Source organism: Pleurodeles waltl, chromosome 3_1 (genome assembly GCF_031143425.1).
Source record: "Pleurodeles waltl isolate 20211129_DDA chromosome 3_1, aPleWal1.hap1.20221129, whole genome shotgun sequence".
In the NCBI taxonomy this organism is placed as follows: domain Eukaryota; kingdom Metazoa; phylum Chordata; class Amphibia; order Caudata; family Salamandridae; genus Pleurodeles; species Pleurodeles waltl.
In genome coordinates this window covers 225,912,242-226,915,453 of record NC_090440.1, presented here as the reverse complement: position 1 = coordinate 226,915,453, position 1,003,212 = coordinate 225,912,242, and the positions used below count along the sequence as shown (strand labels likewise).

Below are 1,003,212 nucleotides of genomic sequence, written 5' to 3'. Positions count from 1 at the left end.
CTCCACCACATAGGGAATCCAAGAGGCTGACACCTTCGGTAAGAGAAAGTCTCTTCCACCATCCTGGCACTGCAGTCAGTGAATACCATGTGCCTATTGGGCCGTTATCCCCATACACTATGGCATTTAGTTGCAGAAGTGCTGCCTGTGGTCTTGAAGGAGGCCTGGCCCATACTCTCTCTGTTGCCGATGGGAAAGATGTGGCAGAGTTCATCATCATATGTGAACTTGACAGAACTAACTTGCTGGATAGAGCAATTTATTTGTCTGTGCTTTGCAGGAACCAAGTTTTGCTGAGAAAATCTGTTTTTCAGGGGATGCCCATTGCCTCCCTCATGGACATGCTGTTTGATATCTCTCGCCCCTTTTGAAGACAAGGCGGATTCAGCGCTGAAGCGCTTCAAGTACAGCAGGGCTACGACCAGGTCCTTGGTCAACCCTAGTCCACCTTCCACCTCTTTTGTGGCCACAGAAGGGGTTTCCACCTACACCCATACCTTCCCAGCCACTACATCCAGCAGGCTCCCCTGCTTTTTCATGGCTGAGGGTGCAAGTCCCATAGACTTTGTGGGACAAGTGGTCAGGTCCATCCTACCCAAGCAGCTGTTTCAAGCCTCTTTAAGTCCCCCTTTAGACCATAATGGACACCCTTTGGGAGGCAGGCTACGCCATCACCTCTCCCACTGGCAGTCAGTAACATCAGACTGTTGGGGACTCTAGATAGTCAAATGGGCTACGCCATGATCCGTCAAAAAGTTCAGGCTCTCTTTGCCAAGGGAGCAATTGAGAGGGTGCCTGCATCAGAAGTATGTCATGGTTGTTATTCTCACTACTTTCTGGTGCCAAAGAAGGACAGAAGACTTAGTCTTATCCTGGATCTGTTCCTTCTCAACCTCTTCTTGAAAAAGGAGAAGTTCAAAATTCTCACACTTGTGCAAGTCCTGTTTGCCCTGGACCCGGGAGACTTGATGGTATCACTGGACTTGCAGGTCGCTTATTTTCACATCTACATCCTGCTTCCCCACAGGCATTACCTGCGGTTCTCTGTGGGCCAAGCCCACTTTCAGTTTGCTGTGCTACCGTTCAGCCTTACCAGCGCCCCTCGGGTGTGCATCAAAGTGATGGCAGTGGTCGCGGCTCATCTACGGAGGTATGGGATTTCAGTCTTCCTGTACCTCGATGACTAGCTGTTGAAGGCAGACTTACCCCAGGCAGTTGTCACCCTTCCTTCAGACTACGGCAAACCTTGTGCACTTGGTAGGTCAACGTTCCGAAGTTGCACCTGACTCCCTCTCAGATGCTCCCTTTAATCTGAGCTGTTATGGACACAGTGCAGTTGTCGGCCTATCCCCCCAAGCAGCAAGTACAGAATATTACAAGCTATAATACAGATGTTTCAGCCACTATCCTGGGTTTTGATCAGACTGACTCCAAGGCTGTTGGGCCTCATGGCCTCGTGCATCCTGCTGGTGACACATACCTGCTGGAATATAGGGCTCTATAGTGGGTACAGTACCTAAATCAATCAATCGACATTTTTAAAGTGCGCTACTCACCCGTTAGGTCTCAAGGTGCTGTGGGGAGGGTCCTCGGGGTTCAGTCGAAGAGCCAGGTCTTGAGGTCCTTCCTGAATTGAGGTAGCGATGGCGACTGTCTGAGGTGGAGAGGAAAGGTGTTCTAACATTTTGCATCAAGGTAGGTGAACGATCTCCCTCCAGCCGAGGACTTCCTTATGCATGGTACAGTGGCGAGCGACTGCTGGGAGGAGCGGAGAGGTCTGGCAGGGGAGTAAAAGGTGATGCTGTGGTTGAGGTAGCTGGGCCCAAGTTTCTGGAGGACCCTGTAAGCATTTATGAGGAGCTTGAAGTTGATCCTCTTCTCAACGGGTAGCCAGAGGAGATCTCTCGGGTGACCCATGATGTGTTCTCGGTGGAGGATGTTAAGGATGAGTTTGGCAGAGGTGTTCTGGATTTGTTGTACCTTGCTCAGGTTCTTTTGGTGGTTCTGGCATAGAGGGCATTGCCATAGTCGAGTCTGCTTGTGATCAGGGCGCGTGTCATGGTTTTGCGGCAGTCGCTTGGGACCCATCTGAAGATCTTCCGTAGGAGTCTGAGGGTGTGGAAACAGATGTAGGCGATGGAGGTGACCTGTCTTGTCATGGTGAGCGCTGAGTCAAGGACGATGCCAATGTTGCGTCCGTATTCTGTAAGGGTTGGGAGGCTGCCAAGTGTTGAGGGCCACCAGGTGTCCTTCCAGGCTGAGGAGGAGGGTCCCAGGATGAGGAGTTCAGTCTTGTCGGAGTTTGGCTTAAGGCAGCTCTTCTTCATCCAGGCGGCGACTGCTTCCATCCCGTCTTGGAAGTTCTTCTTGGCCATTGTGGGGTTTTCAGTGAGGGGAATGATCAACTGTGTGTCATCGGCATAGGAGACGATGTTCAGTCCATAGTTTCTGAAGATTGGGGCGAGCGGGGCCATGTAGATGTTGAACAGCGTGGACTCAACGAGGATCCTTTGGGTACTCCACAGCTGATCTCTGTAGGTTCCAACAGGTGTTGTGAGAGTCTGACTCTGCCTTCTGCCTGTTAGGAAGGAGTGTATCCACCGAAGGGCCTTGCCGCATATGCCTGCTGTGTGGATTCTGGTGCATTGGGTGCGGTGGAACACTGTATCGAAGGCGGCTGATCGGTTTAGTAGGATGAGGGCTGCTGTTTGGCCACGGTCAAGGAGAGAGCGGATGTCATTTGTGGCGGCGAGCAGGGCGGTCTTGGTGCTGTGATTAGTTCTGAATCCTGATTGGCAGATGTCCAGGATGCTGTTGTCCTCAATGTGTTGGCTGAGCTTTGATTGTTTTCTTGACGACCATGGCTGGGAAAGGCAGCAGCGAGATGGAGCTGTAATTCTTGAGATCCATGGGGTCGGCTGTGGATTTCTTTAAGAGCGGGTGGATCTTAGCGTGCGGATCTCAGCGTGCTTCCAGTCCTCTGGGAAAGTGGCTGAATCTAGGGAGCAGTTGATGGCCTTGCAGAGTTCTGGCGCGATTGAGGCACTGGCCTTGTTGAAGATGAAGCGGGCTGGGGTTGGTGGGGCCTCCAGAGTGGATGCTGCTCATGATGGAGCGACTCTTGCCCATCATGAGGGGGGCTCAGGTGTGCAGGGACAGTGGGGGTTCAGTGGATCAGGGTTTGGGCATTGTTGGTGAATTCAGAGAGTCTTGGGGTCCAAAGCTGTTGTAGATATCCTTTATTTCCTGATGGAAGAAGGTAGTCTGTCGCAGAGGTCCTGGGATGGAGGGAAGTTCGTGGCCTCAGCTTGTGGTTTGGCAAATTCCTGGATGACAGCGAAAAGTTATTTTGTGTTGTGAGTAGTGGCATTGATGCAGTCCTGCAGAGTGGGTTTTTTCAGGTGGATCTGATAAGGCCATGGTTGGATCATGTGGCAGATTTGATGGCTGCAAGGTCCTTCGTGGATTTGCTGTTCATCCATTTTTTTTTTTCTCCAGTTTCCTGCAGTACGCTTCTATTTCTGTAGTGTGAGGGTGAACCAACTGGCTTTCTTGGTGATGTGTTTCCCTGTGGTCGTTTGGAGTGGAGCTAGGGTGTTGGCACAATCTGCAGTCCATTGGCAGAGGTTGCGTGCTGAGGAGTTGGCAGGTGTTGTGTCGGGGGTGGCGAGTTCCTGAGGGTGTTGATGAGTTGCTCCTCTGTGGTCTGGTTCTATTTCCTGTGGGTGGGACGGGTGGAGTGGGTGTGAGCTGTAGGTGTGGTAATGGAGAAATGGATGCAGTAGTGGCCAGTCCAGTACAGTGTAGTGGTGTTGAGTTGTTGATGGTGACATTGCTGCTGGCGGAAAAAATGGGTTTGAGTGTTCCTGGTGATATGCGTTGGTGAGGTGAGCAATTGCTTGAGACCGATTGTGTCAAGGTACTCGAGTAGCGAGGAGTTGTTGTTGTTGTCAATGTGGAAGTTGAGGTCTCCAAGGAGTATGTAGTTGGTGGAGGTGAGTGCGTGGGGGGCTTTGAAGTAGCAATGGAGTTACTGAAGGCTGGGCGTGGGTGGGGTGGTCTGTAGATGAGGGCGCTGCAGATGGTGGTCTTTGGGGTGACGTGGACTTGGAAGTGGAGGTGCTCCATGAGGGGAGAGTGTTCCTGTGTGCTAACTGATAGGCGGACGGTGGTCTTGTGGGCGATGGCTAGTTTGCCGCCTGGTCTGGAAGGTCGCTCCTTCCGGAGCAGTTTGTTTTTGCAAAGGATGGCGATGGTGATGTCTGGTTCAAATGTGTTTGTCAATGTTTTGGTGAGAAGGACGATGTCCGGGCAGGTGGAGTCTATCAGGTTCCAAAGTTCTATGGTATGCTTCTGCAGGAGGCGGATGTTGAGGAGGATGCACTTGTAGTGATCTGGAGGGGTTTTTGATAGGGCTGCGGCTGGGGGCGTCTCGCATTTGGAGTGCGGAGAAGGTGCAGTGGCACTTGCGGCAGGCAAAGGTCCGTGGGTGCCTTTGGGGTAGCGAGCTGGCAGGCAGTCGAACACCCTGGATTCAGTGCATGGAGGGTTTTGGTGTCATATTGGTGGATGGTGCGAGAGCCAGGGTCTGGCACTGGGCACAGTTCAGGGGCAGACAGGATTGCCTTTGGCACGCCAGCAGCCACCCTTAAGGGAGGGAGGCCGGAAGTATTGGTCATCTGGGAGGCAGGAGGGTGGGAAAGAACTTTGGTGCAGGGGCAGCAGTAGCAGGGAGGGAAGCACAGAAGAGGGAAAAGCGCCAAAAGGTGCCAGCAGAGAGAGAGTTGTAGAAAAAAAGGAGTAAAAGAGAAAAAAAGAAGAGGAAAGACAGAAACCCAGACAGACTCAAATGGCCACTAGGCCACCAGGGATGACTCGCACGCCTCAAACACAGAGCAAGCAGGCTCTGTCAGATCAAGCAGTAGCAGTGGCTATGCAGGAGGGAGTGACAGACGCTGGCCAGGTCAGGCCTAATGGGTGCAGCATCAAGGGACTTTCTTCGACGGATGCTGGCCAAAAGGTCAGTGGAGTCGTCCTTCACTGCGCAGCGGCCACCCTTAAGAAGGGAGGGAGTGGGTAGGGATTGGTCAGCTGGGAGGCAGGAGGGTGGGAAAGTGCTTCGAGGGGGGGCTGTGTGGGCAGCAGCGGCACGGAGGGCAGCACAGGAGTGGGAAAAGCTACAAAAGGTTCATGAGAGAGGTAGAAAAAAAGTAGTAGAACAGGAAAAGAGGCAAAAAAAAAAGAGGAAAGACCGAAACTGAGACAGACCCAGATGGCCCCTAGGCCACCAGGGATGAGGCGCAGGTGGGTGCCTGCTGGTGGAGGCTGGCTTCAAACACAGAGCTGGCAGGCTCTCTCAGACTCAACAGCAGCAGTGGTCACGCAGGAGGGGAGTGACAGACGCTGGCTAGAAGGTCAGGCCTAATGGGTGCAGCATCAAGGGACTTTCTTCGACATGGTCCATTTCTTGGAGGGAACTACAAATGACCTGCAGTGTGAATTGCAGTTGGGTCAGTGGTAGACCTCCCTCCCTTACCCCAACCAGATATGACAGTGGTGACAGTTGCATCACCCATGGGCTAGGATGGCCATCTGGGAGAAGTAGGGATCAGGGTTTGGGCTAACATAAACCTTTTGGAACTTCAGCTAATTTGCTTGGGGTCTTCCTTCAATCAAGAGAAGGCTGGTGCAGGTGTTCATGGACAATATGGTCGCCATGTGGTACTGCAACAAACTGGGTGGGGTAGGTTCTTGAACCCTGTCAGGCTCTGCGCCTCTGGACATGGCTGGAACATCAGGGTATTTCCTTGTTGGTGCAACATCTGGTAGGTACTCTGAACGCCAGAGCAGACAAAACTCAGCTGAAGATACCAGCGGACCGCGAATGGTGTCTCCATCAGGAGGTTGTGCAAGTTCTCTTTCAGCAGTGTGGAGAGAGCCTTGGTTAGATCTGTTCGCCATCTCCGAGAATGTGCAATGTCAGCAGTTCTGGGCACTGGAGTTTCGAAGTTGCCTCTCGCTTGGAGATGCTTTTGATCTCAAGTGGAGCTCTGGCCTCCTGTATATCTTTCTGCCATTACCATTCCTGCCCAGAGTACTCAAGAAGATCAGGAAGTACAAGATGCAAGTCATTCTTGTGGCTCCAGATTTTGCATAGAGAATCTTGTATCCCAAGCTGTTGAGCATGACCATCTGTCCTCCAGTCAAACTGCCTCTTCGGGAGGATCTTCTGTTGCAGCAACAGGGTAGGGTACTGCACACCCTCCACTTGCATGCGTAGAGATTGAGCAGCATCAGTTGACCACTTTTGACCTTCCTTTCAAATTTTGTGATGTTATTATGGCAGCCAGGTGTCTTTCCACAAAATGGATATATGCCTACAGTTGAAACAAGTTTGTGTCATGGTGTGGTTCCCACAACGGGGACCCCCCTTCTGTGCCTTTATCCAAGGTTCTCATGTTTGCTTCACCTTTGGCCCTATCAGGGCTCTGCCCTAGGCACAGTTAAAGGTTACCTGTCTGCCGCCTCAGCATTTTTTGCGGTTGCTGGACCAACCTTCTCTCTTTAAGTCATGTGTTGTGGCTAGGTTCCTGAAAGGCCTGCAGATGTTTTCCCCTACTTCATTCATCATACCTCAGTGGGACCTCAACCTGGCCCCCACCTTTCTTATGTGTGCACCATTCAAGTCTCTACACAATTGCCCCCTTAGGTTCTTGACAATAGAATCTGCCTCCTTAGTGGGCATGGCATAGGCCAGGAGGATCAGTGAACGACAGGCAGTCTGTGCACTCTGCTTTATACCACCTTCTTCCCAGACAAGTTGGTTCTCTAGACACATGCCTCCTTCCTTCCGAAGCTTCTCCCTCCCTCCTATGTAGGCCAGAGCATTACACTTCTTTGCTCCACCTCATCCCTCGAAAGAGGAGGCGAGACTCTGGACACAAACAGAACATTATTGTTTTACCATGACCACACAAGAGTTCCGGGTGGATGATCAACTCCTCTGGGGCTATGTCAGAGCTGAAAAAGGGAAAGACTGTGCAGAAGCGTACCATCTCACTATTGATCGTCCTGTGCATTAAGATCTGCTACACATTGGCCAGGAAATAGCCCCTTGTGGGGTTGTGTGCTTACTCTACCCAAGGCTACGACCACTGTGTTAGCTTAGATGTTCCTCTCCCGGAAATCTGTCAGGCAGCAACGTGGGTATCACTGCACCTGTTCACAAAATATTACTGTCTGGGCAGTTTTGTTGTAACTGGCACTTTGCCCATTCAGTCTTGCAGGACTTTTTGATTTGATCAGGTTCACAGACCCACCTCTGGGGAAGTATCGCTTGGGTATCTATTCAAAGGTAAGGAATCTGTGGCTAGAAGTCTGTCAGATGAAGGAATTCCTTACTTTCAGTAACTGCTTATTTGGTAAAAACTTTATATAGCTGCAGATTCCTTATCAACCCTCCCATCCTCCACACTTTGCAAACCAGTTCAGATGTTAAAGATACCCTTTTCAGGGCCTTCATCTTTTCTACACCAGTGGTGAGTTTTCATTGTGGCTCCGCACTCCTGGCGTGGAAAGTTGTGAAAGTAATTGACATCAACATGCCAAGGTGGTGCCTATTCAGGTACAGTGCATGTTACAGCCCAGATAATGCTGACGCAGAGCCAAATGACGCTGCCTTCTGGTGCGCATGGGTACTGCTCGAACATTTTCCAGATCCCGTGTGACACCAGGAGATATTCAAAAGTAATGAATCTCCAGCTAGATAGTCTTTAGCATATAAACCGTTACCAAAGTTAAGTAAATAGTTTTTTTAATTTTCTATTCAGCATTAAAAAAAAAAAAAGTTTTACGTCTGTAGCTGTACATCACTTTGCATACTCCTGCCATCTAGTGTTGGGTGAAGACACACTGCAAGTTGTTTTACTTTGCAGTATAAGTGTCAGTTTCAGGATAACTCATGATCACACCCGCAATGCACCAGGACAAAGACTCAGACTCGTGTTTTTTCTTTTTCCAGCTCCAGGAACATTAAGCTGCCAAGAACATTTGTTTGCTCCAGTGCTCAGAATCACCTCCAACAACTTCAGAAGAACATCTTCAATTGAATATGGCTCGAATTTAGCTGGGATTATAGGTTTTTAGCACCACCTTGTATGAGAATAACCTTGGGGGAGGCGGGAAGGGGGAGTTTGATGGGATAATGAAGGCCATGCCTTTCCAGGTTTGCCCCAAGGCCAAAAATAAGTTCCTCGGACCATCACTGCATTTGTAATCTCTGTGTGCCAAGAGACCACAGCAAAAGCTGTTCAGCCTGTCAGGCCTTTGAAAACAACAAGACAATTGCATATATAAGTGAACGTCAGTGGGTGCTTTGCAAAATAGATTGCAAGGACTGTCCCTACTGGGCTGTGAGCAATCTTCAGACCCAAAGAAATCGAGGGAAACTCAGAAGGGGGAGGTCTACCTGGTATCCCATGGGGCCATCCAGATAAAACTCCAGATCTCTCTATAAAGAGGCCTTGATTATGAATAGGAGCAGTCCTCAGTAGGTCAAAGTGAAACCTGAATCTAGGACACAGACTGCACAGAAGACTCGGATGCCATCTGAGGATCGTCCCTCTGAGGTTCGACCTTAACAAAAGTCTCGAAGGCAGGACAGGCACCGATCGCAAGAGAAATGGATGTCAAACCCCCAAGACTATACAAAGAGGTCTCGACTGTATGCTCCTGCCAGTGTTCTCAAGACCATTTGACACAAGCAACTAGTCTGAGCAAGGGAAGCCTCATGCTCAGGGCAATGAGCCTCAAAGCCGTAATTTACCTTTTTAGACCTAGCCACGTAACTGAATTCTGCTCCAAGACCAGTTTCAATGCTGAATGACAATTCCAGTCACCAAGCTGCCAGAACATCCTGACTGGAAGAGGAAGATTTACATCCATCCTCAATCTGAGAAGGTTCTATTTCACCCTCTTAACAGGAAGCAGAACCAACACCTCTTTAGAAGAGGATACTAATAGTTAAAGAGGAGCTGCATATCTTCTATACTCATGATCCTCAGCCACGAAAAGGCCCAGTCCCTTTACCACCACAGTTACTACAGCGTTCACTGTCACTGCACAAACTGACATAGCTCATGACATAGAATTTGTCCAGCAAGACCCATTTTATGAATCTGTCCTAGCAGATGGCTGAAAGGATCAATAGCTGCATTATAGTATGCACCCCCACGGGTGATGCAAACTTCAAGCCCTACTCAGTGAATGGTTCCCTGGCATATCACACAGCAGCAGATCACCACAAGGTGAAGCTTCATGTAATTGAGCAAGGTGATGACTCCTTTGAAGCAACTGTCAAAAACAGAGTGATCTGCCCATGCTTAAAAGCATGACTAGGTGTGCTGCAGAGAACTTCAAAGTCCTTTGGAGCCAGTCAAAGTCAAGGTGGTCACAGCAAGGAGATAAAAGAAATGGAAATCTCTACCTGATGACTTTAATGGTTTTCCTTCCACAGTTGGAGGTGATACCCTCGTACAAGTGGATCCTGCCAGTTGTCCACAAGGTATAGTGCTTTGAGTTCAATGCCACTCCACTAGACTTCCTATCTCTCCATCTTCCAATCTGTCAGGATCATTAAAGACTGTTGCAAGAAGTGCAAGCATTTATCAGCAATCTTGCATTAGAACCTGCTCTTCAACACCAAAGGGTATACTGCATACTCTTTCTGGTCCCACATAAAGTTAGCAAGCTGTGGTCTGTCCTTGACTGCATGCCGTTAAATACACTCTGTCAGAGCATTTCAAATTGATCATCCTGTGCAACGTCATACTCCTGCTCTGCACCTAAGATCATCTGGCATCCTCTGCCTCAAAGACACCTATTTTTACATCCCTGTCAATCTAGCACATCATTGCTATTGCAGATTTGAAGTGAACAACACTAGCACTTCAAAGTGTTGTCCATCAGGGGTCACTACAGCTGCCTAGGGTGTTCATGAAATGTCTAGCAGTGTAACAGCACATCTGTACTGCAGCACCAGTTATGTATTTCTGTGATTAGTTGTGTGGCTGATAGCAGCTGTCAGCAATGCTAAGTACACACTCTGTCATGTCGCTTCTTCACAGGTTAGGCTTCAAAGTCATTGCCAAAATCTCAGATTTCTTCCCACAGCTAATGCAACCTTTTTTAATTTTAATAGGTTTTATTAAGACCGAGATCAATAAAGAACAAAATTCAGAAGTAACCGTTCAATAAGTGAATAAAGTGGTATCAAGATAGTTATACATGACAGTACAAATACATCATATATAAATAGAATATATCTAATAGTATATACAACTTCAAGCATAACGTATGGCAATGTAAAAATAAAAGATGTTTTTTCTAAAGAAAGAAAGGTGTAAGAAAGAAAAGAAAAATAAGTTAAATCTGGATATAATAGGTATCAAAGTATATATAAAATTATATAGAGGAGACTATACCAAAACGTCAAAATTTATATAGTAAGAATAAAGTGTAAGTAATGAGACTATAAAGACAATAAGGACAAATCATTTTGTAAATAAAAGGAATATTTAGCAGTATAATTATTATTGCAACCTAAGATTAACATAATCTGCTGAAACTAAAGAAATCCTAATGAAGGTTCTTAGTAGGCGTTGATAAATATAACTTTATTGGTTTCCAAGGTTTTTCCCTCTTGGTCTCTAATAAAGTTGATGATAAATTATAGTGATCCAGATGGTGATTGTGACACACCAAATTCCCACCACTGCAGATAAGAAACATTTTCAGTAGACATCCAGTTGGGGGAAATCACCTGGTAAGCAATTGTTACAAGTAAATCTATTAATTTGTGATTCCTTTTGTTATGAAACCAAAAATCGCTCATACTCTCTAAAAACAAAGTATTAATAGAGAAAGGTGATTGAAAACCAATGATATTCTAAATAGTATACCAAACATTGTCCCAAAACTAGGTAATTTTAGGGCATGAGAAGAACATATGAATATAAGTTCCAGAACTAGAGTCACAATGCCAACAAGTGTCTGTTTTCAGTAGTTTTAGTTTAAAAAGACAAGCAGGTGTATAAAAGCCTGTTGTAAAAATAAGTCTGGGTAAGGTTAGCTGGGCGTGTGGTGGAGTGTATTTTATCCCATAATCGCTGCCATAAAGAGACAGGCCAATCAGTAAGCAACTCCTGTTCCTATAACTTCTCTATTTTAGATTTAAGTCTATCCACTGAAAGAATTATAAGGGTTTTATATATAAGTGCAGCTTTGGAGTAGGTTCTAATGGGATCTGGGGATGACTGTGAATGAGGTTGGGATGAAGAGGATGAAGAAAAGGTTGCTAATGTATGTGAAAGAAAGTTTCAGAATCTGGTATTGCTTAATACATGTTGGGGTAAATTATAAGTGGAGGCAAGGGAACTAAATGGAGTAATGACCAAATCAGGTGAAAAGGAGTAGAGGGTCTATAAAAATACCTCTTTATAACCATGTATGCCAAAAAAAGTGGCTTGCCGTTATGCAAAAAACTGTTTGTTATACCAAATAGGACTACGTAATAAGTTTTCTCTAGAAGAAGAGTTAGTAATGACATGAGGTTGAAAAAGAGAGCATGAAAATGAAATCAATGATGGGATCCAATATTTAGGGGGCTGCGACATATATAGGACAAATTAAAGCTTGTTCTAATTAATACCATAACTTAGTTTGAGTCTGTGAATCATTTAGAAAGCATCCTTGACATTGCTTAATATTAAATGCTGTATGGCATAGGCAAAAGGTGGGAAATTGAACTACACCAGAGTTCTTAGATAACTTTAAACGATTTAGAGAGATACAAAGTGTTTTCCCATTCCATAAGAATTGTGTTGAAAATTTTATCAATTGACTTAAAGAATTTTAAGAGGCAACATCATTAAAAAAAAAAAAATGAATTGGAAGAAACATCATTTTAATAGAATCACGTCTGTCCAACCAGGATAAAAAAAGAGGAAACCTATTTTGGGACAACTTAGTGATTTTGGAAAGCATAGCGTCCATATTAATTTTAATAGTGTGTCTAAGCTTGTTGTGATATAAAATTCCCAGACATTTAATTTTATCAGGTTACCATGCCAAACCTGTATCTGCAAGTTTGGTTCTAAGACAATATTTATTTAAAGACATTATTTCGGATTTATCTATGTTAAGTTTGTATCCTGAGACATTTGAATATTGATGTAATTGATAAAAAAAAAATAAGGGAGGGATGATTCTGGTTTAGAGATATATAGTAAGATGTTGTCCGCATAAGCAGTAAATTTAATATGACCATCTCTATAATGAAAACCAGACAAATTATGAGTGTTTAAGTCTATGTAAAAAAGGTTCCAATGTTAATAAGAAAAGCGACAGGAATAACGGGCACCCCGGTCTTGTATCCCTATTTAAAGAAAGATAGGATGATTGAATTCCATTAACTAATACAGAAGAGAGTGCAGAAGATCATCATAGTGATATTAGTTTAATAGATTCTGCACCAAAGACGTGCCAGCGTGTAGGGCCTGAATCAGAAATGTCCATTTGACTCTGGCAAATGCCTTCTTCGCATTTAAAGCAATTGCAGCTAAAGAATGTTTAAGTTTGGGGGGCTTTGCTGAGAATATTTAGGAAGGTGTGAGTTATCTACTATATTCCTGCCGTTGACAGAACCAGACTGTTCAACATCAATTAAGTCAGGTATAAACATATTTAATCTAATGGCAAGTGCTTTTGCAAAGATTTTGCAATCTGTATTCATGGGAAAAATAGGGCGATAATTTTTACTTTGGGAAAGATCTTTCTTTTTTAGGGCCGACACAAATCATTGTTTCTGTAAAGGTGCCATTTGAATTGTTATTAGAGATAAAATAGTTCATTAGTTCAAACAGTTGAGGAAAAATTAAGTTTAGAAATTGGGGGTAGAATTCTACATCAAATCCATCAGGACCTGGTGCTTAACCAAACCGGAGACTTTTGGCTGCTTTAAATAATTCAGCTAATTTTAGTGGAGCATCTAAAGGAGATAGATCTGGTTGAGATTGCTTACGCATTGAAGAATGAGAGAAATAATTACTTAGTCATTAGAAGGAATGGATTCTGGAGTGTAGAAGCCTTTATAAAATTCTGCAAAGGTCCTCACAGTATCTGTATCATGAAAAAGAGCATCTCCTGATGAATTAATAATAGAGTTAAAAGAACTCTTTTCTACCTTTAAGTTAATTAACTAAAAGAGCACCAGATTTATTCTTCCCTCCATAGTATCACATGTTAATCTTTAAAAGAGTCCCCCGTGCCTTTTCTGTTGTAACTTTATTCAATTGAATCTTAGCAGCAAATAGCTCTTGGAGGTCCATTTTGTTTTGTTTGGAAGTGTAGAATTTGTGTTCCAGTGCTTGAATATTACTTAAAATAGAGGATGATTCTTTTTCCATAGTTTTTCATTTATTGGAGACATAATTGGTAATACAACCTCTGGATGCAGCTATAAAAGTGTCCCAAAAAATTTGAAATGGAGTTTCACCTGTGTTATTATTAAAATGTTCAGGTATAAATTCTTTAAAAGCAAATATAAAAAAGATTTATCTGAAAGCAAAGAATTATTAAACCTCCATCTAGATTTAGGGGAAGAATTCTGTGGAATGTCTATATCTGTAGAGACTGGAGCATGGTCTGAAATTAAGATGGAATCTCTTTCTGATTGCAAGATATATTGTGTAAGGTGTTTACTAAAAAGAATATAATCCATTCTAGTTTGAGATCCGTGAGGATTAGAAAAAGTGTATTCTTTAAGAGAGGGATGGGCTAATCTCCAAGTATCAGAAAGAGCGTTATGATTAATTGTGTGAAGGAAGGCTTTATGTGCTTTGTTCGGAATAAATTTGGTCGTACATTTACGATCAAAAATATTATTAAAATCCCTCCCCCTAAAATAAGGTTATGGGTATGATGTTTTACAATCTTTTGTGAAACTTTCTTCCAAAACACTAGGGTCTGGATTTGTGGGTTCATACACGTTCATAATAGTATGTGAGGTATTTTAAATTGTATAATGACCCACCGACCATCCTTGTAAGTCTTTTGCTTTACCAAATTAATATTTAATTTTTTATGGAAAAGGATAACTACCCCATTTTTGCCTTGATAGAGAATGATGTATGTCCTCCACCCATTGCTTCTTAAACCTATGAAAATCCTCATCGGTTAAATGAGTTTCTTGAAGAAGTGCTATATGGCAGTGTAAACGAGAAAGGTGAGAAAGCACATGTTGGCGTTTAACTGGGTTCTTCAATCCTTTAACATTCCAAGAGGTCATTCTCAGCAGTGTGTCATGCAAAGACACCTATATACATTAGGGATATTTCTAACTTCCTTTAAGACAAACAGAATAAGTCTCAAATGAAAAAAGGTGAAAAAGAAAAAAAAAAACTTGAAAAGCATGTTAGGGAAGAAGGCAACTCAGGAAGAAGAAATCTTAGTTGCAGGAAGAACCTGAAGGTGTTAGGTATATATCCCAAAGGATACAAGAGTGTGGCGAGCTAAAAAGGATGGGACTGAACTCGATCCCGGCGAAGAAGTTCTTAGTGGTATTACTGACAGTTAATAAAAAAAACACGTTATGCATGAAGCAATAAAAAACAGGGGTTTAAGACACATAGAACAAAGATTAATAAATAGAGGAACATGAGGGAAACAAAATACTAGAAAACTTATTGGAATTAACAGAGGTAGGGATAATTGATAATCAATAGACGACCACAACATATGAATAACACAGGAGATAAAATCCAGAAAAGTTGACACTGAAAAATATTGAAAAAGAAACACAAATTAAAAAAAAAGAGAAAGTATATAATATCAAGAGATAAGGATCATGCAGCAAGTAAGTAAAACCAGTATAATAAATGCAAAAATATGAATCGTCATTTCACCGTAGCTCCAAATTCCATGTCCTCATGGCAATGCTGGCGAAGGAAATCTCGAAGTTTAGCAGAATCTTCAAATGAATAAGTTGATTCTTAATCTTATTTTAAAGATGCAAGGATGTAGTAGGCCATATCTTATATTCAGAGATTTTAGTTGAGGTTGAAATTCCAGAAAACGTTTGTCTAGCGGCTGTTGCATTAGAGACATCTTGAGAGAAGAAGACCTTATGTCCAAACCATTGTAGAAGTTTTCTGTTTTTAGCTGCTACAAGAATCTGCATTAAATATGTATGCTGAAGAAATAAAATGATGATGTCCCTTGGTTTCATATTTTTCTCGTTTGCAAATGGTTTTGGACCTAGACGGTGTGCTCTTTGGATATTGAGCAGGGCAAGATCTTGTAGCTGAACAATAGAAGGTAGTATCCGTTGTAAAAAATAGATCATATTTAGTCCTTTTGAATTCTCCGGAATGCCATATAGTCGAAGATTGTTCCTTCTATTCCTATTTTCTGAATCTTCAGTGGCCCGCTTGAGAAGCTTGATTTCCTTTGAAAGTAAACTCATGTTTGAAATGAATTGCTCCAGATCGGTAATCCTTTGTTCTGTTGCAGAAATACGTTGGTCATGAGAAGATCATTTTTCTTCAATTCTTAGAAGCGAAGCGTTAGTGTCTACCACAAAGGGCTTTATGAGTCTGAGTTCCTCTATAACATTGTCCACAGTGAAAGGTGATGGTGATTTTGGAGGTGATTCTGTGTCTTTTTTTTGTCATTTAACTGTGGTAGCAAGCTTCTTGGGAGTTGCACTAGAAGATGAAGATAAGCAACCTGTTACAGTATCCACTGCTCCCGCCATTAGAATCGACAAAGATTTAGGAACTAAATTTAACTTTTGAGCCTTCGAACAAGCAATACACTTAGACGAGAACGAAAAAGAAGTCTAACTTTTTGCTTTGGCGGTTTGCCCAGGTATAAAAGTGCGTCAAGGGGACCTAAAGTAAACTTTTGTCTTTAAATTGATATGAAAACAATTGTAGGTAATCTAGATAAATGGCAAAAGTAGTGTAAAGCAGTTAGAAATGAATATCTTACTGATAAATAAAAATCTGAAGATCTACAGACTGACTGTTTTTCACCTCGGAATTCCCTGTCAGAAAATGGTGGGTAGTTGTCAGCTCGTCACATTCTTGAATCGGTAGTAGGCAAAAGCAGCATCCAAAAATCAGTTAAAATATCCCATGTGAAGGTCATTACCTTCCAACACTAAATTCCACGTTCAAATCATCTCAGAATGTGAGAAATACAAATAGTTATAAAAAAAAAAAACGCAGAGGTCGACCAGGAGGTTTAGAGTCAGGTGGCCATCTTGAAAGGTGCTTGCGATGTGCTCCCAGCTAATGCAACCTTTTGAAGAACGTTATTGAACACCTTAACATGGTAATCCCAGCACCTTCGTTGGGTTGGGCTTTGCCTATTACTCTCTGTATAAAACAACATGTCTTCCATTAGTGAGATCAATAATTGAATTTTTAGGGATGATGCCCTCGTGATAGTACGACATTCTCTGCTACATATACTTTTACTACCAGATTGTCTGTCCAGATTGTGTTCACAAGCTATTTGTCAGTGGAAAGATCTAGTATTAGTAGAGCCTAGAGTTCAGCACAATTTCAACTGATGGAACAGGAGCTTGTTACTGGGCAGATATTTTGTGGGTAATGGTAGCCATCCTCACTGTTCATGGTACCAGGAAACAGCTTCCCAATTTGAAGCATGGTACACACAAATTCACAACTAGACAGTACTAGTGAAACCAGAAATGACTGTGATGTACCATACCCAGACGCCAAGAGGCAGTAATTTACCTCCGCTGTCAGGTCAGCAATGGCACAATTGGTATGGCATTGGGACATTCGACACCAATTCCTTCTATTAGCTGTTTATCTGCTAGGTGGTTGACCATGACTTTTTGGGCCTATTAGAGTATCCACCAGAAATATAGTTACAGAAGGTAAGTTACTACTTCATCTGTAACTTGAATTTTGTTATGCTGTCAAATAGAAACTATTTGCCATTGTTACATTAGGACACCTGCAGAAACTCTGCAAGCATCGCTTCAGGATATTATGTGCTACCTTTTGTTTTAACTGACATCAGGTTAGGCATACACATCTTTTAGCCTTCATTTAGCCAGTGGTAGCTGCTTGCATGCAAAACAGCATACAGGTGTAAGAAAGTACCCTCTTTTTGGCACAGTTACCCTCACTTTTTTGCCTGAGGTCAGTGTGTTTTGACTGTGTTTACAGGGATTCTGCTAACCAAGACCCCAGTAAATGTGCTCTCTCCCTTTTGGATTTGGTTGTCCCAAACTTTTTACACCCCACAATTGGCGCACTGGTGCCCCCTTGTAAGTCCCTAGTATATAGTACCTAGGTACCCAGGGCATTGGGGCACAAGGTGTTCCCCATGGGCTGCAGTGTCTACTATGCCACCCATGGGAGCCCATGCAAAGTGTGTTTGCAGGCCTGCCATTGCAGCCTGCGTGAAAAGGAGCATGCACCCTTTTCACTACAGGTCACTGCACTAGGTCACTGTAAGTCAACCCTATGGCAGGCCCTCCTAGCCGCGTGCAAGTACCTGTGTGTGATGCCACTCCTGCATGAGCAGAGGTGCCCCCACAAACTCCAGCTCCATTTTCCTGGACTTCGTGAGTGCAGGAAAGTCATTTTAGCCGTGTACTGGACATAGGTCACTATCTATGTCCAGCTACATAATGGTAACTCCGAACATAGGCATGTTTGGTATCAAACATGTCGGAATCATACGCCAATACTGTTGCCAGTATTGGTCGTATGATCCCATGCACTCTCTGGGCTTCTTAGAGGACCCCCAGCTTTCCTCCTACCAGTTTGCAGGGTTTGCCGGGCAGCCCATGCTGCTGCTATCCTACAGATGAGTTTCTGCCCTCCTGCTCAAGCCCAGGAAGGCAGAATAAAGGATTTCCTTTGGGAGAGGGAGGCAATACCCTCTCTCTTCGGAAATAGGCACACGGCGAGGGGTAGCCCTCCTTGCAGATACAGTCCGCACCGGTTCAGGGACCTCCAGTCCCTGCTCTGGTGCAAAACTGCACAATGGAAAGGGGAGATACCACTCCCCTGTCAATCGTCACCCCAGGTGTGATGCCCAGAGGCCTCCGGGAGCATCTGAGTGGCCAGGTCTGGCAGGTGATGTCACAGCCCCCTCCTGATAGGTGACCCAATCCCCCTTTCAAGCCTACTTAGGGTCTCCCTCTTGTAGGGGTCCTCAGATTCGACGAGCAAAATACCAGCAGGACCCCTCTGCAGCCTGTACTACTTCTTCTGGCCACTGGAACCACAACTGGACTTCACAGGACTCTACAATCTGCAGCTGCAGTGACGATTTTGCTCTGCAACATTGTTTCTCCGACTCCTTCCAGTAACTGCAACATTTTCCTTAGTGTGCATCCTTTGAGGGCTGCAAGTCCTAAGTCTGCACCAAAAGGCAAGAAGGAATCTCCCTTGGAGTGAAGGAGTCACTCCCATGCATCAGCAGGCACCAACTGCAATGACAAGCAGTGGTGTGGGTCCTTTTTCCTGCCACTCTACACGGATCCTGTAACCCACGTTGTGGTCTTGAGTGGTCCCCTTGGTCCCCTCTACCAGCTGTCCACCTTTGGGAGGTAGTGAGTATTTGCCTGACCCTGCAGAACAGTACCCCTGTGCACTGCGACTCTTGCAGCTACCAAGGCTTGTTGGCTCTTCTTCAAAGGGATCTTCAAGCTCTGTGTAGCCCAGGCCTCCAGCACTCTTTCCTGCAACGCGTGGCCTCCTGCATGGTGCTCCAGCAACGTGAGACTCCTTTCATTATATGTGTTGAGTGGGCCTCACTGCGACTCCTGTGCCTGTTGCCTGTGGGGGCTGCATCTACAACTTCTTGCTCTCCTGACTGCTGGGGGATGCCTGGAACTCCTGTCCATGGGTTGAGTCCCCTCGGACCTTCCTGGTCCCCAGCAGCTCTGCAACTTCTCTTCTGCGGCTGTTGCCTTTGCCAAGGCTTGGTGGTGGTTTTTCCACACCACTGATGGACTGGAACTTTTCTTCCGATGTGGAACATTGACTGCATCACTTCTGGAACTCTTCCTCTGCTCCTGTGCTGCATAGCCGACTCCTGGTCTTCACTGTCGACCTGGTCCTGCATCTCCAGAAGAATTGGTAGAGGCTCCTGCCCCAACCGGACACTCCAACTGGAACTGGACTCTGTCCCCTTCATTTGCATATCCTCTTGTGCCTGGATCCACTCTACAGATTCCACTTACTTGGGTGGAGGTCCATTATTCGCATTCCATTTTTTTTTAGTATATGGTTTGGCTCCCCCTAGGGTCACCACTGTCTATTGTTATTGCACTGTTTTCTACTGCTTTCTACTGCTTTCTATGCTCATTCCTAGGGTATATATAATAGTGTGTTTACTCACCTGCTAGTAGAGTATTGCCTATATAGTACTTTAGTATTTGTGTCACTAAAATAAAGTACCTTTATTTGTGTAAGACTGTGTAGGTCTTTCATGTGTGTAAGTGCTGTGTGACTATAAGTGGTATTGCATGAGCTTTGTATGTCTCCTAGATAGACATTGACTGCTCATCCACAGCTACCTTTAGAGAGCCTGGCTTCCTAGACACTGACTACACCTCACTAATAGGGGATACCTGGACCTGGTACAGAGTGATAACAACAGAGGTGCTCACCAAATACCAGGCCAGCTTCCTACAACAAGCATACATCTTTATTTAAAATTCCAGTGATAAAATCATTCAGCAACGATTTTAAGAGTTACTCCCTAAGCAGACCACTGGTCCCTTTGTGGGCCTTTAATGTTGTTCTAATAACATTTTCAGCCCTTACATACTAGTGAGCTTCAATATGTTCATGGAAAGCAGTCTTCCTAGTAGCAGTCACTTGCATTGGGATAGTGAATTACAGGCCTCGGAGAAGACTTTAATCCATGCTTATAAAAATCTGGTTGTCCTAAGGATTAATTCATGTTTTCTGCCAAACTGTCTCTCCATTTCTCTTCACTCAAACCAGTAACTTACCTATATTCTTTCCACAATCCCAAACAGTAGCATGAAGATCACTGCACACATTAAACGTGAGAGGGCTCTAAGCTTTGTTGCATTTGCAAAACCATAGTCTAGTCTGTAAGTTGTGCCTTGCAAGCTAGATAGTCAAGTACATTTAGGTGAGCTGTGACAAAGCCAGACACATTATTCTTATGGTATTTAGAGCATATCCTAATTTCAGAAAGGCAGCCACAATGGCCTTCCTGGGAAGCATAACACTTGCAGACAGATATTTGTATCAGATAGACACTTCTAGCTGCAGATTCCTTACCTTAGAACAGTGGTTCGAAACCTTTTGACTTCTGTAGAGCCCCACATTATCAGTACTAGAACCCGGGGACCACCACTGACTCATTATTGGAACCTATCCCCCCCCCCCCAATGAAGTTGGGGACCTAATCTGTTATTATTAATAAATTTTCTAAGCAGTCACGGACCAGCTGAGGAGAGTTCATCGATGCCTAGGAGCCCTCAGACCACAGGTTGGGAACCACTGCTTTAGACTATTCCCCAGGTGTCAGACCTGATGTGAAAAATCTTGAGCAGTACCTTTCCGTGCCAGAAGGTAGTGCCGTTGAGCTCTGCATCTGCATTGTCCACTACGGATCTGATCTGTATGGTGCCTATATAGACGCCATCCCAGCACGCTGACAGTTCTTTTCTTTCTGCTCTATCAGCACAGATCCGGAAGAGCTACTTCAGTCTTTTTTTTTTTTTACTGTTTTATTTTCTTGTACTTTTTGTTGACATTTTTGAGCAATTTTGTGCCTTTTCGATATCCCCTGAGAAAGAGCCTGCCACATGCAAATGTTTGTGACAGACTCCTACTTAGTTTGCTTATGGTGCCCAGATCCAGACCACGACTCAAAAGCTTGCCATGCGACAAATCCCAAAGTGGTCCAGGAGCATGAATTGAAGCTCTTTTTTGCTCTGCATTTGCAGACTCAGCACTGCTCCAGGTCCCAAGCTTGCTGTAGTCATAGGTTGTCATCGAGGCCAAAATCTTAATTGGGAAAGTCTTAAAAGCAGACCACCACCAACAACTTCACTGCACCAGTCCAAGTCATCGTATTAGGCTCAGGAACAATGCCACAAGTTTAGGGCCCACTCCCACACTTCCCTGCCTGAGCCTGGATGGCTCTGCTCCTCCTCGATTTTTCTGGAGCGACACCTGCCCAACTGAAATAATTCTGAGGCTACACACCTCATCTTAGGGTTAGCCGACACCACTAAAATGCCTTTGGGCTCATGCTTTTGGAAGGTGTCCCAACTAGATTGACGCCAGCAGCTTCAACTTCCACCCCAGTTGGGCCCTTTGGATCCGTTACCGGATCCAAACCGGTTCTAGTCATGAAGCCACAATCATCATCAAAGTCCAGACCTGTGGTGCTGTTCCTGATGCCACCTATGACTTTCAGCAGTGCTGACCCCATTGTAAATCCCAACTCCAATACTAAGCCGGACCAGTATCATCCAATATGGTTCAGTCAGCATCAGAGTCTAAGACCTGCTAGGTTGGACACAGTGCCTCCATTTTTTGACAGGCCCAGTAAGCAATATCCTTGGGGCAGATCTGAATATCCCTGTGGCGCTGCTGATCCCCTTGAGGTGCCCTTGGCCAAGAATAACTCATCTGAGGAACTGGCTGATGCTAGTGGTCTGGGCACCTCGCCAGACACTCGCCTGTTCTCTCCTAGTGTAGCTATGGAGAAAGGGGGTCCTTTAGCCATGGTGGTGGCTAATGTCTTAGACCGTCCACTGCCCTTTGCATTGGTCAAGACCAATTTCATGATGGAGGTGCTTCAACCCTGGCTATGCCCCAGGGAAGCCCCTTCAATGAAACCCTCACTGATGTCCTGCTTGGCAGGGACGGTGGTCAAGCCTTGCACAGGCGCTCCTGTGCACCGGTTGATTGCCCACTCTGAGGAGGCCCAAGCAATCCTGATCCAGGCTATTACCAATGGCAGGGATGCAGCAACGTTCACAATGTACTGCAGCCTAGACGTGACAGACTCCTTGGGTACATCTATTGCTTCATCAGTGGCACCATGATGGACCATTATGGACACACCCTTTGATGGTACTCACCTGTTCAGCGACAAGGCCTATTCAGCACTTGAGTTCTCCCAGCATAGCAGGGCCACTGCCCAGCCATTGGAACTCTCCATAGCCCCACACCAACCTCATTCTGCCTTTTGCTCCTTCCTTGACTGTACTAGGCACTAGCAATTGCATCCATTTAAACCCAGCCACCACGGCCAGCAGAATCCCCACTCCTTTCTTGGCTGCAGAGTTGGCTCCCCCAAGCCTTGTGGGACCCAAAGCCAGAGATCAGCCCAGTTCGCCCCCCCCCTCTTCCCCCAAGCAGGCTCCAAAACTCTATAACATGCTCTTGCAACATCACGAACAACTGGGTGGGAGCAGCATCCAGCGCCACCTGCTCCTCTGGCAAAGTATAACGTCAGATGAGTGGGTGCTCAAAATTGTTTAGCAGGGTTACTCCCTTATGTTCATGGTTCACCCATGCCACTTTCCTTAGATTTGTTAATGGAGGGCCGTCTCTCCCTGTTGCGTCACGAAGTACGGGCTCTTTTGGGCAAAAGAGTCTTTGAGAGGGTGCCGGCATCAGAGCTAGACCATGTCTGTTATTCCTGATACTTTCTAGTGCCAAAGGACGTTAGGGGCCTCCCCTTTATTCTAGATCTGCACCTTCTTAACTACTTTCTGGAGAAAGAGAAATTCAAAATGCTTATGTTAGCTCATGTCCTGTTTGCCCTGGACCTGGGAGACTGGATAGTAGCACTGGATTTGCAGGACACATATTTCCATATATCTGACCTGCTGACCCAAAGACATTACATGTGGTTTAGGGTAGACAAAGAGCACTTTCAGTTTATTGTGCTCTTCTTTGACCTTACGACTGTCCCTTGGGTGTTCACAACAGTGATGGCGGTGTTTGCAGCCCATTTGTGGAGGCAGGGGTTCTAGTCTTCCCCCACTTCAGCGATTGGCTGTTGAAGGCGAGCTCGCATCAGGCAGTCTTCTCCCACTTCCACACTGCAGCAGACCTCTTGCATTTCTTGGGATTCACTATCAGCGTGCCAGAGAATACCTGACTCCCTCTCAGGTGCTATTTTCCTATCCTCCAGAGTGTCGAGCCCAGGATTTTCAGGCAGTAATACCGATATTTCCACTTCTCATGGATTTCGGTGAGACTGACTCTGAGGCTACTGGGTCTCCTGAATTCCTGCATACTGCTGGTAAAGCATGCCCGCTGGTATATACGAGATCTGTAGTGGGACCTGAAGTCCAGTGGACACAGCATCTCAGGCATCTCTCTGATCTCGTCCAGATATTGTAGGGAAAAGTAAAATACCTGCATTGGTGGCTCACAAACTGCAATGGGGTCAGTGGCAGACCCCTCTCCTTTCTCCATCCAAATCTCACAGTGGTGACAGATGAATCACTCCTGGGTTGAGGCAGCCATCTGGGAAAGGTGGAGATCAGAGGACTCTGGTCTCTGGCGGAGTCTCAACTCCACATCAGCTTATTGGAGTTGATAGCTAGGCATTGAATGCTTTCCTCCCTTCCATCAAGGGTAGGATGGTTCAGGTGTTTACGAACAACACCATTGCCATGTGGTAATGCAACAAATGGTACAGGGTGGGGGTCATATACCCTCCACTAGGAGGCTCTGCATCTCTGGACATGGCTGGAATGTCAGGATGTTTTCCTGGTTGTGTAACACCTGGTGGGTCTCTGAAAGCCAGAATGGACAAACTCAGCCGTTGATGCCCCATGTCTCACGAATGTCTTCTACATCCGGAGGTGGTGCAAAGTATCTTCCATGTCTGAGGATAACCTTGGTTCGATCAGTTTGGCTCTACTGGTAATGTGCAATGTGTACTTCTGCACGTTGTGGTTTCCAAGGCAGCTTCTTTCTGAGACGCATTTTGTATAGTGCAGAGCTAAAGACTCCTATACGCCTTCCCACTGAGACCACTCCAGCCCCAAGTTCTGAAGGTGATTAGGATGGACCAAGCCATCCTTGTGCTCCATATCTGGCACGGAGAGTATGCTATACTGAACTACTGAGCATGGGTCCTCCATCCACGCTGCCCCTTTAGGAGGATCTCCTGTCGCAGCAACAGGGCAGGATTCTGCATACAAACCTATGTGCTCTGTCTTCATGTGTGGAGCTTGAGTGGCAGCAGCTGAGAGACTTGGATCTCCCTCCCAAAGTCTGTTATGTCATATTGGCAGCCAGACATTCCTTCATAAAGACCATCTATCTCTACTGTTGGGACAAGTTTGTGGGTTGGTGCACTGAAAAACATGTTGACCCTCTTTCTGCACCCTTCTCAGAAGTATTGCTGTTTGTTTTGTATCATCGTGTACCCTCTCTCTCTGGTTTAATGACTACTTATTATTATTGCAAAGCGGCTAGAACGAGCATGGTGTAAAACATACGGGGAGGAGGCAAAATCTAAATTGAAAGCAGCCACTAAGGAGTATGCAAAAGCCTGCACTAGAGCACGGACGGATTACTACTCCATACCAGTAGGCATTTCCAAACTGCACAAATATCTGGAGTGAGGAAGGACTACAGGTGATACAGCAGTTCGCAAGAAGGAGCAAGGCAGCCAAAGACTGGCAAACATCTGAAAATCATGCACGGCGAGCCAGGAGTCATCAGCATTTTACTGGCCGCCCTACTTGCCACCCCTACCATCTCTTGTCACTCCTTTCACCCCTAGGGCATGTGTGTGAAAGCACAGGAGCTGCTGGGGTTGGGGGTTGGGGGTTGTAGGGGTGTCACCGGGAGCTCCGAGTTCTGAGATGCCCTCTGATGCTGAGGAACCTCAAGGTAGGGGGTCACACTCAAGCTGGAGCATGGAAGCCGGGCTGGCTCTCTATCCCACCCTGCAGCCAGAGGGGCCAGGCAAGGAAGGAGGTAAGAAGGAAGGATAATGGGCGGCAACAAGGGTACAGTAGCAGAAGTAGGCAGTGTGAGGTGGTCGAGACCCAAGGTCTGCAGCTTGCGGCCTGGGTGCTTCTCCCCCCGTTCCTGTGTCCCTGCACCTGATCACTTCTTCTGCCTCTCCCTCCCTGTGTCCCTGCACATGCCACCCTTACCCCTGCGTCACTCTCCCCATTATGCTCAAGTCCAAGCTTGCAGGTCACCGCAAAGCCACATAGTCCTTGAAGGCAATGACAAAGGGGCCTCTGGACTAATCGTGACTAATATGACACCCCTACTCGGCGCACAAAGACCTAGCAAACCAAACCAAACTTGAGGGCTCCTCTGTGAGGCTGCTCAGCTGTTAATCCCACTTGTGCAACAAACCCAGTCCCTAACCCCTCGCAAAAGTTGCACCAAGTAAATGCACTAAGCATCAAAACCACAGACTGAAATCATCACCATAAACTTAAACCCCTGGAAAATTGATTGGAGCGTGCTTGTGCCCCTCTCCTGCACCCAGGGGGAGGAGTGATGGTTCCACTCAGTGCTCTTTCAGCATTTAAACCCTATGCCTGGCCATAAATCCCCATGCAGGGGTTCTTACCATGCTTGACCCCTTCCCTGGCTACCCCGGACTGTATCAGGATCCAGGGCAGGAGAGGCAGCGCTGACAGGAGTCCCTTGTTTGGTTATCTTCACGTATTGACTTCCTGGCCTCCCTCACCATGGCTTCCTGCCTCCCACCCGACCGTGACTTCCTGGCCTCCCCGACTGCTGACCCACACTGTCCACAGAATACCGCCACCTACCGATCAGTGCGGAAAACCAAGCAGTAAGCGGGGTCGTACGAGCCCAGTCTGACCAAGCTACACTTCTCCAGAAGCAAGACTGGACATTAGACAATTCAAGTCAAGATAAGACAAGTCAAAGGCGAAAATGCCAAGGAGGAAGCAGGCGATCTGGAAAAAAGAACTGGCGGAGGAGTTGTTTCCCCTGTCCTTGCATTTAGTACCACCTATATCCCCTACACCTGAGTGTGAGGAACTGGAGGGGAATAGGAGGGGCTCGAGCAGCTCCTCGACGATGAAAACAATATCTGCAAAGGGCACGATAAGGCAGTTTTTTCACAGAGCCATAGAAACAGCTCCATTAGGTGCACCTACCACTACATCAGCGATCTTAGTGTTGCCCACCAGTCCACGATTCAACCCTCACACCAACCCTTTTACTTCAAAATGTGGAGTACCGCTAGCAACTGGCCCAAAAGTCTGCAGGTCACAATCATGTCCGAGGATTAACATAGAGCAGTCGATAATAGAGCTACTGTCACAGCCATATACTTTGTCAACAGCAGATGCAAACAATTAGAATGAAAGCGTATTGGACAAACAACAGTGACATAGTTTTACTCTACCAAGTACTCCGACCCTTAGTGGGGCTGCAGAAGTAGCCACAGTAAATCAACATATATTGATGGTAGCTGCCCAAGTTCATACAAATCTAAGGTGGCCGCTGGGAATACACGCTGAAGAGAAATCCCATCACCCACAATTAAAATGCCAAAGACTGCCAAGAGGGAAAGCATAACCAATCATGAATTGGACAATCTTTCAAAGTGTTTTCTTTTTACAGTAGAGGCCCAAATAGATGAGACACTGGGTCAAACTCCAGTACTGGTAAGAGATCATGCGGATAGGGTCAAAGGCCCATAAGCGCCTCGCAGGTCACATTCACCAGGGTGCTGCTCTGGCAATTGAACAAGCAATCACTGGCAACTCATCTGGAAGAACTAGGGAATAAACTAAGTAGCCTGAAGGGCCAAATGAGGGCGATGGGGAGGAAAAAAACCTTGCCCATGCTCCCCTATTATAGACAAGCTAAACATTCTACCTGAGATATTGGTCACCCTAGTGGACACTACAAAGGGCAAGGCAGCAAGAGCTGAATCAAAGAATCAGGAAGTAATACTTAATATACTTGTCACCCACCACACCTATTCATACATCTGGCCTTGTTGAGGTAACTGCTTCTAAAGGACACTCAGCAGCAAAAGAGTCTACACAAAGCTGGGTCACCTCCGCACTATCAGGAACCACAGATCAACACGAAGCTTCAGTAAACTTGGTTGCACCTGTTTTCCCAACAGTAACTTTCCTATCAACAAGAGCAAAAAAAAAGACTGAAGAAGCACGCAAAGAAACATCATTTATCGAAACTGACTTAGTCGATGCTCACAATACCCAATACAACCAACACACATGAGGGACTTAGTCCAACAAACATTTTCCCCATATTTGTGCAACTAACAAAGTCAATCAATCTGCCTCCAGTGGGATGTGCCAAAAAGTACACTAAGGACTGTCCTCCCCAATACAACATAATGAGAACACAGAGAAGCTACCCTCTGTAGAGGGCCCAGAATTGGGGGCTTTGAGGGCACAAAGTCAAGCCCCACCAACAACGGACCGATATGGGGGATAAAGCTGGTGAGCCGTGGTCTGACCTGGCGATTCCAGGTGCACCGGTGGTCACCCCAATGCCACCAGAGAAACGCACGAGGCACTCAATCGGACAGCAACTGTCTAGAAGTAACAACCAGACTACAACATCAGTGGAAGATCAGGGAACCTTCATTGAACCCTAACTTTCAAACCTCCATCGAATGGCAGAGGGCAAGCACTAGTTCATATTCGACATCCAGTGCCTTCTAACCCATCAGTGAAGAAGGAGGACAGGTGATGTCTCGAAGTTGGACTTCATACCCCACTACTAGCCTAAAGGCGTCCAGGTTGCTCTGAAACCAAGACCTTCTGCGGTTGTTAGGTCACATCTCTTCACTGAATCACCTTACCTTGGAAAACCTTGCATGGGTGGGGTTTGACTCCCCAACATTGGGCTCAAACCAAGAAGTCTCCATTACAGTGAGGAAGAGAGAGGGCCACCGAGACACCGTTAGGGTGGAAAAAATAAATTTGCTGAATGAGGGATTGAACTCCAAAAGCCTTTACAATTGCAATACCCATATACTACAGCCTCCCCAAAGACAATCAATCACAAGTGTATTGAGGGGCACTAGAGGGGCACTGCAGTGGACAAGGGAGCATCCGCTCTAACAGTATTATGTACACACTACATAATACTATTATGCCACGTCCACTGCGACAATTCAGCCAGCATACATCACAAGTGGGGTGGCAAGAGAAGACCATGAATGCGAAATCAGGGTATCATCCCTAACTATGATTCAGACCATCAACACCAACTCCTGAACATAAAAATAACATAATGGAACGTAGCTGGCCTTATAAGCACTAGAGTATGATAGCAAGCAAGCAACAGCCTATTTGCCAATGAATAATATCTTGTGCCTTCAACTGACCTGGGCTCTTTCCCCTATGATTTTGCCCAGTTTTCTATGAAATCGTGAAGCCGGTGCTTCAACTAAGCCTCTTTGGGTGTCCATCAGGAGGCCTATCATCTGCAGGTATGCTGGAAGCTACTTCAATCAATTCCGGCTTAATGGGGGTGCAGGCAGTCTCCATCACAGGCATGAAAATTAACCAAAAACTCATCAATTGCTGCCTCAATGCTCCCAAAAAAGCCAAGACAACTATAGTAGAAGACCTGCGTGGCAGTCTGAAGGTGCTCTTCTTGGACTACCCAAGGCATGAAATTATGCTCGTAGGTGACTTTAATATGCGTGACCTGGGGAATAAAACCAAAACCTTCTCTCAGTCAAAAGAGGGGGTTACTATGCAGGACTTCTTGGTAACTTACAAACTGACTTCGGCTCAACAGCAGATTGAGGTTTAAGGGATTCAGCTGCCATTTTCTCTAACCTGCAAAGGAATCTCAACAATTGATTACATCTTTTTATTAGTACGCCTACCAGGCCAGCTTGCAAATTTTGAATTAGACAACAGAATAGAAAGCAACCACAACCCACAAAGTTCACATTACATTTAACATCTCACATAACAGACAGAAGTAATCACATGGGCTCCTCAGCTGGGGAGTAACTTGTGAACCTTGTGAGGAGAATTAAGTGGGGACCAGAACACACTCAAATGGTCACTGCCTAGCTAGGCACACAGGACACCAAATTAATCACACAACGCTCAGAGTCCCTGCATCAGGTGTGGGGGAACCTCACAGAAGACCTTGGAGTTCATCTTGTAGGCCACGGAAGCAGGTCAATCTACCCTAGGAATGGTAGGTATTGGAGGCCCTAAATACATCTTCACAAGAGCTCTTCTTAAAGCCCAGGAGCACACAAACAAAAGCCTACACAAGGTCAACTGCAGCAGTAAAACACGAGAACTTATTACAGAAAAAAGCAGTATTGGAAAAAAAGAACCAAAAGAACCAAAAGGAATGGTTGACTATCTTCCAGATGCTTAAAGTTTAAGAACAGACAAGCTTCTAGAGTCACATTAAAAACTAAAAAACATTAAAACAACAAGGGAAAATTGAGTGCCATAAGCAGCATGGCTAAGGCATGTGTCCAATCTATACTCGGACCAGTCCTCTGCCCTCCGACACATTGGACTGCCTGCAGCAGCTGATTTCAATCAAGATCCTACTCCAGAACTAACAAATACTGAGACGGTTTGAAATTATGATCAGGCACATGAAAAATGACAGAGCGTGTCGAATCTAAACTCCGACTGGTCCTCTGTCCTCCAACTCACTGGACCATCTGCATCAGCTGATTTCTATCTAGACCCTACCCCAGAACTAACAAACACTGAGATGGTCAGGCACATTAAAAATGAAGGAGCAACCGGTCCAAATGGCCTCCCAGCCAGTATATTTAAACGTGCTCTGGAAAAGTGGGCCAGGCTGGTAACACCACTCTTTAATTCCTCATTTGTAACTGCAACTGTCCATGAGGTTTAGAGAGGGTCTATTCTGTGCCCAATATATATAAGAAGGGGGTTCAGATTACTGCCTACTAGCGCTATTAGACCTGAAGGCAAAAACTTACACTTGTGTTCTCTTGGAGCAACTAGAGGCCTGGGTGCTTCATCACAAAGTCTTTACAGTTTTCCAATCAGGTTCCGGGTTGTGGCAACCACAGTGGATAACATCATAGCACTATCCTTCCTGAGATGTCAAGCCGTATAGTTCAATCAGCTACTGCTCTTTTGCTGTTTCATAGACTATATTACGGCATTCGATAGGGTTGACCGGGTTACCCTTTGGGGAAAACTTGAAACTTGAGGTGTTCCCAAAACTAAGAGCAATCACCTCATTATATACAGGAACATGTATCCACATGAAAACTGGAGCTGTTACAGTCACATGCAAAATCTATACCAATATATGGAACAAAGCATGGTTGCGTTCTGCGCCCCTGCTTTCTAATTTATTTACCGCCGACTTGGGGAAGTCCATGAAGACCAGATGACTAGTGCCTCCCAAGCTATGGACCACCAAACTGCACATTGGCTAAAATGCAGACAATATTGTGATACTGGATCACGCCAAAGAAGGGATTCGATGAGCACTAAATGCTCTGAATGCCTATAACGTGGATAATCATCTCCTGGTAAACCAAGACAAAAGAACTTATATTTGGAAGACACCGGAATAAAAAGCATCTTACCTGGCACCTGGGTGCTATGACCATTGACACAGCTATGAAATATAACTATCTGGGAGTTTGGTTTAGTGAAAACAGCAAACCCACGGCACACGTGAAGTCTTTGAAAAAGAAAGGAACTGCAATTATTCACGGTATTAGCCAACTGAACTTATTACTGAGCAGTGCGTCTGCCGCCCCCATACTCAGGGTATGAATGCACCTCTTCCTCCAGCCTTGCAGTACAGACATCATGCCTATCCAGGATCCTTAGTTTATCTCCTGGAGCAAATACATTGTACTACCCATTAAAAAAAATATTCCAACAGCCACGATACATGCGCCAGTCAAGACTAAAACTAGAATTTGGCCTTGTGAGTCAGTCTCTAGACCACAAAGCCTCCCTACAAAAATATTACATCAGGTCAGCAAATGCTTCCACTAACTCACTAAAGGCCCATCTGAAGTTTATCTTTGAGACTCCAGGCAATCTGTGGCCTAATCAAATAAAGGGCACTATTGTGTCTTTCCAAATAAAGGAATGAGTCATACAAACCAGGGCTGTATCATATACAATCTGGAAAAAAGCAATAAACAAGGAACTGGAGGGAATCCTCAAGGTAGCACGATTTAAGGCCACTAGACAACTCACCTCTGGTTCAGAACTTGAACAACTCCTACTTGGTGGGGAAGCCGCAACCATTCCTCTTAGAACCCATAAATGCACAAACATGTAGGAAGATCTTGTACATATGACTTTTAGTGCTACCAATAAGAGACTTCACCCCAGCTTGGGCCGGCCAATGTGGATCAGGGGAATGTAGGCTGTGCAGTTATAGATTTGAATTGTGGCTGCACTTGTTATAAACCTGCCCCAAATTAGACTCCCAACCAAGAACACTGCTCAAGCCGACAGATCTCGCTCACGGGGTGCACACGTGCCAGGAAGCATCCTCATTATGTTTCACGCATTCTGCACCTTGGGTCCTGCAAGATGTGGGTAATTCATCAACGAACTCGGGTTTCTGGCTCTGCCCACTAACCAAAGCTACACCCTGCCAAAAGCAAGTCCTAAACGGATAACTAATTCACCTGTGCCAGATTGTTGTTTCCGGGTCTGCTATCCAAAGTAATCTAAACAGGGAATGGACTGTACTCAGTATTCTTACTGAATACAGTCCCATTCCCTGTTTAGGGACACAGCCTACATTCTCCTGATCCACTCTAGAGTTGGAGGGTAAAAGTGGCTTGCAGAGAAACACACTATGTCATCCCTCTACTTTCAAAACCTACTCTAGATGCCAAAGTTGAGCAACTTTTACCTACTTTTTGCTTTTACTTATCTCTGTATCTCTTTAGTAGAAAATCAGGTTAGTAGCCAGCTCTCTAGGTACCTGGAAAATTCTGGCCTGCTGCACTCTTCTCATTGTGGCTTGTGTTCTGGCTTTGCACAGTCTACACTTTTAGGTGCATTTAAGCAGCTCAGGAAACAATTGGATCTTAGTAGCACAGCGTCTCTTATTCTCCTAGATCTTAGTGCAGCGTTTGACACTGTATCTCATGTGGTTCTGTGTCAGAGGCTGAGAAACATTGGCCTCCAAGATTCTGCTCTTTCCTGGCTCTCCTCTTTTCTACAGGACCGTAGTTTCTGGGTCTCCTCCAAGCTGCATTAGTCTTCTATTTTCCATCTGCCTTGCAGCATACCGCAGGCCTCTTCATTGAGCCCTACATTGTTCAAAATCTATGTCCAGCCTTTTGTCGATATAATTGAGAGTTATGATTTGACTATCTTTATGTATGCTGATGATACACAGATCATTGCTAAGCTTGGTGATGAGAAGGGAGATGGGCCTGTCAATCATTGTCATTGTCTGAGATAGCTGGTTTTATGAGGCTTAACTTTCAAGCTAAACGTAGATAAGATTGCGGTATTGGTAGTTGGAAATCAACTACAGCTCCGGCTTTCTCAGTGGTGGCCTGTTGTTCTTCGTCCGCTACCCACTCCTTGTAAGGCAGCTAAAAATGTGCGTATGTGGCTGGATCAAAAGCTTTATATAGATATCCAAATTTCCAAATTTGCTGCTTTCTGTTTATGGCTACTGAAGTGCCTCAAGGCAAATTTCTGTCTCCTTCCATTGTCAATACAAAAATAGTGGCCCAAGTGTTGATCATATCCAAGTTGGACTATGGTAATGTGCTTTATTTGGGTGCACCTAAAAAGGCTTCAGTTGGTGCAAAATTCTACAGCACGTCTGCTTTGCTCTGTTCCTAGGAAATCTTCTGTTGCTTCCCACCTCCGATCCCTTCATTGGCTGATGGTGGAGACACCTTCTGTTAACCCTCCGTACACCATCTTCTTCCAAGACTAACTGGTTCCCTGCATCCGTGCCTCCGTACACCATCTTCTTCCAAGACAAACTGGTTCCCTGCATCCGTGCCTCTTTTTTTTTGCCTACAGTGGTGACACCATTCCACGTCGGCAAAAGCACCACGCTGTCTACCCTCTTCGCTGCGCCTCATCCCTTCAGAGAGGAGGAGAGACTCCACTGCTTGGATTGCATCAAAGTGAACAGTTGGATGGTCAGCTCTTTGTTGGAGTCACTGGAGCGAATGAAGTGAAAGCAGTTCACAAACTGACCACCTCCAGATGGATTGTACTCTGTATTAAGATCTGCTATGCGTTGGCCAATAAGCAACTCCCTGAGGGCCTTTGGGGTCATTCCACCAGAGCCCAAGCTGCGACCACTACGTCAGCTTGTGGAGTTCCCATCCTGGAAATCTGTCAGGCTGCTACGTGAGCATCCTTTCACACGTTTATCAGACGCTACTACCTAGACGGTCCAGTCTGTTGTGACTGATACTTCGCTGTTCGGTTCTCCAAGACATTTTGGTCTTAGCCAGTTTGCAGACCCACCTCTGGGGAGGTATTGCTTTGGTATCAGATAAACAAGTTACTTATCTTGGGTAATACCTTATCTGGTAGAGACTCTATCTAGCCGCATATTCCTTACCGACCCTCCCAACCTTCCCATTTCTGTGAATCAGTCTTCCTATCTAAAAGTGTTCCTATAGGCCCTTAGTTTCTGCACACTGGTCATACAGCCTTCTGACCTGGCTCCATCCTTTTTGCGTGGAAACAGTCACATAAAGAAACTGATGTCAGCGCATTTGTCTATATAGGCATCACACACGTCATATCTGGCTCAGCCAATGTGAAACTGATCTGTGACACCTACTGGTGTGCAGAGGTACTGATCAAGATTTCCCTGACCCAATTTGATGCCTGGGGAATATTCTAAGGTAAGGAATCTGCAGCTAGATGGAGCCTCTACCAGATATGGTGCTACCAAATGTAAGTAAATTGTTCATATGACACACACTTTTACAAAGCATTACTATGTAGACACGTATGCCAGACAAGAGGCACTGGTTGGGCAAACTGTCCTTAAAATATTATTTCACACATCTTCATTGATCTAACACACTGTGCCTTTAGACATTTATTGTTCTGTTTCACTGTTCTCCACTTTCATTTAACAGGAGAATGTTGTACACCTAATTATCAGTCACCTTCACACATTGTTGCTACACTTACCCACTGTAGCCAAGAGAAGCCCTCTGAACACCTACGTATGAGATCACCTGCTTGTGATTTCACAATAGAGAAGGAGACCAGAACATGGTACTCTTCGCATAGCCAGATGTTCCCAGGATGTATTACAAATGTTCCCTCAACCTGGAGACCAGCCCATCATGAGGACTGAATATAGTACTAATGTCTCTGATGCCAGCTGCTGACATATTTGGTGAGTTGAAGTTCATAATATAGAAGTCTGCTTTTTTGGTAGTCCTTCATCAGCTAAAAGAGTAGGTAAGACACAGGCCTTTTGATGAGATAAATGTTACATCAAGTTCATGAGGTTTAGGTAATGTTATGCACACATCTTAGATTCCATTTGAATTAGATGTTGACTCTCAGTCCTTTTCAAGTAGGTGATAGCTGAGATTGTATTGCAAGTCTTGGGCATTATGCTATTACATAGATTAACTACTTTAGTCTGATTACTGAAATATTCGTAGCATTTGCAAATATCAGACAAGGGTAAGTGACTGCGAAGTCAACTATTTTGAGTTAGGCGGTAGATTGCAGAAACTCAGGTAACAGAATACAGGGTCTATATGTTAAATATGATGGCAGCATATATTGTGTCACCGCTAAAGTGAAAATACAAAACATATCTTTAGGCCTGTCCCTGCAGCCTGGGTAGACAGTTTTAAAACTACCAATTTGACTTGGTACATTGTAACACCTTGTAATGTAAAAATTTGGAAATAGCTAGAAAAAAGATTCAAGGACTCATTTTAATAGTAATCTCAAATCTAGCTTAATGAGCAAGTCAGACACTTTTAGAAAGTTGTCATTTTCCTGCCTGACTGAATGTTGCCTTTATGACAGTGTTCAGTGTCACCTGACTGTTAATGTTTCTCTTGTGGTGAGATGTGTATTGCTCTCAGACAGTAACTTGCAACTTGTGCAGTTTTTCCAGGTTAGCTACGGAGAAACTATTGGGGTCAAATGATATGCAGAACTCAACTCACCTGTATTCCTGGCCCTCAAGAATATCCTCCCTGAAGGCTCCTAAGAAATGCACCAGATCTTCCTCAAAATAGCAACTTTGAAATATTGACAGTCTCTTTTGTAATATTAGATCCATGGCAAAGCATGCAATAGAAGTATGGGACCTCGTTTCTTCTCATCGTCCCATGTTATGTTTCTTTACTGAAACTTGGCTTTGCTGTGTCCCAGAAGCTATTCCCGATCACTATTAAATTGGGAAACTAGAGAGGAAAGAATGTCCTGGTAGGTGTGTACCTACTGTTGGTCACAATTCCCTAAAAGGCGAACTAATTGACAATTCTTTCAGCCAGAACTGAGATGTGTATTTTTTTAGTAAATAGCTGCTCATCATGTAACATCCAATACAATTTCAAGTACAGAATATATTTCTTGGCCAAAGGACAGAGTGCAGAGTATCACTACTTCACAATTGTAGGATAATAAAAATAGGAAAATACGAAAACCCCAACAAGACTGTAGGGTTACCTAACTTTGACTATCCCTCAATTGCGTCCTATAGGCAGATCTGTGTGTGAGCCCACCCGGTCCCTCTGCCCATCCCCTGTTGCTCATTCACAAGCCTCTGTATTCGTCCATCCAGACCATATTTTGTCATACTTTCGGGGGCAACCCTGACTCTGATAGTTTACCTGCTCTGCGCACTGACACCAGTCCATGTTGTTTTCCAAGACATGAATCTCCAGGGCCCTCACCACCCCCCATGCTCTCGCTATGTCTCTTTTGGCCACCACTGCCGCTAGCATCAGCCATATCTTCTGATAGTGTGGCCACGTTTCTTCCCCAGTTATGTGTAACACCAGCCATCTGGCCTCCAGTGGGACAGTGAGGCACATTAGTTGGGTCATGATTTGGACCACTCGCTTCGAGAATTGCTGGATGATGCGGCAGCTCCATATGATATGGAAAAATAACCCTACCATGCCACACCCCCTTCTATATAAGTCAAATTCGCTGTGGCCCATGCGGTGCAGGAAGGATCTAGAATAATATGATCTGTGAAGGATTCTGAGTTGTATTAGGCAAAATCTGGCATGGATTGCTACCTCCCTAGGGCTTTGAAGGGCTTCCTACCAATCATCATCCTCTATTGTACTTGTGTTGCCTTCCCATGCCTCACGGAGAGAACGCCAGGGATCGGGGCAGTTATTCATTAGTTTCTTATAGGTCAAGGGGATCGCCTTTTCGGGCATTGGGTCTAGGAGTAATCGCTTCTCCAAAGGAGATGATTCAGAAAGCTGGTCGCCCTCAGGTATATGCCCCCCGAGCACGTGGACCAGCTGGATGTACTTAAAGCTAACTGAGGACCCCATTGCATGTTCCCTCTGCAAGTCTCCAAGAGATATCAGTGCCCCATCCCTCTAGATGTCCCCCAAGAAATCAATGCCAATTAGTCCCCATCGATAAAATCCCTTCAGATTGCTGCGTTAGCTTAGTTTGTCACTAGTCCAGAGTGGAGTCACGTTCGTTAATTTACCCTCCCACTCCAAGAATTTTGTGGCCTCTCACAGTCACTGGTGTATGGAACGGAAGCTAGCCTCCCCCTATGGCCGCTCTGTCAACCCTATGGACTGGTTCCTCCATGTCGGCAAAAACCCAATCATTTACTGAGACTAGCTGGGCCACCCAGTAGTATACCTGTATGTCTGGGACCTCCAGACCGCCCTTAAAACACTCCTTTTTTAAGCTACCAAGGGATATGCAAGGGCTGTCTTCGTCTCACAGGAGACTCCGCAATTCACTGTTGAGTTTTGTAAAAAAGTCTGGCAGCAGAAGTTCTTTCTGAGGAATTCTTCCAAATTCCTTATTATGTAAATTCCCAAATACGTGAATCCACCTAGAAGGCAGGATTGGTTCACTGCCGGGGAAAGGGTGGGCTCCGTACTTCTCCCAATTTATTTGGTGTCCAGAATAGGCCCCAAAGAGGTGGAACATATGCAGTCTATCTACTGAGCAAGGTTATTTTGTGTCATAAAGGTGGACATAGTCTGCATATAGGGATATTCAAGCCTCCCACCATCTCAGTAATTCACCAAAATGTTAGCCAATACGTTAACCTCAAGGTTCAGCAGTGATATGGGTTGATAGGCTGTGTGTGGCTTACCTTCTTTATATAAGACTACAGTGGTCGCTATTATTTGGTCCATTGGAAGGGTACCATCTGTCTTGGCCGCCTGAAACATTGCCAGGATGTGCAGAGCTGCAGTGTCTGTCATGCATTTATAAAACTCCACAGGTAGGCCGTTGAAAGCTCCACAGCCAGGCCATTGGGTCCCACTGCCTTCCCAGATGGTATCTCTCTAATGGCCCTCTGCACTTCCTCCAATGTCAGGTTTTGATCCAACCCCACCCTATTTGCTCTAGTCAATTCCTTAAGCGGGAGGTCTCCTAGGAGTTCCATGCAATCAGCATAGGCATGGGCAAAGAGAAATATATTTGCTCATAATAGGTGGCAAAGGCCTCAGCTATGGTACCACATGTAGTATGCCACGTTCCTGCATCGTCCTGAGTCTCAACCACCCACTTCCTGCCCCATCCCTTTTTTCTAGTCAGCCAGCAGTTTGTTCGCTTTTTCCCCCACTTCATATATGTGCCTCTGCGTGGCCAGAGCGTGGGCTTGCGCCTTATTGTCTGCTAGGTCTTTCAACTGTTGTTGCTTGAGTAGTAATCTGTGGATTTGGCGTGGGTCTATAATGCCCCCTGTTAGTGCATCTGATTCTAATTTAGAGATTTATTTTTCTATTGCCTCACACTGATGATGCTGCTCATTTTTCAAACCACTTATTAGTGCTTCAGCCTGCCCTCAGATTACCGCCTTGAAGACCTCCCAGATTATTCTAGCCGAGGCCACCAGTCCCATATTTTCTCTGAAATATCGCTCTACTCCTTCCCGTATCTTTTCTGGAAAGCCTTTCTCCTTTCAGTACCATAGGTCTATTCTAGGCAGCTGCATGGCGTATCTAATGGAGCCTGACAGGGTGGTTACCACAGGGGAATGATTGGATATATCTTGTGCCAGGTGCGTTGCCCCTTGAAAGTGTCCAGCCTCTGAATGATGGGTGAACATGTAGTCGAGACATGAGAAGCTACTGTGAGCCGCAGATAAGAATGTGAATTGTCTCTCACTAGGGTCTACCAGGCGCAATGATTCTTCAAAGGCCCTTAGTTAGCTGGTGTCTGTGCCCTCCCTGGCATGAGTCACCCTGTTGAGTGCCAGGTTCATAAAATGTCCCCCCCAACTACTAGGGTACCGTGAGGTAGTTTACGCAATAGGGCACCAAAGGCTGTCAGGGTATCTGAGTGCAGCTTTGAAGGGTGTCTGAGTGCAGCTTTGAAGGCACATATACAGAGCAGAGATTTAGAGTCTTGCCATTCCAAGTGTTGGTCTGTGCCACAAATCAGCCTGATGAATAAGGCCACACAGGGCCTGGGACAAAGGGTGTAACTTTCTTGAGTAAGACCACCACTCGCCTAGGATTTGAGGTGAAGCCAGCATGTGCTGTCAGTGTGTAGCCCATTTAATCTAAAGCCTTCTGTTGGTTGCCCTTCAGATGTTTTTTTGCATCAGAAGCAGGTCTGGAGCATGTCTGCGAAGATATTGTAGACCAATGTCCGTTTAATTTAATTGCCGAGGCCATTGACCTTCCACAGCATGATCTTCAGGGGCAAGGGCTTAACTCTTGTCATAATGTACCTGATTCTGTTGTAGAGCTTGTGGGTGTCTGGCATAATAGGCCACCCCTATTAGGCCTCTCTTCCTGCCTTTGACATAAGTATCCCCTCTCAGCTCCAGCAGTCGGCATCCCTCGCCACTTCTGATGGATTCACAGGGCAGTTGCGGTACGATACTGACGGAGTGCATCTTGCTGGAAAGGATGCTACCGGACTCTGGACTGCAGGGTAAACTGTTTGGCAGTGTAGAGCTCCCTTAGGTGGCAGCCATCTTAGTGTGAGCCAAGTCACACCCCCTGAGATGTGTGTTTTTAAGAAGGAGACCTGGAGAGGGGCTTTGCTCTATCACCCACCTAGTCCCAGGAAAGATCTCTTCCAGACATCAATGGACTATGTGGCCCCCTACATCATAGTCTTCCACAGATTCATATTGCTGGGTGATTACCATGGGTAGAATACCACTGATTTAGGAGTAGTGGAGCTCTTAGCTGACTTGGTGACGGTTGGGCTAAAGCAAATAGTGACAGGACTGGGCACACCCTCAACCTCATTTTTACTAACACTTATCAAGGTGTCCATTCCATGCAAGACGGCTCTCGGCAAAGTCAAGACTGAAGATATTATACCTCAGTCCCCCTGGAAAATGGTTTCTCCTGCCACCTTCTCGGAGGCCTTCAAGACCCCCCCTCTATCTCCATACATGAGTGTTAACTCTGCGGTTGCCGCCTATAACGAGTCACTAACTAATACTTTTGCCCACAGATGACCTTTTAAAACACTTTCTTCCACCGCTTCCAGGTGTCATACACCGTGGTTTACTGATACACTATGCCTAAAAAAGTCCAAATGCAAATGCATGGAGTGCAGATGGCGCTCCTCAAAATCCCCCACCGACAAATCAGTCAACCGGGCTGCACTAAGGAATTACCATAACAAGAATAAGGCAGCATGGAGAGCCCTTATATCAGCAACCCTATCTCAAGCGGGTAGTTCTACTAGGGAGCTATATAAAGTGCAAAACAATTTTCTGAAGCCCCATGCCTGTGCACCTTCCATTCCTGCCTCCCAAACCTGTGTCACTCCCTTGTGGATTTCTTTGAAACGAAAATTTATGCCATCTATGAGAGATTTTTGTTCCACTAAGCAGGTCCTCAGACTGCTATCTCGAGTCAAATTGGGCTCCTCTTGTGATCTGTGCTCCCCCCTTAGCTTAGGACCCCATCTAGTGCCTCCCATTACGGCACTGACCAATCTCACAATAAGCTCTGCAAAACTGCCATTGGAGTGGAAATGCGCGCTAGTAGCCCCTCTCCTAAATAAAGTCAACCTTGAACCCAGAAGATTCACTGCTTCCCCTTGCTGGCAAAAATCCTCAAAAGATTAATTAGCAGCCAGTTAATTTCCTTCCTGGACAATCATAAGATCCTAGACCATTCTCAATCGGGCTTTCGAGCCTAACATAGTACAGAGACGGCGCTTTTGGCAGTTACAGACAATATCCGTCTCTCTTTAGACTTTGTAACACCAGTAATGCTTGTATTACTGGATCTATCTGTGGCGTTTGATATGCTCTCCCACTCTGTTCTTATCCGCAAACTCCATGCTGCGGGTATCTATGGCAGGGCACTTTTTTGGCTTAGGGATTTCCTTGACAATCGTACGCAAATGTATGTTTGGGCCCTTTCAACTCTAGAACAATGCACATCAACAAAGGGGTCCCTCAGGGCTCATGTCTGAGCCCAACACTATTCAATGTCTATGTAGTTCTTCTGGCCCAGATTGTAAACGCATGTGGTGTGGAGACCCAGACAAAGTGATACCCTGATTCACTCTATGCATGACAGTAATTGCCAACTGGATATCTTCAAACTGTCTCCAACTTAGCAGTGCAAGATCTGACATTGTGCTATTTGGCAGAGTTCAAGAACTATGGTCTGCAGTCTGGGGGCCCTTCGATCCCGACCCAGCCCCCCTGCCCAAGCAAGTGGTACAGAACTTGGGAGTAAAGATCGACCACACACTGCTGAGAGACCAAGTCAACTCTACTTGTGCCATGTGTTTTGCCACCATGTGACTCATAAAGAAAGTGCTTCCCTGGTTGCCCTCTCCCTCCAGGAAAAGTCTTGTTCAAGCTCTCATAATCAGCCGACTTAATTAAGGGAATGCCCTTCTGGTCGCCTCAAAAAATACTCTTTCGTATAAGCCGAAAGTGGTGCAGAATACTGCTGCCCGGTTCATCTTCAACCTTCCTCCATAAATGACATTAATGGCAACTCTGAAAAAAAACTGCACTGGCTGCCCATTAGGAAGCTCTCTATTTTGAAACTATGTTGTCTGACATAAAGGCCTTTTATAAGGCTTCACCTCCCTATTTTATTCAAGACTCAGCCACTACCAGCCTCTAAGACAGCTTAGGTCCTTAAATAAGACCCTTCTCCTGACCCCGCGCATTGCCCAGTGTGGTGTTTACCTTCCAATCTTGCTCTGGAACCCTGGGGAAGAGAATGTGATGAGTCTCACTTGGCAGTTGGAGGCTCAAGTGGTGGCTGGGGTTTTTCATCCTTACCTATATACTTTGAAATAAACCTTGGAGATTTGTTCCATCTACTCTGGTCTCATTCCTCGATACTACAATTTGTCGACGAGCGACAAACGCTCAACTTTGGACGACCTTCGTGGTGGATTTTTCAAACCCCAACACCAGGAACTGTTGGGAGGCAGACAAGAGTATTCACTCTTCGTGTTTCCGCGTACATGAAACTATGTAAGGACCTCGAGGGCAAGGTGAAGCTGAACATTCAAGTGAGCTACTTTTTAAACTTTATTTTCTCACATTACCTCCTGCTAGTTCATCTCCTCGCGCTCTGTCTCTGCGTGGCGTTTCGGTGCGCAAGTCTTTTGATCTTGCGCCTCTAGCTCGAGCTCCTTTGTTGTTGTTTAGTGCGCGTCTATTAGCTGTCTTCGTAGGACGCACGCACACCGCCCTACGTCACACCTCTTTTGCCCTCTCGAGTGTTGCCTTGACAATGCCCTCGCACTGCCTATTTCAATGATACATTTTCCTGCTCCTGGTTTCCATGACAACGCTTTCACAGCGTTTTTCTCGACGGAGTCCTTTCACTGTGTTGAGTGTTTACATCAACACATGCCCAGGAACTAGATCAACGTTGGCTTTCCTTTAAAATTAAGAAATTTATTAAAGAAACGTTGTGGTGCTTTGAGATTGTTTTTGTATCACTTACGCTATTAATTAGCCCAACCCCAATTAAAGAAACAATTATTTTAAAAAAAAGGAGAATTACTTTGTAATACAATTACAATTTATCAGCAATAAAATCATATAGAGTAAAATTTAGAATGCAGAACGTTCCGGCACCATCGTTTTTTTTATCAACTCCAGGAAATCCTCCTGTTCCTTGGATTAAGTGGAAAAATGTTTTTGTTCACTACGTAAGGGTTTGTGGAACTTTGTTGAGTGCGGAGAAGAAAACCTCACTGTTGATGCACTGTTTGGGATCAGAGGGACAAGAAGTTTTTGAGCATCTGCCTGAACTGTCTGAACATGATGCGGCAGGCTTAAATGAATTTGAGATCTGCATTAAGAAATTGAATTTGCACTGTCTGCCAAAGATTCTTGAACGCTATCATTTTGGTCGTAGGCAACAGCGTTCAGGAGAATCTGTTGAACAGTACATCACTGAATTGTGAAAGCTGGCCTCAACCTATAACTTTCGATCTTCGCTTGAGGAAAGACTGAGAGATCAGTTAATGTTAGTATGTATTACAGATAAGCCATGGGAGAGTATGTGACACAAGAATAACCAGTTTTTACAGTAGGTCATCATTGCGGCAAAATATTTTGAACACTCAAAGGCGTGTTCTGAGGTATTGAAAAATCACATGCATTCAAGTGACAGTGGACATGAATGTCAGAAAGGAAACCTGGCGCAAGTTGTAAAGAATTCTAAACTTCTTCACCAGTCCTCTGAGGTTGATAATAGCAACATGAAACAAGTGAAAGTAAAATGTTTTAGGTGCGGCAATGAAGGACATTTTGCCAATAATAAAGGATGTCCTGGATGGAAAGCTCAATGTAAATGGTGTGGAAGGAAGGGGCATTTCACAAGATGCTGAAGATCAGCGGCGAATCAAAAAAAGTGCAGGAGGTGGATATTTTAGACAATGAGGAAAATTTAGAAAAGGAAGATTAAATCTTTCAAATTAAAAGTTTTTCGAGTAATGGCCCTTTGGAGGTAGTTAAAGTGAATGACAGTCCTGTCAAAATGTTGTTTGACTCTGGTGCCAAAATAACGCTCATTCCAAAGACATTCTTTGAACAAAAATTGTCTGCCAAGGTCCAATTATTTGAACTAGACATTAAACCAAGAGGATATGGAGGTGTTCCAATACGTTTACTGGGATATTTTTGGGGCACTATAGAATACAATGATAGAATTGTTCCAGGAAAGATTTATGTCTCCATGAAGGGTGATTCCCTTATCAGTTGGCTGCATCAAAGTGACCTTAATGTATATTTAGATCCTAATGAGGATCCCCCAGTATGTCTGAGAGAGAGCCCAGATGTAAAAGCGTGTAGTGTAAAAGTAAAGGATGATTCAGTGGTCAGTTTGGTGGAAAGTAATGCAAGGTGGATGCAGGAGTTTCCAGAAGTTTTTGCAAAAGGCATTGGGTGTCTCAAGAATTATTGTCATTTAATAAAATTAAAGCCTAACGTCATTCCCAAAACTGCCAAAGTTAGGAATGTACCATTTTTGGTACGGCAAGACATGAGATTGGAATTGGACAAATTGGTGAATGATGGTATTATACAGGCGGTTGAAGCTACAGAATGGTTGTCTCCAGTGGTTGTGGCGTGGAAGGCAAACGGGAATGCAAGGTTGTGTGTAGATTTAAGAAAACTCCACAAGGCGGTAGCTGTGGACCATTATCCACTGCCTAATATATGTGATCTATTGTGTTCTTTGAATCGTGCTAAGCATTTTTCGTCCTTGGATTTAACGTCTGCGTACCATCAAATTGCCCTGCATCCTGAGTGTCAAAATTTGACAGCGTTTGTGACACCTTTTGAATGTTTAAATTTGTGAGAATGCCATTTGGGTTCATTTCTGTGGCTGCAGTATTTCAAAGAGTTATGGAACATGTTCCTAATGGGTTAGATGGTGTAAAAGTGTATCAGGATGATGTGCTAATCTTTGTGTCTGATGCCGTACAACATAATGATAGATTGAGGAAAGTGTTGTCTCGATTGCATTCTGTTGGGTCAACGTTGAAGGGAGAGAAGTGCAAGTTCAATTTGCAAGAAATTGAGTATTTAGGTCATGTTATAATGCTATCTGTAAACTTGAAAGTCCTAAAAACAAGGAGGAAGTGATGAAACTCTTAGGCATGGTAGAATTTTATAGCAAGTTTATTCCTAATTTGGCTCAGAAGACGTCAAGTATAAGGGAGCTGTTACAGAAGGGTAGGGAGTTTCATTGGACAAAAGATTGTGAGGAACAGTTTGGAGTGTTGAAGCAGTGTTTGGTCTCAGCTGCGAGTTTAGACAGTTTTGATACTTCTGATGAATCTTGGATATTGACAGATGCCAGTTCTAAAGGTTTAGGTGCTGTTCTTATGCAAAGAAAGGATGGTGTTGATCGTACTATTTTGTTTGTGTCTCGTGCGTTGAGAGGTGCTGAATGCAATTATTCGGTTGTGGAGAAAGAAGCACTGGCTTGTGTACTGGTCGGTGCGTAAGTTAAGGAAGTTCCTATGGGGAAAGAGATTCCAAAGTTAAGACGGATCATAAGCCTCTTAAAGAGGTGTTTTGCAAGAAAGGCGTAGACTTAATGTCTCATAGGATACGGAAATGGGTTGTTGCGCTGCAGGAATTTAATTTTGAGGTTTTGTGTATACCTGGTGTAGACAATGTGTTAGCTGACTGTCTTTCGAGGTTGGTTAAGGGTGATTGTGATGAACGTGTCATGGAAGATGTTGAAGGTGTGGATGATGATGAGGAAGTCAGTGTGTGTAAAATTTCAGAAGGATTATTTCGGAAGAAATGTGGACGGATGAATTAAGGAAGGATGTAGTGTTGTTGAAGGTCATGAGTCTGGTAAATCAGGTTTGGAGTGAAGAAAATAAAAGTGATGATTCTATGAAAGGTTTTTGGCAGATCAAAGATGAATTGTCAGTTGTGGATGGTTTGCTTATGAGAGGCTCAAAACTTGTTTCTCCAACCAGTGTAAGAGAAGTTTTAGTAAATCACGCCCATGCAAGCCATATGGGTATAGCCAAAACTAAGGCTAGGGTGAGAGAAGGATATTGGTGGCCAGCTATGGATGTACAGGTGGAACGAATGGTATGAAATTGCATTGAATGTTCGACGTGCGATAAGGGGTTGAAGTGCAGAACGCAACCAATGGTGTTGAGAAAACAAGCTAACAGCCCTTGGTCAGATATTGCTATTGACATATTAGAGCCACTGAGAATTAATTATTTTGATCGTTATGTGTTGGTGTGTCTGTACATGTTTTCGCGTTGGTCAGAAATTAAAATTCTTAATTCGGTGGAGTCAAAAGTGGTAATTGATTTTTGGAAGATTTATTTGAAAGAGAGGGGTTTCCGAGCTCCATACTTTCCGACAACAGTGTTCAATTCACTTCAAAGGAGGTTGAGGAGTTCCTTTGTGAGAGAGGAGTGAAGCACAAGAAAGCAGCCCTTTATCACCCAGAAAGTAATGGGGTAGTTGAAAGGTTTGTTAAAGTTTTGAAGGAAAGTGTACAACAAGCTCTGTCTTCAGGGTGTAATTGGGAAGTGATGATTAGAAAAAAAGTAAGAGAATATCGGTTCACTCCACATTCGTCTACAGGTGGGACTTCTTTCCAATTGTTTAGAGGAAGGAGGCCAAATTTTGAAATGTTACCGTTCTGGGTTTCTGAGAAACAAAAGATGGTGGATAAGCAAATTGGTGGAATTGGAAATTGGAGAGAGAAGGAGAGAGAGAAGATGTTGCGTAGAAAAGAGGTGTATGATGTTAGGAAAGCAGTGAAAGAAACTGTAGTGAGTGTGGGAGATTGGGTGAAAGTAAAAGTACCCAGAAGAGGTGGTGAATCAAAATTCAGTCAACCTTCTGAGGTGGTTAAAGTTTTTAAGAATGCAGTAAAACTGAGTGATCATAGAATATGGAATTTGAATTGAGTGGTGAAGATTGTGCAAGGTTGGAATGAGTGTAGTGATAAAACGCGAGGTGGTAATTTAAGAGAACACCACAGTCTGGGATAAGAAAGTAGACCCAGGAGAGTGAGAAAGAGTCCCATTTTTTTCAAGGATTATGTCAGGCATTAACTCTGAAGAAGATATAAATTGTATTCTAAAATTTATATATATATAAAATGGTTTGTGAAGAAGAGAAAAATCAAATCAAATTATATTAATATTTAGTAGTTTAGTCCCCCTGTTTATATAATTGTATTAGACTATGGAGATGTGTACTTGTGTTTCAATATGTAAGGGGGGTAGGTAAGAAATGTTTTTGTTATTAATGGCTATAGTGAGGGAGGTGGTATGGTGTTTACCTTCCAATCTTGTTCTGGAACCCTGGGGAATAGAATGTGATGAGTCTCACTTGGCAGTTGGATGCTCAAGTGGTGGCTGGGGTTTTTCATCCTTACGTATATAATTTGAAATAAACCTTGGAGATTTGTTCCATCTACTCTGGTCTCATTCCTCGATACTACAATTTGTCGACGAGCGACGAACACTCAACTTTGGACGACCTTCGTGGTGGATTTTTCAAACCCCAACACGAGGAACTGTTGGGAGGCAGACAAGAGTATTCACTCTTCGTGTTTCCGCGTACATGAAACTATGTAAGGACCTCGAGGGCAAGGTGAAGCTGAACATTCAAGTGAGCTACTTTTTAAACTTTATTTTCTCACATTACCTCCTGCTAGTTCATCTCCTCGCGCTCTGTCTCTGCGCGGCGTTTCGGTGCGCAAGTCTTTTGATCTTGCGCCTCTAGCTCGAGCTCCTTTGTTGTTGTTTAGTGCGCGTCTATTAGCTGTCTTCGTAGGACGCACGCACACCGCCCTACGTCACACCTCTTTTGCCCTCTCGAGTGTTGCCTTGACAATGCCCTCGCACTGCCTATTTCAACGATACATTTTCCTGCTCCTGGTTCCCATGACAACGCTTTCACAGCGTTTTTCTCGACGGAGTCCTTTCACTGTGTTGAGTGTTTACATCAACACATGCCCAGGAACTAGATCAACGTTGGCTTTCCTTTAAAATTAAGAAATTTATTAAAGAAACGTTGTGGTGCTTTGAGATTGTTTTTGTATCACTTACGCTATTAATTAGCCCAACCCCAATTAAAGAAACAATTATTTTTAAAAAAAGGAGAATTACTTTGTAATACAATTACAATTTATCAGCAATAAAATCATATAGAGTAAAATTTAGAATGCAGAACGTTCCGGCACCATTGTTTTTTTTATCAACTCCAGGAAATCCTCCTGTTCCTTGGATTAAGTGGAAAAATGTTTTTGTTCACTACGTAAGGGTTTGTGGAACTTTGTTGAGTGCGGAGAAGAAAACCTCACTGTTGATGCACTGTTTGGGATCAGAGGGACAAGAAGTTTTTGAGCATCTGCCTGAACTGTCTGAACATGATGCGGCAGGCTTAAATGAATTTGAGATCTGCATTAAGAAATTGAATTTGCACTGTCTGCCAAAGATTCTTGAACGCTATCATTTTGGTCGTAGGCAACAGCGTTCAGGAGAATCTGTTGAACAGTACATCACTGAATTGTGAAAGCTGGCCTCAACCTATAACTTTCGATCTTCGCTTGAGGAAAGACTGAGAGATCAGTTAATGTTAGTATGTATTACAGATAAGCCATGGGAGAGTATGTGACACAAGAATAACCAGTTTTTACAGTAGGTCATCATTGCGGCAAAACATTTTGAACACTCAAAGGCGTGTTCTGAGGTATTGAAAAATCACATGCATTCAAGTGACAGTGGACATGAATGACAGAAAGGAAACCTGGTGCAAGTTGTAAAGAATTCTAAACTTCTTCACCAGTCCTCTGAGGTTGATAATAGCAACATGAAACAAGTGAAAGTAAAATGTTTTAGGTGCGGCAATGAAGGACATTTTGCCAATAATAAAGGATGTCCTGGATGGAAAGCTCAATGTAAATGGTGTGGAAGGAAGGGGCATTTCACAAGATGCTGAAGATCAGCGGCGAATCAAAAAAAGTGCAGGAGGTGGATATTTTAGACAATGAGGAAAATTTAGAAAAGGAAGATTAAATCTTTCAAATTAAAAGTTTTTCGAGTAATGGCCCTTTGGAGGTAGTTAAAGTGAATGACAGTCCTGTCAAAATGTTGTTTGACTCTGGTGCCAAAATAACGCTCATTCCAAAGACATTCTTTGAACAAAAATTGTCTGCCAAGGTCCAATTATTTGAACTAGACATTAAACCAAGAGGATATGGAGGTGTTCCAATACGTTTACTGGGATATTTTTGGGGCACTATAGAATACAATGATAGAATTGTTCCAGGAAAGATTTATGTCTCCATGAAGGGTGATTCCCTTATCAGTTGGCTGCATCAAAGTGACCTTAATGTATATTTAGATCCTAATGAGGATCCCCCAGTATGTCTGAGAGAGAGCCCAGATGTAAAAGCGTGTAGTGTAAAAGTAAAGGATGATTCAGTGGTCAGTTTGGTGGAAAGTAATGCAAGGTGGATGCAGGAGTTTCCAGAAGTTTTTGCAAAAGGCATTGGGTGTCTCAAGAATTATTGTCATTTAATAAAATTAAAGCCTAACGTCATTCCCAAAACTGCCAAAGTTAGGAATGTACCATTTTTGGTACGGCAAGACATGAGATTGGAATTGGACAAATTGGTGAATGATGGTATTATATAGGCGGTTGAAGCTACAGAATGGTTGTCTCCAGTGGTTGTGGCGTGGAAGGCAAACGGGAATGCAAGGTTGTGTGTAGATTTAAGAAAACTCCACAAGGCGGTAGCTGTGGACCATTATCCACTGCCTAATATATGTGATCTATTGTGTTCTTTGAATCGTGCTAAGCATTTTTCGTCCTTGGATTTAACGTCTGCGTACCATCAAATTGCCCTGCATCCTGAGTGTCAAAATTTGACAGCGTTTGTGACACCTTTTGAATGTTTAAATTTGTGAGAATGCCATTTGGGTTCATTTCTGTGGCTGCAGTATTTCAAAGAGTTATGGAACATGTTCCTAATGGGTTAGATGGTGTAAAAGTGTATCAGGATGATGTGCTAATCTTTGTGTCTGATGCCGTACAACATAATGATAGATTGAGGAAAGTGTTGTCTCGATTGCATTCTGTTGGGTCAACGTTGAAGGGAGAGAAGTGCAAGTTCAATTAGCAAGAAATTGAGTATTTAGGTCATGTTATAATGCTATCTGTAAACTTGAAAGTCCTAAAAACAAGGAGGAAGTGATGAAACTCTTAGGCATGGTAGAATTTTATAGCAAGTTTATTCCTAATTTGGCTCAGAAGACGTCAAGTATAAGGGAGCTGTTACAGAAGGGTAGGGAGTTTCATTGGACAAAAGATTGTGAGGAACAGTTTGGAGTGTTGAAGCAGTGTTTGGTCTCAGCTGCGAGTTTAGACAGTTTTGATACTTCTGATGAATCTTGGATATTGACAGATGCCAGTTCTAAAGGTTTAGGTGCTGTTCTAATGCAAAGAAAGGATGGTGTTGATCGTACTATTTTGTTTGTGTCTCGTGCGTTGAGAGGTGCTGAATGCAATTATTCGGTTGTGGAGAAAGAAGCACTGGCTTGTGTACTGGTCGGTGCGTAAGTTAAGGAAGTTCCTATGGGGAAAGAGATTCCAAAGTTAAGACGGATCATAAGCCTCTTAAAGAGGTGTTTTGCAAGAAAGGCGTAGACTTAATGTCTCATAGGATACGGAAATGGGTTGTTGCGCTGCAGGAATTTAATTTTGAGGTTTTGTGTATACCTGGTGTAGACAATGTGTTAGCTGACTGTCTTTCGAGGTTGGTTAAGGGTGATTGTGATGAACGTGTCATGGAAGATGTTGAAGGTGTGGATGATGATGAGGAAGTCAGTGTGTGTAAAATTTCAGAAGGATTATTTCGGAAGAAATGTGGACGGATGAATTAAGGAAGGATGTAGTGTTGTTGAAGGTCATGAGTCTGGTAAATCAGGTTTGGAGTGAAGAAAATAAAAGTGATGATTCTATGAAAGGTTTTTGGCAGATCAAAGATGAATTGTCAGTTGTGGATGGTTTGCTTATGAGAGGCTCAAAACTTGTTTCTCCAACCAGTGTAAGAGAAGTTTTAGTAAATCACGCCCATGCAAGCCATATGGGTATAGCCAAAACTAAGGCTAGGGTGAGAGAAGGATATTGGTGGCCAGCTATGGATGTACAGGTGGAACGAATGGTATGAAATTGCATTGAATGTTCGACGTGCGATAAGGGGTTGAAGTGCAGAACGCAACCAATGGTGTTGAGAAAACAAGCTAACAGCCCTTGGTCAGATATTGCTATTGACATATTAGAGCCACTGAGAATTAATTATTTTGATCGTTATGTGTTGGTGTGTCTGTACATGTTTTCGCGTTGGTCAGAAATTAAAATTCTTAATTCGGTGGAGTCAAAAGTGGTAATTGATTTTTGGAAGATTTATTTGAAAGAGAGGGGTTTCCGAGCTCCATACTTTCCGACAACAGTGTTCAATTCACTTCAAAGGAGGTTGAGGAGTTCCTTTGTGAGAGAGGAGTGAAGCACAAGAAAGCAGCCCTTTATCACCCAGAAAGTAATGGGGTAGTTGAAAGGTTTGTTAAAGTTTTGAAGGAAAGTGTACAACAAGCTCTGTCTTCAGGGTGTAATTGGGAAGTGATGATTAGAAAAAAAGTAAGAGAATATCGGTTCACTCCACATTCGTCTACAGGTGGGACTTCTTTCCAATTGTTTAGAGGAAGGAGGCCAAATTTTGAAATGTTACCGTTCTGGGTTTCTGAGAAACAAAAGATGGTGGATAAGCAAATTGGTGGAATTGGAAATTGGAGAGAGAAGGAGAGAGAGAAGATGTTGCGTAGAAAAGAGGTGTATGATGTTAGGAAAGCAGTGAAAGAAACTGTAGTGAGTGTGGGAGATTGGGTGAAAGTAAAAGTACCCAGAAGAGGTGGTGAATCAAAATTCAGTCAACCTTCTGAGGTGGTTAAAGTTTTTAAGAATGCAGTAAAACTGAGTGATCATAGAATATGGAATTTGAATTGAGTGGTGAAGATTGTGCAAGGTTGGAATGAGTGTAGTGATAAAACGCGAGGTGGTAATTTAAGAGAACACCACAGTCTGGGATAAGAAAGTAGACCCAGGAGAGTGAGAAAGAGTCCCATTTTTTTCAAGGATTATGTCAGGCATTAACTCTGAAGAAGATATAAATTGTATTCTAAAATTTATATATATATAAAATGGTTTGTGAAGAAGAGAAAAATCAAATCAAATTATATTAATATTTAGTAGTTTAGTCCCCCTGTTTATATAATTGTATTAGACTATGGAGATGTGTACTTGTGTTTCAATATGTAAGGGGGGTAGGTAAGAAATGTTTTTGTTATTAATGGGTATAGTGAGGGAGGTGGTATGGTGTTTACCTTCCAATCTTGTTCTGGAACCCTGGGGAATAGAATGTGATGAGTCTCACTTGGCAGTTGGATGCTCAAGTGGTGGCTGGGGTTTTTCATCCTTACGTATATAATTTGAAATAAACCTTGGAGATTTGTTCCATCTACTCTGGTCTCATTCCTCGATACTACAATTTGTCGACGAGCGACGAACACTCAACTTTGGACGACCTTCGTGGTGGATTTTTCAAACCCCAACACGAGGAACTGTTGGGAGGCAGACAAGAGTATTCACTCTTCGTGTTTCCGCGTACATGAAACTATGTAAGGACCTCGAGGGCAAGGTGAAGCTGAACATTCAAGTGAGCTACTTTTTAAACTTTATTTTCTCACATTACCTCCTGCTAGTTCATCTCCTCGCGCTCTGTCTCTGCGCGGCGTTTCGGTGCGCAAGTCTTTTGATCTTGCGCCTCTAGCTCGAGCTCCTTTGTTGTTGTTTAGTGCGCGTCTATTAGCTGTCTTCGTAGGACGCACGCACACCGCCCTACGTCACACCTCTTTTGCCCTCTCGAGTGTTGCCTTGACAATGCCCTCGCACTGCCTATTTCAACGATACATTTTCCTGCTCCTGGTTCCCATGACAACGCTTTCACAGCGTTTTTCTCGACGGAGTCCTTTCACTGTGTTGAGTGTTTACATCAACACATGCCCAGGAACTAGATCAACGTTGGCTTTCCTTTAAAATTAAGAAATTTATTAAAGAAACGTTGTGGTGCTTTGAGATTGTTTTTGTATCACTTACGCTATTAATTAGCCCAACCCCAATTAAAGAAACAATTATTTTTAAAAAAAGGAGAATTACTTTGTAATACAATTACAATTTATCAGCAATAAAATCATATAGAGTAAAATTTAGAATGCAGAACGTTCCGGCACCATTGTTTTTTTTATCAACTCCAGGAAATCCTCCTGTTCCTTGGATTAAGTGGAAAAATGTTTTTGTTCACTACGTAAGGGTTTGTGGAACTTTGTTGAGTGCGGAGAAGAAAACCTCACTGTTGATGCACTGTTTGGGATCAGAGGGACAAGAAGTTTTTGAGCATCTGCCTGAACTGTCTGAACATGATGCGGCAGGCTTAAATGAATTTGAGATCTGCATTAAGAAATTGAATTTGCACTGTCTGCCAAAGATTCTTGAACGCTATCATTTTGGTCGTAGGCAACAGCGTTCAGGAGAATCTGTTGAACAGTACATCACTGAATTGTGAAAGCTGGCCTCAACCTATAACTTTCGATCTTCGCTTGAGGAAAGACTGAGAGATCAGTTAATGTTAGTATGTATTACAGATAAGCCATGGGAGAGTATGTGACACAAGAATAACCAGTTTTTACAGTAGGTCATCATTGCGGCAAAACATTTTGAACACTCAAAGGCGTGTTCTGAGGTATTGAAAAATCACATGCATTCAAGTGACAGTGGACATGAATGTCAGAAAGGAAACCTGGTGCAAGTTGTAAAGAATTCTAAACTTCTTCACCAGTCCTCTGAGGTTGATAATAGCAACATGAAACAAGTGAAAGTAAAATGTTTTAGGTGCGGCAATGAAGGACATTTTGCCAATAATAAAGGATGTCCTGGATGGAAAGCTCAATGTAAATGGTGTGGAAGGAAGGGGCATTTCACAAGATGCTGAAGATCAGCGGCGAATCAAAAAAAGTGCAGGAGGTGGATATTTTAGACAATGAGGAAAATTTAGAAAAGGAAGATTAAATCTTTCAAATTAAAAGTTTTTCGAGTAATGGCCCTTTGGAGGTAGTTAAAGTGAATGACAGTCCTGTCAAAATGTTGTTTGACTCTGGTGCCAAAATAACGCTCATTCCAAAGACATTCTTTGAACAAAAATTGTCTGCCAAGGTCCAATTATTTGAACTAGACATTAAACCAAGAGGATATGGAGGTGTTCCAATACGTTTACTGGGATATTTTTGGGGCACTATAGAATACAATGATAGAATTGTTCCAGGAAAGATTTATGTCTCCATGAAGGGTGATTCCCTTATCAGTTGGCTGCATCAAAGTGACCTTAATGTATATTTAGATCCTAATGAGGATCCCCCAGTATGTCTGAGAGAGAGCCCAGATGTAAAAGCGTGTAGTGTAAAAGTAAAGGATGATTCAGTGGTCAGTTTGGTGGAAAGTAATGCAAGGTGGATGCAGGAGTTTCCAGAAGTTTTTGCAAAAGGCATTGGGTGTCTCAAGAATTATTGTCATTTAATAAAATTAAAGCCTAACGTCATTCCCAAAACTGCCAAAGTTAGGAATGTACCATTTTTGGTACGGCAAGACATGAGATTGGAATTGGACAAATTGGTGAATGATGGTATTATATAGGCGGTTGAAGCTACAGAATGGTTGTCTCCAGTGGTTGTGGCGTGGAAGGCAAACGGGAATGCAAGGTTGTGTGTAGATTTAAGAAAACTCCACAAGGCGGTAGCTGTGGACCATTATCCACTGCCTAATATATGTGATCTATTGTGTTCTTTGAATCGTGCTAAGCATTTTTCGTCCTTGGATTTAACGTCTGCGTACCATCAAATTGCCCTGCATCCTGAGTGTCAAAATTTGACAGCGTTTGTGACACCTTTTGAATGTTTAAATTTGTGAGAATGCCATTTGGGTTCATTTCTGTGGCTGCAGTATTTCAAAGAGTTATGGAACATGTTCCTAATGGGTTAGATGGTGTAAAAGTGTATCAGGATGATGTGCTAATCTTTGTGTCTGATGCCGTACAACATAATGATAGATTGAGGAAAGTGTTGTCTCGATTGCATTCTGTTGGGTCAACGTTGAAGGGAGAGAAGTGCAAGTTCAATTAGCAAGAAATTGAGTATTTAGGTCATGTTATAATGCTATCTGTAAACTTGAAAGTCCTAAAAACAAGGAGGAAGTGATGAAACTCTTAGGCATGGTAGAATTTTATAGCAAGTTTATTCCTAATTTGGCTCAGAAGACGTCAAGTATAAGGGAGCTGTTACAGAAGGGTAGGGAGTTTCATTGGACAAAAGATTGTGAGGAACAGTTTGGAGTGTTGAAGCAGTGTTTGGTCTCAGCTGCGAGTTTAGACAGTTTTGATACTTCTGATGAATCTTGGATATTGACAGATGCCAGTTCTAAAGGTTTAGGTGCTGTTCTAATGCAAAGAAAGGATGGTGTTGATCGTACTATTTTGTTTGTGTCTCGTGCGTTGAGAGGTGCTGAATGCAATTATTCGGTCGTGGAGAAAGAAGCACTGGCTTGTGTACTGGTCGGTGCGTAAGTTAAGGAAGTTCCTATGGGGAAAGAGATTCCAAAGTTAAGACGGATCATAAGCCTCTTAAAGAGGTGTTTTGCAAGAAAGGCGTAGACTTAATGTCTCATAGGATACGGAAATGGGTTGTTGCGCTGCAGGAATTTAATTTTGAGGTTTTGTGTATACCTGGTGTAGACAATGTGTTAGCTGACTGTCTTTCGAGGTTGGTTAAGGGTGATTGTGATGAACGTGTCATGGAAGATGTTGAAGGTGTGGATGATGATGAGGAAGTCAGTGTGTGTAAAATTTCAGAAGGATTATTTCGGAAGAAATGTGGACGGATGAATTAAGGAAGGATGTAGTGTTGTTGAAGGTCACGAGTCTGGTAAATCAGGTTTGGAGTGAAGAAAATAAAAGTGATGATTCTATGAAAGGTTTTTGGCAGATCAAAGATGAATTGTCAGTTGTGGATGGTTTGCTTATGAGAGGCTCAAAACTTGTTTCTCCAACCAGTGTAAGAGAAGTTTTAGTAAATCACGCCCATGCAAGCCATATGGGTATAGCCAAAACTAAGGCTAGGGTGAGAGAAGGATATTGGTGGCCAGCTATGGATGTACAGGTGGAACGAATGGTATGAAATTGCATTGAATGTTCGACGTGCGATAAGGGGTTGAAGTGCAGAACGCAACCAATGGTGTTGAGAAAACAAGCTAACAGCCCTTGGTCAGATATTGCTATTGACATATTAGAGCCACTGAGAATTAATTATTTTGATCGTTATGTGTTGGTGTGTCTGTACATGTTTTCGCGTTGGTCAGAAATTAAAATTGTTAATTCGGTGGAGTCAAAAGTGGTAATTGATTTTTGGAAGATTTATTTGAAAGAGAGGGGTTTCCGAGCTCCATACTTTCCGACAACGGTGTTCAATTCACTTCAAAGGAGGTTGAGGAGTTCCTTTGTGAGAGAGGAGTGAAGCACAAGAAAGCAGCCCTTTATCACCCAGAAAGTAATGGGGTAGTTGAAAGGTTTGTTAAAGTTTTGAAGGAAAGTGTACAACAAGCTCTGTCTTCAGGGTGTAATTGGGAAGTGATGATTAGAAAAAAAGTAAGAGAATATCGGTTCACTCCACATTCGTCTACAGGTGGGACTTCTTTCCAATTGTTTAGAGGAAGGAGGCCAAATTTTGAAATGTTACCGTTCTGGGTTTCTGAGAAACAAAAGATGGTGGATAAGCAAATTGGTGGAATTGGAAATTGGAGAGAGAAGGAGAGAGAGAAGATGTTGCGTAGAAAAGAGGTGTATGATGTTAGGAAAGCAGTGAAAGAAACTGTAGTGAGTGTGGGAGATTGGGTGAAAGTAAAAGTACCCAGAAGAGGTGGTGAATCAAAATTCAGTCAACCTTCTGAGGTGGTTAAAGTTTTTAAGAATGCAGTAAAACTGAGTGATCATAGAATATGGAATTTGAATTGAGTGGTGAAGATTGTGCAAGGTTGGAATGAGTGTAGTGATAAAACGCGAGGTGGTAATTTAAGAGAACACCACAGTCTGGGATAAGAAAGTAGACCCAGGAGAGTGAGAAAGAGTCCCATTTTTTTCAAGGATTATGTCAGGCATTAACTCTGAAGAAGATATAAATTGTATTCTAAAATTTATATATATATAAAATGGTTTGTGAAGAAGAGAAAAATCAAATCAAATTATATTAATATTTAGTAGTTTAGTCCCCCTGTTTATATAATTGTATTAGACTATGGAGATGTGTACTTGTGTTTCAATATGTAAGGGGGGTAGGTAAGAAATGTTTTTGTTATTAATGGGTATAGTGAGGGAGGTGGTATGGTGTTTACCTTCCAATCTTGTTCTGGAACCCTGGGGAATAGAATGTGATGAGTCTCACTTGGCAGTTGGATGCTCAAGTGGTGGCTGGGGTTTTTCATCCTTACGTATATAATTTGAAATAAACCTTGGAGATTTGTTCCATCTACTCTGGTCTCATTCCTCGATACTACACACAGCTAGACAAGTTGGCAGGCCTTTTCTTTCCTAACTCCATTCCATTTGGACAAACTACCTTTCCATATCTGTTTCTGCTCTGACGTTACGGTATTTAAGAAGCTGTGAATTGGGTGCAAACTTGGCTAATGTAAACATGGCTGTTCTGAATGCACGTACCTTACTATTATCAAAAACACTGAGATACTCCTATGGGAGTGAGTAATGCTCTATATCAAGTACAATAAATAAATAAATAAGTGGACAAAGACCTTGAGTGGGGTATATGGTTTTCTCCTAGTTGAGGCTAGCCTGAGAGGCTGTGCCCAGACCCTTTCTGCGTTTTAAAGCAAGCCTACCTAGTCACTGGCAGTTTTAGCTCATTCCTAACCCGGCCCCCTTTTTGCCTTCATAGCCAGCCTTTCTCCAATCTCCGTGGGAGGGGGAGCTACCCCAGAACTGGTCTGAAGTGACCACAAGAGAGAGTTTGCCCATTATCCTAGCCACACCTCTGGATGGACACAGTGAGGTCCGCAAACTGTAACAAACGACCTGCCATGTTTTTTTTTTAAATAGAAAGAGGCATTGTGCGATAGTGTACAGTAAATTGCACGGAAATTGCTGCAAAGGTGTGAAGGATAAACCCTGGGTACTCTTACCCCATTGGTTAGGGAGTGCCCAGGAGTTTCTCTACCTACAGGCCGGCACAGGGTATAAATGTGGCACCACCAGTACCTGTTCAGAACAACTTTGGACATGTGGAAGACAAAAGAAGGAGAGTTGTGACCTGTGAGGAAACCACAAAGGACTGGACTTGCTCTCACTAGTACACAGGACTTAGAAGTAGACTACAAGGGTTAGTTGGCTGACCTATTAAGCTACAGGGACACAGAGTTGCAAGAAGCCCATTTTTCTTAAGAGCCCAGCTGACCAATTCTAACTGGACCTGCCCTGGACCCTGCTGGTGGCTTCTGCTGAGTGAGGCCTGACTTTTAAGTGGTATCCATAAGTCTTGTGGCCCTTAAATAGGTGTCAGAGTGTACTCATCCTGCCTAACCCAAAAGCTGGTACTTACAAACGTTTTCAAGGATTTTTGCCTGTAGAAGTGACAGAAGTAACGTAAATATGAGAAAGGTGCATTGCCGCTGGACTAAAGTTTCGGGTTGCTCCTGCTCAGCGTTTTTCCACAGCAGCAAATTTGTTTCAGAAGGATGTAACAGAGAGGGTATCAGGCTTTGTTGAGCCCTGTTCGGCTACAGCTTGCAGCGTGGCCCGCTGGAGCAATCCGAGCTCCAAAATAGTACGTCCAAATGTAGAAATCTTCACCTCCGGGCTAAGGCTTCAAAAGTATCTGGCCAGAGAGGGACCTTCCTTGGGTGCAAATTATGAATTTCCCCATCTCTGAGCTTTCCTGCCAAAGGTCAGCAGCTTTGTCCGGACATCATCTGACAGCTATCTAGTCTTGTTAAACCCAACTCAACTACACCCTGATGCTTTGTTCCGCTGAGGATTTTTGACTTCCATTTCTAAGTCAGAAGGTAAAACTTCTGATCGAGATAAACCTGGCCTCTGTAGCCGACCTATAGTCCATTCAGTTGGCCTTAAACCTTACCCTTGTCCCTGTCTAGCGTAACCAGTTGCCTGCAGTTGGCACTTCACACCTTTTGACTATATTCTTTTTACCTAAAATGTAAAAAAAAAAAAACATATCCTCCTTTTGGATTTTTGTTGTTCTGGTTTTATTTTTTTCATTAAAATGTTCTTTATTTTCTAAATTGTAGTGTTTTTTTTATTGTATTGGGAGTTCAATTTAAAAAAAAAAAAACTCTTTGGGTATTTCTAAATGCTTTACACATTTTCCCAAGTTAAGCCTGGCTGGTTTGTGCCATAGTTACTGGAGGATGGGCTCGGATTTAATATACTAAAACCTTTGCTGGACCTAACAAGGATAGTGTCATTATTACTTGTGTTGGACTACCATCCACCCCAACTAATAATGATGGCTGCAGTTTCTTTCAGCTTGTAAATAGGATCACCTACTCATCCCACACTTTGTACAACAAGATACAATTCTACCTTTTATACCCAGAGTCATCTCAGTGTGTGTGCTTTCTAAAATTGATTACTGTAGTCTCTATCTTGGCCTACCAGAAAGTAACATAACCAGTTTAAAACTAATTTATATTTTCGTGGTTTCGAAGACCAAAGGACTGAGACCGAGAAAACTAGATCATGTCACCCAGGCCAGGCAGCGCCTCCATTGGCTTCTGTATGATGACATATGTTATTCAGAACCATAAGCACAACGTTTTCTATGAACAAGAGAAATACTGTTTTAAAGAAAGATTTAGCAAGCACTAGGTTAGTAGGGCTCTGAGCTCAGACTCTGAATTTTTGTTCTGATGGAGACTTCTAACCACAGGTTCCTCACCTTGTGAACGCCCCCAGGTGCCAGACTGGATCTGGACCGCAATAGTGATGCTGCAGCTACATATATGCACACCTCTGCGCTCATTCAGTTCCTTTTTCTCAGCTCCTTCCAGCGTGGGCTCTCTAAACTTGCTGACAATTGTTTTCCTCAAATTTCCCTTCAGTGTGCAAGAGAAAATGACCCCTCTGAGACTACTGGGTTTAAACCTTGCAGGGACTATCACCAGTAGATGTCTGTTACAAATCTGCACCAGGCACATCTCTGGTACTTCCATTGACTCAAAGTCCTGCGGAGACTTAACCCAGATGAATGTCAAAGCGAACCGGGACTGTGAACCCAAGCTCTCTGTCACTGAACATCTGAAGGTGAATAAGTGTCAGTACTAGTCAAATTAGAGGATGCATTCCCTTTCAATGGGTTGTTTTCACAAAACATCATATCCACATTTCACGTCGGCAGGCAAGACGAAGTCAAAAAAATACAAACAAAATGAAGCATGACTCTCCCTTGTCCTGCCACTCTCATCCAGAGAAGTCACAAGGACATCAAGGTGCCTTCAGGTCTCAGTCTTGATCTTTTACCAAATAACATGAATCCACTAAATCCGCTGCAATAAGCAGAGACTTTTTAAAAAGCAGTGTTGCCCATATTGGACACCTGTCTGGCTCCCTCTGGCATGCCTTAGGGCTAAAGATCTGAGGAGGCCTCCAGGCATCCTACCACTGGCAGATCCGTGCTTCTTGATTCCACTGCACTGTCCGCGATGCTCAACCTTACTTTAAATCTGATACCACGATTCGCACCGGTTCCTGATATGGCCTCACCAGCAATGACACTGCCCACGCCAAAATGAAGAACTCCGCAGACTCTGAAGCAACCTGACGCAACTTTGACTGAAGTCGCATCCTCGACAACCTTTAGTGCAGCCACTCTAATGTCTTAACTTCAACAGACAGAAGTTGCAGGTTTAAAATGTCTGCAGCCTGTTTAATCACCACAGCAAAGAAGATGATTCCTCTGTGGAAGAGGCAAGGGGAGACCAAACCAAACAACTGCAGCTAGAGTATCCACCAGAAAGAGTGCTGACAAAGATAAGTAACTTGTTCTTATTGTCCCTCAAGTGAAATTGGGTTACACTGCAGGAAACACCCCTCAGGTTCTAAGGGCCCACATTATGGAAAGAATTACCACTTAATTTCATAGGAACAAAGTGCGTGTATCTTGAAAGGCTTTGAAGCCCACCCTGTTTTGTTTACAGCTAAAGTATATATCCATAATTAGCATAATTATGCTCTTTGAATGAACGTTGTGTTTATCAGATAGTCACATTGATAATGGATGCCAGAGCAAGTGGCAACCAAATCAATAAAAGTCGTGACTAGTGCTTTCATGTCTAACACACTGCTGCTGGTGACCTACAAGACCCTCATGTGGAGGTTGCCACACACCTTCTCAGTTAAGCATATGTTTGACTTGCTGAATCATCTTTTGATGGATTCACTTGACCCCACTTTGGCAAGTTATATCAAGCTGTGAACTTGGCCAAATTCACCTGGGGAGGAATCACTCTAGGTGCAGTGGTGTGTTTGATAAGTAGGAAGGCAAACTAAATGCACACAATATAGTAATTTTACTGGGCCTTTATCTTAAACCAAGATATGTTCCATGTTCTTATAAAGGATCTAACAACGATGTGCAAGTACATTCAAATTGTTTGTGAACCCATAAAAGATACCAACACTAGGGAATCACCTCTAAAGGCATTTATTTTCATGGAAGAAGTATCTGGACTATTTCTCCTTCTTACTAAAATGTTCAGTATACAGGTGGTATTGTATTTCTTCAATTGCGTGCTGCAATCACTTAGGGTGTTTGCTGTATTTGAAAGTGTTTGCAATGTTTATCCTAGATAATGAATATTTATTTTCCACTAGTTTACAGAATGTAATATGTTCAAGAGAAGTGTTTTATGTGATTCTATTTTTTGATGGGTGTCCAATTTAAAAAATAAAGAGGAAAGAATTGGGGTGGGGGGCGTCACCTAGTGTGCCAGTGCTGTCCAGTGGAAGAAATGTGATCTATATGAGCGGTCTGAAACCATCTCAAGACAGCCTGTGGTGGGATTACAACATTGGAATGTACAGAGGACACATTGAGCTGACTTGAACGGAGCCATGGGGCACTGCTATGCTCCAAATCTGAGAAGCGACTACAGTGTCCACAAATTTAGAGATCAGGTGAGTGAGAATAAGTTAAGTGCTCTAGACAAGTGATATAGTAGAAGGTTGGGCATTCATGGTGCTGTGGCAAGTGATGTACTTTTAGGGACTCTTGTCTTGAGAGATTAAACCATAAATAGACCAATATAACAAACAAGAAAGTGAAACCTCTGTGGTCTTTGGATTTCTTTGGTTTATTTGGACTACTTTAGTCCTACCAAACAAATACATGTGGTCAGTAGTTTGCTTTTTTCCATATATCATGAAGAAAGGTTGGCCATGCATCACCTTACTGAGTACTTCCTGATCATATATCACCCGAATGCAGTGCTTATTCATAAGAGAGTAATTCATACATAGCCCAAGCTACTGAGTTGAACAATAAAGCCTCCATAGCCTTCGGTCTTATTCAGTTTGGGCTTTTTCAGTTTCTCTTTGGGCCATGGAATCCTGCCAAACCATTTTGCTGAGAAATTTAAATAAATGGTTTCCTCACTGTTTAACAATCACTCTATATGAGGACCCAATCCACATACTGTGGGAACTCACCTACTGACCATATAAAGCACATTAGGTTATGATCTGTTTCTCAAACTACAATATATCACCTCTCACACTAAATGAAGAAGATTTTTACTCAGGTTTTGTTTCTTGGACTGCTAATTACCATCAATGCTCAGGGCAAAGCACAATCAAATTTTCTCTATTTGTATTTCTCCTTCCTTATGCATCCATCTGCAGTGTGTTCAATTATTATGCCAAAATAAAAGCCTATCGTATATATGACTATGATCTGAATGCCTGGTATTACAACACAGAGAGCGCTTATAGCATTTTAACTACTACCTGAGGATAATCTGATGAATCACACACTGCAGAAGCCTCAAGAAAGTTTGAGACAATAGTAAAATGTTTAAGAACCGCTTGATACGTTTTACATCAACCCTACAACTAACCTATGAAGATCTGAGTCAGCATTTTTCTGAGATGTTTTGCCTATGATATCACACCTGCACATATCTCTGGACTAAAGACACATATCTCAAGGAAACCAACCTAGCCCTCATCATGGCAAAAGGAAAAATAATAGAAATCAGTTCTGAAACTAACAAAAGTAAAAACACTGATCCCAGACTTTCCAATTAAAACTAAATCAGATTTAACAAGCACCATGGAAGTAATCCTTTAAAAGTTATGAGAGGAAGTGCATGAACTAGCTAAGCTTACCAAGACTAATATGGACGTTATGTAATTGGATATTGTTACAATAAGGAAGAAAGTCAAACACACCAATAGCAGAATATTTGAAGCTTAGAATCGAATCAGTAACCTAGAAAACAGAGAAACACATCAAAGAACTCACTAACCTCTTCGATAAATCACTTTTTCTACAAAAATAGGTTTCTGACTTGGAAGATCATAATAGGAGGGGTAACCTATATATTTTTGGTTTACCAGAGGGCCCAGAAGGCCATGACTTCAATGCCTGTATTACATTTTCAGAGTCTTGGATTCCTCAATCGATTGGCCTACCCTTCAAGAAGGACTTTGAATTGGTAAAGACCCACAAAGTTCTATCAAGGCCTTTCCCAAATAAAAGGTCCCCAAGACAAATAGTTTGTAAGCCTTACAGATTTTAACACACTGAGTCAATATTGAACTACATGAGGAAAAATAATCACATGCTCTGGAAAACCAACAAAATCTATATTTCCTAAGATTAGTAAAAAAAACATTGTAAACACTTAGACAGATTTTTAGCTATTCACCATAGACTGAGAGTCAGGAATCTAATCTAGAATTCTCCTTTGTAGGCCCATTGAGGTTTTAAGTCTCACTCAATGACTCATCATGCATTTTTTCCACCTGACAAAGAACTGAAGAACTTTTTGGATGAACTCGACAAATCTGAAATGGAAACTGTTAGACCTGACAGCCTTAGGGTGGTCACCCCTAACTTTTTGCCTACCTCCCTCCACTTTTTGGACACTGTTTTTGCTGGTTTTAGGAGTCTGTGCACTTTACCACTGCTAACCAGTGCTAAAGTGCATATGATCTCTCCCTTAAAACAGTGTGACATTGGTTCATACCCAATTGGCTTATTTAATCTATGTGTAAGACCCCACTAAAGTGCACTACATGTGCCAAGAGCCTGTAGATTAAATGCTAATAGTGGGCCTGCAGCACTGATTGTGCCACCCACATAAGTAGACCCTTAACCATGCCTCAGGCTTGCCATTTCAAGGCCTGTGTGTGCAGATTCACTGCCACTTCAACTTGCCATTTAAAAGTACTTGCCAAGCCTTAAACTCCACTTTCTACATATACGTCACCTGTAAGGTATGCCCTAGGTAACCCATAGACCAGGGTGTTATGTAGGTAAAAGTCAGGACATGTACCTGTGTAGTTTATATGTCCTGGTAGTGTAAAACTCCTAAATTCATTTTTTCACTACTGTGAGACTGTGAGACCTGCTCCTTCCATAGGCTAACATTGGGGCTACCCTCATATACTGTTTGAGCAGTAGATTCTGATCTGAAAGGAGTAACAAGGTCATATTTATTATGGCCAAAATGGTAATACAAAATCCTGCTGACTGGTGAAGTTGGATTTAATGCTACTGTTTAAGAAATGCCACTTTTAGAAAATGAGCATTTCTCGGCACTTAAATCCTCCTGTGCCTTACAATTCACATCTGGCTGGGTTAGTTGACAGCTCCCTTGTGCATTCCACTCTGACAACCCCAAACACAGAATGCTCAGTCACACCTGCATACATCTGCATACTGAATGGGTCCTCCTGGGCTGGGTGGGTGGAGGGCCTGACACATACATGTCATAGGACAGTGGCCTGCCCTTACACAATGGACTACCACACCCCCTACTGGGATCCTGGCAGGCAGGATAGAACTGAAAGGGGACCTTGTACGCTTCTAAGCCACTCTTTGAAGTCTCCCCCACTTCAAAGGCACATTTGGGTATTTAAACAGGGCCTCTGACCCTACCAACTCAGACACTTTTGGACAAGATAACACTGGGGAAGAAACTCTGAACCAGCAACCTGGCAAGAGAAGCTGCCTGGCTGCCCAGAGGACTCACCTGACTTCTTTGTGGAAAAGGACTGCTGCCTTGCTGTTGCCCTGCTGCCTTGCTGCCTTCTGGCTCTACTGAGAAGTGCTCTCCAAGGGCTTGGATTGAGCTTGCCTTCTGTTTTCTGAAGTATCAGGGCCAAAAAGACTTAATCTCTGCAAAGAACTCCTTGTGCAGCGAAATTTTGATGCACAGCCTTCATCGCGATGAGAAAATCACCACATGCCAAACCGGAACGATGCAGCCCGGCTCACCAAGTGGAGATCGACACCGCGCCAGCGTAGCGACCGGAACTTCGAAGCACAGCCCACTGGATCGACGCATAGCTGAGCCGGAACAAAGCAGCCTGACTTCCTGAGAGAAGAACTGACGCATCCCCTGCTGTGTGACAGAAATTTCCCCGCATCGCCCACCGGATCGATGCAGCTCCTGTGACTTCGCCCTGCACGCCCAGGATTTCTCTGCATCGTCCCCGGGGCGTCCAAATACCCTGCAACCCGAAGAGGATCCAAGTCCGCATGCCAGAAATTGACACAAGGCCCTGACTGCTTGAAAAATATCGACGCAACGTCTGTGTGCGCCTGGAGAAACCGACGCACACCTCCTAAGTTTACCACACATCTCCTCCTCTGTGGTCCCTTGAGGATAATTTAGACTATGTTTAACATTCTCTAAAGTGGTATTTCAATGTGTACTTATCAAATCTTGATCGTTTTGACCTTATTTTATCCAGATAAATATTCAATATTTTTCTACACTTGTGTGGTGTATTTTTGTGGTGTTTATACTGTGTTATTGCACGATTTATTGCACAAATACTTTACACATTGCCTTCTAGGTTAAGCCTGACTGATCAGTGCCAAGCTACCAGAGAGTGTGCACAGGATAATTTGGATTGTGTGTGACTTACTCTGACTAGAGAGAGGGCCCTTGCTTGGAGAGGGGGTAACCTGACTGCCCACCAAAGACCCCATTTCTAACAGAAACTTCTCTTATAAAAACTAGTTAAAATCCCAATACAGATGCCAAAGGAAGCTGACTATCTATAAAGTGTATTGATACTATGTTGTACTTGTAGATCTCACAGATTATTCATTAGGCTACACTTTATCTTATATTCCAAACTTGGTCTTTGTTGTTAATATGTGATGCACAATGCTCCACCTTCTTGGATCCTTGTTGGCAGAGGGGTTGCATATACTTATTGTATCCCTAAGAGAAATCACATATGCTTTGTATTTTATTTATTCATTATTGAAAGTAAAGGCTATCGTACAGGATTATTCACTACATAATACGTACTTGTAACGTTGGAAGCATATGCGCCTTACCCTGTTTAATAGCTCGGTTCACAACAGTGCAGTTAGCCTGATTAGTATAATGCTGGACATGGTAAATGTTTTTTTTACTTTCCTTCCAATCGGGGAGTATTTTATCCTCTTTACCACGTTTCTGACCAATGTTTCAGAGGGTGGGGAGGTGGGAGGTTCTTGGTGTTTGAGTTTGACATATTGCTTACTTTTTCACTGTTTTACTTCCCTCCAATGTAGAAACCTCTGTGCTTGGAGGAGATAGCTGTACCTTACTCACTCTACCTTTTGCTCTACTTTCCATCTCTCTCTTCTTGTGTACATGTTCACTTTTCCAATTGTTAAACAATTTTTCTCCATGCTAAATCCCATATCTTTTTTTGGAAATTGCTAATTACTTAAATTGTACATTTCCATTATTCATACAGACCCTTTGTTGAATGTATTTACAGATCGTGTCCATTGACATAAACTATGACTTACAATAAAAACAGTTTTAATGTAATCTCACTCAATACAAGGATTACATTATCTAGCTAAGAGATGTAAAAGTACTGACTAACTCTATAAATTGAAAGGGAACACCATCTTACTGCGGTAAAGTAAGATTGGGGAAAAAGGAACTGCCTCCTTCATAAATAGGTGGATAAGTGAAGTGGTTTTCTCTCAAGTGCCAAGGAAGAGAAATGGAGTACTAACACAATTTGCCAAGAAAGCAAACATCTCTGTAAGTTTCAACAAGATAGATAGATGTTTTTTTTTTTAGTAATGAAAAAGGAAGGGAAAACATTCTGGCGAATATAAATCAATAAGAATTTTAGAAGGAGGTAGCTATAAATATGAGCTCCATCCCAGATGATGCTTTGTTGCTATTAGGGGTGACTTCATCCTTTCAATGGACTGCCCCTTAGATAGGTCCTCTTTGTATAAATACTGTCTTCCTAGACAACACAAACTCATACTTAAAGTGCAATTTAAAAGACTCCTGACATAGCTGATGCGACCTTTTTTTTCTCTGCTATATCTATACCAGTGTAGAACCTAGATATATTTCTGATCACACCTGCATTAGTTTGTCACTCATCTGAGATGCTCCTCTTAATAAACGTAACCTTAAGAGAGTAAACGATGAAATGGTAACCATTAGGAATACAGAAATAAATCACAGGATGAAGCCAGACATTTTCAAGACAACAATCTTATCGCACATACAGCGCCTGTCTGTAGATGGGAAGCGCTAAAAGCCACCATTAGATGATCATTTATCAGAATCAGATTGTATATGAACAAAATGACAGACAAATCACTAGTCAAATAAGAGGAAAAACTCAAGGCCCTTGAATTTCAACACAGACAATCTAGTAATAACAATTGCTTGCTAACGAAACTCAATAAAAAATATGAATACAATAGAAGTACGAGAGTAGGTGTCTGTATCCAAAACAAGACAAGATTTTGACTCTGTGAAGCCAATAAGGCAGGGAAGATGATAGCATCATATTTAAAATGTAAACAAAATAAAGGTTTTTTTCATTGGGATACAAAATTTAGATAGCAACATACAAATAAACCCTAACCAGATAGCTGAAAGGATCAGACAGTTCTCTACAACAATAATCAATACATTGACTTTGAGAAATGCAGAGAATTACTTGATAGTCCAGACCTCCCTAGCATCTCAAGAAAATGCCCTTTCTCTAGCCACCCCTATCACGACTGAAGTAGTCGGTGTAGTTATAAAAAAAAGTTAAAATGTAGCAAAGCTCATGGTCCATGTGGAAATACAGTTTTATTTTATAAGCTTTTCTGAATTCATTCATGAACTTATACCACCCTGTGTCCTCTACTTGTGAAATAAGTGTACCACGGTAGAGGCAGTGATAGCAGTCATACCGAAAGAGGGGAAAAATGTATCACTCCCAAAAGACGACAGGTCCTAATTAACATAAATTGTCAAATCTATTCTAAAGTCCTTGCCACTCTTTTGGAAAAATTAATTCCTAAACGTATTAATCACACCCAAATACACTTGTTAAAAACAGACTGCCACATCATAGAGGAAGTTCCGCTTACGTGTTACCCAACAGTTGCAGTACCCCTTGACACTGAAAAGGCTTTTGATAACGTAGCCTGGTTGTTCTTGAGAGCTGTTCTTTATAAATTTAAGTTCGAGGAACACTTCATTAGGATGGTCACAACTTTATATACTCAGCCAAGAGCTACGGTTACACAAAATGGTATGCTATCAGGTTATTTTGACTTAAAGCAAGGCACGAGGTAAGGTTTCTACTTGTTATAGAACTCTTATTAAAAGTAAAAGAGAAAACAAGGGCATCGTAGGTATAATATTTGGCAATAGAACAGTAAATGCAGCTACATATGCAGATGACATTTTGGGCTGCATTACAACTTTGGCGGTCTTTTCAGAAGACCGCTGTGGCGTGGCTGCCAAAAGACCGCCATGTTGGTGGCAATCCGACCGCCGTATTACGACTCACAACGTGAAGACTGCCAAAAAACAGCCACAAATCCGACATCACCAGGATACAGGAGGGCAGGAAAGAGGCGGTTCCACTACCAGTACCGCCAGCCCAACACAATTCCACCCACCATATTACTAGCCACAAATCACCACAGCGGTTCTTTCACTGAGGAAAACCATTGCTGGTGCAAACTGCCACGCTCAGAACCCACTACTGTCAGAATATAACACCACGTTGGACAGTTTGAATAACCGACACCTGACACACATACACACACCAGACACACCTACTCACTGCACTATATAACACCCCCACACAACCCACAATCTCTTGCTACTAATTCGATTTTTACATACACCGAGAGCAGGCAAATATACTGATATAGCACCATTACACCATAGGCACATCTCACTCAGCACACACCACACTACTGCACTACGAACACAAAACATACATAACAAGCACACACATACACACACACACCATAAGTGTCCATCACTCACCAGGCTCCACCCACACCCCATCAATCACCCTACATTGCACCCTTACACACACAACACCCATCCCCTCAACACAACCAATACCATGTCCCCACAAAAGTACCCGCGGTATACAGACGACGAGTTGAGGGTCATGGTGGATGAAATTGTCAGGGTAGAGCCACAACTGTTTGGAGCACAGGTCCAGCAAACCTCGATAGCCAGAACAATTGAGTTGTGGCAGAGGATAGTCGACAGGGTAAACTCAGTAGGCAACCATCTATGTACAAGGGAGGACATTAGGAAGAAGTGGAATGACCTTAGGGGAAAGGTGCGTTCCATGGCATTGTGACACCAGATCGCCGTTCACAAGACTGACGTTGGGCCCCCACGTCCTCCCCCACAGTTCGCATCATGGGAGGAAAAGGTCTTGGACATTCTGCATCCTGAGGGCCTCACTGGAATACCTGGGGGACTGGACTCTGGTAAGTAACCACAACTACCATGTCACACTGTTGTCGTGTCCTGCATTCTTCCTCACCATCCAAATACTCCCCAATTCACTGTATGTCTCACTACACCTCCCACATATCCACCTAATGCACCTCTCCTTCATGCCACACCTCCACCCAGCCCAACTGCCCACACAGCCCTTGGCTAATACTATCACTATGACTCTCACAATGCACTAGCCCATCTACATGAATACCTGGAATGTGCACATCACACCACATACCTTGCATGTATGACTATTGTACTAGCTATACCAACTAGATGGTACGACTGAGAACAACTACATGGCAACAACAGCAATGCAATGGCACAACACAATGCCAAACAAGGCAAAACACAGCTACAGCACTGTGACTAATCCATTTAGCCACTAATCAGGATCCACAACCCAGAAATTGACCCACTATGGTATGGATTGTAAAATGGCAGACTCCATGCACATGTACAACATGCACAGACAGGACAATTAACCTTGCATACACACATACCCTCCTCCCACTGGGACACTATGCTACAGTGTCCAGCCATTTCCTCTCACAACTAGCAAGCCTGAATAGTCATTAGCTAACCGTGCAGAACAGTCATATGAACTATCAGACAGTACCAGAACCCATCCACAGATCCAAAGTTACTAAACCTGAATGACACCAACCTAAACGGAGTATGATACACATGTCACAGACCACTAACTACCACCAATGGTATGCTGTGCAGCATCTGTCATTGCTATTGGTGGGAATCATGTCAAGCCACTGTATGCATATGATAAAGAGATCACCAAATACACGTTCAGTATTTTTTTTTGATAAAGACTTTTTTTATTTTGCAAAGAGAAAAGAAAAGGGTAAATACAATGGTACAAACATAGAACAAGATGCCAACGTGCATCCAACAACAGCCGAGCCTATGCTCCCAGACAGTACAATATGATTGGTGGCTATACTTTGTTTAATCTAAGGACTTGCGGCAGCCTCCCACTTCCCCCATATCTTATCATATTTGTTTGGACAGCCTCTGGCCTCATATACAAGTTTTTCATTCTGCGCACACCAGTCTACCCCTCTTCTCCATTTAGTCAGTGTTGGGGCACCTATAGCCTTCCAGCCCGCCACAATATCCCTCTTGGCTACCAGGCACGCCACCCCAAGGAAAACTCGGTCCGGTCTCCTCAACCCAGTGTCGCCCATGATCCCCAGAAGGAGGGGCAGAGGTCTCCTCTCTATGTCTTCCTGTAGGACCTCGGAGATTTCCTGCAAAACAGCTTCCCAGTATGTCACTATGACTGGACAGGTTCATACCATGTGGAAAAAGTCGGCTGTGGGGTTTCTGCAGCGAGGGCATTCCGCTGTGGGGCGTAAGCCCGCTCTGTGTAGTTTGATGGGAGTGAGATAGGCTGTGTGAAGGTAATATGCTTGTATCAATCGAAGGCGTGTGGCCATCGCTAGGGCGCGTGGGGCCATCAATGCTTCGTCCCAGTCCATCCCCTCCATGGGGTCCGCCCATCCCTCCCACCTTCGGCGGAGCTCCCCCAGAGAACCCGGGGTGCCGGCGACCATGGCATGGTATATCTGGGAAACACCTCCCTTACCCAGGTCCCCCATCAGCACCCCGGCCTCCATAGGACTATGCTCGGGTATGTCTTCTCCCATTTGGACATGTGCTAGTAGGGCGTGTCGGAGCTGGAGATATCTGTGGAACTGTGTCTTATTCAAGGAGACATTTTTTTGGGGATCCTCAAAGGATCGCATATACGACCCTCTCCAGACGTCCCCCAGAGTAGAGATACCTATATTGTCCCAGTTTCGAAAACCCTCCAAGCCCGCCACCTGCGCCAAGTATCTCCAATGCCATAGCGGGGTCTGTTGGGTGAGACGCCCCTGCCACCCCGTCAACCTCTGAGCAGTCCGCCATCCCTGTAAAATCACCTTAGTTACGTCCGGGACGTCTTGAGAGATTGGACCTCCGTAGAGGGTGCCAAAGATCCGAAGGTAGCCCATGGACTGAAGTTCCAACCGGTATGCCGGGTCTGACCACCCACCCCCCACCCAGTCGTTAATTACAAGCAGCTGCGTCGCAAGATAGTAAAAGTGGACATTGGACATGCCTAAGCCCCCCTCGTGTACATCTCTTTGGCAAGTTTTGAGCGCCAGTCGTGAGCGAGCTCCGCTCCATATAAATTGGCGCGCCAGTGAATCCATTTCCCTGAACCATTTTATGGGTATAGGGAACGGAAAATTTTGCAATAAGTAGAGGAGCCTATAGAGGATCATCATCTTGTAGAGCGCTATTTTGCCGAGCAAATTAAGGGGGAGGGTCTTCCAGCGCAGAAGATCAATCTTGATTTTCCTAGTTAACGGCGTAATGTTGAGTTCCCATGACAATTCGGGGAGGAGTGAGATGTGTATTCCCAAGTACTTAAAACTGTTTCTTCGTACTGGGATGTTTCGCTGCCAGTCCACACAGTCCCTAGAGCTGTGCAGGGGGACCAATAGGGACTTGGTGGGATTTAGGATCAATCCCGAGGCCTCCGCAAAGAGGCCTAGGATTTCCAGTACGCGGGGGCCGCTTTTGGCCGGGTTGGAAATATATAGGAGGACATCATCTGCGTATAACGCCACGCGATCCTCTAAGCAGGTGGGCCAGGACCAGCCCTCGATCAATGGGTCTCCTCGGAGTATTATCGCTAAGGGTTCTATTATCAATGCGAAGAGCAGGGGAGATAGTGGGCATCCCTGTCGGGTTCCACGGCCAATGGGGAATGGATCGGAAACCACCCCGTTCACCTGAACTCGGGCTGTCGGCCTGGAATATAGGAGTCTCACTAGGCTTCGAAATTTGGGGCCGAGCCCGTTTCTTTGCAGAACCTGTTCGAGGTAAGAACAGTCCACCGTATCAAAGGCTTTCTCGAAATCGAGTAGGAGTAGTGCCAAGGGTTTGTGCGACAGGGTCTTGTGGTGGGCCAGGGCCAGATGTAGCCGCCTGATGCAGTGTCTGGTGCTGCGGGTGGGCATAAAGCCACATTGGTCAGGATGCACCAGAGTGGGCATTACTGTTTTCAATCTAGAGGCAAGGATCGAAGAGAGCACCTTGACCTCAGTGTTTAAGAGTGAGATGGGCTGGTACGCCGAACAGTGTCGTGATGGTGGTTGGGTTTTGGGGATCACTACAATCGTGGCTTGATCGATCCCAACAGGGAAGCGGCCCAGTCTCTCAGCCTCCTCGTACATGTTAAGAAGGTGTGGACCCAGAATGTCACTGCATTTCTTGTATAACTCTGCTGGGAACCCGTCAGGACCAGGGGTCTTACCCGATGCCAGGCTGGAGATCACGTTGGTGATTTCTTCGAGGCTAATAGTTTCGTCCAGCCTGTCTCTTGTCTCCGAGGGGACCCTAGGAAGGGTAATGTCGTTTAGAAGGGGAGCATCTCTCTCAATGATCGGGCGGGGGTGCCTCGCATATAGGCTGGCATAATATGAGGCAAAACTCTGCGCAATATCAATAGGTGTTTTGGTGAGGGTGCCCGAGGCATCTAAAATCTCTGGGATAACTCTGTTGGCCAGAGGACGGGTGGCCAACCAATGCAAGAGCTTCCCATTTTTGTCTCCCCAGCCATATATTCGGGCAGTGGAAGCTCTCCAGATATGTTTAGCCGATTCTAGTATTATGTGTTTGATTTCACCTCTGACTAAGGTCAGTTGTCTCAAGGTAGAGGCAGACGGCAAGGTCGCTTGTTGGCACTCCAGCCTTAAGGCCTTGGCCTCCAGCTTGGAGACCTGAGGAGGAGGTATTTAGCTTGCCCTCTAAGGGTGGCCTTACATGCTGCCCAAAGTGTTCCCGGAGACTGGACTGATCCCGTATTCAGATCGAAGTATTGGGTAAGGTGAGTCGTGACCTCGTGGGCATAGTCTTCGTCCTGCAAATACCAGGCATTCAGTCGCCACACCGGGCGCCTGGAGGGGTCTGTTCCGCCCAAACGAACACGTACTGGAGCATGATCTGAGACTCCACGAGGGAGTATCTCTGCCCCCGTAACGCTCGGGAGGTCCGTGGCGGGCATGAATATAAGATCTATTCTGGATTGCGTTTGGTGGGCAGCTGATGTGTGCGTGTATTGCCGCTCCCTGGGGTGCCAGGTTCTCCATACGTCACATAGGCCTAGGCTCTCGGTCCAGCTGTTGAGGGCCGAAGCCCTATTGGATCTACTGGCAGTGGCCCCGCCAGACACATCCAGGGTGGGGTCGAGAACAGCATTGAAGTCCCCTCCCAACAGGGTGGCCCCTCGGGGGAGCTCCGCCGCCACGCGTCGGAGCGAGAGTAGGAAGGGGTCCAGTCCCGCCGGAGGGGCGTACACACAGACAAGGTTTATTGGCGACCCATGGAGCGTCCCTGTGGCCACTACGAATCTGCCCTGTGGATCGGATTGTGTGCCTGTAATCACCATGGGTAGGGAGCGGTGGAGTAGGATGGCCACGCCCCTGGAGCCTCTAGAGAAGCCCGCATGGTATATTCTATCATAACCTCCTCGCATAAGCATGGGGCACCTAGTCCCGAGGAGGTGAGTTTCTTGCAAAAAAACCACAGAGGGAGAATATCTGCGAAGAGTGCTAAATACTGCTGACCTTTTGATCTTGTCTAGCAGGCCATTTACGTTCCAGGAGAGGACCTGTGTCAGTGCATGCCAATCGTGGATTGCATGAGTATTGTACCAAATTGAGTGTCTGGTTGTGGATCTAGGGACGGCTGTTTTGAACTTATCAGTGAGATATTAAAATAACAAACGAGATTAAGCGACTCGTTACGCTTTAAACTGGTTTCAAACCCTTCCCCCCCCCCTAACTGCCCCTCCCCTCATACTCCCACCCCGGAAGCATCTGTCGCCCACATACCCAACCAGAACCAGATAGCCAGAGTGACTATCATTGGGGTGGAGTGGTGGACCCCTCCATTTAACCGGATCAACTGCAATTAGCGGCCGTGTGCCGAGGTAAGGTGCTGTACGTCAGAGGGGCACAGCGTGACCAACGACGGTCCCCTAGGGGCCCGCGTCTTAAAGGTTGAACAACCCGGGTCACCCCCCAGGGGTCCCCCAGCAGGGGTCAAGTATGTTTCATTGTCAGTATTAATCAAGTGCCGGGGACTGGCTCAAGCGTCCGTCGTCCATCGCCTGGGCCGAGGCCCGAGGCTCGGGAGGGTCCGCACTTCCCTCGGTCTGTGAGTCTAAGTTCCGGGCCGTCTCATTGTCCACCAGAGTGTCTGGATCTTTTCCTTTTATCCCCCCCCTCCGGGACCTGGTACGTCTCCGGCTCCTCCGGGGCCCCTCCGGGAGGGGGGGTCCCATCCGGGAGATCTTTTCAGTAGGACCCGGGGGGCCCCTCCGGGCTCCGACGCCCTCCTCTGTCAGCCAGTCCCATGCCTCTTCAGGTGTTTAAAAAAAATGAGCTTTCCCGGCCAAGAGGACTTTGAGTCTTGCGGGGAAGAGGAGCATGTAAGAGAGCTGCATTGCTCTAAGTTTTTGTTTAACCTGCTCATATGAACGACGGCGAGTCTGGACCTCACGGGTGTAGTCCGGGAAGATTAGGATCCTGTGGTTTTCCCAGTGGAGGTCTTCCAGACGCCTAGCCTCCTTGAGGATGCTATCTCTGTCTTTAAAGTTGAGGAAGCGAGCAATCATCGGGTGTTTTGGGCTGCCCGGAGGGGGACGAGGGGCAAGTGCCCTGTGGGCTCGCTCAACCACAAACCAGGGCGAGAGGGACTGTTCCGGCATCCAGGTCTTGATCCAATTCTCTAGGAATTCGGAGGCCCCGCCGTCCTCTATGCCCTCTGGAAAACCAATGAAGCGAAGGTTGTTGCGTCTTGACCGGTTCTCCGCGTCCTCAGCGCGGCGGTGCAACTCTCCGGATCGAGTCATCAGCTGGGTTACCTTGGCTTTAAGGTCGGATAGGTCGCTTTCAGTCTGGGAGACTCTGGCCTCGACCTCAGTGATCCGGTTCACTGCGTTTCTGAGGTCCTGCCTAACAAGGCCCACATCCTCCCGTACTTCCCCGATTTTGGTCTCTACAGCGGATTGCGAAGTTTGGATGGCCTGGAGGATGGCGCTCACTCCGTCCGGCGCCGGGCCCCCACTAGCCGTGTCCCCCTCTCCCCGCTGTCCTGTCGGCGTCGTGAACTGGTCGATCTTTTGCTGAGAGGGTGGAGGTTGTTTGTTCGCCTTGTCTCTCCCCATCGTGGCGCAGGGGGGGGGGAGTCGGACAGGTTAAGTCTTGCCGTGTTTTGATTTAAATCTTGGGCCTTGGTTCACTTGTTATGATTGGGAATCCACGGGGTGGCTCAGATCCAGTCTCCCTGGATGTCGCAGTGTCCCAGGTTCACGGCCTGTTTTTAGTCGCGTTGGTGGTCGGGCCATTCTGGTCAGCGGCCTCTTCGGGGAGGGTGAGATTGGCCCACCGGCCCGCTTGTCGATAGCTGCTTGAAGAATATATGGGGTCACCTCTGATCCCCCGAACGACTCAGGCATGCCACACGCTCCCGGCCCCCACCCCAAGACAATCAAGGCACCAGGGTGGGGGGAGGGAATGGAGCCGCGGGTGGGCATCCTCCATACCACTGTCACGCTGTTCCTCCTCGTGCCAACAGCGTCCCGCCTCCCTTCAGTGGGGTTCCGTGGGTCCTCTCCACCGACAGTTCAGCTGGGCGCCCGGAGGCAGTCCCGCCGGCGCAGGGCCCCTCTTCTTGGGCCGATGCGGCGTTGCCTCCTCCAATCCGTGGGACTTCGCGCCCCAGTGCCCTCCAGGGTTCCCGGTGCGTCCCCCGTCCGGAGGGTTACCGCAGAGCCTCCCCGTCGATCGTCCCTGTGTGGGCACCCCGGGGCCGCCCTCTCGCCGCAGGGCCTCTCCCCCGAGCCGCCGTCGTCCCCTCAGTCCGCGGGGTTCCGCGTGCGGGGCGCGGTCCCAATGCCCTCCCGGACCCCCGGCATACTTCCGGTCCGGCGGGGCCCCGCGGGTCCCCCACTCCGGCACCTCCACGCGGGCACCCAGGGGCGGCCCCGCTAACGTAGGGCCTTTTTCTCAGGCCGGGACAGGGCCGTCTCTTCCGTCCACGGGGCTCCACACGCGGAGCACGACCCAGCGCTCTCCAGGGCCCGCGGGGCGCCCCCAGCCCGGCGCCGCAGCATCAGTAAGGGCAACAGCGTCAGAGCCGAATCAGCCACGGAGACCCCGTCCCAGCCGCCATTTTATTTTTCTTTCCCCTCGGAGCCGGTCGGGCCGCGGCGGCAGATCGGAGCCTGCCTTTTGCTACCGCTCACCTCCACCGGCTCCTCGGGATCCAGGGATCACGGGGAGAGTCGAAGCGGCATCCCTCGCTCGGCAAAACCGCGTTAGCTATGGGCGGATGACGGAGGGGTCCAGAGCACTCTCAGAGTGCGACCGCCATCTTGACGCCCGAAGCCACGCCCCCACACGTTCAGTATTTAACTCCCTCTCTCACTCCATCCACATGTACCCCGCCAGTGCCACCATGGAGAGGATACGAGAGACTGCCAGCCCTCCTCAGGATGAAGGCCCCAGTGAGGACACCACGCCTGGATGTCAGGACAATGACAACCTACCTGGCCCATCTGGGACACCTGGTCAGTCTACGACTCCTTGCCTCACCCTGCCCACATCAGCCCCCCTAACTCAGTGGCTTCTACATCACAACTAACCCTTCTTCCCCACACCTGTGTCCCAAGGACTGTTCAAACTATTGTGTGCCCCACAGTACAGAGATCTGAGTCGACCCCTCACACCCCAGACAGTGAAGGTCCTGCAAACACTGGGAGTGGGCACACTATGCTAGGGGCATAGGAACATGGGGGCAGAGGGTGTGGGAGAGAAGCTGTGGGGCACAGGATGGGGCACTCAATGGACTCTACTGACCAGGAAACAATCTCCAAAGTCCTAGAAGCATGCAACAATCCCAGGACAGAATGGGCCACATCATCACCCTGTTGGAGGAAAACCAAAGGCTGGAGAGGAAATACCACCAGGAGGTCATGCAGCAGTGGCAGACATACAATGCCACCATGGCCTCCATTCCAGGGGTGCTGAGGGATATCAACACCACCATGTGTGCTTCCACCACCCACCAGCAGGCCCCTTCCACTAGCAACATAACATCTGTGCCATCCACATCAGGGGCAGTTAGTGGAATGGAGGCCCTGCCAGGGGAACCACAGCCCTCAGACATCCCTCCCTCTGTAGCAGAAGAACCTCCCACAAACGTGGTCGTCCATCCAGACATTCAGCTGTAGCAGATGCCAAGACCCAACCTACTGCCAGGAAGTGACCTCACCTGATTTGTCACCTTTGTGTGCCACTGAGACACCCTGTTGATTGTTCAGTGACAGAACTCCATCTTCCCATTGGCACATGGACACAGAACCTGTGCAACCAACTGCTGTACCACCTATTCTGATGATTCAATTTACCATGACCTTAGTCATCACCTGCTAGACAATGTATGCAACATAATTTAGTAGTCACAAATTCATTATATGCACAAAAAACACCAATGGAACACAACTACTGTATATGTGTCTTCATTAAAACATCAACAAATATAATGATTGCAAAATGTGACCTGGTTATGCCCCCCTACACCCAACAGGCAGTGTAATGGACAGCAGAGGGAGGCATCCTCAGCAGGAGACACAGTACAACAGATATGTTCCAAGACAGATGTGAGAGAATAAAAAATCCAGGGCCACACAAGAGTATAGTCAGTATTCCAACCTGAAAAAAGACAATGACAGATAGTGCCATCAAGATGGAAGGCATGGAGCCACACAATTCACATACGCAGCTCGTAGACGTTGTGCCCAGTGTAGAATACTTCCTAAGCAAGGTCCCCCGAGATTACCTATACATCACAAGTTACAGACTATTCATCACAAATCACTTTATCTGCCATCTGTCATGTACAACCCTCAGTTCTCAAATCATTTAGCAATGGCTAATGACTATAAATGCCTCAAGCCATAGATAGCAGAGGAACATATTTCAGTATCACAGTCAGTGGGTGGAATGACATGAGAACAGGAAAATGCAGCAAACATAGCCCAATAGTGGTCTGTACAGTGGAGATGTGAATGTAGGAAACTGCAGTGAGTACACTTGTAAGGGTTTAGGCACTTTAACTGTGCACCTTACATTAAATCAGTCAGTTCCCCAGCACACACATAGGGATGAGTCAACTCAGGAGGACTATTGTCAGCAATCCATGTGGATATACAACACTTGCAAACCCACACTCACCACACTTGTATGTCTCTGGAAGTACTGATTGATGAACTCAGTCCTAGAGTCAACCGCACCTTCCTCCTCTGCCTCCTCATCACTTGCCAGGTCAGCATTACCAGCCACTGGTCCAGCTGCCTCACCATCATTGTAAAGAAATGGCTCCCTGTTGCAGTTACCCCCCACTTTTTGCCTGATACTGATGCTGACTTGACTGAGAAGTGTGCTGGGACCCTGCTAACCAAGCCCCAGCACCAGTGTTCTTTCACCTAAAATGTACCATAGTCTCCACAATTGGCACAACCCTGGCATCCAGGTAAGTCCCTTGTAACTGGTACCTCTGGTACCAAGGGCCCTGATGCCAGGAAGGTCTCTAAGGGCTGCAGCATGTCTTATGCCACCCTAGGGACCCCTCACTCAGCACAGACACACTGCTTGCCAGCTTGTGTGTGCTGGTGAGGACAAAACGAGTAAGTCGACATGGCACTCCCCTCAGGGTGCCATGCCAACCTCACACTGCCTGTGGCATAGGTAAGTCACCCCTCTAGCAGGCCTTACAGCCCTAAGGCAGGGTGCACTATACCACAGGTGAGGGCATATGTGCATGAGCACTATGCCCCTACACTGTCTAAGCAAAACCTTAGACATTGTAAGTGCAGGGTAGCCATAAGAGAATATGGTCTGGGAGTCTGTCAAAAACGAACTCCACAGCTCCATAATGGCTACACTGAATACTGGGAAGTTTGGTACCAAACTTCTCAGAATAATAAACCCACACTGATGCCAGTGTTGGATTTATAAAAAAATGCACACAGAGGGCATCTTAGAGATGCCCCCTGTATTTTACCCAATTGTTCAGTGCAGGGCTGACTGGTCTCTGCCAGCCTGCTGCTGAGAGACGAGTTTCTGACCCCATGCGGTGAGAGCCTTTGTGCTCTCTGGGGACAGAAACAAAGCCTGCTCTGGGTGGAGGTGCTTCACACCTCCCCCCTGCAGGAACTGTAACACCTAGCAGTGAGCTTCAAAGGCTCAAGCTTCGTGTTACAATGCCCCAGGGCACTCCAGCTAGTGGAGATGCCCGCCCCCTGGACACAGCCCCCACTTTTGGCGGCAAGTCCAGGAGAGATAATGAGAAAAACAAGGAGGAGTCACTGGCCAGTCGGGACAGCCCCTAAGGTGTCCTGAGCTGAGGTGACTCTGACTTTTAGAAATCCTCCATCTTGTAGAAGGAGGATTCCCCCAATAGGGATAGGAATGTGACCCCCTCCCCTTGGGAGGAGGCACAAAGAGGGTGTACCCACCCTCAGGGCTAGTAGCCATTGGCTACTAACCCCCCAGACCTAAACACGCCCTTAAATTTAGTATTTAAGGGCTTCCCTGAACCTAAGAATTTAGATTCCTGAAACTACAAGAAGAAGAGGACTGCTGAGCTGAAAAACCCCTGCAGAAGAAGAACAGAAGACACCAACTGCTTTGGCCCCAGTCCTACCGGCCTGTCTCCTGCCTTCCAAAGAAACCTGCTCCAGCGACGCTTTCCAAAGGACCAGCGACCTCTGAATCCTCAGAGGACTGCCCTGCTTCAAGAAAGACAAGAAACTCCCGAGGACAGCGGCCCTGCTCCAAAAAGACTGCAACTTTGTTTCAAAGGAGCAGATTTAAAGACCCCTGCAACTCCCCGCAAGAAGCGTGAGACTTGCAACACTGCACCCGGCGACCCCGACTCGACTTGGTGGAAAACCAACACCTCAGGGAGGACCCTCCGGCGACTCCAAGACCGTGAGTAACCAAAGTTGTCCCCCCTGACCCCCCACAGCGACGCCTGCAGAGGGAATCCACAGGCTCCCCCTGACCGCAACTGCCTGACTCTGAAATCCCGACGGCTGGAAAAGACCCTGCACCCGCAGCCCCCAGCACCTGAAGGAACGGAACTTCAGTGCAGGAGTGACCCCCAGGAGGCCCTCTCCCTTGCCCAGGTGGTGGCTACCCCGAGGAGCCCCCCCCCTTGCCTGCCTGCACCGCTGAAGAGATCCCTTGGTCTCTCATTGAAAACCATTGAAAACCCGACGCGTGTTTGCACACTGCACCCGGCCGCCCCCGCGCTGCTGAGGGTGTACTTTCTGTGTGGACTTGTGTCCCCCCCGGTGCCCTACAAAACCCCCCTGGTCTGCCCTCCGAAGACGCGGGTACTTACCTGCTGGCAGACTGGAACCGGGGCACCCCCTTCTCTCCATTGAAGCCTATGCGTTTTGGCAACCACTTTGAACTCTGCACCTGACCGGCCCTGAGCTGCTGGTGTGGTAACTTTGGGGTGGCTCTGAACCCCCAACGGTGGGCTACCTTGGACCCAAACCTGAGACTTGTAAGTGATTTACTTACCTGCTAAAAACTAACAATAACTTACCTCCCAGGAACTGTGAAAATTGCACAGTGTCCACTTTTAAAATAGCTATTTGTGTTTTATGTGAAAAGTATATATGCTACTGTAATTATTCAAAGTTCCTAAAGTACTTACCTGCAATACCTTTCAAATGAGATATTACATGTAGAATTTGAACCTGTGGTTCTTAAAATAAACTAAGAAAATATATTTTTCTATAACAAAACCTATTGGCTGGATTTGTCTCTGAGTGTGTGTTCCTCATTTATTGCCTGTGTGTATGTACAACAAATGCTTAACACTACTCCTTTGATAAGCATACTGCTCGACCACACTACCACAAAATAGAGCATTAGTATTATCTCTTTTTGCCACTATCTTACCTCTAAAGGGAACCCTTGGACTCTGTGCATACTATTCCTTACTTTGAAATAGTGCATACAGAGCCAACTTCCTACAATCATCAGCTAGCAATGTTATCTGATGTCTCAGGGCTCGATTGTGGAGCATGCATCATGCTATTATTATCAGGCATACCCTTTGGGGCGAGTAGAGAAGGGCACCTGTAAATAGGTCCAGGCACCTGAATCTGTCCTTTAGGACGCCAAATGTTCTTTTGATTACACGCCTCGTCCTCTAGTGGGCCTCATTGAAACAGAGTTCCCATCAGTGGCAGGGTATCTCACTGGTGTCAAAAGCCAGAGAAGGTTGGGATATTCAGAGTCACCTGGGTAAAAAAATGTAGGACCAGTGAAAATACAGGTATAGCGACAGGGAAGAATGTGATGACAGGTGTCATAACAGTGAAACACCTTCAAATGCATACATACCAAGGAGCCAGGCCCGCTCTCTGTGTAGTCGTGCTATTATGTGTGGGACATTGTTGTTCCTCAAAATGTAGGAGTCATGCACAGATCCAGGAAACTTGGCTGTGACCTGTGAGATGTACTGGTCTGTCAGAAACATCACCTGAACATTTACGGAGTGGTAGTTCTTCCTGTTCTATACACCTGTTCATTGGCACTGGGAGGGACCAGGGCTATATGGGTGCCATCAATGGCCCCTATCATATGAGGGATGTGTCCCATATCATAAAAGTCTGCCTTCACATAGGCCAAATCTGCATGCTGGGGGAACCTGATATAGCTGTCCAGGTGTTTCAACAATGCAGACAGTACATCTTTCAACACAAGACTGAACATGGGCTGTGACAACCCTGCTGTCAAGTCCACTGTATTCTGAAAGGAGCCTGTGGCAAGAAAGTGTAGTACTGACAGGACCTGTACTGTGGGAGTGTTGCAATAGGGATTTTATATGGCTGGTAAGAGATCAGCCTCCAACTGTGAACATAGATCCATGATGGTCTGACGTTTCAGACGATAGGTCTGGATGATATGCCTGTTCTCCATGGTTGCAAGGTCAACTAGTGGATGGTAATCTTCTCATGGCAGGATATCCAGGTAGAGAGGAGAGAATGTACAGTGAAAAGTGCACTTGACACATGTAAGCAGAACATGTCAAAAGCACACACTCCTAACACTGTAGGACATGCGTAGCACTGCTGACATACTCTTATGGGCATGCTGAAGCGCTTTGGACACCATAAAAGCAGCACATTGCTGAACCTGTAAGTCATATAGGGCACATCTTACATGTGTAATGTACCATCTGTGGCAGACTAAGCTGTCCTGCACTGATTAATTGAATAGTAATGGGATATACTAAAATAGTGCCACTGCCTATGTGCCTTCAAGTATCTAAACATGCCTATCATCAGATATACTGCCACATCAAGTCACTGTGTTATGTATGTCACATGTCTTTGCACTACCATGATGGCACAGCATATGCTTACTCCGCCATTTGGGCGAATATGTCTATGGCGCACTATTTTGCCACATCAATGCATGATATGAGCACAAAATGGCAACCGCCTGTCCTGCTGCACTGGACAATTGGAAGTAACCTAAGTCCGCCAGCATATGTCGTCATGGCGGTAGGCGGTCGCAACCACTGTGCAACTTGTCATTGGTTAACATTTCTGCCTATGGCAGACTGGGGCCAATGGAGATGACCACCAGTGGTGACGGTCCTGCACGTGGTGGCCGTGACCGCCATTTTCTGCAGCCTTGCTCACTTGACTCCTGACACTATTGCTAGCAAGATCCCCACGACCTGAGCTGCTGTGTACTGTCTCTGGGAGCCATCATGCCACGTCCTGCAGGTGATAGGGCCCCGCCTTCACCCCAGAAGAGTTGGAGAAGCTTGTGGAAAGGGTGCTACCCCTGTATGAACAGATATATGGGGTACCAGAGGGGCAGGTGAGCTTAATGCCATTGTCATGTGTGATAGGGGTGCGTGTGAAGATAAATTGGCTAAGTGTACCGTGGGGGAATACATACATGCAGAGGGCATAAAGTGAAGGCGTATGAGCAGAGAGGATGGGTATGTTTAGGCACTTGGTGAGTCAGATGTATATAGGCCACTCCTGTTGGTGCATGTGGACATGACTTTCTCCTTTTGTCTGTATCATCCATGCAAGTAAACACCCAGTGGTGGGAGGACCTGAGACGCTGGGCCCAGAAGACCGAGGAGGCCCAGCTGGGGATGTCCTCCAATGAGGGAGGGGTACCCGTCAGACCCTGACCCCCCTAATTGCCCACATTTTGGCGGTGGCCTACTCTGAGGTGGATGGGCGTTTGAGGCCAGCACAGCAGCCACAAGAGGGTGAGTACTGACTGTAGCCTGGGACTTGGCTCTGGTTGTATGGGATTAGCTCCCTGTTAGAAATGGGGTCTTTGGTTGACAGTCAGTTAACTGTAAATTATGTGACAATGTAGTCAATGCAACATGTATGTAGACTAGTGGGAATGGGTAGTAACTACCCAGGCTCAGTATAAGTTGTAGAAGTGTTTTGATGGTTTACTTTCAGTGGATGTACATCTCCCATATCAAGACATCTCCATATCTGGATTGTGGAGATTGTCGGCTGACATTGGCACATGTGTGACTCCATCCTGCCTTTACTATGGATGTGAGCTTGTACCCTAACCATCTGCATTTGTGGCTCTAAAGTGTCAGTCCACTCCTATCTGTATAGTATACCTGTATATGCAACTGTGTGATTCGTTTTATCACAGGGACTATATACATCAAGTACTGGTAATGGTATTGACTGCATGTGAGGCAGCCATTACATTTTCACCACAGATGTGGCCTGTATAGGACTAAACTAATGGCTTCATAGTTGTATACCCATATACTGGTCACCTGCTAACTATAGGGTATGTGACAGTTGCTAAAGTAGGATACTTTTTCATATATACGTCTGATTTGTGTGATTGCAATCATCATGCATTTCTAAGTGCTAGACTTGTGGGGATGAAACCTTGGACCCAATGGGATAGTAGTAGAGGTGGTAAGTGCCTAGGCAGACCTCGTCATTGTTAATATGTCATGTAAATGCCATGTATGCAAATGCCCTAGTAATTACAGTGCAACATAGCTGTGTTAGTGGCTACATCATGTCTCAATGGTTATTTGGGGGCACATCTGATGGAGTGGGACAATGTCTGCTACCCTTGGCCTAGCTGAAGTGGCAGATTAGGACATGAGATTATGAGATGTTGATGTGAATCAAATGTTGTATTTCTCTCCTGAAGATGGATTATGTAGTAATGGGATGTGTTATCAGTGCAAAGGCAGTGGTGTTGATCTATGTGTGCATAATGCTTACATGTACTTACCGTCTGAGTTGTGTGTTGTCTGGACTTAGGTACAGGTATTAACAAATCTGGAATGGTGTGTGTGAGGGTGGGTTTATCATGTGTGGTGTTATTGTATGTGGACCATTATGTCATATGTGTGTTCCTGAAGTTCATCATTTGTGACACTGCACTCAGTGATTGTGTATGGATGTGTAATATGTGCAATATGGGTCATTGTAGATGCACTTAGATGTATGAATAGTTGTGATGTACATGTTTTTGGTGTCAGCAGATCTTCCTCTGTTATTGGGCTGTACCCCAGGCTTGTATTGTACACATCAGATGTCACCTGTATGGGTGTCAAACTTGTAGTGGCTAAATCAGTTATAATATCTATATTGGCATTACTGTATAGTGTGTTAGGTCAGCCATGTTATGTGACAGACAGATGCTGTGTGGTGTGTGAGTGGATTAGTCTTCACTGTCATGGCTATTTTACAAAATAACATGGACCGACCATCTGTTGTAACTGTAAAGGCCTGATGTGTTTTCTTCATTCAGCTGGACTTCCAATGAGTGATAGGGGTATGGAGAGGTATGATGTGAAATCAGGGAGTCAATTGTACTTCATCCAGGGCATGATGTGTATGCAAACATAGCTTTGGTGGTGATCATGTGGATGACTCCGGTTGTGCAGATCTACTTGGATTTAGATGTAGGTGTGAGGGTTGGCATACAGGGGTGGGTAGTAGTGATATGTTGTGACATGATGAAGGAAATGTGTATTGTCACCTGAGATAGCCTAGCCAGGATATGTATTCTCACAGATGTGCATGTTTACATGTGTGTATGTAAGGTGTATGTTAACCCTCTCTTGCTCTATCTCTCTCTCGTTCTCCCTCCCTCGCTCCCTCCCTCTCTCTCTCTCTCTCTCTCTCTCTCTCTCTCTCTCTCTCTCTATTTGTGTGCATAGGCATTGACAGACGAAGGAGAAGGGGCACAATGAGTGGGGATGCTATAGACCACAGACCCAGGGTGCTGCTACCAGTGACGGGCCCAGTGGCTTGGAGAGCGAGGGGAGTGCCATGGGGGAGACAGGATCATCAGCTTCATCATCCTCAGAATTCCCCCCAAGTGGACACTCCCTGGAGATGGCAGACCCTTCTGGTACCACCCCAGCACCATCTCAGTCTGCCACCACCCTTACTACCACCGCCCTTCCTGTAGTTCCCCACCCAGTTGCAGTGCCCACTCAGCCTGAGAGTGGGTATCTTCTTCACCACAGGCACATCTTGGCCTGCCCCAGTCAGCCCTCCTGCCCTCAGTGAGGAGGCTATTGACCTCCTGAGGTCGATTTCTGTGGGTCAGTCGACTATTGTTAATGCCATCCAGGGAGTCCAGCAAAGCAATACGTTCCTGGAGGACATTCACGGTGCACTGGCTGGCCTACAGAGATCCTTTCAGGCTCTGATCTTCACACTTTTGGCAGCCAGTCACCCTTTGTCCACCGTTCCCCCTCCACCTACCTCTTCCCAATCCCAAACCCCTATTCCCAAACTCAGCCAAAGCACACGGACATACAAGCATGAATCCACTTCAAAATCCAAGGGTAGCACAAACACAAGCACCACAAGACCCACCACCGGCATGCACACAAACAACACCCACCTGCAGACACACCAACACTCACTGCCTGTACAGACTCCCCACCACCCACACCTTCAAAGATATTACACCAGACACTCCTGCAGCCACCGCACCAAGATTCACCGATCCAGCCACAACTCCTATCTTACCCATAGTCAGCACAATATCGGACCCGCAGACATCCCCCCCTAATCACCACATCCTCAGACTCCACAACCAACAACACCCCATATGCAGCACATCTTCCATACCTGCACACACCACCCCAACAGGCAGTCATCCATCCAGTATGGCATCTCCCAGCACCTCCTCCCAAGACACATAAACGCCCGCACTCACCCACCCAACAGACACCCATTACCCAAAATAATTCCTTGCATGCACATACACCAAAGACATCCACTAAGACACCTCCTACAACCACTCCCTCTACCTCCACTCCCAAACCTTATTGCCATGACTGCCCCTGTGTGTCTAAGAAGGTATCCCTCTCAGAGTTATCCCTCTTCTCTACTCCCCTCCCACCCTGTGATACCCCCAAACGTTCTGTGTTCCTCCCCAAGTCCAGCCCTTCTACCTCCAAGTCCTCCCCTGCCCCCTCTAGTACCCATGCTGCTCCCCGTGCCAAGAAGTTGACCCCTCCCAAGACCAACGACCCCCCTCCTAGGCCCAGGCCCAAAGACATCCCTCCCAAACCCAAGCCCAACTCCCCCTATTCTTTCCCCCCCTAATCACTGAGGTGCCTATCTGCCCCTTTGATGCCCCTACCCTGTGGAGGTCATCTACAGTCAGGAGTCATGTAAGGGCACACAGAAGTGTCATTTGTGCCTTGTACATTTTGGGCTTTGGTCTGGCCAATGGGCTTATTTTTGTACATAGTTATTTATGTATTGCTATATATCTATATTTCTGTTTGTTAGATCTGGGCCAACCAGTTGTTGGTTCGATGGTAACATACTTGTCCTGCCTTTCTTTCCACATGCCTGCTTTGGTTTGTGTGTGTGGGTGATGTGTGTGTTAGTTGTGCTAGTTGTTGTGTCTGGGGGAGCATGTGTGGGTGTGGCCCTGCCATGTTTCCGCTGTGATGGCTGTGTGTTGTGTGTAGGATATGTTTGTGTTTGGCACATGCATGTATGTTGATAAGTTGTATATTGTTTGTGTTGACTTGTGTAATGGTGGTGTTGTGTGCCATTGTGTGTTTGCTGTGTGTGCGTGCATGTGTGTGGTGATGGGTATGTCAGAAGCATTGTGTGTTGTGTTAGCGTGGTATGACATATGGCTGTGTGATTGTGTATATTGGTTGTCAGGTGTTGTAACGTGTTGTTGTATGTATGTAGTGTCATGTTTGTGTTGTTGCGGCTGTGGTGTAGTTGTGTGAATCGGTGGTGTTGTGTATTGTTGTCTTGGACTGTGCTGCTGCTGTGTGCCTGCGGTTTGGTGTTTGTTTGTGCTTGTGTGTTGGCCGTGTTGTGTGTAGTATAGGTGTGCGTGTGTGTATGTGTGTGTGTATGTGTGTGGGTATGTTTGTGTGTGTGTGTGTGTGTGCGTATGGGTGTGTGGTTATGTGTGTGTGTCTCTGCCACCTGCCGTCCCAGATGTGTATGTTGTGTGTGCACGTGTACTTTGGGTTTTCCCTACAGTGTCATGTAGGTGTGTGTACTCACGGTTGTTGTCGTCATCGCTGGTTCTGGAGTTGTTGTGTAAGCAGTAGTAGTGGGAAGGCGTGCAGTTCAGGTTCCATGGTGGGTCCAGACAGGTATGTGTTCCAGAAGGAGAATGTCTTCTTTTATAGGTTTCCGCCAGGGTTTTCATGGTGGTGCGACCACGGCAGAAACCTTGGCGTGTGCAGCCTCGTAATATGTCCGGCAGAAACATGGTGCGCCGGCCTGAAGGTGGCTACCACCGTCCATGGCGGCATGACCGCACTGGCGGTACAGGTGGTGGTTAGGCTGTGTTCTGTTGGGAAGACTGCCGTGGTCATAATTTGGTGGTCTTCTCCGCCGGCCTGTCAGTGGTGCGGCAGCAGCCACCGCCAACATGGCAGTCATGGTACCAAAGTCGTAATGACCCCCTTTATTTTTTTACTGAAAAAGCGAAATTGTCTACCTGAGCCCCATTCAATCACTACTGAAGCTCTCTTCCACGTGTTAGTTTAATAAAAATGGAGATAAATCCTAAGTGATGGCCTTGAATAGGTTTGGAGGGTCTATAATGGTAAACTAAATTTATAAAATATTAAATTTAATGAAAATTTTAGTGATTCTATAAAACGCAATGAAACCTTAAGTTTATAAAACGTATCGGATCTCCAAGAAAGCTGGTCTCCAAAATTCTTAGCGTAGTTGTGGAGAATTGAAACAATTAAGATGATGATTACACCTATAATAACTTGCTTAATCTATATGATGACGATTTTGCTATTAGATTAATTCTTTGAAATGGAAAACTTCTGCTGAAATTTCCTTGATAAAATGAAGATTACCCAAAAACAGGGTTGAGCTGAATTAGCTAGTTTTGCTTTATATCAATCAGCTTTTTTCTTCAAACAAAGCTTCAGATGGTTGCTTCAAGCAGACTAGTATCACCCAATATGGCCAGAGTAAGAGAAACAGATTTTACAACATTCCAGTCTAACTTTGTTCTTAACATTCTACAAAGTAATTCTCCCTCACTCTGTGGACATCTTTCATAACTCAAAGAAAACAATCCTGTCCAGTGACTCATAATCAATCACTAAACCTAAACACACCGATTTAGCATCGATATGCAATAGCAGAATATTAAAATAGGTGGTTCGCCCATAAATTGGACTAATTGGACTGCAGCAGGCATTTACATCTTGCAACAATTAGGTTCAAAACAAACATCATTATCTTTCTCAAATTTACAAAATGGATAGCAGTTACATAACATGGAATTGTACCACTTACTTAAGTTGAAAGCAGCAATATCTAGAATTACAAAATGAGACTCTCTTTCCTTTAACTTATATCTTTGTACTCAATTCAAAAGGGAACTGGAATATATGAGAAACTGGGTTGTGTGAACCCCAGTCAAGCAACAGCCACAATCCCTTGCAGGGGGAACCTCAAAAGTCATTAAAGTAACCTCTGCTTAACCTTGAGTATCTTGGTACGAAAACCAGTCAGGCTTAAGTTAGAGGCTATGTGTAAACTATGCAGCTCTCAAACAGTAATAAAATAAAAAGACAACATAAGAAAAATCTCAAACCAATTTACAAAAATAGAGAAAACATACATAAATTATTTGATGCCAAAATGAGAAAAATCGAATGAGTAGAACTGGAGCTATGAGGTTTTTCTTTACATTCAAGGTTCAAAATAGCACCTAAAAGATCAAGGCGCGGACCTTGGACATCTAGTCGCATGAGACCGGGTCAAAGTCAAAAGTTAAGGCAGTTTGGATACAAGAAATGGATTGGGCCCAGTCAGCACTTACCTTCGGAATTCTGAAGAAAAATGTTTGACAAGGTAAAATTCAGTGGGGCAAGGCTGTAGGAGGTGTCCCATGAAGGAGCGTTGTCGTTATCTGATGGCCTTCTATCAAAGCTGCAGTGAAGCTTTCTGTGTTCTGACTTAGTCACCAAAATGGAAATTGAAAATTCCCACGGGGCATGGCAGAAGACTGTAGACTAACATAATTCCACAAGGTTGGATACCCCTTTGGCGAAGGACCACTGAAATGGATTTGCTGCTGTGGAGAAGAATATAGCAGGAGAAACAGCAAAGTCAATTGGAGCGGCAATGCACCTCAGGCACATAGTCGAGCAGGCTTGTCCCAGTCTCCTCCTGGTTCTCAGAGCACTTTTTGGCCAAATTTTGTCTAAGTCCTCAGTTTTGGAAACTAGCCATCTGGGCACATTTAGCCCTCCAACCAAGGGTCCAGGACTAGTTGGAAATCTCCTAGGGGTTCAAGACTCACTCAGTCCGGGTCCGGGTATGGGTTCTAGGTGGTGGGAGTCTATTATGTCCATATATGGTACTGAACAGGAGGCCAGCACAAACTAGCCCTTGGAGTCACATCTGTAGTCCTGGGTACACGTGTAGTTGCAGGGCTCAACAGCAGGGCTCGCCAGTGAGGGTTCAAGGCAGGCTCCAGGCAGCAAAGCAATCCTTCCGGGTACAGCAGCAGTCTGGCAGAGTGCACAGCAGATCACAGCAGTAGGCAGTCCTCTGAGAGTCCTTTTGTAGGTTGAGTGGTGAACTGAAGAGTGGGTCTGAAGGTCCTATTTTAAAACACTGGTGCCCTTCTTCTAGAAGGTGGGAAAAGCTTCTAGAAAGGTTCTTTGAAGTGCATGCAATTTCCTAATTCCCCTGTCCTGACTCCAAGGCGGCTGCAATGATAGTACAGGGTCATTAGGCCCTTTGTGTAGAGGCAGAGCACAAGCTATTCAGGTGTAAGTGGGGTAGTGCTCAGCTCCACCCCTGATCATACCAGCGAATGACCCATTCAGACACCTAATCCCTCTATTGTGTGACTGTCTGGAAGGAATGCACAAAGTCTAACTGTCAGTTACGCCCAGTCACGTGACCCAGACCAGGCTAAAGACACAAAAGAGCTGAAGGCAGGAAAATGCCAACTTTCTGAAATTGTCATGAAAAATCCAGCTTTGCCATTACATAGGGTTTATCATTACAACGTCATAGGTACCAAACATGCTATATCTACCTCCTCTCAATTACAGCTTATTAAATGTAATAAGGTATCCCTAATGTTATCCTTTGGAAGGGGTAGGCCTCAATGAGGTTGAAAATTAATTAAGGAGGGGCACATAAAACTTTAAAGTACATGTCTAACTTTTTAGTTACACAGCAAACTGCCCTATGGACTATATAAAGCCCACCTTGAGGATGGCTTATATGTAATAAAATGATAGTTTAAAGCTTGAGCTTTGGCTAGGGGTGTTAAATGCAAAGTCGACATGGCAGTGTGACACTGTACTCAGACTGCAATGGCAGTCCAGGAACATGTTTTACAGAACCTGGATATATGGTATACCACCCTTCAAGGGACTTATAAGCAAATTAAATATGCCAATTAGGTATATGCCAAGCAAACCAACTTTAGGGGAGTGAGCCCAAGAACTGTAACACTGGTTAGCAGTGGTAAAGTGCACAGAGTCCTAAGGCCAACAAAAACAAAGATCCAGCAAAAATTGGAGGTAAGTAGGCAAAATGTTTGGGTGAAGACCACCTTAAAACTGACAGGTTCAACAGAAAGCATCACAAATACTGTACACTCACCCTTAATATGTAAGAGATCTGAAGTTCAGTTATTTTTTATTTTGAGCATAATCCAACATAATTATAAATTCATACTATTGGTTGCAAATTCATTAGGCATTTACCATCGGGGCAAATGGCTTTTTACATTATACATCCTTAGCAGCTTAGAGGGCACAAGAAAAAACATTTTTGAAAAACTATATATTTTTTCAAAACCGAAGAGCTAATCCTTCCCCCACCCATAACTCTCTGCCAGCCAGTCAGGCAAGGGGGACCAAATCATCATTCCCCACCTCCTTGCCCTCTTCCCCTTACAGTTGTATAGTGCCTTCTCAATATTATACATATTGACTAACCTAGAGAGCCATTGTTGTATAGTCGGTGGCTCCTCATTCTTCCAGGCAGTAGCAATTAATAAACATGCAACTGCCTGGGACATAAACATAAAATGCAACTGTCTTATGTTCCCTGTGACAGAAGAGTCCACCCCGGATAGCATCAACCGCAGGGTAAGATAAATCTCCTTTTTAAACAGACGATTGCCCCAAGCCCCCATACCGTCCCTTAATGGAATCAGCTTAACACACTCAAAGAACATGTGCTCCAAATCTGCCGGACTAAACCCGCATCGTGGAGAATTGCTATCCGCCTTTCTCCCCTATCTGAACAGTTTAGCAGGGGTATAATACAGACTGAAAATTGTTTTATAGTGCTGAGCTCTCAGGCCTGCAGCCAAAAGCTCTTTCATTGCCACTTCTAATGAAGCCGGAATATCAAAGTCCTGAGTCCCCAGTTTTGCCGGCTATTTTTCCCCTTGATAGTCTAGGTCAGCTTCTGCCTGACTATTTAAAATAGCATAGATTTGGCCAATCCTGACATCCGGGCCCGAGAGCAGATCTATCAAAGTGTTCTTCTCAAGTATCCCGTGATTGGCCGGCAGCTTCGTCATACAGTCCCTTATCTGTAAGTATTCAAAAATATATATTTTTTCCAGGCCATAATCCTGTTGTAAATCAGAGAATGAACGCCATTTGGCCTGGGAAATAAAGAGTTATCCCTGTCTTCTCCCACCTCCTGCAGATACCATCATGACAAAATGCTGGAAAAAGCGGGGAGTGCCACAGTGGGGTAGATTGGTTATATTTAGTTATTTTAAACATTCTCTTAACCTTAAACCAGGTCTTGACCACTGCTCCGTTCACCTTTCATTTGACCTTTTTATAATAACTGATCTGTCGTAAGAAACACCAGACTGCTACTCCATCCAATGCCAGCTCCTATGTGCCTGGGAGCCCACTTAAGCAAGTCTGATTTTTAGATACAAGTAGAATCCCTATATGCTACAATAATGCATCCCAATAATAAAGCCTAAAACATGGGACCGTCCAGCCTCCGTGCTCTCTGGGAGAACCATATATCTGAGAGGCGTCTAGCCTGCGCATACTCCCATAAAAAATTAACGTACAGAGCATCCAACTTTTTAAACTACTGCCCTTCAAGTTCTAATGGAATTTTTCTGAATAAATACAGTATTTGTGGCAACACATTCATTTTCAGAACATTACAATGACCGGCGAGCATCAAATGTAACCACTTAATTTTTCGTAAATCCTGCCTGATTTTTCCTAAAAGGGATTCAATGTTAAGCCTTCAAATAGATTCTACTGTGGTGGAGATCCTCACACCCAAATAAGTTGCATTATCCACCTGGCGATTGTATACCAACACCAGTTACTAGTGCAAATCAGTTGAGTTTTTCCCTTATTAAGGAGGTACCCTGAAAGTGCTCCAAAGTCCCAGACTAAATTTTCCACTTATTAAAGTGTCTTCTGGGGGTCATGTGTTAACAGAGCAATATCATCCGCGTATGCTAATACTTTTGTTTTATATCCATTCAGTCTGAATGGCTTAATCACCTGGTTATTTATTATTAATCTTTTTAGGGGGTCCTGGGAACTGGAGTTCAGTTCTGAAACACAAAATTACACCTTCTTTATCTCAAACCAAGTTTCACCTTACATAGTACATTTTGGACCCCTCAACGTCTGTACACATGAAGTTCTGAGACAACCCTCTATGTTGGAATTATAATATAACAAGAGGAGATCTTGCACATATGATGTTTAATTGACACTTAATCACGAAATGTTGGCAAAAAATAATAATTCTGTTGAAGTTATGTTGCAAATTGAAGACACTTTTTGTTTTACATACCCATTAATGGACCCATATAACCCACTTATTACAGATGCTAATGACAGACACCTTTTAGACCTCATTCTCACCCTTCGATGCAAGATTATTGTTTTCGTTTGGAAAAGTGTAAGTAAAGTTGTTTCCAAGCTCGGAGGGAACATATAACCTTTACAAGAGGAGTAGGCAACATCACACTGGCAACAATTCCCATCGAAATCCAAAGGACGACCTATTTGGGGAAAGTTGAACTCATGTGGAAAAAATGTAAGCCTCAATGAGTAAATGATATACTGATTTCTTGCAATGTTATATTGAGTTCTATCCGTTTACTGTGTTATGTAACTCTTGATCCCAGCTCGCCTCTTCTTCATCCCCTTTTATACAGCCAACTTGTTCTCGACTCTCCTCCTTCTCATGAAATAGAGCTACTCTAAGCTGATATATTGAAATCTATGTATATATCTAAAAAAAATGTGTTTTTCAATTTGCGGTTTTGACATACAAAATATAATGATCCTATTATTGGTTTTTAAAATGTAATAAAAACCTTTGAAATCAAAAGAGAGGAAAGGATCAGATTGCCTTGCATTGATAGGAGTTGAATCCCAGTGTCAGTTATGGCACTCCACGCCGGCAATAGATAACGAATAACTAGCAATCCTCAAAGCCATAGGTTTAAAGAAAGAAATTGCAATATTTTGACGAAAGTAAATCAAAGAATCTAAATAGAACATTATACTTATACTCTGTTTATAAGCCCTTGTTCCACAATTATATTTTACATCCCATTTTAATAGATTTAGCCTCTTTATTCTTGACAAGGTGTGGATTGCTATGAACACTGGGAAGGTATTGTCAAAGATTTACCACACTCTGTTTACCACACTCCTGATTCAGTAATATTAAAGTAGGTGAATACCCTCGCTTCTCCTCTACCCTTTTAAACCATTATTCTTTAAATTTAGATTACATTAGTGAGTAGTCTAGTCAAAGGTCAGATTGTCAGGTGATTGAACGGTTGGGATGAGCCCAACCTTCATCACGTTTTGAAGTCATAAGGACAGTAGGAAGCCTAAATCAGGACCCAGGCACTTCCCGGTCTGGCCACAAAGTTAGCATTTTCATGAGTGAGGCTTACAGAGTATTAATTGCTTCAAAGTGCACTTGTTCTCTATCAAGTAGCCATGTGTGGAGTCTCCATCACTAAATTAATGTATGTTCAAGTGACTGTGTCTTACAAGTAAACACGATTCCCGGTTAAGGGCGGTAAGCTATGTGATGTACCATTGTCAACAACAGTCCCTCATACATCTCCACATCACTCCCTTAAGTCAGGTAAAAAAAACTTTTCTGGGGCAGAAGGGAAATACTGAAAACATACCACTTACATGCAACAGTTGATAACGTGTCCCGACTTAACTAATTTACTTAAACGGGGACTCGTTTTAGGCCAATGAACCTTTTGACCCTGATTGGGGACTCCTTAGGACGAGATAGCTATTCGGCATTTCAATCAATAGATCAATCACTTCATCAATATTCACAATAACTAATCGATTCAACTTATCAATACCCTCCAATAAGAATGAAACACCATGACCTTTCAGCCAATAAATGATCACACAAATCTAGTAAAGGTTAAGATATTTATTCCCTATTAGTTACAATTCTAAGGTCATGTTTATTAGTCTCAATATCAATAAGCACATCAAAAGCATTATAATATGGCAACTTAAATAAGACTTTATCAAAGCAAAAATCAGGAACATCAGAACAAAGCACGACGTCAACATGAATCAACTTTAGCAGAGTAACTAACATTAGTACAGTATTCAACAAAGCAAAGATTCAATCATTTGTCTATTTGCACCCAATTTTAGTGAATTCCTTAACTAACCTCTAATTAGCATCAGCATGTTGGGCTTCATGCAAAACAATTTAGCAACATGAATTTAGAAAACATCTAACTATGGCCTCTGTCAAAAGAGAAGTTGGTACCTAGAAAGAAAAGGCAAACAGACAATTACAATTTATCATCAGATAGTTACCCATCCAAATGGTGCGGCATACAGTATCAGTCTTCGTCCTCAGGACAGCAGTCGATAAGCCAGGATAAGCAGGTTAAGCTCAGCAAGGTATAGCAAAAGGCTCTACCCTCATAAGGAGGAGAAGAAGTATATCTCAGGCAGGGTTAAAGCGAGGACAGGTTAAGAGTAAAAGACAAAGGCCCTCATTACAACATGTAACCACCATGCGGCCGCACTCCTGCGGTGGCCATTACAAGATTCCCGGCCCAGCGGGTATGTCGGCCGCAACACAGGAGCCGGCTCTAAATGGAGCCGGCAGTGTTGCGGCGGTGTGACGGGTGCAGTTGCACCCGTCGCGCTTTTCACTGTCTGCCAAGCAGACAGTGAAAAGCTTCATGGGGCTGTGGCAGGGGGCCCCGCAACTCCCTTTTCTGCCAGCCTTTTCATGGCGGTTCCTAACACCATGAAAAGGCTGGCGGGAGGGGGACTCGTAATCCCCTGGGCAGCGCTGCCCTGGAGGATTACAACCGCCGGGACCAACGTGGCGGTAAACCGGTCATAATACCAAGGATTGCACCGCCAGCCTGTTGGCAGTGCAACCGACGAAACCACCCTGGCGGTCTTTGACCGCCAGGGTTGTAATGAGGGCCAAAGTCTTTTCAGCAAAGACGGCAAGGGTCTGTGGAATGTCCAGCAATGGCTGATTTCCCTTTGTGCCACTCTGTTATATTAAACTTGTTGAACAAGTCTCTAATTTCCAATTGGGCAATATTTGGTGCATCGTTATCTTTGTCCAATAATCCGTCGCTCACCTTACTAGAATTTTCACCTAAAACAGTTCTCATGCAGTCAGTAGTTCCATTGTCTTTACCAGTTAAGGTGACCTTGTACCTGTTGCGAATTACACTGTTGCATTCGTCAAGAATGTCTCCTTGAGCAGGTCGGGTCTCATGAGAAAGAATTTACTACGGTTACACACACATCTCTAGCTTCATGTCCTTCAGGAAGACAGCACATTGCACTTTAGAAAAACACATTTAATATGAGACCAGGCAGCTAGGCCCAGAAACTTGCTAACTAAGGCCTAGTAATTAATTTAGCAAAACCTTAATACATATCTCATAGTGCTAATACAGAATTATACATGAGGACATTATTAATTCATTATTATTTAGTTTAATTAATCATCGTATACATTGGTGGCCACTCCTCGTTGGCACATTTCAAACGTGTGCATTATACTAAAACATTTTCTATGCAGCTTCATTTATACATTATTTGCAAGCTTTTCATGTTAATTATGATTACAAAATTTACACTCCAACACAGTTGATTAAATAAAGGGCCCTCCAAACTTATGTCTAACTCTATACTTACCTCTTACGGGAATTAGGTAGTGAATAAAATTACCAACATGAAGAGTATGTGTCTTCTCAAATCTGGACCCCATGTAGGTAAACACATTGGGGAAACCATGTAAAAGACAGTTTTACATTTAATCCGCTTAGTCGTGCTGTTAACTCAGAATTGTGCCGTAATCCTTAGTAGATGCTGAATCGTAATTATGCCTCTGGATATTTAATTTATTTGATATTTGTGAAGAGTCCCTTGACTCTTTTCAGCGGCCTCCGAGCCCTTTTAAAGATGGTTACAGGGTGGGTGCTTGAGATCACAGCTAATGCTTGCGTGCTTGAACATCTCACTTGAGGTGAAGTTGGTTGTTCTCTTTCAGTCTGATAGCACCTTCTTGATGAAGTGACTTTTCTGAAAAGGCCTGTTTGTGGGGCGAGTGAGTCCATGCTTGTGGATCAGATTTTGTAAAAACACGTGGACGTTGTGTCCAGTCTTCCAAGTCTGAATGGTGGGTCATGTGACATTCATGTCTTTTGTGACTTCTGTGACCTTTTGGCTAGTCTTCTATTCGTTGTAATGGGGAAATTAGCAACATATAAAAGGTACAATGGTTTCATTTTCCACCAGGTTTTCTGATGATATTGACATGTTGCTGTTTGGTCTTCCCGCTCTGTGGTTTTCAAGATGTAAATATCCCTACCAGTATGTCAAAGCTGATGAGTGACGGAATATGTCTGCACTAGACTTTGCTTCAAAATCATTACAATTGCCATCCTGTCTAGTATTTTGGTACCATGACTGTTGCACAGTGACCGCTTTTTGGGTGGTCTCCCCTAGGTTTTCATTTAGTGGGGGTGCTCACCTGCTGATAATCTTAAACTCCAATGTTGGGACACTGTTAGCCAGTGTATGTGTCCTGCCCCCTAAAGCATGGCACATTTAACTTTCTTGTAAGGCCATATCATATGATGCAGAAATACACCCATGCCATGGAAAGGTAAATATTATTTATGGACTGCAGCACCTATTGTGTTGTCTACTACAGTGTCAGTGAAACATTCCTTCAGGCCTTGTCTGTGTAGACTGACAGCAGCAGGTTGAACCCTGATGCTCTGACCTGTCAAAACCAACCTTTTGATAGGTAGGTAAACCTGATTTTAAATATTAAATGTCACCCCTAAGAGATCCCTGCTGCACACAAGGTAGGGTGCATAAAATGTAAAAGTGGAACATGTATGACATTAGAAATGTCATGTTTCCCTATTGACTACGCCTGAAACATTGCCACAGGTTAAGCTCTAGTTGGCACATAGAAAAAGTCAAATTATAGATTACATACTTTAATCTATAACCTTTGATCTGTATCATCTGTATCAGCTATAGATACCATTTAAAGACGTATTTTTACATTTAAGAAAACTATAATTTAATGGTAAAGTCAGATTATTATTAGGTATATGGGAAATGTAGGTTTTAGAAAGTTACATTTACCAAACCTAAAGCAGCTTGAGGCTAATTTTGCATTAGCTCTTTAGCAGCTGCCCAGTTGTGGTTGGCCTGACATATGTGTGACAGAGGTGTGAAAACTGCACCTACAGCAGAGACTGTGGCCTGGGAGGTGTTTCTTTCCCTGACAGGAAGATCCGTTGGAACGGGCCCAGGAACTTAATTAACTTCAGAGGGTCCTGCTCTGTCACAAGCAAATGTTAGGTAACACTTAGGAAGCCCTAGTCAGGTGGGCACCATTCCCAGTGAGAGCAAAGCTACCCACAGAACTAGTTTTAAGTAAAAAGAGGGGATAGAACTGCTCTCTACTCTTGCCACACCTCTGGGTAGGCACACAGGCCCTGCATCAGGAGAAAAGGGGCTCCCCATCTTGGATTTTAAGGACCAGGGGTAGTGAGAATTGTTTTCAGTAGGGCAAACAGGAACTGCCACTAAAGTGGGTAGTGTTGCTCCACAAAACACTTACCCAATTGTTAGGGAGTGCACAGGAGTCTTCGTCACCCACAGGCCGGAGGATCCTGCAAAGCTGGTCCCTCACCCACCCTTCCTCAGAAAACTTTCTGCATCTGCAGAAGGTTAGAAAAGGATGCGACCTGCTGTCTTTGACATGAAAGGAGAGCTTTAATGAATGGACCTACTTCCTCTTGTACCCAGGGCAAAGATGTGTACTCAAAGGGTAATTGGTTGACTCCTTTGTGGGTACAAGGACACAAGATACTCTAAGAGGTCTTTTCCTGGAAGAACCCAGCTAACCAGTGGCAACTGGAAACTTGGATTGCACTTTACTGGTGGCCTCTGTCAGTCACAATGGGAGTCTCTAAGTGCCTCCCCTGAGATCCTGGAGGGCTTAGACATCCACTAATGTAACTGTTGGGCACCAAGAAAAAGTTTGGAAACTTTTGACAACTTTTGGGGATCTACCCTGAAAAGTACATGACCAGCGGTTCCAAGGTGTTGGAATGAATTTCAAATTCATCTCTCTGCAAAGCTCCAGCATCTCTTAAAAATGGCAAAGTCCCTTTCTATTATGTAACTTAAAAACCTTTACAAACAAAAACCTCAAAAGCTCCAGAGCCCTATTAGGACTAACAAACAGCAAGCATCCAACTGCCAGCTCCATGACGGTGACTAGAATTTCTTTAAAGAAAATCCCTTTTTGGATTAGGACTTTGAAACATTTTCAAACTTTTTAATTTCATGACTTTTACTGGGATCACTGGTCCACTTGGTGTACCCATCCAGGAATCCATCGCAATCAGCTTCAAATCAATCCTATTTCTTGGTCTAGTCCATAGACTTTCTTTGGTTCTTTATGGTTTTTGGCATTATTCTCATTTAAATCTTAAAAAATCATATCTCTGCTTCCACGTGTTGTTTGGGCCTTATTTTACACATAAAATTGTTCTCTTTATTTTACAATTGGAATTTTATTGCATCTTGTATGACTTTTTATACTGTTTAAGCAATGTTTGTGCCACATTACTAGAGGCCGGACACAGGTTTATTTTATTTCATTTGTGTGACACTAGCAGGTGGTGGCTTTATCTTTGAGGTGGGCACTTATCCCCCACAATAATAATTCACTGTCCTACAATGGCTAGTAATGAGATGGGTCTGTATGATCAGAATTAGGTAACAATTATTTGGGGTTCTCAACAGAAAGATGATTACACACTTCTTAAACGGGAAATGTAGCCCACCTCAAGAACCTCATATTCAGCCAAAACCTGAATCAGCAACAGCTTTATCTTTCTGCTGGTACTCTGTAAGTGACAACAGCTCTGCTGCCAGAAAGTACCTTGGTAGATAGAAAGAGAGAGTGTGTATATTAGTGGTTTGTCCTGTGTATGTATGGTTTAACCTGCATCCAATTTTTATTTTACTACATGCAATGGTTTTTTAAACAGGCTTTTGACACAATGTGGTGTATGAAATAACTATTAGCAACTATTTTGTGACTTTAGAATGAAATAAGTATTAGCAACTATCTTTGTGACTTTGGACTGACCCGAAAATTAGCCTGGGCACAAAATCCAAATGCCTCTTGTACGTATACATGTATTTAAGGTTGTGTATTTTTTTAATGCAAACGTTATTTTAGGACATCGGAGCCTTGACAGGGCATATGGTTCAGGATCATTTACTAGAGGCAGAATATTTCTGAGTGTTTCCTGTCTTTTTCAAATGTATTGTTCAGTCAATCAATCAGCAGATTTGTAGAGCGCCTCATCACCCGTGAAGGTATCCAGACGCTGGCATGATACAGCTGATTAGCTGAATAGCCAGGTCTTGAGGAACTTTTGTAACTCTGGAAGAGATGGGGAGGTCCATTGATGAAAGGGTAGCACATTCGATGTCTTTGCTCCTAGGTAGGAGAAGTAGCGACCTCTGCATCTGCTATGTCAGATGGGGGGGTGAGGGTTAGAGAAAGGGATGCGGAGCGGAGGTGTCTGTTGGACTGATGGAAGTTCAGGCGGTGGTTCAAGTAGGCCCTGTATGCATGGGGCAGGAGCTTGAACTGGATTCTTTTCTGTACAGGGAGCCAGTGGAGTTCCCTGAAGTAGGGGGTGATGTGGGTTCATCTAGGGAGATCCAGGACAAGTCTAGCTGCAGCGTTCTGTTGTCTGTAGTCATCCAGGAGGTGAGCCGTAATCCTAGCATAGAGAGCATTGCTGTAGTCCAGTTGGCTGGAGATGAGGGCCTGGGTGATGGTGCGTCTGGAGATTTGGGGTAGCCATTTGAATATCTTACAAAGAATGCAGAGGATGAAGAGAGCAGGAGAAGGAGATTGCATTGACCTAAGTCATCATGGTTAGTATGTTGTCCAGCACAATGCCTAGGTTCCTAGCATGGTCAGTGGGGTTAGGAGTAGGACTGAGTTCTGAAGGCCACCAGGATGCATACCCAAGGAAGCTTTTACTTCTGAAAATCAGTACCTCTGTCTTGTTCATGATGAGCTTCAGGTAGTTGTCCTTCATCCAGTTGGTGATGTCTGTCATGCAGTCCTGGAAGTTGGTCTTGGTGGTGGCTTCGGAGAAATACAGGATGAGTTGTGTGCCATCAGCATAGGATATGATGTTGAGTCCCTGGGTTTTTGCAATGCTCGTCCGAGGTGTCATATAAGTGTTGAAGAGTGTAGGGTTCAGCGAGGATTCTTAGGGTACTCCACTTGAGTTCTAAGGTGAAGGGGGGAGCACACACTTTCTGTGCTCTTCTGGTGAGGAAAGAGGCGATCCATCTGAGGGTGGCTCCCTGAATGCCTATGTTGTGCAGTCTTGTGATGAGTGTGTGGTGAGAGACCATATCAAAGTCTGCAGAGAGGTCTAGGAAGATCAGAACCGCAGTCTCTCTTCAGTCGAGTAGGGCTTGGATGTCATCAGTAGTTGCGATGAGGGCTGCCTCGGTGTTGTGGTTGCGGTGAAATCCGGAATGGGAGGAGTTGAGTAGGAGGTTCCATTCCAAATGTGAGGAGAGTTTTTGGTTGATGACTTTTTCTAATACCTTGTCCGGGAACGGGAGCAGTGACATCGGTTTGTAGTTGTTGAGTTCGCTGGGGTCTGTTGATAGTTTCTTAGTAGGGTGTTTACTTCTGCATGTTTCCAGTCCTCGGGGAAGATGGCAGTGACAATTGAGGGGTTGAACAAGGTGGTGAGTACATGGCTGATTCAGGTTTTACCTAGATTGAAGATGTGGTGAGGGCATGAATAGCTTGGGGCCCCTGAGTGGATCAAGTTCTTGATGAAGGCAGTGTCCTGTGGGGTGAGCTGGCTCCATTCATTTAGTCAGATGTCTTGGTGGTAACAGGGTCATTGTGTTGCTTGAAGAAGTTGGTGGCTTTGGGCTGGGGTTTAAAGTTTATGTAGATGTTTGCGATCTTGTTGTGGAAGAAGGTTGCAAGGTTGTTTTAGAGTTCTTTTGAGGGGTAATGTTGTGTGTTGCAGCTGAGGGACTGGAGAATTGTTTGAGGATGTTGGAGAAATTCTTTGCTGATACTTGAGCTTGATTCAATGTGTGAGGCTAAGGCCTTTTTCTTTGATTCTCTCATCTGTCTGTAGTAGAGGTTGAGAGCTGTCTTGAAGCCGTTCTTACCAGTCATGTCCTTGCTGGTGCACCATCTCCTTTCTAGTTGTTTACAGTGTTGTTTAGTGGTTCTGAGGTCTTCACTGTACCAGCTAGCCTACTTTGTGGAATTTCTGTGGGTGTTGTTGCTGATAGGAGTGATGCTGTTGGTCTTCTAATTGTTGACGTTTCTGACGTCCTAGTCTAGGCTGCTGGAGGAGATTAGTGGGTGGTTGATTCATGCGTCCTGTGAGACTTTGCTCCAGCTGCGGTAGGGGATGTTGAGCAGACTGGGGGTTTCGGTCCATGAGATGATGAAGTGCATGATGGAATGGTTGTCCAGGTGAGTTCTGTGGTGTGGCTGTACCTGACGCGGTTGCTAGAGGTGAAAATCGGTTCTATTGTGTCACCTGCGGTGTGCGTAGGGTCGTGGACAAGTTGGGTAAGCCTGATGTTGTTCATGCATTGAGGAGGTTGGTAGTGTTGACGTCATTGTGGTTGTTGAGTTGGAAGTTGAGGTTGCTGAGGAAAATGTAGTTGTTGGAGTCTAGTACGAGGTTGGATGTGGACCTGGAGGACTGTAGGTGAGGGTGCCCCTGATGGAGGTTTTACTCTCTGTTTGGAGTCAGAAGTTGAGGTGTTCCATGGCTGGGGTGAGGTCATCATTTGTGGTGGTGCATTGGATAGATTCCTTGTGTATGATGGTGATCCCTCCGCCAGGCTTGTTGATGCGGTCGTGTTGGGTGATTTTGTATCCTTCAGGTATTGCAGTGGCCATGTCTGGTGCAGAAGTGAGATTGAGCCAGGTCTCAGTGAGGAAGAGGATGTTGGATGTAAGGGTGGAGGCTGGAAGGTAAAGGGGGGATCTATAAGGAAACCACCAACGGTTGGACTTGCTCCTACTTGTACCCAGGACTGAGAAGCTGACTCTAAAGGTCAGTTGGTTCACCTGTTAGGCTACAGGGACACAAATGTTTCAGGATGCCCAGCTGACCAGTTACACCTGGACCTTCCCTGGACCCTGCTGGCATCTCCTGCTGGAATGAGTCATGTCCTCTTACTGGAATTCTTAAGTATTGGGGCCCCTCAAATAGGTGTCAGTGTACTCTTCCTGCCTAACCCTAAAAGCTGGGACTGGTCGGTGGGCTGGTTTGTGTGCTGTGGCAGGTGGAGTTGGTGCAGGTGAAAGGTCCTACAGTGGAGCGTGAGTCGATGCAGTAGCAGTGTTTGTTATGGCATCAGGGGTCAAGGGTGTAAACCTCAGCAATGGTATTTGTGTGGGGGCGGGAGGGCCAGGGGTCGTGGTGCTGGGCACTGTCCAGACCAGGGCAGACAAGCTTGCCTTTGGTATGCTGCCAGCGCGATTGCGCTGCAGCCTGCATTAAGTTGGTTGTGGGGTGGGATGGGCTTCTGTTGGCAGGAAGAACAGTGAGTGGGAAAAACCAGGTGGGAAAATCCAGATGGGAAAACCCCGGCAGGATAATCCAGTGGCAGTGTCACTGGATCAGGCTAAAAGAAGTAGGAACTCGAGGCCATAGGTAAGTGGCAGGTTAGGTTTCCAGGTGTCTGTTGTAGGTGAACATTCAGATACTTTGTGAATTGAAGGAGAGCTGTGGCAATCCTGATGTTTATGGGGATGTTCCAATACACTCAGACAGTGAAGGCAAGTCATTTTTTTTTTGCAGTCTTAAATGTTTAGTCTAGCGATGTCCTGGCTTGTAGTGTAGTACAGCCCACCCATTGTTTACTTTTGGCTTTATTGTCACTCTTTTGTGCTTGCTTCTTATTCAGGGCTTTCCTTGTTCCAGCTTGTCCACCTTCTATTTGTCCATCCTGGAGCATAGCCTCTTTACCGGCTCTCAGATTGACTGGCTTCTATTGTTCCATTGCTCACTTTTAGGGAACTTTTTTGCGTTAAGCACTTCATGAGAGTGCATGTTTTCCAGTTTTCCTTTTCTCTCCCTGTGTGCTTCTTCCACCTGTCCATACACCCAGTAGTCCTTTAAAAAAAAATCAAAAATCAAATGACATTGGTCTCATTTAGCTGGTGTGTGCAAGGAAAGACACCCCAGTTAAATGAAGCGACAAGTGGTACAACTGCTAGTAGTGATCACGGTATTGAGATTTTTTTTGTCAATGCTGCACAGCATCTGGAAACAGCCAGACACTGCAGAGCATCACCAAAAAGCATTGGCAGATCCAATAACTCTAAAAGACAAGACCTATTGGCTTTGCCAAGGATAATTCTTTTATGCAGGCCAGGGCCGTTCTGGGCTAAGGCACTTGGACTACCAATGAAACACAGCAGCTCAATTTCATTTAGACTGTAGCAAGGTCAGGGTGTACTTGTTGAGTAAGATCAGCATCACATTTATATTGATTTCTCCTTTTCTAACTCTCCCACTATATATCCTTTTCCTCAAATGCGTAAAATCGACTACCTAGACAAATGATTCTTTCCTTGGAGGATTCCATAACAGGCTCTTTGGTCCTACCATAAGTCCGTCTATCAGAGAAAATCAGCATAATACCAAGTGTGGTTACTTTCCTACTGCAAAAGCTGTTACATTAATTGCTGAAAAGGCGTGAAGAGATGGGTGCACCATTCTAGTAATAATATTGAATGAACATAAAAATAGAATCACTGACTATCTGCCAACATCAGCAACTGCCAGTCAAGCGAATGTTCTTAGTTCAAAGTACCTTTTTATATAGAGCAGTATTATTTCAAACATTCTAAACAGACTTAACTCCACAAATATCTCCTCCTAGAACTTAATTAAAAAAAAAATGAGAATATCAGGTGCCCAGCATTTTTTACACATAGGATACCCTGAATAAATATTTACAAAAAACATGTTAATGGAGCTTCCCCCTTGTACCCAGTAACAAGATTGACTTGTGATTGGAACACTATTTGGTTGCATATTCTTTAGGTGAGTAGGTTTAACTCTTGCTCTTGAAGACTGTCATATTTCAGATGGCTTTACAACACTCTCTTCATCTCTATTCACTCTGTCATTTGCATTCACATCCATCTGACCACATACTATTGTAGGTTTTTCCTTATTTGAAATTGTACCATCATACAATACCACTACATGGTCCTTTACTTTTTCCACATGTACAAGGGCTAAAAAACATGAATCCTCTTCATAGACACCTCCTGACTTCTTTATTCCTACTGAGCCTCCCACACATGTTCTTCTTGCCCATGTTACCTCCATTACCTCTCTACTTGATCTCTGTTACTCTTGCATCAACAAACGTTCCCACTTTAGCTTTGTGCACCTTTTGTGATCCATACATTCCTTATTCAAAGAGGACTCCACCACCTTCTCTTTGACTAAGACAAATGTGATACCCCATTGCTGACATAGGAAGTTGCCCTCATCGCATCTTCCTAAAGGTTATCTTCCTCCCTGTTAGACATGACAGCCTTAGGCTGGTCTTCCCCCACTTTTTGCCTGCCTCTCTCCATTTTCTGATCTCGTTTTTGCTGGTTTTAGGACTCTGCGCACTTTACCACTGCTGACCACTGCTAAAGTGCTTGTGCTCTCTCCCCTAAACATAGTAATAGTGGCTCCTACCCAATAGGCATATGTAATTTACCTATAGGTCCCTAGTAAAGTGCACTAGATGTGCCAAGGGCCTGTAAATTAAATGCTACTAGTGGGCCTGCAGCACTGATTGTGCCACCTACATACGTAACTCCTTAACCATGTCTCAGACCTGCCATTGCAAGGCATGTTTGTGCCCAGATTTACTGCCACTTCAACTTGGCATTTAAAACTATGTGCCAAGCCTTAAACTTCCATTTTATTACATAAATGGCACCCCTAAGGTAGGCCCTAGGTAGCCCCTAGGACAGAGTACTATGTAAGTCATAGGCAGGACATGTACTTGTACGTTTTTCATGCCCTCGTAGTGAAAAACATCCAAAGTTGTTTTTCACTATTGTGAAGCTTGCTCCTCTCATAGGCCAGCATTAGAAATTCCCTCATATACTTTTAAGTGGTAATTTCCGATCTGAAAGGAGTGGCATTGTCATGTTTGGTATGTTTGGAATGGTAGTGAGAAATCCTGCTTACTGGTGAAGTTGCATTTAACATTACAATTTTGGAAATGTAGGCATTTCACTGCACTTACTGCTCTGTGTGCCTTACAGCCTGTCTCTAATCCACGTCTGGTCTATGCTGGTTGACAGCTCCCCTTGTGCATTCCACTCAGACAGCCATAAACACAGGATACTCAGCTGTATCTTCATTCATCTGCATACTGATGGGTCTTCCTGGGCAGGAAGGTTGGTGGGGCTCTCACACTTCAAACAAGTGTGCCTGACCCCACACAAAGGACTGATAATCCCCCACAGATCTCCTGGCAGACAGGACAGGGTTGAAAGGGGAACTGGTATACTTCAAAACCACTCTTTGAAGTCTCCTCCACTATAGGCCTGTGACCCCCCCCCTAAAATCAGACAATTCTGGACCTACAACTGGAAGGTGTCAGAAGGACTACCATGCTGCCCAATGGACTCATCTGGACTGCTTTTCTGGAGGGACTGCTCTCCTGCTTGCTGCCCTACTGCCTGCTGCTCCCTAACTCTACTGGAAGGACTTTGCCTTCCCCCACAAGTGTTCTCAAAGGGCTTGTCAGCTTGCCTCCTGTTAAGAATTATCAGGGCCATCAAAGACTTCACCTAAGTGAGAAAATCCACTGCACTGGAAAAAATGATGCAACGCCTACAGAATCGACGCAGTGCCTGTCTCGCGGCTGAAAAATCACCTCAGCTCCTATAGAATCGACACAGCGCCTGTTTCATCATTACAGCGCATATACATTTTCCACGCATCGTCCCTGGCCATCAATTTGTCTTCAAACCCTGAACCACAGTAGAGAACCAAGGTTGCGTACCCAGCAATCAATGCATCGCCTTGCCTACGAGGAAAGAATCAATGCATCACTTCTGCCGTAGGAAAAATCAACACATTGCTTTCCTTTCCGATGCCTCATCTCCTCTGCGGCCCCCAGCATGGTTATTTATTACGCATCCCGGGTACTTTGTGCTAAAGAGATACATCCATTGATTCCTATTGATTAAGACCTACTTAAACCTCTAAAAAGTGATATCTTGACTCATGCATATTGGATTTTGTTGTTTTTGTCTTGTTTTATTCCGATAAATAATATCTATTTTCCTAAACTGGTGTGGTCTTATAACATCTTTTCAAATTATTATACCTGCTGGTCCCCTTTTAGTGTTCTCGGATGCTGATGGCTTGTTTCCATATATTTCTCTACAGTTATTTTCCCACTGCGTAATGGCCGCCGTGGTTTCAGGATCAGGTCCCTCTGTGCAGGCAATCTTTGATTTTATTTCCGGGGTTCCATTCCGCTTCTACTCCACAGCAATGTCGGCACGCCCAAATTAGCTCCATTGGTTTTTCCCACCCTGTATTGGAAGTCGCACACCTTACCAAGGTAAATTGTTGGCCGTGCATGATTTAGGGATCGTCTGCGGTTTATTATATTATTAACTGTATGCTTATTTACACTGTACGATAATTCTTTTTAGGTTACACATACGGTTATCAACCCATAACTCAAATGTGAGTAATTCTCCACATTGGACACACGACCCCTCGAGGTACCCTCCTTTGCTTTTTCAGGTTAACTTTGGATCGTGGGTCCCATTTTGGGCATGTTACACTTTTCACTGATCCTTTAAGGCCACCAATCCCGGCTTGACTCTCTCTTCATATTGATGCGGAGGTCCTACAAGCAAACCTTGATTGGTATCATATATGTTTTTTGTATGCAAGGGACCATAGCCCCAGTCTGTCCCCTTTCGATGCAGTGAGTTGGAGGCATTATAGCACATAGCCGCAATCAGCTTAGTGTTGTCCATAGGCTATAGTTCACAATTATAGTGCGCTGCACACACAGCTAGGTCCGATTACCTTAGGTACATTTGTTTCCGGTGATTTGCAGTCAGGTTTGCACAGAGACCTAGGCACAAGCACAATTGCTTCTGGTTTAGTCTGACGTACCTGTGCTTGCATGGTTGTACACGCACCTTTCCATTGGTCCTCTTTGTTACGTAAGCATGTCACGTTTTCATCATGGTTGTTGACCATTACTCACCTTCCAGTTGTGGCCTTTCAAATTATTGCACCTCATTCGGTTTCATAATGTTTGTTTGAAATATATACTACTTTATTATGATATTACCAATAATAACCCTTCAAATCTTTCCTTTCTTTCTTTTTTCCTTTGTCTTTTTTCCTCTCCCCCTTTTTCCCTTCACTTTGTTCCTCCTCTAGGGTAGGCATCTGGTTACCTTGGCAGTAACCTTTTTTCCTCAGGCACATTTGTTCTCCTGATGATGATCCCAGCATTCTCTTGAGGGATTGAAACGTCGTCAACTGCAGTACCCTGACTCGTCGATCTATATATATTTGTTATTTAAGCTCCTTCGAGCATGGGTACCCAATACATGTGACAACCCCTATGTATATAATTTTACGTCACTTTATGTCACTCAATGAATGCCTGAGAGTGAATCTAATATAGACTCCATTGTGCCTCTATATGTTAGTGACTAAAATAGTCTCTGTGGGACCATTGTCCTTTTCCAAATCAAACAGAATCACAGGCAACATTCTATCTGATTCAGGGATGCAATGGCAGATTAGGTGATATCCAATGACAGGAACTCTTGATGATTGTGTGACTAGCGAGCCGGTCCCATCGTACACCCTATGCTGTCAGAATCTATTCAGGACTGGGGTACCCAATGTGTCCTGCAATTGTGAGTTTGTATGAGTGTCTCCTTGTTTTTTGATACCTTGATACAATAACCTCCCAAAAATGGGAGGTAGTTTCTACCTCATATTCTTTAGGGATATTTTGGTCTTGATCAAAGTTGCATGAACAGTCTGGGCAACTCAATATTGCCGTAACATGTAGACTGCAACAGAGGACATAGAGGTCAGTACTACCCTCAGATGTCCATCTAAGTACTACTATAATACTTACTGTCAGGATTACCATCAATAAATAATTGTATACATGGTTATATCTAGGTCATTTTATCCCCTCTTGTCCCCACAAAATCTAAGTGCTCCCATATCACTAGTTGAGCCCACCTTAATGCAGAGTCATTCCCAGGGTGAGGGTCCAATGATGAAGCATGCCACAATGTTTTGAGGGTGAGGAAGCAGGGTTTAGGAACTTGAAACCTTTGATTTAATTACCTTGGAGGGTCCTTACCTTGATTATCTAGTTGTTGCGTCTGGGAGATGTTAGGCTCCCGTTTGCTATCTCCTCCTTCCCTCCTTTGTTGAAGTATAACACTTTATCTGTGTCTTGTTCCTCAGCACATATGCTGCAGTCACATTCAAAACATTGCACTGATCTGCTCTATCCACACCTTGCAGGAAAAAAATCTACATGGCATGAATATCAATGTGACCTTTGTTGGCAATCCCTAAAACCTTCTCCACCACGTTTGTCAGACCATCAACAAACCTAATATTTTCATCAATCCTGTATCATTTGGCAACTCTTCAGATTCCTTCTGAAATGGTGGAACATCACTGTCCAACTTTCTAGTTGATCACCATCCCTTGATTTGTTCTATTGCAAACTTTACCAAGGTGTCTTCTCCAACCCCTCCTTCGAGTCACTGTCATTCAATGCACCATACAGAATAGCTTGCACAAGACTCATCACACAAATCATCTCAACTTCCCCACAGATATCAACTTCGCCCACTTCACCAGACATTCTCAACAAAATATTGCAATAAAGGATTTTGGCTCCAGACCATATTTAATCTAATACTGGAATTCCTGCAGGCAGAACTGGCATTTGGCAGTGCATGGTGTAGCCTTTCCTCCTCCATACATGCTGAATAAGTACACCAAGTTCTTGTCATCAATGTGCAATACAAATGTAGAACCCCATATGGAAGTTGTAAAATGTTGAGCACCACACCACAGTGGCAGGGCCTCTTTCCCTATGGTTAAGTACTTAGGGGGTCATTACAACATTGGCGGTAAAAGCCGCTTACCGCCGTGCAGAAGACCGCCAACACACCGCCGCGGCTGCGGAATCCCACCACAGCTATTATGACCACAGTTCGGAATCCGCCGAAATTCAGACACCCACACAACTCCGCCACACCAAAGGTCAGTGATAAACTGTCGAAAACAAAACCTCCACCTTCACGCCAACAGAAACACGCCCATGCTATTACGACCCACGAATCCACGCGGCGGTCTTACAACCGCGGTATTCCATTGGCGGTACACACCGCCGCGCTCAAAATACACACACATCTCCAAAACACCGCCACATTGGAAAATTCAAAATACACACACCTGATACACATACACGCACCACTCCCACACATCCAATACAATATAAAACACACACCCACATCACCCACAAACCCCTACGACCAAAATATCGGAAAGAAGGCCAGAGAGAGACAACAGCAATAGACAACCCCACCACACAAAGGCACACAACACCATCACCCATACAACATCCACGCTCAAAACACCCCACACCACCACACATCACCACACTCATCAACACATACACCACCCCACACATCACCTACACCACCCCATGTTGCACCAAAGACACCCCAGGTTTTCCGAGGAGGAGCTCAGGGTCATGGTGGAGGAAATCCTACGGGTAGAGCCACAGCTATTTGGAGCACAGATGCAGCACACCTCCATAGCCAGGAAGAATCATCAACAGGGTCAACGCTGTGGGACAGCATCCAAGAAATCGGGAGGACATCCGGAAGAGGTGGAACGACCTACGGGGGAAGGTGCGTTCCGTGATATCCAGGCACAACATCGCGATTCAGCGGACTGGCGGCGGACCCCCACCTCCTCCCCCACAACTAACAACATGGGAGGAGCAGGTCTTGACCATCATGCATCCTAAGGGCCTCGGCGGAGTCGGTGGAGGATGGGACACTGGTAAGTCAAATCTTAACTAGCATATCCCCCACCCTACCTGCATGCTATCTCACACCCCCACCCTCACCCCTTCCCCTATCACGCCAAATCCTCACTAATGTACTCAATACACAAACCACACATCCCAACACCAAGCCCTGCATGCAACACCAAAGCATGGTCACCCCTCACTAAAGCATGCCCACAGCACATACCCTTAACACCCCCCCAACCATCATCACACAAGCCCCCACACTGGAATGCTAGCACTGGGGTACACGCACACCCACCCATTGCACACAATGACACACACACATGCAATAATCATGCTTTTATACCCCTGCAGGACCACTACCCAACGTCACCAGACAGGAGGGTCCAGACATCTCTACCCCACCCACAGAAGAGGCCCACAGTGATGACAGCAGCTCTGGCCAACTGGATCCAGATGACCAGCCCGGACCATCGTGGGCCTTGGGACAGTCGGTTCCCCTTGCACAGGCACAGCCCAACACTGACCTTCCACCCTCTGGTAACACCAACACAGCACCCACCCAGCGGGCCCATACCTCCGTACCCAGGACACGTCAATCAGCGGTGTGTCCACCACTACAGGGAACCCAGGGTAACCCACCACCCCAACAACAACAGGGACCTGGGGGCAGTGGTAGTGGGCACACGGTCCAGGGGATGGAGGCACAGGAACACAGGGGAACTGGGAGGGCTGCTGTGCGACAGGGGGCGGACAGGCCATGGGAACCCACTCTCCACGAGGCCCTCTCCTCCATCATGGGAGCCTACCACCACTCCCAGGAGACGATGGCAATGGTCCTGGCCAAGTTTCAGGACACCCAGCGCCTGCAGGACGAACAGTATTTGGGGTTCAGGGAGGAGCTTAGAACCATCAGCTCTGGACACCATCGTAGGGGTGCTGAAGGACATACAAAAGACCATGAGGGACACTGTGGCACTACAAGGGGCCCCTGACACTAGCATGGACGATGAACTGCCCACCACCTCCGCCGGCGCTAGTGGACAGGATGCCCCGCCACAGGACCATCACACCAGCACCCCACCCCCTGCAGACGGAGAACCACCCCGTAAGCGGTCCCTGAGATCCAGGAACAGGACAGAGCAAGATGGCAAGACACCCGCCAGGAAATGAGACCACCTTGATTGTCCTCCCACTGTCCCACTTTGTTACCCTGTCCAGATTTGAACTGCCCCAGCTCCACTTCCTATGCCCATATGGGCAATGCACCTGTGTGACTAATAGACTGGACTCTGCCATGGACATTCCTCCACCATCACCCATCACCATTTTGCCACCCCCTCCAATAATTAGCACTTCAATAAACACCCTTGAACCACAAACTAATCTGGAGTCAGTCTGTGATTATGAAAATGTGTATTAACTATGACAATGGCAAAATCCGTTCGAAAATGTAATTTCAACATACCTATGTCACACATCACAAGTCCATGAAGGATGCAAGCAGATGACACACGTTGGTAACCACACCTGTGAAACCGTAATGGAAATGTACAACTCAGTTACCATATACTGCTACAAATTGACAGACAGGATAGAGGTAGAATTGTGAAAGTGAATGTGATAGTTAAAAAAAAATTCTCACCTGTGTGTCACTGGAAATATTGCTGTATGACTGACTCCCTGTTGTCTATGTCTTCTTCCTCATCTTCATACTCATCAATGTCCACAGGCTCCACAGCTGCCACAACACCGTCATCTGGACCATCCTCCTGCAGAAAAGGCACCTGGCGTCGCAAAGCAAGATTGTGAAGCATGGAGCAGGCGATGATGATCTGGCACACCTTCCTTGGTAAGTAGAATAGGGAACCACCTGTCATATGGAGGCACCTGAACCTGGCCTTCAGGAGCCCGAAGGTGCGTTCGATCACCCCCCTAGTCCGCCCATGGGCCTCATTGTGGCGTTCCTCTGCCCTGGACCTGGGATTCCTCACTGGTGTCAGTAGCCATGACAGGTTGGGGTAACCAGAATCCCCTAATAGCCACACACGGTGCCTCTGGAGTTGACCCATCACATAAGGGATGCTGCTATTCCGCAGGATGTAGGCGTCATGCACTGAGCCAGGGAACATAGCATTCACCTGGGAGATGTACTGGTCTGCCAAACATACCATCTGTACATTCATGGAATGATAGCTCTTCCGGTTCTTGTACACCTGTTCACTCCTGCGTGGGGGGACCAGAGCTACATGGGTGCCATCAATAGCACCTATGATGTTGGGGATATGTCCCAGGGCATAGAAGTCACCCTTCACTGTAGCCAAATCCTCCACCTGAGGGAAAACGATGTAGCTCCTTTCGTGTTTCAGCAGGGCAGACAACACTCTGGACAGCACGTTGGAAAACATAGGCTGGGACATCCCTGATGGCATGGCCACTGTTGTTTGAAATGATCCACTTGCAAGGAAATGGAGCACTGATAGCACCTGCACGTCAAGGGGTATTCCTGTGGGATGGCGGATTGGTGAGATCAGGTCTGGCTCCAACTGGGTACACAGTTCCTGGATTGTGGCACTGTCAAACCTGTAGATGATGATCAAATGTCACTCCTCCATTGTTGACAGGTCCACCAGCGGTCGGTACACCAGAGGATTCCGCCATCTCCTCAAATGTCCCAGCTGACGGTGCCTAAGAAGGACAACAGCGACCACAGAGTCAACAAAATCCCAGGTATGTACCCACAGCTACACAGAACACGACACCAAATACAAAACTCATCATGTATGTGTGTTGAGTGTAGGCCTAGGTATGTGTGACGCAGTAGTAAACGAAGCCATGTGGGCCCCTGAAATGGCGGCTGCCTGACCTCTAAAGTGGGACAATGGGGTGTGAGGTATCAATGCTGCATTGGTTAACATTGGACCCTATGGGTCCCAGGAGCCAATGACGAAGTGCGCCGGCGGTGATGATACGCACCGCCGCGGATGTCACCGCCCCGGACGTGACCACCATTTACTATGTGTTCAATCACTCGATACCCGATCTTCGACAGGAGAGGACCTATACTGCAAGTGCTGCTGTGACCTCGGTCTGGAAGAGACAATGACTGCTGCGTCTGGGGAAAGGGCCCCTGCCTTCACTGCTCAGGAGTTGGAGAAGCTAGTTGACGTGGTCCTCCCCCAGTACACGCTACTCTACGGTCCTCCAGACCAACAGGTAAGTACACAGGGAGCACGTTGTGTGGGCTATGCTGGGTGGAGAGGGCTGGATGTCAGTAGCAAGGGGGCAGAGTTAAGCGACCATGAAGGACTGTGAATGCATGTGCCACATGGCAAGGGTAGGGATGGGGACCACTCACTTCGACGGTGCACTTGTTAATGACTTCTCTTCTTCCCCTGTACATGTCATGAAGGTCAGCGCCCACCAGAAGAAGGACATTTGGCATGCCATCGCCAAGGACGTCCGGACCCTGGGGGTCCACCAGAGACGGGGCGCCCACTACCGTAAAAGATGGGAGGACATTCGCCGCTGGAGCAAGAAGACGGCGGAGGCTCAGCTGGGGATGGCCTCCCAACATGGGAGGGGGGCCCGTCGCACCATGACCCCCCTGATGTTCCGGATCCTGGCGGTGGCCTACCCTGAGTTGGATGGGCGCTTGAGGGCATCACAGCAGACACAAGGGGGTGAGTACACCATCATTCTGCGGACTTTGCGCACAGTGGAGGGGTCTGGGTGGGGGAGGAGGGCTGTGGGTTCCCCTAGGCCAGGGCGAGTTAGGTAGGCTAGGCCCCTCCGTAATGCATGCCATGTGGCACTCCACCCCACCTCTGTAGAGTGCCAAGTACAGGTATACATGCCCCTGTGTCATCTATGTGTGCAGAAGTCCACTATAGCCATGTAGGCCAGATCCCAGGAATTGCATCTGTAGAGGCCAAGAGCACGGCGTAGTGCAGGGGGCTGCTGTGTCTATATTGTCCGCCAACGGTAGCGGTAAGCCATGCACTCAACCTGTCTTTCTTCTGTCGTTCCCCCCCCCTTTTTGTGCTCTCCCTGTTCTTTTGTGCATCAGCATCATCAGGCGGAGGTACAGTGGCACCGGAGCACGAGGGAGCTGCATCCCACATGGCCATGGAGGGCCACATCACAGACTCTGAATACACCAGTGGGACGGAGGGCGAGGGGAGCTTCACGTCGGTCACTGGATCACCAAACAGCGACACGGACTCGTCCGCCGATGGGAGCTCCCTTGTGGTGGCGGCACCATCTGTGCCCCCCACTTCTACAGGTACAGCCGCCACCCCCCCTACCAGCACCGCCCTCCCAGCAGCCCCTCAGCCTTCGCTCCGTGCCCGCTCACCCAGAAGGGTGGGCAGCACCTTCGCCCCAGGCACCTCAGGCCCTGCCCCAGTCACCCCTGCTGCCCTCAGTGAGGAGGCCATTGACCTCCTCAGGTCACTTACTGTTGGGCAGTCTACCATTGTGAATGCCATCCAGGGTGTAGAAAGGGAGTTGCAACATGGTAATGCATTCCTGGAGGGCATTCATTCTGGTCAGGCTGCCCTTCATCGAACCCTGCAATCTCTAGCCTCAGCACTGATGGCAGCCATTGTCCCTGTGTCTAGCCTCCCCCCCTCCAACTTCCTCCACCCAGACCCAATCCCCTGTACCCCAGCCTATCCCAAGCACACCATCAGACAAGCATGCACACACCCCAACACACAATAGTAGCTCAGGCAAACATAAGCACCACACATCCCACAGGCACTCACACAAGCATCACCCACATACAGACACAGCAACATCCACTGCCTCCACTGTGTCCCCCTCGTCGTCGTCTCCCTCCTCCCTCCCAGTGTCGTCTACACTCTCACCTGCATGCACTACATCTACAGGCACTAGGACTCGCACCAGAACACCCAGCACCACAACCCGCTCACCTGCACTCACCACCCCCACTACCATTTACACGTCCCCTGTGTCCACTCCCAGTGTGTCTGTGACAACCCCTCCCAAAGTACACAAACGCGGGCACCCACACACCCAACATCCATCCACCTCACGACAGCCTCTAGTACCTGCACCTGCACCCAAATCACCTAAAGTGACACCTCCTACAACCACCTCCTCTTCCTCCACTCCCAGACCCCCTCCAGCTACCCATCCCAAGGTTCGTCAGAAACTCTTCCTCCACGACGTTGACCTCTTTCCCCCCACCCCCACCCCTTCAATTCATAGGTCCCGTAGTAGCACCTCAGCCAAAAAAAGTCCGGTACCAGTGGTGCGTGTTAAAGGTGTGTGGAGTCCACCGGCCACCAGGGCAGCCAGTGTGACACGGAGCCAAAGCACTGCCAGTCCACCCCCTGTAAAGCACCTTAAGTTGGAAAGTGGCCGACGGGAGAGGGTGAAGACTCCTGGCGGAAAAACAGCTCACAAGGGTCCTGGGGGGAGTGCTGAGTCTGCTGTGACTCCTCCCAAGGTGTTGAAGGGGCAGAAGAAGTCTCCAAAGTCTGGGAAGAGCAGCACGGCGGAGAAGGCCGCCGGCCGGGACGCCACCGCCAGCAGTATCGTCACAGGTCCGGAGACCACCGCCAGAGTCAGTGCCCTGGAGGGCACCAGTATCGTCACAGGTCCGGAGACCACCGCCGGAGTCAATGCCCCTATGGCACCAGTATCGTCACAGGTCAGGAGACCACCGCCGGAGTCAGTGCCCTGGAGGGCACCAGTATCTTAACAGGTCAGGAGACCACCGCCGGAGTCAGTGACCTGGAGGGCCCCGGCAGCCACTGCCCCGCTGGGCACTGAGGGACCGTAATGCCACACACCACTGCACAGGTCAGAGATAGCAAAGGAAAGCACCGCTGAACAGGCCAAAGACCGACATGGTGAAGACCGCTGAACAGGGCAAAGCACCGCCATGGCAAAGCACTGCTGAACAGGGCAAAGCACCGCCATGGTGAAGACCGCTGAACAGGGCAAAGCACCGCCATGGCAAAGCACCGCTGAACAGGCCAAAGACCGACATGGTGAAGACCGCTGAACAGGGCAAAGCACCGCCATAGTGAAGACCGCTGAACAGGGCAAAGCACCGCCATGGCAAAGCACCGCTGAACAGGGCAAAGCACCGCCATGGTGAAGACCGCTGAACAGGGCAAAGCACCGCCATGGCAAAGCATCGCTGAACAGGCCAAAGACCGACATGGTGAAGACCGCTGAACAGGGCAAAGCACCGCCATGGCAAACCACCGCTAAACAGGCCAAAGACCGACATGGTGAAGACCGCTGAACAGGGCAAAGCACCGCCATGGCAAAGTGCCGCTGAACAGGGCAAAGCACCGCCATGGCAAAGCACCGCTGAACAGGCCAAAGACCGACATGGTGAAGACCGCTGAACAGGGCAAGGCACCGCCAAATCAAGCATCGTTAGCCCATGTGCAGCTGGGACAGTGACGGAACAGGGTCCGTCACGGGGAGCGTGATGCACTCCGGGCACCAGTCCCCCTCCAGAACCAGTGGAGACCTGCATCCACTCTGTCTGTCCTTCACAGGATGAAGCACTCTGGGCACCAGTCCCCCTCCAGAACCAGTGGAGACTGTTATCCACTTGAGAGACTGTGGCTTTGCACTCCCCAGGATGGTACAGTGGGCAACCCACCCACTGTAGAGACTTGAGAGACTGTGGCTTTGCACTCCCCAGGATGGTACAGTGGGCAAACCACCCACTGTAGGGACTTGAGAGACTGTGGCTTTGCACTACCCAGGATACATCAATGGGCATGGAGCCCCGTTGTGGATCTGGCATGGTGCTGTAATCCGGCTGAGGTGCCCTCCCTTCCCTTCCCCCTGAGGTGCCTGTTGTATTTCTATCTGATGCCCCTGCAGTGTTCTCTCCGTTTGTGGACAGGTATCTAGTGTGGGCCTCGCCCATGCATTTTGGGCCCAGTGGTCCACGGACATTGAAATGTGCATACCTGCACTACTAATCGTGATGTATATATTTGGAAAGTGTATATCTATCTGTATACAGTAGGTTACTGTATTTTGATACATTACAATGTTTGAACTGATTTCGTTTTGTCTTTGCATTCTTCCGGGGGGGTTGTTACTGTGCTGTTTGGAACTGCATTGGTGTGTGTGTTGTAGTGTGCGAGGGTCGGGTTGGGGGTGGGGGGGTTGCGCGTGTGTCCCCCTGACTTTTGCCTCCCCCCTCCCCTATGTCGTAGGTGCAGTACTCACCGTTGTCTTCGGCGCCTACGTTGCTGGTGATCGTACAGGAGCAGAAAGACAAGCGCAGGGAGTATTTGTAGTTCGGGCTCCATGGTAGCCTCCTTCCGTCGTGGAGTGTGTTCAGGTGAGCGTTTTCGCATTGCAAAAGCTGTTTCCGCCGTGTTTTTATCCACGGTGAATCCGCCCCGGAAAAGGTGGCGGATTGGCGGGTTGTGATACTGTGGGCGGTACTTTGTCTTCCGCCTGTCTGTTGGCGGTGACCGCCGCGCTGCTTGTCTGTACCGCCGTGGCGGTCGAGTGTTAAAGTGGCTGTCTATGTTGGCGGTTTCCGCCACGGTCATAATTCCCTTTTTTGGTCCGCCAGCCTGTTTGCGGTATTACCACAGCTTTAACACCATCCGCCAGGGTTGTAATGACCGCCTTAGTTTCTACATCTTGCAAGGCCCTTCAGGAGAAAGCAATAATCTCTTTCCTTCCTTTCTTTCTTCATTGCAACAAACACACCCCAAACTGTGATTGCTGGCATCCATCATGATGATGCTTACATCCAAGTGTCTCAATGTTTCAATGGTTTAGCTTTGATAATGTCTCTTTGAACAGCACAAAGCAAAGTTACATTCCTCACACCAAACACATTTCTCATTCTGTTTTAACAGTTTGTGCACTGGTGCTGTCCTTTTGTCAAAATGAGTTGCAACTTTTGCATAATATTAAACCAACTCCAAAAATGACCTTACCATTACTTGGTTTCTAGGAACAGGAGCTTCCTTAATAGCTTTCATTTTCTTCGCTTGCGGTTTAATATCCTTCTTGGCGACATAAAGCCAGATTTTCCTGAGATTTTCATAGATTTGTATCTGATTTACATCACTTTTGTGACACAGACCCAACACAAAATCTTTTCTGGTATTTACAAAGCAATGCAAGAAACTATTTTGCTATTTGCAAAAGCATTAAGCTGCCTTACATTACTTTTGCATCAGGCAGGCGGTCCATGGGTGGGGCAGTGGCATACTCAGGGCTTTTGTCACAAAACCTTATCTTCAAAGAATTGTAGGCATGGGTTTGGGCTGAAATGGTACACCTGGGTAGGGCTGAAACAGCAAAGAGAAATATCTCCTCGGTATTTCACCTTTGCACATGTGCTACATAGTGCCCCATGTTGTTCCAAATAATCTACATCATCCCCCACAAACTTGCACTTATCCTTTCTCATGGTAAGTCCATCCATGCCATGTTCTCTCACGGTTTTTCCATATAACAGGATGTCATCTTTGAAGTATGCCGCCCCATCCATGCTATTGTGCAACATGCCCAAGATCTTTTTAGACGACAGAAGATGCCAGAGCTATTCTGAATGGTATAAGTTTATACCTGTATGTGCCTTTCAGGGTCACGTTTGGACTTCTTGTATAACTCAACCTGGTGGTATGTGACTGACATATCGAGAGATGTAAACACTTTGGCATCCTTCAAACTGCATTGCATCTCAGCAGTATTTGTAAGAGGCTGGTGGTTGACCTAGGTGTAACAATTTAGGTGGCTTATAACAACAAACTATCTTAAGGATTTGTCTGGCTTGCATGCCAAAACCACTACCACCACCCATTCTAAACTTTCAATCATCTTGTTGACATGCAGCATACACAACTTGTCCAGTTCACTCTTCTCTTAAATTTAAAAGAACTTTGCTCACTTAGTGAACTGTGGTGCAGCACCTTGCTTGAATATTATCCTATGTTGTAAACCTTTATATTTTCCCAGTTTGCTACTGTACTTCAGGAACCTCTTCCACTCATCTGCTTCCTTTAACCAGTACCTCAGCAACTTGTCCAATTGGTACAAATGCGACTTAGAATCACTTGTGTGGATGGTTGGGATCTAGTATAATATTCAGCTCCCCTTGGTCATGCCATCCAAGTAAATTTAAACCATCCTTCTGTATATAAGCAACTCCATTTATCCTCCCTACCGTCATATTTGAGGATAGTGTCAAATTCTTCTATTACTTCAAGCCTCTTTCCAACATATTCAAAAATATTTATCCTCAATTCCCCGAGTACATTCTGATGAAACCTTTAGAGCACCTTCTCATCAGTTATCATAAATGGGTAACTCAGGTCCGCCATGGCTTTTATATCTTGACCATTTATAACAAGATTGCAATACGGTGGTTTTCTGCTCCAAGATACCACTGCTGCCACTTCACCCCCACCTGCCCCTCCTCTAATGTCCTACTCCTTCCCAATAGTATATAATTCTCTTCTTCTTTACCTGCTTGCTATTTAGATACACTTTCTCTGTTGCCTTCTACATTACCTGTAGATTTACATCACAGGCATACCTGACATTGATTGGTATTCATGCGTTGTGCAGCAGCGGTTCATAAGGGCTATGAGTGGCGATGAGAGGTCCTGCATCAGAGATGTGTCACGCAGTGTCGGTTCAGATAAAACCATCAACTGGGCTTGTGATCCGAGGTTCTGTGTCATTGTCAAGGGTGCTGTCAACGAAGGCTTATGATGCGAGTCTTGCGTTGGAGATCCTTCACCCAATGGTGATTCCAAGAAGCTGCGGGCTGTGACACGAGGTCCTGCGTCAGGGATGCATTACTCAGCAGTGGCTCCGATGGGGAAGTGCAAGTATACGCATTGCGCTGTGTTGGTTCTGCCCAAGAGAAAATAGTTGGACTGCCAGAGCACCTTCAGGCCCACTTCCAGGGTCCAGTACTGGGGTGGCAAGACCTGGTGGGCAAAACTCACAGCTGACATAGTCTTAGTGCTGGGTTCATAGTGGTTGGAGTCTTTTCTGTCACTGAGGCTCTGGTCAAGAGACCAGCCAATGAGCACTTAGAGACAAAGGCGGTCATTACAACATTGGCAGTAAAAGCCGCTTACTGCCGTGCAGAACACCGCCAACACACCGCCGCGCCCGCGGAAATCCGCCACAGCTATTATGACCCACAGCATGGAATATGACAAAATCTAGACACCCACACAAGTCCGCCACACCAAAGGTCAGTGATAAACTGGCGAAAACAAAACCTCCACCGTCACGCCAACAGAAATACGCCCACAGTATCACGACCCACGAATGCACGCGGCGGTCTTTCAACCGCGGTATTCCATTGGCGGTACACACCGCCGCGCTCAAAATACACACACATTTACAAAACACAGCCACATTGGACAATTCAAAATACACACACCTGATACACATACACACACCACTCCCACACACCCAATACAATATAAAACACACACCCACATCACCCACAAACCCCTACGACCAGAATCACAGAGAGAAGGCCAGAGAGAGACACCACCATCAACAAACTAGCATCCACAGGCACACAACACCATCACCCACATAACTTCCACGCACCTCACACTACACACCACTACATATCAGCACACTTATCACCACACACACCACCCCACACATCACCCACACCACCCCATGGCACGGCAAAGACACTCCAGGTTCTCGGAGGACGAGCTCAGGGTCATGGTGGAGGAAATCGTCCGGGTAGAGCCACAGCTATCCGGATCACAGGTGCAGCACACCTCCATTGCTAGGAAGATGGAGCTATGGCGAAGAATAGTGGACAGGGTCAACGCAGTGGGACAGCACCCAAGAAATAGGGATGACATCAGGAAGAGGTGGAACGACCTACGGGGTAAGATGCGTTCCGTGGTCTCAAGACACCACCTTGCGGTTCAGCGGACTGGCGGCGGACCCCCACCTCCTCCCACACAACTAACAACATGGGTGGAGCAGGTCTTGGCGATTCTGCATCCTGAGGGCCTTACAGGAGTAGCAGGAGGAATGGTCTCTGGTAAGTCAAATCTCTCACTATTTCATCCCCCACCCAACCTGCATGCCATCACATACCCCCACCCTCACCCTCACCCCATCACTCCAGCTCCTCACAAATGTCCCAATATCACAAACCACACATCCCAACACCAAGCCCTGCATGCAACAACAAAGCATGGACAACCAACACCAAAGCATGCCCACTGCACAAACCCATACACCCCCTAAACCATCCTCACACAAGGTCCCACACAGGAATGCAAGCACTGGGGTACACGGTCAACCACCCATTGCACACCATGGCACACACAGATGCAATAATCATGCTTTTACACCCCTGCAGGACCCCTACCCAACGTCACCACACAGGAGGGTCCAGACATGTCCACACCACCAACAGAAGAGGCCCACAGTGATGACAGCAGCTCTGTCCAACTGGATCTAGATGACCAGCCCGGCCCATCGGGGACCTCGGGACAGTCGGTTCCCATCACACAGTCACAGGCCACTACAGAGCTTCCCCCCTCTGGAAACACCAGCACAGCACCCACCCAGCGGGCCCATACCTTTGTCCCCAGGACACGTCAAGCAGCAGTGTGTCCACCACTACAGAGAACCCAGGATAACCCACCACCCCAACAACAACAGTGACCTGGGGGCAGTGGCAGTGGGCACACCATTCAGGGGACAGAGGTACAGGAACACAGGGGAACTGGGAGGGCTGCTGTGCGACAGGGGGCGGACAGGCCAAGGGAACCCACTCTCCACGAGGCCCTCTCCAACATCATGGGAGCCTACCACCACTCCCAGGGGATGATGGCAACGGTACTGGCCAAGTTTCAGGAGACCCAGCGGCTGCAGGAGGAACAGTATCTGGGCTTCAGGGAGGAACTCAGAGCCATCAATTCCACCCTGGGCACCATCGTAGGGGTGCTGAAGGAAGTACTCAACACCAGGAGGGACACTGTGGAACAACAAGGGGCCCCTGATACTAGCCTGGACGATGAACTGCCCACCACCTCTGCCGGCGCTAGTGGACAGGAGGCACCGCCACAGGACCACCACACCAGCACCCCACCCCCTGCAGAGGGAGAGCCACCCCGCAAACGGTCCCTGAGATCCAGGACAAAGATAGAGAACGATGCCAAGACCCCCTCCAAGAAATGAGACCACCCTGAATGTCATCTTTTTGTCCCACTTTGTCACCCTGTCCATCCTCAAACTGACCCAGCTCCTCTTCCTATGCCCATTTGGGCAATGCACCTGTGAGACCAATAGACTGGACTCTGCCATGGACATACCTCCACCATCGCCCCTCCACATTTTTCAACCCCCTCCAATATTGAGCACTTAAATAAACACCCTTGAAGCACAAAACAATCTGGAGTCAGTCTTTGATTTCGAATTAGTGTATTATCAATTACTGTGGCAAAAAGCTCTTACATTTGTAATGTCAACATACCTATGTCGCACAGCTCTAGTCCATGAGGAATCAAAGCAGATGTCACACAGTGGGACCCACATCTGCGAAATCGTAAGGGAAAGTGACAACTCAGTGACCATACACTGGGTGAAAACGACAGACAGTAGAGAGGTAGTAATGTTAAAGTACATGTAGTAGGCAGGTTTGTATTCTTACCTGTGTCTCACTGGAAATATTGCAGGATCACCGAGTCCCTGTTGTCGATGTCCTCTTCTTCTGCTTCCTCGTCTTCACTGTCCACAGGCTCTACAGCTGCAACAACACGGCCATCTGGACCATCCTCCTGCAGAAAAGGCACCTGTCGTAGCAAAGCTAAGTTGTGAAGCATACAGCAGGCCACGATGATCTGGCACACCTTCTTTGGTGAGTAGAATAGGGATCCACCTGTCATATGGAGGCAGCGGAACCTGGCCTTCAGGAGGCCGAAGGTCCGCTCGATTATCCGCTGTGTTCGCCCATGGGCCTCACTGTAGCGTTCCTCTGCCCTTGTCCTGGGATTCCTCACTGGGGTCAGTAGCCATCACAGGTTGGGGTAACCAGAGTCACCTGCAAATGGCGAGGGACAACTGTTAGACACACACTAACCTGTAGGGATATCCCCAGACCCAGACAACCATTCCCACTGACTTGCTTCCAGGTGCTCACTTAATAGCCACACATGGTGCCTCTGGAGTTGGCCCATCAAATAAGGGATGCTGCTATTCCGCAGGATGTAGGCGTCATGCACTGAGCCAGGGAACTTGGCATTAACATGGGAGATGTACTGGTCGGCCAAACATACCATCTGCACATTCATGGAATGATAACTCTTCCGGTCTCTGTACACCTGTTCACTCCTGCGGGGGGGACCAAAGCCACATGTGTCCCATCAATGGCACCTATGATGTTGGGGATATGTCCCAGGGCATAGAAATCACCTTTCACTGTAGGCAGATCCTCCACCTGAGGGAAAACGATGTAGCTCCGCATATGTTTCAGCAGGGCAGACAAAACTCTGGACAACACGTTAAAACATAGGCTGGGACATCCCTGATGCTATGGCCACTGTTGTTTGAAATGACCCACTTGCAAGGAAATGGAGCACTGACAGCACCTGCACTTGAGGGGGGATTCCTGTGGGATGGCGGATAGCTGACATCAGGTCTGGCTCCAGCTGGGTACACAGTTCATGGATTGTGGCACGGTCAAGCCTGTATGTGCTGATCACATGTCTTTCCTCCATTGTTGACAGGTCCACCAGTGGTCTGTACACCGGAGGATGCAGCCATCTCCTCACATGTCCCAGCGGACAGTGCCTATGAAGGACAACAGCGAGCACAGAGTCAACCAACTCAGAGGTACGTACCCACAGCTTACACAGAACACAAATCATAATCCGAAAAGTGGCCTGTATGTGTGTAGAGTCTAGGCCTAGGTATGTGTGACGCAGTTACAAATAAAGCAATGTGGGCCCCTGAAATGGTGGCTGCCTGACCTCTAAAGTGGGACAATGGGATGTGAGGTAACTGCGCTGGCGTTGTACACCGTCGCGGTAGGCGGTCGAAGACCGCGGCGCAATGCTGCATTGGTTACATTGGACCCCATGGGTCCCAGGAGCCAATGACGATGTACGCCGGCGGTGATGGTACGCACCGCCGCAGACGTGACCGCCATTTTCTATCTGTTCAATCACTCGATACCTGATCTTCGAAAGGAGAGGACCTACACTGCAAGTGCTGCTGTGACCTCGGTCTGGAAGAGACAATGGCACGAGTGTCTGGGGAAAGGGCCCCTGCCTTCACATCGGAGGAGTTGGAGAAACTCGTGGATGGGGTCCTCCCCCAGTACACGCTACTCTACGGTCCTCCAGACAAACAGGTAAGTACACTGGGAGCATGCTGTATGGGCTATGCCTGTGTGGAGAGGGGTGGATGTAAGAAGGAAGGGGGGAGAGTGCGGCGTGCATGAAACGACGGTGAGTGCATGTGCCACATGCCAAGCGTAGGGATGGGGGCCAATGACTGTGACGGTGCAGTTGGTAATAAGTTTCTCTTCCCCCTGTACAAATCATGTAGGTCAGCGCCCACCAGAAAAAAGATATTTGGTGTGTCATCGCCAAGGACGTCCGGACCCTGGGGGTCTACCACAGACGGAGCACCCACTGCCATAAGAGATGGGAGGACATTTGCCGCTGGAGCAAGAAGACGGCGGAGGCTCTGCTGGGGATGGCCTCCCAACGTGGGAGGGGTGCCCGTCGCACCATGACCCCCCTGATGTTTAGGATCCTGGCGGTGGCGTACCCGGAGTTGGATGGGCGCTTGAGGGCATCACAGCAGCCACAAGGGGGTGAGTACACTCTCATCCTGCTGATTTAGCGCGCAGTGGAGGTGTCTGGGTGGGGGAGGTGGGCTGTGGGTTTCCCCAGGCCAGGGCGAGTTTAGTAGGCAAGGTCCCTCCGTAAGGCAGGCCATGTGGCACCCCACCCCACCTCTGTAGAGTGCCAAGTACACCTAGTCATGCCCCTATGTCATCCATGTGTGCAGATGTCGTCCATAGCCTAGTAGGCCATGTCCCAGGGATTGCACAGTGGAGCCCAAGAGCGCAGCGTAGTGCAGAGGGCTTCTGTGTCTGTCGTGTCCACCAACGGTAGCAGTAATGCATGCACTCAACATGTCTTTCTTTTGTCGTCCCCCCCTTTTTGTGGTCTCCCTGTTCTTGAGTGCATTAGCATCATCAGGCGGAGGAGCAGCGGCACTGGAGAACGAGGGAGCTGCATCCCACATGTCCATGGAAGGCGAAACTACGAACTCGGAGTTCACCAGTGGGACGGAGGGCGAGGGGAGCTCCACGGCGGGGACAGGAGCTGAGACCAGCGACACGGACTCGTCCTCTGATGGGAGCTCCCTTGTGGTGGCGGCAACATCTGTGCCCCCCGCATCTACAGGTACAGCCGCCACCCCCCCTACAAGCACCGCCCTCTCAGCAGCCCCTCAGCCTTTGCCCCGTGCCCGCTCTCCCAGGAGGGTGGGCATCACCTTCGCCCCAGGCACCTCAGGCCCTGCCCCAGTCACCCCTGCTGCCCTCAGTGAGGAGGCCATTGACCTCCTCAGGTCCCTCACTGTTGGGCAGTCTACCATTTTGAATGCCATCCAGGGTGTAGAAAGGCAGTTGCAACAAACAAATGCATTCCTGGAGGGCATTCATTCTGATCAGGTGGCCCTTCAGCGAGCTTTTCAGACTCTAGCCTCAGCACTGATGGCAGCCATTGTCACCGTCTCTAGCCTCCCCCCTCCAACTTCCTCCACCCAGACCCAATTCCCTGTACCCCAGCATATCCCAAGCACACCTTCAGACCATCATGCACACACCTCAACACACAAGGGAAGCTCAGGCAGACATAAGCACCACACATCCCACAGGCACTCACGCAAGCATCACACACATGCAGACACACCAACATCCACTGCCTCCACTGTGTCCCCCTCCTCCTCATCTCCCTCCTCCCTCCCAGTCTTGTCTACACTCACACCTGCATGTACTACATCTACAGTCACTACTGCCATCACCAGCACACACACCACCACACCCCGCTCATGTGCAGTCACCACCCCCACTACCATCCACACGTCCCATGTGTCCTCTCCCAGTGTGTCTGTGACGCCACCTCCCAAGATACACAAATGCATGCACACATCCACCTCACGACAGCCTCCAGCGCATGCACCTTCACCCAAAGTCACCAAACGAACACCTCCTACAACTACAACCTCTTCCCCCACCCCTAAACCCCCTCCAGCTACCCATCCCAGTGTCTCCCAAAAACATTTCCTGTCCAACCTTGACCTCTTTCCCACACCTCCACCACCCCGTCCGTCTCCTAGGTCCAGACTCTCCAGGTCCCAATCTAGCACCTCAGCCACAACATCTCCGGGACCAGTGGTGCCAGTAGTCACCGGAATCTTGAGTGCAGCGACCACCAGGGCAGCCAGTGTGGCACGGAGCCACAGCACGGACAGTCCCCCACCTGTCAAGCATCAGAAGTTGGCCAGAGCCCGGCGGGAGAGGGGGAAGACTCCAGCCACCAAAGCCACTCCCAGGGGTCCCGGTGGGAGTGTAGAGTCAGCTGCAACACCTTCAAAGGTGGGGAAGGGCCACAAGAAACCCAGCAAGTCTGGGAAGAGCAGCACGGCGGAGGAGACCGTCATCATCCCGCTGCCCAGGAGGCCACCACCATCATCCCCGCTGCCCAGGAGGCCACTGCCATCATCCCCGCTGCCCAGGAGGCCACCGCCATCATCCCCGCTGGGCCAGAGAGGACCACCAGCACAAGCCCCGCTGGGCTAGAGAGGACCGCCAGCACAAGCCCTGCTGGGCCAGAGAGGACCGCCAGCACAAGCCCCGTTGGGCCAGAGAGGACCGCTAGCACAAGCCCCGCTGGGCCAGAGAGGACCGCCAGCAGCTGAGTCGCTGTAAAGGAACCCCCCGCCTCAAGCACCGCTGAACAGGGCACTGCCACCTCAAGCACCGCTGAACAGGGCACCGCCGCCTCAAGCACCGCTGAACAGGGCACCGCCGCTCCAAGCACCGCTGAACTGGGAACCGCCGCCTCAAGCACCGCTGAACAGGGCACCGCCGTGAGAAAATGTACATAAAGTTAATCATACACCATAGCTGCTAGGCATCTGTTTATCTTTATTATGTTGCCATGTGCTCGACAAACCTCCTGAACTTTGATGATTGACCTTGTGCTCGCAGCCTTGGGCTGCAATCTGCTTATCGCTGCCATATTACTTTTTCCAATTACAGTTCAGAGAATTGTCGTACTTAATCAGTAACTGCCAGAACAAGTTTGTAAAGGTCGTTGCCACCTCCTGCCAGCTGCATCTGTACCTTCTCCCACCACACGTGTATCCCTGAAATATTCTGAAGACAGCAGAGGACCTTGAATACGATAGGGGTGGAGTTGTCCTCTGACTAAGCAGTTTTGTGTGTATATAAGGTTGGGTGCCCCAGAGTGAAGGGGCAGCCTCCGTAGGATAGTCACTTGACTGTCCTGGGACTCTCTATTAGCTCAAGCTATTATCCATGTAATAAACTTCTCTTTATTCCTCCAGTTGGTGACTCCGTCTGATTTGTGAACTCTCTGCTAAATTGACCCTGAGAACATAAAAGGGTGTCCCTCCACCGCTGGGAAGGAGAACCCGGGTGGGGGTCAAATCTTTCCTGGTTCCTCAGCCGCCTCAAGCACTGCTGAACAGGGCACCGCCGCCTCAAGCACCGCTGAACAGGGCACCGCCGCCTCAAGCACCGCTGAACAGGGCAACGCAGCCTCAAGAACCGCTGAACAGGGCACGACCACCTCAAGCACCGCTGAAAAGGGCACCGCCGCCTCAAGCACCGCTGAACAGGGCACCGCCGCCTCAAGCACCGCTGAACAGGGCACCGCCGCCTTAAGCACCGCAAAACAGGGCGTCGTGCACTCAACCGGCTGAGGTGCCCCCCCTTTCCCTCCCCCTGAGGTGCCTGTTTTCTTGCTCTCTGATGCCCCTGCAGTGTTCTCTCCGCCATGGTTGGGGATCTTGTGTGGGCCTTGCCCATATCGTGTGGGCCCAGTGTTCCACGGACTTCATTGGAGCACTACCTGGACTACTAAGATTGGTGTATATTTTGTTTATGGTGTATATATATTTTTGCGTACTTGATTTTAATATATTACAATGGTTACACTCATTTCCTTTTGTCTTTGCATTCTTCCGGGAGGGTTGGGGTGTGTGACTATAATGTATAAATATGTATTAGTGTGTGTGTCGTAGTGGGTGAGGGTGGGGGTGTTGCGTGTGTGTGCCCCTGTTTTTTCCCTCCCCCCTCCCCTGTGTCGTAGGTACAGTACTCACCGTTGTCTTCGCCGCCGGCGTTCATGCTCCTGGTAGAGGAGCAAGAAGATGAGGGCTGGAAAAATGTTCAGCTCTGGTTCCATGGTGTTCGGATTCCTCCTGGGGTGTGTAGAGGTGAGCGTTTTCCCTTCGAAGTCCTGTTTCCGCCGTGTTTTTGTCCACGGTGAATCTGCCCGGAAAAGGTGGCAGATTGGTAGGTTGTGATACTGTGGATGGTACATTGACTTCCGCCTGTCTGTTGGCAGTGACCGCCAAGCTGTTTGTCTGTATCGCCATGGCGGTCGGAGTGTTAAAGTGGCTGTCTTTGTTGGCGATTTCCGCCACTGTCGTAATTCAATTTTTTTTACCACCGTCCTGTTGGCGGTCTTACCGCCGCTTTAACACCGTCCGCCATGGTTGTAATAACCACCAAAGTTACAGGTGGTAGTAGTAGTATGCAGACCGCACCTCCTAAAACAGATCCTGTAAGCTGGCAAAGTACAAAAAACCACACTTAGTACAGAGATTGATGCCACTAACAGTGAGTCCAAGTCCACTGAATTGAATCCTCAATAATGATTCCACAGCACATATATCAATCAGTTCAGATTCAATTGTAGAAATTGTTCTCATGAAGTTGAGAAGACAATAGTTCTCACATCAAGGTTTATTGGATAGTAGGTCAATTCTTAGTACACTTCAGAAAGTGTTACATCATGTGGCAGCCTGTAGACAGCCAATACGTGTTTCGTCACAGAAAGTTACTTTTTCAAGGCTAAAAACGTATGAATGAGGTATAAGTACAGCACAAGGACAAGAATAATCTTCATATGAATACACAAATATGATACTCAATTTAAATACTCAACTTTATGAGAACAATTTCTACAATTGAATCTGAACTGACTGATATGTGTGCTGTGGTATTTTTTCAGGATTTAGCACTTGGAGTCACTCTGGTCGTCCTGGGTTCAGGATGCAGGTTCAGTCCATCTCACTCAGACAGCAGGAAGCAGAGTAGCAGTCCTTCTTGCAGAGCAGCACAGCAGTCCTTCTGACTCTTCCACAGGTCCAGAGGTGTACTGAAAAGCTGCGTCTTAGTCCAATATTCATACTTGTTACCAGCTTTGAAGTAGCAGATGTTTCTAGAGGTTTCACCCCCAGAGTTGCTTGAAATTCCCTCCTCTCTGCCCGGCCCCAGCTTGTCTGGGGGAAAAAAAGACTAGTGTCAAACCCTTTGTGAGTGTGCTCAGGCAGATGTTTTGGAATGTGCATATGTGATTATTCCAGCAACACAAAAGGATGATGGACGGAGTGCTGAACAATGCAAACACTCACCCCCAGTCACAGATCTGGGTTTAATCCATCGTTCTTTTGCTCACCATGCCACCCCAGTTTGGACCCAGCCATATGCAAATCAGTCTTGACCCTGTCCCTCATGGGAACAGTCAAGCCCGAACTGCCAAGCCATGTCCTCACTGGACCGGAAACAAGCATAATGGGACCAGTTTCAGGGTTTCACCCTTCATCAGCCAGGCTAGCTTGAATCCAGTGGCACAGTGAGCAAGGGACTCACGTCTGGGCAAACCCTTCCCACTTGGGGCAACTTCAGCAACACAAAAGGATGATGGACGGAGTGCTGAACAATGCAAACACTCACCCCCAGTCACAGATCTGGGTTTAATCCATCGTTCTTTTGCTCACCATGCCACCCCAGTTTGGACCCAGCCATATGCAAATCAGTCTTGACCCTGTCTTTCATGGGAACAGTCCAGCCCAAATAAAAATAATTTATACTTACCTGTCAAATACTTGCATTTTTGTGGTGAAGGCATATTTGTGGTACAGGAAGTCGTAAAGACTTTCATTGTAAAGACACATTAGTTGTTCAGGCGTCGTTGTAAAGGAATTTGTTGTTAAGGCAGTTATGGTCCCGTCATACAACCCTTAAATAATGTGATCTTCTTCACCAGTGTGTATCTTCACCACCTCCATAGGTAATGTTTTTGAAGTGCCTTTCAGGTCCCCCGCTGAGTCTTTTTGGCAGAGAAAACACCTTCTCCAATAGCGTAAAGGGAAGCCTCAAAGACTTCCTTCCATTGTTGCAAGTTCAAGGGTGGGATGATCGGAACAGCCAGGGCAGGCACTTTGTGCTTCCATACTAACTCGATGTGTAATATACAGTACAGTAATTCTTAATGATCTGATTCATTTGCACATTTTACATTTACTGTAATTGTATTTGTTAAAGTTTTCTACACTAGATCAATTTCTGATCTGGGTGAGTGGTTGCGGCTGGCATAATTAAATGTCCTTACCTAAGCATTCTGAAATTGCAGGTATTTATTTCTGTTTCATTGATTCTTGGCTTATATGTTATACCTGCGGTGGCAGTGCGCAACGCTTGAAAAGCACTGTCGGTGATGGTACAATTCTTATCAGGTGCATCTCTCTCCCTACCATTTTTAAACTGATGCATTACCTGCCTTGGAGATGGTTTGTCCCTTCCAGTCTTAAGCTGAGCCTGTGATGACTCATGAAGTCGTGGCCAGCTGGAACAGATGGGCAGATTTGCCGGTGGTACCTCAAGCACTTGCTGCCATTGATAAGATGTCAAGGGACGAGTACACCATTATGGTAAGAATATTTAATGAGCATACACGTAGAACTACTGGATCTCTACCAACAGGAGCAACTGCCAGGGTAGAGAACATTCATCTTATAAACATCCTTTCCATCCTTTCCATCTGCAACGCTATTATGTCAAACACCCTCCTAACCAAATCACTCACAAAACTACGAGCTCAGAACCAGGCTGCTTTTGTCTTGTATAGTATGAAACAAAGTGACCGTATTATATAGACATTGAAATCCCTCCACTGGTCCCATGTTAAAGAAAGATCCAGCAGCGATAAATCTCTTCACAACCTCTCCAACATGTTCATACCTTACTCTCCAGCGGGAAGCCTATTTTCAACCACTCAAAATCTACTGTCCACACAGCCCTTAAAAAAAAGGACAATAAAATATTCGTGTTTACTGCCACTTACATGATTACTCTCTGGTGGGTTTGGTTATCACTCATGACAGCTCGCAACCCAGCTTGTTACTCTAGGCATGCCCATTCTCGAACCCTGACCCTACACCTCAGTCTTCTTCCTACAAAGCATCCTCCCTGTTTAGACCTGTTAAGAACCTCTTTCTTTTCACACTGTGCCTCTCAGAAGTCTCCTGCCCCTTAAACTTTCACAAATCTAACCAAGCCAGACCCCCCTGCTCTTCCATACCTTTCTTCTTCCTATTCTCTTACTCTTCTGTTTTTCTTTCTAATCTCCCTAAACTATTTTTTTTTCACAGGCTCACTGATAGTTGCTAACTACCATCCTGGGTGAGATCCAAGGGATGGGCCTCGCACCAAGTAGCCCGTACACTCCCAACATCTGACATGCGGGCCAAACTAAAAGCAACACCCTTTACTAACAAAGGCTCCAAAAGGGAACCCAAGAACCAAATGCTAATAGCAGAGCTTTGTGACCACATCAGGTATATTGCGTGCTATATAAATGCTACACTGCGACATAATACAATACACAGTATATCATGATAAAATAAACCATGTGTGGCGCTCCTTCCATCTATTTGGAGATATCACTCAAAACATCTTACCCTTTCCCTTCTTCACCCCACACCTTCTTGACAAATTCACCCTTTTCCTCACAGCCTTCATCATCTGTCCTCTTAGGCTGAACTCCAGAGATGATCTGTTTCCTCTTCAACCGCACCTACATCAGTACTTCTCTGTCTACCCCCACACCTTCATCTTCTTGCCCTCTCCTAGGAACATCAGACGCCAATCTGATAGCGACATGTGGCTGAGTTCTTTCATTGGCTCCACGGCTCCATCCATTCATGTTCATCTTCTCAGCGTTCACAGGTTCAAGCCACACTTCTTCCAGTTGGCCAAAACACTAGTAAACACGCCAGTTCACAGGCAACATAATAGCCTCCCAGCTGGCCTTCTACAATGCTTCTTCATTTCCCTCAACAAGGTTTCACCACAAAGCCCTCTTCATCCTACCCCAGACCACTCTCACCTCATACCATCCCTTCCATGAGCTCAACATCAACTGTGCAACTACTCTACACCATCTTTGCTAAGTGTTTATAACATTTCTATTAGGGAGCAATCATTGAACCAATAAGTGACATGTAGGTTAGATACTTAGGTGACCTATTACAAATATGGAAAATGTATTTACAGAGTATCTTGGCATTGGAAATTCGTCAAACACAATCAGTGACAAATGTGTCAAATACCTAGACAGCACGAATGAGGTTCTAAACAAGTGTGGCTTGTAATTTTAAGACAAGGCTTGCTATACTTGCCAATCTTATGATTTTAGTTTCATTAGCCACATAGTAACAACAGAAAACCACATCTCCCATGTTCCTGGTGTCACAAAATACAGATTAAGGGATAACACCAATCGTCAGGTAAATGTTCTAAAAAATTGATAAAAAAATGAAATGTACATCCTACACAATGAGCAATGCAAGCTTGTACAGTGTTTAATGGTTCCCACAAAGATTAATTCACAGGCAAATTTGCAACCCTTTTGCGTGAAGGTAGGAAATAAGGCATGCAAAATAGCCAGTATTCTGTTAGAAAAGCTACAAACAATTATAATGACGATGATGATGTTTTGGTGATACCACTGGCTCAGAGAATATGATGAATGATTCTAATTATTCATGGTGGGTACCTATTCTTACCAGACAGAGGTTGTCTATTTCACCTATTTCAATATAAAACAATCATTCTGAGGAACTTGAGGTTATGTTTGTTGCTAATGGTCAGCTGATGTCTGACTCATCACTTATCCTAAAGTATACAAAAAAATGATGGGTGTAATGCCTGAATTAATCTCAGCCACCGATAATTACTCAGGATCACATCCCAGTCCATCGCTATTTTGCACACAATGCCACCTCAATTTAGACCCAGCCGTATGCAAATGAGTGTTGACCCTGCTCTAATGCGAACAGTCCAGCCCGAACAGCCAGGCCATTACCTCCCTGACTGGAACACAAGCAAAACAGACCGGTTTTGGCCTACTTAGGGCTCATAAGTCAGGTGTGCATGGGACACACATCTGGGTATATCCGTCCCACTCATGGAAACACCATAACGTATACGAGAAAGTGATGGATAGAATGCTTGAATTAATCCTAGCTACTGGTATTTATTAGGACCGTATCCCAGTTATTTGTTATTTTGCAGACAATACCAACTCAGTTTGGACCAACCTAGTTTGGGCTCACGAGCCAGGTTTTGCTTTGTTCTAGTGACACCTGGGGTCATTATGAGTTTGGCAGTCTTAGGACTGCCATGTTGGCAGTGGCAGTCGTACTGCCAACAGGCTGGTGGAGAAGACAGACAAATTATGACCATGGCGGTATTCCCAATAGAATACAGCCAAAGCACCGCCACTGCGGTTTGGCCGCTACAGACGACAGTAGCCACCTGCATCCCGGCGGAGACCATATTTCTGCCAGACAGATTACGAGGTTGCACACCACCAAGGTTTCCGCCACGGTCGTACCACCATGGAAACCCAGGTGGAAACAAACTGCATAAAAGGAGACACCCACCTTCAGGAAGCCATACTCGTCTGGACCTGCCATGGAAGCTGAACTAAACATCATCCCGCTGCTCCTGCTCGCCCAAAGACTTCGGAATCTTCACCGACGACGACATCAACCGTAAGTACACACACTCACCTGTTATTGTTGCATATTGTCAATTCATGTACACTCACACAACATACAATCGGGAAGGGGGTGCGAGGGCGACACACACGTAACAGCACACTGACACGCACACTCACATGCAGCCACACACACCCACGCATATACACTACCCATGTTACAGTCACCTCACACACCCCCATACATCACAAACACACACAGGTTCACATGGAAACACTGCACAGGCCCCCTCTCACACAGTACCACACAACACCACATCATGTCACAACTACAACACAACTGCTCCATTCCTAATCTATTGGCAGGGACCCACAATGGACACTACCCAGGGATACATTACACATACAATACAACGTACATCCAACAGGGAACGAACACACACAATTACACAACCATACAACTTACTGATCGACATACACAGGACAACGTATCTATCATACCATGGATAAAACACGCACATGCACACAGACAAAGCAGACAAAGCCGCACAACACACCAATAAACACGTCAACACAAATACCACTTAATGCCATGACAGCAAAATGTGTTGAACAGACACATGTCCATCACACAACACACACCCTAGCACTGTGGGACAAAAGCACTGTACACAACCTCACATACTGGCCAAACAACACAGGTAGCACAAGAACCACACACACACACAAATACAGACACACAACCAATGTCAGCCAGGAACAACTCCATATTAGTGAAATAAATGCATGATAAAGATGTACCCAGTAAACCAACAACAGGTTTGCTGAAATATATTAAAAGTAATTAAAAATGTGCAACTCAAAGGACATAGGCCAGTCCAAATACAAACGTCAGTATGCACACATTGCACATATGTGTGCCCCAAGCTTGAATTCTGACTGCCATGTAACCTCCACAGGTAGGGGCATCAAGGGGGGAGGCAGGCAGGCAACTCAGGGATTATCTGGGAGGGAGGGGTGAAGGGGGTTTGGGCTTAAGTTTTAGAGGGGGGCTTTTGGATCTGGATTAGGAGGGTAGGGCTTAGGCTTAGGGGAGGGTTGGCATTTTTTGGAACGGGTAGATTTCTTGGCAGGGGTAGGAGCATTGGTACTCACAGTGGGGGCAGGAGAGGCCTTGTAGGTGGAAGGGATGGACTTGGGGAGGGAAACAGAACATTTAGGGGTGTCACGGGGAGAGGAGTGGGGAAAAGGGCAAACTCCAAAAGGAAAGCTTTTTTTATACACACGGAGACAGTCAGCAAAAGGGTTTGGGTGTGGAGGGAGAGGGAATGGCTGGCCGCGGTGTTGTGTGGATCTCTTTGGTGCATGTTTGTGTGAGGTATGCTAGTGTGTGGTGGGTGTCTGTTGGGTGGGAGAGTGAAGGTGTTTATGTATCGTGGAATGAAGTGGATTGGAGGTGCTGGGGGATTCCGTGGTGGGTGGGTGAGTGGCTGTTGGGGTGGTAACTGCAGGTATGGTGGATGTGCTGCATGTAGAAGTGTCATTAGTTGTGGTGTCTGCATGTGTGGTGCGTGGGGTGGATGTATGAGGGTCTGCTATTGTGCTGTCTGTGGGCAGGATTAGTGTAGTGGCTGAATCTGTAAATGTTGGTGTGTGTCTGCTGGTGTGTCAGGTGTGCTGTATGTAATGCTCAGGGTGGTGGGGGTGTCAGGGGAGGTTGTGACTGTTGCTGTGTGTACATCTGAATGTTGCTTGTGTGCATGCTAGTGGTGTGTCTTGTGGTGTTTATGTTTGTCTGAGCTACCCTTGGATATTAAGGTGGTTGCATGCTTATCTTATCTGTCTGTGTGCTTTGGCTGGGTCAGATAAGAGGGGTTTGGGATTGAGATTGGGAAGACGATGGTGGAGGGGGGTGGGAGACAAAAGGTGACTGGCTGCCATCAGTGTGGGGGCCAGAGCCTGAAAGGATCTCTGTAGGCCAGCCAGTGCACCGTGAATGCCTTCCAGGAACGCATTACTTTGTTGAATCTGAGTTGCCAGTCCCTGGATGGCATTCATGGTGGTCGACTGACCCACAGAGATGGACCTCAGGAGGTCAATATCCTCCTCACTGAGGGCAGCAGGGCTAACAGGGGCTGGGGCAGAGATGACTGCGGCAAGGAGACGCCCACCCTCTTGGGTAAGTGGGCACGGCCAACTGGGTGAGGAGCTACAGTGAGGGAGGGCGGTGGTAGTAAGGGGGTGGCAGGCAGAGATGGTGCTGGGATGGTCCTGGATGGGTCCGCCACCACCAGGGAGTATCCACTGGAGGAGGATTCCAAAGTTGAAGAACTGGATCCTGTCACCCCCGTGGCATTCTCCTCGCCCTTTGGGCCACTGGGTCCCTTGGTGTTGGTGGTATCATGACATGGCGTCCCGTGGCCAGCAGCTTCCCCACTCTGCTGTGCCCCATCTCCTTCGCCTGCCGATGCTGAGAAACAGAGAGAGAGGTAGGGTCATCACATTCTTTTCATACACTTACATCACACTATACACAACACTAACATCACATATATGGTTAATACTCCCCACATAGAAACTGTTTTGATCCAACATCATGTCACAACAACATGCATTCCACAACCCTATATGACAACAATGTCACCCACCACATAAGCCACCTATCTGACAACAACATCACCATCCTATCAGTACAGCTATCACACAAACAATTCCAGCACAAGATTAATTGACAACATGAAAATGGGTCTGTATACACAGCATCACGGTCAAATAGCTAACCAGCAATGGGAATCAGTGTTAACATTGATTTCCACATTACACATACTCCAAATATATGCATGTTCAGTGCATTACCACATTTCAGGTTCCATGACATTTTTTCATCAAATGCCAATAACAAGACAGCATGTTGCTTACAAATCACATGTTACTGTGTTGATAACTTTCACAGTGGAAAATAGCTCAGATGCACCTGCTCCATGTGGCATATCCAGATTTGGAGTATAATACACTCCAAACCCATTTCAGCAATACATGTATCAATAGTGTTGTACAAAAGTTTGATACACACTTTGTGGACCTACTCATCTTAGTCATTCTCACCTAGAAAACAAAGTAATGTACACTAATAGGGGCCTACTTAGCACGTAGGATTTACCCACAGACAACCTCTGGGAGCATACCAACACCTTATATACAATGGGCACCTGTCATGTGCATGAAGGCCACATACAATTCAACTTCTCATGATGTGTGACAACATCAAAATAACATTTAGTACCAACATCACTATCCACACTTTAAACATGATTAACCTAACATCGTTCAAGTAAAGTTACACTGACATAACCCACTTATTATATACTACACATTTATTGTACAGATATTAAAATCCATTACAATTTAAAACCAAGGACAATCAAATAGTGCAAATACAAAAACACACCCACTTCTTAACACATAAGCAAATTGATAACCCCATGTACCAATGAAACACAATGCTAATGTCAGACATTGTAATCACAATAAAATACTCAGTTGCATTAAATACTATACAGAAATACGACAAAACATTTATCAGCTGAAAGGAAATACATTTTCATCTAAATGGGGACATTCCAATAATCAAGAGATCCAAACTACAGAATACAAATTGCACATAATAGTTACTAAAGCAACTTCAAGGATCCATAAAGTGCTTTCCTACATGTCATACACTCTCCCCATGAGTGATAGACATATTCAATTTCTAATACCTAAACATGGAGCAGACAACTGCATAAGTCCTTAAAGTGCTTACGTACTTTGATTAATCCATCATAGAATAGCAGCCATCAATATGATAAGAACCATAAAAACCTAAAAACTCAACTACTGTGCAAAATTGATTCAGAGCCCGAAATGGCAAGTGCAGGAAAGGATTTCATACACCATTAATCACTGCTCGCAGTGCCCTTAGCAAACTTGACCTGAACAACATTAATAAGTTTGGTCAACAAAACATTCAACATCATATTGTCTGGATTCAAGGACTTTATGACGGTCTGCCAGCAGGAGAAGACTCCCAATTCATTCCACTTATTCTGCAACAAGGATCTACCTCCTTCCACAAAGGTGGACACAGACAGACCACATGTTCGAAAGATTCTTCCCAGATACTGAAAATCCTACACATTATCCCCTTCCCAGGGTTGATCAGCCAAGTGGGTAAATGCTTCAAGAAAGCCCAATCACCCATACTAAGGGCCATGAAGTTCTCTTTCATACAAATTCCATAAGAGCAGGAGAAATAGCCATCTGGGGTGGCTGACCAGAACTTATTAATTACCGCCCAGGCATGTTTACGTTTGGCAAGGCGAGCTCGATCTGAGTGGAAAGACCATAGATGAACACTCTTTTTAATATCAAATTTAAAAAGTGACTGTGATGGATTATTAGGCTAAAGATCCTCAACTCTAAATAACCATTTACAGTCAGCCCAAAAACGGGAGTGTGACCTTTTTGCCTCAGTTGCATTAATTTTGAGCCACAAAACTGACTCCAAACTACCCACTTTTGCCCTCCGTGGCTTATGACATAGGCCCTCATTACAACCCTGGTGTAAATCTCGCTTACTGCTGTGCAGAAGACCACCAACATACCGCTGCGGCCGCGGAATTCCGCTACAGGTATTACCACCCACAGCTCGGAATCTGCCACAATACACACACCTACACAAGTCCGCCACACCAAAGGTCAGTGATAAACTGGTGATAACAAAACCGACACCGTTACGCCAACAAGAATATGCCCACACTATCACGACCCACGAATCAACGCAGCGGTCTTTCAACCACGGTAATCCATTGGCGGTACACACAGCTGTGCTCAAAATACACACACATATACAAAACACAACCACATTGGACAAATCGAAATACACATACCTGATACACATACACACACCACACCCACACAACCAATCCTATATAAAGCACACACCCACATCACCCACAAACCCTTACTACCAGAAATTTGAAATCAGGCTAGAGAGAGACACTACCTAAAACAACACCAGCATCCACAGACACACAACACCATCACTTACACAACATCCACACACCTCAAACAACACACAACACATACCCTCACACATCACAACACACACCATCTCACACATCACCCACACCACATCATGGCACCTTAATGACACCACAGGTTCTCTGAGGAGGAGCTCAGGGTCATGGTGGAGGAAATCGTCCGGGTAGAGCCACAGCTATTCGGATCACAGGTGCAGCAGACATCCATTGCAAGGAAGATGGAGCTATGGTGCAGAATTGTCGACAGGGTCAATGCAGTGGGACAGCATCCAAGAACACGGGATGACATCAGGAAGAGGTGGAACGACCTACGGGGAAGGTGCGGTCCGTGGTTGCAAGACACCAGATTGCTGTACAGAGGACTGGCGGTGGACCCCCACCTCCTCCCCCACAACTAACAACATGGGAGGAGCAAGTCTTGGCAATACTGCATCCTGAGGGCCTCTCAGGAGTAGCAGGAGGACTGGACTCTGGTAAGGCAAATCTTTACTACTTTATCCCCTACCCTACCTGCATGCCATCACATACCCCACCCTTACCCTCACACCCATCACCCCAACAACCCACAGATACCCCACCAACATAACCCACACATCCCAAAAACAAGTCCTGCATGTAACACCAATGCATGGACACCCATCACCAAAGCATGTCCACTACAGATACCCACACAGACCCCAAACCAACTATCACACAAGGACTAAGCCAAGAATGCAAGCACTGGAGTACAGGGTCACTCACCCATTGCACACGCTGGCACACACAGATGCAATAATCATGCCTTTACATCCCTACAGGACCCCTACCCAACGTCACCGGACAGGAGGTGCCAGACATATCCAGTCCCCCTCACAGAAGAGACCCACAGTTATGACAGCAACTCTACAACTGGATCAAGATGACCAGCCGGCCCATCAGGGACCTCGGGACAGTCGGTTCCCCTGACACTGTCACAAGCCACCACAGAGCCTCCCCCCTCAGGAAACACCAGCACAGCACCCACCCAGCGGGCCTATCCCTCTGTCCCCAGGACACGTCAATCAGCAGTGTGTCCACCACTACAGGGAACCCAGGCAACCGCACTAACACAGGACGATCAGGGACCTGGGGGCAGTGGTAGTGGGCACACGGTTCAGGACACAGAGGCACAGGACAACAGGGAAGCTGGGTGGACTGCTGTGCGACAGGGGGAGGACAGGCCCAGGGAACCCACTCTCCATGAGGCACTCTCCAACATCATGGGAGCTTACCATAATTCCCAGGAGACGATGGCAATGGTACTGGCCAAGTTTCAGGAGACCCAGCGGCTGCAGGAAGAACACTACCTTGGGAGCAGGGAGGACTTGAAGTCCATTAACAACAGTCTGGTCACCATTGCAGGGGTGCTGCAAGACCTTGTCAACACCAGGAGGGACACAGTGGCACAACAAGGGGCCCCTGACACTAGCCTGGACGATGAACAGCCCTCCACCTCCGCCAGCGCTACTGGACAGGAGGCACCGCCACAGGAACACGACACCAGCACCCCACCCCCTGCAGATGGAGAACCCCCCCTCAAACGGTCCCTGAGATCCAGGAACAATACAGAGAACATTGCCAAGACCCCCGCCAGGAAATGAGACCCCCCTGAATGTCACCCTTCTGTCCCACTTTGTCACCCTATCCATCCTTCAACTGCCATTGCTCCACTTCCTATGCCCCTTTGGCCAATGCACCTGTGAAACAAATAGACTGGACTCTGCCATGGACATTCCTCCACCATCCCCCCAGCCCATTTTACAACCCCCTCCACTTATTAGCACAGAAATAAACACACTTCAATCACAAAACAATCTGGAGTCAGTCTGTGCTTTCACAAATGTGTAATTGCAATAACCATGGAATATAGCAATGTCAATTTACTTGTGCACATACAGATGTAACACAGCTGTAGACCTGGAGGAAATGTAGCAAGGGGCACAAAGTGGGACCCACATCTGTGAAATGGAAAGTCAAAGCGACAAGTCAGGGTCCATACACTGAGTGAAAATGACAGACTTATGGAGAAGTGTGGCTCAATGGTTAGAGCGGCAGACCCTGATGCAGAAATCTGGCCCGGGACCAGGGTTCAATTCCCGCCTTGGCGGGTCTTGGGCTCAACTTCCTCGGACCTGATAATTCTTGCATCGGTTCCTAATCTAGTTCATGGGTCCCACTCTGTAACTCTGGGCAATAGCTTGCTTAATCTCCACAATGGCCCCAACAACGCTGGGATGCCTGGCTTCACCTTGGAGGTTGCCCAGGAGTGGGCACCTCACAGGGAAAAGCCAGGAGGGGTTCCACAGCGGTATGCGAACAGCGCCTTGAGACCCTAACGGGTGAGTAGTGCGCTATACAAGTTCGAAGTTTACAGTTTTAGCTCCAAAAATTGTATGAGATGTGGGAGGCAGTGACATCTTCTTACCTGTGTCTCACTGGAAGTATTGCATGATTTTGTTGTTTCGGTTGTCGATATCCTCTTCTTCTGCCGCCTCTTCTTCACTGTCCACAGGCTCCACAGCTGCCACAAGACCACCAGCTGGCCCATCCTCCTGCAGAAAAGGCACCTGGCGTCGCAAAGCCAGGTTGTGCAGCATACAGCAGGACACGATTATCTGGCACACCTTCTTTGGTGAGTAGTAGAGGGAACCAACTGTCATATGGAGGCACCGGAATCTGGCCTTCGGGATGCCAAAGGTGCATTCGATCACCCTCCTAGTTCTCCCATGTGCCTAATTGTAGTGTTCCTCTGCCCTTGTCCTGGGATTCCTTACTGGGGTCAGTAGCCATGACAGGTTGGGGTAACCAGAGTCACCTGCAAATATCGAGGGACAACTGTTAGACACACACTAATCCTTAGGGACAACCCCATACCCAGGCACCTATTCAAACTGTATTGGGTCCTTGGCCTCACCTATTAGCCACACACGGTGCCTCTGGAGTTGCCCCATCACATAAGAGATGCTGCTATTCCTCAAAATGTAAGCGTCATGCACTGAGCCTGGAAACCTGGCATTCACATGGGAGATGTACTGGTCTGCCAAACGCACCATCTGCACATTCATCGAATGGTAGCTTTTTCTATTTCTGTACACCTGTTCACTCCTGCGGGGGGTACTAATGCCACATGTGTCCCATCAATGGCACCAGTGATGTTGGGGATATGTCCCAGGGCATAGAAGTCACCTTTCACTGTGGGCAAATCCTCCACCTGAGGGAACACGATGTAGCTGCGCATGTGTTTCAGCATGGCAGACAACACTCTGGACAACACGTTAGAGAACATTGGCTGGGACATCCCTGATGCAATGGCCACTGTTGTTTGAAAGGAACCACTTGCCAGGAAATGGAGTACTGACAGGACCTGCACTAGAGGGAGTATCCCTGTGGGATGGAGGATAGCTGACATCAGGTCTGGCTCCAACTGGGCACACAGTTCCTGGATTGTTGCACGATCAAGTCAGTATGTGACTATTATGTGTCTCTCTTCCATTGTTGACAGGTCCACAAGCGGTCTGTACAGCGGAGGATGCCGCCATCTCATCACCTGCCCCAGCAGACGTGCCCTATGGAGGAGAACAGCGAGCAGAGAGTCAGCCAACACTGAGGTATCCCAAAATGTCATTTGCACACATTTATTAATCCGCAATGTGCCTGTAACTGTGTGTATTCCAGGCCTACATAGGTGTGACACAGTTATTATTAATGCCATGTGGCCCCCTGAAATGGCGGCTTCCTGACCTGTAAGGTGGGACAAGGGGATATGAGGTAACTGCGCTGGCGTTGTACACCGTCGGGGTGGGCGGTCGAAGACCGCTGCGCAATTCTGCATTGGTTAACATTGGGCCCTATAGGTCCGAGGAGCCAATGACGATGTACGCCGACGGTGACAGTACGCACCGCCGCGGACGTGACCGCCATTTTCTATTTGTTCACTCACTTGATACCTGACCTTCAACAGGAGAGGACCTACACTGCAAGTGGTGCTGTGACCTGTGTCTGGAAGCGACGATGGCTCATTTGTCTGGGGAAAGGGACCCTGCCTTCACTTCGGAGGAGTTGGAGAAACTAGTGGATGGGGTCCTCCCCCAGTACACGCAACTGTACGGTTCTACAGACAAACAGGTGAGTACACTGTAAGCATGCTGAATGGGCAATGCCTGCTTTTAGTGGTGTGGCTGGAAGAATCATGGGGGGGGCTGAGGCCTACATGTGCGGATGGGGAGTTTGTGTGCGTCCTGGCATTGGTGGGAACTGGTGGGCAACGAGTATGACGGTCCGGACAGGTGAGTAATGTCATTTCCCCCTGTACCATTCCTCTAGGTCAGCACCCACCAGAAGAAGGCTATTTTGTGTGCCATCGCCAAGGATGTCCGGACCCTGGGGGTCTACCACAGACGGAGAACCCACTGCCGTAAAAGATGGGAGGACCTGCGCCGCTGGAGCAAGAAGACGGCAAAGGCCCAGCTGGGGATGGCCTCCCAATGTGGGAGGGGTGCCTGTCGCACCGTGACCCCCCTGATGTTCCGGATCCTGGCGGTGGGCTATCTGGAGTTGGATGGGCGCTTGAGGGCATCACAGCAGCCACAAGGGGGTGAGTACACTCTCATTCAGCTGACTTTGCGTGCATTATGAGGTGTCTGGGTGGGGGAGGTGAGCAGTGGGTTCCCCTAGGCCAGGGCGATCTTGGTAGGCAAGGTCCCTTGTGAGGCAGGCTATGTGGCACCCCAACCCCACTAGTGGTTAGAGCCATCTACACCTAGTCAGGCTCCTGTGACTTCCAGGTGTGCAGCAATTAGGCTTAATCCTCGTACCCCATAGGCATGTGATAAATCTAGGAACTATAAGTGCATGGCATATTGCAGAGGGCTGCTCACTGTCTGTTGTGTCCGCCAACAGTAGTGGTGTTGCATGCACTGAACATGTTTTTCTTCTGTCTCCCCCCCCCCTTTTTGTGGTCTCCCTGTTCTTGTGTGCAATAGCATCATCAGGCGGAGGAGCATTGGCACCGGAGCAGGAGGGAGCTGCATCCCACTTGGCTCTGGAGGGTAAAGCAAGGGAGTCTGAAGGCACCAGTGGGACGGAGGGCGAGGGGAGCTCCACGACGGGGACAGGAGCAGAAACCAGCGACAGCGACTCCTCCTCTGATGGGAGCTCCCTTGCGGTGGCGGGCCCCTCTGTGCCCACCGCATCAACAGGTACAGCCGCTACCCCCCCTACCAGCACCGCCCTCCCAGCAGCCCCTCAGCATCTGTCCCGTGCCCGCTCACCCAGGAGGGTGGGCATCTCCTTCGCCCCAGGCACCTCAGGCCCTGCCCCAGTCAGCCCTGCTGCCCTCATTGAGGAGGCTATTGATCTCCTGAGATCCCTCACTGTTGGGCAGTCTACCATTCTGAATGCCATCCAGGGTGTTGAGAGGCATTTGCAACAAACAAATGCATACCTGGAGGGCATTAATTCTGGCCAGGCAGCCCAACAGAGAGCATTTCAGGCTCTGGCCTCAGCACTGATGGCAGCCATTGTACCTGTGTCCAGCCTCCCCCCTCCAACCTCCTCCACCCAGACCCAATCCCCTGTACCTCAACCTATCCCAAGCACAACATCAGACCAGCATGCACACACATCAACACACAAGAGTGGCTCAGGCAAACATAAGCACCACACATCCCACAAGCAGTCACATAAGCACCATACCTATGCACACATACCAACATCCACTTCCTCCACTGTGTCCCCCTGCTCCACATCTCCCTCCTCCCTCCCAGTCTCATCTCCACTCACACCTGCATGCACTACATCCTCAGCCACTACCTCCATCACCAGCACGCCCATCACCACACAATGCTCATGTGCACTCACCACCCCCACTACAATTCACACATCCCCAGTGTCCTCTACCAGTGTGTCTGTGAGCCCTCCTCCCAAAGTACACAAACGCAGGCACACACCCACCCAACAGCCATCCACCTCACAACAGCCTCCAGCCCATGCACCTTCACCCAAATTCAGCAGACGTACACCTCCTACAACCACTACCTCTTCCTCCACTCCCAAACCCCCTCAATCTACCCATCCCAGTGTGTCTAAAAAACTTTTCCTGGCAAACCTTGACCTCTTCCCTTCACCTCCCCCCCCATCCTTCCCCTAGGGCCAGGCTTTCCAGGTCCCAGCCCAGCACCTCAGCCACCACATCCCCAGGCACAGTGGTGCCAGCAACTGCGGGGTCATGGAGTGCGCCAACCATCAGGGCTGCCAGCGTGCCACGTTGCGAGGGCAAGGACATTCTGCCACCTGCCAAGGTGAAAAAGGTGCCCACATCCCAGAGGGAGAAGCCGAAAACACCAGCCATCAAGGGGTCAGCGAAAATGAAAAGGGATAGTGGCAAGACAACTGCGCCACCATCAAAGGTGGGAAGGGCCAAAAACAGAAGGACAGGTCAGGAGAGGGCATGGTGGCACAGACTGAGGGACCAGTGTCACACCTTCTGTCCACGTCCACGCCAACCTGTACGGCGGCGAACACCGCCACCTGCACCGCCTCCGGCATGTCTACAGCAGCTGCGACAGTCCCCAGCCTCTTCCCTGGTGGGCAGCCATCCGAGGCTGCAGGAGACATCCTGCTTTCTCGCTCAGCAGGTGCTGACACATGCCCTGCCTCCACAGACCCCGCCGCCTCCACCGCCGCCATAGACACCGCCGCCACAGACCCCGCAGCCAGCGCTGCCACCACAGACCACGCCGCCAGCACCGCCACCACAGACCACGCCGCCAGCACCGCCACGACAGACACCGCCACCAGCACCGCCACGACAGACACCGCTGCAAGCACCGGCAGCGGCCTCGCGACGTCCTCGAACAGTGGCACTACCGCTGACATGCCTACCATCCCCAGTGGTCAGTCGTCCAAGGCTGGTGGTGAGTTCCAGGACCCTGGGCAGCTTCCATGAAGCATTACTGTCATCACTGTTGTCACCTGCAGGAGGAATGCGAAGCCGCAGCAGTGTGGGGTATGTTGCTGCATCCATGGCGTATCATGGTACCTGTACCTCGGCAATCTCGTGGCACACACATCCAGGTGAGGGAATTGTACCGGCCACACTGCACGTGGAGCACTCTGGGCACCAGGCCCCCTCCAGAACCAGTGGAGATTGACATCCACTACCTCAGTCCTTGGCAGGATGAAGCACACTGGGCACCAGGCCCCCTCCAGAACCAGTGGAGATTGACATCCACTACCTCAGTCCTTGGCAGGATGAAGCACACTGGGCACCAGGCCCCCTCCAGAACCAGTGGAGATTGGCATCCACTACCTCAGTCCTTGGCAGGATGAAGCACACTGGGCACCAGGCCTCCTCCAGAACCAGTGGAGAGATACATCCACTACCTCAGTCCTTGGCAGAATGAAGCACTGTGGGCACAATGCCTCCTCCAGAACCAGTGGAGATTTGCATCCACTACCTCAGTCCTTGGCAGGATGAAGCACTCTGGGCACAATGCCTCCTCCAGAACCAGTGGAGATTTGCATCCACTACCTCAGTCCTTGGCAGGATGAAGCACTCTGGGCACCAGGCCCCCTCCAGCACCAGTGGAGAGATACATCCACTACCTCAGTCCTTGTCAGGATGAAGCACTCTGGGCACAATGCCCCCTCCAGAACCAGTGGAGATTGACATCCACTACCTCAGTCCTTGGCAGGATGAAGAACACTGGGCACCAGGCCCCCTCCAGAACCAGTGGAGAGATACATCCACTTGAGAGATTGTGGCTTTGCACTCCCCAGGATAAAGCAGTGGGCAAACCACCCACTGGAGAGACTTGAGAGACTGTGGCTTTGCACTCCCCAGGATAAAGCAGTGGGCAAACCACCCACTGTAGAGACTTGAGAGACTGTGACTTTGCACTCCCCAGGATACATTCATGGGCATGGAGCCCCCTCATGCAGCAGTGGCGTCAAGCGTTCATCTGGCTGAGGTGCCCCACTCCCCGTGAGGTGCCTGTTTCATTTCGATCTGATGCCCCTCCAGTATTCTCTCCGTTTCCAGTCAGGTATCATGTGTGGGCTTCGCTCATGCATTTTGGGCCCAGTGGTCCACCGACAATGATTGGTGCATGATCCGGACTTGTGCAGTTGGTGTACATAATTGTGTTTACTGGATTTTGAACTTTGATAATGAGATTTCAGATGATTACATTCGTTCAAATCAATTCCTTTTGCCTTTGCGTTCTTCCAGGGGGTGGGAGGGGTGTATGCGTACTGTTGCTGCATGTATTTGTGTGTATGGTGTTGTGGGTGGGGGTGTTGCGTGTTGCGTGTGTGTGTCACTCTCTTTTCCCGCCCCCCTCCCTTGTGTTGTAGGTGCAGTACTCACCGTAGTCGTCGTCGCCGTCATTGGCGCTCCTGATAAAAGAGAAGGAAGGCCAGCATCTGCAGTATCTGCAATTCGGGCTCCATTGCGTCCTGGTTCCTCGTGGGGTGTGGAGAGGTGGGTGTTTTCCCTTCTGTGTACTGTTTCCGGTGTGTTTTTGTTCTCGTTGGTTCCGCCCTGGAAAAGGTGGCGGATAGGCATCTTGTGATAGGGTGGGCGGTACATTGTCTTCCGCCTGTCTGTTGGCGGTTACCGCCACGCTGTTTGTTTGTACTGCTGTCGCGATCGGAGTGTTAAAGTGGCTGTCTATGTTGGCGGTTTCCGCCATTGTCATGATTCCATTTTTTTTCCGCCGGCCTGTTTGCGGTATTACCGCCGCTTTAACACCGACCGCCAGGGTTGTAATGTGGGCCATAGTTTCAAAAAGGCACCCACACCTACTGCCTGCTGATATAAAAGGCCAAATTCAAGCCGAACCTGCGCATAAGATGAGGATTGTGGTAAACGAAAAACCCTCTTATATATCTTAGTAACCAACCTATTTAACAAACACGTACCTCTACCCAACATGACTTCCTGAACATAGGTCAATGAGGGTGTAATCTTTGCTCTCATGATTTCCAATAGTTCAAAGCTATATAAAGGGCAGGTTGGTTAAGCAGCCGCTGTAGGCCTACTATGGTATAGCTGAACATTGCCAGATCCTCAGCATAAAGCAGGTGACTAATCCGAAGACCACCAATCTTGGGGGGGATGAGAATTAACGGCATCAAGAGCAAATGACAAGTCCGCAATAAACAAATTAAAAAGCAAGGGAGCGAGCACACATCCCTGTTTCACACCACAAAATGTGGAAATTTTCCTGGAGAGGGAGCTGCTTTCTCCAGGTTTAATGCAGACCCAGATGTCAGTGTGTAACTCAATTATATCCTCCAGAAGCACAGGTGGGATTCCCCAGTTTTGTAATTTGGCCGACAAGGAACCCCTGGAGACCTGATCGAATGCTGCCTTAAAATCCACAAAACAGCAGTGCAGCACAGAACCTGATAAAATTGCCTTATCCATCAAAATAGATAGCGCTAATAAACTGGTGGATTTGTTTGATACAGCAGGAAACCCCGTTTGACATATTGGAATTAACCCCTTTGATTCAGCCCAGGATCGCAGATCTTCTAACAGATGATTGGCATAGTACTTCATTATCAAGCAGTGCTATCAGCCTTTAATTGGCTGGATCTGACCTTGAGCTATTTTTATGTAATGGGTGAATTATACCACCATGCCAAGACTCAGGAATTCTTGAAGACATGGCACAGTAATCAAAGAGGTTCACAAGGTGACCTACTCAGAAGATTGAATCCTGGTAGAACAGCGCCTGCGGAGGGGCCATTGGGACCCAGAGCACCATCCCGTTTTGCCTTAGAGGTAATGCGACAAAGACGATGCAAAGAAAAAGCCATGGCTTCTGATTGAGGGTAGGGGGGGCTCCAATGACTAAAGCAGGAAATTGATTGGTGCTACTATGGAGGTCTGCACCCCCACGCCCAGTAAGTTTTCTTCAGGCATGCTTACAGAAAAATGCCTGGCCAAAAAGGATGCCCATTCCCCCTCTGAGATGTTAACACTACCAAACCCCCTTTGACCATTTGTTGGTTTTTTAACAAGGGACCAACATTTTCTTGAATTAGAGTCCTTACCGGCGCTTATAAGCTTTGCCCAAAAAAGGTCAGAGTGTCTGTTTTTCCTCATAAATGGCTTTCCTATAGACTTTCTGCAATTCCTTAATCTTAATCAGTAAGGCATTTGAGCCAGGGCTCTTTCTGATTGGCCTAGCAGCTTTATTGCAGGCTTTCTTTAACTCCTGATTCTCCCTCGGAATAGCAAACTGCAAAGTTGAAATAGTTATTTGCAGGTTTACGAAATCTTGACCATAAGAAGGAGACAAAATTAGCCAATTGATTAATTGGAGACACACTGTCTGCCGCTACAGAGTCTAAGTAGTTAGCACATTCAGCCATTACTGCACCACTAATGGGGGGCTCCATTTTATGCACTTTAAAGTCTCAATACATGTACCGCCACCCACAATCTGAGCCACAGAATGGTGATGAAGGCTAGATTTTATACCTACGGTCTGGGGGCGATGATCACTCTCACACCGACTGGATACCAAACATTTTCCAATGAAGGGGAGCATTTCTACATTACAGATGGTGCAATCCAAATAGAAACATGTCTGCCCATCAGATCTTGTCCAACTCGGGGGAGTGTCTTGCGACAGATGGCCGTTCAGAACTTTAAATCCCATGCTGTTTAAATGCATGACCACATATTCACCCAAGGAGCTACGAGGGCAGTCCCTTGGCCTCGACTGTTCGGGTACTGATAGATAGTTACAAAGATCGGGACCCTCTAGCACTTCAGAGGTATCTTGAAACAAAGTTTTGTTAAAGTCCCCAGTTACCAAACAATCAGCATAGGGCTGTTCACCAGCTAGATCACCCAAAATCTGATCTTTTGATCCTGGAGCAATATAGACATTTATCAAAGAGAGGGTTTGCTGCGATCTCCAATTACTAATCTTAATACCCTGAACCCAGTTTTCCTCCAAAATATAAGTGGCGTAATACGACCATTTAATTTAACAGCAACATAAACAGATAACCCACCCCCAGCACGGACACTTTTAAGCTCTCTAGATGCAGCTTCTCAAAATTCCATAAACACTGGCAGCAGACAGCTTGTCTCTGCCCATGTTTCCTGCAGAACAATTATTTCATAACAATTTAAAAATGACAATAAGTCCACAGTTTCGATCTTCAGAGCTACCTCACTGATACTCCAAGAACATAACGTCAGGGGTTTGCACTTTAGCATAGGAGACACCTCCCACAGAGATCATTCAGACTGCCAATGTAGTGGGGCTGAAGGCAACCAATCTCAATTAGTTTCCAACTGGTTACCAACTTCTGTCCTTCCTATAACACTATGGGGGTCATTCTGACCCCGGCGGTAAAAACCACCGGGGCCGGGGTCGGCGGTAGCACCGCCAACAGGCTGGCGGTGCTCCGCCGGGCATTCTGACCGCGGCGGTACAGCCGCGGCCAGAAGCGGAAAGCCGGCGGTGTACCGCCGACTTTCCGCTGCCCATGGGAATCCGCCATGGCGGCGCAGCTTGCTGCGCCGCCATGGGGATTCCGACCCCCTCACCGCCATCCTGTTCCTGGCGGTTCCGCCCGCCAGGAACAGGATGGCGGTGAGGGGTGTCATGGGGCCCCCGTAAGAGGGCCCCACTTTGTATTTCAGTGTCTGCTTTGCAGACACTGAAATACGCGACGGGTGCCACTGCACCCGTCGCACATCCTCCACTCCGCCGGCTCCATTCGGAGCCGGCATCCTCATGGAGGGGTGTTTCCCACTGGGCTGGCGGGCGGCTTTTGGCGGTCGCCCGCCAGCCCAGTGGGAAACCCAGAATGACCGCCGCGGTCTTTTGACCGCGGTACGGTCTTCTGGCGGTTCCCTCCAGGCGGGCGGCTCCCGCCGCCCGCCGGGGTCAGAATGACCCCCTATGTGTAAGAGAACTGCCCTGAGCACCTTTCAAAATTGAAAATGGCTTCAACTCAAGGGGGGCCTTAGGACTTGATGGTTTAGACAGCAATACAGGGAAGCCAAGATTCTTATGGGGAATGATTGTATTACCCCAGGAATTAAATATATCATCTCTAGCAAGAATTGATTGTGCTAGGGCAACGGAGACCAATGTCACCACAGTGGCTTCTCCTGTCTGTGAGCCCTTTTGGGGAAGAAATTAGATGGAAACGATATTGCCAGATTCAATGTCACTCAACTCCAGAGTAGCTTTGAAAAGTCTTAAAATGTTCTCTCTTTTCAAAATGTCATGGGCGCCTCTCGAGCAGTATTCCGGCTTGAAAAGTAATTTTGCAGTTGTGCACTCAGATAAAGACGATGGAAAACAGGATGGTGGCCTTAAATGGAGCTGGCCCGCCAGCCTAGAAACGCCTCTACATTCCTAAGGCCTCACTTGGAACTGCTGGGGGGAGCAGGCTGCATTGAATTTTCAGAGGCATCCTAAAAGAGCTATCAACTCTCGGTCTCGCTATATCCCAACTAACTGTTTCATAAGCCGTGGTATGATTCGTTGACGTTACTAAGATATCTACATGACTGCTGCCCCCCCCCGAGCTTGTAGTAATTGATGCAGCAGAGCCATCTACTTTACTTTTTTTGAGGGGGCCCGATACTTCTTCAGATATGGTTCCATCCCCACTAATAGAGACATTAGTCAATAAGCTTTGCGCAGACTCGCTTGATGGTAACAAACCACTCTGTTTAACCAAAGATGGACCAGTTGGCAAGATCAAATTTGTCACCTCCTGGGTCTGCTGTAATTTATATTCAGCCAGTTGTTGACATTTATTTGCATTTCCAGCTAAGGAGAGACTCCGCCTTTGATTCTGCGGTTTTCAGAGCCTTTTCCTTTCTCTCTTGCTTAATGTGTGCTGCACGCAAAGATCTACCTCCAATGACGATGATTTTAATAAACCAGCTTGTGGAACATAGTGAAGATAGGGAGATCAAACTGGTTCTGTGGATTCAACTCCAGATGGGTGACCCTTTTGACAGTCTGAGCTACCCGAAGTACCTTGCTCGGGAACTCCGACAACTCCATGCTGGCTAACATTGTTGTTTGTTAAGCGCTTCACAGGGAGGAAGTAATCATCCAATGTTTTCATTTTAATTTTTTCCGTGCCAAATCTGGATGAAGCCCCAAATTCATTAAAGTAGCTGAAGACACTGAGCAGGGTGAAAACCTCTTAATTTAGGATAAAACTGAGCTTAAAAAGGTAGGAAGGGACAAAAGGCTTTGTATAATCGAAGAACAACAGCAAGCTACTTGGACTAAATTAGCGCTTGCTTGCGCTCTGATAATTAACTGATTTAAGTTATTTAATTTATAATCAATCCCCGCCACATAAGTGGCTAATGTATTCAACTTGCACATCCAGTTTATCATAGTGATAATTCAAGGCCAGAACAGAAGATTGTAAAGTTTGCAAAAACTGAGACCAAACAGGAACACAAGGTAACGTTGGGAGTGGGCTTAGGTTGAGTATCTAAACACTCCACAGATTCCGGCCCATATTTATACTTTTTTAGCACCGCATTTGCGTCATTTTTTGACGCAAAAGCGGCGCAAACTTACAAAATACCATTGTATTTTGTAAGTTTGAGCCGCTTTTTCGTCAAAAAGTGGCGCAAATGCGGCGCTAAAAAAGTATAACTATGGGCCTCAGTTTGAAAACAAGATAAATCCAAGAGCGATTGGTCGTTAGGCTCTTTGTCATTGAAATCTGTTTGAGAGTTGCCCTTGCCTGCCCCACTTGGTGATCTCATAGGAAGCATAGGTAAAATGCTGGACTGCGAGTCCATTGTGCAGCAGGTGGACTAATCATATGGTCCATACTATTATCCTGCTGGCAAACTTGACTATAGAGGTCCTGCACATTCTGCCATGAGAGCACTCGTGGGTAAGAGACCACCTCCAAGGCGTCAGAGGAATGATCACTTGAAATAACTATTGAAGAAACCTCATGCTTCAATGGATCCACAGCGAGCTAGCCAACTGTGTTTTTTCTTTGGGGGCCGAAACATCTATGTCTAATTCCTCTGCCTTTAAGGTACAAGCTAGGCCAGAGTGATCCACAAAAAAAGCTGGTAACAGGGTAATGTATTTGTGCTTGTTTTTCAAGAGATCGGGCCACTTTACTGAAGCCTCCATAGCACCAGTTGTCAAAGATGCACCCAAACTCATTAAGTTTTGAGTGCCACCATCCTCCACCTTTTTAAAAACAGGAGTTTTAAAAAAATAAGCCAGCAAAGGTGAATCATGAAACATCAATGAAGTCAATTGGGGCATATTTGTGGCAGGATCCAAAGGTTTCAAAACTTCAGTATTGAACAGTTCTACATCGTGTGCAGTGGTCCGAGGGGCCACTGGCGCAATGGGGCTTAAAAGTAAAGGTTGTGGCCCATCTCCTTGATCCGGCAACAGCTAGGCTATGGCATTGCGCACTACATCACCTCATCAGCATTTCTTACGCTTTTGGGTGATAACTGATTCCCTACTTGCTTTACCAGACCTCATGGTCTTCGTAGTTCTTGTGACCCGCCTCTTCAGGACCTAACCAATGAGTTGCGAGAAAGGAGTTCAGCATACTGCAGGTCACTCCAATTTCAAGTGGGACTATCGCAAAACAGCAGCGAGTCAGCTGGGGGAGGGGGTAGAATGACTTGAAGATTTGAGGGGGACAAATGGGGACAGGGCAACACAGGACAGCCCAGCCCATGCAAGCCGCACTGGCCTAATGCCGTCCGCCTCCACCCAATGCGAGCTGCCTGCAGCCTAGGCTTTCTCTCTGCTCCACCGGCCCGCTTGCCTTGCACTTGCCTTAAGGCTTCCAACTTCAACCTCCAAGGCTCACGTCCTCCGCTTGGCTCTGCTTTCTGGTTTCTGCCTCCTCACTACTCCCACTGCTCCCACCACACTCCGGTTGATGACCACACAGAGGCACAGGGTGCGGGAGCAGCTGACGACGAGCCACGGGCCAAAGTAAATCCAAAAGGGCCTGGGGCTTAGGGCCTGGTGGACTCCTGAGTGGGGGCAATGGGCCCCAGGAGGACCTTGAGTGGGCCAAGTGGGCTGAGCAGGCCCAATATCCAAGGCAGGACACGGCTCCAAAATGAAGACGCAGAGCAGCGCCACACGAGCCTCGGTGTCCAGACTCCGCCTCCTCCAAACGTTTCAACACGTCAGCATGCTGCCTTCAGGTGCAAAGAACGCGCATAACCCACTTCTAAGGTAATCATGATCAAGACATACACCTAGAGGCAAGCCAATTGACTGACAACCTATACCATTCCACCAACATGTGATTGTCAACTACAACACCTGCAGCACAATTAACTCAGTGCAAATTGAGGGTTGCCTAATGAAATCTCTCAAAACAGAATACCAAAATTAAGTATGCCACAGTTGAATCACAAATCTGAAAACTGGCAGGAATTACCATTGTACACATGATGTTGACAAAAAAACAGTATATATATTGTATTGATATAGAAGATGTCATGCCCTATGTAGCATAGCCACAATGCATTGGCTAAGGGAATAGCAGGGTAGCCACTTACCATCACAATAACATGTACATGGTACAAATAGTCTGAACTCTCATGTCTTGCACAAGGAATATAGTAATACCACCATGTTTTTCTACATGTAGGATGTCCATCCTGATTAAACATCACAGGTGCCAATGTACAGTCCACACTTACCAATGAGGACACATCCTCACAGCTCTGAGTATGAGTAGCAAGTATGCCATGTGAAATCTCAGATTGAGATCACACCCTTACATGAACTTGACATTTATTTCACAATTCAGGATTATTTGGACTGTTTTTCACCTGTCAGACCCTATGTTGCACATATAGCTCAATCAAGGGGCATTGGAATGGACAGAGGCCAAAGACCTGGACAACTTACCACATAATATTTGGAGTATGGATCAGTAGATGGGAAGGATGAACCAGCAGGGTATATATATGGAACAGTATCATTGTACCCATATGACACAGTCACATGTGCATCACCACGTGCTTTTAAATGTACATCTAGGTGTTCCTAGGAGACCTTTTACCTTTAGCACTTAGCACATTGTCACAACTTAGATTTTAACACGTCATACACTGAACTGGCAGAGGGATGTAAATGTGTCTAGTCAGTACTTACCCCCTTTGGCTGCTTTGTTGCCCTCAAACACCCATCCAACTCAGGGTAGGCCATCACCAAAATGTGGGCCATTAGGGGGGTTTGACGGTCACCCTCCCTCCTTGGGAGAACATACCCAGCTGGGCCTCTGCAGTCCTTCGGGCCCAGCGTCTCAGGTCCTCTCATCGCTCCGTCGGCTGTGCACCCCCAGGGTCCGCACTTTCTTGGCATTGGCATGCTAAATTACCTTTTTTTGATGGGCGTTGACCTGCATGGATGACACAGACAAGAGGAGAAAGTTATGTCCACATGCACCATCCCAAAACAAGTAGTGAGAAAACTTCAGTTATAGCAAGTAAGCAAGTATGCCCTTCCTCAAATTTCAAACTCCTTACCAAATTACCATCTGCAGTCAGGCCATGTGTGAAGTTGAGTCAGCCATACAACATGCATGACCAGTACCAGGTGTTGACTAGAAACATATGGCCAGGCCACAAGAATGTCCGTAACATGGTATGGCTCTACTATTTTTTCTCACATCATTATTGTATTACATGCTGCAATATATGTTGTGGATCAAGGATGATAAGTCACACACTAACTACTACTTATCAGTACTGTATATGTCTATGCACATGTTCACATGTCTATCCACCCACACATGATAGCCCAGTGCTTCAGTCCTGCACATTTCATGTACACAATAATACACTATACCTTTCACACATTAGTATACCATCGGACTCACCTGCTTCTCTGGTGTACCATATAGCTGTTCGTATAGGGGCAGGACCTCATCCCCAAGCTTGTCAAGCTCTTCTGGAGTGAAGGCAGGGGCCCAATCACCTGCAGGACATGGCATAATTGCTCCCAGAGGCAGAACACAGCAGCTCAGGTCGTGGAGGTCTTGCTGACAACAGTGTCAGGAGTCAAGTGAGGAATAAGGTAGAAGATAGCGGTCAAGTCTACCACATACAGGACCATCACTGCTGGCGGACATCGCCATTGGCCTAAGTCCACCAAAGGCAGCAATGTGTTCCAATGGCAATGTCCACCGTGGTTGTAACCACCAACCGCCATGACGACATCCACCAGCGGAGTTAGCTCATTTTTTCATATCCATTTTGAGGCAAATAAATGTATAGAAAAGTCATGGAAAGTGCGTCATTTACTTTCAAGTAGTCGCTACAAACAAGTTTTAAGTGCTTCCTTCATGTTTACAAGTCTCAATGTGCATGTGATTAGTAAAGGCTGTGTAGAGGAGGTATGGCTGGTTATGGACATGAAATTATATTGTCAACATCCTAGATTCATCCTAAATAGAGTATAGGTGCAACAAATATGTCTCACATGTGAACTTGGTAGATCTATCAATTACTGTTAGTCACATATTTATGCATGTAAAGAACATCTGAGGGTTTAGAGGATCTGACTCAAGGAAACAGCCATATGTTGCATAGCTATGTGCTGTAAATCAAATTTCATATGTTTCATCTGACATCAGATCGAGATATGTGTGACATGTGTGTAATTATAGTCATGATGTATACATTGAATCATTCACCTAGATTCTGTTTTTGACCCACATAGTTACCCTGGCATGAGGAGAGGGAGACAACCTCCAGTGTACCGCCTACTATTAGACCTGCACACCATGGAGGAGAGACATGTAATGCAAATCTATTGCCTGGATAGGCAGACGATCATGGATCTATGTCGTCAGTTGGAGCCAGATCTGCTGCCTGCCATTCGCAATCCCAATGGCATACCTCCCATCTTTCAAGTCATGTCAGTGCTACACTTCCTAGTCACTGGGTCCTTTCAGAATACAGTGTCTCTAACTGCAGGGATGTCTCAGCCCATGTTAAGTCTGGTTTTGAAGGCTATTCTGTCTGCATTGTTGAAACACCTGGATAGCTACACCAGACTTCCCCAAATTTCAGACTTCCCCAACAAGAGGATTTGGCCTATGTGAAGCCAGCGTATTATGCTTTGGGACACATTCCACATGTGGTTGGAGCCATAGAGACCACCCACGGAGCCTTGGTTCCCCCAAGTGCCAATGAACAGGTATATAGGAACAGGAAAAATGACCACTACATCAATGGCCTAGTGATCTGTTTGGCTGACTTGTACATTTCACAAGTATGTGCAAAGTATCCTGAATCAGTCCATGATTCCTTCATCATGCCGAACAGCAATATCCCACTGTTGATGACACAACTGTAAATAGCGGGGGACTGACTGGTTGGTAAGTCATAGATGTCATTTGTGTCCTTAAATTTATTTCCTGCTATCACAAATGTTCATGTTCAAGGTATATGTTTGTGTTGTTGTACCTATTCCTTACAGATGACTCTTGCTATCCAAACCATCCTTGGTTGTTGACACCAGTGAGGTACCCAACCACGCATAGGGAAGTCCTTTTCATTGAGGCCTACTCAATTGAGTGGACTTTTGGGCTCCTGAAGACAAGGTTTTGCAGCCTTGACAAATCTGGAGGAGCCCTCCTCTACTCACCCAACAAGGTATGTCAATAATTGTTGCCTGCTGCATGCTCCACAACCTCGCCCTGAGACGTCAGATACCATTCATACCAGATGAGGGGAAGCCAGCAGATCCTATGGGTGGAAATGCATATTTGCCAAATGAGGATGAAACTGGGGAAATTAGGGCAGATCTCATCAATCAGTACTTCAACTGACTAAAGGTATGTGATGTGTCCTTACAATTGAGGTTCCAATGGTGTATTGTATAATTTATTCCTGTCATGTCATCTCCTATTTACCACCATCGGTGAGGTCTTAGGTTACTCCAGTGACTCGGATATGCATGCAGATTGTTACTTGGTATTGTGTACAGAACAGTTAGGTATACAGTGTCATGATTTGTAAATGCACAAGCAAAGTCACACTTGACACATGTACTAATTCATTGTCAAAGTGATGCATGTGTAAATCTGTCCTATCCCTTATCTTTGTCAATCACAGATTAGCAGAGTTTCTGTTTTGCTCATCTTTATTTGGAAATCTCAGACAGTGTCACAGGCAGATGGGATTTGCAGGCAGAAATGAGAAGTGGCCATGGAGGAAACCAAGTACTGTTTAGCATGAGTTTGTGAAGTGTGACTTAAATGGCCAGACTGTCAGGACAGTGGGATGGCAGTGTGCTTTTCTACCGAGAAGACCTGTTTGATACTGGAGGTGGCCAATGATGACATGTGTGTGACCATTTGTGTCTGACACGTGGAATCCGGCGCCTCTACTATGAAAATGGTTTCTGTTGTATGTGACCAACCTTGTACATGGCTGTCAGTGTGTTACTACTTTGCAGACCAATGTGCATGTCTCTGAGGACTGACATAGGTGAGTGGCAATGAGTGGCAAGCCATTAGCTACCTGACCATTGTAGGTGGGAGGTTCTAGGACTGGGGACATCAGTACTGTGTTGTGTATGTTGTGCAGGTGTGGGATGTATGCGTGGTGATATGTGTAGATGCCAAATGTTTTTTCTTCGAAATCTGGAATAGTTTTTCGTTGTCTGTGGCTGTGTGTGGTGTTCTGGTTGCAAAGGATTGTGAGTTGTGTAGGGGTGTGTTATATAGTGCAGTGTGTAGGTGTATCGGGTGTGTGGATGTATATGCCAGTTCCTCTCCTTTCCCTGCAGTTTGTTCTCTGGTCTATGGTGCTTCACCAAACCTCTCAAGCCTTTGTAGTGGCTCTTTGAGTGCGGGGTTCTTCACTGTTGATTTATCTAGATGATATACTTTTTATTACCTAAGATCGCATCTCACGAGACAAGCAACTCCAGATTGTTGTTAAGTTCATTAAGGATCTGGTGTTTGTAGTATATTTCTATTTAACAATTGCAGGTGCTGGATCTCATGGTAGATTTCCATTCAGAACATTTGACAGCTTCTGGACTCCAAAATGAACCTGACTAAGAGGGAACTGAAGCATGTAAACTCCATCTCTGTCTTATCTCTATGGCAGCTGGCCAGATTCGGGGGTGCTATTGGCTTTTTCCATTGATACAGTATCTCCAGGTCATCTTCAGCTACACCAAAAATGAAGCATTTGAGTAAGGGTCTCATACAAGGTCCCATTAATCATTTTACATTATTATTACTATTCATTAAAATAATTATCAATTAATAAATAATTGTCATTCAACTAATTCCCCCACCCTATTCCCACAAACCCATCAGCACCTAAAATATAACTTTAATTAACTTTCCAGGCTAGATCCCTACAAACCTAGCAGCCCCCAACCAAAATATAATTAAAATAATGAAACAGTCCTTAGTTTAAATATTTAAAATTCATTTAAATCATTAAATTACAAATAATTATTAATTAATTAATTATTATATAAATAACTTCTTTACCCGAAACCCCTTTTAAAACCAGAATCCCACAGCTAAACGATTAGTTCATTAATTCTTTATTTCATAGTTTGCATAAAGAAAATAATAAATTATTAATTAAAAATTATTGTTAAGTTATTAATTAAATATTATTTAGCTTTCCACCCCAGAATCCTACAAACCTAGCAGCCCACAATTAAAATAAGTATTTCAAAAATTACAAAGTTGAAATCAATGAAATAATTGACAATTAATAATTGTTAATTACTACTCAATTTACTTACCACCCTATCCGTCTGCAAACCCAATAACCCACTATAAATTACTATAACAATTACATTAAAAGGTCTAAATCACCTAAAATTACATGCTATATTTAAAAAACATAACCTTTATACAAACCATAGTAACACATAAAAAGTATATATTAACTAAAACACAATTAAATAATTGGAGAACAATATTTCATACCACTATATTATTAGAAACAATATTACTTACCTTAAAAAAACAATATTCTTGTGAACAATATTTGTGCATCACAATATTTGCGTAGTAATATATTTCTTTTCTGAGATTTCTACCTCCTGACATTTTTAATCCAATATTTTGTCCTAATACCACAGAGTCAAGCTATCCCAAGCATACCTCAGGACCCTGCACCAAGACCTAGATTAATGGCATTGGGACCCCTGCAGGAGAGAGATTGGCTAGGACTGCAACATGAGGTCAGACAATGAGTATAGCCTTACCAGTTCACTCGCCAAACACAGGGCAAACTCCACAGCGACTTAACGTCTCCCAGCTGAAAACAGAATTCAAAAAAATCATTTAGGGAATGGGTTTCTTAGGGCATTACAATGAGAGTGAGATGCTCTATATGAGCGAGAAAGCAGCAGCAGTGGCAAGAGAGGCGCATGTGAGGATAGATAGGGTGGCGGATGAGTGTGGAATTAACATAACTCAGCAAAAGAAGTTGCAGAAGAATGTGGTGCCGGAGGCCTGCCGACAACACCAGCCAACCGCCATGATGGCGGCGGGGGAAAAGCAACTGTCACAGGGCAGTATAGACAAGGGTACCGCTGTGCCCATTACTATCTGCTGTTCCGCCAAACCGACTGTGGTGGGAGAGACCGCCTGCTTCAAGCTGGTGGAATTGGAGGAAATTAGGTGCTAACTGCCCCATTAACTTCTTTTCCCTTCAGTCTCCAACCGAGGCCCCATCATCCAGGGCCCCCCCTTCACAGCACCTAACATCTTTAAAAAAAAAATGCAGGTAAGTACATTTTGCATTTTTCTACCATTGATTGGACTGGGGCATACATGCCTAGTGGAATGGTACATGCAAAAAGTATTTTTATACATGTGTCATGCATATGTGTACCTTTTGGTCCAAATGTACACCTCTGCATTGATACAAATGTAAAAATATACCTTGTATTGCTGACTGCCTCCTCCCTAGTCCAACGTCGCCAAGTACATCGTGGCTGGGCCAGTGGTAACACTGTAATACGAGGGGCGGGAACCTGTCGACTGGGCGGTCTGGACCGCTGTCTTGGTGGTCTGACAGGCTGCCTGCCAAACTCGTTATCAGGCCCTTAGTTGTATGTAATACCGTTGTAAGTGTTAATAAGTATTTAATTTATTGTAGTGTGTTTGATGATGATTTTTACTGATTAAATTGTTGAAATTTGTCTTTTTAGTTGCATTAATGTACATAATTAATTGTTGAATTAATTGTTGAATTTCTTGGTAGAGGGATATTGGATTCTTAGGGGATAAGGTTTGGAAGATTTTTTTTTAAATGTATGTTTTAAATTTAAAGGTGATAATTTTAAAGATATGCTCATTAATAATTTAGAATTGTTATATTTATTAGATTAATATTTTAATATATTTTAATTTGATCCTAACTAACATATATAAATTGCATTTTTTTAAATAACAAAACATTAACAAAACTTTAAATATTATTAAAAAAATAGAAACATACAAATATTTTAATAAAGTAAAATATCTACAAATATTTTGTATGTTAAAATTTAACATTTTACATTGTTTTAAAAAATAACTGAAATTGTATACAAAATGTATTGTTTGTTTTATAAATTGAATTTTAATTTTAAGTTATGTTACATTTTTAAAAATATAAAAGTTATTTAAATATTTTTAATTTATGATTTGTATTTTGTATTCTATTGTTTAAAGTTTATGAATGGTAGTAAATATTTATTACATTATATTAATTTTTAATAGCAATAAAATATTCATTTTCATAATTTAACATATAAGTATGTATATTAGATTACATTCTAGTTATTTTTAAATGTGTGTGAATATGGAGTATTGATTGTGTATGTAATATTTTTATTTTGTAATATACTAGGTCAATATTTTTATTTTGAAGTGGATTTTGTGAATTTCACCTCTTCAGCTTCAAACTCTTTCTTTAAATATGTTTATATTAGATTAGAAGTAATATATGTTGCCCCTTTAGTGTCCAACACCTTCCCCCAATATGGTTAGGTTGGACTGGGAATAGTAAATGTCACCCTTATAGTGTCCAACACCTTCTCCAAACTGGTTTTGTTTGGAGTGGGAATAGTAAATGTTACCCTTTTAGTTTCCTGCACCTTTCACAAATTGGTTTAGGTTGGAGTGGGAATAGTAAATGCCACCCCCTAAGTGTTTAACAACTTCCCCAAATTGGTTTAGATTGGATTGGGAATAGTAAATGTCGCCTCTTTAGTGTCCAACACCTTCCCCAATTTGGTTTAGATTGGAGCGGCAATAGTAAATGTGACCCCTTTGTATGTTTGTAACCAATAATAGTTTTCATTATATTTTTTGTACAATAAAGACATGTCGTATATTTTCCTATTTTTATTTATGTTCCCAATTTTTCTTTATTGTATAGTTTTACATTTTTCATCCCATATACCTCAAGCAAAATAAAAAATATATAAAGTTTAGTAAATAAAACATGTTTTCATTATTTTGTAATGAAAAAGTAAATCATGTTTATATAAATTTTTCTCTTGTACATTTTCAGCTCTTATTTTTCATTGTCCAACATTTTATTTAACATTTCATATACATATTATCAACCACCACGTATCAGAAGGAGGAAACAGACAGTATAAATGGAGACACTGACCTGCAGGCAGATTTACACGCCCAGTGCTACCATGGAGCCCTTCACAAACGTCATGCTGCTGCTGATAATCCAAAGGCAATGAAATCTATTCCGACATGGATGACAACAGCCATTAGTACACACACTTCTGTATCATCAACCTTACAAATAGCGTATTGTGCCTGCTTACACATCATGGGGGGCACAGCACGGGCAGCAGGTACACATCTCAAACCACACACACCCACAAAGATAGATCAACACGGACACACACACAGTCTCTATGTGCCCCCTTTGGGCAGCACACACACACTGCACCTCAACACTGTACAAATACACCTGGACACACAGCTTAGGCACAGGGACACTGAAGGCTACACAACATTGTCAAACCACTGGCTAGGGACTGCTCACACATACAACACACATATGTATCGAAGTGACATGGAACACAAACAACACCACCATGAAACAACTCTGCAATTGACACACACATCACACACATCAGAGCACAATGGAAGTGCAATGGCATGCACTAGACTCAGAGACACGAATAAACAAAGAAAACATGATACCTATACCTGCAAAATGGGGGGGGAGCCATCTGGGACACCCAGGGAAGAGATCTACACTGGGACATACATCACCTCGAACAGTCCCCTAAAACAACTTGTGCACAGGAAATGGCCCTTCATGGGTCCCAGGGACAAACAATACTAAACACAAATGTCACGCACGTATGCCCAATGGGGAATGGTAAGTCAACAAAGCACATACAGCTCCGACTGCATGGGGCATTCTCCAACAGGAAATAGCTGCAAGAGACACACACCAAAATGGACACATGCACAGGCAAATTCAAACACAGCAAGCACAACTGAACACACTCCAGGTCTGCACAAACAAAACTCAAGACACCACACATCAGATACATACAGAAACCATATCAGGGGGACAACTCATGCTCCATACATGCCCACATAGCACAACACAAAAATAAATACTTACCATACCAAATGCTACACAATGCCATGACACCAACATTGCATTTCCACACACATACCTATACACACAACATATACCCAGGGGACAACAGCACTACCCACAAAATCACATACTGCAAACAACAGCACATGGAGCAGCAAGTAGGCTTAAACACACACAACTGCAGACACACAACACAAATTAATCAGGAACAACATAATGGTGTTAAAGGAATTGCAGGACAAATGTGTACCCGAAAAACAATCTGCTTGGGTTTATTAACTTATAAAGTTCTCCATGTCCAAAGGCCATTGGCCAGTCCAAAAATGTTCAAATACAGCATAGTGTTGTGCATAAGCTTGACTCCCAACTGCCAAAGGAACCTCCACAGGAAGGGGCACCAAGGGGGCAGCCAGGCGCCTCAGGGATTATCTGGGGGTGAGGAGTGTGGGAGATCTGATTTGGGAGTGGGGTTTGGGCTTGGGAGGGGTGGTTTTCTTGGGAGTGGTGAAATTTTTCTTGGAAAGGGTGGGCTTCTTCTTGGCGGGGAGGGGCATGGGTGCTTGCAGGGGGCAGGGGAGGAGTTAGAGATGGAAGGTACAGACTTGGAGGAGATGGGTGGGGTCCTTCTGGGTGTGGTCAGGGGGAGAAAAGGGGTAAGGTCAAGCTCAGAGAGGAACATTTTTTTGGACACAGGGGGGCGGTCATCAGAAAGGGGTTAGGATTTGGAGGTTGAGGAAGTGGTTGTCTGATGTGTAGGTGTGGATGTCTTGGGTGCCTGCTTATGGGAGGTATGCTTGTGTGTGGTGGGTGTCTGTTGGGTGGGTGAGTGAGGGCATTTATGTGTCTTGGGCTTGGGGGTTGGAGGTGCTGTGGGATGCTGCTGTCTGTTGGGGTGGTGACTGCAGTTATGGTGGATGTGGTGGATGTATGTGTGTCTGTAGCTGTGGTGTCTACAGGTGTGGTGCTTGTGGTGGATGTCTGCAGGTCTGCTGGGGTGGTGTCTGCAGGTAGGATGGGTGTGGTGGCTGTGTCAATGACTGTTGTGGTGGTGTCTGTAGGTATGCTTGATGTCATGTGTCTAATGCTAGAGGGTTAGGGGTGTCAAGGGAAGTTGTGACTGTTGTTGTGTCTGTAGGTGGATGTTGTTTGTGTGCATGCTGGTATGTCTTGTGGTGCTTGTGTTTGCTTGCGCTCCGTATGCCTGTTGAGGTGAATGTCTGTGGATCTGTTTGTGTGCTTTGGATAGGGAGGGAAATTGGGGATTTGAACTGGGAAGAGGGAGGTGGAAGGGGTGGAAGGTGGGGGGTGGCTGACTGGCACCATTTGCACCATGAATGCCTTCCAGGAACGCGTTGGTTTGTTGCAGTTGGGTCACCAGTCCCAGGATGGCATTCACAATGGCTGAATGATCCACAGAGATACTTCTCAGGAGGTAAATACCCTCTGCACTGAGGGCAGCAGGAGTAACAGGGGCTGGGGCAGAGGTGCCTGCGGCAAAGGAGATACCCACCCTCTTGGGTGAGAGGGCAGGCCAACTGGGTGGGAACCAACAGGGAGGGTGGTGCTAGAACAGGGGGTGGCAGACAAAGATGGTGCTGGGGGATGCCCCGATGGGTCCGCCACCACTAGCGAGTGGCCACTAGAGAAAGAATCCAAGGAAGATGCAGATCCAGTCTCACTGTGGCACTCCCCTCACCCTCTGGACCACTGAATCCCTCCATTTCAGTTTTCTCTTGACCCGAGGACCTGTATCCCAGATGCGTTCCCACTTGACTCGGCCTCGACTCCTCCACTTGCCTGTGCTGATTCTGCAAGGTCAAAGAGGAATATGGTCATCACATGTCCATAACAACACTTGAACCACAACTCAGATTGACTAACAAAACCATTATATCAACTAGGCTCCAGCAAAACTACTAATCTAAGTGGTGCATACATGTGCCATGACATATGCATGCATGCCATCTGGATTTACTACAGTGGCCCACAATATAATCAGGACCTCAGACAACTACAATTACATGGGTGAAGTCCTGGAACCACACTAACCATACAACTACTAGGAGTCCTCTTCATCCTCAAAGCTGACCCACATTCAGCAGACCTCAGTCAACTAATGGCAAACAACAGTTTCCCATTGTAAATTCCATTCTCACATATCTGACACAAGGTCATGCACACATCTATTTGCCACATACATAATGAACCTACAATTAGAAATGGGGCCCTGGACTCCTGCTATGTGTATCCCAAAAGTTCTATATCCTGGAGTAGGTGACATGGAAATAACCATGTCACACAGGATTCATTTCATCAATGTACACTTCAACAAGTGACATCTGTCACAATAGATTCAAGAAGGTAGTATCAATGTAACTCAGACAGGCCTCTCATGTGGCATTAAAAAGGAACACTGTTGATAACAGGTTCAATATGTCAGGGGGTGATGTCCCCAGAATGAACAAACAACGATTTTGAAAACCCAGGATGGTCATCACTAATGTCTGACACCCATTACAATGACATCCTCAGAGGGTTTCTGTAGTAGACATCTGCCCTTTGCATGTTGGAGAGACACAGAACCTAAAAAAAATATTAGGAGGCCCTCAACCTGTTGGCCAATGAGCACCAACATCACTAACCACATCTTGGACAACCTAAACCTGGTGTCTGTCTGTAGATGAATGTCTGTACCCAAACACATGTGATGTAAACATCACTGCAACTCACTCTATGATCCATGCCAACAGTCAGGGCACAATCCTCAATCATTACACGTGTGCAGTGCACTTTTACACATGATGCAACATCAAAGGCATAGATAAACACAAAGTGGTTTCACACTCTAAGCCTACCTGTGATCTACCTCATAGCTACTGCAGTTCTACATGCCAAATGAGATACTATGACGCATGAAAGTATATGTCAGACATCACCAATGGTGGCACACTTCTGTCTGTGGAACCACATGAAATGCACGCCCACTGTAGATTTACCTTGCAACTAACAGTTTTCCATGCAAATATATATGAGGGAATACAGACATCATCCCATCAACATAGGTAGAACATGCATGGAACTGCAACATATAAATGTTTCCTAAAGAGAAAGGGGCACATGCTGAAATGCCGGCACAAGGAATGTTGGCAACAGTGATGACACATCATACATTTCAATAGACATTCCCCACTTACCAAGGGAAAGTAGTTTGCTACAGCTGCAAAGAAATAGCCATGTAAGCCATGTCATATGTAGGAGAGACAGCTACACATCACAGACTGCAGTGCGGCACCAGCACCCATCATACACAGAAGATAACTAGCTACTGGGTGGCAGATGTCTACATACACATAAACCCAGACACCTGGCAGAGTACAATGATCGTCAACCTACTTTGGCCTGTAACATATAGGAAGAGTGACCTGTTGGATAGAAATTAGACCCACTAGAACAACAATCAGTAACTGAATGTTCACTTATACAGCTATTTGTGGTCCCTGCTGAGCAAATGGTCTGAGGATTCCCCCCAGTTTTGTCCTAGGTCCAAAAGGCAAGGCACACAAGTTTGGTACACATGACATGTCAGGGGGAGCAGTCAATACCTCACTCACCCCCTTGTGGTTGCTGTGCTCCCTGAAGCGCCCATCCAGCTCCGGGTAGGCCACCGCCAGAATGCGGGCCATTAGGGTGATCATGATCTGACGGGCACCCTGCCCACGTTGGGAGGACAGTCCCAGCTGGTCCTCCGCGATCTTCCGGGCCCAGTGTTTCAGGTCCTCCCACCTCTTGCAACAGTGGGTGCTCCGCAGTTGGGAACCCCGAGGGTCCGCCCCTTATTGGCGATGGCTCTCCAAATACCTTTCTTCTGGTGGGCGCTGACCTGCATGGATGCAAAAGACAAGACAAGAAATTATGTTAACAAGTCCCATCCAAAATGGCTGAGTCACATACATGTCAGTATGCCAAGATGAGAACATCCTGTCTTGCCCATACTGCCCAAGTGTGGCACATAGCAGTCATTGGATACAGGGAGATGACTACAAACACTTCTCAATATGCAGCCCTACACACCACCCAGCTCAGGCCCTGCACTGACTAGGTAGGTCAACTGATTTCTTGTGGAACATGATCTAGCAATCTGACAGATATCAGAAAGACTATTAGACTCATCACACATATGTGGCTTCTGGAAGGTGAACTCATCAGCCATGAATGCATCCAAACACTCACAATCTGAGAATGATCTTCTGCACACAGTCCCTACAGGCTACTGCCAGGGTACAAGCTCTAACATCACACATGGGTAACAATGAAGGGATTGGTATGGTGGGCACAGAAAGAGTCTAGCCTGTCCATGTGTGGACATGTGCAAATACAGATGCAGACGCATGCCACATCAGGGTGTGGGGGTCTGTGTGTCTCATCATCAACACAAAACACTCTTTTTGACATATGTGTCCAATTACACATAGATTACCTACAGAATAACAGAAGCATGCATTGTACGTTTTCTGCAATGTGACCAGACAAATGAGTCAAATATCAAGTGTTATCCGTAAACAACAAACAATTTGCATGTATTCAATGTCAGAAAAGCAATGAGCCTGCACAGGACACATGTGACCTGTATGAAGGTGACAACAGGGCTGTGGGATCAGGGGATCTGCCAAGGCTCTGAAACACACAGTGACAGAGATGCCAAGTGCTATTGATGGTACACATGTTGCCTTGGTCCCGCCGCATGGAAATGAACAAGTGTACCGCAACAGAAAGAGCTACCATTCCATCAATGTCCAAGTGGTTTCTTTGGGGGATCTCAACATTTCACAAGTCTGTGCCCATTTCCCAGGTTCAGTCCATGATGCCTTCATTATGTGGAACAGCACAATACCCCAACTGATGTCATGACTGTACCCAGAAAGGGCCTGGCTGGTTGTAAGTAAAATCTGTCCTGTTTATGTGTGTGCAATGTCTGTTGCAACAAATCCAATGAGAGGGAGTCATAGTTGCACATATGTTCCATTCCATAACAGGGAACTCTGCATACTCAAACCATCCATGGGTCTTGCCGTGGCTGAGGAACCCAACTACACCAGGGGAAGTCTGCTTCAGCGATGCCCATGGAAGAAGACAGTGTGTCGTGGAGCAGGCTTTTGGGCTCCTGAAGGCTAGATTTAGGTGTCTGGACAAGACAGGCGGAACCCTACTCTACTCCCTCAAAAAAGTGCGTAAGATGATTGTGGCCTGCTGCATGCTCCACAACATTGTCCTGCAGAGGAATATCCCATACATCCCTGATGAGTGGGAGTCAGCAGTGCCACCGGGTGAGAATCCTGAAATGCCAAGATAGGATGACAATGATGAGGAGGAAGGTGAAGACTTGCGGGCAAATCTTATCAATGACTACTTTACCTGAGTGTAAGTAAGTATTGTTATGTTATTAATGTGACTGTATGAGGAACTGTAATTGTAAGGATGTGTGGACTACCATTGTTTTCTATAGATTGTGGATGTATTGCTTTGCTGTATACAGGCAAGCTTTGCTTGCTAAGTCAGACTTCAACATTTCACTACCTTGATTATCTGAAGGGTTCATGTAATTCTCATTGGAATGTAAATGTATCCACTGGTGTTTGATATGAGCTTATGGTCATAAGTATAAATTCCCAAGCTAAATTCCTTATTCATTCTCCAGGTACCTTCACCATGCCATCCTCATGTGGGCATTTCAGAGTTGTGACATTGGCTGGTATCTGATGCTGTTCTGACATAGGAAGAGGGCATGGATTGATCCAGGTAATGTTGGTCACAGATGTAAGGTGTATGAGTCCTGTTCCAAAGCAGCTTGGACAGTGTGTGGATGGAAATCTGAAGTGCAGAATACACTGGGTTGATGTATTGTGTTGGTCCACTTGTCACATGTGTGCAATTATATGGCCTTGATATATGTTCTAATCAAGTGCAATCAATGCATTCTCCCTTCACATTGTGTTGACAATGATCCTGTATGATGTGTTTGTACCTGTAGATGTGTTGCATCATTGCAGGCCACAGTGCCTGAGCCACAACACTGACATAGGTTTGTGTTGTACCACCAGATGCTTGGTCCTTATAATGGGATGGGCCTATGATCAGGTACTGTTGTACTGTCCTCTGTCTGGGCTTATGTTATGTTGGCATACTTGGTTTTGGTATCTGATAAAACTCAAGCTGGTGACAATATCTACTAATCTGGTAGCCTATTCTATGGGACAAGGTCTGACAAATCCCTTTCTTCTGTGGTCTGGGGGATGGTACTTTGACATATCTAGCCTGATTCAATATGGTGCAGACATTCTTGACTATGACAGTCCAGACATTTTGACAGCCTATGAGCTGTACAGTGCAATAAAAAATTGATGTGACCAGATACTTGTATCAATCCTCAGCATGACACTTCCTGCGACAAATCCCTCCTTCCATTACCATCTTGTGTCTTTCTCATGTACATCACAAGGGCTTACATCTCAACATTTCAACATGTGGAACAGAAGCAAGCAGGTAATGTGTTTCTGTTTGATTACTTTATTTACATAGGTGCAGGATATAAAAAACTGATACTACAGAAGAAGAAAGTGAGGAGATCAGTCATGGTGAATGCCATCATATTAGTAGATGCCACAACATTTGGAGTACAAAGTCCAGTGTCCTACTACCATTGAAGATGGAACGTGGTTGGAGAACAGTCAACAGAGTAAATAATTGGCACACAAAGGAGTGAAATCAGGAAGAGATCACTTGCTGGCAGTGGTTGGTGTCTTGCCATCTGCACCTCCTGGAGTTTTGGGTGGATGTCCTCACTTGCGGGGTGTTCTGCAGTACAGAGGCAGGGGTGTCTGAGGCAGTTGTTTCCCATCACAGGGCCTCCCTTCCAGTGGCTGCCACTGATGTAGAAAGGCCTGGTGTTGCTGGGCCAAAGGATGGGATGTGGTGTTGCTCACAGTCCCTGATCAGGGTACTGCTAATATCCCTGAACACCCCTGATAGGGAGGCCAGGAGGGTGTTTGTGGCCTCCTACTCTTCCAATGACCTTTGATGGAAGTCCCTCTGCAGCAGCTTGCTTTCCCTATATTTGGTAAGTACCTGGCCCATCACGCCTTAGGATTGTTGATAGGCTCCCAAGACTTGGCTGATGATGTCCTGGCCAGGACCATCCCCAGCGGCCTCATGCCACTGGCCCACAACATCTCTCCTACACACCCTACCCCAATGTATCTGCATCCTTGGCACAGATTGCCCCCTACCACTGGTTCCAGGACCATCATTGTCAGAGGTGTGTTGCTGTGACTCAGGATCCTGGTCTGGGTGCACAAAGTGGTAGTCACTGTCCTTGGGACACAGGTTGGGGGGGCAATGGCTGCCTGAGATGTAGGTGCGACCAGACTGGGAGGAGTCGATGTGGTCATGGTGAGGCTCACTGGTGTTGTCTGACCAGGTTGCCCTGATTGGCCAGAACTGTCCTCAACGTGTGTTGTCATCAGTGAGGGCTTCATCCATGGGGGTAGTGGCAGTCTCTTCAGTGGTCTCAGTGTTCCCAGTGGCAGCTCGACCTGTTGATGTGAGAGATATGTTACAGGTTGTATTGGGACATCTACTTCCAATAGGTGACAGTGACATTTAGCCAAGGCCATGTACACGTTGGATTGGCAGCTTATCCTTATGTGACTGGTACAAATGCTATCAATTGTATAGCCCGGACATTTCTGAGATATGCCAATTCCATTTCAGTCAACCAGCTGCAGAATGTATGAATTCATTAGCACTTGGGAGGATAGTCATAGGCTGACATCTTGCCAACAGTGCAGGCAAAACAGTGGCTGGGCAAGATGTGGCTTTGATCCTTTTAAGTCCTAGCTGACTGTTTTGCAGGCAGACCCTGGACACTGTTGTATAGGTGATTGTATTAATCATGTGGTCAGTGTATTGTGAATGTGCCTGCTGCAAATACCATTCAGGTAATGTATCTTGAGGCCTTTGGTTCATGTTTTTTTGCATGCACAGAGGTTGAGCTGTCCTTCCTGTCCACAATAATTACCATGATCTGTCTCTTGGTCCCTCCTAGGTGAGTAAAGTTAATTTGTGAGGTCACAGACAGATGCATTGTGATATATGTACAGTGTCCTGTTGATTGGAGTTACAGGGACTGGCCCTCCTGTAATTTACAGTAATGTTTCTCTAAATACTACACAGTATACATAAGTTATCCTCCTAGTATACACTGGACTGGTGTTTTGAGCGCCTCCTATGAGCTGCAGTATTACTCAAACTATACTGATGGTTCCCTCCCAGGTGAATACACTTCAGTGATGATCTGGTACACAGGGGTATTTGGGGGGAGGACACAGTTTTGTAGTTTGGATTTGGGGGAGCATTGCCTGCTGTGAGTTGCAGTCCTGTTACTCTCACTGATTCACAATACCTGACAGCTGCCAACTTGCCCAGTGAGTACACAACATATGAGCTTTGACATACTGTTGTCTTCAGAGAAGGGGACACTGTTCTGGTGTGTGTAGTGACAGTGGCAGTGCCTCCTGGCCTTATCAGTCCTGTCAGTGCGTGTACTACGTACACACACTATACAGAAATCAACCTCTCAGGTGAGTACCCTTCAATGGTGAGTGCAGGGACAAGGGTCATTTGAGCAGAGGACACTGTGGTGGCTGAGTGGACTGACAGTAGCAGTGTCTCATGGCCTTAGCAGTCCTATCATTGCTTGCACTACCCACACACTATACAAATGCCATCCTCGCAGGTGGGTACACTTCACTAGGGATTTGCCAAACAAGGTAAATCTGAGTAAGACACACTGTTTTATTTTTTGTAATTGTAGAACAGTGCCCACTGGGAATTGTAGTACTGTCAATCCCTGTACTACACACAATGTACACAGCTATTTTGCAGGTGTGTCGAGTGTGGCAATGTGTGTTAGCTGTGTTGTTTTCAAATCCTTCCAATGTGGTGTTGTATATTACTGTGGTGACCGCGCACTGCCGTGGTTCGGAACGCCATTGGTAGACCGCCATGGCCGAACCACCACTGCAACTTTTGACTTGTAATACGGTCAGTGGTTGGTCGACGGGCTGACGGTGCTAGTGGTCGGCCCGCCAATTTCACGTCCTCCACGGAACTGCCAGTCTTGGTCTTTTGGCTGACTTTTGTCGTTCCTGCCTGTGTAACTTATAATATGGCAGTCTGTGTGACTGCCAACATGGCGGTCTTTTGGCAGCCGCCACTATGGCTTTCTGGCAGTCCCTCTGCCAGAGTTATAATGAGGCCCATAGTCTTTTTTTGACTTTCATATAGCAGCCCTTCTTGTTTACTGCTACCTCCTATTTGTAATCTCTTTGTGTTGTTTTTAATCTATTTTCCTGGAACCAGGTTGTGGTAAGGTGCTGCTGTCCATCAGAACAGGTAAATCCTTTTTGAAGGATTTTGTAAGGGTTTTGAAGGCAGGGGCCATTCAGGAGGGAGGTCTAAAAGTTAGAAATAGTATTGTCTGTGAGCTTTTTGTATATTTAGATGTATTACTGTTGTTTTTTTTTAACTAGTTTGTAGTTTTGCGTTTTTGTACACTGTTTTAGTAATGTATCCCTATGCTATGTAAAATTATGTGGTGTTAGTCATATTTTGATGATTAACTGTTATGTATATGTATTTTGGGGAACGTGTTGTACCTTGCGGCTTCATTTTTTTATTTACTTTACAGGTTTTGTCTACGAAAGTGTTCTATGGGAATTTGGAATTAACATTTTCTTTTTAGAGGAAATCAGTTTTGGTTTTTACTTTGATTTCTTTTTCTTTGGGTTTCCTGGAGCGTTTCTTTTTTTAAAAACAGATAACTTTGGATTGCTTCAAAAGATTTCTATTGGATTTGTTATATTTTTGAGGGGATTTTGGATATTATTTACCTCATTTATAGTGGATTACTATTTTTTACTACATAGAGACGGAGCAATATCTGCAGCTACAGAACAGTAATTTTATTTATTTTATTTCTTTTAATTTATGTCAAATTTATGTGATTGTTATGTGGAATTGTTTGGATTATGTGTTGTAATTATTTTATGTATTGGATTGAGTTTGCTTTTAACTATCCTGGCTGGTGATGGTTAAATTGTTTTAAATAATTTTGATATAATTTTATTCTATCAGTCTTCATTAACATTGGGATTTTAAATAACTGAGGTTTAGGCCCTCATTATGAGTTTGGTGGGACCGCAAAACTCATGGGGAGGACGCCATGGCGGTGACATTCCCCCCGAGTGTATTACAATGTTCCTGCCGGGCTGACCAGCAGGAACTTTGCAATATGCGTTCCCACTGGGCTGCCTAATGGGAACAGTGTTAGTGTTCCGTTAGGGGAGCCAAGGCCAATATCCTAACACTTCAGCACCCTCTGAATGTGCACTGTCTGCAAAGCAGGCAGCGCATACCCTGACGGTGCTGGGCAGGGGGGGTCCCTGCCCTGTCCATGCCATGAGGATTGGCAGTGCAGGGGCCCCCGAGGCCCCTGGCACTGGCTTCCCACCAGCCTTTTCATGGTGGGATCCCCTCCATGAAAAGGCTGGCAGAAAGAGGGGTTGTAATCAGCCAGGCGGCGCTGAGTTAAGAGCCACCATGTCTGGTTACAAGCCCGACTGCTGTCACAACGTCGGGATATTTGAACCTGGCAGGGATGGCAGTCTTTAGGTGGGTCCGCCTGCCAATCTTGTAATTTGGCGGTCTGACCTCCACTGCGGGGCTGGCAGTCTTAGGACTGCCAGCCTTGTAATGAGTCCGTTAATGTGTTTGTTTAGAGTTTGTTATATTTTTTAACGACTTTGATAATTTAACATTTAATTTATAAGATGTTTTTGTACAGGATTTCTAAGTAATCTACTCCTTTGTTATTTATGAATAGTATGACTTTGAATTGTAGCATGTTATACATTCTTTTGGTTTGTTTTGCTAAGTTTAGCGGCAATCTGGCTAACAGATTGCTCCATTAGTACGTCTTGGTAGCTTTACTCTTTTTGTAATGCTTCTATACATTTGTATAGTGTAGGTTGAGTTCTGCCTAGTGTGGATAGGAAGGCATTGTGCCATTATTCCACTGTGTTGTTTGTTTTGACTTTCCGTGCCAAGTTGCTGTCAAAGATATTCCACCATGGTATTTGGACTTTGGGTTGACGTCTGTGTCCTGAGTGATGCCGTCTGCCAACCCAAGGGTCTTCAAAATAGTCCATCAGTTTATCTTCATTTTGCTGGTAGAAATGGCTTTCTATTAGTAAATTGTAGTGGTTGGCTACTTCTGTGACAGGAACATAGGCTAATGCTATCATTGGTTTAATTTCAATGGCAAATTGGTTGTTTGTGGAATATTCTACCAGGGGCGGCCCCTCCGCTAAGGCAGAAGAGCGTCACCCCACTGGAAAAAGGAAAAATAAAATGATAATAACACTATGTTGTTATCATTTTATTTTCCCTAGGAGTAAGGGGTGGGGCGGGGCTGGGCTGGAGCAGGGCTGGAGGAGGGGTATGTGCACCACAAAGTGCGCATGTCTGTTTGGCCGGCCGTGTTGGGCCGGCCAAACAGACATGCGCACTTTGAATGTTCTCTACTGGCTGTATTGCACAGCCAAGTAGAGAACATGCACATGCTCCCACTCCCTGTCTGAGCGGCGAAGCAGACCACTCAGATCAATCATGACGCTGCTGTCATGCTGGTGACAGCAGCGTCGTGATTGGCTGGGAGCCTGTGTGCCGCACGAAGAGGAGGAGGATGGAGGGGAGAGGAACGAGTCTCCCCAAGAAGGTAAGTGTTTTTGTTTTTTTAACCCCTCACCCCGGCCAGCCACCTCCATTCAGTGGCAGCCACCACTGTATTCTACACAATGCAGAATATTGGAGCTGTCCCCATAATACATTGACTGTAATGATAGCCTTGTATGGCTGCGTGGGAGTATATTTTAAAACGGTTTCAATCATGGTTTGCTCAAACTATTTGATTATTTTTTGGGGGTAGTAGTTATTTGTTTTATGTTTTATATTGTTTAAGAGGTTGTCATATGTGCTGCTTTGTTTATTTGGCATATATCAAAAGGGATACTTGTGTTTTGATATTCACCATGTATGGTGTATATCTGAGTGAAAGGTTTGGGGCACATTTTGAAGATTCCGTCTATCATCCAGGTTTGATATTGGCTACATTTTGTTAAGTTGTCTGCTGTAGAGAATATTAGGATTTGTTTCTTATTATTTAGGATGTCATGTAAAAAAAAAAGGTTCCTCATTATTCACAATTGTTAAATGTTAAGGTATGTGTATGTCTTGGTATCTTCTAGGGGCAGGTGGGGTATGGCTGATGGCTTTTATAGCTCATGCAATTAAATGTTTTAAAGTGGGTATAGGTAGTAGTTGACCTTTTGTGTGTTAGGGGACTCTAGGTAGTATATCTTTATGGATTTTGCTTGTTGGTTCCTGGGAGCCTGGGAGATATTTCTGCAATATCTCTCTTACCTCTGTTTCTGTCACATTTGGGGATGGTTGTGCTCTCTTACATGAATTACAACATCATCTTTGTAGCTGCCCTCCCATAGCATGCATTAGAATAATATTTAATACATTTCCAGTTCTTATTTTCCGATGATGCACTTTCTTGGGTGTAAGTGTAACCCATGTGATTTAGTAATTGCTTTCCTTTCTCTGAAGTTACACATTTGGAAGCCTCTGTCATTGTAAATGAAAGTAGTGTAATAGTATAAATATATATCATATTTTAACTATTGCATGTTTGTTATTAACATGCTAAAAATGCAACAACTTCTATTTTGTATACTAACATGTATGTTCTGCTGAGATGTTTCACATATTTTTGCAGCATTTCCGTTGGGGGTGATCTAATGTGCAGCAGGTGCTTTCTTTTCTTTTGGGTAAAAAAACACAAGTTTCTTTTTAAATGTTACTTTGTTGGTAGTTTGTAGAAGCTGATGTCTTTAGGTTTGTTTCTGCGCGCTATTTGAGTGAGTTTATAATGTGTTATTTATTTATGCAGACTTGCTTTCTTATATCTTTTTGCTGGTTTGTGATAGTTGTTATTTTCTGGCAGTTTATTGCTTTTCAAGTTGTAGATTTTTCTCTTTTTAGGAATTCTACGTAAAAAGGATGAAAGTTCAAGAATGTGTTCATATTTATTTGCTATTTTACATTTTTAAGTTTAATTAGTGTGCCTTTTACATTGTTGATTTAATTGTTTGTTTGATTTTATTTGTTAAAGTTGTTTATAGTTTTAGTTAGTTTAGTATAGTTTGAATTTAGATTTTATTTTGATGTATTATATACAGTTTATTTTTGGACAGACATTTATACATATTTGATGTTTATATTTTAGATATATAGGGCCTCATTACGAGTTTGGCAGTCGGACCGCCAGGCCGCCATAGTGGTGGTCACCAAAAGACCGCCATATTGGTGGTCTTACAGACTGCCGTATTACAATTTACACACGAAAGACTGCCAAAAGCCAGCCAAAAATGCCTACCTATTCAGGGTATGAAATAGGCGGTCCGACCCCTAGCACCGACAGCCCGTCGATCAACCACCAACTGTATTACAAGTCACAAGTCACAGTGGCGGTCAGCTATGTTGATCCGCCAATGGCGGTCCGAACCACGGCGCTTCGTGGCCTCCAAATGAATACACAACACAACATTGGATAGATTTGAAAGCAACACAGCTGACACACATTGCCACACTCGACACACCTGCAAAGCACACTATAAAACACACCCCTTCACACACTACAGTCCTTTGCATCTCCAACGCCTAACACAGAAGCCAGAGCGCATCCAAAAAAACTAAACTTCAGAATAGGCACCCCTCCAATTTACCCTAAGCACATATCCCACACCCTCAACACACTTCTATTTCCAATCACAACCATTTGCACTTCCCAAATTCATAAACTCACCATCACCTGTTAACTTGCTCCTTATTTTTCATCACCAGCATGTCACCCCAGATAAATCCCCGTTTCACTGAAGATGAATTATGAGTCATGGTGGATGAAATCATAAGAGTAGAGCTACATTTATTTGGAGCCCAAGTCCAAAACACTACTATCGCCAGGAAAATAGAAATGTGGGAAAGGATAGTCGACAGAGTGAATTCTGTAGGCCTTACCCCATTCACAAGGAACAACGTCAGGAAGAGGTGGAACGACCTCAGGGGGAAGGTCTGTTCCATGGCATTCAGGCACGAGCTGCATGTCCAGAAGACTGGTGGTGCCCCCCTTACAACTCACATCCAGAGAGGAGAAGGTCTTGGCCAGCCTGCATCCTGAGGGCTTGACATGAATACCTTGGGGAGTAGGGTTTGGTAAGTCACAACACAAAAATATCTCACCAAAATGTATTGTCATGCATGCTCACTGATTACATTTTGCCACCTTCACTGTCACCCCACTCACCAGCCCAGTGTCCACCTGTCCATAGACCGTGGTCTGGCATCTCACATGTGAAGTAGACTCACCTGGGGGAACAACATCTGTGTGTAGTACAGGGATTGACATAACCACAACTCCCAGCAGGCACTGTTATTGTCACTCCACTCAGCCAGCCCAGCGTCCTCTTCACCAAAGACCCTTGCCACTCAACTCCCAATTGAAGTGTACTCACTTTGTAGGATAACAGTTGAATACTGTGTGTGTAGTACAGGGACTGACAAGACTGCTAAGGCCAGGAGGCTCTGTTAATGTTAGTCCACTCAGCCAGCCCAGTGTCCCCTGCTCCAAAGACCCTTGTTTTTCAACTCCTAATTGAAGTGGACTCACCTGGGAGGATACCAGTTGCATAGTCTGTGTAGTACAGGGACTGACAAAACTACAACTTCCAGCAAACACTGTTACTGTAACTCCAAACACCAGAACACTGTATCCTACTCAAATGTAACTTGTTTGTCAACTCCACATTGAAGTGTACTCACCTGGGTGGATAACATCTGTATATTGTGTGTAGTAGAGGGACTGACATGACTGCTAAGGCCAGGAGGCTCTTGTCACTATTACTCCATTCAGCCAGCCCAGTGTCCGCTGCCCAAATGAGCCTTGTCCCTCAACTCACCATTAAAGTGTACCCACCTGGAACCAAGACAAATGTATAGTGTGTGTAGTACAGGCACTGACAGGACTGCTAAGGCCAGGAGGCGCTGGTACTGTCACTACAAATACCAGAACAGTGTCCTCTTCTCCAAAGTCCACATTACTTTTAAATCTCATATGATGTATACCCACTGGGGGAGTAGACATCAGTCAGGTTTTGGGGAGCAGTGAGAGTGACAGGACTGGAACTCACAACAGGCACAGTTCACCCAACTCCAGACAAAAAAACAGTGTTCGCCCTCACAATATCCCAGTGTACCAAATCATAACTGAATTGTACTCACCTGGGAGGAAACCATAAGTATAGTGTGTGTAATACAGGGAGTTACATAGCAGGAAGTCACAGGAGGCTCTTACTGTCACTCCAACCACCAGTCCAGTGCACACTTGCAAATATACTCTTCTTTGGGAATTCACACATAAAGTCCACTCACTGGGGGGATTACATATAAAAAGTGCATGAAGTACAGGGAGTGACATGACTGCTAAGGCCAGGAGGCTCTGTCTCTCCGACTTCAAACACAAGCCCAGTGTGCATCTGTTCAAATATCCTTGTTCATAAACTTTCAATGGAAATGAACTCACCTGGGAGGATGACTTATGTATACCGTGTGTAGTACATGGAGTAAAATTACTGTAAATCCCTGGAGGGCCAGTCCCTGTAACTCTAATCACCAGGCCAGTATCCATATGCCATAATGCAACTGCCTGTGAACTCACAAATGAAGTTTACTCACCTGGGAGGGTCCAAGTTACATATCATGATACACTCTGTGATGTGGCTAACCACCTAGATCCATCTTGAGCATCTAAGCCAAGATGAAATGAAAATATTGTGGAAAGGAAGGACAGCTCGACCTGTGTGAAAAAAAAACCAGAAGAATCAAAGGTCTCAAGATGCATCACCTGAATGTTATTGGCAGCAGACACATTCACAATGCACTGACCACATGATGTCTCTGGTCACATATACAACAAGGTGCTGGGACTGCCTGCATTACAGTCAACTAGGCCTTAAAAGGATCAAAGCCACATCCCGCCCAACCACTGTTTTGCCTGCACTGGTGGCAAGATGTAAGTCTATGCCCATCCTCTCAAGTGCTATTAAATTCATACATCCTGCAACTGGCTGGCTGAAATGGAATTGGTATGTTTCACAAATGTCAGGTCAATACAATTTATACCATGTGTACCTGTCACATAAGGGAAACTTGCAAATCCAATGTGTACACAGCCTTTGCTAAATGTCACTGTCAACTATTGGAGGTAGATGTCAAAATGCACCCTGTTACATTGTATCTCTCACATCAACAGGTCGAGCTGCCACTGGGGACACCAAGACCACTGATGAGACTGCCAAAACCCCCATGGATGAAGCCCTCAGTGAGGACAACACTCCTGGACGTCTAGACATTGAGGACGGTTCTGACCCATCAAGGCAACCTGATCAGATGACACTAGTAAGCCTCACCTTGACCACATCGAGTCCTACTAGTCCGGTTACATCAACATCGCAGGCAGCCATTTGCCCCCTGACCTGTGTCCCAAGGACAGAGACAACTATCTTGTGCCCCCCAGACCAAGATCCTGAGTTACAGCAACACACCTCTGACAATGATGTTCCTGGAATCAGTGGTAGGGGCAATCTGTGGCAAGGGTGCAGGCACGTGAGGGTAGGATGCGTGGGAGGGAAGTTGTGGGCCAGCAGCATAAGGCCACTGAGGACGGTATTGGCCACTGGAAGGGAGGCTCTGTCAGGGGAAGGACCCACCTCAGACACTCATGCCACTAAAGCAGCAGAACCCCCCACAAGCGGGGATGTCCAGCCAAGAATCCAGGAGCATCGAATGGCAAGACACCAACCACTGCCAGCAAGTGAACTCTTCCTGAAGAAAATCCTTTGTGTGCCACGTATTCACTCTGTTGACTGTTCTTCAACCACCTTCCATTTTCATGATAGTAGGACACTGGACTTTGGACTTCAAAATGTTGTGGCATCTACTAAAATGATTACATTCATAATGACTGATCCCTTCACATTCCTATTGTGATGCATCACATTATTATTTCCTGCACCTACGTCAATAAACTCACCTATCAGAAACCCCTGTTGCCTGTTTGCTTCTTTTCCACATTTTGAAATGTTGAGATGTAAGCCCATATGATGCACATGAGGAAGGCACAAGATGGTAATGGAAGGAGGGATATGTCACAGGTAGTGCCATGCTGAAGATTACTAGCAACACACTGATACAAGTGTCCGGTCACACCAAATATTTTATTGCACTGTACAGCATATAGGCTGTCAAAATGTCTGGACTGTCATAGCCAAGAATCATTTAAGCATAGTGAGTCAGGCTAGTTATACCAAGGTACAGTCCCCCAGATTACAGAAGAAAGGGCTTTGTCAGACTTTGCCCCGTAGAATAGGCTAACAGAATTGTGGATTTTGTATCGGCTTGAGCCTTATAACATACCAAAACCAGGTCTGCAAACATAACATAAGCCATGGCACAGACAGAGGGCAGTACAACAGTCCCTGATTTTAGGTCCATCCCATTATAATGATCAAGCATCTGGTGGTACGACACAAACCTATGTCAGTGTTGTGGCACAGGCACTGTGGCCTGCAATGATGAAACACATCTACAGCTACATACAGGTCATACAGGATCATTGTTGACACAATGTAAAGGGAAAATGCATTGGTTGCACTTGATGACAACATATCTCAATGCCATATGATCACACACATGAGACAATTGGCCCAACACACCACATCAAACCAGTGTATTGTGCACTTCAAACTTCCACCCACCCACTGTGCAAGCAGGTTTGGCACAGGACTCATACACCCCAAATCTGTGATCAACATTACCTGGATCAATCTATATCCACTTCCTATGTCAGAACAGCATCAGATACCTGCCAATGTCACAACTCTGAAATGCCCACATGAGGATGTCAGGGTGAAGGTACCTGGATTGATACACTTGCTATGAGACTGACACTAACCCAGCAGGTAATCAAGGTAGTGAAATGTTCATGTCTGACTTAGTAAGTAACCCTTACTGTATACTGCAAAGCAAGAGAGACCCTATTGTTTGGAAAAACACCCTACTCCACACATCCTGACAACTACAGTTCCTCATACAGTCACAGTAATCACATCACATTGCATACTTACACTCAGGTAAAGTAGTGATTGATGAGATCTGGCCACAAGTCTTCACCTTCCTCCTCATCACTGTCATCCTCACTTGGGGTTTCAGGATTCCCACTCAGTGGCACTGCTAGCTCCCCCTCATCTGGGATGTATGGGATATTCCTTCACAGGGCAATGTTGTGGAGCATGCAGCAGGCGACCATGATCATACACATTTTGTCGGGTGAGTAGAGGAGGGCTCCACCTGTCTTGTCCAGACACCTAAATCTGGCCTTCAGGAGCCCAAAAACCCACTCCATGACACGCTGTGTTCTTCCATGGGCATTACTGAAGTGGACTGCTCCTGGCGCAGTTGGATTCCTCACCAGTGTGAACAACCATGGACGGTTTGGGTATGCAGAGTCCCCTGTGATGGAATGGGACATATGTGTAACTATGAGTCCCTCTCATCGGATTTGTTGAAGCAGACATTGCACACACACAAACAGATGTAACTTACCAACCCACCATGCCCTCTCTGGGTGCAACTATGGCATCAGCTTGGGGATTGTGCTGTTCCTCATAATGAAGGCATCATAGACCTGCTCAGGAAACCAGACACAGACCTGTGAAATGCAGAGATCTCCCAAACAATCTATTTGGACATTTGATGGAATGGAAGCTCTTCTGTTTTGGTACACTTGTTCATTGCCATGCGGCGGGACCAAGGCAACATGTGTACCATCAATGGCTCCCACCACATGTGGGATGTGTGCCAAACCAGAGAAGTCAGCCTTCACATGGGTGAAATCCTCACGTTGAGGAAACTAGATATAGATGTCCATGTGTTTCAACACTGCTGAGAGTACATCCTTCAAAATCAGACTGAACATGGGCTTGGACATCCCACCAGATAGGGCCACTGTATTTTGGAAGGGCCCTGTGGCCAGGAAGTGCAACACTGCCATGACTTGTGCAATGGTTTGTATGCTTGTTGGATGACGAATGTCGGCATCAGATCTGGCTCCAACTGATGAAATAGGTCCACAATGCTTTGCCTGTTCAGACGGCAGACCTGGATGATGTGGCGTTCTTCCATGGTCTGAAGGTCTGGCAGTGGACGAAAGACAGGAGGTTGTTTGATCCTCGCCCTCTCTTGGTACCTATGTATGACAAGAAATGAGTATTGCCACTGTCCAACGTGTCCCATGTACCATACAGGATGCATATAAATCGTAAAAGGTGACAAGGCATGTATTAAGGTGTGGACATGATACTACACATAGTACACATCAGAATTGATAATCACACAGTAGTCACATTTTACTCCCTTGCTTTGCAACACATGTGTACACATCATGTATCTGGTCATCAACATTTTGTGAATTAAAAATGTCACTTGGACTGTGGCTTGATGTCCCAAGCTCAAAAATTACCTTTGTCGGGGGCAGGGGGGAAACTGTGCCCCAATGCAAATTGCCATATGTGCCTAGCAATGTACAACAATGGTGTTTGAGTAGTAGGACCTACATGGCAGGATAAGACAAGCACTCATTACTGCAAAAATAAACATTTTCAGTGGTGTGATGCATCATTCGAAGCAATATAATGCATTTCTGGCCTCTAAAAGGGCGGTTGCCTGACCTGGACCGGACATTAGGAACCGTCTGCGACCATCGGTGGAAGTTGTCATAACGGTAGGCAGTTGCAACCGCGGCAGTCACAGCCATAGGCTAACGTTGTTGTCAGTGGGGGTCGCAGGCCAATGTCTGTCTTCTGGGGGTGACGGTGGCGTATGTGGCGGACAAGACCACCATCGTCTGCAAAATCCCTCACTTTACTCCTGACACTGCTGCCAGCAAGACCTCCACTACCTGAGCTGCGGTGTACCGCCTCTGGTAGCAATCATGCCATGTTCAACAGGTGATAGGGCACCAGCCTTCTCACCATAGGAGTTGGGAATGCTTGTGTCTGAGGTCCTATCCCTGTATGAACAACTCTATAGTGCACCAGAGGAACAGGTACGTGCCTCGTGACACATATTTTCTCTGTACTTCACCATATATTCCCTCCTCACAGGCTAGATTGTACCCATGTGTGCCATAGTGTGGCATCAATGGGAGTGTCAATGTGCATGTATTTGTGTTCCGTGCCAGATGTTCAGTTTCTAATACATTATGGTATGTGTACATTGAGTGTTCCCTGATCCACCTTGTGTTGGATGCACATGACTAGTTGAGGTGACATTGCATTATTATGGGATGTTGTCAATGTGAGACAACATGTATTTGCATGACAGCATGAGCTGTGTATGCATGATGTATGCATCAGTTGTGTATGAAGGTAGCCTCTGACGAACTGTTGTTTGGAAGGCATATCCTGACTCACTCTGCACTTCAGGTTGCCACACACACACACCACATGCCAAATGGATTTTGGCTACGTGATGTACTGTCATGCATGGAAGTGATGGGAATGGAGTTTCATGTAGGTTCTGTCTGCTCAGCCTGCAGAGACCGGGCCTGTCAAATGGGTTTCACTGTATCTGTCCAAGTCTGGGCTGGTGTTGAATCACTTTTGTCATTCAACTGTGGCACTGTGCCAACTCCCTGTATCCCAGCAGATCCTGTTATGAGAGCATACCTTGGCTCTGTGCTAATATACAGCTTAATGAGGCTCTTTTCTCTGATAAGAATGTAAATGATTTTAGGGGAGTGTTAATGATCTATGACCAATGTGCACTTGGCATCATTGTCAATGTGTGTCTCAGACCCCTGACAGGTCCCTTAATCGCACAGCTGTGTTGTCACCTTCATACAGATCACATATGTCCTGTGCAGGCTCATTGCATTTCAGACATTTCAAAAGTGCAAACAGTGTGTTGTTTCCTGGGAACCCATGATATGTGACTCAGTAGTCTAGTCACATTGCAGGAAATGGACAATGCTTGCCCATGTTGTTTTGGATACAATTTATGTAATATGTACACATATGTCCCGAAGTGTATTCTGTGTTAATGATAAGACACACAGAACCTCACCCCCTGAAGTGGAATGAGTCTGCATTTGTATCTGCACATGTCCACACATGGGCAGGCTATACTCTTTCTGTACCCACCATGCCGTCCACTTCTTTGTAAGCCATGTGTAATGTTTGAGTTTGTACCCTCGCAGTAGTCTGTAGGGACTGTAAAAGAGGACCATTCTCACAGATTGTGAGTGTTTTGATGCAATCATGCCTAATGAGTCTACCTTTCAGAAGCCAGAGAGGTGTGATGTATCACATATTTCCTCAGATCTCAGTTATTGCTAGATCATACCCACAAGATGTCAGTTGACCTACCTAGTCAGTGCAGGGCCTGAGCAGGGTGGTGGGTTGGTCTGCAGAGTGGGAAGTGTTTGTAGTCATGTACCCGTACTCAATGGCCAGTATGTGCCACACTTGGGCAGTATAGGCACAACAGAATGTTCAGATTGGTGTACTGACATGTATGTGACTCAGACATTTTGAATGAGACTTGTGGACATAATTTCTTGTCTTGTCTATTGCATACATGCAGGTCAACGCCCATCAGAAGAAAGGGATACAGAGAGCCATTGCCAAGAAGGTGTGGACCCTGGGGATCTACAGCCGGCGGAGCGCCCAATTTCGCAAGAAGTGGGAGGACCTGAGACGCTAGGCCCAGAAGATTGCGGAGGCCCAGCTGAGGCTGTCTTCCCAATGTGGGCGGGGTGCCCATAGGACCATGACCTCCCTACTGGCCCGCATTCTGGCGGTGGCCTACTTGGAGGTTGATGAGCGTTTGATGGAAGCACAGCAGCCACAAGGTGGTGAGTACATATCAAATTTCTGTCTATTTCATTGACAGGTGTTTGAGTGAGGTACTGACTGCTCCCCCTAACAATGAGGGATGAGCCATGTGTCACACAGTAGATAGGAGAGTGTTTGTGTTGACATGTCAAGTGTAATAAACTGGTGTGCCTTGCCTTTTGGACCTAGGGCAAAACTGGGGGGAATCCACAAACCACTTGCTCTGCAAGGAGCACAAATGGCTGTGTACAGTGATCATTCATGTACTGTTTGTTGTTGTAGTAGGTGTAATTTGTATCCAAGAGATCACATGTTACAGGCCAAAGGTAAGCAAGTTATGGATCACTATACTCTGTCATGTGTCAGTGTATTTGTGTATGTAGGCATCTGCCACCCAGAAGCTACTTATCTTCAGTGTGTGATGGGTGCTGGTGCCTCATTGCAGGCTGTGATGTGTAGGTGTCCATCATACATGTGACATGGCTTACATGGCTAATTGTTTGCAGGTATAGCAAAGTACTTTCAGTGGGTAAGTGGGGAATGTCAATTGACTGGATGTATGTGCCATCACTGTTGCCAACATTCCTTGTGCATACACGTCAGCATGTGTCTCTTTCTCTTTAGGAAACATTTGTAAGCTGCAGTTTCATGCATGTTCTACCTATGTTGATGGGGTTATGTCTGTATTTCCTCACATATATGTGCATGGCAACCTGTTTGTGGAATTGCACATTTACAATGGGGTTACATTTCATCTTGTGCCACAGACAGGAGTGTGTCACCATTGGTTATTGTCTGACTGATAACGTAATGCGTCATAGTATATAATTTGTCAAGTAGAATTGCCGTAGCAATGAAGGACGACAGGTAGGCCCAGAGTGTGTAACTACTTTGTGTATATCTATGCCCATGATGTGGAATCATGTGAAGAAGTGCACTGCACATGTGTAATGGTTAAGGATTGTGCCTTGACTGTTGGCATGCATCATTGAGTGACTTGTATTGATGTTGACATAACGTGTTTGGGTTCATCCACAGACAGATACTATGGTTGCCATGTCCAAGATGTGGAGAGTGTTGTTGCTTCTCATTGGGCAACAGGTTGAGTGGCCTTCTATTAGTCCTTGCAAGTTTGATGTCTCTCCAACATGAAAGGACAAATGGCTTCAACAGAAACACTCAGAGGAGTGTCAGACATTAATGCTAACTATCCAGGGCTTGCTGATTCATTGTTTTGTGTATTCTAGAGACATCTCTCCCTGACATTTTGAACCTGACATCAACAGTGTTCCTTTCAATGCCTCATGTGTGGACTATCTGAGTGACATTGATACTCCCTCATCTAAGAGGTTGAGCTTCTCCTTTGCCACAGGCACATCAGCCCCAGCCCCTGTTACACCTGCTGCCCTCAGTGAGGAGTGCCCTCTGTGAGGAGGCTATTGACCTCTTGAGGAGTACCTCTGTGGGTCAGTCAGCCATTGTGAATGCTATCCAGGAATTGGCAACCTCCATCAGACAAGTGCATTCCTGGAAGGCATTCATGGTATATTGGCTGGCCTACAGAGATCTTTTTAGGCTCTGGCCTCCTCACTGATGGCAGCCAGTCACCCCCCCCACCTGCTGTGCCCCCTCCACCACAATCTTCCCAATCCAAATCCACCCTCCCCTTACCTAACCAAGAGACACAGACAGATCCGCAGACATCCACCTCAGTGCCTAAAAGTAGCTCACACAAACACAAACACCACAAAACACACCAGCACACACACAAACAACATCCACCTACAGACACAACAACACTCCCTACTTTCCTGGACACTCCCACCACCCCCAGCATCACAGACACTACATCATGCATACTGACAGGCACAACACCAACAGTCACAGGCACACCCAGTGCACCCATTAAACCTGCAGATACCACCCCAGCAGACCCGCAGACATCCACCACAAGCACCACACCCGCAGACACCACAACTACAGACCAACATATATCCACCACATCCAGCCAACCCACAGTCATCACCCCAACAGACACTTACACATCTGCCACTCCCACATGCCCCAGCACCTCTATCTCCCGTCCCCCAAGACACATAAACGTCCATACTCACTCACCCAACAGACATCCACCACACAAAAGCATACCTCCCATAAGCACGCACCCACGACACCCACATCTACACAGCCTACAGCCACTCCCTCAACCATCAAATCCCAACCCCCTTCTGATGACCGTCCTTGTGTGTCCAAAAATGTTCTTTTGTCTAACCTTGACCTTTGGCCTGTTACCCCCCCTCCCAGACCCAGAAAGACCCCACCCCGCTGCCAGGTCATCCTTTCTACCTCCAAGGCCTCCTCTGCCCCCTTGCAAGTAGCTATACCTCTCCCCCACGATGAAGAAGACCACCACTCCCAAGAAGAAGACCACCTCTCCCAAGCCCAAACTCTCCCTCCCAAATCCGATCCTCCCTCCCAACACCCCTGGATAATCTCTGAGGTTCCTGCTTGCCTCCTTGATGCCCCTTCCTGTGGAGGTTCCCTGGCAGTTAGGAGTCATGTTATGGCACAATACTGTGCTACTTTTAGGACAAATTATATGGACTAGCTAATGGCCTTTGGACTTTAATAGTTTTATCATGAATAAATCTTAAGCAGTTGGTTATTTTGGGTATACAGTTGTTCTGAAATTCATTTTCTACCTTAATATTGTACCTGATTGACTTGTGTTGTATGCCTCCAGAGGGGTGTGTTTGAGCCTGCTTGCTGCTCCACGTGCTGTTGTAAGCAGTATGTGAGTTTGTGGGCAGTGCTATTGTCCCCCAAGAGAAGGGTATATGTTGTGTGTATGGATATGTGTGTGTAACTGCAATAGTGGTGCCATCACACTGTGTACTGTTTGGTATGGTAAGTATGTCTTTTTGTGTTGTCCAATGTGAGAATGTATGGTGTTGGACTTATCCCCCTGATATGGCTTATGTATTCATGGAATGTTTTGTTTGCGCAAACATGAAGTGTGTTAAGTTGTGCTCGCCGTGTTTGCATTTGTCTGTGAATGTGTTCAGTTAGGTGTGTGCTCGTTGCAACTAGTTCCTGTAAATGTATGTCCCACGCAGTAAGGGTTGTATGTGCTCTGTTGATTTGCCCTTCCACATTGTGCAGATGTGTATGACATTTGTGTTTAGTATTGTTTGTCCCTGAGACACATGTAGGGCCATTTCCTGTGCACATGTTGTTTGAGCGGCCTGTTGAAAGTGATATATGTCCCAGTGCTATCTCCCCTCCCTGGGTGTCCCTGATGGCTCCCTCCCAATTGTACAGGTATAGTTGGCATGTTGTTCTTTGACTGTTTGTGTCTCTGTGTTTTGTGCATGCCATTGTGCTTCCATTGTGCTCTTTGCGTCCATTGCAGGGTTGCTTAATAGTGGTGTTGTTTTTGTTGCATGCCACATCGATACATATCTATGTTGTATGTGAGGATGGTCACTGGCCAGTGGTGAAAGTGAGAGTGTGAGTTGTATTTGTATATGTGCTGTAGGTGTGCTGTAGCTGCTGTGAATGACAATGTTGTGTAACCTTGAGTCTCCCTGTGCCTGAGCTGTGTGGCCATGTGGCCATGTGTGTTTGTGTAGTGTTGCAGTGCAGTGAAAGTGTGCTGCCCACAGGGAATGTATTGTTACTGTGTGTGTGTCCGTGTTGATGTATATTTGTGAGTGTGTGTAGGTTGAGATGTATACCTGCTGCCCATGGTGTGCCCCCCCTATGATATGTAATCTGGTGCTACAGACAATTTTTAGGTGTGTGTACTTTCGGTTGTTGGCATCCACAGCGGCATTGATTATGCTGTCTTTTGATGAGCATCAGCAGCGGCATGATATTTTGTGAATGGCTACATGGCGGCATCGGACATGTGGGGCTATCTGCAGGTGAGTGTCTCTCTTTATACTGTCCATTTCCGCCAGCTTGCACATGGTGGTTGGACCACTACGGTCAAATTGGCAGTGTGCAACCTCGTAATGCACCCGGCGGCAACACAGACTCTGCCGGCCTGTTTGTGCTTCCTCGTGTCAGTCTGTGCTGCCTGGAGGTGCCGGCGGAACGATGGCGAGCTTTTCTTGGTATGACTGTCAAACTCGTATTATGGCGGTCTGACCACCAGACCGACAGCAGTCGGACCACTGCTGCTGCCAAACTCGTAATCAGGCCCATTATTCTTTGGGGGTGAGTAGTTAATATTGTGTTTATGTAATATACTTTTATTTAATTTAAATATGTGTGTAACAACATGTGGGTTTATTTGAAATAATCATTTTCTGTGTTAAGTGTTTTTGTTATCCATTTACTAATCATTATTTAATTATTTTGGTGATAATATTGTAGTTGATATTGTGTGAACCAATATTTTTGAAATATTTGTTTAAAGGTAATGATATATTTTTTCAATATATAAATTTATATTTCTAACAATGATATTTGTGTTCTCAATATTTGTGTTTTTTAAAGTTAAGTGTAGAGAGTTGAAATGTTTGTTATCGATATTTAATTTCTGATATTTTTGTGTTTCAATATTTTATGCATCAATATTATGTCAGTGATCCAATGACGATAGGAGAGAAGGAGGTAAAATTGCTGAGGTTGAGAGGATTAAGGACTCATGTAAGGGAATTGATCCAGAACATTAAAGAGTGGAGTGAGACTGAAAAATTCAAGGAATTGTACGAAGGAAGATGGGGAAGAAGCAGCAGGAGGGACAGTGAAGGAGTATCCTTTGAGAAAAGTACAGGGAGTAGCATTATGTACATGTCCCATGGTCACAATCAGATCTTTTCGATTTTACAAACTCTCTTCCAAAATTCAGAGAGAATCCTGATAAATGGTATACACAGATGGAACAGATCATGACCATTTCAAAGGTCTTGTAGAAAGATTTGGATGTGTTATTTGAGGTGGCAATCCCAAAGAACTTCTGATCTGAATGTAAAAGGGCAGTCGATTGGCCAGCACAAGAACCCTGTAGGGCGTTAGCGATGAATGCACCTTTACCCATAGTCAAAACTAAAGGCCTGATTACGAGTCCAAGAAACAGCCAGACACGCAGTGGCGGTCAGACCGCCGCACTCCAGGCGGTCTGACCTCCACATTAAGACCCTGCTGGTTAGACTGCCAGGGGACCACCGTCACAGCTGGGAACAGGGTTCCCAATGGGATGACGGTGGTCGGACTCATGATCAGCCACAGCAGCACTGAAATCCCACCACGTGCTGATCACGACTCCTGTTTCCGCCAGCCTTTCCATGCCAGGGATCCCATCATGGAAAGGCTGGTGGAAACCCAGTGCTGGAGGCCCCTCTGCCCAGCACCTTCCGTATGCATACTGTCTGCTATGGCTTGGTAGAGACCGCCAACTCCACGGCGGTCTCCTCTCCACGGGGCTGGCCACGGGGGAGGCCGTAAGGAACTCATTATGAGGTTGGTGGGCCAACTAATGGCCCACCAGCCCTGTGGAGAGGAGACTGCCATGGAGTTGGCTGTCTACCCCCTGACCCAATTAAAAGGTTTCCACTGGGCTGCCCCTCGGAATATACACTGTTTGTTGTAGCAGACAGTGTGCATTCCAAGGGTACTGGGCAGGGGGGGCCCCTGCACTGCCCATGCCACAGACATGGGCAGTTCCGGGGCCCCTCAGTGGCCCTCAACACTGGGTTTCCACCAGCCTTTCCATGGCAGGGTCCCCACGATGGAAAGGCTGATGGAAACAGGAGCTGTGATTAGCACAGCAGCACTGAGTTCAGAGCTGCCATAGCTGACCATGAGTCCAACCGCTGTCAGCCCACCGGGGAACCCTGTTCCCGGAGGTGACATCAGTCCCTTTGGGGTCTGACTGCCAGGGATGTAATGTGGCGGGTCGTAATGTGATTTGGTGCACGCCTACTGGAAGAGGTGAATGCAGGTGTACAGGGAGTACAGCAGAATGAACTATCTGCTCGAAGTTAACATGGCAGGGTTTCTTGCCCCTTTTGTGCAGGGAACGACACCAAAGATCAGTAACCAGATTATCCAAAGTGTCCTATGTTGGCAGTGCAAACCAGTTGATGAGATCCTGCTGTACGCTAAATATTGTAGTGATATATTAGAAACCAAACAAAAAGAGCATAAAGAGAAGTATATAATACAAACTCAATTAACAAAGAGTGGAGACACAAAGGCATTTAAAGCTCCTCCTCAAGGCTCTGTAGTGGATCCTGGTTACGGGCTGACAGTGCAAGAAGTTTCCATGACATACAGCGGTAATGTCCCTGGGATAGGGAGAAATTGAGGTAATATGTCAGGAGCCAGCATAAATGCACTAAAGAAGGCTATCCCTTGTCGCATTTGCAGGCACTGGAAGGAGGAGTGTTGTTTTAACCCAGATGACCTGAGTTGCAAATCTTGTGGGGTCGTCTGGAGAGCTTTCCTCTATGCCTAGACCGCCTATATCATCCCAAAGATCTCAAAGTCCAGTATGCTGCTGCATTCCCCTGGCCCATTGCAAATGCAGAGAGGGATTCCACATTTCTAACCGAACAACAGAGTGACCCAGACCCGATGTCTCAAAACAACCCAGCCCCTATGATGTTTGAGACTTTCATGGAATTTGATCAGGACCAATGATGGTTCCTGATAAGGGAGGAGAATTGCCTACTTGGCACAGTCTTCGAAGTGGACCAAAGTTGAACGTAAGTGGATGGAGAAGTTAACAGACATACTGTATCCTTCCTAATATGCACAGTTGTCACTGTTAGAACAGTTGAGGTCCCTAATCTACCCCTCTTGGGAAAATAAGTTCAAGTTGTAGGCATTAATAATCAGTACTGTGCCAACCAAATTACTGCCCCTGTTCCAGTAAAAATAGGAAACATTAGTGAGCAACACCAGTTTGTGGTTTGTAATTCTACTCCTGTGAACCTGCTAGGAAGAGACCTTCTTTGTAAACTCAACTGCATCATTTACTCCACACCACGATGTAGTCAGAATTGAGACCCAAGCAGACAATGTGGAATTCAAGCTACAATCACCGGAATCTATTGTAGGATTGTAACCGGCCATTACTAAACAGGACATAACCGGTTATTCAAGAGAGGCAGCCAGAGAGGATGTCTGAGATTTCACAGGGAGAGAAATTGGACTGATCAAGGGTGCCAAACCTTTAAACATCACCCTCAACCCAATGTCGTTTTCTCTCAGACACATCCTTACAAAATGACCCCAGAACCCAAAGCATGGATTAACCCTGTCTTGGACACCATGATAGAATAGGGCATTTTACAGGAAGTTATCGGGAGTCCATGTAATTCACCAATCATAGCTTTACAAAAAGCAAACAAATAGTGGCGAATAGTTCAGGATCCCCAGAAAATTACCCAAACTGTCATTCCATGCTACCCTGTGGCATCGAACCCTGCTGTGATCTTATTCCAAATTCTTTCAGAGGCAAGTGGTTTACGGTAATTGACCTCTGTTAGGCTTTCTTCTTGGTTCCCTCACGCGAAGGGACCCAGTTTCTCTTTGCTTTCCAGTTCCAAGAGAAGACCCTTGTGTGGTTTTGCACCACTCAACGGTATACTGAAAGCCCATCATACTTCAGATTCTCAAAAATAATTAGAATCTCTGCAGCTACCATTCAGTTCGACCTTAATTCACTACACTGATGATCTTTTGATTGCATCAATGATGAAGGAAGCTTGTAAACAGGACACAATAGCTCTGCTCAACCACCTGGCTGAGATTGGCATGAGGTTTCTCCTGAGGAATTACAATACCGTCAGAAGGGAGTCATATATCTGGGACATCTGATAGAAAAGGGAGGGAGGCCAGTGTCCCATGAACTCATAGAAAAAGTCCTTAAAATAAAGTTCCCAAACACACAGAGAGAAGTGCAAATGTTCTTGGACATGGTTGGCTATTGTCAACAATGGATCCCCAACTTTTCCTTTGTGATGAAGCCTTTACTGAGGCTGACACGCACTGATGGCAACGACCACGTTCCAAAGGATGATGGAAACATGGAAGCCTTCCAGGAGCTCAAGAATTTAATTTGCAGCACACCCGCTCTTGGAATGCCCGACTATAATAAAGAATTTGTGCTTTTTTGCCATGAAAGAGATGGTTGTGCATTTTTTGTACTAACACAAGCCAATGGGGAGACTAAGCACCCCCTCAGGTACTTCTCAGTTACTCTTGATCCTGTGGCAGCAGCGTTGCCTGGTTGTCTCAAAGCATTTGCAGCGGTGAGCCTAAACATTCAGCAAACTAAGGGGATAGTGAGGGGTTACTGCCTTATTGTAATGGTCCTACACTCAATTGAGATCCTCATGACTCGTACCCACATGCAACATTTGACAAACTGCCACGACAAATAGCCACTTAACCCACTATAAGAGAATCATTTTGGCACAAGTAAATGTTTCCATTTGGAGATGTAACACACTAAGAACCTAATTAAGAGTATGGCAAACTCCCGACAAGGTGTCCGCCACCTTCGTGGAGACCATCCCGTCGGAGTTATTAAGAGTTTCCCACTAGGTCAGTGGGTGGAAACCTCAGTTTCTGCATGCCGACCTAGCAGGAAACAGGCTACAGCATTGCCTCCGGCTTGTAATCGAGCTGGCTGTAATGTTGTAGCCCGCAGACAGTGAACATTGCAAAGTAGACAGTGAACATTGTGACTGTGCTGGGCAGAGGGGGCCCTGAACTGCCCATGCCAAGTGCATGGGCAATGCACGGGCCCCCCGGTGGCCCCCTGCACCTGTTCCCTGCCAGCCTTTTCATGGCGGTGAAAAAGCTGGTGGAGAGCGAGGTCGTAATCCGCAGGGCAGGGCTGCATGCAGTGCTCCCCTGACAGATTACGATCTCCGCCACCGCCAGGCTGCCGGGATCATGGATCCTGGCAGCTTTTAACTCTCTCTTGGTCATACTAATTGACATAGCATGTGTGCTTATTTTCCTAAAGTTTTGCATGATAATTTCATCAAGCAAAGGTATGGACTGTGGGTAAGAGAAGTTGTCAGCAACCAGAAGAAGGAAAGGTCTTGTCATAAAGGTTGAAGAAATGTAAAGTGATCTCTGTCACCTTGAAGGACTTGGGAGAATCCACAGAGAAGAACCCCAGTTAATGAATGATGTGTTACAATAAAGAGATAAAGGGATATTTAGAAATCATAGAGGGTCTGTGAAAGCTGTTTTTTCTTTTCTTGCTTTAAATACACTAGAAACTGGGCTTATGCTAACATAAACTGTGTTTACAACTGACCTTCATTTTGAATCACTGTTGTAATATACCACATGATGACTAATATTGTTGTTTCATTTTCTAAATAAAGAAGTGCAAGTTTACTCTAATAAGTAAAGAGCATTCCCAAAGACTTCTCTGAGCACTGTACATAACCAAGGACGTTCAAACTGTCCAAGCTTATTGATATGCAATGTATTAGCTAGTATGCTTGAATAAACTATGAGAATGATTAAATCCGATGCAATACTTCAAGAGACTCCTCAAATGTATTCTGTAGTAAAATGTTTTCCCCTGGTTGTTTCTCATTGGTGCACATCTTGAGAACCATGTACTTCTGTGTTAGTGTATGAAAACCATTGACTAACGCTCTATAAAAGTAACCCAAGGATGGGGCACTCTGTAATCTACAGAACAAGGGTTATATATTCATCAAGTGTTTTGCCAGGAAATAATTAAAAGACACAGTATATGGTTACAAGTTCCAAAACAAAGAAAAACATGTAACGATGCCACTGAGGTCTGCTGCCCATTGTAGATCTCGGCCCCATCATTCTGTACCACGTACAATGAAGTGGTTGCAAATGCCCTGGAAAAATAATTGGCGAAAGCCTTCTGAACATATGACGACTTTTAACAATTAACTATTGTCGTGCTTTTATTTGAAAATTGATGCATAATAAATTAGGTAGTCCCACAACCATAAAACGTTCTTCAAATAAATCCAGTGCTGGCCATTTGACCAAGGAGCGAACAAAATGAAACACACAAATTGTAGCCAAATATGGAGTTTCCTTTTAATTTAATGTATTAAGTCCCAGCCAACCAAAGTTATGAATGTATTGACGCGACCTTGTGGTTCACGGGAATCTCCGGACTGGGAATTAAAAAAGATAAATCGAGCAGATAAACTCTGTTCATTCTATGACACTGAACTAACATTTAATTGTGTATGTATATGACGCCTTACTTCCCATGGGGTGATGTCGAGAAACTGCTGCACCATTTGGAATGAAACATACTCAAAAAGCAAGCTACATGTCGTGTTTTCTCTTAATGAAACTGAAGAACTGCCTGTATTTTGTGAGAATGAACACAGATGTGGAAAAATGTCTCCTGGAATGGAAGTGCCTATGTACGATTATCCAGTTTTACTGATGTTTCTCGTAAACATACATTGTGAAGACGTATTAATATAAAACAGCCTGTAGATGTCGCATTTGTACTGTTTTCAGACGAAGACGTTCCAATTCGTGGCACAGGTCGGTCGTTACGTTTACCAGTTGGCCAAAGGCGGCACTAGTCGTGTATGGAATATTTCATACATAACTAGAACTTTAAATGGACCGGTACTCTCCAATTAGAAACGCCTGTCTATTGAAAGCAGCGATATGCGCCTGTCAACTTGGCCCATATCACGAGGCTGACTTTCAGATAATCTGTTCTTGTGATCACCGTGCCACAAGTGTACTTTCACTTTATCCTTTAGCAAGGGAGTAGCTAGAAACATAAAACATTTCCGGCTTTGAACTATATTCCGAATGGAAACGAGTCCGCGAGTGAGGCGCGCGAGCCTGGCACTCGTTCGGTCGCTTCCCAATGGGGAATTCTGTAACTGATGTGAGCAAATGGAGCCTTTCACACCTCAGTCCTAAAATAACAGGTTGTCCTTCCATCCTCCCGCCGCTCTGTTCAACCTTCTTTTCATCCATCCTTCTCGCGCCCTCTTCTTCGTTCCATGCTTCCTTCCTCCTCTCCAGCATCCATCCTTCCCCCCTCACCCTCTTCATCCATCCGGGGCTGTTCCTAGTGCCTCTGTCTTATTCCCCCGGTCCCTGAGGTTAGTTGCATCAGGCACAGGGATGCTTTACGAGAGAGCGAAAAGGATAAGGGAGGCGGAGGTGAGAGAGGGTGGAGAGATAGAGAATGGATGGGTGGAGAAATAGAGATGGCGCAAGGAGACGAAGGGAGCAGGGCCAAGACTGCTTTTGGTTCCCAAGTCCAGCCCTGTCTGAACCTGCCAGCTCTCTATCGATCCATCCTGCTTTCCAACCACCTATTTTTCTCTCTTTTCATCCATTTTTCTCTCCCTCCCTTATTTTATGCTCCCTTGTTTCATTTGTTCCTCTACCCAACAGTTACATCATGAACAATTTAACAGGTTTATAAAAACACATATGGCCTACTGCTACCCACCTCTGCTCAAACTGCTAAAGTGGGAAGTTTATGACAACCTCTGTCCCTTTGTAAGGGCCCAAGTCACAATATGGTTTGGTGATGTTAGCTGAAAAATAGGAATGGCTGAAAGTCACCCTCATTAGATGGGGGTAGTTAATAGCAATAATTCCCCCCTACAATGGGGGAATGATTTCATATGTTTAGTGCAACGCAGCACAGCAACTAAAGTTGCTTCACTGCATTGCGAAAAGGGTAAAGAGCAGAAAAAAACAATAATTTATATAACAAATAAATAAACATAGCTTTCTGCTGATCACTGCCCCTGTGCTAATACACAAACGGGCTGGCTAGCTCCATGCACAACCGTTGCACCACGGTGCAGAAGTGTGTGAGTGCTGTCTAGCATAGGATTTGTACTGGAAACATACTCTTCCGGTACACAATCCCATGCCTAGACGCATTCTTAGACATTCCATGCATTGTATGTGTACTGCAAAGTTTAGCACACAAGCAATGTATGGAATGTTTGGAAAAAATGAAAACATGTCTCCTTGTTAAAGCTTGCTGTAAGGAGTTGTTATTTTTTTGATGCAAAGCCCGGTATGGCTGTTTTAGAAGATCAGGGTTTGCATATGAAACTGACAGTGCTTACCTCAGTTACACCCAAATAACTCTCCCTTGATGAAAAGTGGTGCAAAGCCGCAAAAGTGCTATTTGCACTGAGAAAATGACACTTTTCCAGCAAGTGCAAAACACCTTTAGCACTGGAAGTCACATATCATCACCGGAGTATGCACCACCTTGAGCCACTTTGTGTAAACTCTTAGTAAATCTGGCCTGAACCTCTTGATATTTTTGCAATTTTTGGCCTCAGTGCATTTGACCAACATGCGTACACATTAAGGGAATGCTTGAAACCACAGTGAGACAAGAGCTGTGCTGGATGTTCTAGAGGGGCACATGATGAGCACCCCTCAGCACCCCCAGCTCACCAGTTCTGGAGGACTCACAGTGGTGGCAGCAATTCATTATCAGCAGGATAGGACTGTTTACCTGGTACCTGTACAAGGAAAGTTTAACATTGTCTGCGTCTTTGTATGTTTATGCTATGCATGTGCAGTGGGATAAACTTGAAACATGTGCTGTGCTTGACTGTTGCAAGCACAGTACACAACATTCCTTGACCCTACTTTATGGTTTGAAGCATAGGAACCAGCAGCCCCCTTTAACCTTTAGGAACAGTGCTTGTCTCGTTCCTGCTCCATTCTTCAACAGAGGGGCAACCCCCAGAAGGGTGAGAGGTAGCTGAGTGAGTAAGTCTCTCTCTCTTTTACGTCTTTGTTTTGGGTCTCCTTGAGGGGGAACTTTCAACCCCAATCTTCTATGTGCTGACACTGGCAGAAAAAGACTGAGGCTGGACAGTCTGAAAGGAATATTTGAAAACGGAGGAGCTGCCTACAAACACCCCTAGAGCTGTACCTGTAGAATTTACAATCTTTGGACCTAATTTAAACTAATAGCTTCCCACAACAATTAGATGTTCGCACATCTAGTGGAGACCTCTGTGCCTTCAGAGGTGCTGCCACCACAACAGCTCCTCTGAAGGCATGTAGGGGCTGATTAAGAGTCTGGTGGTCACAAGACCCCAAGACTTGCGGTAGTAGTTGGACTGCTGCAGCTGTGGTGGTCCAACCACCACATTACGAGGTGGACAGGCAGACGCACCAACCTACTGCCGCCCCACCAGGATCCAAAATCCCGACAGACTGAAGGCGATCCTGGTTGTAATCCACCAGGGTGGCGCTGAACTCATCACTGCCCTGCTGATTACAACCCTGTTCTCCACCAGCCTTTCCATGGCTTTTTCACCACCATGAAAATGCTGGCAGAGAACAAGTGCAGGGGTGCACAGGGGGACCCTACACTGTCCATGCCCATGGCAAGTGTAGGGGTTCTCCAGCCCAGCACCTTTAAAATACGCACTGTCTGCCGTACAGACAGTGCACATTTTAAGGGTGCTTGTGCACCCTGCGTGCGACAGCATTGCCACCAGCTCAATTATGAGCCCTCGCACCTTTCCCACTGGGCTGACCTTCGGAAACCTTGATTTCCGGCCGACAGCCCAGTGGGAAAGTTGTCATGGGGCCAGTGGGGAGACCAGCACCAGGGCGGTCTCCTTGTCGGGAGCTTGGCAGACGGATGTTTCCGTTCACCAAACTCCTAAAGACCCCCATAATGTTTACTGAGTGGCTGCCATGTTTCAGTAAACCTTTTTGTTTTTAGATAAAAAACCTCCTAACCTGAGTTTCTTTCTGTAATATAAAATACTAATGGACCTGACACTGTGGGAGTTTTCTCTCAGGGTGTGGGGGTCATTTTTCTATTCAGGATCACCTGGCGTATCCTGGTGGCCCCAACCGAAAAAGAAAGTACATCCGACTGCTTGCTCTAAAAAATGTGGCCAATCTGATACTTACAGTGACAGCCCCGAGTCTGTTGGGGCTTATGTGTAAGGTTTTCACAGGTGGAACCAGAATGGGCACCACCAGTGGATACATGACGGTCTGCACAACTCTAAAGTGAATGGGTAGACCATCAGTTTCGTGACACAATATCTTTCACTGACACCTTAGTGTAAGTATGGGACAGAAAATCACAGTTATTGCACCAGGATTTCTCATCAACCAGTGCTTGGGGTCCTACACCGGCTGAGACAGATATAGACTTATGAGTTGTGGGGGGTGCTGTTGGGGTTCTTTGCCTGCCAACTCCCCTTGCTAGGTTTAGGAACCAGAACCTGAGCGTGCAGCTATGAAAAATCACATTGAGGAAAGGAGTCGACTGGGTGCTTCGGAGGGCTATTGCAGGTACTCCTGCATGGAGAAAAGTTTGTTTAGAAGAGGAGATCTGTGAAGAGCTGTGCGGAAGTAAGTGAAGTTTGCCTGCTGTAGCCCAAGACAGGATCTGTGCAACCAGGACACATGGTGAGAATTTGTGATCTTGGTTCCCCCTGCAGTATGCCCCAGAGTGAAACAACTTGCTCTCTGAATCTGTGCTTACATGTGGTTACTTGGAGCTTCTCCTCTAACCTGTCCATAGAGAACTGCGAAAGGCGGTTGGTGAGACTTCAAAGAATATGCATGATGCTATTAAGAATTACAACCATGATTGCGGTTTCATCTTTCAACAAGAAAGTGCTGTTAACAATGTGGTGCTAAGAAGAATTACATCCCCATTTGGTGGTTTTATCTCTCCTCCGACAAAACACTCTGCGACCATGGAAAGACTTTTTTTTGGATGGTGAATTTGAGCATGGGCCACAGAATGATTCACAAAAGAAGTCTCCCCGGTCCCTGGTAGTAGCAGGTAGAGTGCAGTGCCCCCTACCTGGGTCCAACCTGCATTGCCCTCCTAAATTAGTAGGCATGCACCTGCACACAACAACAGGTACTGGAGACTCTTGCAGAGTTGGTAGTGCCAAGACAGATGAAGGAATGCCTCCCCTCTCTGCATGCACGCATGGAGACACACCAGCGGGGATGGTGGAACCCCAACCCCGACCCCTGGAAATGGGCAAAGTCTGCACTGGACTTTTCAAAGGTGCAGTGTGCAATTAGGACACTGCGAGGACTGAAACAGACACTTGTGTGATTGTGACTGTTGTTTCTAGATAACCATTTCGTATCCATTTTGGGTGTTAGCTACAATCCTAGGAAGGCGCTACCAGTCCCTTGAGGGGGACCATTTGTTATATTTCACACATATTGTGTCTTTAAGATATCCTTACCAATAGGAGTGGGGGAGCAGCCCAAGCTAATACGGGCAGACTCCCCAGTGCAGTGATTACTCCCCAAGTATAACAATATACATCATTGTTGCCTTCTGCCTTTTCGTGTATAGTATATAGTTAGTTTTGTGTCATGATCAAACATATTCATTTCAAGTAAAAGCACTGGCTGAACAAGAAGTTATTAACTGTTATTATTCTCTGTTTAAGTTCTGAGTCTCTACCCGAAACCACTTTCCTGAGCCTTGGGGTCAAGTGCTAAAGGGATGTCATAAAAGTGCAAACCAAGACACATTTACCGATCTATAAATAATATAAAATAAAAACTTAAAACCATTACTAAAAACACCGCATGAGCATCCAATCTGAAACCCCTTGACATACACAGATAAATATACTAGACATGATTAAAAATCACAAAATCAGAAAAGTACAAATATTAGCTTTAAAATGATATACTATACGTACATTTTTTTTTTTTTTTAAAGGAGCAGGCCTTTTCCTAATACTTAAAGAAGGTGTAACAAAGTCTAATACATGGTGACACATTTGGATATCTGGCAATCTCTGAAGATATAGTAGGGATTCCTTATAATGAATGGGTCTAAGAAGACTTAACGTGGGTAAAATAAAAGCCCCTCTAGGAGCAGCATATAAAGGGCAAAAAAGAAAAAAGTGCAAAGTGCTCTGAGTTGATTTGGAGTCACAGGGACAAAGTGGTAAGTCCTTTTTCCAAAAACATGGTTCGGGGAAAGCTACCTTAAAATGAATTAGATTAAGTCTAAAAAGTGTTAAAAAAGAAATTATTCTAAAACTTGAAAACCAAGTCAAATAGGGTTCAAGGCATGGAACAGTCACAATCCGAGAGTAGGAATCAAAATATTTCAATTTCAGGGAACTATAAAATCTCAGCTCTGATATATGCTTGGAGTAAGTAGACTTCAAGACAGACCTAGAGTTTGTGGTTAACAAATGGAGATCATCAAACATGTATCTAAGCCCTAGGTTCTCAAAAGAGTTTTGCAGAAACATAAGCCAGGGAATCCTATTTGAATTTTCCAATTGTAGACAATCAGAGATACAGTCTTGGACCAAATTTGCCATAGGGTTTGACCAACATCTAATCCAGAGCAGTAGGGGAGCCATAAAGACCCTATCCTCCAAAAAGCACTGACCAAGTTCTTCATGGCAGATTATGTTTGCAGTGCATTTTGGGACCAACAATAATCTGCGCAGGAATTTATTTTCAACACTCTGGAGAGACGGTATTTTATTATAGCCCCAGACGCCTGCCCCATAAAGGACTGATGCAGTGCATTTAGAATTGTAAAGAGTTTTCATCTGTGCAGGGGGTCTGTGACCTAGTTTATTTGAAAAGCGAAAGATTGCTTCGTTATTCCTTATCAACTGTTGGAGCTTAAAATTAATGTGTGTCTTCCAGGACAAAGAAGAACTCATGTACATGCCTAGATAACAAAATTATTTGACCTTATTAAGAGTGTGCCCTCCCATAGTAAATTGTTTAGACTTTGTGTTACGTGGGCCACAAGTCATAACGAAAGTCTTGGGGTAATTTACTTTCAGATCAAGGTTCAACATAAAATTATAAAATGCATCCAGTAGTCCCTGTAAACCGTTTGCAGTACGAGCGATTAAAACTGCATCATCAGCATATAATAAAACTGGAAGTTGTCTCTGGCCCATCTTCGGTATGTCCTTTGCATGTTTTACCAGTGAATCATAGAGCCCATTAATGTATATCAGAAAAAGAAAAGGGGCTAAGATACATCCCTGCCTTACACCCCTAGTTGACGGGATGGGGAAGGTTCTCTGCCCATGTGAGCCGGCCTGAACAGAAATCGTTAGATCTGTGTGTAGGCGTTTAATAAGCTCCAATAGAGCCGGATCGCAGCCTAAGACTTCCAAAATTTGCCATAACTTTGACCTATTAACCATATCAAAGGCACTGGTTAGATCAATGAAAGCCATATGAATAGACTCTTTTTTGACTATCACATATTTGCTGAGTATCAGCTGCAAGTTTAAGACTTGCTCAACTGTGCCTACACCGGGTCTAAAACCAAATTGAATAGGAGATAAAATCTGGGCCTCGGACACCCAATCTTCTAAACGGGACAAGATCACGCTACCTAAAATCTTTGCCGTCGAATCGATAAGAGAAATTGGTCTGTAACAAGAAGGATCTTGTCTATTTCCTTTTTTGAAGATGGGGACAATAATAGCCGATTTCCATGAGAGGGGCACGTTACTATTTACCACACTATTCAACACATTTGTAATTAACGGACCCCAAAGATCAATTTCTGATTTAAAAAGATCAGCGGGAACCCCATCGGGGCCAGGAGCCTTTCCCTGCCTTGATCTATCAATAGCATTTTTGACCTCGTGGAGATCAAAAATAATATTTGGGGCCTTAGTTTTGGAATCTAAAATAAAAAGTGCAGAAGGATTTACATGCGAATTCTCATAAGTTCCTGAACAGAAGACTTTCCTATAATGAGTTAACCAGACGTCCTCAGCAATAAGACAGTCATTGGCCAAAGAGTTGTTGCCAGAAAAGTAAGAGTGATTTATCACTTTCCAGAATTTAGAAGTATCCTTCTGCTCAGATGCAGCCAAAAGTTCGCCCCAGGCCCTAGACCTAATTTCTGATTTCCGTTTGTCAAGGGCAGCCTTATAATCGGCTCTAGCTATTTTAACTAATTGACGGGAGAGAGGAACTGCTTTAAGTGCGTCTTTAAGTTTTTTATGGGCGGATGAGCACGCAGAATCGAACCATCTGTGGGCCACCGGCCCCTTCGCGGGCCTGCCACCGCCAGGGCGCGTGAAATGTCAGTGCTTAAAGATTCAAATTCACGCACTATGCGGTCAGGATCTAACTGCTGGAACAAACACATATGAATCGAGTCAGACCTACTTCTTACAATTTTCCTGGTTAAAAATTTTTGGATCTATTTTGTCCCATTTTAAACGTATGCCACAATTTGGATTATAAACAGTAGCAGCGCTCAAGCTTTTATTCTTGGATGCCTGGATAATTTTTAGGTCCAATATAATGCTAAGGGGGTTATGATCGCTCGCACAATGAGGCATAATCTTAAATTCTTGAATTACATAAAAATCAGAGGAGCCGATAAGTATGAAGTCGATATTACTCCCCCTCAAATTCCCTGTAAAGGTTGGTGTATTACAGGCGTCAGGGGCCAATTTCTCGGTGACATGAACCAGATCAAATTTACAAGTAAAAAGGTTTAAGGCATCTCCTTCAGAAGTATGGTTAAAATGAATTACTGACTCTCTGCCCTCAGCAGGAAAGGCACACAAATCCATGTGTTCTTTGCTACACAGAGGAGTATTGAAATCGCCCACCCATAGAATAATTAGATCACTATTCTGCAAAACATGTGAAGAATCTATGAAGTCCGTTACCTCTTCCAGATGACCCATAAGGAGGCCCCGAGGAATGTTATTGTAAAAATGTTAAATTAGAATATCATTTTGGCCACTAATAGAGACCAAGACAACCATAAAATAAAGGGAAGACCAGATTAAGGACACATTTAAAAGCGGAAGATGTACGGAAACAAGAACTAAAAGGCCGCCGCTAGCTCTCCCCATTTGGGAGGTTAATGCCGGCTGACACAGAGAGGTGAAACCGTTCAGAAGGAACGTATCTTTGGACCAGGTCTCCTGTAGACAAATTATATCGTAAGAGGAAATAAAGCTCTTCCAGTCCGAATTGTCAATTTTGGATCGCAGCCCTGCTATGTCCCAGCTAAGCAGGGTTAATGGTCTAGACACAGGACATGACATTAGAACTTTGGTATTTATAGGAACTTTCAGATCCATTACAGGCTTTCCTGTGTCCCAGGTACATTCAACGTGGACGTTCCCAGCCTTCGGTCTCTCCATGTTAGAAGAACAGGGGTGGATCACCGATAGTCAATCGTTCTCGTCAAGGTGACTAAGAGTCGAGAACCGGTTGCTAGAGGGTACATTAACCTGTAAATGAAGCCTTTCTGGGTCTGGTCTGTGAATACTTGAATTAGTGACAATGCGATTTGGTAGGAGCACAGGGTCGTAAAAATGACACAGGGGATGTATTTGAATCCTGTCAGTTGACATATTACAGTGGTCCAAATTGGTCAAAAAATGGTCTACTGAACGAGGATTAGCAAAATTTAAAACTACATCGTCTCCCTACCTCCAATACCTTTGAATATCCTACCCTCCTCACTCTTCGGGCCATGAGAATCTTATCATTATGAAAAAAAAATTGGGTTTGAAATTGGAGTTCAACCAGTGACCAGCTTTTCTAATTAGGGAGTGGGTATCTTCTTGTTTGGAGCACTCCAGAGGAGGAACGTTTGAGAGAACCAGAACGTACGGATTGCAGGCAGGTGGTAAATGTAAAATGTCTGCATGGTTAGTAAGTTTATTTGGACCTTTATCATGCAACCTAGAGGAATAAACTTCCCTTGTCGGCCCTAATGCAGGGTTGTCAACGAGAGTTCCTTGACCAGAGACGGCTTGTGGATCAAGCGAAGAGTTACTTACTCCTTGGGATACCAAAGTAGAGGGAGGAGTGGATTGATAGGCTGGTTCAGGGCTATGATGTATTCCCGTACTTAATGGACCTGGTTTTAAAAAACTAGATAAAAACCTAGTCACGTCATTACAAAAGCAATCAAGCTTCCTAGCGATCAAAGTGGTAATTTTTGCCTCTAGAGTTGCGCAAAAGGATTTGAGTGTCAAGTCAATAATACTAGAACGGTCTTCAGGAGCATCATTACTCAGAGGACATTCGGGGAAGGAGACCAGGGAGATTGGGGGTTGGTCACTTTGGGCCGGGAAGGTAGGTAGTTTCTTTTTGGAGCCCAGGGCCTTTTTTGTATTTTTGGGCTTTTTCCCGGCTCTCCTCTTCTTCAAAGGAGGAGAATCGGCCTGAGAACAAGAGCTTTCAAGAGGAGGAATAGCTAATGGGGGAGAAGAATTGATTCGGTCGGTAGTGGGAAGTATATCGTCGCCCAACTGACTGGTATTCAGAGGCAAGATCAGTGATGAAAGACCAGTTCTTGGAAAGGTGGAAATGTGGACGATAGGTTCCAAGGTGGGGTGTTGTACAGTACTTTGGACAGCCCCAATCCTTTCTTCTACATGTTCAAGTTCAGATTCGATGGCCCCCATCACAGAAGATAAATAACTAATAATGGAGGACTGAAGGGAGCTGGACCCGCCTTCCCCCTTTTGAACATTAGTCTTTCTTTTCCCCATATTTAATAATAGACTCACACAGTATCTGACATAGCACCCAGATGGAGTTACCACTGGCGGAAGGAGTAGACGTTAGGTGGGGGGCCCAGCCCGGCCTCTTCCGGTTGATGACGAAGGACGTGGCCGCCCTTGGCCCGGGCTTTGCCCGGGCGCCGCCCGCGCACGTCCCCGCGCAGCGGGAGCGCGATACAAATTTAAAGGGCTCCTGCCTCTCCTCCGGCCACACAGCGTTTCCCGCGACAGCGGGAGCGCGATACAAATTTAAAGGGCTCCTGCCCCTCCTCCGGCCACACAGCGCTTCCCGCGACGGCGGGAGCGTGATACAAATTTAAAGGGCTCCTGCCCCTCCTCCGGCCACACAGCGCTTCCCCCTAAAGGGATGTACTTGGTGTCCACTTTTGGATCCAATTATCAAATACATCTGAGGATCACACATGTGAAAGGCTTTCATATTCACAGGTTGAGCCTAGTAACTCCCAAGAGACCAGGAACTTCAGAAAAAGTTCCTATATTTGGTGGCAACCCTTGATGGATCACCAAAGTCTGGTTCTAGTGAGTACTGCTATTAGTTAACAGTACAACTTTTTCACACACAGACAGCTCATAAAAATGGTGGATGGCAGATGGGAAAAAGAAGACCCGAAAAACGTGTCCAGAGAGTCCTTGGCCTTAATGTTGTTTAAAAAATATTGTTTGTCTTGAATATTGTTGCAAATATGTCATGATCTCCAGATTATTGTAGTCATATTATCACAGATAGGAGTATTGTTATTTCTACTTTGTTAAAAATATTGAGGTATTTAATATGATTTTATTTTATATTATTTTATAATATAGAGTATTGGTGGTTTTTAATTTTTTTTTGTTTGAGTGTAATACGTTATAATTTTATTGTTATTTATTTGAAATAATATTTAAGTATAGTTTATTTTTTCGGTTTGGTAATATATTTAAAGAATTATGTTCATATTATTTTAAATGTTTTTGATCTGTTGGTGGGCTACTGTATTTGTAGGGGGCATTAGGTTGTGGCATGTATTAAAATATACATGTTATAATATTTGATAAATCGTTATTTAATTATTTTTGATAATTATGTAAGTTAATTATTTTAATACATACATTTTGGTGTATTTATTTCTTCATATATTAATTTTGTATGTTTTAATCAATTAGTATTTTTTGTGTGTGTATTCTATATCCCATCAATGAATAGTTTTTCAATCTCTTTACTTTTGAGTGAGTTGTTGGGCTTCTAAGGAGATGATTGAGTATTATGTGGATTACACATTTTTAAATTTTTGATTGATTCAGTTTCAATTGATTAATTTGTTTCCTAAATATATAAATTATTGTTTAGAAATGTTATGAATATTTAATTGTTTCGACAAATAGTAAAATATTTATTATGTGTGGTAAAATAATATTTTTATTTATACCATGGGTGTGTTTGTTATGTTTGATGTATTTTAATAGTACTCATTTTTTGAATAATAAATTTTTTGCTGTGTTGTTGTTTGTATAGAGTAAGGTTGAAAGTACTGACAAACATATTTTTATGAATTTTAACTTTGATCTATTAATCATTAGTAAGTTCAATTATTTGTTAGCTTTGTGAATCCTTGGCTGATTTATTACACTTAACAATAGTCTTTCGAGGGTCTGACGAGCAAAAAGCTACATTTTTTTATGGTTTAATATTATAAAAATCCCTTAATATCACGCAGGTTAACAAAATAAAAAAACTATACAATATATTTTCAATAGTTTATCTACAGTGTTGATTATATCATTCGTGCTACCTTAAAATTACATAAGCGTACAAATGTATTGCTGTACAAGCATATCACATATTAGATTAAACACATTTTTATATCAATTATAGTTTTACTTTAATTAAAATATGTCAAGGTGGAGTAAGTGGCACAACTTGGGTAAGTTACACATTTTCTTACAACTATTTAAAAAGCTTTAGGGAAGCACTTTCAGGTTTTTGTAAACGGCAAACCATATAAAAAAGGTATCTTGAGCGCTTCTACAGTTAAGACATTCTTAAGTCAATTGTTAAGTTTAGTAAATCAGCCACATAATGTTTTTATAAAATGTACATTACTATTTGTTTATTTTAATAATGATTATACTTTTACCAATATGCTAATATGTGTATTTACCTTTCTATTTTTTTTGTTTACATTTTACATTTATTTTAAAGGTATATAGTTTTATATATTCTTTTTAAGTTAAAATGTATCTTTACTATTTCTTTAGTATATATTTCACCTAGACAGTCTCCACAACCCGCATTTAGGTCCCTCTATTCTCTGTCCCAGGAATCACCTCTAGGGTTGGTTAGATTTTGTTGAGGCCCTGAAAAACAACTAGCACCTCAGACAGCAATAGATAAAATGGAGGAAACGGCAAGAGAGACTGAGAAAGACAAATGCAGGTTAGCCTGCAGGATGAGGAGGCGGAGGGATAAACAGGAACAATTAAATAATTAGGGAATTAGAAGAAGAGAGAGAGACATGAAAAAGAGAAGCTCAAGTGGCATAAAAATGGGCTTGGACAGGGAACAGAGAATTGCATCAAAACACAATGAATCCACCACTAAGGTACTCAGATTTTTGATACGTACATAAGTACCAATAACTGATGTTGTGGGGTTATCAGACTGCAATATGTAAATAACAAGGTCAAGGCAGTAACTCTACCGAGTTGCCTTCCTGTTGAAGGATCTCAGGTTGTTATAACGATATCTGGAAATTACAATTCGACATAAGAGTGTTCTGACTAGGCAGTTTGGTCTGAAGCCAGGCAAATATCTTCAAAGATTCTGCGAGGACAAGAAGGCGGATGGGGCTCCGCTTGAGAAAGGGCATAGAGCATTATATTTTGTGTGACTGGAATGAAAGTGTTAGAGGGATGGAATTGAAGGTTTTCAGTCCCTTAACCAGTTGATGGAGGCAGATTGGCTCAGAGAGGAGTGCTCTATGGCAGTGAAGGATCCAAAGACATTTGGGCCCATATTTATACTTTTTGACGCAAACCAACGCCGGCGCTGGTTTGCGTAATTTATTTTACCGTCGGTTAACGTTATTCCTACGCGCCAGGCGGGTGCCTTATTTAAGGATTGACATTAGCCGGCGCTGCGGGCTGGTCAGAGTACAAAATAAATTACTCTAACCAGGCAGCGCCGGCATAGGGAAAAATGGGGGTTGTGAGTCACAAAATGGTGCAAGTCAGGTTAGAGTAAAAAAATCATGGCTCTAACCGGACTTGTGCCATTTTTTGACTCACAATCCCCATTGAAATGACTCCTGTGATAGCAAAGACAGGAGTCGTGCCCCCTTGCCCAATGGCCATGCCCAGGGGACTTTTGTCCCCTGGGCATGGTCATTGGACACAGTAGCATGTAGGGGGTCCCAAGTTAGGCCCCCCTATGCCACTTTAAGAAAATAAAAAAATTATACTTACCTCAACTTAACTGTACTTACCTCGGATGGGCCCCCCCATCCATGGGTGTCCTCCAGGGGTGGGCAAGAGTGGCAGGGGGTGTCCCTGGGGGCAGGGAAGAGCACCTGTGGGCTGCTTCCATGGTCAGAAACCATGGAAGTGAGTCCGCAGGCCCCTTAACGTCTGCCCTGACCCAGGCGTTAAAAAACGGCACACATGAGGCTGTCCCCCATTTATTAAGGCCCGCCCCCTCCTGTGCGTCAAAATGACGCGGGAGTATAAAAAAGGTGCACAGGCCTTAAAGTAATTTTTTGGACGGGAACGCCTACCTTGCATGTCATTAACCCAGGGCGGTTTCCCGCATCCATAAATGACGCACACAGAGGAATTTTGACGTTCGCGGGGTCGGGCGTCATAGTATAAATATGGTGTTAGGTTTGCGTTGAATGTGCATCAAACCTTTTGCCGCAAATTCGGCGCAAACCGAGTATAAATATGCCCCTTGCTTTGTTGGCTGACAAGTGCTTAGTCATCTGGGTAAACCAGGCGCTAGAGCAGCATGGTTCCAAGTCTAAAGGGGAGAAGAGCTTCCAGCAGAATAGTTCCAAATTGGGGAACAGAGTGGGGGACCTAGTCAGAAACACAAGGAGAAGGAGGGAAGGTGACCCCATCACCACCCATGGTGGTAATGTGCTTCAGGTACAGCCAGGGAGGGAATTACAGGAAGAATTGTCCTCCACCTCAAACTAAACCTTCAATAGGCAGCAGTGAGGGTGGGTACCAATGAACGCCCAGTAGCACTCAACCTAATGGTTATGGACATCTGGGAGTCAGTCCCAGATGCTCTCAAGTACATTCATGCAAATACTATTGGGCATGTCAATTAAATAGGTAGAACAGGTGTTAATAGTTTCCATCATTGACAGCTGCCAGAGTTGCCAGTGCTTGAGGCACCACCCGGGGAGGTCCACCGAGCACAAACTGAGTGTCCTTAAATGGATCAGGAGCAGACTGACACAAGAACAGATTCTCACTGGACAGTTCAGCAGGAATATTGTGGTGGTGGAGGATGGGCTCCTGTATAGTGAGATGCAGAACACAGTGACAGAAATAGGCTAGTAATCCCTCTAGTGCACAATAATTAACTGCTAACAATAGCCTTCTAGGTACACTTAAGTGGGCATGCGGTAATCAAAAATACCAAGGACAGGTTAGAGCCTTTTCTCTACTTGCCAGAACTGGGCCAAGATGTAAAGTGGTCCAAGAGAATCTACTCAACTTGTCAGGTGAGTGACAACTGTTGAAACCAGATCAAGACACAATTAGTCCCCTACCAGTGTTGGTGTAACATTCGAGAGAGTGGGCATTGACACTGTTAGGCCATTTGATCCCCCTTTCACTTGAGGCAGAAAATATATATTGGTAGTGGTGGCTCATGCTACCAGGTATCCTAACGTGGTACCTCAGAGGAACACTACTGTTAAGGTAGTGATGAGGATTTTTTCCAAGGTCATATTTCCCAAGACTAAGGTATCCTACAGAAGACCTAACTTAATTTCGTCATACATGAGTGTAAAAAGGTAGTAAGTGTGAGTAACATACCACTTCTCCACAGACTAATGGGCTAGTGGAACACTTCAATAAGACCCACATGTAAGCATGATCAAACCCCTGTCACAGACTCTTAAGTGTAATTGGGACCACCTTTTATTATAACTCTTGTTCACTTATAGGGAAGTCCCACAGAAGGTAGTAGGGTTTAGCTTCTTCTATTTCGACATCCTGTCCCTTGTCTACAGAGTTTCAATAGAGAGGGCTGGCAACGTACCCCTGAGTCTACTACCTATGATGCATTGGACTATGTATGCCCTGAGCCTCAGGAAGCCGATGGGCCAGTTTATGAGCAAAGTGAATGAAACCCTTCAGGTTAGTCAAGATCTGATGAAGGAGTGGTATGACCAACAGTCTATGATAACCATGTAACTGGAGGGCTAAGTGGTATTGAGTTTGAAGTCAATTTTCCTTTGAGCTTAGCAGAAAAAATGAAGTGGCTGCCAAAAGGTGGTTCAGAAGATCTCTGATATTAGTTACCTGGTTGAAACTGGTGCCACCCGGACCCCCAAAGGCATTCCATTTGAACCAGCTTAAACCATACCTCAGAAGAGACTACAAAGTCTCCCTCTTGGCAACGGTAGAAGAGGCCATGGAAGTGAGTGAATAACTGCCAGAACTTTTGCAGAGTGATGAAAAAATGGCTCATGGGATGGGGTGAAGCTCGCCACTAAATATAAACGATAAAATACAGAGGTTCACTATATTGACATGACATACATTTGTTATAAAGTACTAGGAAATCAACTACAAAAATAGTGTGTACTAAACTATCAACGTTATAGATGTAAATATTTATCTATAAATGTACTTAACATTATTGTAACTTTTAAAAATGTAATACATGTGTAAAACATACATAACATTAAAACATGTAATCAAGAATACGTACATTTAAAAAATGTAATTGATAGAAAAATATGTAACTTTAACAAACAATATAAACCTGTGTAATACAACATTCAAAATCTGAATGAATTATTATAGTGTTGATTCTTAGATAAACAATATTTTATTAATTGAACATAAATAATAAAAAATACAAATATATAATAAATAATAACTGAAACAAATTAGAAATGTTATGTTTATCATATTATTAAATTAATATTTTAAAAATGCAGAGCTGAAGCTAAACATTCATCAAACACTAAAACACACAACAAAATATATAAAATATTATTTAAAATTAAAACACAATTAAAAAATGCAAAAGATTGCAATCATTTAAAAAATATATACTTTTAAATAACATCCTGTAAAATACAGAACTAAACACAAAACAATAACTGACTCCAATCTAAAATCATTCACAAAATAAGAAACAATTTAAATACACCATTGTAACGACGATTCTCCATACATTAGGAGAACCAAATAGGGCCTGATTAGGAGTTCGGCAGACACATTTCCGACGGGGAGGTTGCAGCCACATTGGCTACCTCCCCGCCGGACCCATTAAGAGTTTCCCGCTAGGTCAACAGGTGGAAACAGCCTACTCTTGCTCGTAATCGAGCCGGCAGCAATGCTGTAGAGCGCAGGGTGCACGTGGTCCAACTGCCATCAGAGTAGAAAGGGGGTGAATATTTACTGTTCCAAGTCCTGCTTAACTCTCAGCGGAGAAAGTGAAAACATTGAGGGGATGAGATTTACTAACATTTCAGAAATATTTGGGAAAGACCATATATTCAGGCGAGATAAGATTTACTATTCTAACTTAAGTCTAACACACATTGCAAGAGTGACAATATTGAGGGTGAGGGAGGATGAGTAATACTTACACTTCTACATCCAGTCAGACAGAATAAAGACCTCATTACAAGTTTGGTGGTCCGTGGACCGTCATGGTGGGGTTGGCAGTCTGACCACCGTTGGGTTGGCGGTCGGACCGCGTATTAAGGGTCATGCGGGCCTATGGAGCAAAGACCGCCACGGTCCCGCCGGCACCACCAGGCAGCACAGACTGCCTCGGTCATGAGGCTGCACAAACACACTGGTGGAACCCGTGTTCCGCTGGACACATTATGAAGTTGCACAGCACTGATGTGACCATGGCGGTCCAATCACCATATCTCAGCAGGCAGAAACGGGGAATATAAAGGGAGACACTTACCTGCAGGCAGCCTTACACATCCAGTGCCACCACGGAGCCCATCACACATGTCCTGACGCTACTGATGATCATCGAAAGTGCATAAACCCACACCTCCGTGGACACAACTGACTGTAAGTACACACACACCTACCTGTGTCATTACGCTGCACAATAGATCGTCGTGGCATCATCCACATCATATGGGGGGTCATGCTATAGGCACCAACTACTCTTATCTTTGTGTCCCAGGTCAGAATTAGATGCAAATAAGGACACATTCACAGTCACAATACGCCCCCACACTGCGACACTACACAAAAACACACGTCTGCTCATCTCAGGCACAGGGACAGTGAAGTGTACACAACAACATGTCACACAACACCAACAACACTCCAAAATCACATCTACAAATACAACTCACACACTCACATTGCACACATGCCATGGACTGTTGTCACATTCAACACACATATGTATGGATGTTGCATGGAACACAAACACCACTCCCATTAAACAGCCCTGCAATGGACTCACACATCATCCACATCATAACACAATGGAACCACAATGGAATGTACAATAGACAGAAAGACAAATATACAAAGCTCACTATGCAAAAGAAATACCTGCACAATAGGGATGGGGGCATCAGGAGCACACAGGGAAGGAGGCTGCACTGGAACACATAACACTTTGCACATGCTTCTTAAACAACATTTGCCCAGGAACTGGCCCTACATGTACATGACCCAAATGACATGCCTATCTGCACAATGTGGACCAAAGCACATACAATTTCAACTGTATGGGGCATACATCTACATAAAGTAGTTGCAAGGTACACAGAGCTAAATGGACACATGCACAGTCACATGCATAGGAAGCTAGCACAATTAAACACACTTCAGGTTTTCAAAAACAAAACTCAAGCTTAGATGAATCCATAATCCATATCAGAGGGACAAGGCTAACGCCATACATGCTCATATTGGATAACCCAAGATAAAATATTTACCAAACCAAACAGAACACAATGCTATGACACTATCATTGCATTTACACCCACATATCCATCCAGTCAACATATATCCTTGTCTTGGGAGATACCAGCACTGCATATAAAGTCAGATACTGCAGACAACAGCAAATAGATCAGCAAGCTGGCTGAAATAAACACAACTGTAGGCAGACAACACAAGTTACTCAGGAGGAACATAAAGGTAGAAAAGGAATTGCATCACAAATGTGTACCCAACAAACCAACTGTTAAAAATTTCAAAAATCCATATTGTCCATTTTGAAAAGCACAGACACATCACTGTGCTGTCACTTGACTCCAAACTGCTAGGGAACCTCCACAGGAAGGGGCATCAAGTGGGCAGGTAGGCATCTCAGGGATCATCTTTGGGGGTGGATTTGGGATGGGTTGGTTGGAGTTTCGGTTTGAGAGGGGTGCCCTTCTTCTTAGAATGGGTGGACTTCTTCTTGGGGGGAGGAGTATGGGTTCTTGTGGGGGGGGTGCAAGTGTGACAGGGGAGGACCTGGAGGTGGACGGATAGGTTGGGAGGTTGGTTGGGGTCTCTTGGGTTTGGGACAGGGGTGGATGAAACTGAGTAAAGGTCAAGGTCAAACAAAAAAAACGTTCTTAGGAACATGGGGACGGTCAGCAGAAGAGGGTGGGGATTTGAAGGTCAAGGGAGTGGTTGTCTGCTGTGTTGGTGTGGATGTCGTGGGTGTGCGCATGTGGGAAGTGTGCTAGTTTTTGGGTGGTGCATGTTGCGTGAGTGACTGTAGGCGTTGCGTGTCTTGGTGGGCTGGGAGGTGGAGGTGCTGGCTGATGGAGTGGTGGATGTGTGTGTCTTTTGGGGTGGTGTCTGCGGGTATGCTGGTACTGGTGGATGCCTGTGTGTCTGTTTGGATGGTGTCTGCGCGTATGGTGATTGTGGTGGATGTCTGTGTGTCTGTTGGGGTGGGGTATGCTAGGTGTGTCACTGACTGTTGTGGTGGTGCCTATGGGTACGCTTGATGTCATGTGTGTTGTGGTGGAAGTTGTAGGGGTGTCTGGGGGAGTGGTGACTGATATGTATGTGAGTGTCTGTTGTTTGCTTGCATGCCGGTGCATTTTGTGGTGCTTGTGCCTATATGTGATGCTCTTGTGTGTTGAGGTGGGTGCATGTGGATCAGTCTGTGTGCTTGGGGTAGGTAGGGGAATGGGTGATTTGGATTGGGAAGAGAGAGTGGTGGAGGGTGGATGGAAGATGGGAGGTGACTGGCTGTCATTGGTGTGGAGCCAGAGCCTGAAAAGATCTCTGTAGGCCAGACATTGCACCACGAATGCTTTCCAGGAATGCATTGTTCTGCTGTAGTTGGGTTGCCAATCCCTTGATGGCATTCACAATGGCTGTCTGACCCACAAAGGTACTCCTCAGGAGGTCAATAGCCTCCTCACTGAGGGCAGCAGGGACTGGAGTGGAGGTGCCTGCGGCAAAGGAGACACCCACCCTCTTGGGTGAGCGGGCACGGCCCACTGGGTGGGGAGCAGCAGGGAGGGTGGTGATAGAACGGGGGATGGCAGACAAAGATGGCACAGGGGTGTGCCCCAATGGGTCCGTCACCACTAGGGAATGTCCATTAGAGGAAGAATCAGATGATTAAGATGATGTTGTTTGGGTCTCCTCTGTGGTACTCTCCTCACCCTCAGGGCCACTGGGTCCCACTGTGTCAATGATGTCTTGACCCAAGGTGCAATGCCCAGATGCTTCCCCACTCGGATGTGCCCTGTCTCCTTCGCTTCCCTAGGCTGACGCTGCAAATACAAAGAGAAATAGGGTCATCACATGTCCATGATCACACTTAAACAACAGCTGTGTTTAGCAAACATTACCATGATGTCAAGTAGGCCCAGCAACAAATTCCACCTAAGTGGCCCATGCATGGAACATACCATATGCATGCATGCCAAATGAACTGTCAACAATTGCACACAGTAAAATCAGGATCTCAGACAACTACAATTGTATGGCTGAAGTTGTGCAATCACAGTAACCATTGAACAAGTAATATGCTGACACTGGTGCACTTCCAAGTCACATGTGGGCCTACATGTGGCTACTAATCACCTTGTTCACATGCTGCTGCCTATTGCGAAGCACAAGACTCCCAAGATATGACTCTCTGCTTGTGAATGGGTAACTCTTGCACGGGACACAATGTCACCATCCAGCCCACTTTTATATCTGATCACGTGCCAGCTCATCAAATCTAGCATTGAATGCAACACACAAGAGTCACTCACACAACAGCCGCAATCACTACACGGGACAGACATTATCATACTTACTGGATACATCTGGGTCCTGAATTCTCGCCACTTCTCAGATGGTGTAGGGGGCATGTCCACCTGTAAGATATGGATAGTAATATATGCTCAATGTCATCTCACTGTACATACGAGTGGACAACATATCACAGTGTGTAACATTTTACATGAGTGAGCTAGTGATCCTGCATGAAGACAGTACAACAAACATACCACTGGAAACTCACATTGACACTGACACTCCGGTGAATGAGAGCCACACATCTGCACACATGCACTGGGCCTAAGACTCATGTGGTGCTAAACCCTACAACAACCATATGTGGCTAATCCATTTAAGATGGTACTACATAGCATGATTTGTATTTGGGTGAAAAATCCATGGCACTTCCCAGATGCACTGCAATACAAGTGACTCGGGTATTGTGGCTTGTGCACCAGGGCACACTGAGTAACTGTGTGATGGACATGGTGCTCAATTTTCAGTCTTCAATTATGCTTTCAGTAGTCCATGACTGATGTGGCACAGTTGTATGTTGGTAACAAATACCCATTGCCAGTGTCCCCTAAGGTGGGCATGCCCCCTTTGCCAACATAATGGCAGGGATCATGTGTGTGTAATGATGACAATGTAGCGCTAAACATGGATTGCCCACTTTGCTGTCAGGATCCAGTGAAATATGGTATGCTGCCGGTGTCTTGCCTGATCATCATTGACAGAATGCATGGGCACAGGTGCTGCCTTGGCACCTGAAATGTGTGACTAAGGGCCACATGTACAGAGATCAGGTTTTGTGAGTTGCAAATTGCAAGACTTAGCGACTTGCAATTTGCGAGTCGCAAAACCTGATGCACAACACTGTCAGTTACACTGTTTGCGATTTGCAATGGGGTAGCAAATTACCTACCTCATGAATATTCATGAGGTAGGTCTCAATTTGCAAAACCATTGGGAATGGCAGCACTCACAGGGATGGTGGCCTGCTTGGGTCAGCAGACCACCATGTCTGTGACTGTTTTAAATAAAGCATTTTTTATTTTTTTGAAATGCAGCAGGTTTTCATTAAAGGAAAACAGAATGCATTTAAAAAACAAACATGATAAGTTTTCTTTTCATTTTTTCAGAGCAGGCAGTGGTCCTTGGGACCACTGCCTGCTCTGAAAAAATGTTTTTGCATGCATTCACAAAGGGGAAGGGGTCCCATTGGGACCCCTTCCCTTTTGCGAATGGGTTTGCACCAGCTTGAAACTGGTGCTAACTACGATTGTTTTGTGACCACGAATGCGGTCACAAAACAATCATACATCAGACTGTGACTCGCAATTAGTAAGGGAACGCCCCTTCCTAAATGCGACTTGCAAACCCTTTTTGCGATTCCGTAATGTGATTACCGATTCTGCAAATTGGGCTGTTTGCGACGATAAAAAAGAGCTTTGTACATGTGGCTCTAAGTGATAGTCATACATTACTCAACAAACCTCTGTCCTTCATTGTTAACATGTATAGACATGTGGACTCCATCTCAGTACTTGGACACTAACACTTCAATCACTTTGCATTCAACCTGGCCACTAACATTGCATGCAGCACGCCAACACATCTGCTACTGTCACTCAGGAGCATTCTGCTATACACATATGTCAATGTGATACTCACCAACAGGGTCACCGATCACCACACCTAGGTGGTCTAGCAGATCCTGCTCTCTGGCCACCCGGTTAGCCCAGCGATGCTTTAGCTGATGCTCATTATGGCATGTATGGTACACCCTCTTCATGTGGTGGAGCACCTTGCCCCACCGCAGCCGCCTCGCCTCTGTCTGATACCCCTGTATCACCCTGCCACCCATCTCGAGCATCATGGGTAGGAAGTGCCACACCAGCCACACGAAGCCCCCAAGCTCCTCCTCCCCCATCCGTGTCAGCCTCGCCCTTCCTGACATGTCCCTCAACCACAATTTCAAACAGTAAATAGTGAAGAAAAAAAAAGAGAATAAAGGAAACTTACTGTCCAAACTTAAGAACCCCAACTAACCCAACTAATCTAACACCCAGACCGACACCCGACAGTACAAATACAATATGAAATACAGTAAACTACACAAAATCACATAAATTGGTACAAGTAACAAACAGATTTCATGACAGACACAACAAGAGAGACACCACAAGATACAATATTCGCAAACAACACACCAGCAACACCGAGACACAACCACACAGTCAACAAATGCACAGGCTGTAAAGTGAAAGTGAAAGTACACCCACTGTACCATGCCGGTAAACAGGATTTCCTATTCCATCACTTCCTGTCCCCTTCCAACATGTTTTACGTCATGCCTGTATTTTTTTGATGCATAAGATATTTGCGTGACTATTTCGATGCATAACTTACATGTGCGACTATATACAATGGATTACCTATAGACTTCGATTTCACTGGATATCCGCATGAGTGTGGTGTGTGGGTAGAATTCACGCTAAGGGCCCATGTATCGGTTGTTTGCGTTTGCTGGTGTTTTCGATGCATTAGCATTAAAAAAATTGACTCTTTCTGTGATTGAGTGATTTTATTATATTTGTCATGGATGCACCCTATATCAACATGCAAATAGGATGGTATGGGCTGCAGTTTGTAATATAGTGTAATATAGTGTATGGCCACATGTGGTAGAGCATGCAACTTTATGAGTTGGGTGTGAATGGTCTGTAACAACGATGTATGTGTTTCTGAAGGAACGGCATGCAATACTTTGGGCGTCATGCATATGTATGAATGTGTGCCAAATGTGTATCTACATTTGATGGCAGTCAGTGATCTACAACAGTCATGGTATTTGTTTGTGAAATGTATTGACTCATGTGATGTGTGTAGTTGTTTGACTTAGAGGACATTACATTTCAGCTGACAAACACAACTCAGGCATCATTGAAGATGGTTGATGAGTGCTATGTGGGATATGTTACCCCTCATATGTCACTAATTGTTGGTTATGAGTTCATGGTGACTTGTGTATGGACTACACAAATGTCTGACATGTGTACATGTTTGGTACGTACTGGGTTTGAAAGACTGTGCCTAAATTCCACCCATAAAATGTTTTGTACATGTCAGTTTGACTCATTACAATAAGCTATGTTACTTGTGTTGCTGTGGTGGACCTGCTGCCCTAGCTGCATGTGTTCACATATTTTCAGATGTGCATTCCACAGAAGTGTCCAGTCCAAGTGTGTGGCCATGTGTACCCTGTGTCAGGATTGGGCTCCATGGCAGTGGCAGAATTGATTTCCAGGGATGGACTGCGCAGGGCAAGTGTTGTGAACATTGCTTGTCATTCTTGGGACAATCATGCTATCCATTGTCAGAAATGATGCCCCCCTTGTCACACAAGCTCCTTGCAGACATTGCAAGTATCACACTTAGAAATGTCAGGGGTCTGTTCATACATTCCTGTACTTCTGATATTTCACATCCACTACCTCATGTATGGGGCCCTTATTTACCTTATGATTGGAGATGTCATAGTTGTGTGTCATATGCTACAGTTTACCATATTGCCAACATGGATGTGACTCAGATGTTGTGGTCCATTGGTTGTGTCCTTCATTTATGACATTCAAGAGATGAGTCTTTTTGTTATGTGTCTGATGGTTGCTGTACAATCATACACATCACATGTGATGGTGCATCAGAAGTAGTCTGATTTCTATTTGTGACATGCTCCCTGAGGTAATACTCACATTCCTAAGGTAAATGTGATGGAGAATAAAGACACCAGAGCAGGATTGTGTGATCAAGTAAGGTGTTTATTTACATATCTTAACAAGGTGTGTAGAGTGACTATAAAGTGAAAAAGTTGTGTACAATTTGTTGTCTGCGGCGCATTCCTGCAGCTGTGTTCTGCTGTTCCCCCTCATTTTCCCTGCCACCATCCTCCTCTTCCTCCTCCTCAGGGAGTTCTTGCTCCGGCTCATATCATGGGATGTTCATCCTCACACAGATGTTGTGTAGAATAGCACAGGTCAGTATAATTTTACACACAATGTGTGGGGCGTATATAGAGGCTGCCTCCTGTGATGTCCAGGCACCTGAATGAGGACTTCAGGATGCCAAAAGTCCTTTCCACAATAGTGCATGTCCTCCGATGTACCTCATTATAGGCATGCTCTGCTTCTGTGTTGGGTTGGGGAATGGGGTCATGATCCATGGCTGGAATATCATGTAGCAAGGCAGTTGATATCTTGTGTTGTCTGACTCATATGTGTTTGTGGTATGGTGTGAGTTCCTGGGCTTCTGTGAGGTCTTCTCAGCACTGGGTTGTTTGACATGACAATTTGTGTTTGGCTCATGGACCTGGAATCTATGATTTGGTTTCCTAACTGTTGGTCAGTATGTATGTACCATGCATTGTGTAGTGTCTCATATGTATCAGTGTGCTTTCACTGTAGGGGACATGATACATCCACACACACAATGGGTTCAGATGTGGTGGTAACATGGTTGCACTACATGGCCTGGACATCCCATCCATTTACATTCACACATTTACATATGTATCATTGCAGATGAAATGCAACACTGAGGCCCTTTGATTTGGGTAGGTGACAATGCACAACACATCTCCATAAGTTGCTTACTAGATAAATAGTGAGAGGAGCTGCCCACCATATTTAAATCTGGCAAATATCTTGGTTCAGGCCGTGGACGCGGCAGGAAAAGGCGCAAACGACGGTTTATGCGGAGAGAGGCGCAGGAGGGTTGGTTCAACCTCAGGTGTGTGGAGTGAGGCGATAAGGGGTGTGCGCCAGGGGAGACGCTACACTGCTAGGTGCAGTCTTCGAGGTCCAAGGTCACTCTCGGGAGCAGACTTAACAGAAGTAAAGAACCAAGGGGGAGAGATAACTGCTCCAGTGTTAATGTCACCGGTTAAGCACTATTTGAAAGGTCCTCAGGTGGGTATTGGTAAGCTGGGGGCAATACGGAAAGGGAAGCCGGGATCTCGAGGACCGGAGTGCAATATAGCTGTGGACAATATATGTTCAACTAAAAGGAGGGGTCAACCTAGGGCAAAGGAGAGTCTGGGGGAGCTGGAGAACAATACGAAAGGAGGCTCAGGGGGAAAAAGTGGTACCCCAGGGTCAATAACTAAATACTTTCAGCCAGGCGTGGAGGGAATAAGTGAGATTTCCCCAGCTCCTATGGAATCACAACCGGCCTCGGAGGGCTCAGCGGTACTGGAGCGGGACTCTCCGGTGCAGTGGGAGGTACAGAAGACCCAGCTAACTACAATAGGGGGTAGCTCTCCAAGGAGCAGGGAAGACCCCTTGTCTGTACAGGGGCCTCCTCCGGAGCCTAACGCTTCAGCCCTCCTGGAGCCCAGGGATGGGGGAGTATATGAGCTCTTACTTTCCCCTACGAAAGAGATCCGTGAGAAGTTCGAGATCTCTGAAAACAATCAGGCTAAGATACAAGAAGCATGTGCGATTTTAGAGACTAAGATCAATCAGTTAACAGATCGAGTTGGCAAGGTGGAGGAGAACATGGAGCAGCAGAAAAATCAGGTGCTAGCCAACTCTCAGGACATTGCGTATCTTAAGCGGGGGGAGAGGGCTTTACAGGACAAACTAGAGTTTCTGGAAAATAACATGAGAAGAAATAACATTAGAGTTCTTGGAGTACCGGAGGGGGCGGAAGGAGCAGACCTCAAGGGTTATCTGGTATCATTGATAAAAGATGCAATGCCGGGTCTAACGTACTTGAAATTGGAGGACGATATTCAAAGGATACACCGAGACCCGTTCAAAAAGAACGCGGGAAGGAAATCCCCTAGAAGAATTTTAGTGAACTTTGCCACTTATTCAATAAAAGAGAAGATTCTGTCTGAGGCTCTGAAGGTGGGGAACTTCGTTAAGGATGACTGGTCCTTCAGAATTCGATCAGATGTCTCCAGAACAACTTTGGACAGACAGTGGGAGTTGGGGAAATTAATGCAAGATCTTCGTTCTTTGGGAGCAACGGTGCAGTTAAGGTTTCCGGCGGCCCTGCGGATTATGTGGCAGAATAAAACTCACAATATAAGAGAGCCAGAGGGGGTTAAGGCCTTTATAGAACAGATAAAGTCGTCGCAATAAAGTAATGGTATGGGTATGATTGAAGATTGCCCGGTGTGCGGAGGGCTCTATGGGATAAGCAATGGCTGTCCTATTAAAAGTAGGGAGGGTTCCCATGGGTGGTTGGGGTAGGGATATAAGGGGTTTTGGAGGGGTATGGAGAATTTGTTGTTTTTGGTGTGGGAGCATAAGGGAAAAAAAGGTTAAAAAAATAAATGTCCTCAAAATGGTTTTTTTTCGAAGTAAGAAGGGGTGGATTCAGGTATTTTCTTTTTCTTTTCTTATTATAGGATGGGTAAGCAGGAGGGCTTACTATTAAAAATAAGCTCATGGAATATCAACTGGCTCAGGGTTAAGCGTAGAAGAAGGAAGATTTTGGAATTTCTTAGGCAGGCGGAGGAGGATGTGATTATACTACAAGAGACGCATCTTTCACTAGAAGAATGGGAAATTGTGTTTAAAAATACAAAGTGGATATCGAGAGGTATAGTGACCAATCAGTCGTGCCCAGTTAAGGGCGTTGCTATTCTTTTTAAAGAAAAAATAGCGAAGGGATTATGTATAGGGACGGTGCATGCTGACTTAAAGGGTAGATGGGTGGTGGCTGAGGTCTGTTTTTCTGGTATATGGCTCACGATCGTAGGTTATTATGGACCCAATATAGATGACTCTACTTAATTTATAGAACTGTATAATCTTCTTTTGAAAACTAAATACCCGGTTATATTAGGTGGGGATTTTAATATACTATTGAATTTGTCCTTAGATAAATCCACTCCCAGGGGGACAGCTAATTCCCCTAGATGTAGGTTATTGGTTAAACAGGCAATAATTGATCTGGGGTTGGTGGACGTGTGGCAGGTTAAGGGGGGTGTAGGACTCAGATTTACTTTTCATAACAAGAAATATGGACATATGTCCAGAATAGATTTCTTTCTATTACAGAATAGTTTGATAGGAAATGTTTCCTCAATAGCACATGCCCCGGCACATCTATCAGATCATACGGCCGTTAAGTTGTATCTCTCCTTCACTGCGCAAGCTCCTAGGCTTCGATGTACAATAAGTCGTTCATTATTACTGGATGACCTGATTATTGAGACTTTAAGAAAGGATACAATAGAGTTTTTTGAAGTGAATCAGGGGTCTGCTAGTTTGCAAATAGTTTGGGATGCATACAAAGCTTATATAAGGGGGAGGCTGATTAATTTGGCTGTATTTAGGCGCAGGGAGGAGAGAGAGAAATTACGTTGTGTTGAGACCAGCATAGCGACTTTGCAGGATTCTATACAAGTCGCACAGGAAATGGGGACAACATGAGGAAGCCTACTTGAAATTAGAGTATTTATTGGAGGCTCGAGAAAGAAAGAAATGGGAAGCTAGTCAGTACGCGCATTATGAATATGGGGAAGGGTGCAGTAAGTTACTGGCTTGTAGGGTAAAATCTGACCACTCAAAGAAACATATTTCTTCAATTAGATCTAAGGCTACTGGCCAGATTTGTGTAGAACGAACAGAAATAGAAGATGCTTTTTTTTCCTTTTTTCATGATTTGTGTTCAGATGGGCTGCGGAATTCGGAGGAGCAGGTTAGAGATTTCTTGGCTATGGTTAGGCTGCCATGTTTGGAGAGCTCAGCGTTACAAATTTTAGAAGGAGAGGTAACTGGGTCTGAATTAATTGATACTTTTAAGGGTTTGAAGAGAGGAAAAGCTTCGGGCCCAGATGATCTCCCGAATGAGCTATATTTGGCACTGAGGGAAGAATTAATTCCGGTTCTATTGAAATTGTTTAATCATATGCCCTTGGAAGGGGGCCAAGCACCGAGCTCCTGGATGGAGGCTGTAATCTGTTTGATTTTGAAGCCCTGTAAGGACCCAACACAGTGCTCTTCTTATCGGCCTATTTCACTACTGAACTCAGACTATAAAATTTATACAAGTCTGTTATCTAAAAGGTTGGGGAAGGTTTTGCCGGGACTAGTTCATCCAGACCAGAAAGGGTTTATTAAAGGTAGACAGTTACAGGAATTAGTGCACGAGTTACTGGCAGCAATGGATTTGGCTTTAGCAGAGAGGCTTCCCCTTGCAATAATAACTTTTGATGCAGCCAAGGCATTTGATCAGGTAAACTGGTTATTTTTGCAGGTGGTTATGGAAAGGTTTGGATTAGGGACTACTTTTATCAGAGCAGTTAATGAACTATATAGGTCACCAACAGCGAGAATTCTGATTAATGACGTGCTTTCACAAGAAGTAGCTATCTTTAGAGGGACGCGGCAGGGTTGTCCCCTGTCCCCCTTGTTATTTGATCTATATATTGAGCCGCTTGCAACACTGCTTAGAAACAATGGGGGAATTCTTTCCTTTCAGAGTAGGAGCTGGGAGAAGAAGGTTGCATTATATGCGGACGATCTTATGATTTACACTAGGGACCTTTCTCTTTCACTTCCCCCAATAAAATTGGCGATAGAAGGGTTTGGTAGAATGTCAGGGTATGTCAATACTGAGAACCGCGGGAGCATCGCCAACAGGCTGGCGGTGCTCCCAAGGGCATTCTGACCGCGGCGGTATGGCCGCGGTCAGAAACGGAAAACCGGCGGTCTCCCGCCGGTTTTCCGCTGCCCTGAGGAATCCTCCATGGCGGCGCAGCTTGCTGCACCGCCATGGGGATTCCGACCCCCTCACCACCATCCTGTTCCTGGTGGTTCCGACCGCCAGGAACAGGATGGTGGTGAGGGGTGTCGTGGGGCCCCTGGGGCCCCTAAAAGATTTTTAGTGTCTGCCATGCAGACACTGAAAATCGCGACGGGTGCTACTGCACCCGTCGCACCCTTCCCACTCCACCGGCTCCATTCGGAGCCGGCTTCCTCGTGGGAAGGGGTTTCCCGCTGGGCTGGCGGGCGGCCTTCTGGCGGTCGCCCGCCAGCCCAGTGGGAAACACAGAATAACCGCGCGGTCTTCTGACTGCGCAGCGGTATTCTGGCGGCTCCCGCCGGCACCGCGGTTACCGCGGCTGGCGGGAGTCAGAATGACCCCCTATGTGTTGGAACATGTCATATGAATCTCCGCTAGTTAAACATGGAATTAGATATTTAGGAGTCCAGATTACAAAAGAACTGGGGGACTTGGCAAGGATAAACTTTGAGAAAATACATATAGAGGCCAAGAAACTCCTTAAAACATGGGCGGCTCTCCCGTTGTCTTTAATAGGTAGATCTAATATCCTGAAAATGATAATTCTGCCAAAATTCACTTTTCTATTTAATACTATCCCGTTGGAATTTAAGAGCAAGTGGTTTACAAAATTGCAGGGAGACATGTCTTCGTTTGTTTGGGCACAAAAAGGAATAAGAATTATGTGGAAAAAGTTATGCAAGAGAAAGGAACTAGCAAGGGCTAGCAACACCTGATTTTTATAAGTATTATTTGGCTTTTCAATTGAAGAATAGTAGAATTCTCTTAGATAAGAAGTCAGAATATACCCCAATGTGGGCAGTGTTGACAGCATATGCGGAGGAAGGGGCTGAGTTTTTTTTGTACAAATTTGGCCATCCAAGGTTTTTCAAAAAAGTTAGACTTAAGATTCTGCGTCAGGCCTGTAAAATTTGGTTACAGATTCGCAATCTATTGCGGATAGCTTATTACTCTGGCTCAGCTCCAATATGGGACACACCTGGTGCCCCGGTATGCCTTCATGATAAACTACCAAATCCACTAAAGGCGAGCGGGATACTACGATGGGGACAGATTATAGAAGGCGCGAATCTGATACCATGGGCCACATTTCTGGAGAGAGTGCGAAGGGATATCTCTAAATTTACTAAAAGTACTACCAGTTGGCTAATTGGATTAAATCTTTACAAGAAGGAGAAATTGGTGGAGCTTGCTGGGACGAGAAACTAACTCAAAGACCTCTACCTAAGGAAATTGCGGTCTGGTATCAAGCCTTGATGGAGGCAGTTGAGGAGGATCCCCCCCTCCCTCTCCAGAAATGGGGAGAGGTGTTCCCAAATATGGATATAATAGCGATGTGGCAAAAATCATGCTCTATTCTCTAGAATACAGTTAAATCTGCGGCAATGAGGAGGAATCATTTGTTTACATTGCACAGAGTATATTGGACTCCAGCAAGGTTATCCCGTATAAGCAGAATTCAGAAGAAATGCCCACGTTGTGAAGGTATCGATGCGGATGATATTCATATGTTCTGGGATTGTCCTGGCTTAGTTAAGTATTGGGTAGATGTGCAGAATGTATTAAACAGGATATTTGGGGAAGAAATAACATTGAATTCTGCTTTAGTGCTATTTGGGGTTTGTGAGATGAGAGACCAATCACAGCAACGTTTTTTGTTTCTTTTGATGCTTACTGCTCGGCGGCAAATTTGTTATAACTGGATATGTTCACAACCCCCTACAGTGCAGGAGTGGCTGAACTCGATAGACAGATTATATAAACTGGACAGAGCCGGGCCGATCAGTAAAAGAGATGTCTTGTGGGTGGGATGGGAAAATGTTGGGTAAAACCTTACTGGAGTTGTTAAGGAAGTCCAATGATTATACCTGATCCCCCCCCCCCCCTCGGTACACCTGGCCCTACTGTCCATTCAGGATTTTGGGCGGAGGGGGGAAGGATTTGCCAAGGATATAAGGAGATCCATTAAAAAGAGCGTCAGGTGGAAGGGCCCGTTGATATTAAGGGGCTAGATACCTGGAGTAAAAATGGATCCTCCCGCTATTGGCACGGGTCAGTGAGATGAGGACAAAAAAAAAAAAAAAAAAACAATCCCTGGTGGTCAACTATGGCCTGCACATTGATAGAATGCGTGTGCTTTCTGTTCCTGAATAGGTGCTCTGTTGCTGCAGATGGGACGATCCAGACATGGGTGCAGTCAATTACACTGAGCACATGCGGAAGCCATGGATTTGATAAAACCCCTGTTTTATCTCCTGCTGCTTCTGCTGGGTGTTGGGGAAGCTGATGTGGCGGGGTGTGAGGACAATTATGGCATCTAACACTTAAGCAGGAAAACCGAGAATGAGGGCTGTGATACCCCAGCGAGCAGGGCACCCGTTGTCTGGAAGGAGCCAGTTGCCAACATATGCAGGACAGCTAGCAGCTTGGTCACAGGTGGTATTTTGTGTGGTGTCTCCAGGCTAGCTGTTATTTATGGCTCAATATGGCGCAGCAGCTGCTGTATGGCTTACCAGTTGAGTCAATAGCTCCGAATGATGTCCTGTTCCCTGAGGCCATGAAGGGTTGTCCTGTTTCGGAAAAGTCACTCCTACCTTCTGCGTTGCCTTTGTGGGCCGCGTTGGGGTGGTGGTGGCGGCTGCCGCCGTTGATCCTGTGCTCATAGCACCTCCATGTTGTCCTGTTGGTCTGTAATGTTGCTTGTGTGTGTTTTCCTTAAGTAGTGGTCTGTTTGCCTCATTTTAACGCCTGTCCTGACCTAGGGGTTAAAATTTGACGCAAATCGGAGTTCACCTCCCACCCGTCTGTCATTTTTGTCCTGTTGGATAAATATGAATCTAGGGAGTTTGAGTCATTTTTTGGACGGGAACGCCTATCATGCATCTCATTGACTCAAGGTGGTTTCATGCATCCTTAAAATGATGTTAACTCCATGTTTTTGACGCTAGACGTATCTAGCGTCAAACTATATATATGGAGTTATGTTAGCGCTGGATTTGCGTTAAAAAAAAATGACGCAAATCCAGCGCAGAGTATAAATATGAGTCCTGATTTGACCCTGGGCTATTGAAAGATTGCTCTGGCACCTGGTGCCAGGGAGAAGATGACATTCTCCACTCCGGAGGAAGGTATACCCTCTGAAGTAAAGGATGCTCCTGCCATCTTCAAGGACCTGGCCAACTATGTGTTGTGTTGCCTGGAACATTCTGTGTGGTCTATCTTAACAACATCACTGTCTTCAGCTATTTGTGTGAGGACCACTTGAAGCACCCAACCTCCCCTTAGACATGCGATTGCCCCCTCCCAACTCCATTCTCTCCTTCTTCGACTCTTTCCATCCACAATACCTTTGCCTCCATTTCATCGCTGCCACAATATTTCCCTGTACCTTCATACATTCTCCTCTCTGAACACTCTGAGTTGGCTAAATGTTGTTGTGTGTGCTTGCACTTCTTCTCATGCTGCCTTCCCTGAGCTGGGAAGCATACTGCCCTCTTAATTCCTATCCTTCTTCATAGCAGTGAAAGTCATTTCTCTACTGTCAGGAATGCTGGATTCACAGACCGGTAATTACACCATTGAAGCAGCATTAGCAGCAGCTGCCCAGACGCTAAAACACACTCATGAAAGCATGCATAAATTGTGGCTACACAGTCATGCACACCCACACTTCTCCCTCTCACAAACACGCACTTAGGTTTCATCTTCACACGTGCACACTGTCACACCATTCCGCTGATGTTAATTATTTTAATTTTTGTAGCCTAATGTATTGCTTCTTTGCAAGTTATGTCTTATTTATTACTCTTCTTAATTTCCCTTTTTTTCCTCCTCTCTCAGCCTCATCACCGATCTTCTAACACACCGTGATCTTTAGAGATATTTTCAGACTTCTTGTACCTTTTTCAGCTTCATTTCTGCTCCTCTGTGGCTAACGCAGTGCTCTTTTACACCAAACGACACTGTTTTAATAGCGGTTTACCGTCAGGTGCCTGGTAATAAAGGCAAGTTTCATTCAGAGTTGGCCGATTTGTTTTCGTTCTCCTGCTATTATGCATCAGAATTTTATTTCTGATTAACTTCAACCCTGAAGCTCGGTGCAGTCTTAAAAAGCCCTGGGGCTTGATTTTGCTCCTGTGGCAGTGGGGGAGCAGCATAATTTCGTGCAGCCGACCTGGTCTTCCCAAGTCACTTTTCACTTTGACTTTCTATCTCTGTCTCCTTCATTGTACCACGTTTGTGTCATCCAGGAGTTCCCTCTTTTATACTGATCCAAGCCTGACCCAGTTGCCTTGACAAACCGTCCTAATAATACATCTTTTCTTCTAAACTCAATTTGTTCTTACTTTTCAAAATGGATTTCACATGCTACTTCAAAGACGTTTATCCAGAAAATGCCTCTTCTTTTAGAAAATCTGCTCTATATTGTACTTATTATCTTGTGATCTAATAGGGAACTCTGTTAAACTAATCTTTGTTCACATGTGGGACCTTTCTATTTGACTAGGACCAACTAATATTCTGAAAAAGGCCTCTAGTAGTTAAAAATAGAGAAAAAGGAAGCGTGTGAATACTTGTCTTGTTGCACTCTCACCCTGCATACCTCAGCCCCTCGAGTTATAATTAAACCTCTACGGTTTTTGACAAGCAGTGTCTTTAATACATCACTGACTGGATCATTTGCTTTTTCAACCCACCAATTAACCTAGAAGTTTGCACACTGATAATGGGCACCTTAATTCTGGTTCTCCTCTGGATCCATGACTGGTTGAAATATTTCAATTCTTAGCCATAATGAGGCCTCTGTAACTACACATATTATGATACTGTCCAAATCGAGGCACCAATAAGACAGCATTTGTGTTCTCTGCCTAATAAGTAATCTTTTCATCCCTCATACCATAACCATATAACACGCTGTCTCCCTTCAAAGCTGTTTCTAATCTCTTAGAGAGTCTAGTTTTCTCTCAGTTTTGAGAAATTAATTCAGACTTCCACCTATCTGGATGGTCGGCAGCCCTCCTTTCCAAGTCACTGATACGATGTTGCTGTGCTAATGATATCATGATGATATCCAACATCGGCATTCCAAGTGAACCAATATATAGTATTTACTGGTGAGCTTGCCAGTGCACTCCTGGGTGGCCCTTGTACCAGTTCCAGGTGGCATAGCAGTGACTGCATATGTTCTGGGTGAAGGCCATAATTTGTGTATGGGTGGCTTTAAGGGTTGCCCCCATACAGGACATACATCATCCAACACCCTTCCAATCATGCACTCCGAATATGTCATGGTATGCCAATGCAAATTGAATCCCTTTGCAGGCTCATGATGGGCATGAAGTGTTTTACAAATGCTGCAGTACAATATAATGCAATTCTGTCTTGTTTCGACTACAGGGATTCTCTTCTAATGGCCTTGCCAATGTTCCTTCTGACTGACCATCAGATAGACCACATCACATCAGCTTCTCTTCAGGAGGAGAGTGTGGGGTGGGGGGGTTGGCTTTTGAAGGTGCCTCTCTGTCTCTCCTCTCTTCACTAGCCTTTACTGGCTTCCAGAAGCAAAAATAAATCTGAGATTCTCTGTGTTCACATCCTCAGATCCTGATGCAAAAACTTAAACTGTGGCCCATATTTATGAAATGTTTGTGCCTCCTTAGCGTAATTTTTTTTTACACTAAAGTGGCACAAACCTAACTCCATATTTATATTTTGACTCTGGACCCGTCTAGCGTCAAACTAACAGAGTTAGTGCCATTTTTAGGGGAGCGCCAATCCAGCTTGCGTCTCATTGTGACAATGAGATGCAAGGTAGGCGTTCCCTTCCTAAAAATGATGCTAGCCTTCTAGCTCCATACTTACCTACCAACGCAAAAACAAAGCATACGAAGGAAGCGGACCTAAAAAATGGTGCTAAGTCTGATTAGTGTCAAAATGTAATGGCTGCTCAGACGAGGTGTTAAAAAGAGGCCCACACACCACCACTCAAGGAAAACACACAGAAGGACCATTTGAAACCTCCCGGAGAACATGGAAGTGATACTGCTCCAGCTTGGCACACACCGCAGACGTCAGCGAAGACAGCAGGTCCCTCCACCACCACCGCAGCAAAACCAAAATCACCACAGCAGCCACAAAGGCAGCACAGAAGGCGGGAGAGGATCTTAAGACAGCGCACAACCATCCTTGGCCTCAGGGAATAAGATGTGATCAGGATGTACCGAATGAACTGGGAGTCCATTGTATATCTGCTGCACCACATTGCGCCACACATCACAGCAAGGGTGCAAACGCACACTACAGTTCCACCCATGAACAAACTCCTTGTTGTCCTCCATATGCTGGCATATGGATCCTTTCAGATAACAGGTGCACAAGTGACTGGTATGTCCCAGCCATCCTTCTTTGTCCTCCTACCTAAGGTCCTGGACGCTATCATACACCTCACACACCACACATCTGCTTCCCAAGCACCCAGAATCTGCAGCAGGAGACCAAGCAAGGTTTATACCAAATTTCGGGGTTCCCGCATGTGCTGGGTGCAATGGACTGCACCCATGTGCAACTGGTGCCACCTGGAGCAACGGAACACTGATATAGGAACCGCAAGCACACCCATTCAATCCATGTGCAGGCCATTGTGGACCACTGTGGGCTCTTCACCAACATCGTAGCAAAATATCCTGGCAGCGTCCATGATGCATACATATTCTGCCATTGCACTATCAACAAGCGGTTCCAGGATGGGCAATATGGCAATGGTCTACTGGTAGGTAAGCCACAATACCAATCATCACACACACAACACACCAACTATGTAGGATAAACAACACAAGCACCACACTAAATACACGTGGGCAGGGGTACATAGATGTACAGGCAACAACACATATGCAACATGCCACACTACACCGCATTCATTGCACTTCACAAACACATACACCCACATATACATAACAAAGCCACACCCTGACTGGCACACCACATGTGGACAGGTGGAGTCAAGTCTGCTTTGCATACAGAAGCTGCTCACAAACCACTACGAGTGTCCACAGGTTGACAACTAAATACAGATCACACACACATTACACCAAACAAAGAATAGCTCAGCCATGTCAATGGCATAGGCCATGGCCATTTAAAGAAAGTCACACATAGTCACAGTCCCACATAAATCATGGTGTGCAGGCCTCTGGCAGAACCTAAATCAAATGCCACCCAAGTGGTGCCATATCCAACTACATGTCATCTACACATACTTGACATACCTGTAGTGTGCATATACACCTGTCTGCTGCATTGTGTCGCACACATACAAATACAAATTAATCTGCCATTAAAAGCCATGGTGCAGAATCATGAGAAATGGGGCAGAACCTACTCCAGTGCCACATCACATGCACCCCTAATGCACCCTAACACCACCATGTCTGTTCCGTATATCAGAAATGGTCCACCATGGTGCAGAGCTTGTGAAAAAAAACTGTAAAAATCATGGAAGGATGCTAATCCCACCACTGTGGAAGAGCGTGCCTACTATGAAGGGCAGAGAAGAACACGCAATGTGGTGGAGAGGACATTTGGGCTTCTGAAATCAAGGTTCAGGAGCCTGGCCCTGACAGGAGGAAGCCTCTTGTATGCTCCACCACTCATATGCAAAATCATACTGGCATGTGCAATCCTCCACAACATCTGTGTCAGAACAAATATCCCCTGGGATGACCAGGTTGATATTCCCAACGAGGAGGAGGAGGATGATGGAGCAGATAATTTGGAGGGGGAACAACAGAACACTGCTGCATGAGTTCGCAGGAGACTCCACATTGTTGAGAACTTCTATACATAGTGACTGGACTAACAACATCAGATTGTAGATTGCACCTGATTCTCCTTGGTCTACTCATTCTCCACTACAGATACCATTGGAATGTGACTCAAACCTCAGGGGTCAGGTAAGAAACACAAAAGTTACAAGTATGGTAGCAACATTGTGATGCCAGAGGGTCTACTGCCTCCATCTCACATATCAGTGACACACAATTCACGGGCATGTGACTCCTGAAAGCCTAGATCCATGCACCACTACATATAATGTGCCGTCAAGTGGCCAAGGTGCTAATCCCTAGCCCATTCCCTACAACAACACCATACCTAACAGGATGTACGAAAGGGGGGTGCACATAAGGTATGGACTGTCAACAAATGGAGTTTAAGTAATGTTGGAACGGAACACTGTCACAGCTCAGGGTAATTGTTGCTTTGTCTGCACGGTACATGTGTGATGGGGGACATCATAGGTAACTTTGGTCCTTCAGTAATGGTCCAGGGGTTGTAACACATTTCAGATGCAGAGCCTGCACAGTGTATCCATGGGATTATGTCCTGGCACTGCCATTGGGCACAACCCTGACACATGGTGGACTGTACCTCACGTATGGCACACACATGTTGGCTGTAGAATGCGCGATGGGTTGCCAGACAAATTAAACAACTATGGGTGCAGAATCACTATCCAAACACATGATCCATTGTCAGGATCTAAGAATTTAATGGGACAATGCACCACCAAATAATAGTCTGGGTGGAATGTAGGCAGAGTGTGTTACACTCCCTATGTACATAAGATGCACCCTTGTCACACAAATCTGCTGTCTTGACACATGCCTACAGCAAATCCAGATAAACATGTGAAGACTTATGTACGGGTGTATGTCCTAGATAGCAACGGGTTTGCCAGTATCAACAATGCTTGACATGTGTCAGCATGTTTACCTAGTGAGCTCTGTATAACAACATCACATAGCAAAACAAACCACTCATTGTCACGCACATGACAGAACAACTGCATGGTAGCAACAGTAACAAATTATCCCATACATGTTTTGTGCTCCAACATCGCAATCAGGTGTGGGACGTGCAACTATGTCCAGCATTATTCAATAATGTCAGAAACCCAACATTAAACTGAGTGGGAGTTGGCCTAGTCATTTATGTTGCATTTGGCTAATGAAAAGTACAGCACTGAGATGATTTCACACCTCAGCATCATTCAGTCATGGTATGAGTTACCTAGGTTGTGGCATGCTGGAAGAAATGCATACCCATGTTCAACGGAGGATGTGGATGGGCAGCTTAGAGATACCCACAGATACTTGCAAATACAACACAGGAGGTCACTTGGAGACAACACAAGTGCTGTGGCAGGTGTAATGTCATGTATGCGTGCCACTTATTACATCTCATAAATACCGTCAATGGGACGGTAACTATCAAGTAGCCAGTAGTAGATGTGTACATCTACAAATTACACAAGTCACATGCTGCATCCTGTCCATGTATGACCAGACCATGTTGCTGTAGAAGATGTGTAGAAAGTGCAATCAGCCTAAAGAATGGGAGCAACGTAGGAGACAATACACACCTTACCAGTAATGCGGAAAAACATGGGGAAGGAACATACATAGACCAATATTGACTGTTCAACTCATCAATGTCTACATGTCAACATTTAACATATGTACAGAGAGGGTGGCCAGGTCAGTACATAACCCAGTCATGTTTGCCACTACCATACCGTGGTATTTGTCCATCACATGCCACCATGACAGGAGGCAGTGATAGACAACACCATCTGTACCCTGGCATGTTGCCAAATTTGAAGTCACAACAGGTATACAACCCCTAAACAAGCTGCCCATGGAAGCAACTAAGGACATCAAATAATGAGACATGGCCTACATGCGCAAGCACCCAGTCCTCTGTACATGAGAGGGGAAGGCTGACATCAAGTACGGCAGAGGAAAATGTGATATCCTGGTCTGTTTGAACACAATTGTGCATGTGTCTGGCTGCAGGGGAGTGTGCATAGTTCTGCTGAATAGCAATCATGGAGAGGTGAGATTCCCGCTCAATATACGCACACACCACTGCTCTGGCTACATAAACATAATACATTGTCAGGGGCCTGATGAATGTGCACAGGGGTTGAGTAAACTGGAGCTCCATTAACCTGCCCCTTCACATGCAACCATGGGTTTGTGTTGCCATACAAACTCACACAGTTGTGATGATGAGTAGGCTGGCATCTATGCCAGACCGCAACACTGCTACACAGTGGTATGCCATTGTATGTGACAGTCATAACAAACATGATGTGGACAAATGTGAGTGCCTAGTTGGAGGCATGCACACATATAACACATATCTCAGTACACATGTACCACTATAATGGCTCAGGTATGCTAATGTGTATGGATTCTGAACAAAAGACACCCTAGCACAAAAGTAAGGGCATAGGTACCACAAGATCAGTGACTGCAAGAAGTGACCTTAACATGTGTTCCGACATATGTAAACATAGTGACTACACATGTCAATAATTGTCCATGCAGGAAGATAGTAAGGTGAGGTTTCGCATGCCATGAACACACCACTGTGGTCATATGTTACAGAAATGACACTACACATGTCTTTATGCACACAACATATACCAACCTTCAGCAGCACATGTGTACATACCCTCTCCTGCAACTAAGATGCATGGGGAACCACATGTCACACGTGTAGCAGAGCATCATGAAGTAAAATTCAACAACGTGCCACAGATTGGACACACATGCATACTCAAATTGCCAAGGGTAACGTGATGTCAACCCAGTCCTAGTCCACTGCATTCTCTGAGTACAAGTTGTCATGGTTGTCACATGCCTTACCATGTGTTGGACATAGGCCATTATATATATTGTGTTGTTGGTATGTGTACATTTGTATATCAGACATAACAATGTAGTCCTCCCACAAATTAGTATTCAAACACATATGTACACACGTAGCACACATGTGCCAACATGTATGTGGATACAGTGTAGCTAAGCATGCACATATGCACAAGGTATGAGTAATCGCATGCAGCAGACTCATTGACAAAGCTATGGATTCAACATACGAATGTCACCGTTATGACATTATTGGATAGTTACGCACATGTAGTCATTCCATATATACAATATTGTAGCATTACCCATGTGACATGCTAAGTGAATCAGGGTGCACTCAAGACCTACAATGCTAAATTCCACGCAATCCCATCATATGTAAAAAAATAAAGCAAACGCATCAAATCCATGCTCTGCAACATTTTTTTAAGTGAACTGCATTTGCAGTCCAGTATGTCTGGGAAAGGGGGGATGACGAGGATGTCGGCTGATGAGCTGGAGGGTTTTATATGGCTGGTACAGCACTACCTCCCCATGATGCTGGTACTGGGTGGCTGTGTTATTCAAGGCTACCCCACAGAGGCAAGGAAGCTCTGGTGGGGCAAGGTGTTCCACCACCTAACAAGAGTGTTTGTGACAGGAAGGAACGACTACCAACTGAAACACCGCTGGGTAGACCTCATTACAAGGGAGCAAGATCTGCTGGATCATCTAGGCATTGAAATTGTTAGAGCAGTTGGTAAGTATCCCATTTCCATACAAAGTTCATTTTTTGCACGTGCATGACAGTTCCAGATATGGTTGAGTGCTGCATGTCATGGTTATGGATCTGGACATGTATGCTACATGTATGAAGAGCCCCCGTGCCACCTTAGGCCTGCAATTCAAATGTACAATAATGAAGTCAAGGCAGGGCAGATATACCATTTTTCCTGCTCAACCATTACAAAGTGTTGTGAAGCATGCATAGAGCAACGTGGTATTGAGCAGCACAAAATGAGGCCTGCGCCATGCATCATGTATGGAGGGGGGGGTCCCAAAACCTGTTTGGGAGGCAAATGTATAAGCCACTGGGAAAAATACCTAAATTCCATATTTTATGCACTCTGAACAGCTGCTGAGAGCAGGTGTGATATGGGGGCATACAAAGGTATGTGACGGGCCCCCATGTACTCAGCAGAAGTTGTGATGATCTGTTGTGTTGCAACTCCTGCTGAGTACATCATTTACCTTCACATAAATAGATGTGGGTGGACCCTACCTGCATCATGCTGTGCCTTAATGCTCATTAGCGCACACATGGCGGGTGAAAGGGGTGCACTGAGGGCCACAAGAACTGTATTGATGCGCTTGGTGCTGCATCACTGTTGTTCTATCGGCCCCTTTGTGTCATTGGCCAAGTTCATGTAGGGGAGCTTAATCATACGCTTGGTCCAGGCTACTAGCACTTTCGTCTTCCTGTACATTGTGTATCACATACACCCTAACCTATGTCTATTACCACACATACATGTGCTGAGTTAGTTCCACAGGCCTGCCTCTTCTCACTGACAGTATGGGACTGTCCTGCATCTGCATCACTGACACATTACTCAGTAACCTGCACTAACAAATGCATCCTTGGACCACAATGCAAGTGTGTCTGTTTTGAGGCATATGTCTATGCCCATGTTCTTCCCTCCCTGGACAAATAATGGTATACCATGCCGACAATGGCTGGCCACACACTATTGGCAATACATCCATGATTTCAATCAGTCAGTGTGCAGGTAGGTACAGCTATTTTTACATAAGTAAACTCCCATATCATTATGGATTCTGTGTGTGCCTTGTGATGGCACACACATATTACTTACTTCATACAAGAATGTATCACAGCATTTCTCAACACTTTAGAATACACACAGAACCCCTGGGCAGTTGTTTGTCAGTTTGTTGTGACAATGAAGTAGTACAAGTTGGGGCAGGCTCAAATGTTATGGGTGTCACATTGGGATAGCCACTGCAACAACCATTGCATGCCCCTCAGATGCAGTATACAGTGTCATGCCATCCCATATGGTCATGGAGGTGTACAGCTAATAAACACCTGCATGACAATACCATGCATAAATGGTGCAGTGAGAGGCACCACAGGAGTGTCAAGGACAGTGATGGTTTGTAGGTGCGTGTGTCTACATTATCTGAGACTATGGCCCTCATTTCAACCTCAGCGTACTGCCGGGCTGAAGACCGCCAGTGTTGGTGGTGTTCCGCCAACCATATTATGACTGATGGCAGCCCTCCGCCCTTTTTTGGACCGAGAACCGCCAGCAGCCATACTGGTGATCGGCGGTGAAGTGGAGGCTGTTCCACCGTCACCGCTACGTCATCAGAACACCGCCCACCGTAATACGACTCAGTATTCAGCGTGATGGGGTGCTGGCGGCGGAACAGCCCCCATGGATCCCGTTCCCTCCCGGAGGATCACCGGAACAGGTAAGGTGATCGTCCGTTAGGGGAGGGGGCTGGGAGGGTGTTGTGTGTTGTGTGCATGCATGGGGGTGTGTGTGTGTGAGTGTGTAGAGGGGTTGTGTGAGTGCGTGTATGCATGCAGGAGGTGTAATGTGTGTGGTGGAAATGTAACTTGTATGTATGTGTGCATGTGTGCATGTATGTGTGCGTGTATGTGTGTGAGTGGTGTGAGCGTGCGTGTGGCGGAGTGTGGGGGTATGTTTGGGGTTTCAATGGGGTGGGGGGTGTTTTACTACCTTTGAAGGGTGGTAGGGGGGCCGTGGGTGTTGGGAGAGGACTCAGGGGAGGAGGTGGGGGAGGGGGAGACCCCAGTCAGTGCCAGGGAACTAATTTCCTGGCACTGATGGTGCATACCCCCATGGATTTCGCGGCGATTGAAAACCCCACGAAGTCCATGGTGGTAGCACCCATGGATCCCGTTTCCTCCCGGAGGATCACCGGAACAGGTAAGGTGATCGTCCGTTAGGGGAGGGGGCTGGGAGGGTGTTGTGTGTTGTGTGCATGCATGGGGGTGTGTGTGTGAGTGTGTAGAGGGGTTGTGTGAGTGCGTGTATGCATGCAGGAGGTGTAATGTGTGTGGTGGAAATGTAACTTGTATGTATGTGTGCATGTGTGCATGTATGTGTGCGTGTATGTGTGTGAGTGGTGTGAGCGTGCGTGTAGGGGAGTGTGGGGGTATGTGTGGGGTTTCAATGGGGTGGCGGGTGTTCTACTACCTTTGAAGGGTGGTAGGGGGGCCGTGGGTGTTTGGGGAGGACTCAGGGGAGGAGGTGGGGGAGACCCCAGTCAGTGCCAGGGAACGAATTTCCTGGCACTGATGGTGCATACCCCCATGGATTTCGCGGCGATTGAAAACCCCACGAAGTCCATGGTGGTATGCGGGGTCCTGATACGGCCGGTGGACTAGTGACAGCCGCTGGGCTGGAGACCGTTGTCTCCAGCCTGGCGGTCGTTACCGCCGTGGTGGACGGTGCGGGACATTGGTGGTTTGGCATATGCCAAACTGCCAATGTCATAATGGGGCGGTAATGACCGCCGGCCTGTTTGCGGTCTTTCTGCCCTATTTGCGCCGTCCGCCAGGGTTGTAAATGATGGCCTATGTGTGATTGACTGATCATAGATGTTTGACATTTGCTCTGGTCTAACAGTAGGATGACCTGCTCACTCAGCCTAACATGTTGACGGTGAATAATGTCGTCCATTAACTGATATGTACAAATTACAATAAGCAATGTTTTCCATTCATGTTTTGCAGGTCGACCTCCACCGTACACCATTTGTGAGGTGGCCCGATTTGAAGTGGAAGTGTGGAATGCTAATGCTATATGGTTTTGCCTGAAAAATTATATGATATTATTGGAGAGTGGATGGTGACATCATGGCCCGCATTTCAACCCTGGCGGTAAATGCCGCTTACCGCCGTGCTGACGGCTGCCAACATACCGTGACCGCAGCAGTATACTGCTACGGGTATTATGACCCACACAGAGAAATCTGCTACCATACAGACACCCACACAAGTCCACCAGCCCAAAGGTCAGTGATAAACTGGCGGTACCAAACCCCACACCGTTACGCCAACAGAAATACACCCACAGTATCAGGACCCACAAATCACCACAGCGGTCTTTCAACCGCGGTAAACCATTGGCGGTACACACCGCCGCGCTCAAAATACACACACTCTAACAAAACTACACCACATTGGACAGTTCAAAATACACACACCTGACACACATACACACACCACACCCACACACTGAGACCACTATAAAACACACACCCACATTACCCACAACCCTTTCAAAGAAAAAAAGATTTCTAACTGAGAGAGAGAGATAAGCCAGGAGCACCCACTCAATCTGAGCCACAGAACACCATCACCCATACACCATCCACGTACCTCACAGCACACACCACCACACATCACCTCACACCCTCACACATACCACTCACACCACATCCATGGCACCCCAAAGACACCCCAGGGTTTCAGAGGAGGAGGGTCATGGTGGAGGAAATCATCCGGGTAGAGCCACTGCTATTCGGATCACAGGTGCAGCATACATCCATTGCTAGGAAGATGGAGCTATGGCGGAGAGTCATGGACAGGGTCAACGCCGTGGGACAGCACCCCAGAACAAGGGATGACATCAGGAAGAGGTGGAACGACCTGCGGGGGAAGGTGCGTTCTGTGGTGGCAAGACACCAGGTAGCCGTAAGGAGGACTGGCGGTGGACCCCCACAACTAACAACATGGGAGGAGCAAGTCTTGGCATTAATGCATCCTGAGGGCCTCGCAGGAGTAGTAGGAGGACTGGGCTCTGGTAAGTCAAATCTTTACTATTATATCCCCCACCCAACCTGCATGCCATCACAAACTCCTACCCCTACCCCTACCCTCACCCCCATCACTCCACCATCTCACATATACCTCACTATCTCAACCCACCTATCCCAAAACCAAGTCCTGCATGCCACACCAGTGCATGGACACCCATCACAGACCTGCATGGACACGCATCACTAAAGCATGCACATTAGAGAGAATCACCTAGCCCACAAAATCATCACTCACACAAGGCAAAGCTGACAGGGCAATCACAACCATACAGGGAAACACACCCATGCACAATATGGCACACAAAGATACAATAACACTGCATTTGCATCCCCACAGGACCCCCAGTCACCAGAGAGGAGGTGCCACCAACATCCAGTCCCCCCCCCAGAAGAGGCCAACAGTGATGACAGCAGCTCTGCACGCCTGGATCACGATGACCAACCTGGCCCATCAGGGACCTCAGGACAGTCGGTTATCATGCCACAGTCCCATACCACCACAGAGCCTCCCCCCTCAGGAAACACCACCACAGCACCCACCCAGCGGGCCCATACCACTGTCCCCAAGACACGACAATCAGCAGTGTGTCCACCACTACAGGGATCCCAGGCAACCCCACCAACACAGCACGATCAGGGACCAGGTGTCAGTGGCAGGACAACAGGGACACTGGGAGGACTGCTGTGTGACAGGGGGAGGACAAGCCCAGGGAACTCACTCTCCTCGAGGCATTTGCAGGGATCCTGGGAGCATACCAACATTCCCAGGAGACATTGGGCCAGATACTGTACAAGTTGCAGGAGACCCAGCGGATGCAGGAGGGACAGTACCTGGGGATCAGGGAGGACCTCAAACTCATCCACACCATCATGGTCACCATTGCAGGGGTGCTGGCTGACATGGCCAACACCATAAGGGAGGCAGTGGCACAGCAACGGGCCCCTGACACTAGCCAGACCGATGAACAGCTCTCCACCTCCGCCGGCGCTAGTGGACAGGAGGCCCCACCACAGGACCAACCGGGCACCAGCACCCCACCCCCTGCAGAAGTAGAACCACCCTGCAAACGGTCCCTGCGATCCAGGCGGAAGCCAGAGAACATTATCAAGACTCCCGCCAGGAAATAAAACTCTCCTGATTATCACCCTTCTGTCCCACTCTGTTACCCTGTCCACCTTGAACTGCAATTGCTCCCCTTCTTATGCCCCATTGGACAATGCACCTGTGATACCAATAGACTGGACACTACCCTGGACTTTCCTCCATCAGCAACCAAGCCCACTGAAATACCCCCTCCACTTATTTGCACACCCTTGGAACTAATACAAGTATGGAGTCTGTAAATTGATTCAAATATGTATTTGTTTGACAAGCAGTAAACATTGCAATTCAACTGTACACTCATGGATACATAGGTATGACCTGTAGTGGGCAGCAGGAAACACACCAGGAGCCAGAGTGGGGCACATAGATCTGAAAATAGAGATGCCAAACGGTACAGTAAGTGGCCATACAATATGGAAAATCAGGCTGTCGTACAATGTCCAACACAAAACTGCAATGGAAAGTGAAGTTACAGTGTCTTACCTGTGTGTCACTGGAAGTAACTGTTGTATGAGTAATCTTCTGTTGTCCACATCTTCTTCCTCTGCCTCCTCTTCCTCACTGTCCACAGGCTCCACCACTCACCCTTAGGGACAACCCCACACCCATATACCTACATCAACTGGGTGGGGACCATGGTCTCACCTATTAGCCACACCCTGTGCCTCTGGAGTTGAGACATCACATATGGATGCTGCTATTCCTCAAGATGAAGGCATCATGCACAGAGCCAGGATACTTGGCATTCACATGGGAGATATATTGGTCTACCAAACACACCATCTGCACCTCAGAGAGTGATTTTCCTCCAGGGGGGACAAATTCTACATGTGTGCCATCAATGGCACCAATGATGTTGGGGATATGTCCCAGGGCATAGAAGTCAGCTTTCACTGTGGCCAAATCCTCCATCTGGGGAATACGATGTAGCTGCGCATGTGTTTCAGCAGGGCAGACAACACTCTGGTCAACACGCTGGAGAACATAGGCTGTGATATCCCTGATGCTATGGCCACTGTTGCTTGGAAGGAACCACTTGCCAGGAAATGGAGGACTGACAGGACCTGCACTAGAGGGGGGATACCTGTGGGCTGGCGGATAGCTGAAATCAGGTCTGGCTCCAATTGGGCACACAGTTCTTGGATTGTGGCCCTATCAAGTCTGTAGGTTAGGATAATGTGTCTGTCCTCCATTTTCGCCAGGTCCACCAGGGGTCTGTACACGGGAGGATGTTTCCATCTCATATTCATCTTCAGCGGTTGAAGCCTAGGGAGAAAAACGGTGAGCAGAGGGTCATATTCACACATCTATTGAAATAATGATGCATCTCTTCCTTTACAGAAACAATATGTGAATTCGAGAGTCAGTTGATGTGCCAATGTCTGCTGTGATGCTGTTAGGTGCCATGGCCTGTGCCCCCCTGAAATGGCGGCTGCCTGACCTCTCAGGAGAGACAAGTGGAAATGAGGTAATTCCGCTGGCTTTGTGCGCCGTAGCGGTTGGCGTTCAACGACCGCCGTGCAACTTCGCATTGGTTAACATTAGGCCCTATGGGTTCCAGGAGCCAATGGCGATGTACCCCGGTGGTGAGGGTACGCACCGTCGTGGACGTGAGCGCCATTTTCTAACTGTCCACTCACTTGCTACCTGACCTTCAACAGGAGAGGACCTACACTGCAAGTACTGCTGTGACCTGTGTCTGGAAGCGACAATGGCTCATGTGTCTGGGTAAGGGGCCCCTGCCTCCCTGAGGAGTTGGAGAGACTGGTGGATGGGTCCTACCCCAGTACACTTTACTCTATGGTTCTCCAGACAAACAGGTGAGTACACTGTGAGCATGATGCGTGGGCCATGAATGTATGGAGTGCTCTGTGTGTAAGCCACATGTAGGGGGGAGGCTGAGGGGCCCTGGGCAGAGTGCTGCATGTATGGTGGTCAATGTATGGGCATGAGGGGATGGGAGGGATATGGTGGCCCATGAGTATGACAGTCTGGACGGTATGACTAATCCCTTTCCTGCTGTCTTTTTCCTGCAGGTCAGCGGCCATCAGAAAAAGGGTATTTGGCGTGCCATCGCCAAGGAGGTGCGGACCCTGGGGTCTTTGACAGGCGGAGCACCCACTGCTGCAAATGGTGGGAGGACCTGCACCGCTTGTCAAGGAAGACTGCTGAGGCCCAGCTGGGGCTGGCCTCCCAACTAGAAAGGGGTACCCGTCGTACCCTGACCCCCCTGATGGACCCTATCTTGGTGGTGGCCTATCCGGAGTCGGATGGGCGCATGAGGGCATCACAGCAGCCACAGGGGGGTGAGAACTGATTCAGAATCATGACCTTGCGCGTGTTACGGTTTTACCTAGGTGGGGGATGTGGACTGTGGGTGCCCCTAGGCCAGGGCAAACATGGCAGGGTAGGTCCCTTGTTTGTCAGGCTCTGAAGCAGTCCAACCCCAATGGTGTTAGTGGGCATCTACTACTGCGCACGGCCCTGTTTGTTTCAGGTGTGCAGCTGATGGCGTTATGCTATGTACCCCATGGGCTGGTGACTATCTTTGTAACTGGTAGTGCATGGCCTAGTGCATAGGGCTGCTCCCTGTGTGTTGTGTACACCAATGGTAGTGTTGTTGCTGGCATTGACCAAGCGTATCCTCTGTCTCTCCCCCCCTTTTAGTTTTGTCACCCTGTCTTTGTGTGCATTAGCATCATCTGGCGGAGGAGCAGAGGCACCGGCGATGGAGGGAGCTGCATCCCACATGGGCCTGGAGGCCGAATCCACTGACGGTGAGGGCACCAGTGGGACGGAGGGCGAGGGGAGCACCACGATGGAGACAAGAGGGAGGGGACACTACTGACAGCGACTCCTTCTCCGATGGAAGCTCCCTGGCGGTGGCGGACATCTATGTGCCCACCCCAACAACAGATACAGCTGCGACCACCACTACCAGCACCGCCATCCCAGCAGCCCATTCCCATTCAGACACACCAACATCCACTGTCTCCACTGTGTCCCCCTCCTCCTCCCCTCCTCATCCGCCTCCCTCCCAGTAGCGTCTCCACTCATACCTGCATGTACTACATCCTCATCCACTACCTCCATCACCAGCACGCCCATCACTACACACCCCTCAATGGCAGTCACCAAACCCACATCCATGCACACGTTTCCTGTGTCCTCTCCCACTGTGTCTGTTACCCCCCTTCCAAAGTACACAAACGCATGCACACACCCACCCATCAGCCATCCACCTCACAACAGCATCCAGCTCATGCACCTGCACCCAAACACAGCAGACTGACACCACTTACAACCACTCCCTCTTCCTCCACTCCCAAACCTTCACCCTCTTACCGCCCCAATGTCCCTAAGAAGCTTTTCCTAGCCCACATTGGCCTCTTCCCTACCTCCCCCCCGTCCTTCACCTCGGACAAGGGTGGCCATGGCCCAGCCCAGCACCTCAGCCACCAAGTCCACGTCCGCTGTGGTTTCTGCAGCTGTCAGAGGCTCTAAGGGGGCACCCGTCAGCCCAGCTAGTGTGCCACCAACCCCTGGCAAGGTCAAGAAGGAGACAGCATCCAGCAAGAAGGAGGCGCAACCACCCAACAAGGCCACGTCAAAGACTCCAGCTGCCAGACCCAAGGTGACAACACCATCTGCCAAGGGAGGAAGGGGCACAGAACACCAGCCAAGGCACTTCTGCCGTCCGAGCCTGCAGGTGAAGGCCTGGTGGCTACCAGCACAACTGCCAGCACCGCCACCTGCACCGCGGACAGAACCACTATTGTCAGCAGTAGCAGCCTCAGTGGGCAGCCGTCCGAGGCTGCAGGGGAAGGGCTGGAGCCTCCCCCCATCCCTGGCAGCACCACCACCTGCACCGCGGCCAGCACCACCACCTGCACCGCCGCAAGCCCCGCAGCAAGCACCGCCACCTGCACCGCTGAAAGTAGCACCACTGCCAGCAGCAGCAGCCCCAGTTGGCAGCTGGCCGAGGCTACAGGGAAAGCGTTGGAGCCTCCCCCCACCACTGGCAGCACCCCCACCAGCACCGCCACTATCACCACTGTGCAGCCATAGCCGCCGGTGAATGGACTGTAGCCCTGCCTCCATCGAGTATCATGCATCCTGGCCACTGCAAATCTCATGGCTCTGACACCCAGGTGAGGGACTGTGACCTGGCAACCCCCCAAGTGCTGCATCACAGGGCACAAAGCCCCCTCCAGAACCAGTGGAAGAAGGCATCCACTCACCCTATCCTTGGTGGGATGAAGCAAACTGGGCACAAGGCCCCCCTCCAGAACCAGTGGTAGAAGGCATCCATTCAGCCCCTCCTTGCCAGGAAGAAGCATACTGGACACAAAGCCCCCTCCAGAACCAGTGGGAGAGGCATCCACTCAGCCCCTCCTTGCCAGGAAGAAGCACACTGGGCACAAAGCCCCCTCCAGAACCAGTGGAAGAAGGCCTCACTTGAGAGACTGTGGCTTTGCACTCCCCAGGACCACCCGGTGGGCAAACCACCCACTTGGGAGACTGTGGCTTTGCACTCCCAGGAGCAAGCAGTGGGTAAACCACCCACTTGAGAGACTGTGGCTTTGCACTCCCCAGGCACAAGCAGTGGGCAAACCACCCACTTGAGAGACTGTGGCTTTGCACTCCCCAGGACCAAGCAGTGGGCATGGAGCCCCCTCCAGGAGCAGTGGCGTAGTACTATCTTCCGGCTGAGGTGCCCCCCCGTCCCTGTCCCCCTGAGGTTCCTGTGTGCTTTCGACCTGATGCCCTTGCAGTGTTCTCTCTGTTTTGAGGCAGGAGTCAAGTGTGGGCTTGGCCTTTGTATTATGGCCACCAACCTTTTTTTGTGTGGACATTGTCCCTCATTTTGTATATATTGTATATATTGTACATACTGTTCATTTATTTATGTACGTATTTCTAAGTATTTCTAATATTACACTAATTTGACTCCATTCCTTTTGTCATTGCGTTATTCCAGAGGGTTACAGGGTGTATATGTAATGTTGTTGCATGTGTTTGCTTGTATGGTGTTGGGGGTGAAGGTGGGGGTGGGGGTGTTGCGTGTGTGTGTCACTGTCTTTTTCCTCCCTCCCTCCCCTGTGTGCTAGGTGCAGTACTCACCGTGGTCATCGTCACCGGTGTTGGTGCTCCTGGTATATAAGAGCAGATACACCAGCATGGGAAGGACCTGCAGCTCGGGCTCCATGGTGTCCTGGTTCTTCCTTGAGTGTCGAGAGGTGAGTGGTTTCCCTTCAAAGTACTGTTTCCGCCGTGCTTTTGATGGCTTTGGTACTGCCCCATAAAAGCTGGCGGATGGGCGAGTTGTAATTCTGTGGGCGGTACATTGTCTTCCGCCTGGCTGTTGGCATTCACCACCGTGATGTTTGTTGCTATCGCCGTTGTGGTCGGAGTGTAAAGTGGCTGTCTGTGTTGGCGGTTTCCGCCGTGGTCATGATTCCATTTTTCTTACAGCCAGCCTGTTGGCGGTATTACCGCCACTTTAACACCGACCACCAGGGTTGTAATGAGGGCACATGTCTTTTGGAATGTTGTGCAATGAGAATGGCTTGCTTGTAGCACAAGGGGCAACGTGTGCTGGTATGGAATTGTGTGTAATAGGAATCGTAATGGCTGGCCACATATTCATTGATGTCTACCATGATAGGTCCCAGGACAGCTTTTAATGTACATAGCATGCCTGTTGACAACTTTGTCACAGCACTATTGTCAGCACTGTGTGCCACACATAGCTTACACTTACTGACAAGGCGGTACAGATGTGGATTATATCTTCAAAAGTGTCTAGGGGGCATATGTAAGAGACAGGTGCCTCAGTATCCTTCAGATATAATGAGGCGACACTACTGCAAGGACCCATATTGTGCTACACAACAGTCAGTATTGTACACAATTAGTAGACAACTCAGCTCCAGATGGTTGTGGGAAACATCTATGATTCCTCCCACACCACACCTCAGCAGTTTTCACACCATGGTCCTGCCACCATGATATTTGTGAGTGATGTAGGTCACATCACATATGCATATGATGTGAATACTGTGTGTGTACCTGGTACTTTGATGATGTCTGACATGCATGTGCAAATCAATCAGAACATTTATAGAGTGTGCTACTCACCCGAGAGGGTCTCAAGGCGCTGGAGGGAGGGGGGGGGGGAGTTAGTGCTGCTCGAAAAGCCAAGTCTTGAGGAGTTTCCTGAAGGCGAGATGGTCCTGGGTGGTTCTTAGGTGTGCGGGGAGGGAGTTCCATGCTTTAGCTGCCAGGTAGGAGAATGATCTGCCTCCGGCGGTGGTTCTGCGGATCCAGATGGCTTGTGACGAGGGCATGGGTGACTGAATTTCTGGTTTCGGCTGGGATCCATCGGAAGATTTTTCGGAGCATGCGTAGGGTGTTGAAGCATGCTGACGAGACGGCGTTGACTTCTTGGTCATTGTGAGGAGAGGGTCCAGGATGAATCCGAGGTTGCGTGCGTGATCCGAGGGGGTAGATGCGGTGCCCAGCGCCGTGGGCCACCAGGAGTCGTCCCAGGCGGATGGGGATTGTCCGAGGATGAGGACCTCCGTCTTGTCTGAGTTCAGGTTTAGGCGGCTGAGCTTCATCCAATCCGCGACGTCTTTCATTCCTTCCTGTAGATTGGTTTTGGCGGTGGTAGGGTCATTGGTGAGGGAAAGTATCAGCTGGGTGTCGTCGGAGTAGGAGATGATGTTGATGTTGTGTTTGCGTGCGATGTACAATGTATCAGGATACCGTTGCAGCACCCAGTGCAGTGCCAAACTCACTGTGGGCCTAAGGGAACCCATACAGCCACCATGTGTGAGCCATTTAACACATGTAGCATAACAAAGCACAGGGTAAGGGGCTTCAGTTCTGAAATGTGTAGACAACTTTGATGTACAAGTCAGGCTTTGGCCAAACTTTCTGGTTACATTGCATCAGTTTTACATGTGGGCACCTCATGGGCAATGACGTGCCCCCTTGTAACGTAGGCTCAGGCCAGGTCTTACATCCGGGCCACATGAATGATGATTTATCAAACCTTAGAATAGCCTGTAGGAAGTTACTAGATCCCCTATTATATGGCTCCCACCTTGCATCCATTCTGACTGGGCAAGCCTTGATGTTTTACCAGGGGTGTTGAGGTGATGGATTGCCTGCACAGCCCCCTTTATGCACAGGGACATAGGAAATCCAGACATGTTGGGGCACGTGATCCTCACAAGTTTGATGACACAAATGATGATCATGGACAATTGTGTCCAATCAGCTCTGGGCCCTGTTGGTTAACAATGGATAGCCATTATCCCTGTGGCTTGTACATGATACTGTAGATGGCTGGTAGGAAATAGTCATAGATGAGGAGTAAGTCATTGTTGAGGAATGTGTGGTAGATTGTATGTGTTATCTGCAGTTGCAGTGTACATAATATCTCTGTACAACCTCCACCCAATGCTGAAACTGATGCTTGTTTCTCCTCATGTTTCAGCTGCCAATATGACAATATGACACCAGACCAGCGGCACACTTTTCATAAAAGGAAGCAGGATACCGACAAATGGGAAGGAGGTTCCACTGTGAGAACGCATCTAGGGAATGGCGTGAGTTTGCACATGGTGGACCTCCACAACTGCCACAGCCACACAAGGACACTGTAGGAAAAACTTCAGGGGTGCAGGGGGGCTCAGGCGGTCCAAGGCCCTCCACGTCAGCTGCATCAGTCACAAGCCAGACACCAGTTCAGCCACCTGTTGCAGTTGTTGCAAGACAATTTGAACTAGACATGAGATGGGACATGGCCAAGATTTTATCCAGACTGAAAAATTGGAGGAGGGGAGTGCTGAGAACCAGAGGATGTTGTGATACATCAAAAAGAAACTGAAGAAAACAAAGAAATTGACTTATATTGTTCTACAACCTTCCAGTTCCTTCCCCTCCCTTTTACTGTTTTACATAGTTTCAGATTGGGTTTTAGATGGGTAGTATTATGTTAGTGTAGGGTAGGCATAGGTTAGGTTAAGTATAGTGGGGGGTTTCTTCACTTTTTTATTGGTGGGGATTGGGTGGGGAGGTCATGTTGGGGTATTTGTGTATAAAAAAAAGAAAAAATATTCAAAATAAAAATAAAAATATTATATATTTGTTTAGGCCACAGGTTAGGTTAGTACATGTGTTGTCACAGTTTATGTTGTCCTACTTGTATCTTGTCTCTTGAGGGTGGGGCGGCAATGTTTAGAGTGTAGTGTTACATGTGTATGATAAGCTTAGAATAGGTTAGATAGGTGTAGTTGTTAGTTAAATTAAGTTAGTATAGGTTAGTTTAGCATAGGGTAGTTTTTAGGTTAGTTGTAGGTATATGTTTTCACAATAAATCATGTTTTTCTTAGCCTAATAAATTTGTAAGTTGATTGAGTGGCTGGGGGTTCTCATGAGTGCACTGGCCAAGTTGGAGGAATGGTCTAGGGTATGCTTACTGTCTTGATTTCCCAGGATTACCATGTGCATCCCCTATGGCCAAGGAGCTGTCAGATTGGCTGCTACATACCATCTACTAGTGCATACATTTGCCATCCAGTGTTCCAGCCATTCATAATGTGTATGTATACTTTATCTTGGACAGGTAAATATGGTACTTCACCTGTCATTGGTGGGGTCTTGCAATTTCATTGTTGGTAAGTGTGGCACATCTGACAACAGGCGAAATTGGAACTGTATCCTGCAACACAGACAGGTGGCCATCACTGATAAGGTTAGCTTCTCCTGTACCACACCAATAAGTTGTACTGGTACGTCCATCTGGGTAAATTACATTTGACTTGGTTTAGAGCCACACATGCTGTTTGTCTACTTCAAAGGATATCTGTTCAAAATTTATATTGAATTCTCAGTAAGTTGGTTGTAGCCGACAACACCATAATTCACCTTTCTCATGTTAGGATCCTAGTGTGTTGCTTTGGGTCTGACAGTCATGCAGTCATGTATTGAGATTCTGTACACATTGACATGGATTGACACAATGTTGTCTTTTAGCTGTCTTTTAGCTGAGTAGATGGATCACAGTAAACGTAGAAATGCCACATGTGTACAAGGTGCTTTATTTACAGGTTCAATTGTATTTGTGAATTCTATACAATATCCAGTTCACAGACCCCATGAGTGAACGTTATCCGTATGTAGCACAATCGGAGTCCAGGGTTGAGGGACATGTCATGAGACATGGTTAGGAGTAGTGTGCATTAGTGAAGAGTTAACAAAATTGCCAATTGGTATGAAAGAGACAATGACAGAACATAGCAGACAACTCAACAGTGGTTAGGTGAAGAGGGCACATTTCCTACTGTTACAACACTGGCATGATGTTAAGCCCAGAACCAAGGAGAAACTGTCCATGTGGCAATAAATCAATCAATCAATCAATATATTTATAAAGCGCACTACATACCCGTGAGGGTTTCAAAGCACTGGGGAAAAAAAGGGTGGGGGGATGCTGCTACTGCTCGAAGAGCCAGGTCTTGAGGTGTCTTCTGAAGGTGAGCAGGTCCTGGATCTGTCTTGGGTCAGATGGGAGAGTATTCCAGGTCTTGGCGGCGAGGTAGAAAAAAGATCTGCCACCGGAGGATTTGCGTCGAATGCTGGGGAAGGAGGCGAGGGCGAGGTTGGAAGAGCTGAATTGTCGGGTGGGGGTGTAGAAGCTGAGTCTGTTGTTCAGGTAGGCTGGTCCAGTGTTGTGGAGTGCTTTGTGTGCGTGGGTGAGGAGTTTGAAGGTGATCCTCTTGTCGACCGGGAGCCAGTGCAGGTCTCTCAGGTAGGGGGAGATGTGGCTGCGGCGGGGAATGTTGAGGATGAGTCGGGCAGAGGCGTTTTGGATGCGTTGGAGGCGTTGCAGGTGTTTGGAAGGGATGCCTGTGTAGAGTATGTTGCCGTAGTCGAGCCTGCTGCTGACGAGGGCCTGAGTTACTGTTTTTCTTGTTTCGGTTGGGATCCATTTGCAGATTCTGCGAAGCATGCGGAGGGTGTTGTAGCAGGAGGAGGAGATGGCATTGACCTGCTTTGACATGGAGAGGGATGAGTCGAGGATGAAGCCAAGGTTGCGTGCGTGGTCAGTTGGTGTTGGAGGTGTACCCAGTGAGGCTGGCCACCACAAGTCGTCCCAGGCGGAGGGGGTGGGCCCAAGGATGAGGACCTCTGTTTTGTCCGAGTTCAGTTTCAGACGGCTGTCTCTCATCCAGTTAGCGACGGCCTTCATGCCCTCGTGGAGGTTGGTTTTGGCGGTGTGTGGGTCCTTGGTGAGGGAGAGGGTGAGTTGTGTGTCGTCAGCGTAGGAGATGATGTTGAGGTTGTGTTGGCGGGCCACTTGTGCGAGGGGGGCCATGTAGATGTTGAACAACGTCGGGCTGAGGGATGAGCCCTGGGGTACGCCGCAGATGATGTTGGTGGCTTCGGATTGGAAAGGGGAGAGTTGGACTCTCTGGGTTCTTCCGGAGAGGAAGGATGTGGTCCAGTCGAGGGCTCGGATCCCTGCTTCGTGGAGGCGGATTTACAGAGTGTGGTGGCAGACTGTATCGAAGGCGGCTGACAGGTCTAGGAGGATGAGGGCTGATGTTTCTCCATTGTCGAGTTGGCTTCTGATGTCGTCTGTGGCGGCGAGGAGAGCGGTCTCGGTGCTGTGGTTCCGTCTGAATCCGGCCTGGGAGGGGTCAAGGATGTTGTTGTCTTTGAGGTATCGGGTAAGTTGTGTGTTGACGATTTTCTCAATGACCTTCGCCGGGTATGGGAGCAAGGAGATGGGCCGGAAGTTCTTCAGGTCTTTGGGGTCCGCCTTTGGTTTTTTGAGTAGAGCGTTGATTTCTGCGTGTTTCCAGCTCTCCGGGAATCTTGCTGTTTCGAAGGAGATGTTGATGACCTTCCGTAGGTGTGGTGCGATGGCTGTGTCTGCTTTGTTGTATATGTGGTGTGGGCACGGGTCTGACGGTGATCCGGAGTGGATGGAGTTCATGGCACAGACTGGTGCAACCGGGTGCTTTTCCTTGGGAATGTTATTCCTTTCACATCTTCATCCTATGATGTGTGTGGTGCCTTCTTTGCCATGGCTAATGCTGTTCTTGAGGTGGAGGGGGCCACACACATTTCAGGGGATAGAGCTGTGGAGTCAAACATCCCTGCAGCTGCCATTTGTGAGAACACATAAGGCATCACTGCAGCAAGGAGGACCTGCTGATTTTTCAACACCACCGCAACATTACGGTGGGAGGCAGCCATGTTTTCCCTGAAGGATACCGCCTACTGCTGTATGAGCTCTACGGTATTCTGCATAGCCCCCAGCTTGTTGTCTGTTATGCTGCTGCCAGTTTGGGAGGGTAGTTGTTGTAGCCTCTGCTTCATGAAAGCAGCTATGTCAGCCAGAGACTGCTGAAGTCCACGTAGTGGGGAGTGGGTGCCTCTGATGGCAGCTGAGTTGTCCTTATTTCGACTGATGAATTAAACCCAGATCTGTGACTGGGGGTGAATGTTTGATTTGTTCTGCATTCCGTTCATCAACTGTTCTTTTTGCAATTGTCACCCCAAGTGGGAAGGGTATGCCCAGACGTGGGTAGTGCTCGTTATGCCACCAGATTCAAGCTAGCCTGGCTGAAGAGGGGTGATACCCCGAAACCGGTCGGAGGATGCTTGTTTCTGGTCCAGGGAGGACCTTGTCTTGCAGTTCGGGCTGGACTGTTCCCATGGGGAAAAGGGTCAAGGCTGATATGCATATGGCTGGGTCCAAACTGGAATGGCATGGTGAGCAAAAAAACTGATGGATTAACCCCAGATCTGTGACTGGGAGTGAATGTTTGATTTGTTCTGCATTCTGTCCATCAACTGTTCTTTTTGCACTTATTTGGACTGAGGCACGTCCGCACTCCCTCTAGTATGCCTGCCATAGTCTCTATCCGCACCTGCTAGGCCAGCTCCTGCTGGACTCCTACCACTGTCTTCTGAAAGCTGACCTCTGGGTCCTTGGAGTCCAGGGCTGTGTGAGTACTGGCTGTTGGCATGTCTTGGTAGCTGGGTGGTTCATGTGGAGACCCCTCAATGCTGTGTGTCCTTCCTGCGACTGGAGGTGGTGTCTGGAGTGATCCTAGGACATCCTGGAGAGTCTGTTCATTGATGTTTGGCAGCTGGTCATCCATGTCATCTGCAAAATCCAGGACAGGCAAGTCGGCAGGAGGTAAGCCATCATCCTCTGCAATGAGATAGTGTAAAATCAATATTCGATTGTTTTGGCTGTTGACATGGGACATTATTTATTTGCCACTGGAGGCTCAGTGACATGTTACTGACCCAAGATTGTGGTTGTACTTATGTGTAGCATTGTGCATCACAATGGGGTCAAGCTCACTAGGTATTTTGAGGCATATGTAGGTGCCCCAAGTGCCACCTGAGTGTCACTTTTGGTGAGGCTCAGGTGGCACAATGCCCTGCCCGGTATGTACAAGGTGGCATAAAGCCACTTTTTTGTGCCATGACGCCACATTGTATGTATGGCGCCTTCACACCCAGCACTTTGCGTGGAAGGTGTATGTAATGGGTTTTGCTGTAGACGTGCCACAACAACACCCATTGCGTTTTGACACTGCCTCAGATTTTGGACTATCTGTAAACCTGATGCTGCGCCAGGATGTAACACCAGCCCAGGGGTGGCTTTAGCATGGCAAAATCTAGGAGTAATGCTTACATTTCTACTGGATTTTTTGCTTTTTCTATATGTGCTGCATACTACTGCACACATAGGACAAGCAAATCGCCCTTTAAGTTTGTTGTTGTGCAGGAAGGTGGTCCTTCCTGCACAAAAACAATCTCCCTCTCAACGCAGCCATCCTTGCACTATGGTGCAAGGGTGGCTGTGTTGACGCACGAGAGCTTATTTCCACTAGCGCAGGGGGGCACACAGGGGTGTGCTGTATTCTTATGTATATGGTGCATCCCTGCATTTTGAAAATGTGATGCTGCCTAATTTGGCATAGCAGCACACACCATAATTTTCTGTTTGATCTAGCCCTCTATCTTGTCAGATGGTGAGACTGCAGCTACTTGTAAAGTTGCACACATGATGTTCACATACATGCACAATGTGTTATATGTATTTTATTTTGTAGCCATTCCCATATGGCGCTTATGGTTGTGTCTGAGTTGTTGTGGGTTCACCCTGTATGGGTTGTGTTCCACAGGTTGCAAGCTTTAGGGCAGATTTTTCTCATGTGGCATGGTTCAGGGCAGCTGCAATATGTGTTGCAGTACACTGTAGCAGTTTAGACATGCAAGGATGTGCTATATTTACTTGAATACTGTACAGTCCTGCAATTCCCTCTGCGTCTGCACAGATTTATTCTCCCTGCACCAACACAGACATTGCTGTACCATGATGACTGGGTGCGTACCATGAAGGGATGATTTGTTCATGTGCAGGGAGGTGTCCCTTCCTGCACATGTACAAGCTATTTTTGCTGAGATGGCATTTCAATGTGCTGCAAGATGCATCACACATGAGTAAAGGCAATGTGCCAATGAGGAAGAGAAGCATTTTGGCCAGGGACACCACCCTGACACAACCTCTGAGGTGGTATTGACTTCCGTCCTAGTCTCTGATGTCTACGGTGTGTTGGTACAGGGGCTTTGACAATAATCAATTGGTGTTGTAATGGCAAAGCCACAGCCACACTATTTGCACATGCCTACCAGGCAATGTGGTGCACATTTACATGGTGGAGTATAGCCATAGTGAGTGGTCTATGTTGACGCTGTGTATATGTTGGAATGCACAGCACAACCAAAGCGTCAGTACATGTGTGGCTTGGGTGGTGATGGTGCGTCTTGATTCAGGACCTATGTGTCCCGATGCAACCCTTTAGCATGCAGAGTGTGTCCTTTATGACTCCCCCTTTTGCCATTTGTGGAGTTCTAGATATCCCCCCTTCAACGTACCCTCCATTTGTGGTGGTTCCTGGTAGTCTGCACTGTCCTGTGATTCCACTGACCAGCTCCTCTGGGATGACTTCTGCAACCACCTCCTCCAGCTCATCCAGGTCCTCCTGTGGTGCGTGACTTCCACCTCCAGTCAGCAGAGCTGCCTTACGGTTCCTGGCGAGTTTCTCCTTGATCCTGCGCTTGCAATAGTGCCAGCGCTTCTTGCACTCAGTGACAGTCCTCTTCACCTCAGCGACGCTGTTGATTTTGTCTACTATTTGCTGCCATATTGCATCTCTCCTACCACCTGACAATTTGGAGGTGACAAAGAGCTGGTGTTGGTGCTCCGTCGGAAAATCAACAAAAGGGGGGGCAGAGTTGGGATATTCGGAGAGTAACTCCTGGTCCCGTGTGCAAGATTCCCAATGGACAATAAATCGTAGAAAAAGGTTACACACGGTTCCACCTAGTACTGTGGGTTTCTATCAGGTAAATGGTTCGGTCGTTAACTGAGAACCAAAGCTTTTCGAAGCAAGAGCCCTCACTCACCATCCGGTGACATGCTTCATCATAGGGCCAGCTCCTCGTCAGGCCGGCGCTGCAATGCCTGACGGGCCCCGCAAGGGGGCACTTTGCCGGAGATCTTTTGAGATTCAAGAAAAGCCGGTCAAGAACAATGAAGTGAAGGATTGGTAAATAGAAAGATTAAAAATGCCTAGAGGTAACAACTAGTAATTTTAATGTGCTCATGCCTCTGGCAAGATTAAAAACCAAAACACGGGGAGTTAGTGGGATAATGTCCACAAACCCCTTAGAGGTGTAGGTAGGTATAGTAGTAGTTGTAGTGTCTCTTGGAGATAAATAGTATACAAGAGACAGAGCACACAGGATCCCCTGTGTTACTCTTTGTAATCGGTCAACTTGTTTCTCGCTTATTATAGAAGAATTACCTTATGCGATTCGTCAGGACCTATTAACATACCTAATCCTTTAAATGGTGGAAATTTCCACAAATATGAAAATCAAAAACCTAGGGAAATATAGAAAGAAACCACGATTAATAATTGATTTTGTCTACTATTTGCTGCCATATTGCATCTCTCCTACCACCTGGCAATTTGGAGGTGACAAAGAGCTGGTGTTGGTGCTCCGTCACCTCTCTGACCAGGATGTCATGCTCCTCCTTGCTAAAGCAACACTTGTGCTTTCTCTTCTCCTTCTCCTGGGACTTTTCTAGGTCCTCCTTGCTGGTACTTGGGTGATTGGACTCTCCCTGGGCTCTCTCCTGGCCTGATAATTCCATCTTCTCTTGCAAATTGCACTCTTTCCTGCTTGTGCATTTTGTTTTGAGGCTACTGTGGTAAACAATGGTGCTAACCCTTTTGTGGCATGTTTACGTGCCGCAAGGCAGACTAGAGACACTTTTGCAGCATTAGCATAATTTTTCCTTATGGCATTGTTGCAGGATTGACGCGAGTGATGGCACATGAGGCGTTGAATAGATGGGTGAATATGATTTTATTGTTTGCAAACAACTGTCCAATTGAATGGGAATGCGTTTTGGGTTGTGGTCTCTCTTCAAGTCTCTATGCCAAACAGGGATTCACGGTCTCTTCCTCTTCTTCTGTTCTTCCTTTAGGTCTCTCGGGAAGCATATGTGGGAGGAAGAGAAATAATCTCTGTAAGTATTTCACGTTTTCTTTCCTTTCTTTGTTTTCTTCCTGCCTCTGTCTTTCCCTTTTCTCCTGCTGTTTACTTCCAGATCTTTTAGGACTCTTTTTGTTCTCTCTTTCTCTACTTCTCTTCCTCTTCTTCAATCCTTCTTTCCCTGTTCTCTTGTAAGCTTTGTGGTATCTTCTCTAGTCAGTAATCTACTCTTTTCATCTGGTTTGGTCCCTTTTCTGCTGGCGCGCTGCCTCTTCTTACGCTTACTCTTGGTTTATCTCCCCGGTTTTCTATTGTTTTCCTTATCCGCAGTCCTTATTACCTCTTTTCCTTTTTCTGTCCCGCTTTTCTCTCTCTCCTTTTCTTTTCCTCCCCCACCCTTTGTGCTTTTGTTACTGTTACTACGTGCCCTCCACCTCCCCCGTGTATGTTGTGGATATGGGTCTTTCTTCACCGTCCCCCTCCCTTTTAGTTTTTCTTCCCCTCCCAATCTCCCTAACCCTGTTCAGGAAATTGCCACGCACCTGCCAGTGCCACGCTCCTCCTGGAGCGTGGCGGGAGGTCGCGTTCCGCTTCCCAGAGTCCGCACTCCTCGTCCCTGGTTGAGACTGCCAGCCTTCAGATAGGGGATTCGCCGGTTGCCTCCTCCGATGCGCACTCGTCTTCTTGCTTTCGTGTCTTCACCGATGTCGTTCTCCTCCCGATCCTCCTTTCCTCGTCGGCTTCCACCCTTTTAAAACCCAAAGCTCGGGGTTTTAAAGGTCCATTTCCCCGCCAGGAATGACTATGGACCTCACGATTGGCTGACCCCGGAGATGGATCCGGGTCAGCAGTGGCAGAGTCGGCACAAGCAGGAACACAGTGCGGGCCGGACTGGGTCGGCCCGTCACAGGCATGTTGCAGATGTTAGTGTCATTTTTTTAACCCTAACCATTCCTTAGAGCCATCGTACGTCATTTCTTAGATATGGCGCACGGACGGCGCTATGGAATGGTGCTAGCTTGCGTTAAAAAAAATGACGCACAACTGCACTAGCGCAGTTGTGCATAATTTTTCATAAACATGCCCCTATATGTTATTTCCAGCACTATTATCGGCCTCATTGTGCTGTCTTGTGACCACATGGTTCAAAAGTCAATGGAAAGGGGCGGGGGTCATGCCTTTTCAATGCTAGCATCTCAATCTGGAAGAGCCTTTATTTTGAGTTGTGTCTGAGTGCCAACTATGGGCTTCATTACGTGCATGGGGGTCCTACCGTTGGATGATCAGACCCGTGGGGAGGAGATTGCCACAGAGCTGGAGGTCTTTCCCCCTATTACAAGGCTTCCACTGGGTTGACCACAGTATCAGGAGGTTTCTGCCGGTCAGCCCAGTGGAAACTGTGCAGCGGCATTGTCCACAGCTCCTCAGGGAGCCAAGGCCAATGCCGTTGCACAGAGGTGCCCGCAGCACCCTTGGAATGCGCACTGTCTGCTGTAGCAGGCAGTGCACATTCTGTGGGTGGCGAATGGGGGGGCACCTCCACGGCCAACAACATGTTTGTGGGCCATGCAGGGGCCCCCTGTAGCCCCAGTACTGGCTTTCCAACACAGGGTGCTGAAATCAGTGCAGCCGTGGCTGACCACGACTTTGACTGCTGCCAACTCGTTGGGATCTATGAAACTTGTGGTGGCAGCGGTCCCCTGGTGGTCCGACGCCCACCGCATGTTTGGTGGTCATGAGACCGCCAAACTTGTAATGACCCCCTAGGTATTTAAGAAAAGATTGAAAATATGTTTTTGCAATACTTAACCTGACACTGCTTATTGTCTTCTTAGGCAAACACAGCGTTTAGTTGGCTTACATTCTAGAAATAGCTGTTCATCCTCATCATCAAAGATGTATAAAGAAATTTTTAGTATGGGTGAGCGTACCTTAAAGTGCGGTCGACAAATATTTTATTTATTTAGGTTTAGGTATTCAAGGCTGTGTGACAATATGTTTTCTCCAAGTAATCACCATAATGATTTTTTTTGTTGGATTTGGAATTACTGAAGTCAAATCTGATGTAATTAATATCACTTACAAAACTTTTTTAAATAAATTGTGAGATAGAAACAAAAATTGTTTGGGCCAATTTGTGAAAGGAAGTGATGCCGTGATGACTGTTGTCATGAAGACCCTCCAGAAGGTAGTGAGAAACGTTGATGAGTGATTAAGTTTATCTAACAAGAGACAAAACCTCTCTATTATGGTAACACACCACCTGTGAACAAGGAAGGCAGTAGCTCAAGGAACACTTGGGAGGTGGGCAACCAAAGTGATGCATCCATACCCTTAAGTCAGCACAAACAGGGTAACACCTTAACAATGAACCGCCCTCTCCACCCATCGCCAATGCATACCATGGCAAAGTATCCAAGTAGCTGCTTTAGGAATGATACATTCCATTGGAAACGCAACTGAAATGACAACACAACAGGAAACAATGTCACTTTTGTGGAAACACTGAGGACGTCCAAGTGGAAAATAGACATTTGCAATTTTGTGGTATTGCTGTTTCTTTATTGTAACAAACATAGCAAAAATGCTTGAAATACGACAGCTTTCACTGTCTTGCATAAAACATGGAAAAAATAACATGTTTTCTATTAAGTGTGACATTTGATTCCGCTCTGTGATTAGTTTTTAGTAAAGCTCGTGTTTCAGGAAATGGACGGGATGTTAATCACCCCGACGGCTAAGAATCTCTTAGAGATCACACGCGAGGGAAGGTGCTTGTTAGGAAACACTTCTTTACCTAGTGATACACTCATCTGCTTCAGTGGGTCTTCTCCTGCCTGATTGGGACACCCCTACAATCTCACAGCTTTGTGGAGCCCAGACATCCTCTTCAGAAAGTGCATCCATATAACACTGCGCCTTGGCGAAACGAAGGGTGTAGGGCAATAAGCAGGAGATCTATAAAGATGGAAGTATGCATTCACTCCAGTGCTTTAAATGGGCCGGTACTCTCCGGTACTGAGTACCGGCACTTTTTTATTTTGAGAGGGAGAGTACCGGCATATCTCACGAAAAACGTAATACTTTTAATTGGAGAGTACCGGCACTTCTCAGAAACAAGCAGGTACTCTGGTACAGAGTACCTGCACTTCTATTTTTCCATTTAAAGCACTGATCACTCCTAGTAAGGCTGTCCAGTTGCCTTAGCTGGCCAGGGCTCGAAACTGACTTATTCCAGTAATGAACTTTAGGTCTTGAACTGCCCATTTGGTTTTGCTCCAGTCTACGGACCTTTCTGGGCAGCACAGTACATCTGAGCTGTGCCAATCAGAGTAAATATAGCCGTCTGGTTGTAACTCAGACACTTGATTCTGTTTTAGTCACTTGACATCACCATCATGTCAACATCTCTCCAGTGTGGAACCCCAAACGTACAGTGCTTAGATTGGTGTTGTCCCAATAAATGAAATCCTATAGACAGTTAATCTTACATACATACTGAACTGAACAACACGTAAGAACCACTAAGCCCACCTGAAGCTTTCGCTTTTATCATAAACTCATCTTGACTACACTTTTCTTCCTCTCTGGGTTGATTTGTCCTACTCAGTGGCTTTGGCTACATTGTACTGTGCTCGATGTTATATAATTACCATCCTTCCTGATGTTCGGAGTTGTTCCTTAGTTCTGTGGGAAATGAGATGAGACACGAAACAATATCCCAGACAAAATGAAAAGCTAGGAGGACATTTCTAAGGGGGACTCTGAAGTGAGTAGAAGTGCACGTGTGTAGAAAGGATCACATCTGTGTTGAACCACAGGAATGGGGTCGTATGGGGTCTTGTGTCATTGTACCTTTAGATACTGAATAGCTAGTTCTCCTCCGTCACATTATCCCTCAAATATTGTTGTCCCAATTTTCATCTTTCCCAGTGTCTTGCTACTGGCCAGGAACTCTGGAAGTATCAACCACTTGAGGTACTCCTTAGAAACTGACTGGCAATGTCCCTGTTAATTAGGTAAGGTTGGAACTAATGGTGCTACCCTTCTCCGCATTAACAGACTGAGTGGGTGAAACACAGCAATCAGAGAAAGTTGGAAGTCTTTAAAAGAGAGAAAGGTAGTATTCAAAAAGAGGACGAGAAAAAAGGCAGAGGGAAAAGACAAGGGATGCAGTAGAAGATGGAACTATAGGAAAAAAGAAAGGAAGTAAAACAAGAAGACAGAGCTATTGCACCCAATATTCACTTTGGCCTGTTTTTCTAGATCGTTACTATTATTATTGCACACGTTAATAAATAGTGGAGAGTATTGTGGTTTGAAACATGTCATAAAAAAACAATGTTAACTTAATACGGCGGATGTTGTGAGAGCTAGAGAACTGTCCATTGAGAAATGTTAACCACATTGGTATGTAGCTGCACGTCCTATAGTGAGATACCTGAAGTTCTTCTTCCTAAAACGTCACTCAATGCAGCTACAGGGAAATTTCTGGATGAGATAGTCTACATTGTTCAAAAAGATCATCTCCATCATTTTAATGTGAAACCCCAGCAAAAGCTTTGTGAACAAATGGCAGAGATGCTTCTGCAGGAAGTTCCACATAGAGCGTAAGGCTTTCATTTCAGCTACACAACTTCCTGTGTCAGAAGCACACATAGACCCAGTGAGTGTGAGAGACACTGGGGTACAACGAACTCACAAGTATTATAGTGTCCTGTCTTAGAAACCCCTACAAAAGCTGCCCCAAAAGAACGATGTACAGTCATGTGTGTAAAATCCCACAGGAAGTAGAGACTTTAACTTCAGTAGCATCATTTCCTTACCCATGATCCCATAAAATGGTGCTGCTAGAGTGAATAAATTCAAGCAACATAACATAACCAGTGTATGAGAGCAATTATAGAGGAGGTTGTCCCTGGACTACCCCTGTAGGCTGGTAATGAACACTGATATCTCCATAGTTGCACCGGCTGCAGCTCAGGCCAGGCACTTCACCTGAAAGTGCCTCTTCTGGGCCATTTACATTGTTAGGATTTACTCTTTTCCTTCCAGCTGATCTTACATGGCCAGACATCCTGGGGACTGTTATTGTACAGGTTATACCTTACATATTAGGTTTGTTTTCTATTTCGTGTTCAAATATGAAAATCTTCTATAAAATCCTGTGACCAAAAAACTATAGCTCTACTAATATTTGCTTACCTTTTTCTCTTTTTAATTTGATTGTTAATTCTTATTATTTCTAATATCACAGTTAAACCTGAATAATGATGGGGAAAGAGAAAGTGAGGAGTTTATGGGGTCTGCCAAGGAGACAGACCACAGGAGATATAGTGCCTGCAATGGAAGTGAATTTAGGTGTTCACAAATTTGAAGTCAGCTTGGATCTGAAAGGTTCTCGCTCTTCCGTGAAAGCTAAAGAGTCTTTGTGAGAGCCACTTGGCAGGGAAGGCGGAACTACCGTCACCCCAAAGAGAGATGCAGAGGATGTTTGCCGTGGCAAAGTCATTCTCTCTGGCAGAGCACTACAAGGTCTACCTGGAACTCCCGGCCCACCAGGAAATGCAGAGAAGCCTGTGAGGGATTCCCTGGAGGACTGCAGAGAGTTCTGACCAATAACTTGACTCATATCCTGTGGCTGTAGTGATGGCTGGGAAGCAGAAATTAGTTTGATATCTTGGGTCAAGCGACCAGCTGGTAAAGGCGGTGAGCTCTTAGGCTGAAGATACTGCAGTGGAGGGCTAGCTGTCTGTGGAGTGAGCAGTGACCCATGGGAGCTTGTGGATCCGGGAGGGCTGGAGTGAAAAGTTTGTGCTGAAATTGGGCTCTGCACAGGTGGCGTGATACCTGATGGTGTGTACCCAGGTACTGGGGAACCAGGTTGCTGTAAAGGCGGAGTAAAGGCAAACGACGACCTATCTTGGTGCATTTGGGCGATGGTTGCAGAGAATGGCCCTGCTGTGCTTGGCTGTGTTTGGCACGAATTTGAAGGAGATCCTCCTGCCGCCTGTGCCAGCTGGTTCAAGCTGGAGGTTGGAGAAACAGAAACAGGAGATGTCTGAAACGGGAGCTGGTGCCCCAAATGTCCTGTGGTCAATGGCTGCTGCTGAAATGGTCCAACCTGTGTCGGTTTTAGTAAGGGCTGAAGCTGGTTGAGATGGCTTCCAGGTGAACTGGAGGAGAGTTGGCTGAAGGAAGCTGATGGAGAGTTGTTCGTGACTGGCTCAAAGTGGCCAAGCATGCTGTTTGCAATTGACTGTGGTGGTCCTCTGCCCAAAGGAGACCCGGAGGCAACTTGTGGTGACTGGCTTAATCCAAAAGAGGACAGACCACTTAACCTTTGTTGACTTGAGGTGGTACAAGGTGAACCAACTGCGGTTTTGTGCCACTGGGTTAAGCCAACAGAGGCAGAATAGCCTGCCAACTGATGAATGTGGAATGAAGATGAAGTGGGTGTCTCAGGTCCGGGGGTATGCAGGTGGGATGAGGTGCTTGCTGATGATCCCACAGAAGAAGGACCGGCGGTAGATATCAAAGACTGAAGCCTTTTAAGCTGCCTGGGTGTCTGACCAGGCTGTTGGCCCAAAGAGCCCAAAACTGACATGGGAGGGCGAAAAATGGCTGCTGGAAGCCGTGGATGATGGGTAAGAGCGATGGCAACTGACGTGGTGGCAGCAGCAGCCTGCAGTGGTGCTTGGATCAGAGGAGTCCAGATGACAGGCGTGGGGGTGGATACCTCAGCAGCTGCAGCCTGTACAGTGTGAGCACAGTGGGCCATCTCACGGTCATGCTGTACTATCTGCTGGATAATCTCACTCTCCTGGTAATTTAGGACTCCAGAGCTGAGGTCATGCTGAACTTTGTGAAGGAGGATGGAATTTTTCTTGCCTGGAAAACAAAAGAAAAGATTAACTGAGGCACCAATTTTGGTGAGATTCACTATCTTAGTTTTACTTTTCAAGGTACATTCTTCTTGTCACCTATGCTGCAGCTCTCCTACTTGGGGTTGAGATTCCCTTATAATTCCAGACATTCGGGTTTTCTCTGGAGTTGATAACTCCTACTGTTATGCATCCTATAGGCTGATCCAATGCACTACCCCAGGTTCCAGAACTTAAAACGTATACTGTAATCTTAAACCTCATTAAAATTAACCTGCACGATCACTTGATATTCTTAATCTGAGGCATACCCACAGTTCTTCTGATGCTCTCAACTCCTAATTTACCCTATCTCTGGGTAGTCTAAAACCAGAACATCAAAAAACTCTACTCACTGTACCTCATTTAAAAATTGCTGCAGTCCTTGTATTCTGGTACTAAGAGACACAAGGCACCGATACAGCACCTCCACGCTGCCATATTGTTCAGTACCAATATCTGCAAATCTCTATCTGACCTGCAATAGTACCGAGCCTCAGAGTATTAAACAGCTCTGTCGATGCCCCTCTCTGCCTTACTGCACGTCATGTGTGTTCCAGCTCTATGCACCAGACACATTGATCATGAATATAGGCTTGTGTTTCAGCACTCTGACCACAATCCAATTACATTAGTTGATCTTCATTCCTTTCTTGATTTACAGGCTCTTTCCTGAAGCAGTTGTGTGCATTAACAGAGGAAAACTTGCTATGAAGCGCAACTGTGATTACTTAGTAGGAGAGTTTGCTGAAATAAATCCACTGGTGCAGTATAAACTTATACATATCTAGAGCAATAAGAGCCACACACCTCAATCACCTGTCGAACTGCACTGCACCGCTGGCATTGTAAATATATTTATAAAAATCCATAGTTCAGCTGTTAGATCTCCAAACTCGTTCTAAAACGGGAACTTGTTGTTCCTTTTTTCTTGATTTTACATTTGCCCAGTTAATTTTGCTATCTACGATTATTGGCTATGATTGGTGTAAATATATTTATTTTGGGCTCCACTAAGGACCCAGAATTAGGTCTGATCTGGTTGAGTGCCAGGTGCAATTAAAATTCTCATAAATGGAAATTCTTTTTTTCTTAGGTCTGGGATGGATCTTTGCAGATGAAATGTATAGAAATTGAACTGTTTTTCTGGGTCCCATCTGACAGTGTCAGTTGAACAACACTTGGTATTCCAGTCCCTAGGTGGCTGCCTGTTTGGATGGGTTTGGCTTCGAAGGATAGTCCATTCTCTAGAGGTTAACGTTTTAGTGAAAGCCAGACTTCATTGTTTTTTGTCTATTGCTGTGTCAGTTTGTCATGGTTTTCCCCCTCTCTCGGGCTTCACCTGTTATGTTCAACTATATTAGTCGTCCTCAAAATCTCGGTGGTATTATCTTCTGATGGAGTTCTTATTGCAAAGGCTATTCTAGCCTACGAGGTTACACCTGTTGGGAGAGTTCTGACTGCATCGGCCATTCAATCCCTGGTCTGATCCGTCAGTGGGAGGAACTGATTCTACAGTCCAAGTCGCTAGAGTTTCAATCTGTTGGTGGGGTACTACTGGTTGCTGGGGTTCATCTGCATGGGTCATTCGAGTCTCTGCATTACAATCTATTGGTGTGGATCCCACAGAAAAGGATTTGATTATGTTTGCTGGTAGGGGCTCATTGCTTGGATCATTCTCATTTCAGGGGTTGGATGTGTCGGCGAAAAGAACTGGCTGGAAGAGCTATTTTAGTCTTTTTCTGGGTTTTCTGTTAGTGGCATTTGATTGTAAATTATTTATCTATTGGTGTTGGCCGAGTGCAATGGGTATGACAGTCTCTAGGATTCCATCCATATAGCATGGAACCATAAGAGTCCAAGTACATGGGTTATGGATTTTCTTGATTTCTAATTTAAAGTGATTGCAAACGTTATTCAGTTCCACTGAGTTCTAGCTTTTTCTGGGAGCTGAGATATACACAAGATTTCCCTCGCTCTTAGTTACCATGCAACTGTACATATTGCGGAATGATACGATTTCATTGAGGTGTGGCAGCATGCTTTATTCCATTCCCTGGTGTTCTATCCGCTGGTGGGGACAACAGCGCTATTCTCCACAGTTCTACACGCTTGTGTTGGAGAAATGACACAGTTTTTAAACAACCTGGGATTCCATCTCTGTGTGTGATTTCAATGGCTTTAATCCCAGAGGACTGCATCTGCCTGGCATAATCTGCAGATTAGTCTTTGGTGTGTGCATTGTAGAGTAGTTGGTTGGCAAGAGAACTTCTTCCTTTATTGTTTTGTGCATGTTTATGCAAATGAGAAGTTGTTTTAGGTCTGAGTTTGGACGGTGCAGCTCTCACACAGACATTTTGCTACCAATATATATAGAGCGGGCTTTTGGTCCACCCCATAAACCAGTAGTTTTCTTTGACCAGTTTCTTTCAGCCATTGGCTTGAGGCTTTCTCAATTATGTCTTGACTCAGCCGAGTGGCGTACTGTCACTCGCCTAATGCTATAGACTGTTTGCGTGAATCCCTATGCCTGCACTCGAGTACTTTCATTGAACTGCAAGAGGGGCTACTTTACAACTATAGCCTTCTACGCCCAATCATGCTGGCTCCCTCCCATGTGTCTCATTCTGATGTGTTAACACTGCATGCTTTAGCACATTAAACCCAGACCTGTTGAGTTTGCCAATAGTTGTTGCCATTTAAGGCAAGTCTAACTCGTGAATGACTCTCCCTAAACCTTGCCACTGTTAAGAGGCACTGATCTGTCCTTTGAACCACTCTGCCTCTGGTTGTCGATGGTGTTTGATGAATGACAAGATTTCACAACAACGCAGGATGGCTCTTTAACCATTGGCTACTCCAGCTTCACTAACTCTGTCTTATTTTGGGAACCTGAGCTTGGTGCTTACAGCTGTTATTCCTCAGTGACTTCCTCACCTATCCTGTCCAGCCGGTCCAGTGCCACACTCTCGAAGGCCCGACGCATCATGGGGTACTCCTCCAGCACTTCATTAAAGTGGTCCACCGAGAGAGAGTACAGCCGGCAGTAGGTATCAGCACGAACACTCGCAGTGCGACGTCCACGGGTCAGCAGACAGATCTCTATGGCAAATTTAAGGCGAAATGGACAATGTCACACACTATCACCATACAGAGCTCATTTCACAAACAATGAATACATTTCAAATACAAACCACCGTCTCAAAGCAGCGGTTAACATTTACTATAAGGAAATCTTCCACACTCCCACCCTGTTCCTTTCTAAGTGCTGACTATGTTTAGAACATTCTCTGTTAGAAAGTACCACGCCTCACCACCAACCTCACCTTCCACCTACCAACTCTTGTCACCCCCTCACAATCATGAACTGTATGTGAGCATTTTCTTTTTAGCAGCATCTCTACTCAGTGCCAGTTTGCTCTACCCGTGTATTTACTACCTGTTTAATGAACATTGCCATTTTAAGAATGTTTCGCAAAGGTAATAACTTGCTCCTGGTATTTCTAAAGGCATTAAAGAACAGTTTAGGTGAAGAACACTACTTCCACCAAGAGAAGTAAACAGGAATCCTATTAATCAATAGCCGTGTTTGTTTTATATTTGTTGCATATCTGTTTTGGATAGAGTAACTCTCATAACGCAGACCTGGTCCAGTTGCACTCTACTTCTTTGAACAGAAAAACTACACATTTCTAAGCAAAGGGCCAGGCGACTGTTAACAAATGGAACAACAAATTTAAAATTGAAATCAAGGAATCCTACAAAAATCACAAACAGTTGTGTCATAGAGCTCTCATTTAAGATACAATGGCCTACTGAGAATCTAAAATCAGGTCCACACCTGATACATCACCTGAGCTCTTTCTTGCATTGGCCAAGCATTTAATGCTCCAACCAGCGCACATCAGTTCAGCACATTTTCAAAATACCTTCAACAGTATAGCTTTCTGGTAGGTTCTTTAATTACAATGCCAAAACCAAAAATATTACTATATCTCCAAATTTCACTCAAAGTAGATATCCTTACTAGCAGTCATACATTCCTAATTTTGGCTCTCGCTCGTGCTGGGGAAAAAGTAAGGTGGGAATGTTATAAAAGATCAAACCCATTGATAGACAGGTTGATGCTGTGCTAGCATTCCTAATCTTTTTGCCAACAAAAATATCATCTAGAGAAAGGACTGTATCTATGGCACTCAAAACATCTATCAGCAATCTCTTCTAAAATATTTAACTTGGGTTCAGAGGACCGCAACAGACATGTAGATGAACTTGTTTTGCTAAGCAGAATTCTGAAAAAGGAGGTGATCAAGCAAGTTCAGTTCCATTTCAGTTGCACACTCTTTTCAATGCCAATCAATGTGGTTTCCAACTGTTCCAGAGAATTATAGATGTAGGTCAATTAGGAAACAAATCTGCGTCCTTTTAACAACATGGACCAGGCTAAGCTTTTTCAAATGTAGTGTAAGGAAAATTAGGGACAGCACTGGATTTATTCATCTTGCACCTCACTGAATTTTTACTTATTGAGGTCAACCAGACTGGACTGTGGAGTCGCTCTGGGGCTCCCCGTATCCTGGTCTCATTATGGGGTACATGCAATCTCTCCTCACAAGTACAGGTTCATGTTTCAAGGGCTTTACAGCATTCATTCTTGGATTCGAAATGATTTGCTCCAAGTGACCATTATGAAGAGAGAAGTTATATTCTATGAGACCAAAGTCCATCTAATTATCTGTTGCCTCTCCTTTGTTTTATCAAAACAGATCCGCAGCTCACATGGTTAAACATATTCTCTGTGAAGGCTCAGCTGGAAAAAGTAATAACAATCATTTGCAATGCAATAGGTCTTGCATTTGTTTTAGTTAGATCTATTGGTGTTGTAAATTCATAACTGGACTTTTCTTGCCACATAAATTGGTCAACCCTGCCTCATAATTTGGTCTTTTCCTGCCACATAATTCCAGTGGCTCTGCATATAACCGAAGCACTTCCATTTACCTTCTTCCTCTATCTGCAGCAAAAAATGAAAATTGCGGCAAAGACCATACACACGCAGACTTCCTTCTCGCTGACCATCAGTTACCAATACATCATCTTGCAGCAGAGGGGAATGTCTTAAGGGGCAGGCCTCCAAACTTCAACTCTCATTTTCATGTTTACAAAATATTTGCATAACTCAGTTATGAGTAATTTCCACATTTATGACTGGTACCTTTGGTGTTTTGTGTATGTGTTTAACGCATTGACCAAATAAATACAACTGATTAAAAGCAGCATGAGCAGAGGCGCTGACAATAGAGACCGGTGCCGGAGGGAGCAAGAATAAGGGAAATCACAGAAAGTGGCAAAGAAAGGATCAAAAGGATCCATTTTCAAATGGAAATGAAGGAAACAAGGGGTGAAACAGTGAACAAAGCAATGGAGAAATACAAGGTAACTTGAAATGAGAAACTTGGGAGAAAAGGCATTGGTAATATCAGATGTGCAAAGCATTGGGATGTGTGGAGTGACCACAGGAGGGCAGTCAGAGGGATGAATTGGCCGCAGTGGGGCCCTGAGAGACAAAGGATTAGTACATGGCAGTTTTATAGAGCGCTAAACGTGCCCAGGGTCAAAAGACTGCTCCATAACTGCCACAGAATGGATTGCACGTTTCTTTTTCAGCAGTTGAAATAGTGGGAAATGAACATTACACATGTCCTTTCCACAGTTAAAATGCCGCAAACTTTGCATATGGAAAAAAGAGAGCTTCATAGCTAATACAAAATACATTAGTAACATAGTCTGTATTAGTTATGAAGTGCTCTTTTCTCCTTTCCCTGAGCAAGGTTTGCGCTATTTAAACTACTGAAAAATTAACGTGTAATGATTACACGTTTATTTTCAGCAGTTTAAATGCTGCAGACTTTGCATGGGGAAACGGGAGCACTTCCCAACTAGTACAGACTATATTAGTAATGTAGTCTTTAAGAGTAATGAAGCACTCTTTTTCTCTATACCTGTGCAAGGATTGAACTATTAAATGTGCTAAGAAATAAAGGTATAATCATCACACGTTTATTTTTCAGCAGTTTAAATACCTTGAACCTTGCCTACATACAAAAGAGTGCTTCAGAACTAATACAGGCGGCATTATGAGGGTCATTCAGACCCTGGCGGGCGGCGGGAACCCCCAAATGGCCGCTTCGCAGTCAGAAGACCGCGGATGCCATTCTGGCTTTCCCGCTGGGCCGGCGGGCGACCGCCAAAAGAGCGCCCGCGGCCCAGCGGGAAAGGCCCTGCAACAAGGAAGCCGGCTCCGAATGGAGCCGGCGGAGTTGCAGGGGTGCGATGGGTGCAGTTGCACCCGTCGCGATTTTCACTGTCTGTTAAGCAGACAGTGAAAATCTTTATGGGGCCCCCAGGGGCCCCACGACACCCGTTCCCGCCATCCTGTTTCTGGCGGTGAAAACCGCCAGAAACAGGCTGGCAGGAAGGGGGTCGGAATCCCCATGGCGGCGCTGCAAGCAGCGCCGCCATGGAGGATTCCCCCAGCCGGGGGCAATCCGGCAGAAAAAAGCCGGACCCGGCTGGGCGACCGCGGCTTCACAGCCGCGATCGGAATACAAAATGAAGCACCGCCAGCCTGTTGGCGGTGCTTCAGCCGGCCTCCACCCTGGCGGTCACAGACCGCCAGGGTCAGAATGAGGCCCTATATGTTTATTTTACAGCACCTCGCTCACCTGTGGAGACCTCTCTGAATTAGGCAGAAGCTAAGGGCTGATCTCCGGGAGCCTTGAAACTCTCCGTAATGCGGTTGCGCCATATTAAACCTGGATCTGTCCTATCACTAACACTGGGTAAATGAAGCAACTGGGCTCCCTGCCATTATCCCACACAAACATTCGCACAGGACACAAAATCGCTTGAAGCAGGCTCTGAAGGTCGGAAGAAAATGAGCGTGTGCTCAATAGAGACACTTTTCATATGTCACATGCGTAAAACAGAACATTCACAAGAGTGAAATTTCATGAGAAACGACTCAGACATAAGAAAAAGAACAAGTAATTAAAATGGAGGTGGGCGAGCCATGTAGAACGAATGAAAGGCGCAGCCATCATATGTAAACATAATGTGTGGTATGCCACGCTGTAACAATGAAAGGAACTGGAATGCCTCATGCACTCCACAGAAACCTGGTAGAACAGGGAGAAGGTGTGTCACAACAACTAGTGCTGCCAACTTTGGAATGGATGACCCAGGTTTGACTCACAGCATCGGCCCAACATCACTTAATCTCAAAGTGCCTACAAAGAAATGAATATGTCCTTGTGTAATGTAGTAGGTACTTATGTAAAACCTCCAATACCTTTGGGTTGAGTTTGGGCTACTTAGCAAACAAGTAAACAAATAAACAAGCAGGCCTCCACTCTCGCTGAGAGCAAGAATACTCTGCAAATGAAAAGGGAAGCTTCCCTGAACACAAGCAGGAAACAAAGAAAAAAAGTCCCCTAAAGAACAGATAAACAGAACAAAGCATAATTATGCAGTAGTTGGTCCCTGCTCCCAAAGAGTAAAAAGGAGGAACAAACAGGCATGACTGACCACTAGCAAGGAAGGATTTTCAAATGACACTGAAACGAGCTAATGAAATGGCTTTAAGCCCACTGAGAAGTATACTTAAAAGTATATAAGAGGCTGTAGACTTACGCTCAACCTAAAAATAGCTTCTACTATCTAGCTATAATCAGAAAGCTGATCTGCTTTATTCCACCATTTGTTCAGTACAAAATTAGGTTATGCCAGCTCATTCCACCTGTTCTTCACTAAAAACTGTAGGTGACATAAAATGCAGATGTGACCACATCTGAAAGTGGAACAGTCTACATTATTTATTAAGGAAGCCCTTATTAATTCCAATTATCTTTGCATTCCACATAGGTGCACATTTAATGAATCCAAAGCTGTCTAAATGTTGAGAGTATGCAACCTTTGTGAACCAGAACTATAAGATTATTAGACAAAAGATTACTAAGACCCATTGGATTTGGTTCGGTAGGTCGCAAAGGCGGTCATTTTACACAGTGCAGACTGTGAGAGAGTGAAACACTTATAATATATGTCCCCCACAAAATCAAAAGTATGACTGCTTAAAAACCTTTCTACCACCACTTCCTAGCGATTCACAAGGAACCTTTTAAGTGGTTTGAAACTACTTCTGCAATGGAAAAATATTGAGGGCCTCATTTACAAGCGTTTTGCCACGCCGCTGCGTCTATTTTTTTTATCCTGTGGCGGTGCTAGCAGTGCTCTACACTGCTCCATATTTAGAAACTGATGCATTGGTCCCAATGCATCAGTTTGTAAAGACCTGTGTCAAATTATACCTGTGCCAGGTATAATGTATGCAGGGTAGGTGTTCCCATGGAAAAAAACACTGACACAGTGAAATTTACAGCTTTTCACTGTGTCACTCTACGGCTTCACTGCATTATAATTTTTCTGCCTGCTCAGACTAGGCATAAAATTGACGCAGGGCTTTTCCAAATGAGACTCTCCTCGCCTTGCAGGAGTTACGTCACTTTAACAACGCAACTCCAGCAATATGTCACTTTAGTGGCAACAGATGCGTCAGAATTCTGACGCAGATGTGAAAACGTGTGGCATGGAGCTCTGTATTGTAAATACAGCACACCCATGGCGTTGTTAGGGGATGTGCGGCAGGTGCAATAAATATGACGCATGGATACTGATGTGTCAGTTTCTTGTAAGTGAGGCCCTGAATGTTTTTCTGATTTCCCTTGCCAGTTTGTAAGATTTTCAAAGTGTACAAGAGGAAGTTGTGGGCATATTGCCACGGGTTGGGAGGGGGCAGGGTCTTGATCTTCCTTTAGCAATGTGCTATACCTTCTTTGATATTATAGAGCCTAGCCCTTTGAGGGACATGCGTCCCTCTGCCAGCACACTATAAAAGTAAATGAGGAGCTGGATAACTGCTGTTTTTTTCAAGTCTCCATTTTTGCATTAAGAACAGTTTGCAAGCAGTTTCCTTGTGAGTACAAAATGCTAATAAATTGAACTGTCACATTGCAGATGCTGTGCCAACACAGTGATGTGAAGGAACCTAGCCAATTATACATCATAAATCTTAACCAAATGTCTTACAATGTCATTGCATGGTCTGGTGACATTATGACAAATGGCAAGGCTGAGTGTAAAGCAATTTGTAAATAACACTCTTAACACTTACATAGTAGTCTATGATAACAATACATGTCACCTAATAGATATACTTTATATACCATGTAAACAATTTGTTTTCCGAGAACTTGCTATTGATTGATATCAATAATTCACTGGAAAGACATTCTATCCATAAATTATTTTCAGTCTTTGAGACTGAAGCTCTTTTGATTGTGGCTAGATGTTTTCTGACCTTTTTTATTGTTACTTGCATGGATAAGGATATTCCATTACCTTTCCAAAATTACCTTTACCATTACCTCAACATAATTACATCTACAACATATTTATACTGTGCACTAGTTTCTTGTCAAAGGGTAAAATTGTTGATTTTTCATTCATTTGAATTAATACATGGTAGCCCGCAGAGCTCGGCACTCCCCACCCCCTGCCCTAAAAGACCAGTCATGCAACCTCAGCATCATCCTGGATTGCAAGCTATCCATGAAGAAAGAAGTCAATACAGTCTCATCTGCTTGCTTCCACACTCTTCGCATGGTCCACAAGATCTTCAGGTGGCTCTCAGCCAATACTAGCCCTCATCACCAGCAGACTGGACTATGGAAACATGTTCTACATAGGAGTCACAGCATGCCTCGTGAAGAGAGTCCAGGCAATATAGAACTCAGTGGCAAGACTTATACACAACCTCCCCAGAAGGATCCACATCACACCCCATCTCAGGAAATGACACTAACTCTTGATTCAGAAGAGATGCCAGTTCAAAATGCTGACCCACGCCTACAAGGCCCTGCACAACAAAGGACCAACATACATCAACAAATGCCTGACCTTCCACCAACCAACCAGACACCTCCGATCAGCTTCCCTCTCCCTTGCAGACACCCCATGGATCCATCCAGCCAACAGTGGAGGACACTCCTTCTCACACCAGGCATCCAAGGCTTGGAAATACCTCCCCCGGCACCTCAGGACCGCACCATCACTCCACTGATTCAAAACAGAACTAAAGACCTGGAAATTCAAATGATCATAGCTCCGCACAGTAGCATACAGCTCCTGTGCCTAGAGACCCTCACGGGTGATTTGCTGCGCTCTATATACGTTTGATTGATTGATTAATATAATAAAATACTAAGCACTACTTAATGTTAAGTAAGGAAAATGGGGTCATTTTAAAATGAAAATAATTTAAACTTAATGTCATCTATTGCGATTTAGTATTTATTTATGGTTGGCCAAGGTTAAGGCTAAGGTTAGAATTAGGGTTAATGTAAGGATTCTTTAATTCTTTGCAATTTAACTCACAAATAATGATGAATAATAGCATTAGGGTAAAGGTCAGTGGCAAGAAAATTAAGTTGAAGTAAATTGGACTAAAATTAATAAAAAAATAAAAATAAATATAATGAAATACAAATAATTAGATGTTTATGACAGAGTGTAGATTTATCTAACTTAAATTAAAATTATTTATTGTTATTGGTAAGGGGTGGAGTTAAGGGTAAGGTTCAGCATTAATGATGTGGTAAAGGTGAAAAGGAGCACAAGTGTCAAGGTGATGATCATTTTAATGTTAATGTTAAAAATAGGCTGACAAAGTAAATGTTTTGAGGTAATGATGTCAGACGTGATGGCAGGCAGAGTAATGGTATGATTGAATAATCCTGGTGAGCTGATTATAGACCATGGGTCATATTTATACTCTGTTTGCGCCGAATGTGCGTCAAACTCTTTGACGCACATTCGGCGCAAACCTTGCCCCATATTTAAACTTTGATGCCCAAGCCCGCGGACGTCAAAATTCCTCCGTGTGAGTCATTTTTTGGATGCGGGAAACTGCCTTGCGTTAATGACATGCAAGGTAGGCGTTCCCGACCAAAAAATTACTTTAAGGCCTGTGCGCCTTATTTATACTCCTGCATCATTTTGACGCACAGGAGAGGGCGGGCCTTAAAAAACAGCACACAGCCTGATGTGCGCCGTTTTTTAACGCCTGGGTCAGGGCAGGCGTTAAGGGATCTGTGGGCTCACTTCCATGGTCTCTGACCATGGAAGGAGTCCAGAGGTGCCCTTCCCTGCCCCCAGGGACAGCCCCTGCCACCCTCGCCCACCCCTGGAGGACACCCATGGATGGGGGGACCAATCCCAGGTAAGTACAGGTAAGTTGAGGTAAGTATATCTTTTTTATTTTTTTAAAGTGGCATAGGGGGGCCTATTTTGGGCCCCCCTACATGCCACTGTGCCCAATGACCATGCCCAGGGGACAGAAGTCCCCTGGGCATGGCCATTGGGCATGACTTCTGTCTTTGCTAAGGCAGGAGTCATTTCAATGGGGATTGTGCGTCAAAAAAAGGCACAAGTCCGGTTTGAGGCACGATTTTTGCCTCAAACCTGACTTGCACCATTTTTTGACGCACAACCTCCATTTTCCCTTATGCCGGCGCTGCCTGGTTTGAGTCATTTTTTTTTTTACTCTGACCAGTCAGCAGCGCTGGCTAACATAATTCCTTAAATAAGGTGCCCGCATGGTGCGTAGGAATGGCGTTAGCCGGCGGTAACATTTTTTACGCAAACCAGTGCCAGCGCTGTATAAAGTGTAAATAAGGCCCCAAGAGCCTTATATTTGCTGGATTGGATAATCCATTGTAAATATGAACAGAGGATATAATGCACTTGTAAAACGGTGGATGGGTTTTTCTGTCATGGTCTGGATGGAATATCCCATCCCCCAAACTATAGCTCAGACCACTAGAGGCCAAAGGCACAGTAGTTCGTAAATGTCATAACACTTAGCTGTCATTAGAGGACAACAATGCATGGTACCCACTAAGCGCTTTCTATTATACCACATCTGACCACAGCAAGTATATGGGTATCAGAGTCAGTGTGGACGTGCATGGTCTACAGGAAGTCATAGGTAAGGGCCTCACACCTGCGCCCAACCCATATGAGGGGCGTTATAGTGGATTTCCAAGGCCAAAGGTAAGTCACAAGTATTGGTCTAATAATTTGGCCTAGTCCATTTACCAAAGTGTAGGGATTACAGTGCTACATCAGGACCTGGGTGCATAGTGAATGATTCACTTACTATGACAACGACGTCAGGTTTGAAAGTGCAGTAATCACGTAGGATTTGTTTTATGTATGTTAATGTTTGATTATATTGCCTACAGCAAAGAAACTCCTAAAGTTGACTCACCTCCAAAGTAAGAGCCATCGGCCAATTTGGTCTCCTTGTTGCCTTTGGTGAGGACGCTGACGACCCCGTGCTGGATGAAGTACATCTTGCGTCCTATTGTCCCTTCACGGATGATGTAATCCCCTGGCTGGAAGACTTCGAACCTCAGCTTAGTCAGCATGGAGGTAACGAAGTTGGGGTCTGCATTAGCGAAAAGAGGCATGGATGCCACCAGCTTCCTGCAGTTAAAGTTGACTATTTCCTGTGGTGAAAAGAAAGGAATGCATAAGAGTTAACAGAAGAAAAAGACAGGTTGGAAAGGGTTTTTGGGATAATGTAGTTGAAGAAAAAAAGGATTAGAGAGAGGAGCTAATTATAACAAAAGGAAAGAGCTGTGAAGCGGTTTTACAGAGAGGAAAACAACTTGAGAAGTAATAAAATATGAACAATGTTATAATTGGAAAAAGGATTATGTAGTGACAACACAATACCAAAATAAACATTTTACTCAACGTACGTTTTTGTCCTGCAACACCATTCTGCTCTGTGCTTTCCAGGTTGTTAGAGTCTTTCCCTCTTTCTTACACAAAATGTCAATTTCCAATTGTTAAAGATTTGGAGCGGGTAACACAAATACTGCATGTAATGACAGAACGCAAGGCAGTGAGGTAAGGTGTTCTTTGTATGTCAACTGATCTCATCAGGTGTCTATAAAGATGTAAGAACTCTTGGATGTCTGAGGATAAGTCAGGGCGCTCCAACGATATAGGAGAATAAGTCAGAGAATCTCTGGCTCTCATGACACATAGGGACACTCTCTGTCAGAGAACAAACTTGGGGGATCATCTATGTTGTGTACATGGACAAGGGTGACTTCTCACTGGCTCCTAATAGACATGTAAGGATTCTTCTCAGATGTGCGATGGGAGGGATCCCATCTGTGTATTAGGACATTGGATACATCATTCCTTGGGCACCTGAAGGCAAGTGAGGCCTCCCTCTTGGATAGCTAAGAAAAAGTTAGTTGTTTCTTCTTGGAAGTCTGAGGAAATGGAGACCTTTGTGAGACCTTGTGAGAGAACTCTAATGGATTGTAATATCTTCTGTATAAAGATGGTTGAGACTTCTTAAGTGTCTGAGGAAAAATGTGTTCTCTCTGAAATGTTCCTGATGACAAATGAGGTGAAGCACTGGAACCTGATAAAATGTGAAAGAGTTCCTCATTTTCTAGGGGAATGTGTCTATGGTCAAGTGAGAGCTCTTCTGGGTTGTCTGCTGATATTTTAAAGCTCACTTTAGTAGACACAGCACAACTTAAGCCTTCTTCAGGTGTCTGCTCATAAGTAACTGAGTAAAGATGCTGCCTCTCTAAAGTTTTCTTATGACAAAAGGAAGTTCTACACAGGTATATGTAGATAACCTGATGACTGGATTTTAGCAGATATCTAACTTTTTCATCCAGTCTAGTTAAAGTTTTTTTTTTGCTTTATTTCAGCACTCCTTTCCTCTTGAATTAGTATTCATGACCTTTCACCTCATGTTGCCTTATATTTGCAGTACTGATATTGTTACCGTTTGACAATGAATCATGGTTTTAAATTGAGATATCTTTTTTTGCTTTCTTGTTTTCAACTCTGAGTTAGCCCAGAGGTTTGATCATCTAAATCCATTTATCATAACTCAAAGCCTGGTACACATGAACTAGAATCTTGTGTTAGTGCACCTGCCTCCTTGTGGGGTTGTTTTACAGTGTTTCTATTTTTTGTATATACTTTCAGCTATCCTGATTTATATCGTCTCATTTAATATTGCTGCAGTGGCTCTGCACAACTATTCTCTCTTAGGTTCTGCGAGAACTCTCTCGTCCTTATCCATGGTTGTCCATCCTCAGTGTTTTGTGTCATGCTTTACTGCTTCTCTTGGGGCTAGTGTTTTCAAATTTCGTGCATTTGCATACATGATGTTGTGACAGTAATGTCCATGCATGGTAAACAGGCATGTACCTCTTCCCTGAGTGCCCTACTGCGTGTGAAACTGATATCCTGACTAGTGCCCTAGTGCCATGCTAATCTAGGATGTCTTCAGAAGCCCAGGTAGAAATTCACCTGAAGTGTAAGGACTCCCCTAGTCTCCCAGTGCAGTTTCTGCTCTGAGCTGCAAAACATGGTGTGCACCAAACCATCTCTGTTCTGCCAAGAAAAGATGCTGCTGACCCCAAAGGCAGCTGCACCTGCCTGGAGACTCCAGCTGTCTAAAACGAGTGCCATCCTACATCAGCCTGGAGGCTACAACTGCCAAAAATGAGTGCCCATCTGCGTCGGCCCGAGTCTGCATTTACTGAATAAGAGCAGTCATTGGCTTGGAGACAGACTGTCCACGAGCCAGCCAAATGCTCAGTTCACCCCTAGTGGTCCAGTGGACCACTGTTCGTGGTCTCACATCACTGAACGGGAAGCCTGAGGTTGCGAAGTCACTGACTGCACCGGCACACACTGCTGATTCACCATGCTGTTTGAGCGTTTAATGTTGGACTGTGCCTGCACGGGCTAAGATGATGTTCCGAATACGAGGCAAGAGTACTTCTCTGCTAGAACGTAAACCTTTGTCAGTTTTTCTATATGATGAAAGTCAGGTGTGCATGGGTTCCTTACCTCTCCGAATAGCTCACTCATCCTCACTGCACTGGTGTAAGGACAGGTGTGCATGGATTCCTTACCTCTCTGAGTAGCTTTCTAAACTTCGCTGTGCTGGTGTAAGGACAGGTGTGCATGGATTCCTTACCTCTCTGAGTAGCTCTCTCATCCTCATTTCACTGGTGGAAGGACAGGTGTGCATTGATTCATTACCTCTCTGAGTAGCTCTCTAAACCTCACTGAGCTGGTGTAAGGACAGGTGTGCATGGATTCCTTACCTCTCTGAGTAGCTTGCTCATCCTCACTGGTATGGACAGTGTGAGGCCCCCCCGTCCACTTTACAAGTTGAGATATATTATCACTCTAGTGAGTAATCTTCAAGGAAACAAATCATATGAATTGACATCAATTGTATAAAATGTCCAATCTAATTCCAAGTTTTATTGAATCACGTCTTCACAATGTACAGCAATCGTCCATAAAGATACACTTCAAGCCTTCGAGCCAACACGTGTTTCGTCCTGGGAAATATTTAACTCCCAACCGACTTCTTCAGGGCTCTTTAAGTCGTACCTCATATGATTTCAAATCAAATCCAAAATTGAATACTTTCCAATTCTAGCTACTGTTCCCCCTATGTCTGTTTAGTGCACAGATTCCACACCTGTCTTAGAAACCTCACTCGCTGTGTGTACGAGGAGAGAAGGGAGAAGCCGCTTCCATTCATGCGCGAAAACCGAGCCAGAAACAACCCGGCGTTCTGCTGCTGAAGAACGCCATGAAGCGAGTACTGGTGAAAGGACAAGTGTGCATGGATTCATTACCTCTCTGAGTAGCTCTCTTAACCTCACTGAGCTGGTGGAAGGACAGGTGTGCATGGATTCCTTACCTCTCTGAGTAGCTTGCTCATCCTCACTGCACTGGTGTAAGGAAAGGTGTGCATGGATTCCTTAACCTCTCTGAGTAGCTTCTCATCCTCACTGCACTAGTGGAAGGAAAGGTATGCATGGATTCCTTACCTCTCTGAGTAGCTCACTCATCCTCACTGCACTGGTGTAAGGACAGGTGTGCATGGATTCATTACCTCTCTGAGTAGCTCGCTCCTCCTCACTGCACTGGTGTAAGGACAGGTGTGCATGGATTCCTTACCTCTCAGAGTAGCTCGCTCATCCTCACTTCACTGGTGAAAGGACAAGTGTGCATGGATTCATTACCTCTCTGAGTAGCTCTCTTAACCTCACTGAGCTGGTGGAAGGACAGGTGTGCATGGATTCCTTACCTCTCTGAGTAGCTCTCTCATCCTCACTTCACTGGTGGAAGGACAGGTGTGCATGGATCATTACCTCACTGAGTAGCTCTCTTAACATCACTGAGCTGGTGTTGGGACAGGTGTGCGTGGATTCCTTAACTCTCTGAGTAGCGTGCTCATCCTCACTGCACCAGTGTAAGGAAAGGTGTGCATGGATTCCTTAACTCTCTGAGTAGCTTGCTCATCCTCACTGCACTAGTGGAAGGAAAGGTGTGCATGGATTCTTGACCTCTCTGAGTAGCTCACTCATTCTCACTGCACTGGTGTAAGGACAGGTGTGCATGGATTCCTTACCTCTCTGAGTAGCTCACTCATCCTCACTCCACTGGTGTAAGGACAGGTGTGCATGGATTCCTTACCTCTCTGAGTAGCTCTCTTAACCTCACTGAGCGGGTGTAAGGACAGATGTGCATGGGTTCCTTACCTCTCTGAGTAGCTTGCACATCCTCGCTGCACTAGTGGAAGGAAAAGTGTGCATGGATTCCTTACCTCTCCGAGTAGCTCACTCATCCTCACCGCACTGGTGTAAGGACAGGTGTGCATGGATTCCTTACCTCTCGAAGTGGCTCGCTTAGCTCCCCCAGAATGCTCTCTTCATCAAACATTTTGCCCTGGTATCGGTGCTCATAATAGTCATGGATCCGCTGGCGCATGTCCGCAGGGAGCTTGTGGAATGACATATATTGCTCCACTTGTTTGTACTGTTTGAAAGAAGGGAGACAGAGATATTTACTGATGGTTAGAGTGGCCACTCCTAACAGAAGACTGATTAAAGTGACAAGCCTATTCGCTGAGCATGGTGTAACTGTGCCAGTTTTAAGTGTGATGATAAAGGTGGGGGTCTATGAAGTGACGTGGCCAAAGAAACATAACTAGGAATCGTTTCCATGAAGCATTAAGGGCATGGCTTAAAACATATGAACTGACATCATGAGCTTCACATACGCTGCTATTTGACCAGTATTTGGGTTTGTCTGTGTGTTTTTTGTTACTGCATCCAAAGATATCGCACAGAAACAAAACTGTGTCAAAAACGATCGAGTCAGACTTTCTCAAGGCGTGTTAGCAATGTCACATAAGTGAGTAACAACAATATTTTTATTATGAATAATTAGAAATAAAAAACGTTTTGATTCTGAAACTATGACTAAGAATGAAACCTTGCTAAGGTCTTCAGAAGGTTAGCCGTCTCTGGAGTTTGTCAATCATTCCTATTTTTCTCTTCATATCGGTTTCTTCCGCCAATTATGCCCTTTACCTCTCCACATCTCCATGAAGTCCCCATCTATATATATCACGTCATCTCCTTCCTCTTCATCACTGTCTTTTCACTCTGACCTTGTGCATGTATTTGTTTGCATTGCGTCCCCTTTAACTCTCTCTCTCCACACACATACACACACACCGTTATTTTGTGCACCATTTGGAATTGGTGCATAAGTGTCCATCACTCTGTTCACTATGCGGCGACGTCAAGGGCTGGATTAGCATGTAGGCGGAACACTTTTACGACCCACAGACAGGCACTGTGAGAAACTCACACTGCTCCAGCATCAGCACTGTAGCTCACAGTCGTGCCCTGTCATGAACAATCAAAGCTCACTCAGGCACCTAGATACGAGACCACAATAACTCTCCTTTAAAGCCGTGCCCTGGTTACCAAGAGCACGGTGAATCACCAACACTGTACTATGCACTGGGCACCGGGTGGTCCATGGATCAGTTCCCGTCTTCTATTGATTGAAAACAGAAACCTCAGATCCCAAGTACCGCTGCTCCTGATCACTGCCCTGTTACAAAAAAAGATGCATCGGGAGGAAGCTCTTTCTCTGTTCACGTATTCAACCTCTGGAAGAAGCCGCCGTAGAGAATAAGGATCAACATCAGCCATCTGGAATTGAGGTAGACAATAAAGTTCTTCCCAAAACCAATATTCAGCAACCTCGTGGACTACAAGTCAGCCGGATTGTATGTGTAGCACGTAAACTATCCCTTGCACTTGTCGTGTACACTGCTCCATGCATAAGGCACTGCCACGTGCCACTGCATCTTGTCTGGGGAACATCTCTGGGCCTCAAATGCAAGATCAAAACTTTCCACTCATAGCCGAAACCTCAAACAGCCCCTCCTTTCAAGCTTATACGACAAATGCAGCCGCGACTTACTGACCCAACTGCAGTATGCACTATGGAGCCACCAGAGGGCATAAAGGCACCACAGAAGTGCTCCAGTACCGTACATTGCAGCAGGCGGACCTAGCCGTACAGTCTGAGCAGAGCCTGAAGAGGAGGGCGCAACGGGGAGCGTCTAGTTAGGTCCGCACCCCCATCCTAGCCTGCCTTCTGCCTCTGGAGGCTCAGCAGGGAGGATCTTTGTTAACATTTCTTACCACTCAAGTGCAAATATGAATTCGAGAAATGATAATGAAGTTCGAAATCCCCTGCTGAGCTCTAATGAATTGCTAATGACAAGGGAATCTTCCTGCTCTGGATGAGAAGGGGAGAAGCTAATTCCAAGCCAGAGAGAAGCAGACAGACACACACAGACACACACACATACACACACAGGAACAGAAATATTCTGCACAGATATGACACACACTAGAGTGCGGCTACACAAACCCAGGCTAAAACGTGCACACAGAGTACACAGGCATATTTGCGTACAGCATCCATTTTACACTAACAGGAAGATATTTCATACACAAAACACACAGAAACAAATAAATAGGGCACACACACTGAACATGGTCAAATATATTGACGCCACACACACCATGCAGATAAAAACAAACACGCACAAGTTGAATGTACACAAAACCCCCTCCCTCCACAAATAAGCAGTAGCAGACAACGAGCTGCTTTGCAAGACCTGCAAAAAACACAGGCTATACGAAGGTCAAAATGAACTAACACAACTGCTATACAAAATACAGACTCTTAAACCAAACAATAGTGCATGCAAAGAATCTTGGCTTCTCCTAGGGAAACGTCCACAACCATGCGTTGTAAACAACCTGGACGTTTCCCACGCAAGCATAACCACGCTTGCCTAAACAACGCATGGCCCTTTCTGTGCCTTACCCATGCATGTGCTGAACTACGCATATGCGTAGTTAAGCACGAAATAGCCATGCTTTGTTGGGGAGAGGGCACGGTGAGGTAAGTGGGGCTGGGGCATGGGTGGGGGGTGGATTAAGGGATTGGGGTTGGTGGAGTTCGGTCTATTTATTTTTAAGGTGTGGGGGTTTGGGCATTTTTTTAAGGAATTAGGGTTGGGGTAGGGGTGGGAGTGACGCGGTGAGTTGAGTGGGGCTGGGGCAGGGATGGGAAGTGGATTAAGGGATTGGGGTGGGTGGGGGGCTGGGGCAGGCTATTTTTTGGGGGGTTGGGGGTTTTGGGGCTTTTTTTAAGGAATTAGGGTGGGGGCTGGGCTAGGGGCGGGAGTGACGCAGTGAGGTGAGTGGGGATGGGGCAGGGATGGGAGTGGACTAAGGGATTGCGGTGGGTGAGGGGCTGGGGACGGGCTTTTTTTTAAGAGGCGGGGTGGGGGTTTGGGTATTTTTTTTATTTAGGTTGGGGCAGGGTAGTTTATTTTTAAAGGGATGAGGGACGGTTTAAGAAGGGAGGAGGGAGGAGAGAAGAGGAGGAAGGATTTCGAGAGGATATGATGAGGTAAGTGGGGTTGGAGCAAGGTTGGTGGGAAGGTTTTTGCAGTGGGACGGATTTAGGGCTTAGGGTTGGTGGGGGGAGTCGGCGTACTTTAGCTTTAGTTTTTAGGGGTAGGGTAATTTTTTCATGGCTCAGTGTGTGTGGAGGGATTCAGGGTAATTAAGTTCTTAGGGGCTGGGGTGGGAGGGTTGGTATAGTTTATTAGTTTTTTTTTTAGGATTTAGGGTGGGCGAGGGGCTCGAGGTAGTTTACTTATTAGGGGCAAGGTTTTAGGGCTCAGGGCGGGTGAGGGATGTCGTGGTAGTTTTGTTTTAGGGGTGGGGTAGGTTTTTTTTAGGGCTCAGGGTGGGTGGGTGGTCGGGGTAGTTTATTTTTAGGAGTGGGGGAGTTGGGATAGTTTTTTTTAGGGCTCATCAGGATAGTTTTTTTTATGTTTAGGGCGGGTGGAGGGGTTGGGGTACTTTATTTTATAGGAGTGAGAGTGGAGGTGTTTGTTTTTTTACAGTGGGTGGGTTTTTTGGGGGTAGTTTTGTGCCTCAGGGCGAGTGTTTTGCATGCCGTTTCCACACATGCCTTTGCTTTGCATGCTTTTACAATGAAAATCTGTTGCAAAGGCATGTGTGGTAAAGGCATGGGTGGAAACAACGTGGTCGTTGTTCCGACTACGTTGTTAAGGCATGCATGGTTCCAGCATGCTTGGTCCCAGCATGCGTAGTTCCATCATACAACCCTTCAACTATTATGTTGCTGTCCTGCTCTAGAGGGGCACTAGGAGGTCATTACTGAAGCCAGTGTGTAGGAAAGTGCCCTCTTTCTTGACATGGTTACCCCCATTTTCTGCCTGTTGTCAGTGTGTTTGACTGTGTTCACTGGGATCCTGCTAACCAGGACCCAGCGAATATGCTCTCTCCCTTCTAACTTAGTAACTGTACCTTTTTCTTTTCACAATTGGCATACTGGTCCCCCCATGTAAGTCCCCAGGGTATGGTACCTAGGTACCCAGGGCATTGGGGTACCAGTGGATCCCTATGTGCTGCAGCAGTTATTCTGCCACCCATAGGTAGCCCATGCAAAGGGTTCTGCAGACCTGCCATTGCAGTCTGCGTGAAACGGGTTCATGCACCCGTTTTCACTACAGGTCACTGCACCAGGTCACTGTAAGTCACCCCTGCGGTAGGCCCTCTCAGCCCAGAGGGCAGGGTGCAGGTACCTGTGTGTGAGGGCACCCCGGCATTAGCAGAGGTGCCCCCACAAACTCCAGGTCCATTTTCCTGGACTTTGTGAGTGCGGGGTGCCATTTTATGCGTATACTAGATATAGGTCACTACCTATGACCAGCTACATAATGGTAACTCCAAACCTGGGCATGTTTGGTATCAAACATGTCAGAATCATACCCTGATACTGTTGCAAGCATTGGAAGTATGATTCCATGCACTCTGGGGGCTCTCAGCATTGCTACCACCAGTCTTACAGGGTTTTATGGGCAGCCCAAGCTGCTGCCACCCCTCAGACAGGTTTCTGCCCTCCTGCTGCTTGATCTGATCAAGCCCAAGAAGGCAGAACAAAGTATTTCCTTTGGGAGAGGGGGGTAACTCTCTCATTTTTTGGAAATAGGTGTGACTGGCTTGAAAGGAGTAGCCTCCCCAAGCCACTGGTATGCTTTGAACGGCACAGTTGGTGCCCTCCATGCATAAACTAGTCCACACCGGTTCAGGGACCCCCAGACGCGCTCTGGCGTGAAACTTGACAATTGAAAGAGGAGTGACCACTCCCTGTCCATCACCACCCGAGAGGTGGTGCTCAGAGCTCCTCCAGAGGGTCCGTGGGTTCTGCCCTCTTGTTTCCAAGGTTGTCAGGGAACTCTGGGAGCATCTGAGTGGCCAGGCCAGGCAGGTGATGTCAGAGCCCCCTCCTGAGAGGCGCTTAGCTGGCTAGTTGACCAATCCCCTTTTTGGGGCTATGTAGGGTCTCTCTCTTGGGTGGGTCCTCAGATTCGGCTTGTTAGACTCCAGCAGGATTCCTCTGCAACCTCCACTTCAACTTCTGGCCACTGGAACCGTGGATGGACCCTCCAAGAATCATCAACGCTTTAATCCATGAAGAAGACTTTTCTGCAACTTTGTTTCCACGGCTCCTGCCAGCTTTGCAACGTTTCCCCGGCTGTGCATCCCCAGAAGACAGCAACTCTTCAGCCTGCTTAAGAAGAAGAAGGAATCTCCCTTGGAGTGAAGGAGTCACTCTCCTGCATCCGCAGGCACCTTCTGCAACGATAACCGGCTGCGTGGATCTCCTCTCATCCTGAGCTGTGTGGATCCTGCATCACGGGTGGTGGTCTGGAGTAATCCTCTTGGTCCTCTCTGCCAGATGCCCAATTTTGGTGGAGGTAAGCCCTTTCCTTCCCACGCAGGAAAGTACCCCCATGCACAGTGTCTCTTGCAGCTGCCAATGCTTGTTTGCATCTCCTCCAAGGGATATTCAGGTGACGAGTAGCTCCAGTCCCCAGCACTCCTTCCTGCGAGGCACAGCCCTTTGCGTGGTTCTCCTGCGGCATGGGAACCCTTTCTGTAGTGCTGCATGGGCTCCTTCTGCAACTTATATGTCCCAGTCCTGTGGGACTCCTGTGGATGCTGCCTCCGCTTATGTGGGTCCTCTGTGTCCCTGAGGGTCCCCTGTGACTCCCCCTCCTGGGCCTTGCTGGTCCCCAGCAGCACCACTTTTCCACTAACCGCAAATTTGCCTGTGCCAAGGATTGCTGGTGGGATTCCTGCACCGACGCAGTCTGAATCTTCACTCTAGCGTGGGACCTCTTCTGCATCCATCAGTACCCCTTCTTCGGCTCCAGGGCTGCAGTGCTGACCTGTTCTCCCTCACCGTTGACCAACTCCTTCATGTACAACTGGGTGGGTAGTAGCTCCTACTCCTCCTGGATTCCACTGTGACTTTTGGACTTAATCCCCTCTCTCCACAGGTCTTCTTCTCCAGGAATCCACCACTGGGTTCTTACAGTCTTGTCTGGGTGTCTTCTTTTCTTCTTTTTCTTACTTTTGGGGGGCTTGGGGAAAATCCAGTGATTTACTCCTGCTTTCCTGGTCGCTGGGGGTCTACTGTGTTACTTACCTCTGTGGTTTTCTAGTATTCCCAGCTTCCCTCTACACATTCCACTTACCTAGGTGGGGGTCCTGTGTTCAAATTCAATTTTTTTAGTATATGGTTTGGACTCCCCCTAGGGTCACTATTGGTTATCTACATTTGCCCTGTTTTCTAATCTTCTATGCCTATTACTGTTTACTAGTGTATACAATTGATGTATTACCTACCTCCTATTGGAGGGGTGCCCTTCTAGTATTTTGCAGTATTGTGTAACCAAGAATAAAGTACCTTTATTTTTGTACAACTGGGTGTTTTCTTTCATGTGTGTAAGTGCTGTGTGACTACAGTGGTATTGCATGAGCTTTGCATGTCTCCTAGATAAGCCTTGGCTGCCCATCCACAGCTACCTCTAGGAGTCTGGCTTCTAGACACTGTTTAAACTTCACTGGTAGGTAATACCTGGACCTGGTGTAAGGTGTAAGTACCTTATGTACCCACCACACACCAGGCCAGCTTCCTACACGCTGTTTTTATTCAAAAGTGGCCGCACCTGCAAGGAGGGTTCAGCGATATGTTTTTCCCAAACAGATGTAAGAACTCTGGCGAGATGCACCAACTACGTCAGTTAACTCAGAGCCCTACTCTGCCCACAATCTACAGCAACCACGCCACTGAATTTTACCCAAATACTCATTACAGACTATTCTTCTTACTTAGCCACGTGGCAACTTTCAGGCAACGAGTAATGCCTTGTCAGCGTCTAACTTGGCTAACAGCATTACTGTTTAAACTTTCAGTGAGCTAAGCGGGCAACATACGCCCTTGAAGTCAATCTGCATTCACTTATTCAACATCATGTGAAAGTTTTTACCTAAAAAGCAATAACATCTAACAGATCACAATTGCACTTTATTATTATTATTTAAAAAAAAAAAAAAAAAAAAAGCTTTTACGATTTCGAGTATATTGGCACCAGTTGCACTTTGTTATGATATTAATCTCTCGTATCATTTTCATTTTTTGCAATGGTTTTAAGTAATCATGTATTACCAATAAAACTGAAACCTGAAACTCGTGCATGGAGTTCACATCACAGACATGCACATATCAACAAGCTTCGCACACACGCACATCATTCTCAGACACTTGTGATTTGAAATGTATTTTCACGCGCGGTTAACCAGACACACATACACACTATTGTTAGGAAGGATTATTTGAGTCAGCATAAAAGCAAATGTATGGTGTTTGTGTGAAAATTCACTCATTCTTCACAAATAGCTTATCTGTCTGGTTCCTTCAGATTTCAGCATCATCATGAGGGCAGACACCCACAGTGTTTCCTCAACATTATCACCATGGCAGGGCAAATATCTTTTTTAGTTGCGGTAACTGAAAGCGATTTCTATGTTAAATCCGCCTTCTCGGTGCTCTGTTTCGATTTACTAAGCACTGAAAAAAAACACCAGCAGCCAGCAGTATCACGATGCAATTCATGACAATTTCCTGCAGAATTCCCGACATGCCAATCCAATCACATGCAGTCCAATAACTATGGACAGGGCAGGTGGGCAGGGACAAATGGTGGGGCAGGGACGGGGCTTTTCCGAATAGTTCCCAAGAAGCCAATCGACACTCTTATTTATTGAGGGCAGCCAATCGGATTTGTTGAACAGCCTGCTGATCCCGTAACTATAGTTAACAAATTTCAATCAATCAGAATGCATCTCTTTGGCTAGAATCTTTTGATTGGCTGCTGGGAACCCACTAATACTAATATGGGCTACAGAGAATAATATCTTATCCAACGTACAATATGGCTTCAGACCAGGCTTGGGTACCATTGACCTCTGCTTAAACTTCTATATTCTGGCAGGAACATTTATAATGGTAAAGGAAGGGTCCCTGCACAGGTAGTTTATCGATTTTTCCTGCGCTTTTGATATGGTGATTCCATTAAAGCTCTGGTCATTGATGGAGAAGATGGGGGTTGAGGCTGAATTGCTTAATTTAATTAAACGTCTACAAGGCCACAGGCAGGTCGGTTTAAACAACTTCCCATATTAGCTCTTATCAAGGGGTTCAAAAGTGTTGCATCCTTGCCACATTCCTATTTCTATCATATATATATATATATATATATATATATATATATATATATATATATATATATATATATATACATATAAATATATATACAAAAAAAATCGCTAATCATTTGGCGGAAGCTTTGAAGGATACTCCCCATATAGGCTCCCAACCAATTCCCATCCTTCTTTATGCAGACAACCCCGTCCTAATAGTCCGAACAGCAAATGGTCTCCAAATATTACTGGATTCCTACATGGGTGATTTGGATTTAAAAGTCAATCACACAAAATCCTTCATTATGACCTGTGGACAAAATCAAAAACGTTTGTAATGGGGCATGCCATATTGGGGGAATTGAAAGATTTTAACTATTTGGGGATCATTTTTAGTTCCTGCTTTAAAGGGGATTCACTTTTGAACAACAGGGTACAACATTTAAGAAAGAAAACATGGAGGTTATTTTTAGATTTTCGCATTGGTTCAATAGGGAGCCCACTAAAGAAATGCTGATTCTCTACAAAACTAAATGCATTTCTGCTGGGTCCTATGGGGCAGGTCTATAGGGATACTCAAATCTGTCTTCTTTTCAAAGGCAGAGAACAGTTTTATTCGTAGACTATTGACGATTCCACCAGGAACTGCTGCTCTTGTCTGCCATGAAGAATTAGGATTGGGGTACTTAGAAGATCAAGTTGGCTCTTACTCCGCTCTTCTTATGGATTAAATCTTGGTCTAATCTGGAGGCCCACCTAGTCAGGTCTTGTATTCTGGATTGTCTCACATTAGATGGTGTGCCTCATATTCCTTGGATTACTTATCTGAGACAAACTTTCGTGGCCATAGGTCTGAAAGAATTGTTTGACAACCCTTATCAAAATGACTAGCTCGAGAAAGGAGGAGGTTAAAGATGTTTTTTAATGTACCGCACAAACACAAGACTTAGGAGGGCCCAGACCATGGTTTCACTGAAAAGATATGTCAAGATTGCAACCACAGATTGTGTGGAACTGTTACTCCTAGTGAATCCCACACATCAAAGTTATCTAACTCTTTTCTTGCCATGCATGATTCATTACATGGTAGCTTTTCCTCAGTATAATATCTATAAACATGATCTACCTCCATGTAATTGTGACCAAGTCTCTATCCAAAGTGCAAGCACTTTATACTCTTCTGTCCTTATATAGAGTTTTTAGGCAAGACTATGTATTCCCTGTTTTAAAGAAATCCAATTTGAGAACATATAAAGAAGGCTTGAATTTTTTACAGAAACTCTCTACACCAGAAATATGTCATGCGGTATTAAACTGTACTAGGAAGGCTATTGAATTAAGGGAAAGATATGAAATGTTGGCCTTTTGATTATACAGTATTTTCCCATAGCCTGGTGTAGTGTTGACAATGTCATCTTTTTCGAGGTCATATTTTTTTTTTTTTTTTTTTTTTTTTTCTTTTTTGAAAAACACTTTTCTTCTTATGAAATGTAATCTGATGTTTAGCAACTCCTGAATGTTTTATGTATTTAATAATGAAGGAAATGTTATGTATGTATAGTTTATGACTTTTGTGGCCAAAAGGCTGAATAAAGTATTATTTGACTTGACTTGAAGACTGCTATGGGCAGCAATGTCTTGCCAAAACATTTTGTGGTCTAAGAAACCATAAACCTTATTCCAGTTTTTGGGTGAGGCATATACCTTTTATTCTAGTCCTCGGCAAAACAGATTTTCCCACTTTTACTACTTACGATCAGCTCAGCTTGAAAAGAACCACGTAAACAGGCACACAGACATTTAACTTCCACATAAGCCCCGCCCATCTGAGACTGACAGCACTGTCTGCAGAATCAGCACTCAGCACGGCCAAGGTGCACACGACAGATCCTCACCTTCTCTTGGTACTGCCGCCGGGAGGAGTCCAGTGACTGGATGAGGGCGGTGGCGTGGCCGATGAACATGGCATAGCACGTGGCGCCGACGATCATGCTTAGCATGGTGAGCCAGACGTCGGACATGCCGACTGGAGCCTGCTGCCCGTAGCCGATGCACAGCATGTGGCTCATGGCCTTGAAGAGGGCGTACGAGTACTGCTTGCCCCAGGAGTCGTTCTGCAAGAGACAGACAAAAGCTGCATTACCTTCCCATCGCTTTTCTCACCCACAGGAAGAGTCGTTTGCATGAAGCTCGAAGGATGCATGAAGACCAATCCATTAGGATAACAAAGGGCACTGAAAGTGGCATGATTTCCCTACAGTTCACCGCTTGTCCACTGGAGGTGGAGTGTCAGCTCAATTCCATGATATTAGTTTTGTGGCCAGGGACAAGGGGCGGCAGATTAGGCAGTAATCAGAGAGCAGTAGTGATTAAGATGGCTGATTAACAAGGAAAGAAATTCTCACGGATGACAGCGCAGGCCAGATCTGGGGCATGGGCTGAAGCTAACCTCCCCTAATTTTCTTTCAACGTTCTTTTGTGAGACTTAGGGCCTGATTTAGATATTGGAGGAGGGTTGCTCTGTCACAATGGTGATGGATATTCTGTCCACCGTCCGTCACTGTTGGATGGAGTAACCCTTCCGCCAAAATCTAAATTAGGCCCTTATTGGCCAGGAAGTAAGTCATCAGAGAGACAGTGGAGTTTTCTCCAAATTATGTATTGGGGAGGCCAACTATGAGGCTGTCCAATGCAGTCAGATAAGAGACCGAGGCCCATATTTATACTTTTTAGCGCCGCATTTGCGTCATTTTCTGACGCAAAAGTGGTGCAAACGTACAAAATACAATTGTACTTAATACTGTATTTTATACTTTTTTAGCGCCGCATTTGCGTCATTTTCTGACGCATAAGTGGTGCAAACTTACAAAATACAATTGCATTTTGTAAGTTTGCGCCACTTTTGCGTCAGAAGATGACGCAAATGCGGCGCTGAAAAAGTATAAATATGGGCCCAAGGGTGTCTAATGCAGGTTTGATGACTGAACAAGTTTTAATGAGCCAATTTTAACATATGAGCTGGAGGAACCACGGTGTTCCGTTCACTTACAGTGCTAGGAGGTGGCAAGGCTTTCTCCTGAATGTGAGGGAAGGGGCCTGGGGTTGGTTGCATGGTGGAAAGTGACAGTGTGACAGTACTGACAATATGCAGTGGGTGTTAAATGTGAATCAGCGTGTAGCATGTGGAGGGTGTCAATGGTTATTTAGCTTGTGAGGTGGCAAATTTAGTTTGCATTGGTGCTTTATACTAAGTGCTGATACCAGGGGAGTCTGAACAGGCAGTGGTGTTTTGTTTGCTGAAAGTGCCATAGATGTGTTACAAATGGGTACATTGTGCACAAATAGAGATTAAGAATAACTTGTAGATCTGCCTATTACTTAGTAATAGGTAAGTACCAGATGAATGATTAATGGGTGGAATGCTGAAGTCAATCTGAGCCACTAGTAACAATATGAGAGAGCAGGCAATGATGGGTGGACAACTCGGATACATTTTGGTCATTGGTGTGTCTCTCAGAAAAAGACCACATAGTGGTAGATGAGGTCCTTGAATTAGCATCAGCTACAGTAAACAATGCAGACAGGCCCACCTCCAAAATGGGCCCCGATAATCTAGTGTTATTAACAGCAAAAACTCTATGCCTTTATTACTTGCAACTCAATAGTTTAGACTTGTTTTTATAGTGAAACGTTTTGAAATAGACATGCCTATGTTGGAGTCCGTAGACACTTTGGCCCATATTTATACTTTTTGACGCACAACTGCGCCAACGCAGTTGTGCGTCAAAATTTTAACCGCCGGCTAACGCCATTCCAACGCACCATGCGGGCGCCTTATTTATGGAATGACGTTAGCCGGCGCTGCGGACTGGTGTGCGTAAAAAAAAATGACTCACACCAGGCAGCGCCGGCGTATGGGAAAATGGGGGTTGTGCGTCAAAAAATGGGGCAAGTCAGGTCTGAGGCAAAATTCAGGCCTCAAACCGGATTTGCGCCATTTTGTTTTACGCCCAACCTCCATTGACATGACTCCTCTCTTAGCAAAGACAGGAGTCATGCCCCCTTGCCCAATGGCCATGCCCAGGGGACCTATGTCCCATGGGCATGTTCATTGGGCATAGTGGCATGTAGGGGGGCCCAAATCTGGCCCCCCTATGACACTTAAAAAAAACGAAAAAAAATACTTACCCCAACTTACCTCAACTTCCCTGGGATGGGACCCTCCATCCTTGGGTGTCCTCCTGGGGTGGGTAAGGGTGGCAGGGGGTGTCCCTGGGGGCAGGGGAGGGCACCTCTGGGCTCCTTCCGAGCCCACAGGTCCCTTAACGCCTGCCCTGACCCAGGCGTTAAAAAACGGCACACATCAGGCTGTGCGCCGTTTTTTAAGGCCCACCCTCTCCTGTGCGTCAAAATGACGTCAGAGTATAAATATGGGGCACAGGCCTTAAAGTCATTTTTTGGAAGGGAACGCCTACCTTGCATATAATTAACGCAAGGCTGGTTCCCCCTTCCAAAAAATGACGCACATGGTGGAATTTTGACGCCCGCGGGGTCGGACGTCAAAGTATAAATATGGGGCAGGGTTTGCGCCGATTGTGCGTCAAAATTCGGCGCAAACAGAGTATAAATATGCCCCTTTGTATCCAGCGTCTAGGTCATTTTTAGGCATTGGTTGTCAACTAGTGAATGTTGTGCGATCCTTAATAAGGAAGTCTAGCTTCAGCTTAAAATAGCCTGGTTTGGCTGAATTAATGTTTAGTAAGCAAGTGATCTTTTTCTAAGAATTAATATGCGTAAAATGAGGTTGAACCCTAAATGACGGTCATTTGAGAGGCATGATTGAAGGAGATGCCGTTAATGCATTTAACCCCTTAAAACACTCATTTAAACTTTTAATGGATTTCTCTCAGGAACATGGTACGGAAATGGGCTTTCTAGACCCTATAGCATTAAGGACTTCAGGCATAATTTAGAACTTGGTGAACGGATTACTCTGTCACAGCAGTAACGGATATCCCGTCCTTAAATCCAATTATGTCCTATGGGATTTTGATTTCAGTGGATGGGATATCCATCACCGTTGTGACAGAGTACCCCCCCCCACCCCCCAGACCCGCCGATTTCTAAATCAGGCACTTAGTCAGTGTGCCAACCTAAGATGGAGAAACCTGTGTAGTGAAACCCACTGAACATTATTTGAGTGAGCTGAGTTTTAAATAATGATCAGCCTTGTAAGATTTCACAGGGATAGTTAGTAGAACCCAAACCCTCTTTGATCATGAGTAGGCACACTCAAGACCACTAGGAAGCTAGGAATATATTTTAAAGATTATTATAATCAAAAGCCATTCTTACTGCCCACAATATAAATAAATGTTATAAAATAATGAAGATAGTGGCAACTTGTCAGAAGGCAGATCAATAAGAAAAACTGTAACATTATGGCAGTACTGCGTGACTTCTTTACATCAATATCCCCAATCCCTCTTTTCCTCAGCTAACTAAGTTAAATGCACCACATGTGGCTGGAAGACAAAGATCGAGAGAAAAAGGTAATGTGAAGAAAAAGAACAGGCAGACAACATAATAGGAGATAACTGAAATTAAAAGTGAGAGGGACAGGATGAGGCAAGTGTAGGGAGGTAACATTATAATGTTATTGAAAGGAGATTAGAGGGTCAGGGGGCCATGGGGATAGGAGATAACAGGAGAAGCAGCAACTAGCTTTTGAACAAAAAGTGAAGATAAGAAAAATAAGACAGACCAGGAGCACACAGGAAAGTGAATTGAGAGAAGGAGTGATAGTAAAAAGGGAAAGAGAGAGAGTGAGACAGACAGAGAGAAAGGGAGGAGCAGGAAGAAGATGGTGAGAAGGATAACGTGATTGGGTGAACAAATGAGGAGAAGGTAGAAGAAGAAAGGAATATGACTAGGCTTTGACTTACAAAGAAAATCGCACTCAACAGAATACCTGTCACCTCAGTCGAAGGGCAGAGGAGTGAGTGACTGACCACTGAGTCTAGATCACCTGTCACCTCCAGGTAACTCTTGACAGTGCGCATATCAGTTAGATCTGGGCGGCGTGAGGCACTGCAACTGGTAAACTGTGTGAATTGCTGAAATGGGTGCTCAGCAGGAGGAGAGTGAAATGATGGATACTATGAGGAGCCTGCATGGTTGTGGCCAACAGTAGAACAAAAGGTATAGCCCCACAGCGGCACAGAGGCCTGACAGGACAACTTCACTACAACTGCGGCTGCTTGGTACTACTCAAAACTACTCAGGGCCTTTTTCGTTGATTACAGTAGGGCCTGTGCCACCATTGCCACGTGAAAGGCAGCATGCACTGCTGGGCAGTGTGGGAAATTTGCCCTGTTGAGATGTCATTGATGGGCAGAGCGAGCACCTTGCAGTTATAAGAGGCCAGAGTAGTGGAGATTGGTGTCCGGTGTGAGTTCAGTAAAAGAAGTGAACAGTCCTGGTGGTGTGCAGCAGGCAAGGGCGGGCAGTGAGGCGATGACACTTATGGGAGTGTGAAAAGCAGGCACTGACGGAGAGCAGAATTCAGCATGCATTGCTAGGCAGCAGGATGATAGCACTTGTGGGTAGTGCAGGGCATGGATGCTAGTGGGCAGTGTAAAGAGGAGATGTTGGTGGGTACTGAGAGATGATGGGCAGCATATTTACCTTTTACCAGTCGCCCCTCTAAGGAGCTGATCTGTTGTTGATGAGAGAGACTGGGCACCGCTGAGCACTTTCAGGAGGTGGCACTGTTGGGCACTGTGTGGGCAAGTAGATGCTTGAGCCACTATAATTGGGGTTGATATGTGGAACTGCACAGGTGGCCATTCATATGCAGGGTGAAGAGCTGCCAGGCCAGGTGAGGAGCAAGCTGCTTACACGGTCTGATAAGCTTGCACTGCTTGTTCATGTGAGGAGCCAGCTCATGTTGGCAGTAAGAGGAGCTGCCACTGGTTAGCCGTGTTACAAGTGGCTCTGAGGGCATGTATGAGCAGTTGGGTCTGGTGGACAGTTTGGGGAGAAATCACTGGTGCGCAGTGTGAGAAGCAAGTACTGTATGGCCCTATAAAACAGACATAGGTGGGCAGGGAGGAGTAGGCACTGGTCAGCGGCGTGAGGAGTGGGTGTCAAGTGGAAGTACACTGGAAGGCAGTGAGAAAAGCTGGGCCGATGGGCACACAAATAGCTGGTACTACTGGGCAACAAGAGCAGCTGGCTCTCAGCAGTGAGAAGAGTGAATAATGAGCGGTGGTATAACATTGGTGAGCAGCGTGAGAAGATGGCAGACGTAAGCAGTGTGTGACAATGTCAGTGGTGTGCAGTGAGGACAGATACTTGGTGGGAGTATGAGGAGTTTGCAATGGTGGCAAGCAAATAGGTCAAAAGACTCACAGTCCTGTACCTTTAACAAACACTAAGTTTCACCCCAAATGTCACTCAAATGTTACCTTCAACAAAATATGAATAGTGAGAGCTTCAATTGGATACAGTTTGACCACTACAGTATTTCCCTTATGGTAACATTATAGAAGTGCATACAATATTGTCATTATTGCACCCTGAAACCTGTCACCTGTAGGTGTCCAGACATAACCTGGAAAGACATTTAGCACAGAAGCCGCAGACCTCAAAACAATGTTCATAATAAAGATGTCCTCCAGTTGAGTTGGTTGTAGTGGATTCCTTTAATCTGTAGCCAAGGGCATCAAAAGAGATCGGTTGAGCATTGATCCATAAATACAGCCAAGTAGTCAGTTGAGCATAGTTCCATATACACAGCCAACATGTGTTTCATCAAAACAGGTGATTTTTTTCAAGGCTATGAGACGACACAGTAAGTGGGGAAGTAAGTAAGTTCATTCACTAGTAAAATTAATACGGTGAAGGGTAAACCCTGCTGACCAAAACCGGGATAAGTCTCGTTCCAGGTCTATGTCGACCACATCTATGCAGCAAATGGAGTAACTATGAAAAGACATTGTTAATCCCAGTCTTGAACCTGCGGGTGAAGATTCGCTACTGCTTTTGAGAATGCAACCAAATATTTGATGTATATTTTTAAATATTATCTTTATCACATTAATTTTTGTATGCTTTAAACTACTATGTTTCAACAAAATTAAACACCTTTAACAAATATTTAAGCCATTGAGATTGTGAGACATTTTAGCTTAAAAACTGTTTCTGTGTATACTGTAGAAATGATATTTGCTTCTCAAGCCCAGGTTAGATATCAATGCCAGGAAGCTAACACTCTCGATGAAATCTTTATTACAGTAGTTCAGGTTTTTTGATGACAAGGTTTTTTTAAAATGTATTTTTATTAGCATTTAGTTTATTCAATAGATGTACATGAAAGCAGCTTTATGATTCAGAAAATCGGAGGCAGTGGTGTGAAGGTTATTCATGTGTATGGTGGGCGGGTGCCTGGCCTTGGGTTAGCAGTGGGACATCCAGCACAGGTTCTGCAGATGGTATCCCAGGAGTTCCCCCCACTCTAAACGCGACGCGTGAACCTCAGGTTTGGCGTGCGCGCGGGCTGCCAGTGTACAGGATACCCCCTGCTTCACCATACTCTGACTGAGGTCCATTGACATGATAGGAGTAATAAAAATTGCCAGGAGAGACAAATAAACCTATTGGAAGGAGTCATAATTAAGGTTTTGTGTCCAGAACAAGGGAAGCTGGGGCCGAAGTGCCTTCCTCTTTTGGGTCTTAGTTCATCAGTAGGATGCGAGGTCATTTACTATGAGGAGACATCGTATACTGAGTACGTGTGATAGTTATTATAGAGCTTGGAGACCAGTAGTGCACTTGTTGCGGTTGTGATGGAGGGTTGAGGTTCGTGTATGGAAACGGGTGTGCTTGGCAAGGTCAGGCAGAGTATGGAGGAGAGTTTGTATGTCTAAAACAGTTAAGAACCTTTAATTTTGCAGCAGATTACCACATTCTTTCCTAAGTGTCAGGACAGTGGTATAGGGATGAAGATGCTGAGAAAGCAGGCTGCCATGAAGTTCGAGTCTAGGGCTCTGCTGAAGGACTTTAAATATTTGCAACTGGGCAGGCTTGGTGAGATAGATGATGAACATGTTCCAGGTAGCAAGGGGTGGATTCAGGGGATCTTTTTTGTTTCGAGATAGTGGTGGGGTAGGCGAGAGAGGGATCCCTCTGGTAGTCACTAAAACGGACCTGTGTACTAGTCTGAGTTACCCTGCGAGGAAGTGCCTAGAAATCCCTGGCACTGTATAAGCCATGATTATGAGACTTGTTGAGACATTTAAGTATGAGATCTGACATCAGCATACTTACTGTTTCACAGATTCCAGAAAGTTTTTAAACATGCTTTTATATGGCGAAAATGTGCCACGCATGGATGTTTTTGTAGCCTGTGTAGATACCATGATTCTTAGAGTCCTGTGCCGTTCTGCTTTTGCCTGTTGCCACAGGGCATGAGCTGCACTGAATCACTTCATTATTAAAATGATTGATCTCCTCCAAGAGGGTAATCCAGCATCCTTTCACAAGCATGGCATCCTTGTCACAGGTGCAGGGATTTTTTAAGGCATGGGAAAGCTGGCTTCGGCCCAGGGCCCCAGCCTTTCAGGGGGCCCTCCTAATAAAGCCAGCTCTATTATGCAAAGTCTTGCCCTGATGACTTAAACAGATTGTTTTAAATACCGTTTTCCTTTCTTTTTATTTTTAATGTGGGTGATGTGTAAGATTCAATACAGACATTGTGCAGAGAAAGGTTGTGTTTATGTTTAATGCAACATCCATAAAAAAAGTTTCTTTTAGATTGCAACAAGGCCTCACATATGAGAAATTAGAGGGTTTCACAAATTATTTGCAGTAATATTAGTGAGATGCTCCTGTGTTAAAATATTGAAATCATAGGTCACCATCCCTGAATATTAGATGTAGACACATTTAGAATTTGGACTACTGTTTCTGTGCCTGTCAGTGACCTGGCCAAAGAGGGCATGAAAGAGCTGAAATTGAATCATAAATTCAAAGCTGTTCCAAACAGGGGCCCCCAAAAAACTTTTGGCTCAGGGCCCATAAAATGCCTTAAGATGTCCAAGTCTACACTGGCTGAAGTCTCTCCAGCAATAACCCTCTCTCTTGACACAGAACCCTGGCACATGGAAGACCAGGAGGGTTCCCATCCATTGAGCTGGGGAAAGCCAGTGGACCACTTACCACCATGTGGTTAAGGGAGACCCAGCAGTCATCCGGGAAGTCCTGCAGCATTGGGACCAGGAACTGCAGACAACCGTCCCAGTGGCAGAGCAGCAGCATCATGCCAATGAGGTTCACGATCCGCACCACAGCACTCGCCAGATCATAGGTCATGTGGAAGATCTGAAAAGAGAGTGAAAGGAAGACAGGAAGGATTGAAAAGATGACAAAAAGGCTCAAAATGGTCACATTCTCCAAAGTAGATGAAAACAGCTCAAAAAATATACAAAATGGTGAGATCATATCAACGGTGAAAGGGCCCTTATAGATATTGATAGATGTCAAATAGTCAAGCGTGCTTGAAAAGCTGAAAAAGCGTAAGCAGTGTCAGTCCTGTGTCACGCTTGCCTGATACCCCCCAGCTTTATCTGCATTTTACTGCCACTCGCTTGTCATAAAATCTAACAATTTCCTGTCACCTGGCCACCACTGGGTCAAAACAAACCACTGACATGTAATCATCGTTCACATTCTTCGACATTATTGTGTTGGTCAGATGACCATATTTACTTTTCGGGAGATGACTTCTCTGATTAGAGCTAGGGCAGCAGCCTCTGGTCCGAGTGGGATTGGCTGCCTGGCCTACAACATCCAAAACATGACCCACTGACCGCTATTGATGCAATGTTTTGAATACAATCTACCATTTCAGGAAACACACCTAGCAAGGAAGACAAAGAGAAACGATGATAAGATTAGAGATCAGGAGCTGGAGGTGAGAGGAGGCGGCGGGTTTGCAATTTTGGCTTTCATCATATAGATGTCACATTATGTTAAACCTTCCTTCCCATTATCGATCGGTGGAATTGCCCAGGGAGGAACGTGCAGCATTAGCGGGAACCAGTAATGGTCACTGACGCAGATTAGTCAGCAGCACTCAGTACCTTTCCAAGTTCTGAGCACAGAAAGCTTTCCCCATTCAATCATTGGACTGACATCCTGTATCCCTCATGAAAGATGGTGAATTTCCATATGGCTGCGACGGAGGCGCTATACTCCTAGCACTCACTCACGCCTCTTCTTTGAGAGAGGTTTCAACTCTTCTGTCTTCAACTCTTCTGTCTTCTGGTTCACGTGTGCACAGATAACCACTGTAAGGCCAAGCTCGACATACAGGGGCTAGAATAGATGCCTGTGTGAATATGCAGGTGAGCCCCCTCCACCCTGTTCATACGTGAATCATGCATCAGTTGAGTGGGACATTCTACTAAGCTTCTACTGTAAATATCACCATGCGTACTGTCATGCGGTTTCTCCGGGGCCTCCTCACTTGCACACCTTGGTCTGCGTCACAGATGCTTTGCTCAATGTAACCATTTTGCCACTCTATTATGTGTTGAGAGCCCATTGTACTTGGACCATGATTCATGACTGTGACCTCAGCCAGGGCTTCCCTCAAGTTTTAACACAATGGGAAAAAAACATACCTTGGGCCCACAAAAGGAACCATATGTGATTTCTCAGTGACATATGCTGTCTGCAAAGTCATTTTATGTATCACAAGATCGCATAAAATTGCTTGCACTAGTAAACTGCTCGTTAAAGCCAGAAGAGATGCAAGTGTAACTATTGTGTAAGCGTTATTTTGTAAATTATTTGTTGTACACAACAAAAGACAGACATCTCTGTAAGGTCAGTCACAATCTACAGGGCAAAGTGGTATTCTCGCAATGTGTTACCAAGAAAAAGTTTGCATCATAAAAGCATCTAACCGTAACTCTAGCATAATGCTAAACCGAGATGCAGCCCAACGGTGACCCCATATGAAGTCATGGAGGCTATTCTTTCTATGCGTGAGCTGACCACGCTATGGAATCTATTCTTTACATCCAGAGGAACACACTCCCAGGGATCTGTTCCTGTATGTGTAAGACAAAACATTCCACGACTCCATCCTTTATTCGCTTGCACTGGTCTCACCAAGGAATCTACTCTTTACAAGCACAGGATATACCAGCCAGGAATCTCTACCTACACGTATAGGCTGAAAATGCTATGGAATATATACTTTATACGTATAACCTGGATTCATGTTGGAATGTATTCTTTAGATACATGACATGTACAACGGAACCTATTCTTTATATGCATGAGCTGATCATGCTATGGAATCCGTTCTTTACATACATGGAGTATACAAGCCAAGAAACCTGTTAATACCTATGTAGGCTGGCACATGCCCTTGAATCTACTCTTTATACACATCACCTGGACTCTCCATGGGATATATTCTTCAGAAACTGGAGATATACAAGAGAAGGTGTAGGCTGTAGTGTAGGCTGAACATGTCATGCAATTCGCTTAGATGCATGTGTCAAACACTATGTGGCACTTGTGCTTCACAAGCATGGGGTGAACACATTATTGAATCTACGTTTTACATGTAAGGGCTGAACCCCCCATAAAATCTATTTTTACACAGATGACCTAAGTTCATCAAGTATTCTATTCTTTACACAGATGACTAGCATACACAATGGGATCTGTTCTTTACATGCTTGACATGACACATCATGCAATCTATTCTGACAACCCATGTCTGTTACACCGATCATCACTTGCAGGTCAGGGGTCGACCCCATGCTCTAGACTGCAGTAATCATCCCACCCTTTTGATGATTCACCTTCCTGCAAAGTACCAAGTTGAATGTGGGGTCAGGGTCGGACTGGCCTGTAGGGAAATCAGGCAATGCCCAAAAGGCTAGTCTGACAGGTCAGAGTGCGGACTGTGTTTAGGTTGAGCCTAGGCAGTGTGCATGCGCTGTCTCCAAGACCTGTTGTAGTCAGTAAAAAGACTTTGATCCCGCCTGCTGCTTACCATAGGTTGACTCCAGTGTCGCTCTTCCTTGCTGCCTCCTAACTGGTTTGTGCAGCCAATATATCAGTTCTGTTCTTGGCTGAAGAGCATCGGCCAAGTACAGATTCATTCCTCTGGATTAGTGCCCATCCGCTGTGATGCAGGTGCAATTTCTTCTAGGCCTTCTCCTCTTTGCCAAGGTGTGTATTTTGTTTAATAGAGTGTTTCTACTCAGATTGCACAGCCAACTGCGTAATGTAGTTTCTTGCCTAAAGCAAGCACTCGTCCCCTGAAGGGCGGGACTCTGGAATAAATTGGGAAAAATTACATGTTCATAATGAAAAAACTATGCATAGTTCTTATGGGGGTGAGGTACGCTATAACTGTTTGGTTACTTATTTAATCTTTATCACATGCGAGTATGCGTGAGAAGCTGCCTTTTGTGAAAACCAGCTTCAGACCAGGCACTGAAGTAGGGCTTGATGAATGTATGGCCTGTTTCCAGGAGACGGTAATTTCTTCTGTATTTGCCTGGACATGGCAACGGCTGGTGCAGCAGCAAGAGCGCAAAAAAACAGGGCACCAACATGACACCGGCAGTACTGCACCAACATCCACTCTTGCTATGGGTCTCACCATCTGTTAGCTCTTTTCCCTGCAAGAAGCAGAAGTGGGTCCTTATGGGTGAGGATGATGGTTACTTAAGAGTCAGTCGTCCAGTTTAGAGGACATTCCCCTCGGAGCTACCGTGTCCAACCAAGAGTCTGCCTCCATTTACTACTTCTGCATAGTTGGTCTCTTACATAACTATATTTATTTCCTTCTTTTATTTGCATGGCCCATCCCAGAGGTACAGACCTCCACAAAGCCAACCTCCCCCACTTTTAACCGGGAGTGCGGAAACACCCTGAGGACATATTGATTGAATGTTTAACCCCATGCCCTTCCCAGGAAAATATGTTGCATTTTAGGTCCCCGGCCCATCCAGCAGGCTGATCACACTATGACTTACCAGACAACCTAAACCACATTTGCTTGATGGCCGGTGGAAGGACTACTGCTAATTTACGGAAAAGCCAGGCCATTGGAAGGAACCAGAACAATAGCACCAAAGCTCCATAACAAGGGACCATTGTTAACTCTGAGTACAAATTAATATATTTCATCGCCACCACTGTTTGGTTACAAGCAGACCACATGCAAGCTACTGAAGGAGGAAAAGCCTTTTCATTCTCCGCTCGCTTAGGTAGGCCCCATTGAGGATACAGGAACAGCACCCTACAACCCAGTCCACAGGGCCCGCATAGTATCATCCTCCCCCCTCGTAGTCTTGAGTAGCATTCCAGGTGCATGGAAAGGAGCTGACCCTCACCCTCCTCACTCTCACCAACCTTTTTCTCATATCCAATAGAGCTTAGTCCTCTCGGACAGTGGTGAAAGGGTTTAAGAGACCACCATCATTGAGAGTTGTATGTGGTTTACTTTTCAACTCAGTCGTTTGGTCAGACATTCACATTTTGAGTTAACGGCTTGACAGTGCCTCACAGTGGGCCATCGAGTACTCGTTACTAGTCCTGGCAGCGGAGCGAAACTGCTAAATGAAACAATGAGATGTCCACATGGTACGGAATGTCACACTACTATCGTAACTGGGCATAAAACCAGGGCAGGTTGAACCATATACCAAAGGCCTGTCATGCCTACACTGTCATTCTTAGTTCATAACATCGTACCTTATCCAACTTTCTTTTGTACTTATTTTTGTAAAAATAGCCCTCTACAAATGTACTTGTAAATATGCATGGGTTAATTATATATATAGTCCCGATCATTAGTGTCAGTGTCAATAATCCATGCAGCAATAACATTATCCTTCCAGTAGCACACAAGATCACATTGTTTTAGCTTGCCTTTTTTACTCTATACTGTATGAACCACAAAGCAGCTGTTTCTTCTTTTTCTTTTTCTTCCTCGAGAGCAGGCCTTAATCCTTCAGTGCGTTTTAAAGTCCAATTGATACATAATTAACTTTCCAACAGGGCTTCCTTCCTCCATCATTATACAGGATGCCATGCCAGCCCCTGCCTTCTCTATCTAAGCCAGTTAAAGCGGTCACGTGGTTTCATCTCACTTAAAGTGGCTATTTTACAGACTGCCACTTATTTGGTGAAATCGTCACCATCATTCCACCGACCGGTACCTCTTGTCACCTACATTTCTTTGCACTTGTCCTGTGGCACAGAAAAGTCTAAAATACACATGGAGGGTTATGTACAAACTCTCGAAACACACTAGCTAACGCATGTGTTCCAAATTGTCAAAATGTAAGGAGGCAAACAGGGAAATTACATTTCTGGGTAAATGCACATCAGCTCGGGCATATGAGGAGGGGGAGTCACCAGGCATACACTGACTAGCCTGATTCAGCTGCAGAGGCCTGCATCAGATATAGTTAGGCTAGACACTGCAGGTGGTGGCTCCACGCACTACCCAACAGATATCTTAACTGAACTTACAGAATATTATACCAACTTGTATACCACAAGGAGGAGCACAGATACACATGAGATCCTTATGTCCTTAGAGCTAAATAGGCATGGATGGGGGAAATGAAGGGAGAGGTCTTATGCTCCTCCATTGCATTAGGGAGAATCAAAAATGTGATAGATTATGTGTAATGGCGGGGCCTTGGGCAGCAGTGCACTCCAGTGGCGTTTTATAAGGAGTTTGTGAAGGAGCTTGCGTCATTCATGTTAGAAATGTGCTAGAAGGTGCATTAATGTGTCTTAGGGGAAAGGTAAGCCCCTTAGATGTAAGGACTGACTCGAGGACTTGGTCACATGCAGTGACCAGGCTGATGTTTTGATTCTCTTCTTCTGCAGCTCTCACCCCTATCTATTCACCATGCCATACTTCCAATATGCAAATAAACCACACACGACAGAATACCACCCCACACAATTCCACTACTAACAATTCCAATCCAACCCACATCATTTCACTCCACACCACTTACATCTACAACACTCCAAACAAATAGACATTACCATTTACAACGCCAATAGCTCGAACTATAGCAAATGCAGGACCTAGTGCATTGCAAATGCTTGTTTGTCTGTTTGTGGGCTTGGTTTAAGGCCTGCTGGACCGTTTTTTACTGTTGTTGTACAACACTCTCAATCAAACCCTCTCAACACAATGCCTCCTAATTAATATATAGAAAGAAGGCCTCTCCATGCAATGCATCCTAAAACACTCTCTACACTTGCTGCAATGCCTCTTGAAAAATTCTCTATTGAAGAGCCTCAATTAATTATTTCTTAGGTTGCTTCCATTCATTCCTCCTCTACAGACCACTTCTTATGTTGCTATCTACTAAAGCACCTCAGCACATTGCAGTGTTGAGCCTAGTCATGTGAATACCCGCGGTGTTCCGATGTTCTTCCATGACACAAGCAAACTGTTTAAATAAAAGGCTCCACCACATGTGCCAACAGTGGTGCTGGAACACTTTTCAGAGTAGAGGTACTATCATCAGGGTTACATCACAGAAGCCATAGGGATTTTGAAAAATCCAAGCATCACACCAAAAACAAGTGTAGTAAGTGAGCCACGCATTTCGTCAAGAGAGCAGTAAGGATGTAGTATGTAGCTGGTGTTGCATTTTGGAGCACGCTGTCGGAACTATATTAATACAGTGGTGTGGTAGTGCACTGTCATATAGATTCAGCACATTTTTAATTGAAATGGTCACTACATTTTTACAGACATGCAGTTTTACTGATTAAACCAAATGACAATGTGTGGAAATTGGGTACAGTGACTAAGGGCCAGATGTAGCAAAGGTTTTTACCCATTCTGTGTCTATGGGAAAAAGTGTTCGTACATATGGCCCTAAATATCTCTTGCACACCACTAAGTAAAGTTTATTGATTTGTTCGGATCCTATTAAATATCTTTGCTTCCATCACACTTCAGAACTACAAAAACAGTGCTTCGTTTTTGCTTTCTTAACTGCTGGTATATTTTGAAATATTTGTACAATAATTTAACATATATTTAAAGTTTAATGTGTTAAAAAAGTACTCCTGCAGTCTTTTCTTTCACACTCCTTCTATTCCAACAAGAATGCCACAAAGTTCGCTTTAGAAAACCCTCTCACTTTGGAGGCAGAAAACGAAAAGTTAACCAAATAAGAAGCAATTTGTTAGACAACATACCCTGACGTTTGCCTCTGGCTTTGAATGCACATCAAATGTTACAAGATAAAGAAAAAAAATCAAGGCATCCTTATTGCTCATTCACCTTCGGAAATCCAGCTTGTTTATTTCTGGGGTGACTCCTACTTCCAGCACCTATGAGAGTCAATCACGCAGCACATGGAGAACACACTAGTAGAATGTCTCCTCGAGTTCTCATTCACAAAGACATATGCCTTCAATCAAGAACACAACATTGGTAATGTGGTATAAGCAGCTCCTTCACTCATCAATAGCTCACTAATTTTCATTGTTTGTGCCTTCCTCCTTGGGTGCACTATCACTTCTGGGACCCTGTTCCTGCCAATGTAGACGACTGCTGCCTAACTAGATTCCTGGCTCCTCTATGTCACACTGCCAGGCTTGCTTCTGCAGGTCCCTCTGCACTGGATGAGATAACTCTCCCCTGCTCATCTGCACACCTAGGGGTGGAGAAAGGGAGAAGAGGCAGTCTCATGGTACTGCACAGAGCAGAGACATGGTGTGGGCTGGCAAAATGGAATGGCAAGTTGAACACAAAAACAGTGCTTGCAATGTATAGAATGTTTAGAGATGTAATTTTCAGGCACAAAATTTGGAAGTAAAGTGAAGACACTGATACGCCTTCATTTGTTTGGAAAACCCATCTTTGAGTTACCAAGTGCCCCCTTAGAGGATGGCCAACCCTACACATACAACACCACCATGGCTGCTCTAAACACGTATTTTTGTGTCAATGGCTAACCCTCACCATGATCACTTTCTGGTATGACAGGCCATACAAGGATCAGAAAAGTCCATGTACAATGTTCATGTGTGCCTCACTGGACTGGCAAGCACATCAATACTTCATGGTGAGGAAGAAGAGCTTTGAGGTCAAATCATCCAAGGATGTGCAAAGCTCAGCAGTGATGCTTCATCCACAGAGAAACAGAAATGCTGCTTCCTTACATGACCACACTGGGACAATCTTAGAGCTTGTCACATTGAATCATTGCTGAAAGGTGTGGTAAAGATAGAGCCTGTAAACTGAATCTCCAAATCAACTACCTGATCCACCACTCCTTGTGTCTACTTGTGTCCACTGTCGTTGTCCACTGTCGTGGTACCTACCCTCACTCCAAAGAACGCCCTGCACATGGGAAGAAATGTTCAGCATGAGTGAAATATGAATCCCTACACAAATATCTGTAGGTCATGTGACTAGATGCGCAGATGCCCACACGATTATAGACTACCGCTCTGACTCAGAAAGTCCAAGATGTCACTCCCATATTCTCTCTGCCAGAGTTAAAATGAATGAGGGTGTCGTGGTGCAGGAAGGTGCTTTATATGGAGGTTGTTGCACCCCATCCAATTTGCTCAGAGTGCCAAGACCCGCAGCTAAATAACATTCTTGACTTTTGAGCACTTTTCAAATGTATTAGGTGCCTGGAAGGAAAGATAGCGTGACTACACAGTGCAGCCTGTAGCTTTTTGTCATCTGTTTATTCGATTTCACATGCAGCCTCACGCTGAAGCACAGCCGGCACAATTAGAAAAATCAAAGATCTTCAAAAAAAACGTCAATGACAAATCCCAGGGGTCTCACTGATCACAGCAACTCGAAAACCCAAGAAGGAGGACGAGGTCTGCAGCTGCAAGAACAAGGAAGGTTTGGGATTCAATCTGCAGCCCATGTCCACACAAATTCTAACACAGATCTACGGACGGTGTCAGTAACTAACCCTAAGGACCCTGAGGTTTCTCCTTCGGGTGATTGCCACAGACATTTCAGAGCTGTGGCATACAAGTTCTCTTGTTGTGGGTGTTTCCTTTATGTCCTGATGATGATCCCCTTAAATAATTTCTAGGGGTTCAAACGTCCAATATTTCGGTAAGTAGATCAGCTTTGGTTGCCATTCGCACCCACTTTACCACATATTGAAGACAGGTTTGAAAATAGTATTGTGAATATTTCTACATAATAATGGTTTCCTTGTTCTTTCACGTTACCTGGAGCAATACTAACCACTTCGTCACTTCTCACTGCACCTATGCAATTTTGTAAACAAATTCTGTTTAACTCATCTTTACTGTATAGAGCAGTAAAATCTGTCAATAACTTTCAAGACAGGGAAACCCTGGCATGGGGTTTTCTCTGAGAGTCTAAAAGATGGACATCAGAATCATCAAAATCATCCCCATACTCACTCCCAACATCCCCACATTCATTCCCACACTCTGCTATTCGTCTCTCCACCCCTTCCTGCCTAGCACAATCATCCAGAGGCATTCCACCCCTCTCACTGACGACCTCATTATCACCCATGAACATCATTCCAGAGCAACCTTCATCAACATTCCCTTTAGACATACCATTCCTTTGATGTAAGGTTACGTTCCGAAAATTCCACCTCTCACCGTTCTCCAAAATCACAATAAATGCACCAACTCCCTGAACACGGAAAGGACCCCTGAACTTCGTCAAACCTCCCTGGATCCTACCAGATTTCACCTTGACCCAGTCTCCTGCTTCCACCCGTAATCTAGCATGCATTTCGCCCTTCTTAAGAGACTTAACAGCATCTAGACCACTGACACACGCATCGTCACACAACACTTCCTTCAACCAAGCTGGCACTAATGTGGTGCCCGGCAATCATCCCCTCATGGTCACAAAAGGGATCTTCTGTGTGACATTATGTGGTGTGGTGTGATATGCGCACACCATATCAGAAATGGTTTCTCTGACATCACAACGGTTTGCCAGGGCCAACTGCATAGTTCCTTTGAGAAGTCTAATAGCTCTCTCAGCCACCCCATGGGATTATATAACGATGAACAAGAATGCCTGACTCCCCATGCCTTCAAAAATGTTACCATCTCATGTGAAGTAAGTTGTGTACCATTGTCCGTAATAAGGAGTGCTGGAGCCCCTTCTCTTTTGAACATTCTTTCTAAGATCCCAATAGTAGTTTTTGTGGTGATATCCCTCAAAAATTCCACAATAAACCATTTAGAATGAACATCCACCACCACCACTGCAAATCTCATATCAGAAGACAATTCTCTCAATGGCCCAATAAATTCCAAACAGACCGTATGCCAAGGCTTTCCGGGATCTTCTAAGTGTCCTCCTGCACACTTCTCAAGAACTAATCTCTTCTCACTTTCTCTACACAGACTACAAAATCGTACCCATTCCTTGATTTGATTATTCATGTCTGGCCACCAAAGGTTTTCCCTCACTCTTCTGGTGGTTAAGCCTTGCCCAAGATGACACTCGTGCGCCAGCTGAAAAATCCGGAACCTCAACCCCACAGTAGGAACAAAGCAATCCCCCTTCATAATCATTCCGTCACTGCAGACAGACAGCTCTTCCAGCACCTTCAAATAGGGTCTCACGGCTAACGCAAGAGTGCTCTCTCTCACTTCTCCACACCTAATCATCTTAACTACGTCTCTCATTACTGCATCTCCTTCCATGTCCTCTCTCCACTGCAACATTGAAAAGGATCCAGCGCCGGTATCCACTGCATCTTGTACAGTGGCAACAGCACCCTCCATGTCTGTGTCCTTCACACCAACATCATCAACCTCTTCCCAGTTCAACGATAATCTAGACAAATCACCCTGACTATTCTTCCAGCCTTGTAAAAATTCAATTGTGTAGATATACTCCTGAAGTCTGGCTGCTAATCTAGCCAGCCTGGCTGGCTGAACCTTTTCCTGCACCTCCTGAAGCTAGGATTCTTACTAAGGGTTTAAGATCAGTCCGTATGACAAAAGGTAGCCCCCACAGGTATACACGAAAATATTCAGCACCCCAAGCTGCTGCTAAAGCTTCACGCTCTATGACCGAATAGTTTTTTTGAGCCGATGTCAGAGTACGAGATGCAAACACCACCATCTTTTCATCACCGCCATGAAATTGTGAAAGAACTACCCCCAAACCAGATGCACTGGCATCCACCGTGAGAGCAGATTTCAAACTTCTGTCAAACACTGTTAAAATCCCTGCTTGGCATATCTCTCTCTTAATGTTGTTAAAACAGAGTTGTTGTTCTTCCTCCCACTCAAATCTACTGCCCTTGCGCAACATTCTTTTTAAACCCTCTGTCTTCTCTGCGAATTTCTCAACAAACTTAGCATAGTATTCTACCAGCCCCAAGAACGATCTCAGTTGGTCTCTATCTTGCGGGACCGGTGCTTTGCTTTTGGCATCTGACAGAGAACGTTTAGGTTTGATTGACCCCTTAGCAACAGTGTAACCTAAATACTCTACTTGTTCAGTCAGAAAAATAAATTTCTCCTGATTCAGTGTGAGACCATACTCTTCTAATTTCCTCAACGCTAATCTTAAAGTGGCGTTATGTTCATTCTTAGTTTTCCCCATGACCAGGATGTCATCTTCGAAATAAATTACATCACTTATTCCTTCCAAGACCTTAGTCGTTGCCCGTTGAAAAATACTAGCAGCAGATGCTAATCCAGATGGTAACGGATTAAATTGGAAGGTTCCTTCTGTGGTGACAAATGCTGTGAGCGATTTGGAGCTCTCATGCAAACTAACCTGGTGATAAGCACTTCTCAAATCAAGTTTTAAAAATTATTTCTTGTCCTTCACCAAGGTAAGTAACTCATTAATGTTAGGAAGGGGAAACACATTAACTACAATATTTTGGTTCACTGAGAGTAGGTCAACACAAAATCTCAAACGTCCATCAGACTTTTGGGTAATGACCACAGGCGAAATCCACTCTGATGCTTTTACAGGTTCAATGACACCATCCTCCAGCATTTCTCCCAACAAACTCTTCAACCCATCATGAACAGACAGTGGCACCCTCCTCAATTTATGCTGTATAGGAGTAGCATCCGATTTCACCCTTACTTTGTGAACATAACCTCTGAGGCATCCTAATTTCTTGTTAAAAACATTTTTCGCTCCAGCTAACACGCTTTCTAAGGTGAGTTCATCTACAATCAACACCTGACTGGGGGCTCTGGGGTGTAACATAACATTCAAATCAAACTGATGCATCCACCCCAGAATTGGTGGTCCTACTTTCGACACATATACCTTACCGCTAGTACACCTTGAGCCATCCTGTATATCACCTTCCATGTATACTAAAATGTCTATGGATTCTCCTTGATACCCCCCCGGGTTTATGTCTTTAGGTGTGAGTCCAACATTTTGCCAATGCATTTTAAAAACTTGTTCATAATTAATGGTGCACATGGACCCAGAGTCAATCATGAGTTCGACATTCTCCCCACAAACAGTGAAAGTAGCTGTAGGTCTAGACATCCTCCCTTTATTCTCGGGCAAGACTGTACCTCCAGTTCTGAGACCATCATTCACTATAAGAACTCTGTCAGTAAACTGACTTTAAGTCATACTTTCAACCACCCCTACACTAGAATTCACACTCTTGTTCACTTTGTAAGACTCTCTGCAAACCATCGCATAATGACCTTTCCGCCCACACCTCCTGCAAATTTTGTTGCTTGCACAGCATCTCTTTGAATCTGTATTATGAAAGATGATACCACAATGAGCACAGTCCCCTTTACTCCTAGCTGCGGGAAAACCTTGTTCCCCTTTGTTCCTGGATGCCGGGAATCCATACTCTTTCTTCTCTTTCCTTTTGACTACACACACTTCATTTTCAACATAGTCCTGATGACCTGAATTGAGCAAGGATACATCAGTAACCCTGTCTCTCTTGTTCAGTTCCTTCATGCACCTCTGCAATTTCTCAATTACTTTTGCCATTCCAATAGCCTCCATGAGTGTGGAATCCTTCGCTGCCCTTGATCTTTCTTGTATTTTCTTTTCTTTGCACTGCACAATCAGCTGATCTCGGATTAACTCCTCCGTCATATTACCAAAACGGCACCTAATGGAGAGTTCTCTTAGTCTGGCCACAAACTCATCAATAGACTCATGTTCCGCCTGAGGTTGAGTGTAAAATTTGTACCTGGCCATAGCTAGATTCACTTCTTTCGCAAATCTGTTCTCCAATCTTTTTATAGCCTCTTTGTAGACATCATCCATAGGTTGACCATTAGGACCCAATGCTACCGGCAAATACTTAAAAACTCTTTGGCCCTCATTGCCAAGAGCGCTCAGTAGAATGGCTTTTTTTCTGGCTGGAGAAAAGTTTTGACCATCAAGAGCTATGATATAGTTTTCCAAAATTCCGATCCAATCTTCCCAACAAACGTCAGGTTGACCCGCTTGTTGTAGGAAAAAAGGTGGTATAATAATATTTCCAATTGAAGCCATAACGGATATTACAATTGATAAATACAACAAATTTTAACAAAATAAAACAACTAATAAATGTTGCCTTTCTCCAAGATAGACAGTCTCTATGCACATGAAAGAGAACTATAGCCTGAGATGGCCGCCAATTCCCTAAGGTGAGCGGTCTAGTCTTTTCCTCCTTGCAATGTTTCAGTGTTCAATGAAATAAAAATGGCCGTTCCGATGCAACAGAACCAAAGATTGAGATGGCTGCTAATCTCCTAAAGTGAGCGGCCTAGTCTTTCCTCCTTTCGTTGTGCGTTCAATAGACTGAAAATGGAAGCTGCATTGCGACAGGACCAAAACAAGGTAGGCACACTAACTTTCTCGCGCACGTGCGCTAAAGTCTATCGAGTCCGTCGAGTATCACGTACCTGAACACGGTGCTCCTTCCCTCCCAGAGCTCATTCAGGAAGCGAATGGGGAAGACGACGACTTCACAATACCTTGGCGTCCAAGGACACATCAAGAAGTGACACACAGGTGAGTTGACGTTCACCTGCCATTTGCCACCGCTCAGTCTCTTCCAACGTGTTGATTTATTACGGCCCCGTTCATCGGTCGTCAGCTACTGCACCTACTGCTCGATGTCCACAAGCACACAAGTTGTGTCCGCTCCTGTCCTTAGTAAGAATCGTCGCCAAAATTGTTGTGAGTAACAACTGGACAAGTTGTAGTTCGTATCACGAAGTTTATTCCATGAGCGACACAACCTGGCATCAGGCTATTCCTGTGGTTCCAGATCAACTGGCAACCTTGGAACCCTGCGTGCCTTACATTCTCAAACCTAAAACACATCATAACATGTTTCCTAAACTGTAGTTCACGATTTACTGGTGGGTCAGGAGCCGATTTTTGGTGGCTTTCAAATGTCCAAGCAATAAATGAAGATGGCTTTAATATCTACATTAGCTTGTCACATTTGCTGCACTTCAAAGACAGAGATCAAATGTGAGGCTATGACAGGCTGATTGTCACCACAAACCACTAGTGCCTCTCTTTCAGTGGTCATCATCTAAACCTCCATCACACATCAAGAAATGCATACTGCAACCACAGGCGTATTCCTTCATCATCACCTAGCAGCCTGGGTGCCTAAACCCAGCAGACTACATGTCTTGATTGCCTTGGGCTCCAATTGATTGAGAGGCAGAGACTGCAGAGGAATAGAGGAATACGTCTTCCTGGGATTAGCGGGATCACTGCTGTCACCATTGTTGCTATCTGGCATTCAAACAGCTACCATAACTGATGACTACCTTCAGCTGGTAAATCAGGCAACCCACCCAGTGTCCTGGAAAACTGACACAAATGATCAGTAACACTGAACGGTGGATGCTCCCCAGGTTCTGACCTTATTGCACCATGTCAGGAATTAGGTAGCAGTAATCCCTGAGGAACTGCTCTCGAGAAACAACCTATAATATCTTCCTTCTCCACTTGTTTTCTTTCAAGCTCAGTATTCCCTTTTGCACTCTGGGGCAGATTTACAAGAAACTGATGCATCAGTACTGATGCGCCAGTTTGCTTACGTCACCCCTACCCCACCTAACGACACCATGTGTGTGCTGCAATTATGATACAGCGCACCATGGCGGTCGTTAGGCCAATAGCTTCAGAATTTTTGATGCTATTGTGGTGCTTTGCTCCACTAGCGCCAAAACTTTTGATGCTAGTGGAGCAAAGTGCAAGGAGGCCATAGGTTAATATGTGTGTGTCATTTTAACACCTGCTCTGAGCAGGCATTACAAATGACGCCAAAAATGGCACAGTGAAATCTTGTAGATTTCACTGTGCCATTTTTGCAGGCTTCCTAACGCCGGAACACCCCCATGCATACATTATGCCTGACGCAGGCATAATGTGGCGGAATTGGTCACAAAGTGGCGCAATGCATGCATTGTGCCACTTCGTAAATATGGTGTGGTGAAAATTGCTCCCTTGAGCCACATTAACTGAAAAAAATGATGTTAGTGTGGCACAAGGAGGCGCTAGGGCCCGGTAAATCTGCTCCTCTGTCATTAACTATAATGTATGTTGTCACAATGAGGAATAACGAACGATGTGGATACCCTGTGGATACTCAACCTGGAACCTCACCTGCTGGTGTGTCCTGGATGAAAGAGAACAGTTGGATATTGGTTGGTAGGGGGAGTGGAATAACTATTTTGTGATGAGTTGCAATAAAGACATTTATCTTTTCCAGTGTTTGTCTCTTTGTAATAAAACCACCTTTTTATCCCATCAGCTCTTATTAATCGAGTCCTCTAGTTGGACCATGCCGGTCACCAGGGTGCAGTGAAGAGCAAAGCTAGGCTGAGAAGTAAAGTGTGGATGCCCTGGCTAGATGACATGATGGCAACAATGATAAAAGAATGTCAAAAAGCCGAAGCACCAGATCCACAGGATCCTGTCATCTCTGAAACTTTTCCACCACACCTTTGGATCCGAGCCAGTGCCGATTTTGGTTGTTTTCATGTTAGGCAGTTCCTATTTGTAATTGATGAGTGACCTTAGTTTCCCTCACAGGAGGTAGTACTGACCACCTCTGTAGAAGACGTCATTCCTAAAATAGAGAAATTCTCGCTGCCTATGGGCTACTGAAAGAAGTATGAAGAGTCAGTAGATATCAGTGCAAAATGTAAGGCCTGGCAGGCTATCAAAGATGCAACACATCAGGGGTGCTCCTTAGTTGTCCCAAGTCAGTACTGAAGCTGAAAGATCCATGCATACCAAAAATAAAATAGTTAGCTTGGCTCGTGCAGCAGAACATAATGCAGAACTTGCAGTGCTAATTCCTGATAGAATACTGAAGAACTCCTTACCCTCCCGCCCAACTCTCCTTTGGCAAGATAGTCACCAACAGCATGCAACACCACCCTCACTGGCTTCTCATTTCACCTGAAAACGAAACCACTTTACTATGATGTCAAAAGAACAGTGACTACACCAGGATTAGTCATCAAGCTGGGCCATCTGATATCGATGCAGGAGATAAAGTGCTTGTGAAGAACAAGCATTCATGGGGCAAGTTCAAACTCCCCTTTGAACCTCACCCATACATGGTGTCACATACACAAGGGACTCACGAACACCAAGAAGCGATGAAGATATTTACACCTTCTTTTACAAAAGGTTTCACCAACCTGTGGAATCTCACCTGACAGACTGGATGGAACCACTCAAGTAGAAAATACCACCCTGGGTCAGGAGGAATTACGCCCTCATTGTCAGCTTCTCCTGGGATTCTAAGGTAAATGTGTCAGAATTCTGCTTCTCATCTACAATTACGTCAGCTGAAAGTTCTTACTCTTCTGACCCTCACACGTTCCACAGGCCCTGTGTGACCCAACCTACTCCTCATGGTTCTAGCCAAGCTAGATGCAACTTGGTCTAATTCTGTGCCTTCCCAGTAGTACCATGACTTTGTACAATGAACCTAGAAAGACCAGTTTGCTACTGATGCACCACTGGTCATGTGAACACCCCCTCGCTGTTCTGCTCGTAATGTCTTCCATTTTTTGATGGTGCAAGTGAGCTGTGCAAATAAAGAGCTCCACCACAAGAGCTGGGCAGTTGGAGCACCAGGCTAACATCCTCTGATGTTCTTATTTATATGCTGTATAGCACGCCAACAATCTGGAACACAAGACACACAACTTCTTAAACCACTAGTTACTAAGTCACAGCCCTGCAGTATGTATTGAATCAGTCTCTTAAAGCCCCCCATTTCAACCACTCTCTAATACAGTACCTCGGTATTCCAATAAAGTCACTCCCTTTCACGGTACCTCATTTCACAAGCCACTGCCTATCACGTTTTAATTCAATATATTTTAAAGCAGTACTACCCATCACTTCTAACTTTCTTATTAATGCACCTCATTGCACTATGGAAGGTATCAGACATCAAAGAGCACTACCCGAGGATGTCTGACATTAAGGAGCCCCATCAATGGTCTGGCATCAAGTGGCACTATCAGTGGGTATCTCAAGTGCATTATTACCACCAGATGCCTCGAACTTGAATTAGACAGTATTTCCACGCTTTTGCAATATGATAGAAGAATTAGATAGTATTTCCAAGCTTTTGCAATATGATAGAAGAATTAGATAGTATTTCCACGCTTTTGCAATATGATAGCTATTCAAATGTAACTCCCAATAATGTAGAGACTGCCTGAAGGGGTCTTTATTATCTTGTTGGTTATATATGAAAGTTAAAAAAAAATATATATATACGTTCATACAAATTGTAAAATAGCGATTCCATGGATTGATGGTAAGAAGTATGTTTCCATAACCGTTTTACCAATACAAATTTCAAGTTCGTATGATTATACATTTACGTTTGCAATCTTGACCTGCTGATTTACGATTGAAATCTAAAGACTGTCTTTTGCAAACCATTCATTCCAATATATAGTCCACTCTGTGTCGGTATTTCGGCAGCATTTTCACTGACAGTAAGCCCATTATAAGGAGTTTATTTGGTACCCAACGTTTTCTTTTGAATAAGCAATTTTTTTTAAAAAGCTTCTTTTATTATTTTAACGGTTTTACAGCCAAATAACAGACTAATCGATAAACGATCCATAGCTTCAATTTGGTAAAATAGTCACGTGTATAACCTTGCATTACATTTGCTGGCTATACCATAAAATGTGTTACAAGTTACAAAATTGTCTTTCTCAGTTTGGAGCAGACAATAGATTTATCCACATCTCTAGTCTGTAACCTATGGCAATCAGGCTGGATTTTAACTCCTCACCCCACCACACCCCATCATAGGTATTGGCTCCTTATTTTGCTTGATTCTGCTTCTCAACTTGTGTTGGTCTTTCAGCAGCAGGGTAATATCATTGCTAGTGCTTCAATGTTCGCATCCTAGGCACTGCGTGTCTCACCGACAGCTACCAGGATCCAATTCATTTGGATACACAATTTGCTTCTAACAAAATTAAGCTCCATAGTGCCCTCTGGCGTTTGGAAACACCAAATTCCACTTTGCTTTCTTTTTTTGCAGTTTTTGATGAACACTAGTAGCTATCTGTCTTCGCAAATATTTTTTTTAATGTAATTCTGAACACTAAACTTTGAACATACTAAGTTTATTCAATAGGTTAATTGAAGTAAATTCAAGTAAATATAGGGTGAGATTGCCCACGAGATGTAGGTCTAGAGCTATACATTTGTCAATATTAGAATTTCTTCTCAGACAAAGATCTATTTTATAGAGAGCATTGGATATACCAATTTTTCTTCCTAAATCCATAATATAGATGTCAGCTCAGAAAAAGTTGTAAAGCCCCTTGATTTCCGAGCAATCTCAAGCGAAGTATGCAGCAGTGTTGAAAGGAGAGCAAAGACTGGGATATTGGGGCACAGGGAGGGAAGAGAAGGACGTTAACATCTTTGGCTATTTTTGTTATGATGCTTTTGTCTAGTCACTATTTACATATTTACATACTAGGCATGCATGAAAGCCTTGGGAGTGCATATCCGGGAGCTAAAACAAATATGACGTCAGAAAGAAGGTGCAGAGACAGAAGTCAGTCTCAAATGATGTTTGAAGGGGTATCTGGAGGTTGTTGTAAGTGGTGGGGTTAAAGAGAGAGTCTTGGATGGAGTTTTATATGAACATAGAAGATTTTTTCAAAATGATTTTTATTAGAGTTTTACAACAATAAGTAGAATAAACCAAAATGTCATTATCTGGCTTTGTTATCCTTAATCCATAAATTATTTCAACCAGTGCTTAATTTGTAAATAACAACGTGCCGGCGCTAAAAACCGTCCTCTGAAACACGGGACTGCTGCAATTAAATGTTCCAGCACATAATACTGAGGCAGTGTAATCCTAAAGCCATCTCGGGCTTTTTTAATCCATTTACAGCCACTCCCTGCCCCTTCAGCTCACTCTTGCAACTGTCTGCTTTCTGCCATTGTGACCGTTTTCGTTTTTCTCTTCCTCCATCTTTCCCATATGTGTCTTTCACTCGCAGTAAATGCTTGAGTTAGAAAGATAAGTGCGGTCTTCAAAAATAAGTGCAGGTGCCCGGCACCGGAACCCACAAGCACAAATGAAGCACTGATTTCAACTGTATATAGACATTCACAATAATTGATGAGTACCACACTGTATCGTGGTGAACTGTGCAAGCCAATGGGTCACCACGCATCCTTGATTCGCTTGCAATCCACAACATGAGTGCTCCCCACCACAACCTAGAAGAGGAGCAGGTTCTGTGTGAGTACGGATGGTCAATGTGTGATGGTGGGGCACCACTCCTTATGCATGGTACCTGAGTTGTCTGGATCATTGAGGGGTCGGCTGCTAATGGTCAGGTTTGGTTCCCGCTCATTTCCAGCTTTATCTTCGGAGAGGTGATTGTCATTGCACGAGCGCAAGCAGGATATAAAGCTTTCCCATTTATTTTTGGGGCAAGATTGTAGATGCAATGATTCCCCGTAAGTCATTAGTTGCACCTGACAGTAGGACACATCTGATAACCAGGATGTAACATTTGGCACTGCTCTCCTGCCCCAGTGTTTGGCCACTCTGCGCTTGGCCATTAGAAGTAGGATGGCCATTAGTTTACGACCTGAGGGAGCTACGTCTTTGACATAGGCTAACAGACCCGCCAAGGGTGTCTGTTGGGGCACTGTACCTGCTACTTCGTGTATTATGGAGAAGACTTCCCCCCAGAAGCGTGCCACGTGTGGGCAATACCATGTTAGGAGTATGAAGATGGCCAGTGGTGCATTACATCTTAAGCAATGGGAGTCTTGGGATAGTCCCATCAGACAGAGCTGCGTCGGGGGCGATATAGCGATGAAGAAACTTGAAGTGAAAGAGGCGCAGCCTGTAATTGGGCTATTGCAATTGCAGCTGGTTACAGCAGTAGGACCATTGTGCCTCTGTCAGGGGGGCGTCTAGGTCCGCACTCCAGGCCGCCTGTGCGATAGTGGAAGTAATCAGTGCAGATGTCTGCATTTCTGTGCATAATCTTGTGATCAGCTTACCTGGGGAAGGAGATGTGTATACATGTTCCACTGCAGGCAAATACAGTAGAGGCGCTGGGAATGTATTGTGCGCCGTATGGCAAGTGGCCTGAATCTGGTAGTATAATAGAGTCTCTGAAAAAGTGGCATGTGAGGATTGTGAATTATGAAATGGTGGGCTAAATTTGTCGTTGTACTAGAGATCTGAAAATACATTGATGCCTCAGTGTTGTGCACATGCTATGGCTCCCTTATCTTGTAACGGTGGAAATACAGGATTATTTGCCAGGGGGACAGAAAGGGCGTATAAGAGGGGTAGGAGGTCTCTCTTGTGCAGTCCCTCCCACGCAAACATGCAACATGTCAAATTCCCCCATTGGTGTCCTGCAGAGCGCAAATATTGCTGTCCATAATGGCCAGGGAGAGGCGAGATCAGTCTGACAGCCACATGAGGATGCTGCGGTGTAGGGTGAACCCAATAGTGTAGGAATTGCGCTTGGGCGCATATCGCATATAGTCTCGCATTTGTGGAAGGGTGAGAAGATCATAGGATAGGATTTTCCGGCCCCAAAAAAAAGATGTCAAGTTGGATTGTAAACGCTTGAAAAATTGTGTGGTAAGTAGAAGCGGCACATTCAGAAAGAGGCATACGAATTTGGGGAGTATGACCATTTTTATAATTGTTATGCAGCCGACTAGAGATAATGGAAGTCGAGACCACTGGGGCACCCTGTCCTCCAGCCCGTACATGGCACAGCCGTAGTTAACCCGCCAAAGTTCGTCCACATTCCTGCTAAGCCAGATTCCCAGATAACGGACCAGGGGCCAGATGTAGCAAAGTTTTGCGAGTCGCAAACGGGCCGAATCGCTATTTGCGACAGTGCAAAATCGGAAATGGGATGCAAAAAGCCCATTTCCGACTTGCAAAAAGCGATGGGACCCGTTTGCGACTTGCATCCGTTGCGACCCCATTTTGCGACCCGCAAATACCAAGTCGCAATTTGCGAGTCGCAAACCTTATGCAATTGCAACTCGCAAATTGCGACTAGTCGCAAAAAGCCCAGTTTGCACGTCCCATTTACCACTAACTCAGAGCAGGTGGTAACCATTACCAAAGTATAAAAGGAGACCCAGAAGGCATCTGGGTTACACAAGATGGCGGAGATATACCTGATAGCAGTGAGAAGGAGAGTCCACGCAGCCCAGCAGAGGAGGAGGAGGGGCCACAGACAGGAGAAGATATATAGAACAAGGCAGACTCTTTTTCAGCAAACTGAGGAAGAGATCTATGACAAATACCGCCTTAGCAGCGCAGCCATACTAGAATTAATAGATTTACTCAAACCACAGCTAGAACACCAGACTCTGCGTGGCTGCGCCATCCCTAAGCATGTGCAAGTGCTATGCTCACTGCACCTCTTGGCCTCAGGGGGTCATTGCTGTGGCAGGTGGGGTATCCCAAAGTGCAGTGTCAAGGTTCCTCAGGGCCTTCCTAGATGCCATAGTCACGCACATGTCCCACTTCATATACTTACCAAGGACTGAGGCAGAAATGAACAGCACCAAGCTGGACTTTTACCGCATTGCCCACTTTCCCCATGTCATAGGGTGTGTAGATGGGACACACATTCAAATATGCCCCCCTGCTAATCTAGAACACCTTTTCCGCAACAGAAAGTGTACCCACTCACTCAATATTCAGGTTGTTTGTGACGCCCATTATGTCATCACAGACATTGTAGCTAAGTTTCCAGGCAGTACCCATGACTCATACATGTATAGGCATAGTGGGATACATCAACGCCTGGAACGTGGGGAATTCGGAGACGGTTACCTCCTAGGTAGAGCCACAGACACTTGCAGACATACACACAGGTCACTGTGCACGACAATCTGGACTTCCTAACAGTGTACTTTTTGTGCCCAACATGTGACAGTGCATATGCTCTTAGGCCTTGGATCATGACTCCGCTTTTAACACCCAGCAATGATTCAGAGAGGCAATACAACAGTGCACATAAGAGGACCAGGTACCTCATCGAGCGCACCTTCGGACTCCTGAAGGCAAGATTCAGATGCCTCCACCGCAGTGGAGGTGCCCTCCAATACACCCCCATTACCGCATTCAAAATTGTGGTCGCATGCGCCATCCTCCACAACATAGCCACCCGACGTGGGCTACCTCTCACCCCTGCAGACCCAGATCCTGATGATGAAGAGCAAGAACAACCACATCGCCATCATGGGGATAGGAGTATAGCTAATCAAGGCAGACTGAGACGGGAACACATTGCAACACAATATTTTGGACGGTACGTGTCAACTCCCACCATACTCACCTATTGACCAAAAACTCCATTTGTTAAGTGGAACAAAAATAACTGTTTTATTAGTGCATTAATGAAACTATTCACAAGTACTGATTGTCCATGGGCATGAAAATGCTAACCAGGCATGTGGGACATTCACGTCATGTGCCACATTTTATGGTCCAGGGTGATCTCTAAGACCTTCTGCCCCTCCTGCCAGTCATAGTGCTGACAGCATTCCTCTGTCAGCACCTCCAGCTCCCTCTCAGAGAATTTCAGCTTCCTCTTCCTTGGTGTTCCCTCCATGGCAGCTGCTGTTTGTCATGTGTGAAATTCGGCAGTTATAAAAGGGTGTGGTCCTGCCTCCTCCCAGGTGTATTAGTAAACTTCCTGGCTGTGATGTCATCATCATGTGCCAGGAAGTGTTCCAGAGTGTTCTGGAGTGGTTTCTGGAGTGTTCTGCTGCACCTGTAATCAATTTTCAAGGTAATTGCAATTTGCGACATCTACTCGCTAATTGCGAGTTCGTTTTTTGCACACTCGCAAAAAGCGACCTCGCAATCTGCGGACTCGCACACTGCGTTGCGAGTCCGGGTGCGAGTCGCTATTTCGGCACAGTTTTTTTCCCTGCATTCCAATTTGCGACTCGCATTTTGCGAGTCGCATCAACTCGCAAAATGCGAGTCGCAAATTTTTGTTTTGCTACATCTGGCCCCATGTCCTTTGTCCACTTTAGCGGGTATTCGCTGCTAAATGGATGTGTGGATTCAGTTAGCGGGAAAAGAGTGGATTTAGCCGAATTCACATGAACTCCTGAATAGCCTCCAAATCGCACCACTTATTGGTTGAGCTGGTCTAGATTTTCTTTTGGGTTACACATGTATAGGGTAATGTCATCCGCATATTGTGAAACCACCAGCCCACAGGAAAGAAAACCTATACCTCTATTTGCATGATGTTGGCAAAGTCGTGCGGCCAGTGGCTCTGTTGCTATGGCAAATAGGATAGGCGACAGTGGGCAGCCCTGCTGTGTACTGTGGGTGATGGGGAAGGGGTCAGAGAGGAGCCCCTTTAGTGAGATACAGGCTGTGGGCAGAGTGTAGAGAAGCCATTTCTGTCTAATAAATCGTGAGCTAACAGGTATGGCCATTCTAAGGAGTCGAATCCCTTGGTGTCATCCAGCAGGGCGGCCACTGCAGAGACATGTGGCGCTACATGGCGCATAGTAGCGAATATGGTTTGAAGACTGTGTGGGGTGGAGCGCCCGGGGATAAAGCCTGATTGATCAGGTCATACAATTTGTGGCAACAGTGGCAACTGGCAATTGGCCAGCACCTTAGCGTATATTTTGTTGTCTACTTTGATAAGAGATAGGGGCCTATGAACATAGAAGATTTGATGAGGGTCGTAACTGTCATAATAAAGGTGCAGATGGGTCAAATTAGATGGTAGTTGTTTCAAAGACGTGGAGAATGGAATGGTGGTGGGATGTTTGAGATTGGCGTGGGTGGTGTGAGTAAAGGGAAACTTGGAGAGAAGCTTATTGAAAAGGATATCTTGGTGGTGAATTTCTAGGTTGATCTAGGTGCCCAAGGATAAGCAGGGATCTGAATAGAAGGTGAGTCTAAGAGAGTATCATGAGCTTTAAAACAGAGATGATACTGTACCATGATGTGCACTGCAAAGGCAATAACGTTAATGACTGGGAAGCATTTTATGGGCAATGATTAGAGGTTAGAGCCAAAAATATCAATGGCGACTAGGCCTTTGTGGTGGTAGACACTTGGGATGTGAGATAAAGTGGCTGTGTTTATGGCGCAAGCAGTAGCTATGGCAGTATTTTTCTTTAACCAGACCTTGGAGAACACAGAGAAGAGTGGGAGTTGAAGTTGTCTGCAGTAACTGAGTGTTTTTTACTTCTTGATCAAGCGTAACAGAGGCACAGTGAGTTGGATGTAGCTTAATGATATTGAGTATCTGCAGGATGTATAGAGGGGGCGAAGGGATTGTGGTTAGGTTAGACAGGAACCATTTGCGGTGGAAGTGAAATCAGGGTGTGGTTTGGTAGGCGGTGATAAGGCAGGGTGAGGTGTGGAGGCTGTCGAGGACAATGGGAAGCAGGAGTGTCCGATGAGTCCTGTAACGCCTGTTAGGAAATGGCAGTGTAGGATGATGAGTGTGGGTGTGAGGGACGAATTTTAGAGTTTGCAGGTAAGTATAACATTGCTGGGGCGGAGGGGGCAGAATCCAGTACTTAATTTGAGCCGGTGGTTACCAGTGCTTGGCATCAACACTTTATTGTCAACACTGGCACTTATGACAGTCTGCCACATGGTGGACTGTCTGTCTAATTTAGAAATGAACAATTTAATAGTCATTTATTTATTAAATTTACATAAAAAACTCATATACCTGCCGCCCAAACCATCCTTTTACTGTTGGGCGCTGGAATAGTGTGAATTGTCACACTTACAGGAGTGTGATGGTTAGTAGTTGTGGTAGTACGGTCATTAGCAGTCGTGGCAGGGGCATTGGGTGGTGCAAGCTGCAGTGACCTCCCGACGGAGCCCTGGCACTGAATTTTTTTTACAAATTAAGCACTGGCAGAATCAAACAGTTACTTGTTCACAATTATCTAGGCACAATGTAGGAGCAGAATTGCTGAATAAAGGGCCACTGATCATTTAATTTAAACTTCACAGGTAGATCCAATGTACTTGCTACATAAGTGCCGCCCCAATCACTCAGAACACAGTTCACATATAGGTAGTATGTAAATGCAGCATCGGTACAAACAAGGCATTAATTATTGTGAATACGGTTCACCACAGGTGCAGTGTAGGACCACTGCAGAGGGCGAGTTGAACATTTCAAAAGCAGTTTACAGGTGGGTACAATACAGATGTGGTTTAGGAGCAGCTCTGACCACTTAAAATGCAGTTCACAAATAGGTACAAAATAAGTGTGACGTGGTGCAAGGGCGAAAACTTTGACTCAAAATGCCCCCCATGGATAGATACAAAATAAGTGTAGGATCTGGACACGGGGAATAATTCAATCAGAAAGCACTTCAAAGGTAGGTATAACGTAGGTGGAGGCATAAAGGGGGAATCTATCCACCAAAAATTCAGTTCATAGGTAGGTATAACATAGGTGAAAGCAGTGCCTAATTTGTGAAAAAGAAGTCTGCTGCTGGTGCTGTCAAATGCTGGGGTTGCTGAATGCCAAGGCTGTCTAGTTACGCTGCCTCCTCCTCCCACCACTCTACACTTCTTGTCTCGTTAGCTCACTCATGCGGTTTCTTTTCCAACCATGTTTTTTTTTGTCACTGTTTTCCTATACTTCTCTTCTGCTTCTTTCACCCTTCATCCCACTTGCTCTGACTTAAGTCTAATGCTGACAAATATATCCTGGTCCGTGAAACTGAGTTCTGGTGCTAACCACGTGCAATCACCAGCATCAATGAAGTACTTGATGGAGGTGGCCATTATCACTCAAAATGTGGTTCACAGTTAGGGACAATCTAGGCAGAAGGCGGCCACCTTTCACTCAAAAAGCAGTTTAAAGGTATGTACAATGTAGATACAGGATAGGTAGACCGCCCCAGTTTTCCCTGGATAGTTCCAGTTTCTTAATGTTTGTCTCGGTGTCCCAATACTTTTATCAAGATGAAATGCATGTCCTGATTTAGAAAGAAGGTTTAGCATCAGGGTCAGACAGTCCCGGAAGCCCCTGGAGGCTGATTTTCAGGGCATGGGTCTCTACTGGTGCCTCTATAAATTTCCGATTAATTGCACCAGGCAAGGGAGAGAAAGAGAGAGACCGACCTCCCCGTTCAGCATAGGTTATGCAAGTAAATGTTGCTTGTGCTTACATCCTATATGACCTTCTCTAGCAAACAGTGAAGTAAGAACGGTGTCATTTCTGTAGCAGCACAGCTGCCTCCACAGAAACTGGCATCCACTGAGATGGACGTGTGGCACGGCATTGCATACCTCACCAAACTATTGTGCCCTGTGCCATTTGAAGGAACTTTGTAGTAATGCCCCACAGTAAAGGGTTATCAATCTAACCCTGTCATCAATCAATAAGTTGTTGCCTTGCCTTTGCCAAAATATACACAAGTAAACTGCATCAGATAAGAAATCGGGTTACTGGTTGAGGGGGTTGAAACCCGAGTCCAGCAGCAACCAAAATCCTTGTTAAGGTGAAACAAAAGCAAACTCAAATTAACCTGTGCTTAATCCTCTGGTAGCTTGGCACTCAAGAAGTCAGAAAATGTGTAAAGTATTTATGCACTACTTCAAACAGTAACACTGTACCACTTTACTAGGGAACTGACAAGTAAATTAAATGTGCCAATTCGGTGTAAGCCAGTTTTACCATGTTTAAAGGAGCAAGCACAGGCACTTTAGCACTGGTTAACAGTGATAAAGTGCACAGAGCTCTAAAAACCAACAAAAAGAAGGGTCAGCAAACAGGAGGTAGAAGGAAAAAAGTTTGGGGGTGACCCTGGAGAAAGGACTACGTCCAACAAATCACAAAAACTATTGTCTATAAACCTGCTTACTTCTGAGATGGCTACATTGTTTTTAGATTTAAAAGTGAAGCATATACACCAATGTATCTGAAGCAGCGTTTCACCAGTCTGATGTTGGTGTTATGTACCTGAAGCAGCATTTCATCAGTCTGATGTTGGTGTTATTAGTGTTCCATTATGCTGGTACTAACATGCTGTAATCCTACTTCTGTCTGTAGCCAGCCCCTATTTTTAGGTCTCACCTCAGACAGCATATGTGCTGTCTGTTGCAAGACATTTTGTTACTTTGCACTTGGCTTAGAGCCTGTCCAATACTTACCATTAGTTGACTTCATTGTCTCTCTCGTTTACTTGCTTCTAATTCCGTAGTACATGTATCCTTCCACTGTTCCGTTTTCAGGTGCTACTTTTTTCTTTTCATTTAAGAACATGTGTTTTCCTTCTGTCACCTTTGTGTACCTCTGTCTGTCTGACATGCTTGCTGCACATATGTTTTTTACTCTGCCCTTGTGTGCTTACACCCCCCCACATTGCTTTTTGTCCACGTGCTTTCCCCATCCTAGGGTGCCTATGTCACCCTTGCATTATTTTTTCACCCTTGTGCTTCTCCCACTTACGTTCCCCCTCCTTGTTACTTTGCCATGTTGGTTCCCCCTGCACCTCCACTGTTGCTTCTCTTACCTCCCCCTAGTTGCTTCTTCCTTCACAGTGTTGCGTCCCGTAGCGGCGCTACTTTTTTTTTTCGAATCCAACTCTGATCAGCTAACAGAAAATAAAAACACTCATGTCATTTTCTAAGCTTTTTTTTCTTTTCCAAAAGCCGGGAATGCTGTACAGCATGGCTACTACTATTGGCAATCTATTGGTTTTGCCAATGATTTTTTAGTCTGGCATTACAGTGCAATTGCCTACAACTCCTATTATGCCCAATGTAAGCATACAGAGTGGGCTTTGGCTGCTTTGTTTTTCACTGCAGCAGGTGTTTTAATATTTTAGCTAGCACTACAAACAACATTCTAGACCTATTGGCTTTGCCACTGCTTGTTTGTTTTGAAAATCTGGCCACCCTAAACATAGGTGTGAGGAAAGCACCATTCTCTCCAAAGACTATTATAGATGTATAAAAAAAGACTTGAACTCCGAGTAGAGGGGTCCAAATAGCATGGACGTCATTTAGGGGTTGCAGCTGCGACTCCTGCCTCCCCCCTTGCCACCCCTCGCACTGTCTTTGTGGTGGTAAAATCAGTGCCAGGAACACAAGGGCAGCTTGTCCTTATGGTGGCTGTTTGGGGCTCCACTTTTCTTGTTTTCTGCCATATTTTTAGACACTAGGACCCATATTTATACTTTAGCGCCGCATTTGCGCCGCTTTTTGACGCAAAATAGGCGCAAACTTACAAAATACAAATGTATTTTGTAAGTTTGCGCCAATTTTGCGTCAAAAAATGACGCTAATGCGGCGCTAAAAAAGTATAAATATGGGCTTAATAGTGTATAATATTTTATTATTCACTATTAGTGTAATAAAAAATATATTACAATTAGCTAGAAAATAACCCCTCCAAATGCATCACAATGTATTTTGTGCACGCGCTTGCGGTGAGAGTGCATTTATGTGAGAGTGTATGTATGTGTGAATAAGGGTGTATGTAAGCGTGCGTTTGTGAGTGAAAGTAAAGGTTATATGGAGTGTGATGTCACTTCTGCTACCCCTGGCATTTTGGTGAACTGATGTTTGTGCCCTGCAGTGCTACATTTTGTTCACTTCAAGCCCTCTGCGGCTGTTGCTGTGCAGGCCGTGCTCCTCGTCGTCTATGGTTGCCCCAATGCGCTTCCAGAGAGCGGGGAATGAGAACTGAGAAAGCGCTGAAGAATTCTGATTGCAGCTCTAGATTAGAAGTGCAATTAAGGGATCACCAGATGCATAAAAGAGACCTTGTACATTTCAAATGGCTGAAAGAAATATTAAAACACCCTCAGAATAACCCTTTTTCTTTTCTTATGTTCTTACTGTTAATGGCCGTTTCTTCTGGAATAAAAGACCAGGCTCCACCGCCTGAATGAAATGGTAAATGGTTACTGCTCCATCATAAATGCCAGTGGTGGAAATCACACCGAAGTGCCTTTGAACTGTAAACTGGCCTTAGGCTGTTCTAAACGCATATTTTCAGAAAGGTTACATCTGTCTGAGAATGCTTTCAGTTTGCAAGAGTTTTTTTTTCCTTTTCACAATGTTCGTTTTATGCCCTTACCTACTCGCGTTCCATAAAACAAATTTAACATCTGAATAATTCATCATGGATTGATTTTCTAATGAGAGGCTCACAAAAAGTAATTAAGAAGCAAACATATCACAAAAAGTGCAACTAAGCGTATCATACAAAATTGCATGACTAGAGCGAATATGTGCCTGAAAAGCGAGTCCTGTAAAAGAAAGTCTTTGTGACCTATTGGCTATGCCAGTGGGTTTTATACACACTGCACAGCATCGATGCTCTGCGCAGTGGTTGAAGTGTAAAAATAACAAAAGACTTTGAAGCGCACTCTACAATATTTTGCAGGAGCGCACCATGCATGTGTGCACCTACAAAATATGCACAGGCTTTTTTCCCTTTTACTTACCAATCAGAATTGGATGGTAACAAAAAATGAAGAAAAAAAAACGTGCAAAGCATTTTTTAAAGCAAGTGGGAGGGAGTCATCTAAAGCAACACAGGAGATGGTGAGGTAAGCCAAAGCAGCACGGGGAAGGCAGGAGGTGTTTGGGAATGCAAAAGTAACACAGGGGAGAACAAGGGATGTACATTAGAAGATGGGGGGTGGGTGAAGCAACACAGGAATTAGTGGGAGTAACAGGTAAGGAACACAGAGGGTGCCAGTAGAGCAAAGCAACACTGAGGGTGCAGCGAAGCATTGGAGAAGAAGCATACCTGCAAGCACAACATGGAAGGTGACAGGGAGAAGTACTCGTGCAACAGAGCTCAAAACAGGGAAATAAATACACAAGCATGGCATTTTAAAAACACAAACCCTCTCATAGAGTGCTTCACACAAAAGAAAGATGTAGTGCTTGAAAAGTACGCAGAAAAAGCAGCAAAACCAGTCAAGCAAAGCAGTGGTAGAGAGGCTATGCTCCAAGGGAGGGACAAACACAAGATTGACAAGCTGGGAAATGAATAAGAAACAGGCAAATCAGAGTGACAAGGAAAGCCAAACAATGGTAAGCCATAATACGCCTTGCAACAGCCATTGCATATGCTGTCTAGAGCCTCAACCTAAAAAAAGTCCTCTGTTAGAAAGTTAAAGGCTAACTCACCACCTCACTCACCAACTGGTAGAAAGACAGAGTATACCTTTCTGTCCACGAAAATAGGCTACCTTATTACCCACCACATATGGTCTGTGGGGGAAACGTCCTGAACAACGCATTGTGAACAACGCAGATGTTTCCCACGCAAGCGTAATCACGATTGCCGGAACATCGGGCTTTTTCTTTGCCTTAACCATGCATGTGTCAAGCTCTGCATATGCGTGGTTAAGGCACAGAAACGGGCAGAGTGGATGGGGAGAGGACACGGTGAGGTAATTGGGGCTGGGGCAGGTTTGGGGGGTAGTTGTTAGGGGTGGGAGGTGGATTAAGGGCTTGTGGTGCATGGCGGAGGGGTTGGGCTTTTTTATTTAGGGGCAGGGTGGGGGGGTTGGGTATTTCTTTTTTTAGGGCTTAGAGTGTGGGGGTCAGGGTAGTTTTTTTTAGGGGCAGAGATGGGGTTTGGGATTTTTTTTAGGTCTTAGGGTTGGGGCAGGGTAGTTAATTTTTTAGGGGTGGGTTTAAGGCTTTTTTAGGCTTAAGGAAGGGCGAGAGGAGGGAGAACAGAAGAGGAGAAAGAATCGGGAGAGAATGTAGTGAGGTAAGTGGAGTTGGGGCAGGGTTGGTGGGTAGTTTTTAGCAGTGGGGATGGATTTAGGGCTTAAGGTGGGTGTCGGAGTACTTCAGTTTTTAGGAGCAGGGGTGGGGGGTTGAGATAGTTTTTTTTTTTAGAGTTCAGGGTGGGTGGAGGTCGGGGTACTTTAGTTCTTAGGGGCAGGGTAAGGGGTTGGGATAGTTTTTTTTTTAGGGCTCAAGGGGGGTCGTGGTAGTTTAGGTATTACAAGTGGGGGTCGTTTTGGGGCTCAGGGCGGGTTGCATGAAAGAACCATGCAAGCCGTTTCACATGCTGTTTCCACACATGCCTTTACTAGGCATGCTTTTACAACAAAATTCATTGTAAAGGCATGCGTGGTAAAGGCATATGTGGAAACAAAGCGGTTGTGGTTCTGACCGCGTTGTTATGGCATGCGTTGTTCCAGGATGCGTGGTTCCATCATACTACCGGTTTGCGGATAGGATGTTTGATTTAAAATCAACATCCATCATGCCCAATCTGCCGACAGTAAGATGGAGTTTACATAACTATACATAACTGCTTATGGATATACACATAAAAGCCAAACCTCTGATAGGACGATGGAGGCGGACTCACTCCCATAATAACCAGCGTGCTCATAGGAAGATAGACAGATTGTAACTTTCTCCAGGATCAATAAATAGTACAAAATACTTTTAGAATTATGCAGCTTCAATCTATAGTACAAATTTGGGAGGCTATCATTTACCTTATTTTTGTAGAAATCATGTCAATACACATATAAAATACTATGGTGGTCATTATAAGTTTGGTGGTTACCTGACCGCTATGATGGCGGTGGCAGTTGGTCAGCCGCCAGACCGGCGGTGAAGACCGCCATATTACGACTGCTGCGGTGAACTGACCCAAAACACAGCCACATCACCACCCGTACCGCCAGTGCGGTCTGACCGCCGGGCCGGAGGTGAGCACCTTCAGCCCGGCGGTAGCTGCAATACCACCATCGGTATTACAACTCAGCAGACCGCCAGCATTTTCGTGGCAGCCGCACCGCCACAAAAATGCTGGCGGTCATGCACCCGGCCACAGGAATCTCCATTCCTGTCGCCGGCAGACACCCCCCCACATGGCCACACACCTACATTCACGCACCCCCACACACCCACGCATTCGCTTACATACACTCCCACACACTCGCATGCAAACACACACTCAGATACATTCATTCAATTGCACACACGCACTCAGATACACCCATTCACTCGCACAAATGCACTCAGATACACCCATGCACTCATATGCAAGCACTCAGACACACACATACACTTGCAAGCACACAGTCAGACACCCCCTCAGCATACATGTACTCACACACACAATACCACCATCGGCATAAACACACTCACACACACACAGACACCCTCTCCCCCCTGCATTCATACACACATGCAGACACCACTCACATTCACACAACACCCCCTCCCCTTCGGACAATCAACTTACCAGCTTCGGTGAGGTGGCGTTTGGGAGGGGATGGGTCCTGGTACTTTCCACTGCCGGCACCACACCACTGTGCAGGAAACCACCACGCTATATTATGGATCGTAATATGGCGGACGGAGTCCTGTTGCTGTGGCAGTGCCGGCGGTGAAAACAGCCTCTATTATGATTTCGGCCTGGCCGACAGTGTCAGATTTCCACCCTTGGCATGATGTCGTAATATGGCGGTCTTCAGACTGCCAGAACTGGCCGTTCTGGCACCCGCAGCTTCGGAGGTCTTTCGAAAAGCATTACGCCATTTTGTGAAGAATGGCCTCCTCAGCACCACAGTAGGGTAAAAAAAATGATGCTAGTGCCTTGTAAATCTGGCCCATAGTGTTACTTCAGGTTATTCTATGCAGGAAGACCCTTGTCTACGACCTTCACCACCCCCACTAGGTGTTTGGCTTCAAAATGCACCATCCATGTGTGTCTACTCATCGCATACACAGAGCGCCATTTGAGTGGTTTGGCATCCAAAGGCACTGTTGTGGGTGTCGGCATCACAGTCAACGAGCGCTGTTCCTGCAGTGTCTGGTGTCGCAGGACACAATCTAGAGGTGGCTCATATCACAAAGCAGTACCCTGTGGTGTCAGCCGTCACTGATCACCAGTCCGAGATTTCAGACTTTACAGAGCACCATTCAGCGAAATCTGGTATCCCTTAGTATTGTCTTGTAGTGTTTGAGACCCTATACTCCTTCCTCTAAGGAGGTGTATGGAAGAACTTTCGTGTGTCTCGCATGATAGTACTAACTCGAGGTGTCTCTGGCCCCTGATGTGACGTCACAGAGTAGTGCTATCAAACACCTGACTCCGTGACCACGGCCCACTGGATCTGACATCACAAAGTACTACCAAAACGTGGGTGACATCACAAAGTACTACCTCCGAGAAGAGTGACATCACAAAACATAACTATTAATTGCCATACATTAGAAAACACTGACGCGTCCCGCTATCCGTACTGCCCTGGATTGCTTCGCACCACTAAGCCTATCCCCTGCTCGCCACCCTGCTGAAATAAAAGGCATTTCGGAAACAGCTGCTGCCAGGCCTTCCCGCGGCCCAGCAGTGCAGCGCCCCGCGCTCAGGATCTCCCAGGCCCCCTGCCCCTCTCCCAGAAATGTTACAGGTCATGCACAGGTCAGATTTTCAGGAGTTCCGTCATGCATATGTATGAGGCGCATTTACATACAACAAGCGCAATTTGCATAAAGATGAAATTATTTGCATAGTAATGATACAGAGGAGCTGGGCAGTGATGAAATGTGTCCTGTTTATGGTTAGTTGCACTTCGGTTCAAATCAGCGTGAGCTACGTGATAAGCACTAGTGCACAATGGGCCAAACAAATAAGTGTGCGACCTTAGAGGGCCATCTTACATGGACCATTAGGAACATTGACAAAGTGATAAAAAGCATGCTGATGCAGAAGAAATAAGGGCCAGATGTAGCAAAAAAACAAATTGCGACTTGCAATTTGCGAGTCCCTGCGACTCGCAAATTGCAAGTCGCAATTTCGTATGCAGAAAGGTGTCTCAGACACCTTCTGCAACTCGCAATGGGGTCGCAAAGACCCACCTCATTAATATTAATTAGGTGGGTCGCAGTTTGCGACCCCATTGCGAGTATGGGCACTCACGGGGATGGTGGCCTGCTGGAGACAGCAGACCACCATGTCCGTGACTGCTTGTTAATAAAGCAGTTTTTTTTTTTCAAAGTGCAGCCCGTTTTCCTTAAAGGAAAACGAGCTGCACTGTGAAAAATAAACCGAAACCTTTAGTTTCGGATTTTTTCAGGGCAGGTAGTGGTCCATTGGACCACTGCCTGCTGTGAAAAAATATTTTTTTGTCCAGTCACAAAGGGGAAGGGGTCCCATGGGGACCCCTTTCCGTTTGCGCCTGGGTTACCATCCACTTCAAGTGGATGGTAACTGCGATTCCATTTGCGACCGCTTTCGCGGTCGCAAATGGAATTGAATTGCATTGCGAGTCGCAAATAGGAAGGGAACACCCCTTCCTATTTGCGAGTCGGAAATGCATTTTGCGAGTCGGATCCGACTCGCAAAATGCATTTATGCATTTCTGCATACCGGAGAGGCTTTTGCGCCTCGCAAACGGCGTTTTTCGCTGTTTGCGAGGTGCAAAACCCTTTCTACATCTGGCCCTAAGTACATTCCAGGTAGCAAGGGAAGTATATTTGTATAGCCGAACCTAGCTAGTTACTGGGACTAATGGTCCAGAGGCCAAGGCTATGATTCAAAGTCATTTAGGGAGATGGAGGTGATATGTGCTTAGTTATTGTGCGGGGGATTGAGTTCCTTTACAAGATGATCCTTCAGCCTTTTTTGGTCTCCCCTACCAAGCTGCTTGCAAAAAGACCTATTATCAGCGTACGGGGAGCTTAGAGCCAGCCCAGTGCTTACCTTGGTTGACTTTATTGCCACTCATTTGCTTGCTTTTTATTTGTCAGCGTGTTTGGGGTTTAGTTCCTCCTCTTGTGTTTGGCCTTCCCTTAGAGCATAGGATCCACTACATGTGCCCTTCCACTGTTCACTTTTGAAGTATTACATTTCTTTTTGTTGAAGCACTCCATGAGAGTGCATGTGTTTTCCAGCTGTCTCCCTTGTGCACTGCTCTCCCCCGCTACATCATGCTCCATGTTGCTCTCTCTCGTCCTTGTGCTTCTGTCCTTCTCTGTATTGTGCCTGCCCACATTTGCATTCTCACTTCCCGACAAACAGCTCTAAATTCCTCTCTCGCCCTTGCAATTCTCTTTCCCTGCACTCGATGTTCCTCATTTGCCCATGTTGTTTACCCCGACCATTGTACTGCTTTCTTCGCCCACACCCTCTGTGCTGCTTTCACCCCCTCACCCTCCGTGTTTCTCTTCCACCCACCTTGGATCAAAAATATAAAAAAACGCTTTCTGCATCTTTTTTATAATTATTTATAAATGCAACTCAGATTGGTAAATAAAAATAAAAAAAGGCTCCAGCGCCATTTTGTGAGCATGTGCATGCATGTGGTGCACATCTGCAAAATGAGGCTGGTGGACACGGCATAGCATCTTTTTTGTTTAATCTTTGACCATGATTCCCAGCATCGGGATGCTGTGTAGTCTTGTGAAAAACCATTGCCAAAGGCAATTGATCCCAAAGGCGTGCTATGTTGGCTTTGCCAATGCTTGTTCTCAATGGCAGGAGGGCTGGAGCAGTTCTGTTATCAAAAGTCTGAGTGTTAGTGTCGGCTCAACAGCTTGTGATTCTGGGCAAATCACTAAGGGCCAGATGCAGGAAACACTTTGCGAGTCGCAAACGGCAAAATCTGCCGTTTGCGACTCGCAAATGCGTGTTTCCAATGCAGAAATGCATTTTGCGAGTCGGGACCGACTCACAAAATGCATTTCAGAATCGCAATTAGGAAGGGGTGTTCCCTTCCTATTTGCGATTCGGAGTGGTATGCAATACCATTTGCGACCGCATATGCGGTCGCAAATGGTGTCGCAGTTACCATCCACTTCAAGTGGATGGTAACCCATTCGCAAATTGGAAGGGGTCCCCATGGGACCCCTTCCACTTTGTGAATGGACCCACAAATATTTTTTCAGGGTAGGTAGTGGTCCAAGGGACCATTACCTGCCCTGAAAAAAACCCGAAACTAAAGGTTTCGGATTTTTTTTTAAGTGCAGCTCGTTTTCCTTTAAGGATAACGGGCTACACTTAAAAAAAAAAAAACTGCTTTATTTAAAAGCAGTCACGAACATGGAGGTCTGCTGTCTACAGCAGGCCTCCATGTTTGCGTGTGCCTAGACTCGCTATGGGGCCGCAATTTGTGACCCACCTCATGAATATTAATGAGGTGGGTCATTGCGACCCCATAGCGAGTCGCAGACGGTGTCTGAGACACCGTTCTGCATTGGAAATTGCGACTTGCAATTTCCAAATTTGCTACATCTGGCCCTAAATCTCTGTGTGCCTAATAGAAAAGAATTCTATGTATAATGTAACTGGCGCTCATTTATAGTGCTGCAATACCTTCCGGTCAAGTTTGCGCTATAATAAAAAAAACTGAAAAAAAAAAAATATACAACAAACATGTTCTACTAACCAGCCTTAAATTAATCTTTCAGTCAATCTTTCAGTTCTGATAGAGGTGGGAGCATATCTACAAGTTACTTTCAGTACTGTTTCCATTGTTAGTGTTAGAAAAGAGGTCTCTAGTTGGCAGAGGTATTCAAGTCACACACAATCCAAATTATTATGCGTCCACCCTCTGGTAGCTTGGCACTGAGCAGTCAGGCTTAACTTAGAAGGCAATGTGTACAGTATTTGTGCAATAAACCATACCGTAACACAGTGAAAACACCACAAAAATACATCACACAGGTTTAGAAAAATATAAGATATTTATCTGGTTAAATTGAGGTCAAAACGATAAAGAGTCAATAAGCACAAGTTGAGATATCACTTTTGCAAGTTTAAAAAGAGTCTTAAACCTTAGAAATCAACAGTTGTCTCTTGTTTGCACAAAGTACCTGGTTTGCGTCAAAATTACCACGCACGGAGACCACAGAGGAGGAGATGTGTGGAAAAATAAGGTGTGAATCGGATTTTCCGATGCGGCACAGACCATGCGTTGTTTCTTTCCACACTGCAAGGGGCTTTGCGTTGATTTCTGGCGAACAGTCTCGGTTCCTCACTGCGATGCAGGGATCTTTTGTTGCCCAGGGATGATGCGGGGAAAATCCTGAGTGTGCGGGAAGAAGTCACAGGCATTGCGTCGATCCGGTAGGGGATGCATTGAATTTTCTGTTGCACAGCAGGCGCTGCGTCGATTCTTCACTCAGGAAGTCGGGCTGCGCCGTTCTGGCTCAGCTGAGCATCGATCTGGTAGGGCCGTGCATCGAATTTCCGATCGCAACGCAGGTGCTGCGTCGATCTTTGCTCGGGAAGTCGGGCTGTGTTGTTCTGGTTCGGCTGTGGGGCGATTTTCTCGTCACAGGGCAGGCTATGCATCATTTCCGGCAGGCTGTGCATCGATATTCGGCGCTCAAGGAGTTTCCTTGAAAAGATGAAGTCTTTTTGGCCCTGAGACTTCAGAAAACAAGAGGTAAGCTCAATCCAAGCCCTGCGACTGCATTTCTCAGCAAAGTCAGAGGGCAGCAGGGTAACAGCGGGCAGCAGTCCTTCACAGCAAAGCAGTCCAGATGAGTCCTTTCGGCAGCCATGCAGTTCCTCTTGACAGGTTGCAGGTTCAAGTCGAGAAGTGTCTGAGTTGGTGGGGTCAGGGACCCAGTTTATATACCCCAAAATGCCTTTGAAGTGGGGGAGACTTCAAAAAGTGATTTTCAAGTGCACAAGGTCCCCTTTCGGTACAGGTCTGTCTGTCAGGGTCCCAGTAGAGGGTTTGGCAGTCCATTGTGTGAGGACAGGCCACTAGCCTTAGTACGTGTCAGGCCCTCAACCCTTCCAGCCCAGAAAGACCCATTCAGTGTGCAGATGACTGCAGATGTGACTGAGTATCCTGTGTTTGTGGGCTGGCTAAAAAGCACAAGGTAGCTGTCAACCAGCCCAGCCCAGACGTGGAATGGAGACAGGCTGTAAGGCACAGATGGATTTTAAGTGCAGAGAAATGCTCACTTTCTAAAAGTGGTATTTCTAAAATAGTAATATAAAATCCAACTTCACCAATAAGCAGGATTTTGTATTGCCATTCTGGCCATACTACATATGACCTCATTACCCCTTTCTGATCAGAATCTATCACTCAAACAGTATTTGAGGGTAGCCCTAATGCTATCCTATGAAAGGAGCAGGCCTCACAGTAGTGGAAACCCAACTGAGGAGTTCCCACTACCAGGACATATAAAGCACACAGGTACATGTCCTGCCTTTTAACTACATGGCACCCTGCCCTATGGATTACCTTGGGCATAACTTGGGGTGACCTATATGTAGAAAAAGGGGAGTTTACTGCTTGGCAAGCACTTTTAACGTCCAAGTAGAAGTGGCAGTGAAACTGCATACACAGGCCTTGCAATGGCAGGCCTGAGACATGGCTAAGGGGCTACTTATGTGGGTGGTACATCCAGTGCTGCAGGCCTACTATTTGCATTCAATGTACAGGCCCTGTGCACATGTAGTGCACTTTACTAGGGACTTACAATTAAATCAAATATGCCAATTGGGTATGAACCAATGTTACCATGTTTGTAGGGAGAGAGCATATGCACTTTAGCAATGGTGCGCATTGGTAAAGTGCGCAGAGTCCTAAAACCAGCAAAAACAGCATCAGAAAAGTGGAGGGGGGCAGGCAAGAATTGGGGGAGGGTCATCCTAACGCTGTCAGGTCTAACAGTTAGGAAAAGTGGATTTTCCAGTACTCATCAACAGTATCTAGGAAGCATACTTCTAAATATACGTAGATGAGTAAATGTCATCACTCAACAAGGTTCTGGACATCCATGAAACATAAAAAGAGCTAAGAAATTAGAACAACATGGACACGCAAGAAAAAATCGAGATCAGAGACCTGGAGACTGTGGAATCTTGGACAGTGCCAGCCCTGGCTGAGATAGAGAGGCTGGACCTTCCAGGTTGTCATTGAGGAAAGACCAACCAAGCAGTGTAAGGACAGCATCGAAGAGAATTTAACCTGCAGTATGGCAAGAACATGTTGCCTTGCCTCACACCTACTTGGGTGTATGCTTCCCGTACGCTCAGCTTGCTCTTTGTATTTGGATTTGCTGCACTTTTGTTTTGTTTTCCTTTCAGTTCCTTTATTTTTCTTCCCTCTTACCTGAATCTTCAGAGAAGAAGGCGCCTAGCTCAGTGGCGGATATCTGACACCTGAACTAAATCGGAAGTTGTCACCGGCAGTGTCTCCTGTTCTCTTGCGCTCAGGGAAAGTCTTTGGGTACTTCCTGGGTTCGTTACCAGCACTAGCTATCGGAGCATAAGGTGAACCATATGGAGGTTGGCCTGGTTCATTATGATATATGTGCACTTATTTCCATATATGTGCACATATCGTTATAGCCAGACCTGCTGGACCTGCTATACTTCTGGCGTGTGCACCACCACTGTTGTTCTACTCTCCCTGAGAGAGAAAGAGGAGTGTGCAATCCTGAAACTTCGAAGCTGAACCTCCAACTTCTAGTACATTTCTCTTCTATTCCTTATTCTTATTTCTCCATCACGAGAGCCAGTAGGGCTGAGTTGATTCATGTCTCAAGCCCCACTGCTTATTTGATGGAGAGTGTGGATTAGCGACATGTAAAGCAATATGTTCTCAAATTAGAGGAAGCAAACTCCTATTTTATCCACACAAACAGTAGAACCTAGAGGAAGAGTATTACAACACTGCTATCTTCCCTAATCATAAGCATAGATGGAACAGATATACCATTCTGCCCACCATCAGACACACATTAAGTCTACAGAACTTTTATTGAACGGCATTCATTGAATATCTTGTTGTGTTAATAATCGTTGGGTCAGATTCACAAAGGGCCTCTTCACTCATAGCGGAGGCCCCACGGTTGTGATGGGGGACAATCGCTCGTGGCGGGACCTCCACTATGGGTAAAAGCTGTACTGAGGTCCCGCCACAAGTGCGGGACACCCGTCACCACTGTGGGGCCTCTGGCACGAGTGGGGAGGCCCTTTGGAATTGGACCGCAAGTTTTTATTTGGCACTGCAGACACAGTTATTAGGGGCAGTGGATAGTTCAGAACACCAGCACGATAGGCACAATCCTTCTGCTCTCCACCTACTGGAAAGCAAGCGGCTTGGACAGTAGTATCAACAATCATTGTGTATCCCTGTCTAGGTTGAGTCAAGACTTGGATCTCCTTGTGACACCACTCTGGGATCTACTGACTAGTTACCCATGCGCATAGTATTAGTGTCTCCCATGTGCCACTGCTGAACATTCCCAGAGCAGTACATTATGCTTACAACTGCAGTGAGCTGTAAAGCCACCACTCGCTATCCGGATAAGTGGCAATTTCATGAGTCCTCAAACAGGAAGGAAGTTTAGGAAAAAAGTGGACACCGGTCACACCTGCAGATAGGTGAAGCAATGACGAAAAGGTCCAATAGGAGCCATCCATGGTTGGAAGGCAGGTAGGGATGGCATTCTTACCAGCCATTGGCGGGTTCCAAAGGGAAGAAGGTGCATAGCTAGTAGATGCAAATACATTTACACACAGTTTTGCTGTAGTACGTCCATTACCTTCCTACAAACAAGCACAGTATATTTGTTAGCCATTCTCAGTGATGGGAAGTCAGTTTTACCCCATATCAGGAGCCATGCAGCAGAACCCATGCATCCCTGCAAATGAAAAAAGTGTAGCGACAGCTCAGCTTGGATAGAATAATGCCCAATTGCAGGTCCCTCCACCTGGAGGTAAGGCCTCCTGAATCTCCTCTGCCAGCATAAATCATACACCGAGCAAGCCACACTTCATCATGCGGGGCCAGGAGACTTTGTTAATGAGATCTTTTGGGATTCTGAGGGAGATAACATGAATCAGGCCTGAAAGGTCTACAAAGTCAATGCCATAAATGAGCTCCCTGCGGTCCGGGCACTAAAGGAAAACCTTCAGGTAATGGAACAAAATACTCTGCATTAAGTCCTAGGCAGCATAGTTTAACTATTCGAGTGGTTGCCTCATTAAACAATCTTCAGTAGTGAGATACTTAAAGATGTGGAATTCCTGAAGGTGGGTGTACTTTCAAGCGGGGACATAGGGTGCAAAGCACTAGGATGGCACGTTGTGATGCTGCTACGACTTTCTGTGGACAGTGCGCTGTTTTGTGCTGTGTGTGTTCATTACACCTAAGGAGGAGCTCCCGGTGTACCTGCTGTGCCTCATTAAAGAGATGAACTTTTAACCGATTACTGTCTTTACTGGAAGAATGCGACCTGGGACTTGAGAGTTTCCTGTCCCCCGTTTCTATGACCTTTTTACTAGGTGATTTGCTGGACCAAATCTGTCAGGTCAACTGGCTCTCGAAGTCTGCTTTCTGTATGTATTCTATCCATCTCTCCTGAGTGTTTTCAAATACAATTTCCCCCAGTGCGCGGGGACATCCTTCGTGTTTCCTGCCCGTGTGCACTATCACGGAGAGAGACAACGAGATAGAGTTTATGCCTGTAGTTGAGAAAAGCCCTCTCACTGTTCGGAGGGCGCTACCACTTTTCCCAATAAAACTTTGATTTATTCGGTGAAATACATTAAATGGACAATTGAATTAACCATCAAAACTAGTTGTCCCTTTGTTTTAAAATGCTGTATTCTCATGTTTCTTTGCCTAATGTATATTTTTCTATATGATACGTTTGCAAAGTGGAGAATACAACAGCATTTCTTGGTTTTTCTACATGGAAAACGCGTTACTGTTTCGCGGCACACTAATATCGGCATTCAGTGTTATCGCTGACATAAATCTGATAAATTATGGGTATAAGAGAAAACAGTATAAAAAAGCTTAGGTGCTTGGAATAGTGTACAATGCAATCTGGTGCTCATGTAAAGCGCACTAATGCCTTCGGCCCATTTTCACGCTATACAAAAACTTCAAAACATATGCATTTTCATTCCCTGGTTTCTGTTTTATTTCATTGCCTCCAGATTCATGAGTGTGGCACTTTCACATTCTTTTTTGACGTGCCTTCTGCAACCATGCGCTTAGGGCATATTTATACTTTTTGCTGCAAAAAAGTATAGCGCTGGCTTGCACCATTCCACAGCGCCAGACGGGTGCCATATTAAAGGAATGGCGCAAGCCGGCGCTAAACTTGGGCTAGCGTCTTAAAAGAAGACGCTAACCTGGTGGGGGTAGCAGTAGGGAAGGAGGGGGCTGTGCATGAAAAAATGACGCTAGCCTGGTTAGAGGCAAAAAAAATAGCTCTTACCAGACCAGCGCCATTTCCTGGCGCACAACCACTAAAAACATGACTCCTGTCTTAGGAAAGACAGGAGTCATACCCACCACCCCTATGGCCAGCACATGGAACAAGTGTCCACTGGGCACGGCCATTGCACCCTGTGCCATGCAGGGGGCCCCAAGTTAGGGCCCCCGATGGCACTTTAAAATAAAATTAAAAATACTTACCTATGCTTACCCAACTCACCTGGGATGGGGTCCCCCATCCTCCAGTGTCCATCTGGTGTGGGTGGGGGTGCTCATGGCGCATGGGGAGGGCACCTGTGGACCCATTCCATGGTTTTTAACCATGGAAATGGGTCCACAGGTCCCTTAACGCCTGGTTTGACCCAAGCGTTAAATAATGGTGCAAAGCAAACTTTGCACCATTATTTGGCCCCTCCTCCCACCTGTGTGTCATTTTAGCACGGGGGGATAAATAAGGGGTTATGGGGATAGCACCATTTTTTAGATGGGAACGCCTATCTTACATCCCATTGACTCAAGGTAGGTGCAAAAAACTGGTGCAAACTCCTGTATTTTGACGCTAGCCGTGTCTAATGTCAAAATATAAATATGAAGTTAGGTTTGCGCCGAATTTGCGTTGAAAAAATGACACATATTCAACGCAAAAAGAGTATAAATATGCCCCTTAGTGTGCCTTTAATGAGCGCAGAGATGGTGCTGACGCAGTGTCTTCGGATGTCAGTTCAGTGTTGGCATCGGATGAGCCAGCAACACATGCTCATGTTTCCATCATTACAGGTAGGGCCACTGCAATTATGTGGCATTAGGGGACCAAATTATGCAGCAGGGTTAACTAAATTATGTGAAAAGAAAAGGCAAATTAGGCGGGGTGATGCAGATTATGTGATAATACTGCTTGCTTATTTTGAAATGTTTACACGGGTTAACACTGCCTGAGCAAAGGTTTTACTTCATTAGTACCAGTTTATGCCTCAAATTCACCAAGAAGCAACAGAAAATGTGGTCAATCAACCATCAAACATGTTACTAGGTTTTTAATAACTTTTGATCTGTTTGAGCTAGATACATTTTTGCGTTAAAATCTGCAGATTATACAGCTGTGTCAAATGCTGCAAATTTATAATTGTGTGAAAATCACAGCAGCTGCAAAATCACATACTTCCAGCGGTCCTGATTACAGGTAGCCATGCCTTCGTTTCTGACTTAGCATGCCTTTCGAGGTGTGGTAGCAAAGTTTGACTGCAAGAGTGATGCTGTAGTCTACAGGAGGAAGAAGACTAGACATCTTCAATCTATGGAGGTGCATGTGACCACTAAACACCGCTAGCTTGCAAGAACTTGCAGGGTCGCTCTTTGGAACATAGGCACCCTTGCTGGAAACCAAATATTAATGCAAACGTGGTCTTGTGTGCTAATGAACTTTGTGTCTCACTAACCTATGATATGCACATGGGCTGTAGACCTGTACTGTCCGTGTTTACTGAATCAAGCATGTTTTATCAATATACACTCTGGCAGTATGGGGCTAGAAGCAGCAGGCTACACTCCATGGGGATTTGCTCTGTGCTTAATCTGATCCAATAGTTTCCGGTGCTCTGTACGGGCACCTAATTGCCTACACTTGCACTTACAACAGTCTTCCATGTGGTGGTGGTGTTTGTCTAATTTAGAGATTAGCACAACAACAGTTGTTTTTTAATTGAAAATACATTAAAATTACTAATGTCTGCCACTCATTCTTTTAGGTTTGGGGGATTGGAATAGTTTGAATTGTCACACATGTAGGAGTATGATGGTTACTAGTTGTGTTGGTACTGTCGTTGGCAGCACTGGCAGGGGCAATGGGTGGTGCAAGTTGGAGAGACTTCCTGATGTGAGCCCTGTCGCTTAAAAATTATATTTTTTTTACACAAATGAATTTTGTAATTATGATTTCATCGCATCTAAAACATACATAATCCCAAAAACTATGATCTTCCATCCAAAACTTCAGTTAAGGAGATCTTAAAGTTAATTTGTTAGAAAAAATGCGTACTTGTACTAGTTTGAATACCTGAAAAGTTCACTAAAAATCTTTATTTGAAGTGAGATAAAGTTACAGTAGGAAACATCAAAACCCCTGAGAATCTTCAAACAGGGGAGTCACACAACCTTAACTCCCAGCTTTCTCTGCTCATGTCTTACTTACTATGCGATATTACATACACTATCACACATGACATCACATATCACACCAAGAATGCCATCTTCACTGACAGCAATTGATGCCCCTCAACCTTCTCCAAACATCTACTGTTCAGGTTCCTTGCTTCCAACCTGCTGCACTAAACGTTTCACACTATCCACAGCTGCCCTGTGGTTTTTTTCCATACTGCACTCACAACCCTATCATTTTGGTGGAAAGGAGCGTCAAGAAAAGTATCTTTGACGAAGTCATAAAGTAAACATATGCAGGCTGTAATTAATTACACTAATGAAATCTCAAAGACACAGAAATACATACACAGGCAATACATTCCTGCTAGTATATAACCGAAACATCAAAAAACATCAGGAAATGCTCTTCCATGTCCGTTCGATGCAGCATAAGAGATAAGTTGACTGCTGTTGCCCCTCGGGGTGAAGTGCTGGACGCGAACCCAGGGGTTTACCTGCACTGTAATGGATTTAGTGTCCGATTTCCTTGGTCTCTGTACCTAACCAGGGATGTGCAAAACTATAATTTTGCCAGGGAAGGTGGCAATTTTTACAACTTTGCAAAGGGCAAAAATTCCCCAAAATGTGTTTGCATAGGCATTGTTCATGCAAAAGCCTTCTTAATGTTAGGAAATTCACCGCCTAAAAGTGTTATTTTTGTAGGTGTAATTGTCAACAAATCGAGCTTTTGCAAACATTTTTTGAAAAAAACTTTACAGTGCTTGACTGCGAAAATTATCGCATTTTACATCCTTACTCTTCATACCTCTTGGTGAGTGACCTTCATGTGCTACAACAAATGGTTTAATGGGTAAATGATAATTTATAAGGGCAGCGTATGCAACCAACTTAGTTGATTTCTGTGGCATCATTGTACTTTCTTATTTTGCATACCATTCAGCACTCAATAAAACGTAAATTTTTAGGTCAGATGATTTAATCATGACATTTTGATTTTAGTAGAATTATACGTACATATGATATACTTTAATAGGTCCGGTGTTAGCCAAAACATTTTGAGTTAACAAAATTATTTGTAATATACTTATAAGGGCTTTCAGTCAGCCCCTTCACCACTCTGTTTGTTGTTGCTGAGGGCCAGGGGCTACTATAGCATTGAGTGCTTTTTGAGGTAAAAAAAAATCCTTTCAGACTGCTTTTTTCATATTGGTAAAGCTCCATCAGCCACCCCACCCCCCGCCTCCCCGCCCCTCCCCACCAATAGTTTTTACAAAAAACGAGCCAAAGTTACACTTATTAGCTTTGGAAGTGCTTGTTCATCCTTTAGTCTAATCAATACCTTCAAGTATTTTAGCACAATTCTGAAACTTCTTTGAGCAGCATATAACCCGCTTCGTGAGTGGCTGGAGTCACTTGTCAATGTGTTGGAGTTATGCCTTAATGTCCAGTGTTGTTGGCTTGTAGCCAGCATCTCCACAGCAAACCGAGGAAAGGCATGACCACAAGCAGGCGAGGTGAATGGATGCTTGCAACGAGCACGACACTGGGGCAGCCACACGCCTGGAATCAGTGATGCTGCAAGAGCCTGTAGGTAGCAGGGGTATGGTGCCAACTAGGGGCTGAGGTAAACAGATCACTACTCAGTGAAAATTCAATATGTTGGTGCTTGTTTGTAATATTCAAATTAAGTAAAACTCATTGCGATTACTGAAAGTTGAATTTTTAATCCTGCTCCAGAAATGCCTGTAGTTGAAATGTTAACCTAGCTTGAGTTTTTCAAATTGTATACTTGACAGGTGAACACTATCTAAAATGCAGACGTTTGGGAGAGGGCAATTAGGGCCATATTTATACTTTTTGACGCACAACTGCGCCAACGCAGTTGTGCGTCAAAAATGTTAACGCCGGCTAACGCCATTCCAAAGCGCCATGCGGGCGCCTTATTTATGGAATGACGTTAGCCGGCGGAGCTGACTGGTGTGCGTAAAAAAAAATGACCCACACCAGGCAGCGCCGGCGTAGGGGAAAATGGAGCTTGGCCGTGAAAAAATGGGGCAAGTCGGTCTGAGGCAAAAAATCTGCCTCAACCCGATTTGCGCAATTTTTTTTGACTCCCACCCTCCATTGACATGACTCCTGTCTTAGCAAAGACAGGAGTCATGCCCCCTTGCCCAATGGCCATGCCCAGGGGACTTCTGTCTCCTGGGCATGGTCATTGGGCATAGTGGCATGTAGGGGGGCACAAATCATGCCCCCCTATGCCACAAAAAATAAAAATAAAAATACTTACCTGAACTTACCTTAAGTTCCCTGGGATGGGTCCCTCCATCCTTCGGCGTCCTCCTGGGGTGGGCAAGGGTGGCAGGGGGTGTCCCTGGGGGCATGGGAGGGCACCTCTGGGCTCCTTCCGAGCCCACAGGTCCCTTAACGCCTGCCCTGACCAGGCGCTAAAAAATGACGCAAAAGTGGCTGGACGTCATTTTTTTTTACCCGCCCACTCCCGTGCGCCATTTTTGCACGGGAGTTTAAATAAGGCGCACATGCCTTGGAGTCATTTTTTAGACGGGAACGCCTACCTTGCATATCATTAACGCAAGGTAGGTGTCCACGCTAAAAAATGACGCTAACTCCAAGATCTTTGGCGCTAGACGGGTCTAACGCCAAAGTATAAATATGGAGTTAGCTTTGCGTCGGATTTGCGTAAAAAAAAAAACGCAATTCCGGCGCAAACAGAGTATAAATATGCCCCTTAATGTTTCTAGATTTAGACGTTGTTTTACTTGCTTTTAACAAAAACAAACCTCTCTTTAGCTAGGACACTGCCAGCACGAGGGGCCTGGAGTGGTAACTCGGCCTCAGTACCAGCACCTGTGTGACTGCGCTTGGAAGGCCATTGGCACTAGAGGTTGGCTCCAAACTGCCCGCCATGACGGGAAATTTGATGCAAGGGTGCGAGATCGCACACTAATGAGAAGGTGCCCTTTGAACAGGCCAACCAGAACCAAGACACCACACAACAAAATGGGGCATCTGGCCCCCATCATTATTTCAGCCGATAAGATAAGAAGATGATGTTTTACCAGCAGGCATTAGAGGCAGGACAGGAGCGATATCTAAACTCCATATGGACTTGTGTCTTGAGGCCAGCAAGTGATTGTAAATGCAAGGTGCAATCGAAGTGTCCAGGAAGGGGAAACCAGGGGTAGTGGATCACAGCCAGCCAGGGGCGACTCCTTTACAATGGCGAAGGAGCATCACCCCCCCTGGCTAAGCCAGGAGCGGAAAGATAAGCAGCATGTTCAGGGAGGGGTGGGCTGGGCCACAGGAGGTGGGAGGGGGGAGGAGGAGGAGAGAGCGCACCTAAGTGCGCATGGGTTTTTGGGCATCCGTCTCAGGCTGGCCAAAAACACATGAGCACTTGGGTTTCTCCAGCCCGGATGTGTTTAGCAGCCGGGCTAGAGAAACTGCACAGACCCCAGGGTTGTGTCTGTGCAGCAGTCCAAGCTGCTGAGACCAGTCCTGACGCTTTGTTCATGCTATGTTGAGCGTGAAAACACAACCAGGATTGCTGGGGAACCTGTGCTGGTGTCCCAGTGAATGCTGGGCCACCACATCGAGGGAAGGAAGAGAAGCAACACAGCAGGAGGCGGTGGCGACAGCAAAAGGTACGTTTTTATTTATTTTATTATTATTAGAGCCTTAAAAGAGGTAAAGGAGATCCTGAGCAGACTCAGTTTTGCAGGGATAGTCTTTCCAGAAGGCAGGGCATTTGTGATGCACTGGCCAAACTCGCAGTTGGGTTCACCAAGAAACACCTTCACTTCAGACTAACAGCACAGAGTCAACATAACTTTCTGATGTGGAACAAATTCCTGGCAGAATTCGATGGCATATTGATCAAGAAAGAACTACTGGTCTCGTCAAAGTAAGATGCAGCTGTTCACTGATGCAGCAGGCAGCAAAGGATTTGGCACTGTGCGTAATGAGGCGGCCTGATAGCTGGAAGGTGCGGGTATCATAAAGAATATTACACTGTTTGAACTTTTACCCACAGTAGTGGCATTGTATTTGTGGGAGGACAAGCTATGTAATAAGTAATTATGCCGTGGTCGGACAGTCATGCTGTGGTCCAGCTCATAAATAATGGCAAAGCGGGCTGCCCTTGGGTACTTTCATTACTTGTAGGAAAGTGCCTTTTTTTTTTACATGGTTACCCCCCCACCCACATTTTGCCTGGTATCTGCTGCAATTTTGACTGAAAGTTCACTGGATTCATGCTAACCAGGTCCCCACTGCCAGATCTCTTTCCTAAAACTGCACAGTTGATTCCCCAATTGGCAAAACCTTTACCACCCTCGGAAAATCCCTAGTGAATGGTACCTCTGGTACCCAGGTCCTGGGGTACTAAAAAGGGTCCGAAAAGGGCTGCAGCATGAATTGTACAACCCTCAGGGACCCCTCATCAAGCATATGCCAGGCTGCCACTGCAGGCTGCGTGTCTTGGGGCAGACAAAAGTGAAAACATGACATGGAACACAGCCTGTGTGCCATGTCCCCTAACACTGCATGCAATATATAAGTCGCCCCTCTAGCAGGCCTTATTGACCTAAGGCAGGGTGCATTAAATTACATGTGAGGGCATATCTGCCCAAGCAGACATGCTGGTATTCCCCTGCTATGCCTTTGTTGATTCTCAGACATAGTAAGTGACCAAGGAAACCATTTTAATACATGTGCTGGACACTGGTCAATATGAGTTCCCCAATTACATAATGGCCTCACTGAAGATAGGGATGTTTGGTATCAAACATTTCATATTGGTGAACCCACACTGATGCAAGTGTTGGAGTTACCAATACAGGCATCCAGGTGCCCCCTGAAGCCATACCAGCCTCTGGTGTGCTCACCGACCAGCTTCCGCCAGCCTGCTACCCGAGAACGGTTCTGGACCCCGAGGTTGAGAGCCTTCTGCTCTCAGGAGGTCCAGAACAAGAGCCAGTCCGGGTAGAGTGTGTAACACCCCCTTCCACAGGATGTCTTGCTGGTTACCGTTCTTAAGGATGTAAATCTGGCTTCCCTCAAGTCAAATCAAATGAAATTGGGGTTTATAAAGTGCAACTACTCACCTGTAAGGGTCTCAAGGTGCTAAGGGGTTTGTCCTCTGAGCTTCAGTCAAAGAGCCAGGTTTGAAGGTCCTTCCTGAATTGGGGTAGCGATGGTGACTGCCTGAGGTGCAGGGGCAGGGTGTTCCAGCTATTTTCCGCGAGGGAGGCGAAGGATAACCCACCAGCCGAGTTCTTCCATATGCGGGGTACAGTGGCTAGTGCTTGTTGAGCGGAGCGGAGAGGTCTGGTGGGGGAGTGAAAGGTGATGCGGTGGTTGAGGTAGACGGGTCCTGGGTCATGGAGGGCCTTGTAAGCATGGGCAAGGAGCTTGAAGTTAACTCTCTTCTCGATAGGGAGCCAGTGAAGGTCTCTTAGGTGACTGGAGATATGTTCGCAGTGGGGAATGTCCAGGATGGGTCTGGAGGAGGCGTTTTGGATGCGCTTTAATTTCTTGAGGTTCTTCTGGGTGGTACCGGCAAAGAGGGTGTTGCCATAGTCGAGCCTGCTGGTAACCAGGGCATGGGTTATGGTTTTGCGGCAGTCCTTTGGGATCCAATTTCTAGATCTTCCGAAGAAGTCAGAGTGTGTGAAAGCAGGAGGATGTGACTGAGTTGACTTGGCGGGTCATGGTGAGCGATAAGTCCAGGATGACGCAGAGGTTGCACGGTGGTTTGTTGGGGTGGGAGGAGTGCCGAGAATTGATGGCCACTAGAAGTCATCCCAGGCTGATGTCGATGGTCCCAGAATGAGGATCTCGGTCTTGTCAGAGTTGAGCTTGAGGGGCAGCTGTCCTTCATCCAGGCGGTGACAGCTTCCATCCCGTTGTGGAAATTCTTCTTGGCAGTAGTGGGGTTTAGGTCAGTGAGATGATCAGCTGGGTATCGTCGGCGTAGGAGACGATGTTTAGTCTGTGGTCCCTGACAATCGATGCAAGAGGGGCCATGTAGACGTTGAAGAGTGTGAGGCTCAGGGAATAGTCCTGTGGAACTCCGCAGCTGATCTCCGTAGGTTCTGACAGGTAAGGCAGGAGTCTGCCTCTCTGTGTTTGGCCAGACAGGAAGGAGCCTAACCATTGTAGGGCCTTTCCGCGGATGCCATCTGCGTGGAATCTGGAGCAGAGGGTGAGACCATTTTGAAGGTGGCTGATAGGTCCAGTAGGAACAGGGCTGCTGTATGGTTGCAGTCAAGGAGCAAATGGATGTCATCTGTGGCGTCGACGGCAGTCTCCATGCTGTGATTGCTCCTGAAACCTGATTGGGAGGTGTCCAGAATGTTGTTGTCCTTTATGTGCTTACGGAGCTGAGCGGTGATGGTCTTTTCAATGACCTTGGCTGGGAACGGCAGTAGAGAGATGGGGCGGTAATTCTTGAGGTCTAGGGGGTCGGCCGTGGGTTTCTACAAGAGTGGGCGGATCTCAGCTTGCTTCCAGTCCCTTGGGAAGGTGGCTGCCTATAAGGAATAGTTGAGGGTGCGTTGGAGCTCGATGAGATGTATGTGTTGGCCTTGTTGAAAATGTGGTGAGGACAGGGGTCCTTAGGGGCTCGGGAGTGGATGCTGCTCATGATGGTGTAGGACTTGTCAGTGGGAGGGTTATTTAGCAGTGTAGGGTCTGTGGTGGTTTGATGGGATGTATCTGGTGGTTTGTTGAAGACTCTGAGGGTCTGAGGAACCGAAGCTGTCATATATGTCTTTGATTTTCAGGTGGAAGAAGTTGGCTAGCCTGTAACAGAGGTCTTGAGATAGAAGGATGCTTACTGTTTCTGATTGGGGGTTGGCAAACCCTTTGACCATGGCGAAAAGCTCTTTGGTGCTGTGAGCAGTGGCGCTGATGCGGTCCTGCAAGGCGGTTTCCTGGTGACTCGGATGAGGTGGTGGGGGGATTTGGTCAGCCGCTTTGAATGCCTCAAAGTCCTCCAGGGACTTGCTATTCCTCCATCTTTTCTCTGGCCATCTGCAGGTGCGCCTGGAGTCCTGGAGTGTGGGGGAGAACCAGCTGGCCTTCTTGCAATGTTGTTTGGCTGAGGTCTTATCGAGAGGTGCTAGGGTGTTGCCGCATTCTGAGATCCACTGGTGGAAGTTCTGTGTCGAGATGTTAGTGTCTGCGTGAGGGGCGGGAGAGACTTGCTGAGGGTTTTGAAGAGCTGTTCCTCGGTGATCCGGTTCCATTTCTCACAAAACAGGAAGCCACCCCCTGTCCACAGCCCATTTGGCACCTGGACAGGTGGGAAAATTAGCTAGCCAGGTAGGCGTGCCAAGGCTAGTACCAATCCTAACGTGGGCTACTGTGAGGTGGACACGCTTTTTCAGAAGTAACCATCTTGTTGAGGGCATACTTAGGATTTCTGGGACAGGATTAGGCTCACTTTTCACAGAAAGTGGTCATAGGGGGTGTAGTGACCCCAAGGGTCAGTAGCCCATTGGCTACTACCCTACAAACCCCTAAAACCTGTAAATTCAGTATGTACGGGAGCCCCTGGCACCAGAGAAGCAGATCCTGATGACCTAAGAAGATCAAGGACACTGAAGAACTGTGAAAGCAGAAGAGGAGAAAAGAAACATCTAACCTGGTACCAACCCCGCCGGCCTGTCTGCATTCCTCGATGAAATCTGCCCCATTCGACTCGTCCTGCAGCTGTGAGACCAGAAACCCAGGAGGACTGCCTGCCTTCACTAAAGACCTCCCAGACCTGTTTTCCAAAAACCTCCAAAGAAGGGACTCTGAAGCCGCCAAAACCCGACGCCTGACGTCACCACAGCACCCTTGATCTCTGACTCGAGGTGAAGTGGACTACCAGTGCCAACAAGGTTCCCCAGCTCCCCAGAGTCCGAGTCCATCATGGGTCACCCCTCCTGGGCTCCCCGAAGTCACCTGCCACCTCTGCACGTAGGCCCCCTCTCCCGCAGCTTCTGTGGTGAAAGAAACCCAATGCCAAAAACAACTACTGCACCCGTTGCCTCCGGCCCGAGTTGAAGTGGGCCCTTGGTGTCAACAAAGGTCCCCAGCATTCCTGAGCTTGAGTCCACTGTGGGTTCACCCCTCCTGGACTCCCTGACGACACCTGCAGCCTCAGACCACAGGACCCCTCAACTGCGAGTACTCCCGTACACAGACCTGTTGGAGTTGTCCTGACTCTTGCCCAATACTCACCTTAAGTCTCGGAGATTGGTCCCGTAACTCGTCAAACAGCACCTGATTTCAGAACTTGTTTTGCCTCCCTCAAGATAACATTGCAGAACTCAGAAATTGCACTGTGTCCACCTTTTTAAAGTGAAACAAATTCCTATTTAAAAAGGTACTTAGCTGAACGATTTTAGTCTGATGCCTAAACATATAAAGATACTTCCTATTTTTATAAATTGGTGTGGATCACCTTCTTGAGTTGCGTGTCTCATTTATTAACTATTGTGTGTATTTGTAGATGTCTTGCACTCCTCTGTGTTAAGCCTTAGGTTACTCAACCACACTACTCCTCAAAAAGAGCACTTTGGGTTTGCATAGCGAGCCCTGTTTACTCACTGGGGAACCCCTGGACCCTTTACACGGTATTCACATACCACATAAAGGGCCAGCTTCCTACATTACTCCGCTAGCTAGTGAAATGATAACTCAGGGAATATGTGGATTTCAGGGCAAAACATGTATCAGAATGTGTTAACTCAGGTGTTGATGACTTCTCTCACGTTCAGTTGGAAAAGTATTGGGAACTGACCCCATATGCAGACAGCCAAGGGACAGTGTTTCTGCTAGAGTTATTGGAAATGATAAACCAGATCTGAGCACACTGCTTGACTGTGCACTTTCTCCTAACAGCTTGGCAACATTTTGGCACAAGGTAAGTCTGGGTCAATGGAGGCATGGTGAACAGGCACATTAGTAGTAGAGAACTTTATACACTTGGCGTTTAACAGATGGAGCAGCAAAATGTGGAAGTAGGCATATCTCGCAGCTGTGGCACAATTCTTGTTATTAGAAACGGGCAGGCATCCAACACACAACCACTACTGTATGGCAGCCATTATAGGATGGGGACTCCTGCAGGCCTCCCAAAAGGCTGCCTCTTGACTTTGAGAAACTCACTGGGATACTTGCAGTGCAATACAGCTCCCTGTTTGTGGCAGCCATGTTCAAGGCAGATTTAGCATTGGCTTTCTTTGGGGCCCTAAGGATATGCAAGCTAGTAGGGCTATCTTGAATAGCAGCTGGAGAAGCATGCTTGGACCTATAAAATGTACACATACATGACAAGCATGTGGTGGCTAAGCTGAGGATGTCTAAGAGAAATCAGGAAGGTAGAGACAAACTCTATCACTTGAAATGATAGCTGCATTCGAATTCTGTCTGATATCCCTCCTGAAAGCTTACATGGTGATAAGACTAATTGGCCGTCCATTCTCCTTGTGCGCAGAGATGGCAGCTTCCTAAGCAAATTTCAGTTCACCATGGTAATGCATAAGGCCATAAGGTTTACGAACAGCAGACTTTGGGACACATTCATTAAGGACTGGGGCAAGAATGACAGCAGTGCACGGCTTGCAGAGCAATGATAAAGTGAGAGTGGCAAAGAGTTGATTTGCATGCCAAAGTTATGTTAGGACTTCATGGAGCTAGCAGCTAACCTTATTTTTATCAGGAGAATCAAGCAAGAGATGGCGATGTGGTTAATAGGACATTCTTACATTTGCGAGCCGAGAAGTTGGCAGACAGAAGTTCAAAAGCACGTGGTTGTCAAACACCTGCATATTATGGTTCATTGGACCCAGGATGAAATGGGAGCAGCTGATGCCAGTAGACGGCACCATATAAAGGCCCATCATAGACCGCACATACTGGTGACACACCTAGCGGAGAGCTACCTGACTTCTATAGCTAGGGGACAGCAGCTGATGGCAATAAAGAAGGAAGAACCAGGATACTGTGGCCTACTAGCATTATTTGGTTTGAGTTAATACCTAGATTTCAATTGAAGGTATCCAGGGACCATAGTGTGAAAAAGAGGTCTAGGAGGAAACTTAACATTGCGAAGAACACGTTCTGCAACAGTATTGGCGTTCATTTGGGCTAATCAACTTTCGAGTGCATGACTACTACTTGGAAGACAGGGTGCATATGTCAGGAGTAGGAACAGATGTGTTTCCTGTGACCATCTGCATGCATTAAAAATAGTTGGTTGTACTTATGTCTCAGGAGATAGCCTAGGGGAAGCTTCCCATGAGAGGTAACCCCTGGCTTGCTTGGCAGAGGGTGAACTGTCAAACTGACAGGAGCAAAACACCTTGAGGGTGAGAGAGGGAAGTGCTCAATGACCCGGTGGGCCCAGGAATGCCAGATGGCAGGGTACCACAGGGTAAATAATGAAGTGGGAGAAATGCACAGGGCAGGCATGGCCCAGAGGAAAACAGGCTCCTATGAGGGTAATTGGTAGTAAGATTAAGCCTCAAACCTGCGAAAAAGTGTCCCATTGGAAATCAATAGATTGATGATGATTAAGTGTGAAAGCTTGACAAGTAAACTGCCTATGGGTGGGCATGTTTGTTCATTTATTTACTAACTGAAGCCTTTTTTCTCCAACAAACGACTGTGCGTTCTGGGGAGCGGAGACAATTGGATGGGGGAAAGGAATGATTAATTACCGGGCTTTTAAAATTTGTTTCATCTGCCTTCTGACCAAGTTCTTGCTAAAATGTAAAAGCACGCTGATTTAAAAAAAAAATGCAAACTACTGAGTCCAAACAAAAAACAAAAGAAGCTGTTGTAATCATTGTGTTCTGTTCTAATCTATATGCTATGGGTACACCACTTAAAACTAACATTATAGAGCAAATTGCTGCCCCACTCTCACTATATTAAACAACTTCTACACTCCTCACCTTCTCCTAGACGGTTCAATGACACAATATAGTGTCAAACAATATCGTAGACATCGTTGAAAAAAATATTGTTTCAAAAGTATTGTTTATCACAGTATCATGTTCCTATAATTATAATGGAAATTACAAAGATATTGAAAATAAAATATTGTGGACAGCAATATCGTCCAAAAACATACAAAAATATCTCTTTTTTAATATGTATACAGTTTAAAGTTGTAAATGTTGAATATTATAATATATAAAATTAATATAATGTAAAGTAAATACATTCCACTAATTATTTAAATACTATATATGTATATCCAAACACACATATACGTATGTGTATATTATATAAATACATTTAATATTATATGATATCTAATGAAAAATAATTATTTAACATTATATTCATTAAAAAAAATTAAGAGGTTTAATTTATAACTATAACAGACACCCACACATGTATAGAGTACAAAATCAAAATACATACACAAATATAAATTATAAAAATATATACAATTCAATAACAAACTATATTAATTAATTTCACCAACATATTATAGTAAGATATTGAAACTCCAAAAAACAATTTTATTAAAAATAATAGAGCTATTGAAAAAAATTAAAACATAAAAGCAAACTATTGAATATGAAAAGATAAACAAATAATTATAAGAAATCAATTTCACCAACATTATGAAAAGTTTTGGACCCCGGAAACATTAGATATACTATTCCCATTCCATTCTAAGCAACAGTAGGGAAATTATTAGACCTTGTAGAGGCTACATTTACTATTCCCACTCTAACCAACAGTAGAGAAAGCAGACTTTGGAGGAGTTATATTTGCTATTTCCACTCCAATCTAAACAACAGTAGGGACAGTGTTGGTCCTCGGAGAGGTTAGATTTACTATTTCTACTCCAGTCTAATCAACAGTAAGGAAAGTGTTCAACTTTGAAGGAATTATAGTTACTATTCCCACTCCAGTCTAAGCAACAGTAAGAAAAGTGTTGGACTTCAGAGGGTTTAGATTTACTACATCACCTTGAGTGGAAGCAACTATAGGGAAAGTGTTGGACTTCAGAGGAGTTAGATTTACTATTCCCACTCAAAGTCTAAACAATAGTTGGGGAAGTGTTGGACTTCTGAGGCATTCAATTTACTATTCCCACCCCAGTCTAAGCAAAAGTACGGAAAGTGATACACTTCAGAGGGGAAAGACTTACTATTCCCACTCCAGGCTAATCAATAGTATGAAAAGTGGTGGGCTTCAAACGGGTTAAACTTACTATTTCTACATCAATCTGAGCAACAGTAGGGAACGTGGTGGACTTTGGAGGGATAGCTTTACTATTCCAACCCCAGTCTAAGCAACTGTAGGAAAAGTTTTGGTATTCAGAGGGGTTAGTGAAAGCTACACTAGGGAAAGTGTTTGACTTGAAAAGGATTACATATATGTGATCACAAGTGCTAATAATTCAGTAGAAATGTTTGAACACAACATAAAACATTATTAAATTACAGTTTACAGAAACATATATATATGAAACAAAAACAATTTTAATATAAATTAAAAGGAAAGCAGGAAAGAATAAAATAACATATAATAATATCAATTTCCCTTATTATTAGAAAATAAAAAAAAATATGAAACCATTGCTTATTTATTTTCAATTTCTATATAAAAACAAATATAACATAAGTAACACATAACATTGCACAAACAATTTCCCAAACACTTACCATTAAATAACTTATTTGTAATAATAAGTATACCAAATATGTATAATTATCAATTAATATAGTTCATATACATATCAAATAAAATGTAAAATATATTATATATTTTTTCTTTCCAGGCTACTCACATAAAAATATGACAAAGCATTACAAAAATACACATTTAATACACATATAAAAACTAAAAAACATATTAAAGGAAATAAAACAGTACAACAGTTACACAACAATTATTAAATTAAATAATTAATTAGGAAAATTAATAATCAAATAATATTTACATATTAAAAAGTTAGCATTAAATTAAAATACATGAGTTGTATTTAACTTTCCACCCTATTCCCCTACAAATCCGCAACCCACAACTAAAATATAACTTAAATAAATCAGCATTAAACTATTTATATAATTAACAATCAATTGACTAACTATAAAAATATAATTAACAATAATTTTGAATTCTTTATACTTTAAATATCTTCCTGGCCTATATCACTGCAAACTGAACACCACGCCACTAAAATATAACTATTACTAATAATAAAAACTAAAAGAAAAATTTACATTTTAAATTAAAAAATAATATAACAGTTACATTTTAAACGTCTGAAAAAATAAGTTGGATTTTTATTGATTTAAGAGGATTGGTGTCTGTTGGTGTTTTTCAGTGGCCTTTGTGACCGTAGAAATTGAATTTCAAGTATATTCTGCCTCTGAGTGCATTTACGATGCGATATGCAAATACACTGCTATAACTGATTTGCCAGAAATTTTTTAAAAATTGTTTATTATTTACTAATAATTATTATTTGTATATTTTCTTTACAGGTAATTAACATTTCCATTTCCTAATGTCCCATTGTGCATCATTACACACCTTTGTTGCTTTGTATCTCCTTTCTTGGGAAGATAATACAGAAAATAATGAATTCTTCGAGGTATTCACGCCGGACATGAAACAACCTGAGTTTTATGGTTATATATCGGTCGTTTCCGCATATTTTTAAACTGTATTTTGTCAACTCTGCAAAAATGCATGTTTCCGAATACAACTAAGTCTAGCGGGCATTTTTAGAAGTTTATTACAGCGCCACAAACGCTTAGAAATAACGTTTCTATCTGCCAGTGGCATATTTGACATCACTTCCAGGGATTTATTTACCTGGGATGGAACAGGGATCAAAGGAAATGCTTCACATCTTAGCCCTCTCCCTCTTTTTACAATTTGGAAGTTGCCTCTTATCTGTAAATTGCCTCCTCTCTGTGAGTTGCTACAGTGACGCAAATTTATGGATTACCTTCATATTATGTATGTTATATTGCCAATGCCTTTATTTCTCAGGTAGTTTGTTAAGCGTAATTTCTTGCACTCACACATGTATAAATATTTATATTTTACCAACTCGAAAGCCAGAGAACCAGCTGCACAAAATTCGAATTTTCCATAATGTCTTGCAAGGGGATGCGTGTTGTCCTTGTTCTTTGTAGGCCTAGGGTGTTCAAGGATCGTTTTTTGCAATGAGCACGTCGTTCTGCCCTCATATTTTCGTTTGCATGCACATTCAAAGGTCTATACTACATATGTAGATTTACTGGTATTCCTCTCCTTCATGGCATACTATTTTGCTATCAATAAAAGTGTTTTTTATTTACGACATTCTTGGCATTTTGTAGCATCTCCAGAAAGCAATTGCTTGTGTAGATGGCCAAGTTTCATTTTGCGATTGGAAATGATTATGGGAAAGCATGTGTCCTACTGATGGTGCCTTATTTTATGTTATATAGATAGATGTCTTCCTACTTCTATTACAGTACACCCAGACCGTCTCTCACTAGATACCAGCATTTTCTGAACATTTTCTTGATTGTTTGATTTTCTTTACTGTAACAGGTGACAAATCTGACTTTTTTACTTCTTGAATTTCAGGTTTTTGCTTACATGTGACAAGGAGATCTTCTCTTTTTCTCGCCTTTGAATTCCAGTTTCTTAGGATTGCATCTGCTGAGAAATCTTGGCCTGGTATTGTCTAGACCAGTGGCGTAGCGTGGGGGGTGCAGGGGGGGGCCGGCCGCACCGGGCGCAACATCTTAGAAGAAACTAAATCCACGGGTTAGGGGGCGCAAATTACTTGCCTTGCCCCGGGTTAGGGGGCGCAAATTACTTGCCTTGCCCCGGGTGCTGACAACCCACGCTACGCCACTGGTCTAGACTTACCTCCGGTGTTTCTTCTGTTGGGAAGTTTCAACTGATTCTCATAATGTCTCCATATGGAATGCTCCGGTGGAGTTGTCCTGTTGAGTTGTGGGTCAAGGTGACTTGAAGTATGGAAAACATTGCTAATTGCGGTTTCTTTCATATGCAATGTTAACACAAGTTTGTTGTCTTTTACAAAACAAGTATTTCGGGGAATTTCACCGCAGTATCGCTGATAATAAGAGTGAGTTTTAAATTGTAATCGTTACTACTGAATTTCTTAAATTTTAGAGAAATTCCTCTTGTGTGTAATCCAAGAGTACGAGATCGTTCCAGGAAAAGAAATTATGAAGAACATGTATTGCAAGAACCCAGTAGAAACAAAATGACAAAGTGAACAGGGAAATGGTATTAATTCCACGAATGAGAGAATAGCAAAACATGCTACTTTTGATTCAACACCTGCTTTCTATTTTAGGAAAACAAAGGGGGTCATTACGATCCCGGCGGTCGGCGATAATGTGGCGGTAGGTACCACCAACAGGCTGGGGGAACTTACCACCACATTATGACATTGGCGGGTTCGCTGAAGCCAACCCACCAGTGTACCACTCCGACCACCACAGCAGTAACAGCCGCCAGGCTGGAGATATCCATTTCCAGCCCGGCGGCCGCCATTGTTCCGCCTGCGGGATTATGATCCCGCCTACCGCCATGGTTTTCGTGGTGTTCGTAACACCACGAAAACCATGGCAGTAGCCCATATCAGTGACAGAGAATTCCTTTACTGTCACAGATTGGGGTCTCCCCCCTAGCTCTCCAGTTACCCCCCACCCCCACCTTTCCAGTTACCTCCCCCACTCCCTCTACATCCACGCCCCCTACACACACACACACACACATACACACACTCATTCACACATACAAACACGCATGCATACATCCAATCACACACACATCCGCACACACTTCCAAACATACACGCAGACACGCATTCACATTTCACAACATACACGCACTCATACGTCCGTAAATGCACACATGCATTCAACACTCAACACACACCCGCTTTCATGCACACACATACATTCATACACACACACAACATCCCCCACCCCTCTCCCCTGTCGGAGACCCGACTTACCTGGATTCAGGGGGTCCTCCGGCAGGAGACAGAATAGGGCACTGCTACCACCAGCAGCGCCCGTCACCAGAACACTGCCAGGCCATATTATTTGTCATAATACAGCTGGCGGCGGTCTTCTGGTGTGGCGCTGCTGGTGGTAGCAGTGACACCTTACCGCCATCTGCCGGCATGTCCACAGCCGGATATCCGCCATTCTTGTGGTGGAAATCCGGCTGTGGTCATAATATGTCGGACAGCTGGTAGCCGCAGCGATGGTCTTTTGGCAGCCGTCGCCGTGTCGGTAGGCGGTTTTAACAGCCAAAGTTATAATGAGGGTCAAAGTGTCTGTGTGATACGCTGGTTATGAGCTATTGCGCTTCCATCAAAACTATTACTTTTTTTTACAAACCTGTCTGGAGTTTAAATGTAAAACTTGCACCAATAGTTGTGACAGAACTATATACCAGATTCCTGATGCAAAAGAAAATAAGAAAGTTACCAAATTAATTACAAGCACAACATCGTAAACTATCTATGTATTAATGGCATTGACGTAATCCCAATGAAACCAAATAAAGAAGATATGACTTTTTTATTACAATAACTTATATCCAGATATATTATCAGCTCAGGAACAGGTGGTATAAGTGGCTTCAATACTGATGAGGAGTTGGTGGGTCATCTGAAAGGAATTAACCTTCTGACATAAAAGTGTAAATATTATGGCAGTTGTCTTTAAAGTATCTTTAGCAAATGGGTTTACAATGACTGCAGAGTATTAGTAATTGTTTCCTTCTTCTGTTACAGATATTTGTATTACATTTTTCACTTACCCGCCTTGCACAGTTTTTCGTCAAAAATGTTACTGCAAATATTACACTGATATTATCAATGATGTCATCAAAGATGTCCTGAGTGCCGTAATTTGTGGGGTAATTAGCAGTGCAAGGCAAGGGCGTGAGTTATAGTTACATTAGGGCATGATTTATAGTTACTTGAGATAACTGTAACTATAGCAGGTGAATATCTATGGTTTGGTACATGTAAAATGTGATCTTAACTATAACGTCCCTGCAATCCACTGATGCACTCACACACCCAATAACATGCTCACACACTCATATACACACCCATACAACCACTCACACACCTACTCAAAGCCCCACACAGCCACTTACACACCCACTCACAGACCCACACAGTCAGCCACACATACACTCACACACCCACTTACACACCCACTCACATTCACACACCCATGTACACACCCACACAGCCACTCACACATCCACTGACAGACCCACACAGGAAGTCACACACACACGCCCTCCACACACACACACACACACACTCACACACACATACACACCCATACAGCCACTCACAACCCACTCACAGACTCACACAGCCAGTCATACATGCACTCACATACCCATCACACACACACACCCACTTACACACCCACTTTCACACCCACGTGCACATATATACCGCCACTCACCCACCCACTCACAGACCCACGCAGTCAGCACACACCCACTCACAGACCCACACAGCTAGTCACACACACACTCACACACACACACCAAACACTCACACACCCACATATACACTCATACAGCCACTCACACACCCACTCACACACCCACTCACAGACCCACACAGCCACTTACACACCCAGGTTACAGGAATGTTATAGCTAGGAAACAGCACTTAAAAACCATAGAAATTGACTGGAAAACCTAAAGGTTACAGTGACATTATAGTTAGAAAATAGCATTCAAAAACTGTAGAAATCCACTGGAAAAAAAAGTGGGGGAATGGCATAACTGTTATTTGAGGGAGGTGTTTCTTAACCTGTGGTCCAGGGACCCCTGGGGGTCCGCAAAGCATACTCAGAAGGTCCGCAGCTGAATAGAAAATCAAATAATGTTAGCAGGTAAATAAACTGTATATAAATAAAGAAGCAAAATGAACATCTGAAATTTTAAAAACATTCTGTAAAGAAATTTGAAATTGTAGGCCAAAAATATAGTTAGTATAGTATCCTGTTCCGTAGGAGCAGTGGCAGTGCATCATGCAGACTATAGTCTAGAAGATAAGTGGCCTCGGTTGGATTTAGAAAACCGTCCTAATACAATTTTGATTTTTGTAAATATTTTTTTCCTGAGTTAAATACAATATTTCATCATTTGTGTATTTGTTTGATGAATGTTTGTTTCTGTATTTTTTTGCATATAGTTTTGCGCTACAATTTAACAAAAACGCTTAGGCTTCCAGTAATGATTTAGAGGGGGTCCCCAGGTTCCAGTAATGAATCAGTGGGGGTCCCAGTAATGATTAAGTGGGTGTCCAGTTTAGGAACTACTGCTTTAGGACATGCTTCATCTAGGGCCCACACAATGCTAGGGGTTTATAGTAGACTAATATGGAAGATGGAGAAGGAAAAAGGATCACCACACTGAATTACTTATTATCCAAAGGTCACTTCAAATCATTTACAGAGTGACAGCATGGCACTGGCCTCCCACATTAGCTCAGACGTAGAGTTCCCTGCAATTAAACCATTGCTTGCCAGGTCGTCTTGCCAGCACTTGGGACCTAAAGCAATCATACACGCACTCACACACACACAAACACATATATATATATATAGTAAATATATATGTATGTGTGTGTGTGTATGTGTGTGTATATACAGGCTTTGTATTGGTCTATATGTGGTGGGCTATTTATTGATCGTAACTTTTCACTCCGCAAAGCCTGTGGGTTTCAGGATTGGGGGGAGCATAGATTATCCATCAAATATAGTGAGGAGGATTAGAAGTGACAACTCCAATATCATGACATGACAAAGGGGTGTTTGAAGCTAGATGGAAACTGCAATTTTAAAGTGTGCACTGATGGCACTAGCTACCACCACTCAAACTACAAAAAGCAGGGCAGAGTCCCACATCTACTTGTTGAAGATGCAAACAACTAACTATGATACTGTTTATATTTTATGAGAGTGCAGCAAATTAGACAGCCACTAGACCCATATTTGTGAGGCCATAATGGGGGAGCTAGGGGTGAAAATTGCATTATCTCCCCAAGTAGACTTGCCCTATGACACCACCATCATCCCTGATGTCACTCATAAATTACGGAGATGGTCCTCAATGTTTATGACACAGGAAAAAACAAATTGTCACGTTACGATTATCCATCATCCATCTGCACAGGAAGTGACATCACTGAATTTCCCATCATCCATCTGCACAGGAATTTACATCAGTGAATTTCCCATCATCAATCTGCACAGGAAGTGACATCACTGGATTTCTCATCATTTATCTGCACAGGAACTGACATCATTAGCTTCCCGCCAAAACTGTCTAGAAAAGAAGCCAAGCACAAGCACTAATTCCCTAGTTCCATCTGCACACAAAGTGACATCCCTGGATTTCCCATCTCCCATCAACACAGGAAGTGACATCACTGGATTTCCCATCATCCATCTACACAGGCATTGACATCAATGAATTTCCCATCATCAATCTGCACAGGAAGTGACATCACTGGATTTCCCATCATCCATCTGCACAGAAAGTGATATCAGTGGTTTTCAAACTGTCTTTAAAAGAAGGAAACAAGCAAGAGGACTCATTTCTATCATCCATCTGCACAGGAAGGGGCATCACTGGATTTATCATTATCCATCTGCACAGGAAGTAACATCACTGGATTTCCCGTCATCCATCTGCACAGGAAGTGACATCAGCCCTCTCTACTCCAGGACCTACTTAATGGCTGCCACAGCGTGGACATACAGTGGGTGCACTCCTGGCATGCCAAAGACCAACCTGTCTGTGCCCATCCGAACCTGAACCACCCAAGTGCCAGGAACATTGTCCTCCCCCCTTCTGCCACAACCCAGCCCACTTCGCACACTGCTGCCTAGTGCTTCACACCAAAGGAGCATTTTCGTCCTTCCTGCAAGTTTTCATGCATCTAGCCACACCCAACACTCACTGCACAGTCAGCGCCCACCGACCAACTCTCACATTAACACAGTCCTACAACTACCCACACACCACTCAACACTCGCATGCACGTTTCACAACACCCATGCACTCAACAACCACACCACAGAGATCTGGGATCTGCTGCTTGACAATGCCCCTGGCCTACTTTCCTCATGGAAATCTGGCTGAACACTGCATCGGCATCAAACATCTCCACAGCCATCCCCTAGTTACAAGACTGCCAGGCAAGACAGACTTCAAAAGCCTGGAGAAAGATTTGCCATCATCCACAAGAGCACTTCAGCTGCACCACAACCATGGACATGCCATCCTCCAACATGAAACATCTGTCATTAAAGCTCCACGACACAGCCAACTTCACCCTAAGCAGCACTCTCATCTACAGACTACCGAGACCACGCACTAACTTCACTGACACCATCACGGACTTCATTGCACCACTCGCCCTCAATGCTAGCAATTACATCCTACTTGGGGACCCAAACTTCTACCTGGAAGACCACACTGACCCCAGTTCAAGAGCACTGATTAAATACCTTGGAAGCCTGGGCCTCATCCAACAAGAAAAGGGACCTACCCATGTCACCGGACACCTCCTGGACTCTATTTTCACCAACTAACAACAAAATCTGAGACAATAAGCACACATCAGTCCCCTAGACAGACCACATTCTTCCCAAGCTCAGCATCCCCGTCCAGGTAAAATGCACATGTACCACAGGCAGACCAGACTGCTGAAATTGGAGTAGTATCACAGACAAGGGCTGGAAAATGTATCTCAACTCCCACCGTTCCAAATACAGCAACAGCCTCCCCAAACCCATCAAGAATTTCAACAATTGGATCACCTCCTGCGCTGACTCCCTCACCCCTCCTAAAACAAAGCAGTACAACTAGATTTAGACCCTAGGCCAGTTAGTATAGTGAAGAACTCAGACTGTTGAAATACCAGTGCAAACAACTGGAGTGCAATTGGAGAATGAGCCAGGACAATGCAGACAGGAGCACATTCAAAACCATCCTAAGATGCTACGAAGAAATGGTCCGGACCACCAAACGTGCTACTTTGGCAGACTGCATCTATGCCAACACCAATAGAAGCAAAGAACTCTTCATCATTTTGAAAGATTTCGCCTCACCATCGGCTGCCTCCAACTCGATCATCCCCTTGCAATAACTATGCAATAGCTCTGCAACAATCTCTCTGAGTTATTCAGCAACAAAATCACCTCCATTTACATGAACTTCAAGTGGCAACCAGACCTGACACACCTCGTCAAACACCTCCCAATCTTATCCAAAGAACCAAACCTAACCGCATGGCCTGTCATCATCCTAGATGAAACCACTGTCACCATAAGGTCCATCCACTCAAGCCCCATTGGATCTCTGCCCCCACCATGCCTACTCCAGAGAACTGCAACCCATCAGCACATGCTCATATGTATTCTGAATGCCTTCACCTCTTTCACAACCTTCCCGATGCTTAGGAACACACAACTGTCTTCTCATTGCTGACAAACCTCTCTGTGGACCCTTTAATACTCCCCCAACTACAGACCCATCTCCCTGCTACCATTTCCAGCCAAGGTCCCAGAAAAAATCATTAACAAGAACCTCACGGAATACCTCAACCACCACCACTCAGTATGGTTTCAGAACCAACCACAACACAGAAACTGCCCTCATCGTTGCCATGGACGATATCTGCATAACTCTGGAGAGAGGAGACATGGTGGCCCTCATCCTCCTGGACCTCTCCACAGCATTTGACACAGCCTTTCACCCATCCTTATCTAATGCCTACACAAAATCAGAATCAGAGGACCCAATCAGTCATCCTGGCACCGTACACCGTGGACACCCACAACCTCACCTGCGGAGTGCTGTAATGACCCTCCCTGAGCCTGATCCTCTTCAACGCATACATGATCCCTCTAGCCAGCATCATCTGCTCTCACAACATCAACATCCTCTCCTACGCAGATAACGCGCAGCTCACTCTCTCCTTCAGGGAGAAGATGTCCAATACCGTGATCATGTTCAATGCCTGCATGACTGAGATCACCCACAGGATGAAGACCAACTACCTAAAACTGAAACCGGGCAAGACCAAAATTTGAACTTCAGGAAATTGTGACCATCACTGTGGGACCCCACCTTGTGGCCAACAGAGCTAGGACTGACACCCACCTCCACCTCCCATGCCAAGAACCTCAGCATCACTGACAGCAAACTTGACATGACCATCCAAGTCAATGTCGTCAGAGCCTTATGCATCCATGCCGAGGACGATTTTCAAATGGCTACCAATCAGTACCTGGAAAACCATCGCACACGTCCTGGTCACAAGCAAGCTGGAATATGGGAACACCCTCTAAGCTGGTATCAACAGAAAACTCACCTAAACCCCAAACGTGAAACTCAAGGTTGGCAAAGCCACACACAGATTCAGAAACAATACATTGCATTCTTCAGTGATTCAAGAATTCACACTGTGAGAAGGTAGCCTCTTTCTAGCCTTGTTACCCCCACTTTTGGCCTGTTTGTGAGTGTATGTCAGGGTGTTTGTCACTGTTTTCACTGTCTCACTGGGATCCTGATGGCCAGGCCTCAGTGCTCATAGTGAAAACACCATGTTTTCAGTATGGTTGTTATGTGTCACTGGGATCCTGCTAGTCAGGACCCCAGTGCTCATAGGTTTGTGGCCTATATGTATGTGTCACTGGGACCCTGTCACACAGGGCCCCAGTGCTCATAGGTGTGCATGTATATGTTCCCTGTGTGGTGCCTAACTGTCTCACTGAGGCTCTGCTAACCAGAACCTCAGTGGTTATGCTCTCTCATTACTTTCAAATTGTCACTAACAGGCTAGTGACCATTTTTACCAATTTACATTGGCTTACTGGAACACCCTTATAATTCCCTAGTATATGGTACTGAGGTACCCAGGGTATTGGGGTTCCAGGAGATCCCTATGGGCTGCAGCATTTCTTTTGCCACCCATAGGGAGCTCTGACAATTCTTACACAGGCCTGCCACTGCAGCCTGAGTGAAATAACGTCCACGTTATTTCACAGCCATTTTACACTGCACTTAAGTAACTTATAAGTCACCTATATGTCTAACCTTTACCTGGTAAAGGTTAGGTGCAAAGTTACTTAGTGTGAGGGCACCCTGGCACTAGCCAAGGTGCCCCCACATTGTTCAGAGCCAATTCACTGAACTTTGTGAGTGCGGGGACACCATTACACGCGTGCACTACATATAGGTCACTACCTATATGTAGCTTCACCATGGTAACTCCGAATATGGCCATGTAACATGTCTATGATCATGGAATTGCCCCCTCTATGCCATCCTGGCATTGTTGGTACAATTCCATGATCCCAGTGGTCTGTAGCACAGACCCTGGTACTGCCAGACTGCCCTTCCTGGGGTTTCACTGCAGCTGCTGCTGCTGCCAACCCCTCAGACAGGCAGCTGCCCTCCTGGGGTCCAGCCAGGCCTGGCCCAGGATGTCAGAACAAAGAACTTCCTCTGAGAGAGGGTGTGACACCCTCTCCGTTTGGAAAATGGTGTGAAGGCAGGGGAGGAGTAGCCTCCCCCAGCCTCTGGAAATGCTTTGTTGGGCACAGATGTGCCCAATTCTGCATAAGCCAGTCTACACCGGTTCAGGGACCCCTTAGCCCTGCTCTGGCGCGAAACTGGACAAAGGAAAGGGGAGTGACCACTCCCCTGACCTGCACCTCCCCTGGGAGGTGTCCAGAGCTCCTCCAGTGTGCTCCAGACCTCTGCCATCTTGGAAACAGAGGTGCTGCTGGCACACTGGACTGCTCTGAGTGGCCAGTGCCACCAGGTGACGTCAGAGACTCCTGCTGATAGGCTCCTTCAGGTGTTAGTAGCCTTTCCTCTCTCCTAGGTAGCCAAACCCTCTTTTCTGGCTATTTAGGGTCTCTGTCTCTGGGGAAACTTTAGATAACGAATGCATTAGCTCAGCCGAGTTCCTCTGCATCTCCCTCTTCACCTTCTGATAAGGAATCGACCGCTGACCGCGCTGGAAGCCTGCAAACCTGCAACATAGTAGCAAAGACGACTACGGCAACTCTGTAACGCTGATCCTGCCGCCTTCTCGACTGTTTTCCTGCTTGTGCATGCTGTGGGGGTAGCCTGCCTCCTCTCTGCACCAGAAGCTCCGAAGAAATCTCCCGTGGGTCGACGGAATCTTCCCCCTGCAACCGCAGGCACCAAAAAGCTGCATCTCCGGTCCCTTGGGTCTCCTCTCAGCACGACGAGCGAGGTCCCTCGAATCCAGCGACACCGTCCAAGTGACCCCCACAGTCCAGTGACTCTTCAGCCCAAGTTTGGTGGAGGTAAGTCCTTGCCTCACCTCGCTGGGCTGCATTGCTGGGAACCGCGACTTTGCAAGCTACTCCGGCCCCTGTGCACTTCCGGCGGAAATCCTTCGTGCACAGCCAAGCCTGGGTCCACGGCACTCTAACCTGCATTGCACGACTTTCTAAGTTGGTCTCCGGCGACGTGGGACTCCTTTGTGCAACTTCGGCGAGCACCGTTTCACGCATCCTCGTAGTGCCTGTTTCTGGCACTTCTCCGGGTGCTACCTGCTTCAGTGAGGGCTCTTTGTCTTGCTCGACGTCCCCTCTCTCTGCAGGTCCAACTTGCGACCTTCTGGTCCCTCCTGGGCCCCAGCAGCGTCCAAAAACGCCAAACGCACGATTTGCGTGTAGCAAGGCTTGTTGGCGTCCATCCGGCGGGAAAACACTTCTGCACGACTCTCCAAGGCGTGGGGGATCCATCCTCCAAAGGGGAAGTCTCTAGCCCTTGTCGTTCCTGCAGTATTCACAGTTCTTCAGCCTAGTAAGAGCTTCTTTGCACCAACCGCTGGCATTTCTTGGGCATCTGCCCATCTCCGAGCTGCTTGTGACTTTTGGACTTGGTCCCCTTGTTCCACAGGTACCTTCAGACAGGAATCCATCGTTGTTGCATTGCTGATTTGTGTTTTCCTTGCATTCTCCCTCTAACACGACTATTTTGTCCTTAGGGGAACTTTGGTGCACTTTGCACTCACTTTTCAGGGTCTTGGGGAGGGTTATTTTGCTAACTCTCACTATTTTCTAATAGTCCCAGCGACCCTCTACAAGGTCACATAGGTTTGGGGTCCATTCGTGGTTCGCATTCCACTTCTGGAGTATATGGTTTGTGTTGCCCCTATCCCTATGTTTCCCCATTGCATCCTATTGTAACTATACATTGTTTGCACTGTTTTCTAAGACTATACTGCATATTTTTGCTATTGTGTATATATATCTTGTGTATATTTCCTATCCTCTCACTGAGGGTACACTCTAAGATACTTTGGCATATTGTCATAAAAATAAAGTACCTTTATTTTTAGTATAACTGTGTATTGTGTTTTCTTATGATATTGTGCATATGACACTAAGTGGTACTGTAGTAGCTTCACACGTCTCCTAGTTCAGCCTGAGCTGCTTTGCTAAGCTACCATTATCTATCAGCCTAAGCTGCTAGACACCCTATACACTAATAAGGGATAACTGGGCCTGGTGCAAGGTGCAAGTACCCCTTGGTACTCACTACAAGCCAGTCCAGCCTCCTACATTGGTTGTGCAGTGGTGGGATAAGTGCTTTGAGACTACTTACCACTCTTGTCATTGTACTTTTCATAAGAGAAAAATATACAAAACAAGGTCAGTGTATATACACATAGCCAAAAAGTTTTGCATTTCCTCTTTTCACTCTTTTCTAAGTGCTGAAAAGTACTTCTAAACTTTCAAAAAGTTCTTAAAAGTTTAAAAAGTTTTTTCTGTCTTTCCAAAAAGTTCTGAAAACTTTTTTCTCTTTGTCTATCACTTTAACTCTCTCTAAAAAATGTCTGGCACAGGCCAAAAAGTTGAACTGTCCAAACTTGCATATGATCACCTTAGCTGGAAAGGAGCAAGGAGTCTCTGCATAGAGAGAGGTTTGAGTGTAGGGGAGAATCCTTCCTTAGAACTGTTAATTAATATGCTTAGAGTACAGGATAAGGCCATAAGTGCCCAATCTGTAGAAAAAGTAGCTAATGGTTCTCAATCTGATCCAGGGACTCCCCCAGGAAAAGGTTCAGGAAAGAAACTTCTCAGCCTGCCCATTACTAGACAGTCTAGCATAGTTGGTACAGAGGTTGAATCACATCATACTGATGATGTGCTCTCACATTATGCTGGTAGCCAAGCTGTTAGGGTGCCCTTGGTAAGGGACAGGTCTCCTTCTGTTCATTCCCATCATACCTCTGTATCTAGAAATGTCCCTCCCACCCACCCTGATGACAGATTGTTAGAAAGGGAGCTCAATAGATTGAGAGTGGAGCAAACCAGACTGAAGCTCAAGAAGCAACAGCTGGATTTGGATAGACAGTCTTTAGAAGTAGAGAGGGAAAGACAGAAGTTGGGTTTAGAAACCCATGGTGGCAGCAGCAGTATTCCCCATAGTCATCCTGCAAAAGAGCATGATTCCAGGAATCTGCATAAGATAGTTCCCCCTTACAAGGAGGGGGATGACATTAACAAGTGGTTTGCTGCACTTGAGAGGGCCTGTGCTGTACAGGATGTCCCTCAAAAGCAGTGGGCTGCTATCCTATGGCTATCATTTACTGGAAAAGGTAGGGATAGGCTCCTTACTGTAAAAGAAAATGATGCTAACAATTTCCAAGTTCTTAAGAATGCACTCCTGGATGGTTATGGCTTAACCACTGAACAGTACAGGATAAAGTTCAGAGATACCAAAAAGGAGTCTTCACAAGACTGGGTTGATTTCATTGACCATTCAGTGAAGGCCTTGGAGGGGTGGTTACATGGCAGTAAAGTTACTGATTATGAAAGCCTGTATAACACAATCCTGAGAGAGCATATACTTAATAATTGTGTGTCTGATTTGTTGCACCAGTACCTGGTAGACTCTGATCTGACCTCTCCCCAAGAATTGGGAAAGAAGGCAGACAAATGGGTCAGAACAAGGGTGAACAGAAAAGTTCATACAGGGGGTGACAAAGATGGCAATAAGAAGAAAGATGGTGAAAAATCTCAAGATAAGCATGGGGATAAGGGTAAAACCAAAGATCCCACTTCAAATCTTAAACACTCTTCAGAGGGTGGGGATAAAACAAATTCTTCCTCTTCTTCCCAACCTGCACACATTAAAAAGCCTTGGTGCTTTGTGTGTAAAAACAGAGGCCATAGGCCAGGGGATAAGTCCTGTCCAGGTAAACCCCCTGAGCCTACCACCACTAATACATCAAGCTCTAGTGCCCCTAGCAGTAGTGGTACTAGTGGTGGGACTGCTGGCAACAGTCAAGCAAAGGGTGTAGTTGGGTTCACTTATGGGTCCATAGTGGAAACTGATGTAATCAGTCCCAAGACAGTTTCTGTCACACCTAGTGGCATTGGCCTTGCCACACTGGCTGCTTGTCCCCTTACAATGGATAAGTACAGGCAGACAGTTTCAATAAATGGTGTTGAGGCCTTGGCCTACAGGGACACAGGTGCCAGTTTCACTTTGGTGACTGAAAACCTAGTGCCTCCTGAACAACACATCATTGGACAACAGTATAAGATTATTGATGTCCATAACTCCACTAAGTTTCTTCCCTTAGCTATAATTCAGTTTAGTTGGGGTGGAGTTACTGGCCCTAAGCAGGTGGTGGTATCACCTAGCTTACCTGTAGACTGTCTCTTAGGTAATGACCTAGAGGCCTCAGGTTGGGCTGATGTAGAGTTTTATGCCCATGCAGCCATGCTGGGCATCCCTGAGGAATTGTTCCCTCTCATTTCAAGTGAAATGAAAAAGCAAAGGAGAGAAGGCCTGAAAACTCAGGATCCCTCTCCATCAACAGGTAAAAAGGGTATCACAGTATCCCCTAACCACCCTACCATTCAGGATACTATTCCTGTGGTGGGAGAAACCTCTCCTGGGGTGGCACCTGTTCCAAGGGAATCATCAGCTGGCAAAGCTGGACTCCCTGAGGTGGAAGTACCTCTCTGTGGGATAACTAACATTGGTGAGAAAAACAGCACCATTTTAGTTAACATGGAGCATCCCTCCAACCCTCCCAGAGAAACTTTAGTGCAGAAACCCTGCACTACCTCACAACACTTAGGACAGCATCCCTGCCCTAGTGTGGAGCTCATAGGACAGCATCCCTGCCCTGCTCCAACTCAAGAGAAACAGCATCCCTGTTCTCTCTTCCAGCCAGATGGACAAAGTTTTTGCCCAGCTATGGCTTTTCTGAGACAGCATCCCTGTCTGGCATTTCCATCACTACAAATAGGTTCAGTGGACAATTCCCACTGCTCTAACCTAAAACTTACTGATAGAAACTCTGAAAATACATCTTCACATTGTTGCTTAGCTAAAAAACTTCAAACAGGGTGGTTTACATCCCCACAGGGAAGTAACCATATAGTGGATGATAAAGGGAGTAACCAGTCTATTGCAGAGCTACTCTCTACTTATCACCACTTAGACAATAAAGTCTCAACTGGCCAAGGTTAGCCTTATTGTCCTTCGTTTGGGGGGGGGTTGTGTGAGAAGGTAGCCTCTTTCTAGCCTTGTTACCCCCACTTTTGGCCTGTTTGTGAGTGTATGTCAGGGTGTTTGTCACTGTTTTCACTGTCTCACTGGGATCCTGATGGCCAGGCCTCAGTGCTCATAGTGAAAACACCATGTTTTCAGTATGGTTGTTATGTGTCACTGGGATCCTGCTAGTCAGGACCCCAGTGCTCATAGGTTTGTGGCCTATATGTATGTGTCACTGGGACCCTGTCACACAGGGCCCCAGTGCTCATAGGTGTGCATGTATATGTTCCCTGTGTGGTGCCTAACTGTCTCACTGAGGCTCTGCTAACCAGAACCTCAGTGGTTATGCTCTCTCATTACTTTCAAATTGTCACTAACAGGCTAGTGACCATTTTTACCAATTTACATTGGCTTACTGGAACACCCTTATAATTCCCTAGTATATGGTACTGAGGTACCCAGGGTATTGGGGTTCCAGGAGATCCCTATGGGCTGCAGCATTTCTTTTGCCACCCATAGGGAGCTCTGACAATTCTTACACAGGCCTGCCACAGCAGCCTGAGTGAAATAACGTCCACGTTATTTCACAGCCATTTTACACTGCACTTAAGTAACTTATAAGTCACCTATATGTCTAACCTTTACCTGGTAAAGGTTAGGTGCAAAGTTACTTAGTGTGAGGGCACCCTGGCACTAGCCAAGGTGCCCCCACATTGTTCAGAGCCAATTCACTGAACTTTGTGAGTGCGGGGACACCATTACACGCGTGCACTACATATAGGTCACTACCTATATGTAGCTTCACCATGGTAACTCCGAATATGGCCATGTAACATGTCTATGATCATGGAATTGCCCCCTCTATGCCATCCTGGCATTGTTGGTACAATTCCATGATCCCAGTGGTCTGTAGCACAGACCCTGGTACTGCCAGACTGCCCTTCCTGGGGTTTCACTGCAGCTGCTGCTGCTGCCAACCCCTCAGACAGGCAGCTGCCCTCCTGGGGTCCAGCCAGGCCTGGCCCAGGATGTCAGAACAAAGAACTTCCTCTGAGAGAGGGTGTGACACCCTCTCCCTTTGGAAAATGGTGTGAAGGCAGGGGAGGAGTAGCCTCCCCCAGCCTCTGGAAATGCTTTGTTGGGCACAGATGTGCCCAATTCTGCATAAGCCAGTCTACACCGGTTCAGGGACCCCTTAGCCCTGCTCTGGCGCGAAACTGGACAAAGGAAAGGGGAGTGACCACTCCCCTGACCTGCACCTCCCCTGGGAGGTGTCCAGAGCTCCTCCAGTGTGCTCCAGACCTCTGCCATCTTGGAAACAGAGGTGCTGCTGGCACACTGGACTGCTCTGAGTGGCCAGTGCCACCAGGTGACGTCAGAGACTCCTGCTGATAGGCTCCTTCAGGTGTTAGTAGCCTTTCCTCTCTCCTAGGTAGCCAAACCCTCTTTTCTGGCTATTTAGGGTCTCTGTCTCTGGGGAAACTTTAGATAACGAATGCATTAGCTCAGCCGAGTTCCTCTGCATCTCCCTCTTCACCTTCTGATAAGGAATCGACCGCTGACCGCGCTGGAAGCCTGCAAACCTGCAACATAGTAGCAAAGACGACTACGGCAACTCTGTAACGCTGATCCTGCCGCCTTCTCGACTGTTTTCCTGCTTGTGCATGCTGTGGGGGTAGCCTGCCTCCTCTCTGCACCAGAAGCTCCGAAGAAATCTCCCGTGGGTCGACGGAATCTTCCCCCTGCAACCGCAGGCACCAAAAAGCTGCATCTCCGGTCCCTTGGGTCTCCTCTCAGCACGACGAGCGAGGTCCCTCGAATCCAGCGACACCGTCCAAGTGACCCCCACAGTCCAGTGACTCTTCAGCCCAAGTTTGGTGGAGGTAAGTCCTTGCCTCACCTCGCTGGGCTGCATTGCTGGGAACCGCGACTTTGCAAGCTACTCCGGCCCCTGTGCACTTCCGGCGGAAATCCTTCGTGCACAGCCAAGCCTGGGTCCACGGCACTCTAACCTGCATTGCACGACTTTCTAAGTTGGTCTCCGGCGACGTGGGACTCCTTTGTGCAACTTCGGCGAGCACCGTTTCACGCATCCTCGTAGTGCCTGTTTCTGGCACTTCTCCGGGTGCTACCTGCTTCAGTGAGGGCTCTTTGTCTTGCTCGACGTCCCCTCTCTCTGCAGGTCCAATTTGCGACCTTCTGGTCCCTCCTGGGCCCCAGCAGCGTCCAAAAACGCCAAACGCACGATTTGCGTGTAGCAAGGCTTGTTGGCGTCCATCCGGCGGGAAAACACTTCTGCACGACTCTCCAAGGCGTGGGGGATCCATCCTCCAAAGGGGAAGTCTCTAGCCCTTGTCGTTCCTGCAGTATTCACAGTTCTTCAGCCTAGTAAGAGCTTCTTTGCACCAACCGCTGGCATTTCTTGGGCATCTGCCCATCTCCGAGCTGCTTGTGACTTTTGGACTTGGTCCCCTTGTTCCACAGGTACCTTCAGACAGGAATCCATCGTTGTTGCATTGCTGATTTGTGTTTTCCTTGCATTCTCCCTCTAACACGACTATTTTGTCCTTAGGGGAACTTTGGTGCACTTTGCACTCACTTTTCAGGGTCTTGGGGAGGGTTATTTTGCTAACTCTCACTATTTTCTAATAGTCCCAGCGACCCTCTACAAGGTCACATAGGTTTGGGGTCCATTCGTGGTTCGCATTCCACTTCTGGAGTATATGGTTTGTGTTGCCCCTATCCCTATGTTTCCCCATTGCATCCTATTGTAACTATACATTGTTTGCACTGTTTTCTAAGACTATACTGCATATTTTTGCTATTGTGTATATGTATCTTGTGTATATTTCCTATCCTCTCACTGAGGGTACACTCTAAGATACTTTGGCATATTGTCATAAAAATAAAGTACCTTTATTTTTAGTATAACTGTGTATTGTGTTTTCTTATGATATTGTGCATATGACACTAAGTGGTACTGTAGTAGCTTCACACGTCTCCTAGTTCAGCCTGAGCTGCTTTGCTAAGCTACCATTATCTATCAGCCTAAGCTGCTAGACACCCTATACACTAATAAGGGATAACTGGGCCTGGTGCAAGGTGCAAGTACCCCTTGGTACTCACTACAAGCCAGTCCAGCCTCCTACACACACACACTCATTTACAGATAGTACGGGGACCACAAAACTCATGTGAATACCCACACCTGCATACACCCACAGATCATGATCCATACCAAAGATAACGAGACACAAATAGATCCTGACACCCACATATACTGATGTAGATTTAGCAATATATATAAAATAAGTTTGCAATTTTTAGTATTTGATTATTTTCATATGCATAATAGGGTATGTGTCCTACTTATAACTCTAATAAACAAACTGCGATACCTATGCAATTAACACATGGATGAAAAGTCTACATTTTAGAGACCCAGACAAACATGCAAAAAAAAGAGAAAAACCTTTCCTGTGAGCTGCATAGCCAGTCATTCGGGTTGAGGGATGTGTGACACTCATACTTTAGTTCCCTCAAAGATGGCAAATTCTAAATATATTCAGAATCACTCCTTTTGATTACACATCTGCAGTAGCTCCCTAAAATAAATATGTTCAAAGCTACAAAGTACGCAGTACAAGTAAATATTAGAAGAAGGGATGGCTTACATGCAGATAAAATTGTCTAGCATTCGTACGCTCGTACATCTTGGTCAAATGTCACACAAATATATTCCTGTAAGTGGGATGCCTGGCAAGTAAGTCATGTTTTCGGATATTTCAAACAAAAACTCAGAACCACATTAAGTTTTCAGCATAGTATCTCGATCAGTTAATTAGAAGAGATGAGATCTGCCAACCACGAAACCTCAGATCTAATACCACAACATACCACTACCTATGCAAATACTGGTAACATTATTATGGCTGCATAGCAGGACCTTTCATTGTTTTTATGTACCTTGTGTTTGTTTCATGCACTTTTCTCTTGTTGTAACCAGTGGGGCTACCGCCAATCAAAGGTAATAGGGCGGAGGGGGAGATTGGAGGGCGAGGATCGGTGGGGGTATAGAGGGGTAAAAAAAAAATGTTTAAACCTACCTGCTGCTGCTCCCAATCCTGCTGCCGGTCACTTCCTCTCTTACCAGCTGTCACCACAGCTGGCTCCCAATCCAGATGCTGTTCTCATGCTAAAGCTAGCATGAGAGCAGCACCAGGATTGGCCTGAGTAGGCTGGTCTGACACTTGCTCAGGCACTAGGAGCCTGTCCCATTTCTCCAGCCTGGCTGTGCAACACATCCAATTTGGAGAAATGTAAGTGCGCATGTCTGTTTGGCTGGCAAACAGACATGCGCACTTTACAGTGCCCACCACTCCTTCCTATGGCCCGGCCCGCCAGCCCTACATTCCAAGCTGTCAGACTGACAGCGACAATTAAAATGATAATAACATTGTTCTATTATCATTTTGTTAGCCGCTGTCTGTCTGACTGAGCACGGGGACGACGCTCCTCCGCTAAAACGGAGGAGCCGCCCCTGGTTGTGTCTGCCGGCTGCTTAGCTGCTGCTTTTTCCGGTGCTTTCAGAAACGTTAGGTACTTTTCAGAAGAAGCCTCTTACTGTTATTGCATTTCGAAAGACCACATTGAAGCGCATCTTGCAGAGCTGTAGTGGAATGTGCTTCTTAACTGGGAGCATATTGCATTGTACTGTAAGCCACAAGATACCATTTAATGACCTGACCTGTTTGTCTACGCATGTGTCAGAAATCGTGCGCCTTTCGAGATTTCCACTGGCGAGGTTGCATAGTCATTATTTAATGCCTCTGTGAGTGGTTCAAAAGATTAAGAGCTGCCTTCCCTGGAGCTAAAAACTCTCTTAAAATATTTTATGTCCCCCACACATAACCGCAAGGAGTGAAGTCAGATGTCCTCCCCCAAGGTCACCTCATTCCATCCGTTCAAAGAAGGCTCGCCAGCATTTTCCTTCTGAGCAATAAGAAATTAATTTCCCCACACAGGCATGAGTCAGAACGTCTCCAGAGCTTCCCACTTCACAATTATGGGACACGCAGTTATGAGGGTACCTCCGTCATGCCCGGGCAGAGCACACAGAATCACTAATGTTCACACACTGCCTAAGCAGCAACTATCCCTTCATAGCCAGGTCAACAGGACAAATGAAAATACTGACGGAAAATAGGCGCGAGGGAGTCAGGTGACCTCATCTGTGAAACAACACATTTATAGTGTCCACAATCCACGCATCCAGACTGAAAGTGAGAGAAAAAAGAAAGTGAGAAAACTTTAAATGAGAAACTGACAGCGAGAAACGCCTACTTAGAAAATCCATACTTCAAACGGGAAATGCAAAAAGGTGAAGAAATCAATTACTGAGAATTTTTCTGCACATTTAAGCATCCCAATATTTTCTTATCCGCTAAACTGTAAAACCTAAATTATAATCCTAAATGTAACTTCATTTCTTTCCACTAACTCGTAAATATGAACTCTAGATGAAGGTCTCTAATCCTAACACTAACCCTATTAATCCAAATCTCTAACCTCTCGCCCTACACAATCCTGGACTTTAAACTACCCATTAAACTCTCAGGGTTCCCATGTTACAAACCCTAAATCTGTCCCTAAGTCTATCCTTCACCCTAACGTCAACCTCAGCCCCAAAACTTTGACTATACCTAACCCCTGCCCTAAACGTATCCTTAATTCCAACTCTTGCCATTACTGCAGCCCAGTCAAGCATCTAACACCGCCTGCTTCTTCACCAAGGCCCTTCGGAGTCTCACTCCTTCAAGGCTTTGCCACCTCCTTAGGGTTCTATTTGACAGTGGACTGTCTCCTGGTCGCCTGATGCTGTAGGACAATTGACTGGTGTCCCAGCACTAGTCCCAGCGATTGAACTTCAATGCTATTTATCGCTCCCTCTTATATGTACCCACTCCTGAGGAGTTCTGAAACCATCATAGAGGCTCTAATAAACATATTTAAACTTAATGTAGCCCAGATTAATAAACCATTCTTGGGGCATGTTGTGCATGCACATAAAATATTACAAGACTATGTGCAATGTTTGATACTCTTCATTCCTGCATCGCCTTTTTTACGGAGGTGTGTTAACCCTTATTCCTTATATTGTTCTTTAATAGGCCTGCAATTTTCCAGAACACCAGTGCAATTAGTCCCCTCATTACCTACCATTCACACTACAGATTAGGGGAAGATCATTGGACTTTGTTCGTTCTTCTTTGCATCACTCCCTCCATGTTCTTTGTCTTGATCATGTGCAAAACTGGACAGCATTAACCGATTCTGGACAAACACTACTTTGGAGCCAGGGATAAAGTGATACAGGTCTTTGGAGTAAAAAGGTAAATCGAATGCTAGGGAGACTGTGTTGGAGTGGCCTTACTAGAGTTGACCATTCTCTATCTAGTACATACTATCTTGAGTATGAGGAGCCATGAAGATCAAGTATGTTTTCTCATGGAGATCTCTCTAACTTGAACTCCATCAAATCTGATATTTGGACACTAAGGGGCTCATTACGAATTTGGAGGTCCCAATGCGGGACTGCCAAACCCGCGGTGAGGATGTCACCGCCATAGTGGTGGCGTCACCCCCGCACCATTACAAACAAGGCTTCCGCCGGCCTGACCTGGCTGACCTGGGGAAACCTTGAAATAGAGTGTTCCTGCAGGTCTTACAGTGCAGTTGAGTGCTATGTTGTAGCACAGAGGGGGCTGACCAGCACCCTTAGAATGCGCACTGTCTGCTTTTGGGCAGGGGGGACTTTACATTGCCCATGCCATGGGCATAAACAGTGCAGGGGCCTCCCTCTGGCCCCATGCAACTGTTCTCCACCAGCCTTTTCATGGCGGGGAAACTGCCATGAAAAGGCTGACAGAGAACAAGGTTGTAATCAGCAGGGCGGCACTGAGTTCAGTGCCGCTCTGGCTGATTACAACCAGGATGGCCGTGACCCCGTCGGGATCATGGATCCTGGTGGAGACATCGGTCTGTTGGCGGGTCCGCCTGTCAAACTCGTAATGTGGCGATCGGACAGCCGCGGTTGTCTGACCGCCAACGCGAGGCTGGAGGTCTTGTGACCGGCAGCCTCGTAATGAGGCCCCAAGTTTCACTCATAACTCTGACTGAGGTGAAGCTTGATGAACTAATTACTAAAAACTCCCAGCTTTATGATGGCAAAAGGCAAAGAACAACAAGCATTGGCAAAGCCAGTAGGTCTGGCTCTAGACAGCAGCATTTTGGCTTCGCAAATACTTATATTGTTCTGGGCTTTTGCAAAACACTTTTTGAGGATGGTACCAGCCCCCATTTATCTAAAACAAAATTTGACTAAAACCAAAAATATTTTTGGCTCAAAAAGCACATATTGCCACAGTAGCTCCTGGCATTTAGGGGAACTACTTTATGTTTGGATGTGGTCATTGTGAAAGAGTAGTATGCTGTCACCTATATATTAAGTAGCTTAAACAAATAATATTAGTAAAATCAAGAGTTAACACCTGGACAAAAATTACTTAGTGGATGCTGTCCTACTCCAAAAGTGGAGGCCTTGTTACGCCGCTCCATTCTCATCCCGCGGGGAGGTCCGCGGTCCGATTTGTGGCGTGTCGGACCTGCTGCACGACGCCTGTTTCTCCACAGTGTCCGTTTCTGGCATGCCAGCAGGGTCGGGCTGTCCAGGGTCGGGCCGTGGACCTCGCCGTGGGCGTTGTACACATATTTAATACTTATCTGTTTCTTGGTTCTTTTGCTGTCTGTCCTCCTGGTGATGGGGGCCATACTTTCCTTGCCCCAGAATGCATGTCTATCCCACCATGCACTGTTCTTTCTTTTTACTAGTCCCTTTCCAATATGGCGTTTTGCCTAATTATTCCTATGACACTTTCCCAGCTTAATATAGCGTTTTTCCTGTTTGTTCACCTCCTGTTTCCTGGTATATAAGGGGCTTGGTTTCGTTCTTTGCATTGCAACATTCCTGGTTGGTGGTGGTTTTGCTCCTGTTTGTTCCTTCTGTGGATTGTTCCTGCCTTGTTTTACCTGCATCCGGCCAGCGAACCCGTGGCTACCGGAAGAGGTCGCCCCTATCTTGGCCAGACCAGGACATGCAAGATAGGAAGCCGTTCTCCGCCTACATCTCACAGAGGCGGTAAGAGAAAAGCAAACCTTGACAGGCTTAGTTACTGGCCTGTAACAAGAAAATGTCACAGACTTCAGTTACCTTTCTGCAACAGATATCACAGTAATAGAATGACTATACATCATTTTTATCTGTTTTCCCACATCTACCTTCATTCTCAGTAACGTCTTTCTTCCGTGTTTCGTTCTGCCAGTGGGTTTTTGTATTGTGGCATCCCCATGTCTACGTGAAAAATCCCTGCCAGGCTTCCACAAATACAAAACTATGTACCAACTGTTGCCTTTTACTGGAAGAAAAGCAATCACATCAAGCCAACATTAAGGACAATGAGTATGCTATCATTATGTGTTTAAGTGTTGTCTTTGTATTCCTGATTAAGGTGTTGCATATGTTAGAATTAGAAATTTAGGCCCATATTTATTCTTTTTTAGCGCTGTATTTGCGTCATTTGTTGACGCAAAAGCGGCGCAAACTTACAAAATGCAATTATATTTTGTACGTTTTCGCCGCTTTTGCGGCAAAAAAATGACGCAAATGCGGCGCTTATAAAGTATAAATATGGGCCTTAGTATTTGAGCGCACTACAAGAGGCATTCAAATGGAGGCTTATCAGCTTCCTCTCTGTTCCTCTTAGATGTTTTTTGTGGATTTGGATAAAAGGACTTAAACCACTTCAGAAATTCTGGTCACTTCATAATATTGGCAACTGGTGTTTCCAGCCTTTCGCTGACCTATGAGAATCTAGTGGAGAATGAGAACAATCATTGGACATGCCCAAAGCTTGCGGGGTCCTGTTGAAAAATTAATTGTCGATGTAATTGCTTTAGACCTCATGGCTGATTTGGGTGAGGATAACAATGTTATCAAGAAAGTCATTCAAGAGATTGTGGAGAAGATATTTGGTTGTGCTTGATGTCACCTTCTGCATATGAAGGGATTTAAATAGATCTGGAAGGGTATTTCCAAGCATGGGTAGGGTTCAATTTGGAGACAATTTGTGTGTAGCAGTCAAAGGGCAAGACATCCTGGGACGGCAATATCAACATGTATTAGATATCACTTTGAGACCTAGAAGGGAGGTACAAAAATGATGGTAGAACGTGAGAACAATGGAACGTTGAATGTAGTAGCAGTGAATAACACTGGGGTCAATGAAAAAGAACAGTCTTGATGAAGTTATGGGGAAACACAGAGAAGTTTTTAGTTTTAGGTCCAATGTCTTTTTTCATTAATTTTGTTACAGCACTGAGGACGGTCGGAGAGAAGAAATATAAATGATACACAATGAAAAAAGAAAAGAACAATATCCTGAAATAGTGGATCTCCACTACTCCCGCCCCATCTCCGATCCCAATGGTTCCCATACTAGTTTCAATATACATCTTGTTTGATTCCAGCTTGCCTATTGGGATCCTTGTGATCCTCTTCAGCTCGATATTTCAGTACCACTGTTAGGTTATCTCTAGAAATTATACAGACAGGTAGCTCAAGAAAGAATATCAATAAGTTATCAAATATGACTGGGCATCCATCTGGTTTCATCGTAGTTTTTTCCATGGCTAACATTTCTAGATCTTACAGCTCCAATCATTTCACACCAGGCCATTCCCTTGTCCCCCTTTAACTAATATGGATTGCAAGGCTGCACATATTGCCATTCAGAGGTGTTTCCTGTTGAGAAATATGACAGAATAAGCTCCTGGGTAAGATGGCCCAATATTACAGTTGTTGGGTCTCTAGTTATCTGTATGTCAAAAATATCCTCAATAGATGAATGTGTATCCCCAATATTTAGAAATCTTAGGAAAGTGCCATGGTAAGTGTATGAGAGTGCTAGTGGCGTCACAACCCCTCTAACACTTGTTCGATTTTGAGCGATTCTATTTGTGATGTTTCTCTGAAGTGTGGTACCAGTACAATTCGATTTCGCAGACGATTTCTCTGCCTGTGGTGAACCTCACAGTCTTATGTGTTCTCTTGTGTATCTTCCGCCATTTGCCCTCAGAGAGTTCCCGACTAGCTCCTTCCTCCATCTATTAATGTCTGAGTGCATTGCAGCTGGGGTGGCTGTTGGAAGTGATAGATGCTCAAGATGAGGCAACACCCTTTATCTCTCTTCAGCAACCTGTTCTAAAGCTGTGTGAGGTCTCTTGGTGCTCCAACCTAGTTTTGCGCATGTAGCTCCAGCAGAGTAGACAGAGGTAATGGAATCACTCTGATTGAGGCAGATCATATAATTTTTTCATAGCTACCATTCCTTTTATTTTCCCTTTGTAAAGAGAGAGCCCTTCACTTTCCAGATTAGAATTCACCCCTCCGCAACTCTGGTGTAAAGTCTGGGCTAGTCCATAGTAGTGTGAGTGATGAGTGAAAGGTAGTAATCTTACCTTTTTGCAGACAGTATCCAAAGTGCCTATTGCAGCTCTTGGGTCAAATTATGGGTTGCTTTTGGGACCATTGACAAGATTTCAGAGGAAGATGTAAGCATCGGTTAAGAATTATTATTTTAAGTGGATTGATGCAGAGTTTTTTGTAGAACCAAACAGGAACACACTCATTATATTCAGACAAGAACTGTTTAAATGTGAAGGAGTACCCAGGCTGTTGGTTTCAGATAATGGACTGCAATTTGTTTCAGGGGAAATTAAAAGGTTAATGGAGAGGTTTGAAATTGAACACAAAAAAAACACAAAAGTTTGTACCACTCTTTTAATTCTTTGAGTGTGATAACATGTTAGCAGGAGTATGGTAAGAAGGTCAATTGTTAATTGTTGGAAATGGCCTTTTCTGCAGGGTTATCCCCAAATGTTTTGCCTTTCTTCTCCTGTTTTTCTGATATTCTTTCTGTTGGCTTTAGGACTCTGGGCACTTTACCACTGCTGATTGGTGCTAAAGTGCACGTGCTCTCTTCCTTAAAACTTGCTATGATTGGCTTACACCTGTTTGGCATATTTAATTAACCTGTAAGTCTCTTGCAAAGTTGTATACCATATACCAACGGCCTGTAAATTAAATGCTACTATTGCGCCTACAGCATAGATTACGCCACCCACAGAAGTAGCCTTTCAAACTTGTCTCAGGCCTGCCAGTACAGTGCCTGAGTGAGCAGTTTGCTGCCCCATTGACTTGGCAATTCAAACTACTTGCCAAGACCTAAACTCCTTTTTTTCTACACCTAAGTCACCCCTAAGGCAGGCACTAGATAGCCCTATGGGACAGCGCTGTGTATGCAAAAGGTAGGACATGAATTGATATGTTTCACATGTCCTAGTAGTGACAGTTTATTTTGTTTTTCACTACAGTGAGGGCTGCTCCTATCATAGGTTAGCATTGGGAATTCCCTTCTATATTTTTAAGAGGTAATTTGTGATCTGGATAGAGTAACGAGGGCATGTTTGGTATATTTGGAATGGTAGTGCGAAATCCTGCTAGCTAGTATAGTTGGATTTTACATTACTATTTTAGAAATGCCACTTTTAGAAAGTGGGCTTTTTTCTGTGCTCATAACTCTACATGCTTTGCTCCAATCCACATCTAGGGCAGAGTGACAGCTATATTTGGCGCATACTTTCTACACAGCCACAACACAGGAAGGGCTGGGTGTGACAGAAGAGGAATCTCATTAATTTGCATACTGATAATCATCCTGGGCTTGGGAGAGGGAGTGTCATTCACACCTTGCATGTGGATAGGCTGTGTCCCTGCCTCTCACAATTGGCTAGATGTCTGGAGCCAGAGCTGGGCTGAAAGGGGTTGTGTTTCTCTTGAAAGAGTTCCTTTGAAGTCACCCCTTGAACAAAGACATTTTGGAGTACAAGTTCTCTGACCCCCTGAATTTTAGAGCACTATTGGAACTGGGACTGAACCTCTTTCAGAAGTACTGTTGAGCTGTTCAAAGGACTCATCAGGACTGCTCTTCTGTTGTTGTCCTGCTTCCTATTGGGTGGCTTAAAGGACTTACTGGATTGCTTTTCTGCTTGTGGCCCTGCTGCCAGCTGCCCCCTGACGCTGACTTCATTGGCACTACCAGGTCTACCAGGAGGAACTGTCACCCATTTAGCTGAGCTGGCCTGCCTGCCCCTGTTGCGCCCCCTCGAGTACCTTCCATGGAGCACAGCATGTGGGGAGCACTGTTTCCTGCTCCTTGGCCTCATCTCTCCCACCTGCGCATGGAGAGCACTTCATCTGGCTGCGTCAGTACCCTGTGCATGGTGAGCACTTTGTGGTCTCCATTGGTACCATGGACGCAGGGTGAGTGCTCTGTTCTCACTGGGTGCATGAGGAGCACTTCTGTTTTTCCCAGCGTGTTGTGACTAGGGAAGACACACCAGCTCTCCCTCTGGGAGCCTGGTCAATTGCTGATGCCACTTCAACAATACTGTATTGGCCCTGTGTGCCCACTGTGCCACCTTTATTCCTGTGGGAGAAAGCTGCCGCTGCGCCTCCCTAAGAGACACGCTGCCTGGGTGTCGCTGGAAGCACTGCTGTGCCGGAGACTTCCTCTGCGGTCAGGGAGGGGTAAAAGGTTCAGTGAGGTTTCCCCTGCTAGGCGACCACTTCTTAGCAGTTGCAGCAGCCAAGAGGGCCCTGGACGCACTGCCCATCAGAGCAGCTTTCTGCAGTGAAGCGGAAAACCGCAGCGCGCACCTTTCCGGGCAGCTCCAGTTGCGGGCAATACTAACAGCGTTTCGGATGAACCTGGCGGGTCCCAGACACCCTGCAACATGGCCTGAGCAGTGCTGTGTGGCCACCTCGAATAGCCGTTGCACCTCACACCCGCAGGCCGTTGATAATCCATGCCGGGGACCCTGCGATGCCCCCTGCATAAATATGCTGTGTGTGTCCCCCCTCATGTTGACATATTCCTTATGGGGGCACCTGGTTGCCGTGTAGGTGGCGGGACGGAATAAACCCTCAATGGAGGTCCCCATGCTGCCACTTCCACAAACTACCATCTATCGTATGGTAGGTGCGCCCATGCACCCAAGTCACACGTATCTCTAGGGAATACCATCCTGACCAGAAAAATCCTTAATTGCCATAACATGCCAAATAGGAGCGCAGGAGTGCTACACTCTATGTATATTGAGAGGATGGATATTCTTGGCATTGCGTGCATAGATTATAAGAACCATGATGCTTTGCACTACTTCTTGTCATTTGGTCAGATGACCTGCCTGTACTGAATGTATGATGAGCCTGCAAAGTGTCCCCCAGTGTCTCTCAGTGTATAGTTATGTGACCCTTGCCTCATCAGAATACCAAGTCTCATTGTAATGACTATGGGGGTCATTCCAACTTTGGCGGGCGGCGAGGCCGCCCGCCAAAGTTCCCCCGCCAGAAGACCGCACCACGGTCAAATGACCGCGGCGGTCATTCTGACTTTCCCGCTGGGCGGGCGGGCGACCGCCAAAAGACCGCCCGCCCGCCCAGCGGGAAAGACCCAGCAACGATGAAGCCGGCTCCGAATGGAGCCGGCGGAGTTGCTGGGGTGCGACGGGTGCAGTGGCACCCGTCGCGATTTTCAGTGTCTGCTAAGCAGACACTGAAAATCATTATGGGGCCCTGTTAGGGGGCCCCTGCACTGCCCATGCCAGTGGCATGGGCAGTGCAGGGGTCCCCAGGGGCCCCACGACACCCGTTCCCGCCATCCTGTTCCTGGCGGGTCGGAATCCCCATGGCGGCGCTTGCAGCGCCGCCATGGAGGATTCCTATGGCCAGGGGAAAACCGGTGCGAAACCGCCGGTTTCCCTTTTCTGACTGCGGCTTTACCGCCGCGGTCAGAATTGGCCAGGAAGCACCGCCAGCCTGTTGGCGGTGCTTCCGCGGTCGTTGGCCCTGGCGGTCCATGACCGCCAGGGTCAGAATGACCCCCTATATGTTCTTGCACCATCTTTCTGATGTATGTTGTTTGGGTTCACCTAAAGTCAGGATAACAAGGACGTTTCAGGGGTTACATAATGTGCACAGTTCTTATAATTTATGTTGCTTTGGTCTTATGTGTATAATATAGAAACATACTTTTATATGGCCCTGTGTGGAGTCTTTTTCGTGGTGTATTTATTGTGTGAGTAGGTTGCGCAAATGTTTCGCACATGACTTCTGGGGATAGGACTGACTGCCCTGCGCCAGCTACCAGGGGGTGAGCACAAGTTATCTTTAGTGTGTAACTTACTCACCCTGACTAGAGTGGTGGGTTCTTCCTGCTTAGGTGCATAGCCTAGCCACCCAGAAACCCCATTTCTAACATTAATACAGTGAGTGTTGAGGAGTGTTTGAGAGGATTTTTTGTAACTCACAGGAATATGCCACATTCTACCACAAAAGTGTCACCCAACGTGGTTTGATATGGCATAAAGGTGAGACTATATTGAACCAAGCTGGATGCCATTAGAAAGGTAAAACAGGAGTATTAGAAGTGTGCAATTGTGAAGATGAAAGAACATGTGGAGCCAGTGCAGAAGAAAATTAAAAGTAACAAACTGTATGCTAGTATGCGTTGTGTGAAATAGCTGAATACGAAGTGGTTGATATGGCCGGGGTCATAAAAGTGCAACTTACGTTTAAATGTGCACCTATTCTATGGAAAGAGATGGAGTTGGAAAAGTTATTAAGACAGCAATATATTTGCAAATGGTAGAATAAAGAGAGTGTAGCCAAAGTCAAACTAAGAGACGTGAGAATTTGTAATAAGATTGTTATGAACAAGGAAGTAAATGAGAATGGACAGAGTATAGTTCAGGCCGCAGAAGGCGCTAAGAATCAAGAAATATTAAGAGGAGGCAAGTCTAGAAACGACATGTTGTTTAGGGAACTTGTATTCCCCCCCCTTGGAAGTTTTAGATTTATTTTAATGTGTATGAAGGATTGTAGTGTTTCTTATAATAAATGTAGATATATGCATATTTTTTTGTTTTGTTTTGTGCTATTTGTGTGGCACTAAGATGTTTTGTGCATACAAATGTTATCTTAGTGTTGCCTTTATATTCCAGATTAGAGTGTTTGATATGTAAGATTTATGCTGTTAGGGGCAGGTTTAAGAGCCCCTAGCGGCAACTTAGCCCTGCCATAGCACCATTTGTTTTTACGCTAAGGTGGTGCTAAAGAGACATTTTCCCTGCGCCATATTTACAAAGTGGTGCAATGCATGCATTGCGCCACTCTGTAGACCCTTGTGCCACATTATGCCAGTCCCAGGCATAATGTATTCCAGGGGAGGCGTTCCCCCTTTAGTGGGGCTGAAAAAATGATGCAAGGAAATCTCAGAGATTTCCTTGCGCCAGTTATTTCAGCACCTTTAATGCCTGCTCAGAGCAGGCATGAAAAGGGGGCATACCATTATTTATAATGGGCCCCTATGTACTCTGCAGGAGTAGTACCAAAAATGTTGGCACTACTCCTGCAGAGTACAGCAATTGCCCCCTACCCTGCACCATGGTGCCCCATATTTTAAATATGGGGCACACATGGTGGCGGTAGGGTGGCACTAAGGGGTGCAAGGAAAGTGGCTCCACTTTTCTTAAATCTGCCCCTTAGTGTTTAAGTGCATTGGAGGGTGTTAAGAGGTTGAGAGTATTCTGCTGAAGACCTGCCAGCCAACAGCATTTTCCTCTTGGATATTTTCTTGGGTTTGGATTGAAGGAATTTAATTATGTCTGGTGACGTTATGCTGACGAACCTCCAACTTGGAAGTTGGATGCTATAGCTTGACAAAGCAGCAAATCGTGACTGGGAGAACTGGCAAAAAAAACAGATAAGTAATTACGGAAATAAAAATGTAATAGAGCTTCTATCAAATGCCAATATATGCTGTGTGCAGAGTGCTTCCAATTTCTAAACAATAGTGTTAGAAATGGGGTTTTTGGTTGGCAGTTAGGTTGCCCTCTGTCCAAGCAAGAACCCTCACTCTAGTCAGGGTAAGTCACACACAATCCAAAATCAGCCTGTGCTCACCCTCCGGTAGCTTGGCACGAGCAGTCAGGCTTAACTTAGAAGGCAATGTGTAAAGCATTTGTGCAATAAATCATACAACACCATAGCATAACACCACAAAAATACACCACACAGTATTTAGAAAAATATATAATATTTATCTGGGTATCTTCAGGTCAAAACGGTCAAAGTTGCAATATGAATTTGTAAAGATATCACTGAAAAGTGATATAAAGTGTCTTAAGTCTTTAGAAAGTAAACAGAGTCTCTTTCAAACACAAAGTACCTGGTTTCTGGTGGAAAATCTCCTCAGAGGGCCACAAAGGAAGAGGTACGTGGAAAAAGGGTGTGTGCGTCGATTTCTCCCCAGCACACACGGACTTGCGTCGTTATTTTCCACGCGGGGAAGTCGGGCGTCGTTTTCCAGCGCGCGGACAGTCTCTTTCTGTGGGTCGCGGGGATTACCAGATGTCCCGGGTCTGTGCGTGGATTTTCCTGCTTGTTTTCCGGCTGCGCGTCGTTCTGTGGGGCTGCGCGTCGAAGTTTCGATCTCACGGCAGGCGTCGCGTCGATTTCTCCTGCGGAGTCGGGCGGCGTTGTCCTTGCGAGGCCGTGCGTCAAAGTTTTGATCTCACGGCAGGCGTCGCGTCGATTTCTCCCGGGAAGTCGGGCGGCGTTGTCCTTGCGAGGCCGTGTGTCAAAGTTTCGGTCGTCCCGAAGGCGTCGCGTTGATCAGCGTCGGTGTGCGGCGTTTTTCTTGCCGCGGAACAAGCTGTGCATCGAAAAGTTCGGCGCACGGAGCGTCCAAGAGGAAGAGTGAAGTCTTTTTGGTCCTGAGACTTCAGGGAACAGGAGGCAAGCTCTATCCAAGCCCTTGGAGAGCACTTTTACAGCCAGGCAAGAGTTCAGCAAGGCAGCAGGCCAACAGCAAGGCAGCAGTCCTTTGTAGAAAAGCAGACAGGTGAGTCCTTTGAGCACCCAGGCAGTTCTTCTTGGCAGGATGTAGTTTCTGGTTCAGGTTTCTTCTCCAGCAAGTGTCTGATGAGGTAGGGCAGAGGCCCTGTTTTATACTAAGTTGTGCCTTTGAAGTGGGGGTGACTTCAAAGAGTTTCTAAGAAATGCACCAAGTTCCCTTTCAGCTCAATCCTGTCTGCCAGAGTCCCAGTAGGGGGTGTGGCAGTCCTTTGTGTGAGGGCAGGCCCTCCACCCTCCCAGCCCAGGAAGACCCATTCAAAATGCAGATGTATGCAAGTGAGGCTGAGTACCCTGTGTTTGGGGTGTGTCTGAGTGAATGCACAAGGAGCTGTCAACTAAACCTAGCCAGACGTGGATTGAAGGGCACAATAAGATTTTAGTGCAAAGAAATGCTCACTTTCTAAAAGTGGCATTTCTAGAATAGTAATATTAAATCCGACTTCACCAGTCAGCAGGATTTTGTATTACCATTCTGGCCATACTAAATATGACCTTCCTGCTCCTTTCAGATCAGCAGCTGCCACTTCAACAGTGTATGAGGGCAGCCCCAATGTTAGCCTATGAAAGGAGCAGGCCTCACAGTAGTGTAAAAGCGAATTTAGGAGTTTCACACTACCAGGACATATAACTACACAGGTACATGTCCTGCCTTTTACCAACACAGCACCCTGCTCTAGGGGTTACCTAGGGCACACATTAGGGATGACTTATATGTAGTAAAAGGGGAGTTCTAGGCTTGGCAAGTACTTTTAAATGCCAAGTCGAAGTGGCAGTGAAACTGCACACACAGGCCTTGCAATGGCAGGCCTGAGACAGGGTTAAGGGGCTACTGAGGTGGGTGGCACAACCAGTGCTGCAGGCCCACTAGTAGCATTTAATCTACCTGCCCTAGGCACATGTAGTGCACTCTACCAGGGACTTACAAGTAAATTAAATAGTCAATCATGGATAAACCAATCAGTAGTACAATTTACCCAGAGAGCATATGCACTTTAGCATTGGTTAGCAGTGGTAAAGTGCCCAGAGGTCAAAAGCCAACAACAACAGGTCAGAAAAAATAGGAGGAAGGAGGCAAAAAGTTTGGGGATGTCCCTGTCAAAAAGCCAGGTCCAACATGACCCTCTACCAGCCTAAAGCCAGGGGAGAACAATCACTATCCTGATGTACTTCCCTGTTTGAGGCGACAGAACAAGGACCCAGGCCCACAACAGCAGGGGCATGCTCCAGTTCTTCACCTTCCTGACTCCAATTGGATCACTCTGTCCATACTCTCGGGGCCCACTAAGCCAACCCATGGGGAACCTTTCTCCTTACCTGCGGATCCCATCTGTGCAGCACCTAACCTTACTTTGCTCACAGATGTATCCCAGGAGCAGGATAGTACCACCATGACCAACACAGTGGTGTTGCCCACTCTACCCCTGGGGTGTGACACTTGTCCCCTCCCCAGGGATAACTCTGTCCACCCGGACAGCAAGCCACAGTGATTACTGACAGCTGCCAGGGATGAGAGCCAGGCCCCAGCCTCTCAAAGCTCTCCAACCACTGTGGCTGTGGAGAGTGGGGGGCGGTAGCCCCAGGTGCTGGGCACCCTTTAACCACTCTCCCTTCCACCAGGTCAGGGATGACAGCCTGAACCTGGTCCTCCCCTCTGGGGCTTTGTACCCTCCCTCCTGGAGCGGTACCCCCAGAGTCCAACATGGTCAGGGTGCTTACAGAAGTCACCCTGTACCATTCCTCCACCAGTACAGGGCTGTTAACCTGCAACTGGCCCTCCAACCTGGGGCCTGTACCTTCAGGTTGGACTAGGGCCCGGGGTGAGGCTTCCCTCCCCCTGCCCTCCCTTCTGGGGTCCAGCACCCTCCAACTAGGAGTGGCCTCCTCAGAAGACAACATGGTAGGGGCACTGATTTCAGTAGCCCCTCCCTCCAGGTCCGGGGGGACACCCTGAACCTGGTCTTCCAGCCCAGGGTCTGTACCCTCAGACTGGATCACTGCCTGGCAAACCAGGACTTCCTGGGGGGCACACCTACCCCCCACCAGGTCAGAGTTTAACCTCTGCACCTGACCATTCAACTCAGAGTCACCACCCTGAAGTTGAACAATTGCCTGGCACGCCAGGACTTCCTGGAGGGCACACTGACCCTCCACCAGGTCAGAGTTTAACCTCTGCACCTGACCATTCAACTCAGAGTCACCACCCTGAAGTTGAACAATTGCCTGGCACACCAGGACTTCCTGGAGGGCACACTGACCCTCCACCAGGTCAGAGTTTAACCTCTGAACTTGGCCATTCAACTCAGAGTCACCACCCTGAAGTTGAACAATTGCCTGGCACGCCAGGACTTCCTGGAGGGCACACTGACCCTCCACCAGGTCAGAGTTTAACCTCCGAACTGGGCCATTCAACTCAGAGTCACCACCCTAAAGTTGAATAATTGCCTGGCGCACCAGGACTTTCTGGGAGGCACACCTACCTCCCACCAGGTCAGAGTTTAACCTCTGAGCCTGGTTCCCCAACCCAGGGTCACCACCCTGAGGTTGGGCAATTGCCTGGCACGCCAGGACTTTCTGGGGGGCACACCTACCCCCCACCAGGTCAGAGTTTAACCTCTGAACCTGGTCATCCAACCCAGAGTCAACACCCTGAGGTTGGACAATTGCCTGGCACAGCAGGGCTTCTTGGGAGGCACACCTACCTCCCACCAGGTCAGAGTTTAACCTCTGAACCTGGGTATCCAACCCAGAGTCACCACCCTGAGGTTGAACAATTGCCTGGCACGCCAGGACTTTCTGGGGGGCACACCTACCCCCCACCAGGTCAGAGTTTAACCTCTGAACCCGGTTATCCAACCCAGAGTCAGCACTCTGAGGTTGAACAATTGCCTGGCACGCCAGGACTTTCTGGGGGGCACACCTACCCCCCACCAGGTCAGAGTTTAACCTCTGAACCCGGTTATCCAACCCAGAGTCAGCACTCTGAGGTTGGACCACTGCCTGGTACACCAGGACTTTCTGGGGGGCACGCCTACCCCCCAACAGGTCAGAGCTTATCCCCTGAACCTGGTTAGCCAACCCAGAGTCACCACCCTGAGGTTGAACCATTGCCTGGCAGGCCAGGACTTCCAGGGAGGCACACCTACCTCCCACCAGGTCAGAGTTTAACCTCTGGGCCTGGTTCCCCAACCCAGGGTCACCACCCTGAGGTTGGGCAATTGCCTGGCACGCCAGGACTTTCTGGGGGGCACACCTACCCCCCACCAGGTCAGAGTTTAACCTCTGAACCTGGTCATCCAACCCAGAGTCAACACCCTGAGGTTGGACAATTGCCTGGCACAGCAGGACTTCTTGGGAGGCACATCTACCTCCCACCAGGTCAGAGTTTAACCTCTGAACCTGGGTATCCAACCCAGAGTCACCACCCTGAGGTTGAATCTTTGCCTGGCATGCCAGGACTTCCTGGGGGGCACTCTCACCCCCCACAAGGGACACACCATCCCCAAGGGCCACACAAGAGTCTGGTTGGCGCAGGTCTCCCGACCTCTGCCCATCCGGCAGAGTCTGGGTTTCCCCCAAACCAGAAACGGTTTCACCTGGGTCATTCCTGGGGGGCTCTGCTCTCAGAGCTGTCCCCTGACTCTCAAGGTCCTCCACTGGGGTCTGCAACCCCCTCTCAACCCTATGTCTGGACTTCTGCACCCCCTCACTAGGAGGGGTACTGCCAGACACCAGAACTGTTGGGATGCTGGCTACAGTCACCCCCCCAAGTTCTTCTGACACTGCGGGGCTTCCCTCAAAAGGTGGCCCTACGGTACAGGCTAGGCTTCCCTCCTGGTGTTCCCTCATGGAACCCTCTAGGACCTGGGACCTACCTGGGACACTACAATCCTTTCCCACCACACTCGGTTGGGAACCACCTAGACCACTCCCTTCAGGAGCACCCCCAAATGCCTCTTCAGACTCTCTGGTACTCACCCAGAAGTCTGCCTCCATTGTAAGTTCCCTGGGGTCAGAGAACTCACACTCCACCTGGTGTTGGCGTAGCTCTGGAAAATAAGGACCAGACATATGCTCTCCAGCAATTACATCACTCTGCCCTTCACATGTATTAACCACAGTACCCTTCCCCCAACCACCCAGTAACTCAACCTTGGAAAAGCACTCTACTTCACCCTCCTGAGACTGGTGAGACAGTATCTGTCTGTCCCTGACACTCAACCCAAACTCTTCTGGGATGTCTCTACACTCTATATCCAGGACGTCCACCAGGGGGAACCCTTTTTTCTGTCACTCTCTGCTAGAGTCAGTAAAGTGTCCCTCCCCCCAGTAGGAATATGACTCCCTGTGCCAGTTCCCCAATCCTTCTCAGGGACCCTGTGCATAACGGGAACTACCTCATACCCTTGAACTGCCTGGGGTGTGTCAACTCCCTTCTTCAAGTTGGGCACCACATCTCTGGGCTTGTGCCCTTCTTCAGCAGTACTAGATGCAAGATTTTTGCTGCCACCATCTGAACTGGACTCAGCCTTTCCGGCCTCCAGTTTCAGCTCTTTACAGCTCAGCTCTTGAGCTGCAATCTTTTCTTCTTCCAGGGCTAAGAGTCTTTTTGCCTCAACCTCTGCAAGATACTCCTCTAATTGTTGCTCCTGTCGCCTTTGACTTCGGAGCCATTCATCTATTTCTGGGTCACTGTCCAACTCTGAGAAGTCTTCCTCCTCATCTGAGTAGTCTTCCTCCTCATGTGCGTAGTCCTCCTCTTCATCTGAGGGGTACTTAGTCATTTGGTTTCTTGCTGCCTCTCTCTCTGCCCATCTTCCCTCCCCCCAGACTATGTAGTGATGGAGCATCTCCGCTTTAGTAGATCTCCTTGCTACAGGAAGGCCCCATTGTCTGCAAAGCTTCCTTAGGTCAGCCTTAGTGAGGTGGTCAGTACGAACAAAGAATGAGTAGGTACACAATCCCATTTTGATAAGATCTTATCAGCAAAAACCAAAATCCAAAGTCCAAAATATCAATAGTATATCCAGGAGGACATCAGAGAACCAAGAGCCAAAAAAGATGAAAAATCAAGTTGACCTTCAACTGTGGGTAGGTAGTGAAATACTTAGCTACTGTATGTCACTGCACAAACACAAGTCCTATCCTCACCGCTGATCACCAATGTTAGAAATGGGGTTTTTGGTTGGCAGTTAGGTTGCCCTCTGTCCAAGCAAGAACCCTCACTCTAGTCAGGGTAAGTCACACACAATCCAAAATCAGCCTGTGCTCACCCTCCGGTAGCTTGGCACGAGCAGTCAGGCTTAACTTAGAAGGCAATGTGTAAAGCATTTGTGCAATAAATCATACAACACCATAGCATAACACCACAAAAATACACCACACAGTATTTAGAAAAATATATAATATTTATCTGGGTATCTTCAGGTCAAAACGGTCAAAGTTGCAATATGAATTTGTAAAGATATCACTGAAAAGTGATATAAAGGGGGTGATTTTAACTTTGGCGGGCGGCGGAGGCCGCCTGCCGAAGTTCCCCCACCAAAATACCGCTCCGCGGTCGAAAGACCGCTGAGGGTATTTTGGGATTTGCCCTGGGCTGGCGGGCGGCCGCCAAAAGGCCGCCCGCCAGCCCAGGGCAAATCAACCTTCCCACTAAGATGCCGGCTCAGAATTGAGCCGGCGGAGTGGGAAGGTGCGACGGGTGCAGTTGCACCCGTCGCGTATTTCAGTGTCTGCTAGGCAGACACTGAAATACTTTGTGGGGCCCCCAGGGGCCCCGCGGCACCCCCTACCGCCATCCTGTTCCTGGCGGGCGAACCGCCAGGAACAGGATGGCGGTAGGGGGTGTCAGAATCCCCCATGGCGGCGCAGCAAGCTGCGCCGCCATGGGGGATTCTAAGGGCAGCGGTAAACCGGCGGGAGACCGCCGGTTTACCCTTTCTGACCGCGGCCAAACCGCCGCGGTCAGAATGCCCTGCGGGGCACCGCCGGTCTGTCGGCGGTGCTCCCGCCGACCCTGGCCCCGGCGGTCTGAGACCGCCGGGGTTAGAATGAGGGCCAAAGTGTCTTAAGTCTTTAGAAAGTAAACAGAGTCTCTTTCAAACACAAAGTACCTGGTTTCTGGTGGAAAATCTCCTCAGAGGGCCACAAAGGAAGAGGTGCGTGGAAAAAGGGTGTGTGCGTCGATTTCTCCCCAGCACACACGGACTTGCGTCGTTATTTTCCACGCGGGGAAGTCGGGCGTTGTTTTCCGGCGCGCGGACAGTCTCTTTCTGTGGGTCGCGGGGATTACCAGATGTCCCGGGTCTGTGCGTGGATTTTCCTGCTTGTTTTCCGGCTGCGCGTCGTTCTGTGGGGCTGCGCGTCGAAGTTTCGATCTCACGGCAGGCGTCGCGTCGATTTCTCCTGCGGAGTCGGGCGGCGTTGTCCTTGCGAGGCCGTGCGTCAAAGTTTTGATCTCACGGCAGGCGTCGCGTCGATTTCTCCCGGGAAGTCGGGCGGCGTTGTCCTTGCGAGGCCGTGCGTCAAAGTTTCGGTCGTCCCGAAGGCGTCGCGTTGATCAGCGTCGGTGTGCGGCGTTTTTCTTGCTGCGGAACAAGCTGTGCGTCGAAAAGTTCGGCGCACGGAGCGTCCAAGAGGAAGAGTGAAGTCTTTTTGGTCCTGAGACTTCAGGGAACAGGAGGCAAGCTCTATCCAAGCCCTTGGCGAGCACTTTTACAGCCAGGCAAGAGTTCAGCAAGGCAGCAGGCCAACAGCAAGGCAGCAGTCCTTTGTAGAAAAGCAGACAGGTGAGTCCTTTGAGCACCCAGGCAGTTCTTCTTGGCAGGATGTAGTTTCTGGTTCAGGTTTCTTCTCCAGCAAGTGTCTGATGAGGTAGGGCAGAGGCCCTGTTTTATACTAAGTTGTGCCTTTGAAGTGGGGGTGACTTCAAAGAGTCTCTAAGAAATGCACCAAGTTCCCTTTCAGCTCAATCCTGTCTGCCAGAGTCCCAGTAGGGGGTGTGGCAGTCCTTTGTGTGAGGGCAGGCCCTCCACCCTCCCAGCCCAGGAAGACCCATTCAAAATGCAGATGTATGCAAGTGAGGCTGAGTACCCTGTGTTTGGGGTGTGTCTGAGTGAATGCACAAGGAGCTGTCAACTAAACCTAGCCAGACGTGGATTGAAGGGCACAACAAGATTTTAGTGCAAAGAAATGCTCACTTTCTAAAAGTGGCATTTCTAGAATAGTAATATTAAATCCGACTTCACCAGTCAGCAGGATTTTGTATTACCATTCTGGCCATACTAAATATGACCTTCCTGCTCCTTCCAGATCAGCAGCTGCCACTTCAACAGTGTATGAGGGCAGCCCCAATGTTAGCCTATGAAAGGAGCAGGCCTCACAGTAGTGTAAAAGCGAATTTAGGAGTTTCACACTACCAGGACATATAACTACACAGGTACATGTCCTGCCTTTTACCAACACAGCACCCTGCTCTAGGGGTTACCTAGGGCACACATTAGGGATGACTTATATGTAGTAAAAGGGGAGTTCTAGGCTTGGCAAGTACTTTTAAATGCCAAGTCGAAGTGGCAGTGAAACTGCACACACAGGCCTTGCAATGGCAGGCCTGAGACAGAGTTAAGGGGCTACTGAGGTGGGTGGCACAACCAGTGCTGCAGGCCCACTAGTAGCATTTAATCTACCTGCCCTAGGCACATGTAGTGCACTCTGCCAGGGACTTACAAGTAAATTAAATAGTCAATCATGGATAAACTAATCAGTAGTACAATTTACCCAGAGAGCATATGCACTTTATGTAGGAGGCTGGACTGGCTTGTAGTGAGTACCAAGGGGTACTTGCACCTTGCACCAGGCCCAGTTATCCCTTATTAGTGTATAGGGTGTCTAGCAGCTTAGGCTGATAGATAATGGTAGCTTAGCAAAGCAGCTCAGGCTGAACTAGGAGACGTGTGAAGCTACTACAGTACCACTTAGTGTCATATGCACAATATCATAAGAAAACACAATACACAGTTATACTAAAAATAAAGGTACTTTATTTTTATGACAATATGCCAAAGTATCTTAGAGTGTACCCTCAGTGAGAGGATAGGAAATATACATAAGATATATATACACAATAGCAAAAATATGCAGTATAGTCTTAGAAAACAGTGCAAACAATGTATAGTTACAATAGGATGCAATGGGGAAACATAGGGATAGGGGCAACACAAACCATATACTCCAGAAGTGGAATGCGAACCACGAATGGACCCCAAACCTATGTGACCTTGTAGAGGGTCGCTGGGACTATTAGAAAATAGTGAGAGTTAGAAAAATAACCCTCCCCAAGACCCTGAAAAGTGAGTGCAAAGTGCACCAAAGTTCCCCTAAGGACAAAATAGTCGTGTTAGAGGGAGAATGCAAGGAAAACACAAATCAGCAATGCAACAACGATGGATTCCTGTCTGAAGGTACCTGTGGAACAAGGGGACCAAGTCCAAAAGTCACAAGCAGCTCGGAGATGGGCAGATGCCCAAGAAATGCCAGCGGTTGGTGCAAAGAAGCTCTTACTAGGCTGAAGAACTGTGAATACTGCAGGAACGACAAGGGCTAGAGACTTCCCCTTTGGAGGATGGATCCCCCACGCCTTGGAGAGTCGTGCAGAAGTGTTTTCCCGCCGGATGGACGCCAACAAGCCTTGCTACACGCAAATCGTGCGTTTGGCGTTTTTGGATGCTGCTGGGGCCCAGGAGGGACCAGGAGGTCGCAAATTGGACCTGCAGAGAGAGGGGACGTCGAGCAAGACAAAGAGCCCTCACTGAAGCAGGTAGCACCCGGAGAAGTGCCAGAAACAGGCACTACGAGGATGCGTGAAACGGTGCTCGCCGAAGTTGCACAAAGGAGTCCCACGTCGCCGGAGACCAACTTAGAAAGTCGTGCAATGCAGGTTAGAGTGCCGTGGACCCAGGCTTGGCTGTGCACACAGGATTTCCGCCGGAAGTGCACAGGGGCCGGAGAAGCTTGCAAAGTCGCGGTTCCCAGCAATGCAGCCCAGCGAGGTGAGGCAAGGACTTACCTCCACCAAACTTGGGCTGAAGAGTCACTGGACTGTGGGGGTCACTTGGACGGTGTCGCTGGATTCGAGGGACCTCGCTCGTCGTGCTGAGAGGAGACCCAAGGGACCGGAGATGCAGCTTTTTGGTGCCTGCGGTTGCAGGGGGAAGATTCCGTCGACCCACGGGAGATTTCTTCGGAGCTTCTGGTGCAGAGAGGAGGCAGACTACCCCCACAGCATGCACAAGCAGGAAAACAGTCGAGAAGGCGGCAGGATCAGCGTTACAGAGTTGCAGTAGTCGTCTTTGCTACTATGTTGCAGGTTTGCAGGCTTCCAGCGCGGTCAGCGGTCGTTTCCTTATCAGAAGGTGAAGAGAGAGATGCAGAGGAACTCGGCTGAGCTCATGCATTCGTTATCTAAAGTTTCCCCAGAGACAGAGACCCTAAATAGCCAGAAAAGAGGGTTTGGCTACCTAGGAGAGAGGAAAGGCTACTAACACCTGAAGGAGCCTATCAGCAGGAGTCTCTGACGTCACCTGGTGGCACTGGCCACTCAGAGCAGTCCAGTGTGCCAGCAGCACCTCTGTTTCCAAGATGGCAGAGGTCTGGAGCACACTGGAGGAGCTCTGGACACCTCCCAGGGGAGGTGCAGGTCAGGGGAGTGGTCACTCCCCTTTCCTTTGTCCAGTTTTGCGCCAGAGCAGGGCTAAGGGGTCCCTGAACCGGTGTAGACTGGCTTATGCAGAATTGGGCACATCTGTGCCCAACAAAGCATTTCCAGAGGCTGGGGGAGGCTACTCCTCCCCTGCCTTCACACCATTTTCCAAAGGGAGAGGGTGTCACACCCTCTCTCAGAGGAAGTTCTTTGTTCTGCCATCCTGGGCCAGGCCTGGCTGGACCCCAGGAGGGCAGCTGCCTGTCTGAGGGGTTGGCAGCAGCAGCAGCTGCAGTGAAACCCCAGGAAGGGCAGTCTGGCAGTACCAGGGTCTGTGCTACAGACCACTGGGATCATGGAATTGTACCAACAATGCCAGGATGGCATAGAGGGGGCAATTCCATGATCATAGACATGTTACATGGCCATATTCGGAGTTACCATGGTGAAGCTACATATAGGTAGTGACCTATATGTAGTGCACGCGTGTAATGGTGTCCCCGCACTCACAAAGTTCAGTGAATTGGCTCTGAACAATGTGGGGGCACCTTGGCTAGTGCCAGGGTGCCCTCACACTAAGTAACTTTGCACCTAACCTTTACCAGGTAAAGGTTAGACATATAGGTGACTTATAAGTTACTTAAGTGCAGTGTAAAATGGCTGTGAAATAACGTGGACGTTATTTCACTCAGGCTGCAGTGGCAGGCCTGTGTAAGAATTGTCAGAGCTCCCTATGGGTGGCAAAAGAAATGCTGCAGCCCATAGGGATCTCCTGGAACCCCAATACCCTGGGTACCTCAGTACCATATACTAGGGAATTATAAGGGTGTTCCAGTAAGCCAATGTAAATTGGTAAAAATGGTCACTAGCCTGTCAGTGACAATTTGAAAGTAATGAGAGAGCATAACCACTGAGGTTCTGGTTAGCAGAGCCTCAGTGAGACAGTTAGGCACCACACAGGGAACATACACATGCACACCTATGAGCACTGGGGCCCTGTGTGACAGGGTCCCAGTGACACATACATATAGGCCACAAACCTATGAGCACTGGGGTCCTGACCAGCAGGATCCCAGTGACACATAACAACCATACTGAAAACATGGTGTTTTCACTATGAGCACTGAGGCCTGGCTATCAGGATCCCAGTGAGACAGTGAAAACAGTGACAAACACCCTGACATACACTCACAAACAGGCCAAAAGTGGGGGTAACAAGGCTAGAAAGAGGCTACCTTCTCACACTTTAGCACTGGTTAGCAGTGGTAAAGTGCCCAGAGGTCAAAAGCCAACAACAACAGGTCAGAAAAAATAGGAGGAAGGAGGCAAAAAGTTTGGGGATGTCCCTGTCAAAAAGCCAGGTCCAACAAATAGGAACTGTAAGCATATTAAAAAATAATAAAAGTGTCTGGCTGTGCAGAAGCGAAAAAGGGTTGTGGTGGTCCGTCGTCTATGTTTACTGCAACCCACGCTAGGGATTACAATGCATCGGCAGGTCTTGGATGTCGGGGACCCAAACTCTTTCCAGGCAATGAGAGCTCAAGTAAACAATCTTTGCTTCATGAAACTGTGGAAACCAGAGGTGTACAAGTAATGCCAGAATGGTGTCTCCCTGAGGTAAAAGAGAGAAGCGAAGACTCCAGCTGAGAGATGGCCGAGGCGATCTAGATCTGTCACATCTTAAACCAGGCAGCCTTACAGCATACAACCTTGTACCCAAAACACAGGCGCTTTCACACCAAACGGGGGGTGATCACTTGTGATAGCAGCCCGGAAACTATGGAACTCCCTCGCCCGCTCCTTCAGGAAAGCTCCCTCTCTCAACGCCTTCAAATAATAATCTCAAAAATGTCCTGACTGAAACAAAATACCATCTACTTATGCCCAGGGTCGGGCAGGAAACCAAAATCAGCCCTGTCAAAAACATTCAACCCAGACCACAGTGCAGGTGGCCACCACCAGAGTGGAGGCATGGTAGGCTCATAGCAGTCCAATTTGCTCTGAAAGCGGCCCCCTAGCTTGTAATCCACTGAAAAAAACATAACAGAGTGGCAAAATGGCTATTGCAGCCCTGGTAATGCCCATGTTTCCCCAGTAACAAGGGCCCTGCACTTCCAATTTAGTTTTCCTTTTTCTCAACATCACTATAACATACAATTACTCAGATGTTATTTCATTTTAGTCTTCTATTTTCCACGACAATCCCTTACAATTCTCTGTGGATGTAAGCAGCTGTCAATTTTTGCACGTAGCATTTTGCCACCACTTCATGAGGGCTGGCCTTTACACCCACCCCACAATGGAGTAACAAAGGCCCCCACAGAACCGCGGTGTGGGGGGGGGGGGGCTAAGCTCCAGGGGCACCCCTCAGCACAGTAGCCTGAGCCCTCCAAGTGAGTCCGGAAGGGGGCCCCTCCGTGCACTTTGCAGGGGGGGGCTCAAATTTAGTTATGCCACTGCCACTCCACCCCCATCCACCACTTGTCAGGTGACCCTGCCAATAAAGGGACCCGCGTGCACGTCCTCTAGCATGTATCCTGGTGTCAGTGTGGTCACTCACTGCAGCATGCGGGCCTAGGGACCAGAACACTACAGCGACCAAAGGGTGGGTTGTGGCGCAATATCAAACACCAAATAAATTGTGGTATCGAATTAACTTTAAGAAATACCCAATTTCTGTTGCAGCTCAAAACCTTACCATTTCTTAGGGAAGGCGCCTGAGCTATCCTATGCCAGAGACGGGAGTCACGCCCGCAAGCCATCGATTAAACATTCAGATTTTAGGGTCGTTAGAAGAGCCTCTGCTAGGAGCTTCACACTTATACTTCGCTCAAAAGCTGAGTCAGTCGGGGGCTTGCACTGGGAGAAGACGTCAATTGACAGGGGCGAGCTCTGGGCCGCAAATCCTTGCTCGTAATGCTCATATATGGTAATACAAGCATCTGTGCCTCGCATCAGTAGAAAGCTGTAAGACTGTAGCATCAAGGCGCTATGTTTGCAGCAGGTATTAGCATTATTTTGAAATCAGAAGGTATTCATGTGATGATATGTCTGGTGTGTGAGTGTGAAGGGCACCAAAGGTGTCAGTCTGAAGGAGGAATTCAAGTACCACTGGGAGATGGGCTCGAGGGGGAGGGCTCATTGCAGCATCCTATAAAAGACAACGTGACTGAATTTCCTAGGGACCCACATGTTAGAATAACATCTGCCTTCACAGCCAGACAGAAGGTGGAAGAAGAGCTTACCCATCAGATTCCGCTGCCAACTGTGCCAACAAGTTTATTCTTAGCCCGACACTGCTGACTGGAATGAGAAACGGCCCCCAAGGTGCAAATGAGATACAACACACGTCACACCACCCAGGAGACATTCTCTTTGGCTTCTAAAGTCACGACCTTCAGTGTTTCTAATCCCATCTCCCTCGCTAACTTTATCTTGGCGACTACCGGGAGTCGGCCCTTCAGAGCTTCGGTTCGATGCAGTGTCTGTGCCGGAGAGGTAGAGACTAGGAGCAGCAAAAGCACATACCATATACAAACAAGCACTGGCAAAGTTACTATGCCTGACATTCAATGTCAGTCTTTTGGCTTTATCAGTGTTTATCATGGTTTTTGTAACACATAATTGTTTGGGGATCTAGGAAGCCCTGGTGTTTATATATTTATATATATATATATATATATATATATATATATATATATACCGCCTCATACGAAGCACTGTGTGTTTGTATATATGTATTCACTTGAAAAACCAAAGGTTACAGGGAAGTTATAGTTAGGCCTACATGTTAAATGTACCAAACCATAGAAATTCACCTGTTATAGTGAGTTATCTCACGTAACTATAACTTGTGCCATAAGGTAACTATAACTCGCGCCCCTCATGCAGTTTTTTCATCCAAAATTTTACTGCAAATATTACATTAATATTATCAATGAAGTTATCAAAGATGTCATGAGTGCCGTAATTTGAGCCACAACATGGTTATCCAGCCCATAAGCAAATGTGCAATTATTAAGGGCTTCTTTTGCCTCTTTTGCTGTATGAGATGCAAGGCGTGCAGTTATAGTGCAGTTATATTTCTGGCTACACTACAGTGAGGATACCCAATAGCTCAGGTATGCATACTATCCAAGGGAATTATAATAAGTGCGTTACTGAGTTCTGTGTTTACTGCCTCATTTGCCCGTGTTACAAGTTCTACATTGGAAGTGCCACACATAAAGCCAAAAAACGTACCTTAGAACACATGAGAGTGATCAAACACAATGACCCAGGGTATCCAGTGGCCAGACACTTCTCTGAAGTCCATTTTCAAAATGAGACTGTTGAAATTGCTGGTTTTAGATGCTGTAGTACTGGACATCAGGGGAAGCAATAGAGAAGAGAGATTGCGAGCCCTGGTATTTCGATATATACTTGACTTTGACACTTGGAATCCAATGGGTTTAAATTCAAGGGATGAATTTTCAGTGCATTTGCGGTAAAGCATTCAGTTTTCTATTTCCTTCCTTTTCTAGTGAGATGTTATTATGTCTTTTTGTTGGAACTGATTTAATATCACATTTCACTTTCTTCCTTTTATAGGTGGTGTGTTTAGTCGGTTTGAAGGCCGCCTGAGAAACACTGCATGATGCACCCATTCTGTATCTGGGATTGTTTGTGCACCTATGTTGTCTATGAGGGACAATGGTGAGGGCAGAAACACGGAAGACATGTCGACTTGGGTGTCACTAGTAATAACACTATTGTGCACTCTGACATTAGGTATGTGCATGGCAGCCTTGCTCCACAACATATTGTTGGATCCCTCATGCCGATTTGGGCGTCATCGATATAAATACTATTTGTGCATTCTGACATTTGGCATGTGCATTGCAGCATTGTTCCATAATATATCGTTGGATCCTCTACACTAATATCACTGTGTGGCACAAACTATTGTAGTTGCGGTGTCACGGTGTGGACATGTGCTGGTCAGTAGATACTATTTTTAGCTGTTATTTTTTGTATTGTTGATAGGTTCAGCAACTATAATTTCTGCGCCTTCTCTGACAAGTGTACAGTTCAGGTGTATTGTCCATTTTGGAGCGCCACGTATACAGTGGCACGGTACTGACCTATAAAAGCCATGCACATTTAATGCAATACTATGGTCTATTTTCACATTATAGCTTACTTTATATGCATTCATGCTCTGTTTAGTTGCATTGTGAAACAATAACTGGGAGAGTGGGTAGTTCGGAGGTTCACTGTTCATCAACACGCAGTCATATCATCTATTGCATTGCTTAGCCTGTTATGCTGAAAGTGACATTTTAGATCTGTAAAAACTTTATTATTTTCAAGCACATATGTTGTATAGCATTGGTGTTAATGTTATTGCAATGCCTTTTAAATTGTCCGTGAATCATTTTTTCTTGAGTTCTATGTCTCTCAAGTATGGCGGCTATGTTAGGCCACTAATAGGATGGGTGATCACAGTTTGTCCTTCATTTATGTTTGTACTTTGAAATTGTTTACAGTGCCTTTGTCAGCTACGGCTGATATGCGTCGGGCGAGAAGGCCTATGTTGGAGTAAAGCACATTGTCAGATTCTAACTTTGGGAATTCCGTGGAAAATTGTTTGTGTGTGTGTGTGTGTGTGTGTGTGAATATATATATATATATATATATAAAGTATATACACTGTGAAAGTACATACATTACAAACATATAAGTAAATATAGATTTACTAATCTCAACTGACACCCAAGGAACCATATTTATCATCTAGGTACCAAGATCCATGACAGGATCGGAAACATCATATTGGCCTGAACTATTACTAGCTTCTCCAGATCATCTCGAATCAAACAGAAATAAAATATTTCATTTTTAACTCCTGACAATGAGAATCTAATAACCATAAATTGCACTAAGTAGTGGGGGCATATTAATGGCAGAGGTGCACACACAAATAGTGATGACATGATACAGCATATGTCTCAGTTAATTTGAGGAAATGTGCTTTTACTATTTCAATTTTGGGATGCCTTAAAGTGAAAATATCCCTGTTATTACCATGCTCCCAAAGCTACCGTAGGCATTTGTACAGCAAAGAAAAGACAATGGCACTGCGCCCTGATTGGTTTAGGACATCATGTTACTATGTGGCAATACCAAGGTCAGGAAACTCTTATTCTTTCATTGATTGGTGGGCGGCCCTTTGTTGTTAAGTGGAGTGCAATTTTTCTGCAGGGGTCTGTAAACCAATGGTGAGTAATGGAAAGTGGGGAGGAGGCTACTCAGGGTCTGACCTTCATATGGGGTGTAGTTCAGTGACTGGATGGCGTCTTCTGAACAAGTGTGTTGCCTTCTCTGCAACTCTGCTTCAGTCAGAAGCCTGGTGATGAAAGTTTTATCATCCAGCCAATGCTGACTTTATTGGCAGCCCTACAACAAGACTCCGGCTTCCTGGATGCAGCTATTACAAGCTGTAAGCCTGTTCTACTCTTTGACATCCAGCCAGAGAGGCCGCAGAGGGGTTCAAGTGAGTACAAGAGTAGCTTCAGATATCTGCAAGAGGAAGGGCCATTGACCCGCAGGAGGAGAAAAATCATGTTGTAAAGGATTATTTTACATTCATTGTTTGGAGGGATTGTTTGGTTGAGGGCTCCATTAGGATTTGACATGGTTTATTTTTAATTATTAACTAATACGTATTTATTAGGAACAACATTTTTTTACAGATCCAACTTTGAACAAACTACAGTGCAACATGCACACATACAACACAATTATTAACAAGAGTAATAGGTTATCTTCATGTTAAATCAGCCGCAAGTATTTGTGTGGCAGATCTTTTTTACTTTCCTTGAACTTTGCTATTCTTTCAACTGTGTAATAAAGCCTTACTAGTGTTCAATTCTGTGCTTTTATTAATGATCAGCTTAAATGTCAATTGAAAGGCCTACCAATCTGCAATTTTATCAGACCTATATATCTTTGCAGCCACGTCATGCGTTATGCCCCAGCTAGTACCCAGGGATCTGACACCTTATCCCTTCTGACAGCACCATGGATTAAATGTGTATGGTTAGGAGCCAGATCGATCTTCCTCTACCTTCCTGCTCTACTAGCGACTTTCTCTGCCTCCAGAGAAGCATCTGGACTATTGGAGGGTAGACTACGAATGGACTAAGGAGTGTCATCAAATCCAACTACCAGAAACACCATGCAATTACGTGTGTGGCCCAACTTTTCTTGGTTGTACAACTGCAAAATTTGCTCCACAGAAATCAATGCTTTTAACTCTGCAAATTAAATCTATTAAATTTGGCTTGTGCTAGAAACATATTCGAAATATACAATCGGAGCTGTGGATCACATTAATGTGGGCCTCTACCAACAATAAATTGTTTAAACAATGTCTGAGAGCTACATGAAAAATTGTTTCGAATTTCTCAAACTAAACATTCTAGTCATGTGTAACTCATCTCATTTTAAGACGGGATGGCACAATTAACTCACCCTATACTCAGAATAAAATGTGTAAGCCAAACAAAATTGTCTCCACACAATCAAAAGTTTGAGAAAAACCTGAATAAATTATTAATGGTACACAATGTTTTATAAACCTTAGAGAGGGTGAAAAAATGAGAAAAATGGCGCTCTTACTCACAGTATATCTCCCAAAGATCTAAATTAACGGTGCCTAAAACTAGGGCTTCACCCTCAATGACCCCTACACGATAACTCAAAAGAAGTTATCCAATGCATATAAATATGTAATGGCACACGTTAAAATCCACAGATAATGAAATAGAGTAATTGATTGAATGAAATCCAAATTGTATCTAATCCAAATTTAGAAAACACATTTATTCTATATATAGTCCAAATAAATTCGCATCTGCAATCTCCAAAAAATTATATGCAGTCTTGATCCAAATGAGTTCACTTATCCGATCTCCAAAGGTAATTGTAGATTCCACTTGTTGTTCAAAAGATGATCACATATTCAATTCACAAGAGTATTTTTAAATTCCATTCTTTTGTCCCACTCTTGTAATATTGGTACACAATGTTTTATAGTTAAGTATATTTTAAGCCAGTATTTATAATCAATAATATTTTTCTAAAAATGTTACAAAATGGGGACAGGATGAGAAGCATCATTGTTAGCTCCATCAACCTGCAAACGGATATGTCTTAGAATATTTGCTCGAAGAGATAAATACCACCCGTCCCCTTTTAAAAGAGCACTTTGGGAGCTTTAGCGCAAACAATAAAATGTTTTATCATTGTCAAAGTTATGGAGTGCACAGTCTTATGTGCTTAGTAGAACAGATGATGAACTCTCCGGGACTATTTTTGCTTGAACAAAAGATAAATATTCTCTATTAGGTCTGCTACTATCTTGGTATCATGGAGTAGAAAAGTATGTCTAAGGAGGGATTCTTTCTTCCAATAATTTTCCACATAGCATAGTTTCAAAGGACCCACCTAATTTTCTTGTTTGAAGGTTCCCTTGAATTTTGACAATTAGTTTAACAGTATTAATTGATATTGTATTTTACATTATGTATTCCTTTGTAGAGAAAGTGAGCCTTTTAACAACAGTTTACATGAATTAGAAAGTCCTCAGAACGAGGAAACAATACTGCTCAACACCTTCTATCATATCAAATCAATTTAAGCTTTTGTATGACCAGTTCATTTATTTACTGATAGAACAAGAGATATTTAGCATGACATTTTGAGACGCAGAGTATGGTTCAACAGTAACCTTAAATACTCGAAGTAAAGTAGCTGATTGTCCCACACAAAGGTTTGTTCTAGGATACATTTTGGTCATAAGAAAGAAATACAGATGCTAATCTTTGCCTGAAAGACACTGAAATGGTGGCCAGCATGCACTCAAAATCACATTTATTTATTGATGAGAATGTGATTTGTAGGACAGATGTATGACTGCCTCCCTCTTATGTAGGTAATTCTGGGTAAATAATTTTACTACTAACTTGAACATATCCGAAGTGATCCCAACATAGGTTTAAAAGGTAGCTTTGAAGCAGTCCATTTGGGAAGATCTGAACTAGATGGGGTGAGAGATTCCAGTGTTGTGGTGCCAGGAGGGAAAATGGACCTAAATTACCAGTTGACGCTGAGATCAACTGGAGGTAGTAAGCCTGAGTTGATTTTGCAAGTGAAAAGAATAGAAAGAGACCGTTTGTGAGTGATCAAGAGGAGGTGAGGCTATGGAGGGTTTTGTATACTAGTGTGAGGAATGCTTGAGGGATATTTTCATCCTCTTGAGCCTACCTACTTTGTGTCTGGGTAGCTCAGAGACGAATAATCAGGGGCCTACCTACTTTGCTCCTGGGTAGCTCAGAGACGAATAATCAGGGGCCAGTGGCAAAATGAAAGACCATTCCTAGAGGTAGGAAGGAGTAATGAGAAAGGTTATGAGGAACATTTTGTAAAAGTATATTTGCATTATAGGCTACAAATGTATCATTTATGAATAGCTCTGGAAAAACATGCCATACCCATGTTGCTGGTTTCAAAACTTGCCTAATCTGCCTACTAATATTTAAAATAAAACATTTCTTAGAAACTGGATATCTTTTGTCTGTTATTTATCATTGATTAGTAACATTCCATACTGAAATGTTCAATAAATATTGTCATGTGGTGGGGAGTCAAAGGCCATGTGATGGCACTTTTATGACGGTGTTAAAGGATGTGTGATGTTTCTTGCGGTGCCCTTCTGAAGTTTAGGGGAAATAATGCCACTGGAAGACTAGAGTGGCTATCAGAGTCTAACACTGGGTGTATTTTGAGAATACAATAGCATGAGGAAAGGATGGTGGGGAGATCGTGTGGAAATTAGCATTCCAGGGCGACGGTATAGAGAAGTCTGGTGAAAAACTCCTTGGAGATAGAATGGTTTTGGACCCAGGGCATGATGATGAGCAACATCATTTGAAGGCCTAGAATAAAGACTGCAAAAACTTGGAATCAAAAACACCTGCTGGCCAAATACGTACCACACATAAGTATCTGTTTAAAAACACATTTTAGAGTGTTAATTTACTATTCTCACTGAAGTTTAAGAAAAGTTAGAGGCATGCGCTTGATAGCGGGTTTCGGAGTACACAATCTCATACATTTTCCAAGCAGCAGGCACCTGGGCAAGAAAATGGAAGCTGTCAGCGTAACCACCTCCACCTGTCCAAATTGTCAGTGAAATTTGGTCTCCCTACAGCACTTCTGCCTTCAAAAGGTAAGTATGGAGGCAAGATGAGTTAACAGCATTTGTATACTTGTGTTGGCATGTTTGGATGTGTGAGTTTGTAAGCGTGTGCGTGTTAGCGTGTGTGTTTGTGTGTCTAAGTACAGGCTTTTTTTTGTGTGAATAGATGTGTGAGCACATATCTGCATGTGTTTTTGGGAGTGAGGATTACCCATCCTTGGTCATATATGCCAATATTTCGATCCAGGGAAGAGGGAGATGCTCAAATAAACAGGGGAATGTATTTTTCTATTTGGCTAACATTGAAACCGAGGTACTTTTAGATGGGAGACATCTAAAATAAAGCCGTTTTATATTACTTAGAGTCTTGATAAAATTGGGCTAATCCGTAGCAAAATGGCTGTCTGCCGTTCGCATATTTTGACATTTTTGATATAACTATGGAAATCCCTCTGACAACGGCGTCTCACCCCTGACATATTGTGGGCATTATTGGCACAGCTGTGAGCGTTTTGGGCATAACTGTGGCTATTTATGTGCATTAACGGTGACCTTGGAATAACAGTTGAAATAACAGTTCACTGACATAATCTGAGCATTCACGACAACATTATGGCTATCCCTAGGACTATGGCTGCCATGGTATAAGTGTTTGCATCCCTAACGTCGTAGGCATTGTTGTGTTCACTATTTGTGACTATGCCTGGAACAATGCTAGAAGTGGCCCGATGGTACCTGATCTTGATATATTGTGTGTGTGTGTGTGTGTGTGTGTGTGTATGTGTGTCTTTTACATTACTTTGGCTGCCACTGATATAATGTTGGTCCTGCAAAAAGGTACACAATCATGACATATTTCTCACGAAGCAGGGTTTGGGGTCTTGCTTACCAATCTGAATTTATCGAGCATGGGGGGAGTGATACTCCAAACCCACTCGTGTTGGTTTTCTTTCAGGGAAGGAAAAGATGGGAGTACCTGCAAACTGTCAGCACTGTCTGGATTGAGGCTTTGTGTGCGCGTGCCAGGTTCCAACAGTGAATCATCTTTCCCAAGAGGCCATGAAATCTCACATAGTTAGGAGACACAGCAGCCATCTTGGATACCTGAGCATACCTTCCCTCGTTGAGCACAGCATCTTTCTAGGCAATTATGATACAATGCCCCTACAGTCTGTACCTTGCCACATGGATGTAGGACGTCCTTTGCCAACAGACACTTGCTTCATTTTGGATTTGCATTGAAGGACATTGGGAGAATTGAAAAGTATTTCTGAAAATCATGTTGTTTGGTGTACGAAACTTTGAACTATTTTGAACATTTTATAAGAAGTCTTCTATGATCGCGGGTTTGATCTATATCACTCTAGCCTGTGATGAACAGAAAGGATTCTGAAGGCAGGGCTATGTTATGCATGCTATGTATAAATGTCAAAGTAAAGGGTATTAGAAGATTAGTATGTTAATATAAATTCCTAAAATTGGTAATAGCAGAATATTAAAGTTTGCTTATTAGATTGCAGTAATGCACAGAGGTTGTGTAGTGATGAAACTTGAGGTAGCTATTCAAGACATAGGCAGGCATGTTAATGAAATAAGGAGTAGCAAGAAAACTAAAGTTACCTAAAAGGGCTAAAAGCAAACATTTATTTATTTTCACTCCTACACAAAAAGTCGCCCTATAATTACCTCATCTGTGTTGCTTTATATTCTCTCACATAATGTAATTTTGTTGCATAAACACATAAGCTAGTGCTCTTCTTTTATATGTCGTGTCTCATTCCATCAACTGGGAAAAGCTATTTTCGCACAATGATGTGGTCCAGCTACATAAAACCCTAAATAAGTAAGGTAAAATCTCCATGTTGAGGTCTCAGGCCGCAGCATGTAAGATTGGAGTAACCTCTCTGATCCTCTAGGCTCTGAATAAATTGAATGGCAGCATAGCTGTTTGAGAATACAACATTGGTCTAACTCTGCTGTTTGTAGCCTGTGCTTTTTCGATTGGTATAATTTTCGATTTTTCTAGCCTGCTGCTTTAAAGTCCATTATTAGCCATAAAATATAACTGAGAAGGTGTAAGATGAAAAAATCACAGGTAATGCAATGCAACCACGAAGAAACACACTATATATATTTGCTGAGAAATGGTGGCAATGTGAAATTGCATTCCTGCTTTTTTACCTCTCTGTAATACTTATATCTTTGTAGCCACACTGTGGGAAAATTGGGTGAAAATACACTATTTTGCATCTGTTTTTGCAAAAACAATGTGCCTTTTGGTCTTTGTTCTTCAAACTTTTCTTGCTTGCACAACAAAAACCATTGAGGAAGTCACAGTTGGTCATTTTTGCTCACTCTGTCCACTTTGAGGGGGGAATTTGCACCCAAGCGCATTCAAAGGGGAGCAGCTTAGTGGCCTTTTCTTTGTGTACATCGTAGGTAGCCATTTTTTGTTTTCTTGCACTCCTTACTCATTCTGAATGATAAATATATGGTTGGGTTAAATGAATTAAGCCCACAGCCCTCTCTACCGTCTGTTCCCTGGACATGGTTTATAAGAATGGGCTGTTGTTCAACCCCTTCATACGTGATGATAATTTTGGCTGTTCGCCTCTTTTATCTCCACACATTGCAGATAAACCCACTCTAAATCAAAGCACCCATGTAGGACGCATGAGGTGCGCCACCTCGTCCACAATCTCTCTTTTGAGGAGTAAGAGAGAGATCTTTTGATGTGTACAGTTAGAAATTATGAATTTACAGCCAAATCAAACGGCAAAGCTCCACCCACTCTGACCCTCTCTGATGTCTCCTGGAGAAAAATGGACTGATAACCAATATGTTACTTGTCTGGTAGTTTGCAAGTAGATTCGGTTACAAGCATAGAATGAACTTTTGTCTTGTAATGCTATCATATATATAGTGCTTACTACATCTTTGTGGAGTGCTGAAGTGCTTGCCTACATGGGTAGCATACACTGCATAGTGGCTGGCACCTCTGAACAGCTCTGCAGGTCCCTTTATGGCACTTCTAATGATCATAGTCCACTTAGCTGGTTATTGCCCTGGGATGTCTACTCGGATATTTTGTTTCAAGTTTATGGTCCTGAAAAGGCACAAGTTGGAGGAAGACCAGGAGGACTGATCAGCTGGGATGGACTTTGGTAATCATCCCATAGCTGACTATCATTGTGAGATGTCAAGAAGCAGTCACAGTGTGCAGCATATTGGGCCCTGCAGTGGTGAGCTAAAGTTCTGTGTTGGCTAGCAGCACGTGGAAGATCTCCTCAGTTATTCCATGCCTGTTCAGTTCACGATGGGTGTTTTATTGCAGTGGACTGGTACTGTACTGGGTAATGGACATGACCCGTAGCAGTTCTGACTTCTGTGAATGTGAGAATATCAAGCAGTATAAGGAAATTATTATGCAGTCTGTACGAGCTCAAACCGGCCGCCCGACTGCTGGACGTTATGGTATTAGTGTGGGCCAGGACGTTTATTTATTGTATTGTACTTGCAGACATGGAGGAGCTATGGCGGCGCATGCTACCTCTGCACAGAGGCGCACAGACTGTCTTATTGTGTTACCTCCCTTGACGAATGAAGGGAACAAAACGAGAGCAAGGATGAAATCATGAAGCCAAAGCATGTGATGCCCAGACCTCAGCATAAGTGAAGGTGAGGAAACGCAGCAGGGCGCGGTGGAGAAACTGGGCGACTGCTATTTATAAAACCTGTGCTTATAAACAATTCGGGTGTGGAGATGCCTAGGCTTTGCAGCTGCTAGTGGCCACCCGGAGGACATCTGGGTCCTCATTTATGAAGCAACATTCTAACGCCTGTGACCGTGTGTATCGTTGTAGAGAAATAGCAAGACCTCAGCAGGATGTGTGCGCACAGAGCCTTGCAGATAGATGGACGCAGGGCACAATCTAAGCTAGGGAGATGCTTTAAGATCTAATGGTAACAAAGGAGTGTGTCCTGGGTGCACTCTAGGGCCATATGAAGGCCAGAAACATCAGCCACAAGGCAGGTCGAATAAACTACATACGGTCCCAATTTTGCTTCCTTAGAAGCATTCTACCTTGTTGCCAGCCACTCTCCAAATTCTCAACCATGTGTCGAGATTCAGCTGAGTTATGAAATTGTTTACTGCTCCAGAAAGGAGCCTCGTAAACAGCAGCAGCTCACTTGCCCTTGTACAGAAGCAGGTTGTCACTTGGGAGGATGCATTATGTCTCAAGCCAGGTGATTTCCAGGGCCCCGCCCTCCTTCAACAAAAGGTATGTATAGATTTTTACTTGGAACCAAGTTTTCATGCAGCTTACATGGCCATACTGCGAGATTGTGAGAGGTGCCATGTTTTAATATTCTCTGGAGTCAAGTTTCTTTAAAATACTTATAAACTTATGCTTATGGCAATTGGCAAAAATAGAGGGAGTGCAGAGGCCTGCACTGTTTTTGCCCCATGCTTTTAACAAGGCATAAAGATGTACATCATTAGCAGCAGCACAGAGTGAACGATGAACATTCACTCGCACGCATGTTCCTGTTTCCCGAGAATACCCACATAGCAGCCACATGAATGGCTGCTCAGGTCTCTGTCAGCTGTTGTCTAAGGCCTGGCACTTACAGCTTAAAAGGACCATCCAGTGAATGATGTTAGAATGAGTTTTGCAAACCAACCAGTCGTCATCAAATGAAAGGGAACTCCTGAACCCTTGATGGCGATTGTTGATGATGTAAGATTGGGCTCGAGGAGAAAGTTATTTACTTTCCCTGGATGGCCCCATGATGGCCCTGGATGGCCCCATTTTTGTTTTTTTAACTCCATAAGTAGTATTGTTGCCTGCCACTCTGCCACTGGACTTACAGGATGCAGGAGGATGACCCTCATCAGAAGGTAGTATTTATTATTAGCCCCTTCGGTGCGTTGGGCGGCTGGGAACTATCCGACACCACGGTGTGTGTATGTAGGACGGCTCCCAGCCGTCTTGGCACCCACCCATGGGGAAAGTGCTAGCGTGCCCCCGCCCATGGGCCGGCCTACAATATGGCCCCTTCATGGATGGCAGCGGAAGCACTTCTGCTGCCATCCCTGTCCCTTCCCCCAGCAATCTGATGACATTAGCGCATCATCAGAGCAGGCCGGAGGTGCTAGAGGTCATTTGCTTCCAGTACCGGTCAAGACAAAGTGAGTGTTCCTCCTGGGATGGGTGGGGGGCTGCAAAGAGGCCCCGGATGGAAAGAAAATAGTTTCCCCCCCCTCAGTATCTCTTTGGAATGTATTCCGGGGGCATGATCACGCATGGGTTCAAAATCATGCAGCAAGAATACCCACTAGGCCACCAGGCATTTTCGTTTGTGTGTGCTTTGGTGCTTTGGGGTGCAGCCCCCTTGGGCATGAGTTGCTCCCCTTTAGGGATCAAATATTTTGGCTGTTTCTGCCCACTTAGGGGGGGCCCAGCCATTTTTTTTAGGCCAATCTGCCCCTAAGAGGGGAAGAAACCACTAGACCACCAGGGATTTCTGTCTGTGTGATTTGTTGCTTTGGGAAGTGGCCTCTTGGGCAAGGGTTGCTCCCCTAGAGGCGGTCAATATTTGGGCCGCTTCTGCCCCCCTTGGGTGCAAATCGGCCATTTCGTTCTGCTAATTTGCCATCAATGGGGGCAGAAACCACTATGCCACAAGGAATTTCTGTTCTATGTGTTTTGTTGTTTTGGGGAACAGCCACTTGGGCAAGGGTCACTCCCCATTAGAGGGCAAATATTTAGGCAGATCGGCCATTTTATTAGGTTAATCTGCCCCCAAGGAGGGCTAATAGCACTAGCCACCAGGGATTTCATATATTGGCCATGATGGGGAGCAGCCCGTTGGGCAAGGGTCGATCCCCTTTAAGGGGCAAAAATCCTGGCCGTTTCTGCCCACCTTGGGGGCAGATTGGCCATTTCTTAGGCTGATCTGCTCCTATGGGGGGCAGAAACCACTAGCCACCAGGGATTGGATGTTTGGCTGTGCTGGGGAACGGCCTTGGGTAAGGGTCGCTCCCACAGAGAGGACATATATTTTGGCCATTTCTGCCCCCCTTGGGGGCAAAGCGGCTATTTTTTTAGGCCCATTGCAGAAACCATCAGCCACCAGGGATTACATTTTTTGGCCATGTTGGAGAGCAGCCCCTTGGGCAAGGGTTGCTCCCCTTTAGGGGGCATATATTTTGGCTGTTTCTGCCCCCTTAAGGGGGCAGGTCAGCCATATTCTTTAGGCCTATCTGGCCCCAAGGGAGCAGAAAACCACTAGGCACTAGAGAAAGTTTCTTAACGTTTGGTGAACTAGAGTTCGGTTGATAGTCTGCGTGTACTGGCATTTGGCTGGTTGTGTGTGTGTATGTGTAATGGCACTTGGCTGGTGGTGTGTGTGGACTTGCGCTTGGCTAGTGGTGTATGTAGAGCGAAGCTTGCCTGGCGGTATGTGCAGACTGGTACTTGCCTGGTGGGGTGTGTGTGGACTAGCACATCATTTGGATTTGTGATCATAATGTTTTATTTTTCCTTTTTATTCTAGTGCAAAGCATTTGGGGCCATATGTACGAACACTTTTTCCCATAGACACAGAATGAGTAAAAACCTTTGCTACATCTAGCCCTTGAGTCCTTCTTGCGGTTTTGGCACTGGTAGATCTGCAGTTTGCATAGTTGCATGTGTTTGGTAAGAAAAGCTTTTTGTACTGTTTACTCCAAATGAGTATCATTGCCATGCATAAATTAGTTTTTGGTAAATGATGTAACAACAGCATATTTTGTTTTATTGTGTGTGAGATTCTCCTTGGATTGGTGCACGGTGTGTATTGTGTTGGAAGGAGGCAAAAAGTTTGGGGATGACCCTGCAAAAAGGACCAGGTCCAACATGACCCCCCACCAGCCTAGAGCCAGGGGAGGACAATCAATACCCTGATGTACTTCCCTGATTGAGGCGATAGAACAAGGACCCAGGCCCACAACAGCATGTTCCAGTTCTACGCCTTCCTGACTCCAGTTGGGTCCCTCTGCCCACACTCTCAGGGCCCACTAAACTAACCAATGGGGAACCTTTCTCCTCTCCTGCAGATACCCTTTGTGCAGCACCTAACCTTACTTTGCTCACAGATGCATCCCAGGCACCGGATAGTACCACCAGAGCCAACACAGTGGTGTTACACACTCCACCTTCCAGGGTGTGACTCTTGTCCCCCCCCAGGGGCAACTCTGTCCACCAGGACAGCAAGCCCCAGTGGCCACTGACCGCTGTCAGGGATGAGATCCAGGCTCCAGGCCTCTCAAGGCTCTCTAACCACTTTGACTGTGGAGAGTGGGGGGATGGTAGCCCCAGGTGCTTGGCCCCCTTTGACCACTCTCCCTTCCACCAGGTCAGGGATGACAGCCTGACCCTGTCCTCCCCTCTGGGGCTCTGTACCCTCCCTCCTGGAGCAGCACCCCCAGAGTCCACAATTGTCAGGGTGCTTGTAGAAGCAGTCCTACACAAGTCTACCACTAGTGCAAGGATGTTAACCTGCAACCGGTCTTCCAACCTGGGGTCTGTACCTTCAGGTTGGACTTGGGCCAGGGGTGAGGCTTCCCTTCCCCTGCCCTCCCTTCTGGGGTCCTGCACCCCCCACTAGGAGTGCCCCCCCAGAGGACAACATGGTAGGGGCACTGTAAGCATTAGCCCCTTCCTCCAGGTCAGGTGGGGGACCCTGAACCTGGCATTCCAATCCAAGGTCTGTACCCTTAGATTGAACTAGGGTCAGGGCTGAGTCTCTCCCTCCCCTGCCCTTACTCCCAGGGCTCTGCACCCCGCCTCAGGGAGAGTGCCCCTAGAAATCACATCGGGTGATTGGGCAAACTGCCCCCATTTTCAGGTCAGGGTTTACCCCCTGCACCTGATCCTCCAGTCCAGGGTCTGTACCCTCAGACTGGACCACTCCCTGGTAACCCAGGACCTCCTGGGGGGGCACACCTACCCCCCCACCAGGTCAGAGTTTAACCCCTGAACCTGGTCATCCAACCCAGAGTCACCACCCTGAGGTTGAACCATTGCCTGGCATGCCAGGACTTCCTGGGGGGCACACGTACCCCACACAAGGGACACACCATCCCCAAGGGCACAGGTCTCCTGACCACTCCCCATCTGGCAGAGTCTGGATCCCCCCAACCCAGAAATGGTCTCACCTAGGTCATTCCTGGGGACCCTCCAAGTCCTCCACTGGGGTCCGCAACCCCCTCTCAACCACTTGTCTGGACTTCTGCACCCCCTCACTAGGAGTGGTACTGCCAGACACTAGAACTGGTGAGGTGCTGGCTACAGCCGCCCCCCCAAGTTCTCCTGACACTGAGGTGTCTCCCTCAACAGATGGCCCTATGGTACAGGCTAGGCTCCTCTCCTGGTGTTCCCTCATGAAACCCTCCAGGACCTGGGACTGGATCTCGGGCACCATGGGCCTCAGCCCATCCCCATTCCTTGTCCTCTGAGACTGGACATGGGGTCCCTCACCCATCCCACTACACTGGGACCTTTCTTTATATCTTTATTTCGGCTGTAAGCCATAAAAGTAGACAAAACAAGACATATCATGGTTAAGAACATAGCACTTAAATTTTTTTTAAGAATGTGTAGATAATATTGTTTTCAAGACGTATAAAAATATTAGATCGTTAAAATTTGGCTTCAATCAATTAAAATTTATCAGATTAATTAATTATAATCTAAAACCAAGTTATTAAAAGCACGTAATTATCAAAGTTATAGTTCATGTCTCCTATATTTTTTACAAGGACCTCGCCTCTGGGGGACCAATTTTATCATTTATCTCTGTTCACTAGTATAGACGGCGAAAATTACATAATTTACTTTTTTAAAACCCCTAAATACATATTGTGGTCACAGATTTGTAAAAACATGCAAATCATCATTATTCTTTAAACTAAAAGTCCAGACCATTAAGGCTATAGCTTCGTCCAATTAAGAGCTGATATGTTAAATGAGTATAGTCTAAAACCAATGTGTTGGAATTACACATTTATAATAGTTCTTTTGTTCTTATTGACCATGCACTTCGTAGATATCCCACCACAGAGAAAATTATTTTAGCACTTGTATCAGTTGTTAGGAGTCGTAATGCCGTATTCCATTCCCTTATTCCAATTTTCCTACATAATGGAGCAATCCACTTTTTCCTGGGTACCAGATTTCTAGGGCAGAAAAACATAAAGTGCGCAAGTGACTCTTTTGTCTTTTGACAGTGATGGCAGTATATTGAATTGTAGTCTTCCGATCTCCATTGCGCTGTAAATGACTTAAGCGGAAGAGTCCCTAGTCTAAACTTAATGAATAGTGTTTTGATATATGGAGGAGTTACATTATCCATGTAGGCCTCAAACTTGGGACTGCATTTGTGGTCTAAGAACTGCAAAGTCAAACTGCCATGGTTTTTTAACCAAGTTTGGGTCAAAATGTTCTCCCAGTAGCACTTTTTTACACGTTCCTTTATCTCCTTTACCAAATTGTGAGGAGCACTCCACACCTCCTCCATTTTAAGAAATTTACACGTGTCTCTGATGTATCTAAACCAAGGGATCTTTAGTACACTGTTATTTGCGAGAAATTCATCTAGTGCTGCATGGAGAGTATGCCGGTCCTCTGAGGTCCAAAGATTAATCCAATACATTAGGGGTCTTAGTGCAATTTCATTGTGTATTTCATTTAGGGCTAAATCAAATCTGAGCGGAGTGAGAGGGGTGCTCATCGGCAACTTTAGAAAGTTTCGAATAAACCGGTTTTCTACAGTGGTCAGACATCTAGAATTAGTATGACCCCAAAGCTCGGCACCATAAATTGAGGCCGCTACTGCCACTGCTTTATAAACGGTGATGGCAGGTGTTATCTCCCCCTCGTAGGTATTAGCTATTTTCTTGGCTATCACTATAGCCCTTTGCCTAAGTGTTGTCAGACTCTTCTTGATCTGTGCCGACCAACATTGGTCGTCGCTTAGCCTGATCCCCAAGTAGTCAAATTGTCTGACTCTCTCCACTGATTGGCCTGCTATCATCATTTTTCCCCTAAATGATTTGTGTGGGTTAAAGGCCATAAACTTAGATTTTGTTAGATTGATTTCAAGTCCTCTGTTGGAGCAAAATTTATAAAAGGTGTCTAGTTCGTTTTGCAAACCCATAGGTGTTCTTGAAATTAATAAGGTGTCTTCGGCAAACATTAAAATAGGGACCGGAGTTCCAGCTAGTCTAGGGGCATCATGATTACAGTGTAGCAATTGGTCCACAGCACCATTTATGTAAAGATTAAATAGTGTTGGTGCCAAGATGCAGCCCTGCCTAACCCCTCTATTGACGGGTATGGCTTCCGTTAGGTCACCACTATCTGACCAACGTACATGAGCATAGGTCCCTTCATGGAGATATCTAATCAGTCTTAGTAGTTCGCTATTGGGGTGATAACTCTCCATAACTTCCCATAGTGTATCCTGAGGAACCATGTCAAAAGCAGCTTTTAAATCGATAAAAGCTACATACAATTGGCTTTTATTGAGTGACAGGTATTTCCAACAAAGGAGGTTAAACCTAAATACCTGGTCTATTGTACTCACTCCTCTTCTGAAGCCTCCCTGGAATTCGGAGAGAATTTGGGAATCCTCTATCCATGTCTGTAGTCTGTTAAGCACTTGCTTAGCGAATTTTTTTTGACTAATATCAATAAGACTGATAGGCCTATAATTGTTAGGTTGATCCCTTGGCCCTTTCTTATAGATAGGAACTATAACTGCTCCTTGCCATGTAATAGGGAGTCCTCCCCCCCTCAATATCTCATTACTAAGTGCATTTAGATACAATGACCACGTTGTCAGACGAGAGAGATATAGATCTCCTGAGATGCCATCAAGTCCAGGGGCCTTTCCCTTGCGTGTAGATTTGAGAGCCTCTGTTGTTTCTTTTAAGGAAAATAGGTCCAGATCAAGTTTGGGTGGTGTTATACTCCCCCACGTTAAGATATTGCCAACAGAATCATTAGGTTGGGACCTACCTGGGAAACTGCAATCCTTTCCCACCTCACCTGGTTTGGAAACACCTAGACCACTCCCTTCAGGAGCACCCCCAAATGCCTCTTCAGACTCTCTGGTACTCACCCAGAGGTCTGCCTCCAGTGTAAGCCCCCTGGGGTCAGAGAACTCACACTCCGCCTGGTGTTGGTGTAGCTCTGGAAAATAAGGACTAGACATATGCTCTCCAGCAATTACATCACTCAGACCCTCACATGAATTAACCAAACTACCCTTCACCCAACCACCCAGTGACTCAGCCTTGAAAAAGTACCCCACATCATCCTCCTGAGACTGGTGAGACAGTACCTGACTGTCCCTGAGACTCAACGCACACTCTTCTGATATGTCTCCACACTCCATAACCAGGACTTTTATCTGGGATGAACCCTTCTCCCTGTCACTCTCACCTAGAGTCAGTAAAGTGTCCCTCTCCTCAGTAAGAATATGACTCCCTGTACCAGTTCCCCAATCCATCTCAGGGTCCCTGTGCATTACGGGAGCTACCTCATACTCCTGAACCTCCTGGTGTGTGTCAACTCCCTCCTTCAAGTAGGGCACCACATCTCTGGGCATGTGCACTTCTTCAGCAGTACTGGATACAAGATATTTTCTGCCACCATCTGAACTGGACTCAGCCCTCCTTGCTTTCAGTTTCAGCTCTTCACAGCTCAGTTCCTGAGCTGCAATACTTTTCTCTTGCCGGACTAAGGCTCTCTCCGACTCAGCTCTCTCAATGTCTGCATCTAGCTTTTCCATCCACCGCTCCAGAGCTAGGAGCCATTCATCTTTCTCTGGTTCCCTTTCCTCATCCCAGTAGTCCTCCTCCTCAGACTCAGCTGTTAGTGTTGCCTGCCAGCGTTTCAGCTCCTATTGAAACAGGGCTGACTCAAGATCCTCCCTTCTGGATTTCCTCTTTATAGCCAGTCCCCTTTCCTTGCAGAATACTCTTACTTCCTTCTCTTCATAGATGAATAGGTGCCAAAAGTTGACTTCCATTCTGCCTAGGCCTCACAGGTGCAACCCAAAACCAGAGTCCAAATAATATCAACAATATATCCAGGGGGACATCAGAGAACCAAAAGCAAAAAGATGAAAAATCAAGTTGACCTTTAACTGTGGGTAGGTAGTGAATACTTAGCTACTGTATGTCACTGCACAAATACAAGTCCTCTCCTCACCGCTGATCACCAATGTTAGAAATTAGGTCTTTGGTTGGCAGTCAGGTTACCCCATGTCCAAGCAAGGACCCTCACTTTAGTCAGGGTAAGTCACACACAATCCAAATTATCCTGTGCCCACCCTCTGGTAGCTTGGCACTGAGCAGTCAGGCTTAACTTAGAAGGCAATGTGTAAAGTATTTGTGCAATAAATCATGCAATAACACAATACAATATAGCACTACAAAAATACAACACACAGTTATATGTATATGTAATATTTATCTGATAAGATGCAGGTCACAAATGATTAAACTGCAATAAGTATATGTTGAGATATCACTGTAAAAGTGATACAAAGCGTCTTAAGTCTTTTAAAAGCAAACAAAGTCTTTTCAAGCACAAAGTACCGGGTTTGCATGAAAAATCTCCGCAAAGAACCGCAGAGGTGGAGATGCGTGGAAACAAGGGGATTTGCGTCGATTTCTCGGGCTGCACACGGCGATGCGTCGTTTAGTTTCCACGCAGGGACGGCTGTGCGTCAATTTCTGGCGCTCGGTTGTGGATCCTCTTTGGGTTGTGGGGTTTTCAGACACCCCGGGGACGATGTGTGGATTTCCTACGCTGGCAGGATGAAGTCACAGGAGCTGCATCAATTCAGTGGGCGTTGTGTCATATTTTCTACCGCACGGCAGGCGCTGCGTCGAATCTTGACGGGAAGTCATGCTGCGTCGTTCCGGTTTGGCTGTGCGTCATTCCAGTAAGTTGTGCGTCCAATTTCCGGTCGCTACGCTGGCTCTGTGTCCATCTTCTCGATCCAAAGTCGGGCTGCGTCGTTCCGGTTTGGCGTGCGGTGAAATTTTCATCGCAGTGCAGGCTGTGCATCGTTTCTGGCAGGCTGTGCATCGAATTTTGCCGCACAAGGAGTCCTTCTTGTAGAGATGAAATCTTTTTGCCTCCTGTTCCCTGAAGTTTCAAAGTCCCAAATACCCCATTTCTAACAGTGGGATATTGTTGGTGCTTGCTGTGTCTGTGAAGAGTAAGTGCAGGTGATCCTGAGTCTAGCTATCGTTGGCAAGTGAGTGGTATTATTTTCAAGTATATAGGGTTTGGTGTGATTTGTATTGATTGACTTTTGCTTCCACATAACTATATGCAAGTAGTTTTAGTTTCTGTTTGATAAAGCCACACTTTTATTTCTAATTTTACACAGTGTTGTTTATTGTTGACTTATTTGTCAAGTTACTTTTATTAGTAAGCCACAGGATTACCGCTCAGCAGATTGTTGGTGTGCTTTTTTAATTTTCAGGGTATACACAGGTAGGGATTTGACTACTGACGCCCTGTTTGTCCCCCCAATTTTGGAGTTAGTGAAAACATTGTGTGGGAACTTGGTAGAGGACTTTGATAACAAAGGTCACCATTTATACATAGATAACTTCTACACTGTTGTGCAGTTGTTCAGGGAATTGTTCAAAGTGGACACTGCTGATTACGGCACAGTCCACTCTACCAGTAAAGGTTATCCAAAAGAGCTTGTTTGTAAAACACATGAGAAGGGACAGTGCAGTGCCTTCCGTAGTGATGAAATGCTAGCTGTGAAATTTGCAGGCAGGAGAGATGTCTACATGCTGACCACCATCCATGATGAAAGTATTTCACCTGTGACAGTTTGGGGTCAGGTTGCTGAAGTGTGCAAATCTGTGTGCATTTTAGAATGCATTAAGCACATGGGTGTGGAAGATAGAGTAGATCAGAGGTTGGAACCCTCCACTGCTGTTCATAAAGCTTACATTTGGTATAAGAATTTGGTTATCCATGTGTTTAATATAGCAACATTCAATGCATTTGTTGTATTCAAAGATTGTTCTCCAGAGTCAAAGATGACATTTGTTCAGTTTCTGCAGTCTGTGATATGCAGCCTTGTTGTAGTGGAACAGGCAAGTGTTGGAGTAGTAGAGGATGTGGCTAGACTGAAAGATCTCCACTTTGCTGATTACATTCCTCCCACACAAAAAAAAACAATCCCTGTAGGAAATGTAGAGTCTGTATCTGAAGAAGCATGCGGAAGGAGAGTCATATGTACTGCCCAGAGTGTCCTTCTAAACTTAGGCTGTGTGTGCCCACATGTTTTAAATTGTATCACACCTAACACAGTTTTTGGGAGCAACCGTGAACTTAAAAGTAAACTGACTGAGCTGTATTGTTTTATATTTTTTGTTAGTTTCACGGTTGACATTAGTGTGATACTGTAATATATTTAGTAAGAGCCGTTGTGTTTGTAGTTATAGTTTTGTATTATTTCCAAATGGCTTGTGTTTTCTTTTTTGTTAAAAAAAAATGTGACAGCTGTGAGCATGGACTGGCGCTTGGCTGGTGGTGTGCATGGACTGGTGCTTGACTGGTGGTGTGTGAGTAGTGACTTGCTGCTGGTCAGTACACACACTGCTAGCCAAATGCCAGTCCACACTCTCAGTCAGCCACCAGTGGGTGTGATTGCTGTGTCAGGCAAGTGGGTGTATGAAAACAATGGGCCCTTGAATAGGGATGTCTGTTTATGTGAGTGTTGTACTGTGCTGGGCCTGTGGCTGGCAGTGTGAATGGCCTTGTGTGTGTCACATATGAAAGATGCCTGTAAAGCAGCTGGTGACTTAAAGTGAGCGGCTCACGAACTGCAGGTTATTGGTTCAGTTTTTAACCTTTCAATTATTAACAGTGTATTTCATTTTTGTGAAAGCTCTTGTTAATAAAATCTCACATTTTGAACCTTCACTCAGGATTGTGCCACATACAACCAGTATTGCATGTGTACTGGAGGAACAGAAGGTTGTGCAGTAAGATTTGTCTTTTCTGTCTTTCTCTTCCAGGGTGTGCATTGTCTCTACAGTCTCTCAGCTGGGCCCGCAGCTGGCGGTTTGAATGGTCTTGTGTGTGTCACATATGAAAGCTGTGTGAATGACCTGTAAAGCGATTGGTGCCTTGATGCAGCTTTACTGTTCCAGAGCTGTGAGTCATTGGTTCAGTTTTTTAACCTTTCAATTAGTAACAATGTATTTTTGTGAAATTTCTTTTGTAATAACATTTTAGATTTTGAACCTTAATTCACCCTCGTGCCAAATCTAACTGCCATGTGTGGGTACTTGAGGAATAGATGGTTGTGCAGCAATATCTGCCTGTTCTGTCTTTCTCTGCTACGATGTACATTGTCTGTAGGGTAAATATACCAACTCTAGATACTTTCTTAAACTAGACACACAGGGGAGTACTGGCGTGTGTGCCTCTCGTGGATCTCAATGGATTTTCTTACCCACAATGCTCTGCAAACCTCAAAAAGTGACTAACACTGCACATTTTCCTTGCATTTCTGTGCCATATTCTTCCAGTATCAGAAGGAAACCACAAAATCCCTACCATCCAGCGTTTCCCCACTTGCCCTAATAAAAATTATGCCCCACTGTCCAGCGCCTGCAACAGGAACTGATCAAAATAACATACATGGGAGTCCTAGGAAAGGGGCCCTTCTTGACCTTGGTTTTATTTGTTCTGGTGCCAGCAGTAGGCCCAGCCACACAAGTGAGGTACCATTTTTATCAGGAGACTTGGGGTAATGCCAGGTTTAAAGGACGTTTGTGGCTCCCCATGAATTTCATAGCTTTCAATCACAGAAATGTGAGGAAAATGTGTTTTTTTAGTCAAAGTTTGAGATTTGCAAGGGATTCAGGGTAACTGAACATAAAGAGAGCCATGCTAGTCAGTCCGCCATGGATACCCGTAGGAGGCTAGCTTAAAAAAAATTACAAGTTGGCTAGGTGTCCCTAGATACCAGCAGAGCAAGGGTCCAAAATCTATAGCCACCCACACTGGAAATACATGGTCAATTTGGGTGAAAAAATGTGATTTGTTCATGTTGCATTTTGGGCCATTTCCTGTTGTGGGTACTAGGTCTACCCAGACAAGTGAAGGACCATTTTTATCGGGAGACTTGGGGAAATGCCAGATGGAAGGAAGATTATGGCTTTCCGTGGATTCCAGAACTTTCCATCAAAGAAATGTAAGGAAAATGTGTTTTTTAGTCAAAGTTTTAGGTTTGCAAGGGATTCTCAGTAACTAAACGTGGCAAGAGCCATGAAATTCAGCCCACCCTAGATACCCCTAAATGTACAGATTGACTAGATTTCCCTAGGTGGCAGCTGAGCTAGGGTCCAAAATCCAGAGCTACCCATATTGGAAAAAGAGAGTCAGTTATGGGTGGAAAAATGTGCTGCGTCCAGGTTGCGTTTTGGGCCTTTCTTGTTGTGGGCTCTAGGTCTACCCACACAAGTGAGGTACCATTTATATCGGAAGAATTGTATGAACATAGCCTAGTAGAACATTTCAAATGCAAACCATTGTATAAGAAAGATGTCATTTTAAAAATTACCCAAATCAGTCGCTAGTATGGGTACCCACAAAGTCAGAAATGTAGAAATAACCACTGCTCCTAAATTCTATATCTTGTGCCCATTTCAGAAATACAAAGGTTTTCTTGATACCTATTTTTCACTCTGCCTATTTTGCTACAAGAATTGGTCTATACTCGGTACTTAATGAAAACCCACTGTACGGTGCAGTTCAGTTGTTTGCTCCGGGTACCTTGAGTTCTTGGAGAACCTACAAACCCTCTATTTCCCTGCAACCAGAGGGGGGTCTAGCACACGTAATGGTATATTGCTTTTGTCAATCTGCCATCCTGACAAAGTTACAGATGAAAATGTAGTCACAAATGCCTGTTTTTACCTACTCATTTTCAATAGTTCTTTATTTAAACAGTTATTTTCCTTGGGAAAACCTTGAGGGATCCACAAATGTGACCCTTTGTTGAAATTGGAATTTTGTCTTGTCTTCAGAAATGAATAGTTTTTCTGAATCACCGATGGGTTTTACACTGGTTTCCACCACAAACTAGAAGCAGGTTGAGAGCACAAAAAATAGGGAAAATAGGCTACCTCTTAGAAAAATTCCATAAATGTGGTATACAATTAGGTTTTTTGATTCAGCTCTGCATGTTCCTGAAAGCTAGGAAGATGGTGACTGTAGTAGAGTAAATTGTTAATGGGTGCCATTTTTAGGGGGGAAAAAACAAAACTTTTATCTGGAGCACTTTTTCCCTATTGTTTTTAAAAACTTCAAAATGTTGCCTATGTTTTTGGTCCCCTCCTGGGAAACCCATCAATACTAGGTATCTTTTGAATCTCCAGGATTTTGGGGAAAAAAAGGACACAACTTTGGCATAGATACCTTATGTGGAAAAACGTAATGGAGCCCTGGGCGCAAACTATCCCAAATAGCCTAAAAAGTGCTCAGCACCAGAGGTGGGGTTGGGGAGGATTTGCAGGGAAGAGCTTAGAAAAGCAGGAGCCTTCCACCTTAACCAGTACAGTTGGCAAGGATGCCTTCATGGACTCAGAGGAGGGTCTCTCCTAGGTTATGGTGTTCGGATCAGTAACCTCTTAAAAGGGATTTCCAGTTTCCTGGCTTCACAGAGGCACAAATAATCATAAAGGGCTGGCGAGCTGACCATTAGATAATAATAACTCTTTTTACATGTATTACACCCGCACTAAGAAAAAATAAGTGTTCATTATCCTCATGTATGCTTTTCACATCAACATCGCCTCCTCTTATATTACCTCTCAAGTTAATCAGAAGATTAACCATCGATGATCCTTGAGCTCTTCAAATTAAAGCCCCGTCTTCTCAGATAATGTATCAAATTATACAGAAGACGAGGAGTACACAGCATTGATGAGCCTTGTGCTCCTCATATTAAAGGTTCCTCCTCTCACATTACAGCAGGGGTGGCTCCTCCATTAGAGCGGAGGAGCTTTGCCCCTCCGCCAGTAGCGGCAGCTGCAAACCTTTGAAAGAAAAGGATAATAAACTTTGTTTATTATCCTTTTCTTTCAAAGGGGCGGGACCACAAGAGTGACGTGCAGCGAGGGGGAGTGCTCAGCACTCCCCCTCAGACCACATGTATGTTTGGCCGGCCGTCTTGGGCCGGCCAAACATACATGCACAGAAAGCTGTCTCCAGCCCAGCAACACAGAGAGAGTCTAGCTGGGTGCTCCCAGCCAATTCTGACGCTGCATTGAGCAGCGTCAGGATTGGCTGCAGGGCAGGCTGGGAGCCTGTGCCTGCAGCAAGACGGGAGAGGAGCGGTGCAGGTGCAGCGAGGAGCGAGGTAAGCGTTTTTTTTATTTTTATTTATTTTAATGTTTCCCCCCACACGCCCCATGCCTTCCAAGCCCCACGAGCTGCTCCTGCATTACAGATTAGAAGTGCACAGCATCGGTGATCCTTGTGCTCTTCACATTGAATTCTTTGCCTCCCACATTACTTATCATGTTTTACAGAAGAATAGAAGTCCACAGCCTCGTGATCCAGGTTCTCTTCAGAGTAAAGCCGCTTTCTGTCGCGTAACCTGTCATCTTATACAGAGGATTGGAAGTGCACAGCATTAATGAGTCTCACGCTTTCCACAATAAAGCCTCATTCTCTCACATCATGTCTTAAGTTATACAGAAGTTTAGAAGTACGAATGAATAAGCTTCAACTGTTACATTAACACCTGCTCTCTTTATACACTAGTGTGAAACACATAGCACTGATTGGCCCTATCCTTTCTACATCAAATTTCTCCTTATTCTACATGATACTACAGTGCACCCGGCATTGATGAGCTTATACTTTCCACAATAATCATGTTGCATCATCATTGCAACTCCTTGTTCTGCTAGGCCTTCCTCTCACATACTCAAGAACACTGCTGGGAAGCAAGCAGCATAAACCATGCTCATACATCCACATCGTGTCTTCCATAACATTAAGATGCACACCTATGTCATATCCTCTTACCAATTCATCCATCCTCTTCTTGTCTAGTGCATTTTTACTGCCTAGAACACATTTATCTATTTATTTATTTCCATTTTATATATTTTTGTATGCTCTCTCAGGTGACTTTGGAATGTTCAGGGGGGAGAAGAAACAGGTGATTCAGTCAAACGGAAGGACGGGTAGGTAGGTTGGCGGGATTGATCTGGGTCGCACAAAGGTCTTAGCAAAGAATGGCTACCTAGTCATCTGCAAGTCCTTTTTGTAATTGGGATTAAACGTTGGGACAGATTTGCCAACTGAGAAAACCAGACGTTTCACCTGGACCTTGCATATGCTGAGTTTTATGTAGGTAGTATGGGCTGGTCTTATGCAACTGTGCCGCTCGGGAAGGGATGATGAGGTTTACTCCTTAAGGATAAGACAGTATTAGGCAAAGACTGCATAGAAGAACTGCATTTTTCAAGGGGCCATTTGATGAAGGATGCTATAATACGACTCGAAGTCCACAATGACATCATCAAACAAAGGAGCAGTTTAGAATGTCCATTGTTGGTGATTGTTAACAATGGTGGACTAGGTAAAGAAATCTGTTGGTTTTTTTTGCCCGCCTCTCCGTGGAGCTCTGCCTTCAGTCTAAGATGCTGTTCTGAGATTTTTAAAATGTGCCTTAGTGCAACTGTAACTGCTGCAGGCATCTTTCTGCACATGCTACCCGTGCCTTCAAGTTGTGCCCTTCTATGATGTGAAAACCCTCATTTCCATGCTTGGAAGAACGTTCTGATTAGCTTTCTCAGTGGCCAGAGTTCACATTTCTATATCTGTTTTAAGGTCATCTGCATACTTTTTCGTGACTTAGGGCCAGATGTAGCAAAGGTTTGCGAGTCGCAAATGGGCCGATTCGCTATTTGCGACAGTGCAAAATCGGAAATGGGATGCAAAAAGCCCATTTCCGACTTGCAAAAAGCGATGGGACCCGTTTGCGAGTCGCATCAGTTGTGACCCCATTTTGCGACCCGCAAATAGCAAGTCGCAAACCTTATGCAATTGCAACTCGCAAATTGCGACTAGTCGCAAAAAGCCCAGTTTGCACGTCCCATTTACCACTAACTCAGAGCAGGTGGTAACCATTACCAAAGTATAAAAGGAGACCCAGAAGGCATCTGGGTTCACCAAGATGGCGGAGATATACCTGATAGCAGTGAGAAGGAGAGTCCACGCAGCCCAGCAGAGGAGGAGGAGGGGCCACAGACAGGAGAAGATATATAGAACAAGGCAGACTCTTTTTCAGCAAACTGAGGATGAGATATACGATAAATACCGCCTTAGCAGCGCAGCCATACTAGAATTAATAGATTTACTCAAACCGCAGCTAGAACACCAGACCCTGCGTGGCTGCGCCATCCCTACGCATGTGCAAGTGCTATGCTCACTGCACCTCTTGGCCTCAGGGAGCTATCAGGTGGTCATTGCTGTGGCAGGTGGGGTATCCCAAAGTGCAGTGTCAAGGTTCCTCAGGGCCTTCCTAGATGCCTTGCTCACACACATGTCTCACTTCATATACCTACCAAGGAATGAGGCAGAAATGAACAGCACCAAGCTGGACTTTTACTGCATTGCCCACTTTCCCCATGTCATAGGGTGTGTAGATGGGACACACATTCAAATATGCCCCCCTGCAAATCTGGAACACCTTTTCCGCAACAGAAAGTGTACCCACTCACTCAATATTCAGGTTGTTTGTGACGCCCATTATGTCATCACGGACATTGTAGCTAAGTTTCCAGGCAGTACCCATGACTCATACATGTTTAGGCATAGTGGGATACATCAACGCCTGGAACGTGGGGAATTCGGAGACGGTTACCTCCTAGGTAGAGCTACAGACACTTGCAGACATACACACAGGTCACTGTGCATGACAATCAGGACTTCCTAACAGTGTTCTTTTTGTGCCCAACAGGTGACAGTGCATATGCTCTTAGGCCTTGGATCATGACTCCGTTTTTATCACCCAGCAATGATTCAGAGAGGCAATACAACAATGCACATAAGAGGACCAGGAACCTCATAGAGCGCACCTTCGGACTCCTGAAAGCAAGATTCAGATGCCTCCACCGCAGTGGAGGTGCCCTCCAATATACCCCCATTACCGCATTCAAAATTGTGGTCGCATGCGCCATCCTCCACAACATAGCCACCCGACGTGGGCTACCTCTCACCCCCGCAGACCCAGATCCTGATGATGAAGAGCAAGAACAACCACATCGCCATCATGGGGATAGGACTATAGCTAATCAAGGCAGACTGAGACGGGAACACATCGCAACACAATATTTTGGAAGGTACGTACCAACTCCAACCATACTCACCTATTGACCATTTGTTAAGTGGAACAAAAATAACTGTTTTATTAGTGCATTAATGAAACTATTTACAAGTACTGAATGTCCATGGGCATGAAAATGCAAACCAGGCATGTGGCACATTGACATCATGTGCCACTTCTTATGGTCCAGGGTGATCTCTAAGACCTTCTGCCCCTCCTGCCAGCCTGGCTGCTCCCTGGTGCTTCCGTGGTGCTCTGCCTGCTACTCCTGAGCACCCTGCTGTCAGTGACAGAGACACTGCTCACTGTCGAGCCCTCCTCACTGTCCTGGGGTGTTTCCCCTGTGCCCCTCGACATATTCCGTGTCTCCATCATGTCTATGATGTGGGTCAGACGTCCCAGGCCCCTTGCCACATCCCCAGCAAAATGGCCCATTTCCACCTGCAGCCCAACTGTCCTCCTCGACAGGCCTGTGGTGTTCATGGTGAGCCTGCCGATGGATGTGGCCATCCTGTCCAGTCTGTGCAGGATCTGACGGTCCCTGCGCCGCCCACCCTCGGCCTGGGCCAGTAGTCCTCCCGCCAGTTCCCTCATGGCAAGGGCAAGGTCCCCAGTGTTACTGCAGATCATGTCCATCCGTGTGTTCAGGTGCTGCATGCTGGCATGGTTATTGCGCACGAAGCGGTGCAGCACACCACTAATCCTCCCTAAAATTTGATTTTGTAGGCGCTGACCATGCAGCAGATGTGCCTCACTGGTGCTGGGAGGAAGTAGCCCGGATGCAGACTGCAGCCCTGATGTAATGGACCTGCGACGCCTGCGCAGCGGTGGCTGCCCTGTGCTTTCACCTGTCTCATCCCTGCCTGTTGCTGGGGCAGCCTCTTGTGGAATTGTTGCAGCAGGTGTGGCTACCGCAGGGATGCTGTTGACCGTGCAGGTGGGGGTGCTGGCGGGTCCTGAGGTGTCCTCATGGGGCTGGCTGCTTGGAGTAGTGGTGGTGCCTTTTTGAAGACCTGTGGGACATGGGGAACAGACTGTCAGTGTCTACTATCTATTGCACACTTCATAATAAACATTTGCCTATGAACTGCCTACTTGACTACATTTCCCATAATGCATCATTCTGGCATTTGCTACCCTGAAATGGAGCTATCTTGGTTGTGCATGCCCCTGTGTACATGGTGGGTGGGGGTATGGCATTGATAGGGGTACAGGCATATCACATGGTACTCACCGGTTGATGTTCTGGGCTCTGAGGTGTCCAGGTCCCCAAATCCAGACACTGCCTCCTGCTCCAAGGTTTCCTCCACCCTTTCTTCCAGGGGTGTGGGTGGTGGCACAGACGATGGTCCCCCTCCTGTGCCTTTCAGCCACCCTCTCCTTGGTCCGGGAGCGGAGGTCATACCACCTTTTCTTTATGTCGTCTATGGTCCTATGGCTCGCCCCCAGGGAATTTATCTTGCCCTGTATGTCCTGCCACAGCTGTTTCTTGGTGGCTTCAGGAACATTGAGGGCTGATTTACCAAACAAGTATCATAGTGCTGACAGCATTCGTCTGTCAGCACCTCCAGCTCCCTCTCAGAGAATTTCATCTTCCTCTTCCTTGGTGTTCCCTCCATGGCAGCTGCTGTTTGACCTGTGTGTAGTTCGGCAGTTATAAAAGGGTGTGGTCCTCCCTCCTCCCAGGTGTATTAGTAAACTTCCTGGCTGTGATGTCATCATCATGTGCCAGGAAGTGTTTCCAGAGTGTTCTGGAGTGGTTTCTGGAGTGTTCTGCTGCACCTGTAATCAATTTACAAGTTAATCGCAATTTGCGACATCTACTCGCTAATTGCGAGTTCGTTTTTTGCACACTCGCAAAAAGCGACCTTGCAATCGGCGGACTCACACACCACGTTGCGAGTCCGGGTGCGAGTCGCTATTTCGGCACTTTTTTTTGCCTGCATTCCAATTTGCGACTCGCATTTTGCGAGTCGCATCAACTCGCAAAATGCGAGTTGCAAATTTTTTGTTTGCTACATCTGGCCCTTAGTTTCATCACATGATCCCAACTGGAGCCCAGTAAACAAGCACCCAGAAATGTGAGTCTTGTCTCTCCTTGTGCAGCTCATGCTCACTTGTGCTGCTGCGGAATCCCCTTGTCACTCGCTTCTGTGATTCACAGATATATTTGTCTTTCTTTAATAAACAGTTTTAGACTTCAAACAGGTGTCAGGGCAGATTTTGTCACCACTGTGGCACTTTCAGAGCATTTCTCCTTGTAAAAGCAGTGATATTCCATCATACAATATACAACCGGACTGAATGTTCAGAGTTTGAGGGAGGCAGACTGCACATGATAGGCAGATGTAGGGCTAGGAGCCTTTAGAGATGGAGCTGAGAAATTGATCTAAAAAGATTGTGTGCTATACAGGGTTCTAAAATTTCCTTCCAACCCCAGAAAATCAGAGGGTTGTAGATAAATGATGAGTCAGGCTGTGTGGTTCAGGTTCAAATACAGCTTGGATTAAGCATTTTGGAATCTGATATAGGCAGCATTACAAAGGTCAAGGTGGAACTTTACCCCCACACAGTTTAATTATGTGAGATAGTTAAATAATGGGATGGTTTCTATAAATGGAGTAGAATGGCGGAAAGCATTTCTGGTGGTCAAATGCACTTGCAAATTGAAGAAGACGTCAGTACATTTTAAAACAGTACCCCTCGGGCCCTCTTTGCTAACTATTGGGATTCCATCCCCTTGGTTCTTCCATCTTATACAATAATTGATCTACATGTCAGTAACTACTCTATCTTAACTTCTCAATCAATTGCACACAGAGGTTTCTTTGTTTCTAAATTCGAACAATCTACTTTACTGTCTTCAATTTCGATGCTGGCCTCACAACACTCTACTGAATTTGAACTTATACATGTTTATAGCTATTTATCTCGTGGATATCTAGCCTCCATTGTACTTCTTAGAATTTCCACCTTTAGATACTGCGTGTCACTACATTCATCTTTCTGGTTTCTCCTCATTTGGGATATCTGATTCCACTTAAATCCGAGCTGTTGGCTTAGAGTTTTCCGTGGGCTTGGAAAGTTCACTAATGTGACTAGGAGATGTTGAGAGTTTGGTGGGAAATACCCTCGAGTATGCAATAGCATCATTGCCATAAATATAAAATTGAGGCAAAAGGCATTATCCTACTCGGGAGTAATTTTAGAAGTAATAGGATGAAGATGAAAATGTGGACTCGAACAATCAGATAATGTACTTTTTGATTAATTTGAAGGGGACAATTGTAGGAGGAAATTTAAATTAAATGTTAATTACCGTTCTCTCTTACTTCTATGTTATAGGCTAAATTTCTGCAAGCCTGTCTGAAGTGAAGGCACAAAGGACTCGATCTCTCCAAGTCAAACTCTTTAAAACAGGTCTTACCTTTCACTGCATCTACTACATCAGAATTATCTAGAGTTGATTTCTTCTTTCGTTCATCTCACATTTCATTTATGACATTGTCTAAAACATAGGTGTGCCATTTGAAATGTTTATGGAATTTCAGGGATAGGTCTCTTTTGTCATATACAACTCACTTTCATTAAACGTTCTTTATTTTTATTTTCCTCTTTAAAATCTAGCATAGGTCCTTTTGCCTTAAGTATTATTCCTCTTCATATGTTTGTATTTAAGCCTACATTCTACAACCAAATCAGTCTATTGTACATCTTTAGGTTGTTTTGATTTGTGGTATTCCACCAACATTTCAGTCTTGGTGGCCTGATTGATATACCTCCTGTCATCAGTCTCATGTTCCTCCATCACTTATTCTTACTATATCTTATTACCTGCTCAGGTTCTGTGGCTACCTTCAGTTGGCCCTCCCAGAGTCCCATTGCCAGTGCGCACTCCCCAGCAGCGGCAGCTCCTCCATAATGGCAGAGGAGCGTTGCCCCACTGTGCCAACAGATGGCGATAAAACAATTTTATTATCATTTTATTTTTCACTGGGTGAGCCGATCCAAGTCTAGGGCGAGGTGGGGCCAGGCAATCCCCGACTGACAGCGGCAAGGAGTGGGAGAAGGAGAGGTGGGGACAGTAAGTGCACATGGTGGTATGGCCGGCCGCCTTAGGATGGCCAAACGAACTTGAATACTTACATTTCTTCAACTCAGCTGTGTTACACAGACAGGTGGAGATTAGGCACAGGCTCTCAGGGCCATAGTGAGCACCTAGCCAGGCCGCTCAGACCAATCCTGGCACTGCTGTCATGCTGGGTTATAGAATGAGAGCAGCGTCCGGATTGGGTGAGAAGTATGGGAGCCTGTGCTGGCCCATGGACTTCCGAGAGCAGAAGGGCACAGAGGCGGCTGGCAGCAGTGATTATTATTATTTTTTTTTATTGTTTATTCCACTTCCTCCCCCCGCGCTGCCCCACCAGTTTGTTTTGGCAACAGCCACTGCTGCTCTGCAGGAAGATTTTACATTCTAGTTCCTAAGAAAATCACTTCCATATGCCAGTTTAAAACCCAGTGAAAAGCACAAATGCCTTCACCTGTATTCATGCCACACAGAAGGTTTCCTAAATAAAGTCAGCTTCTCAATCAAAAATAAACAAACACATTGGTTGCAGGAATACGCCTGTACATCAGCCCTATTCCATCAACAAGACAGAATACACTAGATGCACTAACAAACGACACACTCTTAGGCAACAAAGAACATGACAAAGGCCACAACGATGGCCATGTCACTGAATAAAAAGCAAATGTCACAAACAGACGACACTGTTCACACTATTCAAACCTCACTGTTTGAAGTCATCACAATACCAGCATGAATCCACTGACACTGTACTGGTCACGTTTTTGTTAGTAAACTCATGGCCAATGTACGTGCCCATCACAGGACTCCCGAGACTTCACCAGCACAACCACAAGGCCGAGGGTCCCCAGCAGGTCGAATGCGAGCTACCAGTAGCTCAGTAGATGAGTGAGTAGCTCGCAAATCAAAACTGCCTGGTAGTCATTTGAATTTGCAGCGCCCAATTGTTAAGACCCCACTTTAGTCCTGTGAGGCTTGGCAAGTTAATGGTGCAGGCATAGGCAGCGCAGCCAGTGGAGAGAATTATAATTTTTTAGCTTTATGCTTTCGCTTCCTCATTCATAACTGCATGGAAGAACTCAGCCACTATAAATGAACAAGCATTTTCAATGCAACGGATCTCGCATTTGCTCGAGTTTGAGCTATTAGCGTTGTAACGAGAAAAAAACAGCGCGATCGCACTTTGTAAAATGCAGCGCGATCGCGCTACGCAGAAAAAAAACAGATAAAGTAGTGAGGACACCATGCTGAAAACATCGAGCCTCGTATGTTTTAAGAAGTTTACCGGTGCTTTGTAGGTGGGCTAAACACCGGAAAAGGCATGACGTATGCATGCCTTTCACAAATGAAAGAAAGCAGATTTGAAAAGGCAAGCCCACGAACCAATGTAAGTGACTGACGTGACATGGGCGTGGTTGGAAGCCCAAAGAGAGATTACAGCATGGGACGAGCGCTTTGCGCTCGCCCATAAAAAGCTAATGTGCAATACTTTCAGTTCTGCAAGATTGTTGGTTGTGCACCTGCACAGAATGCTCGGGCTGAGTTTCTTTGCCTTTCTCGTTCTCTCCTTTTCCCCCTTTGTTTCTCCATCTTTTTTAATATTCATTCTCTTTTTCACCAGACCTTTCTTGACCCTCCTTTCTTTTCTTTTTTCCTTCTCTTTGTTTCCTTTTCGCCTTTACTTTTTATTTTTCTGCTCACCATCTCTTCCTTTCCTTTTTTTCTATGTTCTGATCCTTCTACCCTTTTCGTTTCCTTCTCCCCTTTCCTCCTTTCCTTCTATCCTTATTTTCACCTTCCATTCTTCCTTACTCCTTTCCCTTCTCTTCTCTTCTTTCCTTTCTCTTCTGTTTCTCCTTCCCTTAACTTGTTATCTCATTTTCTCTTCTTCTGTTCTCCTTTCTCTTGTTTTCTCCTTCTGCTTCTTTCATTCACATTTATTCTTTCCTTTTTCTCCTTTCTTTCTCTTGTTCTCTGCTTTCTTATCACCACTTTTCTCCTCCTCCTCTCATTTTCTCTAATCCTTTTCTTATCTCCCTGTCTTTCGTCTTTCTTTTTATTCTTTTTCTAATTTCCTTTTCTCTTGTTTCTGATATTCTTCTGCTTTTCTCCTCTCCCTTCATTCTAATGTTCTCCATTCCTCCTTCCCTTTCTTTCGTTCTTTCAGTTCCTTCTCTTCTTTTTCTACTTTTCTTTTCTGCTTCTTTTTTAAACCTTTCATTCTTTCACTCTCACATTTTGTTCTCCTTTTTTTCTCTTATTTTTCTCCTCTTCCTTTCTCCATTCCTTCTCTGCTGTTTTCTTTTCCCCTTTTTAATCATTTTCTTATTCACTTTCCTTTGCTCCTCCATTTTTCCTGGGCTCCTTTTCACCTTTTTAAACTTTCCTTCTCTTCTTGTTCTTTTATTCTTTCTCATTTGTCCTCTACAACTTTGTCTGCTTTCGGCCTTCTCTCCCTTCATTCCTTTCTTCATGATGTGTTCCACCCTTCCTCCCATCCCTTCATGCACTGATTTAAGTTTCATGACTGTCTCACATGTAGTGCCCTTGAACATAGGGTTGACTGCAGGGATATGGTCACTTGTAGAGAGCTGTGAAGTGTACATCTAATGGGCCAAATATACTAATGCTATTGGTCCATATAAAGGATACAATATACATTTTTTGTAAATAACTTTCTGGTTTGCTTCCTTGTGGACATAAATCAGTGAACTTCGGGCCAATTGGACAGGTAATGGAAGTATTTGGGGACTTGGCTCTCAAATGAGAGCTGTGTCATCCCTTATTTGTAAGATAAATAGATCTCAGAGCCAGTCAAACACTCACACCATGGAGGTAATTCCTAAGGAAGAATGAAGGGACACATTTGGTGTTCTGGATCCCCATAATTAAGCCTTTCCTGATATTGGTCTTAACTGCCTGCTCTGTCTGATGTCCCCATGCAGCAGCCTGTGGCACTGCCGCCTGCTCTGCCTGATGTCTGCATACAGTCACTTGTGGGACAGCTATCTGCTCCGCCTGATGTCCCCATGCAGTAGCCTGTGGGACCACTGCCTGATGCCCCTGATGTCCCCATGCAGCAGACTGTGGGACCACTGCCTGATGCCCCTGATGTCCCCATGCAGCAGCCTGTGGGACCACTGCCTGATGCCCCTGATGTCCCCATTCAGCAGCTTGTGGCACTGCTGCCTGCTCTGCCTGATGTCTGTATACAGTCACTTGTGGGACAGCTACCTGCTCCGCCTGATGTCCCCATGCAGTAGCCTGTGGGACCACTGCCTGATGCCCCTGATGTCCCCATGCAGAAGCCTGTGGGACCACTGCCTGATGCCCCTGATGTCCCCATGCAGCAGCCTGTGGCACTGCTGCCTGCTCTGCCTGATGTCTGTATGCAGTCACGTGTGGGACAGCTACCTGCTCTGCCTGATGTCCCCATGCAGTAGCCTGTGGGACCACTACCTGATGCCCCTGATGTCCCCATGCAGCAGCCTGTGGGACCACTGCCTGATGCCTCTGATGTCCCCATGCAGCAGCCTGTGGCACTGCTGCCTGCTCTGCCTGATGTCTGTATACAGTCACGTGTGGGACAGCTACCTGCTCTGCCTGATGTCCCCATGCAGCAGCCCGTGGGACCACTGCCTGATGCCCCTGATGTCCCCATGCAGAAGCCTGTGGGACCACTACCTGATGCCCCTGATGTCCCCATGCAGCAGCCTGTGGGACCACTGCCTGATGCCCCTGATGTCCCCATGCAGCAGCCTGTGGGGACCACTGCCTACTCTACCTGATATTCCCATGCATCAGCCGGTGGAATCGCTGCCTGCTTCGCCTGATGTCCTCATGCAGTCATCTGTGGGACGCTGCCTACTCTACCTGATATTCCCATGCATCAGCCGGTGGAATCGCTGCCTGCTTCGCCTGATGTCCCCATGCAGTCATCTGTGGGACGCTGCCTGCTCCACCTGATTTCTGCACGCAGTAACCTGTGGGATCGCTGCCTGGTTCGCTTGATGTCCCCATGCAGTCATCTGTGGGACTGCTGCCTGGTCCACCTGATGTCTGCACGCAGTAGCCTGTGGGATCGCTGCCTGCTTCGCCTGATGACAACATGCAGTCATTTGTGGGACGCTGCCTGCTCTACCTGATGTCTGCACGCAGTAGCCTGTGGGATCGCTGCCTGCTCGGCCTGATGTCTCCTCCGTCTTTATGCCCCTAGCCTGAACAAAGTGAAACCTTTTAAATACAAACAACTTGCACTTGGGAGTGGGTCCACTGCACACTTTGCAACCACAACAACGGTGACAATGCACGTATTCATGCAGCTTCTAATCGCGGGGGATTGGGGGGGCTTTCCCTTTGCTATTCTCAAGGGTCCACAATGTGTGCATTGTGATTTGAAACGATTATTATGAGCCACAAAGCAATTCTGTAGATAGGGAATTCGGATTTAAGTTAACTGCACTGGATTTCTGAATGCACAGGTTTATGTCCATCGAGCCCCTACTCTTTTCTACAAGCCCTATTTCCTCCATCCCACTATACACCAGTTCTGCCGAACACATTCTATCTATAACAGTAACACATTGCTTTTATAGGGCTCGATGGCAAGTCCTTCAACCGTCTTGTTGTTTTGTGGCACGGTAAATAACAGATGCAATGTACCCGGTAATAGCTTTATTGGCAGAAAAGGACAACACAGAACCGCGCAGCGCCTGTCAGCCATGCATATCTGCCACCTCCTCTCCCACTAGAGCACTGGGCACAGGACTGAATGAGCAGGTTCGTGCTTCGAGGAAACGTGGGGTTGAAAGGGACATGCTGCAGTAAATAGTAAACAAGCATTTGCAATGCAATCGGTCTCGCATGAGTGAAAGTTAGAGCTGTTGGCGTTGAAAATGACATTTTTTTTGCTTTTGTATGCAGTGATGATATTCGCATGGCGCTATTGTCATTCGTTTGACCATGCGGCGCTAAAGAACAATATTTTATGGTTTTCTAGTGCCGCGGGCACGAACACGAAGTAACACATTGCCCTGTTTAGCGTTACCTTGTGTTACCTTGCATCATGTAGGCGTTACATGTGAGGAGTGTTTGCATGTATTCTCATAATGCGCTCGAAAGTACTCATGATAGACCTACTAAACATATGTCTGAGGTCTTTACATCTAATGTCACTTCACTTTCATGCTCCCTAATTTGGTAGTCCCCCCACGTCTTTTTTTAGGTCTTATGCTCTGAATACTGGACTAACCACTACCCTTGGGTTCTGGAGCAGCCTCCTGCAGGGCGTAAAGCGTTTCAACGCCTCGGCAGGGGTAGTAAGCGCTATATAAACCCAATTACAACACATGACAATATCGTAACTTGCAGATACTAGGCTCGCCCTGGCCCTCTAGCACACACACTATTCCGCGCCAAGATGCCCTCACTCGAGGGAAGGGGTGGGCAGGAAGGAATCCCCTTACAGTGGATAAAAACAGCTTCTCCGCTTTTAAGCGCCACCAGCATCCCCGGTTGTTTTGGGTTTGATCTAATTAAATGCCCACTGTTGATGCCTTCTTTGTGCCACACGGAGAGGCTGCGGCATTGTTAGCGGAAGATGAAATCGGGTTATATTAAGGAAGGGAGGACTGAAAGCTTCCCTCTCAGATGGCGGCGGCCCAAAGCTGGGGCCCGCTGATAGGGAGGGAGTCGGGATGAATTAACACTCCGCAGCTCCCTGCACAAAACAAACACAGCTGCCATGTTCAAAATGCCTTTTATCCGCCTCCGGGGACCCTCTGAGAGCAGGCACGCCGTCCAGCTTAAAATACACTAGCCTCATACTTTCCTCATGATGCCGGGCAGGCCGAGGTGCAGGCAGCTTGTCACTTTCAAAGCAGAGTTAGAGGCTCTGCCTGTCTCTGTCTCTGAACACCGTGCGGCAGGGTGTCTGACTGTCTCGTGCGGTGCATACCGTGACAGAGTCTCTGCCTCTCTCTCTCTCTGCACAAGGTGCGGGAGGGTATCTGCCTGTCTCGTGCGGTGCACACAGCGACAGTCTCTGCCTCTCTCTGTCTGTGCACAGGGTGCGGGAGGGTGTCTGCCTGTCTCGTGCGGTGCACACAGCGACAGTCTCTGCCTCTCTCTGTCTGTGCACAGGGTGCGGGAGGGTGTCTGCCTGTCTCGTGCGGTGCACACAGCGACAGTCTCTGCCTCTCTCTGTCTGTGCACAGGGTGCGGGAGGGTGTCTGCCTGTCTCGTGCGGTGCACACAGCGACAGTCTCTGCCTCTCTCTGTCTGTGCACAGGGTGCGGGAGGATGTCTGCCTGTCTCGTGCGGTGCACACAGTGACAGTCTCTGTCTCTGTCTGTGTACAGGATGCGGGAAGATGTCTGCCTGTGTCGTGCGGTGCAGACAGCGTGGGAGTCTACCTGTCTGGGCATACAGTGCGGGGAGCCTCTGCCTGTCTCTATCTGAGCATGCAGTGACAGAGTCTCTACCTGTCTCTGTCTGTGTGTACAGTGCAGGAGTCTTTACCTGTCGGGGTATACAGTGGGGGGTGGAGCTCTATCCGTCTCTCTCCATACAAGAAGTGCGTGAGCGTCTCGATCTTTTGCTGTGTATACTCTGACAGAGTCACTGCCTGTTTCTGTCTTTGCATACTCTGTCTGCCCATACGGTGCGGGAGAGTCTCTACCTGTCTCTGTCTGAGCATACAGTGAGGGAGCGTCTCTATCTGTCGTTGTCTGTGCATACATTGCAGGGCCGTCTCTACCTTTCTCTATCTGTGCATACAGTGAGGAAGTGTCTCTAGCTGTCCCTGTCTGTGCATACAATGCAGGACCGTCTCTAGCTGTCTCTGTCTGTGCATACAATGCAGGACCGTCTCTACCTTTCTCTATCTGTGCATACAGTGAGGAAGTGTCTCTAGCTGTCCCTGTCTGTGCATACAATGCAGGACCGTCTCTAGCTGTCCCTGTCTGTGCATACATTGCAGGACCGTCTCTACCTGTCTGTCTGCTCATACAGTGTAGGAGCCTCTGCCTTCACTCCTCATGCAGGTTAGAGTCTTTACCTGTCTCTGCCCGTGCGTACTGTGCAGGAGAGTCAATGCCTGTCTTTGTGCACACAGTGCCGGAGTCTCTACCTGTCTCTGCCTGTGCGTACTGTGCAGGAGAGTCTACATCTGTCTATGCACACAGTGCCGGAGTCTCTACCTGTCTCTGCCTGTTCATACTGTGCAAGAGTCTCTAAACCTGTCTTTGTCGTGCAGACAGTGCCGGAGTCTTTACCTGTCTCTGCCCGTGCACGCTGTGGAGGAGAGCCTATGCCTGTCTTTGTGCACACAGTGCCGGAGTCTTTACCTGTCTCTGCTCGTGCGTACTGTGCAGGAGAGTCTATGCCTGTCTTTGTACACACACTGCGGGAGTCTCTACCTGTCTCTGCCTGTTCATACTGTGCAGGAAAGTCTATGCCTGTCTTTGTCTGCGCAGACAGTGCCGGAGTCTTTACCTGTCTCTGTCCGTGCACGCTGTGGAGGAGAGCCTATGCCTGTCTTTGTGCACACAGTGCCGGAGTCTTTACCTGTCTCTGCTCGTGCGTACTGTGCAGGAGAGTCTATGCCTGTCTTTGTACACACACTGCCGGAGTCTCTACCTGTCTCTGCTCGTGCGTACTGTGCAGGAAAGTCTATGCCTGTCTTTGTACACACACTGCCGGAGTCTCTACCTGTCTCTGCCTGTTCATACTGTGCAGGAAAGTCTATGCCTGTCTTTGTCTTCGCAGACAGTGCCGGAGTCTTTACCTGTCTCTGCTCGTGCGTACTGTGCAGGAGAGTCTATGCCTGTCTTTGTACACACACTGCCGGAGTCTCTACCTGTCTCTGCCTGTTCATACTGTGCAGGAAAGTCTATGCCTGTCTTTGTCTGCGCAGACAGTGCCGGAGTCTTTACCTGTCTCTGTCCGTGCACGCTGTGGAGGAGAGCCTATGCCTGTCTTTGTCTGTGTAGACAGTGCCGGAGTCTCTACCTGTCTCTGCCCGTGCATGCTGTGGAGGAGAGCCTATGCCTGTCTCTGCCCGTGCATATTTTGCAGGAGGGTCTTTGCTTGTATTTGTCTCTTCATACAGTGACGGAGTCCCTGCCTGTGCGTACTGCGCAGGAGAGCCTATGCCTGTCTTTGTGCACACAGTGCCGGAGTCTCTACCTGTTTCTGCCTGTGCTTACTCTGTCGTGTAGCTTCTACCTTTCTCCACCTATACGCTGACAGAGTCACTAAAGAGTCTCTGCCTGCCTATGAATACACAGCAAGAGTCGTTACGTGTCTCTTTCCGTACAGTGCGGGAGGGTCTTTACCTGTCTCTGCCTGTGCATATGGCACAGGAGACTCTCCACCTGTCAGTGTCAGTCCATACAGAGCGAGAGGCTCTACCTGTCTCTGTCTGTGAATACAGTGTGAGACTCCCTGTATGTCTATTTCTGTTCATAGAGTGGACGGATCTCTGCCTCCCCCTGTACGTGCATACTGCGCGGGAGTCTCTGCTGCTCTCTGTCTGTGCACACAGTGCGGACGTCTCTATCTGTCTCTGCCTGTGCCTAAAGTGTGGGAGTCTCTACCTCCCTCTTTGTGCAAACAGTGCGAGTGTCTCTACTGGTCTCTGTGCGTACAGTGCAAGTGATTCTACACCTGTCTCTGTCTGTGCATACACTGCCGAGGAGTCTTTACCTGTCTATGTTCATACACAGTAGGAGAGTGTCTAACTGTCTGTCTCTTTGCCTGCAGTGCGGGAGAGTCTCTAACTGTCTGTGTCTTTGGATGCAGTGGGGGAGAATCTCTAACTGTCTGTGTCTTCGCATGCAGTGGGGGACAGTCTCTAATTGTCTGTCGCTGCATGCATTGGGGGAGAGTCTCTAACTGTCTGTGTCTTTGCATTCAGTGGGGCAGAGTCTCTAACTGTCTGTCTTTGCAGTGGGCGAGAGTCTCTAACGGCCTGTGTCTTTGCATGCAGTGGTGGAGAGTCTCTACTGGCTGTCTTTCCAGTGCGGAGAGTCTCTAACTGCCTCTGGCTGTGTATACAGTACGGGGGAGTTTCTGTCTGTGCATGCAGCGTGGGAGAGTCTCTAACCATCTTTGTCTGCGCGTGGAGTGCGGTAGAGTCCCTGTTTCTGCCTGTGCATGAAGTGCAGGAGAGTTTCAAACTGTCTCTGTCTGTGCATGCATTGTGTGAGAGTCTCTAACTTTCTTTGTGCATGCAGTGCAGGGAAGTCTGTGCTTGCAGTGCGGAAGAGTCTCTGTCTCTGTACATGCAGTGCGGGAGAGTCTCTGTCTCTGTGCATGCAGTGCAGGAGAGTCTCTGTCTCTGTGCATGCTGTGCAGGAGAGTCTATGTCTCCGTGCATGCAGTGCGGGAGAGTCTCTGTCTCTGTGCATGCAACGTTGGAGAATCTCTCATTGCCTTTGTCGACGCATGCAGGGGAGAAGAGTCTATGACTGTCTGTGTCTTTGCATGCAGTGCAGGAGAGTCTAACTGTCTGTGTCTTTGCATGCAGTGGGGGAGAGTCTCTAACTGCCTGTGTCTTTGCGTGCAGTGCAGTAGAGTCTCTAACTGCCTCTGGCTGTGCATGCAGTACGGGGGGGGGTTCTAACTGTCTGTGCATGCAGCGTGGGAGAGTCTCTAACCATCTTTGTCTGCGCATGGAGTTCAGTAGAGTCTATGTCTCTGCCTGTGCATTAAGTGCAGGAGAGTCTCTAACTGTCTCTGTCTGTGCATGCATTGCGGGAGAGTCTCTGTCTCTGTGCATTGTGTGCAGGAGAGTCTCTGTCTCTGTGCATGCTGTGCAGGAGAGTCTATGTCTCCGTGCATGCAGTGCGGGAGAGTCTCTGTCTCTGTGCATGCAACGTTGGAGAATCTCTCATTGCCTTTGTCGACGCATGCAGGGGAGGAGAGTCTATGACTGTCTGTGTCTTTGCATGCACTGCGGGAGAGTCTCTAACTTTCTCTGTGCATGCAGTGCAGGAGAGTCTCTGTCTCTGCATGCAGTGCGGGAGAGTCTGTCTCTGTGCATGCAGCGCTGGGGAATCTCTAATTGCCTTTGTCTTTGCATGCAGTGCAGGAGAGTCTCTAACTGTCTGTGTCTTTGCATACAGTGAGGGAGAGTCTCTAACTGCCTGTGTCTTTGCATTCATTGGTGGAGAGTCTCTAACTGTCTGTCTTTGTATGCAGTGCGGTAGAGTCTCTAACTGCCTCTGGCTGTGCATGCAGTACAGGGGGAGTTTTTAACTGTACGTGCATGCAGTGTGGGAGAGTATCTAACCATCTTTGTATGTGCATGGAGTGCATTGGAGTCTCTGTGCATGAAATGCAGGAGAGTCTCTAACTGCTTCTGTCTGTGCGTGCACTGCGGGAGAGTCTCTAACGTTCTCTGTGCGTGCACTGCAGGAGAGTCTCTAACGTTCTCTGTCTGTGCATGCAGTGCGGGAGAGTCTCTAACTGTCTGTCTTTGCTTGCAGTGCAGCAGAGTCTCTAACTGTTTGTGTCTTTGGATGCAGTGCGGGAGAGTCTTCAATTGCCTGCGTCTTAGTAGTTGGGGAGAGTCTCTAATTGCCTGTGCCTTTGCATGCAGTAGGGGAGAGTCTCTAACTGCCTGTGTCTTTGCATGCAGTGGTGGAGAGTCTCTACTGGCTGTCTTTGCAGTGCGGAGAGTCTCTCACTGCCTCTTGCTGTGCATGCAGTACGGGGCGAGTTTCTAACTGTCTGTGCATGCAGCGTGGGAGAGTCTCTAACCATCTTTGTCTGTACATGGAGTGTGGTGGAGTCTCTGTCTCTGCCTGTGCATGAAGTGCAGGAGAGTCTCTAACTGCCGCTGTCTGTGCGTGCACTGCGGGAGAGTCTCTAACGTTCTCTGTCTGTGCGTGCACTGCAGGAGAGTCTCTAACGTTCTCTGTGCATCCAGTGCGGGAGAGTCTCTGTCTCTGTGCATACAGCGCTGGGGAGACTCTAATTGCCTCTGTCTTTGCATGCAGCGGAGGAGAGTCTCCAACTATCTGCGTCTTTGCATGCAGTGCAGGATCATACCCTACCTGTCTCTGCCTGTGCATGCAGTGCTCGATTCTCTACTTTTCTCTGCCTGTGTCTCTACCTGAGTGATCCAATGAAAACAGCAGGGAAAGCTCTTCCTGACTCCGTGAATACAGTGTGGGAGACTCCCTGTCTCCCTCTTTCTGTGTGTACAGAGGTCTCTGCCTCCCTCTGCCCGTGTGTTTAGTGGAGCTCTCTGTCAGTGCATAGAGTGCAGAAATCTCTTCCTGTCTCCGTCTGTATATACAGTGCAGAAATGGTTTCTGCCTGTGTCTGTTAGTGCATACACTGCGGGACTCTACAGTCTGCCTCTCTCTCTGCAAACAGTCCGAGTATCTCTACCGGTGTCTGTGCCTACAGTACGGGAGAGTCTCTTCCTGTCTGTGTCTGTGCATACAGTGCAGAGGAGTCTTTGTGCATACAGTGGTGGAGCGTCTTTACCTGTCTACATGCGTACAGTACGGGAGAGTCTCTTCCTGTCTGTCTCTGTGCATACAGTGCAGAGGAGTCTTTGTGCATACAGTGGTGGAGCGTCTTTACCTGTCTACATGCGTACAGTACGGGAGAGTCTCTTCCTGTCTGTCTCTGTGCATACAGTGCAGAGGAGTCTTTGTGCATACAGTGGTGGAGCGTCTTTACCTGTCTACATGCGTACAGTACGGGAGAGTCTCTCCCTGTCTGTCTCTGTGCATACAGTGCAGAGGAGTCTTTGTGTGTCCATACAGTGAAGAAGAGTCTCTTCCTGTCTGTCTCTGTGCATACAGTGCAGAGGAGTCTTTGTCTGTCCATACAGTGAAGAAGAGTCTCTTCCTGTCTGTCTCTGTGCATACAGTGCAGAGGAGTCTTTGTGCATACAGTGGTGGAGAGTCTTTACCTGTCTACATGCGTACAGTACGGGAGAGTCTCTTCCTGTCTGTGTCTGTGCATACAGTGCAGAGGAGTCTTTGTCTGTCCATACAGTGAAGAAGAGTCTCTTCCTGTCTGCCTACATGCATACACTGCATACAGGTCAGCAGAATGTCTTGCTGTTTGAGCACAGTCCTCACCTGTCTGTGCATGCAGTACAGGAGGGCCACTGTTTGTGTCTACATACAGTGCGGGAGAGTCTTCGCCCATCTGTGTGCAAGCAGTGCAAGAGAGCTGCACTGTATGCGAAGACACAGGCAGAGACTTTCCTGTACTGCATGCACACAGTGTGCAGGAATGCAGGAGAGTCTTTGTCTGTGTCTGCATACAGTGCGAGAGAGTCTTCACCTGTCTGTGTGCATGCTGTGCAGGATAGTCTCTTCCTGTGTCTTTGCATACAGTGCGGAAGAGTCTTCACCAGTCTGTGTGCATGCTGTGCAGGATAGTCTCTTCCTGTGTCTTTGCATACAGTGCGGAAGAGTCTTCACCAGTCTGTGTGCATGCAGTGCAGGAGAGTCTCTGCCGGTGTCTCTGCATGAAAGTGGGAGAGTCTTCACCTGTCTGTGTCCATGCTGTGCAGGATAGTCTCTTCCTGTGTCTTTGCATACAGTGCGGAAGAGTCTTCACCTGTCTGTGCATGCAGTGCAGGACAGGCTCTGTCTGTGTCTCTGCATAAAGTGGAGGAGAGTGTTCACCTGTCTGTGTGCATGCAGTGCAACAGAGCCTCTGTCTGTGTGCATGTAGTGCGGGAGAGTGTCTGTCTGTATCTCTGGATGCAGTTCGAGAGAGTCTTCATCTGTCGGTGTGCATGCAGTGCAGGAGAGCCTCTGTCTGTGTCTCTGCATACAGTGGAGGAGAGTCTTCACCTGTCTGTGTGCATGCAGTGCGGGAGAGTGTCTGTCTGTATCTCTGGATGCAGTTCGAGAGAGTCTTCATCTGTCGGTGTGCATGCAGTGCAGGAGAGCCTCTGTCTGTGTCTCTGCATACAGTGGAGGAGAGTCTTCACCTGTCTGTGTGCATGCAGTGTGGGAGAGTGTCTGTCTGTATCTTTGTATGCAGTGCGGAAGAGTCTTCACCTGTCTGTGTGCATGCAGTGCAGGCGAGCCTCTGTCTGTGTCTCTTCATACAGAGCGGGAGAGTCTTCACCTGTCTGTGTGTATGCAGTGTAGGAGAGCTTCTGTCTGTGCCTCTGCATACAGTGCAAGAGAGTCTTCACCTGTCTTTGCATTCAGTGCAGGAGAGTCTCTGTCTGTGTCTGCATACAGTATGGGAGAGTCTTCACCTGTCTGTGTGCATGCAGTGCAACAGAGCCTCTGTCTGTGTGCATGCAGTGCGGGAGAGTGTCTGTCTGTATCTCTGGATGCAGTTCGAGAGAGTCTTCATCTGTCGGTGTGCATGCAGTGCAGGAGAGCCTGTGTCTGTGTCTCTGCATACAGTGGAGGAGAGTCTTCACCTGTCTGTGTGCATGCAGTGCGGGAGAGTGTCTGTCTGTATCTCTGGATGCAGTTCGAGAGAGTCTTCATCTGTCGGTGTGCATGCAGTGCAGGAGAGCCTCTGTCTGTGTCTCTGCATACAGTGGAGGAGAGTCTTCACCTGTCTGTGTGCATGCAGTGCAGGAAAGTATCTGTCTGTATTTCTGCATGCAGTGCGGGAGAGTCTTCACCTGTCTATGTGCATGCAGTGCAGGAGAGCCTTTGTCTGTGTCTCTGCATACAGAGCGGGAGAGTCTTCACCTGTCTGCGTGTATGCAGTGTAGGAGAGCTTCTGTCTGTGTCGCTGCATACAGTGCAGGAGAGTCTTCACCTGTCTTTGCATTCAGTGCAGGAGAGTCTCTGTGTCTGCATACAGTGCGGGAGAGTCTTCACCTGTCTGTGTGCATGCTAGTACAACAGAGCCTCTGTCTGTGTGCATCCAGTGCGGGAGAGTGTCTGTCTGTATCTTTGGATGCAGTGCGGGAGAGTCTTCATCTGTCGGTGTGCATGCAGTGCAGGAGAGCCTCTGCCTGTGTCTCTGCATACAGTGCGGGAAAACCTTCACATGTCTCTGTCTTTGCATACATGTAGGATTCTCCATCTCTCTCGGCCTGTACATATAAGGAGGGAGAGTTTCTACCTGTCTGCGGATAGAGCGCTGAAGCGTCTCAGCCTGTCTCTATCCCTGCATAGAGTGCAGGAGAGTCTCTGCCTGTCTCAGTGTGTGCATAAAGGGTAGCAGTTTCTACCTGTCTCTCCCTGTTAATACATTGCGGGACAGTGGCGATTGGCAACATTCTGAACAGAAACCAGCAACAAACATCAGAATGAAAAAAAAAAACACAGGACAACACAATAACAACAAACCATACCACAAAAACAATACACATTTATACCACAACATAAAACAACCACACACCATCTCTATCACTAATACAAATTCAATACAACGTAGCAGAAGATTTTCTGTGGTATTATTGTATTGTTAGGATGCTGTGTGTATTAGTGTGTAATGTCGGTGCATCTTTGATTGTATTGCTCTATTGTATCATTGTGGTATGAAGTATTGGTGTGTGTGTATGCTCGGATGCTTTGTTTTGTTCTTCTGTGTGGCTTCCGTTGACATTTTATTGTTTGGGGTGTTGTCATTCTATGTATCGCTTTGGTGTATGTTTTTATTATGTGATATTTTATATGGCCACGTGTTGCTTTGTTTTCATGGTTGTTGTGTGTTGCACTGATGTGTGTGGTTGTGTTGACGCTTGCTCGTGTTGGTGTTCTTCACTGGGATGCTGATTTATTATGCTTATGTCTTGTCTTTTGTGTTGCTATGTTGTGTATTGTTAAAGGTCTGTCTTGTGTTGACTTTTTGTTGTGTTGTTCTGTTGGAGTGTTTTATTATTTCGTTATGTTGTGCTATTGTGTCACGGTTTTCTTAATCTGATGTTGCTTTGATGGAACGTTAGGGTGTTTCATTGTTGTACTGAGCTTATACCAACATTGAAGTCCCTTTGCTTAAACACGAACAAACACTCTTGCCTTATGACACCTCATGATGCTGCTGCCTGCAAACCACTGCCATGATGCATAGTATAAGACATTCGTAGTAATAACTACCCTATCTCCCGCCAAGTATATGTAATTGTGTTGTCCACAAATATTTTGGGATCCTGCATATAGAATTGTACCAAAACTGCTGGCCCTGCTAACCTCATTGGTCATAGACTGCAGTTTGAAACAACTTATGGGGTAAAGAACTCATTGCAGAGATCTATCCATGCCCAGCTGGTTTCAAGCATCCCCCTTGTACGATATCTCAGGCAGTTCATGCACTTATTGCAGCGATCTGTGTGTGATCTACTGATCTCCGCTGTGAATCATCGTAAAATAACGTAGAAGTGTAGGTCCCTGCTGCTGAGCACTGCATGCACATTTTAAGTCATGTTCAATTCCTAAAGGCTTCTGCTCGGTAGCCTGGTACAAATGGTCAGCGGACATATACGCGATAGGAGAGTCAATTGCAGACTTGCAGGACTGCACTCAATCTTCTGCTCTTTCTACGTTTACAGTGATTACCCAGCGCCAAACACAATTCAGTGCATTGTCTGTAGTCATCGCCGATTATCCTTATATTAGCACGTGGTAGCACAAGTGCTGAGAAGACAGCCACCAGCAGTGCAGCAGTCTTGCCAGAGCTCTCTTGGAGATTATGCCTCCTTCTGAATATTGATTCCAGACTCCACCTACCTCCAAGGAAGCAGCCAGAAAATCCAAACAAAGCACACATTTTGACTCATACTTATCATGGCATTGCACAAGCAAAGCTTCACCCCTCCTCCTTACATAGTGCTTAAATTGCAACGGTGGTTTCCGGTGGGGGGCACCGGCCCTTATTTTTGAGGGCCGGCACTTTCTGTATCAAGCATTTACTGTGAGCAAAAGACACACATGGGAAAGATGGAGGGAGAAAAATAACGAAAAAGCGTCACAAAGGGAGAAAGCTGCAAGAGTGAGCTGGAGGTGCTGGGAGTGGCTGTAAATGGATTAAAGAGGTCGAGCTGGTTTTAGAGGTAAAGCTGCCTCAGTGTTCTGTGCTCGCAAATTTATTTGTAGCAGTCCCTTGTTTCAAAGGAGAGCTCTGGGCACGGCACATTTTTATTTGCAAATTAAGCACTGCCCTTACAAATGTTTCTTTTAACCATGGACACATCCACCCATTCATATTTTTACTCATCCTGCCAACCTTCCTGCCGACTTCCCATCTATCCATCCGTTCACCCTTCCATCCATCCAATCATTCTTTTACCTTTACATCCACCCAAGTGTCCTCCTATTATTCTATCTAGCCATCCAACGTGTGATATTCACCCAACCATCTTTTCAACTTTACACAGATCCTTCCTCAACACATCAATCCAGATATCATCCATCCTTTCACACATCCATTCACCCTTCCATCAAAGCATTCTTTCTTCCATACCTCCTCTACCTCCTACAGCCATTTATCCTTTCACCTTTCCAACGTTCAACTCTTCCGCAACCCGTTCACCCATCCATCTCTTCATCCTTTCGCCTGTCCTTTTACTTTTCCAGCCATCTTTTCACCATTCGAAACATTCATCAGTCCTTTCACCCATTCATCTTGCCATCCATTCATGTATCCTGCACCCTTCCATCCATTCACCATTCCTTCTTTCCATGTACTCTTCACCATGTTCCTTTCACCATTTGTTTCATACCTCTTTTTCTTTCTTTTTTATCTTTCTTCCTTTCGTAATTTCTTCCTCTCACTCCTTCTTCTCCCTTTTTTCTCCATCTTTTTCCCCCTCCTTACTTTTCCTTCTTTCTCTTGTCTCTCATGCTGACTCTTCCTATTTGACTTTCTTTCTGCCCTTTTTAGGGTCGAGCCTGCGTCGCATGCGCTTGCGCATGCGTTTCGCTTGCAAGACGCTTTAGGAGTCAGAAAAGGCCTCGGAGCCCTGTTGACATCACGTCAGTGTCTTTCATTGGTTCGTGGGCTTGCCTGTTAAAATATGCTTGCTTTCATAAGTGGAAGGCACGCATACATCATGCCTTTTCCAGTGGTTAGCCCTCCTCAAGCGCAGTACTGAAAACATGCGAGGCTCGCTGTTTTCCGTCCGGTTTGTGGGAGGGTGGGAGAGAACACAGAGACTGAAGTCTGGCAGGGCCTGTGCCATTGCTGAGGGTCAAGCGAGGACAGGAAAATGGTCCATCTTGTAAAATCGGGTCCATTGTTCCTGCAACCAGAGGACTGAGTAGAGCGGCATTCTGTTCCAGTCAGCGTATAATTTGGGCTTGTGTCTACTAGTACAGTGCAGGTATATCCTGGCCTGGTGCATATCCTATGTGCCACTCTGTGGGAGTCTCTCGGATCTCTCAGCCAGTCTTGCAAGAGTCCGCTTGGGATACTCTAGACTTCTCACTCCCACTCCATCAGCACGAATTTTCTCCAGCTGTCCAAGCTCACCAGCCTGTGCCAAGAGGCTGTCTGTGCTATGTGCTAGATGTGCTAGGCTTTACCTGTCTGTCTCGGTTGATGGAGTGGAGGATTCTTATTGACCTCAGTACTAGTCTCTCCCCAACTCCTGTCTGCTAATGCAGTGCATGAGTCTGAGATTTGTGGAAGGGCCTATCTCCATTGGCTGGAGCCAGGGCTGGGGTCTATCTGAGCCACTACTGGCACCTGCATGCCTGAATGGTGTTCCACCAGTGATCCTCTGGTAGGAAAGGTACACAAGTCTAGTGTTCGCCACATGGCATGTACCAAAGCTCATAGAGTGTCGGGGCACATACATCCTGGTCCGGTATCATTAAAACCACCAGACACAGGGAGATTGTGAGGATGCAGCTAGATAGCACTGTGTGCATACAAAAGAAACAAGTTGCCTCTCTCAGAAGCGCCCAGTGGTGACCCTCAACATTTTGAAGAGGTGCAACACCAAAGATGGGATTGTACAACACCTGGTGTGCACGCATTCAAAACCTTTTCAAAGAGGTGTCCCTGTCTAGAGCATAGTTACTTAGAACATGACCAAGCTGCTCTAGATAGCAATGACCTACTAGAATACAATTATTTCTCAAACTCGCACAAATTGCAGCAATTTGTTCAAAATCCCTGAGTGTGTTATCCTTGATTTCAGCCCAGCACTGGTGCACCATAGTTAGCACCACCAGCATTGCGGTGCTAGTTCAAACGTGTTACTCAAAAATACTGAAGCATCTTAAACTATATTTCAGGAACATTGGTATTTCAAATACATTTGTTATCTGCTTCCAGAAAAAAAGTTTCAAAATGTGCTCTATGTTCAAGGCTTTGATTTACTGAAATATTAAAGCTGATCAGGTTTTTTCTCAATGAATCATCTTGTGTGTTAGAAATGGGGTCTCTGGTTGGCAGTCAGGTTGCACTCTGTCTAAGCAGGGACCCTCACTCTATTCAGGGTAATGGAGATACACACTTAGGCTTATCTCAAAGGCAGCGTGTAAAGTATTTGCACTAACACACACAGTAATACAGTGCAAACACCACAAAATGGACACCACACCAGTTTAGAAAAATAGGTAATATTTATCTAAATCAAACAAGACCAAAATGTAAAAAATCCAACATACACAAGTCAAGATATGAATTTTCAATACTCAATACTCCATAGAAAACAATGAAAAGGTTGATTTTATACATATTACCTGGTTTGCATAAAAAATAAAGCTGCACGGGTGAGCGTTCGTCAGAAAAGTCAGCGATACGTCGATTCCTTACTCGCAAGTGAGGCCATGCATCGTTTCTCCTCCAGTGCAGTAGATGATGCGTTGTTTTTCTCCCTCACAAGAAAGCAATGCGTTGATTTCCAGACAGGGCACCTCAGATCCCCACAGGTTCATGATGACTTTGACGCCCAGCGTCGATGTGTGAGAAATCCAGGTCGCACGGTGTTAGAAAACTGCGCTGCTGGGATTTGCGTCATTATCAGCAGCCGCAAGTGGGTGTTACGTTGTTTCTCCAGCCGTGATGCGTCGATCTCCCAGCTGCGAAGCAGGTGGAGCATCAATTCTAGCCATGAAGAGGGTGGCGCGTCATTTTTCAGCTGCGTCGAGGCTGGTGCGTCAAAAATTTCCCTGCACAGTGTTCTGTGCATTGATTTCAGTCCTTGTTCTGCCAACTTCACCTTTCAAGGGCCAGGAACTGGATAGGGCACCACTTGGCAGGGCAGCAGTCTCAGCAGAGAGTCCCGGTGTTTGAAGTCTTTGATGGCTCTGAGACTTCAAAACTGGAGGCAAGCTCAGTTCAAGCCCTTGGAGATTCTTCACAAGCAGGAATATACCACAAAGTCCAGTCTTTGTCCTCTCTCAGGCAGATGCAGCAACTGTAGGCCAACCCAGCAAAGAACAGGCAAAGGGGCAGTACTCCTCCTCCAGCTCTTCAGCTCTTCTCCTTGCCATAGGTTGCTCTTGGTTCCAGAAATGATCTAGTCTGGGGTTTTGGGTCCACTACTTATACCCCTGTCTGCCTTTGAAGTAGGAAAGTCTCTGTTGTTCACAAGCTCTTTGCTTTGCCCAGGTCAGGCCCCAGACACACACCAGGGGGTGGAGACTGCATTGTATGAGGCAGGCACAGCCCATTCAGGTGTAAGTGACCACTCCTCCCTCCACTCTAGCCCAGATAGCTCATGGGGATATGCAGGCTACACCCCACCTCCCTTTGCGTCACAGTCTAGAGGAGATTTACAAACAGCCCAGTCTGACCCAGACAGGGAATCCACAAAAAGGCAGAGTTACAGAATGGTTTAAGCAAGAAAACGCCCACTTTCTAAAAGTGGCATTTTAAATCTAACAATCTAAAAACCAACTTCACTAAGAGATGTATTTTTAAATTGTGAGTAGAGTCCCCAAACCCCATATTTCTATCTGCTCTCAAAGGGAAACTGCACTTTAAGGATATTTAAAGGCAGCCCCCATGTTAACCTACGAGAGAGATGGGCCTAGCAGCAGTGAAAAACAAATGTGGCAGTATTTCACTGCCCCACCTGTCCTACATGTCCCACCTTTAACATATACTGCACCTTGCCCATGGGGCTGCCTCTGGCCTACCTAAGGGGTGCCTTACATGTATAAAAAGGGAAGGTTTAGACTTGACAAGCAGGTACACTGGCCAAGTTGAAATGGCAGTGCAATACTGCACACACAGACACTGCAGGGGCAGGTCTGAGCCAGATTTACATGGCTACTCATGTGGGTGGCACAATCAGTGCTGCAGGCCCATTAGTAGCATTTGATTTACAGGTCCTAGGCACCTCTAGTGCCCTTTACTAGGGACGTACTAGTAAATCAAATATGCCAATCATGGATAAGCCAATTACACATACAATTTCACATAGGGAGCACTTGCACTTTAGCAATGGTCAGCAGTGGTAAAGTGCCCAGAGTAATAAAAACAGCGTCCAGCACACAGCAACAACCTGGAAAGCAGAGGCAAAACTTTAGAAGAAACGACACCAAGGATGTCAGATCTAACATTGTGTATTCCATTTTAAACTCATCGCTATGAGATTCATATATGGCAGACTTATATTATTATTGGGTTTGTCAAATATACTGGTCCATATCTTGTAGAAAAGTGTCTATCATGCCCAAACATAATGACATCATAACAAGCCTGTGCATTTGAAAACTATTTTTCTGAATCCTTTATTTACAGCACGATTGTCCTTCAGAAAAGTGGTATGAGTCACAAAAACTTGTGTTCGTAACAATATAAGAAAATATCATTGTTTGGGTTTGGTTTAGAATTAGTATTAGGTTCAGCTTGGGTGTTCAATTATTAAAAAAAAAAAGAATTTAACATTAATTCAAATGATGATCATTAATTACCTTGAACTAATACAAAGTAGAAAAATAGTTACTAACGGTGGGGTTAGGATTAAGATTTGGGAAGTGTCTCATTATGGTTAAGGTATGGGCTCACTGATTTTAGAAAATTAAAATAAATAAGGCAATTAAATAGTTGATTTTAATATACCTTAATCTAATTACTACAGTTCCATTTTAAAATAGAATTACTGTTAGTCTGATAATGTGTGATGAGATGCACTCAAAATGGGACAATGACAGTAAATCACTCTGCAGCAGGCCCTTAGTACACACTTCTATACTACTATGTAAAAGAATAACTAAAAATCTTGAAGTGCATAATAAGCACCTATTGTGGAGTACTATTTTTCATTTTACCATTCGTGAGTGTATCCCAAACATAATATTGGTCATATGTTTGCATGAGGAAGGATGTTTGCAAGAGCTATGTGGTAGCAGGGAGTGTTGTAGCTGATCCAAGCAGGTGGTGCACCGAAGTAGTGAGTATCCTGAAGAAATTATTTGAGTGTTCAATAAACTTGCCTTAGCTGCTTTCTGTAAACTAAATGATTAATGTAATGGATAGAATTAGCATCAGGGTTACCGTAAGAGAACAATGATAAATGTAATTTAAATTCACTTAATTTAATTAAGGTTTTTAGGGCCATATTTACAAACGGCTTGCACCGCCAGCGCATCACTTTTTTTGTTGCACTGACAACGCAGGCTGCAGACCCATATCTACAAAGCCACACAAAGCCACGTTGCGTGGCCTTGTAGATATTGAGTAAGGTGACGCAGCACAAGTCGCTGTGTGCCTTACTCTGCGTCAAAGAGGTGTTTCATGGGTGTTGAGGTGGGTGTTCCCATGCAACACCCATGGATTTTGAAGCAGTTTACTCCTCCCCATGGGAGGCATAAGGGAGGCGCAACAAGGAGAAATAACTTTATTTTTCCTTGTTTTTTCCCTTTTTCTATGTGTGCTGCATTCTGCAATACACAAAGAAAGAGGAGGACGCCTCTCATGATTGTTTTTGTGCAGGAAGGTTCCCTTTCGTGAACAAAAACAATCATCCCCGCAACGCAGACACCCTTGCAATGCACCATGGTGCAAGAGTTCCTGCACTGGCTCATGGCAGCCAATTGTGCGCCAGTGCAGAGGGAAAGGACAAAAATGCGCCGTATCTTGTAAATTCCTACCCTTTTCTTTCGATGCAGGGCAGTCCAGCAAGATGGCTTGCGGCGCTGCCCTGCGTCAAAAGACTGTAAATATGCCCCTTAGAGTTATATTGACTCCCCAGCCCGCTGACAGTGAAGGAGAGCGCCTACGTTTCCTGCTCGACTACTGGGAAGTCACCTTACGTTGAGCTCGGTCTCAAAGATGGCGCCTCCCTTCACTTCACCTTCGCGTTTCTTTCATTACTTCTTGAATCAGATGTGATTAGGCCCCAGCCCACCACCAGCGCGAGCAGTCAGCGTTCTACAGACGATGAAGGATTCTCCTGCCGCGGGGACACACACAATGGATTTGTTTTAATAAAAACTGACTCCTAACCGTAGATCAGGCGGAATCAATAAGCAATGGATTTAAATCGCCGAGGCACGATGCAAAGCTCCCTGGGTAATGTTATATAACCTGCTGAGCTGGGCTCAGGCGCATAATCTGCAGAGGTTGTGTTTGTTTTAACATTTTAATTGTGATTTTAGGGCTGATGGATGTTGCTGGATTCTCAGCACGGAAAAGCAAAATCCCCATCTGTTAGAGAACAATTTAAAGGACGGGTGGTGGGTGAGAAAAAGACTCTGCGCCCCTAACAGCAATGCGGAAATCCTGCACAGCAGAGGAGCAGTTTATGATCAATGTATGTTTGTATATATGGGTATGTGGAATTTCTATAGTATAAACCTAAATAAACTGCAGCCGAGCACTGTGCGGGAAGGTACTATAAGAACGATGCATGGCACAATGGGAGCTGGGGTAGCTGGGGAGCCTCAGGAGGGTGGCATGGAGGATGCAAGAAGGATGAGGAAGGCTAGGGGCGTAGAGGGATAGGGTTGATGAGAAGGGAGCAAAGGGAGCAAGCAGAGGAGGGAGAAATCGAGGGATACATTGCAAGAATGTATAAGAAATGGAAAAACAAATTGATACATATAAAAAATTAAAAGTTGTATTATCTCAGTAAAACTTCTACAAACACATGGGTTATAATTAAAGTTTACACACGGCGGATTCACCCAATGAGTGTGCACTACCAGAGGAATTCAGATTTTGCGCCCCTTAGTAGGCAGGGGCAGGACCATGTGGTGTGGGCGGATGATCCTCTGACACACCTATGACTTGCCTGTAACACATCTTCCTCTAGAATACCCTTGGGGTAACAGCATGCTCTACAAGAGGCGTATTCCTTTTTTCATTGGATAGTACAGTGTTATTATTTATGTGGGTTCCATATCCAGCTCTGCCAATGTACCTTAGTACTGACCTGCTGCGACATCCACCAGTCTATCTTCATGATGCCTACACATCTGTACTGATGCAAAAAAAGAAACCAAAAAAATTTCATTGACCTTTGCAGCGGGGTTGAGCTCAGTGCTATAGTGATTATTGGTCTTTACACCACTGGCCACAGAGCTTCTTAAGGAGTTTTTTGTCTCTCCCTTGCCAGTAGCGTAGCCAGCGTGTCGTGGGCCCTAGTGCAAGGAAGGAAATGGTGCTCCTGGCTGCTGTTTGAATTATAAAATCCAGCATGATTCAGTGGGCCCCTCAGGCTTCCGGGCCCACGGGCCACGCACCTGCTGCACCACTGAAAACTATGCCTCTGCACCTTACCTCAGTCCCTTCACAGCTGGCGCCAGCATAAGACCTGAGAGTGCTATTCACAGGTGGCAGCAAATCACATGAAAATGTCCGAAATATGTATTTTTTTTATTAGTGGATTGGGAGCCTGGAGCACAGAACTCCTGCCTCCGTGTTAGATCATTATCTAAGGTGCAAAAGGTGTGACTGTGCTTTGAGCATACTTCATGTGGACTCTCAATTGGGAGGCCAGGGTCAGTGCTTTACTTGTGAATGAATGAGTGCCAGTGCCCAAAACTCTGCTCAGAAGCATGCAGGCAGTGCATTTAAATGTCGACGCACCCAATACCAAGGCTGCATTGTCATGAATCCACCTGAAGCCTCTTGAGTCCGCTACCAGACTCTCCCTGCCCCTTTATCTTTCTCTTGCAGGGTTCTGCTTTCTTGCTTTGCAGTGTTTTTTCCTTCTTTCTCATCCCATCTTTTCATTGTGTTAATTTTTCTCTCTGATGCAGGAAAATAAGTGCAGGTACCCAAAACTAGGCCCTGAGTTATACTTTTTTTTGCGCCACATTAGCGTCATTTTTTGACGCAAAAGCGGCGCAAACTTACAAGCTTACGCCGCTTTTGCATAAAAAATGTACAATAATGCGGTGCAAAAAAAGTATAAAACTGGGCCTAAGTGCTATGCCCCACACCAGCAACTAGCAGCTCAAGTGAAGCACAGGTCTGGGTACTTTTGCTTACTAGCTGAGTATCTAGTTTTGAAACCAAAAATGCTGTGTCGCTCACAGGTTAATGGCCTAACACTGCAGCCTCAAAGTTCCTTCACACCCTGGTGTGGCCCTTCTTGTTTACAACAGTGCAGTGCTTAATTTGTGCTTATTGTTTCCGGGGCTGAGCACTGGCACTTAGTTTTGAGGGCCGGCGCTTATTCTTCTGCCTTAAGCGTTTACTGTGAGCAAAAGACATATATGGTAAAGACGGAGGAAGAGAAAAACGAAAAAACATCACAAAGGTAGAAAGCAGAAAGCTGCCAGAGTGAGCTGAAGGGACAGGGAGTGGCTTTAAATGGATTGAAGAGGCCCGAGATGGCTTCAGGATTACACCGCCTCAGTATTCTATACTCACACATTTAAATGCAGCAACCGCATGTTTAAGAGGAGGGATTTGGGCACCGGCACGTATTGATTTACAAATTAAGCACTGCAACAGTGGTAGAGTGCCCCTACAGGTGGGGAAGCCACCAAATGCAATGAAAGAGACAAGACAAAGGGCCTGGATTGTATGTAACAGCAAAGCATGAGCCGAGACACTCTAAGATTTGAGACGTGAATCATGCATCAAATGCCATGCAAAAATATGCTAAGATTAAACAAACCCATTCTAGGTGTGGCTCAATACTTCAATGAGAGCAGTTAAATATAAGAGCAAAATAAAGCAACCTTGGAGAACCTACTGAGGGCGCACTGGGTTACAATTTTTTAGGACACACTTGTGAGGTGCAGCTGGCTAAGAAAAGGCATTCACTTGCATGCTCTGCTTTTAGTTCAAGCAGTGAAGCAGATCTGATTGATCCACTCAGCTCTCGTGCAACAGTTTTTGTGTTTACAAAATGGCATTAGGGAGGGACAGGGCCGGCTTTAGCACAGGTAGTGCCCTGTGGGACAGTCTGGGGCATATTTATACTCCGTTTGCGCCGGAATAGCGTCGTTTTTTTTTACGCAATTCCGACGCAAAAGTAACTCCATATTTATACTTTGGCGTTAGACGCGTCTAGCGCCAAAGTCCATGGAGTGTGCGTCCTTTTTTAGCGTGGACACCTACTTTGCGTTAATTATATGCAAGGTAGGCGTTCCCGTCTAAAAAAGTGATTCCGCGGCATGTGCGCCGTATTTACACTCCCGGGCAAAATTCACGCCCGGGAGTGGGCGGGTCAAAAAAAATGACGTACGGCCGCTTTTGCGCCGTTTTTTAGCGCCTGGAAAAGGCAGGCGTTAAGGGACCTGTGGGCTCGGAAGGAGCCCAGAGGTGCCCTCCCATGCCCCCAGGGACACCCCCTGTTACCCTTGCCCACCCCAGGAGGACACCCAAGGCTGGAGGGACCCATCCCAGGGACAATAAGGTAAGTTCTGGTAAGTACTTTTTAAAAAAAAAAATTGTGGCATAGGGGGGCCTCCCTACATGCCACTATGCCCAATGACCATGCCCAGGGGACATAAGTCCCCTGGGCATGGCCATTGGGCAAGGGGGCATGACTCCTGTCTTTGCTAAGACAGGAGTCATTTCTATGGGGGTTGGGAGTGGAAAAAAATGGCGCAAATCGGGTTGAGGCGAAAAATTTGCCTCAGCCTGACTTGCCCCATTTTTTCACGCCCAAGCTCCATATCCCCCTACGCCGGCGCTGCCTGGTGTACGTTGTTTTTTTCAACGCACACCAGGCAGCGCCGGCGGCTAACGCCGGCTAACGTCATTGCTTAAATACGGCGCCCGCATGGTGCTTCAGAATGGCGTTAGCCGGCGCTAATTTTTTTTGACGCAAAACTGCGTTAGCGCAGTTTTGCGTCAAAAAGTATAAATATTTGCCTCTGTTTTTTACCTCTCCCCCACCCCATGACTACCTTCTCGGATTCCTTCACTACCACCCAAAAGTGCCCTCTTTGCTCCCTAGCCCCTCTCACATATATTGTATTTGTTTCAAAGCGCCTGTAAAGGCTGGCTTTACTAATCCACTCAGCTATCCACCTAAAATATAGTTATGTTCTTTACAGCAGGCATATTAACCCTCTACGCTACTTTATATTCAATAAAAATTGCCAATAGACATAACTCCATCTCTTTCTCTCTCTGGCAAGAATAATATTCACAAAAGTTAACTCGACATTTTAGTTGCATCCTGAAGGCTGGACACGCAAGCAGATTTTCAGCAGGTGCTTTTAAACCGCAGGTTTCGTAAGTTACTGCTAAACACAGCGCCCCCCTAAGGTCAGCGCCCTCCCCCCCTTATCCAGGTCAGCACCCGGTGCGGCCGCATCGGTCGCACCACCCGAAAGCCGGCCCTGCGGAGGGAATGTGGCTGTGAGTGGGGTGCATGTCCTGGCTTTCTTTTGGAGACAGGCCCCTTAGAACAAGAGTCGAGCCCGAGACAGACATTTGGCTAAAGTCTGACTCGAACCTTGCTTGGCTTGGGCACTTGGGCACTTCTAACCGCATGGCCATGGAAACAAACATATTCTGCTGTGCAGGTGCACATCCTAGCAGCACTACCTGGGTTGTGGGTAGATTTCCCTGCCAGTCCACATCTCCATAGTGTGAAGGCAAATGTTCTGGAGCCTATGTGGCTGTGGTGCATGACAATCTAAAATAAGTGCAGTGCTGTCAGCACTCTTGTGCTTACAAACCGCATTAACAACAGTGCTGGGGGAATGATTGTGTCAATTGCACCAAACTTCCTCCAACTGTCTCTCACAGTGTGCATCTATCTAAAACGCAGTGGCACTCTTTCAAGCCAAACAAGCAGTTAAATCACTGTTAGGCTACCAAAAGGCAAAGCTAGTGGCAAGGATGAGATTATTCCAGGGCTGTGTTAAACATTCTCAGAATCCAATAGCCTAATCATTATGCAATTCACAAACAGAGTGTTGTCTGATAGCACAGCCCACCACCATTTTATAACAGACAACTTGCTAATGTTATAGCTTGTTAAGTACAGATGATAAGATAATTCCGAAGGCCCTGGCAAACAGGGTAGATAGAGATTTCAGCCCCTCTGTTATTTCATCCAGACCAATGTGGTTTTATTCCCAAAAGACAACTTCACACAAACTCGACATTTTAAATTGACCCAATGGACTTATTTTCTAATAATAAGGATGTGTCCATAGTAGTAGTATTTCTAGACGCTGAGATTGTAAACTAGAAAACACTATTTGCTATATAGGAAGTATTTGGATACCCATCCCAGCTCATAAGGTGGCAAATGTTGAACTATTTAAGGCCCAATTATAGTCAGCTCTCAAGAGGCTGGCTTAATTTCTGTCGACAGAGCAACAATATAGTGTTGTCCAAAAATCCTTGATACCTTTTGTCCTATTTATCGAACTCATGGCCATCTGCAAACATTCTTAAAGTGGGAGCCAACCACCACTTCCTCATATTCCTAAGATCAATTTGTATGCAGCTGATGTTGCATGTGTATGAAAGCTGATCCATATACCATACAATTTGCATTAGACTCGGAGGCAAACAGTTAGGAGTTACAGAAGTATACAATTAATAATTTAAAAACTAAAAGTCTCCTATTTGACTGTAACAGTAGCATTTCACCTGATCAAGTAAACCATGGACCCACTGTTCAGTCTAAGATATACCTAGGTATATCCATTAATGAGAAATCTGAAGGTCTATATTCTCTCAACTATAAGCCACTACGAGAAAGGATCAGTTCAATGTTCAGTATATGGAAACCACTGCTGCTTTCAACGGCGTGTCTGGTGTTGTTAATTACAATGTCTATTGCTCCACAAATTATCTTTTTATTCGTCAGCCTTCCACTAGTCTTATATGCCACATTTGCTGCACTAGCCAGCTCCACCTTCAGTAGTTTTATCTGGAACAATAAGTGCCCCAGTCTTGCCTGGAAAGACAAGACAGCACGCAGACTGCCCTTACTGGACACCAGCTCTATTATTGTGTAGCTTTCACCAGTTATTGTAATGGATTTGTCTTCACTCAAGGCTGTCATAAACAAAATAACTTTATTTTAGATTATAACAAAGGAAGTAGTCCTCGACGCTCCCTCTATCCTGAGGACACCTCGGAATCCCAAAAGAGTCAGACAGAACATACTCAACTATTTTTACCACAAAAGAACATAATTTCAAGCTCCAGAAAATCTTACTTGCGAAACAAATGGTAGCCAGGAATTTGTGGTTCTGGTTTTCGCAATCTCAAGTAACCAGAGCCCCAAATGGCCTGTGACTAGTAGATTTTTTGAAGCAGAGTCAATTCTTCAAACTCTAGTCTAGAAAATACAACGGGCTGAGCTTTTGGTAAACATTTCTACAACAGTCTTCACTTATTAGTACAACTGGTAAAATAACCAAGACATGGGAAAAGAGGCCTGATTGGTTTGACAGAGCATTTATAGGTTAACACAAGAACCCTTTCTATACTCAGAGATTCCACCTTTTTCCGTATGCACTGCTATAACAAATGGTTATTGGAATTAACTAGTAAGGACTCCAGCTCCCTAGGTGTGAAAACAGGATACAAAGAGTTCGGTTACATATGTTACAGCTCTGCTGTAAGCGAAATCAATATCAGAGCAAGATTTTAGTTTCGTCAGCAAGACATTGGGTTTGGTTACAATCCTGGAGCCAGTGGTTGCTTTCCTAACTAAGGTGCTACTCCTCCAAAAAAATGATTTTACTAACATTCTCTCTTAGCAAATGTACATAGTTATGGTGGTAGCCAGATCCCATATTAATATTAACTGGACATCCTCTATACCAACATGATTTGAGGGATGGAGAGACACGATTTCAAAGTAAGAATCTGGTACACTTTCTTTAACTGAGTACCCGGATAAAACATTGACAGTATTACGATACATTAAAAGTTTTATATGCTCGGAAACAATATGTTTCTACATCATTGTATTACAACATGTGTTCTTATCTTTTCTGCTGTACCATTTGATGTGTAAATGTGTTCATATGATTCAGCTGAAATTTGTTTTTTAAAACTGCCCATGACAACTTGGAGCTCTGGCACCAGTTATTCCCACTGAATGGCGACTGCCGTGCATTATACATTCTTTTTATGGCAAAATGATGAGGAAAGGTGCCTTTTGTATTCTGCACCAATCACCCTCTGTGGAATATATAGACAGTGGTAGCCATCTCACCAGTGGCAAGCCAAATGTAAAATATCAAATTGAGAGCGACATAAACAAAACTTGGTTTTGCATGAATATGGCTTTTGTAGGAAATTCATGGGCTAATTTTATTTTTGACAACAGCAACAGAGTTCCTTCCCTGGAAAGACTATGGTCAACCCGCTGGCACAATTTAAATGAGAGTGGACCATAGTTTGACGATGGCGGAGACTACTCTATCTCCATGGTGGTCAAACTCCTCCGACGGCCAGGCAGAGTAAGGGCTGTGAGAGGTTTGGCTATATGTCAGTCCACCTAATTTAGATGGGCAGACATATAGCTATTTTTTAATGCCTGTCAGCCCCAGGAAAAACCTGGTGGTAAGGGGCACTGAAACGTGCTCAATGCCCCCTTCACCATGGAATGAAACTCCCAAGGCAAGGGTGACATTGTGTTTTTTTTTTTTTTCAAGAAAGTCCTGCTTTGGGATTGTCTTTTTGGAAAAAAAAAAATTGTAATTTTGCCAGACAACTCTTTCATGTTTGTCAGACCTGTCCAGCAAAGTTACAATGCATTGGCGGGAACTGCCTTGACAGCGGTACCTGTAACTACTTGAAATGTCCATCTGGACAACGCATTTCTGCCAGGGTGATGAAGTAAATTACTTTGTTACGCTGGCGAGGATGGGCCGACCGCCAAAATTTAAATCAGGCCCTCAGTATGTTAATAAAATTGTGGCTAATGGATAAACTTTTCAACATCATGAATTTATGCGCAGTTCCACCAATAGAATTTGAATGTCAGTGGAATTTAGATTTTGCACATCAGTAGGTAAAACACACCTTTTTCTTACATTTTCACCATATATGGGATATAAATGTGGTTCTAAATGCTATTGTCCATAAACATCTTGAACCTATGACCTCTTCTGCTATCACAAATATAAAGTACAAGAGGCACTCATTATAACATGAAAAATAATAGTACTCATGAGTCAGTATACATAGGCAATGTTATGTCATATATTTCTGAAAATTAATAGGATTATTTCCAACATAATCCCCAATTACAGTATCACTGTCCAAATCCAAATAGTAGAATTAATTGATCTGTTGAAGTTTTGATACTTCATCGATACACACGCGTACTCGCGCTTCACGTTTTGACTCATTGGAAGGTGGATTGATATAACTGATATCAGCAGATAAGTTGCTTAACGGAATTATTCTGGGATTCGTTTGTAAGGAATACTTATGATATAGGACGCATCTACATATATGTTTAGCCCTGATGAAGTCATTGGGAAATTCCCAGACGAAACACGTGTTGGCTATCAATTTGGATGCTGCTGCTAAAAGCCATATCATCTTTTGAAGAATATGATTGAACTTTGATTAGAGAAATCTGGACTTGAACTTTGGATCATAGCAATCTTGGAACAACAGATCAATTAATTCTACTATTTGGATTTGGACAGTGATACTGTAATTGGGGATTATGTTGGAAATAATCCTATTAATTTTCAGAAATATATGACATAACATTGCCTATGTATACTGACTCATGAGTACTATTATTTTTCATGTTATAATGAGTGCCTCTTGTACTTTATATTTGCAATAGTGCTTTTAGCATCTATCAAGACCTTTTGGGTGTGGTCTTTCGAGAGTGCACCATTTCGAGATTCGACATTCTTCGTTGATATTCACCTCGCTACCCAGAGCGCCTAGTTTTCTCCCAGTACAATACACCCTCTTCTGCTATCACACTGGTCAGAGTGAGCCTGTTGGAAATGCCAGTCATTGATCCATATATCACTGACTAAGGATGTATTTCCAGTGGCTTTTTTTCAGTCTGCTTGAGCAGAGATTCACAGTTCATATTCCTCCTAATTAGCATTCTCCAATGGTCAAAAAAGCTACTGAGCAGCTTCCTGACCATCCACTAAAAGCGCTTTGCCACTTTATCATGGGCAATGATGAAGCACTACATAAATACAATTTCAAAATAATTAAATTCATGACCATTGAGTTGTACTTTTATTTTAAGGACATACCTGTTGTTCTTCCCTAAACCTAATTCTGGTTTAATGTTAACCAGATTAGCTTGCCAGCACTTCTTTAGAGACATAAAGGGGTACTGGGCAATCTCGTTGCTTGATGGACCTTTAAAATGATCTGAGTACTTTGTACTACCCACCACCATCTCTTGCATCTGCTACATGTTTTGTAAAACAATTTTTATTTTGAAGAACATTCAATCAAAACCCATGTCAGCCGTTTTTATCAAGCAGGATACAACCATGTAACAGGTAAACTCCCCGGATTAGCCTTTCCAACCCGCAACTCCCCCCACCACTGACCAATGATATATGGCATTTACAAATGACAGCACTTAAAATACAATCATTCTGTTACCACCAGACAGTCTACAAGGTCCCTATAAGTGCCCCGCAGTTGCCAGATCTTCTCCCACTTAGGGGGCATCTGAACCCACTACTTTGAACTGATTTCTGACAAAGACCTGGATCTCTGACAGACTATGCAGTTAGCAGCTCAGTCAATGGCTAAACCTCCTTAGTTTTGTTAACCTGAGGTTTTTACTGCAATTTGGGTAATATTTGGAGAGTGAGGTATATAAGCATGTGTATAAAAACATTTCAATAATGAAATGTAGATTTGTGAACTATTCATTTTGTGGAAATATGTATACGCTCATAAGAAGGAGTTTGTGTGCTCCACGGCGAACTATTTCAGTGCAACATCACCTGTACAGCTAGGGCATATAAATAAAATCCATCAAAACATGGTGGTAGCTAATTCTGGTAAAATACAATATGAGGTCTTTTAAGGCAGGAGGCACATGTATGCCTATATTTGTGCTTAGGTGGCAACTGGAGTGAGCTTGCCAGAAGCTGGTAATGATATGGGACACTGAAAAACTGTAGATAATGTCTTTGCTGAACGTCGGAAGACATTCTTACGTGACATAGGAGATGATGCACTTACCGGTCAGTGGAGATTAGATGTTTAATGTATGCCAGGGCAAGGTAATACTTACTGTACTCTAGCACAATAATTTGCTTATTGGAAGTAAGAAATTATGTGATAACTGGACACTGGGGATGCTGAGATTTCTGGAAACTTTAGCTAGTGTGCTCATTGAACACAGGATGACTAGCTTACTGGATGCAGGAGATGACCAGATCCTGCGGAATGATGTTCTGACTGGACAGTGGGGACCATCTGCTTCATTGAAGCTGTGGAGCATGTGCTTTCTGGACTTTACAGATGGATGATTACCGTTAGGCAATGTCCTACTGGAAATTGGCAGGGAGGCTCTGAATTGTTTATACTGCGAGATGGGACTAACAATATCCCCCTGTAACGTAACCTTTGAATCCTATGAATGTTTGCTCACTGTGACTAGCTCAACCTGTTTTGAAAAGCACCAGTTTCCACTAATGTGACTAAACATCCTTGGGTAGAACATTTAACCATTTTCTCTGTATTCCCTATGAGATACCACTTAAGTGGTATTTTATTTTGAACATACTGACATATTTAAATTTTGATTTGGTATGCTTTAGAGTGGTTATATGATGGAACAACGCATACACTTACAACGCATGCCTTTACAACGCGGTAAGTACAATGCATGGTCATTACCACGCATGCACTTACCACGAAATGTGTTTACAATGCATATGCTTTTACCACGAATGTCTTTACCACAAACATTTTGTAGCAAAGGCATAGTTGGTAAAGGCATATGCATGGTAAAAACTAGAGGTAAGTGTAACATACAATATATACATATATATATATATATATATATATATATATGAATATATATATATACATAGACACACATGCACACCTTTCCACCCAAAAACTCCTACCTACCCTAAACCCTAAAAATTACCTTACAACCCCAAGACCCATACCCACCCTAAAACCTAACCACCCCTTACCACCCCAAGCCCCATACCCACCCTAAAAACAAAACACCCCTTACCACCCCAAAACCTACAAATGCCCTCACTACCCCGAAACCCATACCCACCCTAAAACCTAAACACCCCTTACCACACCAAACCCCATACTCACCCTAAAACCTAAAAACCCCTTGCCACCCCAAAACCGAAACCCACCCTAAAACCTAAAAATGCCCTTACCACCCCAAAACCCATACCCATCCTAAACCCTAAAAATGCCCTTACCACCCCAAAACCCATACCCACCCTAAAACCTAAAAATAACATTACCACCCCAAAACCCATGCACACCCTAAAACCTAAAAATAACATGACCACCCCATAACCCATACCCACCCTAAAACCTAAAAATAACATTACCACCCCAAAACTGATGCACACCCTAAAACCTAAAAATGCCCTTACCACCCAAAAACCAAAACCCACCCTAAAGACTAAACACCCCTTACCACCCCAAAACCCATAACCAACCTAAAACCTAATAATGCCCTTACCACTCCAAAACCCATACCCACCCTAAAACCCCTTACCACCCCAAACCCCATACCCACCCTAAAACCTAAAAATACCCTTACCACCCCAAAACCCATGCCCACCCTAAAACCTAAAAAAGCCCTTACCACCCCAAACCCCATACCCACCCTAAAACCTAAAAATGCCCTTACCACCCCAAAATCCAAACCCACCCTAAAACCTACAAATGCCCTTACCACCACAAAACCCTTACTCACCCAAAACCCAAGTGTCCTTATCACCCCAAAATCCATACCCACCCTAAAACCTAAAAAAGCCCTTACCACCCCAAAACCCATGCCCACCCTAAAATCTAAAAATGCCCATATATATATATATATATATCAATCATTCAACCCACTTAATACTTAGCTGTACTTAACTTTAAAACCTTTACCACGCATATACCTTTACCATTCATGCCTTTACAATGAAATTCTTTGTAAAGGCATGCTTGGTAAAGGTATAGTCCTGGTAAAGGCATGCGTGGTAAAGCCATACGTGGTAAACGCAGATGCATTGTAAATGCATTGTGGTAAATGCATTTAGTTGCATTCACCGCGATGTAAGTGATGTTTCCCCTTTAGAATGCACCATTGGATTGGCCATCAATTTTCCCCGAAGTTCATAGGTTGAACGCCACATATTGTATACGGGTGCTATAATGAATACAATTAAGAAGGCATCCATGTAGTCTTTACATGTACAGATACTGCATTGAAATATATGTCGCCATTTTTCTCCTTTTTAACATTTTACCATTTTGGCCCTTGGCTGCTTAGACTGCGATTGATCTTGAAGGGATGGTATAAAATGTTATGGAGGCAATTAAATTTAGACGCCATGCCAGTGTCTTTTAATCAGTTTACAACTATTTATAAATGAGGTATCAATATGGGTTTATTCCTCAAGAGTGTGGTGTTCATATGGTGCTCCAGGTATGATCTTGTACTCCTGTAAAAAAAGAATATCTCCGGAATTTATGAGATGTGGGAAAAGAAAAAAGTTTGCACATGCAAATGCATTTTGTTTTATACTTTCACACACACAAAAGTACACCTATTACATTTACCTGTGCATAAATGTTTATGCATTTAAGTACTCATGAAACTCAATGGCTTCTGCAGCTGATGAGTCCCCAAAGAATTCTTTGTGAGTTCCTAATTTCTAAATTTTTCACCTGAGATTTTGTGAACTGGGTGCTAGGTGTTCAGGAATGTGACACCTTGCATGAGATGGCAAGGTGGACACATTGGGCCCGATATAGAGTTTGTTGGATGGGTTACTCCTTCACAAATGTGACGCATATCCCATCTGCTGTATTATAAGTGCACACTGAATATAATTCACTTGTATGAGTAATCCATCCGCCGACCTCTAAACCAGGCCCATTCTCTTTTTCTGAGGCAATCAAGAATATCCTTCTGCTGCTTCAGCCAGTGTTGGGATTGGAATCTATTGAGAAAATGGTATGATATGTAATAAATAGTTTCTCTCAAATAATACAAAACTGGAGTGAGATAAAAAGTATTACATTACTAAAAGTTGTCAAGTTTCATAGGATAGGAAGGGTGGTAATCAGATGCAGGTAGTAGCAACCACATTTCTTTATGGAAGACGATTTGCCAGGCATGTATCTTTAGATTAGCATGTTTACAAATGCTTCACATACGGCACGTCAAGGCTGTCCCCAACTTTGTGGACGGTTCCTTTGAAGTAAATTCTCTTGCTGCTAATTTTGAAAAATAAAACATTTGCATGACAGGGAAACTATTTCCACACGAGATCCCTAAAAAGTCATTTAAAATGACCCCATCTCCCTAAGTTGTTGAAATTATCGCAGACCTCTGTGAAATATCTAAAAAGGTTTGTATGATGGAACCACACATGCCGGAACAACGCATGCCGGAACAACGCATGCCGGAACAACGTGGTCGGAACCACAACTGCATCATTTCCACGCATGCCTTTACCACGCATGCCTTTACAAATTTTTTTGTTGTAAAACCATGCCTAGTAAAGGCATGTGTGGAAATGGCATGCAAAACGGCATGTGTGGTTCTGTCATGCAACCCCCCCACCTGCCCTGGGGCCCAAAACTACCCCCACCTCTAATACCTAAACTGCCTCTGCCCCCCCACCCGAAAAAAAAAAAAACATCCCAACTTACTCACCCCTGCCCCTAAAAACTAAAGTCCCCCGAGCCCCCCACCCACCCTGAATCCTAAAAAAAAAACACTACCCGACCCTCCACCCCCACCCCAGAAAACTAAACTACCCCCAACACCCCCCACCCACCCTGAACCCTAAAAAAAACTATCCCGACCCCCACCCCTAAAAACTAAACTATCCTGACCCCCCCACCCACCCTGAGCCCTTGAAAAATCTACCCCAACCCCCACCCCTGCCCATACAAACTAAACTACTCCAACACCCTCCACCTACCCTGAGCCATAAAACCTTCCCCCTAAGTAAACTACCCCTACCCCCCACCCCTGCCCCTAAAAACTAAACTACCTCAGTACCCCCCACCTGCCCTGAGCCCTAAAACCTTCCCCCTAAGTAAACTACCCTGACCCCATCACACAACCTAAGCCCTAAAAAAAACTATTCCGACCCCCACCCCTGCCCCTAAAAACTAAACTACCCAACCCCCACCTGACATGAGCCCTAAAAAAAACTACCTCCACCCCCACCCCTGCTCCTAAAAACAATAGTACCCCAACACACCCCACCCACCCTAAGCCCTAAATCCACCTCACCTCTAAAAACTACCCACCGACCCTGCTCCAACCCCACTTACCTCATTGCGTCCTCTCCCGATCCTTCCTCCATCCCTTCCTTAGACCATCCCCCACCCCTTTAAAAATAAACTACCCCTCCTCCACCCTAAGCAATAAATAAAAAGAATACCCAAACTCCCCCACTCCCGCCCCTAAAAACAAAATAGCCTGACCCCCCACCCTAAGCCAAACAAAAAAAATACCCACTCCCCCACACCCATCCGTTAAAAAAAAAAAAATTGCCCGTCCCAAGCCCCCACCCACCTCATTCCCTTAATCTACTCCCTGCCTCGAACAACGCATGGCTTTTTCTGTGCTGTAGCCACACATATGCGTAGTTTAGCACATGCGTGGTTAAGGCACAGTAAAAGCCATGAGTTGTTCAGGCAAACGTGGTTACGCTTGCGTGGGAAACATCCACGTTGTTAAGGACGCGCTATTACGGACGTTTCCCATCTAAAAATTGTGAGGTTAGGAATAGCACTGATGGTTGAATTTTTTATTTCAGATAGACGAAAACTAATATGAACAACGATCCCCAGAAAATTCCCCACTAACATTAGTGAATAAACTTCGAAATTGTTGCTATCACCTATGCAATTTTTATATTATATTGTGTCCATAATTCAGTCTCTGTAAAGACTGACGAAGCCTGATACTTGGCTCGTAGAACCATTTCGACCAAGATGTATGGCGTTACATTACACAACTAGGCATGTTAAACTTTCTTTGTGTTCAGGCTTGGTCCATGTTTGAGTTATTAAGATATATCTGGGAATGTTAAAAACAGATTTGGGATGTGTCAAGGTGTATTTTAAGTACCAATGTGCAGTGCTTTAAATGGAAAAATAGAAGTGCAGGTACTGTCTATCGGAGTACCTGCTTGTTTCTGAGAAGTGCCGGTACTCTCCAATTAAAAGTATTACGTTTTTCTTGAGATATGCCGGTACTCTCCCTCTCAAAATAAAAAAGTGCCGGTACTCAGTACCGGACAGTACCGGCCCATTTAAAGCACTGCCAATGTGGCTTTATTGTGACCAAATAAAATTTGGGTCGGCATGCTAGGAACATGGCCACTGAAATTATTCAGTTCTGTGGCATTTTCACATAATTATGTATTTGCTGCATTTGCCACATAATCATCTGCTGCATAATCTGCAGAGTTTAAGAAAAAAAAATGTTTCTAGCTTAAACGGAATGAACTTTACTAAAAACATGGCGGCATGCCGTAGAACGCACTTAGCAAAGTTGTGGAAGGCCCTTAGCAAAGGTTAGCTGGTCATCTTTCAGTTGTCTATATATGTATCTGGTCGTTAAACTGGTACCAATGTAGTGAAAAATTTGCCCAGACAGTAAAAATCACAAAATAGAGAAGTAATACTATCAAAAATGTGCCACATTAGGTCACATCATTTGTCTTTTCTTGCTGCATAATTTCGTCATCCCTGTCCTATAACTTGGTGCTCCAGTGCTGCATAATTCCAGTGACCCCAGCTATAAGGTTCTAACCTAAAAGCTATAAAGGTGAGGTTTTTAACATATACTGAAGTGTCCACAATTTAACAGCTCCCACATCAGTAGCGCTGTGGGCTTTGTAAATTCACATTTTTAGATCTGCAGGACAGACCTGCAGGGTGAGGCAAGGTATTCCACCCTAAATAGTAATTGGTGATCTCATTCAGACACATCTGAGGCATACAGAATCTCTCGGTTCCTAAATTATCCTATCAAAGGACTGTAATATGACATCTATAAAAAAACAATGAAAAGCCTGAGCTGTTTCAGTAACATTTCAAGCAATCTTTTTTATGATTTCTCGTGGACCATTATAATGCAAGCACATGACTGTAATAGGAAACATCCTTTGTCTAAAGACCTCACAAAGGATTATTTTATCATAAATAAGTAGTCTGTGACATTTTGTTGCATTTAACTTTATCATATTTTCTAGCTTCAATTCGGAGAAAATTAGAGATTACTGAGTATTCATGCAGTGACACAAGCAGGGGCGGTTCCTTCGTTAGGGTGGAGGAGGGCTGCGCCTCCCCCCGCCAGCAGTGGCAGCTGCAAAACCTTTAAGGGAAAACAATAATAAACTTTGTTTATTATCGTTTTCTTTAAAAGGAGCGGGGACACGGGGTGACGAGCAGTGAGGGGGAGTGCACAGCACTCCCCGTCAGAGCACGTGTGTTTGGCTGGCCAAACACACATGCGCAGGTGGCTCCCTCCAGCCCAGCAACCGAGAACCTGCACAGGCTCCCAGTCTGCCTGGGCACTCCCAGCCAATCCTAAGGCATCTCTTAGGAGCATCAGGATTTGGCCGCAGGGCAGGCTGGGAGCCTGTGCCTGCCTGCAGCAGAGGAGCGGCATGGCACGGCGGCGGCGAAGGTAAGTGTTGTTTTTTAATTATTTAATAAATTTATCAATTTAAAAAATGGAATGTTTATTTCTGTTTCGATCCGAATGGCCACAGGAGGCTTTACATGGGCTGATCCAAGGAATGATAGAAGTACTGGGCATCGGAAAGAGCTGCAAGGCAGGAGATGCTTGAACCTGGTCATTTGATGCTGTACATGTGCATATGAAGCTCCTACTGGCAAATAACACTGCATCTGAGGTGATACTAATCCTTGACATCTGGCGCTGCTAAGGTGCATGACAGCATTACTGGGTCATATGAGAAGGTTCAGGAAGACACAAGGCTGTACTTTGACTTTTGAGGCACGTTAGGTAGTATTGGTGATCTGATGGTTGAACTGAGCATGTGATGCTGAACCTGGGCATATTTGATCCTGGCACATGAGTGATACGGGGGTTGTCATTTTTTAAATTGGAATGTGAGGCTGTAGCTGCTGTCAGCGAGCAGAATTAAAGAACATTTAATTAAAATTACAAGCTTATATTTGTGAATAAAAAGTGTAAACTTTCACATAATAACGAGACAAACAGCTAATTTACGGAAAATGAAAGGCTGGTACTTGGGGAAACAGTATATTTTCAGAAAACAATATGCTGAGGCGCGAGGTTGAAAATCTGTGTTTTTTTTGTAGAACAAAAGTTGACACAACGACGAATTTAGTGTAGTTGCTGAAAACCTCAAGTTGATATTTGGGGACAAAATGAGGGTAAACCTAAAATATTTCAAGATGATATTTTAAAGGGGCACATAATTTGGTGACCAGGTGATAGGCGCCTTAGTGTAGAAAGACTCCCACCACACAAAATGTCATAGTGCCAATAAACCAAGGACCCTGCTGTGGGAGGCGAACGTACTGGCAACAACCACGTCACAGGATTACTACTGGGTGAAGTGGGGTGCAGCCAACAAGGAGACCCAACTGACAGTTTTGGAGTTACGGGTGCATGACAGCGAGGACACTAGTAGCAGCCTGTGCGGCTTTACCCAACTAATCTGAGGGGAAGGGTGTTCACCCTCCCCCGCTTCTGGATAAGACTGTGGGAGGCATCTGATCCACCAGAACCTCTAACTCGACAAGAGAAATCCCAGAATGGTCATTGGTGTGAGGGATGGCCCCTATCTATCGTCCTTAGACTTACTGGGCAGCCATTGCTCACCAATCTTTAACTTGAATCGTCCAGAGCAACTACATAACAGATAATCCTGTGAAGAGACAGCTTTCGTACCTTTTGAAAGTTTGGCGCTCTGGCTGCTGACCCACTGAAGCGGAACCCCTGTCCTCCCGGCACACTCTGGTGCTGATCACGATTTCCATTTGCACACCTCTGTAATGGATACCACCATATTAGTTGCATTATGCAGTCCCTAAACCTGTGGCAAGAATCTCACCTCCTTTGTGACCAGGAATGGGGCCTGTCACAAAAAGAACTCTAATGTTAAGGTCTTCCTCCAACAGGCCTCCCACTGTAAGATTATGACGCCTCAGAGACAGAAGGAGGAGGAATTGTAGAGGCCCACGAGGACCAGTCACAGAAAATCTCTAAATACCTCCTCCAACAGGTCTTCCAAGAACATGAAAGAGGAAATCAAGGGGGTCAAACTGATCTCCAACATGACCTAAGAGCCATTCTGCGTAATATAAATGACATGGGAGAGAGGGCTGCCCAAACCAAGATGTCCATTGACAAGCATTGTGAGGAGAGGGAAGTCCCACAGCAGTGGATTCTCCAGCGTCAGCAAATCCTGAGACAGGAAAAGTTCCAAGATCTTAAAAACAGGTCTCACCAAAACAGTAGTCGCATCTGAGGAAGCCCCAATGGTGTTCTTGATGTCGACTTGCTGTAATACCTCAAAGATCTTTTTGATACACTTCTAGAAACTTCAAGGTGATCCTATTGCCATAGACAGATCCGATAGAGTGTTTCCTCTAAGTAAAGCTGGGAAGCAAATCCTTGATGTCATGGTTGGCATTCACCAAAACTCGGATAAGGAAACCATCATGTCCAAAGCATGACGGGGGATGCCTTCAATAGCTCACAACTTCTTCTCTTCTCAGTAACAATGCTGGTAAAGAGATAATCATTTAAGTCCACCACAGACTTACTTATCTCCCACAGCATGAAATACAAATACCGCAATCAGTTCCATAATATTGCATCATGGAGGGGGAGTTCCTGGGTCACAAGCTTTCTCAGTGAGGCCAAGTTAATCTTGGGCCAACCACCAGAAGAAGAAGAGGAAAACCAGGCTGCACATAGCTGGAAAAAGCTGCAGGCCAACAGACCCAGGTGGTAAATGGTAATGAGATGCTTTAGGAGACGCCTACTGAGTGCAGCTGACATCAAAACCAGCAAGGCCCAAATTATGAGCAGCTTTAAAAATCCAGTGACAATGGCAGAACGAAATGTAATCATAAAAGGTGCCAAAACACAGCCAGAACAACCTTTAATACTGAGACTTAACTTGGTACCCTTGAGTACTGAATCCTTTTGGCTCCTTCTATTTGGCAGGGGCAGGGGGGTCGGGCAGAGGGCTGGGGGGTCTATCAAAGTGTGAACACAGCGGATACCTCCTTCAGCAATGAGTTCACTATGTATTACTCCGTGCCTTACTTATAGACTACATATTGCCACCATTACCTCATGTGTTGACTCTTGGTGTTATATTTTATCTGATGTTCGGTTGTAGTTGTTAGTACTTTTACATTTGTGTTATTGGGGGGTGGGTGAGAGACACATTGGTTACCAAAGACCCCAAACCTTCAAGGTGCTTCTCTTTGTTTCTGTTTAAGGGACAGATAACCACTTTTTGTTTCTGTTTAAGGGACAGATAACCTCTTGGTCCACTAAAGGTATGACACAATGGTTGGTGGGCACCCAATATTGAAAAATTTAACCTACAATGTCCGGTGTCTCAGGAACCCTTTCAAATGACAACATACTGGAGGAGCTTAGTTCCGCTGAAGAGGTGTTTGCTTCCTGCAGGAGACCCACCTCCTCTAGGTAGGCAGGGCCAGTTTGAAGACCCCATACTTCCCTCTTCAGTCCCATGTGATGTCCCCAATCAAGAGAGTATAGTAGCAATTTTCATCAGCCCCAGAGGGTCTTACACTGAGAGCGATTACAAAGCCAACAACCATGGAAGACGGGTGGTGGTTGACAGTCTCTGGGAGGGCAGTCCATTTAGCTTGGCATTGATTTATCCTCCCAACTTAGAACAGGAAAGGTTCCTAACAGGTACTCCCTGAATTATTACTGACTGTGCCACGGGTCACCTTGTAATCAGGGGAGACTTCAATGTGGCCCAAGATAGATCCCAATAACATCATGGTGGGACCTGGAATTTTCAGCTGAGGGACACGCCTGGTTAAATTACCAGGGCTTAATTGACACATGTTGCACTCGATTCCCTTTATAAATAGACCACTTCCACTTTTCCATAGCACACCGCACATGCACCACAACTACAGTTCTAGACAAGAGATTAGAGCACTCCCTGAGCTTCCACATACACTTTCCACCCATAGCCTTGTGGAACCTGCATTAAAATGGCAGAAGAAGGCCAGGAGATACCGCCAGGGCTCTTGGTGTCTGAATAATTCACTATTAAGAGATCCAGTACTTGTGCCTGAAGTCAATGAGAAAGTTATGGAATACTTGACATTTTAGTGAGACTGGAGACCTGGAGAAGAAGTGGGTTGGGTCGTGCTTAAGGCAATTATTAGGGGGATCTTTATCCGGTAGGCAGCAAAATTAGAGTACCTGAGAAAATTAACCAGAGCGGCCCTAGCTGTGGAGCTAAAAAAATGTAGAAAACCTTTACCAAAGGACACAATCCAACAAGATGTAGGGAAAGGAGTCTGCCCTATAGGGTCAGCTTTGGAACTTAGAACTTGATAAAGCAAATTACAAACTTTCTAGGCTGTGAGCTTTTTTCACAAAGGGGGGAATAAGCCAGGCACCCTGCTGGCACATACTTTGCAAGCTAATCAGGCCCACAGGTACACTGGTGAGTTTAAGGATAAAGCTGGCACCATACACAACACGACTGAGGGCAAACGTCAGGCACTTCATGTGTAATACCAATCTCTTTATGCTGCCATCCAGACTGTCCATATGGTAAGGACATGCTATCTAGACTCAATTTCAATCCCTAAACTGTTATCAAAGTCCGCTAACACACTAGATAAGCCTGTCACCACAGCCGCAGTGGCGGCTCCTCTGCTAGGGCGGAGAACCGTCACCCCACTCCTTGTGGGGAGAAGAAAAAATAAAATGTAACGTTATTATCATTTTATTTTTTATCTGGAGTCAGGCTGGGGAGAGCGGGCTGGAAGAGGAGTGGTATGCGCACCATAAGTGCTCATGTCTGTTTGGCCGGCCGTGTTGGGCGATCTTAGCGTTTCTCCACCCGGCTGGAGAAAGTGCACAGGGATCCACTCCCTGTGTGAGCGCCGAACGAGGCAGCTCACACCAATCATGCTGGTGACAGCAGCATCGTGATTGGTTGAGGGGAGTGCCAAAGGCAAGCCCGTCTGCGCCCGTCCGCGCCAAGACCGTGCCCAGCGGCAGTCCCCCTGGCCCTCTCAGACAAACCTAGTCCCCCCTCACCCTCCACTCACTCAACCCAGGCCCTCGCCCCACCTGCACCCTTTCCAGCCCCACACACACTCATGGCTCCTTCTCTTGCCTCACCTGTCATTTCTCCTGCTCCTCATCCCTCACACCACACACCAACCATAGCGACCCCCCTGACAACACACACAACACCCCCAAAGCAACACACACTTGCTCTGCCCCCACACCCACCAACCAGCCCCGCAGCACACCACCCCACAACCAGAACACACCCCGCAACAACACCCTCATGCACCACACCAACACCACCCACCACAACCACCTCAACTGCCTGCTCCTCAGCACCCGCTCCCTTCACAAACATGCAATAGAACTCTGGAACCTCATCACACTCACCTGACATCGCCTTCCTCACAGAAACCTGGACCAACCACTCCTCGGAACCCGACATAGCCATCGCCAGCCCCAAGGGATACAAACTCCAACGCAAAGACCGCCTCAACAGGCCAGGTGGTGGCATCGCCATCCTACACAGGGACACCATCAAAGTCACCATCAGCTCCCAAGACACTATCGACAACACAGAACACATGCACTTCCTAATCCACATTAACAACAACTCCACCCTCAGAGATACACTAATCTACAGACCACCAGGACCACGCCCCGCCTTCTGTGACACCATCGCCGACACCATCAGCTCGCACGCCCTCACCTCCACAGACTACATCCTCCTCGGTGATTTCAACTTTCACTTGGAGAACCTACAAGACCATAATTCTACCTCCCTCATAGACACACCACCAACCTCGGAGTCAAACAACTGGTCACCGCACCCATCCACTCAGCAAGACACATGCTCAGCGCAATTTTCACCTCAAGCTAACACACAGCCTACACCCACACCACCAAACTCCTCTGGACTGACCACCACTGCGTCCACTTCTCCTTCACCCAACCCCCCACACACCACCATCAACACACCACACCCTAGCACATGTGGGACAAGATCCCCACAGAACGCCTGAACTCCCAACTGGCTCACAACCCCATACCCCACACCAACGACCCCAACGCAGGAGCACACAACCTCTCGAAATGGATCACTACCTGCGCAGACACACTAGCCCCCCTCAGAAAACACATCACCACCCGCAACATCAAGAACGCCCCATGGTTCACCCCCGAACTCTAAGACTCCATGCGCAAATGCCACCAAGTGGAGAAAATATGGCGACAAGAACCCTCCACAACCAACTTCTCCACCCTCAAAGCCACCATTTGCACCCATCACCAACTCGTACGCACCGCCAAAAGAGATCACTACAAGACACGACTTGACAACAACTCTCAAAACAGCAAAGAACTCTCCAAACCCAAAGCCAGCAGCATAGACCCCTCACACACACAGCCCCTATGTGACGCCCTCTCCAACCACTTCCACCACGAAATCCTGGACATCCACAACAGCTTCATACCACACACACCCACCACACACACCCCTCACTCACCCAACTCAACCCCCGCTCATGACCCCCCCACCACACTCACCACCTGGGCCCCCACCACACACAAAGAAACCGAAAAAACCATGAACTCCATCCACTCCGGATCCACCTCCGAGCCCTGTCCGCATCGCATCTACAACAAAGCCAGCCCAACCATCGCCCCCATATTCCGCGACATAATCAACTCTTCTTTTGACTCCGCCACCTACCCAGACCCCTGGAAGCACGTGGAAATCACCGCTCTCCTAAAAAAAACAAATTTGACCCGGAGACCCTCTCCAACTATCGCCCCATCTCCCTCCTCCCTTTCCCCACCAAGGTTGCTGAGAAACTAGTCAACGCCCGCCTATCCCACTTCCTCGAAGAAAACAACACTCTTGACCCCTCACAATCCGGGTTCCGTAAGAACCACAGCACGGAAACCGCCCTCATCGCATGCACTGATGACATCAGGCCCAAAGTCGACAAAGGCGAGACCGTCGCACTCATCCTCCTAGACCTCTCTGCAGCCTTTGACACTGTCTGCCACCATACACTCTGCACACGCCTCCACAACATAGGAATTCGCCACAAAGCCTTAGACTGGCTCACCTCCTTCCTCACCGACTGGACCCAGAGAGTCCGCCTTCCACCTTTCCACTCAACCGCTACCAAGATCATCTGCGGAGTCCCCCAAGGGTCCTCCCTCAGCCCCACACTCTTCAACATTTACATGATCCCCCTAGCCAACATCCTCCGCTCACACGGAATCACTATCCTCTCCTATGCAGATGACACCCAACTCATCCTCTCCCTCATCCGCAACCCCACCACCGCCAAAACCAACCTACACACTGCTCTCCTCGACACCGCCAACTGGATGACAACTAACCACCTCAAGCTTAACTCCAACAAAACCGAGATCATCATCTTCGGCCCCAACAAATCCATATGGGACGACTCCTGGTGGCCCACCGCCCTACGCCCCACACCCACCCCCACAAACCACGTACGCAACCTCGGCATCATCCTGCGCCCCTCCGTCTCCATGGCACAGCAAATCAATGCTCTAACCTCCTCCTGCTTCCACACACTCCGCACTCTAAAAAAATCCTTCAAATGTATTCCCCCAGAGACCAGGAAGACAGTCACCCATGCACTCATCAGCAGCAGACTAGACTGCGGTAACGCCCTCTACGCCGGCACCACATTCCAACTCAAACGCAAACTCCAGAGAATCCAGAACACAGCCGCATGCCTCGTCCTTGGCCTCCCCCGCCACGAACGAATCTCACCACACCTCATATCCCTTCACTGGCTCCCCATAGACAAGAGAATCACATTCAAGATCCTCATCCACGCACACAAATCCCTCCACAACGCCGGCCCAACCTACCTCAACGACAGAGTGAACTTCCACACTCCCACCCGCAACCTCCGATCAGCCGACCTCGTCCTAGCCACAGTCCCCCGCATCCAACGCACCACCACAGGGGGCAGGTCCTTCTCCTACCTCGCCCCAAAACCTGGAACTCCCTCCCCACCAACCTCTGCAAAACCAAAGACCTCCTGCTCTTCAGAAAGAACCTCAAGACATGGTTGTTCGAACAGTGACCCTCCCTGCCCCCCCCCCTTGACCCCTCCAAGAACCTTGAGCCCTCACGGGTGAGTAGCGTGCTCTATAATTTTTTTTGATTGATTGATTGATTGAAAGTCTATGTGCTTCCTGGAAGAGGACGGAGGAGACGAAGCCATCTCCCGACAAACCAGGTTAGCTTTTTTTTATTACCTCCCTGCCTCCCCACCCCCATTCAGTGTCAGCTCCCACTGGACAGCCGATTTGTTGAGGGTAACTGGGCAACTAAAACTTTCCAAGGCACCAGGCCCAGATGGATTTACCACATTCTTCAACCAGCGCTGTGCACCCCAGTGTCTACCTAACTTGTCTATACTATTTAATTACTTAAATGTAGATACAGGTGCCTCCCTGTGGAGGGATCAGGGTAAATTTATGCTGCCTTCCAAATCAGGTAAGGATCCAACATTGTATCCGTCCTATTGGCCCATCTTGTTTTGCTAAAGTTTTAGCCAATTGACCACACAAACTAATTCCAAATATAATCCACCCAGACCAAGGAGGCTTCATATTCACCGAACAACAGGCAATAACACTAAGAAGGTCTTAATCTCATAGACATTGCTAGGAAGAACGGGAGGGGGGCACTCCTCCCATCTCTCTACCCTAAAAAGACGTTTGACAGGTTAGCTTAGGAAATGTTGTTTGTTATCCTGGGGGCTTATATTCCTTGGCTGGATTGCAACCCTAAACTGTAATGTTCAAAAAAGGGTCAAGATCTACCAAGCCTCCCTGTTAAGACATATGATTGAATGGCAACGGAGGAAACAGATAAGCAGTGGTGCTTCATTGACAAGAACCTGGTGGCTAGGCCGCTGGGTAAAGTGCTGTGGGTCCCTATCATGAGAGGCCGACTCCTCTATCTCTCTCCAGTCACTCAGCCCATACTAGGGGTCTGCGACTCCAACCACGCGTAGGGAAGGTCTTACCACATTCTCATCACCTTTCACACCAATATTTGGAAGCTGTGATTCTTCCTCAGGGATAGAGACGTGTGAGTTCCAGATTTGGATGGTTAAGGGGTGATTTAGGTTCCAAGGCTTCTACTTTGAAGGCATCTTGAAACCATGCGAAGAATTTAAGCAGGAGTATGATATACATGAGATGTCATTGCCTACAAATTAGACATCTGGTAACTCAGAGTTGAGTTAAAGTAGGAGTCACTAGGGAGTTAACATACTTTGAGAAGTTCCTCTGACACCTATCCTCCACTAAACACCTAGAGCCTGATTTTGAACTCACTGATGGGTTACTCTGTCACAACAGGGACAGATATCCCATCTGCTGAAATCTAAATCCCATTATATCGAATAGGATTTAGATTTAAGTGTATAGGATATCTGTCCCCATTGTGACAGAGTAACCCATCCGCCGACTTCAAAATCAGGCCCTTAGTCTCTAAAATAAATGCACTCCTCAATTCCCCAATAAACACACACAGCCTCCCTTTTCATATGCAATAGAAAAAAGATCTCAGCATTTCCCTAGAGGCAGACCCATGGATAAAATATCCCTTCGAACCAATACCTTCACGTGCCACACCAGGGGTAACGAGACAAAATCTTGTTCTTGTTCTACTGGCCTCTTACACTAGCAATACTCCACACCAGCAATCAAGCAACTGCTGGAGGGGTTGTGTCAAAGAAGGTTTTCTGCTCCACATCCTGTGGTACTGCCCATGGCTGGAGGATTTTTGGGACAACATCCTATTAGCCATCTGGCAAATTCATGACCAGACCGTAGACAAATACCTGAATTTGCACTGCTGCACTGCCCAGTGGAAGGGGTGCGTCCCTTACACTTCTCGTCAGGCAAACACATATTTCACATCCTGTTGGTGGCCAAAGAAATGATATAATCACTTTAGGGGCAGACCACCGCATTATCATATGAGCTTTGGCTGCACAATCCTCAGGCACTGGCAGGACATAAAAAACTGCATATGGCTTGGCAGTAAATTCCTGTCAATTTAAAAGATTATGGAATACAGTCGTACCTGAACAGGGACCAGAGGAACCTTACCTGTTCTCAATCTCTAAGAGCCTTGGGCCTTCTTGATTATACCACAATATCCTGCTTTGGAACACCAGCCTACCCGGATGAGTGACAGCATTCCCAGTTATATAAGCTGGTGGTTAGGTGAGGGAGGTAGGGAAGGTAAGGAGGGATGGTTTGATGTTATAGTGGGCTGGTGGGGTTAAGCTCGAGCGAGTCTCAGCTTAATATTGTTCCCTATATTCACTCATTCAACAAGACTACTGAGACTAAAATTGTGCTGCAAAATGCACCATTTTGCTGCAACTAATGAAAATGTTTGTGGTGAGAACACTCACCCAACTACTTTGGGAGGGGACGCGGGGCTAGGTAGGCATGCTCTTTTTGCTCACACTTGACATACATCACGGATTAGGCGATGTACATACACACATACATGGGTTTGTAGCAGCTATAAACACAATTCAGAAACCATAACTCAGAAACCAATGCTCCAGCGCTATTACAATTCTATTTTAGGTAGACTGCATTTCACAGAATATGTCCTGCCTGACCTCTAATAAACAGATTTCACATTCTCGTGGATCTGCTAAACGACCTAATCTGTAGGAACTGCACAGACATTATTACCAGAGATGGTAAATCCTGAGGCTTTCGTGTGATCACCTTTTGTCCTTCCTGTGGACATCAGACCATTGGCTGCTGATGCTTGGACTTCCCCTTTAGAGAGCTACCAACATCCACAAATGGAGACGAATTCATTTCTTGCTGGAGTGTGTAGATGTTTCAGTGACCACAAACAGTCGCTCATGCAAAGGAACGCTGTCTGGAGATTTTGCAGTGCAGAGTTGTACTAGTGAGGAGCGCCATAGCTGTAAAGAGTCATATGATCGAAGACACTTGTGCAAACAAGAAGAAGCCAGTTTAGTGCAACACAAAGGACTGCACTATGGTATAAAGGCAAGGCAGCAGTGTCTTGTGCTAAATTTGTACTCAAAGTGCTTTCTTAGGGACAAACGCCTGAAAAAGGGCAAGCTATGTAAAACGTGTAGGTTCCCTTAAATTACACAATATGGGAGTGTCATGGAAATATCACAATTAAGCGCAATTTTAAGGGGCCCTTGACCAGCCAACATTCTCTTTGTCCATCTTCGCCCCATGCACACCTTTACCACCCGCCCAGAGCATTTGGTCCATGTATTTGGTACATCCCATGAAAAAAGGAGCACCATGAGCAAAACCAACAAGTTAATCTGGGTCCACACCATCATTCCACCAAGGCATGCGTTTAACAGACAATTGCATGGTACTGCTGGGGTGTGTAATTACAGGCGCAGCATTGCACCCCATCGGTACTGTGCAACCCATGACCAAATTCGAAACGTCCTCAGTGGAAAAGAACTCAAGTATATGTTTCCCGTCCAAGCTATGTGTAATTGCAGAGGGGAAATCATAGCATTTGAACACGCTGGAGGAGGCTTGGGAGTGGCTGGATAGCTGGTGTCCGGCCTCCAGTGGCAAATGACGTTGCACCCCCCGGCGGGGACATCAGCAGTGAAACCAAGGGATGCAGAACTGCATCATCAAGTGGAGGGTCTATGGCAAAACATAAAATCCACATTGGATCATCTCTAGAGACTAAGGTTACTTGATCTCTCCACCCACTGTTTTACAACTGACACTGTGCAACAAACTATACTATTGTAGGGGGGACAACTTCATGGACCAAGAAAGTAATGCTAAATGCGAAGCAACACTCCCTGAGTGGGGGCAACAAACTACAAGAATCCGAGATGGGTGAGCTATAGGCTACTATAGGCTTGAGCATAAATTGGTGAGACTCACCCCCCAATTCTAAAGTTTGCTAATATGGTTGGCAGGGCGACAGGCCCTCTGCAATTTGGGGAACACACAGTTCTTATTCCTGTATATGGGTTCTGTCCTGGAATTTGAACAGACTGGGGACAGGCTAAAACAGGGAATAATAATGCAATACCTCAAACAGCACAATCCTGACATTGTCCTGCTGCAGGAGACTCACCTCTTGGGTAACTTCTGCAAAGCTATGTCTAGATGTGGGGACAAAATGGCCACATATGCAGGTTTCACAGCCGACTCCAGAGGTGTAGGTATTCTACTTGAAAACACCATTCCCTTCACTCCACGCAGCACATGGACTGACCCCCAGGGGAAATATGTGGCTCAATCGGGTACATGGGAGAGCCTTCCCATCAATCTATGCTCAGTAAACATCCCACCAAGACACCAGCGGATTACACTCCCAGGGTTCAGTAGCCTTTTACTCCAAATGCCAGAAGGCCTCTTACTTATGAGTGGGGACTTTAATGTGGTTATGGCCAAGGGCAAGGATAGACACTTGCAGGCACTGTCAACCTGTTTGGACCTCACCCTAGCATCCTTTGTGGCAGCATTGGATTTAGCAGACACCTGGCGCCTCTGGCACCCGGAGGAGCGCCAATACACTTACATGCTGGGAGCACACCACAGCTTCTCAAGGCTAGACTACATATTTACACAGCACAGCAACATAGCCAGGGCTGCTGAGATTCAACACCTAGCCAGGGGCATCTCGGACCACTCTCTGATTTAGTTGGAGCTTTGGGGAAACTCAGAGAAATCAAAGGAGCACAGGGCCATCACTACCTGGCAACTAACAAACAAGAAACGGATGCCTAAGCTTGAACAGGAGACTTCTTCATATTTTGAAACTAATGAGGGGACAATCCATACACAGTTGACGCTTTGGGAGGCATACAAGACGGTGATTAGGGATCAGGCTTACTCCCTGATTGCCATGGGGGAAAAAAGCAAAAAGAGAGAATCTCAATGCCCTAGCGGCAGAGATTGTGGACTTTGAAACAAAAGCACTGGAGAGGGTAGCCAAAGGGGACACACATGCCCTTACACTAAACCAGAACGAATACAGGGATCTGGTGGAAGACAATGCAAGAGCATGCTGTATACTAACCCAGAGAAGGATATGTGAAGTCGGAAATAAGGCAAGAAAGCTCATTGCATGGCTGTCTGGTAAAATTAGACCAGGTCCACAGCTGGGTCCTACGTATAATAATTGATGTGGGGGTGACGAGATCTGACCCAGAGGGCATAATAGAGGGATCTGCAGGCTATTACGAGAGCCTCTACTCCACTAAGACAGATTGTACACCATCTGACATCAAAGCCTTCCTAGATAACATTAAGGTCCCTCAGCTCCCAGGGGAACATAGGAAAATGCTAGATACTGACATACAACCTAGCGAAATAGACCAGGCCTCACATTCCCTCAGCTCTGGGAAGGCGGTGGGACCTAATGGCCTCCCTCTTGAGCTCTACCAGCAACTAGCCAGTACGCTAGAGCCTCACTTGTTAAAGAAAGAGCTGGAAGCCAAATCTCTGGGTCAGCTCCCAAAGGACCAGAGGCGAGCCACGACATTAGGGATCCACAAGGAAAAGTCCCTAGATAGATGTAGCTCTTACAGGCCAATACCTCTCTTCAAAGCAAAGATTACAATTCTAGCCAAATTATCAGCGAACAGAATCCATCAGGTATTCACTTCCCTTGTACATCCGAACCAGTCGTGCTTTATGCCAAACAGGGGGACAAAGCTCAACCTCTGGCAGCAGTTTGGGTGCTGACTGGGGCGAAGGATGCTAGGATCTCCACCATGGAGTTGTCTATGGACACCACTGTGGCGTTTGACACTCTTGAGTGGAACTACATGTTTGGAGTGCTAGAGAGGCTCGGACTTGGGCCCTAGTTCATAGGTTGGATATGCTTCCTCTATCAGGAATCCATGGCTCAGGTCAAGGTAGTTGGGGTGGCATCCCAAAGATTTATTCTGCACAAGGGGACAGGACAATCCTGTCCGATATCCCCATTAATGTGTGTTGTGGCTCTGGATCTCCTGGCAGTCTGGGTCAGGAAAGACCCCCTGGTGTGAGGTATATACCTGGGAGAAGCCTGGGAGGAGTGTATTTCCTCATATGCTGACAATATTTTATTTTATGTCACAGACCCCCACCAACAATCTCCAGAATGATGCAAATTCTGCTCATTTATGGGAAATATTTGGGTGTAATATTATTTGGCATAAGTCCCTCATGCACCTGATCACAGGCCTCACACCCTCCTTGCACTGCGACATACTTATGCCCATGTCCAACAATGGTTTTAAGTACTTGGGGATCAATGTCACCACCGACCATAGCTCTTTTATCACAAAAACCTGGCCCCTATATTGGTCCGCTTTGCTGCATATGTGAAACATTGGAAGACATTGCTGCTCTCCCTATTAGGTAGAGATGGAATGTTCAAAATGATGACACTACCCAGATTGATCTACGTTCTCTAAAATATCCATAACGAGTACCCCGAGGAGTTCTTCTGGATGATGGAGGCCTCGCTCTGACTCCTCCTCTGGGAAACTGGCCTACCCCGAATGGCTCTTCAAATGTTCATGCGCGGAGTATATGATGGAGGGATCAGCCTGCCTGACATTAGAAAATGCTACTGGGCCACCCAACTAGCAGTGGTTAATGACTGGGTGTTCGCTGCATGGGAGGACCCAGCGTTGAGGCTGGAGAGACTGGCTCGGGGACAGGAGGAGTATCTGGAAATACTATACAGATCTTTCACCTCGGGATTAATGCTACCACATACCAAAACAGTTGTGCAAACTTGGCGGGAAGCTACTGCCTTTTTACGATGGAAGGGGAAACCAACAGAAATGTCCCACCTCTGGTCCAGTGACAATCTAAAGGAGAGGGGGGGGAGCTACGGGGATTTGGAACCTAATTGGGATATCCTCACTTGGAGACTTATGGAAGGGAGATGCCATGCTCACATTCGCTGAAATGCAAGAGCAGTACAGGCTAGCACCTTCAGAGGCATACAAATACATCCAGCTTAGACACGTGTTAGTGGTACACTCCCCCAAACACACCCTGATAGAAGACTCCTCACCCTTAAAGGACCACAGAATGTCAGAACCTCTACGTAAAGGGGCTATCTCACGAATATTTCAAAAATTGATTAATAACTCCCCGGATATCCTGAAAAAGCTTAAGTCCTCGGAGGCCGAGGTGGGAGTCTTTAAGGGTGTTGAATGGGAAGAAGCCACAGGTGCTTTCAGGGAGATTGCTATTAAATCAGGATTTAGACTGGTCCAAATGCGTATCCTACATCGATCCTACTATTCCCGTACAACCTTGCACAACATGGGTAAATGTCCCTCAAATCTTTGCCTCTGGGGCTTATGGGGAGGGTCGTACATTTGTTCCTATAATATGGTCCTGTCCGGAGATAAGACCTTAATGGATACTGCTTTGGGGGATTATGAGAGAGGTCCTGCACATATCGGTCCCTGACATGGCCAAATTATGTATCCTGCATATTTGGGGGTGGGGGAGGATCCCACACCCAGATATGGCATGCTTTGGTTGTCCGTGAAGGTAGCCAAGCGGAACATTGCTCAAAGGTGGGGAGTGAGAAGCGCACCAGAGGTGAAAGATTAGGAGAAAGACATGGATTGGTGCGTGTTAGAAGAAAAAATGATACACACTGGCAGACAATGCGCTCAAAAATGGGACAGAATCTGGTACCTATGACAGGATTTTCGAGGGATGGCTGGATAACCACCTGTTGGGAAATGCATACTGATTGGTTGGGCCCAATGGGCCTGTATGTGTTTTGTTCCCAATTATTAATTGTCTCTGATATTGTGCTTTGATTATGCCTCATTGACCGGCACAGATGTGCACTGCCCTAAGCCTGCCATTGGTTCGTACAGTTTTGGTGCCTTATGGGTTGATAATTCAATAAAAAGATTTATTAAAGAAAAGAGAAAGCATTTACACTAGGAGACACATGGTAGGCTTCCTGCCTAGAAGTATTTTACCACGTCTGAGTGTAGGACACGGAAAAAGGGTTAAAGTATATTGTGAGGATAATTCTTTAAGGAGTATAGGAGTCGGGGAAGCGCTATCATCTTAAATAGCTCTCCTCTCTCCGCTATGTTCAGCAGAAGACTTCCCCACTGATCCAAGTCTCTCTCTACCCAAGTTATTAGGGGTGTAATATTTAAGTTCCAAGTCTGTTGCTAGGTGAGTACAATGTGCATTCCAAAGTATTTGAAATGTTGGGTTGCCCACTATACTTGGCGACTGTCCTCTTGTGAATCGCTTAAGAGGATATAAGTAGATTTGGGCCGGTTCACAGTAAGACTAGATGCACCTGCGTAAACTTGCAACATAGATAAGAGTCACAACAAGGAGATCTCAGGGGCACTCATGTAAAGTAAGAGGTTATCTGCATATAACAACACTGTCCTTGCTACCACCAGGCCAGCGGAACCCACTCAGTTGTGCATCTCACTGAATCCACCCTGCATGCAGTTCAATTACCAGAACAAGATAACTTGGTGAATTTTTATAGATATTTGATGACACACCTTTGTACATGCCATTTTTTAATAATCACTCACACTTCTGAAACATTTTATTGAGCTTCATTGATTTTGTCAAATTGACTTTACTGAAATAAGGATGGTCTTGCACCTTATTCTTTGAATATTGTAAACAGCTGTGAGTGAATTACCTTGGAGATATAAATTTGTTTGTCAATGTGAGGCTAAAACAATCCATCCTCATGATGTACGAGACTCCATCTGAACCAACAATACTCAGTCCCCTTGATGTACACAGTGTTTAATTTGAAGCTCATAATAGGCAAATACCATGGCTATATAATTTACAAATGCACACAATCACTGATCTAAGATGCTGACGAGCACAAATAACAGCACGTCAGGTTGTGTCCTGATTAGATCATGGTTATGTATACAAACCAAGGGCAGCCCTACATGCCCACGGGGACTAGAGTAAACATGTCTAATCAAACACTTGTCCTGTGGGACTCATCTAAGTAATCAACACATGCGTCATTAATGTACCATCTAATCAATCATATACATTCATATATGTTCATTCAGCATGTCTAAACGATGACACACCGCAAAAAAATTAAATCCAGATTTGAATAAATCATAACACTCTTTTCTTAGTTTCTGATACAGTTACTCGTTGGAATTCATATTAATGCATAATATACAGAGAAGCACTGGTGCAGACGACACAGTGCAAATAAAATGATCCATCCAGTGCTTAATTTGGGCTTGTTGTTTCCGGTGCGGGGCACCGGCACTTATTTTTGAGGGCCAGCACTTATTTTTCTGCCTCAAGCATTTACTGCGGATGGAGGAAGAGAAAAACGTGAAAGCGTCACAAAAGGAGAAAGCTGAAAACTGCAAGAGTGAGCTGAAGGAGCAGGGAGTGGTTGTAAATGGAAAGAACAGGTCCGCGATGGCTTCGGGATTACGATCCGTGTTCGCACATTTCATTAAGCCGCGTTTTTCAGAGGAGAGCTCTGGGCACCGGCACGTTTTTATTTACAAACTAAGCACTGGATCCATCCATCTGCATTTTTGGATGTCCAACAGGGTGGAGATGTTTCCACCTCTTTTGTCACTCCTGACCACCTCCCTGACTTGTTAACTGGTCCCTTACTGAATAGATCCTGCCGTCTCCCATGTTGTAGGTCCAGGGTTTAACTAGGTGTCTTCCGGCACCCTTTGACCCTCCGTGAAACTGAAAGCATCCTTCGCTGATAGGCCAGGGAAGTGGTTACCCGATCTGCAGTCATGCTGCCTAGGCCTGTCTTTCAAATATAAATGTATTAATTCAAATCCAGGAAGTTGTCATCTCTCTGAGCTAATTATTCACTCATCTAAAGAGGAATTCCCGCTGGGCCAGGGAGAAGGAGGCCGTCACTATTCAACCGACTCTTCTGTTAAGCTGCAGCGTCGGCGTGAAATAAACAGGTGGCCCATGGTCTGGAAGAGCTGCCACGCCTCAGCCCAAGCAGAACGTAGTAGAAGGTCGCGTGAAGGGCGGCCCTCCCTTTAGGCACACGGCGCTATACAACACCGTGCTGATTCCCGTGGACCCAGAAGGAAGCTGTTGTTTATGGAAACAATTAAGCCAAAATGGCTCCTATGGTGTAACTTATCAACAATTAGCAACATATTCATGTTCTAACCTTCCCACCTTTTCAAATATGCCCTTTCTAAAAAAACAGACAGTGAGAATCCTGTTTTTACAATATTCTATAATAAAAGGTGTAAACTGCAGACAGGCAGTGCAAAGTGATGAAGTGACAACACTGTACAAAACTGAAGGAAGTAACTGCCTCACAGAGAAAGTAAACACTTTCTACGAAAAGTTAATCTTGGAGAAAAAGTCAATTTTAACCCATAATGGATTAAATTCCCGGGGGGCTTCAGCCATCTGTCTGTAATAAACAATGAATAGAGAGAGGCCTCCTGAGTAGAAAAGTGAAAATAAGTACACTACAGTTCACTAAGCATGCATTTTAAATTTTCTTTAAAATGTACAAATCGAGTAATTCGAACTCACACAATCTGTTCTTCATCAAAATGCGCAGTGGAGCGAAGACTCACATCCTTTGGGCGACACAACTCAGTCGGAACCAGAGATCTGGCCCAACGGACTTGAGTCTTTTTTTCGTCGCACATTTTAATGAAGAATAGAAAGACTGACACTGTACAAAATCCTAAAATAAAATTCTCTGGATTCTTCAGCAGCAACTGTTGAAATTAGGCTGTGTGACACTAAATATGTATTAGTCTTTTTCTTTAAAATGGGTGAGCTTTTTGCTTTGCTACCTGATGTAATTTGAATATTGTCAAGCTGGAAATCCACAAAAGTCCCGAGGAAGGCCACTGAATGTGAACTCTCTTGAGTCAAAACAGTTCTAATTGAAAGGCCTTGAGGTGCAGATGACTAATAGAGCTCCTTCCATGGTTACCATCAACAAAAACACAGGTTTACAATGATCACAGTGCAAGTCAGCAAGAACCAACCTAAAAGAAAAATAATGTAGTGACTGTGTGGACAATAATTTTTTTAACATGATGGGATTTTGGAATTGTTAAGTGTAATACACTGTAATTCGAAATACATGATTTATACGATGGTAATAAAAATAATTTTTGCAAGCATTTTCATTTAACATTCCACCATACAGCATATATCTGTTCAAAAGCTTAGTAGTCAAATATAATAGTAATTTTTTTTATAGCTATTGTTGACACAGTTTGCAGCACCGCATACAGCAGTTGTCACTACTACTAAGTTACCAGTGCAAAATGTTATCACTTAGAAAGCGGTCTCTTACGACACCCCCGCCTTTCTGGCTGACAGGCTCACATCTCTGGTGGCTCTCTGCAAACGCACAGGCAGGATAACATCATACTGGAGACAAAATCTTGTGAAAAAGAAAAGAAGGCAGCACCCTTTCTCCATCTGTGCACCCAGGAGCCTGAACAACATCTATATATCCATCAGGATAGCCCCAAACCTGCTTTAATTTGGGAAAGAGCTGACACACCTCTTTGAAGAATATTGCATAATGATGCAGCATCAGCAACAGTCCAATTCTGCTCCTAGGGCAAACAGAGCTAACTTTTCATTAATTTGTTGTCTGTACCTTTGGCTTCATGCCTGTACAGCCCTCTTCTGCCTTTTGACTGGGTCTGCCCTGTACAGACAGCACATACATAGTTATACTTACTTGATCTGGACTTGTGATCTGTAGGTAAACAAAGAAGACAGCAGCAAACCCAATCCTCCCTCAGCCATCTTGCCACTTACAGAACATAACATGGTGGAAATCACACCTTGGAGGTCACTGTAGCCCTACTGAGAAAGGCAAAGAGATTACGGTAATGTAATTTTAGACTGGGCCCGGATTTGTTCTCAGTTTATATTGACAGCGATGCCAGGTGTATGAATCCTGCAAAGTATTTTGCAACAGAAATCTGATAGTAGTTTGTCAAGCGGACAAAATATTAGAAGAGATCGCAAACTGTACTTACGCTGAGAGATATATTGTACGACCGGAAGCACAGCATGGACACCATTATTAGTTTTAAAAAAAGACAAAGTGATTTAAAGGTTTATTTTTGAAACTATAACAGATTCTATTTACAAATATACTTCGGAACAACGCATGCTGGAACCACGCATGCCTGAACAATGTGGTCGGAACAATGACCGCGTTGTTACCACTAATGCCTTTACCACAAATGCCTTACCAACGTTTTTTTGTTGTAAAGGCATGCCTGGTAAAGGCATGCGTGGAACGGCATGCATGGTTCCAGCAAGCGACCCCCCTAACCCCACCACCCCACCACTAAAACTACCGTGATCCCCCACCCCTGTCCCTAAAAACGTAAATTACACCGATCCCCCACCCCGCACCTAAAACTTAAACTACCCCGACCCTGCCCCCCACCCTTAAAACTACCAAGACCCCTCACCTCACCCCTAAAACCTAAACTACATCAACCTCCACCCCGCCCCAAAAACTTAAACTACCCCCACCCTGCCCCAAAAAACTAACACTACCCTGACCCCCCACCCCGTCCCCTAAAACTACTATGACCCCCCACCCCGAAAACCTAAAACTACCCGACCCACCACCCCGCCTCTAAAAATAAAATTAGCCCGACCCGCAACCAACCCCTAAATCTACTGCGACCCCCACCCTAAAAGTTTAACTACCCCGACCCCCCACCCCTAAAAACTAAAATTACCCTGACCCTCCACCCTTGCCCCTAAAACTACTGCGACCCCGCCCCTAAAACCACCCAACCCCCACCCCTCCCCTAAAAACTAAAATTACCCCGACCCCTCCACCCTGCCCCTAAAACTACCGCAATCCCCCACCCCCTCCCCTAAAACCTAAAACTACCCCAACCCCCCACCCTGCCCTAAAAACGTAAACTACCCCTTCCCCCACCCCTGCCCATAAAACTACTCCACCCCCACCCCGCCCCTAAAACAACCCCGTCCCCCCACCCCCACCCCTTCCCCTAATAACTAAAATTACCCCGACCCCCCACCCCATCCCTAAAACTACAGCGACCCCCCACACTGCTCCTAAAACCTAAAACTACCCTGACCCCCACCCCGCCCTTAAAAACTAAAACTACCCCCACCCGCCCGTAAAACTATCCCCCACTTACCTGACGGCATCCTCTCCCGATCCTGAGACTGTTTTCCTCTGCCTTAAGCACCCATGTTCGTTGTTCAGGACATGCGTGGTTAAGGCAGAGAAAAACAGTCTCGTTGTTCACAAAAGCGTTGTTTCCGCTTTCGTGGACAACGCACCTTGTTGTTTTGGAGTTGTGGTTTAGGCTGTTTTCCTTTATTTACTAGCAGTACATTAATCCATCAATATAAAGAATCTCTTAATACCAACAAAATGCAATATACCACATTTCGAGAAATACACTCATTTTGAATCAAGGGATGAACATGGGATGTCATATGAGATATATTTAGTACATGATATGTCCCATGTCGTAGCGGCTCATAAAGCTCATACTTTAATCGCAAAGGCGACGCACAAACGTTTTCTCTAACCTTAACTGTCAGAGGAGTGTCCAGGGAAAGTACATGCAGATGTGCTGAACATTCACTCACACATACCTCAGTGTATTCAATAACATTGCAGTTGCACACATTTTAGCATACACAGAATATACCCAATAGCTCTATTTGTTGTAAGTGCTGCAAAATGTACGTAGAAGTGCACCAGTTGCCGATTTTCCAAAGGAAGATGGGGTGGAAGGAAGAAAGTACGTCGGGGAAGAGTGCTTCAATTTGATGAAAAAAAAGATTTCAAAGGTTAATATAAAAAAGTGTCAACTACCCTTATTTTGCACAAGCGAATATTACTCAGTGCACAAAATATGAAACCTGTGTTTTTAAGCCTATTTTTTCTAACAGTCGTGAGATGCACTTTTTTGGCTAGGAAACTTTTGGAAGTGCCCAAACAAGTGGGCCTTATGACAGAAGTAGCTGCAACTTACAGGTGGCATAAGTTATGATTGCCAATAGAATATGCCCAACGTGCTTAAGAGACTCTCAAGAAGGTACAAGCATATCATTCCATGGAAACTGATGGGACTAGGAGTGGCAAGGGGTATACGTTCATGGTTTACACATGCCACTGCTGTGTTTGGAGCTCACTTTGATGGGCAACACTCTTGTAAGAGAATGGAAGGAGGCGAATTCCGTGATATCAGGGAATCCTTTGGTGTCATATGTGTTTCGGCACAACAAACTCAGCTTACTCTCGGTTCTGCAGAACTCTCTGTGTTTCTTCTCAGGTTTAACTCGTGGATCTTCTCAATGGTCTTAATTTCCCCCCAACATGTTCGCTTTCAGCAAATGTAACATTCATACAGTTTATGGGGTTCATTGATAAGTTGTTGATACTTGATAACACTGACTTTTAGATGGCAACCAACATAGGATGGCTCAAGTGACAGTAACTCTAGAAGCTATCTAACATTGCGTCAATACAAATACATTTGGTCCCAATTTGATAAAAACTGCATTTTTAGTATCGTGCTTCCAAGAACACCAGACAACTTTACATCTCTTAGAATCACCACCCCCAGACTTGGACACAGTTCGACTCATCAAATTAAGTTGCAAAAGCCCGAGGGTCGTTCATGACATAGCATTTGTACTGCCTTTGACCCTAGGTTTATGCAGTTGTGTCATTAGAAATTTAAATACTGAATCTACAAGTACAATAGATTTGTTTTCAAAAAGTGCTTCTCTATACAGTAGTCCATAATCTGCTAGTATCATGCTTGAGCTGTTAAACCAGTGTGTGAGAGTATCTCTTTTTTTAAGACTACTGCTACATCCTTTTCTACAGAAAGCACCTGCCTGGGCTCATCAGTGGTTAGACCACAGAAAATACAGGAAGGCATTATTCACTACACTGGCGGCAAGTCAGAAGGAAATATCAATCCAATTACTGACAATCATCAGCAAAGTGCTCTGTAATCAGTTCAGTATCTGGCAGAAAAGCATACCTGGCTTCTTCCTGTAGGTGAATGACAATAATTCACTGCAAAGACTGACAAATTTCACTGTTTAGTTGTTCAAAAATAGAGACTTTTTATCTTTCTCTTTTTCTTTCTTCCTGTCTCTCTCTCTCTTTGGAGCATTATGCCCCAAAGTCTGTAATTACTGATGCTTGCCCCCAACACAAAGCTTTAAAATCGGTCTGTTGGGAAAAGCTTATGAACAGGTAGAACAGAATGCGCTTTGGCTGCTTAGGTTTTTTTTGCTGTGAATTGGTATTAGAGACTTTGTACATTTAGTGATTCAGCCATTCCAGCATCAGGCATCACGGGAAATGTACAGTGTAAGGACTAGTTCTCTTGTGCAAAGAAAACAACATACCTAAGAGAAATTAAAAGAATACAAGTAAAAAAATAAAACATGCTGCCATCTAAACACAGAGTTCATGTGCTTTCAATAACAAAACTAAGTGAAGCATGAAATGCTAAAATTGTTCACAATAAGATAGATATGAAAACAGAACGCTGGAGCCAAACAGGTAACAATGAATAAATCCTTTATTGGAGTGGACCCAATGCTTAATTTGTGCTTGTTGTTTCCGGTGCTGAGCACCGACACCTATTTTTGCGGGCCGGGGCTTATTCTTCTGTCTCAAGCATTTGCTGCAAGCAAAAAACACACATGTGAAAGATGGAGGAAGGGAAAAACGAAAAAGCGTCACAATGGGAGAAAGCAGGAAGCTGCTAGAGTGAGCTGACTGGCAGGGAGTGGCTTTATATGGATTGAAGAGGCCCGAGATGGCCTCAGGATTACGCTGCCTTAGTATTCCATGTTCCCACATTTAATTGCAGCAGCTGCGTGTTTAAGAGGAGGGCTTTGGGCATCGGCACGTTTTTATTTACAAATTAAGCACTGAGTGGACCCACGGCCGTACCAGCCACCGAACAGATCCCGAGAGAGGAAACAGCTATTTCCAACACTTTAGAATCCACACAGCACCCAATGCAATCACAGTTCCAATATGTAAACACTCTAACGAACAAATGCTCTTCAATAAAACAGATATAACCCCTTCGGTGCCGAGGACGTAATGGTAACGTCCTGGGACACAGTTGCGCTGTGCTAAGGACGTGACCATTATATCCTGGCACTGATGAACGGGCGAAGCGCTTCCGCTGCCACCCCTGACTCTCCCCCAGGCATCTAATGACGTCAGTGTATACCGCCCGCTGACATCATTAGAGGCAGCCAAGACTCCAGCACGTCTAGGAGAAACCAGGTAAATTTCTCCTGCACCCGGAGGGCGGGGGTGGGGTTTGTTCAAAAGAGTCATTGAAGGAAAGGAAAGCCTTTTACTTTCCCTCTATGTCTCTTTCAGCATTCCTGCTGTAGAAAATACCCTCTAGACACCAGGGATTTTTTTTGGGTCAATTTCATAGTAGGGGAGCATATTATTAATGGTAATTTCTGCCCCCCTTGAGGCTAGATCGGCTTTTTTAGGCCCATCTGCCCCCAAGGGGGGCAGAAATCACTAGACGCCAGGGAAAATTTCAAAATGTTTGGTGGCAGGGTGTTTGTCGACCGACGAAGAATTTGCATATGTGAATATAATGTGTTACTTCTCCTTTTTGCTCTAGTTCAAAACTTTTGATTCCTTTGCTGTGACTCCTTGCAGTTTTGGCAAGGGTTGCTAACCAATGGGGGACATAGTATTGATGGCCATTTCTGCCCCACTTGAGGCTAGATCGGCTTTTTTAGGCCCATCTGCCCCCAAGCGGGGCAAAAATCACTAGACGCCAGGGAAAATGTCTAAATGTTTGGTGGCAGGGTGTTCGTCGACTGGCGAAGTATTTTCACATGTGATTATAATGTGTTACTTCTCCTTTCTGCTCTATTTCAAAGCTTTTGATTCCTTTGCTGTGACCCCTTGCAGTTTTGGCAGTGGTTGACCTGCAGTTTGCGTAGTTGCATGTTTTGGATAAGAAAAACTATTTACTCCAAATAGGTATCATTGCTATGCATGAATGACTTTTTTGTAAATGGTGTTCTAAATGCAGGATTGTAGGTGAAATTGTCCTTAGATATGTGCTCGATGATATTTCTGTTGTCTTATGTGTAATTTTCTTTTCTTTTTTTCTTCTTAGTGGGATATCATTGGTGCTTGCTGTGTCTGTGCAGAGTAGTTGCTGGTGAGTCTAGCTTTTTCAGGGAAGTGAGTGGTACAGTTTTTGAATACATAGGTCTTTGTGATAAAGCCACACTTTGTTACTTATTTTATACAATCTGGGTTGTTGTTGGTGAATTTGTCAAGTTACTTTTATTAGGAAGGATTATGGATAGCTGCTGGATAACCGCTTAGCAGGTTGTTGGTATACTTTTTGAGTTGTCTTCTAACCATGATTATGAGACTGACTCTGCATCCGAGGTAGAGGAGGAAGTGCAAGATTTTGGCAGTACATTTTCTGTCTGAGAGGAATCATCTGATGAGGAAGCCACTATCAGTTTTAAAGAAGTGCCTGTTTTAGAGGAGGACACTGATGTGCCAATAGTGCAGCAGCCTGGGGCTGAAAGGCTTCCCATTGGAAGACCTGAACTCTGGGTTGCCCCAAACATTGAGCAGCCGGTGTTGCCTGCCTTTACTGGTCTCCCGGGATGTAGAGTGAATACAGATAACTTTTTGCCAATCAATTTCTTTCAGTTCCTTATGGACGATGTATTTGTGGAAGAGATTATTGAGCAGACTAATTTGTATGCTGGACAGTATTTGAGGGACAACAGTGCCACACTTACGCCACACTCTAGAGCTACCCGGTAGTTTCCCGCAAATCTGGAAGAGTTGAAACAGTTCTTTTTGGTTTAACTTTTTTGATGGGGCTGATAAGGAAGCCATCATTGTCTTCATACTGGTCTACTAGTCCCTTGATGGCAATGGCTTTATTTCCTGCAACCATGAGTCGTAATCGGTATTTGCTTCTTCTTCGGATACTGCATTTTGTTGATAATGCTTTGGCGCTGCCACGAGATCACCCTGATTCTGACCATCTTTTTAAGATTCGGCCTGTCCTTGATCACTTTGTAGATGGGTTTTCAGAGATCTATGTTCCAGAGAAAGAATTAGCTGTGGACGAGTCCTTGGTCCTGTTCAAAGGTTGTTTGTTTTTTAGGCAATACATTCCTAGCAAGAGGGCACGTTATGGAATTAAGATGTATACGCTGTTTGAAGGTAGTACAGGATATGTTTATAATTTCCAGTATCGACCCCCTCCCCCCCCAGTTGTCCGTCCATTTTTGGAGTTAGTGAGAAAATTGTGTGGGAACTTAGTAGATGAGTGTGTAACAAAGGTCACCATTTGTACCTAGATAACTTCTACAATGGAGTGCACTCGATCAAACTGGCCACTGTTGCTTGTGGCACAATCCGCTCTAACCCTAAAGTCTATCCAAGAGAGCTTGTATGTAATAAACTTGACAGGGGACAGTGCAGTGCGTTGCGAAATGATGAGCTGTGAAATTTGCAGACAGGAGGGATGTCTACATGCTAACTACCATCCATGATCAGCGTACTTCCCCTATTACTGTTTGGGGTCAGGTTGCTGAGGTGAACAAACCTGTGTGCATTTTAGACTACAATAAGCACATGGGTGGTGTAGATAGAGTAGATCAGAGGTTGGAACCTTACACTGCTGTTCGTAAGGCTTATGCTTGATATAAAAAGTTGGCTACACATCCCTTCCATTTTGCAAATTTTACTGCTTTTATTATGTTGAAGGATTGTTCCCGTGAGTCAAAGATGACGTTTGTTAAGTTTCAGGAGCCTGTGATAGAGAGCCTTGTTCTGGTGGTATAGGCAAGAGTTCCTAGAGAAGCAGTGGTGGAGGATGTGGCTAGATTGAAAGATCCTGATCACGTTTCTCCCACGCCCAAAAAATACTTTCCCGCTAACAAATGTAGAGTATGGGCCTGAAGACGTATCTAGAGGGAGACTCATATGTACTGCCCCAATATTCCTTCTAAGCCTGGGCTGTGTGTGGTCGGGTGTTTCAGAAATTACCACACTCAAAATAATTATTTCGAACTACTGTGAGCATAAAAGTAAACTGATTGTTCTGTATTGTTTTATATTTTTTGTTCAGTTTTTGTGTTTGTAGTTTTGTACTCATAATTAGTTAGTGTTTTCTTTTTTGTTTAAAAAATGTGATGTTGGTGTGCATAGAGTGGCGCTTGGATGGCGGTGTGAGTAAAATGGTGCTTGGTTGGCAGTGTGCGTGGAGTGGCGTTTGGTTGCTGGTGTGTGTGGAGTGGCGCTTGGCTGGCGGTGGGCATGGAGTGGTGCTTGGCTGGCAGCGTGTGTGAAGTGGTGCGTGGCTGGCAGGATGCGTGGAGTGGCGCTTGGCTGGCGGTGTGTGTGAGATGGTGCTTGGCTGGTGGTGTAAATAGTGACTTGCTGTTGGCCAGTCCACAGAGTCCGTCACCTGGTGTGATTGCTGTGTCATGGCATGTGGGTGTATGAAAGTGATGGGCCCTTGAATGTTGCTGTCTGTTGATGTGAGTGTTGTAATGTGCTGGGCCCGCGGCTGGCGCAGTGAATGGTCTTGCGCATGTCACGTATGAACAGTGTGTGAATGGACTGTAAAGCACTTGGTGCTTTGTTGTGGCATTACAGCTCACGAGCTGTGAGTCATTGGTTCAGATTTTTGGTCTTTCAGTTATTAATAGTGCATTTCATTTTTGTGAAATCTTTTGCTAATAAAATGTGATCTATTGAACCATCACTCACCCTTGTGCTAAATCGAACCAATATGTGTTGTAAAATAAAATACGAAAAAACCCGCTCTGCTGTAATCAGGCATCGAAGCACACCAGTGACATGCTAGGTGTCTTGGGTGGGACCCCGATGATGAAGCATGTCACGAACTAGGTTGGTGGGTGAGGGGTCTTTTTAACAAAACCTAAGGGTGTTTCTTTTCACAATCTGAGTGTTTCAAACATCGCAGAAGTAAGATTCTTGGTAGCATGCTCGCTTCTTCTCTAGCGAAAATGTACCAACTCTAGGTAAGTTTGAGAACTCTTGTGGATCCAACAAGTTTTTTAGACACAATGCCTGGCAAACCTCAAAATGTGACTAAAATCACACATTTGTCTTGCATTTCTGCACCATATTCTTCCAGAAGCGAAAATTAACTAGAAACTTCCAACCTCCCACCATTCCCCCCCCACGGTCTCCTGATAAAAATGCTACCTCACTTGTGTGGGTGGGCCAAGTGCCCACGACAGGGAAGGGGCCACCTGCGTTTTTGGTCCCGGGCACGGCAGTCATCTAGCGAAAAATACCAAACCCAGACATTTTTGAAAACTAGACACCAAGGAGGTGTGGCTTGCGTGGATTCCACAACATTTTATTGCCCAGACTCCTCCTTTTATCGGGAGGCTTGGGGGAATGCTGGGTGGAAGACAAATTCTAAGGTTTGCAAAGGGTTCTGGGTGACAGAACCTGGTCAGAGCCCCACAAGTCACCCCATTCTGGATTCCCCTAGGTGTCTAGTTTTAAAACGTTTATAGGTTGTCTTGGTGTCCCTAGGTGCTGGCTGAGCTAAAGGCCAAAATCCACAGCTATGCAATTTGCAAAAAATACGTCCATTTTCATTAGAAAAATGTGGTCCACGTTGTGTTTTGGGGCATTTCCTGTCACGGGCACTAGGCCTACCCACGCAAGTTAGATACCATTGTTATCGGGAGACCTGGTGGAATGCTGGAGGGGAAGGACGTTTGTGGCTCCCCTCTGATTCCAGAACTTTCCATAACCAAAATGTAAGGAAAACTGTTTTTTAGCCACAGTTTGAGATTTGCAAAGGATTCTGGGTGACAGAATCTGGTGAGAGCCCCACAAGTCATCCCATTCTGAATTCTTCTAGGTGACTAGTTTTGAAAAATCTGTGGGTTTGGTAGGTTTCCCTAAGTGCCAGCTGAGCTAGAGGCCAAAATGCACAGCTAGGCACTTTGCAAAAAATGTGTCAGTTTTCATAAGAAAAATATGATGTATCCACATTGTGTTTAGGGGCATTTCCTGCTGCGGGCACTAGGTCTACCCACACAAGTGAGGTACCATTTATATCTGGAGGCTTGGGGAAATGCTAGGTTGCAGGAAGTTTGAGGCTCCCCTCAAATTTCAGAACTTTGCAGCACCAAAATGTAAGAAAAAAGTGTTTTATTTGCCAAATTTTGAGGTTTGCAAAGGATTCTGGGTAACAGAGCCTGGTGAGAGCCCCACAAGTCACCACATCCTGGATTCCCCTAGGTGTCTAGTTTTCACAAATGTACAGGTTTGGTAGGTGTCCTGTAGACAGTCCCCACAGTATAGACACTCAGGAGAGGTAAATTTGGGTTTTTGAGGTAAGTATTTATTAGTAATTTGAAATAAGAACTGATGAAAAGTCAGTACGACGTTTAGCGCCGGTTTCTTCTCTGGAGTGGTGAATATCTTCCTTCTAATCTGTGTCCCTTTTCTTCCTTTTCTCTAGGTGGCGTACCGGATCGTCCTCATCAGGTCCCGGATGTGACATACAAGAAAAAGGGAACACATACCGCTGGTGAGTGGAACGGACGCCTTATAACACGTCTTCTACTTATATGTTTTACTGGGGAAAAGGTTTAAGGAGGGGGGGGGGGGGTTTATGTGTGATATAGGTGCCAGTGAGGACTTCAGGGCTTGTGTATATTCCGTACTTTACCCTTTTGTGCTCTCCCGGTGCTCTCTAAAGTGCCCTTCTCTCCTCCCTCCCCTCACTCTGCCTCCCTCCCTTCCCCAGCGTTTCTCCCCTTTTATTGTGCCCCTCGGTTTGTCCAGAAGGACCGTACCTTGTAGAGCCACGACCCTCCAGGGTCGTGGCTGGCTCTGTGGAGGTCCTCTCGTCGGTCTGGGCTGGTCTCCCCTGCTTCCGGTCGGGCGCTGTTCCTCTGGGTTCGGGTTCCGCCGCTTCCAGGCCACTGGGGTCCTCCTCCGATGTCCTCGTCGCCGTCTCTCTCTTCTTTCTTAGGTTCGCCGTCGCCGCCGTCGTTCTCCTTCCTCTCTTCCTCCCCGGCTCTCCTCCTCTCGACCGGAGCTTCCGTCTTTTGGCCGCCTGGTGGCCAATCCGGAGCCTCCTCGTCATCGGAGGTTGCCGAGGCAACCTCAGGACGCTGGCCTCGTTGCGGACGCGTTCCCAGGGAAACCTGGGAACGCGGCCGTAGCGGTTCCGTTTCTGCCGGTTCCCCGCTGTTGCCCGGGGCGGCCCGGTCACACACCCTTCCCCAAGAACTGTCCTGCTCCAGGACAGGCGAAGACAGAGGAAACCGGGACAGATAATCAGCGGGGGCCTGGTGAGATCCAGGGACGTGCCGAACCTGAAAGGAGAACGGTTGCAGTTCAAGGAACCATCGCAGTATCCTGGAGTTAGAATCTTTATGCGCAGCCAGCCACGTAAGAGGAGCGTGATCCGTGAATAGTATAAACGGCCGCCCTAGGAGATAGTACTGCAAACAGTCAATGGCCCACTTGATAGCCAAGCACTCTCTCTCTATAATTGGATAGTTACGTTCCCGGGAAAACAGTTTTCTACTGATGTAGACCACCGGATGGTCAAGCCCCTCGCTATCTGGCTGAGTCAGAACCCCTCCAAGCCCAACATCCGATGCGTCAGTGTAGAGGTGAAACGGCTTCGTAAAATCTGGGCAGTGCAGGATGGGATCGGAGGTTAAGGAAACTCTCAACTGTTCAAAACTCGCGTTTTGCGTCTCCGAAAAAGGCAAAAGTCGATTGGGATATTGTTTAGTGAGTAGGTCCGTAAGAGGTGCTGCTAAGGTGGAGTAATGTGGAATGAAGCGCCGATAATAGCCCACTAATCCTAAAAAGGAGCGTAATTCCTTTTTCGTGTGTGGAAGAGGGGCATGTAAAATGGCATCCACCTTCCCATTTTGAGGTTGTAGTGTACCTTGATTAATCCGATATCCCAAATAGGAGATGTCGGTTTTACCTATCACACATTTCTTGGGATTGGCCGTCAAACCAGCAGTTTGAAGGGCTTGGAATATTCTCTGTAGGTGTATTAAATGGTCCTCCCATGTTTCACTAAATACGACTACATCATCTAGATATGCAGCGGAGAATGCAGGATAGGGTTTTAGAATCCTATCCATTAACCTTTGAAAGGTTGCAGGGGCTCCATGAAGCCCAAAAGGTAGTACTGTGAATTGATATAACCCGGACTGGGTAGAAAAAGCTGTTTTTTCTCTATCTGGAGGAGCTAAGGGAATCTGCCAATACCCTTTAGTTAGGTCGATAGTAGACATGTATTTTGCTTTCCCTAGTTTTTCGAGAACATCGTCCACCCTAGGGATGGGATAGGTGTCGAATAGGGAGTTTGAGTTAAGTTTGCGGAAATCTATGCAAAACCTGACGCTACCATCAGGCTTCGGTACTAGGACAACCGGTGAACACCAGGGACTAGTGGACGGTTCGATGACCCCTAGGGATAACATTGTTTTGATTTCTTCTTCGATTATGTGTTTTCTAGCTTCTGGAATACGATACGGGCGTTCTCTTGTGATCTTCCCGGAGCTTGTGCGTATATTATGGTGAATTAAAAACGTCTTTCCTGGTTTCTCTGAAAAGAGTGGTTGCCATTGTTTTAAAACCTTAAGGGCTTGTTGCTTTTGCCCTTCAGGTAAAGTATCGTCTACTATGGGTAGGGTACTTTCAGTATCGGGGTTGGTAGGGTAGAACTCGATATCTAGGGTCTTGTCGGGACACACAAACTGACCCATTTCTATGGAACGTTCAGGTTGTGCGGGGGTCTCCCATTTTTTTAGCAGGTTTACATGATATATTTGTGTTTTTATTGGACGGGAGGATATTTCGATAAGGTAGGTGACAGGGGAAACTGCTTTGATTACTCGATATGGGCCCTGCCATTTGGCCAGGAGTTTATGGTCGGAGGTGGGTCTCATTATTAGGACCTGGTCCTCGGGTTGGAAAACCCGTAGTTTACTTCCTTTGTCATAATAGGACTTTTGTGTTTGTTGGGCCTGTTCCAGGTTTGCGTGTACGTCGGTCCATAAGCTGTGTAGGTGGTTCCTCAATTTTTTCGCATATTCTAACAAAGGAGTCCCTGCTTCCTCAGCCTCGGCCTCCCAGGATTCTACCGCCATGTCTAAAAGGGAACGAGGTTGGCGTCCGAAGACCAACTCAAAGGGGCTATGCCCCGTGGATGCTTGCTCATGTGTCCGTATGGCGTACAACACTAGGGGTAACTTTTGATCCCAATCCTTCCCTGTCTCATTGATAGTCTTTCTCAGCAGGGTTTTAATGGTTCGATTATATCTTTCGACTAGTCCGTCCGTTTGAGGATGGTAAACGGAGGTTCTGATCTGAGCTATCCCCAATGTTTTACACACTTGTTTCATTAAGGTGGACATAAAAGGGGTCCCCTGGTCCGTGAGGATTTCATGTGGAAACCCAAGACGAGAAAATACGTTAATCATAGCTTGGGCCACTGTCTTGGTTGTCATACTAGTCAGGGGAATGGCCTCTGGGTATCGTGTAGCATAATCTACAATGACTAAGATGTAGGTGTGTCCTTTTGACGAAGGAATCAAAGGTCCCACTAGATCCATCCCTATTCTTTTGAACGGGATATCGATGATGGGAAGGGGTAGGAGAGGTGCCTTCCTAGGCCGACTAGGTTCGGTTAACTGACAACGGGGACATTGGGCGCAATACCTACGTATGTGGGCGTACACTCCAGGCCAATAAAACCTTCTGAGCAAATATTCCTCGGTGTTTTCTCTCCCAAAGTGTCCTCCCCCTGGGTGATTATGAGCTAGTGTAAGAACATGTTCCCGATAGTGGGTAGGTACCAGAAGTTGGCGTTTACGTTCTCCCCGTCGTGTGGTAGTAACCCGATATAATAAGTTTTTTTGCACTATAAAGTAGGGACCCACCTCTTCTGTCTCCTCTGTTACTGCCGACCTCCAGGCATTGTTAAGGGAGGGGTCCTCTCTCTGTTGTTGGACAAAAGTACTAGGAACTTCATGAATTTCTGCCACTATCTCTCCATAGGTGTTGTCACCTTTCGTCTTCCGATAGTCCCCTTTTCCCTGTCGTTTCTCTCTTCGTGACAACTTTCTACGATATAGCGGACACTCAATATCACTCTCTGAAAAAGGTGCCTCTCTCCACCAATCCTTAGTTTGTTTGGTATCTCTGACGTAGTCTAATAGTTCTTGGAAGTGGATGTAGTCTGTCCCAATGATACATTCCTCGATTAACCGGGGCATTATCCCCACTGGGAGGAAGTCCTGATAGGGTCCCCACCTGATCTGGAGTATCTGTATAGGATACTGGGCCTTGTCCCCGTGTATGCAACATATAGATACCCATTGTTTCTCTTCTATATCATTATTTATCAAGTCTTTCCTAATTACTGATTGGCTGCAGCCGGAGTCAACCAGGGCATATACACTTTTCCCGTCCACTTGTATCATCATTTTAAATTTTAGGGCGCCCTTCCCGGTACATAACACCCTTCGCCTTGTCATCCCTATCTCCATTGGTTCTCCCATTTCTTGTTTCTGGGGACACATACGTGCGATGTGTCCCCATTCGCCACAACTATAACATTGGGGTCCCATGGTAGGCGGGCCTTCAGGAACCCTACGTGGTACTAGATAGTCGGGTGGACTTTTTACAAATGTCTTTGGGGTCGGTAGAACTGGTTTAATGATACTTCGCGTGGGACAGTTTCTGACATCGGTGGATCGATGAAAAGCACAGGCCAGATCGATGGCCGTCTCAGTATCCACTTTTGGGTGTTGTCTTATCCAGTGTTTTGTGGATGGGGGTAGACCATCTAGATATTGTTCCAGTATAATGGTTTTGATGACTTCCTCCCGACTATCTCCAATATGGCCTAACCATTTTAATGCTAGATCCTTCACACGAAAATAAAAGGTTCTAGGATCTTCGTTGGTGCCCCATTTGACTTTACGAAATCTCATCCTGTAATATTCTGTGTCGTGACCCACCCTTTCTAGTATACTTGTTTTTATGTCTTGATAGGGGGTGACACCACCTGGGTTAGCGGCTTGATATGCTGATTGTAAGAGACCGGTGAGCAGGGGGGCCACATATTGTCCCCATTTATCTTCTGGCCATAGGGCGGAGGAGGCTACCCGTTCAAAGTTGGTGAAAAAGGATTCCGAATCCTCTCCCTCCTGATACTTCTGTAATACGGAACTAGGTACATTCGGATGTACCTTACTAGCGGCGATAGTCTCCGTTAGTTTTTTCATCGCACTTTCATGGACTAACTGGTTGTTCGCCAGTATGGTCGCCTGGCTCTTCAGAGCAGATTGTAAGGTTTCTCGGTCTTCTTTGGCCTCTCTCTGTTGGGCCTCCAATACTAGTTGTAAGTGTCTTTGCCCTTCCGCTAGTTGCTTAATCACGGTCTCTAACGATGGACTTTCACTCATTGTGTATACTGTCTGGACTGTTTTATGGAGAGGGATTAGAAACAAGATCCCACTTCTGACACCACTGTAGACAGTCCCCACAGTATAGACACTCAGGAGAGGTAAATTTGGGTTTTTGAGGTAAGTATTTATTAGTAATTTGAAATAAGAACTGATGAAAAGTCAGTACGACGTTTAGCGCCGGTTTCTTCTCTGGAGTGGTGAATATCTTCCTTCTAATCTGTGTCCCTTTTCTTCCTTTTCTCTAGGTGGCGTACCGGATCGTCCTCATCAGGTCCCGGATGTGACATACAAGAAAAAGGGAACACATACCGCTGGTGAGTGGAACGGACGCCTTATAACACGTCTTCTACTTATATGTTTTACTGGGGAAAAGGTTTAAGGAGGGGGGGGGGGGTTTATGTGTGATATAGGTGCCAGTGAGGACTTCAGGGCTTGTGTATATTCCGTACTTTACCCTTTTGTGCTCTCCCGGTGCTCTCTAAAGTGCCCTTCTCTCCTCCCTCCCCTCACTCTGCCTCCCTCCCTTCCCCAGCGTTTCTCCCCTTTTATTGTGCCCCTCGGTTTGTCCAGAAGGACCGTACCTTGTAGAGCCACGACCCTCCAGGGTCGTGGCTGGCTCTGTGGAGGTCCTCTCGTCGGTCTGGGCTGGTCTCCCCTGCTTCCGGTCGGGCGCTGTTCCTCTGGGTTCGGGTTCCGCCGCTTCCAGGCCACTGGGGTCCTCCTCCGATGTCCTCGTCGCCGTCTCTCTCTTCTTTCTTAGGTTCGCCGTCGCCGCCGTCGTTCTCCTTCCTCTCTTCCTCCCCGGCTCTCCTCCTCTCGACCGGAGCTTCCGTCTTTTGGCCGCCTGGTGGCCAATCCGGAGCCTCCTCGTCATCGGAGGTTGCCGAGGCAACCTCAGGACGCTGGCCTCGTTGCGGACGCGTTCCCAGGGGAACCTGGGAACGCGGCCGTAGCGGTTCCGTTTCTGCCGGTTCCCCGCTGTTGCCCGGGGCGGCCCGGTCACATGTCCCTAAGTGTAGGCTGAGCTACAGCCCAAAATCCACAACTATGCACTTTCCAAAAAACACATCAGTTTTCAATGGAAAAATGTGAGGTGTCCATATTGCATTTTGGGGCGTTTCCTGTCTCGGGCACTGGGCCTACCCACACAAGTAAGCTACCATTTCTACTGGGAAACTTGTGGGAATACAGAATAGAAGAACAAGTGTTATTGCTAACCGTCTTTCTCTACACTTTTGTCTTCCAAATGTTAAACAGTGTGTAAGAAAGAAGTCATTTTGAGAAATGCCCTGTAATTCACATGCTAGTATGAGGACCCCCGAATTCAGAGATGTGCAAATAACCACTGCTTCTAATCTCCTCATATTGTGCCCATTTCAGAAATACATAGGTTTCCTTGATACCTATTTTTCACTCTTTATATTTTACCAAATTAATTTCTGTATACCCAGTATACAATGAAAACCATTGGTAAGGTGCAGGTCATTCATTGGCTCTGGGTACCTTGGGTTCTTGATGAACTACAAGCCCTATATATCCTCGCAACCAGAAGGGTTCAGCAGACGGAACGGTATATTGCTTTAAAAAATCTGCAGCCGCTGGAAAAAGTTACAGAAGAAAACAGAGACAGAAATGGCTGTTCTTTTCAACTCAATTTCAATATTTTATTTCAACTGTTAGTTTCTGTAGGAAAACCTTGAAGGATCTACACAAATGACCTTTTGCTGAATTCAGAATTTTGTCTACTTGTCAGAAATGTTTAGCTGTCTGGGATCCACCATTGGTTTCACACCCATTTCTGTCACCAACTGGAAGGAGGCTGAAAGCACAAAAAATAGAAAAAAGGTGGTATGTCCCAGTAAAATGCCAAAACTGTGTTGGAAAAGTTGTTTTTCTGATTCAAGTCTGCTTGTTCCTGAAAGCTGGGAAGATGGTGATTTAAGCACCATAAACCCTTTGTTGATGTGATTTGCAGTGAACAAAAAACACTTGCTTACATCTGCAACACTTTTTCCCATTTTTCCCCAAAAAACCAAGTTTTAGCTGTATTTCGGTTAATTTATTGGTCTCCTCCAGGGGAACCCACAAATTCTGGGTATCTTTAAAATCCCCAGAATGCTTGGAAAAAATTATGCAAATTTGGCGTGGATAGCTTATGTGGACAAAAGTTTATGAGAGCCTAAGTGCGAACTACCCCAAATAGCCAAAAAAAGACTCGGCACAAGAGGGGAAAAAGGCCTAGCAGCGAAGGGAATAAACCCACTAAGAAAAACACACACACACACATATATATATATATATAAATAAGAAACATTCGTACATTTACACTAAGGTATTGTAAATATTCTACTGGTGTTTTAAAGTGCTAACATGGACTCTGTGAGAAAACTGGAGCCTCCTAACTTTTTGCCCCCATTTTTCACTTTTTGCTAGTGTTTTTCTGCTAACCAGTCCCAGGGCCTGTGCTCTGTGTAAAATGAGTATGCAAATTAGGCTAATTATAATTGGCTATGTTAACCCACTTATAAGTCCCTAGTCTATGGTAGGGCATGTAGGTTTAGGGACCCCATCATAGGTGGTGCATTCATAGGTGCACTGCTTAGGTGCCCAGGGTCATTTTAAAGGCTTTTAAATTAAAGTTACAAGCAAATTCGACCTTGGAATTAAAAGCACTTCCTAAGTCTTAAACTACATTATTTTTACATATATGTCACCCCTAAGGTGTGCCCTAGGTGTCCCCAAGATGGGTGCAGTGTAACTATAAGCAGGGACATTATAAAATATGTTTTATAAGCCCTGGTGAGGAAAAATAGCCAAATTTGTTTTTCCATATTGTTGTGAACAGGCTCCATAGGCTAAAATTGGGAGGCTTTATTTTAATTATTAAAGTCTTCAAAGGAGCTAGATATGGCATGTTTGGCCTCAAACTGTTTGTTATAATACATGCAACAACCTGCCTTTGTTGGATTTAATATAACTAGTTCAGGGGAAGAGCTTTAGAACTCTCCCTAAAAGTTACCAGTTTCAGCTCTGTTATGCCCTTCACTGATTGCCCAGCCTCTGGCAGCCTGTCCAGGCTACCTTGAGGAGGTGTGAAGTGGCCTGGGCTGAACACTAAGGAAGTGCTTGGGGGAGGAGATCTGGCTCAGCAGATGGTGAAACGGGGTGGGGGAGAGCAGCCAAACTGGTCTTCAAACGAGGGAAGGACATTTGGAGCAGCTCAGGTCCTCCCCCATTTCCTACAAACCCAGACAACCAGGTGCCCTCTTGATTAAATTAGGAGATGGGAGTGTTAAGGATTTTTAGCCACACCAGTGGCTGGGCTCAGCCAGACCTAATTTCCAAAATTCAGTTTCTGCCATTTTGGATTTTTAAGGAATGTTGCTCCCTGGGACTGATTTTTGCCACACTTCCCAGGAATTGGTCATCAAAGAGGGTAGTGGCCTGCCTGTGATTCGCAAGTTGCCCCCCCTGCTTTTCACCCCAGGAGCAAGGATACATTTGGCAGAGCTGCACCCACACCTCAGATCCCTACAAAGAACAACATCAAGACAAGAAAGACTGCCCTGATGGAACCCTGACCTGCACCTGGACACTGATCTCTGAAGGACTGAACCAGCTGCACACTTTGGCTTCACTACTAAAAGGACTTTGCCTGTCTTCAGGTGGTTCAAGAAGGGACTTCATGCTTGCTGCAGGTGAAAAATAGCTAACCAGAGTCCCATGCATAAAAACCTGAAGGGGCTGACCAGCTTTGGCCTGGACAAAGATTTCCATCCTGAAAAATCGTCTAAGCCCGGAGGTAGAATTCTTCACCAAGGTCTCCTGCAACGCATATCCGAAGACGACTCCAGGGAGGTCGGATCGGATTGGTGACTTCGTCCCACTGAAGAAAATGTTCAAGAAAAAGACTAAGGCCCACATTTTAACTTTGGCGTTAAATGCAGCCTACTGCCGCGGCGACGGCCACCAAAAGACCATCATCGCAGCTAACATGCATCTGCCATAATATGACCACAGCCAGATTTCCGCCACAAGAAGGGCGGAAATCTGGCTGTGGTCATGCTGGCGGACGGTGTTAAGGTGGCGCTGCTACCACCAGCAGCGTCACGCCAGTAGATATGAAAAATAATATGTCCCGTCCCGTCCCCTGCCAGAAGACCTCCCTGGATTCAGGTTAAGTTGGGTTTCCGACAGGGGAGGGGGTGGTGGGTGTAGTGTGGGGGTGTGGGTGTGTGTGCATGAATGTGTAAGTGTGTGCGTGCATGCGCATGAGTGTGTAATGTTGCTTGCGTGTGTGTGTGCATGTGTGATACTGCGTGTATGAATGCAAATGTTAATGCATGTCTGCGTGTAAGTTTGGATGTGTGTACGGATGTGTGAGTGAATGAATGGATTCATGCGTGTATAAATGCGTGTATGCCTGTGTGAGTGAGTGTGTGAATGCTTGGTGTGTGCCTGCGAGTGTGTGTGTATGGGGGGAGGCTTGGAAGGGGGGAGAGTGGATGGAGGGGGGTAGTATGGGGAGTGTTGTGGGGGTGGGCCTCCTACCAGTGATAGGAAGGAATGTCACTGGTAGGGCATACCATCATGGTTTTCGTGGTGTTACGAACGCCACAAAAACCATGGCGGTAGGCAGGGTCATAATGCCGCCAGCGGGTCAGTAGCGCCCGCCGGATTGGAGATTGTTATCTCCAGCCCGGCGGCTGCTACCGCCATGGCGGTCAGTGTGGTACATTGGCTGAAGCCAACCCGCCAATGTCATAATATGGCGGGTTGGCTCCAGCCACATTTCCACCGGCCGCCAGGGGTCTTAATGAGCCACTAAGTCTGAAGGTAAACTATTGACCGAGTCTTCCCGCTTGCAGTAGCCGAGCAGGGTTCCATCGCAGTCAGCCTCAAACTTTGACTTTGCCCCGGTGCGATCAGATGACCACATTGGCGCTTTTAGTTTCTATGCGCTAGAAAACATTAATTCTTTAAAAATTCATATCTCTGGTTCCCCTTGTCCAATTTTAATCGTTTTGATGTCATTGTAAAGGTAAAAATATACACTATTTGTTTATAAATTGGTGTTGGATTTTTATTGTGTTTTGTGTTTTACTTATTTACTGTTTTGTATTGTATATATATATATATATTCACTTAGAGTCACATTCTAAACGTACAAAACCACAGAAATTCACCTGTTATAGTTAGAGTTATCTAAAGTAACTATAACTTATGCCCTAAGGTAACTATAACTCACGCCCCGGGGCTCAGCCTAAACATTTTATTTTTTTGGGAGGAGGGCCCCCCCCTCACCCCAGGCTGATCTTGGCCCTGGGGGCCCCATCACCTGGGGCCCATCATGTCATCTGGGTGCCCCCCAGGGCACCCACTCAAAATGGTTTGGGGCTGTGAGGGAAGCCTGAAGGTCTCCGTGTCCCAGCTGGCTCCCGCCTCCTGTGGGAGCTAACATTGCTGTCACAGACAGGGAGCTGCTAAACATGCATCCCCCCTTCTGTGACAGCAAGTGTTTCCTCTGTTTCCCTGCCTGCATTTCTTCAGGCAGGGACACAGAGGAAACCTGTGCTTCCAGCAACTGAGAGCTGTTTGATAGCTCTCACTCGCTGGAAGCAGAGTGTTTGCTCTGACTTGGTGGGAGCTGTCAAAGCTCCCGCAAAGTCAGACCAAACAGCTATGTCCCTAGAGTGTCGCTTGTGTTGCAGGGTGCTCCTTACTGGAGTTGCTCCCCACCTAAACTTGGGAACTGCCCAGCGAGAGAGAGAGAGAGAATACACTAGGGTTTGCTAGTGGAAGTAGCCAACATCAAAATCCTTCGCTACAGAGGTAATCTGTGACATTGCCTGCAATAAAATACCTTCCTTTAAGCTTTAATTGAATATTGTCTGCCTCCCTTTCCCCAGTTCTCTCCTGCTGAATGGTGATAAATTACAGTACACACAGGGTAACCCAATAGTAACCCGAAGGACCTGGGTAAGTCATAATATGAAACTACTCTGGTCCATCCGGAAACAATTTCTCATTAGGAAAGATCAATTATTGATCCATACAGAGTTTAAATCATACATTAACCATGCAGCATAAGATAGCAAATAATCAAACAGACAGAAAAACCTAAATTACTCCATATAAGAAAATATACAATTTTTAATTATTAATTTCACAATTTAAAAAAAATATCAATCTAAATTTCTCTACCACAATAGAACAAAAAAGAGGACAGAAAAAGTTCAAAAGTAAAGTGCTTGTGATTAAAGACATGGAAACCAGCAATATTTCTGCAACATTTATATTTAAAAAAACTTAGTTTAAAAAGACTGTTGGTTGACCATTACACAGTTAAATAGATCTAATTTCATCTGGGTAGCATTCCCCTAATCCACATTATCCTCTGATGGACTGATGCTCTGTGGAAAGAAAGATGCAGTAGTAGTTCTTGAATCATGGGCTGTAGTGTTCTTTCACAGATGTAATGTCCATTCAGTAGAGGTAGAACGACAGTCGGCGTTATAATCCACATGATGAAAAGAAACACTCCTGCAGCAATCCAACTATAGGACAACGGTGGTAATAAATACCTGCCACAAAACCAATGGTAAACAAAACGAAATAGATGGTGTAGAGTGACTTGGGAGTGTGTTGAAAGTCATCTGTACAAAACTCAAATTCATTTTCATAAAGCAGTGTTTTTCGAAAAAAATATAATCTCAATCGATGTTGACTCATGTGGGGTTTCACAGTAACCACAGTGTTGATTGAAACATTCACAGCTGTAGAAATTGGAGAATCAGATTCCATGGAATCTGAAGAGGGCGCTGAAGATGCAGCCTAGACAGAAAGTTTATGTGAGTAGTATGAGGGCACAGTATAACCTTGCTTTGAAGGTGAGAAAACGGCAGCTGAAAGAGGAGGCATAGGAGGATTTGGAGTTTGCGTCTTGCACAAAGAATTCAAGCTTATTCTGGAAGATAGTGAATAGGGGTACCCTTGAGACATGTACATCTGAGGGACTGGACTGTAATATTCCTCCCGACGCGTGGGTGACACACTTTCGTAGTGTTTTTTCTGGAGAGGTCCTACCCCGAACCTGACCATTAGATTCCTGTTGGAGAGGTGGTGGTTGCCCTTCAGGAAAGACTGAGTCACAAAGCACCTGGACCTGATGCGATCCCCATGGATCTGTATAAGTCCAACTCGCAGTTGTGGGCACTTATTATTGTGAATGTCTTAAATGCGACAATGAGTGTAGGAATCACCCTGTCATTGAAATCCGCCTGCATTGTTACTGTGTTTAAAAAGGGAAGTCGCAGTGACCACATGTCCTATCGCCCTATTTCACTCCTAGACTCACTGGTGAAAATTTTGGGTTGCATAGCTTCATGGTGCATTTAGGAGTGGGAGAGAGAGCATGATTTGATAAGTAGGGTGCAGTATGGTTTTAGGGAAGGGCTGGGGACTCAGGAGAAGTGTTTGAATGTACTTTTGTTGATTGGTAAATATACTCGTGCAAAGGGGGGTACTCTTTACCTTGCTTTTATGGATCTTAGCAGTGTGTTCAATAAAGTACATCTTAGTAAGCTATAAGGGGTCCTATTCACAATGGTGTTGGAGAGCCAAATCATGGAGCTGGTGCAATACCAACACTCTGGAACAAAAGCTTCTGTGAGATATCGGACCCATGGAGAATGCACAGAACCTTTTAATTTCAATAGGGGGTGTGAGACAGGGTTGTATTCTTGCTCCCATCCTGTTTCTTTTGTATACAAATGGCCTGCACAATTTCTTGGTTGATAGATGCAAGGATGTCCCCAAAATAAATGGAGTGAGCGTGCCATCCTTGATCCCTGCGGATGACGCGGTGCTACTGGTTCGTACTAAGAATCGCCTCAGTGTGGCAGTCAATGCCTATGTTGACTTCATGTCTGAGTTAGACTTGGAGGTCAATATTAGGAAAACCCATTTTATGGTCTGTTGTAAACCGCGGAGTAAAGTAGGAGCAGTGGCGGTTAATGGCTAAAAAATCAGTTGTGTGCATGAATTCCCTTACCTCGGTGTGACTTTTGACGATAAAGGGCGTAGGTGCCCTGTATTTTGAGGCGATGGGCACAGTTTAATGCTGCCATAGGGGCTCCTTTTGATTTCGCAGCAAGAGTGGGAAATAAGACTATATTATCTCTGCTTGAGGAATATAGGTGTAAATGCCTTCCGCTCCTCTTGTATGGGGCCCCAATTTGGGGCTACTTGGGTAGTATGGCTCCCCAAATAAAGGGAAAATCGCTTTTGCAAGTTACTGGGTGTCGGACCAAACACTTCTGGGTATTGTCTACACGAGGAATAGGACTTGGAGTTTGTGGGTAATGGCATTAAGATTGCGCCCCTCCTGTTATGGATCTCTGTGTGGACAAATGATTGGGCCTCCTTAAATAGGAAGGTGATTCAGGATTGCCTGGCTTGCAACAAGGCCTGGATATTCCTTGGTTAGCTTATATCAAACAGGCTGCCATGCTTCTTGGGCAACCAGAGATCTTTAATGCCCCACAATGTTTATAACGCGCTGACAAGCGTTGGGTGAAGGAGAACGTTTTTAAAGTCTTGAGAGGTAATAGGGAGGCAGAGGAATTAATGAAATTAACTGTGAGGGACTTTTTAATGCTGAAGTTGCAGGCGGGTCCTGGTTCAAAGTGTTTGGGAAAGGGCGCTTATTACTCGCTTCCAGTTAGGCATAATCAGAAGTAACTTGTGTTTCCAGCTCGGCTAGTATGATCCTTAATCTATACAAATTTGCCCGTGTGATGGGGCCCCTCCACAGAAGTTAATTCATTTTACCCTTTTTTGTGACTTTTATGCACCTTTTAGATGAAGATTTCTATTTTCGTTACTGAAAAGGAAGGGTTTTGTGCAATATCGCCCAGCTTATCTGTGGCTATGTATGGTTGGTTCCGGATGCTTTGGTGTGTTGGGGAAGTTCTTTTTTAAAAGGGGCTATATGTTGGCATAATAGTGTGAATTTTTAAACCTGTATGATACTTATCTTATGACAAGATTGTAGATGATTTTGGATTTTTACATTTGTAACTTTTTTTTTAAACACCTATGCTTTTAAATTTAATGTTCTGATGTGTTTTATTGTTGTATTTTATATAACGAATAAAGAAAGAAAGATACCTGCCAAAAAAGCAAAGATAAGCAAAATGAAATAGACGGTCTAGATTGACTGGGGAGTGTGATGAAAGTCATCCGTACAAAACTCAGATTCATTCTCATAAAGCATTGTTTTTCGGAAGAAAAATATAAACTCAATCAATGTTGACTCATGCGGGGTTTCACAGTAACCACAGCGTTGATTGAAACATTCACAACTAAAGAAATTGCAGAATCAGATTCTTCCATGGAATCTGTTGTTTGGGTAAAGATGGAGACATAGCAGGCTCAAATAATCACCAGCTGCGGATACAAGCTATTGATGTTATTTTACTCTTCAAGCGGTATTTCATTCAGAGTAAGGAGACATTGCAAGCCTCTACTCTGAATCTTTCTTTATGTCCAGGAGGATCTACTCCACAGGATGCTGCTTCTAAATGTAATCAATATAGACACCTGTCTATTTTTCTTTGAGCCAGACAAAGGAGACAGGATTACAGTTGGTGTGTCTTTTACCCCAAGAGCTGGAGTGGTTGGTCTGTAGGATGGCCCAAAAGTCTGTTTATCGTGAAACACTTTTTGAACTAGATCACCTACTGGCAAAGAGAGGTATCACCAGTCAGCAGCTGCTGGTGATACCTCTCTTTGCCAGTGGTGGCTTTAGAGTACTTCATATTAAATAACCTGTCTCTGACCTCTTAGCTGTTCTGCAACCTATTTAAACAATGGTCCAGGTTAAATTATTGTTCTTCCTCCAGGGTTATAGGCACTCTCAAGAGTACTTTGCATGGCGTTCAGTGACTCCAATACTCTTCTAAGCAAGATATGTAATGCTCACTGAACGCTATAAAAATGATGGTAACAACTAAGACCTGAACTAAGCACTCTAGCAGTCAGGTCTTATTTAAGCATGCTATTAGCTTTCTATATTAACCTGTTATTCTATGATCAAAAGGGGTTGCTGAATTGCAAACATACTCATAGTGCAGACATAGCATTCCTGTTAGCTTTAGAGGCAAGCGCTATGTTTTGACTGAAAAGCCCATTGGAAAAGTCTGAATGAAGTGTATGTACTGCTCCCATGGCTGTATGACACTGGAAGTCTAGCGCACCTGCATTTCTCTGTAGTCAGACCCATAAGAATCGATTGCTGCCAATATGTACTTATATGTATTAACAGAACTTATTGGCCCAGAGTGGGCCAAATATAAAACTCTAAACTGTAGACTGGAGACTGTGAGGTGGATCTGCAAAGATCTTCTAACACTAGAAGATTTAGGACCTCATTTGGACCTCAGTGGTCTTTTTTCCAAGACCGCCGAGGTACCGCCGTGCTGAAGACCGCCAGTGCAGGCAGTTTTACGCACATCCTATTATGACTGCTGGCAACCCTCTGCCCTTTTCCGGACGGAGAGCTGCCAGCAGCCATACTGGCAGTCGGCGGTGAAGTGGAGGCTGCTCCACCTCCACCACCACGTCATCAGAACACCGCCCACCGTCCCAGGATTCGGTGTGGCGGTGTTCTGGTGACGAGGTGCTGGTGGCGGAGCAGCCCCCATGGAACCCGTTCCCTCCTGGAGGATCACAGGACCAGGTAAGGTGACCGTCCGTTAGGGAAGGGGGTTGGTGGGGTGTTGTGTGTTGTGTGCGTGCATGGGGGTGTGCGTGTGAGTGTGTAGAGGGGGTGTGTGAGTGCATGTATGGATGCAGGGGGTGTGGTGTGTGTATGGGAAATGTGTGCGTTTATGTCTGTGTTTATGTCTGTGTGTATGTCTGTGTGTATGTGTGCGTGTATGTCTGTGTGTATGTGTGCATGTATGTGTAGTAGTTGTGTGTGTGCGTGTAGGGGGGTGAGTGTGTGTCAATGTTTGGGGGTCCTACTACCTTTGGGGGGGGGTGGGGAGGGTCGTGGGTTTGGGGGGAGGACTCTGGGGAGGGGGTGGGGGGGTGAAGAAGACCCCTATCAGTGCCAGGGAAGGAATTCCCTGGCACTGATAGTGCCTACCACCATGGATTTCGTGGCGGTACAGAACCCCACGAAATCCATGGCGGTATGTGATACCGCCAGAGGTGTAGTCTCCAGCCCAGCGGTCGTTACCACCCTGGCGGTCGGAGTGGAGAAGTGGCGGTTTGGCAAGGCGGTCGCCGCCATGCTTGTAATTTCAGTTTTTTTACCGCCGGCCTGTTGGCGGTATTACCGCCACTTCTCCACCAACCGCCAGGGTTGTAATGAGGGCCTTAATCTATTTATAAATTTTACATTGTCAAACAAAACCTCTGACTTGTTTAAGTAAACAGTAATGTTGAAGTAGCATTGTCCTGGTTGCAATTATCCTAGCATGAGCAGACGCTAGCTCCTCATGAGATCTTTGATTAGGTCTAATCTAGACCTATTAGGAATTATCCTATCTCACATTCTGGGTATGGAACCACAGGAGTGTTGTCTGAATTTAGGCTGTAGAGGTATTTAAAAGGAAAGGTGTTAGACCTGGCAGCCTTGGCGTAGTCTCCCCTGTCTTTTTTGCCTCTGCTTCTTATGTTTTGGATGTGTACTGGACCCTGTTTTTCCTGTTTTTGGTACTCTGGGCACTTTACCACTGCTGACCAATGTTAAAGTGCAAGAGCGCAGCTGTGTTAGCTTGTAGCTCCTCTGGTGTAGGTTCTGCCAAGGGAGTGAATTCTTCCTCCTCTGGGGTTGAATCCTCAATGGAGGTGGGTGTAGGGGGCACTTTCTTGCCCATTCTACTCTTAGGTTTGGGAAGATCTTAGGCCATTGTTCCAGGCTGTAGGTTTCCCTTATTTTTCTGCTTTTTGGCCTGTGCTCTTGTAATGGCAAAAATATGCCGTGGGATGTCCAGCATTGCTGCATGGACTTCCAACTCCACTTCAGCCCAAGCTTAAGTATCCAAGTCGTTCCCTAGTAGACACTCTACCGGTAGGTCTGTGGACACTACAACTTTTTTAGGACCAGTAATGCCCCCCTCCCCAGCTGAAATCAACAACTGCCATGGGGTGGCACACAGTCTTGTTATGAGCATCAGTCACTTGGTACTGGTGACCAAGTAGGTGTTGCTCAGGAGATACCAGTTTTTCAGTCACCATGGTGACACTGGCACCTGTGTCCCTGTAGGCCTCAGCCTCAACACCATTTATCAGAGGATGCTGCTTGTACTTACCCATGTTAAGGGGACAGGCAGCAAGGGTGGCAAAGTCAATGCCACCATCAGAGACTAACACTGCTTCAGTGGTCTCTCTAACCAACTCAGACCCCATTACAGTCCATAAAGTGAGCCCAGCTACACCCGTAGACTGGCTACTGTTAGCAGTCCCACCACTACTGCTATTGCTAGGGGCATTAGGAGTAGAAGTGGGGTTGGTAATGGTGGTTGGCTTGGTGTCTTTCTTAGGGCAGGAGCTATCTCCAGGCCTATGGTCTTTGTTTTTACAGACATAGCACCAAGGCTTCTTGAAGCTGAAGGAAGAGGAAGAGGATTTGCCCCCACCCCCAGAGGAATTTTGTGGTCCTGATGAAGACTCTTTGGATTTTTCTTGTCCTTCCCTTCTCCTGGTGCTTACCTGTATCTTTCTTTTTTGTGGTCACCAGCTGTGTAAGCTTTTCTGCTCACCCTGGTGTGGACCCATTTGTCTGCCTTCTTTCCCAATTCTTGGGGAAAGGTCAGATCAGAGTCCACCAGGTACTGATGCAACAAATCAGACACACAGTTATTCAAAACATGCTCTCCCAAGATGAGGTTGTACAAGCCCTGATAATCACTGACTTTGCTTCCATGCAACCAGCCTTCCAGAGCTTTCACAGAACAGTCCACAAAATCTACCCAATCTTAGGAGGACTCTTTCCTGGTCTCCCTGAACTTTATCCTGTATTGTTCAGTGGTTAGACCAAACCCATCAAGGTGTGCTGTTTTGAGAACTGAATAACTGTCTGCATCCTCTTTTCTGACAGGAGTCTGTTACTACCCTTGTCAGAGAAGGAGAGCCACAAAGTAGCAGCCCACTGCATTTGGAGGACCCTCTGTACCTTATAGGCCCTCTTCAAAGCAGTGAACCACTTGTAGATGTCATCCCCCACCTTGTAGGGGGGGACCACCTTGTTCAAGTTCCTAGAGTCAAAGAGTCCTCCCTGACCCTGGGCTCCCTGAAACTAAAACTGCTGCTGCCATGGGGTGCTAACCCCAAACCCTGCCTCTCCTTCAATCAATCAATCAGTTTTTGGAGAGAGCGGCTACTCATCTGTGAGGGTCTCAAGGCGCTGGGGGCGGGGGGAATGGAGGTTTGAGCCTCATCCGAAAAGCCACGTCTTGAGGTTCTTCCTGAAGATGGTGAGTGATGGGCTTTGTTTGAGGTATAGGGGTAGGTTGTTCCAGCTCTTTGCTGCAATGTAGGTGAAGGATCTACCTCCGGCAGTGGTTTTCCAAATGCGAGGGATAGTGGCCAGAGCCAGTTGAGCGGAGGGATCTGGTGGGGGTGTGGAAGGAGATGTGGTGGTTCAAGTAGGCCGGTCCGACATTATGTATGGCTTTGTACGTATGGGTGAATAGCTTGAAGGTGATGTCCACCCCCTCAGTGCCTTGAGACCCTAGTGGGTGAGTAGCGTGCTATACAAATGACTGATTGGTTGATTGATTAATTGATGTACGTGGGCACAGTGATCAGCTGTCTGAGGCCAAGGATGGCGAGGCTGTCGAGTAGAGTGGTTGTGTTTGGATCGTTGCGGTCCTCAAGGTGGAAATTCAGGTTGCCGAGGAGGAGGTAGTCGTTGGATGCCAGGGCCTGGGGGGTGGCAATGTCTACGATGTCGTCGATGAATGCTGGGAGGGGGCCGGGTGGTCTGTAGACCAGGATGCAGTGGATGGAGCAGTTGCGATTGGTGTGGACCAGGAAGTGAAGGTGTTCCATGGTGGTGCACTGTTCTTCAGAGTTGTCCTTGATACGTAGTGAAGGTTTGTGTACGATGGCAAGTCCTTTGCTCGGGCAGGAGGGTTGGTCCCTCCTTAGGATGCTGTATCCGTCCGGGATGGCGATGGCGATGTCTGGTCCCGAAGTGGGGTTGGTCCAGGTCTCAGTAAGGAAGGTAATGTCCGTTTCGGCGGTGTTGATCAAATCCCACAATTTGGTGGCGTGATTTTGGAGGGAGCGGATGTTCAGGAGGAGGCAGTTGATTGGGTTGTGGCAGGTGTTGTTGTTTCCGGGTGTGGGGAGTACCTTCTGCTCATTGTGGCCTGCACTGAAGTTGAAGTTCCTGCGCAAAAAGGTCTGTGGGTTTCCTTGGGGGATGTGGTGCAGCAGTCGCTGAGACATCCGGTGTTAAGGTGTTGGAGAGTCACGGCGTTGTAATGGATGCTGGCCAGGGGATGGCTTGTCGGAGATCCAGGGTTCCTGGTGCTGGGCACGGTCTGGGCGTGGGCGTGGGCAGGCGAAGACGGGCTTGCCCTTGGTGCACCAGCAGGGCGCCCACTGCACACAGCCACTATTAAGAAGGGGAGGGGGGAAGGGGGCGGGGGTATGGTCAGCTGGAAGGTGGGAAGGCAGGGAAGGTGCTTTGGGGGGGCGGGGCCGCATGGGCAGGAGAGACGCGGGAGGGAGAGGAATAGAAAAGGACAGAAAAAGAGAAAAAACGAAAGTAGAAAACGAGTGAAAGAAAAAAGGCACAAGTATAGAAGCAGGAGTAAAGGAGAGAGTAGATAGGGAGGGATACTTACTTGTTGATGGCCACTAGACCACCAGGGATGAGGCGCAGGCAGGAGCCTGCGGGTGGAGGAGGGCCTCGAACTCGAACTGAGAGTCAGGCAGACTCTCAGTTCGTTCCCAGGCAAGGCAGAGGCATCAGCAGCCAGAGGAGCTGGGGAGGGCAGCAGACGCTGACCAGGAGGTCAGTGTAGTTGCCCTCTCACCGCTCTGCAGCCGCCATTAAAAAGAGGAGGGGGGTCCAGTCAGCTGGGAGGCGGGAGGACAGGAAAGGTGCTTCGTAGGGGTGGAGGGGCCGCAGAGGCAGGAGGGGCATGGGAGGGAGAGGGACGGAAAAGGACAGAAAAAGAGAAAAAACAAAAGTAGAAAATGAGTGAAAGAAAAAAGGCAGAAGTATAGAAGCAGGAGTAAAGGAGCGATAGGGAGAGATACTTGTTGATGGCCACTAGACCACCAGGGATGAGGTGCAGGCAAGAGTCTGCGGGTGGAGGAGGGCCTCGAACTCGAACTGAGAGTCAGGCAGACTCTCAGTTTGTTCCCAGGCAAGGCAGAGGCAGCAGCAGCCAGAGGAGCTTAGGAGGGCAGCAGTGTCAGTCAGTGTAGTTCCCTCTCCACTGCCAAGGCCTCCCTGTCTAGGGCTAGCTGCTGCTGTTGTAGCCTATGCTTGGCCTCCTCCAGTCTCAGTTGCCTGAGCTCCCTGTCTAGGGAATCCTCACCTGAAGTTGAGCAGTGTGTCCCTTCAGATACTGAGGAAACATCAGAGTTGGCAGAGGAGGATCTGTCACTATTCTTAGTCACCCTCTCAACCAACCCTCTGGGTACAAAGGGGGGCCTACTTGTATGGCTTCCCCTCACACTACCAGTAGTGCTCCCAGCTGGGCTGGGGGGTTTACTAGGGGCTCTCCGAACCTCTAAGGGACCCTGCTGACCATCCTCAGTGTCTAGATCCTGTCTTTCCAACACTGGGGGGTAAGATTCTGCATCCTCCTCCTCCCCCTCTTGACTGCCAGTATGGTTCTGCTCAGCCTGGAGCAGGAGGCCTAGGAGCAGACTCTTGTTAGGGTTCCTACCTGTCTTCAGTTTTATGTCTGAACACAGCTCCCTCAACTCTTGGAAAGTGAGGCCCACATATTGTGTGAGTCCATGGCCTGAGCCGTGTTCTCTGCTGAAGACATGATGTGTTGTTAAAGTGGTGTAGGTTTCCTAACTACCCTTTAGTCTCCATACAGAGGTTTGGAGCAAGGGCTATGCCTAAACCCTAGCTTACTCAAACTTAGGGGAATAATTCCCTGGCACTAAGTACAGTGTGTACCCCTAGTCAGTAAGTGGTCTTTCCTGTAGAAAGTACCAAGTGAAAGAGTGGTAAGGCAATTGCAAGTGCTTATCCCACCGTTGCACCACCAATGTAGGAAGCTGGCCTGGTGTGTGGTGAGTACCTATGGTATTATCACCTTTTACCAGGTCCAGGTATCCCCTTATTAGTGAAGTGTAGGCAGTGTCTAGAAGCCAGGCTCTCTAGAGGTAGCTGTGGATGAGCAGCCAGTGCTTATCTAGGAGACATGCAAAGCTCATGCAATATCACTGTAGTCACACAGCACTTACACACAGCACTTACACACATGAAAGCACTACACAGTGTTACAAAAATAAAAGTACTTTATTTTGGTGACACAAAAACTAAATTACTAGATAGGCGCAATTCCAATGGGAGGTAAGTAAACAAACTATTGTATGTACAGTTGTAATCAGACATAGGCATAAAAAGCAATAGGAAACAGTGAAATGCACTAGGCAATAATGAAGGCCTGGGGGAGACCAAACCATATACTAAGAAAGTGAAATGTGAAGGTCGGGTCCCCACCCAAGGAAGTGGAATCAGTAGAGGGGAGCTGGAGGAACTAGGAAACTCCAAAGGAAAGTACCAGAGTGCCTCCCAGCGACCAGGAAGAAAGGAGTAAATTACTGGATTTTCCCCAAATTACCAAAAGGAATGAAAACAAGGATAATGCAAACCCCAGGCAAAACCAGCAGTGGATTCCTGAAGAAGAATACTTGAAAGAGAAGGGGACCAAGTCCAGATCTCGTGGAAGTGTCTGGTCGTGGCAGGAGCACTACCCACCTGTCTGTGGTTGCAGGAGTTAGTCAACGGTGGAACGAAGACGGTCAGGAATGCAGCCCTGGAGTCTGTGAAGCAGACGATGTCCCACATCAGAAGGAAGATTGCAGTCCGTCTGTGGTGCGGAAAAGCCAGCAACAAGCCTTGACATAGGTAAGAGTCACTTTAGATTAAAAGTGGGGCTGCTGTGGGCCAGCAAGGTCCAGGAGGACTCAACCCACGGGGGGAGCCTCAGGGGACCCTCAGCAGGGCAGAGAGTCCACAGAAGAAAAGGGAGCCCCAAAAGAAGACCTGCAGGCAAGGAGCCCAGGAGTCACAGAGAGGCCCACACAACACAACTGAAGAAGGGTCCCACACCACAGAAGAAGTATGTAGAGGGCTTTGCATTACAGGAAAGAGTGCTGGGGGCTGGGGCTACACAGAGCCTGAAGATGCCTTGGAGGAGTTCCAACAAGCCTTGGCAGCTGCAACAGATGTGGTGCACAAGGGTACTGTCCTGAGGGGGAAGGCAAGGGCTTACCTTCACCAAAGTTGGATAGCTGGCAGAGAGGACCAAGGGGACCACTCCAGACCACCACCCGTGATGCAGGATCCACGCAGCTCAGGATGAGAGGAGATCCATGCAGCCAGTCATTGTAGTTGGTGCCTGCGGATGCAGGGGAGTGACTCCTTCACTCCAAGGGAAATTCCTTCTTCCTTCTTGTGCAGACTGAAGACTTGCCACCCTCAGAGGATGCACAGCCGGGGCAATGTTGCAAAAGCTTGAAGGAGATGGAGAAACAATGTTGCAGGGCGAAGTCATCGCTGGAGCTACATAATGTAGGTTCCTGTGAAGTCCAGTTGCGGTTCCAGTGGATAGAAGTTGAAGTAGACATTGCAGAGGAGTCCTGCTGGAATTTTGCAAGTTGAATCTGAGGACCCACCAAAAAGGGAGACCCTAAATAGCCCTGGAAGGGGGATTGGTCACCTAGCCTGGTGACCACCTATCAGGAGGGGGCTCTGACGTCACCTGCCTGACCTGGCCACTCAGTTGCTCCCAGAGGCTTCTGCCCTCCTTGGATTCAAGATGGCAGAATCAAGGGACCCTCTGGAGGAGCTCTGGGCACCACCCCTGGGGTAGTGATGGACAGGGGAGTGGTCACTGATCTTTCTGTTGTCCAGTTTTGTGCCAGAGCAGGGGCTAAAGGTCCCTGAACCGGTGGAGACTGGTTTATACAAGGAAGGCACCAAATGTGCCCTTCAAAGCATACCAGTGGCTTGGGGAGGCTACCTCTCCCAAGCCATGTAACACCTATTTCCAAAGGGAGTGGGTGTTACCCCCTCTCACAAAGGAAATCCTTTCTTCTGTCTTCCTGGGCTTGAGCTGATCAAGCAGCAGGAGGGCAGAAACCTGTCTGAGGGGTGGCAGCAGCGTGGGCTGCCTGGAAAACCCCAGAAAGCTGGTAGGAGTAATGCTGGGAGTCACCTAAGGAGCCACCAGAGTACATGGAATCATACAACCAATACTGGCAACAGTAGTGAGATATGATTCCGACATGTCTGATACCAAACATGCCTAGGTTCAAAGTTACCAATATGTAGGTATGTGTCCAATACAGGAGTGAAATGGAGTCCCCGCACTCACGAAGTCCAGGAAAATGGATCTGGAGTTTGTGGGGGCACCTCTGCTCATGCTGGGGTGCCCTCACACACAGGTATCTGCACCCTGCCCTGTGGGATAGGAGGGCCTACCATAGGGGTGACTTACAGTGACCTGAAGTGAAAGGGGTGCGTGCACCCTTTCATGCAGGCTGCAATGGCAGGCCTGCAGACACACTTTGCATGGGCTTCCAATGGGTGGCATGATACATGCTGCAGCCCCTGGGGGACCCCTGGTGCCCCAAAGCCCTGGGTACTTCGGTACCAAATACTAGGGACTTATATGGGGGCTCCAGTATGCCAAATGTGGGATGTCTGTGGTTCAAGCAACCAAATTTAAAGGGGGACAGCACAGTCACTGGGGTCCTGGTTAGCAGGATCCCAGTGAACACAGTCAAAACATACTGACGACAGGTAAAAAGTGAGGGTAACCATGCCAGAAAGAGGGTACTTTCCTACAACTTGTACATTATGGGACCTGTCTGTCCATCATTATAGATTACATATGTGTAACCTGCTTGGTACAATTCTTAATACTAGGTTTGTCTTGTTATCCGTAATCTGTAAATATGTTATCTTTAGCATGTGTGTTTGCAGTGCACACAAAATATCAGTGTGTTTGTTCATCCATTATTTTGCAAAAATGTCGGAGAAATGAACTCAAATAAGGTCTTCACTCACCCAGCATAGTGTGGGAAATATGTCCGTCCAAAATTAAGCAATCCCAAGAAGGAGCAAATGTTTCAAAGGCATGTGTCGCATGTGCAGCTATTACAAATAAAACTGCTCCCTGCCCCCACATCAGAGACATCTCAGTTCTTGAGATGTTGTGTAACTGCCTTGTGGTAATTTACTCCTTTCGTGACAGGAGGAGTCGCTATTTTAATTGAACAGATTCAGTAAAAAATGAGGTAAAAAAAAATAGAAAATGGGACAATGGGGTCATGTAAGAGTCAAGGCTGGCTAACCTACAGTAGACAGGCCCACCCACATATTCAACCCTCAACGGTGAATTTTACCACCGTGGGGTGATTTCATGGGTAGCATCACCATGGGGTCTCCATTCACTTCAGTATCCTGTTATCCAAATGAACTGAAGGATATCTCAGTGAGAAGGTTATGAAAGAATGTGAATTAAAATTGTCTCATATCGGAAATTCCTATTTATTAGTGTCCATAAAAAAAGATAAGAATAAGATTAAAAGCAGGGGACATTGTGAGGATCAGCAATTAATCCTATGCAACTAAAATTAAGGTTGACATGTTTCACCCTGACACGGCCACTCAGGGTCCATGGCTTTCATCAGGACCTATTGTTAATTAGGTTACCTGCAACTGTCAAGTAATCACCAAGAAATCAATTAGGTAACATAGGGCCAGATGTATCATCACGGCCCTTTGCGATTCGGAAATAGCGATTTTTAAGAAATCGCTATTTCCGACTCGCAAAGTGCCATGTATCACATTTTCGAATCGGTTATAGCGATTTCTTAAAAATCGCAAATGCTATTACAGATTCGCAAATTGCGATACCGGCCCCATTCGCAGCTATGGGCCTGTTGGCCCATATCTGCAAATTTTTTGCATTTCCAAAATTTCGATTTCTGAACCAGAAATCGCAATTTTGGAAATGCAAAACCCCAGGGTGCTGGGGGGCTAAGGCCCCCTCTGCTGCAACCCATGGGGAACATGTAAGGTGCACACATGCCAAAAGGGCATGTGTGCTTTGCATGTACAATTTAAAAATGCATTTTTAATGCATTTTTAAATTTTGCACATGGTTACCACCAAGTTCAACTTGGTGGTAATTAGCGATTCCTAAATGCCAAAATCGCATTTAGGAATGGCTTCATACATGTGCTAAGAAATCGCAAATAAGGAGTCCTTATTTGCGATTTCTAATTTAGAGAGTCGCAATTTGTGACTCACTAAACAGGGTAGCAATTTTAAGGAATCACTATTTTAGCGATTCCTTAAAATTGCGTTCAGAATGTATTTCATACATTCTGAAATAGCATTTTGCATTCGCAAACGGGCATTCACACCATTTGCGAATGCAAAATGCTTTCATACATCTGGCCCTAAAACCTAATGAAAGTTTAATTAGGACTGCAGAAAAGGCACCCCATCGTGAGTCCAAGGATCAATTATTATTCTTGGGTGTATGTATTACATGTGGTTTGTTTTCGAGTTTCCAATTTTAATATAGCCTTTGGAAATGATGCTTACCAAGGGAATGAGCAACATCAGTATTTTTATAAATATCAAACAAACCATCACTGAAGCTAGAGAACTGAAATCTTTCATCAAGGAAGTGGAGTCTATGATGTATGCTAAAGGGGGGTGGCACCGGTGCTGTATATAGCAATTTGAAAAGGTGACAGAAAACCTGATAGCTTTCAGTTTGCACATGCTACAGCCTAATGAAAGAAATTACCACAGGAAGTGATGCATTATTTGTCTTCAGTGTTGTAACACTTTATAAGACCTTTCTGAGAATGGTCAATGATACTCAAGAAAGACCACAAACCCATCATTTTTCTGACTGGAGGCAGGGAAACATGGACGTCACTTGCTTGTTTGGTGCGACTGCTTGTTACGTGTTATGTGCATATGAAAACTGGTAAGGAGGCAGATATTGGTCAATTAGCTACCATAGGCGCTAAGCAATTTTTGAGAAGTATTTTTTTGGTAACTGAGTATGGATCACAAGTCTGAAGATTTTATTGAGTTGTCAAACAGGTGTTGGAACTGCAGAGCTGTTTCTATGATATCTGTTGTTTTCATAAATGGGCTATGTGAACACGTGACCAGGGACTTATAGGTCCATTCTATTCAAGAAATAGAGATATTATAGTGCTGGTTAAGGATTTGGTAGTTGGGGTTAAGGGTTATTTAATTTTTTGCAGGATGTATTTTTCGAAAGAAGGGTTGCCTTGTCGCGTACAACTGACAATAGAGTGCAATTTACTATGAATTTTCTAATACAAACCTGCATTAGAAAAAAAGGCTGTCTTTTACTATCCACAAGTGAATGGTCTGGTTGAGAGGGGTAGTGATATAATTTCTGTATGTTAAAAATTGGACTTTCACGTGTGTTGACAATGATGAGTATTTAAGAATGTTTTGACATACCATTGCGTTATGTGTAGTACAACAGGATTCTCGCTGTTTGAGATTAAAAAAAACATAATCAAAGGTAGTTAAATAGGTATAATGGTTAGGATGAGAGGTGGGTGAGCTACAGAGGATCGAGCCTGGCTGGCCTGTGGAATCCTAAGCCAAAAATGAGCTTAAATTTCTGCTTAATCTGCATCCTTCTGCACTCTATAACTTCATTTCCAAAAACCCCGGGGGAACAGCAGTGGTGGGGCTAGTCAGAGCCTACTACACTGGTAGTACCTGGGGCGGAGTGGGGGACTTACAGAAAGATCCGATAGTATTCAGAGGGAGGGGAGGCAAAAGTTGCAGGGGGTAGGTAACAGAGACAACAGAATGGAGCTAGAAAGTAGAAGCATGAACGATAGAAGAAGAAACAAAGACGGGGGATATTGATGGTGAGATGGGAAGAGGTAGAGGAACACAGGAAGTGAGAGCAAAATAATGTGAGAGGACAGAAGAGAAAGAGATAAAGTGAAGGATGGAATAGGGAGAAAGCAAGGGAGCGCAGGAGAATGTGGGTAAGGGGAGAGAAAAAGTGGCGCCAGAAAGAAACTGAGGAGAAAGTGAACAAAAGAGAGGGAAGAGGAAGCGAGAGATAGAATGAGGAAAGGGGGAGAAAGAGACGAATTGGATAGATGGAGGAAGAGAACATTCACATGTCAATTTCTTTTGGCCGCCTCCGCTCGTGTTTTGGCTCTGAGAGCCACGCTAGAACCGCAGGGTCTTTCCGCAAATTTTCTACTCACGCATCTTTAGTTAGGATGTTAGGATATGTGTCTGAATCTGCAGATGTTTTAAAATAGCAAACGAAGTAAAAAGCTACCTTCGACAGATGTCATGGTGTGAAGTCAGCTGATATCAGTGAGGGAGGTTCGGTTAAAATGTGCTATACCGTTTTTCAAGTGCAAAGTGGTGACTGGTGAGGCAAGAGTCACGTGGTGTGAATGAAGCTAGAGAAGGAAGAGATTGTGAGGCCTTTTCTATGGGTTCACTTTAACACTGATTCCCTTGATCCTAGAACTCTTGGGCCCATATTTATACTTTTTTAGCACCGCATTTGCGTAATTTTTTTTACGCAAAACGGCGCAACTTGCAAAATACAATTGTATTTTGTAAGTTTACACCGTTTTTGCGTCAAAAAGCGGCACAAATTCGGCGCTGAAAAAGTATAAATATGGGCCTTGGTGTACTAAATACTGAATACTGATATACAGTGTTGTCGGGTCGTGAAACGTATGATTTAAATAGCCAAAGGGCAGATGATAGTTCTGAGTCAATGAGGCACGTAAAGTTTCATACAAAGTGTGCTACAATAGTTTTAGCAGATATGAGGTGGAGTGGCAAACAAATTTGGTGCCTGCACCTTTTCATGGTTATGTTTCATTGTCACAGGAAGATATGGTTAGTGGTCCACCTGTGCAGTATTTTAATGTGATTTCATTTTATTGTCATCACCTCAAATCAATTAAAGTCCGTAGAGGCTGCAGATCATGGAGAACTCAGCGGCCAGAATCACTCTCAACCTCCCACACCGCAGTCACGCCACACCACATCTGAAGAAATGCCCCTTGTTTTTTAAGGCCTCCGGCTCTACCCTCCTCCCTGAGCACGCACCTTCTTTATATATTGTTTTAATATATATGCTTCTACAGCTACCGCCATCCACTCTTTAATCCATTTTGGGCTTTCAAGGTGGGTCCTGTTTTTTTCCCTTCTCTGGAGATTGAGAGTGGCAATACATCCTTGGAATGCTCAAGGTAAGTGCTGGTAGGCTTAGGTGTGTTGATGGTGGTGCAAGTACTTACTTCCGTAAACAAAAATTATGTGGTTCCATCTCTGCCAAGGTACCATGAGACCCAGCTAAAAATAAAAATAATCTCCCACCTAACCTCAGATCATCCTATTATGTCCCTCTAGAGGGTAATGACTGAAGTGAGCTGCCTCATCTGTCGCTCATGCATGAAAGAGCTTTACTATAGAGGGATTTAGACTCTGCCCACATATTGGGAGTCAGGAGGGCTTGTTTTGATTGGGCAGAATTTTTGTGCTTTCACAAAACAGTGCTTGCTTTCCCCACATCTGTGAAAGTTTTGTTTATGCAGTTGTCTGAGCTTGAAATTTCAGGGGCACACACATGACATTGTAATGCTACGAAAATGTCTTAGATTACTTGTTAATTTATGGTGTTTTTCTCTGGCAGCACAGATGGGAGGAAGGCAGTTATTAACCTACATGGATGTTTAAGTCTGACTTGACAGTGCAACTGTTACCCGACCTTTTAACCTACATCAATATTCTTATTTGCTTCCACACATCGTTCATCCATTCCTATGCTATTTACTAGTAATGCTTAACATTACTATATAACATTCCTTTAAATGCATATTAAAGAATGCAGATTGATACCTCACAACCTTGTGCAGTTATTGGTTTCCATGTTTATTTGCAGTATGTTGATATCACATATCTGCGATTAGTTAACTTTATGTGGGTGCACACTGTTCCAAGAGGACTGCACCGGTTTGCTTAGTTACAGTCTGTGTGTATAATTACATTTATGAGTGCAAGAAACCGAAAACGATTGTAATTCACTAGGCTGCTTGCAGTGTTTCAGTGAAATGTAGATAATTCCCAGCACTTGCAGAAATAGATCCTGAACTCCAGCATGATTTGTTTTTTTTTATCCTCTAGCAAGCCTTAACTGGTGTCCCAGCAGTGTAATAAAAGCCCTTTTCGAAGATAAGCTAATGTACATTTTCCATGTGTTAATAAAAGACAATCTCCGGTTCTGATAAGGTCAGTATTAGATGTATTACTGCGGTTTCTGGACTGAATGAAAAGATTTCACTTGGCATGTCACAGAGACAACATTTGCAGCTTCCTTCTGAGAACCAGCGACTGTTCTGGTACCAGGAATACGGGAGAAAATCCCAATGTAGAAAAGAGGGAGCAGGGTGAACGCTGGAGGGAATAGTCATATGGTGGGTAACAGTAGGGATGCTGTCAAAAGTCAAAGTTTAACTGAGGAACTGCATGCAGTCCCGGTGGTTGCAGGTGGTGGGCACCGGCATTCCTTTTTACGGTCACTCACAGCTTACCAGACAGCCCAGCTGTCTGGTTTGCTAAAGACTTCTTGAGGACTTTCAGAAAGTTGACCTAGCAATCCATTTCGCTCGTTGATTACCATTGGCTTTGTGGTTTGTAACTCACACTTTCTAGCTTTTTATGTGATGGCTTTATTTGATTTAGGCTCTCAAGATTCAGTTGGTCCCTCTCATTGCCTAAATTGTGTTTTCTGTATGATTCCACAAACTTGCTTTCTGTTAACAAGCTTTAAATCTTTTTCTTATCTTGTCACATTTGCAGTGCATTGAAAGACAGAAGTCAAATGTCAGTCGCTGTCTTGCAAGGGCACTTGTTTCCTCTTTTTTCTCTGACTTCAAAGTGAGAGGATTTATGTGCCAATCTTGCTGGATATTCGAGGTAGGAAAGAGGTTTTTTCTAGCACACAACAACGTTTAAAAGAACCATGGAAGTATTTCAGAATATATCAGAATTATGAACACACAAATGAGCACATTTTCTGTTATTTTTTAATTGTGCTGGAAACAAATAGTTTAATATGATCAAAACGATTCATTAAAAGAGGTGATGCAATTTTCACATATTTTCGGCTGTGCACTGTATAGTTTTATTAGTAAAACTGTATGTCTGTGCAAATGTAATGGTCATTTCAATTGACAATGATGTGTTTTCAGCATTGGCAGTGTGCTACCACACCATGAATACTTCACTCTACACCACTCCATTTTATTCTGCACCACTCCACTCCACTCCACATCACTGCACTCTACTGTGCACCACTCCACTTTACACTACTTCACGCCACTTCACGCTATGCCTCCCTACTCTACTCTGTACCACTCTATTCTACACCACTACATTTTTAGGCATTGCACTCTATACCACTCCAATGTAGGCCACACCAATCTACTCTGCACAACTCAACCCCACACCACTGTACTCTACGCCATGCTTCCACTGTACGCCACTTTAATCTACTCTGCACCACTGCACTCTATGCCACTATACTCGACACCACTTTACTCTACTCCATTACACTCTATGCCACTCTACGCAACTGCATTCTACCGTGCACCACTCCACTCTACGTCAATGCACACTACTCTAAAACAATCACCTCTACATCACTGCACTCTACACCACTCTTCTCCACTCTGTGCCACTCCACTTTATGTCACTGCACTTTATGCCACTCTACTCTTAACCAATGCACTTTATGCCAAAGCAGTCTACTCAAATGCACTCTGTTACTGCACTCTACATCACTGCACTCTACTATGCATCACTGTACTCTATGGCACTGCCCTCTACTCCACTCTGCTCCACTGTACACCACTGCACTCTGACACTCTACTCTGCAACACTGCACCCTCCACCACTGAACTCTACACCACTCTACTCTGCGCTACTCCACTCTATGCCACTGCACATTATGGCACTATACTCTACTCTGCATCACTCTGCGCTACTGCACTCTATGCCACTCAACTCTACTCTGCACCACTGCACTCTGCATCACTCAACACTACACAACTGCACTCTGTACCACTCTGCACCACTGCACTCTACTATGCACCACTCTAATTTACACCACTGCATTCTACGACGCTGCATTGTAAGCCAATGAATTCAATGCCACTGCACTCTACCCCACTACATTCTGCAACATTCTATGCCAATGCTCTCTACACCAGTCCACTCTACTCTATGCCACTCCAGTGTATGCCACTCTACGTGACCCCATAATGTGCTACTCCAGTACACAACACTCTCTGCCACTCCACTCTACAACACTCTTATCCACTCTTCACCATTCCACTCTACGACACTCCACACCACTCTCCTGTATGCCACCAACTTTTAGCCTTGCTGAACAGCAGCCACGCTGGTGAACAATATGGCTAAAACACTGGCAAAGCCAATAGCTCTTGTATAGACGAGAGATATTGACTTTGCCAATGCTTGTTGGCAACTGCCACTCATTATCAGCAGACTTATGTTCATAGGATGTCCAATAAAGACAGAATGGGGGAAAGAAGGAAGCTAGTAAAAAAGGGAGAAACTAGGGATGAAAAGAACTAGCAATAGTAAGAGAAAACCGGAAGTGTAAGATGGAAAAAGGTGGAACCAAACTGTGGGAGTCCACAGCTATATCATTCAGCAGCACCAACAGCAGGTGTGTAAGAAAAACATTAGTCCAACACACTTCTAAATGAAGCACTGTCCACATGAAGATTTCTGGGGACCTGGGATCGCACCCACCCAGAAGAGGTTCTTCCAGACAGGGGTGTATGGCAGCCGCCTTCGGGCATCACCTGGTGATGGTCTCAAATTACTGAAAAAAGACAAGGAAAATGGCCTTTTTAGGTTGAGCATAGCAGCGCGCAAGCTCTGCTTTCCGACGTGTATGTATGTATCTGGGGTTTTAACAACGCCCACCTCATGCCCATCACTACCACTCGTTCTTGGGCTAGCCCTTCAAAAATCCTTTGATGACATTGGTAAATGGCTTATGTGTGTCCCTCCTTGGGGAGGTTTTGTTACCGCCTTGGCCACTGCCCTTGTTACATGGCTAATTGCACATTTGCCAAGAAGTTTTACTGCGAGGGAACTTCTTTTTCCCTTTGTGTGTCTCTTCATGCTGATGGTCATGGCGGCCGTGTTGTTGTGAATCGGCTCGCTTATGTGAAACTGTTTTACTTTTAATTTTCAGTTTATGTGGCAAGAAAAGTCCAGTTAGGAGTTTACAACGCTAATAGCTCTAACTTGAGCAAATGCAAGAACCATTGCATTGCAAATGCTTGTTTCAGTGTGTGCTCTGTAAGCAAAATATTATGTTGCCTGCAGCACTCAAACGCCATGCACCCTTTCTGCTGCATGCCTCTGCTGGACGTGCAGACTGAGTTACCCTCTGAAACATTTCCTGAGGCCCCAATTTACAGGAAGACTTTGGGTCTTCACCTGCTGTAAGGCAGGACATCGTCTGCACCTCTTGTGAACTCTGCACAAAGCTCAGCTCTGTAAAGCACAAGTGGTTTGTGTTTCAGTCGTGAAAGCATACCAAATAACTAACAAAAGGTACGAAGGGGAGGGTATAGGCACAAAGAGAGGGACTTGGCTCAGATCATAAAGCATTTCAAATGACTAAGCATGAAAGCCAATAACATATAATTCTAACTCCAAAAATAGCGCTGTGAGTGTTGGACAGCGCCACTTACACCTCAGCATATGATTAAACAGGATGACGAAGGTGCTAAGCTTAAAACTGTTCTGCAGTCATGAAGCAACTGAGGGAATCAGCATGCACTAGAAGGGAGGGGGCAGAGGTGAAAGGGCTCTGGAGGGCTGTAGTAGTCCCATGGGCTACAGGGACACCTGGATGGGCAGTTAGAAATGTTTGTAAAGATGTCAGTATTTCACTGTCTGCACGTGTTGTGTAGAGGGGGCAGTTATAGATCACCAAAAGATGGAGAGAATTGGGTTCTCCATTTAAAAGATTGAAAGACTTGGTGTTGAGAGCGCATTTATGTCTGCGACACCCAGCTGTATATGTAGATTATTGGTGGTGCGGACATTTCCATCTCACTGCTAGGGTGTGAAAAGGAAGTGGATTTTTGGATGTTGGGGAGGCACTGTGGGAACACCAGGGCCGGGCTGGGAACCATAAATAGCCCTAGCAAATTTTCTCACATCAGCCCCTATACCAGTGATGCTGGAATAATTGTCAGAATGCGGGTGCTACAGTCAATGTTAAATCACTGAACTTCTAGGGATCTTGAAAAATCCAGGGAGTCACACAAAGAACTAGTGTAGCAAATGAGCGACGCCCCCGTTTGGCTCAATAGTGGTAAGGGTGCAGTATGTAGCTGGTAGTGTATTTTGGAGCACACTGTCGAAAATATATTACCAAAGTATGCTGTGTTAGCACACTGCCATTTACAGACAGCACATTCTACGGTGAAATGGCCACTCAGTTTGCACAGACACACAGTTTTACTGATAAAACTGTATTGCAGACAAATGATCCGGTTTGACTGAGCATTTGTCATTTGTGCAATACCAAGTAAAGTGTTTTGATTGTTTGATCCTATTAAGATCTTTTTTTCCAGCACATTTCACAATTACAAAACAAGCCAAGAAAGGGTGGGAGTCAGGCAGCTGAGAGAGGGGGCAGAGAGCCCACAAAGACCAAATGTGACCAAGATAACAGCCTGATTTATAGCCTTGTTTACAGCTAAGCTAAAGGTGGAGCAAGAATGCTCTGCAAATAAAAAGGGAAGCTTCCCTGGACGGGAGCAGGAAAGGAAGTAAAAAAAAAGTCTCCTACAGACCAGATAAACAGGACAAAGGGTAATTATACAATTGTTGGTCCCTGCTCCCACACAGAAGAAGGTGGGACAAAGAAGCATGACTGACCACTACCCAGCAAGGGTTTTTAAATGACACTTACACTAACAAATGAAATAGCTGGAAGCCCACAGAAGAAGTATACTTAAAAGTATACAAGAAGTCATATGCATATGCTCAAACTAAAAGGGCTTCATTTGTGTCTTCTTGACAGCTAATATATTTTGAAATATTTGTACTTTTCATTGTTAGGAATTTAAGTGTTGTGCCTTAGAGAAAAATGACATTCTACAGCTTTCCTTTAAAGATAGTAAGGATTATGACAGTAAGATTGTCACAACGTTTCACTTTGCAAAACCCTCTCCAGTCAAAGAAAGAAAAGTCAACATCACGCTCCATGATAAAAAATATAGGCAGCAATTTGTCAGAAGTAATTTTTTGACATATGACCTTTGTCCTTAAACAAACAGCAAATGTAACAAGATAAAACTAAACTGTAAAGGTGTCCTTATTGCTCATTAGCCTTCAGAACTCCAGTATGGTTACTGCAGGAGTGCTGCAGCCCCTCCCCCCACACCTCTACTTCCAGCACCTATGTCCCATACTGCATGCGGCACGTGAGCAAAATGAGTGACCTTTACCACTCTAAAAGGCGTTGGGGAGATTCTCTCCCCAAGAATGTTTTTTAAAAACTTGCAAATATGGTTGTGTTTTACAGCACATTTGTCATCATACAACCTTGTCCGATCACTGAATGGATAGATGGTGACTGGAGACATAGCTGCATGTCTCAATGAGTGAATAGTTGGATGGCGAGGTGTGGGTGGATGAATTCACGTTCAAGAATGGATGACAGTTAAAAAGACTTTTAGCTACGTGGAGCAAATTGTCTCAATGCACTAAACAATAGTGAGGGCTCTGGTTTCCTTTTTAGCTTCTGCATTAAAACTTCACCCTCCTCAAACACTACTTCTACCAATACTTATAAAAAATGCATTTCCTGGATGTATTTAACACAGTGCACGAATTTAGAACCTCAAAGAACACAAAGCATTAAGCTTTGATCAGAAATAGGAGAGAGAACGAGATAAACAAGTAGACTGAATTGCACAATGTCAAACCAAGAAACCTTGCAAGAATCCTGGCTTCCACTTTACCAGTTGTGGGATCCCAGGCAATTAGAATTTTCATAGTGACTCCTTTCCCTTTATCATCACTACAGCACCTTGAAATACATCGATCAGGGCATGTGCTGCACTGAAGCAAAAGACTATTATGTTACTCCATCTGTGGTAATACCCTGGGCCACGAATAGGAACGAAAGATAGCTGACCTTTCTCTTTTTTCACTACAGTATCCAAGGTGGTGGCGGTGGGGGCACGAATGTTTTGGAGTTTGAGTAGAATTTCAAACAATTGGTTGATTTCATATACTAAAGCTGAAATATATTGCAACATCCCATTATTAAGAAATACACTGCAAATCCCTCACCCCATGCCCTTCCCAAAGCCCTGAAGGTCAGCACTGCTCATAGCGACCCTTCAGGAGGCAGGAACCACCCAAATGCAAAAAAGTGTTTGCTTTGTTTATTTCTAAAGTGAAAAGTGCTGCAGGCAGAATACCCAGCCTAGTAACAAACTGCGCCCTAACCCCTGGCACTGTAGTTAAAGCATGGCTAAAGGAATAAACGCCACACTGTTGCTGTAAACTGCAATGTAGTTTCCATAAAGCTCTCGCAACCTCATTCCTAAAGAATAACTAGTTTATGTAGGATTTCCTGGCTCAAATTTGGTAGCTTGGCTCAAGCATTACGACTTTACTCAGAGAAATGCAGGTAATAGGCGTTCAGCAGCTTACCTAAACTGTGCTACAGTTGAGAAAAAAACAGGTTAGTAAAAAAAGATAAGAATTTCAAAAGAAAAATGCCAGAAAAGGTTTTCAATACTTATAGCATAACCGGTCAGGAGGGGTCAGCAGTGTATTCATTTTTGGACAATGGACGAATATAATGTCTGTAGCTGCTGTTTTAGGAAAGAAGACAGGTTTTTAAATTGTGGGTTTTTAAAACATGTATATTCACTTGAAGTAGAAAATGTTGTTGTTAAAGGGTAATTTAGGGTAAAATATCTAAATCTTGAGGTCTGATTTGTCAGACACCAGTCTATGGTTACTAGATGTATGATAGTCCCTAGAGCTTCATTTTGGCTCCAGAACAAAGGGCCAGATTTACGAGAAACTGGTGCAGCACTGCGCCAAAATCAGCAGCGCCGTGCTGATCTAGTTTTAAAATGCAGGGCTGCCCGCATTCACAAGAATATGGCGCAGCCCTGCGTTTCTCAATGCGCAGGCACTAAATTAAGCTGCCTGCGCAGGCATCTTTGGACAATAGTGCAAGGCTGTCTCCGTTGAGGGGAGTGATTCTTTATGTGCAGAAAGAGGCAACTTCCTTCACATAAACAATCATCCATGGCATTTTGCTTCTTCTATGTGTGCTCCAGAATGCAGCACACATAGAAAAAGCAAAAAACGAGGAGGAATAAAAGCATTCCTCCACGTTTTGCCATGCTAACGCCACCCCTGCGGTGGCGTTAGTTTTTGGCTCTGCCACAGATTTACGATGTCTCGTAAATCTGAGATAGCGTAAAAAACAATGGGTGTTGTGATGGAACGCCCATTGCAACACCCATTGCACGCCCCCGACACAGAAAACTGCGTCGGAGGGGCGCATATTTACAGGGAAGAGTAACGCCACAAAAGTGAGCGTTACACCTCCTTGTAAATATGGAGCAGTGCTTAGCGCAACCGGACGTCAGAAAAAGTGACACTCCGGTGGCGATAGGGTCTTATAAATTTGGCCCAAAATGTCTAGTTTCACCTGGCCCCCAGGTAGGAGCAATCTCCCCCTACAGCTGGCCCATTGGTTTTCTTTCAGGTGGCATCAGTTTCCTCTTTTTCCACAACCTCTCATCCAAAGGGGAGAGGTGCCAAAGTGGTCACAGGTTTCATTAGCAGGACCCAAACCTCTGAGTCCTTGGGGGTTAGAAAGAAACTGCTGCTACGAGCTCTCGTAGAAGCCTTTCTGTCACAGAGATCTAAGTAGTCCCCCACAAATCTGAATTCCTCCTTTTCTCTTAAAGCATATTTGTTCTCAAGCTCCTTAGATTTTTCAATTTCACACTCGACTCAGCCCTCAACGTTACCCCTCACATCAGCATGCTGGTGAAATCTGTAAACTTTCATCTTTATACATTAAATAAAAATCGCCCCTCTTATCTCTCCTGATCACCTAAAAAAACTGTCCATGTATCGATCATTTTATTTCAAGATTTGACTTTGGGGAGACTCTTCTGGCTGGAGTGCCTCAGTCTTCTCTGCCCCTGCTCAAGGAGGTTCTTCATTCAGCAGCTGGGTTAGTCGACTCTGCTGATAGATTTGATCACATTACACTTCACGAGTTGCATTTGGCTGCAAATTTCAATTACAATCAAATTCAAGATCTGCTGCCTTGTCCATGGTAAAATGCATGCGAAACCTGTAAATACCTACTCAGGCTACCAGTAGGCTTACTAGATGGTGGCACTGTATAAGGCCACTCAGAGTTCTGAACGCCTCATCCAGCAGATATTATTAAGGCATCACAACCCAGAATGTGAAGAGACTTGGCATGAGCCAGAATTTCTCACAACCACATTGAACTTGATGAAGTAATAACAATAATCATTCCTTTTAGGGCAAAGAAACAGGATTGCTTGCCAGCTGTTAGATTCCATCCCTGATGGGAGAAATCGAAAAGTTAAAGTTAAAGGAAAATTCAAGAAAGCATTATGATGCTGTTTCTCCCAAAGGGCAGTGCCATGCTATACCATAAGCTATATATCCCATATATATAAGTCGACCTGAAAAAAGGGAGTGCCAGGCACATCAGCATCCATTGGACGATCCACTCCGAACAGGGTCGGGCTGGGAACCCAAAGCAGCCCTGCAATCTTGTCAGACCAGCTCCCGGGTTGGGGTGGTGGTGCAAGTGTGAAGCACTGATGCTTTTGTTACTGGGGGCCGATTTAGCAGCACTGCTGCAAAACCGTCCCCCAGTAACAAAACCATCCCGCACCACTACAAAGCTGGCCCCACCCTTCCAGCCTCCCGGGCAAACGTCTGATGCCCACTACAGCCAGTCCGGCCCTGACTCCCAAGAGGTACTCAAGTTGCACAAGGGTGACTAGCACCACCTGATGTTGGCTGCCACCTCTCCTGTGCATCAATGCTGCCTGAGACCAATGATTTCCTCCAGAATTAAAGCAGCGTGGAGCCCTGACTGACCTTTGAAGGGACAAAAGCAGTGGTCGTCGTGTGAGAAGCTTGGGCCTGAAGCATGGGGAAGATCCAGATTGATGTTTTAGAGGATTGACCCTGACCCTTATGTGGGCCAGCTCAGTTGCCACCGGTAGCCACCAGAATTGGGCACCTACCACTTGGTGGCAAGATGCCGTACTCTGGCGGCTGCCTCCAGTGGTGTGAAAGCATGTATAGAGTTCTGGTGGGCTGATGGTGAGACCAGAAGCAGTGTCGGTTGTTAATGGAATGAGGCTGAGTTCCGAGGCTGCCTACATTGCAAAGGCTGCATACTGACAGTGACTTGAGCTTGTAGCAGTGATTGTCATATCCGCACTGAATAGGGCAGGGAAGGCAGGAGCCTGTGGTTGGCATAACGGTGGTGGAAGCCTTTATGCTGGTCCAGGGCTGCCTCCAGAGTGATCAGAGGAATTCTGTTAGGTTCCTCGGGATGGCAGTGGGTTCTTCACGTGTGAGATGGGTTGCTAGTTGGAATGCATTTGCCTATTCTGAAAGTTGTGGCTTGGCCAGCGAGACCACTAAAGGCCTCATTCCTGCAATGGCTGGTGACAAATGAAGTCACATTCCATGGAGTCCCTGAGAAAGCAGCCTGGCTGTTAGGCATGAGAAAGGTCGCTGGCTCTGAGACCTTGTAGTGAAATTACCCATTCTTGAACATGAGAAAGGATTTTTTATTTAGTCTTTTCTCATGCCCACCATGAAAGAATAGGCAAATCACCATCTCCATATGCCTCGGATCTGCTATTTACCGGTTTGGAGGCTGAACACCAATCCTCTCTATTCAGAATTCAGCATCAATGTCATACCCCATATCTAGACATCACTCCATGAAAAACATGCATAGAGCCGGAGCTCTACACTGTCTATGACAGCCAACAACTCTCTCGGCGCAGCATCTAATTGAGTAGTGTCTTCTGGGGGCACCAAGAACCTTAGTGCTTGGAAGTCTCTGCAGCTAATCAGCGAACAGCATACCCCAACACTGCTCAAGGAAATAATGCATTGGACCATGAGAACATTGTTGAATGTTGATCAACGCCGAGCTCCATATTTATCCTAGTAATGAAATACCTGAGCCTAATTGTGTATAGCTCGATTTGCATTTTCTGACTGTTGATCAAAGTAGGATAAATCCACTGTTGTTCTAAAGAATCTTCATGTGTTCACGTCATTGTCAGTGAATACACGTTTAATCATGCCTTGTTTTTATTATTCCATCTATGATGCGTCAAAAGGTAGACCTAGTTTCTAAACACGTGGCTCAACCTAGGACATAGCAGAGTTGATCAGATTGCCCTGGGAAAGTATGACCAGCAGTGGTGAACAGGCCATTCACCCAACCAATAGCACTGAAGGCTTTAAGGCTGGTGCCCTGCTGGGTGATGGTCACTTTACGGCAGGTATTCACAGTCTCCCTTACTAGCATCTTTAAATGTAAATACATTTCGAAAGCTTCATGGAGACCTTCATCGATTGAGGACTCTTCCTGGAGTTTCAATGAGCACTACTCACACATTGAAATAATGTCATTTGCTGGCCGGTTTCAATAGCTTTACACCACCCCAAGGCTGCTTCATTACCTTGTCTTGTGAAAGCACTGGCTGTGCAGCTCCACTCTCCCAGCTGCCAGAAATGCTGGCCATTATCAGGCACATCTGTACAGTTAGTATTCACAGTATGGAGGATTTCACGAGGGACAAAACAACGAGCTGCTCGAGGAGACCAGCCACGGCAACAGTAGCTCCCTTCATAGCACAGAACCAGGCATGATCTCTAAATAGTGAACAACTTGGCCACGGTGGCATCTGTACCATAGCAATACGGCAAAACGTCCACCTGGGTCTTAATGACTCCCTAGTTCTTTTGGTAAGCCTTAAATTCTTACATAGACACTTAGGCCTTCATGATGAGGTTGGCGGTCTTCAGACCTCCAGCCGCGAGGTTGGACTGCGGCAACATTACAACCGTGGTGAACGCGCCACTGTTGGACCGCCGGCACCGCCACATTTCTGCCGTCGGATGGCCTGGTGGTGCCGGCGGTCTCAATCCGCCAGGGCAACACTGCAAGCAGCACTGCCCTGGGGATTAAGACCCCTTTCCCCGCTGGTGTTTACACAGCAGTTGCACTTGGCATAGGCAGTGCGGGCCCCCCTGGCCAGACCTGTCGCTTTGCAGACAGTGATTTGCGTGACGGGTGCTGGTGCACCCGACGCAAAACAGCACTGCCGCCGGCCGTATTACGAGCCATCATCAATGTTGTTGTGCATTTCCCGCTGGGCGAGCGAGCGGAAACTGTGTTTCTCTCATAATAGGGCCAGCGGGAAGGAGAACGCACTGGTGGTCTCCTGAATGCGGGAGTTCGGCAGGCGGCCTTTTCTGGGCACCAAACTCGTAATGAGCCTGAGCTGGCCCTTAATGTTTCTGTAGATACAGAGGGTTGCTGATTTCATGAACAGTTCAGGATCAGCTAAATATTGTTATTTCTCCAACCACAAGACTGAATCATTATTGGATTTTCCTTGTTGTTGTACGGCTTTCACTGCAAAAAGAAAACATTAATTGAAGCTGATTTTAAGGATTAAATGTATAATGATATTGTAAAATTTGTATTTGTAGTTTGTAACACATCGGTTAGTACTACCAATTCTGGCCAGTGAGTAGGAGGGGGACTGAGAAAGATTGGAATGCCTAACATGCACTGTCTTGTGATCAGTACAATACATTTTACTTTGACATTATGTTCATTGTACCTGGTGCCACATGGCAAATCTAAATGACAGGTTATGTTACAGTATGTTATGGTATGTGTGGGAGTAAATAATTTGCTCCCTTCATGTATGTATGGTTGGTCATTTGTGTGCTATTGTGGGTAGTAGTGTTCGGTATGTGTGGCCAGAAGTCTTTAATAATTACGGTACACACCATTTAGGTTACCTTTTTTGTATACTGACCCATTGACCAGCTTGTATGTATGCATCTGAGGTAATTCAGAGTATGCACCTTACATTAGTCCTATAGAGGCGGAGGGACGAATTGCAGTGTTATGCATTTATAAAGATAATAAAGGCCCCAAGGATGAATGGGCATTCAAAGTGGGCTCTATTGTTAGTTACCACTGACATTCGTAAATTTGTTAAGGATTAGATGGGCATGAAGACGGAAATCTTCCTTTGCCCAGTAAAAGATGTTTCTCAAAGGGGCATTGGCACTCCAAGAACATCTCCACCTCAACTGTAATTTCCTAAACTGTGCGAATACATGTTAAGTTGACTCTGAAGCGTACTCTCCATAGTTTTAATTAAGTATGCATCCATTGTGCATCTGTCTGTCCATTCACCTATCTCCTAGTCACATACTTATTTCTGAAAGAGTAAAAAGCAGCTCCATCAAGGGCCTCCATGGATGAAAGATTACTCACAGAATTATAGAGGGGGTTAGCAGGCAAAAATGTCCGTCCCATCTAACTTTTCCATTTCCTGCCTGTTCTTGAGAGCTCTTCATTGTCACAAGTGTTAACTTTTGCTTCTCAGTACCACTTTCTCATGTGTTTTTCATAGGCACTTAAAGAAATAATTGATTGGTTTGTATAGACCATGCCTGCTTGGAGGCTGTAATATATTTTGAGCATCCTTTCGGTGGAAAATTGTATATTTTTACTCTTGAGCCCGCATTTACACATAGGCTTAAGCACTATGCCAAATCTTTGGTAGTAATCATCAATGGATTCTCAGATGTGTGCCGCACAGCTCAGAAATCCTCTTAGACTGCTGAGACCTGCCACTCATCAATTACTAAACCCCAGGGCATCCTGCAGTTCGCCACATAATACACGTTAATCCTCAGTGCAACACCTGAGTTGCCACCAATCATGTAGTAGTCAATACCTACAGAATAAGGTTTGGAGCAGCTAAATGTATGCATTTCTATAGGAAAATAATGAACTTTGGTCAGAAATGTATAGATTCATTTAGTACCTAACATTTCCGTTTGCAACTAATGCTGCTCCTCCCATCCTTTTGTTTGCAAGAACAAAAACATAAGAACATCTCAAAAGTCAAGAGAGATAGCTGTATCAGAAGAACTCAAAGTATTTGCAATTTAAGTGATGCCTTGGGGTAAGGGAAAGACGATTCATTTTTGGGAGCAAATTGATATAAATAACCAGCAGAAAGGGGAGTGCGCCTTACAATCATACATATTATTGGTGAAGCCTTATTTGTAGTATTGTACCCTGTTCTAGAAGCCACTTATCCAGAAGAAAAGCAGCCAAAATGAAGGAAGTGTATGGGCAGGAGGGTCTACTAATAAGGTTTGTAGATTAAATAAAACTACAACAGAACAATGTAAGAAATACATTTGTTTAATGGGTGATGGGGGTATCGGAAATAAGATAGATGGGTTTGACAAGACATTGATATTTAAAAAAAAATCCACTGCACGCATTTAATCTTTTATGCACGCTTTGTTCCTTGCTTTCCACATTAGAAATGTTGCTCCTGCGATGCTGTGCATCCATCCAACCTCATAATAATAATTTGTAATTGTGCAACGATTTTCAAGCATTCCAAGCACGTCCACCAGGTCACAAAAGATCCCTATCACATGTAGAGTCCCCCATGGTTCCATACTGTCTCCTGTCATCTTTAAGCCATACATGGAGTCAATTTGGTGCTCTACTCATAGATAACAGAAGTATACAAAAAAGTTATGGATGGAGTGCTTGAAGTAATCTCAAGGTAATTACTCGTGGTCACATCCCAGCCCATCGTTATTTTGCACACTATGCCACCTCAGTTTGGACACAGCCCTGAACCTGTTCCAATAGGAGCAACCCAGCCTGAACTGCCAGGCCAGCTCCTCCCTGAAGCAGAAGACAAGCAATCAAAGACCGATTTCACTCTGATTGGGACTCTTCATTCAGGTGATGCTTGATTTCAGTGCCACAGTGAGTACAGGACCCATATCTGAGCAAGCCTGTCATACTCAGGGCATCACACCAAAGAATAAAAAAATGTGATGGATAGAATGCTTGAATTATTCTTAGTCACTGGTAATTACTCAGGACCGCATCACATTCCATTGTTATTTTGCACCCCAGGCCACCTCAGTTTGGCCACAGCCATATGCAAATCAATCTTGACCCCACTCCAATTGGAACAGTCCAGTCCAAACTGCCAGGCCAGGTCATTCCTGAACCAGAACACAAACCAACCAAGACTGGTTTTGCCCTGATTGGTGCACTACAGTCTGGAGTAGCTTAGTTCCAGCAGCACAGTACTACTCACAGATGGCAGCATCAAGATTAATGCGTATAATACACAGCACTGCTTGAAAGCCTCCTCTGCTTCAGACATCTAATGCCTCAACACTGCTTGCACATCATCCACACCTGGATGTCCAGCACTTATATGAAGTTCAAGCCAACCAAGGCAGAATTCATATTAGTCCCTGAAACAACAAACAAGATACAGTACAAATCTGGCTAACTGACGTGAGCCTTGATAGCCTCGAACTCCAACACTAACCAAATGTCAAATCACTTGGATTCATCCTGGACACTAACTTCTCCCTAATGAAACACATCAGCAAAAAACAAAGACAGTCTGGTACCAGCTGTCTTTACTAAAGAAAGTCACACCATTTCTTCCAGAAAGCGACTTCCCAACTGTTGTTCAAGCCCTTGTACTTTTTCATCCAGATGGCTGGAAGGCTCCACTGCATGTTCTCCCAGACTACACACTGGCACCCCTTACGGGCATCCTACACGATGCAGCATGAATCATCCAACGCCTGAAGAAATATGATTATATCACCTCCGCTCTGATGGAACTCCATTGGTTCCCATTGCCAGCCTGCACCGTCTTCAAAACCAACTGCATTATTTTCAAAACCAACGGAACCAGCACCTCCACATATTTTGCAGACACACTCACCATCTGTGGAGGTTCTCGGCACATCCATAGCCAGGACAGTTAGTTGAATACTGAGAAGTGGGAAAAAGGAAACACAAGACAGGTCTTTTCCATCTATGCACCCAGGATCTTGAATAACATCCCTGTAGCCATAAGGTCCACCCCAACCATGCTCCAGAAAGAGTTGAAGTCTTACCTTTTATAAGAACATTACATCACAATGCATTGACCATCCATGTTGGAAATGGCCTTTCTGCAGGGTCACCCCCAAACTTTTTGCCTTCCACCTCCTCTTTTTCTTACGTCATTTTTGCTGGCTTTAGGACTCTGCCTACTTTACCACTGCTAATCAGTGCTAAAGCGCATATGCTCTCTCCTTAAAACATGGTGACATTGGCTCATACCCAATGGGCTTATTTAATTGACTTGTAAGTCCCTAGTTAAGAGCACTACATGTGCCCATGGCCTGTAAATTAAATGCTACCAGTGGACTGCAGCACTGGTTATGCCACCCACATAAGTAGCCCCCTAACCATGTCTCAGGCCTGCCTCTGCAGTGCCTGTGTGTGCAGTTTCACTGCCACTTCGACTTGGCATTTAAGAGTACTTGCCAAGCCTTAAACTCCCCTTTTTCTACATATAAGTCACCCCTAAGGTAGGCCCTAGGTAGCCCATAGGGCAGGGTGCTAAGCAGGTAAAAGGTAGGACATGAACATGTGTGTTCTATGTGTCCTGGTAGTGTAAAACTCCTAAATTCGTTTTTACACTGCTGTGAGGCCTGCTCCTTTCATAGGATAGCATTAGGGCTAACCTCATATACTGCTTGAGTGGTAGATCCTGATCTGAAAGGAGTAGCCAGGGCATATTTAGTATGGCCAGAATGGTGATACAAAATCCTGCTTAATGGTGAAGCTGGATTTTATATTACTATTTTAGAAATGCTACTTTTAGAAAGTGAGCATTTCTCTACACTTACATTTTTCTGTGCCTTACAATCCACGTCTGGCTGGGTTCAGTTGACAGCTCCCTTGTGCATTCACTCAGACAAACCCCAAACACAGGGTACTCAGCCTCACTTGCATACATCTGCATTTTGAATGGGTCTTCCTTGGCCTGGAGGGTGGAGGGCCTGACACTTACATGTCAAAGGACAGTAGCCTGCCCTCACACAAAGAACTGCCACACCCACTACTGGGACCCTGGCAGACAGGATGGAACTGAAAGGGGACCTTGTGCACTTCTAAGCCACTCTTTGAAGTCTCCCTCACTTCAAAGGCATATTTGGGTATTTAAGCCGGGTCTCTGACCCTACCAACTTAGACAATTCTTGACAAGACACTCTTGTCACAGACACTTCCTGGAGAAGAGAACCTGAACCAGAACCTGCAACCTGCCAAGAAGAACTGCCTGGCTGCCCAAAGGACTCACCTGACTGCTTTCTGCGAAGGACTGCTACCTTGCTGTTGCCCTGCTGCCTTGCTGCTCTCTGGCTGTGGTGAGAAGTGCTCTCCAAGGGCTTGGACAGAGCTTGCCTCCTGTTCCCTGAAGTCTCAGGACCATAAAGACTTCAATCCTGCAAGAAGAACTCCCTGTGCTGCGGAAATCGACGCACAGCCTGCCAGAAACAACGCACAGCCTGCATTGTGGTGAAAAATTCACCACACGCCGAACTGGAACAACGCAGCCCGACTTTGCAACAAGAAGATTGATGCAGCGTAGCGACCGGAAATTCGACTCACGGCCCACCAGATCGACACACAGCCAAGCCAACCGGATCGACGCAGCCCCTGTGACTTCATCCTGCCAGTGCCGGATTTCAATGCATCTTTCCCGGGGCGTCCAAAAACGCTGCAACCCGAAGAGGATCCAAGACCGAGCGCCGGAAATCAACACAAAGCCTTCCCTGCGTGAAAAGTAAACAAAGCATCGCCGTGTGCGGCCCGAGAAATAGACGCACACCTCCCTGTTTCCCACGCATCGCCTCCTCTGCAGTTCCTTGCGGAGATTTTGAACGCAAACCAGGTACTTTGTACTTGCAAGAGACATTTGTTGCTTTAAAGAGACTAAAGAGACTTTATATTGTTTTTACAGTGATATTCCAAAATATACTTATTGCATTTTAATCGTTTTGACCTGCATCTTATCAGATTAATATTATATATTTTCCTAAACACTGTTTGGTGTATTTTTATGGTGTTCTACTGTGTTATTGCATAATTTATTGCTGAAATACTTTACACATTGCCTTCTAAGTGAAGCCTGACTGCTCAGTGCCAAGCTACCAGAGGGTGGGCACAAGATAATTTGGATTGTGTGTGACTTACCCTGACTAGAGTGAGGGTCCTTGCTTGGACAGGGGGTAACCTGACTGCCAACCAAGGACCCCATTTCTAACAATCCACAACTCAGCTTGTTATCCTATACCTATCTGACTTTAAGCTTGCATATGACTAAGTACAGCACTCTGCTGCTCTTCGGCTAGGTTTGTGCTATAGAAATACTATGTACATGCATGGACATTGTGATGTCTAAAACTCAGAGATAGTACCCAGGCCCAGACCCAGTAGATGTGGATTTTGGCACTGCTGTTCTCTATTGTGTTCCCAAGAATTTTCGGACCTTCCTGAGTGTACTGTTCAATCTTTCTTTATTAACTTTAAAAAAAAATCCAATAATATGCACACACTGGTGCTGCAGTAATAATACAGCAATGTATTTATACTTAGCACAAACACTGCAAAGGATAGGAAGTCACTGCAAGGCTGCATATAAAAACAGCATCATAAGCTTTCAAGGTGCTGCATGTGAAGACAGGACCAACTGCTACAAAACGGAACAGGGTGGAATCTGCATGGGAAGGGGACAGATAGGCAGGTGGTGAGGAGAGGGGGAAAGCAGCAAGGTTACAGCCAGAGTCCTTTGAACCAGTGTCACAGGCATAACACAGGTACACTCCATTGGATGACAGAATGTGGAAGGCAGTGGGAGGAGAACCATCACACCCAGCACCTTCTACATGCATTGAACAACCAATACAATATTTGGGGTGGTGGGAACATACTCACTCAAGTATGCATAAACAATTTCCAAGATCTTTATGACTTAAAGAGCATTGTGGTAGCATTTGTAGGAAAGTGCCCCTTTTTTACATGGTCACCCCCACTTTTTGCCTGGTATATGATGCACTTTTCACTGGAGTGCACTGAATTCCTGCTAACCAGGCCCCCAGTGCTAGATCTAGTTCCCTAAAACTATGCAACTGTTCTCTAATTGGCAATACCTTTTGCACCCCTGTACAACTCTATTAAATGGTACCCCAGGTAGCTAGGGCATAGGACTAAATAGGGTCCCTAAGGGCTGCAGCATGTATTGTGCCACTCTAAGGGACCCCTCACCATACTGCATGCAAACTGCCATTGCATGTTGCGTGAAATGGTGCAGACAACAGTGAAAACATGACATGGCACACAGCCTGTGTGCCATGGCCAATGATACTGCATGCAATATATGTAAGTCACCGCTATCGAAGGCCTTTCGGCCCTAAGGCAGAGTGCATTATAGTACGTGTGTGGACATATATGCATGAGCAGATATGTACCTATTACGCCTTTGCCGATTCTTGGACATAGTAAGTGAACAGAGAAGCCATCCTGAGTATATGTACCTGATACTGGAGTACCCCAGCTACATGATGGCTTCACTGAAACCAAAGGTGTTTAGTATCAAACATCCTGTATTAATAAAGAACTCACACTAATTCCAAGGATGGATTTATTAATGCATGCACCCAGAGGGCACCTTAGAGGTGCCTCCTGAAAACCTACCAACAACTAGTGTGCTGGCTAACTGTTTCAGTCCAACCTGCCACCACAGATGCTTTCCTGACCACCCTCCCAACAGGAGGTGAGAGCTCTGCTCTCAGTGGCCAGACACAATGCTTGCTCTGGCAGGAGGTGTTTACACCTCCTCCAAGCAGCATGGCTAGTAATAAGCATACCAAGGCCCAGGACGTCAAAGTCCTTGGTGCCTTTGCTATGCGACCCCCAGCTTCCCCCAGTCCAGGGAGAGGCCACCCCCTGCCCTGAGGCCTATTTGGCACCAGGACAGATGGAAAATTAGCTAGTCAGGAGGCGTGTTATACACTCAGGCTAGCCACACCTCCAAAGTAGGCTACCTGATGTGAACACAAAATTCAGAATTTCACCATCTTGGTTTTGGTGGAAATAGGCTCACTTGGTCACGGTTGTGCCTACTCCCCACAGGAAGTGGTCATTGAGAGGGTGTTGTCACCCTAAAGGTAGGCAGCCCATTGGCTACTACCTAACACTCCCTTTAACGTCCCTAAATTGAGTATTTAGGAGGCAGCCCTGCTACCAGAAATGAGATTCTACTGGCTTACAAGGAAGAAAGACACCAAAGAGCCGTGAAAAGCAGGAACTGAGGAACAACAACTGACTTTGTGCCAACCCTGCCGGCCTGCTTGCTGAACTGAAAAATTCTGCCAAAGTTGTCTCGTCCTGTGGCTGTTTTGCCCTTCAAAAGCCTGGGAAGACTGCCAGCACTTCAAGGGCCAAAACCAGTCTCCCTAGGAGCAGAGGAGCTGCTTTCCTGCACGTTTGCAGCCTCCAACCCGAGAGTACTGAAAGCCCAAAAACCCAACACCGGAAAGCACCATTGCACCTGAGCCTCCCAGCCCGAGTCGAAATGGCCCAACGGAGTCCTGAGAACCTCAAGAGCTGAGACCCCCTTTGGGTTTGACCACACTGCCCCCCTATCCCCCCAGTATTCCCTGAAGCCTGTTTCTGCAGACTACCAAGAACTGCGAGTGCCTCCTGGAACACGACCATGACAGACAAAGACCCACTGCACAAGGGGGCCCCAGTCAAAGTTGCTGTAAACTGACATTGTGCCTGCGTACCTGAGACCCCCAAGACCTGATCCCTCATTTGGATTCAGCCGTACTGTCACCCAGTCCCTATTTGCAGCCTCTTTTCCTCAGGAACATTTCCGTTTCAAGTGAATGGAATACCTGATGCTGAAAAGCACCTCTGCACCGGGACGCCACAGTATCTCCTGAAGTGACATGTTGGTGCTGCTTTGGACCTTGCCCCATACTTACCTTAACTCCAGAAGGCCAGTCCTGTAAGTTGTTGCCATGTACCTGTATACAGTATGTTTCTTTTCCCCTAGGATTACATTACTGCATTAAAGTGAATGCAAGTGTATTTGCTGTATACTCCGAAACTGCTAACTTAAAAAGTACTTACCCAATAACAAACTTCTTGGTGTTAAAAAATATATCAAAATACGTGTTATTTTCTAACTTGGTGTGGATCTCCTTTTTGAGTGTGTGTGTCTCATTTATTGACTTAGTGTCTGAAAAAAATGTCTAACACTCATCTTTGATTAGCCTAAGCTGCTCAACCACACTACCACAAATAGAGCACTTGGAATTTTTAAAGAAAACCCTGTCCACTTCTAAGGGAATACCTGGACTCTTTACATAGCATACATCTTTTTAGTATACTATATAAAGAGGCAGCTTCCTACAGCATGCAAGAGTCTAGACTGGCGATACTCAAGTACATAGTTATAAAATGTTTTCATAGAAAGAATACTCAAGGCAATGGACAACTTCCAGACAAACCTGTTGGGAAAATAATTTATGAGGTTCTTGCAGAGGAATAGGAGACCAATGATTCTGGAAAAGCAAAGGCAGACTTAGAGGAAATTGAGAGAAATGCCTTTCACCAAATCCAGATTGGCCTATACTCCAGTGTTTTCAATGCTTTAGGGTGGGCTACAGTGATATGTCTCCTTGTATAACACCTCCCTTGTCTATAGTTTTGCCATGTTGGTGCTCCCTAAATAATAGGTCTAGAGTTTAAGTCAACAGGTCAACAGTTCACTTTTATGCATATGAAAGGGTGAAAGGCTAAATTGCCTTGTGATTTAAACACTGCCTAACTCACTGTGCAATGAAGTTTCTGTTAGCCAGTCGCGGCTGGCAACTCAGCATGGTGGCGGGGCGAGGCCAAAATACATTTATATATATATATATATATATATATATATATATATATATATATATATATATATATATAATGAAAATCTACTTACCTTGCAGCCGTGCTGCTCCCGCGTCACTGCCGTGGCACTCCAGGCACAGGCCCCCAGCCTGCCATGCGCCAATCATGACGCTGCTCAGAGCAGTGTTATGATTGGCTGGAGCGCCCCAGCTGGGCGCTCCAGCGCAGACTGGGAGCCTGTCTCTTGTGCAGGGTTGGAGAGAGACCATGTGCGCATGTGTGTTTTGCCAGCCTGAGACGGCCGTCCAAACATACATGCGCACGGTGGGGAGTGCTCTGTGCACTCCCCTCCATGCTCGTCACCCCCATTGCCCCGCCCCTTTAGAAACAAAATGACAATAAGCAGTGTTTATCATCGTTTTGTTTCTAAAGGTTGCAGCTCCTGTTGCTCCTGGCGGGGGGAGACGCTCCTCCGCCCTAATGGAGGAGCCGCCCCTGCTGTTGGCTCCAGACGAGGTAGCTAGTCAGTAAAACCCAAATGTATTTCAGGCAGAGTAGGTTATGAACTAGATATGTATTTACATCACAACTAACCCAATAGATATTAAAGAAAAGTATCAGAGTTCGGTGCATGAAAGTCTGACATCAAAAAACAAATGCCATTCAACACTTCCCTTTTCCCAGGTAAAATGTGTCTACTATGCAGTGCATGGGCTATGTGCCACTAATCTAAGGGGATGGGAGGGATAGATTGGGCACCACTCTTCTTCAAAGAAAGCAACGATGAGTGAAAAATGCACGTCTAGCAGTGACATGGTCACTGGGCAAAAAGAGCACAGAGTTTTGTGGTATTGGTATAGCCAACTTTAACCTCCTCTAACACCCTAATCTTCTTTCTCGAGAATGGTCCTCCACTGCACCTTCTCCATGCCAACAGGGCCCCATAAGACGAGCCACGATTTAACAACCTATGAATCTCCACCACCCCATACGTAAAGGGGAACTACATGCCCCCTTGCTTCTGGGTGGGCTGACAGTCCGCAGGGTCTTCGAGGGTCATTTAGAGCTGGGTGGTAATTGCGCCATGTCCCGCTCATCCACCTCTTGGTCCCCCTGCCTCATTTCGAGCTGGTAGAAACCTTGTATTTCTGACGATGAAGCTACTGCCTCCTTCATCAGAGACACCCTCTGTATAGGAGTCTCCTGTGGAGGACGGCGCCGGAGGACCTGACACCATGCAAATCTTTTTGTGTTTGTTTTGGCGCGATGGATATGCACACAGCCACGTTTCATCAACATTGTTTGTGTTTGTTTTTTACCAAAATCAATCTCCCACTTTTGGAGTTTGTCTTTGGAAAACCGTAAAATAGAGACCATCCCCATGCTGCAATAAATAGCACGTCAGACTGGCAAGTATGTTTTTTCCTTCACTGAAACTGTGCACTCCACGACCAACTGGAGCAGTTTCGCAAAAAAAAGCAGGCCCCTTCTCTAAACAAATGAGCCTGCATGTATCAGCGGAAGGATATGACCAGACTCTATAGGGTTTGTAGTCCTTTTCCGTGGTACTCTTGTTTAAGAAATCCATGTTGCAAATCGGTAAATAATCAGAATAGATCGCAAAAACGCGCCTACCCAGGTCCTGCCTCTTTTCGCTTTTTTTACCTGAAGTGCTTTGGGTTAAATTTGTAATTATTGACAACCTACTGATAATGAGGGTAATGTCTTGATTGATGGAGCTCTCTCATTAGCGCTAATTATTCCATTACGTGCACCCGGACTCTGTCTGCAGGGTATGTGCTCATCTTCCTTGGCCTCTACCAGCCTGCCTGCCTGCAGTTGGGGATTTGTGGTTTCCGAGACACCGCTCAATGCCCTGCAGGTGACTGGCGAGCTCAGTGAAGCGAAACATAAAAAATGGCACTGATGTAACTGGATTTCTTCAGCGTATCTCAATTCCCCTGATGAAGTACACAGCTGGAAACACTGAGGGGACCGCCGCCCGCCAAGCGGGAACCGCCGAATGACCGCACCGCGCGCCATTCTGGCTTTCCCGCTGGGCCGGGGGCGACCGCCAGAAGGCCGCCCGCCGGCCCAGCGGGAAACACCCTTCTACGAGGATGCCGGCTCCGAATGGAGCCGGCGGAGTCGAAGGGGTGCGACGGGTGCAGTGGCACCCGTCGCGATTTTCAGTGTCTGCTTTGCAGACACTGAAAATCTTAGTGGGGCCCTGTTAGGGGGCCCCTGCAGTGCCCATGCCAGTGGCATGGGCACTGCAGGGGCCCCCAGGGGCCCCACGACACCCGTTACCGCCATCCTGTTCCTGGCGGTAAGGGGGTCGGAGGATTCCCTGGGCCAGGGGTAAACCGGCGGGAAACCGCCGGTTGCCCTTTTCTAACCACGGCTTTACCACCGCGGTCAGAATGGCCAAGGAAGCACCGCCAGCCTGTTGGCGGTGCTTCCGTCATTTTAGCCCTGGCGGTCGCCGACCGCCAGGGTTAGAATGACCCCCTGACTGTCTAACAGTGGACAAAGTTTAAAGTAATATGAAAAACGTCTGTAAATTTGAAAACCGTGCACTCTGTGGAGTTTGTGAGGTTGCCCACTTGACAGATCCCTTACCTGTGAGTAGGTTAAAGATCCCCGACATGCGTGCAGCTGGTCCATCCTCTCCAATAGTTCTTTTGTTCTGCTGGTTTTCTGCATTTGTTCTTCTTTAGGTACAATCCCAGAGGCCTCTGTTCCCAGGTGACCCCCGACCCGCAGTTTCAGTGCTCCTTAAGTGGTTTAAGATTATGGAGATCTCAAATAGACCTTGTGTACTATCCAGGAGGTAGCCCTTTTGACCTCTTTGCTCCGCTGCTGGCTGGTAGTAGCAATGTGTAGTTTTTGGGATATAGTAGCTACACCCAGTGGTGATGTCCACTGGCCTCCCGGTGTAAATAGAGTCCAGTGACTGTGGTATATCTGGCACCTCCTTGTATACATTTGTTTAGCTTTTGAGCAAGCACGGAGTGATGATAGTGCACTTGTAACTAGTATTATCCTTAGGCTATTGAGAGCAGAGTTTCGGTTTAAACTGTAGAGCAAAAGATTAAGGATTGCTGTGGCCCACAGATGCATAACAAGGACACCCCCATCGCCTCCTGCTTCCTATGTCTGCGGGTCCCTCAGAGCAGGCCCTTGGAGGTTGCACCTGTGGGTTGCTCCGTGGGCACCGGACCACACAGTGGAATCTAGAAGAAGGGCAAGACCTGCCCTCAGGGTCGTTTCCTAGGGGAGTGTTTGACTCAGTGCTTAATTTGTGCTTGTTGTTTCCGGTGCTGAGCACGGGCACTTATTTTTGAGGGCCGGCGCTTATTCTTCTGCCCCAAGCATTTGCTGCGAGCAAAAGACCCATACGGGAAAGACAGAGGAAGGGAAAAACGAAAAAGCATCACAATGGGAGAAAGCAGAAAGATGCAAGAGTGAGCTGAAGGGGCAGGGCGTGGCTGTAAATGGATTGAAGAGGCCTGAAATGGCTTCAGGATTATGCTGCCTCAGTATTCCGTGTTCGCACATTTAATTGCAGCTGCTGCATGTTTAAGAGGAAGGCTTTGAGCACTGGCACGTTTTTATTTACAAATTAAACACTGGTTTGACTGCTGGGTCCAGGGACTCCCAGCATTGTCTGGGCAGCACGAGTATTGTTTCACTGTCCTCAGCAGCACTGGAAGCACAGAAGCATGCGCCTATGGTACTCTGAAGACTTACTTCCCAACCCCTCCTTCCCTACCAGACTCAGCAGGAAAAGATTAACACTGGGACCTGGTGGCTCTTTCTGCTGCTGGTAAGACTCGTGTTATAACTCAATGTTTCTGGTCTGAAGAAGACATTTTCTGATTAGTAAGTACTTGGCGACTCATACATACAATGTCAACATGCACTGTTTCCCACCGCAGAAAAAACAATGTATATAACAATGGCCCTTTAATCAGCAGCACGTTTTTTGGGTGGTGTATGTTATGCTAAGGGGGGAATGTATGGTAGAGACTTTCTTGTCAATACGGCAGAGACTTTCTTGTCTATAGCTGTTTCTACGTTATCCCTCTTTAGCAAGACATATCTAGCTTTCAGATCTAGAATGACAAATGTGTATATATTTCACTTATTTCGTTAAATGCGTTCTGACAATGCTGGAAATGACACGTTTCTATTGTTCGAGAGTGGCAGTGGAACTGTAAAATACCTAGTAAAACATAAAAATAAAGCCTGGCTACACACATTTGTGCAGCATGTGAATTAACTCAACAAGCTATCTTGCTGTCACAGGGACATGTGAACTGTCACGGCAGCAAACAGTTCACCCCTGGAGCTAGATCACTCAGTTTGAAGCCTGTGACACGCATCTGATGGTTTCTATCAAAAGTTATACATTCTCCCCCTCTTGTCAGCTTTTCTCAAGCACTTTCTAAGCCACGCATGGATACTTTAATATATTTGAAAAGCTTGAAGAGATTGCTTTTCACGATATTGTAATTCTTCCCATTGTTACCACTAACATCCCAACTCTATCATCCCAATTCACCTGGATGCCTCTTCCGCCAGGGCATGCAATCATTTCAGCAGGCTACACCAAAGTGATCATTGGGAAATCTCAGACACGCGCTCCTCACTAAGGGCCAGATGTAGGAACAGAACATTTTGCGAGTTGCAAATTGCGAGTCACACCGACTCGCAATTTGCGACTCGCAAAATTGTATGCAGAAAGGTGTCTCAGACACCTTCTGCGACTCGCTATGGGGTCGCAAAGACCCATCTCATGAATATTAATGAGATGGGTCGCAAATTGCGACCCCATAGCGAGTCCCTGCACTCACAGGGATGGTGGCCTGCTGGAGACAGCAGACCTCCATGTCTGTGACTGCTTTTTTAATAAAGCTGTTTTTAATTTTTTTTTATTGCAGCCTGTTTTCCTTAAAGGAAAACGAGTTGCAATTCAAAAAAATAATGAAACCATTTGGTTTCATTTTTTCAGAGTAGGCAGTGGTCCATTGGACCAATGCCTGATCTGAAAAAATATTTTCAGCGACATTCACAAAGGGGAAGGGGTCCCATGGGGAAGGGGTCCCATTTGAGAATGAGTTACCACCCACTTCAAGTGGGTGTTAACTGCGAATTGCTTTGTGACCGCTTTCGCGGTCACAAAGCAATTCTACATCGCGGTGCGAGTCGCAAATAGGAAGGAAACACCCCTTCCTATTTGGGAGTCGGATTCACATTTTGCGAGTCGGTACCGACTCGCAAAATGTGAATCAGCATCGCAATGGCCATTTTGCATGTCGCAAACTGCGAACCGGTTCCTACATCTGGCCCTAAGTAAGATATGCCCTGCCCTTCTCTCAGCATTCTCGATCAGTTAGTGAAAGAGCACAGCGCATTCTGTAAGTGACTTAGAAAGTAGTGCTCCATCTGCATTTCGTTGTGCTATTTTGTTGCTTTATTCGATTACTCTGCTTTTCGTTATTTGGTTACCATTTTCACCATATATATGTTTTGAGGTCATAATAAACTGCCAGGTCTTTTTTAAGCAACCACGACTGCGGCGATTGTGTTGTTCGGTTTTATGACTGTACAAGCTGCCCAGATTGTCAAGGGCGCTTGTGAGGCCAATTCTTTTCTGTATACCGAGTACCCATCGTTTTGCAAGCATCAGAGGACGCCTGACATTTGCGTCTAGGCATGCAGACCTGAACCCGGGGCTCATATAACACTACTGTAAAAAAATCAAAGTTCAGTTCTTAATCCTTTCTACAGTACGGGTGCATCAAATAGTCGAAATCCGCGAGACTGGGATGACAAGCATGAATGGTGAGTTGTTGAAACAAAGCCAGCTGAAAACAACTGGGTCGATCCAGTTCTGCTCTGCTCCTTTGTGAGACCCTTTTAAAACAGCACCAGCCCCTGGTACCTCTGTTCCTCCAACACAGCAGCCCCGTCCCAGTCCTGTGATCTCCTTCTCCTTATCCCTCTACAAATTATACGCATGGGGACCAAGGTGGAGAAATCCAAGCTTGCTGAAGAATAAGGGGTGATAGAAAGAGGGGGGGAGTGAGTGAGTGTGTGTATTATTCTGACTTCGAGAGGCCAGTTCTGAGATACGCTCCTCCCACAAAGGATTTGCCTAGATCAGGGACACTTTGGGACATATTTACAAGAAAATGGCACATCAGCTCTGATGCACCACTTTTCTTGGGTCACCCTGCGCCACCATGTTTAGGTACTATACAGCGCACCATGGCGCACGTTAGCACAATAGTGTCATAATTTATGACGCTACTGTAGCAATTTTTGGACTAGTGCCATAATTTATGAGGAGGGAGGGAGAGAGTGAGTGTGTGTATATTATTCTGACTTCGACTGGTTAGTTTTGAGATATGCGCCTCCCACAAAGGATTTGCCTAGCCCAGGAACATTTAGGAGCATATTTACAAAAAAGTGGCACATAAGCTCTGGTGCGCTACTTTTCTTACGTCACCCTGCGCCACCCTAACGTCATCATGGGAGCGCTGTATTTACTATACAGCGCATCATGGTGCACATTAGCACCATAGTTTCCTAATTTATGATGCTAATGTGGCGCTTTGCTGGATTAGCGCCAAAAATGATGGCGCTAGTCCAGCAAAGCACAGGAAGGCCCTTAGGTTATTATGGGAGGGTCAGTTTAATCGAGCCCTGAGGTGGTGTTAAAGATGATGGAAAAAGGCCTTGTTTTGCAAGACAAGCACCCATGGATCAGCTTGTAAATGCTGTAGGGAAGCTGGTATAATGGAGGGATTGCTCTCCCTGACTTGAGAGCGTACTACTGGGCATCCCACCTCTTGGTAATCAATGATTGGAGTCATGCAGATGGGACCCATCCCACTTATGCGTTGTAAAGAACGCAATTCCAGACCAAATCCTATCTACATTGTCTATATGGAAATGGAGGAACAAAACGCATCGTGCCTGCAACCTGGGTGGTGATCGAGGCATGGCATAAATTGTCTTGACGCATTGGTTGGGCGGGTAAAATCACACAAGAGACTCCTCCATGGGCAGGTAACTTGCTTACAGAGATCAATAAATTGAAAGGGCTCAGGGACTGAGACACTATAGAGATCTCCAGAGTGGGAAATCTACTGCGAGAAGGAGATGTGCTGCCCTACTCGACTCTGCAACAACAATATCACCAACGCTTCCGATATCGCCAACTCCAACATGCGTGGAGAGCGGACAGCATGCCCATTGAACTACCAGAGTACTCACCCTTACCGGGAAGATTGTTCATGGGTGAGATACCAGAGAGGGCAGTTTTCGCAATTTATAAAACGTTTAATAATAATGTGCCAGAAGCCCTCACCAAATTGAGGTCTACTTGGGAGGCAGCATTCGGAGCTCTGGAGAATATAGACTGGGAGTTGCTCTTATGTTCCCAAGAGAGGTAGCCATCAGGTCCCGCCTACGGCTCATTTAGCTTAAGATACTGCACCAGATTTATTACGACAGAGCGCACCTCTACATTATGGGTAGAGTGGCCTCTCCTAACTGTTTAAGGTGTGGAGACTACTTCCACATGCTTTGGACTTGTCCAATAATACGCATTTACTGGAGACTGCTGCTTACTAAATTGGGGAACATGCTAGAGACTGCTCTACTGAGCTATCCTAGAAACATCCTTCTGGGGATCCCGGGTGACATAGACCTCCCTCGGAAGCAACCGGTGCTTTGTAATATAGCCCCCGGTAATAGCCAAAAGGGACACAGCTAGATATTGGGGGGCCCCGGTGACCCCGAGGATGACGGAATGGAGGAAAGGGATGGACATGTGCATGGTGGGGGAGAGGGTGGCATATAAAAGCAGAGGAGTTTGAGTTGTCCAGCCACGAGAGCTTACAAAGCTATAGCTGAGGGTATCATACCCAACTTGATACATTTTAGCATTGTTTCTGCCACATCCACCCCATTAAAAACAACTCACAATAAAGCTGTGAGTTCAAGAAGACTACTAGGACACCTGAACCCCTTACCGTAGAATATTATTGGTCACTTCCTTAACACAAATTACAACGGAGATTCATATGTAATCAATCAAATTCACAAATACTTAGAACAATTCTCGGTTCATAATTTGTCTTCTCTTGTGTTTCAGTTTTATGATCCGTTCATCTTAAATTAATTCACCTGGGCAGGTATTTGTTCATTATGCATTGTGATTTATAAATGATTTTTCCCCCTGACAACACGTATTTCACCCTTGTATGGCTGGTAAACCCAGAGGTTATTAAGGCTTACAATTTCAAAAGCAGAGGAGACTGGGTTTGGGCAGAGGGAAAAGATTGAGACACCAGTTATCGTGTAATTGTACTTGTAAAGCTCTGTATGGCCCATTGGGCTGGACTCTGGTGGTCTAGAATTAGACTTTCAAGAAATTAGGGATTCAATGTCTAAAGGTTCTTTATGTCTTGATGGGAACATTGGTCTAGTCCCGAAGGTGGAGTGCTCACGCGATCTGCTCGCCTGATTCAATATTGCAGAACCAATCACAAGATAAGTAGTGAATCAAACTTTTCCCTACACCCAAGACAAGCTGCAATCGATAAAATTGTGTACACACAAAAGGAAGGCTCTTCCAACTGCATGGACATAATATGACAGTATGGACAAAAGCAGTGTAATTCCTGCCATTTGTCCTTTGTCTCTGAACGTTCTACAGACCATATAATTTTTTGCAATAGGTTGTGGGGCCCCTGATGCTGTGGAACCCCTCAATTTGCAAATGGGTGCACTGTGAACCCTGAGAAAGTAGGCCCTTTTTGGTCTCTCCACAACCAATAGCACCATGGGAGTAGATCCTTTTAATCCCTATAGTGAAAGCAATGACTGGTTGAAGTCTATTCTCCTTTTTCGGGTGCAGAGTTGACCCACACGATCAAAATCCAGCCCACTGGGATGGGCACAGTTTCCCGCTTTTAAGAGACGCCTGTGAAGGGTCTTTCAGTAGAATGCACTGCAGGGCCTTCTGCCTACATGGAGATCGCCAGTTACACTTTTAGATGGGCTTTCTATGGCAGGACCCTTGTATACAGACTTTCCTTAAAACAAAAAATGTCAGATGAAGTGTGGAGTGGGGCTGTCCACTCTGGGCAACACGCATTCTGAGTCTTCCAAATGGCATTGTTAAACAAAAGCACATTGTTGTGAATATTAATGGCTAACTTTAATGAGAGATGCACTGGCAATATGAACTAAGCTTTTAGCTGGCAGACTAATTCTAGTCATTTTCACAAAGGACATGGAATGTCACTGCATTCAAAGTTCATAACTCATACATTTCTTAAAGCATCCCCCATTTGTCCCAAGCGTCTTCACTTCATTTACACAGGGATGCCAGCAAGAAGCATTCCTGGGTTCCTGTTTGCGAATGTACTGACTCTGAGAAGCAGGGGGCACCTGCCCAAGTGCCTGAACTTAGACATAACCGAAAGCGTTACTCCAGCTTTTTGAACCCTTTCTCGTCCTGGACCCTACAACTGTTGGTAATGTCAGAGAGTGGACTTGAATGCTGCTACGTTCTTATGGCTGGGAACCAGCCTAAAGCCCAGCTGTTCACCTAGCCTATCCTGATGCCGACCGTACCTGCTTGCAAGGCTGCCAGCCAGCTCAAGGAGTGCATACATGTGGACAGTGTTTACAAGAACTCTGTATCCCACACCGGAGACCGGGAGGAGGGCTGCTCAAGAAATCTCCTGCTACTAACTGCAGATGAGAGGGTAGCTTTGCCTAACAAGAACACTTCCTCACTGCACCAACGTTTGTTATTTTCTATGTTTGTCATTTGAAGATGCCGTTGCAGTGGTCATGCACTTGGTTATCTTTGCAGATAGCCAGATGGAGTGAGATCTCGAAGGAACCATCTGTGCTAGTGGACTGCCCAATCATTTCTGTGGGCCAGACATTGTCTGATCAACCAGCTTGTTGTGTCTCTTCACCATACATGTGGAGCTACCGAGCAAGGATCTTTCGGCCCCACAAAGTAGTGATCTATCTGAATTTTTGGACAATAGACATTGCTAACCCTAAACCCACGAGGTATACTAATCCTTTTAAAGGCAGTTAACACGCACTCTGAACTTTGAGATCCTGTCCGCTTTCTTTGCAGGATACCAGGTACACTGTCAACTATTTGTCATTTGCTTCACTCTGTTCTTGTTGTGTTTTGGGTGTTCATAAACACTGGGATCGTAAATATAACCATTTTGGTGCGAGGATGTGTAAATCCTCCTTGTTGAACAGTAACAACCACGGTAATATACACACAAAAGAAATAATCCATTGCTGCAAACATTTTTTATCTTTTTATCTGTTTCATGTCTGCATTCTTTGTGGCACTGCACTTTTCATTGTATGAGTGTGATGATGAGCGCTAACATTATATAGCGTACATAGCCCCTGACCCTGGTTTTATTGCTGTATTGTTTTATGTCACTGTTTCATTGTGCATTGTGTAGATTACTTTCTATTGTGTGTTTTCTTTGGTTTTACTTACCATGTATACTATAAATATATGGACGTAGTCTTGAGTTATGATTAAACTGCTGTGAAAACCTTCCACCTTTGCTTCCTTCTTTCCTCTGTTGACCACTGACATCTTCACTGCAACATTTGTGTTGTACTAAACTTAAAGTTACCCTAAACTATATGCTTTAAGCTAGCCCTTTTGTCCATCTTTACAATGAGAGTCCAGGAGCCCAGTGAGAATAGCTGTGAGTCACAGACCTATTACCCGGAACTATGGATAAATAGGAACCTACAGAATTCTCACCTATAGACTGATTGATGTCATCTGGAGAAAAAGCAAGACAGGAAATATAACAGAGGCAGATGTTCTCTATACTTTTTCTATGCATAGCCAATTAAAATCAAGAATCCTGTTACTGGCGTGTCACATACTTCTTTATGAGTGGTGCAAAAAGGAACTTGTCAGTCAATGTGGTTGGATTAGGAAACATCACTACAGCATACTTAAAGCGCACATGCACAATATTCTAGTGACCATGAATAACTTGCCCCTGCACAAAATGTACCTGTGAATATGCAAATTGCTATTGGAAGATATCATTAAATTCTGGGCTGTGGTGGCGTCCTAATCTCAGTTTCCTCAGATGAACTACCCAGAAAACCCTTCTGAAGATTAAAATATACTTCCTATATTCGACAATACATCCATGGGCTGAAAGGTCTTTTCTACATCTGGGAACTAGTGACACCTACCATTAACTGTTTAAGGAAAGCCCAGAAAAAAAAGAGAGATAGGCCACTTCCCTTACAAAAGGGATGATTGGGAAATCAAGCCATTTGACAGTTGCACAAAGTGCTGAAATCCAGAGAACAAATTAAATGCTTAACATTTTGGACCCAGGAATACTTTACAAAGTTCATTATCCCAGAGAATCAGTTGCTGCCATAATTTAATTCCCTAGGAACGAAAGCGAACTCTGGCGTCAGAGGTCGCTCCTAAAACATGCCATATTGAAGTCCATGGAATCCCTATGACTGCAACAGGGATGGGGAGGAACTACAGGCCAAGATGTGTAGACTTAAAAGACATGAATGGCTGCAGATACAGCATCCCAAAAGTGAGGCGTTCCGCGGTACTCTACAAAGGTAATCTAAGTAGATTCAGTCAATCTATCAAAAACATCAGAGATGGTAAGTCCAATGCTTACCTCTTCCCACTGGTGGATGTACCGGATGAGTCGTGAGAGTCGTAGCAGGCGCAGCAGGCTGAGAATCTTGGTGAACCGCACAATCCGAAGGGCCCGAGCTGTTTTATATACCTCAGAGTCAATACGCGTTTCCACAATGAGAAAGATGTAGTCCACAGGGATGGAGGAGATAAAATCCACAACAAACCAGCTCTTGAGGTACTTCATTTTAATTCTCTGAGGGTCCAGGATTATCTCCGTATTGTCCTCCACCACGATTCCTGTGCGGAAGTTCAAGACCAAGTCAATGAGGAAGAAAGTATCAGAGACCACATTGAAAACAATCCATGGTGTGGTGTTCTCATCCTTGAAGAAAGTGATGCCCACGGGGATGATGATCAGATTTCCAACCATGAGGAGTAGCATGGTGAGGTCCCAATAAAACCTGCAACCAATCACACAAAAAGATCTAGGGGTTAGCATGGTGACAAACTTTTGAATACTGAACGTGTCAAAGAAAGCCAAGAGGTGTAATCACACAAAAACCTGTTAGCACATATCTCATTTTAAAAAGCACCCTCCTCTTCGAAGCTCACAAAGCAGCTGCTTCTTTCAATACTCTGAGTCTCAAAATATTAGTATGCTGCATTTGATAATCCCTGGGCGTTGCATTTGATAATCCCAAAGTGCAACGTCTGAAAATCCCAGGATGCCACATCTGATAGTTCAACATTACCTCAGAATGTGCTTACAATGTAACCTCCCAACTTCAGGATTCTGTGAATTTGAAAGTCTAATCTCTGTGTTTTGACTGTTTTTGACACATTCATATCAAGGTGGGGAGGGGATGCTTACTGCACAACCAGTGAATGAGCTCCACAACAAACGTATAAAATATGCATATCAGGGATCAAATTTAGATATCAATTTGCATTAGCTAGCACTCATGTGCAGCATCATGTTAATGAGGGGGCCGTTGTCGGGGAGATGTGAATAGGATTAGAATAAGGGATTAAGAGCATCCCTACTCAATAAATTTTGTATAATTTATACTTTTATCTAATTGCAAATAATATGTATGATTAATGGTACGGTGTGCTACACCGGCTGTTTTTGTACATTTACTGACAGTCTTTTGGGGTACCAGCAGTAAAGGATCTCATAGATAGTGCTGAAAATGGGGCATTCTTCATAATAAGAATGCTCAGTTTTGAATTATTGTTTGTCTTGATAAAGTAGGCAAAAAAAATAAAGAATATGTCCCGAATCGACTACGAATAGGTCTGGAAAGGGTATGACAGATTTCAAAACAACAATTTGCCTTGTCTGTAAATAAATTAGCTTGGAAATAAATTGTGCTGGTATTGACACTCCAATTTACAACATCTTTTTGGTGTAAAATGAAATGGTTTATGCAGTATACTAAGTAGTTCTTAATGCACCCCGAAATAAGTATTATATCCTGTTATGATATGTATGTTAACTATACTTTACATAATTGATTGGTAACAAAAATGTACTTTATATATGGCAGGCACCTGGGTCGCCACGAGGCACGTTGCTACAATTCAAACAATCCTTTCAAGTAACAAAGACGGCGCACTCATGGGGAATAATTCCACAAAGGCATTATATTCAGCAAAAAACTGATCAATGTGCTACATCTGACAAATCATTGGGTGCTGCAACTAATAATCCTAGACAGCTATTCCTCATGAACTCGGCGTTGTGCATCTGACTAACCATGTGTTGCATGTCATAATCTCAGAGTACTGCATCAGATAATCCTACGGTGATCCATTTGATAATCCTTGTCTGCTAAATCTGATAATTTTAGGGTGCTGCACCTGATAATTCCAGGCTGCTACATCCTAACAGCAGGGTTCTGCATCTGACTAACCAAGAGTGCTGCATGTCATAATCCAAGAGCAATGTATTTGATAATCCTAAAGTATGGCATCTGCTAATCCCATTGTGCTACACTTGATAATCCTAGGATGCTGCATCTACAAATCACAGGCTGCTTTGTCTCTTGACCCTATGGATTCTGCATCGACTATTTCAGAATGCTGAATCTGATAATCCAATGGTACTGTACCTGATAATCCCAGAGTGATACATCTCATAATTTTAGCATGGTGAATTTGATAACCATATCTACTGCACTTCATACTCCAGGGTTCTGCATCTGATTATCCCAGGGTGCTGCATCTGGTAATCCCTGAGTGCTATATTCTATAACCCAAGGAAACTGCATTTGGAAATCCCAGGGTGCTTCATCTCATTACTCCAGGGTTCTGCAACTGATTAATTCAGGTTGCTGCATCTGATACTTCCTAGGTGCTGCATCTGAAAATCATATAGTGTGCACATTTCATATCCAAATGGTTCTGCACACTACCCCGGGATGCTGCATTTGGCCATCCCTAAATGCTGCATATGATAATACGTGTGTGACACATCCGATAAACTGGGGGGGCTGCATCTGATAAATCTAGGCTGCTGTATTTCACACCACCAGGGACCTGCATCCAAATCCAATTATCTGATTAGCTCTGGGTGCTTCATCTGATCTAGGGGTGCCCCATCTAATTGTCCTAGAGTGCTGCATCTTCTCTTAACCTCAGGGTTTTGCATTTGATTATCCCAGGGTGCTGCACCTGATAAACCCAAGGAGCTATAGCTGGTAATCCTCGGGTGCTGCATCTCATAACCCCATGTGTGCATCTGATTATCCCAGAATACTGTATCAGACAATTCATTTTTGCTGCATTTGATTATCTTAAGGTGTTGCATCTCATATCCATATGGTTCTGCATGTTGTCCCAGGGTGCTAGATTTGACAGTTCATAAGTGCTGCATTTGAGAATACCAATGTGACACTTCTGATGATTATCAGCAGCCTGGGATTTTAAAATGCTGCACCTTCCGATTGGAAGGTGCAGCATTTTAAAATCCCAGGCTGCTGCATTTCTCAATCCAGTTATCCCCGGGTGATGCATCTGAGAGTCTCTGGATGCTTCATCTGATTATCCTGGGGAGCTGCATCTAATTATTGTAGGCTGCTGCATCTGATAATCCCAGTGTGCTATATCTGGTAATCCCATAGTGCTGTATCTCAAACCCACAGCGTTCTGCATCTGATTATCCCAGGGTGCTGCATCGGACACTTCCTGGATGCTTTATTTGATAATAATAGAGTGTTACATCTGATAATGTCAGTGTGATACACTTAATAATCCTTGACTGCTGCACATGTTAATCCTAGGGTGCTGCATTTGATTATCCTGAGATGCCACTTTTGATAATCCTAAAGTGCTGCACCTGATAATCATAGGCTGCTGCATCTTAGAGCATCAGGGTTTTGCATCTGATCATCGCAGGGTGGTGTATCTCATTATCCTAGTATACTGCATCGGATGATCCCAGGGTGTGACATCTGCTTAGCTCAGGTATCTGCATCTATTCCTCTGTGCTACATCTCACAAACACAAGGTTCTACAGGGAGTGCAGAATTATTAGGCAAATGAGTATTTTGACCACATCATCCTCTTTATGCATGTTGTCTTACTCCAAGCTGTATAGGCTCGAAAGCCTACTACCAATTAAGCATATTAGGTGATGTGCATCTCTGTAATGAGAAGGGGTGTGGTCTAATGACATCAACACCCTATATCAGGTGTGCATAATTATTAGGCAACTTCCTTTCCTTTGGCAAAATGGGTCAAAAGAAGGACTTGACAGGCTCAGAAAAGTCAAAAATAGTGAGATATCTTGCAGAGGGATGCAGCACTCTTAAAATTGCAAAGCTTCTGAAGCGTGATCATCGAACAATCAAGCGTTTCATTCAAAATAGTCAACAGGGTCGCAAGAAGCGTGTGGAAAAACCAAGGCGCAAAATAACTGCCCATGAACTGAGAAAAGTCAAGCGTGCAGCTGCCACGATGCCACTTGCCACCAGTTTGGCCATATTTCAGAGCTGCAACATCACTGGAGTGCCCAAAAGCACAAGGTGTGCAATACTCAGAGACATGGCCAAGGTAAGAAAGGCTGAAAGACGACCACCACTGAACAAGACACACAAGCTGAAACGTCAAGACTGGGCCAAGAAATATCTCAAGACTGATTTTCTAAGGTTTTATGGACTGATGAAATGAGAGTGAGTCTTGATGGGCCAGATGGATGGGCCCGTGGCTGGATTGGTAAAGGGCAGAGAGCTCCAGTCCGACTCAGACGCCAGCAAGGTGGAGGTGGAGTACTGGTTTGGGCTGGTATCATCAAAGATGAGCTTGTGGGGCCTTTTCGGGTTGAGGATGGAGTCAAGCTCAACTCCCAGTCCTACTGCCAGTTCCTGGTAGACACCTTCTTCAAGCAGTGGTACAGGAAGAAGTCTGCATCCTTCAAGAAAAACATGATTTTCATGCAGGACAATGCTCCATCACACGCGTCCAAGTACTCCACAGCGTGGCTGGCAAGAAAGGGTATAAAAGAAGGAAATCTAATGACATGGCCTCCTTGTTCACCTGATCTGAACCCCATTGAGAACCTGTGGTCCATCATCAAATGTGAGATTTACAAGGAGGGAAAACAGTACACCTCTCTGAACAGTGTCTGGGAGGCTGTGGTTGCTGCTGCACGCAATGTTGATGGTGAACAGATCAAAACACTGACAGAATCCATGGATTGCAGGCTTTTGAGTGTCCTTGCAAAGAAAGGTGGCTATATTGGTCACTGATTTGTTTTTGTTTTGTTTTTGAATGTCAGAAATGTATATTTGTGAATGTTGAGATGTTATATTGGTTTCACTGGTAATAATAAATAATTGAAATGGGTATATATTTGTTTTTTGTTAAGTTGCCTAATAATTATGCACAGTAATAGTCACCTGCACACACAGATATCCCCCTAACATAGCTAAAACTAAAAACAAACTAAAAACTACTTCCAAAAATATTCAGCTTTGATATTAATTAGTTTTTTGGGTTCATTGAGAACATGGTTGTTGTTCAATAATAAAATGAATCCTCAAAAATACAACTTGCCTAATAATTCTGCACTCCCTGTAAATCTGATTATCACAGGGTGATGTTTCAAATTGCTGCGGATACCCTATAGGTTAGCCTATGATACTCTGATGTGTCTCACTCTCCAAAAATGTTTGTTTCTCCGAGGGTGCTGAGTTTGCTTCTCTGAGCTACTGAACGCTCAAGGAGTTGAGTTTGCTTCACTCAAAATGCAATGCCTCAATCTCCAAATTTACTGAGCCACATTCTCCAAAGGTATTTGGCCTGGTCCTTAGTTCTTGAAACTAAAGCTAACTGCACCATAAGTCAGCGGGGTCTCTCCTGTCTCACTATGTTACACTGAAGATAGCCTGTTACTCCTATCCTTCTGAGCCATGACCAAGTGGTGACTTCTCTTTCTGCTTCTTTGGCAACAATGCTAAAAGTGTAAACCCACACTCAGTCCCACAAATTTGAACTGAAAAGGGGATCCTCCATTCGGGGGTGAACCTTGGAATTAAACTACTTTGTGGGAATATGTTTAAGGCTATGTAGTCTAGTATCTAGAATGCACCACAGGCCATTATGAGATCCCAGGTGACATCAGAAAATGAGTCTGAAGCAGGAGTTGACCACTGGGAACTCCTGGTTAAAACCCTGCAAGTCATGATGTTAAGGTGACATGAACAGTATTGGTTCTATGCAGTGGCGGCCGGCAGCTTTAAGAGGGAGGGGGGCGGGCGGGACACACACACACACACACACACTCTTTCTTTCACACACAGACATGCACGCACATCCATTAACAACACTCATACCATTGAAACATGCACGCACGCACCAAACATTCATTTTAAAAGATCGCACACACTCATTCTTTCACACACACACGCACGCACATCCATTAACAACACTCACAACACTCAAACATGCACGCGCGCGCCAAACATTCAGTTTAAAACATCACACACATACACACACACACACTTACCTTCAGCCTCCAGGTCCCAGGAGGGTTGGGACTGCTGCCTTCCCTCATTGGCTAACTTGAGGGAAGGCAGCAGTCCCAGCCGCGTCACAGAGTGGGATGGGCTCAGTGAGACTGCTGACCCCACTCTGTGACGAAGTGTCACTGATTGACACTCGCCCTAGGGCGCTTCAGGGCTTAATCCTGAAGCGCCCAGGGAGAGTGTCAATTGGTGACGCTTTCCTCGTCACCCAGGGGAGGGCCTCGAGGCACCTTTGCTGAGCCAAGGACGTAAACGCCCATAGGAGCTGTGACCTCCTCAGCCCAGCAAAGTTCAGCTCAGGCTACCAGGAGTGTGCGCAAATCGCGCATGTCTGCTCCTGGCTGCCTGAGCTGAACATGGAGAATGTCTGTCAGGCTGACCTTTGTTCAGCCTGACAGACACTCTTCATGAGGGGCAAAAGGTGGGGGGGGCGTGGCCCCTCCGCCCTAAAGGACGGGCTGCCACTGGTTCTATGAGACTTCCCCACATCGTTCAACTCCTTTCCTCTGTTAGTGCATATGTCTGTCATACTCATCGACAGTATAAGTAGCGGCCCCGCTACTGGTGCTGCCAAATGCTGGGGCTATCAAGCACAAAGTCTGCCTGGGCTTGAGTTACCTCGCGATTTTTTTTCCCACCACAACCTCCTGTCTCTTTATTTCGCTCATTCGGGCTCTTTTTCATCCCTGCTTTGTCCCTCTGCCACTCACTGGTTTCTTCTCTTACTCTTCCTCACCGGAAGGTTATCAAAGACTTCTTTTCACTTCCTGTTGTATGAAAGAGAGATTAGGTAAGTGGGAAATCATACATTCTCTCTACTGTCACATCAGCAGGACAAACGACCAATGAATGGCAAGGGACAGCAATACAATTGTGCGATAATACTCTTATGTGCGGCCTCGGCCCCTTTCTTGGCGATCTTTTACGTCAAAACCCACAACTCAAATTTCAATTTTCGTTGGGCCAAGAGGCACAATATTTGTATATGTCGGCATGGCAAAAATCCCAATAGGTACCCGTGGGTGGCAGTGGCGTAACGAAACTTAAAGTTCCCCCCACCCCCTCCGCGCAAAGTACTTGTAGGAGCCCCCCTGGACCCAGGAAGGGTCCTGCCGCCAGTGCACAGTGCCCTGTGTCGAGGGGGCTCCTGGAACTCGCCCCCCGCCCCCTCCTGCACCGCGGGGTTCTTTGTTACGCCCCTGGCGTGTAGAATCGAAAGAAGCAGGGCTCGCATAGCGAATCGCTGTTTTCAGAAAACGATGCTCTTTCCACAGCCTCTCTCCCTGAAAACAAAAATTACCAACGTCGATGCATAATAAGGATAATCAATGGTGTGCGGCAGTTTACTGACAATAAATTGCAGCAGGTCACGCACAGGCCTCAGCTGCGCCTCGGTGTTTACTGAACCCGCCTGCCGTTTACTGCGAGAAAACCACTGCACACCACTGATTATCCACTAATTATATCCGTGATCACATAATCGAGCAACAAAGCAGCTTAACGCTTTTAACTGTGCGCCTTCAAGCGATCCTTATGGCAGGCGCTATGAGCCAGCCCGCTCTGAGTGCACTTGGTACAACAGGGCAGGGAACAAAACAGCGTCAGAAGTGAAAACACTCTGTCCTGGGCACAGGCCGTACTTCCGCGCCCCCGGGACCAGGCCCACGCGACCTTCGAAAGAAGAAAAGAAGACGTCCACAGCGCGCCCTTATCTTCGGGGCCACAGGGCCGTTTTCAATGAGACTGCGGATACAAAAGCGAGGACAGAGGCTTTGGCGGACAGAAAAGCCGTCCACGTTTTGGGGCCACGTGGGAGCGGAGCGCGCCCGCCGCTCTGTATCTCTCTTTGTGAAGGGTTGTATAGGATCACCGCGGGCGTACAGGCGCGGCGTTGTACCACACGGGGAAAGCTCTGGCAGCAAATCCAAGGAGAAAGGGGGAAACGAGCAAGGGCAGCGTCCCGTCGCCGCGCAGAAAGAGACGAGTTGAATGTTCCCTGCTGGCGGTCGCCAGCGCCTCTCATCGAATTTTCACCCGCGCTGCCTGAACTTCCTGAAAGTCACCGTGTGCCTGCAATGTGAGCTTCCTGGGAGCGGCGAGGGCATCTCGCACTGGCTGAAAGCCCACAAACAGGCCGATCGTATTCCAGACCTTCAGCCATCGCCGCTAATGGCATCAGGCTCAATTTCTGGATGTCACACACTTCACGGAAGATTACAATGTGTGAATTCTTCTGTCCCAATCATGTTACTGTTAAACGAAATCTCACCACCCCTTTCTCTTTTATTCATCTGTCTCACCCAACCCCTAGACTAGGGACTTTTTAAATTAAAGATGATCTAGCCCAAGGAAATCGTATGAAGCAACTGTTAATTCATGCGAATTTCAACTGGGCATTCTTGCATATATAGCCTTCCCAATCCCTACCTATCTTTTTTCAACTCTAGCTTAAATTATTGACTTCCTCTTTAGTGAGGTATTCCTCAGAAACTCCATCTAACAAAACCAAAGGGCACATGTTCAGCAGTGGAAGAAAAAGATACAGCAAAGTGCAAAACGGCAAAGGTACATACCTTTCATTTCAATAGCATTAAAGGAAGCAAAAAATCTGGCGCAGCTCGAGGTCCTGTTGGAACCTTGAGCCCATAACGGCTGCTGACTGCCCCACGGCCCTGCATCCTAGATGTCAACTTATGACCTGGAGAACACGGTTCGAATCTCACCGACGGCTGAACATCCTATGATTCTGGCTATATCGCTTCATTTCCCCATCACTATAAACAATGTTTGGTGACTTTGTGTAATGTAGTGGGTGCTTATGTAAAGCGATCCAATATTTTCGGGCCGAGTTCGCACTATATTAGCACCTAGACACCCTCGGGTAGGAATGCGCTTTAGAAATTTTAATTTCATTTCATATAAAAACTGTTGAAAGCAGCAGAAAGAAGTAAAAACAAAGGGTTAGCATAAGGCATGTAACTATAATAATCTGGGCCAATACAGGGTTTACATGATATTTCGCTTGCCTCTTAGTTCACTAAAGTTTCATGTTTAAAAATTATCACTTCTAATGAAGTACTTCTCAGTGCGGGTCTACAATGTGACACTTCAATGTCAAAGCTTCCACATGTTAAACAAACACAGTTTATGGAATTTTGAAGAGACTTTATCATATTTTACGTGGTTTGGTCCATGCAAACATACATAGCAATCATTGTCAGGGCTCACATCGTGCAATGGCTCTGACATCTGAGCCAGACTCTTGTCTCAACTTTCCCTGTTTTGTTGGTTCTCCCACCTCTAGTTTATTGGTGGAATCGATATTACAGAATAGATCTTTATGTGAGATTGAGAAGGAACAGCCAGAATGTTACCAATTGCCATGAAAAACCATTGTTCGGAATGCAGGAAGACAATGCAGGACTTTTCTTACAGTATAGTGCTCTTCCTGGAGGACAGTCTGCAATGTGGGTGTGCCCAAGACTCGAGAAGAAGAACCTTTGGAAATGCTTTCATGTTCACTTAGGCTTCTCCAGAGGTTCTTCCTCGGAGATCCTAATCTAGTGCTAGGTGTTAAGTCCATTTATTTTATTGTGACTTTTCTCCTTCAACATTAAAATAAATTGATCGTAACAACAACAGGAATTGGCAAAGCCAAAAGATCTGCCCTTGGCAGCCTGGTATTTTGGTTATTATTTAATTTTCTTTGTTATTGCAAGAATATGAAACAAAAATAAAAATAGAAGACTATACACCATGTAAATATGGCCACATAATGCTTACAATAAAAAATTAAATTAAAAAAACATTAATTGTTGTATCTGTTTTGTGGGTGATACTTTTTAAGCAACAAGTCTTTCATTTACAGCGGGCCTTTTATTATTCTTTTTGAAGAAGTCAAGACCAAAACATCAACTAACAAGCACTCAAATTGCAAGCTGCCATAATTTTGCAATGTCAATTAAACAGTTATTACCATAAAGTTTAATAAGGGATATATACCAAATAAACAGCTAGCATTTAAGTTAATATAAAAAAGATAAAATGCACCCTTTGAACTGGGGTAGTCCCTGTAAAGAAAGAAACTACTTTTAAGTGGATGTGAACAATGTGCATAGATTTCGTGCAGTCACTCAAAGTAAAGGAGTTAAAGTGTGCTGACCTTCTGCCTTATGCTGTATGAACTGGTAATCAGAGGCAAAATGTGAATGACAACTAAAAGACTAACAGATAACCTCTAACCCTCTAACCAAAAGCCTCTCTCTGCCAGTACATTATCTATGATTTTATTTTTCCAAAAAACACTCATCTGGCAAGAAAACTAATGCTGTCTCAAAAACCATACCTGCAAATTAGCGAATGATACAATTTGCAACAGAGTTAAAAAGAATAATAGCTAGTATTATTATATATACATTCATCACTGCGTGGGTATAATGTTAATCTTTCTAGTATCTTTAGGAGAGCTATAAACGCTAAATTATTTCCCTGCATGTTTATTTCCTGAGATTCCCACAACTAAAAAGCAAACCAGTGTATATTTCCGGATACATCTTCATCCCTTAAAACAGCAAAACAACCTCTGGACGAATTATTGCATACATGTAGTGTTTGTCCTTAAGTTAACAATTCTAAAACTGTGTGATAACTTTGAATGTGTCAATAAGCGTAAAATAAAGTAATTCTACATGTGAATTTTTATGTGTCTCATGCATTTGACGTCCCTTTGCTTCTTAAACTGTTCTTAGCGATGGAATAATTGCATATATATTTACCTATTTTCTGGGATGAGTCAGGCTGGTTTATGCAAGTGCTGTCCCTAGATGGCCTCAACATTCAAGTATAGTATCCCATTTCTAGGATTTCCTCTCTTTCTAAAGCTGCCTAACTTGGATTCTTACAGTAACCTTTCACACAGAGAAAAAGGTCTGCATCTTTTGTGCTGTGTGGTTTTAATATTGAAGATTTGCTTAATTCTAAGCATCTGGCCTTCTGGGGTGTTATCTTTCTGCCTCGAACACATACCAGATTTCTTCTCTAAATCCAATCAAACATAACTAAATCTGCAGTGTTTCTTGTCTAATGAAGAAAGTGTATATGAAGGTGCCAAGTACCACGTACACAGCCTAGCACTCTAAAATGAATGCATTAGAGCGTATTTTGTCATACATCATGCTGTAATGCTCTGAACGGGAACTATCAAAGTCATGTCATCATCTTGAGCAAAATAAAAGGATGTGTGGCAAAGTATCCAGCAAACGCTAGGAGGCGCAATATGTCCCCTGGACAGCTGGCCCCATCAGGCTGAGAGCAAACAACCACATCTGGAAGTGTCCCAAATGAAGCTTATGAATAGTAATCTCAAACCACGGTGATGGATCAAACGGTTTTACCTTGGCAGGTGCAGTTAATTATGTCATGTACAGCTACAGCGGAGTGTTTTGCGGAGATATCAGAGTAAATGCACACCTAGGGTCTCTGACATTCACAAGAGACTTTGGAATCTATAATCATTTGAAACAAACTATGACAGAACAATTCACCTCAGTTTAATTTGATGCTTTAGATTTTATGCCCAGGCATTTCCTTTTTGATTCAGTTGCTCATTTCCTCCTTTAATTGGCAATGGGGTATAGAAAAAAGTAAGCACTTTTCGATAATAACACCAAGTTGCTATAGCAACCATATACCCCAGAGTTACTCAATGTAATGCCTTTCATAAAGCAGCTCCACCTAAGGCATGATTTGTTTTTATCATGTTCTCTTTGGTCTAGAAAGTCTGGCATGATGGTGTGAATGATGCACAGCATGCCAGCACAGCATGCTATTGGGTTATGTGTTGCTGGGACTAGCATATTAGTTTCATATTTGACTTCTTCTTACCTTTGTATCAAATGCTTTGTAAATGACTACTGGAGTCTTGATGCTTATTACTTGAAATACAGAACCAGCATGGAGGCAATTTCAAGACATGTTTTCCAAGAGTAACAACAGTTCAAAATCTCTATCTGTGCTGTGTAGAGATGTCAGCAGGCCTCGAAAAAGTATAGAAACGTACCAGACTTGCAGGTCTAGTGACGAATAATCTACTCCCCCTAACTATAATGCCTCACTGGTCTCAAATTCGGTGATCCTAGGCACATATTTTATTTTACAGCCACCTTTCTCTTCATTATCACACATGAGAGAGAGCATCTTCAAATATGTGAGTTCTTTCTGCCTGCTGTATATAGAAAATCTGTTGTTTGATTTAATAGACTTATCAGTTAGCTCAAAGTATAAGGATATAGTCCATATAAAGCTTACAGATGACCCCTGACTTGCCTCTTAGTTCACTAATAGCATTGTCATCATGACAGGGGAGGGAATATTCCTCAGTTCATGTTTAAAAACTCTCACTTTTAATATATAATTTAAGCATGATGTAGTTTGTGATTTACAGACAGCATATTTTCCATTGAAATAGCCACAAACGTTGTCACTGACTTGCAGTTTTACTGATAAAACAATATACTGTGCAAACGATTATGTGTGGAAATCAGGTTTCAGCAAATATTTATCATTTGTACATCAGCAAGTAAAGGATTCTGATTTGTTTTGATCCTATTTAAAACTTTGTTTCCATCACATTTCAAAATTACAAAACAATGTGGTTTTCTAACTGCTGATTTATTTTGAAATATTTGTGCAGTTAATTTACATGCTATTTATTTGTGGTGTGTTTGAAAAACACACTCCCTGTACCCCAGCACGACTGTCAGACCAGTGACTTTTCAATATCCCCTAACTTTGCATTCAGAGAAAGAAAAGTACAAATCTCCAGGATAAAATAAGCAGCAATTTGTAAGAAGACATAAGCTGGTATTTGACTTCTGTTTTTACACACAGCAAATGTGACAAGATCAAAACAGGGTTTAAAGGCATCTTTATTGCTCATTCACTTTCTGAACGAACAGGACACCTGTTCTTTGTCAGCTTGAGCCCTCTCACCAGAATGGGCAACTAGACCTTAAAAATTCTGGTCCTGATAAAATCAGACTCACAATAGTGAGTGGGAAAGAAGAGTTTTTGAGGCCTGGTCAGATAATCCCTGCTCATCCTATCTAGGTGCAACGACATAGGGCCTGATTACAACTTTGGCGGAGGGGGCTACTCCGTCCCAAGTGTGACGGATATTACCCCCACCGTATTACGAGTCCATTATAACCTATGGAACTCGTAATAGGCGGGCGGAATATCCGTCACATTTGGGACAGATTAGCCCCCTCCGCCAAAGTTGTAATCAGGCCCATAATGTCCTATGTTCAACCAAGAACCAGCATGAGTGGGCAGGCCAATGTGCTCCAAACATAATGCACTAGTCCTGTCTATTTGGGACAGAGCTATACCTTGTTTTCAAATGTTTCACAATGTATCAATATCATAGCTAGACAATAGTCATAACAACGACTCAAGTAAAAATATGATTCAGGTCCTCATTAAAAGTGCCACTTAATTCTGGACCACTCAGCATTATGAGATTATTGGGAACACCACTCATCAAATTTATTTCACGTACAGAGTTCACCTGAAGCAGCTAAAGTTTCCAATTGCAATACTGCAAAGTAAGTCCCATTCCCACGTTATGAACCAAAAATGCACAATTCCTATTATTTTCCTCCTGCCAAAATTACTAAGCCCTTGGTAATGGTAAGTACACTGGCTAGGAATAATGGGGACTTTACAAGCCACTTGTAATGACAGCTTTATTTAGGGAAAAGCCAGCCATGATGGACCAAATGATAAAATTGTCACTGGGTCAAACAATCGTTCAAACACACCAGCAATCAAAGGTTTTACAGAAATCAGCAAAGAATAAAATAAGCAAGCAAATACCAAATTTAGGGGGTTATTCTAACTTTGGAGGAGTGTTAATCCGTCCCAAAAGTGACGGTAAAGTGACGGATATACCACCAGCCGTATTACGAGTTCCATAGGATATAATGGACTCGTAATACGGCTGGTGGTAAATCCATCACTTTTCCGTCACTTTTGGGACGGATTAACACCTCCTCCAAAGTTAGAATAACCCCCTTAGTCTTTCGATGTGGGGGTCAGTTGCCAGATCAATATCAAACCAAACAAAATGGTTCTCAAGAAAAACAGGTTGCAAGAAAGTTAATGCTTATAAAAAGCTGGTTCTGCATTCCACTACAACCAGTAGGTAAGTATTTTCTTGTCCTGCTGGCCATAGTTATCACCACCCTTTTTAGGGCACATCTTTCAGTTCTGGCTTGACAGTACTGCTGTCTGCAAGATCTATTGTTACCAATTCTTTAAAAGATACATAGAGTGGGTTATGGCTCCACCCAGAAGAGTATTTCTCATTCATCTCATGATATTGGCTATTTGGTGTATTATTCTTTCTATAGATTTATTTTACATCTCAAAAGTATAGTAAATCATCGCACATTTAATTATTTATCTCATTAGATACATTGTATAGGGAAGCAATGTTTTTGTTATATTTTATTACTGCAGAAGAAAGCACAAGCAGAATTGGTGGTTCAAGGGCGAGGCTTGGAAGCCCAACAAAATGGCCATGCTCTGTTAGAGCCCCCATGGCCGATTGAGTAGTCTTCCTCTATCCGCATCCATCCCGCCACCTCACTGGGCGTTGATTGAGGGGCTGGATTGGATGGCCCCTAAAAGGCAGCGGGGGGCTCAGGAGTGCCGGTTGCCCAAGGGAAAAGGCTGTGAGGCCTTGGAAGAAAGGCAACCAGAGGTGCGGCCTGGGCCCACTCAAAGGGTGGGGTGGTGCTAGAAAGCCTACACAGAGTGTTGCTACTCAGCCCTGAGTAATGTAGGGCAGGTGTTCTGTGCCGGCAGGGACCGATGGATGCCATGAGTAGTGGTGCTACCTGGGCCAGTGCCACACGTGCCCCCTAAACTCCTGACCCTGAACCTCAGAAAAATGTGAGCTGCTCTGGATGGCTGTCATGATACTGCCAGACCTGGCCCCCCCTGTGAATAAGACTAATTCAGCATACTGTGGAACAAATTAAGCACATGGAAGTGAAATGATCCATGGCCCTGCTGTAGCACCAACATAAATTATGACTGCCCCCTACACTCTACATTACAGCCACTGGGGATCCGGCGCAACTAGAACAGCACATTGATGTCTATAGGCTGTGACCTAGCACAAATGTCGCAATGAGCGAGGGAGACACCCCCCAAGGCAAGATAGCACTTGAACCTATAATAAAAGGCTCTCACACCATGGCTGTGGATAATGAGGTGGGTCAACATGGCGCTTTTGGAGGGCGTGATCCCAAGAAGGTGGAAGGGGGTTGTGAAGGCACTCCTAGAGACTATAAATAACAACTTGACTAAAATGGTCAGCAAGGTCTACGTGCTGACCCTGAGATTGGATGCCATGCGGGAGAAGGTAGAGACACCAGCTCTTGGCTGTGACGTAACAGCGGATCTCTGACATGGATGATGCCTTGAAGACATGTTGGCAGAACTTGCTGTGGTTAAGAGAAAGAATAAGGTCCTCGAAGCTAGATCACTCAGAAGGAATGAACGCATTCTGGGGGGTGCCGGAATCCACAACAGTGGGTAAAATGGAAGCATATGTGGAGAAGATGATCACAGCTGTCCTTGGTTTTTATGGTGGAGAGGGGACATCATACACTGACCGCCGACTTGTGCCGCAAAAGCCACCAAAACTTGTTTTGGCCAAACATCGGAACTATCAAGACCATGATGCTATTCTTGCCATGACAAGAGAGCACAAGGATATCATCTACAAGGGATCATGAATAGCGTTCTACCCTGTCTTCACACAGGGGGCACAGGAAGCTTGCCAGAAATTTGCACCACTCCAAAAATTATTGCAAGTCAAGGACACTGGCTATGCCTTGCTGTACTCAGCGAGGCTTTGACTCACTCTTGATGGCAAATCCCATTTCTTTACGGATCACCAGATGGCTGCAACATTCATGAACGAATATACCAAACAGCGTATTAGGCCCTGCAGAGATGAGGACCGTACCTCTGAACAGAACGTAAGTGATGTGGAATAAATTGCTCTTCGAAGACGGCTACTATCACCCAAACTACAACATACTACGCCTCTCCAAGCAGGCGAGCTGCCTAGCATTATAGCTAGATAGACACATGAATTGTGGGTCCACAAGTAGAGAACTGTTCCCATGGACACAGTATCGCATCAACACTGGAGAGAGGTGCCATTGCCTGAACAGTGGTGTAACTACTGTTGCTTGACTAGTCAATTTTGCCATATGCTTTGTATAGATCATCCACATACTTCAACAGACACTACAGGCATTATATGAGTCTAGGAGGGGTAGATATTGTTGAATGGTGGAATGGGCTACCCATATGTAGTCTTAGGCCCCCCCCCATGGCGGATACTGCTTTACTGGAAATGGTTATGTGGAGATGGGGCGTACGGTTGTTGACTAAGTTTTGGTACACGGGTTGAGTAGCTAGCGGGGTACTGGGACTCGGCGTGGGTGGTGAGGACATGGAAAACAGAAAAAGTTTACAATGGTGTTCGCATGGCTGGAATGCTGATGCTGGAGCCGATGAAGTAACACACGAACACTAGAGCTCCCAGCAGAACTCCGACATCCACCCTAATCCTGTGCTCTAGGCTTGCACCTGAGCCCCCCAAACACCTGCTGGGGGCCCCCCATCAGGCCACTCTGGAGCAGGGGAATTTTGGTGATTCCCACGCTGACCTGGGACATTATTGCTTGCCGGGTCTGCCGCGGACATCTGCTGACCTGGCACACAAGATGGCAGTGCTCGTTGCAGAGCCAGCTTGCTCCTCGTAAAATGCACACCAGAGGAGAGACGCATGAGAGCTCATCGTTCATTGTGAGACATCAAGCTGGCACCCCTGTGATAGCGGCTGCTCGGAGACATGGGGGGACTTCAGAGCCTCCAATCCTCTGGGGCCCTTGGCGATGATCTGGGCGCCAGGGGAGCACCTGGCCTGAGGTTCTGGCTGTGCCTGAAACAAACCAAAAGCACTTAAAAACTCCTTGCCGGCACCATGTTGGCCGACTGGGAAACTGCCGTTCTGGTGGAGGTCTCCAGTGGCACTGGACATCACCCAAGCCAAATGTGATTTATAGAGGAGCAAGAGAGCAATTATTGAGGTAGTGTGAACACAGGGCGCTGCACCCTTAACTTGGAGCGACTTAGCCCACAGAGCTGATCAGCCCCTTGAAAGGCCTGGGGCTGCTGGGGCGATTCGTATGAAGTGGGTCCCCCACTCACAGCGCAACCTGTAACGGCTGGAGAAGACATGCAAGTGGGGCCTGCTCCCGGCACCTTGTGATCGGATTGGTGGAGGAGGGATCTTCCTGCAAAAGGTCCACAGACTCGCCCCCAGCGGCATCCTTCTTGACTTTTGTCTCGCTGCTGACGCCATCTGGGAGTGCCATGGGGCCAAGGAGCTTACTTAGACCTCCCACAAAAGCAATTCTGAGGCATGGTGGGATGCGCATAATTAGTCAATGGACTTGCCTGACCGATAGGAGGAGGCTGCTGGGACTGGCAAACTATGCAGGGCTGACCAGGTTATGGGGTGACACGGTGGTGCACGAATGGTGGGGCCCATACTACTTGGCGACTGAGGTTCAACACGGACTCCTGTAGCTGTGGCCCACACTGACATACGGCACCCACACCAGCGTAGGCTGTCTCACACCTTGAGGACTGGAGCACATGCTTCTGAGCCGGATAGGGAGGTGGTGTTTGAGCAGCGAGGGAGCTACCTTTGGGAGTGCAGGCCAACAGTCCTCATCTGCCTGGCGCTCCCTGCTTTTGATTCGCACTTAGGGCACCTATTTTAAATTACTGACATAGGCAAGATTGCCAAAAAAGAGGGAGACCACTGATGGCGAGTCACTTTGTGACTCCCGCTCCGAGGGCCCACAAGAGGAAACAACGCATTCCAGTACCTACTCTGAAAACCAACATGGGGCCACCTCGGACACCATTCTTCAAGCCACTGAAGCATCTGCGAGGCTGTGGAACTTAAGATAGATTCCACAGTAAATGACCTGGGTTTGCTAAGGGACGATTAGAGGCGGCTAGAGGAAAGGATCACAACTACAGAGCAGACATGTAAACCCTGTGCTAACACAGATGCGTGAGCACACGTTCAATGTGTAGGTAAACGTTCAAACATTAGATGATGCAGAGAACAGGGCCAGGTGGCGTAACTTACGGATCTTGGGCTCCCAGAGCATATTGAAGGCCAGGGGACTAATATGACTGATTTCTTTGAGCACTGGCTTCGTGATAATAGGGCCCTGAAGGGACTATCTCCATTTTATGCACTTGAACGCACTCATAGAGTACCTCAGAGACTCTCACCCCCTGGAGCAGCTCCCCCGACTAGTGGTTGCCAGGTTACTACATTTTAAGAACCGGGACCACATCCTGGCACAAGGGCAGCTCAGGTGCGAAATCTTCGTAGACAACCACTGTGTCATGCTGCTTCCTGACTTCACATAGGAAGTTCAAAAGCAGAGGGTCTCATTCACTGATGCTAAGAAGTGACTACGCACTTTGGGATAGCATATGCTTTGCTTTTCCCGGCCAAGCTATGCATTACACATGACAAGAAGGCACATTTTTTCACCTCTCCCCACAACTCTGGGAGTGGATTGAGACCTTTCCCCAACAAGTGAGGACACTAAAAGCCCCCGGAAGTTTTAGGATTTTTCAATTTGTAATATTTTATTTATTGTCCTCATTAATATTTATAATTTTTCTTATTCAGTTGTTTTTTATTTTTTATGTTTTTGTTGTGCATGTATGTTTTATATATATATATATATTTACCAAAAAAAAAACTAAAATGAAAAATAGCACGCTCAGGATTTAGGTAAAGTGAAAGCCATATTTAATCAAAGCACAACGCGTTTCGGCTGACGCTGCAGCCTTGGTCACGTGCTATGCACCACCAATAAACCAGTGCTAAATACTATTCATTCCTAGACATAGAAATAAGACAAACAGCAGATACAAGGTACAAGATAGAAAACACAAAAATACAACCTTGTAATACATTAACTTGCATCTAGATTGTAATTACTGATAAAGTCCATACCTCACATTTGTAAAATATTAAAATGGATAAATATATATAAATATATAAATATATAAATACATCAATATACAAATGCGGATAACCATGTAAGAGCAAATAGCCATATAAAATAGACATGTAATGGGGTAAATTGTCCTGCAAAGGTGGAAGGTAAACACATTATACCATAGATAGTTCACCGGGCTAATATATTATAATACAATATTATCACTTATAGGCCCAACGGCGGACTAAAACACACTGGCCCTCATTCCGACCCTGGCGGTTTCAAACCGCCAGGGTGGAGGACCGCGGGAGCACCGCCGACAGGCCGGCGGTGCTCCAATGGGCATTCCGACCGCGGCGGTAAAGCCGCGGTCGGACCGGCAACACTGGCGGTCTCCCGCCAGTGTACCGCCGCCCATAGGAATCCTCCAAGGCGGCGCAGCTAGCTGCGCCGCCAAGGGGATTCCGACCCCCCCTACCGCCATCCAGTTCCCGGCGGTTCTCCCGCCGGGAACCGGATGGCGGTAGGGGGGGTCGCGGGGCCCCTGGTGGCCCCTGCAGTGCCCATGCCACTGGCATGGGCACTGCAGGGGCCCCCGTAAGAGGGCCCCTAAATGTATTTCACTGTCTGCTTCGCAGACAGTGAAATACGCGACGGGTGCAACTGCACCCGTCGCACAGCTTCCACTCCGCCGGCTCGATTCCGAGCCGGCTTCATCGTGGAAGCCTCTTTCCCGCTGGGCTGGCGGGCGGCCTGAAGGCGGCCGCCCGCCAGCCCAGCGGGAAAGTCAGAATCACCGCCGCGGTCTTTCGACCGCGGAACGGTATTCTGGCGGCCCCCGACAGGCCGGCGGCGACCGCCGCCGGCCAATGTCGGAATGAGGGCCACAATGTGAAAAATAATTCAAATAAGTAGACCCAAACCACCCTAACTGCAATAGTAAAACCCCTATGTCACTACTTGAATGGTTAATAATAATATAACACACCAACAGTATAACAAAGGTTCTTTTAACATTAGCTTATCTTGTAACCTGCACTGACAACACCCGATAATGTGCACTATGGAGAGAGCAGCAGCAAGCAGACATCAGCATTAATTTCATCCGACCCATTAAATCTGAAAAAATAGATAAATACGTGTAATAAGTAACCATATTACCAATCTAATAGATCACTGAAAGACATAATAATAAAAAAATAGTAATAAAAATTATTACTAATTAATAAAAATAAAAAACATAAAAACCATCTCCTATTTTTAATCTATTGACATTCAAGAAAAGTGTTAGGTACATTTATTAAATACTATTGTTTTTCTTATAGATTAATTAAGAGTAGATATTACAAAAATTCTACCCTATTCAGGTTGTGTTTTAATCATCATATAAATGGGTATTGAGTTCTTCCCCAATATTCAACCCTTTCGGTGTCTTAGTCTCCAAATCTAATATATATTTAGACTCTTTTTTCCTCAGTGTTAGTTCCCTATTACCCCCTCTATGGGATGGGGGGACATGTTCAATGCCAAAGTAGGACAGCTGTGTCCAATCAGACTTGTGTTTCTCTTTAAAGTGCCTTGCTACTGGATAATGATCATCAACTGAAGTTATAGCACGCATATGTTCCAAAATCCGTTTCTTAACATTATGTTTAGTGCTCCCAACGTACCATTTTTTAAAGGGGCATTCCAATATGTAAATCACAAACGGAGTACTGCATGTTATAAACTGATTAATTAACCTGTTTTTACCGGGTTTGCATAATGCGTATTGTTTGCGCATAACGCTATTGCGGCAAGCTTTACAGTGCCCACAGGGAAAAAAACCTTGTAAACCATGTTCTCTAAGTTGTGATACTGTAGTGATATCATTAGATCTCAACATATCCTGTAGGCTCCGTCCTCTTCTGTACGTAATCTGAGGTCTATTCAATATCGAATCGCCAATAACAGGGTCACTTTGCAATATCCTCCAATTTCTTGTAATGATATTATTGATCTGTTTTGTATCTTCACTAAAAGTCATAATAAGTCTAGTGTCATCATTGTCATCCAACTTTTGTTTAGGAGTATTGTCAAATAAGATCTCAGTTCTTTTTGTTCCCTTGATTTTGTCAATTGCTTTTTTAATAACCCAATCAGGGTATCCCCGCTGTTTGAATCTCATAATCATCTCCTTTTGCTCAATTTCAAAGGCTTCATTGGTGCTGCTAACTCTTTTAGCCCTTAGTAACTCACCATAGGGGATACTCCACTTCAAACTCTCTGGGTGTCCACTAGAAGCATGCAATAGACTATTACCTGCTGTACACTTGCGAAAGAGTTCAGTGTTGACCTTATTGTCATCAATCTTTATAAGAGTGTCCAAGAACTCAATAGAGGACCTACTCATTTTGTACGTCAAGCCTATGTTCAAATCATTATTGTTTAATTTACATACAAAATGAGAAGCTTCTTCCTCAGATCCTTTCCAAATAATGAAAAGGTCATCGATATATATCTTAGCCACATGATTGCCTGACTGGTTTCTGGATATTTTTCTTCATCTTTAAAAATATTCGCTTCCCACCAGCCTAAGAAGAGACAAGCAAAACTTGGAGCAAAGCAGGTACCCATCGCAGTTCCGAGGATCTGCTGATAAAGGACCCCATTGAACAAAAAGAAATTGTTCGTCAAACAATATCTTATCATGTCAATTATCATTTCAGTATGTGCCAGGTATTTAAGTGATCTAGCATCTAAAAAATGTCTACAGGCTACAATGCCTTTTTCATGGTTGATAATAGTATAAAGGGAATTGACATCCAAAGTAAGTAATAGGAAATCATCGTCCCAAACAATTCCTTCAAGTTTACCCAAAAAATCCTTAGTATCACGGACATAAGATGGAAGATTGGCAACAAATTTCCTCAGAAAATGATCAACATATTTGGAAACATTTTCCAGTACACTACCACACGAGGATACTATAAGTCTTCCTGGTGGGTTAGTTCTATTTTTATGAATCTTGGGAACAATATACAACACTGGTAGTTTAGGAAAATCTCTTTTTAAAAAACAGTACTCTTCCCATAGTAATAGGCCCTTGTCTTTCCATTCCATGAGTAACTGCCAGATCCTCACAATACTATTGGTATACATTTCTTTGGTGGTAACCTTATAGAAATATGAATCATTCAGTTGGCTCATAACTTCCTTAATGTATTTTTGTTTCTCCATAAGTACTATGTTACCGCCCTTGTCCGCAGGGCAGACAATTGTGTCTGTATCACTAGCCAAAGCTGTAATGAATCTCTTTTGAGATTGTGTTAGATTGTAATTATATTTCAATTTAAACCATGTTTTGTGTCGAAATTGAGTTAAGTCTTTTACCACTAAATCATAAAATGTATCGATATTGTCATGGTTCATGATAGGGAAAAATGTAGATTTTGGCTTGAACCCAGTAGGGACAGATAGATCATATGTAATATTTAAATCATAAAGGATTTGATAGACATTCCTAGTTATACTAGATTCTACAACATTATTCTCCAATTCATACAATGCAATCAAAGAGTCCACATCACTAATATTCAATACATCATAAGAAGCATCCGTACGGGGGCCACCACCCCCCACATCAGGCGAGTTCTTTTGTTTGAACCATTTTCTCAGTTTCAATTTTCTAATAAATTTTAAAAAGTCAATCCTTGTCTGAGCATAATTGAAACGTTCTGTAGGGCAGAAAGAGAGACCTAAACATAAAGTGGATTTATCGCTGTCAGATAACACAAAGTTAGATAAGTTTACAATAGTTTTATTCACCATATCTTCATCCATTATGTTTGTAAGTTAGAGCTTCTTGTTGTTTTTCCCACTTGCCCCATATCGAAATTTGTTCTTGTTACGATTTCTGACTCTCTCTCTCCTCTTCTGATTCCGCCCCGTCTTCCTCTTCGGCCTGATGTCCTGCCTTTGTAGTTGGAACTTGGTCCGTGCTGGTTCTTGGATACTTGCCTGCCGCGTCGCAGCAGGTGATACTCGTCTAAAAAAGTTGCTGGTTTGTTAGTAACTTCTTCGATAGATTTCTCACTCTCAGTGGAACTGGGGGTATCAGAATCCCTTATATTTTCCACATCGGTTTCCGAGGAAGATTGTTTCTCCTCCATAGGGGAACAAGCAAGGGATGATTTGTATAGATGATCATATTTCCTATTGAAAGTCAAAATTCTCCCGGTTTCATAGTCCCCTATGTCTCTATGTAATTTTTGTTGTTTTTTAATTTTGATTTCTTCCTCATATTTCTTCAGTCTAATATTCATTGTCTCCATAAATTTTGATATCATTTCTTTTTCAGAGCGTAAGACCAAATCATCTTTTAGTCTCTTGATATCCCCTAGTAGAATTTTCCGGTCCTGCCACGCATATTTTATAAGTATCTGAAGCATGTGCCTGGAACTTAAAGCTGAATTTTCTGCCCATTCCTTTAGCATCTCTGGATTGGGTGTCTCATATGATGGTGTAATAAAAATACGTAGGCCCCTTGGGACCATCTGTTGATCAATGTAATTTTGCAAAGAAGTGGCATCCCACCATTTTGATATTTCAGCTTTGCTCAATTTCTCCAATTTCTTTAGCATAGCATTTAAATCATTGTTACTTTCCTGACAATGTGCGTAGGAACTCTTCCTGATAGTGTCTTTAGAAAATAATGTTTGTGCTGCCAACCGCCTCTCGTTTCCTATATCGTCATCCATTGCACAAAATCACTGCAATGAGTAAGATCAAAAAATGGAGAACACAAATACCGTAAATCCCCTAGGAAAGTTCCTAGTTCCCCTTGCCTGAGTAAGCCAGAAAACTATTAATGTTAATATCGCTGCATTAAGAATCAGATATGGATTGTGGCAGAGCTCTTAATATGTAATGCAAAAAAGAGAAAAGAAGGAACAGCCACCGTTTGTTGATTCCAAAATTATATAGAAAAGACGGAGCGAGGAAAATCACATACCTCAAAATTATATGTAAGTCCATCCGAGTCCATCCGACATCAGTGAAATGTACACTTGTATATATTCACGGTCTGCATTCCTCGATGTGCAAATCAACAATCAGACAGAAAGGGGGACTACTCCAAAACAATGAAAAAAACGGGTCTTTATACTCATGTCCCGTTTTGCACTCCTCCACGTACAGCCGTGGCTGGAATGTGACTCCGAAGAAAGTTAGCCCCAGAGAAATCCAAGTGTAACGAAGCAGAAGTCGGATTCGGCCGTAGAGTGTACTAAAGCTATAACTAGGAATGTCTATCAAATCCTTGATGATTTAAATATTACATATGATCTACCTGTCCCTACTGGGTTCAAGCCAAAATCTACATTTTTCCCTATCATGAACCATGACAATATCGATACATTTTATGATTTAGTGGTAAAAGACTTAACTCAATTTCGACACAAAACATGGTTTAAATTGAAATATAATTACAATCTAACACAATCTCAAAAGAGATTAATTACAACTTTGGCTAGTGATACAGACACAATTGTCTGCCCTGCGGACAAGGGCGGCAATATAGTACTTATGGAGAAACAAAAATACATTAAGGAAGTTATGAGCCAACTGAATAATTCATATTTCTATAAGGTTACCACCAAAGAAATGTATACCAATAGTATTGTGAGGATCTGGCAGTTACTCATGGAATGGAAAGACAAGGGCCTATTACTATGGGAAGAGTACTGTTTTTTAAAAAGAGATTTTCCTAAACTACCAGTGTTGTATATTCTTCCCAAGATTCATAAAAATAGAACTAACCCACCAGGAAGACCTATAGTATCCTCGTGTGGTAGTGTACTGGAAAATGTTTCCAAATATGTTGATCATTTTCTGAGGGAATTTGTTGCCAATCTTCAATCTTATGTCCGTGATACTAAGGATTTTTTGGGTAAACTTGAAGGAATTGTTTGGGACGATGATTTCCTGTTACTTACTTTGGATGTCAATTCCCTTTATACTATTATCGACCATGAAAAAGGCATTGTAGCCTGTAGACATTTTTTAGATGCTAGATCACTTAAATACCTGGCACATACTGAAATGATAGTTGACATGATAAGATATTGTTTGACGAACAATTTCTTTTTGTTCAATGGGGTCCTTTATCAGCAGATCCTCGGAACTGCGATGGGTACCTGCTTTGCTCCAAGTTTTGCTTGTCTCTTCTTAGGCTGGTGGGAAGCGAATATTTTTAAAGATGAAGAAAAATATCCAGAAACCAGTCAGGCAATCATGTGGCTAAGATATATCGATGACCTTTTCATTATTTGGAAAGGATCTGAGGAAGAAGCTTCTCATTTTGTATGTAAATTAAACAATAATGATTTGAACATAGGCTTGACGTACAAAATGAGTAGGTCCTCTATTGAGTTCTTGGACACTCTTATAAAGATTGATGACAATAAGGTCAACACTGAACTCTTTCGCAAGTGTACAGCAGGTAATAGTCTATTGCATGCTTCTAGTGGACACCCAGAGAGTTTGAAGTGGAGTATCCCCTATGGTGAGTTACTAAGGGCTAAAAGAGTTAGCAGCACCAATGAAGCCTTTGAAATTGAGCAAAAGGAGATGATTATGAGATTCAAACAGCGGGGATACCCTGATTGGGTTATTAAAAAAGCAATTGACAAAATCAAGGGAACAAAAAGAACTGAGATCTTATTTGACAATACTCCTAAACAAAAGTTGGATGACAATGATGACACTAGACTTATTATGACTTTTAGTGAAGATACAAAACAGATCAATAATATCATTACAAAAAATTGGAGGATATTGCAAAGTGACCCTGTTATTGGCGATTCGATATTGAATAGACCTCAGATTACGTACAGAATAGGACGGAGCCTACAGGATATGTTAAGATCTAATGATATCACTACAGTATCACAACTTAGAGAACATGGTTTACAAGGTTTTTTTCCCTGTGGGCACTGTAAAGCTTGCCTCAATAGCGTTATGCGCAAACAATACGCATTATGCAAACCCAGTAAAAACAGGTTAATTAATCAGTTTATAACATGCAGTACTCCGTTTGTGATTTACATATTGGAATGCCCCTGTAAAAAATGGTACGTTGGGAGCACTAAACATAATGTTAAGAAACGGATTTTGGAACATATGCGTGCTATAACTTCAGTTGATGATCATTATCCAGTAGCAAGGCACTTTAAAGAGAAACACAAGTCTGATTGGACACAGCTGTCCTACTTTGGCATTGAACATGTCCCCCCATCCCATAGAGGGGGTAATAGGGAACTAACACTGAGGAAAAAAGAGTCTAAATATATATTAGATTTGGAGACTAAGACAGCGAAAGGGTTGAATATTGGGGAAGAACTCAATACCCATTTATATGATGATTAAAACACAACCTGAATAGGGTAGAATTTTTGTAATATTTACTCTTAATTAATCTATAAGAAAAACAATAGTATTTAATAAATGTACCTAACACTTTTCTTGAATGTCAATAGATTAAAAATAGGAGATGGTTTTTATGTTTTTTATTTTTATTAATTAGTAATAATTTGTATTACTATTTTTTTATTATTATGTCTTTCAGTGATCTATTAGATTGGTAATATGGTTACTTATTACACGTATTTATCTATTTTTTCAGATTTAATGGGTCGGATGAAATTAATGCTGATGTCTGCTTGCTGCTGCTCTCTCCATAGTGCACATTATCGGGTGTTGTCAGTGCAGGTTACAAGATAAGCTAATGTTAAAAGAACCTTTGTTATACTGTTGGTGTGTTATATTATTATTAACCATGCAAGTAGTGACATAGGGGTTTTACTATTGCAGTTAGGGTGGTTTAGGTCTACTTATTTGAATTATTTTTCACATTGTGTGTTTTTAGTCCGCCGTTGGGCCTATAAGTGATAATATTGTATTATAATATATTAGCCCGGTGAACTATCTATGGTATAATGTGTTTACCTTCCACCTTTGCAGGACAATTTACCCCATTACATGTCTATTTTATATGGCTATTTGCTCTTACATGGTTATCCGCATTTGTATATTGATGTATTTATATATTTATATATTTATATATATTTATCCATTTTAATATTTTACAAATGTGAGGTATAGACTTTATCAGTAATTACAATCTAGATGCAAGTTAATGTATCACAAGGTTGTATTTTTGTGTTTTCTATCTTGTACCTTGTATCTGCTGTTTGTCTTATTTCTATGTCTAGGAATGAATAGTATTTAGCACTGGTTTATTGGTGGTGCATAGCACGTGACCAAGGCTGCAGCGTCAGCCGAAACGCGTTGTGCTTTGATTAAATATGGCTTTCACTTTACCTAAATCCTGAGCGTGCTATTTTTTATTTGAGTTTTTTTTTTGGTAAATTCATAATTACCGGCTTGCTCGTACCGGTTTAGCACCACCCCTCTCGGGCCACATGAGTTCATCTCGAGTGTTTGGAGTTCCGTCATATATATATATATATATATATATATACATATGTGTGTGTATATATATATATATATGTATTTATATTCGTATACATATATATCAAAATATTTATTTTACAATGTTAAATTTATATTTTATTTGCCTATTTTTTACTATATCAGTGTCAAATATATTTTTTTCTGGTGCTTTTGTACTTACCATTATAAGTAGAGGGACACGTAATTAATAAACAATATTGTTGAGAAAATATTTTTGTCAAACTATATTGTTTACTTAAATATGGTGTCAGTGGTATTGTGTCAGTGGTCCGTTCAAGTGGCCTCATTAGGCTTTATGAACCATCTGGCTCACTTTACTCCAGCACCTAAGGAAGCACAACAACTCAACTCAATATAAGGAAGTGACAACTCAATACAAATACAAGTAATCCAAAAAAAAACCACTCATTTCCAACACAATGTCAGAAATTGAATGTTATTGTGTCTCTGGGTAATTTTACAAATATATTATTGACCAGTTATTGGCGGTATGACCCAAACTTGTCAAGAAGTCACAGTTTAACAGAGGGTTGAGGGCATTGGTGATTATGGAGTTGGGCTAGTACCACAAGATCGTCTTGTGTGGATATCAAACTTTAAGTCACAATTGGCTGGTCAGAACAGTGGAAAACATACTTACACTTGATGTGGCCTACTGGTTGTATGATCCTTTTCAATACTTTTAATATCACAGACTTTGTCTGCGGAGTGATATTGTAGGAGCTTTGGTCCTGATGAATGCCATACATCTGTTAGTAGGGCATTTGAATGGTAGAAATATGTTGGCCCTAGTATCACTAAAGGTTTGAAGTCATATCACCCTGATTTTTAATATACTCCCTGGAGAGACTTAATAAAACGTTCACTCTGCCAAGAGGTATTTTTAATCTTCACCCTGATCACTCCTGATCACACTATACTCTGCTATCTCCACCTTCACCTTTTAGCTCACAAAGGGTCAGAAAAACCTAAAGGAGCTCCTCCCTGAGTGGCAGTTGTAACCCACACCCTCAACCATTGGGAAGGGATGTGAGGAGGGACCCCATGAGGAAGCATGCCTCTCATCCTTCAAACATAAAGGGACTCATTGTAACATTGGCGGTATATAACGCCTACCCCGGCCACCAAAAGCTACCAGCCGTCAGCCGGAATATGACCACAGACGGATTTCCGCCAGAAGGATGGTGGAAATCCGGCTGTGGCCATGCCGGCGGATGGCGGTAAGGTGGCGCTCCTAACAGCAGCAGCGCCACGCCAGTAGACCACCGCAGACCATATCATGACACATGATATGGCCTGGCGGTGTTCTGCTGGCGGACGCTGCTGCTGGCAGCAGTGCCTCGTCCCGTCTCCTGCCGGAGGACCCCCTCACAAAAGGTAAGTCGGGTGCTCTGACAGGGGAGAGGGGTGCGGGGTGTTGTGTGTGTGTGTTTATGTCTGTGCGTGCACGAATGTGGGTGTGTGTTGCGTGTTGTGTATGTGTGCATGTATGGATGTGTGAGTGCGTGTATGTTATGTTGTGTGTATGCGTGTGTGCCTGTATGTATGTAAGTGTGTGTGGATGTGTGTGTGAATGGATGTCTGCATACATGCTTGAATATGAGAATGAGTGTGGAATGCGTGTGTGCGTGTGTGAATGAAGGTGCATGAATAAAGGGGGGTCTGGAGAGGAGGGCTGGGGGGAATATGGGGAACGGGAGGGGGGTGGGGAAGACCCTATCAGAGACAGAGAAGGAATACCCCGTCACTGATAGTGCCTACCACCATGGTTTTCATGGCGGTAAGGAAGCCACGAAAACCATGGCGGTAGTCGGAGTCATAATCCTGCATGAGGGCTAGTGACGGCCGCCAGGATGGAGACTGAAGTCTCCAGCCCAGCGGCCGTTACTGCCGTGGTGAACGGTGTGGTACATTGGCAGTTTGGCTTGGGCCAAACCACCAATGTTTTAATATGGGGAAAAGTACCGCCAGCCTGTTGGCAGTGCTTTTCTCCATTTTACCGCTGTCCTCCGGGGTCATAATGACCCCCAAAATTTGTTTTTGATTAGGAGTCTTACAACTGGGTTTGGTAATTGTGCCAACATGATAATCCTCTGACTGGATGCATTTTTGTTTTGGCTGTGATGATTCAATCAGTCAATCAATCAAATCACTTGTAAAGTGTGACTTATGACCCTTGGGAATCTCAAAGCGCTGCTGCAGGTGTACTGCTCACTCGAAAAGCCAGGTCTTGAGATCGTTCCTGAACTGCTTCAGCGAGGCAGCCTGTTTGAGGTTGAGTGGGAGCGTGTTCCATGTCCAGGCTGGGAGATAAGAGAAGGATCTGCCTCCAGCGGTGCTTTTCCTGATTCTGGGGATGGCAGCGAGGGCGAGTTGGGAGGATTGGAGCTGACTGGTGGGGGTGTAGAAGGTCAAGCAGAGGTTGAGGTAAGCCGGTCCTATGTTGTGCAGTGCCTTGTAGGTGTGCGACAGTAGCTTGTAGGTGATGCGTTTGTTGACCGGAAGCCAGTGCAGATCTCTGAGGTGGGCTGAGATGTGGCTGTGGTGGGGGATATCTAGGATGAGTCTGGCTGCTTTCTGGATTCTCTGTAGTCTTGTTTGGAGCTTCTTTGAGATGCCTGTGTATAGTGCATTGCCGTACTCTAGTTTGCTGCTGACAAGCAAGTGGGTGATCCTCCTTTTTGTCTTGGTGAGAATCCACTTGAAAATCTTCTGAAGTAGGCGAAAGGTGTGGAAGCAAGACGATGAGAAGGCATTGACTTGCTGAGTCATGGACAGCACGTAGTCCAGAATGATGCCCAGGTTGCGTGCGTGGTCGGTGGGGGCGTTTCCTGAGGCAGTTGGCCACCAGGATTCGTTTCATGCGGAGGGAGTGGAGCCAATTACGAGGATCTCTGTCTTGTCCGAGTTGAGTTTGAAGAAGCTGGCTTCCATCCAGGTGTTGTATAGCCATTTTAGTTATAGCTCCATGCACGTTAGTTTAACCCACTAGGCCACTGTGCACTTTGACCTAGATATATTTTATTCAGCTTTGCATTGTTATTTTTATAATAACCAGTTTTACGGTCTTGTTTTATTTTCATCTATCGAACTGTTTTTGCTTAGCCCAGCACTGTGTTCTCAAACAAGACATTCTTGATCACTTTGTGCTTCATTCAAGGCTACAGTTTGGTACATTGCCGGTGAACGTGGTAGAAGTTTAGTCTCCAACATTCATAGAAAATGCACATCCTTACGCAGGGACATTTTCTTAGAACATCAGCTGTGTTATTTTAAAAACACTTCTTAGTCCCATTACACATTAAGAGGGAAATTCCAGCCAGGGAACTACGACTGTATGCTGATTGCTGAATGCTTCGCTGCAGATGCTAATGCAGACTACAGGCCTTTGCTCAGGTATGAGGGTTGATGTTCTCCTGGGGGAATCTGAAGGCAGAATTAGAGCTTAACATGCTGTGCTCAGATTATGATTTAGATAGTCCATACATCCTAGTGGCAATATGATTATTCTTATGCTTCACTCTCCTTGTCACCATTTTAATATTGTCATGTTGTGTCATCCTGGTTACTGCACGCTTTGCTATCTAAAATGCAGTAGTTTTATTAAACCAGTCATTAAAACTTATACTGCTTCTTATTGTCATTTATATATGAGACCGAATTGTGAATGAGAGACCCGGATGCGACCTGAGTGACCATGACTTCCCTGAGAAGCCTAATATGTCATGCGCTCGGCTGCCCAATCATCCCTATCTTCTGGTAGAGATGAGGCACTGCTAGTTAGCCGGAGCAAAACCCAGATTTAGAGCAACAGGTGTCACCCACAGTGGGTCAGACTGAGTCTCCCACACCATGAACGATCTTGCTGCATTAAATCCAGTAGTCTCATTAGAATAATGAGAGCCTACGCGACACAGGCAGCAACTGCTCTCATTCCGTCATGGAAATTTCTCTTTCCTGTTAACGGGTCGCCGGTCAAGGAGAGGATCAGGTGGGTATTGTCAGTGTAGGATACGATGTTGAGACTGTATTGTGTGATGATTTTAGCGAGCAGGGCTATGTAGATGTTGAAGAGGGCTGGGCATAGTGAAGATCCCTGGGGTACTCCGCAGCATGCTTCTTTGGGTGCTGAGGTGAACTGCAGGAGTCTGACACTCTGGGTTCTTCCGGTGAGGAAGGATTGAATCCATTCCAGTGCTTTACCATGAATGCTGGTGTCGTGGGGTCTGGTGTAGAGGGTGGAGTGGGAGACTGTGTTGAACACAGCAGAGATGTCGAGGAGGATTAGGGCGGCCATGTCTCCGTGGTCCAGTATGGCATGGATGTCATCGGTGGATGCAAGGAGGGTTGTTTCGGTGCTGTGGTTGCTCCTGAATCCAGACTGGGGGGGATCTAGGACCTGGTTTACTCTGAGGAACTCCGTGAGTTGCACGTTGATGGCCTTTTCAGTTACCTTGGTTGGGAAGGGGAGCAGAGAGATGAGTCTGTAATTCTTCAAATTCCTTGGGTCGGTGGTGGGTTGCTTTAGGAGCGGGTTGATCTGTGTGTGCTTCCAGTCGGATGGGAAGGTGGCTATTTCAATGGAATGGTTGATAGTCCGGCAGAGCTCTGGTGCAATGCTGGCTCTGGTCAGGTTGAAAATGTGATGTGGGTAAGGGTCTGAAGGTGCCCCTGAGTGGATGGACTTCATGAGTTTCAGGGTGTCTTCTGTGGAGTTAAGGGCCCAAAGGTTCAGGGTCTGGGGTGGCGTGGGGTCTGTGGTGGTGCTGGTGGGCGGTGGGGGCAGGCTGTGGTTCTTGAATCCTTCATATAAGTCCTGGATTTTCAGGTGAAAAAAGGGGGCGAGTGTGTCGCAGAGGTCTTGAGAGGGGGGGGATGTCTGAGGTGTCAGTTCCAGAGTTTGTGAATTCCTTGACTACGGTGAAGAGATCCCTGCTGTTGTGTTCATTGGTGCTGATGCGTTCTTGAATGGCAGCTTTCTTGGAGACTCTGATGAGCTGGTGGTGCATGGGGAATGCGAATTTGTCTTCAGTTGTTTTGCTGTTTCGCCACTTTCATTTCAGTCTTCTGCAGGTGCGTTTAAACTCTTGGAATTCTGTCATGAACCAGCTTGGTTTCTTGCGGTGCTGGTTTGTGGTGGGTTTTCTGAAAGGGGACTATGCTGTTAGTGCATTCTGTAATCTAGCGGTGCAGGTTGCATGCTCATTCGTTTGTGGCATCCAGTGGTGGGAGTGGCTGAGTGCGTGGGTGAGCTGAGATTCGATGACTTTGCCCCAGCCTCTGCCAGGGGATGGGGTGTGGTGGCATGCAGTGGTCTTCGTGAAGGGGAAATGGACGCATCAGTGGTCAGTCCACTGGTGTTCGGAGGTGTGAGAGATGGTGATGTTGTTTCCTGCCGAGAAAACCGTGTCGAGGGTGTAATCTGCGGTGTGAGTGGGAAGGTTGACTAGTTGCTTGAGACCGAGATTTGTGAGGTGGTCCAAAAGGATTGTGGTGTTTGAGTCGTCGTGTTTGTCAAGGTGGAAGCTAAGGTCACCGAGTAGGATGTAGTTGGTGGAGGCAACGAGATCAGCAATGGTTTTCCTAAACTGGGGTTGGGGCCCAGGCGGTCTGTTTGCAAGTGTGCCAGGGAGGAAGGTGTTCAGGTCGGTCTGGATCTGGAAGTGTAGGTGTTCAGGGTGAATGGTAGGTTCTGTGTCTCAATGAGGGTTGACAGGCAGAGGGTGTTCCTGTATACTATGACGATGCCTCCTCCTGGTCGATTGGCTCGGTCTTTGCGGACGATTTTGTACCCATCTGGAATGACGGTGGCGATGTCCGGGGTTGAGGTGAGTGTGATGCAGGTCTCTGTGAGGAAGGCAACATCCAAGGCAAATGAGTCAAGGAGGGCCCAAATTTCTACTGCATATTTCACGAGGGAGTGGGTGTTAAGGAGAATGCATGTGAAGAGTCCGTCTGGGCTTGGTGCAGGGTCATGTGGTGGGCGCAGGCAGGTGCGGGTGCAGAAGTGGCAGAAGAATGGTTCATGAGTGTTCTTCAGGTTTCCTAGGAGGCAGGGTGAGGATCTTCCGGGGTTGAGGGTGTGCAGAGCTTCATCGTTGTACTGACGGATGCCGTGGGAACCAGGGTCTGTGGCGCTGGGCGTGGCCCTGGCATGGATGGGCGCAGGCGGGCTTGCCATTAGCACGCCATTGGCACACCTGCTGCACGCGGTCATCCAGCAGCCCCCATTAAGAAGGGGAGGAAGGAGGCAGGGGCTGGTCAACTGGGAGACTGGAAGGCAGGAAAGTGCTTTGCAGGGAGGAGTGCGGGCCGAAGTGGCAGCAGCGGCAGGGAGGGAGTGCGGGGTACGGCACAGCACGAGAGTGCAAAAGAGAGAGGAGAAAAACAGACAAGCAGCCAAAAAGAGTGAAAAAAAGAGGAAAAAGCAGAAAAGACAGAGACAGGCAGAAGCAGATGGCCACTAGGCCACCAGGGATGAGGCGCAGGCGGGTGCCTGCAGGTGGAGGCAGGCCTCGATCTCAGAGCTGGCAGGCAGGCAATGAGTGATTGCGAGTAATGCATCTGTGGTCATGAAATACTGCCTTGGCACCCTCTTTGTATTGACATATTAAAGTTTAAGTGCCAATGTCCCAAAGGTGTTCCACAAATGGAAAGTTGCACGTTGAGTTCTCTCTGAAGGTCACTGATCCTCCGATCACACAGATTCATTATGCCTTGTATCTGTCCTGCGTGCCTGTAAAGCCATCATAACTGATAGTTAGCTCACTTCATCAAGATGATATCCATGCAGTCTCTATTTCCTCTGTGTCAGAGATCTATTACAGGAAGTACAGCTTCCTCCTCTTCACTGACAGGTTACCGCAGTAGGGATTCGATATCACTTTACGGATGTTCCTTGCACTCAGGGATGCACAAGTCTACAGGGTCTCTGGTAAATGTCTCAGTGGAGTGGATTACACCAGTATCTACAAATCTTTGGTCATGGGTGCATTATACTGGGCTCTACAGAAGGAATGTGATGCCTGGTAGCACCTCGACAAAGTAATGTCCCTTGCACCCAGACTCCATCAGTCATGACCTTCTAGTTGTAGGTAATGCTCAGCACAAAACAAAGGGGTCATTGTGAGCTCAGATACTGTGACAGACAGAAACTGGCTGACAGGGAAAGAGATGATTATTCCACTAGCCTACTAGACATCTGGAGGGTGACTGGGGCAGATCCCCAGGGAAAGCATCATGGAGATTATCTTTTTCACAGAAATGGACAGAAAAGAAAATCATTTTGTGGAGAAACTCACTGTATACTTTAAAGGCCAGTCGCATAACACTCCTCTAACTTTTCACACTCGCTGCATACAGCAAATACATCACAGGGAAAGAAAATGGCCCAGTTATGGGGGAAAGCACAGGTTTCCAGGGTAAACTGGTAAACTACTTGGCTTCAAGGGATTCCGATAGTGACACTTGTGACCGCGTCTTTATAATCATCTGTTCAAAGGCATCAGTCATCCCTTAGCCTAATAGGATGAAGCAGGTAAAACGCTCAACTATGGCTAGAGTTAGTCCTTTTCAACACTGCTGTTGTCATCAAGATAGTGGTGTCAAAACCTCGTATTTAGGTCTGAGTTTACAGCATAGCTGACAAGCATGCCGTTTGCTTACAATACACTTAGAGTGGGCTTTCGGTCCACCCACTTCAGCCACTGGCTTTTATTGACTGTCTTGAGATTTTACCAATCACATCTCGGTTCAGTCCAAAAGAGTACTTCTCTCTTAATTGATACTATTGGCTGTTACGATACCTCTTCCCACCTCCAGTGCAGTGCTTGCATTGAACTGCATGTGGGACCACTTTACAACTACAGGGCTCTCTGTTCCTGTTAGCTCCCTCGAGCACCTAGTGTCTCGCTCATCCTCCAGCACCTACCGTGTCTCGCACATCGTTCCTCGTTGTGCTTCTGTCCTCCCGTTTGTCCCCCCCTTCATTCCTCCCTCTGTCCCTTTTTGTTTCCCCTCCGTACTCCTCGTTCTCCCTTTCTGTCACCACCTCTCACACTTCCCTCTATCTTTTGTATGCTTCGCGTTCCCCTCACCTACCATCCTTGTCATTATGCTCCTCACGACTCTTCCCTCACAGTAGCTTCTCCTAATTGCTGCTGGGAGCGTTTTCTGTTTCAAACAAATGAAAAAGCACGCCACATTGAAGGCTTCATTTCCTTCTTAAAGTCCTTTTTTTCTTTCTATGTCAAAAGGTCGCGTTTCCAGGAAGCCTTCGTTGTACATCTTCCTTTCTCTTTCAGACAAACAAAAGAAGGACTATAATGAAGTCTCCATTGTCACCCGACCTTTATTTGACATAGAAATTAAAACGGGGCTGTATCGAAAGCAAGGGGGCCTCTAGGACAAATCGCCATCTGTTGTTTTGTCTGACTTTAACGCATTAGCACATTAAAGCCAGACCTATTGACTTTACCAATGCTTGTTTCATTTGAAGTTAATGTAATACGTCTTCCCTTCATACCACCTGAAGCCGTATGTGTGGTTAAAGGGAACAGCATCTTAATTCGCTGCACCACTGACATCTGGTCAGCGACCATTGTTTCCGTGAAACCCTTTTGCTTGCTATTTAAGTCTTTGCCTGGCACTGCAAAGCACTATGTGCCAGCGAGGCTCGTGTGTTCAGCTTCACTGGTTGAACTGTGATTCCAAACAAAGGTGTACTGGTCCCAGCTGCTTATTTATTTACAAGGTGCGAACTCAATGCTCTTTACTTGCTGATCTGCTATGCCAAGAGGCAGTGTGGTTTGCAATGAAAGTTTTGCAACAATATAAATAATCCTCCGGTACAAGTGGTACATACCCCTAACTGAATTCCAAAGCCTCACCCTCCAGCTGATGAAGAAAAATAAGCGCTATTAAAGCTGACCCATTCATTCGTTGGTCAATTCAACGCAGCAACGAGGGATGCTGTTGGTTTGCTATCTAAGGTCTGGAAAGCCTCGCCCCACAATCCCTGGCTTTTGATTCTACCTACAGCCCCTGTCTGCCCCTACCTTGACCTACCTTTCTCTTCTATTTGTTGCGTTCAGCAGTATTGTCATTTGGTGAAGCGCCCAGAAGACATAGAGGTCACTCTGTGCATGGTGCAAGACAGCTCACAGCTCTCATTGCAGGACTGAGATCATATTACGCTCGCTGTAAGTTGTGATGCCTCAGTTTGAATAAGACATATCACATTTCAGCCTGATCATAAATACACGGACACACGGAGCGACGCTTCTGATGTAAGACATGTCAACCTACACGCTGTAAACCCATGGGCTTTGACTGATGTCCCTGATGGCATAAGGCATCTTATATTGGCTATTCAGGCACAGTTGTTAAGAGCATTGCCTGTGCTGGCAAGTGGCACATAACTATTTCACACTATTTTATATACAAAAACGTTTTGAAAGGTTTTGATAATGGCATAATTTATACCATCACGATGGCTGTGAATTCATTGATACTCAGTGATGTCCCTGGGGGTTTAAAATGCCCTTTGACAATAGAAGGCTATTCTTAAGTTCTGTGAGTGATACATCTGATGTTACAAGACATATTACCTTGGCTTTAACTACAGATGCACTGTGCCCGATGCCTCTATAGGTATATGGAGTCACTCTGCAAGTGCTGGGATTGGATTTGTGTTGGTATAAGAAGTGCCATAATGTAATGCTAAATTCCAAGACACCTTACGCTTTTCACCAGTTCATGAACACTGTGAGCAGTATCTCTGGTGGTTCACAGCACACTGAAGGCGGCAGTAGCCTTGCAACCTGTGCCTGTGATGGTACATTAGGTCACCTCATCCGGGCTGTCCATTGGAGGTGCTATAACTCACACGAATGAGTATTTCATCCAATAATATTCACTAAGGTACCTTACACTTTGGGTAACACCATGAATGTCTTCTGATGGTACAAGGCATGTCATCCGATGCTAACTGTGCTTTCAAAGTGCTTTGGGCGATGCCTCCACTGGTGACTGGTGATCATCATACACTGACTGATTTCACAGGCATGGTGAGAGATTGCTCACTTGCCATCTTAGGATAGCGAGGCCCTCATAGGTGCTGTGACTAGGACCTCTTGTAGTCTGGCATGCCACTGTAGACAGACCATGTATTCAGAGACACTCTCAGTGATGTCACTGATCGTGCAAGGAATGTGGTTTTTTACCGGCTACTCATCCGGTGGTCTCTTAGGATTTTTACCGGGCTCACAAACAATTGTGATTTTAAAAAGACAAAGACTCAAATGTTGGGTAGGCTAGGGAAAGGGGTGCATTAGGTTCAGAACGTACTGGAAGGGAATCCCTTTCTCCTAATGGAGGTGATAAAGGAGAGTCAAGCCACCAGTTGAAACGTTAAAGCTAAAGGGTCCTTCATAGAGCAACTAGAGAACGTGCAGTTCAGGCTGAACTCCACTGAAAAGTAGACCCAGGAAATGTTGACACAGACAGCAGACGTGGTCGCACATGTGTCTAACCTGGAAAAGGGTCAGGGACATCTGCAGGAATTTAAACATAACACAGCTAGTTCTACTGGCAATTTGAGCAGGAGTTGGATATAATGGACGATGCAATGATGGTTTCAACTTTGTAAATTCTGGGGTTCCCCAACATATTTGGACCGTGGAGACTGATAAGGGTGTTACTGCATCTTGGGTGGATGAATAGGTGGATAACGAAACGTCCGATTGCAATGGAGTGTTCAGAGTGATGAGGCTCCCTACAAGTGGTCCAGGTAGGAGGTGTTGCTGCGGCTTCTGATTCCCTGGAAAACGTGTACATAGGTAGAGCACTTTCATAGTAGTGTATTGCGGTTTTAGTGTGAGCTGGGGTGTTTGGTCTGTCCTCCTTATTTTGGATCATGTTTGGTCGTGGACAATTGGAGTTACACTGGTGAAAGTATGCTGTGGCTTTGCATGTACAACGGCTGTTTATAGCCTGTTTTCTGCCTTGATGTTTTCTTTATGTATTCGACTGTAATAGGCTATGAGCGAACGCTGCACACATTTAGGTTAAAGCGGAATAAAAATGTTATGAGATAAAAAGGCAGTTAATTTCGATTCTGTAAATCAGAAGGATGGGACCCGACCAGATCCAAACTTAAGCTGGCTATCAGCAACTAGCACCCCAGGTGAATGTGCAATTGGTGGCAAAAGTTGACTTTCATTTTTTTATTTGTCTCTTTTTTTTTCCAGTATGATGCCCCCACTTAAACTGACATCCTGGGCGACTATCTAGTTCACCCACTGACCCAAATAGCTTCCTAGTGCCCAAATTAAGTTTTTTTTTAGACATAGCTGTATTGGTTTTTAGGTTTTTTTTCCTTTTCCGGAATTCATAACGCCATCAGAAACACAAATACAATATATCATTGCAACTTATTGTGGACAGCGCCAACATGATAATTAGGCACGAAAGAGCATCTCACATTACATTATATGCATGCCTGACTAGTAATATCTAGCCATACACTCGACTCATCTGCCTGGAGGGGGGCTTGGGAGGGTTTCTTGTCATCTTTTTTATAGCAGAAGATGCTTCCTTGAATTTTAAACAGCATGTAGATTTACATGAATATATATTTTAAAGGTTAAAGTCTTGTTACACAGTTGGGCTGGGTTGTAGGTGAGGCCCACATGCATCCTGCGTTGTCACACACATACACTATTAGTTAAGCTGCTGGGAGCTTAGGTGTAGAGGTATCTTTTGAATACGTCATCGAGCCTTACAGCCATCAAACTAACCATAGTTTGGTAATTGCAAAAACAATGAGGTTTCTTGTCATCAGTGACCCACAAGTGGAAGAAATAGAGCCAAAGGAGGCACTTGCGGTGCCAAGAAAAAATGGGTAAACCAAGACTCTCCTGAAAGAACTGGAAGATGTGAGACACTTAAATACTGACAAATGGGCAGCGTGAAGTAGTAAGACTGTAACCAAGAGGTGAAAGGAAGAAGGGAAAATGGAAGAACGTAAAAACAAATGACTAATTATCAAATGAGTGTTGCCTGCTCCAAATGCCTGCAGCCAATTGATGAAACATTCAAATGGACCAGAAAATAATCTGCCAGGTCCAGAAGACACCACCACCACAATAAGGAATATGTGAAGGCTGTCAACTTGCAAATTAGTTGCAGGTAACTGCAGCCAGTTTTTGGATGCCCACTCTGTCCTGGACACTGACCAATTAAAGTGCCAACTCATGTGTGAACCTTGGCCGCTTTGATGAATGTCTGGGGTGATATTCTGCAAAGAACTGACCAAAGGCAGTTTACCTTGAATATAATGCTCAATCTCTCAGTGAACTTCCATCCTGTGGACCATACTTTGCTGTTTCCTGAGTAGAAAATTTGGTAGGAGTTGTAGATGTGGTCTGTAAATTATTTGTGTCCATTTGTAGTAATATAATAAGATATGTGAAATCGCCAGCACTGCTCCTTCTAAATCTCTACCTCCACTGCCATAATCCCCAGTCTTATTTGACTCTGCTATGCAAGAAAAATGACGAAGGATTCATCGGGAACTCTAACCACAGTGTCGTACAGGAATAGTCTACCTGGGCACATTGTAAATAGGAAATTATGCAATGTTTGAAAAAGACCAGCTTCATCTGCACTTTGCTGCAGTAAGAAGCTCTTCTCACTGCAGCAAAGGCCATATCTGGCAGCGAGAGGAGTAGTGCTTCTTGGCAGCAGTCACCATGTCATGCCCAAGCCACTTTGCTGCCATGTTCTTGAGCAGTTCAATAACCCCAGCAGAACAAAATGGCTGCCAACTGGCCTATCGCATCCCTCACCCTCTCCCCGTACTTGGATCCAAGTAGACCCAAGCCTCTAACAGCACCTCTTCACCTGCCCTTTAGCAGTTTCCTAATGACCAGCATCACCCAAACGTCTCCAGTTGGACCCAATCAGTAACTGGTTCACCTGAAATACACACCCTATCTCTCCAGCCCCGACAATGTTGCATCCCCTCAACTTCTCAAGTCTCGTATTTGCACGGGAAGGCATTGCTGCACAACCACTACATATTTACTGCCACAGAAGGTGCTGGTCATGAGAATATTTAATGTTGTTTACTAAAGCAATTTACCTGCAAGAAATCTAACATATGCACCATCTGCATATTATTGCCTACAGGGGTTCAGTTAGCTTTTAAGTTCAACATTGCTGCAAAGTATATTTTGGTGATGTGGTTAAGGGATCTGTATAATAAAGTCAGAGGTGGAGTATCTGATGTTCAATATCTGTTGTTTCTTTAATTGAAGTAAAGACCGTAATTAGGTAAAGGACCACAGATGGACCTGCTTGATTACTTACTGATAATCCATACTATTCTTGTCCCTCTGCACCTTGTCCTTACCTTTCGTCCAGCTTCAACTATTATTGAGCTGCTTTCGAGGGTAAGAGCAGTTGGGTAGATGGTGTAGGCTATAGGCTGCCTGGAGGTAAGGGGCTTACAGTTGCTTGGTTTTTACACTTAAGGTAGGGTACAAGGTCACTACCTCTGGGCTTCGGACTCACATTAGTGAAATAGTGACTTTGAGAAAAACTATGGGTAATCATTTGTGCTGCATAGGACCCTCTATTGCGGTCTATTTATGCAACAAGTTTCCATGATGTATGAACTATGTCAGACCCTGTTGCAGGGGCCACAAGACAAGCAAGGCTACCGGGTCTCAGCCACAGAGGCTGGGAATCTTTGCCCCAGATGTCATGGGATCCATCCTACTATGGCTCTGCAATATTGGCCAAGTACAACCCATTCAACACTTGACTCTCAGTGGGAGTGATCACGAACAGTCACAGGCTTCTCAGAGAGGTAATGTGGGGGGGCTTCAAGGCCAGAACTCAACAATAACTGAGCAGTCAACATTAATTGTTCAAACCAGTGCTTGTCTTTTGTAAAAAAAAGAAAGTACTTTAAACACTCTGAAGACGTAATACTAAATAGTACAATATGCAGGTACTGACATCTCACTTGCACTGGGCCACTGGACCCTGGGATCCGTAATCCCTCCTCTGTCCCGCACTCTCCCCTCTATTCTTGGGTTTATGTTTGATATAGGCAGGTGACAGTATCAGGGACAGGTAAAGTGCTACCCTCGGTCTTTAGAGCTCAACCTCTCAGTTACTTACCACAGACCAAAATGTGTTTATCCCACCACTACGAGACTACATGAAAGCTCTGGTAACAGCAGGGACCCACAGCACTTGTCATGCTCTCCCTTCATATTCAAGGAGCACATCTACCAGCTGTGAGTGCTGTACTACTTGAGTCAAGTCCACAGGAGCAGCAGTGGAGGCTGCCACTACGAACCTGTCCATGCATGGAGGTTGCAGCGTCATCAATGTTATGCAAGTGATTGCAGATCCGCTTCTGGGCATCAAGTAAGCTTTGAGGTAAGTTGTGGGATCAGAGGTCATAGGGCTACTGCGTAGCACTTCATCAGTGGCATGACTCCAACTCTGCTCTTGTTGATGTATAGAGCTCAGTGGCATAGTCTGCGCGGGCAGAATTTCAGGACTTTGCGGGGGCTTAGTCAACCTGGCACAATTTTAGTTTTACAGTAGCACAGTCCCCTCGAGCGCAACTTCAGGACAGTGCCAATGCACAGGCCTCACAAGCACAACTTCATGATCAGCGGCATAGACTGCTCATGCACAACTTCAGGACCATGTCACCTGCATGCCACTCAGGCATGTCAGAATCACAGCAACACACCCATTCAGGCAAACTTCAGTTCAGTGCCACAGTACTGGACGCTCAGGCAGAAAAGACTGCTCAGTTCCTGAAGCATGCAGATTACCCTCCTGAGGTAGACAGACACTGAGCTCTGACTACAGCTGCTTCTGTTCTCCCTGGATGATTGATGTCCTACAGGGTTAGCATGCTCATTCCTGCCTCAGTAGATTGGTCAACTTTCAGGTGCTTCAAGACAAGGAGGGAGACAACTCTTCTTTCCAAGCCAAGCTCCAAGTGATGTTCCCTCACCTCCTGGAAGCTGGCTGTTAGACAGATACCAACTCTGGCTGTGCAGCAATCCTCTGAGTAGACTACTGAGCACTTTCTTCCTTGGTCGAGAGACCTCTGACCAAGTTGAAACTGGAACAAGCGGGTCAACAGCTAATACTTTTATGCCGGTAAGCAGATAGGAGATGTGGATTTGCTGTCTGCATTCTCAAAAACAATTTGGGTTTGGTTCTTTCTTCATCTGTCGTTTCTATGCTTTCTTCCATAAGCAGTCTTTGTGTAGAGTGATGCGCCTCACAGTATAATCATTCTCAGTTTCAAGCTACCACAACAGAGGCACAAACAAGTGTGAACTCTCTGTATCTGGCAAGTAACAGCTGCACTGATCAGTGATGAGAAAAGAGACAAAAGTCTGGCCTCACCTAAAGGACCCTTCACACTCCAAACAACAAAGACTGTTTGATCTCCTGCAGGGTTGGCACACTCATTCCTGCCTCAGTAGATAGGTCAACTTCCAGGTGCTTCAGTACAAGGAGGGAGACAACTCTTCTTTCCAGGCCAGGCTCCAAATAATGTTCCCTCACCTCCTGGAAGCTTGCTGTCAAACAGATACCAGCTCTCGCTGTACAGCTGTCCTCGGAGTAGACTTTCTTCCTTGGTAGAGGAACCTCTGACCAAGTTGAAAGTGGAACAAGCGGGTCAACAGCTCACACTTTTATACAGGGAAAGCAGATAGGAGATGTGGATTTGCTGTCTACATTCTCAAAACTATTTGGTTCTTCTTTCATGTGTCCTTCTATGCTGTCTTCCATAAGCACTTCTTTGTGTAGAGTGATGCTCCTCAAAGTATAATCATCCCCAGTTTCAAACAACCACAACAGAGGCACAAACAGCCACAAACAGCCAATAGAAGCAAACACAACAAAGGCACAAAAAAGTGTGAACTCTCTGTATCTAGCTAGTAACAGTTGCACTGAACAGCGATCAGGAAAGAGACAAAAGGCTGGCCTCACATAAAGGACACTCACACTCCAAACAACAAAGACTGTAGTCCCACCCTTCACTACCACCATCTACCAAATCACAGCACTCAGGAAGATTAATCAGCAGCCCCTCACAGCAAAAGCACCTAATCAAATTTCTAAAGGGAGCCTGCTTCTCTTTCCCCACTCCACTGTCTAAGTCTACTCCCTCAAGCTTCCGGAATGTCAGCAATACACTTCCACTGGCTGGGAAACAACCTCACTTTCATTTTGGGCACATGGACAGGCCAAAATGGAACCCACTGGCCTCCATTACTCTGTTTCACTTATATACAAAATGCATGTACGACACAGACTACAAACGTGTACATCCTTTAGATGCACTGCCATGGTAGTGCTGTGTAGGTCAGCGCAAAGAAGCAGAACTTTACACTAATGGGCCCGCATGCCTCCACTCCTGTGACACAGATGAAGGGGTCTAGTCACAACTACAGATTCACAAAACATGGTACCCATACACCACTGCTCTATATGTTTAATTCATAACACGCATGGCAGGCCACTGTGAAAACAATGAGAACACACTTGGTGCACTACTTAAGTTCCCAGACAGCTCCTGGACTGTACTCATGTCAAAAGCATGGCCTAAGCCTATGCTCACACACTGGATTAGCATAAAGCTGAGGCCAAAATCAACAACCAGATACTCGCAGTTGGGCTCTCAGGGCAAGGAAACAAAATGGTACACAACACAGGGGCCGTTCTCATCCCACAATTTACCTGGAACATAAGGAGATAAACAACTGGTTGCCGTGATGGTGAATCATTCAAGATAGACTGGCAGCAGAACAGGGACAGACTGTTCTCTTCCCACTATGGCTGCATGTGGCTAAACAGGGGGATACATAGTGAAAGAGGAACAGGAAGGTGGAAAAAGAATCAGACAGATGGGCGAAAGAGGAACAGAGATAGGCAGAACAGAAGAGAAATGAGAAATGCCAGCATTATAAGGATTATAGTTACCGGCCATAGTAGCACTGGCGGAAATATAAAAAGGGCAGTGATTCAGAGGTGTGGGAAGGAGAATCTGGATAGGTATTTAGGTGAGTTTGGATAAATTGGAGAAGGGGATGAAAAAAAGGAAAAATTAGCTGGGGCGGAATAAGTGTGGCTAAGGGAAATGGCTGAAAAGATCAGCGGTAAAAGTTGCTTCAGACAGAAGGCAGCCAGATGCAGAAGGTTTGAGGCTTTCCTCTGATAAGCTTGGGTTTGGGTACAGAAAGGGCAAGGTAACAATGGAAGAAAGGTCATAAGAGGTACCCCGTCATGAAAAAACGAGGGATAAGATGGGGGATTCAGGCGGCCAAGGTGAGGCGTTCAAACATAAATGGCACAATCACAAAGAAGAGTATAACTCAAATGAGAAATAATGGGGATTCTTGATGAATAATCAAGTGCTTATATCTTTTCTCAGTATAAGAGATGCATAATAATTCATTAATTATTGTCCTTGGTTTGCTGCATCCTATTCAATTTTTATATAATGGATGTTTCCCCTTATCTGAATTTTGATTTTATATACAGTGATTTATATTTAAAAAAAAACAAAAAAACTAATGCAGTCACTGCTCTTATCATGTCCGAATAATGTATCTTTAAAGTTATTTGACAAGTGGATTGATGTTTAATTAATTGCTTAATTGAATTAGAGTCACGTGATTTCCAATGCAGTGGGATTTTGGGAACTTCCTTTTTATATTCACTCCACTTTAATTATTCTGTAATCAGTCACCCCCTTGATTAAGTCGCCCTATGCTGAAAAGGGAATCTTTTGCCTGCTAGAATCAGCTTCGCTGACAATTATGAAGAATAAATTACTGGGAGCTCGCCCGTTGCCCAGCCCTCACCGTGTGCTCATCCGCTGCCACGGGACCGCTGAGAGGATGCCGACCACTGATTGTAATGGCGTTCGACAGAGGCAGCGGATAATGGGATTCTGATGGGGGATGGGGTCTACACCAGCCAGCCTCTCCATGCCACTCCACTGTAAGAGCATCATGTACTGTTCTGTAAATTGAACTATGGGTAACGGCATGAAAAATATGCATACACTAATAATGTAAAATATGCATGTACTAATAGTACTCTGACCTGTCCTAACTACATACCCTCACCACCTCTCCATCAACTGTATTTTTATTTAGCTATGGACAGAGGACAAGCAATCAATAAAGATGTTACACTACAAAGTAAATGATCATCATACGTAATAAGAAGTCCAGATATGACAACAGATCCTGCACAGCACCTCATCTTAGAGGTGCTCAGGCTACCATAAAGGTTCTCCCTTTACAACGTTTCTCAGCTTTTTAGAGCTTGGTCCAGAGTAGACTATATTGAGTAATTATATTAACGAACATTGGCAAAGCAGTAGGTTTAGGGCGTTACCAACTTTGCCATTGCTTGTTTGTGTACTGGGAAGCAGACAAAACATCTATAAAATGTAAAATACGGAAAAATTGTTTCTTTCTTTTCTACTGCATCCGTTTTTGGACGCTTTTGCTAGTGTTCGCTCATCAGTGCTCACTGTGAAATTGACCCTCGTGTGTTACAATAGAGGCAGAAAGACACACCCAAACACTCAATATGAAAACGGTGAGGAGTGGAATGCTCCTGTGGACTAAGCCAAAAAGTGATTGGTGATGTCTCAAGCCAACAGTTGAAGGAATTTGAGAAAAAGTGGCTAAAGGAGGCCGAACCTTTAAAGTAAGCATAGAATCAGGGGCGTTGCATGGCCAGTGAGATTAAGGGGGCGGAGCTTCAGGTTTTCCAACAACAATGCTGGCATATCCTGTTAAGATAAATTATAAGAGAAGCAGTGTAGAATGGGAGTTTAAGGGGCGGTGGAAAGGGAGCAGATTGTAAGGGCCACTTAAAACATATAAAGTGAAGTAACCAACATTTTTAAGACCTTGAAAACAGAGAATGAGTGTGAGAGAGTGTGTGTGTGTGTCTGTGTACACGTGCGTGTGTACACGTGTGTGTGTGTGTGTGTGTATGTAAAACTCCCAGGTGAAATCGACAGACTCCTCCCCATACCCAAATGAAAACACTGATACCCAACTATTTACTACAGAATAGATTTATTCGAAGGGGTATACCACACCAAACACCCAACCTTGATGCTACGTCCATGTATAGAATATTTTTTCCATGCTACAGATGGCAGAAACACCTTACAAGTCAAACATAAAGAAGGACCTTCGAGAGAGATATCAAGTGACACTTGCTATACAAAGGAAAGAGTGTACAGTTCAGATTAACACCGCACGTTTTCCCCTAACTTTAATTTCACTTTGAGTTGGTACATGAAAGGAGTTCTGGTAAAATAGGGGAAATTAACTGTACAGACTTTGAAAGCCCTAGTGGCACTTAACGAGCTCAGCACATTTAACAGCCATGCTTATCCAACCATTCAAGAATGTTGGAACAGACTGATATGTGAAAACCTCTCATTTTCGGTAGCATGTCATAGGATTCATTTCAGAATAGATTGGTTCTTTGTTTCGGGATGGGACACACCGTAATTGAAATCTGCAGTGGGGTCATGACACGTTCTAACTATGCTCCAGTGCACATGCAGCTATAAGAATGGTCACTGATAGATCCTTGCTGGGAAGTGGGGATTTGTCGACAAGCTTCATATGGAATGCACACAAATTGTGTCAGACGTGTTGTATCTGCAATATATCTGGGTGGACCTTGAGATACAGCAGCTTTATTGAAAAAAAGGGGCGATTGATGCCTACCTGGAGCCGCATTACAGTGCGGGAGTAATGTTCGCATTTGTACTGTGGCGCACCTCAAACTAGGTACACCACGCACAAATGGGGACAGTACGCTCTATTACATATAATAATGTGTCTGGCTTCAGGGTGGCCGCAAATTTGTACTGCAGTGCATTAGTGGAGAATGGACCAGCTGATTGAAGAAGCCAGTTCAGCTTTCACAGTGCAACCAGCACCTGATCTGCACTTTCAAAGGGGACAGAAACCACCATACAGGCAGCTGAGGTGAGTGACTGCAACCACCTGCAGGGGGAAGTCTAGTGGGCGTCTCTGGCATCCTTTCATGCCCTTTCACAGGGTACCATGGGGGGGGGGGCACACTGACTATGTGCCACCTCTTCAGTGTACCTCCAGACAGTCTCCTTGCCTCTGTACCCGCATCCATAATACTGCGTAGAGGCAATGTGTTTCACACATTAGCATGAGGCCATGCTTCCATGATAATGAGGGAATGCCCTCCTAAGAGACCACTGGTGCTAAATGTGCACCATCGCTGTGAGTATTACTGATGGATCAGAAGAAGTGTCAATAACACAGTGCCCAGGGGATGCAGAAAACAAGAGCATACGCTTGTTGCTCGCTTAACATGTTCTATTTCTTTACGGAATACTGATTAACCTACAGCAAATCAAATCTAGCATAAAATACAACTGCAACCTCGTAATTGGTAAAGGATACATCGTTGCCTTTCACCAGGCTCAAGCTACATAGAGCCTATCAAAAGCAAAAGGCAGTGGCGGCCGGCAGCTTTAGGAGGGAGGGGGGCGGGAGACACACACACACACTCATTCTTTCACACAGAGACACGCACGCACGCACGCACATCCATTAACAACACTCATACCATTCAAACATGCACGCACGCACCAAACATTCATTTTAAAAGATCGCACACACTCATTCTTTCACACACACATGCATGCACATCCATTAACAACACTCATAACACTCAAACATGCACACGCACACCAAACATTCAATTTAAAACATCACACACATATACACACACACACACACATTTACCTTCAGCCTCCAGGTCTCAGGAGGGTTGGGACTGCTGCCTTACCACATTGGCTGACCTTAGGTCAGCCAATGAGGGAAGGCAGCAGTCCCAGCCTCGTCACAGAGTGGGATGGGGTCAGTGAAACTGCTGACCCCACCCCACTCTGTGACGAAGTGTCACTGATTGACACTCGCCCTGGGCACTTCAGGGCTTAAACCTGAAGCGCCCAGGGAGAGTATCAATTGGTGACGCTTTCCTCGTCACCCAGGGGAGGGCCTCGAGGCACCTTTGTTGAGCCGAGGAGGTCACGCCCATAGGAGCTGTGACCTCCTCAGCCCAGCAAAGTTCAGCTCGGGCAGCCAGGAGTGTGCGCAAATCGCGCATGTCTGCTCCTGGCGGCCTGAGCTGAACATGGAGAGTGTCTGTCAGGCTGACCTTTGTTCATCCTGACAGACACTCTTCATGAGGGGCAAAAGGTGGGGGGGTGTGGCCCCTCTGCCCTAAAGGACGGGCCGCCACTGGCAAAAGGTACTACAGCATGCAAAGCTTCCAAAAAACGCATTGTGGAACTGATGGAACTATTAGCCAAACTAAGCCCACCCTTACAAATTCAGTGTAATTCGTCCAAAATCAGACTTTTCCGTTGAGAATTACTAGGAATGCCATATTACCGATATCCAGAGTGTAAGCTTTTTGAGGGATGGAAATTGCTACATGGTTATTTGTTCCCCGAAACGGCCAAAATGCTTTACAGTGAGCCCCAAATAATTCCGAAGTAGGGCCCTTTGTAACTATACCCTAAAAGTACCTGTAATATTTTTTTTTTAAACGTGTTTATCTGCTGAACAGAGGACATCTGCACAACTCCATATACACAATATATCTAAAAGCTGTCACCACTAAACTGCACGTGGCAGTGGTGCATCTATGACGCCTGTGGATATAGTTGAGCGTATATGACAACAACCACAGGGAATCTCAATTGTGGGGGGTCTAAAGAGGTCACAGTCTTGATGTAAGATATGACTGGTCTTGCTAAGGAATTCGTAGCACTCCTTTGATAAGTAGAGTCAAGCAACAAGGCTTTCTTGGGAGGAATAGCATGTGAGGTCAGCGACTGGCTAAGCTTACTTGCATCAGCACCCTTGAAAAAGTGTTTAAGAGAATAGGTTTTTGTTATTAATACAATACATGCATATCCTCTTCGTCATTAGTCTTCTGCAGTGCATGAGTGCATTGTGTGCCATTTCCAACAGTGCATGCATTTTTTTTCTAGCATGTTATTTAGGTAGGTGATGCTACCTTGCCCGGAGTCTGGTTACTCTTACATATACAGTAGGGCTACACTGGTGTAAGATATAACAGGCAGAGATTTGAGGTAAATGTGTGTGTCAGATGTCGCCCTTCTCTGTCATGTACAAACAAAGAGATGTTTATTTTGGTTCGTGTTGAAAATCCTTTGACATTCCATTGACACTCCCATTTTGAATCCATGTATACTTAAATTTTCAAGTCACGCACACAAATATGCCTTTGACATGCATTTGTAAATTTAGATTACATAACCTTTGCTACAGCGCTGGAGGAAGTTACACATGTGCACAGGTTTATTCCCGCATCCATATGCATCTTTCCCCGCTTTAAGAAATTACCATAAATTATGCAGAATTATACATATGTTCATGACACATCTACTCCTGTGCTTATCACCTTCTATGAACTGTCTCACGGTGTTCTCAGTCACTGTGGAAAATCCGAAAACTACTCAGCGTGAGTTCGGCATATCTGTTAGGGCAATCCATTATCTTACTGTCCAGTCTCCATTTTGCTAATATTTCTTGGCTATCTATCTGTATTACTTAGGCTCTTCAGTGTGAGAACTATGTGCGGCTAATTAGAATGTTATCTAAGCTTTCTCTCACGTGCTCCATGCAACTACAGCACGTAAATACTTGCAAACTTTTTCCCAGGGGCCAAATCCATGTTCTATAGATCAAAGTGATGCCAGCATGGTGCGGTGTGGGATGTAAGTTGGGTGTAGGGGCAGCGAAGCATTTATATGATGTGGACAGTGGGTTGTGGAGATATTTTGAGCATTTCATTCCATATGACATTCTAAATTAAGCCCCCATTCTCTTGAAGAGACATAGGGCCTCATTATGAGTATGGCGGTCCGAGGACCACCACACTTGTGGTAACAGTCGGACCACCACACTCCAGGAGGTCCGACCGCCACATTGCAGTCCTGGCAGGTGGACCCGCCAGGGGACTGCCCTCATTGCCAGGAACATGGTTCCCAATGGGTTGATGGCGGTCTGAGTTGTAATCAGCCACAGCGGTGCTGAACTCAGCTTTCTGCTAGCCTTTCCATGGCGGGGCCCAGCCATGCAAAGCCAGTGCAGGGGGGCTACAGGTGGGCACCTGCACTGCCCAAGGCATGGGCAATGCAGGGGACCCCCTGTCCAGCACCCTCAGAATGCAGACAGTGCGCATTCTGATGGTGCTGGTGTTGAGACCAATATCGTAGAACTGTCCCCGCTGGTCAGCCCAGCGAGAACGCGTAATACAATGTTCTCGCTGGTCAGCCTGGCATGAACATTGTAGTACGCTTGGGTGGACGTCACCGGTATGACGGTGGCATCCTCCACACAAGTTTGGCGGTTGGCTCATCCGATGGCAAAACCCGTAATCAGGCCCTTAGATTTGACATACTGTGCTAAGCAGTATGAGTTTGCTATCCCTCTACCGCCCATTGGAGTAAGTGTTCTCTGCCTGCTATCCCTAGCTTCGGCAAGTGAAGATTACAAACAAAATAACATGATTATTGAACTGGAATGAAATAAACTTTTAGGCCTCCCAATTACCTTATTAATTTAGTCTCCTGTCCGTAAACGTTAGGTGTACTTAGAAACAGGCTCAGTTAATGAAGGAGTGCTGCAAAAATCCTTGACACAGACCGCCCACCCTTTAACAAGTTCTGCAATCCTACAATTTTTCTGATGGGGGCTGGCACTAACACCCAACTCCATCACTAGACATGATACAGTGGGAAACTTTTAATAATGGTACTAGGAGCCTTAGGGCCAGTTTTAGAGTTTAACAGATGGGGTTACTCCGTCACAAACATGACGGATATCACATCCGCTCTATTACGATTCCATTATTTCCTATGGACATCGTAGTACGGCAGATGGGAAATCCGTCACAGTTGTGAAGGTGTCACCTGTCCGCCCAACTCTTAATCAGGCCCTTAATGTTTAATCATGGCTTAATTACTTTGCCAAAATATGCTGGTTGTGTATTAAAGGTCTGGGTAGGGTGCACAATACATTGGATTTCTTTGGTGAGAGTGGACCCTGAGTCTCACCACTGGAACCACTGACTTACCAGTTAGGCAAACTCTGCCCTGAAAGTTTGAAAAGGTGATTGCCTTTCTCAACTTCACACTCTTAGAGAGTCGAGTCCCTAAAGCATAGAAAAGTGCTATGATATAGCCCCTTCTCATAAAACCCAATCTTGAGCTTCTGATTGGTTTAATTGCAGACCAATTTTGCTTCTCCCCTTAGCCTCTACATTCATGTACAAACATGTGAGTCAGCAATTTCAGCATTTTTCAAATCAAATAAGCTTCCTAAGTTGTCTCAATTTAGCTTTAGGGCTGGCTCCAGCACTGAATCCACTCTGCTGGGAGTTACTGAGCAGCTCAGACTTCATCTTGACATGGATGGTACTGTTGTGCTCCTACTATTTGATCTCAGTGCCGCGTTCAACACTGTATCACACAAACCGCTCCTCAAAAGACTAGAGAATATGGGTTTTCGTGATCTGGCTCTGACCTGGCTAGCTTCCTTTTTACAGGATTGGATCTTCCAGGTCTTTGCCTCCAACCATACTTCCAGTTTCCATCCTCTTACCCCAAGAGTCCCCAAGGGGTCAGCTCTCAGCCCTATGTTGTTCAACATCTATGTGCACCCCCTGGCTGACATTGAGGAAGTCTGTGGTCTCTCTCTGTCAGATCATTCTCACACCTTGAACATCTGTTATCTGAAGATAGCTACCGGAATGAATAAAAATTATTTGAAACTGTCTGAAGATAAGACAGAGGTGTTGTTTCTGTGTAATAACCCCTACGTTGGGAACCCCATCATTGGCCAGACATACTTGGTACTTCTCCAGCTTCTGTTCATGTGGTTAAGAATTTGAGTTTCTGGCTCGATGACAAGCTCTCAATGAAATTTCAAATTTCCAAGGTAGCCTCTACCAGTTTTTTGTCTTAAAGTGGGTAGAAGAAATTCTTTGGAAACCACCATTTTCAGAACAGCAGACAGTATTCAGGCCCTAATTTGGTCCAGACTGGACTATGGCAATATATTTTACCTTGGGACCTCAAAAACTTCACTTAGACCTCTGCAGGTGATCCAGAACACGTCTGCTAGGTTGTTATTTGACCTCCCTAAACAGGCTTTCACGTCCACAATTCTTCGAGATATCCACTGGTTGCCTGTGGAAAAACATATCCAATTTAAAGCTCTTTGCTCCATGAATAAAGCAGTGTCGAATGTAGGTACTCATTACCTAAGCTCATTCGTAACTCTCTATCATCATAGTCGCTTCCTTTGCTCCTGCAATTGCAATCTGTGAGCAGTCTACAGAATTGGCAGATTGCTTCTCAGCAATCATTCCTTCTCTTACTTGGGTCCTAAACTTTGGAGTGCTCTTCCCGATTCAATGAGAATGTGCCACCCTTTTAGTGTTTTACAGAAATCTCTTAAAACCTGTCTTTCCTAATTCTTTCTTTGGTTGCTGTTTTGTTACATCTCCACTCATGACAAGCACTATGAATCCTGTTTGGGTAACTATGCGCTCTATAAAACCCTAATAATAATACGTAATAAGAGTTTTTCTGTAATGAGCAAAGTGGAAACTATGGAGTCATAAAATATGGAGTTATTAATCCCCTCCTCCCCTTGTGACACTTGTCTGCTCCTGGGCAAACTCTTTTTGAACATATTTAACTGCTCCTTTTTACAGAGATAGGAAGAACTTAAATCAAATTAAATACTGGTTGTAGGTATGTGATACGAAAACAGGCTGCTAATCCAACAATAATCATTTAATTTCGCTCGTGAAGGAGAGAGCACCCAGTCTCATAGCTCACTCACTAACATGTGGTGTAGTAAGGTCATGTACCTTGAAACAATGAGTTCTGACCTGTTTATTGGTACTCCTGCTTCACCAATTGTATGATCATTGTCAATTCATTTTCTTCCTGTGCCTCTGTCCACTTAATTGCCATTATGCGATAGAGATGGACGAGCCACTGAAGCCTCGAGCCAGGCTTAAGTCAGATACCTAGTTCTGGCACAGTTCGAGGTTTACTTAGATCCTCAAGTGCAAAACGAGCCTAGCATTCATGTGGCTTCTGTCTACCACTGACACTCTTGAGACATATGCCAAGAATGAAGGCAAAGCATTAAGCTTTCATGTAAAACAAGACAGAGAGAGATACCCATCTAGAGTTTGAAGTGTATAATATTGAACAAGAAACCATGAGATCAATCCCAGCATCCTTGCTTGACCAATCTGTGTGATCCTATGTAATTGGTTTAATTCACTTTGCCTCCTTTTTCTTTATTATAACATATAAGAGCACCCTGAAGCAGATGGGTTCAGGATGTGCGCTGTAAAAAAAAGTATGGTGTTCGATTTATTAGAATTTAATGTTGTAATGCACAATAACACCTTAATCCACAAAGGCTTGAGTCATGCACATGACAACTAATTTGCGCCTTGAATGACTAATGGGATTGTCTTTAAAGATGAGGGGGGCCATGAATGTTTCCAAGTTCATGTTTGAAACTGTCACGTTTAATAAATGGCACTGAATGTAGTGAGTTAATCTTAAGCATAAGGTTAAGGTGAAATGCTTCTACATGTTAGAGAAATATAGTTTTCAATTTTGAGGAACTTTTATCATATTTTACGTATTTGTTGCACCATGTCTTTAAACATGAACGCGTCCCTAAAGGTAAAAGGTGCAGGACACCTTCTGTGCTTTCATCTACTTTACTTCAGATAACGCTTGCCCGTTTGTTTAACATCTTTCTGAATATTAGTTCTCAGTAAACAGCAGACCAGTGCTGCTGTTCACCAGGGTGCCGCAAGTAAAGGCCAGACGAGCCACATGCGACACCTCTGGCCTTGCAATGAGTATTCCCCATCACAGTACAATTGAATAAACCTAATGGATATTACAAAACACCACAGCATAAGGTTTAGCTCAACATTATCTGTAGTCTAACATATTGCACCTACCGTAGCTCCCCAGAAACCTGAGCGCCCTGATGCAACATCCTGCCACATAAATATGTAAAATTTACTTCTAAAAGAAAGCTACTTCTATTCTCGCACAGTTTCACCATTCAAGTGGTCACTTTACTGTAATTTATTAAACAATTAACAAGAATGATTTTATATTTCCTCTTCAATTTATTTACATAAATAGCGTCTCCAGGTGTATTCCAGTTCTTGGTGCTGAGAGCAGGTGAAAGTGTCAAGAACCCCAAATCTCAGTTTTGCCCTGTACTACCTTCAGCAAACAAGATAGATCCTTTCCATGAAGTGTGATCAAAGAGTTGGGTAAACTGAAAACCAAACAAATGAAGGGCAGTCTAAGAAAGGATGAGAGAAAGGCATTGACAGCCTTACAGGAAGATACTTATATTGAGGTAAAGGCAGCCGATAAAGTGGATAAGGAAGACTAGATCAATAAAGTGATTCAACAGCTCTCTAACAATGTTTGTAGGGTCAATTGAAGATAAACCCCATTGAACAACTACCTGCAGAACTTCAGGATAAACTAAATAATTTAGTTTAGAACATATTTGACAGGTAGGGGCAGTAACCAACAAAGATCAAAGCTATGCTATGACAAAACATATGGAAAGGCACACAGTGGTAACTAGCAAGACCTTAGGGTCTTTGCTGTTGACCATGTTCTGAAATCAGAAACAGGGGATACTAGGGCAGTATCATTAAAGAAACTGGAGTCACATTTATAACTGAAATGAGAAGCATGAACCCAGGATGTATCAACCTGGAAGAGGAACTGTTTGCCTAGGGGCAAACTGGGGACATTGACATGGTTGTTGTACAATATTGAAACAATGTATTCACCTGATGGGCGTAGTCCATAGTTAGGATGTTCTGGGCATAAGATTTCATTTACCCACTAGAGGGCATGGTAAGAGTATTAAGGAAAACCATATTCGGACTAGTGACTATGGGGGTAAATCTCTTTTGTGAAAAGCATTCAGTATAAATTGTTAGTCTCACTCTGTGACCAGGGGCATTTGAAATCGCAAATAGATTGCACCAAAAGGATCACAGACACCGCAATGACATTGGTAGGGCTAGATTGTATTCATATTGTGAAGGTGAAAATGTAGAATTATAAAACAATTGTTGCTACAAATTGCACAGAGCACTTTTGCAAGCATTTTGCACTTTAGTCATATGTATTGCAAAAGAGAGTTGTCCAGATGAATTATAATTGCCAACCCTTCTTCCCAGCATATATCAAATCATGCTGAGGGGCGCTTGGACACTTTTGACCTCAACTAATATATACATTTAACAGAAAGTGGATTAGTATATTGAGAATATTTGCGAGATTGTTTTTAACTGGCAAACAGCACTTTTCTCAATCAAATTTCACTTGGTATTTAAACTACATTTCCCAGAGTATATACATGTTAATTCTCATACTGAAGAGATAACTGAATTTGTTGTTTCCAAACAATAGTTTTAGATGATAGTTCAAAAAAGAGGGGGATTTGTATTAAGATAACAGAGCAATGTTTGTCTTTTTAATCTGCACAAAAAACGTTTTTCAGCCTTTGACGTAGGTGTAGGTGGTGGAGGAGCAGTCTTGGGCCATGCTTCAATCCACCCTGGAAGAGGATTGCGACGAACAATAAAACTTCCATCTTATCAGGGTTTCATTGCAGCTTATTATCTCTCAACCAATCCAACACTGCTGCCACACAACCCGCAAAAGCATCCTTGGCCTCAGAAGAGTCTCCCTCATATGTGAGCAAGAGTTGGGTGTCCTCTGCATACAAGATGACTCTGATATTAAAAGATTCCACCAAGAAAGCCAAAGGAGCCATTTAGCTATTAAAGAGAGTGGGTCTAATGGAGGAGCCACCTCAGGCACATGGCTTCATCCAAAGTACCTGTTCCCATTTCACCAGGAAGGAACTCAGCCAGTCCAAGGCCGAGCCTGTCTCACCCAGATGATCTATCCTATATAGCAAGATGTTATAATCGACCATGTGAAATGCTGCCGATAGGAAACAATGAATCCCGAGTCTAAAGTGAATTTGATGGACACCGAATCTTCAAGTAAGGCCACCGTTGTACGGAGACGTTCTCTAAACCCCGACTCAGAGAGGTGAAGCAAGTTGTTCTCGTCAAGGAAGGAGGTGAGCTGCTGATTGACCAGTCTTTCTAAGAACCTTGCCACCGCTGGAAGTAGGGAGACCGGTCTAAAATTGTCCAGGAATTCTGGGTCCGCATTAGCCTTTTTGAGAAGAGGGATTACATTAGCTTGCTTCCCCTTATTAAAATGTAAAAATCATAACTAAAACAAAAATAGCATTCCAACTTTAACATAAAAAATGTCAAATATATTAACATTTGGAAAAATAAAATGTACCATTCCCACTCCAACATAAGGAACAATAGGGAAAGTGTTGGAATTTTGGCTGCAGATTTACTATTCCCCCTCCACCCTTAGCCACACTCATGAAAGTATGGATTTTGAAGTGGTCAGATTTACTATTACCACTTCAACCTAAGCAACAGTAGGGAAAGCGCTGGACTTTGCAGGGGTCACGTTTACTATTCCCACTCCAACCTAAGCAACAGTCAGGAAACAGTTGGACTCTAAAGGGGTTAGATTTACTAACCCACTCTATCAAATAAACAGTAAGGAAAGCATCTGATTTGAATGGAGGGCTAGTGTGGTTAAACTTATTATTCCATTCTAACCTAAACAACAATAGGGAATGTGTTGGTCTTTGGAAGGCCCAGATATACTCTTCGTACTCTAACCTAAGTAACAGTAGGGAAAACGTTAAACTTTGGAAGGACTTAGGAAGGATCAGGTTTACTATTCAAACTCCAACTTGAGCAACAGTACAGAAAGTTTTGAGTTTTTTACCATTCCAACCTAAGCAGCAGTAGAGAAAGTGCTGAGAATATATATATATATATATATATATAGTTAATATAAAATATATTTTTTAAAATCACAACATAAAAATGAATATTAGAAAAAATATCAAATTAAAAATGAATACTTTAAACAACCAAATATAATTAAAAATAAAAATGTACGTATTAAACAAATAACCAATATAAATATTATTTGCAAATTAAAACCACTAAAACACACGAAAAAGCATAAAAATAGTTCCCACCCTACTCCTACAATTCCAACCCACAAAAAACTGAAATATCAAAGCAATTACATAGAACACAATAAACAAAAAAAGTACAAAAATACTGAATATTTTAAAAACAAAAACATAACATTAAAATAAAATAAATCATTTAGTTCAAACAAATTACTAACTAATACATTTAATAATCTAATTATCCAAATAAATGTAAAATAATTAATGAGCAACTTACAAAAATATTCATCAAAGTATTTGTCCAATAAATCATTTACATAATTACTAATCTAATTAACCAATTACAATAACCATTAGTTAATTATGCACAAAAATTAATGAAAATAAATGAAATATGGTTTTCTAAAGCGCTCAAATGCCCAGAGGCGTTTTGGCACTGCTGCTTCCTGATAAACAGCCGTCAAAGAAATTTTTTTAACAGAACAGCCAAGTTTTTAGAGCCTTCCTAAAAGAGAGCAAGTTAGTTATTGGCTTATTGTGCAGTAGGAGGGAATTCCAGAGCTTGGCCATGCATAAAACTAAGATTTTGCCGCCCCAAGAAGCTTGTCTGGCCTTAGGAACCATAACTTTATAGCTGCAGAGGAACGGAGCGCCCTGGAAGTGGAGTGCCAAGTGAATTTGTGTTTAAAACAGGCAGGGTCAGAATCGTGAAGAGCCTTAAATGCCATACATAAGGCTTTAAACTCGATACGTTTCTTTATTGGTAACCAGTGCAATTTGAGTAACACCTGTGAGGCAGCAGTCATGCAGCCACATTTTGCAGAATTTGGAGCTTATTGAGACAATTTTCTGCATATTCAGATATAAAGCATTGCAGCAATCCACTTTTGAAAGAATAAGAGCAGTGGGAATATATGGAAGCACTTTCCAATGCATCAATAAAATATTTACATAATTAGGCATCTAAATAACCAATTAAAGTTAAAACAAATGGCAAAAGTATAAAAATCTTCAAATATATATTAAAAGAATCCCATTCTACTCCTCTCTCAACCCAACAATAATTAAAATAATTACAATAAATTAAATAAACTCGAAAACAACACTTACAAATATTAACAAAACAATAAAACAACTACTTAAAATGACAACCAATTAACAGGAACATATTATTAACACAAAAACACACTTACAAAATAATGAAAATTTGTTTTTAAATAAAACTATATTTAAAAACATCACGTTAAGCACTTTAAATTATAGTGATGCCTTTTTTCTCTGCTTCCATGCTGGCACCCACTCTCCAGCCTTTGAGCTGCATGCATATCTACATGAGGGAGCCTTTTATTTTTTAAGTTTCATCAAGCAGCACATGTATGGAGCAGAAAGGGTGTGCCCATGCCACTGTATCCATTGTCAGATTGCAACATACTTCAACCTCGTTGCAAAATCCTCAACAACGAAGATCCTCGGATAACCTATGCCCATTGTGTCCTTCCTAGTGATGTGTAATGTTGTGGCACAAAAACGTGGATGGCCAGAATGCTTAGGAGGTGGTCTTGTGCACTTCTCGTAGACAAAATGTAAGTGCGAAGACAAGACCACTTAAACCAATGGGTGGCATTGCTGAGCAATTGTGCCTAAACTCTTGATTAAAAGAGCTGCACCTAGGGCATCGCAATACAAACACCATCTAAACTAAACAAATATGAAAGTCCTGCTTGAGACACCAATCCTAAAATTAAACCTCACACTCAACAGAAAGGAAAAAGAAAAAAGTAAATCTGGCACTTAATAATAGATCGGATAGTTCCAACTCTGATGCGGGCAAGGGACTTGCAATAGAGGCACAATATGATAAGAATGGATTCAGTGGATGAGTAGAGTACTGTCTATCATCAATACAGTGCAGCCCTGTTTGGAGGGGCTGTTTGACATCCAATACATTGGTTATGTGGTCCAGCAATACTGCCCATTCCAGAACACAGACGAGTTAAAGGCAGAGCTCCATAGGATATGTACTGGTGCTTGCAAGTTAGAAAAAACAATTACGTTATTTAGTAGCTACAAATGTATGACTACTCACTGTTTCATGATGAGACAACAAATCGGGACCACGTTATGTAGTGCCGCACACTCATTTCATCAGATATCAATACTCTTGTGGTGCGCATAAGACTATATGCAGCCTGTCCAACATTTAGGGGGTCATTATGACCCCGGCAAACGGTGGAACACTGGTGGTAATACCACCAACAGGCTGGCGGTGTCCCGCTGGCGTATTATGACCGTGGTGCATTCGCCACGGTCATACCACCGGTCCCGCCAGTATACCGCCAGGCTGCAGCCGGGCGGTCATAATCCACCAGGGCAGCGCTGTCCGCAACTGCCAGCCTTTCCATGGCGGTAAACACCGCCATGGAAAGGCTGGCGATAAGGGGGACTCAGGGTGCCCCTGCACTGCCCATGCACTTTGCATGGGCAGTGCAGGGGCCCCCAGGGACAGCCCCATCGCGCATTTCACTGCCCAAATTATGGGTAGTGAAATGCGCGACGGGTGCTGCTGCACCCGCCACACATCAACATTGCCGCCGGTCGATTACAAGCCGGCTTCAATGTTGATGTGACTTTTCTGCTGGGCCAGCGGGCGGAAACGCTGTTTCCGTCCGCTGGCCCAACGGAAAAGTCATAATACGGGGCCAAGCATACTGCCAGAACTGGCGGTATGTTGGCTACCGTGGCTTCGGTGGTCTTTTGACAAGACCGCCGAAGTCGTAATGAGGGCCCTAGTCTTTTTAGGTCGAGCATAGCAGCGTGCAAGCGCTGCTTTTCCGAAGTGTTGGTATGTATCTGGGTTTTTAACCACGCCCACTGTATGCCATCACTATCACTGGTTCATGGGCTTGCCTTTAAAAAATCCTTTGTTTTCTTTGGTAAATGCTTTATGCTTGTCCCTCTTTGGAGCAGTTTGGTTACCACCTGGGCCATCGACCCTATTACATGGATAATTGCACTTTTGCCCATAACTTTGACTGGGAGCCAACTTATTTTTCCTTTTGTGTCTCTCCTTGGCGCTCATGGCAGCGGCGGCACTTTGAATCGGCTCACTAATGTCAACTATTCTACTTTTTAATTTCAGTTTGTGTGGCAAGAAAAGTCTAGTTAGGAATTTACAACGCTAATAGCTCTAACTCGTGCAACCACGAGACCCATTGCATTGCAAATGCTTGTTTTAATTTGTTTCACAGTGGTACTCATTTCCTCCAAATCGTGTTCCGCACCACCCTTTTAGAATATTTCTTCCTTTTGGTTCTTAGAATGTTGCGACTAATGTACATCACATCCATTGTATATTCTAGGTTGGCCCTAGTACCATGGGCAGCCTCCAGGATTTCTTTAAGTGTAGGATTGAAGTGTGTTGGCCACTGTGATTGTTCATGCTTTTTTACTGCCTTTGCTGCAGTGATCCCCCTTTGAAGCCTGAGTAAATGTATATTTCTCTAAGTCACTTATCAGCGCTGTTTCATACTTTTATCTCTGCCAGTAGTGAGAGCAGTTTAATTTCCTTCTTCTAAGTACGTGCTTGCTAAAATTCTCTGTCCTGGATGTAGATCAGGGCCTACTATCATAAGAACATTACAATAGCAAAGAAAGGCCTGGGCTCTTCACTCATCCAGCTTCCCCCACCAGAGTTGTAATTACAGTCTGTTTGGGACTGGATTGTTGCATCAGGCTTATACCTGCTTCAGAACTGCAATTTGGCCCTAGGAAGATATTTGGACCATTAACGGTGTAGTTTCCAAAACCTCACATCACCATTGATGGGGCAGACACCTCAGGCTCTGTCCAAAAAGCCAATGTAACTACCACAGGTACCCTTCTGTTTTCGGCTGTCAGCTTTCATCCTGCTGGGATGATTATGTGTTGGAGCTTTTCTCCCCTTTGTCAATGATAAATCCTCACAAGGTTAGAAGGGCTGATGACCGAGTGCAAATAATGTAGTCAGGATTGAAAAGATTGAAGATGAAGGGGTTAAAGTAACTGCTTGTTCATTTGCCCAGAGCCTCGAAATTACTTGAAAGGATTTGTTGTGTTTTTAATTTAAAACATTAAAAGCTGTCAAGTTTCTTTAATGACTTGACACTTTCAAAAGGCTTGCAAGCAAAAATTGAAAAGCAGTTAGGTGACGAGCCAGGAAACAAGCAGCACATCCAGCAGTACCACAACGACTGTACCTTAATGCCTACAGCGCAATGTTTGAAGAGAAGGAACTGCAGAAGGCAGAAACATCATTTTAGGAATGAGTATTCCATTCAGAGGACACGTAGTTTGCCATTGTTTGCTGACAAGTACGTTTAAACCTGGGTTGATCGGACTATCAGCAGGCACTTGACTAGGTGTATGAGGAGCGCTGGCAAGAACATTGACACACACACGTCTGTTTTGGGTCTCCACCCCAAACTGAGCATGTGGGCCTCCTTTGTTATTCTTCTTGACGTCAGCCGGAGCCAACCACACCCCATGTAAACAGAGGGGAGGCTGGCCACCGCTCCCCTGCTGGCCACATTACCTATGTTGTGCACAGGCAAACACTACCCTAAGTAGCTGTTAAAGACCCGGTGATCACCGGAACTCATACACAGGGCAGAAAAAAGAGAATGGTGCAGCATGCAAACCTCTAAGCGTAAGCAATAATTCAGAGTGGTAAGCAGGTGAGAGGGCCAGGGAGAGCAGATGAAAAATGTAGAGCAACGGCCAAAGAACAGAAAAAAACAAGCACTGGCAACGGCAATAAGTCTGTCCTATAAATGAAAGTGCCTTTTAATACACTGATGAGTTAAGGCACTCATTAAATCATCATGCATGCGCTCTGTCACTCTGGGTACTCTGCCACTCTTGCACTCATACATCCACTCATCCACCCACTGACTCATTCTTGCATTCACCTCGTTACCCATCCAAAATATAACAGACACACAAACACCCATTAGCAGATGGAAGATAAATTAAAATGATAAAAGCAGAAAACAGAAAACATGCTGCCAAGTAAACTTGGCAGGCATACACTAGCAATACAAAAATAATATTTTACATAGAAGCGGTGGCTGTCTTGCGTTACTGTAAAGTTCCAGCATGAATGCACGCTTAGAAGAAACTTGTTGACCGTCTTGGAGTAATAAAAATAATCATACGGTATGCATAATACCATCCCAATACAGTTCATCAGTAAATATTGCAATGGGAAGTCTATATCTGAATAATGCCCCACTGTTGCATTGTGCCAAAGTGGCCAACGTAATGCTTCCAAACAGGATTGCCTTACTAAAACAGTAAAATAATGATACACAATAAACAATACCATTGCAAGATGGCTGTCAAGTTTAGAGATTGTGGCCACACAGGAAGCTGCATAATGCAAATGGAATACGGGCAAGGAAGTGGCCTAGAATGATTGTTTGGGGAGCTGTTGGGCCCTCAAGCAAAAGAGATTGGCAACGTTTTTCAGACCTTTGGCCTTTGCCAATGCCATTTGACGATGCTGTTCAGCATTAGAAAGTTGTTGTGCAGCATGGCCAAATGCAAAATGATTGTGTGATGATGTGGCTAGAGCAGCGACATTTTTTAGGCGTACACATGCATGACGATCTCATTAAGCAAGTGCAACTACAAAATGGCAAGAACACTATATTGTTTTTATTTATTGATTCGAGACGGATTGGTAAATTAAAAAGACGTAGCACAAAATAACTTTTTTTCAGGCGGAGGGAACAGCAGCAACTTGCTGTATGGTCTTCTATCCCTCAAAAAATTGTTTAAAAAAACTGAGTTGGTGTGGGAGGAAACAGAGGCGTAGTTTGAGGGGGAGTTGGCATGGGAGGGGAAAAGCAGCATACATTGGTGTAGTAAAGTGCCACTGTTGGCATGGTTACCCCCCCACCTTTTGCCTGATATTGATGCCAACTTTGTTTGAGAGTTTGTTGGGATCCTGCTAACCAGGCTCCAGCACCAGTGTTCTTTCCCAAAATCTGTACCTTTGTTCTCACCATTGGCACACCCATTCCACATAGCTAAGTCCCTTGTAAAAGGTACCATGATACCAAAGGCCCTGTGGCCAGGGAAGGTTCCGAAGGGCTACAGCATGTGTTATGCCACCCTGAGGGACCCCTCACCAAGCACATGCACACTGCCTTTGCAGCTGGTGTGTGATGGTGGAGAGAAAAAGGCAAAGTTGACATGGCACACCTCTTGGGGGTCAATGCCCACAAACCACTACCTGGGGCATAGGTAAGTCACCCCTCTAGCAGGCCTTACAGCCCTAAGGCAGGGTGCACTATACCACAGGTGATGGTATAGCTGCATGAGCAATATACCCCTACAGTGTCTAAGTCCTTTCTTAGTGCAGTGTAGCCATATTGAGTATATGGTCTGGGAGTTTGTCATTACGGACCGCACAGCTCTATAATGGCTTCACTGAATACTGGGAAGTTTGGTATCAGACTTCTCAGCACAATAAGCCCACACTGATGTCAGTGTAGGATTTATTGAAAAATGCACCTAGAAGGCATCTTAGAGATCGCCCCTGTAAGTTAGCCAAACTGCTAGTGCAGGACTGACCAGTCTGTGCCAGCCTGCCACTTTCAGACAAGTTTATGACCACATGGGGTGAGAGCCTTTGTGCTCTCGGTGGCCAGAAACAAGGTCTGTCCTGGGTGGAGGTTCTTCACACCTCCCCCAGGAGTAATTGTAACACCTGGCGATGAGCCTCAAAGGCTCAAGCCCCGGGTTACAGTCCCCCTGGGCACTCCTGCTAGTGGTGTTGCCCACCCCCGGACGAAGCCCCACTTTTGGCGGCAAGTCCGGCGGGAAAATTAGGGAAAACAGGGAGAAGTGACCACTCCAGCTAGGATCACGCCTAAGGTGTCCAGAGCTGAGGTGACCCCCTCCCTGCAGAATCCTCCATCTTGGTTTGGAGGACAGGGACCAATAGGGTTAGGTTTGTGTCCCCCTCCCTAAAGATAGTGGACACAGGAAGGGTGTAGCCACTCTCAGGTACATTAGCCATTGGCTACTGCCCTCTGACCCCTGAAACACCCATAAATCTAGGATTTAAGAGCCTCCCTGAACTCAGCTCACCAGATTCCCGGTGACTTGACAAGAAAGAAGAAGGACTGCTAAGCTGAACCCTCAGCAGAAAAGAAGGAAGGCACAAACTGACTGGGCCCCAGCCCTACCGGCCTGTGTACTGCGTCAAAGGACCTGCAATAAGAAACCGACACATCCAGCGGGACCAGCGACCTCTGCCATGGTCCAGAGGACTGCCTTGCACCCCAAAGTACCAAGAACTCCAGAGGACAGCAGCTTTAGGCTTGGTCCACAAAAAATCTTCAACCAAGGGACTCCAGAGCCTCCCTGATCCGTGAGTTCTGACCACTCTGCTCCCGATGCCTATGGCCTGTGACCAGGTGGCCCAACCAGCTAGAGAGAGTCTCTAGGTGATTGCAAGCAAGTACCCACCCTGGGTTGACCTCTCCACCCCTCCAAGACGATGCCTCCAGAGGGAATCCCAAGGACCCCCCCGACCCTGAAAGCTCCAGTCGAAGATATCCAACGCCTAAAAGACCACTGCACCTGCAGCTCCCAGGCCTTGGAGAACCCGACCTCCAGAGCAGCTACTTCCAGCAGGTGACCCTCCTCCCTGTCCAGCCTGTGGTTTGCTCCAGTCGACCTGTTGGACTTCACCTGCAGCCTCTGAGTGACCCCACGGGGTCCCCTCATAGAGAAGCATTGGAAACCAGATGCTTTGTTTGCACCCTGCACCCGGCCGCCCCAGTGCCTCTGAGGGTGTATGTTTGGTGCCTATGTGTGCCCCCCCCCAGTGCTCTTCAAAACCCTCCAGGTCTGCCCCCCAAAGTTGCTGTTACTTACCTACAGACAGGCCTGATTCCGAGTGCCCCCAGTCTCCATAGGAGCCCATGTTAATTTTGCCTCAACTTTGACCTCTGCACCTGGCCGGCCCGTGTTGCTGGTGGTGGGTGTCTGGGGTTAACTTGAACCCCAACCTGTGGACTTCCCAACCCCTGGAGACTGGAACTGCACGTCAGGTACTTACCTGTAAATCATACTAACTTTCTCCTCCCCCCAGGAACTGTTACTGAAAATTGCAGTGTGTCAACTTTTAAAACAGATATTTCAAAAACTGTATAACTTTCAAACCAAGTACTGTTGATATATGTGTGAAATACAAATCTATTAAAGTACTTACCTGCAACTTAAATCTTGTGGTTTTAGAAATAAATTAAGAAAATACATTTTGCTATATAAAAATCATTGGCCTGGAGTTAAGTCATTGAGTGTGTGCTTCTTCAGTTCCTTGTGTGTATATAACAAATGCTTTGCACTAACCTCTAATAAGCCTAACTGCTCGACCACGCTACCACAAAATAGAGCATTAGTATTATCTACTTTAGCCTCTGTTTGGGGGACCCCTGGACTCTGTGCAAACTAAACTTTATTTTGATGTAGTATATACAGAACCATCTACCTACAATTGGACAGCAGCACAGGGCTGTGAGGTGCAGCACACAAGCTAGAAAGCAGAAAGTGGAACACGGGGAGGCAGAAAGTTTGGTGGGGGAGAAACACATTGAAGCTTGCAACACAGGGAGACAGCAATACAAAGCACAAGGGTCAGTATTTGTATTTGGCAGAGGGAATAGAAGCAAACAACGGAGAGAAATGGAAAACACAGGTACTCTTCTGGAGTGCTTAAACAAAAGGAAAAATTTAGCTCCTAAAAGTGAGCAGCAGAGAGACAGAAGCCAGCCAATCTGAGACATAATAAAGAGGCTATGGTCCAGGGGAGAGACAAACATAAGATAAATAAGAAGCAAGTAAATGAGAGTTACACTAAAGCAAACCAGTGGTAATGAATAGACAGGCTTTAAGCTCCAGTCCATTCCTGGTAAACCCACTACAGGTCTTTCACAACCAGACAGCTTGTGCTGACTGGTAGCCCCAAGTTAGAAAAGGAGATGGAAAGAAATGAAAGTTCAACTACAAAAGAGGATCTTTGAAAATTAAAGGACTAGCCACCAAACCAAACAATGAAGGGCACTAATTTTCATGCAGATGTGCACATGTGATCAGACCAAATGCCATTACTGACAGGGCAATAGAGACAATGGCAGAAAATAAATAACCTATTGTCCCCTGCAGAATGCTGTCATGGGGAGAAGCTGAAGGTGAATAACAGCTGAACAGACAGAAGAGGGCTGACCCAAAGACCAGCTATGTATGGGTTTGAATATGGAGGTTTGTGATATGTTTTATTACAAGGGGTTGCAAGGGGTTAGCCAGGATTATCATAGAGCATATTGTCAACCTCCCTTAGTTTGTCAAATTCTTTCCTTACTACAGTAATCTGTAAAATTCCTTGTAACAAAAAAATGCCTGTCTACTGGCAATACCACAGCTTACATAAATGCCTGCTAGCTTTACCATATGCTTTGCACAATAAATAAGTAAGGCCTATTTACTTTGTTGCAATTTTCATAATGGATCAGAACTATGGCTTCTGTGTTCATTTTACTTATTAACCAATCAGGACTATACCCTTTATCATTACCTCATCACCATAAGCAACTAAGGCCTACTTATTAAGCACAAACGTGACACAAAACAATCATCACTATATAATAATACCATTACTAATATGTATAAAATGATAGCTTGCAAAACCATATACAACACTACTATAATGACGTAAGAGAGATTCTCAAAGCAAAAATCTACCCTCCACAGTGTGTCACGGGGATACCTAACACCAAAGGCTGAGATTCCATAGAATACAAAATACATGTCTACAATATTTAACTCCATGTAATGACAATCTTTTCCTAAAGACATATAGGCTTTAACATATATTTTTCACTACTGTCTTTGTCATAACCTTCCATAAAAAAAAGATAAGTCATATGGCATCTGACATAACTTTCTCAGAATACTCTATTACTTTTTTTTGTTGGCTAGTCACTATCAATTGCTCATTGCTACTATCATATTGTGCATTAGATTTCTTACAAACAAGACCTCAGGCAACCAATTTCCAAAATTACATTTCCCAATGAGCCAGTCAAGCCTATAACCTTCGTCATTATCTAGTCACCATAATTAACTGATGCCTTCTACATTGGTCGTATGGTGGCAACCACCATGCACAGTCACAAAATCACAAATATATAAAATTACAGTTGTCAAAACCATGTACAGCTCCTCTGAAAAGGGCATTAGGAGGATTATCACAATGCAAATCTTCAACTTGAAGTGTTTGTTAGAGGGGGTGCCCAACAAAAACCCTTGCCTAATAGAGTATCAGTGAGATTCCGTGGAACAAAATATCTGTCTACTGCTTTAACACAGTGTAATGACAATCAGCCTTTAACCCCTTCGCTGCCAGGCCTTTTCCCCCTCAGGTGCCAGGCCTTTTTTTTGCTATTTGGGGCAGTTCACGCTTAGGCTCTGATAACTTGTTGTCCACATAAGCTACCCATGCTAAATTTGCGTCCTTTTTTTCAACATCCTAGGGATTCTAGAGGTACCCAGAGTTTATGGGTTCCCCTAAAGGAGACCATGGAATTAGCCAAAATACAGCAAAAATTTAGATTTTTTTTTCAAATGGGAAAAAAGGGCTGCAGAAGAAGGCCTGTGTTTTTTCCCTGAAAATGGCATGAACAAAGGGTTTGCAGTGATAAAATCACCATCTTCCCAGCTTTCAGGAACAGGCAGACTTGAATCAGAAAACCCAATTTATTAACACAATTTTGGCATTTTTCTGGGACATACCCCATTTTGATTTTTTTTTGTGCTTTCAGCCTCCTTCCAGTAAGTGACAGAAATGGGTATAAAACCAATGTTGGATCCCAGAAAGCTAAACGTTTCTAAAAAGTAGACAACATTCTTAATTCAGCAAGGGGTAATTGTGTGGGTAACAACAAGGTTTTCTTGCAGAAAATAACAGCTGAAATAAAAAAATATTGAAATTGAGGTGAAAAAAACAGCTGTTTTTCTCCACATTTTACTCTGTAGCTTTTTCCTGTGATGTCAGATTTTTGAAAGCAATATACTGTTACGTCTGCTGGGCTCTTATGGTTACGGGGATACATAGGGCTTGTAGGATCAGCAAGAACCCTAGGTACCCAGAGCCAATAAATGACCTGCACCTTTCAATGGGTTTTCATTTTATACCGGGTATACGGCAATTCATTTGCTGAAATATAAAGAGTGAAAAATAGGTATCAAGAAAACCTTTGTATTTCCAAAATGGGCACAAGATAAGGTGTTGAGAAGCAGTGGTTATTTGCACATACATACTAGCATGTGAATTACAGGGCATTTCTCAAATAGACGTCTTTTTTACATACTGTCTTACATTTGGAAGGAAAAAATGTAGAGAAAGACAAGGGGCAATAACACTTGTTTTGCTATTCTGTGTTCCCCCAAGTATCCAAATAAAAATGGTACCTCAATTGCATTGGTAGGCCTAATGCTCACAACAGGAAACGCAACATGGACACATCACATTTTTACATTGAAATCTGACGTGTTTTTTTGCAAAGTGCCTAGCTGCAGATTTTGGCCTCTAGCTCAGCCGGCACCTAGGGAAACCTACCAAACCTGTGCATTTTTTAAAACTAGACACCTAGGGGAATCCAGGATGGGGTCACCAGGTTCTGTTACCCAAAATCCTTTGCAAACCTCAAAATTTGGCCAAAAAAACACTTTTTCCTCAAATTTCAGTGAAAGAAAGTCTATAATCTGCGAGGAGCCACAAATTTCTTTCTACCGAGCGTTCCCACAAGTCTCCCAATAAAAATGGTACCTCACTTGTGTGGGTAGGCCTAGTGCTCGCAAAAGGAAATGCCCCAAAACACAACATGGACACATCACATTTTCCCAAAGAAAATAGAGCTGTTTTTTGTAAAGTGCCAAGCTGTGGATTTTGGCCTCTAGCTCAGCCGGCACCTAGGGAAACTTACCAAACCTGTGTATTTTTTAAAACTAGACACCTAGAGGAACCCAGGATGGAGTGACTTGTGGGGGTCTCACCAGGTTCTGTTACCAAGAATCCTTTGCAAACCTCAAAATGTGGCCAAAAAACACTTTTTCCTCATATTTCGGTGACAGAAAGTTCTGAAATCTGAGAGGAGCCACAAATTTCCTTCCACCCAGCGTTCCCCCAAGTCCCCCAATAAAAATGGTACCGCACTTGTGTGGGTAGGCCTAGTGCCCGCGAAAGGGAATGCCCCAAAATACTATCTGAACACATCAACATTATCAAATACAAAACTACCTGTTTTTGCGGGGGAGGGAAAACCTGCATTTTTGTTCCTGGGCTCAGCAGCCATACAGGGAAACCTACCAAAACCAGACATTTCTGAAAACTAGACACCCGAGGGAGTCCAGGGAGGTGTGACTTGCGTGGATCCCAGTGTTTTCTTAACCAGAATCCTCAGCAAACCTCAAATGTACCAAAAAAAATCACATTTTCTCCACATTTCTATGTGGGATCACCACATGGGATAAATTTCCTACCACGCAATGGTACTCCCAGTAGACTCCCAGTAAAAATGATACCTCACTTGTGTAGGTGGGCCAAGTGCCTGTGACAGGGAAGAGCCGAAAACATGTCGAAATTGAGGGGGAAGCAAAGTGGGTCCAAAAGGGCAGTTAGAAAAAAACATTTTTAGGCAGACAAGTGGGGCAGAATTTTTATCGGTATAGATGAGACAATGCTGGGTGGTAGGAATTTTTTGGATTCCTGCGGATTCCAGAAGGTTGCATTACAAAAATGTGGAAAAAATGTGTGATTTCCTGCAAAGGTGGAGGTTTGCAGGATACTGTGGGTAAGAAAATGGTGCGGGGTGCATATAAAGCACACCACCCTGGACTCACCCAGATGTTTAGTTTTCAGAAGTGTCTAGGTCTTTTGGATTTTTCGATATGGCAGCGTCCCAAAGTCCAAAAAGTGCAGCCCTCACCATTCCAAGTGGAATAATTTTGAGAGTTAGCCAAGCTCTCATGGCCCAAATGTAAAACCAAAACTCAAAATAATCAAATGTCCTCTTGCTTGCCATGGGAAAAGATGTTTTAGTGTGCAGGGGAAGAGGTCAAAGAGTGTTACCCCCTTCAGTTGGGGTGGGGACATAACCGTGCCCATACTGGTTGATAGCCACCACCACACTACCTTTTTGTTTGTCTTTAATTCCCTGGCATCTAGTAGACTTTCTGCACCCCTGGGGTGTGGATCGGGGGTAGCTGCCCCATCTGCCCACTGGTCGGCAGAACAACTTTAGCCCCATTTATTTGGGGTGGGTGTATGGCCATAACCCCACCCTCTTATTTTGAAAAAAAAAATCTTCCCTGGTCTCTGGTGGGCTTTCTGCCCCCCTTGGGGGCAGATGGGCCTTCCAAAAATAGGCGATCTGCCCCCAAGGGGGACAGATATGGCCAACAGTAATGTGCCCCCATGGGGAGTGACCCTTGCCCAAGGGGCTGCCCCCCCAAACAAAACACACACATACACACAAACCAATTCCTGGTGGCTAAGTGGTTTCTGCCCCCCCAGGGGGCTGATCGGCCTAATAGAAATAGGCCGATCTGCCCCCAAAGTGGGCAGAAATGGCCTAAAAACAATTTGCTAAGGGGTCGCTCCCCTTATCAATATAAATCACAAAAAAAAAACCTGGTGTCTAGTGGCTTCTGCCCCCCCCCGGGGGCAGATCGGTCCAATTAATATAGGCTGATCTGCCCTCAGGAGAAGCAGAAAAGGCCTAATAAAATTATTGCGGGGAGTGTCCCTTGCCTAAGGGGCGCTCCCCTTATGACACAAAACAAAAGAAACAAAAAAAAAAACAATCCCTGGTGTCTAGTCGATTCTGCCCCCACTAGGGGCAGATCGGCCTAATCAATATAATTATTATTATATCCTCCCCAGGGAGCAGCCCTTGGCCAAGGGGCAGCTCCCCTTATCACACGAATAAAAAATAAAAAAAACTCCCTGATATCTAGTGGGCATTTTTGCAGCCTGATCAACGCCGCTTTATAAATATTGGACCGGTCATTATTTGCAGCCCCCTGAGATTGCCTACAAACATATGAATGTCAAGCAAGGAACACCAGACTGCCCTCTTTCGCATTCCATTTTAACGTACTGTTCCTTGAAGGCACTGGTAATGTCTTTAAAAATGAATATCCTGTTACCAATCTTCACAACAAAAAAGTGGCAGTAAATGTTAGAATACCTATTGGTGACTATGATGCACTGGGATACGGTGCAGAAATTATGACTAACGCTGATGTAAGATTAAAACGAGGAGCGTGTTTTTTTCCCTTTTGCATTAAAGGAAAACTCAGAAAAACTGCTTAAATAATGTATTTCCTGAATGGAAAAACATCAGGGAAGGCATAACACGTCATGGCGGTAGGCGGTCACGACTGCTGTGCAGTAGCCCCATGGTGATTGCCGCCGGTGGTGACGGTGATGTCCGCGCCGGCAGTGACCGCCACTTCATGTGCTCCAACTCACTTGACTTCTGAACGGCGTGCACTGAAGACCTCCACTGCGTGTGCTGCTGTATTCTGACTCTGGTAGCCAAGATGCCACGTCCTGCAGGAGACAGGGCCCCAGCCTTCACCCAGGAAGAGTTGGAGCGGCTCGTGGGCGGGGTCCTGCCCCTGTATGGATAGTTGTATGGGGCACCAGAGCAGCAGGTGAGCCCAATGTCATTGTCCTGTATGTGAGTGGTGCGCATGGGGATGGGGGCCTTGGTAGGTGGCAGTGTGTCTGGAGCATGGACATGGGTGAGGGGCCTAAGGCTACGTTGGGTGACGGCGTGTGGATGTGGAATTGTGATGTGTGCTGTCCACTGCTGCCCCAGGGATGCCACTCTACATGAATGTGCCCTGCTGTCTATGTCACCCATGCAGGTCAGCGCCCATCAGAAGGGGATTTGGCGTGCCATCGCCAAGCAAGTGTGGACCCTGGGGATCCATGCCCGGCAGAGCACCCACTGCAGAAAACAGTGGGAGGACCTGAGATGCTGGGCCTGGAAGACCGCGGAGGCCCCCTGGGGATGTCCTCCCATCACAGGAGGGGTGCCGTTGGACCCTGACCCCCCCTAATGGCCCGCATATTGGCAGTGGCCTGCCCTGAGGTGGATGGGTGCTTGAGGGCAGCACAGCAGCCAAAAGGGGGTAGGTACTCACTCTCATGTGCTACATGTGTTGCCATACTGGCTCTGGGTAGCCACCATTGGGTAGCTGTGGCATGGGTGCTTGGTACAATGATGTCCACTATGGGTAGTGTCCATCTGGGCAGGATTGGCATCACAGGTGTGAGTAATGCCATGCAGTCAGTGGCAGCGGGACAGCTTCCTCCAATGTGGCCACCTACGAGCTAGATGTTCTTGCCAGCTCATGGCAACAGGATGATTGGACCTTGGGTGTCAGGCCATTGTGATTAGTCCTTGCCAACCACTGTACCAGTGGGGGATCCCGAGACCTCAATCAGCTGGCAGGCACTGCATGTGTAGTGGGGTAGGGTGCGCCAGGTGGTCACAGTGCTAATTGACAATAGCCAAGTAGGCCTGTCAACTAGCCACGCAGGATTCTGTTGGGTGTGCAGTCCGTTAGAGGCCTGTCTCAACTGCCATGGTTAGTGGGCAGGTACTGGACAGGTGTGACAGGTATGCCACCTCTCTTGTACATGTTTGCATTAGTCAGACCATCAGCGGTTGACATGTGCATTGTTGTGGTTTCCCCATGGTGTTCCCTAGTTGTAGGATGTGTAGGAGTGGGCATTTTGTATCATGGCATGGCATCAAATGCTGATGTTTCACCCTGTGTTACTGTTGTGCTGGCATTGACTGATTGCACCCTGTCTCTCTCTCTCTCTCTCTCCCTCCCTCCCTGTCCTCCTCTGTCTTTGTGTGCATCAGCATCATCTGATGAAGGAGAAGGGGCACTGACAAGTAGGGAAGCTGCAGCCCACGGGACCAAGGAGGCTGACACCAGTGGAGCAGAAGGGACCAGTGGGACGGAGGGTGAGGGGAGTGCCACGGGGGAGACAGGATCGACCACACCATCTTCTCATTCCTCCTCCTATGGCGGCTCCCTGGCGGTGGCGGACACTTCTAGGACAATCTCAGCACCATCCTTGACCGCCACCCCCGTTGCCAGCACCGACCTCCCTTTAACTCCCCACAAGATGGTGGGCATCTCTTTCGCCGCAGGCACCTCTGTCCCTGCCCCAGTCAGCCCTGCTGGACTCAATGAGGAGGCTATTGACCTCCTGAGGTCCATCTCTGTGGGGCAGACAACTATCATGAATGCCATCCAGGGACTGGCATCCCAGATGCAACAGACCAATGAGTACCTGGAAGGTAAACCATAAAGGGAGCACCCTGCCTCACACTCCAGCATGCAGTCAGCCCCAGTGCATCATGATAAATGCCGTACATTTACCTCACAGACAAAGCTGCTCTCTGCTGATGAAGGGCTTACCCAGAAACACGTGACCAGAGATTTACAGCACTTGCTGCACCTACTAAGGTGAAAAACTTTAGTTTACTTTAAGGATAAAAAACGAACTTGTACTGCATTTACCATGATGCACTGGGGCTGATTGCATGCTGGAGTGTGAGGCAGGGTGTTCCCTTTTTGGTTTTCCTATTTAAAAAGGCTCCCTTGAGCCAACGAGCTGACGAGCTCTGGTTGAAGCACCTGCGTGCCAGTGAGTGGTACAGAAACCTGAGAGGACTTTTGGCAGCATTTCCAGCAACCCCACAGACAAAGCTGCTCTCTGCTGATGAAGGGCTTACCCAGAAACACGTGTCCAGAGATTTACAACACGTGCTGCACCTACTAAGGTGAAAAACTTTAGTTTACTTTAAGGATAAAAAACAAACTTGTACTGCATTTACCATGATGCACTTGGGCTGACTGCATGCTGGAGTGTGAGGCAGGGTGCTTCCTTTTTGGTTTTCCTGTTTAAAAAGGCTCCCTTGAGCCAACGAGCTGACGAGCTCTGGTTGAAGCACCTGCGTGCCAGTGAGTGGTACAGAAACCTGAGAAGACTTTTGGCAGCATTTCCAGCAACCCCACAGACAATGCTGCTCTCTGCTGATGAAGGGCTTACCAGAAACACGTGTCCAGAGATTTACAGCACTTGCTGCACCTACTAAGGTGAAAAACTTTAGTTTACTTTAAGGATAAAAAAATTAACTTTTACTGCATTTACCATGATGCACTTGGGCTGACTGCATGCTGGAGTGTGAGGCAGGGTGCTCCCTTTTTGGAGTACCTGGAAGGCATTCACAGTGCCTTGTCTGGCCTACAGAGATCGTTTCAGGCTCTGGCCTCCTCCTTGACAGCAGCCAGTGACCCTTCTTCTTCTGTCCTCCCTCCAGCCACCTGTTCCCATACCCACATCCGTCTCCGTCACCCATCCAAGACACACCTACTGACCCACAAGCATCCACATCAATAGGCACTGTATGCAAGGACAGACATAAGCACCACAAAAGCCATCACCACCATGCACACACACAACAGACACATGTAGACATGACAACATCCACAGCCTGCAACGACTCCCCCCACCTCCCCTCTCACAGTCAGTACACCACTCATACCTGCAGTCAACACCACATCAGTGACTGATCCTGCCACATGTGCCGTCACCGCCACCGTCACCACATTATCTGACCCCCATTCATGCACCCCATACACCACTGGTGCAGACACCACAACGGTCAACACACCCACATGCAGCACATCCACCCTACCTGCAGACACCACCCCAACATACACTCACACGTTCCCCCGCCATCTCCCTGCATCTCCTCCACACCTCCTCTCAGTACATCTAAACGTCTGCACTCACCCACCCAACACTCCCTCATTACACACATGTCATCCACCCACACACCTGCACCCAAAGCACCTCCACGTACACACCTCACAACCTTACCCACTCTCAAACATCCTTACCTTGACCTCCCTTGTGTCCCCCAAACACTTTTCCTCCAAGAGTTTTCCCTGTTCCCCATCACTGCCCCAGTCCCTGTTCCCCCCAAGCGCCCTGCTACCCTTCCAAGGCCCCTGCCTTCCACCTTCCAGTCCACCACTGCCCCTCACCATGCCCCTCCACCACCTGCCACTTCTGCCCCCGTCAAGTCAACTGCTCCTCCTGCCAAACTCAAGCACATGCCCACTCCCTCCATTTCCAAGGCCAATCCTACTCCCTCCACTTCCATGGCCAAGCCCACTCCCTCCAGTTCCAGAGCCAAGCCCAAACCCTCCTCCCCTGGCTAAACCCCCCTCCAATGGCAAGCCCAAGGACCCCACTCCAAATCTACCCCCAAGGACTCCCCCTCCAAGTTCAGACCAAAGGACCCACCCTCCAAACCCAAGGATCACAGCCGCCCCACCCCTGAGGTTCCTGCATACTCCATTGATGCCCTTGTGATGTGTAGGCCTGCACTTTAAAGTGAGGAGTCAAGTTGGGGTGTCACCTTGTGCCCAGTGTGCTCGGGCACTGTGGGACTTATGGACTGGCCCTTGGGCCTGTGTGTACATAGTTTTATTCCTGATTTTACCATATTATAATATATCTGCACCACAACACCGTTGGTGTCGATGGTACATACCTTGTCCTGGCTTTCCTTCCACATGTATGTGTGGTGATTGTGGGTATTAGCATGTGTGTATGTGTGTGTGTGTTGGTACAGGTGCTTCCGTGTGGGTGTGGCTTCCCATGTTGTGTGTGTGTGCTGTGTGAGTATACTAACCTCATTCCCTCCAGTGTGTGCTAGGCTGGTGTACTTATGCTTGGTATCTTGGTCACCGTCGCTTGTCTGGGAGTTGCATGGAGAGGTAGAGCATTGGGAGGAGTTGCAATTTGCGTGCCATGGCACCTACGGATGTGCCTGTGTTCCTGAAGGTGGGTGTTCCCTTTTATATTGTTTGTTTCCGCCATGCTTTTGGTGGCGGTGGATCCGGCCCTGAAATTCTGGCAGTCTGTGCAACCTTGTAATGTGGTCGTAGGATACTGCCTGACCGCCAGTCTGGAAATGGCTGCCGCCAGCCGTACCGGCCCCTCTGCAGTGGCTGTGTTCTGCCGGTGCCTTCCCAGTACTTGTGATATGGCAGTCTTCACCGCCGGGCCCGGGGCGGTGCGACCACCAACTCCACCGTGGCGGTCCACTGACCACCAAACTCGTAATGAGGCCCTTAGTGTTTTGTGTAGGAGGGCCATTTCAATTTAAAGTGGAGTGCTTCATAACATATCTATCTGCTGTAGAACAAAATACTCTATAATAGCTGTTTCAATACCAGACAAATCTGAAACAGGAACTGAGGGCCTGATTTAAAGTTTGGCAGAGGGGTTACTCTGTCACAACGGTATCGGATATCCCGTCCGCTGAAATATAAATCTTACAGGATTTATATTTCGGCGGATGGGATATCCGTCATCGTTGTGATGGAGTAACCCCTCAGCCAAATTCTAAATCAAGCCCTCAATCACTTTGCTGAGAGTATTATACCGTGAACCTAAGTGAAATAAAACTTTGCTTTATTAGACAAACCCTCCATGAACATTCTTATGCAGAAAACCGCTTGATACAGAAAACCGCCTGATACAGAAGAATACCAGGCTGCAAGCTATGGCTTGAAGAAGTTCTATCTGCCTGATAGCAGGCTGTGGCTGTAATTTTGTTTCCAGCTCTATCTTATAGCACATGCATTGGAAAGATTCTCCCTATGGTAGAGAAGATAGCCTCTTGCTGACCCTCCAGGACAGGGGTCTCTGGGTCCTTGCAAAAACGGATTGCCTTAGGAACATCTCAGCTTTAGTTGGAGAATGCACAAGTTACTGTAGACAGAAGAAGCTACGATGGCAGTGGCTAAGAACATAATAGACCAGCTACAACAGGACATTTCTTATGCCTGCTGTCTTTGAAACTTCTCATTTGTGCCTAAGAAAGGCCCCTAGATAAGGGAAGCTGTGGGTGCTGCACAGAGATCTCAGCAGCCAATTGTCACTGTACATTTTGCCGAGGATTTGAACTCATACGAAGCCTCCTGCAATTAAAAGCCATGCACAGAGTACATCAAGTAGTTTCTATGAAGGACACTGCCCAAATACCAAAAGTAGACTTTGCAGTTCTATGCATAAGCAGCTAATCCTAATTCACCAGGACAAATTCCACGTAATGGGAATAGATGTCCTCCCATGCCACCAGCAAATAACCAAGGACAAAAATTCACCATCAAACAAATGGCCATTAAGGGAGACTGTTGAGACCCTAAGTTCAAGTGAGTGCTGCCCTTTGTGGAGCACTGGAATAAACAACCGTCTGGGCCCTAGCTAGCTTTGACTAGCTTTGAGAGTCTTTGCAGCCCTGTAAGTGACCACTCAGGAACAATCAAATTTTTGCACACTGGAAAAGCAGTGGATGGTCAGGCCTAGCCACAGTCCTGATAAGTGGTAATAGAAGTGCAACGACAGAGCAGCTTGACTGATTACCAAGGATCCAACAAGTATTAGTTAGTGCACTGGGTATATATGGGGCTCCTCAAGATAAAAAGATAAGTTATGCTAATGAGGGTTGCTTAGACATTTTATCATGGAACATCTTCCAGTAAACTGGAAGATGGACATTGGTTAAAGTTTATTTATAACTATGCAGTAAGTTGTTCCAGGAAACTTGGGCCCTATCTGAAAACATCTAAATGGATTTATGGAGATTCCTGTAACTATAAAACGCTACAAAAAAGGGTGTCCATCAGGGCATCCATCAATATAGGTGTCCTGTAAGTTGAATTGTAAGATGGAGAAACTGAGTGAAAAATATATTCCTCCTAATGTGCTTCACGTGTGGCTCAACACTCTCAGCAAGGAAGTTGGTGCGGTTGATATCTTGAATGTATATATTCTACCCGGGTGGTCACCTGAGGTTCAGGCTGTTTGAGGAAATTTTGTTGAATATGTTAAACGTATTAGAGAGGAGTATGATAGCTGCACTAAAGTTGGGAGAGGCAAAGGAGATAAGTGTAAAATAATGATATGTGGAGATTTTAATACACAACTGTCAAACGCTTGTTAACAAAGAGGTACTGGCCGAAGATCATTGTCTATGTAGGCCCAAGCCGGTCATGAGTCTATCTAAGGCAACCAAGGAGGGTGAGAGTCTCTCATCATTTCTAATAAATCAACGGCTACAGTTTATTAGTGGTCGTACCCCTTCTGACTGTCCATCAAAAATTACTTGTGATAAAGGTAGAAGGGCATCACAAACAGACTATATCATAGTCAACCTAAAATGCTGGGTGAATGCCCTGGGCATGATAGTTACTGAAAATGCACTGCGGGTAGCACTGCAGAAAACACCAAAAGGTTCTGGGAAGTTGTTATTCCTGCAGAGATGGAGTCAGTAAACAAACAAGAGTGTCACATTGGCCCAAACGTATGGGTGAATCATATTGGCGATCTGTATGAGGATGACAAGAATGGTGCATGCGATCTACAGCTGCTCAGTGAGGAACAGCGTGAAAAGTGCACTACACTGAAAGTTATAGTACCAGAAGTAGAAATGGCACTAACATGAAACATTATACAGCCTACTCACCTCTTCCATTTGTGGGCTACAGTACTCACAAAAGTATTCAACTCATCCCTCTCCCCTCTCTAGGCATTCAGCTACTTTAGTACCCCTATTTAGAAAGGATGATCGTGGTTGTCCATCCAACTATCAGCCAATCTCTCTTTTGGGGGAAGAGGAGGGCTGAAAAAAGTTTGGTAAAGTTGTATTAACTCGACTGGAAGGCTGGGTGGACATGAAGAATATTTTGACAGAGTCACAAGCTGGTTTTAGAACGAGGGTAGGAAAAATAGATCAATCAGTTCGCTTGTAGAAGACTTGTTATAAATATGCAATAAAAAAGAAGTCATCAATGTATTTAACCTTTTTTTATTTGAAATCCAAATTTGACCTTGTAGTTCAAACAAGGCTATGGAGATCCCTGGCAGAGCAAGGGGTATAGAGCTATATTTTGCAGGCAGTAATGGCACATCATACCAGCTAGGGTTAGGTATGGACCAACAGGTAAATGTAGCAAAACATTCCTCGTTGTAAGGGATGTACGGCAGGGATTTGTGGTAGTCCCCTTATTTTTTAACCTCTTTTTAAATGATGTTGCAGCCTATTTATTGGAAGAACCCATTGATGATTCTATAATTGTTGGAAGAAAGCTCTCGATTCTGCTTTCGTTCATGCTGCAGTTTTCCTAATTGAAAAAGAAAATACAATGCATAGATTGCTAAAAAAAAGATTTACAGTTTTTTGTTAGAGGAAGGCCCTGGCCAAGAGTACGGTATTAAAACCATCACCTAGACTCAAGAGAAAGTTCATGATAAATGATGAGTACCTTGAGTGTGTCAAGCATTATGACTACGTGGGGATACAGTTTACAGAACAGCTTAGTTGGAAGGACCAGACATTGAAGGCAAGCACAGTTCTAACACAGATCTCAGGGGCGGTATTAAAATTCAGACAAAATGCGGGTTCATAAAACATTAGTAACGAAAGCAAATTACCTCATTGAAAACTTATAATTATTTACTGCTAAAATTAAAAGTGGAAAAATAAATTAAAATTGCAAGTATTACATCCACTACCATACTATGGGGGCTTACGGGAGCTACACACTTGTGATCAATTCTATGCTACTCCCATAACTTGTGTTGAATTTGTACTTCACAGTTGGTGCTGGAGATCAACCCAGGAACGTTTTTATCAAATTAGGATAACATAATAAAATATAAAGCAGATTGGCCTAGTAACATTGGTTGTATTTTGACAGAATTTGAAGATCCATGCACTTTGAGGCTAATGGTTCTACTGCAAGAGTTATTTTTAATGAGTCACAAGCAGTGCCTTATAGAGCTCATTTTCACAATGATCAGTCAAAACGTCATACGTTTTAATGACATAATTTTGAAACCATTGATGAAGAAAATGAGGCATTGCTGGATCTGGGGCGCTAGAAGTATGGGTTCAGGGGGTTTTGCAACACCCTCAAAATATCTTGTCAGGAATTCTGAAGCAGAATGAGTGACAAACATGCTCTTAAATGATGTGTTTATCGTGTGGCTTTTGCTGTGAGCTCAAAGACAGATGTCAAGTGCCACACAATGTCTTCTGACTGCTGCTTAATGAGCATGGAGATTGGTGTTTACTTTTTCTTCCATTGATTGGGAAGTAAGGAAATTTAGTAATGTGAACCCACTGACAATATTGCTGGGGTTTAGAAAGTGCCAAATGTTTTCTAACACAACAACACTTAAAAACTAGTAAATGAGCTTTACAATTATTTCAAAATGAACCAGCTTACATTTTTGTAATTCTGGCATGAGGGAAGTAAAGATTTTAATAGGATTGAAACAAACCAATTTATTTTACTTGTGTGATCCGTAAATGATAAATATGCGCAGACCTCCAATTTCCACACATAGTTATTGTGCCACATATGTTTAGCTGCAAAACTGCACACCAGAGGCACGTTTAGTGGTCATGTCAAGAGGCCATTTCGGTGCAAAATGTGCTCTCCGTAAATGCCAGTACCTTATCACATGCTTTTGGGATATATTTGAGGCACTGTGCTGCACAATGGAACATTGGGGGCACACTGCTCTACCACGATCTTTCAATACTCCCAGACTCTGGACATTGTTCCAGCGCCACTACACCGGATTAATTCTATTTCCAAATAACATTACTGGGCCAGAGACCCCCTATCTCAGCGAAAACACCTTTTGCTACGACACCACAAACAATGAACTAGTGAAACGTGACACCAAGATTCCCCTTGTCAGATGTTTGGAACCCAGCAAGGTGAACCAAACTTGTATCCTTCTGAAGTCGATACAAATAGTAACTTTATGTTGGTCAATATTCACACCAATCATTCAAGGCAGGAGTGGAGGCAATAGGGTTTTTGGCACCTGCTGCACAAAAAGTCATTATTGGTCTCAGGGTTATTGTCTGGGGACTTAGAGGCGTAAATTGGCATGGGACTGAAAAGCCCTTACTGCTGGATGTGTGGATGCAGACGTAAAGCATGCCCAGAAAAAAAAACACTTACCTCCTCCACCGCGTACTGCTCCATCCGCTCTGCTCCATCTCCTCATGGCTGCAGGCACAAGCTGCCAGCTTGCGCTGCGGCCAATCCTGAAAATGTTTAAAGCAGCGTCAGGATTGGCTGGGAGTGCCCACCAGGGCGCTCGCACGCAGACTGGGAGCCTCTGAAGGCTCTCTCCAGCCCAGCAACTGCATTGCTGGGCTGGAGAGAGCCCTGTGCGCATGTGTGTTTGGCCGGCACGAGACGGCCAGCCAAACACACATGCACTCTGAGAGGAAGTGCTGTGCACTCCCCCTCAGTGCATGTCACCCCTGTGGCCCCGCCCCTTTCCCCAAAACACGATCATAAACACAGTTTATGATCGTGTTTTGGGAAAAGGTTTGCAGCTGCCGTTGCTGGCGGAGGGAAAACGCTCCTCCGCCCTTATGGAGGAGCCACCCGTGCAAAACACTGGGTGATATAACAGAGAACACCGACCAAAATAATTGTAAATCATACAACAGATTTAAAAAATGCATATTTTCTTCACTGGTGTGTGTTTTTTACATGCCTTTATCACTGGAAATTTTAGTGAGCAGGAAATCCTCTAAAATTGGAGACACCGAGTTCCTTCTAGAAGAAAGAAACGCCTCTTGTGCTGCCATATAGATGCCTGAAGGAGCAAAAAGCGATGCCCACATTTGTTACATGAGATTTTGTGTTCCCCAATAAATACAGGAATTGTAGTATTATGTTTTTTCAGACAAGCAAAGGTATCGGGGGTACACGGGCCAGACTGGGAACCCAAAGCCGCCCTGGCAATTTTCTGAGACCAAGTGCAAGTGCGAAGCACTGCTGCTTTTGTTACTGGGGGTCAAGTATGCAGCACTGCTGCAAAACCGGTAACAAAATCGCCCCCCACCACTGCAATATCAGCCCCACCCTTCCAGCCTCCCGGGGAACTGCACGATGCCTGCAACCGCCAGTCTGGCCCTGGGGGGTACTGGCTGGAAAAGGGCCTTATTAAAGTGATGCATGCTTCAACGTCTGCAGCCTTTTAGAGTGCTCACCTTTCTTTTCCATGGAAGTGTGCTGATTCTACAGTGGTTCAGTAGTCAAATGGCAAGCTCGTTAGTATGTAAGAAAGTTCTGCAACTGCTGGAGAGCTGGTATATGAACCTTCACTTGCCTTTTCCTGCATCCACCAGAGTTGAGAACAACATTGGGTTAGAGATGTCCGGGAACTAATTTTCTGCTTTGCCAGGTTTGAACTGGTGTGCAGGCTGCCACAGTGGTATGTTCGCCTAAGTCATGTGTACTCGCAAACATTTTCCAAGAGGCCTAAAAAGTATGGTTTCTGGTGTGACTGAGGGCCACACTAATGCTCTCATGGGTCAGGGTTGTAATGTGGATGTAGGGGAGCGAACTGTGAGTCCTGGAGTCATTGATGGTTTCACTTCATACTGCCCTCTAAATTAAGAACCTAGCCTACAGCTGTCTCTGAGTTGCTATCCCTCTACCACTCTTGGATTTGTCTTCTCTCCTTGCTATCGCTAACTTTGGAGAGTCAAGTATACAAAGGAACTAATATGATTACTGAATTGGAATGAAATAGACTCTTAGGCCTTCCAATCTCCCTATGCCTTTAGTCTCTTATCTGTAAACATTAGGGCCCCTATTATAGAAGTGCTCCGGGGGCACCACGAACATTTGCACCCTCTTTGTGCACCCTCGGGCACTTTGGTATTACAAAGGGGCTACAGACACTTGTGGGGCCCTGTCTGAAATACAGATAGCTGGCACTGAGCAATCCCCTTGCAGGTAGGTGCAGCCACTCACTGCACCTGCCTGCAAGGGGATCTCTTTCCCCTCTTCAAAGTGCAGACAGGTTGCCACCTGCAAAGTGAAACACTGAGTGCCTTTAAAGCAGCTGCTAAGTATTACACTTGAATGCACTGCCCCTGGGCGGCACAAATTTGCGACTGCACTGAGGGCAGAACATTCAACCTAATAGGGAGCTCTTTCGCTGTTTGTGCCCAGAACACCTGTTTAAAGGTTACCATGGCGCAAACAGGGAAAGTGCACTCTTTACACAATAGGGCCCTGGGAGTGCTTATGGAAAAGCTCAGTTATGGTAATGACTGCTATAAAAATCCTCGACAATCACCCCCCAAAAAGGTGTACAATTCACTGCGGTTAGCTGACAGAAACACCCAACCTCCATCAATAGACGGGAACGTTTTAGCTATGACACTAGGAGACTTACCGTTTAATCCTGGCTTAACCACTTTGCCAGCTGCAAACTCTGTAATAAAAGCCTGGGCAGATGCCACAACATTTCATTAGTAAGAGTAGTCCCCGAGTCTTTTTACAGAGATAGGAAGAATTTAAATCAAACTAAACAGTGATAGCATGTGATAAGAAAACTGGACTGTAACCCAACCATCATTGGATCTAACCCATGGGGAGAGAACATCCGGTCTCATAGTCCACTCACTAAAATGTGCTGTAGTGAGAAAGTTATGGACCTTGAAACAAGTTGTCCTGCACTGTGGTGTTAGTACTCCTGCTTCATCAAATTATTTGATCATAGTCAAACCATGTGCTTACTTTGCCTGTGTCCTCTGAATTGCCATTATGTGATGGGGGGGGTGAGCTCAAACCAGATGCCTAGCTCTAGTCCAACTCAAGGTTCTCTTGGATCCCCAAGACTAAAATGAGCCAAGCTCATTCTGTCTGCCATCCCTGTTCTAGCCTCATGTGCCAAGAATTAAAGACAAAGCCATAGCTTTATAAGTACAGCTATGTCTATGGCTGAATCAATCTCAACTTCCTTGCTTGACCAAATTGTGGAATCCTAGATAATTCGTTTATTTCGTCTTCTTTCTTTTTTTTCATTATTACATACGAAAGCAACCTGAAATACATGAGCTCTGGGTATAATACACTTGAATGCGCTGCCCTGGGGTCAAAAGCTTTTCTTGTATTTGATTTAAAATACTGTAATGTTGTGACCTATATAACAATAACCTAGGCCACACATCGGGTGCACATGTCAGCTGACTTCCCTCTTCATTCGTCTCTGTTATCAGAGATTGGGAAGGGCATGAATATTTCTAAATTCAATTCTGGAAAAAAATCACTTCTTAATAAATGCGACTCCATACAGTTATATAATCTGGTGTTCTAAAATGAAGCACTTCCACATTAGAGAAATACACTTTTTAATATTTTGAAGAGTGCTTAGCATATTTATATACTTGTTGCATGTTGTCTTTAAACATGAAGGTGTTCCTACAGATAAGTGGTGTAGGGCACTCTCTGTACTGCTTTTCTTTTGTTTCAGTTAAAGTGTAACTAAATTTGTTTAGCACCTTTCCGAATATTAGTGCTCTGTTAAGTAAACAGCAGCCCAGAGCTGATGTTCATCAGGGGGGCGCATGTAAAAGTCAGACAGACCGCATGCAGCCCCCAGGCCATTCAATGGAGGTCACTGGTCCAAGTGATATTCAGAGGATGGAGAGGGTGGTACAGCGCACCGCCTTTGGTAGATCTTACAACCAGATCTCTGCAGTTAGGGTGTAGATCCACAGAGCTATCATACACCGATTATAACATGTGACAGGCACACAACACACTGATATATCATAAAGGGATAAAAAAGTGTGCTCCACTTTATACAAAAACCCTTGCAGAGGACACATCAAACCGCTGAACTACATGATTCGGATTGTGGCCAGCAAGTCCGGATCCGGTCTGCAAGTTTTTTTACAGGTCACTGCCTTCAACCCGCTCTCATTTCTTATTTGGGCTAGAATATTACCTGTGGTGCTTAATGGGTCCGGGCAACCTGAACAGTGGCCTAACAGACTGGAGGTACAATCAAGCCAACATACTCTCAGCCCAATGCTATGTCATATTTCATTGGCTGGAAGCAGCTGTGCAACACAAAATGATGGGGCGCCCTGGACAATGTGAGGAGGGGCCCCAGACTCCCATATCTCACAGATATTCATTGACCTTGGCTTGAAGGGGGCCCCTTGAAGCATTGGGGGCCCCACCTCTGCACCACAAGGGCTGCAGGTCCCTACATTACGCCCCTGGCTGGAAGGTCACCTCTAGCTAATGCAGATTTGCAGACAGTGTTTACATTAAGTCACTGAGGTTTCTTACGCTGATCGGATCATGTGGCTAGAAGGCTACACACAATTCCCTACAGTCAATGATCAAGCAGCTGAGATACCATAAAGGGTTTGGAACGTTCTCATAAATTCCTTCAGTGAGAGCACCTACTCACTGAAGTATCTCACGTGCATTAACGCACATCGCATATCCCTGACATAGCTATTGTGTCGCAGGTATGGTTTACAAAAAATCGCCCAATTGGGATTATTAATAGAGCATCTGTACCAAGCACAATTATGTTTTTGTAAATGGTATTTAAGATACTAGTGCCCTTTATATGACTTTACAGAAACGCGGTACTGCGAGAAGGTAAAGATGCGCCAAAATTATCGTTCGTCACAGAGAATATGTCAAAACCCTAGAGCTGAGAAACCCTGTGATAGTACTAGACAGATATTTATTAGAAATATGTAAAGCTTTACACTTTATGCAATCAGAAGATAGCGTAGCTGTGTAAAACAACGACCTTCTCCATCCTGTAGTATGTAATTAGCAAAATAATAGAAACACATTTATGAGAAACCCATCCGGCAGAAACATAAATTTATAAAAATACAGGTTAGTTGAAATTAATAGGGAATCCCCAAGAACAGTTAAAATTAATATTACCTAAAAACTGGGGGAAAAACGTGTTTAAAAAAAACGTGCACCACATAACGAATCCCGGTCGGGAAAAGGAATAACAAGAAACATGGGGGAGCCAGAAAAATAAACGAACTTCAAAAACGTATTTCCCTCTAGCCCACCTCACCCCAAAAAATTAGGCCGGGGTTGGTGGGTGAGGGGCTGGACGTGTGTAGGGGGAGGGGCGTTGGACGAGGAATGTAGAAGAAATATGGGTGGGTGGTTCCAAGGAAGGAGGTTTAGGGTGAAATCCTCTGGCACAGTAATTTTTACAAACACTGAAATTAATAGTGACAGTAAAGGGGAAGAGATGTGCGGTAACGAGTTTCTAGGAATTATGTTTTCTTTCAAATCCCAGGCAAGCTTTTTCAGCACCGTCTCCGCAGCCAGGCGCGCAGCAGCAGGCGAGGAGGAGCCGCAGCCTGGTACCGTCTCCTTCTGAACCTGTCAGGAGGTTATGCTGGAAGGTCACGCAAGGTCAACGGATCAATGCGTTTACATTGAATATGCAAGGCACAGAACTCTCTAATGACGCAGTGTCAGATGCACTCAAGGAAGTCACATTTCAAGGTCTCCTTGGTGCGAGTGCTGTGCCTACGCTACCAAAGCATTTTCCCATTGACACAGAATGGTTAAAACCCTTTGCTACATCTGGCCCCCAGTCCCTTCCTAAAATACCCCTCCGATACATCTGAAGAGTAACTTGCTTTGCGCCTAAACTTGTAATGGCTGAGCCAAGTCATCCGGTCCTCTCTCGCAGACGTCAGTAAGATTGTGTATTTTTGTCAGAGATGAACCACAGGCAAGAGATGCATTCTTAAGAGGTAGGGATGGGTACTGAACTTTGTCTAATTATGTCCTGAGCCCTGCTTCTCCAGACGGAGAAAAACGTGAGCGCAAAGAGAAGTGCTTCTATCATCCTCTAAGTGGATCCTCGTGCTCACGTTTGAACGATTCTTTGGCTAAAAGTAGTGCAGGGTCAGAAGAGCTTACCAGAAGGAGAAAAGCTTCCAGCTGAAATAGAGCAGTCTCTCCTCACCTGTGCCCTCCACTCCCTGGTGACTACGGAAGTTGGATTTGGAAGCACATAACCTTCAGCTGCCATCGTCTAGCACGAGGACCAGCCTTCAGTACTGAAAGGTAAAAGGGGGACTAGATCAGAGGTACACCCTCCCCTCTCTCTCTCTGATCACTTCTCTTGAACTCAAAGCAGATGAAGGACAGAGAATGACGGAGGTAGGCGCCAGACTGAAGCACTGAACCAACTCAGGGGTTGATAATCATGCACAGACCGAGAACAAGTGCTTTTTAAGGTTGCCAGTTCTCTCTTTTTAGTAACATCTAAGAGCAAGGCTTCTCTTCAGAAGTCATGGCTGGAATGGGTGAACAAATTGCACAATTTATTCAGTTGTTAAGACCTCCATGTGTGATCATATGTAAAAAAACAAAATATTAAATCAGTGATACCATCAGCTCAATAACAAACAGATCAGGACATTAGATGATAAAGTGAAAGGAATATGGATGAGATTAAAATTGATTACAAATAGTCCTAGTAGTGACAAAACAACTTCAGAGTACATAATCTTCATATTATGGATATGGTGGAGGGGTACCCACAGGGAAAGAGGCCCGATATCCCAGCACCTGGAATTTCTGCAGCTAGTAAAATCGTGAGTTGACTGGGCATGGGCTATGGGTATACGCAAAGAATGGCCACTGCTGGATTTTCCCCAGGCAATAAAGGACTGCCTTGCCCCCAGATGCCCTACTGACACTCTGCTCATTGTCCTTATACCGCCCTCACTCAGAACAGGTGGTAAATCTAAGCAGATTTGCCCCCGGAATCGTGGGAAACCAATAGAAAAGGCTCCAGTAACGGTGGGTCCAAGTGATTATTTCCCATTCCCAGAATAAAAACTTGTATCAACCGGATTTAGGGGTAGGGGTACCATCCGGATACTCCAGCAGCCTGATGTCCCTGCTAATAATTAGGGTAATATTATTTACAGGCGGAACCCGTTGGGGCAAGTTTGACTTCAACAGTAGCTTGGTACGATAAGCACAATTTACCCCCATTGTGAAATACTCCCATGAGCAATCCAGTAAGTGTGCCCACGCTCACGATGCAATGTAGTTGGATAATGTGCTGCAGGTTCTTTATTAAACCAAGAGCTTCACTGTAACTGTGTTGCAAAATATTCTCAGATGATGTTTTTTGTTTCTTAATTCGCAAATACAACATACAGAGGCAAAACCTGGTCTCTTCCAACCACTGATCTGTGCCAGAATAAAGTCCAGTCTTATCATTCAAGAGATGCCGTCCATGTTGGGTTATCACATTCCATGTACTTTTCTTTTCCCTTAATTCCCCAGAGCCAACCCACCAGACCCCAAGGCCATTATTTTCCAAGCAAGGGGCGATCCAGAGTGCCACCCTATCCACTAAGCATCTCCCGCCATGACATGTGGTGACACTGTGCCCAAAGTTCGCTGACACTGCATGACCCAAGATCTGAACAGATGATGCCCGGACTAGCCATGGTTACAGTTGTTATGGTTAAATTGTTATTTAACTGTCGAACTCCGTAAGAATTTGGACCACTAATAATTTGATGATCCCAGGAGAGGCATGATCGCGGACACTACAGTGTGACGCTGCCCTGGATGGGCCACCACCTCCTACAAAGCCATCGCACTGCACCTGATAAGCGGAACGTTACAGTCAAGGCATGCTATGACAGACTGTGAGAAATGCTATGTGGTATATACTGGTTGGGACCTAAAATAGGTAATATTTTCAATTATGCAATCTGAGGCTTTTGCCTATGTAATGATTCACTGGGATATCAAACTGTCTTACTGGCAATGTGAAAATGCAAATAAAAACAAGTTAAAAAAAAAACTTCTCCCACCAGTGAGGCCACTATTGTGGTAGCTCCCTGTACCAATTTGGACTCTCCGTCGATAGGAGGGGTGCGTACCCCACAGAACTTCTGTCTGCCAATCCTCCCCTCTGGGACAGATGCCAAAGTTTCCAGAGTCCACTAAACTGTGTAGTAGAGCAGCCCATGCGATTCTCATCCGCCTTTGCATCGGCTTTCACCTCTCTCATTTTATGCTCTTCAACCACCACCCATTCCTCCATGTCTCTTTTCCATGCAGTCACTGTAGGCCCGCGTTTGCCATCCAATGAATAGCAACTCACGGTTTTGCCAAGAGGAGCCCAATTTTGCAAACATCTCTGTATCCTACCATCCCTGGGTGAAGGAACAAGTCCCAATAAGCATAGCTTAATTGAGGTTTCTAGTATTATCCACGTCATGGCCCACAATTTGCCTACAACCTCAGCCCAATATGGCACCAGCTTTGCGCACTTCCAACTCATATGCAATAAGTTCGCCTGATCTGTTTTGCATCTAGGGCACTCATGGGGTTGTTGGGGGGTAAATGTGATGTAACCTCGCAGGTGTAAAGTATGTACAATGAAGGACCTGGAAATGTGCGAGTTTAAGCCTGACCCTACTGCATACTTCACACACATGAGCGCACACTTGTCCCCATTCTCTTGTGCTTTCATACCTACCTGCCGCCCGTCTTGTTTTAATCCCACATAGAGCCTGGAGGCACTCCTCATTCGGAATCCCCCCTCTAGTAGTACTGTCAGCATCTGTGAGATTCCTGGAACCACAGGAAACCGGGTCCATATTTCCTTAACCCTCTTAGTCAATTTAGCAACCTGCAAAAACTTCCCCGCTTCCACACCAAAAGTCTTCTGAGCCTCCTGGAATATTACATAGGTGTCTCCCAGGAATAGATCTCCCAATATGATGCACCCTTCTTCTGTCCACCGTCTCAGGGGCGTCATGACCGATACATATAAATGGCTAAAGGCATTCCATGAGGAGGTCTCCTGGAAAGGGCAGTGCCCTCAAGATCCAGCTCACCACTGACTCCCAAGTCTTAACCACATGACACGTTATGTAAGGGCAAGTGGTCGGTTGGCACACTCCTGCCAGGAGGCAGTATGTTAAATTCTCTGCCCCTTCCACCCCATCCAACAATCTTGTTGGAGCTGAGTTGCCATATAATGTAATTCCAGGTCCAGAAGACCTAAGCTTGAATACCGTTAGTCCTACCCTGCTCCTCGTCCCTGCCCAAACCAGTGACACTAGTAGGCTGTTCAGTGTTTCAAATACAGTGCAAGGTATTGGACATAGGGAGTCCTGCAGTACATAGTGTCACCACAAAAGTATCACCATTTTTGAAACAGCTACTCTTCCAATTATAAACAAGGACAGCGTATTCCAAAAGAGCACTGAGGCCTGGAGTCCATCCACCACTTTATGGACATTATAAGCTAGCTGCCATAGGGGGTGGATGCCCAGATAGCAGAACTTATTCTTTTCCCACCGAATTTCCACCTGTGGCAGCTCTTCCACCAGGACATTGGACAGCCACGCCAATGAAAACAATAAAGATTTACCCTGGTTAACATGTAATCCTGAGTTCTCCCCAAATGTCGGAAGCTCTGAAAGGAGCTTCGGGATGGAACCTGTGGTTTCATCAAGTAAAGAAGTAAATCATCCACATATAATGACAGGTGCTCCCCACCATCATGCTCCACTCTGCCAGTGCACCCCCATAGGTGAATGGCTAATGGCTCCAGTGCCAGGGCAGACAAGAGGAGGGAAGAATGGGCACTCTTGCCTGGTCCGCCGCTCGATCACCCAGCTGCCCGAGGCATCCTCCTGTGCGCACTCACGCCGCAAATATAACAGAGCAACTCAGTTCAACAACATGGCCCCAAATCCCATCCTCTTAAGAACCCCCATTATATAATCCCAATCCAGCATATCAAATGCCTTTTCCATATCTGAGGCCACTAGCGTGCCCTCAGATTCCAACTCTTGGAGCATTTGCAAACCTGTTAACCATCGGATATTTATCATGGTACTTCATGTTGGTAAACCCACATTGGTCTTCATACACCAGAGCCCCCATTACAGGATTGACTATGTTGGCTAATACTATCAGTAATAGTACTTTGAATCCCGTGGTTAAAGTGGACAATGGGTGATAGGATACCATTAATAAGGGGTCTCCGTCAGGCTTGGGCAACGTGACTGTGACAGCCTCCCTCATAGCCAGCGGAAGTTGGCCTAACCTTCAGGGCTCCACGGGCCTTGTTGTATGGCAGGTCATGTATCACTGCTTGAAGTTCCTCAACTGTAATATCCGCCTCTAACACAGTCTGGCCATCATCTGGCAGCCTGACGAGCCTCAGTCCTGCCAGTAATCTTTGAATAGGTAGTTCCTGGCCTTGTCTTGGGCTTTTATGGGTGTTCGCTAAATAAGAGCCCAAGTAATTGTTTATCGCCCTCTAAGTGGAGATCACTGTGCCATTTTCTCCAGTGAGAGTCAAGATCATGAGCTTGGGACTCTCTTTGTTAAGCAACCAGGCAAGGAGTCACCCTGGCGTATGCCCTATGCTACCACTGCCGGTAATTCCTCTGTGTGAATTTAGTGCTGCCCATGTATCCCATATGCTTTTTTTTCAACAGCAGGGTGTCTTTTGGCAACTGCCCCGTCTCCCCCTCACGTCTCTGCGAGTGAGCCAGTTCTGTTTCTTTGTCCTGGAGCTCTCTCTGCAGTTGATATTTTATCCCATATACTTTGCGAAAGGCACTCCTCCCTGTGCACCACCTTAAGGGCATCCCATTCAACTGCCCAGGTCATCGCCATACTCCAATTGGTTGCAAAATACCCCTCCAGGAAATTAGCTCTGTCTTCCCGAAAAACTGCTTCCTGCAAGACCTCTTGTGGCAGGCGCCACGTAGGAATAGCAGTGGTGTGCCCACACCACATATATGTGGGCAATAGAGTGGCATGATCTGATAAGAATCCATTCAGGTGTTCCACTCGAGGCAACCGATCCCCCAGCTCCTGGGTTACAAGAAGCAGCCTACTGTATTTCCGGTGTACTTCAGAATGATACATATATTATTTTATCCCTGGATTAGGTGCTCTCCAGACATCTATGCAGTCCAACTTAGTCATCACATCTATTACACCATTGTCATCCCTGGTTTAGACTGAGGTTGTAGGGGTTGTGGGATGTATTTCTAGGGTGCAGTCTAACATGCAATTAAAATCTCCCAGCCACAGCAGGGGCACCCCTGCATATGGCAGGATCACCTTTTGCACTCGCTGGAAGGATAGCTTCCAGAAAGGACTTGCATTGGGACTGTACCTTCCGTATATAGTCTGGAAAAAGCTGTACCATCGAACTTAGGATCCCCCACTGTCCTAGACCTCAGGATGCCATCCCTGTCCATATGGATAAGGATGTGTGCTATTATCGCTCTCGAGGGAACCTCCAGTGGTGGCATCAACATCCTGTGTGCTTGCTCAATAACGAAGAAGTTCAACAGGGTGCCAGGGGCTACGGTATGCATCAGCCAGTCCTTTAGGAAGATCTCTGGAGGCTGTCCCTCATCCTCCTCAGGGAAACCCACAAAGCACAAGTTACATGTGCTGTCCCTACCTACAGCATCCTCCACTTTTTCCCTCAGAAATGTTGTCCGTGAGAGTGCAAATTGTGGACCAAAGCCCTTCAAACACCAGCTGAGCAATATTCCTTCTATGAGGGGTCATCAACCAGCACTCCAGCGCCCCAAACCACACTAGGGCAGGCATTTCGAAAAGCCCAGGATCATGCATCCCCCCTAGTCCATGCCATGTCTTAAGCCAACAGCCAGTCAGATCGTGGAGGCCTCCCACCGCCGCTGGGCTCAGCAGCACCACTTTTCTCTTCACCAGGTCTCTGCTCCAATGTTGCACTACACTCAACAGTGTCTCCGCAGGCCTGATCTGTCCCAAGCCTCCCCAGATCCTTGTGGACAGCTCAGTGGGGAGGGCCTCCAAGGTTGTTGCCCCCCAGTCATGAAAGTACATCATCTACAGGCATAGGGGGACACAAGATGTTGCAGGTTCGCACAGAAAGGTCTGGTCCCTCAGCCTAGGACGTGGTGTTAGCCATCTTGGTGGCCACGACCCCTTCTCGGTTGACGGTTAAATGAAAGTGGATCCTGGATGGCTGATGGACTCTGCTTGCTTTACCTTCACTGGATATTTAAATTATTAGGTATGAACAAAGACCTGAATGAAGATTGATTGCAAATTCTCTGCAAACACAATCCACACCACAGCTCCTGACAATTTTGTATTATTAACTTTTTAAGTGTCAAATCTGGCAGTCTCTTTTCACATAAAAACCACATGTGTACTTAGATGAAGCAAAAACACAAGTCAATTTAGGTCGCCCTGTAGCTCATTTCCCAGGAATATGTCATGGGTGATTTTTCTGCAGCTCTGTTCCACTGTGCAAGAGCACCTCGAACAATGGAAATACATTTATACCGCAGTGATTCATTTGTAGTGGCTAAAGTCCGCTACAAATGAACATCAGTATCTGCAGGAATAGGACACGCTTCAAACATCTCCAGTGTGCAAACGTCCACTAATGACTCACTCGAAAAGGGCATTCAGTACCTAACGATTCGATGGATGCAGTTTTCTCTAATTAGAGTGTGTTGGCAGCAGGGGGTGGCCAGAGAACTCGGAAAGAGATAAAAGGAGGTAATTTGTAGGGGATTTCACTTTTCCAAGTTGATCCTTTTTGCCTAACCTAGATTAAATAGCCCTAGAACAAAAGGGATGAAGAGGGACTTAAAAACCCTCATCTTTGACAATGATTATCCCTCAATGCTAGATGCCGCTTTCTGTCAGTCTTCATAAACCATGTGTGCTGGGACGCCTCTGATGAAGCAGCTGTGCACTGTACAAAAGTCTTTGATTGACTGAGAGGTTTAACTACAATGGCACATCAGTTACACTAAAAGTGGCCGATAAGTGGCCACCGCAAGCCAAACTCCATTTAAAATACACACCTGTGGACTAGGTCTCTCTCTCTCTCTCTCTCTCTCTCTCTCACAAACACACACTCTGTCGCTCTCTCTCTCTTCCCAGTGTGGAAATGTAGGAACAGTGAGTGACATCACAAAATAAAACATTTATGTTTTATTCTAAAAATCATTTTATAATCATGGAAATGCAGATTTGATAAAGTGATTGCAAATCTCTGTCACACATCTTTCTTTTGAAAATGGAAAAACTAAAGGAAATGCAGGCCCATTGTAAAACATAGACTAAGCAGCTAGAGCAGTAAACTGACACTCTATTATTAAGGTTTCACCCTTACTCCAATGTCTGATCATGCATCAGAGGTGGCAGTTAGGGTAGTTCATTTTTGCAGAGATAAGGGTAGTATCACGAAAATATAAACATTCTGTAGTCAAGCATTGTCCAGGGAGGTTGGAAGGTTGCTTATGGCTTTGATGAGGATTCCCCTGGAAGAGAACCAGGATTACAGGGAAGAAACATTCCCTTCTCTTCCTCACCAATAGTCATAAGCACTGAATGTATAAGCAAGCTCATCCCACTACCAACTGTTTCAGATAAAAAGTGAAATACAGAAATTCAGACAAATTAGACTTATTGTGCAAATAGATTCCTTAAAGAGGCTTGACCTACTTTTACATCCACCCTCGAATCTGAATCCAAACAATAATGCCTGATAAAGGTATGCATTGATTTCCATATAGCAGGATTACATATCTCTGAAACAAGCATATTTCTTGAAAGAACCATAGTTACTACCTTATCTCCAGTTGAATTAGTCTACCAGTCAGAGATGTATTCGCTAGCTGGTAACAGAGAATTATGCAAGAAACAATCTAGATTGTTCAGAAGTAGACAACTCAGTTCTAAGAGGGCCGTAATTCACAAATAGATGATGAGATTGTCTGATTTCTTTTGTTTTCTCCAAATAGAATTTTAATACCCTTTTCACATCCAAGGTGTAAAGGAATCTTTCTACTGGATTAGAGGATTTTTGTAGAGGAGATCCGGTCTGCACAGCAATTTCCTGTGTGGTATCTCTGATGGGTGAATAAGATCTGTGAACCACCATTGTCGGGCCCATTCCAGAGCTATTAAGTTCTTTCTGGTATGGGAATGTTGCAGTTTTGTCAACACTCTGGGAATCAGTGGGATAAGAGAAAAAGCGTGAAGAAATGTCTTTGACCAGTTGATCACAATTCCCATGGATCCTTGATGGTAAAATCTGGAGGCAAAGTTTATGCATTTTTTATTGTGTTTGTCGGCAAAAAGGTCTACTTACGGACAGCCCCACTCGTTGAATACCACTTGCAGGATTTCGTCGTTTAGAAACCGATCATGATTCCCTTGCATTAGACGACTTAGTGAATCTGTCTGTTTGTTTTGCACTCCTGGTAGATGAATTGCAGTGTTTGTTAGATTCTTTGCAAGAAGCACCATTTCCAAATGGTTTGGCCTTCCTGGGACAATTGCCTTGAACGTGCATCCCCCCCTTGCTTATTCAGATAATACACTGTTGTTTTATTGTCTAACTGAACAAGGACTGAAGACGTCTTGAACAAAGGGATATATTATTTGAGAGCTAGATGGACGGCTCTTAACTCTTAAAAAAGTTGATATGATAAGATTGTTCTGTCTTAGACCAAGATACCTGAGTCTGGAGATGCACACCCTATCCTAGTAGAGGAGCATCCGTCATGATGGTTTGAGCAGATATGTCCTTGTGAAAAGGAACTCCTTTCAGCAAATTGAGCACTCTGCACCACAAAGGGAATGATTTGATTGCTTGTAGGGTTAAACGTATCTTGTTTTCCTAACTTCCTGATTTCTGGCTCCACTGATCCTCCATGCTTTGCTGCAACGATCTACTGTGGAGTATGACATTCAGTGTCAGCAAGATGCATGATGCCATCGATCCCAGGAATAAAGAAACCTGATGCACTATTGCATGGGTAGTTCTTTTCAGTAGTTGACACTTCTGTTGGATAGATAATAGTTTCTCCAATGAAGGAAACGCTTTTGGGAAGTGATGTCTAAAAGTGTTTTCAAATAGTGAATCCTTTGTACTGAAATGACTGTTGGTTTCTGAACATTTAATTTCAAACCTAGCTTTTGTAAGATGTGTGCTGCTGTTTAAAAATGCTTTTTTGCTATGATGGGAGATGATGCCTTTACTAACCAGTCATTCAGATATGGGTATACAATCAGTTTTTGTTTTTTATAGGTGAGCTGCAATTATTGGCAGACTTTTTGTAAAAGTGCTAGGAGCCAACTCAAGGCCGAAAGGAAGAACTTTCAATTGGTAGTGTTGACTCCCTACTATGAATCTTAGACACTTTCTGTGTTTCTTCTTTATCTGTATATGGAAATAGGTGGAATCCTGCAAGTCTATTGTAGAAACCCAATCCTCTTGGTGTAATTGAGGATATATTTGGTGTAACAACAGCATCCTGAATCTTTCTTTCTTTATCCATTTGTTTGTTAATTTTACGTCGAGAATGGGTCTGAAATTCTCTTTCTGGACCTTTCTTCTGCACCAGAAAGTAACAGGAATAAATTCCCTTTCCTTTTTGATAAGAGGGCACTTGATTGCACCAAGTTGTTTATCTTCAAATAAAGCAAGTTCTAGTGTAAATAAAAATACTTTTTCGGTGGTAGAGAAGGAGGAGGAGATTTGAATTTGAGAGAAGAACTGCACAATGTTCAATACCCACTTGTGTTTTGTTATGTCATGCCACTCTTGGATATGGTTTGGAATGCTTACCCCACTGAAGCGAATAACGGAGAGGAGAGAAGGTAAACCTCATTGTTTTTGCTGAAGCTTTCCTCTAGCAGTCAATGTTTGACAGCCTCATTTGCCTTTAGAGGAGAGCCTGTGTTGATAAGGCTCTCTGCTGTTGACGTTGCTGCTGATGTTGTTGAGGTTACAAAAGGAAACAAACCAAATGATGGATGGATTGCGGAACAAATCAAACATTCAGTCCCAGTCACAGATATGGGTTTAATCCATCAATTCTTTTGCTCACCACTTCAGTTTGGACCAAGCCCTATGCAAATCAGTCTTGACTATGTTTCCCATGGGAGCAGTTCAACCAAAACTGGCAGGCTAGGTCCTCCATGGACCAGAAACAAGTATCCCAGGACTGGTTTCGGAGTATCACCCCTCATCAGCCAGGGTAGCTTGAATCCAGTGGCATAATGAGCCATGTACCCACATCTGGGCATACCTGTCTGTAGGAAAGTAGCCTCTTTCTAGCTTGGTTACCCCCACTTTTGGCCTGTTTGTCAATGGGTTTGACTGTATTCACTGGGATCCTGCTAATCAGGACCACAGTGATTATGCTCTTTCCTTTAAACTTGGTTGCTGCAACGTTTTTCATCCCACAATTGGCATACTGGTGCCCCCATGTAAGCCTCTAGTATACAGTACCCAGTACCCAGGGCATTGGGGTTCCAGGGGATCCCTATGGGCTGCAGCAGTTATTCTGCCACCCATAGAGAGCCCATGCAAAGGGTTCTGCGGGACTGCCATTGCAGTCTGTGTGAACTGGGTGCATGCACCCGTTTTAACTATAGGTCACTGCACCAGGCCACTATAAGTCACCCCTATGGTAGGCCCTCTCAACCCAGAGGTGCATGTACCTGTGTGTGAGAGCACCCCCGCACTAGCAGAAGTACCCCCACAAACTCCAGACCCATTTTCCTGGACTTTGTGATGCGGGGACGTCATTTTACGCATGTACTGGACATAGGTCATTACCTATGTCCAGCTACATAATGGTAACTCCGATCCAAGGCATGTTTGGTATCAAACATGTTGGAATCATACCCCAATACTTTTGCAAGTATTGCTTGTATGGTTCCATGCACTCCGGGGGCTCCTTAGAGGACTCCCAGCATTGCTTCCACAGCCTTCAGAGGTTTTCCAGGCAGCCCCAGCTGCTGCCACCTCACAGACAGGTTTCTGCCCCCTGTTTCTTGAGCAGTTGAAGCACAGGAAGGCACCACCAAAGGATTTCCTTTGGGAGAGGGGTGTATACACCCTCTCCCGTTGGAAATAGGTGTTACATGGCTTGGGAGGGGTAGCCTCCCCAAGTGCCTGGTATGCTTTGAAGGGCACATTTGGTGCCCTCTGTGCATAAACCAGTCTACCCCGGTTCAGGGTCCTCCACTCCCTGCTCTGGCACGAAAACTAGACAATGGAAAGGGGAGTGACCACTCCCATGTCCATCACCACCCCAGGGGTGGTGCCCAGAGCTCCGCCAGAGGGTCCCTGGGTTTTGCCATCTTGGATCCAAGGTTGGCAGGGATCTCTGGGAGCATCTGAGTGGCCAGGTCAGGCAGGTGACGGCAGAGCCCCCTCCTTATAGGTGGTCACCCAGCTAGGTGACAATCCTGCTTTCAGGGCTATTTAGGGTCTCTCCTTTGGGTGGTTCCTCAGATTCGGCTTTCAAGATTCCAGCAGGATTCCTCTGCATCCCTTACTTTGACTTCTGACCAAAGAAACTGCATCTGAACTCTCCAGGACCCGACAATCTGCAACAAACATGAAAACTTCGCCTGTGACATTGTTTCTCCGGCTCCTTCCACCTTCTGCAACATTTCCCCGGTCATGCATCCTCTGAGGACAGCCCGTCTTCAGTCTGCACAGAAAAGAAGACGGAATCTCACTTGGAGTGAAAGAGTCACTCCCCTGCATCTGCAGGCACTAACAGCAACAACGACTGCCTGTGTGGATCCCCTCTCCTGCTGAGCTATGTGAATCCTGCAACACAGGTGGTGGTCAGAAGTGGTCCAGACGGTCCTCTCTACCAGCTGTCCAACTTGGGTGGAGGTAAGCCCTTGCTTTCCCATGCAGGACAGTGCCCCGTGCACCACGTCCTTTGCAGCTGCCAAGGATTGTTGGCACTTCTTCCAAGGGGTCTTCAGGCATCATGTAGCTCCAGTCCCTAGCACTCCTTCCTGCAAAGCACAGCTCCCTGAGTGGCTCTCCTGCGGCATGAGACTCCTTTTCGTAGTGCTGCATGGGCTCCATTTGCACCTTCTGCGATCCCATCCTGTGGGACTCCTGTGCATGCTGCCTATGCTTCTGTGGGCTCTCTGCAATGCTGAGGGCCCCCTTTGACTCCCCCTCCTGGGTTGAGTCATCCTGGGCCTTGCTGGTCTCTGGCAGCACCACTTTTAGCTAACCGCAAGTTTTGCCTGTGCCAAGACTTGTTGGTGGAATTCAGACACACAAACCAGATTGCAATCTTCATTCCGGCGTGGAACATCACCTGCATCCTCCAGGAACTCAACTCCAACTCCAGGGCTGCAGTGCTGACTTTTCTACCTCACCATCGACCAACTCCTGCTATCCTCAGCTTGGTGAGTAGGAGCTCCTGCCCCGAATAGACTCTGCTGTGTTTTCTGGACTTGGTCCCCTCTTTCCACAGGTCTTCCTCTTCTGGAATCCACCGTTGGTTTCTTGCATTCATCTCTGGGTTTTGCAATTCTCTTCTATTCTTCTAAGTGGGTGTTCTGGAGAAATTCTAGTAATTTACTCCTGCTTTCCTGGTTGCTGGGGGTGTTGCAGTACTTACCTTTGTGCTTCCCTGGTACCCCTAGCAGCTCTCTACACACTCCACTTACCTAGGTGGGGGTGACACCGTTGCATTCCATTTTTTTAGTATATGGTTTGTGCTCCCCCTAGGGCTACTGTTCTCTATTGGGTTTTACACTATTTGACTTGTTTTCTAACTATTCTTATGCCTATTTCTAACAACTAATGTATATAACCTGTGTATTACTTACTGTAGGAGGCTGGCCTGGCTTGTAGTGGGTACCAATGGCACTTACACCTTGTGTCAGGTCCAGTTATCCCTTATTAGTAGAGTGTAGTAGTGTTCTATAAGCTTAGGCACCAAACATTGTAAAACACAAAAGGATGCAATAGGCCTAGGGGCAACACAAATCATATACTAAGAAAGTGGAATGTGAACCACAAATGGACCCCTAGGCTAGGGTAGTGTGTAGAGGGTCACTGGGAGTGTAAAGAAAACACTACGGGTGTAAAGGAACCTCCACACCAAGACCCTGGAAAGTAGGAGTAAAGTACTACTATTTCCCCAGAAACACACTAAAGTCATGATAAAGGAGTTTGCAAGGCTCACAACAGACTGCATAGCACTGAAGATGGATTCCTGGACCTCAAGACCTGCAAAGGAAGGGGACCAAGTCACTAAAGTGTCCGGGGGGGGCAGGAGCCCACTAAACCCCGGATGAAGGTGCAAAATGGCCTCCTCCGGTTGGTAGAAGCTGCAGGTTTTACAACAACGAAAGGAGGTAGGAAGTTCTTCTTCGTGCAGAAGATGTCCCACAACGTGCTGGAGGATGCAGAGTTGTTTCCTTGGCAAAATACCACAAACAAGCCTTGCTAGCTGAAAGAGTAGCGGTTGGAGAAAATGGGTGCTGCCTGGGCCCAGAAAGGACCAGGATATCGCCACTTGGGAAAGAAGACAGAGGGGGCCTCAGCAATGCAGAGAGCCCTTGGACAGAACGGAAGCAAACGCAAAAGTCCTTGAACATGGGTTCAAGAAGACTGAACACAGCGGTCGTCTCAACACTGCAAAGAGAGGTCCCACGACACCGGAGATCAACTCAGGGAGCTGAGCATCACAGGGCGGAATGCTGGGGACCTAGGCTCGGCTGTGCATGCAGGATTTCTTGGAAATGTGCACAGAAGCACCTGTCACGAGGGGTCTCTGACGTCACCTGTTGGCTCTGGCCACTCAGAGACCTCCAGAGTGCCCCCACACCTCTGGAAACAAGACGGCAGAGGTCTGAGACACACTGGAGGAGCTCTGGGCACCACTCCTGGGATGGTGATGGACAGGGGAGTGGTCACTCCCCTTTCCTTTGTCCAGTTTCTCGCCAGGGCAGGTACTGGGGTTCCCTAAACCGGTGCAGACTGGCTTATGCAAGGAGGGCACCATCTGTACCTTTCAAAGCATTTCTAAAGGCTGGGAGAGGCTACCCTTCCCCAGCCTTTAACACCTATTTCCAAAGAGAGAGGATGTAACACCCTGCTTTCAGAGGAAATGCTTTGTTCTGCCTTCCTGGGACTGGGCTGCCCAGACCCCAGGAGGGCAGAACCCTGTCTGTGGGGTGGCAACAACTGTAGCTGCAGAGAAAACCCCAGAGAGCTGGTTTGGCAGTACTGGGGGTCCATAGTGGATCCCCCAGGATGCATGGAATTGACTCTCCAATACCAGATTTGGATTGGGGGGACAATCCCATGATCTTAGACATGTTACATGGCCATATTCGGAGTTACCATTGTAATCTACTTATAGGTATTGATGTGTGTAATGATGTCCCCGCACTCACAAATTCCGGGGAAATGGCCCTGAACTATGTGGGGGGACCTTTGCTAGTGCAAGGGTGCCCTCACACTTAGTAACTTTGCACCTAACCTTCAGCAAGTGAAGGTGAGACATATAGGTGACTTATAAATTACTTAAGTACAACTGAAAATGGCTGTGAAATAACATGTGCGTTATTTCACGCAGGCTGCAATGGCAGTCCCGTGTAAAGGTTTGTCTGAGCTCCATATGGGTGGCAAAGGAAATGCTGCAGCCCATATGGATCTCCTGGGACCCCTATACCCTGGGTACCTAGGTACCATATACTAGGGAATTATAAGGGTGTTCCAGTATGCCAATTGAAATTGGTAAAAGTAGTCACTAGCCTATAGTGACAAGTTTAAAGGCAGAGAGAGCATGAGCACTGAGGTTCTGATTAGCAGAGCCTCAGTGACACAGTTAGGCACTACACAGGTATACACATTCAGGCCACAAACTATGAACACTGGGGTCCTGGCTAGCAGGATCCCAGTGAGACAGGCAAAACATACTGACATATATAACAAAGGGTACACTGTTCCAAAAAGAGTCTGTCTATATGGGCATTCACGAGTAGGTCATATCATAGGAGTGCCCTCAAGCATCAGTTCCGACGCTAGGCATCATCATCGGGCTCACTCCTCGTCAGACCGGCACTGCAATGTCCGACGGGCCACCACACAGGTGGTGGTGGCTCTTTGACCGGAGATGGTGTTACTGATCCAATGGAATCAGCAGGGTGTGATAACGCAAGACGGAAGAGGAGAGTAAGAAGTGTGTTAAAATTGGCTCTGAACACCAAATGTCTTTAATTGATTGCTCTAGATGAGGGTCAGGCCAAGATTAAAAATGAATGGAGGAGTTCTAAGGGGGATAATGTTCCCTATACTCCTAAAAAAGGGGGAAAGGAGGAGATGTACTCAATCCTAACACTGAAAGGTCGACATGTTTCGCGCCTGGACGGAGAGGAAGAGGCAGAAGAGTACATTGGGGGCGAGAAGAACCACAGATGATCACCAGGAGCCAGAACAAGATCGCTCCCCCAAGGACTTAGTGGTGAATCTGTCTCACAGACAATTGTCGGAATACGAATCAAGAGTCCTGAATAGAGGCCTAGGTTTTGTCCCTACACCTCAGGAAGATTCCTTCCGCCTTAATTGTGAGTTGTCCCAATTTTTTTGAAAAGTCAGTCTACATTTTTTCTTTAAAGACCGACCTGAACCTCTTACTGTCAATGACACAGGTTTAAAGAAACCTTCTACCTTCATGCCCTCAGCCCATTCTCTTCCATGTGAAGTTCTAGCTTTTGAAAAGGCCGTCTTATCAGACCTTGACCAGGTGATTCCTAAACGACCTTTCATCAATTTACCTGGGCCTGAACGCGAAGCACTCAAGATACTGTCGAGAGATCAATCGATAGTCATTAAACCAGCTGATAAGGGTGGAGCCATCGTGATTATGGATACAACTGATTATAAACAGGAATGTCTCCGTCTTTTGAGTGACACCACTTACTATGCACCCCTGAGTCGGGATCCAACAGACAGGTTACAGTCCCAGATTAAATGTATGGTCAATGAGGCCAAAACTAACTCATGGATGCTGAATTTCTGGTAACTAACCATCCCCGGACTCCATACTTCTACTGCCTTCCTAAAATCCATAAAGGCACCCTACCTCCTCCTGGGCGTCCCATAGTGTCTGGCATTGGCTCTATCCTGGAACCTCTATCAACTTTTTGTGATTCATTTCTTCAGCCACTAGTGAAAAGTTCAAGTACCTATCTTAGGGACACCAAAGATGTCCTCAATCTGATCGAGGTCATCAACTCTTCAATTCAGGTTGAAGTTTTGATCACTCTAGATGTAGAATCTTTATACACTAATATTCCCCAGGCAGCTACTCTTCAGGTCGTTGAGTCCGCCCTTCTCCAGTAGCCATGGACTTCCTCGACTCCGGTACATTTTATAATGCACTGTGCTGACCTGGCAATGACACAAAATTTCTTCCAATTTTAAGATTCGCTGTATCACCAGATAAGAGGAACCTCGATGGGCAGCACCTTTGCTCCTAGCCTGGCATGCTTATACATGTACCAGTTTGAAAAACTTTTCATTCTACCAACATCCAATCCTTTTTTTGACAACATCAAGTTATGGCGTCGATATATAGATGATATTCTTATCATTTGGCAAGGACCCCTACAGACAGTTGACCTATTTACTAGTTGGATCAATACCTTGGATCCCTTTTTGAGATTTACAGCGCATGTCTCTAGGACACAAGTACCTTTCCTAGATTTAAGGATCCAAATTGTGAACGGCAAACTGGTTACTGACACCTATAATAAAATTACTGACTGGAACAGTCTGCTCCTGTATGATAGTCACCACCCTAAAGCTCTACGTGATAACCTGCCATTCGACCAGTTCTTAAGACTGCGTCGCAATTGTTCCACGGTAGAATCATTTGAAGCACAGGCACGTGAATTGAAAGACAAATTACAGCATCGACATTACCCCACCAGGATTATTAACCCGGCTTACAAGAGAGCTCGCAATAATCATCGTGAAGCTCTACTGGCATCAACTACACGGGATGACCAAACACGGTTGACGTGTGTATCCACCTACACTCCCATGTCAAATACCGGGAAAAAACTCATCAACAAAGGGTGGGATATTCTACTCAGTGGAGGGGTTCATATCAACAGACCTCTGTTTGCTTTCAAAAGATCTCCGAACATCAGAGATTTAGTGATTCACACACGACCACGCGAACAAGGTGACTTACATGATCAGTCCACCTTATGGAGTTTACCCCCTGTCTCTGGACACTATCCGTGTGGCTCCTGTAACGTCTGTCCTTTAACCAAACGGTTAGACGCACTTGATCTGAAGTATGTAGGCTCCTGGCGGCTGATTAAACACAAGAATTGTAACACCCGACACTGTATCTATTTGATTACGTGCCCCTGCAATTTACAACATGTGGGTATGACAACAAGACCTGTCAAACAAAGAATTAACGAACACCGTAGCAATATTAGATGTTCCCGAATCACAACGAAATTGAGCGCGCATTTTTTGGAAGCTAACCATGGTCCCAATGACCTGTGGTGGATTGTCTTACAAGTCCCTAAATACAATGACAAGGACCCTAAATACTTGTTTAGGACTGAACAACGTTGGATTTTTTAACTTATAACATCCAGCGAAGGCCTCAATGACGAGATCCCATGGTGGACCCTGTCACCGTAGCTGACCAGCCATGCTTCCTGAGCATTTTTCAGATATATTACTCTGGGTATCAACTTTCTGGGCTGTTCTTCCTACTCATTGAGACATTCTGTCTCTCACCCATGAGACTGTCCAGGGACGCCCCGTTATCATACAGACAGAATTTTACAATTTATTGTTTAGCATTTTTTAAGATGTTTTTCTACACCTATCCATCTTTTCTGCTTATGATATAGATCCCCTTCAGAGCGATATTAATTCTGGCACAGACAGAGTCCCGTCTCTTTAGAGTTCCTTTACAGTACTATTCATTTTGGATTAATAATAAATGGGTTTTCTAAATTATGTACAACCCTTCCTTTTTCCGCTCTTCCACTCTACAACTGACAAATGATTTGTGGTTTTTCGACTTTCCTTTTTTCTTTTTTAGTGTTACACACAGAGCAACGATGAACTGAATTTGTTCCATTCCAAGATGGCAGCTGCCATACAGAGGCACCACCATCTCCCCCCCTTTTTTTGAGTCCCTTTTCAGTGTCCATTTTCTGAGACACTGACGGTCCGCCCTCCGGGCTAATTGCCTGATACCTTATTAAACCCTTTGGGACACCGCACCTCCGTCTTCTGGGACGTGCCCCAGGATAGGTGTACAGCGGATCGGAGACAGATTACAAGTAGGTCCTGCTGATTTGCCGTGTGAATATTTTAGATTTACTACGCTACTGTGCGTGATTAACGTCTATATTGATTTAGAAGCACAAACGAGCCCGGTAGACGCGTTAAACTAAGCGCTGCTCTGTGCTCATATCTATGCGATTAGTAACAGCTAATAAGTGCACGCTAGCAACTTTCTAGCATTCTGTTTTTACATTTGAAGGTCTCTAAGAACACGGGCCTCGGTTGTTTTACATCGTTTTTGCTTGACAGAGACATAATTAACTGTAGATGGGCATTCTGCCCACAGTTCTCGTGACCCTTTTATTTTCATACTGATTGAGAACGTGTTCACGAGGGGTTGCAGCTCTTAATTCAAATATGTACTGTACCCTGACAGATATTTGAACTTCTAACAAGGGGATAGATGTTCAGAGAACGATATGTAGTGATTATATACATATGTCACACTACATTCATGATTATTATTTTTCTTGACTATACACTCTATTACCAATTCTTTTTTTATATGTAGTGTTTTCTCCTCTGGTCTGAGGTTTATGCGTCCTCATGATGCCTTATCTCCACATGGGATGGTAAGCCTTTCTATGTCATGTTTAATGTGCTTGACTGCTGTCTCCGAGTCATGATACCTACCATGTTGATGATGGTTTATATGTTTGCCTACAGACACCAATGTATGCTTTGCCTTTTTTGTCTGTTTTTGTTCTTTTACAGGGCGACCTAATAGTTGACTGACTGTGACAAATAAGTCCAGGTACTGTAAGTGACCCTCTAGCACTTATTCTTGTGTGTTTTTTTAGGAGAAGTTACACTTTATGGTCCTGAAGAAGCGCCATTGGATCTATCCTAGACCGTCCAGGCGCAAAACATGTCGACCTTTCAGTGTTAGGATTGAGTACATCTCCTCCTTTCCCCCTTTTTTAGGAGTATAGGGGACATTATCCCCTTAGAACTCCTCCATTCATTTTTAATCTTGGCCTGACCCTCATCTAGAGCAATCAATTAAAGACATTTGGTGTTCAGAGCCAATTTTAACACACTTCTTACTCTCCTCTTCCGTCTTGCGTTATCACACCCTGCTGATTCCATTGGATCAGTAACACCATCTCCGGTCAAAGAGCCACCACCACCTGTGTGGTGGCCCGTCGGACATTGCAGTGCCGGTCTGACGAGGAGTGAGCCCGATGATGATGCCTAGCGTCGGAACTGATGCTTGAGGGCACTCCTATGATATGACCTACTCATGAACGCCCGTATAGACAGACTCTTTTTGGAACAGTGTACCCTTTGTTATATAGGTCTATATTTAGGGAGAACGTACACTGGACCATTAATCCTCCCAGTCCCTCTCCGTTTTCCAAAACATACTGACATACATGTAAAATTGGGGGTAACATGCCAAGAAAGGTGGTACTTTCCTACACTTACCTCCTAAGGGAGTATTGCCTCTATAGTACTTTTAGTGTTATGTTGCCATAGTACGTTTATTTTTGTAACTCTGAGTGTATTCTTTCCTATGTGTAAGTGCTGTGTGACTACAGTGGTATTGCATGAGCTCTGCATGTCTCCTAGATAAGCCTTGGCTGCTCATCCACAGCTACCTCTAGGGAGTCTGGCTTCTAGACACTGCCTACACTACACTAATAGGGGATACCTGGACCTGTTATAAGGTGTAAGTACCTTAGGTACCCACCACACACCAGGCCATCGTCCCACACCAGCGCACTAAGGGCAACAAAAGGAAACAAACCAAATGATGGATAGAAAGCAGAACAAATCAAACATTTACCCCCCAACACAGATCTGGGTTTAATCCATCAATTATTTTGCTCACCAAGCCACCCCAGTTTGGGCCCAGCCATATGCAAATCAATCGTGACCATTTTCACCATGGGAACAGCCCAGCCTGAGCTGCCAGTCCAGGCCCTCCCTGGACCGAAAACAAGCATCCTGTGACCAGTTTCGGGGTATCACCCCTCATCAGCCAGGCTAGCTTGAATCGGATGGCATAGTGAGCCGGGGACTGATGTCTGGGCATACCTGGAGCACTTAGGGCGACAAAAAGATGTTGATGAGGATGCCACTGAGGGGTTTGAGCCCTCTGTGAAAAGTATCTTCTTTCGTAAGGTTTTTAGTGCCATCTAAGCTCCATCTACTTCTTCAAACATATAGGGCTCAATTCACAAAGGTAAACTAAGACGTATGGTCTAAACTTAGACCAAACGTCTATGTTAACGACTTTGGGTATTCACAAAGGGCATTTACCAGTAGTATCTTTAGGTATTCCTCCCCACCAATAAACACCCTGTGACAGAGTCTTGAAAGTTTTCCTGAAGCCCCAGCAGTCTTATTCTCTGTCTTTCAGGGGTCTCCTTGACATCTTTCTGCAGAAATCACAATCTTCTGGACAATGGTCTTCCAGAAGGCGTACTATGCACATACAGGTTGTGAGGGTCTAACTGGGCCTTTATCTTGCCACGGTTAGGGGACTTCACAAAAAGTGAAGGCACTTTTTACAGGAAAAGATGAAAAATTCCTGTCAGAAAAAGCTGGAATATCACCTTAGTAGTCCCAAAGAATACAGAGGGAAGCGTTTAGAAAAGCTTTCAAAAAGGAGTTTTAAAAAATAAAGCTAGAAATGTTCGAGCTAAGGGCTCCAGGATAATGATGTCAAGAGCCAGAAAAATGAACTGACCTTATTGTGCATGATGGGACACTGAGGTGAACCCTTAAAGACAGAGTGTAAGTTTAATGCTCTACCAGGTTGGTTTATGCTTTACAATGAGCCTGTATTTCCTTTATATTTTCCATTTTAAAAACAAAGGTTTGTGTCAGATATTACTAATCATATTATCATATCTGTAGTTCCACAATTGGATTTTTTTTCTTTAATAAAACATAAATTAAATGTGGTTGTTTTCTGATAGACCTAGTTTCTTTTCTGTGGGTGTGTCTGTATATATATATATATATATATATATATATATATATAAATACACATATATATATATGTATGTAGATTGCCACTAGGTAGTTAGATATTTATAGTTAGGACCATGTTTCCATAGAAAAAGTGTTTTTTGACTTGCCTATATCTTTGGCACTGTTTGACGAATCTTCATGAATTTTTCCCAAACAAAGTGTGCCAGTGAATTGTGTTGCACACAGAACGTTTTGTGGTGATCCATCAAGCGGGGGCTGAGAAAAAGGGTGGGGTCAAAAAAGTAGCATTTCCTGTTTTAATTCCCATAGGACCTTTAGACACGACTACTGCCCAAACCACTGGACAGAATTACACCAAATTTGGCAGAAAGCTAGCTTTCGGTATGCCGATTATTCTTTCGCTTAGTTGGTGATAAACCCTTCAGTAGTTTTGTAGATATTAAAGAGAAAACACATTTGTATGTCTCTGGCCACGATGACTTCACAAAGATTAAGAGCTCCGGCACGGCAAATGCACAGCTCTGATTGGCTGCCAACTCTTCAAACCAGGAAGTGTTGGCAGCCATCTTGGGACTCCACTTCAGCAGAGTCCAACAAAAAAATGTGAAAAAAACTGGAAAAGGGGCCAGGGCAGGGACACCCTGACCCCTTAGCTCTGATGGTGTTTCCCAGAGGGACATCCCCAGGCCTAAAAAGCATTTTTTTTAAAACATTTTTGCCGCAAATTCACGAAAGCCGCTAATTCACAGCAAACAAAAAAAAAAAAACACTGGCTCCGGCAATTGCTTCTGTGATGCCCCCGGGTGAACCAGGTCCAGGGAGCATTAACATTTTTATTGTGGGGGGGGACTTTGGTCCCCTCGCAGCTCTGGGGACATCCACCTCCCCGGGGCATTTCTTAAATTGTATGTGGGAGCATGCACCCCCCTCTCCAGCGCAGGGGACCACCACCTCCCTGGGGCATTTCTTAAATTGTATGTGGGGAGGCGTAGGGCCTCCCTGCGCCCCAGGGACCACCACCTCCCCGGGGCGTTCCTGTAATTATGAGCAGGGGGTGCGTTGCCCATCCGCAGCCCAAGGGACCACCACCTCCCCAGGGCAAATATTAAAAATATTAACAAAAGAAAGGGGTCCGTTTCAGACCCTACACCCCTGGGGACCACCCTCCCGGGGCTATTTTAGATGGAGGGGGGCCGTGCGGCCTCATGGAGCCACTGATGCCCATGGAGACCACCAACCCTCAGGGCCGGCTCCTGCTATGTCCCGGGGTGCCCACCCCTGGGACATAGCTGTTTGCTGGGGCTTGGCTGCAGCTTTACAGCTGCCACCAAGACACAGTGAAAACTCCGCACACGGTGAGGGAGTGCTGTCAAACAGCTCTCCCTTGCTGAAAACAGAGGTTTATTCTGTCTCCCTGCCGAGACAGAGGAAACTGCTCTCCCAGAGGGAGCTCCTTTAGCTGCTTTAGCAGCTCCCTCTCTGTGACAGCAATGCTGGCTCCCGCAGACGGCAGGGAGCCAGCTGGGACCGTGGGGGCTGTCAGCCTTTCCCCCTGATCCCCAACATTGAGACTGGATTCCCTGGGTGGCACCCAGGTAGCATGGCTGGGCCCTGGGTGATGGGGTCTTTGGGGCCTGAGATCGGCCTGGCAATGACCACATCTATGACCCACTGACAGACACTGACAGAAATTCACACTACTTCCTCTCTAGCTCTCATTTGTGCCCTCTCATGAACACTCACAACCAGAACTTTCTCAGATGTCTAGCGACGACTTGCTTCACATAAAAAAGGTATATGTTGCATGAAAAAAGAACAGAAACTCAACATATGGAAAAAGAAAATACCTGTACCAAACGAAATATTGAGTAAAACTGAACTGTAAACAGGAACTGCATTGCTGTTATGGGTTACTTCGAAGCTGTCGACAGATGTTGGGAATTTGAGCACTGTAAAGCACATAAAGTTAGGACTTCCTAGGGACCTATTTTAAATAGTTTTGATTATTGTCCCATCTGAGACCTGACAGGACCCAAACCACTTAAACCCCTGCAGGCAGCACCCTAAGGTGCGGTGGGTGACGAGCCAGCGACCAAATAGATCTGTGCCCTCAGCCTTGTTTGCATATTACACATTCTGGGTCACTCTACCATCCCAGGCCCTGTCCTAGATGTGGGTGGGCCACTGGAGGCTTGGGCCAGCTGCCTAGATTTGGCTCAGCTCAAGGTCTTCATGGACCCTCAAGCCCAAAATGAGCTGAACTTTCATGTGCTTCTCTCTTCCACCCATCTTCTAACCTCACATGCCAAGAATTACGGACAAAGCAATGCCCGAAATAACCATCTCATAGATCAATTGCACACTGAAACTATAAAATCTAGGATCAATCTTGACTTCTCTGTTTGAAAAACTGTCAAATAATTTTTCATGGATCCACCGTTTCCATCATTAACACACGAGATCATCTTCAAATGTGTAAATTCATTAACTGTGAGGTAAAAACAAAAGACTTGTATTTGATTTAACATACTATTATGTTCCTTCATCTATAAGATCTAGGCTCACATAGATGGTACACATGACAACTGACTTGCTTTTAATTTCACCAGTAGCATTAGGATGGGGGCAGGCATCAATATTTCTAAGTTCATGGTTTCAAACTATGACTTTTAATAAATGCGGTGATATAATCTGAAGTACAATTTGATTTTAACACAGAGATCCTTTTGTCACTTGCAGTTCACAAATCGCAATCCTTCTGATAAAGTACAGTAAGCTACACGTCGTTACCTGCATTATTATATGTAACACATCCTGTAAATGTATTTACACACTTGTATGATTTGTTGTCAACTTATAATGTGCACGTGTGATGTAAATTTCTCTGATTGCCCGTACATTGGGATAAGTAGCGCTATAAAATAGTTCTAAAAAATGAGTGGTATATAAACTGTTATTCCTGTAAATACTCATACAGACCAATACATCTGACATTGTCACAAGGCTATCTCTTATATAACGGGACAGAACAAAGTCAAAAGGTTGGCTCCAAATGATAGTTTCTTTTTGGTACTTGTGAAGCGATAACAAGCTGTATGCCTTTTTATTTCCCATCCAGCGCATTGCCCAGGGGCGGCTCCTTTACAGTGGCGAAGGAGCGTCGCCCTACTGGCTGAGCCAGCAGCTGAAAAAAATAAGACAACATTTTACTATTGTTTTATTTTTCAGCTGTTGGCTCGGCCAGCATGTGCAGGGAGGGGCTGTGCCTTGGGAGGAGGGGGAGGGGAGAGGGAGTGGAGTGTACCTAAATGCGCGTGTTAGTTTAGTCGGCTGTCTTAGGCCGGCCAAACTGACATGCACACTTAGGTTTATCCAACCCAGCTGTGTTGCACAGCTGGATTGGAGAAACTGCACAGACTCCCATTCACTCTCTGAGCTGCAGACCAAGCCACTCAGACCAATCCTTACACTGCTCTCCTGCTAGGTATAGCATGAGAGCAGCACTAGGATTGCGTGGGGCCTGTGCTGGTGTCCCAGGGACCAACACCATAAAGGGAAACGAGTGAGATGACGGTGGCAGCAGCAAAGGTAAGGTTTTTTTTATTATTATTTTAGTTCCCCCTGTGTATCATCCCTTCTCCCCCTGCCCACGCCTCCCTTGAGATGTGCAGCAGCCGATGCTGGCATTGCCATCTAGGTGTAAAGCTCCAGACAGCTTCCAATCAGGATCATACGCAAACAAAAGAAGAACTTATGGCCCCTTATATTTGGTATTTGTATTGGGCCCAGCTAAAATCTTAAACACGAAAGCCGGCAGCAAGTTGGTACTCAGAAAGCAGCCAGCATGCAAGTGCTGCTGAATAAGTCCCTGTGTCTGCGAATCACACCAGTAAAAATTTAGCATTTCACTATTGCCCATCTCCTTGGTAAGGGGGAATGGCGCCCACACTGTGAAAATTGAACGTGTATGCCATCCACCACCATTAACCCTTAACTTGTGCCCTGAATATAGGTATGTCGCATAAGGGACTCTTCAGCCTCAGTAGCCGGCATGTTGATGAACTGAGCAAGAGAGTGTGTGTGCTTGCTGACCAGTTGATATACTGTGCCAAGAGAACCACCTTCAAAGACCGAATCAACAACAACGCACACAGCCACAAGGAGCTCTTCAACATCGTGAAGGAACTGTCCAACCCCAGCTCCAATGCCAGCGACATCCCGCCATCTCAAAACCTCTGCGACTCCCTAGCCTCCTACTTCCACTGCAAGATTGCAGACATCCACAAAAGATTCAGCACCCAGACCCCCCGGCAACCACCAACACCACAGATTCACCTCCGAAGAACCTCCTGCTCTCCTGGACCCCCGTCAACGAAAACGACACCATCGAAATCATGAACACCATCCACTCTGGCTCTCCATCTGACCCCTGCCCTCACCACTTCCTCAACAAAGCACGCTTCGTCCTTGCACCTCAACTACGGAAGATCATCAACAGCTCCTTTGAGTCTGCCACCTTCCTGGAGAGCTGGAAACAGGCCGAGATCAATGCCCTCCTCAAAAAACCAAAGGCGGAACCAAATGACCTCAAGAACTTCCAGCCTATCTCTCTGCTCCCCTTCCCGGCAAAAGTCATTGAGAATTCTGTCAACAGATAACTAACCCGCTTCCTCGAGGAGAACTGCACCCTGGACCCTTCCCAGTCCGGATTCCGCAGCAACCACAGTATCGAAACTGCCACCAACGACATCAGAACCATACCGGACAGCGGCGAAACCGCGGCCCTCATCCTCCTGGACCTCTCGGCCGCGTTCGACAACGTCTGCCACCACAACCTACACTCACGCCTCAGCAATGCAGGAATTCGCGACAGAGCCCTGGACTGGGGCACCTCCTTTCTCATCGGCAGAACCCAGAGAGTTCGCCTCCCCCCCATTCTGCTCGGAGGCCACCAAAATCATCTGCGGCGTACCCCAGGGTTCGTCCCTCAGCCTAACCCTCTTCAACGTCTACATGGCCCCGCTCGCTAACATCGCCTGATCCCACAACCTCTACATCATCTCATACGCTGACGAAACCCAGCTGGTCCTCTCCCTCACCAAGGACTCCGCCAAGACCAACCTCCATGAAGGAATAAAGGCCATCACCAAATGGATGAAGAACAGCTGCCTCAAACTCAATTCCGACAAGACGGAGGTCCTCCTCTTTGGCTGCACCCCCTTCGCATGGGATGACTCCTGGTGGCCTGCCACTCTCGGTGCCGATCCGACTCCCACCGACCACGCACGCAACTTAGGATTCATCTTGGACTCCTCATTATCCATGGCCCAGCAAGTCAACGCCATCTCCTCCTCCTGCTTCAACACCCTCTGCATGCTCTGAAAGATCTACAAATGGATCCCCACCGAAACCAGAAGAATAGTCATCCAAGCCCTCGTAAGCAGCAAACTGGACTACGGCAATGCCCTCTACGCAGGAACCACGGCCAAACTACAGAAGAGGCTGCAACGCATCTAGAACGCCTCTGCACGCCTCATCCTGGATATCCCCCGCCACTGCCACATCACAGGCCATCTGAGAGACCTGCACTGGCTCCAAGTCAACAAGAGAATCACCTTCAAACTCCTCACCCAAGCTCACAAAGCACTGCACAACACCAAACCAGATTACCTCAACAGACGGCTCTCCCTCTACACCCCAACCTAGCATCTCCACTCGGCTGACCTCGCCCTCGCAACCGTCCCACGCGTCCGCAGACCTACAACTGGCAGCAGATCCTTCTCACACCTCTCTGCCAAGACGTGGAACACTCTTCCCACCCACCTGCGTCAGACCAAAGATCTCCTTACCTTCAGGAAACTTCTCAAGACCTGGCTGTTCGAGCAGTAGCAGCACCTACCCTCTTCCTCCCCCCCCCACCTCAGCGCCTTGAGACCCTCACGGGTGAGTAGTGCGCTTTACAAATTCCTGATTGTTTAAATGTGCTGGATATTTGCTTTGCACAAATCTACAGATACCCTACATATGCCAGGATCTATATACACTTTTGAGACTACATGCAGACCTGCCAACTTGAAAAAAATATTTCACTGTGTGAGAAGGGGCATGGCCTTGGAAGGATTGAGGTTGCGTGCAGCGAACTGCCTGTTAACAGGTACTTCTGCCCACTCCAACCACGATTTCCCCCTTTTTAAAAATTCAAACAAAAGAACAATAGCTTGCGGATGCTGCTGCAACTGATGTCCTTGGGTCTTTTCACGCCCCCTTAATAGATATCAGCAGTTCGGATCTTCCCAAAACAACAAGAAGCCCACTCTGTGCAGTGGTTTTCAACTGTTTTCCCTCCCTCCATGTGATCTGGGGTCCTCTCCGAGTGACCATGTGAAGGAAGTTGATATTGTGTGACACACTTTGGCATTGTGTGAGTCGGCAGGTCGGTAGACAGTCACTGGGCTGTATATACACAAGCAGTCATCAGCCCTTTAAGTGCACCATTGGGTTCCACTTCCTTCCTGCACCACCGCGCAATAACGCCTGTCAGCGCACACTTGCTTTCCTCGCCAGTAAGACCCTGTACAGACCTCTCCGCAGTTGGAACCTTTGTATACGTGCATTAATTGAAGCCATTTATGTTGCAGATTCTTTACTTCTGTCCTGATTAAGTAAAACAACGTGTTATAAACCCAGTTCTAGAGCACTCTTCAAGTTTCCTTTACATTTATTTCCTTGTAATATGGAGATTGTGAATTTGAGAACATCACATGTAGTCTCCAGTGTTGCCTCTTATCCCTCTCAGGTTTAGCCACGATGACTTGACTTCCTAATAAGTTTGTTGTGGTCAGTTATCTCCTGGCAGGGCACGCCCACCGTTCTCTGTTGGGGGATGCCTGCCAAAAAGCTCACTTCTCAAGTATCAGAAGAGGTCTGCCTTGCATCCCTTTCCTTTCCCTTCACACGGGGTGGTAATTCCGTGATACATAATTTAACTGGCGACACCTAACCCAATGTAAACATTCACGTTATTCAGCTCCTGTAAAGCTTCCTAACCGAAGGAGCTCGAGCGGGCCGGCTGAACTGGGTAATCCGGCAAGTGTTTTACTACCGCCCCCTGACTGCACCAAAGAGGCCGCAGCTTCTCGTGGAAGGTTAAGGGGGCATTGCCACCCCGGAGACATTTCTTTATAAACTGGGAACAAACTATTTGTTTTAATATATAGCACAATTTTGAAATAAATTGGCTAAAAAACCATATGTTGTACAGACATTCTTTAAAATAAACTTGTGAAATATTACAATATTTCAGGATTTGGAACACTTCCCAGACCCACCATGCATTGCTAAGCAGGCTTGCTATGCTCACTCGCGTACTCATTGAGCATACGCTTCTGGAAGTGAGCTTATATGTGCCTCAGTAGTGCATAGTTTTAGTGAATGCCAGTGGGTGTATGTCTGAAAAGAGCAAACTGTATGTCAGTATTTAAAGTAGGACATTGTATATTGGATATCATTATGTGACATTCTCAGCGGCGGTTCCTCCGTTATGGAGGAGAAGGGTTGACCCACCGCCAGAAGAGCCAAACTAAAAATAAAATGATAATAACAGGTTTATTATAATGATTTTTCGTTAGGAGCCGAGTCTTGGGGGGGGGGGGGGCATACTCTGAATGGTGGAGGAGTGGGGGGAACTGCTGTCAGTGCACATGTCAGGTTGGCAGGCCTTCCTAGGACGGCCAAACCGACATGCGCATTGACATCTCTCAAACCCAGCCGCATTGCTGGATGGAGAACAACAGCTGGCACAGTCCCCGAGGGAGTGCAAAATCAATCCGCTCCGCCTAATCCCGATGCTGCTCTCATGGGTTTTATCTCCATGAGACCAGCGTCTGCACTGGCCGTAGGGAAGTCTGGGAGCTTCAGCAGCAAGCGGCAGGTACGCTCTTTTTTGTTGTTGTTTGATTATTGCTCTCTCGAGCTGCCCCACTACTTTCCCCTGACACTAACCGCTACTGGACATTGGTGTAAGGTCCCAGGACCAGAGCAGGCGACCTTAAGCTGTACTCGGCCTGCAGGTATTCTTCTTTAAACTAGCCTGCCTCTTGCCACACCAGAGAGGCTTAAAGCTCATGACATTTTTTCACTTTTTCATCCTGACCACGATGGTATGGCTGGGGAAGAGACAAACGAAGGCCTGCGCGTATAACATTGTTTATGTCCCTGCTGGTCGTGACCAGGCAATTAAGAGGATACTTTTCAGCCCGAGTGAAAAAATTGGTGCAGGGCTGAATGATTTTCTATGTGTTGTTATATTAAGTCCATGACTCCATTATTTTCAGTGAGAAAGAGTTGCAGTACATGTGAGTGGCCGTGTATGGTGCAAGACTCCAATGCTGGGCCGCAGTACATTTACTACTATTTTGTCAATTTTTGGGCTGTAATAAATTTATAAGTGGAGTTTGTGAATAATAATAGTCCTACTCTTTTGTGGGTGAGTGCTTGCTGTAGTATATCCCTAACCAAACCCCCTCTTATCCCTCCCTAAACCCTTTGTTGGTCCTCCCTAAATCCCTACCATGTAGTAAGAAGTATCCCACACTTTCCAACCTTTCACCCTTGTCTCTTCCACAATTAATCCTAAATCATAGGCTTATGTGTGAAGCTCTGTGTGTTACTTTGGCAGAGATCTCTGCATAGAAAAGACAGGAGTGGCGCAGGTCTCCATTTGTACATTTCTGAATAGCATTTTGTAGTACGTGCAGGGGCGGCTCCTCTATTAGGATGGAGGAGTATTGCCTCCTCGCCAGTAGCAGCAACTGCAAAACCTTTTCAAGAAAACGATAATAAACTGTGTTTATTATCATTTTCATGAAAAGGGGTGGGGCATTGGATGTGACGAGCACTTGAGGGGGTTGCACAGAGCACTCCCCCTCAGAGTACATGTGGGTTTGGCCGGCCATCTTGGGCCGGCCAAACACACATGCGCAGTAGGCTCTCTCCAGCCCAGCAACACAGTTGCCGAGTTGGAGAGAGCCTGCACAGGCTCCCAGCCTGCCCGGGAGTGCCCTGGCTGGGCGCTCCCAGACAATCGCATTGGCCACAGGGCAGGTTGGGAGCCTGTGCCTGCAGCGAGGAGATGGAGGAGCGGCGCGCGGCAGAGGAGGTAAGTGTTTTTATTATTTTTTAAATTTAATTGTTATTTATTCCCCCCCGCCCCTACGCCCTCGTGCGCCACACAATCCCCCTTCTGGTTGTCGTGACCCATGACTGAGTACATGAGTGGTACTACTGTAGTACTACTATACATATTACAAAGCTTAGTTTGTTAACAGGCCCCACTAAGCCTAAGCTGTGCCCTCCATATTTTTTACCCCGCTTCTACTCTCCCCCTTACTTTTCTTTCCACTCTGTATTCTTGTGCCATGAGTGAGTAGATGTCTATATTTTGAGCAGATACAATGCTTATGCAATTGCCTGCACTTTTAAGTGGTTTATTTTACACACTTTTAAGTCATTTCTGCAAAAAAACACTGGTGCATGATACAATTTCATTAAAGTAGTATTTTGTAGGTACAAGCAAAGGTTCGCCCTGAATCACTAAGAACTACAATGTAAGCGATGAGTAGCACATTTTGGATACGCTAGGGCCCTCATTAAGAGTTTGTCAGAACATGGGGGTAAATACCGCCTATTCTGCGCTTTTGAATAATAAATATGACATAACATACAGAATCGAATTTTAAAATACTGAATTTACATGTTTTGCCTTTTTTAAAGGCCTTTTCCCTTGATAAATGTATTTTTTATCAGGGGAAAACTGCAAGAATGTGATAATTATCACACAACTCGTAATTCTGATTCCTGTGCCAACATGTTTGCATGTGGATAGGAATTTAGCTCCTAACTCGTAATGAGCACCTAATACAGCTGTAAAATATGCCTTTGCTTCTGCCTAGGGCTCCTCGTCCTCCAGCTCAGACATGTGTTGATCCCTTTTCCGCGGGCTGAGTGATTTGATAAACTCTTTGGCAGCTTTGGGCCTCGTGAAAATTGTTTGTTTCCCTTTATAATCGACTCACAGACGAGCAGGGTAGAGCATACCATAAGGAATATCATCTTTTTGTGGGTCTCTATTCACCTGCAGATATTCTTTCCAAGCTGCCTGAACCGCCGCCATCAAATCCGGATAAAATGCGATCCGATTGCCCTGATATTCAATTTCTCTTTTTTCCCATGCCAATCGAAGAACTGTGTCTCTGTCTCTGTAATTTAGCAGTTTTGGTGATGTTCCAGGCAGGGGCCTCAATATCAGTGAACTGTGTGCTCTCTAGACCACCAGCAGCTGGGATAAATTATCAGCACCAAACACGGAAGTCAGCATCTCCTCCATGTATGTTTCGATCTTCCCTGTATTCGTCGATTCAGGGACTCCAGTGATGCGCAGGTTATTACGATGTATCCGTGCCTCCAAATCCTTTGCCAGAATGACCACCAGGACCCTTTCCATATTAAGACATTTTGTGCTCACAGTTTGGAGAGCGTCCTACATTTGAGATACTTGTTTTTCCGCTTCAGTGATACAGGAAGATTGCTTGTCCAGTTTCGCAGCAATATGGTCCATCCTAATATTCAATGTGTCTAACTTCCCATCAATGGACTGTAGGCTACTTTGCATGGCCACTAACGTAGCTGTCAGTGTGGGTTCATCTTGGGAACCTGAGGCCTGTTCTTGATATGGCGGGATGGTATATGATGGCTTTGTAGAACTCTGGGTGTCAAAATTGAGACACGCTTGATGCTTGCTTGCTTTCCCCATAGTGTCTCTCTGCTGCGATCCCTTAATTCTAGTCTAGCTGTCATACTGTGTATTTGGGACACTGGCGCTGTCAGACACACCTGGCACCAGCCAGCTGAAGAGTGGGGTGGCACTCATGTCTCCACTACAGTTCGGCACTATCACCACCTCCTCAGCACATCAGTACTGTTGGATATTGCCACTGGCTAAGATGTCTGCCCCTCTCTCCAACAAGGGGAAAGTGTGCAGTGTGTTTTGTGAGCCCACTGGCTTCTTTTGAATAGTAGTGTGTTGGCCTAGCTGTATTTGCAGTATTTAACCAAAAGCAAGAGTTGCGCTGTCCACTGATAAATAACTTCTCCCAGCACTTTTATTGAAGGTAGCTTTTAATATCTTTTCATGCAGGGGTCGGAGTTCAGTTCTGTAAGGAAATGCCTCCTTGGCATGGTTACCCCCTGACTTTTTGCCTTTGCTGATGCCAAGTTATGATTTGAAAGTGTGCTGAGGCCTGCTAACCAGGCCCCAGCACCAGTGTTCTTTCCCTAACCTGTACTTTTGTTTCCACAATTGGCACACCCTGGCATTCAGGTAAGTCCCTTGTAACTGGTACCCCTGGTACCAAGGGCCCTGATGCCAGGGAAGGTCTCTAAGGGCTGCAGCATGTCTTATGCCACCCTGGGGACCCCTCACTCAGCACAGACACCCTCTTGCCAGCTTGTGTGTGCTAGTGGGGATAAAATGACTAAGTCAACATGGCACTCCCCTCAAGGTGCCATGCCAACCTCACACTGCCTATAGGTATAGATAAGTCACCCTTCTAGCAGGCCTTACAGCCCTAAGGCAGGGTGCACTATACCATAGGTGAGGGCATAAGTGCATGAGCACTAAGCCCCTACAGTGTCTAAGCAAAACCTTAGACATTGTAAGTGCAGGGTAGCCATAAGAGTATATGGTCTGGGAGTCTGTCATGCACGAACTCCACAGCACCATAATGGCTACACTGAAAACTGTGAAGTTTGGTATCAAACTTCTCAGCACAATAAATGCACACTGATGCCAGTGTACATTTTATTGTAAAATACACCCCAGAGAGCATCTTAGAGATGCCCCCTGAAACCTTAACCGACAACCAGTGTAGGCTGACTAGTTTTAGCAGCCTGCCACACACCAGACATGTTGCTGGCCACATGGGGAGAGTGCCTTTGTCACTCTGTGGCTAGTAACAAAGCCTGTACGGGGTGGAGGTGCTTCTCACCTCCTCCTGCAGGAACTGTAACAACTGGCGGTGAGCCTCAAAGGCTCACCCCCTTTGTTACAGCACCCCAGGGCACTCCAGCTAGTGGAGTTGCCTGCCCCCTCCGGCCACGGCCCCACTTTTAGCGGCAAGGCCGGAAGGGATAATGAGAAAAACAAGGAGGAGTCACTGGCCAGTCAGGACAGCCCCTAAGGTGTCCTGAGCTGAGGTGACTCTGACTTTTAGAAATCCTCCATCTTGCAGATGGAGGATTCCCCCAATAGGGATAGGGATGTGCCCCCCTCCCCTCAGGGAGGAGGCACAAAGAGGGTGTAGCCACCCTCAGGGCTAGCAGCCATTGGCTACTAACCCCCCAGACCTAAACACACCCCTAAATCGAGTATTTACGGGCTCCTAGAACACAGCAAGATAGATTCCTGCAACCTAAGATGAAGAAGGACTGCTGAGCTGAAAAACCTGCAGAGAAGACGGAGACACCAACTGCTTTGGCCCCAACTCTACCGGCCTGTCTCCCCACTTCAAAAGAACTGCTCCAGCGACGCGTTCCACAGGGTCCAGCGACCTCTGAAGCCTCAGAGGACTACCCTGCATCTAAAAGGACCAAGAACTCCCGAGGACAGCGGCTCTGCTCCAAGAAAGAAGCATCTTTGCAACAAAGAAGCAACTTTGAAAGAACACACGTTTCCCGCCGGAAGCGTGAGACTTTGCACTCTGCACCCGACGCTCCCGGCTCGACTTGTGGAGAACAAACACTACAGGGAGGACTCCCCGGCGACTGCGAGCCCGTGAGTAGCCAGAGTTGACCCACCTGAGCCCCCACAGCGACGCCTGCAGAGGGAATCCAGAGGCTCCCCCTGACCGCGACTGCCTGCTTCAAAGACCCGACGCCTGGTAAGGACACTGCACCCGCAGCCCCCAGGACCTGAAGGATCCGACCTCCAGTGCAGGAGCGACCCCCAGGTGGCCCTCTCTCTTGCCCAGGTGGTGGCCACCCCGAGGAGCCACCCCCCTTGCCTGCCTGCATCGCTGAAGAGACCCCTAGGTCTCCCATTGGATTACATTGCAAACCCGACGCCTGTTTGCACACTGCACCCGGCCGCCCCGTGCCGCAGAGGGTGTACTTTTTGTGCTGACTTGTGTCCCCCCCGGTGCCCTACAAACCCCCCTGGTCTGCCCTCCGAAGACGCGGGTACTTACCTGCTGGCAGACTGGAACCGCGGCACCCCCTTCTCCATTGAAGCCTATGCGTTTTGGGCACCAATTTGACCTCTGCACCTGACCGGCCCTGAGCTGCTGGTGTGGTAACTTTGGGGTTGCCCTGAACCCCCAACGGTGGGCTACCTTGGACCCAACTTTGAACCCCGTAGGTGGTTTACTTACCTGCAAAACTAACAAACACTTACCTCCCCCAGGAACTGTTGAAAATTGCACTGTCTAGTTTTAAAATAGCTATTTGCCATTTGTGTGAAAACTGTATATGCTATTTTGCTAATTCAAAGTTCCTAAAGTTCCTAAGTTAAATACCTTTCATTTAAAGTATTGTTTGTAAATCTTGAACCTGTGGTTCTTAAAATAAACTAAGAAAATATATTTTTCTATACAAAAACCTATTGGCCTGGAATTGTCTTTGAGTGTGTGTTCCTCATTTATTGCCTGTGTGTGTACAACAAATGCTTAACACTACCCTCTGATAAGACTACTGCTCGACCACACTACCACAAAATAGAGCATTAGAATTATCTCTTTTTGCCACTATCTTACCTCTAAGGGGAACCCTTGGACTCTGTGCATGCTATTTCTTACTTTGAAATAGTACATACAGAGCCAACTTCCTACATTGGTGGATCAGCGACGGGGGACAAGACTTTGCATTTGCTGGACTACTCAGCCAATACCTGATCACACAACTACATTCCAAAAATGGTCATTAGAAACTGATTTTTGAAATTTGAGCTATTTTTCTAAATTTTTAAAAGTCCTGCTAGGCCCTTGTGTTAGTCCCTGTTAGCATTTCTTTTAGAGTTTAAAAGTTTTGTAAAAGTTTGAATTAAGTTCTAGAGATAGTTTTAGATTCTTAAAAAGTATTCCAACTTTTAGAAGCATAATGTCTAATGCAGAAGAGATAGTGATGAAACTCAACGTCACCCCTTACCTGCATCTTAGGATGTCAGAGTTAAGGTCTCTCTGCAAAACCAAAAAGATTAAAACTGGTTCAAACCCTACCAAAGTACAGCTCCAGGAGCTTTTGGCAGAGTTTGCTAAGAACAACCCCTCTGAGGATACCTTCCCAGAGGAGGAAGCTAGTGAGGTGGAGGATTTCCCACCCCCACTCCTAGTTAGGGAGAACAGGGTCCCTCAAATCCGGTCTCCACAAGTGATAGTCAGAGATGCTGCTTCTCTCACAGGAGAGTCCAGCAACTCTGGAAGCATTGAGGGCAGCCTCAATGAAGATGACCTCCTGTTAGCCAGGATGGTCAAAAGATTGGCTTTAGAGAGACAGCTCCTAGCCATAGAAAGGGAAAGACAAGAGATGGGTTTTGGTCCCATCAATGGTGGCAGCAACATAAATAGGGTCAGAGATTCTCCTGACATGTTAAAAATCCCTAAAGGGATTGTAACTAAATATGAAGATGGTGATGACATCACCAAATGATTCACAGCTTTTGAGAGGGCTTGTGCAACCAGTAAACAGATCTCACTGGGGTGCTCTCCTTTGGGAAATGTTTACTGGAAAGCGTAGGGATAGACTCCTCACACTCTCTGGAAAAGATACAGAATCCTATGACCTCATGAAGGCTACCCTGATTGAGGGCTTTGGATTCTCCACTGAGGAGTATAGAATTAGGTTCAGGGGGGCTCAAAAATCCTCGAGCCAGACCTGGGTTGATTTTGTTGACTACTCAGTAAAAACACTGGATGGTTGGATTCAAGGCAGTGGTGTAAATGATTATGATGGGCTGTACAATTTATTTGTGAAAGAACACCTGTTAAGTAATTGTTTCAATGATAAACTGCATCAGCATCTGGTAGACCTAGGACCAATTTCTCCCCAAGAATTGGGAAAGAAGGCGGACCATTGGGTCAAGACTAGGGTGACCAAGACTTCCACAGGGGGTGACCAAAAGAAAGGGGTCACAAAGACTCCCCAGGGGAAAAGTGTGGAGACATCCAAAGGAAAAAGTAAAGAGTCTTCTATAGGGCCCCAAAAACCTGCTCAGGAGGGAGGGTCCAGAGCCTCTTCACAATCCAATTTTGGGTACAAGGGTAAAATCTTTGATCCCAAAAAGGCCTGGTGTCGTAGCTGTAATCTGCCAGGACACCAAACTGGAGACAAGGCCTGTCCCAAGAAAGGTTCCACTTCTAACTCTACTCCAGCTAACACTGGAATGGCCAGTCTCCAAGTGGGATCAACAGTGTGCCCAGAGCAAATCAGGGTCCACACTGAAGCTACACTAGTCTCTGAGGGTGGGGTGGATTTAGCCACACTGGCTGCCTGGCCCCCTAATATGCAAAAATACAGGCTGCAACTCTTAATTAATGGGCAAAGTGTAGAAGGCCTGAGGGATACAGGTGCCAGTGTCACCATGGTGACAGAGAAACTGGTTTCCCCTGGTCAATACCTGGCTGGACAAACTTATCCAGTCACCAACGCTGACAATCAGACTAAAGTACATCCCATGGCTATGGTAACTTTAGAGTGGGGAGGGGTCAATGGCCTGAAACAGGTGGTGGTCTCCTCAAATATCCCTGTAGACTGTTTGCTTGGAAATTACCTGGAGTCCTAAGCATGGGTTGAGGTAGAACTCAAAACCCATGCAGCCAAGCTGGGTATCCCTTAACTGGTGTGTGTCAAGACAAGGGCACAGTGCAAGGCTCAGGGTGAAAAAGTGGTGTTGGAGCCTGGAAAAAGGGCCCAACCCTCCAAGAGAAAAGGAAAGAAGACTGGGGAACCAGCTTCAACACAACAAGAGAAAGAGAACCTCTCTTCCCAGGAAGAAGTTCTGCCCTCTGAGGGAACTGAGCCCATGGAGTTAGAACCTTATCAGGTTGAGCTCCTAGGCCCAGGGGGACCCTCAAGGGAGCAGTTGTGTAAGGGGCAAGTAACCTGTCCCTCTCTTGAATGCCTTAGGCAGCAAGCTGCTGAAGAGTCCAAAGGAAAAATAACAGGAACACATAGAGTCTATTGGGAAGATGGACTCCTTTATACTGAGGCAAGATATTCCAAACCTGGTGCCACTAGGAGAGTGGTAGTGCCTCAGGAGTTTAGGGAGTTCATTCTGACCTTAGCTCATGATATTCCTCTAGCTGGGCATTTGGGACAGACCAAGACGTGGGAGAGATTAGGCAACCACTTCTATTGGCCTAACATGTCCCAGAAGGTCAAGGAGTTTTGTGTCTCCTGTGCCACCTGTCAAGCCAGTGGTAAGACAGGTGGACACCCAAAGGCCCCTCTCATTCCACTTCCAGTGGTGGGGGTCCCCTTTGAAAGAGTGGGTGTGGACATAGTGGGTCCACTTGAACCTCCCACAGCCTCAGGGAATCAATACATACTAGTAGTGGATCATGCTACTAGATACCCTGAAGCAATTCCCCTTAGGTTGACTACTGCCCCTGCAGTAGCCAAAGCACTCATTGGTATTTTTACCAGAGTGGGATTTCCTAAGGAGGTGGTGTCTGACAGAGGTACCAACTTCATGTCAGCATACCTGAAACACATGTGGAATGAGTGTGGGGTGACTTACAAATTCACCACACCATACCATCCACAAACCAATGGTCTTGTTGAAAGATTTAACAAGACATTGAAAGGCATGATCATGGGGATCCCTGAAAAACTCAAAAGGAGATGGGATGTCCTCTTGCCATGTCTACTTTTTGCCTACAGAGAGGTGCCTCAGAAGGGAGTAGGGTTTTCCCCCTTTCAACTTCTGTTTGGCCATCCTGTAAGGGGACCACTAGCTCTTGTGAAAGAAGGCTGGGAGAGACCTCTTCATGAGCCTAAACAAGATATAGTGGACTATGTACTAGGCCGACGTTCAAGGATGGCAGAGTATATGGAAAAGGCAAGTAAAAACCTTGAGGCCAGCCAACAACTCCAGGAGTTGTGGTATGACCAAAAGGCTGCTATGGTTGAGTTTCAGCCAGGGCAGAAACTCTGGGTTCTGGAGCCTGTGGCTCCCAGGGCACTTCAGGACAGATGGAGTGGCCCTTACCCAGTGCTAGAGAGGAAGAGTCAGGTCACCTATCTGGTAGACCTAGGCACTAGCAGGACCCCCAAAAGGGTGATCCATTTGAACCGCCTCAAACTCTTCCATGACAGGGCAGATGTGAATCGGTTGATGGTAACAGATGAGGACCAGGAAGCTGAGAGTGAACCTCTCCCTGATCTCCTCTCCACAGACCCAAAAGATGGCTCAGTTGATGGAGTGATCTATTCAGACACCCTCTCTGGCCAACAGCAATCTGACTGTAGGAAGGTCCTGCAACAGTTTGCTGAGCTCTTTTCCCTAACCCCTGTGTACCCCTGATGTGGACACAGGAGACAGCATGCCTGTCAAAAACAAAATGTTCAGGCAGTCTGACCAAGTTAAGGAAAGCATCAAGGTGGAAGTCTACAAGATGCTGGAATTGGGAGCCATTGAGGACTCTGACAGTCCCTGGGCTAGCCCAGTGGTCTTAGTCCCCAAACCTCACACCAAAGATGGAAAGAGAGATATGAGGTTTTGTGTGGACTACAGAGGACTTAATTCTGTCACCAAGACAGATGGCCATTCCATTCCAAGGGCAGATGAATTGATAGACAAACTAGGTGCTGCCAAATACTTAAGTACCTTTGACTTGACAGCAGGGTACTGGCAAATCAAAATGGCACCAGGAGCAAAAGAAAAGACAGCATTCTCCACACCTGATGGGCATTATCAGTTTACTGTTATGCCTTTTGGTTTAAAGAATTCCCCTGCCACCTTCCAAAGGTTGGTGAATCAAGTCCTTGCTGGCTTGGAGTCCTTTAGTGCAGCTTATCTTGACGATATTGCTGTCTTTAGCTCCAACTGGCAGGATCACCTGGTCCACCTGAAGAAGGTTTTGAAGGCTCTGCAAGCAGCAGGCCTCTCTATCAAGGCATCCAAATGCCAGATAGGGCAGGGAACTGTGGTTTACTTGGGACACCTTGTAGGTGGAGGCCAAGTTCAGCCACTCCAGCCTAAGATCCAGACTATTCTGGACTGGGCAGCTCCAAAAACCCAGACTCAAGTCAGGGCATTCCTTGGCTTGACTGGGTACTACAGGAGGTTTGTGAAGGGATATGGATCTATAGTAACACCCCTCACAGAACTTACCTCCAAGAAAATGCCCAAGAAGGTAAACTGGACTGTAGAATGCCAACAGGCCTTTAACACCCTGAAACAAGCAATGTGCACAGCACCAGTTCTCAAAGCTCCAGATTACTCCAAGCAGTTCATTGTGCAGACTGATGCCTCTGAACATGGGATAGGGGCAGTTTTGTCCCAAACAAATGATGATGGCCTTGACCAGCCTGTTGCTTTCATTAGCAGGAGGTTACTCCCCAGGGAGCAGCGTTGGAGTGCCATTGAGAGGGAGGCCTTTGCTGTGGTTTGGTCCCTGAAGAAGCTGAGACCATACCTCTTTGGTACTCACTTTGTAGTTCAGACTGACCACAGACCTCTCAGATGGCTAATGCAAATGAAAGGTGAAAATCCAAAACTGTTGAGGTGGTCCATCTCCCTACAGGGAATGGACTTTATAGTGGAACACAGACCTGGAACTGCCCATGCCAATGCAGATGGCCTTTCCAGGTTCTTCCACTTAGAAAATGAAGACTCTCTTGGGAAAGGTTAGTCTCATCCTCTTTCGTTTGGGGGGGGTGTAAGGAAATGCCTCCTTGGCATGGTTACCCCCTGACCTTTTGCCTTTGCTGATGCCAAGTTATGATTTGAAAGTGTGCTGAGGCCTGCTAACCAGTCCCCAGCACCAGTGTTCTTTCCCTAACCTGTACTTTTGTTTCCACAATTGGCACACCCTGGCATCCAGGTAAGTCCCTTGTAACTGCTACCCCTGGTAACAAGGGCCCTGATGCCAGGGAAGGTCTCTAAGGGCTGCAGCATGTCTTATGCCACCCTGGGGACCCCTCACTCAGCACAGACACACTGCTTGCCAGCTTGTGTGTGCTAGTGGGGATAAAATGACTAAGTCGACATGGCACTCCCCTCAGGGTGCCATGCCAATCTCACACTGCCTATAGGTATAGATAAGTCACCCCTCTAGCAGGCCTTACAGCCCTAAGGCAGGGTGCACTATTCCATAGGTGAGGGCTTAAGTGCATGAGCACTATGCCCCTACAGTGTCTAAGCAAAACCTTAGACATTGTAAGTGCAGGGTAGCCATAAGAGTATATGGTCTGGGAGTCTGTCATGCACGAACTCCACAGCACCATAATGGCTACACTGAAAACTGTGAAGTTTGGTATCAAACTTCTCAGCACAATAAACGCACACTGATGCCAGTGTACATTTTATTGTAAAATACACCCCAGAGGGCATCTTAGAGATTTCCCCTGAAACCTTAACCGACAACCAGTGTAGGCTGACTAGTTTTAGCAGCCTGCCACATACCAGACATGTTGCTGGCCACATGGGGAGAGTGCCTTTGTCACTCTGTGGCTAGTAACAAAGCCTGTACGGGGTGGCGGTGCTTCTCACCTCCCCCTGCAGGAACTGTAACACCTGGCAGTGAGCCTCAAAGGCCCACCCCCTTTCTTACAGCACCCCAGGGCACTCCAGCTAGTGGAGTTGCCCGCCCCCTCCGGCCACGGCCCCACTTTTGGCGGCAAGGCCGGAGGAGATAATGACAAAAACAAGGAGGAGTCACTGGCCAGTCAGGACAGCCCCTAAGGTGTCCTGAGCTGAGGTGACTCTGACTTTTAGAAATCCTCCATCTTGCAGACGGAGGATTCCCCCAATAGGGATAGGGATGTGCCCCCCTCCCCTCAGGGAGGAGGAGGCACAAAGAGGGTGTAGCCACCCTCAGGGCTAGTAGCCATTGGCTACTAACCCCCCAGACCTAAACACCCCCCTAAATCGAGTATTTAGGGAATCCCAGAACACAGCAAGATAGATTCCTGCAACCTAAGACGAAGAAGGACTGCTGAGCTGAAAAACCTGCAGAGAAGACAGAGACACCAACTGCTTTGGCCCCAGCTCTACCGGCCTGTCTCCCCACTTCAAAAGGACTGCTCCAGGAACGCGTTCCACAGGGTCCAGCGACCTCTGAAGCCTCAGAGGACTACCCTGCATCTAAAAGGACCAAGAACTCCCGAGGACAGCGGCTCTGCTCCAAGAAAGAAGCATCTTTGCAACAAAGAAGCAACTTTGAAAGAACACGCGTTTCCTGCCGGAAGCGTGAGACTTTGCACTCTGCACCCGACGCCCCCGGCTCGACTTGTGGAGAACAAACACTACAGGGAGGACTCCCTGGCGACTGCGAGCCCGTGAGTAGCCAGAGTTGACCCCCCTGAGCCCCCACAGCGACGCCTGCAGAGGGAATCCAGAGGCTCCCCCTGACCCCGACTGCCTGCTTCAAAGACCCGACGCCTGGTAAGGACACTGCACCCGCAGCCCCCAGGACCTGAAGGATCCGACCTCCAGTGCAGGAGCGACCCCCAGGTGGCCCTCTCCCTTGCCCAGGTGGTGGCTACCCCGAGGAGCCCCCCAATTGCCTGCCTGCATCGCTGAAGAGACCCCTAGGTCTCCCATTGGATTACATTGCAAACCCGACGCCTGTTTGCTCACTGCACCCGGCCGCCCCCGTGCCGCTGAGGGTGTACTTTTTGTGCTGACTTGTGTCCCCCCCGGTGCCCTACAAAACCCCCCTGGTCTGCCCTCCGAAGACGCGGGTACTTACCTGCTGGCAGACTGGAACCAGGGCACCCCCCTTCTCCATTGAAGCCTATGCGTTTTGGGCACCACTTTGACCTCTGCACCTGACCGGCCCTGAGCTGCTGGTGTGGTAACTTTGGGGTTGCCCTGAACCCCCAACGGTGGGCTACCTTGGACCCAACTTTGAACCCCGTAGGTGGTTTACTTACCTGCAAAACTAACAAACACTTACCTCCCCCAGGAACTGTTGAAAATTGCAGTGTCTAGTTTTAAAATAGCTATTTGCCATTTGTGTGAAAACTGTATATGCTATTTTGCTAATTCAAAGTTCCTAAAGTACCTACCTGAAATACCTTTCATTTAAAGTATTGTTTGTAAATCTTGAACCTGTGGTTCTTAAAATAAACTAAGAAAATAAATTTTTCTATACAAAAACCTATTGGCCTGGAATTGTCTTTGAGTGTGTGTTCCTCATTTATTGCCTGTGTGTGTACAACAAATGCTTAACACTACCCTCTGATAAGCCTGCTGCTCGACCACACTACCACAAAATAGAGCATTAGAATTATCTCTTTTTGCCACTATCTTACCTCTAAGGGGAACCCTTGGACTCTGTGCATGCTATTTCTTACTTTGAATTAGTACATACAGAGCCAACTTCCTATAAGTTCCCACAGTAGTTATCTGCCAAGGGAAAGCAGACAGGCCGATCCACAACTGACTCACAGCAGGTCCCCTACTCAGCACGTCTCAGGTTCCCCCACAAGTTAATGTTGCAGGCAGCTCCACACGTTACAAGCGCTGGTGCCTCGTCATAGGAGGAGAGTACAGCAGCACCTGCTCCACACATCAGGCCAGGAAGGCCACTCCAGTTCTCAAACCCGCTGCGGGGGCCTCTTCCAGGCAATTGAGTGCTGCGGCCTATCCGGCACCTCACCTGGTTCTCAGCTGTGCTTCTTGCAGTCACAGACCGCAGTGCGCTTGGGCCCCCGACTGCCCGAGTGTTCTGACAGGGTGTCTTGTAGAAGAGCATCCCAGCCGCAGGGCTCCACACGGCAGCAGAGCAGCAGGAGCAGTCTGTCCCCCTCCCCACTGCAGCACCCACACAGAGCCCAAGGCCGCTGGTCACCGCATTTCCCAAGGTTGCCCAGCAAATCCCTTGAGGCCTCGACAGGCTGCCCGACACTGGGCCACCGCTTCACCAGCCACAGCAGTACCAGATGTCATGGGTTCTCTCCAAATGCGAGTCAGACCAGCGCGCCGATCCAGTCAGGCCTCAGATCGTGGCCCCAGCATAGTCTGTGCAGTGATTAGCAGCAAGCCGCTGTTGTCTCCCAAGAGAGCTCTGGAACCCCATAAAACAATTAACCAGCTTCACTGGTCAGGTCAGTTCTTATGCAGTTGATTACCACAGCATTTGGAAGCAGATGGCAGGATTATAGGTGGATTTGAATACCCGGCCAGCAGAGCTACCCTATAGTGCGGCCATTTTGCAGTGGGCTCTTTGGCAACCCACATGGTCGTGAAATTTAATAAAGATGTTTGCACCTTTTTGATAAAATCAGAACTTTAATTGGGTAGGGCCATGCTGTGACTCCAACCTGGAAATAATTAAAAACAGACTTTGAAGTGGGTCACTATCGGGCCCTCTATTCCTGTCCTTAACTTTGCAGGCAGAAATGATCTAGAATTCTTAAAATTGACCGGAAACACCCTTAACTTAATCCATATTAGTGATGCAGTCCCTGTTTCCATTTTATCAGTTTTATTTCATCACATATTCCCCAAGACTATTTGTTTTTTCCATATGTTGTGTTTCTGTAGTTTTTTACCTACAAAAAGTGAATCTTGCATAGCGAATACTGTGAATCGAGTCACCTCTAGGTGGCTGGGTGAGTTTATGGTGTTTATGACAGCGCATAATTGAGACCTATGGAGCTGAGGCAGAAGGCAGTCCAAGTTTCTCAATGTGCCTATCAGTGGGTCATAAACGTCCTCAGTTTTCTTGCACATTCAATAATTGCGGCTCAGCAGAAAGGGCTAGTCACAGTTGTCAATTATAATTGTGATTCTATGGGAAAGTGTGTGACGGAGATTCACAACTTTCAAAATAATGAGCATGCCAAAGGAAAAGCAAACGCAGTGCTTACAGGTGATTCGGTGTGTGGTGTGTGTAGGGTAATGCAGTGCAGTAGATTACTGGAATTATGTGCAGACGATGAGAGTAAAAAGGCCGTGCTGAAGAGGGAAAGAAATGTCCTGGGAGATATGCAGATGGAAAATTTCAGAAAGATGTGGGGAGAAGAGTGCAAGTGTCGATCAGAGTTAGTGGCTGCATAGCTGAGTGGTGTGATGGGGAGAACAGGAGCGATTGAGACACTCCTAATATCACTACCCCTTCCTCAGACCTTAGTAATGTTTACTTCTCAGTCGTATATTTTCAGAATGGAAAAAGTTTCAATACTAATTATTCACAATAAAATTAGTGTTGTTCATTTGTCTGAAACTGTTAACAAGCATTAGCAAAGCCAATAGGTCTAGCTTCTATTAGACATCTTGGGGGTCAATATAACCCTCGCAGTCACCAGACCACCAGGATCATGGTAGCGGTCGGATCCATGGTTGTGGCTGTCCGACCACCACATTATGACCGTGGCGGAGTGGCCACGGTGCAACCGCTGACACCGCCAGCCTGCTGCCAGCCTCCAGCCTGCAGCCTGGCGGTCCCAGCGGTTGTAATCCGCTAGGGTAGCGCTGCCCTGGGGTTTACAAGTCCCCATCTGCCAGCCTTTCCATGGCAGTTTACACTGACATGGAAAGGCTGGTGGGATGGGGGATACCGGGGGGAACCCTGCACTGCCCATGCACTTGGTATTGGCAGTGCATGCCCCCCCCCCATGCTTAGCCTCATCGCGCATTCCACTGCCCGAATTGCGGGCAGTAGAATGTGCAACGGGTGTTGCTGCACCCACTACACTGCCACATTGCCGCCGGCTCCATTAGGAGGCAGCTGCAATGTTAAGGCCCTGTTCCCCACTGGGCCGGCTCAGCGGGGAACTCAAAATAGGGCCGGCGGGGTTTCAGGTCGCTAGGGTAGCCTGATGGCAGAATGACATTGACGGGCGGCCTCTGCCGCCCGCCAATGTCATAATGAGTGCCATTGTCTGTTGTTGTGTTTATACATCTGGATGCAAAAACGCAACACTCATGCTGAAGCACTTAAATATTGGTCAGGTGGCACACTTTGTGAAGCTTGGGATTTTAGTACTCATGGTTTAAGTTACATTCTTAATGACATAGGCAATGCACCCTGGAAAGGATTCCTAGTCATGCTTTATTGGCCACGCCCCTTCTGAAGAACCCCACAATTTTGTGGTCCTGCTTACAGCACTGATTAAAAGCAAATATTTAACTCAGATGGAAGGTGTATCTTGCAATCTAACCTAAATAGCACGGCTACTAGTAAGTAGCTATGCAATGGACGTGCCCCCAGATCTTTAAAATTATTTTTACAGACACTGACCGGAGCATCAGCCTTGACTTCCCCATTTGTGAGCAAGCGCAGGGCTTAGAGGGCAGACATTGGCAATACCATATCCCAAACAATGCCATACTAAAGATACAACATATTAGGTGGACTAAGTCTGATACCACTTCAGTGATTAACTAAATGTGAACATTCTGCTTAAATCACTATTATAACCTCAATATACACTAGCAAGAGCCACTGTTTGCCCCCACGTAACCCTTTTTTCACTTTGCGAAGTCAGCTACACCCACATTGAGCTAACTTAGTGAGTCCAGGTGATACAGCTTGCACCATCAAAAATTACTTATTTTGAGACAACAATAACCCACAGTAACTATTAATGAAAATGCTGCTAAATTAGAGGGATGGTGAGTGGGATTGAGGCACATATACGGTAATCTATTGCCTGGGCTGAAATGCACTGAGTTCTAGCATCAGCAGAGGAGACTCAACATTATATGACATCAGCATGCAATTGTGCGTATGCGCGATGATGCACTAAAATACGTTGGGTAGCAGACGTGTTATCGCACACACTTTGACTCCTATTAAAATTTCAGTGTTCAAACCTGCACTCCCCAACAGCCTTGACCTCCAATTTGCCTATATGGTGAGACCTAGGGTATTGCTAGGGTATTGGTCATCAGTGAAAACTCAGAAAAGGTTTACTTTCCCTTCGTAATGCTGTCTTCAGACCACTGAGACCAGGACTAGCAAGGACCGTGCCAAATGTACTAAACAGCAGATTCACTCCTTGTTTCCTGTACACAAGGCCAATTTTCAGTTTCAGGTCAGACTGTCTGCCATGAGCCACATGGTTTTAAGTTTGGGCCGCCAGCCAGCCTGCGTGCAGGACTGCCAAGCTCCCCCCCTTCTGCCCTCACAAAGGCTTGCTGTCCCCACGTTTGTAGTGGGTGGCAGCAGATCATCAGAGTTGGGGTAGCAAGAGTGAAAAAAGAGATTCTCCGAAAAGTTAAAAGAAAAAAAACAGACAGTCGCCCGCAGATGTTCTTCAAATGAAAAAATGATTCAATTAAATGATAGCAGAACATTTAAAAAACTGATTTAATCAATGTCCCATAAAATCAATCGCAGTAACTAATTTCAAACAAAGCGATCACATTAGAATATTCTAGCGCCTCCTGAATGCAATATTGCAGGTTAAAGTGCTTCTCTTCAAAACGGACAATCAATGCCACATATAATTTACATATAAAGTAACAGTGCTGCCACAGCGTATTCATTCAGACAAAGCGAAATTCTAAAAGTTAGTAAGTAAAAATATTCTTTCCTGCACAATGTACTCAGCCCAACCTCATAATTTGGCCAGCCACTCACTCTAACATAAATCCAACAGCCTCAGTGTGATGTTCTTGGAGTGCTAGTTGAAGCACCTGTCAAAACTAGTGTAGCATAGATTAACATAAAGTACAGAGAAATAATGAGCCTACTGGCATCCTTCTACCATCATATAGCCACAAAGGCCATGTCCCTATTACTCCCCAAAATATCGAAAAAATCTGAATCCTCAAGGCAAAACGCGGGACTCTGTGAACAGCATCAGCCAGTAAAGATCAACAGTTGCTGAACTAGACTTCAGGCGGTAGCAGGTAACTGGGCTGACATTCAAGCGAGCAGACCACACAGAGAATTCACCAAAGCAGAAGTAACCACAACATCCATCTGCGAAATTTGACTGTGCCAGACTCAAATTATATTAAGTAATATTGCACTGTGCCCCTCAGAACTTCATGGAAAGGGGGGAGGTCACTTCTTCAGGCTCCACACCGGACAATTTCTGAACTAACTTCAATTGCTATTGGTTGCGATTTCCGGTGTTTTTTTTAGTGTTTTCCAATGTAATTAAAAATGTAAAAATCAGTGTTTATCACTGTTGTCAATTTTTTGCTTTGGAAAAAGGCACGGGCAGAATTTCGTCTTTATTTACTTCCTTTCCTCATTAATTCCTTTTGTCAAATCTTCCCTCTCTCCTTCTCTCCTTCTAATACCCTTCTAATACCCTTCTCCGTCTCTTTTCCTTGAATTTGCCCCTCGGGTTAACTCTACATTATTTACCTCACCACCCTGCCTCTCTCACTTCCTATCATTAAAACTCCTCTTGCCAGTCTCACTCCATTTCCAGGACGTGCAAGGATGGGGATATGCTGTACCTCAATATAGTGAGTATGCTGCCATCAGGGGCGTCACAAACAGCCCTGCAGGCTGCGCGGTGCACGGGGAACATGCCTTATAATCTTGAGGGGGGCTCCTCAGCCTAGGCTTGTGTTTGCTTTCTACACTATCTTTTTAATAGTCTGTGCGCATAACGTCTTTGTGTAGCTGCTTGAAGCTTGACAAATAACAAAAGAACAAACATTTTGGAAAAATTGATAACAGGTCCCTTTAGCTAGTGAATAGGAACCCATGTCTGAAGATAAACAGATTCCTCCAAGGTTTTTACTTGTAAAGCATGCTGTCATTTTTTTTGTTGCAGTTTTATAGCGCAAACTTGGCCAGAAGGTATTGGAGCATTGTACGTGAACACAAGTTATACTACACAAGTTCACATTCATTTTTTAGGCCTCTGGAGATTAAGGGCCTGATTTAGATCCTGGCAGTAATGGTCCCGCCATTGTTTCTTCGTCTGAAAACTCATCCGCCGGCTTGGCAGTGTGCCCGCCCAATTTAGGTCCCATATGCAATAAATCACATGAGTCCCACCGACTCCACCATGAATCTCCACCCGCGTCGACTGTGCCATTTGAAATAGTGGCTGGCAGCGGAATTCCCGCCACCCTTACCACCAAGCAGATTTCGGTGTGGCTTACCACCAAGCCAACTGTGGCAGTCCGCCCTCCATACCTGAGTTGGGAGATTGGAGGGGGAGTGAGATAAAAACATACCCTTTTCCCCGATTCCACTTCCATTTTCGACAGGACACAAGACCTTCTGTCACTGCTGCCACTGGACCATGGAGAAAACACAACCTCCCCCTCGGCGGCCTCGAAGGTAGGGAATCTGCATTGCCTGGGTACATTGCGTGGCCACTGCACATGAGCTCGGGACCACTGCTGTCATGTACATGTCATGGTAATTTTTTAGAATTACTGCAACATGCATATGTCAGGAAAACAAGTGTGTCAGACATGGATGGGGACATAATGGTACAAGACACATATCACACACATACACAAATGTCATTTTGGTGTCAGTATTCATTGCAAATGATTGCTGGCACCACAATAACGTTACAGTCACACTTGTCAACTAAGTCCATGTGTGCACATTGCAAGGGGACCTGTACTTGTAATGTTGTGCTGCCAGTTGTGTATGTGAGTCAGTATGTGTGTGTGTGTGAGACTGGATTGGCTGGTTAAAGAGAAGGAAGCTGGAGTGCGTGATGTGGTTGAGTCAGTATGTGTGCCACTTGCATATGGGTCTGATGTTTGCTGTGTATGTTTGGTTGTGTGTTGTGTTGCTGTGTTCAACATTCAAGTGAGTGTTGTTGTGTGGTGGTCGGTGTCGTGATGTGTGTAGTTGTGCCTTTGTGTTAGTGTTTTTGTGTAAATGAGTGTGTAGTTGTGTTGGTTGTTGTGGTTGTGTCGTAAGTGGGTGCAGTGTCAATAGTATGTATGTTGTGTCATAGATGTATGGCAATGTGTATCTTCAATGTGTTGTGTTGTGGTGGAGTGGCAATGGATAATAATGTGTTTGTAGAGTGTTGTGTAGTGTGTTGTGCAGGTGGACACATATGTCCAAAGTACAGTGTATGTGTGATTTTCCGCTACTCCATAGCCACTGCCATTGTACGATGTCTATTGGCTCCTACGACGGCCTCCCTCCGTCAGCAATCTGCTGCCCGCCTGTCGAACTGCAACATCTAAATATTGTAGGCCAGAACCTGCCAGCCTGACGGCTGGAAAGAGAACCCCATTGTGGCGGTTGGTGGCTCAGCTGCATACATCCAAATACAGCGGTCTGAACACCGTCAACTTGATGGAGTTCTCGGGTCCGACGCCGCAACAGATCGGCAGTAATACCGCCAAGATCTAAATCAGGCCCACAGGGATTTGCCCAGAATCAGAGAATGTTCAGGGGCATAACACAAGCCTGTGCAGCACCTGTGGCGCAGGGAACCCTTCAGAGGCCCCCAAAGCCTTCAAAGGGACCCCATTCCACCCAAGACCAATAGACAGCGAGACTGAGAGGCCCCTGTTCACATTCCGCAGGAGGCACCATCATTTTACGTTACACATGGCTGTCAGGGATGTTAAGTCACTCGGACAAGAAAAAAATCCAAGCATCACACAAAGAACAAGTGTAACAAATGAGTCATGCTTATTCAGCAGGAGACTGATAGGGAAAAAGTATTAGTTTTGGAACATATTATTCTGAATATATGACAATAGTATGGTGTGATGGTCTGCCATTTACTAAGATCACATTTTCCAATTAAATGGACAATACATTTGCATCAGACATTCAGTTTTATTTCTAAACAAATATGGCGCACAATCCATTAATTGGGTTTCAGGAGTATGTATCATTTGTGCAACACAGAAGTAAAGTGTTCTGAATTTTTTGATCCTTAAAAAATCTTTGTTTCCATCGCACTTGAGAATTACTTGACAAAAACGGAATCTATCTCATTCTTATTTTCCTTGCTTTTAAAATATATTGTGAAATATTTGTATCACTGATTTAAAAGTATTTAGGTTTTGTTGTATGTTGGAAAAAATTTGAATTCTTGCAGCTTTTCTGTTCATGCTGGTTAGACATGGGGATCCTGGTCGGCTAGAGTAGCCATCTCAGCCAGGCAGGGATTTCCACTCTAGAAAGGGCGAGGGAGCTACACACCCAAGATTAACCCTGCTCACCCCATTTGGTAGCTTGGTACAAGCAGTCAGGCTTATCCCACAGGCAATGTGTAAAGAGTTTGCATAACACACACAACACTAGTGACACAACAAATACACCACAACGAAAACTCCACAACAAGTAATATAAAAATATACTGTATGCACAAAACATAATTAGACCAAAAACGTCAAGTATCAGTAGTACACTAGTATTCTGCAAAACAAGCAGTTTCAGGTCATCATTATCACCAAAAATGCACATAGAATGAAACATCCCCATATGGCAGCTCATTGTTATTACCACAATAAATGCACATTGAATAAAACATTCCCATTTGGCATAAATCATAGGCACACCCTCCTACTGCCCATCAGGTAGACCGTGAGGCACAAAATGTGTCCCTCCAATACGGCAAGTGCGACACAGCAAAACTGCAATAGGTCATAATATGGGCAAGTGTACCGTACTGAACTGGAACTTATTCCAGGAATGTGGCTTCCCGTCCGAGAGCATGGCGCTTCTGCTCTCCCCTCAGGAGAAATGCCGAAATCATCAAAAGTACAGTAAAGAGAGGCAACCTCACTCCTCTCATGGGGGCCACCCCCAAGCAAGCATCCCTCGGCCAGGCGGGGCCTCAGACGAGGCTTCCTTCCCATCCGGCAAGGAACAGAGGTGCACACGGCTTCCAGCGTCCTCTCCAGCATCCTCCGAGACCACACATCTCCTCTCACAACAATGCAGCCTGGCGGGGTGAGCCTCCTGGCTCGGGACCCCACCCACCATGGAGCAAAGTCCTCCAGTCCTCTCGGGACTGGAGAGGACTCTACAACCGCCAGACTGGCAGGAATCTTCGCTCCCTTTGGCCATGCTACCTTGATTCCTTCAAGAAAGAAGTGCCCGCTTGTGCCCCGATGGTACTACAGGGAGCGCATTCATCTGTGCTGGATCAACAGGCTCCTCTCGACCTCTCCTACGTCAGGGAGTAGGGAAGCTACGAACACAATGGCTCGGGTGCTCTTCCTTGCATCCCGGGCACATAAAGACGGGAAAAAAGTGCTCGGCAAGAAATAAAGTGCTCTTGGCAAGAAATAAAGCAGTCTTTACATGCTGATGCTCCTAAGGCGCTCTCCATACGCTTTACAAGAGCAAGGGGCACTCCACTTGTGCCCATCCAAGGGAACAGCACCAGAGGAACAGAAATGCAGGGGGGCAGGTGGCTCACCACCCACCCCCTGGCGACAGATGTGGGGGCACAAATCTCTAGGTCCCAGGAAAGCAGGACAGCACAAGGGTCCAGAAGAAAGCAGTGGCAGTCCCTTTAGTGATCTAGCAGGTCATAGGTCAGCACAGCAGCAAGGCAGTCTCAAGGTGGTTCCTGACGAGTCCTTCCAGCAGCATTTAGTGTCCAGTCCATCAGTGTCTAGACACAAGGGAGCACCCAGTATAAGTCAAAACAACACCCTTTCAGGGTTAGAGTGATGCATAAATTATGCAAAACACAATTTAATTAGCCACTCAAACAAAACCTAAAAATATCAAACAACTGAAACAAATACAAAATGCAATCTAAATTAAAAATCAATCACTAAATATTAGAAAAAAGGATGAAATTTAAGTACTATTGAAACAATACCCAATAAAAACCCTCTAAAACCCAACGACTTGAAAAATAAAAAACATAAATAACATGGAAACAATAATAATATAACACAGAATGAATTAAAGTAATAGAAACAAAAATAAAAAAAAGTTAATTAAATAGAAATTGTAATACATTACCCAGCCATAATCCTAACAAACCCAATATCCTGTCTATTATATAACATAATTAAATATTTTCACAATTTAAAAAATATTAATGATATAATATATCACATTTCAAAACTATAATGTAATTATCAGCCCAAAATTACCAGCAACCCCAAAAATTAATGGCCCTAAGTAGAAACAGTTCAACTAAAACAAATTCACATTTCTTAATAAATATAATATACCCAAACCCCCTATAAGACCCAAAAACCCCAAACAAATGAATAACATATTTTTTATCAGACAAAAATCAGAAAAGAATTCTAAAATAATTTTTGTAAAAAATAACTACCAACCTCAACAATAATTATCACTAGTAAACATTAAAAATTAATAAGTACAACAAATAAAATCTAATATTTAAAAAATAACAATAAAGTTAATACAATTTAACACAGTGTACTCCCTAATCACCTACAGTACCCAACACCCTGAAACAAAAAATACATTTCTTATCAGAATTAACACTAACAATGTAAATAAACAACAAAAAGCAACGTAAAGTAAATATATATTTATATATACTTATGCATATACCTATACTTAAACTATAACAAACAATTATAAAAATATAAAAACACATTTAACCTTCAAATAAACATTACAAAAATTACATGTAAATACCAATAGAGCACCTAACTTCTGAGGAGCCTCCTCTGTCAAATTCCTTCTGTAGACTCTCTCCCTCTTCCTCTACATTCTAAGCTTGACACGCATGAAACGTCGCCATCAATTCACTCAGTCACTTACAGATGACGCCTGTGCACACTTGTGCTCAGGCCAATCAAGACCCCTTCCTGTCAACAGGGAAAACCTGCAGGCCTCACAAAGTCATGTGCAGTTGTCACGTAGGCTCTCATTATTCTAATGAAACTACTGGATTTTGAGCAGCAAGATCATCCACAGTGTGGGAGACTGAGTCTGACCCACTGTGGGTGACACCTGTCGCTCTAAATCGGGGTTTTGCTCCGGCTAACCAGCAGGGCCTCGTCTCTCCCGAAAGGTAGAGATGATTGGGCAGCCGAGCGCATGACATATCATACTCCTCAGGGAAGTCGTGGTCACTCAGGTCGCATCCGGTTCTCTCATTCACAATTCGGTCTCATATATAAATGACACTGAAAGCAGTATAGGTTTTAAAGACTGGTTTAATAAAATGACTGCATTTTAGATAGCAAAGCATGAGATGCAATAACCAGAACGACACAACATGACAATATTAAAATGGTGACGATGAGAGTGAAGCATAAGAATAACGCTATCATATTGCCACTAGAATCAATGGACTATTTTCTATCTGAATCATGGCTACACAACACCCTCCCCTTGTCGGTTGAAAGTGGTTCAAGCCAAAACTAACATTTCTCAACCTAAGATATATATAAAACCTTAGTCAATTTTGACAAATTAAAAGGACACATAAGCACACTACTTGGCAATTTACAACACGAGCATGTGGCTTATAAACAAATTCAATGATAATGTCAATTTAGAAAAGTTCCAAATTAAGTACGAGTCATGGAAAGTAGGATATCTTCCACTCCGGCAGGTGACAGAACAAGAAAGTCTGCGCCAAACATGATCAAGGAGCAAGTGTGTTCCATAGCCCCAGTGTCAACCAAGGCGGCATCCCGTGGAGTGCCCATTGATGAGTTGGTAACAGCTTCCTCCAGGAAAGGTAACTCATAATTAGCTTCACGTAGCAAACGCAGCCTCAGTGCGCATGTCTGGTAATGAACCCTCAGCGAGAACATCAACAGGTCAGCATCTATTGCTGGGGGGCGCTGCTGTGAAAGACAAACTTCCAGTGCATGTTCGAAAGAGCACCAGAGACACCGGAACACAGGCTGCACACAATACAATGACAAAGACCAGTCACACTCCAAATGCTCCAGGAGTGTTGCTCCAAAATGCTGCATCATATGCTCACGACACAGCTGCGCTGATGGGAGCGCCATCATTTGTCCTCGTTGCGGCGGGACAGCCATTGCGCATAAACAACAGCAACAGCAGGATGCCAGCTAATAACGCCAAAGTTATCGGAAATCCCCCAAAAATACTACCAAAAATTGAGTGGATAGCTGAAGGTATCAAACCGAATATGGAGGAAAAGGTGTGAACAAAGCCAGTACCAACAGCTTTGAAAAAATGTGCTATTCCAGTCGTGCTGGATGCATTAAATATTCGTCCCACGAGTTCACCAAAGTGTCTCGGAAAGTTCGTATTTAACAGGGACTGTATTTCTGCTGATGACCTCGCCACTTGAAGTGCGTAGGTCTCGCGTGCAGATGTAAGAGCCACATGCTTTTGAAACTATAAAGCCTTGAGTCTACTTAACTTGTCAAAATTCACATCTTAAGTAGCAATGTAAGGCCAGATATCAGCTACCTCCTTAAATTTAATGGGGGGAAACAGTACGTTCCCGCAGCATGTAACGACCTTAGAGACCGAAACAACGTAAACTATTATGGCTCGCATGTCACAACAGTCTTTACTGTTGAGAAGGATGTAGCTGCCGTTTGAAAGCACCTGGAATGTAGGTCTAATCAAGGGGACTGGAACTCCCTTAAGATAACAAGTCAAGTTTGCAGCCGAGGTGTTACACGCCCCATGCAAGGACAGCTGTTTACAAATCATCGAATGACTGACTGAAGTCTCGCATTCACTGCCGCTAAGAAAGACTTCTTTCACGCCATTGAAGCATTTGTACAAGAAGGGAAGCTCCCACACCTCATGGATGTAACTATCTCCCAGCTTTTCATATCTGCCTACCGGAATGTGTTTCAAACAGGAGGTGAATTGTAGTGTTGAAATAGGCAGATTAATAACCCTGTGTATTAACCACTCTGCTAATGGTATTTCGGCCACAGTAAAGGGCAACTTTTCTAATTTCTCAATGTTAAGCATGACATAAGTCGCTTCTTTCTTAGCCATTAGTTGTTGTTGTAGCGCTAGATTAAAAGAAGAAAATATCTCCCTTGCACTGACAGGCTGCCATGGAATGCGACCGGCCTTCAATGTTTGAAGCGTCCAACCCAACTGCATAATGGACCTAATCTGACTCTGTCCATGGTATAAAGAAGACATATCAGATTGTATAATGTCTATAGCAGAAGAGACAATGTTGTTAATTGTATATATCCGGTCAGACAAGGTATTAATCCCATTATTCACAACAGCTAATGCCTTTTTTAGATTCTCCTGATCTATTTGTCTTAACCGGGCAGCAGCATCTTGTTGGGAAAGTTTCCATATTTCATTGTATACTGCATATAAGAAACGCTTCCTACGTGGTGTTCTGGGGCCTGACAAGAAATCTCTGCCTATACTGGGCATGTTTAATTCCCTGATTGTTGCTAAGCCTAAACAACTCTTTTGTTGCACTGTTTCATTTAAGAAGATCATTTGAACAGGAATAAGACATGCTTTTCCCTTAATTTGCCAATTTTTTGTTCCCCAGACACTTTTCAGATCAATTGATTTGGACCAATATTCATAGCCTTCTATCGATAGCCGGGAAACAAAGGATTCCGAATATATAAATTTCGTATTAGTCAATAACATGTGTATATTCTTAGTAGGTGGTACCTTAAAGTAATACGACTCAGCATTCTTTTGGTTGTGCCCAGAAAAATATGCAAACTTTTCAGGATATGTTTTAGAACTCCCTTGCGGCGGAGTTGGACAATGTTCCCATTGCGTGTAATTAAATACCATTTTGGGACTGCTCACTCTATGTATGAAGTGGTGCCCATAATAATTATAGCAAAACATATCATCATAATTTTCTTTGAATTGGTAAACATCTTTGTTTTCAAAGATAGTATAATATTGCAATTCTGTCATCATAGAATGAACTGTTTTCACATCCCAATAATCAGATACAATGCCTGGTATCACTATATCATTCATTGATAATTTGAACACATCCGGTATTTGAATAATTTCCGTGGGACCATATATATCAAACATTACTTTGTCCCAAACAATCCTATCGGGAATTGGCACTGCGGAAATGTTCACAAAGGATAAATCTCTTCGGACTTTGTGTGACGAAAAATGTGGTTTCAAAACCTCCTTCACCTGTTCAACTGTTGATCTTTCTGGAAGAAAATGACCATGTATTAATAAGAAAAAGGTAATAACAAAACCAATCCAAAGTAGAAAGGCTAGGACAGTCTAAAAAAGCCATATATAGTTCCATGGAAAAATGAAATATGTTTCTTTAAGCCAGTTTGTTAGCTTACGTGTACTTGACAAATCAGCTGTCGAAGAGGCGAATGAGTCTGAGAAATCATCGTTGAAGCCGTCAAAATAACCAGAGGCAGTTCGTGCAAATGGCGTAGCCGTTTCCAGTGGTGGAGTTGGTGTTTCCTGTGGTGGCACACTATAGACAGCACCATCCATTTGGCTTGTAGTCGAATTGACTTGGTTGAATGTTTCTAAGTTATTTGACTTTAGTGAAACTAATGCAAGATCATCTTCCACCCTCCCCAAGCTCAGAGAGGTATCGGTGTTGGTATAAACAACTTGTAGTGGAACTTCTTTGCCAGTAGTGAGAGGGATTCGGAAACTACTGGATGTTCCTCTTGGTCGGCTGTGCAGGAACGGACACATGGTGTAATTTGACATTGTCAATAGAGGCAAAACGATTTTCTTTCTCACCTGCCAATGGTGGTAGAGTACCAGTTCTGGTACCGTGTATCCCTAGTACAGGGACTGGTGCTCGATAAGAAGGGCTAAATTCGTTTTTCACTGCGACTTTTTCACATACAAGATAACCAACTCTGGGAATAAAGCCGGTAGATGTTACTGCCACATCCTTAATTCCTGTGGAGGGTGCACTTTTGGAAGAATTATCATCACAGAACTCTTGCAATTCCTGTAAGACAGTGACACGTTCATTTATTTCAAAAGGTGTTTCTGCTGCCTCCATGCCAGGACCATCAAGATCCGGAACATACATTTGGTTCCGAAAAGGCACTCATATGAAGTACGACCCCCCAGGGACCTTCTAGGCAGGTTATTTAGTGCTCTGTGGACTCCATACAGGTGATTAAGCCAACTATGACCCATACTTAAGACTCTGGCTGTTAAGGGTTGCTTTAAATCACGGTTTAATCGCTCCACAACACTATTTCCCTCTGGATGAAATGGAGACGAGTACTGGAGTTGGACCCCCAACGAAGCCATGGTGTCCCTGAATGCCCTTGAGGCGAAAGCAGGGCCCTGGTCCGAATGGAAGGCCGCAACTGCATATGTACCGATAAAGACTCACAAATCTTTAATAACAGTCCGAGCGTCAGCCGAGCGTTGTGGCCATACCCATACAAATCTGGAGCATGAATCAACAGCGACTAGTATATATTTGTATGCACTATCAGGTGTTAGGGGACAGCAGTGGTCCAAGTACACACCGTAATGGTTTGTTTGAAATTAAGAGGGGTGTCTGCGGCGGGCGCTTGGCAGTGGAAACTTTGATTTGTTGACGGATGTCACAACAAAGGACATACTGCTTAGTTTCTTTATAGAGACCTGGCCACCAATAACGGGCCTGTAAGATTGAAATTGTAGCCGCCACACCAGCATGTGCAGATGCAACCCCTTCATGCGCTGCTTTAATCAATTGTGGTCTTACATCTTTGTTAGGGATGTCTCGTACGCCTACGCCTGGTTTCTTAACTTCAGCATTTTGCATACTTCCCATATGATAATGATATTTGTTAGGAAATCCTTTAGGATGGGGCGTACCATCAGCCGTAGCTTTTACGGCAGCCCAAATGTCTGCGTCTGGTTTGGAACTCGAGCGAGTCACTGCAGCTACAGTGGCTACTGCCACTGCTGACTTTGCGGCTTCATCAGCCAATGTGTTTCCAGCAACATGTATTCCAACGCACTGGTGTCCAAGTGTATGTACAACATGGACATTCGGTAGGATCTCTTTCAGGTCAGCTACTTTCCCCCACAGTAGTCTGTGTTTAATGGTGTTGCCTTTGGAATCTCTGAACCCATTCTGGCTCCAATAAATCAGGTATTCATTAAAGGACTGGACACAGTAATATGAATCACAAACAATCAGCGTAGGCTGTGCCGGATCCGTGTGTTCCAGTGCCATCAGCAGAGCTTTTAGCTCAGCCAATTGTGCTGTACAATCCCCTAGGGTCTGCGTAAAGGTATGTAGAGGACAAAATCTATCCCCTTCCATATAACCACTTACGACTGTGCAAGCAGCAGAATATTGATGTTTAGTTCCAATTGCAGGTTGTGCAGAGCCATTGGTGTACATGACTCTATGATACTGATCAATAGGCAAGGTATTTGCTGGAACTGGGTATTCTACTTCATACTGTAGGAATTCCTGAGTTTGTAACTTTGGGTCGAAAATGTAGTCTACATCAATGGCTGTCAAAGACGTAGCCCATTGTATCCAACGTGGATGTTGTGCTTTTGCGTTCGGAATGCTAGCTTTTGTAACAGCCTCTAGGGCTGGGATTGGAGAAATTACAACGATGCGTTACTATGCGTTACAATTACTATGTTGCTCATTAGTGCAGTGCTATGTGACTTTTGTATAGCATAGGTGCGTGTATGACTATTTAGATGTCTGTAGTCCAAGACTATTCTGTATGAATGGTCTGGTTTAGCTACGGGGAATAAAGGGTTATTCATTGGCGAGACACAGGGTTCAATCACACCCTGGTACTCTAATTGTGTGAGTATTTCTCTCACTAGTGCTTTTGCTTCATGTTTTATAGGACACTGCTGTTGTGGCTGAGGTTCACTTTTAATGGGAATTACATGGTAGGGGAAATCCTTATCCCATCCTACGTGATTTTTGTATAATTCAGGTGCTTGTGCTAGAGCCCATTCAATGGAATAGGATTCAGCTAGTTCCTCTGGAACAAGGCGCGAGAAGGAAGGCTCTTAATGACATCTTCTCTATATGGGCAGGTATGGACAAAGTCAGGCGGCCAATCTTGTTCGGCCAACAAGACATCATACACTTTTACTATGCAATCCCAAAAGATTGCGTCTATTGTGCGTTCAATGTCTCCTTCTAATTGTAGCGTTACTTTGTACACCCTATCAGGCTTGGAGACACGCTTGTCCGCTGTTTCTAACTGTATAAAGTCATCAGTTGCTTTCACCTCCAGATGCTCTAGAAGATTCCGGGGTACTATTGTGACTTCTGCTGCACTGTCTAGCAATGCTAGAGCCCAATTCTTGATCTTCAAGAGGACCCTCTTCCTGTGTGGCATGTCGGACTGCAACTGCTGCCACTTTTTTCTTTTTAAATTGTTGTTTTTGTTGAGCGGGTTCCTCTTCCTTTTTAACAGGAACCTCCGAAGAGCGTTGTGATTCCTGTCACGGTTTCACATACTCTGTTCTTCGCTCTGATCGCCCACCTCTCTCATTTCTCTTTTCCAATGAGTCCTGAAAGGAACAAGATTGGCGTGTATCAATATATATTGATATCTATCAGGCGTTTTGATATTATCTCTATTTCTGAGATTATACCTATTTTGTGGGGTCTCCGTACGCGGAGATTCTCCCCTTTCTTTTTTAGGCGTTTGTTGCTTTTTATCCCAGCATTTCTTATTACCCTCAGGTGTTTGTTTGGCGTTATCTTTATTTGATTTACCCTGAAATTGAGGTTTTTGTGGTCTGGCCCATAGTCTATCTCGACCAATACTTGAATAGGTCTCTGCTATCATTTTAGGCAGCTCTCGTTCTTGATCTTGTTGCGGAACGTCACGAAGCTGCATGCGCACTGCAAGTGAGACTGCTTCCCCTTTAAGTTTACTTAAAATGATTGAGGACACTGTGGCAAAGTTGCCCATCAATTGCATCCCCAAATTTAGGGCCGGGGCAGCCCCATATTCATTTTGAATTTGTTTCAGCACTTCCGGTAAATTGGCAAGTGTCGGTGTACTGTGTGCGGTTGTGTAGAGCGCTGCAAATACCGTACCCCAGGTATTACAGTTTTCTACTGTAGGGACCATCCCAAAAGGCAAGAATATTGTTAATATTCTATGTTTATCCTGAGGTGCCGTATGGGGAAATACTGCCTCCAGCATATTAATTTTCTGTGCTAACCAAAATGGAGTTTCTTCTCATTTGGCGGGTTCTTTACCCATAATCAAATGTACAGTTGCATGATTTATACCGGGCGTTACTGCATGTGGATGTGCTGGAGCAGCACGTGCTGGGTTTGTATCTAATGTTTGCATCACGAATTGTGCTAATCGTCTATATATTGCTGTTAATTCAATGTATAAGCGACAAACCTCAGCTACTGCTAAATTTCCAACCGCAGGATGTGGTGTATAGGTGGCCAATAAAGGCCAGGTAGGAGCGTCATTGCTTAGTGGACCTACCCTTACTGGTAACATTGTATGGTGTAGGGCACCATCAAGCCAATTATTATGTTCTTGATAAGATAGAGGTATCTCTAAATATGCGTACGCTCTGTATTGTCCAGGCGCGTTCGGAGGTATATATTGATGAAATGTATTAGTGTTCCCATCAACTGCTGGAAATGTGACCCAAGAGTAAAAAAGTTCTGTTCTACAAGCTGCATGGGCGTCCACCACAAATGTGACTGGACCTCCCTGGGCAGTTAGGCCATTTGCTAGTAAGTGTGCTGTAAGAGGTTGTCTCATGTTAACAGCTATTTGTACATGTTTGGGATTCGCCATGATAGTAACACTATTAGTTCAGAGAAGGCACACCAAAATGGGGTTTCCTTTTAAAGTTCGAGCTTGAACAACCGCTAGTTATAGTAGGATTACTGTAATAAGGATGAATCTTGATGGTACAAAATGTAGGTTCTTTAATAGGAGTATCTTAGCCACATACAGATCTGGTCAAGCCAACAGTCAGCTCCAGCAGCTTCCTCGGAATCCCTTCTCTCTCACACTCTACTCTGATGTCAGATATGACATCAGTGCCACATCAGTGCCAGAGAGAGATGAGATCCCTCACATTCTAATGCTGCATTCTATCATTACACTCTACCACACACCTTCCCCTTTTTTTTTAGAACAATTACAAAACCCATGAGAACAAAAGAAACTATATACAGGAAAAAAATATAATACCAAAACAACAAACTGTAAACTGGAATAAAATTGGGTTACATTTTCTTTGAAGCAACCACACGGTTGAGATTCCAGACTCTACCATCTTTAATTCTCACCGCATTACTGAAGAGTTTGACCACTTCAAAAGGACCCATAAACTTACTTCCAGACCTGCTAAATCTAGGGTTTCTAATCAAAATCTTATCACCCACTTTCACCTCAACATTGCATGTGCTTTTCCTCCTATCATAGTTTTCCTTTCTTTTCACTAAGCACTTTTCCTCTTTCGCTCTTTCCTCCCTATTTCCGTCACACCATGTAACACACTCATTCTTACCCCAACGCACCCAACCTGGTGCCAAACGTGTGTTAGCTTTCCGTCCCCTGAAAATTTCAAACGGTACCTTCCCTGTAGTGACGTGAGGAGAAAATCTATATGCATGGAGAAAATTCTTAAGACCATCTTTCCAATTCCTGCCAGCTGCAACTTCCAACTGTATACATTCCTTTATGCACTTATTGAATCTTTCTACTGTCCCATTACCCTCAGGATGATACAAGGAACATCTTTTATGCACAATACCCCTGGATTTACAGTACTCTTCCATCTCATTTGAAACAAATTGGGGCCCATTGTCCGTGAGAATGGTGTTCGGCAAACCTTCACGGCTGAAAATTTCATTAAAGAAATTAATCACTTTAGTAGTCTCCATGCTACTACCAATTGCTATTTCTGCCCACCTTGAAAATTGGTCCACTAAGACTAGAATATAGTTGCAACCACCTTTACCAAATATAGGTCCTACTACATCCACTGCCACAACATCCCACGGCTTAGAGGAACATTCACGAGTACACATCGGCGGAACTCTGGTTTTATAAACCTTATCACTGTTACAGTAATCATAACATTCCCTTACTCTCCTTTCGATCATAAGATCCATTCCTGGCCACCAATAATTAAGGCGAATTCTTGCTTTAGTTTTACTCATCCCTTGATGACCCTCATGTGCTAGTTCGATAATTTTTTCTCTCAACAATACCGGGACAACCAATTTTGTTCCCCGCAGCAAAATTCCCTTCTCCATAGATAATTCCTCTCTCACCTTCCAAAATCCGCCTAACTCTTTATCCCCCTTGACAGATGAACTCCATCCCTCACTATGGGGTTCATTCCGACCCTGGCGGTCCATGACCGCCAGGGCCGGGGACCACGGAAGCACCGCCAACAGGCTGGCGGTGCTTCCAGGGCCATTCTGACCGCGGCGGTAAAGCCGCGGTCAGAAAAGGGGAACCGGCGGTTTCCCGCCAGTTTTCCCCTGGCCCAGGGAATCCTCCATGGCGTCCGACCCCCTTCCCGCCAGCCTGTTTCTGGCGGTTTTCACCGCCAGAAACAGGATGGCGGGAACGGGTGTCATGGGGCCCCTGGGGGCCCCTGCACTGCCCATGCCACTGGCATGGGCAGTGCAGGGGCCCCCTAACAGGGCCCCATAAAGATTTTCACTGTCTGCTTTGCAGACAGTGAAAATCGCGACGGGTGCCACTGCACCCGTCGCACCCCTGCAACTCCGCCGGCTCCATTCGGAGACGGCTTCCTTGTTGCAGGGTCTTTCCCGCTGGGCCGGCGGGTGCCCTTTTGGCGGTCGCCCGCCGGCCCAGCGGGAAAGCCAGAATGGCATCCACGGTCTTCTGACCGCGGAGCGGCCATTTGGCGGTTCCCGTTTGGCTGGCAGCGCCCGCCGCCAGCCAAACTTAGAATGAGGGCCTATGTTCGTTACACATGCGTTGTAGCACAGCATCTTCCATAACCGCTCTCAACCACTCATTTTGTTCAACAATACCTCCTGTCACATTACACACACTAATGACATCATCTTGACTTTCTTCTGAACTGCTCTCAACTTCAGTACTCAATCTTGATAGGCAATCAGCAATCCTATTGCTTGGACCTGGTACATAAAACACCTTAAAAGCAAAGTCTTGTAGGCGAACAATCCACTTACTGATTCTTCCAGAGATCATATCCAGACCTCTTTTCATGAACACTTCTACCAGGGGTTTGTGATCAGTAAAAATCTGAAACTCTTTTCCCCACAGGAAATTTTTTAATTTATTAATTGCCCAGAACACACTCAAAGCTTCCTTCTCTATTGTCGAATAATTCACTTCTGCTCCTCGCAGTGTTCTAGAGCAGTACACCACAGGTCTTAAATCTTGATCCCCCAGGTCTTGTAAAAGTCCCGCTCCTAACCCTTTCATACTCGCATCGGTCATGATCACACACATTTTCTTAGGATCAAATGAGCTTAAACTTCCAACTGATGTCAATTCTTTCTTTATACTCTCAAACTCCACTCTGCACTCATCATCCCACACAAACTCCTTCCCTTTCTTCAACAATTTCCTCATGTTTGTGGTTTTGGATGCTAGATTTGGCAAGAACTTTGCCTGAAATTCAACCATTCCCAAAAATGTTAACAGTTCCTCCTTTTTCTCAGGTTCCCGTAGGCCCAAAATGTTCTTAATAAGTTCTTCCTTAGGATACACCCCATTGGGAGTTATTCTATGACCTAAATATTCTACCTCCGGTCTAACAAATGAACACTTCTTAATTTTAAGAGTCAAACCATGTTCTCTTAAAATTCCCCAAACTTTCCTGATTATTCTTTCATGTTCCTCTTCAGTCTGAGCATGTATCAAGATATCATCCTGAAAACATTTAATGCCTGGTTCTGAGCCAAACATATTATACATCAAACGCTGGAAAACAGCAGCAGCTGAAACCAGACCAAAAGGCATCCTTTTGAACCTAAATGTCCCAAAAGGTGTGACAAAAGTGGTATAGTCCCTTGAGTCTTCATGTAGCATGACCTGATGGTAGGCCGACGTGAGATCCAGCTTACTGAAATACTTGGACCCATGTAGCAAAGTCACCATTTCTGTTATATTAGGCAAAGAAAATTGGTCACTCACTACACATTTATTATGATTCCTCAAATCGACACACAGTCTAATATCACCTGATTGTTTCTGTGCGACTACAATTGGTGATTCCCGTTCTGATGACTCCACAGGCTCAATGACTCCATCTTTGCACAATCTTTGTATTTCTCTTTCTACATCATCTTTCATGGCAATTGGTACAGGACGCACTTTGGAAACTACAGGAACTGATCCTCCCTTTATTCTAATGCGGTGGACATATTTCTTAAGACATCCCAATTTGTCACTGAATACATCCTCATAGTCCTTAACAAACTTTGGCCAGACATTTCCTTTAATTTCCTGCACAGGAAATTCACCACCATCCTGCACTTTTTTGATGAATTCATCCCTCAACATTATCGGAGAAGTTGAGTTAGGATCTAAAATGACGTTCAAGTCTCGTTGGTGAGGCCAACTTAACACACTGTCCCCTTTAACTGGAACATAAATCTTACCAAAAATAGTATTTCCTCTGAATGAAATTTCTGATTCAAAATAGCCCCTCAGTTGAATGGTTTGGCCACCATATCCTCCTGGGATAACATCCGTATCTTTTAAATGGATCTTGTGAGTCAAATTTTCATCAAAAAACTTATTTGAAATTAGAGTCAACCACGCTCCAGAATCAAACAATATTTCCACATCTTCATTTAAGATCGAAATTGTGTCCCTCGGATGATTTTTCCTTTGAGCATTTGCTGAAATCGACAAAATGCAATCTTCCACCACTTTCACCGAAGTTGCACTTTTGCTTGACTTACAGCATTTAGCAAAATGTCACTTTTTATTACACAACTTACATATACTGTTGATCGCTGGACATTTCTGATATGAAGCAAAGTGACCTGCATTCCCACAACGGAAACATTTCAAATCCTTAGATTTTAACCATTGAGCATGAGTCACTTTATCTTCCCCTTTGTCACCAGATGCTTCTTTACTATGATCTTCTTCTTTTTCATATATCTTATTTACTGAATTATTCTTTCCTTTCTCTAATTCTTCTACACATGCCAAAGTGTGCTCGACACCCTTTGCTACTACAGTGACCTCTTGCAAAGAAGGATCGTCCTTGCTCCACAATTCCTGACGAACTTTATCACTCGAGCATCTCAGCATAAATTGATCCCTTATACGTTCCTCTATGGTTACTCCGAACTTACAAGTTGATGCAAGTTTCCGCAAAGCTGTAATATAATCCTCAACACTTTCTCCTGGTTGTTGCTCTCTCATGCCAAAGTGATATCTTTCCAAAATGGTACTGACTTTTGGTAAATAGTGCAAATCTAATTTTTTTAAACAGATTTCAAATTCGTTCAGATCTGTTCCCTCATCACCAGTGTCAGGTAAGTTCTCAAAAATTTCTGGTCCTTCGCATCCTAGACAATGCATCAGGAGAGCTTTTTTTCTTTCATTAGAAAGATTAGTTCCACACACCCTGGAATAGTGTAGGAAAGTTTTTTTCCATTTAGACCATTTTATAGGAGGTTCCCCTGGTGTAGTGAGGAAAAATGGTGGGGGCGAGATGTTTTGCATACTTCCTTGTGATTTATTTCCAAAACGATTTTAAAGTTGAAAAATATATGTTAAATATGCTTTTACTATAAAGCTTGAAAACGACCAAAAATGGGATTATATTCCTATTCACTTCGTTGTATGAATTTATAAACCAACAGATTGTTTTCTAGAGGAGGTTGGAGTTAAGCACCTTCCTATTCACTTTGTTGTATGAATTTATAAACCAACAGATTGTTTTCTAGAGGAGGTTGGAGTTAAGCACCTTCCTATTCACTTCGTTGTATGAATTTATAAACCAACAAATTGTTTTCTAGAGGAGGTTGGAGTTAAGCACCTTCCACAACAAAACAAGTTAGAGACGAAGAAGATTTGGCTGAAAATCAGAATCTGCACGCTTCACTGTAAGGTAGGAAATCTTGTTTCTCACCGTCTTGAATTAAATATCCAGCTCCCTCGATGTAGAAATCCTAACAGTCTAATTGTCTGTAAATGAAGACTGGATTAGAAGTGCTGGATAAAGTAAAGTCCCAAAAATATAGTGTTAAGATACTCCTGCACCTCCTCGTCGCCAAGTGTAATAAGGATGAATCTTGATGGTACAAAATGTAGGTTCTTTAATAGGAGTATCTTAGCCACATACAGATCTGGCCAAGCCAACATTCAGCTCCAACAGCTTCCTCGGAATCCCTTCTCTCTCACACTCTACTCTGATGTCAGATATGACATCAGTGCCACATCAGTGCCAGAGAGAGATGAGATCCCTCACATTCTAATGCTGCATTCTATCATTACACTCTACCACAATTACCTACACAGCTGTGGTGGAAATCCTCAGTACCACGGACGTCTCCGCATACTGCATTGAGGTGTCATTATATATAATGAGACAGAGATACTCTGGAGGACCCGAAAATTAGAGCCTGACCAAATGTTGGCGGCGCCATGTCGCATAGGCTCTCATTATTCTAATGAGACTACTGGATTTTGAGCAGCAAGATCATCCACGGTGTGGGAGACTGAGACTGACCCACTGTGGGTGACACCTGTCGCTCTAAATCCGGGTTTTGCTCCGGCTAACTAGCAGTGCCTCATCTCTCCCGAAAGGTAGAGATGATTGGGCAGCAGAGCGCATAACATATCATACTTCTCAGGGAAGTCGTGGTCACTCAGGTCACATCCGGTTCTCTCATTAGCAATTCGGTCTCATATATAAATGACAATGAAAGCAGTATAGGTTTTAAAGACTGGTTTAATAAAATGACTGCATTTTAGATAGCAAAGCATGAGCTGCAATAACCAGAACGACACAACATGACAATATTAAAATGGTGACGATGAGAGTGAAGCATAAGAATAACGCTATCACATTGCCACTAGAATCGATGGACTATTTTCTATCTGAATCATAATTTGAGCACAGCATGTTATGCTCTAATCCTGCCTTTCAGGTTCCCCGGGAGGACATCGACCCTCATACCTGAGCAAAGGTCTGTAGTCTGCGTTAGCATCTGCGGCGAAGCATTCAGCAATCAGCATACAGTTGTGGTTCCCTGGCTGGAATCTCCCTCTTGACGTGTAATGGGACTAGGAAGTGTTTTTATAATAACACAGCTAATGTTCTAAGAAAATGTCCCTACGTAAGGATGTGTATTTTCTACAAATGTTGGAGACTAAACTTCTACCACGTTCACCGGCAATGTACCAAACTGTAGCCTTGACTGAAGCACAAAGTGATCAAGAATGTCTTGTTTGAGAACACCGTGCTGGGCTAAGCAAAACAGTTAGATAGAAGAAATAAAAACAAGACCGTAAAACTGGTTATTGTAAAAATAACAATGCAAAGCCGAATAAAATATATCTAGATCAAATTGCACAGCGGCCTAGTGTATTAAACTAACGTGCATGGAGCTATAACTAAAATGGCTACACAACACAGTACTGCTACTAAAAGAGATATGCAGGCAAAATACATTCAATTTATTAAAAATGTCCTTCTCTCTTGTGGCCTTTTGTGACCTAGTGATAACAACCACTTGTCAACTTACTAGGTAGGGAGGTGCAACTACATGGAAAACGACTACTAGACCTTGTAAATATTTTTATTGTGTATTTATACATTAATCTGCTGAGCATACTAAAAGAAATGCAGGATTAAAGAAAGAAAGTGGTCAATGAGTCATTACAGCATGATTGTGATCAGTTATGGTGCACATTTTACATTATATTTCAGGAACTTATCAAGTAGCACTCAGCCATATAGTGATATCAAATCAGGGTTACATTTTACTCGATATGCAGCACAGGGAGGCATTTAGCAGCAATTGTACTCAGTATTGCTTAATGCTAGCAAACACTCCAAAATATTAAAATAGGGGGGTGTATCAATGTCACACTGATGTCTCTGCTCAGCTATAGAAACCTGAGTGGCACAGTTAATGCACTATTGGACTATACAAATATTAGTAAGCGCTTTCCAAATGCCCATGACACAATGAGGTGTCAGTGATAGAGATCTGAGTTGAACTAGGAACTTTTTTTCTCATAAAGGAGACAAGACTGAAGAAAGCTGCCCAAAGCCAACTAGGGGACACCTAAGGCTGGGGATGAGGAGAGGCACTTCAGTTGTTTATACATACTGGTACTTGATCCAGGCTGAAAGAGGTAGTGTTGGAGGACAATTTATAGTGGTAAAATTCTTAAATCTTATGTTGAGGGGAAGGGTATTTGAGCGGAAGAGTGCCTAGAGGGAAAATTACTTTAATTGTACGGATGCAGACGGAGGGGACTGTGGGTGTTGCGTCAGTGTTGGAAATGTGAATAAAGGCAGCAGTCACAGGTGTAAAAGGTGAGGGCGCTTCAGCCTATTAGCTTGGATTTGGATGAGGACCTTCTTCTATATGGATTTTGAAGGTGCACGCAGAGCAGTAAAGGCCAACCTTCTTGGCGCCTGCAGGGGGACATAGAGAAAGAGATAGGGTAGCGGAACTGGATGTGAATGAGCATATGAGTAGATAATCACGTTCTTCAGCATCCTGCTTCGGGATCGAGAGACTGGTGCTGCCTTTGCTCCACGTCGGTGGGAGCTAATACGCCTCCCTTGCCTGTTCCAAATATTTTTATGTAACCGCTTTCTAACTTTCCTTACGCACTAATGGGCTTAATACACACAACATTTCCTGCTCAAGTCTTGATTCCCACTGTTCTCACAGTTTTCCATTGACATTCACCCTGAGGTTTCCAGTGCTTTCACAACGCAAATTGTAATTCAAGCGTTGCTTTGTAAGCGTTATATAGATACTTGATATTTCTAGTCTTTCTCCTATAAACAAGCCAGATGTTAGATAGAGCGCACGAAAATATGATTTTTTTCCTGCCAAAATGGGTAGCGCACAATGTGAAGAATCCGAATTGAGCAAAGTCCTTATGGAATAACTTTTTTAAACTATACGTGTATGAAGCATACATTTTTCATGTTCCTCTTGAAGATAAAAGTGGGCTTTGAAAGCAAGTTATTGGAGTTAAAACCAAACGAGTGCTTTTGAGGATTGGAAGCTAGGTCAATGGCCTCAGGGAGACTTGTACTGTGTGATACAAACCAGAACTGTTTTCTTGAAATGCTGTCTATTTTTATTAGAGTTTACATGTTCGCACCTAAAAAAGGAGCTTCCGTGCGTGAGGCCTGAGCTGAGAGCAGGCTGACCCATGCATGTAGTGGGGGTAGGGCTGATGGGGTCCATTATTGGGGGGCGGGGAGAGGGGTGCGCTGAGACTTTATTAGACCCTTTGTGTGACCTTGGGCAGTGTCATGTGTGGGGACTCTCCTATTTCCTCTCTGCGATGCTGGTCTCTGGCACTGCTCTTCTCCACCCCAGTAGAGGGAGAGATAGGTGGCAGCGTGGATGTGGTATCTCGGGGATGCTTAGCTCGGTCACAGAATTCTTGTGCCCATTGGGTCAACTATTTGATAAATCACAGGTTGGGGAAGCTGCTTCGGTATACAGCAGTGCTCACGGCCCACGCCAGGGGGTGTCATTCACACTCTACCACTTTGGGGTAGCAAGCTCTTGGGGGAAGCTGCTTAGATGAACTCCAGGAGGTAAAGGTCCCGCACGGGATGAGGAACCCAAGCTTCTCTTCACAGCCACATTTTACACATCCATAGTACGCTTGATGCCTAAGTTACCTAGTGTAAGGAACTATCGACACATGGATGGTGGGCGCACCCCTTGCCAAAATGCTGCTGCCTGTGCCGGAGGACTTGCCTGTTCCCAGGCAGTCTCCTAATCCCCAACAAACGTCTTCTCACACCATTCCCCTGCCCATATGACAAGACCTCACCTTCAATTGAGCTTACCTACCTGGACTTCATACCATGGTTTGTTGACTTCACACAATCTCTATAGCAATCACCAGATTTGCCTTGCTGGCTCTGCATGTCATTCCAGCAGCGGCAGCAGCCACAAATGTCAAACAGGGGTGCAGGGGGGATAAGGGGAACGGGGAAACAAGTAAAATAAAAAAAGTACAGTTTTCGCTCCCGCCTCCTGCCGCTTCGCTCATCTTCTGGTGTCCCAACATTCACTGGGACACCAGCACAGGCTCCCCAGAAATCCTGGGGCTGCTTTCATGTTAAAGTTAGCATGAAAGCAGCGTCAGGATTGGTCTGAGCGGCTTGGACTGCCATTGAGACACTGCCTTGGGGTCTGTGCAGTTTCTCCAGCCCAGCTGTTCAACGCAACCGGGTTGCAGAAACATAAGTGCACATGTGTGTTTGGCCGGCCTGAGATGGCTGGAGAAAGGCACATGCGCACTAAGGTGCACTCTCTCCTCCTTCCCCTCCGCTCTCTCCACTCCCATGGCCCAGCCCGCCCCTCCCTGAGCCAGTAGATGAAAAATAAAGTAATAGTAAGCTATCGTTTTATTTTTCATCTGCTGCCTCTTAGCCAGAGGGGGTGATGCTCCTCCGCCATTGCGGAAGAGCCACCCCTGCATGCCAGATTTAGCCTGCTCACCACTGCTCATTACCCTGTGTGCCAACCTCTGACATACTCCCAACCCCAGTGGGCCTGGGTGTTGGCCTAGCCATTGATCCTAGAAATAATCAATCGAAGACATTGCAGAAACAATCAAGGTCTCTTCACCATCCAGGGCTAGGCATCACTGCTACTGGAGACCTGACAGCATCCTCACTGCATCCTGCTGTCCTGGAAACCCCTGAAGCCATATTTTTTGGAGAAAAAGTAATGGTATTTGTAGGAGGCTGGCCTGGCTTATAGTGGGAACCTGATGGTACTTACACCTTGTGCCAGGTCCAGTTATCCCTTATTAGTAGGTTAGTAGTGTTCTAGCAGCTAAGGCTGATAGAGGTAGCTATAGCAGAGCAGCTTAGGCTGGACTAGGAGACATGCAAAGCTCCTACTATACCACTTATATCATATAGCACTATATCATAAGAAACACAATACTCATAGTTACTAAAAATAAAGGTACTTTATTTTAGTGACAATGGGCCAGATGTAGCAACTTTGCAAATTGCGAGTTGCAATTTGCGAGTCCGAGCGACTCGCAAATTGCAACTCGCAATTTGCAATGCAGAACGGTGTCTCAGACACCGTCTGCGAGTCTCTATGGGGTCGCAAAGACCCACCTCATTAATATTAATGAGGTGGGTCGCAAATTGCGGCCCCATAGCGACTATGGGCACTCACGGGTATGGAGGCCTGCTGGGACCAGCAGACCTCCATGTCCGTGACTGCTTTGAAATAAAGCAGTTTTTTTTTTTTCAGGTGTAGCCCGTTTTCCTTAAAGGAAAACGAGCTGCACTTAAAAAAAAAAAACGAAACCTTTAGTATCGGATTTTTTCAGGGCAGGTAGTGGTCCCTTGGACCACTGCCTACTCTGAAAAAATATTGGTGGGTCCACTCACAAAGGGGAAGGGGTCCCATGGGGACCCCTTCCAATTTGCGAGTGGGTTACCATCCACTTCAAGTGGATGGTAACTGCGACTCCATTTGCGACCGCGTACGCAGTCGCAAATGGAGTTGCATACCACTGCGAGTCGCAAATAGGAAGGGAACACCTCTTCCTATTTGCGACTCTGAAATGCATTTTGCGAGTCAATGCATTTCTGCATCGCAAACTCCGGTTTGCGACTCGCAAACAACGATTTTTGCCATTTGTGAGTCGCAAACTGGTTGCTACATCTGGCCCAATATGCTAAAAGTATCTCAGAGGATATACTCCCTTAGGAGGTAAGTAAAATACACAAGTATACACACAAACCAAAATCAGGTAAGTAAACACTTAGAAAAGTAGTGCAAATACTGTAGAACACAATAGAATGCAATAGGAGACAAAAGGCCTAGGGGCAACACAAACCATATACTCCAAAAGTGGAATGCAAACCACCAATGGACCCCAGGCCTAGTGTAGTGTGTAGAGGGTCGCTGGGAGTGTAAGAAAACCCTAAGGGTGTCCAAGATACCCCATCCCAAGACCCTGAAAAGTAGGAGTAAAGTTACCCTACTACCCCAGAAAGACAGTAAAGTTGAGATAGGGGATTCTGCAAAGACAACAACTGACTGCAAAGCACTGAAGATGGATTCCTGGACCTGAGGACCTGCAAAGGAAGGGGACCAAGTCCAAGAGTCACGCAAGTGTCCAGGGGGGGCAGGAGCCCACTAAACCCCGGATGAAGGTGTACAAGGGCTGCCTCCTGGTGGAAGAAGCTGAAGATTCTGCAACAACGGAAGGTACCAGGAACTTCTCCTTTGGTCAGAAGGCGCCCCACGGCGTGCTGGAGGATGCAGAGTTGTTTCCACACAGAAAGACCGCAAACAAGCCTTGCTAGCTGCAAGAGTTGCGGTTGAAGATAATGGGTTCTGCCCGGGCCCAGGAAGGACCAGGAGGTTGCCCCTTGGAGGAGGAGACAGAGGGGACACTCAGCAACAGACAGAGCCCATGCAGAAGCAGGCAGCACCCACAGAAGCACTTGAACAGGTGTTCAAGAAATCTGAGCACGGCAGTCATCTCAACACAACAAAAGAGGGTCCCACGAAGTCGGTGGTCAACTCAGCGAGTTGAGCAATGCAGGACGGAGTGCTAGGGACCTGGGCTGTGCTGTGCACGAAGGAATCCTTGCAAAAGTGCACAGAAGCCCTAGAAGCTGCAGATCACGCAGTACACAGGATTACTGGCTGGCGTGGGGAGGCAAGGACTTACCTCCACCAAATTTGGACCGAAGGACCACTGGACTGTCGGGGTCACTTGGATCCAGCTCCTGTGTTCCAGGGACCACGCTCGTCCAGATGAGAGGGGACCCAGAGGACCGGTATGCAGAAGTTTGGTGCCTGCGTTAGCAGGGGGAAGATTCAGTCGACGCACAGGAGATTTCTTCTTGGCTTCCAGTGCAGGGTGAACGCAGACAGCCCTCAGAGCATGCACCACCAGGAAACAGTTGAGAAAGCCGACAGGATTAGGCGCTACATTGTTGCTGGTAGTCGTCTTGCTACTTTGTTGCGGTTTTGCAGGCATCCTGGAGCAGTCAGCGTTCGATCCTTGGCAGATGTCGAAGAGAGAGATGCAGAGGAACTCTGGTAAGCTCTTGCATTCGTTATCTGAAGGGAAACCCACAGGAGAGACCCTAAATAGCCCTCAGAGGAGGATTGGCTACCTAACCAGGTAAGAGCCTATCAGGAGGGGTCTCTGACATCACCAGCTGGCACTGGCCACTCAGAGGTCTCCATTGTGCCCTCACACCTCTGCATTCAAGATGGCAGAGGTCTGGGACACACTAGAGGAGCTCTGGGCACCACCCCTGGGGTGGTGATGGACAGGGGAGTGGTCACTCCCCTTTCCTTTGTCCAGTTCCACGCCAGAGCAGGGGCTGGGGGCTCCCTGAACTGGTGTAGACTGGCTTATGCAAGGAGGGCACCATCTGTGCCCTTCAAAGCATTTCCAGAGGCTAGGGGAGGGCACTCCCCCCCCAGCCCTTAACACCGATTTCCAAAGGGAGAGGGCGTAACACCCTCTCTCAGAGGAAATCCTTTGTTCTGCCTTCCTGGGACTGGGCTGCCCAGAGCCCAGGAGGGCAGAAACCTGTCTGAGGGTTGGCAGCAGCGGTCACTGCAGAGAAAACCCCAGAGGGCTAGTTTGGCAGTACCCGGGGTCCATGCTGGAGCCCATGGAATGTATGGAATTGGCACCCAAATACCAGATTTGGCCTGGGGGGACAATTCCATGATCTTGTAAATGTTACATGGCCATGTTCAAAGTTACCATTGTGAAGCTACATATAGGTATTGACCTATATATTGTTCACACGTGGAATGGTGTCCTCACACTCACAATGTCCGGGGATGTTGCCCTGAACAATGCGGGGGAACCTTGGCTAGTGCCAGGTTGCCCTCACACTTAGTAACTTTGCACCTAACCTTCACCAAGTGAGGGTTAGACATATAGGTGACTTATAAGTTACCTAAGTGCAGTGTAAAATGGCTGTGAAATAACATGGATGTTATTTTACTCAGGCTGCAGTGGCAGTCCTGTGTAAGAATTGTCTGAACTCCCTATGGGTGGCAAAAGAAATGCTGCAGCCCATAGGGATCTCCTGGACCCAATACCCTGGGTACCTAGGTACCATATCCTAGGAAATGATAAGGGTGTTCCAGTGTGCCAATCAGAATTGGTGAAAATAGTCACTAGCCTGCAGTGACAATTTTAAAAGCAGAGAGAGCATAAACACTGAGGTTCTGGTTAGCAGAGCCTCAGTGATACAGTTAGGCACCACACAGGGAACACATATAGGCCACAAACTATCAGCACTGGGGTCCTGGCTAGCAGGATCCCAGTGACACATATCAAACACACTGACAAAATAGGGTTTCCACTATGAGCACTGGGGTCCTGGCTAGCAGGATGCCAGTGAGACAGTAAAAACACCCTGACATATACTCACAAACAGGTCAAAAGTGGGGGTAACAAGGCTAGAAAGAAGCTACCTTCCTACAGTATTGCTCTGCTAGGACCAGCCCTGTTCTCAGGTGTGAGGTAAGCAGGTTGCTTGTCCTAGAGTTCATAGACCTATGAGTCTAAACTGCGAATTGGGGGCAAGGGAGAATGGTTATGCATGTTTGGAATGGTCAGTCATCTCCCCGTTCTGACCCAATCCTCCCATCATGATGGAGGACCTACAGCTTATTGCCACTTGATCCCACATGCTCCAATTCGCACTAGCAAACATGTGTAGAGCCTATGTACTGCTTGGGGCCCCTCCTGCCTCTCTTTAGTGCTGCTCCCTTGCATCATGCCGTTTGATGTCCCACGATGACAACCAAATGCTTCTCATTTGGTTTATGTCCAGCTCCTTTCCACAGGCGTGGTGATTAGGATTGTTGGACTTTTTTGCTTATGCAGGGTCATCCCCAATCTTTTTGCCTCCTGCCTCCCATTTTTTCTGACCTGTTGCTGTTGGCTTTTGAACTCTGAGCACTTTACCACTGCTAACCAGTGCTAAAGTGCATATGCTCTCCTTGTAAATTGTATGTAATTGGTTTATCCATGATTGGCATATTTGATTTACTAGTAAGTCCCTAGTAAGGTGCACTAGAGGTGCCAGGGCCTGTAAATCAAATGCTACTAGTGTGCCTGCAGCACTGGTTGTGCCACCCACATAAGTAGCTCTGTAATCATGTCTCAGACCTGCCACTGCAGTGTCCGTGTGTGCAGTTTTAACTGTAAATTCGACTAGGCAAGTGTACCCACTTGCCAGGCCTAAACCTTCCCTTTTCTTACATGTCAGTCACCCCTAAGGTAGGCCCTATGTAGCCCCAAGGGCAGGGTGCATGTATGGTTAAGGTAGGACATATAGGGCCATATGTACGAACACATTTTCCCATTGACACAGAATGGGAAAAACCCTTTGCTACATCCGGCCCATAGTAATGTGGTTTATATTTCCTGACAGTGAAATATTGCTAAATTTGTTTTTCAGTGTTGCAAGGCCTGTCCCTCTCATAGGTTAACATGGGGGCTACCTTTAAATCTGATTAAAGTGTATATTCCCTTTGGGAGCGGATGGACATGTAGAGTTTGGGGTCTCTGAGCTCACAATTTAAAAATACATCTTTTAGTAAAGTTGATTTTAAGATTGTGTGTTTGAAAATGTCACTTTTAGCAAGTGAGCATTTTCTTGCTTATACCATTTCTGTGACTCTGCCTGTTTGTGGATTCCCTGTCTGGGTCAGTTTGACAGTTGGGCTGGTTGCACCTCACACTAGACAGTGACACAAAATGGGGTGTAGTCTGCATTTCCTGATGAGCCATCTGTGCTAGGAGGGAGGGGAGGAGTGGTCACGTACACCTGAAAGGGCTGTGCCTATCTTCACACAATGCAGTCTCCGACCCCCTGGTGAGTGTCTGGGGCCTGGCCTGGGCAAGGCAGGATTTCACATTCAAAAGAGACTTTACTTTGAAGTAGGCCTACTTCAAAGGAGAAATTGGGTATAAGAAGGGCACCCAAAAACACAGACTGGAGAAACAGTTCTGGAACCAAGAGGAACCTCTGCCTGGAGAAGAGCTGAATAGCTGAGGAAGAAGAGCTGCCCTGCCTGTGACTGTGCTTTGTGGAGCTATCCTGCAGTTGCTGCTTCTGCCAGAGTATGAGGGCAATGACTGGACTTTGGGTGCCTTCCATCTTGAGAAGAAATCTCCAAGGGCTTGATCTAGAGCTTGCCTCCTGTTGTTTGAAGTCTCAGGGACAGCAAAGACTTCTCTCTGCCAGCACCTGGAGTCTCTGGAAAGACTCCTACTCTGCCCTGTGGTGCCCATCCAGTTCCTGGGACTCTGAAAGGAGAAGCTGGCAGCCTAAAGAGAAGGAAATCCACGCACAGAGCGCCATGCAGGGAAAAGATTGACGCGACTCCGATCTGCGGCTGAAAAAAAACGACGCATTTTTATTGATAACTTGACTTGTGTATTGTGGATTTTTGTCGTTTTGGTCTTGTTTTGTTTAGATAAATATTTCCTATTTTTCTAAACTGGTGTTGTGTCATTTTGTAGTGTTTTCATTAAGTTACTGTGTGTGTTGGTACAAATACTTTACACCTAGCACTCTGAAGTTAAGCCTACTGCTCTGCCAAGCTACCAAGGGGGTAAGCAGAGGTTAACTGAGGGTGATTCTCTTTTACCCTGACTAGAGTGAGGGTCCTTGCTTGAACAGGGGGTAACCTGACTGTCAACCAAAGAACCCATTTCTAAAAAGGGTCATTGTGACTGCTCTCTACATTTCTTACTCCGTCTAACATAGTTTTTGATCTGCCCCCTTTGCTGCTTGGCTTTTCAGAGTTCAGAGAATTTGTCTTGTGTTTTGCAACCTGACCATTTCCTAGTTAGAGAGAGCACTATCCCCTTTTTCTCAAGATAGTTTTGTTTCCACTATTTTGTTTCATGCAGCAATCTCTCAAGCACAAAAGTGGGGCCTTAAATGTAAGTACTCCTTGTTCTTCTGGATCAAAACTTTAACAAACTAATGTGTCAAACTGCCAACTCGTGAACAGTAAAAGTGAACCATTGCTTTTCCCCTCTCCTCCACCACTACCTTTTCGGCACCAGCAGACAGAATTTGTGTATTGGTGGAAGAGTGACCACCCTATGCTACTGGATCCACTCTTTAGCGATGGTCTGGCAACTAAAAGGTGAAGGTGGAGGAAACTTGAACCAAGGTCGCATGACCTCCTGCATCAGCCTATTCAAGTCATACCCCCAGGAGTTTCAGGCCAGGCTTCAAGAAAAGGACGGAAAGGACAACATCCCTTCTCCTGTTTCGGCCTCTTTGGGCTTATGTCCAGAAACTTGGCTCTGAAGATCAAGTTACTTAGCTTCAGTAACATCTTATTTAGTAGATACTCTGTCTAGCTGCAGATTCCTTAACTTAGAATAATCCCTAAGTGTCAGACTGGATCTGAAGATTTTTTCCTGAGCAATACCCCTAAACGCCAATAGGTGGCGTTGTTTGGCCCCTCATGGCATTGTTGGCATTGTCTACGCTGAGAGTGATGTGCGCGGTGCCTATATAGGCACCACCCCAGGATGCTGACATCAGTTTTCTTTTTGTGACTTTCAACACCAGGAGTGCACAGCCATGAAGAACACTGACCCCTGGTGTGTGAAATGAAGGCCCTGAAAAGGGAACAGCCTTGTACCTGAAAATCTGTTCATATTGGGGGAGGATGGGTGGGTCAGTTAGGAATCTGCAGCTACATTAAGTCTCTACCAGATAAGGTGTTACCAAAGATAAGTAACTTATTCATCTGATAGAAACATACAGCCGCGGAATCCTTAACTTAGAAAAGAGACCTAAGCAATACCTCCCTGGAGGTGGGTCTGCACACCCAATTTAGATTAGAAAGTCCTGCAAACTGAACGGGCAAAGTGCCCATCCCAATGGACCTGACTGTCAAGGTAGTAGTACATGGTTAAATGTACAACAAAGCCTATGTTGCAGCCTAACAGATGTCCAGGACCGGAACTCCACATGCTAACGCAGTGGTTGCAGCCTCTGCTCTGGTGCAATGAGCAGGGAAGCCCTTTAGAGGTTGTTTTGTGTCCAGTGCGTAGCAGATCTTAATGCAGAGCACAATCCATCAGGAGATGGTTCATTTCTACACGGCCTTACATTTCTTGCCTCCGACATTCCCCCCAAAAAGTGATCATCTGCCTGGAACAGTTGTGTGCCGTCAAGGTAGAACAACAACACTCTATTTGGGTCCAGCTGGTGGAGTATCTCCTCTTCCTTAGAAAAAGGTAGGCAAGGTGATGGACTGGTCTATGTGGAGTTGGCAAGAAGGATACTAGAGTCCGAAGGCCAGTTTGTCTGGGTAACCAGAAATGTATGGAGCTGAGATGACACCGCCTGCAGTTCACTGACCCTCTAGGTGGATATAATGGCCACCAGAAAAGGCGTCTTAATGGTGAGGAGCCTTAGAGGGCAGTTTTGAAGCAGCTCAAAGGGAGCACACTTTAGATATGTAAAAACCAAATTGAGGTCCCATTGAGGCATAACAAAGGGAGCTGGAGGAAACGTGCTGAAGACCTTCCAATCGGGGACTTGAAAAGGGAGGACTGACCTGGCAGACACAGGAAAGCTGAGGTAGCACACAAATAAACCTTCAATGTGCCCAATGCAGAGCCCTGATGGGCCAGGGTATGTATAAACAAAAGAACATGGGAAAGGGGTGCAGAAAAAAGGGTCAACCTGTTTGTCTGTACACCATGCCACAAATTTGTTCTATCTGCTGGTGTATACCGTCTAAATGGAGGGACACAGAGCTGCCAAAATAACAAAATAAAGATTCGGGTGGAAAGTCAAAAGCTATCAACTTTTGCCACTCAATCTCCATGGATGAAGGCGGAGTGTTGACAGGTTGGGTGGAGAACCCTCCCCTGCTGCTGCAACAGTAAATCCACCCAAAGAGCAGCCTGATCGGAAGACCAATGGACATGCTCAGCAGCTAAGGATAACAGGCCCAGCCGAAGCCAAAAGGATGACTTGGGCCTGGTCGTTCCTGATCTTCTTGAGAACTCTGGCCAGGAGTGGTACTGGTGGAAAGCTGTACAGGAGGCTGGAGCTCCACTTGAGATTAAAAGTGCCCCAGAGCAAGTGCTGCCTTTGAAACTCCAGTGTACAGAAGTGCTGACATTGCACGTTCTTGGCAGTAGCAATAGATCTAACCAAGGCTCTCCCCACTGCTGAAAGAAACCGTCCACCATCTCCGGTGGAAGATGCCACTCATGATCCACTAGGCATCTTCAGCTGAGTTTGTCCACTCTGGCATTCAGAGAGCCCATCAGATGTTGAACCACCAGGGAAATGCTGTGACCTTCCAGCTATCTCCAGAAATGCAGGGCCTCTTGACAGAGGGTTCACAACCCCAACCCGCTCTGTTTGTAGCAATACCACATGGCCCAGGAGTGATGGGTCTGTCACACCATCGGATATGGTTGGGAAAGGGGTCTTCCTCTGACCCAATCATGGCTCATCAGCCACTACTGCGGAATTGTTGCAGTGTCCTTCGAGATCTGGATCATGTCGGAGAGATTCCCCTGATGCTGCGCCCACTGGAACTTCAGCTCCCAATGCAGAGCCTGCATATGCCAACAGGAATGTGTCACAAACAGGATGTAGGAGGCCATGACATCCAGCAGCCTTAGAGTCAGTTTCACCTCTATCCAGGATAGAGGGTGAAACATCAGTATCTTAGCCTGAATATCCTAGACTTGAGCGACTGAAAAGGGCTCAGGAGTGACTTTGGCACATTGATAGTGAACCCCAGCAAGTGCAGGAGGTCTGCCATAGTCTGGAGGTGGGAGATAACCACCTTGGGCAAGTGCACCATCGACAGCCAGTTGTCGAGACAGGGGAATGCTCAAACCCCTGATATCAGCAGATGTGCTGCAACCAGCACTGGGCGCTGGTAAGGCCAAAATAGAGCACAGCAAATTGATAGTGTTTGTGGCCCACTGTGAACCTCAGGTTACGTCTGTGCAGGCAGGAAGGGAATGTGGAAGTATGTGTCCTGCAAGCCCAATGCTACCATTCAGTCTCATGGGTCCATGACGGACAAGACATGAGTGAGCATGAGCATTTTGAATTTATGCTTTTTCTGGAATAAATTGAGAGGGTTCAAGTCTATCATAGAACAAAAGCCTCTATCCTTTTTAGGAACCAGAAAATAGCAAGGATGCAACCACAACCTACTTCTGATGCCAGCACCCTCTCTATGGCTGCCTCAGCCAAGAGATCCCGCATTTCCTGGAATTTCCTGGCGGAGTAATGAGATGTGGTCCCCCATCAGCCTGCTGCAAATACGTGGCATGGGTGAAGGGTAGTCACAAAGGGGAGGAAATAGCCCCTGTGGAAAATCTGGAAAACCCATTGGTCGGATGTGATTGACCTCCAGTGGTGTAGGTAATGGAGTATCCTGCCTCTCACTGGGTGTCCATGATGTTCGGGGGCAAAGTAAAGGGGCTTAGAGGCTTGGGCTGCCGGGGGGTGGTGGACTGGCCCAAACTCTGGTTACCTGACCCACAAGGCCTGTGGGTGCATCATCCTGAGCCACGCAAAGACTGAGAAGTCTGCTGGACGTGGTGGCTCTGCAGTTGAAGACGAGGCTGTAAGCCTCCTTCCGCGGCCATGAAAGGAGCGAAAGGCAAACAGTGAAGGACCATGGGAAAGCCCAAGGACCTGGCTGTAGCCGTGCTGTCCTTGAAGCGCTCCAGTACTGCGTCAGCCTTGTCTCCAAAGAGACAGGAGCCATAAAAGGTGATGTCCATGTGTGAGGACTAGACAGTCTCAGAAAAAACAGTTGCCTCCAGCCAGGCGTGGCACCATAAGGCCACCAATTATTAACCTTTGTGCTGAGACAGTTGTATCCAGCCCACAGAGTATGGCAACTTTAGCTGCATCCCTCTTGTCAGCAATAGCTTGACAGATTATGCCTGAGGCCTTCTCCGAGGCTTAGGTAGCACCTACACAATTGAGTTCCTGAGAGAGCGGGAGTATTTGCCCAAAAGGCATGCGGTGTTCACCGACTGCCGTGCCAGACTGGCAGAAGAGAACATCTTCTTCCTCCAGTTGTCCAGCCTCTTGGATTCCCTGTCCTGTGGAGTGGTAGGGAATGCACTAGGATTTAATTTGGAAGTGGAGGCTTGAACCACCAAGCTGTCCAGGATGGGGTGTGAACAAACTGGGGTACTCTGGTGCAGGACAATGACAGCAGGCAATCAACCTATTAACAGGAGCTTCTGAACAGGACTTGGACCAGGCCCAGAGTAGGACATCTTGGCTTTCTTAAACGGGAGAAGCAGTTGGGATGGGGTGACTCCTGGCTGAAGCACCTATGTCAAGGCATTTGTCTTGACAGACACAGTGGGTAGCTGAAGGTCTAGGGCCTCAGCTGCCCTCCTCATCACCATAGTGAATGAGGCTCCTCCCTCCGTTGCCATAGTAGGAAGAGAAACCAAGCCAGTATCTAGGGAGGTGTCCAGTCCACTATTGGGCGCTATCCCAAAGGACCAGGGCAAAAGCTCCAACCTGTGTGGTCAGCCCCAGTCGGTACCAGAGTCGGCGTCAGACAACACTCGTCCACCTCCATATCAGAGTCAGGGATGAGTATGGGGACTGTGCCGCCAGTGTGCACCAGTGGAACTGGAGAAGTGGGCAGTGGATTCAACACAGGGGAAGGTTGAGGTGGCTCGATGGCGCCGCTCAGTTTCCATCCATGGATCCAAGGGGCCCAGTTGGTGCCTGGGGTGAACCAGCCACCAGAAGAGCAGTAGGTGCTCCCTCTGAGCCCGGGAGGCCTGAAGACGATCTATTGGGGACAGCCCATCCAAATATGACGTACATGGCCTCATAGAATTTACTGAGTTGGTTGGGGGTCGCTTCAGCTTCTGGAAACTCAGGGAGGAGCAGAGATGGCCTAGACGCAGGCTCAACCATGTAGCCAGGCCTCAAATGCCAATGCTCCCTTGTCTAGTCGGATGACTTGGATGTACAGGGCGAAGTCAAATATTTCTTCGACATCTTACTCTTCTTCCATTTGTGGTACTTGCCAGAATGCGTGGACAATTTTGACTGCAACGCAAGTCCTTTAAGTGGTTCTGTGACCGATCCTGGAGCCTTGCTCTCAATTGGGATCGAGACCGCCATAGCATCGCACGTCAATCAGCAAGGAGCTTGAGGGACCGCTCTCTAAAGATATTGGGGTGCATGGTGAGACAATCGTTGCAGGCTTGGTGTCATGGTTGCACTCGAGGCACCAAAGACAGATGAGGTGTGGGTCCGTCACTGACATTTGCCAGTGACAGGGGCCACAGGGCTTGAAACCAGCCTTACTTGTGGACATCTCTGCCACACCAGGTGACAAAGTCTCAAAATCTTTGTTGACAAAAAAATGAAAAAGAGTCAGCGCACTGGGATGGCGCATATATAAGCACCACACACAACACATCCAGTGGGGACGGGGCTGACGATGCCACATGGAGCTGAACAACGCCACCTACTGGTGCCCAGGGGTACTGCTCATGAAAAAAACTCCAGATCCAGTCTGATACCTGCGGATTATGCCAAGATAAGGAGTCTGAAGACCTAGAAGTCTTTCTTTTATAACCAGGTAAGCCTTGCCATCTACAATTGACTGAGAGAATCCTCCTTTGGTTACTGGCGCTGTCCCATGCACAGTGGTACAGTTGATCTTGGGATAACACCCATCCCATATACAATCCACAGACCACACGTCCCAACAAACTTGACACCCCACTCCTTGCATTTTTTTCACCATTGCAGTGATCATGCATTCACATTCACAAGGCTCTACCCTCCCATTGCCTCTGCCCACATGCCTGTGCACTACAACTCACTTGTACCCATTTCCACTTCACCACCGTATTGCAAACAATTATCTTTCCCTTCTAAAACTGTCCTATCGATCCCTTATCTCTTAAACATTCCCACTACTACTCTATGAAAAGTGACCCTGCCACCTCGAACCCAACTTTACTGGATGTTACCCCTGCCTCTACTATCTCTCCCTTCCCTATCATACACTGTCTACACCTCACTTCCAAAACCTGACCACTTCATATGGGACCCTTAATTTATTCTCCCTTCTCGATTCAGCACTACTTCTGAAGCCTCTGCTCTCTCTCTATCCAGCAACTTTCACTCATTGCTGGCTGAACTCTATCCCTATAGCCTCACACTTTTCTCAGAATCCTAACTCCTACTATTTCCCTTCCATGACCTGACTACCTTCCTTGCTATTCCTTCTTACTAGGTCTGTCTTCTATAACACTCCTGAACCCAACTCAAGGTCCTTTCCTCCCCTCAATCTTCTATAAATCCTCTGACACCTCAAACCGTAGCCTAAAGTTCAACATCTGCTCCACCGCAACTTACTCCATCTCTGAAACAGTCAATAACTATAACACACAGCTCCCATTATCAGGGCTCTCTCCTCTTACACAACACTACCCCACAAAACTCCAACATCTCTCTGCCATCTTACTCATCCACACATACTCACTCCACATACCACTGACAACTCACAAACTCACTCTTCAGCTCACACCCCATCCATCTGGCACTTCACTACACTGCACAATCGCACACGCACTCAAGTATCATTAATTGGTGTGTTTAGAGCTCTGAAGTTAGACCCTCATGTTATATATACCCAATTCCACGTTTAACTGACACAAAAGAATTATATACATTATTACCCTTACAAACCATGTGTAAACAACACCAAAACACAATCACCAAAGGGACACCTTACACCCACACTCCCATAAAGACCACACAAAATATTTTCTAAGTTTTTCTAACAGGACCACAATGGCCAGAAAAGACTGGGCGTCAAAACCTCCAGTGCTTGCACTGGTGGCCTCATAGATTCACCAGGTAAAAGCTGAGTCAACAACAGTGACAGTTCAACAGAGACCCCAATAGATGAGGCTACCAATGATGTACGCCTAATCCAGTACGCCCACAAAAGGAAGCTACCCCACCTAAGATGCTTACTCATGAATGAGTAAGTAAAAACAAATATATCATTTCTAAACTAATGAGAGACACAGATCCGGACATGTTACTCATCACGGAAACATGGCTAGGTCAGGACATAGTACTGATCCTTAATGAAGCAATCCCAACAAGATATTGTACAACAATCCATAAACAACAAAGAAAGAGAGGAGACGGATTGGCCACCACCATAAAGGAGGTGGATTGGCTATCACCTTTAAGTATTCTATAACTCTCTAAGCCAGAAGACATTGTGATACAAGGTTGTGAAGCCCTTCTTACTTGCATTCCTTGCCCTACTTTTGCCTCCAATTTACTGCTGCTCTACAGACCCCCCACAAACAATAAAGCCTTTACAGATGCTTTTCTAGATGCAGAATCAGATATATCAATTACATATTCCACTCTGTTTCCTTGATGACCTAAATACTTGGTTCAATAAACCTAATATTCTTCAACCAAATGTTAAAATATCTGGCTTAGGAACACACAACTTACAGCAAATAGTCTCCACATCCACTTATTGAGCAGGTAATTCCTTTAATGTCATCATTTGAAATCCTAACCTAGTTACTATACATAGAATGACCCCAGTTATATTAAATGGTTACCACAATGTCTCCTTCTTACACAAGACTCAACAAAAAAGATAATCCAACTCCCACCCCATGACATCATCGAACAAATTATGGAACAAACTGAACATGGAAGACCTGGAAATTAATTCACATGGAGACAATAATCTCAATAGAAAAGCTTTATGAATGGCTGACCTCATCCTTCAACATGCTAATCCCGAAGTAAAGGTCTAAATAATGGAGAAAAAAAACCTCCCTAGATGAATACAAAATGAAGAGCAATAAAAGGACAAGTCTCAGCAATTCAAGAACTCGGTATAAATCCAAGAATCTTCAAGACTGTGGCCCTCATTATGAGTTTGGCAGTTCTGGGACTGCCAGACTCACGGTGGCAGTCGGACTGCCGCCAAAGCAGCGGTCCGGCCTCCACATTACGACCGTGGTGGAGGCGCCATGGTCTGACCGTCGGCACTGCCACATTGCCACTAGTCGACAGCCTGGTGGTGCCGGGGGTCTTAATCCACCAGGGCAGCGCTGCCCTGGGAATTACGAGTCCCCTATCTGACGGCTTTTGCATTGCGGTCCCACTGCCATGCAAAGGCTAGCCGAGACAGGGTGCCGGGAGTTCCATGGGGGGGCCCTGCACTGACCATGCACTTGGCATGGGCAGTGCAGGGGCCCCTAGGGACAGCCCAGTCGTGCTTTTCACTGCCTGAAATGTGGGCTGATGGAAAGCTGCTGCACCCGACGCACCACAACATTGCAGCCGGCTCAATTACGAGCCGGCGTCAATTTTGTGATGAGTATTCTGCTAAGCCAGCGGAAAACCCATAATAAGGCCAGCGTGCAGAAAACCAAAGTGGCAGTTTTCCGTCCTAAAGAGTTTGGCGGGCAGCGGAACTTGAACTGAGGCCCAAAATGTGCTTTACAGAGACAGAACAGAATGTACAAATCAATGATAACAAATCACAAAAACTAAGCATCCATATTGGACTCATATCTAGCGCTCTAGAAAGCAAGCTGCCCCATAATCACACAAACAGAAGTATCTGCCACAGAAGATAGACCACCATCATTCACAACCTTTCAGGAAATCGCAATGGCTAGATTTCTGAACCTTGTAAATGTCAGCGATTCACCTTACTGTCAGACCCTCGTCCTCCAAAAATGTTCAAAAAGATTCTGCTATTGACATATTTTGCAGCTATCCCTTTCAGAAACATAATCAACAACTCCTTATCAACAGTTTTCCTGTAGGACTTAAAAAAATAATGCATATGCCCATTATTCAATAAAAATTACCAAAACTCCTATCCCAAGGCCATTACAATTACAGACCAATAACACTTCACGAGTTATAGTTACCTTAGGGCATGAGTTATAGTTATGAGCTAACTCTAACTAGGTGAATTTCTATGGTTTTGTACGTTTAAAATGTGAGCCTAACTATAACGTCCCTGTAACCTTTGGTTTTTTAAGTGAATTTCTATGTTTTTGAAAATCTTATTTCCTAACTGTAATGTCCCTGTAACCTATGTTTTTTCAGTGACTATATAAACATAAGCCACTGGTGACCGTTTTTTGAGAATGCTGTGACCCTGCAGGACTCTTGCAGGAGCCAGTGAGAAGCCTCTTCTCCCATGAGAATCCCACAGGACCGCAGGGGCCACATTGGCTCATATGACAGTCCTACACAATTGGAAAACCATTTTTAAAAATAAGGGTATCAGTTTCTTTGGTGGATGGGTTGCGTACGGGCAGTTGGCCCTGCAGCCAGCCCAGTCTGTGCACAGCCAAAGGCCATGCGTTGCAGAGGGTGGCCGCCTACAGGGGTTGGACGTAGGGCCTAGCCACAGACTGAAGACCATGCATGGTGGCTGCCCACTCGATTGTCCCTCGTGGGGGGGGTTGGGCGGAGGGCCTGGCCACAGAACCGAAAGTATTACTTTATATTGGGGCAGGAAATGCATAAGCTCACATATGTAGAGCAAGGTAAGACCTCTGTTCCCCATGCATAGCATAGTACAGTAGTGCCCCTGTTTAATATCAAATTTGATGTAGTTTACTAACCATTGTTATATTTAAGATTACTAGTTTATAGTTTAAGTGCACCAGCTAGAGGGAGTAACTGTTAAGTTATAAGAATTACAAACTGAAATGGGGAAGACAGCCGAACAAGCACATTATGAAGGTTGGGGCAGTTTGAAAATAGGCAATGAAGCAGTATTTTCAAGATGATGAGGAGAGTATAACCACACAGTACATGTATGCAGTGCCTACCCTCTATTGATGTGAAAGATGATACAGAACATTATGGGAATATATGGTCAGTACAAATATGTCCATCCAACATACACTAACTACTACAAGTTGAAAAAATGCACCAAACAATGACACACGTAGACGTGTACTTATTTAATGTAGAGGCAAACATATGCATCAACAACTAGCCTACAGGTGGTTAAAAGAAACGAACTTGGATTCACCAACGCTGATTTCATCCTCAAGTGACACCTGGCTGGCCTGGTACGAGCGTTCTGCAAAGGAAAATGAGAGCATTCCTCCCAGTAAGTGACTTCAGAACTGTTGTTAAAGCCCTCCTTTTCTTTCATCTGTAGGGTGGCGTTTCTCTGCTCCATGCCCTCCCAGATCCCACACTAAACATGAAGGGCCTGAAGAAATATGACCACTTCACCCTCACTATTATAAAGTTCAACTGGCTTTCCTTGCCTACCCACACTATCTTCAAAAACAACTGTATCATCTACAAAGCCATCACGACCATCAACTTGTCTCCCTGGCTGACAAGTCCACCATGGGCCTGATGTGTTAAATGCACTCCACCATCTGAAAACACGCACTCTGAAAAATAGCAGGTTTTGTGAGGGTGAAAAACCAAACTGCAGAGTATTAAAATTACATTGTCAGTCAAAAATGTCTTTGTGACACGCAGTATCAAAGTTGTGATTTTGTACATATTGCGAAGAAAATGAAACAACAACGAGGTGTTCCCCTTTTCTTGTCATTCCCTTGGAAATGTATCACAAGATTGCGACCATTCCTCAAAGGGACACGGTTGCAGCAATCACACTTTACAAATGTGAGCTGCAGGTCTGCTGAAGCTTGACGTTTTCTATCACTGAGCTCACAACTGGCCACAAGGTCTACAGAAGAAATGTTGACTAAGGAGTGTGACTGTGGCAGGATGTCTGTAAATCCTTGTAAGATGTTTCTATGCCAGAATAATACACCTGGTACGGTACAAAAAATGGACTGGCGAATAATATAGCTGGCCTCAGATGCTATGCACTAACAGTTCTATGCCTGAAAATCATTAGCAAGAATATAATGTGACAGAAATACTGCCCCCCTAAATATTGCATACAAATATATAGCCCTGATGGGTGTACATTTTTGTTTATTAACCCCAATGAGGCAATATTCTCAAATTAATATTTAGGAAATAACATTTCTCTCAAATAATATTTCTCTTTGGCTATTCTGGTACCAGCCCTTTCACGTTACTAAAATATGGGTCGAGAGTTTCAGAAGCATCTTAAAACACAGGTTGTATAGGTTCTCCATAAGCAAAACGCTATCATTCAATCAACTGAATGAATACTGGCCAGTATATGGACAGTGATAATTTTAAAGCTATACCTGATATTTTAATGTTTGAACTGTTGCACCCAGAAGTAATTACAGATGCGTACACATTTTATATAAAAAATGTACTAAAGTAATCAGATCTGGAGTCATGTGTTTTGTCATTGTTAATCATTGTTCTCTGGATAACATAAACATGCAGATGTTATGCTATGCTATGCTAGAAGATTTATAAAGCGCATGGCAACCTAAAGGCATCGCAGTGCTAACGGAAAGAAAGAACCACTGCACCAAGCCCAGATGCATCAAAAATAGATCACTACTTAAAAAGCCAGGTCTTGAGGGCTTTTTGAAAACTCAACTTATTGTTCTTAGATCGAATGGCCAAAGGAAGGGCATTCCAAAGCGTGGCCGCATTAAAGCGAAAAAGACTGCCCCCCCTTCTTGCTCTTCTTATCGTGGGGACGGTGGTTAAATGTGAGTTGGTAGATCTCAGGATCCTTTTGGGGAACTTGGGGTGACCAATTGGTGGAAAATGGAGGGACCACCGACACGGAAGCCTCTGTGCATTATACACAGGGATTTCAATACAATCCTTTATGCCACAGGCAGCCAGTGGAGATTGATTAAGCCCTGCCTGGCTGATTCATACCTAGGTATCCCTGACAGCAAACGTGCAGCTGCATTTTGCACTACTTGAAGTTTCTGAATAATTGCGAACAACTGCCTCAGGAGCACCTAGGTAAAGCGAGTTACGGTAGTCTAGGTGTGAGAGAATCAAAGCCTGGACTACCAGTTTCCTAGAAAGCTGAGGAAGTAAATGCAAAATCTTGTGCAGCAGTCGCATAAAGCCAAAGCAGGCTGCAGACAGTTTGGAAGACTGGGATTCCACGGTCAGGGTGCATTCCAACCACACTCCAGGCTTTTTATAGGTGGTTTAAGAGCTGGGGGAAGGCCAAGACAAAGTGGCCAGTCAAGGGCATTTTGGGGATGAGGATTGCTCCCAAGGATCAAGAGTTCAGTCTTAGATCCATTCAACTTGAGGCAGGATTTATTCATTCAGCTGGCCACATGCTCCAGACAGGGACCCAATGTGGACACAGAGGTATCCACGTCAGGGGCAGAAAAAAACAGCTGGGTATTGTCTCCATAAGAGACAATGGAAATTCCAAAGGGAGATGTAATGTCCGCCAAGGGTTGCATGAAAGCGTTAAACAATGTCGGGCTAAGGAACGACCCCCGGGATACTCTATAAGTAATTAGGAAGAGTGCAAGATTCTCAAAAACCTGAAAAGATCTGGAAGGAGCCTATCCACCTCAGAGCTTTTCCTGCCTTCTATATCCTATCCAGGAGTGTTAGGTGATCCACAGGGTCAAAGGCCAAGTGGTACAATAGGATCCAGTCTCTTTTTAGCATCCTCCGCCACCAATAAAAGGGCGGTTTTGGGGCTGTGCTTAGGTCGGGACCATTTTTGCACGTGGTGAAGGAATGAGTTGACCTCAAGGAATTTTGAGAGATACACATTAACATGTTTTCCACCACCTTACTTATACCACATAGTAAATAAATGGGGCGAAAATTCCTTGGGCATGTAGGGTCATGGATGGGCTTTTTCAGAATGGCTTTGGCCAATGCGTACTTCCAAGTTTGAGGCACCAGACCCGTCTCCAGGGTAGGTTGCCCATCTCAAGAAAGGTGGGGAAAATTGTCTCTGCTCCAAGGGCAAGAATCTTTGGAGGTGTGAGGTCGAGAAGTAATCCTGATTTATTTGCACTAAAGAGGGCAACAAAGGTATCCTTGGATGTGGGGGGATTCCACCAGGTCCGATGGATTGGGCTCTGAGATGACAGCAGGGGGGGTTTGGACTTAAGACTTCCCTTCCTCCTTGAAAGGAGAGGGAGATGTCATAAATGTTTGTGTAAATGGGGTGGCCAGAGCATTGCAATTATCATTGGAAGGTTCAGAGGGTAATCCATTAGGGTTAGGTTCCAACAGTGTTTAGTGATTTTATACATCTTCCTAGGCGAGTTGGGAGCTTTATGGATGATGTTCTCATAATATGCAGACTGTGCCAATCTAATTTCTGTGTGAAAACTCCTAACTGTATTCCGATATTTTATTTTTTTGTGTTCCTCATAATCCTTCCGCCAATCCCTTGCGGCAATCTTAAAATATTTATTTAATACTCTAATATGGGGGGAGTACCAGTGGGCCAATTTTTTTCTGAATAAGCCTCATCCTGGGGATAGTTAGGTCCAAAGAGTGATTTAACCATTCTGTGATTTTAGTATTGGCTGCTTGTGGATCTGTGCCCCAAGTTGTGGTGGTCTTACTAAGGATACTTGTCCACTTGTCACAGTTTAATTGTGACCAACATCTGTCATCTTTGGCCAGTTGTTCTGAGGGTGCAATAGGGCCGGGCATCGTAAGGACCATTGGGATCAGGAAATAGACGGACCATAAAAAATGGTGTTGGGTCCATGTCCTGTAGAAAATAAAATGTAAAAATAGGGTCTAGCAGGTGCCCCTTTATGTGGAGCCCTGTACTTTTTGACCCAATTGAATAGCAGCTAAGTCCCACACCATGCTTGGGTGTTAATGGGCTCATCAAAATGTATCTTTAGGTCTTCCAGAACTGTAAAATTAGGCTTCATTAATGCCAAACCGGCAAGGAACTCCGGTAATGATTGGATAAATTGATCTGCAGGGCGGAGGGTGGTAGATTAAGGCTCCTGAGCATGTGAAAGTATGGGACAGAGAAATAGAGAAAGGAATTGGACAGTGGCAGGGTATCCTCTAACTTTTGTTAAGGGAGAAATGGACAGTTTAGAAGATACACTTTCCAGCAGGCTTTAGGAGGAGGGGAACTATTGCCTGGAAAGGGAATTGACTTGCTAAAAGAGCAGTCCTTACTGGCCAAGAGACTCTTAGTTACGTTCAGAGAGTGGAGACATTTGGGATTGTAAATCCCTCTTAGGTCTAACAGTTGCTGACTGGTATAGACCACTATCTGCAGGGTTTCTAGCCCCTGGTCCCATATGGGAGGGGACAGTCACAGACGGGCTTGTCTTAGGCTTGCCTTTGAAGCGCCAGTGGCGTTTCCGCTGCCCTGCCGCCATTAAGTACTAAGGAGTCCAACCCCTAGAGCGCCAACCTTCTAGGCAACTCTATGATTGAAGAACCTATGGTCAAAGTGCTGCCCAACTATCAACCGGTCATATTTAAAAAGCACCTTCAGTTCAAGAACACGTTCCCCCTCAAAAAAGTAGAGTTGTTTTGATTTTTAAAAACATGCAGATAAAAACAGATTTGCCACTTAAAACAAAATAATGCTAAAATTAGCTTCGCATCTGCCTCAATAAGAAGCTTTTTCTCCGATACAATGCAAATCACAATAACACATTATTTAAAGCAAATGTAAAAATAAATGCAGACCTACACATTTACTATGCCACTGCTACATATATAAAATGGCATATGCATACAATTTGTGCATGACAGCTCAAGTGATATGATAAAAACAATATTCAGTGCCTCACATATTGCATGTTACAATCATTTTACACAGTTTTCACTGCCAGGGTGTGTGTGTGTGTGCCTCTCGACTGGAGACTTCTTTTCAGAAAAATCACTGTTAGGATGTTTAAACACGTACATATTTGGTGTCTTTGCACAACAATACTAACTATGATTCTGGCACAATCGGAGCTAGGTATTTGTGCAAACCATGCATCAGTGGCATGGCAGTTTGGGCTGGACTATTCCCATGGGGAACAGGGTCAAAACTGATTTGCATATGGCTGAGTCCAAACTGGGGTGGCACGGTGAGCAAAAGAACGATAGATTAAACCCAGATCTGTGACTGGGGGTAAGTGTTTGAAAAGTTTCAGCACTCTGTCCATCATACTTTTGTGTTGCTAAAATTACCCTACATGGGAAGGGTATGCCCAAACATGGGTCCCATGCTCACTGTGCCACTGAATTCAAGCTATCCTGGCTGATGAAGGGTGATACCATAAAACTAGTCCCAGGATGCTTGTGTATGGTCCAGGGAGGATCTGGCCTGGCAGGTCGGCCTGGACTGTTCCCAGAGAGAACAGGGTCAGGGCTGATTTGCACATTGCTGGGTCCAGACTGGGGTGGCATGGTGAGCAAAAGAACAATGGATTAAATCCAGATCTGTGACTGGACATTGAAAAGTTTAGCACTCTGTCCATCATCCTTTTGTGTTGCTAATATTGCTCTACATGGGAAGGGTATGCCCAGACGTGGGTCCCATGCTCACTGTGCCACTGGATTCAAGCTACACTGGCTGATGAAGAGTGATGCCATGAAACTGGTCCCAGGAGGCTTGTGTATGGTCCAGGGAGGATCTGGCCTGGCAGGTCGGCCTGAACTGTTCCCAGAGGGAACAGGGCCAAGACTGATTTACATATGGCTAGGTCCAGACTGGGGTGGCATGGTGAGCAAAAGCGTGATGGATTAAACCCAGATCTGTGACTTGAGGTGATTGTTTGAAAAGTTTCAGCACTCAGTCCTCAGTCCATCATCCTTTTGTATTGCTAAAATTGCCCTATGTGGTCAGGGTATGACCAGATGTAGGTCCCGTGCTCACTGTGCTACTGCATTCAAGCTAGCCTGGCTGATGAAGGGTGATACTCTGAAACTGATCGCAGGATGCTTGTTTCTGGTCCAGGGAGGACCTGCCCTGGTAGTTCAGGCTGGACTGCTCCCATAAGGAACAGGTTCAAGACTGATTTGCATATGGCTAGGCCCAAACTGGGGTGGCATGGTGAGCAAAAACGATGTATTAAACTCAGATCTGTGACTGGGGATGAGTATTTAAGTTTCAGCATTCTGACCATCATACTTTTGTGTTGCTAACTATAATTGTTCTAACTAGAATGAACAAGTACATCTTGAATTTCTCAGATGTGAACAGATTTAGTACTTAGTCCAATGGCCAGCAGTAGCAGAGAAGATGGATGCCCCAAAGCAGAGAGAGGTCCGTCTGACTGCAGCACTCTCTGGCTGCTGCAGATTCAACTACTGCATGCCCACAGAAAGCAACACATCACATACCCTGAGAGGCGAAAAGCCAAGCAATGACAAAGTCAATGGGTTAAGATTCTATGTAGTGCATAGATAGAGATACCACAACAGCAATGCACACATACCTGGGTATATGTGGACAGGCAACACACTTCCGGGCATCTTTGTACAAACAAAACCAACAGACCTGCAGACAGTCATTCTTATAGACCAACATACATACTTGCACCCACAGAAATACTGTTATACATGCACACAAAGCTGCAGCCATGACTATACACACTTTGAACAGATATGCAACAATTAATGAGAACAAACCACCAGACATACAGGTAACCAAGCACACAAACTAACACACTTAGGCTCATATAACCCAAGAAGATATCTTCCAGCACCTGAGGACCCTCCACTGGCTCCCAACATAAAAGTGAATCACCTTCAGGCTACTCACCCACACGTACAAAGCCATACATAACGTCAGACCAGCCTACCTGAACCACTGCGTCCTCTTCCACACCCCCGCCAGATCCCTCCGCTCCGCTCAAGTGGCTCTGGCAACTATCCCTAGGAGTCGGAAAACCACCGCCTGAGGACGATCCTTCACCTACATTGCAGCAAAGAGCTGCAACAACCTACCCCTATACCTCAGACAAAGCCCATCGCTGACCATCTTCAGGAAGAACATCAAGATGTGGCTTTTCAGATGAGGCTCCACCGTTGCCCCCCCCAGCACCTTGAGACCCTCACTGGTGAGTAGCCGCACTCTGCAAAATCTGATTGATTGATATACACATTCAGATCCACATACAGCCACCACACATATTCCTACTCTATCACACACAGACACGCACGCACAGAGTCAGTGAGCACACACACATACAATCTGACAGCATAAAAGCAGGTTCAGGTAAACAGGCAAGGATAAAAGGAACTGGCAGATAAGAATCTCTCTGCAGCGATGGGAGATTCAAGCCCAGTGTTCTCTTAATATTTAGCCATATTATGTGAAAGGATTGACAAACAAGTGTAGTGTAGTGTAAACAGCCTTTTAATCGCTTGTCTCGTCTTAAAGAAATCAATTCTACTGGGTGAGGAAGTGGGGGGATGTCTGAGGGTGGCCTGCACGTACATAGCATGGATGCCTGAATTGAAACTTCGTTCCCCTTGGCTGACCTGGTGCCACAGATGTGGTTCTGGGATCGTACGATGGTCAGAACCATGACTATCGGAACAGGAATGCCTAGGGGTGCACCACAGTGCGGGCACTGAGTGGAGGTTACTACAACCAAGGTTTGGGGTGGTGCAAACCCGGCAGTGATAGTGCGGCCCTTAGAAGTGAGAAGGGCTGCTGGCAAGCCTAAGGCCAGGCTTATGCTACTGCCACCACATCGGCAAGGCTCTTGCACAACTCTGCCCGTCCCAACATATGGACTATCCAGGAAATGACTACAATGTCCCCCGGCCAGAGAAACCATCATTACAGTGCCATTTGGTCTCCATGTCAAGCAGACGTGACTGTGAACAGCGCTAGGGCACAGGGACCACTGCTGTGGCTACTGGAAGTAGATGGCCAAGATGTCGCTTGATGTGGTTGCGCATGCCTGATCACACTGAAACCGGTAGCGATAAGCAGGGGGCTGACACTGACACCGGGCACAATCAGTGGATGACATCTTGCGTTCTGCATCACGAAGAGTGTTGAAAATGGTCCAAAGCATTAAGAATTGTAACAGGCTTCATAAAGGGCTGCTCCACACAAGGCAATGTGGGTAATGCAACACTGAGTATGTGGTATGTTACCAGAGTGGGAACTAGTGCCACTGTGTGGGCAGAGGAGTCATAGGGGGTTATTCTAACTTTGGAGGAGGTGTTAATCCGTCCCAAAAGTGACGGAAAAGTGACGGATTTACCACCAGCCGTATTACGAGTCCATTATATCCTATGGAACTCGTAATACGGCTGGTGGTATATCCGTCACTTTACCGTCACTTTTGGGACGGATTAACACTCCTCCAAAGTTAGAATAACCCCCATAGTCTTCCTAATTACAACATACATCACACTAAAAGAGAGCCACTGGTCTATGTACTGCTGTGTCCTTAACGGTATGTTCACTATAGCCTTTGGAGATGACTGGCATGGCTAAAGAGCGAAATGATTAAAAGGGATATCAACTAAAACAGGTTGCCCTATGAGTCCAAGAAAACAAGTAAAACCCAGCAAGAACAACAGACAATAGACATCTCAGACCATACCATCTCACAACAGGGAGGCTCTAATGGCGACCTGAAACGTTTCCTGTTAGAAATTAATAGCGTATTGGCTGCTATAGACAATACAAGCAACATGCTCTCCATCAGAATGGATCATCCAATGGGAAGGGTTCATAAGCAAACCACCAGGATAGACATGGCTAAGGCGATAGTGTTTGACCTGGACCTGGAGGACACTTGTCTGCGCAGGACTCGAAACTGTCTCAACTAGGAAGTCTGCTGGAGGCAACAGCAGCCAAGAAAGACGATATCAAAGCCAGGATCAGGTGAAATTATATTCGAATAATGGGAGAGGCAGAAACAATAATGGCAGTCAGAACAGAAACCTTTGTGGAGTCTCCCCTGGTCAATCTCTTTTGGAGAAATGTTTTTTTCTGACCTTTTGGTAGTCGAAAGGGCACATGCACATAAAATGTACTGCTCAGTTGAAAGGGCCGAGTGGTATGGGGTAGATCATGTAGGTAGGTTAACAGGTTGCAGGCATGGCACCAGCAGTTTTAACAGTGAATTCCACACACAATCAGATTGCAGACTATGGGCTTGCACGGGTGGACTACCATATGCCATCAACGCCTATGCTGCCTAGGTGACGGATATGAGAGACGATTTTGATCTAAATATTTTATAATGGAATATAAGAGGGCTAAATAATACCGGGAAAGTTAGGAACACTTTTGCTGATCTCCAAAGGCATGATACATCTGTGGCATTTCTGCAACAAATACAAGTGATCCATGAGAAGGAAGCCAGAATAGCTAGGAGATGGGAAAGAGCTGGATTCTTCTCCACATACAGCTCATATGCTAGGAGTAGCTATCCTAATACCAAAAATGTGCCATGTCAACATTTGGCTACTGTTAAAGATCACTGGAACTGGTATATTATAGTTCAAGTTAAGGCAGAATGAATGTGTGTTACGTTTAATAATGTTTATAGGCCAAATATCGACGACCCTCAACTTTTCACACAATTCTAAAATAACAAATTGGGCACCGGCACAGTTTTGAGGGTGGTGATTTCAACACAGTATTGAGGACACACAGAAACCAATCGAAAACTTTAGCTTGCACAAACACGGCTGCCACTAGGGCACATGCTAGGCTGGTACAACAACAGTCTGACAGATACCTGGAGAGTGCAACACCCAGAAACTATTCTATCACGCACACTATTAGACCCTGCACATGGTCCTTGAGCTCGCAGCTAAAGACAGAATTTGGTGTTTTCCATCCGATGCTTTATTAGTCTTGTTTTTTAGGACAAAGATCAGTCAATAATCAAATAATTCACATTCAATTAGCATTCCGTCACCAGCCCAGGTGTGGTAGGCCACGGCCCATCGAAAAGGAATGAGCACGGCTAAGCCAGCCAGAGTGCTGGGGTTACTCCGGCGCACAATGGAGATGTTCAGGTCTGAGATATGCCAAGTAGATACAGGATATCAAAAAGCTGGTGATAAAGCTGTTGTGGGTAAAATAAAAGACTAGGTTGACAAGTGTGATAATAAGTCTGATTCTGAGGACAACTATGCTGCATGAGGCAGACCACCAGGCAGAACACTAGCAAGGCTTAGTAGGCCACCGCGCATGAATTGAAATAGAAGCGGGAGGAGGCAGTAAAGTTGGGACAGACAGAGATCTTAGAAGCATTCGAAGAGTTCCATGCTAACTTATGCAAGGCATAGCCCGGACTCGCCACACAAGAAATAACAGATTATTTATACAGAATCACCATGGCGTGGCTAAAATTTGAAGGAGGAAATCACTAAGTGCGTTCCCAAAGCCATTGGTGACTTGTGCATTTTGTAAGTACCCAAAGGAAGTGAGGCAAAGTGGTGTGTTGCCCCCAACTGCTCCTGGGGCTCTCATAGTCAATGTGCTGCAGCCTGGTACATCTCCATCTCAGTGTTCCTTATATGAACCACCGTCGTTAATAAATTGAGGCAGGAACATTTCGGCCAAAGCAGCGCCTGTTACCAGACATGCCAGAGGTAATGAGACCATATTAAGCAGGCGTTTTTTTCAGGGAGATCAACCACACAAAACATAGGAATATATAAACAGCCTAATGCACAAAACTATGCCAGACCTGCTCATAATGCTGGTGTTTTTAAATGGAATGGAGCTACATGGCCATAGTGTTAAATCACCTAGGAGTAGCCAACTGGACCACAGAATGGTACTTTCTGCCGAAGCAACAGATTATGTAAGAATTAATTAAGATCTGCATCATTCCCGGTCTCCAGGGGCACCAGACAAGGCTGCCCACAATAACCTTTACTCTTTGCCATAGCCATAGAGTCCCTGACTACCATATTACTGGGGCACAATGCAGATAAGGAGATACCCATAAGTGGTCATAGAATATTAATATCACCACACACAGATGACATTCTGCTTTCTATCAGACAGCTCAACAGAAATGTATTGCCGATTATAAGAAAGATTTTGAATTTTTCAGAAATTACTTGCCTACTCATAAACTGGAGCAAATTGAAAATGTTCCCCTAATTCAAGGCACAACATACCCTCAGCTTGACTACCCACTACTGTGGAAGGAGGACTCAGTCTGTCACCTGGGCATTAAAATACATAGACATCGTGTAATAGTTACAAAGGAGAATGACGGTACTATGCTGGTAAAACTACAAGAGCAGGTATACAATGGGTTAAACAGAAGCCTGTGCCCATGGAAGTCAATTCACCAAAATGCCACGGGTAGCGGAAGTGACATCACACGCAATATCAATCTTAACTTTCAGTCACACACACATGCTTACACATACACACACATTCACTCATACACACACTCTGTTTTACATAAGCACACTCTCACCCGCAAGCATGCGCACAACATACATTTGAAAGTGTTTTTTACTTACCTCAGCTACCCAGGAGGGTCATATTCCAGTTCCAGTTAATTGCACTCCATTTTTTAATTACACTGACAGTGAATAATTTATTATTCACTATTAATGTAATAAAAAACTGATTGAAAACAAGGAAGTGGTGCCCCAAGCAACGCCGTGAAGACGACCTCCCCCTGTATTTCTTGCACTGATTTCGCCACCTCTGAGGTCATGGGTCGCAACGGCGGTACCAGGGGTCGCAAAGGGCAAGCTGGGGGTCCCATCTGCGACCCCTAAATGACGTCCTGTGCCCAAAGAAACCTCCAACCATATTAATTAATGTAAGCATCAGGGATGCTGTACAGAGAAGGCCGCAGCATCAAATCCCACTTCTATTTCACCTCTCAGGTCTTTGCAATCATGCGCTCCACTCGCTGCTGCAGCTCTCTCTGCCTGTATTTTAATTTTCAATGCTGTCATCTGACTGCCTCCCCCCACCATTGCATATCGTCTCCAGTCTTATTTAAAATTTTCATTTGTGGCTGTGTGCTGGGACAATTGCAAACCATCTGCTGTGTAAATTGCACACAAAGCAAGGCAGAGTCCCTGGAATACAATGAAAATAAACTACACGGACCATACAATTTTCTCTGCGGAAAAACAACGAGGCAAAGGAAGACAAATTGAACTAATTGAATGAACTAAAACTAATTTACTCTGAAAGGCGGAGAGGACATGCCAAGGACAACATCAAAAATGGCGGTGTCCTGTTACAATGAAGGCGAAATACTCATTGTAGCTCCCTGCGTGAGCACTGGTCCTTCTTAAATATTCTATAGTGCCATATAATGGCAGCCGCTCTGCTTTTGGTATGAAAGCATATCTATATGTAAGATGATCAACACCTTGTTGTAATTGAATTAAAGGTAATAAAATAGTGATTAGTATACTCCTGAACAACATGTGATCCCTTAACCAGCTAGGAAGCCAACCAAGACAAGAACATTAGCTTCATCTGGCTTGTCTCATCCAATCCACATGACAGCGATCTTTTAAAAAGTAGTAAAGAGAGGGTTGCGGTGAATCCCATCTGCTTTGTTAATTAGTTTAACTTTCCCTAATTAGTCAGGCCTGTCATTCTTTCTCCACCCTTCCTGAATATGAAGGTCTGACAGACTTACCGGTTTGGGGGTGGGGTGTGTTGGCAGACATGTCTACGCGTGTGCATGATTGCCACTGTGTGTAATGGCCGAACAGTGTGGAGTCTTGGAAAATATTGTTCGGAAGACTGATTGCCCTCATGTGTAGCTGTTAGTTGCTACCACTATGTTAATAAGTGTTTTGAGGTTTATTTCATTTTATATCATCTATTTGAGGCTCAAAAAAACAGTGTTATTAGGACAAAATGTGCCTTACGGATGTGGCTGTCTTGAAAAAGGTAAATGCACAATTGTACAAGATCACTGTCATTTGACCAGTTTATCATTTTTGTAAGGACTGAGCAGAATGGCTGGCTTTGCTCTTATGTTTGGGCACAAGAGGTTTTCACGATATTACCAACGAGGTGGAAATACAGATCCTACTGGGTACTAGAGCATATGAGTTATGTGCCGGACAAAATCCAGACCTCTGTTCTGGCAGTCAGGGCAAAAGAGTGTCAATTCGTGCCAGATGGTGCTGAGTACTTGAGATGGTTTCAGATATTATAGGTGGAGGCTGGTAGGAACCAAAATGGAGGCCACCGAAGGATGATTCAGCTAGTGTAGAAGTTTCTAAAGAAGACCCAAAAAAATATTTTGTCTATGATTAATGTGGCAATTACCTTAGCAGACAAGATGAAAAAAATAAACAAAATAGGTGCTCCAGTTACATTTGTGTGTGATACAAACATGTTATCTCTAACTTCTGGAGTACTAACAAAGTGCACTTGTACAGCATTTGCAGAGAAGTCTTTGGTAAACCCTATGAGTCATATTAATGCATGTAGACCAAGAGCAATCAATATCCTATTACCAACAAATTATTGCAGAAAGAACTTGAGAAAGAAACCATCTATAAAGAGTATTTCACCCCATCTGGGTTCTGCAGAAAATGTAGCCCTTCCTTTCTGGAGCAAGGTTTTCAGGCCAGATTGACCACAATGCAAAGACATGGCTTGAGTATGTGGGTAGGACATACACAAAGAGCCTGATTTAAGAAAAGTGGTGCTGCACCCAGTGTAGTGCCACTTTTCTTGCGCCGCTTGGCGCTCCCCTAACGCCACCTTATGTGCAATGTATTTAATATATGGTGCACCATAGCAGCCATTAGGGAACTAGTGTCAGAATTTTTTAAGCTAGTTTGGCGCTTTGCAGGATTAGCATAAAAAATTCTGACACTAACACTGCAAAGCACCCAGAGGCCTATTGAAACCAAGGGGAGCCTCCTTTTAACACCTTCTCTGAGCAGGCGTCTTAGATTTCTTTGTGGCATTTTTCTGCTCCCCCATACAATGTAGTGTAAAGGGTTGCAAAGTGGCGCAATGCATGCACTGTGCCACTTTGTAAATTTGGCACATCGATTTTGGCCTCGTTGGGCCACATTAGAGTTTTAAAAATGACGCTAATATTGGGCAAGGAGGCGCTAGGGTCTCTTAAATCTGCCCTAAATTTCTCTGGTGGTCCATTAACCTGCAGTGCTATGTGTCACAAAAGAAGACAAACCATCATACCACTATCAACAAGCTCTTGAGGGTGGCATATCAAATCAACATTGGAGGAGCCACCTAGAGTCCGCCAGATCATGATTACGATGCGAAATGCGTAGCATTCGAACTCCATTTGGATTTTTACTACCATCAAATGAAGCCTGTTATTCTCTTTCCTCTTCCATTCTTAGAATGTGTCAGTCTCTTCCATCAGAACATGCATGCACTACCACTGACTCTCCGAGGATGCTGTACAAATACTGATCCTTTATCAATGGAAAGTCGCTGTTTTTCAGCACTGTTTGTTGTTGATCTTGTGTAGTCTGTCCATGAAGCTTCTCTGCATTCTGCGTTTTGTTGCCGGCTTGTTGAAGGAGGCAGGTGATGCTAAAAGAGCGAACCATGCATAGCAGAGAGCCATGCGCTGCGGCTATCTGTCCGTGTGTAAGGCGCTGGCTCTTTAACCACTTTGCTTTAATAATGTATGTTAATTGAGAGTGAAGTTTGAACTCCTCGTGCCCTGAAACCAACACCCCGACAAGAGTGAATAACAGGAAGGGAATGAAATGCACTCCATTCAGCCATTATACAGCCAGTTGGAGTATTAAACATTCTTTATATAAGTGAGCCATGATGTCCCGGGGTTCTATAACAAGAGAGTTACGACTGCATGTCTAACTGGGTTGACGGTGGACGGTGTGAGCGCTATACTAGGAACAACGCACCCTGAGCTGTGAGATGCTTTCTGCTCTTTGAAGTCACCAGCCCCCTCTTTCCTATATTTGTTCCGAAGTTGTGAGCTTCGTGCTTCACAATTCTGTATCCAATGTAAGAGGTGGGGAAATGGCTCAGTGAGCTGAATTCTCACAGCTGGGAAATCGCGGGGTTCAAGCTGCACATTCTATCCTGCCGTGAGGGTGAGACTGTATTGGGTAAGAGTGATATTTGTTATTTACAGCGCCTAGAAAAGGTCGAAGTGTTTTAGGAGGCGTAATAAAAAACAATTTCATATTAAGTATTTTCAGTAACTGTGTAAAATAAATTCCATTTGGTGTATGTTACTCATTCCAAAGCTTTCAAAAATAATCTGTTATTCATAAACTTTTATAGCCTTCATTTAATACTGTAAAACGTCAACCGAGTGGATCCTTGAATAGTTTCAAGTGAAGCCAGGAAGGGGTGGTTCTGTAGAATATTCTCGGTTCTAGAGCCTCTCTGTTTTGACACTGCCGAGGAAGTTTTCTGCTCAGAGAGGGCAGGTAGACGATGCTCAACTCATAAAGAATGACTGGGATCACCTCCCCTCCTATTAACTGTAAAATTCTGAGCGTACATTTGAAGGAAAATCGCTTTTGAATAGTCCCTAGCAGTACAGACAGTATTCATGTGATTCTGAAATTAAGAATATATGTTAAGTCATCACAAGACTAGTCACCGCAAGTTAATTTCTTGACTTCTTCCTTTAACCCATTAAGACAGGACCCTTTACAAAATTATGTATGCATTTATTTATTTGCTTATGATGAAAAGACACATTTTACAAGAAACTGCTTCGAAGCGCTGAAACGAGGTACGTGCTGGTTTACAAATTGCATTCAAGAGGGCGTGGCTAAACGCAGAGCAAGATGGCCGCATAGTTGAGCGGCTCTGCAAGCGGCAGATCAATGCCCAAAAATCCGTCCCAGAAATCCGGACCAGAGTCGGGGGCATGCAGTATGACAGGGACCAGGGGTCCCGAGACCTAAACAGCTGAGATTTGAAGGGCGCAAAGTGTCAGGGTGGAGGCGCGGCCCACAGCCCAGAAGGTGAAGTGAAACAAAATGGTGGGCGGCCTTATCACAGGCTGCCCGGGGCCGAGGAAATGAATGGCTCGGCCCCAAAGCGAAGAAGTACCCGCTAAGTAGACAAGGGTAGGTGCCGGAGTGGGCGGGAGCAGGCGGAAGGAGCAGTGCCAGAAGATTGGGACCTGTGGAGAAGGCCCTGAGAGGACGCGAGTGGCCCGACCAGTGGGACCTGTGAGGCCTCCACGGTGCCATAGAGCCCGCAGTGCACAAGGAAGTGCATCGCGGAGGAAGATGAGCACCGGGGTGGAAGAGCAAGTAGGCAAGGAATCTGCGGGGCGGCACAGACAAAGGTGACGAGCGGTTGGAGAAATATACGGCCTGGCCTCCCCAGACAAGAGAACCGGGCAGGAAGACTGGAGCAGCTGGAGTTGCGCACCGGCGGAGAATGACAAAGAGAGCCGAAGGGACCAAGTTGGAGATCCAACATGCTGGAGAAGTAAGGCCCGATCCTGTGAGGCTTGATCAGAGGGATCCCAGGATGGAGCGAATATGCCAGTAACACTCCTGAAGCAAGACAACACTCTGTGGGGATAAGAAAGGCCCAGCTGGAACAAGCCCGGTGGGCCTCTGACGGTCTGGGCAGGAGGGCGCCCCTGAGGGCGGGCAGACCAGGGGGGACGAGGTGGCACCCCCCCAGAAAGGGCCTGATCAGGGACAACTGGCAGAACAGTGGTGGGAGCTGGACCCGGGAACTGAGATGATCTAGGCTGCGGATAGCCTGAGAAGCCGGGCTGGGCCGAGGAGTGGCCAGAGAGGGGCGAAGCCGCTAAAAAACCCAGGCAGAGGTGCCCCAAGACGGTACTCTAAGGACATCAACCCCTGGTGACCCGTAAAGCAAACCATAACACCTGGCCCAAGCGAGGAATACGAGGGGGTGGCCCTGGAGTAAGATAATGGAGAGGAGCCTGATACGACAGGGCATAATTGGGGCCTACAGACAACACAGACTAACAACCTAGACAAATACACCGTGCAGGCAAAGACAGCTGGACTGAAGAGGGACACATCAGTCTCCATGGGGGGGGGCGGAGAGTGGAGATCCTTCACTGCGTGAAATTATGGAGGCCATACAAGCGCTTAAGAGCAACATTGAGCCGAACATTAACGCAGTGACACTTGATGTCAATTTACTACGAGCGGACCTACGCAAAGTTACGGACAAGGTCAGCACGGCAGAGAGTCAAATCAACAGGCTTCAAGCTGTCACCAAAAGGCTGGAAAAGCAAATACAAGACCTGACAAAGAAGCAGGCAGAGGTGGCGGCGAAGCTGGAGGATCAGGAAGGTAGAGCCCGTTGCAACAAAGTCAGGATTATGGGTGTTCCAGAAGGGGCAGAAGGGCACAGTACAGAAATGTTCATAGAAGATCTTATCCTGAATAAACTGGGCCCCAAACAACTGTCTAATTACGTCACTATCGAAGAGCACATAGTCTGTAAATTGAACTGGGTGTAAGGGATGAGTGGAAGGTGTTTGCAATTGTCTTAATGTGCCCCCAGGGGGATTTTTTTCTCATTTGCTGTGCACTGGTGCCCTGTCCCCTTGTAGTGTGAGTTTCCTCTCTTTTTATGTTAGTGATGATAGCGAGTCCTCCTCCTGGCTTGTGAAGGTGGTCCTGTTGAGTGATCTTGTACCCCGCTGGGATTGCTGTAACGATGTGGGGAGCGATGGGGGTTGAGACAGGTCTTTGTGATAAAGACGATATCGGGTGTGTCGCTGCTCTTAAGGTACCCTATTTCAGTTGTGTGTTTGCTGAGCGATTGTGTGTTGAGAATCATGCATGCAAGTGGATGTTGACGTGAGGGTTTTCTGTGGCATGTGGGGTAGGGTGGGAGTTCAGGCATTGTTGGTTCTTGTGTGGTGAGAGGGAGGCATTGAGGGTGTTTTTAGTATTTATGTCTGGGGGTAGCAGTGGGTACAGGTGAAAGCTCCTACTGTGGTGTGAGGTGCACCACAGCAACATGTGGGGGAATGGCTTCCAGGGTCTACTGACCTAAGAAGTGCTGCAGAGTATCACTGGGCGGTGAGTGGACTAGGGTTCCGGGCACAGGGAGCGGTCCAGTCGCAGACTGGTGTAGATGGGCTTGCTTTTGGAGCAGCACGCCTACTGTGCGTGTTTACTGTGAAGTAGGTCCTGCAAAGAGGGAGGAGTTCAGGGTGCCATTATATCATCTCCTGTGCTGATGGATGATGGGAAATAAAGTACTTTTGCTTGGCTTCTTCTTTTAAAGAAAAGTTACTTTTGAGTTTTACATGTCCAGGTAGTGAAAAACTCTTACATTTGTTTTTCACTGCTGCAAGGCCTATTTCTCCCTTAGGATAACATTGAAGTTGCCTTATTACATTTTATATGTGTAATTTCCAGATGGGAAAAAATAATCAGTTCATGTTTGGTGTCTTTGGAATCAGGGTGGAAAGCCTTATTTAGTGGTGAAGTCGGGTTTTAATCACCATTTTAAAAATGCCACTTTTTGAAAGCTGACATTTTTCTGCTCTTAGCCTTTTTGTGCCTGTCGCCTGGCCTGGGTCACATGACTGGGTGTAACTAACATTTAGTCTCTGTGAATTCCTACCAGACAGTCACACTATTAAGAGATTAGGTGTGCCTGAGTTAGCCATCTTCTGACAGAATGTGGGCAGCACTGACCACAGCCCCATATACGCCTGAATAGCCTGTTCCCTGCCTGCACACAAAGGGCCTAACAACCCTACATTGTCACTTCAGGTAGCTTGGAGCCAGGGCAGTGGAGGCAGGAATTTCCATACACTTTAAAGCCACTGTGTTGAAGCTTTTCCCACCTTCCAGAACCAGTGCACCAGTGTATAAAAGGAGGACCCCAGACACCACCAGTTCAGTACACTTCTGGACCTGTGGTTACTCTATCAAGAAGAAGGACTGCTGTTATGCTACGAGGGCTGCCACTCTACAGGACTGCTGCTCTACAGAAACTGCTGCTCTGCTGTGCTGACCAGATGCCTCCTATCCTCTTGCCTGGGGAAGAAAAACTTGACCTGTAATTCCAACTTGGACCCAGGACCCTAGAGTGACTCAAAGTTCTAGTCTGTTGGCCTCCTGATCTGAGCCTCAGGGCCATAACAGGCTCCCCCAGAGCTCCTGGACCTGTCTTCAATGAGTTCCTGACCCCCAGGCAGTGCTTGTCAGGTCTTGGACCCTTTGAGTGGCTTTCGAGCTCTTGAGCTCAACTTTTTGGGCTCTTCACGACTGCGAACTGGCCCAGTCACACCGAAATTCAGCACGAGCCACCGCAAGCCCAATGTTTTGCACAGCAAGCAGCGATCACCACGGAGGACTGCCAATGTGAGTCTCCAGCTCGGCATACTCCTCCTATAATACTGACCACAGCCAGTGACTCCCTCCTTGCTCCTTGCGGCCTTCTCAAATGCGAAAAGGACTCTTGGCAAAAAACTTCAGAAGGTAAAAGTTCAACGGGACTAATCTGGGATTGTGTCCAACCCGCTCTCCATCGCAGTCAGCCTTAACTTCTGACTTTGACCCAGTCCATCGCGACCAGCTATCACTGGTTGGTGCTTTATGCTTTTAGGCACTATATTGCAATTTATTTATTAAAAATTCATAACTCCTGTTCTACTGATTGGATTTTTGTTGTTTTTGTTTCGGTCTTGTTTAATTTATTACATTTTGCTCTATTTTTCTAACCTGGTATGGGGTTTTTGTGTGGTGTTTTCACTGTTTTACCGTTTGAAGTGTTGCACAAATACTTACAGATTGCCTCTAAATTAAGTCTGACTGCTATGTGCTAAGCTACCAGGGGGTTGAGCACAGGTTAATCTGGGGTATGCTTGTGCCTTACCCTGACTAGAATTGTGGGTGCTGCTTGACCAAGGCTCATATCTTAGTCAACCAGTAACCCAATTTCTAACAGGAGACAATATAATCAGGTATTCAGCCTCAGGTATTGCACCCACTTATCGAGTGGGAACCTCTCAGAACATTAATGGAAGATGTTGCTCTTTGGAAGAGTTGGGCCTTTCCATGAACTCACACCTTTTTTCAAAGCATTTCTCTGCACCTCCATTTCTGAAATAACATGATCTGCTCGCAGAGTGCTCCTACCATATGTTTAATATGAATAGCTGAAGAGGGTATCTCCATTGTATTAATTAGTAATATGACGTTGCAGGGGAATGTCAAGGAACAAATGGACACTTAACCAGCATAGATGATGACTATGCGACCAAAAATCACAGCCGTTCCAACTATATGTAATATACAGGTAACACGGCTGGAGACGTCAATTCAAGCAGTGATTTAAGGTGTTTACAGATGAACCACCCCAAAATCATGAAGTGTCTCACAAAGAAGGGCGCCAGGACAAGAGTTCATAATCTTAAGGCACAGATCTGTAAGATGTCAGCATGAAATTCTAAAAGGTAATGGCAACTCTCAAACTTGAAGCTACACTATAGTCTTCTTTCAGATTTGCAGGCATCTTGTCATCAGCTTCATTTATTGGCAGCCACTGCTAGTAGCCAGTGGTTGGCTTGTCTTTTGGTACACTGACACAACCTTTGCTACCCCTGGTCACAGGCATCATGAAGGCAGTGTCAGGAACTGAAAGTTAGCCAGGTTACAAGAGCCATCTGATGTGTACTTCTTTTAATTTTCATTCCCCGTCCTGACTCTAGCTGCAAGAGGGAAACAGGAAAAAAAAGAGGAGTGAAGGGTGGGTTTAGGGTTCAAACCTGTGATGTCATCTGGGGGAAAAGTGTGCTTCTTGTCACTTCAGCTATGGCAAGCATTTTGGTGAATCTACACCAATGTGTCAAAGTTAAACTAGAAATATTGTTTGGTAGGAAAACTATGAATGATCTAGGCAATGCCAAGAAGGTGTAACCTATGCAGGGCCGGACTGGCCTTAGCAGGCATTGGGCGTTTCCCCACGAGACTGGAAGGGTGGGGGCCGGTTTTGTTACGGGAGCTGGTTTTGCAGCGTTTCTGCAATATCAGCCCCCAGTAACAAAAGCAGCAGTTCTTCATTGCTTCACTATTGCACCCCGAGCTCCAAACGACCGCTCCGCCCCCGCACTGCCCTCATCAATAACCCCCAACCCCAGGGGGCCTGAAGAGGTTGCCAAGGCTGCTTTGCGTTCCCAGTCCGGCCCTGACCCTATGCCTGGGGCTTTGACACAAGCAGCGTTTTTGCTGTGATGTGACATACAGGCCATTAGAGCGATTTCTCAAACTTTCAATAGAAGTGCGGCAGAGGGAAGTTGCTTGTTTGCCATTTGGTCAATACTGCCACAGCCATTTTAACCTTTCAGAACCAGTAACCTGTCCTGCTAGTTTCGCTGTACTTAAGCAGATTGAGAACTCGAGGCACGAAACAAATTTTGGTTAAAAAACACCACTATATATTAATTCATGCTTTCTTTTCCTGGAAACCTGATAGCCATGCTGTATACAAGGCTGGCAGGGAACGAGGGGCAGCCCCGCTTTCTGTGAAACTGGCAGAGAGGCTGACAGCAGCTACACGAGGCTGTCTGCAGAACCCCCGCTCATGGCCACCTGCCTTGCTGGCAGCGAGCTGAACTCTTTTCATCAACAGCGCACTGCTACCTTTTTTTTGTCTGTGTTCCTTGATCCACGTTTGTGACTCATCTTTTATAATTAATCGGTGGTGTCCCGATTCCCGGACACCAACACCTGGCGGGAAATCCCTTTGTGCGTCTTGCTCATGCACGAGCGCACATGCACACTGTTCATGTGCACACTGATAAAAAGCTCTGTCTTTCAGCCAGTGCCCTTGTACAGACAGCAAAAGAGGTTATTATTAGCGCCCCCGCTTCTATGGTGTTTCGTTTTTTGACATGTCTATATGCATTTATCTATATTTATTTTTGCAGAACGTTATAATATTTACCCATATTTAGTGCTTGCTTTGTAGTACAAACTGGAACTGGTATATTTCCACATGTTTCTACCTGATCAGGGTGCAATCACACTTGGACACCTGTTTTAATGCTGCAATTAACCATATAAAGACAATACACTCATCTGAAAACTTAAGCATCGCAGTAAACTGAAATCCAGGCATATACAGCTATTAAAGCTTCATTAGGCAAATTCCTCTCTTGTTTTCACTCCCAGTGTTGCCAATGGGAACCCCTATTGAGCTGGCAGTCACGATTGGTATAGAGAGGGAGCATGAGGGTGGATCAAAGAATAAATAATTTCTTTTTTTGTGAATTTACAAATAAATACAGACAAGAAAACACATTTTTGCGTCTGTATTTATGTGTAAAAAACGGGAAAACAGAAAACTGGGACTTTACATTATAACGAACACAAAGAAACTACAAAATACAGACATGTTATGGCTCCTGACCTATGTTTCCCCACTTAGTGTAATTCTGTCCAAAATCATTGACATCAGTCAATCGTGTGAATTTAAATTTTATGTTATAAGCAAATGAATAATTAAAGTTAAATACTTATAAAAAGCATAATGCCTCTTAAGACCCTGTTGTCTACCATGTCACATAAAGCTAACTCTGGCCTCGAAGAGAAAATGCACCCAAGTTAAAAATATTTTGAAAGAGTTTAGCAGATTCATGAAGAGGAGGTATGGAGAATAAATCAAATGCTTAATAGCATGTACCTTATCAGCCGATAACATTAGTTCTACTTTTTTGGGGAACAGTTCACTTATTCGCCACATAACACTGGTTTCACAGGGGCGTGGCCAGCCAGGGCAAAAGGGCAGATAGGTTTTGGGATCGCTCTGACGGGATACCAGGGATCCGTACTTGCCCGCCACCATCTGCACCTCAGTGCCCTATTCTGGTGCTCTATAGGGGTGCAGAGGCTGGCAGGGCACCATAGACTCTTCCCGGCTTCCCCAGTCCTGGGGACCCCGCCAGCGGAGAGGACCCTGCATCGGCCTGTGCGGCCTACACCCGCGTGGGCGGCTTGGATCACACTGGAGCCAGGGCCGAGTGTGGTGCCTGATGAGGAGAACCGGTGTTGCCGGGCTGAACACGGGGGTTCTGAGGCAGACTGCACCCCCTCTCCCTAGGCCACCTTCTTCCTCCCACCATGCGGACCGTGGACACATACTGGGCTGGAGAAGAGTCGGGCGACTGCGGCAGATAGTGCGCCATACTGTGACATTTATGGACTACTACAATGAGTACAGTCAAGGCGGGGAGGCGGAGGTTGTCGGTTTCCCCCCTTCACTAACATTCACCATACTGCCTCTAACTCTCTCCCCCATCCACCCATTTCTATATCTAACATGTTCTCGGAGCGCTGGAGACGAGGGGCCCCTGAAGCGGTAACGCACCATAAATAAAAGGATGACATTGGGAGCCCCTCCATTTATCCTGGAGACCTGTTGGTGAATTATCGGTGCGTGGGAGAGAAGAGGGTGCCCTACTCCTACTGCCTACTCCACTGTGTTGCACTGGATGTGTGATACTGCACCCATGGAGCGTTTGCTCACTATTGAAGTCCTGCAGTGTACTCTTGTGTGGGTCCTCTGGCCTTGCGGGACCTGGCACAATCTATTAATTACAAATAGGGAACCTGCAAATATTTACACGACCCACGACAGAAGTTATGCCTGTATGCTTGAGCGGAAGGAGAGGAGGAGAAGAGGAGTGGATCCTGTCCCCCTTCCTTTTAAGACTCATCCTGCTGAACCAGTGACTGGACATTTACTGGGGTAAGGCCGTGACTGCTCGTCCCCCCCTTCAAAGGAGCAGAATTAGGGGTGGGGTGGGTCTTACAATGTGGCTACCACATTATTGCAAAACTGAAAGGTGAGTCCAATACTGTGGCCAGCTCGACTTTTTGCGTTATAGAGGTGGATGATAAGGTGAGCGTGAGACCAAGGGTTTTTTTTAGGAGTCAAAGGTGAGACGACACTCGGGGATTATGAATCCTCATGGGTGGTTTCTGTGGGCCCACCCCTGCTCTTCTACTATATGGGACTGCTCATGCCACCCCATGGACATGTACATGCGTGCTTCGGGGCATGCCGTGTCCAACATGAATGCTTACTCTTTTGAGACTCCTTCAGTGCAGCAGGCTTCACTTACAGGCGCACGTTTGACCTGGGGGAGGAGTTGAGTTATGGAATGCAGAGGTAGAACAGGACCCCAGCAGCAGCGTACTCCGCCGCGTGAGATGATGGACTGGCCCTGACAGGGTCCTTTGCTGGAGACACAGATGGACCTCAAACTCGAGAAGATACCGGATGCTATCGATCATATGAGACAGATCTGCATACCAGATTTGATGGAGTAGCAATTGAACTGGGGCTCTTACAAGAGGATCAGCAGAAATTAGCAGAACGTATTTCCATGGTGAGCATGAGATTACAGAAATACGCTCATCTATGAAGGAGCTGTAAATCAGTTCTGCTTCCTTACTACCAAGGTCCAAGTGCTGGAGGCCAGTGCGGAAGATTCCGAAGGGCGCTCACGCCGGAATAACCTTTGCTTAGTGGGCCTCCTTGAAGGAGTGGAAGGCAATGACCCCTGGAAGTTTTTGGAGGCCTGGTTGTTGCAGACGGTGACTCCGGGCCAACTGTCCTCCAATTTTCTGGCTGTGCGCACCCACCATGTCATGGCGAGACGCCCACTGGCATGGGCTCCCCTAGACCGATAGTAGCCAGGGTCTTGAACTATAGAGATAATGATACTCTGTTACAGGCAGAAAGGATAATTACATTCCTCCAATATAAGGATGCACAAGTGTCCATCTTCCCAGATTACACCATGGCAGTACAGCTCCTCAGGCCCTCTAACCTGGGGGTGAAATGTAAGCTATGCCAGGTTGGGCTGCATTACACTTTGCTCTTTCCTGTCAGACTCAAAGTGATGGTCAAGAATATGAGCTACTTCACAGAACCAGGAGAGGCTTGGGACTGGGTGAAGCAGCGTTGCTATGCGGCCTCCACCCTGCCCTCGCCAGTGCAACACAGTCCAGACCCTCACAACATAAAAGCTTAAAATCTTGTGGTGCCGCTGTCACTGAACTCCACAGGTCTCTTACCCCAGAGCAGGCTAAGGAAGAACAGACCCAGGATGTGGTGGCCGCCTTGTGGGCAGATTGTAGGTCACCATCTGCCCAACCTTCTGAAGATGGAGTCTAGGGCGTTGATTCCATTCACTGTGCAAGTAGTGTGAACTTGATTGTTCTCCCAGATGTAACACCACAGACAGCAGAAGAGATCCTTTGAGATTACTCGGGGACACCTCCACAATGACTTTCTATATTCTCCTGCACAATAACAGTGATGTAAAAGGTCTCTCCAATAAACTTGGTACAGGTGCACTTAGCTGCCCAAATATGGTAAGGCCTGAAGACGCGGTGGCTACACCCCCTTGTCTGGCTCCTGGACAATGTCAATGTGCGCTAGCACACACTCAGGAGGCACTTCTCTCATGGGACAGTTCTTTTATTGTTTTCTGGGTTGCCCTGGACAGGGAGTTATGGGTTCTGTTGTTATTGTTTGTTGAGTCATGTGGCATGCTCTCTAATTCCCTTTCATGGGGCACGACTCCTGCACTTCAATATGCAGCCAGAGGGCTGCGATTTGATGTCTTTCTGGGGGGATCTAATTCTACTATTGTGATACCTAGATGACTAAGATTAATATAATCATGTGGAATGTCGGTGGTATGGGTACTTCCAGTAAAAGGCACACAGTCCAACAATATCTTATAAGGAGGGAAGCAGAAGACTCATGTAGCGGGAGGGCAAGCAAAGCGCTGGGGGGGGGGCAATGTAATTGTACAACATACACTGGATTTGCTAGAGGTGCATTAGTCCGGGTCCGCCAAGGGGTCCCCTTTTGTCCTCTGGGAATGGAGATTGACCCAAAGGGATGCTATGTATTGGTTGAGGGACAACTAGATGGCCGGGGAATCCTTTTAGGAAGCATATATTCACCCAGTCTCGAGCAATCACTCTTCTTCTCCAGCCTCTCCATAATACTTAAGAAATGGGCTCACATTCTGTAGATCCTTGGTGAAGCCTTTAATTGCGTCCTTGACCCATACCTTGACCGCTCACATCCACTGCGTCCAACTTCCCCAGTAGTTACATCTGCAACTCAGCTCACTCAGTGGCTACAACACTGGTCCTTGCTAGACTGTTGGAGATTGCTCCATCACAACATTAAGGTCTTCTCCTACTGTTCCCCTGCGCATGATTTACATGTCCGTCTTAACTGGATTCTCTGTGACCAAGCCACCAGGTTACTAGCAACAGGATCGGAGTACTTAGGGAAGACCTTTTTCTGACCATAACCCCTTCCAGCTGCAGTTGGTGTGGGGGCTGCATGACCACCAGTCCCCACCTGGAGACTACAGCCTCCAATGCCGGAAGACCAGGTCTTCCGTAATACAACTGCTGAGTTCCTCTCCCACTGTTTGTCCGAAAACTGGGGCACTTCTACTTCCCGACTGATAGATTGGGAGGCGATGAAGGCTGTCCTATGATGTCAGTGTATCTGTGCAGTTGTGAGGGTGAGACCCGATATACAGAGGGATCTGCTACATATTGAGTCCTCCCTGAATAGAGACGGATGCCCAAGATGATTGAGCACCACAGGGTGCGTTAACAGAGGCTCTAGGCAAACATGGCCAACTTATTGAGCAACTACACTGTCTAGATTTCCGTGCGTATCAAGATAAAATGCCAGCGGATGGTAACAAATCAGGCTTATTGGCCTGGTTGCTATATAGCTCCACTCCCACTTTAACAACCACCATGGCCCGATCTTCCAAAGGTCAGCTAGCCACGAACAGGTAGATATCCATAAGGCATTCACTACGCATTACCAAGCACTCTATGACCCACTGCCAGTGGACCGCCTTGATGCAGTACAATCCTTTCTCACCTCCGTGACCCTCCCAGAAGTGTCCCCATTTGACAGAGATGAGCTCAATGCCCCCCCTCACCTTGCAAAAAATTAAACAGGCCATTAGGGGAACGGCAACCAACAAAACCCCGGGATTCAATGGGTTCCCCATTCAATTTTATAAAGCATAGGAACATCAGCTGCCCCCCAAACTGCTTGAATTATGCCAAGACACCCAGGCAAGAGGTTGTCTTCTTCCTATGTGCGTGAATCCTTGATAGTATCTTTCCCAAAACCAGACAAGTCCCGCTAGAGCTTACATCTTATCGACCATTGTTGATGCTGGGATCCAACTACAAGATCCTGAGTAAGATCAAAGCGGGAATGCTATATGAACATATTCCATGATAAGTACATCCAGACCATAACGGCTTTGTACCTGGGTGATCCACTAACTTAAACATTCACCGCCTGCATAGAGTGATGGAGCTTTCTACAGACCAGTGCTCGTATGTCACATGCATGGTACTGGACTTGGAGAAAGCTTTTAACGTGGTAGACTGGTGGTATCTGTTTTTTTACATTAACAGCCTTCGGCATACAGGGTCGACAGGAGTAAAAATTGGTCAATGCATATCCCCTTCCTTCCCAGTAAGCAGAGGGATGCAGCAAGGGTGTCCGTTGTCCCCACTGCTTTTCGCCTTGGCAATTGAGCCCCTGGCGCAGTGGCTTTGGCACCAGGGCAAGGCCAGGGGCATTCCACTTCATGATGAAATGTATATTGTCTTGATGTATGCGGACGACGTCCTAATGTATATATGCGATATCCGGAAGGGTATAGGTGGCATCCACGCCATATTGCAGGAGTGCCCTGCTGCTTCTGGGCTAGGGGCAAACTAGGCGAAATCTTGTCTATTTCCCTTATTACCAGACTGTCCCTGGCAGTATTTTCTGGTGGACTCTCAACCCTTGTGCTGGGGGCCTCACATCTTTCGCTACTAAATACAAATTTATCACTCAGCAAAAGATCTCATAGACGGTAATCTTACTTGGGCCATAGCATCTTTGCGCCCCCATTGGCGTTCTGCAGCACTTGCCACTTACAGCGTAGGACAGAGTTTCTTTATCTAAGATGGTAATGCTTCTCCGTCTGCTTTACTATTTTCACAATCTTCCTGTCCATATTGCTAAATCCACATTCTGCACATTACACTACGCACCGGGGAGCTTCATTTGGAACAAGGGGAGGCAGCATGTTACTCTTCGTAAACTGTAACTACCGGTAAAGGGGGTCGGGGGTTTCGGAGCCCTGAACTTCAAACATTATTTGGTTGCGCAGTTGCAGTGGCCTGCTCATTGGCTGGCAGGCTGACTCATTGAAGAACTCGGCCTCCCTGATCCTGCACGTGCACAAAGGCAGATCCAACAGACTGTCCTACCCTAGACCAAACTCCCCTCAATGCTAATGGGCTGTTAAGGATAGCGTATAATAGCCTCCATTATAGTCTGCAACTTATGCATCGCGTACCCTGATACTCATCAGAGATTTCCCTGGGTTCCATTGCTCTCTTTAGTGATATGCTGGGCAGGGAGGGAGTAGAGACTTGGGAAGTGGCCGGAGTCAACACACTTGGTATATTATTCTCAGTACTCATGCCCTATGATAGTTTACAAGAAAGGTATGGGCTTCTGGCAGGTAATTTTCTGGCTTTTGGAAGCATGCTGGCTGTGCTGGGAATCTTGTGGGGCATCATGGACATGGAACCTGACCACCATCCTTTGATACAAACATTATATATAATGTGCAGTGGGTGCAAGCTCACCACCTGGTTTGTTCACGCCCTAGCATATACCACAAATGATCCATTCCTAGCGACCCGCAGATGGTGGAAGGGGGATGTGGGAAGAGACCTAACACAAAAAGAATGGGAGAGAGCACTCCACTATCCCAGGAAAGTGTCACGGAGCGCTACGTTCCAATATATTCAGCACACTATTACTCCATAGGGCTTACCATACCCCAGTAACACTTAATCGTATGTTTGGGCCCCCTCTGAATGCCCCCAATGTCAACAGCTAGGGGCTGATATGGGGCACTTGTTTTGGAGCTGCCCGGCTCCCATGGCACTGTGGGAAGTGGTTTCTGCAGCACTAGCAGAAGTGACTGGTCGGGCTGTGGTGGTTACCTTAGAGGACTCCTTGCTAGGACTATTTCAATGCCTGAAAGCGTCTAGGGCTGCAAATAGATTCATTGATTTCACACTATTGATCACATGCAGGCTCATAGCCATGTATTGGAAAGCCTCAACATTACCGAACATGGCACACTGCTGCAGGGCGATGCATAAGTGGGGACAAGCAGAGGCAATGGCTCTCAGACCGGAGGAAGCTTGTGGACTATGGAAGTACCCTATAGCAGCAGACTGACAAGTTCTCTTGGCAAATGTACAAACCTATAGCTAGGGCCAGTCGGACTAAGGCTACTACTCACCTTAACAAAAACCGCATTTCCTTAAGAGCCTGGGAGACCATGGACCTTTACTCCCCAACATAAACCAATGGATGGACCTGTGCTTGTGTTACCCTATTATCTCTCGATGTTGTAGATTACCTTGATTGGCTCCCCCCAATGAGCCGATGTATTTTTACCCTATGCCTAGATGATACTGTGAAATAGGCTGATGATATTTGTTAACGTTGTGGATACCATGATAAACTCTGACGAAATTGTAGATTTGGACTGGAAAGGAATTTAACTAATGTTTATATATGTCCTGTACAGACGTAGTATTGTCGCATGTTCCCACTCATTTGGTTTGTTATGCAAGTTCATGATAAGAACCAAGACTTCCTCTGAATTTGTACAATGTCATCTTTTTACTGTCAATGTACCATGTCAGTTTATTGCATTGAATGATGTTACTGAGTAAATTCAATAAAATGGTTTAAAAGACACTGGTTTTACAATTTTTTAAAAGAACATGTAATAGGCAAGAGTAGGCAAACAGTAATATGAACCTTGGTAACAGATAACACTGGTTTTAAAGTTTTATTTTGTTAAAAACATAGTAAAATAAGGTACCAAAAGGATATGAATTGTAGTTTCTGAAAATGTTAGTCTTCAAGTTCCTCGGTCCCTCGGACTCACTTCCTAAGTACCTTCACTCCCATGTGACAGCATCAAAAAACCTAAGTTGACAGGCAAATAAGTACCTAGCACAAAATGGAGGAGAGTGGCCAATGACATTTTATATGCATGAGGACCTGCCCAGCAGGCATGATTCCTTAAAAATACAGTTGTCTCACCTTTTCATTGCATAGACCTTAATGAAAGCCTGTGATCGGAACGAGTTACAGCTGAGCAGTGCTATAACACAGTAGATAGCAGCACAGTTAAAGAGTAAGGGCCAGATGTAGCAAAGGGTTTTACTCATTCTGTCCTTATGGGAAAATGTGTTCGTACATATGGCCCTAAAGAACAAAAAAGAAGTTCATGAAAAGATACAAATTGTTACTAACAAAATAGAAAGCCTAAGCTACAAATGGGTTTAAAAGAAACCTTAATATAAAAAAAAATGTGTTTCGGTGTCGCGTAATTGCACACTCTAATAAACTTTGGCCCATACTTATACTTTTTTAGCGCCGCATTTGCGTCATGTTTTGACGCAAAAGCAGCGCAAACTTGCAAAATACAATTGGGCCTTATTTATACTTTTTGGTGCAAAACTGCACTAAGGCAATTTTGCCCCAAAAAGTTTTGCACCGGCTTGCACCATTTTTTAGCACCAGCTGGGCACCATATTTATGGAATGGTGCAAGCCGGTGCAAAGGGTAGGCTAGCTTAAAAAAAAAATTACGTTAGGCAGTTTTGAGTCAAAATAAATGATTCTGACCAGATTAGCATCATTTTTTGACGCTAAGGGGCGTATTTATACTCTGTTTGCAATGAATTAGCGTCATTTTTTTTTTACTCTAATTCAGTGCAAAACTAACTCCATATTTATACTTTGGTGCTAGACCCGTCTAGCACCAAATTTATGGAGTTAAAGTCATTTTTTGGAAGTGGAAACCTACCTTGCCTTAATGAGATGCAAGGTAGGCGTTCCCGTGCAAAAAAATGACTCTATGGCCTTAACACCATATTTATACTCCCATGTAAAAATGGTGCAAAGGAGGGAGGAAGGGTCAAAAAATGGGGCAAAGCTTGCTTTGCCCCATTTTTTAAGACCTGGGTCAGGGCAGGTCTTAGGGGACCTGTGGCCCTATTTCCATGGTGGAACACCATGGAATAAGCCCAGAGGTGCCCTCCCTAGGCCCTAGGGGCACCCCTACCAACACTAGAGGGACTGCGAGGATGGGGGACCCCATCCCAGGTAAGTACAGGTAAGTGCATTTTATTTTTGAAAGTGCCATAGGGGGCCCTGAAATGGGCCCCCATATATGGCACCGGGTGCAATGGCCATGCCCAGGGGACCCCTGTCCTCTGTGCTGGCCACTGGGGTGGTGGGCATGACTCCTGCCTTTCCTAAGGCAGGAGTCATGTGGCATGGTAGGTTTAGCACCATAAAATGACGCTAATCTGGTTAGAGTCATTTATTTTTACTCTAACCTGCCTAAAGCCATTTTTTGGTGCTAAACCCTCTTCTTCTATACTGCCAGCCCCACCCGACTAAAGTCATTTTTTTAAACTCTAGCCTACCCTTTGCACCGGCTTGCACCATTCCATAAATATGGTGCCTGGCTGGTGCACAGAAATGGTGCAAGCCGGTGCTCAACTTTTTGGTGCAAAACTGAGTTAGTGCAGTTTTGCAGCAAAAAGTATAAATAAGGGCCAATATTTTGTAAGTTTGCGCCACTTTTGTGTCATAAAATGACGTTAATGCGGTGCAAAAAAAGTTTAAATCAGGGCCTTGGTGCTAGATGGGTCTAGCACCAAAGTATAAATATGGAGTTAGTTTTGCACCGAATTAGAGTAAAAAAAAATGACACTAATTCGGTGCAAACAGAGTATAAATACGCCGCAGAGTATAAATATGCCCCTAAATATGGTGTTAAGGCCATAGAGTCATTTTTTGCACGGGAACGCCTACCTTGCATCTCATTAAGGCAAAGTAGGACTCCACTTTCAAAAAATGACTTTAACTCCATAAATTTGGTGCTAGAGGGGTCTAGCACCAAAGTATAAATATGGAGTTAGTTTTGCACCGAATTAGAGTAAAAAAAAATGACACTAATTTGGTGCAAACAGAGTATAAATATGCCCCAATTGTATTTTGTAAATTTGCGCCGTTTTTGCGTCAAAAAGCGGCGCAAATGTGGCGCTAAAAAAGTATAAATATGGGCCTTTGTGTCTTCGCATGTAAACACTTCAAAAGTGAGCATCCACAAATAAGGACTCTAAATATCGTTAAGAACACCCTAGCTCTATGGTGTGCCTCATAGCCCACTATTCTATAGCAAAGCCTCACCCCTGGCAGTGGCGTAAGAAAACCTCAGCCGCCCCCCCCACCCCCCAACCCAAGATACCCAGAGGGGGCCCTCTGTCTTACCCATGATCAGGCACTCGCCACATGCCCCGAGGATGTATTTCATCTGTATTACCTGGGCAGCTGAAGGATAGTACGCCTGTTGGAATTTCAGTGATAGCTTAGAACTGAGAATCGAATATTGGATTCACATGCGTGTAGTTATTGACAAAAAGGCGCAGGGACAATTAAGTTCAGTGTTGTTAATTTACACAATATAGATTTTAGGGGTTGAAGATGTGAGGCCCATCTCTTAAGAAACGTCCATAGGAGCATGATTTAAGTATACGAAGATGCAAAACAGATCCACCTACTGAAAGGTGAATGTTAAGGCTCCGATTTTGAGTAGCACAGTTCTCGGGGATGGGAATTGCTGGTCCCTTGCACCATCATCTTCTGAGGTTTTGCCCCATGATTGTAGTAGTGAACCTGGAGTGGCACCAAGAGAGTAGCCCAAAATATAAACCTCCTGCCTGCTTCCAACTATAACACAAAATGCAGACAGTTAGCCAAATGTACACACCTCGTCGTTTTCAGTTGGAGTCAAAGAAGTTCTACCACGGGGAACATTTAAAAATGGGACAAATAGTGCTTTTTAAATCACAATTTTTTAATGAAATTGGCTAAGAAAGTACAAGGACAAGCTACTGAAACTGACCTTCCCCAGGGGTGTCACACCTGCCCATTAAAAGTCTGAAAAATTGGTCAATTTGTCAATTTTCAAAGTTGCAGACAAAAAGACGCAAGCCTTGATTACAAATACCTCGTAATTCTGCGACCCTCTGCTTGAACATCCGTTTGAGCACAAGTGCACGGGTCACAAGCATAAAATATACGGAGCTTGCCGCACTTGGTATTCCCCTATGTGAACAAGACCACAGTTTTGCCCAGGTTTATATCAGCATGTCAAGCGCATGAGGGTTTTGGTAAGGATTTTGGTTCAGAAGGCACAAAAAATATGCGTGCAATTCCTAAGACCTAACTCAGAATTGGAATACTTTCTTGTCCTAGATAAATACAAGTCCCTGGATTATCATTGTATCATGAGTGTTGCTGAGGTCTGCACCCTATAGCCTATCCTGCGCCTGCACAGCAGCAAATACCATCTTACCCCCAGTCTCCCTCTCACCTTCTCTGCCCTTTCTCCACCCTTCGCTACCTGCACCAGGGGTCTCAGGAAAGCGCAGGCACCCATTTATGACCTTCTCCAAGCAAATGTAAATAGATGTGGATTTGGAACTGGTCTGTTCCTCACCATGGGGAGAATACATGAAATTAGACCTAGTATTCCTAAATCCATGTTATTCCCATTCCAGAGAAAATAGCTTGTATTTCCTGTAGTTCGGTGCAGGGATATCAACTGGAATTGATGTGTCTGGTCCCCCGAATCCAGCACCAGATTACAGGGAAATTGTAATGAGGACCAAGTATAGTGTGAACGGACAGCTTCTGTTAAGCCTTTGTCACAAAGAGATTTACTCCATAAGCAGTAGCATGACCCCCTCAAGCTCGGACAGTTGCAGAAATAGCAGGGAACACCACAACACTTTGCAAGGGGAAGTATTAGAGCTTCCTGCACAGTCAAATCTATGAGTGGTGAATTCCAAATGTGTCAGTTGTCAAGGGAAAACATAAAAGTGGTATGAGAAAAGGAACTTACTTCACATATGAAGGTCCTACATGCAGTGAGGTTCTTTACTTGAATATAGGTAACCTCCGGTTTGGGTATGGCCCTTCATGTCTCCCGCTTTTTCCTACTTTTATGCTTATTTTTTCTCAATTGAACTTGCCTTTGCTTGCGCAGGATCTCTGTTTTTTCTATTTCTATCTTCACACTTCTCTCTTCTGTCTCTATTTCTTTTCTAAATATTTCCTGTGCACAATCTTTCCATTCCCCGTTTGATTTTCTCCCCTCGGCAGACTGGCCAATGAAAGGGATGGTCTGGAAAAATGTGGATCCAGTCGGAACCGGCGGTTCATGCTCAACCCAGTGAAATGTGCTGATTCAGTAGTGCTGACACTTTGCACGCTTAGGGCCATATTTATACTTTTTGACACACAACTGCGCCAACGCAGTTGTGCGTAAATTTTTTTACCGCCGGCTAACGCCATTCCAACGCACCATTTATGGAATGACGTTTGCTGGCGCTGTGGACTGGTACGCGTAAAAAAAAAAAGACTCACACCAGGCAGCGTCGGCGTATGGGAAAATGGGGGTTGTGCGTCAAAAAATGGTGCAAGTCAGGTCTGAGCCAAAAATCAGGCCTCACACCGGACTTGCGCCATTTTGTTTTACACACAATCCCCATTGACATGACACCTGTCATAGCAAAGACAGGAATCATGCCCCCTTGCCCAATGGCCATGCCCAGGGGACCTATGTCCCCTGGGCATGGTCATTGGGCTTAGTGGCATGTAGGGGGCCAAATCAGGCCCCCCTATGCCACTTCAAAAAAAATAAAAAAATATACTTACCAGAATTTACCTTTCCTTCCCTGGGATGGGTCCCTCCATCCTTGGGTGTCCTCCTGGGGTGGGCAAGGGTAGTAGGGGGTGTACCTGGGGGCATGGGAGGGCACCTCTGGGCTCCTTCCGAGCCCACAGGTCCCTTAACGCCTGCCCTGATCCAGGCGTTAAAAACCAGCGCCCATCAGGCTGGGCGCCGGTTTTTAAGGCCCGCCCCCTCCTGTGCGTCAAAATGACGCAGGAGTATAAATAAGGCGCACAGGCCTTAAAGTCATTTTTTGGAAGGGAACGCCTACCCTGCATATAATTAACGCAAGGCAGATTCCCCCTTCCAAAAAATGATGCACATGGTGGGGTTTTGACGTCCGCGGGGTCGGGCGTCGAAGTATAAATATGGGGCAGGGTTTGCGCCGAATGTGCGTCAAATTTTTTGACGCACATTCGGCGCAAGTAGAGTATAAATATGCCCCTTAGTGTTCAGAGCAGCAATCTGCAGGGGCTGAAGAAGGCCTCTTATATCCAGTACCAATTGGGCCCAAAACAATGCTTTACTTAATGGGCCATCAGTGTTCTTTTTAACGGCTGAGAGATAGCTGGACCCTAATGCGTTGATGCCCATGCCGTCAGGAAAACAAACATACTCAGCTTATTGCTGCACAAAGCATAAAAGACAAATATGATTTTGGGGCAGGTGTATACATTTCACAAGCCCTGTATATAAAAGTTATGCTCGCACTTTAAGAATACCAGATGTATCTGTCTAAGTGAGAAATTACGCCATTAACCATTTATATAGCACTTTTTAATACACGTCTATTACTACACAAAGGAACCCTTCTTAACAACCTTAGATTAATGAGAAAAAAACAGTAGCATCCAAAATGAATTCTATGCAGTTCCCTGGATTATAACCCTTGTGACCTGTAGGAAACCCAAGGATCTCTACAACAAAACTATTTATATTAAATGTACTTCTGTATAAAATACAAATCTGTGACCTGCATGTTACACTCTGTGCTTTGCAGCTGGCACATTTACCACATAAGCTATTTTGTGACTAGACTGAACGCAGCTCTCTCCAGCAAGAGCATTATTCACCAGCGGTAGCTTACTGCTATTACGCTCCGAACTTGCTAGATACACAAATACACATTTTAAGACGCAGCCTACTTGTGACCAAATAACTAATTCGGAATGGATAATTTGTTGTTGCCAAATTTCTTTGGTGCAGTGCTGTTAAAACACATTTATAAGTTGATGGGCATACTAGTTCCCTCACGACTTTATCCATTCCGCCCCTCATGACTCCACCCTCTTTGTGATGCCACCACTTGACCTTCAATTTTTGGGATCCCGAAGTTTTTTTTCCATTTTCAGCATTGCTATTATATTTCATATTTTTATGGAAATGTTGATGGTGAAATTAAAACCTGCACTTACAGCCTCCTTCAAACATCTTTGCAGATATTCCATATGCATCACATAATGAACAGATACAATATTTTATGTTAGGAGTTTATAGCTGCGATATACAGACTAAATTAAAGCCATAAATCAGCTGTAATTGGCTGGGGCATTGCTTGGTAAGTAAGACTGGGCGAGTGTGAGCTTCAGATTTTCCAACAACCACGCTGGCTTATAATGTTAAAATGCATTATGCGATAAGCAGGGTGCATGAGAGGGGCCTATGGGGCTGTGGAAAGAGGGGAGACTATGGATTGGATTGGAACCTGCCCACGCACCTCAGACAAAAGCCCATCTCTCATCATCTTCAAGAAAAACCTCAAAGCATGGCTCTTTGAATGAGGCCCAGACCCACCGCCAGCGCCTTCAGACGCTCACGGGTCAGTAGTTGCGCTTTACAAAAACCGATAGATTGATTGATTGATTGGTGGGAGTATTAATTAAAAGAAAACGTAATATTTTGTAAAATAACTAAAATTTTTAGGACTTTCAAAACAGAATGAGGGAGAGAGCGTGTGTGCATTTTTGTCTGTATGTAAAAATTCCTAGTGAAATCCAACACACACCTCATCATCCAGACTGAAAGCCCCTGCACCCAAATATCAGGTAATACATTTATTAGGGTGTTGTAACACCCCAAACAACCCCCTGAAGCTACGCACCTAACTGGATGGATGGACAGACAAACTGACACAAAGGAGTAGCCAGACAATCAAAATACCCCCCACAGTGAACCAAAACTCTCATGGCACCAAGCAAATAAAGCAAGTCATCAAGACCCTCTAAACAATAGGTCTCTTGTCTCTTTCATCCAAGCATCTATCTATTCATCCTTTCATCCTGCCATCCACCTGATGTTATTCGCAATTTCACCTTTACATTTTGTCATCCATTCATTCTTTCATCAATCATTCAGTCTTTAACCATTTTGTACGTCTGCCCATCCATATCTAAACCTACCCACCATCTCCAAACCTATCCATCAAACCCATCCATCCATCCATCTATCTATTCATCCATCCTTTCATGCATCCATCTCTCCATCCACCCTTTGACTTATTAATCCATCCACACTTTCACTCATCCTTCTCTCCATCCACCCTTTCAGTCATCCATTCATTCTTTCAGTCATTCATCTGCCATTCACTGTTTCACTCCATCCATCCATCCTCCCTTTCACTCATCCATCCATCCATGCTTTCACTCATCCTTACCCCCTTCCACCCATCCATCCATCTACCCTTTCACTCACCCATCCATCCATGACTCATCCATCCAAGCTTTCACTCATCCATCCATCCGTTCACCCACCCTTACACTCATCCATCAGTTGTTTCAGTCATTCTTTCATCCACACTTTCATCCATCCACCCTCCTTTTCACACATCCATCCTTTCACTCATCCATCCAACCTTTTGCTCATCCATCCATTCTCGCTTTCACTCCATCCACCCATCCTTTCAGTTCATCCATCTGCCATCCTCCCTATCACTCTTCCCATCCATCCACCCTCTGTTTCACCCAGTCATCCATCCTTTCAGTCTCATCCATCATACTCTGATCATCCATCCACCCTCTTTTTCACTCAGCCATCCACCCTTTCACTTATTCATCCTTTCATCCATCCAACCATCCCCCTCCCTTTTACTCATTAATCAATTCTTCCACTCATCCATCCCTACATCTAACTTTTCAATCATTCATCCAATTGTCGATTCATACATTCATCCCTCAACTCACCCATCCATCCTTTCACTCATTCATTCACCTTTGTTTGCCATGTTGCAGAGAAAAGAGGTCCATCAAAAACTCCACTCCCCCTGTAGCTGCTAAAGTTGGGGGTTCAAACGCCACAGCTCCATCCTTTCACTCATCCATCCAACCTTTTACTCATCCATCGACCCGCCCTTTTGTTCCATTTCTCCATTCACCCTTTCACTCCTCCAATCCATCCATCCACCCTTCCTTTCTCTAATTCAGACATTCTTTCACTCATCCATCCTTACTTTCATCCTTTTACTCGTTGATCCAGACATCCATCCACCCATCCACGCTCACTTACCAATCCATCATTTTATTCACTCACTCACCCACCCACCATTTCATGTTATTTATGAGTCTTTGTCTAACAAGTTGCAGAGAGAAGAGGCCCATCAAGAACACCACCCCCATTGTAGCTGCTAGAGTAGGGGGTTGACGATACACCTGGCTGCAGCCTTGGAACACCGTTGACTCTAAGTTGGAGTCAAAGTGGATTCTTGAGACAGACTTCTAGTAGGTAATACCCTGGATGTTAAGAACAGTGAATAGGGAACAACCACTTTCGTTAACAAGAGGAAGGAGAGGGACAGGGAATTGCCATTGAAAGACTAGAGCCCCAACCTCAAGAGGGGCTGTGTAATTGTTTTTGGATGTTTCATTTTCCCTTTGTGTTGGTAAGCGGCAGAAATAAAATACTTCACTCTTTTCATAAAAGTGAGAATTTGGCTGGACCATGATTTATTGCTGCTGCTATAAGCATTTTTAGTCATGAGCCCGTGTTCACTATCCTGTATCCACACTTCCTCCCCAAGGGAGCCTTGGACTGCTTAGAACATGGAACCCTGAGAGTCAAGTGCAGAAAGGGTACTTGGGCCAGTTACTCAGAATCCATAGTAAGTCAGGCACGGGACATCAGCAGTAAAAGGTCACAACTCCCACGGTTGGGCACCGTAACCCCTGCTTGCCCCGTGGCCCTCTGAAAGTGGTTCTGACACCGGAGAAGGGTAGACCTGTGCTAAGCTAAGTCGTCAGGAATAGGCCAGACTTGGGCATGTCGCAGGACAGACTTTGTGATCCATGAAGCTAGGTGCACTTTGCTTCCCATAGGGTGAAAGTAGATTTCTTTTGCTTCCTACAGTGCATACTCCATGGGATGATGGTGTCTGTATACTGATCCATAAAGCACTAGGCTTCAAATCTGGTATGGTACAAAGGGACCCAGAGGTCATTATTTCATACTGCAGGACACGTTACTAGATATGACTGTCGCTTTTATAAACACATTCCTAATGTTGACACTTAGGGCCATATGTACAAACACATTTTCCCATAGGTACAGAATGGGTAAAACCCTTTGCTACATCTGGCCCCTAATGTTTAAAAGAGAGTACTATCATATGAGAAGGGGACTTCAGTCTTGTTGTATACCCACCACTAAGTCAGATGTCAAGGCCATTGCTGTATCTTATGGTGAGATTAAGGTGATATTAGGGGTAGAAGATACTTGAAGATGTAGGAGGTCGTTTAGACCCTACAGGATGATTTGCTGGTGTCTGCCACTCTATTGGTGGCTTGTCCACCCAATTCAGAGATCTCTTCCTGTCTAGCCAGGATCCCTGTGCTGCGAAAGGAGCTGCCACTGTGGTGGCCCAAATCACAGCACTGCAATTGCCGAACGGACACTATGATTAAAGGGGCCACTCCAAAAAAATATTTTGTTTAGAGAAAAAACTCCAAAAGTAGATGTTCATTTTCACAAAATAAATAATAACTGTCCCAGATGTGCAGTTTTCTTAATGCATGTGGTGTCCATTCTACATTTTCCCTGTCCATGTCTCTCATGACGTGCAGGGAAAATCAGTGAAGGTCGACCTGCAGACAGTAGGGTGGGGCACTATAAAGATGAGAAGCATCTTTTGGAACACACAACCCCAGATGGAAACCCACATGCACCTATCACTATGACCCAGCGATGCTGTGACGGATGGATCTCTGGGTCACAAGTTCTCATCAGAACAGCTAGCTCAGGCTCTGGTGACAGTAGCCCTACAGTTTTTTCCCTTCTAAAAGGAGCCAGGCAACCCTGGGATTGACAGGCGGTAGTGCAACCTCTTTGGAACATTCTACTCAGGGCCTGACTGGGAACCCAAAAAAACCCTGGCAATACTGTAAGACCAGAGCCCGCACAGTGGCTGGAAACAAGAGTGAGTGGGTTATGCTAGATTGCTGCTTTTGTTACTGGGGACGATATTGCAGCACCACTGCCAAACCCGCCCTCAGTAACAAAACCGGCCCCCACCCTTTTAGCCTCCCAGGGAAATGCCTGATACCGCTAATCTGGCCCTTGTTCTCCTATTCCACTGAACCACAAATGAGGCCCTTAGACGCATCCAGGAGAAAATGTAATCATATTACTCCTCAGTGCACAACTTCTTGTTACGTAGAGACTATTGGTTTAGCTCTCAAAATCTAGTCCCCTGGGTATCAAATATTGCATACTTGCACCACACCATCTCGGACATTCCCAAATGGTATATGAGATGTAGTCCTATGTATGTCCTGTTGGGGATGGGGCTGGGGCTGGGGCTAGGGGTGGGAGGGATGCTTCAGAGACCCCTCTGCCATGCTCCTTGATCCTGTATTATGAAGCGAGGTATGCTTGGCCATTACTAAATTTCTTAATTCGAACATGGGATCAGTGCCCAAATATTCCCTTACCTGGGAAATGCTCAAAGTGTATCTGATGGGCAGAGCTACTACATTGTCGTGCCTTCATAATATTGAGAAACACACTCACTTAAGCTGGCATAGAGGGTGATTTGCTATGCTTTTGAACGGACAGACAACAGCAGAAAAGTGAGGAATTATTGCAGAAAAGGGATAGAAAGGCAAAGTGAAACATCAAAAGAGTGTACCAGAGATGTATGGCCAAAGGGAAAATAAGAGAAGGAGGGAAGAAATGCAGATAAAAGGAAAGGGATAGAGGAACAAAGAATGGAGAAGGATGGTAAAAGAGATTAACAAAAAAGAGGAAAAGATCATAAAGCAGAGGAGAGAAAGCAATAGACACTGCGAAATAACAGAGTGAGGAAGAGGACGAAGAGAAATAGGGTGAAAGGGAAGCTCAACACCCAACTTCTTTGTCAGCCCAGTGTGACTGATAAGAGATCACCAAAGATGCATATCCTAGACCATGAGCCTTCCCGACAGAAAGTTAAATATGTGAAGTGCAAACAAACGGTCGCAGCAGACTTCTATGGAGAGTAATTTATCTGTAAGTCTTCTGTCTACTCTTCTAAGGGGGCTATTCCCAGTCACACACAAGATGTCTGTTGGTCTTTCCCCCCTGCTCCTGGTGAAGTCTGGATTCCTAGTGACCGGTGAGACACGAAGGTGCATTTGCATATCTCTGGTGTCCCTGACGACCAGCAGTGTTAGAAATGGGGTCTCTAGTTGGCAGTGGTTTCCATCCTGACACATCAGGATATGCAGGGCACATCTCAGCTCTCTTTATGTGACCCTCTTAAGTGAATTCATAAACAGCCCAACTGTCATCCTGACCCAGACGTGTATTCCACAGACAAGCAGAGGCATGGAACGGTTAAGCAAGAAAACACCCACTTTCTTTAAGTGGCATTTTCAAACTTACAGTTTAAAAACCAACTTTACCAAAAGATGTTCAGAGACCCCAAACACTATATCCCTATCTGCTTCCAATGGGACATTATACTTCAAAGATATTTCAAGGCAATCCCCATGTTACCCTAGGGGATAGATAGTCCATGCAATAGTGAACACCAAATTGAGCAGTTATTTTCCTGTCAGGTCATGTAAAACACACCAATGCATGCCCTACCATTTAAATATACTGCACCCTGCCCATGGGGCTGCCAGATTAGGGGTGACTTACATGCAGTAAAAAAGGACGTTTTGGGACTGGCAAGTGGGTGCACTTGCCAGGTCGAAATGGCAGTTTAAAACTGCACACACAGGCACTGCAATGGAAGACCTGAGATATGTTTGCGGGGCTACTCATGTGGGTGGCACAATCAATGCTGCAAGCCCACTAGTAGCATTTGATTTACAGGCCATGGGCACACTAGCTGCATAATACTTGGGACTTGCTGGTAAATCAAATATGCCAATCATGGATAAACCAATTACCAATACCATTTAGACAGAGAGCACTTGCACTTTAGCACTGGTCAGCAGTGGTAAAGTGCCCAGAGTCCTAAAGCCAGCAAAAATAAATTCAGCATAGGATCAGAAACTGGAGGTCAGAAGCCAAAAGGCAGGGTAAACCACACCAGGGGCTGACAGGTCTAACAAGCAGGAAGAAACAAGCAATACGTTTGTATTCATTTTCTGCCCTCTCATTTTACAACAGATGAGGTAAAATGTAAATTGTAAAAATGTAAATTAGCACTTGTATAGCGCACTACTCACCCGTTAGGGTCTCAAGGTGCTGTACTCATACCGCTATGGAACCCCTCCTGGCTTTTCCCTGTGAGGCACCCACTCCTGAGCACCCCCAGGGTGAAGCCAGGCATCCAAGCACTGTTGGGGCCGTTGTGGAGATTAAGCAAGCTATTGCCCAGAGTGGCAGAGTGGGACCCATGAATTAGATTAGGCACCGAGGCAAGAATTATCTGGTCAAGGGGAATTGAGCCCAAGACCTGCCGAAGCGGGACTTGAACCCTGGTCTTGAGCCAGATCTCTGCTTCATGGTCTGCCGCTCTAACCATTGAGCCACACTTCATGAGGTGAATGTGGCCTCCTCACCACTGAGATGGGAAAGCCTAGGTGGTCTCACCCCTCCCTCATTGAAGCTCTGTGGGGCCTGTATTATGCAGTTGATCCATGGGTGTGACCATTTAACCAAGCAAATTACGAATTTCCTTCATCAAATGAAACGTTAAGTCACGTACTTTGTTACTGCAGCATAGGGGCACTGAAACTAGGGGCGTGGCAGGCGCTGCAGCACCTCCAAAATGTAGGCAATTTAGAAGGGTAACATAAAATATGAGCCCTTCCAATCAGTTTTCTTCTCAGTGCAGCATTAGCCATTTGTATAAATGTAGTGTGAGGTCAGTGGTTATTATGGTGAGCCCAGAAAACAATTTGAACAAACCACTGCATGTTTAGTTGTCACCTATATCTAAGTTTACATTATGTGGCTTCAAAGAGATGGCATTTGCTAACAAACATCTATTAGTCTTGTGATCGGTCCTATGTGGGATGAAAGAATGTGAAACCCACCAAAGTAAATAAGCATTGGCAATGCCAACCTGTCTGGGCAAAAAAGGAGAAAGTTGTAAAGTTGAAATTTGATTACTACCTGTATATTAGGTCCCCAAATACGTCATACATCATCTTCAAACTTTCCAAAATTGTGCTGCAAAAGCCACATTAAATCTTCCTTTTTGAACTCATATCCCCCCGAAAAAGCTGCACTTGCTACCAATGGAAATAAAAGTATTCTTTAATAACATATGTATGTGTCCTAAATGATGCTCGAGAAAGACCAGTGTCTGATCTTTTCATTTCTACAAACCAAATCAGGATCTCAGATCTTTCACTTTTTGTACTCTTACTATGCCCAAAATTAGAAGAACTCGACATGTATGCTTACCGTTTTCATAAAAAAAATGCAGTCTCCGGAATTCTCTTTCATTCCACATCCGTACAATGAGCCTTCATTTCCAGAAGGCTTTGAAAACCTGGGTTTTCACTATCACATGTGATCAAGCAAAATGATGTCACCCACAAGGCAATAGAGCTGAACGCTAAAGGGGGCTCATCCATTGAGCCCTTTTGTATGCTGTCATAGATAAAAGCACACAGTGATTGACATGAACACATGTATCAATAAGTAAAGGAAATAAGAGGGTACACTAACCCCTAGAAAAGGCTTCATAGACTACATTGTAAACAAACAGACCAAACGTAGAAGAGGTCTGACACACAGTCCCTCACTGTATGCATACATATTTATTTATATTTGCAGGTATACATTTTGTATTTTTTTTTATTACAATAGCTTAGCAAACAGCTAAACATGGACGAATTTCACATTCTCCCAAAGAAAACTGACCTGTTTTTTGCAAAGTGCCTACTGTGGATTTTGGCCTCTAGCTCATCCGGCACCTAGTAAAAGCTAGCAAACCTGGGCATTTCTGAAAACTAGACACCTAGAAGAACCCAGGATGGGGTAACTTGTGGTGCTCACACAAGGTTCTGTTACCCAGAATCCTTTGCAAACCTCAAAATGTAGCCAAAAAAAACACCCTTTCCCCATATTTCGGTGCTGCAAACTTCTGGAATATGAGGGAAGCCACAGACTTCCTTCTACCAAGCGTTCCCCCGGTCTCCAGATCAAAATGGTACCTCACTTGTGTGGGTAGGCCAAGTGCCCGCAACAGGAAATGCCCGAAAACACTATGTGGACACATCAAAGTTATCAAATACAAAATTACCTGCTTTTGTTGGGGGGGCACCTGCGTCTTTGGTCCTGGGCTCAGCAGCCATCTAGGGAAATGTACCAAACCCAAATATTTCTGAAAACCAGACACACGAGAAAGTCCAGGGAGCGATGACTTGCGTGGATCCCCCAGTATTTTCTTACCCAGAATCCTCAGCAAACCTCAAATTTAGCTAAAAAAAATAATTCTTTTTTCCCACATTTCTATGTGGAATCACCACACCGGGACAAATTTCCTGCCACCCAAGGTTCCCCTCAGTCAACAAGTAAAAATGATACCTCACTGATGTAGGTGAGCCAAGTGCCTGTGACAGGGAAGAGCCAAAAACATGTAAAAAATTAGGGGGAACCAAAACGGGTCCAAAAGGGCAGTTTGAAAAAACCATTTTTAGGCTGACAAGTGGGGCAAAATTTTTATCAGCATAGATGCGACAATGCTGGGTGGTAGGAACTTTGTGAATTCCTGCAAATTCCAGAAGGTTCCAACACAAAAATGTGGGAAAAATGTGTGATTTCAAACAAAGTTGGAGGTTAGTAAGGCATTGTGGGTAAGAAAATAGTGCGGGTGCATGTGAAGCACACCACCCTCAACTCACTCAGATGTTTACTTTTTAGATGTGTCTAGATGGCAGCATCCAAAAGTCCAAAAAGTGCAGCCCTCACCATTCCAAATGGGACGATTTTGAGAGTTAGACAAGGTCTCATGGCCCAAATGTAAAACTCAAACCCAAAATAATCAATTGTCGTCTTGCTTGCCGTGGGATAAGATGTTTTAGTGTGCAGGAGGAGAGCTGAAAGACTGTTTCCCCCTTCAGTTGGGGTGGAGGCATAACCATGCCCATACTGGTTTGTAGCCAGCAGGCCACTATTTTTCTTTTTTTTTTATTCCCTGGCATATAGTAAGCTTTCTGCTCCCCCAGGGAGTGGACCCGGGGTAATTGCCCCACATGTCCACCGGTGGGCAGAACAACTTTGTCCTCATTTATTTGGGGTGGGGGTATCGCCATACCCCCATCCTCTTTTTAAAAAAAAAAATCTTTCCTCGTCTGTGTGGGGTGAACACACACTTACTCACATGGTTAAAAAAATGGCCCACATGCACTCTTTTTCAGTGGAAGCACACAACTTCTGCCCAATCTAATGCTGTACTCAAGAAAAACAGCATGTGGTTGGAGCTAAAGTCCCTCTCAGTAGCGCTTTTGAAAGCTCAGGTTATGGTGAAAATAATAAAAAGTTAGTCTCATTTGGATCTTTTAATTGTGGATTATGGAGGAAGGCAAGGTCCGATTAAGTATAGTGAGAAAACAAACCAAACTCTTAGGGTGGCCCTTATCAGTAAATCAGATAGCTAAAAAAAGTAGCCCTCAGTTGAAAATAGAGGCAGTTTTGAACTTGTAAAGACACTCTGTATAGGAGTTTTGCAATATATGGGAGAGTGCAAGCATTTTCTGCTTGTTGCATACAATGTTTGTGGTAATATCAGGAAAACCAACAGCAAAAACCATCCCACCACACCACAAACCAGGCACACAAACAGCCAAATCCCTGGCCTACACACTGACTCTGCAAACCAGCCTTTCGGACACTGCCAGATTGCCCTATGGGTCAGTCCGACCCTGTTTACTCTTGTGTGCATGCATGACTAAAATCACTCTGTCTGATTAATGTCCTCTTTTAAATAACTCTTTTTGAAAAACTATTGCTAGCATTTATCCCGATGTTTAAGAATAATGCATCATATGGTGACACTGAACCACATTTTAGCACAAATGTCTTGAACTATCATCTTGTCCACCTCCTTCCTTCTCACAAACGCATGCTTCTCACTTAAAGTTTTTGTCATTTACTGCACTTGTTTGTTCAGACCACCAGGATTTGTAAATAAACTGATGCACCTAGCCAGCACCTTCCAGAAAGAAAAGTGTTCAAGCAACACTGCTGCAGTATTTGAAGTCAGTATACAGCTGCCATTGCTTTGGTAAAGGAAACAGTGTAGATATAAAAAACAAAAGCTGGCTTACCCCTGGGATAAGCAGCTCTGTGTAGTTCCAGACTGAATTCAAGGGCTCTGTTGAAGCTTTTTTCTAAGCTTTTAACATACCAACAGTAAGCTCCCCTGATAATAATCAACCCCAGCTTCCACAGCAAAGTGACCTCACCAAATAAGAGTTACCTTCAAGACAGTAATGTCTTATTGCTGGTTCCCAGTAAGTTCGAGATTGCAGGAGGCTCAACATTTGGGTAAGAGTGTTTCTGTCCTTTTGTTCTAATTATCACTGCTTGCATCGTGAGATTGAGCAGCGGAAGAGCTTCCATGCTGGCTTGGAGCTCCCTCATGGTGAAAAATATGCAAAGCCCAACTGGGAAGTCACTTGTACAGCAGAGGTGAAAAAACAAGAGGACACACAGCCTACGTACTGGGTGACAGATCACACATGGAAGGATAGCGGCACGGACAAGTACAATAAGAAACATTGTAAACCAGACAGAAAAATAAGGAAACTATTTTAAAACAGTGAAAAGTGTCAAGGACGGCAGAGCTTAGTTTCCACTGGCAACACGTTGAATATATAAGGCCAACACATGGAACTGAATGTTTCAGGCAGTCTTTTATTTTAGCACTTATAATAGCAGAGATGAGGACAGTTTTCATGTACACAAGTTCAGTGGGTGCTGTTATGAGAAAAAGGCATAGTGATATGGAGATTGATAATGTAACAAGGCTTGCTATGAGGCTTTGTTATCTACTTCCTGGGTAAATTTTGACTGGCTAAGGGTCAATCTATGTGTAGGATTTGTTTTAGTGTACATCTCATTTACTATGTGTGATATTAGTATTAAACTGCTGTGGGCTCGGTACACTACTGTGTGATTTTGGCGCTGTACTGCTTTAGATTTGTTGTACTGTTGTGTAAAATTGGTTGGGCACTGCTACTGATATATTTTTGTCTGACATAGACACACACAGGCGCATATGTGAGTTTGGAGCAAATGTGGAGATACTGCACACACAGGCAATGCCTATTTAATAAACTGAGGGCCTAATGTACAGAGTGGTTTAACTCCTGCAAACCCTCAGATCTGGATATTTTAGGGTTTGCGACCGCTAAAACACTTTTTGAAATGTACTAAATCCAATTAACGATTCAGAAAAGAAAAGATTTTGGGTTGAGTAAATAATAGGGAATCGGTATTTGGAAGGGGCGTTCCTACCCCGTCCCTTCCAAATATCAATTCCTTTTAATATGTATTCCTATTTTGTGACCGAACTCCGGTCTCAAAACACGAATGTTTTAGCACCAAATCAAAGCAAATGGTAAGCCATTCACAAATGCTGTATTTTTTGTACATGAACCCCACGATGCCTTAACTTACATCAAGAAGTCAGTTTAGTTGCTCAGGGTGTCTGGTTCTTTAGGTGGCACAGATCTGCACCAGCTACAGTGGCCAGCTGGCAAATTAGAAATCTCAATCTTTTCTGCTGTGGCATTCTCTGATTTTCAGATGCCCCTTCAGTAGCACACAATGGCTATCACTTCTCTGTAGTGGCACATCATAGCATCACTGATTATACTGAGATTCTATAGGTTTTCGAGCTTTCTGCATTGACACTTAGTGGATTTCAGTCATTCGTGTAGTGATGTATTATACGTCACAATCTGCTCTCTTGTGGAATTTTGTGGATGACGTTGTGGGCCCCTCTGGACTATGGAAGGACACTTTGATGTAGACTCAAATCTACCTGCAGTGGCAACCCATAAGTTGCATCTGTCTTTGCAGGAAAACACCTGGGATCTCACTGCCCCCCACAGTGGCATACCACGGACGCCTCTCTTTTCTGCAGCAGCACATCAAGTGTCATAATCGTCCCATGAGTGGTATTTTGTGGGTCTTGCTCTCCGTCACTGACATGTCGCATGCCCTGTTCCTTCAATGTTCATCACTCTGTCCCTACAATGGCAGTAATCGGATCTCCCTCCTGTCTGCAAAGGCTTAACATGGGCCTGACGTCTTCCTTCATTGCTACGCCATGTGTCCCATGGGTTTCATTCTTCACTGCAGTGATATACCATTTTTCTCACCTACTTACTGCCCCCAACCTACTGTGCTGTGATGTGTCGTTTTTGCAGTCTCACTTCTCCTGTCAGGATTCTCACAATCACTTGCTTTTGAAGCTGAAAACAACGGACCGTGCTCTTGCCTTCAGTGGTACATTAGTAGCAGTGCTTGAAATGGAAACAATAAAGTACAGGTACTCTGTGCTAGAGTACCTGCTTGTTTCTGAGAAGTGCCGGTACTCACCACTTAAAAGTATTACGTTTTTCTTGAGAGATGCCGGTACTCTCCCGCTCAAAATAGAAAACTGCCGGTACTCAGTACCGGACAGTACCGGCCCATTTAAAGCACTGATTACTAGTCTTGTTCTGTCATGCAAAGAAACTCTCTTCTTTACACACCATATACCTAACCGCTTTATGTAGTGTCTGTGTGTCTCACTCCACCCTCAGTGGCACAGACTGCACTTTTTGGCATTCCATAAGCCCCACCTATCTATAGATTCCATTTATGACCCACTCTACCTTTAGAGACAAAGCCTGCACACGTTGCCACTCCACAGGCCTCATTTTTTTCAACACTGTGCCCAAGTGTGTCTCACTCTGCCCCTGGCAGATTCTGCAGTCTTAAGCACTTTATGGGTCTCATCCCTCTCTAGGAATCCCCTGTGCGCTTTACTCCACCCTTGGTGACACAGTGTGTGAAAAGGTCTCATTCCTCCCAGCCAATCCATAGTGTGCATCTTACTACTGCTCAGCTCAGGGGAGGAATTTTTGGTGCCCCCAGAGAAGTGACATCCTCTGTGAATGGAGCCAGCTGTGGTGCTTCGAGGGCCTTTGTTGTGCCCCTTTCCAGGCAGCACCATAGGGGCTGCCCAGAATTGAGCGGCCTTAGCATAAGTCTTCGAAGCTTTACTGATTGATGTTGACATTATGGAGCATTGTCTTTGGCCAGGTCCTTCAAAGAGGCCATCCAATGAGCGATTTCACAATTGGTTTTAAAATATGAAAGGAAGGGTCCTTCTGAAACCTTTTTTTGTTGGTGATTATCTCAACTGTAAAGGAAACCGCACCCCAAATTTAGACCTCTACAGTACCCACCAAAAGCGGTCAAGGGTAAAATAAAATAAAAAATATATACTAATAGCCGCTTTCTCATGGTATAAGAGCTCTGGGTGTCCGGGAGGGCGCAGGAAGTTTAAACTTCATCTTTGAAAACTCTTCCGCTTTCTCTCATCGCTTAATGTCATTTGTGTCACGCCGGGTGGGTGTGGCAGGAGCCTGCAAGTGCGACATGAGGCAGAGCAGAGGTGCATAACTCAGTGGCTCGACCTCCTGGCGGGACACATCGTGCCTCTGGTGCAGATACGGCAGGACTGTGGCATTAGCGAGGAGGTGTCAGCATTTCAATGGCTGTCTGGACAGTCACTGGAATGATAACATTACTGATTGTGGAGTCCCATTACAGCTAGCGCTTATCGCCGACTAGAGGGCGCTTCCAGCCTTCAAGGTGCACGCAGGAGGCAGAACAACAGAGACCATAGATGTCCACAGACCAGTCAATGGGATCAGTAACCCTACACTCTGACGGGCTATATCATGGTCAAATAATCTCTAGCCTTCCTACGCAGTGAGACTAGTAGGTGAGAGATGAACTGTGATGTCAGTAGTAGTATATGACCCCCAAGGGGTACCCCTGTTGTACAAAACCTTCAAAAACTTTAACATATTCAGTAGGATCAATTCGTACTAACCAATTACTCTGTTGTCTATGGTATGAGACTGTACTACATGTTAAAACTGGAGGGTCACCTCTAGGGCCCCTTGGCACACTCATGAAAAGGTACTGTGGCCTGTGGGATAGCCCCCTTTCCCCATATGCGTCATGGACCAGTAAAAACTCTGAAACTCAAAGGATGACTTTGCTGTGTAAGTCTCAGACCTGCAAAACCACAGCAAGTAATAACCCTGCTGCCTCAGACAAACACCATAAAGGAAATGTGGCCTTGGGGATAGCTCTGATGCCCAAGCTATAAAGCTACATCATATTTAAAGCGTGTAGGCTAGAGGTGCTGGTGCTTGATTGGGTTTGCAGACCTGTAGGCTCTGTAACTGTCTGAGGCCAGGCTTGTGAAGACACTGTAATATTTCAGACCGACAACAGAGTCGAATTTCTAAGGTTGGTGCTGCTGTCGAAGCTAAAGGTCTACAGGGACCTTCTAACCTCAGAGATTGTCCGGTGTCAGACGCTTAGACTGCGAAAGCTACTGTACCCTAAGGGATAACTCTGCTGTCAAAGCCATGGACAAGAAGCACATTTTAAACATTAATGTTTGTGCTGCTGATGAAGGTATTGGTCTGGGAAGGATCCGCAAAACGAAGGAAATCTCTGCTGCTTGAGACAACTCTAGAAACTGTCACCTCAGAGATAGCTCTGCTTTCTAACCCATAAATCTGCAATAGATTAGAAACCTGCGAAATAGTGCTGCTGCTGAAGAGTTGCTCTGTAAAGGCTCTACATCTCAAAAGATACCTCAGCTGTCTTCATTTATTGTATTAATGTTTGAGCACAGTATTCTACCTGAGGTACTGTACCTAATAACAAGACGATACAATAGTTGAGGCGAATAATGATAAATAAGACAACACAACAACAATATATTACATATAACATGACAGATACTTTCATATTTATATATGGTGTAAAGTATACCCAAATATATTGCTAATCATTAAAGAGTTCCATAACCATGTAACCAGGTAGATGTATGAGGTCACAGGCTGAATGCTTCTCTAAGGTCATGGAACTCTGAAGTGACCTGCAATAGCCCCCCTAAATTTCATTTTGGGGTATTTTATTACATACAAAACATAGTCAATTAACAGATAAAACACAAATAAAAATGAAATATGTAAATTCTTCGTAGTATGTGTATGTCCGGAGGGAAAGACACCGTGGAAGTCAAAGCTGTGGAATGATGGATGCTAGGGAGTAGATTAGTTGTCATGGAGAGGACTGAGCATTAGCAGTGGAGAGCCATCTGGTGCCTTATAGCTGTTAGTCAACGATTGTAGGCTAAAGTTAGAGTTATAGTAAAGGCCTATAGTGGGTCTGTTAGGTGAAGAATAGCTCTGCTGTCTGAAGCATACATTTGTAATATCTCAGTAAGTCAATGGGTGGCGAAGGTGTCCAAAACATGAAACTATAACTCCTTTGCTGTCTAAGTCATGAACATACAGAACAAAAGGTTTGTATCACGAAGCAATGGTCGGCTTTTTGGAACATAATCTTCTTGCATCTGTGTAACCCAATAATCAGGGTGTGATTTAAATGTTGGTGGAGGGGAATACGATATCAGAAACGTGAAGGATACCCTGTCCGCCGTATTACGATTCCATTACATTCTATGAGGATCATAATACGGCGGACGCAATATCCATCACATTTGTGATGGAGTAACTCCCTCACAAAGATCTAAATCAACCCCTCAGATTGAAGGTGTAAAGCATGAATCTACAAACTTTGGGGGTTATTCTAACTTTGGAGGAGTGTTAATCCGTCCCAAAAGTGACGGTAAAGTGACGGATATACCACCAGCCGTATTACGAGTTCCATAGGATATAATGGACTCGTAATACGGCTGGTGGTAAATCCGTCACTTTTCCGTCACTTTTGGGACGGATTAACACCTCCTCCAAAGTTAGAATAACCCCCTTTGTGTAATGTGAGAGATAGTGTTGATGTTTTGATGCTGTCAGATGAGTGTAGCCCAGTGGTCCCATGAACGCCAGGACATCAAAGTCTCTTTTGAACAGTTTTTGTTTATTCTCGCTGCAGTGAACTGCTTTACTTGCAGGCTTACTGCTGACATTACAGAATTTGAACACAAGCTTAGCCAAACTGGCATGCATGAAATACAGTTAGGTGGAGTTAGGTCAACCCATGGATCCAGGCCCGAGCCACGAATGGTTGACACAGAATTTCATCATGTATAGGTGGAAACAATGGGACATTAACACCACACAATTATTCTGGAATCAAATATACAACAGTAAGGTCAATGATCAACCTTTCACTTCATAAAATGAAGACAGGCACAAGTCAATGCCTAATATACAAATGTTTTTAAGAAAAATAAAAATTAATTGGAGGATGTCATACTGAAGAAGAAATTCAGCTCTCATTCTTACACTCAGCACTACATAAAATAAAGACTAGTTCTAAGTGGGGCATGTAACAATAGCAACATGGAGTTCTGACATGCCGTCTGACATGCTGCTTAAGACAGTGCAAATTGAAGTACGGAATGATTACTATTCTCCGATTGCAGGAGTCACTCTGGTCTATTCGCCTAGGCATTATTAAATTATGTAGTGACTTGGGACCACAGGTAGCTATAATTTTACACGTCTTTCTGATGCTAGTCTCTTTCTGTTTCACATGCCGATCTGAAGTTGTTCTGTCCTTAAGTAGCAAACGGTTCACACACCTGAATCGAGATCACGTGCAGCAAGACATCTACGTATTTCTGAGAGTATAGCCCATCTCACTGTCTCAGGTATGAATGGATTCAGATTTCTAAGAGCTCAGATATTTCTTCTCATTAACGTGATTGTCCTGCACGTCTGTCCTAGGTCACCTTGTATCTTTTCCAGATAAAGGCGTCAGTCATCACAATATTGACAGATATCCCGTACACCAAAATATAAATTCCATTAAACCCTATGGGATTTATATTTCGGCAGACAGGATATCCGTCACAATTGTGACAGAGTAACCACTCTGCCAAACTCTAAATCAGGCCCTTAGTCTGCTGCCCTTCTACAAGCAGCAAAAGGTACTGTCTGTCTCAGGTCTACCTGTTCCTTTGTCTTATCATGAGAGGTTGACACATCTTTATCTTAGGACTGTCAGTGCCTCTGTCTCGAAGATATCGAGTTCACAAGATTGGGAATCAGTCTGTGTGCCTGCCTCACTCATTCCGTGCGTCATATGTCCATCATGAGTAAGTTTCTGCTTCTGCGTTGGGCACTGAAAGATTCAAAATCCTTTCCGTAGATCAGTCTACTCCAGTTCCACACACTAACATTTTTAAAGTATGTTCGGAGTTCAGTGTGCTTCTTTGCCTGAGGGAGAGATTCAGAAGTTTCTGTGTGGATGAGCCTGTCTCGTTCTCAGGCTAAGAGGGAATCTCAAGTCTCCCCGCAGCAATCTGACTCCGTTTCAAACACAGAAATTCACTAGGCTAAGTATGGATTATAATCTCCAACACTGAGAGTCATAAATGTGTCTAGGGTCAGTTTAACCCACTCTCAGACAATAAGAAATTCCTAAATATGTGCGGCGTCAGCCATCTACTGTTTCTGACAGTGATAAACTCCTACATCTGCACCAGCATTAGTCTACCTTGTTACAGACATTGACAATGTCGTACATCTGACTGGCGTAGGTCTGTCTCTCTTTAGGACACTGGGAGATTTCTAGGTCTCCCTGCCACTCCTCATTCCATGTGCTGAGAGAATTACATGTCTGTTTATGGTTTAGTCTGCCCCTGTGTTAGACAATGATATGATCTGCCCTCACTCACTGTGTTACAGTCTCAGGAACCATGAAAAGCAAGTATCTGTCTTGAGGCAAGTCTATTTCTCCAGTTCAGACACACAAAATATGATGGGAGGGCTGTTTTCAATAAGTCTAACCCCTGCTCATCACTCGGGAAGTATTCCAACTCATAAGTCTTTTGCCTACCATGCCAAATGAAACCCAGCTGACTGAACAGCCCCAATCAGGTTGTGGGTAGCTCGTGTTACAGTTTGGGGGGACCCGGCCTGGTAGTTTGGGTTTGGCGGTTCCTTTTGGAGTAGGGTGGAAAATGATTTGAATACGGCTGGTGTGCAAAATAACAATGGACTGGGAAGCAGCCGAGTAATTACCAGTGGCTGAGATTAATTCAAGCATTACATTCATCACTTTTTTGCATACTTCAGTGTTTCTCTGTTTCATTATCAAGCAGCATAACAAATCAATCTTGTCACAGTCGTTCCCTGTCTCAGACAGAGATGATCACAAATCTCTCTGGGTGTCAGTCTGCCTTTGTCTCGGGTACTTTCAGATATCGACTGATACCAAGTCTTTCTGCAGCTAGAATCCCATTTACTATTCTGCATGGTTGCTGCAGTACGGCTCAGGTGATGCAGCCCTTTGCCGTCACCCAAGTCACGACTATATAGTCAAATCTGAAGTGTCACTGGGCACACACCCTTAAAGTGGGAGCCTGTCTTTGTTAAAAACAAAACTACTTTCCTTCACAGTCTGAGTTTTTTCCCTGCGCATGAGACATTTAAGGGTTTTACCTGTACAGGACTGCCATGGTTGAAAAAACTGACCCGGACACAAAAAATGGCAGTGGGATTCACAATGAAGAGGCTACTCTGAGAAGGGGCCTCTGTGCAGCCTCTCTAATGCTATTACCATCACTGGTAAAAAGCCCAGGCCGGGCGGCAGTTTTCATGACAGCTTGGCCCTTGTGTAAACATCTAGATGAGGAGTTGAAACTGAGAGGTAGATGCACAGAACATCTTCCAATGTTTGGCACATGTGCCAATTGGGGTCACCTATTGATAGAGGCCTCACTGCACCATTTAGCCATTGGTGAGCCAGCTGCTATGAGAATGGTGAGGTGAAGGTACAATATTTAGAGATGCCCACCATGTCAGTGGCCTCTTTTCCCCAAAGCAGTTCCCACGTTCCTGGCAGGAAGAACTCTGAAAACAAGCACTGGCAAAGCCAATAGGTATCACCTATACAAGAGCTATTGGCTTTGGCAATGTGTTTTTGCCATGTTGTGCACCAGTGTGGCTGCTGTTCAGCATGGCTAAATATTGGTGGCGTGGAGTGTCCTAAAGTGGTGTGAGTACAGTGTCATAGCCTGGATTTGTTGGAGTAGAGTGTCGTAGAGCTGAGTAAGGGTAGTACATTTACATTTACATTTACATTTACAGCATTGTAAAGTTGAGTAGAGGGGAGTAGAATTCAGTGGTTGGTGACAGAAAGTGTCATAGAATGTAGCATTGTAGAGTTCAGTGTAATAGAGTGCAGTGTTGTAGAATGGGGTGGAATAGGGTGGAGTGGATTGAGGTATTGGGGTGGATTGGGTTGTAGTAGGTTGAGGTGAATTGGATTGGGGTACAGTGTGTTGGATTGAGTGGGATGGACTGGAGTGTGTGGACTGGATGGGGTGAATTGGATTGGAGTGGGGAGAACTGAAATAGGGTGCGGGGGCCTGGATTGGAGTGGGATGGATTGGAGTGGGGTGGATTAGATTGGTTTGGAGTGAGCGGACTGGATTTGAGTGATGGGGTGAGGTGGGTGTATTGGATTAGAGTAGGGTGGCTTGGAGTGGGGTTAATTAGAGTGGGGTGGATTGGAGTTGGCAGATTGTTTTGGAATCAAGTGGGGCAGGCTGGACCGCGAAAGACTTGAGTGGGACAGACTGGAGTGGGGCAGATTGTTTTGGATTGGAGTAGGACAGATTGGAGTGTGGCAGATTGAAGGGGGCAGATTGATTTGGACTGGAGGGGGATGGACTGGAGTGGGGTGGATTAGAGTGGGACAGATTAAAGTGAGGTGGACTGTTTTGGACCGGAGCAGGGCAGACTGGAGTGGGGCAGATTCTTTAGGTTGGAGTGGGGCAGATTGGAGTGGGGCAGACTGGAGTGTGGCAGATTGTGTTGGATTGGATGCTGGGCATATTGGAGTGGGATGGTTTAGAGTGGGGCAGATTGTTTTGGCTTGGAGTGGCGCAGATTGGAATGGGGCAGACTGGAGTACGGCAGATTGGACTGGATCAAGTGGGACAGATTGGACCGGGACAGATTGTTTTGGATTGGAGTGGGGCAGATTGGAGTGGGGCAAACTGGAGTGGGATGGATTGGAGTGGAGTAGATTAGAGTGGGGCAGATTAAAGTGGAACAGAATGTTTTTGACTGGAGTGGGGCAGATTGTTTTGATTTGGAGTGGGGCAGATTGGAGTGGGGCAGACTAGAGTGGGCAGATTATTTTGGAACGGAGTGGGGCAGATTGGAGTGGGATGGGTTGGAGTGGGGCAGATTGTTTTGGATTGGAGTGGGGCAGGTTGGAGTTCGCCAGGTTGGAGTACGGCAGATTGGATTGAAGCAAATGGGACAGATTGGAGTGGGTCAGATTGTTTGGGATTGCAGTGGGACAGATTGGAGTGGGGAACACTGGAGTGGGGCAGATTGGAGTGGGACACATTAGAGTGAGGCAGGTTGTTTTGGATTGGAGCGGGTTGATTTGAGTGGGGTACATTGTTTTGAATCGGAGTGGGGCAAATTATTTTTATATTGGAGTGGGGCAGATTGATTTGGATTGGAGCGGGCAGATTGTTCTGCCTTGTAGTTGGGCAGATAGTTCTTCGTTGGAGTGGGGAAGACTGTTTTGGACTGGAGTGAGGCAGACTGGAATAGGGCAGATTGGAGTGGATCAGATTGTTTTGGATTGGAGTGGGGCAGGTAGGAGTGGACTAGAGTGGGGCAGATTGGTTTCGATTGGAGTGCGGCTGATTGTTTTGGATTGGAGTGGAACAGATTGGAGTGGGTAGATTGTTTTAGATTGGAGTGGGGAAGATTGTTTTGGAGTTGCGGAGGGCAGTTGGAGTGAGGCAGATTGTTTTGTACTGGACTGGTGCAGATTATTTTTTATTGGAGTGGGGCAGATTGTTTTGGATTGGAGTGCTGCAGATTATTTTGGATTGGAGTTGGGCAGATTGGAATGGGGCAGATTGTTTTGGAATAAGGCAGACTGAAGTGCCGAAGATTAGAGTGGGGAAGATTGTTTTGGATTGGGGTGGGTCAGATTGATTTGGATTGGAGCGGGGCAGATTGTTCTGCTTTGTAGTTGGGCAGATTGTTCTTCACTGGAGTGGGGAAGACTGTTTTGGACTGGAGTGAGGCAGACTGGAGTGGGACAGGGTGGAGTGAGTCAGATTGTTTTGGATTGGAGTGGGGCATGTTGGAGTGGACTAGAGTGGGGCAGATTGTTTTGGATTGGAGTGGGGCAGATGGTTTTGGATTGGAGTAGTAAAAATGGTTTTTATTGGAGTGGGGCAGATTGTTTTGGATTGGAGTGGGGCAGATTGGAGTGGGAGAGACTGGAGTGGGGTAAATTGTTTTAGTTTGGAGTGGTGCAGATTGTTTTGGATTTGCGTAGGGCAGTTTGGAGTGAGGAAGATTGTTTTGGATTGGACTGGTGCAGATTATTTTTATTGGAGTGGGGCAGATTGTTTTGGATTGGAGTGCGGCAGATTGTTTTGGATTGGAGTTGGGCAGATTGGAATGGGGCAGATTTTTTGGGAATAAGGCAGACTGAAGTACCGAAAATTAGAGTGGGCAGATTGTTTTGGATTGGGTGGGGCAGATTGTTTTGGATTGGAGTGGGGCAGATTGGAGTGGGTTGAGAAGATTGCAGTGTGGTGGATTGGACTGGGGTTAGTGGTTTGGACTGGAGTGGGGTGGATTGGATTGGTCTGGAGTGGACTGGATTGGAGTGTGACTGATTGGGGTGTCCTGTACAATTATGTGTTAAGGCATCATTTCAGAAATTACACATGAGAAAGAAATAATGTTGCTTTGCAATATTTAGAACAAGATAATCATTATCTTTGGAGAACAGCGCCCACAAGCAAAAACAAAAGAACATTATCCTGCACCAGGCGTAATGTATGCAAGGGGGGCAAGGGGCTTTCTTTGCATCATTTTTATTGGCATTTTTAACGCCTGCTCAGAGCGTTAAAGGGAGGCTCCAATTGTTTTAAATAGGCCTCTGGATACTTTGCAGGATTAGTGTCAACTTTTTTTACGCTAATCCTACAAAGCGCAGAACTAGCGTCAAAAATGCAAGTGCAGCCTCACTTTTCATAAATCTGCCTCTTATTCTTTTTCTGAACACACTAATTAGTAGCTAAAGCTCTACCTCTCCCACACAGCGAGAGTTTTCTCTTGGTATGGGGAGACTTTTGCAAACTTCTACTATCTTGCACCACCATGGTTGACATGAACCCGGAAAGGAAGAACTTGGGTGGGAATGGTTTCTGGAATGCTGCCGTCTCAGAGGCTATTCTTGCCAGCACTGAGTCAGCTGAGGTGGTTTCCTAACAGTGAAGCCAGCAGTGGTGCTGCCCCTCAGGAAAACTACTATCTTCGCTCTCTAAATGATTCAAGAATTGATAGAACAATAGTCAATTTTTGGCGGCTGTCCTGATGCCACCCACCTCTAAATTAGGACCTTGCTCTGTTCTTGTGGTTTAGACAATTGTGAGTAACCTCTAAAAGGCTAATGAGGATCAGCCCAGGCTTTCCAAAGTTTATACTTACTTTATTCTTAGCGCTCCTGCACCTCCCATTAAAGGAACAAGACTACATGTACCAGAATGCAGTGCGCAGGGAATGTCAATCCGGCACTGGACCCTACTGCTCTTCATTTTGATTTTCATAAAGTGGCAAACGTGTGCAGGCTTCTGGACGTCACTCCTGATAAGGCAGCGGTTCCCCAGTATCTCTGGGTTCCGTTTTTTGTCTTTTGACACTTTGTTTTGCCCAGGCGAATGCCAGCCACAGGGCAGAGGCCAAGCTTTTAGCGCTGAAGTAGGCTCTTAGCTTATCTAGTCTACCTGATAAACCCTGGAACAGAGCACATCTCCAATCTAAAAATCGTTTCTAGCAGCCTTGACCCAGACAGAAATGGCAAAGTGAACAACATACTCATTATGGGCAGACGACTGCAGCCAGCACTGAGGGCACCAAGGTCTCTAAGCATGGCAGAGGTACGCTTTGCTGGATTAAAGCCCATTCAATCACAACCCTGGGGCAGGATTGCACAAGGACACGCACACGCTAGGGGTCATGTCACAGTGGCTCTCCATGGAAGGCGAAGACATACACTGTAAACGCACCTCTATCGTTCAACTCACCTTATGGGTAACTATCTCATTCAAAACACTCTAAAGAGTTCGTCGACAAACCGTGGCCGACCAAGATGCATGCCTTGATAGGCCTATCTCTAACATACCTTTCCTAAGAAAAATAATATTAAGAAGAACTTCCCCAGTCCCCATTGGAAAAGACGGCGATGGCAGATATATTCCTGAAGACCTGAGATTTTGAGTAGTTCCATTAGGTCACAGGTTTGGCTAGACTCACACGTGCTGAGCTCCAGGATACCCTCCAATCTGCATAACATAATATAATATAACATAAGGTAGCATTTCAATGAGGGATTTCACCTAGGAAAGACAACAGAAACACATTGACACACTCATGGAGAGTTTGCTGATGGAGTTGTTGCAAACCTGGTATTACTGGATGTGTGCTCTGCATTTCAAAATACTTCAGCTCAGCCTATATGAACTTGGATGCTTTGAGACAGTTCCAATTGGAATTGGATTCCATCCTTTTGGGTGGAGGCATGGCTAAATGTGAGGCAACTAAGATGTGCACCTGCAGCTCTCCAGCAATCCCATCCTCTGTTTTATACACAAGATTTCATTTAGGAGTCCACAGATTACCTGCTGAAGCTCCGGGGCTCAAGAGATTGCAGAGAATCCGTTTGAAGTTTGGAACTGGCTGTCCTTTCTAGTGTGTAGACAAGATGGCCTGCAGTGGAGCACACACCTACTTGTTAATACAATCTCTCTATTACATGGAATGTTGTGGCAGTGGCGTAGCGTGGGTTGTCAGCACCCGGGGCAAGGCAAGTAATTTGCGCCCCCTAACCCGTGGATTTTAGCACTCGCGAGCGCGCCCCCCCCCCCCAGATGTTGCGCCCGGTGCGGCCGGCCCCCCCTGCACCCCCCACGCTACGCCACTGTGTTGTGGGCACTCAATGGTGTGGTCTGCCAATGCCCTTACTGACCGAATATAGCTGGCACCTGGCTGGAGAGGTGTGCAGGACCTTTGGTTTAGTGATGGATATTAAAGCTGTAGGCTTATCAGGTCTGCTGCAGTCAGTGCGTTATCTGGAAACACCTCCCAGCACAGCACGCCTCGATAGACAAGTGGGAGCATCGAAAGCTGTTACTGGAAATCTCCAAGCCCGACAGAGATCAAGTATGTGACACAGCAAAACAACAATGGGGTGGCCATCTTCTTGCAGCTAGTAAGGGAAAAAATCTAAACCATGTGTAATTGAGTCCCGTCGGGGCACGCACATAACTTCTGTGTGGAGAATAGGGGGCCTCTATGAATACAGCCTGATTAGACATTTGAATCACATTCTGCAAAACCTTGATAATGTATTAGGGTGTATTGTCCAATATTTACTGACAGAATAGACATAGGGCAGGCTAAAATATCTATCTGAGGAAGAGACAGCAAAACCATCAAAAACATAAACCCAAATGCAGAATAATGGATGGTTATCACAATTGTTTGCAAAGGAGCATGGTACTACAGAAGAGACACAAAGAAGCATTGTTCATAAGAAGAGGATAGTGGCTGAGGTAGGTAAAGAATACACATCATAACATATAGGGTGAACATTATTGACAGCAGAATGATTAGGGTCTGACGCAGACCATACTTCCTCTCTGTTTTATTCCCATTGTACCAAACAGATACCCAAAGCTCTTCAAAAAGCAGAACACACACTACAAAGCAGAATAACATTGGGCCAGATGTACAAAGGGTTTTAGCGTTTGCATACCCTTCAATTCCGTAAATGGTTTGTGAACACTAAAACAATTTTTCAAATGTACTAGTCCTATTTAACGATTTGGAGAAATGTTCCAAATCACAACTTGCGACATACCTTATGAATATTGATGAGGTAGGTCAAATTATGACCCTCATGGTATTTTGTGAATGACCTTAGACCTTCGAAATGGAACTTAGTGAATGTTGAATAAACAATTCTTAGGAGCAGGCAGTAATCCAAGAGACCATGGCTTATTCCCAAAATATGTCTGTGAATTTAAAACAATTTGTTTTAGACACATCCAGTTTGATTTCTTTTGTGAAAAGCAATCACAGACATGGTGGACTACTGACCCCAACAGGTCACCATAACTGTGAAGACAGCAAATCATAATGGGTCACAATTTGCAACCTACCTCATTCATTTTCATAGGTCACTTGGCAAAATAAGAGTGCATATGTTTAAGTCGGAGGGTAAATCACCACACCTTTTACCAAATGCATTCTTTGCACATCTGGCCCATTGTGCGTATTTTTGCAATAACAAACGTTCAACCTTTAATTTCCAGTGACTTCTGGTTCTCTTTCTCATGAAATACAAGACTGTCTGAACCCAGAAGGCTTTATGAGCCACGCAGTGCTATAGCATACTCCACCTACGCTTCACTGACACCCACATGTGCCCTTCGGGAGCTCTGAACTAGCAGTGTAGTAACAGTCCAGCTCTGCCCACCTCCATTAGCTTCATCCAGTTGCATGTTTGACTTCAACGTGGTACTGCCTTGGGGGGATGAAAGCTATCAAATCGCAATACGTGCTTTATTGTGAGGAACATAATTTCAAGTGAGGTTTGGTAGAAAATTTCTGTTTTTTTCACATTACAGAAATGATTTCGGCACGCTCACCTAATAAGGAATACATCTTATCCTCAACGCTAAAGTGGTATCACCAGGAGTCTTTTGGTAGAGCAATGTGATACTCCCAATGTAATGCAGTCTGATTTGGGAAGCGCAGTGACATGGTTGTGTGGTACTGCTGTTCATATGGCATACGCAATTTTGTGGATTTGGTACAATGAAGAGCCATTTTTATGTGTGAAAAGCTTCATTACCTGTGGATTTTGGATATTTTAGTGTGATATTATCGTGTCGCCCTTGTGAATTTGGTTCACTAGTGTGTGACATTGTGGGGGCACTGATCTGCATTAGGAACCTTCTTGTGTGTTATCAGTGCACAGAGCTTTGGATTTGCTACACTATTGTGTGATATTGGTGTGGCACTGACTTGAATGTAGGCTACTAATGTGTTCCAGTGGCACTGCTGCAGATTTAGTACACTTTTGTGTGATACTGAAGGGGCATTGCTGTGGATTTGATACACTGGTGTGGTATTGGTGTGACAGTGCTGTGGTTTTGGTAGGCTACTATGTGATATTGGCATGTCACTGATGTTACTTTCGTACTCTATTTAAGCAATTTATCCAAGGGACGAAGCATTCCCAGGTAGTTACTGACGGGTGTAGTCAAAGGGATTGAGACCTACTCAAGCTTAGTCAATAATTAACTGAATGTGCCCCCACTCATGGATAATATTGCTACGGTAAATCACTCTCGTAAAATCCGATTTGAAATTCCACACAAATAGTTGTTGGGTGGTGTATTTTTAAGGAAACTATTTAAGCAGGAAGTTACAAGAAAAATGTTTTTTATTGTTTTTGGTGAAAAGGGTCTGTCATTTTTGTCATACTGAAACACTCTGTAGTGAATGCCTGGTACTGAAGGGCAAAAAAAAGAACATATAGAAATGGTGATACGAGATTTTAGTCACATTATAATGGATGTATTGCTGGTGCCATACTCATTTTTAGGATCACTTATGAGTTGTAAGATGATTTTACTGTGTGAAAAGAAAAGATCTCATCCTGTTCTTGGATTTGATTAAATATATTTGAGAGAAAACGTTTTGTCTCATGATTTTCTCATGAAAAGTATGGGTAGTGCTCCAGATATTAAAATGAGGATACATTTTCTATAAATTCACAAATAGCTCCTTCATCCGTGTGAGAAAAAGGACGGACATGCTGAGTAAAACGTACACTTCCGATAGCAGCAGGAGTCTGTCAGTGAATTCCACACTGTTCTACTGCAGCTTCACCACAGAGTTCTAATGAACAAGTATTCTTACAATATATTTTTGCAACAAATGTGATTCAGCCCCGAACCCCCTGTTGCTGAAAAGCAGCTGTAGAATTGAAAGCCTTTCATAATGAGGCGACTGCAGTAAATTAATAAAATGAAGGGGTTAATTTTGTTGAAATTACGGTTAGTGCTCCAGAAAGCAAAAAAATGAGGACACATTTTCTGCAAATTCTCAAATATTTTCCTTGTCCATGTGAGAAAAGAAGTCTGGCATGCTGACTGAACAGTTCTTTCAGCATTAGCGGCAGTCTGTCAACTGGTTTATCAGTTTTCTCCTACAGCTTTACCATCGAGTTATAATGAACAACTAAAGTGCTTACATTTTATATTCATGGCAAAATGAGGACACATGCGAACAATATGTTGCTGGAATTCAAGCTTTTGAAATGAATGACTGTTATGGCTCAGGTTGAAGTACACGAGCATTGAGGGGTTAATGTAGAAGTGAAACCAACTATTTCAATAAAACTGTGTAGGGGAATATGGGTGTTTAGTCATTTATACATTATATATATTTTAAAGGGCTAGAAATCTTTAAATAGGGAGGAAAGTCCAGCATCATATTTCCACTTCTGTTTCCTCAGACTATCCATCCTCTTGGTTGCTTAATACCACCTTTACTTTAAACAGAATATTTTGGTAGACATTGAACTTTTTGTAAAATATTCCATTTAAATGCATAGGAGTAGATTGTTTAGTAGTGTAGAAGGCTTTGTTTAAACAGATAAAGACAATTAACAGATTAGTGATCTTATTGGCAGTGGGACCATCCAACTGAGTGGTTATTTGGACACTTCCTTTTTATCATTTATCCCACTTCCTTTTGCTGATAGTTGCCACTCCCTTTATGAATGTGCTGTAGCCTCAAAATCACTTTTCGTACGAGTTAAATGTAAGGTAATTGTAAGCACATTTAAAATATATACATATATTGACTTTAAAAGAGTATTTCGGTATAACTCATAAATGACTAAAGTCAAAGATAATTAATTAAAACACGTTTTGAAATAAGCAACACTGTAAATCAGACAAAATAGCGAGGAAACTATTTTAAAATACATTCATAACTCTCAAGGAAAGCACAATGTTCAGTGCAAAACTTGAATATACAATGCAAGTACAAGGAAATGAATGTTTCAGGCACTCATTTATTTCAAAACTAGTAGCACCATAAATGAGAACCATTTTCAGGGATACATCTCTACTAGCTGCTGTTAAAGAAGGAGGGTGTAGTGAAATGGAGGTTGATACTGTAATAAGGCTTGCTTAGGTGCTATATGTAAACCTCCTGCATTGTTTATGACCGGCGAAGAGTCAATTAATGTGCAAAATTGAGACAGTGTAGAGCTGTCTAATTCACGATGAGTGATATTGCACTACTATGGCGTTGGTACACTACTGTGTGATGTGGCACAGCAGTGCTTTAGATGTGCTACACTATTGGTCAGGGACAGCTGGTACCCTACGAAAGTGGTGGAGCGAGTGAAGTGCCCCACCATTGTAAACAAACAAAATAAAACTCCCCCTCCCTCCAAAACCCCTCAGTAAATCATCCCCCCTCCAAAAGCCCCAAATAAAATACTCCCTCCCTCCAAAAGCCCAAATAAAAAATTCCACTAACTATAAAATAAAATACAACCACTACACTTACATTCAATACAAACTTACAAGCATTGCACATTTTAAATAAAATAAAACAGCAGTTATCCATGGGCTGTGCGTCCTCCTCGTGTTCTTCTACTGTCTCTGCTGTAGAGGAAGAGCTAACCAATCCAGACACTGCTCTTTTGCTGTTAACCAGCATGAGAGAAGGGCCTGGATTGGATGGAGCAGGCTGGCTCAACACTCCTTCAAGCCCTGGAGGCCTGTGCTTGGTCTCCACCCAGCTGTCTTAAGACAACTGAGTGGAGAGCTTCAAAGTGTGCATGTTACTTTGGCCAGCGCAAAACAGCTGGCCAAAGTGACATGCGCACTTTGGAGCATCCAGTCAGCTCTGCTTCTGTCCTGTGCTGCTGACACGCCCAGCATGTCTCCGTCTCAGTGCTGCTGTATTACAACACCGGTAAAAATAAAATGGTAAAGATATCTTTTCATTGTTGTTTATTTTTGCCTGCGTGGCTCGCATCGGACAGGCGTTGCTCCCCCGCCCTCGAGAAGAAACCCCCATTTATGAGCCCTGTCATATTGCGCGCTCGGTTGAAGTGAAATTGTAGTCCATATTCTATTTTTAGGAAATGTCCTGTTTTTTTGCTTTAAATATCAGGACACCCTAAAGATAGAGAATGATTATGCATCCAGTCACAGGTCTGAGCTGAGTATCTTCAAGTGGGAGGGCATTTATAAGATCTTCAGCAAATACACGGCACACAACATGCTCTTTTATAAAGAGCCAATCTCCTGTGCGGGTCTGTGGCTAGAATGAGATAGTTGCAACTAAGCCATATCTCAAAAACCAGTCACAAACTTGCTGCAGCGTGTTATTTGTTTAAAAAACCTCTCACTGTCAGTCTTAAGTCTGTTCCTTATTTTGCAGAACACAAGGCTGCCTCCCCAAGAGATATAATGAAATGTTTGATTAATATATATGCCAGTTGGATTGCTGGTTTTCTTGGGTATGAGTGTGGAGGGACACTCTTTGATCAGAATAATCCAAGGTTTCTTTTTGTACTTTTTAGCACTCTCTCCCTCAGGAATGAGTCTCTATTTGTGTCTTCAAGTAGATAGTTGAATGCAGAGCTGTCCATATAAAGAAATACAAAGGTCACACTGGGGCATTTGGATACTAAGCGAGGAGAGTTATATAATGTAATATTATGTGTGGACTCACCTCTAAGCTCTTTCTGAAGTGGGTTGATAGGCCCTGTGAAGCTTTTTCCTCAACACCGTAGTCACATGGACAACTTAACACAACCTCAGTAATAATAGTAATAATACAGAGGGGGAGAAGAGTAAATGCCCCGCTCCGAAGGAAATCAGATTTTTCTATCCTTCATAACTTTGGCAACCTTTTAATAAAATGGATCAAACCTGAAGAAAATAAAGGATTTTAAGATAAATTGCAAATTTGGTGCAGACTAGTCAAAAAGTACGAAGCAGAGTTTTCGAAAGCATTGAACAATCCCGACCACATTTCTATGGGACAGACGCCTTTCGGTCATTTTATAATTTTTTGGTAATGATAACGTGCTCAGATATTTTGGAGATATGAAAAAAATGAGAGTGTCCTCTGTGCCTGTCAAAGTATGTATATGTTTCCATAAGTTTGAGAATGCCGAACTGGACACGTACGAACAACTGAACCCCTGTCCCCATGCACAACACTTTGTACATGCGACTGGATACTCACACATGTTTTTCTCCAATGTTTCCAAATATCTGGAAGAAAATGGGAAATGGAAAAAGGAAAAAGAAAAAAATGAAGCTGTGCAGGGGATCCAATGCTGCAGAATTAATAAATGGGTAGGTAATCCCGAACATGTAAGGATATCTTTACCTGACAACTTTAACAGGCCAGGGTGAGATAAAAAAAAAAGGAATAAAAAAGGAAAAAAAAGTTTGTTGCTGACCTCGCTGGCCTGGACCAAGGGAAGCGAATGGTGATAGTCCCCTATTAATGCCCTCCTCAGCCCTGACACTGTCGAAGTTCAAAAGGAGAGAAATCATTAAACCCCTACAGGGGCTGGTGGCAGTGCTTACTCTGTGCTTGTTGTTTCCGGTGCTGAGCACCAGCACTTATTTTTGAGGACCGGGGCTTATTCTCCTGCCTCAAGCTTTTGCTGCGAGCAAAAGACACATATGGAAAGACGGAGGAAGGGAAACACGAAAAAGCGTCACAAAGGGAGAAAGCAGAAAGCTGCAAGAGTGATCTGAAGGGGCAAGGGGGTGACTTTAAAAGGATTAAATAAGCCCGAGATGGCTTCAGGATTACGCTGCCTCAGTATTCCGTACTCGCACATTTAATTGCCCCAGCCGCATGTTTCAGTGGAGAGCTCTGGGCACCGCACCTTTTTATTTACAAATTAAGCACTGGCTGATGGCACAGAGATCCTGCAGGGTGGTGGAGGACCACACCAAGGGGGTCATTACGACATTGGCGGGCAGCAGTACGGCCGCACTCCAGCGGCCCCCATTACAACAGTCCCGCTGGGCCGGCGGGCGCAAACCAAGTTTGCGCCCGCCGGCCCAGCGGGGATGAGGCCGCAAAATAGGAGCCAGCTCCTAATGGAGCCGGCGGTGTTGCGGCCGTCGCGCTTTTCACTGTCTGCTATGCAGACAGTGAAAAGTTGGCCGGGGCCCTGTTAGGGGGCCCCTGCACTGCCCATGCCAGTGGCATGGGCAGAGCAGGGGCCCCCAGGGGCCCCAGGACACCCCTTACCGCCAGCCTCTTCCTGGCGGTGCAAACCGCCAGAAACAGGCTGGCGGTAGGGGTGTCATAATCCCCAGGGCAGCGCTGCTTGCAGCGCTGCCCTGGTGGATTATCACCGCCGGGGCTAAAACGACGGGAAACTGCCGGCCCCGGCGGTGCGACCGCGGCGCTACCGGCGCGGTCGTAATAAGGCCCTCCGTACCGCCAGCCTGTTGGCGGTACGGACGCTACATTACCCTGGCGGTCTCCGACCGGCAGGGTCATAATGACCCCCCAAGTGTCTGTAGGTCAGAGAAGTGCGGCATGCATGAGCTTCGCCAACCAGAGGTAGAGTGGCTGTGGGGTGCCGGGGGCACATAAAAGGAAAGGGGGCATACACAAGACTGCATGCGAGGCCGACCACATGGAGGAGTTTCAGGGTGAGCGTGGGGGACACAAAAGGTCCCGAGAGGCAGGGTAGGGGCAGCAGAAAGGACGTTGTGTACACAGGGGCTGCAAGGACATAGATGGACAAAAAGGATGCTGGGGATGCAGACGGGACACAGAGGTCGTGGCAGAGGGCGAGGGCCCCAGAAGGGCACGTGGGGCGGAGCAGGGCAGTACATAAGTGTAGCAGCGAAGTAGGACCATACAGAGGGATTGCAGGGAAACAGGGCCATAGAAAGGAGATGCGAAAAGGCCGAGGTCGCAGGTGTGGGCTGTAGGGGTGAGGCAAAGTTGCAAGTAGGGTTTGCAGGGGAGTACAAAGCGAAGATTCAGTGCAGGGGTGTAGGTGAGCATATAGAGGGTCCTCAGGGATGGGACAGAAGTGCTGCAGTAGGGCAGGGGTACACAGTAGGTACTCAGAGAGTCGGGCGTAAAGAGGAGATATAGGTGTAGGGAAGGGAGAGGGCACCCAGAAGCGCAAAAGATGTGGGGACCATATACAGAGGCTGCAGAAGTATGGCAAGGCACCACACAGTGACACTACAGGAAGTCAGGGACACGCTCTGTCCCATTCTACCACCCAACCCACATCATTTGCCAACACACCCTTTAACATATACCCACACAAACATCACACATATCCACCATACATTTACACCGTCACCATGAAATATATGATCACCCACCTCATATATGCCACATATCCGCAATCAAAGGACAATACTCCCACTATCAAATATACACAAAATCAACATCATACAACATACACCAACACATCAACTACTACATGTAGATAGTACCCACAACACTTTACAGCACACCAACTATCATAATTCAATACTCTCATAGCAATATCCCAACTTATGGTATTTCTCTTTATGTTACACTGTAAGTGGGCTGTTGCCTGTTCAGGGTTCCATGCTTGTGTTCTTCTGACTGTAGCTTCACTGGTAGTCAGTCTGACATAAGCAGAGCTGCCCTGCCTGCTGTGTGCTCTGAATAAAGGACGATATTTATATAATCTGGGCCTTGGTACTTCGTAATTACACTGACAAAGAGTGGGCAATGAGCACCTCAACACACTGCTTTGATTTGACACATCCTGTATGCCATAACTCGGTATTTTAACGCAAATTGGAAAAAACAGGATAGTTTATAAAGCTGTTGTGAACATGTAGTCCTTAAATGTTTCAACACATTAAAACTGCCCTATTTCTCACTGCATTAAATGTGCTCAACAAGCCAGAATGGAAGCTGCACATCTGCGAACCCAATGGTCACAACAGCAGCATATATGTTATGACTTCTTTACCAACATCCAACCTATCAAATGCAGGCATCGGTTACCTGGCTGTGTTTGTCCTGACAAATGGTTTGAATTGTAACTGCAAACATTTTGAAAGAGGCGGAAAAAGCTGTAATCAAAGCAGCACTTAGAGGTACCAGCCTGCTGCAAATTACAGTTTTATCCAGGCAACAAGCCAATTATCACACCGCCACGGTCACACCTGTTGGTTCATGCTGTGTTCTGTTGGTCCATGCTTCAGGACCTGCACAAAAAAATCAAAAAGTGACATCACATTACAGAACTGTGTTTTTCTGTGGTGCAGTGTTGGTGCCTGCCCTTGGGACTGTCTGCCCACCCTGCCGACTGTCTGGGGGCACAACATAAAGAAAGAAGCGAATATCTACTACATCTTTGCACCTGCATGAGCAATCAAGGACGCTGCCAGGCTGCATTACAGAATTACAAGCACAATGCATGTCTGCACTCAGCAAAACACCATGCAGGCCTCACACACTCACCTCACGGCAGGAGAACAATTTCTCTGCTCTCTACAGATGAGGTTTCCGGTCCTGGCATATTCACAACTTCCTCATCCAAAAAGTAAAAACAAAAAATAAAAGCACCACGTCCCAGTGCTTTTTATCCCTTTTGGATGATGATGAGAGGAATTTGGTGAATGCTACAGAACTTGAAAGTTCATCCATAAACTGCAGAAATGAGCCAACAATGACATGAGTATGCGGAAAAAGAAGTGATCTTACAATTCTCAGCATATAAATCAACAATCCAAATAACATGGATTGTTAATTTATATAGTGGAAACTGTAAAATAACAGTTTTTTACCTCATGTTCAGGGCCACTGGAATTATGCGATTGTGTGGCTATTTTTGCAGAATTGGAGATTTGCCACACCTTAGGCCCACTTCCAAGGGTCCAAGACTGGGGTGGCACCACTTGGAAAAGTATACTCACAGATGGCAGAGTTCAGGTGCAGGGGTCAAGGTTGTTGGAGCCTTCTGTCCCAGAGGTTCAAGTCAGGAGGCCAGCCAACTAGCACTTGGAGTCACTCTGGGGTCATAGGTTCTTCAGATGCAGATCCAGTCCTTCTTACCCAGGCAAGAGGGTAGCAGGTCAGTAGAGCAGGGCAGTAGTCCTTCAGAGCAGCAGTCCAACAGAGTGGTAGTCCTTTTAGCAGCACAGCAGTCCTTCTTACTGGCAGATTATCCACAGGTCAAAAGTCTATTGAAGAGTTTTGGTCTGCGGTCCAATATTTATACCCAGTGCCTACTTTGCAGCTGAAGAAGCTTCCAGAGGTTTCCACCACCCTGAGGTGCCAGTCTTCCCTTTCCCACCATCCTGGCCCCAGCTTGCCTGGGGTCACAACAGACTAGGCTGACCAGCCCTTTGTAAGAGTGCTCAGGCAGAGCCTCTGTGATATGCAAGTGTGGTAGGTGGCAGCTCATCCCCCTTGTTACCTCAGAGTGGCCCATCCTGCCAACACCTATCTTCCCTTTGTCTCACTGTCTGGGAGTAATACACAAAGACCAGCAGCTAGCTATTCCTAGTCAGGTGACCCAGGATCAGGCTGCAGGCACCAAATGGTTAGGACAAGAAAACACCAATGTTCTAAAAATGGCATTTTCAGAATTGTGATTAACAATCCAACTTTACCATTAAAGAGGACTTTTAATTACAATTTACACCAAACTCGACTTGTCTACCTGGTCCCTATTGGAAGTTACAACTTATTAACTGTAATAAGGTAAATCCAATGTTTTCCCATGGGAGAGGTAGGGCTTGCAGTAGGGAAAAATTAATGTGAAACTTAAATGTACATATCTAACTTTTTAAATACACTGCACCCTACCCTCTGGGCTGTCCAGGGCTTACCCTGAGGGTGACATATGTATTAAAAAGGAAGGTTTGGGTCTGTCAAAAGGTTTATGTTGCTAGGCTGTAATGACAGTTCAAACTGCACACACAGGCTGCAGCGGCAGGCCTGAGACATGGTTAAAGGGCTACTTAAGTGGGTGGCACAATCAGTGCTGCAGGCCCACTAGTTGCAATTAATTTACAGTCCGTGGGCACATGTAATGCCACTTTACTAGGAACTTACAAGTAAATTAAATATGCCAATTGGGTATAAACCAATTTTCCCATGTTTGGAGGAGACATCAAAAGCACTTTAGTACTGGTTAGAGGTGGTAAAGTGGACCAAGTCCCAAGGCCACCAAAAATGGATTCAGAAAAAATGGAGGAGTGAAGACAAAAAAACAGGGATGATCTAGCAGAATTGGCCAAGTCCAACATAACAGCATTTGAAACTTACCGTTTTCTGAGGATTCTGTTTGGTCTGGGGTCATCTTTGGCTGTCTTCCAGAGAACGATTTATGCAATGTCTGAGTAAACTGAGGGAAAAAGGTTCTTTCATGATGGCGTCTTAGTATTCTGTGACTCTGTAAAACACCTGAAATTCATGATTTGCGAGTCAGGCAGGTTGTGGAGATGCTTAGCAGGAAAGAGTTGACTCAAAGAGTATAAGTTTGTGATAGAGAAGAAATTGAGTACTTGGCATATTGTATCAAAAGTAGGAGAATTAGCCCTAAAAGAGGTCTAGTTTCTACCACTGTGAATCTGTGGAGCCCATCAAAGAAAGAAGAGTTGTTATCTCTTTTGAGCATGTTGGTGTTCCATGAAAAGTTTATTCCAAATTTAGCTTTGGCAACTGTTACTATGAGAGTTTTGCTCAGAAAGGGAAAGAATTTGTGTGGTTAGATGAATGTGAGAAGAAATGTATCATGGTGAAACATTATTTGAAAGGTGCAGAGGACCTGCAGTGCTTTGACTCAGCCCATGTGTATTACATTATGGCGGATGCAAGCGTAGTGGGGTTGGGTGTAGTACTGTTACAGAAAGGTTAAGGTGATGAAGGGTGGAGAGCCGTAACTCATATTTCCAGATGCTTGTGTGGTAGGCTATTTACTCGACTACTGAGAGAGGAGCTTTAAATGTCTTCTGGGCTATTACGAAGTTGAGAAACCTTGTATGGAGAAATAGGTTCATAGTTTGCACTGACCATAAGTCTTTATTAGCCATGTTAACTAAGAAGGGCTGGATGCTGTGCCTTTGAGAAACAGCAGATGGAAAGTGGGGCTGCAAGAATGTAGTTATGATGTCCACTACATACCTGGATCTAGAAACACCACTGCAAATTGTCTTTCTAGACTAGGTTCTGGGATGTTGTAGGAGGATGAATCTGATAATGAAGAACAAGTGGAAGTGTGCAGTGTTACCAAGGGAGCTATTTCACAAGAAGAAAGGCTGCAAGCACAAAGTGATGAAGTAATACAAAATGTGAGAGAAAGCATACATAAAGGATGGAGACAAGAGAAGAAATCTCAAGAATTAGAAGCTGTTTTTTTTAAAAAATGAGACATAAACTATCTAGAGACAGAGAGGTTGTGTTAAGGTTATCTTCACAGTAACCAGGTTAGACGTTCCAGCTTTACTCATTGAGAAGATTAGGACATGAGTAAAACCAAGAAGAGAATAACATTAAATTATTCATGTTGTGAAATTAATGTCAAAATAGAGAGTGGTTAGATGGTGCCTTTATTAATGAATAGTGACAAGGTTAGTTTCCGACCCATGGAGTATAAGAATATGCCAAGTAAACCATGGTGAAATGTTTAATTGGATATTGGAGTCTTTTACAACAATCATTGTTTCTGCTGGGTCACTTTTCTCAGTAGGTTTAGATTGAGATTGTAGGTAGCATCAAAACCAAAAACAAAAATCACAGATTTTGTAGGTAAACACTTTAGTAGAGAAGGAATTCTCAACTATATTCTTACAGACTATGAGTCTCAACTGGTATCCATCAAGATAGAAGAGTTCTTAATTGCAAAGGTGTTAAACACAGAAAATGCACTTTGTTTCAGCCAGAGGGAAATTGCACTGTGAAGAGATTCAACATGACAATAACAAAATACATAAAATTTGATGACATTTTTGAATGCATACAGATTCACTCTACATTCGGTGTATTTTGAATTGTTCAGGGTGAGGAAATGAAATATAAAGATTCCTGCTGTTTGGCTGTGTGGTGGGGGAAAGAAAGCAGTGTCCTTGGGAGACAGATAATGGAAAAGTGATTTTCTAATCACAAAAATAATTTTGACTTCCGCATGGCTGCTGCATATCATAATATAAGTCCTAATCAAGGCTTCAACAAGTTCACAAGGTCTTTCCAAGCTTTCAGTATCATACAAAGTCCTAAAATTGCGTTGCAATGCAGGGAAGGTTGAGGATGGGATAGTATGGAATCTCCACTTAGTCGTGCTGTTCAAGGGTAATTTTTGTAAGTTACCATATCTTTCATTTCCAGTTACTACTTTTGTTCTTTTTGAATCAAACTGTTTGTTGCTCCTTCATTTGTCTTTTCTGTTTTAATTATTGTGGTTGAAAATATTTGGGGGGAAGAGGTGTGGCATTTATTTCTACCTTATGCTCGAAGTTCAATGCTCCCTTGTAGGAAAGTACCCTCTTTTTGGCATGTTACCCCCAATTTCTGCCTGATGACAATGTGTTTTGACTGTGGCTTTTGGCCTGCTTGTCAGTATGTTTCGCTGTTTTTGTCAGTATGCTTGACTGTGTCACTGGAGTCCTGCTAACCAGGACCCCAGTGCTTATGCTCTCTCTCCTCTCAAGTTTGTCACTACATACTGGTAACTCAGTATTTTATCCCAAATTAGCATACTGGCGCCCCCTTATAAGTCCCTAGTATATGGTACCTAGGTACCCAGTGCATTGGGGTTCCAGGGGATCCCTATGGGTTGCAGCATTAATTTTGCCACCCATATGGGAGCCCATGCAAAGGCTTCTACAGGACTGCCTTTGCAGCCTGTGGGAAATGGTGCATGCACCCTTTCACTGCCATTTACACTGCACCAGGTCACTTGTAAGTCACCTATATGTCAGGATTTTCAACCCTGAAGGCTGGGTGCAAAGTACCTGTGTGTAAGGGCACCCCTGCACTAGCAGAGGTGCCCCCACATCGTCCAGGACCATTTTCCTGGACTTCATGAGTGCAGGGACGCCATTTTACGCTGCATTGACATAGGTCAATATATATGTCCAGATTCACAATGGTAACTCCGAATATGGCCATGAAAGGTGTCTAACAATTAGTAATTGTACCCCAATACTGATTCTGGTATTGGTTGCACAATTCCATGCACTCTGGGGGCTCCACAGTGGATCCCCAGTACTGCCATACTGGGCTTCTGAGGTTTTTCAGGCAGCCCCAGCTGCTGCCACCTCACAGACAGGTTTCTGCCCCCTTGTTGCTTGAGCAGCTCAAGTCCAGGAAGGCAGAACAAAGGATTTCCTTTGAGAGAGGGGTGTTACACCCTCTCCTTTTGGAAATAGGTGTTCCAAGCATGGGAGGGGTAGCCTCCTAGAGCCTCTGGAAATGCTTTGAAGGACACAGATGGTGCCCTCCTTGCATAAGCCAGTCTACATCCGTTCAGGGACCCCCCAGTCCTTGCTCTGGCATGAAACTGGACAAAGGAAAGGGGAGTGACCACTCCCCTGTCCATCACCACCCCAGGGGTGGTGCACAGAGCTCCTCCAGAAGGTCCATGGGTTCTGCCATCTTGCTTTAAGGATAAGCAGGGAACTCTGGGAGCATCTGAGTGGCCACTGCCAGCAGGTGACGTCAGAGCCCTCCTCTGGTAAGTGCTTCCCTGTTTAGGTGACCAATCCTCCTTTCAGGGCTATTTAGGGTCTCTCCTCTGGGTGTTTCTTCAGATTCAGATTGCAGCAGGAATCCTCTGCATCCTTTACTTAATCTTCTACCGACGGAACCGCAGCTGACCCCTTCAGGAACTCTACAAACTGCAACAAAGAAGCAAAGACAACTTCTGCAACATTGTAACTTCAACTCATGCCAGCAACTGCAACAGTTTCCAGGTTGTGCATCTTCCGAGGCCTCCTGTCTTCAGTCTGCACCAGAAGAACCAATGGAATCTCCCGTGGAGTGACAGAGTCACTTCCCTGCTTCAGCAGGCCCGTCTTTACAGCGACGACCAGTTGTGTGGGTCCCCCTTCGGAGGACGAGTGTGGATCCAGCAACACGGGTGGTAGACTAAAGTGACCCCGACAGTCCCAAGGTCCAGCTGTCTAACTTTGGTGGAGGTAAGAGCTTGCCTCCCCACGCCAGACAGTACCCCCGTGCACAGCATGACTTGCAGTTGCCAAGGCTTGTGTGTGACCTGCACAGCACAGCTTAGACCCCCAGCACCCCATACTGCGATGCACAGCTTCCTGAGGGGTTCTCTGGCGGCGTGGGATCCCTTTGTGTAGTGCTGCATGGGCCCCCATTTGCACCTTCATTGTCCCCATGCTGTGGGACTCCTGTGCATGCTGCCTGGTCTACTGAATGCTCTCTGAGTAGCTGAGTGCTCCCTCTATCTCTCCCTCCTGGGTAGAGGCCACCAGGTCCCTCCTGGTCCCGGGTAGCACCATTTTCCACTAACTGCAAGCTTTGCATGTGCCAAGGCTTGTTGGCAAAATCCAGCATTGCAAACCAGACTGCAGTCATCCATTGGGCGTGGGACATCTTCTGCACCAACCAGGAACCCGCATCTATCTTCTTGTGTGCATAACTGACTTTGTCTTCTCACCGGTGGTTCCACGTTTGCACCTTCATCCGGGTTAGCAGGGGCTCCTGTTCTCCCTGGACACTTCAGTGCTTCTTGGACTTGGTCCCCTTCTTCCAAAGGTCTTCAGGTCCAGGAATCCATTGTTGGTTTCTTGCAGTCTCTTCTGGTTGTTGCATAATCTTCTATCACGACTTCCTGTGTGTTTCAGGAAACATACTGTGATCTACTCCTGCTTTCCTGGGCTCTGGGGTGGGTTCTGTTACTTACTTTTGGTGGTTTCTTACACTCCCAGCACCCCTCTACACACTACACTTGCCTAGGTGGGAAACCGACATTCGCATGCTACTATTTTAGTATATGGTTTGTGTTCCCCCTAGACCCATTGCAACCTATTGTGATTTTCACTGTTTGCACTGTTTTCTGACTGTTTATTTACCTGTTTTTGGTTACTAGTGTATATATTGTGTATATTATTTACCTCCTCAGGGAGTATAGTGTCTAAGGTATTTTTGGCATTTGTGTCACTAAATATGCCAGCCAGACCAACAGTATACGGCCAGACAAATGACAAATGACAGATGGACCACGATGACTGTGACATCCTGCAATCTCCTATGTTCCAGTTTATGCAATGTTCTCAAATAAAATTTGTTTGCATCTATAGTCATACAAACATGCACAAAGGGCCCCCGTCTGTCACAAGTGACGATATTTAACTTAGTTGAGGATTCCAGTGGTCATCAACCGCACAAAACTGCACAGACTGCCACCAGTCAGGATCTAGACAACTAGGCTAAAGGACATTACCATCCAGGACGACAATGGAAGACAAATTGAGGCTCTCCCTAAACCTACGGAGCACTAACTGTGCCTACAACCAGCACCATCTTTGCAGTTCTTAGGGGCTCACAAACTCTGCCAAAGGAGAACAACTGAATGGAATGTAACTACAAAGGAAAATTACTGGGGATGGAATGGTGCAACACAGTTTGAGACTTCCAACCTCACACACACATACAGAAAAACACACAGAATCGCATAGTATGCAGCTCATGCATATGTAGATACGTATAAGCCCAAAGACAGACAGCTCCACAGTGCTGTGCCCATCTATGGTGCTGCAGCTGCGGTGAAAGCAGGGCTCAGTGATGTGAGTGGCCCACCTCACCCAAATTAAGACTATCTTTTAGCATCCAATGATGGGAAAGGGAGGCTCATGTTCTTGGCTTGTGCTAAGGTCCTTGGCACCCTTGCTACACCTTTGGCTGTGCACCCGCAGATACCATGTCATTTATAAACATGATAACAGACACATGAACCCACATGTGCAGGCATACACATATTGTTACACCAATGCTGAACAGTTTCAGCTTCCATAAGAAAGGGTTCACTGCTTCTTGCTACAAAGGCTGCCCTCTGGCTGATGCAAACCTCTTCCAGGGCCCAAGACTTACAACAGAGCCACCAGTCCTAATGGCAGTCACAATAATGAGACTAACAGTCACTCCCCACAGCCATAAAATCTACCACCTAAACAATCCTAAGAGTCTGGACAGGATTCCGTTTGAAAGGAGCAGTGCTGTAGAAAGGCCCTGTACACATACAAAGATATAGAGATGCGTTTAGCATCAGGTCCACAGACACAAACAGACAATGAGACGGAGAGCCTGGAAAGCACCCTTGCATTTCAAGGGCAGCATGGATAAATAGCGGCTGTCTCCAAATCTGGCCTGGCTGTTGAAGTGATCAAGGGCTCACAGAAGACTGACTACTAGCCACTGTGGCATCATCCGATATGGTTACTGATTCCATCACAAAATGGCAACTGTGACATCATTTTCTATACAAAACATGGCAAGGAGAGGTGTCCAGTGCGGCACCCGATGCAAAGGCAAAGAGGGCTGTCGGTCTGTTACCCCTTGAATACCACAGTGAGAGGAATCATCACACGTACAAGAGACGTTCTTGTCTGATGCAATAGTTTGTTCCTCAGTCACTAGGTACGCAAGCTAAAGCTTCAACCGCAGCGGTTTTAGTACCAAATAGGGTCTGATGCAGTAGGGTGATAGGCACCTTAATGTTACAAGTAACGGGAGTGTGTCTTTGTGCTTTGAAAATTTGTGGATCTTTTCTCACTTTCCTGTATTCTTGCCAGCTTCGTGCAATTATAAAAAAATCATAAATACAAAAATACATAGCTATATAGTGGGACTTTGGGGCCGCCTTTTTCGTCCATTATTCTGTTCAACAATTATTCACATTTTGCATCTGCCCACTGCAGCATACACCACGGGTCAATGCGTCAGCCCACTTCAGCCACTAGCTCTCTTGTGCTGTGAGTGATGGCATTTTGGCTGATCATATATGTATATCCATCTACAAAGAAATGAACTCCAGTACCAGGGGTGTAGGCCAATACTTTACTTTGCCAATCCGTTTTTGCTTCAGATAGCAAAATAACATTCTCCTCAAACAACTCTCCTTTAAAACTTCACATGCTCAACATTATTCCTTCTCAGATGCTACTTTCTTTATGCAGAACTTTCTCTCGGCACATTTAAGAACAAAACTCACTCTGATGCAGTGGCGGCACGTCCTTTAGGGCGGAGGGTCCACGCCCCCCCCACCCCATGAAGAGTGTCTGTCAGGCTGAACAAAGGTCAGCCTGACAGACACTCTTCATGTTCAGGTCAGGCAGTCAGGAGCAGACATGCGCGACGCAGACTCCTGGCTGCCTGAGCTGAACTTTGCTGGGCTGAGGAGGTCACATCTCCTATGGGCGTGACCTCCTCGGCCCAGCAAAGGTGCCTCGAGGCCCTCCCCTGGGTGACGAGGAAAGTGTCACCAATTGACACTCTCCCTGGGCGCTTCAGGTTTAAGCCCTGAAGCGCCCAGGACGAGTGTCAATCAGTGACACTTTGTCACAGAGTGGGGTGGGGTCAGCAGTCTCACTGACCCCATCCAACTCTGTGACGAGCCTGGGACTGCTGCCTTCCCTCATTGGCTAACCTAAGGTCAGCAAGAGAGGGAAGGCAACAGTCCCAACCCTCCTGGGACCTGGAGGCTAAAGGTAAGTGTGTGTGTGTGTATGTATGTGTGTTATGTTTTACATTGAATGGTGCGCGTGTGCATGTTTGAGTGCTATGAGTGTTGTTAATGGATGTGCGTGCGTGTGTGTGTGTGAAAGAATGAATGTGTGTGATCTTGTAATTGAATGTTTGGTGCGTGCGTGCATGTTTGAATGGAATGAGTGTTGTTAATGGATGTGCATGCGTGCGTGTGTGTGTGTGAAAGAATTAATGTGTGTGATCTTGTAAAATGAATGTGTGGTGCGTGCGTACATGTTTGAATGGAATGAGTGTTGTTAATGGATGAGCGTGTGTGCGTGTCTGTGTGTGAAAGAATGAGTTTGTGTGTGTGTGTTTGTGTGTGTGTGTGCCACGCCCGCCCCCCTCCCAAAGCTGCCGGCCTCCACTGCTCTGATGTACTTTCACGAGCACGTAAAACCCATCTCTGCAGACTACATTAGCTGTATTAGACTTTTGCCTTCCGTTCCACTTTTGGGACCTTCTAACTTCCACACGTGGCTCATCTCTCTGTCCGTTGGCTCGTTTTTTAACCATACTGTATCCACCCTTTCTCTCATTTGACTCCTCGTTTTATCACCTCCCACTCGTTTTAATTACTATTTATTCCTTGCCCTTGCTTTTTACAATCCCCTTGTCTCCTCTCACAAACTTTCTGATTCTCCCTTCAGTTGATTCGCTCCCATCATCTTCGCCCCTCACTCCACCTGTTTTCCCTCTGCCCCCTCAGTCTCTCCTCTGTCTTTTTACAACACCTTCCTCACCCTCCTTTATCCCTCCTGTCCTCCTCCGGTCCTCTGTGTTCTTCCACTCTCCAGTTTATCTTTGTCCTTCTTTCTTTTTAATTTCTTTGTCTATCCGTCTCTCCTCTTTCAACTTTATTCCTCCGCCTCATACCACTCCCCTGTCTGCTCCTTGACCTTGTTTCTCGCCCTCCCCGTGTTCTCTCACCTATTCCAGTCTTTTTCCCCTCCACTTGCCACGCAACATCTCTCCCTTCCTCTCTCTCCTCTATGCTAATTCCTTTCCCTACCCTCCTCTTCATCACTCACCATCCACTTTCTCTCTCCATCTCCTCCCATCGTTCCTCCCTTCTTACTCTTTTTTACTCTCCCTCACTACAGCTCTATCGTCCCTTCCTCTTCTATGGTTCAGTCCTTCCCACTCTCACTTCTTCCTCCCAGAATCATCCTCTCTGACAGATTTATCAACGTTTTGCCCCAGTGCAGTCACCATAGGTGATGCAAACCAGTGCAAAGTATAAATTTGGGATTTGCTTTCCAGCGCAAAAACTGTTTTGCACTGGTAAGTTGCCTAAAAGTAACACAAGGAAGATCTATGCGCTATTTTGCACTACTTAGCTCCAAGGGATCAAACCATGGGTGTTACATGGATGCTCCCATGCAACTCCTAATGTCTTTTGACACAAAGCCCTATTCAGACCTTTGTGACAAAAATATACCCTCTTTAAGGCATGCACAAAGTAGGGGAAACGTTTTATTTTCTTCAAACGTTTCTAATTTTGCATGTGTGATGTACTGGACAGTACACTTACAAAGAGTGAAATGTTATAAAGTAACTCTAGGCATAGTATTTAGTACTGGAAGAGTACTCTTCAAGTGCAATACCTGTGTTAGACTGAAGCACGCACCTTGTACTATGGTGCAAAGGTGCGTGCATGGCACAAGGCAACCAAATTGTGCACCAGCGCTTGGGAAGGGAGCAGCAGGGGCACATCGATAAGGCACTGTTCTGCTCTTTCCACTTCATGAAATGCAGTGCAATCACTTTGGATGTTGCACTGAGTGAAATAATACTAAATAGTACCCTTACTTTTTCTGTGCTCCTTGTATTCCCTTCTCCACACAATCAGCAGCTCATGGGGCTGTAACTATTTCATACTCCAGAATCAGCTCTTCTCTCTGTTATGTTCTCCGGTTGACACTGTTTACTGTCATCTCTTAGGTTATGTTACATGTAAGACCATTGAGTCATTACTGTTCCTTGTAAGTGCTCTCATGGCTCTCTGTGACTGGTACTGAATAAAACTGTTAAATAAATAATCTCTTTTTAATTGTTTTAGTCGTCCTATGTATGTAAAACCCACATCTTTAAGTTACAGTATGACAAGCCGATAGTAGCTTTTCTTTGCACCAATGACAATCATATTTTCTTGTGATGTGCAGTCAAATTAAAAAGGTGTTCTACATACACCTGCCTGTTAGGAACAATCCATACTGTTCTATTCAAATTACGAGTGATGGTTAATGTACTTTTACATTTATATTTTTAATGCAAGAGTATGTCCACCATATTTAGGCAACAGAATAATTTCTTATTTTTCCACATTATTTCCGTGGCATATGCTTTCAATGAAAACAAAGTGTAATCATTGTGCCAGTTTTATAAGGTTAGCCTACCACAGGTATGCAGGCTCTTTGGGTGTTTATGTATTTATTTATTTGTGATTTTATATAGAGCGGACTAGGCCAGGGGGCACTAGAGTGCTTTACAGAAGATTCCAGACAGATCAGTAACCAATGGATAAAACAAAGAATTACTCTTAGAACAGTGAGTGACAGTGTATACCTCAAGAGGAGGAAATGTACACACTCATCACAGAGTGAAGAACAGTAAATATCAACCAATGGGGTGGACACTGCATCATGTAAGGTTCACCAACAAGCAGTGCAGGGGAAGGCTGGGGTGCATCCCACAGTGGCATGGAAATTTCGGTAGTTTACCCAAGTGTTGTTGGAATAATAGAGCTTTGAGGTCCCTTTTGAAGGTGACGTGACATAAGGTTATGTGGAGGCTCCGAGGAAGTGAGTTCCACAATTATTTCGCACTTATAGTGGTGGGGGTTCACGGAGAACAGACTGAGCACATCTAGGGTCACAAGTGGCTGAGTTAGATAGGAGGCTGAATAGAGGAGTGAAGTGCTTTGTGCATGGTGGTTGGGCAGCAGTATGGCTGGAAAAGCCTAGTGCATGTTGAAGACATATAGCAGGTATACATGTGTGTACATTGTATTAGCATCCAAGGCTTACTCAAGGTGTTGCATTCTGAGATGCCAGTACTTTTGTTTGTAGGCGACTATGCCTATCCTACAACAAGTCGCAACTGTTGTCCCAACCTTACTGGCTCACTAGCAGCACCTCACCAGAAACACAATAGCAAAAGGTGATTTGTGGCAGCCTTCATGCATGGACTCGAGAATAAGACATCTCAGGGAGTGTTGTGGTTAAACGGAGATTACCCCTTTCTCACTGATATATCATGTCTCATACAAACACAGGCAATGACAAAGATGCTGTAAAGTTTCAATAGTTTTTATTTAACACAACTGCAATTTGCGATAAGTTGCATGGGGTGCAATGATTAGGATAATTAATAATGCAAGAAATAGAATTGTGAAGACAAGAGTCGTTATTACAAAGACCCCCACCATCTTGCAAGGCATAGAAAAGACATACGAGATGTAACATGCCCTAATACCCTAATGTGAAAGGCCTAACCTCCGACCTAAAGGAGAGCTGGGTTTGCTAAACCTAATCTGCCAATGCCATGTCCATGAGAGGAGCCCCCAACCCTTGCTACCTTGGAATGAGGTCTCTATCGTAGACTCCCCAGGGACACTAAGACTGGGTCAGCATCAAGACGACTGCAGCATCGATATCAGCGATGGTGGCAATGACCAGAAGGTCGGAATCCCTCTGATTATCTGTCTAAAGTGCGATGTATTTATACAGATCTACCAGGACCCCTGACGTAGGTGTGTTTCCAAACAATAGATAACAGACATGCTTGGGACGGCAATTAATATAAACAATCCCTCGAAAGTATAGAGAGGGAAAATCCCAAAGTGTGAACACCTACTGTTTGTCTTTGTTGCTTGATCTTGACGCCTTAGCGTGGTGGCACTGATAATGCAAAGCATAACAAATGGCCTAACTATAAACAAGGCAGCCATCTTAGAAGAACTAAATAATTAAATGGGCTAAGACAGAGCAAGCTAAGTAGGTTAAAAGTCACTAGGTGACGGGGGCACGAGTCTGCAAGCCAGAGGCTAAGCTAACTCCTGTTATCCCATTAAAATGAACTAGGATTCACTACAACTTCACCTAGGTGGAAATGGCATGTTAGGTTGCTGCAGAGGGACAATCTTGCAATCCATCTTTACTAAATATGCTTGGTTTGCTAGGGTGTTCCCTACTGATTTCATTGTTTGGATTCACAGGATGCAGATGAGATGTTTGTTGAGGAGGCTGACTACAGCAAGGCATCAAATGTGTTTGTAAGAAAAATATTCATGCATTTAGCACACCCTGACGATGAGGGGTAAAGTGATGTTGCTGCATGACAGGGCTCACCAATCTAATCAGAGCACCGAAGTTTTTCATTTCCTCCTTGTTGACGTTTTTCTTAAATCAAGGTGGACACGGTCGCCATTGTGGCATGGAAAGATGCACAATGATTACATATTGCCTTCAGTCCCTTGCATCTTACAATATCATGCAATTCATACGTTGTATGGAACTGTTTTTCCAGGTGTGACTGTGGACAAGGGATGCTGTTGCCTAGTTTTGGCATGGAGCATATGCCCCTGACCATGTGTAAATGACACTGGAGGTCTGAATCCAGGTACCTGAGGGATGTGTGGGCACAAGAATAAAAATAAATTCTCCATTATTGCAAGTCTAAATATAACTAGGTGTCAACTGGGATGTTATTGCCTAATATGGCTTTAATGCCAGTGCTATACTTACTTCAGAATTGGTACTGAATGTGTCTGATTTGCTAACTTTTTTCATATACGATTGTGTGTACTGTTTCACGATTTCCTTGATTTCTTAGAAAAACAAAAACAAATAGCATTGGCAAAGCCAATAGGTTTTGCCTATGCGAAACCTGTTGGCTCTGTCAATGTTATTTTACATATTGCACAACAATTGAGCTGCTGTGCAACTTGGCTTAAAGTAAAAATAAAATCACTATGACGTTGCTAGCTTTGACCACGTCATAGTGTTTTTATTTACTTTAAGCCATGGTCCACAGCAGCTCAAATTCATAACACAAAGCTATCAGATGATAGCACGTAGTAGGGTTTTCGGTTTTAGGGTATAGCCCCAGACAGTTAAACAAACAAGGGACAAGCACTTGTTGTAGGGGCAAACTGAGAAAATACAATTAAAGTTAAAAATCCAGACCATTCTGTTTAGCCTAGAAGTGATTAGAAGTGCCATGGTTTAGCGTATAGCCACAGACAATTAAGCAAACACCGGCCAAGCACTTGCTGTAGGGGCAAATTGAGAAAATCCAATTAAAGTTAAACATCTGGACCATTCTGTTTAACCTAGAAGTGATTAGAAGTGTATGGGGTGATTTACCGTGCACAGATATGCTAGCGAGTCTTCTCATTGTTGTCTGACATAGAAAACTGTATGTGAGCATAACAAAAAAATCCATTCAGTGTGGTTTTGTTCATTACTAAAAACCGACCTCTCAATCACTTATTAATACAGCAAACAAAGCCAATACAACTGGTCGCTCTGGAATTCCGATCTGAAACGGCCGGGCTAAACAATAATGGTTTGAGGATGTGACAAAGTATTACTGATTGTTCGTAAAACAGAGTGAGTACACTCTGGCCCGTGCGCAATGTACTGGTTTGCTTGAACAGTCAGACAAAGTGAAGATGACCGGGTCTAGCTAAATTTGGATAGAACACAATGCTGCTTCTGTGGCTTTACTATTATACTTCCGGCCTTGATTATGTCTGAATTCACCAAAATGCTTCAACCCCATTTTAAAGACAGAAATTATTTCAACTAATGAAGCCCTGTAAGCTCCCTCCGAAAATACCCAACTGCTATGTCCTTATATTCTGTGGGTGCTGACTGCAAAACGCATGTCTCCTAAGGTAGTGCGATGGAAACTGTTTAATGGCCCAACGTGTTATCCATTAGCTACGCTTAACATGGCACCTGGAAGCCGCTGACGGAAAGGTTTGCTTCCTGAAGTGAGATGGAATGATAACGTGAATTATTACAAATCCGTCAGAAGAAAAGAAAATTAACAAACAAGGGGGAGGTATGAATGAGCCACAGAAGGAACCAAGAATTTTTACATTAAAGCACATGTGGAGTCAGACAACTAGGCTGTAGGGAAGATGTAAATGATGAAATGATGTAAATACTTACTTGCAATGACATCTAAAATTAAGATTTCGAAAGGATTCTGACAGTGGATTCATAGTAAACTCTGCTCAAAGCCTTTAGGAGCAGGTGTTGAGCCTCATAGACCCACCTTCCAATCAAAAATAGTATTAAAAAGCCCCTCCACTTCTGGTTTTCATTGTGTATCCAACCCAACTTTGGTTGCTGGCTGATCCTTTGTTGAAGCGGTTATCATTCTTTTACTGGCTGGGAAGCCACCCTATGGAGCCAGCTTATGGCACAAGTATTTTTTGGACTGCACTATCAGAAACTGTCCTGCCATGGAGCCAGTCGGAGACACGGGGCCATTGCATGCATCCTTCCTCCTTTTTCAGGTTCCAGGGGAGCTCAGCGGAGAAGAATGAGGTGGCAATGTTATGGAGGCAGCGGGCACCTTCGGTGACTATTACACCACTGTTGCATTGAGGTAAGAGGCACTTCATTTCAGTGGGTACTTTATAAATGTTTCTTCACTGAGTGTTTCACTGTTTTCACTGACCCCCTACGCTATTTAAACCTCGGCAGAGGGTTAGGCTGTGGTCTTATGATCCAACATGGAGGGCAAAGGTTGCGCAAGAGAAGGCATACAAAATCTTCTTCTCCGGGGTCTGATGGCGCAGAAGTTCCAGCACCTAAAAGAATTAAGGAGCTTGATGCACAGGAGTTACTTACTGCTCTTACGTGCAGACGATGATTGATCAGGCAGTTTTTAAGGCTCTATCCAGGTGTAAGTACAAGCCTGGAAATCCATGGGGTAGGGCTTCGGATACTTTGGAGTCTGGGGTACTACAACTATAGGCAAGTTTACATCAAAGGAGGAGCTTGGGAGCATCTTCAAACACATTTGTGAGAATCTGCAGTTTGGGAGCATACCCCAACTGGACAAGGAAAAGGAATTATTTTCTCAGTACTTGAAATGTGAAAACTGCCGCTACATAAGCAGATTAAGGAACTGATACTTCAGCAATGGAAGGACACTGATCAAACCTCAGTGCCTAGATTGCTCCAGAAAGTCTATGTGCTGGAGAAAAGAGAGGATGTGATTCCTGCTAAAATGAAAGTGGATTACATTTTTTTCCTCTGATGGGGAGGTCTACTATAGCCTTAGAACACGCCGTAGCGGGCTCTACCAGCTATTCAAAGGCCCGCTCCCGCGTTAAAGGCCCGAGCTGAAGGCTATTGTCATAAATAAAAAAAGGCTTCACGGAACCGGAGGGGATTAAAATCCCCTCAGGCTCCGTGAGGCTTTGTTCACAGCTGTTGCTGTAAACAATAAAGATTGGAATGTTGGTGCTCCGGGCTTTTACCAGACAGTAAAAGCCCGGAGCACTCCATTGTCTCCAATGGAGTGCAAACATTCCAATGTTCTAATATTAATTCTGATGATTGCACTCTGTCGATGCAGTGGAGAGGAAAGTGGACAGCTCAAAGCAGCTACCTATGCAGGATGTGCTTCTCAATTCCTAGTAAGAGATTTTGAGATATTGTTGCAAGCAGTCCAAGAGGAGGCTGATTGTTCAGATATTTTGCTACAGGTGGGACAGCAAGCTAATTTCTTTAGCAAATGTGTCCTCAGATATAATTTGTATATCGTCTTTGGCTTCTGGTACTTCAATCCAGGCTCAGCGCAATTTGTGGTGAGGGACTAGAAAGCAGATTTCAAAGAAAAGTCTGCATTTCTTAAAATTCCTTTTGAAGGGAGGAAGTTGTTTGGTATGCAGCTTTGACGATGTGATCACCAAAATCCTACAAGGATCAAACATGGCTTTCCACTTAAATCTTCATCATCAAGATCTGGCAAGTACTGGAGTAGGGATGTGAATAAAAGGTATTAGCAGTCTTATCAATATTGGATAAAGCATTTTCAACATAAGAAAGAGTATAAACATCCGGAAAACCTGCCTAGCCGGAGGCTGTAACGAAACGTTCCTGACAATGGCTTTCCAGTCGGTATGACTTTTATGATCAGGGACGCATGTTAAGTTCTTCAAGATATAGAACCAGACACTTACAGACAAATGAGTGCTATCGACTGTAAGATGAGGATACCTAATATAGCCTTAGAGCCCGCCGTAGCGGGCTCTACCGGCTATTAAAGGCCCGCTCCCGCGTTAAAGGCCCGAGCCGAAGATAAGGGCCTTTAACAAGGGAGAGGGCTTTTAATAGCCGGTAGAGCCCGCTACAGCGGGTTCTAAGGCTATTAGAACATTCTGCTATTAGAGGGCAGAATGTTCTCATAAATAAAACAAAGGCTTCACGGAACTGGAGGGGATTAAAATCCCCTTAGGCTCCTTGAGGCTTTGTTCACAGCTGTTGCTGTGAACAAAGAAGATTGGAATGTTGGCGCTCCAGGCTTTTACCGGCCAGTAGAAGCCCGGAGCACTCCATTGTTTTCAATGGAGCTGCCAACATTCCAATGTTCTAATAGAACTTAAGACTATTTCTCCAGATATGGAAATACATCAGATTACTATTCCAAAGGACCCTGTCATGAGGGGTTAATTCTGGTCAGAAATCTAGACTTTATTTGAAAAGAGTGCAATAGCTCCGGTGCCACCAAACGAAAGAGGAAGGGGAACTTATTCCATTCTCTTCCTTGTCAAGAAGGCATTAGGAGACTGCAAGCCTGTACTGGATTTCAGATGGATGTATGACTGGATTTGAATGATTCATTTGAGATGTTTTCATTACAGTAGCAGTCGTGGCTGGCAACTGGGCAAAGTAGTGGGTGGAGGGAATAAAACAAAAAAAAAAAAAAAAAAAACCTTACCTTAATAGTCCCGCCGTACTGCCGCTCTCCCCTGCACTTCAGGCGCAGACTCCCAGCCTGCCCTGTGGCCAATCATGACGCTGCTCAGAGCAGCGTTATGATTAGCTGGAGCGCACTGGCTGGGCGCTCCAAGGCAGACTGGGAGCCTGGGCTTGCTCTCTCCAACCTGGCAACACAGTGCTCGGTTGGAGAGAGCCCTGTGTGCATGTGTGTTTGGCCAGCAATAGAAATGGCCGGTCAAACACACATGCGCACTGAGGGGAGTCTCAGTGCTCGTCACCCACTTAACCCCACCCCTTGAAAAATAAAACGATAATAAACGGTGTTTATTATCGTTTTATTTTTAGAGCTTTGCAGCTGCTGCTGGGGTTCAGGGGGGACAATGCACCTCCGCCATAGCGGAGAAGTCGACCCTGCACAGTGATTTAATTGGTATCAGAGGGCTATGTTCTCACAATGATAGAAATCCAGGATGCCCATCTTCATTTTCCAATTCACCCCATAATCAATGTTTTTTCAGGCTTGCAAAGGGTCAAAACGATTATCAATTCAGGGTTCTCCCATTCAAGCTAAAGTCCTCTCCCTGTTTCTTTACAAAGGTTTTTGCTCAGGTGATTTCCCACTTACACCAACAAGGAAAGCGTTTTTACCCTATCTAGACAATTGTCTGTTCTTCTCACAATCTCTTCAGGAGATGGAAAATCACACTCTAACGGCTTTACGGGTGCTGAAGAGACAGATTTTTTGTGATTTAAATCTGATAACAGCTCGAGAGAATAGAGTTCTAAAGATTGAGAGTCATATACAGAGTATGTTGGAAAGCAACAAACCATCAGCAGCTGTTTGGCTGAAGGTGCAGGGTGCACTTAACAGCAATAATATTTCTAGTACCCTGGGTTAGGCGGCATGTGAACATACTGGTCAGACACATCCTAAACACTGCTTATCCCACAAGCCAAAACCTGGTGTCAGTAATTTTCAATGATCAACCTTATATGAGACGGGAACTGTCATGGTGGATGATCAACTCAAATATCCTGAAGGGAGTGCCTTGGAAATCGGAGGATCCTGTGATCATCACCATGGATGCCGGTGCATCAGGAAAGGGGTGTGGGTGGCTTGTCCATAAGTTTCCCGCTGATGGTCAGCAAAGGATCAAGTGAGATCTTCCAAATGAAGGGAACTGCAGGTGGTATTCCTATTGTTGAGGGTCTTTTCTCACATTCTAGAAGGAAAGTATGTGGTAATAAAGACAGTCAACAATCTGCCAAGGTTTTACTTAAACATACAAGAGGGTACACGGGCACCAACTCTATCTCACATCAGAGATCTGATTTTCTCCTGGGCTCAGGAGCATCTTCTGACATTGTCAGCGATATACATCAAGGGAACTGTCAATGTCATAGTAGACAGACTGAGTTGACAGGCCCCTATATCTCACTACTTTCATCTCAGTCATTTATATTTTCAGGTTCTCTGCAAGAGCCAAAGCCATCAAATAGCAGACCTGTTTGCTAATCGAAAGAATTCTCAAAATCACATCTTCTGTACAAGGATGATGGTGAGTGGAGCTTGGGGGTTGGATGCTCTGACCTGCAATTGGACAATGGGACTCTTTTACGCTTTTCCTCGTTTTACACATCTTTTGAAGCTTCTGATGAGATCGAGGTGAGACAATGCAGAGGTCATTGTTGCTGTACCAGTATGGCCATGTTCCAACTTCTGATGAGATTAAGGAGGGGCAATGATCCTTCATTCTTGTTTCATCAGCATGGCCATGTTCCAGCTCTACAGTAGTGCTTCCGAGAACAGAGGAAAAGTGGAAGCTCTCAGTTTATCTGTTCCCTCTCTCTTATCCTCTTCTTCCGATCCACGAGCTCAGGAGGTTGAATATAACTGCTTGGAATTTGAAAGAGCTAGGCTCCTAACAAGGGGGATTTCAGAAAGGTTAGCTCTCTCCATACTTGCCGCTAGGCATGGGTCCACTTTAGTTTTGTACAGAAGGCACTGATCTACGTTTTCTAAGTGGTGTTTTGCTAGAAATATGTCACCTCATAGATATTAGAATTCTTGCAGGATGTTTTTTCTTTGGTGTTGAAATCCCTGACCATCAGAATCCAATGGGCAGATATTAGCGCTTCTAGGTGTGTTTACGGAGACTGACAGGAAGATGCTGTCCTGGTAAATCATTTATATAAATGATTTAATAACCTTAGGTCCTTAACAAAGACAGAATTTTCTCATTGGGATTTATCACTGGTGTTGCAGGCTCTGATGTCTCCACCTTTTAAACCTCTGCATTCTCTTGATATCAACTTTCTGACATTGAAGTCTTTTTTTACGGTAGCTATCACTTGAGCAAGGAGATTGGGGAAGCTGGAGTCTTTATCCTTCTGTTTCCTATATTTGAAGGTTTTTGAATACTGAGTTATTCTTAGATTGGGTCTATCCTTTATTCCTAAGATGAAGACTCCTTCCATCTGGAGCAAGAGATCATCCTTGCTACCCAAATTCCCAGAGTGTAGAGTAGGAACAGCTTCAGTCAGTCTTTAGATGTCAAGAGAGCCAGCATGATTTATCTGGAAAGGACTGCAGAGGTTAGGGCCTCTTCCTCCAATTTCCTTTTTTGTAAATTTTGGGTCTACTAGAACTGGGTTACAACCCCTGGTTCAGGTGTGATCGCCGTAACTTACAAGGAAGCGTGGGTGCCCCACCTACATGAATTCAAGGAAGATCAACAAGATGCCTCTTTAGCTTAAGCACTGGGTATCCCTCTGACTGAGCTCTCCAGGGCAGCTGCATGGGCATCTCCATCTACGTTTGTTAAATACTACAGGGTGCTCCATAAACTCGACATACAGAATACGTTTAGGTCTAAAGTCTTTCATTCTATGACATAACAGAGTGCAAATCTGGATCAATAAAATGTTGTTTATTTTGTTCTGCTGTATTTCTGTTGCCTGGTAGCATTCACTATGTAATTAATCAGGCAAAAGTGTAATTTGAGTGTAATGCTTTAAATACTTACAGGTAATTGAATTATTCTGGATGTTGCTTTTGCCTAGGATTAATTACCCCCTACCTCTCTGCCATATTTGAGGGCATCAGGATCAAGGCCTTGGCAACGTCATGAAATGCTGCATCACACTCCTCCCTCCTTCTGCCACCCATGACTTAATACAGCATTTACCTGATATAATTTTCTACTCTGTCAAATTACCATCACCACCAGACACAACATAGATCTCACAAATGCCTCAAAATTCTCAGCTGGCACTCCTTTTTCAACTTCTAACTAGTAATTTCCTTATCAACATCATCAACTTAATATTGATGACAATACAGAACTCTTCCCCCCCCATACTAAATCTCTTCAATGAATAGTGATTGATAGTGTCATTTCCTCTCTTTTGGAAAGCTTTTCGGCCTCACTAAAATCTAGTCAGATATTCTCACTCTTAACGTGGTCCCTTATAGGCTTTGTTTGGATCACACACTCCTTCTTCGTGAGTATTATCCAATAGAGAGCAGTGGACAAGCAGCTACAGACCCTCGGCTTCATCCTCGACTCATCCCTCTCCATGTCAAAACAAGTCAACGCCATCTCCTCTTCCTGTTACAACACCCTCCGCATGCTTCGCAGAACCTACAAATGGATCCCAACCGAAACAAGAAAAACAGTAACTCAGGCCCTCGTCAGCAGCAGGCTCGACTACAGCAACGTACTCTACGCAGGCATCCCATCCAAACACCTGCAACGCCTCCAACGCATCCAAAATGCCTCCGCCCGACTCATCCTCAACATCCCTCGCCACAGCCACATCACCCCCCACCTAAGAGACCTACACTGGCTCCCCGTCGACAAGAGGATCACCTTCAAGCTCCTCACCCACGCACACAAAGCACTTCACAACAGCGGACCAACCTACCTGAACAGCAGACTCAGCTTCTACACCCCCACCCGGCAACTCCGCTCCGCCAACCTCGCCCTCACCTCCATCCCCCGCATCCGGCGCAGATCCTCCGGCGGCAGATCTTTCTCTTACCTCGCCGCCAAGTCCTGGAACACCCTCCCGTCTGACCTAAGACAGATCCAGGACCTGCTCACTTTCAGAAGACACCTCAAGCCCCCCCCCCAGCGCCTTGAAACCCTCACGGGTATGTAGTGTGCTTTATAAATGGACTGATTGATTGATTGATTGACCCAGAATGATCACCACCAATTTCTCTAAATTTACCAATTTGTGTGGAAATTATGCAAATAGTTGGTTGCTATAGCTAAAGCAGCATTTAACCCAGTGAACCTCCTTCCAAACTTTCCTTCCATATGAGCATCTCCCACAGTCTTGAGAGGTGTTCTAGTTTAATACTGTTTCAAACAGACAAGGGAACCCAAGGATACCTAGTGCCAAGGGTAGCCATAAAGCTATAAGGAACAAGGGTCTCTAAGCATACACATAACGGAGTAATGCCACAAATGCACAATAATAATGCACAGGGAAAATTCAAAACAATCAAGAATGTATTTGTGTAAAAAAGTTAAAATCAGTTCTTTTAAGGGTGTGTACTCACACGGGGCGCACAAAAGCAGGTAGTACACAAACAAATAGGCAAAAGAACAAGGTTGTGACATAAAGAATTACATAGAATCAAAAGGTCACCCAAAAGAGCAGTCCAGCCAACAGTTCCCCAGAATTAGACCTTCTCTGTAGAAGGGCTTCAGAGTCAGAATTCCAATCAGTGGAGAGAAGCTCAAAGCCTTAATATCTAGTTCAGTAACTGACCAGTCAATTATCACATAACCTGGATTGCGGGACACTTGTAACCAACTAAATGCAGACTCTAATAAAGAACAACCTGAGTGAGAAACACAATGGACATCATAGCGGGTTGTGCCTGGAATAAGTGCTGGGTTGGGAGCATGGCGGACCGCTAAAAGAGGGCTTCCCGTGGTGCACCATGAGGGACCTCATCAGACAGGCAATCAATTCCCTGACATAGCACTAACTGTAGGCACGAATTCTGACCCTGAAGCCCTTCTACTGAGAAGGTCTAATTCTGGGGAACTGCCGGCCTGGCAGTTATTCCCTTTTGGTTGATACCCTATTTGAATAGGGACCTTTGTTCTTTATAGCTTCAGGTTTAGTAGTGGACACTGACAGAAATTCATTGATATGCTAACCTCCAGATGTTTCCCTTTTGTAGAGATCAGCAGTAAAGCCCAAGACCCAGCATTGTTACCAGCAGCTTTGATCTTCATATATATAACCTTGTGGAATACTCTAGTTAAATCAGAACAGCCACATTGACTGAATCGCTCATGCAGGTATAAATTAAAGTGTGAACAGCCAGTGACTGAGGACATGCCTAAACCCTATATAGACGTATAGGTCCATTGGCACACTTATTGAACCCCAGCAGGTCTTTAACATTTTTCATTTATAAATGTTCACACTGCCACTAGATGCCAGCATGGCTGTTTGACATGTCAGGGTAAAATGATTTCCCCTTCCTTGTCAACTGCACAAAGCCACTGGATTTTTAAGTGAGTCTACATTTGTTTTCAAGGAGGACAAAAACAAAAGTCACAAATAGACTGAGTTGAGTGAGGTCTCATCAGAAAGGTCAAATCCTGTTTGCCAGCCACCAAATTCAACTGCACCAACCAAATCATTGAATAAGTGCACATCCACGAGCAGTGCACTGCTCACTAAGCCCCTGTATACTACCCTGACACCAATGAAAGCTGTCTTTTATAAAACGGGCCACGTTATCGTGGGCCAGTGAAAGCATGATTACATAACTACAAACCTGTGAATTAATGCACTCGTTGTGGTGTGCATTCAGTTGGAGACATTTTCAGAGTTGCCTAAACTAGGAATCCAGGCTACCTTCAAGAGAAATGCAGACAACTGGCTAACTATGTACTGCACAGAACACCAGCAACAGCAAAAATGTACAAAAGTAATGGAAACCTTCCAAAGTTACACTCATGGACTCTGAAACCACTTACCTTTGAGCCAGAGACTGACTCCCTTCCTCCAACAATTCAAGAAACAGTGACTCTCCATATCACCTCTACAGTGAAACACTTATGACTATACTTTTAATACATGGCCTATGTATAGTTGATCTAGGTGAACTATATATCACCTGTAACCAGGCATCGCCAAGCGTGTAATCTCTGTGCTGTAAAAGTGTTTTGCTGCCTTTTGTAATTATAACAGAACTATATAAATTTCACCAAGTGAAATTAATGTTAAAGTAAATAACAAGTCAGCCCCTAAGGTGTGAGGGCTGCACGGGAACAAAGCATGCAGGATGTCTTGTGTAAAGCCTCCCTGTTCCAGTCCTAAATTCACTTGGTGTGCGATGATGAGTGGCGCTGGTGGAATGCCAGACCCAAGAGAAGACACCCACGGAGAACCTACATTTAAAAATATCAGCAACGTGCTATACTACGATGGGGTAGGAGCAACGGGGAATCCATACATAACATGGCCTTTGTTGCGTGTCCAAAATGTGATTTTAAAAAAATGACCCCGTGCCACCCACCCACCACTCTCTGTGCCCTTACCTCCAGAAGCTGTGTTCCCGCCTTTTCCAGCACTGCGCTGACAGGCTCTTAGACGTCTGGAGTTCCTTTATGAAGTAGTAACAGCGGGTAGCAGCTTTTGTTAATAACTGTTGATAGTCATAGCAGTGAGTCACTTGAATTGAATCTAGGTATTCACACTAGTGGCTCTCTACCAGCGCCATACATAAAAACATAAAATATAGAACTATAGATGGGTAACAGTGAATTATGGTGATGCTTTTCAGACAGGTTCTGAGTGACATCAAATAGACAACGAGAGCAAAGCTTAAGTTGTTTGTGACATCACTCAGACCCCGAGGTGAAAAACATCCCTGTGGTTCACTTTTTACCCATCTATAATGTATGTTGTGTATGGCCCTCTCAAATCATCAGCTTTCAACTGGAGTAATAGGGAGTCACATATAACACGACCTCTCCTCCCTGTCCAAAATTTTAAAAATACCTGGCACACTGTCACCAAACCCCAGTGCTCTGCGCCCTCCCTTCCCTCTCCTTCAGAAGCTGTGCTCCCTGCAATCTAGCACTGCGGACTGGCTCTCAGAGAGCCCAGTCATAGCAGCCTGGAATTTCTTTATCACTTAGCACTAGTGAGTTACAAGGATTGTAAGCCATCGTTGCCACATCGCATAGAATGATAGATAGGGAATAGGGAATTATGCGGATGTTTTTTCATCACTGGGTTATTAGTGACATAAAATAGAGAACGAGAGAGAAGCTTGAGTTGTCTATGATATCACTCAGAGCCCTGAGGTGCCCTTGCTTTCAACTGCAACGCAAGGGCAGAGGAGTGATGTAAGAGCCATACATAACATGGCCTCTCCTCCCTGTCCCAAATGAAAAAAACAATACCTGACTTCCTGTCACCCACCTCCACTATTCTCTGCTTTACCTTTCTCTCCTTAAGCAGCTGTGCTACCTGCATTCCAGCATTGCTCTGACAGCCCAGCCAGAGCAGCCTGCAATTCCTTTATGAGGTAGCAACTGAGAGTTATGAGATCTGTAACCCACCGTTGCTACGTTACTGCAGTAAATGATCAGGTTAACAATCTGACATTTACACTAATGACTCTCAGAGCGAACCATACATAACATAGTGGTAACATGGCACTTTACAATCACTTTGAGACAATGCTTGCATCAAGGGCTGTGCACTGGAAGAGAATGTTTTCTCGTTGATAGCCAACAAATCAGTCCTGATGGTCTGCATGGAAGGAACTAGGGACACATATAGATGAAGATGAGCTTCGTTCTAGTGGCTGCCATTCTCTAATATCTTTGCTACTGATATAAATAACAGTGATCGCAATGATATTGGGTTACACACCAATGAAATTACTACAACTTGATTTTTGAGTACTGGTGTCCTTTTTATTGTTGTTAATTTTACTTTGATTTCAGAAAGACAAATACAATACACGCTTCTCATGAAACAGAATATTAAACCAGATAGTACGCACATTAGCTACAATAGTTGTAACATAATTAATAATTCAGACTTTAACATTGACAATACTCCTACACTGATTTCCTTTCATTAGCCACTGCCCTCGGCAGTCAAGCATCTAGTCACTGCCCTCGGCAGTCAAGCATCTAACATCCTCTTTAATTGCACAATGTTATCTACCTCAGTAAGATTACTTATTTACTTCAGGAACAAATACACAGTAGTGCCACAGCTCTGGCGGTCAGCATGAGGCAACTTTGCAGGCCTTCTTAAAGACCATATGTCAATATACATAAAAACACCATACCATACTCCTACTCTTCCTTCTACAGCATGCATAACCAATTAGTGATGAGAATTCCCTGCCAGATGGCCATAAATGTGGAATCTTTTTAATCAAGGCAATACATATTTCCTATATTCAGATTAAGATGTACCTCTCAGGCTAGTGAGAGGAATTAGACATTGTGGGAACTTCCAGCATTCTACAATTTCACAGTAGGTCTTCATTGTCACCTGGACAATTCAATTTGCTGCATATAAATTTTTCTTCACTGCCACATTGAGAGAGCCCCTGAAGCCTGAATTCTGTATTGGCCAATACGAGGAAACCTTCAAATTAATAACTCTAACTAGCTACTTTTCTCTGGATCCGAAATTGTCTTAAAATGAAAAAACAATATTTTCACTTCACAAAATCTGCCCAGTGTGCACCGGCATGATTTATGGTAACAGCAACAGTCCAAGTATAGTTTGCAATGATGCACGGTGGGCCTGACCTGTTAATACTAGAGGGTCAAAGTAATCAGAGAGAAGTAAATTTACATAATTTCAGTGAATATCTTAATATGTGACTTCTTAACAGCAACATTTCACAAGACAGACTAGTTGGTTTCACTCTTATTACTGGCCATCTCAATTACTAGTTCATCCAACTCTTATCTCTGACAAATATTTCGACAATGTTGGTCCTCCTCAATAATATATTGGCTGGACGTCCACCAGAGAAGCTACAAATTCTGTTAGGATTTTCTCTGCAGCAGAACACCAGAATCAGTGAACTGATGCTGTGTTTATGTAATGTCCTTCACAACTTACAGCAACGTGATAGATGATTTCTTGTTAGATCTGTCTAGCATTGCTCAAAATTAATATGGTAGTAATGGTCCTCTTGTCAAAGTCCAAGAATTTAGTCCAAGTTTGACAAATACCTTAGATTGAAATAACTCAAGTTACATGTTCTATAAAAATGCATTCGTATCTGAAAGTCGTAAACAAAAATGCTTCAAATGTTGATAAAATGTTTCCTTAAAACATATGCTAGCTGACTTTATTGAACAAAGTAAAGTCTCTGTTGCTGAGTCTGCTAACCTGCTAAAGAAATTCAACACGCTGGTTGAAAACTATTTTGGCAATGGGGACAATAAAATAACACTAGCGAGAAGCAACAATTGCCCTTATGCTAAAACAAAAAAAAAGATGGCTAACTCTGATCCTATTAATTGTAAATTATTGTCCATGATTGGCCCCACAACCAAAATATTTGAAACATTATTACATTATGACTGACAAATAAGAAACTCCAGGGATCCAGACTAGTTTTAGGGCAGGTAATGCTAAGGCCTAGGTACTGGAGGCCAGTTTAGCTTTGTGTCAGATCTCCCAGAGAAACACTGCAGAAGAGCTCCAACAAGATCCATATATGGAAAACACCGAGGATGGAGCAATGCAAACAACAGTCATTCAGGACAGGTACTTCCAGGTCATTACTAAAAGCGCTCTGCCCAGTGGCTACAAGGCCGATAGAGAGCAGAGGCACTTTTAGGGCAGAATAGGTAGAGCCCGATAAGGAATCTGTTTGAACTGAGAAGTGGTGTCTGACAACGGCAGTTTTTACGACTCTGTCCCTTTCGTACCAGTTGCCACTCAACCTGGGGCCCACACGTTTGTTGTTTTCCCCTCTTCAGTTCCGGCAGGCCCTTCTATTAGTTTGCGTTCATTCACTTGGATCACATGGTTCTACCAGTGTTGTCTCCAATAACTATTTTACCTTTTTCTTCGTACTTGTGATCCTGTTTTGGAATCCTGCATAGTTCATCTTGTCTGCTCCTGTGGAGTTTGTTCTATGGTTCTTGGCCAAGTGTCCCAGTTTGCCTGGGGGCCAATTGCAGTGAGACTTTGCAGGCCACCCTGTAAGCCTTGGCGTCTAGTATAAGTATAGTTATAAGAGTCACCTTTTAGTCGGAGAACATACATCCACTCTATGTTTTTACAGATAAAGTGGTATCATATTTGTGACGCTGTAGTTCTTGCAGTCCTGATAGCCCACTCTAGGTCTTTGCCCATACATCCTGCTGGCACAAGTGCTCTTTCTCTCACTCTCTTTCTTATCTCCACCCTCTTTATTGCAGAGAAATACTTTACCACTTCATTACCCGTTTGTGGATTGCAACAAAGCATCTGACCGTGTCAAATGAGCCTTGCTGGGGAAAATATTGAACAAGGGCACTTCTAGAAATCTTGTGTATTTGCTTGCCCAGCTGTACCCACAACTGCTACTGTTAGTGCAGCTAATAAGGGGCAAAGATACAGCACAATCTCTTGCCAGACAGAAATGCGCTTGAGATGCATATTTGCACCTCAATGAATTTTCATCTTTCTTAGAGATCTTAACATATCCTTAGCACACATATCTGTCAACCCTCCCATCTTTAGTGATCCGTGCATTAGGTGGCTTTACAATACTGTACTCCTAATCAATACTAACTTACGGATGCCCTATATGGAACTTGGTGTTGTTGATAATCCGGAAGACCCTATACAGTGAACATGTTTAGGCCTTTGGAAATCTACTCACTCCACAGAAAAGAATTAGGACGCATCCTAGTGGCCCTCACAACTCGGACCCCCATTCCTACCCCCACTTACCACGCTAGGGACCTAGGCATCATTCAGAACAATCAGCTAAACATGATGATGCAGGTCAACTCTGTCTTCTCCTCCTGCTTCTTCATCCTCAGCATGCTTTGTAAGATATTGAAATGGCTACCTTGAAGCTTAAGATGCACCATCACCTAGGCCCTCATCTCCAGCCAACTGGACTATGGCAAGGCTTTCTACACAAGGATTGCAGCTCACTTCATCTGACCACTACAAACCAACCCCACACCCAGTCTCGTCTTTGATCTCCCTAGATGAACTCACATCACCCCCTACCTCTGGGAGTTCAAGCTCCTGACCCATGCATATAAGGCCCTACACAACTGTGGACCCACTTACTTGAACTACCACCTGAACTTTCATCAGCCCACCATACACCATTGTTCCGCTTCCCTTTCTCTAGCCCTCACCCCCTGCATGCAATGTAGCAGATGCAGAGGTTGCTCCTTCTACATTACATGGAAAGAGCTACCCTTTCATCTCCGAACCTTCCCATCCCTTCCAGAGTTCCAAATGTCCTTAAATACCTGGCTATTCGGCTAATCTACCGGACCCTGCCAATGCCTGGCTACTCTCCTGGGTGACAAGAAGTACTCTACAAATCTACTGATTGATTGATCAGGATGGAGTTTTGCTGGACTTCAACTTGGGCCTCTCCATTACAAGCGGGACTACGTTTTTATTTTTTTCCAATCTCCAGTTCCTTGGCTATTATCATATCTGTCTAATTTAGCAAAACCTGATTCATTCTACTGTTCAGCTTTTGTCCCCTTCTAATGTGTCTGGTTAACCATAAATTAGTTAATGACGTCATTTTTTTTTTACATATCATGGTTTTAAGAGAAAACCGAGTTTGCAACATAAACCTCTTACTATACGTTTTATTATACTGCAAGATTTATAATAATGTTCCATTCAAATTTATATGAGACTCTTTTTGATCACTGTAGGTTGATGGTGTTGATGGGTGTAAAGAAATGGCTCCCTGTTGCAGTTACCCCCCACTTTTTGCCTGATACTGATGCTGACTTGACTGAGAAGTGTGCTGGGACCCTGCTAACCAGGCCCCAGCACCAGTGTTCTTTCACCTAAAATGTGCTTTTGATTCCACAATTGGCACACCCTGGCATCCAGGTAAGTCCCTTGTAACTGGTACCCCTGGTACCAAGGGCCCTGATGCCAGGGAAGGTCTCTAAGGGCTGCAGCATATCTTATGCCACCCTAGGGACCCCTCACTCAGCACAGACACACTGCTTGCCAGCTTGTGTGTGCTGATGAGAACAAAACGAGTAAGTCGACATGGCACTCCCCTCAGGGTGCCATGCCAACCTCACACTGCCTATGCAGTATAGATAAGTCACCCCTCTAGTAGGCCTTACAGCCCTAAGGCAGGGTGCACTATACCATAGGTGAGGGCATATGTGCATGAGCACTATGCCCCTACAGTGTCTAAGCAAAACCTTAGACATTGTAAGTGCAGGGTAGCCATAAGAGTATATGGTCTGGGAGTCTGTCAAAAACGAACTCCACAGCTCCATAATGGCTACACTGAATACTGGGAAGTTTGGTATCAAACTTCTCAGAATAATAAACCCACACTGATGCCAGTGTTGGATTTATTAAAAAATGCACACAGAGGGCATCTTAGAGATACCCCCTGTATTTTACCCAATTGTTCAGTGCAGGACTGACTGGTCTGTGCCAGCCTGCTGCTGAGAGACGAGTGTCTGACCTCATGCGGTGAGAGCCTTTGTGCTCTCTGAGGACAGAAACAAAGCCTGCTCTGGGTGGAGGTGCTTCACACCTCCCCCCTGCAGGAACTGTAACACCTAGCAGTGAGCTTCAAAGGCTCAAGCTTCGTGTTACAATGCCCCAGGGCACTCCAGCTAGTGGAGATGCCCGCCCCCTGGACACAGCCCCCACTTTTGGCGGCAAGTCCAGGAGAAATAATGAGAATAACAAGGAGGAGTCACTGGCCAGTCAGGACAGCCCCTAAGGTGTCCTGAGCTGAGGTGACTCTGACTTTTAGAAATCCTCCATCTTGCAGATGGAGGATTCCCCAATAGGATTAGGGATGTGACCCCCTCCCCTTGGGAGGAGGCACAAAGAGGGTGTACCCACCCTCAGGGCTAGTAGCCATTGGTTACTAACCCCCCAGACATAAACACGCCCTTAAATTTAGTATTTAAGGGCTTCCCTGAACCTAAGAATTTAGATTCCTGAAACTACAAGAAGAAGAAGACTGCCGAGCTGAAAAACCCCTGCAGAGGAAGAACAGAAGACACCAACTGCTTTGGCCCCAGTCCTACCGGCCTGTCTCCTGCCTTCCAAAGAAACCTGCTCCAGTGACGCTTTCCAAGGGACCAGCGACCTCTGAATCCTCTGAGGACTGTCCTGCTTCAAGAAAGACAAGAAACTCCTGAGGACAGCGGCACTGCTCCAAAAGAACTGCAACTTTGTTTCAAGGAGCAGATTTAAAGACCCCTGCAACTCCCCGCAAGAAGCGTGAGACTTGCAACACTGCACCCGGCGACCCCGACTCGACTGGTGGAGAACCAACACCTCAGGGAGGACCCTCCGGCGACTCCGAGTCCGTGAGTAACCAAAGCTGTCCCCCCTGAGCCCCCACAGCGACGCCTGCAGAGGGAATCCCGAGGCTCCCCCTGACCGCGACTGCCTGAACTCCATTTCCCGACGGCTGGAAAAGACCCTGCACCCGCAGCCCCCAGCACCTAAAGGAACGGAACTCCTGTGCAGGAGTGACCCCCAGGAAGCCCTCTCCCTTGCCCATGTGGTGGCTACCCCGAGGAGCCCCCCCCTTGCCTGCCTGCAACGCTGAAGAGATCCCTTGATCTCTCATTGATTTCCATTGAAAACCCGACGCTTGTTTCTACACTGCACCCGGCTGCCCCAGTGCCGCTGAGGGTGTACTTTTTGTGTGGACTTGTGTCCCCCCCGGTGCCCTACAAAACCCCCCTGGTCTGCCCTCCGAAGACGCGGGTACTTACCTGCTGACAGACCGGAACCGGGGCACCCCCTTCTCTCCATTGAAGCCTATGCGTTTTGGGCACCTCTTTGACCTCTGCACCTGACCGGCCCTGAGCTGCTGGTGTGGTAACTTTGGGGTTGCTCTGAACCCCCAACGGTGGGCTACCTTGGACCCAAACCTGAGACTTGTAAGTGATTTACTTACCTGACAAAACTAACAAAAACTTACCTCCCTCAGGAACTGTGAAAATTGCAGTGTGTCCACTTTTAAAACAGCTTATTGTGTTTTATGTGAAAAGTATACATGCTAATGTAATGATTCAAAGTTCCTAAAGTACTTACCTGCAATACCTTTCAAATGAGATATTACATGTAGAATTTGAACCTGTGGTTCTTAAAATAAACTAAGAAAAGATATTTTTCTATAAGAAAACCTATTGGCTGGATTTGTCTCTGAGTGTGTGTTCCTCATTTATTGCCTGTGTGTATGTACAACAAATGCTTAACACTACTCCTTTGATAAGCCTACTGCTCGACCACACTACCACAAAATAGAGCATTAGTATTATCTCTTTTTGCCACTATCTTACCTCTAAGGGGAACCCTTGGACTCTGTGCATACTATTCCTTACTTTGAAATAGTGCATACAGAGCCAACTTCCTACAATGGGCATCAGACTTGGCTACATTATGAATCTGCACAAATGGAGGTATGTGCTGTTCCAGAACACAGTATGTCAATTCTGAGGTAGCAGAACTGAAACGTTAATCCATGTTTTAACATGTTCTATGTGTTTTTCACAATGACCATTTGACAGAGTTGATAACATTAGCTGGCGGTTTCAAAATTGGACGTGCTATTATCAAACCTAATAACCCTGAATAATACTTTTAGAAGGTTTGAGGCCTTCTGTACACTTCTAGCAAAATAATCGCTTACAAGAAGTTATATATACATAATTGCATTGAAGATCGTCCTCCGACAAATCACAATTCATAAATATAACTTGTTTCTGGTCACCTGTGAAAATTACAAGCACTTCCAATGCCTTTCTCATGCCTGTAGCTATCCACTTTAGGGGAGCCTGAACCCGCTAAAGCCACCAGGTTCACAATTAAATCAACAGCCCATGGCCAGAAATGCAGCTGTGCAGTACTTCTAGGGGATGCAAAGAAAATTGGACAGCCTAAGGGATTCAGGACATCCTGACATGGAGGGGGCGTGGAATAGGTGGTTGTTTATGCAGACAGGACCATGCAAAGCCATAGATTTATAAGCAAGGCTTGCACTTGCTTCATTGGTCAAGACTAAATTGTACTGCTGTAGGGTATGTTTTTATAGCAGTTATTATGCCTTATACATTTGATTGTCTCCAGGTGCTTCAACCCTCCTCACCCTTAAATACCAATAGAAAGATAACACTGAAACTTTCCAAACGGTACACTTCTCGCTCAGTTTAATAGTAATAAAACTGAAAGCAAACAGAGCTTTCAGAATCCAATTCACTTCTTTCCCTTGCCGAAGACCCTAAGCAGCAGACATTGAGAGGCTAAGGGTAGGGCAAAGTGTCAAACGTAATTTTAACAGAGGTGAAAGGATGCATGATGTTGCTTGCACTACGCCCGATATTTTGGTGAATCAACGTCCATGGTAACTGGGGTGAGGAAGAGGTATGAAATGGAGAAGTCACTGCCTCCCAGGGTACAAGGTCCTTGACATTATCCATGTTTGATTACCAGGGCAGGGATGCCACAGTTGCACCGTAATAGAACCTACACAGGATTGCTGGCACACTTCAGTATTAGTGGCATGCAACTCTATTGCCCACGTTCGGAACTGAACAAGTGAAGCAGGAATCCCAAAAGAAGAGACTGTTGTAGCCGTCCATTTCTCTTTTCTAGGCCTCAGACCCTTGCGTTCATGTCAGGTCCCCCACCCCAAAAAGATGTCTCCCATTGAAAGCATACTCATCTGGCTTCATGAGCTGAGTTTAGCCTCCACTCTAAGTACACATTCTACAGCAGCTCTCGCTAAAAGCCAGGCCATAATCAAAGGGTGTTACAGTGAGCTTTTTTTAATATCTTTTAGCTGCTCTAATCCGCTTTTAAAGATAAAATGAGGATTAATGAACATGACTCTGCTATCTGCGTTTTTATGTATGATTTCCAATGTTTTTTTCTTTTTCTGACAGGAGTTTGGGAGTCCCCATTTTTAGCGAGCATACAGAGATTAGATGGAATGAAAATTGTGAGCACGAAATTCTTGACCTTGTGAATAATTAGGAAGTCTGTGCCAAACCAGACAGATCTACATAGGATTCGGAACTGCATAGCATAAAGCTTTGATTCTTCATATTGATGGCAAAAACAAGGTTATTTTCACAGACAGGTTTTAGCTAAAATCTCCATAGTTGGCATTTTTGCTTTGAGAATCATGATGCAAGAGTCTGCAGCTGCTAGATACTAACAAAAAGGGTTTATGACAATGTATTTGCTTTTGTCTAAATCCAGAAAATTAGCATTGCATAAAAGGTAATCAAACCACGAGATTAAGTGGTCCAAAACAATTTCGTTTCGTCTTCTACGGTGATGTAGCACAATATTAAATCATAAATATCGTCTTGCAACACAGTAGTGTTCTTAAAGTAAGGACCGCCACAATAACGCCGAAAGCACATATTGATAAGTAGAGATTTACTTTCTTTAATTCAACATCTATGTACTGTGAAAAAAATATATATGTATGTATATATATATATATATATATATATATATATATATATATATATATATATAATACAAGTGGCCAAAAAGTGTTATTTAGAGCAATTCTACAAATAGTTGCTTATGCACACATTTATTACTACATTGCAAAGGTCAAATTTCAGTTTTCCTGTTTATTACCACAGTAGAAAAAAGTTGGCATAAGAAAAAACTGTTTACAGATTAAATGTTACAATTACGTTATACATGGAAACAAATATTTATAAGGCCTGTTCCAGATGACTTTACTTTAAAGCAGAAATTTACCCCCTTCCAACCAAGTTTTAGTTAAACACCTTTTTTAAAATAATTACACATTAAAAATGGTGTGGCATAAGCCATATGAAGGGAGTATAAGGGTATGATGAACCACTTGAGGCTTCGCCTCTCATGAGTCCTGGCCCCTCCCTGTACTCAACAATGGTAATAAATGCACATTACACTCAGTATATATATATATATATATATATATATATATATATATATATATATATATATATATATATATATTTGTGTATGTGTATCTCTCTCTCTCGCTCTCTCTCTCTCTCTCTCTCTCTCTCTATATATATATATATATATATATATATATATATATATATATATACACATCTCCACACAGACTCCTTGTCAACCAGTGATACGGTGGCAAACCCGTGAAGTAATCCATGATTCTCTTTTAACAATTAAATTATTCCAAAAGGTCACGCAGATGAAGAGTGTAGTTTCTTTATTCAGGTGCTCGCAGATACCAAATAAACAAAGAACAACCAACGTGTTTCGGCAGTGCGCCTTCAACTGGGCCTCACAGTCATTGGTAACGGATATCTTTATATTTCATAGCCCTCCCTTAGTTTCCTTCGCCCAACAACTAAACTGCTCTGTCTTCCAACTCATACCCTGAATTAGATCCATTCCATCCTCCGTTTTCATTCGTGAATGAATCCACCCACATCTTAACTCATTTGAGAAACCTCTATCATCACAATCATAATTATGCATTTCGAAGCTTCAAAAATATGTATGAATGGAGGAACCACATTAATAACAAATATTCTTATGCACTTAAATCACATTTAAATTAAAGGGGTATTCCACTTCCATTTCATTTTTTCAGCGTCCTCCATGGAAGGTATTACTTCAACATTTAAATAAGGCACTAAATACTATATGCACAACAGTTCTAATATAACCAACAAAGTATTCATCTTGAGGGTCCCACATTTATATATGCAAATCCCAAAAATCTGAATAATTGTACCGCGCATGTCAGATTCTCAATTATTGGGGCCCACAATCCAATTTAAAAATACATGTGAACAGATTTGTAAATTTTTACTCGTCAAGATGTTCCTCACGTGGAAGGCAAACTACGCTGTGACTACTCTCATCAGATGCTCCATTGACCCTTGGGAAGCCTGCAAAATCTGCGGTGGCCATTCTGCTTGTGCCCTCCCTGCTGGAGCGATGTGGGGGTTTAGGCGGGACTGGCCACAACGCCCTTTTTGCCACTCCACTGCCATAGTTGGCGATCCCTTTGTTTGGCAATCCTTCCCTCAAGGTGGGGATGGCCGATGCCAAGCAAATTCACTTTTGAGGATCACAGGTGGGCTGAGAACTCTGAAAGGCCCTCTGAAGACTCAAGCCTGGACCCACCTAAAGATGATTTCACCTCACAATCATCGACTATTCGACTATGGCCCGCCCAATTATAGGTAAGTCATTAAATTACAGAGATCGCAACATGGTTCTTAGGCTGGCCTGAGACCAGATGCCCCTTACGTTTCAAATTAATACCATAACCATTTATCCAGACTACCTTCCTGCTGTTTAGGCTGCGTGCAGAGATTTTTTGCCTGTCAAGCGCTCTCTGTTAATAACTGACACCTCTTACTCCTTGATATATCTTGTCAAATTGAGGATCTGACACCGGGACAAGATCCACTACTTCACTGACCCCAAAGTGGCAGCTAACTTTGTTAAAATGATTCTGAGCTCTGGAGAGGTTGACTTGCCTGACGTCCGTGGAACAATGAATGCACAGATGAGTAATAATGACTGACGTCCATTAGTTGTTGAAATCCTTAGTTTCTGCCTCCTCACACTGTATTCGCCCTACAACTGTCTTGCTTTTGGTTAAGGCGCTGACCCTATATACTGTCCTCTTGGGCCACTCAACCTTCCCCTCCAGGTGAAGAGATGTTGGGCCTCCGGTTCGACCGAGCGATGATTTCCATTTAATTATAATTGTCTCTTCTCAGTGAGATGTTGTTTGGAATGTTGCTGGAGTGGGCTGCTGCAGTCTGGCCCAATTGGAAGGCTGGCATAGAAGGTAGTGGGTTTTATGGGATTTGGTTTGTTGTTCGCTGTTTTGTTGGCTTTGCTGTGTTTTTCCCCTTCCCTCCCACTTATACTAACCCTATTCCGCAATTTTTGCACCACAGACCTTTCATCCAAGCGCCTGCCACTGTTGCTGCATTAGTGCACCCCATGATGCGTATACTTACCTGTCTAACTTGGAATATTTGGGGTTCAAATAATGCGTGTAAGGCCCGACAGGTTTTCGCATATATGCAATGGCAAAGTGCAGATATATGTATGCTCCATGAACTGCACCTCACTGCGGCTGCTAGATCGGGCTTGCAAGAAGGATGGTTTGGTGAATACCACACATCCCTTTACTCTAACTATGCCAGGGGGTGGCAATCATTATCCACAAGGGGTTGCCCTAGTGCATCCGGAGGGCTCTTTGTGATCTCCAGGATCGCTATGTACTTCTAGCCAGCACACTATGTGACCGCCCTATTCATCTCCTGTCAGTCTATGGACACAATGTGGACTGCCTGGAATTCTTTGCTGAAGTTTGGCACATAGCTGAGACCCTGGGCCCACTACTATGGGGTGGGGATTTTAACATAGTACTAGATCCCGACATTGACCGCTGCAACATGACCAGACCACTGCAGCAGGGTGCCACTGCATTACTGTGCTCGCTCATGTCCGATAACCACTTAGTTGATCTTTGGAGCACCAGGCATGTTTGATAAGGAGGGCACCTGCGTTACCACTACGTACAATACTTGGTCCCTTATCGATTTTTGGCTAGCCACACAGGATATAGACACATGGACCCATTGAGTAGGCCACCGCCCGCATACACTTTCTGAACATGCCCCTGTCATTTTGGAACTGCATGTCCCAAGCAGTGCACAACTAGCTTTTACTTGGCACCTTCCAGGTGGCACTCTCAGAGACCCGGTCTTCTGTGAGGAAATCAGGGAGGCCATAGTTGATTACGTTGAGCACATTAAATCATCTGTCCAGTCCCGCTCCACACTCTGGGAAGCATTTAAAGTGGTCATAAAGGGGGCCTGTATTACAAAGCAATCTAAGGTTTTCCGGACATTACCGAGAGATTTATCAACTCTTCAAAAAAAGCTATGCGAACTTAATCAGCAATATTTTACTAGCTGTTTTTGCATAAATTTGATCCACACTTAGCCAGTTTGAGGAAGTGGCGCAGCAAGAGGTGTGTTATTTTGGCCATGAGGCCTGGGCTCAAAGGTATGGCGAGGGCGAAAGGATGGGTAAGACGCTGGCTAATCTTTTGTGTAAGCCTTGGGTCAGCGACTATGTGATGGAGCTTAAGGACCAACAGGGGAACCTGCATGTGGGTACAGAGGCAGTTCAATAAATGATGACCTCTTTCTTCTCCTCGCTTTATGCGTCAGCACATTCACCACCCAGAAACCTTTATGGCTTATTTTGATGTGATTCAACTACTATGGGTACAAGATGGCCAAAAGCGAGTTCTTGATACACCATTTACAGTAGAAGATATTTTCCAAGTCATTAAGGTGCTGCAGAAGACAAGGCACTAGGAATAGACCGCCTCTCCTATGGATTGCTCCTCTGGAGTTCATATACTGTAGCTGACGGAAGACTGTACCCGAGGAGGAGCACCTTCGCTGCTGGGGAATTTGCCTAGACTTTGCTGTATGATACAGACTACTCCAAGGATAAATATCTGTATGTGTCTTCATGTCTATTCTCAAACATTTCACCCAAGCAAATATGCATGCTCAGTAAAATGCTTGCTATAACATCTAGGATTTGAAAGGGCAGTGAGTCACCCACGTGGGTGTCAAGGCACTGAATTGTAGGCGCGGGGAGATTAAGTGACTTGCCCAGAATCACAGGATGTTAAGCCGATGCCAAAGCTCGGACCTGGTTCTCCCTGCTCCAAAGTCAGCACCTCAGGCCTCCACCACACCCTCTCCACTCTGACATTGCTTGAACAGTATCACATACTATACTGTACTATATACCAGTGTTTTAGTGGGTTACAACCTGTTTTTTGGTGGGTCCAGCAAGTCAGAGCAATAAATAAACATGCCTTTAATTTCTGTGTCTTGCCATAATTAAACAAGGTCAAATGTCAGGCTGCTGTATTCTTTTAACATGGTGATTTGTGTTTACTTTTCTTTCTCTGACGGCAAAGCAAGAGGAGTTTTTAAAGTGAATGATGTGACAATCTAAGCTGTTGTTTTTCCAATACACAGAAAAATGTAAATACCTGTAAATGAACAGTATGCATCCAGCAGTTAGTAAATCAAAATTGAGGCACTTTTTGTAATTCTCAATTGTGCTGAAAACAGTTTATTGTTCTAAAATGTGGGTGGTGGTACAAAAATTTAGGGAACCACTGCTATTTTCCAAATAGAAAGTGGAATGAAATGGTCGATGTAAGGACTAGCCCTGAACCACTGCTATATACTACACATCATGAGACCAAAAAACCTCATACACAGTCCAGAACACATTTATAAATTCTATCCATCATTCATTTGTTTCTTAATGCAAAAATGTGCAATCTCTTACTCCTTCTCACTTCAAATGTATGCATAATAGCACAGTTCTGGTCCTCATGTGTGACATTACAACACTACTCATACTGGCCATATGATAGACACATTCTTCCATCCATAGTACCCCATACAGTAGCATACTACCCATCTATAGCCAATTACCCGCTTTTGTTGTCCCAAATGTATACTTTGTTTTCTTCCATCTTGCCTCCAATTAAACACTGCTCCTTTCTGAACAAGTGTATAATGGATATTTATCTTTTTCAGTCTCATAAAGACTTATTTTTAAGGCCATCTCCACAAATCTCCAGCAAACCACTGAAAACTACCCATTGGTATGATAAAGACTGTCATCAGGTTAAAGCACGTTTTTTTTAAGGAGATCAAAGCCCATAATACTGTATGTGTTCAAGATACCAGACACTCTTCTAGACAAATGCTTAAAGTGAAACAGTGTAGATGGGATGAAACCATTTGGCAGTATCTGTTAGATGCGGTCTTGGGAAGGATCGAAGCCATGTTTTGGCAGATTCTATCCTATCGTAGCATCAGGGTTAGTCCTTACATCGACCATTTCATTCCACTTTCTATTTGGAAAATGTATTGATGTCTTATGGGTAAGGATTGCTAATTCACTTTCCTGGTCTCAAATTCTCAAATCCAGTTTGATTATTTCACACACTTCTGCCGGCATTTTAAGAATGCATAACTCATCTCAACTCTAGGCGGTTTCACCAGCTTTAAACATCTATAGGGCATACAGCAGTCCTTTACAGTGCAGAGCTATGGGAAACACATACCCTTAGCTCTTTAAGGGTTAAGGAATTTAAGTTCATAAAATCATTACTTAATCTCCCGCCAAGTACACCAATCATACCCATAATTTTTGACTCTGCCCTTAAAGGTACAGATCATCTTGCTGCTTTCAAACCCCTTTTATATTATGCCAGGCTTTGGTCTCACCATTAAATCAGTATAGAAAAGACCTTTTAGAAATACATTTTTTTAACTCTGGCAGTAGAATCAAGTGGCTTTCATATCTTAAGGCATGGTTTGCCAAATTGGGCCTTAAGACAATATACACATCTACAGAGACTGTAAGACCTAACACGAAAGCCCTTATAATCATAACCTATTGTATTTTTGTAGTAACCCAATGGCACCACTATACCAATGTAGGACCTCTTTTTAATCCATTTTTGTCTTACAAACTGTTCCCTAAACATTAAGCTTTTCTTCATGAGATTTCCCCTCCTCTTGCAAAAAGCCTTTTTATTAAATTCCGTTTTGGTATACTATCCTCAAATGCTTTTACTAATAAATGGTCCCCAGGACCCCCATCCTTCAGAGAGTGCAATAGGTGTGGACACAAAACTGAAGACATTGACCATTTTCTATTGTTTGCCCTTGTTAAGCTGGCAAGGGCCTAAATCGTTATTTGACAGCCCACAGGATTTTTATCTCAGACTCTTCTAGAAGTGCAGTGTTTTCTGTTAGCAAATACCTGTTCTCAGCTTGGATTATACGTTCCAGACCTCCTTAAATTTATTGTTGATGCTTTTTATCTTTGCTCATTGGGCTATTTCTGGTTCTCATTGTACAGTCTTGATTACGATTGCATACCATAGCTGCCAATCAAGCGAGAAAGATCTCCCTTCAGGAACCTTGATCACAATTAGAAATTAGCAGTTGTTGCTAGGATGCACTAGGCTATTAAGCTTCCTGTTTACATTGCTACATTATTACGCATGTTATTCAATTACTAATTTGCTGCTGTTGTATGCCACCACGTCTGGCCTTCAAAATCTTTTAACTAAGTTTGAGGAATTCTGTCATGCTAGGGTCCTCAAAATTAACATACAGAAGGCCAAATTCATGGCATTCAGACCCAACAAAAAGTGTAAGATCAAATTTGGACTTTGGTTATTGCACTTTAAGCATATGCTTTGAAATACAACATATTTATAGCAATAAACTAAGGTTTTTCCTGAGGAGATAAGGTCCTTGTTTATCATTTATAAGTTCTTAGCAAGGTTTACTTCTGTCTTAGGGTCTTAATTTCTCTATGTAACACTATCTTGTATTACATTTGCTTTATTTGGGCATTTACTTTGTCCCTCCCACAAAAGATTATAATTGTTCTTTAAAATCTGATCCTTCTGCTCACTGTGAGTCATAAGGATGTTATGTCGATTTATATTATTGTCGATTTATATTATTCTTATATTGCAGTGTGTTATTTTATATGTTTAGGCAGCGAATTATGGGCCAGATGTAGGAAAATTGCAAATTGCGACTTGCAATTTGCGAGTCCTTCCGACTCGCAAATTGCAAGTCGCAATTTGCAATGCAGAACGGTGTCTCAGACACCGTCTGCGAGTCGGTATGGGGTCGCAGAGACCCACCTCATTAATATTAATGAGGTGGGTCGCAAATTGCGGCCCCATACCGACTATAGGCACTCACAAACATGGAGGCCTGCTGTAGTCAGCAGACCTCCATGTTCGTGACTGCTTTTAAATAAAGCAGTTCTTTTTTTTTTAAGTTTAGCCCGTTTTCCTTAAAGGAAAACGAGCTGCATTTAAAAAAAAAAACGAAACCTTTAGTTTCGGTATTTTTTCAGGGCAGGTAGTGGTCCCTTGGACCACTACCTGCCCTGAGAAAATAGTTTTGGGTCCATTCACAAAGGGGAGGGGTCCCATGGGGACCCCTTCCAATTTGCGAGTGGGTTACCATCCACTTCAAGTGGATGGTAACTGCGACACCATTGATATTGCATACCACTACGAATCGCAAATAGGAAGGGAACACCCCTTCCTATTTGCGATTCTGAAATGCATTTTGCGAGTCGGTCCCGACTCGCAAAATGCATTTCTGCATTGGAAACACGCATTTGCGAGTCGCAAGCGGCAGATTTTGCCGTTTGCGACTCGCAAAGTGTTTCCTGCATCTGGCCCTTAATTTCTTAGGTCGAGCTACAGGAGATCTAGTTCACCTGGGAAGTATATTTTCATGTGACTGCAATATCCCGCTGCTGCTTTCTTTCTTGTATTGTTGGTTTCTCTTTGGATAACAAGTATTTTTATTACTTGTTTTAAAGATTGTGGATTATGTATTTTATTATGTACTTTTACAGCCATATAGCAGAAATACATTGTATTACCACTACCCACCATATATTCAATTCAGCGCCTAGCAATGGATAGGAGGCAAAATGTTAATGCAACTGCAATATAATACAGTACAGTAGCCTACATTACTGGTAGATAACATGGCAGCACAGCATACAATTCAGAACTACTGTATCAACGCCCTAAAATACTATGTATATTTTCTTAAGAGTGTAGAACACTAAGCTATCTAAGATATATGTAAATGACCCCAAAACATAGAAAGATAACTTCTGAGGAATTACTCAAATTGTGTTTTTTTAATTTATGAGCAGCTTTATATAGCATGGACCCCGCCAAAATGGTGTCAGTACACTTTATAGAATAAAATGAGTTTCAATTTTACAATGATTGAAAAAAAGTAGAGCATATATTCCCAGAGCACAATCAGTAAAACATATAATTATTCATATTCGGCAGAAGACCAGGCATACAATATATACATATTTACATGCTAAAAGAGACATTTGAGGGGGAGGGAAACAACAGAATGGGTATGAACAAAAGCTTGATGATTCAAATTTGGAAATACCACTGGAATAAAAGGTTCTTCAAGACTTTCTGAAAAGAACTTCGGGTTGATAACATTTCATGTGGAATGGACTTACAGAACTTCGCAGCACTCCTTGTAGAGTGAGATTTCTAAAATAAGGGGTTCAGTTCTTAGGAGTGAGGAGCAGGCTCCAGAGGCTGTCAGATTTTAGCCTGGTTTTCGGGCAAGTCTGCATGAAAGGTGTGTGCACAGTGCAGCTTAAACTGAAGGTGCTCATTGCTTCATAGTGTAAACCATTAAAAGCAATGGATACAGAAGGGAAGGGTACAAAAAAGTGCCTAGTTCACAAGACTAGCCAAGCTACTGCACCTAGGCCATTTTAAACAATGCAAGGTGATTCTCTGGAACTCCGAATAGTAGGGAAATCCCATAGGACTACAGATTTGAAGTCAGATTCTGAATGTAGGACTTAAGGAGTCTTGGCCGATGTTGCACACTTTTTGGCCATATGTTACTGTGGGTTTGCATGTTGAGATTTTTGTCCACAATAATGCCTAGGGATTTTTTGCACTGGATGAAAGTGGGATTTCTAATATAGGGTTTGGTCCCAGCCAAGGTTGAACTGAAATAGGGCATGGGGAGATAAAATTAGGAAACATTCTGTATAAAGAGGTGTTAAGATTGAGATGGTGACCTGTGCTCCAGAATTGCATTCCCACTAAATTCGTGGTAAGGGGTACATCGTCTTCAGGGGAAGATGCTTTCAAATACAGCTGTGTGTCGTCAGTATATAGGTCATAAACAGATGTTGGTGCAGGTGAGGATTTTCTTTTCAGTGGTCCCAAATGAAATGTAGAAGACACAAGATACTTACTATACTTCAGAAAGGCAAGGGAAACTTCCTATATGAAAAGGCCACCCACTCACTACACACGACAGGGTAGGGGCATCACCTCTAGAAAGTCAAACTGGAAACTTGATGCAAAAAGAGCTCCTTCTTAGAACAAGGCAAACTTGCTCTGTAGAGCTGCTTAGGCTGAGCAAGTCAGATCTTCCAAAGAAGTGACCTGCTTCGTGGAATTCAATACAGGATGGCTAATTTGGTTATGGTAGGAAGGCAAATAATGAACCTCAACATAGAAAAGTTAATTTTACAGGACATTGAGGGTGAATTCAGACGGTAACTTATATACACTCTCTTCCAGAATATTTGTAACAGTTTATTCTGTATTATTTTGGGACATCTTAGCCTGCTCAGCTTTCCTTTCTTCCTACAATAATTTAGTAAGTGTCAGTAGAGAACAAGCTGCTGTTCCACAGACTTCTCTTCAAGTCTTGTTAAAAGCCCAGGACAGAAATTTGGCAGGTTCAATAACCCACTTGGAGTGTGGGTCTCGGATTTATTCATACTGCACTCTTGTGAATAAGCGAAAGACCTCCACTACCCTAATGGGTCTACTGCTAGTAGCAGTATGAGTGCAGTTTCTTGGCCAAACGTACACATGTGTAGGGGCTAAAGCTATTGGTGAGATCATTTTCAGGATTCAATGACCAAGCACAGCAACAGGGCAATAACATCCAGCAAAGTATGTTTACCTGATTTTGACTATGCAGCAATGTCGAAAATACTTTTCTTTTTCCTATGTATCTAACACCTCCTGAACCATTAGTATATAACTGCTCAAAGCGAATGCCCACAAAATGGGCGAATATTATTCAGGTACAGCCGAAAATTAGTTGATTTTCAGTCATTCAAATACCAACAGCCCAAGACTTTAGAAAGGCGATTATGAAAGGAACCCCTCATTTTTATTGACATAATTTTCTTGATGTACTTTTTACAAAAGGCTTATGTGTCTTATACTGTGGATCTTTTGCATTCAGGAATCATGTCACGGCATCTTTGTGATTCATGCCAAGATATGTCTTAGAAAAAGCTTTAAAAATACCACACCAGAAGGAGAAAATGATTAGCAGCACACTACCACCCAAACAGGTTTTAAATGAAGTTCTATTCGACCATCTCAGTAGGAGCAGATTGACTAAAACATAACCATTTCCAAACATGATCCCTGGAAGTGATGCAAGCTCTTTGATCATCTTGCTGCCAAAGCTGGGGTCCAATAAATAGAGCTGTTATCACCTTTGGATGATATATCTCTGCTGCTTGATAAAGTAGAGCTTTGCCCCTGCAGGTAGCCTTGGCACATTTCCTCTTCCTCTGGGAATGTATATGCCAGGTTAACCATACAACTAACCAAATATCCGGACATGAAATCTCCTTGTCTGTCTCAGTCAGAAACTTCTCAACTTCCATTTATGACTGCAGATCTTATCATAAAACAAGATACAGTTGGGAGATGAAGCACGACTAAACTGCAAGAAATGTTTAATGTAAATTTTTCCAATAATAAAAAAAACCTGTGAAAGGACCAGCTACTAAAACGTACCTGCAATGTGAGAAAAGTGGTAAATTCTACAGAGCACACACAAGAGATCAAACGTTTATACAAAAAATGCTAAAATAATCTGAAGTGCTGGGTCTGAAATCATCTGGACAGATTATATAGCTGCGGATGGTAGAAGCTGAAGAAGGAGTGTGTATCATGTTAAATATGAACTCAGAGTTTTCAAGGGCCTTAGGTGCATGCGCATCATTTTCTTAAAAGAGTGAATCCGCCGTTCCCTACTTTCACCAAAAATATACCTAAAGCCTTTTTGTTCAGGTCTTGCATGAACTATTTCTCATACAGATAACACTCTCTAAACTCTGCAGAAAGGGACTGACAAATCAGTACCTCTCCCCTTCCAGGTGGTATAAACGCTTAATGTGAAAAACAGATTTCTTCACACCCTTTTCTTCATTTAGCCTCGAAAAAATACAACTACTCTTCATAGATGATGTAGCTGACAGGGCTATTTCTGGCTACACTGGCTTCATTGTCATAAGGACAGGCCTTAACATCGCCAGGCACTCTCCGAGCTTGTGCAAATACCGGCCCGAAGAGAGCACCCTAAACAGAAGGAATCCTCTCCAGGCGCAGGCAGCATCACTGCCCTTGTGCGGTTTCTCAGCAGCATCCCTGCCCTTGTGCGGTTTCTCAGCAGCATCACTGACCTTGTGCGATTTCTCAGCAGCATCACTGCAGCGAATCTCCACAGCATGTTTTGAATCATGTCTCCTAATGTTTTGGAGCCTCGTGCTCCACAGAGATACCACTTGCTTTTAAGCCAAGGCCTCAGGCTTCTCCGTGTGAAGAGCTGAGGGGAGAGATGATCCCCTGGGGGTGTGTGGTACTTCAAAAGACTCATGTACACATTTTGTCCAGAGGATTGTACCTTCATTTCATGTGATTTTCTTCAGCACAGTAGTTAGCTTAGTACCAGTCAGGGAGCACACATAAACCATATTCATTCAGATTTGGAGCCACCAATTGAATAATAGTTTCCAGATAGGCAACATAGATGGGACGGTTTCGAGGCTCAAGTGAGAGGCATGCTTAGGGCTACGTAACCAACCTAATATATTTAATTTCTGTATTAATTGGGTTGGTGTGTCGAGGAAATAACAGTTTACAATTATTTTTGTTTCAATCAGGAGCTAACAGACACTCTTGAGGATCTGAGCCATATAGTCATACCACTCAACTTTCGCATCTACGTGGTCCTCCCCCTGAAGCTCTGCCTTGAGAGAAGTCAGTGATGCTTTCAAGAATCCAGCAAGCACCACATTGACGAATGTAGACTTGACAAAATAGTGGTCTGCACCAGTCGTGAAATCTGGAGCAGACATAAAAATATCATTGCATCTTTGCAGGGAAGGCTGACATTTGAAAAGCTTTGATGCTCAGTACTAATTTGCTGCCTCAGTCGAGGTAAATCAATGATATGACCAGCCACATCACGAAATGGGTCAAGATATCTGATAGCTTGATGACAAGACGATCTGAAATTAAGAAAAACGGAACTTGGCCAAGTCTGCATCTTTATCAGCTTGTCTTTTGTCTTCGGCAATTAGGGCCTACTAGGAAATGTATACGTTCCCATTTCCGTCTTAAAAGCTTGGATTCAATGCATGCATAGTGTGCACCATTGCCGGAGTTTTATATTTCACAGCTGCTTTTTTCATGTATGTGTTTTGCCAGTCCTTACCAATCCTGAGACTGAATACTCCAAGGAACAACTAGGCCCTGTGGGTTGTTACTTTCACATATCTGGAAGAGGTCCTATTTGAGAACATAAGCTTCCAGAACCAGGGTAAAATTTGCTCAGTAGACTGCAAACCTTTCCCATTCATCTGACGATAGAAAAATAACCATGTAAAAAGTAAATATGCCCACAATTTAACTGATATCCGTTAAATGCAAAAGGACATTTTATTTTTGCAATTGTGAGCTAGATAAACCAAGGTTAAACACTTAGGAAATACATGCAATTATGGATGATGGAACTGAAAGCTCGAGAACAAAACGTTCTCCGATGTGCTTGATATCAGTGCAGACCGCACAGCAATCTATGGCTGAAGCACGAGTGGCCCAAGTGCTGCGAGATAACGTAATTCCAGGGATGATACTCACATTTGATACTGGAGCACGAATGAACTGCAAGATTTGCACAAATTCAATTCTGTTGGAAAGAAACAAATCTGGGAAAGGAAGAGCCATTGAAACATACTGGATATGTGAGAAGACCCAGGAGGTATAAGGCTCACAAAAGAGATCAAAGTGTTTATTGAAAAAGAGATAAAACAATCTGCAGTGCTGGGTCTGAAACCATCTGTACGGATTATAATAGCTGTGCATGGAAGGCGCAGCATGAATCATATTAAGAATGAATGCAGTGATTTTTTTACAGGCCTTATGTGCATCCGCAGCATCTGCCTACAAGAGAGAGCCCGCCATTTCATACATCCTCCAGAAATATTTCTTTAGCTCATGAATAAATAGAAGTACAGGCTATAATGTAAAGGCAGAAGCAAAATGTAGCGAAAATTTCAAATAATGTCAGAGGTGAAGTCCAATAAAGAAGAGAAAAGCACAAGAGGAATACGCTATGTACTGACCTTCATGACATAAATAGAAAGATTATCAAATGTGTAAGCATAGTCAATTAAAATGCCTCTGGCTACGGAGCTGTTTGTATCGCCCGCTCTACACTATACTAAAGTATGGAGAATATCTGCGAGGTTGCCTCCGTTTTGTGTAATGTCCTAGTACGAACATACATTTTTGAAATCTGATGAAAACTCATTTAAATTATTCTGGCAAATTTTTCTAAAATTAGAGTAGTCTCTTTTCTAACATAACAGTAAGTATGTTAGAGAAGCAAGGCTTACGTTTCTGTACTTTAACATAATACACAACTGTTACTTGACTCCCACTGGAATACATAAGGAAAACTTCTCAACCACTGATGGTGTTGGAGATGTGTCCAGCCGGGTTGTGACCTGATACATGTCCTACATGCCCCTCTTTGGAGACATGTTGAGGGGGTATAGGGTTATCTCAAACCAGTGGTTCCGAATTGTACAATCTGCACACCTGCCTATTGTAAGAAACTGGTTTGGGGTGTGAGCTCCGCTCAAGTAGGAACCACAATCCTTGTCAGGGTGAGGCACAAGCGAATCCCAAATTAACCTTGTGCCCAACTCCCTGGTAGCTTGGCACAGAGCAGTTAGGCTTAAGTTAACTTCAAACAGTAACTCAGTGAAAACACACCACAAAAGTAGCCCACAACGGAGTTAGAAAAATAGAGCACATTTTAATAAATAAAACAAGACTAGAAACAACAAAAATCCAATTAGTAGATGTGAAGATATTGAATTTTAAAGTTTTAGGTAATAATAGCACCAAAAAGTGTAAAGCACCGACTGTGGCTATCTGGTTGTGACGGACTGGGACAGTTACAAGTTCAGGGCAACGATGATGGAGAGCAGGTCAGCTACAGAGCCCCAGATAGGCCCACTGAACAAAAGTACCTTCAATACTGGTTTGTGGAACGTAGCCTTGATCCGTGTTGATGATGAGTCATGCAGCTGAGGGGATGTGTCTGTTGTGAGATGTGGCTAGGCTGCAGCGTGGGGTCCTGTTGCATTGATGCTTAGGAGCCCATCAACAGGGCTTGCGATGCAAAGTGTAGTGTTGGGGATGTGATGTGCAATTGGGACGATGAGTCGGTTCTGAAGAGCTTTGAGGCTGCGATGCAGGATCCGTCGTCTTCGTCAAAGATGCCATCGACGAGAGATGTGAGGGTCATCACAAAGGATGTGTAGCACAGAGTTGGTTCTAAAGGTGATGTCAGCTGCGGCAGTGATGCGGGTCTTTGCAATGGGTCCAATCCACACAGCAATGCCGATGTGTCAGTTCTACTCAGGGTTGCGCCGTGCAGCAGAGGAGATTCATCGGTTTTGCTGGATCCCCAGGGTGGCAGAGTACTTTAGGGCCACTTCCAAGGGTCCAGGACTGGGGTGGCACCACATTGCAAGGTAGACTTACAGATGGCAGAGTCCAGGTGCAGATGCAAGGTTGTTGGAAGCCTGTCATATCCCTGAAGCTTCAGATCAGGTGGCCAGCCATTTAGCACTTGGAGTCAATCTGGGTTCTGGGTTCAAGAGATGCAAGCCCAGTCCTTCTGACCCAGACAAGTGGACAGCAAGCAATAGGCCATCACAGCAAAGCAGGGGTCCAGCACAGTGCAGATCAGCAGAGTGGTAGTCCTTCAACAGCACAACAGTCCTTCTTCCTGGAAGATTATCCACAGGCCCAAAAGTGCACTGAAGTGGTGGTATCTGACGTCCACCTTATTCCCTGGTGCCCCGGTTCTGGAAGATGAGAGAAGCTTCTAGACAGTGGAACTGAAGTGCAAGGAATTTCCTGCCATTTGGAAAGTACACTTATAATTTGTAATAAGGCAACTCAAACGTTATCCTATGGAAGAGAAAGGCCTTGCGGTAGAGAAAAATGAATTTCACATTTTTTTCACTACCAGGACATGTAAAACATAAAAGCCCATGTCCTACTTTGTAAATACATTGCACCTTGCCTTCTGGGCTGTCCATGGCCTACCCAAGGGATGATTTATATGTATTAAAAAGGAATGTTTGGGCCTGACAAAAGGGTGTTTTAAAACTGCACACACAGCCTCTTCGATGGCAGGTCTAAGACATGCTGAAAGGGTTACTTAAGCAAGTGACACAATCAGTTCTGCAAGCTCACTAGTAGCATTTAATTTACAGGCCCTGGGCACATGTAGTGCACTTTACTGGGGACTTATAAGTACATTTAATATGCCAATTGGAGATAAGCCAATATTACCATGTTTAGAAAAGAGATCACAAGCAATTTAGCGCTGGTTCACAGCACTAAAGTGCACAGAGCCCTAATACCAGCAAAAGCGATGTCAGAATAAGTGGAGGAGGAAGGCAAAAAGTTGGGCAGAAGACATCCCTAAGGCAGACAGGTCTAGGACGTGTCCTCCCCAGATGAAAGTAGGAAGAACTACCCACCCTTTGAGTTCTCTTCACTAAGGCAGAAGAACCATGATAGACCATCAGCATTGGCGTGGTCTGACCCATGAGGTGTGTCACCATATAGTCCATTCCATGTAGGAAGATGTACCACTGCAACAGTTTGGGATTTTCACTCCTCATTTGCTTTAGCCACCTGAGGAGCCTGTGGTTTGTCTGAACTTGGGGGTCATTCCCAAACAGGTATGGTCTCAGCTTCTTTAGTGTCCAGACCACAGCAAGGGACTCCCTTTCTATTGTACTCCTCCTCTGTTCCTGTAAAGGTAATCTCCTACTAATGAAGGCTACCAGTTGGTCTAGGCCCTCCTCATTTAACTGTGATAAGACCACAGCCATGCCATGTTCTGAAGTGTCTGTCTGTACTATGAACTCCTTAAAGAAGTCAGGAGCCTTGAGTACGGGTGCAGTACACAAGGTCTCCTTGAATGTAACAAAGACTATCTGGCAGACTTCTATCCGGGGCATTTGTCTAGGCTGCTTCTTTGCAGTCAGCTCTGCTAAGGAAGCAACAATGGTGCCATATCCCTTAACAAACCTCCTATAGTATCCTGTGAGGCCCAAGAAAACCCTCACTTCTGTCTGGGTTTTAAAAGGGTTTCCAGGCCAGGATAGTCTCAATCTTGGCCTTGAGAGGCTGAACCTTGCTCCTGCCCACCATGTAGCCCAGGTAAAACATGGAACCCTCCCCTTTCTTGCACTTACACCCTCTGGAGGTGGTACATGTGTTCCTCCTAGCTGGAGCTGGAGACAGCTTTGTCTTCCAAGAGGGGGCACAGAATGCCTCTATGAAAGCCAAGACTGTGTTGACCAACCTCTGAAAGATGGCAGGGGCAAACTTCAAACATCAGCATCACCCAGAACTGGAAGTGACCCTCTGGGGTTAAGAATGCAGACCTTACCTTTGCACCTTTAGTCGGGGCGATCGGCCAGTACCCTGACTGCAAATAAAAAATACTCAGAAATTTGGCAGCATCCAGCTTGTCTATGAGCTTATCAGCTGGAGGGATGGGGTGTGCATCAGTCTTCATGATGGAATTTAGGCCCCGGTAATCCATGCAGAACCTAAGTTCTGGAGTAGCATCAGTTGGAGCAGCCTTGCGTACCAGCACCACAGAGCTAGACCAGGACATGTTGGAGGGCTCAATCAACCCTAGCGGCAGCATTTTGAAGACCTCTTTCTTGATACTGGCCCTCAACTTGTCTGACAACCTATAAATATTATTTTTAACAGGTGGACTGCCTCCAGTGTCAATGTCAGGGACACACAGGTGAGTGAGTCCAGGGGTGGAGGAAGAATAGGGACGGGTGCTGCCCCAGCAACCGGTGGCAGTTTTTCCTGCTGCTCTGGGATCAGAGTAGGGGAGAGGTGAGACCTTCCACTGACCCATTGTGTTCCCGGGCAGACAGGAGGTCGGGGAGGGGCTTGCTCTTGTTTATATCTCATGTTTATATCAGACCTCTTAAAGTTCGGTGTGATGTGCTTCAAATTGAGCACCCTTAAGAGGTTTCTAGGGGACTTGAGATCCACCAATCAGGTGGACTTCCCCTTTCGCTTCTTCACCTCATATGGGCCTGATATCTATGTTGCATGACATATCTGATGTCACTGGGTTATTTACCCACAGCTGTAGATGCGCTGCAGCTTCTTTAGTGGCAGCCAAAATTTCCTCACCTGGAGACAGCTTCTCTATATGAATGGCTTGCATAATTGTTTCGTGATGCAGGTTATAAATGTTTTAGTGATAGGATAAATTATCATTTTCAAGTCTTTGAACAAATATGGGGTCCCTTTTTACAAGTTACTTCTAATGTTTACTTGAACAGGGACAACATCCTACAATGTGTTCAGATGGCAATTACATCTTCATTGGAAGCCTGGTAGAATGCCTTTAGAATTACTGTGGTTTAGCATGAACAATGGTTTACACTTCTGCAGTTGGTGATGGTGTGTTGACTGCTCTCAATTGACTGTGATGTACATTCCTGTCTGTTTATATTTGTGTTATTATGGCCCTCATACTTCTACTTATATTTAGTATTCATTGCTTATTTATATGGTCTATTATGTTCGGATTCCTTGTTCCTGTACATTTTTTCAGAAGTTATATATTTTACAAATGCCTGTACTAGGAATTAGCTACTGGTTCATTGTTGGATTGGACAGACCTTGCATTGAAGGTGTCTATGAACCTTGGTAACTCCCGATTTTCCTTCATTTTATACATATCCGTTCTGTATGAAATTATCACTCACTACCTTTCCTCTACATCTTCCTGGTGCCTTTTTGATACATATTCATTATACCTGGTGCTTTTAGAAATTGCACCTAAGGGACCATAGTGGTAACACCCTTTGGGGTGAAGACCGCAGGATAAGGACTGCATGTCTGTTTGGAGCATGGGAAGGACCTGATGTAAAGCTACAAGCTTGCATAGTGGCACTATGCTTGATATAAGAGAAAGATCAGATCTACAGCTGCAAGAGTGCACAGTGATCGATAATGCAAAACAGCTAATAAACATATGAATTGGATTGACCTACATAAATATCAGGATCGAGCCTAAGCATAGTGAGTCAATGCATTGTGAGAAGGGTGACCATATCTTTATTCCATTGTCCTAGACAATGAGATGTAGTTATTGGCTAGATTTGGAGGTGCTTCTAAAAACTTATATTAGTGAATGATACACCTACCAGACATTTCTGAGGAACAAATCAGAGAAACCTCTTGCACTGTTATGTATTAGGACACAGGTTCGACCGAGAGTTATGACACCTTTTTTTGATTTCACCTGCAATGCGCATGTGCTTCCTGCGAAAGCTATTGTTCATTAAAAAAATCTTAAAAGGAGCTTAGAGCCAGCCCATTACTTACTTCTACTTACCACTGGTTGGTTCCCACATCACTCATGTTTCTTTACTTATCATTGCTATCTCCTTAGACGTCTCTGCAAGTCCATGTCATGGAGCATGAACCAAGTACAGTTTCCTGTGACCAGTGCCCTTCCACTGGCCACAGGCTTCTGCAAGTACTCTTTTGTTACTTTTGGACATCCACTCTTATTGAGTGCGTGTTCAAAAGTAACACTCCTTCATCCCACCCATGTTTCCCCACCATTGCTTCCCTCCACTGTTTACCTTCCACCCCTACCCTCCTCCGATGTGTTACCCCCCCCCCACCTAAACATTCCCCCCAATGTTTTTTTTTATGTGCTGCTCTGCAACACAGCCTAAAGGGAAAAAAGCATTATGATGCAGTCAACACAGGCCGTAACCTAGCACATTTTTTTTTTTTTACTTTAAACCATGTTGAACAGCAGCTCGTGCTGCTGTGCAACATGTAACTAAACATTGACAAAGCCAATATATTTTGCATAGGTGAAACCGACTGGCTTGCCAATGCTTGTTAACAAGGGTTGTTAAATGAGTGTGGTTTCCTACTAGAGTAAGTACAGTCTTTTGAGCTCATGCAGCCGTGAAACTTGCAAGAATCAATTGTGATAGATGGAGCGAGCGACTGCTCTGGAAAAGCTACACTAGTATTTGTATGCTGAGCTCGAGCTTCTCCTGGTAATTGTGTTACCCCCAACCTCTCAGCTTGTGGTCAGCCACCATAGAGGTGGTTACCTATATTGTTCTCTCTCTAAGGTTTTTTGGGTGACGGAAAGGTTGTTGCATCACTTTCCCCCGTTGGACTGGTGACATGGAAAGGTGGGTGGTTTCGAACACCTTTTTTTAACCCTAATGTGCGTGTACTTGGTCCTTCTTTATGGCCGACTTAGTTCCTACCCACCAGATGTTGTTTCCTGGTATTTTTATATGCACTATTTTTGATCTGACGTGCAGAGTTAGAAGGCGGGCTGAAATCAGTCTGGGGCACGTGCCACAATAATAAATGTAAGAAAGCTGCTGTGGAGTGATTCTCTGGGGCCTCGGCAGGCCAGCCCTGAGTAGACAGGATGTGATGGTGCTGTCCATTATAGGCAGGCGAAAGCAATGAATAACTGTAGAGCTTACGTGAAACTGGACGGAGATGCGCACCGTGACCCAGAAGGAAACTAATGCCCAGCAGTGAAATGAGTCACTCCCAAGTAAATGTTCCTATATAAATATTCAGTGCCGTAATTAGTTTATGTTAAAGTGTAGTGCTGAATATTAAATGGTTGCCTGTAAGGTAGCTCTGTGGTATTTGAAACAAAACATGAAGCCTAACAAATGTTCCTCTCTACATAAACTGTGTCTTCGTGGCATCCGAATGTAGTCTCGGAATGTCACTTCTACCACAGACAAAACAGCGAGGCTGCTGTGAAAAAATTGCCACAGACAAGTGATGATGCTGTGGAACGGCACAACGAAAATAATGCTTGCAGCGCTGCGGGGCCACACGGTAACGGTGATTTAGTTATGGAGGGCAGGGTAGGTGCCTCTTTTATTGTTATTTGTTGATTTGTATGGTGCCACAGACCACTGCGAGTCTGCTCCGGCTGTTTTTATGCCACGGACACCGAAGTATCCCGACATAACACAGCAACAGTATCTCTGTGAGGAAGGCGGGATGACAGTCGTTTGGAAGGCTTAAGCAAAACAAAGGCTCAAGAAAAGTGTGTGTTCACGTTTGGTGTTTACAATACTTGGAAGGTGAGGTCTAAAAGTTGAGTATGGAATTCGTAATACGTTTATGCAGTTTCTGTCACAGTTCAATGGCTGGTTTCGCTTGCCACACAGGGGCGGCTCCTCCATAGGGGCGGCGGAGCGTCGGCCTCCGCCCCCCCCACCCCACCAGCAGCGGCAGCTGCAAACCTTTTCCCAAAAAAGATCATAAACTGGGTTTATGATAGTTTTTTTGGGGAAAGGGGATGGGGCCACGGGGGTGACGTGCACTGAGGGAGAGTGCTCAGCGCTCTCCCTCAGAGCACGTGTGTTTGGCCAGCCGTCTTGGGCCGGCCAAACACACATACGCAGTAGGTTGACTCCAGCACGGCAAAACAGTTGCCGGGCTGGAGAGAGCCTGCACAGGCTCGCAGTCTTCAGTCTGCTACTCTAAACAGCGTCAGGATTGGCGCAGGGCATGCTGGGATCCTGTGCCTGTCGCAGCGTGACCGGAGGAGGCAGAGGAGCGTCGCGGGAGCGCAGGTAAGTGTTTTAAAAAAATATATTTTGTATTTATTGTAATTAATTCCCCCCCACTCCCTGCCATCCCTGCACGCACACCGCCCCACCCCTTTCCATTAGCGTGAGCCGCGACTGATCAAGACCCCACCTGTGTGACAACATGGCTCCATTTACACACAATGACATGCTGTGTTATGCTGTGGTATGTTCTATCCAATTTTCGTAGCGTATCTCCACGTGCTATATTATGTTACAATATGTTTCATTATCTTTTAATCATGTATCACACTTCTACCGTTAGTGTGGTCTTGCAGCACTTTTTTCTTGTGTGCTTGGTTGGAGGTCGGAGACTTCCTTCCATGACTGAATGAATGCGATTAGAGGCTGATTGTCTTGTCTGATTCAGTTGCAACCAGAAGAGTTTCAGAGGGTTGAAGAGTATACTAGAAGGGAGGAACATACCATTGTTGGTGAGGCCAGCAGGGGTGCTGAGAGTAGTACAGACGTCTAATGCACTTCCAGGTCCTTTTATCTAAGAAAGTGTGAGGACAATAGAATATATAACATGACCTGTATTTGTAAAGCACACACAAAAGGGTATCATGGTGCTAAATAACACATATTTATTGCTAAACAATTCAGTGGACTGATGGAAGACTGAGTGGACTCACCAGGATTTGAACCTGTACCCCATGAGATCAACATAGGTCTCTGCAGCCAATGCATTATTTACGGAGCCACCAGATCTGACTCCCTTCTTTGACAGAATGCATTCTTACTTACTTTGTAAACATATTACCCAGATCTAACTCCCTAAGTGTACTCATGGGTTCCGTATTCCATTGCATCTGCTCCATAGGGATTGTATGGTTCCTGGTTTGAGAGCTTGAAGGAAGGTCCGGTGGGTACCAGTGAACAGTTTCTTGAAGGTTGCTGGTTCAGCTTTACATATGGATCAGATATCCTCTATGTGAAATTATCATATTCAGAGTGATTTATTCTCACAAACAGACAGTGGAGTTACAGACTTCTCCTATGAGGAGTATGGTGCCTTTTCAATGTTCAAGGTGTCGCAACACCCTATGCAACCACTGCATTCTTAATGACTCTGAGAGTTGCTTCTTCTAGCAAGTCCAACCAAGGGTATCAACAGGCTTCTGTTGAGATACATGCCAGTAAAATAAAGTTGTGGGAACTTTGATTAACTGATGACATCTTTATTTGAAGAGTTGAAATGCAGATAAGCAGAAGGCCCACGAGGATTTTAAGAAGCTATCTGTTCCAGATGCTGCACCACTAAGTTATATAAACAAACTGTTACAGTGAGCATATGGAACACACAGACATCACAGAAAGAACATTCTCAATGAAGTAGAGGCCTAGGTAATACAAAGAAAGATAAAAAATTCAGTGTGAAAGAATAAACAACCCCCCCTTTCTTAACAAAAAAAACAACTGCAAAAGCTCTTAGCTTAGAACATAATCATGAAATCTGGCAGGTAACTGCATGACTCTCATGTAATATCTATTAGAATACCTACAGGAAGTGCCAGGTATAACGGAGCCCACAACTGAACAAGGATCACCATGACCAGCATCCAAGACACTTGGAGTGGCACTAGTAATCCAAAGCTCACGCATATTGACACCATGTTCTTCAATTACAGATTTTTTGTTTTCTGTCATACCTCAGTGAGGTAAATAATTATTTTGTGTACCAAGTTCCTCACAAAATTTGGGATTCATTAAAATATTCTATTGAGCAGGTGTTATCTTAATCACAGATCCCTTATTCCATCAACCACGGTCTCTGAGTAGAACGGCATTCTGCAAAACACTTTGAACTTGTACTAGATTAGAGAATTTAGAATAACCTGCCATCACTTTACGGGTTTCCGAAGCGGGAGACAGTTTCCTACTTGCTCTCACTCCCATACTCTTCTTGAAGCACAACCTTATTAACTCCTTTTACTCTTCACACATTCTCTAATATCTTTATCTCTGATGCTAACTAATCAAGTTATATTTGCATTCCACTTGGAAGTCAAAGATGTGACAGTCTCTCTACCCCTTAAAATGGAAAAAAGTGAAGGACCAGTGACTTAATAGGGCACTGACAAATAATTCCAACCTTTGTTCCTCAAAACATTCCTAACATCCAACTTAGTTGCCAGTGCCATTTGCACCCCTTCTTTATGGAACTTGTTGGACATTTCCACAAGACGATTGGCAGAAGCATGATATAAAGGGGTTTTCTCTTGTTTGATGACAATGTGAAAAAGCTTGACCATTCTCTTTAAGAGGCAAATTGTGTCCGGCTGTAACAGACCTCTATCTCTGGCACGCCTCTTTCATGAAAGATGTGTCAAAGAAATTCAGGTATGCCACCTGCAGTAGGTATTGCCATGAAATTATAGTAAAAACATTTTGAATAATAATCTGACAAGAAAACTGAGATCATTAGGTAACAAAAAGCCAGAAAAGTCTGCTGCAAGCTTTTGCCAAGGTTTTCCAAGTAATGGAGATAAATAAACTGTCTCTTTAATGATCTTTCATTTTTTATCTTATAATAAATAGTCCCTGCAATTGTTCACAAAGTCTTCCACGTATCTATCCATTGAAGGCCACCTAAAATGATTTTTTTTTTCAAACGTTTCATGGTAGCAGTTTGATCAGGATGGCATTGTGAGTGATCTCAATAAACCTGTGATGCAGATTAGTGCCCCTCTGAACTTCCGTCAAACCTTCTTCTTCATCACAAGCAATATTCTGTTACATTTCAGAAATGCAACGACCACAAGTACGGCTAGCATCACAGCCTTTACCACACATTCAAGTATCACTAAGCTATCCAAAATGTCTCTCCCATCCTCCAGTGGTAAATGAGAAACACAATTGGCACAAATATTCTTACCCCCAGGGATGTTTTTCAGCTAAAAATTATATTCTTGCAATCTTGCTATATTCCTCCAAATATTTCCATACCACTGACTCAACTGAAGACAAAAATGAACTAGTGTCAACTATTAGGGCATTTGGGACCACTAACTAATGGTTTCAGTGATAGCACAGCCATGAAAAGTTTCTTCTTTTGTTCAGAAGCATGCTCATGCTCCCTACTCCACACATACAACTCTTTTTTTTGCAGCAGTTTATTTACTTGCTCCACAATCACAACATATCCTTGAACAAAGCAGACATAATTTTCTGCGAGACCTAAAAATGACCATGGTGATTGTTTGTCCAACCGTTTGTCCAAGAATTCCTTTAGCAAATGTGGCATGCTCAAGATAATCAACTTCATCCTGCACAAATCTACTTTTCTTGCATGCAACCGTCATCCCTTTTTACTAAGAAAATGGAAAGCTCTGATCAAAATCTCATTATGTTCCTCTACATGCTTACCAAAATCAAGATATCATCTTGAAATGCACTTTGAAGCCCTTACATAACACTACATACTTTTCTGGAGAACACTAGCTGTTGAGGTTAACCCAAAGGGAAGCCTTTGATAGCTAAAGGTGCCAAAGGGTGTAATAAAAACCAAGAAATCCTTAGATGATGCAATTAATGGCACCTGCCAAGGTCCGACTTGAAACCAATCAACAAAAAACATGTGGATTCACCAGTGGCAGCCAACATCTCAAGAATATAAAGGTAAGGATGGTAGTCAACCACTGAATCTTATGAGAGATCTCATGTCCACACACAAACAGATCATTCCCATTTTCTTTCTGGCGATCACTACAGCAGACACCTATCCCAATTAATTTATTTTCACTAAGAAAATGGAAATCTCTGTTCAAAATGTGATTATGTTCCTCTACATGTTTAGAAAAATCAATATATCACATTGAAATGCATTTTGACACCTTCAAATAAAATTTCCATAATTTCCTGGAAACACCGGCTACTGAGGTTAACCAAATGGGAAGCCTCGGCTACCTGGAGGGGCCAATGGGTGTAATAAAATCCAGCAAATCTTTAGATGATTCACTTTACAGCACCTGGAGAGAATCTGACTTGAAATCAATCAATGAAAAACATGTGGATTCACCATTCGCAGCCAACATCTCATTAATAAGAAGTAAGGGATGGCAATCAACCACTGTGAATTTACTGAAAGATCTCAAGTCCACACACAAACAAATGCCTCCCATTTTCTTTCTGGCAATCACTACAGGAGACACCTATTCCAAAGAATTGGTAGACTCTATGATACCGTCTGTGCACAATTAGTCTAGTAAATCTTTATGCTCTTCCCTGACACTCAGAGGCATTTGCCTCATCGTGTGCTTTACAGGTAGAGCACCCTTCATTGAGCAAATAGCATACTCAAAGCCCTTCACACACCCCATGTTTTCGTTAACTTTCTTGACATTGTTCAAAATGTCCTTAACACAGCCATCTTCCTCACACAGCAACAAAACAGGAATGCCATCCAGAACAATTGGGCATTCTCTACCCAGTAAAGTATAACACACAACCTTCCTCAGTCATGGCATCCAACAGTATCCTTACCCTTTTTATCAACTTATACTTTTAGAGAATATGTAGCGACAAACAATTCTGCCTGTTCATAAAAATACCATAACATACTAAGGGCCTAATTACGAGTTTGGTGGTCCACAGACCGCCACACTTGCAATGACGGTTGGACCACCTCAATCCTGGCGGTCCGACCAACGGATTACGATCCTGGTGGTCGGACCACCAGGAGACCACCATCTCCGCTGAAATCAATGGGTTGGCGGCGGTCAGTTGTGATCAGGCACGGTGGTTCCGAGTTCAGCACTGAGCTTTACTTTCCACCAGCCCTTTCATGGCGGGGTCCCAAACATGAAAAGCCTGGCAGAAAGCCAGTGCTGGGGCAACTGGGGTGGCCTCTGCACTGCCCATGACCATGACCACCATCTCCACTGGAATCAATGGGTTGGCGGCGGTCAAAGTTGTGATCAGCCATGGTGGTTCCGAGTTGACGTGCTGATCATGACATTACTTTCCACCAGCCTTTTCAAGGCGGGGTCCCCACCTTGAAAAGCTTGGCAGAAAGCCAGTGCTGGGGCCACCGGTGTCATGGGCAGTGCAGGGGCACCTCTGCCAATACCTTCGGAATGCACACTGTCTGCTATGTCTATGGCAGACAGCGCCTTCTGAGGGTGCTGTGTGCAACAGCATTGAGGGAGCAGATACCAATGCCACTGCACTGTTTCCACCGGGCTGGCCGGCAGAAATGTCATAATACGATATTTCCGCCAGTCAGGCTGGTGGAAACATCATAATACAACGGGGGTGAGGCTGACACCTTGAAGGCCACCTCACCTTGCCATACTGAGTTGTGGGGTTCTACTGCCAAACTCGTAATGAGGGTTAAGTCTTGTTCTACAAATGCTTTTGGATTTATAATGGGTCCAGACAACTTTAAATTACAAAATTTACTATTAAATGTTTTCTTACGTCTTTCTGTGAAGCTGCGAGTTCTAGCAGAGGACGAATCCTGGCCCTTTACCACCTCAGCAGAAGCATGGGACTGGGTTGAGGGCTGCCACCCAGCAGGACAACGAGCTTCAGAAAAAGGGTCGAGGGGACACGCTGGGACCCAACAGAAAGAGGATCCCCTTAAATGCACCCCGAGAGCACCAGCACTGCAGAGAAGAAGGGAGGCGAGTCTTAGAGATAACCTGTCTCCTGTTCGGAAGACTGGGAGTGCCTGGAGTGCAGCTGGCACAGATGTTATGGTGGGCAGGGGGAGGGAGGAGAGAGTAAGACGTACACTGCGAGTCACTATGATCAGGAGGATCTGTGCCAGCGAGACAAATGTTATCGCTCAAATAGGCGGGGGTGTTAAACAATGATGACGATGCTGGTCAGGATTCTGTAGGTCCGAAATGTTTTTGTGAACTAGAGGGATTAGGGAATATTTATATCATTTCGCACATCTGGGTGGAGCCAGTAAATCCTTAGCACACTTAATGTTACAGTTCGGGCAACAGGCACCCAGCAAGTTGGGGGGTGGGGAGTTGTAGGCCTACTAAGCAGGGTAGCAGGGTTGGGGGGACCAGTTGGGGGACACATAAGTTTAGTTATTTGAGAAGTTTTGATGTTTCTCTTGAGTTTGCTCAGGATGATTACATTAAGTGTGGTGTAAAAGAGGACTTGGTGGGGGTGGGCATGTGGGCGGATGGGTCGCGGGTCTCTGCATTCCAGGGATACGGCAGGACTGGTCTCAATATGGTGAACACTAAGCCACTACCATTAAAGGTCATGACGTGGAACATCAATGGCCTGGGCAATAAAATCAAATGCACTCTGGGCCCCTGATTTAGTTTCCGTGCAAGAAACCCAACCGAAGGGCAATTATCAGAAGGCCCTGGATTGTACTGGGCTATTCCATGTCACGCATGTCGGCTTCGCCTCTAACTCCAGAGGGGTGGGGATTCTACTAAGAAATGCCACACCATTTATTCCAGGCCCTATGTGGACTGATCCGCTGGGCCGGTTTGTGGCAGCAGTCCAGCACTTGGCATGACAAAACTCTCAATCTTTGTTCAGTATACGTACCCCCAGTGCTACACTCAAATACCTTTCCAGCCCTGGGGACCCTGCTGTTACAAATGTACCCTGGAATTCCAATAAAGGGGGGGATATGAATAATACCATGGAACCAAAGTATGACTGACTCCTATGGGGGAGGGCACTGGTGCCAGCACACTTACATTCTTCGTGGACTTGATGGGGCTAATAGATTTGTGGAAAGCACATAACCTGCACGGAAAACAGTATACATTCCTATCTGCATCCCGCCAAAGCTTTTCACATCTTAATTATCTGTTTACCATCACTCAGAGGTAGGTCACTTCCAGGGAGTTGCACATTTGGTGCAGTACTTCTCCGAAAACTTGGGGAAGGTGACCTGGGCTAGTTCTCTCTGGAGGCCTTCAAGACGATAGTTAGGGGGCAGGCTCAAGCATTAGTAGAGGGCTTGAAAAAGGAGCATTGCCTCCAGTTTGATGCACATGAGAAAGAAACCTCTGAACTAGAATCAGACACCCTGCAAGGGGATGCTGTTGAGCAGCACCGATGTCACAGGCTCCTACTTGAGCAACAAGAGCTCAAAGACTTAGCAGACAGTAAGGCACGAGCCCACACACTAGCTACAGAAAGGTGTATATGTGAAGTTGGGGACAAACCAAACAAATTACTTGCCTGGCTAGAAAAAAAGAGGTAGGGGCAGAAACTGGGTTGCAGAGGTGTATGATGAAGCAGGCACGCAACATGTGGCAAGTGATGCAAGAGCAGAAACCTTTGCCACCTATTATGAATGTATATATTCTTTGCTGACATCCCACACTTAGACTGCATTGAACTTCTATGGGACCTCCCGCTTGTAGAACTATCTAGCGAAGATAGAGCTAGACCAAGAACTGACAGCCGGGGAAGTACAAAAGGCCATTAGTGAAATCCCCTCTGGAAAGGCAGTGGGCCCCAATGGCCAGCCGGTGGAGCTCTTCAAGTGCATGGCTGAGACCACAGTGCCTCGCATGCTGGCAATATTCCAAGCTGCTAAGGCAGAGGAGATCCTGCCAGCAGATCAGCGTCTGGCCACCATAGTGGTACTACATAAAGTGGGCAGATCCCCCACTTTCTGCAGCTCATACCGTCCCATATCATTGTTGAACCTAGAGACTAAGGTATTGGCAAAAATGCTAACGAATAGATTGAGGTCTTTTATGGCCAAGTTCGTTCATCAGGACCAAACAGGATTCATGCCTCATAGAAATACTAGGCTAAACTTTTATTGGATTTTGCATGCAACTATGGCCCCAGATGCAGAGGAAGCAGCAGTACTCATGCTTTATGCGAGGATGGCCATCGATAGCACTGATTGGCTGTCTCTGCAAGCAGCGCTAACTAGATTGGGTTTGGTCCTCAGTTTTGTGCTTGGGTCCAGTCACTATCTAAAGCCCCACAGGCAAGAGTTAGAGTCAATGCGGTGATGTCTAGTTCTTTTGAGCTCCACAGGGTCACAAGACAGGGTTGCCCATTATCGTCCTGGTTGTTTCCCCTCACACTGGAGCCATTGGCCGCTTGGGTGCATCAAGACCCCCTCATGTGGGGCACACCCAAGGGGGGCTGGTGGGAGGCTAGGATATCGCTCTATGCAGACGATGTCCTCCTATATGTCACCAGACCTCTTGCTCTATAAACAGACTGTTGCATATCCTCCAACTCTTTGGGGCCTGCTACGGTTAGCAGATAAATTGGGAGAAATCTCAAGTCCTTCCCTCAACCAAAAATGGAGTGCCTCTGCCATCAAGGTGTGTGGCCCTGGTAAAGGGAGAAGGGTTTTCCTATATGGGAATCTATGTGAAAAGAAACCAGTCAGAGTTCCTCAGAAGGAATCTATATGCACAGTTAGAGCGTCTTTGTGCTGATGTTACTCATTGGAGGAGGCTCCCGCTCTCTTTGATAGGTTGAGCCGTCCTTTTTAAAATGATGTACATGCCCCACCTCCTATACGTGCTCCAAAATACCCCATTCAAAGTGCCTCTGGATTTGTTCGCAAATATTAATGGGGAGATATGCAAGCTCTTGTGGGGCAGAGGTAGCCCTTGTAAATTCCTTAGCAAGCTGCAAAGAGGAGTATTTGACGGAGATATAGCGGTTACTAACATGCAGATGTTCTATTGGGTGAGCCAGCTGCTTCCTTTAATGATTGGGAATTTGCCGAGGTTGAGGAACCAGGATATAGGGTTGACAGGGAGGTGATTGGAGATGGAGAATACCCCTCAGTGTTATCCTCCAGGAAAAAGGAAGGCTGCTCCCGCCTCATATGTAGGCAACTGTGAGAGTGTGGAGGGACACCACTAAAAGCTTGGGATGGGGAGGCAAACTGACTAATATGACACCACTTTGGTGTAGTGACCAATTAAACAATCTTTGTGCTCTGAAAGGCCTCCATAGATGGGGACTGCTCTGGATAGACCATCTAGGAGGGCGAGGCGCGATAATTCCTCTTGAAGACTTGCAGAGGGAATATGAGCTGGGAGCCTCAGAAAGCTTCAAATATATCCTATAGAGCCACACGGTTGAAGGGTATTTGCAGGTGGAGGACCAATTACCTGAATCCTCCCCATTAGAGGACCGCTTGGTACAAGACCCTATACCCGAGAAGGCGATCTACCTAATCTATAAGAAACTAATGAATAACTCCCCCAACCCCTGGTGTTCTTTCCGTGATTCATGGGAGGGTGACATAGGCAAAGACAAAGATTGGCAGGAAGCCCTCCAAAGCCCTAGGGGAGTAGCAATCCGGGCTAGATTCCGCCCTTATCCAACTTAGAATCCTTCACAGATCATACTTCGTCAGATCCGTCTTACATTGCATGGGCCACTGTGATTCCAGCCTGTGTAAAAGGGTGTGTGGCAGGGTGGGAAAATGTTTTCACAAATTGTGGGACTGGCCCATAATCCAACAATTTTGGGAAAATATGATCCATATCATGGCCCAAGTCACGGGCCTCATGATCCCGTGGGAGACCAGTGGGTTAGTGTTACACATCTCAAAGGAGGAAGCCTGGCCTCGGCGTGGCTGGAGTTGGCGGCCGCGGTAGCCAAGAGAGATATAACAAGAGCCTGGGGAGCAGTTAGGAGCAGTTAGGCCGCCGGACGTTCACGGCTGGGAAGAAAACATGCATTGGTGTCACCATGCCGAGAGGATTATTTATCAGAGCCGGGGGTGCCCCCGAACATTTGACAAGATATGGTCCCAATGGAGCACGTATATGAGCTTGTGAGGGGGCACTAGATGATAGACGAAAGGGATGGGTCAGGTTGGGTGTGATAATACATGTAGGGCATTGTTGACGACTATCAGCGATTGATGGGCTTAGATCCAAACGGGGTTCCATTTCTATGATGAGATTTATATAATGACAAGATGTTGACCATGTAGACTCTCTCTTCTGCTTACGGTCCATAATCTGTGAATGAAATTGGTTTCAATGTATTATGCTGAGCAACGGTTTAAAAAAGAACAAATAAAAAAATAAGAAAGAAAATTGTACGTCAAAAAAAGTTGATAAGTTCATCGCACCTACATTGCTCTTTAACTGATGGATACATGTTGCAGGTATAAACACAGCATATGCACTTACAAAAAGTTGAGAAAGATATTACAGAGCATGCTTTGCAATTTGCATCAGCAGAGGATTATCCTTCACAACAACAGGTGCAGAGGCCTTGCCCTATAATGTATGTATGTCCTTTATGTATGTGTATGTATGGTGAAGGTGCTCATGAGTAGCGCAAACCGAGAGAATGAGAGGACTCATGGAGGTTATGTGGTAGGATTCATGCGGATCGAAGAGGAGGTGAAAACCAGGTGATTCTGAAAGCAGTTACACTGCTGAAAAGACGTCAAAACAAGATGATTGAAACAAAATTATATATCTGAGGTGAAAAGTCCTGACAGTTTGCACAGTAATACGTATATAATGTCCTTCTTTAGTGAGCCACAATAGTAAAGCCTTGAGGGCAGCAAAACAGGAGAGCCAACCCATCACCACAATGGTGAGATACATACATTGGTGATTAAATGGAACGCGGACATCGCAAAAAGAACACTCTAAATGTAGGAGCGGCCTGAATAATACATGAAAGAAATAGAAAAAATACAGCATTAAACAGTATACAACAGACTGCAAAATCATTTTCTGCAAAAACTAGTGGGATGAAAAAACATGCCATCTGCTTTGATGTCATGAAGTATATCTAAGAGGTACCTTAAAGAATTCTAGCCCCACGAACATTCACAGTTTAGCGAAATGAATAATGACCGCTATATCTCTACTGTAAACATGAGGATTTGTTTTGACCTTTCGTATGAAACAACCTAATACATGTAGGCACTGCTTCAATGCTACAGACATGCTTCTCCTACTTAGCACTGGGCTTGATGCATTGTTTTTACATCTCATTAATGTAGCTTGCTTTGCAGGCAGCTTGAGGTGCTCAACTTTGATTGTGTAAATTGCTTGAATTTTACACTCCCAGCTCTGCGTAATCTCTTCGTGCCTAGACTGGGAATATGCTGCAAATTGCATTAAGATTCCAAAACAAGTCTGTGCATGGATGAAGGGCTTCGTGATGCCTGTGGGTCGGGGCCCCTGTGATCCCGCGGGAGGATCCTATCAGGCTGGAGGAAAATGCTGAAGCCTCTGGGTTTACTGGCAGTAATATTTCCAATGGATCCCCTTCGGGGTCTGCTAAGGCAGATATCAGGAAAGAGGTATCTGCCTGACCATTTATTGCCAGATGGATTTTCTCTAAGGGTCTTCAAAGGTTGATGCAAGCCAGCAATGTCTAGGAGCACTGAGCCAGTGCTGAAGTAAATGCCCCCCTTCGAGCCGAAAGCAAGCAGCGTTTAAATATGTATAGGAAAATGGATGCCACCAGGGCAGAATCGGGATGACCCGATTTGTATTGATATCGAAATTGAATCTATATAGAGCTTACCAGCCCTGACCAGGCGTTTAAGTATTTACGACGATACCACGCTACCGGGGAGCCCAAAATTAGTCGTCAATACACTGGTCATCGAAATTAGTTTTGTACTTTCAAAACATTCTATGCATTGACTCCAGTTTTTTTGGTGACGCATTAATGACTTCAGTGTGATCATTTGAGCAGGTTATGTGAGAAGCAAATGGTTGATGGAATAAATATTTTAGGTTTCAAGGATATGGTTCCGAAGAAAGTGTGATTAAGATAGGCTTGCAAGGTAGAGGAGCCAATATATGCAAGAGGCATGCTGAAGAGAGAAGTGAAGGAGAGGGGCATTCAAAGTAAACACGGAGTTAATTTTTCATACTGGGTTTTGTGGAAATAGTGATAACATGCAATCTGTGGATGTAAACCTGTAGAAAGGAATGTGGCTGTTAACAATCTTTCTAAAGACACTTTAACTTTCAAGAGGTGGCAGATATTTTCCTTGCCGCAAAAAGCATCCCTATTGCTTTTGAGATACCTTTACTACAGGCTGTCAAGCAGTGACATTGAAGCACATGTTATTATTATCTGACTTTAACAACACCATTGAGAAATCTCTTGGGCACATCATCGCACTGTAGGTCTAATATGAATACTTGCAAACCCAGAAAAGGCACCTATGTATAAATACTACATCAGTACAATATTATTATGAAATATACTTACAGGTTATGCATGTAAATCATTTTACACCATACAAACTATGCATATAAATATGTTATGTAAAACTCTCCAACTTAATATATAACAAGGCAGTTGACATGTATTTTGCAGCAGTCATCATTCGTAAATTCAGTGCATTTTGTTGTAAGACCCATTCATTACCTAGTTCGGACCAGACGCCATGGTCCACAGAATGTGTCATGTGGTCACACAATGCCTCTCCAGTATTCATACTGCCTCGTAGTGGAGCATAGCTGGTTGGGTGAATTTATTTACACCTGAGAGTAGAGACTTAAGGCCTGATTTAGAGTTTAGCCGATGGGTTACCCCGTCACAAACATGACGGATCTCCTGTCTGCCGTATTATGAGCTCCATAGGCTATAATGGGTCTCTAATATGGTGTACGATATATCTATCACATTTGTGACAGAGTAACCCCCTCTGCCAAACTCTAAATCAGGCGCCAAGTGACTAGTAAGATTAGTGGGCTAATGCCCAGTTAGGTGCATTAAAGTCTTGTGGTCAGTCCACCGGTTACTTAACGCAGCTTCAATGTATGTGATCACATTCTCTGGGCATCCGTAGAATCAAGCACACACTACTAACACCTTCCATTTTCAACATCATTTACAATATGGCTCCAGGAGAAACTAAGGGCTAACGTAGGTAATCTTTCATCAGTTGTCTCCTTCTGTCAACTGTTTTTGTTTTTCACTAGTTGTGCCGCTACTTTTTTTGAGTGGGCTCCAAATCGTCTGTTCACCCAGAACCCAAAGCTTTCCAGCAGAGCCAAATGCTGTTGCAGAGCAAGAAAACCCCAGAAACATCCTTCATATTAAGTTCTTCATGTTGCACCAGCTAAGAAGAAAAAGTTACTTACCTTTGCTAAAGCTCTTTCTGGTACAGACTCAATGTATGTGAAGATTTATCACCTTTTGGATATTCCCCAGGTGTCCGGAAGCTTTTCCATAGTAATTCTGCTCACTGGAAGGTGGTGCCATGTGGCTCCGTACTGATACTGTTCCGCTCTGGAAGTGACATGCGTAGCCTATAAAGGTGCAACTCTTGTGCACTGACTTTTGTTGCTTTCGAGACAGTCCGCACCCCTCAGACCTGAAACCCCTTAAGCAAACTGACAGACCAGTGTGCAGATTCCTAGACATGGGATCTTATTACTGAGTAGAGTCCAATCACAGAATGAGGAGGATGGGAGGGTCAGTGAGGAATCTGCAGCTAGATAGTCTCTACCTAAAAGAGCACTACCAAAGGTAAGTAACGCCTTCCGATAGAGGCTTTTAGCTGCAGATTTCTCACCCTTTGAACAGATACCAAAGCAGCACCTAATTGGAGGTGGGCTGTGAATGGACTCAAAACAGAAAGTCCTGCAGGACTGGGTGAGCAAAGTGTCATTTTCGGCCAACTCAGCTGTCCAGCAAGGACGCCCATGTCTAGAACAGGAGCTCCACATTCTACTACAGGGGTAACAGCTTTGGCCCTAGGAGAAAGAGCATGCTGTCTTCTGGATACTGCTTTTAGCCAATGCTTAGAGCCAGTATGAAATAGTATGCTTTTTAACAGCTTTGACCTTCATTAACTTCAGCGAAACCCACTAAGAGATAACCATCCTCCCAGCAGTCTTTGGTTTGATGGATGCAGATAGGAACTGAGAGCTCTTTTGGGATCCAAGCGATGGAGTCTCTCCTATTCCTTAGAGGAGGTGTGAGGCAGAAAGGATGCCCTAGTTCGCAGAACCAGCTTTTTCATCACCTAATGGGGTATAATGGATGAACACACAGAATTCACTCCCACACTGTGCTGTGGTGATGGCAACTAGGAAAACAGTTTTGGTGGTGAGGAGCCTTTGGTAGTAGCTGTGAAGCAGCTCAAATAGAATACACAGCAAATATGTAAGGACAATATTGAAGTCCCATTGAGGCATCGCAAAAGGAGAAGGGAGAAACAAAGGCTTCAAACCTTTTGAAAACCTTATCACAAGAGGCAATTTAAGCAAAGAAGGTTAATCAGGCATTTGCAGAAAGCCTGAAACAGCGAAAAAGATAATCTTTACTCATACCCAAAGCAAGGCCTGGCCAAGCAAGGGAGAGAACAACAACAGGGAATCAGACAATTGAGCCTGGATTGGGTCAATTTGGAGTGCGCTGTACCAAACCACAAACTTGTCCCAGAGACAGCCAAATACAGTCTTTGTCGAGGGACGCTGGCTGGCAGGAAGACATCCACTTCCTCTGGAGGGAGATTGAAGGCATTCACCTGGCGCTGCGGAATCTCCATGCATGAAGGTGGTGACTGTGAAGGCCGGGGTGGAGAACCCCACCTTTCTGCTGCGACAACAGATCGTTCCGGAGAGGCAGACTGATTGGAGGACAGATGGTCAGACCCAGGAGTTTTGAATACCATACTCTCCATGCCCAGTTTGGAATCACTAAGATAAGTTGAGGCTGGTCAGTTCTGATTTTCTTGGGAACTCAGTGTTGGAGTTGCATCCGTAGAAAGGTGTACAGCAGTCCTGAGTTCCACCTGAGATGGAAACCATCTCTGAGCGAGAGACGCCTTGGAAAATGTGCCTTCTGGCACATGGCCGTAACCCCACCCTGCCTTGTTTGTTGCAGAATCACATGGTGGTGGTATTGTCTGTAAGCACCTGTACTATCCTCCCCTTGATGGACAGTAGCAAGGCTTTCGGCTCAAGCGAATGGCCCTCAACTCCAGAAGGTTGATATGGAGCTGGGACTCTGCTGGAGACTAGAGGCCTCTGACCTCCACCTCTCCCAGGTTCAAGGCAATGCATCTGTTACCACTGTCAGCTCTAGGTGGGGAAGGGAGAGGAGTCTGCTGCTGATTCAATTGCAGTCCAGTAATCACCCCAGCAGATCTTTCTCAGTCTCCTCTGAAATCTGAACTTGGTCAGAGAGGTCCTCTTGTTTAGGCCCGCGGGGACTTCACATTCAACCGCAGAGCCTGTATATGCCACCTAGCGTACTTGACCAGCGGGATGCAGGAGGCCATCAGTTCTAGCAGCTTTAGAGCCAAACTCACTGAAATCCAGGACCGAGGCTTAAAGATCAGGATCAAAGCCTAAATGTCCTGGAATCTCTTCCCGAGGTAAAGGCACCCAACAGGAATATGTTCAGAATGGCTCTGAAGGGGAGTATGTGAGAAGGAGTCAGTTGTGACTTCAGCACCCTGATAGTGAACCCCAAAGATGACAGGAGGTTTGCCATAGTTACGAGGTGGTTGACGACTGCCTGGGTCAAACCCCCCTTCAACCGCCAGTTGTCAAGGCAAAGGGAGACTAGCCCCCTTGACTGCCAAAGGTGTGCTGCCGCCACCACCATTGCTGCAAAACTGGTGGGTTCCCTGCTGGGGCATGACAGGCTGGCAGTAGGAATGCTTCAGTCAAAGCCAGGAAATGAACTGTGGAATGGTTGTGGCTGATGAGAATGGGCAGACAGGCCCAGAGAGCTCCCTCGACTCCTCCCTCACCATGTCTAAACAGGTCAACGCAGTCTCCTCCTCCTGCTACAGCACACTCTGCATGCTCCGTAGGATCTTCAAGTGGATCCCGACAGAAACAAGAAGAACGGTGACACTGGCCCTCGTCAGCAGCAGGCTAGACTACGGCAACGCACTCTACACAGGCATCCCAGCAAAAGACCTACTATGCCTCCAACGCATCCAAAACGCCTCCGCCCGGCTGATCCTCGACGTACCCCGCCGCAGCCACATCTCCCACCACCTGAGAAACCTTCACTGGCTCCCCGTGGACAAGAGGATCACTTTCAAGCTTCTTATCCACGCTCACAAAGGACTCCACGACACCGGACCAACCTACCTGAACAACAGACTCAGCTTCTACACCCCCACCCGTCAGCTCCGCTCCGCAAACCTCGCCCTCGCCGTCATCCCCCGCATCCAACGAAAAACCTCCAGCGGCAGATCCTTCTCATGCCTCACCGCCAAAACCTGGAACATGCTCCCTACCAACCTGCGACAGACTCAAGACCTACTCACCTTCAGAAGACTCCTCAAGACCTGGCTCTTCGATCAGTAACAGCAGCACACACATCCCCCCCAGTGCCTTGAAACCCTCACGGGTACGTAGAGCGCTTTACAAATTCAATGATTGATTGATTGATTGATTGAGAGCGAGAGGTAGCCCTTCTCTCCTTGAACATTCTAGGGCAGAGTCAGCCTTGTCCCCAAAAAAGTGAGTCCCATCAAACAGCATGGTCATCTGGTAGGACTGGACGTCTTCTGAGATCCCAGTCTATCACAGGCAAACATGACAACAAATGGCAACGCTTGTGCATTTAGCTTGCTCAGTGGAGTTGGTAGTCTCCAAGCCACACCGAACTGTGAACTTGGTCACATCACGACCCTCTTGGATTGTCTGCAAAAAGGAAAGGTGATGGTCTTCCAAACACCAGGAAGGTCTCTGACAATTAAGTCTCAAAGGACATGATTGTAACAAACAGGAGGCATTGATCCATTGTAGGGCTCAATTGGCTGATCAGAAGACGCAATTACTAAAGGTCTCCACTTGCTTTGGTTCCCTATCAGGGAAGTGGCAGGAAAATGATTGGGGGTGTTCTGGCTGGCGGAAGACTGCACCACGAGGCTATGTGGAGAAGTGCGTTGTGACCCAAAAGGCCAGGTTGCCTGGAGCAGGTTGATGGCGCCTGGCAATCTGTCTGTTAACTGGAGGACCAGGAAAAGGCCTGGCCCAAGCCCCTAGGAGGGTATTGGTCAGGTCCTCACTGAAAGTAAGGAGGGCCTCAGAAGCAGTAAGTCACAGTTGTACAACCTTAGTCAACACTTTTGTTTTTATTTCCATAGTGGGGAGCTGGAGGTCAAGGACGTCCGCTGCCCTGCATGTAACCATAGCATAGGAGGCAGATTCCTCCATGGCTGGCCGGGAGGAAAGAAAAGGGCAGTCTCAGGGTAGGTATCTAGCATAACAGCCTCCTGCAAGTGCCCATACGACCTTCCTTAGCATAGGGTTGAGCTAACTCATCACACTGATTATTGTCACTGTCAGAATCAGTGCCGAAGAAGGAAATGTAATGAATGTTGCCTGTCATGCGGCAGTTCAGGTGTTGGGGCTGGCGCTTCAGTCTGACTCGGGCGCAGTGTTGGCCACCAGCATCAATCGGGGTCACAGAGTACAAGCAGGACTGCCTCCTTGAGAGGAGAGGTCAGCATTGGCATCGAGGTACCTGGGCCTGACATGGGTTTGGGCACCGGTGCCACTGGTGGAACAGGAGCCAAGGGCAGAAGTGACTCAGACAGTGCAGCTGATGCCGAGGCAGTAGACCAGGTAGAAGGCCTCTCAGCTACATATTGCTGATACCATGCCAGAGGGAGTCAGTAGAGTTCTGAAGAGTCGGAGCATAGCTGTGCGTAACTCTTCGATCTGGTGCGGCGTAGCTGAAGGTCCCAGAAACTCGGGTTGTGACGGAATCAACTTGGGAAGTGGCTACAAAATCAGCCAACTTCGAAAGCAGGAGTGAGACAGGTGCTGATGCCCACGCACATTATCAGGGGAGAGTAAATAGTGTGATGGAGCAGAATTCCTCTTCAAATTATTTAATGCTTACCAGAGAACTTGGAGCATGACTAAGATAGGCCTCTAGAGTGACTCCGTTCACTCCAGGTAGGGGAGAGGGACTAGGATCAAGCCTTGCACTTGGAGTTGTTCCAATGCTGCATCCTCTTGTGCTAGGTGACATAAAGTTTAGATTAGCATTCTTTGATGACCTTTGTGTTCATCAGTGCATAGTCTCAGCAGGTCTTGGAGTCATGGTCGCACCTCAGACACCACAGGCATACTTGGGAAGGATCTGTCACAGACATTTGTTTGTGACAGTCCTTACAGAGTTTAAAACTTGTCCTCTTAGGGGATGACATCCCTAGCATACTGAAAAAAAATATTTGTGTGAGAGGAAAGAAAAATTGAAGAAAGCGTCTCGGTGAGACAAGAAGAACCTCCATATCTGCATCGGTGGCACGAAAAGAAAGGTACAGATGTCGTTGTTCAAAAGAGGTGCCTATTTAGGCCCTGCACTTCACTTCCGGAACGGAATGGCATCAGTGTGGAACTATGCAGCACCTTCCGGTCCTGGATCCAGTCTGATGCCTAGGCAAATATTCAAAAGGTGAAGGTGTGAAATATGCGGCAGTGTACTGGCTTGTGGCTACAAATTTATTTTAAAGATACAACCTGGCTGTACCACAAGGGCTTTGTCTACAGGCCCTGCTTGTAAAGTACAATTACACGCAATGCATCTTGAACAAAGGGACAGTTTTCTGTATTATGATCGGTATGTGAAATACTGATGAATGTTGTGTTTTTGAGTGGGCCATTGTGAGAAGGGCTGTATGTGTAAGAAAATCGGAAATGTGGGTGTCCAGTACAAGATTCTGTTAATCCTTTATGCTGACTCTATTCCTATTCTTCTTCAGTGTCCTGAGGGATTCCATAAACCTTTCGGCTTAGCTCAGGATATATGAATGTATAGGTGTGTGTGTGTATCTGTGGCTGTGCGTGTATGCGCATGTGTGTGTGCGCGTTTGTGTGTGTGTTCTGCATGTAGGTGTGTTGTGTCTGTATGCTAGAGAGAGGTATAGGTAGATGTGTGTCTGTCAGCACAATGACCCCTAACTTCTTCATCCTCGCTATCTGGAGGCAATCCAAAATGCCCCCTCCCAACCAGCCTTCCGGAAAAGGAGCTAGTGGAATCTGCACAGCAACAGCGCCTGAGGTAGCTTGCATAGCCTGTTGGAAGCACTGCATACCGCTTTTTTTCAGGAAAGCAACAGTATACCCTATCTTATGATGTCTGGGCACTGATTCTGCAATAAACATGGTTTTCGATCCAAGACTGTGAGAAAGCGTGCAAAGATGCAACTCACCTGATTGCCTTTTGATCTTTTGAACTATGCAACTATCAACTGGCTGTGGGACTGGGCCTCGTTTTCAATCTCAAAATATATTAAAGAATTTCAATTGATTCATTCAAAGAGGCAGATCTGAAAAAGATCTGCCAAAAACTTTAGGAGCTTCTTCAACCAGAGCTGCATAACTACCTGTCTCCCCAAAAGCTAAATCCTAAATATATATTCAGTTTTCCTGCTTCTGCCTACAACTTGCAGTCGGCAGGTGCTGCCGACCAAGTCCCACACCAAAGTCCCACACCAGCCTTGGTCTGGATGAGGATCCCCTAACCCTGTCTGTCTAGAGGAGCAACAGCCAGCTGATGTGTTTACCTCAGATTCGTAGCTCCTTGATTTTGACAATGTGTGGTCCATTTGACAAACCGTTGGCCCATTTCACTCATTTGTCTATTACCAATGGGCCTAGAGCTACTCAATCCCAAAGACCAGGGAGTCTCCATTGAAAGCAAATAGATAGTCAGGTACATCTTCAGCACGTCCCTATCTTATTCTTTCAACCAGAAAGAGTGGGGAGGTTGTGAAAGTGACCTGTAATTAATGAGCTGTCAGTCTCTGTGAAGTGTGGTAAAACCCTAACCCCGAATGTACTGCACTAGGAAGCTCTTGTCCTCCGGGGAAATCATACAATGTTGACTGTATCCAGTAGGAACTGGGGCAATTCGATTTGATCTATCTTGGAGTAGCTTTTATCTGATTTGAATTAGACTTTAGCTTATTTTTCAAAAGAACAAACTGAGAGTTTGCCTTTTTGGAGAGGCTCAGCAGAGAGTCCACAAGGATACCTTTTCACTTTGGTTTCTGCATCATCTTCCAAATGGACATCCTGGGCAGGTCCACTGTTTCCAATGTTAAGAGTCTAACAACACTTTGCACAGTGTTAAATCAGGCATGCAAGATTGTGTTTGTCAAAGAAAAACCTAAAACAAAAATATCACCCTTCATAAACGGACATAAAACATTAAAGAACAGTTTGTCATGAAATAAGTCAAGATATTAGTCTTCAGGGGGTATACAGTCCCATATTTAACACTACTTGATTGCCCCTACAACTTCAGCACCTGCTAAAAGCATAACATTGTCACTGATACTAAAAAAAGCGCATCAATGCCACCTTCATTATAGCGAAGAAGTCCGGCTACGACAATGTTTTGTTCCTGCACATCTCAGCATCAGGACACCGGAAAGGACATTTCAGGTAAGGTCTAAAACAATCCTCACTTTTGAGCTAGGCCAACACTGTTATGGTGAGATGCTCTGTATCAGGGATTTGCTACGCATTTAGGGCCTGATTTATACTTTTTTAGTGCCGCATTTGCGTCATTTTGTGACGCAGAAGCAGTGCAAATTTACAAATAGTATTGCATTTTGTAAGTTTGCGCCACTTTTGCGTAAATAAAAACGATGCAAATGCGGCGCTAAAAAGTATAAATCAGGCCCTTACTGTGATCTGCATCTTTTATCTGCAGGGCCGGCAGTGGCCAAGGATCAATCAAATACTTCCAATCCTAATCCCATCCGTTTGAGCAAACAGAGAGCAATATACTTTTCTACGAACCGTGTCTATGTAATAATGAAATTAGCCGAAAAAAACAGAACTGGAGGGTTTCACCAAAGAACCAATGGAAAGGGCTTCTTTCAAATACTGCATATTTATTGTATTTATCTATCCATTTTACATAGCGCTGAAAACCCCCCAAAGGGTTTTAGGGCACTTTTCCAAAAGCCAAAAAGAACATGTACAGCCTGAACAGGAAGTTGTATGAAAAGAGAAGCTATATCAGAATATAGCATATTGGTTTAGAGTGGAGTTCGAAATTAGAGCAGATCAGAGAGTTCTTCATTTCGGAATAAGCTGTTTTTTTATCTGTCTGCTGAAGGCAGGAAGGCGAACCAGAGTTACTCTGAAAGCAAGCTCACGTCTAAGGCTGCACCCCTTGACAAAGTCTAATGTTGTGGTTTGGATTATTTATATTTGTGTTTCGAGACGTAGGTGTATTATACAGAATTGCTGTATCGGGTGGACAGCAAACCATGATTTTGATTCTGGATTCAACTAGTAATCAACTTTCAAAATAGGGGAGATGTGGATGAGTTTCCCTGTGCATGACATGAAGGTGATTTTAGCAACACGAAAGGATGATGGACAGAGTGCTGAAACTTTTCAAACACTCACCCCCGGTCACAGGTCTGGGTTTAATCCATTGTTCCTTTGCTCACCATGCCACCCCAGTTTGGACCCAGCCAGCTGCAAATCAGTGTTGACCCATGGGAACAAACTGGGGTGACGTAGCAAGCAAAATAACAATGGATTAAACCCGTCTGTGACTGGGGTGAGTGTTTGAAAAGTTTCAACACTCCGTCCATCATTTTATTTTATGGTGTTGTGATATGTGCCCTAAGTGGCTAGGGTATGCTTAAATGTGGGTCCCTTGCTCGCTGCACCACTGGATTCAAGCTAGACTGGCTAATAAGGGGTGATACCCGGATCCCGGTCCTAGGATGCGTGTTTCCAGTCCAGGGAAGACCTAGCCTGGCAGTTTGGACTGGACTGGATTGTTCCCATGGGGAGCAGGGTCAAGACTGATTTGCATATGGCTGGGTCCAAACTGGGGTGACATTGCGAGGAAAATAAAACTGGATTAAACCCAGCTCTATAACTAGGGGTGTTTGAAAAGTTTAAATGCTCCATCCATCATTTTAATTTGTGGGTTTGCGATGACATGAAGGTGGCCAGTATCTGTAAAACCGCTTTAAGAGGGACAGCACGTGTTATAAAAAAAAAAATACGATATTTCTCATTTTAAGATTTTAAGAAGGTTCCTTCTGCCTGTCTTCCTACTCTCTGAAACAGTACATCCTGCTGCAAAGATACAGCTCAGCGCTCTACCTGCTGCCATTACAGTTTTTTTCTCCCTTTTATTTAACCAATTCCATCCAGATCGATGTTTACCCCCAAGCCATACACTCTGTAAAGAGAAATTGACTGCTGAATTAGCACATAAAGCTGCACCGCAAACAAACCCTGAGACAAAATCCTGCAATTGACTACAGTGCTCATTTGGCAGGAGGTGCTGCCGCGGCTCTGGCTGGCTCTTGTTTTTTGCTTTTTTTTGTTTGATAGGAAAGCATGTATTTATTCTATCCCCTTCCTGGCAATAGCATCCTGTTTAATTATTCTAAGGGCAAACTGGCAGCCCCTTATCATTGGTACCTTACAGATCCTTAGTGTTGTAACCCTGCTTATGGCAGACACTTGTTCCATGGTCTATGAAGAGAGTGTAGTTTTGGGACTGCTGGGTGCAGTAAAATGCCTTTCAGTAGCAAGTATTACTCTGCAGAAATACTCTGAAGGCAAGTGCCAACATAGGAGCAAATGCATGAATACCCATTCAATCTGTGTGTATCGATATTAAGCAAAAAGAACCAAGAATCAATGACAGGTTATGCGGTAAGAAAGGTACAACCAAACACACGGCGTGTGGAAAAAAAACAAAAGTCCACAGTAGGGCGTGTGGTAGGAAGGATTAAATCTATGACATGATACTGTGACTAGAAAGAAAGGTAAGAAAATCAGGCAGAATTAGGATCTCACTAAATATAAAATAACTATAGGGCAGATTTAGAATTTGGTGGGGTGGTTACTTCGTCACAAACCCTGAAATACTTTTTGTTGAACTTTATAAGGCATTCTTTTACATCATTGTACTTTACCACACAAAAGTGCTGGGGAGATATAGATATATTTATATCTATATCTCCCCAGCACTTTTGTGTGGTAAAGTACAATGATGTAATGTATAATGTATATATATATATCTATCTATATATATATATATAGATATATATATATATAGATAGATATATATATAGATAGATAGATAGATAGATACGACAAATAAATGTATATATAAATTATTTATGTAAATTGTTTATGTGTGTATATATTTATTTGTACAAACTCCTTTAAACACACACACATATATAAACCTATATATGTATATATATATCCATATCAACCTGAAGAGTTCAAGAAGCAGTTCACGAAGCATTGCAAGACATTAATTTAAGTTAACGTTTTTTGTGTAGAGAACTATTAAAGTAAATTACTATCTTGCAAGCGTGCCTTGAACTGCTTTCTAGGATCAAAGATTCCGGTGTGGATATTATTGTGGCGGTTCTCCATAAAAAGAGCACCCCGCCAGTAAATTGAAGTTGAGCATCACATGGGCTTACATCTCTGGGTCATGTTGAGATTATAAAGTTCTGTGTTGTAAGGTCCCTAAAATTGCCTGCGAGGTCCTTACCTTTGTGCATTGTAAAGGTTATGTGTGGTAAGGGATGCATTGAAAGTCTAGCCCTCCTTTTGTTTAAGGTTATGCAGTGTCCTTGCACTGGCGGAGGATGGTATCTTAGGCACTGTAAATCCCAGTCCAGGGAACCTGTTATATGGCAACACAGCTCTTTGTTGGAGATAAAATGGCTTTAAAGTACTAGCGCGAAGAGGCCAGAACGTAGTTAGATTCTGAGCCAGCTGGACAGGGATCCCTCTGCAGTCAAGCTGAGAGCTATTTTCACGTTCTAAAATCTGGTACTCAGCTGATCAGATGGACAACCGATTAAGAACCTCTCTTCCAGGATGATCTGTAGGAGCTAGCTAGGACTAAAGCGGGATGTGAATCATGCTTGCAAATAGACATTATAAAAAAAAATGACTCTATGAAATTCCTTCCCATGTTTGAACTAGGATATGAATGTAGCATACTCATCACCACGGAATAGCTGGCGTTGGCAAACTTGCTTGCGAGGCAGTTGGCCAGGGCTGTTGACAAACGGAGCTGCACACCAGGCCCCCGGAGAAGCCTTCATGTGAGGTGGTCGATGGGTCGAGTTTTCATTCTGGAAACCTTTCTTGGACTTAAGTCATGTTAAAAAAAAATTGAGGGTCCCTGGTCTCAAAGTTTCATTGGACTAACCCATGTAGTGATGTAGAGCTGGTTGAGATGATAGAAGAACCCATTGATCAACAGAATTACTGGTGAACTAGCAGGATTGAGTAGCGTTAATGACTAGTATAAACCTCAGGGCTCTGGCAGACGAACCAGTTGGTAGGATGGTACAGCCCTGGGGCTGATTGAGAATAGCCTGTGTATTCATGACAGGGTGTGGACAAAGAGAAACAGCGCTGAAACAGAACACGCAAGAGCAACATAATGAGAAAGGTGGTGAGGGAATGAGACACGTGGAATGAAGATTAGAAGGACTTGGTGTTTGCCTCCTGTCATTGGGCGAGCACCTAAGAAATAATCGGGATCGCTGCACTTATGCTTTTACAGACAAAGCAGCATGGCCATGCAGTTTCTAGTCACATCTCTCGGGCAAGCCTGTGCCAAGAAACCCTTGTCAACATCATCTCGGGATAGCAAGAGCATCTCCCCTGTTGTCTGGTTTGTTAAAAAAGGGAAACGTGAGGATGAATTAAAACTCAAGGACTACAAAGGCACTTCCCTAGTCCAGGAGGGCTGGTAAATATTATTTCCTTTAGAGCAACGGAGAACTGCACTGGGGAGAACTGCACTCTCGGAGAAGAGAGGAGGCCCGGGTGGAAGTAAAGCTGGAAGCGGAGGAAAATGACGCCCTTTGAGAAGAGAGGAACTGGTGGGCGACAAGATCAGGAGAATGGAGAGGGACTGGGCAGTCAACGCCCCGTGAGAGGAGAGAGAGAGACCTTGGGAAACACCGCCATGTACAAAAGAAAAAAGAGAACTGTAGGAAATGTTGTTGAGTGAGTGGAGAGTGGGGTTGGGGAAAGTAACGTCCCGGGAGTGTGAGGAAACTGGTAAGGTAAGCACGGGTTCGAGGACTGAAGTGGTAGTGATGAAAATCTAAGAGAGATGAAAGATTAATGAAAATGATGTTCCTAGGAAACGACTGAGGAGGAACTGGCGGAACTGAGGTCTAGCGAGAGCCCAGAGGAGCTGGTCGAATACGCTCAGAGTGGAGGGGACAGATTTGCAAACCAAACGTAATACTACACAGTGCAAGGTATGTGGATAAATCCCGGGGAACTGGAGAATGTTGTGACGACTGATCCGATAGACGAGGAAGCGAGCAGTACGTTTTCAGTATGTACTCCTTCCTTTGGCAATGCATCGCTAGACTGAGTCTGGCGAGATCCGCGGGATCCGCACACAGCGACTGTTATCTGACAATCTGAGTCACTAGTTTTCACGTCTTTTAGCGGTAATGTCACAACAGAGCTGTTCCAAGGCTGTAATTTGTAGTCATCACCACCACACGCCTACACTCAGCTCACTGTAGGCACACTGCATTATTGAAAACGTATCCATGCACAGTCTGGGGCTGCACATGCCAACAGCGGCTTTCCTTCTGCGTCCCGCGAAACCGTGTGTTACTCCCAGGGGACAGCTGCTGCCTTCGAGTAAGTGTATCCAGCATAGATCCAGGAATGCTGGATCACTGCCAGATATTCAGGATAAATAAACAGTGCAAATGTATACATAAACATTTAAAAATGAACGCCATTAATTCATATGCAATGAATTCATACTATCTCCGGGTATTGTCCGGTAGTGACTATCTCTCAGGCATTGTCCTAGCATGGTACGTGACTGCTTTGAACCTTGATAAAGCTACTTCTTGCCTGCTGTGCTAAGCGCCGAGATGCTCCTACGGGAGTGAGTCGAGCGCGATAATGAGTTGCCATAACATAACACAACTTCCGGCCTGGATCCAGGCCTCCTGGTTCCACGCTTGACACGCCCCCTTTGGAATCTCAGGGGAGGGCTTTTTCTCTAGGTACATGTTCAGCCTTAAGATGAGCATGCCACCAGCATATTTTGTGTAACTCTGAGAGCAACAACTGCTTTCTTCAGACCAAGGATGTGCAACGTAGGAACAAAAGGGTCATCAGAATCATGCCAGATTTTCAAGACAAGACCAAAAATATTGCTGCACCCCAACTGGGTTGCAGGCCTACTGCGCATAAAGAAAATACAGAAAACGCACGGGGGCTCGTTCCTGGCTTTAGGATATGAGTCAAGCAAATCAAAACTCCAAAACCGATCGTCCAATATTCGTTTATTATAATCGATATCAAACAAAACAATTGCCAATACTTAACTGTGATAAACCATTCTTCATGATACACCCATTGTACTTTTAATGAAATATAAACAGTGAATTTACTGGAATTCCACATTTCCCCCATTGCATTTAAGATAAATCCATGTTCCCCAACCACATGGTGACTGATTATAATAAATTATTAGTGGACGATCCATATTTGTGGGTTTTCTTTCCTGTCCTTGTGTGCAGTGGGCTTGCATCCTAGTTGGCATGCAGCAATATGTTTGGTTTTCTCTTGGAGCGTCTCGAGGCAGAGGACACATCACTGCAGCACAGTAGCAGTGTATTAGCCTAGTTACATTTGAATTACTCATAAGAAAACTTTTAAGGACTGCAACTGAGGAACTTCATAATTACTAAAGGACAATCAGGTTTTTAAGACAGTTACATACAATGAATTGCAATAGAATTAATGTAAGTGGAATTAATTTATATAGACAATGGTAATCCTGAAATTCTGGATTGGATCAGACCTGTCTGGACCTGTACTGAATACCTGTGTTTTAGAGTCTCCTAAAACAGTTCCTTTCCTCAGGGTCCCAGACACCAACCACTTTACTTAGTGTTCCTGGGAATGCCGGGTTCTCGTGGGTTCATAGAGGACACCTGGTTTATGTGTGTTTGAACAAGATAGAAAGTTTCATTACAGTGCATGAGGACAGCAGATTTCTTTGGAGTCTATCAAACGGCAGGCTACCTATTCTTAAAAGAAAAACAAGTAACTTAACTTTGCTAAAACTCTTTCTGGTTGATGCTCTATCTAACCACATTTTCACACTTTAGAATATACCACAGGTGCCAAAGAAGACCCAGAGAATTTTGTAGCACTGCCCCCATGTGCTGCAAGGTTACACTGTACAGCCCTAGCCTGACTCTGATACCACTCCAGAAATGACACAGCAGAGCCACATGTAAGCACCACCCCACCTACTGACGTCAGTTTCTTTGCTTTTACCTTTCTGTGCCCTCATATGTGGAACATGAACAATTGTTGGTAACAATGAGTTGAGTGCTAACGGAGTGGTAGTGGTTGGCCCTGGTGTAACGGTCTATCAGACCTTCTGGGAGCTGCTTTTTGACCAGTGCGTAGCATATCCTACTGCAAAGGACTATCCACCTCAACAGGGTCCTTCTATCTTTGTTCTTCCTCGGAACCCCACAAAAAGCTGCTCATCCATCTGATGGTTTTTGGTAAGATCTATGTAAAACCTTAGAGCCTGCTGGGGTAAAAAAGATGGGGCCTCTCTTCCTTTGAGGGGGAAGCAGGAGCAAAGAATGCTGACAGAGTGATCGACTGGCCAAAGAAGATGTGATATTCAGTAAGAAAGTCTCTGGAGACCACAGCAGCAATACATCTGGGGAAAAGGTGGTGTAGGGCAATCACATTATAAGTGCCTGCAGTTCACTCATGCAAGGAGGTGAAAAAAATAATGAGGAAGACAGTCTTCAAGGTCAAGAGATGCAGTGAGCAGCTGTGCACAGGGTCGAAAGGAATACACATAATAGATGTCAAGTCCCAGTTAAGGTCTCACTGTAGCATCAGAAATAGTTTGAAAGGGACTATGTGTGCCAAACCTTAATAATTCTCAACACAACAGGTGATTTAAATAAGGACAGCTAATTCAGCAAATGTAAAAAGGTGAAAAGGGTCGACAAATAACCTTTTTACCATGCTCACTGCAAGGCCTTGCTGGGCTAAAGTCAAAACAAACAAAAGGACACATGACAGCTTTGCCTGTAAAGGGTCGATGTCCCAGGTACCATACCAGGGCAAAAATTGGTCCCAGCGTCCTGCATAGATGGATTTCGCATAGGGACGTCTGCAGGTAAGGATGACATCCATCACTTCAGGTGACAAATCAAAAGCGGTCAATTGCCGCTGCTTAGTCTCCACACATGAAAGTGTAGGTTCGGGAGGTGGACCCTGCCCTGCTGCTGAGACAGGAGGTCCTTCCAAAGTGATCAGCTGAACCCTGTCTTTCTGCTGAGATAGCATGTCCACCGTAAGTGGTCAGAAGCTCATGTTTCAGATACCACACTCTCCTGAGCCTATCTACTAGATTGATCTGGGCTAGGTCCTTCTTGATCTTATTCAGAACTGAGGCCAGGTGAAATGAAGGTGGGAAGGCATAAGTCCCTTGTTCCTTTCCAGCTGGAACATATCTCCTAACAGGTATTCAAGTGGAAACTCCACAGTGTAAAATTGTTCACACTGCACATTCTTGACAGTGGCAAAAAGCTCTAACCAGGGCTCTCCCCACTAATCGGATTTTCCCTGAACCATCTTGGAATTCAAGTGTCACTTGTGATTTTGTACGCACATAAATGTGCTGCAGGAGATTAGAGTTAACACAGCTGGTCATAATGAATAACCAACCAGACCACTGAATACTCTATCCACTGGTAGGCAATGTCCTGCAGACAGATGGTTTGTGGAATACTTTCGGTGATATTTGGTACCCTAGCCTTGATACATTTGCCACAAAGAGAAAAGACAATGAGACTTATTTGACAGTCATAGCCCATAGGTCATAGTATGTTCTGTTATGTTTTTATCATTTGCCGAATCACCATAAGATTAAAGTTTGGACGGTCCCTATGACACATTTTTAACTCTGGCTTCTTTGAGACTGGCGGGACGGAGACATCTCTGTGACCAGATTAACATATGTGACTTTGCAGGGACACAAGACAGTCTGGGATCCACAAGTAAAAAGGGGAATCACATGGGGCAGACCCAAGGTCATGTGCATATCTCTGCATCTCTGCACGCATAGGAGTACACCTATGATGAGAAGCCTTTGCCACTGAAATAAACATGCAGAGGCACTGTAGTACTTGAGTACATAAGGTGTCTCCTACTTTAAGGAGCAATCACTGCTGCCTTAATCTTTTGTCAGTAGCATCCATTGTGAACCAGGCACTGGCTGGACTAAGAAATTCTCCAGTATGATTAGTAGGCAAAGAGTGAGGCATATGGTGTTATACACTGGGTGCTGAGAAAGGGAGTTCATCTTTGTGTTGAACTACACCAGCGGGGGTACCTCTTTATCCTATTATTCCTTCTGAGCTCCTTTTCTGATGTAATGTCATATATGATTTGCCAAGCAATGTCTGCTCAGTTCATCCACTCTGGTGTTTTAGGATCCCACCTGGTGGTTGGCAACAAAGACATTGTCTTGGCACTTCAGAGATGCAAAGCTTCTTGTCACATGACCCATAACTCTAATCACATAAGTGGAGAGGGGGAGGTCACGTCACCGCACAAGTAAGGTAGCTAAGAAATGGAGGGGACTTCTTCTCCCTCACAATATGAATAATTCCTGTCCTACTTAGGCATACCAGAAGTTCTATCTGGACAAGTAGGAAGACCAATCTTTTGGAGGAGGAAGCTCATCCACAATTTGTGGCATGCTTCATCAAAGGCAATCTCTCTCCACCCTAATAGGACAATACCACCAGGGTGGACTCAACCTCCAGGGCCAAAAAGAAAGCGGTAGTTCTTAGGTAAAGTACAACTAGGCAAATGAGGGATCCAGATCAGTTAAAAATACCTCGGGCACCCAGGTTTTCACTTTTAATGCTAGGGACTTCTGGTATATCTAAAAACAATTTTGAGATGGAATGTGAGAACAATGGCTCAATCCATCCCCCTAAGCCAACATGTTTCTGCCCTTATCTCTTGCCTGTACAGGTCATTGGCATTCTTCAGGGTCAATGATCCCTGGGTAACTCGCTGGCCCCATTTACAGAGGTAAGGAACCTAGGAGTTAAGTTTGATAATGATGTTTCCTTTGAAACCCAGATTCAGGCAGTAGTAGGCACATGCTTCCACATGATAAAATCATTAAGTCCTTTCATGAAATATCTCCTGAATGACTCCAGGAAAACCATTGTACACAGTTTATCTCCAGGTTGGATTAGTCAAACGCTCTTTCTCTGGGGTCTCCAGCCAGACCGATAAACAGAATGCAGAGGGTTCAGAAAGCTGCAATGAGACTCATTTTCAAGCAATTTCGCAGACCATCGTGGAGCCAGGCGGTGAGGAATGTACACTGGCTCTCAGTCAAAAATTGGTTTCTTTACATGTCCCTGCTTATTACCTTGAGGGCCTTGTGTAATAAGAGATCAGCCTACCTCTACTTGTGTTTTAAGGTATACACCCCCACACATATACTGCACTCAGCCACTTTAGGCCTTCTGCACATTCCCAAGATCATCAGGGCAAGGAAGAGAGGTTGCTCCGTTATCCTTCCTGGAGGTCTAGGCTTGGAACACCTTACAGCCTTTCCCTAAGACAGGCTCCTACTGTGGACACATTTAAAAAAAGGGAGGAGGGTTCAGCAGTATGAGATCAGAACAGCGCTGCATGGTGCCACCTACTGGCAGGACCACTGCTACAAAATTGTCCAGATCCAGTCTGTCACTGTTAAGATATGCTGAGGAATCTGCAGTTAGAATCATAGGTTAGACAATATCACATTTCCACATAGTTAAAGCAGACAGGGTTTTGTCAGGGTGCCAAAAGAAAGTATTCCTATTTCACTAGGGCATCACAGGATTTCTTCAGCGCATTCGGTCACACAGGGCAACTAATTTCCATATGATCTCTCAGAAGAACTGCTTCTTAAAGTGTTGTTAGCCAAGAGGACTATTTACCAGGGTGGCTCCCCTATTAGGGTGGAGGAGCGTTGCCCACCGCCAGCAGCGGTAGCTGTGTTGTCCCCCGCCAGCAGCGGTAGCTGCAAACCCTTTAAAAGAAAAGGATAATAAACTTTGTTTATTACCCTTTTCTTTTAAATGGGGGGGCCACGGGGTAAAGAGCAGCGATAGGGAGTGCTCAGCACTCCCCCTCACTGCGCATGTATGTTTGGCCGGCCATCTCAGGCCGGCCACCCACCTATGCACAGTAGGCTCTCTCAAGCCCGGCAACACAGTGGTATATCTGGTGCATAGGGTGCACTTACCCCCTATACCACCAAAGTTTTGCCATGACTGCCTGCAATTGATAACAGGAACTAACAGATACATTGTGCGGATAATTACATGTCCACTTATTTTGGTTGGAGCTTCAGGTGTACCGCTACAAGAGATTGATTTTGAGATTTCCTTATGCTTACATATATTTAGCTCTTTGGTACATGGAAGGTTTCCAAAGTGCAGGAGATTTTGGACGATATATATATGGCTCTGTAAAACATGGATGATTTCCATAGATATTTGTGCCAAACACAGTGCAAATGTGGGCGGTTCTTACTTACTGCACCCAAATAACTGCCGTCAAGAAGTCTTCAGTCGAAGTCAATAGCACAATTTTAAATAAAGTGCCATTAATGTAAGCAATTGCCTCTGAAGTCCATACTTCTTTTGAATTTGGACATAGTGGACTGCTTTCGGTAGACTGAACAAGGTGTGGAAAGAGTTACATTGTGTCCAATCTATCCAGATTAAAAAGCAATCCACAAGGCACCACACATATAATGACACCTTGCCATTACTGTGACTTCTTTCAAAATTGGGTTGACAGTGATGCCAGTGTCAATCTAGAACCTTGCTCTTTAAATGTGCAATGCAGCATTCATGATTATCTCTCTCCTCAAGACAAAGACCTATTCAACTGTAGGAGGCAGTCAATCTAGCCATCACCAGTAGGCCACCAGATCAAACTCTTCAGTGTTCTACAAAAGACTAGAACGTTTGCTTTTGCTATATGGGGCACAGATGATTTTGATGCTGTAACAATGCAAAGTTTGAAGCTTCCTTTCAGACCTATGGAGGTCTATTCTAAGATGGCTGAATAGTCTGCATGCTGGATGATGTTTAAGTACACTAGGGGCCTGATTACTACTTTGGCGGATGGGATACTCCGTCACAATCTTGACAGATATCCCAGCACACTTTTTACAAGTCCCATAGGATATAATGGAACTTTGATAGGATTAGGATACAGAGGACGAGATATCTGTCATGTTTGTGAGTATCCCATCTGCCAAGGTCGCAATCAGGCCCAGAGTCCAGTTTAGGGATTTCATTTTAACTGTTTCTCCACAACATTAGTGTAGGAAACTGGGTTATAGGTTGGGAAGGAGGGGTTTGAAGCTCCGGTTGGATAACAACCACAATCCTTGTCAGAGTGAACCACAAAAGTCACTACATTAACTTATGCTTAACACTCTGGAAGATTAGTACAAAAGCAATAAGGCTTAACTTAGAGGTATTAGGTAAAGTATTTATGCAGCACACGAACAGTAATAAAAGTGAAAACACAACAGAAGAAAAATCCCAAACCAGCTCAGAAAAAGAGTCAATAAAAAAAAAAAAAATTGTATCAGAGCAACAAAAATCCAAACAATAGAACCAGACGTATTCAATTTTAATGTTTTAAGTGAAAATAGCATCTAAAAGCAGAAAGCGCCAACTGTGGCTATCTGGTCATGCATGATCGGGGCAAAGTCACAAGTTCAGAAGGACTGCAATAGACAGTGGGTCGGATACAGGGACCAAGTTAGTCCCACTGGAGAGCCACCTTCTGAGTTGTTCGTAGTGGAGGAGGCTGCGAGAAGCAAGTAGAGCACTACGGGTGGTCGTCGCTGTAGAGCGTAGAGCAGGCTGGGTTTCATGGGCTGTTGTTGCTTTAAGGCGAACTGTGACTCTCTCTTTGTGGGTTGTCAAAGGAGGCTCATTCTTTTCTCGCAAACAAGTCTGTTGGCAGCCATGAGGAGCTCAAACTTCAGGATTTTCACCTTTTCTTGTAGAGGAGTACACTGTGATGACAGTCAAGAGTTTGGTACCTGGGGAGTACTTATTGAGAACAAGGACTTACTCCAACAGAGGCCAGCAGGGCTCAGAAGGACCAGTTGTAGCAGGCCAGCTGGCCAGTTGCTGGGAGGCTTCTGAAGCTCACTGTGTCCCTGTGTCTCACACAGGAGGTCTGCCAAATGGCCCTTAGAGTCGCTCTGAGCTAGCCTAGGGGAAAGGTAAACAAGTCCAATCTTCCTTCTCAGACCACACTATGGGAGGGAAGATGTTGGCTTTGGATGTCATTAAAGAATTGTCAATTGAGTTAACACAGTCTTAAAAATTCCTGGCTTCACCTTTTCTGCATAGTGCAGTCACAAAACCCACTGCTTTTCCTAGTAAACTTGATTGGTGTCCAACACTTCTATCTTATATTCGTTCTTTAATAGGAAGGCGTTGGCCCTATCCTCAGGATGTTGAGGGTCTTTGCTTACCTATCTCAGTATTTTATTCAGTAATTGTTTTTTTTTCGTTTTTAGTATGCTGCTAAACCAGAGATTGCAATTCGTCACACAGACCAACTGAATTTTTTATTCCACCATCTCTTCCCATATTGTTGCTTTATCCTTTCTGACTGGATGGGAAGTAAACCATTCCAGCTTTGCTCTTACATTAGGCTCGTGTTTCTGTGCAATCCAGATGGCTGTGGAGGCAGTTAACTATTTAAGTTTTCTTTTTTAATTTAACGGCAATAGGTACCTGAATTGATTGATTTGTTTTGCTCTAACATATGGGTTAACTAACAATTTAAAGTGGGGAGTTTCATCACTTGTTATTATGAGTCTTGCAGAACTTATTAAATCTCAGTATGGGCATGCAACTAATGGGTATTATAGATGAGAAAGTCATGAGGTAAGCTCTCATCCAAGGCCTATAATTTAAGGGTGTGCACTAAAGCTAACAGCCTTTGTCTCCATGGTCAAGCTTTTAGGATGGGTTGTGAACTGCAGGGAATGTTCCAGTAAGTAATATGCTCAGTTACTGTTTCATCTTTACCAAGGTATTAACACAGATTAGCATTAATGTTTCTGGTGACTATGGTGTGTGGTATTTCATTTTGAATTTAAGGTGGTTAGAAAGTCTACCAGCTGAGATGAGATTCTTCCTTGGAAATGTGATTTGGTTGCAAGTAAACGTTTATGATGACTAGTGAGACCACCAGGGCCTGAACCACACCTTTAAGCCAAACTGCTTGGAAGTTCAAGAGGTCAGTGGAAATTCCTTCAACTTTATGCTCTAAATAATTAACAATGTAAATCACCTTCCCCCTTCACAACACCTTTTTTTAAATTCATTTTAATTGCTTTTATATTAAAATTGTCAAATCCCTTTATTGGGATGTCCCCACAGATCAAGTTGCCTGGAAACATACCAAATCATGGACCTCTAAAAATGCCCCCAAGTTCTCATGCTCCAATAACTTCTCCAGGTCCACAACATTCAATGAGTGTAATCTAAGAGGGTGCTTATTCGGATTAGGATGATCTTTGCCTTTAGTGTCAAACGTTCATTGCAGCTAATGCAGCCAGTGGAGATCCCAGCCAGCCCCCTCTTCGCATCCCGATTGATTGTTCTCAGTGACTGAAAATGTATTGCCCATGTTGGTGCTCTTTGAATAATTAGTTTGTGATTCCCACTGGCATCAGCCAATACTCTGCTCAAGGCCCCCTTCACAACTGAGAATGCTAGCTTCCTTTTCGCCTTTTGCTTGTGCAGGCTCCGGGCTATTCATTTAGGGGTGAATTTTTATGACTTTGGGATACCTGCAAGCGAATACAGGTCACTTTTGATCCCCCAGTTTTCAAATGTTTTACTCCTATTGAGAATATTGACTGATGTTTCTGCGGAGCCCCATATTTTTCTTTCCTTGGTCCTTGTCTTAGAATCTTGAGATTCTGTGCTTTCAGTGTCTTTTGTTGTAAGATGATGAAAGACAGAGCAGGTACCCAACCCTTTAAGAATGTTTCCACGGTGATGAAAACCATGAGGTCCTTGTAAAAGATATTTGGAAGATGATTTCAGGGTGCCAAACTGTGGTTGCCCTAAATGCTGTACATAATTAAAGTCTACCCTAAGTATTTTCCTCCAGTTTCCGGTCTCTTTCACTTTTTGGGACCCAATTATGCTACTTTTTGCTTCTTTCAAATCAAGTCTGACGAACAGAAATCGACAATTTTTTTTGTAGAAGCATTAGAAACGAGCTATGCATTATAATGACTGACTTCTGCTTGAGGGGCTAATGTTGAACCTGTTATGCAACCAACATGCCTTTAATTGGGTAACTGAGACCTATCAGCTAATTGGGCTACGGTTCACTGGAGACTATCTTAACCGTTTTATTACGATTTCCAATCGAGCCATTATCGCCCAAAATCACAGTTATAAACAGGGCTTGCCCCTGGACCTTCTTATGGGCCACACCATTGTCCGTAAAACCCCATAGTTGTTAATGATGTTCGGGATTAGAGCTGGATACTTTTCTAAATCGTGGGTATTTGTTGATTGAAATGTTTGTCCTTTCTGGGTGTTAATATGAATCAACTACACAAGTTTTCTCTTTTACAGGGCAGAGAACAATGGTCAGTAGAATGGTTTTACATTTTTTCTTTCTTCATCTTTATTTGACAAATCTCGCCATCGAAATCAAAAATATCAAACTAGTACATACACATTATAATAAATAAAATGAGATAAAACATCATATAATTTAAACGGTGATAAAGCCACAACAAAATAAATAACGCACATTTTTATAAAACTGATATATATCGAATAAAAAAAATGAACCATGCAAAATGGGTTACGAGAGAGAAATTCATTTAGTCACCCTCATCCTAATCCTCCACATCGACATTAAGTACCTTGAGACAGCGAAAACAATAATTTGCCTTAAAAATTCTCATTCATGTTCTTTCAAACCAAGATTAGGACATAAAGAAGCAATCCACTTCATCCTTAGGCTAAAATACACCGGACAAGAGAACAAAACATGCTTAATGGTTTCCCACCATAGGTTACAAGATGGACAGTAACTATCGGTTGGTTTCGCCAACCGGTCCCACCTGGCGGTTTTACAAGTTAAGGAGGAGGGTCCCATGGCTGACTTGAAGAAAAAGCTTTCTCGCTATGTGTGGCTCAATCTCGTCCAAAATTAGCTCCAATTTAAATGCATCTTTCTTTAAGAGGAATGCCTGTGTCACAGAGCCCAAGTTGGGTTGTTGACACAATAGGCCCATTTGGTATCACCAATATGCTGTCTTGACCTGCCCTTTGGAGACTGCACATGCCAACTCAGGGTTGGCCCAGAGACACTCCACGCCAATATCCGTCAATGCTGTCTGCAAATACTTGGCCCATTGGATATTACCCGCCCCTGGCAGTCACAAAACCTCTGGCAGACCCTGTTGGTAAGAACTTAATTCGAGGTTGCCCAAATCCTCCTCCAAAGCAAAAGTGGCCGTAACCTTGCTTTCTCAGAAACAGGTTTAAGCCCCAAGTCCATCCGCAAGGGAAGCAATGGTGCACTAGTTGGTAATCCCACTAATCGTTGCATAAAGCAGTTCTATGCTTTCATCAGAGATAACGCCTCCCTACGGCCCCATAACTCAGCTTCATACAAAGCAGCTCCCAACAGCTGAAGATTACAATTCTGCAGGACTGAGGAGACAGGACGGTATTGTGATGTCAACAGGCCCCCAACAGTTTGTTCTAACTTGAGGCCGCACCTTGCAATATGGGCCTGCCATTTGAGATGTTCAGTCAAAATTATGCCCAGATATTCAAATGTGTGGACTCTCTCAAGGGGGCATCCTCTCAATATTGGATTAAGGATCATACATTTTGTCTTAGGTTAATATCTAGGCCTCTCACCCTACGGAAGTTGTCAAACTTCCCAATAATTTTTTGGAGGCCCATGAGAGTTTTAGATAAAAGCAAAGTATCATCTGCAAACATCAGAGCACGAACCCTGATGTTTGCTAAAGAGGGGATGTCAGACTCATAATGATCTACATCATTGACCAAGCCATTTGCAAACAATGAGAACAAAATGGACGCCAGGAGGCATCCCTGCCTGACTCCCCTTGTCACCGGAAACCCATCAGTCAGTTCCCCCATCTGCCCACATCTGACTTGCGCATAATTATTATCATGCAACCGTACAATCATATTTAAAAGATAAAGTGGAACACCCATATCCGCCAGAGCCTACTACAACTTGGAGCGGGGAACAAGGTCAAAAGCTGACCGAAGGTCAACGAACACTACGTATAGTCACCCACCTCCTAGCTGTACAAACTTCCAATGCAATAATAGAAGGTGAAAAACCTGGTCCAATGTGCTGGTGCACTCTCTAAAACCTGCTTGGAGTGAGGTTAAGATGTCAGAGGCGATCATCCAGTCTTGGGGTCTATTCAAGATGACCCTTGCAAAAGATTTATGGGCACTATCAATTAAACTTATTGCTCTGTAGTCCCAAGGGACATCCCTGGGGCCTTTTTTGTAAACAGGTACAATCTCACCACCAGCCCAGGTTGACAGAATAGGGGCCCTATTCAATATAACATTAAATAGAAGAGTAAAATAGGGTACCCATACATCAACTTGATCCATAAAAAGGTCCCCAGGAATTTTGTCAAGCCTAGGGGCTTTATGGTGCACAATCTTAGAGACAGCCTGGCTTATTTCTTCAAGACTAAAACTAATGTTCTCTTGAGGACCATAAATTAAATAAAAAAGAAGCTCCGCCATTAGGTTGCATGGCGCTGGCACTGACCCTGGCAGCATCACGGGAAGCGGGCCCAGGATGATCAAAGTTCTCATCTATGGAATCAAGTTGGTAAAATCAGCAACCCAATCCGCCATAGGAATATGGTTTTCCACCGGAATAAACCCATCACGAGAGCCAGTAGCTATAATATTCCAGAAGCAAGTAGAGTTCTTTCTCTTAACTGCTGCAAGACTGTCTCCTATTCTCTCTTAACAACCTTTATGGTTTCTTTATATGCCCATCTAGTTTCTAAGATAAAAGGCCTATCACATAATTTGATTGCACCCATTAAAGACCTCCGAACCTCGCTACATTTTGCATTGTACCAGGTTGGAGTGCCACCCCTGCTAGTAGAGCCACTAACTTGTTTAAGAAAATGACCTTTTAGGCTTGAAAACATTTGAGCATGTATGATGCTGTACTTGCACAAAAGGGGACTATAGTCCATGGGACATTTCCCTTATCGCCTTCAAGACCACATTATAAACTTCACCAACTAACTCTCTCAATCATGACAACACACTCCATTTGACCCTTCATCTATTAGAGGCCACCACCACCCTCCTGTGAACGAGTTAAGACTGCCATATTAATTAGTTTAGACCAAAGCCCGCGATCAAGAAGAAAATAATCAATCAGACTTGTGCACCGTACTCTATTGTATTTATGCTTGTCACCTTTATCTGACATAGACCTCCCCTTGCATCTCTTAGCCCTGCAATCAAGACCAAAGAATTAAGTGGCAGGGCCAAAGGGGACCGTTTTTTGATGGGGGGTAGATAATGTGGGGATATCCCATTGTAGGTCTTCCTCATACAAATACAATTCCACATGAGTATCCAAAGGTTCAAACTGACAATTGAAATCACCCCACACAATTTTGGAAACCTCCTTGGGAGCTCGGCCATATGGACAAAGAACATTTGTAGGAAACTAGATTCAGTTTTGTTTGCTTTTGGCCAGCAATAGACGTTATAAATGTAACAAGTGGCCAAACTTGTTTGGGGTTAATAAAATACTGAACAAGTCCAGGGAATCCAACATAATTTCTTTAACATTACACCTCAATGTTGTTTTAACTCAGATTGCTATACCCCATACAGGCCAATGCCTGCCCTTTAGAGTGGCTTCCTTGCTAAATGCCACAAAACCAGGATGGTATGTTGGTGTGGTCGACCATGTTTGCTCCAATATACAAATATTGTGCATATCAACAAATGCGCACCATTTAGGGAAGGCCATCTTTGACGACAGACGGCTACATTCCAGTATCATCCTCATTCTCACTCTTAAGCGCATTATCCCTAATGACATCCCAGATTATTAAAGACCCAGGCCCTGCAAGGGCAAGACTAGTGCAATCTATGGCATGCAATACAGTGGATTCCAACCCGACCAGGCCTTCTTCTCTATGTACAACAAGCTCACCCTGACTCTCGTCCACCACAACTCCACAGTCATCCTCAGGTAAGGCAGTACTTATCAGTACAAATGGGATTAGGCCTGATAAATAAACAGGAGGGGCCATGAAATACCGGCTGCAGGAGGACTGATGCGCCAGCAAGTGATCTTTCAGGCTCACAGTTCTTATTTGCACAACCAACTTTAGCGCCAATGCAGCCCCCCTTCTGTCCAAAATATCAGTCATTATCTTCCAGACCCGAGAGGGCCTGCAATCTATTTTGGAGGGGAAAACCAAAATGTACTTGTTGCCTTACCAGGGGCAGGTCTACAAAGTAGCCCCTACTACTTCTAGTAATTAGCTGGATTAAGCTTCTTAAAAAAACAAAAATGCAGGTGGTAGGATTCTAATAAAGCTTATTTTGACCATTCCGGCTCTAGCCAAAGCCAATACCTTCCCTGCTACCACAGGACTGCGAACATTAACAACTATAGTGTCTCCCAGAAACTGTCTCCCCAAGTGACCTAAGCAGCAGGTATTTTTAAGAGCTCAAGTTGATTCAATCAAATTGGTTGGGAGAGAGGGAGCATTGTTTGAAACAATCACATCCGGCAGGATGCCGGAGGGAGGTCAATCACAGGAAGGGTAGTTACGTTAGGGCAATGAGCTCCAGACTGACTGACTGGAGAAGCCAGTTCCCAGCATCATGGGCCACAGAATTCACATCCACCCCTAGGGTCACAGCCGAGTTTGATATTAAGTTCACAACCCCTCCAGACTCAAGGGCTCATTACCACTTTGGCAGGCGGCAGAGGCCGCCCGCCAAAGTCCTGCATCGGAATGACTGCCTATGCGGCCGTCCCTCCGCAGGCCCTCCTATGAGTTTCCCGCTCGGCACTGTTTCTGCCCGCCGGCCCAGCGGGAAACTCACTACAACATTGACACCGGCTCGTAATCGAGCTGACAGCAATGTTGTGGTGTGTAGAGTGCAACAGCACCCGTTGCACTTTTCACTGCCTGAAATTTGGGCAGTGAAAAGCGCGACGGGCTGTCCATGGAGGCCCCTGCACTGCCCATGCCAAGTGCATGGGTAGTGCAGGGGCCCCATGTGGCCCCGACACTCCTTTTCCACCATCATTTGCATGGCAGTCCGACCGCTGAGACTGCCAGGCTGTCAACTGGCGGCAACCTGGCAGTGCCGGCGGTCAGACTGTGGCGGCTCCGCCACAGCCATAATGTGCTGGTCGGACGGCCACTATGGCGGTGGTCAGACCGCCACCACGAGTGTGCGGGTCTTAAGACCGCCACACTCGTAATTAGGGCCTCAATGTCCCTTAAGTTCAATAAAGGTTGTGTGGTTGCTGATGAAGTATCAGATGTTAATTTAATGATGGCAGATGTTAAATTAGCAGATTGTAAATTAACAATAGCAGATGGTAAATTGGCTGTGGATACTTCTGAAATTCTTTGCAAGAGATTAATGCCAACACCCCCTGACCTCATCACTGTACTCAATTCAGCCTCAATGGTGGCTAGCCGATCATGGACTGGTCGCAGTTTTGCATCCAACAGTTCGCTAAGGCCAATGCTCAAACTGTCCCAAAGATCTGTGCTGGAAAAACACAGGGTAGCTGTGTTATCAGGCCCTGATGTTGCCAAATTCAGTTTCGGTTTAGCTGGTTTTAACTTCTGTGACTGTTTCCTTCTCTATTTCAGGCTCGGAGACAGGAGAACAATGATTATTAGCAGCACCATTGCTGCTTCTATTATCAAGAATAGACCTCTCCTTTGGACTACTCCTTACAGACCCAATAATCACAGCAAGCCCCTCTCCCCCTGTAGAATTATCAGAATGTGTGTCCTGAGGGACAGAACTAAGTAAATCATCAGTTCTCAAAGGAGGCAAATTGGTAGGCAGCAAAACGTCTGAAGCTTCAGACGCGCGCAAAAGTCGATGCTCTGCCAGTCATTTTTCCTATTATATGAGATCTACTGCCCGCACCAGAAAATTGTCTATAGTGGAGTGAATATGAACTTGTAGCTGGGATTTATTCCAAAGTCAGCCTTTCTTTTCTCCATGGTTTCCAAAGTACCAGAGTGCTCAAAATAGCAGATAACATAAAATTACCAGTAAGGTCGGCTTAGTGTCATTCAAGAACTTAAATAATCCACTAGACATCATCTGATTAATGTCCAGCCAAGAGAATTGGACCGGCCCGGCCTCCATCAGGCTGTGACGGGTTAAGATGGGCCAATCTTGGTCTGGTCTTGGCCTAGGCGCAGCCCATAGGCATCCCGTGTAGTGGGGAGCTGGAGGCCAAGATATAGTATGTGGAGGCCCCTCCTGCTCAAGGTGCATGCTGGGGGACAAAGCCCCACCCCAGCATGTGAAAAAGGTTACAGCAGTGCAGGCAGGTAGATTATCGTTTGTCTGCCAATGAAAGTTTCTAGCACAACGGGGAGCTGGAGTCCAAGATATAGTATGCAGAGGCTCCTACTTCTCACGGTGCACACTTGGGGATGAAGTCCCACCCCAGCGCATGAAAAGGCTACGGCAATGTGGACAGGTATACTGCCAGGTGTCCACTAATGAAAGTTCCTATGTGAAAGTTACTTGTCACATGCCTCCAGCACCCCTGAATTTGCTCCCCATTTAGTTGGTCATAGTGAGTAGATGGTAAAGACTATACACCATTGTTTTGACGATTTAGAACCAAAGCTCAGCTAATCCCACCAGAGCAACAACAAAAATTACTGAAGATGGCTACTTTTAGAAATTGGGTCTTTGGTTGCCAGTCAGGTTACCCCCTGTCCAAGCAAGGACCCTCACTCTAGTCAGGGTTAGTCACACACAATCCAAATTATCATGTGCCCAACCTCTGGTAGCTTGGCACTGAGCGGTCAGCCTTAACTTAGATGGCAATGTGTAAAGTATTTGTGCAATAAACCATACAATACCACAATATAACGCCACAAAAATACACCACACAGTGTTTAGAAAAATATATAATATTTATCTGGATAGATGCAAGTCAAAACGATTAAAGATGAAATAAGTAAATGCAGGGATATCACTATCTTTAGAGTTAAAATACTACTGTAAAAGCAATAAAAAGTGTCTTAAGTTCTAGAAACAACAAGTGTCTCTTGCAGGGCAAAGTACCTGGTTTGCGTTGAAAAATCCTCGCAAAGGACCGCAGAGGAGGAGATGCGTGGAAAACGGTGAGTGTGCGTCGGTTTCACCCCTTCACACACGGACTTGCGTCGTTATTTTCCACGCAGGGAAGACGCTGCGTCGAATTCTGCCACGCAGACTTGGATCCTCTTCGGGTTGCGGGGCTTTCAGACGCCCCGGGGACGATGCGTGGAATCCTGGGCTTGCGGAGCGAGGTCACAGGGGCTGCGTCGATTCCGGTAGGCGATGCGTGGAATTTTCTTCCACACTCCAGGCCCTGCGTCGATTCCTCTCAGGAAGTCAGTTGCGAAGTCGGGGCTGCGTCATTCTGGTCTCGGCGTGCCGTTCATTTTTCACCGCGAGCAGGCTCTGCGTCGTTCTTGGCAGGCGGTGCATCGAAGTTTCGCAGCACGGGATTTCAGCTGCAGGAGAAAAGTCTTTTTGGTCCTGAGACTTCAGGGAACAGGAGGCAAGCTCTATCCAAGCCCTTGGAGAGCACCTTTCACCACAGCCAGAGAGCAGCAAGGCAGCAGGGCAACAGGAAGGCAGCAGTCCTTCACAGAAAGCAGTCAGGTGAGTCCTTTGGGCAGCCAGGCAGTTCTTCTTAGCAGGATGCAGGTTCTGGTTCAGGTACCTTCTCCAGGAAGTGTCTGAGGTGGTAGGGCAGAGGCCCTGTTTTCATACCCAAATGTGCCTTTGAAGTGGGGGAGACTTCAAAGAGTGGCTTAGATGTGCACCAGGTCCCCTTTCAGTTCAATCCTGTCTGCCAGTGTCCCAGTAGGGGGTGTGACAGTCTTTTGTGTGAGAGAAGGCCTTCCACCCTCCCAGCCCAGGAAGACCCATTCAAAATGCAGATGTATGCAAGTGAGGTTGAGTATCCTGTGTTTGGGGTATGTCTGCGTGAATGCACAAGGAGCTATCAACTAAACCCAGCGAGACGTGGATTGTAAGGCACAGAAAGATATTAAGTCCAACTTCACCAGTCAGCAGTATTTTGTATTACCATTCTGGCCATACTAAATATGACCTTCCTACTCCTTTCAGATCAGCAGCTACCACTTAAACAATGTATGAGGGCGCCCCCAATGTTAGCCTATGAAGGGAGCAGGCCTCACAGTAGTGTGAAAACAAACTTAGGAGTTTTACACTACCAGGACATGTAAAGTACAAAGGTACATGTCCTGCCGTTTACCTACACAGCACCCTGCCCTCGGGGTTACCTAGGGCACACCTTAGGGGTGACTTCTACGTAGAAAAAAGGGAGTTTTAGGCTTGGCAAGTACTTTTAAATACCAAGTTGAATTGGCAGTGAAACTGTACACACAGGCGTTGCAATGGCAGGCCTGAGACAAGGTTAAGGGGCTACTGAAGTGGGTGGCACAATCAGTGCTGCAGGCCCACGAGTAGCTTTTAATCTGCAGGCCCTGGGCACATTTAGTGCACTCTACTAGGGACTTATAAGTAAATTAAATAGCCCAATTGGGTGTGATCCAATGTTACCATGTTTAAAGGGAGAGAGCATATGCACTTTAGCACTGGTTAGCAGTGGTAAAGTGCGCAGAGTCTAAAAAACAGCAGAAACAGTATCTCAAAAGTGGAGGGAGGCAGGCAAAAAGTTAGGGGTGACCACCCTAAGGCTGTCAGGTCTAACAGCTACACTATTGTTTATTGCAAATCTAAAATCATGAACCACACTTTCCAGTATGGATGATAATGTATTTGGTCTATCCAGTAATGGAAAGCAATTGCTTGTGATAACCACTTTCTTGGTGTCATTTCAGCCATCCAATGTTGGGCAGATGTTTAATAGTGTATAGATCATAGCCTATTAACCTACTTGGGTCTCTAATTTAAAGGACTGTTTCTTAATGTTCTTTTGGTGACTTCTAATGTGTGATATAACGTCACTAGCAAGAGCATTACTCAGGAGATCCTCTTCTTTAAAGAAAAGGATCTTTGCATTTTGTTTTTAATAGATTTTGCTCGTGTGTTTTGGAGTGGAAATGCCTTTCTCACTGTCCTCTACCACGGACACCCATATTGAGAACATCGTGATCAGATCTGCCCTAGTTTTGTGGTTATTTTTGTGGATTGTGCTTAGCAGTATTCACTGATGGGGTTTCTGGATATGTTTGGTGGATTGTTGTGAGGTTGTCCCTAGATCTGTAATTCCTTGTTATGTCCAGTTGTTTGTGCCAAGGTTCTTTGTGTGCTGGTATTTCTGCGTGTGTCTGATAGTACTATGAGCCATGGTTATATCTTGTGAGGTGTTCCCACTATTTCAGTTCTAGTCTGTTATTCTTGGTTATGTTTCTGGTTTGTGCTGGGGCTCCATTCTATGCTGGTATTTATGGCTATAGGTTATGGTTTGTGTCTAGTGTCTATTTTGTGTTAAACTGACTGGTGATGTTTGGTGGTTTGTACTCTGGTCCTATCCTGTGCTGACATTTCGTCTTATGTTTGGGGTGCAGTGCTTAACTTTTATTCCGTGTTGGTTGTTCCTGGGTGTGATTTGTGGTTTTTTTCTCAAGTTTGTTTTGTGCAGACATTACACATGATTAAATGGTGCTATTATAGGCAGGTATACCTGGGTATGTTTCTTGGTTCTAAGCTGTATCGCTATCATTTTAGCAGTGTCTGATCTGATTTAAATTCGTGCTGATATTCCGTGTAATGCTTATTGACTCTGTGCCGCATTTGATGCATTGATGTGTTTTCTGCTTATGCTTATCAAAATTCCCATCACTTAACATGTTACCCGTTATTTCGTAGGAAAAATGCTATGTTTGCTGTCTTAAAATGAAGAGAAAATTAGACTAGCCCTGCTACCCCCCACGTAAGGTCTTCCATGACCTCCTCTTCCCCTCGCTACTTAATAATGCTGCCTTTATGTTTTTTTGTCCTCCGTCTCGCTCTTCCTTAATCGTGTTTAACTTGTCTCTCTTTTCCTCCCACCCACTACCTGACATGATTCGTATTTAAATATGTTCACTGCTGCGGAAGAGGCAGATTCGATGGTGGAGAGGGCCAGCAATATTAGGAAGCACTGTGGAATAGCCAATTCAGGTAATAACTCAAGGGAGGAAAAGAAGTAACAGCCAGAAGGAGCCCCAGGAAGGAACTGAAGCATCCCTGGCTTGCGAGGACGCTTGTTAATCTTACAATGACACAGGTGGCACAAGAGTGAGTGGTGAATCAGGGCCCTCTTGAGAGCTGCGGGTGTGCTAGAGGACAACCAAAGAGCTAACAAGGGTTGATTTAAAGAGGGAACAGGAAGTAGCCTCCACCATAATCAGAAGGCACTTGAAAGGGTGGAACGAGAACCTATTTTGAGTTATGGTACGTCATAGGTCTCCTTCTTGTAGTTGTCACACTAGAATAATTAATGTATATATGTATGAACGGTATCTGCACACACTATAGGTAATAAAAAATGTTAACGATTTCCTTCCTTGACATGTTTTCTGCTATTGTTTGAAAGCTCACCTAGCATTGTCACAACTTGTATTGCTTGACAGGACATATGCTCAGCGTGAAAATGCCTAGTGGTCTCTTTTTGTATGCGTCCTCTTTTTATTATTGAGTGGATATTTTATTACAGAGCTTCTAGCTCCAAATAGACAGCATCCAGTTTTTTTCTACTTTATCCTCTATTTAAGATCCACTTCTCAACAATAACCAATTGAGGGGACTGTTGTAAATGTAAAGACGCTCGCACAGACGCTCTTGTCCTTCATTTTCCAGAGCCACTTTCCGGGCTTGGGCTGGCCCTCATGTCAATTGCTAGTGTTTTTTGCCACATTATAAATATGACTATGTCTAATCAAGCCTCCATAAAATTATGTCAATATGGGGATCTCTCCTCTGACCTTTTTAGTGCCACCATCTTATCCTCTCCAAAAAATCACAGTTGAACATCAGGAAAAATTAGCTTAATCCACATCTAGCATACTTCCATGCATGGCCTTCACTCTCATTGCGGTGACTGCTTTACCTTTTACATGAAATACACTGATCGGATAACAGCATTATGTTGATGGTTTAGCACCCACACTAGTTTAGGAATGTAGGAGGCTGACCTGGCTTATAGTGGGTACCTTGTGGTACTTATACCTTGTGCCAGGTCCAGTTATCCATTATTAGTAGATTAGAGGTGTTCTAGCAGCTTAGGGTGACAGAGGTAGCTATAGCAGAGCAGCTTAGGCTGAACTAGGAGACATGCAAAGCTCCTACTATACCACTTATATCACTTAGCACTATATCATAAGAAAACACAATACTCAGAGTTACTAAAAATAAAGGTACTTTGTTTTAGTGACAATATGCCAAAAGTAACTCAGAGGATATACTCCCTTAGGAGGTAAGTAATATACACAAAATATACACACACAACCAAAATCAGGTAAGTAAACAGTTAGACAAGTAGTGCAAACACTGTAGAACACAATAGAATGCAATAGGAGAAAACAGGCCTAAGGGCAACACAAACCATATACTCCAAAAGTGGAATGCGAACCACAAATGGACCCCAGGCCTAGTGTAGTGTGTAGAGGGTCACTTGGAGTGTAAGAAAACACTAAGGGTGTCCAAGATACCCCACCCCAAGACCCTGAAAAGTAGGAGTAAAGTTACCCTACTACCCCAGAAAGACAGTAAAGTCGAGATTGGGGATTCTGCAAGAACAACAACTGACTGCAAAGCACTGAAGACGGATTCCTGGACCTGAGGACCTGCAAAGGAAGGGTACCAAGTCCAAGAGTCACGCAAGTGTCCGGGGCGGGGGGCAGGAGCCGACTGGAAGAAGCCAAAGATTCTGCAACAACGGAAGGTGCCAGGAACTTCTCCTTTGGTCAGAAGATGTCTCACGGCATGCTGGAGGATGCAGAATTGTTTCCACGCAGAAAGATAGCAAACAAGCCTTGCTAGCTGCAAGAGTCACAGTTGAAGGTTTTGGTGCTGCCAGGGCCCAGGAAGGACCAGAAGGTCGCCCCTTGGAGGAGGAGACATAGGGGGTGCTCAGCAAAAGGGAGAGTCCACGCAGAAGCAGGCAGCACCCGCAGAAGCACCAGAACAGGCGTTCAGAAGATCTGAGCACGACGGTCGACTCAGCACAACAAAAGGGAGTCCCACGAAGTCAGAGTCCAACTCAGCGAGTTGGGCAATGCAGGACGGAGTGCTGGGGACCTGGGCTAGGCTGTGCATGAAGGAAGTCTTGCAAAAGTGCACAGAAACCATAGCAGCTGCAGTTCACGCAGTATACAGGATTACTGTCTGGCGTGGGGAGGCAAGGACTTACCTCCATCAAATTTGGACAGAAGGGCCACTGGACTGTCGGGGACACTTGGACCCAGCTCCTGTGTTCCAGGGACCACGCTCGTTAGGATGAGAGGGGACCCAGAGGACCAGTGATGCAGAAGTTTGGTGCCTGCGTTGGCAGGGGGAAGACTCCGTCGACCCATGGGAGATTTCTTCTTGGCTTCCAGTGCAGGGTGAAGGCAGACAGCCCTCAGAGCATGCACCACCAGGAAACAGTCGAGAAAGCCGGCAGGATGAGGCTCTACAATGTTGCTGGTAGTCTTCTTGCTACTTTGTTGCGGTTTTGCAGGCGTCCTGGAGCAGTCAGCGGTCAATCCTTGGCAGAAGTCGAAGAGGGAAGTGCAGAGGAACTCTGGTGAGCTCTTGCATTCGTTATCTGATGAGATACCCACAGGAGAGACCCTAAATAGCTCACAGAGGAGGATTGGCTACAGAGAAAGGTAAGCACCTATCAGGAGGGGTCTCTGATGTCACCTGCTGGCACTGGCCACTCAGAGGTGTCCATTGTGCCCTCACACCTCTGCGTCCAAGATGGCAGAGGTCTGGGACACACTGGAGGAGCTCTGGGCACCTCCCCTGGGAGGTGCTGGTCAGGGGAGAGGTCACTCCCCTTTCCTTTGTCCAGTTTCGCGCCAGAGCAGGGCTGGGTGGATCCCTGAACTGGTGTAGACTGGCTTATGCAAGGAGGGCACCATCTGTGCCCTTCAAAGCATTTCCAGAGGCCAGGAGAGGCTACTCCTCTCAGGCCCTTCACACCTATTTCCAAAGGAAGAGGGTGTAACACCCTCTCTCAGAGGAAATCCTTTGTTCTGTCTTCCTGGGACTGGGCTGCCCAGGCCCCAGGGGGGCATAAACCTGTCTGAGGGTTGGCAGCAGCGGTAGCTGCAGAGAAAACCCCGGAAAGTTAGTTTGGCAGTACCGGGGCTCTATGTTGGAGACCCGGGGATGCATGAAATTGTCCCCCCAAAACCAGAATGGTAATGGGGTGACAATTTCATGGTCCTAGACATGCTACATGGCCATGTTCGGAGTTACCATGGTGACGCTACATATAGGTATTCACCTATATGTAGTGCATGCGTGTAATGGTGTCCCCGCACTCACAAAGTCCGGGGAAACTGCCCTGAACAATGTGGGGGCACCTTGACTAGTGCCAGGGTGCCCTCACACTAAGTAACTTTGCACCTAACCTTCACTAAGTGAAGGTTAGACATATAGGTGACTTATAAGTTACTTAAGTGCAGTGTAAAATGGATGTGAAATAACGTGGACGTTATTTCACTCAGGCTGCAGTGGCAGTCCTGTGTAAGAATTGTCTGAGCTCCCTATGGGTGGCAAAAGAAATGCTGCAGCCCATAGGGATCTCCTGTAACCCCAATACCCTGGGTACCTAGGTACCATATACTAGGAAATTATAAGGGTGTTCCAGTGTGCCAATCAGAATTGGTAAAATTAGTCACTAGCCTGCAGTGACGATTTTAAAAGCAGAGAGAGCATAAACACTGAGGTTCTGGTTAGCAGAGCCTCGGTGATACAGCTAGGCACCACGCAGGGAACACATACAGGCCACAAACTTATGAGCACTGGGGTCCTGGCTAGCAGGATCCCAGTGACACATATCAAACATACTGACAACATAGAGTTTCCACTATGAGAACTGGGGCCCTGGCTAGCAGCGTCCCAGTGAGACAGTAAAAACACCCTGACATATACTCACAAACAGGCCAAAAGTGGGGGTAGCAAGGCTAGAAAGAGGCTACCTTCCTACAAGGAACAAATCTCGTCTGCCTTCTGGTTGCCAATGGAATTAAGCAAAAGAAAGTTAGCTAACTGCGGAGCAAAGCCCAGTTGTGAAATAGACTGCAAACGCCAAAAACAAAACAATGTACAAGGACCTTTCAAAAAGCTACAAAAGTCAGTCTGGGTTAAATCCAGAAGTCTCTAATCACCCACAGTTCCTCTTTAAGCCTGTGGGTACCATAGCAATCGCAACTATTCTGCATTACAAATATCTCCGTACTACAAAGTTATTATGTTCTGAGTATTTGAAGAGCGCACAACAACCCGGGAAGTATTCCTTGCACTCAAAGCAGGAGTTGTGTGGGCTAAGTCTGGGCTGAGGCTAATCAAAGAGCCATGTCTTCAGTTTCTTGTGGAATTCAAGAACTGAGGCGGGGGTTCTGATGTACAAAGGCAGGTCATTCCATGCTTCCAGAGCAAGGTAGGAGAATGTATGACTGCCGTATCTGGTTCTGTGTATGCAAAGGGAGTCTGCAAGTAGGAGTCCGGCTGAGTGGAGGTGCCTTGTAGGTTTTTTGAGGTATGTGAGGCTGATGTTGTGCAAGGCTTTGTATGTGTGCGTGAAGAGTTTGAAGAGTGCCCATGCTGACATTTCTGCTTATGTTTGGGGTGCAGGGCACAACTTTTACTCCCGGCTGGCTGTTCCTGGTTATGACTGATGGTGTTTTTCTCACGTTTATTGTGTGCAGGCATTACAGATGATTAAAGGGTGTTATTATATGAAGGTATACCTGGGTCTGTTTTTTGGTTTGAAGCTGTGTCGCTATTCATTTTAGCAGATTCTGATCTGATTTAAATGTGTGCTGGCATTCCTGGTTATGCTTATTGGCTTCGTACCGCATTTGATGAATTGATGCTTTTTCTGCAGAGGAAGTCTTTGAGTTGAGGCGTGATGTGGATGCAGGGTGAGTAGTCTGTGAATTTGGCAGCTGAATTATGTATGATCTGAAGTCTTCTGATTAGGTGTTCATTAATTCTGAGGTAGTGTGTTGCTGTAGTCCAGATCGCTGATGACGAGAGCCTGAATAATGGTCCTGCAAGTATGGAGAAGAAGGCACTTGACAATCATCTTAAATATCTTGAGTGTGTGGTAGCAGGAGGCAAAGATTGCATTCTCTTGGTTGGTCATAGCGAGCTGGTTGTCCACTAATATTCAGAGGTTCTTTGCATGGTTAATAGGGTGTGGGTCCTAGTTCAGCTACCCACCAGGAGGAGTCAGACAGCAAGGTGTCTGTTGAATATGACTACTTCCATCTTGTCTGTGTTGAGTTTGAGGCAGTTGGTTTTCATCCATCAGGCGACTTCGGACATGCAGGCACTGAAACTGGTCTGGGTGATCAGTAAACTGTTGAAGAGGGAGAGGATAAGCTGGGTGTCTTCTGCGTAGATTATAACATTGATGTTACAGACACAAATGATGCTGGTGAGTGGGAAAATGTAGGTGTTAAAAGTGAGGGGCTAAGCAAGGATCCTTGTGATACTCGGCAATTAAGGTTGGTGGTAATATTCTAAATCTTCTGTCCCTAGATAAAAACGAAAACATTAGACATGGACTGGGTGCAGCTGCTACACGTGCATTTTTTTAAAGTGTGGAGCTTGTCTTGATCAAGTAGCCTTGCCCCTTTTTTATATTTTTGACCAGCTACTATAGAAACGTTTTTGTCTCTTTCGTTTACCTCTGCACTATATGATTCCACACTTTATCCTGCACTAGTGTAGCTCCACAGACACAAGAATGAATTCAATTATTCACCTTTCTATATTGGGGGCTCTGTTCTGCAGCTTGGCTTCTACTTCCAATCCCACAATTAAGGCCAACTTCAGGCACATCAACACCTAGCCATTTGTATAACTTGAGGCCTTCGTGGACATCCACAGGTGCCAGCTCACCTTTCATTCTAGGTTTAGACCCATGCATGAGATGGAAACTTAAATGTTGGTATTCTGGGAAAGTGCCCTCCTAATTGTAGGAGATTGCTATGCCGCTCTCCCTATAGGTTTTGCGGACTCACTGGAGGCATTTAACAGTTTGAACCACCGTATCCTGTTTGACCAACTAGACCGCGTGTCTAATGCACACTAGTTGTTTCAGTCCTATCTCTCTGGAAGAAATTAAGTCATATTCACTAATTTAAAGGCAAAGGTTTCTTTGATCTGAAAAGTAGATTTGTTTTCCAAGCCTATCCATCTACCTTGCCATTTTGATCTCACAAGTTTACTGGTAATAAAGTAAAAGATCTCAAAATGTAATCTGATTGAACTGTCCTTCAAGCCACAAAATAGTCCACCCAAAGTATCTGTTTTCTAGCCATGTAACTAAAAAAAATCATAAGTCCATTGTTTTGGGGTAGCAATAAGCCTCCACTTAGGATAAGCCAAATCCCTATATTCTTGGTGTCCAACTACCCTGTCCAACTACCCTGTTGTAAAACCTGCAATTAGTGCAAATGCAGCTGTGCATCCGTTTTTCAGATTTATAAAAAGGGACCATGCTATGAAATCATTATACTGGCTTCCTATGAAGGAAAGAATAAAATGCAAAACATCTAGTCTGACCAGGGTGAGACTGGCTTATAGGGTAATCAGGTAGTGCCCAAAGGGCAGTCTGATAGGTCAGGCTGTAGGTCTGTTTTTTTGCTGTTTGTGAGTCTGTTTATGGCTTGCAGAGTGGCTTTTTCATGTTGATTGCGCTGATATTACCACACAATTTGCCTGTATCAAGCTCAAATCCATGCACTCTTTCATACCCTGAAGAACACATTTTGCATGTCCTAACAATCAAACTATCTCAATTTTCAAACATTAACCACTTTTTTAAACTATTTAATTCACTAGTGGAGACCACTTTTATTTTGGTTTCAGGGCTGTTTTCTGTCCCTGACCGACCTTGCGTCTGACCTTTAGAAGCCAATTGTGTTGCCACGTGCCATTGTGTTGTAAAGACTTTGCACGATAGACCCCCCGAAAACTGGAGTTAAACGTTCTGCCTTTAAATCTTAATTTTAAGGGCAAAAGACGCTTTGCTGGCCATGCTGCACCACGTGTGCATGCCTTGGTTCTAAATAGTAAGTTAACAGCATCCTTCTTATTACTTAGATAACAAATGAAAGAACGCTTGTTCCAATCAGCATGTTTTTAGAATATCAGCAACAAGAAACCCTTTTGCCTAAAGTGTGTTCTTTAAATAAGCTTAGGAACCTGTCTAAAAATACAGACAACTGAACCTGGTCATCGTCCACCGATCATAGCCAGGAATATAAGCATACGAAATGTGGAATTGCGAACCCCAAACATAACGGGCAACGTCAACCCACTACTTAACTGGGATGCATCAACCAAACATAACTCACTAGGAATGGCAAAGAGACATGCATAAACATTGCAGTAGTCACGTGCTCTATTACACAAAGTATATATGTGATGTTTCTCACTTACTCCTTCCTGTTGTTATTTAAATTTTTACTACTCAGTTAGGTTATATTTTTGTCATTGGTCGTGGAATTCTGTGTAGTGGCTAAGTTGGCCGGTTTCGAACGGGATTTCTAGTTAGAATTCTGACACCTGAATGCGTTTATCTGCCTACACCTCAGCTCTGAGGCATGAGAAGAATGTATGCCCCATGCCTCAGATCTCTTATCTATCTCAATTGGGAACTTCAAGGAACAGCTTACAAACAGTATTAAGAACTATGTAAACACTGGAAAATGACATTAGCATGTTGCACTAACTCCATCTTTTGTATAAATTGATATTTAAACATGTTTTCTAAATAAGCATAATAGCTAATTTAAGTACTTGGTTAATTTAACCCAGCGGTTTTATGTCAAACCGATCAGGCCAATTAGGCACAGCGGAGTTACAAAAAAAATAATATATGAAGAAGTGGAAAGAGGGAGAGTAAAGGGTTGGAAAGAAGGCACCGGAAGGATAAAATATGGTTGGAACAGAGTGAGAAAGCAAGTGGACAATTTCAATAACATGAAGCATTAGCCGCGCCACATGTTTAAAAGAAGACTCCACATGCTTCCTACCCAAAAAACTTGATAACTGTCCATAAGAACAAAGAGGGATAAAGTGTGTATGTCAGAAGCCAAGAATAAGACTCAGGGCTCCTGGGTTTTAACCAAAGCTCCACTGTTATCTCTGTGCATGACCTTGGTTTGCAGTGATTCTTGTATATAGCAAATCGAACAGGTTTCTGAAGACTTGACATATATATGGAAGAGCAGCCTTGGTACCACCTCTGACCAATCCTATGGTCATATGAGATGCAAGTTGAAACTCTGGATCAGACAGACTAGTCTTACACTTACAGTGTTTAAGCATGGGCAAAAATGTCAACACAATGGGGGCCATTATGAGTGTGCCGGTGGGAAGGACGCCAGCCACACTCCCGCAGTCAGGTTGTTGCTAGTGCGGCCACCTTCCAGTGGGCACCATTACGAGTTCCCCACTGGGTCAGCGGGCGGAAACTGTTTTTCCGCCCGCTGGCCCAGCGGGGAACACCCCACAACATTGACGTTGGCTCATAATTGAGCCTGCGGCAATGTTGCATGCATAGGGTGCAAGAGCACCCGTTGTGCTTTTCACTGTCAGTGATGCAGACAGTAAAAAGCACGACAGGGATGTACATGGTGGCCCCTGCACTGCTCATGCCAAGTGCAGGGGCCCCCTGTACTCCATCTCCGCCAGCTTTTACATGGCGGTGCAACCACCATGTAAAAGCTGGTGGAAAGGGTGCTGTGCTGCCCAGGGTGGAGCTGCATGCAGAGCTGCCCTAGCGGATTAGGGGCGCCACCACCGCCAGTGGAGGGAAACTGGTGGTGCTGGCAGTCCGACCGACCGTGGTGCAACCGCTACTGTCATAATGTGGCATTCAGACCGCAACACGACCCTGGCGGTCTGAAGACCGCCAGGGTCTTAATGAGGCCCAATGTCTCCTTCTCAACTGGGATGAAAATTAAAAGATTTAGGTCCTTCAAGGCAAATGTACATCCGGGTAAGAAAGAAATGTCTGTGTCTGAATTGCCCAAAACTTGAGTCACTCATTGTGGGCAATAGAGTCTTTTGTCCAGAACTGATCTGATCTGACACTGTCATCCACCTACCATATTTAAACAAGTGAAAAATGAGGTGTCATGTTAGATCCATCATTGTGATGTGACTGCTATAGAGTTGTGCCAGTTATTTTTTAGTTTCTGGTCCAGAGTTAAAGCTGTTCACAAAGGGTTTTCAAACCATGTATCACGCTGCTGAGAATACAGACTATGGGCCTGATTTAGAATTTGGCAGATGGGTTACTCTGTCACAAACATGACGGATAACCCGTCCACCGTATTACGATCTCCAGAGGCTATAATCAGATCGTAATATGACAGACAGGATATCTGTCACATTTGTGACAGAGGAACCCCCTCCACCAATTTCTAAATTAGGCCCTATGGCTGGCTGTAAGATGTAAATCTGGGGTAGCATCATTTCCACACATTGTTCCTGAATGAACGATATTAGACTGACTCAATTCTTCACCTCTGTGATTGTACATCAAGGACTCTGAGAGCTGGAGAAGTGAGGTTTAGACTGAAAAACTAGGACTGTATAAATTGCAAAAGTTTTATATTAGAATTTTGTTAAAGGTTTGATAGTGAAAACATATCCATCATCAAAATCAATTGGAATAGTAGAATCTATCACACAACAGCAAGTGTAGCTTGAGATGGTATGTTCTTGCAAGTGTCTCCCAAAATTACTCCCCTGAGAAGTCGCATGACACAAAGACCACCTTGCAGACCTATCTGGCATTTCAAACAGACCCCAAAACCAATGACTGTGTATGCATGTATAAAGCATTTCTATAGCACAAACTCAGCCAAAAGGCAACAGAGTGCTGTACATGGTTAAATACAAGCATAAAGTCAACTAGTAATAGAGGAGCATGCTGGGTTGTGGACAGTTAATACATTATGATGTAATGTTCTTTAAAGAGGTGAACATTCAACTCTTTCCTAAATTGGAGCAGCATTAAAGTGGTCCTGATGAATACAGGAATGCTGTTCCAGACCCTGGTTTCACAGACGGAAAAGGCCTGTTGTTCTGTTTTCTCTTTTTTACACTTCAACAAGCTCAACATTTCTGAGATTTTATAAGTGAGCTGAGGATCTCAGAGATGGTGAGCTTCTCTGCAAGATAAGCTGGGCTGCTAGTCATGATGGCTTTGTAAAGGATGCAGCTAGTTTTGAAGACACTGTGCCCCAACAATTAAGATGGGGATGATGTGATATGATTTCTTCAGGCCCTGGATAAAATGTGCTGTGTCATGTAAGATACAACTAAGGGGTGCCAGTGTAGAGTTTGGAAGGCCATAGAGTATGGCTTTACAACATTCGAGATGTAAGCGTAGAAGGGCTTGAACAGCAGTTCTGAAGTCAGTTTCCAGAAAAAAAAGTTTGACTTTCTTTAGAAGAGAGAGCTGGTACCATGATGTCTATTTTTTGGGGCAATGTATTCCTTGAGGGCAAGTTTGATGTTCATGGTGAATCCAAGTGACTGGGCATTCTGTGCGAGTTGGAGTCTGAGGTGTCAACGTTCATGTCATTGAGCCAGGTTTCTACCATATCTTGTTTGTTGTTCTTGGAAAATAACAGGAATTGTATCTTGGTTGAGTTAAGTTTCAGGTAGGCGCTAGACATCCAGCTCTGGGTGATGTGCAAGCAGTGTTTGCGGTGTTGGATGTCTGAAGGAGAGGATATTTTTAAGTAGAGCTGTGTATCATCAGTCTATTGGTGAGTCTTAATGCTGCTATCTGTGAGTAGAGCACCAAGCAGCTCCAGATCCACTGAGGATCTGGGATGGCACCCCTTCCCTAAGAGGCGAATTTCACTTCACACCTTCCATTATAACAGCTTCCAAGTCTCCCAGATGAAAGAGAGTCTATGATCCACTTCCACATTCACCTGCATCTGCATCAGGGTTACCCTCACTGAAACGCAGAGGAAGTCAGGTGGAAAAGTTTTATGGAATCCCAGTATTTTCATATTACACCACACTTAATGTTACTTTTGATTCTGTCAACTGTTGCCATTGGGCACTTATGCTTGACCTGTTTCGATGACAAAACACCATATGTAAGTGCAATTATATGATAACACGACGCTTACACCTTGCATACCCTTATCTTTAGTGGAAAAGTCACATTATTGAAATTAGCCCGTGTAGTATTCTGTACAGGTATCCAGTGACTTGACTACAGGTATCCTAGATGAGCCATTCTGACTGTAATGAAAGCCTTGCCTCATGAACGTTCTTATCCTCAAGCAAGTTCCCAGGCTCCTAGGCCATCACAATTCGATTGTTATTACCTACAATACTGACAGGAGTTCTGGCTTCAGGAAAGACTAAAATAGCACTCCACAGGGACATCTCTACACTGTTATGTGCCAGTTCTCATCCACTTTATGAACTAAGATTTAAATGTAAGCCACCAGACTCAGAATTCCCCTCTACGGACAAAAACATACCTAGTGCCTGATTAACCTAAATACAACTTCACACATGGCTTCAGAGACCAGACCCTATCATGGAATGCTACTTATGTTGTCAAGCAGTGTTGGCAATAAAGTAGCATAAGTGATCTACCTCCATACTTCCAGCTGGAGCAAGCCTCACCAATCCTTGTGTTATCCGGATTATTTAATGGTAAATCAAGTTGATAATGTGAAATAGCCTCACTAGACCACTCTTTTAAATGGTAATACTGGTGGTATTTATATAGCAAACTATATGAATCCAACTATTTTAAAGTGATGCAGTTTTGTGTGAGCTCAAAAATAGAGACTTCCTCAGAATTATATCCTTTTAGGAAAGTACCTAAAATTCAGAATATTGCAATTCCAAAGCTCTGTATAAAAAAGCATCTATCCCTTCTGTAGTGGAATATCGAGAGCTGTTTATAGACAAAAGAAGCGCCATTAAAACAAACTTGGAGAAACAAAAAAGTGATGCGCCAAATGCCTGAATTAATGGCAGCCAACGATAATTACTCAGTAATGGATTACAGTCAATCTTTTTTTTAGTACTGTCACACTCCACATAGGGAGCAACTATATGTAATTCAGGCTTGTACCTGCTGCATTAAGAATACCTAAGCACAAACCACCAGGCCTTGTACCCTCTGAACAGAAAGACAGCAACCCCAGACTAGTTTGAAGGTTGTTCGGCCTCCTCAGAGAAATACAGTCCTGTGGCACACCAAGTTATGGGCCATAAGTCTGGGCATAGTTGGCACACTTAACGTACACATTACACGGAGAGAAACCAAGAAAAGTCATTATTGAAATGCTTCAAATAGCAATTATTCTGGGTGTAATTTAGTCCATGTGTTTTTTGCTAGTTTGTTACTGTGCAGCTTCAAACAGGGAACAACTATTTGCAAATCAGCCCTGGCACTACACCAAGACACAATCCAGTCCAAACCAGCATGTTGTGCACCTCCTATAAAGCAAATTCGGCCGCTAATTGCAGTGAAGAGGGGCCTTGAGCTTCGCATATCTCACATTCACATATCTCATTGGTCTTCGACTGAATGGGGTCCCTTAAAGGGCTAGGGACCCAATGCGCATCTGTGAGCACGTGCATGCCCCCATCATAGGGTGCTTGCACAACAATCTCTGCTGTACTTCAATTGTAAAACTCATCTTTACTATCGCAGCGAAACCAATATAATTATAGCAAGGTGCAACGTCACCCTCTTGGTGCATAGAAACGTATAGTGTCAGTGGGAAACCCCATGGTTTCCACTGCAGAGGCGATCTGCTGTATTTCCTTAAGCGGTACACTTGATAAAAACAACACTGATAAAGCTCTGCTCCAAAAACAGGTGGATAGCAACAAAGGCTAGAGCCAAAGACGCAGTCCAATGCCCGCAACAAAAACGTGTGCGGAAGGTGGCACCGGAGCTCGGCAGACTCCCGCATACCCTTTAAGCCAGGGCTCGCAGGGGCTTTGTGTACATTAATGAACATGTGGCTATTCTAAGCCCACTGGAAACGCGCACTTAAATCGTGGCTTTGGTCACTTGGCGGCCTTTATTTAATTCCAGCGGCAGTACAGGCTTATACGCATCAACGCAGCCCTCTGCCCTCCAAGTCAAAGCTCCGCGGTACACTACGGTCAGGACGTCCGCATCTGGGCTTGTGGGGACCCATCTCTTCATCTTTGCCTCACTGGCCGTTTAGGGTTTTTGCCCTCTTCCAAACCCCCTCCCGCACCCGGAGGAGAAGGCCCAGAATAGAGCCACGAGACTGAGGTCTCTGCTCTGATCTCTAGGGTTGTAGCAACGATTCGACACAACAGCTGTCTGACATTTACCCTTTCTAGCCACAAAAGCTCTTATCCGCGGCCAGAGACACCTAGACCGAATCCTTCCAATGGACCCTGCGTTAGTTAGGCTCACGTGCCCCAAGCATAGCCTCTGGCAGAATGACTTAAAAAACATGGAAATGGCGGGCACTCATCCAGAGATAGCGTTGTCCCATCGCCTCCGCCATTCCCAAACAGTGGGCACTGTATTTAACCAGAGAAATTGGTGTGGTTTTAACTTTCCGGAAAGAGAACACGGCTGCGTGGAAAACCGTCCCGCCCCCAACCTGGAGACCACGAGAGGCGCGCGGTAATGACGTCATACCGGGAAAGCACCCTCTCGCGCTGCTCACAGGGAATCAGCCAGTGCAAGGGGTGAGGAGTAGAAGTCCCCTGTGTTTTTGACTTACTAGCCAGGCTAATCAGTGTCGATTTCTAACGCGAACAATAAAGTTGCTTTTTTATCTCTCAAAACAGAGCTAAATTTCTCCTGTAAAATAAAAGGAGAGATGGTGTGTTATCTGTGGTGCTTCACAAGGAGTAATCCTTCTTATCTTTGGTTGAGGGATATGACTGCAGTGGGGCGCACTTTATCATTAACCCTAGTATACACCATTTTCTCTTCCTTCCCATTCACCGTTCTGAAATTCCTCCCATTTGGGAAGTCGCTATGCTTTTATCATTCTCACCATATCACCAGAACTCTAAAATACCAAACCTATGAACAATTTGTAAAATACTACCCCGTGAACAATTTGTAAAATACGGGTGCTTTTTCACCAGCTTTCTGTTCCTCATTATATAGCAATTGTAATTCAAAACATCACACCCCCCTGAAGATTTTAGGAGTGACCCCCCACTGTGCATGCCCCCTCCTTGCTTCCGGTTGCTGGAGGCAGGAGGAAGTGTGCATTTTATCCCCATTAAGAGGAATCCTTCCAGAAGGGCATAGGGCAATGCTAGACTCTTTTTTAAAGTGACAGTGTAGAGAAAAAAACACTTCTCTTTACCCAGTCCTGCATCTCTAACAATCATCAACAATAGCCACTCTATAATGTGTGTTTGATGATGTCAGCTAGGGTTTTGATTTACTGTGACATCTTTTACTGGAAGGCACAATTAAGGGGGCTGTGCAAGCACGTGGATAAACCTCTTGGGGGAGTACACACATCCACTGTTATTAGTTGAAATGTCAAAGTGTGCTTAATACCTCTATCTAACATGACCTGTCTAGCCACTGGTGCTCTGTGTTTATTCAGTGGGAGATGAAGGTTTTTTATACGAGCCCGGGCAGCCACGCTAAGAGCCATGCAGCACCATCTTCAACACAAATTCTTGTTCTGTAATACGATTGCTTGTCAACCTGTAAACATTAATAATCAAATACAACGGATAGCTTTTCCGAATGTGTCTGTCCATCAAGCTCCCACCAACCACATCTCACTCCCACCCAATCTGCTACCAGAAATAGTGAAGATAAGGATATTACAGTGGCGGGTCCTGTTTGATCTACTGGAAGATGCCGCCTAAATGCCTTGGGGCTCCAGCAAACCCGCTAGGAAACAGATCCTTTATTCTTGAAGACTGTTTATTCCAATGGGATATGAATTATTTATTTCGAGAGACTCCCTGTAATATGTAGGAAGGGGAGTCCTTTATTTGTGTACATTATATTTAGTGTTTAGGAAGGTGAGCCGTTTACTGCCGAAGACTGTTAAATCCTCCGGGAGATTAATGCTTTATTCCTTCAGACTATTTATTCTAAAGCGATGTGAATCATTTATTCCGACAAACGCTTTTTAATCTTTTGGCACGTGAATCCTTTATTTGCTGACACTATATTTAATCTTCAGCTTGGTGAGGCCTGTATTCCTGGAGATTCTATTTACTGCAGTGGGAGAAACGTGTGTCACCGCTGCAGATGGCATTTCATCTATTCCGAGGCGCAGCCTCGATTCCTGGAGAGGCCTAATGTCTGCAAACTCAGTTCTCCCAGAACCTGTATTCTACAGCGCTAAGAAACTTTACCAGCGTGAACGTTATGCTCAACAAGTATTCACATAATGGTCATATGCATTTAGAGCAATCCTCCAGGAAGGAACAGAACAAAGGATGGTTATTGAGGACGAAGTGCAGTCAAGGAAATGGTGGTGAGAGCACTGAGGGAAGGCAGGGCAGTGGGCGCTGCACTTAGGGGGCTGCTGCCTGGCCGTAAGCAGGGAACGAGTGGTGGAGAGGGAGAGAGCGGAAGTGGTTGGTGCGGATCATAAGGAACAAAGTGCAGGGAGAATGATCTTGCAGGGAAACGCATGGGGGGGGGGGGGGGTAGCGTAGAGAGAGCTGCGGGGAGATTGTGGTGGAACGCTGAATCCTAACATACTCCCCGTAAGGGTTGGTAAGCACTATGTTAATATATTTACAATACAACATAACTGCAAAGAGCAGGATTTGTTGCTGCAGGTAAAGGGGAGTAGAAGGCATCGAGGCAGAAATGTAGAAGGAAAACATTGGAATGAGCGTGGATTTGCAGACTGTAGCTGGCAGAGGGGCAGAGGTGCTCGTGTGCCTCATTCTGAATACTCCTCGGCAATTTCATTCCTCTGTCACCTTCGACTGATCATCAATAGCCCGTCATGTTTCCGAGGTTTCTTAATACTGCCTGACTGCATAACGACACTGAGGCCTCCACCCCTCCTCCCTTCCATGCCATCATCCAACACACTGAGACATGCAGTCAAATCCAGAGATGCACAAAGGCACACATACAACGTGCACCCATTGTTTCACACACGTGCATACGCCATAGTAATGCACAGAAAATAAGCAGCATACCCGCTGTGCTGCAAGGCCGTGCACCCTGAGAAGAGCACACACCAGCAACCAACTACACTGCATATAGACATCCACTGTACGTTTAAATATCGAGGACAAAATCACTGACTTACAAATATATTGACTCGAACTTATTGACTGCCAGTATACCACCCTGGTAAGCATACATACGGAAGTATAGAGTAACTATTATATCCCAACATCGACTTCCCTTGATCATATAGTGCAGCTTGATACCATGGAGTCTTTATAAGTGCAACTCAATATTAAAATCTCAGTATTTTAGTACAACACCACACATGCACATACTGCAAATACACACCACACAGCATCTACAGACATGCATATACTGCAATGCAAACACACACACACACACAAAGATAGGCAGAAACATATTAGCCTGCACAAAGCCAAAGAAGAACAGGCACACAGATTCAAGCATTCACACATTAATACTCCAAGGATATGCAAATACGGACATTCACACAGACCCTGCAAACACAAATAAAATAATATTTACAGACGTAAATGCACACAGAAATGCAAAGATCCACCAGCTGGCACGTGCAACACACACCTATTCAGCAATGCACTCACATTTGCAAACAACAGTATAATCACAGACCTGCATGTATTCATATACACCTTAGCTACTGCACACATCACACCTCAAACACACTGCACAAAAGCACATAAACATAGAGGCACACTTACATACAAGCAACGTACACAATAATGATGTATATTTACATACACACAACGCACATGCACACAAACAGCCCCATTGGCACGTAATGATACTCAGGCAAAGATCCACCCACACATTTGTATACAGATATGTACAAAATACGGAAAAAAGCAGGCCCACACACACATGTACATACATGAGGCCATACATAAATGCCCACATGCACACACACGTACACAGTAGAAAGACGTGCAAGCATACATGGAGATAAACAGTCATGTACACACATGGGGACATAAACACACGCACACACAAACAAGAGATACGTAGAAACATGCATGCCAACACACACAGCCAGGCACGTTTTCCGTGAATTCATTGACTTCCACACAGTCGAAAGTGACCAGTCACTGCCACACAGTGGAAAACAAACTTTGATGCTCATAAGTCAGAAAATCTTCTGCAGAAATCCCGTCTGTGAAATATATATTTGTCCGAAATTTAGTTTCCAAGGGCATTGCCCTAAGATATAGTTTTTATATATTATTAACTAAAATTGTACAATGTTTTTGTAACCAGTATTGAGACACAATATTTATGTCAGACGTTCTTCTGAGAACGATATTCTGGTACCATTCCACTTTGATATTTGATAGAAAAACCTATGAATTGGGGAAAACGCATGGCTCAAGCAATTCCCAAATGAAGAGAAATCTAAAGCAGACAACGGGTCGCTACGGCGCGACAGTCACAGCCTTTTAACCCGGTGTCACGTCATTTACCATGCTTAAAGACAGAACGTGAGCGGTGCTGCCAGGAACATTTAGAAAGACCACACAGCAGGAGACAGCCAGCTGCAGTCTAATCCGTCACGGGGACCATCCTTCAACAGAGGTGGAAGATTCGTGCCTGTTAGGTGGTACCGGGCACTGATTGCTAGCCCTCTTCCCATTACACACCCTGTCCCTATCCTCTAGTCTGCAATTTCATCCCTGTGTATTTTCATTTACTCTAACACCGCCTCGGGGTACAGGGCACTGCACAGCAATATCAGATGAACGTTTAAGGGAGGAAACACCATGAGCTGCATGCAGCGGGAAGGCATCAATCACCTTCGAGGGCGCGGATGCAGGGGCGCCGTAGTTTCATTAGATAGGTCGTGCTGGGTGGGGGGAGGATATAAAATAAAAATAGGGAAATGCATGTATAGGCGAGGCTGCAATCGTGGACATGCACCGGTTCCGTTCGCTTAACAATGACCTTGTTTTTCGTCTGCAGGTTGGGATGAATCTCTAAACTGCCCTTGGATTTAGTAAACCACCTATTGCCTTTCTGCCTCTGCAGCTTGACGCGTACAAGCCTCTGTTCTTGGTACCCTGTGAAACACCTGAGATCCGAGCTGGTCCTTCCTAATTCTGCCAGTTCGCTCAGACTCAAATACTAGAGATAATTAGCTTCTCCGATATTAACACCCTAAATACAGAAGCATGAATGCAGAACCATTCGGTGCCCCTCAATCCCTTCTGGGGCTCGATTTTACGACAGAAAAGAGAAAACGGAGCGGTTGAGGAGCTGAACATCCCCTCCACTGGTCTCTTCCTTTTTTATGAATGAATCAGAGCGGCACATCAGTTTTCTGCAAGCGAAGTCACTGCACCAGACCTCCATTGCAGCTCCGCGGGGAGGGCTTCTCCAGACGGCCCTGGCACCAGCAGGCAGGTACCACACGCACACACATGCCAGCGAGGGACTGCAGCGAGTCAGGGCTGCGGCAGACCTCCACTATCAAGCAGGCCTCCAACTCTGGCACAGGTCATCACACACCCTGCAGAAAGTCGCGGCAGAGACAAGTTCAGTTGGGGAAACAGGAGCAGGGAAAGGGACTTTACAGAGACTGGCAATCTGGTTATTTGAAATCGTTGCGCACCCTCGAGGTCTTATTCTGTTAACCTCACATTTCACAATCAAGTGTTTTGGAAGCAAGTTGGTTCACAACCAACGCCATACGAGTCTTCCCGTTCGCAGGTGTTTAGCACAAATGGACAGAATGAAAACAACACACAAGAGCTAGGCTTGCCACCTGTCCTGATTTATTAAGGAGAACAGCCGCACAGTTTTGGCTCAGGACATGCATTCTCTCCCTGATGGTTATAGAAACAAATACACTTTGGGGGCTATTCACAGAATTATACAAGAGAGGTGTTTTTGGGGAATACAAAGGGAAGGATTCTTGTTTTTAAATTTGTGGTAGATCAATTCTTTCGCACGGGGCCATGTGTCACATGCATTCAGTAACAAACACCACCACTGCCTTAATTATTGTTGTTGTATTTCGGTCACACTATTATGTTTTTCTATGCACTGGTGTATACCAGGTGGATGCGTAACACCCCTGTCCATAATGAGAGGGATGGCAATAGTTGTTGTTCCGACAGTGTTTTCCCACTTTTTGTATGGAATTATTTGTAATGTAATTGTTTTACCTGAAATCGCTGTAGGGGTGGATAATCCAAAATCCAGCAGATTTTACTCTTTCCTGCTCCCTCTCCACAGCTTTCTGGCTGCCAAACATCCTCAGGGAGAATTTATTGACCCCCGGTTGGAGCATGGCCCCAAACTGCCTCTGCATGAAGCCGGACTGGTTCCATCTTAGGTCATCCTCTGAGAAGATCTGCTCCACACCTTCCACTTTGATAAAACTACTGGACGGCTGGTCAGAGGATGGAGGTGGCGGTGAGCCTTTAGGGCAGCTTGAGGCCCCTGTCTGCTCCGTACCCCCCAAGCCAGCCTCCATGGATGGAGATCTGTCCTCACAAGGGCTGGTGTCCCCTTCGTTGATCAGCCTTTTCTCCTCAGTGGAATCAGAGTCATGTAGGTGCCTGCTGGTGATGGAGGACAGGCTTCCTCTAAATCTCCGGCAGTCCCCATTGCTGCTGGCCTTCATGGTCTTGCCCATGTCAGTCTCCATCACTAAATGAGGGTCCCCACAGGCTCGTGCATCCAGGCCCTTAGTGGAAGGAGAGGGCAGAGGCTTGAGGCGAATGCTCTTTCTCCGGGTATCCCTGTCCCCCTCCTCCTCTTCGTCCATGATAGAAACCTTGGATCCTATCTGTTGGGGTAGGCTGTAGAGTCGCTTCCTCATGTATGGAGGCAGTTTGTCCATGCCTGGCAGGATGGCTCACAGACAGCAAGAGCACCGCTCACTGCCTGCAGCCTCGGCGTTTATAGAGGAGTCCCTGTCATTGGTATCAGCCATGTGTCATCGCTGCCCCTCTGCTGACATTCAGACACACACAGGCGCAGCGCCGAGGTTACAAGGACAGCAGCAGCATCCCCGCAGCACTTGACATGTCCTTGTTAGGAAGAAGTTTGACTGTGATCGTCCTTCTTAGTCTTTGAATTCTGTCTGGTCCAAGGCACTGGGAGAAGTCTGGCTGAGGACTATACTTTGTTAAAACAGATAAAAACGCAGCGTGCAACCAGCCCTGTGCCAACAGGAGTGACACCTGCACGTCTTGCCGTCCCTGCTGCCGCTGTAAGCGGGACCGGAGCAGCGGAAAATAAAAAAATAAAATAAAAAAAGTGGAGACAGACATCTGCTCCCTTCCTGCTTTCACTCGGGCTGCTGCCCATGCTAAGCAGGCTAATGCAACCTGCATCGGTGGCGGCGGCAGCAGCAGCATCCAGCCCTGCTTACATCACTGTCATCCCTTATTCCTCCTCATGCAGCCACTGGTTCTGGGAATATTCATGAAGCGATCTGATCTACTGGGTTGCCATAGGAGCGAGGACGGTACACAGGCTCTGCCTACCTGCGCCTTCGGCCCAGCTCCTTAAAGGCACAGCATCTGCTTGGGGTATAATTGTTCTTCAATGTGCGATGGGCTAAAAGCAGGGGAATAAAAGTCGGGAGCGCGCACAGTGCGTCGGCTTCTCCATCTCATTACGTAACACGGGATCCTCTTTTTGGAAGACTCGGTTGAGACTCTTTTGAGAAATGAATACGGGCATTATGGAAGCATTATGCCTTTGTGCCTGTTTCCAAAATCAATTGTCACCAATGAATTTCAATGAAGAGGTGGATCAGGCATTTTATTGTCAGGCAGTACATCTACGTGGGACACACAGGCCACCCCTCCTTCAGTCGAATATATCTCATTGTCATATTTCCATTATACAAAAGCGTTATATAAAAGTTTAAGATAACGCGTTTTAACCTAAGGGACCTTAACTGCTGTAATTCAGAAGCAGCACCCGTTTCTCTTTAGCTTGTTCACGCCACTAAAGAAAGTATTGGGGGTAACCATGCATACCTAGTTAGTTCCACCTGCTACCCCAGGATTGCTGCTATTTAAAACAGTGATTGTGCCTTCTCCGCAATAGCATGTAACCTGCAGGTCACCTGGTCTAATACCAGCAAAATAGCTAATCAGATTCTGACATCCTTCTGTGACACTTGTTCTGCTATTCTGTGTCCCCCAAGTCTCCCGATAAAAATGGTACCTCACTTGTGTGGGTAGGCCTAATGCCTGGGACAGGAAACGCAACGTGGACACATCACATTTTCCCAAAGAAAACTGACGTGATTTTTGGAAAGTGCCTAGCTGTGGATTTTGGCCTCTAGCTCAGCCGGCACCTAGGAGAACCTACCAAACCTATGCATTTTTAAAAACTTGACACCTAGGGAAATCCAAGATGGGGTGACTTGTGGGGCTCTCACCAGGTTCGGTTACCCAGAATCCTTTGCAAACCTCAAAATTTGGCCAAAAAGAACACTTTTTTCTCACATTTCGGTGACAGAAAGTTCTGGAATATGAGAGGAGCCACAAATTTCCCCCCACCCAACGTTCCCCCAAGTTTCCTGATAAAAATGGTACCTCACTTGTGTGGGTAGGCCTAGCGCCCGTGACAGGAAATGCCCCAAAACACAACGTGGACACATCACATTCTCCCAAAGAAAACAGACCTGTTTTTTGCAAAGTGCCTAGCTGTGGATTTTGGCCTCTAGCTCAGCCAGCACCCAGGGAAACCTACCAAACTTGCACATTTTTAAAAACTAGACACCTAGGGGAATCAGAGATGGGGTGACTTGTGGGGCTCACACCAAGTTCTGTTACCCAAAATCCTTTGCAAACCTCAAAATATGGCCAGAAAAACACTTCTGAGAGGAGCCACAACTTTCCTTCCACCCAGCGTTCCCCCAAGTCTCCAGATAAAAATGGTACCTCACTTGTTTGGGTAGGCCTGGCACGCGTGACAGGAAATGCCCCAAAACACAACATGGACACATCACATTTTCTCAAAGTGCTAAGCGGTAGATTTTGGCCTCTAGCTCAGCCGGCACCTAGGAAAACCTACCAAACCTGTGCACTTTTGAAAACTAGACACCTAGGGGAATCCAGGATGGGGTGACTTGCAGGGCTCTCACCAGGTTCTGTTACCCAGAATCCTTTGCAAACCTCAACATTTGGCCCAAAAAACACTTTTTCCTCACATTTCGGTGACAGAAAGTTCTGGAATCTGAGAGGAGCCACAAGTTTCCTTCCACCCAGCGTTCCCCCAAGTCTCCCGCTAAAAACAATACCTCACTTGTTTGGGTACACCTAGTGCCCCGAAAGGAAATGCCCCAAAACACTATGTGGACACATTACATTTTCCCAAAGAAAACAGCTGTTTTTTGGAAAGGGCCAAGCTGTGGATTTTGGCCTCTAGCTCAGCCAGCACCTAAGGAAACCTACCAAACCTGTGCATTTTTTAAAACTAGACACCCAGGGAAATCCAGGATGGGATGACTTGTGAGGCTCTCACCAGGTTCTTTTACCCAGAATCCTTTGCAAACCTCAAAATTTGGCAAAAAAAAACACTTTTTCCTCACATTTCGGTGACAGAAAGTTCTGGAATCTGAGAGGAGCCACAAATTTCCTTCCACCCAGCGTTCCCCCAAGTCTCCAGATAAAAATGGTATCTGCCTTGTGTGGGTAGGCCTAGTGCCCGCGAAAGGAAATGTCCCAAAACACTATGTGGACACATCAAAATGATCAAATACTAAACTTCCTATTTTTGCGGGGTTAGCGAACTGCGTTTTTGGTCCTGTGCTCAGCAGCCATATAGGGAAACCTACCATACCCAAACATTTCTGAAAACTAGACACCCGAGGGAATCCAGGGAGGTGTGACTTGCATGGATCCCCCAATGTTTTCCTACCCAGGACCCTCAGCAAACCTCAAATTTAGCTTAAAAAACACTTTTTCCTACATTTCTTTGTGGGATCACCACACCGGGACAAATTTCCTACTCCCAAAGTTTCCCTCAGTCTCCCGGTAAAAATGATACCTCACTTGTGTAGGTGGGCCAAGTGCCTGTGATAGGGAAGAGCCAAAAACATGTCAAAATTGAGGGGGAACCAAAGCGGGTCTCAAAGGGCAGTTTGAAAAAAAACATTTTTAGGCTGACAAGAGTGGCAGAATCTTTATCGGTATAGATGAGACAATGCTGGGTGGTAGGAATTTTGTGGATTCCTGCAGATTCAGGAAGGTTCCATCACAAAAATGTGGGAAAAATGTGTGATTTCCAGCAAAGTTGGAGGTTTGCAGGGCATTGTGATTAAGAATATGGTGCGGAGTGCATGTGAAGCATACCACCCTGTAATCACCCAGATGTTTAGTTTTCAGATGTGTCAAGGTCTTGTGGATTTTTCTACATAGCAGCGTCCCAAAATCCAAAAAGTGCAGCCCTCACCATTCCAAGTGGGATGATTTTGAGAGTTAGCCATGCTCTCATGGCCCAAATGTAAAACCAAAGCCCAAAATAATCAAAAGTCCTTTTGCTTGCCGTGGGATAAGATGTTTTAGTGTGCGGGGGAGAGCTGAAAGACCGTTACCTCCTTCATTTGGGGTGGGGGCATAACCAGACCCATACTGGTTGGTAGCTACCACCCCACAATTTTTGTTTTTTAAAAAAATTCCCTGGCATCTAGTAGACTTTCTGCCCCCCGGGTGTGGATTGGGGGTAATTGCCCCATCTGTCCACTGGTGGGCAGAACAACTTTGGCCCCATTTATTTGGGGTTGGGGTTTGGCCATACCCCCACCCCCTATTTTTGAAAAAAAATCTTCCCTGGTCTCTGGTGGGCTTTCTGCTCCCCTTGGGGGCAGATGGGCCTTCCAAAAATAGGGTGATCTGCCCCTAAAGGGGGCAGATATGGCCAACAGTAATATGCCCCATGGGGAGCGACCCTTGCCCAAGGGACTGCCCCCCAAATAAAACACGCACATACACACACACCAATCCCTGGTGCGTAAGTGTTTTCTGCCCCCCCAGGGGGCAGATTGGCCTAATAAAAATAGGCCAATCTGGGGCAGAAATGGACTAAAATAAATTTGTCCCCCAGGGGAGCGACCCTTGCCTAAGGGGTCGCTCCCCTAGCGTGAAATTGATGAAAAGAATTAAAATCCCAAGGGGTCTAGTGGCTTCTGCCCCCCTTGGGGTCAGATGGGCGTAATAAAAATAGGCCGAACTTCCCACAAGGGGGGCAGAAATGGCCTAAAGACGATTCCCCCCCCCCCGGGGGAGTGACCCTTGCCAATGAGGGTTCTCAGGCAGGTCGCTCCCCTCACCGCCACGCAGCCCCCAGTGTGACCGCTCTCGCTCCTGTGCCCTGTGCTCCTGTGCCCTGACTGCCTTTTCCCGCCTCCAGTGACCTAGCGCCAGCGTCCTCTTCGTTTGTGCCCGAGTGCCCGTGTCCGCTCTTTCTTCTGTACCCCGAGTGCCTGTGACCCTGCCTCGCCGCGTCACCCCATCGCCGCCCGTTTTTTTCCCGCCGCTACACTCTGGTAGCTCCGCCCCCTTGCTCCCCATTGGCCGCCCCGCTCCCACCTCCCAGCTGCTCCTCCCTCCCTCTTCCCCTCATATGGAGGCCGCAGAGCGGTCACGCAGCGGGCGCGCCGCTGGCGCGCCGAAGGCCCCCGCCGCTGCGAGCCTACCCGCCGGACCTACGAAGCCGCCACCCTCATCGCACTCAACACCGGCCGGATCCCCGGGTGCTACCGAGCCGCCCCAACACGCATCCACGGACCCTTCACCTGCCAATCCTGCAAGTTCTCCTGCATCCAAACCCGCACCGCACCGCACCCGCCAAACCAAGCACCAGCAGCAACCATCTGAAGTGCATCCTGCTCAACACCCGCTCCTCTCCACAGACACGCCGTAGAACTCTGGAACCTGCTCGACACTACATCTCCAGACGTCGCCTTCCTCACAGAAACCTGGATGAACGCCTCCTCAGCGCCCGACATCGCCATCGCCATCCCGGACGGATACAAGATCACCCGGAGGGACCGCGTCAACCAAACAGGAGGAGGCATCGCCATCGTCCACAAGAACACCATCCGCATCACGACCAACTCCGACGACACCCTCACAGCTGCCGAACACCTTCACTTCCAGATACACACCGACCCCAAGACCACACTCAGAGGCACCCTCATCTACAGACCCCCAGGACCCCGCACACAATTCAGCGAAGACCTCGCAGACTTCATCAGCCCACACGCCCTCCTCTCCGCTGACTACATCCTCCTAGGGGACCTCAACTTCCACCTGGAGAACAACAACGACAACAACACCACCACCCTGTTGGACAACCTCGCCAACCTCGGACTCAAGCAACTGGTGAACACCCCCACCCACTACGCCGGACACACGCTGGACCCAGTCTTCACCTCCAGCAAGTACATCTCCTTCAGCCACTCCACCGGACTCCACTGGACAGACCACAGCTGTGTCCACTTCAGCTTCAGAAGAACCACGACTCACCACCACCCACAACAGGCCCCCCGCAGGAACAGGAACAAGATCACCACCGACCAGCTCTCCACATCACTGAGCCTGAACCCCCCCGGCAGCTCAACGGACCCCAACCAAGCAGCCAACAACCTCACACAGTGGATCACCAACTGCGCCGACCACCTCGCACCGCTGAAAAGCCATCCCACCAGACCCAACAACAAGAAAGCCCCCTGGTTCAACAGCGACCTCAAGAACTCCAAGAAGAACTGCCGCACCCTCGAGAAAACCTGGCGAAAAAACCCAACTACAGACAACATGACCGCCCTCAAGCACGCCTCCCGCAAACACCACCAGCTGATCCGCACCACCAAGAAGACAGCATTCAAAGAACGACTAGACAACAACGCACACAACAGCAAGGAACTCTTCAACATCGTCAAAGAGCTCTCCAACCCCAGCGCCGGAAACAACGACATCACGCCCTCACAAGACCTCTGCGACTCACTCGCCTCGTTCTTTCACCGCAAGATAGCCGACATACACAACAGCTTCGGCGCACAGACCACGCACCCAACCACCAAACCAACGCCCCCCAACACCACCCTCCGCGCCTGGACCCCGGTCAGCACCGAAGACACTATCCACACGATGAACACCATCCATTCCGGATCTCCGACCGACCCATGCCCCCACCACGTCTTCAACAAGGCCGACTGCATCATCGCACCCCATCTCCGGGACATCATTAACTGCTCCTGCAACACCGCCACCTTCCCGGAGAGCTGGAAGCATGCCGAACTCAGCGCCCTCCTGAAGAAACCCGCAGCCCACCCCACCGACCTCAAGAACTACCGCCCCATCTCGCTCCTCCCGTTCCCTGCCAAAGTCATCGAGAAGACCGTCAACAGACAGCTAGCCGCCTTCCTCGAGACTAACGGATCCCTCGACCACTCGCAGTCCGGCTTCCGTGCCAACCACAGCACCGAGACCGCCCTCATCGCAGCCACTGACGACATCCGAGCCCTGCTCGACAACGGGGAAACAGCGGCACTCATCCTCCTGGACCTCTCCGCAGCGTTCGACACTGTCTGCCACCACACCCTAGTGCAACGCCTCAGCAACATCGGAATCCAAGAGAAGGCACTAGAGTGGATCATCTCGTTCCTCACCGGAAGAACCCAGAGAGTCCGCCTCCCCTGTTCAGTTCCGAGGCCACCAAAGTCATCTGCGGCGTACCGCAAGGTTCGTCACTCAGCCCCACCCTATTCAACGTCTACATGAGCCCCCTCGCAGCCATCACACGCCAACACAACCTCAACATCATCTCCTACGCCGACGACACCCAGCTGATCCTCTCCCTCACCAACAACCCAGCCACCGCCAGAACCAATCTGCACGAAGGGATGAAAGACGTAGCCGAGTGGATGATGAATAGCCGCCTGAAGCTGAACGCTGACAAGACGGAAGTCCTCATCCTGGGATCATCACCCTCTGCCTGGGACGACTCCTGGTGGCCCCCTGCACTGGGCAGCGCACCCAAACCAACGGACCACGCACGCAACCTGGGCTTCCTCCTGGACTCCTCCCTCTCGATGATCAGACAAGTCAACGCTGTTTCATCATCATGCTTCAACATCCTACGCATGCTCCGAAAGATCTTCTGATGGATCCCCACCGAAACCAGGAAGACGGTCACCCAGGCACTCGTCACCAGTCGACTGGACTACGGAAATACCCTTTACACCGGAACCACGGCCAAACTACAGAAGAGACTCCAATGCATCCAGAACGCCTCCGCACGCCTCATCCTCAACATCCATCGACACAGCCACATCTCCGGACACCTGAGAGACCTGCACTGGCTCCCCGTCAGCAAGAGAATTATGTTCCGTCTCCTCACCCACGCACACAAGGCCCTCCACGACATGGGCCCCAGGTACCTCAACAGCCACCTGACCTTCTACACTCCCACCCGCCAGCTACGATCGATCAGCCGCGCCCTCGCCACCGTTCCACGCATCAGGAAAGCCACCGCGGGAGGAAGATCCTTCTCCTACCTGGCAGCCAAGACTTGGAACTCCCTCCCCATCCACCTCCGTCTGACCCAAGACCACCTCTCCTTCAGGAAGCAACTCAAGACCTGGCTGTTCGAGCAGTAGCGGTCCCCCCCTCCCCCAGCGCCTTGAGACCCTCCGGGTGAGTGGCGCGCTTTACAAATGACTGATTGATTGATTGATAAAAAAAATAAAATAAACAAAAAAAAGTCACTGGTGTCTAGGGGTTTGTGCCCCCACCCGGGGGCAGATCGGTCTAACTGCAATGGCCTACAACAAATCTGCAGCCCCCCAGCAGAGCGACCCTTGCCTAAGGGTCGCTCCCCTCACGTGAAACTGACAAAATAAATAATACCTGGTGTCTAGCGGTTTCTGCCCCTATTGGGGGCAGATTGGCCTAATAAAAACAGGCCGATCTGCCCCCATGGGGGACAGAAATGGCCTAAAGACAAATTGCCCCCCAGGGGAGCGACCCTTGCCTAAGGGGTCGCTCCCCTCATCTGAAAAACAAAAAAGGCAAAAAAAAGGATCCCTGCGACCTAGAGGTCGATCTGCCCCCACGGGCCTTGAAAAGAATTGCCCCCCTGGGGAGCAACCCTTGCCCAAGGGGTCACTCCTCTTAAGCCACTTTTACAAAGAAAAATTATCCCTGGTGTCTAGTGGGCATTTCAGCAGCCAGATTGCTTCACGATCCGGCTGCTGAAATGCTCTGAGAGATTTCAAAGGGAAGGAAATTCCTTTCCTTCCTTTTGAAGCCTCTCAGGCCCCCATCACACGATCGGAAGAGAAATGCAAATGCATTTCTCTTCCGATCGCGATGGGAGGCAGCCTCTGATGTGCTGACTTCATCAGACGTCACTTGGGGGGAGGGAGTGGAAGGGGAAGCGATTCCCCTTCCAGCCCTGCGATGGGGGGTGTGGGGTGAAGCCCACAGAAGGAGCGCTAGCGCACCCTCCGAGCTCCGGTACCGGGACGTAATGGTTTCATCCTCAGCACAGGAGCACTGTGCCGCGGGACGTAACCATTACGTCCGTGGCACAGAACCAGTTAAACACCAAAATGTGCAAACATATGCTATATCACAAATGATTGTATTAACATTTTAATTTCCCTACTTATAATGAAAAGTTGTTGCAACATATCTGCTGTACAGGTTCCTTTTTTAGGTCAAGCATAAGAGTACAACCTCTTGTATACTTTTAAGTATAATACTTCTGTTGGCTTCCAGCTATTTCATTTGTTAGTTTCAGTGTCATTTAAAGATCCTTGTTTGCTAGTGGTCAGTGATGCCTCTTTGTCCCGCCTTCTTCTGTGTGGAGCGGAGACCAACTACTATATTAGTACGCTTTGTCATGTTTATCTGGTCTGTAGGGGACTTTCTTTTTAACTTTGTTTCCTGTTCTGTCCAGGGAAGCTTCCCTTTTCATTTGCAGAGCATTCTTCCTCGGAGCTTAGCTGTAAACAAGGCTATAAATCAAGCTGTTATCTTCACCCTCTTTCAGCTGCCTTGCTGGATTTTCTTTATCAAGAGTGCCTGCCTGTGTGCTGAGAGCAAGGGCAAAGGGTCACTTGTAATTGCTTATAACCTAGGCACTCAGCTGTACCAGGGCTCTGCAATCCTTAGAGACAGTGCCCACTTCTGTTACATACTGGGATCCCACTCGCAGCGCCATCAGTGCACCTCAGTTCACAGACTCTAAGCCTTCAGCCGTGCAAGTACAAGGAACCCCACACACATTGTCTGCCAGAGCACCTCAGCTCTCGCAGTCAGTACACTCTGCTGCCCCAATACTGGGACCTTGGGTGCAGCTCCATCAGTGCATCACATTTCACACACTCCAAGCCCTCAGCTGTGCCAGTGCCAGGAACCCCACACACGTTGTCTGCCAGAGCACCTCAGTTCTCACAGTCAGTAAACACTGCTGCTCCAGTACTGGGACCTCGGGCACAGCTCCATCAGCCCACTGCAGTTCACACACTCCAAGCCCTCAGCCGTGCCAGTGCCAATGCCAGGAATCCCACACAGGCTGTCTGCCAGGTCACCTGAGTTCTAACAGTCAGTACACTCTGTTGCTTCAGTACTGGGACCTTGGGGACAGAACCATCAGTGCACCTCAGTTCACACACTCCAAGCCCCTCAACCGTGCCAGTGCCACAACCCCACACATGCTGTCTACCAGAGCAACTTAGTTCTTAAGGTCAGTTCACTCTGCTGTTCCAGTACTAGGAGCTCAGATGCGGATTCATCAGTGCACCTCAGTTCTACCTCAGCGAAGTCAATTCCTTTCCCATACTGTGACCCCGCTCACACACAGTTCCATCACATCAGCTCAATTCTAATATTCAGTCCCACCGCCAAGCCAATACTGGCCCCAAACGAGCAAAACACAGCTCAGCCAGTGCACTTCAAGTCTAACATCCAACACCACTGTTGATGGAAACCACCACAGCTCCACCAGAATCCATCAATTCTAACAATCAGTGAACATTTCTTCTCAGTACTAAGGCTCACACATACACCCTTCATGACTTTTCGCTTCTGTGGTTCAGGGGCAATGCCACTCCCATACTAGGCCTCACTCACAGCTTCACCAGGGCACCTCCAGTTTAACACTCAGCAACACTGACACTCCGATACTAGGTTCCACACATACCTCCATTAACATACCTCACTTCTGATCTTTTGTGCCCGTTACTATTCCAGTACTGCAGCCCACATACAACTCTGTCAGTGCACCTCAACCCCAACCTGCAGGGCCCCATTATTCCAATACCAGGAATTACAGGGCACTCCATTTCTCATTACTCGCCCACTGCTTTTCTGTTATTCCAGCACTGAGCTGGGACACAGCTTTGGTTATATCCCGAATCCTGATCTGAAGCACAAAAAATATTGCTGTATTGGGGTTCACATAAGATTCTGCTAATGCACCTCCTGCTGTTCTACAGTGGCCCCTGCTGTTCCACACTATGACTTCTGTTTAAGGTCGTGGGGGAGCCAATTAAATCTATTCTTAGCTGCCATCTTTATTTGAGAGGCTCTGTTTCACCTATCTCACTCCGGTCTTTCCTTTACTCTGTTTACCCTCTGTGTTTCCTTCCTCCCCCACTTTTCTCTTTCTAACTCTTAAAATCCACACGTTAATAGTTTTGCTCTTTCTTTAAAATGTTTATTTCTACTACTGTCCCTTTTTAAAAATGTCCCTCTTCCTCTTGCTACTTTCTTTTTGAAACGTGCAAAAACATAGTTATTTCTTTCCTTGTTTCGTTCCTCTCTTTGTTCTTCATCAGGTGTCCATTCTTTCACTATTTTTTCTCTTCCCTTCATTCTTTGTCTTTTTTTTTGTTGTTCTTTCCTTTGACTTGGTATGCGTCCTTTCACTTTTTTTCAGTTCTTTCTTCCTTCCTTTCTTTGGTGTTTTTCTTATCTTCATCTGTCAATTCATGTTTTACTATAAATCCCTCTTTTTCCTGTCTGTATGTGGAAACCACAAGTTACTTGTCGGACCTGAAGTGTCAAAGTGGTTTTCCCATTCTGTGTCTGTGGGAAATGTGCCAGTACATGCATACCCTGGTTCTTTCGCTGGTTGTTTCTCTCACCATCTCCCTTTTTCCTCTAATGTAAATTTTTCTCTTTCTTTTCACACTTCTTTTATAATTTTTTCCTCTTCATCGTACATCCACTAGCTTCCTTCCCTTTTTTCTTTTGCCTAACAAGTTTGGTCTATTTCTTCTCTCAGTTGTGTTTTCATTTTCTCGTTCTTTCTTTCCCTTCTATCTTTTATTTCTTTGCGACCCCTTTTTTTCTTCCTTTTACCTGTTGTATTCCTTTCGCTTCTCTTTTTCTGCCCCATCTGCTTTCTCTCCTGAGGCCTAGTTATCAATGGAACAACAGGAGCAGTCAACTCTAACTACTGTATTTTCCTACTGAAATTGCAGTGAACCATTTTCCTTTCTTACTCCAGGACCCATGAAACTGTTACTACACCACTTGTCCTCTTCATCTTTACTCCCAACTCCCTCTTTCCCTTCACCCTTTAATCCGTCCCAAATGATATTTTTGTTATGGTGTTTTGAGCATTGCACTCTAATGCCAAAAGGTTATTTCTGATAAAGGTTTATATAATAATTGTATATGTTTTAAGATAGAGGAAGAAGGTAAATGGAAGTGCTTTAGTTAAATGCTGGGTGTCTGGAATTATATGGCAGGAAAATACGACATTATGAGGCAGGGTTGACCAATTTATGTGGCAAGAAAAGTCCAGTTATGAACTTCCAATACCAATCGCTCTAACTCAAGAAAATACTAAATCTATTCCATTGCAAGTGGTTGTCTAGTATTGTTGCAAACACTCAATGTTTCTTTGTGAATACTCTGCCTTTTTTTAGAAGCCGTCCTGCCAAAGTAGAATGCTTGCAGATTTCAGTTTGTACCCGGGCCAACAGAGCTTTTAACCTCAATGGCCTACTGAGTCTGGCAGCCAGATGAGAGAATGTTCAGCTTTGCCACTTTAGGACTGCATGCGATCACCATCCTTCAGTTCACTTTATTGAAAAGGCTCAATCAGAAGAAATTATATCACTCACTAATGGTTGGAATGGGTTGGGCATGACGCCGGTTTTGGTGCAATATTTGTCTCCTGTGTCATCACTGTAAACAACATGGATAAAAGACTTAAGGCCTCACTTTAAGTAAGACTGAAAGTCAGTGAAGACCCTCAGGGCAGTGGAGGCCCCACCAGCACCCCCAAGTCTCAGCAGACAGCTCCAATAGTCAGAGATTGCTTTATTCTTGACTGGAAATTCTGAACCTCCAGTCTGTTTGCTGGTGTTTCAAATAAAGTTAAGGTTTACATGAATGCAGAGTGGGCTTGTATGTTTTTTTAGCCCATTCATCTGTTTTCTTTTGAAAAAATACTTAAGAGGTTTGTTTTTAAAAATAAACTAATAGTGACTCAGACATGTGGGAAGTTTTCTGTCCTGGCGGACAGAGGCAAGGAAAATTACTCTTTGACCTGGTGGCCCAGTGGCAGACACGCCAACATGGCTGGTGCTTCCAATGGCGTAGATAGTTGAGACTATCCTGTGTTTCCTCAGTGTAAATGAAGCAGAAGCACCGCAATTTTGGAGAGGCGTGAGCACCGCCAATTTATGATGGTTTGCTTGTCCAGGTAACTTGTAAATGAGGCCCTTTATTTTCAGTGCTAGATCACCTGGATACAGTGGCATTTACAGTGGAGGGGAATAAACATTCTACCAGTGCTGATGACGACCACGACTATTCCAGTTGTGTGATGCACTAATATTGTAAGAGATGACTGTGTCAACGCTACTAGTTTTGTGGAAAACTAATTTATTATCAAATATTCATACAGAAAAAATGCTCTCTCCAAATGCAAGTTAAATCAATCAATCACAGATGTGTAGAGCGCAGCAAATCACCCGTAAGGGTCTCAAGGTGCTGGAGTTTGCCAGCTGCTTTGAGGTGGACTGTTACTTCGAAGAACCGGGTCTTGAATTCTTTCCTGAATTTCCGGAGCGATGAAGCAGACCTGAGGTCCAGGGGTAGGTCGTTCCAAGCTTTGGTGGCTAATTGTGAGAAGGGGTGTCCTCTGCTGTTGCTTCGGCGGGTCCAGGGAAGGTTTGCGAGAAAGAGGGAAGCAGATTGCAGGTGTCTGGTCAGATGATGGAAGGTCACACATTTCTTTTAATGTATGCTGGTCCTTCATTGTGCAGGGCTTTGTATACATGGGTCAGCATCTTGAACTGGCATCTCCTCTGGATTGGGAGCCAGTGAAGGTTCTTGAGGTGGGGTATGATGTGGGCTCATCTGGGGAGGTCGAGGACGAATGGCTGCTGAGTTATGTATTGTCTGCAGTCTCTTAAGAATGCATGCAGTGATTTCTACGTAGAGTGTGTTTCCGTAGTCCAGTCTGCTAGTGACAAAGGCCTGTGTGACAACCTTCTGGTGTTGCCTGGGAGCCATCTGAAGATTTCGTGGAGCATAGGCAGGGTGTGGAAACAGGCAGATGAGTCTGCATTTACCTGCTACTGGCGCTGGGAGGTGGGAGGCAGGAGGCGGGACGTGGGAGGCACGAATCAGGTAGCACAAGCTGGCAGAAACAAGAAGGCAGAACTATTCACAATAATAAGGACAAAAACAAGAAGGGAGTATTCACAATAACGAGGACAAAAACAAGAAAGCACAAAAAGAAAGACAATACTATACAGAGTAACAAGGACATGCAAAGGAAGGCACAACAAAAGAAAGGCACAATTACCAGACAAAGTACGGTGCAGATGGAAAAAGTGAAAGAGAAAGACACAGTAGTCACAGTATACAGAGTAGACAAGGACAGGCGAAGGCGCAGCAAAAGAAAAGCACAGTTGACAGACAGCAGATGTCTCACGTGGACAAGGTGAAAAAGGCTGGAATTACGAGGCACATAGAAAACACAGCGGGCAACCCAGGAAGGCAACTACGCTCTAGGGCAGCGAAGAGAGCTGGTGCATGGACCTGGTGAATCTTGCTCAAGATTACTGTAGGTATCTTCAAGGTGGTCATCTTCTCACTAGAGGTAATGCAGGATGCCATGTCGCCAACTGGTGAGCTGGGAACAACAGCCAGAGCTTTATTCTCTCCACGGTCAGGGACGGCCGCTGCCTCTGCTAGTGTTCTCCCACAACAGAGGATGGGGCTGCCTCCAGGCACAGACCTCATGGCGCTATAAGAAAATAAACTTTCTTTATACTAGAATGAAAATCCTTCACTTTCAAAAGCCTTATGTGAACACATCAATTCCTGATTTTGTTCACATGCGTAGTGTGACTGAAAGGGTAAGACGGTTATTAGAGTTATACCAAGTGGATTGAGACAGCATTGGATGTAGTGCTGCCTCTAAAGAAGCTCAGTCCCAAGCATATCAGATCCTTTGCCTCTTGTTCTACTCCCTCAATAAAAAGAGGTCAATGTGGAACGTAAGAAACTGGAAATAATCTGTTTTTTGGTTACTCCGCCATTGCCAGAATGGAGTTAAAAGTGGCCTTGAAAAAGTTAAAAACAATGATAGTCTCTGCTAAAGCTGCAGTCAATGCTAATGAGACCTGAGCCTCCGAAAACTCCTCAAAGGAAATGTTCTCAATAGTTCAGCCTTTAGCTTCTCCAAGGGTGTTCATTTGCTGTCGAACATGCAAATAAGATCTCAAACTACTTTGAGAACACAATTAACACCAAATGTAATTCACTGGAGACTTCTATAGAGAGCTTGCTGCAAGATTTTTCCAGAATAACATCCAGAACATCTATCGAAATTTTCAGCAGCCAATGGAAGCTCTCAACTCTAGTTATAAGGAAGACAGGCCGGTCACCAATTTGATCACACTCGCTGATTTTACAAGTTTGATGCTAGATAGTCTTGCAGACATCCTGAATAAAGTTAAGTCGGGTTCACCAATTGTCCTGCGTATTTTAGCCAAAGCAGTAGATAAGATACTCCCCACCTTATTACAAATGGTAAACCTCTCCTTAATTTGCAGGATGAGTTGTCGTGGCGTGGAAACACGCCATGGTTAAAGCACAACTACAAAAGCCTAATCTGGACCTTCTTGAAACCAGGAAATTATTGAACATTTTCTTTTCTCTGTGGGATGAGCAAAATACTGGAAAAACATGTTAACTTAACCCTATCTGAATTTTTAGAAAATCATTTTTTTGCACTCACAGACCATATTCCGACCCTACCACAGTACAAACACAGAGTGCTCTTCTGGCTGTGGTAGAGGAAGTCAAAGGGCTGCTAGATCGAGGAGGCTTGGCAGCCATCATCCTCCTTGATCTCAGTTCAGCATTCAACATTGTAAACCATGACATTCTTGTTGACAGAATGCAGAGTGGTGAAAATCTCAGGATTAGCCCTCACCTGGCTTAAGTCCTTTCTTGAGGACAGGTCTATCCAGGCCTTTGATGGCAGTTGTACATCATATATCTTCCCATTAAATTGCTGAGTACTTCAGGGCTCGTCGCTAAGCCCCACACTCTTTCATTTGTATATGAGGACACTTGCAGATATCATCCATTCCTTTGGGATCTCAAAAACCTCTTATGCAGACGATAGCCAGTTAGTTTTTTTCTCTCACCCAGAACCAAGATCTCCTTTCCTCCTCATTAGACCCCTGCCTAGATAAAGTTGCCAGCTGGATGAATAGCTCCTGTCTTAAACTAAATGGAGACAAAACGGAGCTTATGATCCTTGGCAATAATCCTAACTCTCTTGTGAGTCTGGACTGGCTTATCTGTTTAGGTTTCCCTCCTGTTCCAAAAACAGCCATAAAGAGCCTATGAGTGTGGCTGGACAAAGCCTTGAACTTAGACTCCCAAGCAGTAAAGCTAGTAGCTACCTGCTATGCCATTCTCAGAATGCTTAAAAAAATTCTCCATTTACTTCCTCCAACCTCAAAGAGGTTAATGTTCCAGGCTCTCATTCTGTCTCGCCTGGACTATGGTAACTCACTTTATTTGGTAGCCCCTAAAGCTATAATAAGGAAACTGCAGGTGGTACAGAACTCCACTGCCCGGATACTGTATAACATCCCCAGACGTGGCAGAGAGGATTACATTCAAATCCCTCTGTATGGCCCATAGGGCATTCCTTGACCTAGGGCCTTTGATCTCTCAATCCTTGTTCTCTTCCTATTCTCCTGGGAGAATTTTGCAATCCTCTAACGCCCACCTGGCCAAAGTACCTACCATTAGAAGGGTGGTCTTTTGGCTATAATGTGGCTGAACTCTGGAGCATTCTTCCCTATCCCCTGCGATCAGCCAGAATGGAATGTCCCTTTCTTAAACTATTAAAGACCTGGCTACTCCAGAATAGCTCCCTCTAGATTCCTCTGGTTAATCTGGTTGCACTATCAGTGCTGGGATGCCCATTGGTAGCTATGCTCTCTACAAGTGCTTCATAGATTAGAACAGAATAGAATAAAGTGTGGGTACAGGCACTTCCCTATTCAAGTGTAAGTGTCAGCTCCCATACACCCTTCCTGCCCAAGAAGGCCCATCAGAATGCAGATGACTTCTTTGTCACACCCACCCTTCCTGTGTTTGTGGCTGTCTAGATGGAATGCACACAGTGTAGCTGTCACCTAGCCCAGGGGTATATTAGAGACAGGCTGCGAGGCACACAGAGCAGTAAGAGCAGAGAAATGTCCACATTCTAAAAGTGGCATTTCTAAAATAGTTATGTTAAATCCGACTTTACCGATATAGAGGATTAATCATTACCATTCCAATGATATCAAACATGATATGAAACATCATGTAACTACTACTTTCTAATCGAGAATTACAGTTTAAAGAATACTGGACTATGAGAGGCCTCACATGTAGTGAAAAATGATTTTGGGACCTTTTCACTAACAGGAGATGTAAAACCTAAAAGTACATGTCCTAACTTTTACTTACACTGCACCCTGCCCTATGGGCTACCCAGGGCCTACCTTTGCGGTGGCATATGTAATAAAATGGGAGTTTGAGGCTTGGCAAGAGGTTGTGAATGCCAAGTTGAAGTGGCAATTAAACTGCACACACAGGCCATACAATGGCAGACCTGAGACAAATTTGAAAGGTTACTGGTGTGGGTGGCACAATCAGTGCTGCAATCCCAATAGTAGCATTTAATTTAGAAGCCCTGGGTATATAGTATACCAGTTTACAAAGGACTTACAAGTAAATTAAATATGCCAAATGTGCATACACCAATGTTACCATATTTTAGGGGAGGAAAACATGCACTTTAGCACTGGTCAGCAGAGGTAAAGGGCTAAGAGTCCTAAGGCCAACAAAAAGATTCAGCAAAAAGTGCAGGGCAAAAGGTGAAAACTATATGGGTGACCTGTCAGAAAGGGTCATTTCCAACAGCCATACACGCACCCCAAATAGGACAAACCAATACTTTGGCCTCCTCTGGAGGGCAGAGAGAGAGTATGGCCCCAATCTGCCCCAAGGAAGCAGAAAGCCTACTTGATGACAACACATTTTTTTTTTAAATAAAACAATGGAATGGGTCTGGCCCTTCCTGGCATCAGCCGCCACTTTCACCCCTAAAGCCTCAATAGTCTCTCTGCTCCCCTGCATAGTAAAATGTTCTATTCCAATAGTGCGTGAGAGAACATTTGATTCTTTTGGGTATTGTTTTTACATATGGGCCAAGACAGTATGGCTAAATCCCAATATCATCCTACCTTCCTTGGTGAATGGCTGCACTTTTTGGGCTTGGGTAGGCAGCCATCTCGAGAAAACTACCAGGCCTTGACATTTCGGAAAAACTGGACATGACAAGGTGTCCAGGGTGGTATGCCATGTGTGGATCCCATGAAGTTTTCTTACCCAGAATGCTCAGCATACTTCAAACTCTGACAAAATGCATGCATTTTCCTTGCATTTCTATGATGTAAACTTCCAGAATACAAGGATCCATACAATTCCTACAGCCCAGCATTCCCCAACCTGTTTTGATAAAACATTACTCTTCTTGTATCGATAGACATAGTATCCACAACAAGAAAAGCCCCAAAATATAATGTGGAAACATCAACATTTCCTATTTAAAATAACTTGATTTCTTACCCATATTGCCATGCAAACCTCAGACTTTTCCTGAAATCACAATTTGTCCTTGTATTTATGTGACATAATCTTCTGGAATCAAGAGGGATCCACAAATTTCCTACCACCTAGCATTCCCCCACCTGACCCAATAAATACTCTACCCCACTTGTGTGGAGACCTAGTGATCACAACAGGAAAAGATCAAATCAGCATGAATGGAAGGCCTACTGTGGAACTCCCATTGACCCTGGTTTGACCCATTCGGTTTCGCGGGCAGTGTTTTTACTGGGACAGGTAGGGGAATGCTGGATAGTGGCCCAGCACAACCCCAAACACAGAAGCTACTTGTATCACTACTCTCTCCATGTAGAGCTTTAAGGCCTTTTGTGTGATGGTCTCTTGGTCGACCAACACAAGTGGGGTACCGTTATTTTTGGGAGACGTGTGGGAACTCTGGGTGGTACCAAATATGTAGATCCCCACATATTCCACATATTTTCTGTACAGAAATGTGCGGAAAATGTGTATCTTTAGTCAAAGGTTGCGATTTGTAAAGGCTTCTGTGTAAGAAAATCTAGTGTGAGCTATGGAAGTCACCCTACCATGGATCCCTTTGGGTGTCTACTTTTCAAACATGTACAGGTTGCTAGGTTTCAATAAATGCTGGCTGAGTTAGGGCTCAAAAAAATCGACAGCTACCCACACTGCAAAAAAGGGCCAGTTTTGAGTGGAAAACTGTGATGCGTCCAAGTTACATTTTGGGACCTTGCCTGTCCTGGGCACTAGGCTTACCATTACATAAGGTACATGGGGGAATGCTGGGTGGTAGGAAATATGCGGTTACTGACAGATGCCAGAGATTGTCCTCTCAGAAATGTGAGGAAAAATGTATGTTTTAGTTAACCTTTGAGGTTTGCAAGAGCTTCTGGATAAAAAACCTACAGGAAAGACATGAGAGTCACCCCAACCTGGATTTCCCTAGGTGTCTAGTTTCAAAAACACATGCAGGTTTGCTAGGTTTCTCTATGTCCTGGCTGAGCAAGATCCCAAAATCCACAGCTACCCACATTGCATAAAAGAGTCAGTTTTCAGTGAAAAATGTGATGTATCCATGTTGGATTTAGGGCCCTTTCCTGTCGCAGACACTAGGCCTACCCACACAAGTAAGGTACCATTTTTATCAGGAGACCTGAAGGAATGCTGTATGGTAGGACATCTGTGGCTTTCTATGGATTCCAGAAGTTTTCCTTTCAAAAATATGAGGACAATTTGTGTTTTTGTCAAAGTTTGAGGTTTGCAGATTCTTCTGGTAGGAAAACCTGGTTAGAGCCATGCGTCTCCCCACCATGAAATCCCCTAGGTGTATACTTTTTAAAAAAGGTACAGGTTTGCGATGTTTCTCTAAGGTCGGGCTGAGCTATGGCCCAAAATCCACAGTTACCCACTTTAGAAAAAAGGGTCCGTTTTGTGTGGAAAAATGTGATGTACCTATGTTGTGTTTTGGACCTACTACGCCTACCCACAGAAGTGAGGTGTCATTTTTATTGGAAGACTTGAGGGAAAGCTGGGTGATATTACATTTGTGGCTTCCCACAGATTCCAGAAAATTTCCTCACAGAAATTTGAGGAAAATGTGATTTTTTAGTCAAAGTTTGAGGTTTGCAAAGGATTCTTGGTAAGAATATCTGGGTAGAGCCACACACATTACCCCACTGTGAATTCCCCTAGATGTATACTTTTAGATAATGTACAGTTGCCTGATGAGTTAAGACCTAAAAATCACAGCTAGCCACATTAGGGAAAAGGGGTCAGTTGTGAGTGGAAACGTCTGATGTGTCAATATTTCATTTTGGGCCCTTTCCTGTTGTGGGCACTAGGTCTACCAACACAAGTGGGATGGCATTTTTATCAGATGATACGTGGAAACATAGAACAGTAGAGTATTTGTTATTACCAATTGGAATTGGACTTCACTGTATTTGTGCTTTCCAAATGTAAGCAAGTGTAATTTGTGCCTTCCAAATCTAAGCAAGTGTGGAAGAAAGACAACATTTAAAAAAATGGCATCTGAATCACATACTAGTATGGCTACCCACAAATTCAGAGATGTACTAATAACCATTGTTCCTAAACTCCTTATCTGGTGCCCATTTCAGAAATGGATAGGTTTCACGATAACCATTTTTCACAACCATGTGAACTGGCCTATACTCGGTACATAATAAAAAACCATTGTAAGGTATAGCTCAGTTGCTGGCTTTGGGTATGTCGGAATCTTGGATAACCTACAAACCTTATATATCCCCGCAACCAGAAGCATCTAGTAGATGTAATGTATTTTGCTTTTGTAAATCAGCCAGCCTGAAAGAGAAAATACAGATGAAAACTGTCACAATGGCCATTTTTCCTATTCATTTTCAATATTTCTTTATTTCAGTGGTTAGGATCTATAGGAAAACTTTGAGGAAGCTACTCATGCGACCTGGGCAGAGTTGTGGAATTTACTAAAATATCTACTTGTTCATAGGACATGATCTTTCATAAATCTTTCATAAGTCTACTTGTCCTGCAAAAAATCTACTTGTCCCCTTTGACATGTAGAGCAGCAACAAATTATGTCAGCAATTTGATATATGAGCTGTGGTAACAGCCTCTCTGGATCTGCCACGGTTAATACTATAAAGGCAGAATTAGAGCTTAACATGCTGTGCTCAAATTATAACCTAGATAGGAAATCGATCTTCGATTATAGTGACAATATGATAACGTTGTTTTTATGCTTCACTCTTCTCGTCACCATTTTAATACTGTCATGTTGTGTCGTCCTGGTTATTGCAGCTCACACTTTACAATCTAAGATGCAGTTGTTTTATTAAACTAATCATTGAAACATATACTGCTTCTGTTTGTCATTTATATTTGAAACTGAATTGTAAATGAGAGAACTGGATGCGACCTTGGTGACCATGACTTCCCGGGAAGCCTAGTATGTCATGCGCTCGGCTGCCCAATCATCACTATCCTGTGGTAGCGATGAGGCACTGCTAGTGAGCCGGAGCAAAACCCGGCATTAGAGCGACAGGTGTCACCTGCAGTGGGTTAGACTCAGTTTCCCACACAGCGGACGATCCTGCTGCTCAAAATCCAGTAGTCTCATTAGAATAATGAGAGCCTACACAACGGTAGGTCTTAAATACTAGCAATAAATACTAACTTGCATTTTTTATGGATTTTCACCAACTCTTCTCTAAGCTTTTCCCATACTGGAAAAGGTTGGATAGTTAGTCCTTACAATGGCAGAAGTAAACATTTTCCAGGGTTGGGAAAAAGTTGTTGGAGGGAAGATGAACTTATAAACACTCAACACATTTTTGCATGAGCAAATCGATGCATGCATATGTGCTTGTGCTAAAATACATTTTACAAATATCTTGTATGAGTACAATTTCCTGGTCTACTCCTGTAAATTATTGTGAATTCCTGAAATATGTAAATCCACACTAATGCAAAGCCATATAGCACGGGTGCACTTTTGTGCGTTTCTTTAACGATTGGACCCCTAATTAGGTCTGTCATTAACCAAGACATTTTGTTTTTATTAAAATTCTATATCTTCCTCTCTCTAGCCAACTATTTGCTGACTTCACTGTGAGTGACAGCAATTTGCTCTTTCACACTTTCTGCACACAAAGTAGTTTTGTTCAGTGCCATAAACTTCTGTGACAATGTGTGCTTTTTGAGACCCAAAAATATTTTTGCTTTTTGCCAATGTTTGTTACAATGGTAAGGGCACAGCAGCTCCCACAACAGTGAAGTGTTACAGAAGCCATGTCAAAATAAGGCATGCATTGACAAAAACAAAAGATTGACCATCAATGTCAGACCTATTGGCTTTGGCAATGCTTGTTTATTTTCATGTTTGCTATAATCTTGTTGAAACTGGTTTCACTGATTTTTCCATTATGAAAATTGTTTGGAAATACTAGCAAGCACCACGACATTTCACTGAATGATGCTTCAGAGAAATGGTACCTAAAATTTCACAGTAATTTAGAAAAACATTTTTTTGCTCGTTGTATTTTTGTGAATATTTTATTATAAGAGCAGAGAATCATCACTCTTGTTTTCAAGCTTCTGCAAATATTTATATATAATCAGAGAGCATTCTGGGAGCATTACATGTAGCCTTATATTGTTAAACCGTGCAAATGTGTGTACACATTCTTTTTACCGGAACTACTGTCAGTGGTGCAGTCCGAGCTTACAACATGTATTTAGAGAGCTCATCCTAATAATTAAGGCTTTGCATTGATCAACCATAAATACAAGCTCAAACAACATAAACATATGTACACAAATATTACCTCAACTGCAGACAATTCCTTTTACTGCTCCATAATGTGGTAAGGTAAACTGGCAGTCAACGTGTTTGTGCTGCAGGGGGGCTGGGCCAACTTGTCCTAAGGATAATATAAACATGAAAACATTAACCATAAACAATATGTCCTGTGTGTCAGGCTATAGCAATTCCACACCCCTGGATGTGGGTGAATTCAGAATTTTGTCCAATTTTTAGAAATCTATATTTTCCTGGATCACCCATGGGTTTCTCACCAGCTTCCACCACAAACTGAAAGTAGGTTGAAAACTCAAAAAATAGAAAACATGGGCTACCTCTTTGAAAAATGCCCAAACTGTGGTAAACAATTAGGTTTTTTGATTCAGCTCTGTATGTTCATGAAAGTTGGGAAGACGGTGCCTTTAGCACAGCAAATCTTTTGCTGATGCTTTTAGTAGTAAAAAAAAAGAAATTATTTTTTGCAGAGCACATTTTCCCTTTCTTCCCAAAAAACTCAACATTATATGTTGGTCATTTCCTTGCCCTCCTCCAGGTAAATTCACAAAACCTGGGTACCTTTAGAATACCCAGGATGGTTGTAAAGAAGGACACAATTTGGCGTGGAAACCTCATGTGGACAAAAGGTTATGGAGCCATAAGCATGAACTGTCCCAAATAGCCAAACATGGCTTAGCATGGGGGAAGCGGGCATGCAGCATCTACAAGGTTACAACTAGTTTCCTATGCATACAGTGTGTTTTCCTTGTTGAATATGCATCAGTGAGGGCCTAGCAGCCATCTTGCCTAAAATGGATGCTTCCTCCTGCACATTTCACTGTTATTTTTGCCTCACACAGCCAAGCAGAATCACGTTTCTTTATTTTCATTGTCATTGTCAATGTTGTTCTCAATGACTCTTTCTCGGCCCAGTCACTAAACTGCATCTTTGTTCCAAGGTCCTTCTGCTAGTTCACTGTACCCTTTTGTTTATGCATCTAGTTTGTTTTACTACCTCCAGATGGTCTGAGCATAGATTGTGCAGATTCAATATTCATGTAGTGGGAAAGTGCTTATGTACTATGGCAATATGATGTTTAGTAAAACTGTGCTATGATTTGCTAATGTTAGAAATGGGGTCTCTAGTTGGCAGTCGGTTTGAACCCTGTCCAAGTAGGGACCCTCACTCTAGTCAGGATAAGGTAGATAGCCACTCCGATAATCCCTGCTCCCCCCTTGGTAGCTTGGCACAAGCAGTCAGGCTTATCTCAGAAGCAATGTGTAAAGCATTTGCACATAACACACAGTAATACAGTGAAAACACTACAAAAGGACATCCTACCAGTTTTAGATAAAAAGCCAATATTTATTTGTGTTTAATAAGACCAAAACAAGAAAAATCCAACATACAGTGCTAAAGATATGAATTTTGTAAGATTTAACTTAAAAACACAGTTCCTTGAAGTCGATAGCCCACCTGGGATTATCACGGCGTCATGATCAACAAAACCAACAGTTCAGGCCGGCTGCGGCGCCTCGGGCCGGCTATGGTGTCCGGAAGACCCACAAACAGTACCTTGGATTTGCAGGACGTTGTGATCTGCGCAGTGTGCTCCGGAGAGCGGCTTCGCTGGCATTGTGGTGTGGGTTCCGGAGTCGGTGTGGGAGTCATCGGGGCCTTGAAGTCACACGCATTGCGGATCAAACTCCGGGCTGATGAAGTCAGGAGCGCTGGTGTGGATGGCGTAGGGGCTGCAGTGCAAAGCAGGACGGTGCGATGTGCACTGTCACCAGGTCACAGTGCAGGCAGCGGCGTCATCGTTGCTGAAGCACTTTCGTTGGTAGGCCAAAGTCGGCGGTGTGGCACAGGACGGCTCCAGGCAGCGTCTACGGGTCACAGTGCAGACAGGGACGTCTGTTGACAACACCTGAGTCGATGGTGCTAGCGTCAGTGGACCAGGGCTGAAGTGTGGGACGGGACAGTGCTTCATGTTCCTCACGAGCGGTTTCCACAGGCCAAGGTGCAGGCAGCGGCGTCAGTGTCAGCAGGAGCGGCGGGGATGCCCAGGCCATGCCGGGATGGGGGGCCCACAGGTTGGAGTGTGAGCAACGGCTCAGTGAAGTCATCCGATGACGGCGTCAGTGAGACCAGGGTCACATGAGAAGGGGGGCAGTGCGGCTCCATGCGGCGTCAGTAGATCACGGTGCAGGTCAGCAGCGCCATTGGCGGCTTCACAGTGGTTTTTCCTCTCAAACAGCACAAAAGCACATAGTTCTCAGTGCTGCAGGTCGAGGAAACTGAAGTCTTTGGTGTCCCTGAGTCTTCCAACAGGAGGCAAGCTCTACTCCAAGCCCTTGGAGAACTTTCCCAAGCAGGATACACAGCAAAGTTCACCCTTTGCACTCTTTAAAGGCAAAGCAGCAACTGCAGGCCAATCCATCAAGGCAACACAGCAAAGGGACAGTACTCCTCTTCAAATCTTCAGCTCTTCTCCTTGGCAGAGGTTCCTCTTGATTCCAGAAAGATTCTAAAAGCCTGGGGTTTTGGGTCCAATACTTATACCCCTTTCTGCCTTTGAAGTTGGCAAACTTCAAAGCAAAGTCTCAAGTGTTTGCAAGATCCTTCCTTGTCCAGGCCAGGCCCCAGACATACACCAGGGGGTTGGAGACTGCTTTGTGTGAGGGCAGGCACAGTCCTTTCAGGTGTAAGTGAACACTCCTCCCTCCCCTCTAGCTCAGATGGCTATCAGGCTGTGCAGGCTACAACCCAGCCCCCTTTTGTGTCACTGTCTAGAGAGAGGTGCAAGCAGCCTAACTGTCAAACTGACCCAGACAGGGAATCAACAAACAGGCAGAGTCACAGAATGGTTTTATCAAGAAAATGCCTACTTTCTAAAAGTGGCATTTTCAAACACACAATTTAAAAATAACCCTTACCAAAGAAGTATTTTTAAATGGTGAGTACAAAGACCCTAAACTCCATGAACTAGATGTATCAAAGGATTTTGCATTTGCAAATGGTGTGAATTGGTAAAATCCACCGTTTGCGCATGCAAAATCACCTTTCACGATGTATGAAAGGCATTCGCAGTGCAAATTTAAGGAATCAGTAAAATAGCGATTCCTTAAAATTGCGAGTAGATAATGCGAATCGCACACTGTGATTCGCAAATACCAAATCGCAATTCAATATATCAAGCATTCGCAAATTGCGATTAGTCGCAAAATGGGTTTTTGCATGTGCAATTTACCTCAAATTGAAATCAGGTGGTAAACAGGTGCAACCTATATAAAGAGGCCCAGAATGCATCAGCCCTTTTCCACAATGGCTGCACTCTACTTCATGGCGAGGAGGAGGAGGATCCTGGCAGGTTAGAGGAGAAGGAGGAGAAGACAGGGGCACATTTTTTGAGTGCGCATTACCCTATTTGAACAGACAGAGGAGGAGATGTTTGATAAGTAGAGGTTAAAGTCTGCCATAATACTTAACTTGATAGCTGATCTACAACCAATACTGCAGCGAAACACACACAGAGCCAATGCCATACCCACTCATGTACAGGTGTTATGCTCCCTACACCACTTAGCTTCAGGAAGATATCAAAGGGTCATAGCAGCAGCTGGAGGTGTCTCTCAAAGTGCGCTTTCACACTTCTTTAATGCATTCCTAAATGCCATGTTAACCCCAATCCATCTGCACATAAAATTCCCCAACACCCCACAGGATTTGCAGAAAACAAAATTAGATTTCTACCGGTAAGCCCAGTTTCCACGTCATTGGCTGCATTGATGGGACACATGTAGCTATCTGTCCACCATCTGCTTCAGAGTATGTTCATTGGAACAGAAAAAGTACACATTCCATGATCATACAGGTCATATGCAATGCCTCCAACGTAATAATGGATCTTGTGGCCAGATATCCAGGTAGCACACATGAGTCCTACATCTTTAGGCACAGTGGAATACACACAAGACTTCTTGCTGGGGAGTTTGGCAAAGGATACCTACTTGATAATGTAACAGTTAACAATGTTGCATAACGTCAATGTGATGCCACAGATAACAATGATTCATTTTACTCTCCTGTCATTCTAGGAGACAGTGCATATGCAGTGCGGTCCTTCATCTTAACACCCTATCTCAATCCTGCCACGCCAAGTGAAAGGAGATACAATGCAGCACACAGGAGGACACGTAGCGTGATAGAGAGGACCTTCGCCCTGGTATAGAGTCATTTCAGATGCCTGCACAAGAGTGGAGGCACACTGGAATACAGTCCGGAAAACACCTGCAAAATCGTGGCCACATGTGCTATGTTGCACAACATCGCAATGATGAGAGGCATACCAGTGGAACCCACAGAGCCTGACTCCGATGAGGATGACGATCCCTTGCCACCCCTTCACCCAGCAGACAGAACCAGTGCAGCAGAGAGTAGACAAAGACGTGCTGAAATTACGCGCAACTATTTCTGATGTAAGTAATAACAACACCACGTCTACTTTCATTTATTGCTGTAGGTAGCACATTTATGGACGTGACTTCAGGTAATATATGTGTGAATAAGACATAGGTGTGCAGTATACACAATCAGGTCCCACTTACAGTGTGACACTATTGACATCATAGTTTCACTGCATTCCTATATGATATGCAAGTCCTCTGTACTTCCCCACATTACATTTTACGACCAAGCACTCCACTTGAACACTCAGTGGTCTCAGTGGCACCTCTTGTTGCAGGTTCAGAGACAGTACTGTGTCTGGAACTGCAATGCCTAGGATCCATCATGGGATGTGACACTGCTGAGGCTAGAGAGTTCCTCACTATCCCCACCACTTAGTTCGCTGTTTGAAGCACGCCGGACTGTCTGCATTGTCTCCAATACATTGGTGATTTGCACCAATCATCCTGCAACGTCCCGACTGCAATGTGCCATATCCACTTGCATGCCCACAGCACGTCGTGACAACAAAGCAGTTGTGGTAGTGAGCCGATTGACAGATCTGCTGAACCCATCCAACCTGCCCATCAATTGGTGATGGTGCCTACGGTGGGTGGCATGCACCTGCTGCATTATAGTGCAGAGTTCCCTAATGGCATTTGTCATCTCCCTTACATGTTCTGCTGCAGCTTGTTGTCCCTCGTGCAGCTTACACATGTTGTTATTGAGACTCCAACTGCTTGTGCATTGATCCCATGTTGTCATCGATAGACCCCCAGCTGCCTGTGCATTAATCCCATGTTGTGATCGATTGACACCAACTGCCTGTGTGTTGATCTCATGTGTTTACATTGCAGGTGCTGCACTGTCAGCATAGATGCCTCGAGGCCACCAAACAGTGATGGGCCCTCACCTTCCTCTGTGCACTGTCTGCCTTCTTCATGATGCCTCTTGAGGGGAGTGGACTGATGCTGGGACAGGGACTGCTGTCTGTCAGTGCTTCTAACCTCTGGAAGTGGTGTGGGTACTTCTTCTGACAATTCATCAGAGTCCAGGGTAAACTCAGGGAGGGGTAGCACTCTTGCCCTGCATCTGTTTGGTGCTTGTGTGATGGACTCACTGGTGTTTGAATCGGACTGTGGCTGACTTTCGCCATTCCCACCATTTCCACTTTCTGCTGCGTTAGGGCCCGAACATCAGCAACAACAATGCACAGCATGTCATTCTTAGATTTGTACTCTCACAGTTACGTAAATGATAAACGTTTGCCCTGGCATAGTGGGGGTCATTTTGACCTTGGCGGTCTTTTTTAAAGACCGCCGAGGGACCGCCGTGCGGAAGACCGCCAGTGTTGGCGGTTTGCCGCTACGGTCTATTATGACCGTTGACAGCTCTCCGTCCTTTTACGGACGGAGAGCCGCCAACAGCCATACTGGCGGGAGGCAGGGAAGTGGAGCTTGCTCCACCTCCACCGCCACGCCAACAGAACACCGCCCAGTGAATCACGTCCTGTGATTCGCCGTGGCGGTGTTCTGTTGGCGGTGTGGTGTCGGCAGAGCTTCCCCCATGGCTCCCGTCCCCTCCCGGAGGATCAACGGACAAGGTAAGTCGATCGTCCGTTAGTGGAGGGGGGCGGGGGGTGTTGTGTGGGTGCATGGGGGTGTGCGTGTGTGTATGTAGAGGGGGTGTGTGAGTGCGTGTATGCTTGCAGGGGTGTTGTGTGTATGGGAATGAGTGCGTGTATGTCTGTGGGTATGTCTGTATGGATGTGTGCATGTATGTTTGAATGTGGGTGTGCATGTCTGACTGTGTGTGTGGATGTAGGCATGTATGTCGGAGTGTGTGCGTGTAAGTGTGTAGGTGGTGCCTGCGTGCGTGTCGTGTGGGTATGGGTGATGTGATGTTGGGGGTCGGGGTGGGGAGGGGGTCCCTGCCACCTTTGGGGGTGGCAGGGGTGGTGGGGGGGTAGGGGAGGGAGTTGGTGGGGGGTGGGGGAGACCCCTATCAGTGCCAGGGAAGGAATTCCCTGGCACTGATAGTGCTTACCGCCATGGATTTCATGGCGGTTCAAACCGCTGGAAATCCACGGCGGTAAACCGGATCAAAATACCGCCAGCGGTATAGTGACGGGCGCCGGGCTGGACACCCAGGTCTCCAGCCCAGCGGTCGTCTCCGCCCTGGCAGGCGGAACGGAGAACCGGCGGATGACCATGGCGGTAACCGCCATGGTCATAATTCCACCAATTAAGACCGCCAGCCTGTTGGCGGTCTTACCGCCGGTTCTCCGCCTTCCGCCAGGGTCATAATGACCCCCTGTATCTTTACTTGTCTGTTGTGTTATTTATCTGTTTGGTTTCACACTATTGTGCTATTTATGTAGTAGATGCACTTTAGGGGTATGGACTATCACTCCCATAAAGCATTGTTGTGTTGAATGTCATATGTGGCATGGACTACTTACCACTGTGCATAGCGCTACTGCTATTTTCTAAGGGGCATTTGTACATTCACTTATAGTGATTCAAATCATTACTGCACTTACCTTTACTGGTGCCTTGTGTGCCTGAGGTGGCAATGTCAGTGACACTACTAACAGCTTCAGGCAACAGTGTTGACTCCACCATGTCTTCCATGGGGGTCGACGGTGTCTGGATGGGTGGTCCTCCCCCAGTGCTCCTTGCTTCCTTCAGCCTGCTTGCTACCCTCTCTTCGGCACATGAACGCAAGTCGTACCAGCGCTTGCTTATCTCCTCGATGGAACGCTGGGCAATACCCACTGCATATATTTTGGTCTGGGTGTCAGATCACATTTTTCTCTTCTCAGTTTCTGGGGCCTGTAGTGAGTGTTTTACAAATAACTGGTCATGGTTTTTGACCACCTCTTCTGTGACCACCTCCAATTCCTGCTCACTGAATTTCAGTTTGCGCTTCCTCTCTTTGTCCTTCTCATTCCTATCAGTGGCCATAGTATTTTCTGGTCCTGGCTGACTCTCCTGAGTGCCTCCCTGGTGCTGTGCTGGGTCTCTCTGCCTGCTTCTGTGGCTCAGGCATTTGGAAACAACATGGAGTAACTCACTTCCTGGTTGTGATGTAATCAAGCTGCTCCAGAATACAAAAATTGCAATTAGCGATTTCGAAGTGCCGAATGGCTATTATACTGAATCGCTATTTGGTACTCGCTATTTGCGATTGCAAAATGTAAGAAATCGCAAAAACTTTTACGATGGTGTTGTTACATCGCATTTTGCAAATCCCAGTTATCGATTTGCTGAAAATCGCTATTTGGTATTCACTAATACGAACCTTGATACATCTAGCCCCATATTTCTATCTGCTCTCAAAGGGAATCTGCACTTTAATCATATTTAATGGCAGCCCCCATGTTAACCTATGAGAGAGATAGGCCTTGCACAGTGAAAACTGAATTTAGCAGTATTTCACTGTTAGGACATGTAACACACATAAGTACATGTCTCACCTTTAACATACACTGCACCATGCCCATGGGGCTACCTAGGGCCTAATCAGGGGTGCCTTACATGTAGTAAAAGGGAAGGTTTAGGCCTGGCAAGTGAGTACACTTGCCAAGTCGAATTGGCAGTCTAAAGCTTCACACACAGACACTGCAGTGGCAGGTCTGAGCCATGTTTACAGGGCTACTAATGTGGGTGACACAACCAGTGCTGCAGGCCCACTAGTAGCATTTGATTTACAGGCCCTGGGCACCTCTAGTGCACTTTACTAGGGACTTACCAGTAATTCAAATGTGCCAATCATGGATAAACCAGTCAACAGTACAATTTCTATAGGGAGCACTTGCACTTTAGCACTGATTAGCAGTGGTAAAGTGTGCAGAGACAATAAACCAGCAAAAACAGTACACAATAAAAACAGGAGGTCAGAAGGCAAAAAGACAGGGGAGACACACCAAAAAGCTGCCAGGTCTTATAGTTAAGAATGCAACATTTTCCATCACATCATAGTGATTCTGCAATTTTATTGATTTAGGGCCTTATTACAAGTATGGCGTTCAACAGACCACCAGACACGCTGTGGGGGGTCGGACTGCCACATTACAATGTTGGCGGGCCTACCACCATACTTGTCAGGATCTCTGATCCCGAAGGGATAATGGCAGTGCAGGCTGTAATCAGCCAGGGCGGCGCTGAACTCAGTGTCGCCCAGTTGATTACAAACTTGTTCTCCGCCAGCCTTTTCATGGCACTTCCACCGACATAAAAAGGCTGGAGGAGAACAACTGCAGCCAGCCCCCTGCCAAGCACCATCAAAATTCACATTGTCATACACTGCGCATTTCAAGGGTACTGGTGCACCCTGCGTGCAGCAGCATTGCCGCTGGCTCTTTTATGAGCCGGCAACAATGCTGCTGCACCTTTCCCTCTGGGCTGACGGACAGGAATCTTGGTTCTCAACCATCAGCCTGGTGGGAAAGTCGTAATACGACCGGTGGGGAGACCGCCACCTTGATAGCAGTCTCCTCCCCACCGGTCTGGTGGTCGGCTAAGCCGACCAACAAACTCATAATCAGGCCCTTAATATGCAAAAATGGTGAATAAAAAACCTTTGATTTTGGAGGTGACACAGTAGACTTTTCTGAAGTCTTAAATGCTGCTAGGAATGTTGTCTGTTTCTTTTTTGCCTTTGCTGCCCACTTGCAACTTGGACTAAAGTTCGATTTTTACATTTCTCTGTAATGATCTATGTGCTGAGAGCCATGATACGGACTCTGTACCACAGTTCTTCTCAAATTTTGTAATAAATCCTTTGAACTATTCAGCTGATCTAGCACTCCGTTAATGATTTTAGGCCCTTTTATTAATTTACTGTATTCTTGACTATTCTGATGTGCTGAGAGGTGCCTTACCTTGGTGACACATTACCCCATGAAACTGAAGTTTAACACCATTGGAGAAATTTAAGAAAGTATCAAGTTAGATCACAGCATACTGATCCAGGAAATCCCTAAAGATATAATTTACCAAGTGTTGGACGGCAGCTGTGGCATTAAACAGAGCAAAGGGCAAGACCAAATACTCAACATGGCTAATCTGGGTATTAAAAGCAGTGTTACATTCATCGCTTTCTCTAATCTGGCCCATGCAACTCTAACTACATAAAAATCCTGGCAGACTTAGATTAAAATTATATTGTTTGGGAACTGTGATGTTGAGTTCACGATAATCTATACATGGTCTGTAAATCCCATCTGGCTATGTAATTAAAAAGATGGAGACCCCAGCTAGAGATATTGAGTGCATTATTAATCCCTCCTTAAGGGTTTTGTCAAGTTACTGCTTAAGTAGTTGGTCTTCCTTGAGTGAGAGCCCATCACAGAAGAGCCCCTATGTAAGCCCAGAATAGATGGTGTTGTAGTATAATATCACAGAGTTGGTGTTGAAGGCCCTTAAAGCACAAATGGCACACATGAAATTGCAACAGGAACAGGAACAGGACCATGAATAGCCAAGGAGCATAGAAACCTAGAATGAGAGAAGGCCAGGGAAAATGAAAATACAAACCAAGGAAGGGCAGAACGTGACAGTGAAAGGAATGGAACACAGTGATAAATTAAGCTGGTGCAGAAGTCATACAACCAGTGGAATGTTGCTAGGTATCATTTTGCTAGTTTGTGGCTCTTTTACAGTGGCCAAGAGGTGTTGTGCTGCCTCTGCAGTCCCTGACCAGGAAATGTCTGTTGTTATTCCTCAGGTTTTGATCCAGCTGCCAAGAGCAGGTAGTTGACAGTCTCCAGTCCCTCATGGTCTTTTGTGATCTTCTAGCCCCCATCCAGACAGAATGGCACTTGTATCTCTCTCTCAGCATGTTCCTTGATTACTCAAATTACCCAATAACGCACTTGCAGGTTGCTAAACCTTTCTTCCTCTTACAAGGCAAATTCATTTTTAATTGCTTGAAACATGTAAACTCTCCTTACAGAAATAGGTCACTGACTATCACACAGTGGGGGTAGTTTTGTATTTAAAATTAAACAATAACTATATTGGGGATTAAAATAACATTAATGTGTTTATACAATATTAACTGTGAAATGTTAAAAATATTTTTATAACAAAAATATTTTATAACATAAAAATGGGGGTTCAGAAGTAAAATTAATTTATAACAAATAAAAAAATAAGACAAATAATCAAAAGAAAAATAATAATAGTGAGTTATATATTTTCGTAGTATTTCTGTGCATGTTTTGAATTGGTGGTTTATATATTGTATTTCATTTCAATTTATATGTGAACCATAATAGATTAGAAATTTAAACTATAACATTCAAAATGATTAAAAACATTGTATATTGGTAACAAAATATGAAGAATTTGCCCTTTTTACAACTCTTGAGCCAATTATTTGCTTGTCTTGATTATGACCTCTTATAAATATGGGTCAAATGTAGTCAGTATTGCTCCGATGTACCATAAAGAAGACTTTTGGTCTGCTAATTAGAAAGTTGTATGGTTTAACAAGGCTAGTTCATATGTGCCCGTCAAGCTTGCTAATCCACTACTATTTCTGTGTGAAACACTCTGATCACCTTTCTGGACCATCCTTGATTTATCTTGTGTACAAAAGTTGGTATGCATTCTGTTAATCATAACACCATGATACAAGTTTATTCTTAAAAAAAACATTTTATTCAAAGAAAGCATATTCTTGAAGTTGGGATGTCTGTTTTGATATCTTTAATCTTGTTTATTCGTCCAAGTTCAGTTAAAAATGTCACATCCAATCAATTCTTTGGCAGCTGGAAGTGCGTTTCGTCACAATTGGACTTTTCAAGGCTGTTGATGATAGACATATACATACCAATAGCACATTTTATATAAAAAAAACTAAAATAATCTAATCTAATCTAAAACATCGAATCTAAAACATTCTATTCATCTACAAAATCAAATGATTATTCCTAACTAAAGGGTTCTTGTCATGACATCTCTCAACCACACCAAATTTCATGTAAATACCAAAGAACAACATTTCTCCAAAATTCAAACTAAAAATTACATATCACTTGGATCATTATTTAAAATGACATCCCTGCACAACACCAATATATGACAATAATTCAAATTTTATCAGTTCACCATATTTATCCCATATTTACTGCAACTTGCTCTTAACATTGTATACTCACACCCCTTTTGCAATACCACCAGAATTCCATTAGTTGTGGGAGACACCTATACTCTTTTAGGGATATAATCCATATCATTCTTAGCTAGTATCATGAGATTTTTTCATTCTTTACCAATTATTTCAGTGTAATTTCTTTGAGATAATTTATGCTCATAACAAAACTTTGTAGTTGCTCATGTCCAAGATCCATAATCAGTAAGTTGTGTATGGGTCATAAGTAGCCTGTTAGAAATAACATGTATTTGACTTTTGTTAGTGTGTGCATTATTAGCTAACCAATCTCCATCACCATCTATTTGTCATCACCATCCTTGTTCTATAGTCTAGATGCTGGTAATAACTATAAGAACAGATCCAGGATAATAGATTTCATAGATATTTCTTTCCTACATCTACACCACAATAAATAAACCATACCATCAATGAAACTCATATCACTTGCTCACTTATTGTATATAGTTAATCTATAAAAACAAAGGAAGGCAATTTGATATAAGATCCAATTTTCGTTATAGAAGCTAGACAAAATAACACTCCAAAATAAGAAACCTTAGTCTCCAGTTAACTTATCTATTTTAAATGTATCACTGTACCAAAACCTTCCCAGTGGTCTACGTGTCCATTTTAGATATATTTGTTAGCAAAAAAGGGGACTGCTCTATTCCATGTTCAGTTCAATAGCATCCTAATAAAACCCATTTCCAAGTGCATGGTATCTCACTGCAACAGCTGTTTGACATTGCCATTTTTTCTCTCCCTATAAATACATGCAACATTCAATCACATGATATGCTCAATAAATGTGTTATCACAGGAGAACCTGGGCACCATATTTAAATTTCTTTACCATCGGGATGGTTGTTTGCTTAACACCAGTTTGGAGTTTTCTCTACATTTCCATTCTATAACTTACATATTTGAAATATTTCATTTTTTATTTTTTCAAACACACATTTGTCATATAATGACCCAATTTATTCCAATTTTGGTGAGCCATAAATATCTGATTATGCATCATCCATAACATACATTTTCTGCTTACACCATTACAGACACATCTGGAGCAGAATTATAAATTGGAGCTGGGTAGAGATTTCACCGAAACTGAGACAACTTTACAAGATATGCATCCCCACTTTTCAAAGGTATGGTCACGGGAGACCAGCTATGCTGATGCTGTTGAAATTCCCAGCAGCCTTGGATGCTCTCAATAACAATATTTTGTTAAATAGACTGTGTGAGGTGGCATGGATGGTGAAGGAAGCCAATAAGTGGCTTAAAGTATTATTAGATTCTTCGGGAATCATGCCTAAAACCCTTTTCTATGATCTCCTGTGTCAATTGTTGTCTTCAAATTATTTCAAGACCTGATGGAAGATTAAGGGCCTCATTACGAGTTTGGCAGTCGGACCACCAGATCGTCATGTTGGCAGTCATGAAAACACCGCCATTTTGGCAGTCCTTCAGACTGCCCCATTAAGAGCTACACAGGCAGGACCACCAACCGCCAACCAAAAAAGGCAACTGGCAGCAGTGCAAAAGCCTGCAAATAGGCAGTCTGACCTACAGCACTGTCAGCACCGAGAACAACCAGGGACCGTATTACAAGCACACAGTTGCCATGACGGGCATCCATGGCGGTTAGTCAAAGGCGGTCTGAACCACAGTGGTCCGTGGTCACCAGAGTAATACACAACGGCATATTGGATCAATTTAAAAACAACACAGCTGACACACATTGCCGCACTGAAACACACCTGCAAAGGAACACACCCCTTCACACACCACAGTCCTTTGAATTATCATTGCCAAATACTGAAGCCAGAGCACATTATTTCCAAAACATTGCATAGATTAGGCACAACTTTTTTCACTATCCCATAGAACACCCTGCACACACCTCTGTCCAGTCACACTCTTTTGCATTTCCCCTCTTTAGTAAGTCACTGTCACACATTCTTGTTTCCACCATGTCACATTAAACAAATCCTCATTTTTCTGAGGATTGGTTAAGAGTCATGCTGGATGAAATAATAAGAGTAGAGCCACAATTGTTTGGAGTACAAGTCCAGCATACTCCTCTCATTAGGAAAATGGAAATGTGGGACAGAATCATCAACAGAATCAATGCTATAGGCACCACCCTGCACACAAAGGAGGACATTAGGAAGAGGTGGAACGACCTCAGTGGCAGTGCCCCTTTACATCTCTTTCCCTGGGAGGAGAAGGTCTTGGCCATCCTGCATTCTGAGGGCTTGACAGGAATACCTGGGGGAGTGGAGTCTGGTAAGTCACAACAATATCAGTGTCACCAAAATGCTATGTCATGCATGCCCACTGCTCACCTCTCGCCACTGTTACTGTCACTCCACTCACCAGGACAGTGTCCACAGACCTGGCAACTCACATTTGATGTGTACTCACTTTGGGAGATGACATTTGTTTAGTGTGTGAAGTAAAGGGTCTGACATGACTACAACTCCCAGCAGGCACTGTTCTACACCTCCAAACACCAGATCAGTGGTAACGAGTATACATACCTGTTTAGCAAATCGCAAATGAACTTCACTCACCTGGGAGGCTGCCATTTGTCAAGTGTGGGAAGCAGAGAGGGTGAACTGACTGCAACTCCCAGGAAGCACTATTCCTGCAACTGTAACAGTGGTCATGTGCTACAATACATCTGTTAGTGAACTCTCAATTGAAGTGTAATCACCTCTGGGGAGAACATTGGTCAAGTGTGTGTACTAGAAAGAGTGACATGACTTCAGCTCATAGGTGGCACTGTTTCAGCAACTCCAAACATCAGAACAGTAGTCACTTGTCCAAAGATCACTTTCTGCCAACTCACAATTTAAGTATGCTCAGCTGGGAGGATTGCATTTGTCAAGTGTGGGAAGTATAGAGAGTGGCATAACTACTAAGAACAGGAAGGCCCTGTGTCTGTAAAACCAACCATCCGCCCAGTGTTCTCTTGTCCAAATACCATTGTTTGTGAACTGTCAATTGAAGTGGATATCCTGGGAGGATATCATATGAATAGTGTGTGTAGTACAGGAAGTTACATGATTGCAACTCACAGCAGGCCCTGCATCTGTAACTCCAAACACCAGCATAGGGTTCTCTTGTCCGTGGACCCCTTTGTCTTAACTCCTATTTAAAGTGTGCTCACCTGGGAGGATGATATTTGTATAGTGTGCGTAGTACAGGGAGTTACATGACCGCAACTCCCAGGAGGCCCTGTTTTAGTTACTTTAACCACCAGCCCAGTGGTCCCTTGTCCAAAGACCCCTGTTTGTCATTTCCTCAATTAAGTTTACTTACCTAGGGGGATAACATATGTCTGGTATTGGGGAGTAGTCAGAGTGACCTGACTGCAACTCCCAGGGGGCACTATTCCTGTAACTACAAACACCAGTACAGTGTGCACTTGGCCAAAGACCCCTGTTTGTCATTTCCCCAATTAAGGTGACTCACCTAGGGGGATAACATTTGTTTAGTAGTGGGGGGTAGTGAGAGTGACCTGACTGAACTCCCAGGGGGCACTATTCCTGTAACTACAATCACAAGCACAGTGTGCACTTGATATGTTTGTAATCTCTCTAATGCTCTTCACTCACCTGGGAGGAAACCATTAATACAGTGTATGTAATAGAGAGGGTGACCCGACTTCAACTCTCAGGAGGTCATATTTCTCTAACTCCAAACACCAGACCGGTGTTCTCTTCTCCAAAGACCACCGTTTGTCAGTTCCCAAATGTTTACTCACCTGGGGGGGATACCATTTGTCAAGTATTGGGGAGTAGTGAGAGTGACCTAACTGCAACTCCCAGGAGACACTGTTTCTCTAACTCCAACCACCAGACCAGTGTTCACTTGTCCAAATACTCTTGTTTGGTAACTCTCAATTGAAGTGTACTCACCTGGAAGGATGATATTTGTATAGTGCGTGTAGTAAACAGCCAGCAGGCCCTCTATCTGTAACTCCAAACACCAGCACAGTGTTCTTTCGTCCAAGGACTCCTGTGTCTTAACTCTCAATTGAAGTGTACTCACCTGGGAGGAAACCATTTGTATAGTGAGTGTAGTACATTCATGTACATGGTCTTACTGTCACTCCAGCCACCTGTCTAGTGTCCTCTTCTACAAAGACTCATGTTTGGGAAACCACACATGAAGTGTACTTACCAGGGGGATTACGTTTATCAAGTGTATAAGGTAGAGGGAGTGACATGACTACCAAGGCCAGGAGGATCGGTCTCTCCAGCTCCAAACACAAGCCCTCTAATTGAAGTTTACTCACCTGGAAGAGACCAAGATACAGATCATGCTCAACTCTGAGATGTGTCTGGCCACCTAGCTCAGTCTTGACCAGATAACCCAAGATGAAACTACTGAGGACAGGTAGGACACCTTACCCAGTGTGCAAAACAATGATCCCAAAGGCCTCAAGATGCATCACTAGAATTGTGTCGGCAGCAGACACATTCACAATGCACTAACCACCTGACGAATCCAGTCACATATTGTAGGAAGCTGGCCTAGTGTATGGTGGACACCTATGGTGTTTTCACCCTATACCAGGTCCAGGCAACCCCTATTAGTGAGTGAGACAGTGTCTAGGAAGCCAGGGCTCTCTAGTGGTAGCTGTGGTGAGCAGCCAAGTCTTTTGTAGGAGGAGTGTAAAGCCCTTGGAATGCCACAGCAGTCACACAGCAACTTATCACACCTGAAAGCAACCACACAGTGGTGCAAAAATAAAGGTACTTTATTGCAGTAACAATTAACTAGTTTGCCTATAGGCAGTCCCCCAACTGGAGGCAAGTACACACTATATATACACAGTAAATATTAGGAATTAGCATATAGAAACAACAAATATTGGCAAGAAATAGTAAACAATAGCTAGGAGGGGGTGCCAAACCATATACTAAAGGATGTGGAGTAGTTAGGAGGGAGCTGGGTGAACTGGGGACCCTAAGAGGTGAGTAACTAGGTGACCCCCAGCGACCAGGAGAACAGAGGTACGTTACCTGGTCTTCCCAAAGGCTAACAAGGGCACTTGGAAAAGGAAGGTTGCAAGACCAGGACCAGTCCAGTGGAACCCAACGGTGGAGTCCCACAGAAGGGGCGGGAGCCACTACCCTCTCTACTGTGGATAAAGATCCTGGTCGATAAGGGAAGATGAAGAACAGCTGTCGAGCCCAGGAGATGCGGCTAGGTCCTTGGAGTCATGCAGATGATGTCCCACATTGGTCACTGGGTTGCAGTTAGTCATTGGTCAGGAGGACCATCAATAAGCCTTGGCAAATGCAAATCCGGGCAGAAGGGGATTTTCAGAGAAGAAGACCAGCAAGGTCCAGGGGGCTCGACAGTTGGACGGGAGTCCGGGCTGACCCTCAGCAGGAGTCAACAAGCCTTGGTTGCTGCAAGAGTCACGGTGCACAGGGGTACTGTCCTGCAAGGAGAAGCAAGGGCAGACCATCTCCCAAGTTGGGCAGCAGGTAGGGAGGACCAAGTCGCCCACTCAGACCAACCACCTGTATTAGAGATTCTTCCTGGAGCCGGGATGGCAGAAGATCTCAGCAGCTGGTCGTCGTTGCCTTAGGTGCCTGTGGATGCAAGGGAGTGACTCCTTCACTCCTAGGGAGATTCCTTTTTGCTTCTTTGGTGCAGCTGAAGTCTTGCCAACCCCTGAGGATGCACAGTCATGGAAATGTTGCAATTACTGGAAAGATCCGAAGAATCAAAGTTGCAAGGCGAGGTTGTCTTGGGAGTTGCTGGCTTGTTTGGTTCCTGTGAAGTCCAGCAGCAGTTCCAGTGGCCAGGAGTAGAAGAGGTTGTTGCAGATGAGTCCTGGTGGAGTCTTGCATGCCGAATCTGGGGACCCACCCACAAGGGAGTCCCTAAATAGCCCTAAAAGGAGGCTTGGCCACTCTGCAGGGTGACCACCTATCAGAAGGGGTCAATGACATCAGTCACCTGCCCTGACCAACCAGATGCTCCCAGGGGCCTCTGCACATCTTGTTACCAAGATGGCAGGATCAAGTAGCCGCCTGGAGGAGCTCTGGGCACCACCCTTGGGGAGGTGATGGAAAGGGGAGTGCTTACTCCCCTTTCCTTTGTGTGTTTTGGTGCCAGATCATGGACCAGTGGTCCCTGGACTGGTGCAAACTGGTTTATGCTACGAGGGCACCAAATGTGCCCTTCAAAGCAAGCCGGTTGCGTGGGGAGGCTACCATTCCCCAGCCATGTAATTCTTTTTTCCTAGGGAGAGGGTGTTGCCTCCCTCTCCCACAGGAAATCCTTTGTTCTGCCTTCCCCTGCCTCACCTGGTCAAGCAGCAGGAGGGCAGAAACCTGTCTGAGGGGCTGCAGTAGCACAGGGTGCCCACAAACTCTGAAAAACTGGTAGGAGCAATACAGGGAGGGGTCCTCTGAGGAGCCCCCAGAGTGTATAGAATCATGCCACCAATACTGGCATTAGTATTGGAGTATGATTCCGACATGTTTGATATCAAGCATGGCTGTGTTCGGAGTTACCATTATGTAGCTGTGACTTTCCTACACATACACGACAAAATCCTGGGTCTGCCTGAATAACAATCAAGTAGGCCTCGAAATGGCCAAAGACATATCTTGCCTAGCCACTGTTTTCTCTGCACGGGTGGCAAGATTATATTATCAGGTCATCCTCCTAAAGGCTAATGATCTGCACTTCTCAGCAGCTGCTTCAGTCAAACAAAATCTGGCATGCTCCACAAATGTCATGTCAATACAACCAATGTCATGGCTATTTCCCATAATAAAATTAACTGCAAAATAACTTTGGAGAAGGTTCATCCTTAATGTAACACTAAATTGTTGGAGGTAGATGTCTCAATACAACCAGTAACACTGTATCTTTCACATCAACAAGTCGGGCTGCCACTGGACACACAGAGGCCACAGGAGAGATTGCCAGTACCCACATGAAAGAAGCCCTCGGTGAAGAAGACACTCCTGGACGTCCGGGCGTGGAGGACGGTTCTGGCCCATCTGGGCAACCTGGTCAGACACCACCAATGAGTCTCACCGTGGCCACGTCAACACTTCCCAGCCCGGTTGCCTCTACATCAAAGGCAACCATTCACTCCCCCAACCTGTGCTTCGAGCACACTGTTCACCATCTCATGCCTCCCAGGCCTGGATCCTGAATTGCAACGCAACACTTTCAACAATAAGGGTCCAGCAACCAGTGGGGGAGGGGACCCTGTGGCAAGGGCACAGAGCTGTGGGGGTAGAGTGTGTGGAAGGGCTGCTGTCGGCCAGTGGGGTGAGGCCAGTGGGGATGCTCCTGGCCAGGACACCATCAGCCACATTTTGGGGGTCCATCAGGAGTCCTAAGGAGTAATGGGCCAGGTCTTGAATCAGCTTCCCCCACATTTAAGATCTATTGCAGCCAAAGATCTATTAAAAAAAACCTGAAAACCTACCTGCTTAGAAACTAGTGTTTGGTTGGGCTGTCCTTGCTCCGATCTGTTATTACCTAGCGCCAGGACGCTCTATGTAGAGTAGCTGTGCGCTTTATAAGTATCAGTCATTCATTCATTGAACGAACGCCAGGAAATCAAGCAGCTACAGAGAGACTACCATAGGAATATGGATGACCAGTGGGAGGCTCCCTAACAGGGGAGGTGACGGACATTAACACCACCTTGAGCAGGGCTCTACAACACCACTCTATCCCTTTCTTTGGCCAATCAACACCAGGCCTTTCTTCATCAGTGCCAACCACTGGAAGGGAGGTCCTGCCAGAGGAACAAGACCCAGACACCCCTGCCTCTGTAGCAGCAGATCTCTACCCCTACCACACAAGTGGGGACGTATGGCGAACGGGAGGTGCGGATGACAAGACACCCACCACTGCCAGCAAGTGACTTCTTCCTAAAGAAACTCCTTCACTGATCCTGAATTACCCACCAGTTCCAATGGGAGGAGTAATCTGGATTTTGGACACCCAAGGTGTGGCATCTACTCCAGTGATTTCATTCACCATGACTAAATCCTTCACTTTTTTTTTTTTTTTTTACTGTACAGATTTGATTTACAGCATCAGCACTGTAATACATTCACTCATCACAAACGCATTGTCTGCTTGCTTAATTTCAACATTTTGCTGTGTAGAGATGTAAGACCATGTTAACTATGTACTGAAGACATGACTTACTTGTGCAAGGAGGGATATGTCACAGGTACACTGTCCTGCTCAGGAGTACAACCATTAAACACAAACACATCAGTACAAGTGTATGGTTACAACAAACATTTTATTCCAGTGAACAGCACATAGACTGTCCATATGTCCGGACCTTTGTGACATAAGAATATGTGACTCATACTGAGTCAAAGTACATATTCCAGGGTACAGCCCCCATGACCACAGAAGGGAGTGTTTTGTCAAACATTGTCCTGTAGAATATGCAAACATTAAAGTTGGTGATGTCAGCAGCGTGAGCCTTATCACATACCACACCAAAGTAATCCAACATCACATAATCCAAGTTTCAGACAGATGGCAGTACAACAGTCCCTGATCTTATGCCCATCATTATCCAATGACCATGTATCTGGTGGTATGACACAAAAATATTTCAGTGTTGTGGCACAGGCAATGATGAAACACATCTACAGCTATAAGAGTGTTTATCCAATGTGAAGAGGGAATAGCTTGCTCGCAATTTGTGACTACATTTTTCATGCCCACATGATGACACACATGATGCAGTCGGCCCAACACAGCACACTAAACAGGTCCAATGTGCACTTCTGACTTTCCACCCAAAAACTGTTCATGCTGCCTTGACACAGGTCTCATACAACCCAAATCTGTGACCTACATTACCTGGAACAATCCATTTCCACTTTGTATATCAGAACAGCATCAGATACCTGCTAATGTCACAACTCTGAAACGCCTGCATGAGGATATCATGATGAAGATATCTTTATGAAGGAAAAACAAGAAATGTAGGCTTGAAAACATATCTATTGGTATGTTCCTTTTAAGCTCCCACTCAGCATCCACCTTTCCCCCGTCTAATTTAGTATGTGGGATGTCATTTTGAGGATCCCCTTAGCCTATCCCTATGCCCCCACCGATGGAGAAGTCCCCAAAGTACAGAGGGAAACTCTGACGGCGCTCATCACCACCACACCTGCTCAAGTGAAAGCCGCCTATTTGACTCGGCCGGTGACAGCCATATTGCCTGCCGTGGACCGGCCTCCCCGAGTTGGCTGCTGGCATCTGCCTGATGGAAGCCTAACCAATATTGGGAGCCAGAGCAGGACGAAGGCAAATTATAGGTGGTGTGCCCTAGGGGAAGGCGGTGGCGGCGTAGGGCCTGCTCCTTCGCAACAGAGGACACCTGCTGACGCAACTATGCTCAGATGTGTTGTGGACTGGCTGTGATGGCGGTCCTGGGGCCACTTTGGAGTTGTGGTCCCCTTCAGATGAAGTCCTCTTCCCGGATTCCCATGTTGCCTGCCCGCTGGGACCGTGCAAAAGAGGTACTGTTGAGTCCCAACCCTCTACCTGATATCGCTTCTTCCTGAAGACCGCCAGCAGAGCCTAATCGTGGCCTGTGCCTCCCGGGAGCTCCCTTTCTTCTTTCCTCCTGCTGCCGCTCCCGCACTGTGGGAGGAGGAGATAACAGCCTCCCACGAAGGACTAATCCTGAAGCCTCGGGAGAGGCAAGGTGAGCAGGCGTCTCTGTCTATGTATGGCCTGGTCAAGCTATGACCACCATATTAAATGGCGTCTGTTACCCGATCTCATTCTAAGTGGCCCATAACTACTCTGTAGACATTTGACTTGCCCTACCGACTGGCTTGCCCTGCATACCTCACACCAGCAATCACTGTTGATTCTACACCATGCTCACATAATGGACTAGATGACTCCTGGGGCCAGGGGGCTCTGCACCTCAGCCGCCACTTTGGAGAGTGAATACCTGCGGTATATCACTGGCATAATGGATCACTGTTGGCCCTGATCCGCCACCACAGCACCATCATGGGAGAACTTGGAGCCATCTTCCGCCTTCCCTGAGCCTTTGTACCTGCCCACCACTATTACTTCTGGTTTACTTGCTTCAATAATTGAACTGTCTGCATCCCTCGACCACAGTTAGAGGGTAGGGGCACCGCAATACATCCCTAGCAACACTCTTGCAGCATGTGCATCTCTCTCTCTCGAGCAATAATGGCGATGAACGGAGCAAAGACCCCTCGTACTACATCAATAAAGGACAAGCTTTAGAGGTCTGACCCCTCCTGATCTCAGGGGGAGGAGTCCCTTCCACTAGCCCGACAGTGGAGGCCACTGCGGATGCCCAAACCCCAGCAACTAAGAAGGACATACATCCTCTATTAATCGACTTTCGACAAGGTTGTTGCATCGCTCTGTCAAGACTTCACAGGCACTCTCTCCGATCTGGACGAGTCTGTCCGCCAACTTGACTCTCGTCTGACGGACGTTGGATCGTCATCCACGGACCAGGTCTTGGAAAATGTGGACTGAAAACCATGCAAGAATTACGACCTGCTCTAAGATAAACTGGACGACCTGGAGAATCCCTTTAGGCGAAACAATGTTCGCATCAGGGGCATTGCTTCAACTGTCTCTTCCTTGGACCTTAAATCACACAAACAGGCTCTGTTTGCCCACCTCTTGACCAGTCAGTGCTCTTAGATTGCACACATAGAGTATAGATTATTCTCAACTTATCAACAACAGAAAAACTTTGCACCAGATGTCCTCACCAGAGTTCACTACTGCCATGTTAAAGAAAAGGTGACGCAGGCAATCAGACGTCAGGAACTACTCACTTTTAAGGGCGACAACATTTCTAACTATCAGAACGTTTCGGGTCACACGTTGGCCCATGGCAAGGAGTTCCGGGCTATTACCCTCCACCTACAAGAACAGATAATGCCTTATTGCTGAGACTTTCCATTGTAACTCCATTTCACCTACCAAGATAAAAGAGTGGTTGCTCGTACTCCCGAAGAGGTTTGCGAGGCTCTTGGGCTGCCTCCATTCCAGGATGTTGAGACCGTTTCTGATGCGCCGATGCTCTCCCTGGTGGACCAGGGGTGGGAGGAGATGGCGATGGCGATTCCCTGGATATAAAACTGCAAAAAAGAAAGCTCACATGCAAAAATGACTGACCGCACAGGTCTATTGACACTCCTTTTCTGATGATGAAACTCATGCTTGATTACACAGACTGTTGTTTTGGATGGCTAGGGCACAATCAAGGAAACTGTTTGAGCCACTGTGATCCTAATCCCACTGTCCTTGGCAAATACAAAAGGTTTTGAGGAGGTGGCACTCTACGAAGTAGGTGGCTGTCATAACACGGCACACACATGATGCTCAGCTTGTCACCCTAAATGTACAGGGCCTTAATTCCCCCATAAAATGTAGGGCATTAATTACCTGGCTGCGTAGACAGGAGGTTGATATCGCATTGCTCCAGGAGATGCACCTGATCGCTCCCACATGCGATATGGAGAGGCACACCCACCTCCAGCTTTGATTCACGGCATATTCGATCTTTCCTTAGTGGATGTTTGGAGGCATCTACACCCTCACGAACCTGATTATACATTGTACTCCAATGTCCACAAAACATATTCATGCATTGACTATTTCCTGATTCCAGCACACTGTTCCCTCGCTTGCGGGACTCTGTGATCAGGGTTAAAGTGTTGTCCAAGGATGTGTGGAGATAGGTCCCGACACACCTCAACCCCCATTCCCACGTCCTTGGGTTTTAAACAAGGTAGCTTTCTGTGATCAGTCCCTTTGCGATCGGATAAAGAATACCCTCAAACATTAGTTCACTAACAACAACACTGGAGACATATCCCCTGCGACTTTATGGGACGCGGCAAAGGCAGTTCTCCGAGGGGAACTAATTTCCCATACACCTGCATTCGAGAGACCCACCATAATTGATAGGCAGAAGCTGGAGACCCCAATCTCAGAGGTGGAAACTCACCATAAGAACCAAGGCACAGTGCAGACCTTGAGAGACCTCCGCAACATACTAGGGGAACTGGAACACCTTTTAATGGAAGAGGCAGCCAAGAAACCTCTTTATATTGGCCAAACCTACTACGAGCGAGGGAACAAAGCTGACAGAATGTTGACTCATAAACTACTCTAACACTCAACACGCAACCATATCCACAAAATCCATGATGAGGCGGTCGCTCTTTTCTTACAATACCTGACATAACAACTGACTTTTATGACTATTTCCCTGCCCTCCACAGGGCCCAAACCCTAGATAAGCACCTTCAGGATGCTCACATAGAAGGCTATATTCCCCCTGATTGCAGCCAAGACTTACTTCAGCCTCAGTATGATATCAGTCCGGACAAGTTTAGAAAGATCATCAACATGCTCCCTACTCGCAAAGCGCCCGCTCCAGATGGGTTTACGGCTACCTTTTATAAAGCATTTGTCCATATCTTGGCCGGTCCCCTAGCCTGAGTCTTCAACCACTTTCTAACTACTGGTTCTGTTACTGACACGATGTATGAGTCCCAAATTACATTGCTCCTCAAACCACATAAACCCCCAACTAACTGTTCTCACCGTCCAGTTCACTTCTCAATTGTGATGTGAAATTCTTTACAACCATCCTAATGAAGCGCCTCTAACACATTTTGTTTGCAATCATAGTGCCACAACAATCAGGATTTCTCCATAATCGACAAGCCAATGATAACATCCGGCTAGCAGTAGCCTTCATGGAAGTAGCAGAAAGCAGCCACGAACCCCTAGTTCTTCTTTCCTTAGATGCTTAAAAAGCGGTTGCAATGGTAAACTGGACATACCTCTCTAACATCCTGACCAAAATCCACATAGGCCCCAAGTTGCTAACCAACAAGCTAACTTTCTCTCCCCCACTATGTTCCTTACGAGGGGACCCCGTCAGGGGTGCTCCCTCTCCCCTTCTATTTTTGCACTTTCCATGGAACCCTTAGTGGCAAAAATCCAAAACAATCCACATATTTAGAGTATAAGAGTCGGCGAAAGGGAACACAAGTTCACCCTCTTCACTGACGATTTCTGGGCTTACTTATCCATCCTGATACTTCTATCCCAACCCTGATGAGGGAACTTGATTCTTTCTCCAGAATGTCTGGCTTCAAAGTGAACCTCATAAAATCTTGGGGTATAAGAATACCTGACCACGTGGTAGCCTAGAAATACCTGTTCAACAAGCTCGGTTTCAATGGGCTACCTCTAGCATCACATAACTAGGCGTCCATCTAACATCACGTACAGCATACCTATACCAAGGCAACATTCCCCAGTTACTAACAACTCGATTCGAAGACCTCTATCATTTGGGCAAGCTGGAAATCTCATGGCTGGGCAGACTCAACTACCTTAAGATGAATTCCATGCCGCACCTTCTATACGATCTGCAAACCCTCTCACTTTTGATTCCCAAATCGATTCTGATACACATACACACTAAATTGCTTCGCTTTGTCTGGGGGACAAATTTCCACGGGTAGCCAGGGTAACTATGTACCACACCAAAGCAGGCGAAGGTCTTGGGTTTCCGGATGTATCCACCTATACACTAGTGGCACAACTCTGAACCTCCCTTGAATGGAACTATAACCCAGACAATAAACCTTGGGTATAGGTTGAGCAGGCTTACTCCTCGTTCCACTTTGGTGGCCTTCTATGGCTTCCATTCTCAAGGGACCCACCAAATCACCCACCCCTCCCGGTGACATCCCTCCTATTAACATGCTGGCGTAAAGTGCGTGCCAAACAAAGCTTCCCCTCACATCCCTTTCCTCTCACACTTTCGGCATCTAATCTTGATTTGCCCTCAAAACTCATCATGCCTCTTTTCGCTGGGACAGCGACCAGGCTCCTAGACTACAAGCCTTCTATGATGAGGGTATCTTGAGAACAAACAACTCCCTTAAGGAGAAATTTGGCTTTCCCCATCATACAGCATGCTGCATGGGCCAAGCTTTACATTGGGCAGGCCTTCCAAAAGCTTGCATGGCCAGGGAACGAGAAGAAACTGCTATTGAATTCCTCGTCCACTTCAATGTTCGACATGAGGGTACCTCACTGCTCTATTGTTATATACTCACTGTAGGAAGTTGGCTCTGTGTATACTATCTCAAAGCAAGAGATAGTGTGCACAGAGTCCAAGGGTTCCCCAATTATTTTTATGTAGAAAAATATATTTTCTTAATTTATTCTAGAACCACAAGATTCAAGATTTGAGGTAAGTATATAAAATGCAGGGTACTTCACACAGGTAAGTAGGGAACTTTGATGTAAAACAGTAGTACACACAGTTTAGGTTAAAATGGCAGTAAGCTTTCTTAAAAGTGGACACAGTGCAAAAATCAACAGCTCCTGGGGGAGGTAAGTTTGGTTAAGTTTTTCAGGTAAGTAAAGCACTTACACAGTCAGTCTCCTGGGCATAGGCAGCCCACCGTGGGGGGTTCAAGGCAACCCCAAAGTCACCTCACCAGCAACACAGGGCCGGTCAGGTGCAGAGGTCAAAGGAGGGCCCAAAACAGATAGGAGCCTATGGAGAACAGGGGTGCTCCGGTTCTGGTCTGCTGGCAGGTAAGTACCTGTGTCCTCGGGGAGCAGACCGGGGGAGTTTTGTAGAGCACTGGGGGGAACACAAACAGGCAACCAAAACACACCCTCAGTGGCACAGGGGCAGCCGGGTGCAGTGTGCTAAGTAGGCGTCTGGTTTGCTATAGAAAGCAATGGAGGGACCCAGGGGTCACTTAGGCGATGGAGGCAGGGCACAGGGGGGGTTTCTCAGGCCAGCCACCTACTGGGCTAGGAAGTGGGCCACCTGCTGGTCACTCATGCACTGGAAGGTGGTTCCTACCAGTCCTGGGGGTTGCGGGTGCAGTGCTTGGTCCAGGCGTCAGGTTCCTTGTTACCAGGCAGTCGCGGTCAGGGGGAGCCTCTGGATCCTCTCTGCAGGCGTCGCTGTGGGGGTTCAGGGGGGTTGGCTCAGGTTACTCATGTCGTTGTAGTCACCTGGGAGTCCTCTCTGCGGTGTTAGTTCTCTGGAGCTCAAGCCGGGGGCGCCGGGTGCAGAGTGAGAAGTCTCACGCTTCCGGCAGGAAGAGACAGTTCTTTGGAAGTTGGTAAAAAGATGCAAAGTTTTTGCGGTTTTTGAATAGTGTCGCCGTTCTTGGGAGTTTCTTGGTACTTTGGGTTCAGGGCAGTCCTCTGAGTCCTCAGAGGTCACTGGTCCCTGTCAGATGCGTCGCTGTGCAGGTTCTTTGAGTCTGGAGACAGACCGGTAGGGCTGGGGCCAAGTCAGTTGGTGTCTCCATCGTCTCTGCAGGGCTTTCAGGTCAGCAGTCCTTCTTCTTTCTTCAGGGTGCAGGAATCTGATTTCCTGAGTTCTGGGTCACCCCTAAATACTAAATTTAGGGGGGTGTTTAGGTCAGGAGGGCAGTATCCAATGGAGGGTGGCTACACCCTCTTTGTGCCTCCTCCCTGAGGGGAGGGGGGCACATCCCTAATCCTTTTGGGGGAATCCTCCAAACTCAAGATGGAGGATTTCTAAAGGCAGGGGTCACCTCAGCTCAGGACACCTTAGGGCTGTACCGACTGGTGGATGACAACTCCTTGTTTTTCTCATTATCCTCTCCTGCCTTGCCGCCAAACGTGGGGGCAGTGGCCAGAGGGGTGGGCATCTCCACTAGCTGGGATGCTCTTGGGTGCTGTAACAAAAGGCATGAGCCTTTGAGGCTCACCGCCAGGTGTTACAGTTCCTGCAGGGGGAGGTGAGAAGCATCTCCACCCAGTACAGGTTTTGTTCCTGGCCACAGAGTGATAAAGGCACTCTCCCCATGTGGCCAGAAACTCATCTGGTTGTGGCAGGCTGGCAGAAACTGATCAGCCTAGCACTAGGAGTCGGACTGGTATTCAGGGGGCATCTCTAAGATACCCTCTGGGTGTATTTTACAAAAAATCCCTGTAAAGTTCACTCCACAGAACTCCTCTTCGTTTCACAGTTTTTCTTTATTATAGTTGAAAGATCATAACACCTTCAGCAATCATAGGCACATCCTTTTCTCTCTCCTCTTAAGATCCTTCTCCCCCCATCATTCCATTCCTGACCTCAGCTTGCTACCTCATCGCATTCTAAAGTTCTTAAAGGAGATACTACATTGAATACTAAGATCTCCACACACCTCCCCCCTTTCATTGAAACACAACCAATCAATATGAACACAATGTAATTAACTGTATACAATAATGAGAATACCATACAAAAATATTTCAACGATTAAGTTTGCAAACATTCCCCATGTCCCATGTGGATCCATTTTCTAAAACCACCACATTTTTTTTTACATTCGACACACGTTGAGGAGGAAAATATTTGCTTTCTCCCTTAAGAACTATACCCTTCTTCCTTACCGCCACCCAATCTCCTTTTTGTATTGTACAAGATTTCACACCCATCCTCCTATTGTAATGCGTGGCACATTTTTCCTGCATCTTTTCAACTCTTGCCCTTATTGACTCTCTATCAACCATCACTCTGTTATTATTGGTCTTCAACCACACCGGGCACTCCAACACACCAGGTTCCCTTCCCTTTAATGATACAAAAGGTGATACTCCCGTTGTAGAATGGGGAGATGTTCGATAAGTCCATATCATTTTACTCAACTCTTTTCTCCATGGAAGTCGATTCGCCAGAGATAACTGTATATTTTCCATTATTAATCTGTTTACCCTCTCCACCAGACCATTGGCTTGCGGATGGAAAAGAGCTACCCTCTCATGTTTGATTCCAACTCTTCGTATATAATCAGTCATTTCTGATGATATAAATTGCACCCCATTATCGGATACAATACATTTTGGAAAACCTTCCTCCATGAACACCTCCTCAAAGAATTCTATCACTACTGAAGTTTTCACGTGCCCAACTACCTTGGTAGTGAACCATTTAGAATGATAATCTACTAACACCAATATATATTTACACCCCACTCCCAAACTAGACATAGGACCAATGAAATCAATAGCCAATTTTTCCCACGGACCATTAGGAAATTTCACAGGAGCCAGGGGTACATGCCTCAACACCTTGGTCTTATCGCTATTGGCACATGCCACACAGTTTTTTACTGCTTCTTCCACCTGCTTGTCCATCTCAGGCCACCAAAATATCTGTCTCACCTTCCTTTTCATTGTTCCCCTGCCCAGATGTCCTCGATGGGTAATTTCAATAATATGTTTACGTATATTAACAGGTGGAACAAGTTGATCTCTTCTTAATAATCTTCCATTAACTATACTTAGTTGATCCTTGATTCTAAAGTACTTTACCAAATCACAATCCTGTTCATCACCATTCTTCCAACCATTAATTACTCTTTCCTTCACGACTTGCAAAGTTACATCACTAACTTCTGCCTGTTCCCACTCTTGTGCTGTTATAGCCATTTCTCCTAAAATAGTGCTCACTACATCTTTCGACTCCATTTCCTGAAACTCACCATCATCCACTGGCGCTCTAGACAAGTAGTCCGCCACAACATTCTTATTACCCTTCACAAATTCCACCGTAAAGTTGTAACCCAATACCGACAATAACCACTTGGAAATTCGCGGAGTAATACCACCTTCTAAACCCCGCCCCCCTTTAAAAATATAGGTAAGTGGCTTGTGGTCAGTCTTCAACTTAAAGGGTAGACCCCACAAATAAAATTTAAAATGGTTTATTCCCCAACAACAAGCCAGGGCCTCCCTCTCTATCACAGAATATGAAACTTCGGCGCCCTGCAACCTCCTAGATGCAAAACCAATGATGCGTTCTTCACCATCCTTAACTTGAGTTAACACAGCTCCAATACCTACATTACTAGCATCAGTTGTTAAAAAGGTTTTTGCACGTGAATCAAATATTCCTAAAGTTGGAACCTTCGAAATTTGATCTTTTAGTTCTTGAAAAGAACATTCGCAACTATCACTCCATACATACGCTACTCCCTTCTTCATAAGTTTCCTTAATGGTTCAACTATTTCTGTAAAGTTCTTAACAAATTTGGAACAATATTCTGCAAGACCCAGAAATGACCTCAACTCTTCTTTTGACGCTGGTTCTGGAGCATGCTCGATTGCCGAGACAATGCTCTTCTTTGGCCTAATTCCATCTTTATTTATTGTGTGTCCCAAATATGTCACTTCCCTTTTACGAATTTGACACTTCTCCCTCTTAATTGTTAGGCCATTTCTCTTTAACCTTTGCATTACTTCATGAAATAAAAGATCGTGATCAGATTCATTCTCCCCTACGATTAGTATATCATCTTGAAAACATAATACACGAGTCATGTCACCAAAAATTCGTTCCATTATCCTTTGGAACACCGCAGACGCAGAGGCAAGCCCAAAGGGCATTCTCTTATATCTAAAAGCTCCTAGCGATGTTACAAAAGATGTTAAATGTCGCGAATCAACATGCAGGTTTATTTGATGGTACGCCGAAGACATGTCCAAAACACTGAATATGTTACCCTTCGCTTTCACTGATAACATTTCCGTAATATTTGGAAGAGGTTGACGATCGACCCATATACATTTGTTGAGGTCTCTAAGGTCAATGCATAGGCAAATTTTTCCATCTTCCTTTGGTGCAACGACCACCGGAGCCAACCATTCTGAGGATTCTATCGGTTCGATGATGTCTTCTCTCAACAATTTTTCCAATTCTTGTTTTAATGGCTCCCTCATTAAATTTGGGACATTTCTTACCTTGTGTACAATAGGTGCAGTGTTCATTTTCACTATAATCTTATGCGCAAATCCTTTCAAAAGACCCAATTTAGAAGAGAAAACTTCAGGATATCTTGCAACCAGATCATGTTCTACTGGTTCCCTCACAACATCAATACTTATCTCCTCAGTAAGTGACACAGGTTCCTTTGCATTCGGATTTAAAATTATTCCAAGGTCCTTCTGATGGCGCCAACCAAGGAGATTTGTACCAAAGTCTGTAATGTACACTTTCCCTTGAATGATTCTTCCCTTAAAGGAAATAGTCATGCAGCACATTCCTATAATCTCTATTTTTCTCCCTGCATATCCCACAGCTCTTATATCAGGAATTATTAGATTTTTACGTGAGGATTCTGCCCATCCAGAATCAAATACTTCCTTTGAGATGAGGGTGAATAGGCTTCCCGAATCCACCAACAACTTCACCAGAAAACCATCTAACATGGCCTGGATATGTGGCTTGTCTAGTGCTTCGGTGCTCTCCTTCTTGACCCCTTGAAGTGAAATTACCTCACAGTTGTGAGAAACCAATTGTCCATGAACCGTTAGGATTATATCTTCCATGGTCTCACACACGTCTTCTACCTCCTGAATCATCTTGTTATCCATGCCACATTTAAATCTGCAAACTTTGGCAAAGTGCCCCCTTTTCCCACAGTTGCGACAAATAGCATTCCTGGCAGCACATGTTTTACTGGAAGCTATATGCCCTGGGGCGCCACATCGATAACATTTTATAACTCTCCATTCCTGTGTTTTACGCCTTTCCTCTTTACTGATTTTTACGTCATCACCATTCTTATCACCTCTATTCCATCGTGTTGCACCGCGAGGTTCCTCTTTTTTATTAACTTCTGCCATAACTCCTTGTTCAACCTGTATAGATTTTACATCCATTTCTTGCAGCCATACAGCTGCATGCTCCATTCTCTTAGCAATCAGTATTGCTTCTTCCAAGTTTGGATCCTTCATCAATAATTTTTCGCGTATTCTTTTGTCACTTGCACACCTCACAAGCTGGTCCCTTATTAGGGAATCCAGTAAATGATCGAATTCGCAAGACAGCCCCAGACCTCTTAGACTCGCTACATAGGATGCAATATCTTCATCTCTTTGTTGTACTCTGGAAAAAAACTTATGACGTTGTAACACAAGATTCGTCTTCGGAATGAACTGTATGTCTAACATCTGTATAGACATCTCAAAGACGTTAGAAGGCTGACCGTCTCCCATTCCTAGTGATACCTCTGGTAAATTCTCATATATTCTTCTGCCCTCAATTCCAAGATGATGTAACAATATGGCTTGGCGCCTCGGAGGGGCATATCGATCACTCCCAATAGCTAACATATAAGTGTTAAATATCTTCTTCCATTGTTTCCAGGGTATGGATGGATCACCTGGAGTTGCTAGGAACGGTGGTGGCGCTGATATACCTTGATCACCCATTATTTATATATATCACTTTTTCCAGTTGGATATGTATGTTATTTTCACTTGTGTAAATTATGTATTCATTTTCCAGATTTTCATATATTTAGTTTACAAATAAAATAAATAATAGAAATAGTGTCACTTCAGTTTTTCCTTTATTATTCTCTCTTCATCATTCCAGTAATGAAATAGTCTTTTTTCTATTTCTCTTTCATTTGTTTCACTTCCTCTTTCCTTAGGTCCTACTTCCTTTTTCTCCTCCTCGATAGAAGACGCAGGTAAGATTTCCTTTATTTTATTTGTGTTCCCCTTTTCCTTAAATTAGCGCGCTAGAGAAATGCGAGTTAGACACGCTTCCCTGTACGCGTGTTGAAAGTCATTGAAGTTATTGTTGAAGCTCGCGTTGTAATAGCGCGTGTTGAAAGCTGCTTCAGTCGCGCTAGACAAATGCGAGTTAGACACGCTTCTCTGTGCGCGTGTTGAAAATCATTGAAGTTATTGTTGAGGCTCGCGCTAACGCGTTGTAATAGCGCGTGTTGAAAGCTGCTTCAGTCGCGTCTTTTAAACGGTGCGCGCGAGCAGTCTTAACGGCACAGTTTCAGAAAAGGATTTCTATAAAGTTAAAGTATCGCGTATTAACGCGATTCCAGTATATGAATTGCTGATTTAAAAGCAATTTTAGGGCAGGAAATAATATTACAAATTTTGTAGTTTTAAGTACCTTTTTCCTTGTACACGTTTCCTCGAAGGCCAAAATGAATAGCTGTTCATTATAATCCAGGAGTGAAGGTGTTGTTTAGCCTGTCTCCTGCACAGGTCTTCGTCGCCAATGTAAAGTTCACTCCACAGAACTCCTCTTCGTTTCACAGTTTTTCTTTATTATAGTTGAAAGATCATAACACCTTCAGCAATCATAGGCACATCCTTTTCTCTCTCCTCTTAAGATCCTTCTCCCCCCATCATTCCATTCCTGACCTCAGCTTGCTACCTCATCGCATTCTAAAGTTCTTAAAGGAGATACTACATTGAATACTAAGATCTCCACACACCCACACTGGCATCAGTGTGCATTTATTGTGCTGAAACGTTTGATACCAAACTTCCCAGATTTCAGTGTAGCCATTATGGAACTGTGGAGTTTGTGTTTGACAAACTCCCAGACCATATACTCTTTATGGCTCCCCTGCACTTACAATGTCTAAGGTTTGGCATAGACACTGTAGGGGCATAGTGTTCATGCACATATGCCCTCACCTGTGGTATAGTGCACCCTCCCTTAGGGCGTGACTTACCTATGCCACAGGCAGTGTGAGGTGGGCATGGCACTCTGAGGGGACTGCCATGTCGACCTAGTAATTTTTTCCCCACCAGCACACACAAGCTGTGAGGCAGTGTGCATGTGCTGAGTGAGGGGTCCCCAGGGTGGGCCTAAGACATGCTGCAGCCCTTAGAGACACCTTCCCTGGCAACAGGGCCCTTGGTACCAGGGGTACCATTTACAGGGGACTTATCTGTGTGCCAGGGCTGTGCAAATTGTGGGAACAAAGGTACAGTTTAGAGAAAGAACACTGATGCTGGGGCCTGGTCAGCAGGGTACCAGCACACTTTCAATAACTGGCATCAACAAGAGTCAAAAGGTCAGGGGGTAACCATGCCAAGGAAGGCATTTCATTACACTCACACTTAATCCTTCCAAGAAGCATGAGTATATGATAGAATGAGAAAGAGAATTAGGAACTGAAATCTCTGAGGATACATGGGGGGCAATATGGTTGAAGGCCTCTGGCTCATCGGTTTGCCTCTGCCATAAATAAAACGCCTACAAGCTTGTCACGTGTTGGCATCTAACTCCCGTACAGCTACACAGAATATTTGGAACTGCTGACTCCTGTTGGAAGGGATGCAGGGAATGGTGAACATTTCTATACACCTGGTGGTGTTGTCTATCGATACTGGTCGATGCTGATCCTTTAAGGTGACCCTGGTATAGGGAAAGCTTTCCCCACTACAACCTCACGGGGTCGGTTTCTGTCTCATTTCTAACTTACAGCATAGCGCAAACATGGAAGCAGCCCCATGCTCCTACTGTTAATCTAATTAACAGGGCAAATTATGAATCCTATATGCCATGGAAAAGCTCACCGCAATTCTTAGGGATTGACAGGCTACATTTGTGGCCACATGGTGTCATTTTATCACATACATCTGCCACCAGAATAGGGCAGGGGATCTTACTATGTCTAAGACATTACAAGCCTCAGACATATGGGACCTCTCACCTTCAGAATCGATGGAAGATTCTTCCTGATTTGATTATGCCTAGGATACCCTGTGCACATGCTACAACATTTTGGACAGGCTAAGCCATTCATGATGGAACTTATGCTGTTGTCACTTTGAGGAGTTGTATCTATGCTTATCTTTGAGGTGATGTTGGGGGAGTGGGGAGGTAGGCGGTAGACTTTGTGGACCTTAATGAACACCTCCTGTCTGGCGCTACTACATGGATCCCAATGAGGAGAGCTATAACGATGCTTCCCCCTTTCCTACATCTGATTTAGCTTTCTTAGTATGATATGTGCCGAATGCAATTGCTAAATATGTCTTGTTCCCATTTAAAATGCTAAATAAAGTTGTTTAAAAAAGAAAACAAACCTATTACACAAATCACATAGCAAGCATCTGGAAATGAAATTACGTTTCAATGAGATTGACATAAACAAAGCATCATCATCAAGGTGGGGGTATGTCAAAGGCTGACTCTTCACGCAGCTTTTGGCTGAATAATGCAGAGTATCAGCTCTCTAGGTGTTGCTAAAACCCTTGACTCCACACATTTGCACACCAACAGTTTGTTGTACAGTCAGTCATTATATCACTTGACATACTTACACTTGTGAAAAGTAGCTGTTGATGAGATCTTCCTGCAAGTCAGCTCTTTCCTTTTCAACACTGTCATCCTCACTTTGCATTTTAGGGGGCTCACCCGGTGGCCCAGCAGGCTCCCCCTCCTCTGGGATGTACAGGTTATTCCTCCACAGGGCAATACTGTGGAGCATGCCACATTGATCTGACACATGTTTCTGGGTGAGTAGAGGAGGGCTCCACCAGTCCGATCCAGACAGCTAAATCGGCCTTCAGGAGCCCAAAAGCCCGCTTCACTACCCACCTTGTCCTTTATTGGGCTTCACTGAAGCAGACTTCCCCTGGCGTAGTTGGATTCCTTATTGGTGTCAACAATCAAGGACGGTTTGGATATGTGGAGTCTCCTGTTACGTAATGGGGCATAAGTGCAACAATGAGTCACTCAGTTCATGATTGTAGCACTAGAAATTGCACACACACACACACAAACAGGACAGGTATGACTTACCAATCAGCCAGGCCCTCTCAGGGTACAGTTGTGACATCAGCTGGTGTATGGTGCTGTTCTGCATTAAGAAGGAATCATGGGCTGAACCTGGATAATGGGCACAGACCTGTAAAATGTAGAGATCTGCCAATCAGACAACTTGCACGTTCATGGAATGGAAGTTCTTTCTGTTGCGGTATACTTGTCTACTGGCCTGAGGTAAGACCAAGCCAACATATGTGCCATCAATGGCCCCCATCACATGTGGGATGCATGCAAAACCATGCAAGTCAGCCTTCACATGGGCTAAATCCTCACGTCAGCAAATCTGGATGTAGCTGTCTAGGTGATTCAACACTGCTGAAAGGACATCCTTGAACATCAGACTAAACATAGGTTGGGACATACCAGCATATAGCGCCACTGTATGTTGGAAGGACCCTGAGGCAAGGAAGTGCAATACTGACATGACCTGTACAATGGGTAGTGTTAGAAATGAGGTCTATGGTTGGCAGTCAGATTACCCCCTGTCCAAGCAAGGACCCTCACTCTAGTCAGGGTAAGTCACAAGCAATCCAAATTATCCTGTGCCCACCCTGTGGTAGCTTGGCACTGAGCAGTCAGGCTTAAATTAGAAGGCAATGTGTAAAGTATTTGTGCAATAAATCATACAATAACACCATATAGCACCACAAAAATACACCAGTGTCTAGAAAAATATATAATATTTATCTGGATAAATGCAGGTCAAAATGATTAAAGATGCAATCAGTAAATGTTGAGATATCACTGAAAAGTGATATAAAGGCCCTCATTACAACCCTGGCGGTCGGTGTTAAAGTAGCGGTAATACCGCCAACAGGCCGTCGGAAAAAAAAATTGAATCACGACCATGGTGGAAACCGCCAACATAGACAGCCACTTTACCACTCCAACCGCCACGGCAGTAGAAACCAACACAGTGTCGGTAACCGCCAACAGACAGGCGGAACGCCTATCCACCACCTTTTCCAGGGTGGTACCAACGGTATCAAAAGCACAGCGGAAACAGGACTTGGAATGGAAACCACTCACCTTTCCACACTCAAGGAACAACCAGGACGCCATGGAGCCCGAACTACAGGGCCTGCCCATGCTGGTCTACCTCCTCTTGTATCAGGAGCAGGAAAGATGCCGGCGACGACCACGGTGAATACTGCACCTAGCACACAGGGGAGGGGGGAGAGAAAGAGAGTGACACACACACGCAACACCCCCACCCCCCACCCTCACCCACAGCACCATACACACAAATATATGCAGCAACATTACATATACACCCGTCACCCCCTGGAAGAACGCAAGGACAAAAAGAAATTATTGTAAAAAGTGAAATCTATTAAATATCAGATAGGCCAAATAAAAAAATTAGTACATACAAATATTTACACCAACTGCACAAGTCTGGCTAAAAATCATTGTCTGTGGATCAGTGTCCCAAAATGCATGGGCGAAGCCCACACAAGATACCTGACTCGAAATGGAGAGAACACTGCAGGGGCATCCGATGGAAAATAAACAGGCACCTCAGGAGGAATGGGAGTGGGGGCACCTCAGCCGGATGAACGGACGACGCCACTGCTCCACGAGGGGGCTCCATGCCCACTGCTGTATCCTGGGGAGTGCAAAGCCACAGTCTCTCAAGTCTCTCCGGTGGGTGGTTACCCCACTGCATTATCCTGGGGAGTGCAAAGCCACAGTCTCTCAAGTCTTTCCAGTGGGTGGTTTGCCCACTGCTCTATCCTGGGGAGTGCAAAGCCACAGTCTCTCAAGTCTTTCCAGTTGGTGGTTTGCCCACTGCTCTATCCTGCGGAGTGCAAAGCCACAGTCTCTCAAGTCTTTCCAGTGGGTGGTTTGCCCACTGCATTATCCTGGGGAGTGCAAGCCACAGTCTCTCAAGTCTTTCCAATGGGTTGTTTGCCCACTGCTCTATCCTGGGGAGTGCAAAGCCACAGTCTCTCAAGTCTTTCCAGTGGGTGGTTTGCCCACTGCATTATCCTGAGGAGTGCAAAGCCACAGTCTCTCAAGTCTTTCCAGTGGGTGGTTTGCCCACTGCATTATCCTGGGGAGTCCAAAGCCACAGTCTCTCAAGTGGAAAACAGTCTCCACTGGTTCTGGAGCGGGCTTGGTGCCCAGAGTGCTTCATCCTGCCAAGGACCGAGGTAGTGGATGTGAATCTCCACTGGTTCTGGAGGGGGATTTGTGCCCAGAGTGCTTCATCCTGCCAAGGACTTAGGTAGTGGATGTGAATCTCCACTGGTTCTGGAAGGGCCATTGTGCCCAGAGTGCTTCATCCTGCCAAGGACTAAGGTAGTGGATGTGTATTTCCACTGGTTCTGGAGGGGGATTTGTGCCCAGAGTGCTTCATCCTGCCAAGGACTGAGGTAGTGGATGTGAATCTCCACTGGTTCTGGAGGGGGCTTTGTGCCCAGAGTGCTTCATCCTGCCAAGGACTGAGGTAGTGGATGTGAATCTCCACTGATTCTGGAGGGGGCTTTGTGCCCAGAGTGCTTCATCCTGCCAAGGACTGAGATAGTGGATGTGAATCTCCACTGGTTCTGGGGGGGGTTATGTGCCCAGAGTGCTTCACATGCAGTGTGGCAGGTCCCATTCCCTCACCTAGGTGTGTGTGCCACGAGATTGCCTGGGAACAGGTAGTATGATACTCCATGGAGGCAGGGACACACTCTACCCTGCTGCGACTTCGCCTGCCACCTGCAGGTACAAACTGTGCTGGGAGTCATGCCTCATGTACGCTGGGCAGGGTCCAGGATGTCTCCTGCAGCCTCGGACGGCTGCCCACCGAGGATGATTGCCATGTTAGCTGTGGTGGCACTGTGTGAGCACATCGTGGGGCTGGTGGCGGTGCTTGCGGCGGAGGTGCTGGCGGTGGTGCATGTGTCTACACCTGTCGAGGGACACAGCAGGACATCTAATGCCGCCTCAGACGGCTAACCACTGGGGATGATGCTGGGGACTGTTGCTGAGGCACCAGACGTGCAGGTGGCAGTGTTGGTGGCGGTGCGTGTGGCGGTGTCCACCGCTGTACAGGTTGATGTTAGGTTGACAGAAGGGGTGACTCTGGTCCCTCCTCCGGAGCCACTGTGCCCTGTCCTGACCTGCTCTCCGACTTGTGTCCCTTCCCCACCTTTGATGTCGCTGCTGGTGCCTTGCCACTGTCCCCTTTTGGCTTGGAGGAGCCCTTACTTGCTGGTAGGTGCGGCTTATCCCTCCGGCATGTGGGCACCTTCTTCACCTGGACAGGTGGCGGTATGGCCTGCTCCTTGGCCTCGCTAGGTGGCACACTAGCAGCCCTTATGGGTGGCGCCCGCGATGAGACCGGACATGCTGAGACCACTGTGCTGGAGGATTTGGTGGCTGAGGTGCTGGGACCTGGACAGCCTGGCCCTAGGGGAAGGACAGGGGGGGTGGAGGTGTAGTAAAGAGGTCAAGGTTTGCGAGGAAGAGTTTCTTAGACACACTGGGACGGGAAGATGGAGGGGGTTTGGGAGTGGAGAAAGAGGTAGTGGTTGTAGGAGGTGTACGTTTGCTGAATTTGGGTGAAGATGCATAGGCCAGAGGCTGTTGTGAGGTGGATGGCTGTTGGGTGGATGTGTGCCTGCGTTTGTGTAGCTTGGGAGGAGGGCTCACAGACACACTGGGAGAGGACACCAGGGATGTGTGAATGGTATTGGGGGTGGTGATTGCACGTGAGTGGGGAGTGGTAATAGGCGTGCTGGTGATGGAGGTAGTGGCTGAGGATGTAGTGCATGCAGGTGTGAGTGTAGACGAGACAGGGAGGGAGGAGGGGGACACAGTGGAGGCAGTGGATGTTGGTGTGTCTGCATGGGGATGGTGCTTGTGTGAGTGCCGGTGGGATGTGTGGTGCTTATGTTTGCCATATCCACTCTTGTGTGTTGATGAGTGTGCATGCTGGTCTGATGGTTTGCTTGGGATAGGCTAAGGTACAGGGGATTGGGTCTGGGTAGTGGAAGTTGGTGGGGGGAGGCTGGACACAGGGACAATGGCTTCCATCAGTGCTGAGGCCAGAGCCTGAAATGCTTACTGTTGGGTCGCCGGGCCAGAATGAATGCCCTCCAGGTATGCATTTGTTTGCTGCAAATGCCTCTCAACATCCTGGATGGCATTCAAAATGGTAGATTGCCCAACAGTGAGGGATCTCAGGAGGTCAATAGCCTACTCACTGAGGGCAGCAGGGCTGACTAGGGCAGAGGCTGAGGTGCATGGGGCGAAGGAGATGCCCACCCTCCTGGGTGAGCGGGCACGGGAAACTCAATTAGGGGCTGCTGGGATGGCAGTGCTGTGGGGGGGTGGCGGCTGTACCTGTTGATGTGGTGGGCACAGAGGTGCCCGCCACCGCAAGGGAGCTCCCATCAGAGGAGGAGTCGCTCTGCTCCTGTCCCTGTCATGGAGCTCCCCTCACCCTCCGTCCCGCTGGTGCCTTCTGACTCCGTTATTGCACCCTCCAGGGCCATGTGGGATGCAGCTCCCTCCTACTCCTGTGCCACTGCTCCTCCGCCAGATGATGCTAATGCACGCAAGGATAGGGTGACAAAACAAAAGGGGGGGAGGACAGAGGGGACACATGGTCAATGCATGCAACACCACTACCGTTGGCAGACACCACACACAGAGAGCAGCCCTATGCACTAAGCCATGCAGTGACAGGGCAGGGGAAAAGCACATCCCCAAGGGGGACTCTGTTTAGACCCATTTCATGCACAGCAAGAACCCATGGGAGCCTGACTAGGTGTAGAGGGCAAATACCACCTTTGGGGTTGGAGTGGGAATGAACCTGCAAATCAATGGATCTACATTTGTGCGTCTGCCCTGGCCTAGGGGAACCCACAGCCCACCTCCCCCACCCAAGCACCTCGTCAAGCGCACAGAGTCAGCTGAATAAGAGTGTACTCACCCCCTTGTGGCTGCTGTGATGCCCTCAAGCGCCCATCCAACTCAGGTTATGCCACCGCCAGGATCCGGTACATCAGGGGGGTCATGGTACGACGGGCGTTCTACGTTGGGAGGCCATCCCCAGCTGGGCCTCCGCCATCTTCTTGCTCCAGCGGCGCAGGTCCTCCCATCTTTTACGAAGTGGGTGCTCCGTCTATGGTAGACCCCCAGGGTCTGCACTTCCTTGGCGGTGGCACGCCAAATACCCTTCTTCTGGTGGGCGCTGACCTAGAGGCAAAGTGAAGTTATAATGGATGTTACTCTCCCATACAGTTCTTCTCACACATTGCCCACAAACCTCCCACCCCGGCCCAGACATACATACACACACCATCCTCACATGCTGGCCTGTCCCACCACCTCTCTCTTCCATCCACGACACTCCATCCAATCATGTGTCATCCACCATGCACACAGGTGACTCACCTGTTTGTCTGGATGACCATACAGTTGCGTGTACTGGGGGAGGACCCCATTCACCAGCATCTCCAACTCCTCCGCAGTGAAGGCAGGGGCCCTTTCCCCAGACACTGTAGCCATTGTCGCTTCCAGACTCAGGTCACAGCAGCACTTGCAGTGTAGGTCCTCTCCTGTAGAAGGTCAGGTCTCAAGTGAGGGAACTGATAGAAAATGGTGGTCACGTCCGCGGCGGTGCGTACCGTCACCGCAGGCGTACATCGTCATTGCCTCCTGGAACCCATAGGGCCCAATGATAACCAATGCTGAATTGCAGCGCAGTTACCTAATTTCCCCTTGTCCCACCTTACAGGTCAGGCAGCCGCCATTTCAGGGTCCACATGGCAGGCCAAATAACTGCGTCACACCTATTTAGGCCATGAATACGGACAGACAAAGGCGCACAGAGACAATTTAATGTTTGTGCTAAACAGCCTTGTGAAACCTAAGTGTTGTATGACCCTCTGCTCACCTTTCTCCTCCATAGGGCACGTCCGCTGGGGCAGGTGATGAGATGGCGGCATCCTCTGGTGTACAGACCCCTGGTGAACCTGTCGACAAGGGAAGACAGATACATCATTATCACTTACAGACTTGATCGTGCAACAATCCAGGAAATGTGTGCCCAGTTGGAGCCTGACCTGATGTCAGCTATCCGCCATCCCACAGGAATCCCCCCTCTAGTGCAGGTCCTGTCTGTACTTCATTGTGTGGCCAGTGGGTCTTTTCAAACAAAAGTTGCCATGGCATCAGGGATGTCCCAGCCAATGTTCTCTAACGTGTTGTCCAGAGTGTTGTCTGCCCTGCTGAAACACATGCGCAGCTACATCGTTTTCCCTCAGGTGGAGGATTTGCCCACAGTGAAAGGTGACTTGTATGCCCTGGGACATATCCCCAACATCATTGGTGCCATTGATGGTACACATGTGGCATTTGTCCCCCCTGTAGGAATGAACAGGTGTGCAGAAACCACAAAATCTACCATTCTTTGAATGTGCAGATGGTGTGTTTGGCAGCCCAGTACATCTCCCATGTGAATGCCAGGTATCCTGGCTCAGTGCATGACGCTTACATTTGGAGGAATAGCAGCATCCCTTATGTGATGGGGCAACTCCAGAGGCACCGTATGTGGCTAATGGGTGAGCCGAAATTCCCCACACAGTTTAATTTGCTGTCAGGGTATGGGAGATTCCCTAATGTTTGGAGGATGTCTAACAGTTGTCCCTCGATATGTGCAGGTGACTCTGGTTATCCTAACCCGTCATGGCTACTGACCCTAGTGAGGAATCCCAGGACAAGGGCAGAGGAACGCTACAATGAGGCACATGGGCGGACTAGGAGGATAACAGAGCGCACCTTCAGCCTCCTGAAGGCCAGATTCCGGTGCCTCCATCTGACAGGTGGATCCCTATACTACTCACCGAAGAAGGTGTGCCAGATCATCATGGCCTGCTGTATGTTTCAACACCAGGGGGGTTATTACAACTTTGGAGGAGGTGTTAATACGTCCCAAAAGTGACGGTAAAGTGACGGATATACCACCAGCCGTATTACAAGTCCATTATATCCTATGGAACTCATAATACGGCTGGTGGTATATCCGTCACATTTGGGACGGATTAACACCTCCTCAAAAGTTGTAATAACCCCCCAGGTGCCTTTTCTGCAGGAGGATGGGCCTGATGCTGGTCTTGTGGCAGCTGTGGAGCCTGTGGACAGTGAAGAAGAGGAGGCAGAAGAAGAAGATGTAGACAACCGAAACAACATCATCATGCAATACTTCCAGTGAGACACAGGTAAGAGGCAGGAACTTCTTTTCACATCTCATACTATTGTAGGACCCAGCATAAGCCTACCTTTTTACCTCTGTGTATGGACACTGACTTGTCACTTTGGCTTTCCATTTCACAGATCTGGGTCCCCATTTGTACCCTCTGCTATGTTTACTGCTGGCCTACAGCTGTGTAACATTGGTATGTGAACAAGTACATTGACATTGCTATATTTCAGAGATTTTGCAATTACACATTTGTGAAAGCACAGACTGACGCCAGATGTTTTGGTGATTCAAGTGTGTTTATTTCTGTGCTAATAAGTGGAGGGGTGTGTGCAATGGGCTGGGGTGATGGTGGAGGAATGTCCATGGCAGAGTCCAGTCTCTTGGTCTCACAGATGCATTGTCCAATGGAGCATAGGAAGGAGAGCAATGGCAGTTTAAGGATGGACAGGGTGACATAGTGGGAAAGAAGGGTGACATTCAGGGGGGTCTTATTTCCTGGCGGGGGTCTTGGCAATGTTCTCTGTCTTGTTCCTGGATCGCAGGGACCGTTTGCGAGGTGGTTCTCCTTCTGCAGGAGATGGGGTGCTGGTGGCCTGTTGGTCCTGTGGCGGTGCCTCCTGTCCACTAGCGCTGGTGGAGGGCTGATCATCGTCCAGGCTAGTGTCAGGGGCCCGTTTGTGTCCCACTGTGTCCCTCATGATGTTGACAAGGTCTGCCATTACCCTTGCAATGGTGAGCAGGGTGGTGTTGATGGACTTCAAGTCCTCCCTGATCCCAAGGTAGTGTTCCTCCTGCAGCCGCTGGGTCTCCTGAAACTTGGCCAGTACCGTGCCCATGGTCTCCTGGGAATGGTGGTAAGCTCCCATGATGTTGGAGAGTGCCTCGTGGAGTGTCAGTTCCCTGGGCCTGTCCTCCCCCTGTCGCACAGCAGTCCTCCCAGCTTCCCTGTTATCCTGTGCCTCTGTCCCCTGAACCGTGTGCCCACTGCCACTGACCCCAGGTCCCTGATTTTCTTGGTTTGGTGGGTTTGCTTGGGATCCCTGCAGTGGCGGATACACTGCTGATTGATGTTTCCTGGGGACAGAGGGATGGGCCTGCTGGGTGGGTGCTGTGCTGGTGTTTCCTGAGGGGGAGGGTCTGTGGTGGCTAGTGACAGTGGCAGGGGAACCGACTGTCCAGAGGTCCCTGATGGGCCGTGCTGGTCATCTTGATCCAGGCGTGAAGTGCTGTTTTCATCACAGTGGGCCTCTTCTGTGGGGGGACTGGATATGTCTGGCACCTCCTATCCAGTGACATTGGGTATGGGTCCTGTTGGGGTGTAAATGCATAGTGTTAGTATCTGTGTGTGCCATCTTGTGCATTGGGTGAGGTACCCTCTACTCCTGTGCTTGCATCATTGTGTTTGCCCTTTTGTGGTAGATGGTTTGGGGTCTGTGTGGGTATCTGTACTGGACATGCTGTGGTGATGGTGGTCCATGCATAGGTGTTGCATGCAGGACCTTAGTATTGAGATGTGTGGGTTGGGATAGTGGGACATATGTGAGATTATGGAGTGATGGGAGTGAGGGTAAGGGTGGGGGTATGTGATGGCATGCAGGTAGGGTGGGGGATATGGTAGTAAAGATATGACTTACCAGAGTCCAGTCCTCCTGCTACTCCTGCGAGGCCCTCAGGATGCATGATGGCCAAGACTTGCTCCTCCCATGTTGTTAGTTGTGGGGAGGAGGTGGGGGTCCACCGCCAGTCCTCTGTACAGCAATCTGGTGTCTTGAAACCACAGAACGCACCTTCCCCTGTAGGTCGTTCCATCTCTTCCTGATGTCATCCCGTGTTCTGGGGTGCTGTCCCACTCCGTTGACCCTGTCGACAATTCTCCACCATAGGTCCATCTTCCTAGCAATGGAGGTCTGCTGCACCTGTGATCTGAAAAGCTGTGGCTCTACCCGGATGATTTCCTCCACCATGGCCCTGAGCTCCTCCTCAGAAAACCTGGGATGTCTTTGAGGTGCCATGATGTGGTTTGGGGGATGGGTGAGGTGCTGTCTGTTGTGATGTGTGGGGGGATGTGTTGGTGTGTGTTGTTTGAGGTACGTGGATGTTGTATGGGAGATGGTGTTGTGTGTTTGTGGATGATGGTGTTGTGTTTGGTAATCTCTCTCTCTGTGCTTCTTCCAAAAATTTTGTTGAAA

The 1,003,212-nt window shown here is 45.5% G+C and overlaps 1 protein-coding gene across 1 annotated transcript; it reads right to left on the bottom strand.

Annotated features, from left to right (window-relative positions):
* Positions 1–262,393: 262,393 nt before the first annotated feature.
* Positions 262,394–936,458, bottom strand: HCN4 (hyperpolarization activated cyclic nucleotide gated potassium channel 4). The gene is made up of 8 exons (XM_069222233.1): positions 935,203–936,458; positions 568,721–569,144; positions 302,137–302,298; positions 293,811–294,029; positions 283,622–283,768; positions 279,147–279,387; positions 269,696–269,860; positions 262,394–266,726 (listed from the first exon to the last, which is right to left on the bottom strand). Exons 1-8 carry the CDS (start codon positions 935,880–935,882, stop codon positions 265,201–265,203), a joined length of 3,564 nt encoding a protein of 1,187 aa, XP_069078334.1. The 5' UTR covers positions 935,883–936,458; the 3' UTR covers positions 262,394–265,200.
* Positions 936,459–1,003,212: the final 66,754 nt, after the last annotated feature.

Coding starts and splice junctions, on each gene's coding strand:
- HCN4 (XM_069222233.1), bottom strand. CDS start 935,882: ATGGACAAACTGCCTCCATACATGAGGAAGCGACTCTACAGCCTACCC. Junction 269,861..279,146: donor CGATGGCTCTTACTTTGGAG/GTGAGTCAACTT, acceptor AATTTGCCATAG/AGATCTGTCTGCTGACCCGT. Junction 266,727..269,695: donor GGACCGGCTGGACAGGATAG/GTGAGGAAGTCA, acceptor TTTGTTTTCCAG/GCAAGAAAAATTCCATCCTC.